General features: G+C 45.2%; 10 protein-coding genes and 2 pseudogenes across 25 annotated transcripts; 7 read left to right on the forward strand and 5 right to left on the reverse strand.

Moving 5' to 3' along the window:
* The first annotated feature begins 48,638 nt into the window (after positions 1–48,638).
* VDAC1 (voltage dependent anion channel 1) lies at positions 48,639–76,417 on the forward strand. Of its 2 annotated transcripts, none has more exons than XM_041763663.1 (9): positions 48,639–48,791; positions 60,886–60,958; positions 61,478–61,527; positions 62,786–62,938; positions 63,031–63,083; positions 67,434–67,661; positions 72,661–72,811; positions 74,449–74,506; positions 75,474–76,417. In XM_041763663.1, exons 2-9 carry the CDS (start codon positions 60,892–60,894, stop codon positions 75,563–75,565), a joined length of 852 nt encoding a protein of 283 aa, XP_041619597.1. In that variant the 5' UTR covers positions 48,639–48,791; positions 60,886–60,891; the 3' UTR covers positions 75,566–76,417. The 2 variants fall into 2 exon arrangements, with proteins under 2 accessions (XP_041619597.1, XP_041619598.1); XM_041763664.1 differs by lacking the exon at positions 48,639–48,791 and adding an exon at positions 49,513–49,640.
* A 4,816-nt stretch (positions 76,418–81,233) lies between these two features.
* On the forward strand, positions 81,234–94,802 carry C7H5orf15 (chromosome 7 C5orf15 homolog). The gene is made up of 3 exons (XM_041764320.1): positions 81,234–81,418; positions 91,227–91,753; positions 93,296–94,802. Exons 1-3 carry the CDS (start codon positions 81,280–81,282, stop codon positions 93,425–93,427), a joined length of 798 nt encoding a protein of 265 aa, XP_041620254.1. The 5' UTR covers positions 81,234–81,279; the 3' UTR covers positions 93,428–94,802.
* Positions 94,803–131,825: 37,023 nt separating this feature from the next.
* Positions 131,826–132,203, reverse strand: LOC121495872 (60S ribosomal protein L31-like). Its single transcript, XM_041763925.1, has one exon. The coding sequence runs from the start codon at positions 132,198–132,200 to the stop codon at positions 131,826–131,828; it is 375 nt and encodes a 124-aa protein (XP_041619859.1). The 5' UTR covers positions 132,201–132,203.
* Positions 132,204–272,026: 139,823 nt separating this feature from the next.
* On the forward strand, positions 272,027–830,962 carry FSTL4 (follistatin like 4). 6 transcript variants are annotated; one of them, XM_041764227.1, is made up of 18 exons: positions 382,510–382,608; positions 383,404–383,483; positions 411,301–411,469; positions 437,202–437,337; positions 469,968–470,001; positions 625,784–626,032; positions 708,126–708,319; positions 711,367–711,490; positions 769,875–770,041; positions 785,711–785,831; positions 799,754–799,915; positions 800,279–800,413; positions 801,416–801,442; positions 804,683–804,801; positions 809,133–809,282; positions 816,494–816,601; positions 822,364–822,473; positions 824,575–830,962. In XM_041764227.1, the coding sequence occupies exons 4-18, from the start codon at positions 437,212–437,214 to the stop codon at positions 825,275–825,277; spliced, it is 2,529 nt and encodes an 842-aa protein (XP_041620161.1). In that variant the 5' UTR covers positions 382,510–382,608; positions 383,404–383,483; positions 411,301–411,469; positions 437,202–437,211; the 3' UTR covers positions 825,278–830,962. The 6 variants fall into 6 exon arrangements, with proteins under 6 accessions (XP_041620165.1, XP_041620162.1, XP_041620163.1 ...); XM_041764231.1 differs by lacking the exons at positions 382,510–382,608; positions 383,404–383,483; positions 411,301–411,469 and adding exons at positions 272,027–272,106; positions 293,849–294,043; XM_041764228.1 differs by lacking the exons at positions 382,510–382,608; positions 383,404–383,483 and adding an exon at positions 272,027–272,106.
* Positions 830,963–915,888: 84,926 nt separating this feature from the next.
* HSPA4 (heat shock protein family A (Hsp70) member 4) lies at positions 915,889–965,003 on the reverse strand. The gene is made up of 19 exons (XM_041761779.1): positions 964,580–965,003; positions 950,820–950,877; positions 948,673–948,813; positions 946,182–946,304; positions 944,424–944,523; positions 943,646–943,779; positions 941,459–941,703; positions 933,411–933,487; positions 932,028–932,179; positions 931,407–931,513; positions 930,616–930,749; positions 929,398–929,579; positions 928,063–928,152; positions 924,330–924,482; positions 923,308–923,433; positions 922,189–922,296; positions 919,530–919,649; positions 918,303–918,464; positions 915,889–918,087 (listed from the first exon to the last, which is right to left on the reverse strand). Exons 1-19 carry the CDS (start codon positions 964,684–964,686, stop codon positions 917,884–917,886), a joined length of 2,523 nt encoding a protein of 840 aa, XP_041617713.1. The 5' UTR covers positions 964,687–965,003; the 3' UTR covers positions 915,889–917,883.
* LOC121494550 lies at positions 953,405–958,364 on the forward strand (annotated as a pseudogene).
* Positions 965,004–986,892: 21,889 nt separating the features above from the next.
* ZCCHC10 (zinc finger CCHC-type containing 10) lies at positions 986,893–1,007,259 on the forward strand. Of its 4 annotated transcripts, none has more exons than XM_041764050.1 (5): positions 986,924–986,984; positions 989,883–989,952; positions 1,002,084–1,002,248; positions 1,004,696–1,004,770; positions 1,005,419–1,007,259. In XM_041764050.1, the coding sequence occupies exons 2-5, from the start codon at positions 989,936–989,938 to the stop codon at positions 1,005,684–1,005,686; spliced, it is 525 nt and encodes a 174-aa protein (XP_041619984.1). In that variant the 5' UTR covers positions 986,924–986,984; positions 989,883–989,935; the 3' UTR covers positions 1,005,687–1,007,259. The 4 variants fall into 4 exon arrangements, with proteins under 4 accessions (XP_041619983.1, XP_041619986.1, XP_041619984.1 ...); XM_041764051.1 differs by lacking the exon at positions 986,924–986,984 and adding an exon at positions 988,576–988,668; XM_041764049.1 differs by lacking the exon at positions 989,883–989,952 and having other exon boundaries at positions 986,893–986,984.
* A 19,515-nt stretch (positions 1,007,260–1,026,774) lies between these two features.
* On the forward strand, positions 1,026,775–1,120,830 carry AFF4 (AF4/FMR2 family member 4). Of its 5 annotated transcripts, XM_041760704.1 has the most exons (23): positions 1,026,784–1,026,907; positions 1,046,178–1,046,314; positions 1,058,188–1,058,279; positions 1,058,750–1,058,876; positions 1,061,328–1,062,122; positions 1,064,278–1,064,322; positions 1,067,854–1,067,940; positions 1,090,937–1,090,973; positions 1,092,573–1,092,618; positions 1,095,080–1,095,134; positions 1,095,607–1,095,644; positions 1,096,028–1,096,190; positions 1,096,845–1,097,762; positions 1,100,672–1,100,760; positions 1,101,358–1,101,598; positions 1,106,946–1,107,040; positions 1,107,637–1,107,700; positions 1,107,815–1,107,951; positions 1,108,212–1,108,283; positions 1,109,400–1,109,493; positions 1,110,282–1,110,325; positions 1,111,565–1,111,785; positions 1,115,013–1,120,830. In XM_041760704.1, exons 4-23 carry the CDS (start codon positions 1,058,754–1,058,756, stop codon positions 1,115,138–1,115,140), a joined length of 3,492 nt encoding a protein of 1,163 aa, XP_041616638.1. In that variant the 5' UTR covers positions 1,026,784–1,026,907; positions 1,046,178–1,046,314; positions 1,058,188–1,058,279; positions 1,058,750–1,058,753; the 3' UTR covers positions 1,115,141–1,120,830. The 5 variants fall into 5 exon arrangements, with proteins under 5 accessions (XP_041616637.1, XP_041616636.1, XP_041616640.1 ...); XM_041760703.1 differs by lacking the exon at positions 1,046,178–1,046,314 and having other exon boundaries at positions 1,026,775–1,026,907; XM_041760705.1 differs by lacking the exon at positions 1,058,188–1,058,279.
* Positions 1,072,199–1,073,767, reverse strand: LOC121494366 (annotated as a pseudogene).
* A 597-nt stretch (positions 1,120,831–1,121,427) lies between the features above and the next one.
* On the reverse strand, positions 1,121,428–1,122,568 carry LEAP2 (liver enriched antimicrobial peptide 2). The gene is made up of 3 exons (XM_041760708.1): positions 1,122,288–1,122,568; positions 1,122,002–1,122,141; positions 1,121,428–1,121,709 (listed from the first exon to the last, which is right to left on the reverse strand). The coding sequence occupies exons 1-3, from the start codon at positions 1,122,342–1,122,344 to the stop codon at positions 1,121,673–1,121,675; spliced, it is 234 nt and encodes a 77-aa protein (XP_041616642.1). The 5' UTR covers positions 1,122,345–1,122,568; the 3' UTR covers positions 1,121,428–1,121,672.
* A 5,488-nt stretch (positions 1,122,569–1,128,056) lies between these two features.
* LOC121495960 (cytochrome b-c1 complex subunit 8) lies at positions 1,128,057–1,129,576 on the reverse strand. Its single transcript, XM_041764076.1, has 3 exons — positions 1,129,435–1,129,576; positions 1,129,154–1,129,321; positions 1,128,057–1,128,222 (listed from the first exon to the last, which is right to left on the reverse strand). The coding sequence occupies exons 2-3, from the start codon at positions 1,129,305–1,129,307 to the stop codon at positions 1,128,128–1,128,130; spliced, it is 249 nt and encodes an 82-aa protein (XP_041620010.1). The 5' UTR covers positions 1,129,308–1,129,321; positions 1,129,435–1,129,576; the 3' UTR covers positions 1,128,057–1,128,127.
* Positions 1,129,577–1,130,137: 561 nt separating this feature from the next.
* On the forward strand, positions 1,130,138–1,134,946 carry GDF9 (growth differentiation factor 9). Of its 3 annotated transcripts, none has more exons than XM_041764073.1 (3): positions 1,130,138–1,130,599; positions 1,131,075–1,132,086; positions 1,133,599–1,134,946. In XM_041764073.1, exons 2-3 carry the CDS (start codon positions 1,131,708–1,131,710, stop codon positions 1,134,561–1,134,563), a joined length of 1,344 nt encoding a protein of 447 aa, XP_041620007.1. In that variant the 5' UTR covers positions 1,130,138–1,130,599; positions 1,131,075–1,131,707; the 3' UTR covers positions 1,134,564–1,134,946. The 3 variants fall into 3 exon arrangements, with proteins under 3 accessions (XP_041620007.1, XP_041620009.1, XP_041620008.1); XM_041764075.1 differs by having other exon boundaries at positions 1,130,138–1,130,410; positions 1,131,773–1,132,086; XM_041764074.1 differs by having other exon boundaries at positions 1,130,138–1,130,410; positions 1,131,909–1,132,086.
* The last annotated feature ends 18,487 nt before the right edge of the window (positions 1,134,947–1,153,433 follow it).

Raw genomic sequence — 1,153,433 nt, forward strand, 5'->3', positions numbered from 1 at the left:
AAAGGGAGGCCTTGCTTATCTCTACCACGGGGAGTACTTGCCTCATAGGGTTTTGTGAGCATTGAACCAGTGACTGTGTAAAGCCCCCCTTTTAAAAAATGTTTTATTTATTTATTTATGAGAGACACACAGAGAGAGAGAGAGGCAGAGGGAGAAGCAGGATCCCCATGGGGAGCCTGATACAGGACTCGATCCCAGGACCCCAGGATCATGACCTGAGCCAAAGGCAGATGCTCAACCACTGAGCCACCCAGGCATCCCTGTGTAAAGCTCTTAAACAGAATTGGACGCACAGTAAGTGCTTTCTGTTAGTTACTTCTAGTGTTAGTAGGTGCAATTTGTTAGTACTGTGTCTTGATGATAATGGTGATGAAGAAGGTCCATGGGCATTTCATCATGGTGGGGATGTACAGTCACAGTGTGAGGAGGGTAGGACGGGGGACTGAGTCATACATAGATCCCTCTCTCATGAGAAATAAGCTCTGTGAGAGTAAAGGCTGCATCTGGCACATGGTAGATGCTCAGTAAGTGTTTATTGAAAGGATTTACAGTTTTTGATTTTTTAGACCAGGCTGAGATTTTCCTCCTATGACAGGGAAGGAAGGCTTTGCCAGGCAAATGGGAGAATAAGGAAGTTTAAAGATGAATGTTTAATCTCTTAAAAGAAGAAATACTTCTTTTAAGAGAAATATTGGCTTTTCTTAAAGCCAGTGGATCAGTGGGTTAAGCATCCAACTCTTTATTTTGGCTCAGGTCATGATCTCAGAGTCGTGGATTGAGCCCCACATTGGGCTCTGTGCTTAGCAGGGAGTCTGCTGGAGATTCTCTCTCTCCCTCTCCCTCTGCCCCTCCCCTTGCTCATGCATGCATGCATATTCTCTCTCTCTCTCTCTCAAATAAATAATCTTAAAAAGAAGAAGAATAAGAAGAAATACTTTCAGTGCTTACTTATGAGGGTAGTGCTAATTAGTAATAATTATTACTTGGCCATTAAATCAGACCTCCTCCCGGAACTGTTAGATACCCACCTAAGCCCCAGTTGGGCTATGAGTAGGCAAATTGCCATTTCTTTAAGACAACCTGATTCTCTCCTTGTTATTCCTGCCTCTCACCTCTTCAGCTCCTGTACCTAATGGCCTTAGGTCCTTGGATGAGAAGATACCCCTAGAGGCTATTTGGTCCAGCCCTCTCCCTTACAACTAGATGTGCATGACCATGATGGAAGGAAAGGCATGTCCTGAGTCCTTTGAAGACTGCCACAGGGCAAGAATTCTCTGGGCATGGAGTCTCTCCCGTATACCACAGAGTTTCTTTGTTGCTGAATCCATCAGGTACCAGTCTGTGCAAGGGTGCTGGGGAGAGAGCAGTGAGCAAAGCTGACTCAGCCTTGCCTGCCCAGGGATCAGGGTCAATCTAGTAGGGGAGATGGAGAGATGGGAAGATGGACACAGCACAACCATTAGACACATATAAACATCATTGCAACATGTACTACATACAAAGGAGATATCCAAGACTAAAATGAGAGCTGGGGCACCTGGCTGGCTCAGTCAGTAGAGCATGAGTTCAAGCCCCACATTTGGTATAGGGCTCACTCACACAAAAAAAGACTAAAATGAGGGCTGACCTCAGCAGGAAATGACCCAGTCCGGGGAAATCAGGAAGAAGGTCCCAAGAAATGACAGGTCAACAGAAATCTAAAGCCTGCATCGGACTTATCTTGGTGAATGAGGATTTGGGAGTCAACAGTGCAGGTCAAGGGCACAGTGTGTGAGGTCCTGAGGTCTGTTGAAAGGACAGAAGAATGGAGGAGTTGCACAGTTGAGCAAGGTTACAGATGGCCTGGAGAAGAGGGTAAGGACCTGGGGCTGGGCTCTGGGGATAGTCACCATGACACCCACCACTGTTCTTCTTGCTCTGTCTAGGTTTGCATGGAAAACAAGCCTTCCTGGTGGATGTTTTCACAGCTTATGTGAGGATTAGCAAATACCAGATCTCCACTTACCTGCTTGGAGTTCCCCCCATCACCACACGATTCCTTGCAGGTTGGGTAAGCATCCTTCTTTCCTAGTTTCTCTTCTAAACTCCAAGTGCTCTTTGGGAAGGGGAACCGGCAGTCCTCCCATTGCTAAGTGATTGGGATGGGTTTGGGGGAACCAGGAGAAGAAGGGCTAAGGCTGTTATAGACACCTTACAGGTGAGATTGACTTGGCCTGACTTTGCTCATCCTATGAGCAAAACCTCTGCCTTCCACTTTACTATACAGCACTTCTCTCTTCTCAGGATGACCTGGCATTCATGAGCTGGGGCTGGAGCTCTGGCATCTGACTCCCACCCAGGTTCTCTGCCTGGCACCAGGGTGCAGGACACCCCCCACTCCAGTATGCTTGCTGCTTGGTTTGACTTCCTTTTTCAAATTAGATCTAATTTCCATTAAAAAAAAAATTTTTTTTAAGTAAGCTCACTGCCTATCATGGGGCCTGTACTCACGACCCCGAGATCAAGAGTCACATGGTCTACTGAGTGAGCCAGTCAGTCGCCCCTCAAAGTGTTTATTCCTTCTTTCAAATTGACTTCTAATGATGTAAATAATACAGATATTGAGGGTAAAAACATGGCTAAAGCTAAAGTTCTCCCATCCCAGTACTCTACCTGGGGATTATCTTTTGAATGGGTCTTCTTCCAGTCTGTTCAATGCATTTTCATTTATATGTGTACAGATACAAGGATAGATTGTTTGGTGTACTTCTTTTTTAAACATAAATCTGAGTTCTGTGTATTATCGAGCAACTTCCTTTTCCACTTAACGGTACATCTTAAAGATCTCCGTATCTGTAGCACTGCACGTCAAGGTATGTAAACCTACGTTGTTCTTTGATAATGACAGCATAGTATTCTCAAGTGTGTATTCCCAAGGTTAATTAACTATTTTGTCACTGATGAATATTCATTTATACCATTTCCAGATTGTTACCATCACAAGCAATACTGTAACAACATCCCTTTTTCCTGGTGGCTATGAGAGGGACACTTGTGCACCTGAGGATTAGACCCCAAAGGGCATTTGGTCAGTGCCTTTGCCTGGAGCTGAGTTTGGACACCCTGCATCTCCTGGGCTCCCTGTCCTTTGACCCCTGAGGTGTTGTGCATGAACATCAGCAACCTTGATCATCAGAAAGAAGCTTCCTCTGGACTGCTGGCTTCTTTGTTTGTTGCACTTATCAGAAGGGAGGAGGGAAGAAGCCTCAGTCACCATGCTACAAATCTGGTGGGAGAGATGGAAGCCCCTTTGGAGCTCAGGAGAGCTGCTCTAGGCCCCTGGTGCAGGCAAAGTTTGGATCCAGTTCAAACCCAGTGCAGAAATGTTATCTGAGTTAGGTTGTGTGCCTGTGTGTGTCCCTCTCTGGGGTTATGTCTAAATCTTGAATGTTTTCTCTGATGTGTTCATAGTTACCATCCTAATGCTTAGTACAAAGTGCCTAACAGATCCTTGTTGAGTATATGAATAATGAACGTAAGCTCTTAGAAGTTGTCTGCAAGATGAGCTCAGGATGCTTACTCCCTGGATATGGGGGATAGGCTGCCCGGCCAGCTATTTAGCTATTTGAGACTCTTCTCTGCACTGCTGTAGCTGTGGGGTCTGGGGCCCCCACCAGGAACAACCTCTGTACAGCCTCAGATGTGCAAAAGGGCCCTGGGGAAGGCTCTGCCGCCTATGCTGGGGTTACCCTGGGACAGACCTAACCGCGGAGGGGAGTGTGGAGAGGGGGCACCGGCTTCCCCCTTCTCTAGGTGGAGCTGGAGGGAGTGGAGCGGGATCTGGCGCCCAAGGTCTGGGGGCAGCAGGAGCTCCGAGCTCCGAGCAAGGCTAAGCTCTGTCCAATATCCCATCACCCACCGGCTCTAACTTGCTAACTCTGCAGTAATACTGGAACTGGGGAGGGGGGGGAGGCCGGGAGGGAGGAAGAGAATTTTAATCCTTTCAGACTCAAATCTTAACTTCTCATTTCTTTCATGATACCCGCTCCTAACCCAAAAAGCGAAAGCCGAGGCCGGGGGAATTCTGCACGGTGGAAAAGCTCAGGGTGTTACTTTTGTTCTGGGTCGGGCTGGCCTTCTGCAGCTCGTGTCTCAGAGCCAACGTGCCCCCGGCCCAGGGCGACGAGTCTGCGGGTCGGGTTCCCGAGTGGGGCTGAGTCGGGGCCTCGGAGGATGTCCCCCGAGGCTGGGCGGGGAGGACGCGCCCACCTGCGCAGCCCTGCTGGGCTGGCTCTGCGCACCCCCCTGGCCGGCTCGGCGGGGAAGGGCCAGTCCTAGGAGGCTGTCCTGTGTGAGCCTCCCAGCGGAGGTCCCCCCCAGACCCCCCCAAACCCTGCGCTTTCAAGTGGCCGGGGCCGCCGGCGCCCCCCCCCTCCCCCGGCCCGGCGCCGCCCCCGCTGCGCCCGCACCTTGGCAGTGGCCTAGAGCTTTGCATAGAAATGGGCCCGGCACCCGCTGGCCACTCTTTGCAAATTCCTCCCCGGGAGGCCCAGCCTCGGGGCCGCTGCAGGGGTCTGAAGGCCGAGGTGTGTAAGGTTAGCCCCTCTAGCCACTTTCATGATTGAATACCTCCTCCCGGCTTGGGGCGGGACTGTCAGAGCCCCCCAACGGCCCTTCTGGAGGAAATGGGGGGCGGGCTGGGGCGGGCTGGGGGGGGGGGGCGGGAGGGTGCGGGAACCAGTTTTCAACGGAAAATCCAACAAGCCCTTTTGCCAACGTGTTTGTACCAGAACTTAAAAACTGTGCAGACCTAAAACACAAAAACCAAAAAGCCAAAAAAAAACCCGTGCAGACCTTTCATCTGGCAAGTCCATTGCTATGAAAATAACCATAAGTGTGTGCAAAGATGAACATTACAACACATGGGGACTTGGTTTAAAACTGGGAAACCGTGGAAATACCTAGCAGTAGAGATCACTTGTATTCTCTAATTAACTACTTTACCGCGGGTCACACAAACCGTTGGAAAAACTCACGACTTCAAATCGTTCGCAGTGATGATGTAGCATATTAATTCCCCGCAAAATGCTCGTGATATTAAATGAAAGCAACAACTACATACACCGGTATGGAGAAAAGACTGGAGGATACAGGATACCACGTTCTTATGGTATTATTGTCACAGGCTTTTCTAAAATTCTTTACACTTTATGCCACAATCATGTATATGTATAATTTTTATATGAATAAAACTTCAGTTATAAGATTATAAAAACAAAATTCTGCCAGGTTTCTCAGTAATTTCTCGTTTGAGTAGCACCCAACAAGACTCACCACTTTTTAACATATTTTTCTCTTTTCAAGACAGGTCTTCAGTCTTGGGATGGGTGAGCAATTACTGTTATTCCCATTTCACAGAAGGGAAGGCTGGTGCTTGGGAGGTGATGGATGGTGCCCAGGCGTGAGGCACACTGTGCACTTCCTCAGCACAAAGCTCCTTGGAGTTGGGGGAACATGCATGGAGAAAAGGAGTGAGAAAAGCTGCAGGCCAGATGTTCCCTTTGGGGTGTGGCCAGGACCCAGGAATTCTTGGCTTCCCCACCTTCAGCCTGCAAACCACCCCACTGCAACCCAGATCTGCAACCCAGATCTGCAACAATGGCAAAGTAAGAAGTATTAGAAAATGTTAGAGCACAAGAACAGGAGCCCCAGACCACAGTCCAGACTTTGGGAGTCCTAGGTCTGGTCTGATGCTACTCAGGGAACCTGGGATGGTGGAGAGACTTTCTACAGAACTGGGACTTGTCAAACATTCCGCTTTGTTCCTTAAAAAAAAAAAAAAAAAAAAAAAAAAAAGCTAGCTATTGGGGTCCCTGGCTGAGTCAGTCAGTAGAGTACTGACTCTTGATCTCTGGGTTGTGAGTGCAAGCTCCCCATTGGGTATGGAGCCTACTTAAAATAGCTAGCTGCAGGAGAGTTCCTCCTCACCTCTGTAAAGCCATCATTCCCCCCCCCCCCCCCCCCACCATTCATTATAGCTGGTCTCTCTCATCCACATTAAGAACAGTACTGAAAAAAAAAAAAAAAAAGAAAGAAAGAAAAAGAACAGTACTGAATTAGTAGGGGATGGCTGGGGAGAGAGAAGGGTGAAGGAGAAGTCTGTCTTGGGATGTATTCACAGGGTTTGAGCCCAACTGAAATGGCTACAGGCATTGAAATGGGCCCCTCAGTCTTCATCATAAAGTTTAGAGAACAGTAAAAAAATTTCCCTTTTCTCTAGTTAGCTTTGGTGATCTTTTGAAGTTCTTGTTTCTAACTTGGCAGTTTATAAGTCATTCTATGCTTCTGAGTTCTTTAACATTCATCCTTGTGTTCTTCTGAAAGCACAGTAAAACGTGGGGGGGGGGGTGTCTGCGTGGGCAGGAGTTTTGCTGGGGCCCCCAGAGGGTACTGATACTAAGTCAAATTTGCTTTTACTAAAACACATAAAAATCACCTCCCAGAGAATTTCTCTCTGTTCTAAGTTCACTTTAGATGAACATACCAATTCAACATAAAGATTTTCAAAAGATTAGGGATGCCTGCATGGCTCAGCAGTTGAGTGTGTCTGCCTTTGGCTCAGAGCATGATCCCAGAATCCTGGAATCAAGTCCCACATCGGGATTCCTGCATGGAGCCTGCTTCTCCCTCTGCCTATGTCTCTGCCTTTCTATGTCTTTCATGAATGAACACATAAAATCTTAAAAAAAAAAAGATTTTCAAAAGATTAGAAATAATGAAGAAAGGAAACCAAGACACACAGGATAGAAGAAACAGCTCAAACTCCACCATGAATTTTCAAGAATGGATTGATACCTAAGTTCTTAGATGGAAGAGGAACAGTGATTTCTGAGCAGAAAAAATAGAATCCCTCTATAGCTAGCCACATTGTAGTGAAACTTCACAACACCAGAGACAATGAGAAGATCCTTAAAGAAAACCACAGAAAAAAAGAAACTTTCCCTGCAAAGAAATGATCTTTAAATAGCCTTCTCATCAACAATGAGAGGCAAGGATGCTATCTACAAAGTGCTGAGGGAAATAATTGTCCCTAAAATTTTATGCCAAACATGTTATTCAAGAATGAGGGCAAAATATGGGGCACTGGGGTGGCTCAGTGACTGATAATCTGCCTTTGGCTCTGGTCATGATCACGGGGAACTGGGATGGAGTCCCGCATTGGGCTCCCTGCATGGAGCCTGCTTCTCCCTCTACCTACACCTGTGCCTCTCTCTTTCTGTGTCTCTTATGAATATATAAATAAAAACTTAAAAAAAAAGAATGAGGGCAAAATAAAGACACTTCAGACAAAAAAAGGGGGGGAAAAGAAAAAGATGTTTTCTTACATGCCCTCATGGAAAGAACTGCTAAAAGATGCTCCTCAGAAAGAAAGAAATTATTTTTTTAATATTTTATTTATTTATTCATAAGAGACACACACAGAGAGGCAGAGACACAGAGAGAGAAGCAGGCTCCCCACTGAGCAGAGAGCCCAATGCAGGACTCCATCCCCATCCCAATCCTGGGACTCCAGGATTACATCCTGAGCCTAAAGCAGAGGCTCAACCCCTGAGCCTCCCAGGCATCTCAGGAAGAAAGAAATTAATCCCAAAGGAAGCAATTCAAGGAAAGAAGCATCCCTGAGAAAAAGTATGTGTGTGGGTAAATCAAAGTAAGCTGTATCTAAAAAGCAACAAAAGCAACAATAATAATATTGGCAACTAATCTTGGAAAGTTTAAAAACAAGAAAGGATAAAGTACTAGGCAACAATAATGGTTAAGATGGAACAGGGTAGGCACCTGCCTGGTTCCATCGCTGGAGCCTGGGACTCTCACTGTGAGATCAAGCCCCATGTCGGGTGTAGAGATTACTTAAAAATAAAATCTTTTGAAAAACCACAAAGAAAAATGGAGCAGGGTCATTGGTGTAAAGCATTCTAAGATTCTTTTGTTTTGGAAGAGCAAAGAGTAGAAAGTGAATTCATTAAGCTGCTAAGAAGTCATAAGTCCCAGGATGATTCTATTTATTTATTTATTTATTTATTTATTTATTTATTTATTTATTTATTTAGATTTTATGTATTTATTCATGAGAGACACAGAAAGAGAAGCAGAGACCCAGGCAGAGGGAGAAGCAGGCTCCATGCAGGGAGCCTGATGTGGGGCTCGATCCCAGGACCCCGAGATCAACACCCGAGCCAAAGGCAGATGCTCAACCACTGAGCCATCCAGGTGCCCCAAGAGAAAGAATCTCTCTCGGGAGAGAGAGATTTTTATTTATTTATTCATGGGAGATGCAGAGAGAGAGGCAGAGACATATAGGCAGTGGGAGGAGGAGAAGCAGGCTCCCCACAGAAATCCCGATTCATGACTCCATTCTAGGACCCCAGGATCACCACCGGAGCCAAAGGCAGACACCCAACCACTGAGCCACCCAGGTGCCCCTGAGAGAACCTCAAGCAGGCTCTCTGCTGGGTGTAGAGGCTGCTTGAGATTTTCCCTCTCCCTATGATACACCCCCCCCACACACACACACACACACCCCGCCCTTGGACAAGCATTCTCTCTCTCAAAAAAAAAAAAGTGTGTGTATATATATATGTGTATACACATATACATACACATATCTTTTTTTTTTTTAAGGCTATTTTTTTTAAATTTTTATTTATGATAGTCACTCACACACAGAGAGAGAGAGAGAGGCAGAGACACAGGCAGAGGGAGAAGCAGGCTCCATGCACCGGGAGCCCGACGTGGGATTCGATCCCGGGTCTCCAGGATCGCGCCCTGGGCCAAAGGCAGGCGCCAAACCGCTGCGCCACCCAGGGATCCCTACATACACATATCTTATACACATATGTATATTCAAATATATATATATATTTGAAAAAGACAAAAAATAGGCTCAGTACTCAACACAAGAATTAGAAAAAGAGTAACAGAATAGTTTGAAGAAAGTGGTGAAAAGGAAGTAAGAATGGAAACAAAATAAAAACAAAGAAGCAATCAATAGAGAGATAAACAAAAGCATAAGTTAGTTCTTTGAAAAGACCAAGCAAGACCTGGGACGCCTGGGTGGCTCAGCGGTGGAGAGGGAGCCTGCTTCTCTCTCTGCCTCTCTCTCTCTGTCTCTCATGAATAAATAAATAAAATCTTAAAAAAAAAAAGAAAAGAAAAGAAAAGAAAAGAAAAGAAAAGACCAGGGGATCCCTGGGTGGCTCAGCAGTTTAGCGCCTGCCTTCGACCCAGGGCTTGATCCTGGAGTCCCAGGGTCCAGTCCCACCTCGGGCTCCCTGCATGGAGCCTGTTTCTCTCTCTGCCTGTGTCTCTGCCTCTCTTTCTGTGTGTCTCTCATTAATAAATATAATCTTAAAAAAAAAAAAAAAGGATCAAGACAAACATCCAACCAGATGAACCAACCAAAAAAAAAAAAAAAAAAAAAAGGGAACAAGTAATACTAGACTGATTAATTTACTAATTGGTTAATTTAAAATAATTAAAAAGTGAACGTAATAAAAGATCCTGTAGAGGCTTTTTTTTTTTTTTAAGTTATGAGAGAATACCACAAGCAACTTTATGCTGACAAACTTGAAATTTCAAAAGGAACATATAATTTTCTAGAACCTTGTCAACATTCAAAACTGGTGCAGCAAGTTAGAGAAAAATAGAAGTCTCATTTATTGTTGAGTAACAAGTCACCCTAAAACAGAATGTCTTAAAACAACAATTTTTTCTTTTTTTCTGCTCATCATTCTGTGGGTCCGCAGGTTAGCCACGCATTCCCTAAGAACAGGCTTTCTTCTGGTCTCACCTGGAGCCTCAGCAGTGGCAGCCAGCTCGCTCCTCTTCTGAGTCTGGATGGTCCAAGGTGCCCTCCCTCACGTGATCTGCAGTTGATGCTGATTTTCAGGTGAGTCCTATGTTTCCATTAGGTATTCCGGGCTTCTCATATCAGCAGCAAGATTCCCAGTAAGCAGCAGAATAAAGCAAACCCCAGTGCACGAGTGCTCTGAAGCCTCTGGTTAGGTCACATTCGCTAATATTTCCTTGGCTAAATAATACCAAATGTTGGCCAAAGCAACTCAGTGAATCAATGTGGCAGGGCATTTATTATTACAATCAGCTAAAACTAAGTAGTTAAAAATCAACCCTCTCTATAAGCATTCTTTTTTTTCTTTTTAAGGATTTTATTTATTCTCTTAAGAGAGAGAAAGAGAGAACATGAGCAAGTGAGGGAGCATGAGCTGTGGGAGAGAAGCAGAGTCCTTGCTGAACAGGGAGCCTGTTATGAGGCTCACTCTGAGGACCCAGGGATCACGACCTGAGTAGAAAGCAGACACTTCACCCACTGAGCCACCCTGGTGCCCCCAACCCTCTTTATAAGGTGGTGTTCCACACTGGATACTAGAACAGAAAAAAAGACGTTAGTGGAAAAATTGGTGAAATCCAAATAAAGTCTGGAGTTTAATTAATAGTAACATACTGATATTTCTTTTTTTTTTTTTTTTAAGATTTTTATTTTATTTGAGAGAGGGAGAGAGAGAGAGAGAGACAGAGAGACAGAGAGAGAGAGAGCCAGCACAGGAGTGGGATGAGGGGCAGAGGAAGAAGCAGACTCCCTGCTCCCTCCCCTCCCCTCCTCATTCCCTTGCTTGCTCTAAAAAAATATATATACTGAGAATAGGATCAGAGTGATTTATGAGAGAATTTAATGTGTGATTTATAAAAAAATAAAATAAATGATTCGTGAATCAGGCAGCTTCCCATCAGCAAGTAGAGGAGAGATCCTGTGCACTTTTTTTTTTTTTAAAGATTTTTATTTATTTATTTGACAGAGACAGAGAGAGAGCACAAGCAGGGGGTGTGTGAGAAGCAGGCTCCCTAGGAAGCAAGGAGCCTGATACAAAGCTCCATCCCCAGGACCCTGGGATCATGACCTAAGCCAAAGACAGACCCAGGCACCCCATGTACTCTTAATATTAGGAGGGGCCAGGTGATAGATAATGCTGTTTACAATCTTTGCACCAGTTTTCTGTAAACTAGAATTATTCCAAAATTAAAAGTTTCTTTTAGGGACACCTGGATGGCTCAGTAGTTGAGTGTCTGCCTTTGGCTCTGGTGGTGATCCCGGGGTCCTGGGATCAAGTCCTGTGTGGGGCTCCCTGCATGGAGCCTGCTTCTTCCTCTATATCTCTGCCTTTCTCTCTGTGTCTCTCATGAATAAATAAATAACATCTTAAAAAAAGAGAAAAGTTTCTTTTGAAAAACCAGCAGTCCTGCAACATACTGAAAAACTACTGGCCTATATAGCTTTATGGGTGATTGTTGCCAAATAACTCAAGTAATAGTCATCCCTCTTTTATTTAAATTGTTCTAGGGGGGAAATGAACAAGGGGTAGTGGAAAGGGAGGTGGGCGGGGTTGGGGTGACTGGGTGATGGGCAGTGAGGGGGGCACTTGGCGGGATAAGCACTGGGTGTTATGCTATATGTTGGCAAACTGAACTCCAATAAAATTTTTAAAAATTTTTTATTAAAAAAAATTTTTTTTAAAGATTTTATTTCTTTATTCATGAGAGACACAGAGAGAGAGAGAGAGAGGCAGAGACACAGGCAGAGGGAGAAGCAGGCTCCATGCAGGGAGCCCGACATGGGACTCGATCCCAGGTCTCCAGGATCACACCCCAAGCTGCAGGCATCACTAAACCACTGCGCCACCAGGGCTGCCCTAAAAAAATTTTTTTTAATCTTAAAAGTAAATAAAGCTTATTCTAAAAATTCAAAAAAATATAAATTGTTCTAGGGGCACATGGCTGGCTTAGTTGGTGGACCATGCAACTCTCGATCTTGAGGTTCTGAGTTCAAATCCTACTCTGGGTATAGAGATTACTTAAAAGTAAAAAAATCTTGAAAAAATTTGAAAAATGTTTCTAGAAAACTGAAAAAGAAGGAATGCTTCCTAATTGACTTTATGAAATTAATATAATCTTAATATGTAATCTTTTATGAAATTAATATCATCTTAATATGTAATATAATCTTAATAATCTTAATGTGTCCTTAATATGATTAAGGAAAATAGGAGAAAAAAATTATATACCAATGTCATTTATTTCATCCTAAAAAAATATTAGCAAATTGAGTATACGTATATAATTGATCCAACTGGGATACAAAAATAATTTAAAAGTAGGAAACCCCAAGTTGGGTCCTCTGGGTAGAGCACTTGGTTAAGTGGCTGACTCTTGGTTTTGGCTCAGGTCATGACCTTAGGGTCATGAGGTGAAGCCTCACATCAAACTCTGTGCTCAGTACGGAGTCTGCTAGTTTCTCTCTCCCTCTCCCTCTCCTTCTGCCCCTCCCTGTGCTGTCTCTTTCTCATAATTAATTAATTAATTAATTTAAAATAAAATTAGAAAACCCCAAGAAACTTATCAAATTAACATAGCAAAGAAGAAAACCCATTTTTAGTATATGTGCTGCCGAAGCTAGCACAACAAAACCCATATAATCTTCTCAATAGATACAAATAGCATTTTTAAAAAAGAGTTTATTTATTTGAGCGAGCAAGAGAGAGAGAATGAGAGAGATCATGAGCAGAGGGGAAAGGTGCAGAGGGAGAAGCAGACTCCCTGCTGAGTCAGGAGCCACATTATAGAGCTTGATCCCAGGACCCTGGGATCATGACCTGAGCCAAAGGCAGACACTTCACTGACTGAGTCACCTAGGCACCCCACAAATAGCATTTTTTAAAAAGATTTATTTTAGAGGAAGAAGGAGTGCATGTACATGTGCATAAGTGTGGGGACGGGCAGAGGGAGAGGGGGAGAGAGAGAATCTAGAGCAGACTCCCCACTGAGCATGGAGCCTGATGTGGGGCTCTCTCTCAACACTCAAAGATCATGACCTGAGTCAAAATTAAGACTCAGACACCCAACTAAGTCACCCAGGTGCCCTGCTAACAAATAGCATTTGATAACAATTTAACATCACTCATTATAAAAAAACTCTTGACCATTTCAGAGTTGAAGAAAACTTCCTAAACCTGAGACAAGATATCTGTCAAATATTTACAGCAAAGGATATTCTTTTTGTTGTTGTTGTTATTTTTAAGATTTTATTTATTTACTTGTGAGAGACACACACACACACACAGAGAGAGAGAGAGAGAGAGAGAGAAAGGCAGAGAGATAGGCAGAGGGAGAAGCAGGCTCCATGCAGGGAACCCAATGTGGGACTCATGGGGGGGTCTCAAGGATCACACCCTGGGCCAAAGGCAGGCACTAAACCCCTGAGCCACCTAGGCATCCTAGCAGATGATACTCTTAATGGTGAGACTTAAGATGTATTTCCTTTGAAATCAGATATGAAAAAAATCTACATGTGTAGTGCTGATACCATTCAACATTGTACTAGATATTTTAGCTAGCATAGTAAAACAAGAACTGAAAAGACAAAAATTGCAATGGAAGAAAAAACTGCAATTTTATGTGCAGATGGCTCGTCTACATAAAATATTCAAGGGAATCCACAGGTAAACTGAACTAGGAAGTGTTCAGTAAGATGATTGCATGTAAGGTTAGTATAAAAAATATGATAGAAAAATTTAATTGTTTCCCAGAGGAACATGGAACAGGGTGAAGGATAGTAGTCTTCAGCCAGGTGTATACACTTTGTTTCTTGAAAGAAAGATGGGGGGTTCCTGGATGGCTCAGTTGGTTAAGTGTCCTACTCTTGATTTCAGCTCAGGTCATGATTTCAGGGTGGTGGGATGGAGCTCTGTCAGGTTCTGTGCTCAATAGGGAGTCTGCTTGTCCCTCTCCCTCTTCCCCTCTCCCCCATGCTCATGCACACTTTCTCTCTCAGATAAATAAACAAGGGTCACCTGGGTGGCTCAGTGGTTAAAACTGCCTGCCTTCGGCTCAAGGTATGGTCTCGGGGTCCCAGGATTGGGTCCCGGCATGGAGCCTGCTACTCCCTCCGCCTGTGTCTCTGCCTCTCTCTGTGTGTCCTTCACAAATAAATCTTTTCTTAAAAATTGGTTCTTTGGAAGGGGTACTGGGAAGAGCTTTCATTTCCTTATCTGTACCACTTCAGCATTCACTGAACAGTGCTTCCTGAGTGAGCACCTCCCCGGTGCTGGGCTTTGTGCCAGGCCTTGGAGATCAGACTCTTAGTGTTGGAGTGGAGCATGGGCTACAATAATGTGTGTGAGGGGCATCAGCATGGTGGCTGGAGCACGGCCGCACTCAATATATGGTGGCCATTATTATTACTGGCTCCTAAGGAAAGGCATGACGTTTTCAGCTGCCAAGATAAAGAGTCAGTCTCTCATTAGTCCTGCCCTTGGCTTTATTGCACCCAACACATGTTCATTAAAGTCTGTGTTCAGCCTATTCCACACAGCCCAGCATGTAAACAAGTCATCAGGGGCAGAGGCCCCTAGTGGGGCAGCCCCAGCACCTGGGGATGTGTAGGGTGCAGGGAGGCTTGTAGACTCCATGGATCCAGAGATGAAGGATGGAGCCCTGGTGGCGCTGTGAGAGCCTCTTGAAGTAGACAAGGGGTCTCCTGGACCTCCACCCAGGCCTGGCTTTGGCCCTCATTTCTTGCTGCTTGGGCCTCTATCCCGTCAGCCGCAGAATCGAACACAGTATAACAAAAGGAAATAAGCAGGACCTCACACTTGGGTGGCATTTAAGTTTGCTGTTGCTCAGAATCTGTTTTTGAACTAAAGGAATTTTGTGTGGGGCAGGATTGGGTGCGGGGTGTGGGGTGTGCCTCACTTCATTGTTCCAGCACAAAAGAATCACCCAGTTCTCTGAAAATTCTGGAAGCCCTTCCACGCCAAAATAGCTCAAGGATGTGCCAATGCTCAGAAGGCCTGAGGTTGGAGCTCCTGTTGGTGGGGAGCTTTTAAAACTGGCCTCCTGGCACCGCGAGCAAGGCTGCTTACGGCCCTGGGTGTGGGGCATGTCTTGGAGGGCAGGGAAGTGCCTCCCTGGATCCAACACCCACTGCACGAGGCAGGCGGCCCTGGCTCTAAACTTTCCCATAGTTTCGGTTGGAAGATGCCGTCTTTGAAACTTCGCTAGGCTCTGACGCCAGCCAGTTTCCTCCTGGTCTGGAGCCCAGGGACGTCGGTCCAAGCATGCCCAAGCCTTCCTGCTGGGCTTGCACCCCTGAAACTGGCCTTGGCTCTGTGGCCTGGGAGCCCAAGAAACTCTTGTTGGCAGGCAGGGACAGAAGTGGTAAGAGTACTCAGTCTGCTGCTCCTGTCAGGGTCAGTCTGTCTTTCTTGCAGTCTTTCTTCTAGTTTTCTCTCCCTTTCTTTTTTCTTTTCTTTCTTTCTTTCTTTCTTTCTTTCTTTCTTTCTTTCTTTCTTTCTTTCTTTCTTTCTTTTCTTCTTTCTGTCTTTCTTTGTTTCTTTTCTTTCTTCTTTCTCTCTTTTTCTTTTTTTTTTTCCTTCTCTCTCTTCTTTCTTTCTTTGTTTCTTCTTTCTCTCTCTCTTTTTCTCTTTCTTTCTTTCTTTGGACCTTTCTTTCCCATTGCCTCAAGCCTAGAGCTCTGTAGCTCCCTGCCAGCATTGCCTCCTCACTGGCTGGCAAAGCCTGCTCGGACAGAAGACTGGTAATTTGTGACTCATGGCCTGTCTCTGACCATGGGCAGTGCTGAGTCACTGGGGCTTGCCTGTTCTGCCAAGGAGTGCCAGGGGTGGGGTAGCCCCCTGGGAAGGCACTGGCAGAGGTGGGGGGACCCCCCCTTACCTGCTGGGTGGGGCTGGCCTCAGCTCATGGGGGGCAGAACCTGCCTGCCGGGGCTGTGCCCCTTGAAGAGACCCATGCAGCCAGGTTTGTGCTGTTGTATCTGGGGCATCTGCCTCAGGAAGGCCTCCCTGCTTGGGTCCCCTTGGTCCCTGGGACTCCGCTGGCTGTTGGCCCTGACTGGAGCATACCTTGCATAATCAAGGCTGCTGCAGTGGGTGATCTGTCCACTGTCTCTCTGGAGATCTTGAGATTCTGAGTCCTGGGTGAGCCAGGGATGGTGAGGCTGCCGACCTGGGTGCTCCAGCCACTGACTTGATCTTCCTTCGTTTTTCACTTAGAAAGGACAGAAGTAAAAACAGTGAGGAGCACCATTTCATGGGTTCTGCTCATCAGATTGTCAGAATATTTGAAAGGACTGATAATGCCCAGTGTTGAAGAGAATGTAGGGAAACGGGTGCTGTTCTGTGAAAGTGGCTGCAAGAGGCCCAGCCCCTTTCAGAAGGGCCACTTGGCAGTACCTACTAGTCTTCATTCATTATTTTATTTAGATTCAAGTTAATTAACATATAGTGTAGTATTGGTTTCAGGAGTAGACTTTTTTTTTTTTTTAAGATTTTATTTATTCATTCATAGAGACACACAGAGAGAGAGAGAGAGAGGCAGAGACACAGGCAGAGGGAGAAGCAGGCTCCATGCAGGGAGCCCGGCATGGGACTCGATCCCAGGTCTCCAGGATCACGCCCCGGGCTGAAGGCGGGGCTAAACCGCTGAGCCACCGGGGCTGCCCAGGAGTAGACTTTTTTGAAGTGTCTATTAACATTTTAAAAACACATATACTTTTTTTAGAGATTTATTTTTGGGATCCCTGGGTGGCTCAGTGGTTGAGTGCCTGCCTTTGGCTCAGGTTGTGATCCTGGAGTCCCCAGATCGAGTCCCACATCGGGCTCCCTGCATGGCACCTGCTTCTCCCTCTGCCTGTCTCTGCCTCTCTCTCTGTGTGTCTTTCATGAATAAATAAATAAAATCTTTAAAAAAAAGCAGCAATTAAATAAAGACCATTAGTAGGGTGATGTATAAATAAAGTAAGCTCTTCTTTTGAATACAACTGTGAAAAAGAACAGGGTAGATCTGCATGTACTGAGTGATATGAAAGGGTGTTTGTGATCTAAAGTGAAAACAAGTTATAGAATCACATATTTCATAGGGCCTATTAAACAAGCAGAACCTTGTATGTGCGTGTATACAGCTCTGCATGCACACGCATTCACACATCCACATATGGAAGTATGTTAATAGTGGTTTTCTCTGGAAACAGTCTGATCTTTGAGATAATGGGAGACTTTCACTTTGTAATCTTTATATTTCTTTATATTCCCATTTCGTGTGACGTTTTTACAAGTGGGTCTTTTAAATAAAAAGAAAACAAAACAAAGAAAAAAAAAAAAAAAACAGATGTCCTCATGCATGATGAAGACTCATATGTGTGTGTATAAATATGTCTATACATGAGAGATGGGAGAAGAGTTCGAGATTTCTCCTGCCTCCCCCAGGGCTGAAAGCTCTTCCCAGAGCACATCCTCCCTCAGGTCGGATCACCCAGTGGGTGCCACAACTGGGCCTAACTACCATTCCCACACAGCTTCCCATGTTGACCCCCCACCTTTCCATGTTACTTCCTGGGGGGGGGGGGCCCTGTCCCCATCCTGTGTTCCCAGAGTTCCCTGCCTGTTTCCTTTGTGGCCACTTCATACTGGTTACACCCCTAATTTGCTTCCATGCAGCAACAAACTAAGGTGGCATCCTGCCCCTCATATGCATAGAGAGGGGCCTCGGGACTTGTGCAGTGAGTAAATGAATAGAAGGGGATGCTTAGGTGGCTCAGTGGTTGAGCGTCTACCTTGGGCTCAGGTCGTGATCCCAGGGTCCTGGGGTTGAGTCCTGTATCGGGCTCCCCACGGGGAGCCTGCTTCTCTGTCTGCCTGTGTCTGTCTCTCTCTCTGTGTCTCTCATGAATAAATTAAAAAAATATTTAAAAAAAAAAAGAATAGAAGGATGCTGGGGGAATAGAAGGATGCTGCCATCACTCAGCCCACTTTCCCATCCAATGCCCAAATGCCCTCTGCTGGCACCTCTGGTGGTGGGGCGCCCACTCCTGTCTGGGCAGCTCACTGGGCCTTCCTGCGCAGAGTAAGCGGCTCCCCGTGCTCCACAGAGAGAGGGCCAGGGGGTCCCGCATTTCCCAGGTAAATTTAGTCTGTAATCAGTCCAGCAGGCAGTTTCGGAGCTTGACAGCCTGAAATGCAATGCCTCCCTCTCTCCAGCCGGGAGAGCCTGCCAGCGAGACCTCATCCAGTCCTAGCAGGCCAGCCCCACCCTAACCATAGTGCTGGCAGGGTAAATTAAGCATTAAAAACAAACTAATTAGTACTTCAGGGTAGCTTCATTCACAAAATTACCTCACTGAGGACGTGTCTCATTTATAACCGACTTAATTAAAAGAAACTCGGTAAATTCCTGTAACAGATGAGGACAGCACTTTCTAGAAACGCCGTAATTGAAATGTTTTACTGCGTGTATCAAATGGTTATTAAATCTTTAATATCATAATTCCTTAAGAATGCCATTGTCAGTGACAAACAGCAACCCTCGCAACAAAGGAGCTAATTGTTCCCTCCTCTTGGCTCCGCAGCCCACAGGAAGTCATAACTTCTCTGTTGTACTTCTTTCTTTGCATTTTTAATGCGTATGAGTGCGTGCCAGCCCTGGGAGGAATCCACCATAAAGATTAAGAATGGGAAGAAGCCCTGTTTCTGACTGGTTGACTTGAGGTTTAGAAAAAAATGCACCTTTCCCAGGTGAGGCTCTGGCAGGCATTGGTTGAGTATCTGCCACTGTGGGTGGGCTGTGGCCTTGGGGTAGCACAGGGATGCTGAGTGACTCCGCCAAGTTACCCAGCAATGTGGAGTTTGGAGAAAGCTCCCCTGTGCGGTGTTGGGTGGCCTGGCTGAGGCTGTGGGAATGTGCCCTGAGGCAGGCAGGATAAAGTGTGTACAACCTGACCTCTACTCCCCCTCCCCCCCATACCAGGCTTCCTCCCCACCCAGCTCCTAGGGACTCACTCCATGCAGGGGCCCCAGGCGCGTCTTTGTGCAGGATGGGTGCCAGGCCTTCTCCCCTGAGCACCTGGCCCTGGAATGGCTGATGGGAGGAATCTGCAGAGTGGTGGAGGGCTGGCCAGTGGGTTCATTGACCCAGAAGAAACTGATAAAATACGGACACTCTCAAGCTTCGGAGGGGGCATTGAAGGAGCTTACGAATAGAGTCTGAGGCCTTTTCAGAAGGAAGGGATTGAAGGTATCCTTTTGCTGGCTTGCTGGATGACTGGGCGAGGGGCACGGCCACTTCTTGCTCTGGTTTCCTTTCCTCTGAAAGAGGTGGAAATGTTTCGAGGGCCCGTGTTTGGAGTCACAGTGATTGAGCGTGACTCCTGCTTGGTTATGTATCATGGGATTTGGGGCCTCTGTCCCTTAACCTTGTAGAACGAGATGCTTGGCTTCAGGGCCTGGAGGTCAGGGTCCAGTGAGCCAGCTCCTGAAGCAGCAAGCTCAGTAACGGGCACACGGGCAGTGCTCAGTAAATGGATCCATATTAATTGTTAATACAATTTGATCTGGGTCCAGAGGAAGGAGAAATAGAGTGGAACACGTGGTGCCACGTCCAGATGGTGGACCAGCCGACTGCATCAGGTTCTTACAAATAATCAAGTCCATGAAGAGGAGCTGAGTGGGAAAGGCAGTGTGAGGTGCTCTGACCCCAAACCAGAATGCAAGTTACTTTGCAACAGTCTCTCTTGGAAAGTGCCGTCGACCTGGTCACCCTGACCCGCAGAAGCACACTGGGCTGTCTTCCTTCTAGCTGCAGTTGAGCATACATGAGAGCTGCCTACATTCTCTTAGTATCAGAGCTGGCGGGACCGATAGAATGGGCTAGATTGATGGGGAAACCGAGACACAGGGTGGGTGATTCTTGGTTTCCAACTGGAGAGCTATGGCTGGGTTGGAGTCAAGGCCCAGCCTCCTGGCTCCCGGTCCGGTGCTCCTTCTACAATTCACTGCTATTGTCCAGACAGCCACTGGCCCCCTGGACATCTTTTAGAGAACCGGAAGGAGGTTCCTTCTCCATCCTTGTAATTAGAGGGTCCTGGCTGGATTTTAGCCTCACTGACTCCCTCCACCACGTGCTGTCATACAAGGCACTACCCAGAGGCCATATGTGATATGATCTACTGCCCCCTCTTCCTGCAGCCAGGATTATACACATTTTCCTAGCTAGGCCTCTTCCACGGAGGAGTGTGGGTGGGTATGGGTTGGCTCCCCTGATCCCCCAGATGCTCCCATGGATTTTTTTTTTTTTTTTTTTTGCTTGAGGTGGGAGGAGTTGTTATCCATCTGGGTCATAGCCTCCTCCCCTACTCCGACTCTAGCTACCACCCACATGCCCAAAGCCAGTTTACCAAAACCGATATACCCAGCAACATCCCCATCCCTAATCTGACTTATTTCTAATATTCTATTGGAAGAAGTTTTGCATCTTTTGAGTTTTTCAAAGAGATTCTTAAGCCAGTTTGCATTAGGGTGGTTCTGCCTTAACTCCAGGTCAACCAGAGCACTTTAGAAGCTTCTAAGAAATGGAAGACCTTGAGAGAAAGTCATTCATGTGTAGAAGAAGGGGCAATCATTCCCCATAATCAGGAAAACAGTGGCTTCTGTATTTCACACTCTCCTTATTGCACATTCTCTTTTATCTCTGCCCCTTTCGGGGGTGGGGGGTGGGGTGTGTGTGGAGGTCTTGCAAGTGTAAAAGGGGCTTCTCTTCAGCATGTCCCCCAAAGGATGCACTGAAGAACAGAAGTGTTCAATAATTTAAGAGCAAACTGTATGATCACCAGAAAATAGAACTATTGACTTGTCTGGAAAGGGAAGGTGTATCAAAGCTGGGTACAGGGGATGACACTATAAAAGAGAAGGTGGCACAATTAATTCATCTAAATTTCCACATGTAAAGCAAAACAAAACATAATCAACTGAGAAATAGGCCTCAGAAGCTTTAAAAATGCTTGTACTATTTGAACCAGGAATTCAACTTATGCTGAATCTCTGGTAATGAATAGCCCTTAAATATGGAGTTCAGTTATACGTTGAATTATTTATCGTGGAATTATTTGTGACAGCAGAGGGGAAAGAAAAACAGAAAATAGTCTACATACGCAGTGATTGAGAAATGGCTCAGTCCACCTAAAAGAATATTATGAGGTCATATTATTTTTTTATTTTTTAAAGATCTTATTTTTAGGGGCACCTGGATATCTCAGAGGTTGACTGACTGCCTTTAGCTCAGGTCGTGATCCTGGGGTCCTGGGATGAAGTCCCACAGGGGGGTTCCCGCAGGGAGCCTGCTTTCCGGCTCTGCCTGTGTCTCTGCCTCTCTGTGTGTGTGTGTCTCATGAATAAATAAATAAAATCTTAAAAAATATATATCTTTAGTAATCTCTACACCCAATGTAAGGCTCGAACTTGCATTGGGTATAGCATTTAAAATTATTTTAGTGGGGAGCCCAGGTGGCTCAGTGGTTTAGTGCCACCTTCAGCCCAAGGCCTGATCCTGGAGATCTGGGATCGAGTCCTACGTCAGGCTCCCTGCATGGAGCCTGCTTCTCCCTCTGCCTGTGACTCTGCCTCTCTTTCTCTGTGTGTGTCTCTCATGAATAAATAAATAAAATATTTAACAAAATTTAAAAAAATGATTTTAGTGGTGCCTGGCTGGCTCAGTCAGTAGAGCATGGGACTCTTGATTTTGGGGTCGTGGGTTAAAGCTGCACATTGGGTGTAGAGATTACTAAAAATAAACTTAAAAAAATAGATAAAAATGTTCACCAAGAGGCAGTGATACATAGTATCAGCAATATAGGTTTGGAGTTAGCCAGACTTGCATTAGAAATCAGGTGCTACCTGGATAAACTTGGGACATAATCTCTCTCTAAATCTCAGTTTAGACATCTGTAAAATGGAGATAAGAAGAGTACCCACTTTGTAGGGTAATTGTGTGACATGAGATAATGTATATAAAAAGACTCAGTGCAAAGGAAGCCCTCAATTGTCACATTATGATGATCATTCTTTTGCAGAACTTAGACAGTTATCCATGTTCATTCATTCTTGAATTCAGCAAATATTTATTGAGGTCATATTTGTGCTAAATACTGCTCTAAATATTGGAGCTACAACACTAAAGATGTTCATGCTACCTGAAAGAAACAGAAGGTATGCATGCAGCTTGAGCCCAGATGTGTTAAAAATAAAAAGATGCCCGGGGAAAAAAAAAGACTAGAAGGAAATAGACCAAGATATTAGCTGAAATTGTCTTTGGATAGTGAGGCTATTGGGTGATTGGTCCTTACTATCCAATATTCCTTAATGAATATGAATTTCTTTTATAAGGAGTAATGTTTTTAGGGGTTGAAAAAAGAAAAAAAAATGCTGGTGCCTGTTGATTAGCCTTTTATGACCGAGGATCATGCTATGCTGTGGATGTTGTGAAAAGCGGGGCACTGCGGTGAACCATGCCTCTGAGACACCCCCACCCCCATGTCCTCCTGCAAAGTCAGGCAAGACCTACCATCCCATGTGGGAACAACACGGCTTGTGCTGATTTGTTCTGAATGCATCCACATTGCACAAAAAGTGTGCAAAATCAAAACAGAACAGCAAAGCAAAAAGTAAACACCCCAAAGGATTTATAGCTGATGGCGGGGTCTGTAGCACCATGAGATAATAAAATACTTTTTGGCCATATGACTGCGAGGAGGCAGCATCAGTGGAGCGATCCACAGGCCGCCCTGCCCCTGCCCCCGCCCCGGGCTCCCTGAGCTTCCTCCTGTGGGGGCTGCGTGGAGACTCTGTGGGAATAGGCAGGAGCATGTCGTTTCTCTCTCCTATAGAAACGATCCTCGATCCTCGGAGGCCCGCCTCATGCTCCTGCCTTGGAAGCCTTGCGGGTCCCCGGGGCACCTCTCTTCACCCCATCTTGACCTCCGGTTTGGATAGACCTCGGCAGCACCTCTGATGTTGCCTTCAAGCCGCGGGGACACTGACACATCTCTGTTGCCTCTCAGTGGGTCCTGTCCCCGCATGGGCCTCCCGCCTGCATGTCTGCAGTCACGCACCACTCAACTCCTTATTAACCAGGGCTTCTAGCCTGCCCCAGCAGGTGGCCTTGCAGGCAAAAAGCATCCCTTTGTTCCCTTTCTATGACCTACTTAGGTATCAAAAGCTTCATTCCCTGGGGAGTTTCCAGGAAAGCAGCTCTGAGGAGGGGCAGGGGAAGGACTCTGAGGGTCAAGGACGCTGTCTGGCTCCCAGCCCTGCTGGGTGCAAGTGTGTGTCCCTTCCTTCTCAGGGCACTTACTTCCTTCATTTCCACCTGGGGTGTGTTTGGTGGGGGCAGGGGAGGTGGCTAAGATCACCTGACACGGCCCTAACGGTGCAGCCACAACACAGGCTCAGAGCACCCTCAAATCAGGCCGTGTGGCTCTTTATCTTCACTCCCACTTCACAGATCAGAAAACCAAGGTCCAGAGATGTTACACGACAGGCCCAAGGTCACCCAAGAGGCAGGTGGTGGAGTTGAGATGGAAAGCAGAACGGATGCTGCTGACCACTCTGCAAGGTGTTTTAAAACCAGCTTCAATTTGTGGGGAGGACTCCTTTCTTCTATTTTGAGGTGCTGCTCCAAAGGACACAGCACTCAGAAGCCTGCAGCCTCCTTCTGGCCTTCACTCAACCCTCTTAGACCTTGGATGGGTCCTTCGATTTCTGGCTGTGGGAGGCAGAATAATGTTCCCTACCATCCTAAAATGTCCATGTCCTAACCCCTAGAACCTGTGAATATGTCCACTGACATGGACAAGAGACTCCACAGATGTGAGGAGTGAAGGAGTTGCAGCTGGGGAGATCATCTTGGGCTATCCAGGTGAGGCCAAGGTAATCACAAGGCTCCTTCAAGGGGGAGGCAGGAGAGTTGGTCATAGGAGATAGGACAAGAAAAGCAGAGGCCTGAGAGAGATTCTTCGAAGATGCTGCATTGTGGGCGTTGCTGCAGGCTTTAGAGATGGTGGGTAAGGTCACCAGCCAAGGGAATGCAGGCAGCTTCTAGAAGCTGGAAAAAGCAAAGAAATGATTCTTTCCTGGAGCCCCCAGAAGAAATGCAGCCCTGCTGGCACCTGGATCTTAGGACCTCAGACCTCCAGATTTGTAAGATGATAAATGTGTGTTGTTTTGAATCACCTAAGTTTGTGGTAATTAGTTATAGCAGCCACAGGAAACGAATTTGCTGGGCTCCAGCTGTCCCCTCTGTAAACAAGTAGGGTGGCCAGCTGGATGGGCCATACACACTCTGCTTTTTTCCAGAGGCTTTGCAAGTCCCAGCCACAGAGCCTGGGTTGTTTTGACTGATTTTGTGGACTTTGTTAGGGAATCTTGATCCTTAGCTGTTCTTTATCCTCTGTGGAAAGAGCGGTTGCTTTGTCTCTTGGGGCCCTGGGGCAAGGGACAGTTTGGCCTGTAATTGGGTTGGTCAAACCCCACAAAGCAAGAAAATAGTACGGCTCTGCAGAGCAGGCCTTGCTGGGGGTTGATGGGTCCTTGCATTGGACCTTGTCTTGAGACCAGCCCCTCAAAAGGCCAAAACTGCCCTCTGGCTCCCATGCAGAATTATAGTGCCTTCCGCAGAATGGCCGGGGTTGAGGGTGCCTCCATGAGGGCTCTGAGCTCCATGTGGTCCTGTTCTCTTCTATGTTCCCAGCACTGCCACAGCGACTCAGAGAGCAGGTGCTCGAGAAATGGGTGTTGAATGAATGAATGATTCAGTGACACACATCATACAGTCATTTCTATACCTAGACGCATAGCTAGACATGCACCTGCATACAAGTCTCACACAGTCACACACCAGGATGGAAATGTGCACACAGATGCATGGAGATGTGCACACATGTGGGGCTGAGCCCCACTCTGAAGGAAGACAGGACACTGTTCTGGGGAGGGAGTTAGAATACCAGCTAGTTTAACAGGGTCTTGGGAGCTTTAATAAATCCATGGTCACCAGAGGCTTCCCTGTGGGGCCCAGTAGCTGAGGAGGGACCCAGGCAGGAAGAATGGGGCAGATTCTCCATCGATAGAAGGTGGGTAGCCAGATGCTGGCTGCCGTTGGTGGGTACACACACCTGCGTACGGTGTGACCTAGGGACCGAGAGGGGACTGGGGGCCCCGCACAGATGTCTGAGTTGCCTCCCTGTGTGTGGAGATGAACCTCTGAATTTCAGGTCCTGAATCACAACCCATCCAGATCCTGGAGGAGGCCCAACTTTGGAGGCCTCTTAGAAAGGAGGCAATGCAAGCTAAAAATTCCCCTGGTGGTGGGATAGAGGAGGGTGGCAGGTGGTGAGCAGAGAAGATCCCCACTCTTGAGTTAGAGGCTTGGTCCAGTCTTAGTCTGTTGCTTACCAGCTGTGTGACCTTGGGCTGGTTGGTTAAGTGGTAGCTTCATCATCTCTGAGGTGGGCTAATGGAGGTCCTTACTTGTCAGAGCTGGAGGGGTTAGGTGAGGGAATGAGAGTCAAGTGCTCAGCTCATTGCCAAGGAATTAAAAAATGGTAGCCTGAGAAAACAGAGGTGCTCAACCCAAAGGGCACTCAACCTATTCTAGATCAGAATAACCAGGGAGGACATGAGGAGTCCTCTCCAGCCACTTGCCACAAGCCGGTCCCACAGTCTAGAATCCTGCTCTAAGCGAGCTGGTTCTGGGAGAGGTATGGGTCATGGGCCCATGTTGACCTGGTGAGGCTTGCTGTGTGACCTTGAGTAGATAGCTTTGTGTCTCTGAGCCCCAGCTGCCTCATTATCCCCTGCCCAGAGAGCTCTGAACCTCAAATGAGACTGTGCCTCTGAAAGTCTCAGAGGAAGTAAAGAATCCTTCATCAGCAGGGAGTACCTCTGGCCGTCCTGGGACACCGGGAAATGATGACCCATTGTTCACCCCCAAGTCTCTGACCACTGGCTCGTAGTTTCTCCCCGAGGCTCTTGACTGGATCTGATGGCACCAGCTGGGCCTCTGTGGGTCTGCCTTTTCAGCTCCCATTCTCTTATCCAAACAGAGAAAAAAGGCCCAGCAGAGTCCCTCCCCAGGCATGTCTCTCAGGGCCTACATGCCCTGGGTGCAGAGACAGGAGAGCCCCAGATGCCTGGAGCATCCTGCTTTCTGCCTTATGGTGTGATCCCTCCAGAAATGGAGCCTTAGAGGAGCCCGACTCATTGGAAAGCTCAAGTCCAACTCTCAAGTGAGGCTGTGCCTGGCCATCTCTCCTCTGTAGCCTCAAGGGCTGAGTGAGTCCCCATTGTCTCATCTGTTGGCCAGGAATTCCTACCGGGCAGGGCCCAGGTATACATCACCCGGTCCTGGGCACTCAGCAGGGGCTTGTGGGCTACCAGGGTGCTAGGGTGGGGGTAGACAGGGCCTATGAGGTCCAGAATCACTGGGCTTGGTTTTCAATGCCATGTGCCATCTCCTCACCTCTCCGTGCTAACAGGGCCTGGTCCCAGGCCAAGCCCACGTTGCCCAGGCTGAGCACAGGATGGCTGTGGCCTTGAGCCTGCCTCGGTGGCTATCGGACCCCAGGTCATTAGTGCTGGGTCATTGGGCGGCCTTCTTTCCGAGCCTGCCACACCCTCTTTGACTCATTCTGAGACAGCATTGCCATGAGGGTTTCTGGCCTCTGAATTCACCTTTGGTTTGGTTTCTGCTCGGGCAGCTCAGAGCAGTTTTGTTTTTAAGTACAAACCCACAGAGCTGCTTTCCCCTTTCTCTGATCCCCCAAAACAAACAAAGGATGTTGGTCTGCATTTTGGTTTGTTTTGAAGCTGAGAGGAAAGTGAGGGAAATGGGTCACATCAGGGGCTTCGAGGGTGGCCAGGTTGGTGAGGGAATGTGAGGGTGAATGGGGAGGGGCGGGTGGTGGCTGGGATGGCGTCTCACTCCCTCCAAGGGCACCCCGGGTGGGCTCTGCTCCCCTGGAGCTCCACCATCAACAGGAATGTGAGAGCTGGGGACCTCTCAGGGGGCCAGGAGAAGGACTCCACATTGAAGGGAGAAGACCCAGGTCAGAGTCATGGCTCCGAGTTCCCTCACTGTGTGACATTCGGCAAGGCCTGCCTCTCCCTGAATTTCAGCTTCCTGAGGCATCAGGCTCTGTTCCATCCTATGGAACATCCCCTTTTGCTGGTGGGGAGCAGGGGAGGCACCACTGATGGGGAGACACTTATGATCTGACTTCCAGGTCTACCCTGAGTAGCTAGTCCTAGATCCATTGGAAAGCACTTTATATCTGCTGGGACCTTGGCCATCAGATGTGGTCTCCCCCAGCCCAAGCTCCCCTCCCCATTCTTCCCTCTGGTCTGGTAGAGGCCCCCTAACTGGGGTCTATGATCCATGCATGTGCCCCCACTGGTTCTGTGACCCCTCCAATAGGGTATGCAATTTCCTGAAACAGAAAAGATCAGTCCAAGGAATTTTCAGTCCAAGGGCAGAGAGGTCTCTTTTCTGACACTTCCCAAGGAAAGTCTAGGAAAAAAGTCACCTGAGGAAGATGAACTCCATTGTGCCCAGAGCTTCCAGGTGACCAGCGATGTTCAGAAGGAGGTGCTGGGCTGGCCAAGTCCTTGAACCGCCAAGGGAAGAAGCTGGCGGTGTTTCTCCTTCAGTGACAATGAGTTGAAAAGTGAGCACATTTGTTCCAGAATAAATCAACTGGATCCTAAATAGTTTAAAATTTAAATTTCTTTATTAAAATCCATGGGGCCAGGGATCCCTGAGTGGCTCAGCGGTTTAGTGCCTGCCTTTGGTCCAGGACATGATCCTGGAGTCCCCAGATCAAGCCCCATGTCAGGCTCCCTGCTCATGGGGGGGGGGGGGGGGGGGGGGGGGGGGGGGGGGGGGGGGTGGTGGTGTCTGCTTCTCCCTCTCCCTCTGCCCCTCCCTGCTGGTGTTCTCTCTCTCTCTCTTGCTCACCCTCTCTCTCAAATAAATAAAATTGTAAAAAAAAAAAAAAACTAATAAACTCCATCTGTTTGACAGTTCTTAATCTTTTGTGTTTTTAATCTTTCTAGTGAAAACTATAGGCTCTCTTTTTAGAGAAAAAACATGCACGAAAAATTCTGTACCAGACTTAAAGGGGTTCACATCCCTCCATGCTGAGCTTTTAGGAAGTTGAGGTAATCCAGGGAGAGATGACTGGCTCAGGTGCCCCATTTCTCATTTGGGGTAATTGGGCTTTTTTCAAAGGTATTTTGGAGAGATGTGGAGCCAGTTTCTTCTTTTAAGGCATGTGATGCCTGCTTAGAAGTAAGTCTCTCTTGGTTACCAGATCAGAAGGTAACTTTCTTGGGGACCCATGGGAAGGAGGCCCTGGACTCCTGGGCCCCAAGAGGGGCCTATTTTGGTGTTCCTGGAGCTCTTTAACCTAAAAAGGAGGTAACGACACCCCCCTTTTATTCATGTATTTATTTTAAATACTTTATTTATTTATTCATGAGAGACAGAGACACAGGCAGAGGGAGAAGCAGGCCCCATGCAGGGAGCCCGATGTGAGACTCGATCCGGGACCCAGGATCATGCCCTGGGCGGAGGGCAGAGGCTCAACCACCAGGCCACCCAGGTGCCGCCCATCTCCCCCTTTAAAGTAATTTCTACACCCACTGTGGGACTGAACTCACAATCCCGAGGTCAGGAGCCGGCGGCTCTACCGACTGAACCGGCCAGGAACCCCAGCCCTTTTGATGTCTTAGTTGAGCAGATCATCGGTGGGTGGGAATTTGCGCTGTTCAGGTTGCAGCACTGCTTCCAGGACCCTTGCAGCCCCAACGAAGCTCCACCAGGAACAGCGTGGAAATGGGGGGGGGGGGGGGGCGCCTGTCGGTTGACCTCCCACACTCGGAGGGGGAGAACACTCCAAGCGGCCGGGGCTAGGCGGGCAGCCCTGGCTCTGAGCGCCGCCCCCTCGCAGACGCCCGGGTTGCGGCGAGCCGGGCCGGCCCTCGCGCGGCTTTGGTCGGCTTCTGGCGCCACCTGCTGGCTGCTTCTCTCGCAGCGCCCGCATCTCCCCCTGGCCACGGCGGGTCCTCGCCCAGTCACCGAAGGTCTTTCACGAAACTCCTACCAGGGGCAGAGGGGGGAGAGGCACCCCAGACGGATTAAATCATCATCTCTCGGGGTGAGGCTGGCATCCATGTTTTTTAGAATTCTCCAGATGGTAAAGCAAGGGTTGGGAATCACTGTGGGGGCAAGCAGGTTGGTTCCCCAGGCCTGGGCTAACCCAGCAGCAAGGGGGAGTCCAAGGGGCCGGGGAGGAATTGCAGAGGCTTTCTGAAGAACATGCCTCACTCCCCTTGTGTAGACCTACTCAGTGCTCTGGAAATTCAGAGGCATGCGGACCAGGGAGTCCTGATCGCTCGGTGGAGAATGTTGCAACTAAGAACTGAGTCTCTGATCTGGCCTTGACGTTAGGGTCTATGGACATTTCATGGGAGTCCCCAGGTTTTCTATGAGCATTTGTTCATTTTGTGTCTTATCTCAGGGAAAATATTTAAAAATCAATATAGACACACTTTGCATTACTTGGAGGTTTATTAACTGACTCTCTCTCCCAAGGTTTTAGTAATCCAAGGTCCATTTGGAACCTTTTTTTTTTTTTTTAAGATCTTATCTATTTATTCATGAAAGACAGAGAAAGAGGCAGAGACATAGGTGGAGGGAAAAGCAGGCTCCCTGCAGAGAGCCCAATGTGGGACTCCATCCCTGAACTCCAGGATCAGGCCCTGGGCCCAGGACAGACGCTCAACCACTGAGCCACCCAGGCGTCCCTGGAACTTACTGTCTTATTGATGCTAAACAGAACTACTTTAGTTGTCATGGGCAAATTAGCAAAGGGTGAAAGGACTTAACTGGTGCAGAATGTGTTGAATCAGATGAAAGCTTAGAGAATATTCCAGAACATTCTACAAACAAAGGTTTTATAGCAGTTCCAACCAAGAAAAGGCTTGGGAGAATAGAGATCTCTTTTTTAAAAAAGTCCTTTCAGGGCAGCCCCGGTGGTGCAGCAGTTTAGCGCCACCTGCAGCCCAGGGTGTGATCCTGGAGATCTGGGATCGAGTCCCACGTGGGGCTCCCTGCATGGAGCCTGCTTCTCCCTCTGCCTGTGTCTCTGCATCTCTTTCTCTCTCTTTCTCTGTCTTTAATAAATAAATAAAATCTTAAAAAAATAAACAGTCCTTTCATGTTTTTAGAATAAGGCTGTAGTTATTTTGAACTCTTAAGCATCTGCCTCATGCTGTCCCATGTGTATTTACCTTGTGAGTGATATTTGGGATGGAGAGGAGGAGTCACTGGCATTTGGACAAGAAATAAAGTCTCTACTCCTGACCATCGCAGGCAAAACCCTGTAGGCTCTGCATCTGCCTTTCTTCAAACCTTCCTTCTTACCCTTCCACCCTCCCTGGCTTAATTCTAGCCATACTCAACTTTTTGCTGCTTCTCAAGGATGTCAGACTTATTGCCACCTCAGGGCCTTTGCACCTGCTGTTTGCTTTGCTTGGATCACTCTTGTCCCAGATATTTACATGGTGTGCTCTTTGAGGTTTTTCAGGCCTTAGCTGTGGCCTTACCTCACCATCCTAAGTAAATTAGGACTCTAACCTAGTTCTCCCGATTTTGTGTTCTCCATTGCAATCTTCACGCTTTGAAATGTGTCATTTATGTGTTTGTTTCCTTTACATTGTTGTGAACCCCGTGCATTATAACTCCTTGAGGGTAGAGGCCATATCTAGCATTTACTACGATGCCTCCAAGCTCTACCACAGCGTCTGGTACATAGATGTGATTTAATACATATTAAAAAAAAAAAAGCTCTATGCCCATCATGGGGCTTGAACTTGAACTCATGACCCCAAGCTTTTCAGGGGACACAATTCAATCTGCTATATAATGGTATACTACATTTTATGTGAGAAAGAAGTGAAGGGGTATAAGAAAATATGAATATACATCTAAACATGGTCCAAAAAGAAGTTGAGGAAGGAGAAACTACTAATTAATGAGAGTGCTAACCTACAGGAAGGAGTAGACACTGGCAGGGGGAGGGAATGAGAGCGAACACATAAATACACATAATGTAGTTTTATCTTTTCATTTTAAAAAATATTTTATTTATTTATTCATTCAGAGAGACACACACACACACACACACACACAGAGGCAGAGACACAGGCAGAGGGAGAAGCAGGCTCCATGCAGGGAGCTTGATGTGAGACTCGATCCCAGGACTCCAAGATCACGCCCTGGGCTGAAGGCAGCCCTAAACTGAGCCACCCAGGCTGCCCTATCTTTTCATTTTTAAAAAAGAGTTTTTATTTATTTATCTTAAAGTAAACTCTACACCCAATGTAGGGCTCAAATGCACAAAACCCCGAGATCAAGAGTTGCGTGCTCTTCTGACTGCCCCAGCCAGGCGCCCTGCACATGAAGAGGTTTTAGAATTGCCAGACCACAGCCTTCTGAGGAACAAATTCACTAACTAAAATATGGGTGCATATTCTTTTTGTTGTCTTCAGTCTTGGCGTGTGCCATCAAAAAATCATATTTCCCTAATTTATTAAGACCAGCTCTTTTCTTCCCCACTCTCTGGTGTGGCTGGCTTTGTTATTTCTTTCTAATAAAGTTAAATTCATTTCTTATCCTTTGTATTCCATTTGAGGCACCCCCACATCCTGGTTGATTTGGATTATTATTACTATGATTTTTTGGTATGTGAAGTATTAGCATTAGGTTTTAAGACTCCGAACTGTACAAAGAGATTGGCGGAGAGGAGTGGCACTCTTTGTTACTGCTGTCTGCTCTCATTCCCTCCCCCTGCCAGTGTCCACTCCTTCCTGTAGGTTAGCACTCTCATTAATTAGTAGTTTCTCCTTCCTCAACTTCTTTTTGGACCATGTTCAGATGTATATACATATTTTCTTATACCCCTTCACTTCTTTCTCACATAAAATGTAGTATACCATAGGTACTCTTAAAAAATTTTTTTTTAGGGTAGTCCGGGTGGCTCAGCAGTTTAGCGCCACCTTCAGCCCAGAGTGTGATCCTGGAGACCCGGGATCAAGTCCCACATCAGGCTCCCTGTTTGGAGCCTGTTTCTCCCTCTGCCTATGTCTCTGCCTCTCTCTCTCTCTCTGTGTGTGTGTCTCTCATGAATAAATAAATAAATAAAATCTTTAAACAATTTTTTAAAAAATATTTATTTATCCATTTTAGAGAGAGAGAACACGAGCAGGAGGCAGGGCAGAGAGAGAGGGACAAGCAGACTCCCCATTGAGCAGGGAGCCAGACTTGGGGCTCAACCTCACCACCCAGGGGATCACACGTCCTGGGCCGAAACCAAGAGTCTGATGCTTCACCACCTGAGCCACCCAGGCACTCTTTTGCATTTTTCCTTTCTTTCACTTTAATATCTCTTGGGAATCAATTTGTATCCGGTTCTTTTCCTTTTTTCTTCCCAGCTTCAAGCTACTCTGTTATGTGGCGCACCGTAGTTTATTCAACCATTCTTCTGTGCATGGACATTTAGGTGGTTTCCATATTGTGCAGTTATATACAATTCTGCAATGAATAACCCTTTGCAGGCATATTTTGTTTTGCTGGAGGTGTTTCTTCAGAGTAAATTCCTAGAAGTGGTTTTCTGGGTCAAAAGGCAGATGTAGTTTTGCGAGGTAACACATCAGTTTGCTAATGCTGCTATTACCACAAATCTAGTGGCTTAAAACAGCACAAGTTCGTTGTCTTCCAGTTCTAGAGGCCAGAACTCTGAAATGGTTTCACTGGTCCCCAAACCAAGGTTGTCAGGGCATGCTCCCTCCAAGATGCTAGGACAGAAACTGTTTCTGCACCTTTTCTCATGTCTGGAGCTGCATTCCTTGGCCTCAGGCCTCTTCCCCATCTACAAAGTCGGCAGAGTAGCATCTTACTTCCATTGTCCCAGGGTCTCCTCCTTCTGTAAAGGCTCTCTCTTACAAGAACACCTGCAATAGCATTCAGGATCCATCTGGGTAATGCAGGGTACTCTCTCTATCTCAAGATCCTTAACTGAGTCCCTTTCGCTATATAAAAGGAATCTGTAAAAATCACAGATGGCCGGGATGGGAACCTCTTCAGAACACCACAGGGAATACAGGCTTTTTTGAACGAAGTGAATATAATCCCTACAGATTTACTGCAAGTCTTCATTTTTATTATAAAATCTGTACAAGGCAAGGATAAGACCTCGAGGTCTTTTTTTTTTTTTTTTTTAAGATTTTATTTATCTATTCATGAGAAAGAGAGAGAGAGAGGCAGGGATACAGGCAGAGGGAGAAGCAGGCTCTCCCTGAGTGGGATTCGATCCCAGGAACCCAGGATCACACCCTGAGCCGAAGGCAGATGTTCAACCAAGAGTCACTCAGGCATCCCAAGACCTGGAGGTCTTTTAAGTTCCTCGTTGTTGAAAATCCTATGTCTGGGGGTGCCTGTGTGGCTCAGTCGGTTAAGCATCTGCCTTTGGCTCAGGTCACAATCCCAGGACCCTGAGATCGAGCCCCACATCAGGCTTCCTGCTTAGCGAAGAGTCTGCTTCTCCCTCTCCCTCTGCCTCCTACTCCCTCTGCTTGTGCTCTTTCTCTGTCAAATAAGTAAATAAAATACTTTTTAAAAATTTTTATTTGTTTTTAAATTTAAAATTTTTTATTTTTTATTTTTTAAAATATTTTTATTATTTATTTATTCATGAGAGACACACAGAGAGAGGCAGAGACACAGGCAGAGGAAGAAGCAGGCTCCATGCAGGGAGCCCAATGCAGGATGTGGGACTCAATCCCAGGACTCCTGGATCACGCTCTGGGCCAAAGATAGGCACTAAACCTCTGAGCCACCTGGGTGTCCGTATTTTTTTTTTTTTTTTAAAGAAAGAACAAAGAAAAGTCTATGTCTGGCTTTCGTTCTGTCTTGATGAGCTGGATAGTCAGTAAACAGTTGTTCCTAACGCTGTGTTGATCCCACACAAGGTGGCTCTCCAGGATGAGGTGCTTGTAGCCTGTCTCATGAGTGAGTGACAAGTGATAGGATGGAAGTGGTGGCTGGAGCATTTTCTTTTCTTTCTTCTCTTTCTTTTTTATTCTCTTAAAAGATTTTATTTATTTCAGAGACAGAGAGAGCATGAGCAAGGGGAGAAGCAGATGGAGAGGGAGAAGCAGACTCTCCACTGAGCAGGGAGTCTGATGTGGGGCTTGATCCAGGACCCCAGGATCATGACCCAAGCTGAAGACAGAAGCTTAACTGACTGAGCCACCGAGGCACCCCTTCTCTTTCTTTTCAAAAAGATTTATTTGTGGGGATCCCTGGGTCGCTCAGCGGTTTAGTGCCTGCCTTTGGTCCAGGGCATGATCTTGGAGTTCTGGGATCAAGTCCCACGTGGGGCTCCCTGCGTGGAGCCTGCTTCTCCCTCTGCCTGTGTCTCTGCCTCTCTCTCTCTCTCCATGTCTCTCATGAATAAATAAATAAAATCTTTTTTAAAAAATAAAAGATTGGGATCCCTGGGTGGCGCAGCGGTTTGGCGCCTGCCTTTGGCCCAGGGCGCGATCCTGGAGACCCGGGATTGAATCCCACATCAGGCTCCCGGTGCATGGAGCCTGCTTCTCCCTCCGCCTGTGTCTCTGCCTCTCTCTCTCTCTCTGTGACTATCATAAATAAATAATAAGGGATCCCTGGGTGGCGCAGCGGTTTGGCGCCTGCCTTTGGCCCAGGGCGCGATCCTGGAGACCAGGGATCGAATCCCACGTCGGGCTCCCGGTGCATGGAGCCTGCTTTTCCCTCCGCCTGTGTCTCTGCCTCTCTCTCTCTCTCTCTGTGACTATCATAAATAAATAATAAAAAAAATAAAATAAAATAAAATAAAATAAAATAAAAGATTCATTTGTTTGTTTATACAAGTAAGTAATCTCTATACCCAACATGGGGCTTGAAATCAGGACCCCTGAGATCAAGAATTGCATGTTCTTCCCACTGAGCCAGCCAGGTGACCCTGGAGCATTTGCTGTTGGGTCTCTTGGTCTCCTTGGGACAAAAGCCTTGGTCTTGCAAATCTAGGCCTAATTCATGATTCTAGCACAAATGGAGAGCTGAAGAGAAAACTCCTTTACCCCGAGATGCATTGGTCTGAGCTTTTCTTATGATTAGAGTTGCCAAACAGGAACTTGTGGCACAGTGAGTTTCTGGTCAATAGAAGTTCTAAACAGGTGCTAAATGACCAGAAGAGGACAACCCCGGTGGCTTAGTGGTTTAGCACCGCCTTCAGCCCAGGGCGTGATCCTGGAGACCCAGGATCAATTCCCACGTCAGGCTCTCTGCATGGAGCCTGCTTCTCCCTCTGCCTGTGTCTCTGCCTCTCTCTCTCCCTGTCTCTAATAAATAAATAAATAAAATCTTTAAGAATAAATAAATAAAAATAAACTGTCTTAAAAAAATAAATGACCAGAAGACATTGCTGGGGGATCTGTTACATTATTTAGGACCTCACTGTCCAACATAATAGGCACTAGCCACGTGTGCTATCTGATGCTTTATGCTTATTTTGTATTTAAATTGTTTTTAAAGATTTTACTCATTTATTTGAGGGAAAGAGAGAGTGAGAGAGAGAAAGAGATCATGAGTAGGGGGAAAGGGCCGAGGGAGAGGCAGATTCCTTGCCAAGCAGGAAACCTGATGCCAGACTTGATCCTAGGACCCTGGAATCATGACTTGAGCCAGAGCCAGACACTTAACCAACTGAACCACCCAGGCACCCTCTTATATAAATTTTTTAAAACCTGTTTATTTTGAAATAATCATAGATTTACAGGAAGTTGCAAAAATAGGAGAGAGGTCGGGATGCCTGGGTGACTCAGTGATTGAGCGTCTGCCTTGGGCTCAGGGCGTGATCCTGAAGAGAGGTCTGTACCTTTGCCCCCACTTCCCTCAATGGTTACATTTTGTATGACTGTAGCACAATATCAAAACCAGGAAATTTGCATTGGTACAATGCGTGTAGTGTCCTATGTCACTTTCTCACATGTATAAGTTTGTGTATCCACCTCCATAATCAAGATCTAGCTCTATTTCCTCACCACAAAGCTCACTCACGTGGTACTCCTGCAGTCTCCCACCACCCTTCCCCCCACCATCCTTAGTCCCTGATAACTGCTTCTGTTTTCCATCTCTGTAATATTATCATTTTGAGAGAATTACATTCATGGAAGCATAAAGGTATACTGTTTAAAGTTTAGTTCATTAAAATTAAAATTGAATTTAAAATTCAGCTCCTCAGTCGTACCAGCCACATTTCTATCTATCTATCTATCTATCTATCTATCTATCTATCTATCTATGACAGAGAGAGGCAGAGACATAGCAGACAGATCATGACCTGAGCCAACGGGACATGCCCAACCACAAACCTCTCAGACATCCCCAGCCACATTTCTAATGCTTAGCCACATGTGGCTAGCAGCTGTCAGGGGACAGCACGGATATATGACTGTTCCATCACTGCAGAAAATTCTATTGGCCAGTGCTGTTTTAGGGAATAAGACCAGATCCATAGTTCACAAATGCTGATTCATAGGGTGCCTGGGTGGCTCAGTTGGTTAAGCATCTATCCGCCTTCCAGCTCAGGTCCTGATCCTGATGCATGGTCCTGGGATCCAGCCCCGTGTCAGTCTCCCTGCTCCACAGAGAGCTTGCTTCTCCCTTTCCCTCTGCTGCTCCCCCTGCTTGTGCTCTCTGTCAATTAATTAAATAAATAAACTTAAAACAAACAAACAAACAAACAAACAAACAACCGAATGCTGATTCATATACCAAATCACCCAGGAGTGTGACAAAATAGATTCCTGAGTATATTACTTAACTATTATGTATAATAAATTATCCCCAAAGGTAGTGGCTTAAAACAATCAACCTTTATGATGTTGCATACTTTCTGTAAGTCGGGGTTCAGGAGTGATTCAGTTGTGTTATTTAGGCTCACAGGCTCTCATGAAGTAGCAGTAAAATGTTGGCCAGAGCTGTGCTCATCTGGAGGCTTGGCTGGCTAGAGGACCCGCCTCCAAGGTGGCTCCCTCAAGAGGCTGGCAAATTAGTGCTGCCTGTTAGGGTGACCACTTGTCTCCATTTGCACAGGATTAGATTAAGAGGTTTCCTGAATTGTAGGTAGGACTTTAAGTGTCAAAATCGAGACTGTCCTCGACACCCAGGAACAGCTGTTGATGGGAGGACTTCATTCCTCCCCACATTTGGCCTCTTGTGGGGCTGCTCTAATGTCCTTCTGACATGACCATCGGGTTCTTTTAGAGTGAGTCATCCTAGAGAGCAAGAGAGAAGCTCCAATGTCTTTTCAGACCTGCCTTGGGAGTCGTATGGCATCACTTCTGCTGTATTTTGTCATTAGAAGCAAGTCACTGAAAACTCTGGTCCACATTCAGGGAGAGGGGAATTAAGATCCACTTTTTTGAAGGGAGGATTGGGAAGGGATTAGTGGACTTATTATTGTAAACCCTCCACACTGGCCTATACCTGGAATCCTGATGGGACAAAGGGGGCAGGGCCGAGGAATCCATACTTTATCAAGATTCCTGGATGATCCCTGATGTGCCTGCCACCAGCTTCCCTGGCCTCAAAGGCCCTTCCCACCCTGAGATCATGGACATCTCACCTACTTTGGTAAACACTCTTAGGAGGTAAGAGGACAAAGGATGATTCCAGGCCAGTTGAATTGGTGAGTTGAGTGATTCCTGAAGCTTTATTTGAGTATATGGTTGTCCTTTACCATGGTATAAATGAACAACTAGGGAATCATTTAGAAAATCCTTCCTGGGGGATGCCTGGGTGACTTAGTGGTTGAGCATCTGCCTTTGGCTTAGATCCTGATCCCAGGGTCCTGGGATCAAGTCCTGCATCAGGCTCCCCACAGGGAGTCTGCTTCTCCCTCTGCCTATGTTTCTGCCTCTCTCTCTCTCTGTGTCTCTCATGAATAAATAAATCTGAAAAAAAAAAGAAAAGAAAAGAAAATCCTTGCTGAAACACTGAACCTGTTACAAATTATCATCAGCAAAACATATAGCAAAATGGGGAAAGATGTGACACAATATATCTATCAAGTGTGTATCATACACACTTAAGGGATGGTTGAGATGCTGTAGCAAGAGGTGGACAAGGTCTGGGAATGCATTTATTATACAAAAAAAGAACACAATTGCAATTATGGTTGGTGGGTGGTGAGAGGGCTGTGAAGACTAAAGAAACCACTGCTGGTTTTATTGTCTCTTCAATAAAAGAGAGTCATTCCTTCTTCAGATCTTAGCTCAGCTGACACCTTTTCAGAGACCTCTCCAAACTTAGTTAACACTGGCCTCTGTAATAGTTGATGTTTTATTGTCTTGCTTGTGCCCACATAGCACCTGTCACTTTTGCAAACGTTATCTCCCCCTGCAGCCTGTGAGCTCCCTGAAGGAAGGCAGGGACTGGGTCTGCTTTTGTCCTCTGTGGTCTCTCCCGGGGCCAGCACTAGTGCCTTGGACACGCTCAGTGCCTAGGGATTGTTAACTGAGGTATGAATGAGGTGAGGTCTGAAGGAAGGAGGAGGGAGCTGCTGGAGGTGCAGGAGGCAATCAGAGAGCTTGGAGAGCTCATGCTGGCTGGAGAAGGGGAGGCTGGGATCAGCCCTGGCGCAGTCGGCCCTGATCCAGGGAGACAGCTAAGATGACACGGGCTGACATTTGAGAATCTGATTCAATCTGAGTTTCTTGATCTTGGCGCTGTTGATATTTTGCGTTAGATAATGCTTTGTTGCAGAGGGCTGCCTTGGGTAAGATGTTTAGCAGCACCCTGGACCTCCGTCCAGTAGAGGCCAATGCCACATCTCTGAATCAAAATCAAAATATCTGTTGTAACAATCAAAAATATCTCTGAATATTGCCAAATGCACTGCCCATGGGTTGGCTCAGAAAACCAGTCCAGGGACGCCTGGGTGGCTTAGCGGCTGAGCGTCTGCCTCCAGCTCAGGGCGTAATCCTGGGGTCAGGGATCAAGTCCCACATCTGGCTCTTTGTGGGGAGCCTGCTTCTCCCTCTGCCTATGTCTCTGCTTCTCTCTCTGTGTGTCTCTTATGAATAAGTAAATAAAATATTTTAAAAAGAAAAGAAAAGAGAACCAGTCCAGCACCCTAGTGAGCCTAAAATCTTTGCATGAAGATGAACTGGGGATGTAAAAGAGGGACACTGAGGCCTGTCTCACAAGGGTAGGACTCTTGAGAATGATCTGGGCATCAGGTGCGGTGTGTGCTGGCACCTGCTGGTGCAAGGCTGGGAGTGCACCCACGGCAACACAATAAACCCGGGGACTGGAGCAACTTGGCTGGTGGGTGGGCGCCAGCAGTGCTGCCCATTAAGAGCCTTTCCTTAAGGATGGGCCAGGGCAGCCCCGAATAAGCAGCTGGGGTGTGCAGCAACCAGGAGAGCTAGTGGGAACAGGACATTTCCCCATCATTTTGGTCAAATGTTCAAGGATGTGCTTGTTAAAAAGAAAAAAAAATCAGGCCAACTTATTTATTTCTCTCTTCCTTTTTTCTGCAGACACAATGGTCCCTCCTCCCTAAAAATTCTCTGATCTGGGTTTGGATCAGGACAGGGACCCTTCGAGAGGGGGTCATGCTCAGCTTCTTATTCCTCAACCACTCCCCTTGGCTAGACTGCTGGTGATCCCAGAGGCAGCTGCCTCCCACAGGCTACCCTAGTAGGGGTAAAGGGGTATGGGGGCGGGGGTTGATGGGGGAGAAGGCAGGAGGTTGGCACCTCCAATGGCCAAACCCACACTTCCCATCTTCTGCACACCTGCCCCTTCCCTATACTCCCAGCTCAGTAGGGATGGCATCAGGTCTAGTTACAGAAATGTCACCTCCAACGTTGAGTCCTACAGGTTCTGCTTCCTTTTTTAGTATATGTGCTGCCGAAGCGAGCACTCTGCTTCCTTTTTTAATCTACTTTATCCACCTTCCCACCTCTGGTGCTGTTTTCACCACTGTCTGAGCCTCCCTCATCCCAAGCCTGGGCCACTGCTGTGGCTCAGTTGGACTGTTGTATTCCATGCAGTTTCACCTGAGGCCACACTTGTGGTTGCGTTGAGCTGAGACCTGGCCAGGGCTGGAATGTTCTATAGATGGCTAGTCTCACATATCTATCTGGTACCTGGGGCTGAGAGTGGGGGTAGGGAGGCAGCTCAGCCTCTCTCTCTCCCGCAGGAGAGTTGCACTTATCTGGGGGACTGGGGCTACAGAAGATGGAGAAGGGAAACTCCTTGCCTCTAAAGTCTAGGCCTAGAACTGGCGCACTGTTTTTTCTACCACATTCAGTTGGTCAGAACAGGATCCAAGGCCAGTTAAGTTTTAACAGGAGGGGAAGGAGACTCCACCTTATTTATTTATTTATTTATTTATTTATTTATTTATAGATTTTATTTATTTATTCATGAGAGACATACAGAGAGGCAGAGACATAGGCAGAGGGAGAAGCAGGCTCCATGCAGAAAGCCCCACGTGGGACTCGATCCTGGATCTCCAGGATCTCCTGGATCTGCAGGTGGCGCTAAACCTCTGAGCCACCCGGGCTGCCGTATTTTTTTTTATTTAAATTCAATTTGCCAACATGTAGTACATCATTAGTTTCAGGTGTAGTTTTCAATAATTCCATCAGTTGTGTATAACACCCAGTGCTCATCCCATCAAGTGCCCTCCTCAGTGCTCATCACCCAACCACCCCATCCCCTCACCCACCTCCCCTCCAGCAACCCTCAGTTTGTTTCCCAGGGTTAAGAGTCTCTGTGGTTTGTCTTCCTCTCTGATTTCTTTCCATTCTGTTTTCCCTTCCCCTATGATCATCTGTGCTGTTTCTTATATTCCACGTATGAGCGAAACCATATGATAATTGTCTTTCTCCAATTGACTTATTTCCCTCAGCATAATACCCTCCAGTTCCATCCGTGTCAATGTAAATGGTAGGTATTCACCCTTTTTGATAGTTGAGTAATAATCCATTTTATCTATTTATCATCTATCTCACATCTTCTTTATCCATTCATCTGTCAAAGGACATCATGGTGCCTTTTATAGTTTGGCTACTGTGGACATCACTGCTAAGAACATTGGGATGCAGGTGCCCCTTCGTTTCACTACATCTATATCTTTGGGGTAAATACCTAGCAGTACAATTGCTGGGACGTAGGATTAGACTCCACCTCTTGATGAAAGACTCTTGATAATTGGGAGGAACTGGCCATCCCTTTGCAGACAACCCACCATGCCCACCTTCCTCAGGTCAGGTCAGCCTTTCCATTAAAGATTCACTTACTCACTTTGTTTCTGCTTAAAAAGTCCCCTCCTTGGAAAGGCCTTTGCTTTCTACTGGACATTTACCAGCACTTGACATTATAGTTCATATTTATTGGCTAACTTTTAGCCTTGCCCATGAGACAGTAAGCCCCAAGAGGGGAGGGATTATGTCTTTTTAGTTTAGTGCTGAGTCCTGGACACCTACCAGAGTGTCTGGCCCACTGTAGGAACTTAGTACATGTTTGTTGAAAGAATGAATGTTTCTAAGAAACTTTTTTTTTTAAAAGATTTTATTTATTTATTCATGAGAGACACAGAGAGAATGAGAGACAGACACAGGCAGAGGGAGAAGCAGGCTCCATGCAGGGAGCCTGACATGGGACTTGATCCTGAGTCTCCAGGATCACACCCTGGCCCAAAGGCGGCGCTAAACCACTGAGCTGCCCGGGCTGCCCAGAAACTTTCTTCCATAACACTAGAGTTCATCATCATATGTTTATTTATATGGTGATTTGAGCAAAATCTGTCTTTTCCACAAGGAAAGGAACAGTGTTTATACCCATCATTACATTATATTGCCACTTTTTTAGGGCAATGTCTGGAAAATAGGAACCCACATGAATTTTGGCTGAATGAGTGAACTCTGAGTGGAGGGACAGGCTGCAGGGCAAAAGTGAAGCATCTTCTTAGGGAGTCATCCCTCATTTCAACACACAGACTTTGGATCTTGAAGAAGAGGGCTATAAAAAAAAATGTTCTGAATTGATACTCTTTAAACCTGCCTGAGGGAGTTGGTGTTTGGCGCAGCCGCATCCTGAATTTCATTCTGTGAGGTTATGTAAGGTCATGGCATTTCTCTGAGGACCACTTGGGGTGCTTCTGAAAAATGCAGGTGGTGGCCCCCCCCCCAAAAATATTAATGGAGCACCTTGAGTAGGGAGACCCCACCACCTGCATGTGCCAGGAGCCCTCCGGGTGATTCTCAGGTGCACCACATTTTCAGAAACATTGCTTCTCATTTCTGCATTCTAAGTTTGTGGTTCTGGGGTCTGGGTTTTCCTATAGATCACTTGTGTCTCTTAAGTCCTTGGTAGCTTTATTTATTTATTTCCCTCAGAAGGCTTTGTCAACAAGCAGTCTGTTCTATCATCCCTGGAAAATAAGGCTTGTTTCCTCCCCTTTTGAGGAGGCTGATGCTCAGGATCATGGAGAGGTCATATGGTGTAGTCCCCTGTGGCTGGGCAGGATTATGCTTAAACCACAGAAGGCAGAAAGGAAACAAAACTGGGTGTCTTCTCCTGCAGACTGATGATGTGTGGACTTCTGAGGTTTGTGTCTGGGGCTTACAGAGAGAAGAGGTGGGGTCCTTGATATGGGGAGGCCCTTGGCTCAGTTAATAGAAAGCCAGTATCTCCCCAGGGTTGAGGAGGAACTGGGGAGGGAATGGGAAGGATAGAAGGCCTAATCTTCTTACGTAAGAGTCATGGAAGAACTTGTTTTGTAATCCCAGGGCAGCCGGGCTGCTAAGTTTAGATTTGAACCTGAAACTTCTGAACGTCGAGAGGCATCTGAGGCTGCCGCTCCCTTGGGCTGTGCTGGCAGGAAGGGCTGTGTCTCTGGCTCCATGGTCTCCAGCTGGGCAGCAGGGGGAAAACTGGGGCGTTAGAGGAAGGAGAGGCCTAACTAGTTTTAGGCAAGCTATGGCATTTCCAGAGGAAACTCTGGTGATCAGCCCAAGCCCCACAGTGTCTCCACCAGCAAGGACTATAGTAGGTCCTGGGGAGGGGGGTGAGGCATGAGAGACTGGGGTGGGGGCAATGGGAGGGACACTTTGGCTCAGTAGCCAACCTGGCTGCTGATTTGTTGCCTGCCTACATGTCACTGCCCATATCAGCAAGAAAGTCCCTCTCATCAGCCAGGACAGAGGAGGTCCCTGTGGTGAGGCCAGTGAGGAAGCAACTATTGTCCTGGAGCTCCTGGAGGACACTTTGGGAATAAGAACCAGTAGGCAGTATAGTCTCAGCTAGGGCAGATGCTTGGTCTGAGAGTAGACCTTGGTCAGCCAGGAGAAACCAGGGCAGTCCTCTTCCTACAGAGTGTATGTGTGTGTACCTGTGTTTGGGAATGGGAGTGGGGGGTGGCTTAGGGGAAGTGCTACGTGAGAGAGAGCAGTCTATCAAACCATGCCCCTTTGACACCAGTTGCAAGTTTCAGGGTCTCCAAGATCACCTTTACTTTTTTTTTAAATTTCTTTTTAAAAAGATTTTATTTATTTATTTATTAATGAGAGACTGAGAGAGGCAGAGACACAGGGAGAGCGAGAAGCAAGCTCCATGCAGGGAACCCGACATGGGACTTGATCCTGGGTCTCCAGGACCAGGCCCTGGGCCAAAGGCAGCACCAAACCGCTGAGCACCCGGGGCTGCCCAGTCAAGATCACCTTTATATGTAATAATTTACTAAAAGGACTTGCAGAACTCACCAAGGGCCATTATGCTTACAGTGATGGTTATGTAATATTGCCAACTAGGGAAGTTCTCTTGAGCCTTGGTGACCAGAGATTTACTGGGGCTCCATAGTCAATTGTCCACGTAGCTGATATCAACATCCAGTCCCTCTGGAGGTCCAGCTGCTACTGTGTGACTCAAAGCCCCCACCCTAAATCACATTGTTAGTTTATCTAGTTAGTAACTGGTCCCTACTCTGAATCACATTGTTAGTTTATCCTGTGTGGCCAGCCCTCCCCCTAAATGAAGATAGTCCTATCTGGCATGACCTCGCAAGGGCTCAGAGATTATTTTCCAGAAGCTAAGGGCAAGTTCCAGACCTCTCTTAGAATGAAGTGAGGTTAAATTCCTTATTACACAGGCAGATTAAATAGCCCTCTGCCCACAATAAGGCTTTGAGGCCTTTCTTCCTGGATGATCAATGACAATCCTTGGGCACAATTTCTAGCTGTCTGGCCAGGAGGACCGAGAACGGCTATCCTCAAAGTGTGCCACCTGCATAGAAGTCAGTCACCTCCTTTTTACAGTGTGTGCCACTCACCATCTATTTAGACATTTGTTTACTCACCATTTACTGAACACCTGCAATGTGAACAGCATTCTAAGGAGGGAGATGGAGAATCAAGAGCAAAACAAGTGTGAAAGAATTTTTAAGTGTGCTACATGCTAAAAAGGAAACAGAGGGCTGACCTCAGAGTAAGAAGAGAGGGGAGGAAAGAACCTGCTTTAGATTGCATGGCAGGAAAAGGCAGCTTTTAGTGGGAAAGACGGACGGATGAGTGTGCCTGGTGTAGGGGCACATGGGCCTCAGCTGCCATTGGATGCTTCCATACTGGTTTCGGAAAGGTGCCCAGCAGCAGAAACATAATGGCTTCCTTGTGGTCGACAACAGTCTTGTCAGGACCCAAGGCTTCCTGAGCCATGTCTGGACAGGATCTCAGCCCCACACATCCTCTTTGCCTGTGCTTGTGCAGCGTGTAAGCCACAGGACTCCACACGGCCACCTTGGATGAACAGTACCTGGAAACAAGCATCCCTGGGGCAGCCCTACCGTGTTGGGACCAGATACCAGGCCATTTTAACTGCATTTGACCTCACGCACATTTCAAATAATGTTTTGCCTGTTAGCAGAGGACATGGTGCAGAAATTGGGAAATTCTTCCTCAAGTCCCAGACCTTTGAGCAGTGCATGCAAGTCAAGGGCAAGAGGCATTTTTGTTTCTGTCTTCAGGCCATGCTGCATGCATCCACTTACTGGTGGGGTCTGGAAAAGAGATTCCCTGTCTCTTGCAGTAAAGGGGATCCTAGCTGAATATTTGCCTGGTTTTCTTCATCTTTTGTAGGACCCAGTACATGCTGAACAAAGGACAAAGTCTTACCCTCTTTTAGCTCAGAGGTCTCTGGTAGTATATTAGCCCAAGTCAGTTCTACCTAATACTCTCAGCCCCACCCCCACACACGCAGGCACTTGCACACACACTGGTGTCCCTCTCCAGGGCCCTTACAAGTACCAGAGTTGGACCTGGATTGAGGCTCAGGTTTGCCATACAGTAACATTAGATCTGCTTTCCAAATCACAGGTGGTTTTACAAAGCAGAAATCCCTGCCTCTTTTCATGATTGTTTGATTTTAATTTGTTTCCCACACTGTATGAAAATAAAACAAAAACAAAAACACTTAGAACCTTGCCATTTATTATGGACTGCATGTTTCTGTCCTCCCTCAAATTCAAATGTTGAAACTGTAACCCCCAACGGGATAGTATTAGGAGGTGGGGCCTTTGGGAGGTAATTAAGGTTAGATGAGGTCATGAGGGTGGGGCCCCCTGATGCAAATAATGCCCTTATAATAAGAGGAGGAGACAGGGGATCTCTCTCTCCTTCCCTTCCCCCTTCCCCCTCCTCCTCCCCTTTCCCCCTCTCACCTCCCCCTTCCCCACCCTCTTCCTCTTTCTCTCTGTGCTCACACCAAGACATAAGGACATAAGCAGGAAGGGGGCTCTCACCAAGAAACCAACCATGCTGCCCCCGCCCCAATCTCAGACTTCTAGCCTGTAGAACTGTGAGAAACTAATGTCTGTTAAGTTTAAGACACCCAGTCTTTGGTTTTCTGTTTTAGTACTCTGAGCTGACTAAGCAGTCTAACAAATCATTTATAGTATTGTCTTCCGAGGTCTGTGTATTAGTTTCCTAGGCTATTATAAAAAACTACCTTGGGGCGCCTGGGTGGTTCAGTCGGTTAAGCATCTGCCTTCAGCTCAGGTCATGATCCCAGGGTCCTGGGATTGAGCCCTGCATTGGGCTCCCTGCTCAGTGGGGAGCCTGCTTCTCCCTCTGTCACTGCCTACTGCTCCAGTGCTTGTGCTCTCTCTCTGTCAAATAAATAAAATCTTAAAAAAACAAAACAACTACAATAGACTTAGGGGCTTAAAGCAATTTAGATTTAGTTCAGGTCAGAAGTTCAAAATTAGTCTCACTGGGCTAAAGTTAAGGTGTCAGCAAGGGCTGGTTCCTTCTAGAGGTTTTGAGAGGAGACTGTTTCCTTATCTTTTCCAGCTTCCGGGCTGTCTGCATCACGTGGCTCATGACCCCTTCTGCCACCATCAAGGTCAACAGAAAGGCATCTTCCAATCTTTCTCTCTGACCTTTGCTTCTGTTGTTACATCACATGTCTCTTGTCTTCCTTCATAACACCACCGTGAGTACAGAGGGCCCACCGGACAGTCTAGGTTCACCTATCCATTTCAAGATCCTTAACATAATCATGTCTGTTAAATTCCTTCTGATATGTAAGGTAACATATGTTTAGATCTGGGTGATTAGGGCATAGACATCTTTGGGAGGTCATTATTCTGTCTCTATATTTTTTATTTTTATTATTATTTTTTAAAAGATTTTATTTATTTATTCATGAGAGACACACCGGGAGAGAGGCGGAGACACAGGCAGAGGGAGAAGCAGGCTCCATGCAGGAAGCCCTATGTGGGACTCCATTCTGGGACTCCAGGATCACGCCCTGGGCCAAAGGCAGGCACTAAACCGCTGAGTCACCCAGGGATCCTCCAATAAATTTCTTTCCAATATTTTTCTCTGTGTGTATGTATATATAATTTTTAAAAATCATAGATATGATGTTGGAACTTCTTGGACCTGTTTTAGATCTGGGACACCTCATTGTTTTGGATCTGCAGGAGAAAAATTTTTATTGTGCTTATCTTGGGATGTCCCCAGGATCTGGTCTGTTTCTCTTTTGTGGACTGGTTTCATTCTTAGTTTTTTTTTTTTTTTTTTTTAAGATTTTATTTATTGCCTGCAGGGAGCCTGTTGCAGGACTTGATATCAGGACCTTGGAATCACAACCTGAGCCAAAGGCAGACTCAGTAACTGAGCCACCCAGGTGCGCCAGCGCAAGTCTTTATTTCAAAAGCCCCTGAAGTCTGATTAAGATCATTGGTCCATCCTGTAGCCAGTAGGGTGCAGTGCTTTGATTGGTCCAAGAAAGGGCCTGGAGTCAGGGATGGAGTCAGCTCCATCAAAGCTTATGGAATGACTGGAGAGAGAGAAGGGTCATTCCCTCCAAAGAAACACTGTTATACCTGACCTGGGTTTATTAGCTCATAATTGCAAGAGAGGACCTGATTGGCTGCTCTTGGGTCAGGTGCCCCCCTCCAGTCCAAACCTGGGAAGACAAGGAAGGTGGGGCTGGAGGTGGCAGAGCCAAGCCTGGCATAACCTGCTGCCTGGTTCAGCTCTTCCTTTGGGGCTGTGGCGGGGAGCAGTCAACACTAGGGTCTGAGGATGCCATGTTGCACCAGATTTCTTCAATGTTTTTGGAGTGCTTGCTTCCCATCTTAAACTTGCCACAACCCTCTGAAATTGCAGCTGAGCAGTTAGCCCAGTTGCCCAGAGTCACACAGCCAGTGAGTCAAAGAACACTCATGTGGGGATCCCTGGGTGGCACAGTGGTTTGGCGCCTGCCTTTGGCCCAGGGCGCGATCCTGGAGACCTGGGATCGAATCCCATGTCGGGCTCCCAGTGCATGAAGCCTGCTTCTCCCTCTGCCTGTGTCTCTGCCTCTCTCTCTCTCTCTATCATGAATAAATAAATAAAATCTTTAAAAAAGAAAAAAAAAAAAAAAAAAAAAAAAAAAAAAACACTCATGTGATTCATCTGAAAGTGACACCTGGGGAGCCCCAGAAGGGACCCAGAGCAGGTGGGGTATGGGGAACTCTTCCCACAATCAGCGTCCTGAAAGGTGGTTTGGCAAGGAGGTGCTGGAGAGGAGGGGAACACTTAGGACCCTTGGTCCAAGCATCACACCTGGGCTTTACTGACCCAGGGTGAGATATCTGCTCCTAGCTCCTGTGACATTTCTGGAGCCCCATCTTCCCCTAGAGCTATCTGGCTGTGCCCTGCCTCCTTGAGGTCCTGTCCTCCCAAAGGCGGCTTTCCTGCGCTCATGGGTGACTCAGTGGCTTTCCTTGCCTCACCCTCTCCCGGAGTGTGCAGGGGCCTGCGGGAATGACCCCTCAGTTAGCCATGGAGCAGCTCGTGGGCCTGCGGAGAGTCCCGGCAGGAGCGCTCCACGCTCCAGGACCTCAGCGGGTTTGGCGCGCTTAGTTTTCGGTCAGACCAGAGACCCTACAAAGCCCGGTGCGCTTTGCAACGCCCCCGCCCCCTCCCAACCCCATAAGCTGGTGCCCCTCTTCCTCGGCATCCGGACCCCTTCGGAACACCACTCAGTTGCCTTTTCCTCCTCCAGCTGCCCTCTCGGCCTCTGCCCCGCCCAGCCGCCTGCTCCTTTAATCGGCGCCACAGCTGGTGGTGAGCGAGTGCCCCGGTTCCCGAGCCCCGGCCTCCTCCACGGCCCCAAGCCGCGGAGAACGGTTGTCGGCGGAGGCCAAAGACGCGCAGCGCAGCCTCTCCAACCGGCCGCGAGGCTCTGCGCGATCCTGGGTGAGGGGGCCGCCGGCTCGGGCCTGGCGGGAGCGCCCCGGCTAGCACCGGGCTGGGCGGGTGGGGGGGGGCCCGGGCTGGCTGCGGCCTCCCGTCTGCGCTCTCGGGCTCCCAGCGGGGGCCGTTCTGGCGAAGCGCGGTTTGCTGTTCTCGCTTCTCAAAAGCTCCGAAAATGGCCACTAGCAGTTTCGCTCCCGGGGCCAAGCGCCTGCCACTCTGGAGCGCAAGCTCGGCGCGCCGGGGTCTCTCGGCGCTTGGCCCTCGGCCGCCGTGGCCGGCGGGCCCGGCTGGGCGCGGGAAGGGTCGGCGGCCCGGAGCCCGCAGCCCGCAGCCCGGAGCCCGCAGCCCGGAGCCCGCAGCCCGCAGCCCCGGCCGTGGGCGCCCCTCCGCGTCCGCCGGGCGTGGGGCGGCTCCCGGGGCACGGAGCCCGACCCAGCGCCCCGCGCGGGCTTCCCCGGGGAGGGTCCGCGGTCACCTCGTCCCCGGGGCTGGGGGCCCGCCCCCGCCCCCCGCGCCCCGCGCCCCCCGCAGGCGTCCACGCGTGTCCCCGCGCCCGCGCACGCCCGGGGCCCCCGCGTCCGGGCAGGCGCCGAGGGCGCGCGGAGGTGAGGGCGGCGGCGCGCCGCGGGCGAGGGGACCGGCCCGGCCTGGGCGGGGTCCGGGGCGGGCCCAGGGGCGGGGCTCGCGGGCCGGGGCGCGCAGGGTCGGGGCGGGTCCGCGCCGCCGCCGTCCGCCCCGCGCCGCCCCGCGCCGCCCCGCCCCGCCCCCGGCCCGGCCGTGCGCTCCGTTCCTCGCGCAGCAGCCTCCGCGGTAGGTGCCGCTGAGCCCGCCGCCGCCGCCGCCCGCGAGGTAGGCACCTCGGCCGGGGACCCGCGCCCCGCAGGCGCCCGGGGGGCGGGCCGGGCCGCGGGAGCTGGCGGGGGCGGTGGAGGGGGCGCCGGCGCGGATGGGGCCGAGGGCCGGCGGGGCCGCGCGGGGGAGCGGGGCGGAGCGGGCGCAGCGGGGCGGAGCGGGCGCAGCGGGGCGCCCCGCGAGGGCCTGGGCGGGCAGCGGCGGGCGCAGCAGGCCTCGGCGGGCGGCCCGGGCGGGAGCGGGAGGCCGGGCGCCCCGGGGCGCCTGCGGCTGGGCTCGAGCCTGCGGGGACCGCGGGGACCGCGGGCGAGGGGCACGGGCCGCCGCGCGAGGGCCCGGCCGGCTGCAGCTCTAGGTGACCTTTGCCGGCGGCGCCCTCTGGACCCGGGTCCCGCCCTCGCGGGCCGCGCGGGGACCGCCCGCCGCCCACGCTCGCCGGGCTCGGCCCCCGGACCGGCGCGGGCCCTGCGGTGCCCGAGGCCCAGCCCGGCCCCAGCCCCAGCCCCGCGCGCCCCGTCCGGCCCGTGGGCCCACGCCCCGAGACGCCGGCGCCCGGCCTTGTCCGCGGGGCCACTCCTCCCCGGGCGGCGCCGGGGAGTCGGCGAGGCCTCGAGGGCCGGGCGGGGGCTAGGCCTCGGGGAGGGAGGCCGGGCGGGAGCGGGACGGGGCCTCCTCGGCCTTTGGAGGGACTCCCGGTTTGCTCGCTCATTCATTCACGGAGTGCGGCGGCGCCTTCGCGAAACTGGCTCAGAGCCCTTGGATTTCCGGACTTGCAACCCTAGTGACTTGTCCAAGGTCACACAGCCGGGACCACAGCAGGCCTGAGTGCTCTCATCTGTACAATAGGAGCAGTTATAGCTCTCCCTCGTCGGGTTTTGGGGAAGAATAAAATGAGTTGGTCAACACGAAGCCTTCAGGGGAAAGCGGGACAGCCTTGAGGCTTTTTGGGAGGATTTGGCCCACCCTCTGCAGACCATTTTACTCCACGAGGTGTTCTGGAAAGGGTTCAATAAACAGCCAGCTGCTGTTATTTTAAACATTATTACTAAGCACTTGTATACTGGGCACTGACCAATTTTCAGGATAATTCATGAAAAATCCTTTAAGTTTACAGACAGACAAGGTCAGGCTGAAGCAGGAAGTTGCCTTTGGGTGCAGAGCTGAGGGAAGCCTAGCCTCGTTTGACCCATTCCCTTGACCAGCCTCACCTCTCTGGAGGAGATAGAGAATGGATCCCTCCTTTTCTCCATTCGCTGTTGGCAAGGCCAGGGCAGACTGCCCAGGGCTTGCCTTGTTTCTCCAGCCCAGCTCTGGACTGAGTTCTACAGGGTTAGGCTTAAGCCTTATGCAGCTTTGTTTTCAGCGCCTGGGGTGGTGCCACTTGACGCACATTAGGTACTTGAGAAGGGTCTGTGGGGGTAAATGCAATCTTGCTTTTTATCCAAGAAGCAACTCACCCTTACTGAGAGAAGGATAGTTTTTACGATTGCAGCATTTGGCTTAGAGTAGGTGCTCATTAAGTATTTGTGAAATTATTGAATGGGCATATGCAGTGGCTGCAGGCCCAGACCAGAGTTTCTTGATCTTGGACATCCTAAGGGACACACACTCATTCACTTCCAGCAAATACCCTTGCTTAGGAGAGAGTCACAGATATTTAAAGACTTGTAGTTGAATGTACAGCCCTGGAGCACTGAGACGCAGATCTGTTTCTTTCTTTTTTTTTTTTTTTTTTTTAAGATTTTTTTAATTTTATTTATTCATAGAGACACACAGAGAGAGAGAGGCAGAGACCCAGGCAGAAGGAGAAGCAGGCTCCATACAGGGAGCCCGATGTGGGACTCCATCCCAGGTCTCCAGGATCACGCCCCAGGCTGTAGGCCGCACTAAACCACTGCGCCACCGCCACCGGGGCTGCCTGCAGATCTGTTTCCTAATTTGAAATCTGCTTTAAACCTGTTACCTTCGTTATGTGACTTTTTCACATCCTGTGGGAAACTCGTAGAACTGGTGTTTCTGGGCCTGCAGGGTGGTGGTGGTGGGGTGACCCCAGTGAGTGGGATTCTCCTAAGGTTTTGGGCCTGGTGCTTTTCCCCTTTCTGATGAGTGAATTAGTAAAATGCTTGACCCTGGGGATTGTCCAGAGTAAAATTCTTGACCGTGGGGAGGGGGTAGTACTGCTCTCACTTGATTACTTAGTTTTATTTCTGTATTTTATTCTGTATGCAATAGGCAAGGGCTATCTGTAGACACAAATACAGTGGCTTAGGGGGACCATATAGTGATGAGTTGACTGTGGGCTGCTGGTCCTGCTGGGCAATAGGCAGATGTGGACAGTAACCTTCAGGCTGGTGCTAAGGAGGAACGCTGGCCCTCCACTTTTGCCCGCAAGATGTTCCCAAGGGACTGAAGTTCACTTGGTCCTTGATGGGATTTCTCATGGCCTACCCTCTTTGTTGGTGATGACTTTGTTGGCATGTGTGGTTGAGAGCCAGCTCAAGTCTGCAGGCAGCCCCTCATGGTACTCAGAGGGTCTGTGGCCTTGGGCTCCCTACAGACACCTCTGGTAGCCACTGAGGAAATGTGACCAGTGGGATCCTCCACCGGGCCTGGGCACAATCCTCTTTTCATTGCTTGCTCTTAGGGGGGTATGGGTGGGTATCTATATGCCCTTTACCCAGAACTGTGCTAGAAGGAGTCTCGGAGAGCAGACTGAGTTCACAACACAGCTCTGACACGAGCCCCCGGATCTAGTACAGGTCAAGTCAATGTCTTGTTCCTTAGTTTCTCCCCTGTGTGATCATCATCATCATCAAAATAGTCCTTAATTGAGGGCCCTGCTCAGCACCCTCTTGGGGGCTTAACATGTGTTCTCTAACATTGAATCTACTCTCCTGGAAGCCTTGGGAGAGAGGTACTATGGTTTGTTTCTTTTTCATGGGTCAGGAGGCTTGAGCACAGATTTGGGATTCAGGGGGTTGTCTGGCTAGTTCCAGGGCTGGCAATTTTGCACTGAAGTTGCCACACCAAGGGGCCACTGGGATGAGCTAATAGATGTGAATGCATTTTGAATGGTAGGATTTGCTGTTCAGAGGGGAAGTGTTTTCTTTCCCACTGATTGGAGTGAACATGTGTATGGCTGGGCGTAGGCTAGCTGTCAGTGGATTGCAGTGGATCACAGTCCCGTGGAGTCATCCCTCTTTGTTGCAAGGACAGTGACCCTGGACATCTGTCAGGATTGAACGGTCAGTTTTTCCTCGGGTGAGATAGGATGCATTCTAGGACCTACTGGGAGAATATTCAGCTAAACAGTTCCTCATTGTGGTCAGGTAGAGGGTGGCCTTTTGATAACTTGCATTGCAACGGTAATTATAATAAGAAATACATAAAATGTAAATCTCTAATAAAATACTATCTGTGGTTGTTGCATACCTCCCAGGCACTATTCACTGTATTAATTAAGTATTTCATGTTACCGATCTAATTCGGTTCTCACAGTGATGCTGAGACAGCTACTCTTTCCCCATATTAGAACCTGAGAAAAGTGAGACTTTTCTTGCCCTGAGCCACGTATCCAGAGAGTTGTGAACTGGTATTGGAACTCAGGGCTGCTTGACTCCCAGATCTACCTGCCCAAGCACTATCTATTTTAACCCCACTGGATCAAGCCAGGCAGTGAGGCTCCAGGTAACTTGAGTCTGAGGCCAGGCCGGAGCTCTGGGTGTGCATGGGACCTAAACCTCATGGGTGGGCAGGCAGGCAGGCAGGCAGGCAGGGTGTCCCCGGGTCAGTTACATTGTCTTGAGGCTTCTGATGGAAGGCTGTGCTGGTGGTGGCCTACCTCCCGGGGTGTTTGAAAATAGAAGCAATGCCTAGGAAGCCGGGCTGCCCGGTGTGAGACTGTTGTGGAGTGGGAGGGAAGGACAGCTGTGCCGGAAACACAGACTTGGTACCAGAGCACACGATGTTGGTTTTGCCAGCATCCTATAGACCTAACAAGGGGCTGCCTTTTCCCTGAGAAAGTGTGGGATGGGTATGTGTGTGGCAGCTTCTGATGGTGTGGGCCCAGTATGTTCTGATGGTGTGGGCCCAGTATGTTGGCTTTCAGAGCTGGGCTGGCCTCCTCCTGGGGAACTTGCTTTTCCTGGTCCCCAGGGTTAGGGGGGAGGTGCTTTTGTTCTAATCCCTGGCTGGTCTGATGCTCCTCCTATATGCTGGCCCAGTTCTGCTCAGACAAACCACCTCTAATGCTGTTAAGAGAAACAGCAGAACCAAAGGCTTTCTTACAATTTTCCCTTTCTAAGGGAAATCCAGGACGGTGGTGATGGTGATGGAGGTGATTGCCATGTTAGTTGGGGTCCTTGCAGGAATCAGGTATGCACTTAATGTGCAGTAATAATGAAGGGATCATTTGCCAAGACGTGAGCGGAGTGTGGAGCACCTCACAAGTGATGTGCTCCACACCACCTCCTCCCCCTCCCCACAACTTTGAGTCCTTTGGAACCTGGATGGGGCCCCTTGGCAGGAGCCATGGCCTTGAAAGGTCATCAGTGCCCACCTAATGCCCAGCAGGGAGGGAGCTTGGGGAACAAGTGCCCCAGCCTCACTCTTCCATCTTTTGCTGGTGTCTCCTATTGGCCAAGAAAGACACTATTGTTAGCTCCATTTTATAGGTGAGCAAAATGAGACACTGAGAATATAAGTTCATCAGAGGCTTTTCCAAAATTATATAGCTAGTAAAGGCTGGTGCTAGTAGAACCTCTGCCAGATTCATAGCTCCTTCTAGTAGTCACTGTATCCTGCTGCCTGGGCACCCAGATAGGCTGGGAAATGCTGTAGCAGGGTGGCTCCTGGTGTTTAGGTCCTAGCTCTGTTGTACCCTTGCCCTTGAAGATAGTGTCTGTCAACCCATTGGCTGTAATGTTGCTCAGAAGATTTATCCCGACTAAGCCTCGAGGACTTAAGGCTACCCTGCTTCCTGTGTGAACCACTTCAGTGGTGGTTAGCTCTCTGAGGGTACCAGGGCTCCTGTGTCTGGATCCTTCTGCCTCTGCAGAGAAAAGTGCTGTCCTGCCTGTTTGCTAGGCTAGGAAAAGCTGAGAGGGAGGGAAGGAGGCTTTTGAACAAGTGGCTCAGGTGATTCTCATGCACACTAAAATTAGGAAACTGTCCAACTCCTGCCTCCTGGACAGGATGTCCAGAGCCACAGGTGGTCACCTGGGAGTAGAATGTGTCCCCTATAGGCCTTGCTTGTTAACTGTGACATCTCAGTGTGGTTTGCATCTGTTGTTGGAACCAGGATAGATACTTTCCACATGGCTTTTCCTTTTGGCTCCTCTATTGCAACAGCCATTTAGAACATGACTTATTGCGTCGTGTAGGCAAACATAGCTCAATTTCAGACACGTTGGCTGGATTTTTAAATTTCCTGTCCTTAAAAAAAATTATCATTGTATCCCAACAACTTAAATAATAAAGTGGAATAAACATTGAAAATCCTATTTTTAACTCTACTACCTCCATAAACCCCCTCTTCTTTCCAGAAGCAGCTCCCAGGCAGCCACAATTTACAGATGGGCTTGTAGCATTTCAACATGCCTTTCCATCATTCACAAATGTGTGAATATACAAACGTGTTTGTAAAAGGGTTTTCCTCTAATAACATGGAATTAACACATTGTCTGTGACTTGCTTTTTTCATTTAACTACAGCTGGGCCTTGAGCAACATGGGAGTTAGAGATGCTTACCCCCAAGCAGTCGAAAATCCTTGTATAAAGATTTTATCTATTAGAGAGAGAGAGAGAGAGCATAAACAAGGGGGAGCAGTAGGCAGAGGGAGAGGGAGAAGCAGGCTCCCCATGTATCAGGGAGCCTGATGCAGGGGCTCAATCTCAGGACCGTGGGATCACGATCTGAGCTGAAGGCAGCCACTTAACAGACTAAGCCACTCAGGCACCTCCTTGTATAACTTTTGACCTCTCCCCAAATTTAACTATGAATAGCCTACTGTTAACTTGAAGCCTTACCAATAAGATACAGTCGATTAACTTATATTTTGTATGTTGCATATATTATATATATATTCTTACAGTAAACTAAGCTAGAGAAAAAATAATTAAGAAAATCATAAGAGAAAACACATTTATAGTACTATACTGTATTTATTGAAAAAAATCCACATATAAGTAGACTTGTTCAAATCCGTGTTGTTCAAAGATAGCTGTATATCAAAGATAGCTTTCTTTGCCACAATGCATAAATCCATCTCGTTCTTTCTACCACATAGTACTCCTTAGTTTGCACGTACTTTAATTTTTATTCATTCATGGGATGCCTGGGTGGCTCAGCAGTTGAGCAGATGATCTGCCTTTGGCTCAGGTCGTGATCCCAGGGTCCTGGGATCGACTCCCGCATTGGGCTCCTTCTAGGGAGCCTGCTTCTCCCTCTGCCTCTCTCTCTCTCTCTGTGTGTATCTTTCATTAATAAATAAATAAAATCTTAAAAACTTTTTTTTTATTCATTCATTTCCCTGTCGATGGACATTTAAGGTACTTCCAGTTTCCAGTTTGTGTGTTATAAGTAATGCTGCAGTGAGCATCCTCATGTACACATCTTTGGGTGCCTTGGGTGGGTTCCTAACAGCAGAATTGCCACGAGGTTGATATATGCCCACTTAGACACAGGCCAGCAACTGTCTCCAGAGGGGCTGTACTGTACAAAGTACTTACACTTGGCGTGAATGGGAGTGGCCATTTTTCACACCAGCAGTGGATGTTTTCACTTACAGTTTTGCCAATTGGTTTGTTGAGTGAGCCTCTCAAACACAGATATGTCATTCACTCTAAAGTGGCTCCCTGAGGCCCTTAGAATAAAGTCCATGCCTTGTTCCGAGGTCAGAAGAGGCAGTGATCACTTCTGCAGGCACGTAGTCTTGTCAGCTTGAGTTGAGCTCTCCTCAGGTGAAGAGGGTGCTGGTTGTGGGTCTCTCCACCCCCTGCTGCAGAGGGAGCTCTTACTGCCTGGTTTACATTGTCATTGACTTAGACCCTCTTGTCGGATACTAAGTTTCTGTTTCTTTCCTCCTACTATAAAAATGCTTTCATGCTCTTTGCACATTTACTCATTAAACAGACATTTATATTGAATATCTGCTACGTGCTAGGGCTTGTCATCGTTGACACATAGCTTTTTACATATTTTGGATGAATTTAGGCGTGACAGGCTCTGGGATGCTTTGAGTTCAAGGGCGCAATTTGGGGGTAGGTGTGCATTGTGGGAGTGGTGGGGGCGCTGGGAGCAGAGCAGCCGTCACTGCTCGGCAACTGATGAGTCAAGGAAGCTATGTTCCCTCTAGGCGGAGGTTATGTAAGTGTTAGGCAGGCCATGCTGGGCGATATACTATCTCTAGGCTTTGAGCTTCCAGTATTGCCTGGAGTTTCATTCCTCAACTGAAGTGGAGCTTGCATAATCTGTTCAAGGTCAGCCAGGGAACGGTTGGGTAGGTAGGCTAGGCGGCAGTGGAGGGATACCAGGGACTCCTGTTGCCTGTTGTGGCTTACTTAGTCCTTGTCAAAGTTAGGTCTCCCCAGCCCAGGCCTGTTCATCCCTTGTGTCCCACATATCCTCCAGAACCATGCCCCTAGGCTCTTTCTTGAAGCCTTCCCCAGGCAGACAACTAGGTTCCTGCCTTCCCCCAGGCAGCCTTCTGATTCCCATTTGTCCAGGGCCAGCTTTGTGTCAGAGTGCCCCATTTTGTGGTCAGCCTCCAGAGTCTGGTCTCCTGAAGGCACATGGAGTGGATGTCACAGAGACAGATGGTGAGCAATTTGGAGCTCACCAAATGTGGGTGGAGGTAGGGGCTAGGGCCAGAGTTCAACCTTGAAGTCAGCACAGGCAGGATGTTAAGTGAAAAGGCAGGATGCCTAGCTCTCTTCCCTCTGGTCCTGACCTGAGAAAACATGAATGGAAATCATTATTTCTACACTAAAAATTGTTTTTGCAGTGGGTGCTAAGAACTATGTAAAAATGGGCATTTTCTGGGTGCTGTTGGCAGTTGTAAGAAAGCTGAGCTGACTCAGGCCTTGCATGAATCCTCAGAAAATGCAGAAGGAGACTGGGCGGGGAAAGTGGAGGACTGCACCAAAAGCACAGGGGAAGCTACCTCTGCACAGCACACTGGGGCCTTTAGTGAGGGGGAGTCATCCTCTCGCCTTCCCTGGGTCCAGGAGTGGGCTTGGCTTCACTCAGATCCCGCGCATCTTCCCTGTAGCTGAGCTGGAGCTGCACAGAGCGCTTGGCCTGGTCCAGGCTCCCTCTGCGGTCCCCACTCCCTTGTCCTTCCATGGTAATCTCCTTAACGGCTGTGTACTTTAGGGCCATGTTTGCTGACAGTGGAGTGTTTTTGGGCAGGTGGCTTTGCTTGTTGGGTTTTGGGGATTAGTAATGAGTGAGGGCATTTGGGGCACATTAAATGATGAGTGATCTGTCTTTTCACTGAGGGACAGACCAGTCCAGCTAGGAAAGCTGCCCATGTCTGGTGAGGTGGGTCCTAGAGGCAGCAGAGGGTACTTGGGAAGGCGCTGGACCCTGAGGTATGAGGGAGGGCTTAGCTGACCCAGACACTGGCACAGTCCTGCTTTTCCCCTCACCTGGGGGCTGCATTTGTGTCAGGGGAAGGGCAGCGCTGAAGATGGATGCTCAGTCTACTAATCCCTACTAGCATTGGCTGGGGTGGAGAGTGCTGTGGGCCCTTTGCTGAGATGTGCACATTTCCTGGGGGCTGCGTTGTCTCAGCCTTGACACATGGTTGTTTCATTGCTTCTCCTGGGAGGAGCCAGGGCCATCTGTGGCTGGAGCATGTTTATTTAGGCTGGGGGTATTCTGGTGCTCAGTTTCTTGGTCTGCCCCTGGGGTGGATGTCTGTGAGGTTTGCTTAGGGTGGGAGGGGAACAAGTCAGGAGAGGGGAGTCCCCAGACTTGAAACAGCCAATCAGGACAGCCTAAAATGGATCTTTCCTCCTGTTCTTTGTAGCCTGATGCAGACGTGGACTGAGCTATCCATGGTTCTAGCCGGATCACGTGTAAGAAATAACAAGAGCAACAAAAATAGGAGAGTGTAAACAGCTCACGGGGCTGCTCCACTCCACGCTGCTCTGACACAAAAGTGGGGTGAGGCAGAATTAGCAAAGCCTTTGAAAAAAGTAAAATAGGACTTGGACCACACTTTTGTAATTTCAAAATGTGGAAGTTTATACTTGCTTATTTTACAGTATATTCTCTGCTTCTGTGGGCTTCATGCAATGTGTTGGAAGTTAAGGCTTAGGTCAGCAACGCAGCTTCCAGTTATGATACTGTCCCCCTGGGATCACTTGAACCACTTTTCATTGGGTTCCCGTTTACCAAGGGCATGCTGTGCAGGTGTTGATTTGTGTGACTACATATATATGTGGCTTCAGATGGGGTAGATGCAGATTCAGTTTGGCGATTTAGGTATACTACATATTAAAAATTAAAAAAAAAATTTATTTATTTATTCATGACAGACACAGCCTGAGAGAGAGAGGCAGAGACACAGGCAGAGGGAGAAGCAGGCTCCTTGCAGGGAGCCTGATGTGGGACTTGATCCCGGGTCTCCAGGATGAGGTCCTGGGCCGAAGGCAGGTGCTAAACCACTGAGCCACCTGGGCTGCCCTATATTTTAAAAATTAGTGGAACCATCCATGAGTTTATTGAAATTCTGCTAATTAAGGCTAATTATTGTGGAAATGAGGAAGATGCAGGCTATGGTTGCTTTCTCATGGCTCCTCCTGGGTGGAGCACACTGTATGTGCCATCCTGGATTTGGATTTTAATTTTATGTGTGTGATACATCACAGCAAAGCCTCCCAGGGATACATTGTGGTTCTTAGGGCAAAGGACTATTTGAATTACTCGCCTTCCTTGATCACTGAGGTATTTAATAAATGTTGACTGATTTAGTGATATGCAGCAATTTCAAGTAGTATTTTGATTATTTATTTATTTATTTATTTATTTAAAGATTTTTTACTTATTCATGACAGACACACAGAGAGAGGCAGAGACATAGGAGAGGGAAAAACAGGCTCCCTGTGGGGAGCCTGATGCAGGACCTGATCCCAGGATCCCGGGATCATGACCTGAGCCAAAGGCAGATGCTCAACTGAGTAAGCCTCCCAGGTGCCCCTGAGAGTTGGTTTTAAAAATAAAGTACCATTACAACTCAATAAATGTCGGGATGCCTTGGTGGCTCAGCGGTTGAGTGTCTGTCTGCCTTTGCTCAGGGCATGATCCTGGAGACCCAGGATTGAATCCCACATCGGGCTCCCTGCATGGAGCCTGCTTCTCCCTCTGCCTGTGTCTCTGCCTCTCTCTCCCTGTGTCTCATGAATAAATAAATTAATAAAGTAATAAATTAATAAAATCTTTAAAAACAAAATAAAACAAATCAATAAATGTTTGTTTGAATTAATTTTTGAGGGATGTGTGTAGTTTTATTTCCTTCCATGTGAAAGTTGCCTAATTATTCAGTTTTACTGTATTCTCTGTGAGGAATAGGATTCTTAAAAAATGGGTTCCCCTGAAGGGCGCCTTCTTTTCCTTCTGCTGCCCCTGCTTGTGCTCTCTCTCTGTGTCTGTCAAATAAATAAATAAAATCTTGAAAAAAAAAGTAGGTTCCCCTGAAATGCAAAATCTTGTGAAAAGTTACATTCGTTCTGGCACATAGTAGGTAATCTGTAAGTATTTTGTTGAATGGATGAAATCAGAACCATATGGAGAATAAGTTGGCCTGACAAGCTCTGATTTCTATTCAGTGAATTTAATGTCTTAGTAGCCGACATTTTGTAAGAAGATATGTTTCATTGGCAAGAGCCCTGCAGTTCAGTGAAGTAGCTGGCTCATGGGAATGTGTCTTTGACAATTAATTCATTCAGCAAATATTTACTGACTCCTGCTATATTCTGGGCTTGTGTTCAGTCCTGGGGATGCCAAGGAGAAGTCTAAAGGCAGGCTGATATGCTGTCAACAAAAACTCATGGATGCCAGAAGAAGCACTAGAGCACAAGACTCCCGTGCTCCTATGCACATCTGGGAGAATAAGGAGTCTGGACCTCTGCGCTGATGATTTTTATTGGTGGTTAATTATAGCTAATAATTTTTATTGGTGGAAAACTCATTTCCCTAATTACTAATGTATTTCTCCTGGTGATTCTTTTATTGTAGCAGAAGATGGCTGTGCCTCCCACGTATGCTGATCTTGGCAAATCTGCCAGGGACGTCTTCACTAAGGGTTATGGTGAGTGTGTGAGCTCGCAGACTGGGTTGGCACGTAGGGATTTTACCCACTGCATTTTGAAAGACATAGGTCAGGTAGCTCTTAGAACTCTCATGTCAGGAAAAAAAGGCAAGCTGTCTATGGCTAGTAAAGTAATTTTGGTTTGTGCACCTGGTAGGGGCAGGCTCATGAATTGCTACAGGCAAGTGGACATTCTGGTTTCCTCTCCCACGGGTTGGAGCAGCTCTTTGTATGCCACTGCAGCAGAGTGTGATTTCTAAATGTAGCCCATCCTTAGGCACGTGCTTGCGCTGTCATGCATCTTTTCCTCACAGTCTGCTGGGAGTGCAGTTGAGGCTTGGGGGTGCCGTGCCTTTTCGGTGTGCCACTCTTTGGTGACACCCTGAGTTCCACACGTAGGCAGGCAGCAGCGGAGGCAGGCTCCCTATACACTCATGGCATTTTGAAACAGCAGAAGGGAGGCAGAGATGCTACTCGAGTTATTTAACCTGTTAATAGTCATTATCTTCTTTCTTTTAGGATTTGGCTTAATAAAACTTGACTTGAAAACAAAATCTGAGAATGGACTGGTAAGTTGTCTAACCGACATGGAATATGCCTGTTTATTGTAGATCAGTAAATAACTGCCATGTCCTGGGTGGCAGAGCCAAATGAAAGGCCCTTTTTGATTGTGGTGGTTGTGGCTATCACATTCATTGCATCTTCTATGGGATGGGTGGTTCAGGGGAACCCTGCCTGTAGGTCCCCAATTTAGCAGCTGTTAATACTCATTGTATTTTTCCTTGTTTATTACTTTAAAACGGACCTGTTTCGGGGCACCTGGGTGACTCAGTTGGTCACGATCTCAGGGTCCTGGGATCAAGCCCTGTAGTTTGCTCCATACTCCTTCTGCCCTCCCCCACTGCCCCTTGTGTATGCTCTCTTTCTATCTCAAGTAAATAAATAAAAATCTGTAATAAAAAAAATTGACCTGTTTTTAATGCCACAAAATTATTTTAAAAGTCTTAGTAGTTCCTTTTATTTTTTTTTAAGATTTATTTATTTTAGAGAAAGTGTGTGCACACATGTGTGTACAAGCGAGGGAACTGCAGAGGGAGAGGAAGAGAATCTCAGAGAATCTCAAGCAGACACCCTGCTGAGCATGGATCCTGAAGACCCAGGGCTCCATCTGAAGACCAGGGGCTTGATCTCATGACCCTGAGATCCTGGCCTGAGCTAAAACCAAGAGCTGGATGCTCAACTGACTGAGTACCCAGGCCTCTTTAGCAGTCCCTTTTAGATTGTGCATGTGGTAATTGTTAGAAGGAGGAAGTTTTGGGGTTGATCTACTGCAGTGTCATCTTTAGCTCAGTGCTGGAAGTAGGATAGAAGGGGGATTGCTTTCCTGTCTAGACCAAAGCATTACCAGGGAGGAAGGAAGCTGTCTCCTGACAAAGAATTCCCCATAAGAGTCCTTTAATCAACAGATTTCTTTAGCCCCATCTGTATTTAAATATTGAATTGAATTATAGGAATAGCTTTTGTTCCCATATATATATATTTTTTTCCATATATATGTATATATTTTTAAGATTTTACTTATTCATGAGAGACACAGAGGCAGAGACATAGGCAAAGGGAGAAGCAGGCTCCCCTTGAGGAGCCCGATGTGGGACTCGATCCCAGGACTGAGGGATCACGCCCTGAGCTGAAGGCAGACACCCAACCACTGAGCCACCCAGGTGCACACACATTCTTACATAAAGGAAAATGCATTCTGTTTAGGGTGGCATGATGTACCATGGCAGTGCTGGCGTACAGGTTATGACTCTCTTTCTCCTTTTAAAGGAATTTACAAGTTCGGGTTCAGCCAACACTGAGACCACCAAAGTGACGGGCAGTCTGGAAACCAAGTACAGATGGACTGAATATGGTCTGACATTTACAGAGAAATGGAACACTGACAACACTCTAGGCACAGAGATCACTGTGGAAGATCAGGTAATGGTCACCTGTGGAAAGACACATTTTTATTCATTGACATCTGTTGCCCTGCCTTTTGACTAAGCCTGGCAAATTTCTTTTCGGTTCAGCTTGCACGTGGACTGAAGCTGACCTTTGATTCATCCTTCTCACCAAACACAGGGTAAGAGTCTCGTGTGTTTTCTTAGCAAGGACATTTAGCCATGTTGTGTAGTAAGGTTTTGTGCTGCCCACTGTGGTTCTCCTGGCCTAAGCTGTGGCCAGGCTTCAGGACTTGTGGTCTAGTAATGCTCTGTGTCATATGAATGAGGCTGCTGCTAATGCAAATGGCCAAGGCAATAGGGCAGCAGGCGATGTTTGGAAGCAGGGGTTAAGTGAACACTGTGCCCAGCCCCAGTTTTCAGGCTGGGAGGGCCCTCTCCTCAGCTTTCTGCTTAGGAGCAGGGAGGCTTCTGAGGGTGGCTCTGGAGGCTGCTCTTTTCCTCTGTGACCCTCAGCTACAAAGCATTTAAGCTTGACAGTTATTGAGCTCATCAGGAGGCAAGATGTGTGTTGGTTGCCTCAGCTCCTGAGTGCTTTTCAAAGTGGCTAGGAGAGGAAAACTTTCTTTTTTTCCTCCCTGCTTAGAACAGTGGGTCTCCTAAATCTGGGGGAGATTGTTTTGCATATCGTTGACAGGCTCAAGGGCATATACTGAATTTCACTTTTTGGTTTTTAAACATTATAGTAAAATACGCATATAAAATTAATCCTCCACAGTCTTTAAATGTACATTAAGTGGCATTATGAATTTCATCTTTTGCTGTTATATATTATTTCTTTTCTTCCCTTCTGAAAAATGTCTTTTAGAGGGAGGGTCTACTGAGTTCAGACCCTGCAGTGCATGCAGGGTAACTGCAAGGAACTGGACACACAGGGCTTCTGTGTCTGGAGGTTATAGTTTTTTGTAACTTTGTTATGGATCACATGAAGACCATTGGGCAGGAGCTGGATTTACTCTTTTTCTCATCTCTGCTGTAGTTTCTCTGCAGCAGCATTGGTTTCTTGCTTGCCTACTTCCTCCCGGCACTTTGCCGTGATGAGAGAGGTTACCCAGAGAAACCCTGTGATAGCATGAGGGGCAGGAGGATGTGCTCACATGCTTGAATTTGCTGCCTAGGACTTTGCCTGCTGCCCTGAGATGGCACACTTTGGAATTTGTAAGGTATTTCCTATTACCTTTGGGAGGTTTGCAGAGAAGTCTCTAGGTCCTATAGTAATACACATAAGAGGAATGCTTTTTTTAAAAAAAAAAAAAATTAACTTTTTATTTTGAAATAGTTTTATACTTAACATACACAGAAATGCTGCACAAATAGTATATAGATTTCCCATATATCCTCAACTTAGCTTCTCCTAATGTTAACATCTTACATGACGACTATAACATGATCATCAGAACCAGGAAATTTATGTAGCTTTCATATAGTTAACTGATCTGTTGTCCTACTAATGTCTTATTTCTGGTCCATGATCCAGTTCAGGATACTAGATCGCATTTAGTTGTCAAATCTCTTTTGTCTCCTTTAATCTGGGCATTAGTTTTTCTTTCTCTTTCGTGACCTTGATAGTGTTAAAGAGGATTGGCCAATTATTTTGTAGAATCCTTCAATTTGGATTTGTTTGATGTTTCCTCATGGTGAAATTCAGATTATGCATTTTTGACAGCCACAGAAGTGATTTTTGTGTTGTGTCTGTCTTGATGTGTGATACCAGGGCATATATGTCAGTATGCCTCATTACCAGTGACATTAACTTTGATCACTTGATTAAAGTGCTGCTTGTGAGGTTGCTTGTGAGGTTTCTCTATGTAGCTATTTTTCTCTTTGTAAATAAGTATCTTGGGAGATTCTTTGAGACTCTGTAAATATTCTGTTTCTTATCCTTTGACTAAGAAAGTTAGTATCCATTAGTGATTCTTGCCTGCAACAATTATGTTTGGCAAGTGGTGATTTTCTCTTCCCATTATTCCTTCTGCATTTATTAATTGGGATTCTGCTGTAAGAAAGAGTTCTTTCTTTTTCTCCATTTATTTATTTAATCAATTATTTATTTCAGCATGGATCCATTGACATTTTTTTTTAAAGATTTTATTTATTCATGAGAAATACACACACACACACAGAGGTGCAGAGACACAGGCAGAGGGAGAAGCAGGCTCCACGCAGGGAGCCTGATGTGGGACTCGATCCCGCGTCTCCAGGATCAGGCCCTGGGCTGAAGGCAGATGGTCAACTGCTGAGCTACCCAGGGATCCCTCGGATCCATCGAAATTTATTTTACTCAGTGGGTTATAATCCATTACCATAGTATATTTTATACTCATTTGTTTTAGATATGGCCATTGGGCATGCCTCCAGGTCCACATCCTGTGTTTTTGATAATCCTCTATCATTTCTTTTGAGTTTTACTTCAGAAGATGTACGATGCTCATCTTCTGCTTTTTAAAAAGATTTTGTTTATTTATTTAGTAAAGATTTTATTTATTTACTCATGAGAGACAGAAAGAGAGAGAGAGAGTCAGAGACACAGGAAGAGGGAGAAGCAGGCTTCATACAGGGAGCCCGATGTGGGACTCTATCCTGGGACTCCAGGATAACGCCCTGGACCGAAGGCAAGCGCCAAACCGCTGAGCCACCCAGGGATCCCCATGACTTTATTTATTTATTTATTTATTTATTTATTTATTTATTTATTTATTTATATTTTTATTTTTAAAAATATTTTATGTATTCATTCATGATAGACAGAGAGGGAGAGAGAGAGAGGCAGAGACACAGGCAGAGGGAGACGCAGGCTCCATGCCAGGAGCCCGATGCGGGGTTTGATCCCGGGACTCCAGGATCGCGCCCTGGGCCAAAGGCAGGCACTAAACCGCTGAGCCACCCAGGGATCCCCTCCCATGACTCCTTTTTAAATAAGCATAACCACGATATGATTACATTGTAACAAATAAATTCCTTCATACTTTTAAATCTCTAGCCTGATCAGATTTACATGATTTTATTTTTTTACAGAATCAAAAGTTACCCATGCAAAATTGCAAAAATTGGTTCATATGGCCCTTAAGTCTCATTAATTTTTAGATTTTCCTCTTCCTTTTCCCCACTTGCAATTTATTGAAGTTGAAACTAGGTCATTTGTCCTGTAAGATTACATATAGACTGCATTTTGCTGTTTGCGTCTCTGTGGTGCCATTTAACTTGTTCCTTTGTCTCCCTCGTTTACTGTGAATTGGTAAGTCTAGAGGCTTCATTGCATTTAGATTCAACTGGGGGGGGGGGTTGTAGAATATAAATGGTGCTGTATGCTTCTATGATTTGGACGTAGAAGGCCCAATTTGTTCTTTGTGTGTTAGTGTTATTCACAATTCATTAGAGGTCACAAACTGGTGATAATTCTACTTTAATCATTCATTCTTCAGGTATTAGCTAGAATATTGCAATAAAAAGAAACTTCTGATTAACTATTGGTTACTTTAAGATAGAGTTAGTGTAGGAAAGGTGGATTAAATGTTTGCCTCCTTTTTAATTTATTGTTTCAAAGTAACATATTGCTTTTCTAGTCTCTGAAGATGACTTATGTATGTGTTTTAAGTGTATGAATGAATTCATAGATTTGAACATACTTGTTACATTTCAATCCATTGCTGGTATTGTTCTTAAAGATGCCCTCTTGCCTCCCATGTTGACCTTTGGTAAAGGCAAGGTAATATGTTTGCAGGTGACATGACTCACCCATGTTTCCTGAATAGTAGGCACGATAGGCACTCACCTGGTCATATATGCAAAACTGGGATTAGCAGACAAGACCTGTGGACTTTTCCTGACTTGCAGGGACCTGGCCCCCATGACTGCAAGGCCTCCAGTTCATCTCAATACCCAGGTCTCTGAAATACATACTCATTGGGATCTCATGAATAATGAATTAAAAGCTATCAGTTATATTTATACTTAAAAGGAATCTGGCTAGTGTTTGCTGGTTTATTTACTTACTAAGTGAGCCACAAAGTAAGAAAGTAACCATCTCCTTAAAAGTTGCCGTTGAGATTGCTGCCTTCATGACAGATACACCATATCTTTTTCATAGACTTGGAGGATAGCAAAGAAACATCTGTTTCATAATTACATGGTGGCACTCTCCCTAATAAATGCCTGTGTAAACCATTACATTAAGCATAGGGAGAGGTTAGTAAAAGACAATTACTTAGTGCTTTCCCCCCCCAAGCTTTTCCAGGCTGTGTTCTCACTTCATTATTATGGCATTTCTGCAGACTGGATTCTGGTTGGAGAGTTTGTGTTCTGCCGTTAGGGCGCAGCAGCTGCATAAGGAAGATCTGGGCCCTGACTTGGCCCTGCATCTCTGTATATAAACTGGGATTATTATTTTTTTTTTTTTTAATTTCTTGGTATGGTTGTTGCAAGGTAAGTTAGTAAGTTAGCTTGTGTTCTTAATCCAATTTCTTTTCCTTCAGGAAAAAAAATGCTAAAATCAAGACAGGGTATAAGCGGGAGCACATCAACCTGGGCTGTGACGTGGATTTTGACATTGCTGGTCCTTCCATCCGGGGTGCTTTGGTGCTGGGCTATGAGGGCTGGCTGGCTGGCTACCAGATGAATTTTGAGACTGCAAAGTCCCGAGTGACCCAGAGCAACTTTGCGGTTGGCTACAAGACCGACGAATTCCAGCTCCATACTAACGTGTAAGTGTACATGAGTGTGGTGTGTGAGTTTGTGTAGAAGAGAAATTGCTTTTCAAGCTCAGTTTTTTTTTTTTTTTTAAGATTTTATTTATTTATTGATGAGAGCCACAGAGAAAGGTAGAGACATAGGGAGAGGGAGAAGCAGGCTTCCTGCAGGGAACCCGATGTGGGATTTGATCCCAGGACCCCAGGATCACCACCTGAGCTGAAGGGAGATGCTTAACCACTAAGCCACCCAGGTGCCCCCAAGCTCAATTTTAAATCACTTTAAAATGAGTGTATTCATTTTTTTTTTTTTAAGTGAGTATATTCAAATCAGATGAGCCAAATGGCCTTCTGGTATTTTTCTGTTTCCCACCTGCTCATCTCCAGAAGTGGCTTAGATTCTTTCTGTTCTAGAGATGTTCAGTGTTGTAACTGGTACACATAGAATGACTGATCAGTTACAGCAGTGGCGTGGTGTCTGTCCAGAGGAGTGTCCCTTCCCTGCTAGTGTCCTTTAGTGGACATTAGAGCACCTTTCAGTTTTAGTAACAAAGTGGTGGGGAAAGGTGCTGCTCTCTTTCTCTGTATGATGCCTAAGATCAGGTGGCTGTGCTTAATGAAATGTAGATCTGAGAGACAGGTTAGGGGATGATGATCTTGGTTGCATACGGTGTCTTCTCTACATGGCATAGCATGCACATTTTATTAATGACTGGACAGTATGGTGAAGGGGCAGATTAGGTTAGAGAGCCCCTTGTAATCAAATTTGGGAGTTCAAGTGGAGTGCTGCTGATTTAGGTGAATGGAAATGCACTTTTTGTTTTTTAAAGATTTTATTCATTTGACAGAGAGAGCACAAGCATGCGGAGGGTCAGAGGGAGAGGGAGAAGCAGGCTCCCTGCTGAACAGAGAGCCAAATGTGAGGCTTGATCCCAGGACCCTGGGATCATGACCCTGAAGTGAAGGCAGGTGCTTAACTGATTGAGCCACCTGGGCACCCTGGAAATGCACCTTTAAGTCTAAAATCACTGTAGGCAGGAGGTACCTGTGGCATGAGTAGGGGACAACTTTACCAGTTTTCTTTCTTTCCACTAGAGGTCACTAAAGAAGTGACTTCTTAAAGACAAGGAAGGGATACTAATATCTATTAACATTTCCATTTATAAACTTTTTTGAGGAGTTTTTTTTTTTAAGATTTTATTTATTTATTTGAAAGAGAGAGAGAGAGACAGCAGCAGAGAGCAGGAGCTGGGGGATCAGCAGAGGGAGAGAGAGAAGCAGACTCCCCGCTGAGCAGGGAGCCCGACATGAGGTTTGATTCCAGGACCCCAAGATCACAACCCAAGCTGAAGGCAGACACTAACCAACTGAGCCACCCAGGCACCATGAGGAATTTTTATTTATTTTAAAAGTTTTAATTTTTTAAAGATTATTTATTTATTTATTTATTCATGAGAAACACAGAGAGAGAGGCAGAGACACAGGCAGAGAGAGAAGCAGGCTGCCCATGGGGAGCCTGATGTGGGACTTGGTCCCAGGACCCCAGGATCATGACTTGAGCCAAAGGCAGCTGCTCAACCACTGAGCCACCCAGGTGTCATGAGGAATTTTTATACAGTAGTTCCCCCATATTTGCCACTTCACTTTCCACAATGTCAGTTATCCATTTTCAACTATAGTCTAGAAGTAGATGATCCTCCTTCTGATGTATTGTCAAGAGATCAGTAGTAGCCTGTTGCTATGTCACATGTCTTTGTCATTCACCTAAAATTTATCCCATCATGTAGGTGTTTTGTCATTCACAACATCCTAAGAAGGTTGTATATACTCTGAGGCGCCTGGGTGGCTCAGTTGGTTAAGCATCCAACTCTTGATTTTGGCTCAGGTCATAATCTTAGGGTCATGAGATGGAGCCCGGTGTCGGGCTCCATGCTGGGCATGGAAGCTGCTTGAGATTCTCTCTGCTTCTCCCTCTCTCCTCCTTATACCTCCCTCTCTAAAAACAAAACAAAACAAAACAAAAACCAACAACAAAAACCCCCCCAAAACCAAAGACGGGGATATACAGTGCAATAAGATATTTTGTGAGACAGAGAGACCACATTTATAGAACTTTGAGTACAGTATATTGTTATAATTGTTCTATTTTATTCAAAAATTGTTATTGTTGCTAAACTCTTACTATGTCTAATTTATAAATTAAATTTATCATGGGTATGTATGTATAGTAGAAAACAGTAAGTTTAGGCTTCAGTACTATCTGTGGTTTCAGACATCCATTTGCGATCTTGCAACATATCCCCTTCAGATAAGGGAGGACCACTGTAATTAATATAACAGAATTAACATAATAGATATATGAATGGAGTAATTTTTGAGTTTTTTAAAACAAGAGAGTCCCATGAAAACCATAGTGAAGGATAGTCTAGGGTTTCCTAGGTTGGGGGTGGGAGTGTGTGACCACAAAGGGGTGGTATGAGATTTGGGGCGGGGGGCAGATAGAATTGTTCTGTATCCTGATTGTAGTGGTCACACAGATCTTGTACATGTGTTAAAATCTGTAGAAATACACACCAAAGGAGTACCTGGGTGGCTCAACAGGTTAAGCATCTGCCTTCAGCTCATGTCATGATTAGGGTCCTGGGATGGAGCCTCTCTAGGGCTCCCTGCTCAGAGGGGAGCCTGCTTCTCTCTCTTCCCTTGCTTGCTGCTCCCTCTGCTTGTGTGCTCACTCTTTCTCTGTCAAATAAATGAATAAAATCTTTAAAAAATGTATACCAAAAAAGGTAAAAAAGATGGGTAAATTAAAAAAAAGTAACATACAAAAATGTCACAGGAAAAACAGTACAAGCAATATAGAAAGATTTGTTAAGTTAGAATTTTTGTTTTATTTTGTTTTGTTTTTTTAACATTTTATTTATTTATTCATGAGAGACACAGAAAGAGAGGCAGAGACACCGGCAGAGGGAGATGCAGGCTCCCCACAGGGAGCCTGATGCAGGACTGGATCCTGGCACTGCAGGATCATACCCTGAGCCGAAGGCAGATGCTCAAAACACTGAGCTACCCAGGTGTCCCGAAGTTAGAATTTTGACTGAAATGGAAAGACCTTCTTTGGTTTGGAATTGGAAATTGGCATCAGTTCTAGGAATAACAATGACTGTTAGCTGTTTTCCCCACATACCTGAGCCTCACATACCTGATTTTTAATAAGTGGACATGGTTTATTTTTAGCTGGCGTGGAAACAGCTGACACAGCTAATCTGGGTTGCTCTGGTGCTTGTGGAGGCCCCAATGTGTAATAGACGCTCTTTGTGCTTTTTTTTTTTTTTCTTTGTGCTTTATATAGATGAATTGGAACAATGAATTCCCTCCGTTTAGGGTTTTGAGAGCTCAGTACAGGAAGATGGCCGTGTTGCTGGTTTTAGAGTTTATTGAAAAAACAAGTTTTTTAGACAAACATGTGAGGCCCCCAAATTTTCCCATTTTAGTTATACTAAAGTCACTTATAAATCTGTTATTTGTGACAAGCTGCTGTTTTGTAGCATACTCAGCTTTTCTGAAGAAGTTAGGATTCCATGTGAATTGGGGTTGCCTGAGCTCAACCTGTACTTTCTGGAAGCACAACGTCTATGTGGTTGAATTCCAGGGGAACATTTCAGCATTTAGAATGTATTTATGAGCATCTACTTCAGGGAGAGTGTATTGGTGAGGAGTAGAATTTGCAGTGACTCAGTAACTATTTGTCCTTGGATTAGTGAGTGACTTCTAAGCTCTTTGCTGAATTCCAAAGCACATGGGCTTTGCCTTTACTAGTTTCGTTTCGTTTCTTTTGTTTTCTTTTCTTTTGTTTTCTTTTCTTTTGTTTTCTTTTCTTTCTTTCTTTTCTTTTCTTTTCTTTCTTTCTTTCTTTCTTTCTTTCTCTCTCTCTCTCTCTTCCTTCCTTCCTTCCTTCCTTCCTTCCTTCCTTCCTTCCTTCCTTCCTTCCTTTTTTAAGATTTTATTTATTTATTCATGAGAGACACACAGAGAGAAAGAGAGAGAGAGAGGCAGAGACACAAGCAGTCTCCATGTAGGGAGCCCGACACGGGACTTGATCCCAGGTCTCCAGGATCACACCCCAGGCCAAAGGCAGCACTAAACCGCTGAGCCACTGGGGCTGCCCTCTTTACCAGTTTCTGATGACGTTTCTACTTGAAACACCCAAGACGATGAGGCACAACTCTGAGATTGTTTCATGTTAAAAATATAAGGAGGGGAGGGGGATATTTTCAGAGGCTGGAGTCAATATGGGGTGTTTGGAAGAGAGGAAGGAGTTTGTCCCATTGGGTTTCATTCCGTTTTTGAAAGCTAGAAACATTTTGTAAGCACCAAGTAGCTCCCTTTCATCCATCAGAACTGTAGAGATAGTGCGGTTTGCGCTAAGAGTTTTGCATAAGTAGAGGAGTCTGAGTTTCAGGTTAAGCTCTTTTGTAATTGCTGGTCCTCTGAGGGACCGGGTCACTTTTGGCTGTGTCTTCACAGCAGTGGCTGCAGCTGGTGGTGCTAAGGGCTGTAACTTGCCTTCTGAAGAATACTAGAGGCCCAGTCTTTCTTACCATTTCTGGCTGTGTTCTCTTCTCATTTGCTTCTGCTTCCTTACCATTGTTATTTATAGTCACATTTATAAAAGTAATAACATCAGCAGCAGCAAAAAAGAAAAATTTCCCAGAATCCCAATGTCTTACTTGCTGGTTTTATTTTAAAGAATATTTTGGAAGCAAACCTCTGAAGTTCCATGCATCCTGAGCTTCCTGCCTTTTGGTGTTCCTAGTGATGGTTCAAATAGCCTTTCCCTTCCTTTGAACCTTCCCAATGCTGGTGTCTGTTCTATTCCTGTCAGGCTTTTCCCTAATTTGGTACCTGCTTTGTGTCAGCTTTGGTCCATTTATAGCATCCCTGCCCTCTGTTAGACTTGGACAGCTGTGCCTGGTTCTAGCCAGTCTTTGGGCATCTGTGCTATGCTTGTTTGCAGAAACGATGGGACAGAGTTTGGTGGCTCCATTTATCAGAAGGTGAATAAGAAGTTAGAGACCGCTGTCAATCTGGCCTGGACAGCAGGAAATAGTAACACTCGCTTTGGAATAGCAGCCAAGTATCAGATTGACCCTGATGCCTGTTTCTCGGTGAGTACCTGTGGAATCATGCATTGCCCAGGCTCCACCTGAAGGTTGGGTTGGAATCACTCTGGAGGGCTGGGATTCTGTGCTTGGGCTAGAGATTTTCTCCCTGTGGAAAGAGTTTGAAATGAGGAAAGTGATAACAGTAATAGCACTCACTGTGCATGCCAGGCACTGTGTGCAGCCCATTATAGGTGGGTTACTTTGTTTAATTTTTACACAACCTATTTGAGGTAGGTGCCTTAAAAAAAAAAAAAAATCATCCCAACCCTGTTTTCACAAATGAGGAACTGAAAATTCAGAGAGGTCAAAGGCAGATGGGGCAGACAGTTGGTAAACACTGACGTCTGGACTTGATGGTTTGCTGGGGAGCCTCTTCGTCTAATCAGCCCTTATTCCACCTGCAGACTGTAAAGGGGTTACCTTGAACCGTAAGGTTTTAAATGTTCATTTTCCTTCTCATTTTTCATTTTCTTGCCCTGCTCCTGTATTGGATATTAAGAAACCAGACCCTGGCATTTAGCAATTGCTGCACGGTTTTTGCATTAAATCCTGTTCAGCTCATCTCTTTTGTCACAGGGCATTACTAGCTGCATCCTTTTTGGAGTGGAATGAGGAAATCTCATGTTACGGGATGGTGCTTGTGTAATTTACAAACAGCCCATTTGAAGTCTGAGATGGAAACTGAATCTGGCTCCCTGAGTGTTAAGTGCCTTAGGAAAAGGGGCCTTAGTAATTAGATGGTATAAGCAAAACGAACAGCCAGATGGGGCACTCACTGACTGCTGGGAGATCTTCCTTCCCCCTGCTTTGTTCTTTCTCATGGGGGTTGTCAGGTTGAAAACATGTACCTTGGCAGCCTCAGCTTTTTCTAGGACTTGGTGTTCTCATGACTTGAGATTGCTGTGCTCCCTCCTGACCTCTCTTTATTTCACCAGAAAGGGGCCAGGGAGAGGCCCTACAACTCAGGCAGAAGAGTGAGGGCAAAATTATTATTGATTCAACTGCTTTATTGAACTTAATTATTAATCAGCATTCACTAAGTGCTGAAATTTAAGTGACTGGCAAAGTCATTCTTTTGCTCCAGCATACATTTTAAATTCAGGCATGGCAGTGCCAAACCTTCTTCATGTCCGTATGATTTTTGCTTGCTTTTTTCATGAAGGGAAAATTCTAACAATGCTATGCCTTAAAAAACAAACAAACAAAAACCCCCTTCAAAACCCCATCTGGCATTTGCTGTTTTCCCTTATCCTAATTAAATAGATCTTGAAGAAGTCTTCCATATAAGAAAGATTTCTATTTCTCTGACCACAAATGAAAGTGTCTTCACCTGTTATAAATTCAGACCTACTCAGTATAAATGAAATTGGGCATTCATACCTTCAGGAATCAAATTTAAATAATAACTTCCTTTTAATTGATAGTTGTGTTGACTCTTTGAGTTTCTTTTCTGAGACTTAGCTCTCAGATTTTATATATTTCATGTTGACTTGAATGAATCCCATAAACAAAATTGTCATAAAGATAGAGAATTTGATCCTGAAGTCCAGAGTTGGTTGTTACAAAGCTTTTACTCATTTTGGAGAAGGAAACATAAAGTACTTAACGGTTTCACTGTGTCTTATCTTTTCCTTGACTAGGCTAAAGTGAACAACTCCAGCCTGATAGGTTTAGGATACACTCAGACCCTAAAGCCAGGTATGTGTTGCTTGTGAAAATGAGTGAGATTAATTATTTGCTTTAAAGAAAATTAGGGTGCTGGTTTGCTGCTTTATGTTACTGCTTATATAATGCCTGTATTGTACATTTTAAATGAGTGTATATAGGGTTTTTATAATGAAATGTTTATAAAAGGTTATAGAGTCATTATAAGACATTTGGAAACTAGAAGTAGTAAATAGAAAAAAGGTCAAGGCTAACGTACATTATACTTTTGGTTATTTTTTTCCATCTGTTTTTCCAGTGTATTCATCATGCTCGATACTTATTTCCAGCAGGTTCTTAAAATTAGCACATAGATCATCCTTATTGTATAACTTGTGCAGGTTTCCTTTGCACGATTGGCTAGACCAGTCCCTTGTTTATTAGAACTACAGGAGATGGTACCACCTTGGGGTTAGTTTCATCATGTTGGGTCTTTGAACTCTAGAAATCTAAGATTATCTGATGGCAAAATCAAGCTATTGTAGGGAAAATACCAATTATTTGTGTGCGTGTGTGTGTGTGTTTGTGTGTACACTGAGTGTGAGGCCTTGGAGTCTGATTCATGGTTGGGTTTCATTTCAAGGTATTTTTGCTGAAGAAGTTTACTGCATGGTGCCAGTGGTAGAGAGGTTATTGTAGCAGGGGGCGATGAGAGGACAAAAGAAAGTGGACTCCCTAAAGTGGGTTTGGGTGGGCTGTGGAATAATAATTGGTGTTTTATAAGCTCCTTCTAGGCTATCAATTAATTAGTCAGATGGTGTTCAGTAACAGGGATTGATGGGCCATGTGGTTTGGCCTTGCTGATCACACACAGCCAAAGCAGGTTCTGAAATTGCTGTGGTCTTGCCAGTGTGCTTTGGCATGCCTCCATGTGTTGACCTGTCTTCTATGTGTTGAGATTTCTTATATTTTCTCTACTCCATTCCCCCCTCTTTCCTCTCCCCGATTCTTTCCCCTGCAGGTATCAAACTGACGCTATCGGCTCTGCTGGATGGCAAGAATGTCAATGCTGGCGGCCACAAGCTTGGTCTAGGACTGGAGTTTCAGGCGTAAATGGATACTGTACAATCATTTAATTTTAAACTATTTTGAGCATAGCTACCTTCAGAATTTAGTGTACCTTTTAATGTTGTATGTCTGGGATGCAAGTATTGCTAAATATCATGTTAGACCTCCAGGTTAAAGATGATTGAGCTTTAAAGTGTTACCCTTTCAGAGGTACAGAAGAAACCCAATTCCATGAAAAGTCCTTTCAGCTGTAGACTTGGGGGGACCTTGGTGGCCCCTCTAGAGAGTTCAGGTTTCTTTTTTATCTAGAAATGGCTGCAAGTGGAAGCTGATAATTTGTAGGCACTTTGTTAATTGATATTGAGTCAATGAATGAAATGATGACTTCTTGAGAATTGAACTTTGGTTTCCTACCCGAATGAAGGAGAGGCTCATTGATGGTGTGTACAAACTCATTGAAAGAGATTTTTTTTAGACAGATTTTCATGACCTGTTTCCACCCACTCCATCACCTCTTTTACACCAAAAGTAGTCTGCAGGGCGTGATAGCTGTTTCTTTTGTGCCATTTTGGGGTGGAGAAGGTGGATGTGATTAAGCCAATAATTCAGGACTTAATTCCCTCTCATGTTGTGGTTTTCTACCCTTGCACCAGAGTATGAAATAGCTTCTAAGAGTCCCAGCTCTAAGCTGGGAAGAGTCTCTGTGACTGTAATCACGTTGTGACAACACTCGGAATAAAAATTGGACTTGTTATATTCTCACTACTCAGTTTATTTTTTAGCAGTTTAATGGGTACATTTTAGAGTCTTCCATTTTGTGTGGAATTAGATCATCCCCTTCAAATGCTGTAATTAACATCACTTAAAGTAAAACTTGAATAAAATATTGAAACCTCATTCTTCTGTTGTCTTTATTAATAAAGGGGTAAATGGGGCATTTGTTTGGCATTTGTGTTTGCTTGCACTGTGTGTGTGAGAGAGATTTTTAGTTTTCTGCTGTTGCATAACACATTAGCCATATTTAGTTGCTTAAAACAACACTCAATTATTTATTTCACAGGCTTGTAGGTCAGAAGTCTACCACAGTATGGCTGGGTTCTCTGTTAAGATTCTCACTATCCTGAAATTAGGATGTCTGCCAGGGTGTGTTCTCATCTGGAGACAAGAGTCCTCTTCCAAGCTCATGTGGTTGTGGCAGGATTCAACTCTTTTAGGTTATAGGATAACGATCCCTATTTCCTTGCGGGCCATCAGGTAGAGGTATTCTCAGCAAATAGAGGCCACGTGCATTCCTTGCCACATGGTCCCCTCCCATCTTTAAAGCTGGCATGGAGGAACTCCCTTGTTGTCAAATCCCTCTCATATTTGAAATCTCTAGGAGGAGCGCCAGCTACACCATATGCCTTTTAAAATTTTTTACTATTTATTTGTTCATTTATTTAATAAAGATTTTACTAACGGCGAGAGATAGTGTGCACATGTGCGTGTACATGTGAGGGGAGGGGCAGAGAGAGAGGGAGAGAGAATCTCAAGTGGACTCTGCTTAGTGCAGAGACCAATGTAGGACTTGATCCCATGACCCTAAGATCATGATTTGAGCTGCAATTAAGAGTCGGACAGTTAACTGACTGAGCCAGCCAGGCACCCCTATTTTTTATTTATTGAGGTATAATTGACATAGAATATATTGGTTTCAGGTGGACAACATAATGATTCAATATTTGTATTACAAAATGATCACTACAATAAATCTAGTTAGCATCTCTCACCATACAGTTACATTTTTTTTTTTCCTTGTGATAACTAAGATCTGCTCTCGGGGCATTTGGGTGGCTCAGTCGGTTAAGCATCTGCCTTCGACTCAGGTCATGATCCCAGGGTTGTGGGATCAAGCCCTGCATTGGGCTCCCTGCTCAGCAGTGAGTCTGCTTCTCCCTCTCCACCACTTGTGTTCTCTTGTGCACGTTCTCTCAATAAATAAATTTTAAAGATAGAAGATCTTCTCTCTTAGCAACTTTCAAATAGACAATACAGCATTATTAACTATGGTCACCATGCTGTACATGACATCCCCAGGACTTAATTCATAACTTCTCCAAAGCTTTTAAGGGCTCACCTGATGAGGTGAGATCTTCTCAGGAAAATCTCCCCTTAACGACTGTGCCCTTTATTTATTTTTTTTATTTTTTTAAAGATTTTATTTTATTCATAGAGACAGAGAGGCAGAGACACAGGCAGAGGGAGAAGCAGGATCCCTGCAGAGAGCCTGATGTGGGACTCCATCCAGGGTCTCCAGGATCACACCCTGGGCTGCAGGCAGCGCCAAACCACTGTGCCACTGGGGCTGCCTGGACTGTGCCCTTTAGTAACCTATCACAGTAATGATAATCCCATCATGTTCACAGGTCCCTCTCATACCCAAGGGCAGTGGATCATACAAAGGCATGGATCATTGAGGTTTGTTCTAGAATTCTGCAGTTTAGATTTTAAAAAATGACAGTGTGGGCAGCCCAGGTGGCTCAGAGGTTTAAGGCCGCCTTCAACCCAGGGCATGATCCTGGAGACCTGGGATCGAGTCCCACATCGGGCTCCCTACATGGAGCCTGCTTCTCCCTCTGCCTGTGTCTTTGCCTCTCTCTCTCTCTGTATCTCTCATGAATAAATAAAGTCTTAAAAAGAAATGCTTTAAAAAAAGTGACAATGTGTAAATTTCCAACATTTACAAAGTAAAAGAGTAAACTACGTATACAGTATCCAGCTTCAGTAAATGTGAACATTTTTTTCTATTCCATAATACATTTTTAGGCAGAGTGCCTTTTTATGGATGTTTGGAAGTGACAGTGCCAAACAAATTATCAGATTTACTTGAACATTTTGTGTCACCCAAAACTTGCTGGCCTCTATTTGTCATACTGTCTTCATCAGGTTCATGAGGATCTGTATCTTTTAAAGTGAGCTTCTGAATTTGTCCAGAGATTTTGGCACATAACAGTTGGGTACATCCAGTCTGAGGCTAGGTACAGTACTGGTATTTTGAAATGTACAAAGGGCCCTCTGAATATTGAAGGGTATATTTCCCTCCCCTTAGATATTAAGTATCTGCCTGTTGTATGCAGCATGTCAGAATATTGTGCAAAATGCCTTGAGTTCATGATATTTCATAGGTAAGAGAACCCAAACACGCTGATCTGGGGACACAGGAAGAAAGAGGACAAAGAAGAGAAGATTGAAGGTGTGTTTATTATAGGAAAAGTCTTACATCTGAATCTCCCAACAAGCAGAAGCTAGAATTGAGAGGCTTATTCATTAAACTGAGTTGTGGTTTCTGTGCTCAGAGAAGGGAAAGCTCCAAGGGAATTGGGAAGCCTTAGTATCCTGGCTACCATGGAGGGTTTGCAATAAGGGTACCATTCAGTCTGTCTAGGCTTGTGGTGGGCTTCGGGAAAGGAACATGAATGACCTCTTAGTTTTCTTAACACAGAGTTTGTGTTGTTGTGTTTCTGAGCTGTCACCGGGGCCAGATAAATGTTAAGGGAAACCAGATTCAGGAAAACGGGCCCTTCTCTCCTTAGAGGGGCAGCTCAGCTCTGTCTCTGGAGGATTCTTCTGTGGGAATCGCAGACATCAGAATGGTGAAGCTATGTGTACAGCAAATGTCTTGCTTCATGCCACAATGATTTTCCAGCAAATCAATCAAGTGGAACTTCTAGGATTTCAAGTCTACAGACATTTATTTAAGAAACATTTGCAGAATACCCCACAGCATGTGTCAAGGCAGTAAGGGAACTCTCTAAATCTGCATTTTTATATACTGGAGGCTTTATGTTAACAAAATTTAAAAAGTAACAAGTGTATTGTAGGAAATGTGGAGGCTGTTTGCAACCTACTTCCTAGCCTGCTTTCCTGCTTTTTCTCCAGTACACCTTTACCATTGTATAGTGTCTGTTTTACACTATCTTCTTCCTCACAAACTCCACAAAGGTATGTAATTCATTTAGTTAACTGTTGTATCCTGAAATATGAAAAGGTGCTAAGTATTTGCTGAAGTAACAAATGATGAGGAGAAAGCTAGAAAGTGAAACATTTACCTATAATTTCACCACCCAAATATGGTGACTGTGAGCAGTTGTGTTTCATTTGCATTTGGGAGAGGGAGCACAGCTACTTCTCTTTTGGGATCAGTCTGTTAAACAGTCAGATCTTGGGATCCCTGGGTGGCGCAGCGGTTTGGCGCCTGCCTTTGGCCCGGGGCGCGATCCTGGAGACCCGGGATCGAATCCCACGTCGGGCTCCCGGTGCATGGAGCCTGCTTCTCCCTCTGCCTGTGTCTCTGCTTCTCTCTCTCTCACTGTGTGCCTATCATAAAATAAATAAAAAAAAATTAAAAAAAAATAAACAGTCAGATCTTCCTTTTAACAATGTTGTTTCTTAAAAGATTTTATTAATTTGTTTGAGAGAAAGAGCGGGAGGAGGGGCAGAGGGAGAGAGAATCCCAAGTGGAGTACCCCGAGCACAGAGCCACAGGTGGAGGCAGTGCTGGATCTCATGACCCTGAGATCATGATCTGAGCCAAAATCAAGAGTTAGCCACTTGTGTCAATCAGAGAGAGACAATTATCTGATTTCACTCATATGTGGAATTTAAGAAAACATGATCATAGGGGAATGGACCGGAAAAATAAGATGAAATCAGAGAGGGAAACAACTCATAAGAGACTTAATCATAGGAAACAAACAGGGTTGCTGGAGGAGGGGTGGGGAGATGGGGTAACCGCGTGACGGGCATTAAGGAGGCCAGGGGGTGTAAAGAGCCCTGGGTGTTCTATGCAACTGATGAATCACTAACCTCTACCTCTGAAACTAATAATACACTATGTTAATTAATTGAATTTAAATAAAAAAGGAATTGGCCACAACCCACTGAGCAATCCAGGTGCCTCTTTTTTTTTTTTTTTTTTTTTTTTATGATTTTATTTATTTGAAAGCTCCAGAGAGCGAGCACAAGGACGGGGAGCATCACAGGGGGAGGGAGAAGCGGGCTTCCCTCTGAGCGGGGAGCCTGGCTGCAGGCTTGGTCCCAGGACCCTGGGGTAATGATCTGAGCCGAAGGCAGATGCTTGACCCACTGAGCTACCCAGGGATCCCGCTTCTTCCTTTTATTTATTTATTTATGATAGTCACACAGAGAGAGAGAGGCAGACACAGGCAGGAGAAGCAGGCTCCATGCACCGGGAGCCCGATGTGGGATTCGATCCCGGGTCTCCAGGATCGCGCCCTGGGCCAAAGGCAGGCGCCAAACCGCTGCGCCACCCAGGGATCCCCCGCTTCTTCCTTTTAATAATGTTTTAGGGGCACGCGGCTGGCTCAGTCCGTAAAGTAGGCCACACTTGACCTTAGGGTCGTAAGTTCGAGCCCCACTTTGGGTGTAGCGATTACTGAAACACAGTCTTTATAAAAACGCCAATGTTTAAAATACTTTCACGAACTGGACGGCGCCCATCACGTGGCAGGCAGGGAGGGGCTCCCCCTGACCCTCCCTGCAGCGAACACTTCACAACCCGAACCGCCAACGTGCTTGGCGGGGCCTGCCCTCCGCTACAGCTGGGTACCCTCCCTCCGCGTCCCGGTTTCCTGATCTCCCGGCCAGGCTGCGACGTCATCACGTTGAGACGCAGATGCCTCTGGCGGCGGTGCCTCACGCAGTGTCTGACGTCATGACGTAGAGCTTAGCAACAGCGCAGGCTCCCGGCGGAGTCCGTTATGGCCGCTGCTGCCCTGAGGAGGATGAGGGGAGCCGTGCAAGCGAGACTGCGGCCCTCGCCGGGCCTCCAGGCGTCCGGGGTGCTGGCGCGGCCGCTGGTCCTGGCGCTCCTGCTCGCGTCCGCCACCACGTCCAGGGGTAAAGGGCGCGCGGCGGCAGCGCGGGCGCGGGCGCGGGCGGGGAGACGGGCCGGGCCAGGGCGCGGGCGCTTCCGAGTGTCCGGCGCGGAGGGCGGCGTCCGGAGACGGCCGCGTCTCTCGGGGCGAGGTGGGCGAGCAGGCTGTCGGGAGGAGTCTCCGGAGGTGGGGTCTCGGGCGGGCCCGGAGCGGGAGCCGGAAGCGCGAGTGCGGGTGGGCGTGGAGGGGGAGCGGTGGCGTGGGCCCGGACTCGAGCGCTTGCCGCGGGAGTGGCGGTGGGGGGTCTGCGAAGTTGCTCGCAGGGGCGAGTCGCGAGGGGGCCGAGGGAGCAAGTGCGGCGGGGACGGCGCAGTCAGGTGTGGTGTCGGGCGGGGTGGGGGGGGCAGCGTAGGGGGCGAGGCGCCGGGTAGGGGAGTGTGGGCGCCCTCGGCGCGGGGAAGCGGTGAGGACCTCGGTGGGCGGGCGCTGACCCCACCGGGCTGCTGCCGAGGGACCCGACGGGGGACAGGACCCTGCAGACGCGGTTCTCCGTGCCCTGCCGTGGCCGGACGAGACTGCTTCGTCTTAATAGGGTCGTTGGGATTTGATTATTTAATTAAAATTCTATCAGACTTTTTTGTTGTTATTTATTGAAGTGTGGTTGGCACGTGACACGTGAGATTCAGAGGTACAGCCTAACGATTTGACATTTGTAGACACTAGGAACGTACCGGCACCGTAGTTGTAGTTACCACTCACCACCGTACGGAATTAAAAATTATTTTTTCTCGTAATGAGAGTAAATGTTAAGATTTTCTGTCTAAGCAACTTTCAAATATGCATTACTGTATTCTTGACGATGGCCACCCCGGCTGTATATGTTGCATCCTTACGAGTTACTTATTTTGTAACAGGAAGTTTGTACCTTTTGATACTCTTCTCCCAGCTCACCAGCCTCCAACACGCTCTTCTCTGGCAGCCATCAGTCTAGTCTCTTCTCTGGGAGTTTGGCTTGTTTGCTTGTTTGTTTCGTTTTGATTTTTTTTTTTTTTAAGATTTTATTTATTTGAGAGAGAGAATGAGCACGGGGAGGGGCAGAGGGAGAAGCAGACTCCCCACTGAGCAGGGGGCACCAGTGTGGGGCTCTATCCTGGGACCCCAGGATCATGACCTGAGCAGAAGGCAGATACCTAACTGACTGAGCCACCCGGAGCACCCATTGTTTTGATTTTTTTATTCCACATATAAGTGAGGTCATACGGTGTTTGTCTTTCTCTGTCTGACTTATTTTGCTTGGCATAATGCTTCAAGGTCATGTCATGTGATGTCACAAATGCCATATTTCTTTTTTTTTAAGATTTTATTTACTTTTTATTTTTTTAAAAAAGATTTTATTTATTCATGAGAGACGCAGAGAGAGTGAGAGGCAGAGACACAGGCAGAGGGAGAAGCAGGCTCCACACAGGGAACCCCATGTGGGACTCAATCCCAGGCCTCCAGGAGCATGCCCCCGGCCGAAGGCAGGCGCCAAACCTCTGAGCCACCCAGATATCCCCCAGATTTTATTTATTTGTTCATGAGAGACACACAGAGGCAGAGACACAGGCAGAGGGAGAAGCAGGCTCCATGCAGGGAGCCCCATGTGCAGGACTCGGTCCTGGACTCCGGGATCAGTCCTGAGCCACCCAGGTGTCCCACAAATGCCATATTTCATTTTTGTGTGTGTGTGGCTGAGTAGTATTCCATTGTATATACATACCACATCTTGATCTGTTCATCCATCCATGGGTATTTAAGTTGTTTCCATATCTTGGCTCTTGTAAATAATGCTGCATGATTAAGTATTTCTTTTTTTTTTTTTAATTTTTATTTATTTATGATAGTCACAGAGAGAGAGAGAAAGGCAGAGACACAGGCAGAGGGAGAAGCAGGCTCCCATGCACCGGGAGCCCGACGTGGGATTCGATCCCGGGTCTCCAGGATCACGCCCTGGGCCAAAGGCAGGCGCCAAACCGCTGCGCCACCCAGGGATCCCTGATTAAGTATTTCTTTTCTTAGAAATGTTACATTGTGAATGAAGATATTGAAGGCTTTATCAGGAAACAAATATGTAACCTACGGCCTGAGACTTAGGGAGAACAAATCCATTAATAAGAATTTGTAATGATTAAGCAGTATTTTGTTCAGTAGTCCGTTTTTCCTTTAGATCAAGACACAGTCCTGTTTTTCTTCTTATATCTTTTTTGAATTTTCAAATGAAAACCTGTGAATAGGATAGTGTTTTCTTGTTTGCCAACAGGGGCCGGGCTGTCTAGCCATAATTTGTCTACTACAGTGCTGTGGTTACTTCCTTAGGTTTCCTCAGCAGCACTGAGGTTAGGGCAGCCCCCATCCCAGAAGCATTTTAAGTCTGTGGGGGAAGGACTGAGGTTTGTTTTCCCAAGGCCTTTCATCATGAGTAAGTATAACGAGGGTTTGTCTGGTTGATGCAGATATTCCTATTCCTAAAGTCCTTACATATCATGATTGTTTTGGTTATTTAATCATTTAAGAAAAAACCTGACAGTTAAACATTTATTTTTCTTACTGGAATGCTTAAGACATACGGTTTGAGGGATATATAGCTGGTAACTGTAGTTTCAGAAACAGCTTTTCCCTTGGTTGAAAATTTTGTGAGAAGGGGCAAGCGAGGGGGAAGTGTGGACTCTTAAGGTATCCTCTTGTCCCTTTATTTATTAGAGCCCCATAAATGATTGCTTGATCTATATTGGGACATTTTAGGTAACCTTTTTCTTTATTAAATCTTTCAGTTTAAAATTCTTATTCTCTACTGAAAATAATTTAAAATGTAAACTAACATACATGTTCTTGGAAGCAGCTACACTGCAGTACATACCTTATGGTAGAGTGATTTCAAAGTACTCTTAATAAAAAAGCTTACAGTCTAGATAGGGGGTATGTGTATTTTAAAAATCTTATTTATTCATGAGAGACACAGAGGCAGAGACACAGGCAGAGGGGAGAAGCAGCCTCCCTGCAAGAAGCCTGGTGCGGGACTCCATCCTGGACCCCAGGATCATGCCCTGAGCCAAAGGCAGGCGCTCAACCACTGAGCCACCCAGGTGTCCCTATTTTGTTTTTGGAGTGGGAAGTAAAAATACATTTCTTTAAACTTTTTATTTTGAAATAATTGTAGATTCTCTTGCTGTTGTAGGATATAATACATATCCTATATACCCTTTACTCAGTTTCCCCAGTGGTAACATCTTAAGAAACTATAATACAGTATCACAGTCGTGATACTGACTTGGGTACACTAAAAGAGCATTGCCATCACCCTCTTGTGTTGCTCTTGTATAGTCACTCCCACTTCCTTCCTATCCCCCATTCCCTCTTGAAATCATGGCAACCACTTATCTGTTATTTCTTTAATTTTATCATTTGAAGGATGTGATATAAATGGAATCATATGGTATGTAATTTTTTGGAATTGGCTTTTTTTAACCTAGCATAATTCTATGGAGGTTAATCAAGTTGTTTCATTTGTTCTTTTTTATTGCTGAGTGATTCCATTATTGTATAGATATATTGCACTTTGTTTAACCATTCACCTTTTGAAGGACATCGGGGTTGTTTCCGGGTTTTGGCTATTCTGCTGTGAATGTTCATGTACAGATTTTTTGTGTGATTGTAAGTTTTCATTTCTTTGGGATAAATGGCCAGGGGTGCAATTGCTGGATCATAGGGTAGTTACATATTTAGTTTTTTAAGGAATTGCCAAAGTGTTTTCTGGCATTGTTGTCCTTTTTTTTAAAAAAGATTTTATTTATTTATTCATGAGAGACACACAGAGGGAGAGGCAGAGACACAGGCAGAGAGAGAAGCAGGCTCCATGCAGGAAGCCCGACGTGGGACTCGATCCTGGGTCTCCAGGATCATGCCCTGGGCCGAAGGCTGCCCCTGGCATTGTTGTCCTATTTTATGTTACCACCAGCAACACTTAAGTGATCTAGCTTCTCTGCATCTTTGCCAATATTTGATTTTGTCATTACTTTTTATTTTAGTCATTTTGATAGATGTGTAATGATATCTTTATTGTGGCTTTAATTTGCATTTCCCTGATGCATAATATCTTTTCCTGTGCTTATTTGCCATATATATATATATGAGTATATATATGGCAAATATATATATATATATATAGTCATATGTATATACCGTCTTCAGTGAAATGTACCTTTGTGTCTGTTGCCTGTGTTCTAGTTGGATTGTTAGCTCTTTCATTGTTTGAGTTTTCAGATTTCTTTATGTATTCTGGATACTAGTCCATTTTTGGGTTGGGGCTTACAAATATTTCTTCCTTTGTATAGCTTATCTTTTCATCCTCACAGGAAAGTCTTTTGTGGAGCAAATTTTTTTCATTTTGATAGAATCAAATTTATAGGGTTTTTTCCCTTTATGTACTGTGTTTTTTGGTGTCAAGTCTACAAATTTGTGTTTAGTCCTAGATTGCAGATTTTTTCCCTTTGTCTTTTTCTAAAAGTTTGTATAGTTGTACATTTTACCTTTATTTTTATTTTTTGAAGATTTATTTATTTGAGGGAGAGAGTGCTAGCGAGTGTGCCTGTGCTTACAAAAGCAGGGAGTAGGGGGAGGGGCAGAGGGGGAGGGAGAGGAAGAGTGAGAGGGAGAGAATCCCAAGCAGATTTCATGCTGGGTGAGGAGCACGGGGAAGGCTTGATCTCACTACACTGAGATCAGGACCTGAGTTGAAACCAAGAGTTGGGTGCTTAACCGACTGAGCCACCCAGGCATCCCTACATTTTACATTTAAATTGGTAATCCATTTTATTTTTATTGTATTTATTTATTATTTTTATCTTTAAAGTAATCTCTACAGAGGATCCCTGGGTGGCGCAGCGGTTTGGCGCCTGCCTTTGGCCCGGGGCGTGATCCTGGACACCCGGGATCGAATCCCACGTCGGGCTCCCGGTGCATGGAGCCTGCTTCTCCTCCCTCTGCCTGTGTCTCTGCCTCTCTCTCTCTCTCTCTGTGACTATCATAAATAAAATAAAAAATAAAATTCTAAAGTAATCTCTACACCCAACAGGGGTCTTGAACCCACCACCCCAAGATTAAGAGTCCCATGCTCCTCTGACTGAGCCCTGTGAACCATTTTTAGTTAATTTTTGTATAAGGTGTGAGGCTTAGGTCAAGTTTCATTTGGCTTGTTAATATGGTGGATAGCGTTGATTGATTTTTGAATACTATCAGTTTTGCATCCCTGGAATAACCCTTGTTCATGGAATATCATTCTTTTTATATATGACTTATTTCTGTTTGCTAATATTTTGTTAAGGATTTTTGCAGCTATGTTCACAAAAAATATTAGTCTGCAGTTTTCTTTTTCTGTAGTGTTTTGGTTTTGGTATCAGGGTAATAATACTACCTTCATAAAATGAATTGAACAGTGTTCCCTTCTGTTCTCTGGAAGAGATTCTGTAGAATTGGTGATAGTTCTTTAAGCATTTAATTCTCCAGTGAAACCATTTGGGCCTGGAGATTAATTTTTTGGGAGTTTTAAAATTCAAGATTTAATTGCATTAATAGTTATAGCGCTATTGGCATGATGTATTTCATCCTGGGTGAGTTTTGGTTTGTGTTTTTAAGACTCTGATCTTAAACTTTTCTCTTTTTAGTTGGCTTTTTATGACATTGCTCTGGCAGGGGAGGAGGGGTTGCTCTACAGTACTGTCAGATAGATGTAGAAATCTAGGGTCTCTATTTGATCTCTGTTGACACCCAAAGGGTGATAGTCTTCTTGTTACTTTCTGGACAAGGGTGGGGGTTCTGTCTCCCTTCATGGTCTGTACTTATATGGTAGTGAGGGTGGCTTTCTTACTACTGGGTGATGATTAAAGTCTTAACTCTCCACCAGGCCTCTTCTGACACCATTACACTGTGGAGAGGAGGAGGCAGTTTGTCACAGCCTGCTGAGGGTGGAAGTCTAGGCTCTCTACTTGGCCTTTGCTTGTGTAGATGCGAGGAGAGCCACAGTGGTGGTTTTTGTTTTTGTTTTTGTTTTTGTTTTTGTAGGTGTTTGCCTGGAGTAGAGCAGTCATTATCTAAAAGTTTTTTTTCTTCCTAGGCTGCCTCTCTCCTGATTTTTTGGTTAGAGAGAGCAGGCTTTTTTTTTTTTTTTTTTGTGGTGGGGGGATGGTTTGTGTACATACTCCCTTATGTTTCCAGGTTGCTGGTTTCTTTAGCTATAAGTCCAGAATATGTGAGGTAAAAGGAAAATCCAGGGAAGTTCCCACTAGGTTGTTTCTCAGGTCCTGAGGTTTCTAACCACTCTGCCTTATTTTCTCTATCTTTCAGAGTCTTAAGCTATTTTTTATGTAATATACAGGGTTAATTGTTTTCAGTGGAGGAATAGGCAAAATTTGTCTACTCCATATTCCTGGAAGCTTAAGTAAGAATTCATTTTGAATGTCAGACATCCAAGAGGAGATGTCAAGTTGCAGTTGGATTTATGAGTCTAGAGTTCTGGTAGTTCATGGAAGTTCCCTTCTTATGACTTCCTTTTTTCTCAGAGAAGTTAGAAAGTGATGTCATCCATTGAGAATGAGGACAACAGAGAAGGTGTGGAAAGTTTGAGAATAGAGGAGTGTATGAATAGTCTCCTAAGGGAGTAGGAAGGTAAATGGACTAGAAAAATAGAGTATAATTGCCCACAACATTGCATGTGTGCCTGAATTTTTGGCATTGAATTTAAAATGAAATAAAAACAGTGATATCGTCATGTATTTATTTCTAGATCTGTTCAGCTGCTTGGTGTAGATGGGGGAGTAGTCAGAAAATTTGATTTTACTTGGGATGTAGCCTTGCCAAGTGAATGGGACAAGGTGAGAAAGGGGTTAGGGGCCTGGAGGTGTACATAAGGGAGGGTTAATAGCTGACTATAAAACTGAATCTGGATAAAGAGAGAGGACAAGAGTATTGGGCAAGTATGGGATGGTGGCCCACGGAGGACTGAAAAGATGGTAGGATCAGATAATTGTAGGTCCTGAATCCTGAATGAATTAGGATAGACGGTCATGTCAGCAAGTAGGATGCGTGAAATTTAGATCGTGGAAGATTTGTGAAGATACTGACCATGATATGACAAGTTAAGGGGGAGGTCTGGCTCATCAGAAGAGAGGTCAAGGATTTTGAAATCAAAACAGTACTTGAGTAGAATGAACTAGAGTATCTGTGTATTTTTTTACAATGAACTAGAGTTCATTCTAGAGCCAGGAGCTAAAATAATTGAGAATAGGAACTCCAGGTTGACCTGGAGTTCATGGACAAAGATTATAGAGGGTGATTAGGTGATGCTAGGAGAATCAAGGCTGGTGCATCTAGGGAGGGGAATGGGATAATGGTCTGAAAGGGCCCCTTGGCTCCCCACCCCCAATAATTTCCCCCCTTCCAAATTCAGAGGTGCAAGGATGTGGGTAAAAAAACAACTTTTAATTAAAAGGGCTTCAGGGAAAGTGTATCTTTAGGGGAGAGCTAGTTTTCAGTTATAGCAAGAAATTGAAGGATAAGAGATTTGCTTATATCTGACTGAATTCCAGAGTGCACAGTGGATAAGTTTCTGGACATAGAGAGAGGTGGCTGGTGTGGACAATTACAGTCATTCCCACTCCTATCAGCTTGTGTCCTTTAAAAATACATGATTAAAAAAAAAAAAATACATGATTAAAAAAAAAAAAATACATGATTATTCTATTTTAGTATATATGCTGCCGAAGTGAGTAATGTACATGATTATTCTAAAAGTCAAGTATAGAAAAACAATTTTTAAAAAAGTCACGATTAGTTAGTTGGCTTCTAGGTTTAAAAAGTTATAGTTTAAATCATACTTTCCCCAATTTTGGCAGGAAAGTTAAATCTACCAGAGAAATAGTAATTTGTAAATACAAATGTAAAAATTCTTTTAAGAAATTCCTGTTAATAGTTTTCTGAATAATGTAGGCATTTGTAGGCCCTGTTTCTTTTCTTCCAATGGAAAGTTTCAAGGAACCAACTGTTGAAAGTATTTAAGACAGTTTTACTAATTCTTTTTTTACCACTTTGCTAGTTTATTTTTTTCTAAGAGATTCCATTCAGTCCAATTAAAACAAGCTATTTATTTTTTCTATACAAAATAGGTGTCAACTTTCTATACAAAATAGGTGTCAACAAACCACAGTATATTCATGTATTCGAGTATTACATGTTTGAACAAAGAGTAGTCTTTTAGGTTGCTAATTTATGTGCATGTACACATTTATGAAAGTCCAGGAATGATTTGGTTTAACTTACCCCTATAAAATATTTTAATTTGATAGACTTTAAAATAGTATCTGTGTATTTTTAGATCTCATGTGACAATCACTTTTTTTTTTTTTTTTACAAGATTTATTTTTTAGAGAGTGCAGGGGAAGGGGCAGAAGGAGAGAGAGAGTCTTAAGTGGACTCTGCTAAGTCCAAGCCCAACACAGGACTTAGATCTCATGACCCTGAGATCATGACTGGAGCTGAAACCAAGACTTAGACACTTAACTGTGCCACCCAGGTTCCCCAGACAGTTCCTTTTTTTAACAAATATAATGGATGCTCTTGAAGTTTTTTTTTTTTTAACAGATACTATATTAGATTATTAATTAGAAACACTGTTAAATTTCATCAGGGATTCTTCTGAACTTTTGGTGTATAGAGTTATTTCTGTAAATACTTTACTGTAGTAAACCATACTGAGTGGGTAGGAGCATAAGGAAATAAGAACTTGTATGTGTTTGGTGTCATTCCCATACCTGGATTGCCTTTCCCAAGCTTTAAAATAGTCTAGTTCAAAAAAAAAAAAAAAAGTCTACTTCACACTTAGTTTTCAATTTCCATTTCTTCCCCTTTAGGAGTTTTCGCTTTCTTCTACCTAAGAATACTTAAAAAGAAAACTGGCAGGGGAGGCCTTCTGGTTCTGGCATCACTTAGAAATGCTGCCTGCAGCTTGCTTATAGCGTCTCTTAAATTTGTTGTATTATTTTGAAAATATTTAGGTTCACATTCTATGTCTAGTTTTTATTTTTTATTTTTATTTTTTGTATATTTTTTAATTGGAGTTCGATTTGCCAACATATAGCATAACATCCAGTGCTCATCCTGTCAAGTGCCCCCTCAGTGCCTGTCACCCAGTCACCCCAACCCCCCGCCCACCTCCCCTTCCACTACCCCTTGTCCATTTCCCAGAGTTAGGAGTCTCTCATGTTCTGTCACCCTCTCTGATATTTCCCACTCGTTTTCTCTCCTTTTCCTTTTGTTCCCTTTCTGTATCTAGTTTGTGGCCTACTTGAGCTAGGATCAGCCACCAATATCTGTTCTTTTTTTTTTTTTTTTTTTTTTTTTTTTCCAATATCTGTTCTGAGGATGGTGTGCAGTCTGGACAGGTGTTACTGAAGTCCAGCCTCTATGTGAAATGAAAACAGAGGGGATGGATGAGAGCTTTGTGTGAATTTCACCATTGTTACCTAACGTTATCCCTCTCTGTTCTTTCCTTTTTCTTTTGGTGGCAGGCTATGTAATGTAGTAGGTCTTTTATTTCTTTCTGGCTAAAGAGTTATTACCTGATGAATAATTGACTAAGAAGAAATGTAACGGATTGCTGGCTATTGAGACTTATTAACAAATAACAAAAGAGGAATTTGGCAAAGAGAAATGCTTAGTGAAAATTTTAGGTAAATATGCTTCTGGCTTGGTGGAGATAAAGTTGGAGATTTCAGTTTAATGTTCTTTATTCACTATTTTAGCTCTTCCACAAACTGATTTGCTGAGCCACACTGTACTCCAGCCAGATGTTTCTGCTCCAAGTACGAGTGCTGTAACACATGAAAACCAAACCAAACTTTCTGTCTTCCAAATCCGCACCACTCTCCAACCCACAGCTAGTACAGAGAAAAGTGGAGGGGCATCTGTGGCCCCTCATCCCTCACCTACTACTTCTCTGTCTCAAGAGGAAACAGATAACAATGAAGATCCCAGCATAGAGGAAGAGGATCTTCTCACGCTCAATAGTTCTCCGTCCACTGCCAAAGACACTCTGGACAATGGAGACTATGGAGAACCAGACTATGACTGGACCACCAGCCCCAGAGATGATGAGTCCAGTGAGGCCCTGGAAGAAAACAGGAACTACATGGAAATTGAACAGTCAGTGAGGTCTTTTAAGAGCCCATCCTCAAATATTGAAGAGGAAGATAGCCATTTCTTTTTTCATCTTATTATTTTTGCTTTTTGTATTGCTGTTGTTTACATTACATATCACAACAAAAGGAAGGTATGTTTGGTCTTTTTCAGCCCCTCTAATTATCCTTTCTTATCTGTTACATTTCTTACTAATGTTCTGATGATTCAGAATTTTGTTCTTTTTTAGTGAAGTTTAAATTGATGGTAAAATATCAAGATGTCTGATCAATTTGTAAATCTGTGGTGTATTTCAACAAATTACAGACAATGCTTTATCTTGTGTGCTTCCGAAAAAACGTCGAAAGGTTTATTTATTTATTTATTTATTTATTTATTTATTTATGATAGTCACAGAGAGAGAGAGAGAGAGAGAGAGAGAGAGAGAGGCAGAGACACAGGCAGAGAGAGAAGCAGGCTTCATGCACCGGGAGCCTGATGTGGGATTCGATCCCGGGTCTCCAGGATCACACCCTGGGGCAAAGGCAGGCGCTAAACCGCTGCGCCACCCAGGGATTCCTCGAAAGGTTTTTTAATTAGTGAAATGAAAGCCTGGTGTTTTTTTTTTTTAATAAATTTATTTTTTATTGGTGTTCAATTTGTCAACATACAGAATAACACCCAGTGCTCATCCAGTCAAGTGCCCACCTCAGTGCCCGCCGCCTAGTCACCCCCACCCCCCGCCCACCTCCCCTTCTACCACCCCTAGTTCGTTTCCCAGAGTTAGGAATCTTTCATGTTCTGTCTCCCTTTCTGATATTTCCTACCCATTTCTTCTCCCTTCCCCTCTATTACCTTTCACTATTATTTATATTCCCCAAATGAATGAGACCATATAATGTTTGTCCTTCTCCGATTGACTTATTTCACTCAGCATAATACCCTCCAGTTCCATCCACATCAAAGCAAATGGTGGGTATTTGTCATTTCTAATGGCTGAGTAATATTCCATTGTATACATAAACCACATCTTCTTTATCCATTCATCTTTCGATGGACACCGAGGCTCTTCCACAGTTTGGCTATTGTGGACATTGCTGCTATAAACGTTGGGGTGCAGGTGTCCCGGCGTTTCATTGCATCTGTATCTTTGGGGAGCCTGGTGGTTTTTAAAAAACAGGTTGTATGTCTTAAGTTAGCATTGCTACTTCAGTGGCAATATTTGTGGAAAAAGATTAATTGCTTATATATACTTTTAATTAATTAAGCTTTGAATTTAATGATCTTTTAATAACTTTTTTCCTGGTTGTAAAATACATATTTATTTTGAATATATAAATACATATTTATTTAGAATGCCAGTGATATTCTATCCCAGTGTTGAATGTTGGGCCATCTCTGTTATAACTACCTAAGGGACTTGTTAAATAGGTAGGCTCCTTGGTTCCCTTGTGATCTACTAACTCATTTCTGCAGATGGAACCCAGAATCAATCTTCAGCAAGCATTCTACATTAAATTTTGAGAAGCACTGTTTTACTTTTTTTACAAAATGGAAAATAAAGCCCTTCTGTTGTTGTTATTTTACTTTCTGAATTTGGGGGCCTAGGACAGAGATAATATACTTATTATACTTTTAGTATATCCCCACTTTCTTTTTTGCATATCTAATTTATTTATTTATTTATTTTTTCCAGATTTTCCTTCTGGTTCAAAGCAGGAAATGGCGTGATGGTCTTTGTTCCAAAACAGTGGAATATCATCGTCTAGACCAGAATGTTAATGAGGCAATGCCTTCTCTGAAGATTACCAATGATTATATTTTTTAAAGCACTGTGATTTGAGTTTGCTTATTATGTAATTTTATTTGCTTGACTTTTTTATATAATATTGTGCAGATGTTTGCCATAGGCAGTTGGTACTTAAATGAGAGATGGGTCTCTCTTTATTTTGCCTTGGTGCTTTGGAAATGAAATATCACAAACAAGGAGTATATAATTTTTTATCTACACTTTTAGAGGTAAATTTAATCAGGTGTCCAGAATGTGGAGCTAAGCATTATCTGTTAGTTTTGTTTTAGATTTCTTTATTACTTCTTTTGGAAGTATTAGTAATACTGGTTTTAAAAGATCCCAACCTTGTAACTAAATCCTAACATATCTGGTACTGTTGGCTCAGATTCTCTTTCTGCCATCCAAGTACTATTTTTTAAGCATACATTCTGTGCTCCCAAACTATAATCTACAAGGATGTGTGTAATAGTGCTTGGCATATAAGTAACATTTTTTCTTCCAGGAAAATTGCTTTGGATATTTTTGGATAATTTAATTTAAACATAATTTAAGATAATGATATTGCTCAATCTGACCACAATTTTAGGCAAAACATTAATAAATGTCTCTAGAAATCCTGGCAGTAGAGAGACTCTGCAGTTTGCAGTGGACGTGGATAAAATGTTATAGATATACTGTATTTTGGCTTAAATTACTGAATTAAATTTAGAGGTAGAAATTGTGGCAAAATATTAAATACAAATTCAGTTGCTTTTAGTTAGCAATTGATTGTAGCACGGGTTCCTCCAAGCTTTCAAGCAAGGAGCAGAGTTTAAAATTATATCAGATTTGTTCATTTTGTTTATTACTTTATAGTAAGTTTGGTAAGTTTGAATAAATCTTAGGGGCCATTATCACTTAAGTAATACTTTATCTAGGCTTTTCAAAATTATACCTCAATGAAGTTGTTTGTATACATAAAGGATATATGTGTACACTGACTTTTTCTCCCCGTGTACTTGTTTTATTTTCTTCTGTTTTGTTTTTCACAGCAACTGGAAATTATTTAATGTATTTCATTTTAGCCTGTCTTTATATAATAAAGAGTTGATCAGTTTGTAAATATGTGATTTAAACCATGGTTGACTTACAAATGTCACTGCAATTTTTTAGAAAACATAATCCCTAATATATGTTAAACACCTACTCAGAAAGCCTGGGTGAGCCAGTGAGCATGTGCTTTGTGTCAAGATGGAAGAAGTAGGGCAATCCATCATTTCTTTCAGGTGGACAATTTACTGTCCTAATAAGGAAGGGAGCACAATGGAAATACACCTGAACTGTTTTATTGCAGTAATTTTTCATATCTGAAATTGTATTATTTAATATTTTGAATAAGATTTTAAAAATAAATGGCAAAGATATAAATCTATGATTTTATAAGTATGTTTCATTTTAATGATGGCATGGAGTCCTTCATTTGGGTGGTGACAGAGAGGTCGTGCTTTGGGAGTAAGATAAACTGACTAGCTTGCTTTTGTTCCTTTTGGCAGTAGTACTCTGCCTCTACGAAGCCTCTTAGATTTCTAAATCCTACGTGAGGTCTAGTTTTCTGCTAGGTACTGAAGTTTAATGAAAACTCTTGCAAAGTAAGTTTGCGAAGAAAAGTAAAGGAGCTACATCAGTGTATGCTTTCTAGTATTCTGGCCTCCCTTTTGTGCCCCTGCTGAAGGTTCCCCTATCAGGAAGCTCGTACCATCTTGTGGATCTAGGGTTCTTGGGCTCTTCCTGATGGCACAGTCTCTGCATTCCAAGCCCCAGTGCTGCAATCAAATAGTCTTTGACTTTTGGAGCATCACATCATACACTGATTAAAAATGCTGCTGGGAATGCCTGGTGGGCTCAGTTGGTGGAGCATCCAACTTTTGATCTTGGGGTTGTGAGTTTGGGCCCCATGTTTGGTATGGAGATTACTTAAAAAACATAAATTTTTTTTTTAAGATTTTATTTATTTGAGAGAGAGGGCATGAACAGGGGGAAGGGTAGAGAGAGAGGGAGAGAGGATCTCAAGCAGACTCCTTGTTGAGCAAGACCCGCATTTGAGTCTTTTTTTTTTTTTTTTATAATAAATTTATTTTTATTGGTGTTAAATTTACCAACACTGCATTTGAGTCTTACAGCACAGTGTAGCTGACCTGTGTGTGCTCTCTGTTCCCTTCTCCCACTCTGGGTAGGTGAGGCATTCTGCACCAGGTGTTGGAACGAATGGCATAATAGGCTACCTTTTAGCTTCTATTTCTTATCTGAAAAGGGATGTTTTAAAACTTGTGAGGTAGATAGAAACAGACATTTTGAATTTGTGCAGGCAGGAATGTCGTGACTGGGGTTTTGATTTTAGGTGTGATCTCATGAGGGTGAGTGCAGTTTCTTAATAGAATGTGTGCAGGGGGCAGCCCTCTCAATACCTTGCCCCAGAATGTAAGCTTGAGAACAGAAGACTGGCTCTTAGTCATCTCTGGCCCCCTATTCAGCACTGCCTGGCTCCTACTAGGTCCCTTGAAATTGTTCAGTGATGTGTTTGTGAAATTAGATAAGACAAAGGAGGCTCAGCACAGGCTCATATAGTTGACATTCGGTCTAATAATACTACTGACATTTGGGACTCAGACCTGCACTCAGTAGGGGAGAACCAAGACGTGTGCGTGTGTGTCAGCTTTATCCGAACAGCCACATTCCTACATTGTGTGCGATAATAGCCCTTCCCCAAATCCCAGGTTCTGATCAGAGCAGCTGCTGTCCATGAAGGCAAAAGTGGAGGATGCCACTGCTGGTGCAGCTTCCCAAAGCGTCCAGTTCTTTGTCTCGCCCTGACTGACTTTGCCTTCTCTCAACCTGTTCTGCTGGTGCAATAGTTTGCCTCCCTCCTGGGTCCAGCGGCGAGCAGTTCCATCCTTCTCAGCAGAAGTTGAGGTTGAAAGTATTGCTGAGGGCCTGATGTCTTCCAAGGGAGTGGAGAAGGAGGCTGTCCTGAGGTTTGAAGTCAGTGTGTGAACAGAATTCTGTTCACTTGTGTTTTTAACTCCGACTTGAGGAGGAAGTTGCTGGGACAGATTCTGCATGCACATAGACCTGGGGTCATTTCTGACTCCCATTTCAGTAACCTGGTGGTGGTGACTTGCTGTTTGGGTGAAGTGACTCAGGGAACCTGATTCTGGAGCAGAAAGCAGCAGCTTCTACGCCCTAAGCTCCAAGCCTGCCTCTCTTTCAGCTCCCGGAGGAGTCCCAGAATCCTCTGTCCCTGCTCCCGAGGAAGCTTTTCTCTGACACCCGAATATCTCTGCTTTAAGACCCTATGCTTCTTTTTCTCACAGCCCCCAAACTGTCTCACTTCTCTGCTGAGTAATGATGGCATGTTCTGGGAATCATTTACTTCCTGCACACCCTTCTTGTAGGATCCCTTGTGCTTCTCTGCCAGGCCACCCCTTGGCATGTGGATTGGATGGTACTCCCATGTGAGACCCTTGTAAAAGAGACAGTGCCGGGCAGCCCGGGTGGCTCAGTGGTTTAGCACCCGCCTTCGGCTCAGGGCATGATCCTGGAGATGGGGGACTGAGTCCCACATTGGGCTCCCTGCATGGAGCCTGCTTCTCCCTCTACCTATGTCTCTGCCTCTCTCTCTTTCTCTCTCTCTCTCTCTCTCTCTCTGTGTGTGTGTGTGTCTCTCATGAATAAATAAAACCTTTAAAAAAAAAAAAGGGCAGCCCTGGTGGTTCAGCAGGTTTGGCGCCGCCTCAAGCCCAGGGCGTGATCCCGGGGACCCGGGATCGGGTTCCACGTCGGGCTCCCTGCATGGAGCCTGCTTCTCCCTCTGACTGTGTCTCTGCCTCTCTCTCTCTCTGTGTCTCTATGAATAAATAAAATGTTAAAAAAAAAAAAGAGAGAGAGTGCCTTGCAGTGGGTTAGAAGTACTAACTAACCATGGTGAGCTCTGGAATCAGACAGGTCTGGGTTGAATTTACATTCTAGGTCTGAACTTAAAGCTGAGTGCTCCCCATTTTGCAGCTCCAGGGTTAGGCCAAACACATTTTCTGATACCTTTGCATGTGAGAAAGGGCCTGGAATCTGGAGGGCTAACTCGAATGCCCTGGGCTTTGCTGGGGCTAAGATGTCCTGGCCCCTGTTGTAGATACCTGTGCTTCTAGGAAGACACATCCAAGGAGAAATGGAGGGGAAAGAGAACAGCAAATTCTGTCGAATAAATAAATAAAATCTTTAAAAAAAAGTTTCTTTTACGGGCACCTAGGTGGCTCAGTTAATTAAGCCTCTGCCCTCCACTCAGGTCATGATCTCAGGGTCCTGGGCTCTGTGGGGATCCTGCTTCTCCCTCTCTCTCTGCTGCTCCCCCTACTTGTTCTCTCTCTGTCAAATAAATAAATAGAAGCTTTAAAAAAATAAAGTTACTTTTCTTATAACAATATCCTGTAGGAAATACATTAAGCAAGTGTACAGCCTAATAAATTATTACAAAGCAAATACTTGCATAGCTAATCACCCAGATAGAGAAATAGAACTTTGCCAGCACCCAAGCTCCCCTTTCTCTTCTCTATCCTCTTCTCTTCTCTCCATGGGGAGATATATTCGCAGCAACCACTACCTTGTTTTTCTTTTTTCAATTTATCACCGAAGTACATATGCCTAAACACTGTAATTTGGGACTTTTATATAAATTGAATCCTACAGTACACACTGTATATATATTCTTTTGTAACTGATTTCTTTCATTCTATATTATGATGGTGAGATTCGTCATGCTGGTTCATTCATTTTCATTGCTGTATGGTATTCTGTTGTAAAAGTATGTTGTAATAAATTTTCCTGGGCTGCTGTCGGTGGATACTTGAGTTATTTCCAGTATCAGACTATTATGGATGACATTGTTAGCAACATTCTTATACATATACATATACATATACATATACATATACATATACATATACATATACATATCTTTTGTTGCTTGCAAGAGTGTTTGCATTTCTGATGGGTATATACCTGGGAGTTGGCTTGCTAGATGCATACGTTCAACTTGAGTAGCTAACGCCAAGCAATTTTCTCCAGTGACTGAACCAATTTATACTCCTACTAGCAGTGTGTGACACTTCCTGTTGGTGTACATCCTGGCTAGCCCTTGGCATCATTGGTGTCCTTAATTTTAACTATTCTGGTGGATATATAGAGGTGGTATCTCATTGTAGTTTGACTTTGCATTTCTCTGATTTATTAGTCTTTTTCTTTTTAAAAGATTTTATTTATTTATGTATTTGAGAGAGAGAGAGGGAGAGAGAGAACCAGCTGGGGTGGGGGAAGGAGCAGAGGGAGAGGGAGAAGCAGACTCCCTGCTAAGCAGGGAGTCCAATGCAGGGCTTCATCAGGACCTTGAGATCATGACCTGAGCTGAAGGCAGGCACTTTACCCAGTGAGCCACCCAGGTGCCCCTGATGATTAGTCTTATTAATCATTTTTTTTCCATTTGTTCATTGGAACATTCTGTCTTGTGAAGAGCTTATTCAAGTCTCTTGCTTATTTTCCTATTGGAGTATCTGTCTTTTTTCTTACTCTTTTGTGGGCGTTCTCTATTCTGGAGATGAGCCCTTAGTTGGTTACTCAAATCCATTTTCTTACTCTATGTCTGGCTTGCCTTGGCACTCTATTAAGGATGTCTTTTGACGAACAGAAGTTCTCAAAGTTTTTTGAGGAAATTATAGCTGTTTTATTTGTATACTTTACATGCATAAATTCACAGATTTTAAATGTTCTGCTTAATCAGTTTTGACAATGTATATATATGTGTAACTGCCACCCATGAGAACATAAACAATATTTCCATCATCCCAGAGAATTCCCTAGTACTTCTTTCCAGATCCTTCTTTACCTATCTTCCAGAGGTAACCACTTTCTGATTTTTTTCACCACAGATTAGTTCTGCTTATTCTAGAATTTCATACAGATGGAAAGAAAAGTATGCATTCTCTTATGTCTTACTTCTTTTGGTCAACATGTTCTTGTTTTTTTTGTTGTTGTTGTTTTTAGATTCACTCAAGTTATTGCATTATCACTAGTTCATTACCTTTTTTTTTTTTTTGAGAGAGAGAGAGAATGTACGTGAGCAGGGGGAGGGGCCAAGGGAGAAGGAGAGAGAGAGAATCTAAAGCAGCCTCCAAGCCCAGCATGGTGCCCAATAGGGTTTGATCACATGACTCTGAGATCATTACCTGAGCCAAAATCAAGAGTCAGACGCTTAGCCTTCTCAGCCACCCAGGTGCCAAGCAGTTCATTACTTTTTATTGTTTAGTATTTATTGAACGAATAGATCACGACTTGTTTATTCATTCTCCTACTGATGGACATTTGTATTGTTTCTAGATATATATACATAAATCTGTCTCTGGATTTAATATATATTATACAGATATCAAATATATTAATGATGTATTTTAATAACTTAATGCTATTTAATGATTAATATATTACATATATAGTGTAAATATATGTTAAACTTTAAATTTTGAGATAATTATATATTATATGCAATTGTAAGGAATAATATAGAGATCCCATGTATCCTTTACTCAGTTTTCCTCAATAACATTTTGCAAAGCTGTAGTGCAATATCACAACCAAGATATGATTTTTAAAAAAGATTTTATTTATTTATTCATGAGAGATGCAGAGAGAGAGAGAGAGAGGCAGAGACACAGGCAGAGGGAGAAGTAGACTCCTTGCAGGGATTCCAATGTGGAACTTGATCCCAGAACTCTGGGATCACGCCCTGAACCGAAGGCAGATGCTCAACCACTGAGCCACACAGGCGTCCCCAGGATATGATCTTGATGCTGTCCACATACAGAGCATTTCCATCACCACAAGGACTCACTTGTTGCCCTTTTGTAGGCATACACATTTCTCTTGCATTCTGAAACTCTCTTTAATCCCTGACAACCACCAATCTGTTCTCCATTTCTATCATGTTATCCTTTCAAGAGTGTTGTATGAATGGAATCACATAGTATATAACCTTTTGAGGTTGGTTTTTTCAGTCAGTATCATCCTCTGGAGATTCACACGGTTCTTTCCCTTCCCCTTTCCCTTCCCTTCCCTTCCCTTCCCTTCCCTTCCCTTCCCTTCCCTTCCCTTCCCTTCCCTTCCTTTCCCTTCCCTTCCTTTTCCTCCCCTCCCCCCGCCTCCCCTTCCCTTCCATTTCAGGGTAGAATTCAGTGATTCATCAGTTGCACATCACACCTAGTGCTCATTACCCCAAGTGCCCTCCTTAATGCCCATCACCCAGTTACCCCATCCCCCCCACCTCCCTTCCAGCAACTCTGTTTCCTAGAGTTCAACGTTTCTAATGGTTTGCCTCCCTCTCTATTTTCATCTTATTTTATTTTTCTGTCCCTTCCCCTATGTTAATGTTTTGTTTCTTAAATTCCATATATGAGCAAAATCATATGGTATTTGTCTTTCTCTGACTTATTTCACTTAGCACAATAACTTCTTCTTTTTTTTTTTCTAAGATTTTATTTATCTAAAAGAGAGAGAGATAGAGAGAGAGATAGAGATAGAGAGAGAGAGAGAGCTCCAGCAGTGGGGAGAGGGAGAAGCAGGCTCTCTGCTGATCAGGGAGCCTGACGCGGGGCTCCATCCCAGGACCCCAGGATCACAACCTGAGCCAAAGGCAGAAGCTCCACTGGCTGAGCCACCCAGGTACCCAGCACAATACCCTCTACATCCACATCATTGCAAATGGCAAGATTTCATTCTTTTGATGGTTGAATAATATTCCATTGTGTGTTTATTACACACACACATACGCGCGCACACACACACACACCACATCTTTATCCATTCATCTGTCGATGGACATCTGGGCTCTTTCCATAGTTTGCCTATTATGGATGTTGCTGCTATAAACATTGAAGTGTATGTGCTCCTTCGAATTCCTATGTCTGTATCCTTTGGATAGATAACTAGCGGTACAATTACTGTTGTAGGGTAACCTTATTTTTAACTTTCTGAGGAATCTCCACACTGTTTTCTTTTGTTCTCTTTTTCTTTTTTATTGGAGTTCAATTTGCCAGCATAGAGCATAACACCCAGTGCTCATCCCACCAAGTGCCCCCTTCAGTGCCCATCACCCAGTCACCCCAACCCCCCTCCCACCTCCCTTTCCATGGCCCCTTGTTCATTTCCTAGAGTTAGGTGTCTCTCATGTTTTGTCACCCTCACTGATATTTTCACTCATTTTCTCTCCTTTCCCTTTATTCCCTTTCATTAATCTACACTGTTTTCCAGAGTGGCTGCACCAGTTTGTATTCCCAGCAACAGTGCAAGAGGTTTCCCCTTTCTCTGCTTTCCCACTAAAATCTGTTGTTTCCTGAGTTGTTAATTTTAGCCATTCTGACTGATGTGATATGGTATCTCATTGTGATTTTGATTTGAATTTTCCTGATGCTGAATGATACTGAGCATTTTTCATGTATCTGTTGACCATTTGTCTTCTTTGGAGAAATGTCTGTTCATGTCTTCTGCCTATTTCTTGACTGTTTTTTTTTTTTTGTCACTTAGATTCTTTCAAACATTAATAGTTCTCTTTTTTATTGTCGAGTGGTATTCCATGGTATGGACGTACCATACACTCTTTAACCATCCACCTATTCCAGGATGTCTGTGTTGTTTCTGTTTTTTTTTTTTTTAAAGATTTTATTTATTTATTCATAGAGACAGAGAGAGAGAGAGAGAGGCAGAGGGAGAAGCAGGCTCCATGCAGGGAGCCTGATGTGGGACTCGATCCCGGGTCTCCAGGATCACACCCCAGGCTGCAGGCGGTGCCAAACCGCTGTGCCACCGGGGCTGCCCTGTTTCTGGTTTTTTTTTTAAATTTTTTTTTATTTTTTATTTTTTTATTTATGATAGGCACACAGTGAGAGAGAGAGAGAGAGGCAGAGACACAGGCAGAGGGAGAAGCAGGCTCCATGCACCGGGAGCCCGACGTGGGATTCGATCCCGGGTCTCCAGGATCGCGCCCTGGGCCAAAGGCAGGCGCTAAACCACTGCGCCACCCAGGGATCCCTGTTTCTGGTTTTTGACTATTGTGAGTAAAGCTGCTATAAACATATGTGTGCAAATTTTTGTGTGAATGTAAGTTTTCATTTCTATGGGATAAGTGCCTAGGACTGTGATTGCTGCATTATATGGTACTTGCATATTTAGTTTTTTTAAAAAAAGTACTAAAATGTCTCTCAAAGTGACTGTCCTATTTTTACATTCTCACCAGCAACATAAGTGGTCCAGTTTCTCTGCACCCTTGCCAACATGTGGTATTGTCACTATTTTTTACTTTAGTCATTCTGATAGGTGTGTAGTGATATCTTATTATGGTTTTAATTAGTATTACCTTAATAGATAATGATGTTGAACATCTTTTTTTTTTTTTGGAAGATTTTATTTATTTGAGAGAGAGCGTGTGTGCACAACAGAGAGAGAGAGAGAGAGAGAGAGAGAGAGAGACAAAGAGTGAGCACAAGCAGGGGGGAGGGGCAGAGGGAGAGAGAGAAGCAGGCTCCCTGCTGAGCAGGGATTTCCTCATGCACTACTCCATTCCAGGACCCTGAGATCATGACCAGACGCTTAACCAGCTGAGCCACCCAGGTGCCTGAACATCTTTTCATGTACTTGTCATCTGTACACCCTTTTCGGTGAAATGCCTCTTAATGTCTTTTGCCCATATTGTAATTGGATTGTTTGCTTTTTGCTGTTTTTTTTTCTTCTGTTGGCTTTTTAAAAACTTTTTTTATTATGATATAAAATTGATCATTTTAACCATTTTAAGTATACAATTCACTGGCATTAATTACATTCATACTGTTGTGCAACCATCACCACTAGATGTTTGCACAGTTTTTTCATCATCCTAACAGAAAATCTGCAAGCATTAAGCAACAACTGCCCTACCCCCGCCACCGCTGGTTACCTCTAATCCACTTTATGTCTCCATGAATTTGCCTACTTTAGGTATTTCACAATGGAATGGAATCATACAGGATTTGTTCTTTTGTGTCTGGCTTATTTCCCTTAGCATGATGTTTTCCTGTTGTAGCATGTATCAGGACTTCAGTCCTTTTTATGGATGAGTAATAATATTGTGTTGCTTGTATATGCCACATTTTCTTTATCCATTCATTTGTAGGTAGACACTTAGCTTGATGCTACCGTACAGCTATTTTGAATATTGCTGCAATTAACATTGGCATACAAACATCTATTTGAGTCCTTGCTTTCAATTCTTTTGGGTCTACCTAGGAGTGAAATTGCTGTGTCATATGGTAATGTTATATTTAGCTTTTTGAGGAACTGCCAAACCACGGTAGCAGCTGTACCATTTGTACATTTCCACTACCCAGTGTAAGAGGCGTCCAACTCCACATCTTTGTGAACACTTGTTATTTTCACTTATTTATTCACTTATTTATTTCCTAATAGATACGAAGTGGTATCTTATTGTGGTTTCCATTTGCATTTCCATAATGACTAAGAATGTTGAGTATCTTTTCACAAAGTGTTTATTGGCCATTTGGATCTTTTCAGAGAAGTGTCTATTCAAATTCTTTATCCATTTTTTGATTAGGTTCTTTGTCTTTTTGTTGTTGAGTTTCAGGAATTTTTTATATATTTTGGATCTTAATTTCTTATTAGATATATGATTTGCAAATATTTTCTTCCATTTTGAAGGTTGTCTTTTTACTTTATCTGTCCCTTGATGCATAAAAGTTTTTAATTTTGATAAGGTTCAATTTATCTGTTTTTTCTTTTCTTGTTTTTGCTTTTTAAAAAAATTGTATTTATTTTAAAATATTTTATTTATTTATTTATTTTTGAGAGAGAGAGAGAGAGAGAGAGAGAGAGAGAGCGCACGTGCTTAAGTGAGGGAGGGAGGGGCCAAGGAAAGGGAGAAGCAGACTCCCTGCTGAGCAGACTTCAAGATCATGACCTGAGCTGAAGGCAGACACTTAACTGACTGAGTCACTCAGGCACCCCTTAAAAAATGTATTTTAAATTCCCGTATAATTAACATACAATGTTATATTAGTTTCATGTGTACAATATAGTGATCATTACTTTCATACATCACCTGGTGCTCAACAAACGCACTCCTTAATCCCCATCACCTATTTCACCCATCCTCCCATGTACCACCTCCCCTCTGATAACCATCTATTTGTTCTCCATAGTTAAGAGTCTGTTTCTTGGTTTCTCTCTGTCTCTTTTTCCTGTGCTTATTTTTTGTCTCTTTTTCCTGTGCTTATTTTTTGTTTCTTAAATTCCATACATTAGCGAAATCATATGCTATTGTCTTTCTCTGGCTGACTTATTTTGCTTAGCAGACTTATTTTGCTTAGCATTATATTCTCCAACTCCATCCATCTCATTGCAAATGGCAAGACCTCATTCTTTTTTTATGGCTGAATAATATTCCACTGTGTATATGTATTCCATATATCCTTTATCCATTCATCAACTGATGAACACTTGGGCACGTCCATATTTTGGCCGTTGTCAATAATACTGCTATAAACATTGGGGTGCATATAATCCTTTTGAATTAGTGTTTTTGTATTTTTTGGGTAAATACCCAGCAACGTGATTACTGGATCATAGGATAGTTCTATTTTTAACCTTTTGAGGAACCTCCATACTGTTTTCCAGAAGGGCTGCACCAGTTTGTTTTCTCACCAACAGAGCAAGAGGGCTCCTTTTCCTCCACATGCTCACCAATTGTTTCTTCTGTTTTTGATTTTAGCCATTCTGACAGGCTTGAGGTCAGATCTCAGTGTACTTTTGCTTTTTTGTTTGTTTTTTTAAATAGTAGCTTTTGGTGTTATCTCTTGTTTTATTTATTTATTCTCTCTCTCTTTTTTTTAAAGATGTTATTTATTCATGAGAGATACAGAGAGAGAGGCAGAGACACAGGCAGAGGGAGAAGCAGGCTCCATGCAGGGAGCCTGATGTGGGACTCGATCCTGGGTCTTCAGGATCACACCCTGGGCTGAAGGCAGGTGCCAAACTGCTGAGCCACCCAGGTGTCCCTATTTACTTATTTTCAAAATAAACTCTACCCTCAATGTGGGGCTCGAACTTATGACCCCCAGATCAAGAATGGGATGCTCTACCAACTGAGCCAGCGAGGCGTCTCCTTTTGTAGTTTTGATTTGTATTTCCCCGATGATGAGTGATGTTGAGCATCTTTTCATGTGTCTTAGGTATCTGGATATCTTCTTTGGAGAAATGTCTGTTCATGTCTTCTGCCTATTTTTAAATTATTTGTTTTTGGGTTTTGAGTTTTATAAGTTCTTTATATATTCTGGATACTAACCCTTTACTGGATATATCATTTGCAAATATCTTCTCCGATTCTATAGGTTGCTTTGTAGTTTTGCTGATTGTTTCCTTTGCTGTGTAGAAGCTTTTTATTTTGATGTAGTCCCAATAGTTTATTTTTGCTTTTCTTTCTCCTGCCTCAGGGGACCTATCTAGAAAAATATGGCTCTGGTTGATGTCAGCGAAATTACTGCCTGTGCTTTCTTCTAGGATTTTTATGGTTTCAGGTCTCACATTGTCTTTTATCCATTTTGAATTTATTTTTGTGTATCATGAAAGAAAGTGATCCAGTTTCATTCTTTTGCATGTTGCTTCCAGTTTTCCAGACACCATTTGTGTGAGAGTCTTCTTTCCATTTGATATTCTTTACTGCTTTCTAGAAGATTAATTGAGCATATAATTGTGGGCTTATTCTGGGTTTTCTATTCTGTTTGTTGATCCATATGTTGTTTTTGTGCCCGTACCATACTGTTTTGATCACTACTGCTTTGTAATATAACTTGAAGTCTGGAATTGTGATATCACCAATTTTGCTTTTCTTTTTCAAAATTGCTTTGGTATTTGGGGTCTTTGGTGATTCCATATAAATTTTAGGATTTTGGGGATCCCTGGGTGGCGCTGCGGTTTGGCGCCTGCCTTTGGCCCAGGGCACGATCCTGGAGATCCGGGATCGAATCCCACGTCAGGCTCCCGGTGCATGGAGCCTGCTTCTCCCTCTGCCTGTGTCTCTGCCTCTCTCTCACTGTGTTCCTATCATAAAAAAAAAAAAAAAAATTTTAGGATTTTTTGTTTTAGTTCTGTGAAAATGCTGTTGGTATTTTGATAGGGATTGCATTAAATGAAAAGATTGCTGTGGGTAGTATAGACATTTTCACAATATTTGTTCTTCCAATGCATGAGCATGAATTTCTTTCCCTTTTTTTGTGTTGTCTTCAGTTTCTTTCATTTGTTTTTACAGTTTTCAGAGTTCACGTCTTTCACCTCTTTGGTTAGGTTTATTCCTAGGTATCTTATTATTTTTGGTGTCATTGTAAATGAGATTTTCTTTTTTTTTTTTTGCTGCTTCATTACTAATGTATAGAAATGCAATAGATTTCTGCACATTGATTTTGTATCCTGTGACTTTCCTGAATTCATTTATAAGTTCTAGTAGTTTTTTGATGGAGTCTTTAGGGTATTATATATAATATATAATATTATATATTATTATAATATAATATATATATATATCTGCCAAAAAGTGAAAGTTTTACTTCTGCCTTACTGATTTGTATGCCTTTTATTTCTTATTGTTGTCTGATTGAGGCTCTGACTTCTAGTACTCTGTTGAATAAAAGTGGTGAGAGTGGACATCCTTGTACCTTGTTCCTGACCTTAGGGGAAAAGCTCTCAGTCTTTCCCCATGAGGATGATGTTGGCTGTGGGTTTGCCATATATGGCCTTTCTTATGTTGAGGTATGTTCCCTCTAAACCTACTTTGTTGAGGGTTTTTATCATGAATGGATGTTATACTTTGTCAAGTGCTTTTTCTGCATTCACTGAGATGATCATATGGTTTTTATCTTTTCTGTTATTGATGCGCTATATCACATTGATTGACAGCTAATATTGAACCACCCTGGCATCCCCGGGTGGGATGATTTTGGTGAATGATTTTTAAAAAATGTCTTGTTGGATTCTGTTTGCCAGTATTTTGTTGAGGATTTTTGCATCTGTGTTCACTGGGGCTATTGGCCTGTAGTTTTTCTTTCTTTGTGGTGTCTTTATCTGGTTTTGATATCAGGGTGATACTCATCTCATAGAATGAATTTGGAAGTTTTCCTTCTTCTATTTTTTGGAATACTTTGAGTAGAGTAGGTATTAACTCTTCTTATTAAATGTTTGGTAGACTTTACCTGTGAAGCCAGCTGGTCCTGGACTTTCGTTTGTTGGGAGTTTATTTTTTAATTTTTTAAAATTTTTGTTTTTGTTTTTTTTGTTTTTTTTTTAAATTAATTTTTATTGGTGTTCAATTTACCAACATACAGAAAAACACCCAGTGCTCATCCCGTCAAGTGTCCACCTCAGTGCCCGTCACCCATTCCCCTCCAACACCCGCCCTCCTCCCCTTCCACCACCCCTAGTTCGTTTCCCCGAGTTAGGAGTCTTTATGTTCTGTCTCCCTTCCTGATATTTCCCAACATTTCTTTTCCCTTCCTTTATATTCCCTTTCACTATTATTCATATTCCCCAAATGAATGAGAACATACACTGTTTGTCCTTCTCCGATTGACTTATTTCACTCAGCATAATACCCTCCAGTTCCATCCACGTTGAAGCAAATGGTGGGTATTTGTCGTTTCTAATTGCTGAGTAATATTCCATTGTATACATAAACCACATCTTCTTTATCCATTCATCTTTCGATGGACACCGAGGCTCCTTCCACAGTTTGGCTATTGTGGCCATTGCTGATAGAAACATCGGGGTGCAGGTGTCCCGACGTTTCATTGCATCTGAATCTTTGGGGTAAATCCCCAACAGTGCAATTGCTGGGTCGTAGGGCAGGTCTATTTTTAACTCTTTGAGGAACCTCCACACAGTTTTCCAGAGTGGCTGCACCAGTTCACATTCCCACCAACAGTGTAAGAGGGTTCCCTTTTCTCCGCATCCTCTCCAACATTTGTTGTTTCCTGCCTTGTTAATTTTCCCCATTCTCACTGGTGTGAGGTGGTATCTCATTGTGGTTTTGATTTGTATTTCCCTGATGGCAAGTGATGCAGAGCATTTTCTCATGTGCGTGTTGGCCATGTCCATGTCTTCCTCTGTGAGATTTCTCTTCATGTCTTTTGCCCATTTCATGATTGGATTGTTTGTTTCTTTGGTGTTGAGTTTAATAAGTTCTTTATAGATTTTGGAAACTAGCCCTTTATCTGATATGTCATTTGCAAATATCTTCTCCCATTCTGTAGGTTGTCTTTTAGTTTTGTTGACTGTATCCTTTGCTGTGCAAAAGCTTCTTATCTTGATGAAGTCCCAATAGTTCATTTTTGCTTTTGTTTCTTTTGCCTTTGTGGATGTATCTTGCAAGAAGTTACTGTGGCCGAGTTCAAAGAGGGTGTTGCCTGTGTTCTCTTCTATGATTTTGATGGACTCTTGTCTCACATTTAGATCTCTCATCCATTTTGAGTTTATCTTTGTGTATGGTGAAAGAGAGTGGTACAGTTTCATTCTTCTGCATGTGGATGTCCAATTTTCCCAGCACCATTTATTGAAGAGACTGTCTTTCTTCCAATGGATAGTCTTTCCTCCTTTATCGAATATTAGATGACCGTACATTTCAGGGTCCACTTCTGGGTTCTCTATTCTGTTCCATTGATCTATGTGTCTGTTTTTGTGCCAGTACCACACTGTCTTGATGACCACAGCTTTGTAGTACAACCTGAAATCTGGCATTGTGATGCCCCCAGCTATGGTTTTCTTTTTTAAAATTCCCCTGGCTATTCGGGGTCTTTTCTGATTCCACACAAATCTTAAAATAATTTGTTCTAACTCTCTGAAGAAAGTCCATGGTATTTTGATAGGGATTGCATTAAACATATAAATTGCCCTGGGTAACATTGACATTTTCACAATATTAATTCTGCCAATCCATGAGCATGGAATATTTTTCCATCTCTTTGTGTCTTCCTCAATTTCTTTCAGAAGTGTTCTATAGTTTTTAGGATATAGATCTTTTACCTCTTTGGTTAGGTTTATTCCTAGGTATCTTATGCTTTTGGGTGCAATTGTAAATGGGATTGACTCCTTAATTTCTCTTTCTTCAGTCTCATTGTTAGTGTATAGAAATGCCATTGATTTCTGGGCATTGATTTTGTATCCTGCCACACTACCAAATTGCTGTATGAGTTCTAGCAATCTTGGGGTGGAGGCTTTTGGGTTTTCTATGTAGAGTATCATGTCATCGGCGAAGAGGGAGAGTTTGACTTCTTCTTTGCCAATTTGAATGCCTTTAATGTCTTTTTGTTGTCTGATTGCTGAGGCGAGGACTTCCAGAACTATGTTGAACAGCAGTGGTGAGAGTGGACATCCCTGTCTTGTTCCTGATCTTAGGGGAAAGGCTCCCAGTGCTACCCCATTGAGAATGATATTTGCTGTGGGCTTTTCGTAAATGGCCTTTAAGATGTCGAGGCAAGTTCCCTCTATCCCAACACTCTGAAGGGTTTTGATCAGGAATGGATGCTGTATTTTGTCAAATGCTTTCTCTGCATCTAATGAGAGTATCATATGGTTCTTGGTTTTTCTCTTGCTGATATGATGAATCACATTGATTGTTTTCCGAGTGTTGAACCAGCCTTGTGTCCCAGGGATAAATCCTACTTGGTCATGGTGAATAATTTTCTTAATGTGTTGTTGGATCCTATTGGCTAGTATCTTGTTGAGAATTTTTGCATCCATGTTCATCAGGGATATTGGTCTGTAATTCTCCTTTTTGGTGGGGTCTTTGTCTGGTTTCGGAATTAAGGTGATGCTGGCCTCATAGAACGAATTTGGAAGTACTCCATCTCTTTCTATCTTTCCAAACAGCTTTAGTAGAATAGGTATGATTTCTTCTTTAAACGTTTGATAGAATTCCCCTGGGAAGCCATCTGGCCCTGGACTCTTGTGTCTTGGGAGGTTTTTGATGACTGCTTCAATTTCCTCCCTGGTTATTGGCCTGTTCAGGTTTTCTATTTCTTCCTGCTCCAGTTTTGGTAGTTTGTGGCTTTCCAGGAATGCATCCATTTCTTCTAGATTTCCTAATTGATTGGCGTACAGCTGTTCATAATATGTTTTTAAAATCGTTTGTATTTCCTTGGTGTTGCTAGTGATCTCTCCTTTCTCATTCATGATTTTATTAATTTGAGTCTTCTCTCTCTTCTTTTTAGTAAGGTTGGCTAATGGTTTATCTATCTTATTAATTCTTTCAAAGAACCAACTCCTGGTTCTGTTGATCTGTTCCACAGTTCTTTTGGTCTTGATATCATCGAGTTCTGCTCGAATTTTAATTAACTGTCTTCTTCTGCTGGGGGTGGGGTCTATTTGTTGCTTTTTCTCTAGTTCCTTTATGTGTAAGGTGAGCTTTTGAATTTGAGATCTTTCCAGTTTTTGAATGGATGCTTGTATTGCGATGTATTTCCCCCTCAGGACTGCTTTTGCTGCATCTCAAAGATTTTGAACGGTTGTATCTTCATTCTCATTAGTTTCCATGAATCTTTTTAATTCTTCCTTAATTTCCTGGTTGACCTTTTCATCTTTTAGCAGGATGGTCCTTAACCTCCACGTGTTTGTGGTCCTTCCAAACTTCTTGTTGTGATTTAGTTCTAATTTCAAGGCATTATGGTCTGAGAATATACAGGGGACTATCCCGATCTTTTGGTATCGGTTCAGACCCGATTTGTGACCCAGTATGTGGTCTATTCTGGAGAAAGTTCCATGTGCACTTGAGAAGAATGTGTATTCAGTTGAGTTTGGATGTAAAGTTCTGTAGATATCTGTGAAATCCATCTGGTCCAGTGTATCATTTAAAGCTCTCGTTTCTTGGATATGTTGTGCTTAGAAGACCTATCTAGTATAGAGAGAGCTAGATTGAAGTCACCAAGTATAAGTGTATTATTATCAAAGTATTTCTTGAGTTTGGTTATTAATTGGTTTAAATATTTGGCAGCTCCCACATTTGGGGCATATATATTGAGGATTGTTAAGTCCTCTTGTTGGATAGATCCTTTGAGTATGAGATAGTGTCCCTCTTCATCTCTCACTATAGTCTTTGGGGTAAATTTTAATTTATCTGATAAAAGGATGGCAACCCCTGCTTTCTTTTGAGGACCATTTGAATGGTAAATGGTTCTCCAACCTTTTATTTTCAGGTTGTAGGTGTCCTTCTGTCTAAAATGAGTCTCTTGTAGACAGCAAAAAATGGGTCCTGCTTTTTTATCCAGTCTGAAACCCTGCACCTTTTGATGGGGTCATTAAGCCCGTTCACGTTCAGAGTTACTATTGATAGATATGAGTTTAGTGTCATCATATCTATTCAGTCCTTGTTTTTGTGGATTGTTCCACTGAACTTCTTCTTAAAGGGGAATTTTAAGAGTCCCCCTTAAAATTTCTTGCAGAGCTGGTTTGGAGGTTACATATTCTTTCAGTTCCTGCCTGTCTTGGAAGCTCTTTATCTCTCCTTCCATTTTGAATGAAAGCCTTGCTGGATATAGTATTCTTGGTTGCATGTTCTTTTCATTTAGGACCCTGAATATATCCTGCCAGCCCTTTCTGGCCTGCCAGGTCTCTGTGGAGAGGTCTGCTGTTACCCTAATATTCCTCCCCATAAAAGTCAGGGACTTTTTTTCTCTTGCTGCTTTAAGGATCTTCTCCTTATCTTTGGAATTTGCAAGCTTCACTATTAAATGTCGAGGTGTTGAATGGTTTTTGTTGATTTTAGGGGGGGGGTCTCTCTATTTCCTGGATCTGAATGCCTGTTTCCCTTCCCAGATTAGGAAAGTTTTCAGCTAGGATTTGTTCAAATACATATTCTGGCCCTCTGTCCCTTTCGGCGCCCTCAGGAACCCCAATTAAACGTAGGTTTTTCTTCCTCAGGCTGTCATTTATTTCCCTTAATCTATCCTCATGATCTTTTAATTGCTTGTCTCTTTTTTCCTCAGTTTCCCTCTTTGCCATCAACTTGTCTTCTATGTCACTCACTCGTTCTTCCACCTCGATAACCCTCGTCGTTAGGACTGCTAGCTTGGATTGCATCTCATTTAATTGATTTTTAATTTCTGCCTGATTGGATCTAAATTCTGCAGTCATGAAGTCTCTTGAGTCCTTTATGGTTTTTTCTAGAGCCACCAGTAGCTGTAAAATAGTGCTTCTGAATTGGCTTTCTGACATTGAATTGTAATCCATATTTTGTAACTCTGTTGGAGAGAGGGCTGTTTCTGATTCTTTTTTTTGAGGTGAGGTTTTCCTTCTAGTCATTTTGCTCAGTGCAGAGTGGCCAAAAACAAGTTGTATTGGGAAAAGAAGAAAAAGAGAGAGAAGGAAAGAAAAGAGAAAAAAAAAAGAGAGAAAGAAGAAAAAAAAGGGGGAAAAAGAGAAGAAAAAGAAAAAGAAAGAAAGGAGAAAAAAGAAATAAAAGGGGGTGGGGGAAGCAATCAGAAATCAAGAAGAAAGAAAAAAAAGCACAAAACAAAACAAAACAAAAAACAAAAAAACAAAAACAAAAACAAAACAAAACAAAAAAACACGGAGGAGTATCTTCCGATTCTGTACACTTTAAGTCCCTTGACTTCCCTTGGAACTGGTCCGTCTCCTTGGTCTTCTGGGGGAGGGGCCTGCTGTGCTGATTCTCAGGTGTTAGCACTTGGGGGAGCTGCTCTGCCCCTGCCTGGTGCAGGGCTCAGTGGGTGTTGTTCACCCCGTGAGGCTCTGGGAGGAAGCCACAGTGGCGGGGGCAGCTCTGGACCCTGGAGTCAGCTCCCGCAATAGCTCCGGGGCTCTCCGTCTGCAGGGCCTGGGGGCTCCCGGGCGGTTTTTAAAATTTTTATTCATTCATGAGAGACACAGGCAGAGGGAGAAGCAGGCTCCAGGCAGAGAGCCCAACGTGGGACTCGACCCCGGGTCTCCAGGATCACACCCCGGGGTGAAGATGGCGCTAAGCCATTGAGCCACCGGGGCTGTCCTGTTGGGAGTTTTTTGATTACTGATTTAATCTTGCTGGTAATCAGTCTGTTAAAATTCTCTACTTCTTCCTACTTCAGTTTTGGTAGGTTATATGTTTCTAGGAATTTATCCATTTATTCTATGTTGTCTTATTTGTTGGAATATAGTTTTTCATAATATTCTCTTATAATTGTTTGTATTTCTGAGCTGTTGGTTGTTAATTCTCCTCTTTCATTGGTGATTTTGTTTGAGTTCTTTGATGTAGGAAATGTTAGGGTTCAGAGCCAATGGCCATAAAAGAATTCTTGAGACATCTTTGGTGCAAAAGAGGTGGTTTTATTAAAGCACGGTGACAAGACCCATGGGCAAAAAAGAGCTGCGATGGGGTTGTGACAGGTGACTGATTATATACTTTCTAGTTGGGAGGGGTTTATGGACAGTTAAGTCTCTAAGGAATTTTGAGAGCAAGGTTTCCAGGACTTTGGGGGGCTAGCTATTGTTAGGAAAAGGACGTGTATTACGGTCCTTCCTTTATCTCTCTCTATATAGGGACAAAGGAGGTTTCCAAGGGATTTATATATGTTAAAGAAGATTTACAAGAACCTGGAGGGGTTGGGATAATGTTAAGCTAAGATTGTCTTTTGCCCTTAGCAAAGTGTCAACATCAAGGCAGCTGAATTTCTAGAGGAATGTCATTCTGTTTGTTTCAAGGACTTGTCAATGGGCTGTAGGCAGTAATGAAATTTAATTTTTTTCTTTACCTTTGTTTCCCACATCATTCTGCCTGAACAATTTTGACCCTTAAATCTTTAAGGTTGCTGAGGGTGGAAGGTCTCATCTTCTGTAACTTCCTCCTGCTGAATAGGGATATAGAGATGTCCCTACCTGTAGGTCAACATTTGTCAGTTGGTGGCTTATATATAGGAGTTATGAAAGGCAGAGGCAGGTGTATCCAAGGGAGACCACATGTATGGGATCTTCCCAAGTGGAAAAGATCATCTGTCAGCTTGAAATTATAGCAGGAAAGAAATAGACGTGGAGAGACATGGGAGAAAACAGCAATACATGATTAGAATTAACAAAGAAAACGAAGCCCAAATAGGAGTCCTTTGATAGTTGACAAAAATCCTCCTCTAGTCCAGGAGTTTAACCCATCATTAAAGGAAAGAGAGGCATCTTCTAAAACGCCAATTTGGGTATTCATATCAGTTATTGATGCCCAGAAATATTTTTGTGGTAATCTGGAGCATATACACAGCATTCTGTTTTTATGATAACGCAAGTTCCACCCTGTGCAGCAGTTAAAACATCTAATGACATTCTGCTTTGTAAAACTGCTTTACACATTTGTGTTACTTCAGTATTTAGTAGAGAAACGCTATTTTGAGGGTCATTTAGGGGTTTGATCATGTACTTATGAAGAACTTCCATATGCCAAACAACATTCTCTAATCCCAAAGAGGGAACAAAGATGGATGCTAGATGTTCATAGCAATGAAAGGCAGAACATATCCACCATTGTTTTAAATTTGAAGGTTGGCTGGGTTTGTAGTGGTTTTAAGAATGCATCGGTGTATCTGGGCAAAACCCAGAGTATAGCAGCCTATCAAGCTTGGGGGAGCCATGGCCACAAGTTTGAGCTGCATAGCCATTGGGTCCTGTTAGGAGCCAGCCATCTAATTCTGGGCCTCCTTGAACTGTAGTCAGGATATCCAGGGCTGTTCAGTTTTGACCACCTTTAGAATTTGTGGGTGACTGTGAGTTGGGTCTGGTTACAGGTGACTGTTGTATGCATGGCTAAAGTCTCTATTTGCAATTTTACATCAATAGAGGTAGTTCCTAGGACAAACATGACTAAGGAATAAAGCCATCAAGAAGTCCTCTTTGTTTGAGGTCCTGCCTTAACAATATCCTAATTGTGAAGAATCACTGGCAAATGGGAGAAGACTTTCTCAGGAGATTAGGGCATCCCCAAATGCATCATCTAACCCAATCATAGGGAAAGTGGGGCCATCCGTTATCTCCATAAGTCCATAGTTAACCCCATGGGATGGAGTACATTCTGGCTTTTAAGGAAAAATTTTGTCATCCCAGCCACACAGAATTGGTTAGGGTGGGTTATATTACCACACAGAATTGGTAATAGCTGAGTTACATAATTGTTGGGGTATCAATCCCATTTTCCAGTTATTCAAATAATCACATACACATGGGGCCCTGTTATTATCCCTACAGAGTAACAAGAATGAAGATTGTTTATACATGAGCTATTGTGGCAATTTCTGTGAAGTTTACCTCAAGTTGTCTAGCTTAGGCAAACAACTTTCAAAGACAATCAGAACTAGAATTTAATATCTGCAAAGATGTGTTATTAAACACTAATTTTTTCTCTCTAAAATCACCCTTATTTCCAGAGGTAGCTAAATTAAGACTAATTCATTTGCAAAACAAGTCCAATTTTAACAAGCTTGGTCTAATTATTTACATAAGCTCAGCAAGAATAGTGATTGACTGTATAGATCTCTTAAAGTCTGCTTTGCTGGAACTTTTTATAAGGAATCGAGATTTAAATTTTAGTAGCCTCTCAAGGCCAGAAGCCAAGCCAAACATTTGCCATCAGACTTGCCTGTAATACCCGTAGTGGGCAGATTTTTCTTGATGAAGTCCCCAGAGTATCTTAAGGTTCTTGCACCTGCCAGGAAGTAACAGCCTTTACTCACCTGGTAAGGCTGCTGGGAATTCTGTAAGCAGAGTATCAGGCCAACATTTCCAAGGGACTTTAGGCTCCATGTTTCATAAAGTCAATCTTAATTCTTTAAAACTGTTTGGTCATATCTGAATCCATGCATGTGTCTCTCAAACAGGGCATTCCAGTCAGAGCCTTGGTAAAATAGCCAGTGTTTCCAATGGTGTCCTGTTATAAGGAGAACAGATTCCTATTGAACTTATGCAAATGATCGATTGCCATGGAAGAAAGAATACTTACTGAGACATTTTGAATTTCAGAAGATTCAAGTTAGAGAGAAAAGTTAAATGCTTCGGTTTGTTCACAAATGAATACTTTATCACATTTCGGTAAGTCATAGATATCTTAAGAGAAAGTATCCTTAATCTGGAAGAAAAACATTACAGAACCAGCAATGTTTCAAGTAAGAGTCACAAAACTATCTTTTCTAGTTCATTTAGTCCCATGTTACTAATTCTTGTTCAGCTTGAATGCCCTTTCTTAGGTCTAGAAATTCTACCCATTTTACTTTTGATCAGAAAGATATCAAATACCTGTATTTGTCAAAAGCCCTTTTTGTGAATCTCCTTGAAGATAAAACTCTTTTGTAAGAGCATCAGAACAATTACTATAAATGACAAAAACTCAGAAATGGACATTGTTAATGATCTGATATGAGAGTTCATTATGATGCAGTTGACAAGGAAATTCAGTTATTTCTGACACATAATACTTCAATAATCAGAACATCATGTGACAACCATATACCAGAATGCAACATGCCAAATAAACCAGCCTAACTAGTCAGAGACTTTGTTTATGATTTAAACCTTGGGGAAGGGGATCCCTGGGTGGCGCAGCGGTTTGGCGTCTGCCTTTGGCCCGGGGCGCGAACCTGGAGACCCGGGATCGGATCCCACGTCGGGCTCTGGTGCATGGAGCCTGCTTCTCCCTCTGCCTGTGTCTCTGCCTCTCTCTCTCTCTCTCTCTCTCACTGTGTGCCTATCATAAAAAATAAAAAATAAATAAAAAATAAATAAAAAAAAAATAAAGCACGTGCCTAAATAGGATTAAAGATCATCAAAGACCTGATAAAGGCAAAACATAAAAACTGGTTTTTCAGGGCAAAGAAAACAACTTGGTTTACATTTTCTTATCAAGAGCAGACCAACAATTCAGGAAAACTTGCCTTTTTAACAGATAGAAAACAGTTCCAGTGTATCTTAAAAATACATTCATTTCAACTTTAGTCATCCTGACCACACATAAAAATCTTTTCTAAAGATTTTCCTTATTACCGTCTGCTCTTAAATACATTTAGCAAGATTTTAATTTTCAGAAACCATAGTCTTCAGTGAAAACTAAGTAACAACCAATCATGAACCGTCACACCAGAATTCGTGGATGACAGATTTATGAATCCGTTAAGCACAAAGCATGTTTTCCAACAGACCCAAAATATCCTTAGTTTCTTTGCAATTAGAAGTCAAAAGCACAAACTTAACGTTCAGTTATCAATGTCTTAGTATTTTTTCTAGTTTGGAAAAGACCTAGATGTCCAATGAATTTGTTACAATTTATCATCCAAATAAAAAATTAAAGTTTCAGGTTACCAAAGACTTCAAAAACTATCTTAATTATCCTTGAAAACTTTGAGACAGACAAAATTAACCATCATTTTAAATAATCTTTTTGCTAACAAATTGCAACAGAGATAACACAAGTGTATATGATCTATACTAAACCTTAGTAGAAGAAGTTTCATATTTAATGCTGATAACTCCAAAGACATGTGTATCTTAAACCAACAAACATTGGCTTAAGGAGGAGGAGGAAGTTGGTGTCCCCTTCATTAGAGATGGCCTGTATTTTCTCCAGCAACCTAGGTTCTATCAGGAGGAGGTCTATTTAGATAATTATCATCTAGTACGTCAGGAGAGAGTTTACTGGCCTAGTTACTGACAAAACATGTTCTACAAGAGACCCTTAGGTCCAGGTCCTGATTTAGAGCCCTGAAGGCCTGGACATAGGGTACCTCTGTCCATTTGCTCTGTTTCCTACAGAAGAGATCTAACTGATAGATCCTCTTGAGGCCATGCACTGTTATGGGAGATGAATCCTTTTGAAAATTTTGCCATATGAATTGTTTCCAGTGGGTTAAAAAGTATCCCAAAGGAGAGTCCTTGGAAAGAAGAGAGAAGATCCATTACCAAAAACCTCTCTCGACTCCTGGGTGACGTTCCACAAAGGATATGTCAGTTTCCTGATGTCAAAGCCATTCAATGTGTCCTTTGACCAAAATCACATGATCACCACCCTGCCATTAAAGGCTTTGGAGGAAGGATGCTAGCATCCCCTGCTTCCCCATTGCACTCTAGATTGCAAAATGGGTGCCAGTGTATGGACTGAGATGTCCATGTCTTGAAGGTCATACCTTATTTTACCTTACCTTGGAGAATCTGTGTGCGTGTTTTTTTTTTTTTTTAAGATTTCATTTTATTTATTTAGAGAGAGCATGAGCAGGGAGGAGGGGCATAATGAAAGGGGAGAGAGAGATCCCAAGAAGACTCTGCTGAGCACATAGCCCAGCTTGGGGCTGGATCCCATGACTTTGAGATCATGACCTGAGCTGAAACCAAGAGTTGGACACTCAACCAACTGAACCACCCAGGTGCCCTCTCTTCTCTAACCTTTATTATTTCTTTCCTTCTGCTGGTTTTGGGTTTTGCTTGTTGTTCTTTTTTCCAGCTCTGTTAGGTGCAAGGTTAGGTTATTTGAACATTTTCTTGCTTCTTTTTTTTTAATTTTTTATTTATTTATGATAGTCACAGAGAGAGAGAGAGGCAGAGACACAGGCAGAGGGAGAAGTAGGCTCCATGCACCGGGAGCCTGACGTGGGATTCCATCCCGAGTCTCCAGGATCGCGCCCTGGGCCAAAGGCAGGCGCCAAACCGCTGTGCCACCCAGGGATCCCCATTTTCTTGCTTCTTGAGGTAGACCTATATTGTTATAAACTTCCCTCAGAATTGCTTTTGCTGCATCCCAGAGGTTTTGGACCATTGTGTTTTCATTTTCATTTGTTTCCATGTACTTTCTTAATTTCTTGGTTGACCCATTCATTGTTGAGTAGCATGTTACTTAACCTCCATGTATTTGTGTTCTTTCCATTTTTTTCTTGTGGTTGATTTCTAATTTCTTAGCATTGTGGTCAGAAAAGATGCATGGTATGACTCTGATCTTTTTGAATTTATTGAAACTTGGTTTGGAGCCTAATATGTGGTCTATCGTGGAGAATATTCCATGTACAATTGAAAAGAATGTGTATTCTGCTGTTTGAAGATGGAGTGCATCTGTTAAATTGATCTGGTACAGCATGTCATTCAAAGCCAGTTGCCTTGTTTATTTTCCGTTTGGATGGTCTTTCCATCAATGTTAGTGGGGTGTTAAAGTCCTCTGCTATTACTGTATTACCATTGATGAATTCTTTTATGTTTGTTATTAACTCTTTTACGTATTTGGGTGCTCCCATTTTGGGTGCTTATGTATTACAATTGTTGTATCTTCTTACTGGATTCTCCCCTTTATTATTAATAGTGTTTTCTTTCTCTCTTTTTACAGACTTTATATTTAAAAGTCTCTTTTGTCTGGTATAAATATAGCTACTCTGGCTTTTGACATCCATTTGCATTATAAATGTTTCCCCATCCCCTCACTTTCAATCTGCAGGTGTCTTTAGGTCTAAAATGAGTCTCTTGTAGACAGCATATAGATGGGTCTTGTTTTTTACTTAATCCACTTTGTCACCCTAGTTTTTTGATTGGAGCATTTAGTCCATATACAAAGTGATTATTGATAGTTTTGTATTTTTGTATTTATTGACATTTTGTTACTTGTTTTGTGGTTGTTTTTGTAGTTTTTCTCTGACCTTTTCTTGTCTTACTTTCTTTCACTGTTTGTTAGTTTTCTTTAGTGATATCCTTGGGTTCCTTATGCTTTATTTTTTGCATATCTATTATTTTTGTTTGTGGTTACCATTTGGTTTATATATAACATCTTCTGCTTATAGCAGTCTAAATTAAACTAGTGGTTGCTTAATTTTGAACTCATTCTTTATTCCTCTCTCCTTTACATTTTAGATATTTGGTATCATGTTTTATATCCTTTTATTTTGTACTTCCTGTTTTTCTTACTCTTACTTATGTTTTCTTTCCACTCACAGAGTCCCCCTTATCATTTCTTGTAAGGCTGGTTTTGTGGTCATAAAAAGTCATGAAACCAGTTTGATTGCTTTAACTTTTGTTTGTCTGGGAAATGATTTCTCCTTCTATTCTGAATGATAGGCTTGCTGGATAAAATCTTCTTGGCTACAGGGTTTCCCCTTTCAGCACTTTGAATATATCATGCTGCTTTCTTCTGAAAAATCAGCTGAATAGCCTTATGAGTTTTCTTTCATATGTAACTATCTTCTTTTCTTTTGCAACTTTATTATTTTTTTCTTAAATTCTTTATTATTTTTTTCTTTTTTTTCTTTCTTTCTTTATTCATGAGAGACAGAGAGAGAGAGAGAGGCAGAGATATAGGCAGAGATATAGGCAGAGGGAGAAGCAAGCTCCATGCAGGGAGCCTGACATGGGACTTGATCCCAGGTCTCCAGGATCAGGCCCTGGGCTGAAGGCAGCACTTAACTGCTGAGCCACCCGGGCTGCCCTCTTTTGCAACTTTAAAATCCTTTCTTTATCACTGTTTTTTTTTTTCTGTTTTAATTACTATATGTCTTTTTTTTTAAAGATTTTATTTATTTATTCATGAGAGACACACACAGAGATAGAGAGAGAGAGAGAGAGGGAGGGAGAGAGAGAGAGAGAGAGAGAGAGGCAGAGGGAGAAGCAGGCTCCATGCAGGGAGCCTGATGTGGGACTTGATCCCAGGTCTCCAGGATCACACCCTGAGCTGCAGGTGGCACTAAACCGCTGCGCCACCGGGGCTGCCCCAATTACTGTGTGTCTTATTATGGACCTTGTTGGGTTGAATTTCTTGGGGGATCTCTGTGCCTCTTGAATCAGGACCTCTGTTTCCCTCCTCAAATTTGGGAAGTTTTCAGGTATTGTTTCTTCAAATACATTTTCTGCTGCCCTTTCTCTTTTCTCCTTATAGGATCCCTATAATGCACATGTTATTACACCTGATGTGTTACTGAGTTCTGTAAGTCTGTTCTCATTATGCAGTATTGGACTTTTACCTGTTCAGCTTGATTGCTTTTTATTACTCTATTCTTCAGGTCACTGATACATTCCTCTGCTTCCTGTAGTCTACTATTTATTCCATCTGTTCTATTTTTAATTTCATTTATTGAATTCTTCACCTCTGATATGTAATTTTTTCTCTTTGTCAAGGGTCTTTTTTTTTTTTAAGATTTTATTTATTTATTTGAGTGAGAAAGTGCACATGCGAGAGGCACAAATAAGGGCAGAAGGAGAGGGAGAAGCAGGCTCCTTTCTGGCTGAGTAGGGAGCCCAACATGGGGCTCGATCCCAGGACCCTGGGATCATGGCCTGAGCTGAAGGCAGACACTTAATTGACTGAATCATCCAGGTGCCCCTCTTTGTCAGGGGTCTTACTGATGTCATCCACTCTTGTCTGAAGTCCAGTGAGTATCTTTATGATCATTATTTTAAATTCTTTATCAGACTTATTACTTATTCCTCTTTTGTTTAGATCTCCTGCTGTAAATTTGTCCTGTTCTTTCATTTGGGACATATTTCTCTGTCTCTTCATTTTACCTACCTCTCTGTGTCTTTTTCTCTGTGTTAGGAAAGTCAGTTACATCTTCTGCTCTTGAAAGTAGTGGCTTTATGAAGAAGAGGTCTTATAGGGTTCCCAGTTCACCAGAGTCTGGTACTTTAGCGAAGTCTCTTATGTGTGTTGCTTGCATCTTGCTATTGTGTCTGAATCATTTTTCCCTTCAGTACAGATGTCTGCACTGACTCTTTGCCTATTGTGGGGTGTGCTTGCTCTCTGTCATGTTAGTGAGACCCAGGAAGGCTGGCTCTGAAGGGAATGTGACAGGGAAGGCTTGGGGGCAGGGCAGCAAGGTGAGCAAAATTTGTACAGAGCCATTTGTTCTAGGCCAGATCCTCCACAGCCAGGTGGCCACTGGGAGTATGGTGCAACGTAGCAGTGTTGGCAGGCAGGGTGCTTGGCATCTGTGTGAGTGATGAATGGGCAGGGTGTGTGCATGGTATTATAAAAATTTGTAGACTTGAGAAGAGTGTGTGTGCTACTGTTGGATAGAGTATTCTATATATGTCTGTTATATCTGGTTGATTTATCATGTTGTTCAAGTCCTTATTGGTCTTCTGTCTGTGTATCCATTATTCTATCTATCTATCTATCTATCTATCTATCTATCTATCTATCTTTAAGTAATTTCTATGCCCAATGTGGGGCTTGAACTCTTGACCCCAAGATCAAGGTTTGCATGCTTTTCCATCTGAGCCAGACAGGTGTTCCTCTATCTATTTCTGAAAGTGGTGAATTGAAGTCTCTGTTATTGTAGAACTGTCTAGTTCTCCTTTCATTTCTGTTGTTTGCTCTATATATTTTGAGGTTCTGTTGTTTGGTTTATATATGTTTATAACATATAAAAGAAACAGTTGTTATATCTTCTTGATGAATTGACCCTTTTCTCAATATATAATGCCTTTCTTTGGGGTTTCTTTCAACAATTTTAAATTTGAAGTATTTTGTATGATATCATTATAGCTATCCCAGCTCTCTTTTGGTTATAATTTGCAAGGAATATCTTTTTCTTTCTTTTCACTTTCAACATATTTATATCTTTGGATCTAAATGTATATATAGCATGTATCTGGATAAAACTTTAAAAAAGCTATTATAATTACTGATAAGGGAAGACTTCTGTGATTTTGCTATTTGTTTTTTGTATGTCATACTTTTTTTTGTTCCTCATTTTTCCATTACTGCCTTTTTAAATGTTTAGTTGATTGTTTGTAGTGAACTTTTTTGATTGCATTCTCATTTACTTTTGTATATATTCCATAGATATGTTCTTTGTAATTACATGGGGATTATACTTATCATCCTGAATTTGTAACAGGGTATTTTAAAGCTCTGCTCTTATATAGCTTTGTCCTCCCTCCTTTATGTTGCTCTTGTCACAGATACCATCTTTATATATTGTGTGCCTAGTAGCATAGGTTTATAATTATTTTTTATGTATTTGTCTTTTAAATCCTGTAGGAAATAACAAGTGGACTTAAAAATGAAAAGTATAATAACAGCTTTTATATTTGTCCATGTATTTATCTTATCAGGCATCTTTATTTCTTCATATGGTTCCTTATTACTGTCTAATGTCCTGTCATTTCAATCTAAAGGACCCCTTGACATTCTTGTAGGGAGGGTATAATAGTTCTGAATTCTCTCAGGTTTCATTTATCTGGCAACGTCTTGGTTTCTCTCTTAGTTTTGAAAGATGATTTTGTTTGATTTAGAATTATTGGTTGAAAAAATTTAAATTTCAGCAGTTTAAATATGTCATCCCATTATCTCTGGCTTCGTTGGTCTCTCATGAGAAATTGTTAATCTTATTGAGGGTCTCTTGTATGTGATGAGTTGCTTGTCTCTTGCTAATTCCAAGATTCTGTCTTTGTCTTTGTTTTTCGACAGTTTGATTCTAATGTGACTCATTGTGGGTCCTTTTGAGTTTATTCTACTTGGGAGTTTTTTGTGCTTCTTGGATTTTTGGATTTGTAGATTCATGAGTTTCATCAAATCGGAGAGTTTTTAGTTATTATTTCTTCAAGTATTCTTTCTGCCTATTCTCTCTCTCTTCTCTTCTGGGATTCCTACAGTACATGTGGCTCTGCTTGATGGTGTCTCACAGGTCCCTTAGACACTTCTTTTCTTTTTTCTTTTTTACTTTCTTTTCTTTCTCCCCTGCTCTTTAGACTTGATAATATCAGTAGTCCTGTCTTGAAGTGTGCTAATTTTATTTCTGCCTGCCCAAATCTGCTGTTGAACCCTATAGTGAATCTCAATTATTTTAGCTCATGACTTTCTGGATGTCTCAACTGAGTGTCAGGAATATTAATGTGTTATTTACATGTGTTGGTGAGATTTCATTCACTTTGGCAGGGCCATAACACCAATTTCCCTTAGCACTTTTGCTCTCAACCCAATAGCAGCTCCTATTGGCAAGCCTCAGGTACTCTCTTCGTATACATGTATAGCTTAGCTGTCAGCTACAGATTTACAAGGAAACCCTTCCTTGACCTACTGGGCTCCATATCTGCACATATATCTTCTATCCAAAGCCCTCATTCTTAGATTGAAGCTGCATTAGCTGCTCTAAACTCTGACCCCTGCTTCCTCATCTTACTGGTACTGTCATACTCTATTTGGACTGTAGCTCTATGAAACATGATTGGAAAATTGTCCTCAATAAGAGAGATGGATGGTTGAATGATTGTGTAGCTGACCTTATGAGTTTTCCTTCTCTCAGGTATCAGTCTTACACTGCCTGTTGTCCCTGCCTGAATAATTGTCATATATGTATTGTAGTTTTATAGTTGTTTATGATGGGAGGGCTAGAGTGCTATTAGCTACTCCATCATAGTTACAGGCAGAAGTTTTTCTCTTTCTTTCTCGATGAAGTGGATTATGTGTTGTCAAAGATGTTGAGACAGATGTCAGGCAGAGCCAGCCACTTTCTCTGAACCTTTGCCTTTGTCAGGTCTCTATGAACAATAGGGCAATCACTTGTTCAGCTCTGCAAGTACACAGATATGATGTCTTACACCCCCCAAATCCTTAGCATACTCCAAATAAAGGGAATTCTACATGAGCACTAATGGCAAGACTCTTGGATCCTGGAAGTCATTCACCTTATTGCAGACAAATAATGTGTTCATTTCTCATTAAAAATGCAGTTCTTCCTGCATTGCCCTTTGGTAGCAAGGAAGTTAAGTTTGCCCTATTGCTTGGTTGCGGGTGGATGGGACCATAACACTTTCAAAGGTCATTTTGGCTTCTTTGCTGCTGTGATTAGCACATGGGCCAGACTCCTGGCTTTGGGCCTGCAGGCAGAAAGCCATATAGTAAAGCATGTTCCAGCAGAGGAGGACACACAAGGGATGTCTTTCAGCCCATTAGAAAGGAGGCATAGCCAAGTCAAATACCAAAACTGAGACATGCTGCATCTACAAAGAAACATGGAGCTTGGCATCTCACACAGCTCCAGGAGCCCACAGGCAACTCATTCATTAAAGAGACATTTAATGATTGCCCTATACTGAGCCAGGCCCTATATTGGGTTCTGTATATAGACTGTGGGGGGAAGATTCATCAAGGACATGATGCTAAAGTTGGCTTCTGGAGTCAAATCCTGGTTCCAAGGAAAATTGAGGAAAAAAATTGCACTGAGCTCATCTTTTCCATATTTCTATTTGAATAAAAGAACATACAATCTGGATTTATTTTTTGCAAAAGGACTCAGAGATTTCATTTTGGAGGCTGAAGCACTGTGTGGAGGGCAACCTCTAACCTTATCTAACCCACACATATGCTCTTACGGTAGGTCTCAAGAGCCCACTCCTGGGTGTGTTTCCACAGCTGAGGACATGAATAGTATGGCCTTTCTGGAGCACTGAAGACTTTCTTTTTCCAAGAAGTAGATGTCCAAACTTGAGGTGGCTCACCCCACATTGTAAGATTAGGTGTGGACCTTTGAACTCCTTCCCTGGGTTACTCCTGAGACTGCCCTCCTGGCACGTTCAGTTTGTGGGTGGGTTTCTGGTAGGCAGAAAAGGGAAATTTCTATTTTAGGTGCCATGGACCTCTCTGGAGTAGGGACACTGCTGGCCAGGCTGAACATTTATAGGTCTGTATGTTCTTTGTATAAGTGAACCCACTACCCTCAAGTAAAGTCTTACATTCTCTCTGAAAATTCAGTTTCTATTAAAGGGAGGTCCCTGCAGGACCTAATGGTCCCAACACTCCAGAGATTTCCTGGGTTTCCAAAGATGATTTCAGGGCTTTCATTTTAATTAGGTTTACAAATATATCTCTGACTTCTTTTCTCAGTCAAGTTCTTGTGAGCCCTCTGGCCTGGGGGGCCTGGAGTCTTGGAATAAGGTAAGGCAGGCAGGGCTGTCTTGCCTGCTTGGTATCATTTTGGGGTTCTTGTGGCCACATTGGTGGATGAAGTCTCCAGTTCCAGACCATATGCTTCCATAATGCCCTCATCCATTCCTTCTCCAGTTTTCCCATCCTCTCCCTCTGCCTGTCCTCCCAAGTTCTACAGCACTTTCCACATTTATCTGCTGTTGCTGGTATGCCCTTCCATGGGCAGGCACGGATTCTTTGCAGAAACAGCCTATTTTGGGGGGGTCTGGGGGAAAATCTATGATATGATGGTCAGAATTATGATGGAAATTTATTGATTTAAAAATAAAATAAAAACAATTCAGTCTGGAAGAGACACCTTAGAAGAGGTGGTCTAAATGGAAATCCGTGGTATGCTGTGTTTTGTGGTTGGAATGGGATTGTAGTTTCGGGAGGCTGGAGCCTACTCTGAGAAGCAGAGGAAACTGAGTCACCATCACTAAAGGTTGGCAGAAACATGAGCTGGGACATTCCCAGGTAATGGTTACAAGTCTGCTTTTTCCCTCCTCTCACGAGAGTGGTTGTGAATGCCAGTCAAGAAAGCGGATACTGTGCTATCAGGCTGCTCTGTTGTACAAAACAAGTAAAGCATTTGGTGATACTAACCAGGGCCCACTTGGGAGTAATGGAACCCAGGCTTAGGAAAGGTGCTTGGGGCTCTAGGAATGCACCAGGGTGGGTGGGGGAGGGGGCAGGGGAAGATGGAGAAAGGGGAATTCACAATTTCTTGTGACTTAAGTGAAGAACAACAACCAATTTCCCCCTAAGAGTTGCACCCCCCACCCCATAGATAGATAGATAGATAAGGAAAGTATGTGAGACGTGAACCAGTATTGGCCAAATGTATCCATTGCATTCTGATAGGCTAGGCTTTGAGGAAAGAGTTTTCATGATGCATAAACCACTCTAAGCCCTAATGAGTCTGATTCCTCCCTTCTGGCTCTCCTGGCATAGTGAGAGGAGGCTTTTGTATAATTGGCCCTTGAAACATTATTACAATCACTTTGCGGCCTCCCTTCAGCTTATTTTTAATTACAAGGTCTATTGCATTGTTAAATTATTAACTGTGACAATTACTTATCTTGGCATTTTCTTATCTTGATGAAAATGAAAACAGCAAGGTCGTGTTAGCTCACTTGAGGTTTTGGTCGGCCACAGGCTTCAATTAAGCTGGGCCGGCTAGGCAAATGTTTGCAGTGTGCGGATGGGGCTCGTTGGCGGAGAGGCTGTTAGTGGGATCTGGGTGGCGAGGACCCGGGCTGCAGAGGTGCTTGTTCCTGGGCAGCTGGGACCAGGCCTTCTGTGGAAGTAGGAAGTGTTCTTGCAGGTCAGTGATTGGGGCTGCCTGCTGCTTCTGTCCCTCTAACCTCGAGGAGGGGACCCTGTGCACAGGGCTCACACTTTAAGAAGCTATCCTTCCAGGATCCTGGGTGGCTTAGCGGTTTAGTGCCTGCCTTTGGGCCAGGGCCTGATCCTGGAGTCCCACGTTGGGCTCCCAGCATGGAGCCTGCTTCTCCCTCTGCCTGTGTCTCTGCCTCTCTCTCTCTCTGTCTCTCATGAATAAATAAAATCTTAAAAAAAGAAGCTATCCTTCCTACCAGAGAGACAGACAGCTTGGGGCAGAGTCAGGAAGCAGAGTGCGTCTTTCTGTCTCACCCAACGACACATGTCCCAGCTCTCCACTAGCCATCGTCCCCTCGTCCCCTTTCTGCTTCTCTGTCAGCTGGAGGTCATTTAGACCTCCTTTTCCCTAGTCCTGTCAGCTGACCTCCTAGTGCTCTCTATATGGTCATACGGGTCATAGCGACAGCAACTAAGGGGCCGTGATGATAACGGTAACATTTAGTGAATGCTTGCTGTATGCCTGGTGTCTTGTCCACAGCAGGCTCTTGGCAAATGTTCCCAAGCGCTGGCCGTGGCACTCATTGTCATGCTGCCTTCTGTCCAGCAGGGGGTAGTGTGACCACACTATAAAGGGGGGCTTTCCTCCACCGACTTCTCCGGAAAAGTGAAACTTCAGAGCTTCTGCAGGTCCTGGAAGAATGCTACTGACTTTGACCACGGGTTGAAGGCTCCCACAGACAACAGGGCGAAATGATGCACAGCTGTCATTCCTGCCTGTCCCCCAGCCTGGGGCACTTGGGGTCTATCAGTCCCAACCTCAGGTCATTCTGTGTTCAACCCCCAGTTTCCACTAATTCCACGGAGGGCAAAGCACATGAGGTTGGAGAAACAGCTTTGGCCTCAGTGGGCAGTGCTGATTCCATGGCAGGTCCTTGACCTTACTTCCTTAGAGACACACAGATGATTCCCAGACCAGAGAGCCACGTGGTAGGAATTAGAGATTGGGGGTGCACTGATGCCCAAATGTGTTATATACTTTAGTGGATGGCACCACAGTTGAAAGGCTAGTTGGCCATTTGAGATACTTGCTTCAGTAGATAAATCCCCAGGGTGTCTAGCACTTAGGCAGAAGCCCTATGTAAAAGTCCTGTCTTCCCCATAGCCTGGGAACCAGTTGTGACCATGGTGTCATTCCCAGAGGGGAAGGGGTGAGACCACAGTGGGATGTGGCTGGGTCAGCTCTGACCTCTCTTCACCGTGGAGGGCCACGGTGAGAAGATGAGGCCTGAGCTGCTCTTACTCTGGGCAATCTCTGTTGACCTAGCTCCCTCTGTGGGCCTTTGCTTTGGGGAACAGGCAAGAGCTTCTGAGGAATGACTCCATGGACATTTCTGACAACTCAGGACTCTGAAAGCTGACTTTTTACTTGAGGAGGAATTTTCGGTGGCTGTGCCTAACAAAGATGGGTTAGGAGATCTCCTTGGTTAACTTCTGTGAGGGTTTGGATCCTGGGTCCTTCCACACAGCCCACATCTGAGGCTCTAGCTCCAATGGACTTATAGATTGATGGGGCTGCCTGACCTCTGGGCTTGCAGGAGTGCTTTTGGTTCAGGTGTTCAAAGCAGCCCGAGTTATCTTTGTAGCTTCTCCAAATTCCACCACTATTTTCTAGGCCTCTGTGAAAAAAGATGCTAATTTACCACAGACTGCTAACTCCCCACCCTCCTCCACCCCCACCTCTCCAGCTATCCACCTATGGGAGCCAGCAGGAACAGAGCAGTCAGTGTACCAGCTGTCAAATGTCTGCAAGGTCAAGGTGATGCCCACATTCTGGGGCTTTTGCTCTCCACCAGCAGGCCTCACCCCGAATTCACTGTGCAAAGTTCTCACGTTTAAGGAAGCTGTGTATCTGTGTGCAAGCTCAGCCCAAGTCCATTTTGAGAGAGTTGCCTTTCAGTGTCAGAGTAGCAGCTGAGGAGGACATGTTCCTTGATTCCTGACCTGGTAGGTGGGTTGGGGCCATTTATACTCTGGTTTAAAATAATAACAGCAACAACAACCATAATGATGATGATGATGATGACTGGCAGTTATGAGCACTTTAACACTAGCTATCTACTTTACAAGGATTATCCACTTTAATTTTTCGCAGGAACTCCAGGATGTACCTGCTATATGTGATATATATAATATTATATGTATAATGTATATATAATCTACTATATATAATACCTCTGTTATATAAGGTACCTGCTATATGTGATATATATAATATTATATGTATAATGTATATATAATCTACTATATATAATACCTGTTATATAAGGTGGAACCTGAAGTGTGGAGCATTTAACTGAAAGGTCTTTCTGGGAGAAAGTCACTGAGCCAAGAGCTGGGAAGTGGCTGAGAGGGGGCTGGCTGAGGAGCAGAATACAAGCTTCAGATCTCTCTCCACCCCAGCTGCTTACACCCACCTGATGTGGAGCCACATGGGGCTTGGTAATTATAGTACGACCTAGATCCAGTGGCCAGCAGCCAAGCTTCAGTCCCCACGATGGAGAGCCATGGTCTCTCATACAGTTTCCCAGACCTAAGTCAGTTCACATTACCAGAAAACACATAGTTGAAGGGGGTACTTGGTCCCATTGAGGAAGAAATCTACAACAGTGCCGCACCATGTTTAAATGTATATTGTAAATATGCTACTTCCCCTGTGGGGTCCATTGCCATTTACCAGAGTGAATGTAGATAAAGGAAATCTACAGTCCCTTTTGGGGCCACTTGAAACTGAATCTTAGTTTTCTTTTCCAATTCCTGGGGACTCCAAATGCCACCATAATCTACCAAAAAAAAAAAAAAAAAAAGGTTTATGGTGGTCAGATGATAATTGGAGGTTTGAACAAACTTCATTTCACATTGAGTCCATGACCTTACTCTGTGATATTTCCTTAGTTTCTAAATGTATAATGGGATACACTATGCAATCGGCACTACGCAATTGGCAGAATCATCACATTAGCTCCTTGAGCTGTGGAGTGAGAACTACTATGAACTTTGCCCTTCCTACAGTGATAGCCAAAAACAATGCTGTGTCCTCGGCAGGGGTGGGGGGCAAGGGGAGGATGTCAGAGACTAGCATGGAAAGGTCTTGAAAGGTGTAGAGGTAGTGGTTTCTATTTCATACCTTCTTAGCTCATCTCTTTGGCCTGTGCAGAAGGATGTGGGTCTTAGAAAATTATCATAAACCTAATTTATGTGGATTATCATAAGCCTAATTAGTTGGTGATTCTAATTATAGCCACTTTTCTAGGTGTGGTAACTTTATTGGCACAAATCCACACAACTCCTGGCATCTAATATGTTAAGTTTTCAATCTGACAAATAGTTTTGCTTTTACGCATCAGATACTGTAGCCAGGGCATCTTGGTGGTGCTGTCTCAGGGTGTAATATAGATTGTAAGGACCTTGGTCATCTTCACATGCCACAGAACATCACACAGATCCAATGCATGGATGAGAGCCTGCTGATTGGACCTAATAAGGAGGAAGTAGAATCTTAGAAACCTTAGAGACACATACAAGCCAGAGGATGAGAGATTAACCCAAAGAAAATTCTCTGAAGTTTTTTGGAATCTGGTGATTTGGAGAATATGGGGATATTCCCTCTAAAGTGAAAGAAAAGTTGCTCCATCTTTCATTCCTTACCTTTAAAGAGGCACAATGCTTTGGGGCCTTTTTAGATTTTGGAAACAATATGTACTACATTTTAGGATGCTGCTCTGACCTATTTATCAATTTATAAGGCTTAAAGTTTTGCCTAGAGTCCAGAGCAAGAGAAGACTCTGCGGGAGGTCCCAGCAGCAGTACAAGATGCTCTGACATGGAGCTTTAGGACTCAGCAGGTCAAATATACTTGAGGTTATCTATGGTAAATAACAATGCTGTGTGGAGACTCTACTAAGCCCTAATAGGAGAATCAGGGCATATACCCTTAGGGTTTTGAAGAAAAGCTGTGCTGCTGCTGCTACTCCTTCTTCTTCTTTTTTATTTTTATTTTTTTGCAGTTTTATACCTTTATTTGACAATCCCTGATTAGTTCTCATCCACATTAACAGTCTGTAGATTTTTGAAAGTGGTGACAGGTATGTAGGTAACCAGTGTGTAGAGCTTGTTTGGTGAATCTTCATCCTCGTTACGTTTTCTGGACAACCGCACATGGATATGGTATGGAACATTCCTTATTCCTTTGGCCCAGACAGCTTTGTTGAGCCTGGTGTCAATGCGCACATCTGGAGTTCCCATCTCCTTCATGGCAAATTTTCGGATCTCTTTGAGTGCCCGAGGGGCATGCTTCTTGAAACCCACTCCATGGATGCGTTTGTGAATGTTGATGGTGTATTCTCTGGTCACTACCTCGTTGATGGCAGAATGGCCCTTCTTCTCGCCACCCTTCTTTGCAGGAGCCATTCCGCCAGGCTCTAGTTGGAAAAGCTTCTTCTTTTTTAAAGCAGACTCCATGCTCAGCATGGAGCCCAGTGTGGGGCTCTAACTCATGATCCCGAGATCAAGAGTTAGACACTCAACTGACTGAGCCACCAGCTGCCCCAAAAGCTGTGCTTTCTTATCCAAATAACTATTCTCCTCTTGAGAAACCACCCCTGGCTTCCTCTAGCTGGCCCTGGTAGACTAGATGCCTGAATAGGCAACCTGAGCTGCCCATCACACACTGGGTATTATTTGGCCCCCTTACCCAAGGTGGGGCTTGCATAGTAGCAAATCCCTCAGATAAGGATTCTCCCTCAAGAGAATTAGAGAGAACAAGTAAATTGCATGATAAGTAAGACATAAGTAAGTGAGTGCCACTTTTTTTTTTTATGTCAGGAACATTTTTATTTGATCGAAATGTTAATGAAAGATTCCACACATGTTGAGTGCCACTTTTTTAAAAAAAGATTTTATTTATTTATTCATGAGAGACAGAGAGAGAGAGAGAGAGACAGAGACATAGGCAGAGAGAGAAGCAGGCTCCCTGCAGGGAGCCCAATGTGGGACTTGGTCTTGTGACTCCGGGATCATGCCCTGAGCAAAGGCAGATGCTCAACCACTAAGCCACCCAGGTGCCCCTAAGAGGTCAGAACTTAAGAACAACCCATGGCTGCCCACTTTCTCTGGACTCAGGGGTGGCCAGAAGTGTGAATCTACTCTAATTTATGGGTAGTGGCTAAAAGTTTGGCTGGATGATCAGGGACTTGGAAAGAACAGGATCAGACACTGGTGGCAGTCTGGATAAGAGGTACATGCATAGATCTCTCAGGAAGGGCACAGAGCATGAAGATTTTTGTGTCTCATGTGAATGCTTACCAAATTGCATCCACTGTGAGGAGGCTTTCGGTAATCAAGTAGACGTGATGACAAGTTCTGCAGAGGTAGTCAACCTCTTTTGCCAGTGGTCCCAATGTTTGCTCAATGGGCCCATGAAAAAAGGGCCTGTGGTGGCAGGAATGGAGACTGCACATGGACTCCAAACCTGGACTTCTCCAAGGCTGATCTGGTTATCATCACCACTGCTGAGTGCCTAACCTGACAGCAATAGAGACCAATGCTAAACCCCTGCTTATAGCATCATTCCTTGGAATATTTGACTCCTTCCATCATGGTGAGGACAATAATTGGTTCTCTCTGGAACACTCATGTATTCTGGATATGGATTTGCCTTCCCTGCCTTCTGTCAGCACCAGAATTCATGTATTATGGGATGCCTTATTCACTATTAAGGTACTCCTCCAACATTGCTTCCTAGTAAGGAACTCATTTCATTGTAAAAGAAGCACAGCAATGGATGCATGCCCATGAAATTTACTGGTCTTATCATGTGCCCCATTAGCTGGCCTGATAATGGATTGAATCATGTGAAATTGCCAACGTTCAACTGTTTTAGACTCATAAAATTAGCAAATTTCAATGATTCAACTCAACACAACAGTGGAATGACTTTTTGAATATTCATGTATGGCACCAATTGGGAGACAACATCCCGAAAGAAAGGCGATCTGTCTTATTGGATGCAGTATACTACAGCCAGAATTCAGGGATCTGGGAACTAAGAGGGTGACTGTGGGAGCTGCTCCTTTTACTACTCTACCCAATAATCCACTGAAATGATTTTTGCCTCACGGTCCTGCAACTTTGGGCTCTTAGTCTTTTAGTCTTTTTGTCTTTTAGTCTTGATTTCTGAGGGAGGAATGTTTCCACTGGGAAACAAAACAATGACACTGTGGAACTGGAAGTTGGGATTGCCACATGGCCACTTTGGGCTTCTCATGGAACTGAGCCAATGAGTAAACTCTCAGAAGGAGTTTACTCTCCTGGTTGGGAGGATGGATCTCAATTACCAATAAATTCATTGTTTTGCTTAAGTCAGTTCAAGTTAGTTTTCTGTCCTTTGTGACAAAGATATACCATAGGAGCTCAATAAATACTGAATTACAAATTAGTTTCTCTTCTATCTCTTTGGGTTGCTCCATAGTTGGGCCACAGAATAGCTTATGTAATTCATTCCTTTTTTCTTACTGGGGGCCTCCTTTCTTGACCACACCTGGAAAGGCAGATGGGATGACAGTGCCACCTGAACAAAGCAGCAGAGAAGGAAACCAAACTTTTGGTTGTCATTTAAAACATGAAAAATGAGAAAAATAGCAATTTATATTTCCTTCCTCTCCCAGAGCACTGCGTGAAGTGTCTGAAAGCTTCTGCAGTACAGAGTTTGGAACTGCTTCTTTACCTCACACCTTTGATGAGCAATAGCTTGAGGTCTGAGGCAGGGCTCTAAAAGAAGTTGACATTTTTTCCCTTTTCACCTTGTTACAATGTCCAGTGATGCCTGTTTAATGGGGCCAGAAATGAGGTCCCATGTGTCTACATCAGGGCTTTGAGAATCTTATCTGGTGGTACAACTTTTACTCAAAATTAACGCATTGCGTGGTTAAGGGGATGAATAAACTCATTAAGGGAGCTAGCCGATGTCCTCATTGTCACCTAACAGCATTCATTGTGTGTGTGCTTAGAATAATGTCTTTCCTACAAGCCAAATGGGAAAATGCTTTAATGTATTTCCCTGAATTTGGCCTGCCACTATTGTAAATTACCTTGCTTAATGGACTTTGGGATTCTGTTATCTATTTGGAAACTTCTGAGCTCCTGGAGAACCAAATCAAGTGCTTTAGTCCCTAGCAAGGGAAGGCAGGCTTAGAAGATTTACAACTCCGTGAACATCATTATTGATGTCTGTTGTGTTTTGCAAACAACTTTCCTGTGAAATAAGTACTTATGATGAGGCCACAGGCACTTTTTTTTTTTGATAAGTCACCCTGAAATAATGACTACTAGGACCCATAAATCCCCTCTGGTAATCAACAGTCCAGGAAGGTATCTGGCAATGATCCCACCCCACCCCCACTCTAGCTGCATGTGGGAACCCTGCCAAGGCCCTCAGCAACCTTCCGGTCATTTACCAAGAGCAGCTAAAGTGATCACTACCACTGTCACCACCACCACCACCACCACCACCACCACCGTAGCCACAGATGTAGAGCACTTTACAGCTGATGGAAGCATTCATAGGCCTTATCTCACTTCAGGAGATGTGGGACCTGAGGTCCAGAGAGGTCAGCCAGGAGTGAGGGCAGGAACTAGGGTAGAACTTGGGCATCCTGACTTGCTCTTACTGTCTTTACTCTTTATACTGGAGTGGTTAAAGTTTATGAGTCAGCTTGACTGGGCCATGGGTGTCCAGATATTGGGTCAAACATTACTGTGGGTTTCTGTGAGGGTATATTTAGATAAGAGAAACATTTAAATCGGTGGACTGAGTAAAGCAGAATGCCCTCCCTAATGTAGATGGGCCTCATCCAATCCTTTGCAGGTCTGATTGGAGCAAAGCCCAGCCCTCCAATGAGTAAGATAATTCTCTGGCCTGATGACCTTTGAACTGGGACATCAGCTCTACAGATTTTTTTTTTTTAAAGATTTATTTATTCATTCATTCATAGAGAGCGAAGAGAGAGGCAGAGACACAGGCAGAGGGAGAAGCAGGCTCCATGCAGGGAGCCCGATGTGGGACTCGATCCCGGGTCTCCAGGATCACACCCCAGGCTGCAGGCAGTGCTAAACCGCTGTGCCACTGGGGCAGCCCAGCTCTACAGATTTTGGATTTGCCAGACTCCATACTCATGTAAGCCAATTCCTTACCATAAATCTCCATATATATATATCTATCATATATACATATACCTTCTATTGATTCTGTTTCTCTGGAGAATTCTAATATGACTACTTCCTCCTCATGGAGTGATATAATGTGCCCTGACTGCTGGTCCCTGAGCTGGAGCACAGGCCTGAGCTTGGGGATACGAAAAGGTTAAAACTGGTTGTGACAGTAAAGGTGTAAAAGAATTATTTTTAATTGTGACAGAATGCATATAACATAGAATTTACCATCTTGACCATTTCTAAGTGTACAGTTTATCAGTGCCAACTATGCTCACAGTATTGCATAAAGTTCTCATTAAAATTGGGCTAGATAGAACTTTTTAGTACCCAAAGATGAGATCATCCTTACCACGAGCAGTGACCCTCACAACTTCTGGATTTGCCCGAGATGGCTCCGAGCGACAGGGAAGGAGAGCCAATAGAATGGGTTTGCAAGCAGGAGTGAGAGAAAAATTAAAAATAAAGCTACTGCCCATTTGTCTCTGTGGAGCAGGGGCCTTTCTTTAAGCCAGGATCAGAGCCAGTTGCAAGGCTGTGACAGCATCAAGGGGAGGAGGGGGCAGAAACAAAAGGGAAGCTTGGAAGAAGGGGGGAGGGGTGCATCTGAGCCGAATGTGGAAGAGTGGCAGGATTTGAACACTTGAAGATGGGTGGGGATGAGGGGGACTCAAGGCAGAGAGCTGTGTGACTGAGGGCCAGTATCAGCACGTACACCTGCGTCCCTGCAGTCATGTGTCCTTGGGCCACAACCCTTTCAGTGCCACATTCCCACCAGCCTCTGTGGCCCTGAGCCTGGGGCCCCTAGAGGCTCTGCCGTTCTGGAGGAGCACCACCCCAACCCCAATTCCTCTCGAACTTCTAATCCACAACCAAGAAGCAGCATTTTATAAATAGCCGTGTTGACAAAACTTAAATATAGCACCCCTGGGAACTTAATTACCCAGTGGCAGCGCTTTGAGGACCATCCGGGCTGTGACTGGTGGTACTGGTGGTGCAGGGAGGGGCAGGGGGTCTGAAGTGTGGCCAGTCAGCCTTGCCTCCAGGTCTTCTGCCCCCCACAACCTGAGCATTTCTACCAGGACTGGCCTGAAGGGGTGGGGTGGGACCTCACTAGGAGCAGGCCTAGCTAGCCACCCATCCCTCGTCTGATCAGAGAGACACCTTGGGGTTCTCTGTCCTGGCAGACTTCTTCTCAGAGACCACAAGATAGCAGAGGCCACCATTGGGGCCATCTGGGGAGCAGCCAGCTTCCAGGCTCAGGCCTGGGACCTGCCCAGAGGACTCACCTGAGCAGCTCAGTCCCAGGAAGTGGACTGCATCTCAGGCCTGGGGGGTCTGGCTCCAGCCTGTTTGCAGATCCCCTACTCCCTACTGTGCTTTCCACACTGTGGCCACAGGTGCCTTCTTCGGGGACCCCACAAGCAGCAAGCCCAGACTCCACACAGCACCCATCTCCCTGCCCAGAGCCCTCTCCTCTTCTTGCTTTCTCCATGTTCCAACATAAATTCTTTCCTTGAGCAGTGCCCCCTTGTCCTGGCTAAGGGCGTGATGTATGCTCGTGAGGCACTATGTTTGTCCTGGGTACCTCAGATTCCAGTAGTTACTAAGCACTCAGTGCACTGTTGGCTGAATATTTGCCACCTCTGTGAGACTGCAAGCTCGCAAGGATGTGGCTTGTTCTTCCCTGTACTCCCAGCTCCTAGCACGGGGCTTGGCATTCAAGGGGTATGCAGTGAATGTGCAATGAATGGCAGATAGAATATTTAGCAGAGCTCACACTTCTCTAGAACCAGAAGCAGCCACATCCCAACAGCTGAGACCTCTCTCCACCTCCCTGGAAACATCTGGTCACCCAACAGCTGAGTCCAGCTGAAGTCAATGGGAGAGCCATCTGGATCTCCCTGAGGCCAGCAAGTACTGAAGACATAGATCTGGGAGTGCTGGGGCGAGGTCTTGGCCAGCAAGGGGTGTGGTGGTAGCAGGGCAGTGGATGCATCATTGGTTCATGCCATTGTGTGTGTCACCCAAGTGTTCCGGAGGGGACAGGGAGGTTGCCTGGTCAAGGCAGGCTGTGTATGGAGGTGGGGAGAGGGGAGGCTGTCTAGGCTTCAGGAGGGGATGCTTGAAGCTCTGGGGTACATCAGGAGATGCAGAGTTGAGGCCACAGGGAAGACACAGAGATGGACTTGAGTTCTCACACATGGAGCCTTTTCAGATAAGGCCAGGCTCTGCTGACCACACTGGCAGCTCCGTGACATGGTAATGTAGACCAGCTGCTAGAGAGGTGGACGTCTGGCACACCTGGGTAGGCCATGACCCAGCAAATCCTGGGGGCAAGGAAGAGGATTAGCCAGCAGGGAACAGTGGGTCCCCCCAGGGCTGGAAGTCTCCGCAGCTTACAGGGCTGCGATGTTGGAGAAGAGGAGGGCAGAGGGGAGAAGGACATGGGTGAGAGACACCCTGACCTCATGGCGACAGGGACAGGCCCTGGTCAGGGACACGCAGCCCCAGAACCACTCCTGGTGAGGCAGGACTCAGCCTGGTGCCAGGGCGGGGAGCCCCCTGGCCTAAACTTCACATTCATGATCACCTCTTCACATTTAGACTTCAGGAATTATTCCAAGTGAGGTTTTAATGTTAAAAGAAGTAATTTGTTAAATGTAAGCATTTAAAACATGCCAGAGGTTTTATAGCTCTATCTTGGCATGTCTTTGGTCTTTAATCTACCAAAGGCCTAGAAAAGTGGAAGTGGTCCAGACAGACCTGCTGGCTGTGGGCGGCCTGGCTGAGACACAGGGACACAGCCCTGGCTGGGGGAGCCCCAGACCCTGTCCTGCCCTGCACACAGTTGCTCGATGTCTCCCCTTTTGGATATAGCTCTACCCAGTCCACCAGCTTTCCCCTTGAGAGAACCCAGGATGTTTTCATTGTCTCTTATTCACCCCATTGATGACAGAGGGGTTCCCACCCTACAACGATGGCCAAACACACAGCATCTGACACTGGCCAGCAATTTGTCATATAGACACAAAGCCTGGGGAAGGAAGACATAGCACACCATGCAGGGCCACATGGGGATTGAGTACATGGGGACATGAAAACAGAGTACACAACCAGAGTTTGTGAGAGGCAGGCTTTATAGTATCCAGAGGATGAGGTGGCCCCCTTCCTGGGGGAGGATGTGATTGTCTTGTATGTAGTAGTAGGCCTGAATTCTAGCTCCTGCCTCAAGTGCATGGTGAGGGACACAGGCCAAGACTGAACAGACAGCAGTGTGTTCAGGGAGCTCAGTGGGAACTTGGGAGGGGTTTGTGGGAGGCTGCGTGAGCCCAGGAGGTCACCTAAGAGTTCACCCAGGAAGACAAGTGAAAGTTCTCCTCTTGCTGACATATTCCTGTGGTACTTCTTGAGGCTGCCCCTGCTGTGTTTAAACCAAGTCAGATTTATTTCCAGTATGGGATGGCCCAATTTTTTTGGCCCGTTGGAGAAAGCACATATGTTGGGGTATCCTTGGGTCAGGGGTCTTAAGGCTAGAAGCCCAGCCACTAGGAGGTCAGCTGACTCTGGTAGGTATAGACTCAGGCTCCCGAAAGGCAGGAAGCCCCACAGAGTGTTCTCTGTTCCCCTCTGCTTCTCCCGCCCTGAAGTTCTTGATCCAGGCTCACAGGATGGCCCTGGGGACCCGTGGGCCAGATGGAGACGTGTAACCCCAGGGTCACACATTCCATGTGTCCACCATTTTGCCTTGTGATCAGGATTGTTGTGTCCACTTTTGACTCTGACAAGTCAGCTCCTCCCAGTGGACCATCACTCCAGCAGCCTCCATACATCGCACCCCAGGCCTCCCTGCTTGTTCATGCCCTCTGCCAGATGCAAAGACTCACCCTTGCTTCCTGGAACTCACACTAACACTCTTCTGTCCTCCATAGACCTATAAGTTCCTTATACTTTCCTGAATTGTGTGTGTGTGTGTGTGTGTGTGTGTGTATGTGTTTTCCTGAATTGTGTTTAAAAGCACATGATGCAGTTTCTTAGGATATGAATCTTGCTGAAAAAAACTTCACTGATTTTGCTCTCACTGAAAAACTTGAGGCACTTTTTTTTTTTATTGTTATAAGTTTTATTTTGCAGAGATTGAGGTATCTTGACCATTTGCTCAAAACGGAAAAAGAAAATCCTAAAACTCATTGGCATTGCTTTTTCAACAGACCAGGGACTACTGGACTATGAGGTTATGGTCAAGTCTCCTATGGAGGCACTTCTTTCATTTTTTTAAGATTTTGTTTATTTGAAAGAGAGAGAGAGGAAGCATGAGAGAGAGGGAGGGAGAGAGAGAGAGAGCACAAGCAGGGAGGAGAGGGAGAAGGAGAGGGAAAGGCAGATTCCCACTGAGCACAGAGCCTGACACTGGACTAGAGGCTAATCCATATGCTCTCGCATCCATTTCTTTTGGGAACTCTGGTCTATCTTCCAGGCATCTATGTCCACCACAGAATTTGGTTACTTGGAGTATGCCCAGTCTCACTGGAACTCGGTTCCAGTTCTACTTCCAGCAGAAAGGACAGCTGAGTGGTTTCCACCCCTCATCCTGACTCTCCAGCCCCCAACTCCTCAGATTGCTCCTGGAGCCTCCAGGGCAGGACCTTGAAGGGAGAGGCAAAGAGCAGGAGGCCCTGGGGACGGGGTTGAGCCCTGGAGTGAGCCTGGGGTTGAAGACTCAACCTCTCCCTGAGCAGGGACTTGGTGGGATAGAATCCCTGGGCTGTGTACCTTAACAAACAAGCTGCTTCCTTCAAAAAAAAGTCAGGGACACCTGGGTGGCTCAGCGGTTGAGCATCTGCCTTTGGCTCAAGGTGTGACCCTGGAGTCCTGGGATCGAGTCCCACGTTGGGCTCTCTGCATGGAGCCTACTTCTCCCTCTGCCTGTGTCTCTGCCTCTCTCTCTCTTTCTCTCATTCTCTCCCCATGTGAATAGATAAATAAAACCTTTAAAAAACAAAAACAAAACAAAAGGCAGCTGCCCAACCGAATAAGCCACGGAGGTGCCTTGGGGCACTTCTAAACGTGGGAAGGGGCAGATTTGCAGGTTTCACAAGCAACAGAGACCAGTGTCCCAGGCCTAGGTGGTCCCGAAGAACTGGGGGGACCCCAGGGAGAATGGCTGATTGGTTTGGCAGAGGTCCACCCTCGATGCCAAATTGGAATGGCCAGGCAAGACTGAAATGAAATGATAGGATCCTTCTTGAATATTCTACTCTGTACAGGACCCCCCCCCCCCCCCAAAGAGTATTGCATGACTCTAGGAAGGGAAAGAGACCTTCCTAAAATCTAACGTATAGATACTGGGTTTCCCATCAACTTAGGGGAGTGGCATGTTCACTTTTTTTTAAAGAAGTAATTCGCCTTAGAAAATTTGGAAACTGTGGAAAAGTACAAAGCCAACCAGCCTTACCCAGAACTGCAGCGCCTGGCGGTAAGTGCTGTTGCCATTTCGGCGCCGTTCTTCCCAGTCGTATTTCCTACGCTTTTAGATGTGGGTATGTACAGTTCTCAGGACAGGGATTCCATGGGGAGAATTTCACTTGCTTCCTTTGATTTAACAGCTGTATGATACTCCACTCTGTGGATCTCTAATCATATAACCACTTCTCCTATTTTGGGTTTTTTGGGTTCTTTTCAGGTTTTTTATTATTTTTAATTTTTTTAATTTTAATTTTAATTTTTTTTGCTATTATTAGTAATGTTGCAGTAAATATCCTGGCATGTAAATCTTTATGTATGTCATTGATCAATTGATTTGTCAAGTGTCACCCTGCAAAGACCCCTTCTTGGGAGTAAAGGAGGCTCTCCTGACCTAGAGGTCCAAAGCCAGAGGCACATGCCCATTTCCAGAAACCTTCCCCCTAACTTTAAAAAAAATTTTTTTTTTAGCGGCCCAAAGGTCCTTTATTGGGGCTCATGTGGCAAGCAGGAATCCGTCTTGTCCTATAACCTCTCTTCATCCCACTTCAGTAACTCCTAGGTCACTAGACTGGAAGCTAGCTATGCCTAATCTGGGCAGAGCTCTGGAGACTTTGAAGGGAGAGGGGACAGGAGACAGAAATGGAGGGTGAATGGAAAACCATTCTGGTAGCATTCCCTAGCCTCTCCCACAGACTTGCAAGGTAGACAATTTTCTTGCCTCCAGTTGACAGATGAGGAGACTGAGGCACGGATAGAGACTGATTAATTGCCCGAGGCCACTGAGTGAGTAGATGGCATTGCTGGAACCTAAAAACAAGACAAACCGAGTACCCCTCCCCCGTCCACCCATGTAGTGCAGAGAGGGGCTCTGATGTGAATGCAGATCGATGGTCTCTAGCGGGCCGGCTCCCGCGCCCACCCAGCCGCGCCTCCTTCATTCTCTCCGCCATGTTTCACACACCCCGTCTTTCCAGTGGGTGTTCAGAACGCTCCCAATTCAGGACTGTTGCGCCTGACACTTCCTCTGCATTCGTTTAGCTCAAAGCTGCTGTCCACCTCCACCTACCACATCAGAAACTGTGAGGAGGAAACTTGAGAATGCCACTGGAGCAGGAACGTCACGCTTTCCAGTGGGAGACCTGCTGTGACTCACCATTGGGCTGTGGGGCTCTGGAAACATTCCTCGGGGTGAGGGGGTCAGTGTGGCCAGAGAAGCTTTGGGAGCCCAAGGCCCTGTCCGAGCCACTCCTGGAAGAGAGGACACCCTAGGCCTCCACGGCCTCCTCTGCGGATGCTCAGAGGGAAGAGATCCAGACTGCCTGCAGCCCCCCCCAAGTCCTCAGGGGCCATCACACACCCTGGACTCTCCCCAGCCCCAGGATCCTGCCAAGCTCCAGGACCACCTTTCCAGAATGTTCTTCCTGCCAAAGCCCAAGGCTCTGATGAAGAAAAAGCAATGTGCATGGAGAATGTTGTGCTCCCCCCCAAAGGATAAGTTAAAGTCCTAATCCCTGGTGCTTCAGAATGTGATGTTATTTGGAAATACTCAGCGGATATAATTAGTTAAGATGGATTAAGGCGGGCCCTCAAGCCAAAGACTGTGTCCTTATAAGAAGGCTGTGTGGAGAGACACAGAGAAAATGTCCGTGTGACAAGGGAGACCAGAGGATGGAGTGATGTAGCTGTGAACCAAGGGAATGCCAAGGATTTGTGGTAACCATCAGAAGCTAGAGCGAGGGAGGAAGGATCCTCCCCTAAGGACTTAAGACTGAGTGAGGCCCTGTCAACACCTCGATTTTGGACGTCTAACCTTCAGAAGAGAGAGAGAACAAACTCCTGTTGTTTTAAGCCATCCTATTCACGGTCGTTGGTCATGGCAGCTCTAGGACACTGACCTAGAGGGTGAGTTGGGGTGCTGGCCCCCCTGAAGCACTCCCATTCCTAGAGGCTGAGAAGGCATCCGTAAGAGAGGAAGTAAGTGTTTTCAGAGCATGGCTCCTGAACTCACCCTCTTGGCAAACTTACTGTTCTCTCCTGGGGGTCTCCCCAGCTCTTCAGAGTTTCTGACGCACCTGGGGCCTAGTGGTGCACATCTGACGTCCAAGGACTGGTCTGGCAGGGAAGTTTTGTTTGTGAGGGGATCCATCCTGAGACTGGACTTTGTATGTCCAAACCTGAGACTATAAAGAAAGTTTCTTTAAATCACCTTAAAAAGTTTCTGACTAAAGGGGTGCCTGGGTGGCTCACTTGGTTAAGCATCTGATCTTGGTTTCCAATCAGGTCATGATCTCAGCATTGTGGGATCAAGCCCTGCCTTCGGCTCCCTGCTCAGCACAGAGTCCACTTAAGACCCTCTCTCTGCGTCTCCACCCAACCCTAAAATAAATAAATAAGTCTTTTTTTTTTTTTAAAAAGAAAGTTCCTGACTAGAATTTTAAGTCTTTTTATCAGTACAAGGGACCCTATATCGCTCTCTACTGTCCCTACCCCTCACCTTTTTGTCTTTTAGCCAGAAGGTAAAAGTAGTTAGCTCATGGTCACTGCTGCATGGAGGAGCTACCTAATTCTCCCATTCTCTCTCCTCACTCTCAACGGGAACTGCTGGCTGGGGAGGGAAGCCCTGGTTATTTGTACTGATGGGAAGCAAACCTGAGCCAAGAGCAGCCGTGGCCAAAATGAGCGTTAAGGCAAACGTGATGCTGGCAGAAGTTTCCCTTTCCTGAAGCCAGCCACCAACGTGGATGGTGTGACATGGGGTAATAGCTCTCATCTTCCCCTCCTTTCTTTTGTGATTTGTCATTGCTTGAAGGTCCTTCATCCCCTCCCCCCCCCTTAGAGTTCAGATGTTATTGGCACCGATCCCCCATTTACATATGTGGATGGTTGTTTATCACGTCTGGCTGCTCTGAACTCTAGGTTCCAGGAGGGCAGGCTCTGTCCCCAGGCCTAGAGCTTGTCCAGCACATAGAGGGTGCTCAGGAGAACTTTACTGAAACAATAAGTAAGTTAGAAAAAGAGTATTGCTTTACAGAGATACATACTAACTGTGAGCTCAAATCCATGTGGAAGGGGGACAGGGAGGGCACAAACCCTTTTCTTCGAATGAAAAGAACAATAACTGATACCGTATACTTATAGTGCCTTTAACTTCCTCAAAGCACCTTAATATGGTATATAATGTATATATAATATATATATAATGTGGGTAGAGAGGGTGTTATGATCACCTTGTCACTAATGGGCAAAGTGAAGTCTGCGTGGGGTGAAGTGACTGGGTTGGGCAGGACGGGGCAGGAACCCAGCTCTCCCTCCTGGGAGTCTGTGCCTGGTAGCTGGGAGCCGTGAGGAGGGTTAAAACAGTACTTACTAATTTTGACATTGAAACAGAAAACAGCTGGCTCATCTAGTATTTTCTAAAATATGTCCTAAGAACGTGAGGCCCTCCAGAGGCTTTGTGAATCTGCAAACTCTGGTCCGATTCACAGAGGATGTAAGGGAGTATGTCACACACATCTATTAGAAGCTCTGGTAAGTCCTGCGCTAAAGGGCCCATTTAACCTCCAACACTGTGTTTCCCTATGATTTTGGGCCGTAGAAGCCTCCCTCACTCCCTCTTCTTTCCTTTCCTTTCTAGTAGTAAATAACATCCTGCCGTGGATACCTTGTACACTATCAATTCTTTGGTTTTTCCTTAGGAGAAGTGCCCTTTTCAGAGGATCACATTAAGGGGAGGAGGGCACAGGGCAGAAACCTCATGTCTAGAGCCCCAGAGAAGGCCAGTCCTCCTGGGCTCTTGTACCTGAGGATCCTCTTGGGAAGGGCTGTCCCGGGGAAGGCGGGGACTTGGGGCGGAGCTGCCATCCTGGGCAGCAGAGGGAAGAGCGGACTCCTGTGGTGGCAGCTGCCTTCCTGAAGTCCAGTGGAGCAGTCTGTGGTTAATTATTTGCTTCTCCTGAGGAGCACTGCATACCCCAACCTGTGGCTCCCTGGGCCTGATTGCATGACTCCTCTCCATGCAGATTCATCTCAAACTTGTTTGATGCTTCTCCAAAGAGCTCCATCTGGTTCCCACACCATTTCTGACAGGTGGCTAACACGGCTCTTTGAAGCCCCCAGAACACCAGGAAGCGTCTTCTGCAGAACCGACTTGGCTTTTATGTCACTTTTCTGTCTCCCTGTTGTGTATTTGCCAGGACCATAGACATTTGTATGAAAATGGAGTCCATGTTTGTAAGGACTCGTCTGCTCAGCCTGCAGGGCGAGGAGGCGCTGGGGGGCAATCTGCCCAGCCCAGCACCTACCCACATGGCTCTGTGGCTCCCTATGTGAGACTTCTCTGGGCTCTGAGAGAGGGGGACGCCATCCAGCCCGGATTTATGGCCTGAGTGGGCCTTCCTGGGCCACAGGAGCATCTGCTTCAACATGGAAACAACATCACTCTGTCTCCAAGCATATGTCCAGACTTGGGCCTCATGGGCTGTGGACTGTGGGCTGCATTGTGAAGTGCTTGCTGGATGGTGGGGCCAGCCTGTGGGGCCAGGAAAGGCCAGTGAGGGGTCTGAGGGGTGAATGACTATGAGCAGACTGCTATGGTTAGAGATAGCCACTGAAAGCACATTAAGAGAGTATCAGGGCCTGGGTGGGGGCCAGCACATGACCTAGCCTGATGGAAGCAAACACCGAGCACATTTCTTCTGCCATCCTTGTGAGCCTGGAACGTTAGCATTTTCAAAACCTTCACCACCATTTGGTGTTTTCATGATGGATGCTATGGACCAAATGTTTGTTTCCCCCAAACTCATATATTGAAGCCCTACTCTGCAATGCGACGGTATTTGGAGCTGGGGCCTTTGGGAGGTAATTAGGTTTAGATGAAGCCATGAGGGTAGGGCCCCCACAAGAAGATTGGTGCCCTTCTAAGAAGAGGAAGAGACAGCAGAGCTTCCTCGTCCATCATATGAGGACAGATAAGGAGGCCATCTGTAAACCAGGAAGCAGCCTTCACTAGACCCTGATCATGATGGCATCCTGATCTCAGACTTTTAGCCTCCAGAATGGTGAGAAATGTCTGGTACTTAAGCCACCCAGTCTGTGGTATTCTGGAACAGCAGTCTGAGCTGTCTGAAGTGACTGAGAAGTATAGCTGGCTGATGGAGAAGGTCTATCTGCTGCAGGTTCCACAGTCCTGGTTTTTCAGGGAGATGCAGCTCTGATGACATTACTTCTGTGCTGGATCCAGCCATGTCTGACAACCCTAGAGTTGTAGTTTCCTAGTTTTGCTTAAATCAGTTTGAACTGGATTCCTGTCAGTTCTGACCAAAACCAGAGTTCTGACCAAAGCAGTGGTGTACCCCTATTCTGATGCCATCCTCTTGGAGAACCAGCCCTCCCCTGACACTCTGAGGCTCCCCTTGCTGAACAAGTTGAACACCTGTTCCCTGTGGCACTGCATCCTCTTTCCATAGGGAGATCTTACAATAATCACCCTCATGTGGGGCTGAGGCGGGGTGGCTGAGGAGAAAGCCATGGAGAATCACTGAAGAGGATTTTTTGTTTGTTTGGTGGTTTATTATTTACTTTGGGTTTCTTTTTGTTATTTAAAAAATGTATTATTATTGTAGTATTTATTATTTACTTAAGTGTTTTTTCAATTCACAATGTTTATTATTTTTATTATTATTTGCTTTACTTATTTATTTATTTTTAGAAAGGCCGATTGACAGGACAATACTGATATTTTCCACCCTGAGGGTTGGGGCAGAGGTGAACTGGATGGGCTCTCAGGGCAGGTGAGCTCCTGAACTCAGGAATAGGCAGGGTGATGGATTCAAGAGAAGTAGAAATCTTCAAGAGTCATCACATATTGACTTGAAGGGTATTGGGGGGAGATGGAGTGGATAAGGACTCCTATTTTTGGGGGGTTTTGTTTTGGCTGCAGCATGTGGGTGGACAGTGGAGAGCCATTGAGTCAGAACAAGCGTTGAAAAGGACCAGCCCCTAGGAGGGCCCAGTTCAGGCCCCAGGCCCTTGTGGCCCCCTCCCCTTGGTAATCCCTTGCTCTATCTACATGTTTACTTTTGAAGGACATTTTCTGTCTATGCTTTGCAGCCACTTAATCCATTAATTCTTCATTATTTATGTCCGGCTTCATTATGTTATAATCTTTACAGTTGTTAATTTGCATTTCATTTCCTGCAGTGACAGAAAACCCCAAAACTTTACCCAAGAAAAATGTTATTGTTGTGAATATTAATACAAGTCACAAATGATCACCATCCAGAGCCCAGTGCACATAGCAACGGCTCCCTTCTTTCCAAGGATGAGAAGATTGAGGTAATTACCAAAAGCAAGAGCTCTGCTTGCCCTGAGGGCTGAGCAAGGCAGAACCAGTTGCGAGTCCTGCGATAATATTATAAGAGGGAGAGGGGCACCTGGGGGGGCTCAGTTGTGTCCCAGGTCATGATCCCAGGGTCTTGGGATTGAGTCCCGCATCGGCCTCCCTGCAGGGAGCCTGCTTCTCCCTCTGCCTATGTTTCTACCTCTCTCTTTGTGTCTCTCATGAATAAATAAAATCTTAAAAAAAAAAAAAAAAGTGGGAGAAAAAATAGTACCTGAAGACAGCCACTGCCCACTCTTGCATCTAGCATCACTCCTGGCCCAGACTCCACAATGTCCACAGCTGAGCCTCTTGGAGGCTAAAGAGGCTAGATGGCTGTCTCCATACCCCGAGGGGTAGGGGAGAGCTCGTGCCCGAGGGGACAGAGAAGGAGAAAAGCCAAGATGAGGTGAGGTGGCCCCGGGAGGGAAAGACAGGATGGGGTGGAGGGGAGCTGCTGCATGTGCTCTAGCTTTAAGCTCCTCAATACCTCCTTTCCTGGCCCAGGATGGGACTTGGGCTTTGTGCTCTTTTAAGGAAAACCACCCTGCAAGGAGTAATTTCTCTGCCTCGAGGCCAGAGATAACCAATACTCCTAAGCCCCTGAATGAGATGCCTGAACATGGAGATCTGGTAGGGAATACCTGTCACTCCTGAAGGAGTTTTGTGGCCCTGTAAGAAGTACGGGAGCAAGCCAGGGTGGTTGAGGCATAGCTCTGCCCACTGGGGCCCAGTTGTGTGCAGGAGGTTAAGGCTGTGAGTGAACCCCTACTGTGGGCCTGTGATCCTGGCTGTGCTCCAGAACGTATCTGGGTCCCAGCTCTAAACATTGACTGGCCTCTGCCTGCACCTGACCCCAGGATGAGCCCCAACTCTGGTTACAGACCTCTCTGGACACTACTTCTGATGAAGCCCTTATCCTGGCCCCTTTCTCCTGCTCCAGTTCTGATTTCAGACAGTCCCCAGTCCCACTCACTTTTCTCCAGTGTCACCTCAGCCTTGGAACGCATTGGTCTCTACTGTCACTCACACCAAGCTCACAGGTTGGTTAGACAGAGGCACTAGCTGCTGGACATCCCACCTCTGGGATCCTTCTCCCCAGTGCTGCTAGCACCAACCCCTCTTCCTCCACAAAGCCTTCTCTTTCCAGTCCAGCTCTCACGGACTTATCCTGCCATGGGCAACTTGAGGGCTGGTTGAACTTCCTTGGTCTGTGCGGTTGTCTTGCTAATATTCATGGCAGGAGCCATTGCTACTAATTAGCAATGGCCTAATGACCTAATAGGCCCCAGCCACTGTGCTGAATTCTTCACAGGCCTCAGCCTCTAATCTTCTGGAAGAGCTCAGGAGACTGAGACTAGGTCATGCCCATTGTACAGAGGGGAAGATGGGCTCAGGGATGCAAAAGAAGTTGCTCAAAAATATGCAACAAGTAAACCACAAATCTAGGGTTTGAACCAAGTGCTCTTTTGCCTTCTTTTCTTTTAAAAAAAAGTCCTCCCTCCCTACTCTTTTGGGGGAAGGTGTTAACCCCACAGAAAAGCTGGAAGAACTGGGTGCCCTCTTAACAGCTTGCCTTAACCCACTCCATTTCTCTCCCTTTATATACATACACCATTTGCTTTTGTCAAATCGTCCAGAAATGGGCTGGGACATTTGTGACACTTGACTCCTTGGATGCACGCGTTTCTCAAAAACATGGATTTAATCCAGAGTCGAGCTGCGCATTTGGCTGCGAGATTTCTGTAGCCCTCCTCCATTGAGGGCGGTCAGAAGGTCAGCTCTCTGCAAAGTCTAGACTGATGTGGTCTGCATTAGGTCCCACCTTCTGAATGTGTCCTACCTCCTCCTTCTAGCTAGAGTCAAGTCAGACGTTTCCATCAAGAACACCAACCGTGTAGGTAGGTCCCTTTCACCACCCATGGGGGGCACGCGGGGGACCGAACAGCCTTGCAGAAGTGCAGCATCCGTGTTAGGGTGGCGGCTGCCCTGTCTCTGCTGTGCACTCACTGTTCTCTCCCTGGGTGAAGTGCTCTGGGCAGCCCCCTGGGGCTGTGTGACACCCGGTTCCCTGCCACAGCCTTAATCCCAATAGTTTTAGCTTCTTTTCCTGATTCTCAACTGACCCACCTTTCTTGTTCTGTTGTCTCTTCTACATTTATTAGTTGGCATTCTCTGATGAGAGATTTTTCATGTTTTCTTGTCCTTCTTCTTTCCCTGGCCCTGTCTTTTGGTGTATTACTGTGGACTCATGGATTCCCTCCCACCCCCATTAAGTGTGCTAGAATCTCCATGATTATCATTCTTCTTTTTTTAGTAATCTCTATGCCCAACAGGGGGCTCAAAGTCCTGACCTCCAGATCAAAAGTTGCATGCTCTACCCACTGAGCCAGCCAAGTGCCCCATCATTATTCTTTTTTGGTGCTAAATTTGGTCCAAATTTGGCCAGTCGGCTCCTTTTTAGATTGGTTCCTGTGTCTTTGAAAAATGATCCTGTTACATCTTTGATCAGTCCCTTGCTTTCTGGTCCAAGACCTTCCAGGTTCACTTTGTACTTTCCCTGCTCTAGAACTAGAATGAGCTGTTTTTCCAAGGAGTCCTAGTTTTTTCCCCTTTGGTCTCCTCGCAGGCTTGACTTAGAGAATATACCTATTTCTTGTAGAATGGGCTTCTTGGAGAGATCTGTAATGTAGTAGTCACTATTTGAAGATGCTGTCTGTGGGGATGATGGTTGTGGCAAATGGAGGTGACATTTGGGCAGTAGCAAATCACCAATCAGAATGCTAAGCATGGGCTCAGGTGCCCACAAAGCCAAGGTACCAAGTGGGCTGAGCAGTGTACCCCAGAAGGTATGTCCCACGTTCATATTCTCTAATCTGTGAATGTGACCTTATTTGGGAAAAAGGGAACGTTGCAGATGTAACTAAGTTAAAGAATTTCTGAGGAGAGCATCTGGACTACCCAGATCCTAAATCCAGGGGCAAGAACCCTTATGAGAGAGAAGAAAGGCACATAGAGAAGGCCATGTGAAGAGGGAGCCAGGGATTAGTACCTGCAGCTGCATGCCCCAGAACAGCTGGAACCACCAGAGGCTGGAAGGGATAAGGAGTTCTCTTCTAGAGCCTTCAGAGGGAGTCTGGCCTTATCAACACCTTGATTTTGGACTCTGGGACTCCAGGATGATGAGAGAACAAATTTTCATTGTTTTAACCCATCTAGTTTGTGGTGATTTGGGAGGGCGGGCCAGGAAAGTCACACAAGCACCAAGGAAAGAATTTGCCTGAAAAAGCATCAAGGTAGTTGACATGGAAGAAATCAGAATGGTGTTAGACCACCTTACACTTCTGATATAGTATTCTTTTTATCTGAAATTACTGCTGGGATCCTCTAAGGTCTTGACCCAGTCCTGTCCCCATGTTCCCGGTGACTGGTGCTATGGCCATAGCTCTGAGATGTTTGCCACGTTCTGCGGAATGGTAAACATGGCCCCAAAGATAGAGGGGTAGCCTGCCCTGAGCCCTGCACCCAGGGATTGGGGTCTGCCTCTATCAAGGGGCTGCCACCCTGGTCGGATGGCCCTCCCCAGTTCAGAAGGGCCTCTGGTGGCTGACTCACCTCCCATTTCCCTGCTCTGTGCATACAGGGCCACATAACTGGAGAGGCAACACTGAAGGATTAGGGCCTGGGGGACATAACTAAGGTGATGCTAATGTGCTGGTCTGGAGCCACTGGGAGCAGCCCTCACAGCACAGGCTTGGGGTCCAGCCTGCAAAGCTAGGTGGGGGCTGGTGGACCAGAACGTGTTTGATGGAAAGCTGGTGTGGCAGGACATGGTGGTTCAGAGCACCTGATTTGATTTGATGAGGGGGTCCTGCTGGAGGGTGTGGCACCAAAGGGTTGAAAGGACAGGCTTGTGGCTTGCCTACCCCAGTGACCGTAGGATCTGACTCACTCCGGGGATGATGGATCCTGTGAGCGCAGTGCTTCTTTCAGAATAGCTAAAGCTAATCTTGGGTCAGGCTGTGTGTGACCTCAGGCTCTGCTGACTCTTTGTTTCCATAGTGATTTGGGGTTTTTGAAAAGGTGGGTCCTCAAAGCTGAACTGGGGCAGGGCACCTATATTGGGCGTCGTGGTCTGGGCCATGGGAATGAGTGGACACCAGAGGAGAGTTTTCTGCAGAAGGCCCCCAGCCCCTCTCCCTGGGACATACAGAGCCCTGGCCTTTAGACTAGAGAAGGGCAGGGGGAAATGACCTTGCGCCCAAGCCCGGCCCTCCAGCTCTGACATAGCCACACTGCTATGACCCGCCTGATTTCCACTAACGGCCGAAGAGAACCATAAATTCCGATTAGGGAAAGACGTTGGTTGGCAATGACATACAAAAAAGTTTGTGATTAGTGAACTGTAAAAGCTAACATGACATGCTCATAATTGGGATGTATTTACTGCGTGAGAAATGCCGTGCTGCCATTGGGACAAAGTGACTTTGAGGGAACTTTCTAAAGGAGGCTGACACAACTTCTCTCTTTTGCTTACCAAACAGCAGTGGCTGTTATTGATGGCGCTTTTCAAACGGCAGCTACAGAGAGCGAGAGAGGGGCTGTGATTTCTTGTCAGAACTGCTTTATGGTGTCGTATTTTCCGGGTGTTTAAGAAGCCCTGTTCATTGGCGGCATTATCCTGGGTGATTTATGGACCCTCAAAAAGCTTACTTCATTTCAATGTTTTAGACATTTTGCTTTTTTTTTTTTTTTTCAACAAACCTTCCAATATAATCAATGGAGGTTTCTCCATCTGGCCTGGGAGGGGAGTGCCATGTGGGTTTATAGCAAAATCAATATGAGGATAAATGGACAGCAAAGAAAGTCCGTTGTCAGGGTAGAAAGAGGCTTGTAAGTCCCCGTCTAAGTGGCAGAGCCATCGGCAGGGGCTGGTTCGAGGCTGGCCCTGCTGAATATGGCTACAGGGTGTTCTCCTCACTGACCAGCTTGGGAGGGTTAGGGCCATAGCCCGGTGCTGGGGAGAAGGCTCAGCCACACTGTAATTAAATAAGTTTGTTTATAAGCAGCCCCTCTGCAAGTCTCATTAATGTTTGATGCTGTTTGAATCTGTGTTTTCTAATTAAAGTAAAAAATGATTCCCAAACATATCAATGTTCGAACATTTGCTTTCCAGGGGCCGAGAAAGCAGATGAGCAGCTCACAGCTGGGTCTGATGTCTCCTGAAGGAGACCTTACCGCATCAGGGCCCCTGGAGGAGCTCTAGACGTGCTTGCTCACCCCCTGTCAATTCCAGGAAAGTCCCTGTATCTTCTCTGGAGTCGTGGAGGGGTACCACAGGCTACTGCTTCCAGGGCACCTAAGAGGTGGAGGAATGTTTGGGATACCTGGATGGGGCTGCTGTGAGTACATGAGGTCATATAAGACAAATAAGAGTTGGCTTTTATTAGAGAAGGAAGACTTACAGGCCTCTTGAGCCCCCTTAGAGGAACACAGTAAATATTGAATTAATGAGCAAACAAAGGATAGTCAGTCTGGAAATAAAATCCAGTTCCAGGCAGAGGGGATGCACATGTAAGGAATACCTCTCCCTCCTTGAGCAGCCTCGTGGGGCACATAGTTGCTCACTGTCCCACTGGCTGGACTTATATTCATTCACTCATGGATTCACTCACTGACCCCCTGGGATGGGCCAGGGCTTGTGCAGGGACCTGCAGACACAGTGGTGCCTCGGACACGTAGGCTCTTGCTCTCTTGGAGCTCATAGTCTTGGGCAGGAGCAGGTCCTGAAGAAGTGAGCACAGAAACATAGAACTACCAGAAAGAGACATCACGAAGAGCCCAGTTAGCTTCCCAGTCCTCTCGAGCACTGCTACCACCCTCTGGTCAGAGAGATCACTCCTATTCCTAGTGCTTGATGGATTTGGTTCTGGGCCCTGTCAGGTCATGCTTTCTCAGAAACTTGCTCATCTCTCCCAGCCTTTTACTCACGAGGGAGAATTGTGCCCTTGCCAGAGCACGTTGCAGAAATTACCATGGTATGCTTATTTATTTTTAAACTTTATATTATAAAAATACATATACAGAAAAGTAGAGGGAATAGTATAACGGACATATATAGTATAGTGTGTGTTATAGTAGTGTAACAGACACCCGTATGCCCACCACCTATCTTTAACTACTATTTACATTATGGCATTTTTGCATCTTCTCTTTCTTCTTTCTTTTTTTAAAAGATTTTATTTATTTATTCATGAGAGACACAGAGAGAGGCAGAGACACAGGCAGAGGGAGAAGCAGGCTCCCTGTGGGAAGCCCGATGTGGGACTTGATCCCAGGACTCCAGGATCATGACCTTTGCCAAAGGCAGACGCTCAACCACTGAGCCACCCAGGTGCCCCTTCTCTTTCTTATTTCTGAAGTATTTAAAAATAAAGACACCGTTACATTTCCCCCATAACTATTTCAATACGCACCTCTGGAAAAATAAGGTAATATGCATATGTAATCATAATGCCATTGTATCAGTTAGGGTTTTCCAGAGAAAAAGAACCAATAGGATGTATGTGGATACATAGAAAGAGATTTATTGTAAGGAATTGGCTCATGTAGTTATGGAGATTGAGAATCCCAAGATTTGTAGTTGGCAAATCCGGGAGAACTGATGGTATAGTTCCAGCCTAAAAGCCAGCAGGTTCCAGACCAAGGAGGAGCCAATATTTCAGTTCAATGTTCTAATCATGCAGGAAGCCTTCTGTCTTATTAGCAGGAGGGTTAGTCTTTTCAGTTTATTCAGTCCTTCAACTGACCAGACAAGGCCCACCCATGTGAGAGAGGGCAATCTGCTTTACTCTGTTCAACTGTGTGTGTGTGTTTTAAAGATTTTATTTGTTTGTTCACGAGAGACACAGAGAGGGAGAGGCAGAGACATAGGCAGAGGGAGAGGGAAGAAGCAGGCTCCCTGCAGGAGCCTGATGCGGGACTTGATCCAAGAACCCTGGGATCACATCCTGTACTGAAGGCAGATGCTCAACCACTGAGTCACCCAGGTGCCCTTACTCTATTTAAATGTTAATCTCATCTAAAGAACTGTCACAGACTCAAAATACTATTTCAGCAAATGTCTGCCATGCCTGTGGCCTAGTTAAGTTGACACATGAAATTAACCATCACAGCCATTATTGTGCCTAAAAAAAGTTAAGAGTCTCCTGATCCAATACCCTGTCTAAATTCAGATTTCCCCAAAATTCCTTCAGACTAGTATCCAATCAGAGATCAAGCATTGAACTTGATTGTCACTTGTGACCTTTTGAAAAGCCCAGTAGCCAGGGTCATTGACTCCTCCAGGTTTGTGGGGGAAGATGTTGGATGTGGAATTTGGTGGTGGGTCTGAGAAGATAATTGTTTATTACTGAGAACAAGCACAAGTGAAGCATCATTAACACTCAGGTCTGCATTCCCCGGTAATTTATGGGCCCCAGGCATGGAGCATTTATGTCTCTAAGTGCTTTACATCGTTAATTAGACACACCTGGGAACCCTAGCAAGGACAAGTCAGCACGACCACAGCTACCTCCGGCAAAGTATGAGAAGCTGAGCTGTGCAGTGAAGGTCACCAAGCAGGTCTGGGCCTGAGAGTGGAGCAGAGGCCCCAAGAAAAGAGTGTTGGACTCCTCTCTGAGAGTTGAAGCCAAAGCCCAGCAGCCAGCCTTGGTCCAGCATTCCCAGACCCAGGATGGATTTAGGCTCCTTCCCTGGAGAGAAGGTTGGCAGGCTAGCAGCAGCGGGTATACACCCAGGGGCAGACATAGGTTCCCACTCCAGGTCAGGAGGGAAGACTCCTTCTTGGAGTGTGCTCCTGCGGGGCAAGAGGCCCTTTGGTTCTAGATGCCCTCAGGCCCCTCTCTGAAGAGCAGTTCTGAGTGCTCCTTCTTGGAATTCACAGCCAACTGCCTTTGCTCCCCCTGCCACATTATTTTTCAAAGCGATGACCCAATGAAGCAATTACTATTCCACTCGGGATGAAGATCTCTGCAGCCTGCAGCCAAGCATTGCCTCTAGAGCATCTGTTTCTTTCTCTCTTCCTCAGCCTCACCAAAGACCTCCTCCGTTTGTGACTGCTCAGGTCTACAAAGGCTCCAACAACAAGGCCAAGGCCCCTCTGAACGGACACTTCCTAAGAAAGGGGCTCCACGTTATCCAAGAGACTTTGTGAAGGAGTGTTTGGTTCCACTTGTGCTGTTTGCATTCTGGATGCTTTTCTCCCCTTGGAGAGCAAACTCAATTAAAATTTACATTTTATTGATAGACAAATTGCGACTACAGTCTAGAAAGTTTAATTGTGGAAGAACGGTTCCACGATGCTTGGCCAGGCACTATTCACCTATGAAATGACTGTTTGCTACACCATATTCTCCAGCACACAAAAAATCTGGAGCAGAAGGAAATAAAATGGAGCACTGCACAGGTTGCTTCTGCACAGATTCTGTTTCTGCACAGTGTGTGGATGCTGTCACTGGAGGGGCAAGGGCCATCGTACGTTGGGGAGGTGGAGTCCCTGCCTGGAACTTTGGAGAATGGGGATGTCAGGCTTCCCCGCTGCAGGAAGAATATGAACCGCAGTTATGGGATCTTGTACCTGGAAACAAGCAGGGTGGGCAGGAACCTTGATGCTCAACCTTTCTCACAGGGCTTTTGGCTCTTTCCCTCATCTTTCTCCCAGAAGTGGACCTTTAAGGGGGCTCAGCTGGTTCTGGCTCCAACAGTCCCTCCTAGGCTCTCCACATCTGGGTGGAGGAACTGGGAACAGCTATGCCAGCTGCACTGTTCTGTACAGCTTCTCCCAGGAAGGTCCAGTTCCAGAATGCTCTATGCTCTGTGACCTTGTGGCCTCAGTCATATCTAAATGCATGTGGATCAGCCAGGACATGGGGCAACAGAGTCCTTGCTCCCACTTGGCTGGGGTGTAGGTGCAGATATTCTTGAGCCTCAGAAGAGGTTCTAAATCTGTGTGCCTACCGGTCGCTTTGCTGGGGAAGGCGGTGTGTGAGGGACCACTCCCTGCGGCACTGCAGAACTCTTCCCAGCTGCCCTGCCTGGTGCTACCTGCCCCAGCTGCCTACCAAGTGGGATGCAATGGGCACCTAAACTTACAGGCAACTCCAAACGGTTGCAGTTAGGATACTACCTAGCTTTCCCCTGAAGGGCTGGGCTTCGGAGCTGTCAAGACAATGAAGTGTTTTTGAATACCAGTGCTCTGGTGTTCCTGCAGGACTCAGAGCTGTGCTCTCCCAAATCAGAAGCAAAGCAGTGCGACTGTCATCACGTTTTGTTATTCTCTGCCTGCATTTACATAACATTTCTGCAAAGTGCTTTATAATCATTTCATTAGTCATTCATTTGCTTAATTGCATAGCCCTCAATTCAGTTAGAAAATCTGATTTTAAATTCAAGTTTCTACAACCACAAGTTTTAATTCAGAAAAAGTTTTTTTTTTTTTTAAGAAGATGGAAACATTTCCAAATTTTGAGCCCCATCTTACCAGCAGTGACTGATTTTGGAGTACAGAGTGAGACATTTAAAAGTGGTGACAGTGGTCACTTGCTTCTAAGATCTAATTTAGAATGACTAAGGGGTACCTGGGTGTCTCAGTTGGTTAAGCATCTGCCTTTGGCTCAGGTCATATCCCAGGGTTCTGAGATTGTGCCCCATGTTGGGCTCCTGGCTCAGCAGGGAGTCTGCTTCTCCCTCTCCCTCTGCCCCTCCCCCTGCTTGTGCTCATGCTCTCTCTCTCTCTCTCTCTCTGTCAAATAAATAAATAAAATCTTAAAGAAAATGAAGAATGGCCCAGAAACCCTGCCCACCACCTTGAAACAGTGGGGATGCCAGGTTGAACATGAATGTGGTAGGTCAGAAAGAGTTCTGTTGCTAAAGAAGACTCACAGGACCCCTAAGAATCTATGGCTTATTGCAGGGCCAGGATACAACACAGCAATAGCATTATAAAAAAGAAACCCCTCATTGCCAAAGGCTGCCTCACAGTGCCAGGCACCACTGTCTGGAGAGTCCAGGCCTGAGCTCCAGTTGTCCTCTTTTTGGAAGGCCATTCTGGATATACTTTAGCTCTTGGACCAGGAATCTTCAACAAGGGCACAGAACACTTCTGAACTGGGAAGTCTGAAATGGAGACTTGGCCAGGGCCTCTCATACCCAGTGGGTCACATAGGCATTTTTCTGGCTGCACTTCTGGCCTCATGGTAGAGACTTTGGTGGGGGGGGGGGTCATGGAGAGCAGGTGCAAATCATCCATCTTGGTGTTATCAATAAATGATGCTGTCAAGTGGAAACAAAGTACCCTTAAACTCTTATGACCCATGGTTGCAAAGCAACACTATTAATCAGTGAGTTTTCTGTGCTGATCACGGGACCAGCGCCGTGTAGGTGTATTTCTTATTTCAGTAACTTTGCTCAGGCCAGTTCTAGGCCTGCTGGAAGCAACCCTCCCAGCAGCACGGGGAGCATGGGTGACTAGGAGTGAAGAGGGCATAGGACTGATCCAGTGTGCTAGTGTGAGCCTGACTGTGGCCCCAGGCTGCAGACTCCCTGCCTTCCCATCCATTCTCTATTTGTTACCCAGACCTCGTGTCAGGGGTGCACATTTGGTTAAGTCCTTACTCGGTGGCCACCCTTTCAGCGAGCTCTTCTGTGCATGCCCTATTTTAAATTGCACCCCTCCCACATGCTCCCTATTCCACTTCCCGGCTGTATGTCTTTTCTTTTTTGTATAAGTAACATATCTTGCTTTTTGTCATCCATCCCAATAGAGTGTAGGCGCCATGAAGTGGGAGTTTATTATCTGCATATTCAGTGTCTCTGTCTGTGAGTCTGAGCGCCTGGCATGCGCCAAGTCAGTGTCTCTGCTTGCTGCCTGAAACCCAGCTTCGTGCCTCTGGTTTTGGGTCCTCTGAAGCTGGTCCTCAAATCGCATTTTTGGTCTTTTTTTCCCATTGCTTCCTCCATCCCACCTAACACGTACCTACCCTTTGCCAACTGCTTCCTGGTCCTTTTACACCCCTTCCCCGCTCACCTTGCACACGCTTTTCCCCTTCCTGGAATTCTCTCCCCTTGCCCTGACTCCCCATTACCTCTGGCACACCACCCCAAACCCACTCCCCCAGCTCCTATCCATCCTTCAAGGCCCAGTTGGAATGTCACTTTCTCTCAAAGGCCCACCCTACCCTGCTTCCCCAGCACATGCCCTGTGTGCTTGCCCTGCAGCCCAGCCCTGCGGCCTGCTGTTCTGTCTGTGACCACCTGCCTAGTGGACTGTGAGGCATGGAGGGGGAAGGGATGAGATAGGTTTTACAGGTACTGTGAAGGCCACCTCCATCAGGTGTGGGGCATTGGGCTGAGTGCTAGATGTAGATGAGGTCGTTTAATTTGCCCATCTCCCCAGGAGGCAGATATGAGACTATTCCCATTTTATGGAGGAACACACTGAGGCTCAGGGAGACCAAGAGCCTTACTGAGTATCACATAGCTGGTAAGTTGTGGGGCTGAAAGTCAGAGCCATGTCTGACTCCAAAACACTGGACTCCTAACCACTCCTCTCCTGCACCTCATCCCCCTAGCTTGTTTATGTTGTCCACTGCTGTGCTGTCGGGGGGAAACACTTCTGCACACCTCTGGTTTTTCACCTGACAGCTTCTGACCCCTCGCGCCACCCCTTGCTGTACCTGGCTGACAGATTTGGGAGATGAAGTGGGCGTGCATGCCCTGCCCTGTCCCTTTTCTTGGTCCTGGGAGCCAGGCTGCCCCCGGACAGCCTGTGCTCCCATCTGTTCTCTGTGCTATGTCTCCACCTGACTGGCTGGGAAAGCCGACCCCATTTTGAGGCAGAGATGAGAGAGCCACTTGCCTTCAGATACAAGTCATGGTCCTCAATTCAGCCTGTTTTAGAAATACAGTGACCTTTTGGTTTTCCTCTCAGTATCTCATTCATCAATTGGTTCAGGGTTCACATAGACAAGGGGGCAGTTATCTGCTGGGTCCTTAAACGTGGACACCATTAAGTATTTGCCGAATGAACTAAGGCAGGAGAAGAGTGTGTGGGGACCAGAAGGCTCAGGAGGCGGGGGCACTGGGCAGTGGGGAGGGTGTGTCAGCCTCTCTACAAACCTAAGGAGGGCCCTGGGACAAAGGAGGCACTGCAGTAAGGTTCTGGGCTTTGCTCCTGGCCCCGAGGTGAGCCCATGCTGGGGCTCGGCGGGTGGCCATGGCAGCAGGTGGTCCTTTCAGGGCATCTTCACACGGCATTCTGAAGACGACCTCACGCCTCTCCCCTGGGCCTGGCGTCCGTCTGGTCAGCGTATTGCCTGTGGCCGTGGCCAGCCTGTGGCGACACGTGAGGCTGTGGCCTTGGGGGTAGGCCAAAGTGCTCTGGGCCCCGTGTGCCTGTGCTGTGCCTGCTCCAAACCCAGGCCTGGGCCTTGCTGCCTTCCGGCTGGCTCGCCAGCCCGGTGTTCCCGGCCACTCCAGCCTGTGGGGCAGTTTGGAACCCCCGTGGTAGCATCTTGCATTGTGGCCCCCTCGCCTAATCCGAGAGCAGGCTGTTTAGTCCACCTGCCTGGTGCCCATGACTGGGTTGAACTCAGAGGCTCGGAGCCTCACGGAGCCCAGAACAGACAGCCCGAGCTGAGGATGCTTCCCTGTGCGGGCGGGGCTGCTCAGAGCTGGGCACTGCAGGGCTGGGTGGCCACCTTCTCTGCCAGGTTTTCCTTCTGAGTCTGGGTGCTCTGCCCCTGGGCCTTTGCAAGTGGAAGAATGCAGAGGCTCGGGGCCCCCTCTGGCTCAGCTAGAGCCCCCAGAACCCCCCCTCCTCCCTCAAAGAATATCCTCCAACTTTTAGTAAGGCTAACGGTGTGCAAAGTGCTGTACTCGTGGCACCTGATTTCATCCCCATGTGCCCTCGTTCTCCCTGTAGGGCTGGGGCCTGAGGCCCACAGCTGGTGCTGCCCTCTGAAGTTCCCACTTTTCTCTCCCAGCCCAGAGGAGTCACAGGGTGCTGTGAACTCTGTGTGAGGACTGCTTCAGACCCACTTCACTTTCATGCTTAGCACCACTTGCAGTGAGTCTGCACCAGCCAAGGCAGGGGCATGGTGTGATCCAGTTTTCCAGGCTAGAATTCCCCTTGTAGAAAAAGTCAAAGCATTTTACTGACTTAACTTCTCATAGCTGTTTCACCTTTGGCATATCACTGAGTTCACCTGGCAACACCTTTAGCGGGCGTTGGTGCCTCTGTTTTTGTAGGTGAGGGATCCGAGACCCAGGAAGCATGCAGAGCCCCTGGTGGGAGTGCAGTTTCCGAGGGCAGGGGCTTGTCCTGCCTTCTGCTGTGGGGTGATAATGCAGAGCCCAGGTGTGTCTGCCCGTGGAAAGTTGTGGCCAGGGCTGGGCCTACTAGGTCTCTGTTCCTTTTTCTGAGTGATTGATGTCTGTCCCTTGTTGGATCCCTGATCTTTTAACTGTCACTCTGCACCTCTCCCTATAGACTGCTGAGCTGGGAGAGGCCGGAAGGCATGGGTCCTAGCCCTTAGAGGGTACCTGGGATCTGTGGGGCAAACACTTGCTAGTGAAACAGAAAATCCTTAACCTTTCAGTGGCTTAAGTGAGTAATGCCTTAAAGTTTATTTCTTACCCATGCCTAGTCCAGTAGGGGTGTCCCTGGCCAGGCAGCTGATTCAGTGACTCAAGGATCCAGGCTCCCTCCCTGTCATGACCCGGCTGACTTCATTGACTCACAGTCACCAAGTAGCACCATCTGCACTGCAGGCAAAAAGCAGCAGAGTGACTCTCCCATCGCTCAGGACTCAGATGCATGGCCACATCCAACCACAGGGGCAGCTGAGAAATGCCACTTTGTTGAAGGCTCAAGAGAGGTGGGGAGCACAAGTTTCGGTGAGCATATAGTGCTCTGCCAGAAGGCCTGGCTTGGCTCCGTGGGAGCCACCTGCAGTCTCAGAATGTTCATGTGTCTTCCTATTGCTTCCCAGGGTGTCTTTCAGGCTGGAGGAGCCTCTGGCTGATTGCCTGGTGACTCTGCAGGTTCAGGAGCCATGAACGGTAAAGGCTGGGGTCGGGCTGGGCCCTGAATGATGTACAAGTGGACTCAGGTGAGACCTAACACCCCTCATGACTCCAATACCTAATTAAGTCCAGCCTGCCTGTTAGAGTTGTCAGAGGAGCAAGGAAAGGTGTTCAGAAAAGATGACAGGAGCAGGCAGTGGGAGGAGGAAAAGATGGCAGGTTATAGCTGGGCGTGGTCCCCAGAAAGGCTGGGGGCACTCGGCCCCAAGGATGCCCAGGCAGCCCCTGTGCATGATTCGTTAGGCACAGCCCTGCCTGCCGTGGCCAGGCCATCCACCTTGAGCCTTCATCTATTCACTCCGTACTGTATACTGATCCTCCTGCAGGGTGGGGGGTGAGTGAGGGGGTGGTGGATCTTAACACATTAATAGCATTTGATCCAGCACCATTCTCCTCCAGTTAAAAATAAGGCTCATCAATTGAGGCCAGGCCCTAGGGGACAGCAGTGTTATAAGCTCCTCACCTGATGATGTTCAAACCTAGTTACAAAAATACACAGGACCTCTGTACCAGGGAGAGAGTGACCTACTTTAGACCTCCTGGACTGACACCAAATTGATGGGGACAACGTCTGGGCCCTCCTTCTGTTTTGAAATTCCTGATAACCCATTATCTCTGGCTAACTGCTCTTCTTAGCAGTTATCCAGAAGTCTCTAGTCAGTGTGGATTTTTGTTTTGTTTAGTGCTGCAGCAAATCTAGCACCCTAGATTTGGGTCCTCACAGCAAGGGGCTCTAGAGCACAGGGTCTCTGGGCATCTGAGCAGAATTATTGGGTTTCTACTAGTCTCCATCATCAGGGCGTTGGTCCCCTGGAGTGAGGAAGGAGGTCTTCTCAGGCATTGCATCTCCTCCCTTCCCTGCGCCTGGTGCTGGGGTCCCTGCAGGATGGGGCTCTAGCATCTGCGGGGAAGCTCTGAGACCTCCCTGCCTCACAGCCTCCCCTGGGTTCAGAGCCCGAGGACACCCAGAAACATCTGCTTGCTCTTTACACATTCCTTCACCAAGTGTTAAATATCTTTATGAACCTGTGTAGACAGGTACAGAGACAGCTAGTACACACATGACGGTGGTGCGTGCCAAGGAAGGGAGGAACATACCTGGTATGGTGTCGGGAGGGCCTACAGCAGGGAGGTTTGGCCTTGTCTCTGAAGACAAGGGATAGCTTCTTGGAGGAAGTGATGAGGTTGCTGAGCTTAAAGATGAGGAGGAGGAGGCCAGGATGGGGGTAAGCATCAGGAAATGGGCTGGGCTGTGGAGTGGAGTACGGTAGTTCACCTGGGAAATCCTGCTCTAGCCAGAGCTGCTCGTGGCTCTCCCCAGGCTGTGTAAGGACCCGGGCCCAGCGCCCCCCTCCTGAGTCTTCTTCAGCCCCATACCTCCAGCAGCCTGGGCCCCACGGTGGGTGTACAGTAAACTTTTGTTGGGTTGAATTCAAGAAGAATTCATCTTTTTTTTTTTTAAGATTTTATTTATTCATGAGACACACACACACACACACACACACACACAGAGAGAGAGAGAGAGAGAGAGAGAGAGAGAGAGAGAGAGAGGCCGAGACACAGGCAGAGGGAGAAGCAGGCTTCATGCAGGGAGCCGGACATGGGACTCGATCCCGGGTCTCCAGGATCACACCCTGGGCCGAAGGCAGGCGCTGAACCACTGGGCCACCCGGGCTGCCCAAGAATTCATTTTCTTAGTGACTTCAAGTTCTCAAAGTTTATGTTGCTTCTTTGAGGTATAGCTCAGAAACACCTGTCTGGTTGAGGTTGGCAAAAGGTAGGCCAAATGCCCAGGTCTATCTCTACCCCCTGCATGAATTCCAAATACACTCTTCATACTAATAAGAACAAAAGACATATGTTTTCCTGCCCCCCCCCCAAAAAAAACCCCATGAGGAGGTTGTTTGCTTGCTTTGGGAGTAGGGGTGCCATCCTATTGGCTTATGTAGAAGTCAGGTCTGAGAATTTGCATTTCTCCTTTCTGCTGGCTGCCTCCTGGTTGAATCGACTTCTTGCAGGTCATGTATGGTCAGGCAATGTCCTGTGGCCTTACTGTGGCCAGGTCTGGCCTGATGCAGTTTCAGGAGTTGGCTCGTGGGTGTTACCTCTGGCAGAAGCCTGGAGGGGGGTGGTCCTGGACGTTGTGGGTGGGGGGCAGGGATAAGGTGACATTGGCCAAGACTGCACCAAGAACCCATGTGTCCCTCTCCAAGGTCAGCCATCAGAGCTGGAGGACCCGAAGTGCTGCTGTAGCACGGATGCCTGCTGCCCTCCCACCCCTCAGCCACCATGGCCCTCCTTAGCCGGGGAGGGGCCTGACCACGGCACCATCCAGGCATCCGACAGCTTCCCCACGCTGGGGCTGGCCCCACCACCCCTGTTGTCATTTTCAAGGCTTCCCCCAGCCTGTTTGTGGAAACACCCAACCTTCCAAACTGGCCTTAGAGAGGTAGCCTCCCTCCCTGGAGGGAGAGGCCCTTCCAAATTCTGCCCTTGAAGGACCCTGGGACAACTTGGGACGGGGGCCTGCAGGGGTCTCTAGATGTCTAAGGGCCAATACCTGGCATTAGGGTGGTGGTTAGAGAGAGGGTTACTGATACCTACCATTTCCCTTTGGGGAACAATTGAGAGTATAGTTAAGTAAATGAATGAATTGCAGGACAGTGATTTTAGCGCATTCAATTGAAGAGCATCTTTCCAAAGAGCTTCCCCAGTTGGGCTCTCATTTACTTCCCTCTCAAATGATCCTATATGTCCTAGGATACTGTGGTGTTACTAGACACTCTGACATATAGGTATTCTGATAAGAGAAGCAGGCCGGAGAGGCTGCTTGACGAGCCCAAGTTTTCTTGTCCCTTCACGGCTGAGCTGGGAAGCCCTGATGTGCTGCCAGCTGGTGCTCACATCCTCGGCTGCTGGTCTGGAGAAGCCCATCAAACACAGGGAGCTGCTTAGTCCCTTCCCTCCCTGCATCCTCATTATCAAAGTTGCAGAAGCGCTGCCCTGCTCCCTGCTCCAGTAGAACCACTTTAAGATCTCATCTGTGAGGCAGACTTTTTTTTTTTTTTTTTAAGATTTTATTTATTGATTTGAGAGAGAGCGAGAGCCGGAGGAGGAGCAGAGGACTAGGGAGAGGGATAAGCAGACTCTGCATGGAGTGCAGGCTCAGTCTCACGACCCTGAGATCATGACATGAGCTGAAACCAATATTTGGACGGTCAACCAACTGGGCCACCCGGGTGCCCTGAGGCAGAATGACTTTTGAAGTTGTGTGGACTCTGTGAGCATGTGCAGACTTCCCTGGACAAGAGAAGGACTGGACTGCCTAGCAGTGAGTGTGATGGCCTCACAACCAGACACACCCCAGTGCTGACGAGGAGAAGCCCCTGTCAGGGCTCCTTGGTTCCACTGGCTCATGACCTGGGCAGGACTGAAGGGTCAGGGGGGGCAGATGGAATGATCCTAGCCCAAAGTGGAAGGCAAGATTTGGGGACACCTGAAGAGAAGCAGGGACCCCGGAGGCTGAAGCAGACCCTTCCTCAAAGAGGAAAGGCAGGTCTCTTGGTGCAGACGCCTGGCAGTCCTGGCTGGCGTGCAGCCCGTCCCAGGAGGGCCCAAGGGAATGAAGCTCTCCCATCAGCGTGCTCAGGACAGTGCTCCTGCTATCCAGCCTGCTCTGCCCAATGCATTATTAATGAGGCAGTCTTCATTTCCAGTTTTTGGGTGGCTAATTTGTTCCTACAATCATGATTTCAAATATCACATGAATAATTCAGAAAATTATTTTACTGTAGTTAGATAAGCCTGTTAGCTGTCACACATTGGAATAAATTAGTTTTTCCATCCCATGGGGCATGGAGAAGAGGTGCTGGCCATGCAGCAGGGGTCTAGCCCGGACTTGCACACTACTCAGCACTCGGCTTCTAAAGGCCAGGCCCGCCTTGGGGCCGAGCAGATACTAGGCATCATAATTTGTCACGGACAAGCGTGGTTACTTCTGAGTGAGAACGGGTCACTCACAGATGGCAATTAGTCCCCTGGACCTCCATTTGGATTAGAGATGTGCATGGTTGTTTAACAAGCCCTGGGTGGTATAGCTCTGGCCTCTCCGTCTCATAAATGCACAGCAGTGCCCATCTTCTATGTGTGAAGCAGCAGGTAGTCAGCACAGAAAAATCTCCCCACTCCCATTGCTCAGAAGGCCGGACCAGATGGAAATTCACCTGAGTTTTTTTTATTTGGATGAGGGGAATGGCCTGGCTCTGTCCCTTATTAAATGTGTTGTGTTTGGGAATTTGCTTCTTTTCTCTGAGCCTTGGTTCCCCCATCTGTACATTGGGCACACTCTTCTGAGCATGCCTCAGCCCTCTGGGTTTTTGTCAGAGATGAAAATGACACAACGGGTGTGCAAAAACTGCAAACTGCAGAGAGCAGCGTGGATCTAAAGGTTACTCTGCACCTGCCTCCTTCAGGACAAGGGCTTCTCTGCATCCCTCCCCACTTACCTGAGAAAAGACAAGTCTAGCTTCTCTCTGACACCCATTCTGCTATTTGAGAACAGTTCCTTGTCTATGGAGCCATCACCAGCCATAGGCCAGCACCTGTCTCTGACCTCTGGCCTAGCACCCCTGGTATGCCATTCTCAGCAATAGCTCTGGGTGGGACAATTTGTCTCCTGTGCCAGATGCAGCCAAGCTTCTGGCTCTGGGGACGGAACTGGCCCTGGTGTAACCATCTGTCTGAGACTCTCTGTTGGTGAAGGCAGAAGAGTAGGATGCTTTGGCCCCATTGAAGAGTGGCCTGAGCACTAGAGGCTGAAAAGAGAGGAAGGTGTGGCCTGCTGGCACTCCTGCTTGCCCCTGGCACAAGGCTGGCAACTGCAGGGGCTCACCAATGCCCTATGGAAGAATGACAAAATCCCTCAGTCCTGTTTGGGGAATTTGGGCTCCTTGCACACGTGGGTTCCAGCGGGAGTGTGGCTCAAGTGAGAGGGTCAGGGACAGCTGGCCCCAGAGCCTGGGTGGGGGAAATAGAGGTCAGTGGTTAGGATGACCAGAGCAGCTGGCTGAGGTGAGGTTGTCTGGGGTTCCCTCGGGGGAGGGAGGGAGAGCAGCCAAGAAGAACAGGAGACAGGACAGGGGTCAGGGCTGCAAGGGCCACATTGAGGAACAGGGAGAGTGAGGGCCGGTGGTGGTGGTGGGGAAGGGAGTGGTCAGGGTAGCGTGGCCCAGAGGTTAATATTGTAGGCTCTTGGGTCAGGCCTGGTGCCACCGGGGACAAGTGCTATGGCCTTTCTAGACTTTCATTTTCTATAAGGTGGGGATGATAATGGCACCATCTCTGAGCATTGGATATTTGTTCCATGGGATAATGCCCTTAAAGCAGGTGGCACAGTGCCTGGCATATCAGGGTGCTCGATAAACATTAATTACCCTACTACTCTCATCCTGGTACCTTTTATTTATTTATTTATTTATTTTTTTAAAAAGTAGATTTCATTTTTTAAAAATTATTTATTTATGTAGTCATACAGAGAGAGAGAGAGAGAGAGAGAGAGAGGGCAGAGACACAGGCAGAGAGAGAGCAGGCTCCATGCACCGGGAGCCCGACGTGGGATTCGATCCCGGGTCTCCAGGATCGCGCCCTGGGCCAAAGGCAGGCGCCAAACCGCTGCACCACCCAGGGATCCCTTTTTATTATGATCATCGTTAGTCGAGGCACTTCTCTGCTGCCCAAACTGCAGAGCTTGCCCCGGAGGCCCGGCCAGGAGGAGGGGGTGTGCGTAAGGCTGCCCCTCTCACGGCTCCTCTGTGGGCCGCGTGCTGTGGGTGAGCATCTTGTGTTGTACAACCTAGAGCTTGGGAGTCCAGAACATCCTCGTTGGCTCCAATCCTTGCCTTCACCTGTCCTCAGCTCAGATACCCCCAGGGGTGGGGAGACGCTGCATCCTAGGCTAAGCTAGCTGATTTAGGTCATCGACTAAAGCACCCAATCCTGGACAAGCTGGAGGATGTCTTGGGGTGTCTCCCTTTCAGAAGGCTCCAGGACACAGTGGGGAGATCAGACCAGCCCGGGGAAGGAGGGGTCTGCGCAGCTCTGCAGAAAGTGGGGGATGGCTCAGCTGAGATTCTGGAGGCATGCAGGGCTGCTGAGCAAGCCATTTATCAAGATCTTGGCGACAGGTATTTAAAAGGAAAAACATTTTCATGTATATATTTTTTCAAAATGATTAATATTCAAATTAGTGCTGGAGATCCAAATTGCTAAAGTGTAAGTAGGCAGAAAACTTCTCTCACAGCTTATAGCTTTCCATCCATTCCTCCATCCTCACTGCGCCCCCCCCCCCCCCCCCCCCCCAGTTCCCAGAAATGTCTCTGGGCTTCCACAGACTTGTACTGGAGTGGCAGCAGCTCCCTGGCAACTCGCTTCCCAACTCTTACAGACCGAGCTCTGGGCAGCTGACCCTCCAGGTAGAAAGAGCAGCTTCCTAGTGACCGCCCGGAGCCCTTGAGATGCCCGCCTCCCCGCAGGCTGCCCCACCCCACTCAGGCATCTCCTGCACACATCGCACTCCACAGGTGCCATCCTAAGGCACACCTGTAAACATCCCACTCCTTGTTCTAGCAACATCCATGTCATTCTGTTGCTTGTGGAACAAAGCCCAAATTCCTTTTTTTGGAAAATCATCACCAAGACCCGACCTAGCTTTACAGACCTCTACCCTCCCCAACCTCTGCTCGTCTGCCCCTACCACCCACGGCGCCCTGGGCATGAGCGTACTATCTCACTCTGCACCTGTCGTTTGTGCCGTGGCACGGGTGCAGGTGCTCTCACTGTGCTTGTGGCATCTGGAGAGCCTGCCTCCCCTCAGCCAGATGTAATCCCACTTTACAGTTTATGAGATGAACCGGGTGGAAGGTAGTGAGAGAAGCTCCTATTTCTCAGATTTAGAGCAGCTCTGACCATGCATCCCAGCTTAGAAACTGTTCTTTATCCTGTAGGACACACATGGAGGAAGGAAGTTCACTGCAGGCTTGGTTTGATAACCTACGACAGATCTTAGTTTCCACCTATGACTGCTTTTGTCTGAGGAGGGCCCACTGAGTGTGGGCCCCATGAATCTGCTTCTGGCGGACTAGTGCTACCAGATGTTGCAAGCTCCACCCACTGGCAGTCACGTGAGTCCTTATTCTTGGCTTGTCTTTCCCTTTAGGCACCGAGCGTTCCCCCCAGGGCAGGGTTACCTGTTAATTTCCATGTCCCAGCACTTAGCACCCATTCATCCATCCATCCATCCATCCATGAATCCAAGTGATATTTATTAAGCCCTTAATGAGTTTTAAGCCCTTTGCTAGGTGCTGGGAGTAGAGCAGCTATCAACCCAAATCCATTTCTTGCCCTCAAAAGCTCCTTGTTGAGTGGCAGAGGCAGAAAGACAAGCAAGCAATAATCATACAGGGATTGTGAAAGCCACAGGAGGTGTAGATCCAGCTAGGATGGGGAAGAAGCAGAAAGGAAGGGTCAGAGAAAACTTCCAGAAGCCAGGATGTCTAGGCCAGAAGAATGGGGGTTCAAGAGAGGGGGCTCTGGAGTCAGGTGGCTCTGGATTTAAGTCCCAGTTCTTCAAGGTGAGGGACTCTTGACCAGTAAACTAACCTTTCTGAGCCTCGGTCTCCTAATCTATGAAATACAGTTTCTAAGCCAAATCCTCTTCTTCTCCCCTTCCTCCCTCATCCATTCCCAGCTAGAGAACTCAGCTTTGTAGGGTGAGGCCTACAGGGCACTTTCTCCTGCAGAGAACCACAAATTGAAAGAGAAAGACTGGTGTCAGGAGGAGAGGGAGAGGAGATCAGGGGCCTACAGAATCTGGATGGGAGAATGTTGAGGGGTGGGCACAACTGCAGGTAGGCAGGATGCTGATAGAGTGAAAGGCGGGAAAGAAGATTTGTAAGAAGTTTTGCTTTGTTTTGTGAAGAATTCTCCCTTTGGAGATAAGGGTTTAGCTTGCTTTACAATTATATTTGATTTTTGGACTGGTGATTTTTTGGAAAGCAAAGTTATACCCAGACTGGCTTATGAGGCAGGCCGACTTTACATGGCTTACCTTCTAGTATACCCAGCCTGAGAGGTGGGGTATATTCATGGTCACACACATGTTCAGCCAATACTCACACCTGAGCACTCCAAACCATGTCATTTCCCCTAGAGTATGTTGAACTGTGGGTGAAGTTCCATTGACCACATTCCCAATTATAGCACAAGGGGGTTAGAAATACAAAAAAGTAATCTTGGGGTGTTCCACTGAATGGTATTTTAGAAAGTTGTCTTTTTTAAAAACAGATTTTTATTTATTCATTTGACAGAGAGAGAGAGAGAGAGAGAATGCACAAGCAGGGGGAACAGGCTTCCCATTGAGCTGGGAGCCTGATGCAGGGCTCCATGTGGAGCTCGAGGTGGGACTTGATATGAGGCTCCTTCCCAGGACCCTGGGATCATGATCTGACTAGAAGGCAAGTGCTTAACCGACTGAGCCGTCCAGGCACCCCTAAAAAAGTTGCCTTAGGGATGCCTAAATCAACAAGAAAACCCAGAACAAAAAATGGAATAATTAAAAAAAAGCACAAACTGTCAAAACTTATGGCTGTTTCCAAAAACAGTACATTCAGAAAAATTGTATAATTCTAAATCCCTGCATCTCCAGGAAAGATTAAAAAGAAAAACAAAAACCACACACATGGTGAACTGCTTCTCCACATTACAGATATCCAAGATGTAAGAAAGAAGCCAAGACGGTTCAGAAAGCAAGCAATACTAACCTGATAAACAAGACCTAAGAAATGAGTACTGATGGATAGAACCAGTAATTAGGCTTTTGAGAAAATTCACAACCATTAGTCCAACTAATCAAAGAAAGAACAAATACATAAACAAATGAAACCAGAAATGAAACATAAGATGTAGCAAATAATATAAAAGAAATTTGTAAGATTTGGGGAGAATATGGATTTTATGTATATGAATAAATAGGTATGAATATAGGTGTATATCTGCAAAAAGTTCAAGATATGGCACCTAATGCCACCAGCACACTTGCAAAGAAAATGTGTCTTCTTTGTCACTGAGCTCTGTTATGAGCTGAACTGGGTTCCCTACCCTAACCTTCATGTCCTACCACCCCCCTCGCCCCAATATATTGAAGCCCTAACCCTGGTATGTGTGAATTATGACTGTATTTGGAGATAAGACCTTTGTTAATACAATCAAGTGAAGATGAGGTCGTTAGGGTGGCGTTAATCCAATATGAGTGATGGCCTTATAAGAAGAGGGGAAATACGAACAGAGGCATGCAGCAGGAGCACCCTGTGATGACCGGGGCAGAGACTAGAGGGGGTGCACGTGCCAGCCAAGGAACACAGGATTGACAGCCCCATCAGAGGCTAGGGACAGGTAAGGATGGGTTCCACCCAGAGTCTCAGAGGGAACATGGCCCTGCTTTCACACTTGTGGCCTTCAGAATTGTGAGCAAATACATTTCTATTGGAAGCGACTCAATTTGTGGTTATGTTGTTAGGAACCCAGTCGTAGGAACTCAGCACAGTCTCCCTCCACCTGTCAGCTATTGGGTCATGTTTGTCACGTTTCTCAGGTCTCTCATTCATTAGCTTTCTTGATCTGTCACTTAGAGAGGAGAATGTACAGTCGGGGGGATTTCTGTCCATCTTCCTCGCATCTATTCTGTGGCCGTGGTGTCTGAGCTGCATACCTGTGTTGGATGGTCATTGTTGATTCATTGATAAAAAATATACTCTTGTAACTTTGTGTATCTCATAATAGTCTTTGCTACCAAATCTACTTTATCTGTTATAATGGAACTGTTGCTTGTTATTTTTATTTTTTGCATAGACTCTATAGATCAGGGCAACATTTTGGCATTCACTGCTTAGGGTTAGGGTTTAGTAAGGGTTTTGTTAGAATTTCTTTTGGTAGAACTACATGTCTATTTTGTTTTAGACTTCATTCATGAACTTTCTCAAGGGTGGCTTATCCTGCAGGTATTACTTGCGGGCACAGGATTGGCACTGGAAACACAGACATGATCCTGCATCCCTGGCTTTGCTCTCCCAGACCTCAAAGTCCAAGGAAATTCTTCCAGTGGTGGCTCTTCTTTTAGCAGAAAGGTCAGCTCAGTTGCATTTCATGTTAGAACTGATACAGGGATGGAATATTCTGGCACTGCCCATAGAGAGAGAGCCAGTAGTGGAGAAAAGCGGGACGGAAAAACATGAGAGGAGGAGAAAGGAAGAGGGACAAGAGAAAGGAAGAGCAAAGGAGGACCCGGGGCCTTTGAGGATATTTAGAGAAGTGTTCCTTCCTTCTAGCCGGAGGCTTTGCAGGTGGTGTCTCTGCCCCTGTTCCGTGCATCAGGAGTAATTTGACTGAGATGGGATGAGTACTGTGGGAGAGCTTGCATTCCTCTTTCCAGCATCTTCCTGTCTGAAGTCTGCTCCTATCTGTTCTGGTGTCTCTGCCCTTGGGGAGCCTGAAAGCTGCTCATTGTGAGTGAACTCCACAGTGAACTGCATTTCTGAACCTTCCCCACCTATTATAACCTGGAATTCCCTGGAAAATTGGGCTCCTTTGGAGTAAGGCGCCTGATTTCAATCTTTAGAGACAGGGCCTGGTGATCTGATGTCTCTCATACCCATGCCCCTAAGAAGCTGTGGACTCTAACGGGAGAGAGAGAGAGCCTCACATCTCACTGCCCTTCAGGACCATCCGGTTCAGCTGGCATGGCTTGAGCTGCTTGTGACAGGGCCTGGACAGAAAGGTCCTCTTCTGCGAACAAGGCACTGCACATTCTGCACATTCTGCTGTCACTTTGATTTCCAGCTCCCGTCTAGTTGTTAGAGTGAATGCATCCATCACCCCTACAGCTTCTACCCTGGAGCTTTCACAATTTAAGAGGTCTTCACTAAAATATGCTCTATTAATAGACACCATGGGGTCCAAGTCCTTGCTTGGCCTTCTCTGGACTGGAATTTCTAACTTAGCCAAATATATTTATCCTGATCTTCATGGGCCATGAGGGGGTGGCCCTAAGAGCCCATAAAACAACCAACATGGGAATAGGTTGAGCAGCTTGGAAATAAATCACCAATTGGTGGCTCTGTGCTCTAGCCCTGAGGCCTGGGGACTTGGTGTGGCTCCCCTTGCATGAGTGTTTGAAGCCTGACCTGGCCAGCTCCCTGCAGAAGATGGTGGTGGGACCAAGTTCTGGGCATGTTCTGGAAGGAGCACTGTGTGAATGGATCCTTTGGTACCAGAAAACATGGACAAAGCAGCAGCCTTCAGCACGTGAGATACATTCTTGCCCCAGGGCATGTATGTTCACCTCTAAAGCAGCATGCAGCAAGCTCCACCAGCATCTCCACTCTAGCCCTGGGTTTGTCATTGGGGACAATGGAAAGGCAGAGAGCTTTCCACACAACATCTCATGGAAGACTCACAGCCACTTTACAAGCCAGATGTTGTTATTCTCATTCCCAAGATCTCATAGGGAGAAGAAGCAGAACTGGGATTTGAACCCAGGAGTCTTTGATTCCAGAGTCTGTGCTTTTAAGCATACACTGTCCTTCATTCTGTGACTGGGGCATGGTTGGAAGGGAAGGCAAGTCTTAAATCCTCTCTGGAGTTTATATTCTTTGAGTCTCTTCTCTACAGCAGCCAGACCTATTCAGAGGGAAGAAGATGTCCATCAAGTTCATCTGGCTGTCAAGGTCAATAGCCTGGTGAATGAACAGCTTATTGGCCAGAGGTGGGGGCTGGCTCAGTGACCCTACCCCCTTCAGGCTCTGCTGTGAGCATCCCCATCCCAATAATCTACCAGCCCTTGAATCTTAGTCCTTGCCATCCTCAGGGGCCAAACAGATTTTCTGAAAGCCAGGAGGGGGTCCAGTTTGCCTGTAGTCTGACCCCCTGAGTGTCCTTCTACACACAGTCCCAGAGGGCAAGTGTAAGAGTGTGGCTTCCCTGGCCCTTCCACGAGGCTCCTCCCCTTGCTCAGCCCACTGTGTCATGGTTCAGGACTCTTGCCACAGATTATCCAGAACAGTCACTGACCCTACCACCCCAGACATTGAAGAGTGGCTTTGGGATACACCCAGGATATCCATTGCTATTTTCTACAGCTGGTGAACACCCACGTACGTTTCCATTCTCTGAATCACTGGACACTGATCAGGGCCAGAGAGACACAGAAACCAGAATGCAAGGTCAATGTTATCTCAGGTAATTCAAAGTTGGAGAGACGCTGTCTGTGACAGCTCTGAAACTCTGGGAAAACTCTGGAAAGCTTAGAACCTCGTAGAGAATGAAAAGGGATTCCTGTGATTTAATCCGAGGCTGTCTGTGTTGGTTTCTAAACCTTCATTATTCCACTTTGACATCTCTCAGTCTCCCAAAGGACAAGGATATGACAAACACAGACTTTGGGTTTTTGGGCTCCCCTCATCATACTCTTCATTGTGAGTGTGATACCCAGAGATTTAGAACTCTCAAATGCATTGAGTACACCTGCCCCACTGTGTCCCTAAGAGACCTCAAACCTCTGTGTGAAAGTGGGGAGATGAGAAGAGGGTTTGGAGGAGGCTGATGGCTGGTCCCTGAGCTCCTCAGAGAAGGTCACCTAAGAAATCTGAGCTGGGCACCCCATCTTGCTACCTGCCCCTCCCCAGCCCCAAATACAGCCCCTGAGCCTGCCTGCATGGGGAGGGGCCTGTCCCACCTCTGTTGCTGCTGCTTCCTCCACAGACTCACACATCTGCAGTCTACACCCAGCAGGGCCTGGAATGTTTGCAGTTTTGGAAATAGTCAGAATGCGCTAAAAATGCAGTGACAACAGCCGTCTTGGAGGGATATTTTTAAGGGTGATAGGATCTGAGAGTCATTAGTGCCAGAAATGTGGGTCTCATCTTATTTTTAAAAACCAAGTGCCACATCTCCAGATGCTCCAGCCTACACCTCAGGCCACGTCTTCAAACAGCCACACCCCTGGTGTCTGTTGAGTGCTGGGGACACAGTCAGAAATCTTCCTCATGGGATGTCCCGGTGAGGTTTCAAGTCTTCATTATTCCAACTGGAACAGAGAATGTAGTGTGAAGAGGCAGGGCTTCCCATCTCAGCCACTTCTTCCAGCTTGGGTGCATTTCACATGAGGCTTCCTCTAGGGAATGGTGATATTTGGGGGCCTTTTGAGCATGAAGACCACACCTGGAAGAGGGAGTCCCACAGGAAGCAGGTATGTCTGACCCCTGCAGTCAGTGCCCAGGGCCTAGGCCACAAGGCACTGAGCTCCATCAGTACACACTGCCTCAGCGACACTTCCACCTTTGCTCTGCTGCGAGCCCCCTGTAATCCACCAGCACTTGAACCCCAGTCCCTGGGGTTGAGAGACTGAACAGGGGTTCCAAAGGCCAGGAGGGGGTCCAGTTTGCCGTAGTCTGGCCCCCTAAGTATCCTTCCACACAGTCCCAGAGGGCAGGTGTGGGAGTGAGACTTCCCCAGACCTTCCGCTTCCAGCTTCCAGAGGACTGAGCCCTCTTGCTTGCACTGATGCATAGGAAAAAGCAAGGAGTTTGGAGCTGCAGAGAAAAGGCTTGCTGACTTCTGGTCAGAACTGCTTCTCAGATGACTATTTCCTCTACATCACTACTGTCCTAATACAGATCTCATGTGAGACATACAGATAATTTAAATATTTCTGGTTGTCCCACTAAAAAAGTAGAAAGAAACAGGTAACATTAATTTGAATAATACGTTTTATTTAACCCCATCTATCCAAATGCTATCATTTCAATATGTACCTAGTGCACACAACTGGTAATGTTAAGCCTGCATTTTTTTTGTACAAAGCTTTTGAAATCTGCCATGTATTTTATACTTACACACATGGATTTTATCTAGTCATATTTGAAGTGCTCAGTAGCCAAACGGGTGGCTAGTGGTTACCATATTGGACAGCAGAGGTCTAGAGCCTCTTCTTCTAGGTGGGCATATAGGAGGGCAGCAGGACAGATGGAAATAGTCTCCGGATCTGGAGGGGAAGATAACCCATCATTCCTAGTTGCCTTTTCTTAGGGGATACAGGACGGCAGGAGGTCGGGGCGGGGGGCGGTGGGAATGTTGGTGCTAGTCCTCTGCACACTGTTTTCTCCCTAGATGGCCATGCTCAGGGTGGGTGTGGCCACAGAGCCAGGTCCTGGGGCTCCAGTGGTTCCTTGCACAGTCTGGAAAGGGTTCAGAGGCAGCCTTACTGAGCGTATGGGTCCCGTGAACAGAGAGCTGCCCTTGTGCCCCTCTTTTCTCTCCCATAATACTGTTTCTCTGTGAGACCAGGAGCAAAGTCATTCGCTCTTCAACAAATACTTCAAAGCATTTGCTGCATGTGAGGCCCTGCTCTAGGATCTGGGAATAAATAGAACAGTTAAAAAAAAAAAAGACAAAATTCTTGCTTTTATGGATTTTACTTTTTAGTTGGGGAGAAGGTGCAGAGAGAAAGAGAGAGACCGTAAAGAAATTTTATCAGTGGCAATGAATATTGTCTTAGTCAGTTTGGGCCCCTGTAACAAAATACCATAGGCTGGGTGCCATATAAACAACAGAAATTTATTTCTCACAGTTCTGGAGGCTGGAAAGATTAAGGTGCTAACTGATTCAATGTCTGCTGAGGCTGACCAGCTTCTCACTGTAACCTCATGGGGTGGAAGGGGCGAGGGAGCTTTCTGAAGGGAGCCAGGGACAGAAGCAACCTCATGGAAGTCTGGGGAGAGCCTTCCAGGCAGAGGCAAAAGCCCTTGTGGAGGTCCCCCTGCAGCAGAAGTGTACCTGGTGCCTGGTGCTAACCCTAACCCTAAACCTGGTGCCTGTTGTGTGTGAAGAGTAGCAGGAGGCCAGTGAGCACAGAGGAGAGTGGGAGGAGGTGAGGTCAGACCAGTAGAGCAGGGCCCACAGCGTGCCCTTTGTAAGCATGTTGTTTTTACTCTGGACCGGCTTAAAGGCTCCTGCATGTTGTTTTGTTTGTTGTTTTAAATTAAAGCAGCTATTTTATTTTGAATAAGTGGCATAAGCAATTCTGAGTATCCCTCCACTCATATGAAAGCTCGTACCCGACAGTACTCCTTGCTTAGTTTTTGGAGAAAAGTAATCTTTTCTTTGGCCAGTCCTGTCATCTGCTATGACACCTTCTAAAGGTGGGCATGGCATCAACGGACATCTGGTGACAGTCAAAGAACCAGGTCCACACAGCAGTCTGGCACTTACATTTGGAGTGGTGACTATCATTTGGATTAAAGTTGAATGCATGCGCTAACAGGGCTGCTGACCGCTGATCTTGAATTAGGTAAAATGAATGTGATTTGTCCACATTCCTACAGTTGTGTCATTTAAAAATCACCTTTATAAAAAAGCTCCTTTCATTAAAACATACTCTGATCAAATAATCATGCAAAGGAAAGCGCCCCTAGCCCCCGAGTCTATGATATAAAGGTAGGGAGAAAGGACAGGTGCTCTGCTGTGATCGCATTCAGGACATTCACAAGGGCAAAGGGTGAGCGAGTTCCTGGGAGTGATGCTAAGTGGTCACAGCGAACATTCCATGTGCTGCCCCTAAACCTTCAAATGATCAGCTGGCCGGTTGTACGCTGTCCTCACCGCTCTCCCACGAACGGCCGCATGGCCTTCAAGTAGTTCTTTTCCTCCAGCGTGAAACAGTGATAAACCCCTGCAGGAAGAGTTATCATGTCTCCTTTTTCATGAAAATGTGGACACACTCATCCTCTTTATCTCTCACATCAAGGCACTCACTGTCGTCCAAGACGGAGTAACGGATCTCATCATCCAGGTGCAAATGCTCCTCACAGAACATCTTAATCTTCATAATTTAGTCGTTTATCTTTGCATGTGGTTATTATGTCCATCCAGGAGGAGTCTCTCTCTTTCAGATTTTTTCTCATTCTGGATCATTCTCATATTTCTCAGCATCGAGCTTCGAGCGGGCACAGCTGTCCCCTGAGCCCCACCTCCACGCCAACCTCTTCCTCCTCCCTCGACTCTGGCCACATTCTTCTTCCTCTTTTTCAGGCTCTTTTGCCTCCTCCTCCTCCTTCTGTTTCTCCTCCCTCTTGTCCTGGCTGCAGGCTACACTAAAGTGGGTTTGGGAACAGCCTGTTGCGGGAGTTTGTGTGCAGGTGGCACATGGTGGCCCCAAGGTGCATGGGCCAAGTTGTGTGGGTAAGGAGGGGTGGGGACACCTGACTGCCTGTGTAAGGGAACCCTTGGTACTAAGTCTACCTTGAGGGCCTTCATCTTGGAGGAAGGCCTGTGACTGTGACCTTCACAGCGCTCCTTTTGTTGGGCTGGGTGGTTAAGCAACGTCATTAAGATGAATGTGTGTTTTGGTAAAGGGTGTAAATATATGAATAGTGTCCTCTCCAGCCCCATACATCACCCAGTGTTTATTCAGTGCCTGGTGCATAAGCTAGAAGGCATGCATTGCTATTTGGGGCTGTGAGTTTTAAAGTACATTAAAGGAGTTTACTGAAAACTCTTGGCAAACAGATAAAATACAATTACTCTAATTCCCAAGGCATTGCAGACAGAATGTCCTGAAAACCTGCAGTGTAATAATTCACAGGGAGCCGTGGCAGGCAGCCTGTGAGGCATCAGAAGCGCTGCTTTTGTAAACTTCAGAGGCGGCCAAGAGCTGTCCCTCGGGAGACCCTCGACCTGTGTTTTATTAACCTCCCTGTTTCTGGCTGAGAAGCTGCAGGGAGAATCTAGCTGGCAGGGCTGGCTGCCACCCTCAGGAGCTCTACAAGGGCCACCATCGAGGGGGGAAGGGATGGGACCCCTGTTTTCTCTGGCTGCACCCTGTCTGTCCATGTGAGCTTCAGCCTCAGGCTCTGCTAGCTGTCCTATCACACATTGGGGGGGGATTCTCCCCATGAAGCAGTCAGGACTCTCAGCCCTTTCCTGGGAAATGGAGGCTTTTGGTGGGACAGCTGAAGAAGGGTCTTAGTGATTAGATGTGCCATCTTTCCAGAGAATTTGAGGTTGACTTCTAAGATGCAAGGGATCCAAGGACAATTCCTGATGCAGAGGTGGAGATGCCTTCCTGTGGAGCTTGGGCAAGATTGCACGGGTGCTCTGCTCTGCCTTGCTTTTCCCTACTTGCCAGGGCAATGGGAGATGCCCCCAGAGTTTGTAGACTATAGGTGCCTCTGATCAATGAGTCATCCTGTACCTGTGCCCAGGATGAATGCCAGTGCTGGTCTCTGGAGCCTAGGGAGAGCCTGGACCCTACTGCACAGGAGAGCTGGTGGGCAGGGGGTGACTTAGCTTCCAGACATCTCCCTGGTGAGAGGTGGACAACAGAGAAGGGTCAGAACTTTGGGAGCTAGGACCCCAGTTTCTTGGAGAGGGGACAAAGGATGGGCCTTCCTTGAGCAGGGCTCCTCCCTGGCTCCCAGACTTAAAGCAAGGAGCTGCTCACTACTCAAAAGCTGGGCCTGAGTTTGCTCTGCTGAAGGCCATGGGCAGGCTCAGAGCATTGGTGCAGGGTGAGCAGGGGTGTCTGGGAGGTGGTCCATAGAGAGGTAGAGGCAATTGGAGGGCAGTCAGGAGGCACCCTGGCACCGCGGGGAAAGGCCTGTGTGTTGCTCCGTGATCGTGGTCAAGTTCTCAGAGCAGAATAGACCCTTGTGGGAGAAGGGCCTTCCACGAACATTGATTAAACATTGCACTGAAGCGACGTCACAATAGCCAAAGCCTAGATAATTGCTTGAGCTGAAATGTTGGAGCACCTGAGGAAGAGTCAGGTGGGATGCAAGTTTAGAGGAGGTGATTTCTGGAAAATACCCTCTACCTGAATCAGTAGTTCACTGGGAGACTGCCATCTCACCTGTGTTGCATATGGTAATAATGAACACCTCCCCAGTGAGCAACAGCTGGGATTTACAGAGCACATGCTTCCAGGAGGCTCCAAGAGCTGGTGAAGGCCCAGAGAGAGCCGGGGACCTGTGGCTATCTCGTCATGCCTCATACACTGTCTCTCGGGAGGTGGCCCCAGAGCCTCCAGCCAGAGTCTGGCATTGGGGTCTCTAAACTTGGCCAGTTGTTTTCTTTATCCTTAAGGCTGCCCATGAGGCTTCCGGCCCCTAAGGAGTATTACCTGGTCCTGTCTAATTAGGTATCCGGCTCAGAGCCCAGGCAGGGCCCTGCTGGGTGTGGGGGTTGGGAACACCCCATGCGGCCCACAAGGGCTAACTGGGTCCTTATTCCAGGCCTGGAAATGGACGGCTTCGGCTGAGATTCACTTGCTCTGGTGGAACAGTATGCGGAGTCTCTCGTGGGAGATACAGAAATTAGACCGGCTTAACTCGACTGACCATAGCCTCCGTTTGAAAGCCTCCTTTCTCACCGCCAGCGAGACTCGGTAAGTGGTGGTGTTTAAAATAGTTGTTCGATGGGGCTACTTATTAATCTAGCATTAGTTACGGTAGTTAGGCTTTTAGAGATAATGAAATGTAAATGCTCCTCCAGAACAGGCCTCGTTCTCTCAAACCAAACACATTTGTGAAGAAAAATGGTTGTAGTAAGATGATGGAGAATATTAATTGTGTCGATTTACATACTGTACAGATGGCCATGCAGATGCTGAGTCCGGTCAGGAGCCAGCTCAGGCCAGCAGGGAAGGGCCCCCCAGGGCTTGCTTTACTCTTCCCTTTGGGGAGACCACTTTCACTTGTTGCTGAAGGCTTCCCGCTGGGGTTTTACAGACAAAGATTGTTGAAGAAGCCTGTCAAAGGCCACATGGGGGTCAGAGGCAGAGCTGGGCCTCGGGCCTGGGAAGCCTGACTCTGAGCTCTGGGGTTCTTGACCAGCTGCCCCCCGGTGGGCTCCCCAGCTGCCCAGTCCAACCGGCTCCCCGTGGGGGTCTCAGCAAGTCACGCCACATCCATCCTGAGCACCTCCCTTCTCCGCAATCTGCTCCTACCTAAAGGCAGAGAGAGCCAGCAATGATTATTCTTTAATCAAGTGTTAATTATTGAGTGCCTCTGCACGCCAGGCACCACGCCAGGCTTCGAGGTTGCTCTCATTTGTGGAGCCGACATCTAAGCAGTCAGCAAATATCCACCAAGCAGACACGCCGCGACCAACTGCGAGACTGGCTACGCAGGGGAAGCCCAGAAGGGGATGGGAGGTAGAAAATGATGATTATGGTGACAGCTGACACTGATTTTTTTATATGCACTCCACACGCTTCAAAACACTTTAAGCGGATGACGTCCTTTGATTCGCCTAACAATTCCGTGGATTAGCTCCATTTCACAGATGAGGAAGTGGAGGCACAGAGAGGTTAGGTAATTTGGCTGCTGTCACAAAGCTAGTCAGTGGCAGACCTGGGATTTGAATTGGGGATTCCGACTCCAGATTCTCTGCTAACTAACTGTGCTGATTGCGTCTTAAAAGTGAGAGTAAATTTGGATTACACAGGAAGTAGGGAAGACCTCTCAGAGGAAGCCAAATTTAAACTGGCCCAGAAAGGTGAACTGGCCAGGTGGAGAGCCAGAGAATGGCAAAGCCCTGGGAGAGGGAAGAGCCTCAGCCTTCTGGGAGCTGCTGGCATCCTGGGGTGAGGGGGGGATTGCTAGCCAGCCAGGGGCGGTTCAGTGACAAGGCCTCTGGGGCTGGTGAGCTGGGACTTCTGATCCTGAGAACGACAGGAAACCAGGGTTTCAAGCAGGGGAGTGGCAAGCATCAACCTTTCTTTCCCTAAATAATTGTGCTGGGATGGGCCGAGGCCCTTCTTCCCCTGGGTGGCAGGTCAGCTCGGTAAGCTGGAATTTGGTTCATGAGTAGAGCATCTAAGTCAAGGGCAGACTGGGTGCAGAACAGGCATCTGTCAGCTTGGACAGGGTCCATTTCCAGACTTTGGAAAGGCAGGGGAGAGCAGGATGTGTCCCACTCAAGGTAGCACAGCTGTGAGTGTGGCAGACGGCTGGGAGGGCTGTGTGTGTGACACCTTCTGAGACAGGACAGTTGGTGAGTGTGCTAGGCACCAGCATGCACATTTATCTGTGGGGAACTGCAGCTGGCTCTGTAGCTTATTTGAAAGAAACACATTGCTTATCGTTGACCTATGGTTTATGAGTCCCGGGACCCCTGCCCCTTAGAGGGAAATGATTCTATTTGTATCATGGAAGGGTCTTTACTGTGAAAAATGAAAAGGCTGCAATGCGTATCTCGGTGGCTGCCATGAACTAAACACAGGTGGAGATGTGAGTTGAGGAAGCATCCCTAAGGTGGCCTCTGTGGTGGGGATATTTCCATCATTACATCATTTTATCAAGCCCAAGGAGAAGGCCAGGGTCTGAGACAGTGACCAGAGTGGGCAGAGAGCCGGGAATGTACAGCATACTTATAAAAATTGGAAATACATCTGGGGCCTAGTTGAAGAGGTAAGAGGAAGCAGACTCACCAGTGATAAGAAGATGGAAGTCTGGGAGTGCTTCCTGGAGGAGGCAGGGCTTGAGCTGAACTCTGTGGCTCTCAGGACAGTGATTCTGTAAGCCCTGAAACCCTGAGCAGAGGCCTGGCCCTGGGGAAACATCCTATTTGTGCAATATCCTCATGCTGTTCCAAAAGCCAAGTTCAGATGATAGCTCTCCAGACTAAGTCCAGAGTCCTCACTCTGCCTACCAAGGTTTGGGGCAGCAACCCCCACTTGTAGGCTCTGGAGTTCCTATACAGATGGAGAGACTCAGGGGCAGGGGTCTGTGGAGGAGTAGACCAGAGATGAGCTGTGTCTGTGTGGCTCTTCACACAGAGGGAAACATGGTCAACTGTCTCGTCAAGAGTAGGGGCAATGAGGGAGCTTAGGAGGTCTTAAAGACTCCCCCAGCCACCCCTTGGTTCTGTCACTGTTCTGAGTCTGCTCTGAAGCCATTGTTGGGTGGGGGGGTGGTTCACCAACACCGGCCCTCTTTTCTATTCTCACATCTAAGGACACAGACTGGCAGTTTTTGAGCCACCAAAGGCTGCTCTTGACCTGGAACAACCTATATTCTTTATTCAGATCCCAGCTAACTTATAGCACCTTTTCCTGGCACTTCCCCCTCTACTCACTCTGAGCTCCACAAGTATAGGGAGTCCTGGTCTCATTCCCTTATCTGCTTGTAGCTTGCAGAACAGGGTCTGGCATGTAGTAGGTGCTTTGGGAATATTTGTGGAATGAGTTAAACAAAGCTTTCTTATTCCTCCAGCCTTGGGGCTCCCAGGACATTTTTATGACTCCCAGTTGGCATTTATTGAGTTCATTCCTATGAATGATGTTTAGAGTTGCAATGGAGACAGGCCTAGGCAAACTGGGACAGCTGGTCACCTGGCTAGCTAGCATGGTGCCTGGACTAGTTGGTTCCTGATAGGTGGTGGCAGTTGTGTCTTGCATGTGGGAAGAGGACATGGGCCAGGTAAAGGTGGCGCATGCAGGGATTTTGTTCAGGATGAGCTGGAGTTGGATGGGAGAGGACTGAGGAATTGGAGCCTTCGTCTCTGGGTAATAGGGAGCACGGTAGGTCTCTGAGAGCTGCAGAGTTTCTTCTGGGGAGGCCTGGGGATTTCTGTGCCGGAATCCCTGTGCGTTCCCTCTAGGCCGGCTCTTGGGACTTCTCCCACAACCTGCTGCATGCAGAGTGGGTCTCCTGCCCCTGGGTCGCAGCCAGCACCTGCTGGGCCCAGAGAGCTGCTTTCTGAAACCAAGTGCCGAAAAAGCCTGGCTTGCCCAGACACCGTTCCCCCATTTGAATATTCTGAATGGAGCTGATTGCCTAAATTGAAGGTATTATGCTGTAATGATTGTTATAATTAAAACTATTATCATCTGAAAGAGACTAGAACATGGGAAACCACTGCAAAGACTTTTAAAGCTTTTAAAGCATGTTTTTGGACCAGATAAAAAGCGCCTTTGTGTGGAGTGTTTCGAAGGGAGGGAGTCTGTGAGTGGGCACCTGTGGGCTCTGCAGGGCAGCTCTGGCTGCAGCCCAGACGGGAAGCCCGGTCCTCAGTGAGGTGGCGCGGGGAGCAACCGGGACATTTGGTCAGAGGGTGGCAGCTGCCATGCTGTCCCAGACTCCAGATGCAGCCCTTGGGCCTGTAGGCAGAGGACGAATTGGCTGGCAGGCTCGGGCCAGGCTGGAACCTGGCAGAGGAGCCCTCTCGGGAAGATGGGGCCGTTGATGTCTCGCATCTCTCCTTGCTGGGGAAGGACGGGCCAGCCCCGGTGGGAGAAAGGGGACCGTGTCTAGGCTGGGGGACGATGAGATCTTGGGGGTCTCCAGATGGCAGGAGGAGGGGACTGTGTGATGGCAGGACCTGGGCCCCCAGCAGGCTGTGGGCTTGGCAGTCTGGACCCCCCTGTACTCACAAGTGGGCTCTTGGACCCAACCCAGTGAGCGGGGAACTGGAGACAGAGCCTGAGAGCAGGTGGGACTGGCACAGTGGGCAGCCCCCTCTTCTGAGTCTGGTGTCCTTCCCTCTGCCGCCCTCCCCCTTCCCCCCTCAGTACAGGTGTAGAGACTGAGGCTCAGAGAGGCAGGTCTGGGTGAGGGTCACCCAGCTCAGGAGTGGTAGGGCCAGGCTCTGGGCTCCAATCCAGGGTGCTGTCCCTTTTGCCTTGGGCCTCTCTGTGGCCCTGCTTGGTCAGCTCTTCCTTGGGTTGCTCCTGTGTGTCTGGAGTCATGTCTTGCTGGGCCACTTTGTTACATTTTGTCCCTTCTTGGTTTTAATTATTTTTTTCCTTTTCCTTCTTCCAAAAACAGTTACACAAGGAGTACATGAATTGATTCCTTGTTAAGCAGTCAAACATTATGGATGATAATAGTGAACACACAGCACTGATCTTAGGCGTGTGTGGATGTGTTTGTGTATATGTGTATATATTACTAATCCTCATGCAACCCAATGACATATGTCTTACTATCCTTGGTTTACGGAAGAGAAGACGGAGGGCTGGGCTCTCCGTAGGGGACGTAGGGGGGCTCCACAGTTGGACTTAGAACCAGGCAGGCTGGTCCAGAGCCTGCATAGTTGTCTCTTGTGCTTGTGGAGAAAGTAAAAGTCCCCCTGAGGACACTTCCCTCCCACTTGTGGAGTAAAGACCACAGTTACTCTGTGGTGTCTTCTTTCAGACCATCCTCGTGAATTTACACACACACAGAATTTTAGTGTGTGTTTCTGAACATAAATAGTATCATTTGGTTTTTATTGTTTGCAAATTGCTTCCACCACTGAACAATACACATGGGAGATATTTTCCTGCCAACATGTGGCAACACTTTACCCTTTTAAGATGTTGCAGTGTCTTCCCTAGTTTATTTATTATCAAATGCATACCAGTGCCATAGACTGAATGTTGGTGTCTCCCCAAAATTCATATGATGAAATCTAGTCCCCAAGGTGATGGCATTAGGAGCCAGGGCCTTTGGGAGATGATTAGGTTATGAAGGTGGGGCCCTCATGAATGGGATTAGTGCCTTTATAAATGAGACCCAGAGAGCTCCCTTGGCCCTTCCACTAAGGTGGCCCATGTCCTTACTATCTATGAAACAGGAAGAAGGTCCTTGCCAGACACCAACCCTGCGGGTACCTTGATCTTGGCCTTCCAGCCTCTAAAACGTGAGAGAAAAATAAATTAAGAAATGTAATAGAGAAATGTCTCTTGTTTATAAGCCACATAGTCTGATAATTAATTCTGTTATAGCAGCTTGAACAGAGCAAGATAATTAGTAACTATGAAGATGTAAATTAACAAAAAGGAGATCTAGTTTTGTCACCTGGCCACTTGGCAAACATGAGAAAGATTACTATCATCAAGTGTAAGCAGAGTGAGGGATAATTGCCCACTGCTAGTGACAGTGCACCCTGGGTGGCCTTCTCTGAGGGCAATTGGTCAGTATCAATTAAAATTTAAACTGGTACATTTTGTCCTGGCCCCCTAGCTTCTAGATCTTTAATCTGGAGACACATGTACATACATGACCAAGAAGGCATGCCCAGTGATGTCTATGTAGCACTGCTGGTGCTAGTGTAACACGCTGAAAACCACCTGTCCTCAGCTGGCACATAGCCTCCCAGAAGTGGGCACAGACCTGCTCAGATGCCAGGAGACAAGCAATTTTTTTTTTTTTTTTTTTTTTAGAGAGAGCAAGTGAGGGGTGGGCAGGAGAAGAGGGAGAGAGAAATCTTAAGGGCTTCATCCAGCATTGAGCCCAACTTGGGGCTCAATCTCATGACCCTGAGATCATGGCGTGAGCCAAAAGCAAGAATGCTTATCTAACTGAGCCACCCAGTAGTCCATGGCTTTTTATACTTTCTAAAATCTAGGTTTGGTGTACAAGGTTCAGAACCCAAACAGAAGTCCTGGGCTTATCGAGAATGATGGCAATGCTCTGCCCCCCTGTTCTTTGCACTTGGCTCCCAGGTTTAGTGGTCACCCAAGTTTTTCTTCTATTGTTTTGTATTTTCTCCATATTACTATGCTAGTTGATTTAACTGTGATTTCTTGATTTTCTAAAAAATTTTTTTTTAGATATGATCCATTGACTTTCTTTTGTGGAAGGGGCAATTTATAATTTCTGTAAGCTGTGCAGCACCCTCCCTTGCTCCCCGCCTGCCCCTCCTCCCCACCCCAGCTTCCCCTTCTCCTCTATCCCTCTGAGAATGTCAAATTTTCATTTTGGGTGAAATCAGTATTCATGTTTACATTATTATGACTGTGTAGCTACAGTTCACAGGGAGCCATATGTAGTATGAAGATGATAGTTTCTTGTGCAACTTTGCATTTTTTTAGGATGATTGTTTCCCTTTCCCTCTTTGTTTTGTTTATATGAACCAATTACAGATGATTTTCCAAACTCCATGACAGAAATGAACATCTTGGAAATTTCCAACCTATACAGTGGTTGACTTGTTTTATTTGTGTGTGTATTTTTCAGACAGCCCTTCTGAGCCTCCAGCCTGCAGGTCTTGTCCAGACTGTTCTCTGCATACAGCATCCAGATTCACACACCATCTCCTACTTTTAGAGATCCCTTGCACCAGGATCCCACTTCATCCACTTTCTTGGGTTCTTCTCTGCTTTTCTTCAGTAACCTCTGGAGAAAGGGTGACTAAGAGGTACGTTTTTGAAGACTTTGCTTATCTGACCATGTCTTGATTTTAGCCTCATATTTGATTGATATTGTGGCTGACTCTGGATTGGAAATCATTTCCCCTCAGAATTTTGAGAACATCATTCCATTGTCTTCTGGCTTCCATCGTTGTTGAGACAGCAGATAGCACTCAGATCCACAGGTTTGTTTGTGACCTGCTTATTTATTTTGGAAATTGTTAGTATTTCTCTCTATTTCTTTGTTCTATGGGTCATGATGATGTTTCTTGGAATGGTTTAAAATTTTTTTTAAAGTTAATTTTTTAAGTTTATTTCATGGTGTCATATACTGGAAGGATCTGTTAAGTCTTGCAATCCATTCCTTCAGTTCTGGAGTAGTATCTTGTATTGTTTTTTGATAATTGAATTTTCTGTTACCTTTATTTTGTTTTTCGGTAACTCTTGCTAGTTGGATGATAAACCTATTAGATTAATCCTTGAATTTTCTTATCTTATTTTCTACTTTCTTTTTTTAAAATTTAGTTAACATATAATGTATTATTAGTTTCAGAGGTAGAATTTAGTGACTCATCAGTTGCATAAAACACCAAGTGCTCATTACATCACCTGCCCTCCTCAATGCCCATCATTCAATTACCCCATCCCCATACCCCTCCAGTAACCCTTAGTTTGTTCCCTAGAGTTAAGAGTTTCTTATGGTTTGCTTCCCTCTCTGTTTTTATCTTATTTTATTTCTATTGTTTTTTTGAAGATTTTAAAAAGTAATTGCTACACTCTACGTGGGGCTTGAACCCACAACCCTGAAGTCAAGTCATATGCTTTACTGACTGAGACATCCATGTGCTCCTGTCTTTCTGTTTTTTTAATGGAGATTTCCCCCCCATTTTTCAAATATTCTATTGGTGAAAACGATTTCTGCTATCCTATTTTAATTTCAAAGAATTTTTTTTCTGAATGCTCATTTTATGGCCCTCTTGTTCTCATTTTATGAAATGCAGTATCTTCTAATTTTTGTATGGGTATGAAAATACATACATTGTGTATATATTTTTCTTTTCTTTCCTGCCATCTCTTTGTTTTGTTTTTGTTTTTTGAAATTCTTTTATTTCCTGTTTGCTCTGATGTGACTTTCAGTTAGATAGTTTTCTGCAATGCCTTGTGCTCTTTGGCTCTCCACACATATCTAAGAGTGAGCCACCACCAGATAACCCCTGGTAGCCCTTTGTGCCTGGGGGAGGCTTGATGACCAGTGGGCCTCAGTATAGGGTGACAGAGTGGGTTAACTGGGCTATTTCCTTTTTTTTTTTTTCTCCTTTTTTTAAAATTTGAAATCAGGCCTTTCTTTCCTTTCCTTTTTCCTTTCCTTTTTCCTTTCCTTTTTCCTTTCCTTTCCTTTCTCTCTTTCAGTTCAATTTGCCAACATATAGCATAACACCCAGTGCTCATCCTGCCAAGTGCCCCCCTCAGTGCCTGTCACCCAGTCACCCCAACTCCCCGCCCACCTCCCTTTCCACCACCCCTTGTTCGTTTCCCAGAGTTGAGTCTCTCATGTTCTGTCACCCTCACTGATATTTCCCACTCATTTTCTCTCCTTTCCCCTTTAATCCCTTTCACTATTTTTTATATTCCCCAAATGAATGAGACCATATAATGTTTGTCCTTCTCCGATTGACTTACTTCACTCAGCATAATACCCTCCAGTTCTATCCACGTCAAAGCAAATGGTGGGTATTTATCGTTTCTAATGGCTGAGTAATATTCCATTGTATACATAGACCACATCTTCTTTATCCATTTATCTTTCGATGGACGCTGAGGCTCCTTCCACAGTTTGGCCACTGTGGACATTACTGCTATAAACATTGGGGTGCAGGTGTTCTGCCATTTCACTGCATCTGTATCTTTGGGGTAAATCCCCAGCAGTGCAATTGCTGGGTCATAGGGCAGGTCTATTTTTAACTCTTTGAGGAACCTCCACACAGTTTTCCAGAGTGGCTGCACCAGTTCACATTCCCACCAATAGTGCAAGAGGGTTCCCTTTCTCCACATCCTCGCCAACATTGGTTGTTTCCTGCCTTGCTAATTTTCCCCATTCTCACTGGTGTGAGGTGGTATCTCATCGTGGTTTTGATTTGTATTTCCCTGATGGCCAGTGATGCGGAGCATTTTCTCATGTGCTTGTTGGCCACGTGTATGTCTTCTTTACTGAAATTTCGGTTCATGTCTTTTGCCCATTTCATGATTGGATTGTTTGTTTCTTGGCTGTTGAGTTTAATAAGTTCTTTATAAATCTTGGATATTAGCCCTTTATCTGATATGTCATTTGCAAATATCTTCTCCCATTCTATAGGTTGTCTTTTAGTTTTGTTGACTGTTTCTTTTGCTGTGCAGAAGCTTTTTGTCTTAAGTCCCAATAATTAATTTTGCTTTTGTTTCCCTTGCCTTCATAGATGTATCTTGCAAGAAGTTGCTGTGGTCAAGTTCATAAAGGGTGATGCCTGTGTTCTCCTCTAGGATTTTGGTGGATTCTTGTCTCACATTTAGATCTTCCATCCATTTTGAGTTTATCTTTGTGTCTGGTGTAAGAGAATGGTCTAGTTTCATTCTTCTGCATGTGGATGTCCAATTTTCCCAGCACCATTTATTGAAGACACTGTCCTTTTTCCAGTGGATAGTCTTTCCTGCTTTGTCGAATATTAGTTGACTGTAGAGTTGAGGGCCCATTTCTGGATTCTCTATTCTGTTCCATTGATCTATGTGTCTGTTTTTGTGAACTTGGCTATTTCCATATGGGATTCCCTAATAACAATATCTTTAGGTCTTTTCTCTTAGGGTGGCCATTTTCTTAAAAGAGAAATCCTTCTATTAGCTAGCTGCCTGAAGGAGGTGTATAGGTTTGGCTCAGAACTTCTAGAAGTTCAGTGGGAGATGGTGGCATACATCTTTACCATTCAGTGTATAGACATCTGTATTCCCTGTTTTTAATATGGTCCCTCATCCCCATGCTCAGCTGTGTCTGCCATACCTGAGTCCAGAATCTCTTTGACCCCAAATCTCCAGCAAGTTGACAACCTCTAACCCCCAATCTTGCTAGGAGGCGGGAGTAGGATTCCTAGGTCTTATGCTGATTTTCCAAGAGTCCTCCTGCATTTAGCCCCGCCTATGCCTCAGAGGTATTTGGTGCTGCTTGAATCCCTAGGCCTTTTCTGGGTTCTGAATGGGTTTGTTCTTCCAAACACAGGCTCAGGTTTTGGTGTTCTTTCATCTGCAAAGCCAGTTGGCGCTCTCCCATCTACTTTCCCGCTTCCAAACTGTTGTTGATGTATATGTCTTCTGTCCTCTTCTGTTTTCTTTGTCCTTGTGGGTTTCTGTCATTTTAGACCTTCACTGCTATTTTAGAAGAGTTTTTTGGGATGGTGGGAGGCAGAGGTAAATGTCTACGTTTAGGCCTCTGTCTTTACCCAGAACATCTCATTTCTTCTTTACAATGGAAGCATTAGTAGAAGCACAGCTCATTTGTTTGTTATGTGTTCCCACAAGGATGGCCTTGACCAGGGGTGGATGTCTCCTTGCTGGAATGCTGGTGTATGTTAGTAACAGAAAACCCAACTCTCAAGCAGTTTAAACAGTAGAGGGATTTATCTCATCTAATGAGAAGCTCTGAGATGGGGTAGCTCCAGGTTTGGTTAATTCAGTAACTCAGCAATATCACTGAAATTTCGTTTGAATTTTCCACTCCACGCTAGTGCCTTTCATGGTCACAAAAAGGTTGCTGTGGTTCCACTCAGCTTTCATATCCTTGTATACAAATGTTTTCAGGCAGAAAAGATAGCATCTTTTCATTGGTCAAAGCAGAAATTGTCCTCAACTGTTTTTCTGAGCATCTCAATCTCTATAGTGTCTGTACTCATCTGATTTGCCAGGGTTGTGCATTTCATCTTAAGCATTTCTGCAGCCTTTTCTTCTTCTTCAACACCATATTTTACAAAGTCTTTCCAAAAATCCTTTCCAGTGTTGACAAAAGCATGTCCTTTCTAGGTTCCAATGACTAACACACCTGTTTCATAGACTGTGATGCAGGCCACTTCTGCCTTGGACTTGGCCAGTTCTTTACACGTGGCTTCAGAGTAGACATGAGGAATGCCACCACCTTCTTGGTTTCTGAGGACTCCTCCTCTTCAATGGGCAGGGTAGGCATTGCTATTTGGGCCATGATCCCAGAGCGCAGGCTCTGCGGGCTGCCATAACAAAATACCACAGACTGGGTGGCTTATAAACAGCAAACATTTGTTTCCCACAGTTACAGAGGCTGGGAAGTCTGGAATCAGGGCAGCAGCAGATTCTGTGTTTGGTGAGGGTTTTCTGGTTCATAGATGGCTTTTTGCTGTTTTCTCGGTTGGGGACTCTTCTATAAGAGTCTCTTATAATCTTGGCCTCTGTTCTCCAGCTCTAAATAACCTCCCAAATTCCCACTGCCAGATCTCTTCACTCTAGGGGTTAGGATTTCAACATATGAATGGGGAGGGGTGGGACACAAGCATTCAGATAATAGCAAATAGTTTGAATACTTGTTACACCACTTTGCAAATCAAAAACACAAAAGGTATCCAATAAAAGGTCTCTCTGTAACTCCTCCTCTATCTGCTCACTAGTAGGACTTTGTTTATTCTTCCAGAATCTTTTTAAAAAATATTTTATTTTTTAAAAAGATTTTATTTATTTATTCATGAGAGATACAGAGACACAGGCAGAGGGAGAAGCAGGCCCCATGCAGGGAGCCCGACGTGGGACTCCCGGGTCTCCAGGATCACACCCCAGGCTAAATGTGGCGCTAAACCACTAAGCCACCAGGGCTGCCCCAAGATTTTATTTTTTTTTAAGTAATCTTTACACCCCCCATGTGGGACTTAAAATTAGAATCCTGAGATGGAGAGTCACACGCTCTACCAACTAAGCCAGCCAGGTGCCCTCTTCTAGAATCTTTTTATATAATGCATATTAAAGCAAATATGAATGTGTGGTTTATCTACCCCATGCCCATTTTTTTTTTTTTTTTAACAAATGATGGCATACGTTAAGCATTTTTGGATACTGCTTTTTTTTCTTCACCTCTCAAAATATTTTGATATACGAAGTACATCCATAATATTTTATAGTTGTATCATATTATGTTATATGCCTGTAATCTAATATGTTGAACCAATTGTCTCTTGATGGACAGTTTGGTTGTTTCTCATATTTGCTAACATAATACATTCTACAAATTTGTTAGGATAAATTCCCAGAATTGGAACTGAGGAAAAGGGACATGTCTTTGTGACCTTGACAGATGCTGCCAGTTGCCCTCCCTGGGGGTTTGTACCAGTTTCTCCCACCAGCAACGCATAAAGGCCCCGTTTTCCATACACTGACAGAGTATGTTCTCAAATTTTTGGATTCTTGCCAATCTCATAGGTGAAAAATGGTCCTTGTCTCTCTATTTAAGAGCTAAGAAATCATTCCCAGGGGCTTCTCCAGCAGGCTTGTTCTCCTGAGCAATGTCTCCTTGATCAGAATTTTGTAATATGCCTCTTCCTGAGCTTGTCATTGGCAAAAGGAATGAAAGGACTAATTGGTTTAAGGTTAATCCAGATTAACATCCTGTGGTGGGACTGGGATAGGGGCCAGCCTTCCTGCTGCCTGGGAGCCTAGATTACACCTGCTTCTGTTAGCAAGGTGGATGGGACTGATGCTATTAGAAGGCACGCAGCAGTGTCTGGGGCCATGTCCCTGGTGCACCCTCCTGCTAGAGGGCTTGCCTGACACCTGTGCCTCCAAGGTCAGGCAAGGCTGCTTCTAGGAGTCCTCATTTTCATGTGCTCATTGTTGCTTGGCTGTCTTGGGTGGGAGGATGCTCTGTGCTTGTGGAAAGGGCCTGATCTCTGATCAGATCCAGTATACTGGTTGCATAAACCAGGCCAGAGAAGCATCTAGGCTCTAGGATTGACAGCCCTGGATTCAAATGTCCCTTTACAATGTACTAGCTATGTGACCACTTAGCCTCTCTGAGCTTCAATTTTGTCTGTTATAAAACTGGGCCTGGAACTTCTATGATAGTGGCCCTAGGGTGGTTCAGAGGTATGAATATCATGTGCCCAGCCCAAAGCCTGGCCCACGGGGAATATTCAGCAGAGGACTGTCCTTATTCAGGTCTCCTGTCTCCTAGAAGGCGGGAAAGAATATTACACCAGTTGTGGCCTTGGATCTTGAGCTTGGTTGTCCCTCTGGCTCAGCACACAGCTAGAGCCTCAAAAAAAGGTGCTCAATCTATGCTTGTTGAAGGAATCTGAGAACAGCAATAAATTAGTACAGAAGCCATCACTACATATCCTAATAGTATTTGGCCTTCTCAGCCATGTTGAGGCAAAATTTCCCTTGATAGGATCTGTACTGAATCATTTACACACGCTGTGCTGCCTGATGACGTGCACTGTTTATCTACAGCATCAGCTCCATATTGATTTATCAATGCCCATTTTGCATGAGGATCAATGGCTTAATTGCATCTCCGCAGACATGGGGATACAATCCGTGTGCCGTTTGGAGCACAACCCCGAGTCGAGAGCCTGCTGAAGCTTCTGTTTGCTCCTTGTGAGTGTCTACACATGGTGCTGCTCTAGTGGACAGTCCCCGAGGCCTGAGTGACCAGCCGTCATCGCTGCTGGCAGAGGTCAGGGAGACCAGGTGGGGTGTGTGTGAAGGTATCCAACTGGATGAAGAGGATTCACTCTTATGGAAAGGGCTGTGGGTGGGCGATGCCTGCAGCTGGTGTGGGCTCTGCTCCCATGACCCTTCCTGGGATGTGTGTTACCCCTTTTAGCCCCTCTGCTCATTTCTCCTGTAGGCGGAGCACCCCAGAGCAAGGGTATGTTCTGGTTGGTCTGTCTCCCCAGGATCTGCCGCACACGTATAGGGCTCGAGGAAGTCTGGCTGAGGGCTTGAGGATAAAGTGCACCTTTCCCTGGGTCTCCCTGCTGCGCTTCCAGGTGGTGTAGGGGCTGGTGAGCGCAGGTGGCGGGGCTCGGGCAGTAGGTGGCGCTCCGTCAAAGTCTGCGATCCGGGTCTGGGAGGAAAGGCGATCAGAGCTTCAGAATTCACCCGACTTTAAAATTAAATAGAAAATGATGATTAAGCATTTTAAACTTTTTTAACTCTTGAAGTGATATTGAAAAGCTTTGTGTTATGAATGTCATGGAATTGCAATCAGTCAACTAAGATAATGTCCACTTATTAAGCCCCTACTAAGTGCCAGATATGGTATTAGCATATTAATCCTGAAGGGAGGACTCTTCCTTGTGTAACATGTCCCCCTGACTAATCTATCTATATTACTTACCTTTTAGAGGAATACATTGATGAATTGCTCTATTAAAAGAGAATAAAGGTATTTAAAGTCTTTAATGGGAGAGGAATCGCAAAGGAGTTTTTAAGGCTTAGAATTGTGTAGAACGTCAGCACATTATGTTAATTTTTTTCCAGAGGCTGAACAGCATAGAGGAGGGGGAAAAAAATCAACCTGTTATCATCTTGCTACACAACCTGGGTAATCTTTGTCTCATCAATGCTAACAAATATACCACTAATAGCAGTTTGTGTTTGTAACAGTGAGAAATGCTTCTCTGGAAAATATTATCAGCACTTAAATTATCTTACAGATCACACTCTGGATAACAGAGGGTCTTAGTAAAAATATAATAGCAGGTTGCAGCCAATGGGCTCTCTATTTTTGGATGGGACTGTGGGCTGCAAAGTCCCAGGCATCTCCTCTCCTACCTGGGGGAACCTGGGGGAGCTGACGGGGTCTGTGCAAGTAGAAGTGGTGTCACCTTCTGTGGGACAGGCAGAGTGAGGGGTGGCTGTCAGTGAGCCCCCGGCTTGGTCCTGCTCGATGTGTCTGTGTCTGGTCCCTGCTCTTGCCTCAATACCAGAGCAGTGCCTGGCACACCTACAGGCCTCAGCAATCCTGGAGCACCCAAGTGTTTAAAACTACAGAAGATGTGGGCAGAGAGGTGTGACTAGACAAGGTGCCATCCAGGGGCCCAGTCGGCACTTTTCTGTGTGCCTGGGCTACCTCTTGAAGCCACGGGCAAGAAGGAGCCCAGGTTCAGGCACATCTGAGGGCAGGAGAGCTCTGTGGTCTGAGGAAGCTGGTGACTGCAGTTGGTGTGGTGGGGCAGGACACGAAGAGGAGGAGGACAGGCTTTCCAGGGGGAGGAGGAGGGCATAAGCAAGACTCTGAGCAACCATGAGGTTGGGGGTGTCTGGGCCAAGGGGCAAGGCAGGGCAGGGTGGGGAGGCACCTGGCTCCATGTGTCCCCAGGCTTCTAAACCCTAGGGGCACCTAGCCCAAGACCCACTTGCCATTCTTTTTGTCCTTGGAGAAGGAGTGGGGCTTTTCTGTGCCCACAGATCCTATTCCAGTTCCGAAAGAGTCATTCTCCATCTGCAGCGTGAGGGGCAATATCAGGGAAGTTTCAGGAACCTGCGGCCCCCCAGACAGTGATTCTGTGAGCCTGTTTTCCCTGCAGTGCTCACCTGGTCTGTGGGGGTGCTGGTCAGGCAGGGTGCTGCCCCCAGAAGCTCACAGTCCAGTGAGGAAATAATCAGCACATGGGGTATCATGGTTCACACCAGAGCCTTGGTGTCAGCATCTGTGTCCCCTGGCCAAGTGTAGAGCCTGGGCCACAGCCAGTCCTGGTCTTGGTCTGAAGAGTCCAGGGTACATTCCTGACCAAGGTTGGGGGCTGCAGCAGGGTCGTTTCATGCTTCAGGTATGAAGAGGCTGGTAAATAGGAGGGCATTGTAGGTGGATGCAGTGGCAAGTGCTCAAGGCTCAGAGGTCCTGGGTGCCCAGGCTGTCCAAAGTATGGGCTGCAGGAGAGGGGGCAGTGCCTTCCAGGCCAGATCACGAGGGCCTGGTTGCCACAGTGAGGTGCCTGCAAGGGTTCGTCCTCTGCTTTCCTGCTTGGGGACCTAAGCAGGCTGTGCCCAAGTGGGGTGGGATCCTAAGGGCAGAACTACAGATACCCCCAAGGCCACAGCGACCCCTCTCCTGGCTGGCTGGGTGGGCCTAAGAACTGTTTAGGGGGCAAAGGGCTCCTGTCTGCAGCTCGAAGCCAGGAAGAGGCCTGGCCTCTTGGCTTGCAGGCAGCAAAAGTGACTCCAAACCTATTCTGGAAGGAAGAACAATCCATGGTCTAATGTGAGTCTCCTGCAGGGCCAGGGGCTGCTTGTTGGCCCATTGTGCCCCTTGGTCTGGGCTGGCACTGAGGCTGCTGGGGAGGAGGCTAGAATGTGGCAGCCTCTAGGCCCGGGCAGCCCTACACTGTGCTGCGGCCTCATAGATGTGCTGCATCTGCATGAGTGAGGGCTCTTACTCAGCTTCCACAGACATCCCGGAGTCGGCCACAGGAGATGTCATGAGCTCTAGGGCTGGTTGGGGTTAGGCCCTGAGAAAGGGTCCTTTGGGTGGCAGGAGGCTCCAGGCCCTGCCCAGCCCCTGTGTGCAGTGTCAGGTGTTCTGAGGGCAGAGGTGGGAAGGCAATGATGGAGCTCTGTTCTTGGCTTACAAAGATGAGCCTGAATGCCCTGCGTCTGTCCTGTGCCACCGGAGGTGGTTTTCCTCTGGGCACTGCAGTTAGAGGAATACCCAGGATGGGATGATGCCTTCAGGGAGAGGCCCGAGAAAAACAACCATTTACTATGCAAGGGAACAGGGGAGGGGCCCCAGATGAGCAAAGGGGAGAGAGCAATGATTAGTGCTTAGCCTGAGAACAGAACTGGAAACAGCCATTTTTGTCTGAGTGACAGCATCTGAAAGTCCCCATGGGGGTACCCCAGGCCCTTCTGCTCTGGCTCTGGCCATTCTGCCCTCCTCCCCTCGCCCCCAGGTCTTCCACTGCCTCCACTCCCCCTCCCTGGCACCAAGCCCTTTGTCAGGAAATCTGTCCTGTCTCTCCAGAGCAGAGGGACTCCGCCAGTGCCTTCTGGACTCCGGGCTCACCTTGTTCCCTGCATAGGAGGCTCTTTGCACCTGTCTCTCTGCTTCTTGCTGGTTGGGTCTCTGGGGGTTGGGACCCCACCTAAATGAGCAGTGTGGTCTCATCTTGATTCTTACCTTGGTTGCATCTGCAAAGACCTGATTTCTAAACAAGATGACATTCTGAGGTTCTGGGTAGTTGTGAATTTTGGGAGGACCCATTCAACCCATTGCTAAGAGGGGCCCTTGTTTGTTTATGTTTTTCTTATTTTTAAAAGATTTTTATTCATTTATGCATGAGAGACACAGTGAGGGGCAGAGACACAGGCAGAGGGGGAAGCATGCTCCCTACAGGGAGCCCAATGAGGGACTCAATCCCAGGACCCTGGGATCACGCCCTGAGTCAAAGGCAGACAGATGCTCAACCGCTGAGCCTCCCAGGTGCCCCTGTTTATATTTCTAAGTCTCTTTCTGAGGTGGTAATTATCCTATGAGCCCAGTTACCAGTGTTTTCAGAACCAGGCAGGGGAAAGGGGCTGGGATCACTTGGTAGGTAGGCTTCTACTTCATTTATTTTCATTATGGGCCCTCCACTCAACTAGGGGGCACAGAGAGAAGACCTTCAACCCACCAGCTTTCTGCACGAGTGCCGTGCAGTCCCTGGCTGTGTAAGTCACGCAAGGGTGGTGTGGATCTTGTTGTTTTTATATAGATTTTCAGGCAGTCCTCCTGGTTTGAGTGCCACCCTCACTCCTACTCTCAACAGTGCCTGGACCCTCAAACTCCAGGGCCTATGTAGGGTTGAGGATGTGCAAATCCACTGCTTTCAGGCTTTCCCTGCTGCTGGCTTAGACCTGGTTTTCTCTGGTCCTCTGTGTCACTTACCATCTGGTTTCCAGCTTCCCAAATTTTGATGCTATTTGTCTTCTATTTGGTTTATACCTTTGTGGGTATTATCCCTTTACTGTCACTCTATTAAAATCCATCAGTGGACTCTGATCACATTTAGAAGGATGCTTAGAGTCTGCCCATGGCCAGCTTCCCAGCCTGGGCTTCCTTACACATCAGACACCAGCCCTTCCGTGTTCTGAGTTCAATCTTCAGAACAACCATCCTAGAGCTCTCGTCCCTTTGTCTTTTTATTACACTCATGGACAGGAACAGGCTTCCGTGCAGGGCTCTCTGTTCAGCTGAGGAAAGCAGATACATGGCCATGAGCTCCTTTTGATGTTTCCTCTCCTCTTCTCCTACTTCTGCTAATTTCTTTTCTTTTCTCCCCTTTTCTCTTGGAGTCTGACCAACAGAGCCTGGAGCTTTCTGGAAAGTTTCCTGGGGAGACTGGGGGATGGAGCCCTCCTCACTGAGGCTTTAAAAGGAGGCCACACAACGTCTCTGAGTTCAGGTTTCTATTACGCGTGTAGAATGTAGAAGCTGGTGATCATCTATGAAAATTCAATAAACCTTGAAAACAGCATCAGAGTTGATATCTGTAATTTAAAATAATGGATACTAAGAAATTGTTTCTCATTTATCTCTACTGCTGAGATTGTGGCATGAAAGAGACTTCATTAGGCGTAGGTTTTTTTTTCTCTTTTTTTTTTTTTTTTTTTTTAAAGAAAAAATAGTGTCATTTATCTCCATCAATGATGGATGCAGGAGGTAGCTGATGATTATGGCTGATAAAACCCAACCAACAAAAGCCTTGGTTCTTTCGCAGTCTGGGATAACAGAATGGAGCCACAAAAATCACAGTGGGAGAGGCATGGAAACTTAAAGTCTTGTTCTGATGTAAAAGTACCACTTTGATTTGTTAAGCAGCACACCTGGCCCGAAGCATTGTTCAGAAATTAGGGGAGGAGGAAGGGGCTGAAATATGATTTAGCCTCAGGTTGCATGTGGTCAGAACCTCTTCTTCCTCCAATGTTCCTCTTTACCTTCCAGGAGCATTGAGCTGAAGCTGGGGTACCTATGAAGGTACCAATGCTCAGCTCCCAGGGTGGGCTGTGATTGGCTGGAGAGATGCCTGAAGTGTGTGTGTAGGTATGTGCGTGTGTCTATGCATGTGTGTGCGAGCATGTGTCTGTGTCATGTGCAGGCTTCTCCCTAATGAGTCAGGAGGAAGCATTTCTCTTTTTGTAATATTTCCACTCTGAAATAAAAAATCTGAGTCCAGTTCCTGCAAGTGACCAACTGGCGAGAGGAAGACCATGCATGTGAGGGGGATTGATTAATTCCCCTTTTAGGACAAAGAGTACTCAACATGCCAGCTTAAACTCTTTCACAGTCCCTGCTCGGCTGGAGGTGGAGGGCAAGGCCTGCAACTGAGTCCAAACCCACAGGGGCCCTGGAAGGGGAGGTTCCACTGAAGCCACCAAGTCTGGATTGTATGATTTGAGCAGATGCTGCTTTTGTGCTGAGTGCCAGGCATGGTGCTTCCCAGAGCCATGATGGTGTGACAGTGATGCCAGATGATCTGGGGCACCTGTAACCCCGTGGGCACCCAACTAGCAGAGCTTCACAGAGCGGTATCCTACCTTGTGACCTCTTGCCCTCCTCCACGTTTCACTCCCACCTCCCTTTCTGTCTGGGGGCACAAGCTGCTTGTGCTTCTGATGTATTTTAGATGCAGGGCACGTGTGTGAGCCTCTCTTCCCCTATGTGCACATGCGCACCTGCGTGCATGCACACACATACCCACCCCCCTTCTCGAAAGAGGAAGCCTACATCCAGCTACAGAGCCAGGGACATCCTACTGTTAGGACACGGATCAAAGAATGCTAATTGATCAAATATTAAATGCCATTTAAACGCTGCACTGAATAATTTACCTTTTCTCATGTGAGCAACTTTGCAGCAACTGAAATAGGAAGCGGGAGTTTTCATGCTGATAACAGTGTTAGGAGGGGAGGGGAGGAGATGTTTGTTTTCCCGAAGTGTTGTGAAATGTGTGAGAACCAAAGTTTTCACTTATTAAATTCAGCCCTGTAGGAATATGGTGTCAAGGTTTTCCATCTCAACGTGATTTTTAAAGAATCAGGTGATGGGGATATGGAGGGTATAGAGAGGAGGAGGTGGTGAAATCCTTGCTGGGAGTGACCACTGATGCAGCCAGGGACGCTCTGCCTGGAGATGAGGAGTGCAGAGAATAAGGGGAACCCCACTGCCGTAGGTTGGAGTATAGCCTCCACGATATCCTCGTTCTCATCCCAGGGGGGCTTGGAGCACATTCTCCCACCCAGCAAGGAACATTGCAGAAGTGATTCAGGTGGTTCAAGGCAGGGAAGTTGAAGTGTATTATCCAGGTGGACCCAAGGAAATCATGAAGGTCCTTTAAGAGACAGCGGGGGGTTCAGAGTCAGAGAAGGAGGCATGCTAGTAGAAGCAGGGTTTGGGGTGATGCCACCATGAGCCAAGGAATATAGGCAGCCTCAAGGAGCTGGAGAGGGCAAGGAATGGTTGTCTAGGGCCTCCAGAAGGAGCACAGTTCTGCTAACACTTAGCTTTTAGCCTTGTGTGATCCGTTTTGCACTTCTGACTTGCCGAAGTATAAGGTAATAAACTTGCGTTGTTTGAAGCCACTAAGTTGATGGTAATTTGTTACAGCAGCAACGGGAAACTAATACATATATACCTTTGACTGTCTCCCTGCATCTTGCTGTGTCTCAAAAATAACACCCCCACATCCAGTCCTTTGGGGGCACCTGTGGAAAGCAGATATTTGTTACTATAATTACTGTTGGTAGCATCTGGAAGCACTTACTACGCGCCGTGCTCTGTAGCAAGAGCTCTTCTTGCATTAGCCTATTTAGTCATCATGTCAAGCCCGTGGTCAGAAACCATTGCCATCCACACCATTTTAGTTATCCACTGCTACCCAACAAATTACAGTTCAAAAGCCCAAACATTTATTATCTCCCAGTTTCTGTGAGTCAGGATTCTGGGAAAAGCTTAGCTTGTTGTTCCGGCTCAGGATCTGTCATGAAACTCTCGTCACCTGCTATCAAGGTGTCCACTGGGCTCTGGTCATTGCAAGGCTTGACTGGGGGGTGAATCCATATCCCAGCTCACTCATGTGATGATTGGCGGCCCCCAGGCTCTCTATTGTTGGCTGGAGGCTCCAGTTCATTCTCCACATTCTCCAGTAGCCCTCTCTGAGGGTTGTTCACAGCATGGCAGCTTCTTTCTCCCCAGAGTAAGGGATGAGAGAATGGGACAGAGGCAGAGAGAAGGTGGGGTGGGGATGAGGGAGAGAGAAGGTGGGGTGGGGGAGGCAGAGAGGAGAGTGAGAACCCAAGATGGAAGCCTTGGTCTTTCTCTCACTTAGTCTCAGAAGGGACATTCTATCACTTCCACTGTATTCTGTTCATTCGAAGCCAGGAATGAGATCAGCCACACTCAAGGAGAGGGGATCTCACAGGGGTGTGAAATCAAGAGATAGAGATCATTGGCGACCCTTTTAGAAACTGCCTACCATCCCCACTTTGCAGATGGGATAACTGAAGTCCAGAGAGGTTAGGCTTGTAGAATCTAGAGCTGGGATTGGAATCCAGCTCTGAGCTCAGAGCCCATGTTCTTAACCTTCAAGCTGTCATGTTTCTCAGCAGCCGGAGTGTGTAACTATTCCTTCCTGTGTTATTAAACACTCCTGCCACCTTCACATCTCATATTAAGGTCTCTCCTTAGGGTACCCTTGGCCCTCAAGGATACCTGAGACCTGGCATGGACCACCATGTACTGCCGTGTTTGGTTTATTGTCTGTCTGTCCTGCTGGTTGAGATGGGGAGCCGAGTGCCAGGTGGATGCCTCTTTGAATGAATGGAGAATGAAAAGCAGGAAGGTTCAAAGAAAGAAAGGAGTCCTGGCAACATGGGGCCACCGAGTGAAGGGTTTGCTGTGATGGGGGGACTGCGCATGGACCTCTGTTTCTGTTCGGTGGGCTCTCTGTGTGAGCTTCCCCTGGGGCCACAGAAGCTTGCCTCTCCATCAGACCTTCGTCTGTCTGGTACCACGTCTGTGGATGCCTCAGCGGGGTGGGAGGAGGGCGCAGTGTTGTGGGGCTAGTGAGCCATGAAGGGCTTGTCCTGGGGAGGAAGAGGATACAAGGCCCTGTGGTGGTGTTTGTTAGACATCTCAGGTATGTCCTTCCCATTTCCTTTTGGGGGGACAAGAGAGAGGAACAAAGCTCAGGGATCTCTAGAAGGTCACATCTTCCCACAGTAGGGAGGGGACTTCTTCCTCATTGATTCAGCACTGATGCCTTGATGCCTTCTTCCTTAATGTCATTTGTTGGGAACTTTTAGGCCAGTGGTTATCAAAGTGTGGTCTCTGGACCAGCAGCAGCATTAGTTGGAACTTGTCAGAAATGAAAATTCTCAGCTCTCCCATCCCATACCTTCTGGATCAGAAACTTTGGGGATGGGGCTGAGCATTCTGTGACTTAGCAAGCCCTCTTGGTGATACTGATGCATGATAAAATGGGAGACACGTGCTCTAGGCCCTTAAAAACCCTGTCATAGCTTTTGTATTTCTTAAAATAGAAATTACCCTAAGTGCAAATCTTCACTATATGAATGTATTGGAAAATCCAGGAAAGCAATGGGATGTCTAAAATTACCCAGAGATTAGTATTAACTTAGTGGTGTGTGTCACTTCATCGTTACAGGATTAGGCGCATACTGATAAATGTACCATTTAATAAAGTTGAGATTTTACTATAAATATTGCTTTGTATACTGCTTTTTAAACAATTCTCCATGTCCTCAACACGTGTCCATGGCATCACTCCTTCACAGCTGCATACTGTTCCATTGTGGGAATGTACCATCACTAATCCGTCCCTGGGACTGACGCATCCGCTGACGTTCGCTGTGAACTCTGCTCAGATATAGCCACAGTGTAAACAGATGGTGGGCAAAATCAGTGAATTTCTTCATGTCTCTGTCCCTCAGAGGCTGGGAGCAGTGGGGAAGCTCGTGGGAATACAAGGATGGAGGCCTGGACACGACCATGACAGTGAAGAGAAAGGGACAGATGAAGGGACAGATGCCACGATTTCAGCGAGTGCCCAGAGCGGGTTTTGGGGAAGAGGGGAGGCAGAAATTCAGAGTCTGTGTGAGCCAGAACGCACTGTGATAGGAACACATCTGATGCTAGTTTTGCTTGGGGAATAAGCCCTCCAAAAACAAAGCCTCTCTTTATATGCACAGAAAAATGTGTGGAAGGCCATAAACCAAAATGTTAATGTAATTTCTGAGCGGTGATGTTATGAGATATTTTCATTTTCTTCTTATTGCTTATCTATATTTTCTGAATTTTCTATAATGAGCATCCATTACTCTTGTAATAAAAACAATGAAAAGAAGACAAGAGAAGTCGGGAGGAACAGTTAGTTGACTGGGGCGGAAGGAAGATGCTGGAAGGTTCTTTTTGGTTGTGCTGGGTGATGGCTCCATGGGTGCTTAGAAGGGGAAGCGGGTCAGGATTGAAGGAGTGAGTTTGTGAATTTTTTCTAAGTGCCCAGGATGTCAAGGGCCTGACAGGGCATTCTAAGGCTGGGATAGGGCCATTGACCTCCTGTTACTGGATCAAAAGACCCTGACTGGCTCAGAGAAAGTTCTGGCAGGGAGGGGCTCTGTAGCCAGTGCAGCAAACTCCCAAGCCTGGTGTGAGCATGGGTGCATGTGTGCATGTGTGTGCATGTGTGTGCACGGAGGAGGGCATGGAGACCAGCCCTGATTGGGTCTCTGCTGATCCTGGGGAGGGCCTTGGTGGGCAGGAAGGCATCTGAGCCCGGAATCCTCTTCCAGGTAAGGCTGATCAGGAGGGAGTCAGGACTACTAGCCTCTCCCTCGCTTGGGCCTCGACTCCTCACAATGCCCTGCGGAAGGAGCCCCGAGAGACAGCGCTCAAACGAGTTTCAGTAACATCTCATCAGATGCCGAAGGGGCTGTGCTGTTTTTTTTTTTTTTTTTTTTATTCATCACTTCCAATTATGAAAGGGGTTTTGTGGGTTTTCGTCTTCAACCTAATTGAACCATTTGCCCCCCTTGTCTCCTCCGTGCAAAGCATCTTCACCCTTCGGTGCAGAAAACAGTAGAGAAACCTTTTTTCATTTGAAGGAAACATTTCTCCTTGAAGGGCACGGGGGAATCGAAGAACACTGCTGGGCTTGGTTGGGGCGGGTGGGGGTGGGGTGGGCCGAAGCTGAGGCTGCAAAGGCTAACATTCCTGGGGTCCCTTGAGATCTGATGCCAAATCCTAGAATGCCCGAGTCCTTCAAGGAGAATGCACGGGCTGCTTTGTTTGCCTGGGACCTGGAGGCTGCTCCACAGGGAAAGCTTTAGAAGGTTGATGGAGGGCCCGCTGGCTGGAGGGACGAGGGATTAGTTCTGAGACAGCAGATCTCTCCCTCTCTTCCCTCCCATCCTCCTGATAAGATTTCTGGGTTGGATGATGGCTGGAGCTCATCCTTGACAGAGGCTTGGGGTTTGACCTTTCCAAAGGTTGCAGTACCAGTAGTGGCTGAGGGGCTGGGACGTGAGGGGCGGGGTGCTAAGAGACTTGGTGGGCTTCTGACACGGGCAGCTCAGCCTGCACTTGGGTCCCCCGTTTGCTTTGGGGTGTTCTTGTTACAGCAGTTCTGCGCAAGTCTGATTTCAGAAGCCATGCAATCCAGTGAGTGGCGAGCAGTGGGTCTGGGGAGTAGGGTGCCAGCTTCTCAAGGCCAGTGCTCCCAGGACCTGGGAGGCCGCGGTTCCTGCCCTGAGTGGGGGACCCCTCTGCTCTCTCCTTCGGCTGCAATGAGCTGGTGTGGGGACTCATGTGACATCTCCCCAGACCAGAGCTCAAGTGGAGGTGGCCAGGCTAGGAGAAGGGAAGCTTGGAGAGTGTCTTGACCGAGTGGGTTTGGGGTCTTTGATTACTTTGTTTACTGACTTGTTTGGATGTGAAGGAAGATGGGGAGAAGGGGCGTAGGAGGAACAGTCTGCTATTCTGGTGTGGCTGAGGGAGACAAGGCGGGGATTGCTCTGGGGTCCTGTCTCTGTCTGATTACAGAAGGTGGCTCTTAGGCTCTGCTCATGGAACCTGACCTTGGCTCCCTGTGACCTGTCTCCCTACCCCTGTCACGTGTCCCTGGTGCCTTTTACCACCGAGGCACCATGAGATTTGCTGTGGGGTTGCACACATGAAGAGACTGTCCCTAATGGCCAGGAGTGGGCTGGTTAGCAAAGAAGATGTCCATGACTACCTAGGCTGCTAGCAGAGGGTAAGGAGGGCCTTAGGAGAGGTGCTTCAGGGTGGGCAGGAACTTTGAGTCAGGGAAGGCTTGAAGGCTGAGGAAGCACTTCTGGGTTCTGTAGGATTTGACAGGGAGACCTTCAGAAGGTTCCAGGTTGGGGCACTAGCAAGGGAGAAGACTTGGAAGTGGTAAGGGGAGCAGGAGTGGAGAGAGATTCAGGGCTGGAGCCAGGGGGAGTGAAGGGCAGAGATAAAGCTGGGGCATCAGAGGAGTCCCCTGAGAGGATAATGGGGAACCTTGAGTGCTATTCTAACAAGTTTGGTCATCAGACCAAGGAAGAGGAGACCCTTGGGAGGTTTGTGAGTTTGTGAGTGCCTTTATTAGAGGTAGCTCCAAGATCCAGCTCATTTGATAGACTGGCTACTGGGTCTGGGGCTGGTAGTGGGGTGAGGGAAGGAGTAGAGAGAGGTGCTTTGGCAGTAGCTCGGGGAATGGGTGCCCTGAGCATTGCTATGGAAGGCATGGCCAATGATAAGTGACCTATATATGGCCCTAGTGCCCTGTCTTGTCTGGGCCTTAGCTTGGGAACTGGGGGGGTCCTAGTCCTTAATGCCATTGGTAACTCTGTGTGCTGAGGGATTAGAGCCTCACCCCCCAACCACAGCTGACACTGCTGGCTCCTGTCCTGTCTTGCAGGACAAGGAGCCTCCTGATTCCTTATCCTTGCCTGGATAGTGCTCAGCCTGGGCCCAGCCTGGAACTGTAAAGCCACCCCCTGCCAACCCATCCCTGTGCTCTGCTCCCCCTGCCCACGGCCCTGAATGTCAGGTGTCAACACCCCAAGAAAACGTCTGATGCTCTAAAGACCCTGCCAGAGAGAGGGTGAGCCCAAGCATGGCAGGGTGGTGGGGATGGGGGAGCCCAGGGCTGGCACTTGAGATGTGTCATTGTTTTATTAAAGTTTAAAATTTAATAAAACAAAATTTACGGGAGATGTTCCAGCTCCACATATATCATTTGGCTTCTCGCTGATGCAGCATGTTGGGTGCACAGCTGTGCTTCCCCATCTCTGGACATCAGAAACGGAAGACTTAGTGGTTACAGACGCCTCGTGGGGACAGGGGCTGGCTGGTGGCGAGGCTCACACTTGCTCTGGAGTGGGACAGAGTTGGGTGGAGGTCAGGCGGGCCAGGGGCACACCTTTGGTGCTATTGCTGAAGACCTCAGGCCTCCACTGGTGCACCTAATGTCTCTGTCTTCACTGCAGCAGCTTGTCCTTGACCAGGTGTGGAGGACACACTGACGGCCTTTGAAGACTCACAGGAGGGGAGTATAGCAGAGGAACCAAGGGATAGGTTACAGAGCCGGACGGCAGGATTGCAGCTCTGCTGGTTACTTGTGGTACTTGTTTTGGAGTATGGAGTTGGTACTCAGTAAATGCTAAATAAGTGGTCATTTCTTTTTCTTTTTATTCTCGACTAGATGCTGCTGGGCCTCAGGTCACAGCCCCACAGAGCCATCACTGAAAACGAGGAGGCAGGTTCATGGACACTGGAAATACTTAGAGGTATGCTAAGTACTGAGTGGAACTCGGTGTGTGTCTATGTAATCTGGGGAGGCTTCTAGGAGATTTTTTGACTTGGTCTTTTAGGGGACCAGGGAGGATTTCACTGGAAAGATCGAGAGAAGCCTGACAAACACCATCTTAGCCAGGTGACCAATGTCACCATCACTAGCAATGAAGCATGTTGACGGTGTGTACCCTGCCTGTGAGAAGCACCCTTTACCTCCCTCAAACCCACCGCTTCTGTCTGATCATGAGAAGAACTTCGGATATGTTCCTGTAGTGAGGCATCCTACAAAATCCCTGACTAATACCCCTCAAACCTGTGAAGGCTGCCAACAACCAGGAAATCCAAAGAAACTCTTAGCTGAGAGACTAAGGAAGTGGCTAAATGTCATGAGATATCTGGGTTGTGATTCTGGAACGGGAGAAGGACATCAGATGAAAACTAATAAAATCTGAGTAAAGTATGGACCTCAGTTAAAGAACAAAGGACCTAAGTTCATTTTCTCTGAAACAGAGCATCTGGAAAAAGCTGAGTGTATTCTTTTTTGGATTGGGGGGGAGGATGGGGGTGATGGGCAGTAGGGGGTATTCTTGGAGATTGAGCTTTAGCTAAGGGCTGGAGTTCCAGGCCTCACTGATGCTAATGCCAACGATGAGGACATTGACAATAATAATATTAGCAACAGTGACTAACAAACCAGATGTTGGCTGACTAAGGCAGATGTCTATTGGCTTGGGCTCTGGCCTCCTTGGCTTACCTCTTAGAGCATGTTTCTCAGGCTGACAGCCCATCAGTAAGGCTTATTGACAGCTTACCCAGCACTGGGCAGGGCTCCTGACCTGCTGGAGGTCACAGCATGGTGGGGAGACAGGCTTCCGCACAGGTTGGGATGAGTGTTGTGGAAGGGAGCACCACCTTAGCCTTAGTGGGAAGATGGCAGAAGGGGGACCCCTCAGCTGGATGCTGAGGCTAAGAGTCATGAGCATGTGCACAGGCCTTCAGGAGAGGGTGCCACTGCGGGTTGGCAGGGGGCACCTGTGTAGAGGCCTCCCCTCCTTGGATGCAGTCATACCCCTGGAACTGAGCCTAGCCCCTCAAAGCAGCTGGGTGGCAACAGTTTTTTTTTTAAAAATCAGAGAAACGATTACAGTTTGGCCCAGATTCCCAATGCAGAGGGCACAGCAAGGCATTTGCATGAAGGCCTTGGAGGGTCTGGAGCTCTCTGCTGTCATTTGTGGCTCTCCTTTTAATCACTATTTATTTTTAAATATCTGTCTAATGTATAATACAAGCTTAGGCTCTTGAGGCCATCGTCTCCTCTTTCAGCTCTGTTTCTGAAATCCCATTTATGGAGGACAAATAGCTTTTGGGTACAAGAGTCTTTGCCTCTTCAAAGAGGCAGTTAGTGGGCTGTTCTCTCCTGACTGTCTATCTGCGGTTAGGGCAACAAAGTGAGATTATTTTAATTCCATTTAAACTCTCTGGGGGTCTGGCTGTCGAGGGAGGCAGCTGCTGTCTTTGTTGGCTTGTTTTTCTCCTAAGCGGTGGGTTTCTTAGGGTTGGGGCAGGGAGGGTAAGGAGATGGCACCAGCAGGGGGTCTGTCTCTGCCTCTTGGCCCCCATCAAAGGAGCTGGGTCTAGCATTTCTCTGAACGTCAAAGAATCTCTCAGCAGGATCTTTGTGGTAATGACTCAGGAGGTTATGTTTACAGAGTTTGAGTATTTGTGCATGTGAGTGCCCCAGGCCATGTGCTTGGCTGGATTTGTTAAAAAGCACACTCATTCTGTGAGTCATACTTAGTGGAGTACCAACTGGACCAGTCATTGGCCATACAGTGGGGTAGTAAATCCTAGGATGGGGGAAATATGGGGTGTAGGGTGAGCTCTGAGGAGAGGTACCTGACCAAGTCAGGGAAGGCTCCCTGGAGGAAGTGGTACCTAGACTGAGCTCTGAAGGATGAGTCGAGGTTGTCTTGCTGATACTTTCTTCCTTCAGCAGAGAAGCATGCGGGATAAAGTCTGTCATGGGCTGATCTGCTACCTTGAGAGAAATGTTCTAAGGTGGGGATGTGCCCAGACCCATGCTGCTCAAAGAACTGTGAAGGGACAGTGAGGGGCTGCTGGCCTCAGAGACTGCCTGGTGATGGGGTTGTCTCAGGCTGGTGGGGTGGGGGCTGACAGTGATCCTTATACTTAGATCCTTGGGACTAATTAGGAGACAAAATAGTTTGGGAACAAATGGTATCTCCCAGCAAGGAGGACTCAACCAAAAGGTGATATAGGGGGGCCTTCAGGGACCTCAAACTGTCTCTCCTGTGAGAACCCTCATCGGGGGATCATTGGCTGTGATGACAGGTCTCAGATTTGTAGCCAGGAGTGGGCTTGCTTCCTGGCTGGGGTTCGGAGGACTTCTGGGCACTTTCTCAGATGTGGAGATTGTGAAGCTCTGTGGGGTATGACAAGATAGTCTCTTGGCTCGGTGCCTGGAAGCCCCTGAGACACTGGTAGCAGGTTCACTGGCCCCTGGGAGAGCCAGGCCCTTGAGCCATGCATGCAGCTGGGCCAGGCACTATGCCCTTTAGTGCCCCAAAGGGAGAGCCAGGGCCAAGCGGTTGGCTCACATGGTTCTGTTAGTGTGGCAGCTAACAAGTATTGGAAAGCTCAGGTCCTGGCTTAGGGATTTGTTGGGTTATATTGTCAGGTCTCTTAGCTTGGCTTTGCCTGTTTCTTCTTTAGTTTTAAAATCTTAAAATGTTGGCAACTGAGAGCGTATGTGCCATTCAGTGGTTTGCCAGGCGTAGGTTGGTATTTCAAATTTTGTGCCCCCAATGTACCCTGAACTCTGCAAAGTATCCCCCCACCCCCATCTCTTCCAGGTCCCTATTGGGCCTCAGAGATTCAGGATACAGAATAACCACCAGGGCCTGCCTTGCTGGTGACTTCTCAAAGCACTGGAAAAAGTCAGAGCAAAGGATGTGAAGATGAACCTAGCAGCAAGCACCTCAGAATAGCTCCTATGACAGCTTGGGATGGGTGGGCAGCACTAATTTTATCTGCCAGCATTTCCTCGATTCACATTGACAGCAAAAGGCCAGATTCTTCCTTCCTGGTGGTTTTGGAGTGGAGGTAGAGCTGCTACCTGCCTATCCAGCCCCCAGGCCACTCTGTATGAGGGTAGAGATGCCCCTGTTAGAGCCCCTTGGAGGGCTCATGCCCTACCCTGGGTTGCTGGGCATTATTGCATGAAGATTCTCACCAGTTTTATGTTTTGCAGGGAAGTGAAGAGCTTCAGATCATCTTTTAGATGTTGTTGGCAAGCAATAGAGCTCAGATTCCTAGTCTGGACTTTCACTGCATTTAGCAAGTGTTTGATATTTCGCCACTGCAGTTGGACTAGATGTTGGGGAGAGGGTGGGCTGTGGTGCAGTGGGTGGTGGGAGGGGAAGGATCTTGAGAGAAGACCACAGCCCCGCTGGACAGGAGTGTGGTAATGACACTGACACCAACATTAGGGTCTGGAGCAGGTTGCAGAAAGGCTGATCCTGTGGGTCGTGCTCGCTGGAGCAAGCATCCCAGTCTGATTTTGGGGCCTCCAGCCAGTGTGGGACTGGAGGGTGTCCCAAACCCAGGCAGACTCCTCCCTAGTGGACTTGGCCACTGACAGCTGCCATGACCAGTAGACAAGAATTGATTAGCCAGAAAGTGCTGGAGGAAATCTACATTTTTCTTCTTAGTGATCAGGTCTTGCTCTCACTTATATTTTCTGTAAGATGAGCATCCAATGGGAAGAGAAATATGGTGGCACTCAAGCCTGTTTCCTCAGCCCAGGCATTAATAATTCACCCCCCTTTTTCTGTGTCTACACAGAGCTTCACCATATGACCTTGGTCATTCTTTAAAGGTGGCTTGGTCTTTCCTTTTGGGGATGGTGTTGAAGACCTCATTCTGTCTCTCCTTGATGGGGGAGGGACAGCCCTTCCCCAAATGTCATGACTCGGTGTCCTCAAGCTGGAAGGGTCTTTTTGGCCACCCTCCTGCCTTTGCCTTCCCTTGTAACAGTTGGGCCCATGGGGTTGGGAATCCCTGGCCCCATGGATGTGCAGGGCCAGGCTGTCTGATGACCTTTTACGTTTTATAAACAAGGAGGCTGAGGCTCAGAGAAGAAAATGAACTTGCCAGAGGTCACCCAGCCAGTGGGTGATGGAAGAGGGTGTTGAGCTCAAGGGTGTGATTCCAGAGGCTGCACTCTTAACCATTGTGCTATGCAGAACCCTTTAGGAGCTCAGAGGGAGGCAGGCAGCCCAGCCAAGGGCTGAGCGTGAAGGAGAGAAAGAGGCATCACCGGAAGCCTCCTTGCGCTCTGTTCTGGTTATCAATAACAAACCACCCACACTCCATGCTGTAAAACTACAGTCATCTTCTATTATCATCTTTCCTGGTTCTTGGGGGTAGACTGGGCTCATTTGTGGGTTCTTGTTTTGGGCCTCCCGTGTGGTTGGTTGCCTATGGCAGGTGGTGGCTGGTGGGGAGTCAATGCCTGGAAGGCTGCCTCACTTACCTGGCTGGTGTTGGAGGTTTTCCTACCAGCCAGGACGTCAGTGGAGGCTGTCATGGCCTGTCTCCACAACCAGGGCTGTCCCACGCATGGCAGCTGCATGGAGAGAAGGGTGGACCCGAGAAAGTCAGGTCGAGATGCATTGTCTTTTCTGATTTAGCCTGGGGAGCAAGTGAGCATCACTTCTGCTGGACTGTCTTCACTGGGTGTGAGTCGCTAAGACCCAGGGGTATGTGTTCCCGCCTCTTCATGGCTGGGGGTGTGGGGGGTATTGAAGAATTTGCAGAGGTTTCCCGTAAACCCAGGATGAGACCATGACTGGAAGGATCAGTAAGAAGATAAGCAGAACGGAAGGAAAGAGGGAAGGTGTCCTTGGCTGAGGGCAACATGAGAGCAAAGGTTTGGGAGAGATATGGGAGGGTGGAGGGGTGGAGAAGCCCCGGAGGGTGGACGCATCTGTGCAGGGGCGCTGGGAGGCTATAGCAGCAGAGTGGGTGTTAGCTGGAAGGGGGGGTGCCGCTCACAGCTGGCTGTTGTGGTTCAGTGCTCGTGGGTCTATTTCCATATAGACCTCACCCTTAAAACAGAGCCGGTTTGGTGAATTCCTACCTGGGCCTTGAAAGCAGCGGGAGGCAGAGCAGGGCCCATTCCTTAGGCCTCAGGGCCCCTGGGCAGCAGCTCCAGGCTGGGAGGTTCACAGAGGCAGATCCCCTGCTGAGTCCCTGCGTTGGTGGGGCCTTGGTGGTCTGCGTGTGCTTTGCTCCCCCACTTCTGGTGTGGTCCTCCCTCCCACCCCTAGCTGGGTGTCCAGAACCAGTATGAGGGAATAGCCCAGTGGGCAATGGGGTTTGCTTTAACTGGGGGAAGGCAGATGAAAGGGAGGGGAGCTTCTGAGAAGCTGAAAATCACACCCTCTGGTTTGTGAATCCCTGCCGCTCAGTCAAGAGTCTGCTTTTGGAAACACCTGCTCTGCACTGTGCTCACCTGTGAGGGGCTGCTCCTGTGCTCCTCCCTCCCTTGCACGTTTCTCAGTGCCAGAGCCAGATGCTTATGGACCTGCTTCTCCATTTGGCCAGGAGTGGAGGCTTGGGCTTAGGGAAGAGCTAGCAGCCCTCCAGGGCATGTAGGAGAAGGGGAGTGGGTACGGACCCATTGTCTATACACAGAGGCAGGTGGAGAGGGGCGAGGTGGGACTGGACCGCCTGGTGTAATGCCCTCTCCTTGCATGTAAGTGGAATTTGTAAACATGCTGGACAGCACTCCAGTGATGATGTTACATGGTGTGATTCTCTGAAGCAGCAGACTGGAGACAGTGTTTCCTACGGGCTCTGAAGGGGTAAGCTGCCCTTTGGTGGAGAGGGCCAGGTGGCTAGGACCTGAAGGCAACCCTGGCACAGGATCCCTAGTTGATAGCCAGGAAGGAAATGGGGACGTCAGTCCCGATGTGCAAGGCACTGAGTTCTGCCAACAACCTGGATGAGTTTGGAAATGGATTTTCCCCCAGTCAGGCCTCCAGCTAGGATACATCCCAGCTGACAGGCCTCTTGAGATGCTAAGCCGAGATTTCAGACTCTCAGAAGTTCCTAGACTTCTGACCTCCAGAAGTGTGAGGTCATTAGTAGGTATTGTTTAACTGCCAAGTCTGTGGTCCTTTGTTACCCATTAGCAGAAAACAAATACAGCAGGCAAAGCTCATGTCTGGGTTGTGGATGGCATCTGGGCCCTGGGCAGTGAGGGTTTGCAGGGAGGGGCTGTGGCTCAGGTGTGAGGTGCACTGTGGCCATGGTAGCTGGGTTCCGGTGGCCAGTTCTGGACCACTAGGCCTCATGGATCACTTCCTGCAGAGCCCCCGGTCACATGACAATCCACTTTTTATGGCCTGGTATAGCCACATTTTATTGTCGAATTAGTAGGAATAACAGCAGCATTTTAGTGGCTGATTGGGAGCCGTATATTAGCCATCGTATTAATAAGTGCACAGTGACAGGAGACCAGAGAGAGTGAGGAAATGAGACATGGTATTTATCCCCAGTGAAAAATCTTTTTTATTATTAAAGACACTGGGTTAACTGAGGATAGATTTAATGCCTGCCAGTAATTTTATTGGATAATCAGCAACCCAGGGTCCCCACCGCAGCCTGAGCTCTGGAACCTTTATCCAGGGCCATTGGATTCTTTGGAGGAACCATAGGGCTGGGAAGTGGCAAATGTGGGCACTTGCCTGGGATTTCCTCCTGGGTCTGGAGGGGGGCAGGCAGAACCTTCTCCAGCAGCATCTAGGGCACTAATCCTGAGCTTCCCATGTGAGACAGGGCAAGTCCCTCATCTATTTGGAGATGAGCAACATCAGGTCAGTGCAAGTTCTGCTGGCTCTGAAGAGAGGGGTCGCAGAGAGGCATCAGAACAGGTGCAGGCCTATCCTTGACACCAAGGGGAGCCGCCTGGCAGAGGACCATGCAACTGGAGGGTCTCATATTCTGGGGACAGCCAGCCTCCGTATGTCACCTTGTCTCTCTGGTGGCTAGCTATGTCTGGTGCTCATGGCCCAGCCCTGGAGAGGATAGGTGTGCCTGGCTCTGGCTGGAGGAGCCTCATAGCCAAGGCCCCGGGAGGGAGGAGCTTGGGCTGTGGCCATTCCAGGGTCTATTTCAGTAGAGCCTGCATTCTGGAAAGAGGACTGCACTGAAGACCCCTGCAAGCTCTAGGCCTTGGAACACCAGAGAGGAGGGGTAGGGGATAGAGTATGGGGCAGGAGGGAGAGGCGCAGCATCTGGAGCTGCCAGTAGCTGGAGTCCCAGCCAGGTCTGCTTCCTATAAACACCTAAGCTCCCTCACTGCTTCTCTATGGCTCTCCTCTGAGGACGTGGCCTTTCTGTTCTCTAGGGCTTCTCAGGTACCCTCATCTGACCCTCTCTTTGTACCTTCTACCATCCACCCTTGCTCCTGCCATAGACTCTGGGAGGTAGAAGACACCTGGTGGCAGGTGAGGGGCTCATGTTGCACAGGGAGTATGGCATAAAAGAAAGAACATGAACTTTGGTGCACAAATGCTGTCGGTTTGTACCCCACCCTGTGCTGTGCTGGCTGGGTGACATTGACCCCAGGGCCAGTGATTCACCCTGAGTCTTACTATCTATCCTCTGCTGCCAGAGACCACCACCACCTCTATCTCTCAGGGAATGGTTGTGAATATGAAAACAGAGAATGGACATCTGTTAAGGGCTTTGTAGACTCTCTGGCATATACTAGATGCTCAGTATCAAGAATGTTATTTCTAGAAGGACTCAGACTCTTGTATTCTCAGGGGTAACTTCCTGGCCCATATTGAGGTTAGTTTGCTAACTTGTTCATTCTTCAAGTGTGTGGTTCTGGGTGTGCGTGATACAATGTGTGGCAGGTAGCAGGTGCTCTGTGAGTATTTATTGAGCGGATGGCTTTAGAGATTATAGACCAAGTTCCCCCTCTTGGGGAATTCAGTCTGCGGGAGTGTGGTGGTACTTGTGAGTGGAGATATTCTCTGATTTTCCTCAAGCTGGTTGATCTCACTTTGGTGTCCAGTGCCAAGGAAGCCTTGATGATGTCTCTATTGCTGTGAGCCAGAGAAATTGCCTCGTTCCTCTGTAGCCTGACATTCTTTTGACAAGAGATCTCAGGGAGAGGTGACTGTGACTGTGACTGTATCTGTTTGGAAGTGCAGACCTCAGCCCAGTGGCGGGGGTAGGTGGAAGCTTCAGACACAGACAGCATTGGCTTTGCCTCCTATGGGTACTAGGAGCTCTCCACTCCCACTGCCACCCAACCATGCAGTTTCCCTGCTTCTGTCAAGCCCAGAACAGACATGAAACAGCACAGCCAGTGCTCAGTTGGGAGTGGAGAGGTGAGCAGTCATCTCTGGGAAATCCTCCTGTGCTGCTCTGGCGGTCTTACACAGGGTTTCTGGGGGTGGCCAGGTTGGGGGGCTTCCAAGAAGGATAGGAACTGGTTCACTTCCCCTGGTGCTTCAGTTCCTTTTGGAGTTCAGATCCTTGCCTCTGGATTGTGTCCCCCGATCTCAAATCCTGTGTAGACTGCTGGCCTGGCAGTGTTCTGGCTTGAATAGCCAGCCTTGGAAGTAGTCCATAAAACAAAGATTGGCCTGCCGCCTGCTGCCCTAAAATTCAAGAGAGCAGATCGAAAAGTGAATGCCTGTAGCTTGCTGGGCCTGTGAGCACGTGGAGGGCGTCTCAAGGGTCCAGGAGCTGGCGGCCTCTGGGGGCCTTCACTTTCAAAGGTTAACAGTGCAGAGAGCAGCAAGTGTCCAGGACCCTGTGATGGTTTAGCAGTTCTAGAGCCGAGGACTGGAAAATTTGTGTGATTGTTTATTGCCTCCATTTTTTATTATCAGCAAAACTTTAATTACAGCTCTCACTAAACCTACTACCTTCTGCCAGCGTTTACAAGGCAATAAATTTCCCCTTCTCTCCTAACACAATCTGAACCTCCAATAGGGAAGTGCATATGCACTGGAAGATATTGATTCCCCAAAGAAATTATAACAGCATTTGTTCTCAAGTAAACACACAGAGAGACTATTATAACACTGGGGAAGAGTCGATTGTCTTTGCTTTATTAAACAACTCAGCTCTCGATTGGAAACACATCTAAATTATCAAGAGATTGGGAGAACAGATAGACAGTGATACCTGGAATGAGCCTTCGAGTGGGAGGACTCTACTGCAGAGGTGAGCAGGCTTTGTCTCTTTCTCCTTCCTCCCTCATCAAACCCATTTGCTCCTCCCCCTCCTCGCCCCTGCAGTCCTTTAGCCCTAAAGGGGCATTGATCGTGTCTCTCAGCTAGGGAGTGGGCAGCTCACTACAAGCTGGCAGAAATGAAGCTTGCACAAGGCCTGCCAACTGGCTAATGGCCCCATGTGTATTGGCAGACAGTAAACATGAGCCTTTTAAAAACTTCTTGTTGTATTACTGGCAGGTGGAAAAGGTTGATGCATTCATCAGCCTAATTTGGAAAATGGTACACGGCCCATCTTTTTGCTTCCCAACACCCAGAAATGCATCCCACTGAGCAAAAGAGTGATCAGCCATGACCTCGCTCCCACTGGGCAATTTGAGACAGAATATTTTATTATAAACAACTTGGTTCTATGGTCCCACAAGAGCAGAGATGAGACCAGAAGTCTGCAGATGTTTTATACAATGTTGATATGTTCTACATAATGTTTATGGGGGTGTTAATTGGCATCTTGCTAATAAAAAGATAACTTCCCTCAAATCCATTTTCCATGATTAAATAAATTCATGAGATGAAGGTGAAACAAATATCTTTGCTGCAGGACTTTTCAGAGGCTGTATGTTAATATGCATTAAGACCCTGGAAGTGGGGGGAATAATATATACATACAGTTCTTTGTATTTTTTTTTTAAACAGAATTCATATTATGTAGGATGAGAGTTTTTACAGAGTAGTCTCTGGGAAGTACTGAGCTGAGGAAATAATGCAAAGGTAGGATAGGTCATGGAGAAGTGGTTTGGATTTTCTTTTCTGTTGTTGGGTTGGAGAAATGAGCCTTCGGAGTGAGTCTGAGTGGGTAGCAGCAGAGTCAGGCTAGGTCAGTTAGAATGGCCAAAGTCTTGCCAAAATGGTGCGTGCACTCTCCCAGGGCCTCTGAGATTTGCTCAGTACTGATGTGAAAAGTGCTCCCTCTCTGGAAGATGGCTTTAGCAGGACCAAAGGAAAAGCTCCAAAGCAGGGATGTCTTTCACCAAAGCACAGTCATGGCAGTCTTACCTTAATTAAAGATTACTCTAAGTTAATATAGGAGGGAATTTCTCTGTTTAGAAATGATTTTCTAGCTCCTTTTAGACCAACCCGCTATCAAGAACAGTTGGGAAGTTGTGGTAGGTTATATTTTCCAGATGGCCATGTCCACGTCTCTTCCATACTACATGCTCATGCTTCTTGTGTCTTCTTATGACATGGCATTGACACTCTTGCATTGAGAGGTAGAGTTTATATCCCTTCCCCTTAAATGTGATTGGACCTTTGTAATATCCTGGGTCAAGAGCATGTGGTAGAAGGGAAGCTGCATGACTTCTGAGACTATGTCATAAAAGCTTACACCTGCCTCTCCTTTTCTGTCTTGGGATACATGCTTTGGGAACCCTGAGCTGACTCGCAAGAAGTCTAATCTGAAGCCTCCATGCTGTAGCAGTCACATGGCAAGATTACGTGAGATAGTGAGAGATGCCTCAGGGGCCGCATGTCCAACTGCTTTAGTCTTTCCAAACAAGATACCACACATCTGAGTGATGGAGCCTTTGAGATGACCCTAGCCAAAGCTGCCATGTCACTGCAGCCTTATCAGAGACCCCAGGCCAGAATCTCTCAGTTGAACTGTTTCTGAATTCCTGACCATAGTCACTGAGAGATATGATAAGTAATTGCTCTGGTTTGAAACCACTGAGTTTTGGGGAAATTTGTTTATGCAGTCATAATCACTAGAATATAGTTCCATAGAATTCATACAACATGTGGAAAGCTTTGGAAAGCTATAAGGACAACAAAAGCTTGGCTTAAGAGGGGCCTATATTCTGGAAAGAAGGGAAACCCAAAGAGGAGAGCCAGATCTTTGGTGCCACTTTTACTCTCAGGTTGGTTGCCCCCTGAGAGGCAGCACAGGTGGTGGTTACTAAATGCCTGAGAAAGCTGAGTGTAGCTTTTAGCATTTTAATGGGTCTGTGGTGGAAGATTGGGGTTCAGGTCTTGCCAATTAAGAAGGGCCCTGGTAAGCTCCCCAGACTTTCAGCTACGACTTCTAATAGTGTAGTTGAACCTGAAATAGACTAACCTTCAGACAAGCTGAGGCCTGACTTTTATTCCATTTACAAATTTTTAATTTTTTATTATTTTTTAAAGACTTCATTTATTTATATGGGGGTGGGGAGAGCGTGCAAGACAGCGTTCATGTGTACATAAGCATGAGGAGGGGCAGAAGGAAAGGGAGATGGCACCAACTAGGGAGTAGAGGCAGTGCTCAACCCTGAATTCATGGCCTGAGCCAAAGTCAGGACTTAATTGACTGAACCACCCTGGTGCCCCTGAAACCTGCCTTTTAAATCAGCTTAGACACTGACTGGGTTAAGGTCATCTGTCCCTACTGAGTTTGTCATCGGAAGCAAAAATGAATATTCTTTTGAGCGAGGCAACATGATCTGGAAACTCATATTATCTCTACACTATCTGGAATTCACCAAAAAATAACTCGGCATATATTAGACAAGAACTGACCAAAAACTGAGGGAAAATGTAGGATAGAATAGACTGGAAAGGAGTCTGGCAACTGAAATGATCAGATGTAGACTTTACACTACCTGTGATTAATACACTCAGGAATTTGAATGACCATGTAGAGAATTCCTCCCAAGAATTAGAAACTGTAAAATAATCACACAAATTTGGGAACTGTGAAACCAATAACTGAGACTTCAACAGAGGGATTTAACTGAATATTAGATACAGTGGTAGAGCAGATTGGTGAACTGGAAGAAAGATGGGTAGAAAATTTCCAGTTTGAATGATGGGAAAAAAATGATAGAAAATACAGAAAAGACTCTAAGAGATATGGGACATGATGAAATGGTCTGACATTTGTAATTGGAGTCCCAGAAAGAGGAGTGCAGGGGTGGGGGGAGCAATATTTGAAAAGATCATGGCCAAGAATTTGTCCACACTGACAAAAATATCAAGCCACAGACTCAAGAAGCATTATGAATCCTAGATAGAGTAAATTGAAAGGCATCTATGTAGGCACATCACAGTGAAACTACCAGAAGTGAAAAAGGAAATCTTGAAGTATTCAGAGGAAAAAAGGACAAAGTACCTTCTAAGTGCAACACTGAACCTGATACTGGTTTCCAAGGAAAGAATGGAAACTTGAAGGCAGTAAAATATTATTCATGGTGAAAGGAAATTACCTCTGTGTAGTCAGCTCAGGCTGCTATAATAAAATACTGCAGACAGGGTGGCTTAAACAACAGACATTTATTTCTCACAGTTCTGGTGACTGGGAAGTCTAAGATCCAAATGCTGGTAAATTTGGTTTCTGGTTAGGACTTTTCATAGCTTGCAGATGGCTACCTTCTTGCTGTGTCCTAGCATGGTGGAAAGAGAAGGAGTCCTGGTGTTTTTTCCTTCCCTTAGAAAGACATTAATTATGGGACATCTGGGTGGCTCAGCAGTTGAGCGTCTGCCTTTGGCTCAGGTCATGATCCCAGGATCCTGGGATTGAGTCTCTCATTGGGTTTGCTGCAGGGAGCCTGAGCCTGCTTCTCCCTTTGATTATATCTTTGCTTCTCTTTGTGTCTCTCATGAATAAATAAATAAAATCTTTTAAAAAAGACAGGCACTAATTATGTCATGGGGGCCATGACCTCATCTAAACCTAATGGTCTCCCTAAGATCCCACCTCCAGATATCATCACACTGGATATTTATATCACACTGTAGGTATTAATATCACATGTATTAAAAGTGTGTCCCTGGTCATCATGGAGTCCTGGGCTCCAGATGTTCCCACCTGCTTCATCCAGGCAATGTCTTCTTGCTGAGAGTGATGCTATGGACCATGGCGGTGGTTATTTCTTTTTGGAAGGTCAGGGGCTGGTTTAGGTGATTTATTTAGTACTGAGAGAAAACCTGCCTGAACTATCTGGATCCTTCTCAACTCATTTCTTTATTTTTTAAACGTTGTTTTTTAAAATTACTTTTACATAAATAATTTATGTTAGAGAAAAATCAGGAAAAAGTGATAAGCAAGAAGAAAAAGGATCACTCATAATCCTTCCCTTAGAGATAATTTTTATTGTATTTCCTTCTAGTCTTTTCCCTATTTTTCCAAACAAGCTCTAACTATGTATTATTTGGTGGCTCACTTTTAAAAAACTTTCAGTTGTATCAAAAATACCTTTTAAAGTCAATAGACATAGATTATATGTTTTAATTTTTAGTGCAATTTAATGTTTTTCTCCCTAATTCCACAATAATATGGAAAATACAAAAAAAGGATAATTAGGAAAATGAAAGTCTCTAGAGATTACTACTACTTCTGGTGAAAATTTCCAGTGTGTTTTCCATGTATGGATATAATTTTTACCTTTCTCCCCCTAAACAGAATTAGAATACCTCATATTCTTCAAGGTAGCATTACTTTTCATGGCTTAATTATCAAAAGAAACTTTAACTTGAAAAAAGTATTCCATTGTATCAGTATGCCATCTGTTATTTATGCAGTTCCTTACTTTTGGTCATTTACTTGTTTCTAATTTTTTCTTTTTTGCTGTTGGAAACAATCCTACATTAATCAGTTGTGTCATTGATATCTTGTGGTACTTACCCAGTTTTTTTCTAGAAAAAAAAATTTCACTTGCTTGGTCCAAGAGCATGCCCATATTTGTGTTTTTCAATTTACATTGCCACATTGTCTTTCAGGAAAGCCATGCCACCTGACAGGTCTACCCACACCGGTCTCTTTACTCCCTCCCTATTCTTACCACTGTGGACCATGATTCTCCTTACGAGTTTTTATAAAGTTAGTAGATGGCATATGGTATCTTGATCTTTAAATCTGTATACCTTGATCTCTAGTGATATTGAACATTTTCTTATATATTCATTGTCTGTTGGTGGTTTTTTTTTTTTGTTTTTTGTTTTTTTTTTGCTAATTTCTTGGACATTGTAGACCAATTTTGTGGGCTTTAATATAGGGATATTTGACTTCTTTAGGTGAAGGCTGTTATCAAAATTCTAGATTGGGTTTTGTGCACAGTTCTTTTCTATTTTGTTTGTTAGATCCAAAAGGTTTTGTTTTAAATTATGTTTGAAATTACATCTAGTTTTATAATATCTGAATTGAAAGAGCTCATAGAGGACATTTATTCCATGTGCCAGTTTTATAGATGGAAAAACTGGGACCCAGAGAGGACAAATGACATGCTCATAGTCACATGGCATACCTCTCTGTCTCTATCTGCTGCTTTCTTTCTCAATCATGTATTATTAAAATTTGATGCTTGGAATGATTCATTTTGTCTGGAAACATCTGCTATTCCCCACCTGTCACTTGGTCTATAGATGGAAATATTGGGTATGAGGCTAAGATTCTCAAACTGTCAATCTCCCTGAACAGGACAGAATAGGAGAAAGTCTAGTTTGAAATTGAATCTCCTTGAAAACAAAGTGACTCTAAAAATCCATTGTGATTCTAAATAGACTTGGGAGATGTCAAGTTTCAGCATATTTGGGATTTGCTTTAATGAACAGATTAAAATCATTTATGCATAATTTATAATTTTAATGAAAATAAGTACTATAAAGTATGTTTAAAGTATATTTGGAAAGTCATTTTTCTTAGTAATACTTTATTGTCGACTTAATCAATTCGGAAAATCCTTCATAGATAGTTTCAGAAAGGATGGGTTAGGTTTGCTGCCGTAACAAATACCCAGCAATATCAATGGCTAAAACAATAGGAGTTTATTTCTTGTTCACTCTGTATGTCCAGTGGAAACTGATCATAGGCACTCATAGGCTTGGGCTGATAGAGGCTCCATCTCCACACGTTTCTATGTTCATCTTGGGACGGGAAGTGGGTACAGCAAATCACTTGCTGATTTTTGCAAGGCAGGGTTTGGCCAACCATGGCCTCTAGGTCACGCCTGTTTTTATACATTCTGCAGTGTAGGAATATATTTTATATTTTCAAATGGTTAAAAAATCAGAATAGTGTTTTATAATATACACAAATTATATGAAATCCAAATTTCATTGTCCATAAATAAAGTTTTATTGGAACATAGCCACACCCATTTGATTACATAGTATCTATGGCTGCTTTCCTGGTACAACAGCAGATGTGAGTAGTTTTGACAGTTACCAGATGATCCACAAAGCCTAAACTCTATACTACATGGCTTTTTGTGGGAGAAGTTTGCTAACCCTTGTTTTAAAGCCTCTACCCAAAATTCATGCTATTCATGCTCATGTTTCATTGGCCCAAACACATCTCATGGCCTTGCCTGACTTCAGAAGAGATGAAGAGTTGCATGTAAGGAGGAGAACTGGAAATATTTGGTGAAAGGCACCAACGACTACCCCACAGACAGAGGGAAGGTAAACTTCTCCCTTGCATCGTGCTGAGATTTTACCAATTCTTAATTAATTGAATCTGAACTAGAGATAATTTACTCCAAATGTCTGTCAAAAGCCTGAATTGCCTGTGTTTGTGCAGGCCTAGCCCTCCCTCAGAATGACTGCAATTGATCTGTGATTATTCTCATAACTGCAATTTACAGCTTGATAACAACAGCTAGAGAAATTTATAAGCAACCCAATGAGCACTTTTAAGAAAAAAATCAATTCCAGTTCTCCGGAGTACAAGGGGACATTTAATACTGTAAATTGTCTGAGCTCAGCTAGAAAGAAAAGCATTTATTTTCTTATTCACCGCCTCCTTTAGAGTTAGTGTTTTTGACCCTTATCTGGGAATGTGATTTTCCCAAACAATGCAGGAGCGAAACTGTACGGGCAGGCACTTCTTCCTGAGACAGCATGAGCCCACTCCACCAGCTTCAGATAAGCCCCCGTTAAGTCTGTAAATGCTAAGTAAACTGTTAAGTAAATGAGAAGTGTGGGTAATTTCCAAAAGCGATCTCCGAGCTGCTGGATTTAGATACCTCCTTCCCTGCCATGAGATGCGGACACATGGATAGTGCTTCTCCCTGGAGTTCCATGGTCACCGACACAGGTGTATTTCCACCGTAAGCAAGCAGCTGGGGTGTGCCCTCCCCAGGCCACTTTCTGCCTCTCAGACATGACAGACAGTGAGTCCGAACACCCTGCCTGGTGGTGCCAGAGCAGCTGAGACCACTGAGTCAGCCTCTCTCATTCTGGCTGCCTGAGAATATTTTCTCCCTGTCCTCCCTCCTACAAATGACAATTCCTTTCTTTTTAAAAATCTCCTCAAAGCTCTTGTGCTTTTGCAAACCACAATTATTCGTAATGAATCATCCCCGGAGGGCACGTCTTCATGAAGTCTTGCCTACTTCCTTATGGTTCTGGCAACTGAGTAATCAGAGGATATAAGAGCCCTTCTTTCCCTGCCATAAAATACGTTTATAGAGATATAATTAGCAATGGTATTATCTTCATTTGGACTTAGCCATGCTAAATGTCCTACAAGAGTTGTTTACGAGGTGATATGAATGGTAATGGTATTAATAACACTATTAGCCAGAAGTATCAATATTTCCCACCACTTACTGCCTCCTAATGAGGTTGCGTGTGGAGTTCTGGGACAGGAATGAGCTAGTAGATTTATAGAAAGTTGTAAGGAAGCACTTAAGAGTCATTAAAAGGAATTTGGTGACTTCAAAGTGTAGGGCCCTTGTCCCTCTTTGAGTTAGGAGCGTGGGGCAGGTCTCCGTGTGCACAGATCCCGGTGGCCCTGGACCCACAGATGCTCTGTGCTGCCTCTAGGTCTTTGCTGGTACCTTCTCCTGTCTGTGATTCCTGCCCACTGGCTCGTCCAGACGCACCCATCACCCATCCACAGGGCCTGGTTCTTTTGCTGCCTCCTCCGGAAGCACTCAGAGCACTTCTGGGGCGCTTCAGGATTTTTCTGCCCTCTCTCATGTGCTATCTTGTCTTTCCAGCAAGACTGTGGGGTCTTTGAGATGGGGGCCCTATTTTTCATTTCTGTATCTTTTACAGGACCGGGGGAGAAACAGCCTCCTTTGAGGTCCCAGCCCCGTTAATGTTCAGCACTCTGACGGGTCCTGACACCTCCTAGATGTCCCTGCAGTTGTAAGGGTGGAGTTGGGGGGGGGGCCCTCTGGTGACATGTAGACTAGCTGGCCATTTTACAGTGGGGAGACTGAGGCTCAGGCAGGTGATGAGTTTTGCCGGGGTCCCACATGGGGAGGGGCAGTGTGGGGAGGAATTTCAGTTTCCAGGCCCAGCTTATGAATGGGTGGATGGGAGTGGAGAGGAGTCCCTGAAGAGGCTCCAGTTCCAGGCCAGGGGTGGCTCAGCCAGGTCCCAGCACCCCAAATGTTCACCCATATGAGAAGGACTCCTGCGGAGGGTGGCAGAGCAATGCAGAGGACAGCATGCTGGGACTAGAGGCAGGAGGCCAGCATTAGGTGCTCGCTCTGACTCTTTCAAGCCTCAGTTTCCTCTTCAGGGAAGTAGGGACGATTTTCTTTTTGCTGGTCTCCCTCTTGTTCATTGGGATTGCATGGTAGGCTTGGTGAGAGATTGCTTTGTGCTTCTGTGCTCCCCTCCATCCCTGATGAGGATGGTGACGGAGGTAGGACGTGAGAGTGGAGAGCAGGGTCCCCTTCCCAAGGCCTGTCCATTTGGTGGAGCAGAGTGTCACATGGCCAACTCATCTGAGACTGACTCTGACCTATCCTCCTGATTCACGGTCAAGAAGCCTGCTGAGTCTAACTCATCACCATGCTGCTTCAGGTCCCCACCCCTGGCCCCCAAGCCTTGACCCCAGTGTAGTCATGTAGGCCCGAGCACAAGATGAATACTGTCAGCTGCTATGACCATCTCATCAGCCCTTCTGTCCCACTGAAGTGGGTGGACGCTTTTGATCTTACCACTGGTGCCCCCTTTTGGGGGCTGTCATGTCAGGAAATTCTTTGGAGGATGTCTGAGGGCAGAGCTGGGCTAAGCCTTTGTTTCCATCCAGGCAACCTGGGCCAAGACCAGTGTGTCCTCTGCCCCTTAGAGAGGGTGCCGGTCTTATCCAAGGCCTCCCCGAGAGCCTTGAATCAGGGTGGATTCCTGGACCTTCAGACCCAGAGGTTCTTCTCATTACAAAGATGAATGATGCCAGTGACAGAGGGACCATGGCTGTGAAGGGGGCGGAAAGATGATGGGGCCCCTCCAGAGCAGACTCTGGGACAGGGTGTCTGGAAAGGCCTTCTTCCTCCAGTCTGGCAGCACAGCCCTGAAATGGCTTCTTAGGGGAGACCAGACTTTGTGCAAAGAGTAACAATGAAGATCTTCCATCATTCCCCAAGGCTAGACCTTGGGAAGCAGCAGTTTGGGCTCCTTTCTACTACTCTGGGGTCAGCAGGGACAGCAGAACCACTAGACCCTGTCTCCACCGCCTTTGACAGCACCAAAGAGTATCTGTCAGCTTGTGAACTCCTGAGCATTGGCAACTGTGTCAAATTCCTCCCCAGACTCACCTTGGTGACACGGTAGGTGCCAGGTCAACGAAAGAGTGAGGGTGGCACTCAGAAGAGGGGATTACGGTTTGGTCTTTCGTACCATCAACAACCAAGCAATGCTTGAGTCTTTTCTCAGCGCAAAGTAAAAACTCCCTTGGAGTCTCACCTGAGGGGATTGCACCTTTCTAAGGTCCCAGATGGGCGGTTTGTGAGGGGAGTGGGCTTGAGAAGCTCTTCTGCTCTCTACTCTCCCTTTGCTGTCAGGGCAGCCTGTCCCTTGTATATGGCTCCTCTTAGCCCGCTCAGATCCTATTACGCCAACATAAATTGAGTTACAGCATCAAAAGCTCTTTGTTTAGTGAACCAAGCACTTTGTATTAGTTACTACATTTGTCTTGTTATTTTGCGTCATCTTTGCTGGAAGCCTGCATGAGTGTCCTCGAGGAGAAAACTGTGCAGACTAAGTGATTTGTGAAATCTATTTGGTTCTTTTGGTTATTCTTAAATGGGATAAACAGCAGCGCTGGGGCTCCAGTGTTTGCAGGAGGGGTAGAACTGAGGGTCCAGTGGTTGGTGTGGGGAGGATCATGGTGCCCACGGTCCCCCCATACACAGTTGGCTGAGTTTCCCCCATAATCTAATTAGGCATCATCTGTTACAGTTTGCTCCTACGGAATGGATGCGGTGATATGAGAGTTATTAAAATTGCCAATTCTTCGCATTTGTGCAGTTTAAGGAATAGCAGTTTTTCACATTGTAAAAATAATATGATGCACGTTACAGAAAATTTGGAAAATGGAGACAAAGCACAAGGAAAAACAAATCCCAAATCCCAACACGGGGGGGTGAGGCACTAACATTTCAGGGTGCAGCCTTCGAGAGATGCTGTCAGGTGTGTGTGTGTGCACGGGCAGGGTGAGTGTGAATCTGCACTCGGTGCCCACTGGGGGTTCCCTATGGGACAGGGATTGGGACTGACTAGTCCCCTGCTTCCCTTGATGGCTATCACCCTGGAAGTGCCATGCTGTTCCGAGCCTCTTGGCAGCTCCCCGCTGTCCAGGGTGTTGGGATGGACACTGGTGTGCCCCCGTGTGGCCGACCTCTCAGGCTTTGAGGTGAATTGTGATCCTTGAGACCTGCAGGACCCTTGGTTGTGTCTGTGTGTCCTGCTCTGCCCTTTGCCGCCCCTGGATCACTGAGGATGACCTCCTCCTGTGGGAGGATGGCTCCAGGGAGGTGTGTGACCAGCCTTGCATGCAGGGTTCAGAATTTGGGGTGGGGTGGGATAGGAGAAACCCAGGGCTTTGTAGGTCTGTTCATCTCGTGGAAGATAGTAATGCCAGAGAAGGTCTATAAACTCATTTATCTTCCTCCTGGCTTTAAGAAAAACTTAACTTTTGTTTTACTAGCCACTTGCAAGTGATGCTAAAGAATCTCTGTCTCCGTGCTGATATATAAGAGCGTATTTGCTCAGGGTCCACTTTCCATTTTCCTAGAGAAATCAATCCTCCTTGTCAGAAACACATAGTTCTGAGACTCTACCTGTGTCAATATGAGCTGCGCTTAGGGACAGCATGAGGGAGGCAGGCGCTTGTGGAGGAGGGCACCACACTCCCTGCTCAATATTCTTTGACCTCTGAGCTCACCCTGACTTTGCTCAGTCGATTGTCCCCCCTGCCGTCAGGAAGGCCTGCCCTTGAACATGGCTGAGCGATTCATTACCTGTCAGAGGCAGCCAGGTGTGTGCACACATGGCTGCGCTGGGGGGCTTGTTTAGTTGGCTTAGTAATTAAAAGCAAACAAAGCTGGGATGGAGACCTATTGGTGTTGCTGGGGGCTCTGAGGCAGAAACATGCGGGCGGGCAGCCAGGTTCCAGAACCCAGCAAGATGAGGTGTCAGGAGAGGTGACAGAGTGCTGGGACCTCAGAGTGGGGGAGCAAATGGCTCCATTGTGGGCCATCTTGCAGGACACATGAAGCTCTCCGTCCCCATCTGGGCCTGGAGTGGGACTGTCCCTGGGTATGCAGTCAGGCCTTCTGTGGTGAGAGAAGGAGGGCAAGGCCTGTTCTCAGATCACTGCCCTGCTGGGCCCTTTATTGAACTCAAACTGGGTGTTGGTGACATCTTAAGAAAGGATTGAATTTTTGTTATTAAGTAGATGGTGGAGGTGGGATTCAAACTCCGAGCTTTGTGATCCCAACGCCAGTCTCTTGTTGGTTTTTCCATGGGTGAGCTGTGTTGTGGGTTGAATGGGTGGCCCCCCCCAAAGTTATGCCTACATACCTGGAAACTGTTTGGAAAAAGTGTCTTTGCAGATGTAATTAATGAAGGATCTTGAGATGGGGTGACTATTCTACATTACTCCAGTGAGCCCTAATGCCAGTGACAAGTGTCCTTCTAAGAGAAACGCTGAGGGAGAGTTGGGACAGATGAAGAAGACACAGATGAGAGAAGAGGAGGCAGTGTGACCACAGAGGCAGAGACAGAAGTGATGTGGCCCAAGTCAGGGAACACGGAGTCACCAGAGGCCAGAAGGGGCAAAGAGCAGATTCTCCCTTAGAGCCCCATGGGGAGTAAGGCCCCGCCGGGTAGCAGACTTCTGGGGCCCGGTGCTGAGAGACTGCACTCCTGTTGTTGGAACCCACTCAGTTTGTGCCGATTGGTTATGGCAGTTCCAGGACCCTCATACAGGTGGCTCGGTTCATGTTAGAAGCTGGAGTTTTTCAGCTCCTTTGTAATCCTAGAGGCATCTTTTTTTGGATATCACAGGCAGTCCTGTCCAGGGTGTGGCCTAGATGTGGAATCATGTCTCCAGGTCTCTGAGGACATCCTTGACATCCGAACTGCCACAGTTTCAGTGTCCTTCTCGTGTACCCTGGAGTCCCTAGCCCCACAGCACAGCGAAAGCTGACCTGATGTTGCATATATGTTTTATGAATGGATTTTGCTCAGCTCTGGGGTTGCTTATTTCTTGCCCAGAGGCAACAGCAGGAACTTGGTGCTGTTTGGGCCTTTTGCCCCAGAGAGACCCACTCCCCCTCGAGCTCCACTGGCAGGTGACCTCACAGGGAGGTTATAAATAGCAGCCAGGGATGGCTTCTGAGTGCCTCCAAGTGGAAGCACAATCACTTGCTGACAGTTTAGTGCAGGGGGAGACAGCGGGATGCTGGGGGCCGTCGCTTCTCCTCTGCTCTGATGGTAATCAGAAGAGGCAGATGTCTCCGACAGCTGGGGCTAATGGGCTGTCAGACAGGGCCGGACCAGCCTGGGACATCCTTCGTGCTCCTTGGCCCTGGTCCAGGCCAGACTGAGGGAAATCAGGCATGGGCCCTCTGAGGGAGGCTGCGGACCTGCTTGAAGAGGCTGTGCCCCTTCTGCTGTCTGCTGAAGCCTCTCTGGGAGTTGGGGGGTGGGGTCTGCTCCATCCATCCTCGACAGTTTTATTTTTCATCTGTGGGAAATGGTCATTTGAATTATTGATGAGAGATTAAAACTAAGCTAATTCAGTTCAATTTCTCCAATAGGCAAAACTATTTATAATTAACCTAGAAGCAAAGGTCAGTGCAGTAGTAAATGGCTGTGGTGGCAGGAGGAATTCAAATGAGAATCCAGTTTGTGCTAAGGTGGAATTTCTGCAGGGACCAGCTTGAGAAGTGCTTTGAAATGAATTCATGATTCAAGACCAAAGAGTGGTACCACCTGAGAGACCTTCTTCTCAGCCTTGGGACATTTTGAGCAAAGGATGCTCTGGGCTTGTTTCTTCAATATGTAGCCCAGAAAAGGGAGCAGAGCTAGTGGCCTCTGGGGCATGTGATTTCCAAAGCAGCACAGAAGCGGGGAAATCGGGAGACCTGAGGTCTGGTTTGGCTGCCTCTGAGTCCCTGTGTGTGTTCATTCTCTCTGTCCATGAAATGAGAAGGTGGGACTAGCACACTGGGCCCCTCTGTCTCGCCCTCCACTGACTCTTGCCCTGTAGTTGTAATGAGTGATTCTAGGGATGACAGGGGAGGGCTGACTGATGGGTGGACTGCTCCTCCGTTCTCAGACACTCAGTGTCCCTTGAAGTTGGGGATTTGTCTTTGGTGTGGGTCCTGGACTGATGTACCACTGCAGCCTCGACAGGTGAAAGGACTCTGCAGTCTATAAGGGAGTACAGTGGTTAGTTCGTCTATGCCTGGGCCCACCCAGTCCCTTGCCTCCAGTGTCTCCCTGCGTGCTTTAGGTGGGAGAAACTGAGCTTGGCTAGTTTGGCAGTGAGCATCTGGGTGAGGGGCTGGCATACAAGCGGGGACTTCCAGCATGTTCTAGAGAGGCACAGGGCCTTTTGTGCCTCAAGTCTTTGACTTCTTCTCTGATGGAGCTGAACCAAGGATCACCTCTTGTTTAATGCTGGGAATTATTATTATTATTTTTTTAAGAGCGATCACATGTGTGAGCGGTGTTGGGCAAGGAAGGGCAGAAGGAGAAGGAGAGAGAGAATCTTCAGCAGATTCCATGCCCAGCATGGAGCTCCAATAGATGGCTCTATCTCAGGACCCTGAGATCATGACCTGAAATCAAAAGTCGGACGCTTAACCGATTGAGCCACACTGGTACCCCTAGTGTTGGGAAAATGTATTTGAATACTTATCACCAAACTCTGGGAGTGACTTTCAAACATCCATCTAGCAGCAAAACCATTACAAAATGAAACCTTATGAGGAAATGTAATAAGTCAGACAAAAAAGGGGAGACTGCTTGGCAGTGGGGACGCTGTGGACCTACCCTGGAGGCACTTCCTACCCCAGGGGCAGGCTGCCCTCTGAGGGACCAGGAGGACTTCTCCCACCCCAATCCAGGAGAGGCATGCTGACCTTGGTCAGAACCCCCCCCCCCCAAAGATAAGCAGCCTCCTCACTTTGTAGCAGATGGGTCTGAGACCCAGAGGGGGTATGTGGACTGGCCTGCAGGTCCCGTGGGCTGCTGGCCAAGCAGGGCTCTCCTGGCTTCCAGCTTGGTGGAGGGAAGTAGGGAGCTGTCTTCTGACTACACACCACCTCTCTGGTTGCTGTTCTCAGCCCTAGTGGGATTTGGGTCTGATTCCTGACAACCTGGTCTCCGGTAAGGTCTCCCAATGGTGCCAACATTTGGCCTTTCTCTGGAAGGGTTAAGTATGTGCTTTTTTCTTTTCTTTTTTTTGGCTTCTTTTTCAAGTTTGTAGGCCCCAAGAAAGGGTGCTAATGTGCTAATGTAAGCTGAAGGAATGCAGCACTATTTCTTAAAGATGGGATCCACATTCTTTTTGAAATAATGCCTTCCCGAGGCAGCATGTCTGTGTTTCTTTGGCGGTCCTTGGGGCGCAGACACCCGCAGCCCCCCTGCTTCGTGGTGGCCCCATGGGTTTCACACATCTCCTTTCTCATCTTCTGAGACTCTTGCAGTTTTGAAGTCAGCTCTCACCTCTCCTCATGAGGAAATAACGCTGCAGCTGTTTGTGACCTCCGATTTTAATTGGATCTGAGAGCGGTTTTTGAACGAATGAATGAAGTTCCTGGGCTCTAAGAACAAGCTCTGTTAGTAATGAGCTGAAACTATTACATTAATTTCCTAAGGACCTTGTCCTTCCTCTGCTCAGATTGTTGCAGACACTGGTCAATGCTGCATATAAATTGAGGTCTCAAAAGGCTAAATTAACAATTAATCGGCAGCATCTCTCAGCCCCTCAAAATGGAAATAGTCCCTCAATTATAAGAGGAAATCTACCTTCAGGGACCTCTTGTTATTGAAGATGTGTACCCTGGACACACCGGGGGAGGCTGCACTGACCTCTTGTTTATAAGGGTCTAAAGGGGCGAGGAGTGTTCATACATCAAAGACATCGTTCTTAGCGTTTTGTCACATCAGCTTTTGCGTCTCTTTGTGTTAATGCCGAGTTTGGGTGGAAATTCGTCTCTGTCACTCTAGGGCAGCAGGTTTGATCCAGAAAAGTGTACGGGCGGCCCCCATGGTCACTTGCCTTCACTCTCTCCTTCACCATGCCGCTCAGACTCCTGACGCCCTGCCTTTTGTGATCCTCCCCCTGCACCACACCCCCCCACCTCCAGATTCCTGGCTGGTCTCTTTGCCTCCAGAATCTTGCTCCCATCCTTTGTTGGTACGTGGCCTGTAATGATCTTGAGTCAGAGTCCTCAGTGGCTCCCCACTGCCCCAGGGAAGAGGAAGGAGCTTTTCCCTGTGGCTTCCACACCCCATCTGATGCCGCCTTGCACTTCCCCCACAGGACCCTCACCCCTCTCCCCATAGGTGCTCAGCTGCCCGCTTGGGCTGGCTCTTCATAGCACCCACACCCACATCCCTCTGCTAGTTCCTGCTGCAGAGCTTTTGCTCCCACTGTTCTGTGGTGGCCCATATTATTTATTGTACAAACTAGGGTCATTTTGACGATGAAAGGTGACACTAATTATGCCAGGACAATGGACATAAGTTGGATGGTCCAAGGAAACCAGGACAGGCTGTCACCTGAGCTGTGTCTTCCCCTTCTTCTCTTCACTTTTCATCTCCTTTCTTTCCACCTCCTCCCACTAAGATAAGCTCAGGTCTTCTTCCATCCTTGATGGCTCACTTTGAGGAAGCTTCTCTTGGTAGTTTGAGTTTCCAGGTCGTAAATGTGAGGCTACATGCCAGAGGCCCTTTGTTCTCCTCAGCACTGCACATATTGTCTGAGTATCTCCCGGGAGGTGAGTGGTGGGACCCAGATTAGGAGCATGGATTTTGCAGCAGGAAGGGTCCTCTCCTGTTAGTACCAAGGGCTGAGCCACAGGTATGAGCACAGAATGTTATTCAGTTAGGTGTGTTTATACACATATGTATCGTGGTCATTTGTCATTCTTTTTGGCTTTCTAGTATCTGAACCTCCCTATTCTTAGGGGCGTTTCCAACTTTTAATGCAGAGCCTCTCTTACTATATGCAGTTGAAGAGGGGCTCCTGGGTGGCTCAGTGGTTGAGCATCTGCCTTTGGCTCGGGTCATGATCCCAGGGTCCTGAGATCGAGTCCTGCATCAGGACTCTCTCTGCCTCTCTCTCTCTCTCTCTGTGGGTCTCATGAATAAATAAATAAAATCTTTATATACAGTTGAAGATGCCAGGTACTCACTTTTTGGTTTTCCTTGCAACCAGGGTGCAGGAAGAGACCATCTGGATGGACTCCAGTCTGGTGAGAGTGCCAGCCACGACAGGGAGCAGTGGTCTTGATAGTGGCAGCCTCTCATACTGGGCATTGGTGGCAGCTCCAGCAAGGTGTTTGCATCTGGCACTGAGTCACTGGTGGTGGATTTTGGGGACGAGTTGTGGAGTAGATGTGAAGATCTGTTCCTGGTAGTGTTTCTCCAAGGCTGGTTCTCTGGTATTCCCAAAGATGGAGGGAGCTGTTTAGCATTCTTTATTATAAGAAATGTTAACCATAAACAAAGTTAGAAAATAATCACATAATAACCCTGAGCCTCTACCTACCCACTGGGTAGATTCAACAATTATTAAATTTTGTCCCTCCCCTCTTTTTTTTCTATTGCTCCTCCCCACTTTCTGTATCTCTTTCTACCTAAAGAATTTTAGTATTTCATTCCTAATACTTCAGCATGAATTTACAAAAATTAAGACTTTAAAAAATATAACTTGAGAGATGCCTGGGTGGCTCAGTGGTTGAGCGTCTGCCTTTAGCTCAGGGCGTGATCCCTACTCAGAGGATCGAGTCCCACATCAGGCTCCCTGTATGGAGCCTGCTTCTCCCTCTGCCTGTGTCTCTGCCTCTCTCTGTGTGTCTCTCATGAATAAATATATAAAATATTTTAGAAAATCTTAAAAAATACATATAACTTGGCAATTTTCATCTTCCCTTAGCAAGATTAACAGTAATTCCTCAATCCCACCTCCTTTCCAGTCTGTATTCCTCTGATTGTCTCAAGATGCCTTTTTATAGTTGTGTTTAGGTCAGGATCCACCCAGTGTCCACACTGCACCTATAGTTTTTCTGTCTCAGAGGTCTCTTTCACTGTAGAATCATGTCATGTTGCTGACTTGTTTTGCCAAAGAAACCAGGCCGGTTGACCTGTAGAAGTTCTCACCTCTGGATTCATTTGATTACTTCCTGGTCATGGTATCTCTACTCGTTCCTCTGTCCCTGGCCCTTCCTGTAAAGAAGAAATTGTTCTAGAGACTTGGTTAAATTAAAGTTTAACTGTTTTGGGAGGAATATCTGGTAGTGATGCTGTGTCATGGGGTTTGTGTCCCTACTTTTAGGGCTACTGGCTTGATCCGTGAGTTCAGTTGGTGGCAGCCTGAACCCTTTGTTACAAAATTAGATCTCCTTACAATAGCAAGTAATCTGTGGACACTAATTTGGCACCCTCTGAATATCCCTTTTACTTTTTCAACTATTTTAGTACCCGTAGATCATCATTGTCTCTGCAGTGTTTTAAAAGAATTTCTGCTTAAATCCATGAGAATGATCTGCTTGCAGATAAATAATAACTCTGATTAGTAATTAATTTTTTTTGTAGTTGAAAAAAATTATAACAATTGCTGGTTGCTTTACATGAAAGTATGCTATACAACCCGGGGAAGATTTTGAAAAAATAGAAATGCTCCAGTGCCTTCTTGGCACATCTTCAGCTGTTACAAATCACTGGTTGGTCGTACTGGACTTGGGAGAATAACTCACTACAGTCTTGTATTTGTTGTGGCAGCACGTGCTGCTATAAAAAAATGAACTCCCAAATGTCAATGGCTTCATGCAGCAGAAGCTTTGTTGTTGGTGGTGTTCCTGGTTAGTAGGCAGCTTCCCTGCACCCGGAGACTCAGGGCCCCAGGTCCTGCTCATCTGGACTCCTCTGTTCCTGATGACTGTGTTATTTTTGGTGTCCAGCTGGAAAGAAGAGAGACTGGAGAATGCACACCTTTTTCTTACCTCTAAGGGAAGGATACTCATAGTTATTCCATTTGTGAGAATTGGTAAACGGGGGCAGTGCTAGAAATGAGCAGGGCTGGGAATGGATTCCTCCGTGGGGTGGCCACTTCCCCGGGACACTGCTGCACATTTGCATGGATGGTTTTACCCCTGCTTTTTCTTGGTTTCCTTTTTCATGGTTTGAGCCTGGCTTTCATATCTGCAACCACAGATGGAGGATCAGGGTTCTCACATCCCCGTACACTGTCCTGTTATAGCCTTGGAGTGGGGACTTCTCATTCTGCCCATTGTCACTCATCTCGCCCACTGTCTGATTCTTCCCTTGGTGTCCCTGTATCCTAGGCAGGGTGTCTTTCCAGCTCAGGCATGGCAAAGAACCAGATGAAAAAGAGATCATAACCTTTTCTGTGAATGCCAAGATGTCACTGCATCCCTCAGGAAATTCTGTTTCTATTCAGAAGATAGTTCTTCATAGAGAGGCTTTCTCCCTTTAATTAGTATTTTCACAAATTTTTCTCCCCCCCACCTTGTGAATTCTCCAAAGTTTGACAATAGCCTATAACATACTTGATATTCAACTTTTAGACAGAAGCATTAAAATAAGTTTTCAGGGATGCCTGGGTGGCTCAGTGGCTGAGCGTCTGCCTTTGGCTCAGGGTGTGATCCTGGGATTCCAGGATCAAGTTCTACATCGGGCTCCCCGCAGGGAACCTGCTTCTTCCTCTGCCTGTGTCTCTGCCTTTCTCTCTGTGTTTCTCATGAATAAATAAATAAAATCTTAAAAAAAAAATCAAACAAGTTTTCAGAAAACAAAGCTTTCAGATAAAACCAGTGGCTTCTCTTCTAAGCTTTCTGCAGATCTTAAACTTCACCAATTCCTGCCCTATTCTGAACATAGCACCTTTTTGTTGGAACACACTATATATTTATAATACACATTGCTTTGTTCTCTAACAAGTTGAGAAATCCCTGCTGAGCAAGAAGGAGATATGATGTGTCTTGATTTTTCCTCATCCCCAGCTCAGGGATGACCACAGAGTTGGTGGATACTCTTTGGTTGCCTTGAGAAGTTGAGCATGAAGGCTGAATATTCGACTCATAAAATCTCAGGCTGTATGTGCTTTTTGGTCTTATGGAGTGTTGTGGTGTTGAGGACCTCTGGCATATCGTGGTCCCTGTGAATTCACTCTCCTTCCTCTGTTGTGTAGAGGCTGACAGACTGTGTAATGTGAACATCTCACACACTGGGAATCGTTGAAACTGAAAGACCCTTCATGTTCCGTAGGGAACCAATGTCCATCAAGTGGGGTAGGAAATGAGCTAACGTCAGTACTAGTACCAGACAACCTGAGGTCCTGAGGGTGCTTCCTGCCCAAGGGGAAGAGAACCAAGGTGGTCGCAACCCGGAGGAATGCTCGCCAGTGTCTGATGGCACCATAATCACATCAACAATGACAAGTTCCATAAACATCACAAATGGAGGAATTTGCCTTGAAGTTCCTTCTGGGATCTAATTTAAGGAACATTCTGGTGAAGCTGAGGTCACGAGGGAGGCGGAAATGAGTGCAGAGAAATGCAGTGTGACAGGTGGGCTGTCCTGGTGGGCAGCTCTGTGGGGAAAGGCTCCTGGGGAGGGGACGCTCAGTGGGAAGTGACCCCGGAGGAGCGTCGGCCTCAGCAACTGCCAGCCTTCAGGCAGGCTGACACCACTCACCCTGCTGCAGGATGGGAGCTGTGTGAAGCTGGGAAGAGGATGTGGAGTGAGAAGATTGGGGTTTGGGTCTTCCATTGTGTGTGGCCTTGAGTAAGTTACCATGCCCATGAGTTGACTTTTCCTCATTGGAAAGTGGAGCCGGAAGCTGATGTGGGCTGGGGCCGCTAGGAGCACTAGCTGCAGCCCGGCTCTAAGGGCAGGAGGGGTGGCTGTCATGCTTAGTTGATTAACAAGGAGGTGCTGGCCAGAGGAAGTTTATACTGGGTCCTCCAGTCTGAATATTCTTCTTTGAGGCTTTATTTAGGGTTTTAGTTTCTGAAAAGCAGAACTTATTTTTTCTTTCTTCATTGTGAGGTGGGAATTTGATGTTGGAAAACAGAGGATGTCTCGTCTAGAACAATGCGCGTGGGCAGCCCAATTTCATCTTGATCATGGATTTCTCTGGTCCTCCAAACCTCCTGCTCCTCCAACCCTGCCTGCTGTGAGTTTAGCAGGGAAAGAGCACAAAAGACACAGACATGTAAATTAGAGCCTGCAGATCCAGGGGCCCCTCTGAGCTGCTCTTCAGTCTGTGGAGAGAGGGCGAGGGTGGGACACCTGGTGTGCGTCCCAGGAGGCCAGACAGAGCATCCTGCCAGCTCAGCAGTGACACTGCTGAGCAGACAGTGAAAAAGTGGGGTTCCAGTAGAGAGCCCCAGGCATCCCTTGAGCCTGTTGCCTGAAGGCTGTTGGGGGGAAGACGTCTCCCCAAGGGCCCCGCACCCACAAGTTATTTATGTTCCCGCCCAACTGGTGGGAGACAGAGTGTGCGCATGTTTATTTTCGAAGAGAAGTTGACTTCAGTCTCAAGAATAAATCTTGTTCTAGGTGGTTCTTACTTTAGCTGACCCCGGTGGGTTGTCTCCTCAGGGCTGCAGGGAGGTGTTCACTGAGTGTGAAACAGGGAAGCAGCAGGTAGAGAATGAAGCATAGAGAAAGGCTGGAGGAAACTGCGTGTGAAGGGTGGGCAGATCTACTTGCTTCAAGAAATCCTGTTGACCTTCCTGGAAATTGTGTTTTGTCTTCAGAAACATCTTTTCTTGGAATTTGTTGTGAGGGAAGGGCTGGGTGGGGAGAGTGAGCCCCCTTCTAAGCGGGGGTCGAATTCCTCCTTCCAGAAAAGGAGTCTGGAGAGAATGGGCTTTTGGTGTGGGGCAGAAGAAGTAATGAGGAATGCAGAGCTGCTCTTTAGGGCAGATGACACTCCAAGCCTGCCCTAGAATCAGTGGAAATCATTTGCAGACCTCTGTGGCTTGGAAGACAACGCAGCTATCCCGGTACGCTATGTGAGTGGGCCATGGGAGCTGAATTTAATTTTATGTGTGCCGGGAGATTCTGGGCAGCGTGTCTCCGTGGTGCAGAATCATTATTTACAATGAAGCACTTACACAGAAGTAGTAAAGTTAATGGAGGTTTCAGAGGAATTAGCCCTGTCGCATTCCCCAGTGACACTGCCGGCTCCCCTCTCTGATGGCTGGATCTGCTGTGTGCAGAGCTAGTGGAGTTTGCGTGTGGGGTGGTGGTGGGTGAAACTGGGAGCACCCCAAAATGGAGAGCTCCCAGCTTGCACACACTGGCCTGTGGCCCCGCTCTGCCACAGGGCGTCCTCCCTGGCCACCAGCCCCGTGCGGACTTGCTGGGGGTTCCTGGTGGAGTGCATGCTATTGATGCCACTTCCTGTGGTCGCTCTGGCTGCTGCTGTGGAGGGTGAGATATGAGGCAGCCCCACACTCCCATTCCCCGCAGGAGTGATCACGTCACACGTGGGAATGGTGACTCATTCCAACTGGCCACATGCCATGAGGTCCTTGGGTGGAAGCTCCTAGGGCAATGTTGCCAAGTCTACACCTGGTTCCTGGTGTACCCAGTGTTAGGATCCTGGCAGATGTGGATTGGAATCTAAATTCTGCTGCATGACCTTGAGCATGTTGTGTGGCCTCTCAAGTTTCATTTCCTTTATCTCTAAAACAGGGACAGTAATGATGCCAGTGCCCAGAGTCGCTGGGACGATTATGACAGAGGTTGGAAAGCACTTGGTCCTGTGCTGTGGGGGACAAGTGCACTGTGGAACTCATGCTACTTCTCCACTTTCGTCTCACAGCTTGGTCCCAGCATCTCTCTGTATTCTTAGACCCAGAGCCTGTGGATGGTTTCCCTGGCTTCCTTGCCAGGTGGCCTCCTCCCGAGTTTTGTCCACAGGAGGCTCAGAAGGCAGGAAGGTCAGGGAAGCCCTAGTTTTCCTTACTCTCTTTCTCCTTCTCCTGGTGGTGTCTCCAAGGCAGGGCAGCTCCTGTGGTGGCCTTCCTCTGTGCTCCCAACTCCCGGGGCTGCAGCCTCTCCTCTCAGCTCCAGGGAATATCGTCTCCTCCCTTTGTGACCCCCAGTCCCTGGGAGCTATTGGTTTCTTGCATTTCCTACTCTCTAGGTCATCTCACCTTCTTCTGGCTGTCCCAGCACCTGTGTGAGTGATTCATGGTGTTAAATCTCCTCTCTGTGAAGGGCCTGACATGGTTTCTCAGTCCCTGACTGGACTCTGATCAATACAGCAGAACTCCCATTAGTTATGACAAGAGCATGGCCTTGGAATCAGACAAGGCCAGGTTCAAACATGGAGGCTCCACCCCTTCCCAAGATGCGACCTGCACCTTCACGTGTGCCTCTGTAGAATGGAGATGATAATAGACCAAAGTTTATGGGGTTATTGGGAAGATTTAATGAGAGAATAAGATGACGTACAAGCTCCACATAGTGTGGTGGTGGATGGCGACACGACAAGAGGCTATGTTTCTAGAGGTGTTGGTTGCTTCCTCTGGCTGGCCCAGGGAGTGCTGGAGATGGTGCTGGAAGGCATGTAAGGTGGTGGGCTTGGGCCTGGGTATCTGTGGGCACCAGGGAGCTTCATGGAGCCTAGAGGGCTCTGTGGACAGGGACTGCTGGAGCATCTTTGAGTTCTCTCCCAGTTTAGCTTAGAGCTTCAGCTAAGCACCAAGCCACGCTCTCCCTGAGGCCACCTGAGGGGGAGGACACCACAAATGCTGTGGCCTTTTCTCAGAGTCTCTGGGGCTCATAAGTGAGGATGGGTCAGTGCCTCAGTCTGGGACATCGCTAGTTGCATGGCTTTTAAAGTCTACTTAGTCATTCATTTTGCCTAATTATCCAGTGACCTAACACCAGCCTATAATGTTATTTTCTGCTCAGAATGATACCCATGGGGTTTGGAGAGCTGGAATATTTTATCTGCTACTCAGTGGCCAACCTTCCTAGCACTTTTGCTCACTCAGACCCTCCAGAGGGGAGCGGTGGCATTGGCCCCACCCTGGGCTTATCAGAGAATTGCATAGCCCGGGAGCCAATCAATGGGCCATCCTTCAGGCTCCGGTGGAGTGCTGGGTCAGCATCCCCTTTGTAAATGGCTTTTCCTGGGCTTTTTATCTCTGGGGGGGGGGGGGGGGTCATGATGGGCAGGCAGAGACTTGGCAAACCGTGGATCTGAATCAGCAGAGCTGAGACAACTTGCATCCTAAGCAGTAACGTGGCCCATCTGACGTACAATTTGTTGGGCTCTGCCTCTCCCCAGGGTGGTCCCCAAGAACTGGAACAGGGACCATGTGTTTAGAAGAGTTCCAGAGGCCCAGAGTGCAGGGTCCTCCCCTACCATCTGCCATTCCCACTGGGGGCCCAACTGCCTGGAGAACGCCTCTCCTTCACCCGGGCCGGTACCCATTTTTGCCCTCAGCCTTTGCCGTGCCACCCACTTGGCTGAGGATGCTCTGTCCTTTCCATGAATGCGACGATTCTAGGGATCTTTCCCTGTTGAGAGACCCACTGACTTCCCTCATCCCTGCCTCTTCTGAATTGTGTAACAAACCCCTCATTAGGTTTTGCCGGACATGATTTTCCAGGTCTTTGCAAATGTCAGGCTGGAGTCTCGGTTGGCTTCTGTGATGCTTGGGATTACATGACCAGCCCCATAGGGGTGTGGATTTCCTTTCTGGAGCCTTGGGTACCATTCTGGGTACTCTTTCCAGAGAGGAGTTTTCAGGGCATTGCAGTGAGGGACAGTCAGCTAGGCTTCCCCCACCTGGCGGTAGCGGAGGAGCGGAGACCACAGGTCTCCTCATAGGACTTCAGGCCACGAGTACCTGAGAGAATATTTAAAAATACAATTCCTGGATCTCACCCCTAAACATTCTGTTTTAGTAAATCTGGAGGCAGGACCTAGGAATGGATGCTTTCAAGTCAGATTGCCAGGTAATTCTTTTTTTTTTTTTTTTTAAAGATTTTATTTATTTCTTCATGAGAGACACACAGAGGCAGAGACACAGGGAGAGGGAAAAGCAGGCTCCATGCAGAAAGCCCGATGTGGGACTTGATCTCGGGACCCTGGGGTCACAACCTGAGCCCCAGGCAGATGCTCAACCACTGAGCCACCCAGACAGCCCAAGATTGCCAGAGAATTCTGATGTCTTGCAGAGTGGAAATCCTGGCATAGGACAACACACGGGCTGGCCAGTCAGCCTTACAATTATGCCATAATCTGCACTTTGGGAGAGACAGTCTTATTTCAAGGATTCTGTTCCATTGTTCCCATAGGCCACTGAAATAGTCCAGAAACCCCCAGGTTTTGTTAGCCAAGGTGAATGTTTCAGGCCACTTCTCCAACATGAATAAGGCAGTAGACATCCTCCGGACTTTAAGTCCTGAGTTTGGAAATTAGAAACCGGCACCTCCCCACAGGAACAATTTAATCACGAAGCACTTGGTTTTTAGTTCTCTTGGAATCTAAGATTTAGCAAAAAGTAATTCAAGAATCCCCTCTGCATGATTCACTCAGTGCTGGAACAGTCCCAGCAGGAGCAGCCCACAGTTCCAGTATGTCAGTGACCCCATGAGTGGCCTGACTTGCTAGACCTTTCTGTGTTCCTGGAGTTGATATACTTCTCTCTGTCCCTTTCAGCCACCGGTCTTTTGTTAGTTTCCCTGAGCAGCAGTTTTCAACCCTGGCTGCACGTTGGCACCACATATGGCTTTCTAGGCCTCTTGCTCTGAGATTCTGATTTAGATGGACTGGGTGAGACCCTGGCCTTGGCTCTGATGGGCAGCTGAAATTGAGAAGCACTTGGAACAAGCCATGTTCTCATATGCATCCATGAAGTACAATAGGAGATAAATAAGAGTGAGAATTTTTTAAAGAAAGATTTTATTTATTTTTTCATGAGGGGCACAGAGAGAGAGGCAAAGATATAGGCAGAGGGAGAAGCAGGCTCCCTGCAGGGAGCCTGATGTGGGACTCTATCCCGGGACTTTAGGATCACGCCCTGGACCAAAGGCAGGTGCTCAACCACTGAGCCACCCAGCTGGCCCCAGAGTGAAATTTAAGAAAACATCATCCCTTAAATGTGGTGCTGAACTTGCCTTACTAAACTCTAGTTATTCCTCATCACTGATGTACCTTGTTTGGCTTCCCAGATAATTTGAAACTGTCTCATTTTCACACTTTGTGTTTTACAGTGACACTGACAGTGGACATGTCCCTGGCCCCTACTTACTGACTGCCCTCACTTCTGCTGTTGACCTAGTTACCTGGGTGGCTGCTTTCTCCTGCCCCTACTTTGCACTATCTGAGCTCCTTCTGGGGCCTAATTTGTTTGATGATGGGAAGCTTCACTTTCTGCCCCTTGAAATTGAGTGTTCCCTCCCTAGGCCACCACGAAGAGAAGAAAGGGGGAGGGAGGTCTGTAGCCTTCCTGTCTGTGGCTCACGGTCCCCTTCCCAAAGTGATGTATCTCCTGGGATGGCTTGTGTCACTGTCCTCATGAGGGCTCTTGGCATGGAATAAAGATCATCTGCTGGGGCACCTGGGTGGCTCAGTCAGTTAAGTGTCTGCCTTCAGCTCAGGTCATGATCTCAGGGTCCTGGGATTGAGCCCTGCATTGGGCTCCCTGCTCAGTGAGGAGCCTGCTTCTCCCTCTCCTTCTCTGCTCTCTCTTGCTCTCACTACCCAACCCCCCAAATAAATAAATAAAATCTTAAAAAAATATATCATCTATTAATTCTTCCCCCACCAATCCCTGCCCAATTTGGCTTCCAAAAGAGGGGCATGTTCTTTATGCTGAACGCTGAGAGATTTTGCCTTTGTAATTGAGTGTGGCTTCTTCACATTCCCTGAGGGGAGGATGGATGCACGTCTTGTCTGCGTTTCCATTTGCTGCTTTCCCACCCTCCGCCTCATGCTGAGACCTAGCTGGCCCTAGGAGACACTCACTGTATTAAATCCAGTTGAATTTCTTGCTCTCCCTCCACTGGGCTCACTCTCAGGGACAAGCAGAAGGAATATTAGTGTCAGGCTGTGTGTTCTCACTTCAGCAGGCTGCCTGTGTCCTTGTTGGTGACAGCCCCTGATTTCACAGACCCTGTGGTGTGGTGTTCCCCCCAGGACAAAAAGCTTGTGGGGTAGGAGGTTTGGAAAAGCCAGGGATAGGTTTGTGTGCAGGAAGGTGTGTGATTCTGGCACACGCTCAGATTTCCAAATAAGCCTCTTCTCTCTTTGCCATGGAATTACCTTCTCCCTTTGCAGCTGGTTTATAGGACTCATTAATTCTGCTATTAGAAACAGATCCCCATTAAAGGCAGTTAATAAACGTGTGATAGTCTCTTGGTGGACCTAGAGTCAGAAAGACAGGAGCCTGATAATCACAATGCCAGAAGGGAAGCACTGCTTCTGTTTTTTGGCAGGGGAGGGCCAGCTCCTACACGTGCTGCAAATTTAAGGCCATGCAAAGGATTGTGCCACAGAAATTTAGGGAAAAGAAAAAAAAATCTGTGCGGACTCTTTTAATCAAATGCAGAAAAACCTTCATCATGTGAAAAGATTCAACACATGAGAACAAAATGCATTCCATGTTTGACGTAATGCTTTTCTCATCTACCACCACTGAAGCTCAGTTATTCTAGACCTACACTGTCCAATATAGTGGCCACCAGCTGTTGGGCGCTGGAAATTTGGCCAGTCCAAATTGAGATGTTCTATAAGTGCAAATAGGCACTTGAGTTTGAAGACTTGATACAAAGAAAAGTAGATGAATTAGTCACTTTTTTACATTAGGTAAAATAATAATATTTTTATATATTGGGTTAAATAAGCTGTGTGTGTGTGTGTGTGTGTATTTTTTTTCTTTCCCTTAGGGGGATAGAGAACAGGGAGAGGGGCAGAGGGAGAGGGAGAGAGAATCCTGGAGCAGACTCCCTGCTGAGTGTAGAGGCCCACACAGGGCTTGATCTCATGACCCTGAGATCATGACCTGAGCTGAAATCGACAGTCTGACACATATCCAACTGAGCCACCCAGGTGTCCCTAAATAAGCTATATTATTAAAATAAATTTCACATTAAAAAAATCTTTTAAAAATCTGGTCCCTAGACAATTCACAGTTATGTCTGTGGCTCCCATTTGTGGCTTACATTATGTTGCTGTTGGACAGCATGGAGGTCAGCTACCCCCCTCTTAGACAGGAGGCTGATGACTTCTCCCACAGCTAAGGGTGTTTCTGTGCTTGAGATGCTCTCTGGCTCTCTTGGCCTCTCCTTTGCTCATGAAGAGTCTGCTCTTCCTGGAAAGCCAGTCACCAGCAGGTTGATGAGATGGCCCATGGGGAAGCATCTCCCGTGAAATTGCTTCTGGAAGCCCCTAGCTCACCTTGTGCTTTCCCTTTGTTCAGACCAGAGGTAGAACCTTGCAGAATCCAGCCTACCACTCATGTCACAGAGTTTAGGCAATGTCCAATGGAACTTTATGAAGCACCTCCTAAAGTGAAGGGCATTGTCCTAGGTACTGGGTTGTAGCAGTGGACACAGTAGATAAGCCTCTGCACTCCTGGAGCTTATGCTCCAGTGGTGGGAGCAGATAATCAACAAGGACCTAGGTAAATGAATACAATGCCTTTAGGGAGTGATAGTGGCATGGATGTAGAATCAAGCAGGGACATTGAGTCAAAAAGTGAAGTGGGGGATGTGGGGAGCTACTTTACATTGGGCGATCTGAGAAGGTGACATCAGCGTTGAGATTTGAATGAGACTGAATGATGAGAAGGAGCCCATCATGTGCAGATGTGAAGGCGGAAGTCTCAGCTAGTGGAAAGGCCCCAAGGCTAGACTTGGTATCTTTAAGGAGTGGAAGACTAACCAGGAGTGGTGTAGTAGGAACTGTTGCTGGAGAAGCATCAGAGACAGATCACATGGGGCCTGTGGCCCCATTAAGGTATTTTGAGTTTAGTGTAAGAGATTCTGGGAGCCCCTGGAGGGTTTTGAGTAGGGAGTGAAACCATCACTCAGGCTCCTCTTGATGATGGACAACAGATAAGCCTGGAAGCAAGAAGAACAGTGGACATGATGTTTCCAGGCAAGACATGCTAGCAAGTGAGCCAAAATGATGCCATGGAGGTAGAAAGCAGTGATTGGATTCATGAGATAGAGCTGTCTTGAGTGGCTTTTTGGCTCTGGAAGGTGACAGAGAGAGACATCATGGGTGACCCCTGGATTTTTATTCTGAGCAGCTGGCTAGATGGATGGTGGTATCCTTTACTCAGGTGAGGAGCCTCGGGAGGAATGCATTTTGCAAAAAGTGGCAAACTAAGAGAGGATCAAGAATGCAAGTTTGGACAAGTCAAGCTAAAGATTCCTTTAGATGTTCTATGTGGACACACTGAGGAAGGTCTTGGGTCTATGCCCCTGGGGAGAGTTCAGGGGAAGTTCTGGGCCTGTGATGTGAACATGGAGCCATGGGTACCTATGTGGCACAGATTTGGACAGGATCCCCAGGGTGCTGGGCTAGCTAGGGAATGAGAGGGTTCTGAGAATGCCAGGCCTTATGGCTCTCCTGCATTTAGAGGGGGAGCAGAGGAACAGATGCAAGCAAAGGGGAAGATAAATTCAACTGAGGGTGCAGAAGCCAAACCTCCAATGTCGGGAGCTCCCGAGCCTAGCTCTGGTTGGCTTCAGGTGTGAGGTCTTAGTTTCCAGCCTTTGATGAGTGTGTTTGAGGAGCTTCCAGGGAGGCCTCAGGCTTGAGTAGGGAGGAGGCTGTGGCTCTGGGGATGCCTAAGGCAGCTCTCCTGGCTATCTCTGTGTCCCAGGGTGCACCTGGCATGCCATGGGAGTAGTTCTTTTTTTTTTTTGTTTAATTTTTTTTATTGGAGTTCAATTTGCCAACATATAGCATAACACCTAATGCTCATCCCATCAAGTGCCCCCCTCAGTGCCTGTCACTCAGTCACCCCATTCCCCCTGCCCACCTCCCTTTCTACCACCCCTTGTTCGTTTCTCAGTTAGGAGTATCTCATGTTCTGTCTCCCTCTCTGATATTTCCCACTCATTTTCTCTCCTTTCCCCTTTAATCCCTTTCACTATTTTTTGTATTCCCCGAATGAATGAGACCATATAATGTTTGTCCTTCTCCGATTGACTTATTTCACTCAGCATAATACCCTCCAGTTCCATCCACGTCAAAGCAAATGGTGGTTGTTTGTCGTTTCTAATGGCTGAGTAATATTCCATTGTATACATAGACCACATCTTCTTTATCCATTCATCTTTCGATGGACACCGAGGCTCCTTCCACGGTTTGGCTATTGTGGACATTGCTGCCATAAACATCGGGGTGCAGGTGTCCTGCCGTTTCACAGCATCTGTATCTTTGGGGGTAAATCCCCAGCAGTGTAATTGCTGGGTCGTAGGGCATTTCTATTTTTAACTCTTTGAGGAGCCCTCCACACAGTTTTCCAACTGGCTGCACCAGTTCACATTCCCACCAACAGTGCAAGAGGATTCTGACATGGGAGCAGTTCTTGTTTGGGATAGGATTTTGGCTAGATCTCTCCTTATGAGAGCAATAGAGGAAAGCTTCATGGAAGAGGCAAGCCCTGAATAAGCCTTGAAGGGCAGGGGGAATTAAGATGGAAGAGGGCCTTCTAGGTAGGAAACCAAAATTAGAGGCAGGAGTGAACATGACCTTGTGTGTGTATGTGGGTGAGTGGGTTGGAGGACTTCTGAAGAGGTCTAGTTTAGGTAAATGTGATAAGTTGGTAAGTACCTGTATCAGAACTCAGTAACACTCTTTCCTCCCCAAAGTAATGGTTTTATGTGGGTGTTTAAGGGAAACATGACATGGAAACCTGCATGGAAATAGTGTGGTACTTTTGAGGAGTAGAGTGATGACATAAAGGTGGTGTTTGAGGCTGATTAATCTGGCACAGGGCAATGGGGAAGGCAAATTAATTTTTGAAATATAAGTTTTGTAGCCATTATGCCCAGGAGAGATCTGTAGGGCTGGAGACAGGGCATTGAGCAGCTTCTACCAGATGACCAGAGGATGTGACAGCTATGAGGTTCTGGATCAGCCTCTAGGTATCCTGCATGAGAGGGGCAATCCCAAGAATTGCAGTCCTAGGATGCAGATCCTCAGAAACCGGAAGCCCTGCATGGGCAGCTCTATGCAGAGGAAGGCCTCAGGTGGGATTCCCAAGCTCTTTTTGCTCTCAAGAATTGCCCAAGTCTGTGGAGGAAAAGTGGCCACCTAGCACACAGCACCCCTTAGGTTGAAGCACTTGTCCCAACTGTGAGTGCATTGAAACTTTGTGTATTTATAAAATGTCTCTGTCACCAGCCCAGCCAGACTGCCATGAGGGCAGGCCCAGCCTGCCTTTGTGCATCGTGGTGTGCCCAGCCCCTAGCCCTGCGCCTGGGAGATAGCACGTGTTCATTTAATGTGTATGGGCTGAGTGGAAACCAGTGGCATTCTCTAAGTCTAGACTGACGGGCTTGGGAGGGACTTCACACAGGGAAGCGAGCCCTACCTTCCATTTTCCAGGTAGCCTCATGTGGGAAGGAAGGGAGAGAAGATGGTAATGCTTCTTTTGCTTACCTTTTAACCATCACAGAATCCCTGACTCCCTGCTGTGCTGCCACCTGGTCTCATCTGGCCACTTGACAGTTTGGGATTCATTTTATACAGTTTTTAAATAAAAATGTTTTGGCATCACCCTGATGGGGGGGACATTGTTTCTTTGAGCTTCTGAAACCCCAGATCTTATGGGGACCAGCTCTACCTAAAGCAGAATGCAGACCCAGGAGGGGCTGCTGGAACATACCAGACAGCCCGCAAGGTTAGCTAGAAACACCCCTGCGTTCCCTCCCCTCATCCTGCAAACACTGTCAGCAGCACCATGTTACCCTCCAAGGTTGTTTTACATACAGTTAAGAAATGTCCTTCTTGCCACTGAGCTTTGTACTCGTGTTGACACCACCCACTCAAATCGACCACTTTCAAAGTTAGCAGACTGAGGTACAAGTTACTATGCATCCTGCAGTCCCAATTTCCTGGTGGTTTCACTGAATTCACTTTATCCATTCTGTTTTCCAGGTGCTGTTAGGTTTCATGTGCGTGGGTGGGGGTGCTAAGGAGTGAAGGGGGCATGCCTGTCCTGAAGCTCTGGGCTCTCTACCTTCTTCCCCTGTGCCCAATGCAGCAGCACAGAGGGGGCAGCTGGGTGAGATCCAGCTTTTTCCTTGACATCTTCTTTCAATGACTTCAGAGGAAGCACGAGGGGAAAAAAAATTCCAGAAGGCTCTATTTCACCATCAGGCTTTCAAAGTCATTGTGAAGGATACCAGCCAAGATAGCATACTTAACTTTTCTCTTTAGTTTTTTTTTTTTTTTTTTAATACTGCAGAGTTAACACTGAGGTCTCTTAACATCTGGTCTTCCAGCTGCTGGTGTCCTCCATGGTTCCCAGCCCCACACTGGCTCTCAAGCCTGGATGGATTTGAGGGTAAGATGACGAGAGTCACGTCTGTTGGCCGTTAATTGGCTTGTATCATCAGGACTGGAGACTGTATTCACCACACGTGCCCTGGATTGAGTGACATGGCTTTAGTCCATTTGAGCCTGTTCTATCGTGGAGATGTCCCTTGCTTCTGTCCAGCCTCCCTGCATCCCGTCCTATGGGTTCCAAGAACCCTAGCACCCTGGCTATTTAGGGGAGCCACATTTTGTGTCATTGGAAATGTGCTAAGTCTTAAAGATGGCAGAATGTTGTGTTCTAGTTTGGAGTGGAAAGATTTATAGAAGTTTAAAATCTGAGGGAAAAGTTAAATATTTGAATGTGTTAAAAAATAACATCTCAGCTGAGGATTTCATGTTTTATGCCTTAAAAATGAAGTTTAGTGGGTAAGTGGCAAGGATATATTTGAGGCTGTGTGGCAGGGAAACCCCTCCTTTCAAGGAGTTCATAGTGTCTGGTGGGTGGAGAAGCAGGGGTGGGGAAATCAGAGGTGAGAAGACAGTATCTGAAGAAGGGAGTGCAGGAAGTCTGGGGGTGGAGCTGGGGGTGGGCAGGATTCGGGGTGGAGATTGAGAAGTTTCTCCCAGAAGGTGCCATCTGGAGCACGACAAAAAGACACCATCTTACCATCGAGGGACAAGATGGGTTCATACACGAGCAGATACTGTTGTCATGTGTGACCAGGGTGTCCCTTAGTTTTGTCTGGATTTTGTGGTGAGAGGACATGGCCTTCTATCCATGGAAGCTTCCGGTGTTCTTTCCCTCTGTACCTGTTTACTGAAGCCCTCTGGTTTCCACTGTGTTGCTTCAACTGCTCATGGGTCTGTAGCTCTTTTCTGGTTACAGAGCATTCTCAGTGGCTCTCAGGGGCAACAGTCAGCGGGTGGAAAGAAAGGGAACAGAATTCCAAGGGAAAGAGGCGGCATGACCAGCTTGTGTAAATTTTGAGCATTCTCGTGTTGCGTTAAGCGTCTGTTTGCAGAACATCATCTTTGATTATTGCAGTCGTCCTCCATTTAAAGTGCGAGGAGCCCTCTTGACCCCTAGACAAGCCAGTCATAAAAGAATGTTTTGAAGGAAAACTCTCTGAAGTAGAATTCTATTTACAGAAGTGTAGTTTGAACACAGTCTCTATCTGTACAGCAGGGGAGGTGAGTGGCACTCATGGGGTCATGCTTGCATTTGGAACGCAGCAGCTTCCTCTAAAAGGCACAGTGTGTTTTAGCTACAGTAATAAATATTAGCCCCATCTTGCTGTTGGGAGGCCAAGGAACAGAGAGGGGAGATGTGCACATTCTTTGCAGCCTCCTCTCCTGACCCACCAGACTGCTTGATGTTAAGAGGCTGTTTAACAACAGAAGGAATCCTGTTCTTGTTGCTAGGTTGATGGGATGCTCATGAATATCCATGACACTTATGCATATTCATGAAACCGAGAGTGTGATTGACAGCCCACACACCTGAACCGTTTCCTGGAGCACCCTCAAAGGGCCTTTCTGTCCTGAGCCTGGGCATCTGCTCCCACCTGAATGGGTTCCATAAGGACTAGGCTGCTTCAGGTAACATCTGCCTAGAAGACCACCTGGGGTACTTGTCTTCCTGTTTATGCTCAGTGGATGCCTTCCTTCACCTGGTTGTTCCAAGTCCTGCTTTGGGAAAATAAACATTTCTCCCTGTGGCTCCCCAGCTGTGGGCCTTATACCTGGTAATGGTAGCTGATTCTCCTGGTGTGGCCAACCCAGCAGCCCCCCAGGAGCCAGTTTCTCTCTGGGTCAGAAGAGAGGAGGAGGCAAGAAGGCTGATGCTCTGCGGGTGGGCACCCGTGGTTTCCTCACTAGGTGGTTCATCTAATCTGGGATCCAAGGCCAGCTGTATGCCTTCCTGGTACCCCCAGGTTTTGGGCTCCAGGTAATGCTATTTGCTTTTCCTCCACGCAGCTCTGAGGCTTGAGAATTATGGCAGAGTCTAGAAGCTACTCAGTGGCCCAGATCCTGCCCCTAGTCCCCAGCTGGAGGTGACAGCTGGATGTAGGTGTTGAAAACATGGAACTCCTGTTCTCCTCCCCGAGTGCTGGCTTCCCCTGCAGCTCCTGTTCCCTGTTTCCCCTGGTTTGAAATCTCCTCCATGTCCTGGAGTGCACAGGGTGACTGGTTTCTACACATGTCACAGAATGTGTGGACTACTGCCACTTGGTCTGTTAATCAGGGTTCTCCAGAGAAACAGAAAACACACACACACACACACACACACACACACACACACACACACTACGACCTTCCTGAGAAAGTTCCTAGATAAATACAGGAGGAACATAGGCTATCTGGAATACCTGCGTGGCTATCAGAAGGAATTAGGAAAGTTGGCCCAGCAGGAAGGCATGTTTGAAAAGCCTGCTAAGACATCAGATAAAGAGGCTTAACATCTGCAAACAGCACAGCAAGTCTTCCATTGTAGTAGGTCCCACTGCCAGTGACTTAAAAATCTTGATCTCTGTTTGACAGAAGACTGCTTTCCTTGTTAGCAGGGATTCTAATCCTCATTGTTGTGCATGGAAATAAACTAGTTTTGCAATAAAAAAAGATTATATGTTATCTAGAAGCAGAATATAGATATTTGCTCTTCTTTATGGATGGTAGACAGATTTTATTTATTCAAGGGGCTCTTACAATAGAGTTTTGTGTTTGAGAAGAGAGCTTGACTCCCGAGATGTTTAAGGAACTGGCTCACATGATTGTGGAAGCTGGCAAATCCAAAATCTGCAGAGTAGAGTCCGAGTCCAAATGCCACTGCTGGCAGAACCGGCTCTTCTCAGGGGAGCTCAGTCTTTTTCTGTTCAGGTCTTTTTGGGTGAAGCCCAACCACATCATGGAGAATAATCTGCTTTACTGAAAGTCCCCTCATTGATTGATTGGTTAAAAAAAATATTTTAAAAGTAATCTCTACATTCAATGTGGAGCTTGAACTTACAGTGCCTGGATCAGGGGCAACACGCTTTATGGACTGAGCCAGTCGGCGCCCCGACTGCTCCCTGGTTTCTTTTTTCTTTCTTTCTTTCTTTCTTTTTTTTTTTTTTTTAAGATTTTATTTATTTATTCATGAGAAAGAGAGGGAGAGAGAGCGCACACACACGCGCACGCGCGCGAGAGAGGCAGAGACATAGGCAGAGGGAGAAGCAGGCTCCATGCAGGGAGTCCTACGTGGGACTCAATCCCGGGTCTCCAGGATCACGTCCTGGGCTGAGGGCGGCGCTAAACCGTTGGGCCACTGGGGCTGCCCTGCTCCCTGGTTTCAATGTTCATCTCTTCTAATTTTTTTTTATTTATTTATGATAGTAACAGAGAGAGAGAGAGAGAGAGAGAGAGAGAGAGAGAGAGAGAGGCAGAGACAGAAGCAGGCTCCATGCACCGGGAGCCTGATGTGGGATTCGATCCCGGGTCTCCAGGATCGCGCCCTGGGCCAAAGGCAAGCGCCAAACCACTGCGCCACCCAGGGATCCCTGTTCATCTCTTCTAAAAAAAAAAAAAATACCTTCATAGAAACCCATAGGATAGTGTTTAACCAAATATCTGGGTACTGTGGTCTAGTCAAGTCACATAAAATTAACCATCACACTTGACTTTCCTGGCACCTGATGTCAGAGATGTGTTCTGACTCTGGTGCGTTTCTCTGTGCTGCTCCTAACGGAGTTTGACAGGTTTTTCCAGAACTACAGCCTCTTGGCATAAATCTTTTAAGTTGTCTTTCATCCTGGAAGAAAAACCTTCCATGATTGGAGCTCCAGTTTTAACCAGGGTTCGTGGCAAAGGTGATGCTCCTTCACCTTGTTTTCTTTGTGTATGACACCTTCTTGGGGGCCAGGATCTTGGCTGATGCATCCTCACGCCTTCAGTAGCCAGCCCCAGACCTGGTGCAAAGGAAGAGCTTAGTAAATCCTCTGAGCTAACTCTGGCAGGAGCAGAAGTTCTCTTCGTGGTCCTGGGGGATTCAGGTGACCAGGCCTCTGGGCAGTGAGCCATGCCTGCTGCTGCAATCAGGACACCAGTCCCTGTCCTACATGACCACCCTTAGCAGACCACTTGTGGGTTTTGTGATCTCATTGCCTGGGCTGCCTGCCTCTGATTTGATCAGTTTCCTCAGGATCAGGGGCAGTTTCCTTCCTTTCCAGCTAGCCTCGGCCCTGGGACCAGGCTCCTGAACATGGAGCTCAGGAAAAGTTTACTCCTGTGGTTCATCAGAGAGCCAGTCTGGGCTGCGTTAATAGGAAAAACATTAGAGGGGACCGAGAGAGTGAATTAGTCGCAGAGCTTTCTGAGGGGTAGAAGAATAAATAATCAGGATAAAATATACTGTGATAAGGAAGCCTGTCCTTTTGTTTACTGACATGCATCTCTGCTTCAAGCTATTTTAAAAATGACTATTTCATTGATAAAATGAATGTGTGGAGGTGATAAAAGAATGAATGGAAATTTACCTGGGAACGTCTCTGTAATTGAGTGCCTATCTGAGGGATGAATAGAGGAAGCAAATTATCCACGATGGGCCAACTCTCTGCTTTTCTAGGACTGTGCATTCTATTTTTCCTGCTCAATAGAGGACATTGTCTCCTCCACCAAATTAGCCAAACATAGATAATGTTGTCAAAGAATGGCTCCATTAGATTTCACAGACGCCTGACACCAATACAAAAGCCTCTACCCTCACCGCATTTCAACTTCAGTTTTTTCCTACATGACTCAAAAAAATAAATTTGTTTTGTGGGGCAGAGATGATGAGTTTGACAGGTTTTTAGAACAGAAGATAAAAGAGGAGTTAGCAATATTGGTTAAGGGGATTCCAGCAAATTCCATTAGGCTGTATATCATGAGGAAGGTAAAATGGGTGGGAGCACTGCTCAGAGGACATTTCTATTCCATCCAGAGAGACCAGGTTTCTGCCCCCCAAGCCCAGCAAGGAGTGAGTGGTGTACATCCAGAGAATTTATCCCCATTTAGAAGGAAAGAACAGCTGGAACTCCAGAAAGTGCTCCTGAGCCTAGGAAATGGATGTTGTAGCTCTTGTGTTCAGAGTTTCCTGATTTTGGGGTATAGATACACAAGGCCTGCTGGGGGAGGTTTATCTCTGGGGATTGAGGTGAGGCATAGGGACTGGACACCACTGAGATTCCTCTTCTATATTACTGCGGCATGGCCAGGTCTTACACTCGGACTGTAATCTTAGACACTTGACGTAGAGTTGGAAGAGTCAAGTTCATGCATAGATACAAGAGTCAATCTTGGGGGCTTCTGAGGATAAGAGCTTTATTCATCTAGACTCTTGATTATAAATAACAGGCAAACCCACTAGTCAAAGGGGATGTTTACTAACTCAGGTAGCTGAGAAATTCAGGGGTGTCTGCTTTCAGGCAAGGCTGGATTGAGCAACACAAAAAATGCCCTTTCTCTCACTGTCTCCTCTTGACCCTGCTCACCCTGTTGTTCATCCGTGTTTGGATCCCATTTTCTCTTAATGCTAGCAGGCTGCCTCATACAGAAAGAGGAGGATGACAGCTAGCAGCTCCAAGCTTACATGACTCTAGATTGGCAAGTCAGAGAAAAGCAAGCTTCTTCTCCATATGTGAGCATATAAACACAGAAATGGTTGGCCTTGCTCGTCAAGTGTCCACATGGACCAATGACTATGTCTGGGGAGATGTGATACTGTAATCATTTCAGTTTGGCACACTTCTGTGGCCAGAGCCTGGGTCTGGGGGCACTATGATGGACAGCCCCACAGAAGCATATGGAGAGCAGGGTGGATGGTTCCCCAAAGGAATCACAGTTGCAGCAAGAGCAGCCTATTTTCAGAACTTAAAAACAAAAACAAAAACAAAAACAAACCAGGAAGAGGCCTCAGCTAGAAGGATGGTGACCCTAGGCAGAGAAGAAATGCCGTGTGAGAGCCCTCGGCTTGGTCAACCTCATCTCCCATGTAGCCCAGGCATCCATCTGGGCCCTCTCTCAGCTCTGTGAAGGCTGACCGACGTCCAGCAGGCATAACTGAGGTAGGAGCAGCTAGACGTTTCCCTGGAGCATGGCAAACCTTCTCATTCCCCTCAATTATGTTCCATTTGCCATAAACTTATTTTTAAATGCCATATTCCATCTCTCCCAGCATCCTGTGTTTGAGAATAATGAGACTTCTCAGCTGTATGGGTTTTATAGTGAAACATACCCCATTTGAGAGGGTTCCAAATTCTCTCTCCTTTTTCTTTCCTTCTTGATTCCTTGGCTCCTGGCAACCCCCTACTTAGGATTTGCAGAATTATGGATTTATTCTCTCAGTATTTACTGAGAATCTATGGTGGCAAAGGCCCTGAGATCAGCCTCAAACAAAATAAACCCAGCCCTGGCCTCAAAAACCAGCAGGAAAGTTAGATAGTCAATAAAAACAAAACCATTACCCTGTTGGTTGAATGGATACATGCCCCAAAGGGGCAACACTGGGTGTTCAGACCCAGTCAGTCCTGAGTTCAGACCCAACTCAGTCCTCAGTTGGCTCATAGGGCAGGGAGGCTTCCTTGAGAGAGACTTTCAGCTGAGAGCTAATGGGTGGCTGAATTTGGGGTTTTGATGAGGCAGAAGGGTGGGGAAGCAGGGAGCATGTTTGGACGCCAGGGCTCTGTGCAGGGAGATAGGGGCTGCTGCCTGGATGGGTCTAGGTGAGAAGCCTGGATGTGGTTTGGTGGGAAAGCTGTCAGCCTTGTGGATGGACTTGGAGGGGCTGTGGTGGTGAGAAGGAGAACAAGGTGGTTGGTTCTAAGGCTTCAGCCCCAGTGATGGTGGTGCCTTTTGCTGGGATCCAGAAGGCCGAGAAAAGCCTATCTGGGGGAAACATGCACAGGTGCACACATTGTATCTTGGACATTCTGAGTTTGAGGAGAAGCAGCTGGGTATATGGGAGTTCTAGGGACACAAATGTGGGAGCTCTCAGCCCAGAGGTGGTGAGGGAAGCTGTGACAGGAGGCACCTGTGTGTTGGTTGGAGAGACCAGGCCTGGGTCCCAGGAACTGAAGCATTTGGAGGTCAGCTAGAGAAGGGGCAGCCAGCAAACGGATAAACCCGACTGGGCGAAGGTGACATCCTGCCTGTGATAAATCATGCCAGGACTTCCCAGGGCTGCAGATGTGCGCTCGGAGCCCCCCGCCCCCCGGCCCCCCCCCCGCCCCCAGGCACCAGGGACCTGTCGCTGGGTGATGGATGAAGGCCTCTCCCACCCACCCACTTTCCGCTGGTGCCAGCTTCCTGCCACCACCGGGTAGTCCCTTGGGAAGAGAGAAAATAGCTAAGTAGACTTGTAGTGACAGCCTTATTAAAAGTGACTTTTTAGAACTTCTTACAATTGTTGATTAAAAGGCCTTTTGCTCCAAAGGCTCTGTTTGTGGTGGAAGAAGGAAAGACATTTTAGAAGAAATTTCTGTGGAGGTAGGATGTTCTGGCAAATTGGCTAGGTGGCATTTGCTGTTACAGGCTTATATTTCAAAAGCCACTAAAAGCCCCTCCAGAAAGTGCTGGAAAGTCATCATTTTGAGAAAGGGAAATGCTTGTGGGGGAAGGAGAAAGTGCCAGCTGTGGAGCACGCAGTGGGCAGTGGTGGGGGAAGCAGGGGGCCCAGATCACCCATACCCTGCGGCAGGGCTCTCAGGCAGCACCCCCAGCCCCCTGCGCACTCCTGCCCGCCCTCGCTGCCACTGCTCCATCTGGCATGACTGCTTCTCAAAACCATCCTTTCCAAAGTTAACCCATTTTATGGACTCCTTTCTCCAGATCTTCCTGGCCCCTCATAGCCCTCGCTCCCTCTGGTGGCCCATGACCTCTGCATCTGCATGACTGCCACATGTTTGTGGCTGGGCACCCTCCTGCCTCTCTCCCATGTGTGCTTCTGGCTTTCCCCTGGCATGCTGTGATAGTGCTGAGAGGGAAGGCCCTCGCGGTGTGGGGGTCAGAGGAACTCCACAGGACATCAGCGGGCTCTTTTTCTCCTGGCTAAGTGGCCAGGCCGCTGTCAGGTCGCTGGTACTCGGCACACGTTGTGTCTCTGTCCTGGGCTTGTTACTCCCGAGTGGGGCTGCGCCAGCACACGCAGGCAGGGGGAGATGAATTGCATGTGTGCGTGTGTGTGTGCTGTTATCTGTGGTTGTCCAGGTCAGGGAAGCCAGCCAGGCTGGCCAGGGGAGGACTGCCCAGCACAACCACCTGGGATTGAGATGAGACCACTCAGAGATCATTCAGCTGGGGCCGGGCAGGAGGGGAGACTCTGTGCCCGCCCCCCCCAAGCCACGGAACTAGGTGTCTCTGGGTCCCACCGGGATCCCAGGACCTGCCTCACAGCCCTGTGCTCGGGGTGGATTTGCAGACAGGTGGGCTTCTGGGAAGGCAGAGCCACTCACTTGCCAGGAACTGAAGAGAGGTACAGGGAGGCCCCTGTGGACACGAGTGTCCGGTGCTGGAATTTCCCTGAGTCCCAGCCTTGGAGCCCAGTGGGATGCTTTTGAGGCTTCGTGAATTCTTCTCTGCTGAAGATAGCTTGAGTGGTATTGGATACCACCGCCAATTTCCAGAGTTTCAGACTAGAGACATCCTCAGAGGCGGCTGAAACCCAGAGTTTGTGAAAGAGAAAGAGGACCTGGTATTGGAATTGTGGGACTGGGGCCCAGGGGTGTCTGGGTAAGTCACAGTGTCACAAGACTTGTGGTCATTTAGTCCTACAATGTCCCTCTGAGCAGAAGAGGAATAAGTGGGCCAGGTGAGACTATGGCCACCTGGATTCTTTCCCTCCCTCCCTCCCTCCCCTCCCTCCCTCCACCTCTTTCTCCCTCTCCTTCCCGTCTGTCCATCCATTCTAGGCCTCTAGGCTGGGGACACAATGGCTAAGGCCCACGACCTTTGGTGCGGGGAGGCGGGCAGGAACCAGACAGCTGTGTTGTCTGTGTGAAGGGTGTCATTTTTGGAGAGCATGGGGCCATGGGAGCACAGTGATCTGGAGCAACAAGAGGCTTCCCGGGACCTCGATTATCCCTGGACCTTCCCTGGTAGGGCAGGCTTAGGTGAGGGTGGCTGTGTACGTGCACAGTGAGCAAAGCTTGCCGGGGAGAAAAGGGGGAGACCTGATTCCTGACCCTGGTGTGTATAGTTGTCTTGCTTCCCCTATGTAAAGGCAGGTTTGTAAGTTTTCTCTCTAAACCAGCCTTGCTGTAGAGCTGACATGAAGCTGTGTCCAGGAACCACATACACGAGAATGGTTCATAGTTCACAATAACGAAATCTGGTATTTTTAGACACTTGCCTCGGCAGACCCCTCCTCCCAGAACTGGCTCCCCTTTGCGTGTGCGTGCGTTCTCTCTCTCAGCTCCTCTGGGAAGTGAGGCAGCTGGCTTAGCTGAACTTCAAAGATGATGACATTCTGAACCTCTAGAAAACATTTTTTGGAATCTCAAAGTGCATGAATTAAAATGTTATTTTTACTTTTTTTCAGCCTGTTGAGGAGAAGCCTGTGAAGGGGCACATCAGCCCAGAAGGAGAAAGCATGTGGAGCAGCCGTGTGGGGCCCAAGCCTATGAGCCTACGTTTCCATATGAAGGAAGTGCTCTTGGGCTATGCAGTCCTTGGGTGAGGAGCAGGTGACAGGGAAAAGTCTGTCACGTCTGGGCTTCTGTGAGTGTGCACTGGATTCCAGGAGCTGTTTCCAGAGCTTTCCTGGTTGTTTGTGGCAAGACTGGTTGACCTGAGGGTGTATCTGGGAGGGAAACGCTGTCCAGCAAGGGCAGTGGTGGGCTTCTGGGTCAGAGAGAAGGAGCTGGGGCTGAGCTAGGGGACATAGCTGGGGGAGATGGACATGAAGTGCCCCCCACCCGGGACAGACAAGGTTGACACCAACCCCTAAGAAAGATGGAAGGGAGGAGGGCTCATGAGGAGGATGAGGAGTCCTGGATTCAACACAGTCTGGTCTTCATTGGAGGTAGGGACGGGCACTGGTAGTTTTGAAGCTTCTTGGTTTGTTAATCTGATAGCATGGATTTGTTTCTCTGTGGTTACAAAACAGACTTGTGTGCTTATCTGAGAGACAGCCGTGTCAGGCACACTTTGGAAAGCAGTTGGGGGTGGAGAAGCACTGGTAGGCAGAGTAGGAGGAGAGCAGGGAGTAAACAGGTGCACAGGGTGGCACCTGGAGGGACCCAGGGGGTGTCAGCATCTTCAGTGCTTGGGAGCCTCCCTGAGTTCCCAGAGAGGACTCCAGAGGATGCCCCTGTCCCCCCATGACATACCTACATTCATGACCCCCATGTCCACATGAATAGGAGGCTTCAGCATTGCATGTCTCTTACCAGTGGTGCTTCTGGGTGGGGAATTTGGCCTCCTAGAAGAGGGGACATGTTTCCAGGACCTCGTAGAGACTTGGCTCCTAGGAATGTCTATATCTCTCTCCTGAGCTTCCCCTAGATACCATTTCACTCTGTTCAGAAGATCCTGTTGGGTGTAATCCTGGGAGATGCTCTGTTAAAGCTGCCTGTGGCCCTCTGAGTGAAGCTGGAAAACACCATATATCCTATGCTCCCTTCTTGGAGATTCTTAATGACCATCAGCATGTCACAGGCTCTGAGAAGTCCTTCTGTAAAAGACATCTGTTAAATTTTCTTTATGCCTCTGTTTCCCAAACATATTTGACCACAGATCTCTTTGGATACAGAAAGCCTGCAAAAACCCTGTGCCAGGCTCTTCCGCTCACATATACATCTTGGGTACTTGATTACTCCATATTCTCATGCCAACTATGCTATGGACTCACAAGCTCTGGATTTCCTCCCACTGTGGAAATTAGGGCATTTGTCACCAGGCCTGCAGTGGCCTCCCTTGAGCTTGGGGTAGGCCTGTGGGAGCCAGAGCATAGACAGATCTGTTCAGGCAGCACACCTCAGCAAGCGCGCCCTGCCAGCCTGAGCATGCAGGCCGGTTCCTTCCTGGTTCAGCCTGAGCAGCTGGCTCAATGGCCAGTCTGTATGTTCACCTTCATGGCCAAATGAAGCTCACCTGGGTCTAGGAAGCTCCACGAAGGACAGGATGTGAGCAGAAACATTCCATCTGTTGAATCTTCTCTCCCCTGCAGCAGCACAGGCCCCAGGCTGCTCTGAATGCCTTGTTTTGCATATCGTGATGAAATATTTAAGGAAGTTCTTCTCGTTTTGAAAACCTTTTTGTCAAGGCACCAGGGGCAGCCTGAACATGTGATAGAAATCCCTGAAGCCTGGAGAGAAGGGAAGAGAGATGCAGAGAGGAAGGAGAAACCACTTGAGAGGTTGGGGCTTCCTTGAGAAGGATCAGGAATGGCTGAGGGGTGGCCATCTTCACCTATCTTCTCCCTGGTGTCTGTGCAAGGTGGGTGCCACTGACCTGGAGCCTCAGAGGACTTGATTCTGGTGAGTGTTGGCATGGTGTCCTAGATTGGGAGGCTTGTAGTATGTCCTTGAGAAGTATTTGTTTCTCTCAGAGACTGGGTTTCTCCAGTGATAAGACTACATGGTAGACCAGATGCTCTCTGGGGTTTTTCAAGGTTTAGTTAACAGGACTCTACTTGGAAGCTGGTTTGTCTGTCATGTTGTTTTGTTGCCAATGCTTCTGCCATTCCCAGTGAGATAAATTGCCAGTGGCTATCCTGGAAGGGAAGACTGTATCTAGAAGGCCCACCCAACTGTAGCCTGCTGTGGTTTATACAGACCTGGCTTTCCTGCCCACAGAGATGTTGCTGGAGCTGGGGCAGCCGTGTCTAAGGGCCAGTGTGGTACTGGCCTTACTGGCCTGTCATATTTCTGAGCCAACCTCCTGGGGAGAGCTCCGTGATTTGACTTCTTTTGGGTATCCTCACAGTGTTATATCTGTATCCCCCTCTGTGTCAGGGATAGGCTCTTGTCTGGGCACAGCCATAGCAGCAGCCTGTTGGCACTCCTGATACAAAGTGGCAGCTTGTTCAAGGCCTCACCTGGCCCTCTGTCCTGGCTCTTTACTGCCCTGGCCCCTGACTAGGGCAGACTTGATTTGACCTAAGTCAGAGGTGACCCTGGAATGGTCAGAGCATCTGCAGGGCCTGAATCTCTCTGCCTCTCTGGTGATACAGCCTCCATGTTCAAGGGCACGTGCCTGCCCAGCTCCCAGGGAAAGAGTGAGCAGCTCCCCCTTGAATGATTGATTAGCATCCTACATTTCCCTTTGCCAAGGAGCCTCAGAAGCACACAGGCAGATGGCTTCTCCGGGAATTCCTCTGGGGAACTGAGCTTCTACAAATCCACATGTGGAAATCCAATATTCAAACGTGAAAAGAAATTGGGAAAGAAAATATGCTCTCCCCCTCTCTCAGTTAAAACCTGGATATAGGGCTGGAGAGGTCAGAAACAGCTTCTACTCTCCCGGGGCTCCCCTCCTTGTCAGAGGAAGAAGAACAGACCTGGGCTGCTTCTAACTCAGCCTGGCAAAGAGGCCTCCAAAGGGCTACTGCTGGGAGATGTGACTCTGAGGAAGTAAGCTTCAATTCAATTGAGCAGGTTTTGCTTAAGCAACGACTGGCCTAGGCTGGGGTTTGACATGGTGTGGGATCAGGTCCCACAGTGTATGGCCTAAAAAGCACAGACTCTTGGCTCAGAACCAAGGTTCTAGTTCTGGCTCTGCCATGGTCCAGCTGTAAGACCTTGATCCAAGAGTGTAGGCTGTCTGAGCCCCAGTTCTAAATCTGTAAAATGGGGATTGTAGTACCTGTCTTGTAAGGCTGTTGAAAGGATCAAATGAGTGTGTGCATATAATACTTGTAGCACAGGGCCTGGCTTGGATCGTAGTGTACTTTCAATAACCACACAACCCCCAGCCCCCGGTAGGCACAGGGGATGTGCCCCGTGTTAGTGGTGACACAACAGAGGCTGAGGTTATATGCATTTTTCTAAAATCACTTGGGTTGTTATTGATAAAGCAGAACTGACATTGGGGTCTGCAATATTGTAGGAGGACAGATGTGTGAGACAGGGGTGCTTGCCCTGGTGTCAGGTGGTCTGGGATGAGAAGAGCCTGCTCACGGTGGGGTGTGTGCTCTGTAGTCACTGCTCCTTGGCAGAGGTTGAGCCATAAAGAACACATTTTTTATTTTAAACATTTTCTTCCTGCTCAAGAAAAGTGTTTATAGGATTCTAAGGCATTAGAAAAGCTACCCAGATCCATTGCCCTAAGTGGGCAAAGGCAGTTCCTCTGTGGACGAAGAATTTGGGGTCTCTTTCCCCAGAGCCCTGACCTTCCCCATCCTGCCCCACACCCGTGTTTCATGGCACTGCTTGCTCTCTGGCATTTGGCTTCTCTCAATCCTTTCCCTGAGGTTTGGTCCCATTAATGTTTATGAGCAAATAAAACTTTGATTGCTGCTTTGGGCCGTGGGATCACTGCTGACTTGGGGAGGGACACCTAATTTAACATAATCCTATTTCTTCGACTTTCCATGACTTCCACTATATTCTCCTCTGGGAAAATGAGCAAAAGGAGTGGAAAGTGATTAAAACAGAGCCTCACCTTCCTCTCCTGGCCTTGGTGTTGTCAATCCCTTGCTGGGGGTGGGACAAGAGGCAGGTGGAGTGTTGGAAACACAGATGTTGTTATATGTTGATTCCCATGTGGATGTGTAGGAATGAAAATCCCTTGGGGGCTCATGAGTTCTGGGGTGCCATGAGTGGTGTGTCAGTTGGTTTCCCACAGAATGAGGGCTGGTGGATATATTTGGTCATATGCATGAGGATGCCCCATTCCTTCTTTGGAACAAGAAACTGAACAACTAACTCATTACTTCAAGAGTAAAATCAAGTCAAACTGGTGTGTGGGACTGTGGGGGCCCTCATGTTTGTGCCATATGTATCATTTTTATTTTCCTAAATATGCAGAGTCCTGTATAGGCTTCTTTTCAGTGGGTTTGGAGAAGCAGTCTTGGCGGGGGGGGGGGCACCTGGGCGAGGGGAGCTGAGGGAGGGCAGGGCTACACAGCAGCTGCAGGAGGCGAGAGGCTGTACTTGACTCCATTACAGAGTCACATCTCGAGGACGGGCAGCAGATTCCTTCAGGGGCTGTTGACAGGGCTGTGCGCCAGGCTGGAGGAAGGTAATTATATCATTACTTGTCACTCTTGTCTCAAGGGGCCAAATTAGCTGACTCTCCAAAATGAGGGTTTACTCTTGACTTTTTAATTTATGAGCTGATGCAGAAGCATACTAGTTCACTCTTTAGTTTTTTAGGAACAGCTCAGGTGTGCTTGGCATGGTAGGTGGGATTGAGGGGAGCAAACATGGTTCGGACATTAAAGGTCTCACAGAGCGGCAGGGAGTATGGAGCAGACCACCACCCATGCTGATGCTCAGCAGGATGGGAGAATAGGTGGAAGAAGGGGATGGACAAGAAGGGCAGCCCCCCCCCCCAAATTGGATGCCAAGGCTCCTCTGGGGAGGGGGAGGGAGGATGGCCCTTGGAGGACAAATTGCATTTCCACAGGTAGAGAGGAAAGGCTTCATGGAGGGGTCAATCCAAAACATAGATGTGTAGACAGAGAGACAGGGGCTATTTGCCAAGAGGTTCTATAGAAGGGAGTCCTGAGAAAGTAGCTGGAAGGGGTGAGACCCTAATGCTCTTTGAAGATGCTTTGTGGGTAATTGTGGAAGAAATGTATATGAGCCTTCATTTGACACATATTTCCTGAGTGACTACTACATGCTATACACTCTGCTAGGGGCTAGGTATGCAGCTGTAAACACGTGAATATCACTCTCTTGTGAGGTTATAGTCTAGCAGGAGAAGATAATAAACAAATAGATGTAACACTTAAGTAATGTATATGGTATGTTAGGAAGAGCTCAGTGTAAGGGGAAAAGAATGAGGAGTACCACGTAGAGGAATGGGAGCACCAGGGGGTGTCTCTGTGTGTTTGGGTGGAGATTGCACTTTTGACCAGGGTAACAGAGTAGGCCTCCTGGATAGGATGACATTTGAGCAGTTTGAGGAGGATTTAAGGAATTAGCCAGATGAATATTTGGGGGAAGAGCATTTCAGGCCAAGCAAATATCAGGTACATAAGGACCTGATGCAGGAGTGTGCCTGGTATCCTCAAGGAGCAGCTGGAGGCCTGTGTGGCTGCAGCAGGGTGAGCAAGGGGGCAGTGGTAGGAGACAAGATCAAAGAGCCACAGAGCTCCACCCTCAGCAATGTGGGGGCCTCTGGAAGATTTGGAATGGAAGAGAGATGGTGATCTGACTTCTGTTTTAAAAATAGCATTCTGTGTGCTCTGTGTAAACCTGACCATTTTAGGAGCAAGGCTGGAGGCAGAGAGGCCAGTTGGGAGGCTGCTATGGCCTCCAAGGTGAGAGGTGATGGTGGGCTGGGCTGGAGACGTGTCGTAGAGGTGGTGAATAATGGTTCAGTCCAGGACATAGATTTCTTAACAGGCTAAGTATGCATGTGGGAGATGGGGGAGTCTAAGATGTCCCACGGTTTCAGCTCAGCAGCTGGGCCTGGCCAAGTTTCAGGTGGATCAGAGCCCGCCCGTGTAGACCTAATGAGCCCGAGCTATCTCTTTGCTATCTGCGTGGAGATGTGTGTGTTGGGGGGTAGCTGACTTTCCTTATCTGGAGTTTTGGAGAGGGCTTGGGGCTGGAGATGTGGATATATAGGGGCCGTTGGCCTTTCGATGGTATTAAGGCCGTGAGAAGGGGTGAGACCACCCAGGGGGGTGTTAGAGGCTGACGTGTTCCTGAGTTTGAAGTACTAGGTATTCCATTAGGCACTTCCAGCATCCCTCTCTGTCTCCACCACAACCTAGTGGGGTAGAAGCTATTAGTTTCCCCACTGTACAGAAGAGGAATCTGAGGGTCAGGGGGTTAAATGAATGACCCAAGATGATACACCTTTAATAGGTCAGAGTAGAATGTACATACATCTGTCTGATTCCAAGTTCTTTCTATTGTTTTTTTAAAACTTATTTATTTATTCATGAGAGACACAGAGACAGGCAGAGACACAGGCAGAGGGAGAAGCAGGCTCCCTGCAGGGACTTGATCCCAGGACTCTGGGATCATGACCCGAGACGGAAGGCAGACGCTCAACCACTGAGCCACGCAAGTGTCCCCTGATTCCAAGTTCCTTAATTATTGCACTTATCAACCTTCTAAAGACCAGGTATGGAGAAGTTCTCCATCACCTGAGGGTGCCTGGAAGTGGGGCCTGGAGTTTTTGAATGGGAGACAACCAAGTTGTGGCAAACCCAGTGTTGTGAACTGAGTGTTTGCATCCCCCCCGCACATTCCTGTTTTGGGGCCCTAGCGTCCATCATGGCTGTATTTAGATATGTATGCAACCTCCAAAAAAGTAACTGAAGTTAGATGAGGTCATGAGGGTGAGGACCTGTCTAATAAGGTCAGTGTCCTCATACAAGTGACACCAGAAAGCTCATGCACTGTCTCTCTGTGTACACGCCCTGAGAATAGGCCATGTGAGCACCCAGTGAGAAGGAGGCCATCAGCAAGCCGGGAGGAGAGTTTTCACCAAGAGACCCAGTTGGCTAGAACCTTGATTTTGGCCTTCTAGCCTCCAGAATTGTGAGAAATAAATGTCTGTTGGTTAAGCCGCCCTGTCTGTGGTATTCTGTTATGACAGTCTGAACAGTCTGAACAGACTAATAGATCCAGACTCTTTGGTATGCTGGCTTTTTCCAGAGCTGTGTGTTCTTGCCAGGCTGCAGGGTCCAGCAGTTTGGTAACTGGTTTCTTAAGGACTTACTCTCAACCCCCTCTTCACCCACTAAACAATTCAGTGGATTTGAATGAACTAGAAGAGTCACTGAACAAATTATCTAGTCATTATCTTCCTTGTGGAGTCCAGAGAGAATTGTTAGAAGAAAATTGGTAAATTCTTTTCATTCTTAATAAAACCTAACATTATCTTGCTAATGCCTGATATTAAGAGTTCAAAGTCATCTCTATACCATTGATCTTCAAAGGAAGAGATTTCCTAATTTATTTGACAAGGCCTGGAAAATATGGGTGAAGCTCCTTTCAGATGGGAATTTTATTTTATTTTATTTTATTTTTAAAAAATCTTTTAAGCAGTTTTTGGTACAGAAAGTGCTATAGTTTTTTTTTTTTTTGTTTTTGATTTTGTTTTTGTTTTTTTTTCATTTGAAAACACCAGAGTGTGGGGGAGAGATGCAAACAAATAATAAAAAAGATACTTTTGTAACATTATTTTCACTGTTTGGAAGAAAAAGTCATTCCAATAGTATCGAAATGTCCAAAGATGAAATGATTTCATTTTCTTCTCTAAAGGCTATAAAACTGGGGCACCAGGGTGGCTCAGTGGTTGGGCGTCTGCCTTTGGCTCAGGGCATGATCTTGGAGCCCTGGGATCCAGTCCCACGTTGGGCTCCCTGCATGGAGCCTGCTTTTCCCTCTGCCTGTGTCTCTGCCTCTCTCTCTCTCTCTCTCTGTGTCTTATGAATAAATAAATAAAATCTTTAAAAAAAAAGGCTGTAAAACTGACCTGTACCTCTGAAACCAATAATACGTTAAATGTTAATTAATTGAATTTAAATAAAATCAATAAAACCCAAGACCCATCTTATATGCTGCCTACAAGAGACTCATTTTAGATCTAAAAACACCTGCAGATTGAAAATGAGAGAATGGAGAGCCATGTATCACACAAAGGAAAGTCAAAAGAAAGCTGGAGTAGCAATACTTATATCGGACAAAATAGACTTTAAAACAAAGACTGTTAAGAAGAGACAAAGGAAAAAAAAAGAGACAAAGGAGGATACTCTTAATAATAAAGGGGACGATGTAACAACAACAAAAATATATTTTTAACATAAAAAAATAAGGGCTATAAAAGACTCTGCCTATTGATTCCATCTTTGTGTCCAGTGTACCCGTGTTACTCTACAGTGGCCCAGGGGTTCGGTATTGCAGAAAGATCAGCCCAGGTTTCTGGGCACATGGCCTAAACAGGAAGGGGAGCATCTCCCCCTGCAGAAATATCATGGGCAAGAAGGTAGGTCCTTCAGCCAGGAGGAGCGGCTTTCCGCACCAGAGCTGAGGGCAGCAGAGCCCTCGGTGTCCCACTTCTGCTTCCCTTCCACTTTCAGAAGACAGGGAAAAAAGTCAAAATGACAACGCCTGTGAAGAAGGTGCAATGTATGTTTAGAAATACTGTTGGAGGGAACTATCTTAGGAGTAAGAAAAGCCTTGCCAGCTTTTACTACAGATGGGAGAAGAGAGCCATCAAGGAGATGCCACCACGAGCCAAATACACTTCCCTTTTCTGAAACTTCAGTAGCATAAGGAGGCCAGTTTCAATTCCTTTGCCCAACAGGCTAGGCTTGTAGATTAGGCATTTTTGGCTCCATGTGGACCAATAAACCACAGGACTGCAATCCAGGGCCCAATTCCCTAGAAAGTACCCCCTCGCCCCCCAATGCCAACAAATGGTTAGATCCTGTAACTGGGAAATCTCATAGTTTTTCAGATGAGAATTTAGAACATTGAATAAATGTGCAACATGGCTGACTCCCCACCACCCTTGCCGCCTCCCCACTCTTGGCTTCCACTGAATTGGTGTGTTCAGTTGCAGCTCGGACCTCCCTGAGCGTTTCAGGGCCACTGAGCGGCAGGGCCCCTTCTGCAGGAGGCTGGCATCCTGCTTCCTTCCTTGGTCCGAAGGGCACTCTGGTTTCGTGCTGCTTGATTAAGCTAGTTTTAAAGAAGGTGCGGAGAGGCACTCTCAGTGTGGTCAGCATCTTGGGAAGAGGATGTTTCTGGGATCTTAATGTTTTCTCTCTTTTTCCTGAGAAAACCTTTTCTCGATAAAAATGAGTTGTCAGCTGCTCTTGAGGCCCTATAAATTGATTTTGACTCTGTCCATTACAGGTAGCTTCTGTGTGAAGAACCCGTATAAATCTTACTCAGTCAGGGAGCGTTTAAAATGGCAAATTTCAGAGTAAAGGTTTAACAAAAACCATAAATAAAACTTCAGAAGTAATGGAAGTGTTTATTAGTATCTGTGGAATTCCATGCTGGAACAATGAAGGCGGTTCAGGTGCCAAGAGATTGACTGAGGTACTGTGTTTGCTGCGCACGGGAGAATATCCATCTTTATTTGGCCTCTGCTCACAGGCCGGACTTGGAGAAGCATGGCTGTGAGCAGTGCTCCGTGGCTAGGCTCGTGAGGGGTGTTTATCACTGTCAGGGGCAGTGGCAAGTCTGGACGTGGCAGGCTGCCAGTAGGAGAGAAACTTGCTAAGGACCAGTGCCTCGAATCCGCCAAGCTTCCAGGCCTCCTGAGTGCCTTGCGCGGTGGGAGGTACTAATATCATGGTGATCTCATAATCCCTGCAACAAAGCCAAGGGACAGTTGGAGCAACGTGTCTGCACTCTGTTTCCAGCTAAGGAAACTGAAGCCAACAGTGGTTTGTGACTTGCCCAAGTCCTACAAGAAGGTGTTACTAGAAGCTAGAGTATAGCCAGTGGTTCCCAGGACCTTGCAGTGGTACCTACTACGTTTCCTTCCTCCCCATTTAACTCCACCTCTCCAAATAGTTGTTGAATCTGGGCCTCAGCTGGGTGCCAGGTTGTGGCAAGATGCATCAGCGTGAAAGGTTTTTTTTTTTACTTGCCCTCCTCCCGTATGCTCTCCATTCCCTCTGCTGGGACCTGCACACATAGAAGGATTGTAGAACAAAGCCACAGTAATTATCACTTATTCATTAGCTCATCCATTCATCGGCTCATTCACCCATTGCCTCATCTACCCGCTCATCCGTTCACTTGATGAACACCAGCTATGTTCCAGGTTCTATTTAGGTGCTTAGTAAGTCATAAAATGGGCAAATGTTTGGTGCAAGAGAAGGGTTTGAAGGTTGGCCCAGCTGGGGTGAGATTGGTGGGTATGTAGGAAGCTTCCCAGAGAAGTTAGGCTGAGCTGGATCCTCAAGGAAGGCAGGGTTTGAGAGGATGGGCAGGAGGGACAGAGCAAGCCAAGGCCTGGGGTATGAGTGTGGGCAGTTGTGTAGACTTGGTCAGGAAAGTAGACAGCAGGCAGGCTGCTCTGGGCAGTATCACCTGTGGGCTGGGGTGAGCTCGGTTCTCCTCTAGAGCTTGTTGCTCTGGCCGATGGACTCCAGCCTGGGGTCTTTTGGCTGCACCTAGGAGCTGAAATATGGGTCTCCAGTGCTGAGTGTGGAGCCAGCTTTCTTTCCTTCTAGTTCTTTCTCTTCTCTCACCCCATCTCTGGGGTCAGTGCAAGTGCCCGCTCCAACAGAAGACTGCTGCACGGTAAGGCTCTCACACATGTCTCAGCAATCCTTTGTTCTCCACCAGGCAAATTTGGTTCAGACCGTGACCCATGTCCATGTTTGTCTGTTGTCCAGCTGTCCGTCTTATTTTCTCCAGGCGGCCTGGGTCCTCAAAGGGTGGTCTCTGCTAACCCCAAAGAGCCCTGTACAGGCCTGGCCACACACTGGTTGTTGCCAGGTGAAACACAAGACACCCAGTTATATTTGAATTTCAAATACACGAGAAATCATATTTTAGTGTAAGTAGGTCCTACATATTGTATAGGAGATGACATGCAATATTTGGGACATAATTATACCAAGGAATTATTTATGATTTTCTTGAAATTCACATTTAACTGAGTGTCTATTTTTTTTTTTAAAACAAAATCTGACAATCTGACCCTAAAAGGCTTACTGGTTGGTTATAGAAACTGAAGGATTTCTAGGTTCATGGAACATGCACATTGTTAGGAATGAGATGCACCTAGAGGTATAGAAGGGAGCAGAGGTTAGAACAAGTTACTTATCTCGCTAAGCCTCAGTTTTCTTATCTGTGAAGTGGAATTTTCCTAGTCCCTACCTCACGAGTGAGGAATAAATGAGATCATGCCTGGCAGGTGCTAGCACAGTGCCTGGTACTTGAAAGTCTTGACGGAGTGATGGGAGCCGTTACTATTGTTTTTGTGATTTTTCTTTTCTTCTTCTTCTTCTTTTTTTTTTGCTGTTGTTGCTACTACCTCTCAAGGCCACACTGGTGCTCTGTAGCTATGCCCAGAAAGTCCTCTGGTCCTTCAACTCCTGCCTGCCTCCTCCCATCCCCTCAGCATGTTTCCTGAGCGAAGCAGTCAGGCCCCCCATCCCTGCTGGAGAAAGTCGTGCCTCCACCTAGTGCGGCTAAATTTCTGTCCGTGGATGCGGCAGTGGACTTTGTAATGGGACATAGATCATTACAGATGGGACTCAGGTTTTACAAAATATTTTAGGAGGTAGATAAATTAGATCATGAAAAGTGCATAAGGGACATCAATTATGCAGAAGTCAGAAGAATGATTATAAAGTGATCTGGCCTTAGTTTTGGTCCATGAAACATTGAATGGTGGCCATTAAAGTAGAAAACATTCCTTGCTTCCTTGCTTCAGAGAAGTGGGCTGGTGGGGATGTGGCCTGGCCCAAGGGAACTTGTAGAGCACATCATGGAGACCTCCTCTGCTTGACTAAGCTGTAAAAGGCCACCTGAGTGGAAGAGAAAACTGGCCCTGGGCTTGCTTATGTGGAGGAGTTCTGGGGCTGTGGGAGCACGGGGGGCCTGCTGAGGGCCCAACTAAGAGGCTCTCCTGGCTTAATTCAGCACAGAAAGTGCACACTAGAATATTGTGGGAGAGTTGTTCGACACTTTGACTCCTGGGTGCCCAAAAGTCCTCCAAAGGTGTCATGCTTATCCTTCCTCTTGCCTGGTAGCAGCAGACTGGACCCTCAGCAGAGTGCCATCGCTGAATTCTCTGGATCTGGATTATACCCATGAACATGGGCATCCAGGGAGAAGAGGCAGATGAACATGATGCTCTGAGCAAATTGTCCACATTGTTTTCCTCCCTGAAGCTTCAGTGACTATGGCTGGTCCCACACCTGCTTCCATGAGTATCTCTTAGCCCTACCTGGATAGTGGGCTGTGCTTCTAGAAGGCAGGCACCTTCTCTCACCCTGTGGACTTTGGGCCAGGCCTGTGGTGCCCCAGCTGAGCCTATTGTGGGATGATGGTTTGTTACTGGCTAAAGGTATCCTGGCAAACATTCCCAGGCCTGCCTTCCTTTAGTGGGTCACTCTTGGCTCATTGGTGGCTCTTGGAATCAGGATGTATTTCTACCTGGAGCTGGTCTCTTTGCTTTAGGCCCACCTGTCCCTTGGAGCACAGCTCTTGATAACCATAAGACGAACAAGGCAAAATGGCAGTGGTTGGGGTACATGCAGCCCTCAGCAGCATACCCTCAGTGGGAGAGTGGAGCGTGGTTCATTGAGCGAGTATGTAGCAGAGTGGAGTGCTCTGTGAGGGGGGGCAGAGCGAAAGGTGGGTGACAGTTGTGCTGCCCTCTTGTGCTCCTCAGTGACAGTCTGTTTCTGTTGGAGCTCACAGGTGCAAGAAAGTGTTCTCATCAACCCCCTGACCCTATTCCCTGGGGGGCCCCTAGTCCTTCCTCTCTGAAGTCACCATTTCACTGAGTCCTGCTTATTTCTGCCTCAATCCTGGGCAATAACGCAAACCTTTTTTTGGAGCACAGGAAGTGGTGATAGGCATTCCTCATTACCACTCCAGGCTTGGAAGATAGCAGCCCTGTGCTGCCACTTGCGGGTTGGGTGACCTTGAATAAATCACTTACACCATCTCAGTCTCAGTATTCTCAACTGCAGGTACAATGGTGCCCGTGGCATATAGTTCATGCAAACTGAATTCTCGGCTGGGTGCTCTTCAAGTAATGGTGTGTTCTCTTGGGTGTGGGACCTTTGCTCCTGCTTGGCCTTTTAGAGGTTGGAGTTGGATGGTGGGCACTCGGTCCTCCTGGCCTCACTGAGTCTATGCATCCTTACAGTACACTCAGTATGTGATCAGATTTGCTATAAATAACAGCTTTGCAGATGCTAAGGCCGTTTCTCACCCAGGTATACCTTATCCATCTACTTTAAACTTGTATCCCTGGGTCGTTCACTATTATTATTAAGGATAATAGCTAGCACTTGTCTAAAGCTTCTTTGCACCAGGCTAAATGCTCTGTATGCATTTGTTCATCTAACCTCAGAACTCGGTCAATGAAACAGCGGGTCTAGAAGTGTTACGTGATATGCCCAAGGTCACAGAACTAGCCCATGATGGAAGCAGGATTTGAACCAGGCATTCCCATTGGAGGGCAGAGAAATAACAGGCAGATCTTCCTGGGAGGAGACTTCCTAAGTCCTGCCTGTAAGCGCACCATTCTAGAAGGGGGCAGACTGTGGTGGTGGGGCCAGGAAGGAGTTTCTCCTGTTCTCTCCAAACCTGGAAGAAGGAGCCCCATGAAGGCAAATTGATTTTCTCTTGGACCCCAGCATCAGTCAAGCTGCCATAGCTTGTTTGGAACTAAAGACCAGTTTGGAGAGAGAAATGCTTCCCCAAACCACTGAAGGACGCTGGTGTGTTGAACAGGACAGGTAGCCCGGCACACACATGAGAGAAAGGGCCCGGGCTGGCTCAGCCATTCTGTGCACTGTCATCCGAAAAAGAATTTTGGACTTTGCTCCTTAGGCATTTTGCACGGTAAAAGAAACTTTAAGAGACATTGCAAGGAATCCTGATGAGGCGAGAGATGCCACCACATTGAAGGAAGCAAGAAGAGGCACGAGGGGGTATGTCTGTGGGGCTGGGGCGTGTTGTTTATAGATTTCTATACAGATGATGCTAACTTACTGCCTTCAATGGGGAGAAGTGTCTTTGATGATGGTGCTGGATAGTAGGTGTAAACCCGGACTATCCTTGCACACGGTTGTAGATGATCGCTATTTATTAAAGCAGCCCTCTGGACTCCGATGAACAGGATCCCTTTTGTCTGGTTTGAGTTGTGTGCACACTTGGAAATTACGTGGCAGTTTACTTAACTATCCTGAGCTGGGCCCTTAAAAGACATAGGGGGTATTTTGGCAGAGGAAAGCTGAGCTTCTTGAAAAGCTAAAGGGCTGTGGAGCTTGAGCATTTAGGAGTTTCTGTACTTGGGTTCTTCCACCCGAAGGGAGTTGCTAGAGGTTTGGAGACCACTGCTCCCTGTAAACTTTGTACTCCTCTGTGTGGGTGGGCGGTGGTGGCAGTGGTGGCAGTGGCACCAGTGATGCAAAACAGTGATTGGAATTCTCACAGAGGGGGCAGCTCCGAGGCCCTCCCGGCTCCTCGGTGGGAGGGTTCCCCAGGGCTCCTTCTGCTGCCCAGAGAGCAGGGTGAGGGCCCGATTTGGAGTTCACTCTGGGCTCCTGGGTGGTCCTTCGGACTCTCTGAGATGAGAAGTCAGGCAAATTGCCATCATTTCTGGGAGCAATGGGGTGGGTGGGGAGCCGGGGCCTAGGGTTTGGGGGCCTGTTTGCTCTTGTGACGACAACCCTAACCAGCTCTACTTCCAGCTAGGTCTTGGGTCGTGTGAACCCAGGGGTAAGCATCACGGCGAGTTTGGCAGAGTGTGGTCACTGCTGGTTTTCCCAGGCTTGTGTCCTCCAGTTCTGCCAGTAGAGAGGGACTGAAGGGGGTCCTTTCTGTCCCAGATGGAAATCCCGGAGGGGAGTGTCTTACTGGTCTGTGCCTGACCAAACACTGAGGGCAACGTGGGACTCTGAGGTGCCCAGCTTAGGTCAGAGCTCTCATTCTGACCACTTGCAGCAGCCGGAAGGGACCGAAACGCAGAACATGGCAGCTTCACTCCTTAGGCGGCTGCAGTGGGGAGAAGCAGCTCCTTGCAGGAGGGTGCATTTTCCGGAGGAGGCAAGACTGTGGCAGAAGAGGTTCTAATGGGCCAGGACGTGCTTTGACCAACAGCAGCGGAGTTCTAGTTATAAGTTTTGCTGATTTCATTGAAGAGACAGTGCTTGAGTTCAGCATGCATTTCCTGATTACTAGTGAGGCTAAATATTTCCCCATGGATTTTTTTTTTTTTTTTTTTTTTGCATTTCTTTTGTGTGTCTCCCATCTGTGGCCTTTGCCCGTTTTTTTTTTTTTTTTTTTGTAGCTGAGTATTTCAGAGGAGTGGAGGTGGGTGGATCTGAGTTTGCTATTTCCCACCGCCTTTGGTGGGTGATTGTGCCAGCTGTGTTTACTCCTGCTTAGAAGAAACCCAGCTAAGCCTTCAGGAGACCAGTGTGGAAATGCAAGAAAAATACTCTGTTCTTAATCAAATTTCTTGTATTATGAATGCTTATTAAATATTTTATGTGAGAATTATAATTACTGATTAAGGCCAATATCAATAGCCTCGGATAATCAGTGTTTAACACTAATTAGGAGGTACTGAGCAACCCCCCAATGAGTCGTCTCTAACAATTTGGGGGTTGCTGTAATTGTTGGCAAGCTGAGCTGGGAGGTAGCCCTGCTGGCCGAGTGGTGGTGCCCTTGTGTCTGCGTAAAAGTCTGGCTAATGGAGGGGTAAATCGCGGCTGAATCGGGCCCCTTCCCAGGTGTGCTGTGTGGCCTGGGCTTGGGGGCGCGCCGCGCATCCTGGGCTCTCTTGTCTGGGCTCACGTGGCAGGTGAGCTAGTGAGGCGCGGGAGGTTTCCAGCTTGAGGAGTGGGAGCTACATCACTGCCTCATCGCTTGCCTGTCTCTCCATCCCCGCCTACACACACGCCACACATACCACATACAGAACACACACACACACAGACACATACACCACACACAACCACCCCCACCCCCACACGCATACACATGTTCCTCTGTAACCATTACTGGCTTTGTTTGGAAGGTTTCTTCTGAGGGTTTTGCTCTGCCTCTAAGTGGGGGCACTTGAACTTGCTGCAGGGAGAGATACTGGCTGCAAGATGTCCGAATCTCATTAACATCCCAGCTCTGGCCTCCGGATGGCTTGTAGAGTTTGTGGGAAGAGGGAAGGGGCTTTGGCCCTTGGGCCCCATGTCTCAGTGGGAGTCCCTCCTGAAGGGACTTCTTCAGCCAGGGGACAGCAGTTCCTTCCTCCCTGGGAGGTGGGCTAGAAACAGTCACCCAGGACCAGTGGTGAAGGCTGAGAAAGTGCAGGGGGTCGTCACAGGAGGAGGAACCACTCATGCCACCCATGCGCGGCCTCTTACAGCGACGCCTCAGTGGGGAACTGGCTTTGGGGTCAGTATCCCAGCCCCACTCCTCTCCAGTCCTGGGGCTTTGGAATAGTCATGGCACCTCTCGTCGGGGAGGCGCCTCAAGGTCGGGTAATGATGGCTTTCCTCGCAGCAGGTCATGAGACAGACAGCAAGGGCTCTGGGGCCACTCAGCCAGCCGGACTCCCTGGCCACACCTCTGCCCCGCTGTGCGACTGTGACCATGCTACTTAACCTCTGAGTCTCAGCTTCCTAACATGTAAAATGAGGACCCTAACATATGTACCCCTTTGGGTTATTTGGAGGATTAAATGAGTAGTAAGGAATTTAGCGAAGTGTGAACTGCATGAGTGCTGATGAACTATAAATATGGTAGCCCTCCCTTATCTGCTGTTTCGATGATCCGAGATCGACTGTGGGCTGAAAAACACATGACTCTTCTTCTGAGAAATCATCAGAAGGTCATCAGTAGCCTGACACTGTGTCACCACACCTCCATCATTCCCCTCACTTCACCTCAGCATGCAGGCATTTCATCCATTCACATCATCACAAGAAGAAGGGAGAGTACAGTACAATAAGATTTTGAGAGAGAGAGACCGACCATACTCACGTAACTTTTATTACACTGTGTTGTTATAATCATCCTATTTTATTAGTAGTTATTGTCGTAAATCTCTTACGATGCCTAATTTATAAATCAAACCTTATAGCCATGTACGTGTAGGAAAAACCAGTATATGTGGGATTCGGCACTATTGATAGGGTCAGGCAACCCCTGGGGGGGCTTGGAACATATCCCCTGCGGCCGAGGGGACCTGCTGTTGGTGGTAAGTTACATAAGTTGCCTGAGATGTGCTGGGCAGCACTAATCGAGTGCTCAAAATACCCACTGTGTTGGTGCTGGGGACACGAGGTGGCAATGAGCCAGACCAGGTCCCTTCCTTTCCTGTCTAGTGGGAGGCAAATGTATGAGATAGTCACAGATGGTGGTTTGTGCCACAGAGAAAACTAACACTAGATCAGGGAAGGTGGCGGGAGGGAAGATTATTTTAGGTAGGTAACATCTGAGTGGCCACCTTAATGAAAGGAAGGTGTGAGTCCTGGCAGGAGATGGAGGAAAAAGCAGGGGCAGAGACCCTTTGCTGGTGCTGTGGCTTCTCTGCCCATGTTCTTGTGGGTCCCTTCCTATGCTGTGCCCACCTTCTCCTCTGTGTTCCCTGTCTCTCGCCCAGGCCTATGGCTCTTTGTTGGCAAACTGACCTCAGGCTACTGGAAGTGCTTTCCCTCCACACGGAGAGCAGGAGGTACTTGGGGACTGGCATTCCCCCTTGGGGGCAGCCCTTACCGATGACTGAGGGGCACCAGCTTCTTCACCCATGATGAGGGGTAGCCCACACCATTTCCAGGGCTCTCCAGAGGTATCGTAGCACAGCCACCCTTGGCAGGATTTTGCTACATAGAGCTCACTCTCCTGGCCTTGTCCCCTTCTCCTTCTTGCTCACTTTCTCCCTGGCTTCTTGTGGGAAAGCTTCCCTAATAAATCACTCTCACACGAACCTCCTCTTGGCTTCTGCTTCTGGGGAACCTAAGACAGACCCTGGGTCAGGAGCGAGTGTGTCATGTTGAAGGACAATGAATGTGAAGAAGGGCTGAGAGCTGGGAGCGGTTGAATGCGGGGGAGGCCGGAGAAGTGGCCAGAGCTGGCTCATGGAGGCCTTGTTGGCTGTGATAGACTTGAATCTTTCCAAGAGCAATGGGAGGTTATTAGAAGTTTCTAGGCAAGGGGATAGGTTATATAATTTGCTTTATAGAAAAGACCTCTAGTCACTGTATAGAGTAGATCATTAAGAGGCAAGAGCAGAAGTAGGCAGACCTTCTAGCAGGACAGAGACAGTGGGCCCAAACTAGGAGGGCAGTCAAAGGGACAGATTTTTGATTTGTTCTGAGGATTGGTAGGTGATCAATGACTATAATGTTTAGACACCTATGTTTTCCCAAAGTCATAGCAAGAGTTCCGAGTGATGACTGCGGGTCTGTGCTAGTCCTGTGATGGTCCTGCTCCATGGGCCCTTTCCCTAACCCCAACACAGATACAAGCAGATGCCTCTCCTTCTCCTGAGCCCCAAAGGCTCTGTTGGAGCCTTTCTATAGCGTCACTCGTACGTTGTCCCAGCTGCTGGGCTGTGCCTGCCAGACCTTGAGGAAGGGTCATGTGGGAGAGCCATGGGCAGGATGTGAGGACGTGGGCAGATCCTGCCTCTCTCTGGACCCATCTCCTTGCCTTGGGCTGACGGGAGTCAGAGGTGGGAGTGCTGAGGCCCCTCGGAGACCAATTCAGGGGCTTTGCAAAGGGATGTTTTAGAGAGAGCTTTGCCTGGGTTGTGAAAGGTCAAGGGCTTCGTCTCCCTCAGTGGCATGTGCTGAGATGCAGCCTCTGTAAAGATGGACAGAGTGGATCCAACGTGCAACTCAGCCTCCCACGGGCTTGGCATTCCTGTGGCTTTCCTGGGGACACTCCTTTGAGGGCAAGGGCCAGACAGAGCCCACCTGAGCTGAGATTGGGTTGACTTGGAATCCATATTGCTTCTTCAAGTAAAGACACCATTTTGACAGAAATCAAGACAGTTGTTCTAAGTTTTGTTTCTTCCATAAATTAAGTATCTGAAATGTTAAAATGCTTGGGTCTGTGGTGAGCTTCGGTGGGAGGTGGACTGTTTTTGAGAAACCTTTTTTCCTAGGCAATACATCTTTTCATGATCTGAATATATATAGGATGCTGCAGGTCTATAGCTTGGTCCTTGGGGCACATCTAGCGGGCAGACATGGAAAGTTGCCAGACGCTAGGCAGGTCCCTAGTCAGAGACCCCAAGACCCCACGGAGGCTAGGAAACCCCACCTCCAGAGCCTCTAGAGCCCAGACCAGCCTCTACTCCCCAGAAGTAATCAGTGGCATTTGGGGAGATCTGATCTATCTATGGGAACTTTTAAAACTAAAATATCTACACCTCCAATCAGAAATTCCACTTCCTTGTGTCTAGTCTAGAGACACAGTCAGTCCTAATGTCTCAAAGAATCATTTATGCAACTGTTCAGTGCAATTTCTTTTAACAGGGACAAAATGGAAATAACTTTAAATGTCCTGAATATTAAATAAACGGCAGAATAGCCATGCCAGGACCTACTATTTAAGGTTAAACATCCTTAAGCTAGATGGGTCTACAGTGTTGTGGAAAGACCCCCAAGTTTCGTTACTCAGTGGAGAGAGTAATTCACAGAATAATTTACATAACATACCATTTATGTTGAAAACCTCCCGTGGGGCACCTGGGTGGCTCAGCGGTCGGGCAGCTGCCCTCGATTCAGGGTCTCATCCTGGGGTCCTGGGATCAAGTCCCATGTCAGGCTCCCTCCATGGAGCCTGCTTCTCCCTCTGCCTGTGTCTCTGCCTCTCTCTCTGTGTCTCTCATGAATAAATACATAAAATCTTAAAAAAAAACACCCTCCCCTCCATAATAACTTTATTTCTCTATATACATAAGAAGCCGGCCGAAGGCAGTATAGTCTTGGGACAGGACTGGGGATGGTAGCCTCAAGGGGACTTTTGTTTTGTACCTCCAGTTTGAGTATTTTTAAAATGAGAATATTTTTCAAAACTACATGTATAATTAAGAAGGTTATAATGGGATGTAAAGTCATTGATGTCTATTAGAAAATTTTAAATACAGAGAAATGTCCCCCTGTGCCCCACTGTTAGCATTTTGGTGCATTTCTGTCCAGTCCATTTTTCTCTTATGCATTTTTACATAGTGTTAAGCATATTGTGTGTGTATTTGTATAATCCTATGTAATTTTGTACCTTACTCTTTCCTTTTAATATTTTGTTGTGAATACTTTCTGTGCTGTTTCAAACTCTATAAATACCTTTAATAGCTGCATAATTTTCCATTGTGTGTTGGTTCGCTGTTTCCCATTTTTTCCTTCCCGTTTTAAAAGTGTCTCTGTTTGCTTAGGAAATCTTCCACCAGTCTGGTGAGACAACTAAAATCGCTTCTCTCCCCATGCCTGTTACAGGGCTGGTGCATGAAATGCCAATGGTGCGTGTGGGCATGCACGTGGATGTGTATGCGTGCGCATGCATGTGTGTGTGTGTGCGTGAGTGTGATGGGAAGGTGAGACACTGTCTGAGAGGTAGACTCGCCATGGCTCTCCCTGAGGTAATTGAGGCAGAAGAGGCGGAACTACACATTCAAGCCAAAGGTTGGTGGTTCAGGTCAGTGGCACCTTTTGGATGCACAAGTGCCTCCTTTGAAATGACTGATAGCAGATGACACGGAAGTATCCTGTAGTGGGGCCCTAAAGTCCTGGGTGGGAGACCTATCTTGATATCACCTATCCGGAAAACCTTTAAACCAGCCTGCAGATCATGTTATGATCTGAATACAGGAGAGGAGGTTTCTGGCGGTGTGTTCTCTGGATGACCAGTTCCAGGCAGAGCCCGTGGTTTGCTCCCCAGAGGCGGCCCCCATGGGCAGGCAAGGAGCAGCTTGCCCTTCCCACCCCTAGACCTTAGTTTTTTGCTCTTAGAAATGAATTTTCCTATGTCAGTTAGGATCTCAGCTGGAAAGGAATAGAGAACCCAGATGGGCAATGCAAGACAGGTTAGAGAAGTGACTGTTTACAATGACATGAGCAGCAAGATAAGATGAGGCACCCAGGGCACAGAAACCATTAGTACCCTGGGCTGTAAGAGGGTGAGGAGGGGACTATTAGAAACCCCTGCAGGGAGAGCTGCAGTCATAGGAGAGAAGCCTCTGGGTGGAATCTGGCCATAAGTTATGGCTGTACCCTGAGATTTGGCTTAGAGGGCGCTGGGCAAATAAACCCTACAGCCTCTATTTTTCCCATTTGCCAATCTCCTGCCAGTATGCCCAGTGGCAAATCCAACCAAGAGCCAGAGGCAATGAGGGAGCCTGGGTAGTCTGCCTAGGCCAGTGACCAGGACCCAGAGTGAAGTGGAGCAAGCTGAAGAACAGATTGGGTGGGCAAATGGAGAATATCTGGCACATTCAGTCCCCATTCTACTCCTTTGTCAGGGGAAACACTCCAGGCCCAACACAATGGAAACACAAAGTCACATTAGCTATGGGATCTTAGCATGAGGAGGTCCATTTCCTTATATTTTTGCCAGGAATCTAATGAAAATGTCACTGTCTACTGGTGACCTTTCTGTAAGGTGGTGGGAAAAAAAATAAACAACATAAAACGTAGGTGCTGTGGTCTGCTCTGCAGCTGATTGTGAGGCATAAGACGATAATCATAGCTTTGATGGTTCACCATCCGTTCCATGCATCATTGATCCTCTGTCAACACCTGGGCTGGTCGGCTTCTATTTTTTAACCTGCTTGTGTGACCTAAAACCTTTGTTCATACAGGATCAGGGTATTGTTGAGTGCAATTGTTGAGTGTGTAAGAGCCTTTGTTCCTGTCACCATGACTACTTTTTACATGGGCCTATTGATCAAGCGTGGGGTGTTTGAGGACATCAGTGACTGGCATACACAAAGAAAGGTCATTTCATCCATCTGATGATTGAGGGCCTTTTGTGCCACGAATGCCCTTTGGTGAGCATCCCTGTGAGACATGGATGTCTTCAAACCTTCTCCGAACTCACTCTGAGTGGCTCACTCTTTGTCACCAATATGTCAATCTTATTTGTTCTTTGTTTCTGACCAGCTGTCTACCTGTTAGTGACTGACTAATCAGTACAGATGTATCGGGCTCGCTCTCCTTCTATGTGATGTGGGCCACTGCATACATCTCCTGAATTTCTGCCCACAGGGAGGACTTCCACTCACCATTGTCTTCCAGGATCACCCTTGAGTGGGATTGCAGGACATTCTCCATTCACTTTTGACTTGTTTCAGCATACTCAGCCTACTGGGCAAGCCATCAATAAACCAGGCCATGCTCACCCCTGGCCCACTCTTCACTGACTATAGAGAGCTCCCTCTGAGCATAGGTGTGGTTTGAGGCAGGCATAGTGAAGCAGAAGGAGTAAGTACCATGGGAGTCTGAGCTATCTGCTATAAAATCTACTCTTACTTCTGGAGGAAGTGACATATAGTGACCTGGTGTCCCATGGTCTGGTGTTGAATCTTTTCCATGGCTTCCATAGGAAGCCAGAAGCTGCTTTACACATGAAATACTGTTATTAGCAGAATTCTTATTCTAAAACCTTGGGACCTGTACTATAATTTTCCTTTTAGGGCTTGCCAGAGGCTCTATACCCTGTATGACATCTTTGTTTGCCACAGATATTTCTAGTACAATTGAATATGCTGGGTTACCATGTCACAGAGCAACAGAGCAGTTTATAGCCAGGATCTTCTGTAGAAACTTCTCTTGATCCAGACTGCTCTCAAAACTGGAAGACTTACCAGATATTAAGCAAGAGGTCAGAACAAGATGTCTAAATGTGTTATATATATGTTTCCTCCTCAATCCAGTGACCCACTCAGGTGCTATGTTCTTTTTCTGTGGTGAGTGGCAAAAAGAAAAGCAGCATTTTGCCATTTTAGAGGGGGGTTATACCTAGATATTCTAGACTGTTGCACCCTTAGAAACTTATGTATCAGGCCCTTAAATTTTTGTAGAATTTATCACTTGTTTTCTGGCATGCATATGTCTTGCTAAAATATGCATGGTGCTCACTCATGCCTTCTCAACAGGTCCAATTAGCATAACTATATTAACATAATAGACTACTGTGATTTTCTATGGTATAGCAAGACATAAATTAAGACTGAATTGTGATAGAGAACAGACTGTTAGAACAGGAGAGTTGGCAGAACTTTGGGATAAAATCGTGAAGGTGCACTGCTATCCCTGCCATGTAAAAGCAAGTGGGTTCTGTTTTTGTTGTTGTTGTTTTGTTTTGTTTTGTTTAGTTTTTTAGGAACTAGGGTTTGCATCAGTAACTGCACACCAGACTTCTATACTAGGGAAATCGAGTTCCCTTTTATAAAGATGAGGATCTGCCTCAACCAGAGAGGAAATTTCAAGAGAATATAGGGGTTCAAAGTTCTCACCCCCCTAAGCATCCCCATTCCATGTCCTGGGATCTTGTATCTTCTCCAAGAGCACCTTTACCTTAGGACAGTGTTTCATAACCTCAACACTACTGAGATTCTTGGAAAGGTGATTGTTGTGTTTGTCTATGGCTCTTCTGTGCTTGGGATATTTTCAGCCTCTGTGGTCTCTTTCCACCAGATACCAGCATGGTAATGCAAAATGTCTCCAGACACTACCGAATGTTTTCTGAGAGGCAGATTGCTCCCAGATGAGAACCATTGACTTAGCATAAGTGGCCTGGCAAAGATTCTTATTAATTGGTATCCAACTCTCTAATGCTTACGCTTAGGCTTTATGCCTGCTCCTCAACCATATCTGCCCTGCAACACAGATGATGAGACACTCCTTCTATACCTGCCATGGAGTCTTCCTGAATGTCTACCTGTTCTTTTACTCAAGGATTCAAGGTTTTCATTTTGTCCTTCTACAGGTGTATTCTCCCTAAGCAATCAGAAGCAGTTTGCTCATCCTAGGATCTTTGTGATCACCATTGTCATTTAGTGACAGAGTACCAGAGTTGTCTGTTCCCAGCACTCTGTCTTCTATCTGCACCCCATCATGTGTCATCCTAGTGATTTGAATAATCTTAATGGCATTGCTTACCACAGATTATCTCATCTACCCTTAGAAAGAAGCTTATCCATGCTCTCATCAAATAGGTGAGTAATGCAATCCCCATATCCTATTTTTAGGGCCTATTTTCTGGGGCCACTTCCAGAACCAAGTAAGAGAAAAACAGTACACTCAAAAAAGCACCTAAAGAGTGGTTAACAAAAGGACTGTTTTGTAAGGGTGGGAGCAGGATGCAGGGAATCAAAAAAAGGATGGTGAAACAATAGCTAATAAGAGCAGAAGCCATTATGTCCCTGGACTGAGAAGGAGAAGGAGGAGCTGTCCTGGAACCAAGGAAAGCTGTGGGCAAGGGGGACGGTCTCTGTTTGCAGCCTTAGGTAGACATGTGGCTGCTAGAAAATTGCTGCCTGGAAGGAGAGGATATAGGGGGAAAATGCTCTAACATCTTTCCTTTCCTCCCCTCTCATCTCCTGGTGACTCTTACTAGCTGGACTGGAAGCCAGTGGGGAATGAAATGTCTTTATGCAATTTTGGCAAGTCAGCCTCCCAGGGCACAGAGCAAGAGTAGAGAAGGCTAGAAAGGAATATAAAGGACAAACCAAGAATGTGACTCAGTAGGGTGTTTTTTTTTTTTTTATATATATGAACGTTAAAACTTTTGAGTATAGCTGATGCACAATGTTACGTTAGTTTCAGATATACAGAATAATCATTTGATAAGTTTATATGTTCTGTTGTGCTTACCACAAGTGTAGCTACCATCTGTCACCGTACAACACTATTGCAATGTCATTGACTATATTCCCTATGCTGTGCCTTTTATTCCCATGACTTATTCATTCCATACCTAGAAAACTATATCTCCTCCTTCCCTTCAGTCATTTTGCCTAGCCATCAATCTGTTCTTTCATAGGACCATTTTTTTTGCAGTAATTTAATCTCTCAGCCCCCAAAAGAATTTTAAAAATTACTTGTCTTTGAGTAGCATGTAATAAAGATGTGATTTTAACTTAAAGAACCATTATTAAAGTTTATATCATGTTTATTCCACAAATGGCCTTGAATAATATTAATTATATATCAGGAATTTAAACTTTTTACCCATTTAACAACTGATCATAATTTAATAATAATAAAAATAATGGCTAGCTTTCATTTTGTGCTTTCTATCTATTAGGTGCCATCATAAGTACTTTCCAGGCTTTAATTGATTTTTTAAATTAGTTAAATAAGGAAAAGTATGCTCTGCCAACAAATAAATTATGACATCTATCATGTTTGTTGGGGACTGGATATGTATGGAAGTGCAGATTGAAATTTAAATATGTGATTCAACATCCAACAGACAAAAGCTGCTTTTGTGACCTCGTGTTTGGATTCTTGCATTTTTCCCTAAACAAATAAGCCAGTGGTTTATTTTGACAGTGTTTGTGTTTATGTGTTAAAAGGACAAGAAAGGAGAGATGGCATCATACTGTTACATGTAAGCACTTTGCCACTAATAACATGTTGTGTGTATGGGCAGTCTTTATTCTCTCAACAAGTGAAAGTCAGAATGGATATAATTGTCAGGACATTTCCTTTTCAAATGGTCACATTTTGAAGTACCAAAGATAGCTAGATGTACTATATGTGATTTCTGATCAGATGGCTGCAACTTACTTACCTGGCAAAAACCATCCCACGGTGATTTTGTAGAATTATTACCATTTTTTACAGTCTTCATTAATTTGTTGTATTTCAACATCAGTGTTTCCTATGCTTCCTGACTTTAACCAATGGCCCGTTGTGAGTGTAATGAAATAACGTATGGCTGAGAATAGGACATTTAAAAAGGTAGAATGATCGAACCCACTGTGGCAGTTAGCACTTTTTTAGCTAAGTTACAAATCAATGGAGAAACTGATTTGTTAGCAGGTTCATCTGACCTCCACTATGGGCCATTCTTGCTCCTTAGGGTGTATTAAGGAGTTCTTGATTATTTTATGGAATTATTTTTAGAATGGAAGTGGAAATCCTTGTTGATGAACTTGAACCCTTGCTACTATTTGTAACCCCTGAAAGGTTTGTAGATGACTTTTTGTGTCAGGCAGCTCAAGGGACATCTCTGGGTCTGCTCTGGTTTTGCTTCAGAAAATGCTGTGGGCTGCACAAGCTTTGCAGGAGGCAAGGCAGGGATGACAAGGCTCCATGGCAGGGAGGTGGGGACCAGTTCTCCAGGGACCAGGCATCCAGCATGTCAGAGCCAGGAGAGGCACTGGGGTCATAGGGTCCATATTGCCTCAATATTCTGTATTGAGGAGAAAGCAATCCTGGAGATTTCAGCGTCAGGGCTGTGATGAGAGCAAGCACTCTCCATTCTCTCCTTGTAAAGGATTCCAGAAAATATTTGCTGTTTAGTATATTTCCCACCTTCCCTGGGAATCACAGAGGCTCATTTCCTGTGTTAGGCATGAGGTCTGTCCTGGTCATTGTGCCCCATGGTCTGCCGAGGCTGGGTGGATGGCAAAGGTGGGCACTTGTCTCTGGAGTCCAGGAGTGATTTCATATGCTGACCTCTGATGTGTTCCTGGGGCCTATTGGGTAGATTTAGGTACATGCTGTTTTCTTGTGGATTTAGACAGAAATACTCAAAGAACCTTCTTTGAAGTCAAGAGCTGCTGGTAAGACCAATAAGCAGGAACTGAGATGAGCAGACTCTGTATCCTATTTGAACGAACAGTATGGCTTTTGACACAATAATCTTTGGGATCGAGAGGACAGGGCCAGAGAGCCTCAAATGCAGGCAACAATGGCTATCTTTTGCCAGCGTCAAGATGCCCCGGCAGTGGAGCTAAAACTTCCTTGCATCGAAACACTTTACAAAGCCTTTCAAATTGAATCTTTATTCTCTTTCTTCCCCCCACCCCCAACAGAAGGCTCTCTGTTCTTTGAGGGAAGGTTCAGAGTAATCTTTTTGCTGGCGGGTGGCTCTGCCTGCAACCCTGCATAGCAGATAAGCCAGATAGCAGTGGGGCAGGAGCAAGAACAAACTTTGCACAAGGATGAAACTCTCTCTGCACATGTGCCTGTAGCAATGGCAGGTCAAGTGTTGGATTCTGACAGTTTCCTTCTGCAAAGTGTAGAGAAAATTCTACTCTTACACATGCAGGGACATCTCTGGTCTCACTCTTGCTCTCCCACTTCAAGCTCAGGGTGAGTGTGAGCTCAGCGTAGCTGCTGTTTCACGGGTCACTTAGAGCTATGGTTTCTGCCCTTTGTGGGTTCACAGAGCCTCTGGGAATCACTGAGGTGACGGAGCGTCTCCTCCACGAGATGCTCATGGCACGGGTGCACTGGGTTCTGTGAACACTTTGGCGATGGGAGGTCAGTTCTTGCCAACTCTCCAGCCATTCATACACTTAGGGTTGGGGATCCTGGGGTTGACGACATCCGTGTCGTGGGTGGCACAGGGTTGTGCCTGCCCTAGGGGGTGGGCCACCACCAGCTGCCTGAGGACGGATGGCTTCTAGGCCGGATGTGGGCCCCATGTGGAGGATTGCCTTATGTCGGCAAGATTTGGCTGTTAAAAATCCTCTACTTGGTGTTTCTTTTTTTGGGCTCCCAACTTTTCTCCTGCTTCACTGACTCATGTTCTTCCTCCTCTTCTGTCAACACGAGTATTTTTCAAAGTTCTGGTGGTGGACCGTGTCCCTTCTTTCCTAAATCCTCTCTTTTTTTCTCAGTGACTTCCCAGTAAGCCTTCAGTCCCACGTGTTCTCTTGAGCTCCAGGCCACTTCCCCTTGCCACAAAGATGCCTCCCATAGCTGACCGCCTCTTGAGCCCCTGGGCCTCCTGCAGCCCCCCCACCCTGTTCTTTCTCTGAACTGCTTCTCCCTGGTCAGGGCCTGCGGGACCCCGGGAGTCACCCTGACGCCCTCCTGGGCAGCTCCATGTGCAGGTGCTCCCTTCTCTCTGCCTCAGTAACATGGCCTGGTTCCCATCCCACTCTCACCCTCCGGAAAGCTACAGAGTTCTTCCACATACCCCTTAGCCGGCTTGTCCTTTGAATCATATTCTGAATTGCAGCCCTGCTACCTCCATGCTTCAAAATCTTGTGTGCACTCCATTCTCTGGAGAGTGGGAGGTGCGGAGCAGAGGTGTATGTACGCAGGGATCTCCGCGATTGGGACCCACCATAGCGGATGCTGTGGACACCGTGCTGGTACTTGTGTCTCAGCCTATCATCACATGCAGCACCCTCCACCTGCCAGTCTGTGCATTCCTGTGTCTCATGGACACTGCATAGATGTGCAGATTGAGACAGTGGCTCTGGCAGCAGCAGGAGGCTAGCAGTGTCAGGGAACTAGTGCATCCTTCACCCCCCAGAGCAATCCTCAATAAGTAAATGACGGAAGGGAGTTGACATATAAATACCCCAGCTTCCTTAGCTGGGTGGGTGGGATGGCTGAGGTGCATGTTCTGCACCGGCTCCCCGCTAACAGAGCTAGGCTCCAGTTGCCTTCAGGGCTGGTGTTCCCTGGGACCTTCCAAATAGACTCCTTATGCTCAAGTTCTTATTTCAGGATCTGCTTTGGTGATGACAGTGGGACCCAAATTAAGTCACTTGCTGGCCTTTTCCTAACCATCCCTCACAAAGTCTCTGCCATTCCCTGGCCATGTTTTAGTTCATTTGTCTTTGTATCTTTGCTCCAGACAGATCCTCCACTTAGGATGTATTCCTGCTTCTACCTTCTGGAATCCTGCCATTCTTCAGTTCATCTGAAGGTGGTGTCTTCCAGGAAGCCTTCCCAAGGACTCTAGCCCTGAGCATTCTTGCCACATGTACTGTTGACTCTTCTCTCCATTATACTGTTGTTTGTTGGCTTTGATGTATGTCCTCTCTGTAGGAATGAGGTTTTGAAAAAAATGTTTTTAGGGGTACCTGGGTGGTTTTGTTGGTGAAGCATCTGCCTTTGGCTCAGGTCATGATCTACTTTCGGCTCAGGTCATGATCTCGGGGATTGAGCCTCACATAGGGCTCCTTGCTCAGTGTCTGCTTCTCTCTCTCCCTCTTCCTCTGCCCCTCAGCCCTGCTCATGCTGTACCTCTCTCTCAAGTAAGTAAGTAAGTAAATAAATAAATAAAATCTTTAAAAAAGTTTTTATTCATCCGGAGCCTGGCACCTAGACCTTCAACAAATGCTTGTTGAATTAAACTCCTTAGCTCCCCCAAATCATTATGACCCTTTCCGTACACCCACATTAGTGAGACACGCATTCTGAGTCCTATTGGCAGGATGCCCTGCATTTTTTCTTTGGAGGCAAGTTAAGTCTTCCGTTCTGAACCATCCTCCAGACTGGAGGCTCCCAGTCTCCTCAGACAGTGAGCTAACTATGCATTAGGCAGACAGGCTGAGAGGATAGGAAAACACAAGGGTGAGTCTCAAATTCAAAATGCTTATAGTAAACTCACTCATTTGGGGGTTGGCAAACTTTTTCTGTAAAGGGTCAGGGAGTAAATAGCATGGGCTTTGTGGGACCCGTAGGAATCTCTGTCTCTTCTTCTTCTTCTCCTCTACCTCCTCCTCCTCTTCCTCCTTCTTCCTGACAACTCTTTAAACATTTAAAAACCATTCTTAGTTCTCAGGCAGTGCAAAAACAGGCTGTGGGCTGAGCCCTGCATAGTTTAATGACTCATCTAGGCAGCATTTATTGAGTGCCTACTCTGTGCTTGGGTTCGTTTTGGGGAAATTAGGCCTTCTGAGATATTCCCCCTGAGGCTGAGTACATACCTGGCAGGGGTGGGATGGCAAGAGCCCTGAGAAGCTGAAATGAGTTGACTACAGTGCCCACTGTACCCTAGCTGGAGATGTGGGGAGGATCTCCTTCCCTGCACCGTCCCTGTTCTTTGCATGACTGCTTTCTGGCAGCATGGCTGGCTGTGAGTGCCATGATAGTCGCTGTAAGTGTAATTTCAGCTGGAGGTCAGCTGTCCCCTCATTACTAAATGGCTTCCTCATCTGACTGAATTTTCTGTTTGATCTTATCTCTGCTTTTACTTGAGAGACTGACTGTGCTAACTCCCTACCAGGTCCCAATCCTTTACCTCTTCCGGGCCACGTTGACTATGTGCATTGGTCCTATTGAGATTTGCTTCCTCCTCCACCGTTCTCCACCTTTGGTTTTGTCCAGTGCCCCTCCCTTCCTGCTGATCAGGAGCCCTCCCACTGATGGCCTTTCTGTCTCTCATGTTTATAGTCCTTTTCTTCCACTGCTGGTCCCGAGGCTCTGCGATGTCACAGGCCCCAGTGTCAGCCTGGGATCACAGCTGGTCAGTGGCTGATGAGGTGTCCATTTGTTGACTGCCACCCAGTGTGGTTTGAGCCTCAAAATTCCCCAGATGTAGGAGGCCTGCCTTGCCCTGCCCTATCCATCATGGCGGATGGCTTTGTGATGAATGATATCCCTGAGTGTCCTTGCCCTCTGCACCACAGAGGAGTTAGTCATGCACTGGTTCATTTGGTCTTTGTAATAGGTAATAAAAGATAACATTTTCTCCAAAAAGCTCTTCTTAGAGGCACAGATGCCTGATAAGTAGAAACCTTATGTCTTAAATCCGCCCCACCCACTGGCTTTCTTCACTTATAGTTACCCATTCTACAGAAATCCATTCTAACAAAGAGGAGAGATGGATTTGCACATTCCAAAGTTTCCATTGGTTTGCCAGAGAATTCATTGCCAGCTTTTACAAAGTAGTGAGCTCCCTTAGTGCATTTTAAGTGGTTTTATTTCCAAGGTTTTGATTCAGGTATAACTTTTCGGGAGCACAGGGAGTGCATAAAACAAGGCATATTCATGCTCACCTGGAGAAAATTGTTACCCCGTGTATGTGAGGAAAAGATCATTTGCAAGTCTGATGTGAATGTTCTACCCCAAATCCCACAGGGCAGTTAGTTCACGTTCCAGAATGCAGATTTCTCCTACTCTTTTTATCTTAAGAAGCTCACCTGTAAGAATCTGTCTTTGGAATGCAGGAAAGTCAAGATCTGAGGATTCAGGCTGAATGTGATTATGATCCATTGAAGGAATTCAATAGATCACGGTGGTATATGAACAGACCCCTTAGAGAGCTCTACCCACTGAAGAAGAACTTGTATCTGATTTCTCTTTGCTCAGAGGTTTCTAACCTGGTGTTCTCGGATCCCAAGTGGTCTACATGTGGGCTTCAGGGATCCACCAACCATCTAAAAAGACATCCAGTTTTCAGTGCCTGTTTATATGCATTCTTTTGGGGAGAGTCTAAGGCTTTTTTGGGATTTGCAAAGGATTTCGGACCCTAAAAATACCTCACGTGTGGCAGAGTCTCAGGAGATGAGGTGCTCCGTGAGGTTGGATCCTTTGGCTTATTCTGTGCTTGGTCCCAGTTCTTGGAACAGTGCTTGGTGCGTTGTTGGTGCTCAATGTGCATATGTGGGTTGAGTGATTCGATAAATAAATGAATAAAATGGCAGCACTAGGATGTGAATGTGGGCTGCTCTGTGATCCCAGAGCACTTTGCCCTGTATCCACCCAAAGGAAACAGGCTGTTTTGTTTTCCCAGGAAAGCTGGGCTGGTAGCTTTGCACAGAGGAGAAAGGAAAGGCTGTGTTCACCAAAGACCCAAAGTGTGAATCAAAGACCCAAACTGCCACAAAAGAAATCTCAAAGCAATAACCAAAGTAAAGAATGCAAGAGGAAAGACAAATTGGATTTTCGGAGACTCCCTCTCTGAGCAGTTCCCTGTGAGCTGGGGGAGAGTTTGGGCTTCAGCCAGCCCTGATGCTGGCGACAGGGAACCTAACCTACCTAGTACAGAGCACTCCTGAGGTGACTGTACTGGGAAGCAGCTGCCTCAGGCTGGTTTGGACTCTAACTCTGGTGAAAAGACCACAGGCCAGGCTGATACCATGTGCTTCCATCCCAGAAGCACTGCCAAGGGCTACCTTGTACACTGAAGGAAGCAATCTGCTGAGGTAGAAGAAGCACAGAACCAGGGGTCACAGGGTCTGGCTTCCAGGTCGGACTCTGGCTCGTGGCAGACCTTGGATCATCTGCTTCCCCCTCTGGATTTCAGTCTCCTTTTCTGTAGAAGGATTAGCAGTGTCTGTTTTTATTCTTCCCAGGCTTAGCTGCGGGAAGTGGGCAGGAGTTGATACTGGGTTTTATAAACGAAAAAATGCAAAAGACAGAAGACACTTGGGGAAACAGGGAACCAGCTAACTGTGTTGGGCAGGGGTCCTCTTGTCTGGGGTCTGGGTCACTGTGGGTCACTGGGTCACACGTTATAGTCAGCCAGTCAAGCAGATGCTCCTGGTGAGGTAGGCCTGTGTGGGAAATGAATGGAGATCAAAGTTGGCAGGAGTCTGGGAATACAGGAAGGATGCACAGAGGGGATGTCATGAGAGACTCATCGGTTACTGAGGTAAATGGAGCTAGGGCTCCATCTGTGTCCACAGCTGATGATCTGGCCCTTTTTAGAGAATAAGAGTTAGTTACTAGAGCCTCTTAATTAATTCCAAGATGCTGAGCTGAGCAAGACTGCCTTAGCCCTCTCATGATGACAGAGCAGGTGCTAACTCCTCTTGAGGGCAGACATGGCCAGTGGCCCATTCCAGAGTCATGGACATCTTCTAGTTAATAGAGAGATTTGTGCCCAGAGTACCTGGGAATTGTCTTATTCAGAATCCTGGATGGGAGATGAGTAATTCTCAGCATTTCTAGGACTCCTGAGGTTTGGTTTAGACTGAATGACACTGTAAATAGTGTTCCTCAACCCTGAGGCTATTTCCAAGGGGGAGGACAGCACTTTCAGGAATGAGATGAGGTCTCATTGAGTTGTTTAGTGTTAGAAGTTTAGTACAGTCCTGCTGAGATGCAGGAGGAAATAGACATTGTGATTGCCTTGCCAGCATCCATCCCAGCCTCCCCTGGGTCTAGCAGTCTCATGGGTTGGGTGGTTCTAACTAGTCCAAGTGAGTCAGAGAAAACCCAGTCCCACCTTGCTGGAGAGATAGAGAAATGATCCAAACAGAACAAAGCTTAGGGCTTTAGTTTGGTGGCCTGAGAAGTGGCACTCTCTTCCCCTCTGAGTGTGAAAGATGAAGCGTGGAATCCTCGTTGCTATTGGCAGCCATTTTGTAATTATGAGGAAAGCTGATCTGAAGACAAAATTAACATGTGGAGGGCAGCAGAGCCCAGAGGATCACAAGAAAATGGAGCTGGACTTCCTGGAGACATGAATCAATAAAGCACCTTTATCATTCAAGTCAATTAGAATTGGCTTTTCTGACTCTTGCATCAAGTGCTTTCTAACTGACATACATGGACATGTTGGGTTCTGTGTCTTCTCAATCCTGGAAGTCAATGATTTGATTTTATATTTTAATTTCCTGGGCTAGGGCCAAAAGCAGGTGGAAATGAGCATATGGGGCTAATGTTCTTGGACACTGGGGCTTTGCATTGGAGGTTGGAATGCTGGAAGCTGACCAGTGTTGACACTTCTTTGATTTAGTCAAAGATAGCTCTAAAAGCTTGGAGGGAAGCTCTTTACATTGTTGGAGCACTGAGGTTTCGAGGCTGGTCTAGCCTGTGGCTTGTTGGGGGCTGGCGATGGTCTAGCTCTAGAAGAATCCAACCTGATAATTTAGTTTTGTTCTTCAAATGGTCTCTGGGTTTGAAACTGCTAGTGAGTTGAGAAAATGATCCCTTCTAAGTCGTGTTCTTGCCTTCCAGAGTCAATTATCCGTAAGTCTTAGAGCTCACTCTGGTACTTAAAATTGCACAGTTCCTAAGCCTGTATGTCAGAGGAAGTGAAACAAACAGGCTTCTGTTTTACAAATCCTCAGACATTTCCACAAAGGGTCCCTTAACTGTCTCTGACAGTAAGAAAATTAATAGATGCAGCTGACAGTGTGTAAAATGATCACGTGTGTCGAGGTCTCAGAGGATAACATAACGTCTTCACTAGAAACGACTAGTGTGATGTGGGCTAGTAATGCAGGAGATGGATGGATATAGAAAGCCTGCTATGGGTTAAATGCCATCATTATAGGCTCTTTCAATCAGAAAGTGCTGGAAAGAACCTGCAGCCTGCCTAATCCTGGGCTGGGGACCCAGCATCCAGGCACGATAGATGATGCTGAAGGAGGAAAGCACCCCTTAACCTTGAGGACCTGCCCGGCTGAGCGAGAAAGAGAAGGCACACATACCTAACAGCCAGGGCATGCTTGCAGCTGTATGTGTTCTCAGAAGTCTGAAGAAGGAAACAATTGTTGAGATCTGGGCTTTCTCAGGGGAAATGGGGCTTGAATTAGACTTCAAAGGAATTGAGCAAATTATTATTTGGACTGGAATTATGTATTATCGAATGAACCTTGAAGCAGCCATTCATTGGCTGGGGCTTGGAGATTTTATTTACTGAGAATGTTGGAATAAAATTTATTATAACAAGAATTGGCCTGCCCTGTATTTGTCCTATATTTAAAACATGTAATTTTTCACAGTAACAGCAGAGAACATGAAATTTAAATGTAGGCTTCTTTATGGAGTCTTGAAAATGACTTTTCTTCCTGGATGGAATTGGACTATTGACTGTGTTAGGTTTGGAGGTGATTGAGCAAATAGTATTTTCTATTTGATCTTATTATATTTTAATCACATTGCAAGAAATGTCAGAATAGTACAAAATGAGAAACTTCACAAGCTCATATTTCATTATGAAGTCAGTTTGTACAGAGCTTTGGAAAGGACCTCACTCACATTGATTTGCTGCGGTGATCAATTATAGCTCAGCTCTAATGGGCTGAAGCTGGTGTGCAAGGAGCTTCCGCCATGCTGAGCCTGAAGGTCACTTTTCGGCATCCCTCTGCCTGAAGCCAGCCATGCTCTTCCTTGTTTTATGAGGTGACTTGAATCTGGAGGCCAGTGGATGAAATACCTCTTCACTGTGGCTCTGGTTTGCTAATGCACCAAGCCATCATGGTTGAACATGGTGCTGATTTTTTAGTTGGATGAATTCCTAGAGTGTAGTGCCTAGGTCAACAATAATCACGTGTTTAGGGCTATTTATGTAAATCATCACATTTGTCTGAAGAGTTTGTGCCAATTTATATTCACACTATGCATGTTCAGGGGGACCTCTTTTCCATACTATCACCAACACTACGTATTATTCTTTTTCATCTTTGCCAGTCTGATGGCAACCACTTGCTTAATTTTTATTTCTTTGGTTATGAGGAGGCTTGGACTTTTTCATATGTGTGTTAAACTTTTCCAAATTTTCTGTTTATATCTTTTGTTCATTTTCTTATTAGATTATATCATGGTTTTATTTTTATTTATTTTTTGAAACTTTGTTTTTAAAAGATTTTATTTATTTATTCATGAGACACACACACACAGAGGCAGAGGAAGAAATAGGATCCTGTGGGGAGCCTGATGCAGGATTTGATCCTTGGACTCCAGGATCACACCCTGGGCGGAAGGCAGGCACTCAGCCGCTGAGCCAACCAGGCATCCCATATCATAGTTTTAAAATATGCCTGCACATTCTATGTCATTCTTTTTTCAAAAGGTGGAGTCTGGGTCCCAGCCTCTCAAATGTGGCTGGGCTTAGTGGCTCACTGCTAAAGAACAGAATGGCAGAAGTAGCAGAGGTGATGATGTGTGACTTCCAAGTCTGGACCGGAAAAGATGTTGTAGTTTTCATTCTCTTGAAATGGTTTGCTCCAGAGGAAGCCAGTTGTGAGGACATACCAGCAGCCCTCTGGTAAGTAGCAAAACCTTCATGGAGAGGAGACGAAGTTTCCTATCAAGAAAACATCATCAACCTGCCAGACATGTGAGGCAGCCGTCTTGGAGGCAGGTCCTCTAGCCCCCCTAGCCAAGCCGTCAGATGACTGCAGCCCTGGGTGACACTTAACTACACCGTCATGGGAGATGAGTTTACCTAAGGCCCCAGAGGTGGAGAGCAAAACCTTAGCTTCCAGGAACCTCACATTCCGAAGCCAGGAGTTAGGACTGCAATGTCTAGTACAATAGCCACTAGCCCCACGTGGCTACTGAGCAGCCGATGTGGCTAGTCCGATTTGAGAGACACTGTAAGTATAAAGTTTAAGTGTAAAATGCACACTGGATTCCAGAGATGTAGTCTGAGGAAGATGGTTATAGACTATCCCATTAATAAATTAAAAAAATTGCTTTCAAAGATTTTATTTATTCATGAGAGTCACAGAAAGAGAGGCAGAAGACACAGGCAGAGGGAGGGGAAGCAGGCTCCACGCAGGGAGCCCCATGCGGGACTCAATCCCAGGAACCTGGGATCATGCCCTGAGTGAAGGCAGACACTCAACTGCTGAGCTACCCAGGCATCCCCCATTAGTAAAATTTTATCTTATTTGCACATTGAAATGATAATATCTTAATTATACTGGGCTGAATAAGGTAAGTCCGGCAATAGGGTCCAGTAAAATGTGATATTCATAAATGTAGTATATACTCATTACTTTGTACTTGATAAGACTATTTTAACAGTAACTAAAAATGGATGAAATCAGTGATATACTGATTTTCAGCCTGCTTGGGTTAAATTCTTCGAATTTTAGCAGCCCTGTCTGTAAATGGGGGTGATAATAGTCCATGCCTCTGTGGGTGGGTTATGAGGATGGACTCAGATAATCTCAGTAAAGGGTTCAGTGCAGTGCCTGACCCACGGTAAGCATGTCAGCTTTTGTTTTTATTTATAACAAAGGAGGAAATAAAGTCTTTATTGAATTCCTTGACTCAGAGTAACCAAACTGTGTGTTAAGAGGATATGCATACAGTACACCTAATGAGATGTTTTATCAGCATTGACAGAGCTCCAGGCTGCCCTCATTCCATAGCAGTGAGATGCCACTGCCTTTCTGATGTGTCAAGCCCTTGGATTTGCAATCCCTTGTATGCTGTACAAATTAGTTAGCTTTATTTTATACTGTACACATGGAGTTACCACCTCTTGACTTTAACATTCAGATTTATGTGAAAATCATGCAAATGATGCTTCCCTGAATCAAATGGAGCCTGGGATGTCTTTGTCTGATGTCTCCACTTCTCCACTGCCTTGCACGCCACGCTCTGTGTGTTCCTCAGGGAAAGCTCAGGGCACTCAACCATCCTCCCCACCATTCTGAGTGCTCCCTGAGGGTGGAGCCGCTGGGCTCAGTTAGCTCAGCACACAACAGTAGGTAAGTGTTTTCCTCTTTCCTCTGGGTTTAGCTAAGGCCCCTAAAAGTGGAGAATAAAACCTTAGCACCAAGTACCTCACATGCTGAAGCCAGTATGGCGGTCATCATGTTGCATGTGGCTACCGAACACTGAATGTGGGTTAGTCCAGACTGATGGGCATGGTGAGCGTAAACTACACTGGATTCTGAAGACTTAGTATGAAAAAAAGATGGTTGTAAATAGCCCATTAGTAAGTTTTTATATTGATTACACATTGAAATGTTAACGAAGCTATATTGAGCTAAATAAAATAAATTAGTAAAATTAGTTTCACCTGTTTCTTTTTACCATTTTAATGTGGCTATTAGAAAATTTAAAATTATATGTAAGACTCACATTATGGGTTAGACCATTTGTGCAGGACTTGCCAAAGAGGGGGTTGCATGGAAAAGGGGTTGGAGGTTCTAGAGTTTGTTGGGGCAAGTTGCCCATAATAAGAAAGGAGTTGGAAGTGGGGCAGCTTGAGAGGGCCACGTGCAAGAGCATTGTCTGGGAGGGGGGAGCTGAATCCCAAGCCTGTGGGTAGACTCCCAGAGACTGCCTGCTGGAGGAGGGGTTGGATGTGGACAGCAGGAGGAGGCATTGGCCATACCAGGGGACTGCAGCTGACAGATCCCTTCTTCCTCCAGTGATAGGCAAAGGTATTTTTTTTTAAGATTTATTTTTATTTATTTATGATAGACATAGAGAGAGAGAGGCAGAGACACAGGCAGAGGGAGAAGCAGGCTCCATGCTGGGAGCTGGACATGGGACTCGATCCTGGGACTCCAGGATCACGCCCTGGGCCAAAGGCAGGTGCGAAACCGCTGAGCCACCCAGGGATCCCCTAGGCAAAGGTATTTTTGAAGAAGAAAAGTAACTCTGCCCTCACTATCCCTGCAGGGGAGCTCAACATTTATGACTTGCTTTATCCAGACAGCACCAACAAGTCACAATCTGCCATTTCTGCCTCTAGCCTACACTGCCTTGTCCCACCCTCCAATCCGGAGGGCCTATGTATTCACTGGGTGTGGCAGGGGAGCCAGGTGAGATAGGGAGAAGGCCCTGATTACTCCTTTCCCATGATGGACCAGAGCTAGGTGAAGGGGGACACTTAAATTGGGTGACTTTAAAGTTTTATGGTCACACTGGCTTTTTGTTTTGTTTTGTAAAAGGCCTATTCACTTATTATCCTGTGATCTTTAACTCCGTGAACTTTCAGGCTCCAGTGAACCTGCTAATATGGCTCAAAACAGGTCCCTCCTCTGCTCAGAGCTCTCCAGAAGCTTCCCTCTCTGAGTAAAAGTCACAGTCCTGTAACAGTCTGAAGGGCTCAATGTGAGCTAGCCCCGCAACTCTTCTCTGCCACATCCTTTACTGCCATGCCCTCTAACCCATGGCTGCCACACAGGCTCCCTGGTGTTTCAGGTACTTGCTCTTCCCTCTGCCTGAAGTGCTCTTACCTCATGATCTGCACAACGTGCTTCCTTTCCTTCTTTGGATCTTGACTCTCTCAACCTGCTGAAATGATAACTCTACTTTCCCAGCTACTCACCCCCCTCAACTAACATGCTATCGTTTCATTGTTTATTACCTTTCTAGTCCCTAGAATATAAGCTCTATGAGGGCAGCAAGGTTGTTTTGTTGTGTTTTGCTGCCTGTTTTGTTCGTTGATGCATTGATGCAATGTGGGACTTAGCAGGTGTTCAATAATATTTGTGAGTAGGTGGAATGATAGTGGACAAATAGTTATGAGATTGGCCAGAGGCTTCCTCCCAGGGCAGGAGAGATGGACTGAACACAGAGCTGATTTAAGGAATCAATGTGAGGGGCAGCTCTGGTGGCTCAGCGGTTTAGCGCCGCCTTCTTCACAGGGCCTGATCCTGGAGCCCCAGGATTGAGTCCCACGTCGGGCTCCCTGCATGGAGCCTGCTTCTCCCTCTGCCTGTGTCTCTGCCTCTCTCTCTCTTTCCTTCTCTGTGTATCTCATGAATAAATAAATAAAATCTTTTTTTTAAAAAAAGGAATCAACATGAGAAAGAATAATATTGTTCTATGCTTGTACCCTGTCAGATGCTCCTTGTGGGGTCCAAATCGTCCTGGAAATGGAGTCTGAGCTCTGCAGGTGTTCATAATCTAGTCAACATGTAAGCAGTAAGTGCTATGACCCAGGCTGGGAAGGGTGCTTTGGGCTGTGACATGGGGGTTGGATTTTGAAGAAGCAAGCAGAGTTGCATCAGGCAGGAAAAAGGGAGCCCACATTTTAGACAAGGATGTATGCTCAGATTTGAGGTGTGCTGAGATGTGGAATGTGTGGGTCTAGAGAGTGTGAGAGGCAGGTGGGCAGTGGGAGGAGAGTGCATGGGGTCTGGTGGAAGAGGGATTGTATTTGGCAGCTTTTGGTTCAGAGCCATTTCTGAGCCCAGAAAGCTGGTAGGGCATATAATGAGGGCATCCACAGTTTAGTAGGTAGAGAGGACAGGTTCACTGCTGCTGTGGTCCCAGGACCAGCTCTTGGTCATTAGAATGTTTAAAGGGAATAAAAATGATACCTATAGGCACCTGGGACTGAGAGAGAGGGCTAATCTGGTGAGGAAACGCCATCCCTAGGAATGAAGACCTATAATCACAGTTAGCACTAAATGGAGGTCCCCCTGGTGGTAGGATGTTTTCATTCCCTCAGTGGATGTGCTGTGGCTCGATGGTGAACCTGTGAGAGTCTGACTTTTGGTGGCCAAGTAGTGACAGCCATGACCTCTTACTGGCATATGCTGTAGGTGATCAGCTTTTCCTTGTATTCAGATTCTCAATGGTAGCAGGCACCCAAACCCTTATTAGCATATTTGTCCTATTTGTAGATGCTGATACTCTCGTGGCACCTTCTCAATATGGAGTAAGAAAAATGGGATTGGGGCTGAGTGTTAGTTAGCTGTTGCCATAATAGAGCTTTATAACCAAACTTGTGCAGACTCAGTGGTTGTCAACAACAAACACTCACAGGCTCTGAAATCTTCAGGTTAAATGTGATTCAGCTCATGTAGGTGGCACATGGCTGAGTGAGAGTGGGGGTACTCTAGACAGCAGATTGGATCCAGGTCTACTCCATTCATGCTCCTAGGGCCCAGACTCAAGGGGCAGTGGTTGCCCTGAGCAGTCTCTTCTCCTAGTGGATTACCAGACACATGAGCCAAGCTAAGCCATGTTTATATAGTTAATTAAGGTCTCAGATTGGGTCGCTTCTGCTAATTTTTTCTTGGGCGAAGCAAGTCATATGACCAAGTCCAACACCAGTGAGGCAGGGAAGTATGCTCTGCCTGCATTGGAGGGGAGGAAACGAATGTCCAGATTTCTCTGAGGCTGCAACTCAGGGAAAAGTATCACAAAGTTTGGAGATTAGGTCTTGCCTCAGGCACTATAAGTCTTTCAGAGACTGTGCTAGGCTGAATGAGAGCCTCTCAAAGTTGTCCTTGTCCCAATCCCTGAATATGTTGAGTTACATGGCAGTTGGGATTAAGGTGAAGATCTTGAAATGGGAAGATACTATCCTGGATTATTTTCATGAGCCTGATATAAGGGCCTTTATAAGAGGGAGGCAGGAGTCAGAAGTCTGTGTGACCATGTGGTGACAGAGCTGAACTGGAAAGAGATGTAGCTCTGTGCTGATTTTTTTAAAAAAATTTTTATTTATTTATGATAGTCACAGAGAGACAGAGAGAGAGGCAGAGACACAGGTAGAGGGAGAAACAGGCTCCATGCACCGGGAGCCCGATGTGGGATTCGATCCTGGGTCTCCAGGATCGCGCCCTGGGCCAAAGGCAAGCGCCAAACCACTGCGCCACCCAGGGATCCCAGCTCTGTGCTGATTTTAAAGAAGGAGGAAGGGGCCATCAGCCAAGGAGTGTGGGCAGCCTCTGGAAGTTGGCAAAGATGTGGATTTTCCCCTGGTGCTTCCAGAAGGAACCAATCCTGCTTGTTCAACTAGCCCTTAGAGAGTTTAGCTCTGGAAGATGCTTTTCTTCTGACCTCCAGAACTATTAGGAGAATAAACTTGTATTGTTTAATTTTTTTAATGTAAAGTTTGTGAGTAATTTTTAAAGCACGTGAATTTCAGTAACTTTCAACAGACTCCAAACCTTGAAGATCCAGACAAAATCCTGAAAATCCTGTGACAGTGTGGTAGAGTATGTTGGGTTCTGTGCAGGTGAGGGGTTAGCATTTTCTCCCAGGTCGCACCGCACAAGTATGCTCTCTTGCTCTTATGTGCAGCTTCCCCCATCCTGCTGCAAATGTGGGATCATGTAGTCTCTCAAGGAATGGCAGCTCCTCAATTCTCCTCTGTTCATGATGGGTGATTTGTCATATTTTTCCTTCTCCTTGTTGGCATGAACTTAAAACCTTATTAGGTTATGGCTGCTAGTAGCCTTACTACTTTGCCAACTATATACACACCTAGAGGTAATGTTTAATGTACCATCTTAGCTATGGTGGACAATGGATGAAGAAAGGAGGACTGCTTGGGTGAATGGCTCAAGAGCTGTCCGCCTGGGGAAGACTTGGCCACCACTTCACCACCACCACCACATATGCTAGAGATTTAGAACCTGATCCAAGAAAATATGGAGTCTTCCAACTTCTTTCCTCCCTCCTTCCTCCATCCTCTCCTTACTTCCAGCCTGGGATGACATAATCTGATCTGTTTTTTAAATGCTAGCTGACTGGTGACCCTGTGAGGTTGAGGTAGAATAGACCAAGTAGACCAGGAAGGAAACTGGTACATTAATCTCATCAGAAGGTGAGGAGAACTCTAAACAGGGCAGTGACAAGCAAGACACATTTTCAAAGTAGAATGATTGGGACCAAATGAGCTTGGCTTTGGGCCTGCTGTGTTTGAGGAATGTGGTGGACACTGCACAGCCCCCTTCTTTTTTTTTTAATAAATGTATTTTTATTGGTGTTCAATTTGCCAATGTACAGAATAACACCCAGTACGGCTCCATTCTTTAGGATTGAGGCCCTCATTCCCCCAGCTGACCTGAATGTATGTTCATAATGGCCCACACCTGGATCCCTTTCTTCCCTTGGCTCAAAGGAGCTTCATTGCCCAAGGAGTCATGGAAACTTGGAAGAAATGGTTACCAGGAGGATGAGAGTGAGAGTTTCTGCTGGATTTGGCAACATTGAGATTACCAGTGACTTCAGCAAGAAGAGAATGACGGTTAGGTATAGGTTGTAGGGGCATGAAGACCACATGGGAGGAGGAGCTGGGCTGAGTCTTGAAGGAAAGGTAAGAAGAAGGACATAGGAATACTTGCCAGGAAGAGGGGATGATATAAGTGAAGGAACCCAGGCTGGAGAAGCCACCTAGTATGACTGGAGGGTGGGAGAGGGTGGAAGGGATGGCTGGAAAAGTGGATGGTATGGTCCAGGTATGGTCATCTTAAATGGTAGGCTCTGGAGTTAGAGCAGAATCAGCCAGTCTTCATGCATGTGCAAGTTCTTGGGTTCAGGATACTGTTCTCTAGTAGGCACTGGGGACTCTGTCCCCAGAGGATGGACCTGGCTGTTCACATGGATGTTTTGACCATGGTCCAAGGACTCCATGGTTATGAATGCAGATGTAATGAATTTTCTGAAAGGAGTTCCATTAAGCCAGTTGAATGCCTTGATCAGTTTCCTATCTTGCCTAGGAAAATTGTTTCAAATTTTTACTTTTTAAAAAACGTTAATAAAATTATTTTCAAAGAATTTAATTCTGTTTTATGTAAATTATATAGGAAGGGTTTAATACAGCTATCAAATTGTATCCATGATAACTTCTGACATTCTGAATTTTTTTGTGTGACCACTGTTTCTAAGAAAAACAATTTTCCTGGACAAATATTTGAAGATCTAAATTTTAACAAGACAATTTGATCTTTATATATATATATATAATCTCTAACAAATTTTACAATGTGAAATTTTAACTGTTATCAGTTCTCTTTGGAGGAGATTATTCCTTCTAATACAATTCATTATGACCAGGATGAAAGGTTGATAGTTTATATTTATTGCTTCACTAATTCATTACAGAATGATGAGTAGGTCTGTGGGATGCCGCCGGTTTGCTGTCTTGTCCAGGACTGGGTGATTGAATGGTAAGGCTCTGATTTCTTGGTGGGCTGTGTGTAAATCTCCTCCTCTGCGGGCAGGATGGGGAAGTCAGATACCCTGAGGGCCAGTACCTGTGCACAAGCCATGGTACCAGCATGGAGCCCTCCCCGTGAGCCCTCACTATACCAACACTTCACAGATATCCCTCCCACGTCTCCATTCTCATCCCATTTTACAGAAGTGGAAACTAGAATAGCGATGTTAAGAGGCATAATTGGAATCAGATCTGAGGTTGGTTGGAGTCCCAAGCCCACACTTTAAACCACAGGGCTACACCGTGTCTGACAGTATCTGTGTGCTCAGTGGACAACCACTCACTTCCTAATGCTGTTTGAGCAGGGGGTTAGGGGTGAGTTATGGACAGAGAATATCTGGTCCAGATCTTCACTACTGTTAAACACACACACACACACACACACACACACACACAGACGCGCGCGCGCGCTCCAAATGTGGAAACAAAGGCCCAGGGGAGAGAAGGGATAGTTCCAAGGTCAAACAGTTATTGGGTGGCATGGATGGCTATGGCCCAGATTTTCAACCCTGAGCCCACCTCCGGCAGTGGGTGCCTCTCCACTCAGCTCAGCAGCCTGCGCGAGCGTCTTTGAATCTTGTGGCCAGTGTGATGGGGGAGGCAGGCAATGCAAGTAGCTTGAGACTGGGGATTCCTGGATCACAATTTTCCTTTATGTCCAGGAAGCTGGGAGAAAATGTCCCAGTGATGGGGACTCTTAAATCTTTGGCCAATCTAGGGACCATGTCTGTTAGTTGCTCCATGGCCCTCCCAGGTCCTTGTGGCTCTTAGCAGGGTCTGGTTTCCTCATCAGAGGGAGCCCAGTGGGACCTCCAGACCTGCGTCCTCTGTCTGTGTGAGGCTGAGCTGGTGGCCGGGGAGGACGCTGCCATTTCAGTCTGGGGCCACACCTCAGTTGTATTTCCCACCTCCACTGTGAATAATGCACTCAGGGACTTCTAATCTTGAAACAATCACAGAGAAGCCTTTTTCTTTGTGCCGTTATAACCTATTTCCTTTTTCTGATTATATAAGGAATGCCGGTTCATTGTGCTAGTTTTTCTATTTCATAAGGACCATAATAGTTCGAATCATAATAGTATGTGATGAGAAAGAAGGCTTGTTTTTTTCCTCCTTTTCTCGAAAGCCCACAGTCACACAAAGAAAGGAAGTATGGGGCTCAGAGGATGAGCAAATGACAGCACCCTTGACCTAATTAGATGGAGAGGAAGCTGACTGGCTGCTAACAGGCTGGGGTGCCTTTTCTCCATGTGGAATTCTGGGGGATCTGTGCTAGCAGCTCCAACCCTCAATCCCATTGTCCTCCACCACCCCTGAGTCTTGACAACTGGTCACAATTACATATGCAGGGAAGAGGGTTTTCAAAACTCTGCATCTCACATATTCTCCACTAATGCTAGGATAGCAAGCCTGGTAGGATGGGGGGGGGGGGTTGTAGCTGGAAGGTTACTAAGGAAACTTGGAGGGGTCTCATCTGGAGGGTCCTTGCTTTGCTGCTCTTCCTCTGCCCCCAGGAGTCCAGCTAGGGGCCTACACTGATGCTAAGTTAATGCTAGGGTGATGACTTCATTCTTTGAAGCTGGAGATGCTCCTTCGGTTTCCAATAATTCCACCCCAGATGAGGCCGCACATTCAAACATCCTGTTCTGACAATGTTTTTAGCCGGTCAAGCAAAGGCAGCCCCAAGCCTTCTTTCCTGGTCGGTCTTCTTTGTTGCCCTTTCTGGGAATAACGTGGGCTTTTCCTTGGCTTTGCATCTCAGGTGGCCAGCTGTCTGAGGAGCGTGCCCGCCGCCCACCCGCATTCTGGCAGCCTGCGCCACCCTGGAGACCCCAGCCTCCATTAGCAGCAGAGACGTCGAGAGAGTCTGACATCCCTGACCTGCCAACAAGTCTTCCTTTGTTTGACTCCATTAGTAACTGACCTATTAGACTTTGCAAGAAGAAGATTCCAGAACCCACCTGCAATCTAAACAGCTTTCAGCAGAAACAGTTGGTCTGTGTTCCTCTTGCAGATAGCTCTGGGCGGAGGAAGCAGAAATTGCTGTGGCATCTCCCAAAAGCATTTTATAAAAGGCCTATTTATTCTAGGTTCAGTCTATTTTGCCCAGCACCTCTCAGACAGTCAATAATTCCAGTTTGTTTATGATTATCCTTGTGTCCTCCCCTTCCATCTGCCTCCCAAGCCTGCGCTTCTCGCCACAGCCGCCCCACAGAATGGGGGAGCATCTGTCTTTCTAATGACCGGCCATGGCAATCTTCGCTGTTCAATATGGCTAGATGAAGAAAACATTTAATTTCTACTATGTGGGGCACTCCAAAGCCAGATTTGACAACTGTTCCATTGAACACTAGTATTTCACAATTTCCTTCGATAACAAAAAAGAAACAGTTCTTACTCCCAGAGGAATATATTTACAAGACGGAAAGTTGATAACCAGGCCACTAGAATGACAAATGGTTCTAAAATACACTGTGTATTGATGTTGATGAACGTGCACTGCCTTCTGAGAGATGGAATTCTTCCAGAGTGTGTCTTGTTCTCAGCCTGAAGGGCCAGTAAACGTCTTAGTGAGAAGCAAGGGCCTGAGTCCTGTTTCTGGGGCCTTCTTGGATTGGAGGAGAGAGTGCTTGGGTGAAGGCCTCTGGGCCATCCATGAGTGGTAGGTAGGAGCACCAAGGGAAGGAGATCCCTGAGGGCTGGTCTTCATGTAGAAGTGAGGTGCCCCCATAGGGTGGTGAAGGATGGGAAGGGCCTTGGTAAGTGGCAGTTGGAAGGACAGGGTCAGCAAAGATATCCAGACCATGTCCTGTAGCAAAAATGATGGGTGGTCAGTTGGGAACCTATGTGAAGGGTGCAGCTCTGTGGGTAGGGAAAGGATCATGGATGAGTCTCAGGGCCATGGTCTTCTGCTCTTTTGCTGAGATGGACAGGTCATGGTCAAGCATGTAAGCAGAGGGAAGATATAACTTCTGCTTCAACTTTGTGGCCATGAAGGGAGAGAATCCAGAGACAGGCTAACAAGACTGTCATGATTGAGGCAAACTTTTGTGCTGGGCATTGGCCCATCACCTTAGGGGTGTTAGCAGAGGAATCACAAAGGCCAATTGGCATGATAGGAGCCTGGGATGGGGTGGGGATGGCCAGGCTCCTCAGAGCCCTCTGAGGGTGGTTCTTGCTCCTATTCTAGAGACTTCTTTTCCTTCATGCTTCTCTCTTCCCATGAGCCAGTGTCCGGCCCTGTAATCCAGAGAGGTGCAGCCACCCCACCTGCCCATGATGCTCCTGTCTTCCACATCGGAGTCCTGGGTGGTGATGGGAGGAAGGGAAGGCTGGAATCAGGAAATCTTTTCACCTTGTGATGCGGCAGTCATCCTCAGAGACTAAAGCAGTGAGAAATAGGCACAGGAAGTATGCAGTGATTCTCCAAAAAAGCACTTTCCACCAACATTTTGCTTCAATTCCCCACTGCTTTGGGCTTTTCTGAATAATTAATTGGTGGAGCAAACACCTGCCCTGAAATTTTTTTAGGTAATTAGTAGGTCAGGGACCTACTAGAAAAGAGGATTTCTTGGGATCCCTCTGGGTCCTGTGTCTTTGCAGTACTGTCCCCCTCCTGGCATTGCTTTTGAAAAACCCACCTGGCTTCAACTTGCTTCTTGGATGAAAATAGGATTCTCTCCCTACACCCCACACCCCACACCTTCTAGTAATTTTGGTCAGCCCACCCTGTGGTGGTGCAAATCCCTACAGATCTGGATTGGGAACTCCCAAAGAGAATAGGATTTTGTGACCTATTTCCCTTCACAGCACATTCTTAAGAAGAAAATGGTGGATTAAATAACCTTTCTTAAGAGATTTTCACCATGTCTCTGGAGCTGTTTTAATACTAGCCTTAAATATTTCTAGCCTAAACTCTACTCAAGTCATTTCTAAGGCTCAGGGCGATTTGTGATTTAGTGATGCTTTTATTTTTGATAATTCTACCTTGCAACAGAGTAGAGACTGGTGGCAGAAATTGTGGGAGAGAACTGCTGGACTGTCACATACACCCTGCAAGCCCAGCTCCCAGTCGTGTCCCCTCATCAGTTAAGTAGGCCAGCGATCTCTGCTTTATCCCATCCACACGAGAGAGGGGGTGGGGCTCTAGAAGGGGCAAGATGTGAATACGTTGTTAAGTGCTGGCATGCTGTGGAAGGGCCCCTGTCCTTCGATTTCAGCCTGTGGCTGTTTTGTTCACTTAATAGCTGGGTGCTTGAGCAGGTTGTGCACTGCTCAAAGGTGCACAGCTGAGGGAGCGAATGGGACCTGAAATCTGGTCTGCACTGTGATACCAACCTGTGTGTCCTTGGGGTTGTGTTTGCCTAGGGGGCACGTTTTCTGACTCATACCAAAGAATAGGCTGGTGGCAGCCCTGGCCAGGAACCCTTAGGCTGGTCTCAGAGCAGGGCCTGGTCACTCACAAGTCCTCACCTGGTGAATCCCTCCAGGAAAGAGCACCTATGCCTCAGCCATGCCCTCTGGTTCTCGTTTGCCCACCGTTTGCCCACTGCCACCAACATTCTGCTCTCCCCGGTGCAAGTCCTCTGAAGTTCATCCTCTTTGCATCTTTGAAGGGCCTGGAGCACAGCCAGGGGCCTCTGCCAGAGAGTGCTAAGTGACCAGCATGAGCTCCTCTGACGCCTTATCCACCCACAGCCAGAGGCTCCTCCACCTCTGGCCCTGTCTCCTCTTGTTCCGAGGCCTGGCCCTGGCACCTCCAGAGGCCTGTGGGTTCCCACAGTCTCATGTCTGCTCTTGAGCGTGGGCTCCACATTTGCTTCTCCAGCTCTATTACAAGAGAGCAGCTCTTGAAAATCTTTTACCTGTGGTCTCACCTCTCTCCCCCTGCCTCCTGCCTGTTCCGCACGTAGCTGAGCCAGCAGGACCTGGTGCTGCATCCCTGCCACCCCCCTTCAGAAGGCCGGCGATGTTGTGTTTTTCTGTGTTTAAGAAGCGCTTGGCTAACTCTGCTGTCTTTGCCTCAGAGCAAAGGGCCTTTCTGTCTGGTCCATCTGCCTGAGCAACTCTTAGGGAAGACATGCAAATCCCCAGTTAGCAAGTCAGAAACTGCCTTTTGTCTTGCATGCTTATATTTCCCCCAGAGACTTCACAGGGGCAGGGAGTCCTTGGTTGAAGGAAGTGTTTAGAGGCTCAAAATGGACTAGCTCAGCCTTTTAACTGCTGTTGGGACTCCCTACCCACTACCCAGCAGAGTAACCTCTCTAAGTCATCCTCCTGCTTCAGCCCAATACCAGCCTCACTTCTAACCTATCTTAGGACCCAGGCCAGGTCTGAGGCCAGGAAGAAGCCGGCAGGGTTGGGGCATGAGGAACACACAGTCAAGGACACATGGAAGTTTGCCAGCAGCTCTTTAGGTGCTAATAAAAACAAAAAATTAACCTAGATTCATTCTCTAGTCACTAGATCTTATTAGAGCCTGGTTACATAATCTATCTTGGTTCACATTCTCTCTTAACCTGTTTTTTTTTTTTTTTTTTTTTTTTAATTGGTGGCAATAGACCTTGAGAGCCTCATGTTGGACTCATACATCTGGCTGGGGTGGGCAGATTGAACCAATTTATTGTATACATAATTCTGGAGAACCAGAGGTCTCTGCACAGACGAGAGGTCGTTACTAACAGTGGTTGCTTTGTGTTATGGGAATTGGGATTAGGATTGATCGGCATTGCAATAAAGGGCCACTAAATTAGCAGGTGCTACCGCTTGGATAGAATCACTGGGTTTGGGTTCTCTGGGCTGGTCCTTTAGCATCCACGGGCCTGCCAAAGCTGGCTAGAGAAAGTTGGGGAGGGGAAATCTTACGTTTTTATAGACTAATGGGGGTTGGAGGCAGATTCAGTGCATTGGACTACCCCTGTGCCTCAGTCTCGTAGGTCTTGCTTTCTCTGCTCCCACTGCAGCAAATGGCAGGAAGCCCCAGTCCCCAGATGACACCTGTGGGAAGAAGTCACACGTTAGGCAAGATGAACAACAGGGGGAACAGGATAGGGCTGAGATATGGCTTCAGCCATGTGCATTATAGTCAAAGAAAAGCATCTCTCCTCACAGCACCCCTGATGGCCAGGGACTTATTGGAGCATTTACTCCAGCTGTCAGCCAGGGGCGGGGGCTTTTCTCATGTGCTTTATAGTCTCCCAGCTGGCTTAGGAAGCACAGCAGCTGGTCTTGGTCTCCCATGTTATCTTTAGTAGCTAATTCAGTCATTGTATCACCTAAATATCTATTCAGTTTCTCTCTTTTTTTCTTTGGTGCAGATAGAACACAGCTCTTTGCACACTGTCAATGTCTTTTTTGCAATACTAGTCTTCCTTCTACACTGGTTCTTGTTCATTTAGTTTGGAATTGGTGTTTCATTTGATCACTGCTCACAGTTTGTCTGGCTTTTTGGGCCAGAAATTATTTTTTTTTTCTACCTGGGGAAAAAAACCCATCACATATTTAGAAAGCAATTTCCTCAGATTTGGGAGCCAAACTAATTTTTGTGGTTCAGAAACTAAATGAAATTTTTTTTTCTTTGCAAGTTTCTAATATTCTTTTGGAAGAAATAGATGAATAACTGTGTGAAAGAAGGACTGAGCCATGTAGGTTCATGAACTTTCATTTATTCCTCTCCAGTGGCCTCTAAATGAGAGAGAGCGAGAATCACACACATGCTTACGGCCTGTTTGCTAACTGATGTGCTCTTCAGGATGACATATATGTTGGACATGTTTGAATTCCTGATTTGTAGATCTCAAACCATTTGAAACAAGGAGTGATAAAGACCGGCCTTTAGTCCAAAGCGTCATTGTGAATTCTTCAAGGATAATTGGGTTGTCTCAACTGAGTGGAGTCCTTACTATTAATTTTCTTTGCTTTATTTTTTTGAGGCGTCAAAAAACTTGTTTTGCTTAATATATTAGCATTCATTTCTAGGCTTTGAAAACTAATCCTACTTTGAAAGGAGAGTTTTAAATTTGAAATATGAGGCCTGTATAGCGGTGCCTTGAAATCATTAACTGTCCCTTCAATATTAATTGCAGGTATATCCATCATGAGGAACTTGTTTGTCATTAACGTGAGGGGGATGCAAAAGCAGAGGCTCCTGGAACCCCTCCAGGGATAATGTTGTCACTCAAAACTTTGTTCTGGAATCGATCTGACCTCTGAAATGGGCTGTACCTATTGATAAAATGACAGTTGGTAGTTTTAGCAAAGCTGACTAGTGGCAGTTTTAGCAAATGGAATGGGAGTTGGTTTGTGGATGAATCTGCCATGGCAGCTTCCGCCCTGAGCAAAGTTTTTGTGGATGAGGCTGATGAGCCAGAGGGGTCAAAGGGCAGGGCACCTTGAAATTGACATTTAATTCTGTTTCAGCCCAGGAGGTGACTTATTAGAAATGCAGCCCAGCGGCCCTGGGCTTGGCCTGCTTAGGGAAGATGGGGTTTATATTTGTTCGGGTCTCTGGTGAAAGGAACATTAATCTGTGTATATATTACGTGGATTTAAAAGTTATAACTAGGGGCACCTGGCTAGCTCAGTCGGAAGAGCATACAACTCTTGATCTTGGGATTGTGAGTTCAAGCCGCATGTGGAATGTGAAGATCACTAAAAAATAAAAACTTAAAAATTGTAACCATTCCCCCTGTCCCACCAAAAGCCTCCATGGGCTTGTCTTCTTATATGTTTATTGACTTGCATATTATTGATTCCCTATTGGGGCCAGTGACTTTTTTGTTCTTATTCAGCAATTTTGCCTTTTAAATTCTAATCTGGGTTTAAGACGTTTTCCAATAAAGACAAAGCTTGAGGATCATCTAGTTGGAAGGGAAGCTAGATCCATAGAAGGCCCTTGGGGTACATCCACGAGAAGGCCTTAGCCTGTCTGGAGGAGCAATATTCTCACTCTGCAGACCTTTCTGGTTAGTGCAGAAGGGGCCAGAAGTGAGTAAAATAAAACTGAGTTTTTATTTTTGACCTAAACTGTCCTGGTTTCTTAAAGAGTGCCATCTTCCTGGTACAGAGGGAGGAAGAAGGTAGGTCAGCGCTGAGTCCTCATTCCTGAGAACAAAGAGCCCTGACTCCACAGAGGGTAGAATTTCCCTGCCTCCAATTCCCAGATTGTCCCTTTGCCAGGCCAGAGAATTTTCTATGGCAGTGCAGTACAGGTATAGGGATATCCGATTCACTTTACTCTTCAATAAATTCAATCTAACAAACACTTATTGAGCGCTGGCTCTGTAAAATTACCATGGAAACCCAAGTGGAGTCTTTAAAATCCTCTGGGGGAATCGTTCAGTTCCCACATCCATCCATTCTTCAGCGAGCGGCAAGGGTGCATCCTGGGCCAACCCGTGCCAAGTTGTATGCTTGCATTCAGCCCAAACAGCAGAAAAGGGGAGACAGATGGAGGAAAATGTGTAAAGCCGATAATATGGCTTTTTGTCCCTGGTGGTGTAACGTTGGGCTCCCAGGGAAGAGGGGTGAAGAGCCAGGGCTTTGATTTCTGTTGGAGCGAAGAGCTAGGTTCAGTTACAGCTGCCTCTGCTCGATAGTGTCACCGCCCACACGCTCTGCATCAGGCCAGGACCTATAAAGGCATGTCTGTCTTGGTGCCTGGTGACAGCCTCATCTGTGGGCCCTGCAGCACAGCGGGGGCCATAGGCTTTGGAAGATCAAAGCCTCAATTATGTGAGGCACTTGTCACATAGCGAGAGCAGGGCTTGTCTCTGACATTGGGCTAGAAACCACAGAAACGAGATCCTGACAGGGCTTTTAGAGAAACCAGAAGACATCATGCCACTTATTTCCAAGAAAACAGTAGTTCCAACTGTGCTTAGAAAAGTTTCAACTTAGGAAAGGGCAAGATGGGGTTTGACATTTAAGATCATTGTAATGATTATGAATCTTTGCATTTCAAGTGATTAAAAAAAAGGAAGGAAAGAAGAAAAAAAGGAAAAGAAAGAAAAAACTCGCTTAAATTAGGGAGAGAAGCTGCTGGTTCAGTTAATAAGAAAAGTCTGGATGTGACTTCAGGTAAGGATTGATCCAGGAACTCAGTAATGTCAAGGACACAGCTTCTTTCCATTTCTCTGCACTTCTTTGGGGTAGCTTCCTAGATGGGTCCCAGCTGGTTGCCACAGATCCTGGGGCTCCCTTACCCGCGGAGCAGGAAGTAGAAACACCCTTGCATCAACTTTTTTGGCAATCCCTGAGATTCACCCTGATTGGGCTGGCTTGGCTCACGTGACCGCTCTTGAACCAATCACTGGTGGACAGTGGGAGCTCACAAGATCTACCTTTGGGATACAGAGCTGGCTTTTAGGAGACCCAGATGGAAATGATGAACTTTTGAGGGGAGTAAATTCAGGAAGGCAAACAACATTTACCACAATTTCACAAAGGATATTACTTAAATTTACTCCTGCCTTTGCCTGCTGGTATCTGTTTAAAGATAATTACAAATTACTCTGATTCATGAATGTCAGCAGCCACTGTTTATTTGGGAATTCACTATTAGGTGTAATAGAATTTAATTTGCTGAGCGCTTCCCATGAATTGCATTGTTTAATCCTTATACAGCCCCTGAGATTGTGATCATGCATTATCCTCAATCCCTTCATACAGGTGGGGAAACCAAGGTACAGACAAGTGGAGTGACTTTCCCAAGGTCACAAAGGCAGTAAATTGTAGAGATAGCATTTGAACTCATGTCTGAGACTCCGATGTTCATGCATTTGAAGGCAGGACGCCAGAAGTGCTACCTTATAAATATTGCAGGGTAAGGATTTCCTATCAACAGAAGGTTTGAGTCTTTTTCTAGACCCTCTGCCCTTTCTAGGGAAGTGTTCTCCAATTGCTGCTTTCTGGGGCTGTTCTTGCCACTGACCTGCCCTGAAACCTTGGGTCTCTGCCTTCATCTGAGCCTGGGCCACCTCACTAGTGAAAATGAGAGCTTGTTTCTCGGCCATTTCTAACTCAGCCAGGGCTCTCTGAGTCTGAGCTGCACTTGGATTTTCTTTTGCTTTTGGGTGGCAGGAAGGATTCTCCCCCCGCCCCCAGTATATTTCTTGGGATAGAAGAATTCTTTAAAAGGCTCTTGTTTTTCTTCTAAATAAAAGGAATATTCAAGTGTTTTCTTTGCTAATCTCATAGAATCTAAAAGCAGCAAACAAATCATACCCCCATGGTGCAGCCTGGTTCAGCCTGTGGACTTTCATCGCTGCTCCTGGCGCACTTCTGTTGCCACTTAGGCAGCTCTCTGCCTAGATACCCTTGTCTCCTACCCTGGTGTGTACTTTGTTCCTCCAGGGAGACTGCAGGGCCTACAAGGATCTCTAATTCATAGGGTCCCAATGGAAGAGCCATGAGTCCCCAGAGGAGGAAACAATTTCCAGGAGCTCATTGAGCTTTTCAACTGGTTTTTGCCTTCAAAATGTCCTTTCCATGCCTCTGTCTCCTTAGGGCCACCCCTCTGAGGACTGAGGATTCTCATCATCCAGGCATAACATGTGCCCACACAGTGTGGCACTCCTACCACTCCTCTTCATGCACCAACTTTGTATAAAAGTCTGCTGGATAGCGGTTATATCTGAGAATTCCCTTACCTATCGCTGTGGTGGAGGTATCTTTGTCACCTTGAAAACAACTTTTGTTTCTTTGTATATCGTGACCCTTTCCCTTTGGGCTACTGACTCCTTCTCTTGGGGTGGTGACAGTTGTGCTCAACCAGTGTCTGTGAGCCATCAGGCCTTGGGGAGCTGAGGTTTGGGAACACAAGATGGCACCTCTGATGGTGGCTGGGTGTGCAGCCCCCCCCACAATGTCTGTGTGCTCATTCCACCCTACAGGGCAGCCTTGCTTATTCCTTGGCATCTTGTGGACCAAGCACCAAGACGAATGACCGTATTTGTGTTCAAATTAATGAGCTGCTTTCTCACCACCTGGACTGCCTGAGATAAGAGAGTGCAGGTGTCCCCAGCACTGATGTGGTGACACCCCCCCCCCCCCATGCAAGAAGGTTGTGTAGGCAAAATGTCATGTTCACACTTCCCTTCTTGGTCCAGAGGCAGCATTTCACGGGAGGGTCTGTCATGATGCAGGGCTGTTTGTCCTAGAGAGGTAGGTGATGGTTCCAGGGGACAGAGAGTACCAGAGTCTTCCAAATATGTCAGAAGCCAACTCTGAGTTGAGAAGTGTGGTGCTGAAAGTCTTCTTAAAGATGGACCCTTCTAAGCCACATCTTACACCTGCCTTCAGTCACAAGGGCTGACGGAGAGAGGTCATACTGACTTGTGCCATTCTGGGTTTTTAAATTAATTAATTATTTTTAAAGGTTTTATTATTTGAGAGGGAGAGAGAACAAAAGAGAGGGAGAGAGTGAGAGCAAGCAAGAGCACAAGAGCAAGGGGAGGGAGAAGCAGACCCCCCTAAGCAGGGAGCCTGAAGCAGGGCTCAATCCCAGGTCCCCAGGATCATGACCTGACCACAGGCAGATGCTTAGTCAACTGAGCCACACAGGTAACCCCCGGGTTAGCTTTTTAAAGAATGACCCATGGAAAAAGGAATGCTTGAGGCCACCCAACAGAGCAGGGGGTATGGGTACCTGAGTAGCTTTGTGACAGCCTGAGCATCTCCCAGGGGAGCCAGGGCTCTGTGTTTCTCTGGGGTTTCTGACTATTACAGTATATGACATGATATGGTGGTGGCCACTGGTTCCTGTCCTGACTGCCTTTCCTACCACTGTTCCTGCTCCATGGCTGCTGTGTGCTGCGACTTCTCTAGGAATTGCCTTCTGCCAAATGGGAGCTACCTTGTCCCAGGAAGTCCCCTCCCTGCCCCTGCTTCCTCCCAGGCCAGTGATTAACAGGCAGAGGGGCACAAAGGGGTATGAAAGGGCAGCCCACTTGCCTCAAGATAAGATCAACTTCGTGGGGGAAATTTGTGCTGCAGAGCCTGCCACCATGTCCAGCTGAGGTCAGACCCCAGCTGCAACCACTCCTCGCTTGCTCCTTCCTCTACCTTGCCCTTCTCCCTCACTCTTCGTAATACTGTTTCTTGCATCTAATAAATATTTCTGAGAGTATTTGCTCAGTAGGTCACATTGATCCAAATCCCTGTCTTAGTTCTTGTCTCTAGGGAATCTGACCTAAGGCCCCTGGTCACCACTGACCAGGACTGTGTCATCAGCATAGGATTCATAGTGCACTGTCCTCTATTTATTCCAGTCATACCAGCCCCTTCTCCTTCTTTGCCTCCCGCAACCATTTCTCTCTTTATCCTTCTTTTGCTGTTTCATATGCCTGCATATACGGGCCTACCCACCCATCTACCCATCCGTTCACTTTTCTGCCCATCTGTCCATTCATCCAGCCATCTGTAGACTGACCTTCAAACTCTCTTGTATGGTGAAAAGATCACAATTCAGGTTCATCCCAGATGGAGACTGCTTGGGGTCACCTATAGCTCCTAAGCTGGGCTTCTTTCTGTTCCTCTAGAGAATGAGTAGGGCTGGGAAGCTGAAGGGCAGATGCCTTTGCTTCCAGCTAAGGACACCCATCCACAAGGGGCAACTGGCCTTGTGAAGCCAGCATGACTCACCTTTATAGTACATTCTCTACCATTTCATGAGGTTGTTTTCTTTTTCTTTTTTTTTTTTTTTTGTTTGTTTTCCCTTTCATAGAGGCTTACCACCTGGCTCTGGGTCCCTGGCAGAAGCAGGATAGGAGTGTTTTTCACTTATAAATGGTGTAGGAAAAATTGAGGTGAATTATCCGGCTGCTTCGTGAGTGCTTTATTGATTAGAGAGCGCCAATCAAATTAGCTGTCAGAGGAGAATGCAGATGGCACCATGTGGAATGGATTTTCTATATCCCCTAATTGTATTATTTCAATCAGTGGGTGAACATTGCATGGCCTGCGGTGGGATTTGGTGGGGGTGGGAGGTTGGCATGGGGGTGGGAAATGGGGGCGGGTTGACATGCACTGTCTGGGCCAGGCTGAGGATATGGGTTTGAATGTCACACGTATTTTAATATCAAGATTGAGGCATTAACAAAATGGATCTGGATTGCTTTATGGATTAATGCGGGGCAGGGGCAAGACTTCAAGCATGTGCTTACAGGAGAGAGTGCCTCTCTCTTTCTTAGAGATTGGACATGTGTCAATCCCTAGTATAAGCAGATTGAAACAACTCTCTTCTACCTTTTAAAGGTGGTATTGCTCAGGGCTTAAGAGCTTATGTTCTGATCCAAATCTCAGTTCTACTCCTTAATGGTTGACTGCCCTTTGGCAGGCTACTTATCCTCTCCAATCCCCAATTTTCTCATTTGGAAGATGGGGCTGATAATTGTACCTTCCTCACACAGCGTTTGTGGGGATCAAAGTGAACATGTATGCAAAGTGTTCAGCATAGCGCCTAGCTCATACTTGGAGCTCTATAAATGTGAGCTCTTCCTCCCAAAGGCCATTTATCTTTCCTTCAGGCACTTGGAAATTTATAAGAGTTCCCAGATTAGATTGTGGAATGGCTGGTTTAATAAACAATAAAGACCTAAATGCGTGATGTCTGCTCTTCTCAAGAGTTCTTTTTATCTATTTATTTAATTTACATCCTTTATTTATTAATTATTCTTTGGATTTGGCTCTTCCTCTGAGTGGACAAGATAAACCTGTGAGCTTCTCTGAAAGGGCCAGCCTGGTGGAACCTCAAGTCTGTTGGTGGGTGTATAAAAATAATCGATGTTTTGGTGGCTGTGATGTGGCCCTCCTGTTGCCTGGCAGTGAGCTCTGAGAGGCACAGCTGCCTCTGTACTGGGATGGTGCTTGTAAGGGCCATTGAACTGTGAACTCCAACACAGTCCCATGACAGCAACTTCTCTTTGCCCTGAGGCTGCTGCACCTTCCAACTGAGGATACCTACAAACTTCTGGGCAGGAGTGAGAAAGAAGAGGGGTGGCAGTAAGATCTATGGGACCCCAGCCTAGGCTCTGGGGCCCCACAACATTGATGTAAAAGCTCCAGCTATCAGTAGCCTTGGGTTTGGAGTGGTGTTGCTGACTGTTATATACCATGCTCGTAACTCTGAGATATCTTTGGCTGTCCATGTTGTGGCCATGTACTCCTGTCATCAAGAATCCTATCTTCCATCTTCCACTGAGAATCTTATCCATTTTTGGGCAACAGTGTTCCCTCTTCTAGAAGAAAGGAGGGGCAGGTAAGGGATAGCCATAGCACGGCACCAGGGCCAAGCTGTCCATTTGGAGAAGCAAGGTAAGTTCTTTCATAGTAACAGCTAATCTCCTCTCCATCACCATGGCCAAGCACATCAGGGTGGTGCAGGCAGAGGAGGGAAATCAGGAGTCTTTTCAAGCCCACAAAGCTTCATCCATTGTGATCCATTCTCAGGCATAGTCACAGCTGTGGCCTTGGCCAAACTGTCCGGGTCACAGGAGGGGAGAAGAAAAGCTCAGACCTCATCCACATCCCATGTCCTTCACTGGTGGAGTCCCAGGTCTGCAATGTGAAACGTCCTTTGTCTTGTAAGAAAACCCACAAACAAGCAGACCCCGGTAAGTTCACAGTTCATAGACTAAACTCTTTAGAGAGAAAACTCCAGGCAAATCTAATTAGGAAGCCTGTAATCCAATAAGTCTCTGTGCTCTGGGACTGTGTATCAGAGAGAGAGAGAGAGAGAGAGAGAAGGGAAAGGGAGAGGGAGAGGGAGCCACCGGAGGCAGAAGTCCAGGGACTCTTTCCATTTGGCTTGGTGGGAGCCCTGGGTGAGGCAACCTGGTTGGGATGTTGATGGAATGCTTTTAGTCAGTAAACCGTAGGTGGGATGAGCACATCCTAGAGCCTTCTGGTTACTCTGAGCCCCGAGAAATGTAGACATTGCCTAAGAATGCCACAAGGGTATCCTCAGCACCTCCTTTCCAAGGACAGTGCAACCTCCACATACATTGTAGGCATATTTCCAGTGTGAGGCTGCTGACTTCTCCCAGAATCTGTGTGTCCCCTTGCTGGATCCCTAACTTCATCCAAAGTCTGGGAGCCACACCACAGGGTGGACACCAGCAAGGTGCAGGTGCAGTTGAGAGATTGCTTGGCAAAAGCAGGAGTACTGAGAGCTTCAGCTCTACTTCCTGAGCTTGTTCCCTGTCTGTTCCCTCCTTTCCCTCTCCTCCAGTTTCCCTAGCTCACACACAAGTGGCATCTCTTGTGGACTGTGATGCTGTGGCCCACTCACTGTACATCCAGGTGGATGATGACAGTGTTACAAGTAATATGACTGACAACTGAAGCACTGAGGTTTTAAAATGACTTTTTTCTCGACTAGCAGATTCAAGGTTGTTGCTTTATTTTTTTAAGACTTATTTATTCATGAGAGACACACAGAAAGAGGCAGAGACATAGGCAGAGGGAGAAGCAGGCTCCCTGCAGGGAGCCCGATGTGGGACTCCATCCTGGGACTCCAGGATCACAACCTGAGCCAAAGGCAGACACTCAACCACTGAGGCACCCAGGCATCCCAAGGTTGTTGCTTTAAATCTCACTTCCCTTCTGCTGTAATTTTGGTAGAGGACAGAAGCACCGTTACAGAAAGAGTTTGCAGAGTTGCATGTGACTGGTCATTTCTCTTACCTAGGTCCGAACCTGTGGTCCAGAAATGCCTACAGAAGTGGGTCAGGCATACAAACAATTAAGCTGGAATTAATCACTGGTGTTCTAGTCTTAAAACAAGGGGTCTAGAGGTCTTCTTGACTTCAGTCTTACCTCTTCCATTTCATCCTCCATACTGTGGACAGAAAGATTTTTTCCAGAAGGCAACCGACTGTGTCCTCAATGATTTCCTTTTCCCAAAGGACAAAGCTCACACTCCCTGGAAGTCTCCTTGACATGGCTGGCAAGATCTTGCCTGAGAGATCCTACTCCTGCCACCTCCAGGCACAGTCCAGGACTATCCCCCTGGCCCCTGAAATGTTAAGGTCAAGGGTGGTAGAGTCTGGATCACAAGTGATTCTACCCACAGGCTGTCTTTCTCTACATTTCTAGCACCAGGGACCGACATCCTATCTCACAGAGTCTGGAAATTGGTGGTGGAGAAGTGAATGCTAGCTTTGGTGATTGTGTCATGATTTAGCTTTATTTTCTCTTTCCCTTTTTCAGTTGAGCTGGAGTGCTAGGGTAAGTCTTCATGAAATACTGCTCTCATGCTTAGAACCTTACAAAATGAGGGGTTGTAAAAATTAAGTGCACTACGTTATGAAGATATGGGATCCTTCCTCAGCTTGCAGTGGCCTTGGTTTGCTTGTGACAAAATAGACCTATGCTGGCAGGTTGGCAAATACACTTTTCTGTTGCTGTAGTTGCAAAGAAATATTTCAGACCCTGACTCAGAGGCAAGAAGGGAGCAGCAGAGATTAAAAATGGCAAAAGTTGTTTGGGGACGGGTATGTATTTTGGCAAAGGAAAAGGCAAAAAAAGAAATAAAAATAACAAAATAAGCATGGAATATGCTATGGCCTTTTTAAACTCATGTTGATTATAGGGAGGAGTCAGGGGGAGGTGCTTCTGGAGCTTTGCCAGGGGACTCCCTTCTGATGGATGCTGGTAAAGAGGGACTCTTTGGATCCTATTAGGGCTGTCAGTGGGAGAGGGAGTTCCCGAGGAGCACTTCTTTTTTTTTTTTTTTAATTAATTTTTATTGGTGTTCAATTTACCAACATACAGAAAAACACCCAGTGCTCATCCCGTCAAGTGTCCACCTCAGTGCCCGTCACCCATTCCCCTCCAACACCCGCCCTCCTCCCCTTCCACCACCCCTAGTTCGTTTCCCCGAGTTAGGAGTCTTTATGTTCTGTCTCCCTTCCTGATATTTCCCAACATTTCTTTTCCCTTCCTTTATATTCCCTTTCACTATTATTTATATTCCCCAAATGAATGAGAACATACACTGTTTGTCCTTCTCCGATTGACTTATTTCACTCAGCATAATACCCTCCAGTTCCATCCACGTTGAAGCAAATGGTGGGTATTTGTCATTTCTAATTGCTGAGTAATATTCCATTGTATACATAAACCACATCTTCTTAGGAGCCTCGGTGTCCACCGAGGAGCACTTCTTGATAAGAGTGACTTCTGACAGCCCTGCAGGGTCCCTGACCTCTTTGTGGTTCTGTGCCACACCCTCTAGACACATGAGGTCCATCACACTCTCTGGCTGGTTTACCTAGGATGGCAATGAGCATACACATAAGACACCATGGAATCCAGAGGGAAAAGATGACAGACATGGAGGGCAGAGGGTGAGGTCTGACACATGGTTAACTGGGGCTCTTGGAGAAGAGAGCACAGAGAAGGTGAAATAGAAGATATAAAGATATTATAGAAGAAAATATTGAGCTGAGAGAAGACATGTCTGCAAATTGAAAGGGCGCACATGCTCCAGACAACCTAAGTGAAATGAGTGCTACATCTAACTATATAGCCTGCTAGCATTCAAAAGCAAATTTGTATTATGAGAAATTTTCAAGTATACACAGAAATGGAGAGTTAATATAATAAATTGCCCTCAGGTACCTACCACCCAGATTTTGACAATCATGAAACTTTTGTTCTGTTTGCTTCATTTATTCCCTTTTATTTATTTTTTAAAATATTTATCTGAGAGAGAGAGAGAGCACATGAGTGGGGGAAGGGGCAGAAGGAGAGGGAGAAGCAGACTTCCCAATGAGTGTGGAGCCTGACATGGGGCTTGATCCCATAACCCTGAGATCATAAACCTGAGCCTAAGTCAGATGCTTATCTGAGCACCCCCATTTATCCCCTTTCAAAATATTGTTCTTCTTTCTTCTTTCTTCTTTCTTTTTGTTTCCTCTCTTAATTTTTGCTGAAGTATTTTATTTTTTTTTAACCTGAGGTATAGTTGACATATAACATCATATCTGTTTCATAGTGATTTGATATTTGTGTATATTGCAAAGTGCTCGCCCTAACAAGTATAATTAACATCTGCCCTACAAAGTTGCAAATTGTTTTCTTTGTGATGAGAACTTTTAAGATTTACTCTTTCAGCAACTTTAAAATATGCAGTACATTGTTGAAGTATTCTAAAGCAAATCTCAGACATCACCTCATCCTCTCTACATATTTGGTATACATCTCTAAAAACACAGATATTTTCTCATACAGCTACAATGAGGTGATCCTACCTACTAAAATTAACAATAATCTTTGGCATTGTCTCATACCTACCCATAATCAAATGTCCCTGAATGTTTAGAAAAATGTCTTTACAGTTGATTTGTCCTCATTATAATCCAAAAACCAAGTTTGTATGTCATCTTTATTTGCTACGGTGTTTTTAAGCTATGTCCTCAAATTTTTTCACACCCCTTTTTTCAAAAGATGAAAGATGGACACTAATTCCCCTTGCCTTGAATGTGGGCTGAATTTAGTGGTTTTCTTTTAACAAGGAATGTGGTAGAAGTAATGATATCTGATTTCCAAGGCTGGGCCATACAAGATAGTGGATCTTCCATCCTGTTCTCCCTTGGAGCGTTCACTGTGAGGAAGCCAGGTATCATGTCCATGAGGATGCTCAGTAGCCTGTAGAAAGTTCACGTGGGGATTCACTGACACCTCCTGCCAACATTGACTGTACACTCACTGGCCATGTGAGCGAGAAGACTCAGAGGTACGTCCTCACTTCCAGCCAGACCTTCAGGGGAGTCTACAGCCCCAGCTCCTGTCCTAACTGCAGCCTCATGAGAGACTCTGAACTCCCACCATCTACCCAGTTCACTTCCCAGTTCCTGATCCATAGAAACTTTGAAATAACAAATGTTTATCATTGTTTAAGTCACTCAATTTTGGAATAATTTATTATGCAATGATATTTAACAAGAGTTGCTATGTTTAAAAGTTTGTTTTAGGGGCGCCTACGTGGTTCAGTTGTTTGAATGTCCGACTCTTGATTTTGGCTCAGGTCATGATATCAAGGTTGTGTGATTGAGCCCCTCATCAGGCTCTGTGCTCAGCAAGGAGTCTGCTTGGGATTCTCTCTTCCTCTCCCTCTGCCCCTCCACCCCCTTCATACACAAAAATGAATAAATAAAATCTTTTTTGAAAAAGGTTTATTTTAACCTAGAGCATGCTGCCTTTTTAAATATATTTTTTCATGGTATAGAAGCAGATTCAGTTGTTTTACAGAATGTCCTACCATCTGGATTTATCTGTTAACTTTATCATTTAACTTGTTCTTCTGTTCTCTGTACTTATTGCAGATGGAAATTAGATCTAGCACCTTCATTTTGGTTTACTATTCTTGGCAAGAATATTTCATAGGTGGTGGTTTGTGCATGAAATTCTGAGTGTCAGGAAGTACCCTGGTCTTGGTGTATCACACTTAGTGATATTAAGACTGACAGGGGGTTCAGAGGGTCTGGCAACATTTTTTAACTTCAAGGACAAAAGGGAAAAGTCCTATGTGTAAGCCTGTAGTTAGGAAAACTGGGTTTGTAATCCTGGGATGTAGCTGGAATTTAAGAATTTTATAACCAAGTAAGTTGGTTTTTATGTGTGAGTCTAGACTACAGATGAATGAATGCAAAAGTTCAGAAATACATACCAACCACTGAGGCCTCCTGGGGGAAAATACCTTGAGTATGTATGTCATTTATTCCTGAATTTATTTGTTAACCCAACTAATATTTGAGAATATGTGCCTACATAGGGGCTAGAACTTGAACTGTGCAAGGTAAGGATGTGAGGATAGAGAAGCCATGAGTGGGATGAGGGCCACGTGGTGAGGCTGAACCAGGGGCCATGGTGAGATGCCCACACAATCACCATCACTGTGCTATGGTTCCCAACCAGCTCAGATGGCCCCCTCCTGCAGGGATATGTGATTGTGAGTGGGGCTGGAGAGCTAGGGAGCCCCTGGACTGTGGCCAGTACTGCCTTAGCATCTGGGCATTTAGAAAAGGAAAAAGCATCACTGGGGCACCTGGGGCACAGTCAGTTAAGCATCTGCCTTCAGCTCAGGTCATGATCCCAGGGCCCTGGGATGGAGCCCTATTGAGGGCTCCCTGCTCAGCGAGGAGTCTGCTTCTCCCTCTCCCTCTCCCTCAGCTGCTATCCTCTGCTTGCGCTCTCTCTCTCTCTCATTCTGTGTCAAATAAATCTTCAAAAAAAAAATTAAAAACTAAAAAAAAAAAAAAAGCCTCACTGTGGGAAAGCATAGGCTGCGGAGCTGAGCAGGAGCAGCAGATGAGGAGCTGATCCCAGGTAGGCAGGAAGGGGGAGCCCAGGAGGAAGGCTGTGCAAAGACAAGCTCACTGTGCTCATGTGCAGTCTCTGCTGAGGTGGGGGATGGAGCCTGCTGATAGCTGATGGGTGGGCCTTCTAGAAGCTTCTAGCCCTGTGGCTGGGCTAGGGATGTGAAAGGGCATTAAAAAGCTATGGAGCATACATAAACCACATCTTTATCCATTCATCTTTTGATGGACACCGAGGCTCCTTCCACAGTTTGGGTATTGTGGACATTGCTGCTATATAATGGAATATTACTCAGCAATTAGAAACGACAAATACCCACCATTTGCTTCAACGTGGATGGAGCTGGAGGGTATTATACTGAGTGAAATAAGTCAATCGGAGAAGGACAAACATTATATGGTCTCATTCATTTGGGGAATATAAAAAATAGTGAAAGGGAATAAAGGGGAAAGGAGAAAAATAAGTGGGAAATATCAGAAAGGGAGACAGAACATGAAAGACTCCTAACTCTGGGAAACGAACTAGGTAGGGGTGGTGGAAGGGGAGGAGGGCGGGGGGTGGGGGTGACTGGGTGGCGGGTACTGAGGGGGGGCACTTGATGGGATGAGCACTGGGTGTTATTCTGTATGTTGACAAATTGAACACCAATAAAAAATAAATTTGTTAAAAAATAAAGCTATGGAACAGAAAGGCTGCAGAGATGTACGGTAGCAGTAGAGATGGCACCCCCAAGTCCCCTGTATCTGCCTCCTGTCTCTTCTGCCCGGAGCTCTAGGGCTTCGCTGTCACTGGAGTTCAAGGCCTTACAGGACCATCTGATACTTGCCCACAAGGTTGCAGGTCACAGGCACAGGTTGCAGCCTTTCCCACAGGTGTGCCCTCCCTCTTAAATTAGTAAACAGGCATGGGGCGGGGGTGGTGGTGGCTAGTGGCAGGGAGAGTCACAAACTGCCTGTCACAAATTTCCTGCTCCTCTCACAACTGGCTCTGCATTGACCCTGGGGGGTTCAGATGCCCTGTAGGGAGCATATGGTTGGTTGTGCATGAATCCCTGGATGCCCCAGCAGCAACTGAAAGGAACTTATCAGATGATACCAGAGCGAGGCCCATCCTGCCCTCTGGGAAGGGGCCTGGAAAAGCTTTAGAGAAGCCAGAATCATAGAATGAGGGGGAAGAAGGGGCACCAACCTTAGAGGTAATTAGCAAGGGCCTTATTTCTCTGAGGGTAAATCTCTGAATGGATGTAAAGGAAGTTACTAGGACCCTCATAGGTGGACTATTTCTGCTTTCTCTCTGATTGAGCTGCTTCTGCTGCTGCTTTTTTTTTTTTTTTAAGATTTTATTTATTTATTTATTCATGAGAGAGACAGAGAAGCAGAGACACAGGCAGAGGGAGAAGCAGGCTCCACACAGGGAGCCCGATGTGGGACTTGATCCCAGGTCTCCAGGATCACACCCTGGGCTGACAGTGGCTCTAAACAGCTAAGCCACCGGGGCTGCCCTTCTTCTTTTTTTAATTTAAATTCAGTTTGCCAACATATAGTATAACACCCCGTGCTTGTCACATCCTGTGCCCTCCTCAGTGCCCGTCATCCAGTTACCCCAACCCCCACCCACCTCCCTTTCTGTAACCCTTTGTTTGTTTCCCAGAGTCAAGAGTCTCTCATGGTTTGTCTTCCTTTCTAATTTTTCCCCTCTCAGTTTCCTCTCCTTCTCCTATGGCCCCTTTCATTATTTCTTAAATTCCATGTATGAATGAAACCATATGATAATTGTATTTCTCTGACTGTCTCATTTCACTCAGCACAATACCCTCCAGTTCCATCCATGTTGATGTTTCTGATGGCTGAATAGTATTCCATTGCATATATACACCACATCTTGCCAGTGAGGATGCGGAGAAATGGGAACCCTCTTGCACTGTTGGTGGGAATGCAAGCTGGTGGAGCCACTCTGGAAAACAGTGTGGAGGTTCCTCAAGAAGTTAGAGCTACCCTATGACCCAGCAATTGCACTAGTGGGGATTTACCCCAAAGATTCAGATGTAGTGAAACGCCGGGACACTTGCACCCCAATGTTCATAGCAGCAGTGCTCACAATAGCCAAACTATGGAAGGAGCCGAGATGTCCTTCAACAGATGAATGGGTGAACTTCTTCATGCACCAACGGGCAGTGCTCTGTAACTCCATAAACACCCTACTGCCCCTAGCATTCCTCTTGTCCTGCCTTATCTCAGTTCCTTTTTCCCTTATTGCTCCTTTCAGCAGACAAGTGTAAAAATAACTGTGACCCCATAACTCCCTCTGCTTGGCCTCTCACCCTAGCCAAACTCCAAATCCCCAGTCTGTTGGTGGTTTTCACTTTTTTCCCCTGCATATGTGTAAATTCCCAGCCTATCAGCTCTCTGAGAAACTTCCCTTCCACCTTCTAGATGCCATGCAAAATGACATTAGACCGGGTATCAGAGTGTTTATGTTTACTATGTGGCCTAGGGGTGTCTCTTGACCTCTCTGGTTTCTTGTGATGTTCTCAATTTCAGCCTGCTCTCCCTCCTGTGCCCTGTGCCCCAGTGCTGATTGTAACAGTGCTTTGAATCTTCTCTGGAGTGTGGATGACTTGCTTTGTGACATGACTGCTTTCAGGCCTTGGCTCACCCAGTCCAGCCCAACCCAACCCAGCCTGAAATGTGAATGGGCTACTGTTGGAGGACCACGGACACAGACCACTTGACCTCAACTTCCCTGAGGAGAGCTTCCCGTGTGAGCCCCTCCATCAGGCAAGGAACGCTACATTGTGCTGTTGTGTGCTATTTCTCCAAACCTTCTCTCTGCTGCTTATGTTGAGGGAAAGTATGGTCAGCTCTTTGCCCTCCTCTCACACAAACTGCCAGGGGGTTTTCAAGGCAAATCAGGGGGTGAGAAGCCCCTGGTGTGAACATGTCCTGCCCAGGCCCAGCATCTGCACACCCACTGCGGGGGTCCAGTTCCCATCTCTCTTCTCTGGGCACTTCCAAGGAATTAAGCCTCTCTTTCTTGGTTGTATTTCCCACCTTTGTTTGTTTGTTTCATTTTCTGCTTTTTTAAGTTCTACTCTGTTCTCTAATTGTTCCAGAAGCCAGACAGATGGGCTGATTTCTTTAGCCAAAATGAAATTTAAAAATCATCCAAAGTAAATGGGAGGCTCAGATGTTTTAGCTAACTTGCACGCCTCTTCTCAATGGCTAGTTTGCCATCACAAGGACTTCTTGTTTTAATAAGCCATCTGGGCCCGGCCATACCTCCCTCCAGAAGGCGTCTAGCAGCTTTGCTGGACTTGGCAAAGGACACTGTTGGCCAGAGATGACCAGCTGGAATGTGAGTTCTCCAACTTGTGTAGAATTGGGGGTGATTCAGTCCGAGTAAGGCATGCCAGATCATTCTGTCCCATGTCACATGTCGATTGTGTGACAGTGGGACCTGCAGCCTTGGAGGACAATGCAGCTGGTAGGATCACACAGCTGGTAGGAAAAACTAGATCTCCCAGCTTCTGGTTTAGCTCCCTTTCTTTCACATCATGGAGCCTGTCACAGAGAAGTGGCTCAATACGATCTTGTTGGAAGACAGCTTGACTCCAGAAACCAAAATCTAAATTAAAAAAAAAAAAAAGAATAAATGAATGAATGATTCTCATCAAGAGGAGTATTAGAAGTATTGGTGAGGAGAGCATGGTTGAGAGATGTCTCCTACTCTCTATTTTGGAACTTTCCAACTATTGCCTTAGAAATAAGACCTAGATAAAGTTATATCTTAATAATAAATAGCTGTTCTTCAGTTGTATGCCCCAAGGCCTCAGCTCATATAAAGGAGAATCAAGTCCTAAAAGAGACTGCTTCCTTCAGGCTAACCTCATACAAACTTCCTCAGGTTTGTCCTATAAAAGTCAATTTCCTAGGTTCTAAGGGGACAAGGGGTCTAGCAGATGACTAGATGGTCAGTTGCTCTAGTAGAGGCTCTTGGAGGCTATGGAACTCTTCTAATCATCAGAAGGTTGTCCAGCAAGCCCAGAATGAGAGCCAGGAGTGTTGGGTGTTCTTAGGGATGTTACTACTGAGTTCATGCCTTTGCTCCTGAGATCCCTCCAAATAGCCAGGGCCAGGTCTTATTGGAATCTGACATCCATCCCTTTGGATTAGGCAAAGGGGTAGTATAGAGAACAACAGGATTCTCTCTCTAGTTCTTTGGTTTGTGGATCATATAATCTTGAAACGTTCTTTCTTTTTCTTACTCCCTTCTTCCATGACGTAGTAAGGTGTGTTGGTGCTGGGTATGTTGACCATTTAGTCTGTAGGCCATAGAATATTGAGGTAGGAAGGATGAATGTTACCCAGAACATTCTCTAGGGCTTGAAGTTGGATGCAGTGACTAGATTGAGTCTGGGCTATTTCCTATTGAGAGGGATGTGATGGTAGCAGCATGTTAGATGGGGGGTGAGGGGGAGATTTTTTTGAGCATATGGAGGGAAACCTCCACAGTTAACACTTGTCATTTAGTAGGTGCCATGCACTACTACTAAAGGTTCACATGCATTAGTAATTTAATCCTCCCAGTAAACCTTAATTAGGGATATTATCCCTGTTTTATGAATGAGGAAATAACCATAGAAAGTTTAAATATCTCTTCTAGTGTCATGTGTTGGCCAAGCCAAGATTCAAACTCTGACAGTCTAGCTCCAAAGCCCAGCAGTATATGGCTGTCTGGACAGGTGTGTGTGTGTGTGTGTGTGTGTGTGTGTGTGTGTGTATACACATGTTCATGAATCTACATATGTAGGTATGCATGTGCTGCCTGGCAGCACAGAGGTGGTAGTGATGGGTGTTTTTTATTTCAGCCATGTGGCATCTCCTTTCTTTGCTTGGTAAGCAGCCCTCTTGTCTTTGGGGGACCTTCTTCTACGTGACTTCAGGGCTTGTTGCTCAGAGTCCTGGGTGCCATGGCACATGGTTGGATTGGGCCTCTCAGACCTCTCCTCTGGATGTTGAATCTGGAATAGAGTTGTCCTTGCACTGTGCCCTGAAGAGGTGGCCTGGAAGCTCCTGCCCTTCTCTCCTCCCAGGACAGGTCCTGGGCCCATTGGATTCCTGTCCTTCCCAGGATTTTGGATTCTCTGAGTTTCCCTTTATTGGTCTGATCAACATCTCTTTCTTTCTTACTTCCCCTTTTTCCTCTCCTTTCCTTGTCTTTTCTTTTCTTTCCCTCTTGCTTTCTCCCTTCCTTCCTTGCTTGCTTCCTTCTGATATAAATTGCTTAGGGCTGAAGAACCTTCTCTGATAGTTTACCCACTTCTCTTGTTTTTCCCCTCTCCCATGGTTCCATCTGGTCTCAGCCCATTTTGTCTCTGGCACTTTAGATCATGTTGCAACTCCTAAGAGGAAAATTATCTCCTTGAGGGCAGTTGTGTGTCTTGTCAGCTGCTTCCAGTTCCCTTTCACAAAGGAGTTTGCCTTCAGGGACCCTTTTCTGTGACCTCTTTTCAATCCTACCCCTCACTGTCTGGAGGTGTCTTGCTTCTAGGGGAACAGAAGGTGCTGCTTCCAATGATAAAGTTGGAGGTCACTTACTTACTCTAACGCCAAGTCATACAGTACATGGGTCTCTTCTGGGAAGGTTTCCCAACTGAAGGGATGGAGATTCCCAGGCATGCAAGATGTACAGGCTCTAATGGGACACCCCGGGGGCTCTGCACCTGCATCTGGGAGAATTTTGCTTCCATGGGCTCTCATCCTGAGATCTTTGAGCAGGGAGGGCCATTTGGCTATGCAACAGCTGTTTGTAGAACACTCATGATCTGCTAAGTGCTAGTGAGGAGTCCTCCACTTATCCACTCTTCCAACTCACAGGGCTGCTGCCAGGCTTGGAACAGTACCAATATGTTGAGTGAATGGTGCCGCTCCCTTCACCAGGCCGGAAAGCCATCTCCTGTGCATGCAGGCTCTCTCCACCACCCAGGTCCAGGCTGGGGACAGAACCGTCTAGTGCTGTGGCACCTGCTACCCTCCCCTTGGCCCTTTTTACCTCCCCACTCTTTCTTTATTTGCCCCGCATTGGACTCTGCACTCAGTGGGGCGTCTACTTGGGATTCTCTCTTCCTCTGCTCCTCCCATGCTCGTTCTTTCTTTCTTTCTTTCTTTCTTTCTTTCTTTCTTTCTCTCTCTCTCTCTCTCTCTCTCTCTCTCAAATCAATCAGTCAATCAATCAATCAATCTTAAAAAAGAAAAAAGGATAAGGAGCCTTTTCTGGACCTGAGAGTACCTGCCCCATGCTCTGGGTTCCCCTGATGCTGACCTGGAGTTCTCTGACCACTTCTCCAGCCTCTGTTGGTTCCTAACCTCCTCACTGTCTCATGGTGCTGTGCTCCAGGGGTTTATTTCAGCAGGATGAAACAGGATGGCCTCTGATTTGTCCTGGAACTGCCCTTTCAAAACTAGTGTGAGGGGACAGTCCAGGTGGCTCAGTGGTTTAGTGCTGCCTTCAGCTCAGGGCCTGACTCTAGAGACCCAGGACTGAGTTCCATGTTGGGCTCCTGCATGGAGCCTGCTTCTCCTTCTGCCTGTGTCTCTGCCTCTGTCTCTCGTGAATAAATAAATAAAATCTTAAAAAAAAAAACTAGTGTGGAATGGGGGATTTGGAGAAGTTATGTCCTGCTTTGCAATTTTCTTCCTGGCCTCAGAAGCTGAGATGTTGGCTGGTTTTCACCTCTTGGGCCCAGAGAAGGCCTCCTTATCCTTTTTTTTTTTTTTAAAAGATTGATTGATTGATTTGAGAGAGAAAGAAAGAATGAGCATGGGAGGGGCAGAGGGAGAGAGAATCCCAAGCAGACGCCCCACTGAGTGCAGAGCCCAATGCAGGGCTCAATCTCACAACTCTGAGATCATGACCTGAGCTAAAAGCAAGAGTCAGCCGCTTAACTAACTGAGCCACCTAGGGGCCCCACGAGGCCTCCTTGTTCTACCTCTACCTTGTGGGGCAGCCTCCCCTGGTCCATGGGCTCTTGAAGAGAGCATCCACCAGACTGTGCCTCCACAGGTAGCCTTACCCCCCCAGCCCTTGGTGACTGCTGCCCAGCTCCAGCTGGCAGGGAGCCCAGTGAGATGTGCATGACTTTCTTGTTCCAACGACGGGGACACCTGTACCGTGTAGGTCCAGCCTCAGCAAGAGGACCACTTCAGGCATGGAAGCAGCGGTCCCGGTGGCTTTTGTTAAGTTGAAACTAATGTTCTGATCTGTCTGCTACACTTCTCAGCCCCCTAGGGGGATAGCCATTTCTATTTCAGCTTCCATGAGGATTGAACCTAAACTCTTTATAGTCATTAAAATGCCTTTTGCCAAGTTTGCTGCCTGTTGGAGCTCTTCAGTTTCATTTTCTGTTCTTCTGAAAGCTGATGGGTCTCTGGGTCCCTGTGTCTTCTCTTTGTCTGGCATATAGTTAGTTCTGGATGTAGGATGTGGTTTGTGTAACGTGAAACCATGATTGAGGATAAAGTGATGGTTGCCCACCTGCCACCCGGCTTTGGAAGGTATAGTTAACACACCGACATGCCACCAGCTCCCATGCATGGCTCGGTAATAATTCCCACATTAACATAGGAGGCTCCAGACTTCGAAAAAAAAAATGAAACCACCTTTTATATGAAACAGTGCTTTATCTTGCATGTGAAATGGTGATATGCCTTTCTTAATTTCATTCGCAAAGGATGGGAGTAAGAGAGAGAATTGTTCAAACTGGCTTTATTTTCAATATTTGAAGTCTGATTGGTTTTTACAAATTGAATCCCTTCAAACTTTTTTGAAGCCGAAAGTGTATTATGCAGCTAGGATCGTCTTCCTGTACAAGGAGCTCCATTTGGAGCTGGCTGCCCTGCCTCACTTGAATCTATCCCTTCATTATATCCAGCACACACAATGCTAAAATATGTTAAACCTCACAACTGAAAGAAATACCCCTCGAATAGCAAAAAAAAAAAAAAAACAAAAAAAAAACCACCTTTTCTTCTTCTTTTGACTTATCTATGGGGTAAGGGAAATCAGGATAATTTCCATAACAGGAACATTTCCTGGGGAAGAATGAAGACTGTGGTGCCATGACGTGTGTGTGTGTGTGTGTGTGTGTGTGTGTGTGTGTGTGTGTGTGTGTGAAGCTCCCCATAAAGGCCATAGATGAGAGGCTGCTCTTCCTCGTGGATGGGAACCCACTAGCTTCAGGATCACCTTTGTAAAAATATTGTTTTCAAGCATTATCATCTATGTTGTGCTCGGGGGTGGTGGCCATCTCTGGATACCAAGTGCACCAGTACCCAGACGGGCTGAGTACTGCAGGGGTTCTCAGTAAGGTCTTGATGGGTGAATGCTTGCAATTGCTTTTTAGCCTGGCTTCCCCTTATGTGTGGGTGAGGTGGGTTCAGGCCCAGGGGTCAGGCATAGGGATACTGACCACCTCATGTGGGTATGAATTCCACAGGGGGGATGACATTAGCCACTCCCAGATATTTTCTCAGCTAGTAGTGAATATAATCACGCAGTCTTCGAGAAAAAGTAAAAGTATAAAGATCGGCTGATGATAATGTATATTCATCTGGTTTGATCTGGATTCTTGACTTTAGGACAAAGACCAAGGGAGGGAGATCATAGGGGTGCGGCTGATTATCTTTTAAAGTTTTATCTCAATAATGATTCAGGTGCCATCAGAATTCCTGATCTAGACCTGTCCTCTTGTTTTTCTTAAAATGAATTGCCCCAGTGTCGACAAATGGAGGTCGCTCTGATACCCAACCAAAGCCATAAAGTCATGAAGAGAGCTTCTGTCCTACGTTCTCTCTCAAGTATTCATTATGAAGGGTGCTATTCATATCAGCAGTGGTGCACAACTTCAACCTTTCCAAATTTCCACATACATCATGGTGTTTTGTTATCACTATTCACACCCCTGTGAGTGCCAGTGAGTGGCCCTGGCCAACTCACCTTGAGTTCAGAAGATTCCAACTGGTAACCCCAAGCTGTTGGCTAGGATTTGGTAAAAGGCAGGAGAGAGCCAGAGGCAGGACTTTGAGGGTTGATTGTCTCCATGATTAACAATTTAAAAGCAGGGCATGTGTGTCTAAAAGCTATTCCTCTCTTAAACAAAACAAATCACAGATCTGAGGAGTGGGTGGCTCCTGGAGCACACATCTCTGGGGAGAACAGTCATTTACTGACAGACTAATGCTGTGTCTCCGTAATAGGCCATTTTCCCCATCACTGCACAGAACTAACCAAGCTCTGAGCTGCATCTCAGTTTTCATCTCTGGATCTAGTTTGAGGTTTTTTTTCTGGCAAAGCCAATGCCGTGAAACTTTACCGTACTTTGAAATATCCTCTGAAGATGGAGTTCTAAATTTTATATGAACATGGAAATGACCTAGAACAGCTAAAACAACTTAAAAAGAGAAGAATGATGGTGGAGGACGTACACTGCCTGATTGAACTGCTTGCCATTAAGTTACAATAGTCAAGATGGTGTGGTAATGTTGTAGCTGTAGACACAGAGATCAAGGACTAGAATAGAAGCTGGAGGTAGTCCCTCAGATAGATGGGGAAGTGATTTGTAAGAGAGATACCAAGATAATTTGATGGAGAAATGGTAGTCTGTTCAACAAATGGTGCTGGAACACCTGGATACTCATATGGAAAAAAATGATCCTCAACCTTATTATACATAAAAATTAACTCAAATTGGATCACAAACCTAAATATAAATGCTGAAACTACAAAACCTCCAGAAAAACATGAGAGAAAAATCATGAGCTTGAGATGGGCAAAGATTGGTAGTACCCAGAAAGCACAAATTTGAGAAGATAAAATTGTTAAGTTTGATTCCATCAAAAGTAAAATATTCTGCTCTTTTGAAGACACTGTGAATGAAATGAAAAGCCAAACATCAGATTGAGAGAAAATAATTCAATGTAAGTTTCTTTTTTTTTTCTAAAGGTTTTATTTATTTATTCATGAGAGGCACAGAGAGAGAGAGGAGGAGACACAGAGGGAGAAGCAGGCTCCCCTTGGGGAGCCCATTGCGGGACTTGATCCTAGGACCCTGGGATCCTGACCTGAGCTGAAGGCAGATGCTCAGCCACTGAGCCACCCATGTGTCCCTCAGTGTAAGTTTCTGATGAAGAAGCAGTATCCAGAATGTATAAAGAACACCTATAAGTCAGCGATACAAAGACAAACAACCTAATTTTAAAAAGGGCAAATATTTGAATGGATATCACACACACACAAATATGAGTGGTCAATGAACACATGAAAAGATTTTTCACCTTATTTGTCACTAGGGAAATGAAATGACAAGGAGCCACATGCCATTAGAATGGCTACAATTAACAAAATACCTGGTGGGAGAGAATATGGAGCAACTGGATCCTTCTTATGCCTCATCAAACATGCAATGGTACAACAATTTGTAAAATACTTTGGCATTTTCCTATAGAGATACATTGATAGACCTATCGCTTCCATTCCTAAGTATTTACTGATGTGAAATGAAAACTCATTCATCCTAAAACTTGTGCATGGAAGTTCACAGAAGCTTTATTAATAACAGATAGATGATGGAAACAATCCAAATGTCCAATAGGTGAATGGATAGACAGTGGTAAATCCACATGGTGGAATACTATTCAGCAATAAAAAGGAACGAATTACTGATAATATGTAACAACATGGATGGTACTCAAAAAAATTACATTGGGTGAAAGGAGCCAAGGTGAAAAAGTACATATTGTGTGATATTATTTAATTGAAACTGTAGAAAAGACTAATCTAATCTATGGTCATAGAAAGCATATCAGCATTTGCCTAGGGTTGGTGGGATTGACTGGGATGGGGAACTAGGGAACTTTTCACTGTGATGGAAACTTTCTATGTTTTTACTGTAGTTGGTGGTTACACAAACACACATGTTAGTCAAGGTTCATCACAATTATGTTTATAATGGGTGCATTTTAATTCATGTAAGTTATACCTCAGTATAGATAATTTAAAAAATACAAAGCACATTTAAAAAAAAGATTTTATTTATTTATTTGAGAGGGGGGTGGAGAATAAGAGAGAGCATGAGTGTGTGAGAAAGGGGGAAGAGCAGAGGGAAAAGGACAAGCGGGGCTTGATCCCACAACCCTGAGATTATGACCTGAGCTGAAATCAAGAGTTAGGCACTCAACTGAGCCACAAAGGTGGCCTCGAAGCACATTAAAAAAATCAATGTATTTCTGTCATTCTATCACAACGTTAGTATTGTCCTGAAGACAAGAAGGTATTTCTCTCATAGACCTCTTTGATATTTCTGAAGTTAGAGCCCTATCAGGAGTGTGGTCTGTGATAATGAACCTCTAGGGCTTACTCTCCAGATGTGAGTCAGAAAAAAACCATTTATAAACCAGAGGGCAACTGTCTACAGGGTGACTCCGGGTGTAGACAGACTCTGATTTTCAGGAATCAGGTAAGGGATTTGCTAAAAAGCCAACTGGCCAGTGATAGAAACTTAAGAGTGAATGAAATTCTGGATCAAAAAAAAAAAAAAAAAGAATTAAAAGAAATTCTGGATCAGAGGATCTTATTTCAATTTAGTAATTTAAGAAAATGCTCTAAGTTTTCTTTCTTCTTCTTCTTTTTTTTTTAGAAAGAAATTAGATTTTGTGATCCCTAACCATTAATATGTGGGATTGATTTCTATTCGACTATAAGCTCATGAAGGAAGACTGCTGTTCTCGCTTACTACCATGTTCCCTATGCTGAATGGACTGCCTAGCCTATCATTGGTCCTTAATAAATAATCTGTAAATGATTGCCTGAGTATATGAAGTCAGGATTCAGTAATGAATCAATTTATCCAATGTTTTAGTCAAGATAAAGTAGTTTGTGCGGCAGTGGCAAATACCCCCTAAAGCTGGGTGTGATTGAGATGCAAGTTTATCTTTCGCAGGGAACTAGTTACCTGGTCCAGCCCGACGGCAGGGGCCTGGGACTCACGGCTTTCCATGTTCTCAGAAAAGGACGGATATGAAAGGAGATTAGAAAACACATAGCATTGTTTCTGCTGTATTAAGTCTAGATTGGGTGACATTTCCCACTTGAGGCAAGCCTCTGCGAATGGCCTGAAGCTCTTTTGGAAGAGTGAGCCTTGCACAGAAGAACACGAGTCTTTCTGATGGTCTCTCTCAGAAGCCGAGCTCGCTAGTGCCCTCACACTTTAGCTGGTACGGCTCCTTCTCCTGGAATGCTGTCCGTTTTCTGGTTGGGTGTGCTAAAATTCTGGTCCATTCCCAGATACCCACGAGTACCTCCTTCTAGTGATCCGTTCCCAGTCCATGGCCGTGATCCAGCACTTGGTTATAACTAATTACATGGTTTCTAAGGACTGTCTTCTCACTTAGTCCACAAGCTGCTGGAGCACAGGCATGGTCCTTTCTTTTTTTTCTTTTTTTTTTTTTTTAATTTTTTTTTTTATTGGAGTTCTATTTGCCAACATATAGCATAACACCCAGTGCTCATCCCATCAAATGCCCCCCTCAGTGCCCGTCACTCAGGCCCCCAATCCCCCACCCACCTCCCTTTCTACCACCCCTAGTTCGTTTCCCAGAGTTAGGAGTCTCTCATGTTCTGTCTCCCTCACTGATATTTCCCACTCATTTTTTCTCCTTCCCCCTTTAATCCCTTTCACTATTTTTTATATTCCCCAAATGAATGAAACCATATAATGTTTGTCCTTCTCTGATTGACTTACTTCACTCAGCATAATACCCTCCAGTTCGATCCAGGTTGAAACAAATGGTGGGTATTTATCGTTTCTAATGGCTGAGTAATATTCCATTGTATACATAGACCACATCTTCTTTATCCATTCATCTTTCGATGGACACCGAGGCTCCTTCCACAGTTTGGCCACTGTGGACGTTGCTGCTATGAACTCAACGGCCCGGTCCTTTCTTCTGCTCACTCCCTTACCCAGCAGAGGGCTACGTGCAGGGGGGATGCTCGGCAGGTTCATGTTTTCAGCAGCGTCAGTTGAACCAGGGGTGGGGTGGGGGGAGGCACCCACTGGGAGTTTGAGATGGGGGGGGACAGGCCGGGTCTGGCGGCGGACCTTGTGCGCGGCTCCCTCTCCGCCTCCTGAAGCTTGGGCCCGCGAGCACCTGGAGCAGGTATTTATTTGTCCGTCACGCACCTCCCACTTCTCACTGAACCAAACAAGCCAGGTGAGGTCTGAAGAATGAGGAGCCTCGTGGGCCGTGGCAGCTTGTCCTCTGAGACGTTGAAGGGCTCTGGCCTCCGTCCCGTTGCTACCATTCTAAGTGCCGTTAATCTGCCCCCTGCCCCGTGAGTCTAGGCTGGAGCAGAATGAACAAAAGCCTCAATCACTCTGGTATCAAGATATTCCTTCCCGTCTGTGCAAATGTTCTTGGGTGTGTAATGTGAACATGCTGCACTCATTTAGAGCCATTGTTCTCCCTAAATGAGAAAATGCAAATGAGACACTCAGGGTACTGCACCATAACTGGCTGCATAAAATTCTTGACATCAACATGAAGCTACTTAGCATAATTTTCCTGTTAATAAACTGCCAATTTAGTCGTTTAGGTTTCGGCTTCTAAAGAATGCAACAGCATCAGGCGGGATTTTTCCCCCCTCATATATATGCCTAAGTTTTTTATTTTGATGTTTATGTTAAAACATAGGAAATTGGAGTTTATGCGATTATTTGGAGATCTTCTACCCTAATTTGTTTACTTCCAAAATTCAGGGACTCTTTGCTCATTTGAAAGGCAAAACATAATTTTTCAGAGCATTTTCTTCTATTCAGGACAAAAATTTCCATATTTAAAATGGCTGGGAAACATTTGGAGGATGTGACTGAGTCAAACCTCTGCTGAAGGTGTCAAACCAGGGACCCTGGTTGCCCTGGGCCCACGCAGAGATCCTGAAGGGGACAGAAGGTTCAGAGCTGGAGGGAAGCTCGGACACATCTGGGGTTCCCCGTTGTCGTGGCGGCCTTGTTTCTGGAGCACACCCCTCCCACCCCACTCTCTGCTCTCAACCTTGCTGGCCATGGTCCAGCTGTTCCAACCTCCTTGCTAGTCATCCGTCTCTCTCCTCCAGGAATATTCACTGTGTGCCTACTGTGTGCTGGTCATGGAAATCAAAGCAGCAATGGGGTGCTGGGAACGTGAAGCAAGGATCTGACTAAGTTCCTACCTTCAGGGGCTCATAGTCAAGATTTACCCACATAGTTGTGCCTCGCCAGAAGTTTCATGAAGCTTAAATTATCTGCCAGGTTTTTCCAGTTCTCCAGATTATTGTGAATAACTTGCATAGAGTACATTGCATAACACAGAGGTGTTTATTTTTGAGCACCAACCTCTGCTGCACACTGTTCCAGCCACCAGATATGCAGGGCTGTCGGCCTCCAGGGGGATCACTGGAGAGTGGCCCAGTTTGGCCACTCAGAGCATGGCCTTCCAGGCTAGGAGGGCATGAGTTAGAACCCAGTCTACACCACTTCTCAGGCCTGCATCTTGTCTCTCCCATGTGTAATGTGAGTAACTGAATCATTGAGTTGCCTGAGAGTTACATGCCTGGCAGGTAGAAGGGGCTTGAGTAAGTCATGGTTACTTGATATCCCCAGAGAACAGGGGGCAGATTGGTTGGATAAGAGCCACGATTGTGTGTGTGTGCATCTCCTGTGTCTGGGCCAAGCGGGAGGATCGTCCTCGTGGAACTGCCTCTTACCATGTTATTATTGTCTGATGCAGACCTGGAGCCCAGCCAGGCTCGTGGTGGGCACAGTCCTCCATGGTGGAGGAGGAGGGCTGAAATGGTTTTATCCTGGCCACTTCCCTGATTTCAGTGTTGGAAGAAAACTAGCATCCCATCATTCTTAGGTCATTTCTCTTGTCTGAGGTGCTCAGATCTTCCTGAGGCTGAGAGAATAAGGCCTGGGCTCCCTTCCCCCTCCTACCTCTCCTCTCAATGTAGGACCCAGAAGCCTGCGGGGGTGGGGCTGGGGTGGGGGTTGTACCGGCCCAAACGGGGGGGTATCTGGGGAAGATGGAAGGATTCCCAGAAGCTGCCTGGTAGCTAGCTTGAGCACATGGTTCCTTGAGTCAGTGTATCTATCCTGCTTTCTTGGGAATCCTGTGAGCTCTTGTTTGCTTCTTTATGCATTTACTTTTTAAATTCCAGGTTCCCTGCATCACCATTTGTGTGCTTGGTCTTTACAGTGCAGGGTGTAGGAAGGGGTGGCCTGGCAGGCTTAGGACAAAGCTAGGAAGGTCCTGAGCCACTTACTTCCCATCAGATCATGCACTTTGCTGGGCTTTTATTCTGGGTTTGTTGGAATGACTTTGTGAGGTCACAGTTTATTCTTTGTTCAATTCTAATAATTAGCAGAGTTGTAATGATCACATCAATTTAAAAAGATAAGCTAAAAATAAATATATCTTTATAGTTTTTAGTTTTAATTTTCAAGATAAAGTCTCAATGCAAGCTTTCTTCACTCTTCACTATATTTTGTCCCTGTTTTGAGTGGATTCAGAGTGGATTTGTCTCTGGTATCTGTTATCCTTGGAGAGCACAGACGTCCTCATGGATTGAAATGTTGATGTTTAGAGTAGCATGTAATTCCAGTCTCCCAGCGAGTCTCAGATACCGGTTCTTTTTTTTTTTTTTTTTTTTAATTTTTATTTATTTATGATAGTCACAGAGAGAGAGAGAGAGGCAGAGACACAGGCGGAGGGAGAAGCAGGCTCCATGCACCGGGAGCCCGATATGGGATTCGATCCCGGGTCTCCAGGATCGCGCCCTGGGCCAAAGGCAGGCGCCAAACCGCTGCGCCACCCAGGGATCCCCCAGATACCGGTTCTTATATGAGCCAGGGGGAGAGAAAGAGGTGGGATGGCTGTGAGAACCATGTGGAACTTGTGGGGCCTCCCGCAGGGGTTGTGTCATGTGCCTATGAAGTCTTGTGTGCAGCCATGCCCTGCTGGGCTAGAGGTTTGGCTGTACCCTGCTGCTGAGGTCCAGCCTTCCACCCAGCTTTCTGGGCATCTGCACAATCTCATAGGTATTGGCCTTCCAAGTGGCCATGTCAGAATCACTGCCCTCATGCTGGCTGGGCCCCCATGTTGCAATCTGCCTGGACAGTCTCCAGGACAAATCCAAGACAAACCTAATGACTTTTAGGCTCAGCTTATCCTTGTATCAAAGGAAGTGGTTCCCTCCTAAATGGTCTTCACAGGCCTTCTGTAGTTTCTCAGCAAGCAGCTTGACTTCACTGCCAGGCATTGTTCTCAGGGCTTTTTGCATGATAGCTCACTTGACCCGTTTTGCAGACATTGAGACTGAGCCTTGGGACGCTTCTCCTGAAGTACTTGCCAGGTCACAAGTACTTGCCTGTAGCTGGCTCCGGAATCTGTGCTTTGGCTCACTCTCGGGGCACCATTCCCACCCGCAGGAGCATTGAGGACAGGCTACACCACTCCCACTCCCCTTCCGACCCCACCAGGCCTATTTATGAAGCACCACAATTGCTGTATCAGTGGTGGGACAATGCCATTGATTTTAGTGGCATTTAGATCACAAGAGCCTGTCTGGAGCTGTGCCCTGAGATTTATGCTCCCCACATCCATTAGAGCTAATGGGGGAACGTCTGTATAAATCATGAATGGCGATGGGGAGTTACCATCTCTGAACTGCTCTCAATGCATTTTAACTGCCGGCTCTGAATGGGAATGTTCACCCTCTCTAGTTATCACGTATCTCTCTGTATCTCAGTTGTTAGTTTTCTTGGAGAGACCTCAGGTTTGGGGAGAAGAGTGTCAAAACCCTAGGCTGGATATTTTGTAGCTGTGTGACCTTGGGTAAGTGACATCCCCTCTCTGAGCTGTCCTGTTTTCCCACCCTAACTTGAAGCGAGGGCTTTGGTATGCTGTTTTGGGAAGAGTTAAAAAGCCCCAACCCCAGCAAATGTGTACACTCCCTTTTCTTCCACAGATTTTCCTCTCAGTGCAGGGGACCCAGGAGAGCTTGTGTGGCTTTTGGTACCTACTTCTCCAGCTGGGAGGGCTTCCAGGTGGGCATGCTGACCCAGACCCCGAGAGGCTATCCAGCTCAGAAGAGAGAAGGGCTCAGTGTCCACACAGTGTGGTTAGAGGCAAGGAGTTCTTCTCTTCACTTGCTCATTTGTGCCTGTATTCATTCATTCATTCATTCATTCATTCATTCATATGGCAAATTTTTATTGTTCCTAATGGTATTTATTTTAAATTTGGGGACAAAAGTGAGGTAGTAGTCTCCTGATGGTATGAAAACTTAGAGGTTACTCCGCTCTTATTGTACTAGATTGTCCTGAGCCACTCAACTGTCTTGCAACCAGTCCTTAAAGTTGGCTCTTTGCCTATTTGCTTGTACATTGAGCATTTCTTTGTACAGCCAGCTGCCCAGGTCCAACTCATGCTTTTTAACCAGCTCCCTGCACACCTCTGCATGGTCAGGCTGGGGCAGAAGACTGTGCTACAGACAGCAAATGAGGAAGGAGACGGTGTGGCCACCACCCTGAGAAGGTGGATTTGTGCTCCTAGAGCAGCATACAAGTTGATGAGTATCTGACAGAGGCCTGTAAGGGTCCAGGATAAGGAGAATGAGAGAAATGGGGCCTATAGATCTTATCCAAATGGGACACTTGTGTGACATGGGCACTCTTAATAAATACGTGGACAGGAGGTATAAACCAGGATGGGCTCCGGCAAACTGGGACATCTGGCCTCCCCATCATGTCAGGGTGAGAGGTGAGGGAAGGCTTCATGAGGAGAAGGGGCTGGGCTGAGCCCGATGGAAGGCAGCATTTGGTGTTTAGATCACAATTTCCCAGGAAGACATGGTTTGGGCAGATGTGACCAACTCTCCTAAAGGTGAACATTTGGAGGATCTGCTTTTCTCTTTTTCCAAGGAATAGGCATCTGGGAGGACTGGTGACTGACATCTGAGGCAGACACGAGCACTGCCTTCCTGAGCCTTGGGTTAGAGTACTAAGGAACCCCTCCCTCTGGGTACTCCTCTCTGGGCCCCTCCACATCCACCTCGATTCTGACCCAAGGCCCTGGATGCAGGTCTTCTTGGGTTGCAGAGCAGGTTAAGAAAAGTCCCCAGACTCTGCAGTGTTGTTTCTTCAACTCAATGCCTTTCTTGTCCTCTTGCTACGAAGGTCCCAGGGAGAGCACATCGCTTGCACGAATTTGCCGAGATGTGTCACAGCCCCTTCATCTCCAAGCCAATAAAAATAAAATTGGCCCACATAAAAGACTAGATAGCCATTCTCTCAGATGGGTCCTTCTGAGCTGGCTGGGGGCCATGAGCATTCTGGGTGAGGCCATTACATCTGGAACCTATTCACAACAGGGTCTCTGGCCTTCAAGGTGGCTTGGGATGGGACCTCTGGGTAGTGAGGAAGGAGCAGAATGAAGGGACGGCATGATCAGGGCAAGTCACTGTTCCAGGAAGGAGGACATGGTAGGTTATGCCAGCTCTGAATGCTCCTGAGTGGTGTGAACCCTCACTCAATGGTACCAGCTGTGGCTGATGGCTGCATCGCTATATTTCATTAGGGAAAATAAACATCTCTGAAAGCGCCCTTCCTGCTGCTGAGGCAGAAAAAAATGTACTGAGGAAAATACACTAAAGGAGCTAGTGTTTTTAGAGTAAGTGAAGCCATCCTTGTAGAGCTCATATCTCAAGTAGAAGTCAAATGTGGAATTTGTACACAGGGAGAGACTCTGGTTTACCTGACAAAACTGCCAGCTGGTGTCTCAAGATTGGAGCTGATTTTCATGAATAAATGGGCTCTTATTTGGGGGAATATTTGGTTCAATCACTGTAAAAACTCCTATTTCCTCCCCTGTCTTTTCAGTTCCTCCTAATGTGGTCAGAAGGGGGTTGACATGGGTGGCCTATAATCTGGAAAGATTTCCCTCCCATCTGTTTGTAATAGCTGTATTTCACTTTGATATTGGTTGGCCATGTGTCTAAAATTTTGTGTACAGAATGACTTGTAAGTCATAGCCCTTTTTAATGCTCTGGGAAGTTTGTTATGGATTGATACTATAATCAATAATGATAGGTGATGTTTATGGAGTGCCAGGGACTGCTGGGGGTCATATAATGGTGGACACCACCACCCAGACCCTTGGTTTCATGGAACTGGTTTTCCACCAAAAAGCCAGCTTTCTTTTCTTCTGGAAATGAAGGCTGACTCCAGTTCTCCCTGAATCTTATCTCCAGGAAACCCAGACTAAGGTGAACCCTGACTTGTGCACCCCCATGTTTGGGCCAGATGGATCAGTTCCCAAATTTTAAAAGGTGAGAATAACCAGAGATGATGGTAATGTCAGGACTGAGAGCTGCAGCTCCTTGGGCTGTGTGCTTGGGCAGCAGAGGCCAGGGTCATGACTGGTCCCTCTTCTGTGCTCCTGTGGCCTCTGCTATGTGCCAGGTGCAGCAAGCAGTCTGTGGAGCAAGGAGTGTGGCTGCAGTGGAGCAGGGCAGTGCCTGGGCCTGGGATGGGCAGGGGGTCAGGTCTCTGGGTCTGGGTCAGTGTCTCAGCCCAGCAATGACTTGGGTGTTGGGTAATTGGGGCAAATATCCAAGGACAGGCCACCAGGAATGTGGCCCTCCTGTAGCCCCACACACCCAAACAGAGGAGAGACCCACTCACAGATGGAGGGGTGGCAGCGCAGGGCACTGAGGAGGCGAAAGGGGCATTTCCAGGGCAGGGAGACCACCTGGTCAACACACTCACATCTTCAATGAATTTCTCCCTTACCCTCTTCCTTCCCTCTTTTCTTTCTACCCCACAGGTACTTACAGGCATATCGCACAGCAGGCTCTGTTCTGTGCATTAAGGATACACATTTCCAGCTTTCAAGGAGCCCAAAGACAGGTTTCTAACCTGACACTCTAATAGGCCTTAAGGGAGTGCAGACAGGGCAAGCTGTGAATGCAGTGCTCTAAGCAGGGGTGCCCCCCCATCCTCTCCCCCCTGCGCAGCCTGTGGTCGAGCCTGAAGGCTGGAACTGGGGGAGGGCTGGGCACTCAAGGGCTCTTAGGAGGAAGCAAATGGGGCCCATTCTGTCACTTGACAGATGGCAGAACCTGTGGTGGAAGGTGCTGGGCCCACCCTCCCCACCTGTGAAGCTTTAGGAACTCAGACCCCTGACCCCACCTGGAGAGGTTGCTGCAATGGATCTGGGATGTGGCCTGCGCCTTGAGGGTTTCAAAAGCTCCTTGAGTGAGTCTAACGAGTTGCCCAGGTGAGAGCCATTGATCTAAGAGGAGAGTAGCTTTATGTGAGCTTCGGGGAGAGACCAGAGGTCTGGGGCAGTCACCCCTCAGTCCAGGAGGCAGGTGAGGACTGCCAGGTGAGAGCACTGTGCATGGACGAGGGGGTTATAATGAAGTAGGGTGAGGAAGGAGGGGCAGGGGAGGCAGCCTTGGTGAGGCGAGGTGAAGACGGCCAGGGTCTCTGGTGAGCCCCGGCCAGGCCCCGAAGACCAGTCAGGAACCCTCAGCTTGGTGTCAGGCCCACGGGCAGGGCAGGCCTTCAGCCAGGCCTGTTGGCAGGTTCCTGGGAGGTGACCGCTGTCTGAAGGGCATGGGCCCAGGCTTCGTTCCTGTCTCAGGAGAAGCCCAGAAGAAAGGGGGAATTGGCAGGGGCTTTGATGGTTGTATTTCCTGAAGCAAACAATCCCTTTCCCCTGCCTGGGAGGCAGTCCTTGGCTCTTAGCCTCGTGGAAAACACAGCCTAATGGCTCCTCATGTGGTATGAGGTGGTTCCCTACCCCGCAGTAGGTGGAGCGCTCCTGGGAGCTGTCCTCAGGGACCCCTTGGTCCCTCGTGGTGTGGGGTGACTTCTGGGGCGTTCCTTCAGTCATCTCCTATTTTCTCCTCTAAAGAAACGTATGTTCAGTCCTTACAGTACAGAATCTCAAAACCAGCTCACTTCATCCTCGAGGTGTGGAGGGAGGAAAGGCGGCCTCTCAGCTAACAGCAGAGGCAGGGATCGAGCCCAGAGCTCACAGCTCCAGGGTCTTCCCCCTGGACCAGGCTGGGAATCTTTTCCAAGCCAACTCTGTGTAGTTTTTCTCCCGGGTGTGTATCATTCATTTTCCCTGAATGTTTGGCATTATTTGGTTTTATTGTTGCATTTAGGTCCTGGGAGATGATTACGTTCCATGAGGTAGTGTGATTGATTGACCTTTTGAAATGTCAGCAGCAGCTCCCCGGCTCTAGGGGATTTTGTGGGCTTCATTAGTCCTCGCCTCCTGGGCCCTGTGAGCAAACCTCTGCTGTGACAGACAAGGCATCAGTGAGAGGGGCGCTCTCTCAGGCCGGGGAGCATGGCAGCTGCTCGTGGACAGGATCCAGGAGGAAGGGGGGCGCCGGGTCATCCCTGTCATTGAAACAAACCAGGATCGGGTTAGGAAATGGTAGAGCGACAGGAGGATTCAGGGTGAGTCGGCACATTGCCCAGATCTGTTACTGAGTGGACGCTGAGGTAGTTCTGATCCCCTTCTCTCTCTGTGAAGAGGGAAGTGCACCCAAGCTCTGGGATGGTCATGGAGGCTTAGCTCCTGCTAGAAGGAATGACAGTGTGTTTAGGAGCTCATGATGATGTGGCAGGAGGCTGTGCCTTCTCATGTTCCCCACTCCCAGGCCACTGCACCTTCTCACCTGTGGGGGGTGACTTGGCTCTCCAAGGTGGGCTGTGGCCTCCCAGGGGCTCCCAGGAGACATGGCAGTTGCCTAGAGGATCACTGGGGACCTCTCTGCACTGTTTGGAGCTTACTCCTCCATGTCCTCCTTCCCCTGAGCCATGTAGCATGGATTCCAAACTTGAGGGCTGTGGCACCCCAGGAGGGAGGGATGGGAGTAAACCATCCCACTGCTGCTGTGTTGGTTGGTGGCAGGTGGAAGAGCCACGCAGAAGGGGGCTGGCTGGAAGTACATGCTCATGAGTATTTATGTACATACATGTCTGTAGTTTGTACAGTAAAGGTTGGGTGAAATTTTTGAGCAATCAGAAAGCTCTGTTAGGTGACATTTGTGAAATTTCCCAGCGCAAAAGATCACCGTGATTTTCAGTGGTAACTGAAAGCCTTAGGAGAATCTTAAATGTCTTCAGATTAATCAATTAGTATGTTGTATATGTTACTTTATTCCTAAAAAAAAAAAAATTGGTAATTCTAGTGTGGCAACTCTGATAACTTTCTTTTAACCAACACTGTTAACTAGAACACTCTCCCTGACCATGTTCTCTGTTAGCAACTTTCCATTAATGATTATAATGATGGTACCATCACAAGTCCTTATAAGCACAATGCTAGACACCATTTCTTGAATGCTAGATGTAAACCTGGCCCTGTGTGCTAAATATTTTGTATATATTTTCTTTAATCACTCCAGGTCCTATTAAGTAGGTATTATTATTCCTATTGAGCAGATAGGGTTTGGAGTGGTTAAATAGGACATACAAGATCATCCAGTGAGGGCGACTCCAAAATCTCTGCTCTTAACTGGTAGGCACACTGTCTTCCTATTACAGTGTTACTGGATCCCTACTCTGTTGGCAGACTTCATGATCGAAGGGGGCTCAGGCCCTGCCTTCAGGTCACATGTGAGATAAGAGCACACAGAGGAGAAAGGAAATTTGATTTGGACCCTCAAAAATGTGAAGGAGATGGTCACGACATGGGGAAAGCTCTGGTGGGCTTCCTGGTGGGGCCTGAGAATAGGTGCAGGGGAAAGACAGAGCATGTTGCTCAGACAGTTGCTGGGTTCTGTGGCTGCAACCCCACGTACTTGGCTTGCTTCTGATGAGCCTCCCAGCAGGATCCCGGTAGGATCAGAGGGATTCACAAGGTGAGCCTGGATCCTGTTAGAAGTACTTGTGATCCAACTGAGGCAGCTCCAGAGGCAGGAGGAGAGTGGGTCCTGCACAGAAGCCTGATGGTGGCCCAGGCAGGTAGGAGACAAGGCCCCTGTTGGAGAAGGAGATATGTCAAGCCTAGAGGCAGCCTCTTTGTCACGTCTACGAACATGGCTAGAGTTAATATGTAAAGCACACACTCCACTAACCTTTACATCCCATCTCAGGCTTCTGGTGCTTTGGCAAGTATCTGGATGCCTGTGCAGTTTAGCCCCATAGAAAGGTTGCAATGTCACCTGAAGTTATGACTCCTAGGGAGTGAGCAGATGCCTTTCTGTCTTCCCAGATCACAGACAAACTCTGATTATGTTTGCCTCTCATCTCAGGACAGCAGTGGGTATGCCATTGAGATTCACTATGCTACCTTCCTGACACCATGCCTGGCCTGGGGTAATTGTGGCATTGGTGACAGTGTGTGACCATGCCAAGCTGAGGTGCTTCATGGAGGAAGGGCATCCCAAACTGCTGTGAATTTGGATCAAGAAATTCCCCTGGCTATATCTGGGGATTACCTGGATGCTTCTTGCTGTGGATCATGAATAGCCTTGCTCCTGTGGCCCTTTTGCTGGGGACCCAGGATTCAGGACTGGCATTCTGTACCCCTAGTCTGGCCTTGACTTGTTGGGAGAGGTAATAGTCATGAGGTTGGGCTCTGGGTTCTCTACTTGCTTGCTCTAGATCTGTCACTAGTGCTGTGCTGACAGGATCTCAGAATTGCCCGTTGACATTGTTGGTTAAATCAATTTCTTGGCATGGTTAGCCAGAAAATCAAATGCAAGAGTGAATGAATGAATGAATGAATGCTTTCCAATAAGTTAGCTATGGGACCAAATTCCCCTATTTGCCCCTTCCTCATGCAGAGGGAGCTATTTCCTGAGCTTTCCTCATATTTCCATTCATGAGCCTCCTCTGTGTGCTTTGCCTGGTTTCACCACCCTCAGCTGGTACAGCCCACCTCAGCCTGGGCTTGGGGCTCTTTTCTCAGGGTCATTTTCTCATCCTGCTGAACAGGTCAAATGGGCCCTATAGCTCTAACCTGTCACCTGCCTACCTCTCCAGTGTGATGTGTCTGTAAGTAGCCTGGGGAGGCAGAGAGGCCCCTTCCTCTGCTCGTGGAAGGCTCTGCTCTGGTGGTGGTGGTGGTGGTGGAGAGCCTTTGCTGTCTTGCCCCCTACCCCTGCAGATAGCTGCCAAAGTCCAGCCCCACATCTCTGGTGTAGGTAGCAACTGTCTCCAAGGGTGTTGCAAACACAGTGATTTGGCTTGATACTTTGTTCCTATCTTGTCCTTCACTGGAAGAACCAGGAGCCTGAATTGAGTAAAAAGATCTCACCTTCTGCTTGCAGTGTGTCCTGGAGAAGCAGGGCCTCTGCTGGGCCCTAGGGAGCTTCCCTTGCCCCAATCTGCATCCCTTTCTCTCTGAGGCCTCCTCCTCAGGAAGTCCAGCAGGCTTGCAGCCCAAGTGCCCACACCTGTGCCCTCGGTAACTTCCTGACCTTCTCTTCCTGCCCCAATTCTGCGAGCCTCCCCCATCTCCTTTTCTGTACTGTCAGGCCATGTGTGAGGGTTCCCATGAGATCTTCTTTCACATATGCTTCCATCTCCTCTCTGGAGGTTTCTCTAAGCCTAAAGGCGTCGTCCATCCTGCTGGCCCCTGTCTTTGGCCAGGCCAGGCTGTGGTCATTTGCACCCTTTGTCACACAGAAGTGTCTGGTGAAGGATGGTCAGCAGAGGCTGCCCAATGATAGTATATGGAAGGGTGCTCAATTGGTGGGGATGGTCCTGGGTGTGGAACCCTGGCTCCTGTCTAAGTGACAGTCCGAAGGCAGGGGGGTAGAGCCCTGGGAAGCTGTGGCTGAGCCTGACCGTGGTTCCTAAATGCTTTTTCCTCCCCAGCACCTCAAAGTTGATGTCTATGCGGGAGCCCCTTTATAATGATCTAATTGGACCAGGAACGGATGTAGCATTCTGACACAGCGAACAGCGAGATTGGAATTTGAGGAGATGCAGAGACAAATTACCTCTGAATTTTCTTGCAGCTATAAAAGCTTTTACTGTATAGTGATTTTCCTATTTCTGCTGCAGGCATATTTGCATATTGCTTAACAATTTATCTCCTGTCATTTGTCAGATATTATCCATCTCCTGTTAATAAGCTAAGACAGGTCGTGCTGAGACGGCGGGCCTCCTGTGCCCTGCATCAGCCTGGCTCTCCTGCCCCCGGGGCCACTCTGCCGGGGCAGCAGGCAGGAGAACCAGGGCTGTGCCTGGTTCCGTGGCAGCTGCTCTGTCTACGGCCCCTTCCACTCCTGTTCCCCGGGGCAGAGCATGGAGCCACGGTGTGTTGTTCCCCAGTTTGTGGCTTCAGCAGAAGTTCTGGGAACCTGGGTCTCCTCAGGTGGGAGCTGGGCTCTGGATTTGCCTTGTGGCCCTGGCTCTCAGTCTCCGAGATTTTTACCTAACTGCTTCCCTGCACTGGAACTCCATTCTCCTACTTTGAGAACAAGGATCCCAGCATGGGGTTAATTACTCATTAAATAAATAAATAAATGAAAGCACCAGCACCTTTACTTCCATGCCAAGATTTCAGTGAAACCCTGATATATAGAATAGGCAAGTGATGAGCTGTGTTGTGGGGATAAATGGAGAATGAGGTCCTGTATTCGGACCTATTTCTACTGACCTGTCTTGTATCCTCATAAACACAAGCCCCTGGGGGACCTCCTGGCCCCTTGATGCCTCGTGGAACCTAGGGGGAGGGTGTCTGGTAAATGTTGTTGGGGTTGCCTTCTGCCCTGACACTCTGAGGCTCCCAGGGTATCAGCATACATGCTCGGCACCTGCTGTTGGCATGCTTCTGTGCTTAGGCTGGAGAGTGATTTCATTTTCCAGCTCTCACACTTAAGATGCCAAGACTCTGGGACGCCCGGGTGGCTCAGCCGATTGAGTATCCAACTCTTAATGCTGGCTCAGGTCATAATCTCAGGGTTGTGGGATCGAGCCCCGTGTTGGGTTCTACACTAGATGGAGGAGCCTCTTGGGATTCTCTTGCTCCCTGTCCCAGTGCCCCTACCCCTCCCCTAAGAAAAAGAAAAAAGGATACTAGGACTCTACTCCTCTAAGCATGGAACTGGAAGTAGCAGGTTGAGTTGGCCATTGGTGGAGAGATTTTGAGATGGAAGAAGAATGGTTTAATGCTGAATGTGTGATTAGATTTGCATAATTTAATTGAAATAGAATTAAAGGGTCATATGTTTACACAGCGCTGCCTAAAATCAGATTGCAGTGATGTGTGCTCAGTACTAAAATGGACTCCTGAGGGACATGTAGATATCTGTTTCCCAGAATCTCTGCAAGAGCCAGAGAAGAGTCCCTGGGAGGGATGGTTTAGGGGATGCCTGTCAAGGTATGGAGGCATATTAATGACAGTGGTAGAGTTTCCTGAGCATTTCCTGGATGCCAGGCCATGTGCTAAGTGGTTCACATACATGTCTTTATTAAATACTCACAGTGTCTGTGACACAGGTACTGTGATTGTTCTACTTTAACAGATAAGGAAACTGAGGCTCCAAGTGGCTAAAGTGGTAGGAGTTGGAGGCAGCCCTTGAACCCAGACAGTGATGTCACAGGACCTGTGCTCCTAGCTGTTGTCTATGGAATTGAGTGGGGTGAGCTCAGGCATTCTGTTGATAAAAACAGCAGACATGTTCCACTGTGCACTTGGTGACCAGCCGTGTGTTTTTTGTGTTTCTGCTGTCATTCCCATTTATGTGTTTGATCCCTGCTGTTATTTTGATCTGGAGATAGAACATCAAAATGTGCTAATCAGAGGATATGCTCTGTAGAGCCAATGGTGGGTAACAAAGACTAACAGCTTCCTGTGCCCTCCTGAGCCCGTACTCTGCCTTGGGGGGTTGTGCTCCCTGGCTAGGCCAGTGCCAAGGGGAGCCTGGGGCTGCTCTCTGTACCTGTCTGTGTTTCTCTGACCAGGCTCTCACGTGACTTTCCTATTCAGCTCAGAATGTCCTCCATAAAGCCAAGTCTTGACAGTTGTCATAATCATGATGGAGACACGGGCATTTCTCATTCACACGGAATGTGCCTAAGGATCAGTCTGTGTCTGAACTGTCAAGAGAGGCCCATCCTCCTCCAGGTTGTGAGGCAGCTCTGCCGTTTTGTCATATTGACACTGTCTATGTCTGGAAGAGAGTCAGAACCCTGTCAAATTTCCAAATGAGTGCTGGAGTGACTTCTTCCTAATGTACCACTGGAGCCTTCAGGGTGTCTTCACACACTGTCTCATTTGGATCCTTCTAAAGCCCAGCAGGGCAGGTCATGCTGTACCCACCATATAGATGAGAAAACTGAGGCCCAAAGAGGTGAAGTGATTTAACAGAGATTGTGTGGTCACTGTGATAGCAGAGTAGTGAAGGGAATGGGCACCCTGGGTTTGCCCCTTGGGAGCCATGACCATCGTAGACGGGGGTATTGTCTTGGGTCTGCACTTCATCCTGGGACAGAATTACATGTCTGTGTCCATGGCATAATCAGAGTGCATACTTCCCTGGCCACATTAGGGATACTTGGTCTGGCCCTTACATGGCCAGTGAACAGGGTATGAGCAGAAGCTTTCAGTGTGCTCCTTTGGTTTGGCTTGCTCTCTCGTGCTACTTGATTTATCCTTTGGAAAGTTCACTTGGAGATGTTGATCCTTTAGCATGGGCCACAGAAATGAAGACCCATGGGTAGATGTGAATTTGGCAAGGAGTCTGGAGTCCAGTCTGGACTAAATTAACCAAATTATAGTCAAGGACCTGTGCTCCTAGCCATTGGACAAGTCTGGACAAGTCTGGACTAAATTAACCAAATTGTAGTCAACCTGCAGACTGGAAAAACAAGTCTTTATTATATAAGGCCCTGAGATTTTTGAAGTTATTTGTTATGCAGCAGGAACTGACTAGAACAATGTCCTTGGTCAAAATAACTACCCTTTGGGCCTCCGTTTCTTTGTGAAGCAAATAGAAGCAGTAATAGCAGCCTTGCAGAGTAGTGGGGAGGATTAGATGAAAGCAGCATAGTTCCTGGCATTTGGTTACACTCAGAGGTTTGTCTTCTGTATAGGCAAAGTTTTACCTGGGCTGGTTTTGGTGCTAGCACTGTTGGTAGCAGAGGGAGATCCCAGACTTTTGGGTAAAATCTGACTCCAGTATATTTAGTTCCTTCTCAGCCTCCAGGGGGCCTGGCTCGCTGAAGCAATTAGAATCTAGTATGGATTCTTCAGGCCATGCCTGGTACTCTGGTTAACCTGAGTGACATGATGGTGGATCCATTTCCATTCCTCTTAGTTGATCTGAGGGTTGAACCCTCCCCTTGGAGAGGAAAAGGCTGATCCAGAGGATCAGGGGAGCGGAATTTTTTTTTCTTTTTTTTTGTGCTCAAACATAAAATATTTATTTTTTTAAAAAATATTTATTTATTTTTATGATAGACATAGAGAGAGGCAGAGACACAGGAGGAGGAAGAAGCAGGCTGCACGCCAGGAGCCCGATGGGGGACTCAATCCCGGGACTCCAGGATCGTGCCTTGGGCCAAAGGCAGACGCTAAACCGCTGAGCCACCCAGGGATCCCCTCAAACATAAAATCTTAAAAAAAAATACATTACAAATTTGAATATTACCCTATATTTGATGTTCAAGGTTCATGCACATGTACTCCAAATTCCTTCAACTAGACAGCAAGATATAAGTCACCATTCTCCTCTGGGAGACTACGAGCTGCCTTTCCTCCTAGCTGCATTGAGATTCTGTCCCTCAAGGCCCTGATCTTATCACCAATCACCCTGGATGGGAGAGGTCAGAGCTGTTGATGCCATGCCCCAGGAATAAGTCTCTCCCTCTGAAGAGAAGGCAAAGGCTCTGTGTGTGCATGCTATGTATTTGTCTTTGAGGGAGACCCACCAGATCTTGTAAAAAAAAAAAAGAAATGCAGCCTGGCCTCCGTAGGCCCCAGTCTACCTTGTAGGCCTTGGTCTCTCCAGCCAGGGAGGGAATTTTGGACATCTCCTTGAGGAGGTCCAGGAGCTTTCTGGGACAGACCTGGGGCCTTCCGTCCTTTCTAATAGTGAAACTACCTCCCACATACTAAGTGCTGTCTCTGTGGGTGTGTACCACACAGGCTACAGGTGTGATTGCTTGTGACAGTCACACCCCTCCAGCATGTAATACTGTTTTGATGACTATTTTTTAGAAGAGGGAAAGGAGGCTAAGAGAGGGAAGGTGCCTTGCCCAGGGTCACCTGGCTGATACGTGGTAGAGCTGAGATTTGGACCAAGGTTTATGACTTTATGTGCTGCTCTTCATTGCCACAGTGATTATCTCTGTGTGTGCCTGTCTCTCTTTCTTTCCTTGTATCTGTTAGGGTCCAGGATGTCAGTATGGATGCTCTCTGCTATCTGTGGAAGTTTCTGACTTTTGGAACAATGCCCCTTTCATTCCCTTGGGATCCTCCTTAATATTGCCTGCATGCTTTCTGGAAGCAAGCAGGGTGTGAGTTATAGTAAGGGTATAAGATTACTGCTTTCTCTCTGTGGCTTTGACTTTGACAGTCCGTGGTCACATACTGCTCCCCCACTGTTTGGTTTCTTCCATAGAACCAGGCACAAGTGGGTGCTTATAAGTGCCTGTTGAGTCGACAGGAAAGAGATTGTCCTCCAGAAAGTGATAGAACTCCAGCTGTCACACTGAAAAGAAAGGCTTGGACTTGTCCTTTTTTGAAAACTTCTCTTCCCCTGGTGACAGGGACAGATGCTGGGAGGGTGTGATGAGGCCCTCATTCTCAAGCAGGGAAGGAGCGGGTGAGAATCTCAGTTTGTTCTGGTGTCTCGGTGACTTTGCAAGGCTCAGCTGGTGGCTGGCCTCCGCATGCGGTGTGGAGCAGGGTGACTCTCCCTGGGGCCACAGGCAGCTGGCTTCCACTTCCCGGCGTGTCCGAGGGCCAGGCCTGCCAGCGCTGTGGAGAGAGGCACCGCGTCATGCCAGAGGGGGTGTCTTTCAGACTGAGTTTATAAATTCAGCCTCTGGAAAAGAAAGAGATTCTGACAAGTGGGGCTTCAGTTTTCACTCCTCATTAGCTGTTGATGTGCCTTGGGTTTTCTTGGTAAATTCATGTGAACAGGGGAGGGGAGTGGAGACTGTCTAGTCCCGAGGCCTCTGAGCACAGAGGGTGACCGTGTGTGCTCTGGGGGAGAGCCATCCTGGGGTCCAGGCGGGGGCAAGGTGGGAGGTTGTGCGTTGTGGCCGGCCGAGAGGCTGCTCTGGGAGGAGGTGCTTGATTGGGCAGGCTGGGCTCCCCGAGTCCCTCCTGGTGGTGATGGATGGGGAGAAGATGATTCTCATGTGGTCCCTCCTAGCCCTCAGCCCGCCAGTGACATGGGCTCAGACGACAGGAAACACATTTGCTGCTTATGTAATGCCTTCGTTATTCACTGGCAGGGACAAAGAGGAGTGCCGCACAAAAGATGTGCCCACAGTTGCCATGGCAGTCACTGAGCCCCCCCCCTCACTGCCCTCTACTAATTCCCCCTAATTGTCCTGTGTTTGGAGCATCACAGCTGAGGTGCCATGTTGTTCAGCCTCAGAGCCTCACACTAGGTTGTCAGAAGTCGTTTCCTTCAGAAGGCCCTCAGAGGCAAGCTTCAGGTCAGATTGGGCTTCTGGGGCCCCAGGCTGTGACTCAGGAAGGGCTGCCTCTCAATGCGCACACATGCATGCACATGCACACACACAGGTGCATGTACACACACACACACACACACACACACTCACGTACCCAATGCAGAAATAGCGAGGGAGCTTCTTGTCCCCAAGGGGGCTGCCTAGCTGGGGTCTCATCCTCCTCCCCCATGTGGTCCTTCTTGCCTATTCCAGATAAATGAGAGCCATGTGGGGAACCTATCCGTCTGCCCATCTGTCTGCCCTTCCATGTATACACAGATACGCAACAGATCCCTTTACTCAACGGGTACTTTTTTGAAGGTGGCCCCATGCCAGGGAAGTCTATTACACAGCAGTGGTCACAGTGGACTTTCCAACAGAGGAGCTGGACATGAGTAATGAAAACTAGCAGCACAGCATGCTATTAGGACACTGCACACTGGGAGCCGCGGCACCCAGAGGAGAGAGGCCCACCTGCAAGAGCCAAGGTGAAGCAAGGGAATCCTAGCAGAGGTACGGCACCGGGAATCTGGGCCTGTTCGTGTTCTTATGCAGGGGCCAGTAGGGGAACAGACCCCCAGAAGGACAGTCACCAGGACATCAGCAGGTCCTTGAGGCACAGCTCAGAGCTGGGCCCCAGTCCTGTCCTCAGAGGCCCCAGCGTCAGGATAGCAAAAGACCAAAGACATCTTCTTCCCTCTAGCCCCTGGAAGCAGGAGTGGACAGAGCAGGTGGGAAGGGGCAGAGCGACAGTGGGGAAGACAAGAGCCTTTGGAGGTAGACAGATCCGGGTCCTACTCCCCACATGCCAGCTGTGTCCTCAGAGTGAGGGTAAAGGCCACCTCACAGCATTTGTGTGCATGAAGATTAAATTAGATAATATACACAGAACTCAGGGCATAGACTCTGCCACAGTATTTCAGCGAAGGTGGAGCTTGGGTTGAAGCTTTATCTCTGAGGAGAAAAGATGGGAACCAGGGACTCTGGGTCGGATCATGGATATTGCCATCCAAAGCCAGCATGGGACTCCAGACTTCATCCTGTAGGAAGGACAAACCCTCTCAAGGCTGACCTCCATGGAGACCATGCACAGCATTGACTTCCATATTGCCCTTCCCACATTCTTTGCTCCCTCCTGGTTTGCCGGGAGGGGATGTCTATGATCTGGGCTGTCCTGGCTATATCCTGGGCCTGAGCTGTGCTTGGGGCTCCTGACAGCTATGGAAGGTGTGGCTGAGGTGGGTGCTGGACCTAAGTGTCAGGTGTGGGGACACCCAGCAGCCTCTGTACTGTGGCCACTGCCCTGTACATTATGGGATGTTGGCATGGGGCCTCTGCCTCTGGGCTCCTTCATCTGACGGAGGAGGACCCCTTGGATGGGAGCTATATTGACGACGTACAAATCTCTTGAAAAGAGTGCTGACTTAAGGCAAATACAAGTCCTATCTGCTGTGTTATCTGGGAAGCCCACCTTCCCCCCTGACATGTGACAGCAGGGGCTACACCTCCCTGTGCTTTGAACTTGCAGTGCAAGGTGAGGGTGCTGGCTGTGGTGCTGAGTGCCAGAACCTGCAGGGCGCTGTGGTGAGAATGCTTTGGAAACCAGAGGGGAAGATGAGAATGTGCTGGCGAAGCTCCATTGCCAGTGGGTGCTCAGGAGCTGGTAGCTATGATGATGTGGATGGTGATTCTCATGAGGAGTCCTCAAGAGGCTGACTGAAGAGGACTTCAGTGGGTCAAGTGCAGCGTCATGGCCGGGCTGCCAAGTTCACTCCCCACTGCTGATGGCAGGGATCTGGGGCTCCCAGCAGTCACCCGATGCCACTGCACAGATGGCTCAAGACAAGACAAATGGTAACAGATGCTGAGAAAGAAGTGGGGCACGGAGCAAGAGGGGGGCCCTGTGTGCCTCCCTTTCACAGGGCTCATGAGTCTATATGTTTGTGGGAGAACACGAATTAGCACCTGTCGCCCCTGCTAGACTGTAAGCTTTAAGAGGATGGGAGCCAGCTGCAGTTTTATTTTCCACTGTGTCCCCTGCACCTAGGGAAGTGCTTGGTCCACAGCACTTGCTGAGTTCATGTCTTGTGAATGAATATTGAGGGAGGGGAGGAGATCAGGAAATTTCTACAAGGTGGAGGTGGAGGCATTGCAGGTCACTGAGGCACAGGCAGCCTTAGGTTCTAAGGTGTGTCCAGACCTTTGTAGCACTCACAGATGAGACCTGCCATGGGACTAGGGGACAGTGTGATATGAATGTGACACCCTTTGGAGGGCAGTTCCACATTTTCCTTTACAGATCAACCCCCCACATCCTGGCACAGAGCAGCAGTTGATGGTTTCTATGGCCTTGCTCAGGGTCAGAGGAGGCTCATGTCAGGGGTTTGGAGTCTTCTGGCCTCCACAGACACTCAACTCTAGTAGAGCACATGATGTCTGGTCCAGGAAGCATTTATTTACTGCACAGTGGCCATCACAACCCTTGGGAGGACAGAGCCAGAGCAACCAAGTCAATCCGTTAATTTATCAATAAAACATGGTTGGTGACATTAACCCCCACTAATCCCACTGAAATTATCAAACCAGAACCCCCTCTCCCTCTGGGTAGAAAGAAATGCAATTTTCCTCAGGAGGTACATAGGGTATTATAATTTGGGAGGATGCAACAATTTTTTTTAATAATTGTATAATTTGTATATAATTTCTTGTAATAAAGTGTGATGATTATAGCTCTGTTCTCATAAAAGGCTCCCTAATCTTCTAATTATGAAAGGATGTTTTTGGGGCTCCAGAATGGGCCCTCTTTAAAAGTTTTCTTTTTATTTTTACATCTTTTTTTTTTTTTTTTTTTAATGAGAGTTGCTGTCAAGTTTGGATTCTGCGAGCTTGCATATGCTTTCCAGTGGGTCCAGATCTTTTTGGGAAAGGGGAGATGGTCTTGTCTAGTCCATGGTCCCATCACCCAGGAGGAGGGGCCAAGAATGAGAGGACTTTCTCATAATTGGAAATCTTTCCATATCAGCCAGAAATACTATCACCTGAAACAAAGTACAAACAAAGTGGCTGACTCGATTCTATATCCATTAGGCAAAAACACTTACTGGGCACTTACTGTGTGTCAGGCACTGTTGCAGGTCTGCCATCGTGGCATTCCCCTTGTGAGGGTGAACAAGGTCTGGATCATTATAATCATTCTAAGGAATGTGACGATGTAGCTGTGGTGTGAGGCGCACAGTGAAACCAAAGCAGATGATGGTGGGCCTGACCTAATCGGTAAAGTCAGAGAAGCCCCTTGAGGGAGTGATATTTGAATTGAGCTGTGAAGAATGAGTAGGGGTTAACCAAATAAAGGGTCACCAGGAGCCCTCCAAGCTCCGGGAGAAGCATGAGGTGGGAGGGAGTCTGACCTGCTGTCTTCTCACCTCAAGTGAGACACCAGTCCTTGTGTCCTTCCCTCCTGTGGCCGGAGCAGCAAAGATCTCCTCTTGAAGCACATGGAGCTCGTGCCCCTGCTGGAGAGGTCAGAACCTGCAGCAGCCTCTTCCATCAGCATCCTCCAGGAGGGCTTCTCGGTCAGCCTCCCTGCCTCGCCTGAAGCCCGGGCTCTGGGGCCCGAATCAAGCTATTGCCGAACAAGCCCGGGCCACCGTGGCTTACCAGTCAGCGACATTGACAACCACCTCCTCACCGTCCTGCACGGCCAGAGGCGTCCTCCGGCAGCGCGGACCTGATCGCATCGTGGCGCTGCTCACATCTCGCACCGGCCTCCTGCCACCGCTGGACGGATGCTGCCAGCCGTGCAGCTCCTGGGCGCCAGGCTTCCGCTCTCCACGCTCCGCTCACCCAGCCCGGGTCCGACTGAAGGTGAGCCGCTTCCCCTCTCCCGGGGCCTCCGCCTGTGCCGTTTTCTCCCCCTGGAACAATCTCCCCGCTGGACCCCCGACCAGGTGGCAAACTCCCTCCCATCCTTCCCTTTGTAGCTTAAAGTCACCTCTTGGCGGAGACCTCCCGTGATGACCGCGCTTGCCCCTTGCCAGCTCCTAGCTCTAGTTCTCCGCTGCCTTTCGCCACAGAGGACTGTCAGTACCGCCTTTCCCTCTGGACTCTTGTTTCCGCGAGACCGAGCGGACGTCTTCCCCGGGATGGTTTGTCTTCAGTGTCCGCGCAGTGCCTGCCACGGGCAGGTGCTGAGTAACTGAGTGAGCGCTGGAGGTACAGCCCGGCTGCCGTGTCCTGCCTCCCCTCCCCGGGGTGCTTACTGGAGCCCCTCATCCCTCCACAGGCTCTGGCTTCCTGTTCACACCAACGGCGGAGCATCCCTTGTGCACCATTTCTTTGGGGAGTGAGTGGGTCTGTGGGCCTGACAGCCCTCCCTGCGTTGACCGCAGCCCGAGAGGTTAGCCTCACCGGGATAGGTGTGAGCAAGTTTCAGAAGGAGGCTTGGGCCTACAAGGGAGGTCACGGGTGGCTCTGCCTTGAATCCCCTCGGGGACAGAGGTGAGGAATTCAGAAATAAGTAGGAAAGTGACGCGAGGCATCCGTTCCCCCAGGTTCTCAGCGCTGGCCATCTCAGAACTTAGATGTGAGTCAGAGTCACCTCCACAGTCACAGCTGACTCGCTGGCAGGACAATGCCAGCTGGATGGGCCATCCATCTGGCGGGAGCCTGGCCCGGGGTTTGCCAGCAGTGCAGACCCCTGGGAGAGACATCAGACACACATTGTTTCTGGAGGCTGCGACAGAGTATATGGCTGGCAATTATGTATTTCTGATCCATTAAAGAATGCTTTGGCACAGGAAATACAGATTAGGAAAGAAATTGTAATATAATCAAATTGCATTTTTATGGAAAGCACTACATTTTTCTCTAAATAAAATTCAGTAACAAAATTTTATTTGCTTTCTCCCAAAAATGCCTTTCCAAATTGATTTTTCAGAAAAATTGTGGAAAACCAACATGGTTAAGGGGAAGAAAGGTCTAGATTAGAGGCATCTGACCCAAGCATGGCGTGGTAATGACCAGCAAGCTCAGGGTACATAGGGCTCAGAGCTTCCCCAGCACTTCTGGATAGTTAGCTCATCTTTCACAGCTCCCTAGAAGATGGCATAAATCCTGAGCTGCCCCTGCTGGGGTGGAGGAAACGTGACAGCAAAGGATGGCCTGTTCTTTCTGAGTCATCCCACAGTAATGGAGCAGCACACAGGTGTTCAGAGGAAAATTATTAGAAGAAGCAGATAGGAGGGTTAGAGTTTAGAAATTGCTGGAGAGGACAATATGCAAATTACCATCTCTATGGGCAAAGGTTTACAAAAAGGATTTTAAGCTGTCCATGCATAGCCCGAAAACATTCATATGGACAGTCGAAAATTCAGTTTGTCCCACTATTGTTTGCCTTGCATCCTTATGTTTGGAAACATCTGGATCGTCATTGGAATTTATCATTCCCCCAGATGCTTTATATTCCCTACATGCAGCCAGCTGTATGCACACAAGTGGGAATTGAAAATGATTTATTCTTTTTCTAATAACTGTAATCAACCACCAGGTTTTCAGTAGCTGCCATCAACCATCAGGTAGTTATTGATCTCTTATGCTAGGCATATGCACGGTAAGAGAGACATATGTCATGATCCTCCTCTTAAGAAAAGTGGCATCTTGTTTGAAAGACAAAATCAGTAAGCATGGCCTATGTGGAGACATTCAGTTCTGTCTGTCTTAACCATGGTGTCCCTTCTGGGCATATGGTAGGAATCAGGAAAGCCTGGTTTTTTTGAAGGAGGACAACTGGATTTGTATCTGACCTTATGAATGGAATTGAAGATAATGAATGGAAGGGGGGGGGTTCCCTTTATGTTAGGGGACGAAGATGGGCATGAAGCAGGGAAGATGGGCATGCTGGGAAGCAGGGCACAGAGAAGAGGGGAAATGTGAGTGGGGATGTTAGAGCATGAGATCACTAGCCTCACTATGGCTGTGGTTGAATTTGGGGGGAATAAGGAATGAGGGTGTGGCCAGATGGAGAGGGACCTGAATCCCTAAAGAACAATGTATTCCCTTTCTTCAGGGGACTGTGGTTCCCAGTGAGCAGTTCAGAGCTTGTGCAGGGGATCCTCCCATCCATAATCACAGCACTGTCTACAGTTGGAATAAATAAGTTTTCACGCATGTGCCCACACCTGTACTTGAATCCGTGGAGGCTGTTGTGAAGAGAATGTAATTTTATTGGAAAGATTCACTAAATTTGGACTAGCTGTTTGGCACCCTGGATTGTCTTGAGCAATGTTTTCCAAACACATGTAATCACTTCCAAGTTGAGGACTCTGTTTTGCCTCAAGGGAGGGCAGTGCTGCTTCAGGTGGAGTTGGCATGGGGGGGTGTTTGGACCAGGAAGGGGGGCAGTCCAAGGTGGGCTCTCAGGTGCTATGGTTCTGGAGCTGGGTCCAGGGCACATTGGAGAGGTGGGAGGGAGGGGAGGAGACTGGCTGGCCACTCAGGAGGGAGCAGCACAGGAGGGGCTAGAAAGGTGGTTAGAGAAGGGGAAAGACCCCAAAGGTCGTGCTGTGGTGAGGGGCAGGTGGCAGGTGTGTGGGCTCCTGTGCTCCGCTCAGGAAGATGAGCAAGAATATCAGCACCCCTTTTCTTTCTGGGTGGCATCTTTGTCCAGCTGGGGCTCCTGTCACCCACACCAGGAGCTGAAGGACTGAGCTGTGTGATGGGCCGACAGGACTTTGTTTTCCAGGCTCTGCAATGGGGTTCCCCTTCATCCACCTTAAGCATCTCAGCACCGTGTTGGGGGCCCAGCGTGCAGCTATTGAGGCCTCTTGGGGAACAACACAGAAGGTCAAGGGGAGCGATCTGCCAAGCTCAGGTTTCCATGCTGCAGCCATAGGAACTGTGGCCCTGTAATATTTCCTATCAAAGGAGATATTTCTCTGTTCACTGAGAAAGTCAGAGTAACTGAATTTTGTTAAAATGAGTCTCAGGTCAGACCTGTTTATTCCTCTTGAAGGTTAAATCCAGTTGTCTGACTTTTGTATGAGCTCTGTGGACAGAATCTTTGTTCTGTCCTCAGAATGGCAGGGATGAGAAAAGTGAACCACCACTGTTTTGAGGCAAAGTCATAAAGCATTTTCAAGTCAATGACAAAGCACAGGAACCTTTTTTTTTCTTCAGAAGAGAACTAGTTGTCTCCCAACATTCATTCTCCTTGTTTCTAGAATCATCAATTTTCAACTTGGGCCCATGGTCTCTTTTCCCAGCCTCATACCATCTACCTTTGGCCATTTACCCAGTCCTGGCCTATGGGAAGTGAGTACAGTGATGTGAGTGGCCTCCCAGATGTCGTCTGAAACTGTGGGCCATATATTTCCTCCTTTTCTCCTTCCATTTTGTCTGGAATGCAGGCGTGGTGGGGTGAGCCGTCAGGACCCGAGGACAGGACAGAGGGTGGTTGGGCAGTCGCATGGGAGGAGCCTAAGTCTCCAGCATGATGAAACCACTGTGACAGGCTGGGCTGGTTAGGTCCAAATTGTTGTTCAAGGGAAAACAGATGTCTCCCTTCCTGTGCTACGGTTATTTTGGGTCTCTCTTCACAGCAACCACAACTATATCCTCATTTATAATTCTTTCATTTGAAAGTTGAATGTGTACAGTTGGGGAGTAAGGAAGGTATATAAACAAACCTCCCTAAGGTTTTGGCAACTCAAAGATGTCTGGATTTTCTGTCTGGGGGCATTCTTTCATGAGACAGAGGGAGTGAAAGGTTTTCTAAAGACCTGCCAGTTTGCAATGAGTTTTGGAAACTCACCATCCTGGGGAGCATGCCTTGGATATTCCCTAACTTCATCCCTCCTGTCTGCCTCCAATGACCACTACCCTGGTTTATCATCTCTTGCTGGATTGAAATGTAAACTCCAAGAGGACAGGGCTTTTTGTTCAGGACTCAGCTCACCACTACAGAGAGCACCTTGCAGGTAATAGGTGCTCAATAAAGGCTGCTCGAACTAGTATACATAGAAGTCAAACTTTCCCTTCCAGCCTCTAGGCTCACTGCCCTCTTGCCCCAGTCTAGTCTATGCAATCATTTTTCTTAATCTTGCAATTATACAGATCTTACCATCCTGCTTTTGCCCCAGTCTGTCTTTGGCTCCCTGCAGGATAGAAGCCATACTCCTTGAGTTGTGACACATGGATATCAGGTCCTCCTAAATGTGCTGCTGGGCCATGGGCTCAGTCCCTGGGACAGCTTCCAGGCCATGGCACCATTTCCTACATCTGTGTCTATGTGGTGTGGCCTCTCCTCATGGTGCCATTCCTTTACCTGGGCAACTTCTCATCCCCCAAGCCTCGATCCTCAGTGGCCTCTTATCACCCACCGTTATCCTGCAGAGTGGCCCACCCTATCTTGCTGCCCCATGACATGGTCACATTTCCACTGCAAAATTTTCTTCCATTGAGGTCACTTCTCTGGACTCTGTCCATCTGTCCTCACAGCTGCCTGAGAGCAGAGCCCTAGTCACCTCCATCTCAATTCCTGGCCCCTGGGTCAGAGTGGATAACAATGAAAGTAATCTTGAGTAAGTCATTTCTCTCATCCTTCTGGCCTCAGTCTCTTTGTGTATGAAATGGGAATAATAATAGTCCTTTTGCCCATCTTGTCTGGCATGAGTACCGAGGAATGTACTTGGGCAAGTGTCATCTTCTGTCTGGAATGGACATCACTGCTCCAGGCTGTGTGACTAGGATGGCTTCTGAGCCACATCCAACATCAGTTCTGACACTGAACCAACTGAATCACCCAGAGGAGGTTCTCATTTATTTGTGGAAACACAAAGCACTTACTGTGCCAGATGCTGGTTAAATGTTTTACAGTATTATGTCATGTAATCTTGCCTGCCACTCTCCGGGGTGGGTTCTTCTCTTCTCCCCATTCTCCAGATGGGGGAAACTGAGGAGATATTGAAAAATGTTGCTTGAGGCAGAGTTAGTGAGGAGAGGAGCAGATTGTGAACACTGGTGGTCAGGCTGCGCAGTCCAGGCTGTTAACCTTTCTACCTACGACCTTTCCGAAACTCTCCAGGGCCACAGGCGTGGTAGCTGCATCATGGCATATGTGAAGGGTGGTCACAATTATGATTTTTATTTGGCATCACAGGAGAAAACAGAAGCCCCCAAACAGAGTCCCCAGTGCTGTCCGGGAGGCTCCCTACAGATGCGGCGCTGGGCAATTTCACAGTAATAAATGCAGACCTCTTAATCAGGTGATCTGACAACTGTGCCATTTGCCAGGGAAATTATGCCCCTCTAGAAGTGATTGCGGGGAGAATAAGAAAAATAAATGAGTCGGGAGTATGTCAGAGCTGATAAGCCTCAGGGGCATGGCTGGAACAAAGTGAGGATGGGCTTTTTAAAAGCAGCTGCTGGCAGAACCGTTGGGACTGGTTTCCCACGCATCCATCACCGGGGAATCGTAGCCGGCTGCCTCTTGCAGGGCTGGTTGTGAGCCCACATCCTCTGGCTCATACCAGGCTAGTTGTTCTAGACTTCCTTTACAGTTCTGACCACCTTGGATGCCTAATAGGGCTTGGATAATCCCCATGAGTGGACTGTGCAGAAAGCACGAGTGTCCTGGCTTTGCCATATAGGGGCAGCAGCGAGGCCTCACAGTGCCCCTTGGGATAGCACAGCACTTCACCGTTTCCAAGTACACACCATCTCATTTCATCTACCATATTCCACATCTCTGTGTAGACACAGCAGGTGCCAGGCCCTTGGCAGCCATTGCTGTTGGTCAGGAGTTTCATTCCTTGGGCCATTTTAGCTTCTGCTTTCAAACTCAGTCAGGAAGGAACTTGGCTCCAGGGTACGTTGCCACATTCCTTCTGAGGTACCATACTGAGAGCCCACCAACTTTGAGCTGAGTGGGGAGGGGTTAGGGTTTGTCATCGTTATCAGATTTCTAGCAGAAGAGACCATACTGCCATCCAGAAGCCTTGGCGGCCCCCATCCCAGGAGAGGGTGCTATGTCCCTGCCTGCCACCAGAGAAGTTGCTGCCCCTTTGAAAATTAGAACTGTGGGTTGCTGCGGGCACCCGTTGGCTGACCTTTCTAGGGCTAGACAGGCTCTGTACAGTTGGTCAAGGGTTCAGTGCTGCCAACTGTTTGTTGGAGAAGAATTTATAGGCTCTTCGGAACCGGTCCTCCGGGTGTAGACTAAAGCAATGCAGCTGCCATTTAAATCTTGTCACAAGTATATCTCAATCCCTGGAGCTTCTCTTTGGGAAGAAGCAGGATGCCTAATAAAACAATGAATAATAATTTGGGGATGTTCATTATTTACAGCTGCCCCAGGTCATTCGTAAATTATGCAGCCCTCAATTATGCTTGATTTCTTCCTTCCATGGAGCCATCTCTCCAGACTGCTATCACTGTGGGTGATATCCATGCACCCGCTAATTGTACCATGAGGGCAGTTTCCCATTTCTTAAATGCTTCGAGTCCCTTGGCTGACTGCTTATGTTCCACAAACTCTCCATCTCAATGATGAGTCCCTGGATACTCAGAGGCAGAAAGAGAAGAGAAACCAGGGATTGTCTCGATAGAGTGCACACCTCTCTCTGCCAAGCATCCATGAAAGGCTTCGCTGGGTAGGTGCGGGAGAGAATTTTAAAGGCTCAGTTGGAGCAGCCACCTGGGTGAAGGAGAAGGTCAGTGCCAGGTTGCCTCTCTGAGCTTAGGAGGATGGAGGTGGCTGAGCTGGGGAAGGACATGAGGGTCGAGTCCCTTCCCGGGGGCATGCAACTGCAAAGCCTGGCTCTGGGGAGATGCTCCCTCTCCGCAAACACCCTGGGTGGACGGGGAGGGTGGGGAGGTGGGGCTGCAGGGCAGCAGCAGGCCAGGCAAGGTGAGCCCCCTCCTACTGCCTTTTGCTTACCCGTCACTTTCAGCCCCGCGCTTGGCATGTAGCTGAAAACAAGACCTTTCCCTAACGCGGAGCTTAATGATCCCTTTAATGCCCGAGCCGTAGCATCACTTCTCGCGCGCGCCTGTTCCCTGTCAGCCATGGGGCATTAAACCGGTGATAAAAATGCCTTTTTGGTATGGTCCACAAACTCACCAAGAGGCTCCTGGTAGCAGTATAGCCATCCAGCATGAAATCAAGAGGCAATCACCGCGGATGAGGCAAGATGAGCTCTGTGCGGGAGCAATTAGGGGAGCCCATGGCCTGGGTGCCGTCCTTCACCATCTCCTTGTGCGCACCCGCCACCCTGCCCAGTGGGGAGGGCTCCCACCCTGGAATTCAGCAGCCCGAGTCAAGTCCTCAAGTAGGCGCTACCCCGTTGCTGTCTGCTTTCAGGGCACTGGAAGATGCTTTGTCACGTTTTAATCCAATTGGAACGCAGCATTCCTGACCCAGGTGGCCCTTGGGAACACACGTCCTTGGTTATGTTTTCAATCCAGAAAGTATAAAACACGAAAGAGGAGGGAAAAAAAAAAGGAGAGAAATGCCTAGTTATGAATATGCATTAACAGGATGCTGCCTTTGGAGCTGGAGGCAGGAGCCATTTATTTTAAGCAAATCGGATCTTGATACATGGGCCGTGAACGTGCGGACTCCTCTGTCACGCAAACACACTGGGCAAGTGTGATTTATATGGTGTGGCTGTGAGGTTTTGTTCCCAATTAAAAATGAACTGAGAAAAATCATTAATTTAACTACTGTATATTAAATTTGCATTAAAACATCCGTTTGTCTATATTTATATGTGAGCTTTCGAAAATGTGAGCTAGTGAATTCTAATTTTTGAGATCACATGCCAAATACCGAAGATAAATTTTATTTATTCCTGCAATTAATTCTATGAGAACAAATAGCTCTAATTTAGAGGATGGCAGATGTAACTGTCCGCTGGTGCCCTCCCTGCATAACAAACATAACATTCATCTTTCCTCATTAGGGTTTTCCCGTGCCTGGTCTCAAGATATGCAAACCTTGCTACGTTTCTGTATCCGGCGCTTCCAACCACCCTCAGTAGACACGCCTAGGAAATACTTGGGAAGTATGGACCGTGTCAAATCTCTTTTTTTCTGCTTCTCTGTGATGTGCAAAGACTTCAACCATATCCCAAAGGCTAAACAAACATTTCTTCAAAGGATACCTTGACACTAGCCTTTTGGGTGGAATTGTTGGTGGCCTCAGCATTAATACATGCTTGGTAGGGAAGGGAGGCTGTCACCCAGTCTCTCCACCAGAGCACCAGTGCTTTGGGTTAAACCTTGGACTCTGCATCCCCCTGTTCTCATTCTGCAGGAGGCCACCGCCATTAGCTTATGTTTCCTGGGCTGGGCTGTAGGTGCCAGCTGTTGCAGGCTATAGGGCAGCCATGGCCAGTCAGGACACAGTGCTTCTTGGCGGGGCACGAAGCCCAGGGCTCCTGTCACGTGGCTAAGGTGACTAGTGGTGCTGTAGATGTGTTGTTCTCAGGAGCTCTGTCCCTGGGGCAGCCAGCTGTGACTTCTCATCACCCAGGTGCCTAGAACAGGGCAGCACAGTTAGCTATAAAGGCTTTCCTTTGGTAGGTGGATGTACACATTGCCAGCACCAGTGTCCACTATGTGAGGACTTTGCATACCCATCGGGTTGTACTTGGGCTTATTCCTTTTTTTTTTTTTTTGCTATTAATGTGAGGCAGTCCCTGCCCTCAGAGCAAAATAGTCAGTGACAATGCAGTGTGATGGGTGCTGTGATCAGGGCCAGACGAGGGGAGTTGGAAGCAAGAATGGTGAAGACCTCTGTTCCTACTTGGCAGGCTGCCAGCTAATGGGGTAGCTGGACTGACACTGCCTCTCAAGGGTTTCCACTGCACTGAGAGTTTCTTAGGTCCACGATGATGATGGTCATGTCGGTATAAGGGCTGAATTGTCATATCCCCTCACTCCCAGACAGAGGGGTGTGGGTGGGCCTTTGTGTGCAGTGCATGGTGGTTAGGCCAGGAGGAGTGTGTGTGTTCTTTCACTGTACCACAAAGTATAGAGTCTCATGTGCCCACTGTCTCCTCTGCAAGCAGGGCTAAGCCCTCTCTGCCATGAAATCATTAGCAAATGGCCGCTTTCTCCATGTTGGGAGTTCATTTCTTATGCACAGTGTACTGAGCTCATCCCCAGAGTCTGAGTCAAGGGTCGCTCCAGTCCTGGCCTTGACTTCCACGGGGCCAAGGTAGCTCCTAGCAGTCTCTTCGATATCAAAGGAACCCAAGGCCAAGTCTTGAATTCTGGTTCCATCAGAGACCCAGACTATCCTGTGGGGGATCATGGTCATTTGTTAAACAGATCGTTTTCTAACACGGGGGCTACCAGCAGCTGGAATATCCCCCTGGCCCTGCTCCTCTCTCAGGGAGGCCGATTCCTCCTTCTGATTAGCAGTATTTCCAAAAATCACATTTTGTAATAATCAGCCCCAGGAACACCAAGTCAAGTATATCACATTATCAATGACAATTGTCGTATCAGGATTTTTTTTTCACTTCCCTCAGTAACAGGGAGATCAGACAGTTTTGCCTTTGATTTTCAAAGAGTAGATTACTCTTACATTGGGCTTTAGTATGTATTAACATCTCCGGGAATGATCCCAGACTCAGTGGGGGCTGTAGCTGAGTCCTTGTGGCTCTAGATGGGAAGCATCTGACTTAGGGCTACAGGAGTCAGGAAAGCCTGCAACAGGCACCTTCTAGTCCACTGAGGTTGGACAACATAGGCCAGTGGGGCAGAGGTTGGCCTGGCTTTTGTTACCATTCCTGGCCCCAGCCTTCTGTCATTTAGGGGTAGCTCTTGGAAGCAGGGGATGGGCGACCACTTGCCATGGCCTGCCTGGGCTCTGCCCTCCCTGGACAGCTCGACAGGTAGAAACACAACCAGAGGGAGGCTGAGGTTGGGGGCTGGTGCTGGTGCACCTGCCTGCTGCCTAGCCCTCCCGCCTCTGCCCTGCTCTGGGTGACCGGTGCTACCCCACGAGGGGCATATTGTCAGAGTATGAAAATCACTTTAGGGGGCTAGCCAGTCCCACTCATTAGGGGTGTATCCGTGCCAAGCTCACCTCTGCTTCCCTGGCTTTCTCCAGACATGCAGTCCTTCGGAGAGAGGCCACAGCCCCAGCAGGGAAGCACTCTAACTCGAGTCCCACAGATCTGGGTTCAGTTCTGACTCTCCCCACAACTGGCTCTGTCACCTTCAACAAGCCATTCCCCTCATTGAGCTTTAGTTTCCTCGGCTTAAAATAGAGGCGATGAATAGTAGCTATTATGAGGATAAAGGGAAATAATGCATGCGACATTATCAGCAGAGGTCCTGGAATTCTGTGAGTCTAGGTGGCTGTCGTGATGCCAGTATTGATTCTGCTCTAACCAGATTGCTTAGTTACTTTGGGTTCACCCTTCCTCTCAGCCAGAAGGTGGGACGAGGGCCTAGAAGATGGGGCCTTCTTCCCTGGGCTGATAAGAGGTTTTCATTCGTTTTGTGTTGAGGGCTCCCTAGGAGTCAAGCTTGCCTGTAATCCTCAGTTGTTTCTTGTCCTCAGTAAGACTCTGGGTGAGAAAAGCTCTGGTAATCTGATAAGATGTGGTCCCATGTGTTATGGGAACCCTGGACAGGGCATGCTCACCTAGGTGGAGAGTCTTCCACAGAAGTCTGCTTGGAGGAAGTGGCACGAGGTAAGGCTGGAAGGATGAGGGCCACCTCCTTGAGGAGGAGCCTGTGTTTGAGCTGTTCTTCCCACCCCCACACTCAGGTGTTACACACCTGGTGGTAAACCTTGTTTCCTGGGTGGGGGCTGGGAGAGGATGGTGTGCTATCCAGGATCCCACACAAGGCCTCAGAGCAGGTGCAATGTTGAATAAATGAATGAAAATGTGAGCGAATGAATTAGTGAATGAATGGATAAGAAGGCATGAAAAGAATGTGGCATTTCATGGAATGCATTCTGGGATTTACTATGAAGATTTTGGAGAGCTGGTAAAGGTTTTTGGAAATGATCAAACTTACAATTAATGGAATCAAAATAAAAGAGGACACTGACCTGTTATTCTGACATCCCAGCTCATTTCACCCTTTTGACTTTTTTCTGAGTTCTTTTGAGTCGTTTCCATGACTATACATGTATCCTACTTAGCTTTGGTCATCTTGCGGCAGACCCTTGGGAGGCTGGAGGCAGGAAACTACTGGGTGGGGGGGCGAGGGAGGCAGGGTGTCTGGGGTGGAGAGGAGAGGCTGTCACTATTGTCCAGGGAAACAGGGGCTAGAGTCTGGATGCACCTGGGGCCAGAGGGGGTCAGCAGGGCTAAGGGGCAGGCAGGGGCCTAGGTGCAGAGAATAGCTCCCACTCACCAGGGACCTGAGCAGACACCTGTTCTGCAAATAGGCAACCGACCCAGGGGCCTTCCTGCAGACACTCTCACAGTTTACTTTCTGAGATTCCCACGTGAGGCCTGGAACTAATCCAACCACTTTCTTGATCTCTGGGCTTGAGCCCAGGTGGTCCCCTCCCAGCTGCCCAAGTGACAGGCCCATCTTCCGGGCCTTTTCAAGAGTCCAGGTGCCCAGGTGACTGAGAAGCACCTCAAGAACAGATTCTAGCCCTCAGATGCTCTAGGGACCACAGCTTCCACTGCAGCAAAGAGTCAACACGGCAGATTTGACCCTGCTATCCTTTGAAAGGCCGAACGGCCAGCTTGCGTTTTTGATTTTCGTGCTTGGCTGGCGACTGGGACCTTGGCTGGTCAGCACTTTCCTACACACATCCAGAACTTTCCTTAAATGATAAAGTGACCCCCTGTGGTTTGCGTTGAACCCTGCGTTCCTCTTGGGAGTGTGGAATTTTGGTACAGACTAGACAAGGGGAGTCTGTGGGACCTGCCCCCATTAAAAACCTTGGTCTTGATGAGATTCCTAGGGCAGACATCACACAGGATGCGTGTCTTCCTGAATGGGGGAGGAGTGAGCTCTGTGAGCCCTGGAGGGAGGGAGAGCACATGAGGAAGTCTAGCTAGGATTCCTCTGGACTTGGCCTGCATCTGTTCCCCGGGGGAGATCCAGCAGTGTATCCTGACCGTCCTGTCCTGATAAACCTTAGCTCTGAGCACAGCTCTGTGCTGAGTGGTCTAGTGAATCTCTGAACAAGGGACCCCTGCCCGACCTGCCACCACCAGCTTCTCCCTCTCCCGGGCTGTGTGTGTCTGAGGACAAGGAGCCTGCCCTGCTGTTGTGTCTGTACCTGCTTCTCTTCTCCTGGGCCACACAGGCCACCACCCATCATGAATGATGGATGCTGATTGCTGAAGGCCAGTTTGACGGTGCTGTGAGGGGAGGCCAGGCAAAATGTGTCTCACAGATAAATTCTGTTCTCACAGAACCTGGGGCTCACACGTCTGAGGAGGGGCACTGCGTACCTGATACTGGAATCAGCAGCCACGGCCAACGTGAAGGCCATTACCAGGGTGAGGCTGACAGAAACAAGACTCCCTCCTTCTGCCTTCTTTCTTCCTCTTAGCGCCTCCACTGGCAAAACCTAATGGGAGTCCAAGTCACACAGGACCCCTTTAGACTCTGGTCCAAGTGCTGGCACCACAGAGTAGGATATGGAATAGAAGTTTGAGGGTGAGAGTCATAGCTCAGGCCCTGGCACGGTCCACCCCTTTGGTAATTCAGCATCCATACACACCCTGCCATACACATTTGTGAACTTCTGTAAACTTGTGTGTTCCCCTAACAAGATGTAGTTGTTCTCAGTACAAACGGAGGTGCTCTCTTCCCAAAAGGGAGAGATACAAAAGCTCAACAGTTGCTGTATCCACACCTGGCAACGCTAATCATTCTTTTATTTTTAAAATATATTTTTATTTTTTTTAAGTAAATCTTTACACCCAGCATAGGGCTCGAAGTTCTAGCCCCAAGATCAAGAGTCACATGCTGGACTAAGTATTCAGTGCCTTGAAACTAAGTGTTCTTTTAATTCAGGTATGATTTCACCTATCTGCAATGTAGAGATGAAATTTTAAAGTTAATTACCACCAATAATTCTGCATATAAAATATGGGAAAGAGGAGCAAAGAAACATGAAATTAGTTATTATATATACATATAGATGTATGCATATACATTATTATATATTCATATAAACAGGGAAGAAAACAGCAAAGTGGTCTGTAACCAGTCACAACTCCACAGTCGATAAATAGGATTCCTCTCTCTTGCTGTCTTCTTGATATTCCCTTGCTTTTATCTAGTCGGGCTTCCTTACTGATGGGTATTCCAAACCTTTATTTCTGAAGACCTTAATCCACAAGCGTGCTATGTTTTTTGGTTGCAGTAATTTTCCATTAACTTGGGGTGGCCATGGAAGTATGAACAAGTGCTGCCAAGAATCCCCTGATTCCAGACCATGCTTCCTGCCTTTTTATGCAGTTGTAATGCAGTTTCCCCTTGGCAAGCAGGATCAGTGATCTCAGCACACCAGTCCTCTTAGGATAGCTCAGTTCCAGGAGAGCCTCCTTGGCCAAGGAGCTGCCTCCTGTCTCACCTTCCAGTTCAGTGGCATTCTCATTGAGCCTCCCGATGGACGTTCTTCCCTTGAGTACCATGACTTCTGAACAGCAAAGGTCAAATCTACAAGGGTGGAAAGAAAAATTCTGTGAGTCTACTATCCACTGTAATGGGAAGAGCCACTTCATTCCCACCCCTTGATTCCAGACCCATCTATCCTAGCTGTGGGGGGACCAAAGCCATTGTACTACTTACTGATCCAAAGTATACACTGCAGCCTGTAAGTCAGGATCCTGGCCTTTCTGGCCATTGTCTTAGCAAATGCCGTAACTTTTTGTTTTCCACCTTTTCCCTCTAACCTGATCCCACCCTGCTACTTCTTCATGGTCTCTTTTGCTGGCTCCTTCTATTTTCACCAGCCTCCGAATATTGACTCATGCAAGCCTTAGTCCCTGGTTCTCTTTTCTTCCATATCTACACTCCATCCCTGGGTGATCTCATCTAGTCTCAGCACTTTAAATACCTTATATACAGTGACGATTCCCAAATTTATATCTCCAGCCCTGCCTTCTCACCCTGAAATCCAAGCCTAGAGATGTATACAACCTCTACCCCCACAGCTCCCCTTGGGGCACCTGGGTGGCTCAATCAGTTAAGCATCTGTCTTCATCTCAGGTCATGATCCCAGAATCCCGAGATCAAGCCCCGCATGGGGCTCTCTGCTCAGCAGGGAGTCTGCTTCTCCCTCTCCCTCTCTTCCGCCTCCGCTCGAGCTCTCTCTTTCTCAAATCAAAACAAAACAAAGAGCTCCCCTCAAATTTCAGATAGACTTTTCAAAATGAACATGCCCAAAACTGGGCTCTTGAGCATCCCTGGACGACCACCGCCCCCCACCCCGATGCTGATGCAGAGCCCTGCCCCTCCCCCAGTTACCGGTGGGGACGCTCATACAGTAGCACTCAGATCTATAATCTTGGGATTATCCTTGCTTTCTTTCTTATCCTCTACCTCCAAGCCCTCAGCAAGTACTATTCTCTTCATCTTCAAAATAAATCCAGAGTCCGACTAGTTCTTAGTGCTCTGCTGCCACCCTTCACCCCCACAAGGCATCATTTCTTTTGTTTGAATCATTTATTGCAACAGCCCTTGAACTGGTCTCCCACCTTTGCCTGCGTAGAGTTTGCTCTCAACACGACAGCAGGGGGATCCTTTAAAAAGGTTTCTTTCTTGTATCTCTCCCCACCCGACATAATCTACAGTCATTTGTGTATTGCAATAAAATATCTCCTTGCCTTAGAACATGAGCCCTATGAGAGTCAGGACTTTTTTCTTTGTTCACTGCTGTCTTCCCAGCATCTAGAATTGTCCCTGGCCCGGCATAGGTTTTTGGTAGTTATTTGTTGAAGAAATAAATGAAGAAACACAACATCTTCTTCACTCCTTACAATAACCCTTTGAGGATATGAAAACTCATCATGAGTAAGTAACTTGACTGGATGCACTGAGCTATTAAGGGGCAGATTCAGGATTTCAGTTGTCTTTTGAGTCCAGCGTTGTAGGTCTTAATGTTCTGCTAGGCTCTTCCTTATTTGTGTTTACTACCCAGGCTGCTCTGGCCCAAAGAGTATATTTCCCCAGGATCAGAAATGAAGGGTGTAAACCTCTAATTATGAAGCTTTACTTTGTTCACTGGGAGGATGCTTTTCACAAGCCTGTGGTTGGTGTCTCCAGTGGGTGGGGATCCACCTCACTCTTTAGGTACTGGTCTTTCCACACTAGACCTCTCTGGTTTCTAGATGGGCCACTCCCTCTGAGGGCCACACATAGCACAAAGGGTAGATATCATTAATATGCAGGCATGTGGGCAGCTAGGGTGGAAAGTGTTCCTAATTCCCTATCCATGTCTGTGCAGGGGTCAAGTTGTAAATAAAGCTGCTCAGATCCCAAGGACTTCAGCTCAGTGACCTCTAAGACTCAGGACGTAGGTCTCTAGATTTGCCTCCCTGCAAAAGAGTCTTAGCAGAAGAATTTTTATTTGAGGGCAAAGTAAATGTTTTATAGATTCAGGCTGACGTGTGTGAGAATGATTCTCTATTTGAGGATTTCAGCTTTTAAACAGAGGCACAATTTGTCAATTTTGGTTTTAGTTTTACAAGCACTATCTTTCCTGAAGACTAAATTTGTGTGAGCAAGAATGTACTAATGAAACATGACATTTTCCTCTATGAAATGCACCTTCTCCAGGGAAGGGTTTTAAAAGAGTTCATAAAACTTCTCATGGCATTTGGGAAAGCACATCATTATATCTATAGATGTTTGAAAGCAGGACTAAAGCCCTCATGGCGGAAAAGTACTCAGAGTAATTTAAACTATTAACATCAGAAGTCTAAACAGAATACAGAATTAGATGGGAGAAGTCAAGGGATAGATAGATATTCTTTCCCCCTTCCAGTTTCTGATAATGGACCGACTTGCCAGTATAAGAAATTCCCATTATGGCAATATTCACAATTTAATTTTCGGGTTGACACACACTTGACTCAGTTTTATCTGGAGCAGCCCAAAAGAACAATCTGTCTTTTAAACATCTGAGCCTGTAGATTTAGTCAAAATCCAAACCTCATGGTGTTCTTGCATCTTCATGTAATAGAAAATTGGCAGTATTAATACTAATGTTTTTTGCTGTTAGGCTCTAAATTGCTTATTATCCAACTCTTTCGGAGGCTGAGGAGAAGGCTTTTCTAAGAAAAGGAAAAATTTGAGGAGAACAGTTACATTTCAAAGCATTTTTGAAGAGCTGGGAATCTTGAAAGGAGAAACTAATTAATAAAAAAGTCCTGTTAAAAGCAGGATTACTTTCAGAGAGCTAAGAATACATGCAATTTAAAGTGTTTTTAACAAAAGGTATTGTTACAAGGTTTTTCTATCTGTCTGAAAGTGATTGAAGAGTAACCAGAAAAATCCCAGAGGGAATGTTAGTCCACAGGGTTATAAGATAGTGAAAAAAAAAATGTAAACCTCATTTTTTCATACTAATTTCAGCATTAGAATATTTTTTAGAAATCCTTAGGATAAGATATTTCTTGGAAAACAAATATGATGAGCAGATTCTAATACCCTCCCCCACTATTATATTTTGCTGTGGTCTCTAAATGCCTCATATCCTGTGGACAAGTAGAAATTAAACATTCTGATTAATCCATTCATACATTTGAGGACCCCCCCCCCCCACTCCACTGAGGCCTAGGCATGAAATCTGGGGCTGGGAGGAGTTGTGTCTGGATGGGGAAGACACTGTGGGCAGGGCTCAGGAGTATCCCAGCTGGTCCCAGGGCTGATCAGACTCCCTGAGCCTGACTCTGTGGTCCTGCCAGACCTTGAGGCCAGACAGCAGGGCTCCCTATCATAGAGGCTGTCGGGAGTGAGGGTGGCGCTCCGCCTGCCCCTCTGCAGTCACTTGAGATACTCCCTGAGATCTGCTCAGTGAGATAAGGAGTCTCTTTTCACCGACTGGCCCCCCTTCAATTTTTCTGTATTTCTTTAAAAAAAAAAAGAGATTTCATTTATTTATTCATGAGAGACACAGAGAGACGGAGACATAGGCAGAGGGAGAAGCAGGCTTCCCGTGGGGAGCCCACGTAGGACTTCATTCCAGGACCCCTTGAGCCAAAAGCAGACACTCAACCACTGAGCCATCCAGGGGCCTCCTGTATTTCTCCTTTTTATGCATTCTCAGGCCCAGCCAATTAAGAGTGAGGGTTATGGGCTTATTTTGCAAACCAGCCTCTGGGGGTCAAATCCTGGGGATAGATTTGGCAAAGGGTTTGCTCTTGGCCCAGTAAAGGAGGTACCTGTGACCCTCTCCTTCCTGTCACCGAGCTCTGCACAGTGCTAGGCATTGTGCACAGCAACCAGCTCTAACATTGACACAGCAAATCCCCTCCTGTGATCCTCAGCAACACTCCAGTGGGGCAGTGGCACTGGCCTTCTTTAGAGAGAAACGTGGGACAGAGGTGAGTGACTTTCCTGAGGTCAAGCATGAGCAGGAGGCTCAGGTTGTCCCACCCACACAGTGTCACCACCACCTGGGTTGCAGTGAACATGTGGCTTTACAATGGGTGGCTTGTATTCAGTCCTTCACATAGCAATTGTGAGATGCTGGCACAAATAACACTTTGGGGCAGGCATCAGTTTAAAAGCATACTTCCTCCATTCTAAAGTATTTCACGTTTCCCTTTTCATTCTGAGCTTTCTCCCATTAGAGGCTTCATGTGAGCTGTTCCTTCTGCCCTAATGCCTTCCCTTTAGAACTCATGCAAAGAACCTACTAATCATTCAGGTCTCTGCTTCAATGTCATTGCTCTGAGAGGCCCTCCTGGACTGCCCCCACCCCAGTCCCAATCGAACCCACTCCCCCCCGTTTTTGTTTTTGTTTTTTTTTTCTCAGAAGAAACCACAGTCTCATGTTTAAGTTTGCTGGCTCATTGGCTGTGTCGCCAGTAGAATACAGGAGGAGCCCAGCACCTAGACTCGTGCCCAAAACATTCCAGGGGCTCAATAAACGTGTATTGAAGAGATTTCTTGACTAAATTAATGAATATGTGATTATAATGAAAAATCCACAAGCTTATGTCAAGAAGAATATTCAATTTTCTACTCTGATGCCTATGAGAGCGTCCCCTTCTCTTTACCATGCAGCTCCTGTGACTGCTCTAATTATATCCAGTCTGAGTTTGCTGAGCACCTACTGTGTGCTGGGCTGGGCATTTTGGTGTGTATCATCTCTATCTCCAGGCAGCTTAAGGAGAAAGGCCTGTGTTATTTCATATCTACTTCGTTAGCTGGTTTGTTTGTTTTAAAAATATTTGTTTACTTATTTGAGAGAGACAGAGATAGTGATCCAACTAGCGAGACAGAGCACGAGCAGGGAGGAGGGGAAGATGAGGGCACACTGCTGAGCAGGGAGCCCGATGCAGGGCTCAATCCCAGGACCCTGGGATCATGATCTGAGCTACAGGCAGGTGCTAAACCGACTGAGCCACCCAGGCGTCCCCCTTTCTGGTTTTTATTAACTCACACGCACACAGATGACGCTCCTTGGTCTTTTCTGCTTCCTTCTCCAGGTGATGTGTCAAGATTTCTCTTGTCTTCATGGGGTCTGAACTAATAAATTCCTGCTTTCCTTAGTTATTACAGCATGTGGGGGCCATTTTCCTCAGCTGCTTACTCTGTGTGAGGGGTGCACCCTCTTGGTTGCCAGTAGTAGGTAAAATGATAGTACTACAGCCCCCTTTTATCTGGAGGCCAGAATTGCAGTGACCTCCATGGTGGAGAAGACGGCTGGAAGCTTTGAAGTGTGCGAGGGTGACTGTCCCAGGGAGGGGCAAAGTATCCTTGTGCAGATACTGCGTGCGCTCCGCGCCCAGGCAGGACCTGAGTAAGGAGGCACCGTGTGTGACAGAGGCAGCAGGTGGGAAGAAGCAGGCCACGGACACCTTTGACTCACACAGGGGGACGGAAGGCCCGCACGGCATAGCCCCCGGGGCTTTGGGGCAGGTACCACCTTGCCCTGGTGGGGCCTCTTGTTGCTGTATCCCTGTCTTGCACTGTAATTATCGTGACAGTGATTATAAAAGTTCTCTTATGTTCCCAAGACTGTTACTGAGAAAACAATAAGAATTGCATTGTAGAAAAATGATAGCAAGAGCACACACGAACAAGAAAGTTCTGGCTCTGAGAGGAACTTGGGAGTTTGAATCTTGCCTGCCCTGTTTTCTTATTGCTTTTGTCCCTCCATTCCAGCCCTTATCAAACTTGGCCTTGAATTATGGCCCCTTTTACTTATATCTTCCTCTCTCACTAGATTGCGAGTCCCTAGAGGCAGAGAGGATGTTTTATTTATGTCCTGGCCATAGCTTTGTGCACATTAATAGGCCCCAGATAAGCATTTGTTGATTTGCATGGAATTAAATAAAGTTTGGTATCTGGAAAAGTCACTTAAATTGGAGAATTCTGAGTGGGGGTCGATGCATTGAATTTTGAATTCCCAGTTGCTGTTGGATGTTGTGAGATGTCAAGTTAAGGACCTGAGTTGGTTCATCAGGATTTCTTCATGACTTTTGAGTTGGAGGGGCTCCAGTGGCTGGAAGGCCAGGCAGCTATCCTAATTCTAGAGGAGGAAGATCCAGCTGTGAGCAGCTGCCAGGGTGGCTGAGCTGCGAGGAGACACCCCTACCATGGACGGGGGGACCCCGATGGCCCCAGTGATCCGGTGCTGCTCTGCTGCCTGGGTGCCTTGCTAGGGCTCCTGAAGCACAGACAGATGGGCTGGAGGTGCCACACCTGAGCTCATGGTGAGGCCTGTAGGGCCTGCTGTGAGCTGCTTCTCCCAGCTGGCTCTTCCTGCAGATGGAAGGCAGAAGCCAGTTCTCCCCTCAGCTCTACCCCACAGCTCTGGAGGGCTGCGGTAGGAGGAACCTCAACTCCACGTGCCTCCCTAGGTGCTTTGCCTTCTCTTTGAAATCTGGATGGGAGATTTGTTCCTCTGACCTCTGCTGACTAAATTGCATCGATTTGTTGTCTTTCATCTTTTTCTCTCCCTTTTCTATTTCATTTAGCACTGTCGGTCTTGTCCTTTGGACAAAAATCATTTATTCACCCACTCATTCATGAATGAGAGCATGGGCTTTGGGGTTACCCAGATACGAGGTTTAATTGGGTCAGGTTGGGCTAGGCTACACTGTGGCAATAATCCCAAATCTCAGTGGCTGACTCCCAGAAAAGGTTTATTTCATCATCTTGTGGAATGTCCATTGTGTCTGGCTTGGGGCTGTCCTCCAGGTCACAGGACCTTGACTGACAGGCCATTCTCCCCTCGGTGCATTATTGGGTACTAAGCAAGAAGGAGAGAAGGTAGCCAATCATGCATTTCTTTGATGGTCTTTCTCCTGGAAGTGACACACATTGCTTCCAACTGAGTTTTACTGTCCAAATCAGGTCTCAAGACTGCAGTCCCACTAAGTGCCTGAAAGGAGAACGGGGACATTAGCCCAGAGCTCTGATGGTTAAAAAGCCACTTGCAATATCTGTATGGCCTCAGATAGTCATGAAACTTGTTCTCAACCTTAGTTTTATCTGTGTTTCAGTACTATCCAAGATAGTCCTAGCAGCAATCATCTCTTTGGTTGTGAGGATTTAAAAGATTGATGCATGTGTATCAGTTAGCTAGTACTGTGTACAAACAGTGGTGGCTTAAGCAAGTACTTACTTAGGGTTCATCTGGACAGTTTTTCTCGTCTGAGCTGGGCTTTCTCCATTTCCTGTGACTGACTCTAGGTCATCCCAGTGACTGTTTCTGGAGGTTGTCTGCCTGTCTGTTGTCTTTCACGACGCCTTTACTCCTTAGCAGGCTAGCTCAGGTTTCTTCTCATGGTGCAGTCAGGCAACCATGGAAGAGAGAAAAAGAATAGAAGGAGTCTTGAAGTCAAGGCTTGGAATCAGCACACCATCAAGTCTTCTACATCCTGTCAGTTGGCAAAAAAAAGTTCACAAAGTCAGTCTAGATGGAAAGGGTCTGGAGATAGTCTTCATCTTGATGGTAGAGCTATGAAGCCACACTAAAAAGCCACGCTAAAAAGCTTTTTGGATAGAATTGGGGCCATTTATGTAATCAATCCACCACAGTCTTCCCTCTGGGCACAATTATTCACATCCCTTTTACACGCAAAATATACTCATTCCCTGTGTTATCCAGGTATGTCATAATGCTCAAAATCCAGGATCTGGTAATCTACATAAAACTCAGAGGTCACACTTTTGATCTGGAGACCTAATGAACAAAAAAGACAAGTGATCTGTCTCCCATGTACCTAACGTAAGCTGATGAAACAGGGACAGCAAAGCATGATGACACAATAGCCAGGAATAGTCCCATTGGAAACAGACTAGCCACTAGTCTGCAAGAGTTCTAAAATCCTGGGTAGAAATGTCACCCAGGGTCCCCACTCTGGGGCAGGGAGTGTTCCTGGATTAGACCATGGTGCTGCTCTGTGGCAATGCTGCCTGAGTTCATTGTTTCCCACAGCTCTAGGCTCTACCATCTGGGCCCTGGGCACTGTGTTCTGAGGCTTGCTTTCTTTGCAAGAAAGAAACCTTGCATTCCACGGTTACTTGGGAAGAAATGGTCTCTGTTGGTTCCAGAGGAGTTTTCTCAGCATGTCTCCTTGCCATAGAAGGTCAGGGAACCAGAAGCCTTTTTGCATTCAGAAGAGCCTTGCTTCTTTTTGGCCCAGGCTGGCAGCACTTTACGGTACAACTCATGTTAACAACATCATGGAGTTTCTATATATTTTATGATAGCTTCCTTCACACTCGGAAGCCACACTCACAATTATTTCACTGTATGCCTCTCTCTCTCTAGAGTTACTGCTACGTTGAGATTAGGTTTCTGTAGGATCTTGCCTTTAAGCTTTCTAAAGCCCATTTGTTCATCTGGACAATTCTACTGGGAAGCGCGCTTATTCTTTCATGGTCGTAACAAGAGATCTTATAGCTGCATACCAATTTGAACAACGGCCTCAAGCTTCATTATTTTTCACAGCTTTGTTGGGAATACTTGACATACAATAAAGTGTACATCTTTAAAAATCTAAGTTTTGACATATGTGTATACCTGTGGCATCATTCCCACGGTCAAGATAATGAATGTAGGCATCATACCCCAGAACATTTTGGGGGCCTTTTGTATCACTTCTCTCTCCCTGACCCCTCACCCCTGCCCCATCCTGTGCAAGTACCTCCTGCTCTCAGCCACTGGAGGTTAGTTCGTATTGAGCAAATAGAATGTGGTTGCCTTTTCTAGACTTTCATATAAATGGAATCATACAGTTTGCATAGCTTTTTGTTTTGTTTAGATTCTTTTGCTTAGTATATTTATTTTGAGATCATCCCCATTGCTGCATTTACCAGTACTTTATTCCTTTTTATTGCTGAGTAGTAGTCTGTTGTATAGATATAGCGACATTTGTTCATCCACTCATCTATTGACAAATATTCTGGTTAGATCTGGTTTGGGGCCATTACCTATAAAGCTGCAGTGAACATTTATGTACAGCCTTTTTATTTCTCCTGGTTAAATACCTGGGCGTGGAGTAGCTGGGACACACGATAGGTATATAGTTAAATTTTTAAGAAACTTCTAAACTGTTTTCCAAAGTAGCTGTATAATTTAACATTCCTAACTGTAGCCGAAGAGATCCAGTGGCTGTCCATCCTCTCTGACACTCAGTATGGCAGTCTTGTAAATTTTAGGCATTCTGTGGGTATGTAATGTATCTCATGGTGGTTTGGGTTTGTAGTTCCTTAATGACTAAAAATGGTTGAATATTTTTTTCAAACACTTAATTGCCATCCATGTGTCTTCTTCCAGAAAATGTCTGGTCATTTTTTTGCCCATTTTTAAGTGGAATTGTTGAAGAGTTTGTACTGAGAATTATTTGTTATATTGTGGATATGAGTTCTTTATCAAATATATGATTTGCACATGTTTTCTCCCAGTCTGTGGCTTGTCTTTTGATTCTTTTAACAGGGTTTTAGAAGAACAGAAGCTCTTACTTTTGATGGTGCCCAATATGTTAATTGATTCTTTTAAGGATCATATTTTTACCATTGTATTTTTATGATCTTTACTCAAGATCATGGAAATTTTGTGCCACGTTTTCCACTAGAAGTTTTACAGCTTTAGGTTTAACATTTATGGATCTGTGATCTACTTGGCTTAAAGATTTTTTGTATGGTGCAAAATATGGACCGAAGTTTTATTTTTTTTTTATTGGCTGAATAATTACATGTGGATATCCAATTGTTCCAGCCTATTTGTGGACAGACTACTCCTCACCCAACGTATTGCCTTCATACTTTTGTCAAAAATCAATTCACTGGCAAGAGTACTTCTTGACAAGGACTTCTGGAGATTTATTTCTCCATAAAATCAATGAGAACATGGGTACAAATTGTCAAAATTAACTCTTTCTGAACTCTGGAAAGTAACCCAAAGCTTGCAATGATATGAGGAGTGTTTTATAAAGAAAAACAGCCAAATCTGAGTAAATATCAATCTTTGCTGCTTTTTAACCAACTTTATCCCCATCCCCTTTTTCTTCTATTTGCATTCCGTCCTTTGGGAGCAGTATTTAAGCTGTAGCTCCAGTGACAAGGGACCTGAGATGGAGAAAGGGTGCCTGGCCAAGGAGTGCATATAGATCCTTATTCCATAACCGGGCATCTCAGGAGCTGTGTGTGTAGCTCATGGGCAGCAGTTGGGAGGAGGCCTAAGAATGGGCTGGTCCCAGGTCTTGTACAACTAGAAATACCAGGTCCAGAAGTATCCCTTTATCTGGAGGTCAATGAGAAGCTTTTGCTGACTCTTAGCTGAGAGCAGAGAAGCTCAGCCTAGCCTCAGAGTCCTTCTGCGTGTAGTAGGGAGATCAGCCTGGAGCATGGAATGGGTAGGACTTTAGTCCTGGGAATACCTGTGTTTTCCTGGAGACAGGCTAGTGGAATCAGATCCTCAGAATTATTGCTTCATCTGGGGATTCTTTCTTCTGGACATGCCTCGGTGTCAAAGTGTGAGGGTGGGTATTTGGGATAACATAATAACAAGATCCTTCACATCTTCCAGAGGCTCTGTAGGAACCCGGCTCAAGGGAGGCCCCAGGCCAGTGCTGTCAGGCAGAGCTGCTCAGAGGACAGGACACACTCCAGCTGTTCCTCACGCCAGACCATGGCAGGACTGTCACACCTTTCTGCCATCCGGCCTGTGAAATCACAAAAACATAGTCCTCTTGAGCACTTTGGCTTTCAGTGGAAACAGGGCAGGCTGTGAAGAAGCCCTCTTCTTCACAAGGAGGATGAGACTCTTGTGAGCAGGGAAGCTGCCTAGAGCCTCACTCCCCACACTCAGTCTCTGATTTGGGGCCTTCTTTTGCCCCACCCACTTGCCAGGAAGACCTGGGCCTCAGTGGCTCACCCTCTTCCCCAGGAATGTGTATTTAGAAGAGGAACCAGGGAAGGGTCAATGGTGTCCAGCTCTAGTGAGTGAGCTTAGGCTGTTGAAGAAGCAATTTTGAAAAAGGAATTTTTCTGGTGCTGCTTAACTCCTATCAGTGAGGCATCCAATTATGCCACCTATATGAGGCTCTAATTATTAAAATATCCTGAATTGTGATGCTAATAGCAAATTTGTTAAATGGAAATGAATTTTTAATGTCATAATTTGCCTTTTGCTTTTCATCTGATTCATTTTCTTTCTAGATGTCATTTTATCAGTGAATGAGTCTTAGAAGCAGTTCTTGCCCTTTCTGTTTGTGACATATTTAGTTAGATTTCATTACATCTTAGAATTTGGGGGGACTTGCCTAAGAGCAGCATGCCCAGTAGGCTCCTGCTCATTTGTCTTAATGTCAGCTGACACCACCCCCCAAGAGTCACAGCCTCCTTTCCAGCTGAGGTTGCCACAAGGCAGAGCATATAGTACTCAGTCAGAGCTAGGGATGTCACTGAAGAAGGGCCCAAGTATCCCCAGGCCCAGCCAGTCTTTAGCTACTCATAAGGTCATGTTAGCAAAACCCAAATGTCAGAAGGTCTTGCACGCCACTGGCCACTCAGGTTTTTGGCCTTTCCTGCTTGTTTTGGCAGGTCCCTGGATGTACCTCTTGGGCTTCCAGATTAGCTCATGCCAGCAGCTGGCCGAGCCTGAAGGAGACAAAGCTACGTGGCATCTGTGGCAGAGGAGAGAAGTCACTTCTGTCTCCTTTATACATTTGTCTGCAGGTACTCGTATGCCAGCCATTAATGAAGCAAATCTACATTTTTATTACAACCCTCTCCTGGTCAGGCAAAAGAATTGGAGAAGGTCTGATTTCTATGGTATCTACATGCCTCTATTCGGAATCACTCCTATCCTCTGATTCTTTTTTGTTTTGTTTTTAAAGATTTTGAGAGAGAGAGCAAGAACACAAGCAGGCGGAGTGGCAAAGGGAGAGGAAGAAGCAGGCTTCCCACTGAGCAGGTGGTATGTGGGGCTCAATCCCAGGAACTGAGATCATGACCCGAGCCAAAGGCAGATGCTCAACTGACTGAGCCACCCAGGCACCCTGTTACCCACTGACTCTTATAGCCTCATGTTCCTACAGGATGAGTGGCCTTCCAGGGAATACCTCTGTCCCTGGTGTGATAGGCTTGTGCTGACCCCCACCCCAGTCCATAAAGGTGCCTGCAGTGGCTGACCCAGGTACGTGAGCCCAGCTCAGGAGTAAATTCCAGTATGTAGCACACAGCCCATAAATACATTTAGATGTTGAAAATCTTCCTTAATGTTAGGTCAATTGAGTTAAGACAAGTTTGGGTAGTGCTGGCACAAGGAACCTCTTGGCCAGTTATTGGTTCACTCACCACAAATATAAAAGTAAGAAGAGATGTCAGGCATGGACTGTGAAATGAGTCACTAATTAATCTGGGCATCATGATTCACAACTGAATAGAATTTTGTTCATTCAGCATATATTTATTAAATATCTACTGTGTGACTGGCACCATTTCAAGTGAGTGGACATAGCAGTGAGCAAAACAGATAAAAGATCTCTGCCCCTCCCTTTGGGTTTATATTCTAGTAGAAAAAAAAGATACGAAACAAGTTCAATGTGAAGTATGTCAGATGATGATGAGTAATATAGGGAAAGACACAGCAGAGAAAGGATAAGGGCTAGGAGTGAGGATGTTAGGCCTATAAGTAGTTAGGATGATGTTGGAGCAGAGACTTTGTGAGTTGAGAGAGCCTTGAAGATGTCTGGGCAAGAGCACTCCAAGCAGAGGGATAGCCAGTGCAAAGGTCCTGGGGTGGAAACAGGCCTGGTGTACCTGAGGAGCAAACTCATTTAGCTAGAGCCTAGTGAGGGAGAATGGTAGGGGATGAGGTTGAAGAGAGTTTTATGGGCCATTTTAAGGACTTTGCTTTGAGGCTGGGTGATATGGGAAGACATAGGGGATTTAGAGCATTTAAGAGGCATGATCCTCTTTGTTTTAATAGGACCATTCAGTCTGTGGTGTTAAAATGAGACTATACGAGGACAAGGTCAGACTTGGAAGAAGACCATCACAAAAATTTAGGTAGGTATCGCTTCTTCTCCTTTTTGACAAAGATCAAGTTGAAAACTTTAGGCAGGTGATGGTGGTAGCTTGGACTAGGGTAATAATGGTGGAAGGGGTAACAGAAGGTTACATTTCTGGACATATTATGAAGGTGAGGCCAACAGAGCTTAGCTGATAGGTTAGAAGTGGAATGTAAGAGAAAGAGCAGAATCAAGGGAGTGGCCACAGCTTTGCCTTGAGAAACCAGAAGCACAGAGCTGCCCTTTGTTGGGACAGAGGAGTTGGGGCAGAGCAGGTCTGCAGCCCATCAGGAATTAGGTTGTGGACATGCTCAGTTTGCAATGCCTAGGAGACAACCAAGTGCAGATGCCAAATAGGCATTTGGCTCTGTGAGCTGAGAACACAGGAGTAGAGATAGGAATTTGAGAATCATCAGAGCTTCTTTATGGCCAGGGGATTATAACAGATCAGAATTCAGATACCAGGGAAATAATGTTTTTTTTTTTTTTTTTTTTTAAACATACAACTGTAGCCATGTTTTCAGCAAGGAAAGGACAGCACGAAAGAAATGCTTTTCAGAGTGGAAACAACTTTCTTAAATTCTGTTCAGTTTCTTTGTTCAGTGGTGTGTTTTGATTCTGAATAAAAGGGAAAAAAGTTTTCACTGTTAAGGAAGGGAGATTAGCATGGAATTGCTTCAAAATCAGATTCAAACTGTGATCCCCACTTGAGGTGTTTCAGAGAGGAGAACAGCCCAGGAGAACAGAGCATTGCACTGGAAGGGTCTTCTGTGCAGTCATGAAAAGGGAAAATGGTGTTTAGAGCTACCAGGGTTCTGGAAATAGGCTATTTTTTTTTTCTTTTTAAACAGTGAACGTTGAGAAGAAGCTTTTAACATTTTCAATATCCCTTAACCGTGGATATTTATTTCTGTGAACTGATTTACATATAATTAGAATACCTACAGATTTTAAGGGGGAAAATACATCCTATTCTGAGCTATAGAAATACAATGTTGGAGGCTTTTCAGGGAATAGAGAACAGTAAAATAGAGGAAAAATATCAGAGTTCAATTTCTTTTATAATTCAGTATTTTCAAGGCTCCCAAATACATTTTTAAAAAGTAGTTATGAGAATGAAGTTCCATATTTTCCATCAATTTTCTAATTAAAACAGGATTTGGGAAGAAAGTGTTTTGCTCACTGATATGATTCTTTACATTTGAAGATGCTGTAACATGAGTTTCATAATAGTGTAATATAATATCTGAGCAGCTTGGCTGGTTCACTTGCAGATGAGATTGTGTTGGATCTTACAAGCTTTTCCTTTAGTGATTATCTTTTTTTTTAATTGGCAAGAAATATGACATATAGAATGGGTTGACAGTTTCTTATAAACCGGGACATATTCTTACCATGTAATCCAGCAATCATACTCCTTGGTAGTTACCCAAAGGAGATGAAAACTTATGTCCTCACAAAAACCTGCACAAGATATTTATAGAAGCTTTATCCATAATTGCCAAAACTTGGAAGCAACCAAGATATCCTTCTGTAGGTGAATGAATATATAGACTGTGGTACATCCAGGCAATAGAATATTATTCAGCACTAAAATGAGATGAGCTATCAGGCTATGAAAAGACATAGAAGAGCCTTAAATGAATCTTACTGAAATCTGAAAAGATTTACATACTGTATGATTCCAGCTATATGACTTCCAGCAAAGGCAAAACCCTGGAGACAATAAAAGAATCAGTGGCTTCTAGAGGGTGGGGGGAGAGCACAGAGACATGAGTAAGGGGAGAGCAAAGGAGTTTTAGGGTAGTAAGAATACTCTGTGTGATACCATAATGATGCATTTGTCCAAACCCAGAGGATATACAGTATCAAGAGTAAGCCCCAATGTTAGCTCTGGAGTGGGGATGATTATGATGTGTCCATATGGGTTCATCAGTTGTAACAAAGATATCACTCTGGTAGGGGATGTTGGTAATGGGGGAAATTATGCATGGGAGGGCAGGGAGTATATGGGAAATCTCTGTATCGTCTTTTCGATTTTGCTGTGAACCTAAAACTGTTCTGAAAAGTCTTAATAAAAAAGGGAAGATGGAAGGAAGGAAGAAAGAAAGAAGGAAGAAGGGAAGAGAAGAAGGAAGAATTCTTTATTCCCTCTCCTCTTCCCACTGTGACAAGATGAAAGGGGATAGGGTTGATTTCTGAGTCATGGTGAGATGTGGCCTGACCTACCTCATCGAAACCCTGATGAGAATGAGAAATAAAGTGTTGGGCTCAGCCACTGAGATTTAAGGATTTAGGCATACCGCAGCATAGCAGAGTCTATCGTAACTAATAAAATTCCTTTCTCAAAGCCACTATCACACTTTGTGGAGTCTTAGTAGTGTGGTTTGGGTCTGAAAGGACGCATGCCTGATTGAGGAGCCTCATCGGGGTCTGTTTGAGGCTGTTGCAACACTGTGTATTGATGACAAGATTCCCTGAGTGGTGGTAACCAGGTGAGTGTTGGGAGTCAGCCTCTTAGCTCTGGCCAGGTGGGTGCATGGGTATGCTGATGTGATTTGGTTTTTGTCATTTGCCTGAAATGGAATTGGTCTCCATCCATAATCAAGGAGGCAAGATCTTCTGTAGAAATAACAACATCTCATATAAAATTGTGTGTATTGGATCATCTTTCATCTACTTTTAAGTGATTCATGACTCTCTAAGCTAATAAAACACCTTGCTGAAATAAAATGGTCTGTCCAAGCAAATAAAAACTCCGACAGAGTTACTGTATGGCATTTCCTAGGGAGCTATAACTATGATAGCCAGTTCATTGAGAACTAAGCAGAAAACCCAAACACTGACAAAGCAGCAAAAGATAAATGGATCACCATTGGGGGAAGTCTATGCCAGGAAGCACTCTGAGGTCATAAAATATATGGACTCACAGTGCAAGAGGACTTCAAGCAGGCACCAAGGTTGGCTTCTTGCCTTGGGCATGCCACAGCCATCATTCACTTGGCTTTGCATGTTCCCAGAGCTTCTCTTTGGCACTCACCTCGTGCCAGGCTCCTCGGGGGCTGAGGGAGCAGTGGAGGCTGAGTCTCTTAACAAGAGGCCTGAAGATCTGCTAGGGAGGTGAGATTTATTTGGGGACATGATGAACTGCAGAAAGGTTAATAGGTTCAGGGAAGCAGATGCATGCAAATTGAGTTAAATTAAAAGGATGGGGCTGCGGCACCTGGGTGGCTCAGTCAGTTGAGCGTCTGACTCTTGATTTCGGCTCAGGTCATGGTCTCAGGATCATGGGAGTGAGTGCCACAACGGACTCCGCCCTCAATGGGTAGTCTGCTTGAGATTCTCCCTCTCCCTCTGCCCCCTTTTTTTTGTTCTTTCTTTCTCAAATAAATAAATCTTTAAAAAAAAAAGGAGGGGGCTGTACTCCAATGAAAATACCAGAGTCCCCTACCACCACTGTTCTCCTTGTCTGTATCATTTTCTCAGAGCAGGATAGGAGTCCTTGATTGGAACCCCTTACAGCATTCTGGAGAGATGGTCATTTGATCTATAGTCAGGCATCTCCAGTGTCTGAGAACTTATTACCTGTCAAAAGCAGGTGTTTTGGACAATTCTTTATATTGTATTCATCTGGCTTCTACCTACGGATATAATGCCTGCCCTCAGGATTAATTTAGTGCAAGTTGCACCTGTTTCACAACAACCCTGCTCCCGGTGAACAGGCCCGCCTTCCCACACAGACATATGGATCTACACACCTCCACTCCGGGCTGAGCTCCCAGCATTATTCAGAAACAACCTGGCTTCTAGATGCCTCCCCTCCTTGATGGCCTCCTTGGCTTGTGTCACTTGTGACAGTTGTCACGGGGCATAGTGAGACCCCACTGCTTACATCTGCCCTGGCTGCTGTGCTCACTCAGCACAGCTCTTGCCCACAGCAGGTGGTGGGGCACTTCTGGCTTTAACAGTCTCATTGCTCAAACTTCTCTCTCCTGGAGTGAAGTTACTTGAAAACTCCTCTTTCTGACCTAACTCATCTAGTGTTCAAACATGGCAGGAAGGGGGGCTGTGCCTATAACACTACGTGGGTGACAGTTAAACCCACTTTCCTCCTGCTGTCAGTAATATAGACAAGACCTGTGTTAACACTTCTGTCCTTATGTAAGGAAGCTTGGCCTCATGTAAGGGTATTGGTGAAGGATATTGATACCTTAAAAATTTTTTAAAAAATACTTTAAGGCCCACAAGTGTCTGCAAAACTAGTGCATAGAGTAGGCATGCATCCTCCATGCAGCTGCCTCTGGTGATAATTATGCTACCATAGTGCAATGTCAAAACTGGAAAAATGGTGTTGACACAATATAGCTCAATTACAGACCTTCCTGGGACTTTACCAGCATTCCCGTGTGTGCACCCACGTATGCATGCATGTGTAGTTCCGTGATGTTTTATCACACTTGTAGATTGAGAAACTTACCGTTACCAGGCACAAAACTTTCTGCCACCGCAAAGAAACTCTCTCACCTTACCCCCAGTAATCACAACCTTCCCCCAGCTCTGACCCCTGGCAACCTCGGATCTGTTCTCTAGCACTATAGTTTTGTCACTTTGAGAATGCGGTATCAATGAAATCATATGGTATGTAAGCCTTTGTGATTGGCTTTTCCCCTCCATTCAGCATAATGCCCAAGGGTGTCTTTTGCTTACAGATACTCATGATCATAAAGAATTGTCTCGTTTCATATTTGTATTCTGAACAATGCAACAAGGCCTCCTCAATGCCTATAGTTAAGTAGATAAGCCATTGAATTAAGGGTAGGAGAGTGACTCATGCCCCCATGGCTAGTACCTGGGGCGTGAGCTGGGTGACCCCGTGAAGCTCTCCTGGCCTGGCTTGTGAGATCCCGGGGGCTCTGGGACCATGATTGGCATAACCCGAACTTTCACCTCTCTTCTGTCTCTGTGCTTTAAAACACTGACATTGTTCATAGCCTGAAGATTTCAGTATTTTGAGAAGGCAAGCATAGAAATCAGGAGTAATTAAACCTGTCACCCTATAGGTTTTTTCAGGGAAGCATTTTAGCAGGGACAATGGGCTGTCATATTTCCTACTCCCTCCGTGGTACATGCCTTCAAAGGGCGTCTGTATTCTGTAATTGTCTGATCTGGAGAAAAGTTACACAAATTCAGATTCTAACCTGACTTTGTTCAACTCAGAAGTGATTAGCCACAGAATGAAAATACCCACAGTGATTTGACAAATAATAATATCACTGCTGAGCATTTCCACTATAAATGAAAAAGTATGTAAAAATTGAGGATTAGATGGAAAAGAGAAATGCTCATGTTTTAGGAATGTAAATGATTATCTAGTGAGCTTACCTATTTACAGCTTTGCACTCTGCAAGGAATTTGGGTTTTTTCCCTCACCTTTTGAGAAATCTGGGAAGTTTAATAGAATGTGAGTTTTCTAAAGCAATCCTCAAAAAGTATGTATTCCTTGGCTATAGATCAACTAATGTGTTTCATAGGTGAAGCACCATAAGACTCAAGACATTTTACAGATAAAAATCAAGTATATGTATATGGTTGGATTCTGTTGACATAATTGTTTTTTAAATTCAACAAATATTTATTGAATGCCTACTTTATGAAATGCCTCTCTGCTAGGCATCCAATAAATATCTGTGGAAGGAAGGAAGGAAGGAAGGAAGGAAGGAAGGAAGGAAGATTATACAAGGACAAGTTAATAAGAATGTGACCAGATACCTTGGCTTTGTGTGTGTGTGTGTGTGTGTGTGTGTGTGTGTGTGTGTGTGTGTGTGTGTTTTATTGGAGTTCGATTTGCCAACATATAGCATAACACCAGTGCTCATCCCATCAAGTGCCCCCCTCAGTGCCCATCACCCAGTCACCCCCACCCCCCACCCACCTTCCCTTCCACCACCCCTTGTTCCTTTCCCAGAGTTAGGAGTGTCTCATGTTCTGACACCCTCTCTGATATTTCCCACTCATTTCAATCCTTTCCCCTATAATTCCTTTCACTATTCTTTATATTCCCCAAATGAATGAGAACATATAATGTTTGTCCTCCGATTGACTTACTTCACTCAGCATAATACCCTCCAGTTCCATCCACGTCGAAGCAAATGGTGGGTATTTGTCGTTTCTAATGGCTGAGTAATATCCCATTGTATACATAAACCACATCTTCTTTATCCATTATCTTTCGATGGACACCGAGGCTCCTTCCACAGTTTGGCTCTTGTGGACATTGCTGCTATAAACATTGGGGTGCAGGTGTCCTGCCGTTTCACTGCATCTGTATCTTTGGGGTAAATCCCCAGTAGTGCAATTGCTGGGTCATAGATACTTGGCTTTTTAAATGAAGCAAATGATACAAACTTCAGGATAACACAGGAGTCCATGAATAATCTGTTATGACCCACTTACTTAACTGCAAAGTTGTCTTTGTGGACCAGAGCTTTGTATTTTGTTTAACTCCATTCTAAGACAGGGCACCTGGGTGGGTCAGTGGTTAAGTGTATGCCTTCAGCTCAGGTCATGATCCTGGGGCCCTGGGATCAAGTCCCGCATTGAGCTCCCTGCAGGGAGCCTGCTTCTCTCTCTGCCTATGTCTCTGCCTCTCTCTGTGTCTCATGAATAAATAAATAAAATATTTAAAATAAATAAATACATCCTAAGAAATGACTGGTAATAGCATAAATGAGGTATTATACATCTGTTGGAAACCACTTCCCATGTTTTCTCACCAGAAAAAACAAGGATGCTCTCATGAGTACTCTCAAGTTGGTCTGTAAAAAGTAAGACTAACACCAATGCCAGCACTAGTACTATATCAGTTATACTCACTAATGTGAGGCAACTACTTTTTTGAGCCCGTGTTGAGTATCTGTGCTAAGCGTGTAACAACCAAGGTGTTGTTCGAGTGCGAAGTCTGGGCTTATGCCCAGAGAAAATGGGCTGTTTATAGGTGCCTGGCTCTATGCCAAGTGCAAGCCCTGTGGCCTTGACCACATCTTGACATGCAGGACACAGACCAGTGGCCAGCAGCATGGCAGTAGGTATGACCAGCCTCTGCTCTTAGCACCCACTGGCACAGAAGCTATATTCTTCCAACCTCAGCTTAGATAACACTTCAGATGGGAGGATTTCCCTTATTGGGTATTCCTGAGGTGCCCCGTACTTCCCCCACTCTCATTATTGCTCTTTATTTTTTAATTAATTAATTAATTAATGGATTAATTTTTATTTAAGTTCAATTTAGTTAACATATAGTGTATTATTAGTTTCAGTGGCAGAATTTAATGATTCATCAGTTGCATATAATACTCAGTACTCATTTCATCAAGTGCCCTCCTTAATGCCCATCACCCAATCATCCTATCCCCTGACCCAGTTCCCCTCCAGCAACCCTTGGTTTGTTTCCTAGTGTGAAGAGTCTCTTATGGTTTGCCTTGTCATTGCTTTTTAAACTATTTATCTTGACCTTGAACTCTAGGAGTGCAAGGAGATGGTCTGTTTGTTCATAGCTTTGTCCTCAAGACTGAAAGAGGGCCTTGAACACGGCGACTGCTTACTAAATAATCATGAAATAATCTGTAATGCTTTCGCAACCAAGGGAAAAAGAAATGCTCTGGAGACTTTTCATTTGCAAGGAGCAAATGAAACCTAGAGTTTTTCTTGCTCTCTGAATTTGAGCTTACTGGGTAGGTAGAACTCTCAGCTTTATTCCCTCAGACCCTCACTCTTTTTGTGGATTTTTTTTTCTGTTTCTCTCTCTCTCTCTTTCTTTCTATTCCTTGCTGACCTCTTACTCTCTCATTTATTTCCTTCCTTGTATCCTTCCTTTTCTCTGTGTCTTTGGTTTGGTTTTGTCTATCTATTTCTCTGAAATTCTTTCTCTGGAGGGCAAAAATACATATTGATAGCTTAAGAAATTGACAGGGGTAAAAGCTACTATTCTTAATCACTTAGGAACAACTATTAAGACAATAAAAACAGAATGTATAACTTCCAAACCAGCCGAAGAAAATTACATCCACCCAGCAGAATATACCAAAGTTAGGGGGTAGAAAGCAGGTATGGAAATTTGGAAGCATAAAAAAGGCATAAATAAATATTAATGTAAGAGGAATTATAATAAATATAAAGAATTAAAACTTATTAACCAAAGTATAAAGACACTCTAATTGAATTAAAAAGATAAAATCAAGCAGTGTATTATTGCCTGTAAAATACATACTAAAAACAAAAATATACAGAAAGATTAGATAGAAAAAGATTTACCAAAAATAAGCCCTGATAAAGATGAAAAAGAAATAATAATTGAAGATATCAAAGGTTAGAAGTGGAAAATAAAGATGTTATATATTGGTAAAACAAATAATATATCAAGATATATAGTGAACATGAACATGTAAGTCCCATACAATATGAAGTCAAAATACAGAAAGTAACAGCTGACAGATGTAGGATGAGAAATAAGTCAAAAAGCATAGTTGAAGATTTTAATACATCCTCTCCAACACTAGCAGTTGAAGTATGTAAAAATAGGCAAAGATAGAAGATGATAGTAATGCAGTCTGTCCCAATCTATCTCCAAAAAACAAAATATTTTCACACACACATGGAACACAGTTTATGTGCTAGGCTACAAAAGAAGCTTTAGTAAATGTAAAGGAATCAACATGATATACACAACATAATGTTGCTGACCATGATGCCATTAATTTGAAAAATCCTATGTGTCTATACATTTGAAAAATATTACCAAATATCATTGGGCTATGCAAGTAATCAAAGAGCTTTTAAATACTTAGAGAGGCGAATGACAATGAAAACACCACAAGTCAAATTTTGTGAATCATATTCAAATTTACTCAGAAATGTATCTGTACCTTTAAATATTGCAGAAGTTCAGTAAGAATGAAAACAAGAGAGTTAAGCTTTTGACTCAGAACATTCCAGAGAAAAACAAGGTAAACCCAAATAAACAAGAAGGAAGGACATAAATAAGAATATAGGCAGAACTAAATAAATCTAGAGAATAAAAATAAATAGGAAATGAACAAAACTGAAATTGTTCTTTAGAAAGACTAATGAAATAGATAAGCCTCTGGCAAGAAGAGGGAGAGGAAGAAGAAAATATGAAAACCAAAATATAAGTGAAAGAATGTATGTATAGCTATGTGCCAGTAAATTGGATGTTCTGATGAACTACATAACATTGCAGAAAAATGCAAAAATGCTAAAAGTGGCCCAAGATCTTAGAACTGTAACTCTTAAAGAAACTGAATAGAAAAAAAAGAAACTGAATAGAGTTTGTCATCATCCTTTCAAAAAAAGTCCCAGCTCCAGATAGTTGTACAGCTGTGTTCAATCTTTCAAGGAAGAGATAATCCCAATCTTATAAAGTTGCTACCAAAAAAAAAAAAAAAACCAGGAATAGAGAGAAAACTGTTCACATAATTTCATCAAATCACTGTGATCTTGATTCCAAAACAGAAGGAAAGCCATTCAGGAAACGAAAATTATAGGCCAATTTCACTATAAACATCCGTGTGAAAATCCTAAATATATTAGCTAATTAGAGTAATGGTTTATTTTTGAAAACACATGCAGTTTAAATTGAGTTTATCCAAGGAATTCAAGAAACTTTAAGCTTTAGAAAATCTATCAATGTGATTTAATATATTAATGGAATAAAGGAGAAAAATCTCATAATGACTTCAGTAGATGCACGTGAAGCATTTGATAATGTTCAACATTTCTTCATTTAAAAAATACTCTGAGAAAATCTGAGTAAAAGGACAATTTCCCATCTTAAAGGCTATTTACTAACAACTTATTTTTTTAAGTGCTATTTCTTACAGCATAGTTTATGAAGGAGTTTGAGGCAGCCCAAGTGTGTCTCTTTAGGAGAATAGAAAAGATAATGCAGTCTATGCATTTGTGTGTGTGTGTGTGTGTGTGTGCGTGCGTGCACGCGCGCACGCGCGTGTGTGTGTGTTTATGAAACTTACTTCACAGTAATTGGTAAAAAAAAAAAACCCCACTAGATTTATATATGGTAATGCAAATAGATCTTAATGTAGCATTGAATTATCAAAGCAAATATACAGAACAGTGTGACCTATTTTTGTTGGACACACACATGTCTCATGGCATTAATAAGTATGATAGAGACAGTTCCTATGCACAGGGAAGTATAGCTATGGAAATAGGAGACAGGGGAGAAAAATAAAAACAAAGATGAGTCCTGCATGGATCACTAAAGGTTGTACGTAATTAAATTGAATACTATGACTCATTCAACTTTGTGCACTGAGGACCAAAAGAAAAAAGAAAAAAATCTCCTGTCTATCCCATTGAAGCTGCTGACCTGGGTCTACCCCAATATCAATGGGAGCTAACTTCTGTCCAGGCCACTCAGGCTCAGAGTTAACATCTTGTTACATTCCAGCTCCCTACCATGCTCCTGCATCCACTGTCCCCTCCTCCAAGCTGGGCCAACCCTCCACACCCATACACACCTGACACTGCCCAAGGCATTCTGGACAGGCTCTCCTGAAGGCTTGGAGCACTGGACAGGCAAGGGAAGGTGGTGTGGTCATAGCCCAGCAAACTCAACCAAATTCTCCATCGAGCTCTAGACTCATAGATCCAGCAGGCCAGTAATAGGCATCTCAACTATTAAATGTCCAAGACTGACTTCTGGATTTCCCACCCACTGCTCTGAACTTTTGTCTCCCCTAATCTTTCCATGTCAATAAATGACTCTTCTCTTTCATTCGTACCCCATGACTATTCCATTGTGAGTCCTTATCAACTGTACTTTCAAACACTAGCCTGAATCCAAATCCACTTAAAATGCCACCCTGTGAGTATAATGCTAAGTGAAATAAGAGAAGGAAAATACCATATGATTTCACACATATGTGGAATTTAAGAAACAAAACCAATGAGCAAAGGGGGGAGAAAGAGAGAGAGAGAGAAAAACTAAGACTCTCAACTCCAGAGAACAAACTGAAAATTACTGGAAGGGGCGGGGTGGTAGGATGGGTGAAATAGGTGGTGGGGATCAAGGAGTGCCTTGTCATGATGAGCCCCAGGTGATGTATGGAATGGGTGAATCACTATATTGTACACCTGAAGCTAATATAACACTGTGTTAACTATATTGGAATTAAAATTAAAAAAACAGAATGGAACACACACATGAAAATAAAATGCCGGGGATCCCTGGGTGGCTCAGTGGTTTAGTGCCTGCCTTTGGCCCAGGGCATGATCCTGGAGTCCCGGGATCGAGTCCCACATCAGGCTCCCGGCATGGAGCCTGCTTCTCCCTCCTCCTGTGTCTCTGCCAATCTCTCTCTCTATGTGTATCATAAATAAATAAATAAATAAATCTTTAAAATAAAATAAGATAAAATGCCACCCTAGTCTAAGCCAACTTATCTGTCACCTAAAGTACTCTTATGGCCTCCTAATTGGCCTTCCTTCTTCTGTTCTTGTCCCCTTGAGTCTATTTTCCACCCAGTGACCATAATGATGTTTTAAAGACAATAAAGTCATACTCCTGAGATAAAACCTCCATGGCATCCCCATCATATTTAGGTTAAAATGCCACCTCCTTATCATGATCCACGTGTCCCTACCTGGTCTAGCCTTAGCACCCCATCCGGCTGCTCTTCTCACCACAGTGCCTGATGAATCCCAGCAATGTCTCCTTTGTTGCTTGAGCCCACAGGCTGCTCTCACCTGGTAGCCTTTTCATTGGTGTCCCCTCCACTTTGAATGCTCTAGCAGCTACCATAGGTGCTTTGACCACATCCCCCTTGGGACTCCACATTTCTGGGTGTGCAGCCTACCAGCAGCTACATCTCCTTGTCCAGGTGGTTTCTCTTAGGACAATGTCCTCTGCTTGTGCAAATACAACTCAGAAGTAGCAGAGAATTAATGCCCTTGAAAGTAGCCCTCCACCAATGAGAGGAGAGTTGGTGTATAAATCCCCAGCTCCATTAGCCCTTTGAGGGCTGAAGGATGAGAAAGAGTTTAGAGGCACTATTTTTTTTTTTTTTAGAGGCACTATTTTTATCCTGGATCCCAAAGGGCCCAGTAAGATGAGGTTCCATCTATACCAAGGGCTCACTGGCTTGATGATACACCCATCCAAGGCTGCCTTCTTTTCTCAGTTTCATTTTCCCACATTCCTACCAGGGATTCCCAGAATCATCTCTTAAACTGCCTGTCTATGAATCTTTGTCTCAGTTCTGCTTCCAGGAGAACCCAAACCAACACAGCACCAACTCCAACGGGTCTCCTGGAGCAGTGGCATAGCACAGCGGTTAGGAGGGTGGATCCTGGGGTCAAATTGCCAGTGCTTGAAGTCTGGACCCACTGCTCAATCATTTTGTGAACTTAGGCTCTTGTGCTCTATTTTCACATCTGTAGAATGAGAAGTAATTGGAGGAATGAGGCCTAGAGCTATTTCAGTTGGAGTGTTGAGAGGTTACAAGATAACGTTAATTAAGTGCTTACTACATGCCGAGCTGTGTTCTAAGTGTAACACATTGATTCATGCTTTTAATACTCCTAGCAACATATCACGATCTGGTACTATATTCCATTCCCTTTGTTCATTCTTTGCTTACTGCTCTCTCAAAAGGGCCCTTGGTCCACAAGCATAAGGACTCATTGTGTAGTTGACCACTGTATGCCTAGCTTCTAGAAAGTGGCCTGGCTCACAGTAGTAGTACTCAAGGCACATTTGTTCGGTAAATGACTCTTAATCAACACCATTCTTAAAAGGCCCTCGAAGAGTCCCCCACTGTGTACCTCTTGCCAGACAACAAGATGGCATGGTTTAAAAATTGCTGTTGAAAGCATCATGTGTTGGGAGAGGGGCAGGCATCTCAGGCTTAGATCTGGGCAGTGGCTCCTTCGAGTGTTGTACTTGACTCTGGTTGTATGTATGGATGGACCTGGGGAGCTAGAGGCTGGGCACAGGAGGCCTGTTGGAGGCTCTGGCTTAGTCTCAGGCAGATGAGAAGTGAAGAGACAAGCAGTGCTGAAATCCTGAACACAGGTAGCTGTTGTGGGGAGGAAGGGGCAGGCCTGATGGGTGAGGGAGGAAGGAGGGAGTTTCTGAGATCTGGAGCCTGCTTCCAGACTGGATGTAGATCCATAGGAAACACAGGAGGAAGTGGATGTGGGGAAGCAATGGTGAATCTAGTTTGAATCATGTTGGGTTTGTAAAGTCTCTGGGTCACCTGGTGGGGACAGATGTTGGTGGCCAGTTAGAAAGACTGCTCTGCAGCTTAGGACTGAGGTGAGGTGTGGAGGCACAAGTTCATGGATATGTTACCACATGGAAGAGGCTGATGCAAGGCAAGGGGATATGATCACCATGTGTAAAGAGAGCAGCCTTCCGGGCTTCCCCTTCTGGAGAGAATACCAGACAGCACTTGGAAGATCTAGATGAGGCCAGGGCAGCCCTGAGACCTGTCTTCCCATTGGAAAGGGCCTGAACCCCTGTTCCTCTGTGGATTCCTTTGCACTTGCACCAGGAACTCTGCCTCAAGGGCATATGATATTTCCCCCCCCTTTTTTCTCTCCTTGGCTTGGAATCCCCAGGGCTTTGCGTGCCGCTCAGGGAGGACTGAGGGCCATGTTAGGCCAGCACCCTCAGCAGAGGTCTAAAAGAAAAGATAGCAAGAAGACTTCGCCCAGAGGCACCAACGAAATGATCCTCGGCAAACCCCTGGGAAAGCAAGCTCTGACCATTTGTAATCCAGAGCAGTCAGGGATGGGTAAAATCAGTGACTGGATAGGATGCCGGGGTATGAGGACATCCCCAGGGTTCGAGGGGGTGGTTAAAGACATGGGTGCTGAAGTCCGGTCACCTTGGCTTTGAATCTCGATTTTGTAGCCTGGTGTCTTCCAGCAGTTTGTATAACTTCTTTGAGCTTCAGAATTCTAGTATGTAAAACGAGCAAATGAATTATGCTCCAGAGGGCTGTGGCAAGGATTACATAAGTGATGTAAAGGACTCCCTATATGACATGCCTTGGTCAATGTGGCTGTGATGACTATTACGAAGCATGTTTTTCCCCCCCAGGAAAGTGAGCCTGGAGCTAGGGGACAAGGGGGGTAAGGCCCAGGGTGGAGTGGCGCAGTGGGAGCTCTTAGGAAGTGACTATTTGCCTGGAAATGAGTAAACTGAGCCCCCCTGGAATCTTCTTCCTGCCTAGAGCAAGACAAGTACAGAAGCTGACGAGGAGAGGTCAAATAAGCATGTGAGTGAAGGAATGAAGGAAGTCAACAAAGAATAATAAGCCTTTGGTGCTGACCTTTCCCTAATTTCACACTGCAGCGTGTAGGGGGCGCATTTGGAAGGCAGTCTAGGGAGGTCTCTTGTTGGCTGCATGTGTGCATGTGTGTGAGTGTGTGAGTGTGTGTGTGTGTGTGTGTGTGTGTGCGCGCACGCGAGGGTGTGTTGAGTCACGTGGGAATAAATCCCCAATGTTTCATCTTCTTGGTCTCTGACGGGCCAGTTAAGCAGAAGTTATCAAAGGCATCATTTAACTTGTGCTTCTTCTTCTTTTTTTTTTTTTTTTGGTTTCCATCCATCTATCTCAGCATGGACAGTGGGGGATTGCAAAGTGTCTCATGAATTAATAAAGAGACATCTCTGCATATTCAGCCCTTACTGCTCTATCGGCTTCATTTTAGGATTTGACTACAATAAACAGGGAAGAACTCATTTCCTGTCCAAGAAGCAGAGCGGCTAATCCTCAGCAGGAGAGAATAGATTCTAGGCAGGGGCCCGGGTTGGAGCGGGGAGGGGCCCTTTCCTGAGAAAGAGATCTCCAGAACTCATGTTCAAACTCGGGTGCCACCTTGGAATTCAAAGATTTTGGAGTTCTTTGGAGGGCTCTGATTTGGCCGGGGTGCCTTGTGGGATGAGCTTCCCCTGAGAAGGTTTGTCTGCTCAGGAGACAGGGCCACAGGGACAAAACACTGTGTGGTCGCTGTAAGGTGCAAGTCGGGGGTAAGGACATGCTTGAGCTGGAGGGGATTTCAGACTTCCTGCCACTCCCCCTCGTGTTAGTTTCCCACCCACAGAAGGAGGAGGCTGAGCTACATCATTGCTAAGGGCCTTTTGCACTAACAACCCACACCTTGACTCCATACTCGCGTGCTCTGGGGTATGAACATTCACGTGTGGGCGTGTGTCTTGTTTTGTCTAACGCCTAAGGCAGCTACTTGACACTCACAGGGAGTGAGCACGTATATGTAGGGTAATTTCTGGGTATATGAACCCACACCTGGCATGGACTGTGGATAATTTTATAATCAAAATGAAACACCTAAAAGATGGAATGTGGGCAAGGTGCCCGTTGTTGCCATGATAACTTCTTTTTTTTAAATTTTTATTTATTTATGATAGTCACACAGAGAGAGAGAGAGAGAGGCAGAGACAGAAGCAGGCTCCATGCACTGGGAGCCCGACGTGGGATTCGATCCCGGGTCTCCAGGATCGTGCCCTGGGCCAAAGGCAGGCGCCAAACCGCTGTGCCACCCAGGGATCCCACTATGATAACTTCTAATCAGTCATGTCTTTGTCACATTTATGTTTAATTAATACATCTATTGAAACGTTGTTTGGATATCAATGTTAATCAAGAGTGGGAATTTTTGTTTCTAATTTTTATTCTATTTTATTTTTAACATTTTTTATTTTTAAAAAAATTGTATTTATTCATTCATGAGAGACACACAGAGAGGCAGAGACACAGGCAGGGGGAGAGGCAGGCTCCATGCAGGGAGCCTGATGTGGGACTCGATCTCGGGACTCCAGGGTCACGCTCTGAGCCAAAGACAGATGCTCAACCACTGAGCCACCCAGGTGCCCTTGTTTCTAATTTTTAAAAGTAAGTGCTGAGTCCTTTTCTCTGGCCTACAGTGTTAGTGTCCAGCAGACCCTTTGAGGCCAGAAGAAACAAGGATAATGAGCATCCTGTGACTCAGGAGGTGGCTATCTTTAGCTTCTTCCAGGCTTGAAATTATGCTGGGTACACCATAGGTGGTTAATCGATGCCTCCTTTATTGAGTTGATATGTGGCCCATCTTTCTTGAGGGGGAGGGTATTAGCCCAGAAAGGAATAGTTCACCTTAGAAAAGGTTGATCCTGACAACTTTTTGCCCAGAAATTGGGACCACCAATTTATTAAACTACATAGTGACTCCCTAGGGCTACTGAACGGAATGGGAATGTTTGCCCTGGCAATACTTGGCCCAGACTTTTCCAATTCTTATTTCTGCTCTTTAACTTCTATTTATCATCTCCTTTATTCTCTTGCTTTTAGCTGCCACTCGTTGGCATGTACCTGGTTCTAGAATTACCCCTCATCCCTTCATAGTTACTGCAGCTGATTTCTTGTGAGTTGGAAAATTAGATCATTAAGGGTGTTAGAATTGGGCATGGCCTTAAAATAGGAGATTATATAAATACCGCAGAGGGCAGAATGAGGCTCAGGGAAATGGATTTTTGGATTTCTGATGAGAAATATTCATAAAACTTTGGCCACTGGCATAAGGCTATGCATGTATGTTTGCCTTCTTCTCAATTCTTAGCTGTGTGCTGTAACCTACAGAGGAATAAATAAATGACCATGGATTCAGGAGGTGATTCTTCAGATGCCTCCCCCCTAGAAAGATTGCCACCCAGGATTTCAGTACAAGACTTCAGTTGTCTTGCAGGCATTGTGTGTGTTCTGTCACCACAGGTTTCTTTCCTTCTGCTCCCTGGAAGGTAGGTGAGTAGTTGACAAAGGTTTAGACTTGTGGTCATTCATTTTTTTTAAAGATTTATGTATTTATTTTTAAAGATTTTATTTATTCATTCATGAGAGACACACAGAGAGAGGCAGAGACATAGGCAGAGGGAGAAGCAGGTTCCCTGTGGGGAGCCTGATGCAGAACTTGATCCAATGACCCTGGGATCACAACCTGAGCCAAAGGCAGACACTCAACCACTGAGCCACCCAGGCATCTCTATTTATTTTATTTTAGACAGAGTGAGAGAGAGAGAGAGAGAGAGAGAGAGAGAGAGAGAGAGAACGTGTTGTGGGAAGAGACAGAGGGAGAGGGAGAAAATCCCAAGCAGGCTCATACTCAGCACAGAACCTGATGCAGGGCTTGATCCCATGACCCTGAGATCATGACCTGAGCTGAAACCAAGAGTCAAAAGCTTAAGTGAACCACCCAGGTGCCCCTAGACCTGTGGACATTCTATTCTTTTCTAGGGTCACTTTCATATAATACTTCTGAGGGGTACGGGGCAAGTGAGGGGTGTTGGGCGTGGTAGTCAACCTACAGAGCTCAATATACCGAAGTGACATTGACCTAAAGCAAGTCATTGTGGTAGAGTTTTTGGTAGTAATTAGTGGGTTGTTCAGGTATTTGAAACATCTCTCTCAAACATTGCCTCCCCCATAGCTTCTCATGGTGCCTCCAACAGAGTTAGGCCCATGGTAAACAGATGGTAGAGCCAACTGGGTGGGGGGGTAGATGTTATCAAATTAGATCCCACTCAGTGGAAGCCTCCAATTATAGGAGACTCTTGATGCCACATGAGATATAGAACAAATGTCTCCTTTAGAAGATGCCACTCCCTGCCTCTGTGGGTCTTCCTTGTGCATTGTTGTGTCATGGTGTATAGTGTTGGGGCGATTAGATCTAGGTGCCCATTGGTTCTAGTACCACCTTTGCAGGAGCCAGAATATTTTTACTTGGGTCCCTCAAACAACTGAAATTGGAATAGCTTTCCGTATCTTGAAAGACTTTGCTGACATGGCAAAGGGCATGAGAGGACATTTCTGGGTTCTCTGTCCCACTGTCTTCCTCACCATGCCCATCTTCTCATCTCAGTAGATGGTACCACATCCACTTGGTTACTCAAACATACTATCTCAGCATCATTCTTAACTCATGTCTTTCTCTCATGCCCCATATCCATCAATTCTGATCACTTCTATCTCCAAAATGTATCTTCAATCCATCTTCTTCTCTCCATCTCTGAGGGGTCACTACAGTCCATCTTCATTGCTTGCCTAGAAGACTGCAGTCATCTTCTAATTGTCTCCTGAAATCCCTGCTCCAACTATTTCTCACCAATTACAGGAGGGATTAACATAAATCCTTAAAGTATCTCACAGCATTCCAGCCTCAACCGTCAGATGCCTTTTTGCCACAGGATAAAAGCCCAAGACCTTACCATGGCCCGTAAGTCTGTGTGTCCTGTGTGTCCTGGCCCTCCTTACCTCTGTGACCTCATTCCAATGACACTTCTGGACCTTTTGTTTATCTCCTCTGCCTGGCTGTTCTTCCTTGAGAGCTTCTTTTGGCTGACTCTTTCTCATCCTTCAAGTCTAAGCTGAAAAGTCACCACTCAAAGATGCTTACCCTGACCTCCAATCCAAATAAAGTACTCTACATTTTTCTCTAAGTAGATCACTGAACTCCCCACAGCTTGTAACGATTTATCTTTGTTCACTTTTTCATGATCTGTTTTTTCCTAGGCCATACACCCTAGGAGGGTAGGGACCACCTAAGTCTTGATTACTGCTCTATCTTCAGAACCTAATGTATGAGTGTCCTAGGGTGCTGTGACAAAATACCCAAACTAGGTAGCTTAAAATAGCAGGAGTTTGTACTCACACAGCTCTAAAGGTCAGAAGTACAAAATTAAGGTGTCAGCAGGGCCAGACTCCCTTCTAACGCTCTAGAGGAGGATCCTTCCTCGCTTCATCCAGCTTCTGATGGCTCCAGGCCCTCCTTGGCTTGTGGCTGAGTCACTCCAGACTCTGCCCCCATGGTTACATTGCTTTTTCCTCTTTGTCCTATCAAATTTTCCTGTCCCTCACTGTTTTAAGGACACTTATCATTGGATTTAGGACGCACCTAGGTCATTCAGGATCAACCTCTCCTCTCAAAATTGTTAGTCACATCTCTTGCCTTTTAAGATCATATTCACAGGTTCTAGGGATTCGATGTGGACATATATTTTCGGGGGCCACAAGTCAGCTCACTGTACTTGGTGAAGTGCCTGGTACCTAGTAGGCACTCCAAAAAAATGTTGAATGAATGAATAAATCATCACAGAGAGGGCTTCTGTGATCAGAGAATCTAGCCAGCTTGCCTCATTGACTGTCACCCGTGACTAGGAATATTTGCCCTTAGGCATCCTTTCCAAGTAGGTGCTTGCTGTGCTGCATTAGTGTTTGCTTTCACACCTGAGGGGTGTGCTTCACTCAACATTCTAGCACCATGGGTGTGTCTTAGGCCTTCTCTTTGTTCAGAGATGCTCTGTATCACCCACTGAGGAGGAAAAAGAAGACTCTATAAAGCAAAAGAGGGACAGATATGTCAGAATCTTGAAAGGAAACAGTTTTCAGCCAGATGGATCAAGTAAAGAGATTTTAATAAGAAGACTACTTAAATTGTAGTGTAAGAAGGGCAAAGGGGACAAACCGGCATGATGAGCTCCCCAATGGTAACTTATTACCACCCTTAGGGCCCAAGGGACAGAGAGAGAACATAATGTTGAGAGAGCCCCATGAGAGGTAAGCTACGGAGCAGAGCTACCTGGCAGGAGCTATAGTCACAGAGAGATGATGGAAAAGCAGGGAGTAAGTAGAAAAATACCCAACCTGTCTCTCCTCCACCTTCTGATCTACTGGTGCTTCCCATGGGCAGAACCCAACCAGAGCCAGGGGAAAAGGGACTTGATAGGCATTGCGCATGGTCCATAGAGGTCAGCCTCCTGGAGCACAAAGCCAGGAAGAAGACAGGGCATGGGTTTTGGGGGAGAGGCAAGTGGAAAATAACTAACCAGATGGATTACTAGCAACAAGTCTGTTCCAGAGATCAGAGAGGCAGGAGGCAGGAGGGGCTATCACCTGGTCCAGTATAAGTGAGGAGTAAGTAAGAAATGTAGGGTCAACCTCTCTTTTCCTCCTTCATGTGCCATTGCCATCTCATGTAGGCAGGGGTTCTGCCTCAGTGGTTCTAATAGTGGCATTACTGTTGTTGTCACTCTGGGTGTTGGGACCAGGAAGAGGCTAGCCACTGAGCCATGTCTGCAAAGTCTCTGGAGAATGCAAAGATGGGGCAACAGCAGAGGGAGAGGCCTGTGGACAGTAGGGACTGAAGCCCACACAGATGGAACCAGTGAGTGGGCTCGGGGGAGGGTGGACTTCAGTAGGAATTTTAATTCCACTGTGGGTTTCATGGGTTCAATACAGGATTATAAAGAAAAAGAAAAGTATAACTTTACTTGCCTATCGGACTAAAGGAGAGGATGAGAACTAGAATGATCATTTCAGCAAGCTTGAATTTAAGTGACCAGAGAGCTATCCAGCTGAAAACACAGATTATGTGTCTCCCCTGTACCGCCTGGCATCCAAGCTGAATGCACACTCCTCCTAGCAGAGCACATCCCTGTGGCCCTGGGAATGATGCATTTTACAAATTATGTCACCTTTATCCTTCTCCCACCATCATTTTAGTTTGGCAAGTTGAATTTAAGGAATTTTTTAAAAATTTGCTGGAAGACTAAAATAAGCTTTGGAAATGTTAGAAAGGATATGTTGTCTCCCCATGAAGCACTAGAGTAAGAAAAGCTTTGTTGGGTTCTGGGGACTTCTCTGCATGCTGTTTTGGGTCTTTGTGAATTGCTGTGAAGGCCCCCCTCCTTCCCTTACAGCATGAGGTAATGCTGGCTTCGCTCTGTTTTCTCTGTGATCCTTGTGAGCTCTGTGGCCTATGCTGCCTCTGGGGCAGGATCTCACTTTATTAGACAGGACAATCAATTAGTCTTGTTCATGCTGTACTGCATCATTGAGCAGTTTCTCTTAAGAAGGGTTTGGTTCTTGTGTCTACTGACCACTCTCTCAGAGGCGTGCCTTCTAGTGAGCAACCCGCTCTGCCCTGGATTGCAGGTTGAGCCCTCTTTTTCATTGTGAAGAACTCCAGAGGGCTGCCATGATGGTGTGTGCCAAGCCCCTAATTTGGGGATTCAAGATACCAGGCACAGAGGGGTGACCTGGCAGGCACAAGGCCTGAAGGAACATTCAGGATAGAACAGAGGTCTCTTGATCAAGAAACAATGGCCCCAGGTCTTGGAAAGCTCTGAAGAACCAGCATACTTTTTCTTTATGGTAGAAATACTTTTAAGGTTTTGGTGGTTATAAGAGTAAGTAAAACTTCTCATTCTCATCGCAAGGTTTCAAACAGTTCAAGGCTACGTGGAATAGCCAATTAGATTCCTTTACCGCCTCAACCCCCAGAGTTAACTTTTCAGTGCTTGAAGGGGATATGTCCAGGTTTTTAAATGTCTCCATCACATACATGCATACATGCATGCTTTAATGCTGGGGTCAAACCTACACCTACTTTCCTGTATCCTACTTATTTTACCTTAGAATTTATGGGCAGTCTCCTGCTTTTATACAGAATCTGTTTCTGAAATGATGTTCAGAAGTGAAATATGCAAAAGTGAATAATCGACATTCATTTTCTCAGGTGATTGCAATCGCAGAGATCTCAATTATTCTGTCGTCCTGTTCGTGTTCTCACAATCTGTTCTACTTTGCAGTTGACTACGAAGTCTGTAAGCCTGAGTCCGATGAGCAACAAATCAGGGCTAAAGACTTTCTCCTTGTGATGCCCCAGCGATTTCTTTCAATTTTATGAAGCCTCTAAAACCATGTCGTCTTGTTGTAAATATCAACATTTTAATTTAATTTCTCTTCTTATTCACTTTTATAAGGCAACAAGGGCATGATGCAATAAAACATTTAGGAATAATTGTGCAAACCAGCTCTTTAACCTGGGTCGGGGGCTGGCAGTCGCTGCCACCCTGCAGACTTCAAATGTGCCTCCTTCTGTTGAGTTCTGAAGTTCAAAATTTGGCACTTGAGTGGCAGCTTCAGGGTCTCCATGTGTGGTATTCAGAAGTGTGCGCTGTTTCCTTGGGGTGCCTGGTGGCTCAGTGGGTTGGGCATCTGCCTTTAGCTTAGGCCCCTATCTCAGGGTCCTGGGATCGAGCTCTGTGTTGCGCTCCCTGTTCAGAGTGAAGTCTGCTTTATCCTCTCTGTCTGCCTGCCCCTGCACTCTGCTATGCACTCTTGCTCAAATAAATGAATAAAATTTGGGAAAAAAAAAAAAGAAGTGTAGGCTATTCCCAAGTTGAAGTTATAAAGTCAAGGATAACTCTATCCTAGATTTCTTTTCTAGGCAGTGCAACCTAAGTCTGCTCCTTAAGAAGAAAGGAGCTTACTACAAGCAGGTCAGGCAGCTCACAGACATGTCGGGGGCCAGAGAACTGGGTTTGGAGCTCTGCTCTGAGGAACTACAGGCAAACCCACACTGCACAATTGCCCTGATGAGGGTATATGCCCGGGAAGCCCAAGGTGCTGCAGCTGGCTTTGCTGGGAACTCAGCCTTGCTGAAATCACTCCTGCCACTGGCACTGATACCACTTCTGTGTCAGAAGCTCAGCCTTGCAGGTCCTAAAGCAGGCCAGCCGGACTGTGCTCATCGCCGGCAAAATGCTACTCTCTCTGAACCTCTTCCTCACTTCCTTCTTGAAGTGTTGTATGATGTGGCTCATTGGAGGAATAGGTTACATACCTGGATCCTGGTGGCTGGGAAGTGGGACTTCTGGCTTCTACTCTGGTCTGGGGAGAGGGCATCATATGACAGCTAATTCTCCAAACATTAGAAAGATGGGAAGCTGTTGGGAATGCAGAGAAAAAACACATCTACAAATAGAAACAGCTATAGTGGATGATTTTGAATGCTTTGTGGCGTTGCATTTTATGCATATACTATAATTCATCGAGCATATCCCTTATCAGCATACATTCAAATAATTTCATTTGCTGTAAAAAAATTAAAAGCCATGCTACAATAAACATCTTTGTATATCTGTGCACACGTGCACACACACACACACATGCACACACACACATATGCAAACATGCAATGTATTTATATACCTTGACTTATTTTTATAGGATTAATTCTCAGGATTAGAAGCCCTGGTCACAGGATATTTAAGACCTTATATTTTGAGAGCGTCCTGGGCCAGCGTAACCATGGCAGCTCATGTCCTTTCTGCCTGTGTCTGTCCACTGCCTCTTTGAACTGCTGCCCTGGGTCCCCATGCTGGCCATGCCTGGTCCCTCCACATCACCCTGTGCCCCACTGGGGCCAGTTGGAGGTCTGGGGCTCCCCAGCCCACCTCCATGCTTACACAGTTTCTGGTTATACAGTCATGCCACCAGCATGGTGATGCACCCCTTTGATGTTAGAGGGAATCAAGGACTGTGTTCTTTGCATCTTGAAACTATATGACAAGGTTGACCCAGAGAAGCTTTCAGTAAGTTCCTACTTAATGAAAGACCTGGGCTTAGACAGTTTGGACCAAGTGGATATTATCATGGCCCTGGAGGACGAATTTGGGTTTGAAATCCCTGATCCAGATGTGGAAAAGTTAATGTGTCCACAAGAAATTGTAGATTACATTACAGAGAAGAAGGATGTATATGAATAAAATATCAGACCCCATTTTTTCCCTGAGACAAGAGTCAAAAGATGGTGGTAAGTGTCTGGAAGTGCGAACACATTTTGACATTATTGTTGCCTTTGACAGAATAATTCTGTTTAGATTTGTATTTAAATTGTCTGTTTTGCCCTTTGAAAATAAACCTATAAAACCAAAAAACCTTATACTTGATATATTTTATAGCATTGTCTTCCTAAAAGCTTGCTGAAGTGGCTCTCAGCAAAGATAATATCATGTTTTAAAGGAGTTGCCAAGTTTAGGGAGTTTTAAAAATATTCAAATAATAAAATGGTTAACACATACATATGTCTGTATGGTAGAAATGAGATATTATCATAATATAATTGAAAATTAATTATTATAACCAGAATATCTTGAATAAATGGAATGGCCCCTTGCCCTACTGAGCCTGGTTACAGACAGTTAACTGTACTAGCAATTCAGAGGTCTATACATGGATTTTCCGGGCAATCAACACGGGCACTGTGTGGCTGGTTCTTTGTCATCCATTTCTGTGATGCTCCCATAAGCCCTTAGGAATATAGACTCCAAGTTGCTCAAATAACCACAGGATTGCTGCATATGGTTGCACAGTAATGATCCCATCACACTGTAGTCTAGGGAAATTGTGCCCTTGGAGTTGTGTAGAGTAACCTGTACCCCAGTACATAGCACCTTTGCCAAGCCAAGCAAAAGGGGTCACTTGGAAGTCCTTCCAGACTCTTTGTGGATGTCTAATTCATTTATCTAAGGTAACTGATGATGAAACATTAAGCCCGTTTCCCTTCCAGAGCAGCAAGGCAGCTATGGTGACAGCTCCTAAGTACATAAGAAATGCATCTTGAATTCTGTGACATTTTACATTCCCAGCTTTGCCCAGCGGCCAATGGCTCCTTCCTGCAAGTGACATATTGATTGTACATACATGCAAGGTGACTATATTGTGCTCAGTATTTTGAGCTCATCATCTGTTATTCCATTCTCATTGTCATCCTCAGCCCAGACAGTATCAAATTGGAAGCAGTAGTGTAGAAAATTATGAACAAATCAGAAAAGACTACAGCTGTAAAATGAATCAGGCCATTGCTCCACGTTTAGCATTTCCCTTGATGTAAACACCCTGCTCCTTTCTGTGCCCTGTTAAGAGGTCCCAGAGCCTGGAGGGTTCTGGGATCATCAGAGCTGACCTTGCTTTGGATTTAGATACAAGGTGTCCCTGAGAGCAGCAGATTCTGCTGTCCTGGAAACTTTGTCACATCTTAGAGGCCGGGGATGGCTCACCAAGGTGTGACAGTGAAGAAGTGGGGATCGACACACGGTGATTTATGTGGCTGTGAATGGCCATTTCACTCTTAGAGGGCACCAGGGATGGCCCATTCTTCTAGGTTTTATGAGATTCTCATTAATCACACCCCTCCAGGTGGATTTGTGACCAAGGGGATAATGAGAGGATGCCATGTTGCTAGTTGGCATAAAGTAGGCGCCGCACCATCAGGGTGGATAATTTCATGCATCATCAGAGTGAAAAGCCTTAATGAATGGCATGTGGGCAAGGCACACCTTGTCATGGTGTAAACCATAGGCTCCTCTGTCATTGTACTGTGCCTGTTGTCACTTTTGTGTTTGCTTAACATATCTGTGGTGGATGTGAATGGGGTCTGCATTTTAATGTTAATCTGAACCAGTGCAGAATCTTTTTTTTTTTTTATCTTTTCATATGTTTATTGGTTACTTGTATATCTTCTTTGTTTTTGTGTGTGTGTATTTTTTATTGGAGTTTGATTTGCCAACATATAGCATAACACCCAGTGCTCACCCCATGAAGTGCCCCCCTTAGTGCCCATCACCCAGTCACCCCAACCCCCTGCCCACCTCCCCTTCCAATACCTCTTGTTCATTTCCCAGACTTAGGAGTCTCTCATGTTCTGACACCCTCTCTGATATTTCCCACTCATTTTCTCTCTTTTCCCCTTTAATCCCTTTCACTAGTTTTTATATTCCCAAATGGATGAGACCATATAATGTTTGTCCTTCTCCAATTGACTTACTTCACTCAGCATAATACCCTCCACCTCCATCCACGTCGAAGCAAATGGTGGGTATTCGTCGTTTCTAATGGCTGAGTAATATTCCATTGTATACATAGACCACAGCTTCTTTATCCATTCATCTCTCGATGGTCACCAAGGCTCCTTCCACAGTTTGGCTACTATGGACATTGCTGCTATAAACATTGGGGTGCAGGTGCTTTCTTTCTGTTCTAAAAAGTCAGTTCTGCTCTTTTTCCTGGTTCACAGTGAATCTGGGCGAGGAGAATGGGGCTAGGAAATGTCTCTGTCCCTGGTGCATCTGTGGGAAAGATCACTGTGGCTGGGGATGGCCATTTGTCTCCCACTCAGACTTAGCCCTGGGCAGATAGCACAGAGATAGTAGATAAAAGTTTGCTTGTTCTCCTTGTTGTGGGACCTCCTGAAGCTGGGCTATGAGAGGTAATGTAGAAGAAGAAGGCATTCCCCTTAAGGAAGGCCTGGCTGGAGGCTCCTTGTGGACTCTTCCCATGCACTGCCCTTCCCTGCCCCCAGTGGGCCCTCTCTTTCCTCCTGCAGAGCTCTGCCTGGAACCCTCCAACTTGTCTTAGAGCTCTGGGTTTGTTTTGGAAGTGAGGCAAGCTCTTAGGACAGGATGAGGGTCTCTCTCAGGGAAAGGGCTGACACTGTTTATAATCCCAGTGCTCTCCATGATTAGTCTATATGAGATTCCTGCATCTTTTCTGTTAACTTGGGATTAGACAGAACCTGATGGGCTATCCACAGACCCTCCCCTCTCTGAATCTCACTGTCCCCATTCATGTATTAAATCATCTAATCAATAAATACTTGTGGACCTATTGCCATACTGATGTCAGGATTGACATCAGGCAGGACTAAATAGATTAAAGTCCAGCCCTCAGGGAACTTATTTCAGTGGGGAGAGATAAACAAAAAGCAAAATATAGAGTTGTTGAAAGAAAATAAGTATCATGAGAGAAGAATAAAGTAGGGAAAGAGGACAGATCATGGTAGGGTGGGGAGGAGAGGAAGTTTTAAGAAGGCTGGTCAGGAAAGGCCTTGTGGGGAAGCAGAACCTTACAGAGAAGGGAGTAAGCCCGGGGTGTTTCTGAGCCAAGAGTATCCTCAGGCAGCAGTGTGCCTGAATCATTCAGGAATTGCAAGGAGGTCAATGTGGCTACAGCAGAGTGAACAAGGGGGAGAGAGGAGGATACAAGTCAGAGCAATGCAGGGCCTCGTTGTGTAGGGTCATTTGGGCTCTTGTGAGGAGTTGGGGTTTTCCTTGGAGTGAAATTAGAAGTCCTTAAGGGTGGAGGAGTCAGGAATAAGAATAACATGGTCCAACTGATGTTGACAAGGACTGCTCTGACTTCTGTTCTGAGAATAGTTCTGGGTGGGTGGGTGGAGCAGGAGCTCAGGGACACAGCTGAGTAGACAGTGGCTGGCAACAGTGGAGGGGTTACTGCAAAGGCAGTGATAAGTTGTCTGATTTGGGATCTGTCAGACCAGAGGAGCTGAGGAGGTTGGCTGGTATTTTGGATTGAGATGTGAGGGAATAAAAGAGCTGAGGCTGGCTTTAAGGTTTTGGACTGAGCAACTAGAAAGATGGAGCTTCCTTTCGCCACCTGATCTGAAGAAGATTACACGTGCAGCTTTGGGGTTACAGCCAGGTCAGGAATTGAAGATTGAGCCCCCTAAGCCCAAGATACCCATTAACTCTTTGAGAGAAGATGCTTAGCATGATTGGATACTACGGCTCAGGATAGAATTTGGGCTAGAGACACAAGTCTGAGCTTTCATCTTACAAAGGGGATGAGGCTATAGAGTTGGAAGCACTTTCCAATGTAGTGAGTGAAGAAAAGAGATCCCAGGACTAGGAACTAGAGCTCCCCACCATTTAGAGGAAGGAGACATAAGTGGGAACCGACCTAGCAGACTGAGCAAGAATGACCAGGGTGGTGGGGAGAAAAAAGCCCAGAGAGAGTGATGTCCCTCCCAGAAAGAGTGAAGGCAACATTGCTAACATGGGTCATGTTGGACTGATCACTAGACTGTAAGTTCACATGCATAGGGACCTTATTCTGTTTTGTTCTATGCTTGATCTCCAGCCCCTGAAGTAGGACCCGGCACCTAGAAGCTGCTCAGTGAAAGAACATTGTTGAATGAAAAAGCAAGATGAGACCTGGGAGTTTTCCCTGGATGTAGCCACTTGGAGGTTGTGTGTGACCTTACGAGAGCAGTTTCAGAGGACTGGTGAGGACGAAAAGTCTGTTTGAGGTGAGCTCCCGGGGTGCGGATGTGCCAGCATGGGACAGAGAAATGAGCTTGTAGCTGGAGGAGGTAAGGCATCGAATCCAGGCTGTCCTATCACATCATTAATGGGGCCACCTTCCACGAGCCGGCTTTCATCCTGTTGGTGCTGCACCTCCACAGCATGAATTCCAAACTCTTCTGCTACAATCCAGCCACTATCCATCGTCTGGCTTTGCTTTTTGCTGTCCTTTTGCTCACCTTTCCATTCCAGCTGAACAGTGTAGGTCCCAGCTGTTCTGGTTACTAGCTGTGCAACTATGAGCAAGTTGCTTCACCTCTCTCAACCTTGTTTTGGGGATGATCACAGAATTTTCCCCATGCAGCTATTAAGGGAATTAATTCAACTGGTGTTTAATAAATAGCAGTAATGTCCCTGGTTTTGGCGCATTTGCTGGTGCTGGTTTCAATCTCCCCATAGTCCATCTATCACAGTCCTTTCTATGATCCTATTCAAGACTGTCCATTCATTTTTGCATAGTGATAAAAATGTAGTAGCAGCCAATATTTCTATAGCACTTGCTCTGCACTAAATTCACTAAAGTATGTGAATACTTTACATATGCGAATTCATTTAATTCTTGGAGCAACCCTAAATGGTAGGTTCTATTATCATTCTCGTTCTTTGGAAAGGAAACTGAGACACAGAGTAGTTAGATGCCTTGTGTCAGGTTGCATAGCTTATAGGTAGGAGAGCCAGGTTGTTTCATTCTTCAGCTATTCAGTAAGCCTTTACTGAGTGGTTGTTGTGAGCCAGACCCTGCCCTAGACCCCGGGAGTTTAGAAATGTAGATTCTGTCTATGTCCCTGAGGAGCCTACTGCCTGGCCTTTCTGACCGCTTAGGGCCAAGGCATATCTTTTGAACTCCCACAGCCCTTACTGTTTGTGCCACTCATAGAGTGCTCAGGGTGCTGAGTGTTCCCCTGATGATTTACCCTGTAAGCTCCTTCAGCTTGGGTTTCTGTTCTGGGACCTCTGAGTCTTTGAATCCAAATCTTGTCTTGCATATCACCAGGACTCAGTAGATATCTTCCATGAAATGGCCATTTGTCCCAACAGCCTCTCCAGTTGTATATTCATTGATTTGACACTTATTTATTGAGGGACTGTCATGAACCAGGTGCTAATGTGGGTCCTGGCACTAAGACATGACACTGTCTTCAGGAGTTTACTGCCTCCTTCCCTCTTGCAGGGTCATTCATGCCCACAGTAGGGCTTCTTCCCTCACCACATGACTTAAATTGGACCCACTTGGATTTTGTTGGGGAAAGAAGTGGTGATATTCACGCTAGTTTTGCAAACTCAGAAGGAGGAGTCAGGAAAAATTTAAGGTTCACACACGTTTTGTATATGAACAACAGGGACATGTCTTTCCAGATTGTGGAAGCAGTTAGATTACTTTACTTCAAAACCGCCATTATCAAGCATACAAACATGTCTGCAGTACTGTCTGCAGGTCACCTTGTCCTCCCTGACCATGGGAGTCCTGTTGAGTTTTAATTCATTAACCCCCTTGAGGAATTATGATCCTCAGAATACCTCACACATTTGACTCATCATTAAAACCTCCTAAAACCAATGCATGCTTGCTTCCTAACTACCTTCATATGTGAAATAGCAGGGGGCTGCTTTCCACTCCAACTTCGATGTAAAGAACAGATGGGATGGCAGTAAGATGTCCATGGTCTCCTTCCTGTGTGTTTTTTTTTTAAGGAATAAAATAGTCAAGAGGTAATAATATGCCAAGTAGAGGAACTATTTATTCCTTTATCCTCTACCAAGGAGATCCTATTGTCTGTAGTTTGTTTTTAAAACTGTAAATTGTATATACAACCATATATACATATGTGTGTATGTATATATACACACACATATATATACATATATATATAAATATATATACATATATATATATATATATAGAGAGAGAGAGAGAGAGAGAATTATATGTAAACCATGTATATGTATATATAAAGTCAAGCTCTGAGTGAATAAGTCAATGCTCCGTAATCAATATTGCCTAGGGAAAATCCATTTTCAGGCTGCTTTCTGTGGAATATGAAGGTCCTCTCTGCAGAAAGTCAGACCAAAAATGGAAGAGGAACAGGACACGAGAACACCACTCTAGTTATTTTCTTAGTAACATGTCTGACATATCACACATCTTAGCCGATATCATGTATCAGTACCTCTCAACTGGTGGTATTCCAGAGGATCCATATGGACACTTAAAGAAATCAATGACTGGATTTCCACTTCTGGGAACATAGAGAAGACATATTTTTCCATATTCTTCCCACTAAGTACAACCTAGTAACCCCGGACATTATATATGAGACAAACATAAGAAGACTGAAAAGTGAAGAAAAGGCAGATCCATAGGACTTCAGGACCCAAGGAACATCACAGCAGTGAGTTCTCTGGGTTTTCTTTTTGCCTCATATGTTCCAGACTTGAATCTAAAGAGGCCAGCAACCTGGAACTGCCAACAAGTACAGACTAGAAAGCCCCAACAAAAGCTTGCTTTCTGTAGCATAGAACTAGGAAAGGGGCAACCTACTGAGAAAACTTTTAGACTGTAACCATTATACTGCAGGCAAGTAGCATAGAAATAAACACTAGTTCCACTTCTGTTCATACCAATAAGTTCAAGGAGGTAAATCCAAATTTTGACAAGGTGTCCCAGTCCCCCTACAAGAATGGCATCAGAGAAGGCTGAGTAGGGAGCCTGGATTTCTGCTCACCTGGCAGGAACAAAGAACCCATGTTCTTTATGCTGAGGTGGTGTCAGAGGAGGTCTAGTGGATTCAGGACTTACCATCACTGCCTCTCCCTTGGTAACAAGGTCACTTTGTCTCCACCTCTTCTCACCCCATGATGTCAATAGTAGTCATGTGATGGGCAGGAATGTGGCAATCCTATCCTTCTGGGATGTTTCAGTGGAAGCCTAGGAGGGAAGTGGAATTGATACCTCTCCTCAGCAGTAATAGGGAGTCCTCCCCTTAGGTGTCAGTAGAAGCTGAGTAGGGAACCTAGACTTCTATACTCACTTGGCAGTAATAAAATGACATCCCTCCACCTTCTTTATTGGAGCAGTATCAGAAGAAGCCAGTTAAAACAGGTTTCAATAAGATTGAGGAGTATTGATTAACCTGACTGTGTAGTCATTTCACAAAGTATACATATGTCAAATAATCACATTGTACTTTTAAAAACCTAGTATTCCATTTGTCAATTATACCTCAGTAAAGGTGAAAAACAGACAAATAAGATCCAGAGTCTCAAAACATAGTATCCAAAATGTACAGGTTCCATTCCAAAATCATTCATCATACAAAGAACCAGGAAAATCTCAAGCAAATGAAAGAAAATCATAGATGCCTATAATGATATGACAGGCATGTTAGAATTATCTGACAAGGTTTTAATGCAACTGTCGTAATAATGTTTCAAAGAGCATTTATGAGCATACTTGAGCATACAAAAGGAAAAATAGAAAGTCTAAATAGAAAATATAAAAAAGAACCAAATGAAGATGAAGATTTCAAAACTGAGAAATATAGCAACTGATATAAAAAATTTAATGAATGGGCTCAGAGTTTATTTTTTTATTATTATTTTTTGTAATCTCTAAAATGCAGTACATATTGGGTTTTTTTTTGTATATTTTTTATTGGAGTTCGATTTGCCAACATATAGCATAACATCAGTGCTCATCCCATCAAGTGCCCCCCTCAGTGCCCATCACCCAGTCACCCCATCCCCTGCCCACTTCCCCTTCCACTACCCCTTGTTCATTTCCCATAGTTAGGAGTCTTTCATGTTCTGTCACCCTCTCTGATATTTCCCACTCATTTTCTCTCCTTTCTCCTTTAATTCCTTTCACTAGTTTTTATATTCTCTGCATGAATGAAACCATATAATGTTTGTCCTTGTCTGATTGACTTCCTTCACTCAGCATAATACCCTCCAGTTCTATCCACGTTGAAGCATATGGTGGGTATTCATCATGAATGGGCTCAGAATTTAATGGAGGGGACAGAAGAAATCATGATGAACTTGAAGAGACAACAACAAAACCCCCAATTTGAACAATATAGAGAAAATAGATTGAAATTAGAGTCTCAGTCTCATAACCTGTGGGACTATGAAAAAAAGCTCTAACATTTGTATTATCAGAATTCTAGAAGGAGAGGAGAAAGAGGGCAGGCTAAAAAAGTTCTCACAGAAATAATGGTGGGAAACATAGAGTAAAAGACTTAATTTATAAATTCAAGAAGGTTAGCAGCTACAAAGAGGATAAATCCAAATAAATCCACACCAAGACATGTTGTAGTCAAACTTCTGAAAACTAAAGACAAACAGAAAATCTTGAAAGCAGCAAAAGAAACACTTTGTATGTCCAAACACAATTTGAATGACAGAGGATTTCCTATCAGAGATTATAGAGGCCAGAGGGAAATGGCACAACATTTTTTAACCAATCAAAGAAACCTGTCAACCCAGAATCCTATATCCAGAGAAAATATCCTTCAGGAATGAAGGAATAATCAAAGCATTCTCAGGAAAATAAAAAATAAGAAAATTTGCCTCCAGAGGAGCTACTATTAAGAAATCTAAAGAAAGTTTTCTAGAAGGAAAAGAAATAATAAAAAGTAATCTTAGACATCAAGAAGAAAGAATATGTGAGGAAAAAACATGGGTAAATACAACAGATTTTCCTTCTTGAATTTTCTAAATTGTGTTTCATGTTTGAAGCAGAATTGTTATACCGTCTGATGTAATTCTAAGTGTCTGTAGAAAAAAGATTTAAGACAATTATAAATGTCTGAAATGTATAGGGATATAAAGGAAGGTAAAGTTCCCACACTTGAACTGGTAAAATTGCTAAACCAGTAACTACATAAGTTATGTATAAATGTTGTAATACTTCAGGCACTAAAAATCTATATAGAGAGATATGCTCAAAAACACTACAGATAAATCAAAATGGAACTCTAAAACATCTTCTTCACAAGAAGGCAGGAAAAAAAGAGAAACAGAAAACACAAAGGCAACAAAAAAGAAAATGACAGGCTTAAGCATTAACATATCAGTTAAATTTCAATGGTCTAACTATACCAATTACGAAACAGAGATTCTCAGAGTGAATTAAAAAAATGATCTACTATATGCCATCTTTAAGGAATTCACTTAAAATATGATGATATGGGGAGGTTAAGTGTAAAAGGATGCAAACACTAGTGAAAAGAAAGCCGGACTGGCTATTTTAACAGCAGATAATATAGATTTCAGAGCATAGAAAATCCTAAAGATGGAATCATCATATAATAAGAGGTTTGGTTTGAAGAACACATAGCAACCCTAAATAGGTGTGTATCAAGCAACAGAGGTATAAAATATGTGAAAGAGAAACGGAGAGAACAGAAAAGGAAAACAGACAATTCCTTAATTATAGTTGGAGACTTCAACACCCCTCTCTCAACAAGTGATGAAACAACTAGATAGAAAATGACCAAGGTTAGAAAAAACTCAATAGCAACATCAACCAAGAGAATCTAATGAACGTTTATAGGACCCTCTACCCAACAACAACAGAATTGGCATTCTTTCCAGGTATGGCACAAAACATATACCAAGGTAGACCATATCTTGCCCCAAAAATAAACCCTAACAAATTTAAAAGAATTTAAAGAATACAGGGTGTGTTCTCCAATCACCATGGAATCATACTAGAACTCCATAACAGAAAGGTAATGGGAAAAATTTCAACACTTGGAAACAAAACAACAGATTCCTGAATAGCCATGGGTCAAAGAGGAACTCTCAGAGAAGTAAAAATAATACATTAAACTGAATGAGAATAAAAACATAGCATATCAAAATTTATGGGACACAATGCAATGATGAGAAGGAAATTTTATAGTACTAAGTGCATACACTAGAAAAGGGAAAAAGGTCTGAAATAAATAATCAAAGTTTATACTTTGAGAACTCAAAAAAAAGTGGGGAGCTAAATAAACATAAAGCAAGCAGAAGTAGAAAAAATATAAAGGTAGCAAGAGAAACCAAGAAACCGATAGAGAAGAATCAGTGAAACAAAGAGATGTGTTTTGAAAAGATCAATCAATAAAATAAGTGAGCCTCTATCAAGCCTGAGAAAGAATAAAAGGGAGAAAACACTAATTGCCAACATCAGAAATAAAGTAAGCGATATCACTGCAGATCCTGCAGACATCAAATGGGGAATAAAGTAATAGTATACACAACTCTACATGCCTAAATTTTACAACTTAGAGGAAATGGACCAATTTTTCAAAAAACACACACTTCCACAACTCACCCAAAATCAAACTGATACTTGGAATAGTTCTAAACTATTAAGGAAACTGAATTAATAATAAAAAACTTGCCCCACAGGAAATGTTCAGGCCCAGATGGTTTTGCTGGAAAATTCTACCGAGAAACTTAACACCAATTCTGTGGCGTTCTAGAAAATAGAAGAGAAGGGAACATATCTTAATTCATTTTGCGATGTTACCTTGATACTAAAACCAGACAAAAACGCTACAAAAAAGAAAATGAAAGATCCATTTTCCTCATGAATATAGACACAAAAATCTTAGCAAAGTACTAACAGAAAATTCAGCAAAATATAAAGGGATTATATACTATGACCAAGTGGGGTTTATTGCAGAGATGTGAAACTAGTTCAGTATTAAAAAAAAAAATCAATGTAATCTACCAATTAATGGCTAAAGAAGAAAAATCACATGAATGAATCAATTCAGAAAAAGCATTTGACAAAATTCAATCCATTCATAATAAAAAAATCTTTAAAAATACGAATACAGAAGAACTTCAAATTCATAAAGAACATCTACAAAATATCTACTGCTAACCTTATCAAAAAATGAACACTTACTCCCTAAGATCAGGAACAAGGCAGGATGTCTCTTCTCACTACTCTTATTCAACATAGTGTCAGAAGTTTTAGCGCATACAATGAGATAAGAAAAGGAAATAAAAGACAAACATAAATAAATAAAATGGCCCCTATTTGAAGATGGCATGATTATTTACACAAACTTAGAAATAATAAGTTTGTTCAGAAAAATTATAGGATATCAGATAATGTACCAAAATCAATGGTATTTCTATATTCCTAAAATTAACACACGAACACCAAAATTAAAAATAAAATACCATTTACAGTTACTAAAAAAGAGAGAAATAGAAGATTATAAAATGCTGATTAAAGAAATCAAAGCTGAAAGAAATAAAAACAGATCTAAATAAATGGAGAGGCATACTCAACATAGTAAAGATGTTAATTCTCTCCAAATTTAAAGACAAGCTTAACAAAATTCCTACCAAAATTGAAGTAGGTGTTTTTTGTAAATATATGCAAGATCATGATGCAATTACCCAATACATATATCCAATTTCAAGACTTTTGTATCTATTGTAATCAAGATTATAAAATATTGGTAGAGGAATAGACACATAAATCAGTGGAGCAGAATAGGGAACACAGAATAGACTCAGAAAATATGCTTCACTGAATATTTTATTGTATTTTTATGAGTTGAAATTCATATAACACAAAATTAACCATTTTAAAAGGAACAAATCAATAGCATTTAGTATATTTACAATGTTGTGGAAATAATACTTCTATCTAATTCCAAAAACACTTTCATCATTCCAAAGTAAAACCCCAAAGCCATTAATACTTTCTCCTTGTTCCTCCCTCCAAACACCAATTTGCTTTCTATGATTTTCCTATTAATATTTCATATGAGTGGAAAATACAATATGTGACCTTTTGTGTCTGGCTTCCTTCACTTGACATTTTACTTTTGAGGTTTATCCATGTTGTAACATGTATCAGTACTTCATTCCTTTCTATGGTTGAATAATACTTCACTCTGTCTGTTTACCACAATTTGTTTATCCATCCATCCATTGATGGACATTTGTGTTGTTTCTAATTTTGGCTGTTATGAGTAGTGTTGCTATGAACATTCACGTACAAATCTTTGAGAGCTTGTTTTCAGTGTTTTGGAGCATGTAAGTAGGATTGGAATTGCTGGGTCATATGGTCATTCAGTGTTTAGCTTTTTGAAGAATGACTGACTACACTGTTTTCCACAGCAACTAAACCTTTTTACATTCCCATTGGCAGTGTACAAGGTTTCCAATTAGCCAAGTCCTTGCCATAACTTGTTATTCTCCTTTTTAAAAAATATTTTATAAAAATATAAATATAAAGCCATCCTATTGGGTATGAAGTGGTATTTCACTGTGGTTGTGATTTGCATTTTCCTAGTAACTAAGAATATTGAGCAAGTTTTCATGTACTTTCAGGCTATTTGTAATATCTTCTCTAGTGAAACATCTATTCAAGTCCTTTGTCTATTTTTTAAATTGGGTTATTTGTCTTTTTGCTGTTGAGTTGTAAGAGTTATTTATATATTCATGATATTAATCCCTTATCAAGATATGATTTCCAAATATTGTCTCCCATTCTCTAAGTTGTCTTTCCATTTTCTTGATAATGCTCTTGCATTAAATGTATAAAAATGTTAAATTTTGATAAAATCCAGTTTATTTATTTTTTGTTAATTCTCATGCTTTTGGTGTCAGATCTAAGAATCCATTGCCAAAGCCAAGGTCCCTGTGTTTCTTCTAAGAGTTTATAGTTTTAATTCTTACATTAAGGTTGTTGATCAGTTTTGAGTTAATTTTTATAAATGATGTGAGGTAGGGGTCCAAATTAATTATTTTACATGAGGATATGCAGTTGATCAAGTGCTTCTTGTTCAAGAGATCATTCTTTCTGCATTGAATAGTCATGGCCCCTTTTTGCAAGTCAATTGGCCATTGAAGTATATTTCTGGAATTTCAATTCTCTTCCATTGGTTTGTATATCTGTCCTTATGTCAATATCACACTGTTTTGCTTAAGGTAGTTTTGTGGCAAGTTTTAAGATCAGGAAGTGTGAGTCTTCAATCTTGCTCTTCTTTTTTAGACCATTTCGAATTTTTAGGACGTTGGCAATTCCTGATTTTTGACAAAGGTGCAAAGCAATTCAATGGAGAAAAGATAGCCTTTTCAAAAAAATCATGTGGGGCAATTAGACATTCTCAGGGAAAACAAGTGAACCTTAAGTCTCAAACCCTGTACAAATTTCACTCAAAAGGGGTGACAGACTTAAATGTAAAATGTAAAACTCTTAAGCTTTTATTTCAAAAAAGTCTTTGGGATCTTGTATTTAGATTTGACATCAAAAGTAAGATCTAGGGAAGGAAAAATGGACAAATTTGACTATATCAAAATTTAAAACTTTTGTCCTAGAAGGGACCCTATTAAGAGGATGAAAAAAAAAAGCCATGGACTGAAGGAAAATATTTGCAAACCACAACAAACCCAGGAAGGACTGGTATCTAGAATGTATAAAGAATTCTCAAAACTCAACAACAGAAAAAACCAAACATACAAGAAAGAAACCCCAAGCAATCCAAATAGGAAATGGCCAGAAGACAAGAATAGCTATTGTACCAAAGAGACTATACAGATCACAAATAAACACGTGGAAAGGTGTTCATTGTGATAGCTGTTAGGGAAATGCAAATTAAAATCACAGTGAGTAGGACACCTGGTTGGCTCAGTGGCTGAATGTCTGCCTTTGGCTCAGGTCGTGATCCCAGGGTCCTGGAATCAAGTCCTGCATTGGGTTCCCCACAGGGAACCTGCTTCTCCCTCTGCCTATGTCTCTGCCTCTCTCTCTGTGTCTCTCATGAATGTATAACTAAAATCTTTAAAAAATAAGAAAAAAATAAAATTACAATAAGCTATCACTACACATGAATCAGAACAACTACAATAAAAAATAGTGACCCCAGCAAATGCAGGCAAGAATGCTGAGAAATAGAATCGCTCGTGCCTCACTGGTGGAAATGTCAGATGGTACAGACATCCAGAAAAATGGTTTGGCTCTTTCTTTGAAAACTAAACATGAGACCATCGTACAAACCAGCGATTGCACTCATGGGTATTTATCCTAGAGAAATGACAATTTATGTTTGTAAAAAACCTGTACAGGAATGTTGATAGCAACTTTATTTGGAAGAGCCCAAAATGGAAACAAGCCAGGTGGTTTAACCAATGTGTTTCTTGCATACCACGGAATACTACTCAGTAACACCAAGGAACAAACCATTGACCAGGGAAACAACTTGAATCAGTCTTGAGGTAATTATGCTGAGTGGAAAAAGCCCACCCCCAAAGACTACATAGTGTATGATCCCCTTTACAGAGCACTGTCAAAATGACAACATTGCAGAAATAAGAACAGGTTCGCCATCACCAGGCATTCGGGATGAGTAGGGAGGGGCAGAGGGAAGGAAGATAGGTGTGGCTGTAAGAGGGCCACGGGAAGGATCCTGGTGGTGAGTGAGAGGTTCTGTACCTTGACTACATCAATGTCAATATTCTGGCTCTGCTATGACACTATAGTTTTACAAGATGCTATCACCAGAGGACACTGGGTAAGTGGTACACTCGAGTGCCCTGGTATATCTTACAACTGTATGCGAAATCTCTAATGATTTCAGAATGAAAGGTTTAATTAAAAAATTTTCCTTTCACATTTGTAAGAAAAGACAGCAGGCCTGTCGGTGTGTAACAAGGGGGCACACACAGTGGTTAAGGTGGAGTTCAAATGAGGACACTCATGGCTCGATCGCTCGGCTTATTTCTTGGCTGCACAATACTGCAGAAATGGTTGAGACTGTTATATTTTAAATTGTTTTTCTTCTTAGACATATGTTTGATTTATGCTCATAATAGATTGTGTTTAAAGACGAGAAACATAAGGAACCTGATAATGAAATACAAGATAATTAAGAGCAAAAAAAGGGAACACTACAATCTTACTGCAAAATTACCTTCACCAATCTGTAAATCACATTCATCTGATAAAAACCCTTCTACGGAACATCAAGATGTCTTTGGTACTTCAAAAACAGCGTTAAGGAGAGAAAATAGAGTGACAATTATGTCCAATTTGGCTTTTCATTTATTGAGAATAAAGGCTCTATCCACACCCACAATGTGCTATTTGCAGAGTGCTTGCAAATAGCGGCCTGAAATCTTTCCCCTCCTGTCATTTATAAACAAAACATGGAAATTATAAAAATAAAACCGTAGCTTTTTTAAGCATAAAATTCCAGAGTTTCAGACATCCGTTCTTGGAAACCAGTTTTTCCTATACTTGATGCTATATTATGGAGTAAAATCCAAAAGTACTTTTTAGGATACATTCAGTCTCCAAACCAGATAGGACATATCATTTTTTTAGCACATTTATCTGAAAATTATATTTCCTTTTATATAATTTAATAAAAACTATCTATATATTGTGCATTCCTTGTTAAATGATATAAAGAAGAATTTTTTAAATGACTGTGTATTGTGATTATTGATTCCATTAAAACAGACTTTAGAATACAATATTCAATATGATACTCTTGTTTAAGATTTCAAATCACGGACTCATCACAGACTGCACAGAAATGGCAAAGCCAGTTAAACATTTTTTGAGGATAGTCATAGTGAAAAGTGTTTGTGAGTCACATACGGCTAGGCAGCGGTGACAGATGTGTGTGTTCGCATTTGTCAGATTTAAAGTATCCTGTATGTGTCCCTTCTTATGTGTCTGCTGCCTTTTATCTAGGGCAATTAGGAAATGGAGGGTCCTGCTTAATTAAATGTTCTCCATAAATGAAAATCCTCTCCATGTGAGCACTGGATAAGAGTCCAGGGACTTCAACCTTTGACTAGCCTGGGGTCCTTAGACAAATAAAGTGGGATGATGACAGTATTAATCTTTCATGTTGTATGTCTAAAGGCAGTCAAATAATGGATCAGGTTTTTATTTACATTTGGGCTTTTTCTCATTTGCTATGTTTTCTACTTCAAGTAACAAAAAATCCAAACCCAGCTGATTTAAGTAATGAGGAAAATAAGAACCCGAGATAGGGCACCTTCAGAATTGGTTATTTCAGCAGCTCAGTGACATCAGTAAGGTCTTAGCTTCTTTTCCTGTTGTGCCATCTTTCTTGGGTCAACTTGGTTGCTCTTCAGGTCACAGGACGTCAACTGTGGGCCCAGGGGACCCTTGTAGTTAATGATAGTATCAAGAGGGGAAAGAGACATCATCTCTTCCTGTGGATATTTAAAAAAAAAATTTAAAGATTCATTTATTTTAGAGAGAGAGAAAGAGAGAAAACACATGCTTGCATGGATGAGGGGAGGGGCAGAGGTAGAGAATCTTTAAACACACTCCCCAATGAGTGCAGAGCCGGACAGGGGGATCAATCCCACTACTCATGAAATCATGATATGAGCTGAAGCCAAGAGCTGGACACTTGACCCACTGAGCCACACAGGCACCTTTGCCCGCCTCCCCTGTGCATCTCTTTATCTGCCCTCAGCTGACTTTCCGTCACCTGTCCTTGGCCAGACGGGGCTCCCTGCTCTCCCCTTGGCCAGTTCCTGGCAAAGAGAACAGGAGCCCCATGGTTGGCTCAGAGCACACTGAACAGAATTAACATTCTATCGGCAGAGAGAGAGAATACGTGTTGGGTTTTGATATGACAAGGGATCAGGATGAGGACAATTAAGCCAAAACACCAAAAGATTCAGAGCAAAAGGTTCTCTGGGCACCTATTCGTACGACATGTATTTTGAGATACGTATTAGTTGCCACATGCATACACTCACTCTGTGTAAGTGATGTAGAATTGCATAGTGATTCTGGGTGCAGGCTCTGAGTCAAATCCTAGCTCTGCCTTTTGTGAGACAAACTGCCTTAGATAAATTGTGTGACTTTTTTGAGCTTAACTTATTAAATGGGGACCTTATGGTGCTAAGCAAATTAAGTGATACAATCCATACAAAGGGGTTAGGCCCAGCGCCCAATGCATAGTTAGCAATCAATAAACGTAAAGTGCTGGTGTGGTGCCAGCAATGAGTGTGAGCTAAACACGCCTTTACCTCGCAACAGCTGAACAGCTGCTAACTGCTTTCACTCCACCAGACACTCTGCCGTCCGCCTAATCTGTTCTCCATACAGCACCTGGAGGGACGTTCAAAATGTACAGGAGATCATGTCATTCTCTTGCTCGAAACCTTCCACTGGCTTCCATTACACATCAAATTAGATCTGAAATCCTTGTTTATCTGAGCTTACAGGGCCTAAGTGATCTGGCCCCAGCCACTTCTTGCCTTCTTCAACAAATGTCTGCCTGGTCCCTCTGCTGAGCCACATTGGCCTCACTCTCATCCATTCAGGTCTTCACCTGTCGTGCCTTGTGCCTGCATGTTCACCCCACCCGATCTTGTCATATCTTGTCCCATCATTTCTTCATGCCTCTGCTCCCCATCTTCTGGGGAAGCCGAGCCCCCAGAGGTCTAGTCTGATCAGTGCAGAGGCATGGATGGAGCCCAGAGTCTCTGTGTAAGTTTGTGCCACGTGCAGGGGGCTTCTTGGATTGGGTAGTGGCAGTAACAGCAGAGGGATCTGTCTCTAAGGCTGCAGGAACAGCTCAGAGGGGCCAGTAGGCAGGATAAATAAGGTTGAGGGGAGGGACAGAGTGGAGGGAGTAGGGGTGGGGGCAGAGACATCAGTGTGGTGACTCAGATTTGGGGTGGCATACGAGCTAAGTCCAGTACCACCTCACAGATCCTCGTCTGGCTTGGTGCTCTTTACAAGACTTAAGATGACCTGCCACAGTACTGCCTATGCATTCAAATGGAGCATATATTCACAGGAATGGAGTGTCCATAAGGTAAGCATTCATCTTTTTGAATGATCTTTTTTTATACATATATATGATGGGCATGTTATTTACCATTCTATATTGATGAGCTGGAAAACAGTGGCGTGGCAAAAATTTGTGAGTTTAAATAAATAAGATTGAGTAAAGGTTGGCCTTCTCTTTGCCCTTCTCTTCCTCCCATCCTCCTGCTTCATCTCTCTCCCCTGTCCCCTCTAGGAGGTAGTACTTTGTGGCTTGGAGGTTGTCCTTGTCAGCCCACATTCTCCCTGTGCATGTGGAATTCCGTGAGTGGCTGAGCTTCATTTCCTCCTATTTGGCAGCCTTCCGCACGCCCATCGCCCATCGTACCATCAGCCTAGGCCTTGGGAGCCGGATGCGACTGCTGTCTCAGGATTGCTACCACAGGGAAGGGGTTTATTTTCCACGCCCTCCACCTTTACCCATTCACAGTTCCCTCCCCTTCACTATGGATTTTCATTTCTCCTAGCTTCTTAATTAAAATCCCCATTCCTTAGCACTTCTTTTTGGCCTTGAAAATTTTCCCAAATCACACTTACCTCTTGAAGGAATACCTTACTTAATCTCCATGCTGGCTACTTTTCACCCTAAATCAAAGTTAGACAATTATTTCCGAGTGTGATTTTAGGTCTAGGGTTCTGAATTTATTGCCTGCATTCTCTTAATTTCTAGATGACTAAGTGAACTGTGATTTAAGAAATCTTGAAGAAACCCTTAACATCATAGCTCTGTTTACATCAGAGTGGCCCTCACTTCCATAAATCCTAGCAAAACAAAGGCATGGGCTTCTAGAATTGAAAATGACCTCAGAAGCTGATTGAGTATGAATGCCTCCCATCCTGCCTACACCTCCCCCTCCCCCTGGAGATGTGAAGAAACTAGGTCTGGATAGTCTCGCCCAAAGTGGGGCAGAGGCAGGAGAGGGACCCAGTCTGTGTGCCTTTCTGTCTGGGGCTCTCCAAAGATCCAGACTGCTTCTTTAGTCGGCTGCATGGTTTGGTTTAAAATTTTTATAAAACATTCTTTGAACGGGTAGCAGAATGTTCAATTATGCTAGACCAGGAAGATCCCTTCCTGCCTTTTCCCACCTTCTCACGTGACCTTTCAGTATGGCTTCTAACAGGTGTTTCTGGGCACTGTCTGACCAGCCCAGGGAGACCTGACCCACAGCTGGTGATGGAAACTTGTTGTTGAACCTGCAGGAGGTACTCCTGCCTCTTCCCGATCCCGTGGCTCTGTGGTCTCTGCGTGGCCTGATGTACTTGCCGCTCCATGCTGAAATGACATGTAGGAGACCCATTGTTTGGCTGTAGTTTTTGATCATATTGTTGTGTTTTGGATAATAATGGAAATAGAAAAAAAGTTTTAAAACTGGTAAATATCTATAGGAAATTTTTAAACTTCCCGATCTTGCAAAAATACAGTACAGCACTTACTCCCTTAAATGTGTCTCTGAGTCTCTCGTGAAATTGCTCACCGATCACCTACGCTGGAGGTTGGAGGCAGTCATCTGAACTATGTTTCCTTTAACTTCCCCCTTCCAAACTTACTGAATTATGTGAATTCGAAACTTAGTCCCCCTCCCTTTTTGTGGCCAAGCATCCCAGTTGGTTACTGAGAATCATCAGTATGCTTGCAAATTCTGAAGTAGGGTTTCAAGCAAATTCATTGTGTGGAATCTAGCCTATTTTCCATGTTGGTGGAGTAGTATTAAGCCAAGATTTGCCCTGAGAGGTCAAAGCACAGAGCAATTCAGAGCGGTGTCAAGGTCTACCGGCATCTGATGCCGCTTCCCTGAAGGCTTGTTTTTATTTCGTCATTCACACTTCACCTTTTTTATTCCAAGGTGACTTTAATTCCACGCTTATTTTATGCACAGTAGTCACAATAGCTCACTTCAGGTGTTAGTATTATCTCCAAGGGATATTCTGTACATCTGGTTTGTAGCAGCTACATTCCCCCCTTCTTTGGGAAGCCAAGGAAGTCTGTGGAAGTCCAGTCCCTGTTCACCACACTAAACAGAGCTATTTCGGATCTTGGTCAATCTACAGACCTTGGCTTACATATGACCCAGAGTTATTAAAAATATAAACCCCAAGGCCCGCCTTGATTATGTAATAGGGCCACTAGGCTGACTCAGGGACTTTGTGCTCAGAGCTGAGAACAGAAATCTGCTTTTCCAAACACCTCAATGTGTGGGAGGGGAGCTAAACCCAGTCTCTGAGCTGTGGGGCTCCATCTTGTCCACGGACTTAGAATTAAATTTCAGAGGGACGCATAGCACATTTCCAATTCCCCTGCTTCCTTTTATGTCCAGTCCTTCTTCTCTTTTTCCCCAGGATGGAAAAGTGCCATCTTTTCCCCAGTCCAGCTGCAGAGAACCTGGCCTCAAGCCAGCCTTGGGGGTTCAGTCACGGATGGCCTTGGCAAAGATTTATGGTCAAATATGAGAGAGCATCATTCCTGCCAAGGCCCTAGGGCACTGAGGATGGAATGGCTTTTGTCCTTCTGAGCCCACATCACAGTTTCCAGGTGGAAAGTCACAGTGCCGGAGACCTGGAAGTCACCCAGGGTCTCATGCACTCCTCGTTTTGCAGATGGAGAAACTGATATGACTGGCCTGGGGTATACCCTCGGCAGTGGTAGGGGGAGAGCTGGATCCCAGATAGAATTCTATGTGAGGGCAGGGCCTATTCTGGTCCATCCACTGCTGTCTTCCCAGCACCTAGCACAGTGCCTGGTATATAGGAGGCACCCAGTAAATATCAGTTGAAGGAAAGAGCAAATGTAACACCTTTTCCTCCATGCCAGCATTTTATTCTTCCTCTTCTCTTGATATTTAACTAAACTTATTCTCAGAAAAGCCCCCTCTGTCCCCTTTTCCAGATGAGAAGAGACCACAGGGGCATGGACAAGACACTGTTCACCACGCCAGCGAGTTACCTGGTGCCCACACAGAGCAGGGAGCAGCTCCCCAGAAAGGCTCCTGCCCGTTAGTTACCACCAGCCTGGCTTAGGTAGGGTCTCACTCCTAAGTCTGATGTCAGACGTGGGCAACAGACAGATGGTGTGTGTGTGTGTGTGCGTGTGTGTGTGTGTGTGTGTGTGTGTGTGTGTTTGCTAGCTGTTACAGAGGTGTTTACAATTTATTTGGGCACCCATACCGACAGCCAGGGTGGGAGTCTCCAGGAGTTCTGGATGTTGAATAGGGATCCAGAAAGGTTTGGGAGCCCCAGGCTTGGGGATGAAGTCAGGGCAGTGAAAATGTCTCGTTCGAAGGGAGGCTAGGGGACCCTCTCGTCGCAGCTTGTCCGGGCTGAGCCAGTGTCACCTGGGGCTGCCCTTGCATGCACAGGATTTTGTAAGATTCTCCAGCTGGCAGCGGGCAGAGCCAGCCGAGAGAGAACAACTTTGCTTTCCGGCAGGTTGTCGGCTCTCAGCGAGGGGGAGTGTCCCTTGGCTCGGCGTCCAGGGCCACGGGCGCGGGTGAGGTGTCCGGGCCCGCCGGGCTCCACAGCGAGGGCCGCCGATCACCTCGAGAGCACCGGCTGGGAGACTCGGCCCGGGCCGGAGCCCGAGGAGGGGAGGGGAGGGGAGGGGAGGGGAGGGGAGGGGGCGGCGGCCCGCGGAGCCTCGGAGCCTCGGAGAGCCGGCTGCGGAGGCGCGCCGCCTTCCCCCGCGGGGCCGGAGCTCGCCCCGGGGCGCCCGGAGTCCTCGCGCCCCGCGAGCGCGCCCGGCTGCTCCGCGCACCTGCCGCGGGCCCCGCGCGGGGCTGAGCGGCGGGCGGGCGGGCCGCGCGCACAGGTGGCGGCGATTGGGCAGGCGGGGCCGGCAGGGTGACGTCACGGGCTCGGGTCCCGGCGGCAGAAATAGGGCAGCCGCGGCGGCGGCGGTACGGCAGCGGCGGCTCGCGGAGCTGCAGCCGAGGCAGCCTCCGGCGCGCCCGGGACCCGCCGACAGCCGCGGAGACCGACCGAAGGACGCGCGGCCGGGTCGCCGCCACCGCCGCCGCCGCCGCCGCCGCCGCCGCCACGGGCGCTCGCGTCGGGCTACCTGGGCTTGCCGCGGCCCCGGCCACACAGGTACGCGGGCGCGGGGAGGGTGCCGAGCCGCCGCCGCCGCCGCCGCCGCCGCCGCTGGGGTCCGGGCGCCCGCGGCCCCGCGCCTCCCGCGCCCCCCGCGCCCCCCTGCCCTCCCCTCCCCTCCCCGCCCCTCCCCTCCCCTCCCCGCAGGACCCGCGCGGGCGCTCGCTGGGAGAGCCAAGTTTGCCCGCCTGGCGGGCGGCGGGCTCGGGACCGCGGGACTCGGGCTCGCCCGGGCTCCCCGGCCCCGGCCAGGACTCGGGGGCGGGCTGGGGCGCGGGGGTGGGGGGGGTGGCCCGGGGCCGCAGCCGGGGCCGGGGCGAGCCGGCCGGCGCACGCAGCGTTCCCGCTCGCGCCCAGCCCGCAGCCCGTGCCGGCTCCGGGACCCCGCAGGCGCCGCCCCCCGCTCGGGCCCCCGAGCGGCCTCGGCGACCCGGGCGAGCGGCAGCCCCGCGGCTCGCTCCGCGCCCTTGGCCGGGCTGGGGCGCGGAGCGGGCGTCCTCGCTGCCTCCCCGCTCCCGCTTTGCGGGCAAACTTGCGTGTCCCCGCCGCAGCCGGAAGGGCCCGCTGCGCCCCCCTGGCCGTCGCTCCCCCGAGGTCCGCCGCGTCCGCCCGTGGGGGCTCGGCGGAGGCTGAGGAGGGTCCCGGGGCGCGCCCCGCCTCCGCGAAGCCCGCGGCCCGGGTCCTTCGGGGGGAGCGACCTGGGGTTCCCGCTGCGGAGCCACCAGGGAGCGGTTTGGGGACGCTCGGGCAGGGAGCTTGGTCCTACGACAGCGTGTGCCGTGGGTGGTCCGCGCCGCCGGGGGTGGTCTGTGCTGGCGCAGAGGGGCCCCATTTCAAGTTTGGGGCCCCGGCGGCGCGGACCGAGCGCGGCGCGAGCCTTCGGGCCCTCCGGAGCGGACGGAGCGGCGCCCCCGCGTGCAGCCCGCGGCCCGCCACCTGAGCACTCGCGCCCCCGCCCCTCTGGCGAGGCCAGACACCCGCCCCCGCTCCGGGAGGACTGTCGCCGACATGGAGGAGTCGCGCTCCGGCCGCTCTCTCCGCCGCTCTCCTCTAGGTGTCGCTTCCCCCGAGTCGCTCGGATCGGTCCGGTCCCTTCCTGAATGTGTTGCCTGCGGGTGCACCGGGAACCGTGCTAGAGGGGTCCCCGAGGTACCGACGTTGGCCCACGCTCTCCGGGCCTCACGTCAACGGGATTCCATTAGGAGGCGGCACCGTCACACTCCTAAGCAGGCGTGCACCGGGCATGGGCCTGTGTTGCGATCTGTCAGGCATCGCGGAGAAATGCAGACGTTTCTCGAAGGTCTAAAGTTATTTTTCCATCACCGGGCTTAGGGGAAAGTCAGGCCCGACTTTTAACAGTGTCCTGGCAGTCCGGGAGTGCATGGGCTCCTGTGCGTGCTCCTGCTGGCTCGTAGGACAGGCTCATCTGGGTGGTGGGCAGGTGCAGGGCTCAACGGGGGGGGGGGGAAGGGGGGTATTTGGTCAGGGGAGTGAAGGATGGCGCTTTTAGGACACCAGAGCCCCAGCAATCCCAAGGCAGTAGCTCAGAGCGAAGCCTTGAACCCATGCCCCACAGAGCCGTGCCTGCTTCCCTCCTTGGTTTTGTAAAAACACTGCAGCGTTACTACACCACTTCTGTTCAGACACACTTAGCTGAATGTTAGTTTTTCTTTCTATCCTAGGAGAACAGACACCCCCTCCCCCAAGACTTGAGACTGAGCCAAAGGGCAGGCGAGATGATAGCCTACCTTATGTATACCGGACTGTATTAAAGTTGTTCCAGTGGCTTTTCCTGTCTTAGACATTATTGACCACCTTAAATTTTCATTAATTTCAGGAAATCTATTTTTATTTCTGAGGCAGGAACTTATTCCCATGGGCCTTGGGAGAATTTTTATCCCTTCTGCTCTGTCCTGGAAGCGGGTGCATGAGGGGTAGGTTGGATTTTTCTCCCTTGACCATCATCAGTAGTAGCTCAGGATTCTCCTTTTCTTCTCAGAGTTGCAGGACTTTTTTATTTTTTTATTTTTTAAGTGATCTTCATGTTGTGATCTTCTGCTTGACTTAATACTATATAGTCCAGAAACAGGTCATTGACTAGTCAGAATTTCTTATATTTTTAATTCCTACTTTACCTTTCTTGGTATTCTTCTGAAAATTCAACCTTCTTGTGTTGCTTATGTGTGGTCTATTGTGTGCTTACTAGCTTGATGAAATTAGGAAGTTATTTCAAGAGCACATATGTCCTTACATTTTCTTTCTCTTAACGCCTAACACAAGGCATGGAACTTCAAGTAAAATAGAACTCCCGTTGAGAGAACATGGTACTTTAGTATAGTCCAAATGTTGAAACTGAGGGTTTCTGGAACTCACAGGTGTGTGGGTTAAACTTCATGGTATATAGGAGTGTCGTAGATTGATACATTGCACAAGACTAATTTAGGCATCCAATTTATCAAATGTTGGAACAATTAACCAAGGATAAAGAGCAGATAATTAATGCGAAATGCGGTGTAACTTCATTATGACTTGCTGCAGGGTTAGCCTGATAGATTTCCATGCCTGATTTCCCTGGGTTGGTATTTTAGGGGCTATCTTAGAAAGTTTGAAACCCTTGCTTTTTTCTTAAAACACTTGGATGTCAAAACTAGGGTCCTGAGCATTTGAGAAGAAATTAATGTATAGTCTCATGGTGTTAGGTTAGGGTCAATATGGCTTTTTTTTTTTTTTTTCCTTTTAACATTGGGTAGACATACCGGAGGCTACAGGAGTCTGGTGGTCTCCAGGTGGTTTCCATTTGTTGATTGACATCTGTGCAAAATGCTATGTACCTGAAGTTAATTGACTAACGCATACACTTAGTTGGAAAGGTTGGAAATTCAGGGCCACACACTTTACTGTTTGTTCTCTTTAAGGTTGGGGTGGTATTGCTTGGCTCTACCAAAGCATCCTCATAATTTCTGGTCTTGGCGGTTACAAAGAGAAATGATTTCCATGTAGCTAATCTAGAATGTCTACTTTGGTAATATTCCCAATGTTCTGGGAGAGTTGCTGCAAGAGTACTGATGAATAATAATGTCTCTGAAAGCTCTGAGGGTTTGAATTCCCATTCTTCCCAAACAAGGCTGGCTCTCAGAGGAGAAAAGAGAAGTTTGTATTAGAACCACTGCCAGTTTAGTGTCAGTGTTTCTCTCTGGCCTCTGACTCTGTTCAATAAAGACCACTTGCATGCTGGTGTGTCTTCTGTGGCAGGGCAGATTTGGAACGGACTTATTCATACCTGTTTCTCCTTAACCGTTTGCCTTCTTATGTCATATTTTTCAACTTTCTTGGAAAAGTGAGTCAGTTTCCCAAATGTTACATTATACAAGTTTGTATGGTACCTCTATAATTTTAAATGCAAGTAATTGCATAGATATTGCCTTATAATTAAAAGCCCAGAAAATCCTGTGCTTTATACGCAAAGCAGGTAGGTGATCTAGTAGGGCCTATCCAGCACTAAGAAAAGCAAAAGCAGTCTTACCTAAACAGAATGCAAACATTGTATATGTGTTCGTGACTATGTAAGAAGCAAAACCAGATGCCTGGTTTCAGTCTAGATCTGGATCCTGACTTGGATGACACATTGGGTGAATTCTCTGATCTTCCAGGCTTCTGGTGTCCTGTCTGTGCAGCAGCTACACTAGCACATGATTCCCTTGAGCATGGGGGAAAGTGAGGCTTGGGTGGAAAACCTCAGAGGAACCAGGTCTTAAATATCAAGTGATTGTACTTTATGAGTTGTTTGAAAGAAAAGGCAGTCCCAGCTCTTTTATGAGAACAATCTCAGATAGATTTATAGCCGGTCTTAGGACTCTAACATGGATTGAATGAAGCTTATAAACCTAAATTGATCTCAAAAAGGAACTCAAGGTTGAAAAAGAGAGTTTGTGATATTATAGATGGTACCTGCCCATTTCTCTAATGAGGAAATTCTGGTATTTTCTTCTGTCTGAAGATCGATAGGGCTATTTGAAGGTGAGGAGTAATGAGTCAACAGATCTACTTCCCTCAAAGTGACTGTCTTCAACATGCTGGCACTCCCCTATCAGTTGACAGACATTCTTGCTCCCCAGCATTCTGTGCATTGCCTCATGATTTCTTTCTTTTCAACTACATTTCTTCTTGTCCAATAAAGACAGCAGCTAATGGGAGCTGAGGACCGTGTGCCAAGTGGCCCCATTCCGGGGAGGGATGCAGAGAGGATCAGCTTGGTTCTTTCCTCATTCTTTTCCTGTTCCTCTAGAGGAGTATAGCTCTTGGCAGCTGCCACAGACTCAGAATTTCCTATCTTGCTCTACCTAGGTTTTCCCTACCTTACTAAAAACAACCACTTTTTAAAAAGATTTTTTAAAAATTATTTATTCATGAGACACAGGGGCAGAGACATAGAGGGAGAAGCAGGCTCCTCACAGGGAGTCTGATGGGAGACTCGTTCCCCAGACACAGGATCACACCCTGAGCCCAAGGCAGATGTTCAACCACTGAGCCACCCAGGCACCCCAAAACAATTTTTGACTGAAACAAAATATTGCTATGTATTGAGACGCACAGAGGGTGGATGTGAAGAGCATAGATTTCATGCCAAGTTCCACTATGTGGCTTGGAGTCCCAGCTCTGCCATTTATTTGCCACGTGGCTTTGGCAGGGTACTTACCCTCTCTGTGACCTGTCTGCTGTGTCTTCTGACAAGGGCATAATGAATGCCCTCCTCATAGAGTAGAAGTGAGGATTATGAATTAATACCTGTAAGGTGTTTAGAATAGTGCCTGACACATAATAATTGCCATGTAAGTACTAACCAAATAGATGGCCTCTGTTTGGTTATTAGATAGATCATCAAAATTGATTTAGACGCAATATTAATTCTTTTTTTATGAACCAAACCATCATAAAACTTGAGTTGTAAATTTTTAGGCTGTTGCTCCTGTAGATAAAATGAATTGTCAATCATAGTGAGTATAAAATGACATCAAACATGTGTCCACCGTGCAAATGAAGTCTGATTTGGTGGTGGCCAAGCTGAGCAAAATGTTACAAAGAAGCTGTCTGGAAATGTTACAGTAATTAGACTGGCTGTTGTGTTTCTTCATCTTTAAATCTTCAGGGGGACCTCAACACAAACCGGAGACAAGTCCAGGTGCTGTAGGGCTGAAGCCCAGATTTCTTGAAGCACAACTCAAAATAACTGGGTTAATAGCACAGGTCTAGGTGCACCCTCTAAAATAGTTTTGAGTTTGCCACAATTGAAATGAATGGATTTTATTTTGATGCTGTCCATTAATAATAAAACATCAAACATAATTGGTCTTGGATTACTAGGCAAATAGAAAACTAAATAGTAGGTTTTGTGCCTTGAATATTTCATAACTCCAGAAATTGACATTTATATGTTAAGTAGAATACATTTTGGTTATTTTGTTGCTTTTGGTTTATTCAGGCTCAAAAGCATGAAAAGGGAGAAAAGAAGCACATGGGGCCATGTGCTTGCCCCATGAGTGCTGTTTGATAGTGGATAAGTAGGGAAGAATTACCAAAAATAAAGTAGGAAGTAGTGTCTTTCTAGTTCTGGTTTGAGTATTGGTATTGTTTTTAAAAGATTTATTTTAGAGAGAGAGCACATGTACATGAGTGGGAGGGACTGAGGGAGAAGGAGAGGGAGAGTCTCTGGCAGACTCCAGGCTGAGTGCAGAGCCCAACAAGGGGGCTCAATCTCATAACCTTGATGTCATGACCTGAGCTGAAACCAGGAGTCGACTACTTAATCCACTGAGCCACCCAGGCACCCCTCAGGATTGGTATATATATTTTCCAAAAATCTAGTAACTGCTCTCTGTGGTTTCAGGCACATGGCTGCATTCAGAAAACAATAATTTATGGAGAGTAGGGAGTTGCCCTATTTATTTTCAGAAGAACTGGTAGCAGTTGGGAAAGGCCTTTTTATTTTCTTTTAGTCCTGAATGTGATTTTTTTTTTCCCCTGCATACTCCTCAATTCCTTTGAAGGACTTACACCCTGAAGCTAGAGCCCCGGATATGGAGTGTGGGCTTGAGGTCTGCTGGGGTTGCTCTGGTTCTGTCTCAGCCCTCTTCAGAGTGCAGAGCAGGTGCCAGTGGTGACGAGAGTTTGACCTTCACATTATATTTACTGCCCACTCAGACTTCTCCTGCCCCAGTTGCTCCAGCTTTGCCAACAGATGTCAAAGACGAAGAAACAGATAGAGGAATGGAAGCCTGTGGATCGTTTGTAAGACAAGAGACACATTTTCTTAAAAAGACAGTCATAACTTATAACATTGCCTTTTCATAGGCCAGTGTTAGACGCCATAATTTTTAGCCTGACTTCTCCTTCCTGTGGGCATTTCGGTCTCAAGTGAGGGACATAAAAGCATATCTGGAAAGGCAGCCAAAGGAAACTTGGAGTTGATAGGAGTGAATTTGTTTGGTAGCCCTGGCATCAGCACTAGCAATTGTGGGATACCTCCAACCCTTCTTGTTCAAACAAGGCATCCTCCAGAGCTGTTGCCATGGGGCTGGATAGGAGTGGATTCCTCCTTCAGACTCTAATGTCCCTCAGTAGCTCATCATTGCTGACTGGGTCACCTGCTCGACCCCAGTTCAAGGCCAGATTGCATGGGGTTCTGGCCTCCTAAGGAGCTCTGTGTTTTCATCTCCCCGGCCATAATCATGATGCCGTGTGCACCACATGCAATTAAGCACTAAATTGTGTAGTGCTCACAGAAATCAATAACCCCTCCGGTTTCCTTGAGTACGAGTTGTAAATACTGCACGATGAGTTCTAGCTTCCTGGCTGCATTGCTTAGACAGAGCTACTGAAATCAAGATTGGAATGTTTACAGTGGAAACCTTAAAAAAAAAAAAAAAGAAAAAAAAAAAGAAAAAGGTAGAGCTTATGGCACACACGTCCTAACCTCTGTCCTTGGCCCATTAACATCATGCCCAGCACATGATAGGGAGTTGATTATCTGTTGTAGCTATCCTTCATTTTTTCATCCATGTAATTCTTTGATTACTTTAAATTGCCCGTTTCTTGTCTTCTAGGACTTGTCATGTGATATCTTATCATGTGAGTCTGAGGAACCACCTTAAAGGTTATTGAAATTCCATTATCCATTGGGTGCTTGAATTCCTCTACACGAAGGAATAGTTTTGAAAGGAAACTAATGAGCCTTATCATGGAATTTTGAAGCTCACTGTTTTGTAAACTGAGGCACCGCCCACAAACAGGGTACCATACATTTAACATTATTCCTCACCAGTGTTTATTGAACACTAATTGTGTGCCCAGCCCCAAATGTCTCTGAAGTGACTGAAGCATGGTTATGCGGTAACTGAACAGAAGTGACACAGCTTCTTCACCCTCATTTGTTCTTGTAGATATAGTGGTGGCTGGCATGTTGGGTGGGTTTTCACATAACAGCTAGCATTTGTAGAGCTGTTACTACATGTCTGACACTTCTTCAACCCTCACAGCAAGCCTATGGAGTACATATCATCAACTCCATTTTAGAGGTGAATAAACTAAGGCTCGGAAGTACTTGAAACTTCTCTCTGGGGGAACAGAAGTATTGGTGGTAGGGTTTAACCTCTGGTCTATCTAATTCTGGAGTACAAGTCCCACCTACCCACCCTGTGATGTGCTTATATTTTGCAATACTTAATTCTGAACATTTGTCATTTTCTCAACAGACTCAACAAAATGAAACCAGGACACTTATGGCTGCGTCTTGCACTGCTTGGGGCCTCCCTGCCAGCTGCGCTGGGATGGATGGACGGAGGACCCAGCAGAGGCCTGAACGTGGGTGTGGGTGATGCACAAGCAGAGGTATTGTCACATAACACCTGATATGACCCTTAAAACGTGCTGCTTTTCAGTGTCAACATATCTGATTTCTTCTCTACCTTTGTATCAGTAAGATTGCAGTGTGAATTAAAAATGTGCCCCCTTTTTGGTAAGAGGATAACACTTCCAGATCCTGTGTTGATCTGGACAGGAGATTTATATCATGCTGTAAATAATAGTCTAAAATCTCTGCAATGCTGAAAATGTATTCCAAAACCAAGCTTCAGTTGTATGGTTTGTCTTCGACAACGACCCTCAAGAGAATGGCCTTTTTGTATATTTAATAAAACTCTGAAAATGCAGACTCAATGGTGGAGCACACCCATGTGAATTAATGAAGTCTTTTAATTATAGAGTGTGTTTTAAAAGAGCGAGAGAGACTCCTTTTCACGTATACAGATAAAAAGAACCAGGCTGAGGAAGAATTGGCAAGTAGGGGTCCTAAGGGAGACTGTCTTAATGAACAGATAAGAATGATTAATGGCATGTTAGGTATATATAAATGCTTCTAAAGTGCTTGAAAAACTTATTCTCGAACGCCTCCCTGGAGAGTCTCGATACACTGCTAATTGCTTAGTGAACTTGGTCTTAAGTACTGGGGAGGATTCATAAGCTGCACCCTAGCCCTGCTCAGGTGGTAGGCCCGAGGAATATGGGGCTTATGAGGGGAGCAGTTTTTCTGAAGAAAATGCTGTGTGTGTGTGTGTGTGTGTGTGTGTGTGTGTGCGCGCGCGCGCGCGCGCCAAGCGCTAAGCAACAACTGCATCCTTCCATTAAAGCTGCCTGGGATTTCCTTGATGACGTGGGGCATGCACATTCCTATCTAAGAGCTCCTCAGATCCTTTCAGCTTGCATTGTCCTCCTTGATGCATGCCTGCCTCTTGTCTCTGTTCTCGTTTCCTGCCCTGTATATGAGAGAAGAAAAATTATCTCCAGAAGTCAACATTGCCAGAGAGTGAATAATGACACACAGCGTGGGGAAGGTAGGATTAATGCATTATTTGATCAGAAGTCATGATTTTTTCCTCATTATTGCTTAATCATGATGCAATCCCAGACCTACAAACCTTAGTAGTAGTCAGATGCACATGTTGGCTGCTGAAGTTCATGTGGCTTTTTTTGTGGTAAGCAGACGATTGAAGAGCATCACTCTCTTTCCCATCGCAGTCCATGAAGGACGCAACTTAATGCTCTTTTGAAAGAGCCTGGAGGCTGACTTGCTAGCCAGCACAGCATTTCCCATGTGGGATGGCTTAATCATTGTGCTCATATCCACACAGAGGGAAAAGGATCGCTTAAACCCTACAAATATATTGTTGAATATTTAATAGCAAAGCAAACAGGCAAACACACAGATAAGCTTATTTAGTCTTCTTACTATTGGGGCTCATTGGCCCACTGTTTTAAATTGCTTATTTCAATTAAATGAGTCAAACCAATTAAGATGGGATTTTAGCTGGAGGTAAAAGTGAAGGTAAGTTAATATCAACCGAGGGCATCTTTATCTTCGCTGTTAACATCCAAACACTCTGAAAAAACAGTTACAGCTCATTCTGAGGAAGTAAGGCTTCTTGATGGTTGGTTTTGGGGATGTGATTTTTCTCCTCCCATTAGGACAGAGCCCAGGAGATGAAAATGTCTCCCAGTTCCAAGCCTTGTGCTGCTTTGGGAAAAGGAAGCGATGCCTCTACAGACTCCCAAATGCAGGAACGGCTGCCCTATCCATCCAGCACTTGTGGCTGTGGCTTGCGTTTTTGCAAACTATAATAATTTCTCTCGTGGAGTCTGCTTTTATCAATGTGGAAAGGAGATGATTACAGTGTGAGTGGGCCTAGGGTATCGGACAACCTCAACAAATGTTCCAGTAGAGGAGAACATGTATATGTACCTGATTTGTTTGCTCGTTTTGACCCCTCTTTATGCATCGCCTCTCTGTGCCCTTCCTTGCTACCATCCTCATGTCTGGGATACTGTCCCTTCTCTCCACATGGCTGATTCCTCTCCTCTATGGCCTAGCTCTTGTTCTTACCGGTTCTCTGGGACCTTCTTTGAGCATACTTTGGTCACCTTCGATGTCTAGTTCTGAACCAGTCCTTGTTTTTAACACCTATATTTTTATTTGAGCATACAGATTAAGCCTATCTTTTTTTTTTCATTTATTTTTATCGAAGTTCGATTTGCCAACATGTAGTATAACACCCAGTGCTCTTCCCATCAAGTGCCTTCCTCAGTGCTCATCCCCCAGTGACCCCAACCCCCCACCCACCTCCTGTTCTGCAACCCTTTGTTCATTTCCCAGAGTTAGGAGTTTCTCATGGTTTGTCTTTCTCTCTGATTGGATGAAGCCTGTCTTATTTACATTTCTCTTCCTTACAATGTCTAATAATTTTCAGAGCAAAGTAGAGATTCATTGTTTTTCTGAGCAGTGGGTACTCAACACTTAGTACTAGTTGTGAAGTCCCCCTAGTGCTTTCAAAATTGAGACCAGACAGTCATTTCAATGAATGACAGCCCTCCCTGTGCAGCCCTTCCTGTCCAGTAAGGACATGAATGGTGCCCCCAGCTGACCTGTGAGCAGCCTGCAGGCAGGCCAGGCTTGAGGCTCACTGACGTCCAGGGTAGTCCTTATATGTTAAAGGATCTGGGCAGTTTCTTCTTTGAATTGTAGCTGTTCATATATCCATAACTGATGGTCCAAACTATACCACACTCCTCTAGCCATTTCCTCAGTCTTACTTTCTGGAAGAATCATAATCAACCGAGTTTGTAGAGACTTCGTAAATAAATTAAAAATATATGTATTTTCAGGACCTAGATGGTGAACTGTTTCTGTGTTTTCTTCCAGCTACTTTACACAACATTCATTGACTTGAGATTTTTAAAGTACTTGGAAAGCATTAATAAGATTTGACTTCCCTTTAAAGTTATTACACCAATTACTCGAGTTGTCCTAAGGGTAAATAAGGATTAAATGACCAGTGCATGTGTGTGTTCACGCATTTTTAAAGCAATGATGGCAAATGTAAATTTTGTTAAATTATTGTTTTATATACAAAGACTGCACTTGAAATAGCTTCAAGGAGTTTATCATTTTACAAATGTAGATGAAAAAGAAACGTAGCTGGGTGGAGTGCCTCTCTAATAAGACCTGAGTGGCAGAATGTGGCCTAGAATACTAATGAAATTCTGAATTCTGAGAGCTGCAGCTCACTGAAATTCTAAAATAATTAAAATTGCCCCTTGTCCCCTGTACTCTGGCCAAGACCAATTTGGTACTAAAATCAGTAGTGGTAGAATTTTATATTTGGGGAGATCAGGAAAGTGAGAGGGGGGCAGCCTCAAGGATCCACCCCCTCCCAAGGGGTGGACATTTGTGGGAGGGTCCACCCCCCACCTTTGGGCCCTGGATGCTGTCTGTGTTCCCACCATTTGCGGGGCTCTAGGGTTGGCTGGTGGCCATTACACCGCCATATGCACCCCTTATGTGTTCTGCTGTAACTTCTTTACATTGCTCTGACCCACAGTTTCTAGTCCTGCACTAAATAACCATAAATATGGAGGCTCCTTTTAAAATTGTTAGCTTCATATGCCTCAGTGCTTACAGACCAGGGAAAGGCTTTGAGGTCAGATACCCTATGTTTTCGATGCACTCTCACAGGCAAGCCTTCGAGGGATACATGTATCTAGGGTATCAATAATCAGGGTGGTCGCCCACCTCCCTAATCCCAGAAGTAGGCCTAAGAAAGCACAGAATGGCCCTTGGTCCTTCCTGCAAGTGTTGGTCCTGTGCCTCTGACTGCACTCAGGGGCGCTTCTGTCTCTGGCCGAGTATGAGCTCTAATGCAGAGAGCCGGAGTGCCCTGGCTCCCTTCTGCATTGGTCGGGTGTTGAGGAAGATGGGGGCCGCGGAGACTGGGCACTAATTTTTTAAAAAATACTTCTTTGCTTTAGTCAGTGTCATTGTTCTTACATTGAATTTAAGTGTTGATTGAATTTAAGACCGCACTCTTTCTAGTCTCTCTCCTCCCCAACCCCAACCCATGCCCCACTCTTCTGATGGCTGACTGGGAAAGAGTAGCTGATCTGGTGGGCTTTGAGGCCTCTACCATTCACTTCTCCTTACTCTCGCCTCTGAGTCTGTGGGTGTGGGGAAACCACCTTCCTTCTCCCTGTGAACAGATGGGGCCTAGGCTGGCATTTTTTGAACCTCATCTGCAGACCTGTATGCATCTCTTATGGATGTTTCCTTTTTTTCTTTTTTTTTAAAGATTTTATTTATTTATTCATGAGACAGACAGACAGACACACACACACACACACACACACACACACACACACAGAGGCAGAGACACAGGCAGAGGGAGAAGCAGGCTCCATGCAGGGAGCCTGATGTGGGACTTGATCCCGGGTCTCCAGGATCATGCCCTGGGCTGAAGGCAGGTGCTTAGCCACCGAGCCACCCAGGGATTCCCACTTGTGGATGTTTTCTATGGAGCTCCCATTCCTGGACACTCAGGTTCTGGAATATTCAGGCATGACTCTCTAGTGATAATTCTCTGTCAGAGGATGTGGATTTTTAGTTTCTCAGCTTAGGTTGGGAGAACACAACCTCCCATCTGGAGGTACGTGAGTAAATCCATAACATTTTAGGTGAAAGATGGTGGCAAGTACTCCATGTTCCGGGAGGAGTTGGACGAGCCATTTCCCACCTTCAGAGTTAGTGTGGGCTCTGCCCTGTACCAGCCTCTCTTGAACTTCAGTGGGCTTGCAAAGAGTCAGGAGGTCCTGTTAAATGCTGATGCATAGATCTAGGGTGGGGTACTGAGATTCTGCATTTCTCATCAGCTCCAGGTCATGCTGACCCTCCTGGTCTCAGGGGACACTGGGCAGAAAAGCCCTAGAAGAATACCACTGGCCACCTCCCAGCCTGCACACATCCAAGAAGGAGATTGCATTTGGTGATGAACCCCAGCTTTTTTTTTTTTTTTTAGCTTTTGTCTGTATGATGAGGCTGACTGTCAGCAGCAAAAGAAGAGGCATGTACAGGCTGCAGACCTGCTGGGAAATAGCTGCACACTAGATGGGGCAGGCATGTGGGTGAGGTGAGGGGAGCGGCAAAGTGAAGTAGCCTGGGTTTGAGAGTCTTTGTCACCTATTCTGAAGTGAACAAGTGCACAGGTAAACTTCCCTCTGTGTGCAGGGCTCCTCACTGGCTTGTGTGCCAGTGATTTAAATCCTGAGGGTCAGTCCACACTCCCATACTCCCACCCCTTACTGTCCCCCATGCTGGTGTCCTACCCAGTTCTGTCCCCAGGGCCCAGCTAGGCTTTTCTGGGGATGCACTTGCCAAGTTGGTGTGGTGTTTGAGGGTTTTTATTTTTATTCTCGGACAGGGGAAGTCACTGTCTTTGTCTTTGTGCTGCTTGAGGCAAGCCTCCTACCCTGTACTAGTTGGTATACTGCATGCCCCTTTCATATTTTGACATCATAGTTAATAGAGTTTTAATTGGCTCTGAAAAGTTCTATGACCCAGGAAAATGAACATTTATGAGTTCACAGAACACCATTATTCTTCTTCCTCTTAATTTAGCATTTACTCATCTACTTTTTTTATGCCTCTGCTGCTAAATAATCTATACTTCTGTAGGAAACTTTCCACCCTTGTAATCAGGACATCAGGCCATGCGTTGTAAATGGGGCTCTGATTTCCATTTTTCGGGGAGTTGGCAGCATCAAACCCGCCAGGCCCCAATCATCTGCTTGATTTATTCTCTATGACTTGTGGGTTGTCTCTCTTGTTTACCATTTCGAGAGAAGTAGCTGCCATGATGTTGTCAGGCAGACTCTAACTTGCCCCATGTGAATGAAATCTACTCTTTGGTCCCGCCAAGCCAGGGCCATTGTCCTTCTGCTTCTACCACTGTGGTTTTTGCTACGAGTCCCCTGGGCTTTGTCTTGTCTGTAGCGCTGGAGAGATGGAGGGCACTGGTCCCAGCAATGGAGGGGATAGGATGACATGGGCCCTGTACTCTAAGCAAGTAGCACCTGAGAAGACTGCAGTGAGACCCAGGTCTGATGGTGTTGGGAGGAGAGGAAGCATGCCTCTCTGGCCAGGAAGCCATCTGTCCATACTGTCTTTCTCTCTCCCTTGACGGGTGGCGACGTGTATTTGCTTTTTTGGCCTTAGGTCTTCCCTTGAGTCAGGAGATCTGGACCAAGAGAAACCCAGTCTCTCATTCCTCCTGGGATCCCAGTCCTAATACTAAGAGGTTTTTTTTAAAAAGGAAAACCTGGGTATTCCCGTTTAATACTTGGTCTAGATGGAGCCCCTGGCTGACCCTGGAGACTGGCAGCCTCATGCTGTGCTGGAATGTTGCAAGGAGTATCATAAAATTCAGAAAATAAAATTAACTTCACTTTAGTTTAATTTTACAGTCTGCTTCCCTGACAACACTTCTGGGCTTAGTAGGGAGTTGTGATGCAGAATCCAGCTGTGAATGGACCCCTGCAGGGTAGAGAGGGGAATAGAATTCTGGTGGGGGCATGGAGGAGAGGGGCAGCTAGTGGTTTATTTGGGTCTTCATCCTTTTCTCCCAAGGATGGCATCATACTGTCATGTTTTGGAGGAAGCAGCCCCCAAGGGGAAGATCTGTGTTACAGTGAGGTCAGGCAGTGGGGATGGAAGGGGAAGGTAGAGGCAGAGGGCTCTGAAGTACGTTTGTTGGGTCACTAAGTGAGTAGAAGTGCACAGCTCTGGCACTCAAGCTGGGGATGACATCTGCTTTCTCCCAAATGCTAGTGATCCACTTGTTTTATGGGATGGCCACCTCTCTGCAGTCCAAAGTAAAGCCTATTAGTCCTCTTATCCACTTCCAAGACTTGAAAGATGACCCTTTGGGGAGAACCAAGCAGAGTTCCGTAAGCACTGTGGACACCTTCTAACTCAGAAGTGCGGTCTGCCCAAGGCTGCTAATTTCTGGGTGAGAGCACACAGAATCTTGTTTTGGCTCTGCGTTCCAGGTCCAGCCTGGCACAGATTAGCTCTGTGGATTTGCATTCCTTGTCCTCTCGAGCCTCAGTTTGCTCATGTGGAAAGTGAGAGGGTAGCCAGGATGCCAGCTCAGATCCCTTTCGGGTTGTCCACACATCTTAATTCTAGGACTACTGACTGGGCCCTTTTAAGCCATATGATGAACATTTTAAGTGTTACTTCTTTATTCTTGTACGGCTATATAGCACGTGTTAAATCTGAAGATTTGACCCATCCCTGTGTGTCAAAAGTCACCTTGTGTGTTCCCCCTGCGAAGGGATAGATAGCAGTAAAGAATTCTCAGTCACTTGACCAGAGGGTGCGCACTTGGGGTCTTTTTAGACACCACAGCTCTCCCATCCCTCTGTACACATCTGACTTCAAAGAAAGCTTTGCTGCAGTGTATACTGATGGCAAAGACTCTGGTGCTCTGCAGGTGTCACCAAGAGGAGACAGTCCTGGAATACTGAGCTGGAAGGGAGCTTGGATGGACTCTCTTCTTCATTGTGTGAATATCTGCTGAATGCTGGGAATTGCACCTAGAGAAGTGGCCCCAAGACTTCCTGATCTCACAGAGCAGAAAAATGAAATTCTATTTTTAAAGCTAAAGCTACTACCTAGAATTCCCTTTACCTCCTTATTTATGCTTTTATTTATACTTTTTTTATTGATAAAAGGAATGAAAGGCCATACTCACAGAAGCAAGGACAATGAATCCCATAGGAGCCTTCCACTGGCACCTTCTGCATTTGCCTGTGTAGGTGTGTTGTGTCTGAAGACCTGTCACAGTGCAGTTGCAGATCATGTAGAGGTTTATCTAAAGATTATTGCAAATTGAGGTCCATAGAAGCATATGCTTGTGTGGCCTGGAACTTCCTGGTGAGTTGGAGCTGGAGCCCAAGCCACGCCGAGATACTAGATTCCCAGATGGAGGTCCAGTGTTGCTCTCTGTGGTATCTGTGTGAATTTCATGGCTGGAAAGACATAGCTCCAAGATACGGAAGATGGGTACTCATCCCAGAAAGAGGCCCTTGTGCCCTCTGCATGGAGGAGGGGAGAGGGCCCACCTGCATCTAGGTGTTCAGTATCACATCCAGGTACTACTCTATGTTCAAGTGACAGGTGTGTCTGAGTCGTAAAGGAAAAGTAGGGTACAGGGTCTCTTGTTCCTGGTTTTTAAAGTTCTTTTGCCATCTCTTTAATGGACTTGGCTCATGAAAAATGGCACAGCACTGTTATTTGGTTGATGGTATCTTCCTTCTAATAAAAGGCAGTATTATTTTATTCATACTAGAGATGGATTAGAGAATGGAGGATGAGTGGCCTGTGGGATTCAGATATTCCCTGAATCAAAGGATGTGTTTCACCTCAACTACACATAGAAGAGGGATGAGGATAAGCTGGTGCTGATGGGAGGCTTGTGTTGGCCAAAAGGGAATCACCTTAGAGACCAATGGCTTCCCTCCATCTGTAAGAAGTTCTTTTTTTTTTTTTTAAGATTTTATTATTTATTCATGAGTAACACAGAGAGAGAGGCAGAGACATAGGCAGAGGGAAAAGAAGGCTCCCTGTGGGGAACCTGATGCAAGACTCGATCCCAGGACCCTGGGATCACAACCTGAGTTGAAGGCAGACACTCAACTGCTGAGCCACGCAGGTGCCCTGTCAGAAAATCTAAGAAGGTAAGAAGGTATCTGTGTAATTGCTTGATGGTTCATCTGTGTAATTGCTTGAAGGTAAGAAGGTATCTGTGTAATTGCTTGACTGAGTCCTTGATTTTCCCCTCTCCTGTCTGTTCTAAGAGGGTGTTGAATTCAAGGTGAAATCTTTCTGGAGGTATTAGCTAAAAACAAACAAACAAAACCTGTAAAGTTTGAGTTTTTAGTTATTCTGGATCTGCACTCAGTGTGTGTTTTCAGAGTTGAGAAGGGAAGCAGATCCCCCTGTTTCTCACAGAAGTCCTTTCCAGAGAACACCACTGATCACCAGTGAGCCACTCATGGAGTACGTAGTGGCTTAAGAAACCACTTATGCTGGCCACCTACTCATCCATGAGGGTATTGGCAGCCTGGCCCAGCAACAGAAGTGAGAACTGCCAACCTGACAAGGGCCTGAGCCTTTGAAGCACAGCTTGCGTTTCTGATAATACCTCTCTCCTTGCTCAGGCTGAGTCCTGCTCTGCAATCTTGGTGGCTTGGCTGGCAGTGGGGCAGTTCCTGCTGCAGGTAGCCCTCTGGGGTCTCAGGAAAAATGGCTGCTGTCCTCCCTGCCTTGTTCTGTTCCACCAAACTTTGTATGTTCAACCTTTCCCCTTTCTCCTCCAGGATAGTTATTGTTTTAAAACCCAATAGTTGGTTTTTCCTGGTGAGGCTGAATCACTTGCTTGAATTGCTGCCTGTGTGCTCTGCTCCTAAAGTATCTCTAGTCCTAACTTTGCCTCAGGGGCCCCTCAAATCAGAGGGCCCAGTGGTTCCAATCTGCTTTTTCTCAGCTAGGTAGCTGAGGAAAGTCACTTACTCTCTCTGACCTTCAGGTTAGCAGTAAGTAAAATGCAGGTGATAATAGAGCTGGTTTCAGAGTTGCCATGACTAAGGTGGTACATGTACTACCTGGCACAGAACTTGGCAGTCATAGCTGTGGTTTTGTGTCCCACTAAGTATCCATCAGGAAGACTGTACACCTCTTCCTCGCCATGGCCTGGCATGTTGGTCTCAGCCACAGTAACTGCCATTCAGTGTTCAGACCCTCGCGGGTCCTCTTTCTGGTGGAATGGCAGGTCCCCTTGGGTCTGGAACCCCTAGAATCCCTGAGGGGGAATCCCACGGCAGCCTGGGACTCAGTAGCATGTTCAGATATTTTAAGGGAGTAAATGAGTTACTGGTGTCTTAATCAGTTTGGCATCATGTAGGGATTTGGACCAGGTGACTTGACTTTCTAGGACTCCTTACAAAAGCAGCCCCAGGAAAGACCTGATTGTCTTCAGTTTCCACTTAGATTAGAATCTTGTCACAATTTCCAACATCCTCATTGAATTAGCAGAGGCTTAAGAGAGTTCTATGGGCTCTGAGTGTGGGAGGGCATGAAATGCCTGACTCATGGCTGTCCCCTCCCTACAGTGGTTGTTGACACCTGCCTGGCTGTCCCTTCTGCCAAGAAGCCAGCATCAATGTGGCAGGCACATCAGAACCTCGCCCCAAATGGGAACCCAGAGAGTGAAATATGAACTCCAACAAATGCAAGATATTCTGTTTGTGCTTAGAATTTTGAGGGTCAGCAGAAATAGCCCGGGGCTCCAGGGAGGGTAGCTGCCAAATGTCCCTACAAAGAGAGGAAAGGATTGAGGGCAGTGGGAACAAAATTCTCTTCGGAGATGTCATGAAATAGGTGTAAAACTCTAGATGGCTTTTCTTGACACTAGTCTTAGGACAGTTGAAATAAAAACTTGTTGAAGCTGTTTTCTCATTCATATCTTGCTCTCTAAATAAAGAAAACAGCTCTTTCCTATTTATTTCTAGCCTTGCATTTAAAACATGCTTAGATACTTCCTCTTTAGTAAAGATCTCAGGCCTCCATGGTTCTGCTGATGCCACATTTTGTGTGTCCAGTGCAGTGAAATAGGCTTTGATGTGGGCACACTGGGAGATGTCAAATGGGAGAGGCCTGCCAGGCAGATGTTCTAATTGGAGTGCTTCTAGAATATGCCCCACTGTTCCTCCTCCTCCATTCCCTTCTGTTTGGTTGTTACATATGCTGTTGTTTTCCCTCCAGCATTTGGCTGTGAAGACGGGATTCTCTGCCTCATGCTTGGGTGTTCACCCTCTGGCAGTATAGTTTAGGAATATGTCTTTGTGCCCCATAACAGAACTTCCCACCTGACCTTCTCAGGACGCTGTGTGGCTACTCATTATGGGTCTCTGTGTCCTGGGCCATCTGGGTCACCCAGGGCATTTGGTGGTCTTAAATCTAGGAATCAGATATCCATTGAGCAGCCAGCTATGGTCAGGTGTTTGAGGAGAAATGGGATCTGTGTCTGTTGGGACTATCCAGGCGTGGGGTGGGCCTGGAATTGGGAGGGGGATGGAGCAGTTGACTATTGCTGAACAGAATCCGTGTCAGCAGCAGGAATTAAATACTTCTGTCACTTGTTGATCTTATATTACCTGTGTATAGTGATTAAGTTAATTTTTCAACTGTAGCCTAAAGGAAAATAGGTAGATTAAGTAATAAAGGGGAACATAGCTCCTGCCTTCCCTGATCCCATTCCTTCATCCCTGAATCCAGCCAGAGCAGGATGCTTGTTCTTGTCCACACACCCTTCACTTGAGAGGATGTGACTGATGGCAGGTCAAGTGTCACAGGTTGGTCCTGGCCCATGACTTGATGTTCCTGAGCCCTCAGAGGGTGGGCTGGAGGGTCAGAGTGTCCTCCCTGTAGATTGGACATGGCATTGACTGCAGTAGCCCCGTGGTGTCCAGGCTCAGAATTCCAACCAGAGCACCCCCAGCCCTACAAGCATCCAGAACGTGTTCACCAGAACAGGGCTGCTCTGTACCCTTTCATTCCTAAGGTGGTCCTGCCTGATGTGACCATGTCCTTCTTGTTGGCTCAGGGCTTCCTAGATCCCACCTGGAAGATGAGGTGGCGTCATTGAGCTCCTGGCAGTGCAGGGTGTGGCATTACCACCCAGAGCCTGAACAGTTACACTGGAAGACTTCACTCTTGCATTAGAGCCCCACATTGACCTGTCCATCCTTGTTGCACCAATTGGTTTGGTAATTTTTGGTAATGGCAACACTTCTGTGGCCATGCTGACTAGCACAAAATTATCTGTGACTCATTTTACATTCTAGATGAATATAATAAAATTTAAACTTAATCTCATTCAAAGTGACTGTTCTTACGTTACAAGAAAAGATGGTCATGAGCTACATTCTACAGGAAATTCCTATATGTGTGGGCCGATGTCTCACTGTGGGCTTATGAGAAAGGGGAAAGAATAATCAGAGTACTTGAAGAACTCACCTGTATACTCACAGTATGCTGAGCAATGAATACAGAACAAATCATGTTCAGTTAGCAGTGTGGGCCAAACTGTGGGTGACATGAGAGTTTAAAGTGGAGAGGCACTGGGAGGAGATGGGGTTGGGAAGGACCTCATGGAGCCAGAGGGCTTTGGAGAGGACTGTGGAGATGTGTGTGGGTAGAGTACTTAAGTATGTTAGGAGGAGGAATCCTCGAGTATAGATGGGGATTAGAATAGGACCCTATCTGGGTGGAAAGGGAGAGAGAAGAGATGCGAGGGCGGATATCCAGGCATCTTCTCCGAGTGATTGATCAGGGGCTCTTGGATGGCCAGGAGCAGAATCACCTTCCATTGTGCATATATCTAAGTAAGGGTTATCCTGGGGCCCCAGAAAAGTCCTGAAGCCTGCTGCAGGCTGCCTGTCATCTTGCTACTGCCAGCCACAGCTTCTCCCACTTCTGTTTTTCTCTTCCTTACCTGTTTTCTCTGGGGGCTGGCCTTCCCATGGATCTATAGATCCCTTCCTACAGCCTTCACCCTGGAACCTTAGCCCTATAGTCCTGGCCCTGCTACCACTCAAACCTACAGCTTCAGCGCCCTGGACCACTTAGCCCAGGTCTAGTCTCTGAGAACCTAATTGGCTCCACTTGGCGAAGCCAGGGGACAAGTCCCTACCTGTAGGGTGACATTTGGAGGTTCTGAACAAGGGTGCGGGCACTGGCCTGGGAGGCTCTAGTAAAGGAAGGAGAAGGCAGGTTAAAGTGGGGAGAGAGGTGGTGAAGCTGAGGAGCCCGCCTCCATCCTCTCAGCACTCTGAGCAACAGGAGCTGAGATTTTTAGAAGTGTAGGCAATTTATGAGGTTGAGCTTTCCAATCTTGATAGCTGGAAGGGAGGTAAGAGGACCACATGGTCTTAATTCTTTGCTCTTGTGCTTTCTTCCCCATTTTTTCTTCTGACTCATTGGTGCCCTCCCTCCCCACCCACCACACCAACCTGGCCTGTGTGCACGAGGCAGCTCCGAAGCTCAGCACCCCTGGTTTATCCCAGCAGACATGCTATCAAGAATGCTTGACCTCCTCCAAGGGTTGACTCACATCTCACCAGGCACCACCTGACCCTCCTCTCCCTCCTGGGGCCTGTGCTTCTAACACCCAGGGTCTGTATCCACACCCTGTCACCAAGTTGACTGAATGAGAGTAGGCTTTGTGGCTCGGATGTGGCCCTGTGACTCCAGAGTCACATCACTTGTGGCTACAGGGAACTGCTTAGTACAGTTGCTTTGAGGTTTATTTGGAATTGTTTTTGGGAAGAAAGGGCTCTATGCGGGGAGAGTCCTAGCTTTTCCAGATGTCTCTTCTAAGAGAATCTGCTGCCCTATGGAATCCAGTGAATAACATCACAATTGAGCTGTTGTAGAATAATTAGGCCAGTCATCATGGAAGACAAGATCCGATAAATGATCTCCCAGTTGTGGGGCTAGGCTTTGCTCCCAGCCAGGTGCAAAGTTTGTTGCATTAGGAACCTTTTTTTTTTTTTTTCCAATGATGTCTGTTTCTGCGTAACCAAGAATTATGGAGTATTAGGGAACCAGAGATAAGTCACAGATGGGGATGACAGGGAAAGGTGACCTCTGGGAGTCTGAATGACCCTTCTCAACCCCTTCTTACAGGAATAAGGAGATTCTTGGTAGGAATTCTGACTCCTGATATACAATTCTCTGAATTCCATAGCTTTTAATGATGATAACATTAATAAATGGCTACCATTTTGTCAAAGCTTTAAGTGGATTGCTTCATTTACTTCTTAAAGAGATTCTGTGAGGTACTATTAACTTATTTTAAAGATCTGGAAACTGAAGCTTCAGGATGGTAGGTGAGCTATTTGAAGTCTCTCCAATATTACATGGTGGAGCTGGGACTTGCACCTGACATTCTGACTGTCCCACTTACACTCTTAACCACAGCTCTGGGCTGTTATCGCCCCCCTTTACACATATTTTTGAGGCTAAGAAAAGGACTTTTGATGACACTGAGCTTTGAAAGCCGAAGCAGGCCCTATCACATCAGATAATGCATCCCCACCTCCCAGAGGACAGCAGAACTTGAGGTAGCCTCCGGGGACTGGGCTGTGGGCAGTTTCTTGATGTACCCTGTGGGAAGTAGCAGAGCATGTCCTGCCTCTCTGCTCACCCCTGTCTCCCCAACACGTACACCTTTTTCTTACCTACTCCTACTGTGGGAAAGGGCCCACAGGAAAGCCGTTGACGCTTGCAGAATGAACATATCTTTGACTATTACCTTCCAGTTCTACAAGAGGGTCTGGTGGGACTTTGTAGCCATTGCCCTTTGTAGCCATATGTGCACACATAGTTTGTATCCCCGGGGATCTGCCCTCATGTGTGATAGGGCCTGACCTGGCCCATTACTGTCCTCATGCATATGGGGCAGTGGGTGTCTGGGCTCTGGGTGGAGACATAAGCGTGGTGATGTGTGGTGGTCTCTGTTTCTGCTTCTAAGAATTGACCTTGGGAAGTTGCTAAGGGTTGATGAAAGCAGTCTCCCTTCCAAAAGCTGGGCTCTGGAACCTAAGCGAGGAGGCAAGATTCCCCACTGTGGTGACCAAAGTGGTGACTGTTAGATAAAGGTTGCCCGGTGGGAAAATGTTGGTGTTGCCCAGTCTTCCACCAATGCTGGGAGAGAGCAACAGGGATCAGCACTGGGTTCAGCCAGAGGCAAGCCCTATACCTGCTGTGGAGGGGCTGTCATGGAAGGAGGGCCTATCATTCTCAGAGGTGGGAGTGGTAGGGTAGCCCCAGGCACCTAAGGCATGAAGCTTGGTCACGCTGTGGTAGTGGGTGATGATTCTTCACAGGTATGTCTACCTTATCTAGATGGGCATATATACCCCAGGAGGTGACAGCCCCTGCTCCATGGGATGGCCATAGCTGGCAAGCGGTCAGGGCTACCTGTGAATGACGAGGGAGGGTCAGCTCTGTAGGCAATGCATGTTATATGAAGGATGTTAAGGGGAAGGAATCCTGGGATTTAATTGTGTTGGAGCCGCTGGGCAGCCAGGAGGCTGAGAGAAAGGCAGGCAGGACAGCCTAGGGGGCGGGGTGTAAGAAGAGGTGTGAGGTGGCTGGTGATGGGAGCTGATGATTTACAGTTGACACTACCAACCACTGGAGCCTTCCTACCATCCTGTCCATTGTCCTCATTGCCAACCTGCCTCGGCGAACTCCCAGCCCCTCCCCCACTCCAGAGGCTCTAAGACATTGCCGAGCATTCTGGGCACCATATTCAGTGCCAGGGCACAGTGATACCTGACATTCCCAAGATGCTGTCTGTGGGTGGACCCTGAGAGCTACAGCAGCCACCTGATCTGAGTGCTCTTGGCTCCCCTCCTCTCTCACTTCTTACCACCATCTTCCTAGCCACTGTGCTGAGTCTCCTCTTGAAGCAAAATAAACTGAAGCTAGCAGAGGCTAGCACCTGATAGCCCTATACCCCTTGTGCAAAACCAGCTTGTGCGTTCCAGACCAGCCAAGCCGTTCTCCCCTCTTTGGCGAGGCCTTTCCATTATGGGTGCTGAGCTGCCCTCCCCCTGCCCCATACCCAGGTGCTGCTGAGACCTATATGGTGAGGTGGCATCACTCCCTGTGGAGACAGAATGCAACCTGCCTGAGCCATCTCTCTGGCTTTGCTGGAAATCTTGCTGAGAAAGGGAAACTGGCACCACTGTGTCCAGCTCGTGTGCAAGTGTCACCATCTCCCCGGGGGAGAGCTCTGTGAGCACCTGGGTAAGCCATGCTGGTCCATCAGACACTGCTGAGTGTCACCATAAGTAGCAGTGACATGGGAAGTGTGAGCCTAACGTGGGGGAGAGAGTTTGTAAGGGATTTAGTTTGCCCAGTAGTTCCCATACATGTCCTCATATTGGAATCATCTGTATAGTTTCCAAAAAATCCTGATGGCTGGGTCCCGGCCCCAGAGTCTGTCAATTTAATTGGTCTGGGATATAGCCTGAGTTCTGGATTGTGTACCTATCCCTATTTGGGAGCCCCTGGGCTTGCCTGTGGAACAAAAGCAGACAGAACAACTACTTCTCCCCTCACTGTCCTTCCGGGCATCTGTTCTTCAGGGAGAGAGAGGATTCAGGCTTGTGGAGACAGATCTTTCACGTGCCTTTGCCCTAAGCCTGAGCCTCTTCTGGGAGGTGTAAGTGTCACAGGCTGGCCTGGCTCCTGACCTGGTAGATATAGGTCAGGCATTTCTCCAGCCGAGGATTGATGTTCAGTGTCGTTGGATCACCCCTGTTCTGTTCTCACCAGCGTCTCGTGGGAACTGCCCTGAATCTCATCTTACAGCTGAGCAAACTAAAGCTCATGGAGGTGCCCAACTAAGGAGCAGGGGAAGGATGTGGGAAAAACACTGTTGTTTCTACCTGGAACTCTCAGACAGGCTAGTTACCAGGCGAACAGCAATCCAGCTATGCTGACCATGGGCACCTTTCTTTCTTTTTGACTCTGTTATAAAAGAAAATTGAAAAAGAGCCTTATTGTGCCTTAAAGGCTTTTTAATTATATATAACTCACTTAATTTAAACTACTCTAAGTTCCATTTTTAATACAAATTTTATAGTGGTACAATGAAAGTGCCTTCTAATCAAAGTGTGTTTGGAGATTTATCTCCCTGTACAAAAGCAGATACCCCTGGGAGCCCCAGCCAATTATTTATTCAGACAGCAATCAAAAATCAGCAAGTACTGAGTGGAGAGCATGGTGGTGGAAGCTCGTGGGAGTGAGGAGGCATCAGAGAGGTTCCTCCTGGGGGTTCTGAGGGTTGACGGAGCCAGGTGAGCACATGCAAGCTGTCTTTGTGATGCTCACTGCCATTTCTGGGACAAATGCTTCCACTTCTCCCTGCTGCTACCTCAGCTGTGGAGGCGGGAGGTGATGCAGAGTGGGACTGGCTTCTTGGTCAGAAGGGAGGATGGAACAGTCCTGCTCTGAAGGGACTGGTTTCGACTGTAGTCACAGCCCCCTATGGGGGCCTCTCTGACTGCCCATCTAAAGTTGCAAGCCCTTTCACCTTCTTCATTCTGTGCCCCTGCCCCTGGCCTATGTCGTTTGTGACGCTGGTGCTTCTTACCCTGACGTGTTCTGTAAATTTCACTTGCTTGTTGTCTGTCTCTGCACATTAATCAGTTTCATGGGGACAGAGACTGGAGACTGTGGCTCTCCGGGCACTGCTATATCCTCAGGACAGTTATTTATTTATATTTATTGAATGAATGAACACATGAAGGAATGAAGGAGTGAATAAATGTCAGGAGACCAACAGAAACATTGCCAAGAGCCCTGGGTGAGGAGCTGAGTGTTTGGGGGGGACTCACGGTGGTGGGAATAGCAGGATAAGGCCTCCCTCAGAGGCTGGGAATGAGGAAGGAGAGGCGAAGAGAAAGTGGAAGGTGATGCCCAGGAGGCTGGAGGGGGCCCCTGGCCAGGCAGGAGGGTGGGAGGAGTGGGACCTGTTTCTGGGCAGAAGGAGAGATTCTGAGATGGAGGAAGCTTTGCTGTCCTTTCAAAGGTGTCCCCACCCTTACACATCTGCCACTTTAGGGCTGTTCAACCCGATTCCCATCAGGCGCCACCCAAGCTGGGCTGTAGGCCCCATTGCCCACTTGTCCCCCCACCTCCTACCCCAGGTCACTCACCCCCAGCCCTACTGTGGCTTTGGAACTTTTTGCACCTTTATGTCAGATCATATCTGTGACACCCCTACCCCCATGCTCCTTGTTAAGAAAGATGAATGAAACAGGGACCCAAGGACAGTGCTGGGGTGGGGCTAGGGTAGCCTTTTTTATCTTTTTATTTTCTAGACATAGGTTATTTGTTTGTTTTTAAAGATTTTATTTATTTATGAGAGACACACGGAGAGAGAGGCAGAGACACAGGCAGAGGAAGAAGAAGGTTCCATGCAGGGAGCCCGACGTGGGACTTGATCCCAAGACCCCAGGACAATGCCCTGGGAAGAAGGCAGGAGCTAAACCACTGAGCCACCCAGGGATCCCCTGTTTGTTTGTTTTGTTTTGTTTTGTTTTGTTTTTTAATTTTTATTTTATTATTTATGATAGTCACAGAGAGAGAGAGAGAGGCAGAGACACAGGCAGAGGGAGAAGCAGGCTCCATGCACCGGGAGCCCGACGTGGGATTCGATCCCGGGTTTCCAGGATCACGCCCTGGGCCAAAGGCAGGCGCCAAACCGCTGCACCACCCAGGGATCCCTGTTTGTTTGTTTTTAATAGTTTTCAGAGTGCAGGTCTTTCACCTCCTTGGTTAAGTTTATTCCCAGATATTTTATTATCTTTGGTGCAGTTATATAGGGGATTCTTCATTTCACTCCGATTCTTCATTACTAATGTATAGAAATGCAGCAGATTTCTGTACATTGATTTTGTGTCCTGTGGCCTTACTGAATTCGTTTATTAGTTCGAATAGTATCTTGGTGGGGTCTTTAGGGTTTTCTATATATAGTATCATGTCTTCTGCAAATACTGAAAGTTTTACTTCTTCCTTACCAGTTTGGATTCCTTTTATTTCTTTTTCTTGTCTGATTGCTGTGACTAGGACTTGAGTACTGGGCTGAATAAAAATGGTGAGAGTGGACATCCTTGTCTCATTACTGATCTTAATGTTTTTTAAGAAATGTACAGTTCTTTCATTTTTAAGAAATGAAAAAACTCTCAGCTTTTCACCATTGAGTATGATGTTGGCTTGTATGATGTGGGTTTGTCATATATTATCATATATTTATTTATAACTCAGCCTTTCTTATGCTGAGTTATGTTCCCTCTTAACCTACTTTGTTGAGGGTTTTTATCATGATGGATATCATAGTTTGTCAAATGCTTTTTCTGCATCTGTTGAAATGATCCTATGATTTTTATCCTTTCTCTTATTGATGTGATGTACCATGTTGATTGATTTGTGAATACTGAATCACCCTTACATCCCAGGAATAAATCCCACATGATTGTGGTGAATGATTTTTAAAAATGTATTGCTGATTTCAGTTTGCTAATTTGTTGAGAATTTTTCCATCTATATTGATTGGAGATACTGGCCTCTAGTTCTGTTCTTTTTGTGGGGTCTTTGTCTGGTTTTGGTATCAGGATAATGGTGGCCTCCTAGAATGAATTTGGATATTTTCCTTTCTCTTCTATTTTTTGGAATAGTTTGAGAAGAATAAGTATTAACTCTTCATTAAATGTTTGGTAGAATTCACCTGTGAAACCAGCTGGTCCTGGACTTTCGTTTGTTGGGATTTTTTTTTTTTTCATTACTAATTCAATTTCATTGCTGGTAACCAGTCAGTTCAGATTGTGTATTTCTTCTTGCTTCAGTTTTGACAGGTTATAGGTTTCTAGGAATTTATCCATTTCTTCCAGGTTGTCCAATTTGTTGATATATAATTTTTCATATTATTCTCTCATAATTGTTTGTATTTCTTTGCTGTTGTTTGTTTTTTCTTCTCTTTCATTTCTGATTTTATTTGAGTCCTTTCTCTCTTTTTGATGAATCTGGGTAAAGGTTTATGGATTTTGTTGATCTTTTCAAAGAAGTAGCTTCTGGTTTTATTGATCTGTTCTTTTGTTTTTTAAATTTCTATCTTATTTCTGCTTTGATCTTTATTTTTTTCTTCCTTCCACTGGTTTGGGGTTTTGTGGTTGTTCTTTTTCTGGCTCCTTTTTCTGGTTGGTTTGTTTAGGTAGAGGTTATTCTAAATCTCATCTTGGTCTTACAGCTGGCACGGAAAAAAAAAAGTGGCAGATTTGAATATCATCTTAAACAGGTTGATATTAAGTTACATCATCTATTGGCTGGTACCTGGAGGGTATAATGAATAATTAAAATGTGAACTTCTGTCCCCTTTACTCCCAGAGGCCATCTGTCTTCACTCCCATCTGTCTTCCCAAACACCCACAAAGTGCTCTTGATTTTCCTACAGCATGTGGTCTGCTGGAACTGAGCCAGCAGAGGGGAGAGGCTTATTTGGTAGGACAACTAGTGGACATGAAGCCTCTCAGAATGAGGAAGGCGTCCTAGGATGTTCCTGTTTCTGTGGAAACTTACCTGAAAAAGGAAAAGTCTAGAAAGCCAGGCTTCCATGACAACCAATGTGTTCCATGACCCTCGTGGAGAACCTCACTTGCCCCCTATTCTCACCAGGAGATCTTGAAATAATCTGATTCCATTCTTCCAATAAGTTTGTTTTAGGATCTATGATATGCCAGGCTCTGTGTGGGGGTAAGAGATGAATGAGCATGGGCAGTGGGGGAGACAGATGTCACTCTCTTAATGGCAATCTAGTCTGACTATCACTTGTTGTGGTTAACTAGCTCTGTACATAACAGGCTGGGCTTTGTCAAGCTGGCTGGTGTTCCTTGGAGATGACATCAGCTGTTAATGAATCGTACCCTCAGGTGGGGAGTTAGAGCCCCATGCTGCTAACTGCCAGGATGGTCTTACACACCGTGATTGCTTTTTCTGAGGCAGAAATTACTGCCTGGATTACTGGATTACTTTCTAAATCAAAAAGTCAATTAGTTTTTAATTTGTTGAGTTGTCAGAGAAAACTGGCAAGTGCCCCCTCTTTCTTCCTTGGTCTCAGTCTGTGTGCTGGTGATGATGTTGAACAAGGTGGACTGATCGATGAGTCATTGACATTTAATCCTTCAGATGTGATTTCGTGTTTACTTGTGTTGTCGCTTTGGTAGATTCACCACAGAAGACAGCCTTAAATTCAGAGCCAGCTTCTCTTTTTTTAATTGTACATGAATAACCTTTAACATATAGCTTTAAATAATACTTCAAATTTAAAATCCCTAAATCCTCATATAATATTCTATTCATGCCTTAGTAATAAAACCAAGAAAACTGTCGTCCAAATTATCTTAAATTCTGAAGGCACGGGAAGTATCCTCATACTTTATTTTCTCTGTGGTGTCTTGTAACCACTATTAATACCTTTTCTCTTCAGAGTATCACAGCTTTCTCCTGTATGGGTCACTCTGTGCTCCCCATCGGAAAGCACCGAGTGGAGCTGCCTGTCAGACTCAACCCCTGGTTCTGAGATGTCCCCTAATTGATCCTGACTGGCTTGTCTGGTCTCCCATTTTACAGATGGGTCAACTGAAGTGGGAGTATCTGGGTGATTCCTTCAAGGCTGGAGCTGGTGGAGCAGTTACTAGTAAAATCAGGGTGTCCCTCAGATCCCCTGGAGGCTGTGAGGGTCTTGTTTCACATTGTCCCTTGTGGGCATAATAAAACTGATATTCCTCCTAAGTGGGCCACAAGGGAAGTATTTGCAGGTTCATAATTATGCTCTTTAAATTTTTTAACCAGTGCCTTGTGCCTTAATTGTACAGAGATTTCTTTACCATTTTTTTTTTTCAAAATCACTCATATATCGTCTCTGCCTTCTGTCTTTATAAACCTTCTGTTCCTATGTAAATACCAGTTTCCTTACACTGGCCAATTTCTTGTTGGATAGGACACAGAAGGAGCTTGCTAAATGTATCTCCATGGTTCAGCCCCAGAATGTTGGAGAAGGTCACTTCCTTTGCCTGTGTGGTCATGCCCAGGGCCAGCCACCCTTTCCTTTCCCAGTCTCCTGAGAAGGGCAAGTGAGGCCTCACCTGATAAGGCAGCATGTGGGCAGGGCTGGCTGAAGGTGGAAGGGCCCATGCCCTGTGCCCAACTTCCTTAGTTCCCTGAGCATTATTGAGGCTTACAGCTGTTGGCTGCTCCTCTGCCCCCTTTAATGCACCTTGAAGGCATTAAGGCAGTTTACTAGAGAGGACACACATTTTCTATCCTCCAGGGCTCCTGGGCATGTGATTCTGTTCTATGCAAGGTTCAAAGATGAGCTCTGACCCCTCGACTAGGGGGTATTTCTCAAGAGCCCGCACCTCCTTGGTTGGACCTTTCCTAGAGAGCTTGCCACAGGTTCCACACTTATGGTGGGAGGCAGCAGATGTTCAGATTATACCCCCCACCCTCCAAAATCCTGTTGTTTGCTGGATAATTCAGCTTGGCTTTCACACTAGCCCTTGGGTTTAGGGTTAATCCCCTAATCCTCTTGTCATCTGGCTTTGAAGACCCAGACATGATGTGCTGAGAAATCTAACAATGCAGCAGTTTTCCTCCCGCCTTTTACTGAACCATATAAGTGAGATAAAGTGTACAAAACGGTTGATTTGTGCTCAGTAAATGGGAGCCGGTAATGGAATACATGCTACATAAGGCATCACTTTATTTAGCTGTATTTTGTCAGTCCAAGTGAAGACTTTAATTGCAGAATGGCGTCTTGCTAGCAAAAATGAAAGTGGTTAAAGTTTTTAAAATTCAAATGAATAAATGAAAAACTGTAAGAAAGGTTGTTAAAGAAGCATTAGTTTTAAGAGCATCCCAGATAAGAAAAACTTAGAATGTAGATGTCAGAATTTCAGCAATGATTAGTGCTCAATGTTAGCAAAGCTTTGATCTCAACTGTACCAAATGGTTTATAAATCGAACTCGTGGACTTCCTTGTGTAGCTTCTTCAGGCATTTGGGCTTGAGGCTCTCTGAAGCAGGGGCCCTCTCCCGCTCCTCTGATGCCAGACCAAGACACTATGTGTCCTGGAATCCATGTCAGGACAGTGGCGTGGGCAGAGGGCCAGCAGCTGGCCACCTCAGCGGGCTATGCCACATCTGCACCAGATTCACATCTGTTTCATGTGTGAAGACCTGACCCTGCTGAGCTCCACTCCACTTGGTGCTTTTGTGTCATTCTCTTCCTGGTAGTGGATGCTTTTGATGCCCATCTTCCTAACCCGCAGAGCCAACATTTTCCCAGAAGCCACCAAATCCCATTCATGTTCTCAGTGACAGACTGGGGCTTTCCCTCTACCTGAAGATGGCAGGACACGTGAATGAGGAGGCATACCTTTGGTCTGTGGCTGGGCTCCACCATCCTTTTCCTGAGCCTGACACACAGCTTCAGGCTCCTGAACATGGCCTCAGATGAATGCGACAAGTATCCAGGGATGGAATCTGAGGATCCTCATTTTATATTCTTTGAGCTGCTCTCAGACTACTTTTTGGTAGCTGAGAATCTGTAATAGATTTTTGGATTATGAAAAGTATTACTCAGCACTCATATTATATTGATTCAAAAATAAAGATTATGCAGTTGAACTGCACAGTAAAATACAGCTTTATGGAATGGTAATTTTTTACTTAAGTTCTTCTCCATTATAGTGGAGGATAATGGATTCAGGAAGGGTACAATGAGGAATAAAGCTGTTGTATTGTATTGGTTAAATGACATTTAAAATGATTTGGCTGTCAAATTCATGGAAAGGTTATGAACAGTGAATGAAAAATCTAAAATTAATTCCCTACTTCAAGAAAGTGTGATTTATACCATAATAAAATTAGATTTTTAGTTAAAGAAATGTAGTCATTAAGTAATGCCCATGCGCTAACTCTCATTTATAACCATCTGGTTTGAAGGTTCGGCAGCAAATAATCTCTTCCTTAGGCAATGTATCCAGGGCTGTGGTGTCATTTATGCCAGTGAATTTTGTTCTGCACCATTCTGCTATAGCTTTTGGGGGGTTGCTTTCTCAAGTACTAGAGAGCAGGTTGTTGTTTAGCTTCAATAATTGATGGAGCCATTGAGCTAATTTGCCTTCCCCAAATGACCCTGTCCTATCTCCCCTTGGTTACCTCCATTAGTGGTCATAGCAGTGATGATGGTCACCATGTGAGGACACCTGTGTGTCACTTACCATGCTAAGCATGGTCCGGCTCCTTATTATTTCCCCTGGTGACCAGCACGGCTCTTATGAGGAGAAAGTACCACACCTACCTTTATTATAGGTGAACACACTGAGGCTTAGGCAGATGAAGGCATTGACTGAAGGTGGCAGGGGCATGGCTGGCCAGAATAAGCCAAGATCCAACCTACATCCTCCAACTTCAGAGTCTCACCTTTCAATCCCTATCATAGAGCTCCCGAGTACTGGCAGAGCATTTGCTCTAAGGCAGCAGAGTGTGGTGCTAGGATTCATGAGACTTAGGTGTCGACCTGACTTGGCCACTTAACACTCATTATGGTGAGCACACTTCGGCCTTTCCTTCAGTAGAAACTTCCTCATCTTATATTAGGGAGTGTGATTTAGTCCATTAAACCGACTCCTGGAATGCCTGGGTGGCTCATTGGTTGAGCATCTGCCTTTGGCTCAGGGCGTGATCCTGGGGTCCTAGGATTGAGTCCCACATCCAGCTCCCCACAGGAAGCTTACTTCTGCCTGTGTCTCTGCCCCCCTCTCTCTCTCTCTCTATCTCTATCTCTCTCTGTGTGTCTAATGAATAAATAAATAAAATCTTAAAAAAAACCAGACTTCTGAGTTGTACAGTTGGGTACTTTGTTCTGTTTCATCTTTTAATTTTAATGGAAGCATATCAGACAGGAAAGAGTACACATCTTCTGTGTAGAGCTCAATGGATCTTTACAGGGTGGACACACCCATGTGACCCCCATCAGTGTCATAACCAAGAACATTCCCAGAACCCCAGAAACCACCTTGGTGTCTCCTTAGTCATTGTCCTCTCAGAGGTGACCACCAACGTCTCACCTGAGATGGTTTTTCTTTGTTTCTGCACATTATAAAAATAAAATCCTACAAACTGTACTGTTCTGTTTCTGCTTTCTTTCACTCCACGTGAAAGTTAAAGTCCCATCTGTGAGGCTGATTTAAGTTACTGCCTCTGTTGCTTGTCATAGCTGTGAAGTTTTCCATTGTATGGATGTGCCAACATTTATCTATACGTGCTTCTGTTGGGGGGCATCTGGCTGAGTCCCTGTTCTTGTCTGTTAGGTGCCATGCTGAGTCGTGTACACTGATGCTCATGCAGACCAACTTCTGTTGGGGAGTCACCCAGGAGAGGAACCACTGAGTCAGGGAATAAATAACTCACACTGCTTTAAAAAAAATTAATAGAAGGAATTGGTTAAACAGGTATTAAAGGATTAAGAAGGCAAAAAAGGAACCCCTGAGATAACAAAGAGTGCCCACAGCAGGGAGTCTGGTAAACACTCAGACCAGTGAGGAGAGTCTTGCTGGGGCTGGTTCCTCAAGAGTACAAAATTATAGTTGCTCCCTATCCTTGTAAACATTTGATGTTACTGTTTTTAAAAATTTTTTCCTGTGGTATATAGCAGTTTCATACTGTGGTCTTAACTTGTGAAGTTCTTTTACAAGTGCTTTGCTCATTTTTCAAGTATATGACTTGTATTTGTTTTGTTTATTTGCACAAGTATTTTCTATATTCTGCACGAATGCTTTGTCAGGTCTATGTATTGTAAACACATTCCCCTGGTGGCTTGACTTTTCACTGTCTTAATCCCATCTTCTAATGAATAGAAGTCTTCATTTAATAAAGTCCAGCCTATCGTTCTTTTCCTTTATGGTGCTACCTTTCATATATCCCATTTAGGAAATATTCACTTGCTTTAGAAGTCATGAAGATACTCTCTTAAGGTATCTTCTGGGGACATAATTATTTTACATTTCACATTTATATCTACAGTTCACCTGGAAGTGACTTTTATGTATGTTGCAAGACAGGAGGTTGAGATTCATTTTTTTTTCCATATGGATATCCAATTGATTTAGCACCCTCTGTTGAAAAAGCCATCCTTTCCCCCATCGTATTGCATTGACACCTTTGTCATCCTCCCAGAAACTGAGTATGTGTGATTAGCTGCTCATTTTCAAATTCTGTGTCCTCCTTTGCTTCCTGTTCTCCTCCCTCCTTCCCTCCCTCCTTTCTCATCTGCCTGCCTGCCTTCCTTCTGTCCTTCCTTAGGCTTCTTAGGGATCCATCAAGTTTATTCATCTTTTCAAAGAACCAACTTTTGGCTTTAAATTTTTATGATATATGTTTTCCCCTATTTCATTGATTTCTGCTCCTATCATATTTGTTTCCTACTACTTTTTGTGGGCTTAAATTGTCCTTCTCCTAGCTTTCAGAGACAGTTGGCTTAGGTCATCGATTTCTAGCCTTTATTGTTTTCTAACATATGCTTTTCAGGTTATATTTCCCTAGAAGTCCTGCTTTATCCACATCCCACGGTTTTTTAGATGCAATAATTCAACTGTCCCTCATTCCAAAATACCTTACTTCTTTTGTGACTTTCTTTTGGAAATTATGTGATATACTTCTAAATCAATGGGTCAGATATTTGGAGATTTTTCTCCATCTCCTCCTATTATTGACTTCCAATTTAATTTCACTATAGTCACAAAACTCTGTACTCTTTGATTTTAGTAATTTGAAACTTGCTGGTACTTCTTGATGGCTCAGCATATGATCAGTTTTTATAAATGTTGAACAGACAGTTGAGGTGAATGTGCAGTTGTTGGTGAGTGTTTGATGTATGTCTTTGTCACCAACCCAGAAAACTGGGTATGTGTGGTTTCCTGCTCCATTTCAAATTCTGTGTACATTTTCTTTCTTTCTTCCTTTCCTTTCTTTTTTTCCTTCCTTCTTTCCTCTCTTTATTTCAGAGATAGATGTAGGTCAAGTTTGTTAATGGCGAGGTTCAAATTTTGTAGATCCTTGCTGATTTATTTCTTCTACTTAGTCTGTCACTTAGTGACAGATGTTTCCTCAATTCTTGGACCATTTCTGTAGATTTTTCCATTTCTACTTTTAGTTTTGACTTTTTGATGTTTAAGCTATGCTATTGGTCTTCTACAAGTTTAGAATTGCTATATATTCCTGTTAAATTGCCTATTATTATGAACCATCCCTTTTTGTCACTAATAATAATTCTTGCTTTTGGAGTCTCTTATCAACACCAGCTTTCTCCTGGTTGGAATTAATAATGTTTATCCTTTCTATCCTTTTACATTCAGCATTTTTGTATCCTTTTATTTATGGTATGTTTCTTGTAAGCAGCATATTGTGAGATTTTAGTTTATGTATTATGTCAATCTTTGTATTTTAGTTGAATTAGTCTGCTTTTATTTAAATGGAATTAAATCTAACACGTTATTATCTATATTCTTTATTCTGTTTTTTCCTACCCTTTCTTGTCTTCCTTTGGATCAGATTTTTTTGTTATCCAACTCCTTTGGTCTCATAGCACTAATTTTACCACTTTTTGAACAGTAAAAAGCCATTCTGATATTTCAGTTATGTTTGACTTCCTAACCTTTTGTGATCATATTGTCATGCATTTTCTACAAAATATATTACCTTAAAGAGCATTATTGTTGTGCTAAGCAGCCAAAAATAGATTTATCCATTTTTAACCCATACCAATGCTCTTTATTCCTTCTTGCATAAGTATGCATTCATTTGAAAAAAATTTCTTTTTGTCCAAAGTGTTCCCTTATGTTGCTCTTAGTGGTGATCTGCTGGCAGTATATTTTTTCAGTTTTTGTTTATCTAGGTATATTTTTATTTTGCCCTGTGTATACCCATATTTTCCCCAGAGATAGAATTCTAGTTTTCGGAATTGTGAAGGTATCATTCCATTATTTTCATTTCTGTTATCAGTTTGATTATTTTCTTCTGCAAAGTCATCTGTGGTCTTATTGTTGCTCCTTTGTGGATGATAAGTCCTCTCCATCCCCACCACCCACCCAGTGCCTAGTTTTGAGATTTTCTTTTTGTCATTGAATATTAGACTATTTCTCTATGACTACCTAGCATTAGTTTTCTTTGTGTATTGTCTTTCTTGTGGTTTGTAGAGATTGCTAAATCTTTTTTTTTTTGAGATTGCTAAATCTTTTGCTTAATGTTTTTCATTAATTTCAGAGAAATCCTCAATCGACATCTCTTCAAATACTTATTTTGCCTTATTTTCTCCCTCCTTTCACTTTGAAACTTAAATTACATGCTTGTTGGATGTTTTCCCTGTGTCCTCTAATGTCTCTTATACTCTTTATTTTTCACTTTTTATTTTCTCCTTTCAGATCTTCAGTCTGTTTTTCTGCTGATCTAGTTCCCATATTACTATTCTTCACTTTGTGTTTAATCTTCTTTCAAATCCATCTGTTGGATTCTTTGTTGTTTAAGTTCTAGAAATTTCACTTGATTCCTTTTTAATGGATTGCAATTTTATGTTGAAACTCAGCAACTTTTATTTTCCTGAACAAATGAGTCATCATTATTCTAGAACTTGTGTTTGATAATTCTAAAATCTGATTAAAGTGTGGGTCTCACTGTCCTGTATTTTTTTTATTGAATTTTAGTCATTTGATCTCATTTTCTGCCATACCTAGTAATTGTGGGTTGAGTGTTGGACATTATGTTCGAAAGCTTATAAATCTGTGAATAATTTTGTCTTCCAGAGAGGATTTAGTTTTTCTTTGTTAGACATAGAATACTGGCAAATCATCTTGATCTGCTAAGAATAGAAATTCTTAGAGAGTATATGATACCAATTAAAAGTCAGATGCATTTACCAGGGCCACTTTTTCTTGGAAAGCCTAATTTTTATTCCCCTAACACCATGATAAGTACCAAAATCTATGCTTAGTTTTTCAGCTCATTTGAGGCTGATTTTTTTTTTCTTATTTCTCATCCTCTTGCACTTTATATGTGCAGCTCAGATATAATCATATAATTCAAGAGGCAGCTGAGTACAGATTATTGGGCTCACTTATTTCTGGTTCCCTTTTCTAAGATTTCATACCCTTAAGTTCTAGCTGCTTTGGTAGCCCTGACTCTGGTATCTTCCCAACTCAGTGAAATTTCTTTCAGCTCTTTTTTTTTTTTTTTGGCTTCTATACAAAAGGACCAATGCCCCAAGGGGAAGATTAGCACCTCAGTGGACCTTTCTGTTCTCTGAATATTGGTTCTTTAAGTTCTGGCTGCATTTGTTTCTCTGACACACCTTCAAAAACTTATTTAAAATCCAACTTTTATAGTTGCTTTTAGCAGGATTGGTCTAATGCTTGTTCTTCTTTCATAGCCTGAAGTAGAAGTATCTCTCATCTAATTTCACACTACCTCTATGAATTAAGTGGAGATGTGCATGAGCTTTGTTATGTGCATAAGCTTTGAAATTTAAATCCCAGCTGGCCACTGACCTCTAAGTGAGAACTTGGACAAGCTTAACCTTTTTGACCTTTTATTTCCTCACCTTTTAATCAATATGTGAGAAATGAAGTTGAAGAGACCTTTAAAGATCAGTTAATTCCACTTATTTAAACTATTTCATAGCATAATAAAAGGGAAACTTCTGAATTGATTATAGGAAGCTGGTATCATTTTAATTCCTAAATCTGAGAAAAATATTGCACCTAAAAATAATAAAGCAATCTTATTTATTAGTATTAATGCAAAAACATATTTAAAATTATAACAAACAGAATCCATCAATATTTTTTAAAAAGTGTATCATTATTAAGAAATGCTTATTCCAGAAGTACAGAGATAGGTGAATACCATGAATTCTACTAGAGCTAAGAAGAAAAAGAATCATGATAATCTCCCCAAATTCAAAAACAGTTTTTGATAAAATTCAACACATATTTTATTTTTTAGTCAACAAATATGCATTGAATGTCTGCTCTATTGTATTACTGATATAGTAATATCTCTGTCAGATAGCACTGAGGATACAAGAATGAAAAAGATCCTGGCGCCATCCCAACTCACATTCCAGTGGAGGGAAATAGTCAATAAATAAACAAGTAAAAGGACAAGCTAGAACATCCATTTATTTCAAAGACTCAGTAAAATGTGCATGGATTTCATTAATATGATTAACCTACCTTGGGCCAAAAGCCAGCATTTTGTTTCCCTTAATAGGAAAACACTAAACACTAAAACACTAAAGGTTTTCTTCCTGAAGTCAAAAATAAGACCAGAATTCCCGTGGATGTGCCAAGTTTCCACAACACTTAATATTAGATTGAAGAATTAGCTAAAGCAATAAGATAAGAGAAAGACGAGAGACCTAAGAATTGAAAAGAGAGAAAAGTCATAGCTATTTAAAGATTACATAAATATATAAAAGGAAACCCCAGAGGATTCCATGGAATAACTATTACAAACAATAGGAAGTTTAGTCAAGTGGCTGGTTAAAAATCCATGTATAAAAATCAATTGTAATCATACACACAAAAAGCAATTACAAGATAAAGTGAAAGAGAAATTCTATTTATTTATTTATTTATTTATTTATTTATTTATTTATTTTTGTTTGTTTTAATTTTTATTTATTTATGATAGTCACACACACACACACACACAGAGAGAGAGAGAGAGAGAGAGAGAGAGAGGCAGAGACACAGGCAGAGGGAGAAGCAGGCTCCATGCACCGGGAGCCCGACGTGGGATTTGATCCCGGTTCTCCAGGATTGCTCCCTGGGCCAAAGGCAGGCGCCAAACCGCTGCGCCACCCAGGGATCCCAGAAATTCTACTTATGATAACAAAATATATACAAAACAGAAATATTCAGGAGACACACAGGAAAATTATAAAATACTCTTGAAAGAAATAAAAGTCTACTTGAGCAAATGATTAAAAATACCATGTTGTTAGATAAGAAGATACAACATTATGCAGATGTCAGCTTTCCCTGGATTTATGTTTTGTACAATTGCAATAAAACATCCGTAAAGTCTTCTTCTTGATATATACAAGTTGCTCATGAGTTTCCCCTCTTCTGAAAATACTTGTTATTTCCAGGGGTGTGGTGCTAGGCCCTGCACAGAGAGCTGAGGAGCAGTGTGGGAAGGGCTGGGTTAGCTTTTTGCATGATGTGCCTTACAGCTTATGTAACTCTTCTAACACCACTATCCATGGTCCCTCTTCTGAACCCTGACCTAGTGAGTACCTCCTTAAGAACCATCATTCTAGAAGCTAATTTGGTTAACTGTGCTGTGTTGTTGGGCCACTGGTTCCATTGGTTTCCACTTAGGCCTTTGACTCATTACAGAGATGGCAGTCATAGAATATAAATTGTGGGGGTTGGGGGGTGGGAGATAAATGTTCAAGTGCCTCCTCCATTTCATCCCTCCTATTGCCTCTGCTTTTTGACCCCAAAGGATGCTAGACAAGAATGCTAAGGTGTGAAAAAAAATGCCATTTGCTAAAAAAAGTGCTGGTGCTAAATGGTCTTCTTGGTCATAATGGCAAGAAGTTGGCCCAAGTTAGATATTTTATTTTCTCTTCTTTGGTTACTAGCATGGATTTTCAACTTACTTTCAATATTAGGCTTTTTACCCTAAACCAGTTATTTATGATGACTTGTAGGTACTTTTTATTCATTGTGAAACCACAGTATATGTTTCCAGGCTTTCCCCCGTATTACTTCTCACCGTACCTTTTCTGCTTCCTGAGCATACCCTGTACTCTCCCATTACCTTGCCTTTTCTTAAGCCTTTCTCTCTTCCTGCTGTACCCTCCCTCCCTTACCTCTATCTGAAAGCCTGCCCATTCTGCAATGCTATTTCAAAGGTTCTTTTAAAAAACCCTTTTCTTTATGTATCTGCCTGAACATGAATATACTGGTATTTTTCAAGGTAAAACCACCCCTTTACTTCTCAGTAATTTGTGTTTGTTCTGTAGCCTCCTATTCAACTATGAATGTTTTCTCTCTCTCTCTCTTTTTTTTCCAGCTATGAATGTTTTCAGTGCAGGAATTCTGTTTGGCTTATGTAACCTCCTCTCAAACACTTTGCTTACTGCTGTACGCATAGTGGGAAGATGCAATTGAATAAAAAAAAATACCCAAGACATGGACTTAATTGAGTCCAGTGGCATGGACTGCCTGTCCAAATTGTCTGTAAGATCCTACCCTTTGGAAACTACTAAGTTGAGCACAGTCAACTAGATCATGCCACTGACCCACTCAGGAGCAATGATGGTATTCATTATGAAACCACAAATCACAGCCTACTTCAGGTCAGATAATTCTGGCTTCTGTCTGCTTCTGTTTGCCCCAGGCCCTATAGCACCTACAGTCTAGTTGGAAGATGTAGTATCAGTCTGGGACAGGGTCTTCCTTGATGCTTGGTACCAGTCCAGATTCCACATAAGAAAGACCATGAGAGTTGTCTCTGTTCATTAAAAACTGAATGATTGGGGCACCTGGGTATCTCATTTGGTTGAGCATCCAACTTGATTTCAGCTCAGGTCATGATCTCAGGCTTGTGAGATGGAATCCCAAGACTGACTCCCCACTAGGCACGGAACCTGCTGAAGATTCTCTTTCTCCCTCTCCCTCTAGCCCGCCCCCTCCCTCTCTTAAAAAATAATTTGAATAATTAATATATTTTTTGATTAAGGCCCCAAAGCAACAAGTTGTTTCCTTTTACAAGTGTGTATGTTGAGAGTTTAGTAGACCCAATGTTGCTGAATGCCATGTTCTTATGAACTTGTTCATCTTTTTGTGAATTAATGGCTAGCAGAGGTGAGATATTTGCAAGTATCTATACATATGAATTATTCTTCAAAAACACAAGTCTTTCTTTTCTTGCAGGAGTCCAGAAGCTTTGAAGTCACAAGAAGAGAAGGTAGGGAAAATTCATTCATACCCATTTCATTCTCAGTGTTGACATTTTGGAAGTAGTTTGTTGAAGCTAGGATGAACTTCATACTGTGGTCAGCCTGTTCTTTGAAATTTCATGTGGCCTTTTCTGGGTGCTGTCTGGCACTGGCCTCTAAGGACTGTAAGAACTGAAAGCCAGAATTTCTTGAGAGAACTATGTCTTTGACTTCTAAATATCAGAAGTGGGATCTGGGGAACTGTCTTATTCACAATCATGTTTGCAGTCTTTAGAGAACCTTCATTTTTGAGTGGAGTTTGAAGTAATTATTTGGTTTCACCTGGCAAAAACAATATCAACAATAAAAAATGGTTTATGATTTGAAGTATTTCAGTAACTGGGAGAATACCCCACTGTGAAAAATATTTGTGATTAGATTTTTACAGCTTTAGCTAAGCTGAAAGAGAAGTAACCAATTAATTTCCCCTTTGAAACAATTCCATTATGTTCATTTTCCTCGCCAGTTCTCCTGGCACATTTGTTTTCCAGTCTCTGAGGTAAGTATGTATGGGTGGTAATTTCTGAAATATTTTAGTGAAAATTGAAGTTGCCCTTACTCACTTTCAGCAATACCTACTGTCTAATAAGATGTCTTTTCTACGGTTTGTGTGATCTTTGCCAGTCATCTCTTTATTGCAGAGATAGGAGGAGGAAGTCAGAAATCAAACTGAATTCTTGCTCTAGGGTCTGGCCTTTGGTTTTAGCCTTAACGACAAACTTCTCCATAGCACTGTCTCCAAAAGAGTGGCAATCTAAAAGGTGTGAGCAAATTGCATTCTGACTCCTAAATGTAATGTATCCTTGGCTGGCTCCTAATTAGTTCTTATCTTAAGCACCATAATGAAAGACCTAGAATGGCCATGTTATCAGTATGTTTCTAGAGCTTGGAGACCTAAACCTTTTATAATCTGTATTGGTAAACTAACCTAACTGGTTGTTTGCTGCTACCCATGGGGCTGGAACCCTGGATTCAAAGGATCTGGGTAATGTGGCTCTAGGATGAACTTTGTGACTTCCATTCCCATTTGCCATTGGCTCTGGTTTTGGGCTCAGTGTCCTCTGAACTGCATCTGTAGGGTGGACTGCGTTGTGTCAGTATCAAAAACAAATGAAATTGCATGGACATGGGTGGATCCAAAAGGACATGTTTCTTATTGATGACCATGTAAATTTTGGAAAGAACTAGCCTTAAGCAGAGAAGTCAGCATGAAACTTGGTTCTGAATGTTATTTAATTCATGTCAGTAGCCCAGAGTATGGATGTTAGGAATTAATTTGTGCTATAGAATCACACATAACCTAACTGCTCTGGAATGTCACCTGCCTTGTGTTAAAAATGTCTCTAAATAGTAAGGCTAGGACATGAGAGAACCATGTGTATTTTTGCTCAGAGGTATTGAAGGGCTTGATTGAACCCCAGGCTCCAAATCCACAGGAAGATTGACATTGTTGAAGGATGAGCAGAGGGGTGGTTGAGTTGTGCTCTCCTCATCCATAACCTTCTCTTTGGCAGTAGCAGCTCTCACAACTGGCTGACTGGGAGCATATAGTTTGATTGTACTGACAAATTCGTCCTGACATCACATAAACTTTCCCCCCATTGTGAACTGATGTCTTTCTTGATTGTTTCTGTCAAAGTTGAGTGTTTGAGAGTTCCTGAAATAGCTTAGGCCTTGATGCCAATGCTTATAACCTGGCGGCGGCCGGGGGGGAGGGGGGGTTGTGGAGGGACCTTACAGGTTGTTTCCAAGTATTTTCAGGCATGAGAATTCACTTGCTTGAATGGTGGGATTGTTAGTCTTTTCCAGAAGAGTATAGAAGTAGAAAAATTATAGAAATGCTCTGAATATTTCAATAAATTATTATTCCTACAGACAAAAATAAGACATTATTGTCTCATAATAAACACTTAAGGTTGTTTCATAATTGGAAATGAAAGAGGAGCAAGTAAGTGACATTGAATTGTTCTGCCCAATACAGCAGGCCAGGGGCATGTTGAAGAGGTCTGGGGAAGGTAGACTCTGAGTCACACAATCCAAGATGTCTTCCTATTTTTTTGTTTTAATCCTACATCTGACTGAGGAGTTCCTTCTCCATCCCAGGTTCAGCGGTACAAATGGGTGACCAACCTCAAGTCCATGCTACATGATCTTTGGAAACTGTTGACTAAGTCTGTGAAGTAAGAAGTGAGAGGGAAGAAGATGAGCAGTGTGAATGGAGTCGAGGATAAGTCCTGGGGGTGTTGAGGATCTTGAGTGAAACTTGAATGTACTCTGTGTCTTAGACCTTCTCCCTGCCTGATTTCCAGCCTTGTCATGATTCCTAGACTGTGGCCCATTCTCTGGCCTCTAGCTTTAATCATACTATATGTGCACCCCAAGTGCTCTTAGTCCCTCATCTTTGTTGAATGCCACCTCTCCCTCATACCTTCCAACTTTTTCTTAAATTGTTTAGCTTACCCTGCCTTTTCTTGAAGTTAAGGGATCCTATCAGGTCATTTCCTAAGAACAGAGAGCCTCACCTTATTCATTCCAGATTCTTCATGGCCTTAGTCCAAGATTCTAGTTGCTCAACAATTGTTTTCTGAATTAAGTGCAAGTTACACACTGCTAAATTGTGTAGCTTGATCTTTTCACTCTGATTCTGTTCCAGTGATATACAAGTGAAACACTGAATGCCTTGACTCTAGAAGGCACTTTTTATGGAGTGTTCTGTGGATATCCATTGGATATTCCTTTTTTTTTTAATTTTTATTTATTTATGATAGTCACACACACAGAGAGAGAGAGAGAGAGAGGCAGAGACACAGGCAGAGGGAGAAGCAGGCTCCATGCACCGGGAGCCCGACATGGGATTCGATCCCGGGTCTCCAGGATCGCGCCCTGGGCCAAAGGCAGGCGCTAAACCACTGCGCCACCCAGGGATCCCCCATTGGATATTCCTAATTGATCAAAGTGCTCCATCTTCAGATAAGCTTCATGTGTCCCCCTCAAAAGATATGTTGACATCCTAACTCAGAACCAGTGGATGTGACCTTATTTGGAAATAGTGTCTTGGCAGATGTACAATCAAGTTAAGATGAGATTATCCAGGTTTTTAGGAGGGGACTTAATCCAATAAGTAATATCAGAAGAAGAAAACATGGGAGAGCACCATGTAATGATGGAGTAGAGATGGGAGTGATGAGTCTATGAACCAGGGAATGCCAGGATGCCTGGCAACCACCAGAAGCTAGAAAGAAGCAAGGAAGAATTCTCTAAAGCCTTCAGAAAGGGAGCATGGCTCTGCCAACCCCTAGATTTCTGACCTCTGGCCTTAAGAACTATGAGAAAATAAATTTCTCTTGTTGTAAACCACCCAGTTTGTAGAACTTTGTTGTGGCAGCCCTAGGAAAATAATACTCTTGAATGCTGGACTCAATATTGAGCTAGTTGTTGAGATTTTTTTTTACTGCAGAACCTCTTAGACTTATAAGATGCTAAATATGACTCTCAAAAGGGAGCATTTCCCAAACTTAGTTTCTCATGGTGTCTTACTTTTGTTGTATTTGATCATCTCAGGGCTGGTGTTCCATGCAATGTCCTTTGCAAATCCTGCCCTAGAGAGTTCAGGCAGAGGGAAGGCTTCCTCAATGCCCAGGATGAGCCTAGGAATCGGCACCAGTAACTTCCAAGGGCTTTGCATGGACAGAATGGTGACCTAGTAATAATGATGATGACTCCTCAGTTCTCAGAGTTTTCAGAGAGCATTTACATTCTTTCCCTCCTGTGACCCTCAGCAACCCATGATAAAAGGAGAGCAGAGAGGATCTCACACATGAGACTCCTTCCTTCCTTTCCATGCTAATTTGTGGGAACAAGGACTCCCCCTGAACCAGTGTTTCTTTCTTGTGCTGATCCTCTCTCCTGTACAGTTTTCTGTACATTCATGCCCACTGCCAAGGCCAGAGAGCTGAGAAGGACTCTTGGAAGAAAACTGTCCAGGGGTTCTTTGATTCCAAGTTAGATATGGGGCAGGGCTCTCAGGAGAACCTGGAGGGAAATACATAGTATCAGTAAGTGTGGCAGGACTGCGGGACTGGTAGGCTGTCTTCTGGGAAGGGCACATGCCTATCCCAGCTGATGAGGCAAGTCCTGTATTGTCCTTGTGCCCTGGGACCCACCTGTGCTAGCTGCATAGGGAAGGAGAGGTGGCTGCATCTTCATCTGCTTCCTGTTGCGTGTGTTTTTACACTTCCCTGTAGATACCTACAATTTAATTTCAACTTTTAAGGCTTCAGCCAAAGGGGCCAACCTCACCTTTCCAAGACACTCCCCTGTCCACTCCGAGGGCTGGTGCTGATTGTAACTGCCAGAACTCATCTGCTCAAACCAGTACTTTTCTCTAACTGAGTCCATCACATTGAATTACAGCCAGGAGAGGACACTTGAGTGAGCTGAGCAAGTGGCCGGGATAATTCAGCCCTTGTCAGCCATCTCTCAGGAACATGGGGTGAGCTAGAAACTATTCCAGATGTCTGCGATTGTGTTATGATTAGAGGCTGTGAGTTTTGGGGTGGGAACCAATGTCATATTGCATTATCCACCCTCCCAGGGATGGCTCACTCATACCTTCTAATCTAGAGCAGCCTGGCCTGGCTTCCAACAGGACTGTGAGGGAGACCTGAGAGTAGGGCTGCTGCTGTCTTCCCAGAAAAAGAGAGAGGGGAGGGATAGTCACACAGCCTGGGTGGCTGTGACTCCTTAGCAATGGATATCTCCTAAATATTCTTGGTTGCATGCTCTTTTCATTTAGGACCCTGAATATATCCTGCCAGCCCTTTCTGGCCTGCCAGGTCTCTGTGGAGAGGTCTGCTGTTACCCTAATATTCCTCCCCACAAAAGTCAGGGACTTTTTTTCTCTTGCTGCTTTAAGGATCTTCTCCTTATCTTTGGAATTTGCAAGCTTCACTATTAAATGTCGAGGTGTTGAACGGTTTTTGTTGATTTTAGGGGGGGATCTCTCTATTTCCTGGATCTGAATGCCTGTTTCCCTTCCCAGATTCGGAAAGTTTTCAGCTAGGATTTGTTCAAATACATATTCTGGCCCTCTGTCCCTTTCCGCGCCCTCAGGAACCCCAATTAAACGTAGGTTTTTCTTCCTCAGGCTGTCATTTATTTCCCTTAATCTATCCTCATGGTCTTTTAATTGCCTGTCTCTTTTTTCCTCAGTTTCCCTCTTTGCCATCCACTTGTCTTCTATGTCACTCACTCGTTCTTCCACCTCGTCAAGCCTCGTGGTTAGGACTTCTAGCTTGGATTGCATCTCATTTAATTGATTTTTAATTTCTGCCTGATTAGATCTAAATTCTGCAGTCATGAAGTCTCTTGAGTCCTTTATGGTTTTTTCTAGAGCCACCAGTAGCTGTAAAATAGTGCTTCTGAATTGGCTTTCTGACATTGAATTGTAATCCATATTTTGTAACTCTGTGGGAGAGAGGGCTGTTTCTGATTCTTTTTTTTGAGGGGTTTTCCTTCTGGTCATTTTGCTCAGTGCAGAGTGGCCAAAAACAAGTTGTATTGGGAGAAGGAGAAAAAGAGAGAGAAGGAAAGAAAAGAGAAAAAGAAAAAAGAGAAAGAAGAAAAAAATAGGGGAAAAAGAGAAGAAAAAGAAAGAAAGGAGAAAAAAGAAAAAAGGGGGGGTGGGGGAAGCAATCATAAATCAAGAAGAAAGAGAGAAAAAAAAAGCACAAAACAAAAACAAAAACTAAAACAAAAACAAAAAAACAAAAAACAAAAAAAAACCACGGGGGAGTATCTTCCGATTCTGTGTAGTTTAAGTCCCTTGACTTCCCCTGGAACTGGTCCGTCTCGCTGGTCTTCTGGGGGAGGGGCCTGCTGTGCTGATTCTCAGGTGTTAGCACTTGGGGGAGCTGCTCTGCCCCTGCCTGGTGCAGGGCTCGGTGGGGGTTGTTCACCCCGTGAGGCCCCGGGAGGAAGCCCCAGTGGCGGGGGCAGCTCTGGGACCCTGGAGTCAGCTCCCGCAGTAGCTCCGGGGCTCTCCGTCTGCAGGGCCTGGAGGCTCCGGGGCGGGGCCGCTGATCTGCTCAGTTCCAGGCAGGAGCGTCCTCGCTGTCCTGGGCCCTCCCGGCCTCTGCCTGTCCCGGGGGAGGCCGGATCCTGGGCTGTGTCCCGGCGCCCTGTGCTCCGGGGTCTGCGCTGTTGGATTCGCGCTCCCGGCGGTGCAGCCCCCTCCGCGGAGCCGCCGCCCGAGCCTCTCCGAGCTGTTCCCGGAGCCGCGCAGCCCCCTCCGCGCGGAGCTTCTTCCTCTGCGCGAGCCGCCGCCGCTGAGCTGTTCCCGGAGCCGCGCAGCCCCCTCCGCGGAGCCGCCGCCCGAGCCCCTCCGAGCTGCTCCGGGTCCCGCCGAGCGCTGCAGCCCTTAGGGAGCTCGGCGCACTCTCCGGGGCGCAGTTCCTCTGTTACTGTCCCCGGGAGCCCGAGGGCGTCCCCGCCTTTCTGGGGATCCTGCTCCAATTCCCCGGGAGGCCTTTCCGCGGGGAAGGTCGGTGCAGCTCCTGCTCCTCCGGGACGGGACGGGGCTCTCCTGTCCTGGGGACACTCGCCCCGGCCTCAGCCCGGCTCCTCGCGGGGCCCCTCCCCCTGGAGGCCTTTTGTTCCTTATTTCTTTTTCCCCGTCTTCCTACCTTGATAGAAGCGCGAACTCTTCTCACTGTAGCGTTCCAGCTGGTCTCTCTTTAAATCTCAGGCCGAATTCGTAGGTTTTCAGGATGATTGGATGGTTTTCTAGGTAATTTGCTGAGGACAGGTGACCTGGGGACCCTACTCCTCCGCCATCTTGCCCCGTGACGGATATCTCCTAAATAAACATCACCTGCCAGTCCCCACCGTGTGACTAGAGCCTCCCTTTCTGAAAACCCTTGGAATTAGTCCCTAATTGGAGCTGCCTCTAATAGCCCCTTTATAGTCCTCTGCATCTGGGTGAACTTCAGCTATCAAGAATTGCATTCTGTTTACCATTAATTCTGATTTTGTTTAGCAGATGTTTTCTGGATCTCTTAGTTGCCTCCATAATCTGTCTTGGTATAATGTGAACTGGCTGACTCTCTTCCATAAAACAGATTAATAAACTCCTAGCTTCTTTTGAGGTAACTTCTTTAATGGCTGCAGAGGCAGGGAGTTTAGAAGGGAGCCATCCAAATTTGACAGTGCCTGGAGTAGTGGGTCTTTTTTGAATCAAGGCTGCAATCTGGGCAAAGAGATGCAGTTTCCTTCACCATTCTGCCCTCCATCACATACGGTGGAGCTTGCTAGTTCTCTTTTACAGCCCCTGGGCCTCAAAAAAGGTAAGAGGGACATCTCTCTCTTTCTACTTCTGACCCCACAGAAATGGACTCCTCTGGGTACTGCTGCCATTTTGCAGTCACTGGAAAACTATATTTTACCTACTTGCCCCGGCTTGAGTGAATGAGGAGTGGATGACATAGCTGGCTGGTGTGTTCTGGTTGAGTACAATGATTTGATACCCAGTTTTGATCATGACCAATTGGCAGGAAGTAGAGTCCCACCTCTCTCCTTGCTCACTTTTGGGCTTTAGGTGTGTTACACAGTCTTATTGAAAACAAAGGCATTGTAATAGTCCAGACCATTAGTCCCAAGTCTGGATTACAGTCAGTGAGCCAGTTCGCCCCTGGCTAAAGCCTGAAAGTCTCATGAGACTTCAGAATCCAAAGGAGGACCTGGATAAAAGGTCAGCTAATAAAAGGCTTCTCCCTCTCTTTCCCTCCCTTGGCTTGCTGGCCTCTTCCATGCAGCCTAGCAGGACCGCTACAAGCGTCCCAATTCAGTCCTGACTGCTCACCAACCCTGAGGTGCAACTGTTACCCTCAGAATGACACTGGAAAGCTCCCCTCAAGGACGCTGATTGGTCGGGCTTTGTGTCATGACTCAAGCCACAAACCAATCACCTGCGGCAGGGAGGGGTTGGGATACTGTGATTGGCTGGGTGAGATTACATGGGCTCTCTTGGGTGTCTGTAAAAATCACATTTGCTCAAATGCCAGGGAATAGGTACAGATTTGGGCCTCAGAGAAAGGATGCTGAGCAGCATGCAACCATTGCGCCTCATAGGCTTGTGGAGATGTGGTGGGGAGAGGTTGGGTATGGAGAGCCCTTGGCACAGCGTGAGCAGTGGCATCAGGGCATGGTGAGGTTGGTAGTCTCTATGATGTCTCTTCCTATCTTGCATGTGTAGATCTGGCCTTAGACATAGAGTGAGGAATGTCTCAGGTCACCAAGTCCATCCCTCTGTTTCTAAGCTGACTGAGTGTTACTTTGCATCATGTGGCCTATTGACCATGAAGAATTATCTGGAAATTAGTCCATTTTCCATCCTCTCTTCTGTCAGAGTCTTGAACTTTTTGCTCAAATTCTTCGATTTCACAATCAAAAGAACCAAACAACTCTCTTCTTGGTGATGTCTTTAAGAACTTAAGGACAACACATGCAAAATTTCTCTCCCCAGATTCAAGTTTCCCTGGGCAGCGGGGTCAGAATTATACTTGAGCATGACAGTTACCCACCCTTCAATTACTGCATTGGAATAAACTGGAGGGAGTGAACACAAGGGCATTTGCCAGGGATCATGCCCGACATTAGCCAGAGGAGTCTCAGGCTGTGGGTCTCCCCAGGCTTCTGTTCCCTGAGCTTACCTGAGGTCATTCTGAAAGCCTGGGCCTGGAAAGATTAGTAGTGGCTAAGACAGCCTTAATGAGCCTGAGTTCTCATTCTGGTCCCTGCACACGATCTGCCTTGATCAGACGTCTGCCAGACTCTGGGTTAGTGGCTGTTCCCTCCTAGGCCCTGGGCCATTTCAGCCCTCCCCTGTGATTTGGAAGAAGCAGGACCTTGCTGGCTATGGCTCTGGGCTGATGATGGCAGCTGCTCATGCTGCTGTTAGAACTGCACATGGATGACTCTTTGCCCAGGGCCTCAGCACTACAGGACCCATTGTGGGCATTTATGGCCTGTGCTCTAGGGGAAGCTCTCATGGTGCTGTGTAGGGTGAGTCCTGGGAGAGCAGGGAACAAGGCTCTTCTCTGTGGCCTCTCCTCCCCTTACACACAGCAAGCACTGAAGCCTTAGTTGCCTGGTACATCCCAGGGCCAACCTGCCTTGATGTCATATCTCCACTTGTCATAAGGCAAAATCACAGGTAAAGGAGCTGCTGGGTTATTTGGCCTAGGTCCCATGGCTCTGGGACTGCCCCTACCCCATCCATCCGACCTGTTGCGCTTATTCTCCCTGGAGCCCTAGGAAGGCTTGCGTTCCTCACAAGCATGGTCAGAGAGCTGCTATGCTCTTTCTGAGGACTTGGGGGCCCCTCAGCTAACAGGTACTGACAAGCTGCTGGTGCAGGTGAGCTAGGCTCCGTGGTACTGGTGGCGAACCATAGGGCCTTGGGAGGTCTGGGCAGGGTGGCTGACCCCTGTGCAGGGAGCTGTGCATGTCACGAAGTCTCTTTGGGGCTGTCACCACACACTCTGCATGGGTTCCTATCTGGAACTTGTAGGGGAAGAGCTCTGTTGTCTAAGGAGTCCTAACACCTGAATAGAGTAAATGATGGCCACCATATAGGGACGGTGAGGTGAACCCTTCATGAGACAGCTGTGCCTTGAGCCTGCCCGCCGTGGCCCAGAGATGGGGAGACCGCACTCCCTGTAGACATGCCATGGCCTGTCTCTGCCCTGCAGGCCTGCCCCTTTCTCTGAGAGCCCATGGTGAGGGTCGACATTTGCCATCTTCACCTGGTGCCTGGCCATCAGCCAGAAGGAATGGCCCTGCTTTTCAGGAAACCTTGAAGTTGTCTTCTCTGTATAAACATGGAAGCTCTTTTCTGGACTTGCTGAGCCATTTGCCCTAGCAATATTCTTGTGCCATCGGCAAGCCTCTGGGGTTAATTATCTGTGACTTGAAAGGCATTTGTTTCTGCCTCTTTTGTCTCATTGCCGTTCAGCTGTCTTTCTTTATTAGAAAATGAGGTACAGAGTCCAACTGGCCATTATGTTCTAATTCTCTTCTTGTCGTGAGAATTAATTCATCTTTTTAAAACCCTCTTCCAAAAAAACAAAACAAAACAAAACAAAGCAAACCTGCCTTCCTATTTTCAGATTGTGTTGTCTCTTAACAAATGTCTAATCTCTCCACTTCAGTGGGAACAGAGCCAAAGCTAGAAATAATCTGCAAGGTGAGACATCCCATCAAAATGAATGAGGCCTACCAGGGCTCTCTTTTCTGGTCCCACTCACTTCTGGGGGCTCTGTGCTGCCCCGCCATCGGCCTGGTGGCCTCCTGTGGCTATACTGAGGGCTGCATCCTGTGCCCTCTGGTGCTTGTGCTGGGTCAGTGAGCCACAGTGTTCAGAGAGGGCACTTGCTCATCAGGCAGGCAGGGTCAGGAGGTCCCATGCATGGCGGCCCATCCCATGGGTCTCTACACACTCTTTCACTCACATTTCTTCTTGGCCAGGTTGCTGCTAGAATCCAAGAAATGCTTTGGGGTTTGCATTTTACAAAATGTTGACTGTTGCAGGAGGGAAGTTTATGAGCTTGCATTGTGCTCTCCAAGAAGTCAGAGAACATGTGCCCCCAAAACGAGCAGGTTCTGATGGGCCTCTGGCTCCATGGGATGTTGACAGTAACCTGCAGCCATGGAGACCCAGGTACAGTCACCATGGTCAGATGGCCTCTGGTGCTCTTCCTCTGGGCATGTAGGCAGGCCATCACCCACATATCTTGTTCTCTGGAGGCCAGTGGGGAGTTCTCAGCCTCTCAGCTACCCTGTCATCCATGCAGTGCTTCTGAAGCAACATCTGGGAAACTCATTTGATGATTATTACTTCCTAAGGAGAAATAACTTCCTGTGGAAAGTAATTCCATTCTTAGGGTTTCTTTAAGGTTCATTGGGTGCTAATGGAAGTTTTCTTGGGTTGATTGGAGTTTACTTGGTGTGCAGTGATGACAGGGTGTGGTTCTTGCCTTACATAGCATGTGCATCAGTGAATGTGTCAGTTGAGGAGATATACAAGAGTTCTTTTGACAGAAAGGCCACCTGGGTGTGCCTGCTCCTGGCCAGGCATCTCACAGATGGGCCAACGACCATGTATGAAAGTATTTGCTTGGTGTAGACCAATATGGGGGCCCCAGAGAACAACTCACTGAATGTTTTGGTTGAGGTGAAGTCTCAGGGTCTTTTCTCCAGAGGATGGTTATATTGACAAAGGGTTTCCTTTTGATTCTTAATGGCATACCCTACCAAAGGGGACATGTTGTTTCAAATAGCAAAACTCAACCCAACAAGCTCCAACAAATAGAGGACCTTATTGGCTTATGCAACTGGACAGTTGGGAATGGGGTAGAGGGGTGAGGGTGCTAGCTTCAGGCATCCTTGGTATATGGCACAAGAACCTGGTTTCTCAATTCAGCCCCTTATGGTTGACTCCTCTACATGGTAAGTGCCAGCCTCCCCATTTAGGACTCCATATCCTGTGGAAGAAAGAGAGCTTCTGATCTAGTGTTTCCTGCAGAAGAGCTAAGATCATGTGCCCGAACCTGAATCCGTGATGATCCTGGTGGACTGCTGCATGTTTCTGGGTTCTGCACCTGTCACAGGCCAAGCCCCTGCAGTCAAGATGGCACGAGAGAGTGAGAGGTAGGTGGAGGCCCAAAGGACAACTGGGGCTCTGCCCAGTTAAGGTACCTGGATGCGGGAAGGTAAAAAAAAAAGTCCACTCGGCATATTAGCGTTTACTCAGTTATTCCACATCTGATCGTCTAGTCTGTTATCTACTCCCAAGGGATTTGGAGTGTCTCACAGTTAAGATGAGCTTAGTCAGCATTCCCCCAGGATTTCTGGGGAAGGCTTCCCTCTTAACTTGTGGAGAAGGAAACCAAAGTCCTCCCAGGTCCGGACCCTGCTGACCAGGAGCTTGTGAGGGAGTGAGCATAGGACCCCAGATTCCTGACAGCAGGACCCATTTGCATTGTTTGTTTGTTTTTTAATTTCAGCTGTCTCCAGCCATGAGGTGTCTTGCTCCTTCACCCCCTCCCACAGTGCTAGATGCAGTAACCTGCTGGGGTGCATGGAGCCTCCACTGGCCCAGACTGTGGGAGTGTAACTAGTCTTTCGGAGCCCCCAACATACCCTACTTTCTTGAGCCTTTTAGCCAGAGGGCATAAGGATCAAAAGCACAGGTTCAGATTCTTCCCTGAAAGTGACTTCATTGTTTGCTTCTGTGAGGCTTCTCTGAAGCTTTATTTTTTATTTTTCATTAAAAATCCCGTCCTTCTTCCGTGGGAAGGAGGTGGGGATGGGGAGAAGGGGCACTCACTGTGCTGGCTGTTTGTGGCGGGATGGGGGACCCAGATGAAGGACCTGGGCTTCACACGGAACCAGAGCTCCTGTTCAGAAGCCATCTTTTACTAGGGCAGCTTCTCAATTGCCCATACTTTAATTTAGGGTCAAAGTCTTACTTCACTGCCTTCATAGGAATTCCCTGGATTGGAAGAGTTCTTAACAGACGTATTTTTACTTCGAGTGTTTTACTTAATTCTCATGAGCACCCCCTGACATAGGCATTGCAGTTGCATTTTATAAATAGAGAAAGATGGGGGGACTCTTGAACACAATAGGAAAATGATCAAAGAATTTAAATGGGCTTCACTGAGGTCTGTCAGGAGAGCACATTCTCCGTGGAAATTCAGCATTGTTTGTCTAGCTATGATTGAAATGCTCATTTTCACGTATGTGGAATTATCGCTCTGCAGTTGAAGTGCCTCCAGGGTCCAGGTCGCTGGACCCTGTGTGTGTCCGCTGCTGTCAGGGAGAAACAGGGGCCTCTACGTTCAGAAGAAATGTGCCTTAAAGAAAAAAAATAATCGCAGGTCTGGAAAATGAGTTGTCAGAGTAAAAATACATTTCAATCTGTTTGTTTTACTAATTTTAACAGTTATTTGCTCTCTCTCTCTCTTTTTTTTTTTTTTTTTTTTTTGCTGGAAGCAGCATTCCCATCCAGCTGCTTGGCTGCTGCATTTGAATTTTTATCATTTGTGTGAGTTGCTGACTATTTGGGCACAAAATGGGAGTCCTGTGGCTAAGAGGGGATGTTTATCTGATAGGGTCAGATCTAATCTCACACTTAGAAACTTCAGGTGAAAATAAAATGAGTTTTGTTTTTTTTTTTAAGGCCGCAGTTGTGTAAAGCTGTGCTAGCAAATCACTTTCTCCATATACAGAATTTAGAATAATAGCATCTTCTGTTTGGGTAGTATTAGGCTGCTTTTTGCTCTTTGTCATCTTATTTCCTCATTCATAAAAACCTCTACGTTAGGTAGAGGAGGATATTAGCATTGGTGTCTGACAGATGAGGAAGTTGATCCTCAGAGGTGGCCAGGGATGTGTCCCAGGTCCCGCAGCCCATGGGGCAGGGCTGGAGATGATGATCATTCGTCTGAGATCCTCTCACCAGGCTGCCTCTCTCAATGTGAGTTTATAGCAGGAGTTTTCTAATGAAAACCCAGTGGAAAAGTATGGAGTTTTTAGTCCTGTTTTGGTTCTTTTAAAAATAAATTATTATAAAGACAACTTTTCTCATCTGTCAATGTAATGATCTCGTACCGTGGGGATTCAGAATATTCAAAATGTATGTGGGGGAAATGGTAAAAGTTAATCATTTTCACAGTACCTGTCTGTGGTGAGGTTTAATTATCACTTGACATATTTCATGGTTTAAAATGATGACAGTTTAAAATAGAGCCAGAGAAAGCCAGAAAATACAGTCATTACCTTGTGTCGGGTACTGTATTGGAGTAACCCCCAAATGCAGATGTTCCCCAGACAGACAGTTCTGCAGCATTTTCTGTTAGCTATAGATGTCCCAGGAATTCAAATCCAAACTAAGAACTGCATCCTGACCCTGCCGTCATCACTTAGACGGAGCTCTGGTGAAAGGTAGCAGCATGGGTTGATTCTGGCGCCTGTTTTAGATGCTAACCTCCTCGACGCCCTCCCACATCCAGATCTCTCATGGCCTTCTGCAGCACTGCTGATGAACAAGATATTCATTGTGAAGTGGGCTCTAAATGAATGAATGAATGAAAGCTATTGAAACTACAAGGGGCATGTGTCTCTCAGGGATTTACATGCCTTCCCAAGATGGAGAAGGCTGAGAAGCAGCTTCTGGTTGTGGTTGTGATTGTGCTCGTGGTTTAACAAGCTCAGTGCTGTCTGTTTGTTTAGGAAATAATTAAATAATTGTCTCTTTCCTGTGAAATTCTGGAAGAGGAACTGTCCAAGAGCAGACCCGTCTGTCCAAATTTCAAAAACCAGTTTGGAGAGTCCCGGGAGAGGGAGCAGATGAAGCCATCTCAGAAATGCAAATGCTGTTTGACGTCTATTAGCTCAATGCTTATCCATAGCTGACAGGCAGATCCATTAGGATGCCAGTGTCATGGATCAGAGACAATCGGAATACGATGAGAGCCACGCTGCCACTGGCTGAGCCCCAGTGACGTGATCTGAGAGCCCTCTGGATGTGCCTGGCACTCTGGCCTGGGCACCACTTCACCCCTGAATCTCATTCTCTGGTTTCCAGGGCCAGGCCTCCAGCCAGCCTTCATGGCTGCAGCCCTGCCACCAAGCAACCTGCCTGAATACTGTGCCTGGTGGAGGTCATGCCCTTCTTGAGATGTCTGGCTTGCTTCTTGGTGTGGCCATTCATGGAATCATCCTTGTGCTCTAACTGCAGATCTGGAAGGTCCCTGCAGGATTGCTCATTTTCACAGGTGGAGGCACAGGCTTGAACAGTGGAATGAGTGGTCTGAAGCACCGTAGCTAGTGGGTGGCAGAGGTGAGACAGGAGGACTGAGCCAGGGTCCATAAACGTCTAAGCTCTGCATGGTTGGATTTCTGCAGTATCTTCCTTTTCATCCTATTCCTGGGGCCATGTTTTCCCTTCTCTGGAGGGAGGCACAGTGAGTAGCATGCCTAGATGCTCAGCCATCATTTCCTAGTTACGGATACTTTTTTCTTAAGATTTTATTTATTTATTCATGAGAGACACAGAGAGGCAGAGACACAGGCAGAGGGAGAAGCAGGCTCCATGCAGGGAGCCTGATGCAGGACTCAATCCCAGGACCCTGGGATCACACCTTGAGCTGAAGGCAGATGCTCAACCTCTGAGCCGCCCAGGCATCCCCTACCTATGGATCTTCTGGCTGAATTTTCTAGTTAATTTTTGTTTACCTTGACATTTGTTTAAAATACTTCTCCATATATTGTTTTCTTGTTGAAGGGAAGGGACCAAGTGGGAGGGGGCACATGGTGACAAATGCCGTCATGAAAGCCACACCATCAGCTTTGCTGAGTTGACTTGTTCCAACCCTCTCCATTGTCCAGTGTGACCAGGTAGTATGATCTGTTTTACAGAAGAAGAAACATGTGCTTTTGAAGGATCATCGATCTGGCTGGTTGGGTGCTTCGGCTAGTGGGCAGTCCTTGTAGTGGCCCTCACTGTAATGAAATATTCAGTGTCTTCTGTATGTCACTGGTGTGGCCTCCTTAGGCACATCCCTCCCCCAACCCCATCCCCAGGACTCTCAGCTCTAAGGCAGAGCTCTGAGGTCTTTTCTAAATGGTCTGCTCTTAAAAGCTTGGGAAGACCAGGTGTCCCTGTGACCCGTTTGTGATGGGAATGGGAGCAGTGGGAAGGATTGATGGAGAGGGTAAGTCAGGGGCCAGATACTGGGAAGCTATGGGCACTCCTTGGAACAGAGGTTACAGTGCTGGTTCCAATTCTTGATCAGACTGTGAGCTACAGGCACTGTGAGGCTCTCCCTGTCCCACACTCCCATGGAGTTCAGAGGGGGGGCCCATTTGGTGAGCTAGGAGACACAATGGCAAAGACCACATGGCCACTGTGGTTGGTGTCCAGAAAATGGCCGGAGCAGGAGACTCTGCCCATAGGCTGCCTCACCCTGTACCCTGTGTATGCTGGTGGCTCTGGGGCTCCACTCCCATGTTCAAGGGGCTGGGGAGCACTTTTGTCCACACCTGCCTCTTCCACACCCACCTACTGTTTTATGCCTAAACCCACTGTTACTGATTCAAACTACTATTCCTCATGAGCCCCCTCAGAGTCATTTTGGATCCCAAATAAGCCACAGAGCTTCCACCAAGCCACTTCATACCCTACCTGGGGAACTCAGAGCCTGTCTATCTCTTTGTAGGGCTTCTCCTAAGACCCCTGTGCCCAGTGTCTGTTCTGTATTTCTATTGTTTGACAAGTCTCAAGCTGGTGGTCCAGGGGCCAGATTCAGTTCATGGTCCTGTTTTGTTTCACTTACATAATGTTGACATTCATAGGGTTTTTTTTTTCATTTTTCCATTTTAAGTTGAATAATTTGCCAATATTTAAAATCAAGGACCTGGTACATACAGATCTAAATAGAGGGATAACTCTGGAAAGTGAAATGCTTCATTCACTCTGGGCCTACATGACTTCATGGCAACAGTGGGCTGGAGTGATTAGCTATGTCCTTAGAGAGTGCATGTGTTCTCCTATTTGCCATAGTCCACACTATTCCCTAGTGCCTCCTTGATGCTGAGGCTGTCAGATGCAGTTTTGAAAAATAAATAGGAAAAAGGTGAAATACCAGAAGAACCTTACACATTAAATTACCTAGTGGCCTTTGTAGGTGTTTGAGTTTTCAGCCTGTTTTATGCTCAGATTTATTATTAATCACAGCACTGTAGAGTCAGATGTCGGCAGGTGGGCAGGGGGTCAAAGACAGAGAGGGATTTAGTGTAAAAGCTGAAGTAATCCTTCATAGTCAGCCCTCCTTGAGAACTCTGGTGTGTAGACAAAGGCCAATGGTTTAGGCAGTTAAGTGTTCCATTAAAATATCTGCTTTTCTGATATTTATGCTTTGATCTGCACACATTCACTTTAGGCTACAAGTTTGCAAGTGAGTTTCCAGCTTCGTAATTAATATTTGTGCCTCTTTATGTAAGTTATGTCTTTAAAATGGATTAGTTGCTTTAAGTATCTAAAAGACATTCCACATATATTATAAAGTAATTACTTTCCAAAGATATTTCTCACTGATATTTGTTACATTTAAATATACATTTACAGTACTCACTAGACCAGAATGGTTTTGATTTATATATTTTGGTCCACTGAGCTAAAAAAACAAACAAACAAACAAACAAAAAAACATTTTTAAAGTATCTTTTTAATCAGCGTATTTATTCCAAGGATTTTCTTAGCCTCTCCAGAATCAGCCATAGTATTAGGAAACTAATAAACATGGTGTGTTTTCTGAGCTGGTTTAAAATTTAATGAGAAATGACATCTCAGCCTAACTGTGGAGCATGGCTAACTTTTAATCTAGGCTCCAAAGTGTCCTAGAACCTGCAGGAGCATATTAACTCTCTCTGTGTCATGTTCTTAATGTGCAAAATTCAGATGATAAACAGTTACTACCCTTGTGTAGGGAGAATTAATGCTTGCTGAATAGCAAGTATTATTTTAATAAAATAGTCTTAATTGTTTGCTTTGTACTTTTTCTGCTTTATTATTTTTATTATTTCTCTTGCCTCCGTAATTGGTAGTTACTGGGTTCTCATTATTTCTTTATTAGTCATTTTATAAAAACTATCTTGTGATTTAGCATCCCTCCCACACGTGCTTTCACCCACATGTCATCAGCAGAGGCGAGAGGTGGCAAACATAGCTCGCCTCTCGTGGAGCGGATACTACAAGCAGCTCCTTGTGGCTTGCCCCTTGTGTTCAGGAGCAGTGATGCCCAATTTGTTGGCTGCTGTGCCATGAGAGGCCGTCTGACACCAGACACCCAGAAGACTTAGTAGAAAAACATCATTAGTATAACAGTGAGACGGCAGGACCAATAGGGTCTGCGTGGGGATAGTGAGCTCCCTCCTTGTGGGAGATGAGACGTACCCTGCCAGTGAGGGTCAGGCATCGTAAGCATGCACTGACCACAGAACATGGGGAACTGTAGAAAATAACAAGAAAATCATCACTGTGTCATGCAAAGAAACCCACAGTCCATCCAACTCCTAAGTTGACTGTTCTATAATGTTTCCAGCCGCCATTACCTAGGGACTTTATCCTTCTTGCCTTCCTCTAGAATCTCACACCACCTATTTTTGTGTTCTCTAAAATCTCTGTGGTTTTGCAAATTGAGATATCCAGACCTTGTGAGTATGATCTAACTTAACCAGTTGTGTTAGTCTGGGCACATTCCTGAAGTTCTGTGCCTTGGTTTTGTTACCTACAATATGGTAGTAATAATGCCATCCAATATGGCAGTTACATAGATTAAATACAAAAAAAAAAAAAAATTGGCATAGCACTGGCCAACCTTCCAAGCAGAGCCAGTGTTAGCCATTACTGTTAGCTATGATTCAGCCCTGTTGGGGCTGGAGTTGGCTGCAGTTGTGAGTTCTCAGTGGGTCTGTAGTATGGAGAAGTAGGAGATGTTCAGTGAATGCTTGCTGAAATGAATTGGGTTAGAAAGCCTTGGATTTAGTGAACCAAGTTTTTTTTTTTTCATCAAAACTACGTAATTAGATGTACCTACTACTTCAGGAAGAGTTGACAATAATAAGGTGAAAACTTGAGAACAATTTGTATGGGTTTTTGGCTGTGTGAGAGACTGGTTTACCTTAGCTGACTCTCTCACTTAAAACAATTTAAAATGATGGACAAAACATTGAAATAATCTTTGAATGACCTCAGTGAGAAGGCAGGAAAGTGAAGCTTTCCTAAGGTCTGAAAACTCCGTGAAAACCCCAAATCAGGACTCTAAAGCTGGCTTTTGCTTTTGAACATACTTGCCCAATGTGACTTGGACCCTGGCTTTTGATTCTAAGGACCTCAAGAGATATGGGGAATAGGAACCAACCCTAGGACATGTCATTTTGTTAGGAAAGCCCCTCCACTTACACTGAGATCCCGAAGCTACTTTTCTAGTGTAAGGGTGGAGTTAGAAATAAATGTGCCCTGTCTTCCCTCAGGGAGGAGTGAAGAAAATTGCCTCCCTGAACCTTGGTGCTGGGTAGAGGGTCAGAATATTTCCTTTGAGAACTAGAATCATGATTTGGGTTTTTAGCTGAATTCATAAGCAAGCTGGTCTGAGATAACCTCAAACCAAGAATTCAAGTTTATTTTTTTAAAAGATTTTATTATTTTATTTTTTACTTTTTTAGATTTATTGTTTATTTATTTATTTATTTATTTACTTATTTATTTATTTATTTATTTATTTATTTATTTATTTATTTATTTATTTATGAGAGACAGAGAGAGAGAGGCAGAGACACAGGCAGAGGGAGAAGCAGGCTCTATGCAGGGAGCCTGACGTGGGATTCGATCCCTGGTCTCCAGGATCAGGCCCTGGTCTGAAGGCGGCACTAAACCACTGAGCCACCCGGGCTGCCCTAAAAGATTTTATTGATGTGTGACTCAATCCCAGGACCCTAAGATTATGACCTGAGCCAAAGTCAGACACTTAACTGACTGAGCCACCCAGGTGCCCCAAGAATTCAGTGTAAAGTGGTCCTGGTTGGTAGCATACTTTCAGACACATAGTAAAGCCAATACAGATCTCATCCAGAAGAATCCATCTTCAACATAGGTCTTAAATAATTTTGACCAGGTTGTATTCCACAGAACATGAGTTCACACTCAAAAATAAAAAACACATTATAAAATTAAAAAGACACCAAAGTGAAAACCAGTAGGAGTAGAACTTCAGATATTGGTCTTAATAGATGGAAAAAAAAAAAAGTATATTGGGAGCTGAAAGGGTCTAAAAAAGGGAGCTGAAAATATGAACAAAAGAGTAAGACTCTAACAAGTGACCTCGATGATTTGGACAATAGCCAAGTATAATTTCCTAGAAATGAAAATTGTAATCAGAATTGTCAGAATCACTGGATAGATTTAAGAGCAAATGAGATGTCACTGGTAAGACCCAGAAGGAATGGAAACGGAAGTCGGGATGCACGCAGCATTGGGGGAACACCCATGTACCTCGAGTGCATAAAGGAAGTTTAAGAAGACGTGCTAAGACATATGGCAGTTCTTACAAAGTTTACTGCCCTCCATGCAGTTACATAACAAGCTTTATAAAGGGGGCCAGAAATATTCTCATATCTTTGAAGATTAACTACTTGTCTAAATAATACATGAGTAGAAGAGGAAAAAATGGGGGAATCTAACTGAACAATAAGAAACAGTCCATATTGCAATTTGTGGGAGGCAGCTAGAGTGGAAATTAGAGGGAAATCCATCATCTTAAGTATTTCCATTAAAATGGAAGAAAGGGCCCACAGTTAATGAATTAAACATACAACTCACAAAGGTAGGTAAAGAATAGTGGAGTAAAACCAAAACAAAGCAGAAGAAAGTAAATAATAACAGCATTAAAAAGAAATGGGTGATATTGAAACAAGCAGCACAGCAGAAAGGATGAATGATGCTCATTCTTGGAAAGGACTAATAAAACTGACAAAACTCTGTAAGAGAATAAAGCTGGAGGGAGGGTAGCTGGGAGACAGAGAGAATAAATGCATAATATGAGAAATAAAAAGATGTAATCACTGGAGCTGCAGACATTAAAACAAAACCAGAATCTCTTTTACCAATAAATTTGGAATCTCTAACAGTCCAATTCCGCCCCCCACCAAAAAAGGTAAAATACAACTTGCCAGAACTTAAGTAGAAATTAAAAACCCAATTAGCCTTATAATCATTAAAGAAATAGAATGAAATATTTATTTATTTGTTTATTTATTTATTTTTAAAGATTTTATTTATTATTTGACAGAGAAGGAGAAAGAGCACAAGCAGAGGGCGTGGCAGGCAGAGGGAGAGGGAGAAGCAGGCTCCCCTTGAGCAAGGGATCCTGACTCGGGACTTGATCCCAGGACCCTGAGATTATGACCTGAGCCGAAGGCAGATGCTTAACCGAATGAGCCATCCACTGCCCCAGGATCATATTTTTAACTAGAAATATTCCCACAATGATGATACCAGATCCAGATATCCATAGGATATTACCTAACATTCAAGTAGTAACTATTCCAGGATGTAGAGAAGGGATATATAAGTCTGAGGCTACAGTACACTTGACACCCAAATTTTGCCATGGAAGGAATGAAAGAAAGATAGATGTTAAAAATAGTTGTGCAAGTCCTAAGGAAAGAACTGGCAAACTGAATTTAGTTGTGTATTAATTAAAAGAGAATGAACAACAGTAATTTGGGCTTATCCCAAAATTAGAAGTTTGATTGCCACCAGAAATGACCTGATGTCTTTCACGACAGCAATGATTTTAAGTAGAAAAGTCATAGGATCATATCGCTAGATGTAGGGAAAGCATTTAAAAAAATCTAATACTCGTCATTTCAGAAAATTTTGAGAAAAGGAGGTCTAGCATAGAGGGAAACTATTGAACTGAATAAAGCATAATTAAAAAAAACACAATTGCAGACTCGTGAGTCTAATATTGAATATGATGATAACTCCCTTAGGAAAGGGGGTCACAAATATGGAACAAAGAAGATCTGGGATGTACCATTTGTTGTTGGACTGGAGTTGGAAGCATTAGTAACCAACTCAAAGTGTGCATGTGTGCATGTAACATTCCCTAGCGTTGTCTGTTGAGATGGGCCAGATGTATGACTCTCCAAAAGCGGTGAAAACTTTTAGCACCCAGATTTTCCACTAAAAGGAACCAAGACTTCTTGGTGAAATGGCTAATTCCATTGCTGGAGCCAAAAGAGTACACAGTAAATCTGGAACATTATTTTGTTCCAGAAAGTGAGGCAGTGCTCAGACAATCATGGCGACTTGTCAAAAGGATGTTGGAGCCAGCTTGAAAGGGCTCCAAGGGGCCACATCCAGACATTTTGAGTTTAGAAAAGGAAAGAGAGAAGATAATAATGGATTTATGGCAGATTGTGTTTTCCAAAGACAGCCACAGGGGTACTGACCATTGTACATATTCTTACAATGTGCCTTGGTCACTCTTGTTGAGAAGTATAGTTGATGTTACCTCTCCCTGAAGCTGGGCAGGCTGATGGGTCTGCAAGTGATGGCATGTGACTTCCGATGCCAAGATCATAAATATAATGTAGCTTCTACCTTGCTGGGTGGAGCACTCATGCTGGAGCCCTGAGCTACCACACAAACTGTCTAACTGTTCTGAGGTCACTGTTCTGAGGTCACTGTACCATGAGGAAGCCCAAATTAGCCGATGTGGAGGAACCCTGTGAACACACAATGATGCCGCACACACCCCCATCTGCCTCAGTTCCCCACTGTTGCAGCTTCAGCCACCATCTGATTATAGCTACCTTAGAGCCACTGGATTAAAACCACCTAGCTGCTCCCTTCCCAAATTTCTGACCTACAGACATACAGAGCAGTAACCAAATGCTTGCTGTTCTAAGTCACTACGTTTTGTTGTGATTTGTTGCATAGCAATAGATAATCACAGTAATAGACTTTGGGACCTGGATATGCACTGGCACCATGACTACAAATCAAAGCCTGTAACATCGGTTTGGGGAGGTGGGAGGGAGCAGAAAGAGCCATGAAGAGACTGCTGGTGAAGCTTAAAGGGTCTCTGTGAGTGTTAGGAGAAACCTCAGGAACCTTGGGGAAGCTCCCAGTGAGAGCTTGAAGACAGGGAAGGAAAATAGTACTAAGAGTGAGGTGAAAGAGGACCCTTGATTGGGTGTAATGTAGAGTTTGGTAATGTTGTGACCTGTCACACTAAAATAATGGGAAATAGGCCAAATGAACTCAGTGATCCAACTCCACAGACCGTCAGACAGAATATTGAAAGGACCCCCTGGCTGCTGCTTGCCTGTGATGCAACATGAGAAGAGAGAGACAGCAACAGAGCAAGCTGTTAAATATAAAGGAGCCGGGACTCACCACCTTTGAAAATAAAACTGTTACTCATTGGTAACCTCTCAAAATGGCAAAAACTGGTCACATTAAGAAAAGATTTCAGGGCAAAGATCAAATCCATGGAGGCGCCTGTAGGATTCTTTTTTAAAACTTGAGAAAAATTGAAAGTATCATAGACCTTCCCTACCAGGAGGGAAAAAAAGTCTTCTAAAGATCTTAGATGTGTGCCTTTCTGTTGAGCAATACGGCTTATAGTATCTTAAGAGGATTGCTCATAACAGCCTCTCAGGGGGCCCGAGACCCAGCAGAGTTTATCTTGAAGAAGATTGTGGGTTTGGCTTTTGTCTGAAAGTGTATGTATTACTCAGGCTTCTCTGCATAAGCAGAGCCAACAGAGTAGGTTTATATTGAAGGAGATCTATTTTAAAGAATTGAATCATGTGATTAGGGAGTCTGGTAAGTCCAAAATTTGAGTAGGTAGGCAGGCTGACTGGCTGGAGACACAGGAAGGAATTAAAGTTTGGGTTTGCTCACAGAATTCGTTCTTGTTCAGGGGAGATCAGTTTTTGTTCTAGTCTGACCTTCAACTGATTGGACAAGGCCCATCCACATTTATAAGAGAATCTGTTTTTCTCAAAGTCCACCAATTTATATGTTAATATCATCCAAAATAAACCTTGACAGAAGCATCTAGAAGAATATGTGACCAAATACCTGGTCACTGTAGCCCAACCAGGTTGATACACATGAAATTAACCATCATATTGTATGTTATAAATGGGTACATTAAAAAACCACAAGCGTTCTTGTTTGTTGTTTTTTTTAAAAGAATTATGCAAGTTTGGAATAAAAGAGACAGAGACCATACAAAATTAAGAGGCCTCTGGATGCCCTAACTTCCATGTGTAGGAAGCAGACTGAGACAGCTTTTAACTACAAACAAAGACTAATTTTTATGGTAAAGAAGGATGGTTCAGAGGGTTAGTGCCAAGAGCCATGGAGAATTATTTCTGTAAAGTAGACCTAAGTCCTAATCAGGGAACTGGGTACAAGTTTCTGTTGGATTCTATAGCTGCTGTGGTTCAGTAATTGAAATGTGCCTCACATTTTCTACCTTTTTAAAATGGAAATATCTGTTATCCTACGCCTGTCTCACGATTATAAATTGGTATATGGGGGGAGTGCAGTATGTGTTTCCTTAGTGTACACATCTTCAGATTAAGAGGAACAGCACGTGGACTCAAGGAACTGGACCCAAGGAGCCTGATCTGAGGATCCTTATCTGAACCTAATGCAGATCTCAAGATCCTGGGTTTTGTGCTGGTGTGCTGACAGATTAGGGGATATTAGGAAGAGGATTGTGTATGTGCTTACAGAAGGGATGTGAATTCTTCTGGTCAGAGAGTGGAATGTAGCCGATTATATTTTCCAAAGATGACTGTGACATTATCTGTCACTACATATCTTATGATGGCCCCTTGACCTTCCTTTCATTGAGAGATGGGATCTATGTCCTTCACCTTGAATCTAGGCAGCTTTGTGACCATAACAGATTGATGGTACACAGCCTCTAAAGGTTTTGTCATGAAAAGTGACAAATCTTCTACCTTGCTGGCTGTATTGCTCACACTGAAACCTTAAAGTGGTGTGTAAACATTCTGACTGCCCCGAAGTCACCATCCTGTGAGGGAACCCAAAAGAGCCAAAGTGGAAAGACCACGTGGGGAGTCTCTGAGACTGCATGAACAGCCAGAGAGGCTCAGCAAGCCCTTAGCTGGCTGGCTCCCACTCCTACAAGTCCCTCTGTGTCTGACTGCAACCACATAAGGGTCCTTGAGTCAATCCTTCCAGGTTCTTAGCCCACAGAAACTGTGAGAGATAACAAAATATGTGTTGTTGCCTCAAGCCACTAGATTTTTGAATGACTGGTTGAGCAGCAAAAGATAATTGGAACAGGATTAGAACACGCTGAATGAAACAGGGATCTGTGAGTCCAATCTTATATAAATGAGTGAATGAAAAAAAATGGGGATAAAGGAAAGCTCTTCGCTATGGTTCAATGCCAGATAAGAAATAGAGAACAAATAATGATATTAAAATAGTCATCAGTGGATACTGACAACTAGTAGTCAAGATTTGGTGAGTAACAAAATATTAACATATTTTGAAGATACTTCTTCAGCAATGAGTTTTTAACTACAAAGGGAAATTACTGACTTTACTTTGGAGACCCTCTCTCGGTACCCCCTTAACCAAAAGATTAAAGTTATTCACCAATACTGGGACAAGCCAACATCATATGCCTCTTGATAGGACATACTGAGAGGGACAAAATGTCAACTCTGTGGTATCCCTGTGAAAAATTTATAACTTGAATCTTATCATGAGGAAACATCAGTCAAATATTCTACACAATAACTTGGTTGTACTCTTCAAAAATAGAAAGATCAAGAAACAGAAAGGCTGAAGAACTGTTTCAGATAAAAGGAAACTAAAGAAACAACAACTAGATGCCATCTGTGATCCTAGGTTGGATCTTGTACTAGGAAAGAAAAATAGCTATAAAGAACACTATTGGGACAATAGACAAGGTTTGAATATGGACTGTGGAATAAATAATAGTATTGTAGCAATGTTGACTTTTACAGGTGTGCTATAGAAGGATATTTTGATTTTAGGAAATAGATGCTTTAGTGTTAAAGGCATGTAGTGCTTTTCATTTGCTCTAAATAGTTCCCCAAGAAGCATATGTATGTATTGAAAGCATTCCCTTTGAGATGATGAGTAAGATAAGGGTACCTGCCATGTCTCTTCTATTGAACATTGCACTGGAGGTCCTAGCAAGTGCAGTAAGGTAAAAAAAAAAAAAAAAGTATAAGAATTGGAAAGGAAGAAACAAAACTCTGGTTATTTACAAATGATATGGTTTTATAGAGAAGCCAAAAGACTTTGTGAATAAATTATTGGGTTTAGCTAATACATTTTAATTAGGTGATTAAACACAAAATTAATATGCAAAATCCAATTGGATTTGTACATAATAGCAACAAAGAGAAATTGTAAATTTAAAGATACCAAAATCACTGGAATCAAAAATAGAAAGTTTCTAAGAATCAACATAATTAAAATATGTAAGACTTTCATAGGAAGAAATTATGACAATTTATTAAGGACCTAAATTGACAGCTAAGAAAGCTCAATATTACAAAGAAGTTTATTCTCCCCCAAAATGAGTTGTATTAACTCTCTATTAGGTAAATATGTATATGTGTATGGAATTTAACAAACTACTTCTTAAATGTACATAGAAAACAAAGGACCAGGAAGAATGATGGTCATCTTGGAGAAAAATAGAGGTTCTAATACCCTGCTGGTGAGAATACAGGTGTTAGGACTCTTTTGAAAAGCAGTTTCGTCTTACTTAGTATAGCTGATAGTGCTCATACCCCTGGAGCCAGATGTTTCACTCCCAGGTAAATACTTTTAGAGAGTTTCTTGCACCTTTGTGCTGGGAGATGTGAACAAGAAAGTCCTAGAAGCTTTATTTGTAATACTTTAAAACTATAAAGGTCTAGCAACAGAAGAACTTGTAAGTATAATTGCATTTATAAGTAAATTTATAAGTAATTGCTAAGTAGGTGGCCCAATACAGGGCTCTATTCCAGGACCCTGGAATCATGACCTGAGCCAAAGGCAGATGCTTAACTCACTGAGCCACCCAGAAGCCCCCACAATATGCTCTTAAGGATGAAAATAACAAGTCATAATAAGGATATGTGCTGTTGGATTATAATTTGAAAAAAAATAAGTGAGATAAATGTAGGAGTATATAGAACAAAAAAACCCCAAGAGGCTTATTTCTGAATAGTCAACTTGGTTAATTTTTCTTTATGACTAGTTGTATTTCCTAATATCTTTCCAGGACAAAGATAGACTCCATGTGTCAGGGGGTAAAGTCACCTGCCACCCAGAGACTGGTGAGGGAAAACATACCAAGCCATGTGCTTAGGTCTTTCATTCATTCACTTTCTCCTTCATCATTCAGTGTATATTTAGCCCGCCTCTATCGTATGTGTGAAGCCCTCTGTGTGGTCATGGGAAAGAAAGATGAGCAAGGCACATCCCTGCCTTGGAGGAGTACAGTCTATGTGTAAATAACAATGTAGTGTCAGATGAACTATTACAACGCTTATTAATACAAGAGTATTCACTCCCTCTTCATTCATTCAACCAAAAAAAGTCCTGTAATTTCTGACCTAATTTCTCCCCTCTTTGCTCTCCTTCCTTGGTCATGAAGTGTTGGGTTGTACCGCGTATCTGAGGGTTGAAGAGGAGGTGGCCTTCAAGGGCAGCCAGAGCAGCTGGCAGTGAAGAGGTTAAGACTATGGTGGGGAGAGATGCCTGAGACAGCTGCAGGTGAGAGGGGCAGGAGGCGGGAGCGCAAATGTTACCATAAATTACGAATTTGTGTCTCAGTAACTGTTTTAGAAAAAAAGAAAGTAAAGAAATTGTGTTATTTGTTAAAATTATTTTTAACCTTGGGGCTGTGTTCCTTCGACCGCAATATTCTTCCAAGACTGGACCTTATGCGTCTGGGTGTAATGGTTCCCCAAGAATAGTAGGAATACGCGGAAGGTGGGAGTTGTGCAGAACTCCATCACGAGGAGTGAAAGCCGTGCGCCAGGGAGAGCAAGGCATCAGCATATAAGGAACTCATCACTGCAGTTAAGTGTGTTAGGCAAGATCAACAATAAATTTTCCTTGCAACTTATCCTGGTCCTGCCTGCCTGCCTGCACTTGCCTCAAGACTAAATTTCAGGAGGTGGAGTGGGCCTTGGCTGGAGGATGTGGCAGGCGGCTTACTGACTGACCTTTGCTCAGGTGATAGAAAAAGAATTTGCATCCGGGAGTTCAGGATGATAAGTTAATTTTAATGTATAGATTCCCTTTCATAGGAGGTTTTAATTTTTTTTGTTTGGGGTTTTTAAAAAACAGCCAGTTTGTCTTGCAAGGTGACTTGCTCTGGCCTGTGGCTTCATTGAAGAAACATGGATGACGGTCCGCAGCTCGGTCAGCGAAGCCAGGGGTGGGGAAGGCTGATGGGGCCAATGAGAGACTCCTGAGGGCTGACTATGCCAGCTCCTCTTCCTCCCTGAGGACTCCAGGCAGTCTGCTCTGGGGGGGGGGGGGGGTGCGCTCAGGGAGAGACTGATGTGGGTGACGGTGATGATGCAGGGCAGCGGCTCCTCAGCAGGTTCTGCAGGATGTCTGTCCCGCCCAGAGCAGAGTGGGGGTACTTGTGTTTGTGTTCACCATCTCTTGGTCCTCTAACACATTGCCACTGACTGGGTGGCTTAGAACAATAGACTTTTCTTGGTCCAGCTCCGTGAGTCAGAAGTGCAAAATCATTTTTGTTGGGCTAAAGTGCGAGTGTTGAGCCCCGTGGTGACCACGTTGTTCTTGGTGGCTTCAATTCCATGATGAAGCCTTCTAAGCTCTCTTGTTTCCTGCACTAACTCCTCAGTCTGTCACAGGTGCCTGCTGAGCAGCAAGTCCTTGGGACCATGGCCTGGAAGGTTGACAACAGAGATGGGGTCTATGGAGTTTGTCCCTGGTAGGGGTAGGGGCAGGGGCTGACTGCTCCAGTGTGTTTTGGCCTCTAACGGCTGGTTTTCTCCAGGAGCTCCAGGGCCTTCGACCAAAGGGCAGAATCAGGTTGGTGCTGTGGGAGGCTGGCTGGCCAGCCCACCTGTGCGCAGCCTCTCTGGGCCACAATATCTGCCACTGCAGTGTTGTCAATGACGGCCCTGGACTGGATCATCAGAGCAAGACCGCTCTTGCTTGCCATGCAGGGTGTAGTTTTGCCCTCTTGTGCTGAGAGATTCAGAAGTACAAATGGGGAAGGCCAGGAGCCCTGCTTCTGAAGCCCAGAGTCCTGTTCATGAGTGGCTCATGAAGTGGAGGTGGGGGTCTCATTTTCTTTCTAGTAAGGTCTTCCTTGGGAGCTCTTTATTAACCAGAACATTGGGTTAACTAGAACACCTACCTCCTTGGCCATGTTCTAATGAAGGCTTGTGTGTGACTGCACATCCAAAAAAGGAGGCTGTTTCTCCTTAAGATCAGACCTGGAGATTATATTGCATATGATTCTCTCACTATGAAATTATAAAACACAAAGAAAGCATGGGGGTGATAATGTGTGGCGTGGTTTGTAGTGATTGCAGATTCCCGGAAGTTACAATGGTTGGTCTATGTGGCCTCAAACAAGTGAAAGACAGGGCTTCCTTCTAGAAGCTGAAGGGGACAATTTGTTTCATTGCATTTTCTCACTTTCTGAGGCTAACAGCCTCCTGACTCTGACCCTCTTGCCTTCTCCTCACCAGGATCCTGGTGATTACATTGGCCCCACCCAGATAATTGTTCCCAAGACCCTTCACTTGATCACATCTCCGAAGTCCCTTTTACTGTAAGAGGGAACATGTAATAGGTCCTAAGAATTAGGGGTGGACATCTTTGGGAGCAGTATTCTATCTACCAAAGAGCCACTCCCTGTTGAGCTCTTTGCTCTGGTGTGTCCTTGGTTTTTCTTCCTGTGAGGAAAGGATGCACGTTCTTGAAGTGTTCTCTATAGGAGTGATGGCTGCCAGGAAGGAGCTCTCTGGAATGCTTCTTAATATCATTCGTTTGCAAATATGACTGTGACCAAGGAGTGTGAGGATTGCCATTCTGATCACTAACCTGTGGTTTTATAAACTAAAATTTGACTAGCAATTTGAAAAGGATCATCTTTCCCTTTCTATTTTCTCATTTCACACTGATTTGTTTCAGGTCATAGCTCAAAATCACAGCAAATACAGTAGTCCCTCCCCTTATCCACGGGGGATATGTTCCAAGACCCTCAGGAGGTACCTGAAACCGCAGACATCCCGAATCCCTGTGTATACTGTGTTTTTTCCTACATACATATATACCTGTGATAAAGCTTAACGTATAAATTAGGCACAGTAAGAGACCAACATAATCACCAATAGTAAAATAGAACAATTGTAACAATAGACGATAATCAGGGTTGTGTGGATGTGGTTTCTCCCCCTCAAAATATCTTATTGTGCCACACTTGCCCTTCTTGTGATGATGTGAGATGACACTATGCCTACATGATGAGACGGAGTGAGGGGACTGACGCAGGCACATGATAGAGCATCCAGCCACTACTGACCTTCTGATCACAAGTCCTGAGGAGGAACATCTGCTTCCAGACGCAGTTGACCGGGAACTAAAACCAAGGATATATCAGAAAGGGAGACAGAACATAAAGACTCCTAACTCTGGGAAACGAACTAGGGGTGGTGGAAGGGGAGGAGGGCGTGGGGTGGGGGTGAATGGGTGACAGGCACTGAGGGGGGCACTTGATGGGATGAGCACTGGGTGTTATTCTGTAAGTTGGCAAATTGAACACCAATAAAAAATAAATTTATTATAAAAAAATAAAATAAAACCAAGGATAATGGGGCATTTCTTTAAGACGATTTGTTGCTCATTTCGTCACTGCACATTCCCCAGATTGGAACAACATCCTTTTTGGGAATTAGGTGGTCTTGGAGGGGCTGGGTTTTGGTTTGTGCAGGGAGATCCACACCATGCCCGGCTAAGCCCCACTTCTTCCCAGCTGATCTCTAGCTGCACAAGCAGGACGCTTGAAGCCTCATGAGTGACCAGGAGGAACAAATCTGAAACTCACGATGTGGGTCCTTCCCTGGCCAGGTGACCACCGAGGTCCAGGCCCCAGCCACCCACCCGACACCTTTCCCCTTTCATGCCTCTCTTTTGGTGATACCAGAGGCCAAGGGGCCACTCTTTCTCCAAAAGCAGTGCCTTATAACAATTTGCATGTGGGAATGTGTCAACCAGAAGGTTAAGATTTTGACAGAGAAATGTTAAAAGCAACAGTATGAAGACAAAGTCCCATCAGTGGTGGCCAGCAGAGACCCTCAGAGGGGGTTGGTCAGGATGAGGGCAGACCATCCTTTTTGGCATTAGCAACACCCAGGGTCCAGCGCTGTCTCCAGGCCCGTATCCCAGGTCTGGGCACTACTCGCTATAGTCCCAGCCCATGCATTGGGGACCAGGGTAAGCCCTGCTTCTGTGTCCTTGCTGTTTGCAGCCCAAGGAAGTATGGTGATTCCAGACCAGAATGTGTGGGTGTTCATATTTGATGTGCACAGTCCCCACTTAGACCTGCTTCAGTCTGCATCTTTGGCCCAGCTCATCTTGCCAGATCTCCACAATGGGGTGTGGGCCTGGGTCCAGCCATTAGCAAGGCATTCCTAGGCCTTTGTCTGCTAAGATGTCTTGTGTATTTGGGTGTTTAGGGGTGTCACTGTGGTTGCAGCAGAATCCCTAACTGTAGGCCACCTAATAGACTAGATACACAGTGAGTTCTAAGAGGAGGAGATGGGATTCTATTTCTGCATGCTGTTGGATCTTCCCATGCGTGCATCTTCTTGCCTAGACTATCTCCTAGAAGGCAGGGGTGATGTTTTTACTTTATTTGTGCTTATTTACCTACCTTTCTCTTGAAAGTGCACTCGTGCTAGTATATAAATACATGTCATATGACAGGTGGCCTCAAGAGCTGCTGTATGCACTGTCCTGGAACAGCTGGCGAAGGGCAGGGTGCAGAGGGGTGAGCTGGAAGTCCTGCAAGGTGTTTTTAACCCGCTCTAACCTTGAAATTGAATGTGAGCAGTGACTGCACTTGGGCTGCAGTGCTCACTGGATCGTGCTGCGGTTTTAGAAGATGCTGATACGGTAGTTTTTCCTGAACCTTTTTTCTTCGTGAGATCAGTGATTCTAACCCTTGGTTTTACAGCACCCCAGGGTGCCTCCCATTGTCTCAAGGGCTAGCACAGAATTCTCAAACCATTTGCTTCAAACAAAAAACAAATATGCAGAACACAGCAGTTTTAGCTGGGTTTGGAGGAGGGGCAGGAGAAAGTACCACAAAATCCAAACCAGCACATTGGGTGTCACACTCCAGAGGTTGGAGTTGCTGCCTTAGAGAGACGGTGACACAAAGCCAGTGTCTCCTCACAGTGGTTTGGATCCATGTTTGGGGAACTGCTGCACAAAAAAATACATTTTACTGCTTTCTTTACCTTTTCTATAGAAAATGAATATTATTATAGATGAATAGTGTTATACAAAAAAACATTCAACAGAGATCTGAACCAGCACCTCTGAAGAAGTAGATCTCTAGCGAAGCAGAACTTTACCACTTGCTGAGCTTCTGGGGGTTCAAGAATGGGTTCAGCTCTGATTGGGTTTCAGGGTTACCCGCTACTTGATTGGGTGCTAGGCAGGCAATAGTGTCTCAATTTCCTCACCTGTACAATGAAGATAAAGATAATATGTATCTCCTGGAGGTGAGAGAAATAAATAAAGGTTCATAAAAATCTTAGAAGGGAGCAGAGCACACAGTGAGCATTCTGTAAGTGTGTGCTAAATAAAATACCGACAGCCTGCTATGGACTGGGTGTGGCAGTAGGTCCCTAGTAGCTGGTGTCTATTGGAGAAAACAAGGAGGAGACAGCTGAATGAAATACTGTGTGATGAATGCTAGTTCAGCATAGACTTGTGTGGAGATTCATAATTAAAACATGGATTCTTGGGGTGCCGGGGTGGCTCGTTTGGCTAAATGTCCCCCTCTTGATTTCAGCCCAGGTCTTGATCTCAGGGTAGTGAATTCAAAACAGACTAACCTGGATTCTGGTTCTGGCATTGGTTCTTCATATTCTGGACAAGGTCTTTATCTTTTCTGAGCCTCAGGGTATTTATTAGGGTATGCTGGGTTACAGTAACAAATAGGCCTCAAGATTTCAGTGCCTTAAGACAATAAAAATTGACTTCATGCTCCAGGAACCGTTCTGAGCAAGTGTTGAGATTGACAAAGCAGTTGTCTTCCATGTGGTTATTCAGGTGCTTGGGCTGACCACAGCTAACAGATTGCCCTAGGTGTCTCCTGGCCAGTCCCAGAAGTGGCATGGAGGCACACCTCTGGGAGTTTCTCACCAGTCACACCTGAAGGTGGCACTCTCTCTGCTGGGCACATTCTGATTGAGAGGACTTCTCACCACATCTAATGGTAAGGATGACTAGGAGGTGCCATCCTGCTCTTTGTCCAAAGAGCACAGATTTTGCTAGACTACTCAGTTGGGTCATTTTTAAAGTGAAAGGTGATGTTCCCTCCTGGGCTGACTCACACCATTTGTTGGGTGTCATGTCACCTAAGCTGAAAGGCACCAAGGGGAGAAAGGGAACTGTTGCCTGGGGCATGGCGGCCTTGGCTTGTCTGAAAGCAAGGTGGGAGTAGTTTAGCCAGCATCTCAGCAACACCTCTGCATTGACCCACAAAATCAGCCACCAAATATTCACAGAGACATGTATGCCAGGCCCTGCCCTTGGGTGCTGGGGACACAGTGATTCCATGACAAAGATCAGATGTGACTTAGAATATGAACAGGGTATCCAGTTCAGACGAGGCAGTCAAGACATCTTTCCCAAGGATGGGACATCTCCTGAAAAACAAGAAGGGATTGGCCTGGCAGGGAGCAGAACCAGGTGGAGGAAGGGTGTTGGGGACAGTGGGAATCCCTGGAGCAAAGCCACAAAGGAATAAGATTGAGGAACTGAAATTCAGTGTGGCCAATTTCAGGTCCATGAAGAGAAGCCAAGAGGCCAAGCTGGTTGGTGGGGAGTGCAGAGCTTTGCAGGCCACACTAAAGCCTCATGGGCAGCTCATACCCCTGTGGGAAATCCACCTTTTCTTCAAGGTGACATTTTGTGGGGTCACAATGGTAGATCCTAGAAAATTATTACTGAAACAGCATAAAAACATGTAGTATTTCACCAGCAGCCAGTGTTGTAGGAGCACAGTTCTTTCTGGCCAAGATGGACACAGTTAACCATATCCCTGAGGTTTTACCAAGGTTGTGTTGTGGTACTTGGACTGAACCTGATGACCAGGAGTCACGGTACTCCCAGTGTAGACTGTCTGATCTGGGGGAGCTAACTTAATGGGATCGGTGTTTTAACAGACCTGCAGGCCAGGACCCAGTGCTCCTTGGGGTGGGGGGCAGATACTGAGTGGGGAAAGTGGCTGGACCCTGCGTCAGGCCTCACTAGGAGCCTCTTGCCCGGGCCCAGAGCTGTATGGACCTGTCAGGGCTCTGACACCTGCTGGCCTTCACTCCACCATCCACTCAGTCTGTTTATGCTTGTGTTAACTTTGCACTTGGATGTTTCCAAATGAGAAAAAATATGGGGGAAATAAAAATGTGAATCATTCTTGCTACTCTGAGTTCCCTCAGCTATTCAGTTTACAGCTCTTACAGGATCAGTTCTGGCCTACATTTTCAGAGATGATTCCTGGTTGTTTTACTGCAGTATGTGTCTAGAATGTTTATAATGTTGGTCAGGATTGCAGTCAATACACACTCACATACATGTACACCCCCACCCCCATGCACACATGGTTGGAGGAGATGGGGATTACAACTTGAGAGGAAAGAGGGGAAAATGGGTCCTGGCTTGCCCAACTGGTTTTTGGGTGACCCCTGCTTTTCATGAGGAATCACACAGTCTTGATAAGAGTGCTGTGTCTCTATGAGGCATCAAGCTACATCAGCCTTCCTGGAATCTTGACTAATTTTTGATTCTCTGGTTCTGTTAGCCAAGCATTAGATGGAGCACAAAAATACACCCTTCAATTTACAGAGAAGTGGAAGGTATTCAAACACAGAATCAAAATAAAGGATAATTTTTTATCTTCCACTGAAACCTCTCATTTTCCAGCAGTATAGAAACAAAACAAGAGCCAGTGGGAGCACACAGTGACAGAGAAGCAGCACATTAGCAGTCTTTTGGAGAGGGCTGCATGGGCTTGATGAGATTCTCTGGACAGAGGGCATGCTCAGGATTCATGTCTGTCCATGCCAGCTGTGGTTTCATGGACTTACCCATAGCGGCCTGCTGCCACCTGTCCCTCCGTGGGTTGGGAAGGAGGAGGACTGGGAAACACTGCCTCAGAGACCTTTGAAGATAAAGAGAGTCAACTGGCAACTCCACCCCCTTGAGCCCAGAACACCAGCACATTCATAAGCTCCCCTTGGTCGTACCTCTACCACATGGTTGGCTGCCATATTGTGCTCCTTCCACTGTGCTTCACATTCATCCCTCCTTGGCTTGCTGTCCACATCCCCAGTTCCCCACAGAAGCCCCTCTGGCCCCAGCTGCTGGGAACCCAGCACCATGCCCTACTTGTCCATGTTTTCACACACTTGACCAGCTGGTATAAGGTTGGAGTTTGTGGGAGGAGCTAATTCACCTGGAGACCTAAATAAATGGCTGCCACATGGAGGTTGCTGGGAATCTTGCTTGCTTTTATGCCGACATTGTGAGGTCATCCTTGGCCTATCCTCATCTGCCCCTCCTACGACAAGCCCCACTCTGCTCTAGCATACTTGCTTTGTTCTGGCTATGCCTTTAGGCTTCCTCTCTTGGTGCTAAAGAAATTGTCTGTTAGCTCGAAGATCAGGCTTGAGTCTCCTGTCTCTTCATCTCTCTCTCTTCCTCCACCCCACACCCACCCCTCACTGGCCCATGCTTGGTGATGAGGCTACCCCTTTAGTTTCACAGGTGCCTTATCCCTCCAGCTATTTAGGGAAAATAAAAATAGCTAGGATGTATTTTTTTTTCAAGATTTTACTTATTTATTCAAGACACACACACACACACACACACACACACACACACACACACAGAGGCAGAGACACGGGCAGAGGGAGAAGCAGGCTCCATGCAGGGAGCCCGATGCGGGACTTGATCCTGGGTCTCCAGAATCATGCCCTAGGCTGAAACCACTGAGCCACCTACACTGCCCAGCTAGGATGTATTGATCACTTACTAATGGGCCAAAGATTGGGCCAAGCTCTTCTCAAATAAATATACTTAATAACTGTGTGGTTATTATCAGTATCTCATTTTAGTTAGTAAATCACACTGTGAGAGACCAAAGCCATCTGCCTGTAAAAGCAAGCTTTTAACCTGTGCCCTCCCCATGTGTAGCACATAGGTGCTCAGTAGATAGTTACTGAAAGAAGGAATAAGCCCTTATGTCTTCTCTAGGTCCCTAATGCTGGGCATGGTAAAAAGCACGTAATACATACTCAACTAATAGATCTTTGACTAACATTGTTTAAAAGTATTCTAAGTCCAGTTAGCTAACATTCAGTATTTTATTAGTTTCAAGTGCACAATGTACTGATTTCGGTAACTTCATAGATCACCCAGTCCTCATCACTGGACATGTTTAAAGAGATAAGGCATTATCGACAACTCTTACTGGCTGGTGGAGTAATCCAGTGCTCTAGTTGTCAGCCTAGAGATCCAGATTCTAGTCCTGGCACTCTGCTAATTGGCAGTGGGACTCTGGGCCCTAATCATCCTCAGACACAATTTCCTTATCTGGATGACAAGGGGTTGTGCACAGGTCCTGTGAACTCTGAAATTCTTGTGCTTTTATTTTCATTCCCTGAAGAGGTTAATTAGGATGAGGTGCTCTTTAGCTGGCAATTATTCAGCTGAGACGTAGCCTGTTAGTGAGGATAGCATCATTGCCAAGGCCAGTATCATTACTGATGACCGTTTGCCAGTCTCAGGAGATCAAAGACCGTGAGGAGATTGCTTAAGATGAATAAAATTTCCCCCATCCACGATTAAATGAGAAAGCTGTGGATGAAACGCTGGGGGACATTTGTGGGCAGGAAGTTTTGGATGCTCCTAATTTAGCCAGTTCTAAATCTTCCCTAAGCATTTTTGCCTTCATGTTGTGAAATAAAGGAGCCGTCTTTGTGTGGGGGTTCTGCATTTCCATGAAGGGGAAGCCAGGGCAGGCTGACCAGACATGGACATGGGCAGCATGGGGAGATGAAATCCAGATCCTGGGAGCCCAGCCATTGTCAAACATCCCACTTGGCCAGCTTGGTCTGGGGTTGGAATCTGTGAGATAAGCTTGTTCACATGGCGATCTAAGAGAATTTGCATTTTTAATCTAAGAGATACATAATTAATGGAAGTCCTCCAGACATTGAGTGTATTTGACCTACTGACCCTGGGTACCTGTTTTGCCAGGACAGCAGAAGGGTTAGAACTCCAGTCTTGTGAGAAGACTCCACACAGCAGGGTTAAAAAGCTGAAATTGCATAGGTCTGTTTGATCCATGAGGTTAGTGTGAGATGGCCCTGGTGAAGGATTCTTTAAAGCATTTGCAGACAAAATAGAAAGATTAGGTGGCTCTGCAGGGCTTTACTGAGTACAGTGAGGTCACTTTCAGTCCTGAAATCTCCTGTTCACCAGCACGTCTGAGTGGGTGGCTTCTTGCGTGAGGTGGGCAGTGCGGGTAGGAGGCCCTAGAAGGCTTGTGTTGGATGTGACCTACCTGGGCTCAGCAGCTGTGTATTTAAATCCCCACAGTATCACATAACCCACTTGGTGAGCATTTCTGGAGGGTCTTCTGTGCGCTGGCTATTGTGGCAGTGCTGGTCTAAAGTGGTGTGGGTTGGACAAAGCTCAAGTTGTATGGAGCACTGTCTGCAACAGGCTCATCTGTGCCAGGTGGCTCTCTGCCTCCATTTCCCGAGCTACAGCCATCTAGGAGAAAAGGCGACAAATGGTGTGTGTTCCTCATAAACTCCTTAGGGTTGACTTCACTCTGACCCTTTGGTCTTGCACTGCCAGAGGCTGTGACTCTGGCTTTTTACCTTTCAGTCATCATAAAGTCTTTCCCCTTTGTCTTGCCTGACTTTGGAAGCCCCAGAGTAATGGTAATGATTTATCTTCATAAGCCCTCCGATGGCCTCCCATTATGTTGAGGACAAAATCCAATTTCTTTCCAGAGCCTACAAAACCCTGGATGATCTCACTCTGTCTGCCTCTCCCTTTGCTCCCTTTGCTTCAGACACAGTGACACACCTTCCTTCCACCCTTCAAGTAGAACAAACTTGATTCCACCCTGGGCATTTGCATGTGCTGCTCCCTCTGCTAGAAAGTCTCCCCTCAGGTTTTTCATAGCTACTGTCTTCTCACCCTTGAGGATTTTCCCCTCAGGTGTTAACTCCCTGGAAAGGCCATTCCTGGCTTTCTTACCTCATGAAGGCTCCTCTTTTCTCTACTGCCATCATAGTGTCGAGCTCCTTCATAGCACTTGTTACCCCAGATGATCTTATTTATAGCTTCCTGTCTGTCCAGTGAACTAGATTGTAAGCTCCAAGAAAAAAATGTCCTGTCAATTGGTTACCACTGTATTTGAGGTGCCTGGAATACTATGAAATGAATGAATGATTGAATGACAATTCAATGACTGCCATTTACTGAGTACCTATTACTTGTCAAGCCAACAAATTAAATCATCCCACCAACCCCAAGTGATGGTTCTCTTATCCTCCCTTAATAGATGAGAAACCAAGATTCTTGTAGGTTAGGTTCATCTTCACGCTTGTAGTAAACATAGTGGGTGAGATTCAAACCCATGTCTCTCTGGCCTGGAGACATATGCACTCTCTCTAAAGAACAAGTGAGTGACTGTGTTGTCTCCTCCCTCACCTGGCCTTACTTGCTTTATTTTTTTTTCTTTTTTTTTTTTAATTTTTTTAAATTTATTTATGATAGTCACAGAGAGAGAGAGAGAGAGAGAGAGGGAGGGAGAGACACAGGCAGAGGGAGAGACACAGGCAGAGGGAGAAGCAGGCTCCATGCACCGGGAGCCCGACGTGGGATTCGATCCTGGGTCCCCAGGATCGCGCCCTGGGCCAAAGGCAGGTGCCAAACTGCTGCGCCACCCAGGGATCCCCCTTACTTGCTTTAAAGGTCCTGTCTCTAAATACAGTCACACTGAAGCTTAAGACTTCAACATATGAACTGAGGGGGGAGGGGATCACAAAGTCCATAGCACCTTCCATGGAAAATTCTTTTCCAATTCCTATACCCAGCTGATTACTTCCCAGTAAGTGCCTCAGAACAAAACATTGAAATATGTGGTCCCTGCCCTCAAGGAGGTTGAAGTTTCAAGTGATCAAATAATTGAATTTCACACTCTGTTAATGATTAGGGACAGAATGAATTAATTCTGGAAGCCCCCCATTGAAACCCTTGGGCTGTGAGGGGCCACACGTGGAGCAAACACATGCTAAGAATGTGTCAGTTGGTCACTCGATTCCTTTAATTTTAAGGGTGGCAGCCACTGAAATATGAAATGGGAAAGACGCTGCTGGAAATTGTTTAGGCTGCAAGTCACATCAGAGAGATGTCTGCATCAGCATTATGTCATGCTTTGGCCTCCAACATTTAGGCAGAATGGGAAAAGCTGGAGAGGGTCCAGAAATGAACGATGAGGGTGAATCAAGGGACAGAAAATGATGCTATGAGGGAGAGAGATAAGAGCTGTGTTTTTATTTTTTAAATTCCAATGCCCAGGAGATGATGGCAAATAGGTGATTCGCTGTCGTCCAAGGTGGTTAAAGGAAGAATGCTGACCAGCTGTTTAACATTTTCCTGGAAAATTTAATAGGAGTCATGGGCTCAAGTCCAGAAATAGAAAGGTGTAGGAGGCAAAGAAGTAATCATCTAGATTTTTAGCATGATTAAATGCCGAATTCGATGAGCAGGAGAATTGCACAAGCTATGGTCCTGCCCTGACAGCTCTTCGTCTCAGATGGTTCCTGTCCAAGTAGACCCGGACCTCTGTCGATGCTCATTACTGATTTCCCCCACAGCTGTGCAGCCTTGTGGGGTCTCTGGGCACCTGCACCTATCTCCCTATCTCACTTTGTGCAGAATCTCCTGAAGTTTTCCCATGTTTGTCACAAAGGGAGCTTTACATCGTCTAGCTGTGCCTCTTGGCACCTTTCCTCAATCGCATCACTGTGTTCTTGGGACAACCCTGCAGTTTATAAATCTGTCTGCCTGGCAGTAGGAGGTAAAACCAGATGATCTGTGACCTCTTTGTGGCCAAACGTCTAGTGGTTTTCTTACTTAAAACCTAACAGTGGATGCAACAGGCAGTTACCTACTCTGCCTCTCCATGAGAGGGAACTTAATAAAAAGTCCCACTAAGAATTAAAGCCATAAAGAGTTACTAGGGTCCCTCTTAGGGAGTTAATTTAGAAAGAGTTTATAGGATAATGGCAACAAAATGGAAAAGAAAATAATGTTTACCAAGAATCACTTTTCTGTTAAAAAGAGCAGATTTATAAAGGAGATGCTATTGTCTCCACTTGTATCATCCATCCAGGGTTTCCACAGGCTTTCCCGAGAGCTAGCTAGATGCTAGGCACTCTTACGGGTGCTGAGGAGAAGGTGGCAAAGAGTGCAGAGATCCTGACCCCATGGAGCTTGCAGTTCCTCATTAAGGAGGATTTCCAATGGCAAGGAACAGAAATCCAACCAAACTTGTCTTAAGCAAGAAGAAAAAGGCATGTAACTGAAAAGGCCAGTGACAACTGGATCCAGATGTGCTTGCATTCAGAATTCGGGAGGGAAGCATGAGATGGTCTCTCCCCAGCTGAGGGCGCCTCTCATTGGACACCCCCTTGGGTCTTGGGCCTGTCCTTGAAAACCTGTTGTAGAGAGAAGGAAAGATTACACGCCTAAGTTCAAGTGGAGACCTGGATTCTGCTCTGTGCTGGGAATGAGATCAGCGCCACCCAATGGTTACTCTAAAGCAGGTTCGGGATGCTTGATGGGGGAAAAAAGGGGGAGAGCAGTTAGTTCCCGTGAGACCATCCTCAGAAGGAAAAACAGACTCCAGAAACCTTAAATGATCCACTTGGTCACAGTAAGATGTAGCATGGGATGTTGAACCCCTTTCTTTCCCTGCACCACACTCCTTCAGGAAGCAGCAGGGCAGTGTTTCCCAGTACTACAGAACAGTCTTCTTACATCCCCGTCAGCTCTTCAGATGCGGCAGAGAACACCTTCACCCTTTCATCCCGTCAGAACTCGTCTGTGTCTGTGTCTCGCCCTCCATTGCCTAGCTCTTCATTTTCCAAAATGGTGCATGGTTGTGTGTTATTATATATAATAAAGATATAGAGAGATATGTAATATAAACACACATACAACTCTTCGTAAGAGCAACCCTGCCGTATAGTTTATGTAGTGTTAGATTAGTTCCGGGTGTACAACATACCGATTTGACAGTTTCATGCATTATTCATTGCTCACCACGATAAGGGTAATCACCATCTGTCACCATACCATGTTATTAAAATGTTACTCTATTCCTTCTGCTGGACTTTTCAACACCATGACTTATTTATTTCTTAACTGGAGGTTTGTACCTCAATTCCCCTCATCTGTTTCATCCCTCCTTCGACCCCTCTTCTCTCTGGGAACCACCAGTTTGTTCTTTGTATTCAAGAGTTGGTTGGGTTTTTTGTTTGTTTTGTTTAATATTCCACATATAAGTGGAATCAGGCAGCATTTGTCTTCCTTTGACTTATTTCATTTAGCAAAATACTTTCTATATACATCCAAGTTGTTGCAAATGGCAAGATGTTATTCTTTTTAATGGCTGAGTAATATTCCATTCTATATATGTGTTATACATGTAATATATATATAAATTTTCTTTATCTGTTCATGTATACATATTAATATATATTTATAATATATATTTTTATATATGTTATATATATTTATATATTGTATATACATAAAATTTTTATCCATTCATTTATGGATGGGTACTTGGGTTGCTTCCATATCTTGGCTATCATAAATAATGCTGCAATACACACATGGCACATGTATCTTTTCAAATTAGTGTTTTTGTTTTCTTTGGGTAAACACACAGCAGTAGAATTACTGGATCATATGGTATCTCTATTTTTAATTTTTTGAGGAACCTCCAGACTGTTTTCCATAGTGGCTGCACGTATTTACATTCCCACTAACAGTCCACAAGGGTTCCCTTTTTTTTTTAAGATTTTATTTATTCATTCATGACAGACACACACACACACAGAGAGAGAGAGAGAGAGAGAGAGAGAGAGAGAGAGGCAGAGACACAGGCAAAGGGAGAAGCAGGCTCCATGCAGGGAGCCCAACGTGGGACTTGATCCTGGGTCTCCAGGATCACACCCCAGGCGGAAAGCGGCGCTAAACCACTGGGCCACCGGGGCTGCCCAAGGGTTCCCTTTTTTTCACCTCCTCATCAACCCTCATTATTTCTTGTCTTTTTGATATTAGCCATCCGAATCGGTGTGAGGTGTTATCTCATTGTGGTTTTGATTTGCATTTCTCTGATGATGAGGGATGTAGAGCATCTTTTCACGTGCCTTCTGACCATCTGAATGTCCTCTGAAAAAACGTCTATTCAAGTCCTCTGCCTATCTTTTAATCAGATTGTTTTTTGGCGTTGAGTTGTATGAGTTCTTTATGTATTTTGGACGTTGACCCCTTTTTAGATGTATCATTTGCAAGTATCTTCTCCCATTCATGACGTTGCCTTTTCATTTTTTGAAGTTTCCTTTGCTGTGCACAGGCTTTTTGTTTCGGTGTAGTCCCAGGGGTTTAATTTTGAAAAGCAACTCTGTTTTTAAAACTCCCTTCAGTGAATACTTTCCACCTTCCCCTCCTTCCTGCCAGTGCTTGAGCTCAGTGTTACACTTTCTGTTCAACTTTCTAACAGCAGAGACTAAGCAGCTCCTGAGTTCCAGCATTTTGCATCATGCTGGACACACAGTAGGTCCTCAGGACTCTTTTGCTGAGTATGGAATTGGCTGTTTTCTCCTCTTGGAGTACTGTGCTCCTCTTGAGAGCCATTTGTGCCCTGTGGAAGCTCTGCTTGTCACCTGGTGCCTTGGCATCAGCCCTCCTCACCTCTGCCCCAATAGTAAGCCTCTCAAGGGGCAGCCCTGAGGTTTCCCGGAGCACTCCCTGCGCCCAGTACCCTGCAGTGTATAATCCATGTTCAGTGTGTCCTGGATGACTGGAATCACTTCCTGGAGGCCATACAGAGCTGTGCAGGATTGCAGAGGGATCAGCACACGTCCATCACTGCTGCTCAGGATTCTTTGCTTTGGTGTCTGGTGACACTCTGAGGTGTTCTCAGCCCACCTGCCTTTCTGCTCTCTTCCCCCTCAAACCCTGTATTTCTGTGTACATAAGCAATTCAGCCACTTTGCAAGAAGAGAAAGAAGGAAGGAAGGGGATAGGGAAGGAGAGGGAAGAGGGAAAAGAGAAAGGAGGAGAGTAAGAGAAGAAAAATTAAGAAATATAGAAACCTCTTCCCTGTTGCCACTTTGGCTGATTTCCTTTCAGGTTCTTTTCATACGCATCTGTTTTATGTTGTTATTATTATTTTTTTTTAACACAGTGGTGCCCACAGTCTAATTTAGCTGCTTGTTTACCACAAGTAATTTCATGTCATTTTTTTCGATACACAATTTCCTTGCAGTCTTCTGTAGCTCTCCTTGCTGGGGCGAACACCCACAGCTCCTGCCCAAGCGTAGTAATTAGAGCCAGAATGAATGCCTGTGACTCATGGGGTCGAAGGCCTTGTGCCCTCTCCCTCTGATTAGAAGATCTTAAACATGACTTATTTTGAATCATTGTTCCTGACTGCGCCTGTTAGAGCAGAAATGATTCTTGCTAAACAACACAATTCCCTATGAAAGGCAACGTGCTGGGGAAGGAGGGGTAATACCTGGTGGGGAAAGTGTGGCGAGTTATTGCATGCAGAACGCCAGAGGGGTGCAGGCACCTGTTATTGCTGCAGCTGCCGTCCTCCAAAAGGCACACGGCCACGCCACTGTCTCCAGATGGCCAGCAGGCCTCCGGGGTCCGTGTTGCCTTACTGCTTTGGGGAGAGCAGACTGCAAGAGGCATGCCCCTCGGTGAGGGTGCTACTCAGCACACGCTCCCTGAGGCCAGCTGAGCACCTTGCGGGTGCAGGGTGCTGGGTGCTGGGGTAGGGCAGACAGGGCCTAGGCCCTGGCTCGGGGGCTGCACATCGGGGCGGCAGTCAGCTGTACGGACAGCTGTATCGTGTGTCCAGGGAGTGGGGGGCACATGCTGGCTCAGGGGAGAGTTTCGGTGGCTTTCCTGACAGAACAAATGGCAGCCCTGAGAAAGTGCCATAAGGAAGCTTAAACAGGACAAGTGATAGAACAATGCCGGGGGCAGAGGTTGACAGGGACACCCATCCTTGCTCAGAGGACCCTGGTCCCCATATGACAAGTGAGCCCTGGAACCCAGAGCTTGGTTTTTCAAAAGTTTTTTCTTCCCTCTGGATCTCAGGACTTTTCTCTATAAAGTCGTGAGGGTAATAATTGTGTTTCTTCTCTGGCTGGATGATGAAAGCCTCAAGAGGCCTGGCCACATACAAGGATTATTGTTAGTTTTGTTTTGCGCTGTAGTGATCAGGGAGTAATAATTGCCTTTGTAATTCCGTTTTGAGAGAGCTTTTTCATTTGTTTTCGGTTTCCAAACTGAGGTATCTGTATTTTAGTCAATTTAGAAAATATCACAAAGCACACAAAAGATATCGTTCGACTGCCGTGCGGACATTGAACTCCATTACTGTTTGCATGATGTCCCGTCCAAGTTTATCCCCTGTGCATGGGTAAGGGTAATAAGCGTTTCGTATCTTTGTACTTACAGCCCCACCTCTGTATTCCTGATGGCTCTCTTGGCATCAAGCTCCAGTAGTGAAATTGTCAGGATTTGGAGGAGAACGTATCCAGGGTTTCAGACCTTGAGAAACATAGTGTCAAGTTGCCATTTTGAAAGGTTATTTTAACTTTCATCTCCTCCAGAATTTAAAGATCATGCCATTTTTCCCTCAGTAGTCCTTTGCTGGATATTTATAATCCTTTTAATCTTTGCCAATTTGTTATTATGAAAGTGCTATTTCCTTGTTTTAATGTGCCGTTCTTTGATTATCGGTGATAATGGACAGGTGTTAGTCTTCTATTGGGTGCTTGTATTGATTTCTTGGTGGCTTGACGGTTCCTTTGCCTTTTTTTTCCTGTTGGTATAGCTCTTCTTTTTCTTACTGACATATAAAATAATATTTTAATATCTTAAAGGCGTTCACTTTTCGGCATGGATTTTGCAAATGTTTCCCCAGTTTGTGATTTGCCTTTTAATTATGTGATAAGCTTAACACAGAGAAGGGTTTTTTTTGATGCGTAGTCAAATTCAACACTTTTTTCCTTTATAATATCTACATTTGCTTGTAGGCTTAGAACGATATAAATATTTATCTATACTTTCTTCTCGTACTGTCATGGTATCAGTTTTTACGTTTTAGTCAGTTTTTATGTAATGTTTGCTGTGAGGCAGAGATCTAATTTAATTAACTCTCATGTGGTTAACTACTTGTCCCAACAGCCTACATTGAATGACATATCCTTTTTTTCTTTGCTTTAAAACAGCACCTTTAACATTTACAAGTGTTTCTACCTGGATTTCTTATTCCGTTGTTTTGATCTGTCCCTCCTCCTGCGGGGCACTGCTTCCCTATTTCTACCACACGTTTTCATGTTGGATAAGTCAACATCTCATAGGCCTTTCCCAAATATTTTTCTAGAAATTGTTTCTACATGAATTTGAATAATATTAGTTATATTTTGAAAAGCAACTCTGTTAGAGACTTATTGGAATTGGATTAAGGTTATAGGTGATTTGTAATAAGGTTATTTGTGACTTTTTTCATACATGTTTTATACATTTAATAGACATGTTGTATTTTTTATTATAATTGTAAGCCGGATTTTTTTTCTTTTGCCATTTTATCTGCTCTTCTTTTGATTTATGTTGTAATCAGTTGCCTTATTGAATTCTTAATAAATTCTAATAGTATTTAGGTAAGTTGTGGATTTTTTTCCCCAGAAAAGAGGCCTTTCTCTCTCTAATGTATTTTGACTACCATTTGGTTTTCGTATCTAATTGCAATGACTAGACATTGCATAAAACAAAGACATTTAGTATGTGAGTATCTTTGTCTTGATTCTTAAAGTAAAAGTAACGCCCCTTACTGAGTGAATGCTAGCTTAAAATAATACTAGTTTTTTTTGAGATAGTATTTATTACATAGAGCAAGCGCTGTATTCCTACTTTATAGTTTAAGTGTCAATTTGATACATTTCCATATTTTAAAATAATTACCAGTATAATATTAGCTAACACCACTGTTACCATTTCTCTGGTGTGGTGAGGCCATTTAAGATCTACTCTCTTAGCAACTTTCAGTTACATGATACAGTATTATTAACTGGAATCGTTATGTTGTACATTAATGATCTCCAGAACTCGTTAACCTTATATTTGGAAGTTTGTACCCTTTGATCAATATCTCCGCATTTCCCCCCACCCCAGATCCCTGGTAACTACCACTCTACTCTCTGTTTCTCTGAGTTCAGCTTTTTAAGATCATATCTATCTATCTATCTATCTCCCATCCTGCAATGAATATGATAGCTCTAATGAGATCCTAATTTCAATTTCTTTGTAGATATACCCAGAAGTGAAATTGCTGGATCATATAGTAGTTCTGTTTTTAATTTTCTGAGGCCCATCCATATTGTCTTCCACAGTAGCTGTCCCCCTTTACATTACCACCAACAGTGCACAGGGCTCCCTTTCCTCCACAACAGTATGTTCCCTGTTGCTAAATCCCCCAACAGGTTACCTTTAAATTTTTTGAAGCATTTTAAATCAATCTTCCTCTCATTCTCAAGTTCATTGAAACACTGTCTTTTGAATTTGAGTAATAACTCATTTTAATGAATTTTTACCACCTTTCTGTTTCCAGTTTCTCTCTCCAGTTCTTTACCACTTTTTAGTTTCTATTATTATTAGGGATTTGGAGCCAAATCAATTTTTAAAAATTTTTGAGTCTTACCTTAAAAAAATAAAGTTGACAGTTTTTCAGTTCATCAACCAACATAATAGCATTTATTTAGCTTTATCTCTTATTTATTTAGATGCATGTCTTGTTGAGGATTCTTTTATAGTTTCAAGAAATCTTCTCTTAGATTGATTGTATTAATATTACATTCCCAAGTGGTGCTTTTGAATGAAGGCTATGTGAGTGTCATATTGCCTGAAATGTTACATCTCCAAGAATATAACAGTTTTATACATGAAACACAACTTTCCTGGCTATATTTCTTAAATTATTTTCCCTTATGACTATAGACCTTGCTCCATCATCTTCTGGTATTTTGTGTTCTAGAATAAAAGTCTGAGGGAGGCCTGATTTTGTTTCCTTACAGAAAATCTTTGTTATTTTTCTTTTGTTTTCTTGCTGCAATGCTGGAACCACTTGTACTCTTTGTTATTCAGCTGTTTGCTTTGTATAGGCGTACATTTCTTAGTTTTTTCTTCCAGAACATGATGAATACTTCTAATCTCTGCTTTGGTCTTAAGGAAAATTTTCCTCAGCTACGTTTGAGTCATTCATTCTGTTTTGCCTTCTGAAATTACTGAGTGTGTGAGGTGTCCATTGCCTGCCCTCCACCTCTGTACTTTCTTCTCTGCACTCTGGGAAAGCTTCTCAGGTTGTCTTCCATTTCACTGATTGAGTTGTGTGCCATTTCAGTTCTTCTCTTTACTGGCTCCTATGTGGATGTGAATCATGCAGATTCATTTTCTGCTTCTTATAATCTCCCTTTTGCTAAGCCACCTCATTTTTTATATCATCACGTAGTTCCTTCATCCTCTTCTATTGTGTTCTTGATTTGTTCTCTTGTCTTTTTTTTTTAATCTGTTCCTCTTTACGGATTTCTGCTTTCTCTCAAAACCATGACTTCTTTAATTGTATGGACAAGCAGCCATTTTCTTCCAAATCCTAAAATAGGTCATTTTCAAATGTGACTCTGAAGGACGATGGCCTCTTGAGGCTCAGATTCTGCCTCCACAACTCTACACACTCCTTTACCCCAGGGCTCCTGTTGGGTTTAAGTCCTTCACTCATCCCGGAAAGAGAAGCAATCTATTCCCACTTATTCTTTGCCAATAGACAGAGTGTATAGATGCCCTTAGCCTTGTTGGCTGTCTAGTTAGGTGGCTGGAGACAGGTACATCAGAATCCCATCCCACCAGCAGGTTATAGGAAGAATTCAGATCGTGCAGTTCTCTTTTACCACATGTATGTTCTAGCCCGGCTAGCTGCCCCTCTGACAGGCTGAGGGTGTGGATGGGTCCAGGATTAACTGTCCTCACAGAGAGTTCTGCTGCTGGAGTCTCGGCTCCCACCCACCATGTATGGGTGAGTCCAGAGTGTTACTGCTTCTGTTCCCAGTAAGCATTCTCTCCAGCTGAAGGATGCAGGAACTTCTGTGTCATATTTTAATGAATAAATGATATTTCTTTACAGAAAGAAACAGTTTTTCCTGTTGAGAATATATATGATATATGTGTGTGTGTATATATATTTATGTGTGTATTTATACACGGGTGTGTACACTTAAAGTGTAGGAGTAGGCATTACCACAGTAAAATGCCCATTACACAGTAGGACTAGCAAAGGTACAGCTCTCTGAAGAGAAAATATTATCCAGTGTCGAGGCATCACCTGTTTCATCCAGTTCCCACCTCTCTGTCGGCAGCTAAGGTTGCTGTGGCCTCATATGCAAAACCCATTGCTCTTCTTTCTAAGTGTAAGGGTATCTAAATACATACATATAAGTGAATGTATATATTTATCTTTTTATAGCACATGATACATAATTTATGATACAGAGTAAAAAGGGATTAAAAATCACATGCATACTGCCTAAAGTACTGTTCAGGATATGTAAAAATATGTAATTGAATGATATGTACCATAAAAGTCTGATGTGTAAGATTCTTGGAAAAAGTACCCCTATTATTTTGTGTCCTATCTCCCTGTTAAAAAATAAATTGAAAATATATGTTGAATGGTAGCTGATTTCAAACACAGATCTCCCATCTATTTGAGATATGAGTCCTCTTAGGAAGACCACAGGTCTTTGTTCATTTGCAATCACTTGCTCCCAGTATCAGTTGCCAGTCAGCAGTACTTAGGAAGGGCCTGGGATGGAGACCTGTGAGCTGGGGGAGGTCTGCGTGGTCAGAGCCGAGTGTCAGCTCTATGCTGGATTGTGTGTGGCAGACACAGAGGTGAGCAGGACATAGGCAAGGAGTCTGTGGCAGCCAGGGAACACAGATCTTTGGTGGGCTTGGGGCTTTGGAGGAGGGAGCATCACCCCTGCCCGATGCAGGCCCTCCCAGCTGGTCTTATGGGAATTTTGACTCCAAGATCAGAGTCTTCTTAGTTAAGCTTGAAGAACAATATTGCTCTGAGGTTACATGGGGGGAAGGTGGGAGGCAAGGATCTTGCAGAATGCTGAAGTCTACCAGCTTGGTAGCGCCCCATACCCTGGAGCTGCAGTGGGGGCGCCTGGCTCCTAGGACCTGTGCGGCCACTCCTCCTCACTCCTGGACCCCGCTTCACCTCTCCTGCTGCGGCCTCTTCTCCACACCAGCCACTGCCATGGCCAGCCAGCCACGTCTTCCTCTACCCTGTGTCTTTTCTGGTCCTCTCACCTTTTGTCTCCTCACAACTCAGGTCTCCTCTGGCCCTCCTGCTTCCTAGGCTCCCTCAAGACCTGCTCTGATGCTTCCTTTAAGTCTCACATCTGGGGCAAGCTGAACCATGCACTTGGGATTGTTTTTTTCAGTTATACATTCATAAAACAGAGAATCCAACGGGCTCAGTTCACTTCTTCGAACACATCACTGACGGGTCTTGAGGCTTGCTACTGTTGGGTCATGTGTGCTCCCAGATCTAATTAGCTGTGGTCCTGGAAGGTCATGGCACACAAAGCATGGTTGCCTAGAACTACCCTTTATGCTGGGTCTGTGGTTGAGACAGTTTTCCTTAGAAGATGCCGCGGGTGTAGTAAGAGCAGTGAGTGACAGGATTGGTGCAATTGAGCCAGCCCCTAGGAGGGGGAGGGGGCTGTGGCATAAATGCAATAGTCTACATTCTTGTCCTTAAGGATTTGATTAGAAAGAAAAATACCAGTGACTGAGGCTGGGCATCTCAAGCTTCTGATCATGTCCGATGCCAGGCATGTAGGCCCTTTGGTAGACCACCCATGCTGCAGACAATCCCAGCCCATGGGTGTCCAGAGGCCCACAGCTGCCTTGGTAGGGCTTGAGATGTCCTTGAAGGTACATTCTCTGACCTGGATGGAACTCAAGGGTTATATCTCAGGCCTAGTAACTAAGTTACAAAACCTCCTAGAACTGAAGCTAAGGCATGACTGAGCAATAGAAATATCAGTTGCTATAGAGGTATTGTAAGAATGGCTCCTACGAAGGGCACCACCCAAGAGCTATACAGAAACCTTCTTGCGTGGGTAGCTGGCTTTCATGTTTCCATTTCACAGATGGATTCTGGGGCCAGAGGAGATGTGTGTCAGAACCCTCAGATAGTGGGATGCAGCTTTGGTTTGGACCCTGCTCTTGGATCCATTCTAAGAGTCACCAGCAGAGGCAGGAAGACAGAGCACAGAGCTTCCCACCTTCCAGAAAGGTTTCCCCAGGGCTGCATGAAAATGGTGCCTCAGTAACATACACACTATTTTTGTTTTCTTTTGTTTTCCCAGTTCTCTCAGAACAAGAGATAAAATCTGGGTAGGAAGCTGAGTCTGTGGTTTTTCTTTTGCTGGGTAAATTGATCTTGCCGAAAGCCTATGTGGCCTGTTCTAGGGATGGGTGGGGACAGTGCTGGGTAGATACAACTAATAAACTCTGGAGTCATAAATTAATCATAGGCAGCTGGCAGGAAGGTACCACCTGGGCAACATGAGCTTGTAGCCCACCCTGGGAATATCCATGCACCGTCGTCTATAGTCTGGCCAAGCCACTTAGTAACTCTCTGACCTCAAACAAGTCTGTTAACCACACTGAACCTCACTACCCCAGGTGTGAAATGGGGATAATCCTGCTGCCTGCCTCATAGTTATTAGCAAGATTAAAGAAGATGATATATATAAATATTTTGATGCAGCGCCTGGCATTTTTTAGGCATTCAAAATTAGCTACCATTATTAATTATGAGTGAGTGGACCAGATCTTTTGCCCGCTTTCCATGTATGAACCATCATATCTGGGACTTACGCCAGACATCTGTCTCCCAAGCCACATAGGTCTTCAGCGTGTGCACAGTCTCGCTGGTCTACGCCCAGGGTCAGAGCAGGTGCTTCAAGGTCACAGCCCTCAGACAGTGAGTGCTACACAGGGTGGTGAGAGAAATGGGGCTGGCACACTGACTGTGCAGCTTCACAGCTGTCTTTGTGTCTTTTCTTTTTCCTGGTTGCTTACATATGTTATCGTATTAGGCCCATTATCCATAATGAAACACTCAGAGTGTTTAGCAACCCAGATGCTATTGCAGCCCTTCGCTGAAGGACTCTGTTGTTATGAAATGAATCATTTCCAGAAGAACACAAGTGAAAGCTCCAACAGCCATGTTCCTAGGCTGAGAGCAATAACCGTTTGAATAGCGAGAGTGAGCCCTCGGTGGTACCAGCCTTTTAAAAGGTTTTCTTGGGATAAATTGGTGCCTGCTGAGGGACTAACTTCTCTGGAAGGGTACTTAGGGTGCTGGCTGTAATGAGTGAGGAGGAGGCAAGCACTGGGCTGGCAAAGCCTCCTCTTTGATAAAGAACCAGAGAAGAGGACATAAGGAGAAGCACAAATCTGAACAGAACGTTGAAATGAGACAATGAGAAGGTTGGCCAAGTCTTTGCTGTGTGTGCAAAAGTGGAGAGGGCTTTGTCCCAGAAGAGTCCAGAAGCTCAGGGGAAATGACATTTCAGGGGTATGCAGCCCTGTGGCCATGGGCATTGCCATCAGAGGAGGGCTTCCCCAGCCCCTGCAGGGGGCAGCTCTGCCATGGTTTGAAGGAGGCTCATGTACCACAATGGGACTGTAACAGGATGGCAGGAAAATGCCTGCATTTTGAAAACCATTGCCAGATTTTTTGTTCTCCTGTGTTGTAGATACTTTCAAAAGAGGACCTTAGATCATTGAGCTGATGAAGGCAGCCTCTGAGCTAATTCCAAAGCAGCCTTCTGGTCGACCCGAAGGAATGACCTCATGAGCCAAAGCCATTGGCAGTCTGGGTGGGAAAACTATAAAGAGCTGGTGCAGCACGCTGCATTGTTCATTTTTGTCCAAACAATACAAAACAAGTTTTCATATCACCTGCTTTTTTAAGGCCCAGTCTGATATCAGAGGAACCTTGCAGAAATAATTGCTGCTTATTTATTCAGCCAGCCAGCAAACATTTATCCAACAGATGTTTGTTGAACGACGACACATGTGCCAGTCGCTGTTCTGGGCCCTGGAAACAGAGATGCTTTCACTCAATTTTCACCTCTGTGCCCCAATTCCATGCTCAACTCCATTGATATTTCTGTCACAGTCTGCTCTCACAACCAGGTGGGGCAGGTGACAGCTCAGCACAGGTGAGGAAGCAGACTGAGTGATGACAACTGATACGAACTATCAAAGGTAAGTGGTGAATCAGGAACCAGAATTTTCATTCTTGTCCTCCATCCCTACCACCCACCCAGTTAAATTTTCAGTCCTCTTTCTGCCCTCCCACCCCCACTCATCAGCTCTTACCTGCCCCTTCTCTTCCTTCCTTGTGGTTGAGCTATTGTGACCTTGTGACTTCTCAGGATGACACGCCAATGGGATCACCTCCTCTCTGCCCCTGGGTAGGAAGCTAATACTGGCTCCCTGTCACCCTCTGTGCCTTTGCTTTTACCTTGGCTCAAGGTCAGCAACTTGCTGAGTATATCTCTTACCTTTGGCTCCCAAAGACTCTTACATTAGCCAGAGTTGGGGCTATGCCTGGATGAAACATTGTAACTAGTTATGAGCATATTTTTGCCTTGTCACAAATCCCTGGACAGTCAAATGAATTGCCACAACTTTTATTTTTCAAAAACATTATCAGTATTTTGTCTAAGAGGTAGGTTTGGGCGACAGCTTTAATATTTTTCATTCAGTGGACATTTCTTGAGGTTAAAGGCCTCCGCCTACCCCAGCTTCAGGGGGAAGCCCCACCTTGTTGGGATTGGCCAGCAGCCCTTTGCCCACTTTTTGAAATCCTGCAGTTATCTTGCCTTAAATAAACCTCCTTGAAGAATGTATTTCCAAGCAAGTGGGATGGGTATTTTTGATGGGGATCGAGAAGAGATGTAGTTTATTGGATTTTATCTTGCAACTGATTTGTTTTTGCCAGACGTTGATATGCAGCCCTGATGCTGTGATTTCAGGCCTCGGGAGTATTAACATTATAAACAACCCTCCATTGCTTCATCTGCTGGTGGGAACCTTAATTTATCACATAGATGTTAGAGTTGCAGTTTTTCATCCACTCATAAAAAAAAAAAACACGGCAGCTATAGGGAAAGCATCCTCCCTTTTAAAAATTCATTCTAAAATATCTTCATCCCAATGGAAATAAAACTCCTGCTTAATGGCCAGGAATCCCCCATGGGCTCTGATTAAGACGAAGCTGTAGAGATGGGCGTTTCTTCTCTTACTGTTCATCTTCTGTGCCAATCTGACCCCAGGAGGAATATCTTGTCTCAGGTCATTATGGGGGCAGGTGCCTTCTGGGGCACAGAGATTGGCCTTTGAGAAGCTGCTGTTGGCTGAAGGTGGGCTGTAGGGCCTTCACTGCCTCCCTTCCTTGCTGACCATCAGGGCCGGGGGCCAGACCCTCCTCTGATCTTTAACTTTAGGCAAGACTTGCCTTCTGCTGTGTACTTATACTTAAAGATGGTATGCTTCATAGGTTTTTATGATTATAAAAACAAAACATGTCCTTTGTTAAAACACCTGAATATATGTAGAGAGGAAGGCAAAAATTACTTGTAATCCCACCACCCAGAGACAGTCTTTGTTATCATTCTGATTTATACCCAGCCTCTTCTCTCTTAAAGCATTTATGTTGTTTCCTCAAAATCTTCCTGTACGTTCTCTTCTATAACATGATTTTTTTTCACTCAACGCTATATTTTTCATTTATTCTTATTTTAAAAAATGCATTCTGCATCTCTGCCCGAAGAAACCAATGGAATATCATGAGGATATAGCACTGGCTGCATCTACAGGGACCTTGCCCTCAGAGAGGGTTCATTTAAGGGTAAAGAGAAAGCATTAAACAAATAATTGCACAAATAATCATTTGATTACAACTATAGTAAGATCTATGAAGGAGAACAGGGGACTATGGACATATGACCTAGTCTGGGTATCAGGAAGGCTTTCCTGGGGGAAGCAGCATGATGGCTAATTGCTGACAGCAGAGCAATAGTTGTTGTCTAAGCAAAGGCCTGGGGAAGAGTGCAGGGAGGATGGGTGCTTCAGGGGAGCTGAGAGCAGCCAATGTGGCTCAGAGGGTGCAGAGTGGGTGGCACAGGATGACACAGGAGAGACAGGCAGGGACCCTACCACTCAGGGCCCCAGTTTAAGCATGCTGGCTTTATCCTCAGAGTGTTGGTTTTACTCAGGGGTGTGACTTGTTAGGAAGGACTTTTCTATTTTAAAGCATGAGGACACTGGAGTAGTTGTGAGAAGTTGAGTTAGAAGAAGTTGAATCACTACAATCACGTAGAAGGCCCTGCCTGTGATCTAGAATGGCATGGTCATGGGAATGGAATAAGTGGGTGGCCTCTATCTGTTCTTTCCTGTGTTTGAGGAGCATGTTGATCACCTATGATAACTTGTTGGATATGACAGGCAAGAAAGAACAAGGTATCAAAGACACTTCCTGGGTTTCTGCCTTTTGCTGCTGGGAAGAGGCCCTGGACACTGAGATGCAGAACCCTGGGAGAGGACCAGGACTAGCTACTGGACTGTGGTCTAGCCACACCATATTGATTGTGCCTGTGGGAGGGGAGGCAGGATGCAGGCTGTTTGCCAGGTGGGACTGGAATACAGCAGAGGGTCTGAGGCTGAAGATACAGATCAGGGAGTCATCAGCATGTGGGCAGCCAAAGCAGCCCTGAGTGGCTGAAATTGTCTGTGGCATGAGTATGGGGTGAAGAGAAGAAGGCCTAGGACAGGGCCTGCAGGCTCGAGCCTTTGGGCTCTTCTGTGGCCAGATGGATGCATTAGGGCCAGCCCCCTAGTCTCCTACAGGCCAAGCATATCTGCATTCCTTCAGGATAACTCCTCTCGGTTCTGTTTTGTGAATTCTGATAGAGTGCCGAAGTCAGCTTGTACTGTCTCATGAGAGCTTTTGTCAAATTTTCGGGAATTTTGTGAGCCAGTTGTTTAAACCTGGCCACTGTAGAAACACTCAGACCATGGAAATCGGCAAGCGCTGCACATCAGGGCCTCCCCACACCCTTTCCAGGAGAGCTGGTTGTTAACCATGTACCAGCACTCCGCTGCTTATAACCAACCCCCATCTTTGTTTCTTCTGCTGTGGTGTGGATTTTTCCCATTGGAATCTGAGAAGGAGAGTTATCTGTGATCACTTTCATATCTCTCTTGAAAGTCGCTGAGTTTGTTCTAAATTACTGGTCCTTCTGCTAAAAACAGTAAGCACGTGACATGTTGAAAGCATGAACTTACTCTGTCTGTATTTTCTATTAGCAACTTAGTGATTTGGAACAATACACATTTATTATCTCAAGATGCTTAGGTTAGGAATCCACACGAGCTTAGCTGGATTCCCTTTTGAGGGTCTCAGAGGGCCAAAGTCAAGGTGTTAGCCGGTCTGAGCTCTTGTCTTTGAAGGCTCTAGGGAAAAAAAAAAAAATAGGTCCATTTCCAAGCTCCTTCAGGTTGTTGGCAGAATTCAGTGCCTTGGGGAAGTGGGAGAGAGATTCTTGATTTCTGCATTTATTGCTTCTCACGTGGCACTCCCTACCACCTCCCCCCCTCACCCCCCACTGCCATCTTCAGGTCAGCAACAGAACATTGAGTGCTTTTGATGATTTGAATCTCTGATTTCTCTGCCACCAGCCACAGGAACCTTTAGGTTCCTGTATTGGATTAGTTCCACTCAGATAATATCCCTACCTTAAGGTTATAACCATCCCTATCTTCGTTTCCCAGGGCTGCCATAACAAAGTACCAGAAATTGGGTGGCTTAACATATTGGAAATACATTGTCTCACTGTTCTAGATGCTAGAATTCCAAAATCAAGGTGTCAGCAGGGCTGTTCTCCTTCTGAAGCCTCTCAAGGAGGATTTTTCCTTGTCTTTTCCTGTTTCTGGCAGCCCTAGTCAGTCTTTGGCTCTGTCAATCCCATCCTTGGTTCTGTGTACACTTGACAGTCTTCCTCTGTGTCTGTTTTCCTCTGTGTCTATGTCCAAATTCCTCATGTCTTACAAGGTTACCGGTCAGGTTGAGTTAGAATCCACTGTGATGACCTCATCTTGTTTGCCTCCACGAAGACCCCGTTTCTACATAAAGTCACATTCACAAACACCAGGAGTTACACTTCAACATTATCTCTTTGAGGGACCCAACTCAGCCCACAGCAGTGCTATGTAACATAACACAGTCTCAGAAATGGAATCTCATCATATTGACAGGTTCCAGAGACTGGGGCACAGACTGTTGGGGAGGTAGGGAGCACTATGGCAATCTACCTTCCATGCTCTCTAAAGATGCCCTTTAAGGAACCGGCTAATGGGCAGACTTACCTAAGAGATCCCTTGCCGTCTGGGGCCCCTCCCTGGATGGCATCAGTTCACACCTGTTCCTCCCCACTCCAACCTTGAACACATCATCTGCCTGTCCCACGGGACTGTCTCTTGGACCGGTACTGCTCTCTTTCCCAAGGGGCAGGCTCCGTAGAACCTTCCTGCCCGAGCTGATGAAGCTGCCTGGTATGAGATGGAGTAATAAGAAAGAATCAAACCTGGCCAATTTTGTGCTCCAGTCATCAGCAAAGGAAATTTGCTCTTGTTTTTTATTTTTTTTAAGACTGTGAGGCATGTCATGAATTGCTCCCCATTTTCCCCTCATGTGATTCTGGTTGCAAGACCCCTTCCTTTTCCAGCCGCCCGCAGCACCCCCCTCTGCAGCTAGCTCGGAGGTGCCTCTGCCCAGCCGGACTCATCTTCATTTGTGGTCTGCACTCTCTTTTCATCTTCCCCAGGAGCACATTTCCCACTGGGAGAGATGGCCAAAATTACCCAGCACTTCGGGGCTCCCTTTTATCTCCCCCTCCTCTAGCTGTCGAGCAAATTCAGAAGTTAAAGCACACGTTTTTGTGAAGCAAACCCGGAGTCTTGTCGGTATCTGCGTTTTACGGGGATGTTGAAAGCTGAGCGACTTCCCACTGCGTGTCCAGTGTGTTCTCTTCTGGGCAATTTCCTCTGGAGAATTTAATTATGCCAACTTATCATATGATCATGGGCTCAATCCAGAAAGGTTAGAGAGGAAAATTAGTCATTAGGAAATCCTTTTTGGAAATGGGTTTGGTTATTTTATCAGCTTTTGTATCTTCAAAGGTTAACATGTTAATCAGTATGATTTTTTTTAACGTGGCTATTTTGTGAAACAGTCTCAGAGCACAAGCCTGCAAGATGAACACCTTCATGATTTTGTGCTTCTGTACCGCAAGATGACACGGCACCCCTGGAGTCGGGAGGCTGAGACTTCTTGCTGCTGAGGCAGAGTAGCAGGCACATATGCTCCCACCTGGATCTTTTAGGATGACCCTTTGTGGGTCGTTTTGTGAAGATAGAAGGAGGAAGGGCTTCTTCCAAGAAAGGAATTGGATCCACAACCTGGTCTCCTGAACACTTTGTTCATGGACTATGATGAGCCGAAGACCAAGGCTCAGTAAGTGTGAACTACAGTGTCTCCTCTGAGGCCCGTTGGTGTACAAAATGGGGACAAGCCAGCCAACTGCCTTGGACATTGTGTCTTTCTCTGCAAAGTAAGGGCTCAGGTTCTCTTGCACAGACATTGGAATGGTTGCATCAGTTTGCGGAAGTGGAAGCGTAGAGGTGGCAGGGAAGAGAAGGATAGAGAGCCAGAGCCTTGGGATATAAGACTCTTCCATTTAAAATGGGGTCCATGATGGGCTCTTTGGGACTCCTTTCCTATTCCTATAGCAGAATAAAGATTGATTCAATGCTCTAAGTGTTTATGATGTACCCTCTACATCTGCAGCCTTTTGCTGGCTTGTGAGAAGTGATAAAAAGGAAATTTGCAGCCTGGTTTGCAGCCCCTCTGGTCTAGTTGTAAAGATAAGGTTTGTATGGAGTAGGCACTAAATACAGATTGGTTGATTGAATAAATGAATGTCAAACAAGATGGAAGAAGGCAGAATGTAGGTCCTGCCTTTCTAGAATCCCATAATGTGTGCCATGGGAGGCGGGGATGGGTGGAGATCATTGCCTCCTCAAGGACTTCAAAGGGATGGGGGAGAGGTGTGGTATGGCATGGCCTAGGCAAGTTTCAGAGGCCCCAGAGCCCCAACACAGGATTAATCCATTGAGCCCATGCTTAGTCACAGAAGGAATTTAAAATCATGTAAGAGTGTGCTTCACTGAAGCAAATATAAGTTGCCACTGTTGTGAAAAGCAAATTTTAAGCCAAGCTGAAACCCTGGGAGGTTGTTTCATTCCTAAGTTTGGATTTGAGGGAAGCAGTTGGCAATTGCAGTGTGTACAGGCCGTTATTAGAAACTCCAACCCCATAGCCCTGATTGAGGAAATCTAACTTTTTGCTTGGATCCACAACAAAATGAGTCTTCCTTCCACCTGTGTTAACAAGGAGTCCTACCCATGCCTCCCAGGCCCTTTGAGGATCCAGTGACACGTGTAACCATGAGAAGCCTCTGTTCAAGTGACTCCAGAGATTTTGGCAAAAGCATGGCTTCTGGTTAATCTTGGAGCTATTGTCTTAGCTTTAAACCAGTCATTGTAGGACCAGGCTGGACAAGGATGTGAGAGCTGCTTAGCAGACCTGCTGTGTGGAGTTTGTAAAACATGGCCTGGCCATGTTAAGGCTGACACTTGGCCATTTTGCAGCCATTTAGCTGGACAGGTCAGTGATGGCTGGAATCCGTTCTGACTGGTCACTGTATAGGCCACACTAGTAATATATTTGGAAAATTACCTGTGGATGCAAGCAGTATGAGTGTGTGTGTGTGTGTGTGTGTGTGTGTGTATTTGTATGAGTGTGATTTGTTGATGCTAAGAACATGCTGGGCATTGGGGCTTTGAGGAGTTCCTACATTCCCTGTTAGACATCCATGTGTGGTGATCATAGCCATTTCCTCTAACCAAGGAAGACAAGTGTTGGCAGAAAAGATGGATGTGTCTCCCCCTGAGCTCAGTGCTCAAAATCACTGCACTGATCCCAGGTTGATGTAATCTGCCCATTATAGAATTACCCAAGACCTCCCTGCTCTACTAACAAGGAGCTGTCCCTAGAGAGAGCAAGACTTAGAACTTGGGACTCTGGTGGAAGTGAGTTCCAATCCTTATTCTCCTTAAGTAGCTGTATGACCTTGAACTGGTCACTCTCCTTAAGTTTCCTCCCTGTCAGGTGGATATAACAAAACTAACCTCGCAGAGGGGTTATAGGAATGAGAATAATAAGTGTAAAGTCTTTCGATCACTGCCTGATAGTACACACTCAACAAATGGTAGCTATGGGTGCTGATGGTATTGTTTGCCTGAGAGGCAGGGTGAGAAACCTCATCCTGAGCCCAGGGAGTCCTGAGGCATATTCCTTGGCCTCTTCCCCCTGATATCCAGTCCTGGGGCACATAGTCCCCTCGATCCAAGGACAAGGCAGGCTGCATCTCTGTCAGACCTCAAATCTGTGGTGTCAGGTGTCCAGGAATGCAGGCAGGCAGGGAGCTGGAGCCCAGAGCCTCGGCCCTGGCATCACAACCTGGGGTCTGCAGCGCGTTGGCACCTGGCATCTCTGATAAGCCCAGAATATGATTCAGAATGAGACACACGGACTTGCAGCTCCCGGGAGTATCCAGGGTCTGCCTATTCTGGCCCTGATTTTTTTTTCCTTGTTCTTTAAATGGAAGGCAGAAGAGAACACAGTTATACAATTTATTTTGTTTTTAAGTAGATGTTCCCAAGAAAGCCAGGATTTAGAGAAAGTTTAGAGGAAGGAGGTTTGCATGAAAGAATTTATCCAGAGGGTACTTCTGCTGAGCCCATGCTAAGTGGTCTGTGCACTGAGCTTGTCTGTGACCTGTTGGATCTGTTTCCAGGCATGGCACCCAATCTACACTTTGATGGCACCAAGGGGTGGTTGGGGAGCAGAGGCTGCAGCTTTCTCGTAATATTCTTCAGCATGTCCCTCAAAAATGCACGTTCAGTTAGAGTGGCAGGGCTGCTGGATAAACCCTCAGGCACTTTCCCCTCCCCAGGGCAACTGTCCCCCCCCCCATCTCCTGTCCTTAGAGCTTCCAGTCAACCACTGGGGTTTATCCCACCTTCTGTTGTCTCTGTTTCAGTGAAGTCATGTTTGAGAATGTTTTCTGTCCCCAAGACTCAATATTCATGGTCTTACTTAGAATTGCCTCAGAGATTGATAAGAGCTGAAATTATTAGAGTCTGTACATCAAAGTTGCGCTTTTAAAAGCAACATGTCATGTCTTGTAAGGCCTTTAACAACTTTCCAGAGCATTTTTCAAATTCCATAAATGACCATTTTCCTTCTTTTCCTGCCTCCTTCATCCATGCTGATTCACCTGCCTTTTAGTGAGTACCTCCTGGGCCTGTCTGTCCTGTGTGAGATGCTGGGGATAGGAGTAGGAGAAAATACAGCTCCTGGCTTCAGGGAGGCTCTTGGAAACCAATACAGAATGGGGAATGTAGCCCCAAAGGAGATGTACCTATCCATGGGCTGCAGGAGACACATGGCTGAGGTGGTTGGCGAAGGCTCCCTGGAGGAGGTGGTGGGAGCTGGGCCCTTAGAGACAGGTGAGAGAAGAAAGTTAGGTTAGAGCCCTCCAGGACCAGCAGGTGGGCAGGCAGAGGGTATGTGAGAGGCAGTGAGGAGGAGTCAGGCCAGCTGACACGGAGAGGTCCTTTGGGGCAGAGTGGCTGGGGTGGGGGTTGTCTTGGCTGGTCCCACAGGCAGTGGATAGGAACAAGGCTGGGTTCTGAGCAGGAACAAGTGGAACAGTGCCATGTGCTGGCTGGGAGGGCAAGAGTCTGGCATCATGGGACCCAGTTGAAAGTGGTTTTAGTTTCCTTGGAACCCTCTCCTCCTCTAGAACAATGCTAATCTGAAAGTCAGAGGCCAGCAGACGTGGGATAGGATTCCTCTTGTTCCTCAATCTTAAGTGTGCATTTTTTCTAGAGGCCTCACCGTCACTTCCATCATGGGGCATCTATGTAGATACTGTGGCCAGAGATACCATGTGAGAGAAGGTAGGAAGGCTCATTCCTGCGTCCTGGGTTAATACAGCATCTCACTCAGCAAATGTAGATCTTCGCCTATGACACAGGTCTCAGGGCTCACTAAGATTGCCTTGATTGGGAGGACCATGTGGCCAGGTCTGTCTGGAAAAGAAGCTAAATCATCTGAGGCTTTTTGTCTTAGACCTTAGACCTCTGTAGACCAGGGCTCTGAAGAGGCTTAGCATGAGAGATGGAGCCAGGCATCAGACAATAGGAATGGGCGGTGCTTTTTCTCTTTCTAGGTTAACATCCTAGAAAGCAATCTGCATTTTACCCACATGATTGCTTTGTGTATTTAAATCTTTGCACACTTATAGAAAGTGTACTACACCCACCCAGTTTGTTTCACGCAATTATATGCATTCCATTTAATTAAATTAAGTATAGGCAGTTTTGGATTTCAGGGCATATGTTGTATGATAGGAACTTGTGTGATGGCACAGATCGACATGGGTATTCAGGAGGGCAGCATCCTAAGTTAGATGCTCTGGGTGGCACTGGTCCTTCTGCTCCCAGCAGCAGAGCTACTTCATAGCACATCTGCCCCTGCCCCTGGACATTATGGAACCCAGAGCAACCGAGAAGGCCCCTGGGCTGCCCTTCCTGAGGCCATCCTGTGCAGATGCTCACAATGACTCGAGAAGAAAAACCACTCAGATCCTAGCGACTCCTGCCTTAAACATCATTCTAATCTCCTTGATGAGCTGGCTTCATAGCCCATGAACAATTAGATGGAAGAAGGGAGCTGCCAGAGGCGAATTCTGGCCATAGTACAGGAGACAGATGGTAACCCAAGAGCAAACTGCAGAAGTAGACAGAAGGTTACTTGTTGACACAGAGTTGGCTCCAACTTCCCAATAATGCCTCATTAGGCCCTGGGGTGATCCCAGCAGCAGAACTGGGGCTGACCATCGCTGTGCACTGTCTTCTCCATGAAGCCCAGAGGCTGTTCAGCTCTCTTTCTCTTCGAGCACTGGAAACGGATGATACCCCAGAGAAGGCGCTCTATCTAGAATGATCACGCTTAGACCAAAACACATTTTGCTGTGTAAAGGTCTTCAGTTCCTTTATCTGGATTACTGGCTCATCCCCTGAGAGAGATTCACACGTGCCAGCGTTAGGGTGTGATGACAGCACTGGCTTGCCTGGCCTGCTCTTTAGTCATGTCCTTCCCTCACTGCTGGCAACGGAGCCTTTAGGTGGGACCGCCACCCGGAGATCCTTGCTTGTGCCCCTGCCATCAGGGCAGAGGTCACAGCAGAGTTTCTGGGTGCTGAGAATGACCCCCCTCTGCCTGCACCCAGCAGCGCCCTTTCCCGGGTGGGTGGGGGGGCTCCCTGGACCTGCTCAAGCCTCTGCCTTGCTCATTAGTGTGCCTCCTCTCTCTCCCCTCAGTTGCAATCCCTTGGTCCCAGCTAGTTTGTAAGCAGCCTAGCACCTGTGCAGATCTCTCTCATAAATGATTCTGGCTGCTTGTTCCCTAGACGGATCCCCATCAGGATGCTCTGGGCCGAGGCAGGAATCATCCCATCCGCCTTGTTTGTTCAACACGGCGATGTTTGGTTTTCTGCCTCAGAATGGACACAGTTGCTTACAGCCTCACCAGTCAAAATATTTACTAAACATAACCCACACCTCCAGGACTGAGAGAGGAGAGAAAAAACATAGTTCACCCTCCAGGTTGATGAAAGCATCTGTGTAAGACACCCCGACATGCGAGACCCATGCCCCTCTGCTTGGGACAATGTGTTCCCGCAAAAGGTGTGCCAGCCTGTTTCCTCCAGGCATAGGCGGCAGGCCACCTCCTTTTACATGTCGTAATGGAAATAAATGTGTACATAAGCCAGGCGGTGCTCTTCAAAGGACATCAGGATTTCACAGTTTTCAGATACTGCAGAGCCCCACGGAATTCAGACTCGGTTGATCAAAATCTATGCTTAGGAATCCCATCAGGTCTAAGGACACAGTTGTCGAACATTATATCTTCAAAAACCACTACCTCTCTGTGTATCCTGTGTTGTTAGGGTATCCGGAGAAGTCTGTAAATATCTTTTGAGTGTGAGATTCCATGTGTGCTGATGTCTGCTGGGGCATTGGTAACAGCGCCAGTCATTCTGTGAGCTCACTCCTGTACAATGCTGGACTCCAAGAGCTTTCAAGGAAGTTTAATTACACATTTGTAGGACGTGATGTTGCAAAAAAAACATATCATCACCAGTATCCTCTTAGGCAGGATAACCTGACAGGAAGGCTTGAGTGGCAGGTTAAAGTTTCAACTCCATCATATGTGAAATCCTCTGTCATCTGAACTCTAGGGAAGTGGAAATATCTTCCTTTTTTCTCTCTTGCTTAGATGTTAAACACATAGCTGTGGTTGTTTCACCCCTCTGTTCCTCAGTTTCTTAACCATAAAATGGCCAATAACACCTATCTCAGAAAGGTTTTTGGGGAGATAAAATGTTGTAGTGTGGCTGACAGGCTTAGAACCCTGCCCAGAGCATAGCAGTCTGCTGTTATTACACATGCTAGAGCTCTGTGCTTCATTGTTGGAGTTTTCTTTCTTGTAACTTTGTATAGTTGGAAGCAACACTTGGCTGGGGGCTAGTTCTTATCTCAGAAGAAAATAAAGCTCCAGCCAAGTGTCGATGTGGATGGAACTGTAGGGTATTATGCTGAGTGAAGTAATAAGTCAGTCAGAGACAGACAATTTTCATATGGTTTCGCTCATGTGTGGAACACAAGAAACAGCACAGAGGATCATAGGGGAAGGGAAAACAGAATGGAAAGAAGTCAGAGAGGGACACAAACCAGGAGACATTCATAACTATAGGAAACAAACCGAGGGTTGCTGGAGGGGAGGTGGATGTGGGGGATGGGGTGGTTGGGTGATGGGTATTGAGGAGGGCACGTGATGTGATGAGCTCTGGGTGTTATCTGCAACTGATGAATTGTTGAACTCTACATCTGGAACTAATGATTTACTATATGTTGGCTAATTGAATTTAAATTTTAAAGAAAGAAAAAAAATACTGGATCAAGGGGCTGAATGATTCAATTTCTGATGGATGGATGATTTGAGTTGACACCAAACCCCTCCCTCCACTGTTCCTACTCCAAACATATAAATGCTAGATAAAATATTACTGTGAAAAAATTGTCTTTTAAATAGATGGCTAACCCTGAAGGCGAGGGAAATTCTCTGATGCCAAATGAACAAAAAACTCTCAAAGGCAGTGAGTAGTAAGTGAAAGCCAGTGTCGTGACACCCTGTGGTTTCAGGGGAAAGTATCAGATCCAGCTATAAGCCATCAGGGTTGGGAGCAGAGGGTTTAACATCCATGCCAGGATGGCATGTGTGATCTGGGCCTACACAAAACAAAAAGCCCCTACATAAGGCTGAAATCTGAGAGACTGCCAATGACTAAGAAAATTTTACCTATTGGGCCAAGAAAGTGGCAAATAGCCTGTGAGGAGTTTGCTCCTCATATCAGTGTGGGGGTCTGAATTTATATTGCTTACATCGAGCTGAAATTGTAAACCTAGGAATTAACTGGAAGATAGGTCCCAAATCAGTAAAACCACGAGGGATCCCAGAAGAACACATACAAATCCATTTTTTTTTTATTTATGATAGTCACAGAGAGAGAGAGAGAGAGAGAGGCAGAGACACAGGCAGAGGGAGAAGCAGGCTCCATGCACCAGGAGCCTGATGTGGGATTCGATCCCGGGTCTCCAGGATCGCGCCCTGGGCCAAAGGCAGGCGCTAAACCGCTGCACCACCCAGGGATCCCCGCAAATCCATTTTAAAGGAATATCTCCACACCCAAATTTATGGGTTGCCCATGGAGAAAAGAAAACTTGAGCCTAAAATATAAAATTGCAGGCGTTGCCTGGGTTGCCTACTTGGTTAAGCATCCAGCTCTTGGTTTTAGCTTAGTTCCAAAACCATGGATTCTCATGGGTCATGAGATTGAGCCCCACTTCAGGCTCCATGCTCAGCGGGAGTCTGTTTAGATATTCTCTCCCTCTGCCCCTACCCCCACTTGTGTTCTCTCTTGCTCTCTCAAATAAATAAATATAATCTTTAAAAAATTAAATAAAATATAAAATTACAGATCATAATGGTAGTTTGCCATGAGGAAGAGTTAACAGACTGGAGGGCCAGCTTCCCCAGAATCTTTAGATAATAAAACAATGTAAAAGTGACTACTTAAAAATTCATGTTTGAAAAATAAATAAATAAATAAATAAATAAATAAATAAATAAAAAATTCGTGTTTGAAATGATTAGAATGGTAAAAAGAGGAGACTTATAAATAAAGAATTGTAGAGAAAAACATAGGTAAATTTAGAAAAGAGTTTCTGGAAATTGAAAATATTAAAGTTGATAATGAGTGGGTTAAGAAGCATGTTAGACATAACTGAAAAGAGAATTATTGAACTGGAAGATAGCTCTGGAGGAAATTATCCAGATAAGAACTGAGACACAAAAATGGAAAATATAAAACAGATACTGAGAGACAATATTAAGACAAGGAGAGGAAACATTGGATGAGATAAAGACTAAGAATTTTTAAGAATTAAAAGAAGATATAAATTCCTAGACTGAGGAAGCACACCAAATTCCAAACAGGTGAATATATATGTCACAGTAAAATGCAGAATACCAAAGTAAAAAGCAAATAAAGAGGAAAAAAGATGAACTGGACTGCAAAGACAAGAAAGGCCAGTAGGCAAACTTAAGGGTAAGTAGAAGTAAGCATTGACTTAGACAAAAATTAGCAGTAATAGAAAAATATTTTTTTGTAGAAAAATAGCAGTAATAAGGTACATAATTTGGGGGTGTTCAAATATGAGGTATGAGGTGGTAATGATCAGGGCTAAAGCATTTTATGATTTTTGTATTATTTTAGAAGATAACAGGTCTTAATAAACTTCAGATTTTAAGTAAAAACACATAACAAAAATTATAGGATAACCTGTAAAAGAATAGAAATAGGATATCACTTCTTAAACAGAAGAGCAGAAGAGGGCAGTTGGATAGATAACACTCAACCAATTCAATGGAAGGCAGAAAGTAGACAAAATGAAGCCAAGTAAAAGCATAATATAGTAATAAATAGTAATAACACATAAATACACAAAATAAGATAGCAAAAATAAGTCTGAATATATCAGTAATAATTATCAATGAGTTGGACTTAACTACAATTCTCAGATTAAATTTTTTAAATCTAGAGACATATCTAAATATAATGGCACAAAATTGGAAATGAAATCAATGGGGAAAGGTATAGTAACACATACTAAGGGAAAAAAATGCTTTGTTAGTAGCATTAATATCAAAATACAGTTGACCCTTGAATGACTCGGGATTTAGGGGCACCAACCACCCTGCACAGTCAAAAATTCATGTGTAACTTTTGATTCCCCCCAAATCTAACTACTTATAGCCTAACTATTGACCAGAAACCTTACCAGTAACATAGTCAATTAACAAATATCTTTTTTATTCTTTATTTAAATTCAATTTAGTTAACATATGCTGTATTATTAGTTTTAGGGGGAGAATTTAGTGATTCATCAATAGCATATAATACTCCGTGCTCATTCCATCAAGTGCCCTCCTTAGTGCCCATCACCCAGTTACAGCTTTCCTCCATCCATCTCCTCTCCTGCAACCCTCAGTTTGTTTCCTAGAGTTCAGCATCTCTTAAGGCTTGCTTCTCTCTCTTTTCATCTTATTTAAATTTTCCTTCCCTTCCCCTGTGTTCCTCTATTTTGTTTCTTAAATTCTACATATGGGTAAAATCATATAGTATTTGTCTTTCTCTGACTGACTTATTTCCCTCAGTATTATACCCTCTAATTCCATCCACATCATTTCAAATGGCAATATTTCATTCTTATTGATAGCTGGGTAATATTCCATTGTGCATATATATCACATCTTCTTTATACATTCATCTGTCGATGGACATCTGGGCTCTTTTATAAATATCTTTTATATTATATGTATTATATACCATATTCTTATAATAAAGAAAGCTAGATGAAAAAAATTAAGAAAATCATAAGGAAGAGAAAAAAAATATATAGTACTATACTGTAAAAAAAATATATATATAAGTACATCCATGCATTTCAAAGGTCAAATGTATATTTTAAGTGACAGACACATTGCCCACTAACAAAAGAAATAATTCACTCAGAAGATATGATACTTATGAGCCTATCTACACTTAACATAGATGCTAAATACACACAAAGCCTAGAGACTTACAGGAGAAAACTGACAAATGCACCATCATGGTGGGACCTTTAACATGTACTTTATAAAATAACCTAAACAATCAAATTCAATAAAATATATATATATTTGGAAATTGTAACTAGTAAGCTTAATGCAATCACAGTATGTAAGACTGTGTACCTAGTATACATCCTTCACATATCCAATTTAAAACATGGACTCCATTCCAGGCCACAAAAAAGCTTTAGCCAGTATTATGTAATTGATGAACCATAGTCTTCAAAGATATGCAGTAAAATTAGAAATCCTTAGCAAGAAGCCCACTAGAAATTGATACATTTAGAAACTTAAGGATACCCTTCTCAGTAATTTGGGGTTGAGAGAAGAGGCAGTAATGAAAGTTACCAAATGTTTAGAACTGAATAACAATTCATCTTTTGTATATCTGGGATATCAGGGTGATGCTAAGGTGGTACTTGGAGGGAAATTTATAGACTCTAGTGTTGCTTTATAAAATGAGAGAAGTTGAATATTGGAGGAGGGCAAGAGTTCAACTTAAAAACTTTGGAAAGAATAAAGATGAGAGCAGAAGTGGATAGAAAACAAAGAAACAGTAGTCATGATTCATAAACCAACATCTGGCCTCCTGAAAGAAAAAAGAATAATAAAAAGAATAATATTAATGAAGTCAGAAAATAAATGAAGCTCTAACAAGAGTGATGATAATAATATGGGTAATAAAAGACTCCCATGCCAAAGACTTATTTTGAATACTTTAAAAATCAGAATAACCTAAGAGGACTAAACTTACTATTTCACCACAGCACTATTGGTACTCTTGAGACCAGTGTAAAGCACTTCCATTGTAGGACAGTCCTTCATTTTTTGAAGGCATCATATCATTTTTTTAAGCCAAAAAACAAAAACTAAAAAAGACATGAATGAGGCAAAAAGAATGGGAGGTGACCTAGGAAATATGCATAAACTCGGGCAGCTTAAACAGAGAAAAAACAAATTTGACAAGGAGGAGGAGGATGTCTTGCACTGAGAACACGGAATGAAGTGATGGCTCCTGGCAGTCAAGGTTAGCATGGGAAAGGGCATTTCCTGGCAGAAGGGATGAGCTGTAGGAGATGATGTCATTGGTTGCAGCATTCAGGCTAGACTGGTGCTTTAGAGCAGAGGTAAGCCTTTGACCTGGCTTATGGGCATGAGCATCCATCCAGATGTCAGTGATGAATGGTTGCTTGTCTTTTGTCAACCACCAGGAAAGGCCTCGGGGCCGTGCAGGCAGGCTCAGGGAGCTCCTTTGGACCACATGGAGCTGAGGATCTCGGGGTTATTCTGGGGGTGACATATTATATACCCACTGCCCAGACACAATGTGTGCTCTAAAGGGAAAGTTTTCTCTCCAGAATCAGCTTTGGTTCCAAAGCTTGTGTTTTTCTTCTGAGGATCTCTCAGGAGTCTCATCCCAATGCTTTTCAGAGGGCCACAGGGATGATGGAGCCCTCAAGAACACTCAAGAGTTCCTCACTTGGAGAGTAGAGACCCTCCCTCCATGCTATCTGAGGTCATTGCAGTGGAAGCCTTTTGCACAAACAGCCATATGTATATGATTATTTCATGATCATGTTAAGTTCTCCCTCACTCCACACATACTTGGCCCTTGCCAGCACTCACTGCAATCAGGATTTATGCATAGGGACCCCTGGGTGGCTCAGTCGGTGAAGTGTCCTACTCTTAATTTTGGCTCAGATCATGATCTCAGGGTTGTGAGATACAGCCCTGCGTTGGGCTCTGTGCTCTGCAAGGAGTCTTAAGATTCTCTCCCTCTCCTTCTGCTCTTCCCCTCCCCCTCACATGCCCACATGGACACAAGCTTTCTCAAAAAAAAAAAAAAAAAAAAAAGAATTTCTGTATAGGAACCAGGTTTCTACAGCAAACTAAGATGGATGGATGTTCCCCAGAGGATAGCTACAAAAGGGACTCCCCCCACCCTATTTTAGAAGTCTAAAGTTTAATATTTCTCTTGAGAGTGCTGGACGCTGGCTGGGCCTGATTAATAGCACCCAGTGTCAGGACAGGATTCAAAGGAAGGGGAGCTCAGGCTTCCAGTCACACCAGTTGTGTTTATGAAACACCTACTGTAGGCTCCTCCCAGGGTCCCCACACTGCCCAGGAAGGGCTTGTTTGGTGAGATGGCCTTGGGGCAGGTCCTACAGCAGGCGCTTTGGTGTTCCCCGGGCTCTGGAGAATCGCAGATGGGTTGTCTCCAGAATGCAGACCAGACACACTAGAGGAGCAGGGTTAGAGGTCCAGAGGCAGTGGGAGAAGTGCAGTGCCTGGGTTGGAGGTGGGGAACATCTTGGGGCATATGGGCCTCTGAAGTATACCAAGTTCATTCACAGTCTAGTCCCCAGCCCCAACCCCCAAGGAGGTTTTTGCTTTAATGTTTTCATTTTCCTTAAGAATGAAATTGGCAATGGTTTGGGAGTTTTTCTTCCAAATTTACATTTTTAATAACATTTCTTACCCAGAGGAAAACAAACACATCATCTCCACCCTACGCATGAAGGGCAATCCTCCATCATGAGTACCTATAGCTTTCTTCCTTAAAAGACAGCCTCCCACAGTGATCGTCTCATTTCTCATGGCCTTTTTAAAAATCCTGAATAACACAAGATAATTATATCAACAAAATCAAAATTATAAAAAACTAGTGCAAAAAATTATATACATGAGTGTATATGTGTGTGTATGTATGTATGTATATATAAATATATATTCATAGATCCTCTAGCTTCCAGTTTTTTATAGTTATGTGGAAAGAGACCTGAATTTGAACTCCTTAACTCTCCTTGTTTGAGTCATGACCCCTTCCCTCTTAGAACATCAGATTTCCCATCTGTAAAATGATAGTGCTGTACTAGACCATGGCTTTTGAACCTCACACTCTGCACTGAGTCCTAATGATGGACAATCTGAAGCCCACAGCAATAGTGTTGGAGGCAGACCCAGGTATCCTGGCAGTTTCTGGGGCTCAAAGACAGTCTGAGGTGCTGGCCCTTTGTGTAGCTCTGCGGAGGGCTCAGCTGAGCGGGGCACTGGCGCTGGTGAGCACCGTGGCAGTGGTGAGGGAGGATCCTGCCACATGTTGGGGGCACCTGCAGAGGTGGAAGCCTCCTCCCTTGAGGCTGACTCACCTTTACCAAGGGAGGACTTGTCATATACCAGGCTTAGTGCTAAAATATTGATATTCCCAGCTCAGGACATGCTGGCAACCACCTGATAAGGCAGGACTTTTACATTGAATAGCAAAAACCATAGACTCAGATGCAGTCACATACCCAAGGTTATAGAGATAGAGCAACAGCAGAATAGTTCCCCGAGACAGGGACCCTGCCATCATGTATCTAGGGCCCCCGTGAGTGACGCATAACCTCAGAGAGGCTTGTGCTCCATCATCTGCGAGGACAAATGGTGACAGCAGAGATGGCATAGGGACGAGAATACCAAACAGGCAGCAGCACAAGTCGTGGACACCTGCCCGCCATGTGTGATTGTCCCGAGGTGGTGACCCGGGGAGTGACGTGTGCTAAGCACCAAGTGCGTGAAGATACAAAGGCATGTCTGGCACCATGAGACCAAGAGCTCTGTGTCAGGGCTTCCTGTGCTCACGTGACAAAATGCCTGCAGTGGAGCATCCCCTTGAGCTCACGGGACATGCTTAGTGCCTGTCTGCTCTGTGCAGCCTCCGCCAGTTCTATGGTTCACAGGTGTATTGGGTTCAGGGTCAGCCACACGGACACCAGCTCCTATAAATGTATTGAAATTCTTGCCAAAGCTACAGTTCTGTCCCTGAGAGGCAGGTGTCCCAGACCCAGACCTTCCTCCTTGCTGCACGTCCAGCAAGTTACCCTGCCTGGGCCTCCACTTCCGCATCAGTCAAATAGAGAAAATATTACTTGGAGAACTTTTGTACAGCTTCAACTGGGGACGGTCGTGCCCCAGAGTGTGGTCCAAAGCTCCTTCCCCGCCTGCATGCGCCCACGGCCAGCCAGCTCCCAGGCTCAGGGGCCCATCCATGGTCATCCCTGGCTTTGGGCCTTACCCACCCTGCAGGCCCAGAGCTGGAGCCACTCTGGACTCCACACCAGTTAGCCCTAGAGGGTCACCTGGGTTGTCCTTGCTTTCTTAGTACAAGCCAGTGGGAGTACCTTGTGTTGGGTGATGGAGTCTTCATAGGGAAACACATTTTCTCCAACTTCTCTCCTCAAAAGCATTTTCAGACATTGGTGACAACTGAGCTAGTTTTAAAGAAACTGGAGGCCTGAGCAGGGGAGGGAGTACTGGCTGGAAGCGTGTGTCCTAGAGGTCTTGGCCGCTCCCCGTCCATGTATCCCCCACCCTGTCTTTCCTGCCTTTCCTGCCTTTTCTCATGTGTTCCATCTCTCTGTATCTCTCTCTAGGTTTTGGTGAGGTCTTTCTTGCTCCCTCTTGTCCTCTCCCCATACCCTTCTCTATTCTCTCCTCCTTTGTTGTAACCTCATGGTCTGTCTCTCCTGATTTTGTTCTCTCCCTCAGGATCCCTCCCTCCCTTCCTTTCCGTGTCTTGCTATGTCTCTTAGCCTCCCTCTCACACACATGCATACATCCCTTGCTCAATCTGTCCCTAACCTGCAGGCCTGTGTTTTACTAGTGGTACGGTAAAGGTCATGTGGTTTTGAGTGTGTTCTCATCCTGCTGTGATTGCTGTTTCTCCAGTGGCAAGTAGTCCCTGCCCGCCTTGGCAATATGTCCATTTACCAACAGGAAGACAGGAAGATTAGTTCAGAACTAGAGAAAATAATCAGTTGCCCCATAAAGGAAAGTTTGTCTTCTGTAAGAAGCCCTTTGTGACAACTAATTGGTTGGGTTAATAAGGATGTACTTCCTTGGACACCTTGTGCCCATGTACAGTGGACCTCAGCAGTTCAGCCTCCCTCACGCATGGTATCTGACAGCTGGGAACTAGCTGAGTTTTCCAGGGATGGGGTGTTTCCTGAGCATTGTCAGCAGGTGTGCAGTAGAGCCTGCATGTGGCCTTGCTGGCCAAGCCAATCAGGACAACAGCTTTATGCAGCTCCCTGGCTCCTTCCCTTTGCGTATTTGCCTGATATGTGCTGATTTAAATCATTTACCTCTTCTAAAGCGGGTTCAAAGGACCACTGCAGAGCCCCAAGTCCTGGCCATACTTTCTAGTTTGAGTTGCTGCAAAACTAAAATTAAATTAGATCTCACTCTCAGTGTTCCCAATTTAGCACTTGCTAGCACGGGCTGGCCATCCTCCCAATTAGCTTCAATGGGAGAGGTTTTTCTACATGAGAAGCTGCCCCATTACCTGCCCATCAAGGGCTCCCTCCTGCTCTTTCGGCACATCTCCAGGCAAATATTTCTTAGCATCTGTTCCTAGAGCTGGCTGTGAACGTGAACTCTGCTCCTTACCTCCTCCAGAGCACATGGTTCCAGAATCAGTGTTCCTCCAGTTGTGGGGGCTGAGATGGTGCTGCTGTAGGGCCCTCCCTGCAGCCATCAGGAGAAACTCTCAGTGCTCTGCAATGTCTCATAAATACTTTGTTTTCTGGGTAGAGAAATGCCACTACCTAGGACAGTCACATTTCATTTTTAAACCAAAATTTGTAGCTGTTGTCAAGGGTAATATAAATGTATTGAAATTTTTGACAAAGAGATAAAAACAAGAGAAGAGCCAGGAAATTTCTTTGGGTGAGGTTACCCTTCCAATCATGCCCAAAATGAGGATTAGCCTGAATGGCATCACGTCTCTCCAGCAACAGTCCTAAGAAGTGTTACTTAATAAATAAACACAAGGTGCTTACATTTCAATAGCTCTAAGCTGCCACATTCATGATCTCAATTTATCCTTATGACAATGATCACACAAGGTAAGAAGGAAGCCATCCCCATTTTACAGGAGGGGACAACCAAGACTGTCATGCTGACATCAGCTGCAGATATGAGGCCAGATCTGAGGGGTCCTGAATGCTGACACCAGGTCTTATCCCTCCATGATGTTGTCACTTAAGAGACAGTAGGCAGGGGCAGCCCCGGTGGCACAGTGGTTTAGCACCGCCTGCAACCCAGGGCGTGATCCTGGAGACCCAGGATCGAGTCCCATGTCAGGCTTCCTGCACGGAGCCTGCTTCTCTCTCTGCCTGTGTCTTTGCCTCTCTCTCTCTCTCTCTGTGTGTGTATCTCAATGAATGAATGAATGAATAAATGAATAAATAAATAAATAAATAAATAAATAAATAAATCTTTAAAAAAGAGAGAGAGAGACAGTAGGCAGTGTTGTTTGGGGCACCTGGGTCGCTCAGTGGTTGAGCATCTGCCTTCAGCTCAGGGCATGATCCCGGGGTCCTGGGATCAAGTCCCATATCAGGCTCCCTGCGAGGAGCCTGCTTCTCCCTCTATCTGTCTCTGGCTTTCTGTGTGTGTGTCTTTCATGAATAAATAAAATCTTTTTAAAGAGATAGAGAAGTCAGTGTTGCTGAGCAGTCTGTAGAAAGTACCACCGCCAAGTGCCAGTGAACCAATGGAGACCTAGGAAGGAGGGGAGATTGTCTCCCTGGTCAGGCAAAAGCAGGATGAGAACTTTCAGGGGAGCTCTTTTAAGCCTTACACAGGAATATGTTTTTTTGGATACATAATGGTTCTTATAAACGTAGGGGAATAGAGTTTTTCTTGCCTATTATCTAGTGAGTGTCTTCTCTTCCTTCTTAGCTAGGATGAAAACAGGGATTTTAAGTCTTCCTATTTCTTAAAAAAAAAAAAATACATCCTATTTGTGTAAGTAGTGTTTCTTTTAGTGCTGTCCTCAAAGTTCTCTGCAAGAGGGCTTTGAATGAAACATCCTCCTCAAAATGGTTCTTCTTCTCTACACTTCAGTGTTCTGCAAAGTGGGGGCCCTGGGATAGTTCTGGGAGTACCTCCCCTGTTGCCTTCCATTTGCTTTGAGGGTCTCTGCCCAGGGGATGAAGCAGCTGCCCCGTTTGCTTTGCGGCAGAGGTAGCACTACACGCGAAGGACAGAGAAGCAGAGGCCCATCTGGAGGTGGCTGGAGGAGGGGGGGCAGGAGATGGCATAGCCCAGTTTGGGGGCACTGAGAGGGAGCTGTGGGGCTGGAGCCAGGGCTGGGAGAGGGATGAATGATAGAGTTGGAGCACAGAAGTAAGCTGGGAGTGGGCATTCCTGCTTGGTGCCCTGCCAGACTGTGGGGGGTGAGGATGGGGGGCCAAAGGTGGTGGAAGCTGCAGCCAGCACCTCCCGTACACCTGCCTAGGAGACTGGCCTGGGGAGGGGCCCAGAGTAGCAGGACCGATAGCAGGGGCAGACGGCTCTGCCCTGCCCAGAGGCTCCCACCTGCCCTAGACCTACTGGTGCCGTCCACAACCATGCCCCATGCGTGTGCCTCGCTGAACCCACAAAGTCTGCTAGTGAGGAGCTCTGTGAAACAGTGGCACCCAAAAGCAAAAGGCTGGCAGCTGACCTGACCTTGAGCTCCAGGCTAAATAATGAAGCCAGTCTGAGGCTGGGGTCAGGGACTCGTGTGTAGTGGAAGAACAGTGGTGGCTGGATCATTCCTAGGGGATTTGAATGGCCTTAAAAGGTAGCCCCAGGCAGCAATATCTCAGTCCTTCTGGGGTGGGTGCTGGGCCTGGAGGGGCTCACCGCAGTGTGCACATGGGTGGGGGCGTGTGTATGTGAGCGGCACACCCCTTTTGCGGGGTGCTTGTGCTCTGTCTGCAGGTGGTTTCCTTCCCAGAGTGCCTGTAGGGCTCTGGCCAGCGCCCCCGTGTGGCCCCTGTGAATTATCCACTTGGGGCAGAGGGTCATCATTCCTAGGAGACACAGAGCCCCCTGTGGGCTTGCTCTGAGCCTCCCTCCTCTTATCACATTGCAGCTGACCCTTGTACTGGTTGAGGGGTCCCCCCAAACCTTTACCCTTCAAGGGAGGCCTTCCCCCCACCCCTCATCCACCCCAACATCTTTTGCTCACCTCCCTGTCCTGCAAGCCCTGAGCTGCGGTGGGAAAGCCCTCTTGCACCTGCTTGCTCTCATGATAGCTGGAGCCTATAGGGTGTGTGTTCACACTTGGATGGAGGGTGAGCTGTGAGGCCTTGCTCTGGGTAGCCCCCTTGTTCTCAGACAGGAAGTGATGGGTGCTGGTGGGCAAGGCTTGGGATCAGCCTAAGGCTTGATAGCCTTACAGCTTTCTCTGGAAACAGGCATTTCTTTGGCTTCTTGAGGGTCTACAAGCTGGGCTGACCTCAGACTGACCCCTGGGTAGCCCCCACCCTTGGCGGTAATGCTCTGCAGCGCTGAGGCCAGAGCAGTGTCAGCCAGAAGCCTGGATTTGACTTTGTGTCTCTTGGCATTGCCGTCTGGCATTCCTGTTCTTTCTCAAACAAACAGTGTCATATGTGCATGGCATTTGCTTCCCTTTTGCATCAGTTAGGATTAGCTTTCAGTGAAACTGGGCCTGTGTCTGCAAGCAGACATTGCCTGACTGTAGTCCTGCTCATCTGTCTCAGATGTGTTTCTTTTCCACCTGGAGTCAGCTGCCTGCCCTCCACCTCCTCCTTTCTTCCCTCCCCCACCTTTTCAGGACACAGCATCTCCAAGAGCTGAGACCCAGTTCTCTTCTCGTCTGTTCTCAGGGTTTGTTGCTGCGGGGCTGCTCTCTTCTATGACTTACAGCCCCTGCATTAGCCCTGCATCAGGCTGCTGCCTCTGGGAGCAGAATTCCTCCTCTGGACCGTGGGTCAGTCCTATCACTCCCTCCTGGCAGGGACTACGTCACCGTGGTGAGCCTGGACGGTGGCATGGAGCCTGGCTCATAGTGGGTACTCAGTAAACATTTGTTCAGTGAATGGAAAAAATAAAACGTTCTTTGGAGCTGCACGGCTACTAACCTGTGATGGGTTCCTTCCACGGTAATGATTGATAGCTCATGAATGATGAGGATGAGAAAGAAAACCCACAGCCCAACACCCAAACAGGAGCTAAGCATCTCAAGGCCAAAAGACTTGGACCGCATGCCTACAGCTCTTGGAAGCATCAGATGTGTGCCTGCTCTCAGCATGTCCTCTGCGAACAGCGAGGTCCCCAGCCCCTGGTGGGCTAGCTTATTAGGCTTAATTGACTACCAGTCACCTTCTCCTCTAGCCTGGACTCCAGAGGTGTCTGGAGTTGCCAGGTGTGTGTCCATGTCACGGGCTGGCCCGTCACCCCTCCTCCAACACATGTGCATACACAGGCCTCAGAGGCAGTGTGCGTGGCCTGCCACCCAGCTGGGAGTGGCTCTCTTCTTGGAACTGTTGCTGATAGGTGGGCACAGACTTCAGGGGATAGAAATCTCATTTAGAAGTCCAGAGTCATCATCTGGTGAAGCATTTCTTCAGGGTCATGTGGAAGATCATCTGCAAGCAGAGATTGAAGCATTAGGTATGCTATTCTAAGAGGATTGCAGAGAGGCATCCCTAGGGAAAACACGGGGACAGAGGAGGATCTGCCTCCAGTACTCACACACTCAGGGCTCTGTCACCTGCCCTCCAGGAGCTGCAGCCACAGGTACACAAGTGCTTAACCTTGACTGAAGCCACGCGTGGGTGGTTCAGGTCAAATAAGAGGGTACTTCCCAAAGCAAAACCTTGGTGCCTTTGAAAGCTCCATGCTGTTCCAGCAACCACCATAGCCTTTCACGCCTGGTTCAGGAAGATGAGCATGCGAGCACTTTGATGGCATGTTAGCTTTTTGGATTTAATGAGAAATTCAAATAGTAGTAATGGAAATATTTATACTGGGCTTCCTGTGCACCAGGCTTGGATCTGAGGACAATGAGGCTGATATTGGAATCTCCATTTTGTAGTTGAATAAACTGAGGCTCACAGGGCAAAAGTCATTTGCCTAAGGTCATGGGTCAGTAGGTGGAAGAGCTTAGATGTGACCCCAGGCAGGTGGCTCTAGCATATGTGCACCTCCCATTCTGTGTGCTCTGTGCCTGGTGTGGGAACATGGCTATGATACAGTGTCAGCGGTCCGTGAGATCCGTGGCAGCTTTTGCCTCTTGCTTTTTGTGTTAAATGCTTTTACAAACACTGTCTCCTTTGATCCTCCTGGAGATGGATGGGATAGGGTTACCCTTTTTTTTAAAATTAATTTATTTATTTATTTTTATTTTTATTTTTTTATTGAAGTTCAATTTGCCAACATATAGCATAACACCCAGTGCTCATCCTGTTAAGTGCCCCTCTCAGGGCCCATCACCCACTCACCCCAACCCCTTGTTCGTTTCCCAGAGTTAGGAGTCTCTCATGTTCTGTCTCCCTCACTGATATTTCCCACTCATTTTCTCTCCTTTCCCCTATAATCCCTTTACTATTCTTTATATTCCCCAAATGAATGAGACCATATAATGTTTGTCCTTCTCCGATTGACTTCACTCAGCATAATACCCTCCAGTTCCATCCACATCGAAGCAAATGATGGGTATTTGTCGTTTCTAATGGCTGAGTAATATTCCATTGTATACATAAGCCACATCTTCTCTATCCATTCATCTTTTGATGGACACCAAGGCTCCTTACACACTTTGGCTATTGTGGACATTGCTGCTATGAACATCGGGGTGCAGGTGTCCTGGCGTTTCACTTCATCTGTATCTTTGTGGTAAATCCCCAGCAGTGCAATTGCTGGGTCATAGGGCAGATCTATTTTTAACTCTTTGAGGAACCTCCACAGTTTTCCAGAGTGGCTGCACCAGTTCACATTCCCACCAACAGTGTAAGAGGGTTCCCTTTCTCCACATCCTCTCCAACATTTGTGGTTTCCTGTCTTGTTAATTTTCCCCATTCTCACTGGTGTGAGGTGGTATCTCATTGTGGTTTTGATTTGTATTTCCCTGATGGCAAGTGATGCGGAGCATTTTCTCATGTGTGTGTTGGCCACGTCTATGTCTTCCTCTGTGAAATTTCTGTTCATGTCTTTTGCCCATTTCATGATTGGATTGTTTGTTTCTTGGCTGTTGAGTTTAGTAAGTTCTTTATAGATCTAGGATACTAGCCCTTTATCTGATATGTCATTTGCAAATATCTTCTCCCATTCTGTAGGTTGTCTTTTAGTTTTGTTGACTGTTTCTTTTGCTGTGCAGAAGCTTCTTATCTTGAAGTCCCAAAAATTCATTTTTGCTTTTGTTTCTCTTGCCTTCATCAATGTATCTTGCAAGAAGTTGCTGTAGCCAAGTTCAAAAAGGGTGTTGCCTGTGTTCTCCTCTAGGATTTTGATAGAATCTTGTCTTATGTTTAGACCTTTCATCCATTTTGAGTTTATCTTTGTGTCTGGTGTAAGAGAATGGTCTAGTTTCATTCTTCTGCATGTGGATGTCCAATTTTCCCAGCACCATTTATTGATGAGACTGTCCTTTTTCCAGTGGATAGTCTTTCCTGCTTTGTCGAATATTAGTTGACCATAGAGTTGAGGGGCCATTTCTGGATTCTCTAATCTGTTCCATTGATCTATGTGTCTGTTTTTGTGCCAGTACCACACTGTCTTGATGATCACAGCTTTGTAGTACAACCTGAAATCTGGCATTGTGATGCCCCCAGTTCTGGTTTTCTTTTTTAAAATTCCCCTGGCTATTCGGGGTCTTTTCTGATACCATACAAATCTTAAGATGATTTGTTCAATCCCATTTACAATTGCACCCAAAAGCATAAGATACCTAGGAATAAACCTAACCAAAGAGGTAAAGGATCTATACCCTAAAAACTATAGAACACTTCTGAAAGAAATTGAGGAAGACACAAAGATGTGGAAAAATACTCCATGCTCATGGATTGAAAGAATTAATATTGTGAAAATGTCAATGCTACCCAGGGCAATTTACACATTTAATGCAATCCTATCAAAATACCATAGGCTTTCTTCAGACAGTTAGAACAAATCACCTCTTTTTTAAAAAGAAGTTTTGGGGCAGCCCAGGTGGCTCAGCGGTTTAGCACCACCTTCAGCCCAGCGCCTGATCCTGGAGACCCAGGATCGAGTCCCACATCAGGCTCGAGCCTGCTTCTCCCTCTGCCTGTGTCTCTGCTCCCCCCCCTCTGTCTATCATGAATAAATAAAGAAATAAAATCTTAAGAAAAGATTTTATTTATTTATTCATGAGAGACACACAGAGAGAGAGGCAGAGACACAGGCAGAGGGAGAAGCAGGCTCCATGCTGGAGCCCGATATGGGACTCGATCCCAGGACTCCAGGATCACGCCCTGGGCCAAAGGCAGGTGCTAAACTGCTGAGCCACCCAGGGATCCTCAATAAATAAAATCTTTAAAAAAAATTTTTTTGAGTTTTGTATGCAATTTATTTCTAAACAACTTCATTGAGAAATAATTTACATACTGCATAATGCATTTTTTTAGTTTATTAGTAAATATAGTTTTTAGTGTGTTCACAGAAATGTGCAACTATCACTTCATCTAATTTTAGAAGGTTTCCATTACCTCCTAGAGGGCCCTCATGCCCATTTACAGGCGTTTCCCACCCCAGCCCAAGGTGAGCACAAATTCACTCTCCGTCTCTATAGATCACCTCTTGGTGCATGTCATGTAAATGGGTTGACATTTCTACTTTTTACCTGTTGTATCACCTTCCTCATTTGGAACAAGAAACGGGTTTCAGAAGATTCTTGCACCCTTGTCACAGTTACGTCATCACTGGAATTGGGCTAGATTCTGGGGAGTAACTGCCAGTTCTTTCATTGATCCAAGCACTTATATAACTCCTCCTGTGTGCCTGGCACTGGGCTAAGTCGCGGGAGCCCTGCCATCAGCAAAACACAGGGACCCCTACTTTCCTGGGACTCCCAATCTAATGAGAGAGAGAGCAAGTCAACAAACTTGCAAGAGTGTTAGCTGGTGGTGAGCACTGTGAATGGAATAACGTAACATGAGAGCATGTAACAAGGCATTCAGTATGTTTTCAGCATTTCTATTTTAAACTCCTCTAGATTTTTCCCCCAGAACTTGAAATGTCTATTTTATGTAAAGAATTATGCAAATAATTTCACTTTACATGGAAAATGTTCAAAGATTTGAGAAAGAAGACGTTATTTTTATCTGTAATTCTTTGGGGACACACCTGTGGGCTGCCTTGTGCGTGAGGCGTGGCTCCTTCCCACCTGGCAGGGTCCATGCACAATCCACCCTCCACCATCAGGTTTTCCAACACCCCATCATACCGCCACCTGATGAGGCAGCCTTCTTTCCATTCTGCAGTTGGGGGTAGCTCTGGAAACTCCGGCTGAAATTGCATTAGTGTGTGAGAGCAAATTACCCCAGTTATCTGGCCATGTAGAAAGCTACAGTTTTGCTCTTCATGAAATATTAAAATCTTGTCCTGATCTGATGGAAGGGAACAGATGAGACATCTTGGTTGAACTCAGCCACTGTTGATCGGCCAGATGATCAACGGCACATTTTCTTGACTCAGGGGATCAATGGAGAATCTTAAAGAGAACATCACAGAAGAAATTAAGATTAAATTTGCAAGCTTGTAATATCAGGAATGCATTCTAAAACTGCAGCAAAATAAGTCTCTCTCCCGAAAATGCATTATTTATCCCCTGCCTGTTACCACACTTACAGATGCTCCTTCCTGTGGTTTGAACCCGAGTCAGTTTTAGAAGCAGACCCGAAGCAGACGACTTGTAGCTCACCAGTAAAGTTAGAATTTCAGATGAGCAGTCGAGATATTTTTAGAATGTTTGTGTGTATAGTCACATCATAAATCGTGAGGACGAAGGTAGCTTCGTGAGTCTAAATCCAATTGGGGCCACAACGTGGGCCTTCTTACAGCATAAATTTTATTAAGGGAAAGACATTGTGCAGTTCACTCCCACATATCTTTCATTAGGAAAATCTTGGAGGAACATCAAGAGTAGTTTTTGGTTCAAGAGGGACCTTCCATGGAAGACCATAATTTGCTTCCTAATGAAACTCGCTCCTACAATAATATGTGCCAAAGTGAGAGTCAGAAAGAGAAAACTGTGCCACTGGCATTAATAGATTGGCTTCTGCCTCAGATGCCATCACTATGGAAGTGACACAGCCAGACAGTGGGGACTTTCCAGTCATTGAAGCATAAAGTAATATGAAATGTCCCCAATGAGAGGTATCCTTCTGTACTTGCAAACAGAGTTATCAATTATCTGGGCAAATATCTGTCTGAATTCTCTGGAAAACTGGCACTACTCAGGAATAAAAGGGGGAAAAAAGGATTTTGTATAGTTTTAAAGATAAAGTTTGAAGAAAATGCTTTCAGAAAAGTTGTTGCCCAAGCCAATTAAAATTTCCATAGGTTGTTCTCTCAGAAAAGAGAAGCAGAGAAGACCTTAAAGGGTCAGGTCTATTGCCCCACATCTTCCTGAAGAGGGAAATACCAAGAATTGGCTGAGAGCAAAGGTTTGGGAATCATACATAACAGTTTGATTCCCAGATCTGGTGCCCAGCAGTTCTGTGACCTTGGGCTAGCCATGTGTGCCGTACATCCTGTTTTCCTCATCAGCAAAGGAGGTGACATTACAAGCCCTTACAAAGTCCACGGGTTTGCTCAGAGGCTTTGAGGAGACTATGAGAATCATGGAACAGAGGAACCAGTATAAAGTAAATGCCCAACACAGTGGCAATCTGTTGGAAACACATGCAAGGGGTGGAAGTTGTTAGAATAGCAGAAAAAATAAGGGGAAGATATTAGAACTGTTTGTTGATTATTATGGGAAATTTTACTCCCTCCCCTGACAAGTCAGAGTAATATTCTTATAGACCAACTAAGCTACTTACAGATTTGAGGAATGCATTTAACACTTTCCTTCCTTCCCTCCCTCCCTTCCTTTCTTCCTTTCTTCTTAGATTTATTTTTTCTCAGTGACAATTACCTGTCACTTGGACTGGTATGTTAAGCCAGAGGTTACACACAGTGGGTAAACACGTCCATATTAGTAATAGTCTGTTGGCTCTTTGAGCAGAATGGTGATAGCAGAACACACGCAAGTCTTCAATAATGAAATGATTTACTAAACACGTACTGTGCGCCAGGCACAGCCCCAGGTATTAAAACCTTTTGCCAAAGAGGTCAGGGTCATCCATGTAACCTTCAGGAGCATCTGTTGGATCCCCATCTAGCCTGAAGGATCCCATGATACCAGCCAATGTGCCTGACTCAGGCTTAGCTTGGGCCCTGACCCCATCCAACCATTTCCTGGGATTCACACTGTGACCTGAGAAGGAACTTACAAATCAGTTTCCTGATGATAATTATAATATTTTTATGTAAATTTCAAGGTTGCTTAGTGGATGTCCCACCGACATAGGATCAATGAGATCCACTCTCCACAGAAAGGACAACCCCTGGCTCCTGAGCAGAGGAATTTGATGAGGTGGGGAAAGAGGGCTCAGGAGAACGTGGAGGAAACATCCATGGGACATCCATTGGTGAGGAGGGCAAAATTGACATCCAATACACTTTTTTTCTGAGTGAGAATTTACCACAGAGGCTGGGCTATAAAATTTTCACAGAATCGTTTTCTCCACCACAACTCTCTAGCTAGCTTTCCTATCACTCATGAATATTTATGCCTTGTCTGCTTAAAATGCTTGGAGGGGAAGAAAAAAAACTTTCTTCTCAGTCTCAAATTTTTCTGAGGTATAAAAGAATTGGTATAAGATAATAGTAACAATGTCTTGCTAACCCAAATGCTTAGACCAATGTTCATTTAAAACCCACATCTGCTTTCTGTTGACACTGAACCATGATAAGTCTTTGCCGGATAAGGAATTTAGGGGCCACAGCACGGTGCCCTCGATGTTACCAATCAGTGGCTAGCTGCTTCCTTTATATTTTTGTAAGAGAGCTTCACACAATTTACCTGAAACTAAGTAGCCAAGCTTCCAAGGGTTTTGGAGACGGATCGCATTTGGATCAGACCCTCACGCAGACGCTGGCCTGGATGCTGTGCTCTTTGCTTTCTCCCAAGAGCCCATCCTTTCTCACCTTCTTGCTGACTTCATGCACCACCTCTGCTTCAACTCACATCCTCTTCTTCCAGCCTCCCTCTTCATCACTGAACTTGGCTTCCGCTTGCCCCCTGCTGCATCCTCCTGCTGCCTGGGCCCTGGGGGGCGGTTCCCACCTGCTGGCCTGGACTCTTCTTGCAGGGTGGCTACGGAAAAGCATATCTGCCACTCAGAGTTCCTCGAAAGCAGGAACTGTCACATGGGCTCTAGAGCGAGGAGGAGCCGAGGAGCAGATGGGCTGGCAAATGCGGATTCATTCTCAGGCAAATTTTTGAAGTGAGGTGGGGAGAGCTGATTATGCAGACCACTCCAAATTCAATCTCCAGCTTTATGTTATCGCTGGAGCCCGTGATGGAAGCACCGCCTGATAATTCAGACTTGCCTATTACTTATTCTTTATCTAGAGGAAATAAAGAGAAACAATTACCTTGGTGTGACATTCCGCAATCCCTACAAAGCCACCTGCACCTGAGACTTTGCCAGCAGCAGAAATAACGAGTTAAATGCTAAATATTTCATAGAGAAGAGAGGAGCAGGGCTATTGAAAATAAATTTAAAAGACCTTCATGTATTCTGGTCATATATCCCCGGCATAAAACTTCACGAGAGAGAAAATAGTTTTCTGACATGAGGGTTTTGGCTGGGGAAGGGGCAAGGTCCAGTGAGGGAGACAAGGAAAGTAGCCCTAGAAAAGCCACACGACCTCCCCAGACCAGGTGCGGGTACCGCACGTGAAGGCATGTTTCAAATGACTGAAGTCAGACTATTACTGCAGAGCCTTTTTCAATAATGAATTTTAAATTATAAATGACATTTTGTTGTGTGCTGTTCTCTCCCACCTGTTGGCTGATAACTGGGAAAATCCTTACACTTGTCGTCTAGGCTGAGCATACTTCTCAGGAAGTGAAGCCCAGAGCCCTGTTTCCTTAGTTTTTAACTAAGAATGGTCTCATCCCTCCACAACAGCAGGGTCTGCCGAGGCCAGGTCCCGGGAGCAGCCTGGGCTGGACAGAAGGGTCACAGCCTCCTGGAGACATGCAAGCATCCCTCCTGGTCTCTCCCCATCAAGGATGGGTTCTAGGAACTGAACGTGAGGGTGATTCAGGACCCTGGGACAACTGAGAACTTGGTTCCCAGGAGCCCCTGTGAGGCTGATTTCCTACCATAGGTGGTGGGAGTAAGGGAGTGCCAGCAATTAAAATTATGGGACTCATTCAATGAGACAATTACCCATCAGAACTACAAAGAAATTGCTGTTTGTTTATTGCCCTTACAGGAAGCCACTAAGACAGAGGAAAGATAATTTAAGAGTCATCATTGGTGTGCCAGCCCTTTCCACTGACCCTGGCATTCAGTTTTCTCTCACTGCATCAACCACTCTTGGCCATTAAGCGTGCTTTCCTTATTAATGCCAGAAAAGCAGAAAATGAAAGCCCTTCTTCGCAAACACCTGCTTACTGTTGCACTGCCTGCCTATTAGTTATGAGAGCTGTGAAGGCTTGCACATCCCTCGGCACAGAATGCCCTTGATGGCAGCTGCAGAATAGCATTAGTAACTCAGATAAGCCAGTGCTGGCATCTCCTGGTGGCCTGGGTGCTTCCCAGACAGGGGTGAAGCTAGGCACACTCCCTCCTGTGAGCTGGAGCAGAAAGGGCCTGCCCCCAGAGAGTCTGAGCCTGCTGACAGATGTGCCTCGTCCTCTGGCTGGGCCCTGAGCACCTGCCACTTCTCAGCACCTACTGGATCCCTGCCCTCTGTGCCCTTCCTCCCCAGGTGGTATGCATGGAGCTGTTCCCCATGGTGAGTGGGCATGGTGCAAGGACCAAAAGCAAGGGCACAGGGACATCGTGGATGTTTGTGCGTCCCCCACCCTAATTATTAGGCACTGCCTGTGTACAAAGTGCCACTCTGGATGCTGCACCCCTGGTGTCTCAGTTTTAGCACTGAAGAGGACACTAGCTCCTCCTCAGCCTTTGGGAACCTAGACCAAGAAGAAAGTGTAGCAGAAAGAACCAAGGTCAGGATAAGCCGAGAACCTGTTCTCTTTCTCATAGGGTGCATTGTGTCCAGCCCGAGGCAAGATTTCTCTGGAAATTCTCACTTGGTTATTACTCTTCCCTAAGTCCCTAAATGTGAAAGATGCCCCTACTGAAGCCCATGCAGGTAGTGGCACTGGCCTGGCAGCAGAGGACTGGCTTGGGTGACCTCTTGCCCCCTTTGCCTCTAGGGCAGCCATCACCTCAGGCTGCCAAGGACAGCCTGCCTTTCTTCCAGCGTGACTGGTCAGCTCTCATCTCTGATGCACCAGGGCCCATGGACAGGCATGTGGCCCCCAGCCGAGAGCTGCTTTGTCCTGTCCTGACTGACAGGCCTTGCCGCACACCGCACCTCGAGCACTCTGCAGACCAGGGGGAGAGGCTGCTCACCTGGCACACCACTGCGAGGCTGCCCTGCCTTGATGCGTCCCCTCTCCCAAGCACACCATTGATTTTAGAGCCTCCCCAATAGCACCTGAAAACGATAGGAACAGAGCCCTCGATGAGAACCCAGTGGACAGGCCAGGCTTTCTTCTAAAGACACAAAATTGACAGCTGCCTCTTATTGGAGGAAACACGTCCCAAGGAGAGGGCAGGGGAGAGCCTGTCAGAACTGGACCTGGGTGATAAACACTACAAAGTCAGAAGAGCCTTTTCTGAGAAAATGGGGTCGCAGGCAGAAGCTCCACCTGGCTTGCTGTTAGTGGTGAATGCAGGCCAGGTGAGCACCAAGAGGGGCAGGGGGACAGGAGCCACCCCACCACATTCCTCTGCTCCTTGCCACAGCCCAAGGGACCGAGGTGACACCACATGCCTGCGCCAGTTCTGGTGGGTCCATCGTAGAGGCTGGGGTTGGACCCCCTGGCCGAGATCTGTCCCAACCAGGCCAGCATCTCGAGGGCCTCCCCTCGTTTGTCCAGAAACTGCTTCTAACAGTTGAAGACAAGCACGTGACATCTATATTCGTGTGACCCTGGAGAGTCACACCCTATGGTAGTGTTTCATTTTTTATTTCGCGCATCCAGCACATTGAGCTCTCATGTCCCTCAGCAAAGACTTTGTTCCAGCATCAGGGCCAGGTAGAGTCTGCCTTTTGACCCTCCCATCACTAACCTCTCACATATCCTTGTGCGCATTTGTGTCATCTCTCATCGTCAGCTTGGTTTGCTTTTTTGCCCAGAGTTGTCCTTTCTGGAGCCTCTCTTTCATGCCCCAATCTAGAATGTTTTTTTTAGGTTGTCCCACTCTTTCCAGGACATCCTGACTTGAACATCCTTGGCTTACACTTTCTTCTAGCTGGAGTGCACCCTAGCTGATTTCCTAAGAAAGCGTATACAGGAGTCTGACTTTCTGTTCCTCACATGTCTGAAAAGGCTTTTGCTCTGTCTTCATACTTGACAGATTTGCTGGATCTAGAAAACCCACGGGGAGATTTTTTCTTTATTAGTCAGGGTGGGGTAACTGAATATCATGGCATGATAGAGTTTATGATGCACTCACATGGCAGCCCGTGCATTCCTCTGCAATTCTTGGATGTGGAGGTTCTCTGGTCTGTACAGTACTTGAAGGGCCTCTGTAGACTCCTGCATGGTGGCGTCCAAGGTCACTGTTGGGTAAGATGAGAGAGAGAGAGAGAGAGAGAGAGAGAGAGAGAGTATGGAGAAGGCCCATCAGCTCTTAACTGGCCCAGCCTAAAGGTGATAGATGGTTCTACTCATGCCTTCTTGGTGAGAGCGGGTCAGATGGCCCCATCCAGATGCTAGGCACTGGCAAATGTCTTTTGTGTATGCAGGAAAGGAAAATCACATATCATTAAAAGCATCATCGCCAAGTAAGCAGTGTCTCCGATAAAAGGCCAATGTTAGAGTGATTTTTGTTCCTGTAGGTGACCCATTTTAACCCATCTGGGAGCTGTTAGGATGACCTCTTTATCTCCTTTGAGATCCATGAGGACAGGGACTTTGTTTTACTCATACTGTAGCTCCCGTGTCTCTGTGACAGGGCTGGGATTAGGCAGAGGCATGCAGGCCTTTGCCTGCCAACCCCAAAACTCAGTAATCAAGATGAATGATATTTTAATGCAATATTTTACAAAATAAAAAATTATTAAAGAATCCATGATGAGCAAAATAATCATATCCTTGGGATTATGACATTTTGCCACGACATGTCTGGCTTTGTGGCGTCTTCTCTGGGCTCTTCATTCGATCTAAAGATACATTTCCAACTCAAATAAAAGAAAATATGATCTTTCTGGTTATTTCTTTAACAATTCTCTTTGCACTTTTTCTTTCCTGTCTTTCTAGAGGTCTTAATGGGAATATGTAACTTCCTGGATCATTATCCTCTGTCTCACCTTTTCTCACAAAGTTTCTGTTTCTATATTTTATTCTGGGAAATCCCTTGGCTTTGTCATCCACCCTGAGCATCAGACATTTTATTCCAAGAACTATGCTTTTAATTTCCAAGCAGCTTTCTCATTCCCCAGTTTCGAGAAGTAACATCTTGGTTGAAACTGAGGATGCTAGTGAGTGATTTTTGGTTTTCTATTTAATTTTTGCTTTTACTTTCCTTTTGTCATAGGGATTATAGTTGTATGTGGTTTTCTTGAATTGACAGTGTTTGTTTATCCATTTCCCATTTGCAGTCTTGTTCTATTTTATTTTGTGGGTCTGGTGATTGTTGGTTGACCATCCGAAGGTGAGAATGAAGGATGGTACAACTGTTTATGTTGCGTGCATACGGCAACAGGGCTTGCCAGCTGGTATAGGTATATAGGTAGCCCCTATATGCTGGGGTAAGGAAGGCATCCACACCCACATTAACCACCAGGGTTTTCCTTGTGCAATTTATCCCATTTCTTGAGAGAAGGACCCACTGGGTGTTTTCCATGTGAGACCGTTTTCCATACCCCAGTTTTCAGTTTTACTGTCCCCATCTCAGCCATGTCTCTGGGGAGGTGTCCTTCAGCTACCGCCTTTTTCATGCACACGTTCTAGGCTGTGGGCTGAGGTGCCCTGTCCCCCCTTTGCTCTGCCCACCGTTGAACATCCTTCCAGAAATGTCTTTAAATCCCTTGCTCACTGAGGGTACCTCTCCCCCCCCCCCTTTTTTTTTTCATTTCTGTGATTTAGTCTTTTAAGGTCATTTTCCTTGAGTCTCAGGAGGAGAAGGAAATAAATGTGCACACCTTCACTGTCATTTTGCACCATCCTCTTTCATTTATTACCTGTTTGGAAAGTACAGTTTTCTGGTCTCAGTGCTTGGCATTTCAAGCTTAACATGCCCAGAGCAAAGCTGTTCTATCCCCTCTGCTAGCCCCCAGAAGGATCTGCATCTGCCTCAGTTATCCCCACTTTTGGGAAGAGCACTGAAATCCACCCACCATCTTAAAAGTGGAAAACTGAATCAATCATCTGTCTGTCGTCTCTCCCTTGCCCACCCCCATCATTGAGTCCACTTGGCTTGGCCTGCACTATTTGTGTCTCACATCTGTCCACCTCCCCACCCTCACTGCCACCAGCCTAGTTGCACTGCCCCCCTCCCACCTGACAGATGAATCCCCTGCGGCCGGTCCCCCATAACATATCTTCCCATGGCAGAGAGGTGCACCTAACAACTCATGCTCTCTCAACTCCCCCATGGCCTTGGCTGCAAAACCCAAATCCCTGCCAGGCCCTTCTGCGTGAGCCAGCCCCTTCCTACCTACCTCCTGAGCCTCTCCATGTCCACACTCTTCTCTGCCTCTGGGCGCTAACTGCCCTGGCTTCCTCCTGCAATGACCCACCCTCGTGCCCTGCTCCCAGTCTACTCCCTCTCACTTGGTTACCCCCAGGCCATTCTTTGCTTTCCTCATGCCTACTCATTTTCATCAAGGCCCTTCTCCCACTACATGTTTACATGCAAATGGTTTTTATAATGATGGATTTGCTTGCCAGTTCTTTTTTTGGTGGGAGGGTGGTGTACTGGACTTCCGGTACCCAGAGGGCAGGAATCATGTTGGATTTCTTCTCAGGTATGTACATATCCCCTGCATGGTGCCTGGGCAGCTGTGCTCAACAAACGCTTGATGGGGGATGAGGGAACCAAGCAGAAGATGCTCAGCATAGGTGGGTCTCAACCCTGCATTTGGGTCATGGGCTCCTGGGCTGTTTTCTTCTCCTCGGGTGGATCTTTCTGGCAGGTTTCCTGCCTCCATTGCATCTCTGGCAGATGCAGCTGACAGTTTTGAAAACTAGAGACATTATCTGTCCCAGCACACGGAGGAGAACCTAGCTCCCCAGCCTGCCCTTCAGCCTTCTTGCAATCTGATCCCAAGCTCATTTTCCAGCTCACACCCTCTGCTGTCCTCTGCCCCTGCCCTCTGACCTAGTGACACCACCAGCCACCCTCACATCTTCTGTACCAGGTCTCCACATTTTCTCAGCTTGAGATGCCCTCTCTGCCAGACTTGCCTTTCAATGCCCACTCCTCTTTTAGGACACAGACTGCTCTCTCCTTCAGGGGACCACCCACAGGGATCTCTGCACTGTTGGGGTGCTCTTGCCCTCTATACACCCTTAGCCCTTTCCTTGTGCGCCTTGTTGGAGCTCATAGGTCATCCTGCCCTGTACATGGGCCCTGGCTGGAAGACTGTATTTTCCCAACTAAGTTGTAAGATCCATGAGGTGAGCTTGACCAGAGCCAGCCTGCACACTGATGGCCCTTTGGTGGATGTGGCCGCTCATGAGCAGATGAGGGGCAGGTGGTCAGTGTTGGTACATACAGGATCTCAGGGGTGGGTCGGGGACGTGGGGCTTGAGGACTTTCTCTCAAGCCTAACTTACTGAGTGCCTGAGAGGGGCATTGCTCTACAGGTGCACGTGTGGCTGGAGCTGGGGTGGGCAGGATCCCCAGCTCAATGGCCCTCAGCTTAGCAGGCAATTTAGCCAGCCTGTCTGTGAAGCCACAGGGGTGCCTCCATGAGAAACAAGATGATGGAGCCATGTTCACCCTCATCCATCCCTGGTTCATCTGCTTATCTGACTCTTACACCATGTACTGCTTATCACCTGACATGGAATCACTTCCCAAACACCAGCGGCCATCGGCTAAGTCTAGAGGGTCATGCCCGGCTGTCCTGGCCCTCTGGGCCCTGGGGTCCAGTCCAGCTCAACAGGATGGAGTCATTTGCAATCCATGAGTGACACCTTAGGTGGAAACCCCCCCTTGGCCCTGAGGCAAATCTGCTAGAGGTGGTGCACCCGGTAGGTGGGCCTTTGCTCCTGGCTCACCCAATAGTGGGAGGTAACTATCTCTTATTTCTGTCTTCCCGGCTGGAGGAGCTGCTAAGGGGCTGCGAAGTGAGGTGCTTGGCACCCGGCAAACCTTTCTCTTGCCGAGACACCTGCTTGTGACAGGATGGGCAGATTGCCCCATTAATGATGAACCTGAAAGAAGTCTGTTAGGCACCTCCTGTGCGATGCAGAGGCTGTTCCCTATGAGTGCCCCATTCTGAAGGCAATTAGTCTAATTGCTTTTGTTATTTCAGAAAACAAATTAAACCACCCGAGTGTTTCAAGGCAGAAGATGCCTGCAATGTACAAGAAATGTTTCAGGAGCATTTAGTTTAGTTCACAGCCAGCAGGGTCTGAACAAATGTCCAGAAAGTAGGCATAAGGGATGCATAAGGGAGGGGGCACTCGGGAGATGGGCATGCTATGAGCTGAGCAACATGCCTCATGAGGACTGGAGTCAGGCAAGACTCTCCTTCTGGCCATTTTTGAATGTACTCAGGGTTGTCCTAAAGCCCAAGAGCCACCCTGGACTCCTGCCCTTGCTTCCCTCCCTGCTGGGTCTGTGGATTCTGTGTCCTGCTCCTCCCCTCCAGCACTGTACTTAGCCAGGGTCAGTAGAGTAGTCACCAACTGAACTCCCTGTCTCCCTCCCCACTGCCCTCCTCACAGCCAGCATGAGGGGCTGCCTGAAACACAAGTAACACAAATTCAATCCTAATCTGCTACTTTAAGCAGCTTTGTGGCCTCCTATAAACCACCAGACAACTCTCAGCACCAGGGAGCCAGAGAGCCAGGCTCCACCTGCAGACCCAGCTCAGCTCGCCCGCATGCAGGCCTTGGGAAACCTAGTTTCCTCGAGCTTTTACTCTGTCTCATGCTGCTGTGCCTTTGTCCCAGTGGAGTCTGGTGCACAAACAAGCGCGCACGCGCGCACGCACACACACACACACACACTCATTCTGACCCTAGGCTGCTGCCCATTCCTTAGCCTTCAGGCCAGCCCTCCTTGCCTGGCGAAGCCTTCCCTGTCCCGGTGGAAGGAACTGAATACCTCCTCCTTTGCGAATCCTAGGCCTAGGACTTTCCCTCAATTTCACACTGCGTTGTATTCATTTCTCTCTGTTGCACTCACCTGACTGTGAGCGCTGAGAGAGGAAGGGCCTTGCCTCGTTCATTGTATGCTCCTAGCATGTGGCAGAGAAACTGTCACTCAGAGAATTCAGTACCTGTTGGATAGATGGGTGGATGGATGACGGGTGAATAATGAGGAGCCCTGAAGACTGGTAAATGCTCTTACACCGAGTGATCCTTCCGCTGGAACTCTGCCCCAAGTCAGAAACTACCCCTGGGAGAGAGAGACAGATTGAGTGATTCAGTTAGGGCTCTTCTCCACCCTGCACCACCCGTTCCTATGTGGGAAGCAGAACATGGTGAGCAACTAGTTCAGAGAGTGGGTGAGCAGTTTGATGACAGAGGCCTCATCCCAGTTCCTTCAACTCAGACCGGAGAGAGGTCCACAGATCAGTCTTTCTCCTGCTCCCCTGCTAGGCAGAATAGCTGCAAACCCCAACTCAGCCTCTCCCTGAGGTGCTGGAACCTGGTTGGTGTAGGGATGGAAGTCTAGTCTCTTGAAAAGCTAGCCACCGCCTTCTTTGTCCCCATAGGAAGATTCTAAAACACAGAGACATCCATCTACTTAAACTTTTCCTTCTTGATGTGTTGAAAAAAATAATAGGAGGTGTAGCCAGGAGTTCTGTTTCTTTCTCAGGGCTCACATGGCTCTCAGATCTGGAGCACAGACCACCTGCATGAGCATTCCTTGAAAATCAGCATCTGGGGTCCCAGCCCAGTCCTGCTGAATCAGAATCTCTGGGATAAGATTCAGGATGGGTATTTTAAACCAGCATCCCTGGAGAGCCTTAGGCAAGGGAAGGTTTAGACTCCTCCTCTGAGTAATTGCAGAGTTAGTTGGGGAAGAATTTCAAAGGACAGAAACCCCATACATCCTGCTTCCTATCAGAGCCCCAGCCCAGGCCTCTTGGAAACCCATCCAGCAGAGTGAGTGGCCTCAGCCCCTTCTATGTGATATCTTCTCCTGCCTCTGCAGAGACACACTCTGCTCCCCATATTCTCCACATTACCTTGTGTTTTCAACCATCAATATTAATTACTTGGAACTAGAGTATCCTGGTTAGATTTGTGTTAGTCATGTTTCTCTGCATGCCACTTTGTCAGACTCACCATGAAGGCTCTTTTCTTTCCACCTTCCACAGACAGCGTCCGTTAATTCAGGTTCACACAGCTGCTATCACCTTGTCCGGCCTGTTTCTCAGGACCCGTGCTGAGGCCGGCTGGAAATGACATGCCTCTTGAGTATCAGGGGGCCCCTGTCACCAACACTGCTGGGCCACCCTCGGTGCTCCCCTCCATGAGCTGGGCAGATGGCTGAGACTCACTGCCCCCTTCCTCGAGCAGAGAGAGACTGGTTCTGTGTCACATGCCCCTCAGAATGCAGGTTCTCTGCCCTGGCTAATTTGCCTTTCCTCAATCCACCACTGTGGGCCCAGTACGCTGCTGGGGGCTGCACAGGACATGTGGCAGGAGGCCTCCCCTCAATGCTCACTCTCTATTTGGGGCAGATGCAATACACAGGAAGTAATAGTAAATCAAAGCAACAGAGAGAAGGAGGGAGGGAGGAAGGGAGGCAGGCTTCCATGTTTGTGTGACATAGTCGTATGGCCTCAGAAAGAAGCTCAGGAGACGTCTGTGGGTTAAGCCTGGTAAGAGGGGCTTTAAGAAGCAATCAGAACTTGAGCTAGACTTTGAAGAGCAGGAAGGGGTATGGATGCTTCTGCTGGAGGTAATGCCAGGCCAAGGAGGGAACCAGCGCTACATGGGCAGAAGCCAGGGGAGGTCAACATGGCAACACTATCCAGGGACCAGCAGTGAGAGGCCAGCATGCCCTGTGGGCAATGATCATTTCTCCTAGTGGAGGGGACTAGAAGCATGGTTTAGTACCCAGACTATCCAAATTAAGGCAGGTCATAGAAAGATGCAATGTAAATTACTAGTTCACTCAGCTATATTTTCTAGAAAAGGCATAAAAATATGTAAGAAAATGGCCTCCTCTTTCACATAACCTTTAAAAATTTCCCCATCACACTTTGCAGTCAGATTAACCTTTTCCCTGGCTCCTGGCCACAAAATCACCATCCCCTGCCTTCCTGCACAGAAGTTTCTCTTCTTTCATGGCTGATCCATGCATGGCTGATATTCCACTGTGGGGAGGCCGGGGGCTGCTGGCCAGGGAAGGGCAAGGAGCATCCTTGTTGCTATAGACACGGCAACCAAATGCACTCACCCCTGCAAGCTGACCCCTCTGGTGATGCTTTGTTGTAAAACTGATACACATTTTTCTTCTGTAAAAGAGAGAGTAACCTCCTTTGAACAACTTGAACTTTTTAAGCCTGGCTTATGGTTTTGTTCAGGGCATTTGGTGGTGGGGTTGAGACTATCTTTCTCATTATTTAACCAGGAAAACCTGCATGTAGAATCAGCAAAGAAGAATAGTTTTGCCACTGGAGAAATGTAGCTGCCTTTAAGTCAATGACTTGGACTCTTCTGGGGTCTCTACCATCATACCTGATCTGAGAGATTTGTGCTCATAGCAGAGGCAGGTTCTGTGCTGTACTTTATTTATGTGGAGGTCGAGGGATGGTGCCTTTGCATCCCCAATGCAGGTGCGCTACCTGTGTGTAGAGCAGGGCTTCTAGGGAGAGCATCTAGCTGTGATGTGTCCGTGAACACATGCTGCAAGGACAGTGACCATCCTGTTGGCAGGAGATGGGACCTGATTTCAGAGCAATGAACCGATGCAGACCTGGTAAAATGTGGGGCACATGAAGGCTTGGGGTTGCCCTGTAGCAAGTGGATGATGCAGGTAAAGAAGTTAGCCCTTGCCTACCAACACTCACCTACCTTTTCTGGTCCTTTCTAGCCTCTTACCTGCCATCAAATGTTCACCACCTTGACTGATGAACTCAGTCATGTGTGCCATCCCTTCTATCTGTTCCCTCTCTCATCATCTCCTGTCAGGAGAGGGTATCCACCCTTACATCTCAGTGTATCTAAAGTCAAAAACCTTGGGGATCCCTGGGTGGCTCAGTGGTTTGGTACCTGCCTTTGTCCCAGGGCATGATCCTGGGGTCCCCAGATCGAGTCCTGTGTCGGGCTCCTGGCATGGGGCCTGCTTCTCCCTCTGCCTGTGTCTCTGCCTCTCTCTCTCCCTCTCTCTCTCTCTCCCTCTCTCTCTCTCTTTTTTTCTCTATGTCTATCATAAATTTTTAAAAAAATCTTTAAAGTCAAAAACCTTGAGATGAGACAAACCTTAACCCTCCTTGTGGTAGAAAGTTCTATCCCCTATTGATGTAAAGACTTTGTACCAGGAGGTTGAGGAGCCAGGACAAGAGGAGGGAGGAGAGGGTGCTTTGGGTAACAGACCTTTCCCCCTACTTTGCAGCCTGAACCATAATTAAGAAAAATGAAGCATGAATGCTGAGGAGGAGTGAATGACCAGTATTAAGGAATAATTATTCTAACACTTGTTAAAAATGACAAGGAAGATTTTATTTAAGACTACTGCAATAGGGGAGGGAGATTGAGCTCAACCCCAGATCCAGAGGGACAAGTAGAGGCTGATTTATAGCCAGTAGGAAGAGTGAGGGGAAGAACAGCAGATTACTAAGGGGGACTCAGTTAGGTATCCAGGGTACAGAGAAAGAGAAGCTTGATTAAATGTCAAAGGTGAGGAAGAGAAGCTTGATAGAATATCAGGAGTGGGGGGATTCTGGATAGACTGGCCTAGTAGGATTCTTTGCTGTGCCTGGGCTCAGTAACCCAAAGACAAAGCCTGGGAGAGAAGAGAGCTCAAAGGAACTTGACTAAAATTGGGTCACATCTTTGTCACCAGATGTTTGCGTGCTGAAGAGTGACCCAGAAGGCCTAGCACATTGTGGCTACAGATGCTGGTATGGCTGCTGGTTGTTGTGATTTCTCACAGGTGCCCCATGCACAGGAAATATGGTTTAATTCCCAAGGCCTAGAAAGGACCTCATGTAGTATTCCTCAGCCAGGCTTTGGAAACATGTCAAGACCAGACCTTATTTACTTGTGAGCTCCCAGGGAACAAAGGGTCACGGGAGCATATCTCCCATCCCAAGCTCCCAGGTTACAAAAGGCCCCGCTCAGACTGGTTCAAACAGCAGGGAAAGATATTTTCCTGCTCTGCATGAAGACTGGCTGTGAGGGCTGGCTTTGCCCTCTCCCTGGCCCTCTGCCAGAGTCACATGTGGACAAAACAACATCCAGGGAATGCACATCCACCACTCTCTTCTTCAGCATTCTTCAATGCCCAGAGGCATTGCCCCTCACACTCATTAACCAGGGTTGGATATGCACCCCTTTCCAAACCAATCACTGGCTGGGAATGGATTTTGGGAGCATCTTTCATCTTTTAGGGGAAGGGAAAGTTACAGGGTCCATGGAGGTGAATGGAATTCTGAGCCACAGCATGGAGTGTCCATAGTTTAGAAGATAAGGATGGTGTGTTCTATATCTTGGAGTGAGTGAGTGAGAGAAAGTCCTGGCCTTAGTGGGGTGCAGAGCTCGGCAGGATTTCCTTCTTTTTTTTGTTAAAAGGGACCTTACCTGCCATCAAATGTTCACCACCTTATAAAATAAATATTTTATTAATAATAAAATATATAATAAATTAATAAAATAAATATTTAATTTATTTATTCATGAGAGACACACAGAGAGAGGCAGAGACACAGGCAGAGGGAGAAGCAGGTTCCCTGTGGGGAGCCCGATGTAGGACTCAATCCTGGGACCCCAGGATCACAACCTGAGCCAAAGGCAGATGCTCAACCACTGAGCCACCCAGGTGCCCCTCAGCAGGATTTCTTAAGGAGCTTCCAGAGAGAAGGGAATGCCAAGGTTCCAGGCCTTACCCCCCAAGGGTTGTGTGTGCCAGGCCTATGGGTGAGCACCCGGTGAGCCCCTTACCTGGCCAGCTCATCCTTTGAGGTTCCATCTGCCATCAGAGCCTTACAGGCAGGAGGGGATGTCATAGAAGCAGATGTCACCGGCTCTCTGCCCCTACTGATGATGTGGCTGGCCATGTTTCTCCAAGCCCGCGGCACCCTTGTTGAATCACGTCTGTGAGTGACTCAGGATGGGGCCAGATGGTTCGCCAAAGTCGATGGCCTACTTGTTGCTCAACATCCTCGTTTACTTCTTACACTGTGGCTGGCAGATGGGACTTATGCACTTGGCGGGCTCTTCATCCAAGCCCTCACAGGCCTCGAGCTTATCTCATGGTAGCTCAGAGCTGGAGGCTTCTGAAGTATGGTTATGGGAATGTGTGATTGTTTTCTTAGTTGAACATCCTAGGTCATTTGATCTTTTTAAATGTGTTGCGGGGGGCAGTGGAGATCTCAAAGAAAATTTCTGAGATTCATTACTCAGGCTGATCAAATGGCATAACAAGTTATATAAATGGTATAAAATACCTAGATATGAATAGCTTACTAGCAAATTGGGTTGAGCACCTGACACTCCTCCAAAGGCCCTCGTGTGAAATCCGTGAACTCCCAGACTTGTCTGCTCAGACACCAGCAGCCTCCACAGCTGGTAGCTGCAGAAAAATCTTTCCAGAAATTTGCAATGTTTTTGGTTTGGAGGGAAAAAGTCAAATCTGCATTTTTCCCAAGGTGTTTCCAGGACAGATCTGCAGCACTGTGGATTTAGATAGGGAACAGGAAATTTGTAAATGCCCCAATACTCAGGAATTGAATTAAGTTTCTTGCAAGAGACCAAACTGCTGAGAATATGAGAATCACCTCGTTGTTCCTAAAGCACCACTTCTGGAGGTAATCAGTCTGTTATGACAGGGGAGGATGGATGGCAGGTCCCAATATTGAGACATGGGATTGAAACCCACACTAGTTATGGCATTTTCCCTTTAGATTGGAAATTTTAATAGCAGAGTAGTGTCGACAGATGGAATTTGAGTAAGTGATTTGTGCAAGCAGTCCGCAATTCACAAGAGGATTTTGTTCCTGGCAATCTGACGTCTGTTCGTCACCCCGTTGTTTGGACCTTTGGAAACTAAAATGCCTTTTTTTTCCCCCCACAAGCATATTCCCTGGAATGTGGGTTGATTTCTAGGCAAGTCTCCAAAACCTTTTTTAACCCTCAGTGCAGTTAAAATTACTCAACATGTGTGATATCAGGAAACTCGGGGTTATATGTAAAACAGTAAGATTGAAGAGGAAATTGGGTTTTTTTTTTCCTTGGTTAGTATAACCTGAAGGAAGGTGAGAAGCTAACTTCATAGCATGCAGGATCATGAGGGGTTTGGGCCTGTAAGTTGGGTTCAAACCTGTATTTGTCAGATGAAGAAACTTAGATTCAGACAGGTGCAGTGTGTGGCCTAAGGTCCCACAGCCAGCCCCCTGACTAGAACCCTGGGCCTGTTCTGACCCAGTGAATAACACCTGTGGGACGTTTCCAAGGAAACAACCAGATACGGACACTTGGGTGGCTCAGTGGTTGAATGTCTGCCTCTGACTCAGGTGGTGATCCCAGGGTCCTGGGAGTCCCATATTGGGCTCCCCAGACAGAGCCCGCTTCTCCTTCTGCCTGTGTCTCTGGCTGTCTCTCTGTCTCTCATGAATAAATAAATAAAATCTTTAAAAAAATGAAAGAAACAACCAGATACATTCAGGGTCCTTTGGGTTGTCTTGGGCCCCAGTGGATGTCTGTTTTTGCTAGCTTCACTATGAGTATGTCTGTTTCTTTCATTTTGAAATGGAGATGGGAGCCTAGCCCTACTATTAGGCTTCCCTAGGAATAGAGCCCAGGAGCTCACAGGCAGAATGGAAAGAGAAATATGTGTTCTTGTGACAAGCACATGAGTGGGGACTACAGAAGACCAGGACCTGAGACTGGAGAAGGCTGGTCTCCTCAAGGAGGAGGAGGGTGTTGCCTCCAGGGCAGACCCAGAGCAGACCATCTCCCCAGTAGATGGTGCCACCTGCCCCTGCTTTGTTGCTGCCCTTTTTGCAAAGAGCACTGGGCATAGGGGCCCCTGTGTCTGTGACAAGCAGCAGGGAAGTGTCACATGAGTCCCCGACAAAGGAAAGGAGATGTGGTCATCCAGAAATATCCTTCCCCAGTCAAGTGTGTGTAACCTAGAGACATCGAGGCTAAAACAAGAAGTTAAAAAAAAAAAAAAAAAAAGGATTTCATGAGGCCAAGCCTAAGCTGATCTTCATCAGAGCATGGCCTACCTACAACCTCCCCATGCCCTCCGTCCTTGAGGCAGCCTCCTGCACCAGGAGCCCACACCTGTCTCCTCTCCCATGTGGCCCCCGTGCCTCAGACTACATGCTACTTGAGGACAAGAACTGTTTTGTCATTAATTCTCTACAGTCCCCTCAAGCAGATGTTTGATAATATCTGTTGATTAGATTTCTGAGAGCAGGAAAATGTTTTTAAAATAACAAAATTTAGAATTTAGACTTGAAATCTCAACAAAGGTTTCTTTAAAATCTAGAATTGTAAGGCCTACTCCTAATCACATTTGGTTGCCCCAAGTATGGAGTGACTTTCTTGCTCTGGTACTAATTCCACCTGCAGGCTCTTGGTGGTGGGGCAGTTAGCAGGCAGGTGGCCTCCCTCCCCACCCCTTCCCCAGATCCAGGGCTCTGGGAAAGCCTCCAGAACAGTTTGTGGGTTTGCCTTGCTCTTTGTTTTCAGCTTCAGAATAAACATATGTGCCTTTGTGCCTCTCAGGAGGAGGAAACAGGAGAAAATAGTTAAATCCCCTCAGTTTCTGGAAGTCTGCTGGCTGATAGGTCCCTGGAGGGTTCAGCCCCATGCCCCAACCCCTTGGAGGGGGTTGGGGGTCCATCGAGAAAGGACGAGATGATGCATCTCTTCTGAGAAAGGCCGAGATCGAGCTATCTACCAACACTAGCCCATCTTTGAAGGCAACAGGAGCTGGGATGCCTCATTTCCCCTGTGTTTCTCCTGCCCTTTTTAGAACCTGGCAGTGTGAGAACCTGTCCTCCAGCCTCTGCTGGTCTGGTGCTCCATTCACATGTTTCATGCCCTTTCTGGGAGGCTGGCCAAGGCCTAAGCACATGGCAGGACATTCAGGGACAACTTGCTGAAATCATCTAAAAAGTTGCAGATTTCAGAGCATTGGATGTCTCCGTGCGCAACCTCCTCCTTATGTTTAATAATACCCCTATTGATAACAACAGTCATGCCAGCCCCTCTTGCTTGTGAGGATGCTCACATACCAACAGTTGCCCATCAATTCGGAGGCACACTTCTGAGGCCTGGTCATCCCCATTTTACAGCTGGGACACAGACTCAGGGGTAGATGTCATGCCAACATGGAAGGGCTGGGATCCCAACCCCAGGGTGCCTCCTTGGAGCTCCCATCAAGGAGAGCCCTTCTCCCCTCATGAAACACATTGGGTGGGACTTGGCCAGTTCCCAGACTCACTCCAAGCTGGAGTGGAGACAGAACGAAAGCGGGAGTGTGGCTCTCTCTACCTGACAAGGTCAGGTGGTGGCATGCATGCTTCATCCCCAGGGGCACCAACTGGCATTGTAAAAACCCAAGGCAGGTATTTTAAGGCTTCCATTACTATTCTCTTAAGGACAAAAATCATTCTTTTTTATTTATACATAAATAACTATTTTCTTGAGCAGGCCCAAAGAAATGAAACACAGATGGTGATAATGTTGAAAATGTTTACCTATTTCCTCTCTGAGGACATCAGATTAGCCCTTTCTGTGGGTGGAATGTGTAATCTGCTAGAAGACAATATCATCCTTTTGATCTTGCAATACATTTTTCATATCTTTGCCGCAGAAGCTGATGATTATCGTGACATTTTTAAACAATGACTGTTCACCATGCAGAATGGGAAAGGAAAGCTTGGCTGAACGTATAGATAGATGGGTGCTTGTCGAAGGCTGGACTGTGGGAATGAATTTTCCCGATGTTTCTTTGCCCAGCGATGTTGGCATTAACCCCTTCATTCTGTCTCCTGCACTAATTGGAATCTGATGCTCCGCTGTACGGATGGGCCTCTTCTCATGGGCACGAGGAGACCGTTGATTAATGGCCTCATCCACTCCTTCCAAGGTCGCTGCGTCCCCTTTTCTTCTAGAAGTTAAAGATCCTTGATTAAATGGCCTAAGCCGATTAAAGGGGAAAATGTGGGAGGAAGGGCTTTTAGGAACCATATGGGGGCAAATGCAGACTTGGGATGTTGATGAGTCCTTTGTAGATGGAGCCTGTGGGTGCAAACGGCGCGGGCGGCTGTGGCACGCTTGATTGGCCCTGCTGCCTGGGCTCTAACCGAGGCTCCTTCTCAGTGCTCGAGCGTCTCCCTTCAGGGCTTTACAGCAATTCAAAGGGAAGGCACTGGATAAAGGAGAGACCAGCAGAAGTGGAAAGGACACAGATTTCAAACATTTTTCTGTTCCGTTTGGCTCCAGAGAGTCTCATTTGTGCGGAGAGGGAGGCGGGTCTCTCTGTGAGCCAGGTGTACCCGCCTGCATGCCCCGGGATCCTGCCACGTCCTGCCCAGTTGCTGAGATCCGCCAAATGCCAGGCCGGGGTAGCCAGCTGGAAGGGCTGGAAGCATCCAGCAAAGGAAGGGTTAAGGTTGCCCTGGAGAGAGCCATTGAGCCCTTTGCAGCCCAGGCGAGGCTTGGGTACAGAGAGTTAGAATCCCCTGCAGCCAGGGGAGGGAACAGATAAATCATGAATGACTTTGAAATTATATTTCCTTCTCTTAGGTTTCTTTTTCTCTTTTTCTTTTCTTTTTTCTGCCCCCCCCCCTTTTGTTCCACGGCTAACTCCCCGCCCTGGGAACAATGTTACAGAAAATTGGAGGTTGTAAATTCCACCCAGCGCATTTAGCTCGAGCCCTGCTAAGGGTCTGCAGAATGGAATCTCCCCGGTCATATTTCATGAGGCTTGTCAGCGAGGTCTGCAATGTGCAGAGATCTGAAGGGCAAGAGCAGGAAGTCACCAGAGCAGCCTGGAGCCAGAGGTGGCAAGAGCGTGGTCACCTCCTCCCTCCTGTGTGAGCAGGCCGGCATGTGTGTGCCGCAGAGGCACCTCAGTTGATAACCTCTCGTGTCTCTGGTTGGACACAGTGGGCCCTTGTTTCCATGCTGGCCAGAGCTACTACAGGGAGGCAGGTCAGGCTTCCATGGCTGGTCATTGTGCTGCAGAGTCTTCGTTTACTTTTTAAAACAAAACTTTGGGGCAGCCGGGTTGGCTCAGCAGTTTAGCACCCCTTTCAGCCCAGGACCTGATCCTGAGTCCCGCGTCAGGCTCCCTGCATGGAGCCTGCTTCTCCCTCTGCCTGTGTCTCTGCCTCTCTGTCTCTCTCTCCCTGTGTGTGTCTCTCATGAATAAATAAATAAAATCTAAAAAAATAAAACAAAACTTTGGATGATGTTCCTTGAGCACTGACAAGCCTTACCAGGGAAACCAAAAAGGAGAGCTTCCTACTCTTGGGTCCTAACCCAAAGCGTTAGTGCCCGTCAAGTGTCATCAGCCTAAGCAGGGAAGGCCTACATCTGGGTCTGGGGCAGGTGCAGAGGGATCAGCTGCTTGTCCACGTGTGTAGGCTGGACTTTACTCACAGCCTGTGGGCTTCATTTCCACTGACCAAGCAGGAGGTTTGGTCTGCCTGGGGTATAGGCACATGTGTGCATGCGTGTGTACATGTGTACGATGTGCTAAAGATGTGACACAAAAATCAGAGTTACAGAGTCCTTAAGGAGCTCCTCTGAAGCCCTCAGGGGTCATAATGGATTCAGGAAATTGTCTCCAAAAGCCTGATCCACGTGTCTGAGGCTCTTTCTAGGAAATGCCCAAGCCACTACTATCACTGTCCCCAGAGGAACACCCCCTCCTGCCCCAAACAGCACCTATGGAACTTGGTGATGGCAGGATGCCAGGAGGGCTGGGGTCCTTTGGGGAAGTGCTGGGGGTCTGTGAGGCCCTCTGAGGGCCTCCCTGCAGGTTCAGGGGAGCACACACATGGCCTTTGGAGGGTAGCCAGGTCTCAGAGCTCTCCTTTCCTGCCCAGGGAGTGGGGCTTGGCTCAGCTTCTTGCTGAAGGGGACCTCCCTACCTGAGCCCTTGTCATCAGCCCCTGTGCTCCATGGGCACTGGGTCAGAAGTCTTGTTTCTCATTCCTCATTACCATGTTATTTTTTTAAAAAGATTGTATTTATTTATTTATTTGATGGAGAGAGCATGCTCACAAGCAGGGGGAGGGGCAAAGGGAGAGAGAGGGGGAAAAGCAGGGAGCCTGATGCAAGGCTTGATCCCAGGACCCTGAGGTCTTGTTTTTTTTAAAGATTTATTTATTTATGATAGACATAGAGAGGCAGAGACACAGGAGGAGGGAGAAACAGGCTCCATGCCGGAAAGATTTATTTATTTATGATAGACATAGAGAGGCAGAGACACAGGAGGAGGGAGAAACAGGCTCCATGCCGGAAAGATTTATTTATTTATGATAGACATAGAGAGGCAGAGACACAGGAGGAGGGAGAAACAGGCTCCATGCCGGGAGCCCGACGTGGGACTCGATCCCGGGACTGCAGGATCATGCCCTGGGCCAAAGGCAGGCGCCAAACCTCTGAGCCACCCAGGGATCCCCCCCTGAGGTCTTGACTTGAGCCCAAAGTAGACGGTTAGCCAACTGAGCCACCCAGGTGTCCCTCATCACCTCATTCTGCCTTTACCTTTTCACTGCTTTCCCAAAACCTTGAGTATCATCTGCTTAGGGAAGCCTCCTGAAGTCTGGTTTCTCCCCAACATAAAGCCTCCCCAGAGATTTTCCTCTGTTGCCCCACATAGACTTTTTCTTCTTGCAGGCCTCCTTCAAAGACCCTCTGCCCTCAGCCTCTGCCAGTGAAGTCTGCATGCCTGACCGTTTCTAAAAGGCCAGATTTATTTGGAAAGGCAATCAATACAGGTTAAGAAATATAATCAGTAAGGTAAATGTACATACATGTCTTAAAAACAGAGCTCTCCCATCTTCTGCTGAGTTAGCAGTGGGTGCTGTGGTATATCACCTTCAACCACAGCTCACCAAGTCTGACCTTCTCCCGTTTTTTCTGGGTTAAGCATTTCCTGCCTAATATTTTCTTGGGAAATGAAAAAAGAAACCTCTCAAGATAGTATGCCTGGCATTTTAATATGATGAGTTTACTTTTTTCCTTTAGTGGGAAAATGAGGGAGGACCAAGGTGAGGAGCCTGGGAAGGTAAAGGAATTAATAAGAAGGGAGGCCAGACCTGGGGGTGGCTGAAGATTCCCCGGGCACCACTCCGGAAGCTGCTCAAGGCAGGGCTTGTCTCTTGATCATCTCTCTGCCTTCCTCCCTGGGTCTGGAGTCTGCCGCTCGCACAACTCACCAGCTCATGTAGAGGGAGGGCTGATACGAGCCAGGCACCGTGCCAGGGCCGGGACTCCGAGTCAGATAACACACGGACTTGACCGCAGGGCACTCCAGCCTGCAGAAGAGCTTAGCAACAGAGAATATTACAGAACAAAACGCCATGAGCGCCCGGCTATGGGACAGTGATTTGGGACCCCACACGTCTCGGGGTCTCGGCCACTTGCAGGCTCTTGCTGGCTGCCCAGGGCCTCCTCACGGAGCAGAACCTTCACGCCCCGGCCCGTGAGTGGCAGCCACCGTGTGGCTTCCTAACCACCGGTTGCAGGGCAGAGCTGCCCTTGCGGGACATAGCAGCTGTCTTGCTGGCACCTCCCCGTGTTCCCAGGCCACGTGTCATTCCACAGCAAGAGACACACATACCAGCTTTGGGGGCAGAGAGATTTTGTTTGCTTGACAAATGGTTTATATGTCCGGGCAAGCGTCTGCCATCTGTGTGAGCTTGTGAACTCCGGCGCTTGCGGCTGTGCATTGAGATTCAGAACTGAGGCTGGTGTTGCTGAGCTGGGTGTGGAGGAAGGGCTTCCTTGGTGCAGACTTACCATTAAGGAAAAAGGGAAAAAAAAAATCCTGCACCCTTTCAGATAGAGCCTGCCTAGGACTGCCTTGCCAAGTTTCATTTTTAAAAGCTCTGCAAGTTTGCTTAGATGTATGTGTTTTTGCTTTGTAATCAGATTTTTGCCAAACTGATATATCATTAAACCTTTGTTTTTACAATATATGCTTTATTGCGAAACTAATTTCAACAAAGTATTGCAGATGCAGTGTAATTTTTATGTCTCATTGTTGTTTTTTAAATTTTTTTCTTTTTTGGTTGCTAGGGTACCAAACACTTTTGAGAAAGTAGCTTGATAGTATCTATAATATGGTGGTTTTCTGGATAAGAGATTGCATTATCCCCATGTAATATATTTGGGCAGACTATATCCATCATGGCTTGGCTAGATAAATAAATTAAAACTCACTGATTGAGGAAGAAATGTGATATTTCTATTACTGAGAACCGTTCGTGCTTCTCTGCTGACAGCCACTGTGTTGCTGGTATGCCTCCCCCTGACCCAGCTTAGGCATTTCCACTTCAGACAGAAATGTTGCAGTGGCTCTCAGAACTGCAAACAGCCTCCTCTGCAGCTGGAGGCCACCGTGCAGATCCTCACCCTGGGCCAGGAGATAGCTTCATGTCCCTGCTGAGCATTAACAGCATGCTGCATGTGGTGGCCCCCCTGGGGGGTGCTGCTGGGGGGCATGTTGGAGTCCCAGCCATGGACTCTGAGAAGGTAGTTTGTTGCTTCTCTCCTACTCCCGCCTCAACTTGGCAGCCTGGACTGGGCAAGAGTCAGGGCCAGCCCCGGGGCTGACCTCAGCCAGGGGTCTCTCCCCCACTGTTGGGCCCAGGCCCAGGGGAACCTTGTCTTGAGACAGCCAAGAGGCAAAGGAGTATAGTCTCCTCTGTGAGGCTTCTATGCCAGGGGCAGCAGGGTGCTGCCCCCAAGGATCGGAGCCACCACGTGGGAGTACCTTCAGGAGTCCATGTGGTCTCTACACAAACACTTGGAAAGCCATAGTGCAGTGCACACGCACAATATTGTCATATGGAGGCAAAGGGGGTGGTGATGATGGTGACGATGGAAGACCACAGACTTCAGGAGAGGGTTGCATGAACAGGTCTTAGGTGAATGTCCACTGCTGGTCTCACCCCACTCCAGTTCCTCCCTCCCATGGATGAGGCCCCTATAAGAGAGAAAAAGAATCAGATGTCTTCTTCAGCCTTCTCACAGGCTGCACCGTCACCGGATGTAGAAGGAGAGTAGCGTGGAGGATGCAGTGTATCATAATGAGGTGAGGCCTGTGCTTGGATCCTGGTTACTTCATTTGTTCATTCATTCATGCATTCATTTTTGAGCACATACGTACTTCAGTCCCTGTGCCAGGCCCTGCCACCATCACTAGACTACCGTTCATGACATACAGTTAAGTAGATGGACTCTGGGCTCAGACTGCCTGGGTTCAAATCCTGGCTCTGCTGCTTTCAGCCTGAGTGACCCTGGGCTAATTGCTTAACCTCTCTGAGCCTCATTCCCTTGTGTATAAAGTACACCTCATACAAGGACCGTATAAGGTAATTGTGAAGATTAAATGAATAAATACACACAAGACCTTTAGAACAGTGCTTGGCAGTACTAAAGCACTGGGTGTGTTAGCCATTATTGTTTAGTGTCTCAGGAGGGATTTCCACTCAAATAAAAAATGTCTATAGACGTTGCCTGCACAGAAATCTGTTAGCTCAGGAAAACTTCCCCAGCTGTGGATCCTGCTACGTGTTCCTGTGTTGCTTTCCTCCCGTTGCTCAATGCCACGCAAAGACCTTTGTTGTCTTTTAAAAATTCAATTCTTTGGTTTGGTACTTGAGAGACAGGAGCAAAGGATTAGACCACAAGAGCAGCCTGCATCTTCTTAGGCAAGCTTCTTCCCAGGCATTCGGACAAGCAAGAGTGGTGCTTGGCAGCGTACCTGCAGTTACGTGTCCAGGAGGCTTGGGGCCCAGCCACCGTCCTGTGGACCACCACCATCTCTGGCTCCTGGCAGCCTGGGTGTGCAAAGCTGGTGGCATGCAGCTCCTATGGCTCCTGGTCATGTCTTGTGGCCCCAGTGTTTGGATACTCATGGGCTGCCATGGGGCTACTGTCACCTGGGTGCGGGCCACAGCTCCCAAGAGGCCAGATAGGAAGGTGGTCTGGCTCCTGGAACTAGAGCCTCCTTCGACTTCCATGGTCATCCCCCACACCTCCACAAGGTCAGTGAGGCGCTATCTTCTGCTCTCCCGCAGCCTGAGCATGCAGCCCGTGGCAGCCCCTGGCACTCGGCTGGCTTGACTCCCCAGCCATGTGTGGGCTCCTGGAGGGAGAAGGTTCGTGTCTCTTATGTGTGCATCTGCGTGTGCATCTGCAATGCCTCCTGACACGGGGACAATTATGCGGCAGGCAGACAGCAGGACAGATGGGTTCTTGTCTCTTTGGCTCTGGCCATGTTGGTGTTTGTAGCTGACGGTGCTCCCAATGTTCTCTTTGCTCAGGGAAGAGTTACGGTAATTGCAGTGCCAGAAAAACACAAAATTATTCTTCCTGACTGACAGTTCACCTTCCTTCTGAATTACCGCAGGAGCGTTGGAGAAACCTCTTCCCTCCCTGGGTCTGTTTGTTGCCAGGAACACGAGACTGCCCTGTGCCCAGCAGCGTGCTCAGCAGATGCTGGCTGGCAGCCCCCTCCACCAGGTGTGTTTGTGACTGTGTTTCAGCCCTGGTGGCCCTGCACTGCTGTTGACATGCTCAGCTCTCCCTTTGTATACAGTAGCCCCCAAACTATTTCTTGATTAGAATGGAAGCACTAGCCATTAGCCAGTGCAAGTCGACCGAATCACATTCCCTATCTGCCAGGATCAGTACACCTGCCCTCCAGGGACAGTCCAAGTCCTCTAGTCATTCTCTCTTCCCATTCGAGGTCACCTTCCTCACTTTCTTCCTCCTCCCTCTATCCTCTCTCTTCTCCCTGTCCCTCCCTTTCCCTCCTATCTCTCTCCCTTCCTTTCCTATTCTCCTATCTTTCCCTCCACTCCTCCCACCCCCTTCCTGGGCCACAAAGAACCCAGCCACCTGGGAGTACCTGGAGTCAAGATTTTGTCCAGCAAGCACTCAGTGTGGGCATGGTGGGCCCCTCTCTTGGTTGGCCTGTGGCCCCCTCTCCCCTCCTTCATCCCTTGATGGATCTGATCTGAAAAGGCACTGGTAGGCTCCTGCATCAAGTCAGTTGCTTGCGGCACAGAGATGACAGGTGTGATGTTTTCCTGGGGATGCTGAACTGGGGAAAGCACCATCTCCCGTCTTAATGGAGTTAATGGCGTTCCGCTTAGGACAGCTGCACTTACATCTGGTGTTAAACCACCCTTATTTAAACTTTATGATGCGAGAGGCTGCCAGCTTGTCCACTTGCAGCATATAAATTATGTCGATTGCTCATGTACTTTTTTTAACCCTGATTCTCCTGAATTATGAAAGATGGACAAGACTGGTGATGGTTCTCAGGGCTCCCTGAGGCCCTAGGGCTGGGAGCGTGCTGAGGAGCCCCTGCTTAGGTGTGTGCATGTGGTTAGGAGGAGGTGGCACAGCTGGAGCCCAGACTTACCTTGAAGGCACAGCCCTGGTGGAGCCCCCAGCGATTACAGCCCCATCTCTTGGGCTCTGTAGATTCACCCTCTGGTGACCTCCTCTGCGGCTGCCTCTTGGGGAGATCCAGATTGTGTGTCAGAAAGATGATGGATCCTATAGCTGGCCCACTTGTGAGAGTGTCCCCTGATAGAAACTGGCTCAGTGGTTGAGGGTTTGCATCCCGGATTTTTTTCCCTGGGTGTAGAAATAGAGGAAAGGCTGGTCTTTGTGTTTGGTGAAGAAATTGAGCAAGGTTCTCAGTAGAAAGAACTCTTCTTTCAAAGCACACTGGTAGGTGGGTATTCCAAAGCCGCTTGCATAGCAGCTGCCAAACAGAGAAAAACTTTCACATGATAAACCCACCTGGGAGCCTGGATGGGAACTGAAGCTGGACAACTAACCACAATGTGTCCCTGGTAAAGGTGTATTGGGACCCCAGGAGCAGAGGGCCTGGGGGTCGATCGCTATGGATCCTTTTCACGGGCTATGAAATCCAATTTACCCTCCATTTCCTTTTCCTTGACTTTCCTGTGTTTGCCAATACTTACAAGACCTGCAGGCAAAGTGAATCACACAGTGACATTGGAAGGAGGGAATAAAAAAAGGTGTAACCGTGGGGTATATCAACCATCTCAGAAAGCAATGTGGGGACTATTTATGTGGATCCTGAAGTGAGGGGAGGGTCACTACTCAGCCCAGACCCCCTTCTGGGGTGGGTGTTTGTAGAAGGGTCTCTCTGGACCTCGTTCTTTCCAAACTGTTGCCCACTTTTCCCCATGCAGAGAACACTCCTGGTTACTTTACTGGGTCACAATCTCCAGGCTCCTGTTTTCTGACCCCATTACCCTAAACGAGCCCAAAAACCTGTCTCTCCAAGACACAACCCACAACTCACGACTGTAAAGAAGCCCACGTGTCCTAGACTATTTGGCAGCATGTTCACTTGGATTTTCTACCTTCCTCCAACTCAAGTGGTGCCTGGTTCCACAGGACGCTGCCAGCTGTTGGGATGCCCCGAACAGAGCCTCAGGCCCCCTGTCTGCACAGGGTGGTAGGGATCATCTAAGCACAAACGGTCCATCTGGCAGGGCTGGTCCGGGTGAAGCACTGGAGCAGCATAGAGCAAAAGCACAACTGCCTTGCCCTGCAGGACTGCCATGGGCTTAGGAGAGGTGATGCCACGTGTATACCTACTGCAGGGCCCACGGGCCAAGGCGATCAGAGGGCCAGGGTGTTTGGGGCTGTCCCTGCCCCTTTCTAGTATTTGTCTCTATGCCCAGAGGCCACCACTAAAATTTAAATGTTATCTGGAAGGGAAACCCTATTAAACCATTGTCAGAATTACCTCCCCAGTTTAAATTAGTTGATCGGTTATTAAACATCTGGGCGTGAATCAGTCCACCAATTGCTTGAAATGTTGTTGGCAGCTGTGGCTTAAGAAGAGCTCTGTCTATGGGGACCTGATTTAAATCCCTGCCTTGCCACCTTGAGTGGATGGCAAGCTGTATCACACAGCTGGGGAGTTTGCTCTAGAGACATGGCCTCCAGAGCCCCCACCCCCGGGATCCTGAGTCACCTGGTTAGTGTTTAGCAAATACCATAGGAGGCCAGGCTGCCCAGTGAGGAAACCCTGAAGAGCAGCTAACCTTGGGAGCTGTCCGCAGTCTGCCTCAGCTTCTGCCTCAGAAGCAGGGGTGTTCATGGCTCCCAAAGCTGTCATGGGAGGGGATTAACATGAGCCAGGGGAGGTTTGATGAAGGAGGGGCCCTTTTCTTGTGTGAGGCCAGCGTCCAGAAGGGCCTGACATGTAACATGTGTATTGTGAGGCCGTGCGTGAAATGAGACTGCAGTGCTGAGCCTAAGTCCTGTGGGGACAGCAGTGACACCCGAGGGGGCCAACTGCCCACAGCCATCTCTACACCTATGCTCCGGGCTGTGGAGCTGCCAGCCACACCAGACTGGGCCGGTGCTGGCCAGGTACCCTCCCGGGTCACTGAGGAAGATTGCTGGGCCTGCAGAAGGCAGAGGGTGCAGAGAGAAAGCATGGACCACAGCTGGTACATTCCCCAGAAGCCACTGCACATTGCAGCCCAAGGTAGCAGGGAGATGCTCACAGAGTGCAAGTGTCCACCAGGCATCTCAAGAGTGAGTACAGACGACACACCACTACTTTCATGCTAATGCATGACATGCAGTGTACTTGCACATGCCAACGAGGGGTGGAAATAACAATTTCCTCATTGAAACTATTTGAGATAAAAAAATCTTGCCATCTGTTCTAAGAAAGAAAAAAGAAAAGTTCTGTTGAAAAATTAGGAAGTTTCCACCAGAATGGCGGGATTATGTAGCTCACACTACAATGGTATTTTATTTTATTTTAAAGATTTATTTATTTATGATAGACACCGAGAGAGAGAGAGAGGCAGAGACACAGGCAGAGGGAGAAGCAGGCTCCATGCTGGGAGCCCGATGCGGGACTCGATCCCAGGACTCCAGGATCGCACCCTGGGCCAAAGGCAGGCGCCAAACCACTGAGCTACCAGGGATCCCCTAAAATGGTATTTTAAAAATCGTAGTCTTGTGCACATTGTTATTCCTTATGTGTTTCCATGAGCGGGGTTGAATTTGAGCTCCAGGAATCTGACCCGGGGTCTTGCTGAGCATATTGGCCTTACCTCTGTGCCAGTCAGGGTGCTTCTCTCGAGCATAAAGTTTGGAAATTTCTGGGACGTGCATTAAGTACCACTTTGATTTATCAAGTGAGGGTGCACCTTGAGAAAAGGCAAAATAGCACAATGGCTGAGAGGCAGTCGTGGGTACCAGATGGCCCCATACAGCCCTGGGCAAGTCCTTTCCTCATTCTGCACTTTGGTTTCCCTAACGGCAACATGGGTTGGTAATGACACTGGCATCATAGATAAGGCTTGTCACATGCCCAGCACACAAGTCCTCTTTCTTATACATTGGCCATCACTGCCCTCCCTGCTACCTCTGCCACAGCCCTGCTCCACTGGCACGCACCCGGCATGCCAGGACTCCCCAGCACAGACAGAGGAACCCAAATGAACAGTCTCAGTTGGTTCCTGAAAAAGGAAATAGAGCTTTTGTACTAGGGACCCTCTTTTCTCTCACCCCTCGGTGAGCTACATGGTCTCACTGATCCCAAGGCTCTAGACCTGAGCTCTCCATCTCATGCCTCCTGACCCACCTCTGCTGCTCCACAACCAAGTCACTGGTGGTCTTAGCTCTTGGTGGCTGAGAGCCAAGGAAGAGATAGGATGGGCTGAGCCACATGGCTAGTGAGGACCAGGGCCAGACCTGGAACCTGGACTCAGCTAGAGGGAGGGACCCATAGTGAGGACACTGAATGGGGTGGGCCATGGGAGGGAAGGCTGTCCAGGAGAGGACCGGGCCCAGGACTCCCACCTGCAGAAGGCCCTGGGAGAGAGGAGGCCCCATGTGGGGTTTCAGCATCACTCTCCTGATATGGCGAGGCAGGGTGGGAATAGGAGTTCTTCAAAAGAACAGAGCAAACTTGGGAGGAGGAGGTTGTAGATCTGGGGCTGAGACAGATGAATGCCAGCTGGGTCTGGACAAGAGAGGGCTGTGGAGTCTACAGCAGGTAGCCTGTGGATGAGGGCCTGGGGCCCCCTGCTGGGGCTCGGTGGCTCTGGATGCCCCCAGAATAGGAGTGGGGAGGAGGAGAGTCTCCTCAGGAGAAATGAAGGTCATGACTGTTAGCATTTTTATGCCCTACAATCAATCACTCGGGGGAAAATTGCTGGCCCTTGAGTTTATAAACCACATATAAACTTGTAGTATCCATTAAAGAGAACTGCCAGGGGACACATGGTTTGCCTAGAACAGCACCCAGCTTGCCATCTGCTCCCACATGTAAATTATCTGTGTTTTATAACCTTTCATGGAAGTTGTTTAAAGAGGGTTGTCTTTTTTTCCTCCTTCAAAACTCAAGCATAAATTCAAAACTCAGTTAAGTAATCCCCCCAGTTTCCTTCTGTTTTAATACTGCCACAGCTCTGGCAGGTGAACACGCAAGCCTCAGGGATTGGGAGGGCCCGTAGGCTCTGGGGGGAAGAAAGGCCTTGCTGAAGCACATTCTGGTCTGTATTTGAGGGACCAGGCTGCCCCAGCTGGTGTCTAAGAGATTTCCCTAGAGAGGTGACTGGCCTCCCTCCGGGTGATACATTTTGGCCCCAGGAGTCACTGGACAGAAGGGCCTGGCTAAGACCATGTCAGATGTCAGGACACGTAGAGCCAGGGAGTGGGGGGACAACCCACTGACTGCAGGTAACAGGGACAGGGTTGGAGCTGCCCTCCATGGCCTGTGCTGCTCGAGGGTGTGATCTGATGGCACATGCATGGCATATACGCATTCGTCCCCCTAGGATGAACCACACCCAGCAGACCTTGCTACTGGCAGTTGCTCCTCCCCTTCTCAGCTCTTTAAGGGTAGATGGTATTCCCCATGCCAGAAGAAAGCAGGCTTGCTCTTTCACTGGGATGTGGGTACTAAATGGGATCAGAACCAGGCCCATATTGCTGAGCCTTCAGTCCAGCCTGTTTGAGGAGGGGTCAGAGTTGGGCCTGAGACTTTTTTGTTTGCTCACTTTTGGGCTGCCTCTCATCCTGTGCAGCTATGCACTGAGGTCAGTAGCCACAGTGGCAAACGTTGGAGGTTGGACAGAGACAAAGGCAGTCAGGCATCATGCCCTCCTCCCTCAGGCCCAGAAACAGTGACTGGGGAGGAAGATGCTATGGGCTCAGTGAAGTTAGGGGAGGGGCTGCTTGAGACCTCCTGTGGAGACAGCCCACCCCATGCCCTGCAGAAGTTCCTTCATCCCTGAGTTCATAGGCTATAGAAGGGAAGCCAGGGCCCAGGAGCCCCAGCTGGCTGATGGCTGGCCAGGGCCTACACAGGGCAGCAGCAGGGGGCAGACAACAGTCCAGCAAGAGAGAGAAAATATAAGGATGTAGCATAGACCTTTCTTGCCCAGAGTGAGCAGAGCGTGACTTGATGCTGAGTATGAGTGGGAACAGGGGACTAGTATGGTCACAAAGAGGAATACCTGGCTGCAATGTGGCTGCAGGTAGGACCAGGCAAAGTGCTCCTGGGCTGGCCTTCATTGGTGATAGGCCCAGGAGAAGGTGGCAGACCCTGGGAAGCAGTTACCCCAGCTTTGCTCAGTACTTCTAATCACCCTAGGTAGTCTGGTGGGTAGACCCTCCCATGAAGGCTGTCTCTGTGAGTTTGGGCTGCTATAACAAAATAGCACAGGCTAGGTGGCTTACAGACAACAGGCAGTGATTTCTAAAGGCTCTGGAGGCTGGAAGCGTGAGGTCAGGGTGCCAGCATGGCTGGGGTCTAGTGACAGCTTTTTCCAGGTTGCAAAGTACCAACCTCTCACCATGTCCTCACATGCTGAAGGGGCTAGGGAGCTCTCCCGGGCCTCTTTTATAGGGGCACTAATCCTAACTACCTCCCAAAGGCTTTACCATCTAACCCCATCACCTTGGGGCTTAAGTTCCCACTTGTAAATTGGGGGGGTGGGGGGGCACATTCAGACCATAGTAGAGGTTGTGCACAAGAAGTTACCTGCCTGTCTCTGTTTTCACTTTCCCTTTCTTGCTTCCTTTCTGTTGTTGAGTAATTTGACTCACACAATGAGGAGATCATCAACACAGTCATGGTTCCCCTCCACATGCTCTGGTCTAATAGCCACAGTCCAGCCCAAGGGCTGGGAGAGAAGGGATGCTGTAGGCACATACATCAGAATAAAGACTTAGTGGAAGTGTCTCAGATGACATGATATCTAAACTGAAAGCCAGTGAGGGCCCAAGGCAGAGGAGTAGGAGGCACAGGGAGGAATGTAGTCTAAGCAGAGAGGATAGGATGTGCAAAAGCCAGGGGCAGAGGGAAGCTGGTACAGAGTCAGGGAGGGGGCGGGGTGCTATAGGCAGTGCATTCTGGGTGGAATGTGGTGGAAGGGGAAGAGTCTAGGTCGGGCCTCCTATGAGTCTGGAGAGTCCCTATAGGCAGAAATTACCTACCAGTTCTAGGGGCCCCTTCAGAACATCAAGTTGAATTTATGGAGGAGCTGGCCTTAGAGGGTTGGATTCCTTAACTGTGAAGACCCAGCACATCACCACCCCACCCCAGGTGTAGACACAACTGGGTAGGAGAGCACTATCAGAAAAGCAGTTGTGTCCTGGAAATGCTTCACTCTCCTCCTCACCAACAGGATGGGTCTGACGGGTCAGCCACCCATGCAGTTTTAAGGAGTAGATACAGTAGCAGAGGGAGCTGGGGGCCTCCCCAAACCATAAAAGAGTTGCCCCACATCAGAAAATGAGAGAATTCTCTTCAAAGGTAAATGTTTAGAACATTTGGGCTTTTCCTCTCCTTTCCCAGATGGGAATCCTTAAATGTTGCCATTTCTTCTTTAAAGCCTGTTAGAAGAATCAAACTCCTCTTATCACTTTCTTGCACCTGGAAAAATCTCAGATAGGAACGGTTGGATATTTTTGGACTTTACGTGAATTTAAATTCCACATTTAGACTCCACCACCCATGTTTGATTTCTAATTAGAAAATCACACTTACCTTACGAACACGAGGTGTTGTGCTGGAGACCTTCTACAGAGGAGGTTGGGGATAGGTGGAAATAAAGGTGGTCCATATGGAACAAGAGTGATATTTCCGGAGATACGTTTAGAGGTAATATTTTTCTGATAAATAACATCCTGAAAAATATTCTGAAAAATCATCAGATTTGACCTAATGTGCTCACATTGTAATAGTGCTCACTTGTTCACATTGAGTAATATATAATGGGTACCTGATAGTGATTTAAAGAAGATACAAAAATAATAATAAAAAGGCAGACAACAGTCTTTGTATCAGTGGTGTAATAAGACTTAGTTGGTCAGTGGTTTTTGTCCTGGGGACTCTGAAAGCCTGAGTCTCTCTGACTCAGGAGAGGGTCAGTGTGAGTTTTGAGGCCTTGTGGTTGTGAGGGTCATAGCACAGGTGCCGGTTTGCTATCTTTTTCACACCAGATTTCAAGGCGATGCACTATTGCATGGGAGTTTTAAAAAAAAATCGAAGAATGACACCCATGCTGTATTGTATTGGTTTTGCTGAACATGCTTTTATTGACTCTGGTCAAAAACAGATGAGGATTTCCCCCCCTTAATCTTGATATATAGGAGTAGATTAAAAACATCAGCATCGTATCTCTCAAGAACAGCTGCAGAAGAGGATGATCGATAAACATGGACCTGACTCCATACTTACATGGACTTAGTTAGCATCTTTCATTCTAATGACTTAATGGCAAGAGATCACAACTGTACAATTAAAAAGCCAGAGAAAGGATGGGGAGTTGAAAGGGGTACATCGGTTATCATTTGCAGTCTTGTTGCCTCTTCCTGTAACCAGAGAGAGCTAGAATCTTGTTCCCCTCTGGCACAGACATATATAGCTGTCCTTAGCCAATTAGCTGTTGGGAGGTTATTGACACTTCAGATCTTCAAATGATTTTGTGGCATGGAGATGCCTCCCTCGTCTTCATGGAGGATACTGCATGGCCCTGCCTCTGCTGTACATGGCTGGAGCACTTGTTGGAATTTTAAATCTAGGTAATGGGACTCCTCTGGGCTCCATATGACAAATACGAAGCATATCCCTGTCCCTATGAACCCAGATTCTCACCATCAGGGGTCTGATGCTGGCAGTTGACAGGCAGGCTGCCTACCCCCATTCAGAGACATGACACCCCATCCTTAAGCATTCCTCAGTCCCGGGACCTGCCAGCCTGGACGGAAATCCATGCAAGAGAGAAGCTGATCTCGCCTGGTACATACAGACCTTTACTGACCGTGCTGTCAGTGTGTGGATCAGTATCCGCCAGCCTGGCCACCCTAGAGTCTGCCTGTGGCTGGGTATGAGACCACATCATGCACTCAGAGTCTGCAGCTCTGGGTCCTCTGGTCCTAACTTTGCCATCAGTCATCTTTGTGTCTTGGTACAAGTGACTCAACTTCCCTGGACCTTTTCCAGGGTCTAGTAGTCCTTTCTGTCACAGATGCTTGCCCCAGCCCCCCCCCTCAGCAATCTGTCCTTTGCCCTGCCCTCTATGGGGATGGATTATCCCCTTGTGACCCTCCCTCTCTGAAATTGTGTATCTTCCCGGAGTGGTCTTGGGCCACTACAGCAGACAGCACCAGCACCCTGCCCTTGACGCCTGGCTCTCACCGGTCCCTATACACTGAAGGCACCTATTGTGGCTCTCTGCCTCTCCCTGGGGCTTTCCTCAGATTCTGGGGCATGCTTGGTGTTGTCACAGGGCAGACCAGAAGTGCTGGAGAGCTAATGTCCCCAGGAGCAGCCTGTAGCCATCAGTGAACCCGAGCTGATGCGTAAGAGGCAGCGCTACAGCCCTCAGATGGCACCCAGAGGCATACTCTACATCCATCCCTCCATGGTCCCCACCTGCTGTCTGAACCCCATCTATGGCGATGACCTGCTCACTAATGTCCTCTGTGCCAGCCTTTGTGGCTTCCTTGTTTTCCCCTCCCCTACCAGTGCTCCCTGGGATCACTTCCCATTAAACAACTTGCACTCACGTCCTTGATTCGACGACAGCTGCTGGGACTCACTCTGGTACAGGTGCTGGTTACCCATAGCCAGGCTCTGTGCTGCACAGGCCCTGACTCTGAGACCATTCTCTTCCTTTTTCTTCCCTATCAGGCCAAAAGGGAGTGTTCACCCATACACACGTGCAGGGCCACAAGGATGTGTGCCTCCTGTCCCAGGTACCAAGTTGGGACCAGCAGAGGTGCAGGGCATGAGAAGTGAGGGCTGGCTGTGGTTCTGAGGCTGGCGGGACAAGTCTGTGCTGCTGGGCCCTCTGTAGTCCTGTCCCCACTGTCCTTTTCTCTCTTCTCCAAGCTCTCCCTGGCCTCACGCAGGTTGTGTCTGCCAGGGGTATGACCCAGGCCACTGCCCTGATGCTGTGCCTCCAAGGAGGTGACCTTGCTACTTACAGAACCATTAGACCCCTGGGCATGGCCTGGACCCCACTCCTCTGCAGGCAGTCAGCTGAGGGCAATGCCGACAGCTTCCCAGATGAAGTTACTGACCTCCCCCCAAGCAGCTTTGTCAGCCAGGCAGGTGGAGATTGGCTGATTAGGGCTGCACCCAGGCCTGCAGAACAGCTACAGGCAGACTACGATCCTTCCCACAAGCAGGTGCCTTGAAGCCCCAAAGTCTCCCTACCCTGGGCTGGTGAGACTTCTTATAGGCATCCGAGAGCAGCCTGCCACCACTAGAATGGACAGAGCTTGTGTCTGTGCTCTCCACCTCACTCCTGGAGCCCTTCTCCCTCGTCAAAGTCCAGGAGTTATTCGGTGACTGGGTGGGCCCCTACATGTCCAGGGCAGCTTCCCATGCCCACCTGAATGCACCATTCTTCCAAGGCCAGGGCTGGTGCACCAAGATTGCCCTACCTTTCCCTCCTCATCACCCCTGCTTCTTCCCCGCCACCAGAGCTCAGCTCTCCAGGAACTGGTCCTTAGAGTGACCAAGAAGTCACCTCTACCTGGAACAGATGGATCAACATCACACTCTTGCCAAACATCTGCACCCTGATGGGGACAATCTTTGCGACTGAAGGGCTGAATTTCCAGTGAAAGACTCTCTATCACTGGTGGAGCCAGGCTCGGGGGTGGGTGGAGGTGGGCCACCTTCAGTAGAGCCCTCCACATGGTGCGGCTGCTCTGAGATGCACATGTCCAGGCCTGTCACGCCGTCTGGCACAGACCATCCTTGGACATTCACACCATCTTTGCCATCACAGGTATCAGCGCCAGGGCTTGGATCAGCTCTCCTCCTAAGTCCTTGTGTCAGAGACAAAGAGAATAGCCCTGAGAGGACAGGGACCTTCCCCAGATGACACAGCCCATAAGGATTCCTGAAGCAGGTGTTTTCCTACTCTAACCTTCCCAACAACTCATGTCCTAAGCTGTTTGTAGCGGTGGAAAGGACGGTCAACCTCCCACCTGACAACAAGAAGATGAAAATTGTAGCATGTGGTATCAATCTTCATTTCCACCTATAGCCTGAAATAATGTTTGTGCTGATTGAAGGTAGAAATTCATGGCCCCAAGAGCAAACAAATAGTGACAGATCTGGGCCTAGTTGTGTCAAATGGCTTCTAATGGCTTCTAATGGTCAAATGGTTTCAAAGAATGTCTTTTTCAATAGGTAATAGGTTGAAAGGGCTCACAACATTCTAGAAAAAGAAAAAAGACAGCACTTTCTAGCCCTTCTTGTTCTATCCCCACCCCACATCCAAACCTCCCGACATTATAGCAGAGGATGAGAAGAGGGGTCTGTCTTGGTATCCCTGTCATCACAGGCCACCAGATGTCATCACAGGCCACCAGGGAGTGCTCTCCACCATGCCCCTCTCTCACTTTCCTTCTAGGCAGTGCTGCCAGGTGGTAGAAGAGAGACAATGTGACCTCCCAGGTGCATGATCTGCTACCTCCACTGACCTCCAGAGTGGGCAGGAGGACTCAGAAAGGTACGCAGGTATGCAGGGTTCCCATAGCCTTCGAGCATGAGCTTATCCTGACCCTTTTATATTTAGTGTTGTTTCTCATAAAACACTATAGCTCTCTCTCTGTGTCTCTCTTTGCCTGCACCTCGAATACTTCCCCAAAGGCAGAGCTCACTAGACCACTTGTGTTCAACCTCCTCATCTAATGTAAAATTTAATCAGCTGTGGTTTTTCCTCATCATGAGGTTGATTGTCCCATTCTCAGGACAATCAGGATGATGGATTTGCAGACCAGCCTCTGCTGAAACCTTTCCTTAGACTCTGTCTGGGTTCCTCACTCATCCCACCTTTGTGGTCATATGAATGCAAAGATTCTGCAGTCTCTTTCCCCCAACCCCATATCTGCTTCACATTTTAATGACCTGTACACATGTCTCTGACTTCAGGGATGCCACAGATTCTTTTCTGTTTACAAACCCTATCATATATTTTTCCACTAATGTATTCTTCTGATTGGTACTGACCAATCCACAAACATCCTGAAAATGGTTTTGAAATAGGTACATCAAAATTCTAGCATCCTAGAAGAAAAGTCAATTCATGGCCTCTTGTCTATAATTATTGAATGCTAGAAGATATTCGAGCAGCAGTTAGAGAATTTTGAGGACCAAAGATTATGATCCAACTTTGTTGTGCCCTGCCTAGATGGTGTTCATGTGTGAAAGCAAGACAAAGACATTCTCAGACATACGAGCATTCAAATATATGGGACATCTTCCTTTTTATTATCTTAAAATATGTACTTCAGGGCACCTGTGTGGCTCAGTCAGTTAAGCATCCAACTCTTGATCTCAGCTCAGGTCTTTTTTTTTTTTTAAAGATTTTTATTTTTTTATTCATGAGAGACACACAGAGAGAGAGAGGCACAGACACAGGCAGAGGAAGAAGCAGGCCCCATGCAGGGAGCCTGACTTGGGATTTGATCCTGGGTCTCCAGGATCACACCCTGGGCTGAAGGCAGGCGCTAAACTGCTGAGCCACCCGGGCTGCCCCTCAGCTCAGGTCTTAATCTCAGGGTCATGAGTTCAAGCTCCACATTGGGCTCCGTGTGGGGCATGGAGCCTACTTTAAAAAAAAAACTGTACTTCAAGTCATTCACCACCCCAATGACAAATGAGTCAAAACAAATAACTTAGAGACATTGTCAGAGTGCCTGGTTGGCTCAATCAGTTAAGCATCTGCCTTCAGCTCAGGTCCTGATGGTCCTGGGATCAAGCCCTGCATTGGGCTCCCTGCTCAATGGAAAGCCTGCTTCTCCCTCTCCCTCTGCTGCTCCTCTTGCTTGTGCTTTCTCTCTCTGTGTCTGTCAAATAAATAAAATCTTTAAAAAAAAAAAAAGACAAATTGTGTCATAAAAGAATTGGCCATGAGATTCAAATGAGTTAATTATAAAATTAAGTGTATATAATCAGAGTAATATATTAAATTGTATTAGTAATAGAAAAAGAGAGAGAGAAAGTGGAAAACTTGGCCCATACAGCTAAAGATGGAAAAAATAAAAGGAAAAGGACAAAACAAGGAAACATTAATAATAAAAATAATGAAAAAAACTTGAAAGTTAAAGGAACAACTTTCCAATAAAAAGGCAAAGACCCCCAAAGGAACTTAAAAACAATCATCACCTATATGCTGTTTGCGTTGAATATTGACTAGTAAATGTTCTGCCTTTGAGCGCTAATCTTAGACATCTCACCTTAGACATCCTCTTCTGACTCTGTATTCTCAAGTCACCTTATTCAGGCCCACAGCTTCAAGCACCACCCAAGTGCTGCGACTCCCATTTATAGCTCCTCCTAAGACCTCCACTCTGATATCCAGGCCCATAGTGTCCAACTCCCTACTTGGTCCTTGCCCTTGAGTGTTTCACAGGCAACTCAGACTCCTAGTGTCCTCCTAACCTCATGGTCTTTCCCCATCACCAACCCCCCTGCAAAAAACAAAACAAAACAAAACACTCCTTAGCCAATACTTGTATCTCAGTAAATGATCCCGCCACCCATCCATTTACGTGAGCCAGAGATCTGGGAGCCGTCTTCATCACCTGTTTCTCTGTAGTTACTCAGTCCAATCTATCACCGAGTCTTTGTGGTTGTATGTCCTATATGTGCCTCAGACCCATCGACTCTTTCCATCTTCACCACACCCACTCTCATTCAAGGTAGAGTTATTTCTCAGCCAGACTCTTCTAATCACATCCTAGCCAATCTCCTTGTATCCCTTCTTGCTCTCCTGGAATCTCTTTTCTACCCAGATACCAGAATGATTTCTTTTCAAAATGCAATTGGTAATTATACAAGTAAATATTTAACAACTGGCTCTCCAGGGGAAAAAGTCCTAATAAATTGGCATTTGTCAATTTTCATGGTGTACCTACTACAACCTTGAGTGATTTTGAGTGATCAGTTCAGTGATGTCACTCATCACAGTTGAGAAGAGATGTGCATGGTCTTGTTCTTGTACTCACAAATCTGTGACACATCACTCATTAGCCCTCTGCTTAAAACCCTTTATTGATTTTTCATGCTTCTAGGATAAAGGTCCAAATCCTCAGAAGGACATAAAAAGTGCTGCATGGTCTGGCCCCATTGAATGTTTCCAACCTCAACTCATACTGTATTCTCTTAGTTCTCTGCTCCTAGCTCTGCTTGCTGGTAATAAGTTCCTTCCTGCCACAGGGTCATTTTCTGTCTAGGATGCTCCCATTGCCTCCCAGTACAACCTGGTTAACAAACATATTCTTTAGAGCTGAGCTTAAACATCTCTTCCTCAGGAAAGCCTTTCCTGAGCACTGCCCCAAACTAAATGAAGTCCCTCCATTATACACTTTTGTAGCCCTTAGTGACTCACAATGCCCTATACCATACAGCATATATCACCATTCTCATTTTATGTACACTTCAGAAATTATCAACTACAATCTGTCTTTCACACTGTAGTCATTTCTAGAAGCATGGGAACCATGCTTATTCTGTGACTGCTGTTGTGTTCCTCTGTGCCTAATGCTTGGCACACAGGAAGTACTTAGTATGTTTCTGGTGGATGAGATAAGGAAAAGACAGATGCTTGAAATCAAATGGCATGAGGAGGTTAAAGGAAAAAGAGTGAGCCAAGATCTATGAGATAACACAATAAAGATAGCAAAGGTAGCCATTTTGGAGGCAAAGTAGAATTCAAGGTACACACGTTAAATGAGGAAAAGAAGGAGATTGTCTTGTGATAAGACCCATAAAGAAGATGCCGTGGTCACAGAGCTTTATGTACCAAATAGCATCAGTTGTTATAGTGAAAAACAGAAGGAAAACTGAGAGTGCAGTTATAGTGTGAGGATTGAACACACCAAGGGAAGTAAACAGAAAGGCCAGGAATAAAGCTCAGGATACAGAATGCTAACAGAACTGTGAGAAGTTGGTGCTGAGACACATCATTAAGTGTTTGTGTAGGAAAAGTGGGATTGCTCCTTGACTCAGGCTGGATAAAATGGCTCTTCTCAAGTTCTTGTCCCAAACACTCTTATTGGACATTGATAACCAGAACAGGAAAAGTATTCTATATCGTTAAGTTTGGGAAACAGTACAGTAAGCCAAGGTAAGCAGATTTCTTCACTGCAGACATTGGAAAGTCTTTGTTGTTATTGTCTAGTAGATAATGTCAAGTACATACTGTTCCCAGAATTACTGGATCGCAGAATATTTCATAAGACTGATGTTTTATATTCTGCAGAAGTCACTTAGGAAACAGTAGCTTCTAAAGTAAATAAGATTATAAGAGACCTTAAATAAATATACACAGATATTCATATGCTTTTATGCAATTGAAGGAGACTCTCCTAAGCCGAGGAGAAAAGGAAGACACAATTAGGGAAATGGTTGATAAAGCTGATGACATAAAATCTTCAGTCTTCTGAATATCATAAAGCAAATTAAAAAATGGGGAGGAGGGAAAATAGAGTTAGGAATGACCTCATTATATAAAGAGCTCCTAGTAATCAATAACAAAAAATTGCCATCCAAATAGAAAAATTGGTGAAAAGCATGAGAGTGCATATACATACAAACTCATATTCACTTCCATCCACCAAATATGCCTGATCACTAAATATTAGGAAGATGTTTATTTCACTAATAATCAAAATAAGGCAAATGAAACAACATCATATATTTTTTGGTTCTTAAATTGGTTATTTTTAAGGGTAGAATTCAGTTTGAGCAAAATAAAGTGAAATGGAAACTATCAAATACAAGCTAATAGGAATATAAAATGGTTTCACCACCTCTCCTGCTCGTTCAGCAGTACCTATTTATCAAGTCTTTTTCTAAAAATGCCTCTGATTCAGTAATTCCATTTGATTCAGTAATTCCACAAGGGAAAAAAAAATCAGATCGCCTAAAGATTTATGTGCAGGGATGTTTACTAGAGCCTTGTTTGTGGTAGCAGAATTATTGGAAGCAGCCCAAATGTCAACCAGTGATTGGTTAAAGAAATTATGGTATGCCCTGTATGATTAGATATTATGTAGTCATTAAAAATTATGACTCATAGAAATATTCACAAAAAGAATGTTAAGTTTAAAAGCATGATGTAAAGCTACATCCAGATTCCGATTTTATAAAAATACATATGTATGCTTATATAACTGGAAAAGACGAGGGTAAAATATACCAAAATATTGAGTTATTCTCCTGAAAAACATTCCTACTTTATAACCATCGCCTCACACCTCCACATGTAATCCATCAGCCGAGTCTTATCACCTCCACATCAAGAGCATACCCTAAGTCTTGTCCACTTTTCCCTTCCCCACTGCTGAATCCTAGTCAGAGCCGCCACCATCCCTGAACTTGATAAACACAAAAGCCTCAGGGCACCTGGTTGACTCAGTGTTTGAGCAACTGCCTTCGGCTCAGGTCGTGATCCCAGAATCCTGGATCAAGTCTAGGATGGGGCTCCCTGCAGGGAGCCTGCTTCTCCCTCTGCCTATGTCTCTGCCTCTCTCTGTGTCTCTCATGAATAGAATAAAATCTTGAGAGAGAGAGAGAGAGAGAGAGAAAGAGAGAGAGACTTTCATTGGCCTCCCTCCCTCCTCTTTTGCCTCTGTTGTTACAAGGCCAGTCTCTCTGCAACAGCAAGAGATACCTGTTTCCATTCTAAATCAGATTACATTGCCCCTACTTAAAATCCTCCAGGGCTTTCCCATCGCACCTTGTATAAGATGCAAAGCTCTTTCCCTTGCTAGAGCCCTCAGGCCCCTCAAGATCACAACCTGCCTGTCTCACCTCATCCCAAATCACGCTCCCCTCCCACTGTGTTCTGGCCTCTCTGGGCCCTCCTCACCTGCCCCACCTTGGCTTGGTGCCAGCTCTCCTTCTGCCTGGGATGCTTCCCCCACCACCCACTCTTTCTATAGCGATTCCTTCCTGTTGGGTCTCAGCTTAAATGTCACCTCCTCCAAGAGACCTCCTGATCTCATCAGTGTATTTTAATTCTCTGCCTAGTGCTCATTACAATCTGATTTTTTCCTTATGTGTCTATTTCTTTGTGTGTTGTGTAAACTTCTCCCACTAGAATATAAACTCCATCACAGCCTGCTGCATTCACTCAGAACCCTGCCTTCGTAGGCAATAAATGCTAACTGAATGCATGAACTAGAAAATGAAACCAAACGTGTTTCATCAAAACCAGAGAAGTCCTTGCAGGCTGCTTGGCCAACAATCTTCAAAAAATAAGACACTCAGAAAAATCTGCAGGCTTGGAGAAGTGTCCTGCCCTCGCGCAGGTGCCCCATTGCCGGAGAGTGGTTAATCCCTTCTCTCTCTAACCCTCCTGGACCAGAAATGACATTAATGTGCAGGGGCAGGTGGAATGGATTTGCAGTGTCCCCTGCTTCAGCAACAAATAGCACTATTAGGCCTTTGTAGCCCTCTGGGGGACTCGTCCAGGTTTTGGCGAACTCCAACGAGCTCCACTCTTAAACATGCAAGATTTCAGCTCTGACTTCTAGCTCACTGAAAGGGAGCAGCTCAGGTCATTTCTTTGCCTCTGAACTCCAGGAATTTCTCCCCCCTCCCCAATTGACAGCCCAAAAAGCCAAAGATAGAGAGTTGAGTGAGGCCAGGTGCCTTTTAATGAGATAGGCCCTAAGAAGCATTCTGCTCTCTTTGTAAGCCAGTCCTTAGGAGTGCTTACCAGAACTGGGCCATGACCTCACCCCACAGCACAAGAGCATATCACAGAGTTGCCAGAGTTAGTGTGTGTGGTTTTGACTGTATTGTAAAGGTCCCCAGAGCACACTGATTTGTCACGTGGCTGCAGAATAAATTTGCAGTGAGTGTGAACCAAAGCTGCTCTGTGAAAATCGATCACTTAGCTAGTGAGTGGGCTTAGGCAACCCCACAGCACCCCATCTCACAGAGACTTCCCCTTAATTCTGGAGTGTAATATCTGGAAGAGGCAAATGTTGCTGACTTTTGTCACTGCTGAATCTCTGGTGCCTAAAACAGCACATGCACATAGTAGATGCTCAGCAATTGTCAAGTGAGTTAATAACTGGATGATAACATGAGCCCCCACTTAGCAGTCACTGTGTGCCTCATGTGGCCCAGATGTCACAGCCTCATCAACTCCTAGTCCTCACAGCACCTGCATGAGGTGAGTTTTGCAGAAGAGAACTTGAGAGATTAGGTGCTACAAATCATGTGTGCAGCACCTGTCCATTTGAAAGTTAGTTTGTTCCCTCTGTAAAGATGTTGTCTGATGCTCCTGCTGTTGAGTTGATACTGTGGGAGAGGCAGAAATGTCATGGGAAGGAGGACCTGTTTCTAGTAGCTAACATACAGAGAGGCAGTGAGGTACAGAAAAGCCAGGGGCCGGGGAGCTGTAAGCTCTGGGTTCACCTCTCATCTCCATTACTAACCATTAGGAATGTACACAAATCACAACCTTGGTAAGCTTCAGTTTCCTCACCCACTAAAAGTAATAATAAAATAATATAAATAATATAAAATAATAAATAATATAATAATATAATATAATAATATAATATAATAGTAAAATAATATAATAATATAAAATAATAAAATAATATAATAATAATAATAATAAAAACCCAACCTTTCCCAGCTTATACCTGATACAGTGAGGCACAGATGGAAGAAAAGATGTTATTAGGTAACTGTCAGACCCTATGTTGGGTTGAATTGTTATTTATTACTCACCAGAGGTTGGTCCATCAGGGTTTGGCCCCCTTCTTGGGAGTTTGGTATCCTCGGGTGCTTGGGGAGATGTTACATGTAAATGAATTATTCCCTGTAAAATGTTTTGAAGTGTCTTGCACATAGTAATCCCTTGGTTAATACTAGTATTACTGTTAAATTATTGTAAAAGCCCCCCAGGCACTCCTGCTGGGCCCTGGACACACTTTTTGTCTATACCCACAGTGGTCAGTGAGTTCACATTGGTGTTGAGGGTATTTACAGTGGTATAACTCATTACCCCAGATAGCAGCTTTTGCACATTTATGTAAGGAATTTGGACTTCATTCAGCTGGGTGATTTTTTTTTTTTTTTTTGCTTTACACCTAAAGCAGAATTGTGGGCATTGATTGGGGTCACTCGGTGGTGTTCAACTACCAGCTGAGCTATAGAGGGTCCTAGCCAGTGTCATTCATGTGTCTACCACCTTGATGGAGTCTGTTGGACCCCATTGCCTTCCCCATGTCATCTTAGAGCATTCCCATACCACTTGTACTGCAGGACAGTCAGACCTCTTACATGGTGCCTATGGCTCCAAAAGCCAGCATTCCAAGAGGCCCTTGTGGGACATGCAAGGCTTCTTAGCCTCAGAAGTCCCAGTTAGGTCTGTCACATTCTGCTGGTCAAGCAGATCACTAAAGCCAGAGCAGACTAAGGGGAGGCAGATTAGACTGTGCCTCTCAGAGGCATCAGAGAATTTGTCACCATCTTGAATCCATCACAGATGGTAACTCTGATATGGAGTGTCTGCCTGGGGTGACATAAGAGGCAATGAGAAGCCCAACCTGGACTCAGTGGGAAGGAGTAAGGTGATTCCCACTGTCTGCTCTGGGAGTGGGGACATGAGTGCCCAATGTTTGCCATCCTGACTTAGAACTTTCTCCCTTTGTCTTGCCATCTTTTCTTCCCATCAACAATTCATCCTGATTGCATTTAACTATTGTCCACCCAAGAGTTTTATAGAATATTTTATTGTTCCGCCACTTTGCGGAATCTATGTCAGAATCTATGTCTTTATCAAATGCCCTTTGCTCTGAGCTTGTCCATGGAGCCCTTTCTGAAGACATTGCTGGTCATTCTCTCTAGCTGTGTCAAGTCAAAGTTAGGCAAGGCCAACCAGGCATATCTGATTATGGGTATGGCCTTCAATAAATAGCGAAAAATAAAAATGATTGTGTTACCTCTAACTCCACTAAGTAGACTCACATTGAAATGCATATCAGCAATTTATGGAAGGAAGGAAGGGAAGGAAGGAGGGATGGAGGGAGACGGAGGGAGAGAGGGAGGGAGGGAGGAGTAAGCCAACCTGCATATTATTTTGGAAAGCCACATTTTTACTCTTTTCTTCCGTAACACAAGATTCTGATATGATGAGTTTGGCAAAGCCACACACGCGGTGAGGTAAGGCATGCCTGAACAGTTCTCTTGCTGGCCCATGAATGCATCTATAACCAAACATGTGAGGGTTCTGACCTGTCCATTCCTCTCCCATGTCCTGCTGAGATGGCAGTGATGAGCTGGAGACTTTATATTCATTTCCATGGCAACAAACATCACTGTCCTAGGGCCACTCCCTGAAACCTTTGCTAACTCCACTTTCCCATTATGCCCAACCCCTGGGAGATAGCAGAGTGGATGCAGAAGCAGCAAGACCCACCCCACGGGCCACCGTGGCTGGAGCAAAAGTCTAGGCTTCGGCAAAGAATGGCTGGCTCCACGGACCTACAAACAGCAGGTGAGATAAAGACAATTAACTAAATTGGATTTTCTGTGATTGTTTCTTCTCTTGTAAAGTTTGCCCCTAGTGTGAAAAATCTCACTTCCAACTTACTTTCCACACCCAGACAGCTTTACATCTAGAGTTTGAAAATTACCTGAACAAGGGGAAACTTTACCTTGCATTTCCTGACTGCTCCGTGTATCTTGTGGCCTCGCAGTCTTTGTCAGTTACTAATCATGGGCATTTATGTACAGCTCACGTCTCAAATGCTGGTGATATGCCGTTTGCATCTATAACAAATGATTTGCCATCAATCAATAACCAGAGATCTGAAAAACAAGAATATGTGAACTATGATACAGACCCAGTTAATCTGAAATAGGAAAGAAGAGGCTTTAATCGAATTACACTGTGGTGTGGGGTGTGCAGTGGGTTCTAGAAAACCACCGAGGGACCCTGACCTCAGGCCAAAGGCGGGTACCTCACAGGGGATGTATTCCTGAGCTTATCATGCTCTGTCCTCCCTCCTGTTGGAGACCAGGGAGTACAAAAATCCTTAATGCAGTGAACCCCAATGGCCTAAAATGTCTTTGAGCTTGGGAGTCTAGAGATACACACTCAGAGGACAGGCCTCACTATGAGCAGGGCAAGGCAGGGCAGACCCTGATCAAAAACCATCCCTGACGTGCCTTCTCTGGGCTTCACTCCAAGAGCTCAGCCCATGTCTGCCTTCAGTGTCATCACCCCACTGCTGCCTTCATCGCTAGTGTCCACATTGAGGATTAAGGGGGGCAGCTCTCCACATTAGGGCTCGTTGGGTACGGATCTCCACTGATATGGGCCACCAGGGGCAAATCAGTCACCCCACACCTAGGGCCCAGGTCAGGCCACTCCAGAGAAGGCATTTTCACAAGCTTATGTTCTGTGGCATCATTCGTGTTTACTTTTAACCCCATGTGTGGTATCCTTGGGGAGGTTTGTGGGGGCAAGAAGGTGCTCACTTGTTTCTGGAAACCATGGCTGTGACCTAAGGAGGCTGTCTGGAATGCTGGCATTCACCTTTCACACAGCAACAGAGCCAGGGGCAGGGGCAGCCCGTTGTACGGTGCTCGTGCCACCTGCCAGACATACCCCGGGGACTGGGGGATAGAGGAATTAAGGGAAGAAAAAAAAAAAAAACACCTTTTTAAGAGTCACGTTCAGGTAAATGGCCAAGGACAAAAGGCAGCCCGAGTGGAGAGTCCTGGACAGGGCTCATGTGGCGGTGGCTCTGAGCCCCTGCCTGTGGCACACCCTGGGTGGTCACCCCCGTCTGCACAGGGCTGCCAAGCCTGCCACTGGCTCAGTGTCCTCCGTTCACTCCACTCCTGCACCAGGATGCCTTGGCCTCATGGTGGTCACGGGACCGGGACAGCCTGCCCCACCCCCATCTTCTGTCATTCCCGTTTCTGTTGTCTCTGGACACAGTGCCGCCCAGCGGCCTATCCGGCACAGCCCCAGGCAGGCCCCATCTATGGTCCAGTGGGATGCAGTCCGTGAAGTCCCAGCTCAGGGACCCTGGGACAAGCCCGAGTGCCACAGATCACAGACCAGATGGTGCAGCAGGTCCTTCTGCCTCAACACATTGGACAGCACACATCGGCTGTGTAGCATACCCAGACAGGACACACCAGTGGTGTGTAGAAGACCTGCCCAGTGGCGCACGTGTTGGCTGAGACCCATTGTATGTATACCACAGTCTATCAGGGTGCAGGTGTGTGAGAATGAGGTTATTACAGGGATAAATTTAAATCCGCTCAAAATTCATTATCTTAAAAGTAACTTATTCCCAATTTAGCACACCTCAGGTATTATTATTCACACATTACTTGCAACCTCACAGCCAACCGAAGCTGACATCTGGAGTAGAGGGTGATTCTTCCCCCATTAGAGACTTCAGGAGAGTCCTTGAAATAGCCCCCTCCCCAGCTCTATCCCTCACCCTTCATGCCTACATAGCTTTTCCAGAAGGATCCACCACCCGAAGCTATTGTCCTGTGCACCTCCCCAGGGAGACCTAGGCCTGCATGCTTCTCTGGAGCCAGGTGGCCAGATGAAGCCTCTGAGAAGGACACATGACCCCCTGCAGCAGCAGGGCTGCCCCCCAGGTGGGAGGAGATGCCTCGAGCTGTCAGAACTCAGAGCCACACCTGTCCTGGCTGCAGGAGCTACAGCCCTGGGGCCTTCCCAACATGTGGCCCAGCTTTGTGACCGAAGCTCAGCCAGGGGACTGGTGAAAAAAGCACACCCCCAGGCCTACCAAAGAACTGCTATGTCAGAATGACTGGTTGTAGAGTCCGGGAATCTGCTGTCCTGTTTCCAACTCCCCTCTCACCCCCCCTGTGCTGTACATTCGTGGCTGGAAGTCCTGATAAGAAGAGCTCCTCTCTATGTGTATCCCTTTTTCCAGCACACTCCCACCAAGAGGAGTCCAGTGTCTCCCAGGACCTAGAAAGGCCTAGAGAAGGCAGTGGAAAGACAAGCCCCTGCCAGAAGGGTCTCTATCTCTCATGCTTCTGTGTCTATTCCTTGAGAATAGAGTATAGCTGCAGAAAATGGTAATACAGGGGACCCTTGACTGAGAACAGAGGCCCCACACTGTACTGCATGTGAGCCTTCTCTCACCCTTGGACAGGGACTGGTTGTTATCTGTAGCTGTAGACTGAGGGCCCGAGAGGTCATGCGACTGGTCTAAGGCCACATAGCTGGCAAAAGCAAAAGTAGAGTTGCAACCCTGGGCTGGCTGACTCCCCAGGTGGTGACCCTGCTGGGATCTTCTGGAGGAGATGCCATGAGCTGGAACATGAATGGACACTCTGAGACCAAGAAGTTGTTTTAGAACTGAAATCTCAGCTTATATTTTCCCAAAAATTTTGGAAGGAGACATCTTAGCCTGGCTTTGAGGCCTTGCCCTGAGGTGCCAGCCGAGTTTGTAAAACTACAAAAGGGACTCAGAGGTTCTTCTGATGAGTTGTTAAAGCACGGAGTGGCAGGGAACCATCCACCGGGGGATTGGGGAGCAGCAGGGTGGGGCTCACCCCTTCCCCAGCACCCCTGCGGCCAAGGCTGCTGCCACCTTTACCTCTGCTCCCTAGCCTCCCACTGCCTGGCTCCGCCGGGAGCATGAAGCCAGGACTGATCGCCCCATGACCCATGGTGCAGCCCAGTGTCTCTGCTGCTAATTGACCATAGGAGCTGTGTTCTGAGTAATCAGCACTGCAGGCCCGATGATGGCTGGCAGGAGACCACCTTTGGGACGTGCCATGATTAGGGAACGCAGGTCCCAGAGGAGCCCAGAGCCCTGGCGCTGGGACAGACCCCTTAGCAGGGAGACATGAGTCCGTGTTCCTGTGGGGTGGGAAGCAGGACCTCCCTCTCTCATCCTCAGGCCCCCAGCTACTCTTTGCTCCCTCCCTTCCTGGGGGAGACACCCCCCTTTGGTCAGGCGTAAAGGACACCACACTATTCTGCTGACACAGTCAGGGTTTTAAGAATTCCTAGCTGGGAAAGATGGCTTTTTTTGACATCAGGAAACCCTCTCAAGAATGTTGGACCAGTGAGGGCAGATGAGAGCTACAGGCGACATCAACACCAGTCCGGTTCTATCTCCCTTTTGCAGAAGAGCAGGGCGCCAAGGCCAGCGAGGTCAGGGTCATACCCAGGGGGGCCCTCAGCACTGGAAGGGGGGTCTTGGAGCCCAGCTGAATTATTCCCGGTTCCCTTCCTCTCATCCCGACTTCAGTCACAGTCTTTCCTTCCTCCTTCCTCTGTGTCTGCTCTGCCCTCCACCAGGCCGTGGCCACAGGCCAGGGAAAGATCGCCACCACACCAGCAGGCTGTGGACGTGCTGGGGAGATAGTCACTGCCTTGTGACCATGTGTTCCCGTCCATTTCTCCAGGACCATTGCCAGCTCCACAGTCTTGGTATAAATTAGACTAAAATCACCCTCAGTGGGCAAACATAGCCTTGTGGGCTCTTGGCAAGTAGATGGCATCTCTGTAGGAGGAAAACGATGTCCCTCCATCCAGGTGAATTCAGCCCCCTGTTCGTGTACATCACTGGGCAAGCAGAGCATGGACTGGATTCCATTCCCCACTGGACATATACAGCACACAGACTGCGTGGCTACATCCAGCAGCCATGAAGTGGACCCTGCATTTTGAGGGCAGAGTCTGTGTCTGTCTTGCCCTCTGCTGTATCCTCAGGACCTCGATAGTAGGATCACAAAATTATTCAGTGAGTGCGTTCATTAATTAATGCTTCAATGTAAAGTTCAGATTAGTACTTTTTCAGAGAGAAATCCAGAAACACTATTCCAAGAAATTAATCTCCAGCAGAAGAGACTTAGATGTCCCAAGGGTCTGGGGAGGTCCGTTAGGCTTTCAATTTTTCCTTATAGGAGTCTGCTGATTATCTTCCCAGCATTTCTGCTGAATGGTCTGAACTCACATTCCAAACTGTGTTCCCTCCTATGTCTTTCTTAATATCTCAGCAGAAGTCCTGCTGTAGACAGTCATTAAACCTCAGGCCTGGCAGTGGGATGGCATTGCCACCTGGGAAGGCCTTATCTTGAGTGTGCTGGAGTGAAGGTCCAGGCCTCCTGCTTAAGTATGAGACTATGTGGGGACAGGCCATCTGAATAGCTTAAGAATTATAGCTTTGGGGACAAACCGTGGCTTTTTTGGTGACTTTAATGAGATCTTCATACTAAAAAGATGCACAAACTAAAAAGTAGTAAAGAGCTTTTTTTTTTTTTTGATAAAAACATCACCCATGAAGACTCTTCATCAAGCACTGACAGTGTCTGGCACATAGCAGATAATAAATGAGAGTGTAGAGGTCCTTTATTTTTTTAAGATTTTATTTATTTAGTCATAAGAGACTAAATAGAGAGGCAGAGACACAAGCAGAGGGAGAAGCAGGTTCCCTGCAGGGAGCCTGATGTGGGACCTAATCCCAGGATCCCGGGATCATGCCCTGAGCCAAAGGCAGACACTCAACTGTCGAGCCACCCAGGTGACCCCAGAGGTCTTTTATATCAATATTCTCTTGAGGTACATTAATCCACAATCTAAAATTCAGTTTCATATAGGTAGAAACTTTGCTATATAAAAGATCTTTTGTTTTGTTTTTATAGATTTCCTATTAATTGAATCATCTTTTTACCAAAAAGGGAGGACAGGGCTAAATGCTAGTTTTTCCTGGACCCACAGGAGCAGAGACTGCTAGGTGCTTTGTGTTCATTCCTGTGCATGTCTTCACCCCCATTGGCCTCAGGGCAAAGTTTATTCTCCAATTTTCCAGTTGTAGAACTCAAGATTGTTGGACTCCAAAGTGTTCTTTCCCTTTTGTAAGGGCAGTTATAGGAGCACTCCATAGTAAACTGTGCCACCCTGATCGATGGTCATGGTCACTGCCAGTTTCCTTTTGTAGACCAGCCTTCCTCTGGCCTGCTAAGAGCAGGGGTGCCCTTCAGAGGACACTGTCACCTAATCGTTAGTATGTCAGCATCACCAACAGGGAGACAGAGTGGGCCTGTAAGCCAAGGGGAGTTGTAGGGACCCCAGGTGCCCCTGGATGTTCTAGATAGCAAAACCTGATGGAGATCATGTGTGCCCTGCAGAGAGCAAGAAGACAGACATGCTGCTCATAAACCTCTCATAAGAGCACACTGATTATGCACCTAAAGGCTGGGGTTGCACAGGCTGACACGCGAGCCCCACCGTGCACACAGCCCAGGGGCTGAAGCCAAGGGCGGTAGTGAAGAGCAGTGTGTTGGCTCTGCTGCTAACCAAGGTGCCCGCCAGAGGTCCCTCTGGACCAAGGACCAGTGACTGCTGGGAAAATTCATCAAAAAATGCCATTTCCTTGTCTCTGATGTGTAGGATTAAAAATGCTGTGTCTCTCTCCCCATTTGCAAACTGTCATGTCAGGCTGTGTATCCCTTCAGTCCTCAACAAACGTCCTGAACTGTCACCCAACGCCAGGAGAGTGTTTGCATCATCCTGACATGATATTCCAGAAGATTTCCTGACATGCCCTCCCCACTGCCCCAGGGTCTCCACTAGAATGCATGTAGTGGAATCCCTCCGCAGTGACTTTGTGATCTGCGAAGTTCAGGGGCGCCACCTGCCCCAGAGCTGCTGCCTGACTCAGGTCTGAACAGCCCCTGAAATCGGGGACAGGCGCTCCTGCTGATGCTGTCAGACAGATGCCCTTTCTCCATGGCGAGCCCTCCTGGCCCCACAAGGCAGCCACGGTCCTTGGTCCAGAGGGACCTCTGGCGGGCATGTTGGTTAGCAGCAGAACCAGCATGCTGCTCTTCACCACCACCCTTGGCTTCAGCCCCTGGGCTGTGTGCACGGTGGGGCTCGCGTGTCAGCCTGTGCAACCCCAGCCTTTAGGTGCATAATCAGTGTGCTCTTATGAGAGGTTTACACTCAGCCATGTCTGTCTTCCTGCTCTCTGCAGGGCACACATGATCTCCTCACCACCCACCAGGGTAGCCTCATGGGTGGGCTGTGTCTCTAACCCTTTAGGTCACACTACCAACCCTCCCTCACCACCATGTGCCACCTGCTTTGCACGTCTACCATCACCTGTCGCTGCTCAGTCACCGCAGCCAACTTGAGGTCACACTGTCACTACCGCCAGCCCAAGTTCTACTCTCTCCCTTCCACCACCATTCTCCCCACCTTCACCACCCTTTCCAGCCAACGTCCATTTGGAGACTCTTATTGGGGTGTGGCCGGGGCTCCATTCCTCGTGTGGTAGCAGAATCGGGCAGCACCCCTGCCTCCAAGGTCCCAGGACAGATACCGGGGCCTCACCTCTGCAGGTAGCACACGTATGGAGTTATCTGGGGTAGCCAAGTAGGGGGCCTGCCCCCAGGAGGGAAGATCTCCATGCTCCAGCTCCCACAGTGCAAACAGGAGGTACAGCCTGGATGAGGTTAGCACTGGAGTTTCTGCCCATGGAAACGAATGCAGGTGCGGGCCGCCACCTGCATCGAGATGAGCAGGGTGGAGTAGGCTCACAGGCAGTGGCAGCACTGGCCGGGCACCAAGCTGCCCGTGCATTCATTCAGTCCAAGAGCAAAGCCAGTGTGCCAGCTCCAACCTGCTGGGCGGCGGATGCCGGAGGGAGGGACGACCTTTCTTTCCTTCTCCGTTTTTCCCTGAGCAGCCACTGTGCAGAGGACACTTCAAACCCCAAGGGAGGCTGTGGGGATCCAGTGCATCTCCCACCTGCTCCTCGTTCCCCCACCTCCTGCTTCCAGGGCCGGAGCCCCAAGGCCTCATTCACTAGCACAGGAACCTCCAGCCCTGCAAGCTCAGGTGCGCTTTCTGTGTCATAACAACTTGAAGCACATAAGGAAAAAAAAAAAAAGTTTGGCAAGAGTTTCTTTTAAAGTTAGGCTGAATGACCTAATTGAATACATCGTTTCCAAATTAAACACAGATTGTCTAACGCGGAAGTGGAATTGTTAAATTTCACAAATTTCCACACTTGAGGATTGAGAATCACTTTTTTTTTTTTTTAGGATGACACTCTTGACTCCTTTATCTCCCTCACACCCTTGGTAATGTCATCCAGTCCCGTGATGTGGGAACCTCAAATCCCTGACCCCCAGTCCACACCTCTTTCTCAAACTGCAGGCCCACAAAGCCGACAGGCAGCCCCTTGATTTTCTCCCCTGAGGCATTGAAGAGACGTCTCCATCCTGTGTACTTGGAACGCATTCTTTTTTTTTTTTTTTTTTAAGATTTATTTATTTATTTATGATAGAGAGAGAGGCAGAGACACAGGAGGAGGGAGAAGCAGGCTCCATGCCGGGAGCCCGAGGTGGGACTCGATCCCGGGACTCCAGGATCATGCCCTAGGCCAAAGGCAGGCACTAAACCGCTGAGCCACCCAGGGATCCCCTTGGAACACATTCTTGATTGTGTGCCCCAACTCAATCCCTCAGCCCCATTTTCCCATCTCTGGGACCAGTAAGCAGTGTTCACCTGGTTATTCAGACAGATGTCCACGCCGCCGATCTTGACGCCCGTCTTCCGCTCACTGCACCACCCCCATATCTGCAGCTGTGCCTGAGATGGCATATCAACCCCAGGCCCCTGGCGTCTCTTGCTTGGACAAGCCCGCTCTCCCTCTGAGCCAGTCCCCTGACACCTCCTGTGCCACCATCCCTGTCAATCCTCCACCTGCAGCCACAATTCATCTTGGAAACAGAAATCAAGCTGTATCACCATCCTGCTCAGAACCCTCCAGCAACCTGTCAGTGCACAGTCTGAGCTCCCCACAGGCCCTGTAGGCTCTGTCCCACCTTGCTCCCTTGCTGCTGCTTCAGCGCCTCTTCCTGCTTTTCCTTGAAATCACCAAATCCATCCCGCTTCAGGGACTTCTGTCCTCAGAACCTCTCTGGCGCATTCCCTTACAAGTCTCTGCTGAAAGGCTTCCTCTTCCAAGAGGCCTCCCTGACCACCTTATCCAAAGAGCCCCTCACCCTTCACTCCTCATCCACTTTCTCTCTTCTCTTTTTCTTCACAGCAGCATCACTTCCTGTGTGTCTCCTCCACTCAAATTGAAGCTCCATTCAGGCAGGGATTTTCTGTGTTTTGGTTACTGCTATCCCTGGTACGTGCCAGAGGGCTTAGTGTGCAATAGTGCTCAGGAGAAATTGGAATGAATGAATGAAATGAATGAATGAGAAAGAATAATGCTGCATACCTGGATGTCTCAGTGGTTGAGCCTTTGGCTCAGGTCATGATCCTGGGGTCCTGGGATCCAGTCCTGCATCCGGCTCCCCGCAGGGAGCCCCTCCCTTGACTATGTCTCTGCCTCTCTCTCTGGACTCTCATGAATAAATAAATTAAAAATACTTTAAAAAAATAAAAGAAGAAAGAATAACATCCACTTTGCTGCTCCTTCTACCCAGCCCTGTGTCCTGTGAGCTGTCATTCAAGATGACCAGATAGCCTCACTTGCGATCCCCCCAAGAATAGCATTTAGGAATCTTTTCTGAAGAGAGTGCTAAGGTGTCAGAAATGGCTCCACCTCTGGGGCCATCTTGCCAGGGTCCCTAGGAGTTGAAGTCATGACCATCTCCTACAGCAGATGAAGAGCTCTGCAAACAGGAAGATGAGACACTGTTCATGCACCATAGGCCTGGGTCCTGCCACAGGAAACAGAGAGGTGGCAGGAAAATTGCAGGACTGGCTACAGAATTCGTAGGACCCACTGCAGAATGAAACCATGGCACCCCAGCCTCCCCTCCACATGGGCCCACTGACCCACCCCACTGCAGACGGGCTTCCCCCTCAGGTTTGCACCCTCTACACCAGGCTTCCTTGAGATGAGTGAGAGGCCCCCCACTGTTGGTCCCATGTTGCTGTCAGCCTGGGGCAAGGACAGACCCCACCGTGACCCGCCCTGAGATGCCTGGTGGTGTGCATCCAAACAGTACCTCTGCAGTGTGAGCAGCTCTGGGTCACTGCCTGGTTCCTGTTGATCCTGCTCCTGCTGGTGTGGCAACACTGATTTGCAATCATACAAGTCTACCAAGGAACTTGCAGAGGAGCCCTTTCTGTGGGGTCCCACCAGCCTCTTGGTGCCTAGAATGGACCAGAGCCCCTCTATCTAACCTGTATAGGAGGCAAGCCCTGGATTACTAGGTGAGAATCAGATGGAATATAAAGATTTTTTACATTTCCATTTGTGATCATTTAATCTCAAGTGTTGTCCTGGGGGGAAAAAAAGTACAACCGGAATATGGATTTTTTTTTAATTAAAGCATAATTTACATACAGTAAAATCCCTAGATCTTTGTGAATGATTTTTGACAAATGTATACACTGTCATTCAAATCAAGACGTGAAACTTTTCTATCATTCTAGAAAGTGACCTCAGGTCCCTTTCCAGCCGACCCTTCCACACACAGAGGCCATCACTGTTCTAGTTCTGACCACTATGGATAGATTAGTGGTCAGAACTTCATGTAAGTGGAACTATACAGAAGGGATCTTTTGGTTCTGGCTTCTTTCACTCCTATCACATTTCAGAGTTTTGTCCACATCATTAGTAAATCAGGTACTTTTTATGGCTGAGTAATATTTTCATTGGTTGAGTATATCACAGTGTACATAATCATTCCTCTTGATGCACATAAAGTTTGTTTCCATTTGGAGCCTATTAAGAATAAAGCTCATCTGAATGTTTTATATTTATGCCCTTTTGTGTACATAGGCTTTCATTCCTCTTGGGTAAATAAATACTGAAGGATGGCAAACAAATATATTAAAAGATGATTACCATCATTAGTCATTGGGAAATGTAGGTTTAAAACACAAGGATATACTATTACACATCTCTTCAAATGGCTAAAACTTAACACTGATCATAGCAAGTGTTGACAAGGACATGGGGGAACCAGAATCCTCATACAGTACTGATGGAAATGTTTTCTCTTGTGATGATTTTTGTCTTATCATTACTTTTCTTCCCTCTACTTCTTTTTGGTATTCTTTCTTCTTTCTTGAACTGGAAGCTTTGTTCATTGTCTTTTGGCTTCCATCACTTCTGATGAGAAGTAAAGCATCACTGTTACTGTTGTTTTCTTGAAGGTGATGTATCTTTTTTCCTCTGGCTACTTGTTATGTTTTCTTGTTACATTTGGTTTTTAGTAATTTGATGATGATTTGCCTTTGTGGTTTCCTTTGTATTTATTTTACTTGGAATTCACCTACCTTCTTGGATATTGGATTGATGTCTGTAAGTTTGGTAGGTTTTTAACCAGTATCTTTTCAAGTATTCCTTCCACCTCATTCTTTCTCTCCTCTCCTTGTAAAACTCCAGTTATACCTATGTGGGTCCTATCCCACAGTTCTCTAATCATCTGTTCAATATTTTTGTCTCTATGTTTCAGTCTAGGCTTTTTCTATTATTACCATGTCTTAATTTATTCATCCCATTTCCTGCTGTGTCCAGTCAGCTTATCCTTAATTAAAGTCTATTTGGTAAATCCTTTATTTCAGGTATTATGTATTTCAGTTTTATTAAAGACATGTTCTTCTTGAGTTTAGCTTAAATACATATTCCTTTTTTCTACCCCATGACTTAAAAAAAAAAAAGTATGAATTTTATTTCATCTGGTGTTTCCTGGTTGTTATAACAGGAGCAACAATCTTCTGCGAACTTCTGTATCCTTGACAGAGGTAGAATTCTGTGTATGAAATTTTAGATGTCCTATTTTTCCCCAATATTTCCCATATCACTGGAAAATTACAGGAATAGTACAAAGAATTCTCATATATTTTTCACCCAAAAAGTCCATTTGCATTTTGCCAACTATCCTAATCATAGTGGGGTTTTTTTTTAAAAGAATTCAAACCAAATTACACGACGCTTATCCATCCTCAGCCTGCTTGCTTCAATTCAGAACAATTCTTCTGTCCTTCTTGCTCTTCATATCTTTAACATTTTTAAAGATTATAGACCAGTCATTTTAATAATGTCTCTCAATTTGGTTTTGTCTGATGCTTCCTTGTGAGTACATTGAGGTTATGAATTTGAGGCAAGAAGATGTGCTGAATTCTTCCTCTCTATCCCATCAAGTAGGAATTGATGGCAACTTGTCCCGACATCACTGCTAATATTAACCTTGATCACTCGAATGAGGTAATATCTCCCAGCTTTCTCCACTGTAGAGTTTCTCTGTTTTCCTTTGAAAATAGTGAATGTTTTGTAATGAGATATCTTAAACTGCAAATATCCTGTTACTCCCCTTTCACCCACTAATTTTAGAAGTTATTGATTTTTTTTTTGCCTGAATGAAAATTTTCTAAAATCATTATTTCTTCTACATTTATTAGTTGAAATTCTAAAAGAAATAATTTTCTCTTCCCTGTTTGCTCTTTTCAAAAATCAGTGTAGGTTTGTGAATTTCTCTTTATTCAATAGGATATTCTCTGTTACTATCTTTATTTATTTTCAGGCTCAGAGTGTTATAGATTTGGCCAGTGAGAGCTTCTTTGAACTGGCTTCTGTGTCCTTTGATATGCCCCATGATTTTTTTAAGGGCTTCCTTACTTTTTGGCACAAAAAGATATTTAGGCCTCTTCTTATTCTTTCCCTGCCACAAACAAAAGAGCCTTGTTTCCCTTGAGCGGTGAATCACATTTAGAAATGAAAGTCAAATGTGCTCTCCTTATTCCTGGAATTTTGCTGCTCCCAGAAACTCTCAAAGAAGAGACATAGGAAATGTATGTATGTACATATACATGCTGAAAACCATGATTTGGCACATCAGTACCTACACTGCCAGTACATCTATAGGATTCATTCTAGCTTCCCCTCTTTCAATTTTTGCAGCTCTCTTCTTCAGTGAGAAACCCAGCTCCCAATATCCTCAGTGTATTTATTTGTTACTAGATCTCCCTATACATAAGCTAACCTTCTCACCCCCACCGGGCTGCTTCTCCCTCAGTCACCTTCCTTTGTGGACCCTAGTCCCACCTTTCCACCACCCAGCTGCAATACCTACCAGAGCCAAGGAGGCCACATCCCTTTGGTACCCTTCCTTTTGAGGGCCTGACCCCAACTTGGTCACCACTGTATTGTGGTGCCTTTCTGTGAATGATGATTTTTTTTTTTTTTTTTTTAGGATTCTATTTATTTATTCATGACAGACACAGAGGGAGAAGCAGAGACATAGGCAGAGGGAGAAGCAGGCTCCATCCTGGGAGCCCAATGCAGGACTCGATGCCAGGACCCCAGGATCACGAGCTGAGCCAAAGGCAGACGCTCAACCACTGAACCACCCAGGCGCCCCTGTGAACTATGAATTTTTGTCACTAAGCTATCATTAGAATTTACTTTCCATGGAAAAAAAGTGAGAAGTCATTCTGGCATGTTTAGGGTTGAGATGATAAGTGTGCTTTTTGTCAAGAATGAAAAATAATTTTGTCTTGTTTAACATGACTTGTTTCGAAGGGTATTTTGATTTTTAGTTCTGTGTGATTCTGTCACCATAACTAACATCGAGCCAGTCCTTATTACAGAATGATTCCTGCCCTGGCTTCAGGTAGACAGACGTCCATGAGCGTCAAGCCCTACTTTGCAATGCTACTGCCTCAGGAGGACGGGACTAGTCAAAAACAGGCTTGTAGAGGTCAGGTGGCATCATAGGCCGGAGACCCACACTGGCTGTGCCTTCTTCAAGCAAGGCATTGCTTACTCAGAAGGTAGTTCAAATTCAGCTCGGTCTTTTCCGTTTCTTTTATCAGAAGTGGTCCAAAAGGGGTCAGTGAATGACATTGTATTTGTAAGCAGCCACATCTGTCTATTGCCAAAAACCGTGCTACTAAGAGTCTCCTACTCCAGGTTTCATTGTAGAAGATAGGGTACAAGTTGTTCATGATACCTGTTTCCTCTTTATCTCCACGGCACCCCAGTACTAGACTTCTCCTTATTGTTTAAGTTCCTGCTGATGGGAGAGTTTAAATTTGCTTTAAACCTGCAGGTGAACTCAGAAAAAATTAAAATAGGCCCCCTGTCAGTGACCCCAGCCTTTCCTAAGTTTCTTCTGCCGCAGAAACTCTTCTCACCCACGCCCCGAAGTTGCAGAGTGGTGGTGCATTGAATATAACATCTTTGTATTTATCTCCAACTGTTTTTTAATTGTTGCATTCTCTTCTAAAAAAAATCATTATCTGACTTTTGCCTCTGGCAATATGGCAGATAAATATTTGTTAAATCCTTCAAAGCACTGATGGGCTGGTAAAAACATACTTAGAGGCTGAAAAGACAAGTGAAATCAGGAACCCAGAGAGCTGAAACAGCCCTGCAGCTGGCTTTCCCTGGAGGGCTTTGCCCAGGTGGGTCAACTTTAGCTTTCATTTGTACACCTTGTATAATTCAGGATGCCAGGGACAAATCCCAGGGGCCTTCCAAGGGAGACCTATCTGGAGGATTTTCTCCACTCCACATACACGTGAGGGACACCTAAGGATTACATCAGCAGTAGAAAGACAAATGAGAAAGAAACCTGTCCAAGCAACTGCAAAAGACAGTGTGCAACAAATCTTGGCACGAGTTGAGAGTAGCAAGGCGACAGAGTGGGAGAGAATACCTGATAATGCATAGTCATGTGCTGATCTGCAGAAGGAATTATAGTGCAGATGCAAAGCACCTGAAAAATCTCAAGCATATATTTAATTTAACCTCTAATGATGGAATCCTTGGGTAACTGGCACAATCAAGATAAGCCCATCTTCGAACCATGCCTCAAGATCTTTCAGAGAAACCTACAGAAAATGTGAGCTCATTTAAAAAAAAAAAAAAATCTTAAGACCCCATGGGTTAAGGCACCATGTAGGAATCAGCAGAAAGAGCAAAAAGACACACATATAAAATGTGTCTGTCGAATATTTTTAAAAGATTGAAAATGGGATTAAAAATCAAGAGGTTATACAAATGACCAATCACCTCTGTGCACAACTAAATAAAACCTCTAGAAATAAAAAATCAAAGTTAAGCACTCCATGGGAGAGTATAAGAGTAGATTAGAAAAGCCAAAGAGGAAATTCAGCAGCCGGAAGATGAATTTGGAAGAATTACACACAGTGCAGCACAGAAAAATGACACATGGGAAATGCGAATGAGGTAGGAAAGGTTGAGACAGAAGGAGAACTTGCAACACAGGTCTAATCAGAATACCCGAGGAGAAGAAAAAGGAGAGAAGCAATGGAGCAGAGATAATATTTAAAGGAAGATGACTGTGAGTTTTCACAAAATGATGAAAGACAAGAATTCTCACTCATAGGAAACCCGATGAATTACAAGCAGAACCAATGCAAAGAAACGTGCATGCTTACATCGCAGGGAAGCTGCAGAAGAACGAAGAAATCCTAAAATTACCTACATGGGAATAAAAAGACTGTCAGCTGACATCTTGAGAACAGTGGAAGCCCAAGAGCAGGGGAATAAAATGTTTATTGAATTGAGACGAAAAATCAGTAAACATAAAATTAATTACACAGTGTGAATAGTTCTTTAAAATGGGGATACCATGGATATTTTAGACACACATAACTAAGAAAATGTGAGGCCTAAAACGGAAGAGAAATAAAGAATACATGACTCTTGTCATGTATTCAGGTCATAAAAGGAATGTTTTGTGTTTATGTGTTCTAAGGTTCTTTATATGGAGGGTATTTAATTTTTATTTGAGTAGATGGAAAAAAATGAAAGGTGAAATAAGGAAACAGAGTAAAAGAAGAACATATAAAAAGGCAGTAAACAACCTAATTAGAGTATCTCGAGTAATGAGATGTGTATACAGTGGACATCCTAAGGGAAAATGAATGAATGCAGGCATATGATGTGCATGAAGCCACTGAGTGTCAGAGCAGAAGAATGAAGTCTCAGATAAATCAATACAGTATGATTGATTCATTTATATAAAATTCGGAAACATGTAGAACAAGCAGCATATTGCATAGAAATCGAATGACAAGCAAAAGCAAAGCAATAATAAACACAAAATTGAGGCTAATGTTTACCTCTGAGTAGAGATGAGGGGGATGTGGAGAAATTCGAAACTGAGAACACCATTCTTTTTCTTGAAATGGGTCCATGAGTATGTAATTGTTCATCGTATCACAGTCCTCACACTGTCCACAAAGTACGTAAGTTTTCTCTCATAGCTCAGATTAATAAGAATAATTTAACCATTTATATTTGAATTTGACTTTTATGTGGTGTGAAACAGGGTTCCAATGTAATTTTATTCCAAGTGGAGACATGGTTACCCCAGCATCATTTGTCAGATGCCTCTCATTTTCCCAGTGCAGTGGTCACTCCGGTCACACATTGAATAAATATATTTAATATATATTGGGATGTATTTCTGGATCCCTTCTCCTATTTTACTGCCTCATCTGCAGTCCTTGATTTGTCTCTTCCTCGGTCAGTATCATTGGTGTGATCACAGCAGTGGCAGCCTTGTGGTTTGATGTTCTGATAGTAGAGGTTAAGGCACAAATCCCTTCACTCTTCTTTTTTTTTTTTCTTGGTTATTTGGGGGCACTTACTCTTCCAAATGAACTTCTTAAGATCATTTCATCCAATTCCAAAAGGATTGCATTAAATCTGTAAATTTATGGTAATGTCTTTCCACCCAAGAATAAGAAATGCCTTTGCATTTGTTCAAATCTTATTTTATGACCTTCAATAAGATTTTATGGCCATTTTGTATTGGTCCTATGGCTTTCTTGTTAAATTTATTCATAAATATTTTATGGTTTTTACCATTATTATGAGTGAACTCCTTTTCCTGTTTCCATTTCTAATTATTTATTGCTAATGAAGAGAAGAATGATTAATTTTGGCATATTTATCATCTGTTCAACCACCTCATCATAATTCTCTTGTGATTTTAATATAGTCCCTGGAGTCTTTGTTTCCTAAGTATACAGATACATGGTCAGCAAAAAGATGTAGTTGTCAGTTGCCTTTTCCAAATTCCTACTGATTATTTCATTTTCTTGGCTTATTATACTCCCTTTTTGAATAAAAATGGTGATGACAGGTGTTCCTGTCTGGCTCCTGATTTTAGCTGAAACAGTGGTTGACCATTTAAGGCACCATATTTAAATTTTCCTCTATTCCTTTTTCCATAGAGTTTTTATTTGGAATGACTACATATTTGGAATGACTTTTTATTTCTCCTTTGAGAGAGAGAATCCCAAGCAGTCTCCATACCCAGCACAGAGCCTGACACATGGCTCCATCTCACAACCCTGAGATCATGACCAGAGCCAAATATCTAGAGTCTCATGCTTAATTGACTGAGCCACCCAATCAGTTATTTCTATTTTTTCTCTGAACTTTAAGATAGGTCCTGTACTTGATTATGGAAACCAGTAATTTGAGTCTCAATAGTGACCATTCTGTCCTTAAATTCCTCTGATTTTCTTTTTGGCTCCAAAGTCATAATTCTCTTGAAAACCCCTCTTTGCACTGTACTCAGTTCTCCCAGAGTTCTAATACCAAGTTGTCTCTGTTGAATTGTCATCCTCTTCCTCTGGCTATTCTGGTTCTGATCATTCTTCCCCTCTCTGGAGGCTGAGCCCCCTCCCATAAATGGTTATTTCCCACTGCCTGCTGATTGGAGCTCAAAATCACACACTGAAAGACCTTAAGGCAATAGTGGTCCCATAAATATGGGTGCCTGATATGGGAGTGGCTGAGCCTCGGAGTCTTCTTGTAGGAGGAGACAGGTAGTAGGACTCCCGCAGGGAGCTGGAGGAAGCCTCCTATTCTCTGGTCTCAGTGGTAGACCAGGCAGCCCAGAAAGCCAGCCTCCCGTGAGTCTTTGTGCTCACCTGTCAGAAGCTCTAGCAGCTGGTTGGCTCAGGCAAGCCAGCTGGTGGGAGCTGACAAGAGAAGAAAAGACATTATCTATTTGATCCTGTTACTAAGCTTTGTTTTTATATTATGGCTGCTAATCCCATTGAGAGAAAAGGATAGATCTTTGAAAAGAGAAATTGACACCCCTCCAATTAGATAATACTAAATTCTTCTGTGCTAATATTAGATATTTTAATTGAGTTCCATTTAAAAAATAAATAGCAGAATAATCAAGGAGGTGAGCATGTTATTCTCTCTATTTGTGAGACACCTCTCTGAGAAGTGATCTGCAAGGTAAAGTATTGACCTGGGGGCAGCTCTTATACAGCCAGTAAAGGGCCCTAGGAGAATGTGGCAAACCCCCCCATGCTCATAAGTCTGGAGTATAAATGTTGGGAAGCACCACGGTGCCTCACGCTGAGTGTCTCCACAATAATCTGTGAAATAATTGAAAGCAGCCCGTGGTGTCATGGCCTTGAATCATTAGTTGGTGGAGAAGCAGGAAAGAACCCACGTAATGAGGTATCAGCAAGAGAGTGAAGACCCATCGAGAGCGGCAACATCTGGCCCCCTCAGCTGGAAGATGCAGGGAGCCCCGAGGAGCCAGAGAAAGTGACAGGAGGGCTTGGTACCAGGAGGAAAAAATGAGGGTCTGGTGACAGAGAATAAGACAGATGCAAGCTGAAGAGGCTTTAGGCAAAGAACGGGAACTTAGGGATGGGAATATATTTGGAGGAAGTGCTCTAAAACAAAACCATTTTGCAAAAGAAACTCTCCCAAGGGCAAGAATCCTATTGTGTTTCACATTTTCATGCAGCTTCTCTTTTTTAGAAGGTCTCTGAAATAACCCTTCAAAAGCCAGTTGAGATAGCTTGATAGGGCAAACAGAGGCAAAAAGGAAGAGATCCTTGTAGTTTTAGTATAGCAAAGACATGCAAGTCAGAACTTGGGTTTTTATAGATCTAAATTCACAGGTGTGAGGTTGTTTTTCACATCTCACCGGATCTCTATAGAAGCCCCTCATGCTCCTGTGAAGGAAACTGAGGCTCACTCAGGAAGGAGACTTGCTGTGATAGAAACCAGGTCTCAGACTCTCACCCTGTACTTTCCACATTGTCCACTCAAAGTGTCACCATGTCTGCTTCTTTAAAAACACTGATTTCTGATGACTCAGATGTCTAGCCAATGATTTTGGGTGTCAGCAGTATCTTGATACAGTCATTCCCCCTGGCATTTCCTGCAGCTGCTCTGTGTCAAGCCCAGTGCTATACTCTGAACATAAGAAATAGAACCTGGCCCTCACCCTGAAACCTGAGAGACACCCCATCTCCATCTCCAGCCCCAAAGCGTAAGTGACCTTGAATTCCACTGCTTAGCGCCCTGCCCCCAGTACCTGTTGTTCCTTTGTGACCTGCTATTCTTGTGCTGTGAGAAGTGCTGAGTGCTGGCCAATAGCCTGGGAGCCCGTCTTAGATGGAATATGCCTATGGGAAGCCTCAGGGAGAATGCTCTCGAAATGGTGAGTGAGGCCCGTCTACTGTTATCAGACAAAATAGAGAGCGAGGTGGCATGATAGCACAAAGGGCTCCCGGAAGGAAGAGAGACACCAGGATTTGATCGTGGTAAGTGGGTCTGACCCCTCCACAGGCAGAAGGGCCCAGGCCTTGTGCTATCTTTGAAACTGGGCTCCAGCCTCACCTTGCAGGTCAGAGGCCCTGGGGTGTGCAGCTGGAACCTGCAGAATTTGAGCTACAGATCAGTTCTGAGCCCTGGGAATGTGGGATTTCAGAGGCTGGGCAAAGTTTACGTGGGCCGAGCAAACCCCAAGTACAAGGAAAATTCCAAAAGGAAGCATACCCTTGAGATATTTTGAAGCTTTCTATTTTGAGTCTGCCTTTTAAACCCAGTCAGTACAAGGTATTTATTTGGGGAAAAGATGCTCACTTCCTCGTGAAGGTGGGCCACCTGAAGATGGTCACCAGCCCACTCTTGTGTCCACTTGTGTCAGTAAAGGCACATGGCTTCATGGCTCTCAGTTCTGTCGAACCCATTACTTACTGAATTGAGCACCTACTATGCGCCAACCTCTACAAATTATGTCACTTAGTCCTCAAAACAATCCTGTAAGCAACCAACCGTTGTTACCTTCGTTTTAAAATTAGAGGGAGAAGAGGGTAGGGGACCTGGCAGGGGTCACATAACTAACAAGGGTCAGACTGCAGTGTTGGGTCAAGGCTGATGTTTGATTGGCCCCTTCGTCTGGTGATGCACACTTACCCCAGCTCGCTCTTGCTGTGCTCCAGCACAGCAAAGCTCAGCTCGGTGGCCAGGGGCTTTGTGTCCTCTCTTCTGGGGTCTCTCAGCGAGGTTGGAAGTTCTAAGGACAGATGTCCAGTGTAGGGGGAAAGGTGAAGCTCCATGGCAGCCTTTTCAAATGACATCTGTCACTGTAGGCACTCGGTGATATTGGGGACCATACCCAAAACTTGTGAATAAGTCAAAGGGCAGGTGACATATCCTCCCCAGTCATACTGGCGGAGTGTTTAACAGGCCTGCTCAGGGTCATTTATGATCTGGGCCAGAGGATGCATCACTGTGTATCTCACCATGTGCTGCTATCTGAAGGCCCTTACTCTGCAGTTACCCACTAACTTGTAGATTTCTTTCCAGTAAAGATACAAACCGTTTCCTCCTGGTGGGAAAAATAGCCCCAAGGTTGTGTCTTCTTGCCTTTGTATGTCGTTCACCAGCTGTGTGCCTCACCTGACCTGCTCAGTCCACCTTCTGTCTGCAATGCCTGGGCACCCCTGAACCAGCTTCTCACTCCCGCATTAATGCAGGTCCCTCATTAACACATTAAATAAATCTTCACCTCAGGCTCACTTTATATTCTCATGAGAGGCATGCTTTTAAGTTTTTGGAAAGTACACTTTAGCATTGTGTTCATCTGTGGCTGGAAATGGGCACCGCCAGAAGCCCTGCCAGACACATGGGAGAGTATGCAACAACTGACAGTCTGTTAGATGCAGACCCCTTGGCCAGAACTGAGAGCCTGCTGGAGGTTGAAAGTCTTCCTTCCCTTCCCTCATCCCAGGCATTTCTGACTTTGATGAAATTGTTTGTTTTCAGTTTTTAATTAAACTTTTTATTTAAATTCAATTTAATTGACGTATAATGTATTATTAGTTTCACAGGTAGAATTCAGTGATTCATCAAATAACACCCAGTGCTCATTACATCCACAAGCCCTCCTTAATGCCCGTCGCCTAGTTATATCACATCCCCCCACCAACCTCTCCTCCAGCAACCCTCTTTGTTTCCCAGAGTTAAGAGTCTCTTATGGTTTGCCTCTCTCTGTTTTTATCTTATTTACTTTTCCCTCCCTTCCCCTATGCTCTTCTATTTTGTTTCCTAAATTCCACATATGAGTGAGATCATATGGTGTTTGTCTTTCTCTAGCTGACTTATTTCACTTAGCATAATACCCTCTAGTTCCATCCACATCCTTGCAAATGGCAAGATTTCATTCTTCTTGATGGCTAAATAATATTCCACTATATACCTGTATCTACATCTATCACGTCTACTTTATCCATTCATTTGTCGATGGATGTTTGGGCTCTTTCCAAATGGTTTGTATTTAAAGCCAGTTTACTGGACCTCAGTTTACAATCTGTGAGCAACATATATAACAAGTTACATTAGCTTCCAGCAATGGGTAACCAGATATTTCTGTTAAGTGTGGAGACCTAGAAAATTTTGCACATCTTTCAGAGCTCATCAAAATCTTTCTTTTAAGAAGCATGCAATTGCTTCAGCTTAGGGTCTGCTCTGGGGTCACTGAGAGGAAATCACATCTGCCCAGCAGTCACCTAAACAATTTCTTGGGGTAAAAACCAGAGAAGTGGGGGGAGGAAGGCACTAAAACTGAGAGGCATCCCATTAGAGAGAAGGGGCCACTGGCCAGAGTGCCATGCATGATAAGGAGTGGGTTTGGGTCTGTGATGCTCAGAGACCCAACAGGGCTTCCTTGTATAGCACTGTAGACCTCCACCCCATAGAGTAAGAGCTAAATGGGCCTCTGAGCTGCATGCTTTTGGTGTGTGAGCAGCAGAGATCCTGTATGGCAGGCAAGCTGATGTTTGGAGGTATCCTGATATTGGAGAAGCTCAAACTGTGGATGTGTGGACTCTCCTGGCATGAGTTCCTTGAGGCAGGAACATATTCCCAGCTGAGCAGATTGTCCCAGGTCTGAAGGATTTGGGTGAGACTGATTGAAATCTAGGCTCTGCTACCTACAACCTACTTGTTATCTGAGCACAGGCAAGTCACATCTTGACTCATATTTCCTAATCTGTAGAATGGGCATGTATACATGCCCATTCAGTGTGAGGCCTGTTGTGAGAATTAGAGAATTAGATGAGTTCCCATGTTCAAAGTGTTAGGCATGGCACCCCTGAATAAATAGTAGTTACTTTTACATTGCCTTCTCTGGCTGGTTACTAAAATATTCATCTCCCTAAGGGTAACCATAGATTCTCTTCCCATTGAGTGTGAATGAGACTTTCCAGGGCAGAGGTAGACCTGGCCCAGCCCCAGCGCCCAGGACACCCAGAAGGTATATCGGTTCCCATCAAGGTGGCTCGTGGTGAATGACCAGGAAGGCTGCTCTCTTCCCCATCAGCAGCCCGGGAAGTTGCCAAGAGCCTTTTGGCCTATGGGAGTATTTGAGGATGAGCCCCGTTCAGCCAGGAAAGGAGCCAGGGTGCTGAACATCAGGGCTATTAGACCTCCTTTCAGTACTTAGTACTCAGAGGCTGACAAAGACTTCCAGAGAACCAGAGTCACATCACTTTCCCAAGGGAAAAGTTGGGCAAAGTGGCAATTTTGCATCTACAGTCCCGGCTGCCTACAGACTAGGTCTGCCTGGCAAGCTTTGTCTCAGAGCAGGGCTTTGTGAGCCAAACTTCTTCCTGTGTCAGCCCCACGCTCTGCAAACTGAGCTCAAGCCCCCAGGCTGCTGCCCCTCCCCTGCCCCATGGCTCTGCCCCATGTCTTTCAGGTCTCAGGACAAATCTCACCTCCTCAACAAGGCGTCTCTGAGTCCAATAGCATTGGCCCCTTGTGGCAACCTGTGTCTCCTTGCTAGCATTTACTACAACCCATATTTGTTTTTTGTTTGCCAGTTCACTGTCTTGTTTGTCTCCCTGCACTGCAGTGTTCTGCCCTGAGGACAGTATCCTAGTCTGCCTTGTGTCCCCAGCCCCTTGAATAGGCACCTGGGAGGTGCTCCAGGACTGTTCATTGGCTGTACAGATGGATGGAGAGCTGGTGCACGGGCTCCTGAAGCACCCCCGCTGTTACCACCTGTGTGGGGCCCAGGAACTGCACTGGCTGGGGAGTTGGGTCTCTGCTGGCTCTTGCACAGACTCAAGTTCTGCAGCTCCATATGAGGTGTTTGCACAGTCTCTGTAATAAGGGAGTCAAAGTTCATGCAACACTGTCTCCCGACCACCTTGCCTATGTCCAGGAGGACATGTTTTACAGAGAGGGTGGGGGTGAGGAGTCCAGGGACCATGAACTACAGCTCCTGGATGGCACACCCCACATATCTGCACACCTCTGTATGTACCGCAGGCTCCCAAAGGCAAGTCAGGTCCTTAAAAACCTGACCATAACCCGGGCTATGTGCTGTAGTTCCCCAGTGGGTGGGTATTTTTGCTTAGAAAATAAAACATTGAATCCATCTGTAAAGGGCTGTATCTGCTGACGGGTGGGCACTTAGTTCCTATAAGGGACCTTCTGTGTGCCAACACCAGAGACCACTGCTGTGCCAGGCTGGGGCTCACAGCAGGCAGCAGTGAGGCTGTCAGTGCAGGGAGGCTGGGTTTTGGTGCTCTCCACGCCTTCTCTGGCCATGTCCCACTCTTCTTGGCCTGCTTGGGGCCCTGCAGAGTGGGCGGTTGCCTTAGAGCCAAGCTTCACCTCAGTGTGGCTTTATGGCGAGGTGGGATAAGGTAGTAAGGATTTTAGCCCTAGCCTTTGCTGGACGAGAACTAGGGCCCTCTAGAGATAACATAATGAGAAGTGGACTCTCCTTGGTCGTCAAGCCAGGGACAGGTTCTCAGAAGCACTGTACTGGGCAAACCTGCCTGCAGCAGTTAGCATCCCAAAGTAGAAAACTAGCGTGTTTCCCCTCACATGCCGCTCGGCACCATCCCCAAGAGGGAAGTGTTCACTGATGTACTTTGTACCAGGGAACCAGTTATGGAGACTTGAGTCAGTTTGGAAACAAAATCACTGAATTTTCAGTGCTGCATGTTATGGTCAGTGATGAGAAAACAGGCCCCCTGCAACAGAGGAATGAATGAAGAAGGACCACCTCCTCCATCTGATCCCTCAGTGCGATGCCACGGGCTCAGCTCCCACTGTCGCTAAGCTGCGCCACTTCACCTTCACTAGAAGGTAATGGCAGCCCAGGTCTGTGAGTTCAAATCAAGAATCCCAATCTGAGTCACAGAGGGGATCTCTTGCACCAACTGGTACAAATGGACTTTTTCTCTGGTGCTGTAACTTTCATGTAACAATTCCCATTTCTGACTGTGTTCAGTAAATTTAATTAGTGTCGAAAAGGCACTTATTTGGTAAGATGATCGGTTTCTAACCTGGGTAAATGACTTTCTTTATGACTATAAATTAAGCATATTATATCTTTTTCATGCATCATGGTCATCTTCATAAATACTGTAGGCAGTTGCTGACGGTCTCACTTGGTTACCTTTCCCATTACTGTTTTATCATCGTCCTGCTAGGACTGGGGAATTCATTCTGTTTTAATAACAAGGAGGAAGTGGTGACAAGGGCCCTGTTTAGCAAGGAACCCACTGCTTGGTCCGTGTCTCTGTGCCTGGGGACGGGGTTCTGGCTCACTCCTGTGCAGAGTGCTCTCAGCTCATCCCTGCCCTGCTGGCCACAGGCTGAGAAAAGCAAATGCACGGCTGTTCGGCTACTTTTGTCTTAATTGCAAGTAATTAGGAATCAAATATTTGCCAACAGACCATTTCTATGTCAGAGAAAACCTGAGTGTTCTTGACAACTTCTGTGAGCACAGATTGGCCCGAGTGTTTTCTTAGCACTGACTGCTCAGAGCACAGCCTGTATATGAGGGGGCCTCCATAACGTCTGTGAGTTACTCAGACACGGGTATTGGAGGCACGGTTGTCCAGTGGTGGTCTTCAGAGGCACTCACTGAAATGGGGACTTGCTGTTATTTGAGGGGAGAAGGGGTTAGATGGAGAGGGTTATGCCCCCACCCTCCACTCTGCTCGCAAAGCTGCGAGCTGGCTTTGCTTGAACTGCCCAGGCTGGTCCACTGGAGTCCTCTCCCACTCCAGATTCCAGTCTCCTTTACCTCACAAGGCCCACCTCCATGGATCTTTGTCTCCCTTTTGTGTCTCTATCCTTCCAGCTTCCCTCCTGCCCCCACGCCCAGAGGAAGCAAGAGGAGATGTACCCCTCAAAAGGTCCCCCTATGGGGACACGGGGCTCCCACTACCTTCCCTGTCTCAGCCTCTTAACTGATGTTTGAGCAGTGGCACCAAATCAGAGTTGAAGAGGTCAGCTTTTAAAACGACTGTGTTTCCTAAAGCCTGAGTGTCCAGGGCTATGTGAGGCCCAAACTCTAGGGCCTCTCTCATCCAGACAGTGGGGCAGACATTCTCAGGAAGGGAATTCAGAGGAGGGGTGCTCAGACTTGAGCTGCCAGTGAGCACTTGGAGCTGAGTTAGCTGGAAAATGAGCACAGTCTGGGCAGCGTAGCCAGGGCATATACCCTGAAACAGGAACTGAGAGGCCAGAGACTCAGAAACTTTGGCTCTGCTTCTTCAAACTGCAGCGATGAGTGGGTGCCCTTGCCATCATACAAGAAGTTTATTAAAACAGTGATACAACGGCAATGCTTTGTGTTCTGGCCGTCTTGGGAAAGAAACAAAGGCTGGTATTTTTAGAGCTGTATTAGTTTCTTCCAGTAGCCGCCAGCACTTTCCAGGGTAACCCATTTGCAGCTACCCAGGAGAGTCATGCTAATCAAACACACTCTGTGGCACAGCAGCTATCAACACCATGGGTGGAGGGGCTCCAGCCCACGGCCTCCCACTGCCAAGAGCCCTCGGCTCCCCTCCGCCTGTCAACCTTGACAGGAAGATGTGCGCTGGAGCTGATGAATGCCGCCAAACCTCCGCTGTGACATGTGAGCATCAGCCAAGTGGATAAAGGAGATTCACATGCCTGCTTAGGATCTGCACTTTTACACTGCTCAGACATATTTTGACCTTCTAGTTTATTATGATTCAAGAAAAAGTCAATATTTCTTAGCTTGCCAAGGCTGGAAGAATTTAAATGAATTATTGAATCAAGCAGTTAATCTATCGATAACTGATTTTTTTCCTTTCAAATCTAGAATGATGAAAAGCAGGCTTAACCAAAAACAAGAAAAAGAAGGTTGTTTTTTCCCCCTCAGACATTTTAATCCCATTGAGATCAGACCTGGGGCTGAAGGTTCAGTGTTGACCACCCAGGTCATTCCATCTCGCTGAGTATTTTGAAGAAGATAAAATTAAAACTCGAAAGCAAAGACTCTTGTGGCCATAAAACCCGAATTCATGTTTTAATTAATTTGTATTTTGATAACCCTTTCTTATTCTCAACTTGTGTTTGCTGCCATTAATGCTGCATGGTTATCTCGTTTTCTGGACTGCTCTGGTAGAGTGGAATGTTGTTTTGGGGTGCTTGTTTGGCCTTTTGTGTATGTGGGCCCTTCTAGCAATAAGACGTTCTCTCGCATACCCGGCCTGCTAAGGTATGTGAGCTCTGGGCACCACTGCTTCACACAATTGTGCACATGTGTTGGGTGCGGGGGTACCCAGCAACGTGGCAGCAGCCATTCCCAGGGTCTCAGCCTTCCCACCATGGCTGTAGCTTCCTGCTTTGTGCTAGAAAGGGCTGGGCAGTAGATAGAGAAAGGCTACTGGTCCCACAGTCCCACCGTGGGTGGTGTGTATCCTGGAGAACCACATTATCCCCAGAGAAAAAGGTCAAGCTCAAGCCTCCCTGCTGTAGTTGCCCCCATCCTGAGCACTTAGAGTACCACTTTCTCCTTTCATACCCCACACTGACTCCCTAGACTCTGCAATGGCTCCTTATGGCCAAACGTATCTGAACAAACTTCCTCAGCTTGGTGTTCTCTGTCTCCTGGAATCATACTTGGTATCCTTACCCTCCCCACCCCACCCCTGTACAAAACTCCTCCTCCCATCAGGTCTGTCCCTCCAGTGCGGTTATGGGAGCCATGGCTCAAGCCTCTGCCTTTGGCAAGCCATCCTCCTCTCATTCAGCAGGGTCCTTTGGCACTTTACTACCTCCATGTGGTCCCCTGTTTATGCTTCCCTCCCAGGATGGACAGGGGTTGTGCCTGAGATATTTGGTGTGAGCCAGCCATAAAACCTGAACCCTGTACAGCAGGGTGCTGCTTTTGGCACCCCTGGCCACCTCCTGTCATTAGGACAGAGACTCTTTTGGGTACCCTAAGCCCCCAAGGCCTTGGCTGTGTCAGCAAATGGAACCACAAAGGAAGCCTTTGACCCCTACCACTGAATGCTTATAGCTTACCCTCTGTGTTTGTGTGTTTGGCAGGACTTTCTGGCCATGATGGGCTGCCAGCCTCCTGTGGGAAGAAGTTCTGCAGCCGTGGAAGCAGGTGCATGCTCAGCAGAGAGACCGGGGAGCCCGAATGCCGGTGCCTGGAGGCATGCAGGCCCAGCTACATGCCCGTGTGTGGCTCTGATGGGAGATTTTATGAGAACCACTGCGAGCTCCACCGTGCAGCTTGCCTGCTGGAGAAGAAGATCCTCATTGTCCACAGCAAGGACTGTTTCCTTAAAGGTAGGAGGATGCCTCCTTGCCTCAATGCTTTTGGGTTTGGGGATCGATCTTCTAATGCCCTTTTGAGAAACGGTCTGGGAGCTGAGTCTACAGGTTGAATGTGTAAAGGCAGTAGAGGAAGAGGAAGGCTTGGAGCCTTAGCCAAATGGTAACAGCAGCATTTCAATGATTTGTGTGTATCCACCTTCAGAGACCCCCCTGCCTTTAGAGGGGGGCCCCTTGGAGGGCAAAATCAAGGCAGATCTTTGGGGTAGGACAAGGAGGGGAAGTGAAGGGTTGGGATGGAACCCACCAAGTACCTGCAGCAGTGATGGAAAGGAGCATCAGAGACACTTGGACCTGGGCTTCCAGAGTGGAGGGCTCCACCCTCATGTACAGGCTGTGGAAGTGAGGGTACAAGAGGGATGAGTCCAGGAGCAGGCAAGACTCTAGTAGGTCGAATTTTTCCGGTGATGGGAATAGTCTTGGACACGTTTGTGGCCATTCTATGATGTTCACAACGACGTGCTTCAGAAATCAAGAGGCACATTGTGGAAATGAGGCCAGGAAAAAAGCCCCTGGTCTAAAAGCCCTGCCCAGCCCCCTGCCTGCTGATCCCCCCACCCTCATGAGTGCTAAAACACTTGACCAGTTGCTCCAGCTTTATTGGCCGTGTTGAATTTTATAGACTGATGTTCCGTTCTCTGGTTTCCAATATCCCCCAAATTATATTTTTCTAAAGGTTTTTCTTTCTGCCTCAGAGTGTGCCCAGCCTCCCTCACCATCGGTTATTCAAACAGCATTTCTCATTTCATGCAAGGGAAAAACAACCACCATGAAAACCGCCTCAGTGAGGGATGATGTGGAGGGAGCTGGGGAGGCCGGGGGGCCGCCGGTGCGAGCAGGTTGGGGTTCCGTTCTGCTTCATGCCGATTGAACATATCCACCAAATCCTTCTGATCCATTGAGGCTTTGTACAGATTTTGCAAATGCCCACCCTGCGCTGGCAGTCCCTATAGGCTCCTGGTGGGAACTTGGGCTGCAGCCTGGCACTGTGACGACCTGGCTGTGTGACTTGGGGCACATCACTCCACTTCTCTGGACCACTTCCTTTGCTGTGAAATGGGGCTCTTGGCAGTATCACCTGCTCTGTGGAGGAAAGTAAATGAGAGGCTACACAGAAACAGAAACTCCTCAGCACATGCCGGGCACATCACAAGTGTTGTGTATTCATGACGCCTGTCATCTTTTAATCCAGTGTGGCCTTGGACCTAGAGCACAGGGAGGCACAGGTCATGCCCCCAGGGAATGCAGAGGCAGGACCAAGGGCCCCAGCCAACGGGTGTGGGGCCCACCTGGCTTGCTGGTTGGTGGAGTCAGGGAGGAAGGTCCTGAGGGTCAGGTCCTAACACTGTTCTTGAGACGCCCACCTGGAACCAGGGCTCCCCTTTCTGCATACCTAGCTCCGTGGGTCTGGATGGCAAGGAGGAGCCTTCACTGCCTCCTGCTCAGATCAGCTCCAGCCACAGGCCACAGGAAGGCCAGCCCAGCTCTGTTCCGGCAATGCCACAGGAAGTGCCAGCAAACAGTGAAGCCCTGTCCACTGACCACAGGGGCTTGGCAGCAATGGAGGGTAGGTGAGCCCTAGGGAGGGGGCTTTGGGTGAGCACTTCCCCACCTTCACCAGAGCAGGAGCAAGCAGTAACGGAGGACTGGAGAGGGAGGTCTTAGAAGAAAGGTGGGGGTGAAGGGCAATATCCTACAACCCTGCCCCAAGATAACAGTAGAGTATTTAATGCCATCCACAGCTCCACTGATGACAATTTGTCTTTTTTGTCCCTAGTTTCAGGAAGTTATTGATAGAGGAAACTGAAAAATACCTTCTTTTTTCTTGCAAAAAGTAATTCCAAATTCATCCATGTTCCATTCTCTTTTCCTACCAGACTTTACAAAGAGAAGTTCTGACTTCATTCTTGGGTTTCATCTTTGCCCCAGAAGTCACTATTAGGGCACTCCTTTGTGGGGCCAGAGTGTGGAGAGAAGCGGGGGGACACGGTGTTAGATTCAAGGGGCCACAGTTCAGACCACCCCCTCTGTGCCTGTGCCCTTGGCGGGGTTGGGAGGCAGGCTCCCCTGAGCACTGTGTGAGGACCACAGTCCTCTTGCTCTGCAAGGGAGGAGAGGCAATATTCCAATCCCCAGTTTCAAGAAAACTTCTGGTATCACATTGCGGTTGCTATGGCAATGGAATTCCTCGTGAATGCAGAGTGAAATATAACATCATTTAGGGATTATTAGCATGTGAAAAAAGCAAAACTGAACTCAAAAGCATTGCTTCAGCTCGTATTTGCAGCTTTTGGTACCAGCTCCCCTGACATCCCAAGCAGGGTGTCTCTTGCCAAAAATCAGGGGGACAGAGGGAAGTAGGATGTCGTATCTCTTTCTGCTCGTGGCCAAATTAAAGTCACATTTGTTCTCAGCACCAAATACCACCAGAGAAGACTGAGATAGTGGGTGGAATTCTCTGTAACTTTAACTTCTTATAGACTTAGTGTTTTAAAAGTTACCTCACGACATGGTATTCCTATCTGTGTACGAGTTTGGCACTTTTAAGATTGTTTTTCTGTCTCGGTTTTGAATTCACACCGTATCTCCTGTACTGTTTGAGAAGACAAGCTTGCTTCCAGCCATCACTCACTACACCAGGATTGTATTATCCCAGATGATACAGTGTCATAGTTGGGCAGTTTTCCAAACAAACCATGAAATGATGGAAGAAAGAAGGCTGTTAGGGCTATAGTTCTGAGATTCCTCATCCTGCATGTGTTTTTAGGAGCACTTTGGTGCTTCAGAGGAGAGTTTGCAGGCTCATGAAATCAGAGGAAATAATTTCCATTTTTAACCCCCAAAAAAGAAACATACTATGGGCTCACTAACAAATCCCTTTTTTAAGTGTTACTCCACCAGGTAATAAAAACCCAGCCTTTTGCTGCAAGGCAGAACAGAGATAGGTCCTGCTGCTCCAGAGACTTGTTTTGTTGTTGTTGTTGTTGTTGTTACTTTGAATGTTATTGCTTTAGGAACTTAAATTAGGTCTCCCACTTCCAGGGCATCTCCATACTTCTGCAAGTCTTTCCTGCCCTGCCAGAGAGAGCTACACACATTCCCAGCTAGGGGCCCTGCCTTTCTTTTCAGTCTGGTAAAACAGGACTCTATAGCCAGGCAGGGTGCTGAGGCCTAAGTGAGCATCTCAAGCAGGAGCTGATGTCACAGGGAGGCCCAGGTTGAGGGGTGCAGTGTGGCACAGGCCCAAAGGTACAGCTTGAGGTGAGTCATGGGGCATATCACACCTCCTTGGAAAGGACACGTAAGCTCTCTGTGCCTCTCTTACCCCGTCTGTAAAACGTGAGTGAGAGCGGTGCCTGCCTCACAGCGTGCGTGCTGTGGGTATGAAGTGAGCAGTGGCTGGCACGTAGCGAGCTCTCTTGCTAAGCAGCGTCAGCAGCACTCAGGAAGAGCACAATGCCATTGCAAACATCAGGACACAACTGAAAGGCAGATACAAGAGACTTTAAGATTCCTGCCCGTGGGCAACACTCTGTATGAGCTAAGAACTCGAGATGTGAACGAGGATAGACAAGATCTCTGGTTCCCCATATTTATTTAATATATGGCTAGAATTTGATCTCCAAATGATCAAACTAAATTCACCTTCTCCACCTGCCTTGTTGTTTTAGAAAGAGATGTAACAAGTCATTTAAGTTTACCTCGCAAGTTAGTAGAGTTGCAAAAGGAGATCTAATAGCCCCTGATTCTGGATCTAGAGGAAGTTTCTAGAATTCATGAAGGGCTCTTAGGAGCTGCCAGTCGAGCCTTAGGGGGGGATTCATCTGCTTGAAGATAAAAAGGGGCATGCGCGTCTAGGGAGAAGACAGTGAGGTGCATCTCTCAGGGTGAGTGCAGGTCCTTAGGGAGGCAGGCAGGGGGTTCCTGCAAACTCAGAAAGGAGCAAGGGCCTAACATCCAGATCCTGGGGAGTGTGGGCCTGCCCTGGGTACATGCAGGCACGGGGAGAGGCCTGCATGCCAGGCTGGGCAGTTTGCACCCAAGCTGACTGTGTGTCCAATGAGCCAGTCTAACTTTCCCATGGGGCCCAGAGAGGGCTGGTACCTAGTCCAGGTTACACGGGCTCTGCCCCTGCAGCCTGCCCTTGAGAAGCACCCACAGCTCTGGGACACTGTCCCAGCAAGGCATGTTCACAACAGATGCAGCTGCTTTCTCCTTTTCCCTTGGAGACCTCCTGGTGCAGAGGTAGTGGGCTCAGGAGCCTTGGTGGGTGAGAAAGGCCTGGCTGCCACTTGGCTGGAGCCTGCCCTCCAGGTTCACCAGAAGGCCAGTTGGGAGCTGCTTTGGGAGAGCTGGCTCCCAAAGTGATGGGGCCTCTGGACATCCCAACACTGGGCTACTCTGTCCCCAGTGAGGAAGGAATCGGAACTCGGGATAGCTCAGAGGCTGCTGGAACAGCCCAAGGACAGAGCCCATAAGACCAAGCTGAAGGCCCTTCCACCAGGCCTGGCTTTTTGCCACTGGCCTCCACTTCCTCTCCAAAACCCCTTTCCTGTTTCCAGTATCTTCAGACTGCCTTCTACTCCTGGCCCCACACACATTCTGTCCAGAGGCCACTGCTGCTCCTCCAGCCGTGCAGAACAGTTCACTCCCTGCCCTTCCTACCCTTTGCTGTAAACTCCCCAGAGGAGGGCATGGCCATTCTCTACCAAGCCACCCAGCCTCACAGGAGTCATTGAATGTCCCTGGGTGCCAAAGCTGTGCTGGACCTGAGGACACCCATATGAGCAGGAGCCTAGGCCTGACCTCATGGAATTGACAGCCAAAAGAAAGATCCACCTCCAGTCCCAAGCACTCCCCCTCTCTGGGCTAGCATGTGGGGGCCATGCTAGCCAGAGACACCCCCAAGACCTCAAGGGCCAGCGGGGATATTCATGGACTGTCCCCTATTTCAGAGTCTTCCGCATAGACTCTGCCCTCACCAGTGCAAGCCACTGGGGATAACTGACCTGCAGGTCCCCCAGCAGCCCCCCAGGGCAGCAGTCCTTGGAGCTCACTCATCCCCTTCCTAGAATCTGCTTCCATCATCAAGAAACATGGCTTCAAACAAACGGGTGTGTTCTTCTGGTATCGCCCCTAGGTTTTATGCAAGAAAACGTCTTGGTGTGTGCACCTCACAAATGTGCAAGAATGTTATCCTTGCAGCCTGTGTGGTGTGCTTCACAGAACGGCCGTACTTTAGAAGAATTAATTACATTCCACTAATTAAAAATTGCTAATAAGTTACTGAGCTGAGCAAGCCTCACACCGCCTTGATTTCGCTTATGTAAACAAGCTGCAGCCTCTGAGGCCCACACATGGTTTCCTGCCCTGTCCTGGCACCCCCTTTTTATGTGGGTGTCTCCTCCTGGCCCCGTACCCCACTAGAGGCCTCCCCTGCTCTCCCACTGACCCACAGCACCACCCCATGCTGGGTGCCTCCACTGGCCTGGCTCCTCCACACTCTGGCCTCTGGGGTCCCCGCTGGCTCCCATCCCTGTGAAGATCAACATATCGCAGATGCTACATCCAGGTGGCACTTTACAGGCCTGCTCTTACTGTACCCGCCCCACAGCCTGCAGTCTTCGAGCAGCCCCCACTCTTGCTCCTGTGATTGGCCCCAGGCTCCTCCTTCCCCACTAGCTTTCTACACGTTCTCTCCAGGCCCCCCTCAGCCCTCCTCTCCTTCCTTTGCACCCCCCTCACCATCCCTGCCATGCCTCATGTGCAAATAAGGCCCAGCTGTACCTTCACCCCGGCCTCCTCCACACCAAGCTCACTTCCTTATAATTTCTTAACCTGGCCCCCTCTTCTCATATGCCTCCATCCCATCATCACCATTCACCTGCATGACGTCTGTGACCCCCTCACTGTTCTCCCAGCTCCTGGCCAGATACTTCTTCAAACCCACCTTCTCTATGGCCTGAAGAGCAAACTTTTTGAGAGGTTACTCTGACCCTGGCACTCCCCTGGCCTAACGTTTCCATCCATTCATTCAGCAAACATACACTTGCTGTGAGTCAAGTCTCTTCCAGGCACTGGGGATACAGCAGTACACAAAATGGACATGATTCCAGCCCTGAAGGCATGTGCGGTCTCTTGTTATAAATAAGACACAAAGTGTTGTAGGCGATGGCGAGCGCCATGGAGGAGAATACAGCAGGCAGAGGGGTTAGCGAGAGTTTCTAGTAGGAGAAGAGGCATTTGAGCCATTACCTGAAAGAGGTTGGGAGGTTGGGGAGTGAGCTGTTTGAATATCTGGGAGGAAGGAGTAGCAGGTGCAAAGACCCTGAGGTGAGAGCTCACCCAGCAAGTTTGGGGATCAAGAAGGTGGCCAGGGCAGCTGAAGCAGAATGAGGAAGGCAAGAGAGGTCTGAGGGGCCTTGATGGCCACTGGAAGCCTGAGCTGTTAACCACTGTTCTATGTTGCCTTTCTAATTAACCTGCCATGCCCACCAATGGATGGCCTTGAGGGCACAAACCCATCACCCTCACTGTAGGAAGCTGTGTGGGGTGTGCTATGGCCAGAAAAGATGACCTGTTCAGGGGCTGCCAAACATTTCCAGTGTCCTTCTCTCCCTGAGTTAAACCTGCAGGGCCAGGGGATTTCCTATGAGCCCCAGGCCAACCAAGGTGCCATCAGAATTTCTTCTACAAGTAGTGGCCTCCTTCTTTTATAAATTCTTGTCAGCTTGCTGATCTTCCTGCGATACCAGGTATACTTATGAGCGAGGAAATATGATTTATCTTTCTAGCCCTAGCAGTTGGAAATGCTCCATTCATTTTTTGGATGAATGCACAAATTTATGATTATGTGTTAAATAGGACATGCAATCCCTTAGAGGTCCCCGAGTAAATGGGAAGCTCTAGGTAGAGGTCCTCTGCCATCTGCACTAAAGGGTCCCAGCAAAGGAGGGGGTGGATCCAAGACATGTTGGATCCTCTGTGTTGGTCATCAAGGTGTTTCAGGAACACAAGGAAAGAAGGGACAGAAGGAGGCAGAGGAGGGGGTGACATGGAGCCTCCTGTTGGCTAAGCCTCTCTACACAGGCTGTTTGAGGGGGGCCCTGCATGGAAAGAAGGGGTGCCATTGGCTCTGGCTGCTTAGAACCATGCCATGGAGCTCATGGACAATGCTTGGGAGGCTTTGGCTGATGATCAGAAACAAATGTTTAATTACTAGAGCGAGAAGAAGTTGATTTGGGACTTCCTTAAGGTTCTCCCCTATTGCGCCTTCAATTAAGATCAAGGCCGCGTGCAGCAGCCGCTAAATGACACTGCATATTGAGTCTCTGTGCTCAAGCAGTTTATCTAATTATCTGTGTGACAAACTCAGCAGCTGTCAGCCCAGCCACAACTCAAATATGTTGACTCTGGGCCCCCGCCTGCAAGTGTCTTCTGCTTCCTAACAGGCTGAGGGAATGGCTTTCCAAGCTCTTCAATACACATGGAATCCTTTTCAGGTTCCTCTCTCGTCTGATGATGGAAGTTCCTGGGGCCAGTGGCAGGGAGGACGGTGCAGAGGCCTGGGGCTCCGCCTCTCCTGGGCTCTCTACCCTCCCTGCCTTAAGTTCACCCTCTCTGTTTGCTCTTTTGAACAGGGAAGCATTGGCCTGATATAGGCCTTTTTTTTTTTTCCTCCAAAGAGAAGGAGGAGCACTTACCATTACATCATGTTAACTGAAATAAATAAAGGGAGTTGGGTGGCAGATGCACACAGCGGCCCAGGGAGTAGTGGGTGACTGCTGTTCTTCATCAGTAGGGAGCGTCAGCACGGGTGAACATCCCAGAGCAGGCTCACCAAGCGCCCACACTGAACAATCCAACACTTAGCCTGGGACGTTGAGTCCTCGACCAGGAGAGCTAAGGGACAGAGCTTCGGAAGCCTGCCACCCAGCCCCCTGCAGCATCCTGGGGCCTGGGGAAGCCCGCCCTTCACTGGGTGCTGTGGCTAGAACACTCATGAAGGATGCTGATGAGGGGAGAGGCAGCTTCACAGTGACCTCAGAGTTTGGGGACCTTGTCCTGGCAAGTCCTGTCCTCTGCCTTTCTTCTTGTGTTCACTTCTGCCTCGATGCATTTTGATCGCTCATTAATGAAAGTAATTGGAGTGAAACTACTTTGGAGAAGCTCCTCTAAATGAAACTAGTGAAATTGCTTTCCTGCCAGGAAATTAAAATCACCAGACACAATGAACTCTGCCCACTTACTATAAGCAAGGGGTCTGAGTGGTGCATTTCTCTTTGTAGCTGAAGGAGGAACACATCCAGGGACCTGGCGGGCACATCTATTGGCTTGCCTTCCTTAGGGAACTTCTGTTTCCTCTTCTCTTGCTTGTCTTTTAGTCCATCCCTACCAGTTTTTATTGTAAGGGTGTGACCTGCAGGCCTGGTCCCCAGAGGTCCTGCAGGTGCCTCTGTGAGGTCAGGCCTTGCCCCACTGATTCTGCTGATTTGAGCTGTCTGATGTTTCCACCCACACCTCATTGTCTCTCTTCCTCCCTCCTCCCTCTTCCCACTCAACATATTGTGTGGCTCACCAATTAATTTATATTTACATTGAAATAAAACAAACCCAAGGTCTTTTTTGTGGGGTTTTGCAGAGAGCTTCATTTTTCCCTAGCGCTATGTAGGCCCATGACATAGCTGAGATTTTTAAATTCTCCCCATTCAACCCTATCCAGTGGTTTCAGGAACCCTAGATGAGAGGTGCATGATGGAGGGTGTGATGTGTCTGGTAGCCTGATCTTTCCTGATGGGGAGTGGTGGTCAGGAAAAGGGGCTTGAGGAAGAGGTATGTGCAAAGCTGTAGAAGGAATACCCCAGAGTGAAGAGAAGGTCTGGAAGGGGCCATCTGGGGGCACTCGGGGGCTCAGTCGGTTGAGTGTCTGCCTTTGGCTCAGGTCATGATCCCAGGGTCCTGGGATTGAGTTGTGCATTGGGATCCCTGCTCAGCATGAGTCTGCTTCTCCCTCTCCATCTGCCAATCCCCTAGTTGTGCTCTTTGGCTCTCTCTAGCTCTCTGTCAAATAAATAAATAAAATCTTCTTTAAAAAAAAAAAAAGGAAGGCACCACCCAGGGACAGCAGGTAGCAGTGGGCACAGTAGCAGGAAAGATCAGCAACATGTCGTCTCAGTTATGTACAGAGTGAGTTTGTTAGTTCTACTTTCCACCCAAAAGTCTAGACTTTGAAGGGAGTCTCTCAACTGTTTAACCACAAGTGCTGGTTACAGGGAAGCTATAACCCCCCCTACACACACACACACACACACACACACACACACAAGTGGTGGTAGTTTGTGGCAGTGACCACAAACGATCTGAACAGTCTTGCCAGGGCTGAGGCAAAAATGAATGGAGGTGAAGCAGACAGACCTGCCTAAACTAGAACTAAAGAGAAGTTGGCTTCTGTCACACAGGAGAGGAATAGCTCACTCGGGATGCAGAGAGAGGGGAATATGATTACAAAAAAGCAGAAGCCCAGTAGATAGCTACTGTGTTCTGCTCTTGAATCAAGAAAACATGAACCCTGAAATGAGATGAAAAATGGGATCATGAATTGAGTAAACCACAGCCAAAAATGAAATGGAAGCTAGAGGAGGTAAGGCAAGACTAGATGGGACCTGGACTACTGTAGCAGAAGTGCCTTCTGCGTCTCAAGCAGGGAAGGACAAGATTAACAATGCAGAAATCAAACAACCATTCCCCTCACAGGGAGAACAAACTTGAAAACCTCTCCCAGAATATACAGAAAAAGGAAATGAAAAGGTAAAGAATAATAATAATAATGTGAGAGAAGATGATAGGTATATAGGACAAGGATAAAAGTCTAGCTCTTGGTCATCGGTCATCTTAAAGACCCCAGAGCAAATCAAAGGGACACAGTAAGTGAAGAAAGATTGTTTTTTAAATTGCCCTGAGCTGAAAGATTCTTAAAATAAGTCCAAACGTAACTGCTAAAATTTCAGGATTTCAAAAAATTTTTCAAATATATTTGAAGTGATTGGGCAGAGAGAAAAACCTGGTCTTCTATAAAGGAAAAAAGAAAACCCACTGGTCTTAGGCTTTTCTGCAACATTAAGAAGCCAAAAAGCAATGAAGAACATCTGTAGAGTTTTGAAGTGATAATTCTACACTCCTCAAATGATGATCCCTGTGTGGAAACAACAGAAAGGATTCTCTGATGGGCAGGGGCTTGGATAACCTACCCCCCATGTATTCGTGGCTGGAAAAAAAAAAGTACTGAAAGAAGAACCCCCAGCAATCTAGGGGCAGATCAAATTTGGGAAAGAGGAAGGTCATGGTACTCATAGCCTAGAGGTGAGCAAGGGACTCCTTCCCCAAAAAGTTGTCTAAATGACCATTTTTAAACATCGTTAACCAAATGGCCAAGAGTAAATGAAGAAGTTAAATGCAGCTCATTTCTTTGACTCCCTTGTGGGGATTTCGACAGATCCTGCATAATTTCCTGACTTAGTGTGTTAGAAAGTGTGCATCAGTTCAAGTAGGCAATTTTCCATTAACCTCATCCTTCTTCCCAGAATGAAGCCAGTGCTAGCCCCCAGGCAAGTGTCTTGGGTTGTTCCCAGCCACAGTGGGAGGCTCCTGCTCTTGCTGAGAAGCTCAGAGGCCATAGGTGGGATCAGTCCTTGACGGGTGATCTATAAGTTTGGGACTCCCTGTGCCTTCATCATGGTGGCTTGAGTGTGCTCCCTCTTCCAGGAAGCTTGCCTGGGCAGTAACTAAAGTAGAAGAATACTCTAGCATATTATAGGCTGTTCTCCTGGAGCACCAATGCCACTCCCAATGGCACATGTCAGTGCACTAGTGATGTGGCCCAGACTGTTGATTCTAATGTTCTAATGGAAGTATGTGGTTGACTCACATGCAAAGAGTGAGAGCTGAGGCATGTTGCCAAGAAATCAAAAGGTGTGGCCTCTTGGGAGATGGAGGTAGAGATTAGACCCTTAAGACAGCCAGAGCCAACATGGATGTAGCCATGCATGGTAGAAACAGAGTAACCATTGGGTTGGGGTCACCATGATGATGGCCACCATTCATGGAGCTTCTGTCAGGTTCCTAGCCTATACCAGATGCTTTATGGCCAGTAACTCCTATAATTCATCCAGTTGGCATTTTACCTACGGGCAGAGAGGCCAAACAGCCTGCCCAGTTACTGAGTTGCTCAGTGAGAACTGGGACCTGGCTTCCCAACAGGCAGAAGGGCCTCTCCTGGGGACTGAGGGGTCCACGTGAACCTGCCAGAAGGCACAGGACTTGAACTACACGGTGCAGAGGAAGGCAGCTGCAGGTGGAAGTACTTAATGCAGCCTCACCACCCCCGCACCTTCCTGCCTCCCCGCCTCAGACTGGCCACGTGCAGCCTCTCAATGACACATGCCAGAAAAGGTCTTCCCCTGAAAGGAAGTGGGTGGAATGTCACTTTTCCATGGACATGATTGTCACAGCCAGTCATTTTAATGAAGTGCATCCCATTCACACACGTCCAGTCTTTAAACCCATGGTGACCAGCACCATGTTCACGTGTGACATGACCCCCACTGTGGGCACGTTGCAGACAGAGGGCCTGCTCCCTGCCAGGGGACAGGCAGGGACAGGCGGCTTCCTTAGCACATGAAGGGAGACTGCCACTCTTCCTGGGCCTGTCTCTACACCTCAGCCTCTCCTCCTCCTCACCCGGGGCCCCTGCTCCGGCTCCCTGCCATATTATAGCAGCTTGAAGGCCTAATTTACATGCCAGGCTTGTCTCCATAAACACTCTTAACAATTTTAAAGGAATAAACATTCCATTTTAAAAAGTCCTGTGGATCTCAGGGCAAACTGTGGTGGGTATCAGGAAGACCTAATGAAGAGAGGGATCTCTTTCTAAAAGGCAGCCAAAGCCCACTGCTGGGAGATGTGGATTCTCCCCCGTGAGGAATGCCAGCAGGAGCGCACACACTGATTCAGAGAAACAGCAGGAAACAGATGCACTCTTGAACTTGCCCCTCTGGAAGGCTGGGGAAGAAATAGCCCCAAGCAGAGGCACCTCCAGGCTTCCCTCGGGTACAGTCCCATGAGGACTCAGTTGGCTCCGATTATAATTCAATATTTGCAGTGTTTGTTGTGATTTTATACATCTCATGCTTTTTCAGAGACCAGAGATGGGATGGGAATGGAGGGCAGGTTAACGACTCATGAAGAGCCCACACTACATGCCAGGCCCAGTGCTAGGTACTGTAGACGCTTTCTGAAACCACTCAGGATCAGGACTGTTATTGTCCTGACATGGCGGAGGCGGACCCCAAGTCAGAGAGATTTGATGACTTGCCCAAGACCAAGCAGGGGAGAGCTGTCACTCAAACTCATGCCTGTCTTATCTAAAATGTGCTCTTTTCTCCTCTTGCTCTTGCTATATCTCTTAAACGTATGACGATTTTTATAATTAATAAAAGCCAAGCCTTGGAATAATTTTGAAAGTACTCTGTGATCGTTGTTCACCAACCTGACAGATTGTGTCCATGTTCGTATTTCTGTTTCAAAGGCAATTTTTTGGCACATGCAGCTGCTTGTCACCTTGCTGACAAGTGGCTGTTGGCCACTCTTGCCTCAACAAACAAATAGTGATGTTTTCTTCAAAACCTTTGTTCTTTTGTGGTCTTTACTCCTTCCACTATGCCATGCCTACTGTTTATGTAATGATTTTTATAAATCAAAAATGTGGGGCACCTGGGTGGCTCAGTGGTTGAGCATCTGCCTTTTTTTTTTTTTTTTTTTAAAGATTTTACTTATTCTTTTTTTTTTTTTTTTTTTTTATTTATTTATTTATGATAGTCACAGAGAGAGAGAGAGAGGCAGAGGCACAGGCGGAGGGAGAAGCAGGCTCCATGCACCGGGAGCCTGATGTGGGATTCGATCCCGGGTCTCCAGGATCGCGCCCTGGGCCAAAGGCAGGCGCCAAACCGCTGCGCCACCCAGGGATCCCTGAGCATCTGCCTTTGGCTCAGGTTGTGATCCTGGGGTCCTGGGATTGAGTCCTGCATCAGGCTCCCCACAGGGAGCCTGCTTCTTTCTCCCTCTGTCTGTGTCTTTGCCTCTCTCTGTGCATCTCTCGTGAATAAATAAATAAATATCTTTTTAAAAAAATGCAAGAGACCTTGCAGTGAGCAACACCCAGTCTGTCCTTGGTCAGGGTTGGCTGGAAACTATAGGTGGCTCACCTGAGAGGAGCCTGTGAACAGATGGGCTTAGGGGTGACCCACTCACCAGATTGGGTTCTGAGGGTCCAGAAGCCAACGAGACAGCCCAAGCTGGCAGCTCTGGAGAAGGGGCTCAGATTGGTGTGATCGGAGAAAGGGCCTCCTAGGCAACATCATGCAGGAACCTGTGAACAACACCAAAATGTGCCTTGAACTTCACTCTACTTGTTTGTTCATATTCCTAGGACAAGTAGAGTCGTGATCCTGTCCTCAACATTTTGTGGGTCAAGGTTATATTTCAGGTTTTGTTGGAAAAGCCTGGGATTTATATATTTGGCTGTTCATGACTTGGCAAATTTTAACAACCAAGTCTTTCATTGATTGGAGAAATAATCCTGAGCACCTACTGTGTGCCAAGCTTGGTTAAGGAGCTGGGACTCAAGAAGAGTGTGATGTGGTCCCTGCCCTTGGGGAGTTCATAATGGAGAAACATGTAAACTGGGGTGATGAGTTTGTTATGGAAAGAACATAGGAGGCCTCCTGGAGGAAGTACCATCCTGGCTGAGTATTAAATAATGCATAGAAGTGGTTAGGCCAAAAGGAAGGGAAGGGGTCTTCTAGGCCAAGGGTTAGGGTGTGAATCCAGAATGGGGAGCCATAGCCAACCAATGCTTCTTCCCTCAGTATGAAACGTGAGACAGGAAAAAGCCACAAGAGCTGAGAAAGAACTCTTGGCCAAACCACAGCTGGACCTCAAAGGTCAGGTTAAGAAGCCCAGGGTTCTCCCATATGGGCAGGACTCTAGGGTTTGAAACAGTCTGGGTGGTGGTTAGAAAGATCACACATTGTCAGCACAGTAGGAACAGCAGGCAGTAGAGTGACCCTGGAGGCACGGAGCCCAGGGAGGGGGGATTCCACGCGTGCAACAGAGGCATGCAGAAGGCTGCATTAGGGGAGTGGGCAACCTTGAGAACTCTTTGGGAAAAGTCCAATATGAAAGGAAAAGGGACTGACCAGAAGGGAGGGGAAGGAGAAAGAGGTTGGAGCAGAAGGATGTCCGGGCTCCTGTCCTGGATGAGTATGGGTGCCTTTACCACTGAGGTGGAAGCACAAGAGTGGGAACCTTGGGGTGGTAGGAAAATTAGGGTTTGCCCTCAGTTGTGGATGTGGGGGTGTGAGGCCCCGTGGGCCATCTTGGGGAGAGGAGTTTCATGTGCCTAAAGAGCCTGTGCCTCTAGGCTTCAGCCAGTCCTGCCTGAAGAGGCTTCCAAACCTTTTTGGTTTGGCAGAGTCAGCTGTGCCTCTTATCCCTACTGTATTAATCAGAGAAAATGCAGAGAAATGCAGTCAGGAGGGTGTGGGTGTATGTGTGTAAAGAGATTTATTATAAGGAATCAGCTTACATGATAATGGAGGCTGGGAAGTCCTAAATCTGCAAGCCAGGCCAGCAGGCTAGACTCAGAAGGGGCCAGTGTTCCTGTTGGAGTCTGAAGGCCATCTCCTGGAAAATTTGTCTTAGTTGAGGGAGGGCTGGTCTGTTTGTCCTATTCAGGCCTTCAACTGACTGAATGAGGCCCACCCCAGAAAGCAATCTGCTTCACTCAGAGTCCACCAATCACATGAACACCCCGAATAATGTTTGATCACATCAACGGGCACTGTGGCCCAGCCAAGTGGACGCTACTCACCCCAGGATTGTCCTAAATGCCTTGCGCGGTCCTTGGCCAGACCTCATCTAACCAGTGGTACAGCCCATCACAGGGTAGGCCTATGTGAGGGCCTATGATCTGCAGGAGCCCGGTATCCATCTGGACTGAGCCCTGAGCAGTCCTGTGGATGTGCTGGCACTTTGTCAGGGCCCAACCACTGCTGTCCCATCTAGAGGGCAGGATGCTAACCCAGAAGGAAAGTGCTCAGATGTCAGGTCAGAGGTGTGCATGCTTCACGCCAGGGGCCTGGTCTATGTCCCTCCCTGCGCTGGGGTGTAGGGGGGGGTGGCTCTTGATGTCATTGCACCTGCCTCCCCTGAGCTGCAAATCACCCCACTCCACCCCCCACCGAGCCCCCAGGAGTTCCACAGAAGGGTGTAGGGGTAACTCAACCCCAGACATCCCCACTTGCCTCCCCCAGCAGCCAGAGAAGGGGCTTTCTGCCAATGGCTGTTTGCCCAGTAAAGTTGTTTTCTTCCACAGCCTGATAGTTTAAATACAGTAACTGCCTGAAATTATACTGAAACCCTCAAATGATGTAAGATGCAACCTGGAGGGAAGAAAGATCAAAGGAGAACCAAGGCAGCAGGTTTCTCAGGACACAAGAAAGATGCACACGTGGAGGGAGACGGCGGCGAGGCACAGAGGCTGCTGATCAGATCCTAAGGTGGCTCTGTTCCTAGGATACCTTTGTCTGGGAACCGAACACTTGCAGCCGTTCAGAGAGACGGGAATCAGAGTATTTGATCAGCAGCCTTGGTTGCCTGGAGCGTAGGGGAGAGAGACCAGGAGACGTGTGCTTCCTCCTGGAAATCTGTAACAAAGGTCCAGCAGGAGACGCGCCTCCTAATAAGGCAGTGGCCAATTAACAGAGCAAATGTTTGAGGTGTCCCCGCCAAGGGAGGTGACGCCTGGTCTTCTCCCAGGGCCCCCGGGCGCTGGTCAGATGGATGGCAGGTACATGACTTAAGTTAATTGCAGAAAAACTCATTCCCGGGAAGTCAGCACCGGCTTGTCTTTTAAAGGGACCGAGGTTTGCCTTGGGCAAGTACCTGTCTGACCCCAGAAAGAACGCGTCCTTCAGAGAGGCTCCCCTCTCCCCTCACCCCACCACAGGGACTGTAGGTGGAGGTTCCCCCCACAGAGTACCTCAGAGCCAGAAGACGAGGCTGGAATCTAAGGCCCCAGGAGAAGTGGGGCAGGAGGGGCTATGCTGGGCAGGCCTCGTCCAGGGCCCAGGAGGGGGCGGCTCTCCCCCACCCCTGCAGACCTGCTGAGCCCCGCTGGGGCCTGGAGCCACGGGCTGACCAGGAGAGGGTGCAGGACGTGCTCCACAAGAGCAGCTGGCCCTGGGGGTCAGGTCGTGGGAAGCCCAGGGTAGGGCCAAGGCAGGATGGGCGGGCTCACTCCTGTGGGAGGAGGCGGTCATGCCAACAGTAAGGTTCTTTTCTGAAGGGACCAAGGAGCCATGTGTCAGCATGGCCTGATCTCTGAAGCAGCAGCCTGGGTGGGGGTGGGGTGGGGAGCTGACTGCAATCCAACTGCACACCCCCATCTCCCGGTCACCCATGGCCCTTCCCTCTGCACTGAGCCCAGAAGGCCTGCCTCCTGGGTGCCCACACATATCTGAAACAGAGGCTGACAAGTAACCTGTCTCCTGGTGACCCGGAAGTATTTGCTGCGTGGCACATGCCACTGGTTTTGACTTTTTAACAGCCTAACCGGTCCCTCTGACGTTAGACTCCGGTTGCGGTAGCGAGTATCCATATCGTGCTGCCCTGGACGTCGCCCTGCCCCTGCGGTGGAAGAGTGAGCCAGGGGAGGGAGCCCTCCCCTCTGACTTCTCAAGGTTGTGCGAACCCTGCGCACCCTCCCAGCTCGCGAGCTTGTCTGCCTTGGAGAAATCCCTGTCCCCCACATCAGTCACAAGTCTGGAGCAGGAATCAAGTGACTGACTCACAAACTAAGGCGTTATCCCTCAGTGTTCTCGCCTCCACTTTAAAGGGGGGGTGGTGAGGGGGTGATGAGAACAGTCCCGTGGGCGGGTAGGTGGGAACTCCTCCCAGGGCGTGAGGAGGGGGCCCGGGTTGTGCAGCGGTGACAAACTGAGCACCCCAGTGAGGGCGGACTCCTCCCTCACGCTCTGTTCAGCCTCGGGCCACAGCCCCTCCACTCGGCGGCTCACACAGACCCGCTTCAGCCCCTAGACCCCTCGTTTCCAGCACCATCGCTGGCAGGGAAGGGGCTCTGGTGGGTGAGGACACCCCTGCCGCGCTACTCTCTGGGGTTCCCACTCACACTTCCCTTGAAGTCACACGTAAGGCCCCCTCTGCAGAGAGACACGTTCGCTTCCAGTAGAGCACATTCTCCATCATGGCCCCTCTCTGGTATTAAGAAAGATTTCTGTGGGGCTGGAAGTCCCCAAAACGGAACCCAAGAGCCACTGAGTTTAAGGCTAAAACTCATTTCTCTGTGTGCTTCAGGAGAAAACAGTCTCCTTACATACGGTTTCAGCACCTCTGGGGGTGTTGTATCTACACTGAACTTTTTGCGCACCGGGGATCCTGCTTATGCAGACAGGAATGTTGACGCCACAAAAAGAAACTGGTCTTTGAAAGTTTCCATTGGAGCAATTTGAAATTTTCAAGCCTAACAAAAGCAATTACATCAGTCACATACAAATTGCTTCCTAATGACCAGATTTTACATCCTGAAGCCTCCAAGTGTTTAAGAATATCCACAAAATTAATATTGTATAGACAAAAGACTTCACACTGGTTTCCAGGGTTTTCTGCGCTGGGCCTGGGTATGGGCCTGGCTTCATAAGAGTGAGTGTACAGATGTCTGGTTGTCCTCTACATCACTGCGCAGAAGTCATCGGTTGATTGGGAAGTCATCATCATCCCTGCGATGAACGGTAGGGACCAAACCTGCCTTGCTCACCGCTGTACCCCGGGCCTGCCAGGGTACAGAATACAGGATACAGTATACAGGATACAGAATCTAAGAAACGAAACAGATGAATAAAGGAAGGAAAAAAATAAAATAAGATGAAAACGGAGAGAGAGACAAACCATAAGAGACTCTTCACTCTAGGAAACAAACTGAAGGTCACTGGAGGGGAGGTGGGTACAGGATGGGGTTGTTGGGTGATGGGCGTTAAGGAGGGCAGGTGATGGAACGGGCACTGGGTGTTCTATGCAACTGACGAATCACTGAACTCTACATCTGAAACTAATAATACACTCTATGTTAGCTAAATTGAATTTAAATAAAATTTTTATTTTTTTTTAATAATTTTTTATTTATTTATGATAGTCACACAGAGAGAGAGAGAGAGAGAGAGAGAGGTGGAGACACAGGCAGAGGGAGAAGCAGGCTCCATGCACCGGGAGCCCGACGTGGGATTCGATCCCGGGTCTCCAGGATCGCGCCCTGGGCCAAAGGCAGGCGCTAAACCGCTGCGCCACCCAGGGATCCCTAAATAAAATTTTTAAAGAAAAAAAAAGAATATACTAAACACTTGCTTAGAAGAGTGCAGGGAAGGGACTGGATGAAATCAAGCATGGTGATCACTTGGGTCAGCAGAACCGAAGGCAGTTGATGACTACCAGGCCAAGAAGGGGCTGAGCAGACACTAGCAAGTGGGGCTTGCCTCTGCTGCTCACATGGCGGACCACCCCTATGGCAGGAGGTGCCAGGTGTCACGGACGTGTTCTCAGTCCATGCCATTCACATGTTCACCTCTTCCTCCAAGATCAGACTCTGTGAGTCCCAGCAACCCCTGCACAGAGATGTGCCCATGTGCACTGTGGACCCACAAGGAAGGGAAGCCACCTACTAGAAACAAAATCTTTTTTTTTTCTTTTTTTTGTTATAAAACATGATGTACCCACAGAAGGGGATATAAGATGTACATGAGCAATTAGAAGAAGAACCATTCAGATAAGAGCCATGTTTTAGGAATCAAGCTGCACTTTAGAAACACTCCCTCCTGCCCTGCCCTGCCCCCACACGCCCTCCTCCCTGCCCTGGAAGTGACCCCTGTCTTCTCTGACTCCCACCACCATCCTGTTCTGGCTTTTCTTGCTAGTTGTCTCACCAAAGTACGAGTTGAGATATGGTTGGCTTTTTTTCTAGTTTTGAACTTTGAACAAACAGAATCACGCTGCAGGTGTTCTTTGATTTGCTGCCTTCATATCTGTAGGATTCATCCATACAAAATATAGCTGAAGCTTGTTGGTTTGTGCCGCTGAAAATCCCCTTATGTGAATATACCATAATGTATCCACTCTACCGTGGACAGCCAGCATCAGTTCCCGTTTGGGGCTATTCCAAGTGATGCTGCTGGAATCATTCTCCTGTATGTCTTCTGAGCATGTGCAATAGTTTCTCTAGGGTATGTCCCTGGGCAGTGTGCTACTTTAACCTCAATCCATACCATCATACTGTTTTCCCAAATTGTCAGCCAGTTTACCCAGAAAACAGCAGCGTAGTAGAGCGCCTGCAGTTCACATTACTAACACTTGCAACAGCAAAACATTTTTCATTTCTGCTAGTCTTTTGGGTATGATGCAGTAACTTACTGTGGTTTTAATTGATATTGTCCTGCTTGCTGAGACTAAGCATTGTTTCATTGGTTTATTGGTCATTTTGATTTCTTTTTTTCCAAAGTACCTGCCCAGGTCTTTTGCACATTTTTCTATTCAGTTGTTTGTCTTTTTTTTGTATTGATTTGTAAGAGTTCTTTATATATTCTGGATACTTATTCTTTGCTGATTATATTTATCACAAACATTCTTCCAATGGCAACACTACTTTTCACTCTATCTTGGTTTCTTTTCAAGGGTGGAAGTTCTTAATTTTAATATACTTGGATTTATCAGATTTTTCCTTCATGTTGCAATATATGAATATCAAATCGACATGTTGTACACCTTAAACTTACACAATAGTCTGTGTCAGTTATATCTCAATTTAAAAAAATTTTTTTCTCTGATGGTTAGAGGATTTTGTGCCTTTAAAAAAAAAAAAATCCATTCTGGTGCCCAAAGCCCTACATCATTCTGCATCATCTACTTTATAGTGTTGCTTTTCACCTTTTTTTTTTTAATGTTATAATAGCTTTATTGGTATATAACTCACATACCATCCAACTCATCCATTTAAAGTGTACAATTCAAAGTTTTTAGTACATCCAAAGAGTTGTGCCACCATCACTCTAAAAAATTTTAAAACCTCTTTGTTACCTCTAAACAGCACCCTTGCTCCCATTAACAGACAACTCCCTCTTCATTAATGGCCTATAGTCCTAGCAAACACTAATCTGCTTTCTTTTCCCATAGATTTGCTGATTCTAGACATTTCAGATAATATGCATTCTTTTGTGCTTAGCTTCTTTCACTTGGCATGACGATTTCAAGATTCATCCATGTTGTAGCATATATCAATACCTTATTCTTAAGTTTTATCCATTCATCAGTTAATGGACTTTTGGATCCTTTCCACTTTGGGCTGTTATGAATATGCTCCTATAAACATTTATGTACAAGTTTTTGAGTGGATATATATTATGTCTTTTGTGTATTTATGCAGGAGTAGTACTGCTGAGTCATATGTTAACTCTGTGTTCAACCTTTGGAGGGATTGCCAGACTGTTTTCCAAAGTGTCTGGATCTTTTTACATTCCCAGCAGCAAACTGTGAGGGTTACATTTTCTCCCTATCTTTGCCAGCAGTTGTTATTATCGGTCTTTTTAATTAGTTATCCAAGCAGCTGTGAAATGATACCTCGTGTGGTTTTGATTTGCATTTCCTTGGTGGATAATGATATAGAGTGAGCATCTCTTCATATGATTATTGGTCATTTATATGTCTTCTTTGGAGAACTCTTTGCCACCTTTATCCATTTTTTAATTGGACAACTTGTCTTTTTCTTATTGCGTTCTAAGAGCTCATTATATATTCTGAATACAAGTCTCTTACCATATATACGCTTTGCAAATATTTTCTCCCATTCTGTGGGTTCTCTTTTTACTTTATGTTATCCCTTGAAGCACCAAAGTTTTAACTTTGGTAGAAGAATATATTTGTGAAGTGCAATATACCTGTTTGTTCGCTTGTCACTCGTGTGTTTGGTGTCAGATTTCAAATGGCTTTGCCTAAAAAAAATAAAATTTAATAAAATTTAAAAATTAAAAAATAATAAAATGGCTTTGCCTAACCCAAGGTCACAAATATTGGTCCTTTTTTTTTCTAAGAGTCTTACAGTTTTAGCATTTACATTTAGATCTTACATCTACTTAAATCACCATGAGTTAACTTTTGCATATGTTGTGATATAGGGGTCCAGTGTCATACCCTTTACATGTGTGTATCCAGTTGTCCCAGCACCATGTATTTTAAACACTGCTCTTCCATTTTGTTTTGTTTTGTTTTGTTTTTTTAAGATTTTATTTATTTATTCATGACAGACACAGAGAGAGAGGCAGAGACACAGGCAGAGGGAGAAGCAGGCCCCATGCAGGGAGCCTGGCATGGGACTCGATCCCGGGTCTCCAGGATCATGTCCTGGGCTGAAGGCGGTGCTAAACTCCTGAGCCACCGGGGCTGCCCACGCTCTTCCATTTTGAATTGTTTTGGCACACCTGTTGGAAATGAATTAGCCATACTTGTAAAGGTTTATTGCTAGACTTTCAATTCTATTCCTTTAGTCTATATGTCTGTCCATGTGCTGGTACCACACTTTCTTCATTACTATGGCACTGTAGTACGTTTTTTAATTTAGGAAATATGAGTCATCCAATTTTGTGCTTCTGCAGCACTGTTTTGGCTATTCTGTGTCCTTTACATTTCCATATGAATTTTTTGGATCAGCTTGTTAATTTCTGTAAAGAAGCCAAGTAAGATTCTGATAGGTATTACATGAATATATAGATCGCTTTGGGAAGTATTACCATCTTAACAGTATTAAGTCTTCCAATCCATGACCACGGCATGACCTTCCATTTATTTTAGCCATCTTTGATTTATTTTATCACTTTTTTTGTAGTTTTGAGAGTGTAACTTTTATACTTCTTTGGTTGAACTCATCCCTAAATATTTTATTTATTTTGAATCCATTGTAAATGGAAATGTTTCACATTTCATTTTGAGGATGCTTATTGCCAATAGAAATACAATTAATTTTTGTATATTGAACTTGTACCCTGCAACCTTGCTAAACTCATTTATTAGTTCTAATATAGGTTTTTGTATTGGATAATTTAGGATTAACTATATAAAGGTAATATCAGTGTCAATAGAGAGAATTTTACTTGTTTCTTTCTAATCTGGATGCCTTATATTTCATTTTCTTACCTAACTGCCCTGTCCAAACCTCCAGAATAATGCTAAAAGCAGACATCCTTGTCTTGTTCCTGATCTTAGGGGAAAGCATTCAGTCTTCCACCATTAAGTATTATGTTAGCTGTTGAGTTTTCCATAGATGTCCTTTATCAGATTGAGAAGTTCCTTTCTATTCCTACTTTGTTTTGTATTTTTATCAAAAAGGAGTGTTAAATTTTATCAAATACTTTTTCTACAACTCCTGAGATGATCATGTGGTTTTGTTTTTTCTTCTACTGATATTGTATATTACATTCCTTGGTTTTCATAAGTTAAACCACTGTTAAATTCTTTGGTACATATATGGTCATGGTATATAATCCTTATATGTTGCTGGATTCAATCTATTAATAATAGTTTGTGGAAGTCTTTTTGTATGTATAATTATAAGACATATTGGTTGGCAATTTTATTTTCTTATGATGTCTAGTTTGGGTGTCAGAGTGATACTGGTCCTACAGAATGAGTTGGAAAGTGTTTTTTTCTCTTCTGTGGTGTGGATGAACTTACAAAGAACTAGTATTAATTCTTAATTGTTTGTAGACTTCATCAGTATGAATCCACGTGGTCCTGGGCATTGCTTCATGGGAATCTGTTAAAAAAAATAATTAAATATCTTGTGTAGATTTTCTGTTTCTTCTTAAATCACTTTCAGTAGTTTGTAGTTTTCTACAAATTCATCCAATACATCAAAGTTTCCTAATCTGCTGGCATACAAGGGTTCATACCTTATTATCCTTTGTATTCTGCAGAGTCAGTATGAGTGTCCCAACTTTTTTTTCCTGTTTTTAGTAATTTGAGCCTTCTGTATTGTCCTCACCAATCTAGCTAAACATTTGGTCAGTTCTGTTGACCTTTTTAGGGAATAACTTTTGATTTTGTTGATTTTCTTTTTTTTTCTATTCTTCTTTCCACTAATTTCTACTCCTCTCATCTTGACTATTTCCTACTACTTCTTGCTTTGTGTTTAGTTTACTCTTCTTTTTCCAGTGTGTTGTGGTAGAAGGTTAGGTTATTAATTTGAGATTTGTTTCTCTAGTAATGTCAGCTTTTACAGCTGTAAAGTCATTCTCCTGTAAGCACTCCATTAGCTGCATCCCACAAGTTTTGTTACGTTGCATCTTCATTTTCATTCATCTCAAAGTATTTTCTAATTTCCTTCATGATTTCTTCTGTGACCTGTTGATTCTTTAGGAGTGTTTTATTTAATTTTTATGTATCTGTGAATTTCCCAAATTTTATTTTTTATATTGATTTCTAATTTAATTCTATTGAAGTAGAAGAACATATATTATTTCAGTCCTTTTACATTTATTAAGCCTTTTTTATGGTCTAGTGTAATATCCACATACACTTGAGAAAAATATGTGTTCCATTGTTTTGGGATGGAATTTTTTATAGAGTTCTACTGGGTCTAATTGGTTTACAGTGTTGTCAAAGTGTTCTGTTTCATTGTGTGTCTTTTGCCTCATGGTTCTTTCCATTATTAAAAGTGAGTATTGTAGTTGCCAACTATTACTATTGAATTGTCCCTTCAATTCTGTCAGTTTTTGCTTCTTGTATTTTGAGGCTCTCTTGTTAGGTGCATATGTTTATAACTGTGAAATTTTCCAGATGAATTGATACTTTTATCATTATAAAATTCTCCTCTTTACCTCTAGTAACATCCTTTAGTTTCAAAGGTTTTTGTTTTATTTTTTAAAGATTTTGTTTATTTATTTGAGAGAGAAACAGTGAGAGAGCACAAGTGGGGATAAAGGGGCAGAGGGAGAAGACAACTCCCCACTGAGTAGGGAGCCCGATGTGGGGCTCAACCCCAGGACCCTGAAGGCAGATGTGAGCTGAAGGCAGATGCATAACACACTGAGCCACCCAGGAGCCCCTGTTTTATTTTGAACTGAAGTTTATTTTGTCTGAAATTAGTGTAGCCACTTTGGCTTTTTTATACTTTCTTTTGTCATTCTTTTTCTTTCAACTTCTTTGTGTGTTTAATTCTAAGGTATGTCTCCATTAGGCAGCATGTTTACTTTACAATCTCTGCCTTTTGATTGGATTGCTTAATCTATTACACCTAATATTATCATTGATATAGTTAAATTTACATCTGACATTTTACTTTGTTTTTTATGTTTTAGGTTTTGTTCAATTCCTCTTTTATTGCTTTCTTTTGCATTAAATGAATATTCTAGTGTAATATTTTAAGTTCTTTAATGAAATATTACTATTTTTCTGTAGTTATTTTCTTAGTGGTTGCTGTAGGGCTAACTGTATACATCTTAATATATCTGAATCTACTTCAGACTCATACTAAATTCCAGTAAGAAATAGAAACATTATTCCTATATACCTCTGTTTCCTCTTCTGAATTTTCCACTATTATTGTTGTACATATTACATCTATGTTACAAACCCAATAATATGTTGTCATAATTATTACTTTAAATAAACTGAGAGGGGGTGCCTGGGTGGCTTAGTTGGTTAAGCATCTGACTCTTGATTTTGGCTCAGGTCATAATCTCAGAGTCATGAGATGGAGCCCCATATCAGGCTCTGCACTGGGCATGGAGCCTCCTTAAGATTCTCTCTCTCCCTCTCCTTCTGCTCCTCCTCTTCCTGCTTGTGCTTGCTCTCTCTCACTCACGCTCTCTCTCTCTCTCTCTCTCTCTCAATCTCTCTCTCTCTCTAAGACAAACAAACATACAAACAATGAGGGGTACCAGAGTGGCTCCAGTTAGGTAGGTGTTTACCTTCAGCTCAGGTCATGATCCCAGGGTCCTAGGATCCAGCCTGGTGTCAGGTTCCCTGCTCACTGGGGAATCTGCTTCTCCCTCTCCCTCTGCCCTTCCCCTGCTTGTGCTCTCACTCTCTCTCAAATATATAAGATCCTTAAAAATAAATAAGTAAAAATTAACAAACTGAGAGAAAAGAAAAGGAGAAAAAGTATATATTTATAGAATTTGTTATATACATCTTTTTATTTATCATTTCTGGTTCTCTTCATTGTTTCTGTGGATTCAAGTTACCATTTGGCATCCTTTTCTTATTCCAATACAGTTTTGCAGCCACTTACCCACCCACTTCCCGTGTTGTTTTTGTCAAGTGTATTATATTTCTATATTTTGTTGGCCCAACAATATAATTATATACATACTGTTTCATACAGCTGATTTTTAAATCAGCTAAGACAAGAAAGGAGAAGAAATATACATTTGCCCTGTGTTGTATAATTACATGATTACTTTCACCAGTGCTCTTTGTTTTTTTTTTGTGTGTGTGTGTAGATTCAAATTACCTTCTATGGTCACTTGCTTTCACCCTAAAGAGCTTCCTTTAGTACTTTTTATAATATGAGTATGCTAGCAACAAGTTATCTCAGTTTTTGTTTGTCTGGGAATATCCTTATTTTCCCTTCATTTTTGAAAAATAGTTTTGTTGGCTTTAGCCTTCTTTGTTGACAGTTTCCTTTTTCTTCTAGCACTTTGAATATGTCACCCCCTTGCATTCTGGCCTCTGTTGCTTCTGGTGAGAAGTCAGCTGTTAATCATATTGAGGGTTCTGCTGTGACTGATGAGTTATTTTTTTCTTGGTGCTTTTAGGTTTTTCTCTTTGTCTTTCAGCATTTTTCTATGATGCATCTGAGTGTGGATCTCTTTGTGTTTATCTTTTTTGAAGCTTGTTCGGTTTCTTGGATGTGTAGATTGATGTTTTTCATCCAATTTAGGAAGTTTTCATTAGTCCTTTGAATCTTGTTTATGTCCCTCCTCTGTCTCCTGTTTCTGGGAGAATCATACATACATACATTGTATGTACATCATACATACATTGATGGGCTTGCTGGTATTCCGTATTTCTCTGAGGCTGTATTCATTGTTGCTTTGTTTATTTTCTTCCCTGTAAACTAGATGACCTGCAGTCTAGCTCATTGTCTTCCTAGAGCCATGAGCCTCCTCTTGATCATTTATCACCAAAATCTCCATTGTTACAAGAGCACCCTTAGGCTTGAACTTCTGTATTCTGTTCCAAATAAAGTCAGTTCCTCTCCATTTATAAAGCCTGCTTCTCCCCTGCACAAAATCTCTGAACTGCTCCAGAGCTTGGGGCAGAGATAGTGACCCGGTTGTCTCAGAGTGACACCCCTGGTTTATGAGCCAGAATACTAGGTAAGGATGGCAGCCTCTGATCTTCTCAGCTTGCCTCTCCTGGACTGAAATCTCTGTCCTGGGAGTGAGCTGTGGGGAGGGCATTTGAGATCCCAGTATCTTTCACCGGCATTGCCAGTAGTAGGGCTTCCATGCTATGAGCCAAGGCTGAATATAAGCAGAGACCCTCACATTCTTTAGCTGCCCTTGCTTGTAATTTAGCCCTTTCTGGTTTCATGAGAAATGTTCAGGTCCTACTCTCACAGGGAGATGTTATAGGCCTTCACTGGGAGATAGGAACCCAGGGGCTCTGTCTCCTGGCCCACTCCCAACGAGAGTGGGTAGGGGACAGTAAGCAAGTTGTGGCTCAAGTAAAATTCTCAGGGTTCTTACTGAATTTAGTAGATATTCTTGAAAAAAAAAAAGTTCATGTGTTGTATGTGTTTAGGACAATTTCCAGGCACTTAAAATGGTTGGTGTTTAGGTTTTTTAGTCATTTTACCACTTGTGGTTGTTTCCCCAAGAAGAATGTCTATAGAACTTCTTACGCCATCGTTACAGAAGTGGAATTAGTTTGCTTATTTTTTTAGTCTACCTAGAAGTAATAGTTGGTGAATGGTATAAAGCACAAGCCTTTTTTTATATGGATCCCAATTTGTGCCTACATCATTTATTAAAAGGTTTATCTATTCCCCCAGGGATCTGCAATAACATCTCTGCCCTATAGCAAATGCTCATATTTTCAGGGCCCTATTGTGGCATGCTTTCTTATGTTCAGTCGAGCTACTCCTATACCAGTACCCCACCACTAGAGCTTTAGTAAGTTTTGATATCTCATAGGGAAAGCCCTTGTTCTTCCTCTTCGAGAGCACTCTAGCTGTCCTTGGCTCTTTGCATGTATCTATAAATTGTGGAATCAGCTTCTCAATTGTGTGCACACTTGGGCACATGCACACAAGCATGTATGCACACACTCTCTTGGAAATTTGATTTGCATTACCTTGGATCTTTGGGTCAGTTTGGGGTGAACTAGTATCTTTACACAACTATATATTTTAATGTGTCAACATAGTATCTATCTCCACTTGTTTAGATCTGAATATCAATTGATACAAATGGTATATCTACTCCCCAGGCCATGATCTCTCAGAAACTTGTAACAGTTGCTACTCTCTCCACTTCTTTCTCACCAGGATTGATCTCACTTTAAATTTTGTCAATGAGAGAAAGAAATTAACCTTAGAGTCTATTACTGATCCAGACATGACAGAAATCCAGATGTTTTGGGTAGCTGTTTCTGAGGCATCCACTATACCCAACAAGGGCAGGAATAGAAGAAGGTACATTTTTGACACAGGCGCACCTACTTTGAAGTTCCCCCATCCATTTTTACTAACCAGTTTGTTTCCTTTCATGCCTCCATCAACTTTCCAGCTATTTTTCTGACAATGGGGAAATAAAATGAGGCTTTGCTGTTGCGATCAAGGCAGGAAACCTTGATTGGGTTTTTTGTTTTTTTGTTAAGAACCACTGTTGTTTTCTTTTTACTGTTGTTTTTCTCATTACAAAGGTATTCATTATTTGCAGGAAATTTAAGAAATAAAGAAAAACACAAAAGAGAAAAATAAAATATATTTACTATACGAGAGGATCATATGTTTTGGTATATAACTTTAGGGCTATTTCTTCATTTATGTGTATATATCCATACACCCCCAGAACAGTACTTGGTAAACTGATCTCTTCACTAAATAAGCCAAACCATCACTTTCTTGGGAAAAGAAGGCTTGTGGCCCCAGTGGGACAGAGCGTAGTTATGCAGGAGGTCACTGCACGCCAAGTCAGGAGAGAACTCCTTCAGGAAAGGCAGAGGTGCAGAAATCAAAACAACCCTGTCATTCTCTTTCATATAAACATCTTTAAAATCTTGTGCTTGGTTAGGTTATGTGCCAGCTCCCTCATGAAAGGGACCCTACTCATTTCTGATGGTTGACTTGTGATTCTCATGGCCTCCAAGTTTCTTCCAAAGCTAAACTATCCGGCCCCACACTACCCAGCCCTGCCATAGGTCTGAGTTGTTGAAACGGGGATCCTATTTAACCTGGATGGTGGTGCTGCCACTATTCCCATCCAGAAGGGAAAATATTGAAAGGCCATTCCTTCTGCACACCCTGCTTGTACGGAGGAGGAATGCTGATTCAGAGTTTGTCCCTGGTAAAGTATCCATGTGCCCAAGACTCAGGCTCCTTGTTCAGACCCTGCCCTCCTCTCTTCAGCTCTACCACTTACATGGGCCCTCCTCCAAAGAGAATGTAGTGTGAATAATGGTCTCCAGAATGACTGAATAGGAGAAATTTGCACAACTGCCTTTAATTATGATGTAAATTTCTTTGTGCCCACGCCAGTAGCCTGAGCTTGCTGCCTGAGCTTGCTGCCATTGGGGGAGGAGAGGATGAGAGCATCTTCCCAGAGCCTAGGAAGTACCTAAGTTACCACCCAGGGGTAGGCTCAGTGTTCCCTTGCCCAAAGGCCTCCATTCCGAGTCTGGCAGATGCCGTGCTGCTGGTATGCTTACTGCAGGAGGCAGATAGAGCTTCACGGAAGAGACTTCTCGAGTTGCCCAAAGGGTGGGGGATGACTCTGAAACTCTGTGAACAGCTTTATTGATGCCAACATGGAGAAATGGATCCCATGGCAGGCAGAGCCAGATGAAAGTTCATGCTAATGTTTCAGGGACCATCTACTACTCAGGTGCTGGCCACCTGCCTTGGTGCTCCACACCAGGGGACCGAGGGGCACCGTCCCCTGGTGAATGGTATGGCACAGGCTGTGAAGTGGGGCTTCCCACACAGAGACGGTGGGAGTCATGCAGTCCATCCCTCATGGTTGCTCAACTTGGGGCCAGCCTCCCAGACTCGTGGTTGCTCTATGTCAGGACTGTTCCAACCTGAGCGAAGTCATTAAGACCCCATGGGATTTGTCTTTGCATCACCCTCTGACCACTAAGATGTCTCAGCTTCTCTGTGGAGACACAGCAGAGGAGCCAGTGCAGTGGGCTGTTTCTGTGTAAACTGGCTTGGCCATAGAAGCAGAATATTCCAGCTCACCCCCTTCTCATTTTGGCACTGCTGCTTATTCACACTGATTTCCTCTCCTGTGCACACACAGTGGGGCTCTTAGTCTACGAACAGCTCATTCCAGAACCCTCCTGCATGGCCCTGTTAAGTGATAGACATCACATCATCACTCAAGACATGTTTCAAGGAGGATTAGCCACTGGCACAACCCCTCCCAATCCCCGTAATGTCCCAGGGCCCAGAATTTAAGGCACAGGTAGCTAGCTCCCTGCGTGACTTTGTGAATGCAGCAAGGAAGTCACTGGCCTCAGAGCCCCAGCAGCAATTCCTACAACTTGCATCCCTTCCTGGAAGGCCAGCTGCCCTGTTTCCATGTTGTGGGGGAGGCTGTGGGAGAATGTGAAACCAGGAGCCACCCTCCCTCTGGACACAATTAGAGACAGTGCCCTGCTTGTCAGTGTCCTGAATTTCCATTTCTCCCCACTGGAAGTCCCCTTTTCTACTGTAGCTCATCACATTTGAAATGCAGATTCCTGGAACCCTCCAGAGGTCTGGGGAGAGTGCCTTGTCCATTAGCGTAAGTGATGTTAACATACTAACGCCTGACTTTCCTCCCGGCTGGTGTTATTCCCGCTGTAAGTGTTACTTGGAACAGCTCCAAAGTTATGTGGAATTTTGATAACTGCCTTTGTTGGCTTTTTCCCCACCTTTCAAAGTCCCTGCTTGGAAGCCTGGAGGCTTGGGTTCCTGTGGCTCCAGGAGAGGTCGTTGGAAGGCCTGGTGGATGGTGGCCAGCAGGCCTGGCCTATGGGGGTGGTGACCCATTCCCCATAGGGACCTCGAGGCAGAGGGTACCGTGCACTGAGCAGCCGCTAGACCAGGCTGAGTTGTGTCCAGGGAGATTCGGCCAAGTAGGTGGCCTCCAGGAAGGAGAGCTAGTGTTGCATACAGTCTGGAAACTTTATCCTATGGGACAGTAAAAAACAACAGTGTAGATTTGCCCAGGAGTCCCCAGAACCTCACCGTGAAGTGCTGTCTCCCTGGGAGGAGACATGAGGAAACTGTCTCTAAGCATGAAGGGCCTTGGCCTGGAAGTGTGATTGATGCGGGATATTAGGCCCCCAGCAGGCAGGTCTTGGGCCTGTGGCAGGGTGGCGAGGAATGCTTGTCAGTGGTGTGAATCTCATCTCCTCCTCCCTGGAGGCAGTTTCCACCGTAAAGTGGGGAGCCTTCCAACCACTGGGGCTCTCCACATGACAGGAATGGGCCTCCTGTCCCTGGGAAGGCCTGAGTGGAGGCTGTAAGGCTACATCCGTCAGGGGAGAGGGGGAGGATTTTTGCACCAGGAAGGATGGCTGCCACTGTTGCCAGGGGTGGCCACCAGGCATCTGCTCCAACTGGCACAGCTGGACCTCAGTGTTTCTCAAGCCCCGATCAGTCTATTTAAGTTGTGCTCCCATAGCAAACAAAACCTGGTGTCATGTGTGGACATCTTTTCCCATCACACTTCAAAGGGGTCTGAGAACAAACAGGAAGATGACATTCCCTTGTCTTCCCCTGACATTCATGGGCAGGAATCATCTGCCACCTTCTATATTATTCTGCAGCTCCTCAAATGGATGGGAGGCTTCCCCCCCACCCCCCAGGAACTTCTTGGGTTGTGCAGACTGTGGCAGTCCTGCCATCGGGATGCCTGGGCAGCTTCTCACCTCCCAGACAGGCCTCACCTGCTACCAGGAGTCCCATGTTCTCCCTAGACCTGAGGACCTGTTCAACTGTGCTGGGGGTTTTTTTGTTTTATTTTGTTTTTATTTATGTTTTTTTTTTCATGGGGGCTTTTGGGGCACTAACCAGCCCTGGCTTTAAATTATATGTGAAGTACAAGGGGGGTGGTTCCTCAGAGCAGACATGTTCAATGCCAGGAGTACCACCTGCTGTGAGGGCAGACAGGAAGCATGGCCACCTTCTGGGGAGCCCTGAAATGTGGGCAGGGCTTTACCTGGTCAGCAGATGCAGAGGTTCAGGCCTGGTGGGTTCCTCTCACAAAGACCCTCAGGTCTGGCCTGTATTGATGGTTTGGGGAATGGTGCTCCTCTGAGTACCTTAGGATGTTCAAGCCACTGTGCCCCAGTCCTTCAAAGGCCCAGCCTGGGAAACTTGTCCAAGGCTATCCAGGTATCCTGAGAGCCCAGTGTGGTACTGGACCAGGGGAGCATCTTCTGTGCTGCAGTCCCAGTGTGCACCCAGTCATATCAGCTGAGAGAGCAGCCTCTTACCACTGGGTTGGCTTAGCCTCTCCTCGGGCATCCCTCACTTGTCTTTCTCTGTTACTTAAGGCTTGGATGGGTCTTCCTTTGACCTCTGGCTTTCTTCCCTCTGCCCATCCCAAGAGCCATCACTGCCATCTCTGAGGGCCAAAGCGAGCTTGGAGCCCCTCACTAGCCACTTGCCTCAGCACATGACCCCCTCCAGTCTCTTATGCCTCCCACAGCACTGCCTTATTTCACATTTCCCCCCAGCTGGAGCTGTTGAAACTACATGGCCCAAACCCTGATGCTGCCTACGGGCCAGGCTTCCAAGGCCCCTGAGGCTCCCTCCCCAGCCTGTCCTCACACACCCTACCCAGACAGAGCCTTGACAGCCCCAGCTCACCCTGGACGCAGACATCTCCTGTATCTCTCTGGGGCTAGGACAGGCCCTCTTTGCTTTTGGGCATCCTTCAGCAGGCTTTCAGTGAGGCCCATGGCTATTGTTCCAAAAAATGAAAACTCTGGCCATTAAATCCTCCGGATGATTCAGTCCAGTGAGACTGGCCTTGGAGTCTGATGCCAAGTGACGGGGCTGTCCCTGGCAAGCAGCAGGGCTGGGATAGTCAGCCTCAGCCCTGTCTCATTACCTATTGCCCAGCCTGCCAACCGCAGCTGCACTGGCCAAGTTATCTTGTAATTCCCTAGGCCTCAAGCTGAGAACTTTTGGTAGTAACTAATTTCCTCCTTTGCACGAAAAGCTCAGAGCCTCACTGGGGCAGACAGAAAATAATTAGGGCATGATTCAAGAGGATGCTTACCAAGAGAGGGCTATAGGGTGCTGACCATACACACAGTGAGAGTCAAAGGATATGGAAGAGTGAGCACTAGGAGGTCCAGGGAAACTTCCTAGAGAGGTGGGCTTGGAATCCAGCAGGATGGTGTTGGGTTGGAAAGGCAAAGAGACGGGACCCGCCTTAACAAGAGACTGACCAGCAGGGCCTCACCCTCCCCTGGAGATAGAGGTGACACCCTCATACCTCTCAAAACTTAGTGTCCTCTGTCCTTGCCACCACAGCTCTGCCCTCAGCTCTAAGACTCTCTAGGGGTGGAAGGTGAGTGGGGGGGAGCGCATATCTGATGTGTTCACAAAGCCCTGCTTTTGATGCAAAGTGACTCAGTGACTGAGAGCCTACCCAGGAAACTTCATGGCATGAGTACCACTTGGTGGTGCCATTTCAGGCCCAGTGTGCCAATTGGAGTCTTCAAAATCTCCCCAGGTAGGAGGCACCCACCTATCAGAGTGGGACCCCAACCTAAGCTGAGGTGTTTGTAGAGAATAAGAAAGCAGGTTCCAAGATGGTGGGAATTGCTGAGCTGGGCTGGATACTGGGCTTTGGTGTTCTAACCTCACAGGGTCATGATTTAGAACAAACCTACACCCACCCTACTCTTGGCACGTGACATCATTTTCTCCTTCTGTGCAATGAGGGATTGGCATGTTTTGTCCAACCACTCTCACCAGGACATTGCAGGACCCTGTTGTGAGCAGCATTTGATGTCTCAGTGTAGGTCTTGGCCAGGTTCTGCTGAGGAGCCCCAGGAGCCACGAGCCCCAGGGAGATGGCTGATGGAGGGATGGTGCTTGCAGCACATGAGCAAGACACTGCTGCCATATGCAACAACTTACATATTTGACCTCTTGTTTTATTAAGAGGCATGATTCTCTTGAGCCAATTCTCAAATGCCAGGTAAGGACTGAGCTTGGGAAAATATAACAAGATTAACATTAACAAGGAAAGGGCAGTCTTGGGTAGCTTGGAGGCTGGTGGTATTCAGCAGGCCACATGCAAGTATGCTTGCCAGATCCCTGTGTGGAGCCCAAGTCAGCCTGGGAGCCAGTGTCCATAGCTTCTCCATCTATTGGCATGACGACCTATATCTGGTTCAAGATTGCTTTTCCTACTATGAGAAAAACACAATTGCTGGAGCACTGTCTGCCAGAAAATCCCCTCTTACGGAAAAAGCCAATTGGCATCAGGAACAACACTGGCCTGCCAGTTGATCTTCACTCAGTGAAATAAAATAATTAGAATGGGCCAGGTGACAAGCCCTAACGATGTGACCACAGTTGGGGCATAGGGAATGGATCTAGGGGACATTGGCTTACAGGGTCCAGATACATCTGATGGCAGGGCCAAGGCATAGCTGACTATAGGGCCAGATTATAGGGACTCTGGCCAGTGGGTCTGTCCTGGTGTGTATTAGCTCCCTGGCCCAGGTATCTGCATGCCATCCCCCTCCTGGTGCCAGGGAACTGACCTGGGCATCAGGAGGCCTTGGTTCTCTCCTGGTTCTCCCTTCTGCTCTCTAGGTCTCAATTTCTATAGACCTAGATAATCCTCAAGACTTCCCTAATTTCTGATACCAGCTGCAAGTTTAGGAGCCCCCAAGACTACACCTATGTTTGATAATTTGCTGCCATGGCTCCCAGGACTCAGAAAAGCCATTACACTCACGGTTATAGTTTATGACAGCAAGAACGTACAGATTTGGGCTCTTGGGTGGCTCAGTCTGAGTCGTCTGCCTTCAGCCCAGGTCATAATCCCAGGGTCCTGGGATCAAGCCCCACATAGGGCTCCCTGATCAGCGGGGAGTCTGCTTCTCCCTCCTCTCTGCTCATGCTCTCTCTCACTGTCTCATATGTGCACTTTCTCTCTCAAAATAAATAAAATCTAAAAAAAAAAATACAGATTGAAGTCAGCAGAGGGAAGAAGAACATAGGACAAGATCCAGGAGAGTTCCAGCTCAGAGCTTCCAACTTTCCCCTCACAGGGAGTCACACATACTATGCTTGCTTCCCTCCTAGCCGTGATGTGTGATGACACACATGGAATATTGCCACCAGGGAAGCTCACCTGAGTCTCGGTATCTAAAGATCTTATTGGGGCTCAGTGACATAGGCATGGCTGACTGCCCACATGGCTAACCCCCATCTCCAACCTATCAGGGGCTGCCCTGATAGGTGCGTAGCTCACACGCCCCCTCCACTCTCCAGCCACACCATAAGTTGCATTGCTAACGTGGACTATCTGATGTGGCCCAAAGCCCTCAAGTCCACAAAGACACTTAGCAGGCAGGACATTCTCAGGGCTCAGAGATCACCTCCCAGAAGCGGGGTAGCTTAGGCCAGACTCTTCTCAGGCAAAGTTAATCCTTCACTGTAGTTTCCATCTGCTCGATGAGGGGTTCCGACAAGATGGTTTCTTGGTTCCATCAGGGTCTCAGGTCTGGGGTCTCCATCCCACGTGTGAGTCCAAGTTTATCTACAGCACAGCATGGAGAGCCAAGTCCAGCCAGCCAGCCAAACACAAGGTACTGAGTGAAGTTTGAGTGAGGTTTCTGTTCGGGTACCTCCCAGGTCACCTGTCGAATTATGTCTGATTTGTTCTCTCTCTTGGATCAGGGCTGGCAGGTCCTTCAAAACCATTAGCTTTAATCTCCTCTTCTGCTATGCCTGATCTTAGGTTCTGAACCCCTGGTGTGGCCCATGAAGAAAACCCCTGCAGTGGCAGGGAGCCCTGATTCCTTGCACTTGGTAACATATTTTGCCCCACGGTGAGAGGAGCTCGGCAGGGTAGGACAGCTAAGCCTTGGCTCTTCCTAAGCTTCTGCCCACTGCACAGGGGAATCTACTGGGGCAGCACCCCAGGGAGACGCCGTAGGCCAGGCCGGCACTCCCTGTGGCACTCCTGCAAACCCACACCTGATTGCAGTGGAATCAAAATAACACAGGCCTCTCTGCGATGCTTTGGTTCGATTCCTTTAAAAAACTTGTAAGAATAAAACATGCAGTGTGGCCATTTCTCTGTTTACCATAGGGCTGAAGGGAGACATCCTGGGCCAAGAGCTTTCACCTTGTTTCAGAGACAACACTTCCAACCTCACACATTTTTAGGTAGTATTAAAAAAAGTCTTGCTGCCCCTTCTGGGGATATAGATATGTAGCTCGGGCCCTTGGACCTTGCGTGGCAGGCTGGACTGAGTCTACAGTCACCATGATCCTGGGCATCTTGGCATCTGCTCTTCTCATGCTGCCTTACACAGGGGTGCAGTCAGGTCTGCTCATCACTCTCCAGTCATGAGCTGAGCTTTTCCAAGAAAGACGGATGCCTGTGCTCCACTGGAGTCTGCCCAAAGAGACAGTCACCCTCAGGACAGGCCTACAGGGGAGGGTGCTGAATTTCCAGAGTGGTTCCCTCTCATCCTCGTATTTGGCTTGAACATTTCATTTTAAGTCCAAGTTTAAGTGTATCATTGACCAGCATTAAAAGACCCTGCACCAAAAAACTAAGTAAAGCCAACTTGTAAGATTTTTTTTTTGTGGCAAAAGGAGATTTCAAGCTAGAGTGTGTACTTGAAGTAGGCCTAAGTTCAAATCTGGGATCTTGAAAATGGTTTCATTGGTATAGATGCCACTGCTGCCCTGTACATGTATTAGAAACTTCTATTTTAGATTAATCATTTGTTCCTTTGAATGAATAGTTGCCATGAGTCAAAATTCTGGTGCTGGAATCCGCCTGACCTCTGCGTCACAAGAGCATGTGCTGTGGGACTTCCCAAGAAGGGGTGAGGAAGGAGGCTTGGGAAAGCAGGCAGAAAAAAACTTTTTCGTGACCAGTGAGGAGTCTGAATTATGGGATTATTTTTTAATAATGTGCACTGTTACTTTCATTCTGTTTTAGTGCAGGCAACTGTAACAAATTTCCAGAGACTAGGTAGCTTCAACAACATGTATTTCTCATGGTTCTAGAGGCTATAAGTCCAAGGTCAAAGTTACAGCAGATCCTATACTCGAGAGGGCACCTGGTTTACAGATGGCCATCTCATTATATCCTCAGGTGATGAAAAACAGAGCAAGTTTTTGTGTCTCTTCTTATAAGGACACCAGTCCCATTCATGAGGGCTCTACCTTCATGACCTAATTGTCACCCAAAGACCTTACCTCCAAATTATATCACATGGGGTTAGGACTTCAACATATGGATTTGGGGAAGACACGGACATTCAGTCCATAACAGTCAATGAGCATTTATTAAAGACCTGCTGTGTACTTGTGATTGTGCCAAGCACTAGGGGTACAGTGGTGACCATGATACAGTGTCCTTGCCCTTGAGTTGCCTGTATTTGAGTACAGCAAGACAGAGAATAGACACATGAACAAACATGGTAGATGATAAAGACTCTTAACTTTCAATGAGGAGTTTCATGACTACGGTATCCTGGGAAGTCCTCTGTAAGGAGATAACATTGGGTTGAGAACTGAATGTTGAGAAGGAGGCAGTCTAGCAAAAATCTGGGGAAAAAAGAGATCCAAGCCAAGACTCAGCATGTGCAAAGGTTCTGAGACCGGAAGGAGCTTGGCATACTCAAGGACGGAAAGGCTACTGTGACTAGAGCATTAGAAGTGAAGCAAATAGGGGCAAGAGGTGAAGGTCAGGAAAGGCCCCAGGAGCCCAGATGGATGGGGCCCCGTAGAACATGGTAGGGAGTCTGAGTTGCCCATAAAGTTGGAGTAAGAACTGGAGGAGCAGTCCTTTTGTTGTAGGATATGAGAGGATCTGAGGGCTGAGTGTCATCCACATACCTGGTCCCACTGGACCCTGCAGGTTACGAGTTATGCGGGCTGCAAGATGCTAATACAGAGGGTGAATGTTAATACCCACAGCCCTGGTTCGACCTTTTCAGCGTTGGGTGTTCTGATTAACTGGCCATTCTCCCTCTTCAGCACATGTAGAAGACACTTTGTTCAGGAGGAAGTCGAAATGGCCAGCCCATCTAATAACAGAATATTGAAAAGGTCACAGCAGTACAGCCGAGGCCTCCAACCTACAAATCACAGAGAGCATCCGCTCAGATAACTCATCCTCCTGACAAATCAAGGAGCAAGAGCTGAAGACTGCCCAGCTGATTAGGCTCATCGGAAATCAGAGGGCCAGGGAGAAATCGATGGGAGAACATCACTGCCCTGTGCAGGGGGTCAGGGCAGCAGGGGTGTGATTAGCAAATCAGTAGGTGGGGGGCATGCTGCCCCCTGGTGGCCGCTCGCATGACAGCAGTGCCCGGAGATGAGGGGGAAGGCCCGGGGCAGCCTGATACCACCTGTGTGTCTCACCCTCAGGAAGGGACATCCTGCCTTGGCGGTCCCACCAGGCCGGTGGTTTAGCCGAAGTCCTCTTCCGCTTTGTCACAAAAGTATTAAAAAGCATCTTTCCTAAAACGCGCTAAATAAAATACTCGCCATTAAATTCCCTCAAGTTATTTCTTTCCATTAAGGAGTCTTTTTGAAATTGGCTTTTGCCATGACCAGTCTTTGGAAAAAGAGTAAGCAAGCACGCTCAAAACTCAGACCCCTCATAAAAAGAGGACAGGTTTATGGCTTCATTCATTATGGAGTTCCACAAACAATGCGAAAGAAAAATGACTGACTTAATTAAAGACCGGGCAATTAACCTTCCGTGTGCTAAAATAGAGGGCTTTGCGAGGGCTTTCCACAGAAGCGTATCTTCATCCCAGAGGCAGTGGCCGCAGAGAATCTTAATAGACCAGCGAAACCAGACCAAAGCAGAAAGTTCACCGTAAGAAGAAATCTGAGTAGATTAAGAGAAGGATGAACATCAAACATGACTCTGATTAGACCATGATAAAGGATGCTAGAAACTAAAAGGAGAAATGGGATACACAGAATATATTTTTAAAACCATAGGCACGAAGATTTCATTGGGCTTTGGAGATAAGGGGGACTGACATTTTGAGAACGGTTGATTAAAAGCTTTTTGGCACAAATGCTCATTTTCACTGGGAGTTGAGCACAAAAATCCATGGAGTAAATTGAAATTGTAAATGCTAAAAGAAGACTAAAAGATTTACTGCCACATATTCAATTAAGTGGCTAAAAAAAAAAAAAAAAGAAGGTACCATCTCCCTCAGGACTCATTTAAGCGCCTGTCTTGAAACTGTACAATTTCCCAAACGCCGTTGGCTAATGGGCATCAGGAGGGATGGCTCCTGCTGGGGGGCAGTGGAGTCTCGCTTAGATCAGGGCTCAGCAGGAGCTGGAGACCCCCCGTGCCCGATTCTTTCCTTCCCACTGCCACCTAGACCCACAGGGTCCCTGTCTGATGGAAGCACACTTGGTGCTCCCCTGGGGTCGCAGGTCTTGTGACAGTGGATGTCACTGGTGACCAGCATGCCCCTTCCCCCGTCCAAGAGAACTCAGCTTTGGAGGTCCACAGCAACTCTCAGAGTCCAGCTCAGGATGTACTTTGACTGGGTCCCCACGGGGCAGTGATGGAGTCCTCCCTGCCATGGGCACAAGTGGCTCTCTATCCCTAAGCTGTCACTCTGCCTGCTGATGCTGGGACGCGGTGTGTGTGGCTTTCACCAGGTTACCCTGCTCAGGTGAAAGAGGTCATTTCAAGGTCTGTTCCTAACAGCACCCTTAAGGCCCAGAGGTGGGCAAAAATCAGCAGGAAGGCAGCTGAGTTATTGCCAGGTGGTGAGTATTAATTTAATGCCCTCCATCCCACTGTCTATGGATTAACCCCAGCCTGAGGAAACTGGGGTTAGCCCCGTGTGGGGTGGTCTCAGTGGCGAGAAGCCTGCACACAGCTGTCAATGCTGATGGAAGAAGGATGAGTAGGGCAGGGTGTGGACGGCCCTCGTTTTAGGCTGCCTTGGTGTGTGAAAGTGCAGATAGGTCGAGCTAGTGAGTGGAAGATACCCTCTGTGGTCCACGGCCCCATAGCCGACATCCTGGCCGTGACACCAAGCACACTGGCTGGATGTCCAGGAACCACCCTCTTACATGGATGCTAATGCTGTTGCTTTAAAAGGAAGCACAAGGGAGGCAAAACAAAAAGGCAGCTAAGATAAAGACTTCAGTCATGGCTGGTCATAAGAATAGAGGCCTGGGCACATCCCTGTGGCTGGGTGAGGGCTAGGGGAGACTTCTCTGGGGGGTACACGGTTAGGGGCAGGTGGAAGCAGGAAAGCATCTCTAGAGGGGGTTTCCAGAGTTACTGGGGGGGAAGCAAGCAAGGTTGGAGGGGGACTGTAGTGGATCACTCCCACTGCCTTATGTACCCCAAAGGAAAGGCAGAACTACCGCTGGAGGTCAGGGCTTCCCAGAACACTCCCCACCCTGTATCAAAAGTAAGTACTAAAAGAGGAGTCAAGGTAAAATCATAGAAGATAGTGATGTTAGAAGTATGACATAAGGCTTTTATAATATAAACTAACTAGAAAGAGAGAGACAGGAGGCTGCTGGAAGTATCCAGGCAGGAGAGCATGCAAAGGAGGTCCCAGAGCAGGCTGCCAGGCCCAGGACCACCTCCTGTGCACAGCCCCCTGCCCCCACCCCATCCTTCCCCCCCTCCCCTTGAGGGGCAGCATGTCTCAGTTTCAGTGGGGGAGGACTGTCCTTCTATCACACACAAGCACACATCCGACCCAGAGGCCCCACAGCCCCTGGGCCCATCAGAGCAACCCTGAATGCGTAGTGAGCCCCTCATCCCCACCTACAAGGCACTCAGGCAGCGAGTGTGTACTGGGCGAGTGAGGACCAGTGAACAAATACACAAGCAAGTGAACAGAGGCTTCCAAGTGCTCTGTTCTCCACTCTTTCAGATCCAGTGCCCACTTTTTACAGTAAATGATTTGTAATACCCCCTTTATTGCCCTGAAATGGAAATTATAGATAATATCATCCACTTACACATATAATTTCAAAGTAGGATGCCCTAATTGAAATATAAATGAGAAATACAAAGAAAGTAATTGGTAGTAAAATACTGTGTGTTTCAATATGTGGGTGCTCATGTGAGACCACAACAGAATTCATAATGAGGTAGCCAGATGTTGGCTTGAAAGCAACCCTAACAAATGCACCTGATACAGGTGTACTGAACTGGCAACTCGTACCACAAACAATGTGTTGCCATTGGCAATGAGACCATGGGAACAGCTTTTTTTTTTATCTTGTTTTCTTTTTTAAGTAGGCTCCATGCCCAGAATGGCACTGAGCTCACGGCCCTGAGATCGACATCTGAGCTGAAACCAAGGTTCAGATGCTTTAACTGACTGAGCCACCCAGGCACCCCACGGTGAACAGCTTTTGATAAAGTTCTGAACAAAACAATGTATACTCTTCCCTTGGTTTTCATAGTACTGGTACCCAGGAAAATCCCCAATATGTGGAAAAGCACACATGAGATACTTTGCATTTGTGTATAGTTAGGTCCAGGCTCAAATAATGAATTTTTACCTACGTGAATTCTAATGAGACATTCCCCCAAAATGGGGATGTATGACAGTTCATTGTTGTAAAAAAAAAAAAAAAAACTGTCCCCTGCAGTGCAAAACATCTAGAACCTCTGATCCTTGCCCTTGTGCCTATTCAGTCCCCACGGCAACCTTCACCGTGCCCACCACACCCCCAGTCATTGTGAAAGCCCAAAATACTCCAGTAATTTCCAGGACAACCACGAGGAGACAGTTCTGCCCAACCTGGAACCACTGTCTTCGAGGGAGAAATTGGCTGTACCAGGAGGCATTCGAGAGCCCCCTTGGCCTTCTCATAGCTATCTGGGTGCACGTTCCAAGGCTCAGAAATTTCAGGGACGTTTTTGTGGTGAAGGAGGACATTTAGAAGCAAGAGCAGGGAACCCCGCAAGAGGGCCCTCTGAGTTTTGGCCAAGGCCACTGGGTCTAATGCTCTGGTGCACCATGGAGGCTGCTGGGCAGAGAAACAGTGAAGCAAACCTCATGGGGAGAGAAGAGAGAAGCTGGAGGAGAGGGAAAGTTCTGAGCTCAAGCAGGAGCAAAGGTCACTGGGAGAGCCTGCTGCTGTTGTAGAAAGGAACAGCGGATGACAGAAAGAGGAAGCTTCTCCATTAGGGTCGTAAATAAATAGCAAGAATTACTGTAATCAACCGTAAAATCTCAGGTGACAGATAAAGGGTTGGAGGTAAGGGGCTCCCATTCCCAGCATGGTTTTCATCTAGACATAATGGTTTTCATCTAGTTATTAGAAAGCTCTGGAAGGAAGCCAGCACCGCACAGTTGGAATCTCAACCCCTCCTTGGAAAATTTATTAGAGCAAGAAGAGGTCAGGAGTTTTGTTTCAGACTCCGTCTCGGATGGAAGGACGCAGAAAAAGTCAATCTGATGTTCTTCTTTCTCTGAGTCATTTAACTCATTTCTAAAATTGGTTTTTTGCTCGGAGCGGAATTTTGAGGTTTATAAACTCCAAGGAGAGAAAAAAGTTAATACACAATTGTGTTATTGTGATTGAACAGTTTTATTCTCAAAGATTTAATTCCCCAAATTTTGCTTTAGGAAAAAAAAATGCTACACAAGGTAAGATGGCAATTAAATTTCCTGGTGAGGGAGTATTACTCATGGTGATAATTGGGAAGCATGACAGACAATGGGACATGCCATCTCAGAAGAGATGAAGAGCCTTTTCAATTACTCAGGAACTTTATTTATTATGTTTGAAGGGTAAATGCATTGCTGCTCTTAACTGCCTGAAATAAGAGCAGATTTGGAAAACATGTCCTCTTCTTTGAGCTTCTTTTTATTTTTACTGAGCATAATTGGATGATGTAAAGAGAAGTTTACTTTTAAATGTGTCATCTCTTATTTCCCTCAAGCTGTAATCACATCAACGGGGACTTTCCTATTGGGATTTTATTGCCTTGTCTAGTTTCTTTTTCCAACCTATCACACTTAGTGAACTCAAAGATTGTTCACAAAGAATGAAAGCTTTTCATGAGGAATGATCCGTTTTTATTGCAAAAAAAAAAAAAAGTTTTTATTGCCTGAAAAACAAACTCTAAGAGACGAGACGCTAATTGTAATGTTTATGCTTTTTAACTTGAAATCAGAAGTGACAATATTTTCAGATTTAGATTCTGCAAAACGATCACTGGACCAAAACCCATTTCCATGCGTTAAGGTCAAGTCTTGGAGCCAGCTTTGAATAAAACAATGGGTTCTTTCTTTCTTTCTCGCCATAAAACCAGTTTTAAAAGGTCAGGGAACAGCTAGGTGCTCCTAGTAGGGAAATCACCCAAAGGTTCTTCATATTTTGAAAGGGAGTTAAGAGACCATTTTGCTTGAAAAGTATGATGTGGGTAAGTGATGAGGGATAAAGAGGAAGGGAGAGCGTGTGAGGCCCCATAAGCCCTTGGACAAGGTAGAAGAGAGAAGCCCCCCGCCCCATGCCTCCATCCACTGGAAGGTTGGGTGGTTTCCTGTAAGCACCGCAAGAAATCTGATCTTGGAACCGGCCTCCCGGGATTCAGAAAGCACGGGGCTCCAGCTGGAGCTCTGGACGCCTGACTCTCTGTGTGTCCGAGGCAGTTTCAGATCTAAGACCCAGCAGCCCTCCTGGCTCAGGGAGAGTCCCTATACACCTGTCCTACTCTCTTTAGTTCTTCAGGGGTGCTCCTAGGAGGGATACTGAGGCACAGTCAGCAGGGGAGCAGAGAAGGAAGGGATCCCAGAGAAGTGTTTTAATCAAGCCAAAGACCTGGAAAAAGCCAAAGAGAGGACAGAGCAGGGGGTGGTTAACTGAAATGCACTTGAAATCTTTAAGAATCAATACTGTTAGGGATGCTTGGGTGGCTCAGCAGTTAAAGCATCTGCCTTTGGCTCAGGTCGTGATCCTGGAGTCCCGGGATCGAGTCCCGCATCAGGCTCCCTGCATGGAGCCTGCTTCTCCCTCTGCCTCTGTCTCTGCCTCTCTCTCTCTCTCTGTCTCTCATGAATAAATAAATAAAATCTTAAAAAAAAAAGAATCAATACTGTTAATAAGCAACTAAATTCAGGGTATTTTCACACATGTGTCACACCTATTAATACTACACCAGTCAGGACAGAAGGTTGCCACCACCACTACCACCCCACCAGCTACCCCATCCCCACCACAGGGTCCTTTTGAGTCTGTCCCCCCAACCCCGTGCAATCACTAATCTGATTTCATAGATCAGTTGTGCCTATTCTCAAACTCCTTCTAAGCATAATCACATACTATGTCTTCTCGCCTGTCTAGCTTCTTTCACTTAGCTCAATATTTTTTAAGAGTTGTCACATTTATTTGTCAGTGCACTGGTCTGTGGGCCGTTCGACAGCCACGGTATTTCAGACCATGGACACACCATGAAACAGAGAGACACATCCTTGTCTTCTTGGAGTTTACCATCCACCTTCTGACTCCGCTTGTCCACAGCCAGGAGTCTGATGCAAGCCATCATAGTGTTGTTAAAAGGCTCAGGTGGCAGCGCTGCTTATACCGGGGAAAAAAACTAACAGAGCCACGGGCTAAGCATTGTATGGTAGAAGAAAGGACAGTCCCGCCACATTGTTACAGATTGTGTTCTAGACAGAAGAGCATCTGGTGACACAAGAAAATGTTGACAGTAGGCTAAGAGCAAAAAGGTCACAGAACAGCATATCTGGGATGGTGCCCCCCACAAGCCCCGCAAAAGAACCTAGCTGGATGCTCACTTTAGGTATTGGAAGCACTCTAGGTATTGGAATACCCATATCTAGGTATTTTTGGTGCTTTCCTTTGCATTCCATCTTGTCTTCAAGGGGCATATTATTTCATAACATCCCATTAAAAAGAATAGTGCCAGGAAAAGTCTCTCATCTGAAAAAGAAAAAAAAAAAATCCCTCATCTGAGAGCATTTGCAAATCCAACACCCTGCTGAGGGCTTGTCCTCAGAGAAGGCCAGCCAGGTCAGGCCAAGGCCTGGGCAGGGACGAAACCCCAGCTGGGCAGGCTGTTACCAGAGTGGGCCCCTGGGGTGTAGGCACTGCCTCAGAGGTGGGGGGTGACAGGGCCCTTGGCACACGGCTCCTCCGTTATGCGGACTCCTCTGCTGTCAGGGTCCAGCCCCTGCTGTTTGATCCTTTGGGGAAATGACACGAACAAGATGATTCTTGTGATCAGCCTTTGCTGGTTAATGTTGGTGCTGATAGGTCAAATTGGGCAGTGCGATAGGCAGAAGAAGACCCCTCCCCAAAACCTGTGACTCTCTCGCCTTCCACACCAAAGGGAACTTGGCCATTGTGATTAAGGCCTTTGAGATGGAGAGACTCTCCAGGTGATCCCCAGTGTCCTCACAGGGGTCCTTAGGAATGGAAGAGAAAGAGCCAGTGCCAGCACCTTCATCTTAGCCCGGAGAGATGTATTTTGGACTCCTGACCTCCAGATCTGCAAGGTAGTAAATTTGTGTTGTTTGAAGTCACTTTAGCATGTGGCAGTCTGTCTGGGCTGCTGCGGGAAACTCCTGCAGGCAGCCAAGTGGCCACAAGGGAGAAGGACATGGCCATGGGCAGCAGGGCAAGGTTGTGTCCTGTGGGAGGTGCTGCAGGCTGGGCAGGCAGGAGGGAGCTCGGGTCAGCTGCACACCCGACCAAGTGCAGCTGCCACGAGGCCTGACTGGCCAGCGTGGAGGGGGCTCCAGGCCGAGTCAAGGCTGACCAGTCACCCCAAGCATGAACGCGCCCCGAGCATGCTGTCTCTGCCTGCACGCCGCTGGCAGCAGGGAGTGGGCTGGACAGTGGAGGTAGGCACATTTTCAGTAAAGCCCAGGGGCAAGGTACGGTCCCAGCACACTTCCCCTTGGGGGACCCCTGTGTGGGTGTCTCAGCGCCCAGGACACCTGCTCTCCCATATCCCCAGGAAGCAGGGTGCTAGCAAGTGAGGCTGGAGGAGGCCAGTCTTCAAAAATGAGCCTGTCAGGGAGCCCCAGGATGGCAGTTGAGTCTGGGAAGCCTCAGTCGCAGGCAGTGTGAGGGCACTGGAGTTGCAGGGGGTTGTTTGGGGGGGGGGGGGAGCAGCTCTTTGGTCACTTGTGAAGGTGAAGTCCAAGGAAAGAATTCTTTTTTGCTTAACAAGGGATGATGTCAGACCTTGAAGCCTTAGCTGAAATCAGCACCTTCTAAACTGCATTTTATAAAATAGCAAAAGGCCAAACACAGCTAGACATCCGTTTCCTGGCTCCCACCCAGGTCCACGTGCCTTTTTTACTTACTGCGCCAGTTGGTTGTTTGTCTAATTACTTGTTGGCATATCTTGGGAGCAGGCACCGGGGATCCAGCCAGGAGAGGGGAGAGCAGACGGGCTCAGCCCCAGGGGTGCCCAGTCTGGAGGAGACAAGCAAGCAGGGCATTCTTGGAGTCGAAACTGGAAGAAACTGAGAAACTGCCAAAACCATCACATTTGCTCTGGTTGGCCCTGGCCTGAGGCTCAGAATGCCCATCTCGGGTGCACTCTCTTTCCTCCACAACTCCCTGCTGATTCTGATCTGGCCAGCAGCTTGTGGGTCCCTGCCTGTTCCCAGTGCATCCCAGGCCCACTGGGCTCCCGAAACTCCAGGGCTAATGCAGCTCCAACTTCACCCTGGACTGTGAAACTGACCCGAACCTGAAAAGGAGACTGAGTGCCCCTTTGTTCACGCAGCTGTAAGCGAGTGCACTTGAGAATGGACTTGTAGAAAGGGCTTTGTGACATGCCTGCATTTGCCTGTCCAGAATCCTCATAAAAGTCCAAAAGACTGCATTAGCCCAAAGGTCTGTGCAAGGCAGCGTGGAGGGCAGAGCCAGGGCGGCCCTACAGGTGCTGCTCACAAAGAGCTTTCTGGTCTTCTGCTGCCCATTTACCCATCAACACATTCCCCCATTGGCCTCTCTGGCACCTGTTGCCACCTGGAGATGGTTGGGAACTCTCTGGAAATGGCTGAGGGCCTCCAACCTGTCCTCTCTGGCCTGGCCTCTCCCCAGGAAATGGCTGGACCTTAGGTCAGGAGCCTGGCCTCGGTCACCGAGACTCTCCACAACATGCTTCTTCCTCCTGATCGTAGGTCCACCCTCAAGGTTCCTCCTCTTGGATGGTATCCCATCTCATATCCAAGTTCAGAGCCCCATGTGGGCGTTCCCATAGTACCCTGGGGGGCTATGACTGGTGATGACCCAACCATGTCCCCGGGGCCTGGCACACAGTAGACACGATGTGTTTGTGATCAAATCTGCGGTCAGTAAGAATTATTTTCCAAGGTAAATAATCCTCCCCCACATCCCTTTTTGCAAGACTATCTTTTAGTCGTGAAGACTGCTTATAGCAGGGCCGCCTCAGCTCTGGGCTGCAGAGAGGATTTGGGTAATGTGTTCTAACTGCCCTCCGTGACCCTTGACGGCCCCTTGAGATGCAAGCCCACATGCATCTGTGAGAGGCCTTGAAGTTCTTACCTCTTGAGAGATAAATTGCCCCCCATCCTGGGGTGGCCAAAGAGGCCTGGACATCCACCCTCACAGCATATCAGAGAGTGCCAGTGCTCCTTCCCACCGACCAGGGCACAGCCATCACTGTTAGTTTCATGGTCTCAGCAATCCAAAGGCCAGCACAAAAAAAGGAAATGTTGAGTGTAAAATAAAGAATTGGGAACCCTTTCTTGGCCAAGAAGCCCTGAATAGCTAGAGGCTTTCCTTGTGACCTTCTTTACAACAAAATTTGGTACTGCCACTGCTGGTTCTAAGTGTCTGTGAGAGCTTGACGTGCCTCCTAAGGCCAATTTAGTTTATATTCAATGTAGTTCCGTGCCTGGTATTGCTTATTCGTTTTCTCTCTTCAAAACTTGGTGAGTCATCTGGGTGTATGTGTTAACTAGAATGCCCAGGCATCTAGAGCACAGCTCCCTCCACTGTTCTGGATATACATCCAGCGGACGCTGCTGCCATCTGTGACCACATGTCCCATCTTTGCAGTCGTTCCACATGCAGACTCCTCACCACCAGCTGCTCAGGACCAGAGACTGCTGCTGGCAGTAGGGCTTCCTAAATTCAATTAGCGGCAGACAGGGCCCACATCAGCTTGACAGGTGCCAGCAGGCACAGGGCAGGCAAGAGGCCCATGCCAGCATGGGCAGTGATATTTCCCACACCTGCACAGGCATGCGCATCACTGCCGTCACTTGGCTGCCGTCAGTCTGTTCACCATTGGGTGTGAAAACAGTGCTCCTGGGGCTTCAGGGACATGAGATCTGCTCAGGCACAGCCCTGGCCTTTGGATTATCAGAGTATCACAAAGGCACCAGCTAGAGGGCTAGTGCCATGCCCACTTAGGTTATACCAGTATCTTTAGGAAGTCGCCTCTATCACTGCCCATTGCCCAGCCCTTTGCTGGCCCACTCTCCTGGGCTCCATCTCTGACCACAGGAGGGATGAGTTGAGTCTCTGTGCACAGGGAGCTGGCGTGGTCTCCCTGGGAAGGCAAAGCGAATCTACCCCCAGGGGTAACCAGCAGGGCCAGTTGCCAGGTGACCACAGGGCTGCTGGAGGCAGACAGCAGAGAGATCTCTGCCTGGGTTACCAAGGTTCTCCATATGTCCTCTCCATTTCAGAAATTTGATGCGTACTCATCCAGGAGGGCTCAGGTGGGAAACTCAAGATGTATCCTACAGAATCCAGCCTACCCTGAAAACATTCATGGGAGCCCTTGCAGCAACAATTGATCATGTTTCTATTTCAGCAACAGGGATTTTGCTTCCCTTTCTTCCAGGGCCAAGTGAGGCTAGTTTATGGGTGTGTTGTTCTGTCTCCTTTGTTCTTTCTAGTCTGGTAACGGCGGCCCACCCAGGCCAGGGTACTTGCCATGTTCCCCTTGTGTGCACATACACACACAAACACACACACACACACACACACACACACACACACAAGTATCATTTTTCTCATTCCTCAGGATGATCCTACATAATTGCGGTCATTTTACAGGTGGACAAGTTAAGCCTGGCTTGGGAAGGATGAGTGAGCGGCACGAGGGCACAGAGCAGGAGGGGAGCCTAGACCAGACTCAGGCTCTGAGCCTGCCCACAGTGCAGGATAGCCTGGAGTCCCTGTTCTCCCAAGTCCACTCCTCAGCCTTCTGTCCCTGTTGGTCAGCAGCTCTGATCCTCAGCAGGGGGACGGCCCAAAAGGACGGACCCTCCCCACCCCCACCCCCACCCCACCCCCCCCCCGCCCTGCCCAGCATGTTTGAGTTCCTGCTACTGCTCAGAAGAAGTGAACTCTGAGAATACAGGGTAAAATAGGTGGCCCTGTGGCCCTGTGGCCTGTGGCAAAGTCCAGACAGCACACATGCTTCTGCATGGAAGGACGTGTGTGTGTGTATGTGTGTGTGTGTCTTCAGGCATTTGCATATGTGAGGTTTGTGTGTACCAGTCACCACAGCCTCCGCCGTTAACTGTCAGGTGGCGAATTTTTAAGGAAAACCTTCCAGAAAGGGATGGCGCATCACTTTTTGGCTTCGGTTGCCCCCACCCCACTCCTCACCAAGCCCTGGTCCCTCAAAGTATCTCTTGTTTTCATTGCAACCTATTGCCATTTAAGGAATGATGCCCCCAACACACTCCCACCAGACCCCAGAGAGGGTAGAGATAGAAGCTCGCCCCCTTTGGGATGTGGAAGGGACCTGCTGTGCATCCCTTCAGACTGAGGAACAGTCTGACTCCAGCCCACCCACAGACCTTGGATTTTTCCTCTGCAGAAGGGTTGTTTGTCACCCATAATTATCTCTAGAGTGGGGGGAAAAACGTTGCAGAAAGTTCCTGATGGTTCCTCTCACAGACCAGCGTGCAAGCACTCTGCACTCCATGGCTTGGCTGTGAATAGCATTTATAAAGCCCAGAAACGTAAACCCCAGACATGGAACTAACCCGAATACATTCTATTTCTACTAGGCCAGGCTGGAGGAGTGGTAGAGGGGGTGGAGGTGGGTGGTGCATGTTTGCAATGGGGAGGGGGAAAGAATTGTGTGAGGGAGAGCTGAATTCTCCTTTTCTACATTGGGAACTTCATCAGTAATGCCTAACACACACACAAAACAAACAAACAAACAAACAAAAACAGGAAGTAGAATGCTTTTTAGGTAAATTCAGAAATAATCAAATAGAAACAGTGGAAGAGATTGTCTCCAGGCAACAGAAATGAGAGTAAGGGAGCAAAAGCTTGTTTTTGTTTTTGTTTTAATTAAAAGTCTTAACTGTAAGACCCTTTAAGTTATAAGCTTAGGTAACCTTGCTTAAAATATAACTTTTTAAAGTATGTTAAAATGTAAAGATAGAAGAAAAAATAAAAATAATCCTAAAAGAACTAAATATTCTTTTAAAAAGAGAGAGTGTGTTAAATGGAAATTATAGGGAAAAAAACCACAGCGGTGACAACTATACACAATAAAAGACTGACATAGGGCAGGTGCTGGTAGTTGCTTTCAGACATCCATCTCTCAGCCACCTTAAGTCACAAAAGCTCAAAGTTACCTGGGCACATTGCCATTCAGACAAAAGATTGCATCTCCCAGGCTTCAGGATTCCTAAGCTGCCCTCTCAGGTAAGTTCCTGTCAATCAGATGAAGCAGAAGTGCTGCGTGAGATTGCAGCAAAGCCGCCTTACAGAAGAGGGGCCATGCTCTCTGTCTTCCCCTCCTCCCTAGAGCTGCCCGGAAGGAGGGAGGGTATTTTGGGCAGCACTATAACTCCATCTTAGACCCAGGGGATGACAGAAAGGAGAACAGGGATGATGACCCCAGGTCTATGACAAGTTGGTGGAGACCCCAGGCCAGCTCTGAATTTCCTCTTTCTGGATTCTTTAACATGAAAAGATAGCAAAAACTTATCACTCATTTAAGTCACCCTTTGGGGGCCACTTGTTACTCCCAGCAAATTTAATCTTTCAGATGCTGAAGAGGTTTTAACTACAGGAACAAAACTGGAACCCAAACCTTGAGAGAAACCTTGAGAAGAAGGAGATGGGGTGGTGGGGGGGAGCAGACGAAGGTTGGTGCTCAGGCCTGAGAGCCTGGGCTGGAGGGAACACCTGCCTGTGTGCTGAGTGTGGAACCTTCCTGCAACAGCGAGTCCTCACAAGGCAGGATGCAATGGGAGATGCCCCACCACCACCATTGAGGGTTCCACCTCAAAGCTTCCAATAACCGTCACTCTTGGTAGCTGCATGACACCCTCTCCAAGAGCAAATAAAGATGGAGTCCACCCTGTGGGTCCTTTACCCCATGACAACTGAGAGTTGGCAAAGACCTGAGTTGTGCTGGCTGTGCCCTTAGCTTCTTTGGTGCCATGGGGTTGTGTCCCTATAGGTCAGTGGGTTTTGCACTGTTTGAAGCTCCTCAGAAAGCAGGGGTGCAAGAAGAAGGAGACCCGCTGGGCACACATAAACACACACACACACACACACACACACACACACACACGTGCATGCATGCACACTCAGATAACCAAGAGGGGGAGCTGCATTGCTCTGGATTTTGTAGTGATGAGAAGAGCAGTGTGTTTTTTTCCCTTCAGGACCACCCACGGCTCCTCTCTGGGGGTGTCAGTGTCACACGGAGGCAGAGGCCCACACTCCAGCCTTCCCTCTACAAAACCAATTGAAGTTGTCACAGGACCTATTTTATTTATTTATTTTTGGCTTGTGGTCTTGAGAGAATGATTGTAGGATTTCACAGACTACCATTATAAACCCCACAAGCCCTCCTGTCCTGAACTTACTGGACAAGATGGAAGAGATGGTGATGCCTCACATGTTTCAGTTAGCCTGTCTGTAGGAGGACCCTGGTTCTGCTCACTTAAGTGAGTTGATTTCAGAGCCAGCATCTCATCATTAGCGATGATAAGAGCCTCATCATTCAGACGGTGTCTCTGTGGCAGGCTCCATGCTAAAGACTCCCCATGAGTCATCCCACTTAACCCTCAGGACTGCCCGATGAGTAGAGCTCTGTGATTAGCCCCATTTTTCAGAGGGAGACTCTGATGCACAAACAAGTAACGGGTCCACAGTCCCTGCCCCAGGAAGTGGAGGCAGCAGACCGTGGGTGAGTTCTGATCTCTGGGACTCCGAAGTCCTAGGAAGCCAGGTGGAGGACGCACAGCCAAGGCTGTGCTCCCCCCCAGACTCACTGTCAGGGAGACTGCGCAGCCGTCTCTGCCCTCAGGCTCTCACACTTAGACTCAGGGCACCTTTGAGCTAGCAGCTTCCAGCCCCCCTCTTACAGGTCTCCTCTCTTCCGGGGTCCCCACCAACTTTTATGGGGCTTTGATCACCTCCTCGGATGAAAGAAGTCATTGGACCCCTTCTGGAAGAGGGTGCCAGTGGTTCCTTCACTGTTCTCCTCCGTCCCTCTCTCCTCCCTTCCTAGCCAAGCGATGTGATCTCCTCCTGCAGGTGGGAGGAGAGGGGGACAAGCTCTGAAATCCCATCCTTTTTCCCCAACTCCACTGCCAATGCCCTGAAGTTTATGGACACCCCAGCTTTATATCTTTCTATTAAAACCCAAGATGTTAGAGCTTTAGAAATAAATTATTTTTCAAAAAGCCTGTCTTCTGCAAATTGAAAGCCTTCGTTTCCAGAAAATTGTCTCTGCTGTGAGTTTTAAAAGCCAAGAATTTTACACCTTTCTGTTCTGTGCACTGTACTCTCCCCTGAGGCCCTAATACTCAGCCTCATGTCTAGCTTTAATGGCGGAAGAACTTAGGAGAAAAAATAATTTGCTGAAAATGAAAAACCACTGGCTGTCATTTTGAAATACTCTCCTACTCCCCTGGCTGACAGCCTTGGATGACCCTGGGCCTCAGCGTCCTTGTCCCTACAGTCGTAGTTAACACGGCTGCCTCTTGGTCCTTGCCGGCTCTGGGGACCCATGGCTCTGGTCTTCCAGCCGGATATTTGCAGTCCTCTCAAAAGGGACCTGCATGCAGAAGGGCCTGTCTGTCCCACAATTCGAGGCTATTTGGGAAACCCAGGTTGGATCCGGGGCTCCCACACCTCAAGAGATCAGGCCCAAGACAAATGGTTTTGCCTAAAATGAGAAGACGGCCACCTCCATCTGCAAGCATGTTGAATCGGGGTTTCGTGGGGCCTGATTTGTGAACTTGAACGAAGGCTTCTAGAAAGCTATTTGTAGAATTCACTGCTGTCTCTGGCTGCGGCTAACACATTCCATCTTCCATCTCCTTGGAATTGGAGATTTCACATCCCCTGCATTCCTAAAATACAGTGGACGAGGGAGCAGGACGACAGGTGGGCATGGGGAGCGGTCCAATGGGTGGGCACGAGGGGCACACACGCCACACCCAGAGCTTGCCACTCGTCTCCTGCCGCTGCCGAGCATCAGGGCCCGCTCTTGCCTGCCTTCTCCTGGGGAAACCCTCGGAGGATTTCCTCAGACCTGGGGGCGAGGGTGGGAGGGTGGCTCCCACTCGCCAAGTTTTAAAAGCAGAGGGAGTTTTGCGGCCAAACCCTAGTCTGTGCTTCTGCCCTCGTCTGCCTGCCTTGACATACCCTGTTTTTAGACAAGGCTCAACTCAAGTCACAGCATATTTTGAGGGAGCTGAAGGCATCACAGATCTTTTCTGCAACAAGGCTTTTTTCTTATCAAATAGCCTTTATACTTCTGATGGTGCCTAGGGCAACTTTCTTGATCAAAATGAAATTTGAATTTAAAAACTGAATTCGTAAAGAAAATCGGTGTCCTAAGCTACTCGTTTAGGCCCCTTGGAAGAATTTGACTAATACAATTACTTCCAAACCTCAGTTTGCTTATCTAGAAGATGGGGGTAATGCCCCACACTCTACTCACCTCCAAGACTGCTGTGATTCACAGTAAATCCATGCATGAACTGATTTTAGGGTATCCACAGTGTCGGAGGGAGAAAGGGTGCTACATCATGACCAGGGGGATTATTTTTGGTAGCTCAGCACCTGTGAGAAATCCCACTAGGCTCTCTTTTGTTTTCTGTGTTAATTCGTTGGCCTACAGGGGTGCTGCTTGACACTGGTCAGAAAGTTCCTGGGACCATGGCTTGGAAGGTTGACAACAGAGATGGGGTCTATGGAGTTTGTCCCTGGTAGGGGTAGGGACAGGGGCTGACTGCTCCAGTGTGTTTCAGCCTCTAACGGCTGGTTTTCTCCAGGAGCTCCAGGGCCTTCGACCAAAGGGCAGAATCAGGCTTGGTGCTGTGGGAGGCTGGCTGGCCAGCCCACCTGTGCGCAGCCTCTCTGGGCCACTATATCTGCCACTGTGGTGTTGTCAATGACGGCCCTGGACTGGGTCATCAGAGCAAGACCAGCTGTGTTTGCCGAGGAGGGTGTATTTTTGTCTTCTGTGTTTGGAGAAGCAGACATACCTATGGGGTAGCGAAGTCCTGACCCTGAAGCCTAGGGTCCTGTTTATGAGTGACCCATGGACAGAGTGTCAGTTCTTTCTAGTAAAGTCTCCTTTGGAGGCTCTTTACTAACCACAAGAATATTGGGTTAATCAAAACACCCACCTCCCTGGCCAGGTTATAGGGAGGCTTGCCACAGCACTTCATATCCAAGAAGGGGGTTGTTTGTGCTCAAGATCAGACCTGGCAATGTTGTTGCATATCATTTTCTATACTATGCATTTAGAAAATGTACAGCTTGGAAGTGACAATGTGAGGGCCAGTTCGTGTGACTGTAGCTTCCTGGGAGTTATATAATGTTTGGCCTGTATGGCCTCAAACAAGTATGCAGGCAATGCTAGAAGTAACAAAGAAGGCTCTGGGGTTGCCAAGAATGGAGTTCCTCTATCTCTGCCATGTCCCATGTATATGAACTTGGGCAGGTGTCCTAAATTGAGTCTGTTTCCTCATCTCTAAAATGGATGGTAATAGGGGGGTACCTGGGTGGCTCAGTGGGTTAAGCGTCTGCCTTCAGCTCAGGTCATGATCTCAGGGGCCTAAGATCAAGCCCCACATCAGGCTGCCTCTTCAGTGGAGAGCCTGCTTCTCTGTCTCACTCAGCTCTCTCCCGACTCATGCTCCCTCTCTCTCACTTACTCTCTCTCAAATAAAGAAATAAAAGCTTTAAAAAATAACAATAAAATGGAAAATAGAGCTGTTTGGGGAATTAAGTAAGATAAATGGAAATAAAGCAGCTGGAAAATATCTGGCTCAGAGTCGGCCCTCAATGAACAATAAGGGTTGTGTCGCTTTTGTTTTGTTAATCATCATCTTGTTGACGGTTCGGTTCCAAGAGGAAAGTGCATGGTGCTGACCTGGCCTCAAGGAACTAAGAGTCAAGGAGGGTTGTGTAGGGTAGCCTGTGCCCACCCACTCCCTACCTGAGCATCCTAGGTGTGTCCTGGCTTCATGCACAGAGTTCACAGCCAGCCCTCCCAGGGAAACAGACCTGCACAACCACAGGAATCCGGTGCCAGCCGATTTCCCCAGCCTCATCACATGCAGATGGAACAGGCAGACAGGGATTGTGAGACATTTGGGGAAAACCAAGAGAGGAGCCAAGGTGAATGAAAGAACTCACCCTGGGGGTTACAAAACAAAGGCAAAGATACATTGCTCTAGCAAATCCTTAGACTTGAGAAGATGGTGTTTCCATAAAATGAGAAAGGGCTGCTGTGAAAAAAAGAAGAGAGCAAGAAATAATTTTCAGAGATTAAAAATACAGTTGCTAAGATCTAAAGTTCAGTAGAAAGAGCCAAAGAAAAAGTCAAAGAAAGTATCACATAATAAGATTTTAAAAGATTTAAAAGGGAACAGAGAAAGACAAACTGAGACCCATAGACTGCAGAGCCAAGAGTGCCAATATCTGCCGTCTCAGCCAGACTTGTCCCAGAGAGACTTGAGAGGGGGACATCAGCCAAGGAGAAATAGAAGGAAAGTTCTGAGAGCCGAACTAACATAGACAGACCCTCAGATTGGAAGACCCCCTGAGATATGAGCAGAGCCATGAAAGAAGATACATAGCTGCATATACCCTTGAAATTTCAGAACATCAAGGATCAAGAGAAGATTCTAAAAGCTTCCAGAGAAGAAAGATATGTCAATAACAAAGACTCAGGAACTGTTCTTATCATATAGGCATTGTCAACCCTGGAAGGCAGCAAAATAATTGCTTTCCAATCCCTGAGGGAAAATAGTTTTTCCCCAAAACCCTATACCAAATGAAGACATTTTAAGACATAACGGGCCTTGAAAATTATCTTCTTTCTGACTGAAAAGAAGTGGAGGGAGCATGAGGCAGTGAAACAGAAAAGTAATCTAAAAAGAAGAGCTAGTCCAGGAAACCACAGAACTAATCCACATATGTCATGAAGGGAAGTCCCAGCAGGACAGGTGGGCCAGCCATCCAAGATCCCTGGGAGACCCATCATCACGTGAGAAGAGGAAGGCACAAGGTTCTAAGAACATGGTCCTCAGCAAGAAAGTGGATTTTACAAAATTAAGATTAAGTAGCTCTAAAGCTTAGTGATATGATAAAGAAAAAAAGAAATCAATACATTTTTTAAAGGTTTGATTTATTTATTCATGAGAGACACACAGAGGCAGAGACATAGAGGGAGAAGCAGGCTCCCTGCGGGAAGCCCAATGCAGGACTCGATCCCAGGATCCCCAGATCATGATCTGAGCCAAAGGCAGATGCTCAACCACTGGAGCCACCCAGGCGTCCCTTAATACATTTTTTAAGGCAGTTAAAAATTCTGGGAGGATCAAATTGCCAAACAAGAAGGGCATGGGCAAATATTCAGCAAACTAAAACATGCCGTGATGTTGAGTAATCGGAGGAAGGGGAAGAGAACTCTGACTCTGAAGCTTAGAAGAATCCCCTTTAGGCAGCGCAGGTGGGTCTCCTGGGCTGGGCTGCCCTCTCTGAGGTGCGCTTCCCTGCGTCTTCCTGTGGAGGATGGTTGTGTCATTAGAGTGTTGGGAATGCTCTGTATTCATTTGCATTTTGAGGGTCAGTGAGTAGAAACTTAAGCTTATTACCTATAAGTAATATAGTAATACATAGAGTTACAGAAGGTAACAAGGTAAAAATCAGTACTGTGAGTCATTTAAGTTAGAAGTAACAGGGAGAGATCCAGGATGGGATGTCTACCTCAGGAAGGCCGCAAGAAAGACTGCCTAATTGATCCAAAGTTGGGGCATTTTGCTTTTATGATATGCATAGATTGCTTCCAAGACTTTTTGAGAAGTCATGCCACATTACGCATCTGAAAAATTTCTATCCAGCTAATTTTCACACACTATCTCATGCTTCTAAGAATTCACTGCATTTTCTGTTCTTTGCCTTTCACTGTATTTTTATTTATTTGCTGCTCTCCAAAAATGATAATTTTGACGTGCTCGATATATTTTCTCGGCTGAAAATGTCAATGTATTTATGTAATAAAAATGCCAATATGTATGTATATATATCTGGAATTAGCATAGAGATGATTAAGGCAGTTCAGTGTTGATCAATAATCATATTTGATTTGGGTGTTTTTACTTTGCTCCCCGCAACCATCTTGTACTTTGATATTTATTACCACCCACTGAGATTCTGGCCTTGACTAAATAGAAGTTGCTGGAGGAAATTCACAATCTAGCGCCTGAATTCAAGTGGTATTGCTCTCAGAATAACAATACAGAATTAGGTCTTGCAGAGTGAGTGGAGGCCCAGTAAATGGAAACTGTAGCCTTAATAAAAATGTCTCTTGCTGCCTTGAACACAGTAAAACAAATATCACCAAACTGCCGCCCCTAGTTATAAAAACTTTATATTTCAACTTTAGGGTCAGAGTGGTCCTTCGAACATGCTAAGCAGTTTGACCAAAATATGTATTTTTGACACATGTGTTTTTAGAAGATCTGAGATTCTCAAACCCCATGATTCAGAAGGATGACAAGGCATGGAAAAGTTCCCTGTATTCCACGTTCTGTAGGAAGCCCCAGGGTTGCTCACATGTTCCCAGGCCAACCTCCCAGGGAGCCCGGATGCTGGCCAGCTTCGGGCGGCCTCCACATCTGTGCTGAGCATCCAGCCCTCTGTTGGCACAGAGGAGATGTCTCACATCAGAGCCAGCCTCGACCCTCTCTCTGTCCTCACAGAGGATTCAGAGAACAGATCCATAAGCTTTCTCTATGTTTTGCAGTTGCTAGGAAAATCTCTGCCCCGCTGTACTTCTGGCTAATTGAAATAAAACCGATTTTTCCAGGACTTGTGGCCTAAGCCTTCGTCATAATGCACAAAATGCACGACAGAAGCATCTTTCACCTTGATGGGCTGGCAGGATGCTCCCTGGCATAATTCTCCTCAGAAGAAAGGAAAGACTCCACCCCACACCCCAAAGTTGCTAGGGTGATGACAGGCCCTGGGCCTTTCCGGGGACGTGGGAACAGCTCCTCTTGGAGAATAAGCAGCTCTGTGAGCACCTGCAAATGAAAGTCTTCTGGGAAATGGTTAAGAAGTCAGAATTCGGGGTGCCAGGTATCCTGTGATGGCCATCACACAAAAACATGCGGCTTCAAGGCAAATGACCAAAAAGGCACAGAGGTGGCCTTGCTGTTCGAAGTCTGAGAATTACTGATGAGTATTTTTTCCTTTTTCCATATTTTCTCATGATCCTCATGAAGGAGGAACTTCGAGCACTACGACTTAGTTATTTGAATTTAAAAGAAGTTTGCCCAGCACCTTGGGCTCTTTCTAATTTTACAGCTAAATGAGCCACAGTGCAGCTAAGGGAGGAGCCTCGGCCACATGATGTGGGCCCCATCTCTCCTCCCCGTCTCCCCAAGGGGAGGACACCCCAGCACCGGCAGGCTCCACAGAAAGATGAGCCAGCCTCACGAGAAAGAACACTTTCTTTTTTTTTTTTAATAATAAATTTATTTTTTATTGGTGTTCAATTTGCCAACATACAGAATAACACCCAGTGCTCATCCTGTCAAGTGTCCCCCTCAGTGCCCGTCACCCAGTCACCCCCACCCCCCGCCCTCCTCCCCTTCCACCACCCCTAGTTGGTTTCCCAGAGTTAGGAGTCTCATGTTCTGTCTCCCTTCCTGATATTTCCCACACATTCCTCCTCCCTTCCCCTCTATTCCCTTTCACTACTTTCACTCTGTTGTCTCGGACGCTGAGCTCCCCCGGGCCACTTGCCGCCCAGGACGGGGCTCCCGTCAGACACCCGGACAGAAGCCACCAAGGCAGGCAGGAGAGGGTACGTGGAGGCCGTGCAGGCCGCGGGAGCCTCCCGCCGTCGCCCTGGCTGCCCCCTCGGCGCTGGCGTGCGTGCATGCACCTGTGCACGTCCCCACACACGTCCTGCCTGGAAGCGCAGAGGCCCTGTGGTGCCGGCAGGGCCCCCCGGGGGTGCTCCCAGGAGCACGGACACAGCCCCCGCAGAGCCGCGGCGGGAGCCAACCCAAGGCCCCCCGGGTGTGTGCGGTGGTCGTGGCCGGTGAGCGCCGCGCCTTTCCTGCCGCCTTGTGGTGCCCGGTTCCGAGCTGTCTTCACGCCGGCCTCCTCCCTGAGCCCCCTGCCCCTCACGGCCGCCCCGTACGTGCCGCTCCTGCCAGCCTCCCGGGCCACAGGAGGGCCCGGGCCACCTTCCCTCCCGGCTCCAAGCCTGCTGTTCCCTGAGCTCCGAGCGATGCTGCCTCAGACTCCCCTAGACCTGCCTCCCCTTGCGCCGTCCCTACCAGCCGTCCTTCCTGTCGCCCGCTCTCTGGTCCCAGCTCCCTGTCAAGCCCTGGGATCCCGTGGGCCGCCTCGGGGACAGCGCTGTGCAGGCAGCTCGGGAGGTGTCACACAGGAAGCCACAGGTGCCTGAGAGACAGTGCTGGGGCCTCTACGAGGCCTGTGCTCTTGTGGCGGGGGCGGGGCAGCCTGAAGCGCACCCAAGGCCTCTGCTTTGTCAATTAGGACAGGTGCTCTTACTGCACTTGCGTCGTGGGTGGCGTTCAGAGAGGTTAAGCAACTTACCTGAGGACACACGGCTTGACAGTGGTACATCCAGGTTTGTAGCTAGGGTTTGCTGGAGGAAGAATGCTTCACAGTAGGGCTGCAAGGACAGATGGGTTACAGACGAGCGGAGAGCAGGGCATGGGGTAATGGCGCAGAGAGGTAACAGGATCTGAAAATGGGCAAAGGCATTAGGAGGTGGCTGTGCTCCACCTGCAGATAAGAACAGGGGAGAGAGGAAGGAGGTTTCTCGTGAAGCCTCCATGACACTTGTCTTACCCCCTCCCCCCCCACACACACACGCACACACAGACCCTCACACACAGGCCTGGCAGGGAGTCCTGGGAACACTTGCAGGTGAAGTAGTGGTGGAGGCTGGCAAGCTTCCTTTGGCTGTGCTCTGAGGTCTGAGAGCCGGGGGCTGAGCCTGGCTAGTGTCACATAGGAAGCTAGCTCATGCTTAAGGACAGTCCTCTTGGCTTTGTCTTGGACTATGGGTAATTAACACAAATGTGGCTGAACTCATACATGTGGTTTTTTCTCCTATAGTTGTTTGTTCAGGAGAGAGAATGGCCATTGTGAGAACCCTGGGCCACCCTCCCTGCCTGCAGGCAGGAACATCAGTGGTTGGAGGTCCCCCTGGAAAGGAGCTCCTGGGGACGCTCAGGGGTCTCATACCTGGACCCTCACGGTGGTTCTGAAGCCTGACTGGGCTTCCATCGACCCAAGAGCTTCCCTCACTAGAGGCCGGGCCCCCTCTCCACGGGGCCAGTGAGACTGAGACTCAAACAGCCCTTGCTTCCAGCCCTCTCAGGGGCACATCCTACATTTTCGTTGAGTTATCTGAGTGAATTATTTCATTCTTTCTTTATGTCCTGAGCAAACCCACATCATCATTTTATTAATGCATTTGCAATTACGGTGTAATGATTTCCAGTTTAGTGTGGTCCGTGATACAGGGACACTTAATCAAATATCTGCATGATGAGCCTTTAAGTTCTCTGGGGCCAGAAGCTTTTCCCATCAATTAAGCTTCAAAGAAATGTGTTTTAGGCTCCTCTGCAACTGTATTTTTATGTTTCTTTTATGGCTCCCTTGCTTTTCTCCTGGTGTCTTTAGAGATACCGGGAAATGTGGTATGGGGCTGAAGTATTTATGTGGTACGCAGAGAACAGGTTTATAATGGTCATTATAAAACATCAAAGTGCTTTGAAGTAGGACAGTTTATATTTCCATTACAGCCATTTCATGGGTCCCCTCCACAGTGCCAGAAGGGAGAAGGATGTTGCCCGGGAGGTGTTTTCTCTGGAAAGAGGTTGGATTCCCAGAACCTTCCGTGGAAACCCACACTCGCCCCACACTCCAGAGGTCTTGGGAATCTTACCCATGAAAGTGCAAAGAGTATTTTGCTGCCACCCAGGGTGCTGCTCCTGTCTGCCAGGGGAGGTGCCATCCTGGGCCCCTGGCTCCTGGAACAGCCCCAAGGACAGAGGTTAGCGGCCCCATTGCATAGATGAAAAAGCAGGGCGCAGGCAGACAAGTTCTGAGCACCTCATGCTAGGGCCTTGTTTATTGTGCCAATTCTCTTCTCCTGCCCCCACTTATGCAAAGGAGTTGGGATAGGCTGCAGAAGGTTCCAGGCAGAAGCAGAAGGAAGTCCTGCGAGCATAGAGTATCTATGTTCAGTTAACCCAGAGGTTGTTCTATGGCTTCCTGGACTCAGGTCAGAAGGAAACATGTATATGTCCCCGTAGAAGCAATTTTGGATGAAAGTTCCATGTCCATCCACTTGGTCATTCCTTCGTGTATTTGTCATGCACTTGCTGTATGCTAATCACTTACCAGGGTATCACTGGCTCTCAGGCCCTGACAGGAAGGGCAGAACGGACAAGTAGAAGCAGCGAGACAATAAACACTGTGCAGGGGGTGCCTGGTGCCCTCCGAGGACACAGTAGCCTGTGAACCAGCCAGCAGGGAGTGACATATAAGCAAGCCGTGTGCCAGCCAAGGTGCAGAGATGATTAGGATTTTGCCAAGAGGGACGAGAGAGGACCATGATGCCAGAGCCCCGAGGTGATGCCGGGCCAGTACGAGATGCTGACGGAGGCTCAGGTTTGTCAGCTGGGAGAGGCCAGGTGAGGCCTGGCAGCTACAGGCCAAAAGGAGCAACTTGGCTTTGCTGTGAGGGTAGTCGGGAGCCCCCAGAGATTCCTGCAGCTGCCAAGTAGAGGGAGATTTGTTGGGACAAGATTAGAGCCTGAGGGCTACCCAGGGTAGTGGTCATCCAAGTAATGTTAATGGTTTCTTGAACTAGAGCTGAGGCAGTAGGAGTGAGGGCAACTGGCCCTGTCAGGAAACACTCAACAGGCAGAAATGGCCTGAGCCATGACTGGCCATAAATGGGCTGGACTTCAGGGATGATGCCTGATGTGTGGTTTGGACAGCTGGGGGCTTTGCTGGAGGGCCACTGGCTGCGTTGGGATGTAAAAGAAGAAGCAGGCTCACTAGCAGGTTCAGTGGGTCACACTGAGCCCAGGGGGCTGATGTGGGGACAGGTCAGGCCAGCAGTGGGGTAGGAAGCATGGAGCTTAGCAGAGGGTCTGGTCGGAGCAGTGCATGGACCTCTCTAAAGTCTTCCCTTGCTCCAGCCTGTGATTGTGGGAACAGCCTACCGGGGAACAGCCAGAAACTGTGTCCAGCTTATGTCTCCCCCTAAACCAAAGAAGCTGAGCCTCTGGGAAGCCAGAAAGGCACTGGCAGGGGAACAGCCAGGTACCCTCTTCAGTGATGAGATGTGACAGTGCCTGTGGACGCCAGAGCAGGAAGATGGAGCATCGCAAAGAGGCCACCCTGGGGGCCATGCTCGTGTCCCACCCACTGGAGCTGCTCCCGAGGAGGGCACTGGTTTCACTAGGCTGGCACACTGCACCCACCTGAGCCTCCAGGAACCGTGCAATGGGAGCACCCACCTGGGAGCCACTCATGGACAGAGCTACAGGTTGCCCCATCCCTGGGCAGCTAGCAATTTTCAGAGTGCACAGAGTGGGGTGGGCTGGGGCAACAGAGGCAGAAAGGGTACATCAGGCCCCTGCAGAAGCATGGTTCACCCAGCGCTCATCACACCATGCCCCAGGCAGGCAGAGCCAGAGGCCTCAGGTGACCCAGGAGGCAGACACACCCAGGGGTTCAGCCTCACACTCACACACAACCTGTGATACACAGACACCCTCCCAACTCCCCTGCCAGATACCCTCCACACACATACTAACCACCCACACACTCTCTAGGGCCACGCAAGTCTGAGAGACTTGTAGGCAAGAAATCTCCATCTTTTCAAGTGGTATCCCCTGCTTAGAAGTTAAATCAACTCCACTGAGCCAGCCCATCTTGAAAAAGACACTTCTCCAGCTCTCGGGTTTGCATCCCAATGAACGGGATAGTGACCCTTCCACTCCTGGTGCGTAGTTAAAGCTGTGAGATATGTACAGTCCCAACGGTGTCACATGCAGTCTGAAACTTAGAGACGTGAGCTAGGAGAAGGGTCTCCTAAGACAGGAGTGGCATTTTATTTTATTGTTTTTAAAGATTTTATTTATTTATTCGTGAGAGACAGAGAGAGAGAGAGAGAGAGAGAGAGAGAGAGAGAGATTGAGAGGCAGAGCCACAGGCGGAGGGAGAAGCAGGCTCCCTGCAGAAAGTCCAATGTGGGACTCGATCCCGGGACTCCAGGATCATGCCCTGGGCCAAAGGCAGGCGCCAAACTGCTGAGCCACCCAGGGATCCCAAAGGAGTGGCATTTTAAATGGAATCATGGCTGGTGTTCCCCTGCGGCACTTCCAAGCCAGCAGACTCCCCCATTGTATGGTTCCTTCTAGTCCCGCACTATTTTCTGTGATCCATTAGTTCTTCTAGGCCATTTAAAAGCTATAATCATAGCCATTTGCTCAGGGGGATTTGATCCTGATAAGTGGATCTGGACCCACTCCTTGAATTCACCATGGGCTTTGATTCAGTGTGAACGCATCCCAATGCAACAAGCTAAGCTGCCTGCTGCCAGTTTTATCGCCTCTCTCTCCCTTTTTTTTTTTTTTTAAGATTTTATTTATTTATTTGAGAGACAGAATGCGTACAAACAGGGTGAGAGGCAGAGGCAGAGGGAGAAGCAAACTCCCCGCTGAGCAGAGAGCCCAACGTGGGACTCGATCCTGGGACTCCAGGATCATAACCTCAGCTGAAGGTAGATACTTAACTGAGCCACCTGAGCTTACCGTAACTCCCTCTCCTTTTAAAAACAGGCAAAATGTGTGCACAAATTAGTTGCAGAGGAATCTTTACAGCCCACTTCTTCGGTGGGAAATGTAGCTTTGGCCCTGTCATATGGTTCATGGGGACAGAAGCCCCCACCTAGGAATGCAGGCTTGATTTCCCTCAAAGGCCTGCCTGAAAAGTGTGCACAGCTAGTCCAGAGGTAGGATCCAGTGTGCCCATTCCCGCCTCACACTCAAGTAAGGTAAGGCTGAGGGATCTGGGCCCTACTGGGAAGGACATGTCCCTGAACTGAGCAGCATGGGCCTGTAGCCACCACCCCCTCACCCATGTCGCTGAGTGCAAGCCTGCCCCCAGCTGCGAGAAGAAAGGATGGGGCCCGCCAAAGTACTTACTTTTCCATGTCCTAGGCCTGGCCTCCTGGAGAGTAGGGCCCATGCCTAGTCCCTTCTCTGCCCCAATGCCTGGCCCAGGGCTTGGTGCACTGACACCCCAAGTACAACATAGTGTCAGCATATGTCTGCCAAGTGAATGGGGACAGGGCCTTAGGAGTGTTTGAAGCTGGCTATGTTTGCTCCCCACTACCCCCACTCCATCTCCTCCCCTAGCTGGACAGCCCAGCTTGCTGGGGAGGATGGAGATGTATTTCCTGGAGCCTCCAGATGATGGGGGATGCCAGCAAGTAGCTAGGGTTCAGAGTTCTTTGCCTCGTGCCTCTTTGGCCTGTGTTCATCCTGAGATCTACAGTTACGGTAAGCCTGGCAGTAATTCATGTGCTCATAAGTTCACAGAGCAGAGGTGAGCTCCAAAGTCACCTGCCTCTGCCAAGCCAGGTGTTCAGACTGGTTATAAATTATCTCCTGCTGTGGAGTGAAGTACCTTCTGCTCCTTCAGTGTAAATTATCCAAAAGTCATGTTGCTTAGGATCAATTAGTCCATCCCCAGTCAGCAAGCATGGGTAAGGGCATGGGGGTGGCAGGTACAGTAACTGCAGGAAGGGTACCCACATTCCCTGTCCCTGAGGTCTCTACCATGGCCCATCAGGCCCTATCTGTTTAGTGGGTGTGTGCTACATATTAGAAAGCAAGTTCTAATAGGGCAGTCAGTGTTGAAATAGGGCAGTAAGTGTTGAAAATCAAGTGTGGGTAATCCCTGGGTGGTGCAGTAGTTTAGCGCCTGCCTTTGGCCCAGGGCGCAATCCTGGAGACCCGGGATCGAATCCCACATTGGGCTCTCAGTGCATGGAGCCTGCTTCTCCCTCTGCCTATGTCTCTGCCTCTCTTTGTGTGTGACTATCATAAATAAATTTTTTAAAAATTTAAAAAAAAAAAGAAAATCAAGTGTGGGATCTGGACCCTGAGTACCACAGCAAGGGGAATGGCTTCCTAGGAGTGGAGAAATGAGCTGTGCCTGCAAGGGCCAGTGAGGATGCTGCCCAAGAGAGACTTCAGATGGAGGGGACTGGCTGCAAGGTCTGCAGGCCCAACCCTGCCATCCGTCCTGGCTGGCCAGACATCACTGGACTATGAGGTGTGGTAGCAGAAGGGTCCATCCTGCTGCCCTCTGAACAGGTGACCTTTGATGCCCATTTCTGGATCATGTAAGCCAAACAGCCAGGCTGTGGAGGTTGACTTCCAACTGGACCCAAACCCTCATTTCAGTCCTCACAATCTTGGGAGCCCAGGAGGGGCAGACTGGGACAGAACAGGCCAGGACATGGTCTGTGAGAGGCTCTTAGGGTCTTACTAATGAGTTATGATCCCTGGGGCTCCAATGAGGCCCCCTCTGGTGCCAGGGCCCATGGCAGATTGTCACCAAGAATGGACCACTTGGACAGTCACCTCCACACAAATACCTCTTTGCCAAAAGCCACCAAATGCCAGCCAGGTCTGCATCATTGGGCAGTGTTCCATGGAAGGGCATTTCAGAGCCTTGCCCACAGAGCCTATAAGGGTGCTGGGGTGAGCATGCATGAGATACCTCTCTGGAGCTGAGTTTGGTAGGATGCCACAGAGCAGTAAGAATCTCCTGACCCTCTGCCTCTTCCATTCCTTCTCCTAAGGCTGCTCAGCAGAACCCACCCTACACCCATCCTCCTCCCCAGAGACCCAGAGCCAAAAAGCAATACCTCCAGGGAAAATGGACAACTTGGTGCCCAGCCAAAAGGATGCCCAGTGCAGGATGATTTGTTGACCAGAGGGACCAGAGAAGCTACTGCTTCTCCACATCAGTGACCATCTCCTATGAACCACTCCCTGCCATGCCACTCCCTCCTCCATGTACCTAGGCCTGGGCCTGGCCAAGGACAAAGCTCCTACCCAAAGCAACTGGTATTTTTCAGATGTTGAGAAATGCCAGGTTGCCTCTTTTACATAAGCATGTCATTGGAACCCCTGGGTGTCTCAGTTGGTTAAGCATCTGACTCTTTTTTTTTTTTTAATTTTTATTTATTTATGATAGTCACAGAGAGAGAGAGAGAGGCAGAGACACAGGCGGAGGGAGAAGCAGGCTCCATGCACCGGGAGCCTGATGTGGGATTCGATCCCGGGTCTCCAGGATCGCGCCCTGGGCCAAAGGCAGGCGCCAAACCGCTGCGCCACCCAGGGATCCCAAGCATCTGACTCTTGATTTCAGCTCAGGTCATAATCTCCTGGTCGTGGGACTGAGCCCCACATGGGGCTCCCTTCTGAGAGAAGAGCCTGCTTAAGATTCTCTCTCTCCCTCTCCCTTTGCCTCTGCTCACTCACACTCTAAATAAATAAGCATATTATTCAGGTATAACACAGAGAAAACGGATACATCACAAGTGTATAGCTCAGTGAATTTTCAGAGAGAACGTACTTTATGACCAGCTCCCAAAACAAGAAAGAGAATCTTACCAGCACCCAGAAGTGTGCCACACATTCTACTCTATTCAAGTCCCCATGCAAACATAACTGCTACTCAGATTGCCTTTTGGAAGAGGAAATGATGGGACAAATCAGAGAGGTGGCTAAAGCCAACAGTACTACATAGAGGAGGCCCCAGGAAGAGGGGAGGACACCACGGAAGAGACGGGAGGCCAGAGGGTTAAGAAAAGCTCCATGTGAATATGGAAGAAAATGACCCAGTCACTGTGGCAGGTATGGGCTGAGCTCAGGGCTTGGAAGACCAAACAACTCCCTGGGAACTGAAGAGCATGGTTGCCATGTCAGCTTGGAATGTGGACCATTTCTAGACTCTACACTGAAAGGTGAAGAGATTTTTGAATGGGAGCAGTGAAGATTATTAGTGGAGTAGAAGATGGAGCTCTGTTGGTCCTCTGGGCTCAGGCCAGCATCCAGCCACTCTATCTTCCCCACCAAGGCAGCTGTACTCTGGTGGCTCTGTGTCTCAGAGCCCTGATGAGCATCCTGCAATGGGGATCTTTCTAGATTTTATTTTCCTCTCACTCTCAGACACTGCCCTCCATCTGACCCAGGTCAGCTACGGGTCACATGGAAATGCCCTCACTGAATGTGGCTCTGGTGCCCCTGAAGGAACACTGGCCCTGAGAAGGGGTTGCCAGTCACTCCTTCCAGCTGGGGGCCCTGAAAATCCTCATCTTTGTGGATCCCCTGTTTTACCAAGCGCTAGGTGAGAGGCTCAGACCAAACCCTGAGTCTCTGAGCCAAGGCTGCTGGGCACAGTTTCTCCCTCCCTCCTCATGTTATAGAACAGCCTGTTCTCTCCGTGATTACAGCTCGTGGGCTCTCTTTGCAAGAGTGGAAGGCTAGACTTTGAAGAGAAGGGAGCTGGAACAGGAGCAAGAAAGGCCCCCAAAGAGTGTGGGCGCAAAATGCCAGGCAGGTGACAGCCCGACTCAAGTCTCAGGGCCGAGAGCCTCCAGCTGCAGACCACTGGCCCTACCTGTCCACCCCCAGGGATGCTCCAAGCGGCACATGTTCTCCTGGATGGAGCCCTGGAGTGTTGCCGGCACCCCCCTGTCCTGTGGGTCCCCAACCCTCTTAAAGCTCTGGAATCCATTTTCATACTGCAGGAGGCAATGCCAAGGCCATTCTTGGGACCTGACAATTGAAGAATAAGGAGGACCCAGAGGGCAAAGCGATTTGCCAGCATGTTCATCCGATGAGCACCCGTCCACAGCAGCCCAAGGGGAGTGGGCCAGATGGCAGCAGAGGCCGAGTGGGTCTAGAACAAGTCACCTTGCTGCAGGAGGAGGAGCCTTCGGATGGTCCCCCAACCATCCCACTGCCCAGCCCTCCAGGCTCAGGGCTCCGGACCCAGAAGCAGGGCCCCCTCTCAGGCGGGCCCACCTGGCACCAGCTTTCACAGAGCTGAAGGTGAGCTGCCCACTGCCTCCAGGGGGGCTGCCAAATTGTGAGGTTCCCAGTGTGGCTGATCCCCAAAAGGGTGATCCCCAGAAGGGCGCTGCAGACACACAAGGAAGAGCCTTCTCCTTCTCCTCCCAGCAGCTCAAGCACAGGAAATTATCCAAAACTCTCCCCCAAAGAGTGTGGTTTCCCTCAGAGTCCTTGCAGAGTCTTGTTTCGTGTTGCATTGACCGGGGATTTACTGTCCGTCATACAAGTCGAAGGGGTTCAGATGAATCTCCAAACCTCAGAAACTTCCCTGAGGTATGTCAACTCTCCAAATCTCTGCTCAGGTAATTCTCTGCAATGCCGTTTCCTGCCCAGCCCACGTACAGGCCCAAATCCCCAGCTCAGAGCAGACGCCGCTTTTGGAGAGCCTTCTCAGGCAGTTTTCCTGGAATGCCTTTCCTTCCAAAGTAAATGTCCCCATGAGCCCAGCAAAGCTCCTCCAGCTGGAAATGGGGAGCATGTTAACATGCAAGCAGTTCTTTCGTGGAGACCGCCGCCCAGTGGCATTGATTTGTAGTCCGCACACCCCTCACGCAGAAGGGGAATATCCGTGCTTGTTGCCTCCATAACCAAGGGGCTCTTGGGCTCAGCTCAGAAGCTAAAGATTGCTGTGTCTGAGCAAACACCTCTGAGACAACACCGGGGTGAGAAACACCACAGGCCGTGCCAGGCCTACGAGGCAGGTGTTCAGAATCCTCCCTTGCCCCAGACTCCTCGCCTGCTGGCCCAGAGCACTCATGCCCTTCCCGGGGGTGTCCTGGAAAAACAGGGACAGGGAAGAGCCCAGTTCTGCTGAAAGGAGAGGCGGGGAGGATGGTCCTGGCTCTTGCCCCTCTGGTGCCTCTGTGAGGCCTCTTTCCTTGGGGGGGGCATGCGCCAAGCTGCCTCCCTAGGAGCAGGGCGGGCCCCATGGCCAAGGGTGTGGCTCTGTGCTCTCTGCCTCCCATGCTCAGCCTTCATAGGCTGGGGTTGTACACAGGTACAAACACTCCCAGGTGCACCCTCACACTCTTCCAATTATCTTAAAAATCTCAGGACTAAAGAGTGTAAAAAAAAAAAAAAAAAAGTAAGACCACCACCTTACCCCCACTAGGATGGCCCTTATAAAAAGAAAGAAAGAAAAAGAAAGAAGAAAGAAAGAAAGAAAGAAAGAAAGAAAGAAAGAAAGAAAGAAAGAAAGAAAGAAAGAAAGAAAGAAAAATCTTGACAAGGATGTGCAAAATTTTGAACCTTTGTGTTGGTGGAAATGTAAAGCGGCACAGCCAATTTTGCAAATGGTATGGTGGTTCCTCAAAAAATAAAAATAAAAAAAAAAGGAGCGCCTGGATGGCTCATTCAGTTAAGCATCTAACTCGTGAGTTTGGTCATCAGGTCATGATCTCATGGGTAGTAAGATAGACCCCTGAAAGGGGCTCTGCGCTCAGCAGGGAGTCTACTTGAGATTCTCTCTCAAATAAATAAATCTTTAAAATAATTAAAAATAGGGGCACCTGGGTGGCTCAGTCAGTTAAGTATCTGCCTTCTGCTCAGGTCATGATCCCAGAGTTCTGGGATCGAGCCCTGTGTCAGGCTCCCTGCTCAGTGGGGAGTCTCCTCCCTCTCTCTCTGCCCCTCTCCCCACTCATGTTGTCTCTCATTTTCTCTATCTTAAACAAATAAATAAAATCTTTAAAAAGAATTAAAAATAGAGATACCATATGACCCAGCAATTCTACTTCTAGATATGTTTGCAAAAGAATTGAAAGCAGGATCTTGAAGAGATATTTGTACATGCGTGTTTGTAGCAGTGTTACTCACTGTAACTAAAGCCTGGTAGCAACTCAGTGTCTACTGACTGATGGATGGATAAGCAAAATGTGGTCTCTGCACACAGTGGGTATTATTCAGGCTTACAGAACAAGGGAATTCTGATAGGCTACAACATGAATGAACCTTGAAGATATCATGCTAAGTGAAATAAGCCACTCACTAAGAGACAAATACTGCATGATTCTGCTGGCATGAAATAACTTAGAGAAGCCAAAATCATAGAGCCAGAAAGTAGAATGGTGGTTGCCAGCAGCTGGGGGAAGGAGGGAATTATGGGGGCTATTGTTTCAAGGGTTTCAGAGTTTCAGTTTTACAAGATGGAAAGAGTTATGGAGGATGATGTTGATGGTCACACAAAATTATGAATTTATTTAAGGCCACTGAATCGTATGCTTAAAAATGGCTTAGATAGTACATTTTACATTATGGGTATTTCATCATGAAATTAAAAAAAAATACTGGGTTAAGAAGAAGACCACAGATTCTAGTCGTTCATATAAATCAGTTTTCTTTAACCCTGTCAGACCCATAGCCACCTTTTCATAGCAGATATTTTGTAGAGCCCCTATATCATCTTAAAATGATTATGTGTCTTATTCAAATGGGATATAAATGAGAAATATGAGAAAAGTATTAGGGAGCCACCTGGGTGGCTCAGTCAGTTAAGTATCAGACTCTTGATTTTGGCTCAGGTCGTGATCTCAGTGTTGTGATCTCAGGGTCGTGGAGCCCTGTGTCTGGAACCCTGTGTCTGGTCCATGTGGATCCTACTTAAGATTCTCTCTCTCTATCTCCTTCTCCCTCTGCTCCTCCCACCCTGCTCACACTTGCTCTGTTTCAATCTCTATTTAAAAAAGAAAGAAGAAAGAAAGAAAGAAAGAAAGAAAGAAAGAAAGAAAGAAAGAAAGAAAGAAAGAAAGAAATAGATAGATAGATAGATAGATAGATAGATAGATAGATGGAAGGAAAAGTAGTAGGAATAAAATATGCCTTTCAGTATGTAAATGTTTGGACACCAGCTGCATATACTGATTCATAGTGGTCAGATGTTAGCACATATTATGTGGATCCTATGAACACAACAGCTGCAGACAGCGCCTGTGATGGGCATGTTATGTTGACAGTTTGAGCACTGAAGTGACATTGCTTTTGGAGGTGTGATTCTCCAAAATGGTGAACAATTCTTGATAAAGTTGTAAACAAAATTTACAGTGTACAGCATAGGTACCTTCTTGGAAAATCCTTGCCAAACTCAGAGAGCAAAATACTTTGTCTATAACATCATGTTAGAATCTGGGCTCATAGAATAGTAGCAGGAGCCCTCACTTCAGTGACTATCCACTGAGACATTCAAAAACTTGTACGAGGTGCCAGACCAGCAGAAGTTTGTTGCACAAGACTGGGCTATAGACTCTAGGATCCCTGGGGTCCCTCGCCCCACTCATTAAGTGCCACCAAGCCTCGTGATCATCATGAGAATTGAAGATCCTCCCTAGAGGATTCCAGTACACCTGGGAACAGCACTGCCCCTCCTGAGCTCTCACACGAAGCTGCCCTGCATGTGACGTGAGTCCACATGAGAGCAAAGTGCTTGCTCTGTTGTTTGCGGCCCTAGTCCTGGCCGGTCACTGAGCCAGAGACAGCCGCAGGCCCTGCTGAGGTCCCCCTCAGCTCCATAACTACTCAAAGGCTCAAGGCAGTGACATTCCTGGACATCACTGACTCCTGAGAAGTGACATTTTTGCCCTCTCAATAGCACGACTCTTCCCCTTGGTCAGGTGGTTGGGGGGACAGAGTCTCAGGAATGCAATTATCAAGAGCAGGGGTGGTGCCCAACACTCTCCCCCTCATCCACTGCAGCTTCGTGCCTGGTGGCGGTCCCCCTATCCGGACCTGCTGCCTCTCCTCTCGCTGCGTGTGAGGGGTGGGACTGCAGTACGTAGGCGCCCAGCTCTGGATGGGGCCGTGGGAGAGCTGGGGGCTGTGGGGCGTTGGTGCCCTCCTTCCAGAAGGAATCAGGGACTTGCTAAGGATCCTGGCTGCGTGTGGGTTTCCTGCTTACACAAGAGTGAAAACTCAGGCTCTTCATGCCAGAAGGGCTTCAGCATTTATTCAAGTTTTCAAACATTACTCTTTCACTCCAGGGCCACCTGATAGATGTGCCAGTCAACCATAAAAAGTGTCTGTGGATCCCTCTCCCAGGAATCCAACCAATTTTGCTTCCTCTAATAGGAGTAGAAGAGAGGATTGTAAATGTCAAACGGCAGATTGTATAGCAACGTCAATTGAACCAGGCATTCATGAGCAAATGTACCATTTATCTAACAAAGGTCTGGGTGGTTTTGTTAATTTAAATTACCCGATACTGGGGCAAAAATTAGAGGAGGCTTCATCCACCAATTCAGGTGCACACAGAGGTGGTTACAACCCCCTGCGCTGGAGCAGGCTTGCTGTGCAGGGGGGCCACAGCAGGTCAGAACCATGTGGTCCATGCAGCATGTAGGTTGGACCCTGGCAGGGTGAAAGGCCATGTGGAGTCTTAGTCTTATTCTGTTTGCCCAAAGTGGGCCCTGTGCCCTCAACCCAGAATATTCAGAGCCAGCTGAGATCACTAATAGGGCACCCAGGGAAAAGAACAGAGGACACGGACAGAGGACAGTTGGCCAGCCTTTGGGACCTGGAAGGATGAAGTGTTCCTAATGAGTGTGGTGAGCCCGTTACCAATTCTAGCAGTAGGACTAGTGGGTGAGGAGGGGACCAAGGTGGAGCTTGGAAGGATGGAAGAGTCAGGAGGCCAGCAGAGCACCTCCGAACCATGGGCAGACAGCAGCCCACCAGTGCCCATGGAGCCAGTGACCATGCCTGCCACGGGGCACCGTGGACTAGTTCTCTAAGAGAGTGAAGATCTTCACCCAGCAGACACAGAGGCTTTGGAACATGATCTAAGGAGGGGACAGTCAGGGAACAAGGACAAGATGAGAATGTGGGGCTTGGAGCAGACAAAAGCAGCTCCTTAGAGGTAGGCTTTGGCAGAAAGTCAGATTATGAGAAAGGACCTTTCAGGAAGGAAGCACCTGAGAGTAAAGTCTGTGGGCCTGCTTCAGGAAGATAGGGGAGTAGCCCATAGCTGTTGCTTAGGTAATAGTGGAAGGACCCCCCCAGGGTGCTTGAGTGTGGGCAATAGTGACCTGTCTGCTCAGCAGTTATGGGCCCCAGGCGACAGCCAGCAGGAGGTCACCAGGTGGCATGACTTAGAGTACACCTGTTCTTGTTGAGGATTGCGAGGAGACGGTACCATGTGTGCTTCACTATCTCATAGAATTTTCAGAATTTTGAGGCTTGGTCAACACCATAAGCAAAACTACATCATGTTGGCAAAAGACTGTCCCAAAGATAAACCCATTGGTTTTGGCATTTATTGTTAATTGAATTTTCTCAGAAATGGCAGCAGAAAGATTGTTAATGTTCATGAATTTACATCAAGTTAAACATCTGTTCCTCTTAAGCTAAACTCCAGTAAAGTTATGGCGGCTCATAAATTAGATCCGGGAGTAAAATGCTTCTTGCTCTTTGCACAGCTTAGTGGTTTCAAAATAGACCTCAGAATGACACATTGCAACTGAGGCCCATGTAACATAACCACGTTTAGCTGTGATGTTGGTGCCAGACGATTAAGTCAAGTTTTTGCCTTGGTGGGAGGGATCACAGCTTTGTTGGGCAGCAGTGGCATTGCCTACTAGGCAGGCGACGGACAGTGCGGGAGCTAGGGCTTCTGATGTGGGGGTGGGGGTGGGGGTGGGGACTGTGTCTGCCCAGAAGCAGATCTAACAGCAGCCAACGTTGTGGGCACGTCCAGTCTGTCCCTTGGGCCCCTCTGGGGGTTCCCAGGCTAGAGTCTCAGGATCCAAGCCTAGGGGCCCGGCCACCTGTCAGGTCCAAGAAGGACTGGCATCCAGTGGGTGTGGCTCGAGGGCATGGCTGACAACCATGCAGTTTCTGAAGGAATGTCCTCGGTGTGGTTTGGGAAGGGAGATGCCACAGCCCCCATGCTGGTGACTCTGAGCACAATTCACCAGCCCTCTCCTCAGCACTTCTTCCTTCCCATCTCCCTGTCCCTTAGCCCACACCCGTCCCCCAAAGGATTTCTCCTGGTAGTGGCAGAGCATTTCCCTCACGCCTGGTAATCTGGCCTGACATTCCCTGTCCAGTCAATTTGGGCTTTGTAGGGAACTCCTAAAGGGCAGGGCTGCCCTAGTGAGGGCCAGCCATCAGGGGTTGGGATCTTCACAGTGGCCTTGGGTTCCCCCCACCCCCATGACCCTCCCCAAGCCACCTGTTCATAAAGCACAGAGAATCCCTGGTGTCAGCTTTATGCTCACTGATCAGAACCCTAGTATGGAATTGGATCTTTCCCAAAGCTGTGCTGTGGCCAGATTCACCCACAGCCCACCTTGCTGGGACTGCTCTTCCAAGTCTAGGTCCCTCCAGCCACCTGGCCTCTTCACAGGGCTGGCCAGCCCTTCCATGACCAGCAATGCAGAACAGGAAGGCAGAAATGTACATTAGCCTCCTCTCCAGAGGCAGCTTCTAGGGAGTCGTGTGTACCCCCAAGAGGGGACTCAGAGGAGCCACTTCTATGTAACCTAGTGTCCAGGGAGGCAACAGTCCCTCTGTGGCTCACCACCATGCCACCACCACCCCCAGGCTGGTCAGGCCAGACTTCATTCTGTGGGGCCACCACTGAAGGCTTTGGGGTGCCCCAGTGGATGAGATAGAGTCCATGCCCCCTGGCAAGTGCAAGGCAGCTCAGACTCCAGTGAGCGTGGCTTCATGTACCACATGCCGGAGCTGTCCCACCACCCCACATCACACACACAGCCCTCCCATGGGAGCTGGCATGATAGATGACCCAGGCTCCAGCGCCCTCCAGAGTTCCAGACCTCGGTCACTGTGGTGCAGGGCGGCTGAGATGGTCCTCTCCTCTGGGCAGGGCTACAGCCATTTCTGAACCCACCGGCTGTCCATCTCCACCAAGGACTCTACAGTCGTGCAGGCAACAGACAGTCACCGTGTAGGTGCTAGGGCCAGGTGCAAGGTGTGCACTGCAACAAGGCAAGACCCTGGCCTTGGGGGGCTTCCACTCTCACAGGGCAGTCTGACAGTCAGCAATGAGTGAATAGGAGCAGAGAGGGAGGCTGGACAAAGTATAGTGATAGAACATGGGGGCAGCACACGGGGACCTCTTTACACGGAGTGGCATGATGGGCAAAGAGGCCAAAGGACTCGGGGAAGGAATAGCTGGGGGTGAGGGAGGCAGAGGGGCAGCCAGGGATGGCCCCTTCCATCTTCCTCACCCGCCCTCCCTCCCCAGTGTCAGGTGTCTCCAGCCCACACCCTCACCTGCCGGCAGGTGCCCACCCTGGCAGAAAAGTCAGATTATGAGAAAGGACCTTTCAGGAAGGAAGCACCTGGAAGTAAAGTCTGTGGGCCTGCTTCAGGAAGGTAAGGGAGTAGCCCATAGCTGTTGCTTAGGTAACAGTGGGAGGACCCCCTCCCCCCAGGGTGCTTGAGAGTGGGCAATACTGACCTGTCTGCTCAGCAGTTACAGAACCTGGACCTCCGTCAGGGGCCTTAACCACATGACCCATCTCTCCCTCTCAGCTAGAATCCAAGCGTCCTGCTGTCTGGATGGTGCCTCCCCCACCTGCCTGCATGGTACAGACTGGCTCCCCTTGATTCTTGGGGGCCCTCCAGCCCCATCCACACCTGGGACTGGAGGCTTCACCTGCCTCAGAGTGAAGACAGTCCCTGTGAGGCCCTGTCGGGCAGGGGCATGTGTGGCTAATGGAATATTCACAATGCCTCCCTTGCTTCCCTTTGTTGTGCACTAGAAAGTGTTTCTTTGATGGACATTTAATTCCAGAGGCTGCTACCTGCTTCCTATCTCTCTTTGCTCAAAAAATTAAATGCGGATGTGCCCGTGCTCCTGCTATAATAATCTCCCTCGGCATGGAGGGAGTGTGGCTGGAATGGGAGAACATTAGAATCTTCACAGAGGGACAATTATTGAGGGAACTAGATTAATGAGGTGTCATAACAACTTAGCTAGATCTGTGGCTGACCTTTCTCATGGAGAATGGGCTTGATAAATGTAGTTCATTACCAAGTTCTGACATGAAAATAGGATCACACTCTGGGCTTCTCAGCAGGCTGATCAATATTTTATCTGCCAAAGCAGCCCCGGCCCAGGAGCAAGAGGAGCCCCCCACACATGGGCTGGCAGGCAGCCCTGGGCCAGGGCTTTGGGCTGCCCAGATGGCTGCTGCATAGAGAGGGCACCCAGGCTGGTGGGAAAGTGGCGGGCTCTTCCAAGGGCCTGTTGGGATGCTCGTCTCTGTCGGGCTGACCTGGACGTAAGCCTCCCTCCCAGAGGGAGGAGTGTCTGCAGGTAGTGGAAGAGGAGGGAGGAAATCTTCTGTTTATCCACAAATAGCAAGTCAGCAGCCACCTGTGCCAGGTGCTGGGCATCGGTGCAGGGGACAGTGACAGATGAGCCATGCTCCAGCTTGCTTGGGTCATCAAGCCTACTTCATCCCAAGAAGCCCTCAGGCCTGGCCGACCACTTGGACTTTGCCAAAGCCTTTTACATTGTCTTCTGAGTCATGACTCTGGACGGTAGTGAGGGATTACTGTGGCCCCCATTCTGAGGGAGGAAGTGGAGGCACGAAGGGCAGGGGAATGAACCCCCTTCCTAGGGTCTCAGAGCCAGTCAGGGCAGAACCAGATGGTCTCCTGGCTCCCTGTCCAGTGCTCCGTCCAGCCTTGTGGTGACCGTCATTAATGGCGTTAGTATCAAGCAGACAGTAACAACCTATGGTGAAATCACCAGGAAGGTTGTTACAGGGGGTCCCCTCACCATGGCTTCTGTAGGAGACAGTCTGCCCTGGAGCCACAAGACTCGGTTCTCAACCATATTCCCTAATGAACTCATTCGGTAAACCTTTCATACCTGAGCGGGCATGAGCAGCTGTCCACTCCAGTCCCACCTGCCCGGAACTTGCAGTATCCTCCATGGAGGAGATATACGAGATGCTAACATCCCATCCAGATTCCCTCAATCAACCCCCAAGATTGTATGTAGCTTTGGGGGACAGCTGCCCATGACACTGGCCAACAGCCCCCCACCTTGGGTACCTGCATCTCCATCCTCAGGGCCCTTGTAGTCCTCAGGAGTATTCCAGGGCTTCATGTGGGGAGTCCAGAAGTGCTGGATGAAGCGGTCATTAGTGCCCCAGGAGCAACCCTCGGCCAACAAGGGACAGAAGTTGGTGGAAGAGTGCTTTGCACCCTCTCATCTGAGTGGAGCAGCTCTGAGGCCTGCTGGACATAGTCCCTAGAAGGTTCCGTGGGACTGAGCTCCAGCTGCCCAGAGTGGCAACCCATGATGGTTCATTGGCTGCCCCCCTCTCCAGTCTCACTTCCCTTCTGCACATTTCTTGAATTCACATCTAAAATACTACTCAGCCTAGATCCTTGCATCATGGGCTGCTCTGTATAAGCCCAGAGCCCAACCTAAGAGCACAGGCTTCACAAAAAACAATCCACACTGGGCAGAGTAGGAAACCAGACGCAAGGATGCAGGTCTATGTGTGCAAACAGGAGGAGCAAGGCTTCCTGGCAGAGAAGGCTGGGCTGGGGCCCTGAAGAAAGCAGACAGAAGAGGTGAGGAGAAAGCCTGTGAGAAGGCCCCAAGACAGGTGTGCATCAGCTGTGGTCAGAGCTCAGTGAGCTTGTGGGCCTGCAGGGGACCTCCCTGGAACTCTCCAAGCCTGACCATAGGCTCTGGCCCAGCCAGGGAACCCTTATGACACAAATCTCTCTCTTTACATGGAAACCACCTAGACTCAGAGGAAACCTTTAAATGACTTTCCTAGCACGTGGAGAGAAATGTCTGCGGGGTGGATTGCATCCATCCCACTCATGCATACAACAGACCCCCTCCATATCCCAGCTCAACAGCCCCTGCTGAGCTGGCTTGGGCACAGACCTCAGCATCACCTGCAAGCATCCGACTCTCCAGAATTCTCTCTGGAAGTCCCAGCAGCCGTGAATCAGTTAGTGGGGAAATGCAACTCTACTCCAGACTGACTTGCACAGGCAGCAGGAATCGGCCCTGGTGCAGGGCTCCCAGGAAGGGCTGGCCATTGCCATTCTCACTGTCATCATGGTCAGCACCCACAGGGACCCAGGGAGGAGGACTGTGGTCCTCAGGCTTCTGCTGTACCCCTTTCAGAGACCTTCCCTCCAAAGGGCCGAGGGTCCAGAGGCCAAAGTTAAAGACTGGGCCTTGCTCTGCTTCAGAGACAAGTGATCCCCCTTGTCCCCTGGGCCCCAGACCTGCCCCCAGATAGGGGCAGGGATCCTAGATGCAGTGATGTCTCAGCAGGGGCCGGGATAATGAAGCTTGGTGATTTGGGTGGAGGGCACTCCAGATGGTGGAGGGGGGCCACAACCACAAGCAGGAGCATGATCTAGTGGCCAGCCTGTCCCTCCACACCCCCACCTCTTCATGTCCCCTGTGTGGGCTTGCTGGGTGAGGGTCAGGGATGACCTAGCTAAAGATAAGAACCCAACCCTGGGATACTGACCCTCTCTTATCCAAGCTGAGTAAGGGAAAACCCTGTGAGGTGAACCAGGGCCAGCCAGGGGCTCAGCTCATTTGGCTCCTGGGCTTAGAATCTCCTGCACGGAGCGTCCTGCTTAACTTCCTTCCCACCACTGGGAGAGGGACTTGAATGATGTCTTTTCTTTCTTTATATTCATCTGTACTTTCCAAGCATTCTTTGATGGACACATATTTCTTTCCTAATAAGACAACTGTTTAAAACTGGCAGCAGCATGAAGAGCTTTTAGCTGAAGGCCAGGTCTAGCAGATCCACAAACGCCCACGGATCCTCTCAGTGAGCCACAGTCGTCTGCTCCCATGATGACATCAGGGGGCTGGAAGGAAAAAAATACAAGTGGGACTTTTATGGGCCTTGCTAGGCGGCTCAGCATCCTGGAAACCAAGGCCTGCCCAGGGTGGGGATTGCCCGAGGACCATCCTTGCTGGAAATGAAGCATCAAAGGGTGTCTCAGCAAGAGGGTTGGGACTCATCTAAAATGGCCAGCTCTGTGGGTGCAGATATGGCACCTGGTGTTTGTGACTCCCCAAAGCCACAGGGACACGAGAGGGGCTCAGGAACATTGAGCCAATGGTTTCATTTTTTGAGGCTGAGATTCATGTAAAGTGCAACTGCTTCTAGGACAAAGAAGAATTTAGGATTCCCTTCCTCCTCAACTCACTCTGCCTCCACATCAGCTTTCTCCAGACGCTGTGCTGCCTGCTTCTGCCTGTATCCTCCCTGATGCCTGGTGTCATCTACCCTGCTTGCCCTTCGTCCCTCAGGGCCCACACTGGACAGCGCTCCCCAAGGGAGGCTACCTTCACCCCAGCCTCCCGAGCTCCCCCTCCGTGGACACCTCTGATGCCCAGGACTGGAAGCTCCGTTGGGTCCCAGCATGCCATGAGCATCTGGCACAGACCCTGGAAGTGAATGGTGGCAGAGGGTGGGAGCTGCATGGCAAGGGAGGACCCTAGCAGGGGGCAAGACTGGGAGTCCAGGGAACGGACCCTTCCTGACACCTTGTCTCCAGGTTGATTCATAGACACATGCATACCTTCCTGAGCAGGAGGCGTGCGTTGGACAGTGCTGAGGTGGAGAAGCCTGAACTCACAGGGAACTCTCGGGATGTAGCAGGAGCAGAGCCTGGAACGGTGGCTGCACTTGATGGGACCCAGATGGTGGGACCCACCCCCTGGGCCTCACTGGCCTGCCGGTGTGGGGGCCCTGCCCAGGGCAGTAGGAAGCTCCCAGCAGATCTGAGCCCCACTGCTGTCTGTGAGGAAGGTGGGAGGGACCAGGAGGAATGAGGTGCATTGGCCCATCCTCCTTAGCCTCGTGCAGCCCTCCAGGGGCCCAGCTGTGCCTGGTCCCTGCACATGCTCTACACAGGAACCTCCCTCCACCATCCACACTGCTCGTGTACCGGGTCCTGACTTCTGGTCCATTTGCCAGGCCTACGTTTCAGCCTGCTGGGGGCTGGGGGCTGGGGGTGGGGGGTATGGTTGGGACAAAACTAATTCCCTTGCCCCAAACAGACTTTTATCCAGACCGGGAAGAAGAAAAGGCCCACAGGCCATCACACCTCCCCCAGGGCAGGAGTGAGTTTGTAGTGGGACAGGGCCACTGCTGTTCACACTGTGAGCCTCTATGGGCTTGAGGATCCAAATCGTCAACTGGGGACCCTAAGAGCTCCCAGGAATGGACATCCTACCAGACCAAAGAGGGATACCAGCCACATTTGGGGGATGGGAGAGCCATTCTTGTCAGAGCATGGAGACTCCCAGGGAGCAAATAAATTTGATTATATTGAACACAACAATTGATTTTTTTCTAAATAAACATGCAGCAGAAAATGGTAACAGGCATCTGTTTGTGACGAGAATCAATTGACCCCAAATTAGAAGAAAATCTAGAAACACAAACAAGCACGCGAAAAAGTGGTTGGGTTGTCCAGGCTTGTCAAGGAAGGGAGGAAGGGAGGGAGACAGACAGACAGATGCCCCATCAGCCTTTCCACACCAAATACCTTCCTTGTGTGTTGCTCCTCAGCAAATGTGGCTTCAGTAACAAGGAGGGGGAGAGTAGCTATCATTTTACAGGCCCTGACTCAGTGCCAAGGCAGCACTGAGCCCTTTATGTGGGTGTTTCATTTAACTCTCCCAAGAGCCCCAGGGGGAGGACACTGTCGTCCCCACCTCACAGATGAAATCACCGAGGCACCACGTCCAAGGTACCCATTCGGGTATCAGCAAAGCCAGGACTCAAACTCAGTGGACTCCAGAGCCAGTGCTCTCCAGCACTGCTTTACCTTGACTCCCCAACCCTGAGCTATTACCTAGTGCCCTACACTGGACTTGGACTTAAAGGGAAGAGCCCTGGACCCGACAGTCCCTTCCCAGCAGAGCTACCACTGCACAGTGGCCTCCAATGGGATAGACCAGCCCACGCCCATGCCCCGGACATAGCAAAGCCCAGTGCCAAAATGCTCCCTCTGTCCCTTAGGAGGTAGGAAAGCAGGTCTGGAGGGACTACCCTGCTCTGCCAATAGCCCCGCAGCCTCAGCTCTGAGCCGAGCCCTGTGTGGCATTCACCCCAGTTGGCCTGTCACCAGTGAGATAAACTACATCATGTCACTGTGCATCACGGGCCTCATTTGCCAAAACGCTGAGTGGTTCTGATGCTGTTGGGCAAGCGCGCCTGAGATAAAAGACCAAGGAGTCACAGGCTGTGTGCTTCGGTTTTAATTTCTTAAAGCTTCTTTTTGTTTCTTGGTCATAGACTTGTGTACACATGTTTGTTTTGAAGTAATCCAGCTCTGGGAATGTACTTAATTAACTCAAGCAGGGCTTATTAGTCCTGTTAACTCAAATTCCCTAATCTATGAGGCCAAGTATTCAAAAGCAGCCTTTAAGGTGGGATTAAGGCAAAGATGAGCTATTACAGAATGGAATTGGGGCCGGCTTTCCTAAAGCTGCTGTGGGCTGCCACTGTGAATTCCCCTGGGCCAGCTTCCCCACTGCAACTGCTCTTATGTCTGGCATGTAGTAGGTGCTCAATAAATATTTGTGGGATAAGCAAAGTGGCTCCTTCCAGCATGTGTATCCTGTGAAGCTGTATTCAGTGCTTAGTAAACATCGAGAGGATGGATTGGCAGGCAGACGGACAGACCAGCCCCATCTACCCCACGTGCTCCCCCCATGACCCACAGTAAATGCCCAAGAACTCTCTGTGAGAGGGTTGGGTAACATTCTCTCCACAGCAACGGAGGAGCCTTGCTGCAGTAACCTCATGGTCTCTTCCAGATGACCCATGCACCGTGGCTGACTATGCCCGCCTGAAGAATGTCCTTCTGGCCCTCCAGACCCGTCAGCGGCCACTCCCAGATGGGGACAGCAGACAAGACCCTGCCTCCCAGAAGCGCCTCCTGGTGGAATCTCTGTTTACAGACTTGGATGCAGATGGGGACGGCCAACTCAGCAGCTCTGAACTGGCTCAGGTGGGTGCAGCATTCGCTGAAAACTGAATCGTGAAGGAGCCCGGTTTTCCATTGGGCATTATAGATGGAGAGAACCGGGGAGATCCCTGTGAGCAGAATCATTTGTAACTGTCTCGTTAATGGGACACTAAGGGGGCCTCTCTCCGGCAAGAGCAGCCCTTCCCCAGGGAGTCACAGAGCTTGTGTTCACAGCCTCTGGGAATATCTTAGAAACAAACGGACGTCAACGTCTTTTTCCCACCAGCCACCTTCAGCCAATATTTACAAACAAGCTTTGAAGCACTCTCAGCTAGCTGGCAAGAGACGCACTTCAGAGGGGCAAGTCTCTGATGTTCTCGTTAGGAATTTAATCTTCTCTTCCTTGAGTCGTCTACTTTCCTTAGCAGGAACGTTGAAAGCCAATAGGTCTGGCTTCCCCTGAGCACCTCGGGGGCCATCACCTGGGCAACCCCAAGTCTTCTCCCCAGAGATCTTGCCATTCTTTGGGGTCTAGATATCAACAAACCAACGCCCAGCCTGCCTGCTTGCAGGAAACCCTGTGTCTACTCCCAAGCTGTGTGCTTTCATTTGATCAGACTTGGACCGGACCCCGTGGTTTGCCTTCCTCCCCAAGCACGGCACACGTGTCCCTGACTCCAGCCCTGGGGGGTGGGGGGTGGGGTGCTGGAGCAGTTATCTTCTACAGCAGAAAGTGAAGAAGGAGGAATCCTGGGGCACCAGCCCCTGCCAGCTGCAGGGAGGGCCTGTAGGACGCTGATGACAGACAGGCTGGGTAGGCCACAAGGGCTTTCTGGCCAAGCTTCCTGAGCTCAAGCCCCCACTCCGGTATTTACTAGCTAGTGGGTGCTGGGAGCCAACCTCCCCTCACTGTGCCTCCACTTCTTGTCTGTGACCCTCACAGGGTCAGTGGGCCGGCTTAAGGAGCCAAGGCATGTGGGGTGTTCCACATGGTGCCCAGCACGTGGCATAGCCTCAGAGTCAATGCCACCATCATTATCTCTGTTATTATTTCCCCTTCAAACCTTACAGCCATCCTCTGCCGTAGGAAGTACTACCATTATCTGCACTTCACAGATACTTTTAGATGAGGAAACCCAAGCTCTGAGAAATGAGACACCTCTCCTGCATTGTGTTCACTGCCAAGCACCTGACAGTGCTCAGGCCAGACACAGGTGGGCTGATGTGTGTGCACCTGTTCTCCTCACAGCATAGGAGTCTCCCTGGGGCAGCATGGCTCCCACCAAAAGCCTCCACCCTGTCCTCTCAAGGTCTGTGAGGCCAGAAAGTACCCACAAAACCTGAGTACAGAGCAGTCACCTGGAGGCTTTGCCACACAAGGCCCTCTACTACAGCCAGCCCGGAGCCCGCTTAGCAGTGTGAGCTGGGAACCGCAGATCCTAAGGCACTTGCAGATCCTGCCCTGCTCATCCACACTGGGCAACACATGCCAGTCCCATCCCGAGCCTGCCTGCTGCCCACAGCCTCCCAGGCTCACACCACCCCAGCCCTCTCAGCTATCGTGCCACCAGCTGCAGGGGTTCTCGGCTCCTAGCTGTGGCTACGACCCCAAGGAGCAGACCCAGCCACCCACAGAGGACCCCAGCCACTCAGGGAAAAAGCCCAGGTCCCATCGGTTACAGTTACCTGAAAGAAGAACCATCTAGCAGTTCCCCATGCTAGAGGCTATGCAGGAACAGGCAGCTTTGGCTTGTCTCAGATAGAAGCACCTATGGGCTCCCGCCACCCCCAACCCTGCGTGGCTCCCAGGTGGCTGACAAGTAAACAGAACCTTCCTGGGCATGTCGCTCTAACCTGGCGGGGAAGTGCCCCGGGGCACCTGAAGCCGTTAACAAGCGTGGTAATTGAGCTATGATTTCCTCTTTGAAATTTAATGTATTTAAAGTCCATTTCATAAAACTGCCAAGCGGAGCCCAGCTAAAGTGGGTCTTTCCTTGACACTGAATCAAAGGCGTCAGGGAAAAACTTGTCGGTCCTCTGAAAAGTCAATCAATATCCAATGCAGAAATAGACAAGGGGAAATTTCCATCTTTGGAAGATTGATTTCCGGCGCTATGGTTCATCTCCTTTTTATTGAACACTTACTTGCTGGGTGAAGGGTCATTTTTTTTTAACGTTATCACATTAAATTGCCTTTAATATAGCAGGCCAAGCTGAGACTGTTAAATAAAGAGAAAATGTCTCCGGCCTCCCCTGCCCCGCCCCCCCAAAATAAAATGAAATCATTTCCTTTCTTCTGAGATTTCATCCTGAGTGCTTTCCTTGCACAGCTTGAGTTTCAGACACCCCGGCCTCTGGCTCCAGCTGAGACAGGGTGCCTGGAATTTCCACACTGGATCACCTTTTGGCCTGTGGCCCGTGGTGCTGGGGAGGCCACATGCAGAGAAAAGTTCCTAAGGACACATGCACAGCACCATGCCAGAATCCCAAGGGCAGCCAGAGGCCAGGGACTCAGGCCAAGTCATAGGATGGCAGCCGCCCCCTTTCTGGGGGGAAGGGTGCTGTGGCTCCGAGGTGCTGTCCTGAGATCTGGGAGGGATGGTTTTGGGGAGGCTCAAGGGAAGGCAGCCAGGCATCACTGATGCACCAGTGACCTCGCCGCCCTACACAACTGGGAGCCGTGAGCCCTTGATTCCCATGCTCTGGGAACTCAGCCGCTCTTTCTTTGCTGAGTTGATCTGATCAAGCCCCTCTCTTCTCTGTTTTCCCATCTGTGGCAGAAAAGGGTAGACCAGGATCTCCAAGTATCAGGCCTGAGACTGTCTGGGGGTCTGTCCACCTACCCCCACCACTGGGTGACCTTGGGAAACTCCTTGCCCTCTATGAGCCTTATCTCTAGAATGAGAGAGAGACAGGCAAGAAAAAAGCAGAGTGTGGGGTGCTCCCCATGGCTGTGGAGCTATCACAGGAGCCCTCACCCCCCTCTCAGGCGGCAACTGCAGCCACTCTTGACCTGAGCCATCTCCCAGCCAGACCCACAGCCCTGCGCTCACTCCCTGCTCTGACTTTATCCCTTTCCTCACCCACAGCACGTGCTGAAGGAGCAGGACCTGGAGGAGGACTTCCTGGGGTGCTCGCCCAGCGACCTCCTCCGATTTGATGACTACAACAATGACGGCTCCCTGGCCCTCCACGAGCTCTACACAGCCTTCCGTAAGTCAGCCCCAAGGCAGGGTCCATGTGCAATCAGCCTCTGGGCAGCAGGGCTCTGCAGTCACCCCTGAGTTGTTTCTTTTATACATGAAAGCAGTTTGCATTTGTTTTGCAACAAGCCTGAGCTTTAAGAAAAGGGCAAAAGGAGCATGGGTGGGAAGAGGGAGCACTTGCTCTGTTCCTTTTGGAGAAAGGCTCTCCTTGGTATGGTTAGAGGAGCCCAGGATAGTGAACTGTGTCTGGGAGAGTCTATGACTGCGCCTGGAAGGAGTGGCTCTTAGGGTTTTCTCCGGACTGCAGCCTGGCCACACTGGGGGCAAATCCTGCAGGAGGGTTCTGGAGGCTTGGCCAGGCAGGAGTAGGGAGCTTCAGCAGAGAGCTCACATAGTTCAGGAGTGAGCAGAGGGGATGCCACTGCCAGGCCCAAACGTGAGACAAGAGGGGGGACACTCTTGGGCCCAAAGAGAGGAAGCCCTGTTATGTCAAATAACACTCGGCCTCGGCTTAAAGCAGGTGATTGGTGTTCCTGCATGGGGCATCATTGGACGGGACCCGCAAGCTCACTGCTCCCCACAGCAGGCCCTGGAATGTAGGGAGTAAATGTGAAAGCCACAGGGTGCGGTGAGGATTCTGAACCACAGATCGCGGCATCCTCTCCCCCAACCCCAACCTCTACCAGGAGTTCTGCTTTTCAGAAAAGTATTCCTGCCCCGCATTGACATCCCTTTGGTGCTATTATTGCAAACATTCACCAGGCCTGGGAAGGAGGCCTCCTGACTCATTGGCAGGAAGGGCTCTTGTGGTAGGAGGCAGAGGTCCTCATATGACAGGAGGAGAGAAAGGAATGTGACTCTTCCCTGTGGGAAGTGTCCATGAGCTTGACATGGGATGGTGGTGGCAGGTGCCTTTCTGGTTCACAGCGTCCCTGTTGCCAAGGCTCAAAGTCTAACCCCAGTTACAGGGCTCTGCTTGATATCCTGTGACTAGCTAGGCTCCCCATCTTCCTCCTCCCTGCCTGCTCCTGACACTTGTATCGACGTATAGTATTTCATAATAAGGTGTAAATGACTGGTAGGCTTCACCTGCTGTGGGAGGTATTTGCATTGTGGATAATTTATGCCTTGAAATAAATCTCAAAGTTTTAGAATGTGTGGCAGTAACAGTTCCCTAGACCTAGCTCACGAGAACCAATTATTAGATTTTCAGGAATTTTATAGTTAAACAACTGATAGCTTTAAACCAGCCATGGTAGGAATATTTCCACTGCAGAAATGTATACCACACCAATGCTGCAAGGGGCAGGGATGTTTTTTCCTCTGGAGAGCCAGTCATTAGGCATTGATCTGCACATCCCTGGACAAGACCCTCCCTTCTGTCCTCACCACTGCCTCCTGCAGTATTCTCTCCACTTTCCCAAATGGAGACCCCCTGAGGACTCTAATCCCATAGAACGTGAACAAGAAAAGAGGAGATGTCAGGGCAGATGACAGGGAAAGCAGCTCTCCACGTCAGGAAAGCAGCGACCAGTGTCCTGAGGACAGCTCTAAGATATTCCCAGCGATGCTTTCTGGCTTCAGGCCTCTTTGCAAAAGATGCTAGGAAAGGAAAGGTCAGCACATTTTAGGAGCTAGGGGCCAAGGCTGGACTTCGAGGACTTGCAGGCTGCACCAGGCATCACTATTTAGATGTCTCATGATGACATCGCTAAGCAGAACATGGTACTGCTTAGCTCAATCCTGGTACCCGGCACCACAGAAGCCTCTGCTCCATGAGTTCTGTTCCTGGGGATCAATCCAGGCCAAACAGCAAACTGCTGGCTTTATCCTCGAGGAAATGGAGTGTCCTAGTTGCCCATGACGAAAGAGGACTCTCTGGCCTCCCTAATGAAGATCATTATAAACGTGAGCTACCCGTGGGAGAGGAGGAAAGTCATTGCTTCGCCTCTGGCCATGCAGAGTGAGGTGGTATCTGTTCCTTCCTTCCTGGATTATTATTTGAAAAGCTTTATAATCATCATTTTTTAAAGCAAATTGAATTCTGCCGTCGCCTTGGACTTGTTTTGAACCAGGCAGCCAAACCATTCATCACAACCCAACCCAAAAAAATAGATATGCAATAAAATGTAAACTCACAGCCATTAAGGAAGCCACAAAATGAGTTAACCCAGCCATAAAGGCCTGACATGTGGCCACTCAGAGCATGTGGCATCAATGGTTTTTCAAAGTCATAGGAACTCTATGCTGAATTCCCATAGCTCTGGGAATGGATTTATGGTTCAGTGAATGTTAAATAGGTAATTGAAATGAGACATATAGGTACAACTTATTACCCAGAAATCAATGGACATTAAGGAAACCTCACTAAAACTCAGAAAGTAATATCTCAAACATTTCGGCAGAACATTTTGGATTTAATTTTAAAACACCAGAGCTGCTGATGGGCTGGCAAAGGCTGAGACTTTGAAATTGGTTTTTTTTTTTTTTTTTTTTTTTTTGCTGATGTCCTTGGGTACCAAGCAGGACAGGGTCTTTGGGGTGACTCCTGGTAAGACTTGGCCACTCTATGGAAGGATGGGTTTGGAGGACTTTTCCCTGAGAAGTGGGTTGTATTAAGTTTTTGGTATTAGGGGAAGAGGGTCTCCTAAATCATGTCTTCTCATGCAGCTGGCTTAGCTCAGGCTGGACCAGTGTTTGCCATTGTCTGCAGCTGGCTGAGGGCATTGCCGGAAACCCCGGGTTGGTGGCTGTTGTACTCAGCTGAGTTGGTTTGTGGTGGGGCTGCATCCTCCTCCTGTCTCTGCAGAACAGATGACCCCTCTCCAGGCAGGGGTGCAGAGGACAGGTCCCTCAGCCATGGGAGTCACTTCTATCCAACTGTCACATGGAGCTAAGTCTCCCCATCACCTGCATCTCTGTATAGTGACAGGAGTGACATAGGAGGAGGGCTTCCATCTATCACCTAAACTTTCTCTCCAAGTGGCTTTTGGCATTCCGGATCTCAGAACTAAGGACACAGGGCCCTCTGAGTACATGTCCTCCACCCTCCTCTCCACCTGCACACACAGGGGCAGCAGAACCACTGCTCCTTGCTGGGAGGCAGAGGCCCAGGCTCCAGGGTCCTTGGCCAGCAAGATGCGCACCGGCCCTGTCCATTCATCACAATAAATTAATCTAAAAGTTGCTCGTTTAAAAAGCTTTTCAATAATGCATGTTTTTGCACTTTTCTGAATGTTTGGGTTGGGATCATGGGGAAAACGTGTTTCCTGAAAGAGGATTTTTCTCTCACTTTAAATTCATTAGAAGTTTCTTCTGCTTTTTAGAAAGATACTTGTCCTTTTAATTAATCCTGTGAGAGCGATGTGTTGGACGGGAAGGAAGGGTTTGTGCAGCGAGCAGTGTGGGATGAAGGGCTTCACGCGTTCATGTTCTGAGACCACGGATGCGTCATGTCCAGGAGGAGAACCTGCGGCCAGAGAGCCGTGGGGAGCCGCCTGTGTGGGAGCAGGACACCCTCCCTCGGCTCCAGGCACACAGGCAGGAAACGGTGATTTCATCTGATTACGGCAATATGTCTGTATCCAGGGCAACTCTGTGAAACAGATGGAACGGTCACCTGGCAAATTTATAGCTGTGTTTCTGCCATCACTGCTGCAAAATGGAAGGAAGGCGCACCTAACCTTCCATGTCTTTATCCTCTGGAATGAGGAATGCCCGCCACAGGCCAGACACCATGCCGGACCCACTATCTCAGGCGGCCCCCAAGCACCCCTCCCCCGCCTTTGCCCCACACCCCTCACCCCCGAGCTGAGACAGCACTAAACCTAAACAGCATCCAGCCTATCCGGCTCCTTATCTGTATAAGATGAGTTCAGACTCAGTTCAGATGGCGAGGATGCTGCTTTATCCTCTTCCGTTTGGTTCCTGAGTTCTTGTGAGTAGCAAAATGTATAGAGCATGGAGTCTATCAAAAACTTTATGCCTTCCATTCTTGAGTTTGGAGAGCAACTGATCCCTGTGCTCCGGTCCCAGTGCTGGTGGAGGCCCAGACCATTGCTGTCATGACACCTTTTTTTTTTTTTTAAGATTTTGTTTATTTATTTGGGGGAGAGAGAGAGAGCATAAGAGAGCATGAGCGGGGGGAGGGGGCAACGGCAGAGAAAGAAGCAGACTCCTGCTGAGCAGGGAGCCCAACAAGGGGCTCGATCCCAAGACCCTGGGACCATGACCTGAGCTGAAGGCAGATACTTTACCAAATGAGCCACCCAGACGCCCCAGCTATCATGACACCCTTAACCCCCAAGGGAGAAACTGGTTTCCTCACAGAAGACTTGCAAATCACGTGTTCAAAAATCTGATTCACTGTCTTTGGTCCCTCATTTACTTGGGGTATAAAACAGTTAAATTGGAGCAGCCAAAGGAGGAATTGAAAATTAGGACACAGGCAGTACTGGGAGTCTCCCCGCCACTCCAAGGGCAGAGGGGATGGTGCTTTCTCTTCATCTCAGGTGCAGAGAGAGGGCTTCCAAAGAGGATTCCATATGAGCTCGCTATGTGCACCTGAAGCTGAAGTCAGGGTACCATCTGAATCATTCTGCTTATTACTAGGACTTTAGTTGATAGTGGACTCTTGATATCGAGTCCTGTAAAACAACACCTAACATTAATCATGCATCAGCACTAAGTATTATGACCCAATTTTACAGATGAATAGATAGGAATTCAGAACATTTAAGTAGCTAACCCACAGTCACACAGCCAGCAGGTAGCAGGACCATGCTCAAACCCAAATGCCTAATTCCAGAGACTTCTCATGCATTTAAACACACTTGACAACTCATCAGCATTCTCTAGTAAGGAGAATCTCGCTGTCCCTACAATGGGTTTTCCTAAATTTCAAGTCCCAGCTCAGTGGTCTCCCCCTCTAGGAAGTCATCCTTGATTTCTCTTCCTTCCACAGAGCCCCACACATCTTCTTCTGCGTGGTCACATCCTCAGGTTCACCTCTACACGATAACAAGGCTGTGACCTGATGGTTAAGTATCAAACCTGGTCCAGATCCTCCTTCTGCCACTTACTAGCTATGTGACCTTGGATAGTTCTTTACCAGCACTAAAGCTGAACTTCAAATTCCTCATCTGTAAAGTGGCATAAAAACTACAATAGAAGCATACTCAGGATTAAATTAGATAATAACGTAAGACAATTGGAGTGATACCTTGCATATGGTAAGTGCTAAGTGATCATGAACAGGGGAGGTCAGTGACAGACATGAAGATTTTTGCATGTGTTCCCACAGCCCCCAGATCTCAGCCCAGCACCCTGTGCCCTGTCATTGTTATCCTGCCCCTAATTAGTGCAGATGCTCCATGATCCCAAAGGCTGTTTGCTTACTGTGTGCTCATGCCTAGAGTGGGGTCTGGCACCCAGGAGACCCTTGGCACATGTGCATTCAGTGAGGGGATGAAGTATGAGGAGAAATACATGTGGCAAGCAGAGAGGTCCAAACACAGTGTGACTGTCCCCCAGAGGTCCCAGAGGGTCTTTGCCCATCTCCAGGGGGAGCAGAGGAAGCACCTTGTTGGAGTCCCACAGGCAGGACCCCTGGTGGGGGAGCACCAGCCAAGTTGTAGCAGACCAGCAAGGGTACCCTGGTGGCTTCCTTAGCAGCCCAGACAACCCTGATCACCTGGGTGAGTGACTGGGGTTCGAGGTAAGCCCCGATGCCCACATTGGCCTAATGCTTCCTTAATGAAGATAAAAGCTCCTTGCCGCATAAAGCTCACATCCTGCTCCCAGGGCCACTAATTGGCCATTCAGCCCTCCTCAGGATAAGTGTTCTGTTAGGCTGTTAGGCCACCTGCCCGCTGCTTAATTGCCTCTACCTCTGACAACTGTGTGTGGAGATAAGGGCTCCTGCTCTGTGCCGCAGCTCAGCTCCGCAGTGGCCCCCAGCCTAGCCCCAGCCCCGCCCCACCCCTGGCTGTGAAAGGACCAGGCACAGGCCCTCGGGCTCCTGCCATCCCACCAGGAGGCTGGCTTTGCCATCTCTGTGCAAATCTGTGCACCTTAGGAAAATTCCTTAGCATTGAATATGGGATTGTACTTCCTCTGAGTGGAGCTTCCAGAACCTGAAACACACCCACCCAGCACAATCGCTGCTGGGCCCCCAGGGCCCCCTTCCTCCCACCTGAGGCCACATCACAATGGCAAAGGCGACACCCACAGAGGAGGACACAGGATGCCCTCTGGAAAACTGGAGAGCCTGGCTCCTTGAGGGCCCCCTCCAAAGCTGGGCCCTGGCAGGGTAGGAGGGCAGGCCTCTTGACCAAAACCACTGAGCACAGAGAGCCCCACTCCCTGATCGGGTTAGTGCCAGAGCAGAGCAGGCCAGCTGACCAGTACAGTTCAGAGGCACCAGGCCAGGGAAGCAAGACCACGCATGAGGACAGGTTCAGAACCAGAGGCTGAGAGTGGTAGGAAGGGAGAAGATCAGGAAAGAGGCCCAGAGCAGCTCTCTGGCAGGGGCCAGAGTTGTGAGCCCAGCTGGCAGGCCCTGCCCACCAGGAGCTTACAGACAGACAACCACGATGGCAGACAGACAACCACGGAAACAAAGTGGGAGCTGGGGCAGAGAATAACTGGGTGCAGGGCTTGCTGGGAGGACCTGCTTTCCAGTGAGAGGTTAGGAAGGGACATGGGAGCTGAGGCCCGACTGCCACGTTGGAGATAACCAGGCAGAGGATGAAGAGAGAGGTGGCCGGACAGGTGGGTAACGCGTGTAGCCCTGAAGGGGCACTGGGCCGGGGGTGCCAGAGGAGGCTGTCGGGGCCGATGGCTGCCGGGGTGGCACTGGGAGGGAGAGGCTGGGGCAGGAGCAAGCCCACCTCGCTTGGATCCGCACCGGCCTCTCCCAGCCCTCAACCAGCCTTCCAGGGGTCTGCAGATGTACAGGCCCAGGCAAGTCCCCGGGCTGGGCCCTGGGTGTCCAGCTGGAGGGCTGCACTTAGCCTCAGGAGCTGCTCTCACCACTAGAGGCTTCCAGTCTCCACTGATGATGGACAGGAAAGCAAGCAAGGCTGCTGTGTGTGGCGCCTCCCCAGTGCCCGAGCTCTGTCCTTCCAGGCTGCTCTCCTCTGCTGAGGGCACAAACGCAGTTGAGGGCGTGCTCACACCTCTCTGCCCCAGCTGTGCCAGAAAAGCCATTGGCGGCCCCTGGAGTGGGGGTGATGTTCGGTGAGCATCACTGGGGAGGTGGGCTGCCGAACAGGGATCCCCGTGCATACACCAGGGCTCTGGGGTGGGGCCATCCCGCCCCTCATCACACTCTAGAAGGGTCAGTTCTGAGCCAGCACTGCTGTGTACTGGCGCCAGTTCCTGCCTCTTGCCCATCTCCATCCTCACTGGTTTGCTCCTTACAGCTGCATTATCAGCCTGCAGTTTCCAGCATTGTCTAGAGCTGAGTCTTCAAGCACTTTCCATTTTTAAAGATCCCAGCTGGAAGCTGTCAATGGCCTCAGTGCAGAGCAATTGAATAGTAGAAAATGAACTAATTACAGGTTGTTATTGAAAATCTATTATACACAAATTGCAAAGAAAACTCATTAAAATATGATGCTTTGGTGATTTTTTTTTTTTAAACCCTCTGCTTGGAGGGAGAGGCAGGGGCACGATAGCTGTATACCTTGTTCCTGGGTTTTCCCCTGGTAAGAATTCCCAGCAGGTCTGCAGGTCAGGCTCTGATCTCCTGTCACACAGCCCAGCCTGACATCAAGCGCTCCAGAGAAACTTGAGATGTTGCATGGTATGGAGAGCTCTCTGAATGTTAGCAAATACTCAGAAATGGCTGCAGAGGAAACAAAGAATTTCATTACAAAGATATAAAATGAGAACAATTTAAATGTCAGCTTCTTACCAGGATAGCACCATATTGTCCTCATAAATCTCAATGTTTCTGCAAAGCTTTTGTGAGGACTTCAAAGGACTTCAACGTGCAATTAAGCACTGAAGGTCACATCACGGATTTCCAAGCTTGCTCCCTGGCACTGAGTGCTGAGGAACCTTGGGATGTGAATGGCAGAGCAGCCCAGAGCCCAGATCTCAAAAGGACCCCTTGAGGCCGAGGCCACTTCCCCCGGCTCCAGGCAAGAGCCCAGAGGGCAAGGCTGAACTTGACAGGCCCGCTGCCTTCCGGGCCTGTCAGTCCCACTGGAGTCTGAGTGTGGGGGTGGCCTGGGTGGCAGGTGTTACCTCACTAGCACTGGGGGGCCCTGAGTGTTCCGAGGTGGCTCACTGGTCCTTGCCTTTTCGTGACTGTGCCTCGGCAACCCTCCAGCCCCAAAGACTGAGGGCGCCTTGCCCTGGCCCAGGGCCCAGCCCCCGTCAGGCTCTCCCCCCAGGCTGAGGGCAGGGAAGATGGTAGACAGTTGAAATATGGGCAGAGGTCAGAGCACCAAGAGTGGCTCCGTGAAGATTGCAGCAGACGGGTCAGGGCAGCCACAAACCCAGGAGGCAGAAAAGAGGGAAGGAGACACAAAGGAGGCTGCCTCTGAGGGGCAAGGTTGTTGTTGCCTGGGGCATTTTGTTCCAGTGGGCGGGAGGGGGGCAGAGAGGGAGAAGCTTGGAGCTTTCCGTAAGGTAGATGTTCAGCCTGGTGTATAGTAGGTGCTTATTAAGGGCCGTGATGGATGTTTTTTACTGGTAACAAAGAGAAAAGGTAGAGCGGTTGTAACAGTTGAGAATGAAGAACAGCAAGCCGTGGATTCCCTTCAGTGGTGGAGGTCGTCTTATTACCCACCCTCGGTTAGCTCCACAGAGGTATTGGGTTTGCTGGATCGCTAGGTTGGCAGAAAGGCGCCACATAATCTGCAGTCACCCCCTCGGCCTGGACACCCCCACCCCGTGCTCCATTCCACTCACGCTCTCCTGGTGGAACTTGTTTCTGCCCAAGAGCTAGCTTCCCCCCCCCCCCCCCCCCGAGAGTTAAAAGCCGCCCTTAGATCCCCTTATGACACTGGCATCTGACAAGCCTGCCCCCCAGTGCTCCCAGGCTGGACTCTGTTAAGGAGGCCCAAGGCCAACAGGAGGACTGAGATTTAAGCACTCGCTGCAGTGATTTGGGAAGGCGGGAGGTGCTGCCCACTGACGAGGAGCATAGGTTCCGATTCTGGGTAGGAGGCAAGCCTCCTGACAACCATCTGCTCAAAGCCCTGAGTTCCATGTCAGCTCCCCAGGATTTGGTAGATCGCTGGGGGCCTCAGACGTTGGCCTCTGCCTGGGACAGCTCCTGCCGTCCTCAGACCCGAGGGCGCCAGGTTGATAGTGGGACAAGCAAACAGGCCAAACTAGTTTGTTGAACAAGGGCTGGACTCAGCAGAGGCACGTGAAGGAAAATCAGTTTTGTTCTCTCTGTGAAAGACTTTCCAACGAACCCGGGGGCTGAGGGGGAGGCTGAGCTGAGGACCTCCAGCAGGGGTCGCCCCTACACAGTGGCCCACCGTCACTCTCTAAAACATGGGGCTCCTTGGCAGTGGTTTCCCATGTCGGGCCTCGGCCTGGATGCCAGCACCCCCAGCACCATCCCATTCCTTGTCCCGCTGCATGCGTGTTCGTGACCTGCCCAGGGAACGTGGGAAGGAGCCTGGTGTGGGAGCCACCCCAGGCAGCCGGTAAGCTGAGCCCTTGGAGAACCATTCCCCTCCAGATGGCACGGGCCATCTTCAGACAGGTGCTTCAGGCATAGCAACTGTTTGTACACTTGTCGGGATTGCAAATCACATCCAGGTGGGAGTGGAAATTGGGCCCAGAGGACTCTGTCCTCTCCACAGGTGGCAGAGGGGGATGTATAGGCTGGTGGGTGGCTCTTTCGAGTAGCCACTCTGGGCTCCCCTGTCTTCCCAAAGCTCTCAAGCCCTGCAGGCAGAGCCACTCCTGACCTGAGTGCTGGCCACATGCCAGATGCTGTACCAGGCACCTGCCAGGTCTCCTTCCTCACCCCCCAAGTCCTGCAGGTAAGGAAACTGAGGCCCAGGGAAACTGAGTCCTGTTGACTCTAGGGCCCTGGCTACATGTCCTGCTCTAACCAGGACCCTCCATTTCTTCCCCTAGAGAGACCCGGTTCCAGAGAGTCTGCTGTGGTCTGTGACCGAGGGTAGGGCCTGGTGTGGAATCAGTGAGGCTGAACCCTGTCTGATGGCCTTCCCCTTGTGCAGCTGCCAAGGGCCCAGCCCAGCACCTGCATTCTCTGTCTGGTTCCCCACGTCCGAGTTCATGTGCTGCAGGTGTCTCAGACAGTTCCCTACATCCCTTTCAGACAACCATAAAGACAGTGCGTCAGGACCAGCAAGCTCCAGCTCTACCGAGAGACAGAAACCCCAAGGAGCCCCCCATCACATAGAACGGGCATCCACCAGCTTCCCGAGTGATCAAGTCCCCCATGGAGAGATGTTTTCTTTCCTCTTCAACACAAACCCCATCAAACACCCATCCCTTGCCAGCTGTCACAAATAAATGCACTTGCAGAGACTCCTCTATTCAGCCCCATCTAGCCCCTGCATTGGTCCCAACTTCCGAAGTCCACCTCCGTGCAGCAGCGCCGAGAGGTGTGCCGGCACCTGACAGCAGGCTCAAAGTCAGGGAGAGGACAGGTAGGAAGCAGGAGTCACGGGGCGCCTTCATGAGTGCTCAGAGCACCCCTCAATCGGGGAACCTCGCTGACGTGCCACCACTAACAGCTGACAGCCAGGGAGCCCTGGCAGGAGGCACCCTCCATGCACCAGCCATATCGGGCCACTGGGGGGGGGGGGGGTCGCTGTCACTCAGCGCACAGGGCACAGGGCACGGTGGGGGATGGAACAGCCTGTGGAGGCCACCTGCAGCCAGCTCAGACATGACAAATGGCAGTGAGTTGAGAGCTGGACCCAAATGAACCAGAGGTCAAACAAGACCAAGTTCCCAAGCTGACCCCTAACACCTGGAGTTGCTAACCCAGTGGACCAGTGTCACTTAGACTCTGCAGACAGTGGTCGTCATGTCTCCTGGGCCACGACCCCGCCTGGAGGGAATGTGGTGCATGCGAGATGTGGGCTGGATCAAGCCTCCTGCAGTGTTGTGACAGTGCCTGTGGCTGTCCAGGGACCCTGGAGGACTTGCGGGTGTGGTGTGTGTACAGAATCAGTGTCCCACAGGACGGTGAGCATTGGTGCCAGCACTTCCTGATGGAGCTCCGATGAAAGAAATAGGAATGTTCCACAGCAAGGAGGTTGGCTGTAAGGGAAGTAGCGGCTGGGAAAGAGAGCCGCAGGGTTCCCACCTGAAAGGAGCCTTGGAGGCACCCAGTATGCCCTAACCTAACTGCACAGGTCTGCCCTATAGACGTTCTGAGACTGCCCTACACGGTTCAGAGTTCTGTTCACGTTTCCTGGGGCCTTAACCTCCCAGCCCCACCAGGGGGAGGAAGAGCCCCTTCCTCCCCTGGCTGCCAGTCAAGGATGTGCATACACCATGTTCCCAGCCAGGAGGGCCCAGGAGGGAACCACAAGGGGAGACTGTCCAGGTGCTGGAGCTGTGGCCTTCAGGGTGGCAGCAGCTTCTGCTGGATGGAGAGGTGGTGATCAGCGGCACCTCGTTGGAAGGCCATGTCAGTGTGCTTCCTGCATGTTCTGAGTTCACAATGAAGGTGTGGGCTGAGCAGGACTCCCAGGCCCCCAGAGTCAGCTCTCCATCATTCACAGGCTGCCTGTCCACTTTGAATTACTCATGCCCAGACTCCCAGTAGCCTCCCAGCCTCCCTGCCTCCCCATCTGCCAGGCACCTCCTGGTTGGAGTTCAAAAGCAGCCCTTGAGAAGGGGAAGCAGAACTCACAGCAGCTGGATGTGCTGCTGATGAATGGCTGTGGGCAGTGGTGGTTTTGGAGAGGTGAAGGGACCCAGGGTTAAATGGATATGGGATGGGGGGGGCGGTCATCTAACAATGTGAGCCCTGCCTAAGCCTCCGCACGCATGTGCCCATTTCCCTTTGAAGTAAGGAGAGGGCATTGATCTTGGCTTTGGGGTGAGGGCACAGACCCAGATCCAGCCCATGATCCCTGGCCTCCAGAAGGCGGGCCCCAGCCCCTCTGTGGGCAGCCGTGGCTAGGCAGCTGGGCACATGAAATATTCACAAGCCCAGAGGCTGGGTGGCTCAACTTGGAAAGGCCTGTGTTGGATTAAACTGGCTGCACCAAGCCCAGCCCTTTGAAGAACAGAGACGCTGTAATGTCTGTAAATGGACCGTCTACCAGGTCACCCAGGGGGCAGGAGGTGGCCTTCATCACAGGAGGACAGTGTGGTCTTTACAATAGCATAGCCACAGGGCCTCAGCCAGGCGTCAGGCCCACCAAATATATAGGGATGGCCTCCTGGACGCCAGGCCCTGCCCCTAACACTCAGACAGGGATGCTCAGAGGCATGGACATGCCCAGGGTGGGTGGCCAGGAGGCAGCTGCCCCTGCAGTCTCTATAGAGGCCAGCAACATTCCAAAGCAAGCCAAGACACCCCAGCAGCTATCAGATGTGTCAGCACCAGATCTTAGTTTACTGGAGGAAGCTTTCAGATGTGGCAACCATGGTGTTTGAAGTCACAAAAGCAACAGGTTAGGAAGCTCTCAGGAAGTATAAGTTTAAGGAAATACCTCAGATTGAAGCAACAGATAAATGTTTGCTCTCACGTATTCATTCCTGCCCGGTGCCCACTCCAGGCATCTTCTGGGCCGGGCCCTGGGAGGACAGCGGTGACCATGGCAGGCCTGGCCCTGTTACCTTGTCTCTAAGCTGCTTACTGAGGAAACAGCTCAGGCCTCACAACAGGGAGGCCCTCCCATGACGTGTGGGCAGGATACCCACCACGTGCTGCAGAGGCACCAGGGCTCAGAAGCAGAGCCTTACAGGGCCCATGATGTGTGGTAGAGCTTGCTTCCAAAGCCATATAATTAATCTTGGGTAATAACAGCATTAATAGCCAATGCTAACTAAGTGCTCACCGTGTGCCGTAGTACTGCTCTAAGTGAGTTCATTAATCCTTACAACCGTCTATGAGGGACGAACGATCATTAGTCCCTTTCTGCAAAAAAGGCTCAAAGGCACCAAGCACCTGAGTAACTTGCCTGCATCTCTAAGCTGCAGACCTACAGGCCAGGATCTGGACCTGAGAATTGGACTTCAGAGCTCCAGCTAAGCTATATGGCCACTCATGTCACTCTTGACACTTGACCCCAGTACATATTCCAGCAGGACCTGGTGGCACCTCAAATGAGGCAAATGTTGGTCTTAGTGGTTACAGAGGGGGAGTGTATCCAGAAAAGGGGGACACTGCTGGGCCCCCCCACCGCACCCCCACTCCCCAGCCTCCTAGCCCACAAAGACCAGCCCATGAGAAGCACTCTTGCTTCTAGAGTCTGTGAAGGACTGCTGTGGGGCTCCAGGAGCCCTAGTCCCAGTGCAATCGGGAGTAATTTGGCAAATATTTTCTGAGGCTCCATGTGTCCAGTCCCAGAGCTTCTGTGGATCTGAGTGGACAAAGGAGCTGCAGCCAGTCAGGCACACAGGAGTCACACATACCGGGCAGGCAGCAAGAGGCTGTGGTCAGTGGCTCTGCTGTGACACTGCTATTCCTAATAACGTTTATTGAGTGTTGACCCAATTATCAGTATCTAGTTACAGTGTTCCTAATGAAAAGAATACTATTCATCCCCCTTTTAGACCTGGGAAAGCTGAGGCACAAAAGGATTAAATCACCCAATGGGGAGCCAGTAGGCTGGGGATTCAAAACCAGGCACTCTGGCCACAGCCCCTCCCCACAACCAGCACATCTCTGACAAAGTCACATGCAACTGAGTCTAAGCTTTAAGTTGAGGACAGATCTGAGCACCCAACGCCACTCCTGGAACCCTGAGGCTCCCCTGCTCCATCTTTGTGCCCGATTTAATCACAAAAACTGAGTTTTCTCTCTTTGCTCAGGGGACTGATTCCTCCTCTGTCTGGCAGAGATGTTAAAAAAATCAATTAATACGTTTTGCAAAGTGCTTTTGAGATCTGGCATGTGGAACAGGACACATTCGTGCAAAACAGTTTTTTTGGTGATGCTATTTGGCATGAAAACTTGTACTCTTGTCTCCTGTATAGAGCCTTTTCTTTTCCAAAATATTTTTCCATCAAAGGGGGCAATTACAGATTCAGGCAGAGGGCAGTCTGCCATGGTCCAGACAGGCAGGCTCATTCCCCACCACCATGTGGCCTCAGGGGTGCCACTGTAGAATGTACAGCCTAGCTTTGCATGATACCCCCACCACCGCCAGCCCCCAAGGAGGGTCTGCAGATGAAAAGTGCTTAGCCCTGGAAGCAGAGCACATTCACACAACAAATAGTCCCTGGCAGACACTGTTCCAAGCCATGTAGATTCAGCAAGTTTCAAAATAGTCAAAAATCCTCATTCTCTGAAACTCTCACTCCAGGGAAGAGACGCAGGTAAGCCACAACAGGAACACAGAACATGAGAAGTATTTTGAGAATAACAGCTAGAGGAAGATGAGGGACAAGTGAGGGGCATACAGGAGTTCAGGGAGGGCCCCTCAGAGGGGCCTGCTGCATCAGATGTAGTGGGAGGCAGGTGCACTAGCCATGAGGTCACCTCGGGAAGACACATCCTGGGCCCTCAGGTAAGAACAGGCATGGTGGGGACGCCTGGGTGGCTCAGTGGTTGAGCATCTGCCTTTGGCTCAGGTTGTGATCCCAGGGTCCTGGGATGGAGCCCGCATTGGGGTCCCCACAGGGAGCCTGCCTCTCCCTCTGCCTGTGTCTCTGCCTCTGTGTGTCTCATGAATAAATAAATAAATAAAATCTTTAAAAAAGAAAAGAAAAAATAAAATCTTTAAAAAAGGCATGGCGGCTAAGGTGGCTCAGGAAGGAGGTGGTGAGCTCAGAGATCCCGGGGGACCCTAGAAGCAGCATAAGGAGTTGTCTTTTACATTGGGTGAAACAGAAAGTCTTTGGGGGATGGTTTCAAGTTAAGGAATGACGTGATCTGACTTAATATTTTAAAAGAATCACTCTGGCTGCTATTCTGAGGAAAGACTTACAGGGCAAGGGTAGAAGCAAGCAGCCAAGTTAAGGAGGCTGTTGCAACAGTCCAGAGAAGACGTACATGGTTAGCACGCAGGCAATGGGCAGGACAGTGGTGAAAAGTGGTCAGTTTATAGGTGCATATGGAAGGACTGTGCCAAAAAGATTTGCTGACAGGCTGGATGTGTTACGAGAAAAGAGGGGGTTTTGGCATGAGGACTGGAAGCCTGGGATTGCCATTAACTGGGGGTGAAGTAGGGTTAGGTGGGGAAGAGCAGCTGTTAATGTGGGAGCACACAGAGGTTGGGGTGCCCACCAGACAGCCAAATGGCAGCATTGAATAGGGAACTGGCCACACAAGACTGAGCTCAGGTGAGAGGTTCAGGCTGGAGATGAAAAGGTGGAAGTCCTCAACCTGTTGGTGGTGGTCAAGGCCATGAGGTTGGATGAGGTCACTGAGTGGGTGAGGGTAGGCAGAGAAAAATATCCAAGATGAGGCCTGAAGAGTCTCCAGTGGGGAGAGGTGAGACGAGGGGAACCAGAAAAAGAGTATGAAGAAGATGCCAGAGAGGTGGGAGGGAAACCAGACAGGTGTGATGTCCTGGAAGCCAAGAGAAGAGTGAGTCAGGAAGTGGTGGGTTGTGCCAAATGCAGCTGAGAGGTCAGTTTCGGTGAGGACAAAGAAGAGCTCACTGGACAGCAGACATACCTCGGAGACACTGGGGGCTTGGTTCTAGACTACTGCAGGAAAGCGATTATCACAATGAAGCCAATCACAGGAAATTTTTGGTTTCCCAGAATATACAGAAGCTATGTCCACACTACACTGTAATCTGTTAAGTGCACCATACCATTATGTGCAACATCAGCAAGGTGGATCTGAGTAAGATGTGGCCTCTGCCCCCAGGGGGTTCAGTCTCCAGTGAGAAAGGAATACATGGGCAAAGACAAGGCCAAAAGGCTGTAAGATGTTTGCCAGAAGAACGCCATGGAAACAGAAGGGTGTAACAGCTCTCATCACAAAGATGCCAGAAGTCTTCCGGGAAGAATGGCTGGGCTGTCCCAGGCAGATATGGGAGGAGGGAAAGACATCCCATCACAGATGGCAACACCCCCGGCAACAGCCCCCCACCTAGGATGGCCAGTTTCTCCCTTGTGTCACAGTCAAGTGAGGGAGAAGCGGAAGGTGATGCTGGAGGGAGGCTAGCACAGAGCAGCAGAGACCTGTATTCATCAGGGGGGCAAGATGCAGTCCCAAACCAGCCCCAAATCTCAGAGCCGTGACACCATACAGATTTACTCCACTCCGTGGAACGTGTGACACTGGGGTTCAGTCTGCAGCCGTACGGTGACACAGGGACCCAGGCATCTTCAGTTTTGTGGTCCATCATCTCATAGGGCGTCCGATTCCTTTCCTGGCTGCCCTGGACCTGGCCAGTATAGAGGGACAGAGAGAGTAGAGTACAAATCATGTGGGAATTGGGGGAGAGCCATGGTGGGGCGGAGGTGGGGGGTGGGTAGGGAGCCCAGCAAGGATCTGTGTGCATTCCTTCTGGCTTACTCTACGGGCAAGGACTCGGTCACATGCCCACCCCTGACCGAGGGGCCGCCTAGAGGATGTCACGTGGCCATGGCAGCAGCAGGGAAAGGAACCAGATTCCATGAACACATCGCAGTTCCTGCCATCGGCCCCCACGTCCAGGCCACGGGGTTTGGGCTCGTCACACAAGTCCGGAGAATTAGGAAACAGGGAAGGCTGTGATCAAAGCCAGCAGGAGAAGGACTGAGCTGGAGGTGCCCACAAGGAAGACCACGGATGGGGGAACTCTGGAGGCAAAAGAGATCTACAAGGAGGCAGGACAGGGACCCCAAAGGGACACTGCTAAGAGGCTCCCGTGACCACTGGCTGCGGCAGAGGTGCAGCCACAAAAGGGCTTCACTGGGGGCCTTCATGGCCACGGCTTCTCCGCCGCTGCCCTGGGCGCACCAGAAGGCAGGCCCTGGCCTTGGGAAGATGAAGGGGCTGCAGGTGGCCAGTGACAGTCCTCCTCGATCCACAGCCTGGCAGCCGAGAGGAGAGACAAAAGGACCTATTTTAATTTTCTTCTTGGGCCTCCACATGACAAAGGAGAAATATCACCCAACATTATTATCTCTCAGAAAATACTCTCTGGAACCATAAAAAGGCAAATACAGTGAAGCCAGACCACGGCGGCTGCCCCTTAAATCAGGAGCTTCTAAATTATCGTGGTGGCGCTCTCTAATTCCTCTGGATGAAAACATTAAAGATGACAATGTCCCTTTAAATCAAATGCCCTGGGAGTTGCTGTAGAGAGTCTGCGGGCTTTTTATTTTTTTCCCTTGTGAGGATTTTTTTTTGTCTCTTTTCACCTTGTAATAAAATATAAATCATAACTTGTGGGGGCAGGCTCTACAGAGCAAGCTGCGAACATGGATTCTCTGAAAATGAAGGTGTTTTGTTAATGGGAATCATCTCATCTCAGCAAACGTGAGAGTTTCAATGATGAGTTTGCTACTTAACTTCACACTCGATTTTTTCTTTTTCTTTTTTTTTTTTCTTTTTGGATTCACAGGCTGGGCCCCAGGCCTGGCTAGGGCACCATGGTGATGAATCGTGATGGTATGTTCTAGGCCCCCATTGGGCTGCTCAACCCCTCCTGGGGCCTGAGACCCCTGAGCCCATGTCCGCCGTGGTGCAGGCAGGTGCAGTCTTCAGAGGGGGCACCTAGACACGGGGAGAGCTGAGGTCAGGCCCGGAAGGCTGAGCTCTCAGGTCCTACAGAGAACCCAGGGGCCAGTGCAGCCCCGGAAGGAAGGGGTGGGAGCCACAGATCAGAAAAGCCCACATGACAGAGCCTCAACTCAGTAGACCTGTTTTCTGGGCCCTGGTATGGGAAAGGGGTGAGCAGTGGGGAAAGAAGCAGCAGGGCAGCCCAGGTGGCCCAGCAGTTTAGCACTGCCTTTGGCCCAGGGCCTGATCCTGGAGACCCGGGATCGAGTCCCACATCAGGCTCCCTGTGGGGAGCTTGCTTCTCCTTCTGCCTATGTCTTTGCCTCTCTCATGAATAAAATAAAATCTTAAAAAATAAAAAGATGATGGGCAGCCCGGGTAGCTCAGTGGTTTAGTGCCGCCTTCAGCCCAGGGCCTAATCCTAGAGACCCAGGATCGAGTACCACGTCGGGCTCCCTGCATGGAGCCTGCTTCTCCCTCTGCCTGTGTCTCTGCCTCTCTCTCTCTCTCTCTCTCTCTCTCTCTCTCTCTCTGTCTCTTGTGAATAAATAAAATTTTAAAAAAGAAGTGGCAAGCTGACCCAGGCAAGAGCCAGGACAACACAACCTATGACGTTCGGCCCCGGGGCTGTGTCTCTCCTCCCTTCTCCATAGGCCTGGGCGGAGGAGACTCAAAAGGCCTGGCAAGGCTGCGTGCAGCTGGCTGGGCAGCTATAGCCCAGGTAGGCAAGTGGACTCAGATCTGCGCAGAGAAGTTTTCAAAGGTTGGGTCTGAGGTGGAAGGACTGGCTGGTTTCCCCATGCACCCTCCTACCTGCGGGCCCTCTCTCCTCCTGGTGCTTTAAGGCAGCCAAGCACCTTAAAGGGGCCTTCTCGTCCACACTGTAGCCTCCCTCCTGGCTCCCCCTCTGCAGCCTTTCTGCTCCCCTCAAGTGTGTACCAACGAGCAAACGGAGGTCAGCAAAGGTCGCCATGACCTACAGCTGCCATAGCCAATGGATGGGCTTCAGTCTTCTGCAGATTTGACCTCTCTCGGACACATTCACTTCTTGAGCCTCCTCTTCCTCCTCTCCCTGCTGAGCACCTCTCCTCCTCCAGCGTCTTCCAGCTCTTCAGGGGGCCAGGCAGCAGGTCTGTTAGGCCATGAAGCACATACGGTGTCTGTCCCAACCATGGAGTGCTGACACTGTGGCATAAAAGCAATTAGACAAATGAGTGTGGCTGTGCAGCAGCCACACTTGACAAGAAGAGGCACAGGGCCCGCCTGAGATGTTTAGCTGCGCTGCCCTCCTCGTTCACACGGCTCTCCGCAGGGTCTCACCCCAGGCAGGCCTCCAGACAGTGTTGCAATCGCCCTGGTGCCCTCATGGCCACCACACACCAAGTGAGCCCAAACTCTCCACCCCTCGACCCCACCCTTGCAGAGCCCACCTTCCCTCCCTTAAACCCACTTCCTCTGAAACCTGATTGCTAAGTGCCACGGGAAGGGTGGTCAGCTTCAGTCAGCGGGAGAAGGCTTGGGGGCAAGGAGGGGACTGAAGGCCTGCTGGAGGGATTGCAGGGCAGGGGCCCATGGCCCTGGAGTGGGAAGGCCACCATTGAGGATTTGCTGGGCCTGGCTGCTGCCGGGGGGCTGCTGTATGTGGCCCCCCACCAGCCCAGGATCTTAGCATTTCAGTGGGGTCCCATAGAGCTATAGTGAAGGAAAAGAAGTCACCGTGGGTGCATTTGCCAGATGCAAACAAGAAGGTGAAAGAAAGGCAGGTATCATGGGCACCTCTCACGGCCTGCCCATCTCTGGGTGTTCTGATGGTCACTGAGCAGAGGATGGGCTTGGTTCTGAGTGCTCTGGGGAGGACTTTCAGAAGCTACAGGCCACTGGTTTGCCCCAGTGAGCCAATGTGACCGAAGCCCAGCCATGGTCTTTGCAGCTAAAATTCAGGGGTTTCAGATATCCATGTGCAGACTCTGCCAAAAAGACAACTCCTTGAGCGCCGTCCTCTCTGGGGGCTGCTGCCCCACCAGGAAGCATCATATTGGATGATGGGAGATTCTCGGGATCAAGGCTTTTTTCTATTTCCACCTGGAGGAAGCCGATTGGCTTCCTGATGCGTTCCCAGGAGCTCTGCCCTCCAGCTCGGTGACCTGATGCTGGTGCGGGAGGGGTTAAGTGGCAGGTGTGGGTGTTCCGTGTGCCCTGTGATTGATGCAGCTCTAAACATTGAGTTCATTTAGAGCAGCAGAGAGGTTCACCTGCTTCCCACCCGGCGCATGCAGAGATAAAATTCTATCGTATTCATTCGCCCTCCTCCTCACAATCCCGGGCCCAGGGTGTGATAATTAATCACTGAGCTGCCTTTGCAAGGGGCACAGCGGCCCAGACAATGTTTCCCTCCCAGCGCCGTGCCTGTGCCACTGCCAACAGACCGACGGCGAGGGTTTGCTCTGCAGCCTCGTTTTTCATCCTGGCCACTCTCAGGGCGACGTGCCATCAGCACCCCCAGGTATGCAGGCCCCACTCCTGGCACACTCAGGAAAGCACTGAAACCTATTTTGCCCACTTGAATACAAATGCAATTGAGATGAAATTCTTTTTGTTTCTGAAACCATGGTTCCGTTTCTGTTTTGCATCAAGTGAACTGACAGCCAAAGAGTCTAGAAACAGGCCCGTGCCTGGCTGGGCCGGGTGGAATAAGTCCTCCACCCCTTACTGCGACACAGAGCAGTCACATTGCCTCAGCAGCCAAGGGCTGGTGCTGGGCTTCGGGAGGCTCCGGAGTTGGAACAATAGACTATGTTGTGCCAGGACAGGCTTTTGGGTGGCCCAGGAGTGGGGAATGACAGGAGATCGGTATCCCCAACTGTAGGACATCTGCCCCAACACCCTGTCATGTCTTGCTCAAGTCCTGGAGTCTAAAACACAGTCTTAGAAGGGTTTTCCTCTGGTAGAGAGTCTTAGCCGACTTTCTGGAAGAGGGGGGCTTAAGCCGGGCTTGATAAATGGGGATGAGATAGATGCAAATAGAGAAGGAAAGGGCTCTACCTTGAGGTGAGAGAAGAGTTCACGGAGGCATTAGGTTGAGGCGTGGATACTGGATGTTAATTAAGTGCTTCCCATGTCCTTGACCTGCGTGATGCAGGACTGAAATTGGACAGCAGAGGTGGGCCTCCAAGGCCAGGCTGAGACATGCACCCCTAGCTCTGTCCTGCTTTCCCCTTGGGCTGATGCAGCCTCCGAGGTCCCTACTGTCATCCCAGCCCTCGGAGTCATAGAAGCTGTGCTCACCCCACGGACAGGGAGGTACCTGGGTGTCCCACTGCCTAGTGGCACTGGCATTTCTGGGACCACTGAAACATTGGCAGAGTAGCAGGGAGGCCAACGCCACTGAGCTGCTCCTGCTCCTGTTAGGGGCTCCCTTAAAGAGAGGCAGTACCTGGAGCTCCCTGGAGCCAGGGACCTCCTGCAGGCCTCGATATGCTTCCCAGAGCCCAGAAGGGGAGGGCAAAGCATCACCTCTCAGGTATGGAGAGCAGCCCCTGCAGGACCCTCCCATTTGTCTTTGGAGGGAGGGCAGGGAATTGTTCCTATGAACTGGGAACAATTAGCAAGTTGACAATGAGACCCAAAGAGCCAAAGCGCCTCTGAGTCCCATTCAGTGCTGTCCAGCTGTCCTAACACGGCTGGAGTGTGGGTCAGTCAGCAGAGCCCAGCCACAGTCCTTCCCACAGACACCCCCAGACCTTGGGTGCACCTCAGCTCTTGAGTAGTAATGGCCCTCCAAGATGGTTTAGTCCTAGCACCCGGGGCCATAGGGCACGAGGTATGGGCTAGTCAAAAGCCTGGTACTTTGTTTTGAATTTCTTGTGGTAGGACCCTGAGCCAGGTTTTAAGCCACTCATAGCTGGCGGGTTCTGCATTTGATCTTGTGAATATTGAAGGTGACAATTTGCAGACGTGCAGCAATGTTGGCCATGGACAGCTTGATAGGGAGTGAGCCAGAGCAGGACCTGAGCAGATCCAGACAGGCCCTGGGAGCAGCGTGCAGCACCTCACCTGGCTGTGCTTGTCCCTAAGACTCTCATTTAGGGTCCACAGACTCTGCAAGGCTCCAGCCTCAGAGAGGTTAAGCTACTTGTTCTCAGGGCTACCAAGCCAATAAGAGATGGAGCTAGAATACTAAAAATGAGTCAGTGATTTTTGAAAAGGGCAATAACTATTCTTTACTGAGCCATTATTCTGTGCCAGGCACTGTACTAAATACTTCATATGTTTTACATTATTCATTCCTCAGACAGGTACTTTTCTTAATCCCATTTTACAGATGAGGCGAGTGTGGTCAGGCAGTAGCAGAGGCGGCATTAAAACCAAACAAGTCCAACTCCACAATACATGGCTTTTCCACTACGCCACTCTGCTTCCCAGTGGGAGTAGGGCAGGGAGAGACCCCAGTGCTTGTGATGTGGCAGTCAGGGAAGGCTCCTTGGAGGGGGTGGTGTTTGGCATTTGGATGGCTCCAGAAAATATGTGCAATTGACGTAAATGGCAGGCTGAATAGTGTGAGCGAAGACACGGAGGCTGGAGCACGCAGCACGCGTTTGCTGCTGTACCTGGAGCGAAGGGCACAGGCCACGGGGGCCGTGGGAGCCGTGGTGGTGAGGTCAGCCAGAGCATACAGGTCTCGAATACCAGGCCAGGGACAACCCTCTGGACAGAAGAGGATTGGGGTGAGAGATGAGTGGGGTGCCCCCCTACCCCGTGCCTTGTGGAGGGAAAGGAAATGAGCCACACAGCTGCCCTCATCACAGGCTGGACCGGGGCAGTGCTCCCAAACCAGTGCTGATTCACGAAGGTGCTTGGGGCTGGAAGTCACCTAGGCCAGCGGCGGCGGCAGCAGTGCTCCCTCCCTCCCTGGTGTAATAGTCGCTCTGTAAAGCCTCGAGACCCCTGAAGCTGAGGACTCATAGCTGAGCAGCCCTGGTGCTTGGCCTTGTCGTATCTGTGAAGATGTGATTGCTAGTCCACACAACCCGGCAAAGCAGGGGCCGCCCAGAGTAGAGGGGTTGTTTTTAAGTGAAAGAGATGGAAAAAAATTTAAAATCAATACTTCTTGAATTAGGTTTTCCTTTTATCGGATTAAAAAATGCTCCACTGAAGCCCAGAGGAGGAATGTGGTCTGAGGGCAGCATCGAGGTGATTAGTGTGTCTTATAACTTCCAGACGCGCGCAGACAGTTTGAGCAAAAAAACAAAGAGAACCAAAATTGTTTCTCCAAAGCAGCCAGGAAGGCCCAGTTCGGGGAGGGTCCTCCCAGTCACTGTGGGCCAGTTCAATATCGCGCCCTCCCGCCCCCAGCTCCACCTCCTGCTTCCATAACACACCAAGCTATGCTGTTCTCTCCTCACATGGTGGCTTCTCTGAGTTGATGGGGGTTTTTTTTGTTGTTTTGTTTTGTTTTGTTTTTTCTTTTTAGGGCAGCCGGCCCGCCCTGCCCGTGGGGCCCCACGCAGAGCCCCCCGAGCATGCAGAGCCTGCGGGACCGGCGGCCTGAGTTGATGTTTTTTAAATAGAAAACAGATTTTAAAGCCTTTTCGATCATAGCCTATGGATGAGAAAGAAGTTTTCTATCAAGACTAAGGAGGTGATTAACGTGTAGTGGGTAGATGTATGTCTAGAATGTGCTTCATAGATCCCTTTGGAAAAAACCAGACCTCAGTACAAGTGTCTTTATACATTAATTTGGAGACCTGGGAATGTCTCCCAGAGTTCTCAGGTCTGCTGTCTCCCTCTGATAGTCGCACAAGCTAATAGGTGTGCATCGTGAGCCTGGCACAATGCTCACTGATGTTCACATAGTAGGTCCTCTCAGAGTCTGCAGCAGATCCTGCTGTGCTTCCTATATCAGAGAAGAGTAAGCCAAGGGCCAGAGGGGCAAAGGAATTTGCCCAAGGTTGCACAGTCAGTACATGGTAGAGCTGGGATTAGAACCCAGGCTCTAAAGGACTGCTTGACCTCACACCCTGGAATGCGCAGCCGTAGGCCTCACTAATGACCCTGTCACACACACCCAGGCTGCAGGCTCCATGGAGGCGGGCCACAGTGTGCTCTGCTGGGCTCTGGCCCTCAGGAGAGGGCTCGGTACAGAGCCGAGTTCTTGGTACCCAGGGTGATGGGACCACTGATGCGGTCCCTCAACCCTGTGCATGGGACTTGTGGTCAACCTTGAAAGCGCTAAGAACCCATAAGGCCCGTCTTGACAGAGTCTGCTCATGGGCCCAGCCCAGGCTCTGTGGAACACTTGATGTCAGCTCCTGCTTCTGCTGCACCTGGAGCATCCCAGCGCCAAGCTGTGTCCAGCAGTGCTGAGCTCCATCCAACCGGCCATGTCTGGAGGAGGGAGACCGGATGAGTTGGAGGGTCAGGGCAGCTCCCTAGGGTGACAGCACATGCATCCTTGGGCCCTGGGGGACACGGGGAAGTGATTCCTTTGGAACCACTGAGGGGAAAGTGGGAGAGTTCAGATCCCACTCCATGGTCATTCTAAGGATAAGGCTTCACAGCCAGGGCAGTGGGCAGGTCTCTCCTGCCCAGGTCAGAGGGAATCCTCGGCGCTAGCAGCAGCCGTGACTGGCTGGCATGGTAGGGGCAGCAACAAGGTGCTGCTGCTGACTCAGTGCCACGCCCTGACCGCTCTCAGGGCAGCCTGGCAGGGCTCCCAAAGCATCACCTCTCACCTTGCTCTCACCTACTCCAGAGCCTTCCATGGCTATTTCCCGCCTCACTGAGTCTGAACACCCCCACCTTCTTCTGGGGTCTCATGACCCTGCCAGCCCTGCTCACGGTGCCCTGACTCTACCCAGCCTGTCTTTTCTCATGGGCTGATTTGCATCCCCTCTGGCACCCACCAAAAAAAAGCTAATTTGTTCAAGAGGGGCACAGGGACTGTGCCTTGTGCCTGATTTAGCTACCTCCCTAGCATCTGACACTAGACAGCCTCTCAGATTTTAAGTGTTGGTTGATTAACCATGCCAAAGCAGGCAGTAGGAAGGAGATTGGCAGGTGGAGGGCTTATCCAGGTGTCAGATGCTGGAGTCCTCTCCAAGAGCATTGGCCAAGGACCTAAGAGTAACATCTTCTGTCCAAAGCAGAGTTAGGATTCAGAGCAGTTATAGAGCTGTACGCCCTGGGCAGAACCACGTGTGGTGCTGTGTCTGCACAGGTCAGCGGAGTGGCGGGGGGGGGGGGGGGGGGGACTGAACCAGCGGGCAGCTGTGCCAATCTGCGGGGACCGCAACCAGCTGGAGACACCAAAGCCAAGTCTGCTCGGCTCACAGCGACCACTGCCCACACCCTTCCCCCAGCTTCCACCCCAAGGGACACTTCTTAGAATCAAAAAGAATGCCACACTCCCAACAGTCAAGGAATAGTGTTTTTAATTACTTGAGTCTGTTCTCATTAGAGGAAACAACACTTTGATTAGTCGGTCTGACCTGGGGGCATGGACTTGGGAGCTTTGCTCCTTATGACTGCTTGAAGTTCAGCATGTGCAAATGGTCTGCCCCAGGGCGTGAGTGGATCAGGGCAGGACGCTGGCCAGCCCTAGTGGCCTCAGCCACTGCCATGCCAATCCGACCCCCACAGACTGCTCCTGCAGGGCTGTGAGCCAACACCCCACTGTCCGCAGTCCCCACAAGCATCTCCGAGAGTGTCCACCAGCTCCATCTGCATCCTTTGGCCACACACCTCTGAGGCCTGCTCTCATTTCCCTCCCAAGCAGCACCTAGAAACTTACTTGCCTGGTAACCTGCTCCCCAGGGTCTATATGGAGAGAAAAGTGCCAGACATCTGCCCTGATTTGCACTGAGCAGGAAGGAAGGAGGGAAGTTGGGGGCAGTCCACCCACCTGGGTCTGGGGTTTGCAGTCGGATTCTCACGAGTTGTGCTGCAGTGATGTGGCTGTTCCATCTCTCCTTTCCCAGGGCACATAGCTTTCCAAGACAGAGCCCAAGTCACTGTCCACCACTGGGACAGCCCAGGGCCAACCCCAGAGCCGGATCCTCAAGGCACAGCATGGCCCTGTTAGAGCCATGAAGGACTCCCTCATACACACACATGACCCCACAAGCTGGGCTCAGGACCCAAAAGCCCCGAGGAGGCACTTCTGGAACATACCTTTAGGGGGCACATGGTTTGGAATCCCCCCTCCCAAATCTGTCGATGGTGAGCAGTCCTCAGAGGCATGCAGCAGGTGCAAACACACCTTTGCTTTGGTGGGGCGCTCCTTGCCTACCCAGGGCTCCGACCTTGCGCTGACAGGTGTTCCATGCTCCTCTGCTCCCAAATTACTTCTCAGAACTTGGTGAGTATCAACTGCTGTCTCTCTGAGAAGAGGCAAATGTCAGATCCAATAAGCCTTACAAGACTGTGGTGTTTGTTTAGAGAGTTATCTTCCTGGCAAAGGGGCTTGTTTGTTCCGTGCGGTAACTAGGTTGGTGCAGGCCGTTCCAGAGCAGGATCCAGGGACCCAGAGGACATGAGTGAGTGTGACAGATGCCTGGTCCAGTAGGCTGAGCCCCAGTGAGGGTTCAGGGCTCATCCGCAGTCCAGGGAGAATCAGCAGGCTGCACCCACGCACCCGGTAGCCCAGGTGTCTGCTTGGGGGACCCCAGGGCAGCTGTAGCCCTGAGGCAGGATGAAGAGTTGTCACCTGGAAGAGAAGGCCCTCCTTGAGCCCCCACAGAACCACTACTGGGCCTCCAGTCTTCTCTCACAAGAGGAGTCATAGGAGCAGAATACAATCCTGCTGCTAATGGGGTTAAAATGCACTGTGAGTTTTCCAATTACATATCTCATTTATTCCATGAATGTTAATTGGAACTTGACCATGCTACTGTGAGCTGGCAAGAAATCAGAAATGGCAGCTTCCCTCCCAATGGCTACAGGTTCTCTGCCCCAGGATACACAAGGAGACACCAGACAACCCCTCATAGGCCCCCAAAATGTAAGGACTGTCCACCTTGCCCTCAGCACATGGCTTGGTGCTCCTGACACTGCTCGTCTACACTCACAGCAAAGCACTGGGCCTTTGCACATGCTGTTTTCTCAGCTTGGAAACCCTCCCCTGGCACCACGCTCACCCATCCTCTGCTCAGACTCCTTTAAGACTCAACTCAATTGTCCCCTGCTCAAGGTGACATTGAGTACACAGAGCCAATGCCCTGCCAGCATCTCCGCACTGCCTGAGTCTCTCATGAGAAAAGAAAACCCCTCGGTATCCAGGGCCACCATGTTGCTCCAACTTTATTCTCTTGTTCCAGTCATTCAGCTCAGACTTCAGGAGGGTGCTGGACCAGGGCTGCAGCAGCTTTTGGGGTGCTCAGATTGGGAGTCCTGCAGAGCTGGTCTCCCTCACCGCTTGGAGCCTGGGGAGTCATAAGAGCATATGCTTGGTAGGGTCATTCTGGAGACTCAAGGAAGTATGTGTGAAGGGTTCAACCTAGTGCAAGACAGGATGTTCAGGGATATTAGCTTTTATTACTACTAATATTGGCCTCCTAAATCCAACCTATTTGGGAGTGTTTTCCTGTAAAGAGGATTCCAGCCAACAGGCAATAGGGGTCTTTTAGGGCCACTAAACTTGTGGTCTTTAGTGGCTCTCAGGGCCATTAACACAGCTCACCTACACCAGGCAAATGGGAGTACTAGCCAGCTTGAGGCTCTAGATGGGGCAGGGGGTGGGGATGGTGCCTGGTGGCAGAGGCAGGATTGAAGTGATGACCACCCCTCCCTGCGTCAGAGCATCCCCGAGGTGTCCTAGCCCCAGGGAACCAGCGTGCAGGCCTCACTGCTCATCCACCAAGCGTTTACCCAGCATGCTGCATGTGCCAGGCACAGGGCAGGCTGCTGGAATCCAGTGGTGAGCAAGACCGCATGTGATTCCTGCCCTCAAGGAACTTACAGTCTTTGAGGAGAAAAACAGAAAAACTAGAGATCCACTCTAGATAGGGCAGCTATGGGGAAGGGGCACCCTGTGAGGGATAATGTAAGGAAAGAGATCTAAAGGAGGAGAAGCAGCCAGCTGTGAGTCCTGGCAGAGGACAGGGCACCTGCAAAGACCCAGGATTGAAGGAGCTTACTGTGCTCCCAGAAACTCAGACAGGCCCTGGGCTGGAAGGTGATGCTGTGGGAGGCTGTCAGTGCAGAAGCAAGGGGGGTTAGATTTTACTCTGCATCAGGCCCAGCTGCTTACTCAGATGCCCTGATTGGGGAGCATAGGATGCCAGGCCCTATGAGACCAGGCAGCCAAGGTCCCTGCCCTGGGGAGCCTCCCACATGGTGGGGACTATCTTAGAGCTCTCCTTTGGGGCAGGGGTCTCGGTGCAGCCACATTTCTGGAGTTTTCAGAGCAGATGGGAGATGACTTTCATGCCTTGTTTGCATCACCTGGCCCAGTCCACCTTCTGAGAGGTGTGGGCCATGGCTGAGAGTTTGGGGTGCTCTCAGGAACATAGCTCATGAATATTCATGCTTGAGCTCCAACACAGAGGCCTGTGAGCTAACTGCACCTGTGCTGAGTGGACTGGACTGAGCCAGTGGCTTGAGAGTTCAAGGTCTCCTTCTTCTGCCTTCTCCCCCGTGCCCACCTGCCACTTTCCAACTGTGCCATTGTAAGTAATGTGGCCGCTAGAGGCCAGGGCAAGGAAATGATTGGCCAGAGATCAGACCTAGTGACTACATATAGGCCTAGAATGGGTCTCAGCTGGATTTGCCCTCTGAACTCAACAAAAGCCTTATACAAGTCTCATGGAATTACTGTAACAGACTCCTGCAAGGTGGCTCGAGACAATGCAAATTTGTTCTTTAATAGTCTAAAGGCCTAAAGTCAGAATTCGGGTGTTGGCAGGGCCATGATCCCTGTAAAGGCTCTGAGAGAGGGCCCTCCCCTGCCTCTTCCAGCTTCTGGTGCTCCTTGGCTCATAGTAGTAGAACTCATCTGTGTCTTCATCGTCACACAGCCTTTTTCCTAGTTTCTCTGTCTCCTCTTCTTGTAAGGACAGCAATCATTGGATTTAGAGTGTACCCTAAATCCAAGATGATGTCATCTCAAGACCATTAAGAAAGTACATTTCCAGAGATCCAATTTTCAAATAAGGTCATCTTCTGAGGTTCCAGTGGACATGAATTTGGGGAGGACACTATTAATCCCACTCTGGCCCCAAGTAGGATGGTCCTGGCAGAGAGTTGGTGGTGGATGCCTGCTGTGTGCCACCTTGGCCCTCACAGATGCTTGCTAGTCATGAGGCAGCCCCACCACTGACTGCTCCTATGCTCCTATGCTCTGTAGCTCCCACTCTGTCACCATGTTCTCACATTCCCTTGGGTCCATTTGAGGGGATGTATGTACTTCCTAGAAGATGTATGACACGGCCACCTACCCATGTTCGACCTGCACCTCCTCACCAGGCTCCTAGAACCCAAGTGTTGGCTACTGTCTGGGATACTAGAAGTCCAGAGAACACATAGCTCTAAAGAACTTTTCTATACAAGTTAGCATTTTTCTGTATGGACCCCCAGCACATAGCAGCACTTGAATTACACCATGCAGTATGAGCAGGTTAGCCAGGGCTGGTGAAGGGTTGGGCCCCACAGTGCATGGGGGCTGGACCCTGTGCAGCTGAATCTTCAAGAAACAGTGGCCAGTACCTCCACTCTGGTCTGAGAGCCCAGAGACCTGAGTCTCAAGCTCAGCAAGACTGTTGGTGCTTTGTACACCTGAGGCTCCCTTGCTTTACTCATCTGTAAGAAGAGCAGGGGCCAGGTGGTGTTCAAGGTCACTTCCCTCCCTCACATTCTAGGTCTGAAGCATAGCAATGCCCTTGCCCCACTATCAGGGAATGGCTGGAATTTTCAAGGTGAGAGTGACCTCCAGACCTATCAGAACTGCCCCTTCAGGGAGGGCCGTCCCCCTGTAGCATGCCCTCTGAGCCCAGCACCTGGGGCCCAGTCTTTTACAAAGAATTTCCTCATATTTCCTATGTCCTGATGCCTCCTCTGCTGGATGGCCTCCTGGGGCCTGTAAGAGCATAGGTCCTGGTTTCCTTAGATTCTATTGGAGGCAAGTCATTATTAAAACACGTCTGAGTTGTGACAAAGCAGGGAGCATGAGCTTGTGCCAGCCTGGATGGAAGGTGGGGAAGAAAGTTCCAGCAGAGGCAGAGCTCTCCTCAAATATCTGAAAACAGAAAGACTGCCCATGTGGCTGGCAGGAAGGTGGGGTTAGGAACAAGAGCCAAGACTGCAGCCCAAGCAGAGCAAAAGTCCTGGTGAGCCAGGGTGGGCAGGGCCCAGCGCAAGAATTACACAGGGCCTTACAAGATCCCTTTTTCTGCAAACACACATGACATGTCAGACCCAGGAGCTCTAGGGCAGACAGACCTTTGGACAGGGTGTGGGCACCTGGCCCTCCTGTGGGAGATGGAGACCTCTCAGTGCTTCTGAACATCACTGCACTAATGGCATCAGCCCAGCGGCACTGTGGACAGGTTGTGTGACCAGGTGTCCACCAATATTCTGGAGATGCCCTTTGCTAAGGAGCAAATCTTTTAAGGTCCCTGGAAAGAGTTGTGGAGCACCACATGCTCTCAGGCCAAGGGACCAAGCTCAGAGGGGTGCACAGCTTCGGTCACAGGGATGGGCAAGGGGTCGATGACATCTCTTGTCACATCCTCATCTTCACAAAGGGTGCCCTGCCTTCCCCAGGCTTGCTACTCATCTTCTGCTTTGCATTAGCACCAAGTGTCCTTGGCACAAATCCCTGGAAACAGTTGAGAACAAGACTTCACTCAGATCATGGTGGCGCAGGGAACCCGGGGACCCTAGAACCTTCAAGGGAGTCAGCTGTGTTCATGGGTTGCTTTACCCAGAGCATCGGGGTTCACCCCAAGGGACAAGTCAGGCCTGGAAAAGGACCCTGACCTCCATGGAGGTTCCTCTCGGGACTTTCCCATGAGAAGTTAGGGGACAGCTGACAATAACAATGTGTATTTTTCTCATTATATATTTTATTTACTGTTTCATATAATGTTTCTGTCAGATTTTTTAATTGTAATTGACATACTATACATAGACTGTGCACAAATCATAAGTGTATAAGTTCAATGAAGTAGCCGTGGACACCTCTGTTAACTATTATTCCAAGGAACAAATGGAACATTACAGCACCCAGAAACCTTCTCCCCTTCAAGTGTAACTATTATCCTGCCTTTCTAATACCATAGAGTCATTTTTCTGGTTCTTGATCTTCATATATCAATGGAAGCATATAGTGGGACCCTCTTGTGTCTGTCTACATCCTCAGAACTATGTTTGTAAGACTCCTCTATTGTAATGTCATCTCTAGCAGAGATTTGCACCCTTTTATTGGTGTATAATATTCTGCTGTAAGAAGATGCCATGGTTGACATACCTGGGTTGTTTCCAGTTTGGGGCAATTATGAACAAGGCCTCTGTGAACATTCTCGTGTAAGTCATTGACGCGCCTCGCTTTTGGAAATACATCCTGGTATGCAGTTGCTCATTGAGAGCACACATAGAGTAACAAGAAAATGTGAGTTTGAAATATGCCCCTGTAGTAACAGTAGGGACTTAGACATGGGGAGGGTGGCTTTAGCTCAAGGCACTTGTTCAGGGTTGGTAAAAAGGCAGCTTGGAGGCATCATAACTGTTTCCATTCCCCCTCCCCCACAATGACCTTGAGCCCCTTGGTGAACCTACCAGCCTCTCCCTGACTTGGGGCCAGAGCTACTGTCCTGAAGCCTGTATCATAAGGCTGAGAGTTCTCCAGGTCAAGGCAAAGGGATGTGGAGCAGCAGCCAGGAGGGGAGCCAGGCCCACACAGAGCTTCAGGGACCTTCAACTGCCAGCCTTTAGATGGCTACCTGTGTGTGGAAGCCACCTGCCATCCCGTCCTCTGTACCCCCTTCCCTCCCCTCTCTGTCCCTTGAGGTCCAGCATCCAGCCAGGATGGCCCTTGTTGGCAGTAGCAAAGGGGCTGGTCTCCTTTGCTGGGCTGGGTACCTTCTGTGCCTCCCATCTTGGGGGCCAGGAGATGTATTTCCCTCCTTGCATAATGTGCAGACCCCACGTAAAGGGGAAATGTGGTTTCTCTCTGATGGCTTAAATTACATTTAGTATAATGTTAGTTAAATACATACAAACATAAAACTAGGTACATGTTCCTTACGCATAGGGCTCTTTTACAGCCATAAAGCCAAAGCAAATTTATAAATGAAATAAAAACAAACTGCAAAACCAATAAACTTCAAATTAACAACATTAATTTAATGGGACAAATGATATTGTTTCCCTGAAACCCCATCAGCGTTCACAGCATGATTCTGGGGAAGCCTGCTGCCCTTCTCAGGTATCCTCTGCGGCTCTGACGCCTGCAGGCGGAGGAGTCAGCCCTCCATTCAGACCACCCGGTAGTCTCCAAACCTCTTTGAGCCCCTGTCTGCTCATCCATAGGGTGGAGACAGCAATAGTGTCTGTTAGGAGGAGTAAGCCAGTCGATACCCAGACAGGACACGGCCAGGGCTAGCTGCATGGGGCAGGCCACCTAGGCGGCCTCTGTGCTCAGCAGGGCGTCATTGGTTAAATGCTCTGCTGTCACCATCTTGGAATCCTCAGTGCTTTTGTGAACAAGGGTCTGTCTCTTCATTTTGCACTGGGCCCCACAAATTATGTAGCGGGTCCTCTTCAGCATAGAGCAGGGCATGCTGCTGGCCCTTGGGAACCGTGCGTGAGCTGCTATTCCTGGTCCCCTGTCCTTGGTACTAGGTTTAGCTGCTTTGTGATGTTTTCCTCTGAAGCCAGTTTTCTCTTCACATTATTTAGTAGGGATTAGAGATAGGGTGTGTGTGTGCCTTTGGCTAACTCTTAGAGTATGCACCCCGTATGCACACTGGGGTGAGGACACAGGTGTGTTGACAGCAGGGGTGGGGGTGGCTCTTTGGTCACACGGGTAGGCTGAGCACATCAACCCCATGCAGAGCCCTCTCGCTCAGGAGCAGAGCCCCAGGCTTCACTGACATTCAATCACTTTTATTGTAACTGGTACAGAATGGGGCCAGGTGGCATACTGCTATTGTCTTGAAACCACTTACGTAGGTGGCCAGAGTTTAAGTTAACAGGTTATGGAGTTGTAGACACTTTAATGGATTAGAAGCTCACACCGAGTTGCTAATTTAATTTCCCTTTTTTATTGCTGTTCTCCTAAAAAACAGCACACATAGCCCTTTTCTGAGAATGAGATATTAATAATCACAGCATTCTGCAAGAACAGGAAAGGGCATTAAAAGTTTGCACGGTCTCTCTATTTGTCCCTGACTTCTCAAGGCTCCTCAGCAAACTCATATAGGGGACAGACCCGGGGAATTAACTGCTCAAAGTTCTAACATGTGGAAGTGGCACTTGGCCGCTGTCACCAGACTCAAGTAACATCCTGCCTGTCCAGAGCCCGTCTCTGCAAACAACACTCTATCAGCGCCTGTTCACTGCCCTGACTGTGAGGAGTCTGCCAAAGAAAAAGGAACACTTAGGCCTCAAAGTGCAGGCATTAATATCCTAAGTGTCATCATCATGGAGGACTTTGTTCCCCAAGGAAAGTAAATCTTGCCCTGTGGGACACACAGCAGGCTGAGGACAAAACTTGCTCCCTGAGCTTGGCAATCAGCCCTCAGGGCTGGCCTCCTGATGGGGAGGCAGGGATGGAGGGGGGCTCCCCCAGCAGTGGGCACCCCTTGTATGCACCCAGGCTCATGCTTGGCTGGGCAGAGGAGCTAAAAAGCAGATGTGGATCCTTCTGTCAGCGCTCCCTGGAGCGGCTTTCCTTCTTCCACCACAAGCCTGGGTTTCCCTTTGGCCTCACAAAGGCCCAGAGATGAGGACATGTGGTCAGGGGCATCTTTCTAGCTGTTTCTTCCCACCAGCCACCCCTTCCCGAGCCTGCTGGGTTCCTACAGCCTCAGGGTAAGATGAGCCTCATAGGTCATCCGTAGCCATTGTCCCCTGTGACTATATCTGAACCCCACAGGAGCATTACCAACTTCCACAGACAGACCCTCAGGTGACCCTGATGGAACCCAAGCCCTTCAGGGGAGCCACAGGTACAGGCAAGCCACAGCCTGGCTGCATGGGGCCCAGGCCTCAGGGGTCTGGAGCTGCCCTGTCTGAGGCAGTAGTCATCAGCTGCCTGTGGCTGCTGAGTTCCTGAAATGAGAGTCGTGTGGAGTGAGATGTGCATACTAGCTTTGGAAGCCTTACGTGGAAAAAGAAGGTAAAATATTTCATTCACTAACTATTATGTTGATTACATGTTGAAATAATATTTTGGACATATTGAGTTAAAGCATATCATTAGAATTAGTGTCACCTGTTTCTTTTTACTTATGTGACTGTCAGAAAATTTAAATCAGATATGTGACTTGCATTACATTACATTGCATTGCATTGCAACTGGAAAGCACTGCTCCAGAGAACAGAGGAAGTAACTAGAAAGTCACTCAGAAAGGCCCAGAATTCTGATGAGGGGAGAGGGGACTAGATTCTCTGCCAGCAGCCCCACAGCAGGTGCTTCCCAGAACATGGGCCCGTGGAGGCCCCTAGCGCCTGCCCGAAGTGAGAGGCAGTGGGGATAGAAACTCTTGCCAAGACGCCCCCAAAGGGAAACTCTGAGGCCGTGCCGTTACAAGTATTACCAGAATCAGAGAGTCAAACCGGGTTTTGGGGGGCCACCTGAGTACTGACAGATGGCCCAAGTTTTCACATTCTCTTCTGAGTCTTAGTACAAAATCTGGAGAAACGGCCAGGGATCTGCGGCCACGCCACTGCCCATAGACGTTTACCACTCACGGCATCGCTTTCCCTGCCAACGCAGCGCGGTCGTTTGCAGACTAATAAATCGGCAGAGTTATTATTCCTCTAAAATGCAGACATATCTGGGGTATCCGCTTAACGACGCACATGGAATAAATTACTTTGGGATGACACTTTTTAATTGAATTGAACTAACAGCTTAGTAATATGTTGCAATAAGACGAATATTAGGATGATTAAAAGATCTGAAAACTCCTGCGAAAATTAAATGATTAAACGTAATGCTGAGTAAATGAACAAGCCTGTGTATATTAATCAGTTGTGGGCCTCGGCAAACGGGTAACTAAATGCGCATTACAGCCCCAAAGACGCCCCGGCTTCAGGGACCAGCCGCTCCTTCCGCAGATAAACAGGACGCAGGTGATTTAGTGAGTGTGATGGTTGCGAGAGCTATTGCTTCTTGGCAAACACTCGTTCCTTCAGTCGTATGCTTCAAGGTGCGGCCCCGTAATTAATTTTCAGTCTCTGTTTATAACTAAAATGAAACTTAACTTGAGGGGTAAAAAGTTGATAGAATTCCGGCCTCCATTCTGATCATAGGCCTCAACCTTCCTGACCCTCCCACCTGTTGGGAGGTGTCTCTCATCCCCTGTTGACCCAGTCATCTCTGGGGCTTCGATGTGGTTTCCCAGGGATTGTTGGTGGGACACGTTGGTCTTAGGAAGCAGAGGATAGAAATGTCATGTTAGGAGAAAGTGCTGATTCCAGGGGCCTCGTGGCCAAAGCTGGGTGCTCCCTGGCATGGAGGGGGTGCAGGCAGCTCTGGGAGTGTCCCAGAAGGGTGTCTCTCACTCTGTGACCATCCCTCCCTCGCTCTGTGACACGACAGGCCGGCCAGCCAGCACTATGCAGGCGCCTTCTGCGTGACCTAGAACACTGATTAACTTACCTCCTCGGCTCATCCCCTGCCTGCCCGGAGATCACGCAGGTAATTTCTTTTCTGATCATATAAATCTTTCATGCCCGAGTCGCACTCATAATCAGTTGCATAAAAATTCAGGTTACGACTCAGGCTATTATTAGGAGACATGAAAACAGTGAAAAGTTTTGTTTTTGCTCTCTAATACAGACTCTCAAGGTCTCAGTTTCAGGGAACAGAAGGGACATGGCATCTCATTAAAGGTAAAATTCAATTCAGAGCAGGCTCTCATTTGCTGGACTTGATGCTGAATGTATTAAAAATAAATAAATAAAACACAACACTCTGCTTGCCCACACCCGCCATGGTGGTCTACCCCAGGCCCTTTCCCTCAGCAGGGCTGAGAATCTGGTGCTTCCTAATACAGTGTTTCAAGAAGCCCAGCGGAAGCCTCTTCTCAAATGAAAATATATTCCCCAAACCGAAGTGCTGACCAAACCCGTTTTGTAGCACATCACGTTGGAAAATAATACAGTGGAATTCCATTAAGTCGATGGCTCCTAAAGAACAAGTCAGCTTTCTGAAAAGTTCCAGATAAAGTGCTGCAATTGTTTCAGTGGTTTAGTGTAATCGACTATTAGAGGCACTAGATTCATCTTCCCCAATTTGGCAAATCCAGAGCCATAGAAAGGAACGGCATTCCCATAATTACCCGGGAGACCAGGAGGCTCTTCACGGCCGTGTTGGCAGCGCTTCCTCCCTCTGCAGCCACTGTGCCTCCATCTGGCCTAGCTCAGGCCTGAAAGCCCAGTTCATGAAGCAGCACTTACTGGACTCCAAGTTAGAATTCAAAATGCCCCTCAGAGCGCTAAGGGTTTGAACTCCAAGGAAGGCAATAAATTTGTCCAGGGGCTACCTGAAGACCCAGGCCCATTATGCATTATGGAACTCATACTTTCCAGATGGCACAGCTGACCACACCTACTCAGTCCTGGCTCCAGCCATTCAAGTGGTCTGGGCATTGGGTAATCTGGGGTGTTGTATAGGCTGCCAAGCAGGGGAGCTTGGAGTGGTGTTGGCCTGTGCCTCACGGAATGCCAACCCGACCCTCACTGTCACCTTAAGTACAAGAATCGGACCCTCACTTCAACAAGATCTCATGCCTTACTTTTCTTCAGGGCAGAAGTACTGAAAACATTAATTTGTCAAAACTCTGAAAGCCACCGGCCTGGGCCAACAAGGAGAGGAACAATCAAGACTTTGTCATCAGAGGAGGCAAACAGCCCCAGTGTCCTATCAAATTTAGTCCAGAATGTATTTCGCCATTATCGTAACTATGCCCTTCAGCTGCCATGCGGTTTCAGGAATGAGGCGCTAATACATTCTGTGGCAATGTCTTTTTATGGGGAGGACAGGATCCTGGTGCCCCTTGACAGAGAGAGAATAATAGCATAATGCAACAGAACATTTTTGAAATGCTAATGCACGCTCCCCGCAACTTAATTTTATTTTTTTCTTATTGGCTTTTTATATGACATTTCACAGTCCTGTGGCCTCAATAGCTGGATCTGCATCGTAAAAATGACAACACGGTGATTTAAGGAGGAGAGTCCATCAGAGCGCAATGGATGGTGTGCTTTAAAAGTATCCGTTTAGCACCTCTTACCTGGGGTCAATGTTCATTTTCAATACATCATTAAAGCATCCTGTTAAATCACTCATCGAGCGCCCATGTTCTCCCTCCCCCACGTCCGTGTGGGATCACTGAGATAATGAAGTGGAACCCCGCAAGAAGAGCCATGTTAGGCACACACGCTCTGTTGAGTTGGGGGCTGCCAAAGAAGGTTGACCTGATTTAAAGACTTGGAGAGGGAAGGAGAGAGAGAGAGACAGAGAGAGAGAGGAGAGAAGACAGGTGGGGGGGCGGTGAGGATTCCATGCCGAAATCGCTAGTGAATGACAGATGGCATCAAAGGCAAGCCTCCTTTCTCCATCAGCTTTACAAGCATGGTGTTCACCAAACCATTATTTATGAAAGTCCAGGCTGCACTCCTGCTCTGCAGCCTGCAACCCAGCAGGACGGGAGAGGACACACCACCGTGCCTTGAAGAACTCTAGAGACTCTACAGTCGGCTCACAGCCAAACAGCATTGATAGGTCCAGCAGGACAGAGGCCTGGCCTCTTGGGATGGGACGGCTTGGACCAGGGCATCAGGCTGATTCCATACCCCCCCACATGTGCGGGAAGGCACGGTTTTGACTGGCTCGGTGCTTAAAGCCCAGTTTTCTGCACTGTACCCTGATGCTGTCGGAGCCCAGGCCACAGCAGAGGAAGCTCCGGAGGAGCAATGAATCCAGCCTCCATTTTTGGTGAGCCGTGCTCCTTCTAAGGTCCATTGCGTGGATTTTTCCTGACTTGTCCTTCTGTTCTGATTGCCTGATTATCAAGTCCACCATCTCTGACATCTGTTCCCAAAGTAAAGACCGCTTTAAAACTTGAGTTATGACCAACTGGATTTTCCAGAAACTGCTGCGTATTGGCTAAGATGTGATTTGAATCCACTGAACTGATTTTGGCTTTTCTTTTTTTATTTTTTTAATGCAAACATGTTCACTTTTACCTAGAGGGCTGGCGCTAGTAAAAGCGAGTTCCTCCCCACATTGCTGGCAGACAAAGCACATCAGTGATACTGTTCTTTTGCGCTGGGCCTGGGTGTGGTCCGGACTCCTTCTCAACATGACAAATGCAATTTGGTGCACAGTGGCCTGACCAAGAGGAGAGAGGGGAACGCTGGTGTCTCATCTCACACCAAAAAGTGTGGTCCACATTTCACAAACCAACTTTTTTAATCTAAAAAAAAAAAAATGGGTTTTTAATTTTTTTGCATTGAAAGATAATATAGAGACCTGATCTAGGGCTGCCATTTTTCATTTGGCCAAGTAAGGACTAGTAGCTTTTACTATCATTGAGATGTAAAAGACATCAGTTACAATGGAAATAATTTCAGACTAACGGAAGGACTGTTGTCAACCTTATAGTAACAGCAAGACCAACACATACACACACCTACCTCTCACTGTACAGCAGACAACATCTTTCACAGAGCTGTACTAGCCCTCAGACCAGGGTTTGATATGGGTACCACATCTGGAGGAAGACATCTGGATGCCTGGGTGGATATCTCAGCTCTTTGCAAGTGCTGGTACTGAGACTGCACAGTGCCAGCACACATGTGCACACGGACACACACATACGCCCCCGCCGTCTCACCGACATCTCCCCTGGTTTGGTTAGTAGGGAGGAAGACCTGGCTCATCCCAGCCAGCCTGGCTCCCTGCTGCGAGTGCCTGGCCTCTCAGCGTATCCTCATCAGTTCGCTGAGCGAGCAGGGCATGGCAGCAGGCATCTGCGGGGACAACGGGTGGGCTGGCCAGTGAGTTAGGACAGTACAACGTGACCTTTACAACAGTCAGGAGAGCTCCTGAGACAAACAAGAGGCAAGGGCTTTCTGGAGGGTTAGAGCATCATTTGATTAAATGTCAGCACTTCATCCGGTGGTTTATGACAGCAAGCATAGCTTTTAGAAATACAGGCAAAGCTTCCAGAGCCCGGGACCTAATCTAGGAAGGCAAATGCTGGTCATCCCTGACACTATTTGAAACCCCATTTGGGGTTCCACCGCTTGGGAATCCCTGGCTCAAGACACTTGAGGTGTGCTTTGGCAGAAGCGTGGGGTGTTTGATGCTCCCTCAGGAGTGTTGGATGCAATTTCTTTGCCAAAAGGAGCCCCAGCCCTTCGCACTCCAACCAAGCCAGTGAAATTTGGAGGTTGGGAAAAGTGCTCCTGTGTCCAGTGACGTTTTCCTGGAGGCTTCTGTTCTGTTCTCTAGAGACCCTCCTCGGCCCTAAGCAAACCGCCTCCTCACCAGCTAGACACAGTCTGGCAGCCTCCTGAGTGGTAATGACTGATAACCACAGTAGGGTCTACTTTCCCAAGCACATTTCAGCTGTCAAGTGGGCCTTCAGTGGGGGACTCAGACAGCCGCTGGCAGGAGAGCTTCCCAAGTGCAGGTGTCCAAGGCCTTGCTGTGGTCCTGGTGGCTCCCTCGCACTGCCTGGCTAAGGCATCAGGGAGACAGCCCACTCCAAGACCTCTACCCAGTAGCAGCTCGCCCCATTTGGCCTCATTTGTGAGAGGGGCACATGCCTTCCACCCTGCCTCCCCATGGGGGTGATGTGGCCATGGATGTGAAAATGCTTTATGATGCAGGGCTGTCCTGTGCCACCATCTGGTTAAGCACAGCCCCCAGGACACCCTCTTACCCCGCCTGTGGCCCTCCTTAGCCTGGGCTAGGTTGAGGCCCTGTTGGCCAGCTGGAGCCACAGAGCTCTTTGACAGATGCTTGCTCTAAGGCCACCTCCTCACCCCATCCCCACAATCCTGTTAGGCTCCAGGGTCCCTGAAGCTGTCCTCCTCCACCAACCCAGCCTCTTGTCTTTTCCGAGCCCTCCCTAGCAGGACCTGCTGAACCAGAATCACCAGCCTTTTTCCTGTTCCTACTATCCCTCCTCCCAGGAGAGTGGTCCTGGAATGGGGTCACAGAGACTCCAGGGCTAGGGCAACACAGAGACAGGAACTCATCATGCCTAGTCAGACCCTTTACCTTTGTGACTTCTGGCACCCTCTGTAGTCTCCAAGGGCCCAGGGGGAAGTGGTGTGCCCACCAATTTCTGGGTTCCTGTGTGGGTGAACAAGGTCATGGGCCTCCTCTAGCCACTACTCTGGGCCAGTGACCCCCCACACGCACTGCTTCAACTGCGGCAGGCTGACCATAAGAGAGTCCTCGGCCTGCCCCAGATGGGGACATGCCTAGCTCCCAGGACACCTGTGTCCCTGATTTCCAGGCAAGCAGGAGGCAGAGATAGATGGTGTCCTTTGCTTTGCATTGCCAGGGACCCCCCAACTTTTTAGTCAGTGAGAGGCTAGGCAGGGGCAGGTGGCTGCCTGCTTGACCCTGAGTTCTGAAGCCCTGACCCAGATTTCCCAGGCTCCACTGACACCATTCCTGGCTCCTCACCTGCTCTCCAAGGGGAGCCAGTGTGGAGGGCACCTCCAGGGGAGGGGGCTGAGGCCAGGGGGCTAAGGGGACCATGTCCAAGGCAAACAGGCCCCTATGCCACAGCTACCTTTCAGCCAGGAGAGGGCCAGGCGTCCTTGTGAACCCCATACATTTAATGGGCACATTTCACTGGCGATGGCCTCTCCTGTGCAGGAGCTCTTCAGGCCAGTGTGGTTTCAGGATCGCACAAAGCCATCCAACCCGCAGCTCCCACTATCAAAGTGCCAGGACAAATGAAACTCATTTTCAGTGCCCACCATTCAGTGCCGTGGAAACCACATTCAGCAGCCCACTGACGACATGTGCTGGGATCTGTGAAGTCCATGCTGGCACGCAGAAGCCCCCACACCTGACACGTGCTTAGAAGGTTCTGGCCAGTGCTGGTTGCGCACACGATGTGGGGTAGCTGCACCCTTAACCACAGTTCAGATGCCCCATCGTGGGCCTGGGGTCAGAGGCCCACATGCCCAGAATAGGCAGGGCTGCAGGCAGCCTCTGGGGAGAGTTGTTTGAAGTCATTAAACTATCCCCCATGGCAGGGGTGTGTGTGAGGCAGAAGGGAGCCTCAGCTTCGGTGTGTGTCCCAACCTCCCTGCGAGGGCAGCATGCTCCCACGGTGGGCAAACAAGAGCTCAAGCGCTGTGCCTGAGGCCTTCCCTTCAACTCATGGAGCCACAGGGATCCGCCACCCACCTGACAAGGTGGGTAGCCGAGGACAGGTGCCCTCCTGTGGTAGGGGGCTTGGAAAAGCAGCACTGCCATCATGCGGGGCCCAGGCACCGTAAGCTCCCAGCTGCGCATTGCCCCCTGGCCTCTCCTGTCCCCCTACATCTAGGCTGCCCCTTGCACCTGCGTCAGTGGACAAGTTTGTGAGTTCCTGACTCACCTGGTGTTTATTGGGATCGGCTGGGGGTCTTTTCAGGGGTGCCGAGGAGCAGGTGAGCACCAGGCAGATAGGGTTCCTACCACTTTTGACCTGCCTAGCCTCACCCCTCCCCCACCATGCCCTGATGAGTGCTCTTTGTCAGCTGACATTGCTTTCTGGGGGGTCATTCACCTGGTCTCCACAGAACATGGCCCAGAGCTTGCTGATAATGCTATGTTTCTGCCATGAGCCTCAAGAGGGAGGCCGTGGCTACACAGGCAGCCAGGGAAGCCTCAGGCTGGCACAGCGGGTGGTAGGGCAAGGGGCTGCCAGGGGAAGTGGTTCTCTGCACCAGCTCCCGGGGGGCTCCCCACTTTCACCAGGCGTCAGGGTGGGTGCCCTCAACGTGGGCCTGGAGCAGGCTCCCAGAGTGGCTATGGGAGCAGAAGGGCGGCTGAGCTGAAAAGCTTGAGAAGGAAGAGGTGACCAGGTGTTGAGACAAGAGTCCCCAGCTGAAGGAATGAGAAGGGATGGTGAGGTTGGGCCCAGGACGGTGGACAAGCCAGGGAAGGTGAGGTGAGGGATGGGCCAGGCCATGTAGGGAGGCAATCCCATGGTCATCATCGTGCCAGAGCCACCAGAACTCGGGCTAGCCCCAGCTGGGAAAGCCAAGGGTCAGTCTGCTCCTGGGGCTGCACAGGGCCTGGCTCCCCACAGGCACTCAGCCGAGTGTGAACCACTGTAAGAAAAGGTGCATAGATTTTCATATTCATGATTGCTTTCCAACCACACCATATGGGTGTAGCCAAGGTGGGCTTAGCTGGGTTCCAAGATAGGAATTCCACTCTCCTGAAGCACCATAGGTCAAACAGAAGGAGTCAGTGGCCACCGATGACTCGCAGCGCTTCCCAAGGACTGCCATGCTGTCCCCATGTCTACAGGGAGGCCATGGTGAGCGGTGTGTGCAGAGCTGAGAGCAGGTGGAGGCCTCCTGGTACCAGGGTCACATCCTCACCTCTAGCCTTCCCAAGACCTCTGCAGATGAGGGCTCTGATGCAAACAGGTGGGGTATGACCAGAAACAGCCAGGACCAGGACATCTGGTCACCTCCTCTGCACGAACAACATTTTTCAGACTCTGCTTCCTGATAGGTCAAAGGGCAGGGAGGAGGTGAGGTCGTGCAGGGTCATCTTGATGCAGATGAGGTTACAGTGGGCAGGAAGGACCGCCTCATAGGACGCTCCAGGCAGCTGGAGGTCAGTATAAAGCAGGATCCCTGGGCAGTAAAACTGGGGCTTCTGGGGATGGAGAAGTGGGGACAGGGCAGTGCTGGCCCTGGGGTATCTGTGTGGTTTGTGTGTGTGTGTGGCATAACAGATACAGCCTCAACTCCCTAGAACGCAGATGATTATTTTATCCCAAAGACTTCTGCCGCCTTTGAACTTGAACCTGAGCCTGTTTTTACAATGCACAAAAAAAGAAGCGGTGCCTAGGCTTGCACAGCTTTGGCTGCAGGTTACTGGCCTGGGCTGTGTCCCAGGTGAGCCTTGAACATGTCTCCACACTGGGCTTGCAGGCCTCCTGATGTGGGAGCCATTTGTCGGCATGCTGACTTCTGCTATACGTGTCCCCTGATGCAGCTGGGGGCACGGACCCCCGCGGCGGCTCCAGCCTGTGTGAAACTGTTCATTTGTAACCGTAAAGGCCTTCAGCGCGGCTGCCACAATCAAAACACACGTGAGATGGAGATCAGGGGCTCCCCACCACTGCTAGGAACAGTAGTGTGAGCGCCCAGTCCCGGTGGCTGTTCCTGCCCACCTCCCCCAGCCTGGCTGGAGGGCTCTGTAGTAGGGCGCAGAGGTAGCATGTTTAACTCTGAAGTTACCTGTCGCAAACTTGTTAGCTGCTTGAGGATGAGATCTAGATCTTTTTTCTTGGATTTATAATTGCTGCCCTCTCTCCAAACCCAGAGCATTGAAAACGGGGTGGCAGGAAGTAAAAGGCAGTGTGCTGAACTTCAGGGTGCTGGTCAGGCCACCATAACTCTCCGGGCCTCAGTTTTCCTGTCCTCTACATGGGGATAGCTCTGCCAGTGGAATGTGATCCAGGATTGCCAGCCCTGCAGAAATGCCAGGTAGCTTGCCTGCCAGGCATCTGCTGCCAGCCTCGAGTCCCCGGTGAGTAGGGGAATGGTGCTCTGCATGTAGACTGTTGGCCCATTCTCCATTATCAACCCACCAAATGATGCTTTTATCAAGTATTAGAAGGTAAGATTTTAAACCTTGTGTTTCTTCGCTATCCTTGTGATTCCTTGTTGGAACTTCTCTATTTCTGAGGGTGTATGTGCTGGGCCAGCCCTGCCTCTGAGGCTCTCAGACTGATGCCTCGTCTGGGTCCAGGGCAGTGGCCACAGCCACTTGACCCTCAGAGGCCTGAGACGTCATTAAAGACTAGAATGATTCACACTGATTTCCAACGGCTTGAGTTGAGATGCGAGGGGGCACATTTGCGTAAGCCCAAGCTCCCTCGTGATGGGATACCAGCATGGCCAGTGAGCATGGGAAAGCAGGACACAGGGGATCCCTGGGTGGCTCAGGGGTTTAGCGCCTGCCTTTGGCCCAGGGCGCGATCCTGGAGTCCCCGGATCGAGTCCCACATTGGGCTCCCGGCATGGAGCCTGCTTCTCCCTCTGCCTGTGACACACTCTGCCTCTCTCTCTCTCTCTCACTCTATGTCTATCATAAATAAATAAATAATTCCAAAAAAAAAAAAAGGAAAGCATGAGGAGAATGGCAGGGAGTTCATTTTGGTGGGAGCCATAGGAGAGGAGGCTGGAAGTGAGGTGCCAGTGGGGCATGATGCCAGGCGGGTGGAGGAGAAGGAGGCCTGCACAGGGGTGGCCAGTGAGACTTTCCCAGGGAAGAGGTTCCTGCTTCCACCAATAATGAGGTCCTGCCCAGAAGCAGTCTCGAAGGAGATAGAGAGGAACCCGGGGGTTCCGAGGGGGTACAGGGGCAATTTGGCTGTGATTGTAAAGATGAGGAGAGGTGGATGAGATTTTGGCTCATTCATCCCTAAAATGGACCATTCACTCAGCCAGCCTGCAGCCCCCGTGTGTGCCTGGCAAGGCAAGCCCCATGTCGGGTGCAGCGAGAAGCAATTTGCCGTGGGTCAGATGTGGAGATCTCCAAACTGACAGATGGCGGAGGAGTCTTTGGAGGGGAAACGAGAGGCATTTTTCTTGCCAAGATCTGTCCTTGGACAAAGCATATATTATAGGGTTCTCTCTGAAAGATAATTTAAAGAACCTACCCAAGACAAAGAGAGAGATAAATATCCCATACAAGGAAAAGAGATTTCTCACATCCCGATATTTTGGTGCCATGCATCTTGTCTGACACAGAGAACGTTCCAGCAAAGGCAAATGAGTTGGTTTCTATATCACAACTATGATGATCGTAACAGCCATTCTCTTGAGGTGTCCCCTTCCCCAGTCACATGCCTGCATCAAGACCCCACCACCATCAGGAGCAGCAGGGGGCAGTCCACAAGGCTGGTGTTGGCAGGAGAGCATGATGGCTGAGGTCCTGTGTAAGGCTTGTCCTTGTCAGGCCAGGGTGAAAGATGAAGGGCTTCCCCTAATGCCATGGTGTGACCCCCCCAGATGTGGGTTAGTCTAGACAGGGCTGCCTCCTCATATGCCTGTAGGCCCTGCCCTTCAAGGAAAGGGTAGTGGGAGGACGGGCACTGTCAACAGGTAAAGGATAAGTATTTGGGGCCATGAAAGTCCCCTCATTACTGCTAATCATGGTTCTTAATGTATAGCACAGCTCACAGTGGTGCCACTATTGGCACTTGGGGCCGGGTAATTCTTCGTTATGGGGACTGTTCTACGTGTTGTAGGATGTTGAGTAGCATCCCCAGCTTGTAACCACCAGATGCCAGCAGGAAAATTCCCCCTTTCTCAGTCGTTAAACCAAAATTGTCTCCAGACATCACCCAGTGTCCTGAGGTGTGGGGAGGGATGTTTGCAAAATCACCCTAGGTTGAAAACTGCTAACCTGAGCCGAATGGACCATCTCTCATCTCTCTGCCACGAGGAGCACTTCCCCTCATCTCCATCTGTATCCAACTTCTGTTCTGAAGCACAAAGTCTCTGCCTGGTCAGAAGCCAGGCCTCCATTTATTCCCTGGGGGCTCCCCGCTCTCCCCCACTCAGAGGCTCTTATTCACAAAGTGCCCCTTCTCTCTTCTGCATCATGCAGTTCTCCCTCTCCACTTGTTCATTCCCCTGGGCTCGCAAACACAACACCTGAAAAAAAAATCTTTCCCTGACCTTCCTCTCGCCATCCACTTCTCTGCTTCCCTTCATGACAAAACTCTTGCAAAGAACACCTGTCCACCTCCTGTCCTGTTGTCTCTCAGTCCAACCCAGATATGGCTTCATTCCCCAGTGCTCTAATGAAACGTTAGAGATTCCAAATGTCCAGGTCCCAGAGCTCCAGCCCCCTCCCCATTAGCAAAGCCCATGATCAAGCCTCGGTCCTGGTCTGACCAGAGCCCCCGGCAGCCCTGGACACAGGGAACCCACAGCCTCTCTCACAGGCTCCTGCTCAGACTCCAAGTGACGTCTGCCCATCCTCCTCCTCCAACCCTCCTCTAAACCTTGGGGCGGTGGCGGCGTGGGGGGGGGGAGGTCCAGGCCTCAGTTCTCCAGCCCCTTCCCTCTCTTCACACAGTCCCCAGACATCTCACTTGGTCCCATGGTTTTAATTTTTTTTTAAGATTTAATTTATTTATTTATGAGACACAGAGAGAGAGAGGGAGAGGCAGAGACACAGGCAGAGGGAGAAGCAGGCTCCATGTAGGGAGCCTGACGTGGGACTCGATCCTGGGTCTCCAGGATCACACCCTGGGCTGAAAGCGGTGCTAAACCACTGAGCCACCCCGGCTGCCCAGTCCCATAGTTTTAAATATCATTTAGACATGGATGGATTCCAACGTCGCATCCCTGGGCTGGACCAGTCTTTGAGCCCCACACTCATTTAGCCACCCGCCTCCCCTTCCACCAACTGCCGTAAAAGAATTCCTGGATCTTACCTGGAATGCCTACTTTTTCCTCCTCAGCCTATCAGCAAATGGAACCAGCAGCACCTGCCCAGTTTCCCAGGCAGGAATCCCAGTATTCATCCCTGATCTGTCCATTTCTCCCAATCCCTGCCCCTGTACTCCAGTTGATCGCCAGATCTGTTGGCCCTGTCCCCCAACAGGTGTCCCAAATTCATCTGCCTCCCAGCACCTTCGCAGTCCCTGCTGTGGCCCAAGCCACCAACCCCCAGTACACAGGCTCCTAACACATCTCCCAGCTTCTTCTGCTGCCCGTTCCCTCCACCACCTCTGCACCCCCCTGCCCCCCGCTGAGCCCCAGCAGGCCTACTTCCCCCGCGCTATGCCTCCTCAAGCCATTCACAGTGGTACTTGCCAGTAGTTGCTCTAGGGGTGAGCGCAGGACTCAAATCTAACTGATGAAACCTGAGAGAACTCACTGCGGGGGGACAGGGGGGGACCACTTCCTTGTCCTTACAGCTCACACACCAGGAGGAGGCCCTTCCCAAGCCATACAATGTAGTGCCAGCCTGTGATGCCCACAACTGTCCAGCAGTATGGCCACACACTGAGGGTGGCAGGGCAGAAGGAAGAGAGCCTGAGGGTTCCATGACATCCTGGCACCATGAGAGGGACCTATCCGGGAAACTCCCACCAGGGCCTCTCTCTTAGGGAGATGACAGCTTTTCCTTATTAGTCAGCCGTTTCCAGGCAGGGTTAGCACAGTTGAAGATATCTCAGCCGATGCACAGATCGTCTTTAAAAGCATAAATCAGACCAGTTTGGTCTCCTGCTTAAAATTTTCTAAGAGCTTGTCACGCAGTAAAACCCCAACTCCTCAGCGTCACTGCAAGGCCCTGCCAGCCTGGCTCCTGACCATGCACCTTCAGCCTCACCGCTGACCACTGTCCCCAGAGGCCTCTCTCCCTGCTGTCTATGCCCATAGCTTCACTAGCCTCTGAGGGACAGGGCTCTTCCAAAATCCAGCCTTGGACCCCCTCTGTCAAGGCCCAAACCAGGCCACCAGGGGCCAACAACCCCCACTGACCTCCTCTCCTTTCAACAGATGGATTCAGCGGAGCTCCCTGTCATGTTAATATTCAGTGACCAAAGCTATGGTGCCTTTCAGGTGGACCCTAAAACCAGAACCCTTTGGGGCTCCCTGGGGGAGAGGACAGAGTCTGAATATGGCTCACCCTGGACCAGGAAGTGGTGGGCCAAGCAAGGTCCTCAGGAGGCCTGCTGTCAGGGACAGAGGCTATGGAGCAATGTTTCCTCTAAATACAGAAGCTGCCAGGATCTCTGTGAGCCCTGGGAGCAGCAAAGCCCTCTGCCAGGCTTGGGGACCCCTCCTCAGGAGTTCATCAGAGCTGTGGCATGCTCAGGAAATTGGAATTGAAACAAAACAAATACACTGATGCAAGCTGCTCTGCAAAATGGTTTGCTGATGCTTGTTTACAAAATGCAGGCATGACTTAGCATTCTCAGGAGACAGGATAATTAAACAGAAAACAAGCTATACTTATTTATGCTCTTGCAAGGCCCAGGGGCTCCTCCCCATTGTATGTGAGAAGCTGGGTCCCCCACTCTGAGAGGCCAAGGCCTGCACTGCAGGGGGTGGGGGTGAGGCACGCATCAGGGACAAGCCCCCCCGTGTCTGGCTGCTCCGGGCTGCCTTGCTAGACACTCCCCAACCCCCAGGGACCTGGGAGAGCAGCCTGGATGATGGAGACTTGCATCTGCCCCTCTTCCTGGGCTGAGGTTTTTTGGTAACAGGAATGCTATAGTTTAGAAATCCTCTTGAGACTTGTTCACTGAAGAGTCCAAGAATAAGGTGATAATCTACTTTTCAGATCGAATGCCCAAGGAAGGTTTAGAGGGTTATCAGTCAAGACAGAGATGGCACAGCAAGGCTCCCAGCCCACCTACCCCCAGAACTTCACCGTATTATGCAAGAGGTCAAGCAAGGAGCACAGGAGGGTGTCACCCCTGACATCCCCTTTCATGGGGCTCCTCATGCAAACTGTTTCCAAGCCTCACCCCTTTCTCTTCTCCTCCCCCATAGTCACACCCTAACTCTCCCTGAAGGACAACCTCAGCCTCCTAAATGGGGTCCCTGCATCCTCTCCTCTCCCGCAGAGGCCCATTATTCACACAACAGCTGGAGCCATCCTTCTGGCAGGTAAATCAGATCACATCCCTCCTTGACTTAAAATCCTCCAATTACTTTCCATTGCCTTCAATTAAAATCATCAAGTCTTCCATTAAAAAACAGTGCCTTGGCCTGTTCCACCTGGCTGTGTAGCTGGCACCTCTCTGCCTACATGTGTACCACACACATCTGCGTTGTTCCTCATGCTGCAGACCCACACTGGCCTTCTTCAGTTCCCAGAGTGCTGTGAGCCCTCATCCTACCTCAGGGCCTTTGCATGAGCTATTTCTCTGACTAGAATGTCCTTTCTCCTATTCTTGGCCTCAGTGTTTTCTTCTCCCTTTACAGATTTCTCCTGAAATATCTCCTGCTCAGAGGCTTCCACCACCACCCCAACTTGCATCTTATTAGGTCTCACTGCTCTTCTCTCTCTTCTTCTTCCCATGCACAGTGTGTATTACCCTGGGTCACTTATTTACACATTCTCTCCCAGCCTACCCTGAGACCCCTCTCTCCCTTGAGCAGGGAGTTTGGATACTATCTAATGATGAAAACAGTAGAAATGGCTGTGGGATAACAGAGTGAGCTCACTGGACAGGAGGTGTTTGGAGGCTTGGAACAGAAGTCAGATCTCCTCTTATCAGAGGATTCTAAGGGTTCCTGACCTGAATGACTTGACCTCTCAAAGGTCCATTCCACAGCTTATTATACTTTCATCTGTGGAAATACATTAACTTGAATTTCTTTGTCTTCTAAGGGGGTTTATGAGATAACACCAAATGCTGTAAAGACCCAAAGTCTCAGTAGCATGATGCAGCAAAGACTAATTTGTGGACTCAGGCAGCAACAAGGAGGCTGTGTTCTTTGCTCCCAAAAAATGCACGACCACACAGTCTCTTAAGGGGAGAGAAGAAAGAGAGCATGCATGATGACTGCATGAATCAGAGCTCCCAGAGTACCAGAACCAATAGGATACCTGGATGGATGGACAGATGTATGGATGGATGCATGCATGGATGGTTGGAGAGAATAATATAAGGAATTGGCTCACATGATTGTGGAGGCTAAGATCCCAGAGTCTGCAGTTGGCAAGCTGGAAACCCAAGCGAGCCAACGTTGTAAGTTCCAGTCTGAAAGCCAGCAGGTTTGAGACCAGGAGGAGATGATGTTTCAGTTCAAGTCCAAAGGCAGGAAAAGACCTGTGTCCCATCCGGAAGGCAGTCAAGGAGAAGGACCTCAAAATACTACAAATACTCAGAATACTAAATAGTAATACTAATAATAGTACAGTAATACTAAAAATACTAAAAATACTCAGGCTTTTTGTTCTACTCAGATCTTCCATTGATTGAAAGAGGCCCATGGACATTGGGAATGGCAATCTGCCTTAGTCTGTCCACTGATTCCAATGTTAATTTCATCCAGAAACGTTCTCACGGACGTACCCAGAAGAAGGTTTGACCAACCATCTGGGCATCCCTTGGGCCAGTCATGTGATAAAATTAACCATTGCAGTGATGTGGGGTTTGCATGGTCAGGCATGGTCACATCCATCTAGTCAGAACCAGCCATATGACCACACCCTGGCTCCCAGAGAGGCTGGGAAATCATCTTAATGAGTGCTTGGGAATTGGAAAATGAACCAGCATCTGGGAACACAGGGCAAATTCTGAGTAACTAGCAGATAATTATATAATGTAATACATTCTTTTCTTTTCCCTAAAGCTACCCAGGCAGTTAAAATACTTTACTTTGCAAATACCTTGAGCAGAGGTGTTTGTTATCTTCGGGGGTAGACTTGGCAGGGCAGGGGAGGTATATAGACCAGTCAGCCTGACCAAGGCCCCCTGCTAGGCACAGAGACCAGCCAGGGAGGGAAAGCCAGCAGCCACGCACCCTGCTGACCAGGAGACCCTGGGCTTTCCACCCCAGTGCTGACTGACCTTCTGCTTCCAACTTCAGCCTCTACTGTGTGGCAAGGGCACACAGCACGCAAGGGCACCCCGAGGCAATGATGTCACAACCCTTGGGCACTGAGCTCAGCTCTGACTTCCTGCTCCTCTACAACAGTCACCTGGTGATGTAGTTTCCCCGAAGCTAGAAGGGTTTATTGGCCAGAGGATGCAAAACAGAGCCCTGGAAGTCAGAGCATGCCCAGCTAGCCCAGCCCCTGCAGGGGCCCCTCCTGCAAACCTCATCACACAGGGGCTGTGTGGGAGTGAGGCATGGCTCTATCTCCTGCATCCACATCCACAAGGCCCAGTACTGGACCACAGGAAGGACTCTACCCAGAGAGAGTGGTCAGGCTCTGATGCCTCCTCTCCCCACCCTACATCTAACACTTGGCCCCCCCTGCTAGCTCCAGGTTAGCAGGGACTGGACCTGCTCTGCTTGCCAGCATATTCCCGCTGTATCCTGGCACATAGTAGGTGCTCAATAAATAATTGTTGAATGTGCACTACCCTAATAGTTCACTTGCTTAAAACTACTTATCAAGTCCCCTCTTTGTGTCAGGAATTATATTAGGTGCTGAGAGTACAAAAGACATCATATAGACATGATCTCTGTCTGCAGCTTACAAAGGTGTTTATTTACACTGAAGAGCACTGCCCTGCACTTAATAACTGTAAAAAAAAAAAAAAAGGAAAGAAAAGAAATGGTTGCAGCAACCCCAAGCAATGTGACTCAATTGAAAAAGTAAATTAGCCACAGATCTGCAGGTAATTAACAAGTTTATTGCCATCCCCAAAATGAAGTAAGCAAGAGGGAAGATGACAATGACAGGAAAATTGAATCAGATGATTCCTAAAGAAACAGAACATTTTGGACACATGCAATGCTGGCTGGTCCAGAGATACCTGTGCAAGCTAGACATGCTCCGGTGCTCAGAACGTACATGTCAGGATGAATGGGCCCTAGGACAATCTGTTCCCGGCCCTGCGGCCACCAAGTGTCAGCAGATATGTGCAAAGAGCCCTGAGGAGCAGGCTGTGGTGGAAGGGGACACAGGAGACACAGAGCATCCCCCCAGCACCTTCCCCCAAGTCATGCCAAAGCTGCCACACCCTGTAAGGGCCAGGTTCAGTTATCGGGTCCAGGAAACGTTGAGATGTCGCCTATCCCCTACGTGGTCCGGAGACATGAGGCACACACCTTCTACCCTTGTTTCTGTCCTGATCGCCAACTTCATAGCGTGATCCTGGTCTCAGGAATGAAACCCGATGGGTAGCGTTTGTCAAACAGGTGCCACACCTCCTGGTGGGGGTGCTCCCAGGTCTTACCAGAAGCACCTCACTTTACAAGGAGAACAGTGTGAGAACAGACTACAGCTACAGAGATGTGTCTAAGCACCCAGCCTGGTGTCTCTCCGGATTATCCTAATCCTCAGCTTCCTGAGCCTGGGTTCTGCTCTTGGAGGCTCAGTGCAACCTATTGACATGCAGGCAGGTTGATTGAGCTTTTGACAGAGTCTTTCCACCAAGAGCATCATTTGAAAAATGGCAAATGTCCAGGTAGGAATGTGTTCCATTAGTGCATTTCTAACATAAGAAAACTAACGCAAACTTGACAATAATTCGAGAAATTTAATTTCTATTGCTGTGAAGCACCAGAATCCTGCTTGAGAGGGTGCTGATGGTTTTATGAGTGTCTCATCGAGTTCAAGTCAGTGTGAGAAATAGTGCCTGAGATTAAGGAAAAGCTGTAATAGGATCTAAAACTCAATTCTCCAGAGCCTGAAATGCTATGGCCACCTGCTTTTCGGGAAGGGTGTTAGCCTGCTTCTAGTAGGCACATTAATCCCCTGCGGCCTCCTCATCTCTGTGGGCTCCCAGGAACAGGGAGAGCGTGTATGCAGTGAGGAGGCTGAGGTCTGGTGTCTGGAAAACCAATGTGTTTTACTGCTCTGGTTGGAAGGGCCTAGGAAGGGAGGCAGGTGTCTCCCAGGAGACTGCGTCAGCCAGACTTGGCCTCAAGCCCACCTACTGTGTGCAGGCACTGTGCTAGGCATGGGAGCCCCGCACAGCCCTAGGTTTCTGCTGCTGGACATGCGGCCTAGGTCGTACCCCGAGGGATCTCTTTCATGCTAACCCAACCGTGCTGACCTTGACAGTAGATTCAATGTGACCTGTGCCTCTTCATCTCAGGGTGAGGGGTAGGAATCCAGGGGAAATCCATGGATACCAGAAGGCCTGGCTCATGGGGAGACAGATGTCCCAAGCTGTGAGGAAGCCCCAACTTCCTTGCTCTCCTCTGATTCCATACCAGGCGGCCTTCCAGTGTCAATTCTTACAGCAGGGGCATCACCCCTCTCGTGGGCGCCTTTGCGCAGCTGTACCAGACAAGCTCCCACTGGGTCCCCTGGGCCCCGCAGTCCAGCCCCTCTCACTGCCCCACACACTCTGGGCACAGGGCAGATCTTGTGGCGTGGTCCCCTGGAAACCTTGACAAGCCTCCCAAAGAGCAACCCACGGAGCCACAGACCACCAGAACCACAGCCAGCAGCCAGATGGATCCCTCAGTGGTCCCTCTGCAGGCCGCTGCCCTGGAAAGCTGTGGGGCGGCTGCTTCACTTCCCTCTCCCCCGGAACAGAGTGCAGGGATCGGAGTCCCCTGCCTACACGTGTGCCTGGCAGGGGTAGTAAGTGTGTGGTCACTGCTCCCATGCTAGGGCCATCCCCACAGACAGCAGGCCCCCTGGCCCTCCTCTCGTGCCCAGCACACCATGAGGCTCCAGAGGACCATGGAGTCCTCTGTGCTAGGCCACAGCACTGCTACCAACCTGTCCCCAAAAGTTCCCCTAGAAGGGGAGGCAGCCTGCAGCCACCTGAGCCAGCCTTCAGTTCTGCTGGCCCTCCCTGTCTTCACAACATGGCTCCACTTACCTTCCCCTTTTCACTGTGCACGGTGGCAAACCTTCCAGGTGGGACTGGGAAGGGGACAGAGGGAAGAGAAGACCCTCTCTGCGCCTCTGGAGCGTCATAGGGTGTCAATCGGCCCAACGTACTCTTTCTGTCAGGGCGTCTGTCCCCACTTCCAACCACCTGGCACCTGGCCCCATGGTGGCCACAGCACCCAGGCCTAGAGTGTGGGACAATCCTGTGACAGCATGGTACTCCATTCCACCCAGCCCCAGGGATGGCTTCATGGAAGAACACAGGAGGCATGTCTGGCGATCAGAGTTCTCTCCTGTGCTTGTTGCCTGCACTCTTGGGAAGCATTTGGTCCCCTTCTGTGGGATCTCTGCACAGGGACAGTGTGAGTGTGGGACCGCCACTGGGCATCTTGCAGCCGAGTAGAGCATGCCTGGTTGAGGGTCCCCGATGTCTCTACAGCCTCCTCCACCCCGCCCCCTTGGATTTCCCAGTTGTGAAAACTAAGACCACCCTGCTTTTTTCTTCTTAAAGTGGTCCGGCATTTCTGAGAGTTTCTGTTTCTTAAGTCTGAAAAGGTCCTACCAAACTCAAAAGGACAGTGTCTTTCAATCTTCCACAAATACCTAAGTGTCCCCTTGTGTTAAAACTTCAAGATCCCAGAGACCCTCCCTGAGGTCATCTCTAGGGTCTCAGAATAGATGAATAGGAGGGGACTGGCGGGCACCACGTTTAAGTAACATGGGAAGAGAAGAGGACAGGGGCCGGTCAGTCAGGGACTGTTTTAAATTCTGTGGGTCATGGGAGCTGTGGGTGGCTTTTGAGCAGGGCGGTAACATATCACGTGCTCACAGGAACAGGGGCGATCTGGAGGGGTGAGCACACAGGGGGCTGTTGGTGTCTAGGGTGGAGAGTAAGGATTCCGGGGGAATCCCCAGGGAAGCCCCTATGGGACTTGGCAACTGTCGGTGCTACCACTTGAGGTGTCACTGGTGCCACTGTGGGTACACGGGCAAAGAGCAAAGGCAGGTAGTGCTGGGGGGCAAGGGAAGGTGCACCCAGCCAGTGCCTGGCAGGGTGAAACAGGGCCTGCAGGCATGTACACTTAGAACCATGCACTCAGAGTCCCAGGGCCCAAAGCAACATGGGTCCCCAGAGCCCACCTAACCTGATCCCTAATTTTATTGATGTCTGAACTGAGGCCAAGTAGCAGGAAGGGACTTGCCAAAGGCCACTTGGCATGTCACCAGCAGAGCCAGGCCTGGAGGTGGATGTCCAGAGCCACAGTCCAGAATCTGCCCTGCCCACTCCAGCCCCAGGCCATGATGCTATTTTTCACTCTGGGAAATGACTGTGGGAGGTCATTTAGCAGGGAAGTGGGGCCTGCCTGGGGAAGGTGTGTTGAACAGTAAATAACTGGGAGGAAGGACGGAAGGAGAGCTTTGGTTGCAATGAATCTCTTCAGAATTTTTAAGCCAGTCGGGGAATATTGACATGAATTAAATCCAATAAAACATTCATTTAATTAAACTTTAAGTGATCCAAATATTTGCTGTTTGGTTAATATTTGTGTAGCTGACAGGAGCAGCATTATGATGGTTCTGTCAGTATTCACGCATTCTAATTTTGCATGAGCCTTTCCTACGCAAAGTGCACATCTCCAGACATACGAATGATCCGGCAAGCACTCAGGAAGGATGCTGGAGCCAGCTGTCCCAGCAGCCCTCCCACTCGGGTTTTTACCTGTTTGCTTTTAGCCCTGTGCTAAACTTATTGAAGTACATGACCTTGGGGCCACAGGGAGGATCCTGCATTGCACATAGGTCTTACATTGCAAATGAGATCCCAACCAACCAGAATACCTCATGTCCCCATCCCTGGACCCCAAGCACTCTCCTCTTCCATCTACCCATACCCCCCCACCCCCCCTGTCTTTCAGGCAGTGGTTGTCAGGCCTCAGCATACCATGGAAGCCCCTGAGATGCTCCGTCACCTGAGTCTTTCAGCCTGGGGCGGAGGGGCAGGAATCTGCGTTTCTATCCATTGCCCCTGAGATGCGATCCAGTAGTAGGGGGCCACACCTTGAGAACAGGAGCTCTGGCCCAGGGACATCCTGCCTCTTCCAGGGGCTGCTGGCTGAGTGCTTCGTTGTCCTTTCCCGTGTAGTTGGACCAGAGCTCCACCACGCAGCGAAAACGTGATTTCCTTCTGTAACACGCATGCCTTCTCCGCCAGCCCCTGCCACCTGCGCTGGGAGGACAACGTGCCTGAACGTTCCGTCCGCTGCAAAGCTTAGTCTGAGCAGGTCGTTCTAACAAGTCCGTATTAAGTAATGCTCTATCTAAGAAAAGTGCCCTATGCCTCTGGTTCCCACCAGCATCCCCAGCTGCCCCCCACACTAGCTTCTGAGTGTGGAACAGAAGCAAGCAGGTGTCCTTTGCCACCATCGGTGCCCCCTGCAAAGACTCCCAGTTGCCCCGGGACCTGCCTCTCAGGTCCTGCTCTTGGTGTGGGCTGTCTCAGCATCTGATGTCCCCTAACAGCTTGGCCTCCGCAGCCCCTGCTGGCACGACGCAGCCCCGGAGGCTCCAGGGCCGTTCCCTTGGGGCCTCGGGCTCAGAGGTACACAGCACCTCAGGGCCCAGCTCGCGTGCGTGGGGAACCGTTGGACTTGTCCACACCACTCAGGAGCCCAGGGGCCTCTGGCAGATAATCCCGGCTCTTGGCTCTGTGCCGCGCTTCCTGTACTCACCCCAGGGGGGAGGGGGAGGGGTGCTTAACTCCCGTCTAGAATCCCCATTGGCTCCCCTCACCTACGTGCCAACAGGCACACCCTTCTCACGGGTTCCCTCATCCCCACAACACCCTGGGAAGAGGAGGGGGTCTGCTGCCTATTTCCACAGAGCCTCATGGGTCATCTGATGAGGAAGGCATACTGTTCTTCACTCGAGGACAATTCTGGGTTCTGAATCCTCAGGGTCAGCACAGCACAGAAGGAGGCAGACCAGCGTGGCACGTCCTCCTCCCTCCGTCTCTCTGCCCCCTGACTCTCCAGAGCCTAGGGCCCGCTAGGGAGGATGCGTGCCTTCTCTCTCCTGCCCTAACCAATAAGCCTCATGACTCAGAGGTGGGAGGGCAGCAAGCAGGACGTGATTTAAGAGGGAACCTGAAATGCATCACTTTAATGTTTGTAAAATATTATGCCGGCTGCGTCTGCATCAATCACTTGGTGCTTATCTTTCCCCGTGCGGCTCCTTCACGGGGAGTCACATTTTTCCTGTGCTTGAGTGTCCCCTCTCTACCGGCCTGTTGGCTCCTTTCCTTCCTTATTTCCATTTTCTCCATTTTTCATCCATCCATCCAACAAGCACTGATTAAGCACCTAGTGTATATCTTGCTCATCTCTGTGAGCCCAGGGCCAGGCCGTGGAGTGTTTGTGGCGGGGAAGGGGCTTTGCTACTCAGGATCTGACCTGACTGCACCTACTCTCACTTCACCTACTTTGCAGTACATCACAGCTGCCACTGTTTTCATTCCTGCCCCTCCCTCCCCACCCCCCTCCACCCCCAACCTTCTCCTCATGTGCAAGAAGGTGTGAGCACAGACATGCTCCCTGGCCACGCAGTTCAAAAAGGTTGGTTCCCAACTCTGTGCTTTGCTCCACACCTGGCAGAGTCCCCAGGTCCCAAAAGAGTAGTAAGAGTGAGTAGGGCTCCCAGCATTTTTGTTGGCATCCCGGATAATCACAGACCCTCAGAGCCAGCCAGCCTGCCTCCCTCAGCTCATGCCACCTCTGGGCTATTGCCCCAAGCGCTCTGAGTTGTAGATCTGAGGGAAGAGTAAGGAAGAGGCAATCCTGTCAGTAGGCTGGTAACTCTCCCTCCAAGCCTGATCCCATGTTGGTATATGAACAACTTGAGTCTCATTAATTTTCTCACAAATCCTGAAAATTTCTAAAAGCCTGTGGCTGCAAGCAAATATTTTAGATCCTTCCCATTTGCCTCAAGAATGATCAGTCCTAATGCTGGTTAGCAAGTATAAAATGGCAAGGATTAAAAATTTGTGCAGCCCGAAGTACGCTTCAAAAAAAATTAAAGGCTACACTGCATGGTTGCTGAACAGAAATCCAAATCCGAGTTCAAAGAATCCTCAGACAGAAACAAACCTTCAAAGGTCAGCCAGTTCATTCCCCAGACTTCAGACAGTGCAACCTTTAAATTACCCCCAGATGGATGAGAGACCTGTCAGCTCAGCCAGCAGACCTTGACTGCACCAAGCAAGGCTCAGACTTCATGAGGCCCAAGAGCACAGAGCAGGGCGTCCGCCGCACATCTGGCTCCCCAGTCCCCGTGTGGCAGCCCACATTCTCAGCTCAACTGCTAAATCCATAGCCCAGATGGTTTCCCTACACTAGCTACAGCCTCTAATTTCTCTGACTCACAGAGCCCTTGGAACGAAGACACGAAGGAGTGTCCATCTGTACATTTAGATGGCACACTAAGTGAGTTCAACACACAGTTTTCAGGGAGCCTCAAAGCCTCCAGGCCCCTGGCCTGCAGGAAACCCCTGTGGCCATTGGCCCCACTCCACCCACCGGATGTGCCCCTGATGACTTTCTCCTTTTCCCCCTGCAGAGGTGGTTCAGCTCCGCCTCGCCCCCGAGGAGAGGGTCAGTGTGGCCACAGTGACCGTGGGACTGAGCATCGTGCTGACCTGCGCTATCCGTGGAGACCTGCGGCCGCCCATCGTCTGGAAGCGCAATGGGCTTGCCCTCAACTTCATGGCCTTGGAAGACATCAGTGTAAGTCACTCAGCTCTGACCCTGAACGCACACCTGCCCCAGGGAAGTAGCCTGCAAACTGCCTGTGGCAGTGGCAGGGCCAGAGGGTTTGATTTTCACACCCTAGTTTGATGCCTTTCAAGTCTGTTGTCTGATAGCTGGAGGTACCAGAAAATCCACGTCCCCCTGAGGACAGAGAACAGACTGGATGTTAGCTGCAAGCCTGCCAGCCAGACCCGCAAGAGGGCAAGGGCGCACTTGCTGGGAAGACACAGCGGACAGGGCAGGAGGCCCCCATGTAGGCTCAGGCTGTAACAGCGAAGTCCTGGCAGTGCGCATGGGAGTGGGAGGTGAGAGGCTCAGGCTGCGTGAGGGAGCCCACCGCGAGGAAGGACCACGAGCACACAGGAAACATGGCCAGGCAGGAGGCACTGAAGCGGGGAGGACATCTGGCTGGAAGAGCCAGGGGAGATTCCAGATGCCACAGCTGGGTAGGATGCAGGCAGGCATGGGGAGGGAACAGGGATTCCCTAGAGGGCTGGGATGAGCCTCCAGGCTGGGTCAGCGGGAGGACAGTCACCAGAAGAGGAGGTGGAAGGAAAGGGATCAGGCCAGAGTGGCCTGCCGTGGGGGCCTTGTTGGCTAGATGTGGAAATGCGGTGATGAGGTGAGTGGAAGAGAGAACAGCTGAGCACATGCAGCCTAACGTGACCAACGGGGATCCTTCCGTTCTGTGAGGGTCCATGCAGCCTAGGCTGGGCTCCTAGTGTCACCCCAAACCAACCTCATGACCTTGAGAAACTTCTTAAACCACCTATCCTATTAGAAAACCAATATTGGCAGTACCCTCCTTCCAGTGGACTTGAAGAAAAAAGGGAATAATTCAAGTATATTTATTGGCCCAGGTTTGGTCCAGGGAATGAGGTGGCTTCCCAGAAGTTCATTGAGAAGAAAGAGTGATGTCACTGATGTAGGACACTGCCAGGACAGCTAACAGGTCTTAGCCAGAGTAACAGGCATATAAGTTTCAGGGCAGAAGAGGGGGCAGTCCTGGTCTCCTTAGGTCAGGACAGGAAAACTGGCCCAGAATGGATGCTTGGCCCAGGGAAGGAAGACCTGTGGGATGCGTGATCAGTTCCCACTAACATCTCTAAGATGGTGAGGAAGGTGCTAGGGCAGCAGGAGCCATACGTTCAATAAGCACAGAGGGCCAGGGTGTTCCCCAAAAAGAAATCAATTTGGACGGCTGAGATGGAACACCATGATAGCCATCACAGCAGCCCTGAAATGGAGTGAGCGATCATAATAAGCAGTGAGCCCCCCATTCCTAGAGGCATACAAGCTCAAGCGGGACGGTGGTCAGCAATGCCACTAGCCAGACGAGGACAGCTGAACCCCATAACCCTGAAGATTCCTTCCAACTCTTAGACTGCTTTGTAAGGAGAAAGCCCAGCATAAAATTCTATAGAAACCACCAAGTTGGGACTGTGCTACTCAGTAGGCCCTTTGCTGCACCCAGGAGATCACGTGGGAAGCAGATGGCAAGGGGCAGGCTGCTGTGGGGATTTTATCTTGGGCACAGCCAGGCAAGGAGTCCCCTTCTCTCACCCTTGTCACATGGGGCAGATTGATTTCCTTGCAGCTTCCGGTGCTGAGTACAGCCTGAATCCTACCCATCTCCCAGTATCAATACCGGTACCACCGTAGTGGGTGCTTGATGGACAGATGCTGGGTGGGCAGAGTCCTTTGTCTTCTGAGCCTGAGATGCCTCGGGCCTGTCTGAGATCTTAGTAAGGAGAGGTAATGTCCTGTTTGCAAAGACTGGTGTGTGTGTGTGTGTGTGTGTGTGTGTATGTGTGTGTGTTGGGATGCACAGTTTTGTGCATGCAAAAGCTCTTGGGGTCAGGCATCAGCTTTAAACTGTATTTGGTCAGTGGTGATTAATTCAAAACTAGGGCAGGTCTGCCCATGTCTGTCTGAACATCCATGTGCATTACTTGGTGCTCTACTTAAATAAAGGCGGAGGCGGAGCTCCTCTTAATGCACTTGCCACCGCTTAATTAAATTACTTTGAGTGTTTTTCCCCTCCCTCGAACATGCCTCCAGCATCAACTCAATTGCATTTCTACTTTTCACAGTGAGGTTAGCAATTTGGGTTAATTGTGGGTGCAACTAGAGATTAATGGCCTCTTATTACCTCCCGGCAAACACTTGCTGCTCGTGGTCAAGTCAGCAGCCTGCAAACAGGCAGAGCCCTGTGCTGCCCAGAGACAAGCCCCATGAGCCAGCCTCCCAGGATGCTCACCTGCCCAACATACACACGAGCGCACGCACACCTGCCTCCCTCTGCCGTGGGCGAGGAGGGAGACCGAACAGCCTACTGGTGCACAGCACAGGCTCTGAGGGCAAAGGGACCTGGGTTGAAGCCTCGGCTCTGCGGCTTCTTAGGTGAGTGAGCTTGGAAAGGGCACTTGACTTCTCGAAGTCTCCGGGTCCTCCTGTGTGACATAGGGATGAATAATAGTGCCTGCCTCATGAAGTCAGTGTGAGGACTGAATAAGAAGACACATGTGATGGTCTTAGCACACGGTGTCTCACGCTATTATCACTCTCCTTAGCATCACTACTATTACTTATATTACTATCATCAGTATTATTATTGCTACTGCTGCCGAACAACATTCCCAGGCCCCTGCAGCCTGAGTCCCTAATAAGGAATGAGCAGCAGCCCCAGGAAGCTTCCCAGGCAGGGAGATACAACCCTGGGGTGTTCACATTCGGCCTGGGACACACTGACCAGCTGCCTTCAGCAAGGCCAGAGCAGCCCTAGGAAAGCTGGTGAACTTCTCTGAGCCTGTGCGGGAGTGAGGGTGATAATGTCCTCCTTCTGTAGGCATTTTCAGGTGAATGTGTTGTGCGAGGCGCCTAGCCCCGTGCACAGCACCCAGCAGGTGTTCCTAAGTGGTGGCCCCACTCTAGAGTCAGTGATGACAGCTGCCCTAGGGGGAGGTCAGGCCGGAGACAAGTAGGCCCAAGGCATGCGGGTTCTTGGGCCATCTTTGAAGCAAGAATGGGTCAGGGGCAAATGGTGGGTATGTCGTTTCTAATGGCTGAGTAATATTCATATATATATATATATATTCCATTATACATATATTCCATTATATATTTATATTCCATTATATATATATATACCACATCTTCTTTATCCATTCATCTTTCGATGGATACTAAGGCTCCTTCCACAGTTTGGCTATTGTGGACATTGCTGCTATGAACATCGGGGTGCAGGTGTCCTGCTATTTCACTGCATCTGTATCTTTGGGGTAAATCCCCAGCAGTGCAATTGCTGGGTCATAGGGTAGTTCTATTTTTAACTCTTTGAGGAACCTCCACACAGTTTTCCATGTGACAGGCACTGAGGGGGGCACTTGACAGGATGAGCACTGGGTGTTATACTATATGTTGGCAAATCAAACTCCAATAAAAAAAAATATACAAAAAAAAAAAAGAATAGGTCAGGAGAGAACAGCCCCAGTGGGGAGTAGGGGACAGAGAGGTGGCCCCAAAGGAACGAAGACTGGGGATGGGTGAGTTCTAGAGCTCCTTGGTGTGTGCACACCCACCCCTGCCCACCGCAGCCACAGCTGGAACCCCCCAACCCCGCCGTAATTACCACCTGGCACAGAAGGGCTGCATCCACAAAACCCAAGACAGGCAAATGAGAGAGCGCCAAGAGGTGTGAGCCTCCTTTCTTTGTCATTTGTACAAGACATCTTGATTGGCAACAAAATATTAATCACTTTTTCACTGCTCTCTTAATGAGGAGCTTTCATGGGCAACAAAATATTAATTTGTCTTGTCTTATCTGTTAAGAATTCTGTTAATGAATTCAGTCACAGAGCTATTACAGAATGCCATCCTAATGACACATGTAATTAAACTTTTCTGACTTGCAAACATCAAGGATGCCTCAAGCATCAGAATAATATTTGATCAGAAAGTAAATGTACCTCCCTAGCCTGGAGCCAAGTGTGAAGGAGCCTCTCGGATTCCCCACTGAGCAGTGTCACCGTCCACCCGATGTGTTCATGGCTGTCCAGATGGCATACAGGGGAGTCATCCTCTGGATTCACCAAATGCTGGTGACTCGCAAGCCGTGAACCAGAGTGTAGAGCAAAGACACCCTCCCCAGCCCCAAGGGGGCTGATGCATCCACAAGCACAGAATTATAATACAGTATGGCATATTCTAGGTTAGAAAGAGGGAGCCAGCTCTGGGGGCCAGAGGGAGGAGAAGTTCTGGCCTCCAGCAACAGGGACAAGCAAGAGAGAGGTCTAAAGGGGCAAGGTGGGGCCAGAACCTGACAGGTTTTGAATGTTAACCTACAGGATCTTGGCCACTCCCTGTGAATGATGGGAACCATAGATTTTTAACTGGGGAGTGACATGGTCGGAAGTTTATCCTGTAAGAGTCATGAGGCTCTTCTAGTTTAAGACTACATGTGTAACCGAGGAGAACCCCAAATACTGTCAGGCCCCAAAACGAAAGGAGCCTGCTGGGTTCCCTAGTGGCTAGTGGCTTTGAACCGGGAGCAGCACCCCAGGCTGTGTAGGGCTCCGGGCTCAGCGCAGTGCCCTCCACTTCTTAAGGCTGCCAGCAAGCACCTGGTGTGCCTCAGCCAACCCTTTGCAGGAGGCCTGAGCCTCACTACCGCCCAGGGCTTGATGATGGATGGACGGACAGATGGGCCCTTGGCTGCATCTGGGAAAACAATTCCTCCCCCTCCCCACCCCCAGGATAGACCAGCACTGGGACCAAGAGCACAGAGCCCTCAGAGATGGGCAGCAGCCTCTAGGCAAGGGAGCCCTGGATTATGGCTCCTCCTTCTGTTTGTTTGATGAGGAATCAATAGTTTCTATCCAAGGACACATTCCCCAGAGCTAACGAAAAATGACCTGTAATTTACTTCCTGGCCAAGCTGGTTTCTTTACTAAAGCCGTCGTGGGCCCGGGGCCTTCAGACCTGGCCGTGGGGCCCCCACCTCACCTGCAGGGGCCCGCGGCCCACTGCCCCACCTCAGAAGCTAAGGGATGCGGAGGCACATCTCCATGAAGCAAAGGGGATAAAGTAATTCTGAGAGCCTCAGAACTTGCTGGGGCTGCAGTCAATCTTGCTCTGGGGACATGACCCCCAGCACCCAGCCTTGCCAAGGCTTCACTGTGGGGCCAACTGGCCCTTCCTCCCCCGCTATGGTGCCCAGGCCCCTACGGGACGTGTCCACTCTGGGGGTGGCCCCACAGGGACCACGCTGCAGGGTTTCATTAGCCCTCTGGCCTCTGTCCCAGCAAAAACAGAAGGCAGGAGGCTCTGAGCATGGCACAGGGAACTGCCTGGCCAGGACAGTCTCAGGGAGAGGAAACATTTTTCCATTGTATTCGTCTTTTTAAAACGGGAGTCTATAACAAACCCAGTATATCTCCGATGACTTGAAAGAGCTACTCTTTTCTGTTGGGTTTTTTCCTTCACCAAATCTTGCTATTTGGGGCTTTCAGATGTCAGTAGGCGGAGTACAGTGATAAAAGCAGAAAAACAAAACCCATTAGAACAAAGTATTTGTGGTAGTGTTTGAAGGATGTGTTAAAAGGTTCACTTTTTTCCCATGCCTAAATGGTATAAAACCAGGAACAAATAACTCTAATGAAGCATATGCTCTCAGCCAGCTCTACTTTGGAAGTGAGTTTATTAAAAAGACCAAAAGAGAATGATTTAGGAGCTCATGACTCATTTAATTTTTATTGTCTTTATATGAACCAGTCATGAATCCATTGTAAAAAGATGAGAGGCGTTTGATTAGCATGGAGAGCTGTTTGCAACACGATAGACAGGTTGTAGGTTCTGCATTAAAATAATCTCATTAAATGCTTGGGTACATTTTGTTTTAAAATCTTGGAAAACACTATATTTGAGGCACTCAAAGGCTTTGGCCAATTCTTTCCAGCTTACATCAGAAACCCTGGTTGCAGACGAACATCTGGCTCTTTTGATCTTTGGGTGAGCTCAAGCCACTAGGAATATTGGCCAGAGCTCCACAAGAGACAGGCCCAGAGCCGGGATCCTACAGACCGTAGAACTCACTGAGGCCTCTCTCCCATCAGGTGCCTCTACTGGGCCTTTGCTTTCTCAGTGGTCTCTTTGGGGTCACCTCTCTTCTCTCATAGTCCTGACTTCAAAGCTTCACTTGTGCTCAGTGATCACATTGGGCCCCATGTCAAAGGCATAGGGTCCCTCAGGGAAGTTCTGATCTAGCTTCTAGACCCTAGGTGCAGAGTCCCAAGTGCCTGCCCTGTCTCAGCTCTCCTCCCCAGCCCCACTCAAGGGAGCTCACATTCAGCCCATTGGCAGCCTTTATTAACTGCAACTGGTAGTGCAATAAGCAGCCTCATACACACCTGCTTGCACACTTGTGTAAATGGGTCTATAAGTTCTTAGAAGTAGAATGACTACATCCAAGGGTGAGCAGGATTTCAGTTTGATTGAAGTCACCAAATCTCCCTCCAAAACAAGCTGTCCCAGTTTATACTCCATCCAACAGTATCCAGGCATACCTTGGAGATATTGTGGGTTTGGTTCCAACCACTGCAAAAATGTGACTATCCAATAAAGCAAATATTGTGATAAAGGGAGCCAAATGAATTTTTGGTACATATAAAAGTTATGTTTATGCCGTATGGTCTCTTAAGTATGCCATAACATATGTCTAAAAAAAGTAACTACTTAATTAAAAAATACTTTCTTGTTGGAAAAAAAGACCATCATCTGAGCTTTCGATGAGTGGCAATCACTGATCACTGATCACCATAACAAATATAAGAGTGGAAGAGTTTGAAATATTGCAAGAATTACCAAAGGTGATACAGAGACATGAAATGAGCAAATACTGTCAGGAAAGTGGCGCTGACTTGTTCTATACACATTGCCACAAACCTTTAATTGGTTAAAAGAAAAAAAAGAAATAAAGAAAGAGTATCTATAAAGGGTGACAAAACGAAGTATGCCTGTATAAGAATTTCAAACATGTATGAGGAGAAAATTCCTGTTTGCAGGTCTTCTTGGTCTCTGAAATGAGCCATGAAAGGAAATTTAATCAAATGTTCCCTGGAGTGTTTCAAGGACAGCAAGAATGCCAGTTGGCTATCAGGGCTCTGAGTGTGGTTCAGGTCAGAGGAGCTGATAGGGCCTTCTCAGAGTAGAGATTCCTGATCGAGCATCCGCCTGGGAGGGTTGCATGTTGCCCAGGTGAAGGTGGCAGGTTAGAGGTGGTCTGGAGCTTCAGGTGATCTCTGAATTGCCTTGTGTCACCTGAGTCCCTCCCTGCCCCAGCTGAGCACTCCAGGCTGATGAGCTAAGGACCCAAGGCCTACAACTCCCTAGAGGGCCCCGCAAGCTACAACTCATCCACATGATACCCTGGGGTCCCGGAGTCAAGAGGTGTCTGCCCTCTGGCCTCTGAGGGTGGATAAGCTGAGGGCTCAGAGTGGTGACTCTGACATGAACTCTCTGGGGCAAGTACCTAGGCACCTGTGTGCACCTGGACATTCACATTTGCCCCCAGGCCTAATGCTCAGCATCCACACAGCCAGGTGTGGATGGGGATTCAATCAGAATCCCCCTGATTGAACTGTAGAACCCGGTACAAAGTTAGAAACAGCAGTCCACACAAGACCTCTCTCACTCTGGCATCAATTACAAGAGTGGAAAGTACTCAAAACTACCTTCAGGTTAAATAATTTGCCAGAAGGACTCAACTCACATTTACGGTTTATTACAGGGGATAAGTGTAGGTTACAATCAGTCAAGGGAATGCCTAGGATATTCACCCAGGTCTCTCCCTCCTGGACGCTCTCAACAGTGTGCAATCTCTAGAACCTCTGCTCAGCTCACAAACTCCAGGACGTGTCCTCTGGGAAGCCTTGAATCTCAGCCTGAGCATCGGGATGTTAGTGTCCAGCCAGTGATTCAAGGGTGTCCCTAGGAAATTCCTGGTACTGCTTTCCTACAAAGCCCCATCCTCTCTGCTACCCCAGCTCTCAAATTCCAGCTATCTCAAAGGCCCTGTATTCTGACCTCTTTTCCCCTTGTTGTAGTTCCCTGGGTGCTGGTTCTGTGTGCAGTTCTAACAGAGAGCTGGAGTGAGTGTGGCCATCATCTCATGTTTTCCTTTTCTCAGAGATCAGAGACTGTGCTTAAAAATGTTGTGTCCTATATTTATTCTATTTTTAGAGTTAGGCTGGGTGTAAGCCTGAAATCTGTTTCTCTGTTTTACCCAGAATGTGAGCTCCTTTATTCTTTGTACATTACTGCTTATGTGGAAGCATCTGTTGGTACCATAGACTGAATATTTGTATCCCAGCAAAATTCATATGTTCATGCCTAGTCCCCATTGTAAGGGTATCTATCTGGTGGTGGGACTTTGGGGAGGTGATTAGGTCATGACAGTAGAAGCCTCATAAATGGGATTAGTGCCTTTAAGAAAGGGAGAATCCTGACCTCTTCCAGCACATGTAGCTATAGCAAAAAGACAGCCTTCTGAGAACCAGGAAGCAGGCTCTCACCAGACTCCAAATCTGCCAACACCTTGGTCTTGGACTTGTAGCCTCCAGAACTATGAGAAGTAAATTTCTGTGGTTTATAAACAAACAAAAAAAGATCAGCCAAGGGAAGAAGCCCCATGGGGCAGAACCCAGGGGGGTCCAGACACAGAGCTTCCGTTGTCCTCTCCTGGTGCGTCATGGTGCAGTCTTTGTCCTTTCCCCGCACCAATATATAACCACACACATGAGGTACTGCCAGCCAGGGACGCTCACCCAAACCTGGTGTCCAGAGCTCCCACTAGAGCTTGATTATGTACTACTCACATGGATGACCTCTAGCCCCTGGCGCCTGAGGAGACACAACTGGTACTGCATGGTGCAGAGCCCCCATCATAAATCATATATTTGACAGTCTGGTGGCCAAAGCCTCCAGGCAAACGAAGGCCAGGGCTCACTCTGGATAACGTTACTTCTTCACTACCCTTCCCTTTAGGGCTCCCCAAGAGCCAGCACCGTCGGCTGACACACTTCCATTCGTTCAGCAATACCAACTTAACTGCACGCTGGGGACAAGAGAGAGGAGGTGCCTCCTCTTTGGCACCCACAGTCATGAGGGAGAATGATCATATTAACCTGAGTCAGCCAGTGACCCCAGACTCCCTGCAGTCCTGGGGAAGCCAGGAGCCCTCCCCATGGTGACTTCTCTCACACCTGTGACTCCCTGGCCTGGGCCTGGGAATGAGCAAGAGAAATGACCGACTTTGGGTTGCTCCAATGAACCCCAGATGTTCAGCAGCTCCTTAGGGATTACCTCAAGTTGCAGGGACTTCTTACAAGGACTGTGAGCAGGTACATGCAGAGTGGCAAGTATGTCCTTTAAGGGTCTGAAAGGAAGTGGCCAGAGCACGAGAACCCCAATGTGGGGTTAAGCTATAGAGCCATAAGCTAGGGGTACTGTGAGCGCATACCATGCATGCTTACGTGTACTATATGTGTTCACGTGGATGTTTGTGTGTGCCTACCCAGGATGCAGCTCGTCCTTGCTTGGTCTGGATGTCAGACATGTGAGGTGCAGACATTTCTGAGGCCAGCCATCATCCAGGGGCTACATATTGTTCAGTGTTTGGGCTTTCCTGTTAAAATGTTTATGCAGGAGGGATGCTAGGGTTAGTGAATTCTAGGGGCTGGAATCAAACCAGCATGGGGAAAAGACCCTCTCCTAGACTCCATCCTCCCCAAAGAGAGCAGGGCAGAGGGCTCCTGAAAAGCATTGCTCCTGAGAAGGGCTAAGTCAGAAAAGCTCAGAATGAATGATTCTAAGCTGAGTGTTAACTTGTACCATTGGCAGTATCATTAACCTAAACTCTACAATCACCCTGGAGTCCTTGCATTGAACATTTAGTCACTAAATATTCAGCATTGATGGCTCATTTTAATATTACTTAAGACTTGAGTCACATGTATCACTATGACAACATCCCCCATCTTGCCCCTGCTTAAATATTGTTTAATACTTAAATCTCATTTAATTACTTGCTTTATTAAGGGCAGATCCTTACAAAAGAGCTTTTTAAAAGACAAAAACTATGCCTTTTAGTAAAATTGTCTCTTTCCCAAAGACAGATGTGCATCAGTACGAAGAATGGTCTAATATGGCATCTGTTTATTTCTGGAAGGAACCTTGATTTTGCTAATATATTTCTAAGCATCAGAACAACAACAAAAAAGCCATCCATAAAAAGACAATTACAGAGATGCAATCAAGCATTGATAGCAGTATTCAGACACATCTCAAAGAACATTCAGGAGAGGAAGGATTACAGGTTTAGTCTTATGTAGCTTCTTATAAATCAATTTTAAAGTAATTTCCTCATATCCAATGAGGGAAATTTGATTTCAGTAGCCAGTATTCATGTTCCAGAAAACAATATGCACTTTGTTCTATAATTATATGATGCCTATTGTTTTAGCCCAGAGACATTGTTTTATTTATTCCCACAGTCAGCTTCTCCCCAGAGCCTAAGCCATAGGCTGGTAACAAGTTAGGTGCTCAAAGGAGACCCATAATGCATCCAGCATCCCCTCGTGCCCTTGAAGAATGGACGCACACCCCTCAGCACCTGAGTGATCACCCAGGAGCTATGCTTCTGCCTCCAGCAGCAATGAGGAAAAGTAGACAGAAAGGTTAAATGACTTTGCTAGGGGCTCCCCAAAAGTCATCAGCTGAGTCTGAGATCACATGCAAGGGCTTTTCCGTCTCTGCCTGCTGATCAGAGTGGAGCCTTCTCTTTGGCCAATCCCAGCATGCACCAGCCTGCGGAATGAAGCATGGAAAAAGAGACGGGGTTGGGAAACAGGGGCACTGTTCTTGGGATCAGTTCTCTCCCTGCCAACCACCTCATTTTGACCCCATATCGCTGGCAATGTTCAGGTGGATGAGAAGGCAGGAGGCAGGTGCCTCTGTTGTCAAACCCAAAGAACCAGAACACAGTCCCTGCAGATCGGATCTTGTGTGATCTGATCCATTCACAGAATATCTGCTGACGGCCCATGAGGAGGTAGGCCCTCCCAGGCACTGGGGACATGGCAGTGAGCACTGTGCAGCACCACAATCCCTGCCTTCCCTGGGGAGCTCCTGTCCTGGTGGGGGGGGGGGCAGTTACAAATGGTATGCGAAGTGGCAGTAAGTGCCCCAAAATGAGACGTGAGAGGTAGGGGTTACAGATAGGGCAGGCAGATGACATTTGAGCCTGGGTGCAAACCAGACCGACAGCCTTTGGGGAGGAGGGCGCAGGATGCCTGGCTCGTGAGCAACAGCAAAGAGCCAAAGCGCTGGAGGGGAATGAGCCAGGAGAGTGGAAGGAGTGGGGATGGCAGGTCATGCCTACAGACTCTCTAGGGCTGTGACTCGGGGTGCAGGGGTAGGGTCTGACCGCTGCGTGGAGGACAGAGTGAAGGGGCAGGGGAGGGGGTCCCCACCGTCCCCTAGATGAGAAGATGGGGCCTTGGCCCACCGGTCACAGTGAGGTCATCAGACAAGATCAGATCCTGAATACGTTGTGAGGGAGAGCTCTGCTTCCTCACCCCATGGGGACTGGGCTTTTGTTTCGTTTTCTGGCTTGGGTTTTGTTTTCTTTCCTGAGGATTATCCAAGGCAAATACATATGAAGCTTCCTAGCTCATGGCTAGCTCTCGAAGCCTGGGAGCTGGTGTTCTGACCCTTGATCGGTGCGGACCTCGGCCTTGGCGCGCCTCTCAGCCTGAGCAATGTGCGGGCCCCGTGACCACATGACCTCGGCAAGGAGGCAACCAGAGCGAGGGGCCGCCAGAACCCTCGCTGGGCTTTGGGGGCCCCGGGCGAGGATGGGCTGTGGGCGCGACGGCCCGGGGAGGCAGGCGAGGGAATGTGCCAGGGCGCCCCCCGCTAGCGGTTCTGGGATTGCTCCTGGGGATGGAGTCGGCCCTGGAACCACCCAGGTGAGGTATAGAGGGGTCCCCGAAGCGGGAACCGCACCCAACTTCCCTGCCCTATTTTCGACATGCCACCTCGCCACGGAGCCCCCAAGCCAAATATATTTTCCGCCACACTTAGGTTTTGACACACAAACAGCTTAGACCAGAAATATGTCAGCCCAGAATTGACTAACCATTAACTTTTCATAAGCAACTCAGGTATGAACCCTTTATGACTCTGTTATGACACAGGACAAATCAGCTATCTGGTGTTTTATTTTTATTATTGAAGCTTCCACAGAGTGATAGGAATGGGGCTTTTTTAAACAGAGCAATGCTTCAGAGAAAAGTCGCTGGGCTCTGGCAGCCCTCTGCAATATTTGACTCTGGTGGGAGTGCTGTCGTGTGGCTTTTTCCTGATAATGAAAGCGGGCTGCGTGCATCTGCGCTCCACCTTGCCCTGCAACACCACCACCACCACCCCCACGCCCTCCCCAAGCTTCTCTCTGGCCCGCACTCCCTCCCCGGGCTAATTAGCCAAAAAGCACCTTCAAAGGACTCAAGATGGTGGCAGTGAGGCCCTTCAGGATGTGAGCAAGGCAGAGGGTCAGGGAGCTGCTCCATGGCAGCTCTGGCACAGCTCTTGTGCCATGGTGACTGGTGGCCTTCCCTCCCTCCCGCCACCAGATGGCTTCTGTGGAGAAGGGCACAGGGAATGGCAAGAGGGGTGGTTTGGTGTTGGCTCCAGGGGGTCAAGAGGAGTTTTGCATGTCCTGTTAATAATAACAAGTGACACCCCTACGTATGTCATGCTGCCCACGCTGGGGAAAGTATTCACGTGTGTTCTCTTGCCAGATCTCCTCAGCACCCCATGAGGCAGGCAGGTTCATGGACTGTCCGCCACTTGCTGGTGGAGGAACCAGAGCCCAGAGGGACAAGGGACATTTGGTCAGTGACAGAGTTCAACTAAAATCTGAGTCTCCGGAGTCCCACGCCAGGCTTCCCCTCACCCTCAGCCAGCGTGGCTGGCAGTGCACCGCCCTGTTTCTCACCAGGAAGCCAGGACCTCCTCTGTCCCTGTCGGCTCTGGGCACCACCCCTCAAAGATGTCAAGGAGCTAGCTAACCCCAAATCTGATGAGGAGCCTCCCGGAAACACAGGGTAATACCACTCTCCAGCATGTCTGCAGGGGGCACCTGGCCAGGGCCCACGCCATGTGCAGGTCTGCAAGAGCACATGCACCTGACCGGAAAAGCCCTGGGGCAGTGCTTCTTAGCGGGGCTTATCAGGGTACTCTGACCCCCGGCATCCGCCCCCCTCAACTATTTCCCTTCTCTGGCTATTTTGTTTGCCTTCATTTTCCTCAGAGTTCTGTTTCCCTTCGTGGGTTATCCAGGTCTCTGCAAGCCACCTAGAATTATTTTGGGATGAAGGTAGATTTGACCCAGTGGTAGGCCATCTACCCCGCAGGCCCAATCTGTCCCACCACTTATTCTTTTAAATAAATTTCACTGGGAGCGCCTGAGTGGCTCAGTGAGTTAAGCGTCTGACCCTTGGTGTTGGCTCAGGTCGTGATCAGGGTAGTGAGATCCAGTCTCTCCTTTGGCTCTGGCTCAGCCCCAAGTCTACTTGGACTCTCTCTCTCTCTCTCTCTCCCTCCCCCCCTCCCTCTCCCCCTCTCTCTCTCCCTACCCCCACCCCCCCACCCCATTTGGTCATGAGCTCGCTCTCTCTAATAAATAAATCTTAAAAATAAATAAATCTCATTGGAGCTTATGGATGCTCATTAATTTATGTATTATTATGGTTATCTATGTGGTTCAAGGCAGAGTTAAATAGCAAAAACCCTATGGCCCATGAGGCCAAAAATATTTGCTATCTGTCCCTTTAGGGAAAAAAAATCTTGTTTTAATTCCAGTTAACACAGTGTTGTATTAGTTTGAGGTGTACGGTATTGTGAGTTGGTACTTCCATACATCACCTGGTGCTCATCACCGTGTGCTCCTTCATCCCCAACACCTATTTCTCCCATCCACCCACTCCCCTCTCCTTGGTAACCATCAGTTTGTCTTCTGTAGTTAAGAGTCTGTTTCTTGGTTTGCCTCTTTTCTTATTTTTTTCCTTCACTTTTTTGTTTAGTTTCTTAAATTCCACGAGTGAAATCATATGGTATTTGTCTTTCTCTGACTTATTTCACCTAGCATTCTAGTCTAGTTCCATCCATGTTGTTCCAAATGGCAAGATTTCATTCTTTTTTTATTGCTGAATAATATTCCCTTGTATATGTACCACATCTTTAGCCATTCATCAGTCAGTGGACACTTAGGCTGCTTCCAGAACTTAGCTATAGTAAATAATGCTGCAGTACACACAGGAGTGCATGTATCCCTTTGAATTAGTGTTCCTGTGTTCTTTGGGTAGATACCCTGTAGTATGGTTACTGGATCCCCATCACCTGTTTCATTCATCCCCCCAGGCTCCTCCCCTCTAGTAACCATCAATTTGTTCTGTGGAGTTAAGAGTCTGTTTCTTGGTTTGCTTTTTTCTCTTTATTTTCCCCTTTGCTAATTTGGTTTGTTTCTTAAATTCCACATGAGTGAGATCATATGGTATCAGTCCTGTTCTGATGTACCTCACTCAGCCTTCTACTCTAGATCCATCCTTACTGTTGAAAATGGCAAATTTCATTCTTCTTTGATGTATATCCCATTGTGTCTGTATACCACATCTTCTTTATCCACTCATTTATTGACAGATACTTGGGCTTTTTCCATAATTTGGCTATTGTGGACATTGCTGCTATAAACATAGGGGTGTGTGTATTACTTTCATTTCATAGTTTTATATTCTTTGGGTAAATACCTAGTAGTGCAACTGCTGGGTCTGCAGGTAGTCCCTAGTTTTAAGTTTTTGAGGAATCTCCATACTGTTTTCCAAAGTAGCTATACCAGTCTACATTCCTACCAACAGTGCACGAGGATTTCTTTTTCTCCACATCCTTGCCAACACCTGTTGTTTCTTGTGTTGTTGATTTTTAGCCATTCTGACAGGTGTGAGGTGATATCTCATTATGGCTTTGATTTGCATTTCCCTGATAAGTGATGATGAGCATCTTTTCATGTGTCTGTTAGCCATCTGTATGTCTTCTTTGGAGAAATGTCTGTTCATGTCTTCTGCCCATTTTTTAATTAGATTATTTGGTTTGGGGGTGTTGAGCTTTATTAAAAAAGCTTGCCAGAAAAAAAAAAAAAAAAAAGCTTGCCAGCCCTACACAAGGCCATCCTGCAGAGCTTCTCAGCAGGTGGACAAGAACCCCCAGGAAACCTGCCAAGCAGGCTCAGGATTAGTAGGAGGAAGAGGTGAGCTCCAATCTTAAAAAGTGAGAGCAGCGAGCAGGGAAGGTGTTCCAGCCTGGCCACATTGGTGAATGAGGCCTTAAGTGGATATACAAGTTCCAGGCAGACAATAAGGAAGACCAGTGAAGTTCCTGTTGCCCAGGCCGGCACAGCCCTGCAGGCAGCTCTGGCTGAGCAAGGGGGCTCAGCTGCAGGGTTTGTTTTCCTGCAAAAGCGGGACAACTGGCTCTCCTTCCCAGCCTACTTAGTAGAGAGGCCAACCTCGTTGTCTTCCTCACCCTGTGCAGGACTTCGGAGAGGACAACTCCCTCTACATCACCAAGGTGACCACCGTCCACATGGGCAACTACACCTGCCACGCCTCCGGCCATGATGAGCTCTTCCAGACCCACGTCCTGCAGGTGAATGGTTAGTAAATGGCTCCATGCATGTCATCCCCTCAAAGCGTTCCCAAAATGCTGCTCACAGCAACCCTTCCCACTTCTATATTCTATCTGAAAAATGTGTCTGAGCCCAATAAAACCCATCTCTCTCAGAAGTAAAGGGAGCAGTGGAGAAAGGGCAAAACCAGCCAACTAGTTTCTCTGGCTTCACCCAGAAGCCACCTCTGATGAAGTGATAGTGGTGCGGGGGGGTGAGTCATTTGAGCTAGTCATGCTCAGCAGCTGAGGCTCTAGCAGAACCCTGTAGAATGTGCCCTGCCCATGCCACAGTGACAGCCAGCAGCTGTGCTCTTGGACCCTGTGAGTAGCAAACGCTGTCTAACACACCACTGCTCTTCTGGGTGCTATGCACCCATATCACTTGGCCAGGGAGGCAGGACTTCCTCCAGCAGGGGCTGGTTCCCATCTCCCTCCCCAAAAGGCTCACCAAGCCTCCACTTGGCCCGCTAAGACAGAACCTGAACAGGCTCAGGAGGTTTTCATTGCTTCTCAGGGACCCCTGCGTTGCCAGGACTCCTAGAGGCTGGGAATAATAAACCCCTCCTGATGACAACACCAATGATTAAAATCATGTTTTCTAAGCACTTACTCTAGCCAATCCCTGTGCTAACACATCACATGCACTTTCCTAGTCAGTATGTTGTTTCAACTCAGGTTATGGAGAAATCTCTAGGTAAGGCCATTGTTCTGGAGTCACACCACTGGTGGGTGTCTTCCTAGACCTGGGATTGTGCTTTGACCTCTGCGTCATACTGCTGACTGGCCCATCCTGGCCTCTCCAGCCCTCAGAACAAATAAGCCATCACAATGCAAAGCAGATCAACACCTGAGAGAAGTTAGACTCGCCCAGCCAAGCCTGGCTGGGCCTCACGCCTAGCACTAAGCAGGGTGTTCTTGTGTCAGTGTGGAAACTTCAAGTCAGCCCTAGAGCATCTGTGCCAGCTGGTGCTCAGGGCTTCTGCTCTGAGATAAAGTGAGCAAGGTGTTAAGAATAATTACATAATGAGGCTCAATTTCACTTAACTCTGGAACCAGGGTAACAAGCCATTAAGGACACCTGGGTGAGCTCAGCTGGAGTCTACATTTACCCTACAGGATGTTTGAGGGATTTTTATAGCCATACACAGCTAACGCATATCTTCGTATTTCCCTTGACCTGGGACGTATTTAATTGGGGTTTTGTAGCTGTACTCACAGGCTTGAATGCAGGCCTGTGATAATGTCACTGGATTGACGCAGAAATAACCCAGGAGTTTCTAGCTATGACAGCCCCTGGGGGAGTTAACCCCACCTCAGTTTAGGGCCAGTGTGAAGTGTGGCCAGCAGGCAGTGCGCAGGGCTCTCCTCCAGCAGTGGCAGAGCGCGTGCTTTGCGGTGGGAAGAGGGCTTTTCCATCTGAAACTGGCAAGTGGTGCCCAGCATGGTACAGTGTTGGTGTACAGCACTGGGAAACAGAGCTGGGAAACAGCTCTATGTGGTTTGTCCCAGGCCCCTCAGGTCCTCAGACAAGCCTGGAGAAGGGAAATGAATCAATATTCGCAGATTTTTAATTCTGCCCTTTGCATCCTGCCCTCACTTCACAAAAATGGTGGGTGTGGGGGGGGGGGGGGTGCGGGGAGTGGGGGGCAGGTGCCACAGGGAGATGGCTTGAGCCTTGTCCCCTTTATTTCCTCCAAATGACTCTCTCAGGGGAGAGGAGCCACCTGTGGAGGGGGAGGGACCTGAGTATGTCACAGGTAAGACTCTATACTCGCCTCAGGAAGATACTCTGGTCCTAGGTGCCTTCATACACTAAGTGGCAAGTCCATGGTGCTCAGGGTGCCCTTCTGCCCCATGCTGCCCAGAATTCTGAGACTGAGGTCATGATGTGGATGAGCCAGTTTGTCACTCCCAGCTCTGAATCTAAGAGCAAGGCCCAGACCCAGAAGCACCATGAGGGATTGCTGGGCCTCTCCCACCAGGTGTGAAGCAGGCTGTGCAGCTGGCATTGGAGAGTCCTGTTCACACCATCCCCAGCCACCTCTCACCCCCACCCTGGAGCTCTGCCATTATCCAGTCTCCAACGAGGATGCTTTTGACCCAAGGGAGTCCACACATATCAAAACCTCCCATTGGGAACCAAAAGAGGCCACTTGAGATCCATTTCCTAACTGCTGATTGAAGGCTTCTCTTCCAGTGGAAGCACTATCAGCAGTCAGAAGGAACATGCTGGGACCTCTGTACTTTGTGATAGTGTCCTATGTCATTAATTTGGCCCCTTGAGCTTAGCTCCCATGACAGCCAGACAAGGTCACTTGGGTGGCCCTAGCTCCAGTAGCCCACAAGGTTCCTGGGCTGGGCTGACCCCCAGGCACTTGGGGGTGACGTGGGGGACCACTAACCAGCCCACTCAAGGGCGCACCATACTAAAGTATGCCTGGAGTTGCCTCCCAAGGACAGATGTCCACTGCCTGCTGACCTGGGAATAAGATGCAAGGCTTTCCAAGTATTTTAGAAGTTAGGTTGCTGTGTTGGGGAGAGAGAAGGGAAATGTCCTATGTAGGAAGATGGGAAGTTGTTGAAAATAGAATGGTATGAAAGAGACCATTATGATAGCTTCTACTGAACACCTCCTGTGTGCCATCCCTGTTTCAAGATTGAGGTAACTAGCACTCAGAGAGATGCAGTGATCTCAGGATCCCAGGACCCAGCCCTGCAGTTGCCAAGCATACTTTCACTCCAGAGCTCAGACTCCTGACACCTGCCCTGCCCTACCATACCCATCCTTACCAGGGCACGGTGTTACTGCTATTGGAGAATCTGGGTGTTGGATACAGATGTGGTCATTCAGCAGCTCAGCATTGGGCTGCAGCGGACTACACCCTAGGGAGGGCAGGGGACGGGCACCCTGCCTCATTCCCCTCTGCCCTTAGTGCTGCACTCAAGCCTGGCTGGAAACAGCTGGCATCATGAGCACATGATGACCAGGCCACAGCAGTGACCCCTGCCTCAGTGGAACTGAAGTTGGCAAACCGTGTGGCTCAGATGTCCAGCTCCGGTGGGGCTCAGCCCATCCCAGTGCAGAATCCCAGTGGTGCTCCAGGTCCCAGGAGGGCCGGCGTACCGTGGAAGCTCACAGTGGCGGTAGGTGCAGGGGGCTCTGCAGGCTGCAGCTTGGTGCCAAGGCTTTCAGGCAGAGCTGCTGGGAAGGCTGAGAGGGCACTGTTGGTGCTCAGGACAAAAGGAATGCTGCCTAGCCGAGGAGTCTCCTGAAGAAGGGGGAGAGAAATCAGCAGCCAAAGTTACCTGGGGCGTTTGTTCCCTTTTGCCATTCATCCCAAGCATGATTGAAAACTATGGAAAAGGTCCCTGAGCTGCCAGGGTGAGATATGGTGTGGTGCTCAGCGGTGCTATTGGAGGTCTGGTTTGGTCCCCACTTGGCCTGGCAGGTGGCCTGTGGCCTACTAAGCTGAGGCAGCATATGGGGCACACCGTGAGCGATGTTCCGTGTCTGTTCCCCCAGATAGCTTCTCCTCAACCAGAGAGAAGGGGCTGGGAATGCAGAAGGGAAGAGAGAGGGCACTGCCCAGTTACCTGCTTCTTGGAAGGCTCCAAGCAAATGACAGATGTCCTGGGGAGCTCATGTGCGACCTGGGAGCCCAAGACCCAGAGCTAGCACTCCAGGGAGCAGGAGCCGGGTGGGGGCTTCTCTGCTCTAGGCCCAGTGCAGACCTGAGCTGGCAACAGCTCTGTCCCAGAGTCAAGACATGAACTCAGAGCCAGACACACCTGAGTTCAAGAGCTTGTACTGATCTGTCCTTGATACACAAGGAAGGCAAATAGACTCACCTGTAAAATGGAAATAGCACTAGTACCTCCTGCCTTCTAGGCCTGATGAGAGCTGATCTAAAATGCTTGGAGAATGCCTGATACAGGTGAGTTCACAGTCCAGAGCAGGACACATATGGGATAGATGTTCAGTTGTCTCAAGCCACATTTAGCTATAGTTGGTGGACACAAATGGCCTGAGCTGGTGGCCTCTCAGGGAGCATGCAACTCATTATACAGATGGAAAAAATCAAGACCCAGAGAAACTGGCCAAACCAGGAATAAAATGCTTCTTTCTAGAGCTGCCCCACTTCTTGGTGCAGGGGCCAGACCCCATATACAGGCCAGGCCACCATCTTGGGAGGGCTTCTCCGTCCACAACTCTGCCTTGACCTGCTCGGCTAAAGGGAGCCCTTCTAGACAACTACTTCTCTCCAATTATTAGTGTAACTTCCTCATAGACCTGGCCTCCCAGAGAGGAGGCCCAAACACTGACATGATTTATAACTTCACACAAACCTCCTGCATTGCCCTCAAAGGAAGGAGCGAGAAGTTCAGACATAAATGATGAACCCATTAAAATAAAAACACCCTCGAACTCCCCACAGTTCAGACAAGTAACGATTCCTTCCCAAAACACAATAATCCTCCCCCAAATCTGTTTATTACTCTAGCTTGGTATTTTTTGTGAAGGCACCTCTTACTTAGGACATATTTATGCTGCCTTTCACCTTGGAAATGATCCATGTTTCCCAAAGAAAACGGGCCTTTGTGTTACATATTCAAATGTTTTCACTGGAGGGTTTTGCAAATTTAAAAGAAAATGAATGTGTTTACCCAGAATATATTAATTTCAAATGATTTTTAGTGTGTGAGTTAATACAGCTGTAAGGCCAAAGGAAAACAGGTGGATCACCGTTGCCAGCAGGAAGCTGTGTCTCCAGCTCCACCCCTTGGTCTCTCACAGTGGGAATGCAGGACTTTGACTGGGCCCCATTCCGGTGGGGACCAGGGCTCCTGGCGTGTCTCTGACACCCCCTATGTCTCTTGAGCTTGCCTGTCCTAGCAGGAAGCTGGATCCAGAGCTCTAGCTCTGGCAGGAGTCACAGCTTCTGCTCAAGGCAAGCAGGTGTTCAGTCAGAGCCAGGGGCCTATGCCACACCAGCTGCAGGATTCTTAGACTTGTCATCATGCATAAAGAGGACAGTTGGGTTTCAGGGCAGTGAGTGAGCTCCCACCCCACTACTGATGGGATGATACTTTTTAAAAAAAAAATCCTTGGGGTAGCCCCAGTGGCGCAGCGGTTTAGTGCCACCTGCAGCCCAGGGTGTGATCCTGGAGACCCTGGATCGAGTCCCACATCAGGCTCTCTGCATGGAGCCTGCTTCTCCCTCTGCCTGTGTCTCTGCCTCTCTCTCTCTGTCTCTAGGAGTAAATAAATGAAATCTTTAAAAAAATAAAAATAAAAAAAATCCTTTTGCCAGTTTGCCAGTTGGCAAGTGATCAAGTCAGGGGCCTCTCAGTGGAGCTCCTTGGTGCCTTGCAGTTACATTCCACATCACAGGCCCCCTTTGTGCAGGGCATTGAGCTAGGAAGGCCAGGGGGCCTAGGACTGCATGCAGGGTCCCTTCAGTTGCTGTTGGCCTGGCTATGCCCCCGTAGTCTCCTCCATGCGAGCCTATCAGGACAAATAGGATAGGCGACCTAGTCACTGATTCACAGAAGGGTGGCAGCAGCTTCCTGGCCACAAAAGCCCATAGACCACGTTCATAGATGCATACATACAGGCTGGTCCCTGTGATCTGGGTTCCCACCACCTGCTAACCTCATCTCTTGGCCCCCATCCCTCCCCAAATACTCCAGCCCATGAATTTGCCCCCAGTTGAGAATGCTCTCCCCACCCCTTTGCTGCCACTTCATCTGTCAAGTGTCTGCATAATCCAGATAGGTACTGAGTTCTGCAGGCCCCTTGCAGGCCACTCATTGGAAACCGTGAGCAGACCCAAATCCGTCCTCGTGGAGCAAGTCTACAGGTAACAAGGACTAAGGAGAAAAATTAAAACACAAAGGGATAAGGAAAGTCAGATAAAAGGTAGAAATGCTAGAGGGGATGGCAAATGAAGGCCTTACTGAAAAGTTGATGTTTTGTCAACTTAATGGGAAAGTCACCAGTCCCTCCAAAGGTTCTTGTTCTGAACATCTGGACAGAGGACACTGGCTATATTCTTAAATAAGAGGAGGGGGGAGGAGCAGGTTTCAGGAAGGAAGCTCAGAAGCTCATGCAGACATGGTAAATGCTGGGTGTTATGCAGCCAGTTGGGTTTCTAAGTTTGAAGATGAAGGGACAGGTTGGACCAAGGAGCAGTGGTCAGCTGTGCCCAATGCTGAAGACAGCTCAGGGGGAGATGAGGACAGAGAGTTGGCCATTGGGTCAAGTTTGGCATGTGGGGGTGGCTGGAAAAGAGCCATTTCCACAGTTTGGTGGGGAAATGTCTGCCTGGAACTGGCTCAGGAGGCAATGGAGAGAGAAATTAGAGCCCCCAGATATGGGCAACTCTTTAGGAGGCTTCCAAGGACAAAAATAGGGCAGCACTGGGGAGAGAAGTTGGGGGAAGGAGAGGTCTGGGGGCTTTTTCCAAGATGGAAGTTAAAAGCTTTTTATGGACTGATGAGAATGCTCATTAGGAAGGGGGAAAGGGACCAGAGTAGGAGGAACGTGCCAGGGCAATGTCCTGGAACAGGCGGGAAAGGATGGGATCTGGAATGCAGCTGGGCATGGCAGACAATGCAGAACCAGAGGAGGGAAGGTGAGAACTGAGGAGGACACATGCCCCACCTCCCAGCCCACTCCAGGAGGAGGTGAGGGGAGGTGAGGCTCAGAGCCATGTCCCCTTAAGAGGCTGCAGTAGAAGCAATGTCGCCAGGTTTCCATTTTGAGAAGGTGAAGGAACATTCATACAAGGGTTTGAGGATATAGGACATTTTGCTCATGGCTGAACATAAGTTCCAGAAGATACACCGAAGGTTTGTGGGATGAGGGATGGCCCAGAGCCCCAGGCGACTTGTGAAGATGAACATGACCCTGAATGGAGAGCACAAAGAAAAGTGTCCTGATGTATCCCTATTTGTGGAGTTAGGGCAAGACTGGAAAGAGAGGGCTTGGGCAGATGGAGCATGCAGAGGCCTGAGGCCCTCTCTGTAGTCCTGCAGATGGAGAGATGGAGATCCAAGGAGGAATGGTCTCGGCCCCCAGCATGGCTCATGGAGACCTCATAGCCAACAGAGCGTACCCCTCCCTGTGAGCACCTGTGAGCAGTGTTTCAACTCCTGCCAGGGGAGGTGTCTTTACCCAGTAGACAGTCCTATATTTTTAAGTGAATGACTTATTCCATACCCTTGACTTTCAGTTTCATTTTGTTCTAGAATAGGGCCATGCATTTCAGCTCAGAGTTAGCCCTGAATTGGTCTTCCAGAGCTTCCAAGTGAGACTTGACTCCAGGTTTCTCTCAGAACCTGATCGGTAGAAGTAGATCCTCCAGCCCCATCCCAGACCTCCGGGATCAGAGCCACGGCGTGGGGCCAGTGTTTTAACAACCATACCCCCTCCCAGGGGATGCAGATATACACTATGGTTTGAAAACTTCCTGGGTAGGTCCACAGATTCTATCAAAGGTCGGGGCTGAGACAAAGGACAGTCTTCAAGGAGGTGCTGACCACTGGCCCTCTCACTGAAGAGGCCAGTTCACAGTCCCCAGTCCTGCAGACAAAGCTACCATCAGTAAAGGGACAAGCAGCGCAGGTGTAAGGAAGCTCGGGATTTCCTTTGTGAGTTGGAGAGTGGATCCTGCTCTATTCTGGCAAATCTTCCCACACCCCTGTCTGCAAGCACCCAGAGCTCCCTTCTGGTAATGCCCATCACACTTGGAATCCACTGATGACTCTCCTTCCCCCAGACAGCAAGCTCCATGTGGATAAGAACTACTACGCTCTTACTCCCTGCTGTCTGGAACACCTGCCCCTTGGGCGGTATTTAATAAATGTTAGCTGCATGGAATGAATTGACAGAGCTTTGTAAAACCAATCCAGACCATTAGTATGGCGCCTGACTCAGAGGTAGGGGTTCCTTCAGCCCTCCCCTGTTGCTCACCTCACCTCCCCCTGCTTTGCAGCATTTGCTGCTGTCATACTTGTAATATCTGTTAGGGGAAAATGCCCATCATCACTCTCATTTTTCAAAAATTTCTCAGCTGTTCTTGCACATTTTTTTCCATGTAAGTTTTAGAACTGTCTTGTCAAGACCCCACCAATTGATTTTAATTGCAATTAGATTAAATGCATGACTTAGTTTGGGGTAGCTTGTTTCTTAACCATAGTAAAGCTTCAGCTCCCAGAACATGTCTCTCCAATTATTCAAGTCTTTATTATGCCTTCAGTGAGGTTTTACAGTTTTTTCATTTAGGCCCAATGTGTTTTCTGTCAGATTGCTGTCAGTAAGTAAGTAAGCTTACTTATATGCTTTACTTATATGCTTATATGTCTTATATGCTATGGTACTGGCTCCCTTTCTGCAGTCACTTACTAAACCTTTCTACTTTGGGGTTCGTTATCTGGAGCATATACAGGTAAAATATCATTTTTCTATCCTTTTAATACTTCTCATTTCTTGCCTTCAATTGACAATCACACTGCTTCATGTTGAGAGTCTGATATTGCCTTCTTTCCTTTTTGCTTTTTTTTCCAACTTAATGTTTCATCATTCTGAAAAGAATGGTGCTATTTCTTCTTTTTATAGAGATATTCTTCATTGTAGGAAACAAATATCATTCTGTTCCTATTTTATTGAGGTTTTTTCCTCTAAGGAATTGATTTTGAATTTTTCTCAAAAGCCCTTTCACTGTCTAGCAAGAGAACCAAATGATTTTTCCTTTTTGACTGCTTTGATCTGGGAGGTGATTAATTACAGATTTCCTGATAGTTAGCCATTGAAACATATTATATTTGATCATGCTAGCCTTGATTTGCCAGTATGTCACCTGGGATTTTGGTATATCAAGTCCTACATGAGTTAGGTCCATAGTCATCTTTTTTGTGCTCCCTTTGGCATGTTTTGGTTCCTAGGTTATAGAGGCTTCACGATACAATCTGCATCTTCTCTGTCATATTCTCTAGGAAGTATCCATTCCTTAAATGTACAAAAGAAACTTCCTATGAAATGACTCAGGGTATCTTGGGGTTAATAGCACTTTTTTAAAAACACCTTTTTTGAGGTGTAATTGATTTACCAAAAAAAGACACATACTTAATGTATACCATTTGTATACTAGGACATGTATACATGGGACATGCCCATGATACATCACCACAATCTAAGTAATACTTGTCTCTATCACCTCCAAAAGTTTCCTTGTGTCCCTTCGTTTTCGTTTTTCTTATCTTTTTGTTTGTGGTAAAAAGCGGTCACATGAGATCTACCCTCTTAATCGATTCTTAAATGTACAATACGATGTTGTCGACTATAGACCTTATGCTATGCAGAAGATCTCTAGGACTCATTCATCTTGTGTAACTGAAAAGTAGCACTTGAAAATGTTTTAAATATTCTCTTCTTGATTAGTTCTCAATACTTTTAAGTTTCCATTTTTTTACTAGAAGTATATTCAACATACGGTATTCTATTAGTTTCAGGTGTGCATCATAGTAATTCAGTATTCATTATGAAATGATGCCCATGATAAATCTAGTCACCATCTGTCACCAGACACAATTGTTACACAGTATTATTGATTCTATCCCCTACACTATATATTACGTACCCTTGACTTATTTTATAACTGGAAGTGTGTACCTCTTCATCCCCTCACCTGTTTTGCCCCCTCCACAAGCCCTCCACCCTCTGTTCACCAGCAGTGTTTTTCCTGTGTCTGTGATCTGTTTCTGCTTTGTTTTGTTTGCTCATTTGTTTTGCTTTTTAGATTCCAGGTATGAATGAAATAATATGGCATGTGTCTTTCTGTGTTTGATTCCACACTGTCTGATTTTACTTAGCATAATACTCCCTAGGTCCTTCGATGATGTCACAAATGATATTTCATTCTTTTTATGGCTGGGTAATATTCTACTGTATAGATACATATCTCCTTTATCCAGTCCTCTATGGATGGACACTTTATATTGCTTCCATATCTTGGCTATTGTAAATAATGCTGTAGTGAACATCAGTAGGCATATATTTCTTTGGGTTGGTGTTTTTGTTTTCTTCAGATAAATACCCAGAAGTGAAATGGCTGGATCATAGGGTAACTTTCAACTTTTTGATGAACCTCTACACTGTTCTTCACGGTGGTTGCATCAATTTATATTCATACCAGCAGTGCTCAGGGTTCTCTTTCTTCCACTTTCTCACCAACACTTGTTACTGTCTTTTTGATACTAGCCAACCTGACAGGTGTGAAGTGAGATCTCATTGTGGTTTTGATTTGCATTTCCCTGATTATGAGCGATGGTGACCATCTTTTCATATCCTTGTTGGATCTATATGTCGTCTTTGTAAAAATGTCTATTCAAGTCCCCTGTCTATTTTTTAATTAGGTTAATTGTGGATTTTTAATATTAAGTTGGGTAGGTGCTTTAAACATATTTTGGATACTAACTCCTTAGCAGATGTAGGATTTGCAAATATCTTCTTCCATTCAGTAGGTTGCCATTTCATTTGTTGATCATTTCCTTTGCCGTGCAAAAGCTTTCTAGCTTGATGTAGTCTCATTTGTTTATTTTAGCTTTTGTAGCCCTTGCCTGAAGAGACATGTCCAAAAAAAAGATTGCCAAGACTGATGTCAGAGAGCTTACCAGCTATTTTCCTCTAGGAGTTTTTTGGTTTTAGGTCTTACATTCAAGTCTTTAATCCATTTTTAATTTATTTTTGTATATGGTATAAGAGAGTGGTGCGATTTAGGTTTTTTGCATGTAGCTGTCCAGTCTTCCCAACACTGTTTATTGAAGAGGCTGTCTTTTACCCATTGTATGTTCTTGTCTTCTTTGTCATGGATATGTGGATCAATATATATGTGGAGTTTTTTTGTGGGCTGTTACATTGATCTGTATGGGTTTGTTTTTTGGGTTGGGGTGTATGTGTGTGTGTGTGTGTGTGCACACGTGCGCACATGCATTCATGCCAGTACCAGACTACTTTGATTACTATAGTTTTATAGTATAGTTTGAAATCAGGGAGAGTGAAACTTTCAGTTTTCTTCTTTCTCAAGATTGCTTGGTCTATTTGGGTTTTCTGTGGTCCATACAAATTTTAGAATTCTTTGTTCTAATTCTGGATGGAGATTGCATTGAATCTGTGGATTGCTTTGAGTACAATGGACATTTTAGCAATATTAATTCTTCCAGTCCATGAGCACAGAATATTTTTTGCATGTTCGTGTCGTCTTCACTTTCTTTCATCAAAGACTTAGAGTTTTCAAAGTTCAAGTCCTTTACCTCCTTGGTTAAGGTTATTCCTAGGTATTTTACTCTTTTTGATGCAATCACAAATGGATTAATTTCTTAATTTCTCTTTCTGATTGCCTGTTAGTAGTGTATGGAAATGAAACCAATTTCTGTTTACTGATTTTGTACCCTTTGAGTTTACTACAGGCATTTATCAGTTCTTGTAGTTTTTTGGTGGAGTCTTTAGGATTTTCTACATATAGTATCATGTCATCTGCAAATAGTAACTGTTTACTTCTTCTTTTCCAATTTTGCTGCATTTTATTTCTTTTTTCTTGCCTAATTGCTATGGCTAAAACTTCCAGTACTATGTTGCATAAAAGTTGCAAGAATTGGCAACCTTGTCTTATTCCTGATCTTAGAGAAAAAGGTCTCAGCTTTTCACCATTGAGTATGATGTTCATCATGGGTTTGTCATCTGTGACCTTTATTATGTTGGTGTACATTCCTTCTATATCGACTTTGTTGAGAGTTTTTCATTAATGTTCCCTTTTAAGTGATCTATTTCATTGGGATTTTCAGATTTATTACCTATCATTAAATATAATACTTTCATATTTTTTTAATTCCCTATGTTCTTTCTCTATTTTTTTCATTGATCAAACTTGTCAAAGATTTGGCTATCTTATTAATATATATATAACAAACCAAGTCTTTTATTTATTTATCAGTTCTAGTCTTTTTTGACTGATTCAGTCATTTCTGCTTCTCTATTGATCCTTACCTCACATTCTTTGGATCTACTTTATGTGTGCTAGGCAGGCTTGTATAAATAAATGGTGATATAGCAGAAGTTTATTAACTCCTAGGTCATGGCCACCCACACTGTAGAACTCTGGGCGCTCTACCACCTTCTCCAATTCCCCACTGGTCCAATGCTCCTAGGTCCCCCAGTTCAAGCTCTGTGCTCTTGAATTACACCTTCCTGATCAAAACTCTACTATCTATTCAACTTGAACCCCATTCCTCCCTCTTCCAAATTCACAGTGTAGGGAAGTTGTCTAGATAAGTTATTATTTCTTTTCTTTTTGAACAAAAGGGAGTCTGAGAAAGGAGATCCACTTCCATGTTCTAAGCAGCCCTCTAGATATGTCTTAGCTAGAGCCCCATTTACCTCTTCCATCCCAGTGACCTGATCTACAAGACTCTTCTGTCGTACCTGGAACTTTTCCCCAAAACTGCCAACAAAGAAAACCTAGGAAATGATTTAGGTTGTGTTGTTGTTGGGTCTCTGTGTGCTTTGTCCTAGGATGCCTCTAAGTTCAATATTACAGAAATAGCTCTGAGCTATTCTGAAGGTGGGTTCATGCCCTTTGCTGATTGTCCATTTGGCTTTCTCCTCAGCCCCCCAGCTTTACCCCATAGGTGAACCAGAGGAAAGATTTGAAACTCAGACTGAGTTAATTGGATTAGCAGCTTCCTAAGGAGTTTTGAGAGGAGTTGCACAGTCCATTTCTCACAACAAGGGAATGAAGTTTTTTCTTTGTCCTCAGCCTTCCCAAGCTAGATCACTAGAAATCTTGCTCATGTTCCAGGATTAACAGTGTTACCTCCTTCTACATAAGCATCAACATGTTCTACCTCTGGTCCCATGAAAAATCTCTGTCCTAAAGTACTGGGACACTTTCTTTTATCAGACAATAGGAGCTTCCAGATACCTTTGGGAAAATGTAGCAGCATATTTAAGGAAGAATCCATCTTCCACCTTTCCAGAATAGGTGTGTTGAGTTTAATATCCAGGGGTCTTTACATAAGCTAATTGGAAGCCATTTTGGAAGTATGTAAAGTAAAATATATAGATAGGTAAGAGCCCTCAATCCCATTGAAAATGATAATTATTTTACTTCCTGGGCCCAGAGCTAGGGATGAGAGGGAAGATACTCCAGACAATCTTCACTTCCTCCAGGCATCTCCCACATTCCTCCCCATCTCACCATCTGTGGTGGATGCCAATACCTTACCCACCTGTGTTCTTCCCATGAATGGACCAGGTTACATCCTCAGTGCTGACCTTGACTGGCAGGGCTCATAGCTGAGCCAAGGAGGGCACACTTGCCTTTCACCCATGGTGCTGGGGGTGAGAAGTAGAGAAATAACTATGATCCCCTGGAAAATCAATGGACTTCCCCAGAGTGGTGATATAATTAGTAGCACTGCCAGAAAGTGATCATAAGTGCTTTGTGAAGCACTTCCTGCAAAAAATTAAGCCCCTGTCCAATGGCTTTCCGATAACAGAAATAATGTATCTGAATTTTATTCATTCAGAAATAAATGTGCAGCGGCTATTGCCCTTTATGTGTAGCAGCTAAACAGCATTCAATATCTAGATGTCTTTCTGATCATATTTAGAATAATGGCAAAAGTCATGAATTACAGGGCACACAGCCTGACACATTTATTGCTTACAATCCATTTTATAGCCCTCTCTTTTAGGGCTTGAGTTGCTGAACAGGATGATTGTAAGCTATTTACAGAGAGAACTGCAGAGTTGCCTCCGGGTCCACCCTCTGGAGCAGGTCTCAGGGCCAGACACAGGCTTGAGGCCAGGTGTGGGCCCTCTCTGACCAGCACCAACTTCATCCACAGTGCCACCTGTCATCCGCGTGTATCCAGAGACCCAGGCACAGGAGCCCGGGGTGGCAGCCAGTCTGAGATGCCACGCAGAGGGCATTCCTATGCCCAGAATCACTTGGCTGAAAAATGGAATGGATGTCTCCACCCAGATGTCAAAACAGCTCTCCCTATTAGGTAAGAACGGCCCTCAGTGCCTTTCTGCTATCCTCATCAAGTTCAAGCTGACACTTCCCCCAGCAGCGGAAGTGTTTCTAAGTCCGATGTGTTGGGAGTGAACAAATGTTTCCCCAAATTCTCCTGCTATCTGGACTCACACAGGTCTTGTGGGCTTTCTGAATGCAGTGATGATAAGCTGTCAATCAGGTCCCAGGTCAACAGTTTAGTTCAGCTGTTCCAGCCCAACAAAAGCATTGGCTGCCCCCAGCCCTGCTGAAGGGTTGTGTTTTTAACCTCACCACTCTGAATAGAAGGGAGATGGGAGGGAGGTGGGAGGTCCCAACTGAGAGCAGACCATCTGGAGCACTGTCCTTCCCACAGCCAACGGAAGCGAGCTCCACATCGGCAGTGTCCGGTATGAAGACACAGGGGCATATACCTGCATTGCCAAAAACGAAGTGGGCGTGGACGAGGATATCTCCTCACTTTTCATCGAAGACTCGGCTAGAAAAACCCGTGAGTCCACTCTTGCCTTTGAGCTTCTTGCACCGGTTGGGGGGTGTTGGGTGCAAGAGGACCAACTGACTGGGGCCGCAGCCACCATCTATGAGCCCCTGAAGACAAGGGTAAACTCCTATATTCTTCCATGCTCACAGCTGGGGGCAGAGGGGGCCCAGAGGTGAGCAGATCTTCCCTGGCAACCTAGACAACACAGAGACAGGGAAACTCACTGGACAGCAGAGAGCGCCCAAGACCACAAGGAAGCTTGCATACCCTAGCCCCAGGTCTGCCTCCTACTCGCCCTATGACTAGAATCTCTGGCCTCACCCACAGACCACAGTCCTCCATACTATCACCCAGCAGCCAATGATGTACATTCACTATATGATAGACTAGATGCCAGTTCAATAATTGTATCACATGCTGCCGTCCCACTGGGGCCCAGGAAGTGGCCTGGGCACACGTGCACACATAACCTTTGCTCCAGGGATCATAGCCTACCTAGTGTGCCAAGTGTGCCCTCCCTTGTAGCCACTGCTCTGCAGGTGTGATTCCGTGGACACAGGTGATAGATATGATCTCTTGCCCTTGTTCAAAGACTCCACTCTGAGTCTTCATCATCAAAGGAGACCGTCAAAAGTGTTTCAGATGGTCTTCCTAGGGGAATCCTAGCTGAAAATCAATATGGCTTCTAGAAGTGAACCAAGAGCTCTGGGAGAGATGGTGCTTGCTCCTTGTCAACCACAGAAGTGGAAGATCCCATTCATTTCTATGATCCTGATTTCAAAGATTGATTAGAAATCAAAAGTGTCCTGAGACCTGGAAACATTGGTCCACATTCAGAATCCTATCAGAGTGCTATTGCTGGGGCAGAGGGTGATGGGGACTCCACACATGATGGATTAGGTAGTAGTACATCCATGAATGGAATCACTAAGATAAAGATGCTGACATTGCATTGTTCTTTTTTCCTTCTCTCAATCATGTTCCTGCTTTTCTGATTCTCTGATGCTGTAGTTGCAAACATTCTGTGGCGAGAGGAAGGTACCAAGCCTGCTCCTTCTGTGTTGTGCTTGTGATCACCTGTGTTCATGCTTCCATCATGGGCCATATTTCCTTGTGCCGCTATCAGCTTTTCCAGATAGCAAATGGTCCCCACAAGTGGGGTGCGCCTACAAGATCAGATGGGAGGGAGCAGGTCAATGTCAAACTCAAGTGGCACACAGTGAGAAGCAGATATAAACCCTGCTAGTGCCTTTAATGGGCACTAGTCCATTAGAACTTAAAAGTAGGAAGTTGCCATCTAAAGCTGTTTGAAATGGTCACTGAAGCAGATGCCAGTCACTGAAGCAGACTACTTGGCAGGGGTTCCTGGTCGGACTGGGCCTTCAACATTTTTCTAGGAGCTGATACTAGTATTGGGGTTTAGTGATTACTTTGAGGAAATGGCAAAGGAAACAGCCGCCATGGTTTCTGTAAATGTATACTTACAGGTATATTTTTAAATGAATAGACTTTTAAAATTTGTATGTATCAAACCATCTTTAGGTATTAGGTTGGGCCTTTTAAAAAGCTGCCATTTTTTTTACATCAAAAATGGTCTAGTACTGACAATTTCATGCGGTTCAAAAAATAGCAGGCCCAGGTGGGAACTGGGTTACAGAGCCCAAGTCACTATGTGGGGTGCATGTGCATTTGCCCAGAGTTCAGATTCCCTTGAGGTAACCTGTTCTGCAGTTTCATGGATGCAGGGGGGGGTCAGGGAGAAGTATGAGAAGTAGCAGAATGCACCATGTGATTTCAGGGTGAAGCACAAAATCTCCCTCTTTAAAAGCCAGCTTACTTCCTATCTTATTTTCCCTCATGAGTGTTCCCCCTGGCGTTGCCTAGAGTCTCGCATATGAATGCATACACAGACACAGAACAATTTCCTGAACGTCCTCGGGCACTGCTGCTTCCAGTAAGTCTGAGAGCAAAACAGAAGCAGAGCCTGAAAAATGAGGAACTGATGCCAGTAGGCTTTAGGATTCCTTGGAAAGACAAGTTGTAGCAACTGCCACTCATCATGGACAATTTTCCCCTGATCCAGCTCCTAGGCCCCTGAGGTACACAGCTTTCCCTCTGTATCTTTAAGAAGTGATAATTTCCTAAAGGGAGTTCAGGACAAAGAGGCTCAAGTTTCAAAAGTGGAGACCAGCAAAGAATGCAGGAGGCCCTGGGGTGTATGAGATACAGCCATAGAGGCCCCACCTTAAGGCCAACCTGAGAACCGCCCCCCCCCCCCCCCCAACGGCTTTCGGGCTCGGTGCTGGCGGGTGCTGCGCTCACGGGACAGCATAGTGGCAAACAAATCCATGCTGCCCGGATAGCCCGCCACTTGAACCCTTCACAGCTAGAACCCAAAGCTGGGGGCAGGGAAACAATAGGAGCCCAAACAGACAGGGTGGCTGGCCGGCCGCAGGGAATTGTCCGGTCTCTACCAGAGAAATGAGGTGAGGGGGGCTCACCGCAGCAAGGAAAGCTCCTTCGTGCCACCTTCGGAGAAGCCATGCTCGGACAGAGCCTTCCGGGGGGCTGGATCCTGAGGCTGGCTCTCCTGGGAAGCCACTCGTTTGTTGAGGCCCACATCCGTGGCCGGCTGTGAGGAAGGCACTGTGCCTAGCCTGACCAGGGGCCACGGTGGCAAGCCCACATCGAGTCCCTGAGCTCTCAAGCTTACCTTGCTAGCTTTCGGCTATCCACGTCCCAGGAGGCCGTCCCTGGCGTCTCCAGTTTGGCAGGCTCTTCAGCCCATAGGTCTGAGCAAAAGACGTTTGCCAGGTGAGCATCGACAGGCAGGCCCCGCTGGGACAGGATACACAGGGACAGAGCACGTAGTGCCAGGAGCTAGGATGCCCCGGGAGCTGAGGCAGAAGCTGCGTAGGCGGCCGCTTCAGCTAACACTCAGCCGCCTAGGACTCCCCACTGGAACCTGGGCAGGGCGCTCCCAGGCCCTACTAGCTTCTGCGAGGCTGGGGTCAAGTTGTTCCCAGTGGCCGAGCCCCTCCTGCCCAGAGCCCCTCCTGCCCAGATCCCTGTGTCAGGGAATCAGGGACCTTGGGCCACACTGGGAACCACAGGCACTGGTACTTCCTGGGGGCCCAGGGCCCAGAAAACTGCCTGCAGAGCCACTGGAAGCAGCTGGAATGCTGGCTCCTATTTCCTCTTGTATTGGTTTCTAACACTAAAAACTTAGCCAGATAGTCAAGTCTGTGCACCAGGCTTCTCAGCATGCTAGGAAGGAGCGTGTTCTTCATATATTTAATTTTCTTAGCATTTATGGAAATCTGTTGCGTGTTCTACCTTCCCAAGAAATAAAGAGAGGGAGAGAGAAAGGAAGAACTCACACCTTGCCTATTTTTTTTTTTGCCATGTTTACCTCTTATAGAGAGGTGTACGGTGATGCCACAGAGCCCAGGGGCCGGACCCCTGCTCTGGCACAAATGCAGGTGGCCTCAACCAAGCCCCTTCCCTTCCTTGGACCTCGGGGGTTTTTATGTCTTTATAATAAGGAGGCAGAACTGGCTCATCCCAAGGCCACTTCTCTGCTAGTCTGAGATTTCTCCCCCGAGGCCCACACCTGGGCAGGGGTGGGAGCAGGCAGGGGGGCATGACCAGGCCACCACCCTGTTGTCTGACGTGGGGCTGCCACAGAGCAACTGCTGAGGCGGAGGTGGCAGCCAGCTGTCCTTAAGGAGGGCTTTGCTGGCACCGACGGGCCAGGATTTAACTGGCACAAAGCAGTACCAGCCACAGCATTCTTAGGCCATGTTCCAGGGAATGGTGCTATAGACAAACATGTTTTAAAAAATAAATAAGAGCCTTTGCTTTTATGGCATGATCTGGGCCATCTGACTGGACTAGTTGACAACAGTCAACCAAGGGAGACTCTGACTTCAGAATAGGAAAGATCAAATGTATGTGAGAGCCAAGACTGTCATATATTTGAAAACTTGTGTTGGTGGCCAGTCCTAGATGCCCTAGGGCAGAGGTGCGTGTCTGGAAGGATAGCCTGGGATTGCAGAGCCCTCCGGCACTTTGTCCCCATGCTGCCCACACACCACCTGCTCATCCCACATCACCTTGACCTGCACTTATACATTGGGCCTGGACCGCATGCACCCAAACCGCAGGTTTCTTGTGTGCCCAGCATGTCCTATGACCCTGCAGTGCATCTGGATAGGAGGGTGGGGGCTAGCTGCTAAGAGGGCGATGCATAACCATGGCCATGTTTGCTCCTCCCAGGCCTTAGTGTGGGAAACATGTTCTATGTCTTCTCCGATGATGGCATCATCATCCTGCACCCCGTGGACTGTGAGATCCAGAGGCACCTCAAACCCACTGAGAAGATCTTCATGAGCTATGTAAGTGTCTGTGCCAGGACACAGACAACATCCTCAAAGTCAGTCTTACATCATGTGTGCCCCTCGATTTCGGAAATTCTGTTTTCTATGTGTGGTGTTGTTCCACATGTGTTCCAAGGCTCCAGAGAAAGTACCCATGAAGCTAAGAGTTGAAGGTGTCCTTCCTTGTTTCAGACTTCCGTGCACAGAGCCCTAGGTGAGACCCAGGGCTTACAGATGGGTTTCTCTGCTCTACAAGTTCACTGAGGAAGGATGGAGACAGCAGTGTGAATAGACAGCCAAACAGGTGCCTCTAGAAGCAGGTGCCACTAGAAGCAGAAAATGTCACGTCACATCCGGGGACTTGCACATACTCTGTGTGCCTGAGATTAGGGTGACCATAGACTGGGGTCAAAGCCAAGGAGTATTAATGTTCTATCTTAAGAATTCTAGGGACATCTGGAGGCCTTGAAGTGAAGCACGGCCATGGTGGGGCTGCTTCAGAACACGTGCAGGGCCCCAGCAAAGAAGCAGGTGCACAGGATGTTGTGATCATCCACGTGAGAGAGGGTAGTGACCTAGCCAAGCCAGGGGCAGTGGCAAAGGGGATAGTTGAGTGTATCTTAGTGTTATTCACAGGTGACATCAACGGGCACCACAAGCGTAATCCAGGGTCTTGCTAGGGGGGGGGCACAGTGCCCTTCACTCAGGAAGAGGAGGAGAGGCAGGTTAGGGGGATACAGCTCCTTCTCTGTCTGGGGCTGGGGATCCCAAAAGCAGAGCAGATTGTCTCCTCCTCAAGGAGTTGAGGGTGCCCTATGATGCCCTGAGTTTGAGATGCCCATGGGACACAAGCATAGAAACATCCAGAAGATGGGGAGCAGGAAGGAAAAGGCAGTGGTGAGCTGGAGAGTCCTCAGCTCTCTGGCAGGCAAAAGAAGTAGCTTTAAGGAAGCCTGGAGAACATGTGTCACAGAACCTAAGGATCACCGAGTTTACAAAAGGAAGGGGTTCTCAACCAGTCAATAGAGGAGGTTCTCAGTGACTCCTAAGGAACCAGGGGAGAGAGCATGAAGCATGAGATTGCCCTGAGTGTCACAGGTGCTACAAAGTATGAAGCCCACTGCACAGTGGCAATGCACCATGAACTTAGGCCGAAGAGGTGATGGCTGGCAGCAGTTCCAGGAACACCCCTGTAGCCCCCAAGACCCAGCTGTCCAGAGGTGTCCTCCAGACTGTGCTTCCTCCCACACCCACACCCCAGGGCTCTGTCCCTCCCATTGGTTTCTCACTTGGCCTTGTGTTGGTGGTCACTTGCATAAGGTAAAAACCTTAGCTACTTTATGGTAGAACAATGGCATTAACCCAAAAGAGTCCCCTACAAGCCCCCACGTGCCCTCTGCTTGGGGACATACAGTGCATGAACAGGTGAGCATGGAGCTGGAGCTCATGGTGGAAGTGGGTAGGGCCCCAGTGAGTTCCCGCAGCCACCTTGTTGCATTGCCATGCTGGCTTTTGGCGTGTCTCAGGCTGTTGCATTCTTCACATTTGTAGCTCTGGAACAGCTGTTTTCTGGGCTGTTTGATATGAATTATTTTTTTAGATGTGTTACCCCTGATGAATTTTTCTTCCACTCAGTAGCCATGAAACCATCAAGAAAGAGTGGTTCTAGTTAATTTCTAGCAGTTAGGTTTAAATAATTGTTCCCTGTCACATGGGCATTAATTTCTCATAGATTTGCAATAACCTAATCTGTAGCTCGAGGGTAATCTCTAAAATCCTAACCACGACTCACATTTCCTAAGAAGCTAGAACAAGACACAGTAAAGACAGGCCCTGCAGAACTTTCAGGCAGCACAGGACCACGGTTAGCTATAGAACAACCCCAAACAACAGTGTTCTTCTCTAGAAAATGCCCAAACACCTCCCAAGAGGGTTATCGTGAAGCAAGCCTCTTGTTAAAGCGCTGAGCAAGAAGGAAGTTGGTACATCTTCTCTCGGGCATCTCTGCTGGATGAGGCATCCACTCTGTGCAGTGGGAAGCCTCACGTGTAGTAGATAAGGGCACAGGCTTCTGAGCAGGGCACCCCTGGGTTCATAGCCCACCTCTGTTGCTCAGTAGGCTGAGTGGCTTTAGACAAGTGACCTAATCCCTCCAAGCCTCTGTTTTCTCACATATGAATTGAGGTAGTTGGTGAGGATTTAATGTGATACCGGGCAGTGGCTAGGGTAGAAGGTAAAAGCTCTGCCCCAAAGTGATTACAGTCATTTAGGAAAGAACTGGAAAGTAGATAAACTCAGGGATTTAGGAGGCTCCATAGTCCTTGGTGACTCACTCGTGGCAGACCGTAGGGGAGAAGGAAGCAGCAAGGGTGATGGTCATACTTGGTCTTGGCTGGCCAGCTGCTAATGAAGAGCCAGCAGAAGGAGCAGGTATGGAGGAGAGGAGCAGCTCAGGAGCTGCGTTTGAGGAGGCTGTGGGAGAACCAGGCAGGAACTGGAGAAGGTGGTTCTGAACTAAAGACACAGATCTGGGAGCCATCTACATATGGGTGTTGGCTAAAGCCAGGGCAGTAAACAAGACCACCAAGGGTGTGAGTGAGTGGTTTGAGTTGAACACTTGAACAGAACCCTGCGGGGCAGGGGCAGGGGGCAGTAATTAAGGGACAGGCAGACTAAGAGGGACCACGAGGAGACTGAGACAGAGGGGGCCAATGTCATGATGAAAAACATGAGACTGTGTATCATGGAAGGTAAGGGAAAAGAAGGTCCCCCTTTTCGCTCATTTATTCATTCAACAAATACACTTGAGGCCCTCATTTTGTGCCAGGCACTTTACTAGGTGCTAAGGATCTAACGGTGAAGGAGATGGACACAGAGCCTGCTGTCACAGAGCAATCTAGTGACAGAAGAGAGCCTAAACAGAGGTAGACAAATCAGTGCATAAAGTCAGGTGGCAAATGACAAATGCAGCAAGATACAGGAGTGAGATAGGTCGGTGGTGTTAGGTCAATGAACACGCAGGCCTAGGGCAAGAGGGGGGCATGAGGAAGGAAAAGCAAGCATGCCATGTACATGGAGCATGGTGGGTAAGGGCAAGAAAAGCTGAAGGTCAGAGGAATAGCAAAAGCCAGAGTGGACAGGACCTTGTAGGCTTCAGGGAAGACTTGGATCCTATTCTGAGTGAGAAGGAATGTTAATGGAGTGGACCATGTTGAGAAGAGGGACATGGGCAGACTTAAAGTGATGCCAATGGATTCTGTGTTGAGAACAGGTGGGGGTGGGGGTGGTCAGGGTGGAATCAGGGAGTACATCCTGGATGCTCCAAACCAGTTACTCAGGCAACAGAGAGTATGGCTTGAGCCAAGGTGTTGGAGGTAGGGAGCAATGAGGCAAAGTCAAATTCTGAATGTTTTTTGAAGGTAAAGCTGAAATGGATTTTGATGCAGTGGATGAGGGCTGAGCATAGGAGTTAAAAAAAAAAAAAAAAAGGACTCAGAGATGGGCTGCAAGGGTTTGGGTCTAAAGAAGTAAAACAGCAGAGCTGCCATTTTGTTAATGGGATGAGCCAGATTAGGAGGTAAATTGGGAGATGATTTTGGACTCTAAAGTTGGAGTTGTACATCAAACAGCCAAGTAGAGCTAGGTGGTTGCCTGCATAAGTCTGTAGTTCAGAGAAGAGGCTCTAACTAAAGGTACAAATTTGGGAGTGGGAGGCACATAGAAGGTATTTAATGTGATAGGTTTGGATGAGCTCAGCAACGGGAGTGGATTTTGGAGAGGAAAAGTCATCCGGTGGCCCCTGTGTTTTCCAACATACAGAAATCAGCAAACTGAGCAGGATCAAGCAACAGAGGAGCAGCCACTGGGGTAGGGTGGCAGGGGGAAGGAAGCAAGGACTAGCACAGTGTCAGATGATGCCCCAAGTTCAAATAAAGAAGTGGCACAGGTTTAATTTCATAACTGAGAAGTACTGAGTATTGAGCTTGGTGGGAACGGTGTCGACCCTGCGGTGAGGAAGCAGAGGGTAGGTCACTCCTGGGGAAGTCTGTCCATTAACAGTTTTCTATCTGATGGGGATTCAGAGAGGGGCAAGTGTGCACACAAAGGGGAAGAAAGCAGGCCTGTGGCTGCCGGTAAAAAAATCGCACAGAGGGAGTTACAGCCTCACGAGTGAGAGTAGGTGAAAGGTGAATGTTAAAAGCAGGTGATGTTGGAGGGCTCGTGTGTCAGGTTTGTGGATTCTGGAGAAGGAACAGAGGGACAGGGGAGGGTGAAGAGAGAGGGAACTCACGCATGGCAGTGGGGAGCAAGGGATTAAGAAGATATATGGCAGCCTATCTCCTTTATAGGAAGAAATCTGTCCCCAAGGGGAAGGAAATGCCACCCAGCCATGCCAGTGGGCCTCGGCAGTGAACATCCGACACCGGTACATCTATGTGGCCCAACCAGCACTGAACAGAGTCCTCGTGGTTGACGTGCAAGCTCAGAAAGTTCTACAGGTACATCTCTCTAAGGGAGGGGGCAGTGGGGGGCTTCTGGTTCTGGGGCACAGCTTGTTACATTCCTCTTGGCTTTCTGCACCCTGCCCAGCTCCTCTGAGAGGCAGTCAGATTGAGGACCGGGAGAGCAAAGAAGATTCATGTCCAGCTACTATGTGCCAAGCGCTGTTCTGGGGTCTTGGAAAACAGCCATGAATGAGCAGTGAAGCCCCAGAATTTAGATTCTAGAGTGAAAGGCCATAAATCAGAGTGTTAGAGAACCGTAAATTCTAAGAGCTATTTACAGGTCAAATGTGAGAGAGGAACTGGAAGACTGTTTTGTTTTGTTAAGATTTTATTTATTTATTCATAAGAGAGAGAAAGAGGCAGAGACATAGGCATGTGGGACTCCGTCCCGGGACCCCAGAGTCACACTCTGAGTCAAAGGCAGATGCCCAACCTCTGAGCCACCCAGGTGCCCCTGGTAGACTATTTTTAATTGGCTCTTGCTCTGGAAGTAAACAGATTCTGAGATCTAAGTGCCCAGTGGGCCTCCCAGTGTGGGATCAGAGGGCTGGCTGTGGGGGCTGGAGTACAGTGAGAAGCGGGGAGAGCGGGGTATGGTGAGGGTAGAGGTAAATCACAGCCCAAGCCACTGAAAGCTTTTCATCCAGGGAGTGATCTAATCTGACTTATATTACTAAAGAGTCAGGCTCTGTTAAGAACCGATGGCAAAGCAGAGCAGAGTCATGGCTACTGAAATAATTCACGCAAGAAATGCAGACAGCCGTGGAGGTGGTGAGAACTGATCAGATTCCTGACAGGTTTTATTTTTTATTTTTTTTTTAATTTTTTTTTTTTTAGTTTTATTTATTTATGATAGTCACAGAGAGAGAGAGAGGCAGAGACACAGGCAGAGGGATATGCAGGCTCCATGCACCGGGAGCCCGACGTGGGATTCGATCCCGGGTCTCCAGGATCGCGCCCTGGGCCAAAGGCAGGCGCCAAACCGCTGCGCCACCCAGGGATCCCTCCTGACAGGTTTTAAATGTGGAAAGATCCTCTGCTGGGTTGAATATAAGTTTTGAGAGAGGGACATCAGGTCATTTAGGGGCTTTTTCATTTGAGGAACTGTAGAATGGTGATGCCATTTACTGTAAGTGGTGGATTGAATAATGGCCCCCAAGATATCCACTGCCTTATGCCCAGAACCAATGAATGTACCTTCTTGGACAAATAGGACTCTGCAGATATGATTAAATTAAGGTTGTCTAAATGGACTGTTACTTGGGATTACCTGGGTGAACCCTACCTCGATGAACATGCAAGTACCCTTATCAGAGGGAGGCAGGGAGAAATGTAGCTGTGTAGGAGCAGGAGGCAGTGTAAGGACTGAAGCACACTGGGGTACTACTGGCTTTTTGGATGGGGAAGGGACCACAAGCCAAAAAATGCAGTTATAGGGACTGGAAAAAGTCAAGTAAACACCTCCCCTAGAACCTCTGGAAAGAGCACTGCCCAGCAGACACCCTTGTTCAGCCCAGTGGAATTAATTTTGGACTTTCAGCCTCCAGAACTGTAGGAGAATTAAATCTGTGTTGTTTTAAGCCACTAAGTTTGTGGTAATAGGTTATCATAGCAATAGGAAACCAGTGTACTATATAGAGACTTCAGGCAAGGCAGAGGCATGCAGGCCATGGATCAGGAAGACAGAAAAATTAGGAATTTGGGTTTAGACCTGCCAAGTGTAAACTGCTATTATAAATGTTAGCTGGAAAAAAAAAATAAAAATAAATGTTAGCTGGGCCACATGTGTGACTTAGTTGGGTATCCAACTCTTGATTTCAGCTCACGTCATGATCTCAAGGTTGTGGGATCAAGCCCTGCATCAGGCTCCACGCACAGCAGGAGGTCTGCTGCTCTCCCTCTGCCCTTCCTCTCTGCTTGCACTCTCACTGTTTCTCTTTCTCTCTTTCTAAATAAATGGGTTTTTTTAAATGAAAACAAAAATGTAAGTAGAGCTGTCAAATAAGCAATTGGATAAACAGATCTGGAGTCCAACAGGACGTCTAGGTCAGAGATGTCAGTGTGAGTATCATCACCATACAAACTTAGATCCAGAGAAGTGGGTGAAATCACTGAAGGTAGTACAGATGGAGAAGAGGTCAGGGTCGGAGCCCTAAAGCACTCCAACACACAAAGATCTGGAAGGAGAGAAGCAGCCAACAAAAAGACCAAGCAAGAGCAGTCTGAAAGGTAGGAAGAAAATTGGGGAGGGGAAGGGGGTTGAGGATTCCAGGAACCAAAAAAACAAGTGTTTTAAGGAAGACGTTGTGGTCAGTGATGTCAGATATAGCTGAGAGCGTTTGTGTGTCATGAAGACTAAGAATCAACCAGTTAGTGGGTCAACTGTCAGTCACTGGATTTAGTATCACATGGATCACCTTGGCAGGAGTAGATAAAATGATCATGGAATACAAGCTTGAGGTCATAGAGATGGTGAATACAGACAACCAATTTGAGGGAGTTTGCTCTAAATATAAATAAAGGGTGTCAAATGAGGCAGTGAGTAGAAGAGCGTACTGAAGAAGCTTTTTTAGAATAGGTGACATTACAACATTAATATGTATATAAGTATGTGTGTAATGCTAAAAGAAAAAATTAAAAATTAAAAAAAAAAAAAACCCTTCCACACGTTCCCTTTTTTCTGCATCATTGAAGTAAGCAGGAGTCATTGGAATCCAGGGCAGAGAAGTAGACCTGCTAGCTTTAGATAAAAGCATATTCTTTCATAAAACAGAAGGAAATGGAAAATATTCAGGTACACTTACAAAGAGGTGACAGTTACAATTGGTGGTAGACGGATGAACATCTCCTGTGGTTGCTTATATTTTCCCAGTGAAATAAGAGGGGAAATTATCCCCAACCCTGGAGGTTTGAGGAGAGAGGTGAAGGGTGCATTTGAGACTGAACTGAGCAGGGCACGGTGATAGGACTGCTGAGTGAACGTAAAGGCCTGCTGAAGGATGGTGGATATAAATAGAAAGTGAGACCAGTTGTCAGGGTTGTGGTTTTTCCTCCCAGTGATGCCCTGGTGCACACTCATTGTAGGGGAAATTGGGACATAAGCAGGATTGTGGCTTCTCCAGGCCAGTTGGGCAGAAGACTTTCTGTTATTGATTTTTCTGGCCAGAGAACATACTCTGAATAATTTCAACCCTTTGAAACTCATTGAAGCTTGCTTTATGACCCAACTTAGGATCAATGTGGATAAAAATGTTCATTTGCACTTTAAAAGAAGGTGTGTCCCAATGTTAGGTACAGTATTCTGTATATATGTCAGTTATGTCAAGTTTGTTCACTGCATTGTTCAGATCTTCTAAGTGATTTTTCACTTTGTCCACTATTAGCTGCTGAGAGGTGTGCTGAAGTCTCACCCTGCGATTAGAGGTTTATCTAAATTCTATCCATTTTTGCTTTAAAAATGTAGTGAATTCCTAGGGCAAAGGTTTCTTCATTCTTATAAAATATCTCTATCTCTGGCAGTGCTTCTTGCCTGAAAGTCTGTTTGTCTAATACTAGTCTAGACAGATCAGATTTCTTTGGATTAGTGTTAGCATGCTGTATTTTTGCCATCCTTTCACTTTCAACTTTTCTATGTCCATTTATAAAGTTACATGTGTTTAGGTTTTGGCCTTTATCTAGTATAATAATCTTGATCTTTTACTTAGATCATTTGCTCCATTTATATTTAATGCAATTAAGGATGTAGATAATAGATAAATCTATCATCTTACTGGGTTTTTTATTTGACCTACCTGTTTGTTCTTTTTTCTCCTTTTGACTGTCTTTTGGATTAGTCCAATATTTTTATTCTATTATTACTATTACTACCGCAGATTATAACCTGCCTCCTTCCCTCCATACAGTCCCATATAATTTATGACTTCACTTCCCCAGTAGTGATCAAACAACAGTACAACAGTAACTCCTTTAACTCCTTTCCTGCCTTTTGCATGATTGTAGGAATGAATTTTAAGTCTGTTTATAATTGAATCCCACATGAGCTTAGTATTACTTTGTACAGTTGATAGTCATTTATATTCACCCACATATTTACTTTTTTCACTGCTCCTTATTCCTTCCTAAAGTACACAGTTCCGTCTGGGATCATTTTCACTGTGACTAAGGACTTTTTTTTAATAGTTCTTTTACTGCACATCTGCTAGTAATACATTCTCACAGTTTTTGTTTGTTTGAAGAGAACTTTATTTGCCCTTTACTTTTAAAGACTGTTTTCACTGATATAGAATTCTACTGTGGCAATTATCCTCGCTCAGCGTTATAAGATGCAGTTCCATTGTCTTCCATTGTTTTGTTAGTGGGTCAACTGTCAGTCACCCTTTGGAAGGTCATGTATCGTTTTTCTTCTGACTACTTTCCAGATTCTTTGATCTTTAGCAATTTTACGATGATGTGCCCAGGGGGATGTTCTTTGTATTTATTCTGATTTGAAAGTTTTAGTGGTTCTTGAATGTGTGGCTTGATACCTTTCATCAGATTGGAATTCTCTCTTCTTTGGAAACTGTTAAAAAAAAAAAAAAAGACATTTTCATTGTGTGCTACATGTCTCTTTTACTCTTTTGTTCCATCCTTTTTTGTTTCTTCGTGCTTCAGTGTTAGTATGTTCTATCAACTTGTCTTTCAGTTCACTAGTCCTGTCTTCTGATATGCCTAATATGGATTTAACAGAACCTATTGAGTTCTTAATCTGAGGTATTGCATTTATTTTTACTTAATTACAAATTTATATACATAAGTAGAATTATCTTTTTATGAATCATTTGTGGGTCTGTTTCTTTTGTATTTTTAATAGTTTTTAGTTATATAGTCTATATCTTGTACTGCCTAGTAATTTTTTAAATGCTTAGCATTCCATATATAAAAAGATAGACTTGAGAGAGATCTCAACCACCAAAAAGACTTTACCCTTTCCTCTGCTAGCCAGAGAGAGTAGACAATGAATCGCTTTAACCAAGTACTAAGTTGAATCAAGGCCAAATTGAAGGTTTTATTTATTTATTAATGAGAGACACAAAGAGGCAGAGGGAGAAGCAGGCTCCCTGTAGGGAGCCTGATATGGGACTCAATCCCAGGACTATGACCTAAGCCAAAGGCAGAAGCTCAACTACTGAGCCACCCAGATGCCCTGACATGAAGTTTTTTTTTATATATAAATTTATTTTTTATTGGTGTTCAATTTGTCAACATATAGAATAACACCCAGTGCTCATCCCGTCAAGTGCCCACCTCAGTGCCCGTCACCCAGTCACCCCCACCCCCCGCCCACGACATGAAGTTTTTTAAGGCTTACTCTGCTTTGATTCATTCCTAGACCTAGAGGTTAGCCTAGGTTTTCAACTGAGAGCCTGGTATGTTCTTCAGTATCTTTCCCCCTCCATATATTTCTTCGCTCCTCAGTATATTAAGACAGTAGAACTCTGTTCTGAATTTGAGATTACTGGTTTAGCTCTTCAGTCTCCTAACTTTACACCAACTTCAGAATAAGAATATGAATTATGATAGGAGGAGTGTAAACAGAAAGGAGAGAGGTGGCTACAGTCTAAACACTAGGGAAATTTTACTGTGAAGAGGGCAGGCAAATGGGGTAGCTAGAAGATAATGTGTAATCAAGAGGGTCTTTAAAAGAGAGAGACCAAGAAACTAGAGACATTGTCAAGATGGTATTACTGCTGGTGGGGTTAAGAAGTCCTGGGTACAAGAAGAACATGCCAGATCCTGAAGCCTCTAGCAAATGAAGGGAAGCAACCAGGAAGCTAGGAAATGCTGGAAACAAGGAGGAGTAGCTGAAGGCAGTGAACATCAGAGTTTATGAATGTAGGAAGAGGCTTCAGGGGCTTTTAATTAGAGCAAGAAAGTGAAAGGGAAATTCAAAGATGGTAATCAATGGAGAAGAAATATATGTGAGCAGAGAGGGGCAAGATCAAGAGTTCAGTTTTGTATTTGTGGAGGTCATGAACAGGGGAATGAGTTCTGAAGTCATCAGAGTACAGCAGGTTATCTGAGGCCATGGAATTAGATGAACTCAGCCAGAGAAAGGATGTAGACAGAATAAGGTCAAAGATGAAGACCTGAGACATGCCAGCATTCACCAGTCAGAATGAGAAGAGAAGCTTGGGGTATGAGAGGCTCAGAGAATAAGACATTTCTGGAAGGGAACAGTTAACCATGTAGAATCTTGCTGAAATGTCTGAAAGGAGGATCACAAAGTGATCTCTGAATCTGACACAAAGGTCTGGAGCAGGTCAGTGGAATAATGAAGACAGAAACTCAATGGGAATATTAAAGAAAGTAGATTCATAGACTCCACAGACAATTCTTCAGAGAGGTTTTGACCAGTGGGTACAGATGGGTTTTACCCCCCAGAAGGCTGACATCGGTTAACAAAGGGAGTGGCTGGAGAATGACAGGATGAGCAGGGGTCCTAGTCCAGTGCTATGAACCTAATGGACGAGACTTTTGGAACTTAATAAAGCTACATTATAAAGTAGAAAACAATCATATTGGAGAGGGCCACAGGGAGGCTGTCTTCTCCAAGGGTAGCAGAGTTTCAGTTATAGCAGTAAAAAAAAAAAAAGAATGTCTGCCTGATTCTAAAGTGTGGGTCCCAAAGACGCCAGTGGAAGGATGTACAGGTAGAAGCAAAACTAAGAGATGGGTGATAAGAGATGATCTCAGAGTCAGACTCAGCTGGCACAGGAGGAAGGGCCACCTCACCAGAATCTCAGCCTGGAGAAGGACATTGAGGGCTCTAGAGGCCCCAGATGCTTCCAGGAGCAGTGACCAGAGTACACTGCAGCTGATTCTTTTCTTTTTTTTTTTCTTTTTTTTTTTTTTTTACTGCAGCTGATTCTTGAGTGGAAAGCGTAAAGCCTCTGGGTTTGGGCTTTTGCCAAGATGGACAGGGTCCCGTTAAGTAAAACATGCAAGAAGTTTTTTAAAAGGGATTAAATTACTTACAAGAGTTTTATGACCCTAAAGACAAACCCAGAAGGGAGGCTTATGCCCTGGGTTCCCAAGCAGGCTCAGTGCCACGGCAGCTAGGTTGGCTTTCCCCTCCCCGAGGCATGATGGTCGTGTATACAAAGCCCAGAAACAACCACTGTGTCAGCTTCTCATAATGATGACCCACTTGTATTTTTTTTTTCAAGTCCATAGGTGTGGACCCTCTGCCAGCTAAGCTGTCCTATGACAAGTCTCATGACCAAGTGTGGGTCCTGAGCTGGGGGGACATACACAAGTCCCACCCGAGCCTCCAGGTATGTTGAACACACGGAGACCAACATCACCCCCATGGAAACAAAGGACGCTGCCCCTAATACATGTCTCTTGCTTCCCTAGGTAGCTAATCACATTTATCCAAAATGTATCCATCATGGCTTGAGGAGGGAGTAGGAAACAGCCTTGAGCCAAAGCCCCTCACAGACCATTACCAGAGTATCTTCAGCCAGGCCTACCTTTAAGGACAATAATACTGATGATGGATAAGATTCTGATGTCAGGACAACCAGAATGTGGCTCCCAGGCTCTATGTCTCCTGAACCAAGGCTTTCCTCACCTCAGGCTCGGCAGGCTAGGAACAATGTCAAAGCATATGCTAGATGTGGGCCTATAAGGAAGGAAAAGTAGCACAATCATGTCCATAAATGGACGCACCTTTACTGAGTGCTTACAGTACGTTAGGGCACAGAAACATTCAGTAATGTGCCCATGGTCCAATCCAGCAGCAAAGCTCTGCAGCCCAATATTCAGCCACTGAACTGCACTGCCTCTTGGAAACAGTTTGGGCTCAGGAGCACTGTGGGATTCCCCTGTCCACCAGCCAGAGAAGGTCAACACTGCTGTGCTGAGTGTGCCTGCCTCTGCCTTTCTCATCAGGGATGATGAGACAGCCTCTAATGCTAGAGGATTAAGCCCTTTAAAAAGTGATTTGAATGCCTGATTTCTCCCAGAGATCTACATAGAACCATTCTAGATGCACAGGAGAGAAGCTAATCTGTTTCATACACTGGATGCCTCCAGACATTAGAGCTTCATTATCTCAGAACCCCAGCTGAGAAGGACTACAGAGGGAGCCAAGTTCACTCTGTTCTCAAGACTAGGAAGAGGGAAGGGGCATCTGGGTCTACGGAAGCTTCCACCAGGGGACTGGCCGCCTGCCTGCCTGCCTCTCCACTGGTGGGCCAGGGGGTAGACACTGCTTTACCTCCTATAAGCTGAGACTATTGTCATTTGATGGATGCCATCAGCCTGGGCCCCAGTGAGCTGATGAAAAATCCCCATTAGAGAGTCTACGAGCCTGAATAAAGGTCATTCACAGCAGAGCATGAGCCCAGGGAAATAACTTTTATTGGTACTTCTGGCAGCTCCAGGAAAGCCTCTCCAGTGGTAATTCAAGGGGAGGAGCCACCAAAAAAATTTTTTTTCTGAAACCAAATATGACAAAAATTTCCTAATTTACTGCAGATGAGCTGAAAAATGCATGGCTTCCTAGGTTATCTATAAAGGAAAAAACATTGGATTGGCACTGGGTTTCTCACTGCCACAGCAGCTGGCAGACCATGGAATCTACAGGGCTGAAATCCAAGAGTCCTATTCCCAGCCCCGGCAGGACCAAAGAAACCCTATGTGCAAGAAATTCAGAGAGTGCATCATTCTCCTGCCCTCTTTGAGGAACAGAATGAGGAAAGATCCCAGACAAACACCAGATGAACCAGATCAGAGACACTGAGATGAAGAAAGAGAAGGAGGAGACAGTTGCAAAGAATGAACCCAGAGAAGTAAGACGGATGAGGACAGACTCTCTGGAAATGGTAATAAGTGCTAAATAAGGATGTCTGGATTAAGAGAGACACACTCAATGAGAAATCCTGATGCCAGTCCGCAGTGGAAGATAAATTATTTCAGTCAAAGTAAGCATAGGGAGTGGAGGAAAGGAGAGGGAGTAAAACTACTTAGAAATACCTTATTGGGATAAGGGAAGGTTCAGAGAATGCTGTTGGAAAGTAGCAGCTGGGAAGAGACTGTCTCATTATTCCAAATATGACAAACTGATTCCTCTGAACAGAGATAATCAGACTGGGTTAGGAAGGAAGCAAACTAGAACGTGTCTATGAGAAACACACATGCAATAAAGAGAATAAAAGGTTGAATTTAAAGGGGCAGGAATAGTGAGGACCGATGAACAAGTGTGTATTCACAATGCCCCTCGTTATCAGGCAAGGTAGTGTTTATGGTTGAAAGCACTAGAAACAGCAAGCAGAGAGAGATACTGTGTGCTTAACAGCCACCAGGAGATATCAGGCACCATTAACAATGAAATGCCTCAAACAAGAGTGATTAAAAATAAAGGAAAACTTGACTTAAAATGCACTTAAATTGTACAAATAAAATGAAAGAATAACATGGGAAAGTTGAGTAATGACACCACTTGCTTATAATATAAATGTTGCATCTGCAAAACTGTTTTTTCACACATCCACACAAGTGTATCATTAACCACAAGGGAAAAAAATCCTGTAAAAGTAGACGTTATAGGCAGCAGTATCTGATAATTAGAAATAATTAAAATGACCTAGTAAGAAAACACTCCTTTATAACTATGGATCAAAAAGGAAATTACAAGGGAAATTACAAACTGTCTCAAAGGCAATGATAAAGTGACTCTTAGACATCTAGAAAGATGGAGAAGGGTGGGCACCCAGAGTACCTGTGTCTTAAAAGCCCACAGAAGAAGTACTTGTGTTAAGAAATGAGAATAAGAAGAGAGTGGTAAGAAGGAACAAGACTGGGAAATGAATAAAAACAAAACAGGACAAGGAGATAAACAGAAATCCTTCACAAGCTTGAGAAAGGGAGACATAATGAGGAGGTGGGAAGAGAGTGTCACTGCAAATAAGGAGGATAGAAAAAATTGGAAAATAATACATCACAACTCTGAGGCAGAAAGTTTTAAAACCTAGAAGTGAATGATTGCTTGCAAATTGTAGGGAAAAAAAGCTGACCTAATAAAACACGAGGCTCTTGATCTCAGGGTTTTGAGTTCGAACCCCCACCCTTGGGAGTAAAGCCAACCTAAGGAAACAGAAGCCTGACATAGAACAATAATTACAGGTTTTTGAAAAGATTAAAGAGCTGCCACAAAATGTACAGCTGAATTTTATCAAACCTTCAAACTATAATTTTAATATTATTTGAACTGTCTCAGACCCCATGAGGGGAAATGTACAGCTTCTTTGTCTTAAATTGCCACCCTCATTTTAATTATAAAAGCTGACTAAAATTTGTATAAAAAAATAAAGCTATAGACTCAGCTCACTGATGAATACAGAAGCACAATGGTCAATATGGTATTAAAAATAGAGTCCAACAATGCACCTGAATACGAGGAACAAAGTCTCGGGATACAATGATGGCTCACTTTGAGGAAATCAGGCAATATTGTCTTAACACAAAAAAAATGAAAACAGGAAAAAAAAAACCTGATATTTTCAATAAATGCTGAGAAAGCATTTAATTAAATACAGCAGACATTCTTAAGAAAAAATATCCAAAAACATGCGTAAAAAGGAAATTTCTTAATGAATACTCTTGCCCCAAAACCAAGAGCAAATTTTGCCTAAATGGCCAAACACAAAAAGCATGTTGGTTACTATCAGGAATTACACCACGATGTCCACCATCACAAGGGCAAAGTCTAGAAACCAGGCCTTGACAAGTGAACAGATTGAAGAACCTGCCTTCATCACTGTGGGTGAGGGCTAAAGCAACTGCTACTTGCAAACACTCCTGGGAATGTCAAGTGGCACGGCCCTGTGGTACCCAACTTGGAAATGAGAACCAAAAGCCTCAAAGCAGTGAGTCTGCATCCAGCAACCTGACTTTTCACAACCCACCCAAAGGCCATGATCATGGACATGGACAAAAATTTAGCTACATCATGTGTTTCTGCACTGTTTCTACGGGCAAAGCCAAAAATAATATCCAACACTGGATATTTCTTGGATGTTTCCAACACTTGGATGTTTCTCAATATCCAACACTCAGGAGCTGGTTAAACAAAACTTTGCTGGGACCACTTGAAGGTGTTTCTAGAAATAAAGCTACTTCCCTCAGCAGCCAGTTTTGGAAACTTTGGCGTCCTCTTCAATCCTCCATATCATTCATTTGCCCACTAGTCCCAGGATGTCAGGCCAAGAAGGAAGTCAAGACTTGTCAGAGAAATGAGGCGGTGGCGCACATCAGTTCAATGGCCCGCAGTGCTGCGTTTTGATGAAGTAACCTCTGAATATAGGGTGTCAGCGTGGTGAAGCGTGAATGACACTGACCGCTGACAGCCTATAATTTTCCATCTCTATTAGAAGCTGAAATGACAGGCCTGATCTCAAACAGGGATCGTATGGCTTCTTGGAATTCTCTAACATTTTCCCCTGTTTCCTCAGGCTGGTATTAATGCCCAACTTAGGAGTTTTTTCCCCATGCACTTGCCATTGGAAGTGTCATTTGGCCATTTTAAAAAACCACAGAAAAATAACCTAAAGCAATGTTACAACTGTGGAGCTGCCCCGAGGCTAACAATCACAGTCACCGTCATTCCGATCCAGCATCCTGCCCGCTTTAGCAGCCCGCAAGGGAACCACAATTGGGAGAGGCCTCAACCCTACCTCAGGAGGCAGGCCACATGTTGGTTGTTTTCCCATAAAAGTAAGAGCCCGAAGGCAGTCCTATTCTTAAAAGGTAAGAACATCCAGAACTCCAGGCCTCCTGAGTCACAAAGCCCCAAGAGACACCGTCCTCTGCCTCAGGCTAGACCCCTCATCGGCCACAACGTCAAGATAAGGAAAAGTGTCTCAGCTCTGTGTTGAGGCGCTAGCTCCCCCTCTTCTGCTCAGAGTCTGGGCTTCACCTGTGGCCTTTCAGCCAGAATGGCCCACCAGCTGGCCGAGCTCCTCATCTGGCTGCAGGTCACCCTCCTTTCAGGACCCTGGCCTAGAACTGGGGACTGATGAGCACCTGCAGGAGGCAAGGGGACCGCATCTCTGGCCTATGCCCAAGGCAGTGGTAGCCGAGGGGCAGATGCTCAGCCCGACTGCAGGAGGCCTCCTGGCAGGACCTCCAAACCTCGCATCCTGACCGCGCTGGGCTCTGTGCTGCATTACCGGCATGCTCCTCCCCGACACAGACCCAGCAGGGCCTCTACACACCAGAGAGCGGCTGCAGCCACCTGCTGCCAACGCCACAGGGGATCAAGTGTTACCTTCAGGGAAACAGAGGCAACGATGCTGTCACTCCCAATCTGTACAAAAGCCAGTGCCTGGTTCTTGATTTCTCACAGCAGGTCCTTTCTGCAACTGGACCCGATCCCTAGCATTCTAATTGCAAGGCACCTAAATGGCAAGAGCAGCATCTTTGAATGGCATTTCTGCAGGATTCCTGCTTTCTCCAGTAAATTCTGGAGTCACATTTCCCAGGGAAACGCCTCTGTGAGCAGTACAGGATAGAGATTCCCAACAAACAGGCCCAGGCACCTGGCACCAAAGGAAAATACGGAACCAGTAAATCACTCCACCCAGCAAATCACTCCACCATTTAACTTTTTCATGATTTAAAAGCTCTCTCCCTCTTTTCCCAGGGTGACCTGGATGGGATTCTGAGTTTTAGGGGAGATGGTCTCTGAGCAGATTGATCTTTCTGTTCTGGAGACCTCTCTGGAAAGCCCCAACATGGTCCCCGCTATGCTATCAGGGGGCTGACAATGTACCTTATGGTTAGGGTCAGGCCTGCCTGAGCAGGAGGCATGATTCAGGCATTCACATCTGTCCCAACACTTCCTCTCCCCAGAAGGATGAGTCCCTGAGTATGATCTTCCCAAGTAGCTCCCACTCTGCTCCTGCCCACCACCACCCCCATCTGTCTCAAGCAGCCTGTCTGCTAAGGGTCCCTACTAGCACATGCAAATGTTTCCAGATTTCCCGCCCCTACTTGGGTGGACCCTCATGAGGACTTCTGCTCTGTGTTGTAGGTGATCACAGAAGCCAGCACTGGCCAGGGCCAGCACCTTATCCGCACACCTTTTGCAGGAGTGGACGATTTCTTTATTCCTCCAACAAACCTCATCATCAACCATATCAGGTGAGATGGGCCTGCCGTGTCCCAAAGCTCCCCCATAACTCAGCTCAGCCCTACATGTGGCTACATCTGCCCACTGTGAGACCTTCATCTCTGTCTCTCCCACTCCTCCTGAGGGGGCCTTGGGCTCCCTCGTGAGGGGACAGAGAAATGGACCATCCCTAGTCCTTGATGGTCATAGTTAAGGAAGGCACCCAGGCTCCTACCACCTTCAGAGGCCCATTGAGGACAGGAAGTCTCACTCTCAACATGAGGACCATAGAAGAAAGGAATCAACTGTGCTTAATGGAGCACACTCTACCTACTAGACACACACACACACACACACACACACACACACAGACTAGTAAAAGTGGTGTTGACCCCTTCTTACAGATGAGGAAACAGAGACTCAGAGAAGCTAAGACCCTGGCCAGGAGGCCCCAGAGCAGCCATGCAGAGGCGGGGAAACGGGCCCTCCTAACTGTCTTGTTTATCACCATCCAGAAGAACAGCCTAATAAAGGCAGCCATGGTCTCAACTGCAAACCTCCTCCCAGCCTGGCCACTCCCCCTGCTTATTCATTTTAGAGAACCCCCAGCACTTACTGTAAAGTCACCACTGCTGAAGACAAAGCCTGCCCTCATAAAATCACTGAGACGCCAAAGGTCTTGGGGGCACTATTTATGCCTTTCTTTTGTCTGCCATCAAACCCCTTTCTCCAACAAGTAGTACCTCATTTTTGTACACTGAAACTGAACTTCTAAAACTAGGCCCATCCATTTATGGGCCCAAGGATGAAAATGCCCTTTAATGAGCCCCTCCCTATAGACAACACCTGGGAAGACCTTCTAAGATGGCTCTAAAGGGTGAACCCCCCAAAGAACATGAATTCAGCCAGGAGTCTAGCAAACTTATGGGCTCCACATTGCCTATGTGTGGCCTTCTACATTCAAACTGCTTTTAAGAGTGGGCTCCTCTCTCCTGCTCTTTCCATGCTCTGGCTTTTTTTTTTTTTTAAAGAATTTATTTATTTATCCATGAGAGAGGCAGAGACACAGGCAGAGGGAGAAGCAGGCTTCATGCAGGGAGCCCAATGTGGGACTCGATCCCAGGACCCCAGGATCATGACCTGAGCCAAAGGCAGACCTCAAACCCTGAGCCACCCAGGTGCCCCCCAGTGCTCTGGCTCTTTAAGAATGCTTTAAAGAGGGCATTTCCCCCACTCTGGGGCTCAGTTAGGTATCCATAAGCACCGAAAGGCACCCCTGAGCCAGGGATTTAGGCAGAGGCTCTCAAATCAAAGCCAGATCCTGCCTGGAGTCAGGTCTCCCTGCAGCTCACAACTCGCCTCCAAAGCAGACTTTCACCGAGTCCAGATGTGAGCAGCTACCACCTACTGAGCCCTTCCCCTCCAGCTCCCTGTTTGATCCAGTCCTCCCGACAACCCTCAGAAGGAACGGCCCTCTTTTCGTGTCTCAGAGGCTCCAGCGCAAGCCCGGCTCTGCAGCTGGCAGGGCAGTGCAGTGACGCCGTGGCCTGTGGCCGTCTGACTGCAGAGGTAAAAGCTGTCTGCTGCCCGCCCTGCAGCAGGCGATTCGGCCAACATGCCTAGTAAACAGGGCCCCAAGAGAGGCTGCCCCTCCACAGGGCTCCCCCTAGGAAGTGTGTCCTCATTGGCTCCCACTGGCTGCTCACATTCTGACTCTGTATTTAGTCCAGGGAACAGCCACAGAGCCCTCGCCTCTGCTGATCCTCCCAGCAGGCAATCAGGGCTCCTGGCATTTCCCACCAGGCTTGGGCCCCTGCTTCCCAGCTGGCACCTCCTCAGGGAAGCGGATCTGAAGACACCCCAGAGGGAGAAGCTGTGGAGGGCACTTCCATGCTCCTTCTTTACCACTGCTGGAGATGAAAGTATAAATCCAGGAGCATTTGTAATTCAACTGCTTTTGGTTTGACATCATAGATGAATCAGGGAAGAAGCCATGCCCCGCAGGATGGTACATGTAATTAAGAAGCTATTAGATCACTGAAGGATTACAGTCCAGGGAAAGGAAAAAATGCAATCCTGTAGGCGAATGACAGATGCCCTGCCCACCTCTGACCTCAGACCTTCCCTCGGCAGGTTCGGCTTCATCTTCAACAAGTCGGACCCCGCGGTGCACAAAGTTGATCTGGAAACACTGGTGCTCCTCAAGACCATCAGCCTCCAGAGCCATGGCTGCGTGCCACGAGCCATGGCCCACAGCCACCTGGGAGGCTACTTCTTCATCCAGTGCCGGGAGGACAGCCCCGCAGCCACCGCGGCCCAGCTGCTGCTCGACAGCGTCACAGACTCCGTGGTGGGCCCCAACGGCGATGTGACTGGCACCCCCCATGTGTCCCCCGATGGGCGCTTCGTGGTCAGTGCCGCCCCCAGCAGCCCCCAGCTGCATGTGCAGGAGATCACGCTGCAGGGCCACATCCAGACCCTCTACAGCCTGCCACTGAGCCAGGGCATCTCGGACGTGGCCTTCCAGCCCTCCTTCACGCAGGGCAATCAGTATTATGTCTATGCCAGTGCGGACATGGAGCCAGACCTGCTGTTCCTGGAGCTGTCCACGGGGCAGATGGGCGCCCTGAAGAACTTACAGGAGCCGCCTGCGGGCCCGGCCCAGCCTTGGTGGGGGCCCCGCAGGATCGTGAGGGACAGCGGGCTCTTCGGGCAGTACCTCCTCACGCCCGCCCAGGAGTCGCTGTTTCTCATCAACGGGAGGCAAAGCACCCTGCACTGCGAGGTGTCGGGTGTAAGGCGGGGGACCACGGCCGTGTGGGTGGGCGAGGTATGAAGGCGCCCGGCGCAGAGCCCAGGCCCCGAGCTCCTAGTCCTCACTCCGCAGCCCCAAGCAGGCGCCCTGTACATTTTTACAGACAAAAGCAAAACCTGTATTCGCTTCGTGGTTCAACACTGGTCTCCCTGCAAGTTTCCTAGTATAAGGTATGCGCTGCTAACCAGATTGGGGATTTTCATTGGGAAGTATGATTTATGCCTTGAGCTACGGTGAGAACACATGCTGCTGTGTAAAGGAATCATGTCTGTGCCCAGCTCCACACCATGTCACCTGGGGACGCCGTGGAACCAGAGCTCCGGCTTTCCGGGCTGACACTTCTGTCGGTTGCCTTCATGCACTCATTGCCCCTCACCGCCGGGTCCAGCCAGACTTCGCCCTGACGAGCGGCCCGAAGGCCGGCCCAGAAACAGGCTCCCGGGAGCAGGGCTGCGGCTCCAGGCATGAGAGCCACATCTGCCCGCGTCCTGAACCCTCTCTTCTCTGCACAGCTGCTTCGTGCTTTTCTTTCCATGTGACTTGGTGTCAGCCTGCGGGAGAGCCGACAAGACTTCTTGCATCTTGGGGGATGGGGAAATCACTTACTTTATTTTGGAAATTTTGATTAAAAGATAATTTTTTATAATCTGAAATGCTAGTAAGCAGAAAGATGCTCTCCGCTGTCCAGCTCTATTCCTCCCTGCCTTAGGCCAAGTCTCTAAGGGTTACCACCCCAACATCCCACAGCCAGAAAGAACAACGATCATCCAAGAATAGTGGACCCTCCACACCGTGGACGCCCCAAGCGCAGATCTGGCTACCACCTTGGCAAAGACTTTGTTCCAGGTTGGGATGCAAAGAGACCAGGACACACCCCGCGTGCCTGCTTTTTATCACTGAAGGGGGAGGTTTGATTAGCCAGGCCCAGGACTCCAGCTTCAGGGCAGACCGGGCTTGCCAAGCAGAGTGGGGGTGGCCTACAGAACAGTGACCTCCAGGTGCAACAGACACCCCAAAGACACCTGTAGGGTCCAGGTGGGTTCTGTAGGCTGTTTTAAAAATCCTTTTCTTTTCTGCCTGTGGCCCTCACACTCAGCTCTAGGACTCCAGTCCTTCCATCAACATGGCACAGATAGTACAGTTCAGGATTCTCTTATATGTGGGCCCTTCTATCCCTAGTAACACACTGCAAAACCCACACTCAGAAGGATGCCGGGGGTGGGGAGGGAGAAGGATACAGGCTGGCAGTGCTGCATGATCCCCAGTGTCTCAGACTCTGCCGGGCTAGCAGGGAGGCACCAAGGAACTATAACCCAGCCAGCCCAGGGAAGACAGCCCGTGTTAGAGAATGTCAGCCACGAAGAGGCTTCTCTGGGTCCCAAAACCCCCTTTCCTTCCTCCTCACTGCAGCAGCCAAAACACACTTGCGTGCTTTCTGGCTTAAATGATCATATTTCAAGCCCCCTGAAGGTGGAAGAGGTGGTCCCTTCCCAGACACCTCAGCCAGCGTAGCTCCCTTCACCTGGCAAAATGGCCATGCTTTTCCTGTGCCGCCGATCACCAGCCCCGTGGAGGAGAAGATGGAAGACGGAGAGCCTGCCTTGCTCTATATATGCACAGCTCCCTTTCAGACTCACCTGACTGCCCAGCCCCACCCGGCCTCCCCACCACCTGCCCCGATTTCCTGAAATCATCTAGTCTCCTGGCATGTCCCATGTGTCTTGATTCACCAAACACTCAACCCCTCCAGCTCCCAAGAGCCTGTCCAGATGTGCACATGGCATACTTCAGATTTGGGTACAGGTAAAATATGGAGCTACAGGTGAGGGGAATGGACTTCAAAAGCCACATACTCAGTCTCACAAGAGCTGGGATGGACGGGCAACACCACTCACCCTTTCTTTTTATTCCTCTCTCAGTGTTTTTGACACATTCACTTCCAAACTCCCACTTATATCACAGAAATTCTCCAACTTTCATCAACTTCTCCCTTTGGAAAAATCCACATGTTGGCAGCCCCTGGCAGAAAAAAAAAAGTCTCCGAGCCTACCTGAGGAAGAGCCTAACAACTGCCAGGCCAAAGCATTAGCCCCTCTGGGTCACAGGGTTTGAAAAATCAAAGACCCATCCAATCCTCACTGGCCTTTTGCACTGGGAGTGACTCTGTGGCAGCCATTGCTTTGCCCCATTCCTTGCGTTTCTAAGTGTCTGAAAAATGTCTCTGCCTTTCGCTAACTCACTGTGTGGTTTACCAGAGATGCTGGCTCAGGGCCACGGCCGGGGTTCTGCACGCTACTGAATCGGAGCAGGGAAATGCAGACTTGAAAACTGTGAAATCTGTAAAGTCACAAAGGCAAGAGAGTACGTGCTTTTTCTGCAGGGCAACCAACAAAACTGCTGGGGTGGGAGGCAGGCAAAGGGCTGGCCAGGTTGCCCCCTGCCCCTTCCAGCCCCAGAAGAGGCTCCCTGGAACACTTTGTGAAAGTCACAGGTGTAAGAAACTACCACAGTAGGTGAGCCTTGCAGCCGATCCCACCAAGAATCCTTTTGCTGAACACAGATCAGCTAACGACTAATAATATGTCACACTACAGAAGCATTCATCTTACATAAGAAAGCCACTTTCATAATGAACTATTTCAAAATTGCTAAATTTTGAAGTAAAATTAATTTCAGAAAAATTTAACATAGTATATTTTTTTCCTGTAACAACTCAAATAATCGACACCTTTGCTGACATTAAAGACTGGAAACAGAAGTGTGCATGCTCCTTCTGCCCACATGAGCAGAACCCCACGTGGAGCCTCTGGGTGTAAAAAGCCCGCCCAGCCCTCTACAGATTGATGGTGGTAAGAAGGATTGGTCAGTTTCCAGGCAACTGCATGGACTTTCTGCATGGGAGGCTTGGGTGTGGAGCAAACACCTTTTAAATCCCACTATCCTCCCCCCAGAAACCCCACCTGGGGCTGGCCTAGGCTTCTTCCCAAAGTCTCCCAGTCACTAGAGGATCCTACTACCTTCCCTGAGCCCCTGAAGTAGCTGGAAGAGCCCAGTGAAATCTGGCTGGAGCCAACCACTAATACCAAGCTCCAGGAACTTGGATCTAGAGGCATCATGAGCAAAGACAGAAACTCAGCCCTTACAATCTCCACCCCACTGCACCCCAGCCATCTCCTTCCCTTCTGCTCCTCTGTGCAGACAAGGGCTCCCAGCTCCAGGTAGGGCCCGGAGGACAGCTCTCAACCCCAAATAAAGCAGAGACCAGCCTGCTGCCCTGGCCAACCTAACTGCTGAGACTTCCTTTAGGAGAGCAGCCCGAAGAAGTTGGCTTTGTGCGGCCACAACTTCTCTTCTGTTGACCAATAACCTGTGAACTAAAGGAGAATCCAGATTGGAGACATGAAACAGATCCATTCTGGATATATTTTTCTACCAGGGGCTTACGATGTCATCCACTCATTTCTCACTGTGTGCCTCCTTCAAATACCGCAGACGCTGAACCATCTTCATCACCACATCCCACAACTCTGTCTCAGGTCCTCCCCTCTGGAAGGAAGCCTCCAGATTACTGATGCCACTCCCACCCCCTCCCTCACACATACCGATCTACCTCACCTTCTCCTCCCTGCACCCCGCTCCTCTGAAAGCCGCCCCCACCCAGGGAGCCCAGCGGTGACAGAGGCTGATGATAATGCTGACATGAAGTCTTTTGGTGCCCCCACCCAGAACCCCACATCTTACTCCAAGTACAGTCAGAACCCACAGGGACATGGCCCTTTTCTACCCAGAATCATGACCCCCCATGCCCTAGTTCACAGCCCTTCCAAGAGAGGTGACCAAGACCAGAGCCAACTCACAATCATCAGGGAAGTGGATTGCTGTCAACAGAAACCGTTGGACAGGAATATAGATATTGACGACCGCCACCTGTCCCCCCACACACCCCAAGCCTCCTTCCTTAGGGGGCCCGAGCGATACCTCTCTCATTCCCAGTTTACTGTCTGCATTTCTGGCTCCCCTCCTATGCCTCAGGCCTCCTGCGCATGAACCGTGCCACAGCTCCTACGATGTGAGGGGCAACTGACCTGCTGTCGCACCAGCCCTCCCAGTGGCCTTGACCTATGCCACTACCTTGCTTTGAAGTCCAAATAAGAAGTCACTCATAGCTCTTGGCTTCAGTTTGCTCCCAGACTAGCATGTAGGCAGAGCAGTTTTGTTCAATAAAGTCACAAGCTGCTGTGGTTTCTCTCCCAAATTGTAGAGATTATAAAACAGGGAGAGGCTTAGAAGATTCAAAGGAGAAAATACATGGTGCCTGTAGTCAAGATGTGACTACAAGACCCCAAAACCCTGGTGGAGTGTAAGCCACTTCCTGCTTTTGTCTACACCAGATTACCTGCCAGGTCACTTGAGAATGTGAGCATCTACTGGGAGTCTGCAGGCTTTAGGCACCAGCCACACTGTTGACACCAGGAGCCCAACAAACATGGACTCACGCCTTCTTTGGAGCTGTGGGCAGCAATAGGGATTTAAGCAAACACAATGTGTGAAATTATGGAAATATGGGGAGAGAAGGGATTGGCCTCCAAAACTGACAGCAAGGCTTCATTAGCCAGCAGCGAGTGTTGACCGTGTACTTTTTATTATTGTTCTTGGACAAACCCACAATTCACACACCCCTCTTTCCAAGCTCGTCTTGACTAATGTGGAAATATCTCTTTCTTTTGTGGCTCTAGAGAATGTGAGCCATATCCTAGAGGGCTCTAGAAGGGTTAGCCTGCACTCCACAAAGCAATAACTATTGCCTCGCACGTACCCCAAGCATGGTGACCTCACCACATGTTACCATGACAGGATCGCAGTTCTTAAGGATACACTCTTCAAGACTGAAGCTTCGTTTCTGAGGAAGGGCAACTAGTCTTGGCTGACCATGGGGCCCGAGTGCTCTTGCATGAGAAAATTTCCCTAAATCTAAACCTTTGTCCACTCCCCAGGGTGACATCTGCAACAGGCTTAAGAATTGCAGGTCCCTTGCTACTCTAGCTGCTTCAAAGAGGTGCGGGATAACAGGTCCATAAGCTGCCATCCCACACCCCACGGCACACCCAGGCTGGCTCCTTTCGCTGGCCACCCCCCATGCCTGGCCTGGCCCCATCACACCCACTGTTCTCCCTACTGCGTGTCACACTTTCTGAAGGCCACATAAAGTGATATCAGATGGCAGTGGGCGTGGCATGTGGCTGGAGTGATCACACACACTGTTTCATGCTCTAGGATAGCAGAATGGCCCTCAAGATACAAAGTCACAGGCACATCCTTCATCCTGTTAAGATTCTCCTCTCCTGCCTCAGAATTCTTTCAGATTTCTTATTTCAAGGCAGATACATTATTTTGAGCTGTTGTGTAGACACCAAAATATATTTTCTGTAATCACCAGTATTTCTCAAAAGGCCTCCTGTAATTACTATACATGTGAATTTTTCTTTATAAAATATATATAAATTATTTTTAATACATCAACTTTAGTAGAAATTTGTACCAACACAGTAACTGTATGTGGCATTTGAAATAAGTTTATGTTTACTTTGATGTATTGCACAGTATTGAACACACCGTGTAATTGCAGTACCACTTGATATGAAGACAATTCACAAATTATCGTAAAGTATTGTCATTGTAAATGCTCTTTTTCTGAGGATTTTACAATAAAATTTGAGAAAAGTGAACTTCGGTTCCTGCCAGTCTGTGTGCAGTTGGTAAAGTGAGAAAGGATTAAGGCAGGACCACGCAGGTGCTTCTTCTCATTCTCCATCATCCTGCAGGTTCTTGAAGGGCAAAGGGAAGTGGCCTCTCCTCTTGCCTGCTCCAAAGAGCTGTGGACAAAGGTAAGCATCTGACGCCAGAACTCCCTTCCCTCATGTTGAAGTTTCAGCTCCCAACATGTACAACCAACATCTGGTTCAAAACTTCTCTTCCCCTATCCTGGTCGATGCTTACAATTCACCACACTCTAACTAGCACCAGCTCTAACCGACACATAACTCCAGTGACTCTTTATTCTTGTCAGGGCAGACCATCCAGCTAAGTTGCAGAACGTATAAAGTGCTCAGTAATCACCAGGTTACCAGTGTGGCACACCTACTATGTGTGAGCACCGTGCAAGGTGTGGGGGATAGAGGGCTGCATGAAGCAGACACAATCCTTGACCTTGGTGAGCTTCATGTCCATGGCACCATGACTATTAGTGCAGATTCTCCAGAGAAATGGAACCAATAGAGTGTGTGCCTGTGTGTGTGTGTATATGTGCATGTGCGTTAAGTGGGGAGAAGAGGGAGATTTTAAGGAATTAGTTCATGCAATTATGGACGACAGCAAGTCCAAAGTCTACAGGGTAGGCTGATAGCTGGAGACCCAGGAAAGGTTTGTAGTTTGAGTCCAAAGGCAATTTGTTAGCTAAATTCTTCCAAGGAGGTCAGTCTTTTTTTCTTAAGCCTTTCCACTGATTAGATGAGGCCCACCCACACCATGGGGTATCTGCTTTATTCCAAGTCTACTGATTTAAGTGGTAATCTCACTGACAAAAACTCCTTTCACAGAAGCACCCAGAAGAGCATTTAACCAAATATCTCTCTAGGCACCATGATTCAGCCAAGTTGGCACTAAAATTAATCATCACAATGACATAAACAAGATGCGGCTCCTCCTCTTTCTTGGAGGAATGCTCTGTTATGTGCCAGGTGCTGCAATGAACACTTAATAAGAACAAGTTTGAAACCTTACTGTTGGGACGCCTGGGTGTCTTAGCAGTTGAGCGTCTGCCTTTGACTCAGGGCATGATCCTGGGGTCCTGGGATCAAGTCCCACATCAGGCTCCCTGCATGGAGCCTGCTTCTCCCTCTGCCTATGTCTCTGCCTCTCTCTCTGTGTCTCTCATAAATAAATAAAATCTTAAAAAAAAATAAAAATTAAATTAAAAAAAATAAACCTGGGGACTCCTGGGTGGCTCAGTGGTTGAATGTCTGCCTTTGGCCCAGTGCGTGATCCTGGAGTCCCAGGATCGAGTCCTGCATCAGGCTCCCTGCGCGGAGCCTGCTTCTCCCTCTGCCTGTGTCTCTGCCTCTCTCTCTCTCTCTCTCTCTGTGTGTCTCTCACAAATAAATAAAATCTTTAAAAAATAAAAATAAATAAACCTTACCATTATCCAAACAAGGTAGCTGTTGGTGTGATCTCCAATTCAGAGGAGGAAATGAAAGCTCAGAGCAACAGAGCCAGATTCAAATTCAAGTCTACATGGCCAAGACACGTGCTCTTAACCATGAAACCTGCCACCTGCAGTACCCACACGACACAAGTCAGAGGCGCAGCTCCAGCCTCACTACCCCACACACCACCTAGGGGTACAGCCCACATGTGGGAGGGACCTTGCTCTGCTTTAACTGCCTCCTCAGGAAAGCCAACTGCCCAGAATAGCCCTCAAGATTTGGGGTTCAAGCAAGAGGAAATGCCCATGATTAAAAGCCCAAAACTCTGGGTAGAGAGCAGACAGCGGTCATCAGCTTCTCGCTGCCCACAGAGACCAGGCTCATCACCACGCACACTCTGGTTATGCCTTTCTGCTTTCCAGCCCCAGGCCAGCCGGGGGTGGGGGCGGGGGGTGGCCAAGGTGCAGCCCCCAACAGGACCCACCGCAGACAGGTAGCAGAACTTTCCATCCTATACTGTGATCCAGCACTCCCTCCGGAGCAGGCTGTAAGAAGGCCACTCAGAGATACATATCTCTGTACACGACGTGTGCACCCACCCTGCGCAGCCCGGTTCGGGAGGCCTCGGGGGAGGACCAACTCCTCGGCTCTGCCCACAACCAGCACACCGGACGGCCTTCACCATGTGGCCACTCTCTTGTTCAACCACCATTTTCCAAACACCATCTCTGAACCCATGGCCTGCCCACGTGGAGCCCACGGTCTGCAAGAACCAAATGGACCCAAGAAGAACCGCTGACACACAGAATCCATGATGGGACATGCAAGCAAGTGGACTTGGCATGAAGTCCATCCATTTCTGGATGACGTGAAGTGGGAGTCACTGGGAAGGCCCAAGTGAGCAATAGCAGCGTGAGGGCCTGCCTGCCAACAGAAACAACAAAAATAAAGGGCTGGCCCAGGAGAGAACAGCAAGGATTCTGGCAGCACAAGCAGGACAACCACATGACGGGAGGCTTGGTGAAGGGGCAGCATGGCCGGCACCATGTGGCTATGGGAGAGACAGCATCCTGTGCGCTCTGGAGACATCTGCAGCCACAGCCCTGAATGCTCAGGCTGCCCATGCTACATGGAAGAAGCGAAGAGAGAAGCTGCCATACAGTGAATGTGCATCCAGGACCCAGATTCCTGAAGCTGGGATCACCCTACTCTGCTCAATAGGAAGGTGTCCACAGGGCGTCACCAAGAGCCATCAGAGGAAAGAAAGAGAAAGCAGATCCCCCTAAAGGAGGCAGGCAGAGGTTGACATGGTCCGGATCCTGTCCTAGGAGCCCTGCGACTGTGAGGACCAGAGAGGAGCTCCTATCAGGGGGTTCAGGAGCAGGAGACAAGTCAAATGAGGTGCCCAAATAAGCCAGGACTGCACGTAGTGAGATGGGGACATACCCAGACAAGGATAGAGAATGGGCTTCTGGAGAAAGGGGAATATCCACACAGGAAATAGGGATCTGAGAAATAAGGCACAGGCAGGCCCCAGGGGGGCTGAGAGGAAAGATCGGGACAGGTTTGGGTCCAAATACCCCAATAGGCAGGGGCCAGTGGGTCATGAGAGAAAACTGGAGGGTAGCGAGCAGATGGCCCTGGAGCTGTAGTTCTTAGCCAGGCCTGGCTATGCCTGCATCTCGAAGTATTATCAAAGTTGGAAAAATTAAATGTTATTTTATGCAATAAATAGCACATTGTATTATTAAGTCCAGATGGTTAGCACCTTACGTGCACAAAGTTATCACCTTGTCTACCCAAAGAAAATGAGCTTGCTTCCTCCGCTCGCCCTTCTCCCACGGCCACTGGCCCTCTCCTCAGGCCAGAGCCTCACGCCCCCGTGAAACGCAGTCAGCGGACAAGAGGTGCTGGGCGGCGGCGAGCGGCCAGGGAGGGATGCGGAGGGACGACCAACAGGACCCACACCGCGGGCAGTGGGCAGACCGCGCCCCTCCAGACGGCCGGGTAACAGGGAGCCTCTGGGCATCCCGAGGGCACAGGAGAGAGAGCCGGACTCCCAGAAAGGCCCGGGGACCCTGGAAGGAGCCGCCGCCCTGTGCTCACACTGAGCACGTTTCGGAAGGCCCCAGGGGCCTCGGCTTGCTCACACCTTGCTGGGTGGCCACACTGACCCTGTTTCAGGATCAGGACACTCACGCTGTACACTCACATTTCTGTCAAAGGATGCTAGGGAGGGGCAGCAGCCCCCGGGCCCAGGCGGTCCCCACTGAATTCTGGGATCATAAGCAGACCTGGGTTGTTGGGGGGGTTTCTATACATTTGTTTATTGTTTTTATTTTCTAAAATCTCGACAGCAAGCTGAGTGCGTCCGTTCTGGATTAGGAGGAACAGGGAACACTGACACCCACTCGGGGGGCGCACAGGTGCAAGCAGGGGCAGCCTCCCAGGCCCTCTAGCCCCGTGGGGCCGGCAAGACCCAGGAGGCCCCGCTCCCTGGGAGACTAGGGACCCCGGGGATGGAGACCTGTCTGCCAGGAGTGGCCACTGACACAGGGCCGAGGGTGCCCACTCCGTCCCACGCCTCAGGAGGAAGATCGCAGAGGCGGTGAGGGTGGGAGGGTGATGGCGTCGCAGAGAAACGCCTCATGGTCTCCCTCCTCAGAAACCAGGGTCAGCTTCCCTCCCCCAGCACATGGCAGATCCGATGACCCCCAACAATTCTAGCATTAAAAATGCAGGAGAGAAAAATAATAAAATAAAATAATGCAGGAGAGAAAATGTGTTTAAAGAGAACACCTTCTTGGATAATGAGGAGGTGAGAAGAGAGAGAGAACCCACGAGGAGCAGGGCCGCGAGGCCACCAGCTTCCCCAGAGCACGCATCTCTCCGGCCCAACTCCAGCTTTCCTTCCACAGCCTGGTGGGCACGTGGGCACTGACTCCAGCGTGGAGCCTGACGGGAGCCCACCTCCCACAGGGGCTGGGGCTTCAGAGGGCTACATCCTGGGCCAAGGGTGACCTAGAGGTCTACTGGCTGGTCTCTGCACCAGCCCCAGGGAGCTGGGAGGAAAACTGCCTTAGCACAGGGGGGGTGGGGGGACCCTGAGAGCTGGTAATCACATCCACAGACCACACTCAAACCACCCATGTGACTCAAAAATCGTAAGGCTTGGGTGCCTGGGCAGCTCAGTTGGTTAAGCATCCAACTCTGGATTTCTGCTCAGGTCATGATCTCAGGGTTGTGGGATCAAGTCCCAAGGCGGGCTCTGCACCCAGCTAGGAAGTCTGAGATTCTCTCTCTCTCCCTATGCCCCTCCTCCTTACTCTCTCTCTCTCTCCCTCAAACAAAAAATAAATAAATCTTTAAAGAAAACCTTAAGCCTCAAATGCAGTTTAAAAATGTCTCAGCAAAAAAAGAAAAAGAAAAGTTTCAGCTATAGGGGGATCCCTGGATGGCTCAGAGGTTTAGTGCCTGCCTTCGGCCCAGGGCGTGGTCCTGGAGTTCCAGATCGAGTCCCACATGGAGTTCCCTGTGTGGAGCCTGCTTCTCTCTCTGCCTGTGTCTCTGCCTCTCTCTGTGTGTATCTCTCACGAATAAATAAATAAAATCTTAAAAAAAAAAAAAAAAGTCTCAGCAATATACAAAACAGGAGACATCCCAAAAAGAAAATCATCATTTCAAGGTACTTGGGCACAGTGTACTGCTCATCCCTAGAAGGAGGAGGGTCATACTAAGAGCTAAAAGAAGTGGGGAAAAAAAAAAAAAAAATATATATATATATATATATTAAGCCTCACTCAGTTTTAGTACTAATAATATTATTAGAATGGTATATGTACTGTATCTATTATAATAATGATATATTCTTATTACTATTATTTGTACTGTTATCCTGAAACTAACTCATGTATATGTATTTATCAGGATAAAGCTAATAAGAAACAGTATCCATCAAGAAAGGAGATTTTGCTGCAATATCAACTTCACACCCTCGGTGGCCTCAAACAGCAAAATTTATTTCTTCCACATGCCATACATCCAAGGTGAGGTTGTCAGAATGCTCTGTTCACTATAGTTTCTCAAGAACCAAGGCTGATAAAAACTCTATCCCAATACATTGCCACAATTGCTGGTGCTGGGAAAAAGGGAATTGATGCCAGAATCATCCATTAAGTAATCTAGTGTAGAAGTGAAAAATACATTATTTCTCCTTACAAGTCACTGGTCTGAACTATGTCATGGGGGCATATCCAACCACAAGTCAGGAAGTTCAGTCCCTCATGTATCCACATGCAGCTGAAAGCATAACATCAGTGAACAACATTAAAATCTTTCACAGGGGGGCCCCTGGTGGCAGAGTCATTTGGGCATCCGACTCTTAGTTTCAGCTCAGGTGATAATCTCAGGGTTGTGAGATCTAGCCCACATCAGGCTCCACTCAGGACAGAGTCTGCTTCAGATTCTCTCTTTTTCTTCTTCCTCTGCCCCTCCCACTTGTGCTCTCTCTTTCTTTCTAAAATAAATAAATAAATCTTGTAAAAGAAAAACAAAACTTGCACAGGGTTGATGTTAACACAAAAGAAGAAAGATAAAAGTGTTATTTCAAAAAAAATTCATGAAAAACCCTATTAACTCAAATACATATTGGAAATATTGATATAAATTTACATTTAGGTCTTCAAATTCTCACTCTAGTCAAAAAGGACAAGCAACCAAAGTTCACCCAAGAAGAAATAGGCTACCTGTATAGCTCTAAATCTAGTGAAGAAAATTAATTCCCAAAGGGAAAACTTCCACAAAGACAACTCTAGGCCAGATGGTTTCAATTGGTACATTCTGCCAAATATTTAAGAAATGGTACCAATTCTACAAAAATTATTCCAAAAATAGGGAAGAACATTTCCTAACTGATTCTATGAGGCAAACATTATATATAGGTATCAAACTAGACAAGAAAACACACACACACAGAGAGAGAGAGAGAGAGAGACAATTATCTCTCAAGAACAAGAACAAATCTCCTTAGCAACATTTTAACAATTCTAATCCAATAATATATTAATAGAATAATACATCCATCATGATCAAGTTGGATTTATCCTAAAATGTAAGATTGGATTAACATTTGAAAATCGATGTAATTTACCATATCAACAGAGTAAAAACAGAAAAAGCATGTGAACATATCAGTAGAAGCAGAAAAAGAACTTGATAAAATTCCACACCTAACCATGATTAAAACAAAACAAAACAAAACAAAACAAAACAAAACAAAACAAAAAAAAAAAACTCTTAACAATCAAGTAACAGAAAGGAGCATTCTCAGCCTGAAAAAGGGAACCTATAAAAAACTTAGAGCTCGCAGCATATTTAATGGTGAAAGGCTAAGTGCCTTCTGTAATTGTTAATTTTACTGTTAACTTGTCTAGGCCAGAGTACCCAGGTATTTGTCAAACATTATCTTAGATGTTTCTGTGTTGTTAGTAAATTAACATTTAAATACTGAGTAAAACAGATTACCCTTCATAGTATGGGTGGGCCTCATCTAATCAGTTAAAAGCTTTAACAGAAAAGAAAAGAGGGACCTCCTTAGAAGGAGAGAGAAGTCTACAAGCAAATTGCCTTTGGACTCAAACTGCAGCACAGACTCTTCCTGGGTCTTCAGCCTGCCATCATACCTGGCAGGTTTTCAACTCACCAGCCTCCACAACAATGTGAGCCCATTCCTTTAGATAGACAAAGCAGAGACAGACACCTACCCACATTCGTACATATATTTTCTTGGTTCTGTTTCTCTGGAGAGCCCTAATACACCTTTCCTTAAAACTGGTATACCAGTGACTAGTTTATTGTTTGCCACTGTTCTTTCCTCTGCATTGTGAAACTTGAGCGAACTCTAGAAACACTTCTTCTGTGCTGGTTGCCTCAGGGTTATGCTTTATGTACAGAGAGTTCTGGGGGACAATAGGAGTCAGTAGTGGCAAGAAGGCACTGTCCTTTTGGAATCCATTTACACTTCTTTTTCCTTAAGCAGAGGACTGGTGTGGGAAAGACATGCTGGACTCATGTCAGCAGCCCTCATACACAAGCCCAGCTGCACTGGCAGGTATGCCCCAGGCCATATCCTCACCTGGATCATGGGCACCCTCAGCCCACACTCCTACATCTTAGCAGCCCCTTCTGCTACAGCTCCACACACCCTTTCAGGCAATTGTCTCCCCAACTAGCAAACCAATGGTGGCTCACTGCCTCTGGTAAGCATCTTCAACACTGGGAGGCCATGTGTCCCTAGAGTCTCCATACCCTCCTTGAAATGATTTGAATGTTACCCTTCGTGGAGAGATGGGGTGTGACTTCCTAAGCCCCAGTTCTTTCACTGTCCATTCTTCTGCATGAGGGTATGAGCAACTTCTCTGCACATGGTATTTTGGGATTCCATAAAAATCCTCTTAAATCTCTTAGTAGCTAACCACTTGACATTAATTAAAGATTCTTTATATAAATTTCTGCTGTTCAAATGGTACAGATTCAGCCTCCTGACTGGACCCTGGATGATATGAGAATGAGGCTACGTAACTGGGAATGTTCTCATCACTGAATTTTTACAAAGGTTCAAAAGTCATTCAACAGAGGAAAGACAGCCTTTTTCAACAAATGATTCTATAATAATTGGACTTCTATAGGAGGAGGAGGAAGAAGAAGAAGAGGAGAAAAAAGGAGAAGGAGAGGAGGAAGAAGGAAGAGGAGGAAGAGAGGAAGAAAAAGGAGAGAAAAGAGATGAAGAAGAAGGCAGGAGAAGGAAGGAGGAGGAGGAGAAGAACTACCTCAGCTTACACCTCACATCTTACAGAAAAATTAATTAGAAACAGATGATGGACGTAAATATTGAATATAAAACTATAAAACTTTAAAAAAAAAAACATAGACACTCATCAGAATCAGGGGTACCTTCAGGACTTTTTGATGCCAAAAACATGATCCATGAAGGGAAACATGATAAACTAGAACTCTTCAGAATAACAAACTTTTACTGTGTGAAACATACTATTAGAAGAATGAAAAGACAAGCTATAGACAGGGAGAGAACATGTGCAAACCACCCCTCCAACAAAACACTAGAATCTAGAATACACAAAGAACACTCAAAATCCATAGTAAATAAACTGGTAAGCAAATGCAATTGGAAAATGCAGAGAAAATGAATTCTAAAATCTAACACATTTCACCACAGAAGATATACAGATAGTAGACAAGCACATGAAAATATGGGCATCATTAGCCAAAAGGGAATTCAAAATGGAAACCACGATGAAACACCACAATACATTATAAGACTGCTTAAGTCCTACTCTGCTAAAGTAAAAGCTAGTGACAACCAAATGTTAGTGGGGATGCAGAAAAACTGGCTCACTCATACACTGCAGGGGGGGATGTAAAATGGTACAGATACAACTGAGCAGTTTCACTTTTTAAAATCAGCATATGCTACCATTTGACCCAATAATTATACTCCTGGGCATTTCTCCCACAGAAATGAAGACTTATCTTCACACAAAAACCCACTTACAAACATTCGTAACAGCTTTATTCAAAACAGCCCAAAATTGGAAGTAGCTCAGATGTTCCTCAACAGGTGAACAATTCAACAAACTGTGGGACATCCATATTGGCAAACTCTACTCAGCAGTATAGATGAAAACACTACCGGCACATGCAACAATTCTAAATAAGTCTCCAGAGAATTATGCTGAGCACAAAAGTCAATACCGAGAGGTTGTCAACTGTCTATATGATTCTGTTCATGTAACCTTCTTGAAATGGCAAAATTACAAAAATGGAGAACATATGAACAGTCATCAGCGATTTAAAAAGCATACAAAAGTGGGAGGAAACTGGAAGTAGCTTTAAAAGGACAACATGCAATCCTTGTGGTGATGGAAATACTGTGTCTTGATCGTATCAATGTCAGTCCCCTGGTTGTGATATTATACTGTGGTTTTTGCAATGGATCCCCTTTGGAGCAAGCTAGGGCAAGAAGAGTACACAGGACCTCTCGGTAGGATTTCTCACAGCTCTGAGGGAAACTACCATTACCTCAACATCTTAAAAATTTCAAAACTTTGAGGCCCAGAAGGTGTCACTAATGAAAGCCAACAAACGTTTAGGGGAGACTGAACACCAATTTACACAAACACATCCAAAGAAGAGAAAGAAAGCAAAATAATTCTCAACTCATTTTGTGGTGCTAGGATAACTCTTTTCAGACCAAAACTCAACACGATCAAGTCAAGAGAGGGAAAATCATTAGCCTTGTTGACTGACAATATAGATACCAAAATCCTAAACAAAATATCAGCAAACTGAATCCAGCATCTTCGAAAAAGAATAATGCATTATGACCCCATTGGATTAATCCTAGAAATGCAAAGCTGATTCAACATTAGGAAAAATGATTGATGTGATTTACTACACTATCAGATTAAAGGAGGAAAAACATGAGCATTTTAAGGGATGCAGTAAGAGCATTGAAAAAAAATTCTAAATTCATTCACATTCATGGTTTCCTTTTTGCAAAGTAGAAACTTTCTCAAATGACATGATAACCTACAGAACACATTCTTCATGGTAAGACATTGAAAATGTTCCTCTTCAACTCTTTCCATTTCCTAAGCGTTTCAGGATCTGTGGACTTTGGTGCTGATGTGGCCAAGTCCAGAAACAACACCATGCACAACCGCTCATGAAAATGGCCCAGAAATGCCATCAAGAAACCCCAGTCACAAAGATATGAATCTCTTACGGAAGTAGACCCCACATTACTGAGGAACATACATTTTTCCAAGAACCATGATAAAAAGAGGAGCCTGGTAAGATGCAGGCCAACAACAGCAAGGCCATGAGTGCATGTGCTGAGGCTGTCAAGAGCCTCATCAAGCTCAAGGAGGTCAAGCCCAAGATCTCAAAGGCTTGCGGCCACAAACTCAATCAACTTGCCTACATTTATTACGCCAAGCTCAGGAAATGTGCTCATGCCTGCATTGCCAAGGGTCTCAGACTCTGCGGGCTAAAGGCTAAAGCCAAGGCCAAGGCTCAAATTCTAGCTCCAGCCCCTTCCCTGGTGCAGCTCAAGCTCCCAGAGTTTCCCAGGCCCCCATAAAGCCTCCAGTGTAGAAGCTTCTATATGCCAATATGAGGACTGGTATGACCCCTGGTCTTCTGTCTGCATGAGGCTAGTGTTCTCCTGTGCTACTTGTACAAATAAACCTGCAGCAGGAAAAAAGAAAAGAAGAAAAGAAAAGAGAAAAGAAGAGAAACAACAAGATATCCTGGATATCCTTCCATATAATAAATAAGACAAAGATCCCACTATTGCCACTTCAATTCAGTACTGTACACTGTGGTCCTAGCCAGATTAATAGGATAAGAAATTAAACAGATGGTATAAGGATCTGAAAGAAATAAAGAAGATTATACCATCATGTAGGGAGAAAATTTAAATGAATATGTAAGATACATTATTAAAATTTATGAGGGTTTAATAAAGTTACTGGATTAAAAAAATTATACAAGATCAATTATATTTCTACATACCAGCACAAACAGTAAAAATAGTTATTTTTTTAAAGATACCACTTACAATTGCATTTTTTATTTTGTTCTTTTTTTTTAGAGAGAGAGAGAAAGAGTGTACATGGGGTAGGCAGGTGCAGGGAGGGACAGAGGGAGAGGGAGAGAGAGAATCTTAAGCAGGCTCCACACCCAGCATGGAGCTGGATGCAGGGCTCTATCTCACAACCCTAAGATCATGACCTAAGCCAAAACAAGACTCCATGCTTAAAGGACTGAGTCACCCAGATACTTCTACAAGTGCATCTTTCAAAGAACCCAAGAATAAAATCAATAAAATACACAAGGTTTCTCTGGAGAGAACTCTAAATGAAAGACAGTAAGGGGAGAGACCATGTCAATAAACTGAAACACTGAATAATAGAATGATATCAAATTTCCCCAACTGATTTACAAAATAACTAAAATCTCAATCATAATTTCAAGAGTTGATTGTAACAAGCTAATTCTAAAATTTATATAGAAGTCTGAAAGGCCACAAATAGCTAAGAAACTCTTGAAGAAAAAAAAGGGTTGGAGGGATTTTCCCTATCAAATAACAAGACTTAATATAAAAATATGGTCACTAAGACAATGTGAAATTGAGCAACATTAGCCAAAGATCAGTGGAACTGAATGAAGGAATCAGAAACAAATATATAAATATATGGAAATTTTAGGGGGTAGCAGAGATAGCATTGCAAATTGCAGATTGGTGAGGGAAAGATAAACTTTTTTCAATAAATGGAATGAGGGCAACTGGATATCCTTAAGAAGAAAAAACCTTGCCCTATACAAAAAAAAAATCATTCCCAGATACATTTTAAAAGTAACATTTAGAAGAAAATAAAGAACATCTTTTGAAAGAATTCCTTTTAAAAGATACCAAAAAAACATGAATACACTTGAAAAGTGATATTAAAATTTAAAAGTTATGCTCTTTTTTTTTTTTTTTTTTTTTTATTTATGATAGTCACAGAGAGATAGAGAGAGAGGCAGAGACACAGGGAGAGGGAGAAGCAGGCTCCATGCACCGGGAGCCCGATGTGGGATTCGATCCCGGGTCTCCAGGATCGCGCCCTGGGCCAAAGGCAGGCGCCAAACCGCTGCGCCACCCAGGGATCCCAAAAGTTATGCTCTTTACATGAAATCATAGACATTTTTTACTCATATAACAAATGACTAATATTCAAAATATATAAAGAACTCCCAAAAATCAATAATAAAAAGACTTACAGATCCAATAGAAAATGAGAGAGGAAACTTGAATAAAGCACTTCAAAAAAGTGCAAACACACTACAAATCAATTGTGATACATCACATCAATAAGAATCATATGACCGGGAGCACCTAGGTGGTACAGTGGTTGAGCATCTGTCTTTGGCCCAAGGTGTGATCCCCAGAGTCCTGGCATCGAGTTTCACATTGGGCTCCCCACAGGGAGCCTGCTTCTCCCTCTGCCTGTGTCTCTGCCTCTCACAAGTCTCTCATGAATAAATAAATAAAATCTTTTTTTAAAAAACATATGACCATTTCAAGAGACACAGAAAATGCATCTGACAAATCCATTTGTGATAAAAACTCTCAACAAAGTAGGTTTAGAGTGAACATACCTCAACATAATAAAGGCCATATATTGCAAACCCACAGCCAACATCATCCTCTAAAAACTAAGAGCCTTTCCCTTTAGGTCAGGAACAAGACAAGGATATCCACTCTCACCACTTTTATTCCACATAGTACTAGAAGTCCTAGCCACAGCCATCAGACAACAAAAAGAAATAAAAGGTATCCAATTAGGTAAGGAAGAAATAAAACTGTCATTATTTGCAGATGACATAATACTATATACAGAAAACCCGTAAGACTTCACCCAAAAATTGCTAGAACTGATAAACGAATTCAGTGCAGTCACAGGATACAAAATCAATGTACAGAAATCTGTTGTATTTCTATACACCAATAATGAAGCAGCAGAAAGAGAAATGGAATCAATCCCATTTATAAGTGCACCAAAAACAGTAAGCTACCTAGCAATAAACCTAAACAATGAGGTGAATGACCTGTACTCTAAAAACTATAAAACAATGATGAAGGAAACTGGAGGACGCAAAGAAGTGGAAAGACATCCCATGCTCATGAATTGGAAGAACAAATATTGTTAAAATGTGTGTACTACCCAAAGCAATCTACGCATTTAATGTAATCCATATCAAAATACCAAAAGCACTTTTCACAGATCTAGAACAAGCAATCCTAAAATTTGTATGGAACCACGAAAGACCCCAAATAACCAAAGCAACCTTGAAAAAGAAAAGGTTGGAGGCATCACAGTTCTGGACTTCAACTTGTATTACAAAGCTGAAGTGATCAAAAACAGCATGTTACTGGAAGCAAAACAGACACAATGATCAACAGAACAGAACAGAAAGCCCAGAAATGAACCCACAATTATATGGTCAAATAATCTTTCACAAAGCAGGAAAGAATATCCAATGGGAAAAAGTCTCTTCAACAAAATGGTGTTAGAAAAATGGGACAGCAACATGCAGAAGAATGAAACTGGACCACTTCCTGACACAATATACAAAAATAAATTCAAAACGGATTAAAGACCAAAAGTGAGACCTGAAACCATAAAAATCCTAGCAGAGAACATAAACAATAACCTCTTTGACATCAGCCATAGCAACTCCCTTCTAGATATGTCTCCTGAGCCCAGGGAAACAAAATAAAAAATAGTCTATTGGAATTTGATCAAAATGAAAAGCTTCTGCACAGCAAAGGAAACAATTAATGAAACTAAGAGGCAGCATATGGGAATGGGAAAAGATATTTGCAAATAATGTATCTCATAAAGAATATCCAAAACGTATACAGAACCTATAAAACTCAACACCCTAAAGTGAATAATCTAATCAAAAATGGGCAGAAGACATGAACAGACATTTCTCCAAGGAAGACATCCAGATAGCCAACAGACACATGAAAAGATGCTCAACATCACTCCTCATCAGGAAAATACAAATCCAAACCACAATGGCTAAATGGCTAAAATCAACAACACAAGAAACAATGGGTGTTGTTAAGGATTTAGAGAACTAAGAACACCCTTGCACTGTTGGGAAAGCAAATTAGTGCATCCACTCTAGAAACCATGTGGAGATTCTTTAAAATGTCAGAAGAGGAAGAAGTAGAGGAGAAGGAGGAAGGAGGAAGTAGAGGAGAAGGAGTAGAAAGAGGAGAAGAAGGAGAAGAAGAAGAAGGAGGAGGAGGAAGAAGAGGAGGAGAAACTAGAAGTACCCTAGATCTGGCAATCACACTACTAGGTATTTACACAAAGAATACAAAATAATAATTCAAAGGGATACATGCACCTTGATTGTTTGCAGCAGCATTATCTACAATAGCCAAATTATGCAAAAATCCTAAGCATCCACCAACTGATGGATGGATAAAAAAGATGTGGTACATATATACAAGTGCAGGGAGGGGGGCGTGAAACAGCTGATGCAGATCAAGGGGTGCATTTGTCATGATGAGCACTGGGTGATTAAGATAAAAAGGGTTTTATGGGGGGTGCCTCGGTGTCTCAGTCAAGTGTCTGCCTTTGGCTCAGGTCACGATCCCGGGGTCCTGAGATGGAGCCCCATGTTGGGCTCTGTACTCAGTGGGGAGTCTACTTCTCCCTCTCCCTCTGACCTGCCTCCCCAATTGTGTGCAAGCACTCTCTCTCTCTCTCTCTCTCTCAAATAAATAAAAATCTTTTTAAAAAGGGGGGGGTTGTTAGTTTTTGTTTGGAGAGAAAGCGAGCTTAGGAGCAGGGGCCCTGGGGAAAGGGAGAGAGAGAATCTCAAGCAGGCTTCATGCCCAGCATGGAGCCCAATCCCACAACCATGAGAACATGCCCTAAGCCAAAATCAAGAGTTAGACACTTAACTGACTGAGCCACCTAGGCACCTCCAAGATAAAAAAAAATTTTTTAAGTTATAAGAGTACGTATATATTCTTGCATTTCCAACAACAAGAACAAAAAGCGGACCCAGATAGCCAACCAACACATAAAAAGATGTTCATTCACATCAGCTGTCAAGTCAATGAAATAAAATCAAGTAATGTACATGTTTTTCAGATGCCAATACATTCCAATCTAACAGGGAAAAATTAAAACTGCTAATAAAAACAAAGGATAGTGACCAAGTAGAGCAACAGGACTGCTTGCCCATGGCTGGTAGAGTATATAGTGGTACATGCACTTTGGAAAACAGGCATTAAAAAAAAAAAAAAAAAAAAAAGGAAAACAGGCATTATCTTAAAAAGTTGAAAACATGTCCTACCTATGCCCCAGCAATTCTACTTCTAGGTAGATGCGCCATAAAAACCCACACCTACATGCATCAGGACATATGTTCCTCGAGTCATGCAGCATTTGCTATAATAGCAAATACCAGAAACAACTGTAATGTCTTTCAGCATCATGATACATTCGGGTAACAGAATACTGCAATGAAACTGAAGTACAATTACACACAGTATTCTAAGTCTTAAAAACATAATGTCGAACGAAAGTAGAGCCATCAAAGCTAAATTGTCCTTTATCAGAGGCACAGATAAGTAAAAAAAACTATGAAGAGAGGCAAATAAAAAAAGATTGTCACAAAAGTCAGAATCATGAGAAAAGAGACTGCTACTGAGAAAAAGCACAAAGTCAATGTTCTATTCCTTGACCAGGTGATGATCATTATTTTTAATTAAAAACTGCGCATTTGGCAGCAAAGGATACAGTCAACAAAACTAAAAGACAACCTACAGAATGGGAGAAGATATTTGCAAATGACATATCAGATAAAGGGCTAGTTTCCAAGATCTATAAAGAACTTAGGAAACTCAACAGCAAAGAAACAAACAATCCAATCATGAAATGGGCAAAAGACATGAAGAGAAATCTCACAGAGGAAGACACAGACATGGCCAACACGCACATGAGAAAATGCTCTGCATCACTTGCCATCAGGGAAATACAAATCAAAACCACAATGAGATACCACCTCACACCAGTGAGAATGGGGAAAATTAACAAGGCAGGAAACCACAAATGTTGGAGAGGATGCGGAGAAAAGGGAACCCTCTTACACTGTTGGTGGGAATGTGAACTGGTGCAGCCACTCTGGAAAACTGGGTGGAGGTTCCTCAAAGAGCTAAAAATAGACCTGCCCTACGACCCAGCAATTGCACTGCTGGGGATTTACCCCAAAGATTCAGATGCAATGAAACGCTGGGACACCTGCACCCCGATGTTTACAGCAGCAATGTCCACAATAGCCAAACTGTGGAAGGAGCCTCGGTGCCCATCGAAAGATGAATGGATAGAGAAGATGTGGTTTATGTATACAATGGAATATTACTCAGCCATTAGAAACGACAAATACCCACCATTTGCTTCGATGTGGGTGGAACTGGAGGGTATTATGCTGAGTGAAATAAGTCAATCGGAGAAGGACAAACACTATATGGTCTCATTCATTTGGGGAATATAAATAATAGTGAAAGGGAATAGAAGGGAAGGGAGAAGAAATGTGTGGGAAATATCAGAAAGGGAGACAGAACATAAAGACTCCTAACATTGGGAAATGAACTAGGGGTGGTGGAAGGGGAGGTGGGCAGGGGGTGGGGGTGACTGGGTGACGGGCACTGAGGGGGGCACTTGACGGGATGAGCACTGGGTGTTATTCTGTATGTTGGCAAATTGAACACCAATAAAAAATAAATTTATTATTAAAAAAAAAAACTGTGCATTTGGGATGCCTGGGTGGCTGAGTGGTTGAGCGTCTACCTTTGGCTCAGGCCATGATCCTGATCCTGGGATTGAGTCCCACACCAGCTCCCTGCGGGGAGCCTGCTTCTCCCTTTGCCTATATGTATCTTCCTCTCTTTGTATCTCATGAATAAATAAAATCTCTCTAAAAACTGTGCATTTATTATATGCACTTCTCTGTATCATGTTGTGTCTTACATTAAAATATTTATTAAGGGGCACCTGGGTGGCTCAGTCGATTATAAGCATCCAACCCTTGATTTCGGCTCTGGTCAGGATCTTAGGGTCATGAGATCGAGACTGCGTGGGGCTCTGTACTCAGCAGGGCATTTTCCTTGAGATTCTCTCTCCTTTCTCTTGCCCTCCCCTTCCACCCCATCTCAAATAAATAAATAAATCTTAAAATAAAATACTTATTAAAAGACTCCTGTTCGGGGCACCTGGGTAGCTCAGTCAGTTAAGCAACTGCCTACTGCTCAGGTCATGATCTCAGTGTGCTGCGATCAAAGCTCCATGTCTGCTCTCAGCTCAGCAGGGCATCTGCCTCTCCCTCTGCCCCTCCTCCTGCTCATTCTCTCTCTCTCCCTCTCTCAAATAAATAAATAAAATATTTTTTTAAAAAAGACTTCTGTTCCCACCAATATAGGGAACCGTATTACCAAAAAGAAACAATGTTGTCCCACCTATGATCCTGGAGAAAATATAATCAATACTCATGAATGCAGGGCTGAAAGAATTGAAAGCTACCAAAAAGAGAAAGATAAATCAGAAGATATATTCATTACAAGCCACCTGTAGCTGGAGTTCTGTAAGTAGGAACAGAAAGAAAACCATGCAGCCAAGCAAGGCAAGGAACTATAAACTGAGACTCTGGAATAAATAGGAGATATTCCAAGGGACACCTCAAAGAAAGAAGGTGAAAAAGTTCATTCACTGGCTCAGAGAAACAAGGAAAAACACCTGACTCCATATCTGGATGGGAGTATAAACTTCCTGTGAAGATTCACAATCATGGCCCTACTAAACATGGATTTGGAGTTCAAATTTATACTACCCTTGTGGCTCAGGAATCTCCAAAGTGAGAAAGAGGCCTAACAATTGGTGCTGGGCCAGGGTCCCCAGGGAGGCCCTAGCAGAAGCAAATACAAAACCCCTCTCAAGGGACATGCCTTCCATCCAGGCCATGCAGGATTCTCAAAGATAAACCTATGTTTAATATGAGCTCACAATAAAGCATGCACGAGGAAAAACCCACCATGAGCAAGGTTCAGCAGACCTCAGAAACAGCAGGATAACCCTCCCCCCCAAAAAAAGCTTCAGATACCAAAATAGTTTGAGATAAAAACATGTGTAAAATGATTAAAATCAAAAGAAGGAATCAAAAATCGCAAAAGAAAAAAAAAAAAAAAGGCTGCCAAAAAAAGGGGCCGAGATGAAAAAGAGCCAAGGGGAACTTCTATAAATGAGAAATAGAGAAACAGCAAGTTCAATAAATACGCTCCACAGCATGTCAGCACCGAAATCAAGGGCAGCACAAGTGCTCCCAACACAACACAAAAGGATAAAGAGGTGGAAAGTATGAGACAGGGATTAAAAATAAAGTAGACCAGATGAAAATAGCAGTATACATCTAAGAGGCAGTTAAAGTGAAGACCCAGGAGCTTGGACAAAGGCCATAGGCAGCAATCCTAGCTGAGGAGGGAGGAAATCCGTGAGTGGACAGCCTCAGGAAATGAGGGCTGAGCTGGAAAAGTAAAGGTAAATCCACACTCAGTGCTCATCGAGTCGAGTGTACACTTAATCCCTTCATCTATGGCTCCCATCCCCCAACTGCTCCATCTCTGTAGTGTACACCTGAAGCTAATTAACATTGTTGGTTAACTACGCTGGAATTTAAACAAATAACTTAAATCCTTTTTTTTTTTTTAAGATTTATTTATTTATTTATTTATGAGAGAGAGAGAGAAAGGCAGAGACATAGGCAGAGGGAGAAGCAGGCTCCATGCTGGGAGCCCGACGCGGGACTCCATCTCAAAACTCCAGGATCACGCCCTGGGCCAAAAGCAGGCGCGAAACCGCTGAGCCACCCAGGGGTCCCCCCTTTTTTAATTTTTAAAGAGTAATTCCATACTTGTAAAAAGATAGCAGATCACCAAGGAGAAGATCTTCAAAGCAGTCCAAGACAGAAGACAGCCTGCCTGCCTGTGAGAGCACAGCAATCACAAGGACAGATCTAACAGCAATAAGAAAGTACAGAAAATAACACACTGAGGTCTTAGAGCCCTACAAGAAAAGGAAGGTTAACCTAGCATTATCACCAGAAAAACTACTCAAGTGTGTACTTCCAGAAGCCTGAAATTATGCCAAGAAGGAAATTTGAGAAACTAATAAGGATATGTATCTAAATAAGTTAGACATTAAGAATTATCAAGGTGAGAATTTTTTTTAAAATAATCCAAAACATCATAATTTCTCTATTTTGCCCAGACTTGGAGCAAGTTTAGATTTTCATTTAGTGCCCAAATTCTGTAGCAACTCATTTTTCCCCAAAGGTCTTTCTAGATTCAATCTTTCATGAAAAGTCTTGTTTATAAAAAATAATAAATGTGAGAAACAGGAAAGCAAAGTGAAATTAAAATGCTCAACAACAATTACACATAAGACAGGAGGGCAGTCATCAAAGTTAAGCATCCTAAAGTCCTTGTATTGTTCAGAAGAAGGAAAGAGATTTTTTTTCTCTTTTTTTTTTTTTTGCTTTGAAATTGAATGTAAGATTTCTAAAGCAATAGATGGAGTGAAAGGGAATTAATATCACATGCAAAAAAATAAATATTAGGGCTCCTGGGTGGCTCAGTTGGTTGAGCATCCAATTCTTAGTTTTAGTTCAGGTCATGATCTCAGAGTCATGGGTTCAAGCCCTGCATCAGGCTTCATGTTGCTTGTAGAGCCTGCTTGAAATTCTCATTCTCTGTCTCTCTGCCCCCCTTATCCCCCCTCTTGATAGATAGATAGATAGATGTTTACATCAATCCAGTAGAAAGCAAAAAAGGAGACATAAGTAGCAAAGAAAGAATATGGCAAATAGAAATGACAAAGTAAGATGCTAAAAATAAATCCCAATGGCTGTAATCACAATGGAAGAACCTTGCCAGTTAAATGTGATTGCTAGGTTACATTTTAGAAATACAATTTTGTATTATGTCATTTGTAAGAGAAATTTTTAAGACACAAGCATACAAAAAGATAAAAATAATGGATCGGAAAATTCAAATGTCCATCAGATGAGGAAGGGGTAAACACTATATAGTATATCCATCAAAAGAATGTTATTCAATCAGAAAAAGGAACAGAGTACAGATTCATGCTACAACCTGCATAAACCTTGAAAACATGATGCTAAGTGAAAGAAGCCAGACCCAAAAAGGCCACATACTGTATGATTCCATTTATAGGAAATGCCCAGAAAGAGCAAATCCATAAAAATAGAAAGTAGATGTGTGGTTGCCAGGGGCTAAGGGAGAAGGAAATGGAGAATGACAGCCAATGAGTAGAGTGTCTTTTAGAGAAGGTGAAAATGTTCTGGAAATACATAGTGATGATCATTGTACAACTGTGTAGATATACCACAAGCCACTTAACTGTACACTCTAAAAGGATGGATCTTATGGTCTGTGAATTCTATTTCAATAAAAAAGACATACATTAAAAAAGGTAAAATGATGGGACGGAATATAAGTCAAATACAATTTAAAAAAAAAAAAAACTCTTCTGGTCCTATTAATTCCTGACAACAGACTTTAAGCAAACAGCAAGGATAAAGAGAATTACTGCATGATAAAAGTGGCCATTCACCAGGCAAATAAAACAAATTTTAAAAACATAGCTTCAAAACACATAAAGCAAATTTGATACTTTTATAAGGAGGAACTGACAAATTTACCATCATTTCAGGAGATTTTAGTATATAGCTCTCTCAGTAACTGTCTTCAGCAAATAAAAATTGCCAAAGATACAGAAGATTTGAACCATGCCATAAATAAGCATGATTCATAGGTATGTACAGAAACTAGCAATTAGAGAAGAATACAGTCTTTTTAAGCTACATACAATGTACTACATACAATGCCACAAAAAAATTTCTTAATACCACAGGCCCAAAATCACAAAACACAATGTAATAAAAACAGAAATCAGGGCAGCCCGGGTGGCTCAGCGGTTTAGTGCCTCCTTCGGCCCACAGCATAGTCCTGGAGACCCAGGATCGAGTCCCACATCGGGCTCCCTGCTTCTCCCTCTGCCTGCATCTCTGCCCACCACCACCCCCCTTTCATGAATAAATAAATAAAATATTTTAAAAAGATCAGTAACAAGAAAAATATAATCTAAGAACCTCTACACATTTGGAGACTTACAAGTAAATCTGCAAATAATTCTTATGTCAAAGAAGTCATAACGGAAATTAGAAAATATTTCAAAAGAATAATTAGAACTATATCTATACAGTTTATTGAGATATAGTAAAGACATATAATTAGAACTTGTATGATGCCCATATAGCAACAGATAGAGGAAAATATATATGTTCAAAAAAAAAAGTCTGTATTAGAAAAGAACAAAAGGCCAGGGGCACGTGGTAGCTCAGTCAGTTAAACATTTGACTCAATTTCAGCTCAGGTCATGATCTTAGGGTTCTGGAATCAAACCCCACATCAGGTTTCATGCTCAACTGGGAGTCTATCTGAGATTTTCTCTTCTTCTCCCTTTGCCCCTCCCCCCAACTCTATCTCAAAAAAAAAAGAGAGAGAGAGAGAGAGAGAGCAAAAGGATAAATATTTTTTAAAAAAGGATAAATACTACAGAATGGAGGATTTGACTCAAAAAAATCACAAAAAGAACAGTAAACATGAAGAATAGGCAAAAAAAAAAAAGGATTTTTAAACAGAAAAGAAATGATTAATAAAACTAAAAGGTAGTTTCTTGCAAAGATCAATAAAATAGCAACCTTATAGCAACACTGATCAGGAAAGAATATAAACAATATAAGGAATGTAAAAGAAACCGAGTTACCATAGATCTAGCAGAGATTTTTTTTTTCTTAAACATAATAGATTAGTAGGAACAACTTTAAGAAAATCATATGAAGACTGAAATGCAGTGGACCATTCCCTAGAAAAATGGTTTGCCAAAACAAACTGAAAAAGAAATGGAAACCCTGAATAAACCTATAAAAGAAAGCAAATCAATAGTTAATCTGCTCACGGAAACAAAACCAAAACCAAAGGCCCAGACAGTTTAAAGAGGCAATTCTATCTTATACAAAATGTTTTAGAAAACAGAGAAGGGAAAGCTCTTCCATTCACTTTATGATTCTAGTAAACTCTTAAAACAAATGCCAGATGAGAACAGTAAAAGAAAGGGAAATTATGGGTCAATTTTACTTATGAACAACAGACAGAAAAATTCTAAATAAAACACCAGCTGATTTGCTAGTGACTTTAGAAGATAACACCTCGAGACCAAAAAGAACATATCCCAGCAACACAGGCATAGATAAATTTTTATTCCTATAGTTTACTACATTAACATATTAAGGAAGAAAAATCTCTGATCATCTCAGTAGATACAAAAGAAAGCACTTGATAAAATTCAACACTCGTTCATAATTTTTTTAAAAAAAGAAGAAAGAAACAAAAACTCCTAGCCATTTAGGAACAGAAAGAGGCTCCCTTGGGAAAAATCGGGTTTGGGAATGATCTCCAGTAATGCCCTTTGAGTGCTATCTCTAGCACTTGAAACTGAGTGGGCAGAGGGACCTCCCACCTGGCAGTATTTAATCATTGCAGCTGGGTACCTGCTCTCCCCTCCTCTTTTCTGAATAGAAATTCTAATTGGGCTTCACCGCCAGTCATCTGCTAGGGACAAAGAGGCTTGGGGCCTGTCCTTTGGGTCCATAAATCATCAGATGATATCAGGATCTCAAGGAGAGCCTGCACATCACCTGGTGATCTGCTGGAATTCAATCTCATATGGCGAACAGGTGTGACCTGCAATAAGTCACCTGCAATGGTGAGAGGGTACTAGGTTATATGCCTGTGAGAAAGGCTAAAACAGTTACAAGGCACTCTTAGGGGCTGACCATGGCAAAAAGAAAAAAAAAAATGCCTGGCTGGTCACAGAACTCAGTTCTTCTTCCTTCCGGGCACATAGGTATACAGAATCCTGCCTCTGCAGTTATGTGTGGCCAGATGACTACATCGTGGCTGGTGGAAAGCAAGCCTAAGTGATGTGCACCACTTCTAAGCCTGACCCATAAAACCCTCCTCTGTGAGACCCTCCATATTCCTCCTGCTTTCAGGTATCCTTGTTGGGGGCATGTTGGGCCCCTTGTGTGATGGTTTAGAGAAGTGGCCACCCATCAGAATCATGAGATTTGAAATAGAAGAGAGCAAGGAATCAACTGACTTTTTGCTACAGATGCTGAGATTTGAAATCTGTTATAGCCGCTCACACTATCTTAACTAATAGACGTAAATAAAACCTACATCACACTTAAAGTGAAATGTTAAACTCCCTCCCTTTAGAGTCAGCAACAAACCAAGGATGTGCAAGGTCTCCACTACTTTTCTGGAGGCTCTAGCAAGTACAGTAGTCTGACTGACTGATAGCTAAGAGGGGGAAGGTGGATGAATGGGTAACAGGCATAAGATAGAAAAGGAAAAACAAAAATATCGTTATTTACAGATGTTCAATATGCAGAAAATCCACAAGTTTCTAAAAACACAGTAAGAGTTTGGCAGCTTTACCAATCAATATAGAAAAATCACTGGAGATCTTCTATAATAGCAACAAAGAGTTGGACAATGTAATTTTTCAAGAAGGTATCATTTATAGTAGCACCAAAAATACAAGGTACCAAAGAATAAGTCTAACCAAAAGGCACATGTTTTATAGAAAAAAAAATTTTATTCATAATAAACAATTAAAAGGGACACTTGGGTGGTTCTATGGTTGAACATCTGCCTTCAGTTCAGGTCATGATCCCGGAGTCATAGAATCAAGTCCTACATCTGGCTCCCCTCGGGGAGCCTGCTTCTCCCTCTGCTTGTGTCTCTGCCTTTCTCTCTCTCATGAATAAATAAATAAAATCTTATAAAAAAAAAACATAAATGATATATGCTATGTTCATGACTAGGAAGGCCCAATATTCTAAAAATTAAAATTTCCCCAAAATTAATCTTTAAGTTTCATGTAACTATTTTTAAGATTTATTTGTTACAGAGACAGAGTGCTAGCAGGGAGAGGAGCATAGGGAGAGGAATGGGCAGACTCCTAGATGAGCACAGAGCCAGATGTGGGGCTTGATCCCAGAATGACAGATCATGACCTGAGCCGAAATTAAGAGTCAGACACTTAAACAACTGAGCCACCCACACGCCCCTAAATTTCACGCAATTCTAATCAAATCTAATCCAAATCCAGTGAGGCCAAGCATAGTCAACACAATCTGGAAAGTGAGGAATGGCAGGGTTGATCTTAAAATAAGATTTTTTACAAAGCTATAGTAATTCCAACAGTCATATGCTTTGGGGATGAATAAATACACCAGTGGAACTGAGTCTAAAGCCCAGAAACAAACTGACATGTACATGGGAGCCAGATACTTGGCAAAATAGGCAGCATTATTAACAATCAGGGAGAAAGTATCTGCGATTCAGTCAGTGGTCCTAACACAGTTAACTATCCCTGTTAAAACAAGATAAAGTTAGAGCAAAACTATAAAACCTTTAGAAGCTAACATAAAATATCTTCAAAACTCTTAGGACAAAGATTGCTTAAACAAGTACACAACGCAGACCACCAGGGGAAAGATAAATCTGACTACATTTTATAACGCAAGGAGATTTATATTTGTACTTGCTTTCGTGTGCACAAAGAAATTAGGAAGCATGTATAAGAAATGAATAACAGCACTGAAGGGCTGGATGGTTGGGGACAAAAGTAGAGGCAATCATTTTATTTATTCTTACAGTATTGTTAACCATGACCATACCTATAACCAAGTTTAGGTGATTATACTACCTATTTTTTAAAAAAAGATTTTTTAAATGTCTGTAACTCCAAAAGGTACCAGAAGCAAACTGAAAAGACAAGCTATAATATAAGCAAGATGTTTATAGTCATATAATAATAAAGTATTAGTATCCAGAGGCACCTGGGTGGCTCAGTTGGCTGAGCATCCTGCTTTTTTTTTTTTTTTTTTTTAATTAACTTTTATTGGTGTTCAATTTACCAACATACAGAAAAACACCCAGTGCTCATCCCGTGAAGTGTCCACCTCAGTGCCCGTCACCCATTCCCCTCCAACACCCGCCCTCCTCCCCTTCCACCACCCCTAGTTCATTTCCCCGAGTTAGGAGTCTTTATGTTCTGTCTGAGCATCCTGCTTTTGAGTTCAGCTCAGGTCACGAGCCTCATTGCGCAAAGTGCTCAGTGCAGAGTCCGCTTGAGATCCTCTCTTTTGATCTCCCTCTGCCCCCTCCCCCACTCATGCATGTTCTTTCTCTCTAAAATAAATAAATCTTAAAAAATAAATAAATAAAATAAAATAAATCTTTCAAAATAAATAAATATATATAAGTATTAGTATTCAGACTACATAAAGAAATCACTAGTAATAAAAAGACAATCCAGTAAAAATTAGGCAAAGATACAAACACACAAATCACAGAACTGAAACCTGGAGGCTGATAAAAAAAAGGAAAGGTTACTCCATTTTGTTAATAGGAAACGCTATTTAAGTTTACACTGCAATACAGTTTCACCCTCATCAAAGTGGCAGTAATTAACTAGTCCAATAACACCCAGTGTAGATGAGCTCCAGGGAAAGCAGGGCCTCTCAGACACTTCAAGAGGAAGTGCAAATTGGCACCACCACTTTGGAGAGCAATTTGGCAAAATCTAATTAAGTTAAAGATGTGTATATCCTGTAATCCAGCAGTTACATGTCCAAGTCTCTACCCTCTAGAAAGACGCCAATACATATGCACAAAGAAACATTTAAAGAATGTTCTCAGAACCACTGTTGGTTAATAAAAAAACTAGCAACAACTTAAATGACCATCAGAAAAAGAACATATAAATCGTGTTATGATCACAGAACGCAATAGAACATGAATGAGTCAGAGCTGTGAGTACTAATGCCAATGAATCTTAAAAACATAAAGTTGATTTTTTTTAAGATTTTATTTATTTATTCATGAGAGACACCGAGAGAGAGAGGCAGAGACACAGGCAGAGGGAGAAGCAGGCTCCTTGCAGGGAGCCTGATATGGGACTCGATCCTGGGACTCCAGGATCACGACCTGAGCTGAAGGCAGAAGCTCAACCACTGAGCCACCCAGGGGGCCCCCATAAGGTTGACTTTAAAAAGCAAGTCATGGGTCTCCTGGGTGCCTCAGTCAGTCATGCTGACTCTTGATCTCAGCTCAGGTCTTGATCTCATGGTCAGGGGTGTTCAAGCCCTGCAAATAAGCTCCACACTGGGTGTGGAGCCTACTTAAAAGTAAATAAGTAAATAAAAGTAAAAATAAAAAATTAAAAGCAAATCACATAAAAATATGCACAGTATGACGTCATTCATATAAACTTTTCAAAATGTGGAAAATAATAAGATACCATATGCTGTCTGCTGATACAGTCTTACATAATGATAGTACCAATACATGATAAAGACAATCCAAAAATCCCTACCAGTGGTTACATCAGAGGTGGGAGAAGAGAATGGGTGAGGGAAGGGCCTGTAGAAGACCTTAACTGCATATGTACTATTCTATTTTTTTTAATCTAAAGAAAATGAGCAAGATATGGACATGATAGAGCAGGGCAGTGGGTAGTAGAGTATATCAATGTTTGCTGTATATTAGTCCATAATTTTCCATATAACAAACACATTTTTAAAGCTACACTCAGACTACAAACAACTTGAGAATCACTTTTTTTACATTTTTAATTTAAATTCAATTTGCCAACATATAGTATAACACCCAGTGTTCGTCCCATCAAGTGCCCTCCTCATTGCCCGTCACCCAGTTACCCCATCCCCACCCACCTCCCCTTCTGCAACCCTTTGTTTGTTTTCCCAGAGTTAGGAGTATTTGTCTCTTCTGATGGCTGAATAATATTCCATTGTATACATAGACCACATCTTCTTTATCTATTCATCTTTCGATGGGCACCGAGGCTCGTTCCACAGTTTGGCTATTGTGGACATTGCTGCTATGAACACTGGGGTGCAGGTGTCCCAGCGTTTCATTGCATCTGTATCTTTAGGGTAAATCCCCAGTAGTGCAATTGCTGGGTCGTAGGGCAGTTCTATTTCTAATTCTTTGGGGAACCTCCACACAGTTTTCCAGAGTGGCTGCACCAGTTCACATTCCCACCAACAGTGTAAGAGGGTTCCCTTTTCTCCGCATCCTCTCCAACATTTGTTGTTTCCTGTCTTGTTAATTTTCGCCATTCTCACTCGTGTGAGGTGGTATCTCATTGTGGTTTGATTTGTATTTCCCTGATGGCCAGTGATGCGGAGCATTTTCTCATGTACTTGTTGGCCATGTCTATGTCTTCTTTGGACAAGTTAAGAATCTTGAGAGAATTCCCTCCTTTATGCTTTACTCTATTTCCCACTTTTATTTTTTTTAATTTTATTTTATTTATTTATGATAGGCACACAGTGAGAGAGAGAGGCAGAGACACAGGCAGAGGGAGAAGCAGGCTCCATGCACCGGGAGCCTGACGTGGGATTCGATCCCGAGTCTCCAGGATCGCGCCCTGGGCCAAAGGCAGGCGCCAAACCACTGCGCCACCCAGGGATCCCTATTTCCCACTTTTAAAAAATTAATTCACTGCTACGTTTTTTGTCATTTCAAGTGCAAATAAGTACATACCTTAAATTCTAATAGCCTACTCTTTAACACAAATAGAGCTCTGGAAGGTGGGTATAATTTTCTACTCTTCTGTTTTCAATTAACAAGAATTCATTTCAAAATTCCATAAAGGCAAGCAAAGAGAAAAAGCAATGCAGCTTTAGTTTCGATGATAAACTAAATCAAGGCTACCATCTTCTCTTCTGGCAACAAATTCATAGAAATATCAGCAAAATCTTTAACTATACACACACACACACACACACACACACACACACACACTGTTCAAAACAAGAAAGGAAACTAGTTGACCACAAAATATAAGAAATGCCTGAAAGACAAAGAGAAGATGAACAAAAGAGCTATCAACTGCAGCAGGATTCCACTGGCCAGGATAAAAAACAATTCAGGTCCAAAAAAGGAAAATGAGGGGTACTTGGGTGGCTCAGTGGTTGAGCGTCTGCCTCCGGCTCAGGCATGATCCCAGAGGTCTGGAATCGAGTCCTGTATCAGGCTCCCCAGAGGCAGCCTGTTTCTCCCTCTGCCTATGTCTCTGCCTTTCTCTCTGTGTCTCTCTCATGAATAAATAAAATCTTTTTTTTAAAAAAAGGAAAATGATAACAGATATTTCATGCTCTTAGTGGAGAGCCAGAGCCAGAGGCAGCCCAGGTCACTGGTGATGACTAGGGACACTGCACCAAGAATACAGGTGCCACCCTGCAGGTTCCCACATCACACTCAGTAGGCCAACCATCAGCATGAAGGTGTCTGCCTCCAGTGAGGAGCAGTGAGTATAGATGCTCAGACCAGAGATGGAGGGTGGTACCCCAGGAGATGGCTAGTGGACAAGGAACAGGGCTCACCATGCCTGTAAGATCAGCCACCAACATCTCCCTCAGTACAAGCAAGAATGTTGGTCTCGCTCACTCCAATGCAAGCACTGCACAGATGGCAAACAGACACTAAGGAATGCACAGCTGAAGATAGGAACATTGTCATGGACTGACAAACGTCAAGACCAGGAAAGAGAAACCAACTTAGTCAACAGGAGAGCTAATTCAAAGGAAAAAGAGCCCATAGAGCAAATAAGCACAAGATTTTTCTTTTTTTATCATGAAAAGATTCGATATACTTAGAAAAATAGGAGAATAGCATATCCATTAAATAAACAGATTATGAAAAAGCACCAGTCTTAATAAAAACACATTGATATTTTTAAAAGACCCCACAAAAGAGCTAAATCGGTGAGCAGACACATCTAAAGAGTGAATCAGGCACCAGAAACTCTTCCAGAGCAGGGCACCAAGGCATAGAAAGATAGAAACAACACAGGGAAAGTCATGAGGGAAAGGAGAAGAAAACAAAGGAGCGTTAACCATCTGCCACAATATGAAGATAAGTATGTGTCTGCAGAAGGAAAAGACCTAAAATAAATCTAAATGCTAAAATAAATAAATCTCACGTACACACCAGCCCTACCAAATATGAAAATACATCATAAAGCCTCTATAATCACAGCAGTGTGGTACTGTGCATGGCTAAAGAAAAGAGAACGATCAGAAACATGAAAATTTAGCTTACATCAAGGCAGTGCCCCCAAATCAATGGAGAAAAGATAGGCTTTCAGGAAAAATGATGTTAGTATACTAGAAAGTCAGAGAGAAGAAAATAAAACTGGATCAGTTCCTTACACCAAAGCCTAGAATAAATTCCAAGCCAGTTCCAAAGATCTAAAAGTAAAAATTGAAACTATACAAGCATTAATAAAAATTAAAAATTTTTAAATTAAAAAAACACGGGTGACTATTCAGCATATGAAACAAAGTAGGAAAATTTTTCCTTATTGACTCAAAATCCAGAAGCAATTAAAGAAAAATTATAACTACAACAAAGTCAAACTTATATGGGACAAAAAATAAATAGCTCCTGTAAACTAGCAGTAATCAATTATAATACATAGAGGGAGAAGTATCAGTGCCATAATGTATCTTGAGATATATGTAGTAAGAAATGTGCAAGAAACAGTAAAACCCTAAGACTTAACTGAAGGATAAAAAATGATCTAAATGGAGAGAGAAACCATTTTTGAGAATGCAAAGGTTTATTCTAATTATCAGTCCTCTCAAACTATAAATTCAATGCAGTCATAATCCTGATTATCAAGATTTTTCAAGGAATTACGTAAGGTGATTCTGAAATACATATGAAAATGTAAATACAAAAATGGGACAGCCGCTTTGGAAGAAAGTTCAGGGGTTTCTTACAAAATTAAACATGCTCTTACTGTATGATTTAGCAATTATGTTTGTTGGTATTTACCCTTCAGGGTTGAAAACTTATTTCTACATGTAAACCTGCCCACAGATATTTACAGCAGCTTCATTCAAAATTGCCAAAACTTGGAAGCAACCAAGATGTCCCTCAGCAGGGATATAGATAAATACACTGCAGTATATCCAGACAATGGAATACTGTCTAGTGGTAAAAATAAATTAGCTATCAAGCCATGCAAAAAAAAAAAAAATAGGAACCTTAAATGCATATCACTAAATGGAAGAAGCCAATATGAAATGGTTATCTAGTGTCTAATTCCAAACTATGTGACTTCGGGAAAAGGCAAAACTGTGGAGACAATAAAATGACGAAGGGCTGCCAGGGCTAAGGGGGGAGAGTGGGGTGAATACGAGGAACACAGGGGATTTTTAGGTGAAAGTACTCAGCATGCTACCGTAATGATGGGAGTCTATCACTACACATTTGTCCAAACCCACGGAACGGACACCACCAAAAGTGAACCCAAGTCTAAACTATGGACCGTAACAAACGTCATACATACTCTCGTGGCGGATGCTGAGAGTGGGGGAGGCTGTGCATGTGTGGGGACAGGCAGTACATGGGAAATCTCTGTGCCTTCCCCTCAATTTTGCTAGGAAAACAACTGCTATTAAAAATTGTCTCAATAAATATACATTTTCAAACTTTTAATAATTTAAGTATACCAATAGCATAAAAACAAATTTAAAAAACAACACAGGAGGAACTTTCCCTGCCAATTATCACAGCATAAACATATATGCTATAGGAATGACCCCTGTTTGTATCAGAGTAAGTACAGGCAAATAGAGCAGAAGAATGTAACTGAAAGTCCAGAAATGGGTCTATGTGTCTATGGGGCATTTCAAATCAATAGAGGTACAAAATTAGACCTTAATAATGGTACTGAGACTATTGATTCTCCATGTGGGGAAAAAGTAAATTTATGTCCCCATGCACTGTTCTCAAAAAAATAAATTTCAGATTGATCAAAGACCTAAACAGTAAAAAAAAAAAAAAAAAGCTTTGGAAAAGATGTGAAGTTAGAGAAAGTCTTCTTAAATCACAGATATATACACAAACTTAAAATGATACATTTACATTTGACTAAATAAAAATTACAAGTAAGAGTATGAACAAAAACAACAAAAAACCATGAAGCATAATGCTGCATACTAGAAAGTACATCTGTCACTTATCTAACCAAGTATCCAGCCTACATAAAGATCTCGTAGGAAAAAGATAATCCAATAGACAAAAATGGATAGACAGGTAATTGACTGAAAGAAAAACCACATAGACAGTAACAATGAAAATATGTTGTGTCCCCTGCCTGTTACAACTTACAATGGCTAGTGGCATTCCTAGTCTTGTAGCTGCATCTCTGCCTCTGAGGTCCTGCTGTCTTCTCTCATGTGAACAATTATCTCCCTCTTGTCTCCTTCTCATACACTTTGTGACTTCACTTTGGGGTACACCCAGATAATCCAGGATACTCTCCCCACCTCGAGATCTTTAATTTTATCACATTGTTTGCCATTTAAAATCATATTCATCCTCTTGTAATAGTCACTCTCCAGGGATTAGAATATGATAACCCTTGTGGGAGGAGGGTGTTGTGCCCAAGATTGCGAATCCGAGAAACCACCAAGGAGCCGACACCGATGCAAACACACGAGGGTTTATTACAAGCTCCAGCTTGGGTCCAAGTGTACCCGACACAGCGGAGCAGGGACTTGGACCCCAGACTAAGAGGCATAGCAGCTTTATAGGGACCAGTGGCCAATGGGATACACAGCAAGTTGCACAGTCGTGTCGGTCCACACGCAGGTAGCCAATTGAATTACATTTTACCGTAAAGTATCCATTTGAACTGGCCTATCACTGAGCCGATTTCTGATTAGGGTGTGCCCTGGGCTTGACTAGGGTGGGGCAGTGCCCTAAGCAGGTCGGCAGGGGCAGCACAAAACGGAATCAGTCCTGCTCTGCTTGTCCAGGGGTAGGGGATTTTTGTTATATTTCCTGGGTCCCACAGAGGGGGGCATAATTTACCCTACCACAGGCCACTTGACCCCAGTTGCCTTGCTGTAGAGTGGAGTTAGTCAAAACTATCCAATGGGGTTCTGGATAACTGAATGAATTAATCCATGTAAAGCAATTAGAACAATGCCCAGCTCAAGAAATAGTATATGCTACTATTAGTAGTAGCAGTAGTAATACTGAAGGACTTTTTAAAACAAGACACACAAAGCCCAAACTATATAAAAAAAAAAAAAAAAAGAAGAAGAATGATTTTATAAAGTCAACTCCAGTAACATTTAGATTATCTATGTGATAAAGAACTCTAAAAATAAAAATGAAAAGATAAACTTCAGACTGGAAGAAGATGTTTGCAACCCACTAATGAAAGATTAGAACCTATGAGGTATAAAGAACCCCTATAAATCAAGAAGAAAAAGATAACACTATGAAAAACAGGCAACAGATATAAATAAGCAATTCATAAAAAGGAAATGTAAATGGCCAATAAATATGAAGTGATTTATAACCTAACTAGTAATCAGGGAAATGCATTTAAAACTGCAGCAAGATACCATTTCCCTCCTGTCAGGTTAGTAAAAACCTAACAAAGTCTAACAATGTAGCAATTACTAAAAAGGACAGAGAGCCATGGGTAATGCAGAGGCCATTATAGCTGATTTGGAGATCAAGCAGGGTATTTACCAGTGTTTATACCCCATTTAACCATATCTAAAACAACATCATTATTAAAAGTCGCATCATTATTTTGCATATCAATAAAAGAATGACACTGTGAAATAATTGTAAGACATCATGGAGTTCAGAGACGTTAAAATGAGAAAAAAGGTCTGAGACTGTATGAAGTGTAATAGTGGGAAAAAATTGGAAATAACCTTAATGTTTATTCATTCCAAAATGGCCCAACAAAATTCACGCTATACATTCATACAGTGAAATTCTTAAGACAGCCAAAAGGAACAGATCACAAAAAGATATTATTGAATAAAAATATCAAGACGCAGGATCATATCATACAGTCATACAGTATGACATTTATATTCACGCATGTGCGCACACATGCACACAGATGCACACAAAATCACACCAAGTTTTTTTAAGTTACCTTATGTGGTAGGATTACATCAATACCTCAAGCCTTCCTATTTCCCTGGACCCGTGCCCTTTGGCAGTGCCTGCCTACGCGGTCTGGTTAGGCCAATAGGGCAGTAGGAAACATGACATAAGCAAAAGCTTGAATGAATGCTTCAGGCGTTGCCTGTAGACCCTCCCAGCTAGACAAAAGAGAATCTAGGCGTCTCAAGAACACTGTCTGACAAGTAGGTAAGCCTCAAAAAGATGAAATTCTGTAAAAAAATTATAGGTGTGCCTTTTGGAAAATGGTATTAAATGGCATCAGATGCATTTGGAAATCCACAAAGTTTTTGAAGGCGTTGTTTTGTCCTAAGTACTCCCAGGGTGGAATGAAATTCTTCAAAATCTAAAATGGCCTGAGGACAAGTAAAAGGCTGAGAAAAGACTCCTAGGGCGTATTTCATTTTCAGGCATGGCCACAGAGGGCTGTGAAAAAGGAAGAACACCTCAGAGGGTGGTGCCAAGGCCTTGGAAGATAACGCACTAGGAAGCCGCTCCAGGGGAGCAGAATTAGGCGCCCATCAAGGGACATTCACCACCTCTGGGTAGCAGGCACCTAGATGTAAAGTCCTGACAAAAACAGAGAAACCTAGTTGGGGAGCCTGGGTGGCTGAGTCAGTTAAGCATCCAACTCTTGATCTCAGCTCAGGTCTTGATCTCAGGGTCTTGAGTTCAAGCCCCACACCGGACATGAAGCTTGCTTTAAAAAAAGAGAGAAACCTACCAACATTCTTCCAACTTGATTTCAGAAGTGCTACGGACAGGGACGCAATACCATTCCTCCCCTTCTAAGTGCGGGTGTCCACTGCCTTCCTGTTCCTGTTTAACCATTGTATTCGGGGGTGGCGATGGGGGAGCAGTCATTTATTTGTCTTGGTTCAGATGTCTCCAGATGCAGAGATGCTGCATTCAGGGAGCCAGGGCCAGATGTGATGCACATTATGGGATGCTAGACTCCAAGCATAATGATACAATTGGAAAATCTCTTAGGGATCCTGGTGATACAGGAGAGCTTGATTCTTATCTCATGGAGTCAAAGAATGAATCTCATGGACGAGAGTGAGCAAAGCAATAGAGGTTTATTAAGCAGAGATACAGGGGAGGCTCTCAAAGGCAAGAGGGGTCCCAACAGGGTTGCCACTGAGGGGTTTTAGGGCCTGTCCTTTATAGAAAACTGACCAGGGAACTTGGTAAATTTCTAATCACTATCAGGGTGGATATTTACAACAAACATGGTGGACTTGCAACTATCATAATAACAAATAAGATGTTTCTATAAGTATCAGGAGCCCAAACAAGGGGTTCCCTTCTCTGGGGTTAATATCTCCCGCCCTTAACATTTCTTTACATCTGGGATTTCTGTGATTACTTAGTAGCCATTAAAGGGGATCCTCTCTAACATTTTGGAACTAGGGAGCAGGTTTAAATTTTTTGTTTTTATTGTCTTATCTCTGTTTTCTTGAGATGGGTAGGAGCCTGACTCGGGGCGTTTCGCTCATCTTTCCCTGCCTACCCTTGTCTGTCCCTAACTCGTTCCTACATCACTGGAACAGGGGAGAGCCTATTTTTGTACAGAGAAGGAGTGTGATTAATGATGGCCAAAGTGTGCACTATGGGAGACTGATGGTGGCATTAAAGGCCCCAGTGCTTGACATCACCCAGTATCTGTGCCTTGTAATGGTGCCCTCTCACAATGACCCTGGACTTGGCATAGCCAATGAGACACTAGCAAACTGGACACAAGCAGAGTCTTCTAAAAGGACTTAAGTGTTCCCATATCCTTCCTTGATCTCCCACACTGAGAGCATGCCCAGAATACACTCATGGAAGAATAAATGGAGAACAAAGTTGTTCCATGCTAGGCTATGCAGCCATCCTGCCAGGTGATCATCAGGTTAGTTCTAGTCCCACAAATTACCAGGCCATCTGTAGACTCATGGATAAACAGGTTGCTGCAAACTACTAAATTTTGGGATGATATGTTAAAAAATAGAATGGTAAAGAACTTGAGCCTTACTTGTAATTTGCCTTTAAAAAAAAAAAAAAAAAAGATGACGGGGCACCTGGTGGCTCAGTCAGTAAAGCATCTGCCTCCAGCTCAGGTCATGATCTTAGGTGTTGTGCCCAAGATTGCGAATCCGAGAAACCACCAAGGAGCCGACACCAATGCAAACACACGAGGGTTTATTTACAAGCTCAAGCTTGGGTCCAAGTATACCCGACAGAGCAGAGCAGGGACTTGGACCCAGAGGTGGGTTTCAGCTTAGTTTTAAGGACTGGTCTAGGGGACCTCCAGAAGGGGTGGAGCAATTCCTCAAGTTCTGTTTACATTTTGATATGGGACCTTCAAGGGCATTGAGTTCTGTTCTTATTCTAATACGGGCTTCCTGCCCTTGGCTTGGGCTCTGTTTTTATTCTAATATGGGGCTTTCTAGGACGTTAAGCTGTAAGCTGTTTTCTTCCTGTAACTGAAGTAAGGTAAAGTTCAGCTCTTATTCACAGGGGCCTGGGATGGCTGTACTTGTGATAATGCTGAACTTAAAGTGGAATGGCCTTAATTTTCTCAGCCTCCACAATTCTAAGATCAGAAATTTCAACTTTTAGCTTCAATTTAGAACCAAAAAGCACCAAAAACTATTGTGCCTCCTTACCACACCTCCCCACAGACTAATATGCAACTCTCAAAATTAAAAAAAAAAATAGATATGAAAAGACATTGCATCAGAAAGGATATACAGATGGCAAATAAGCACATGAAAAAATGTTCAACAACATTAGTCCCGAGGGAGACACATATCAAGATCACAATGAGCTCGCTACACCTGCTAGAACAGTAACATAAATAGTAACATTGCCAAAAGCTGACCAGGAGGTAGAGAAATTCTAGCTCTCATATAGTGCCAGTGGGGAGCATGAAATGGTACAGACACTCCAAAGCAATTTGGCAGTTTATTTTTAAAAACTATACATAGGGGCACTTGGATGGCTCAGTCTGTTAAACATCTGCCTTCACTTCAGGTCCTGAACTCAGGGTCCTGGGATTGAGTCCCACATCAGGCTCTCCACTCAATGGGAAGTCTGCTTCTCCCTCTCCCTCTGTTTGCTCTGTGTGTGCGTATGTGTGTCTCTATCTTTCTCAAATAAATAAAATCTTTTAAAAAACTATAAATATATGAGGTACATTTGTGGTAAGAATCAAAGACAATCAAATTGTCAAATCACTATGTTGTACCCCTATAACCAATGGAACATTATGTGTCAACTACACTTCAATAATCATGAGTATATATGTATTAGAAATATCCTATGACTCAACACATTTGACCCAGAAATCCTAGATAAATAAAAACTTACAGCCAAACAACGCTTATGCATGATTGCTCAATAGCACGTTATACAAACCAAAAATTGGAATCAACCAAAACCTCCCTTAATAGGTAAATGGCTAAGCTATGATACTTCCATAGCATGGAATGCTATTCATCAATGAAAATAAAGCAACTATCCATACATACAACTTAGATCCATCTCCAGGGCATTATGCAACCTGAAAAAAAGCCAGTCTCAAAACGTCACTTACTATGAGACTGTATTTATATAACATTCACAAAAATTATAGATGAAAAACAGATTAGTAATTACCAAAGTTAGGGATGGTTGAGGAAAATGGGGATGGGTTTGACTACAAAGGAGTAGCAAGAGGGAAATTTTTCAGTAATAGAAAAGTTCTGTATCCCAAATGCAGCCATATTGCCACAAATCTATACAAGTGATAAAATGAGGAACTATGTGGACACGATGTATCAATGTCAATTTCCTGATTTTAACACTGTACTCTAATTATGTATGATGTAACCTTGAGGGAGGCCAGGGGAGGGGTACACAGGACCTCTCTGGAGTATCTTCACATCTACCTGTGAATCCATATTTCAAAATAAAAAGCTTTCAAATAACTAATTTTAGAAATACCAAACCATAACATAAAAATTATATAAAAAATATATATTATAAATCATAAAATTATTATTTTAATTTAAATTAAAATAGCTTATTTCTAGATTTTCTGATTGCAGAACTAGAGACTATGTCATCAGAAATGAACTAGCCATTTTGGGGGGTTCCTGCTGGGCAAAGTGATAGGTAGTCAGGGCACAAGTTCATTCAGGCTTACTACACGACAACCCAGCCAGGTAGCTTCTGGATCAGCGTTTGTCAAACCATAGGTTGAGATCTACTTGCAAACTGACAATGACCGTGGCTAACAACCAGCACTGATCTTTTTAAAAGATTTTATTTATTTGAGAGAGACAGACAGAGACAGAGCATGAGCAGGAGGGAAGAGGCAGAGGGAGAAGCAGACTCCCCTGCCCCATGTGGAGTTTGATCCCAAGACCCTGAGATCACAACCTGAGTCGAAGGGAGATGCTTAACCAACTGAGCCACGCAGGTGCCCCAACGGGCACTGGTTTTGAACAAAATTAAGTAGAGTAGCTTAGAAAACATCAGAATGCAACACAGGTAGTAGGGACAGGTATAATTTCTTAAATTTTTCATTTAAGTTTTATTGAATGTGTCCACTGACTGGGTCACTACATAAAATGTATTTCTTACTGGGGATTACCAAAAATACTTTCAGAAAACCCTGTCTCAGAACAACACTTTCCCAAGGATACAAATAAGTGGATACAAAGAATCCTCGGCTGGACTATGGGTAAGAGAGGAACCTGGGAACTTAAACATCCATCTTCAACAGGGGGATGGCGAAATACTGTGATCACACCAGGCAACAGCACTGTATTTGTCTTCTATTGCTGCTGGCAACCTAAATAAAGAGGTAAGCCGAGGCAGGCTTGAATTACCAGAAATTGAGTTTATTCGAGAACAGCAGAGGAATTACAATTTGGGAAATGCAGGCTGTAGCAAGCAACGGGGCAGCCCTGGGTGTCTGGGGCAGGTTGTGTTTATGGAGAAGAATGCAAAAGAGGGGGATGTGCAGCCAGAGCCCAAGCAGTAGGTTCTTTGGCTTGAGGATGGGGAGGGATTGTCATCAGATGTTCTTCAGTCAAGCATTTACAGGAAACAGTCCCTTGGTTCTTAAGTCCTATTCTGAGGGCGCCTGCGTGAAATACTCCATTTCTATTCACTGGTTCGAGATTAAAATCCTTTCACAGTGCCTTATCAAATTACTACAAACTTAGGGACTTAACAACACAGATATATTCTTTTACAGTATTTTCCACAAGTCAGAAATCCAGTCCAGATTTCAGCAGACTGAACCCAAGTGTCGGCAGGCTGTGTTCCCTTCTAGAGGCTCCAGGGAAGAACCCACCATCTGTTCATTCAGGGTACCCACAGAATTCCATCACCTGCACTGCTTCACAGAGGTTCCTTTCCTCGCTGGTTCAAAACTGAGGGCTATGTCCAGTTTGTAGAGGTCACTGCCTCCCTTGGTTCATGCCCCCCCCCCTTCCTCCATCTTCAAAGCCAGCAGCAGGAGGCCCTTTACACATAAGGTCTCTCTTACCTGTCATGCCTCTCTCCTCCACTGCTAGGGACTAGTGATTCAACGGGGCCCACCCTGCTGATCCAAAATCATCTCCCCATGGCAAGGTCCCTACCCTTAACCACATCTGCAAAGTCTCTTTGCCATGTAAGGGAACGTACACACCCTACCTTTATATCTGTCAGGAGTGTCTGCATCCCTCTTCCCTCCTCTGCTGCTGCTAACAACAACATGATGACCTACTCTACTATAGAAAACTACTTGTATATAATTAATGTATGCTTTCTTGTTGATAAAGGCCTGAGTTAAAAAGAAAAAAGAAAAAGTTTGGCATATTTATCTACTTTGCTGTGTACCCGTTAGTCCTTTGGCACCCCTCCCCCAAACAGATGACATTGTACAATAAAGTACTTTGAGAGAAAAAAAAATGGGTGTGGGGATTAGGGTATGGACAACCTGCAGAGGGACACACATTGTTCTGCCTACCACAAACACGAAGCAGTTTTTAAAATGAGGTGGACCAAAAATATATTAATTAATATATTAATTAATATTAAATTAATTAATTTATAAATAAATAAATTAATTAATTAAAATAAAATAAAATAGGTGGACCCAGGGGCACCTAGATGACTCAGTCGGTTGGGCATTTGACTCTCAATTTTGGCTCAGGTCATGACCTCAGAGTTGTGAGATTGAGCCCCAAGTAGGGCTCTGTGGTCAGTGCAGAGTCTGCTTAAGAGATTCTCTCTCTGGGGCACCTGGGTGGCTGAGTGGCTGGGCATCTGCCTTTGGCTCAGGTCATGATCCCGGAATTCCAGGATCGAGTCCCACATCGGGCTCTCTGTCTCTCATGAATAAATAAATAAAATATTTTTAAAAATAGATTCTCTCTCTCTCTCTCTCTCTCTCTCTCTCTCTCTCTCTAGAATGAGGTGGACCTGTCAGTGTGGATATGGCTAGATCACGGAGACATTTTGTTAAGTGAATATTTGTAAAGTAAGTCCTAGAATGACATATGGTATATTATTTCTTGTGGGTTTTTTTTTTTTTAATTTTTTTATTTATTTATGATAGTCACAGAGAGAGAGAGAGAGAGGCAGAGACACAGGCAGAGGGAGAAGCAGGCTCCATGCACCGGGAGCCCGATGTGGGATTCGATCCTGGGTCTCCAGGATCGCGCCCTGGGCCAAAGGCAGGCGCCAAACCACTGCGCCACCCAGGGATCCCTCTTGTGGGTTTTTTTAAGATTTTATTTATTTATTCATGACAGACACACATGGAGAGAGAGAGTCAGAGACAGAGGCAGAGGGAGAAGCAGACTCCATGCCGATGAAGCCTGATGTGGGACTTGATCCCTGGACTCCAGGATCATGCCCTGGGCCAAAGGCAGGCACAAAACCGCTGAGCCACCCAGGGATCCCTATTTCTTGTGTTTTTATAAATACACATAGACACACAATACTACACACATAAACACAAATAAATAGTACAGATTTCCCATGGAAATCTATACCAGATCTACACTAGATATATACTAGACTGAGAACTGTAGCAACTTCTAGGAAGATGGGAACAGAACCAAGATTGGGCTGGTCAGAGGAGGCTACAGCCTTATACACTATGGTTTTCCTTTTCAAAAATGAGACTATATTTATATACATCTTATTGGAGCACTTATAATTTGTAAAGTAATACAAAAGTCTTGTTTTGGGATGCTTGAGTGGCTCAGCGGTTGAGCACCTGCCTTTGGCTCAGGGTGTGATCCTGGTCCTGGGATTGAGTCCCACCTACATTGGGCTCCCTGCAAGGAACCTGCTTCTCCCTCTGCCTATGTCTCTGCCTGTGTGTGTGTGTGGGGGGGGGGGGCGGGGGGGTGTCTCACGAGTAAACAAATAAAATCTTTTTTTAAAAAATTTTGTTTTTCAAAAAAAAAAAATTTGTTTTTCTAAGACTTTATTTGTTTGAGGGAGAGAGTAAGAGGAGAGAGAGTGCGCGTGGGAGGGAGAGGGGAGGGGCAGAGGGAGAAGGAGAGGCAGGCTTCCCACTGAGCAGGGAACCTGATGCAGGGCTCATTCCTAGGACTCTGGGATCATGACCTGAGCTGAAGGCAGACGTTTAACGGACTGAGCCACCCAGGTGCCCCAATACAAAAGTTTTTTTTTCCAATACAAAAGTTTTTAACAACTACTCAATTATTCTGAGGAGCCAAGTATAAATTGTCCCTTTAATGCAGAATACAGTAAGAGAATCAGGATTTTGTAAATTTTATTTTGTATAAAAAAAGAACCCAGGAAAATAGCTCCAGAAACACATTTGCCCTCCCTTGTCTGACAGGTGTCAGCCAAAACTAGGTATTTGGTTTCTGTGGTCCTAACACTTCAAGAGTGGGCCTAAATGATTAGCCATGAAAGCAAGTCCACTGCTATCCTCTGCCAAGGGAAAAACTGTTATCTTCGAGGCTATGCCCCCAGTAAGATCAAATACAGCTGTGTCAAGAGCACCTCCAGTTCTCCGTCTGGCCCCAAAGCCACCCTCCCAGAAAAGTGAAGTACACGAGTGCCCCTAGGCCTATTGACAGCTCCAAGTGGATGTGAGCCAAGGAAAGCCCAGTAACCCTCCACAGAGAGAAATATGGAGGTACAGAAGGCTATATGGAGGCTAAGAAAGGAGCTCAAGAGCACCTGATGACTTGCTGCACCCACAGGTCCACGTACACACACACACACACACACACATACATATACAGAGGGGTTAAGAAAAAGCTTCATTTTCCCCAGGTCCTGGACCCACAGTAAATCTCACTGTCTCTAATGCCCATGAGAAGGGAGAGAGGCCACTTTATCACTCATTCCACAGAAACTGATTCCAGACTGTGGTCCTAAGTATAACCACAGGTCTCTACCAAGGCTGCTGTAGATCCAGGGTCAAGTGGATGCCCAGGACCAGATACAGGCAGTGACCCCAGATCCCAACGGTGACAGTGTAACGTACTCATTTGCTGCATCCTCCCATCCCAGACCCCTAATGCCCTGCTGTCTCTCAGCCTCTCCAACCTAGTAGCTTGATTTGGATCATTGGTTCTCAGCCTCATCCATCAAAAGGGCAACCTCATACCCTTCCAGACCAAGGGAGTTACAAATGAAGCAAAAATCCTTCTTTAAGAGATTGTTCAATCTCTTAAGGAAAAGTGAAGCATGAAAGCACACTTTAACAGGCCACTGTAGGGGTCTAGCATTAAGCCATGCCAGGTATTAAATCGCTACACCTTAGACACATGCTCTCCTCTAATTCTTTCACAAACAGCTCTGCACAGAAAGGTTTGTCGGTCATGGAGCTGGTCAGAGGCTGAGTTAGAATTCTGACCCTACATTTTTTCAAAGTATGACACAAAATCCAAATGTTATAATAGAAAATAAGTGAACATTTTGACTACATAAGCATCAAAATTTACCTATGCCCCCCAAAAAGAAAGTTGGAAAGTACACACAGCAACATATCCATCAAAAGACTAAAAAGACTCACAAAAACCAAAGAGAAAAATGCAAGAAGAGAAAGAACAATAGATATAAATAGTTTACAGAAAATAAAAACCTTACAACAAGCCAATTTCCATGCCTACTTCCTTGCCTGCGCTGGTTTCAGCAACATCATATCTACCAAAATAAAAATTATATTCCTTTTGACCTATTAGGTGCACCACTAGGATGTGCTCTCTGAACTTATTCGCCAATGCTCCCCAAGAAACATACATAAAATCATTACAGCATTGTTAATAAGAGCAAAGAAGAAAAAAAAAAAAACAGAACAAACCAAAGTGACCATCAAGGAGATTAATTAGAGAAAATTGTAGTATATTCAGACCAGAACCACTATACAGCTGTGAACAAGGATGGAAGAGATCCATATATACTGACAAGAGACAATCTCCAGGATAAAGTATTATCTGAAGAGGAAAAAAAGCAAAATGTAGAAAAATGTAATCCCCTTTGTGGGTTTAAAAAGAAAAGACTATGAAATCATACATACAATGATATGTCTAAAATACCCACCATTTGCTTCGACGTGGATGGAACTGGAGGGTATTATACTGAGTGAAATAAGTCAATCAGAGAAGGACAAACATTATATGGTCTCATTCATTTGGGGAATATAAAAAATAGTGAAAGGGAATAAAGGGGAAAGGAGAAAAAAAATGAGTGGGAAATATCAGAGAGGGAGACAGAACATGAGAGACTCCTAACTCTGGGAAATGAACAAGGGGTGGTGGAAAGGGAGGTGGGTGGGGGGTGGGGGTGACTGGGTGAAGGGCACTGAGGGGGGTACTTGATGGGATGAGCACTGGGTGTTATGCTATATGTTGGCAAATTGAACTCCAATAAAAAATAAATTAAAAAAAAACAATGATATGTCTAATTTTTCTGAAAGGGAATCCGTGAGAAACTCAAACAGTTACCTACAACAAGAGTATAGGGGAAGAAAGTTCAGGGGTTTTTTTTCACCCCTTTCTGTAGCTTGTGTTTTCTAACCTTAAAAATGTTTCATTTGCTTTTGTTAATGATACTGCCAGGATTTTTCCAAATTGGAAGATTATAGCCTATTTTTTCTTCCCTCCAGCTCCCTACATTAAAAGAAAAATAACCTGGAGTGCCTGGGTGGCTCAGTCCGTTAAGTGTCTGACTCTTGACTTAGGCTCAGGTCATAATCTCAGAGTCGTGAGATCGAGCCCTGCATCAGGCTCTGCACTGGGTGTGGAGACTGCTCCGGATTCTCTCTCTCTCTCTTCTGCCCCTCTACATTCTCTCTAGGAAAAAAAAAAAAGGAAAGAACGAGAAAAAAAAAAGAACCCATTCAAGAACACAAATACATAAACTTAGTGAGATATTGAAGATGAACTGACACTAGCAGTGTCTTGCCTGTTTCCTGTGGTCTTTGCTGAAATCACCCAGGCCATGAGTTCCTACCCAACTCACAGGATTCCCACCTGCTTCTCCTTGTCATGCCTCCCAGCCCACTCTCACGGCTCTGGCCTCAGGCAAGACAATCACTGCTTTGTACCAATCCTTCCTGAGAAAGGCAAAAAGGCCAAGAGAGCCCTCCAAAATAGTTCTGCCCCAACTGAAGGCAGCCAACAGAGTAGCTCAGTGCTCACATGGAGAAGCAGACTTCTTCCCTGACTGAGCTGACTGAGCTGGTGCCTGGTGCCAGGAACCTGACCACAAGGATAAGCCTTCAGGCCAGGTCAAGGGACCCATTCAGGAAGCAACATTTAAGGAGTGCCAGAGACATCCGATTTCTTGGGCTCCTTTGCTCATTTTTTTAAAACTCCATGCCTGAAAGCCCAGTTCCCTTTGAAGACTCTCATCAGCTCCTTGGGCACTTACTTTACTCCAATTCCACACTCTGATTGTGACACAAATTGATTTTTCTGGACATAACAGGTATTCACTGAATCTCCATGCTCCCTTGTTTAGCTCCAGGCTGGAGCAGCGTCCTGGTTCTGGAGCTTGGGAGCCTGACCTGGCTGGCCTGCAGGTGACACATTGGTGGGATGTGATGATCAGATCCACATTTCCTACCTCCAACAAGAGCCCCAAAGGAATATGTCCTGATCACTTATGCTCCCCTTGTTTTTAGCTCTGGAGCTATGAGACCATCTTTCTACTCATTCAAGTTTTACTATCTTAAAAAAAAAAAAAAGTTCCTACTCCCTGGTCCTCAAATAATCACCCATATGGACACCTTCATTTACTCCTGGTAGCACCCAGGTACCAGCACATAGGCCCCAGATTGGAGGCTTAGACTGAGCAGCCAGGACGCGCTCAGCATGGAGAGGGGTAAGTCACAGGAGAAGTGTAAGCTGGAGGGGACTCAGGGCAGGGGTCACCACACAACCAGCATGAGAAAGGGTTCTGGCACCCCCACCCAAACACACACACACACACACACACACACACACAGACACTTGCTGCTTGGGTTGAAGATCAATCCCTATATGCAACCCTGCTCTGGATGCTCCAGCTTGTGTCAGGGCTCATGAGCCCAGGACTGGTGGTGCCTCTCTGCTTACCAAAGCAGGACAAGGACTCTGAGGAATACAGGGCCTTCCCAGCTGAGCCAATCTCCTGCCTAAAGGTTGGCCCCTTTGCACACAAATGTGACACCTGAGGCCCCAGATACCACTGGAAAACACCAAGAGAATGAAAATTGACCCTGTGTTACTGCCTGCAAATAGATGTGATTGTGATAATTTTTTTGAACCAGAGAAGCTGGAAAGAGGCCAACAGAGACCAGTACAGAGCAAGAAAGGACACAGGGGACACAGAAGAGAAGGAGAGCCAAGCCAGCATGGTTATTTTCTTAAGGGAGTCTGGGGAAGGTGGTGGCACAGTGAACCCAGGATGGGGACAAGATGCAGAGACTTGCTGTCCCCATACAGCTGCTAACCTAAGGTCAGACACAGCCTCTGAGAGAGCGAGGACCAGCTCTCTCCAGTCACCCCAAAGTAGGGTGAATAGCCATTCTGGTTTGCCTTGGACTGATGGTTTTCCCAGACTTGAGGCTGTGTGTGTGTGTGTGTGTGTGTGTGTGTGTCTAAAATTAACTAAGTCCAGAGCAAATCTAAAAAGACTTCACTGAGAATCCAGAAACTCAAGAGAAGCTTTCAGAGCCATTTTTCAAAGGAAAATTTCTATCATTTTTCTCTTCAGCTCTTGTAAATCCAGAATTGACTCAATCACAGGGCCCAAGTCATGTGGATCACCGTGCAGGGCCCCGCGAAATGCCTTTACCCTGGTGGCCAATCCTGCTTTACAAGCCCAGTATGTCAGCCTCATTCTGAGACAAGATAATGGGAAAGACATCAAACAAAGCTCCCAGGCTCCATATTGCTTTGGAGCCTCTGCCTTTCTGGCCTCAGGTCCCAGCCCTTATGATAGAGGGAGGACCGGAGCCATCAATGCCCTCCAGTGTGTAATCAAAGCTTTACAGATAAAGGGTGTTGACTTAACAACAAAAAACTACAGCAGAAAAAGGGGTGGGGAGCAGAGCTCTAAGAAGTTCAATGAATGCAAGTTGGTGGGACTCACGTCTCTAGACAACCAAGGACCTTCATGATGCTCTTTCAAACACCACAAGAGGCTGAACATCTCTACAGCCTCGGGCTAAGGCAAAGAGGCAAAGCCAGTGACTGGGTACAAGTCTTACCAAGCCAATAATGCTCTGAGTTTTGGCAACATGACCCACAAGGAGCCTACACCCTGCCAGGCTACACCCCCATTCTCATACTAGGGACTCAGACTCGACTCCTCACACCAGCCAGAAGATTCTGGCACAGGGGAACAGAAAGCCAAATGCATACATCTGCTACCACCTCCTCAGGTCTCAGGGAATGCCTGAGGGAACCAGCAAAGGCAGGCATGGCTTTTACAGATGAGCAGCCATGCTTCTGTTGTGAGTCACTGTGAAGACCGCAGCGGGCCCTGATGGGGTTCAGAACCAGAATACCATTTGTTAAGCAGTCAGGTGTTACACAGAAAGTGTCCCTGTGGCCACTGGGCAATTGAATGTCTTGACCTTCAGTTCCACTTTACTAAGCAAGTCACACCATGTTGACTTGACATATGAATACATATAGAATAATGAGATGAAATATGGGAATATTAGTCAAAATAAATATACTTTTACAGAGCTGGATAAACTAAATGGGGATCTCACCCTTCAAGACTTTTTCCACCTTGGCTCATTTTAATTATCTTTCTTTTTCTCAGTTGTTCTAAGAAAACTAGCCATCAAGCCTTTTGAGGGGAGACACTATTCCAGATGTACAATGAAAAAGATAAAAGGAAAAAGAATCTTGTGGCTTACCCGAAAACCAGTTACCATCATACTGAGGAGCCAATGTATTTGTGAAAATGATGGGCATTCCAGCTGCATTGGCCAGCCATCCTTCAGACTTCTCTAGAACATTCTAAGGACACACCACCAGTGAGAAAATGAGGCCCCAGAACAGAGGACAGAAGGGAGGTGTGAAGAACACGGCATCTCAGCTCCACTAACCGTTGCCTAAGCCCACAGGAGCTACACCTGTGAGGCAGCTTTCTCCCAGGATCTAATCCGGGGTGTTTAGAAGAGGGAACTTCTGGAACTTAAAGCACTTCCACCATGAGCAATTCAGAACTGTGGAGATCACCTGTTCTTTTGAAGAAGCCACAGCTGCTCTGCATCCAGGGGGTCAGTGAGAGAGCTTGTGACAACATAGGCACTTCCAGGGAGCAGCATGGCTTTGAGGCCAGGAAAAGGAAGAAGTGGCCACACCACAAGGAAATAGCCAAGCCTAACTGGCAGGCCTGGCTATCATCCTCTACCTCTCCTCACCAGGATCTGGCCCAGGTACCATCAGGCCAGGAGGACTGAGACAGGAGGAGCATGGGGGTCCTGGTAAACACTTGAGCAAACAGCTTGCAATGGATCCTTGAAGCTCAGAGAGCAAGTTCAGACCATGCAGGGCTGCCATCCAGCCATTTCTCACAGCATTACCTGATGGAGTGTGTTCAATAGGTAGCAGATGACTATCTCCAGGACTGTGGGTTATCTGCCCATTAAATCGGATTGCTAATAAGAGCTTTTAATGGAGAGTATGAATCTTAGAGCAGTAACAGTTTACTTCAAGTTTTTGCACTAAATACCCTGAAATGAATCTCTAAACAAAAGAACATCTGTCATAGCAGCAGCTTTAGTCAACATTAGACAGCTGGGCCAATCCCAGGTCCCTACCAAGCACAGAGATGCTTCCTTGGTCACACATACACACACACACACACCATGCATACACACCAGAAGTGGTCCTCCCCTGCTGAAGAGTGCACAGCCGATAATACAGGGTCACCCAGACTTGCCACAAGATGGTCCTTCCTCCCTCAGCTGCCCCAACCACCGAGAGAACCCTTAACCACAGCCAATATCTCTCTTTTGTGGCCATGGTGTCACACACATTGGGCAGGGATGCCCTCAAACAGAAGCAAGGGATTATTCTCAGAATCAGAAGCACTGATGACTCTACTTTGGAAGAAGAGAGACAGTAGAAACTAAGTGTGTGATAGCATGTGACACACTACAATCCAAATTCAGCATCAGTTAGGGATTCTATATAGTAACTAAACTAACTCTGTACCACCCCTGTATTTAACAATGGTGATGTGCCAGGTCCAGTGGTGAGCACTTGCTTTATCTCATTCATTCTCACCCTCACCCTAGGAGGCTGTCACCCCATTTCATAGATGAGAAAACCGAGGCCCAAAAAAGTAAAGTGACATGTCTAAGGTCACAGAACTAATATGAGAAGGAATCCAGATTTTAATCTGTCTTAATCACTAAATATCTTCTAGCAATTAAAAAATTTCATACACAAACCTGTAAGATGTGCATCTATGAGAGAGAGGATACACCAAATGAAAATAGATATGAGGGCCGTGACCCTCCTAAGCTACATGTCACTGGTCTGGCAACACCAATGGAGAGAATTGGCCACACATCTTTCCCATCAAGGCCCGCATGCCTAAGATATGATCTCTGATTCCACAACATGCCCAGAGACTTCCCCAGGATAACCAGGACTCTCTCTGTGCCATGCAGAGAGATCCTCACACAGGAACCAAGCCTAAACCACAGCATTTATCCAATGATAGTATCTTGACACAAAGTACCCAACGAGACAGAAATAGGTTATCTCTGTTCCATCTCCAACTGAAACAACACTTATGGGTTTTGGAAAATTAAAAATCTACTTTGCTGACAGCCCACTACAGTGGCAAGAGAAAATAAGCAGGCCTGTGAAACACACAGCCCTCAAGGGCTGCCAGGCATTCCTGTGGAGGAACAAACCCCAGAACACAACAGGGAAACTGAGTCCTAACCTGAACTCACTTGAAGTCCAGCAGACACCCATTTCTACCAACACATCTCCCCCTCGATGGGTCAGGGTGTGTTCCTCGAGAGGGGGATACTGTCTGTGGAGTCTGGGCCAGGCTTCTGGCTGCCCTAAGATCCCATCTCCACACGCCTTCCATGCATGCCCACCCCCAATAGTCTGGGTGCAGGGCAGCCCTGCGAGCACAGGAACCAGAGAAACACATGACAGATGCCAGTACAAGCAGGTAGAGAAGGGGCCCCACGCACTGTGATTCTCTCCAAGGATGGAAGTTCTGTTGGGGACTCATCCCACACAAAGTCACCAAGTATCTAGGCCCAGGGCTAATACTGGGGCTGCAGCTGAGTGACCCTGGCCCGCCCTCATACAGCTCAGCTGCTGGGGCAGAGGGGCAAGTAGACACAGCCCAGAATCATCAGCACCATGATACAAGATGTGCAGAATCTTCTAGGACGACAGGTCACCAGACCCAACAAAGGATGTGAGTCATGGCAGAATCAGGAAAAGCTTCCTGGAGGAATTTCTAAGCAGAGACTGAAAGGATTACAGGCCCGGACAGGACAAGGAGCAGAGCAGGGAGCTGGCATGGGGCCTTCGCAAGGGTCGCAGGTCTCCCACAGCTCAGCGGCCAACACCCAGTATCCTTTGAGCACACCCTCCTTGTGATGCTCGGGGAGGAGTGGGGGACAAAGGGGTCACTGCCCAGCCTGTCCTGCTGTTTCTCCTATAAGGAGTCCCTACAATGAGGATGGAAGACTTCCTTTTGGGGTTGGGAGTCAGAGAGAGGTGACATCAGCCTTAGCAAATGTGGCCAAGACAAATGCAGGGAGACATAAATTAGAATAGAGGATACCAGGGGCAGAAGGGGGGAGGCATGGAGAGTGACTATGTAATAGGTGTGGAGTTTCTGTGTGGGATGAAAAAGTGCTACAAATGGCGAATAGCGACAGTTGCACAACATTATGAATATATATAATGTCACCAAGTCAAGTACATAAAAATGGTTTAATTGGCAAATTTTATATTGCATGATTTTACTGTAATTTTTTTAATCAGCCAATGCAGGGGTCACCTAAACTGCCAGTCCTTCCTTGCCCAACGATGTAGACACGAATCAGAGTGAGAAAGGTTTAAGTCCAATATCTGGCACATAGTAGATACCAGATACATGACAGTTACCATTCTCACCATGATTATCAATGCCACTTGGTTCATCCTGAGGCTGCCTAAGTTATGGCTGAATAAATGTTCCTCAAGTACTGCCGGAGAGTTTCTATCACAATTAAATATTAATTAATTCAACAATCACTGTAGAATCCCCATAATAATCTGCATCAGAGGCTTTCACATTCAAGTTCAGCTTACTCCCATCACCCACAATAAGATGTTTACTGTGGCAATTATTTTAGTTCCAACCACTGTGATCACTGTACTTAAAATTCAATCAGGCTTCTAATTTTAAGCATCTTTTTTGTGTATAGCGCCAACAGTTGACAAGCGTCCTGAATTTAACATCTGTTCCCAGCAGTAAATGGTTTTAAATTTGAAAACTGAAAACACATATAAGGCAATTATGAGCAGCTCTCACACTGTGATTCATGGCTGCGTCTCAGCATCTTCCTCCATGACAGCAGTGGCCTGACGGATGGGCCCTCAGCCAGCTAGCCAAACACGGGGGCTAAATGAGCTGCATGGACACCCCACTGGTGGCAACCAGAATGCCTTGCAACTAACAGAAAAACAACCTACTGTGCACCAAGAAACCTGCTGGATATTTTTATAGGCTCTCTCTCTCATGTAGTCCTAGAGTAAGGAGGGCTCCCCAGAGCCAGGAGTAAAGATGGGGCTTCAGGGGCAACCTCGCAAGTGCCAACAGCCCTCTCTGGCAGCCTCGTTGATCTCCACAGCCAAGAAACCATGGAAGGTGGCCCCTAACCCTGCCTCAGCTGCCTCTGTAACAGTGCAGGTGTCTGTGCCAAGGCTCTGCTGTTCAGAGGATGAAATTCTGGGCTAATGCAGCTAGAAACTAGCCAGCTGGGCTCATGGACTTGGGTCTAAACTTACAGAAAGAGGGAGGTATCAACAGAGCCAAAGGTGTTCTTCATTCAGAGTTGGGACATAACGAACCAGCTGAGACAATGACACAATCATTAAGTATATAGAAAGAAAGGAGCGATTTCTTTGGCCTTCTGTCACATGCTAATTATACTTAAATTGGCAACTGTGAACAGAAATGGGTATAAAATGCTAGAAATACACTACACTATTGCGGATGTCTGAAATCTTCCATTGGGAATTTTAATATTTGTAGCTCTCTAAAAGAGAGCTCCCCTAACGCCCAAGCTTTCCACCGGGCTTTCCAAGATCATCAGCCTCTACTCAAAAACCTCCCCACCTCATCGGAAACCTAGCTTTCCATGGAGATACTCCCTCCCTATATCCTCGGGGATGGGAGGTGAAGCTCCCTTCCTCTATGCTGTCACATCAAAACTTCCCCCCAGTGATGAGCAACTCATTCACCTAACAGTTAGGCTCATGGCACCCCATCTTCCCCACCACCCTCACTCCTTCCCAGCTCCTAAATACCAATGTCCACATGGAGGACACATGCTGCATGCTGGCCTCCGTGTCCTAAACTACCTCATTCCAGTATCCTCATCCCTTCATGCCCTCTTAGCCACCCAGAGTCACACCCAGAACCCTGTCATCTACCACTAGCCCTCTCAACATCATTAAGTCAAACATCACCCTCTGACCACCCCCTCCTCTTCCCAGATTGCTTGTTAGACTGCTGCCTTACAACATTCTCTGAGGGTTCCAGGACCTCCATTCCTTCATCCCTTCTATTTCTGCCTAATCCATCCATGCATTGCAGGTACATAAACAAAGAGACCAACTGAAGAGATCATTAGATTAAACAGATTTGTCTTTGTCCTCATATAAGTTTGAAAGCTTCTATTATTTCATTTGTCAGCATGATGCTGCTTTGACTTGGAGGATATGAGTACATGGTTTTTAAAAATCATCTTAAAAAATTACACCAGTCGGGAATGTGAACTGGTGCAGCCACTCTGGAAAACTGTGTGGAGGTTCCTCAAAGAGTTAAAAATAGACCTGCCCTACGACCCAGCAATTGCACTGTTGGGGATTTACCCCAAAGATTCAGATGCAATGAAACGTCGGGACACCTGCACCCCGATGTTTCTATCAGCAATGGCCACAATAGCCAAACTGTGGAAGGAGCCTCGGTGTCCATCGAAAGATGAATGGATAAAGAAGATGTGGTTTATGTATACAGTGGAATATTACTCAGCCATTAGAAACGACAAATACCCACCATTTGCTTCAACGTGGATGGAACTGGAGGGTATTATGCTGAGTGAAATAAGTCAATCGGAGAAGGACAAACAGTGTATGTTCTCATTCATTTGGGGAATATGAATAATAGTGAAAGGGAATATAAAGGAAGGGAAAAGAAATGTTGGGAAATATCAGGAAGGGAGACAGAACATAAAGACTCCTAACTCGGGGAAACGAACTAGGGGTGGTGGAAGGGGAGGAGGGCGGGTGTTGGAGGGGAATGGGTGACGGGCACTGAGGTGGACACTTGACGGGATGAGCACTGGGTGTTTTTCTGTATGTTGGTAAATTAAACACCAATAAAAGTTAATTAAAAAAAAAAATTACACCAGTCAATCAAAGAGTGGTCAGAGGAGGCCTTGGCTACATTTAGGAACAAATTTGGAAGGAAGGAAAAGAGGGAGCCACATGGAAGAGAGTTCTAAGCAATACAAACACTAAGTTCAAAGTCTTGAGGCAGTAGCATGTTGGTGAATCCAAAGAAGAGTGAGAAGGCCAGCAGAGCAGCAGCAAAGCCAACAAGGGTGAGAGTGGTAGGACATGAAGTCAAGCAAATGGAATAGGCTGGTGGGACAAGGTGGACCATGGAGAGCTTCCAAGGCCAAATGAGGGTTGTGGCTTTTACTCTGAAGGGAAGGGTTTTATATGGATAAGGGCAATGACCTAACTTGCATTTTGAAGGTCACACTCCAGCTGCTGGGTTAGGAATACACTACAAGGCCAGCCAAGGGTGAACATAGAGATTCTAGGTAAACTATGACAATAATCCAAGTAAGAGATGGACAGAGATGTAAGAATTGGTCAAAAGCAGTCAGATCTGGGTGCCTGGGTGGTTCAGGTTAATGTCCAACTCTTGATTTTGGCTCAGGTAATGATCTCAGGGTCCTGGGATCAGGCCCCACCCACATCCTGCTCCACGCTGGGTATGAAGCCTGCTTGAGATTCTCTCCTTTCCCCTCTGCCCTTCCCCCTACCTTAAAAAAGGTGGTTAGATCTATTTTGAAGATAGAAACAACTAGACAGATAAATAAAAATAAGTAACAGATAGGAGATAACTGGAGAGCTGATAGGTAGTAGATCAACAAGATAAAGTAGGTGCACATGCATATGTGACAGCACATCCACAATTTACTATTAAGTAAGAAGCATATCACAGGGCAGTACATACGATCCTACTTACACTAAGAAATTCTGTATTTATACATTCATAGGGAGGTATTTGGAATGATACACACCCAACTGCTAAGAGTGACTTTCTCTGATAAGTAGGATGAGAAGGGGCACAGGGGAGCTATCCTCTTTTCTACACATTTTTGGTTTCAACAGTGAGCATACATACTCACCACTCATGCTGAACAGGACAGATCATGTGGCAGTAAGCACCCCTCCACAGGACAACGAGAACCCTTAGCCAGATGACCTCTTCATAGGTAAGTCCTCAAAGAGAGCCAAACACCAGACAGCATACTGGACCTACAAATTCTTGCCAGCCATTGGCTTCCTTCTCAGGATAAACCATCTTGCAGGGTCACCTCTCCTCTTTGAGCTTAAACCAGTAAGACAGGGGTGATAGCACCCGCTCCACTGGAAGGCTGACATACTGTATGTAAGCAGTCAGCAAAGCATCTAGGACCCACAGGCGCTCCCAGCTCCCCAACAGGATTGTCTGGGCTAAACATGCTCTAGTATTCCCTGTTACAGGAAGGCTGCTGAGCTATTTGGGGTGCCAGCACCATACACACACACACCAAAAATGGAGAAGGTCTCTCTCAGAGCTAAGGGCAGAGCTGCTTCACTCTGACCCATGCTGGGGAAAGGCAAAGAGTCATGTAGAAACACCCCTGTTCTAAACAGCAGCATATGGTTGGATTCCCAAAAGTCCAAGTCAAGGTCAGAAGTTCCTGACAAATTGTGATTTTCTTCTCTTGCCTGAGAGAAGGACATGGGGAAAGAGAAAGAAAAGCTGAATGCTATTTATCTAAAATCACTAATACTTTCTGAAAAGCTCTAAAATGTGCATGCTCTTGCCAAATGGATGTCAAAAGAGCTTTGATCTCCATCTTGGCCAGAAATGACCCGTTCCCTTCCTAATGCAGATATATGGTTTTCGTGCCTCAAATCTGTCCAGTCAGATGCACAGCACATTCTTAATTATTCTGAAATGATTAAAAACGGAGCTATAAATCTATGCTTTGACACGACATGGTGATTTGACCCCCAGACATATCATAATGGGTTATTAACAATGCATCCCAAATCTATTGAAATTTTTCCAAAGCTATTCACTAATTAATAGCTGTTCACACAATGATCACTTTTGAGTAATTATGGAACTGTGCCACATTATTTTGTGATGAGAACATAATTATGTCCATTAAAATTATTTGTATAGTTTTTAACCTTCTGGCAGAAATAAATGAGGCTAGTTTAAGGGTAACACAAACTTGGTGACAATACCTAGAGGTTATCTCCTCTGTGACACTTCCTGCCCAAAGCTTACTGTGTAGCCCATACACTTGGGTTTCTTCCTTGAGCTTTCTCAGAGTCCCTGGAAGCAAAGGGCACTGAGAAAGTGCCTGGGGGGTAGGGAGGCCTGTCCTCCTGATCTTACTGGCTTCTGTGGTCATCAGGCTGCTCAGCCTCAGCTTCTGTGATATCCCGGATGGCCCTGTGCCCACCTCCTCCCTCCAGTCCATCCTCCTGACCAAGCCCTTAACATTCAGTTTAAGCCACCAGCCTGACCCAACTCCTACTTCCTGAGCCCATGTCCTACTTCTTTTGACTGACTGGGACCTGCTGGAAGGCAAGAGCTCACCTCACTCATCTCTGTGTCCAGCAGAGCCTGAATGTGTGTTGTCCAAAAGGCCACACAGCCCAGCAGAAGGAAGTCCAGAGAGCTTCCTTAGTTCCTGCTTGCATTTATGCAGCAGGACTAGGTGGGAAATGAGGGGCCTTCCTGTTTCATGTCCAAAGACTTTACGTTTTGCAGAGAGTATCTTAGGGTGTGTTTGTGATCAAGGGAAGGTGAGCCTTATAGCTTTTCCAATGAGCTGTCCCTCCCAGGTTCTAGAAGCCTCCTCCCTCAGATCTGGGTAAATCAAGAGGCCCCGAATGTATGGAGGCAACTTATACAAAAAATAGTATTCATTATCTATCTGAAATCCTAATTTCAAGGGGAATCTTGCACTTTTTCTGGCAACTCAAGATGGAGATGGAAGCAGGTGTCCACCTACATAGTACCTGCACAACCAGCCAGGGGTGGGGAGGGGCGGTCTCCCTCATTCCTAAGGCTCAGGCCAGCACAACTATTCCTCTCCTCAGCAGCCACAGGTCAGGTGTTCTGAGCTGAAGCTCAGAGCTCTGCAGGGCCAGAAATGAAACCTTACTGCAGGTCTTTTTCATCAAAATAACTATGTCATACTGCCTTAGCCCTTGCCCCTCTGTCTAGGTGATTCGTTTCCTGCCTAGTATTCACCTTCTTCCCCTTCCAAGAGACAGGGTTCTCTCCCAAACCTCACTGTTCTGCCAGCATCTCTAGCTGTGACCACAAGAGACTTCACTGCCTGAGGTCACGGTCGAGGGCAAAGGGGACAGAGTTCCAAAGGGGATGGCCCCTAAAACTGGTTATCACACATTCCAAGAAAGAACTTCCTTTGTATTGTGTGGGGAGCTGGTTGTGGGTGGAAGAGAAGCAGTAGCGAAAGGTCATGGCAACAGTCAGGCTTGTGACCTGTCCCCTCTTGCTCCCTGTCCTCTATGAAGTCTCCCCAGGAGAGGAGGCTTCCGCCAACTTCCCCACCAGACTCATTTCATTTGGCTAACACGTACATATTATACCCCTACTATATCCCAGGAAGTGCTCTAGATGTTTGGGATACATCAGAAAGAAAAAGAACAGAGATCCCTACCTTACATCATTTACTCAGGGAGCAATCCAAAAACTCCAAAACTCAGGAACACAACAGTCACAAATCAAAATGGATACCAAACTTGCAGCACCTGTGTTAAAAGTAGGTAACAGTGCCTTGGATTGAACTCAAGGATTGTTTCAAGAAAAACAGAGAGGAGAATTTTTAAAAAGAAAACCAAAAAAAAAAAAAAAAAAGAAAAAGAAAAGAAAACCATAGTTGGGGGCATCATAATGCCAGATTTCAGGTTGTACTACAAAGTTGTGGTCATCAAAACAGTGTGGTACTGGCACAAAAACAGACATATAGATCAATGGAACAGAATAGAGAACCCAGAAGTGGACCCTGAACTTTATGGTCAACTAACATTCGATAAAGGAGGAAAGACTATCCACTGGAAGAAAGACAGTTTCTTCAATAAATGGTGCTGGGAAAATTGGACATCCACATGCAGAAGAATGAAACTAGACCACTCTCTTACACCAGACACAAAGATAAACTCAAAATGGATGAAAGATCTAAATGTGAGACAAGATTCCATCAAAATCCTAGAGGAGAACACAGGCAACACCCTTTTTGAACTCACCCTTTTTGAAGTAACTTCTTGCAAGATACATCCACGTAAGGCAAAAGAAACAAAAGTAAAAATGAACTATTGGGACTTCATCAAGACAAGAAGCTTCTGCACAGCAAAGGATACCGTCAACAAAACTAAAAGACAACCTACAGAATGGGAGAAGATATTTGCAAATGACATATCAGATAAAGGGCTAGTTTCCAAGATCTATGAAGAACTTATTAAACTCAACACCAGGGTGGGGGTGAATGGGTGATGGGCACTGAAGGGGGCACTTGACGGGATGAGCACTGGGTGTTATTCTGTATGTTGGCAAATTGAACACCAATAAAAAATAAATTTATTATAAAAAATAAATAAACTCAACACCAAAGAAACAAACAATCCAATCATGAAATGGGCAAAAGACGTGAACAGAAATCTCACAGAGGAAGACATAGACATGGCCAACACGCACATGAGAAAATGCTCTGCATCACTTGCCATCAGGGAAATACAAATCAAAACCACAATGAGATACCACCTCACACCAGTGAGAATGGGGAAAATTAACAAGGCAGGAAACAACAAATGTTGGAGAGGATGTGGAGAAAAGGGAACCCTCTTACACTGTTGGTGGGAATGTGAACTGGTGCAGCCACTCTGGAAAACTGTGTGGAGGTTCCTCAAAGAGCTAAAAATAGACCTGCCCTACGACCCAGCAATTGCACTGCTGGGGATTTACCCCAAAGATACAGATGCAATGAAACACCAGGACACCTGCACCCCGATGTTTCTAGCAGCAATGTCCACAATAGCCAAACTGTGGAAGGAGCCTCGGTGCCCCTCGAAAGATGAATGGATAAAGAAGATGTGGTTTATGTATACAATGGAATATTCCTCAGCCATTAGAAACGACAAATACCCACCATTTGCTTCGACGTGGATGGAACTGGAGGGTATTATGCTGAGTGAAATAAGTCAATCGGAGGACAAACATTATATGGTCTCATTCATTTGGGGAATATAAATAATAGTTAAAGGGAATAGAAGGGAAGGGAGAAGAAATGGGTAGAAAATATCAGAAAGGGAAACAGAACATGAAGACTCGTAACTCTGGGAAATGAACTAGGGGTGGTGGAAGGGGAGGAGGGCGGGGGGTGGGGGTGAATGGGTGACAGGCACTGAGGGGAGCACTTGACGGGATGAGCCCTGGTTGTTATTCTGTATGTTGGCAAATTGAACACCAATTAAAAATATATTTATTATTTAAAAAAAAAAAGTAAAAGAAAAACAGAGAGGAATCAAAATAACCCAAACATGATACAAGGAGAACATTAATAAATACATCGAAGGTTGTTCTTTGGGGAAAATCAGATCCAAATGGTCAAATTTCTGGCAAATAAACAAAAACAGGTAAAATTTAAATGATAAGGCAGATACAGGGAAAAATTATAAATTTAAGTTAGCTGGTATTTTTTGCTAATAAATTTGAAGATCTCAACGACATGGAAGATTTTCTAGGGAATATATAAATTATCAAAATGAATCCCATAAGAATTTTTTAAGACCAACAATCAAGAAAAAGTTTACCAAATATTTACTTCCACAAAAGGCTCCAGGTTACACATGTTGAATTTAACTTTCCAGACACTGCTAATCCTCATCACGTGAACTGTTCAGCAACATGAAAAAAAGTTGTACAGCAATGTAATTTAAGAAACTATTATAATTCAGGGATCCTTGGGTGGCTCAGTGGTTTGGTGCCTGCCTTCAGCCCAGGGCATAATCCTGGGGTCCTGGGATCGAGTCCCACATCAGGGTCCCTGCATGCAACCTGCTTCTCCCTCTGCCTGTGTCTCTGCACCCCACCCCCCTGCCTTGTGTCTCTCATGAATAAATAAATAAAATCTTTAAATTAAAAAAAAAAGAAATTATTATAATTCTAATACCAAGATCTGACGGAAATAGTAAATAGACAACAAAAACAACAATAAAAAACTATGGATCATCCTCACCTATGACAAGAGATATAATAATCCTAAATAAAATGCCAGGCAAGAGAATTCAACAGAATATTAAAAGGATAATATATAACAATAAAGTAGGGTCTATCCCAGAATTGCAAAAAATGATTACATGTTAGCAAATCAGTCCTATCATCTCTTGGATCAGGACACCAATTTTTTAGCAGTAGCCTTATGCTTAGACTCTTATTAATTTCAACCTCTTCTCTTGAAATTCCTAAAACTTGGGAATAGAACGATACTTGCTGAACATAATAAAGTAATATACTGTGTAAAGAACTTTTCTTCCATAAAGATACTGGTTCTATCAAATGATTGTGTATTTCGTTATGTGACACTGTCAATAAGAAAACAAATACATGCTCTCCTTGGTTATTACAAAACATGTTTCTTTCACATTGTTGAAATAATGTCTTTCAGTCAATGTACAAAGTTATTATTAAATAATTCCTCCCCTCTCCCACCAAGCTATCATTAAGTTGGTGTGTCTTAGAACCAATATCATAATTTAAGGAATAAATCTCAGATGAACAACTCACATCATACTTACCAGCATGACACTTGAGTTTTGACATTAAAATCAGGAATAAGACAGCGATGCTCATTATCACCACTAAAATCTAAGACTGTTCAGAAGGGTCCAATCAATATAATAAGGAACAGCATTTAAAAACATAGCTATTAAAAATGAGACTATACTGTTATTTTCATTCAATCATTCGTGATAAGACTGCATTCCTATAAAAGTCAAGATAATTTAATCTAAAAACCTATCAAAACTAGTAAGAAGAGAGTTTCCAATCACAGTTTTTAATAAATATGCAAGAACTCATGAGGTGGCAAATGTGTAGTGAAACAAACATACTCCTATGCTGCTCATAAGAATTTAAGTTGGTAAAACCCTTTTGGAAACAATTTGGCAATCTGTACCAGAAATCTTAAACTATTCATAGAAAAACAAACAAAAGTTAAGACCTCCTACAGCAGATACTGTTGCTTAATGAAAAGCTATTTTTGTTTCTTTCCTACTAAGAGAACCTAAACTTTGTGGACCAATGTCTTCACGTTGCCAGTTTTGAGGCAACCACAGTAGTCCTGTCACCTTTTCCCACTGATTGATGTAGGACGAGGCATTTGATGTAGACCATGTAAAGGAAAGTGCTGGAGACTTCAATCCTTGGGAAAAGAGAGAGTTCTTAAGGAAAAACCTTTTTTACTTCTACCCTTTTCCTTCCTCTTTGGGATTCCATCAAACAATGATGTGATGCTTAGAGACGTGGCAGCCACTTTGGGCCATGAGGGGAGATGCTGTCACTGAAAAAAAGAAAACAGCTAGGCTCTTGATAATATCACTGAGTCACTGCCTGTTGTGAATACACAGCGAGCACCCATTATTCATGGCTGATTGACATCTTTTTTATAGTCCTATGATATTTCAGTAGTTTCAAATCAATCTTACTTATACAGGAATCCAAAAGCCCACTTATCAGACTTCCTTACTACTAGACTGAGAATATGAATCCCAGGTTCTACAAATGTGAACCATTCATTTGGACTTGGATCCAAAAAGAAGGAAATGGATAGCCATGTGCAAGATGCTCAGTTGTTCACTAGTGTGGTACTGATGGCAGCTGTTACTTCTAGACCATCTGTGGGAGAGCTTCTGGAGTTCAGAAATTGGACGCATTAGAACAAAGCATTAGGAAGTGGCAGTAATGTTTCACTAGAAAGTTTCACAATAGGATGGAGCATTGTTTCTGGCTGTCATATCAAAGCCTACTTCTCTGCATCACCATCCCAACCCCCAGAGCTATTTAATACCTTGTGTAAAGATTCCTTTCTGCTTAAATATCAACAGCATAGTCTCTCATTTACAAGCAAGGACCTGAACCTGTAATTCCACCTCTAGCAATCTATTCCCAAAAAATTTCCAAAACCCAGAAAGAACCTTATACATAAAGATGACTATTGCTGTACTATTTGTAATGGTGAAAAACAATTTTCAAACAAGTTAAATGTTCCACAGTGAGAAAATTAAGTAATTTGTAATGAAACCCTTGAAAGTCCATAAAATGTTAGTAATACATAGAAAACTAAGATGACAATGAAATAGGACAAAATCATGCATAGTTGATCAGAGCCATGTAAACAGCAATGCGAGTGCCATAATCATTTCTCCTACTTGGGTAAAAGATTCCTTTTACTTGTCCAATGCGCACGTCCTATGGCAAAAACCTCAGGGGCCTAAGAGTCATCCCAACCTCCCTGAGAATCTGTCTTCCCACAGCACAAGTATGGATGCAGACAGCCATGCTTGTGCCTCATGACTGACCCCCCTCCTCGATCACAGTTGATTGGACCTGGGGAGACTGTCTGCCCCAAGCTGGCTCAATGAGAATTTCCCCAGGTATTGGACTCAGAATGTTAATTTCCTCATGTGACTGGAAGTGCATGCCAAGTACAAGCTCAAGCGGTCAGGGGGGTCGTCTTCTACCTTATGTCCAGAGACAAAGGAAACGTTAGCCTGCACAGGAAGGGGGGGTGCTGGGAAAGTGTGGGGGGAGGGTCAGGGAAGAAAAATGGGATGGGGCAATGGGGGAAAATGGGGGAGGAAGACAAAAGGGGGAAACAGAAAGGAGTAAAAGGGCTAGACAGTGAAAGAGAGAGAAAGGAGACAGGGAGGAGAAAGAGAGGGAGACAAGAAGAGGTAGCAGGGGGATTTCTAGGTTCTCCTCTCAGCCTATTTCTGCATCCCCGCTTCCTTCCTGTCCTTGGATTCTGAAAGAAACACCTATGTCCTTATAATAATTTATTTCCAATAACTAGATTGAGAGGGTTTCTGTTCCTCAGAACCAAGGATGATTTAACCAGCCCATTTCTCAAGATGAAACCTCAGGATAGCATGGGCAATCTGAGGACATCTCAGCCTCAGCATCCTCGACTTCTATCTACCTTCACCTTCCCAGAGGCTACAGCTTGCCCCTCAGCCTGCACAGCCAAGCTCAAGTCACCCCAAGCAAGCCTGACCCAAGGAGCCTGGAGGGACTAAGTTCCTAGCTCCCCTCATTAGACTGGTTGAGATGGGGGACCAGGGGAAAAGGAGAATGACCAAGAAAATATAAAGCCATCTACTAAGAATGGACTTGTCCTTACTGGAAGGAAAACAAAAATTTTGGACCTGAGAGATGTTTTCAAAGTCTTGGCCAAAGCAAGAAGGAGCAGTAGGGGAAGAAAAGTCCAGAGACTGGGCATTTTGAAAAGAAAGCATATATTTTAGCAGTGGCTATGTCCTCACAAGGACACAAATGAGTTCAAGAGAACACTTAAGAAGTTTGCTGTGTAACTTCTGGTTGATGGTCCCATTAAGCAAACCTTCTGCAAAGCTGTTCATTACCCTCATCAAGGCTTTTGGAGCCTCATGCATTTCTTTCGGATGTTTAATTGTACTGAGGTTGCCTTAATGAAAGAAGGTCCAGGTTTTTTTCTCATTTCACAGGGAGAAAAAAAAATCCATGCACCACTCAGAGTTTGGAGGATGGGATATATTGTAACGTTAAAAATCAGAGGAAAGATTTTTGCGTTTTCTCTGGAAAGCACTGCTGGTGACTGTACTTCTGACAGCTGCCCAGAGAGCAGGTGGGCTCCAAAGGGCAGAAATGCTCGAGTCATCCTTCTGTGCCATTTGCAATGAACCCTCTCCAGGAATCCAGCTTGACATGTCACTGAATTTAATGGTAGGAGGTGACTGCTGATCACCATGATGAAAGCCTTTGCTGACACAGAAAATCCAGAACCTCCAAATGGTCAGACCTGCCATGTTTCTCCCACCCCAATGTCCTGGGCAGTAACACAGCATGACCAGGATGGAGGACTCCATCTTCCCTTCATCCCCTCTGGGCTCCTGTTACTAGAAAGACAAAAAGCTTCCCACCCAGGATCCAACCCTGCCTTCTGCTGAGAGAAGATGCAAATCTAAAAGTCTGATGCCAACTTTTCTTCTGAGATTCATCTTCCCCAAAGGAGACAGGCTTTCCATGCCACGTCCAAGGATGGTTGAGTAAGGAGAACAGGCATCTCAAGAAAGCCCCCTCTGGCAGGTCGACGTCTACAGGTATGAGGGCACTTATCACATGCCCATATGGGTCAGGTATCATGTCCTAAGAAGAAATTTTTTTTTAAGATTGTATTTATTTATTTGACACAGAGAAAGCAAGAGAGCACAAGCAGGAAGAGTAGCAGAGGGATAAGGAGAAGCAGGTTCCTCACTGAGCAGGGAGCCTGATAAGGGGCTCAATTCCAGGACCCCAGGATCATGACCTGAGCTGAAGGCAGCTGCTTAACTGACTGAGCCACCCAGGCACTCCAAGAAATCTCTTTCTATCCTATCTCCCTTCTCCCACTGACTCAGATCCTTTAAGACACATTCTCTTCCCTCCCTCACTCACACTCTTGGTTCCTTCATTATTAGCAAAGTCCTACAAGGTTTGTATAGAAAGACAATTGACTTGTCCTAACAAATTCCCCACACACACATGTCCCAACCTGCCCCCTAAAAATGACCAAGGTGGCCTGCAAGGGAGCTGACCGTTCTAATGAGGGAAAGACTTGATTAGCATAGCCAGAGCAATGACAGCTCCCTGGGAAAGATGATGAAAGCCTGGAAAAGCTCAACATGTCTGGGCAAAGCACGGGAATGAAGGAAGAGAAACATGATACGTGCTGACCCTAGGAGGTAATGTCCTCAATAGGCCTTGGCCAGTGCTTGTAGTGGGAGGAGCCCCCTTCAATCATCCTTTCTTGACCCTCCATCAACCCACCAACTAATTTTCCCTCCACCTCATCGCCCATTTCCCTTTTACCCACTCTGGTATCTATGCATCCATCCAACCACCCAGGTAGCCTCCTGCACGAATGTCCAGAGATTCACCATCTACTGTTCTCATCCACCCTCTCAATCACCCATTTTTTTCTACCCAAATATTCATTTACCCATCTCTCTGAGCTCCATCAAATCATCTGTTCCTCCAGCAGCCATGCTTTCAATCTCTTCATTTACTTATGTCCTCAAGAAGCCTTCCTGCCACATATCTATTCACCCATCTATCTAACCATCCAACCAGCCTGCTACATGCAGGATCTATGGCCAAGTTCTGTGGCTACAGATATGAGTAGAAGCTATTCCCCATCCAAAAAGACCTCTTGGCCTGGTGGGCTCCCATGAAGAGGGGCCTTTATGAACAAAGCTCATACAGTAAGCTCCTCTAGGGACTAAATGTGTTGCTGTCTGGAATCCTCAAGCAGCACCACCTGGCCAGCCCTACACAACTTGCAGGAACTGTCTCCTAACAGGCCCAGAAGGCAGAAGTGGGGAGTGACATCCCATGCACAGCTGCTGAGACATGAGTGTCTGCTTCCCAGAGCAGTGCCTCTTAAGTGCCCAGATCAGGTAGGAGGGAGGACTCTTTAAAGTTGCAAAGTGCTCCTCATCTACATGGCTTCCTTCTCTCAGCCTCTAGACCAGCACTGTCCAATAGAAATATAGCACAAGTCATATACTTATAATTTTCTAGTGGCCACTTTAAAAAAAAAAATTTTAAGGTGAAATTAGGGGCACCAGACTGGTTCAGTCAATGGAATATGTGACTCTTGATCTTGGGGTTGTAAGTTCGAACTCCATGTTGGGTGTAGAGGTTACTTAAAAATGAATAAAATCTTCTTTTTAAAAAAGGGTGAAATTAATTTTAGCATATTTTACTTAACCCAAATATATCTAAAATGTTGTTATTTTAACATGTACTCATGTTAACGTGTTAACATGTATAAAAATTATTACTAAGATACTTTATACTTGTTGTATAAAGTCTTCAAAATCAACTTCAAAATCAAATTAATTTTAGCATATTTTACTTAACCCAAATATATCTAAAATGTTGTTATTTTAACATGTACTCATGTTAACATGTTAACATGTATAAAAATTATTACTAAGATACTTTATACTTGTATAAAGTCTTCAAAATCAACTACGTATTTTATATTTACAGGACATCTCAATTCAGACTAGCCTTTTCAAGTGTGCAATAGCCACAAATGCAAGCATCTACCATACTGAAGAGCTTCTAGATCCTACCACTACCACTTTAAGGCCTTATGAGAACCCACTGACAACTGGGACAGGAAGGACAGGATAACAAAGGCTCTGCCCAATACTCATACCCCCTGTTCTGTCCCAAACAAGTAAGGTCTGGCCCTAAACCTGCACAGCGTCCAGGACCTGCAGTTGCCAGACTGGCCTCCTCCCCAAAAAGGCTAGGTACTCTTGGTGGTTACTTAACTGTGCCCCTTGGAAGGCTGTCCCCACTTCTTAAAAGCCCCTCAAAGTAATTCTTCCCAACTATATGCAGGACGGGTTATTGTGACATGGGGTTTTCTCTGTCTTCCAGCATGTTCAGGACTACGTAAGCTCCTCTCAGAGACCGGGCTCCAGGATGCTGTGCAACCAACCTCCCTCTTCACCAGCTTTATCACAGGTTAGAATGGACTCTTCTTTCTTCCCCAGAACCAACAGATAAGGCTAGGAAAACACAGAGATACTGATCTACAGGACACAGACTTCCTAGTTGCTGCATACGTGGGCTCCCGTGACTTCACCAAAACAGCCCTGCCATCTATGGGAAGGGAACACTGTCTCATTCTAGACATGAAGAAACTGGTTGGAAGAGGCTGAGTGATTTTCCAAAGTCACCGAAGGCATCAGTAAAAGTGATGCAACAGCCTGGCTCCCCCAAGTGCCCCTGCCCACTCTGTTGTCCCCTCCCTGCCACCCTTACTCACAGGCAGCCCCTCTTGACATAGAGACGAGGCTAAGGAGATGGTCTTGAAAGGTTATCTCTCAGGTCCTGGAGCCAGTCCACCTCCAAACCAGGCCCACGAAGAAGAGCCCCACTGTCTGGTCCCACCTTCCTCCCAGCCTGTCTCCCAGAAAGAGCATCCCTGGAAAGCCCACACCGTAAGCTACCTTCAACAAGCTGCAGGACTTCACACCTCTGGCCTCTGCCTCCGCTGCCCCTTCTACCCACTGTGTCCTTCCTTCTCTTCCCTTCTATGCTGGGCAAAGTCCTTACTTACAAGGTCCCTTCAAAGCTCAGCCAAGCCTCAGCTCAAGGAAGCCGTCTCTGACACCCTCAGGCAGGATGACTGCTTCACGTGCATTTTATCCTATGAACAATACTCTCTTTTTTAAAAGATTTTATTTATTTGACAGAGAAGGACAGAGCACAAGCAGGGGGAGCAGCAGGCAGAGGGACAGGGAGCAGCAGTCTCCCAGCTGAGCAGAGAGCCCAACCCGTGCCTCGATCCCAGGACCCTGGGATCATGACCTGAGCTGAAGGTAGACGCTTAACTGACTGAGCCCCCCAGGTGCCCTTGAACAATACTCTCATTGGTACTCATGATCCAGTGCCCCTCCACACTCCAGGCTCCCCAAAGAGGAGATATGGAACCAGTAACCGCAACACCGCCTGATAAGCAAGGGACTCAGAAAACGTTTATTGAAGAAGTAAGTGCAATGCATATGGTACACTGAGAGCCCATGTCCCCACTGTGCTGGCAGGCCCCCATGGAATCTCAGCCCCCTTCTGCTTCTCTGGACCCCCAAATGCCTATGGAACACCCAGGCTCAGTGCATCAGGACCCCTGGGAAGCCCCTCCTGGAGTGACGCTCTGGGGTCCCAGCTTCTGTCTCCAACTCTCTACCCTCTTTGCTACAATGCTGCAGACATAGCATCTCCCCCTCCCCATCCACACCCTCAAAGTGACATCGCCTTGGCTCTGGACGGGAGATATCAAAAGTCACAGGTGATTTAGTTTGCTCAAGAGCATAATGGGAGATTATTTATCTGTGTTCTCTAGAAAATGAAAGCCGTGGTAGATCTTGCTGATTATATGACCCCCCTGAGAGGCAGAAATAATCTTGAAGGTAGAGAGTTAAATCACTACTTTGTAATTTACTAAAACAAAACTAATACCCAAAGAAATGTTTTCTCCACCGTTTTATAGCAATTTCACCATTAAACTGTCTTTGATTGCAATTCATAACAATGAATAAAGAAAAGGAAAAAGGGTATCTTTAGGCCAGCCAAGAAATTTATTCTTCTAAACACTAACGATTTTCCCCATAAGCAAAAACATGGGGCATCATTGCCAGAGGAGCCATAGCCCACCTAAAATGATGAATGGGAGTTACCACGGTCACACTGCATGAGCAAACTGCTTCATCCTCCCTCTTCCCCCAAGAAAGCCACCAACTCTCCTTGCTGGTGGGATGGCCTGGATGGCCCTCACCCGAAAAGCCCAGATGAGTCAGCATGGCAGCACAGAGGATCCCAGATCCTGCCGGGCATCATCTTTGGCCTTCAGACTCCGGGAGTGTTTATGCTACAAGGCTCCTAGAAGGAGTAGGGAGCAAGCCCCGAGGTACAGATGGGCTCTCTACACTATGCTGTAGAGTGTAGAGTGTCTACACTATGATGACCACAATTGCTGAGGGAGGGAGGTAAGACCACTGGCCATATTGAAAGATCTATCTCCTGGTGCCCAGAAAACCCCTACATGTCTAGAGGCCAGTAGCTACATGTCTAGATTCCATAACCCCAAGGTGAGCAACCTTGCACGGTCTGGGATGGACAGACAGGAAGAAGGCGGAACACTAGGCACCCCACTTAGCCGGTGGATCTCTCCTCACTTAGACACTCCTCTTGGGCCACCTCCCTCACCCCTGTGGATTCTATTACCAAGTGACCCTCAAGTATCTGTGTCCTGCCCACTCTCTACTCTGAGAGCCAGACTAAAATAACCAACCTCCACCATGACAAGTTCCTCTCAGGCATTTCAGCAACATCACTAAGTCAGACATTTACAATTCAACCATCCCAGTAAACCTGATGTTCCCTACATAAGGCAGAGCCACCCATATCCATCCTACCATCCCACTGGGCAAGCCAGACCCCCGGATGCCACCACACCTCCCTATTCCTAGTAGCACATGCTCAGCCTCCTCACCGAATCCAGCAATTCCACTTCCTAAATGTCTCTCAATTAAGCGCACTTCTCTGCACATCCACCTCCACCCATCTCTCTAGCCCAGACACCCACAGTCCTCTCCCAGTTGGCTTATGTCCTTCCATTCTGGCTCCTGGGCACTCCATTCTCAATCAGGAGCCAAGTAAGTTCATCTGCTTAAAACCTTCTACACAGGGGTACCTGGGTGGCTCAGTTGGTTAAGCATCCAACTCTTGGAATCGGCTCAGGCCCTGATCTCAAGGGTCATGGAATGGAGCCCCGAGTGGGGCTCTCTGCTCAGCAGGGAGTCTGCTTGACATTCTTTCCCTCCACCCCTACCCCTGTGCACATGTGCTCTCTCTCAAATACATATATAAAGCTTTGATTTAAAAAAAAAAAAAAAGCCAATCTTCAACACTACCTATTGCTCCAATGATAAAGGCCACATTTCCTCCCCCATGAAGGCTGTGTGTGGTCTGACTGCAGCCTGCCCACCCCTCCTTCTATCTCCCACTATGGGCTCCTGCTCTCTGCTCTCCGGTCACCAGCCTTCATTTGGTCCCTTGAACTCTCCTAGATACCTCCTATTGCAGGGTCTGTGTCCTCCATGCTTGCATCACTGTCTTGATGGTTTTCCTTCAGGTCTCAGCTCAAGCATGCCTCCTCATGGGGGACAGACTTCCCTACTGCGCACATTTTCCTCACAGCACTCATCACAGTTTAGAACAATGCTTTCACAGGTGTGGTTATTAAATGTCTAGCCCTGGTGGAACCTAAGTTCCTGAGGGCAGGAGCCACAGAGTCTATTCTGCTCATCAGCATATCTCCAGGGAGTCATTTTGTATAAATGAACAATGAGTAAGGACAAGATCAGGGTTCCAATGCCATGGGCCCAGCATTTTTTCTCAAAGGAAGCATATACTCTTCACATGACAGCCTAAATGTCAGCCCCCTGTGGCCGCACTGACCATTGACCCCCAACTGCAAACTGACTCTTGACACCAGCCCTTCATTAACTGCTCCCTTGAGTGAGACAATATGATAGCTCAGGGCCACTTATCTACATACTTGGAAAGAGACAGTGCAGTGTTTTCCCAGGTAGCCCCTTGAGGCCCTGAGGGGCACCAGTGATACCACAGAACAAGAAGCAACAGGCTCAGGAGGGCAGGGGGTGGGGGTGAATGGGTGACGGGCACTGAGGGGGGCACTTGACGGGATGAGCATTGGGTGTTATTCTGTATGTTGGTAAATTGAACACCAATAAAAAATAAATTTATTATAAAAAAAAAAAAGAAGCAACAGGCTCCTCTCTCAGAAATGTAGGGTCATTGCAACTCAAGCTACCTTCTCACCCATGTGCAATTCCATATGCCCCTGTCTGCCCCCACCGCACAAACAGCTCCCATTCTGCAATATGCTCAACATCTTTTTTTAAAAAAAGATTATATTCATTTATTTGAGAACGAGTGCACACAAGTGTTGCAGGTCGGGGGCAGAAGGAGAAGCAGACTCCCCACTGAGCAGGGAGCCTGATGTGGGACTTGATCCCTGGACTCCAGGATCATGACCTGAGCCAAATAACCAACTGAGCCACCCAAGCGACCCATCCTCAACATCCTTGAGAGAGAAACATCATCCTTAATAAACCCCAAGAAAAATCATATATACAGGGAGATGTGCCATGCTGAGCACATCTCCAGCAAAGCTTAACAACATGGTAGGATGGGCCCCCCAGGTGTCCATCTGCTCAGACACGGAGGTACCTCCCAGGAGAGTACTTGCCCTGAGAGGAAAAAGGCCAAGTATGATGACCTTGACCCAGAGACGAAGTCCTGTTCCCAGGTATTTAACCTGAGGGCAAAGCTATGAATCAAAGTCAAAGAGTTTGATCTCCTACCAATTTTGCTGTGCTGTGAGACCTCAGCAGTCAGACTGTGTGGCCTCCAGCTGAAGAAAACATGAAAAAGGAACTGGTGCCTTCACTTCTGATTGAGCTCAAGGCCACACACACAAACCAGATGTACTCAAGAAGGCAGCTTCAGGGAGAGATGAGAGGGCACTTTCAGAAGCAGAAAGAGGGCCTAGTCAGCATCAGCCAGGCCCAAGGCCACACCACGGCCCCAAAGATGGACCTGGAGCAAAAAGCAAAGAGCGGGATCCCAGACAGCACCACGGTCCCGGACTCAACCTGTTCAAGGACATGCAGAGCAGCCATAAAATATTTGGAGAAATCATGCTGGGCATCAGCTCCTGATGAGCCAAGAGCCAAAGGAACACATGTGACTACATGCCAGCCAGGGCAGAGTTCAACTCCCCCAGGAAATGTGTGGAATTTGTAAATCAAAAATGGTCCCCAGAGACTCAGACCTTCCAAATCTAAGTCCAGGGAGACAGGTTTATAGATCATTATTAAACTGCTGAGCAAAGATATAAACCAGGAGAATACTGGACATCAATCAGACAAATGAGGCTGTGGCCCCATTAGTAATGGGGAGACTTGGACATGGGTTAGCAGCATCTGAGTCTCACAGGTACTTGGTTCTAAGCGAGCAGGGGATGGGCAAGGGTAAAAGCCTGAGCTTCACACAACCCCACCCAGAGCTAGTGCCAACACTGCCACTGGGCTTGAGCTCAGGAGGGTAGAAACACAATCTGGTCCATAGCAGGTGCCACATAAATGCTATAGGGTGGAGGATGTGCTACTAAAGGCCATTTTCATGGTTGCACTCTCTGAAAAACACACCCCAGCAGGGCCAGGGACAAAGAGGATCAAGCCCCCAGAAGAGCAAGCCTATCTCCTGGGGAAGTGGAGTAAATGTTGGGAGATGGAGTTCATCTGTTTGGGAGTTTGGGCTGACCCCAAACAGAACAGCTCTGGCCAAGCAGGCCTTTCACCTGTGCATCCTGACACCCCTCCTGCCCAGAGAAGGGAGGTCAGGGATGTTACAAAGAGGGAATGCTCACAAGGGGTCAATGACTATAGAGTGTCCTTTCCCAGATGAAGAGGAGAGATGGTTCTCTGTTCCCAAATCTGTGTGGGAGCTTTGGAGGTGCCCCTGATGAGGGGCAGAGGTGCTTCCAGGAGGGAGACTCCAGCTCATTCCCCCAGACTTTTCCTGAACTGTGGTATCACAGGACCTGGGGTACCATTGCAAGCCTAAAAGTACAGTTGGAGGCACTCAGTTCTGAAAAGACACAGAATTCCTATATCCATTTTACACACAAGACTGATGTTCTCAGAGGGTACGTCAACCATCCGAGATGAGGCTGGCGGGTAGGCTCAGCAACTTGTCTCACCTTCTACTCAGGGAGCAGGTGCCAACATCTGCCAACATTCTCCCACATGGACTGTACACACCCTGAAGGCACTTCCCAGAGGGAATCTGCACATGAGACCACCCCCCAAAGTCCTCTCCCTCCTGCCCAAGAGCCCCCCTCCCCTGCAGGACCTGAGCACCAGAGGGTCAAGAGCAAAGCAGGGTGACCAGAAGACTGCTCGTGGACAAACCTGGCTTCTGCCCACTGCCTTCATTCTATTTCCACCACTGGTGCCTAACACAGCTGCTACAACACAGCTGATGCTAAGCTTGAGCTGGCAAGGAAAGATGCCCTTTTATTTTACTTTATCAACTACTTCACTGAGGGAAGGCAAAAAAATGGAAACAGAATGGGTAAGTTAAAATAACTTAAATAGAGGTACGTGGGTGGCTCATCTGCCCTTGGCTCAGGTTATATACATACACACACACACACACACACACACACAGTGGAATATTACTCAGCCATCCAAATAGATGAATACCCACCATTTACTTTGAGTTTCACTCATACATGGAATATAAGAAATATAAAAAAAATTATCTTAAAAAAACTTGAATAATTTTTACCTAGGAATGTCAATGTGAACAAAGTTCAGGCCCTGGAACGGCTCTCTCTCACCTGAAGGCACAGCTTTGCTATCCACTGTGATGGTCTTGGTACCACTGGTTTATTCAGCAAACATTTACTGACCACCCATGACAACCTGGATGTGTCACCAACACTGGAATACAGGCATGATCAGGTGAGACAGGATCCCTGCCCTCGTGGAGTTTAGAGTCTAAGGGCTTAGGACACCATTGAATAAGACAAGTACAGACTGGAATGTAAAAAAAGAAAAAGAGAGAGCGCAAGTGTTTGATTCAAAGTACACAAAAAACCCTGAGGAAGCCCTGAGCCAAGGAAAGGAGATACTCAGATTGATTCTGCTGAAAGGTGGGCAGGGGTGGGACCTCAGACACTGAATCTCCATTATCACATCCACAAGCAGGGTCTTGGCACACTGAAGGGCCTTTGGGGAGATGGCATAAGAGAAAACCTTACTGCTGATGGGAAACAAAGTTTTCATGCATTCCCCAGAGGGTGCCACACATCTGGAGAGTCATGGGCAACGAACCTGCCCCAGGGTAAGGGATGTGAAGTCAGAGACTCAGCCTCCAGGGAGGACACCTCCGAATCCAGTTGACAATATGGCCCAAGGTCCCTACCAGACTGGCCTCTCCAGCAACCCATGTCCCACTTCAGGCACAAAAAAAAAAAAAAAAAAAAAAAAAAAGTGCTTTCCTTTCCAGACCTATCACAGTTCTATTCCCTAAGAGCGAAATTTAGAGTTAGGATGAGAAAGATAGATATAGGTTTATCACCGAGAAATAAGTGGCAAAGTTTTGGCCTCAGCTTGTCCTCACTGCCAGGATTTTTCTTCTCACTTGCCCTGCCACGTACACTGTGGCACTGGACCCGGAGGATGTAAGGGTAGAAGAGCAGGACTCAGAAAAAAACTTATTCCCTGGGGTGTGCATGATTATATTAATAACCATAAAATTTCCATTCACTGAGCCAGACATTTACACTCAATCTGCACAATAATCCTAGCAGGTAGGCCATGGTTCTTATGCCTATTCTGTGGACAAGAGAGGAGCCCCAGAGAGGGTAAGTAACACTTCCAAAGTCACACAGGTGATAGAGTCAGGATTTTAACCCATCCCCATCTGACTGCACAGACTGTATTATTTATACTTCACCAAAAGGATCTTTTTACAGTAGAAAGCTGGGCTGGGTCTATCTCACACTGAATGCCAACATGCCTTGCTTAACCTGATGCATAAGAATAGCTAACATGTACTGAGGGCTTGCTGGGTGCCAGGCGCAGTGCTAAGCCCTCAACACACACCACCCTGTTTCAACTTCAAAGGGAGATTCTTTAGTTACCCTGATTTCACAAATTGGGAAGCTGAGTTCAGAGAAGCGAATTACAGGCTCCAAGGGCTGGGTCACAGAGGAACTGGCCTTTGGACTCAGGGTTGGCTGAGCTGCATGACCAGTCATGTGTTTGTTGCTGGAAGCTGGTATGCTCTGGGGCAGACGGGAGTCAGGGATTCCTCACCAACCCCACAGGAAGACCAGATTGGAATTTTCAGTGAAGGTGAGGAAAGCAGAGCCTATCTCTGGACCATACTAAAAGCAGCTAACTTGGGGGGAGGCACTCCCTAAAGGAACCGCTCTAATTTCAGCTCTTCCAGGTAAGTCAGCCAGATGAGCTGTGTCGAGCAAGGCCAATGGACCCAACAGAGAGGCCCCAAACCAGGGAGTTCCTCTTCCCCAGACCTCATCAAAACCTGGAACACAGGCTGCAGACCCACTGGGTCCCCATTATCCCTGTGTCCTGAGAATGCCCCACCACAGAAACAGAGAGGAAGCTCAGCTGAAGCCTCACCCATGAAAAAAAAGGACATCAAAGACCTCATGGGTCCTCTTCACCAAACCAGAAGCCACAGTAGGTCTTGCTCAGCGTCTTTGCTCCTACAGCCATTGAGGCAGGGCATGTAGTGGCAAGGACTGGGGTGCAACATGACAGCTATGTGGTGAGCTGTGCAGTAGAGGGACACTGCCCACCCTGCCAGCCAGCCCCGAGGGCAGGGTGCCATCAGCAACTCCCCCTCTCCTGTACAGGACCACACCACCTGCCACAGGGAAGAAAGCCATGCGGAACCATGGCCAAAGCAGCTCTCTCTTCACAACACTGCCACAGCCCTCGAGTCCCCTGTCGTCAGCCAGCTGGTCCCCAGAGGTTTGGTCCTGCTCTCTCCCTGCCCACCCCTGGTAGTAACAGACAACTGTGGGACCTCTCTGAGGGTGCAGAATGGTGTCAGGCCCTCACATGAATTCTTGTTAATCCTCCTACTCACCCCAGCAGATAGGATTAATTATTATCATCTCCACAGAACAGATGAAGAACCTGAGGCACAGAAAACTTCAGGGCCTTGCTCATAGTCACTCACAGTTCATGCTGGTGTAGCCAGGAATGAGCCAGGCCCATCCAGCTCCAAAGCCTTCCACATTTTCCCTCAGCCTCTGGCTGCACCAACATCTCTGCACCTCATCTCCGGAACACCAGAGCCCAGGGTCCATGAGGCAGCAGGAAGCCCCCAGTGCCTACTTCTCAGGGAGCTGTAGCTCCCAGCAGGTTTCCTCTACCTCCTGTCCCCAGGGCCTCCTTGCAGAGCATCCTGGGACTCTCAACACTGTGGCTGCCCAGGCAGCACTGCCAGGCCAAAGCTCAGAAACTTCAAGCCCCCTGGCTGCAGCGTGGCAGTGTCAGCCTCCCCAAATGTTGTTTACTAATAAATCCCTGAGAATTTATAATAAAGTTGATGGGGCCTAACTGATGGGACCAGGACAAAAGGGAGCCAATTACCCGACACTCTCTGTTAGGATCTTAAAACAGATGTTTGCATGCGTAAAATTATGGCTCGTGGTTGGGAATCACAGATACAATTCCAACCTTCCTTTTATTGCCACTCATAAATGTTCGATGCAGGGAGATCCACACTAGAAAATCAGTTGTTGCCATTTTGTCCCATGTTTGTGAAGCCAAGGCTCCATTTGGAGTTGGCGTCCTAGTAATAACTCTGCAGCTCCAAGAAAAACATGCAGAAGAGAACTGGTACCAAGTAGCAGAGGACATACCACCCAGGGCTCACCATTTACCACCTCTGTCCTGGAGCACAGGTGAAAAGGGTCGCCAGCTCCTGCCCTCTGGAGCTTATACTTTTGTTGACTCAAACCCAGACTAGCAGATTGGGCTCCTCCCAGACTTCCAGAACCCAAATCAGCCTGACTCTTGGCACACTGAACACTGGCCAAGGAGAAAGATTGGGCTATTGCACATTTGGGTGTCATTTTTGGGTTAAAGCTGGTTCTCTGGCATCTTGCTGGGCCACCCACAGCACAGGTGCCAGGAAGCCAGCCGTGCAACCAGCTCTGCTCACAGGCCTCCTCACACAACTGCCTGCTGTCTTTGTTCCTTCATGGACCTATGTGTGCTATTAGTGGCAGTGGGAGGTACAGAGGTAGGAGAGATGCACAAAACGAAGTCTGGGAAGGTGGAACTCCTCCGCTCAGACTTCTCAACAACCAAATACCTCACCCTCTTTGTTTAAACCCAGAAGCCCTTCTCAACATACCAACCCCTGGGCCTGCTCACAAAACCTCAGAAAACTTCAGCCAGCCCTGCCCCATCTCCGAGCAGGTGTGCCCTGGAAGTCCCTGAGAAACCCACAATAAAAAGAGGCCTCTTATTGGTTGAGTAGTGATACCCTCAAGAAAGGTATGTGCAGGGGCACCTGCATGGTGCAGTCGGTTGAGAGTCCAACTCTTGGTTTCGGCTCAGGTCCTGATCTCAGGGTTGTGAGATCGAGCCCTTCATTGGGCTCCATGATCAGTACAGAGTGTGCTTGAGATTCTCTCTGCCCCTCCCACTCGTGCACACACTATCCCTCTCTCTAAAATAAATAAAATAAATAAATCTTTAAAAAAAAAAAAAAAGGTATGTTCAAGTCCTAACCCCCAATACCTCAGAATGAGACCTTATTGGCCAAAAGGGCCTTTACAGTGTTCACAAAGGTAAAATGAGATCATTAGAATAGGCCCTAATCCAATATAAATGATGTCCTTATAAAACAGGGAAATTTGGGGACACCCGGGTGGCTCAGTGGTTGAGCGTCTGCCTTTGGCTCCAGTCATGGTCCCAGGACCCTGGGATGAGTCCCACATCAGACTCCCTGCAAGGAACCTGCTTCTCCCTCTGCCTGTGTCTCTGTCTCTGTCCGTCTCTCATGAATAAATAAATAAAATCTTTTAAAAAGGTGCGGGGCGGGGGACATTTGGACACAGAGACGGACACACACAAAGGGAAGGTGATGTGAAGAAACAGGGAGCAACCCATCCACAAGTTCAGTTAATACCTATGGCTCCCAGAAGCCAGGAGAGGGCCACTCTCCCTCACAGCCCTCAGAAGGAACCAACCCTACCAATGCCTTGACGTCAGATGGCAGGTCTCCAGAACTGTCCAGTGATAAATTCAGTGGTTTCAGTCCCCTGCTGTGCGGTACTTCCTTACAGCAGCTCCAGAAACCAGATCCACCCACTGCCCTGGGACGCCATGTTTGACAATAACACAGCTGGAAACGGGCCACTCATCATTCTTAGGGGGCACAGCTTTGTCCTCGGTCCATCCAGTGCCCAGGGCAGAGGCCAGCCACCCTAATCTAAGCCTCTTCCAGGCCCAGGCAGGGCACCAGCAAGAGTTCACATAGTCCCATGTTTTTGGTGAAGTTGGGAACTGGGCTCTTTTACCACAAATAGGGCTGAAAAGAAAAGAACATTTAATCACCGCCAAATTGGTCTGTGAATTAAGAAGGAAAAGCCCCAAAACAGCATAAAGGGTGCATCACCAGAGTCTCCACGAAAGCATGTTAAAATACTGCCTGCCTGTTCCCTGAGAGCCCGGGGTGAGAAGTCAGGACATCCGTCTGCATTTCCACCAGGAGGAGAAAGCTGCCACTAACAGCAAACAGAGGGCCAAGCAGAGGAGGCACAGACCGGTGGCTGAAGAAGCCCTTCCATGCAAGCTCGCCCTAAGAACGGCACCCGTGCGATCTCTGGCACCACCACTCTCGACTGCTTCCTGGGCAATCCAGAACAGGTATATTCCTGTTTCCTCTTTCCAACCACCTTAAGAGAAAAAGATGAGGTCACTCATTTCTCAGCAAGCTAAGCAATAAGCTTGGTCCCTGCAATTGTGAGTGGGGACCAACATTTCCACAGAAACCCCTTTTATAGCTGGATGCTAGACATTAGGCTGAACAAGGGCTGAACAAGGACAATATGGGCCAACGTGTCTCCAAGTACTGAGCCCCACGCAGCTCCACGGTCATGCCAAATCACCTGCATCCTGACAAAAGTCACTCCTGCAAACCACCCCCTGACCCCATCCTATCCCACTACTCTCGAATCCCCCCATCCTAAGGGCCAGGGGTTGGAGGAGATACGGGATGTGGAGAAAAGACACTCCCCATGCGGATTGCTCTGCTTGTGGCTTACAGGGTTCCCACTCTGAATATGTGCCAATCTTTTTTCTTTTTTTAAGATTTTACTTTTTTAAAGTAATCTCTACATAAAACATAGGACTCAAACTCACAACCCTGAGGTCAAGACTCTCATGCTTTACCAACGGAGCCAGCCAGGTGCCCTGCCATACTTCATACAAGTTTTTCCTAAAAGCAGATTCCCTCTGATTCTACTCAACACAGGTGACTCCCCACTTAACCACAGAAACCTGGACATAATCTCTGCTCACCCGCCCTCATAGCCCACCCCCTTCCCAGGATTCCTGTCTCCCCCTGGCTGCAGGCCTCTGCTCAGGACCCACAGACAGTCCAGCCCAGTCACCACAGCTTCACCCCAGCCTCTCTGCCACCAGCCTGCCCTCCTCTCCCCTCCACACAAACGGCAGGATCTCTCTACAACGAAAATCAGACCCAGCCATGTCTCAGCTTAAAATTTTACCAGGGTTTATCAACACCCCCTTAGGAGAAAAGCAAAAGTCCTTTTCTTTCCTCTATGAAAGACACAAGGTGTCCATCGAAAGATGAATGGATAAAGAAGATGTGGTTTATGTATACAATGGAATATTACTCAGCCATTAGAAATGACAAATACCCATCATTTGCTTCGACGTGGATGGAACTGGAGGGTATTCTGCTGAGTGAAGTAAGTCAATCGGAGAAGGACAAACATTATATGGTCTCATTCATTTGGGGAATATAAATAATAGTGAAAGGGAATAGAAGGGAAGGGAGAAGAAATGTGTGGGAAATATCAGAAAGGGAGACAGAACATAAAGACTCGTAACTCTGGGAAACGAACTAGGGGTGGTGGAAGGGGAGGAGGGCGGGGGGTGGGGGTGACTGGGTGACGGGAACTGAGGGGGGCACTTGACGGGATGAACACTGGGTGTTATTCTGCATGTTGGCAAATTGAACACCAATAAAAAATAAATTTATTATTTAAAAAAAAGACACAAGGTTTGGAACCCCAGAAATTATCTCCCCTATTTATCTGCTGTGTCCTGTAGGGGGGTGCCAGCCGTCCCTACAGGCCTTGAGCCCAGGCTTGAATTCTCACAGAGGTGGGGGGGGGGGTGGCCAGGGGTGAGCCACCTACTGTACTACCTGGCCCTTGTTGCACCCGTTCAAGTGTGCTACACTCAGGCAGCAGCAAGCCCCGGCAAAGGTGAACCAAGACCCTGCAGATTTGAGGACCAGCCACCTCCACAAACACACACCTAGTAGAGGGGGCTAGGTGAGGATGAATCCCTCCATCCTCCTGTATCACTAAGCTGGAGTCCAGCATGGTTTATAAATTCTCTCAGGGGTCCCCGTGGCCTTTCCTATAATGTGACCTTGCTCACCACAACGCTATCTCCGATGCTGTTTATCATATTCAAATTCAAAGGGCTCCAAACCCCTCTATAAAATTAAGGGTGCAAGGAGTGCCTGGGTGGCTCAGTCAGTTAAGCATCTGACTCTGGACCTCCACTCAGGCCTTGATCTCAAGGTCCTAAGTTCAAGCCCCTAGCCTCCAAGCCCCAGCATGGAACCTACTTTAAAAAATAAAATAGGGGCACCTGTGTGGCTCAGGTGGTTAAGCATCCAACTTTTGATTTCAGCTCAGGTCAGAATCTCAGGATTGTGAGATCCAGTCCTGCATCAGGCTCTACCCAGGGCATAGAGCCTGCTTAACGTTCTGTTCTTTTCTTTTCTCTCTTTTCTTTTCTTTTCTTTTCTTTCTTTTCTTTCTTTCCTCTTTTCTCTCTTTTCTTTCTTCCTTCCTTCTTTCCTCTTTCTTTTTCTTTCTTTCTCTCTCTTTCAAAAACAAAATGAAGGGGGCACCTCGGTGGCTCAGTGGTTGAGCATCTGCCTCTGGTTCAGGGTGTGATCCTGGAGTCCTAGGATCGAGTCTCATATCAGGCTCCCTGCATGGAGCCTGCTTCTCCCTCTGCCTGTGTCTCTGCCTCTGTGTGTCTCTCATAAATAAATAAAATCTTAAAAAAAAAATGAAGGCTGCAAAGGGGGTCGGGGAGCATTTTATGTGACTGCCCACTGGCCCTTGGCCCTTACCTCTGAGGATTCCCTGAGCCTTCCATCCTGAGCTGTGTGTCAATCCTTGCACACCTTTGGGCAAACTGACCCTCTCTCTCTTTACTGCTTATGCAAGCAGCACCCACTCATCCTTTGCTTCTTAGTTTCTGGCCCACCCCCTGAGACCGCACCACCACTCAGTCCAACCCAGCGTCCATTGTGAATCATCTGCTTATTTGCAGGCCCTGCTAGACTGAGAGCTACATAGAGACAGCCATGGGCTCTGCTGATGTTTGCATGCCCAGGCCAGGACAGAGGTCCCACAGCGGCCTAGAGAGCACGATGGGGGAAAGAAGCCAACAAATGAAGTTCTGACACACACACACACCCCTGCCCGAAGTCCTGCGAGCACAGAGTCCCCTCAGCTGATTGCCAGGGCTCCCAGGTAAAACCCGCCAGTGGCCACTACCGGCCATTCCTGAGACATGGGCACAATCATAGTGTGATGCCAGATTGTCAGGAGCCATTTATTTTGTAAACTCAAATTAACAGGAAGCAATTTCATTAACAGATAGTGCTGCTTGATGAGTTCATTCCAATTCAGGGCTTATTTTTTAAATGTCCTTAAAAGCTGTGCGGAGCAAGTTAAAGAGCTGAGCCTGAGAGAATGGAAATTGTGTGACTCACCTGGGAGCCTTTTCCACAAACTGTGAGGACACCCTCCAAGTCACAGGCCCCCTTCCGGTTTGAAAAGAGGGTGGACAGGGGTGTGCCTACTTGAAGCTGGGCGTTGGAGCCAGAAGACCCAGCTAGAAAAGGGAACTCAACTCAGCAACTGCTCCTCCACCTTGGAGAAGCTGTCAGCCCAGCTAGGACAGAGACACGTGCCAGGAAAGGAATCACAGCCTATGCACTCCACGAGCCAAGGCCCCGGGGTGCACCAAGGAGACGAGCCAAAGACCAGTCCCCCAGAGGAGGGAGGCGCCGAACGTGAGTGATAGAAAGTCAGGGCAGATCATTTAGCCCAGATCACCCCCATGGCCAGTGTCCACCGGGTGTAATAGTTAAAGAGACACCAAGTCCTGCCATCTGGAGTAGTTTCAGAGTAATTTCAAATCTGACTTAGCATTTATTTAAGGAATGCTGCGTTTTTCTCTCTGCAACTATACCTGATTCCCCCTCCTGCCCACACAGCTTCTCCCCCAGCCGTTTATTATGTCAATCAACAGCTACATTTATTTCCCCTTTATGCATCACCCAAGTTCCCCTGCCTCAGAACAAAGCAGCAGCGTCACCTGGGAACTGTTAGGAATGCAAATCAACTGAGTCAAAAGCTAACCTGTGGGCCACCTGGGTGACTCAGCAGTTGAGCATCTGCGGTCAGCCCAGGGCGTGATCCTGGAGACCTGGATCGATCCCACGTCGGGCTCCCCGCATGGAGCCTGCTTCTCCCTCTGCCTGTGTCTCTCTGCCTCTCTCTCTCTGTGTGTCTCTCATGAATAAATAAATAAAATCTTTTTTAAAAAAGCAAGTTACATGCCTGGTGTTCACAGTACTTTTATCCGTCTTGTTTGTTGTGAACGGCTTCCATGTCTGTCTTCTCTGTGATGGACAGGACTGGCGTGATCCCAATTTTACAGATGAAGAAACTGAGGCTCCTAGAGTTTTAGTCTTTTGGAGACTGCGGTGCAAGATGAGCATCACCTGGGAGCCTGTTAGGAGTCCCACCCCCGCCTACCGAATCACAGTAAGCCCGGAGCCAGAGCCCCCGCTGAGCGCGAGGAGCAGCGGGCTGGGTGATTCCGGCCGGCCCCACATTCTCTTGGAACTAGTAAGACCACCCCGGGGCGGGGTAAGAACCTAGGGGGTTACTAGCACATACTTATAAAAGAGCCCTTGTTTTCCAGCTGGGGGGCCTCTACTGAGCCAAAACTATTCTGCTTTTTGCTTTCCTGGAGGAGAGGAGAGGGTCAGCTGTATTCTCCAAAGTCTGGGACCACTTCCGGGCTGAGGGCTTCAAGGAGTGGGACCCAAGGCAGAGGAAGAGCGATGCCGCCCTCCTGTGGCAGCCTCCAGGCAGCGGCCCAGCTAGCGGCAGGAGGCGGTGGATGATCACCCAGCCGGTGCCCCTCCAAATGGTGCGCTATTCTTAGCAACTCATTCTTGGGGGGGCGGGCAGAAGCCCCATATTCTAGTGGAACAAAGTTCCTAAGATTAACGTTCATTGTGACAGCTGGAGATGGGACTCCCAGCCCTGCTATCCACCTGTTCTGTGAGCTTCACCTGCATGGACGTGCTTAGGCCCCCTCCTCGTCCACAAAGTGGAGGCTTAGGCTAAGGAGATGCCGCCACTTAAGTAGAGTTCTAATGTTTTGGGGTTGTCACTCATTGAAAATAATGCCACTGTGTACTCAAGCATTCCCAGAGCCCCTCCTGCATGCGTGCTTCGGGCTGACAGGGCACAGCCCGCCCCTCAGCTGTGGGAAGCAGAGCAGCCGAGGACAGGAGTGGGAGCTGCTGCGGGCTTGCGGGCACCCAGCTGAGTCTAACTCCCACACAGCTCTCCGGGCCGCTCGGCCGTCTCCCCTGAGTCCTAGCAGGTCTCCCTCAAATGCTTCTCTGGGATTTCTATCTTGGAAGCTGAGCCATTGAGACGGTTTTCCAAGTGTTGCCAGTTTTCTCTTCCCTGGGCATTAGCCACGTCGTAACTGAATAGTAGACCAGTATACTTGAAGGTTTTAAGCGCAACAATAACTTGTGGTAACAGTAACTTGTGGTAAGAAAAGTTATTCTAAGTGTTCTCTCCCTCCCCACGGATACAGGGCTCCAAATCTAACAGTATACCTGGCCTTCAAAGGATAGAAAATCCAGACACAACCAGGGAAAAGGCCCAAACACAACTCTGCATAATTCTTATTTTTTTCTGCTTGTTGTACTTGATTCTGGGAAATCCCACTGAGGAGTTAAAAGTATGTAACCCTCCCATTCTCCCTCTGTCCTGAGAGCAGGTGCCAAAGGTGGAGTGACAGGGTCAGGATTAGCTTGGCACTTGCCTGTGGCTGTTGGACAAACGTAGAAAGCAGTCTACACCTTTCCCAGTCATCTGAGGGCTTCTTTTCCCTGATCCCTCAGTAATTTACTCTATCTTCTCCTCTCCTGAAGTGTTCCTACCACAGCATGGCCTGATTTCCATTTTGTCTCCTAGCCTGAAGAAGTCACCTCATTCATTTCTCCACCTGTGACAGCTACTCCGAATAGCAGTATCCAACTCACAGAAGTCAGGGGCACTGAAGGTCATGTTCCAGACTGTTCCAGCCAGAAACAAGGGAGAAGCCCCCAGGAAAGGAATGCACTGTCACCTCCAAAACAGCCATGGTCCCCAGGTAAGTGATGGGAAGAAGCTTCATTTGCACAGTAGACTCAGGATGCTGCCCAATCTCCTTTCTCCCCCAGCTGATCTGTCATCCCAACTAGCCACACTTTTTTTCTTAAGGTTTTATTTATTTATTCATGAGAGAGAGAGGCAGAGACAGAGAAGCAGACTCCCAGCAGTGAGCCCAATGCGGGATTGGATCCCAGGACCCGCAAACCGTGATCTGAGCCTAAGGCAGATGCTCAACTACTGAGCCACCCAGGTGCCCTGAGGCCACGCTTCTTGACCAAGTACTCTCCACCTGCAGCTTCACCACACACCCCTGGAGCCCAGCTGCCATTCTGAATGTGCCCACACAGCACCTAACCCAGCTGGCCACTGCCACCTCTCACTTGTCACCCTCTTGACCCTAACCTGCCTCATACCCTAACCTGCTCCTCTCTGGCAGCTTTATTCCTCCATAGCTTCCACTTGTTCTTCCTGATATATCCCAATTCAAGCCTTCATTCCCTAAACCAGGAATGCACCCCAACCCCCAAAGCTTCCTTCCACACCCAGTACAGCTTTGGGATCTCTCAACTCCATCTTACAAGACTTCCTAATCCTTCGCAGCCACACTCACACCAGCTTGTCCATGGATTCCTACAGTCTTGAAGTTCTGCTTCTTGATCACGTCTGCTACTCTAGGTTCAAAAGCTGGGAGCCATTCTTTCAAAGAATTTTTTCAACATTACAAAATTCCAAAATGCTTATAACAGAAATCTTAGAAAACATCAACAAGCTAACATGGACAAACAGCCATCACCCCCAAATCTATCTTAGAAGGAAACCACTTCATTCTGAAACACCCATCTCATTTTAGGTTTTATGCAAACATATTTCATGTTCCTTCCAAACATGAAAAACCGTGTGTATATTGTTCTACACCCTACATTTCTCAAGTAAAAATACAATATTCTTTGTTAAAGCCATTTTTTAAAAAATGATTGAAATCCATCAGGTCCACAGAGTATCAAGAGCAGGATCAACAAAACCTCATCGAGCCCCTGAAGCCTGCATTGCACGGCCATGTCATTATGCCACAGAGCTTAACTACATTCCCAGGTTCAAATAGCGTAGTTCTACTTAGAAATCTTTCCTGTTCCTTCGGTTGTTATCCATAGATAACAATTATTACAAAGATCCATAGACCTACTATTTCCCACTTCATTCGGCTCACTCCCTCAAACATGGATTTTTAATGTCCCACTATCTCTAACTTCCAGGCCCAACTCACTCTGCATACCTCATGTGAGCATCCTTAAACTCTGACACTGTCAGGCTAAAAGATCTATAGCCCCCAGATGTCCACACACCAGAATTCTTCTCTCTCAACTACCCCACTTCCAACAACTCTACAAAAAAAAAAAAAACACTTCAGATGGTTGGGGGAAAAAAAAGCCAAAGGCCACTGGTCTAATGACTCTTCATGAATCCTCACCAACCTCACTCACCTAGCTCTGAAGTTCTTCACGTCAAGCTGAAGCTGCCACATTGCAAAACCTTCACACCAGCCTGGGCTTCACCTCCAACACCTTCTTCCTCAATGACATGCAGGGCACTGGTTCCTCTCCTTGGTAAATAGGACGGTTACTCTCTTTCCACATAACCCAACACCCCTGTTGCCCTGGATGACTGCTAGAGCTGGTCCCCAGGGTTCCCACTAAATTTACCACTTGCCTACTTCTTTCCCAAGGTCAGAAATTCAAAAGAAAGCCAACCTTGCTACAGACACCATTTGTTGAAGGTGGCTGACACAGGCCCTACTGGTAGGCTCTGGCAGTTCAGCTCCTAGTAACACAAAGCACTGGGACTGTTAAGTGGCAGGACTCCAGGAAGTTAGGTCCCATACCCCTCCCCCATAAGGGCCCCAGACCCTATAGTTAGGTGTCTTCTGATGGCTTCACCCCCTTTTAACACCACCATCCCACATTCACATCAATACACATCTGTGCACGCACGCATGTGCGCACACACACACACACACACACACACACACACACACTACACATACAATGGTGGCAAGTGTTACTAGTACATTCCAGGCCATAACATTCTTTAAAGAGGCAGGCCTCAATCCTGGCACTGGTTGGTCCTCAATGGGACCATAACCCACCTTCTGCTGCTGTAAAAACTCTCAAAGGGTCAGACGATGCAAGACATGGATTCCTACGTACCAGGGAACTGGGCCAAGAAGATTCAACATGTGAGAATTTGAATACAGAAAAAGATCAACTTCTTGCCACCCAGTGCGCTACCTCAACTGTTCTTCAGACAAAAGCTTTCACTGAAAACAAACTCATACACACACACACACACACACACACACACACACACACACAAACACACACCTTTCGTTAGGAAATTAAGGAAACCATTCCTGTGAGTGTAAGACAGGTTTTTTATTAATTTTTCCTAAACTTGTCTGTTTATTTAATGTTTCTCTTAGTGTAAGAACGTGACCTGGAGCTTTAACAAACCAATGTGGATATTATAACCTGGATAAATGCTTGTCTGCAAACAAGTCATCAATTATCACACTCTCTGGCCTGACCTCCAAGTAAATCCAATTGGTCTTAAAGCCTGTCTAAACAGAGAGCAAGCAGACCACATCATCTTATTCTAATTTAAACTTTAAACTTCAATTTCACCCCCATCCCAACACCCATACCCTCCCCCACACAAAAAATTTTCTTAGAAGAAACGGCCATCACAGACTGAATCAGTTGCATAAGAATTGGCTTAATCCTGCAGCCAGCACGCCAAGTAGCTACTGGCCTCATTGCAGGCCAGCTGGAACTCAAAGCATGACAGGTACAGAATGGACAGACACTCTTAAGAACAGGGCCAAGTCCTGGTGCCACAAGGCTTCCATGTGTGCTCAGACATCGACATAAATACGCTTCCACCTTCCTCCTCTAAGCAGTTTTCTCTATAGCACTTCAGAACTTGGTAACACTAAAATTGTTTAGTGCAGAGATGGACAGAAACTTATCCTAAATAGGCAAAGTATCATCTTATTTCTAACATAGGCCAAAATTAACAGAGAGGCACTCTGTTACATAGATAACAATTATTACAAAGATCCAAAAGGTAACCAACAAAGCTTATAACAGTTTCTAAGGCAGGTACCAGCTATGGCCCCTAATATAGGCTTCCCTTGGAGTTTCCAATATGCTTCCCTCCTAACAACACTGCCATAAAGGGCCGTCTCAGGGAATGCTTTGGTGCACCTGACATGGGCCACACAGTAAGAATGCAGTGTTACTCAAGTCAGACACCATGTTCTTTAACACTAATTTCAGACTCATCCAGTACAATCCAGTGTATCTTAGGCTTTTGTTTTTTTGTAGATTTTTTTTGTAAGATCTGTCAGCTGTTTGACACATAAATTGGCAGGTTCATGGCAGGTATTAACACTTAACATACAAGTGATTGTGAATGAGCTAAAAAACTTTTAACTCTTGTCCTAGGACTTAAAGCTATACCTCAAATTTACACAGAACATCTCTCACCTGAATAAGCAGGCCAGGATACAAATCTTTACATCATAATTAAAAATCAATTCCTCAGCTCAATTTATCATGCCTATATCCAACAATACATCTATCCGATTCTAACTCTCCAAAGAGAAAATTATTTAGACTTGGTATTTGGGGTATTTGTGAATGTACTTTCCAGAACATACTTTCTCAGGAAGAGCCTCCAGGTCCAAAATCCTCAGTTATCAACTTGCTGCAGGTGAAGGGGTCTATTTTCCCAAGAGCAGCACATGGCATTTTTAAGAGGAGCTCCTTTATTGGGAGGCAGGGAGAAGCAGGGGTGGGAGTCTAAGTGGAGTGGAAGTGCAGCGTGAAGGAGCTCAAAGCACACCTCTCATGTTCTGCTGTTAATCCATGCCATGCCCTCAGAAAGAGAAGGACCCCAGCCCCATTCCCACACCAGGTGGGGAGCCTTCATCGCAATCTCCACAACTGATTTTTGCAGCACAATTTCAAGAGTTCCTGCCACATAGGTCACAATGAAAAGTCTGCTTAACAGCTAGTCAGAGCCTTTGCTATAGGCTCAGCTTTCCAAAACAAACTTATCCTTGTGTAAGCATGATTAAACATAAAAGGAGTGAAGCAGAAGCTCGGTAAGTAAGACTAACTGGGCTTCTAAATAGTACCATTATGAAAAAGATACAATGCACTTAATTTCTGTATCTAACTATTTAGAAGTCAAAATGCTCCATACATTACCTATATCCCCGCCCACGAAATCCCCTAAAAACTGACTAAGAAATCTCCAGTATTTGATTGCTCTAGTTGATATTTAGAACAAAGTTGACAACTTAAAGCTTTATAATAGTCTGTTTTAATATAAACAATTGTTGGAATCAATCAATGTCCATTTCAGGAAGCTTCTTGTCTGAATCCGAAGGCACAGCTGTATCTGTACCCTGCTCAGCAGCCTGAGGGCCTGGGCTGTCTCCTTGTCCGTCCACTGGTCCATTCTGCTCTGCGTTTTTTTGCTCCTCTTTTGGAGGTTCCACTTTGGGTTTGGGCTTTGAAATTATAGGGCCACAGACACTCATCAGCTCCTAGAATGGCAGAGGAGAGAAAATTGTGGGTTCTTAAAAATAACAATTTTACATGACATTTTCAACTAAACCCAAGTCCACCCACCTCCCAACTAGAAGCCAGAAACTAAGAGGCACTAATAAAGCTTCCTCCTAAGTGTCGCTTTAAGGACCATTAATAATAAATAACAAGGCTGACAAGAAAAGACTATTAAATATTCAAAGCCATAAATTACCTTAATTTTAGCTTCAATTTCTTTTGCCTTGACAACTGGATCCACAGTCAGACTCTGCTTGTTCTGCAGATTCAGTTTGTTATTCATCCACTCCATGGCCTCATTCGTGCTTTTTTCTACCTTCAGCATGTCAGCAGCATCCAAATGGTCATACTGGTCCTCCTGCAACCAGGAAACAACCAGGCAAGTGTCAGAGGATGATAGTCTCCCCAACCCAAATATTACCTAGTTCTTTGCCGCCTTTCAAAAAGGTAGTCTTTCCAAAAATGAAGCTCATTCAGCCTCACCATCCAAATGGACATTCAATTCCTTAAAAAAATTCAATAAAGAAAAAGTAACGACAATTTTTAAAACCCTCAGGAAATAGACTTAAGGGCCAAAAACTTACATAAGGGTAGCAATTAAAAGACTTCAATGGTATAAAAAGCACCAGACACACAATTTTATGTAGGTAATTTCACAAACACAACATTACAGGTCATGAGATGAGAGAGTAGAGGTTTAGGCATGCTACCTGGGAACCAAAACAATAATTAATACAATTTTTTAAAGATCTCTCAGAAGTAAATTTTTTTAAAGAATAAACAAGCCCAATTTTCTCACACTGACAAGCCATCAAGAACCTGGAGTCGAGTGGAGCAGTTAGGAACCCACAATTTGTGGAGTCAAACCTCAGGCCACACCTCACTTCCTCATAGTAACTCTAGGTGCTACTTAAAGACAATGAAGCTAAAAAAAAGTTAGAAGTTACCTGTAACTACTGACAAGACTACCTACACTTCATTAAGTATTCTGGGGATTTAATTAAATAATGCATTTATGCATTGTATATCATTGTATGCATGTATGCATTGTATATGCATTGTATATCACAATGCTCAAAAGTGTTCAGTAGTTTACTGTTCAGACAGTCTAAACAAACCAAACTATATGCCTAATGTTCTCAGAAAGACCAAGATAGATGCGGTTAAGTCACTGATTAAGCACTTCACAGCAGGACAAGGAAACTGAACAATATAGCTCACTTCCTGATTCCACTTATTAAAAAGAGTAGCAAATCCCAGGGTTCTTAGTAAGATTCTATAAAATGATACACATTACACTAACATCCAAAACAAAACAGTATAATTTAAAAATGATTCTTAAAAAAGCAAAAATTGCTATGTAAATGCCTCAAAACTTAACTCTACCAAAATAACAGTAGGGAAAGAAAAAAAAAATAGATACCTTGTTTTTGAAAGAGCTGATTACTTTCATATACTGTTGGATTTGTTTCCCTAGTTCTTCAAATAATTTTGGTCTTTCTTCAGATTCCTGGAATCGCATCTTAATAGGTTGACCTAGATTCTTAACAGAAGAAAGAATGCTTAAACTATCAGAGTAGTATCATTTCTACTATTACTGAGATATACCATGGATTAAAGTACATTTTGCCTCGATGTGCTAGATGTAAAAAGTTCATTATCACTCCCCATCCCACTGAAATATATTCTAAGGCTAGATATGAAAATATACCTCTATACTATTCCTTATGGAGCCACTTCAACTTGTCACTGGAGTCAAAACACAGTAGGGAGACAACCCAAAAGGAGGTGCCTCCTGATAGAGATACACAAACCTAAATACGAAGCATACTACAAAAAAAATTTTTTGAGAACTAATCTGATGAAGCCTCTCGTTCTAACCATCAATGTATCCGACGATAATAAACAGCATAGAAATGAGTTAGATAATAATAAATAGCTCAGAAATGAGCATCAGCAAATCCAGACTGGGTGAAAATCTGACCGAAAACATCTGATCTAGTTTTTTAAATAAATCAATAAGGGAGCAGAAATGATAGAAGAACTTCACAGATTTAAGAGAGAAAGCAATAAAATGTACAGTCCTCAGGATTCTGAGTCAAACTAAAAACTAATTTATAAAACAACTGGAACTTGAAAACTGAATACTGAGTGGTGATATTAAACGTGATCTATTAAGGAGTTTTTTGAATGTGATAACAATACAGTTTAAGGTTACATTTTCTTTTAAACACATATTGAGGGACACCTGGGTGGCTCATGGTTGAGCGTCTGCCTTTGGCTCAGGGTGTGATCCCTGGATCCTGGGAGCCTGCTTCTCCTTTGCCTATGTCTTTGCCTCTGTCTGTCTTTCATGAATAAATAAAATCTTTTTAAAAATACGTATTGAAGTATTTTCAGATTAAATATAACATAAAGGACTTTCTTCAAATAACTGGGAGTGAAAAGGAGCAGAAACGAAACAAAATTAGCCATTTGCTGACTGTTGTATTTTAATGTGTTTGACATCTCCCACAATTAAAAGTAAAGCAAGAGATTCCATGAAAGGAATCTCACTGGAAGCTCTTGTTATCTTTCCAGAATGACAGGAAAACCACATGCACTGTCCTTAAGCAATTCTATTCCAGAGTTTAATTTAAGCACAATGGCCCAATTTGACAGGAAAGTAAGTAATCTACAGAAATGTGAGTTCTTCTAGCACATTTGCATCCTTCTGCAAAGGCCTCAATCTTACACCATTTTTTATATTTTTTTAATAAAGTTTTATTCATATACCATTACTTCATTTAGTCCTTACCTTGGAGGAAAGGCAATGACCCTGGACATGCACTTAAAAACTTACTGTACCAAGAAAGAACCAAGGATCTTTAGACCTTCAGCCTGACAATCTCCCAACTCAGCTACTGTGGCACACTCATTTTTTTGTACTTTTAACCCTAAGGTTTGATGATCAAGTTCTTTAAATACAAAACCAGATGCTTTCCTTTACTGAAAATCAAAGCTCTATGAACAACCCTTCCCCAGCTGTACTGCAGGTGCCTTTAGGGCAGGTTACATCTTTCTAGTCTTTCAATCTCCACACCAAGGATGCAGTCTCCTTCAGGGAAACATTTAAAAGTCTAAACTCAATTTTTTAGAAAAATAATTTTGTTAACTATAAGGTTCTAAAAATAAGAAAATGACCATAAGTGATAAAGGGTATAGTTCTTCAATCACTTTCAGCCTGTCTTCATTACTTGACATGAGACTTCCTCTCAATTTTAAGATAAATCCTTGGATATGGGGTGGGTTAGGGTTTCAGAACACCCCTGCTTTCAAGAACCATTTTTTTTATTTTTTATTATTATTTTTTTTATGGTGAAAAAATTTAGATTTAGATTTATAGCCGGCTAGACTCAGTTTAGATTATCCCAATTATGTTGGCAACATCCAAAGCATCATAGTCAGGAGCCAGTCGAACATATGCTTTCTTCTCTCCATCAGGCCTGATCAAGGTGTTGACCTTGGCCACATCAATGTCACAGAGCTTCTTCACAGCCTGTTTGATCTGGTGCTTATTGGCCTTGACATCCACAATGAACTCAAGTGTGTTGTTGTCTTCTATTTTCTTCATGGCTGACTCAGTAGTTAAAGGGAACTTGATGATGGCATAGTGATCAAGCTTGTTTCTCCTGGGGACGCTCTTTCAAGGATATTTGGGCTGCCTTCGGAGATGCAGGGTCTTGGGTCATCGGAATGTAGGTGACGTGAGGATCTTCTTTTTTTTGTGACTGTGCACGCCTCTCAGCACTGCTTTCTTAGCTTTCAAAGCCTTTGCTTTGGCTTCGGCTTTGGGAGGGGCAGGGGCTTCCTTCTTCGCCTTCTGCACCATCTTCAAGGCACCATCTTCAAGGCACCATCTTCGTGAAAGGGATTCCCTTTTTTTTTTTTTTTGTTAAAGCACTCAGAAGAAGCGCTCTCCATCCTCCTGCTTTATTTAAGTAAGCTCTAGGCCCAACCTTGGGCTTCAATTCACTATCCCAACATCAAGAGTCCTATGCTCCACTGACTGAGCCAGCCAGGCACCCCCAAGAATCGCTTACTTTTAATTCCGCCAATTTATCGACATAAACTTGCTTTGGCTGGTCTTCTCCATCCTCATATAACCAATTTTCAGTATCTTCCAGTTTCAAGGTAAAACTGTTACGATCCTAAATATGAAGAAAATATTATGATTAAGTCAATCAAAAATCAACTGATTGACCAGTGAAGTCACAGGCAAAGACTGCAATATCTGAATTTGCTTTAAAGTACAGGGCAGGGGGCTGCAGGGGGTTGGGGGGCAAGGGTGGACGAGTGACACAGACAAAAATGGCAATGTTGTTTTGCTTGCTATCTACAGATGATTTTATCATGCTCTCTGCTGTAGGGGATAGGTTTAAAATTCTGGATACATCCAGATATTTGAAAATTTCAGAAATAAAAACTGCATTTAAAAATATGTAAGCTATTAAAAAAGTAAAATGTTAAAAAATGTAACCTATATAACTAAAATACTGTATTGTCTATTTGAAAGCTTATAATAGGGCAGCCTGGGTGGCTCAGCGATTTAGCACCACCTTCAGCCCAGGACCTAATCCTGGAGACCCGGGGTAGAGTCCCATGTCGGGCTCCCTGCATGGAGCCTGCTTCTCCCTCTGCCTGTGTCTCTACCTCTCTGTCTCTCTGTTTCTAATAAATAAATAAAATCTTTAAAAAAAAATAAAGAAAGCTTATAATAAGTAGCTCTTAAAAGTTCTCTTCACAAGAAAAAAGAACTTTTATAACTATGTATAGAGATAGATGTTTAACTAGACTTACATGATCATTTCATAACATATATAAATATCATTATGTTGTACTCCCGAAAATAATATGTCAATTATACCTCTATTTTTTTAAAAAAGTGAATTAAAATACAGTAAACAGGAGAGAAGAGTGATGGCTGACTTAAAGAAAAATCAGTAAATAAAAGCATGGGAATGTATCAAAAAGCAATGCGTTTAAAAAAAAAATTATGCATGAAGACAAGCCTTTGGGAAAGACTGGACTAACAGAAATATAAAAATTTTTCCCCAAAAAAGGACATCTTTAATATCTGTGTATCTACAACTGCCAGTAAATAAGCCTACCACATTTAAGGTTAATCCCAGAAGACACCTAGTAGGTAGGCACATACTTACATCTTCACTCACAAACTTCTCGTACTCCCCACTAAGCTTGTCTCTCATCTCGTACACATATTCTTCCACTGCATTCTTGGCATCATTCCTCTCCTTCTCCAGTTTATCCTGCATGATCATCTTACCCTGAGAACAGTACAAATTAGATATTCAGACAACTGACACAATGTCCTCTTAAATATTAAGTACTGTAATTATAAAAGTGAAGAATCCTTCTTCTCCAAATCCTCTTAGTTCTGAGAATCATCCAAGAAAGGAGATGTGAAAGTATTAGTCTTCAGTAAATTATGAAGCTCAACTGTGAGTTCTGTAGATGTGCACAGAAAAAAAAAAAAACAGTAATAGAAATATCAAGATTTAGACACTCAAAAGCAAAAATAAGGAAAAGAACTTAGGAGAACTTTAAGAAACAATTAGCTCAATGTCACAAAGTAGTATATTCTGCTGTAGGATTACTCTGCAATACCATGAAAAGAAAACTGATGCACATAGTATAAATGTTACAGTTCTATAAAATAAATCTAAGATCCAAGGGATACATGATAAAAAGAAAACCTCCAAGACAATAATTAATTCAGCAATTTGTGTACCAGGGTGCCAAGCCTTGCATCACTCACCATAACAAGAGCTCAATATTGACTAGCAATAGAAGGAATAAATAGAACAGCACTACCACTAATGCTTCCATTTCTCCTACTGATCAACGTCTATGACCCACCACTTCAAACATCCTGAGCTCCCAAGTGAACATACACACAAAACCCCAATATGAACAATACCACCCCTAAACCAAAGATATAATGTCAAAGATCTCTTCAAAGAGCTTCTAGCTATAGAGACATATTACCATTAAAGAATTCTGGCATCACACGGTATTTGCCCTTGCAGTACCCAAAAATCTAAAATTATTGCCTTCAACTCCAAACAACTGAAAATGCATAGAAGCCTCTAGACCAAGAATTTCAATGCTAAGGCCACATTGATCAGTTAGCTTATTATCCTAAGAGACCTGAAATAACCACCTCATTTTCAATGTACAAGTTGAGCATCTCTCTGTCTATCTGCCACAACAGCTGATTCTCAATTGGCAGGTCCACAGTACTGGTCTTCACTTTTGCCTTCTTGGCTTGAGGTGGTTGGTCCATCTTTTTATCTTTTGATGCAGCTTGAGAGGTCTAAAATAACAAGAAATCATTATTAACACACACATATGCAGACGATCTTAAACTTCTAAATGGGTCAGGTTTCAAGAGCCCTTTTTGCTTTTTTTCATTTTTCTCTAATGATCTAAATAACCTGAAATGACTACTTATAATATCTAGAAAGCTAAAAAAACATAAATATTATATGAATAGTCAAATCCAGAGACTGTGAACTGGTGCAGCCACTCTGGAAAACTGTGTGGAGGTTCCTCAAAGAGTTAAAAAAATAGATCTGCCCTACAACCCAGCAATTGGCACTGCTGGGGATTTACCCCAAAGATACAGATGCAATGAAACGCTGGGACACCTGCACCCCCCCATGTTTATAGCAACAATGTCTACAATAGCCAAACTGTGGAAGGAGCCTCGGTGTCCATCGAAAGATGAATGGATAAAAGAAGATGTAGTTTATGTATACAATGGAATATTACTCAGCCATTAGAAACAACAAATACCCACCATTTGCTTCGACGTGGATGGAACTGGAGGGTATTATGCTGAGTGAAATAAATCAATCAGAGAAGGACAAACATTATATGGTCTCATTCATTTGGGGAATATAAAAAATAGTGAAAGGGAATAAAGGGGAAAGGAGAAAAAATGAGTGGGAAATATCAGAAAGGGAGACAGAACATGAAAGACTCCTAACTCTGGGAAACGAACTAGGGGTGGTGGAAGGGGAGGTGGGTGGGGGGTGGGGGTGACTGGGTGACAGGCACTGACAGGGGCACTTGATGGGATGAGCACTGGGTGTAATTCTATATGTTGGCAAATTGAACACCAATAAAAAATAAATTTATAAAAAAAAAAAAAAAACAAATCCAGATACAGAAAGTAATGTTGGGTGCCAGGGGTGGGGGAAAGGAAGATGCGGGAATGGGGAGTTGCTGTCTAATGGGTAGAGTATCCATTGGCAAGATAAAGTTCAGAAGACTGCCTATACCACAACGTGAATATACTTACTACTACTGCACTGTGTATACACACACACACACACACACACACACACACACACACGACCTCTCCTAATCCCACCATCTGCACATCACTATTAAATCTTTTCCAATTTTCATCCATTCATCTAAACATACATATGTGCATATGAAATTAGAAGGTCAAGGGTATGAAATTTTTATAGTTCAGAAACACATTACCATTATGATTTCCAGACTGTATCAACCTGCCATTGTCATGGAAGGTGAAGCAGACCATTCATTCACCATGCCCCGGCCACAGACCAGTATTTGTATACCATCATCTATTGTTTTCTCTGGGTCAATAACCTTTTCTTACACACTTATCAACAATACTTCTTCACATTATCTCATCATAATTAAACCAATATCTTAATATTTTAATTATTTTTTCCCTCAACTAATGGGATTTCCTAGTTTATTCCAATTTTATATTACTTATCTATCTGTACAAGTTGAATGTATCAGTCCTCCTTTGTGATTACTTTCATTGCTTTCATGCTTTCAAAGCCCTGCATGATCCCCAGACTGGAAAGATAATTCATTCCAGTTGTTTGTTTTCTACTTAACTTTCAAACTCATCTGGAACTCAATGTGCTGCTCTACGACATGAGGTACAATTTCAAAGTCATTTCTCCACCTCCTATCCAAGTTGTTAGTTTCTAAAATTTATTTAGCATTAAAAAAAAAAAATCAAGTAAGATTTATTTAGCATTTCTATTTCACTACATACTAGCAAAGGCACAGTTCTCAAGCCACCTCATTGAAGAAGCCTAAGTAAAAACCACCTCCCTAAAATCTCCCACAGCCCCACAACATATGGTAGGGGGAAGCAGCTCTCCTTCCTCCTCACCAGCTCTCCACATACACATCAAGTATGTTTTCTCTCACCCTGCTGCCCTCAACCACAACATGAAGGTTTTTACCCTGAAAAAGGCCTTTCCTTTTCCTCTCCCCATTATTTTTTTTTATGATTATTTGCACAGCCAAAGCCAAGTAATTAAAATTTATTAACTGATATGAAAATGAGTTAACAGGGCAGCCCAGGTGGCTCAACGGCTTAGCACTGCCTTCGGCCCAGGGTGTGATCCTGGGGTCCCAGGATCAAGTCCGGCGTCAGACTCCCTACATGGAGTCTGCTTCTCCCTCTGTCTGTATCTCTGCCTCTGTGTGTGTGTGTCTCTCATGAATAAATAAATAAAATCTAAAAAAAAAAAAAAAAAGGAAAATGAGTTAACAGACTAAAGCCACCTACAGGCTCTGCCAAACCTTTTTAAATGCCACAATCAGAAATACCTCACCAAGTGAGACTATATTGCAATGTCATAATGTGAAAGAGAACAGGTTTTCAATACTGACGCCAAACTTAAACATGAAAACTTGGAAGTCAGAATTAAGAAACAGAATTGTTGGGGTGCCTGGTGGCTCAGCAGTTAAGTATCTGCCTTTGGCTCAGGTCATTATCCCAGAATCCCTGCTCAGTGGGGAGTCTACTTCTCCCTCTCCTTCTGCCCCTCCCCACTGCTCATGCGCTCCTCTCCCTCTTATAAATAAATAAAATCTTAAAAAAAAAAAAAGAACAGGACTGTAAAGGATTCAAAAATGTTAGGTATTCATTTAAATAACTACTTGGGATAAATATACTATTTATACTATTTACAAAATACATTTAAATACTTTTATTTTAAAACACTATCTTTAAACGAAAGTGTCAAAGAGGCAACAATATTTGAAAACATTTTGTCTCATTTATCAGTAAAGAATAAATTATGGATAGGATGACTATTAGTAACAGTCACTCAGGAACCAACATGAACCAATCAATAGCCTAGTAAAACTACAGTTTATGAGTGCATTCTTCCCACATACTAAAGGGACTAGAGTTCAAAGTTCTTGTCAAATATACTTTCCAAACCCACTACAAAATCTTGCTGAAAAACTTCAGATATGGGGGCACCTGGGTGGCTCAGTCGGTTAAGCAGTTAGACATCTGCCTTCAGCTCAGATCATTATCCCAGGATCTTGGGACTGAGTCCTGCATCCGGCTCCTTGATCAATGGGGAGCCTGCTTCCCCCCTCCCCGTTTGTGCTCTGTTGCTCTCTCTCTCTCAAGTAAATAAATAAAATCTTTAAATAAAATGGAAAGTAAATTAAAAAAAAAAAAAAAACTTCAGATATATTAAGAATTCCTAATACGGTTGACCCTTAAATAAAACAGGTTTGAACTGCACAGGACCATGTATATACAGTTTTGTTAAGTAACAGTACAATGCTATAAATGTATTTTCTCTGCTTTATGATTTTATTAGTAACATTTTCTTTTCTCTAGCTTACCTTACAATAAGAACATAGCATTTAATACTGAAGAGGAGTTAATCAACTATCTTATTCTGATCAACAGAATAGGCCATAGTGAAGTTTTTAAGGAGTCAAAACTTATATATGCAGATTTCCTACTGCATAAGGGTCAGCACCCCTAACCTGCACATTGTTCAAGGGTCAACAATATAACTACCCTCTAAGACACAGTATCTGTCTGTGAAGAGATTACAAATCCTACTCTAAAACACAACTTGTACCTCCATTTCTTCAGACTCTGCCTTATTTTCTGCTGGCGTCTGCTGTTGCTGCTCTTCAGCATGAGGTTCCTCCTGGTCCACTTGCATCTTCTGAAATACAGGTCACGTCAAATTTCGAAACCAGGTAATACTAACAAAAGACTAAGCAACCCTCGTGGAACATTGGCAAAATTATATGGTATCAAACTCCTGATCAATTACCAGCCATTAGAATACCCAGACTTATATTCCAGCTATGACATATACATTACCTACTAACAGGGAAGTTTTCCTCTCTGGATCTTAGTTAATAAATCTGTACAATGGAGTAAACACTTGCCCTACCCCACCTGTATGCAAACAAGAATGGCTGTAGATCTACTTTGTAAACCACAGGAATACTCATCTTATGGACTAAGACAATATTTAACACAATGTTTCTGAAAAGTGCAGGATTCCTTGTAGTAAACTTCTCTCAGAAGTCTCAGCATTTTCAAGCAGTTTTTAAAATTAGTCTTTTCATCCTCGTAAGTACAACCATTGTCCATTAAGGGAGGTGAACACCTTGAGAATTCTGTTCAAAGAACAAAGATTGGGGATGCCTGTGTGCCTCAGTCATTTGACTTGGTTTCACCTTACATCGTGATCTCAGGGTCATGAGACTGAGCTCATGTCTGGCTCCCCGCTCAGTAGGGATTGTACGTGAAGATTCTCTCTTCTTCTGTGACTCCCTCTACTCACAAGCATAGGTGTGCGCTTTCTCTTAAATAAATCTTAAGACAAAAAAACGAAGCCTAACAATGACAAGGGAAAAAGTTTGTGGAGACCTGAATCATGGGCTCTCAAAGTTTGCAGCACATTAGAATGACCTCAGAAGCTTCTAAAAGGGATACCTGGGCTGTAACCCAGACCAACTCAAGATCTCTGGAGACTCAAAACATTTATAGTTTCATAAAACTTGATTTTGATGCACCAAAAGGATGACACCCAGGGCTTGATTCCAATAAATAAATGAGTGTAAAATCAACTTATGAAAATTTAAAAAATTTAAAAAAAAGAAAATAATCAACCAAGACTCAAAGCATTCTTCAATAATGAGAATCAAAAACAACTCAACTTGAGAAGTACATGGGGTCTGAAAGTAGAAGCCAAACTACATTCCATCTCTATTAGAAAGACTGCATAAAGCCTCCTGCTATTTCACCAACATTGGGATAAAGGGACACAACGCAAACCCATTCTCATCAGCTCTGTCACAAGGTTCCTCCCTTGTCACCTAATCAAGTTGTTACAATTTGACAAGTCATCTCTACACCATCATAAATGGTTTAAAATGGTACAAAATATCCAGATTACCTCTTCCTCCTTTGCATTCTGATCTGTTTCCATCGGTTCCTCGTTTTCCTCAAACTTGAGCACTTCCACTAGAGACGCGCTGGACACACTGAAGATGCCATGGACATTTACTCGAACCTTGACTTTCACTTTTGAACTGGAGCCATCAGATTGAGGAGTAACTTTCTGAACTAAAAACTGAGCTAGGAACATATGAAGCAAAAGAGAACATATAACCTGAGAGGACTAATTTAAAAATGAATGTATGCCCACATTGCCAGGTTATGCCCATTTCTCAGTGACAGGTCAGTAACATGACACTTAAAGAGAAGTACTCTTACAATCCTAAATCATCAGATTTCTCCTCCTTCTCTCATAAATACTCAAACTCTTAGTACCTTGTCCCAATTAAGGTCTCAAACATCTCCTAACTCTCCAAACATTTCCTTACCTCTGGTCCCTTATTCTAATTCATCTTTATATGCCACTGCCAGTTAAGTTCCTTTTTTTTTTTTTGCCAGTTAAGTTCCTAAACCTAGGTCACTTCTCTACTGGAAAAAACAAAAAACAAAAAACCCAGTGATTCCACACTGCTTCTGTCATTTATCAAGAAATTGCCATACACTGAGTCAGTTACTGTATCAGAGTCTTACTTATGTTTTTAATTCACAAAACTGCAAAATTTGAATTATCATTCTTATTCCTGCTTTACAAATGAGGAAAACAAAGTGGGTTAACTTTCCCACAGTGTCCAAGTGCCATTCAAGATATTCCTAATACTTTACTCATGTATTCTAAAATCCGTAATGATCATGCAATTCCAGTACCTCCCCTCATCTGGTAGAATTTCCAGATTTTAAGAGTTTCTGAGGGTCTATGAAGACTCTAGCCAACATGACATAACAACTGTCTAAGGATTTTCTGTGTACATCTGATAAAACTCTGTGTTAGGGTCAAAATGGAGTTTAACTCCTTTGCAGTATCTGTGTACTATCACATTATGTACAAGGTATACCCACTATATGTATTAACCAAGAAATACTGCTCACACAACAGGAGATCCACTTAAATAATAAATACCCTACTAGTACTAAACTGGTCACAAGACTGAAAGAGACTTTTTGTGTGTGATTTAAAATGCCAAATTTCAGAATATTATACTTGCTCTGCTCTCCCAGTTCTCCCAAGTACATAATGTTTCTTTCTTTTTTTTTTTTTTAAGTTCCCAACTCTACTTACCTATAGCAGGATCTGGATAAGGCAAGTCTTGTGGAGAGCTATAATAGGCCTCAAGAGTAAAAGGTTCCTTTCTATAAAATGTGAGTACTTTAGAGAAAGGAGCAGAATGATTTTTTGTAAAGACTTCACAGTCACTAGATGGAGGAAAAAGACAAAAATCACACAATTAATATATTCCTCAACACTTACCAATTGATTCTACATTTGTAATTATTGCATGGCTCTAGTTATTACTCTTCTCATGCTCTCTCATCTGGCATCATTTCCAGGATATAATAGGTTCCAAGGAAAAAAAACTTATATGTATCTCTAAAACTATATATGAAATCAGTTTTAAGAAAAGAAATATAAATATTCAGTAAGTACGTAAAAGGCACCAAATACTTCAGCAGGATCAATTATAGTAAACTAAGAACACAAATTTATTCAAGACTAAAGTAAGGCATCACTTTGCTTCATGCACTGTAATGAAATGTTACAAATCTGTAGAAGTTGAAATAAAAGACACTATTTTACTCAGACTTAACACTAAGTTAACTGTTAAGTATAAAAATAATAAATTTGGGACGCCTGAGTGGCTCAGCGGTTGAGCATCCGCCTTCAGCCCATGGTGTGATCCTGGAGACCCAGGATCGAGTCCCACGTCCGGCTCCCTGCAGGGAACCTGCTTCTCCCCTCTGCCTCTGTCTCTGTCTCTGCCTCTCTGTGTCTCTCTCATGAATAAATAAAACCTTTAAAATAATAATAATAATAATAATAATAATAATAATAATAATAATAAATGTTATTACCTTGACCCTTCTTCAGCAGGAGAATTCCATCTCAGAGATATTGAATACGGTACTACATCAGTTATAGAAAATTCTCTGACTTTGAAAGCAGGTGATAAGATTGCACACTACAATAATAATTTTTAAAAATTCCATTATGACAAGTACAGACATTATGAACTGTTACTATGAGACCTATAAATAATGACTTCAAAAAACCATCAATAGTTTTTAAGTATTTACATTAATAATTTAATGATGTTTAAGTAAGCAGTTTTAAAAACTTCTATCATATGTCAAGTTAACTATTATCTAGCCATTACTTATCATTTTTCCATTAACCCGAAACCTTTATTTAACTGATGTACAATCCTACTTCATATATATATGATAATATGCCAAATTCTAATATTATTTCAGGCTTAACTATGTTTCTAGTAAATTAATTCAGCTCATCGCATGTTACAGAGTACAATTCCATTTATCAACACTACCTATAAATCCATTGTAAACTAAAATTTTAGAATCTTACACCTAGAGATCATCTTGAGCTAACCTCAGAGTATAAGCTAGTTACAGACAAAGCAATGCCTTCTTGGTAATGACCTATAAATGGATGGTTACCTGTGAAAGAAAGCTCACCTGCAATGCACAGCCTCTAGTGACAGCTTCATCAGCATTTAGTGTTGTACTAAGTTCTTTACCAAAAAATTTGCTGATCTTCTCTTTCACTGCAGGGATTCGTGTCGCGCCACCAACTATCTCCACTGCATAAATATCTTCTTTCCTTAACTCTATTTTAAAATGGTTAGAATAGACATTGAAATTAAAACAATCTCTAAATTAATATTTTACAATAAAAGAACATAACATTAACACAACAAAATTAACATAGATTTGTAACAAAACCCCCCACTTTCACCCCCTCACCACCACCACCCATACACACACATACACACACACAGGTGGCCTCAGAAAACAAGGAGGTATGTTTTGATGCACCAAGGAGCAGGGGCAGTTGTGGCACGATATTGGGACTTAGGAGGACAGTGCCATGAATACTAAATATCCTGCAGCATAAAAACCCTGTCATCTCTGAAACAGTCCCACACAAAAAATTGTTAAAACATCAATAGTTAAGCTAGCCACAAAGAAAATAAGAGGGCCTTGAAATACTGAGTTACCACTAACATGGCATGATTCAAATCCCAAGAAGCCACATCAGCACTCCATCCAGAGCATAGATATAGTACAGATTATGAACTAGGGTGCAGCCTCCTCCTAAGATAAGTAAAGAAGGTGCACATCAAAGCTCTTCTCTCACTCATAAAATACTCTTAACACCACCTGGTTTCCGGGCGACATTTTATGCAACCAATACTGCTGATGTGTTGAGAAGGGCTATTTAAAGAAATGGGCCATACCAGTATGGAAGAACATGCCAGTTTGCCATAACCACTCTGATTTAAGAGCTGACCTTTGTCAAGATGACAGTACATCTTAACACTCTGAAATACTTAACAACCAACATAACAGTGAACTCCCAAGTAAAAGTATGCTGATGGTTTTAGGAAAATTAGTGACACGTTCCTAAATCAAACTTCTACTTTTAGCTAGAAGGAAAATTAAAGCATCCTGTTAAAATAACTATGTGGTTATCACATCCTCCCTTGGCTGTATTTCTCAGTCAGCAAAATATTCACAGAAAAGCATGTACAACTACTACAGGCAGCAATGCAAAAGACAATTTTTACCACTATCAAATAAATGAGATGTTTATATTCATCTTTGAATCCAAATTAGCTTTCTTGAGAAAAGTATTAGATTTCCCTGGACACCATTATCAAAAGGGGTGAGGCTGGGGGTGATCCAGAGGAAAGACAGACATAAAAAGAAACTTAATATAGCAATGAAGTAGTAGTTTATACAAGGAAAATTTGTATACCTTAAAAAAAAAAAAGTAATAAACAATGTGTTCCAAAGAGCCTTGATTATAACAAACAATTCAGTCACAGTAGTACTTACTGGCTTGTTCCAAAACACTACGAAGTGGTGGCTCCACTCTGGCTAAGAGATCATCGCACATCTCCAGAAATTTGCCCCTATGAAAAACACAGCAATAGATTTAAATCACATTCCACTTTTAAGTGGGGGGAATAAATAGCTATAATCAAAAAGGCAGATAATAACAAGTACTGGCAAAGATGTAGAGAAACTGGATGCCTCGTACATTCCTGGTAAGAATATAAAATGGCGTGGCCACTTTGGAAAAGAACTTGGGAATTCCTCAAAATGTTAAACATAGTGTTACCATATGACCCAGTGACTGCACTCTAGGTATATAACCAAAAGTGAAAACGTATGTCTACACAAAAACTTCCACATAAATGTTCTTCATAGCAGCATTACTTACAACAGCCAAAAAAGTGGAAAAAAATCCTAACGTCCATCAAATAACATTCAGGAATAAAAAGGAATAAATACATTAAGAGAAACTGATACATGTTAAAACATGGATAAACTTTTTAAAAATTGTACAAGGTGAAAGCAGTCAACCAAAAAAAGAACATATATTATATGACTCCATTTATATGAAATATTCAGAAGTAAATCCCAAGAGACAAAAAGTAGATTAATGGCTACCTAGGGCTGGAGGAGGAACAACAGATGATGAAAAGATAGCTCATGACATAATTTCTTCTTTTCCTTTTTTTTTTCTTTAAATACATTCTATTTTTTGTATCACTTTTAGGTTTATGGAAAAATAAACAGAAAGTACAGAGAATTCTCACAAACCCCTCACTTTCAGCCCTCCCCAGTTCCCCTACTAACATCTTACATTACTATAACATTTCTAACAATTGATGAGCCAATACGAGCATGTGACAGTATATATTAGAGTTCTTTAGGTTTTGACAAATGTATGTTGATAAGTAACCAGCTTGATAGTTATCACATGGAAGAGTTTCAGTGCCCTAAAAATCCTGTGGTTTACCTATTCATCCCTCACTTCCCCTGAACCCCTGGCTAACCACTGATGTTTTCACGGTCTCCATAGATCTGTCTTTTCCAGAATCTTTTATCATTGAAATCAAACAGTATATCACCTTTCAAAGTGGCTTATTTTGCTTAGAAGTATGTATTTGGGGTTCCTCCAAGTCTTTTTATACCTTGATAACTCATTCAGGGTTTCTTTATGAGATGATGAAAATATGCTATAATTGGGTTGTGGTGATGGTTGCCCAATTTTGTGAATATACTAAAAACCACTGATGAGACACTTTAGAAATGTGATTTTTATGAATTATATCTCTGAGGTACAAAATGTACACACCAGAATGGCAAAAATTTAAGACCACTTATACCAATATTGGTGAGGATTCAACAACTGCAACTCCTACCTGTTGGTGAGAGTTTAAAATGAGTTTTCCCTACTAGCAAAAAAAAAAAAAAAAAAAAAAAAAAAAACTGGAAAAAGCCAGTGTCCATCAGGAGGGGAAAACATTAAATGTATAATGACACAACTACTCAGCAATACATAAGAAAGAATAAATAAAAGATTAAACTAAATGAATCAAATTTTATGCTGAGCAAAAGCAGCTTTACACAAGACTGACTACACACTGTATGGCTACTTTTCTAGATGTCCAGAACAGGCAATTTTCATCTCCGATCCCTTAAGATAAAAAGTTCCCATCAGCAGCTACCCCTGGGCATGAAGACCTGGGGAAACATTTCCGGACATGATGGTCTGTCTCCTGGGACAACTGGCCAGTTGTCAAAATTCAGCAAAGGACCACTTCAAGCTTCAGTATGTCATGATATAAAAATAAAACAAAAAAACATAAAACAGTGAGTTCTGATTAATATGCATGCTTTAGAATCTGGAGAGAAGTATACAGATGGATGTCTGCAATTTATTTTGAGGTGTATCAAAAAATAAAACTGGTGGGATGGATAAATAAACACAGGATGGAGAAATGAAGAGGTATGTGATTAAACAGGTAGAATTAACGTTATAAATACAACCAATGGCATGATGAGGATGTTCACTATAAAATTATTTTGCTGCAGATTTGAAAATGTCCATCATATAAAAACAAATAGACTCCTGCAGAGAGGAGCCTAGAAATTGCCTATGGCAATAGCAGTCGTAAAAGGCTTTTAAGTTGTTTAGAAAAATAATTCCCATAACTATAAAATTCACCTATCATGTCTCTGCCTCTCTGTCTCCCATGAATAAATAAAATCTAAAAAATAATTTAAAAATAAAATTCACCTATTTAAAATATATAATTAAATGGCTTTTAATATATTCAGAGCTGTACAACCATCATCACAATTTTAAAACACTTCCATCACCATTAATCATTATTCCCTCACCTACCCCTCAGCCCTAGGCAACCACTCATGCTGGACATCCCATATAAATGGAATCATACAAAATGTATACTTTGTAACTGGTTTCTTTCATCTGGCATAAAATTTTCAAGGTTCATCCATGTTATAGCATGTATCTGTACAACATTGTTTTAACTTCCAAGTAATATTTCTTTGTATAAACATACCACATTTTGCTTATTCATTTTAGTAGTTAATGGACACTGGGGTTGTTTTCTTTCTTTCTTTCTTTCTTTTTTTTTTGCTATTATGAGTAGCACTGCTATGACCATTTGTTTAAGAATTTTTTGCATATACATGCTTTATTACTCTGGAGTGTATACCAAGGAAATGAATTGCTATATCATATGGTAAATCTAGGTTTAACAGATTTCAAGGGATTGCCACCTAGTTTTAAAAATGTGTGCACCATTTTAGACTGCCACCAGCAGTGTATGAGGATTTCTCCACATCCTCTTCAAGGCTATTGACAATAGGAATCCTGGTGGGTGTGAACTGTTGTCTCATTTCGGTTTTGATTTTGCATTTCCCCAAAGGCTAATGATGTTGAGCATCTTCTCCTGCCCTTTCTAAACTTTTCTTTTTTTTTTTTTAAAGATCTTATTTATTTATTCATGAGAGACAGAAAGAGGCAGAGACAGAAGCAGGCTCCACACAGGGAGCCCGATGTGGGACTTGATCCCAGGACTCCAGGATAACGTCCTGGGCCCAAGGCAGATGCTCAACCACTGACCCACCCAGGCATCCCACTAGCCATTTCTTTATCTACTTTGGAGAAGTATCTATTGAGATCCTCTGCCCAATTTTTAATTAGGTTATAATTTTTTATCCAATTATAATAGTCTCTACATATTCTATATACAAATAGTATAGTTTTTTCATTTCTTCATATCCTGTCAGAAAAATACACAAAGCAACTAGGATAGCAAAACCAAAACCCCACTAACACCTACAACAAAAAGAAATAACAGTATCCCCCACAAATCCTAAAATACAAATGAGAAAAACTACCAACAATTATACAACTCCTCTACAAAGTATCAGTATCTGTGCAAAAGCCGAAGAAAACAGGATATATAATAGACCTAAAAAAATAATGGATCTGAAAAAATAAACCAAAACTCAACAGGCCAAAATGAAAACAGCAGATGAAATGAGGAGGCACTGGCACACTCCAAAACAAAGGAATATAAAAAAGGGTCCTCAATACAGTACAACATTAAGAACCAGGGTGAACAGGAACCAATAAATTTTACAGTAACCAAGTTAAAGTTTCCTTCAAGGAAAAAGAGCCACAATAAGGAAAAACTGCTGATAAAATCCAAACCAAAGGGCAGCCTAGGTGGCTCAGCGGTTTAGTGCCACCTTCAGCCCAGGGCCTGATCCTGGAGACCTGGGATCAAGTCCCATATCAGGCTCTCTGCATGGAGCCTGCTTCTCCCTCTGCCTGGGTCTCTGCCTCTCTCTGTGTCTCTCATGAATAAATAAATAAAATCTTAAAAAAAAAAAAAAAAAAAAAAGAACACATTGGACACAAAGAATAAAGAAAAAAAGATGGAAGCCACATCTTTGAAATATTTCATAAAAACAAAAGAGGGCACTGTGGAGCAATGAAATCAGAAAAACTCTAAAATGACACTGCCCTTCTGAAAGTTCACAGAGAGAGAGAGAGAGTGAGAGTGTGCCTGAGTGGTTCAGTCTACTGAACGTCTGGTTCTTGGTTTCTGCTCAGGTCACAATCTCAGGTTTGGTTGGCTGTTTGTTTTTTAACATTTTATTTATTTATTCACGGGGGTGGGGGGAAGAGACACAGGCAGAGGGAGAAGCGGACTCCATATGGGGACCCCAACATGGGACTTGATCCCGAGTCTCCAGGATCATGCTGTGGGCTGAAAGTGGCACTAAACCGCTGAGCCACCCGGGCTGCCGACAATCTCAGGGTTTTTTTTTTTTTTTTTAATTTATTTATTTATTTATGATAGTCAAAGAGAGAGAGAGACAGAGAGGCAGAGGCACAGGCAGAGGGAGAAGCAGGCTCCATGCACCGGGAGCCCGATGTGGGATTCGATCCCGGGTCTCCAGGATCGCGCCCTGGGCCAAAGGCAGGCGCCAAACCGCTGCGCCACCCAGAGATCCCCAATCTCAGGGTTTTTAGATAGAGCAAGCCCCTTGTGTCTGCTCTGCTCAGCGGGGAGTCCGCTTGAAAATTCTTACCCTGCCTCTGCCTCTCTCTGAACTGGAACTCTCATGCATGTACTCTCTTATAAATAAATCTTTAAAAAAAAAAAAAAAAGTTCAGGGATCCCTGGGTGGCGCAGCAGTTTGGCGCCTGCCTTTGCCCAGGGCGCGACCCTGGAGACCCATGATCGAATGCCACGTCGGGCTCCCAGTGCATGGAGCCTGCTTCTCCCTCTGCCTGTGTCTCTGCCTCTCTCTCTCTCTCTCTGTGACTATCATAAATAAATTTTTAAAAAGTTCAGGAACACTGACTTCACATAAAAATCAGACTAGGAAAAAAAAAATGAGACTAGGCAGGGGCACCTAGCTGGCTCAGTCAGTAGACCATGTGACTCTTGATCTTGAGGTCATGAGTTCAAGCCCCACTTTGGGGGAAGAGTTTACTTTAAAAACAAACAAACAAACATCCGATTAAGTAAATCCACTGAGATAGACAGTAGACTGGTAATTGCTTAGGGTTAGTGTGGGAAGAACGGAGATGACTGCTAATGGATAAATATTTCTAAAACTAGATCATGGTCCTTGTTGCACAACTTTGTGAATATACTGAAACCACTGAATTGTACACTTTAAAGTTTGATAAATGTAATGGTATATGAACTGTACAACGAATAAATGATACAAAATGAAAGAGCAACAAACAGAATTAGAAAAACTAAGAATAAAAGATCAGAGGATCCTGCGCGGTTCAGTCCATTAAGCATCTGCATTCAGCTCAGGTCATGATCCCAGAGTCCTGGGATGGAGCCCAGTATCAGGCTCCCTGTATGCAGCACTTAGCCTACCTCTCCCCTCTGCCTCTGCCACATCCCCTGCTTGTGCTCCCTCGCTCTTTCTCTCAAATAAATAAAACCTCAAAAAAAAGAAAAAAGAAAAGAATGTCAAAAATGAAAAATAACATAGAAATAACACGAAGACAAATACTCCAAATAGTGACATAACAGGATGAATGGAAAGAGAATGGCAAATATAGATTATAGGCAAGAAAGATCCAACATACTCATATAAGATTTCTCGAAGAATGAAATCAAAGCACAAGAAACGAAGAAGTACTGAACGATGTAATTCAAGAAAACTTCCTTGATATTTAAATAGCTGTGAAACTACATACCAAAACGCACACTGCATACCTAGGAAAAAATGATCAAAAACAACCTGCAACAAAGCCAAATTATCCTTGTAAATTAGACTTTCCAGAAAGAAAAACAAAAACTGGGGCATCTAGCAAAAAGAACAACAAATAACTGAAAAAATATATTGTCACAATTATCAATGCTAAATGCTGAAAGAAGAGTATTACTCCATTTAAGATAATCCAGGAAAGGGTCACCTGGCTGACTCAGGGAAGTATGTGACTCTTGATCTCAGGGTTGTAATCCTGAGCCCCACGTTTTAAGTGTAGAGATTACTTAAAAAATAAAATCTTTAAAAAGAATAAAACAATCAAGGAAGGCGTATGAGGTAAGGTTATGTTCTAACTGGGTATAAATGTGGAAAACATCATCAACATGCAAGAACTTCACACAGTTCACATGTGCCATTTTTTAAAAACCTATTAGGAGATTATCCTTCCAACAACCAAAATGATGGAGAGACATTAACATAAATAAAGCAGTAGTAAATAACAAGCCTGAGCGAAGATGTGGTGAAACTGAAACCCTTATACATTGCTGGTGAGAATGTAAAATGGTCCAAATGCTAGGAAAATAGATTGGCTATTCCTCAAAAAGCTAAACATAGAATTAGCATATGACTCAGCAATTCCACTCCTACACTTACTCCAAAAAGAACCAAAAACAAAGTTGTCAAATACTTATTCATGAATTGTCATAGAAGCACTATTCAAGATATCTAAAAGGTAGAAAAAAACCAGGAAAGGATTAAAAAAAATACGTGATCTGATCCATACAAATGGAATATTATTTCCCATAAAAAGCAAAAAAGTACTAATACATGTTACAATGTGAATGAACCTAGAAAACATTATGGTAAAAGTGAAAGAAGTCAGATACAAAAGAAGCAAACCCCATAGTTACAATTCCATTTATACACAACATTCAGAATACATAAATCCATAAAGAAAAAAGTAGTAGTTGCCAGGTATGATAGGCAAGGGAAGATGGAAAGTAACTGCTTAATAGTTATGAGGTTTTATTTTAGAGTGTTGAAAACATTTTGTCACTAGATAGAGGTGGTCACTGCACAACAATGTGAATGTATGAAAAACGCCAGAGTTGTCCACTTTAAAATGGTATGTGAGGGGATCCCTGGGTGGCTCAGCGGTTGAGCACCTGCCTTTGGCCCAGGGCACGATCCTGGAGACCCGGGATCGAGTCCCACGTCGGGCTCCCTGCATGGGGCCTGCTTCTCCCTCTGCCTGTGTCTTTGCCCCCCTCTCTCTCTCTATTATGAATAAATAAATAAATCTTTAAAAAAATGGTGTGTGAAATTTACCTCAAAAAAAGTTAATCAGAAGAAAGTCTACTATGTCAGAAATAAATAAATAATAAATAGTTTTGTTAAAGAAAAAAAAAGACTGCTGGTGAGCATTACAGACTACAAACTAGAGGCGAGAATATGACAGCTTTGCACTCAATGTACAAAAACTCCAAACGTTTAAAAAAGAACGGCACAAAGGTTAATTGGTTTCAGTTTTTAAAAGGTACAAACTACTTACAAGTGTCTACCTGGCTCTGATTATCACAAAACATTCCACTAACAATTTCTGAGAGAGACACCGGTATTCTCTTGGCCTCTAGTCCCCCTAACACAAAATGAAAACCCTCACTTTCAAGTGTGGAGAGGAAAAGGGACTACAAATATAGCTACCAGGCACAGTAATGTAATTCCAATTCCATCTCAATTTTTTGAGGGTCACTGAGGCCACACTTCCCCCAAGCAAGTCACCAATCGTACCTAAATTTCTACCAGTAAAGTTCACATCCTAAAGAACTTATCACTCCCATCATCCAAGCAACTCAAGAGACAACAGTAACATTCTGAGTGTTTCTAAGGATAGCCATGAAATGTCAATTACCCAGAATTCTTGCAGCAGTGTACAAAAAGAGCTGTTGCTCACACGTGACCCTGAACTATGCAAGAACACCAATTTCTCAATGACTAAAATCAAATTCAGTATTATTCAGCATTAAAGCAACTTGCCCTGATTTTTTGAAAACCAGTAACTCACATATAATGCACACACCTGTCAACTTAGTGGAATAATCAGAACAAAAAATTAGTCTACATTATTAGGATAATCAAACCCAAACTTTACGTAAAAAGCCAAATCCTGAATGGTCTCTAATTTTTACCTACAGAACAGAAATTATCTTATAGCAAGCATGGTAATTTCAACATTTAACTAAATAAATGCTAATAGAAGTAAACAAAAATCACAGTTCAGTTTAACATCAAAATATTGATCTGGTTACCTATTCATAGTCCCAGATACATCAACATCATTCATAAAACATTCGATGCTCAAAGGGAGGTCTGAAGCATTTGCACTCATCAATTTCTTGAGTTTCTCACACTCCTGAGACAGTCGTAATAATGCACGGATTTTGGACTTTATGTCTAGCTTGTATTTCTTCCCAAATTCTTCACAGAAGTGATTTACTAAAACCTCATCAAATTTTCTGCCTCCCAGTGTCGTGTCAAATGCAGTGGCCAGAACCTTAGGAAAAAAGATAATTCAAAAATAAACCAATTTAAAATTTTATCATGATATATATTTAACTGGTAAATTACAAGAGGGCACATTAAGGCTGAGACAAAGCAATGTGCAACCCGTCATTTAATCACTGTAAAATGAGACACTGTAATCCTCAATTTACAGATGATGTTACAAGCCCAGACAGATCAGAGATAATCTGCAGGTCACAAAGCTAATAAATGGCAGAACTTCAATTCAAAACCTAATCCTCTCAATTCCAAAATCCAAGCCCTTTCTACTACACCCATCTGACTGCAAACTAAAATTACATATCCAAAGACAAATGCATGAACAGGTCATTACACAATTCTGGTCTTATTACTGTCACAAAACTATGAATAATACCAAAGGCCTACCTCAGTGCAGTTTACTAGCACCAAAGATGCTAAAGGATTAATTCACAACAACTTATAGAAGTCTCATTAGCTTTGATTATCCATTACCCAAATCTTTTACAGATTAGGAGCAAACCAGATCTAATCCAATTCAATAATAGAAAGTAGGCTAAATAAACGATTACATCCTTATGAAAAAATAAAATCAATAAAAAACAATCTCTTCAAAGATGTTAAATGTCGTGGGGAAATCTTCTTAATATGTTCAGTGAAGAAAACGGACACAGAACTAATTTTGTTTTCTTCAAAAGACTAAAATGAAATACAGCATATCCTGTTCATGGTGACTGATTTTTCTACCCCAGCTTGGGGGTTGGGGAGGGGGGTTTCCATAATGAATATTTTTAGAATTAAATTTTAATTATAATCGCAAAACTGACAGGACATAATAAAGGACAATTTTGGTGAGGAAATAAAAGGCAACTAATCACTAACACATACCACTTTGACCCAAAACCAAAGCTAAATTATGGCCAATAGCTTCTGTTTAAAAAGGTCAAAGTATACAATGGACTTTAGAAATAAAGCGATTAGTGATTATAAAGTTCAAGTACTAAGAATTACACTTGGTCCACATTTACAACTGTAAAAACCATGTAACTGTTATTTCCCAACCATCCCAAAGATTTTTCTTTTTATTAAAAAAGAAACCCTAGAAACAATATAAATCAGAACATAAAATGAAACCAAGTCTAGTTTTCAAAATAATAGGACTGTAACAAATAGGGTCTCAAAATGCCCTCTGAACCTAATGAATACTTACTGTGAGACAGATAGATCCTCCCCACCAATCCACAAATTTCAAGGAGAAAGGGAACTGAGGCCTTTGCCACAAAGAAGTCTGATATTCAACCCTAATAACTAAAGCAAACAACTCAAAAACACATTGATTCTTAAGCAAATTCTAGATTAAATCAGCTAGAGAACTGATTTTATATCCCATTGTGGAACTAGTATATGCCAGCAAATTCAAATGCAACCATGTTCATTCTCTGGCCTTCCTTGCCTTTTGGACTCCTAAGACTTCTCTTTATAGAAAGCTCCATTCTTCAGAGCTCTGCGATTTCCAAGAATATAGAAAGAATATCACTCCCAGTCTGGTTTATTTCTGGCCGTCCAAGTTTTAGTCCGCACACTCTTTTCCCATAACACTCAAAACCTTAAGATTAAGCACAGAATACCTTTGTCATTCCTTCAATCCTCAGTGTAAAAAAATACACAAAGGGACTACAAGTTAAAGCATCCTCATAAACCTACAGAGTAAGCATTATTTTCTACACATTACAGATTAGAAAAATAAGGATCAGAAATCTTTAGAGCTTTCTCAAGGTCTATACTTTTTGCTTCATGTCAACTCTTAATGAACTACAACTTCTACTCTACCTCTACATAGTTTAGTTTACCAAGCTTCCATTAATGCAACAAAATTCTCTATTATTTCAACTGTCTCCATAAATTCCTAATTACCATACAGTTGCAATATAGTTCTCCAGAAATAATATACTTACTTTAAGTTTTCCTCTATTAAATGCACATACAGAAACTTGATAAGAAGAATGCCCCATGTCTACAAAAACTACATTTCTTGGTTTCTCTTCTAGGGCAGGAAGATCTTGCTTATAGATTCCATATGCAAGAGCAACTACATAAGAAAAAAATTAAATTCAATGTAACATTATCATTTAAATAGTACATTTAAAAGTCACTTTAAGTAAAAAAAATATAGTGAATAGGACTACATCATATGCTGTTTTGGAAAAATCAAATTCTCCATATGCTTTACATAATTTATTCATGAGGAACATTAACTACAAAGAATCAAAGGCTCACATTCGCTTAGACCTCCTTAACATTTCCAATTTTCAATTCCAATGACCTGGGCTATTTTCCCCCACCACTTCCCCCCTTTTCCAAAAATATTTTCCAGGATTTCTTCTAATTTATGCCATCTCCACATTCCCACCTATCTCTCCCTGAGATGTTTCTTTACACCCCATTACAGTGGTGGAAAAAAAGGCCAATCTTTAAAACAACACACTGCTCTCGACACACAGTAACTGTGTTACTTTCCAAACAAGCATGTGATTACATACCAAAGTAAGTGCTATGTGGATAAAGAAAAAGCACTGGTCAGATGAATTCTTTATGAGTGACACAATATCCAAAAGTACTATGGCACATATGTGTAAGTGCTGCAAGCAAAATAAAGAACAAGAAACCCCATAGTTTTAAGACTGCAAAACCTTCAAGATTTAGCAAGTCACAGATGCTAACAACCCCTGTTACCTGCAGTTGTTTCATTCATTAATCGCAGGCAATTAAGACCAGCAATTTGTGTCGCATCCATCACTGATCGTCTTTCTGCATCAGTATAGAAACAAGGAACCTACAAAAAAATTTGAAAGTTTACTGTATTAGGGAGTCCTCATTTAAAACACACCTGCCAAAAAACAGCAAAATCCAGAAATGTCTTCAAATACCTACAGCAATTTATTCTGTATACAATCAAGGAAGTATTTCAAATAAATAAAGAAATGTTAGAATATTCAGTAAAGAGCATTGGAATGGATGAAAGAGAAAAATTATGAGGTTGCATCCCTACTGCACACCTCATACCAAAACAGATTTCAAATCAAAGGTTTAACAGTTTAAAAAAAAAAAAAATGAGCACCAGAAGGAAAGGCGGTCTTTACCATCAGAGTAGGAAAAAATTCTCTAACTGTAACACAAAATAGAGAAGAGGAAAAAAAGGGGAGAAAAGATTAATATATTTGAATAGCAACATTAACAGGACAGATGGCAGCTACACTTGTGTTAAACAAGCATAAAGTACAAACTTGTCAAATCACTAAGATGTACACCTGAAACTAATGTAACATTGTATGTCAACTATGAACAAAACAATTTTTTTTTAAAACAATTTTTAATCGATTAATATATTTGACTCGGACACCTGGGTGGCTCAGAGGTTGGGCGTCTCCCTTCAGCTCAGGTCGTGATCCTGAGGTCCCAGGATCGAGTCCCACATCAGACTCCCCACACAGGGAGCCTGCTTCTCCCTCTGCCTATGTCTCTGCCTCTCTCTCTCTCTCTCTGTCTCTCATGAATAAATAAATAAAATATAAAAATAATACTAATAATAAATTTCACTCATAAAAATTCTAATGACTAAATGGGGAAAAATATTTGCAACTCATATCATAAAATGATAGAGCTTATCTCTTTTATATGAAGAACTACAGATCAAAATGTACACCATAAACTCAAAATGAGCAAAGAATAGGAATGTCTTCTGTAGAAAAGGAAATAAAGAAACCTTAAATTTAAAAATGTTCTTCAAAAAAAATAAAAAATTAGAAAATAAAAATGTTCAACTTCACCTAAAGAGTAAACATTAAAATCGCATACACTTTGATTCAACTATTACAGAACTAGCTAACACCTCAGTAAGTTGTGATGAGGCTGTTGTCCAACAAGTCCTCTTATACTCTGCAGGGAGAAATGTGATTACAAACTCTTTAAAGGACAATTAAACAGCTGCTGTTATAATTACAAATACACATATTCTTTGTCCTAGCAGTTGTACATCTAGGAATTTAGCCTATAAATCCTACAAACTTAACACATAAGAGCAAAATCTAATCATCAAGTTCATTGACTACAATAAATTTTTTAAATTTATTTATAATTTAAAAAAAAAAACCTGGAGGGGCGCCTGGGTGGCTCAGTCAGTTAAGCATTAGACTCTTGACTTCAGCTCAGGTCATGATCTCAAGAATCAGGGACCCCTGGATGGCTCAGCGGTTTAGGGCCTGCCTTTGGCCCAGGGCGTGGTCCTGAAGTCTTGGGGTCGAGTCCCACGTCGGGCTCCCTGCATGGAGCCTGCTTCTCTGTCTGCCTGTGTCTTTGCCCTTCTCTCTCTCTCTCTCTCTCTCTCTCTCTCTCTCTCTCGCCTGCTTCTGTCTGCCTGTGTCTTTGCCTCCCCCCTTGTCTCTCATGAATAAACAAAATCTTTAAAAAAAAGAAAAAAGGAATCAAACTCACCGAAACAACACAGTCCACAACAGGCTTCTTGAGAACACTTTCTGCTGTCTCCTTCAGTTTGGACAAAAGCATGGCTGTCACTTGCTCCGTAGTAAAATTTCGCTCTTCCTCCATATATTTGACCTGCAATAAAACATAAGGATCTGGGCTTATTCCAGCTTTTCATGACCTAAAAGCCTGAAATAAGCAATGTCTAACACATCATCAACGGAACATTATCTTAAGAAGGAACTGAAGAACACTAGTTTGAGAAGCAAAAACAACTTGAAGGTCACTTTTAGCTTTTTAACATGCTTAGCAAACATGAATACTCCAGATAAGGACCATTATGTAAACAGTATGTTGTGACCACCAACAAAACCTGAGACCATTACCGTGCAGAAGCAAACTGATGTAGCTCACCATGCATGGCCCACACTGCACCTCCATTAAGGGGTCTGGTGGTGGACATTCTACCATCTGGAATACTATGTGTTTTAGTTCGTTTACCGTGTTGACTTTAAGATCATTTCTGAAATTAGGATCCAATCTAACCTGAGGTCATAGTTTATTTCCTGTTATAGGCCAAGACAGGACAAACTTGACCCAATAAATACTTGAATTAAAGGATAAATGAGGGATCCCTGGGTGGCGCAGCGGTTTAGCGCCTGCCTTTGGCCCAGGGCGCAATCCTGGAGACCCGGGATCAAATCCCACATCGGGCTCCCGGTGCATGGAGCCTGCTTCTCCCTCTGCCTATGTCTCTGCCTCTCTCTCTCTCTCTCTCATTCTGTGTGTGTGACTATCATAAATAAATAAAAAATTGAAAATAAATAAATAAATAAATGATAAATTAATAATGATTCAAGATAAACTACCCTGCATAAAAGTATGCAACTTCAATAAGGGCTATAAACTTTAAATGCCGAAAAACTGACTAGGACAAGCCCCAGCCCACATGCCCATAGTCCCCAAATACAACCCACCCCTGAAAACGTTTACTCTCTTCTTTCCGCTGCTGCTCCAGGTGACCTGAACACTATTTTCTCCTCCACTCTTAGCTCCCCAGCCCAAACCTAATTTACTCTGATTCAGAATCTAGCAGTCTCTTACTTTACTGCATGATAAAGATGGGAAAGCACCCCTCCCCAGGAGTCTCTTCTTCCCTGCTATCTGCTGGTCTATTCATCCACTCCTGTACTTGAATGCACTTGTTCCCGAGTCTTCTCCCTAGTCTCTTCCTCTTTTGGCTCTTGCAATGCTTATGACTAAATCTGACAATACCTAATCCTGTTTCTTTCCTATTAGTAATCTCCATTTACTCACCTCTTTTTTCTCCCTGCTTCCCTCCCCTGTACTCCAGATTTATTACCAGCCATTCAAACTCTTCTGAGATGACTGCCACAAATAATCTAAGTAAACCCAGTGATCATTCTTCAGTTATCAAAATTCTTCACTTCTAAATTCAACTGTGTTCTCAGCTACAAAAGGACAACTCACTACCTTTTTCTCCCAAGTCTCATCATTTCTTGGATTCTGAGCCTATTTCCATGATCCTAACTTCTCCAACTGCAATGTCTCAAACACCAAATCTCCCCTTGCTAAACTCACTTGCCTCTTTTGCATTATCAGTTCACTGTATGCTTCACAAACTCTTCTAGATGTCCCAGAGATATCAAAGACTAAACTCCCTTTTCTCAAAAGAATACCTCTTTCCATCTAAGAAGTCCTATTGTCAAAAGTATTGTCAAGAGTATGACCATACACCTGGTTAGTGACTTTATTTTTTTTTAAGACTTATTTTCTTTTTAAGATTTTATTTATTTATTCATGATAGACACAGAGAGAAAGAGAGGCAGAGAAACAGGCAGAGGGAGAAGCAGAGGCTCCACTCCAGGAGCCTGACGTGGGACTCGATCCTGGGACTCCAGGATCGCACCCTGGGCCAAAGGCAGGCGCTAAACCGCTGAGCCACGCAGGGATCCCTGGTTAGTGACTTTAAAGTGTTCAGTTCTTTGTTTGGTATTCCAGAAGTGTTCACTAAAGTCACACCAGAAAGACTGCTCCATCAGTAAACAATACAAGCAGCAATGGCAACGTTAACTTCAAATCACCACTACCCATCTGTCCAACTCATATTAAGAGGGCAACCTTTCATTTCCAATTAAAATTCAGATTATGCAGGATGCCTGGATGGCCAGTGGTGAAGCGTCTGCCTTTGGCCCAGGGCATGATCGAGTCCCGCATCAGGCTCCCTGCATGGAGCCTCTTCTCTCTCTAAGTCTGTGCGTCTCTTTCTCTCTGTGTCTCTAATGAATAAATAAGTAAACTCTTAAAAAAATAAAAATTCAGATTATTCAAAAACACCAAAGGGTCTTTCCTACCAAAACCTTCTCCTAAACATTTATAAACATTTTCATTCCAACTTGAACTCAGAATGGTACAAACACGTATTGACCTGATATAATAAAACACTGTATTTCAATTACAAGGCATTACTTTGAGATCTTACCTTTATACCTGTTAATCCAGTGGGCAGTTGCACAATATCATATGCAAGGTTAGATTTTTCTGCTTCCACAAATGGATCAGAGAATGCTCGGCCATGGAATCTTTTAAATCCCTGGACTGTGTTCTTTGCATTGGAAATTACCTAAAAGAAAGAACATCAGAATCAAAGAGTAAAAAGACTAAGAGCAATTAGGGGGGGAAAAAAATCAACAATGTCAGAGTAAACTAGCATCATTTTAACTTTAACTCCAAGTTTCCTTCTGAGTTTCATTTTCTTCAGCAGTACACCTTTCTGTATAATGCCTGCTCACATGTGAAGTGAGGAATAATGGATTTGTACAGACCACAGTATAAAGGATGGGACCAGAGCCTAGCTTGTCCTACTTCTCCATGAAGACAGGTCATTGAACATGTACAAAGGTAGTCTTCTGTTCTTAAACTTCTAATCAACATTTACATAAAATGAGCTTTAATTTTTAAAAATTACCATAATTTATGATTCAAACTTTCAGAGTCAATTCAGGGCATATCAATTCAGATTCTAGTGAAAGAAACTAAACATATTGGGAAAAAAAAGGACAGTAAGTACACAAAGATAAATGTAAACAGACAGTAACCGAGTACTATTTACAACAGCAGAAAACTGGAAACAGCCTAGATGGTCAATTAACAGGAGAATGGATAAATAAATGATACACCCATACAGTGGTAACATTTTTTTAGAAAGTTGGAAGACAAGTATCTATATGGTATGATCTCACTTTTGCAGCAGGGGAAGCATTTAAATCTGCAGAAAAAGTACAAAAGGTTATACATTAAGATACTAATGGTGACTCTGGATAAAGGCAGCAAGTGTAACTTCCAAATTTCTACAGAGCTCCTCTGCATCAGCTATGCTAGAAAGCATTCAGAAGTCTTTTATAAAACAATGAGACCTCCAACATTGGGCCCTACTTTCAGTAGGCTGCCAAGCAGAAACTCAGTATCACAGTGACTAATCCTAGAACTAAATTGCCAGTTTAGTACAAGAACTATTCTCAATAATTAAAGCAAGTTTAAAAACAAAAAAAACTCACTGGTATTTTAGAAGAAAAGACATTTCAAACTAGCTCTGGACATGTTATCTACTGCTTCCTAACAAACCTTTGATTTTTTTGAAAATGAAATTATAAAACACCCAATGTAATTAAAAAATTGGCTAAGCACCATTTTCTTAGGCTTTTTAAAAATTTATTCTAGTATTATTTTTTTAATAATTTCTATACCCAATGTGGGGCTCAAAACTCACACCCCAAGATCCAAGAGTCACATGTTCTCCCAACTAAACCAGCCAGGTGCCCCTGGACTTTTAAATCATCAGCCCTGCCCAACCCAGAAAAAAAGACCGTTAATTAATTCTTTATGGTGATCCATAAAAGGTGATCCATTAAAAGGTCAAATATGCAATTCCTTAATTTTACAAGCTCAGACAACCAAAGCAGCAGAACTCTTGGAGTTCTGCAGGCCCAAGAACTCCAAGAACTCTTGGAGTTCTGGTGCTCTGGTTACTTAGAAACCAACAAATAATGTTAGGTTCCTATTTTATAAAGTAAAAACATTAATGTCAAGTGTGCTTCTACAAGTACAGCTTTATTTCCTTGAGCTCCTTGATTAACAAGATCAAATCTACAAACACTGACTCTAAGTATGACTACGATGAAAACCCAAAGAGACAGACTTTAAGGAACATGTAAAATATACAGGAATAAGCAAGCCTTGCTTAAACAAGTCTGGGCAAAATACATCCCTATAGTCTTCATTAAAGAAATTATGCCGTTCAAGTTATTTTTTTTTTAAGTAGGGTCCATGCCCGGCGTGGAGCCCAATATCAAGCTTGAACTCACAACCCTGAGATCAAAACCTGAGCAGAAATCAAGAGTCAGAAGCCTACCCAACTTAGCCACCAAGGGACCCTGTTCATGCTATTTTAAAAAGCTATTTGCTTCTCACTCAAGCACAGGAGACTAAGGAACAGGCCTTTTTCAGCTGTTCACCTAGGAATGGTCATACTAGGCACATAATGGGCACTGAAATAGTTACTGAATGGAAAGATGGACAAAGCAGAGAAATAAGTCATTTAGGAAAAAAAGAAACAAAACAAAACTCTACCTGGCTTTTAGCTGCTGCTCCAATTGAACGATTCTTAGGACCAAAAGAAATGCAAGCCCTAGGGGAAAAAAACATTTAAGCATCAAACCTTACTGCATACAACATTACATCCAAGAGGATTACATCACCATAGCAGGCAACTTTTCTGAGTCTTAACTAAAAAGCCACACATTATAAAAGCACACTGTAAATATTTTATTTTGATCTCTCCATTGAGTAAAACTGTCTCTAAGAATGGCTGGCCTCTTAGAATAATGGGAGTCCTGTCATTTAGATGTTGAAGCACAAGTCTGATGTGTTAACCATTAGTCCTAATAGGTTTATCTAAGTGACTAGATAACAGATTATCTAATATCTATAATAGAATAGAATACTACCTAGCCAACATCCACTATTCCTTACTCTTCAAGTCTGTTGCTCAAAATCCCAATATGAAATATTGTACCCTCTTACCAATACATCAATTAAATGTTCTTGCTTTCTCAAATAGCTTATAATTTCCCCTAGAGAACAGTCTATAAGCCATGAGAAGAACTCTTATCCTACTATGTATTAGTAAAAAATAATTTTCCTAGAACTAGCTTCCAAGGACTCACAAATTTTTTAAAGTTTACTTTTTTTTTTTTTTTTTTTTTTTTTTAAGTAATCTCTACACCCAGCCTGGGGGCTCAAATTCACAATCCCAAGGCCAAGAAATTGCATGCTCCTCCAACTGAGCCAGTCAGGCACCACAAGCACTCACCATTTCCGACAATAAACTTCATTGTCGCTTGTGAACACCACATTCTTCTGTGAACACGTTCTTCCAAATCACCAATTCATACACTACCTGCATGTATTTGCAGTTTCATGCATGTGCAGCTTATTTTAGAAACCTAAGGCTCACAAGTGTAACTACTTCAAAATACCATGTTTAAGCTTAGAAAGTCAGTTATATTGGAATTGATGGGTTTTGCTAGCAAGCTCCTATACTTCCCCATAGGTTTTTCATTCTCTCTCTCTTTTTTAAAGATCTTTTTTAAATTTTATTTATTTCCTCATGAGAGACCCAGAAGGAGAGAGAGGCAGAGACTCGATCCCGGGTCTCCAGGATCACGACCCAGGCTGAAGAAGGTGCTAAACCACGAAGCCACCAGGGCGGGCTGCCCTCTTTTAAGATTTTATTTATTCATGAGAGAGAGAAAGAGAGAGGCAGAGACATAGGCAGAGGGAAAAGCAGGCTCCATGCAGGAAGCCTGACGTGGGACTCAATCCCAGGATCACTGACTGAGCCAACGGCAGACGCTCAACCACTGAGCCACCCAGGCGTCCCAGTTTTTTCATTCCTATTAATCCCTCTGGAACCCTGCCCGACCCTCTACTCCCATTTATTTGACACCTCTCTTTCCAGTGGCTGCTTTCTTTCAAGCTAAAGATCAAATTCACTCCAAAGCACCCAAAATATCCTAAAAGACAAAACTAAATCCTTAACAGTCTATTTTCTCCTCAATCTAGTAAAACCTTGTCCCCTTCCTCTTTTAGTAACAAGGACTGCACAAATTGCTGTGTATTACCCTCATTAAATCTTCAAAAAAGCACTCCATCTCAGTTTACTGAGTCCAAAAAGATAAGTAAATTTATACAGGGTCACAATCTGAAAGCAATGGAGTCAAGACTCTAGGCCATTTCTCCATACTTACACTCTAGCTATGGCCCTATCTGTCCCAGATCCCAAGCTCTTCCAATTTAGAGTATATAAGCTCTGGAGCCATAATGCCTTGGTCCACATCTGACTACATTAGATGATCTACTGAGGATTATTTCACTTAGACAAACTTACTAGCAGCCCTGTGCAATCTGCCAGAGTGCTGGGCCTCTCTGTGCCTCAGTGGCCTTTTCAACCCAATAGGATAAGAAGCCTTTAGTCGATCTCCCAGAGCAGGTGCAAGTAGCTATGCACTGTATAAATACAGCATAGCCTGGGATCTTATTAGATTTGCTCTGAACCCTAAACACTGCAGGCCCAGAAGGTACTGGAGATAGCCTCCAAGAAACACAGGTGGTCAAGCTTAGCCTTTCTGCATACATATACACCCAATCACTAATTTTTTAAATGTTCTCGGTACCACAGGAATGCCTCTCCTATCACAGCTCTTGCTGCCCTTTAGGAAACTACCAAAGACCATTTATCCACTCCATTCACTCTCCACCCCAAAAAGGCCTTCTAGCCTAACCCTAACGATTTGGTAAACTCACATCTTTTCTAAAAAAGCCACCAGATCCCACCAACAACTCAACACCAAAGTAAATTACAGGGCAGTGTTATCTATCTTCCATTCTTTACTGCAGTCCTTTAAAACTGAAACCTTCATCTCCTCAAAACAATTAATGAAAACATTAATGTTTTCAAGTTTATTACATATCCTGTTGGACAATTAATTTTCTATTCTACCTGTTTAACCCTGAAGCCACCTTGCTTGTAATTATCTTTCAAACAAAACCAGTAATTGACAAACAAAGCCCAGATGCCTTATGGTGGAACTTAAGGCTCAAACCACCCCAACCCCAATCCCACTTTCCACCTGCGTATCAGGCATAGTGAACCAATGCCAAGTTAGTCTTTCCATCTTCCTTGCTAGTACCACTTTTGCCACCTGAAATGCTCTCGTCCTTCTTTACCTCACTCATTCTCCAGAAATATTACCTACGAGGCCTTCCCAATGGCCCTCAAGTAAAATTCAAATCATTTTTATCTCTTAAAACTTGTTAGAATTGCATACAGAATGCTGATACAGAACATCTCCATCTCAACAAATGTTCTATTGTACAGAGTTGGTCTAGGTAATATTCTCCCTTAAAGTCTGGTAACATTTTTACTTTTTTTTTTTAAGATTTTATTTATTTATTCATGAGAGCCACAGAGAGAGAGGCAAAGACACAGGCAGAGGGGGAAGCAGGCTCCCCGTGGGGAGTCTGATATGGGATTCAGATAAAATAATCTTTTTTTTTTTTTAAGATTTTATTTATTTATTCAAGAGAGACAGAGAGACAGGGAGAGACAGAGACAGAGAGGAGCAGAGACACAAGCAGGGGAGAAGCAGACTCCATGCAGGGAGCCTGATGCGGGACTCAATCCCAGGACTCCAGGATCATGCCCTGGGCCAAAGGCAGGCACCAAACCATTGAGCCACCCAGGAATCCCCTTACTTTTAAAATCTCCATCTGCCTTAACAGTAATAAGAGTTGCTTTGTAATTCTTGAAAAGCTAAATAAAAGTTTGTCTCGGGTCAAATTACAGCTGACCCTTCAACAAAACTGGTTTGAACTGTGGGGATCCACTTGTAACATGGATATTCTGTGATACTCTACTGCAAATGTATTTTCCTTATTATTTGAATAACTTTTTCTCTAGCTTACTTTATTATAAGAGTCCATAGTAGATACAATATACAAAATGTGTTAAACTGTTTCTGTTATAAGGCTGCCAGTCAACAGCACACTATTAGTAGTTAAGTTTTTGGTTTCCCAAGTCACCCCAACCCCAAAATTGTTCAAGAGTCAATCGTATTCATTCTTTTTTGGCTCATACTCACACTACAAACAATTAACTTCTTAGAAAACAATCAAGTGTCACTACTGGAATGGCAATCTTCACATGATATAGCAGGCAAACAAGACCGCAAACAAGGCATAACTCCTGCCAAATATGGGGAAAGTCCACACTCTTCTTATCCTAAGAAACCAATATCCTATCACTACAAAGCAATTCTTACATTCCTAAAAAGTTCTGTTAACAGTAAGCTTATCACACTAAAAAAAAAAGAAATGCTTAGCTTTTCCACTTTGCCATCAACTTTACTGATTTACATAGAGCTCAGACACCAGAATCAGTATGGGTCTATCCAAATCTCTTCTCCGCCTTTTCTAGCTGTGTGAATTCTGTTGCTTAATCTCTAAAATTCTAAAATAGGGAAAACTAGGGCCTCGGCCTTAGCAGTTGAGGAGAGAGGGAATAGGTCACAAAGGCATGAAGATAGGATCCTCCTCCTACCAAACACAAAAATCACTCTGATGAGAAGTCCAAGGATCATTCTACTTTTTTTTTTTTTTTTTTTTTAATGATAGTCACAGAGAGAGAGAGAGGGGGGCAGAGACACAGGCAGAGGGAGAAGCAGGCTCCATGCACCGGGAGCCTGACGTGGGATTCGATCCCGGGTCTCCAGGATGGCGCCCTGGGCCAAAGGCAGGCGCCAAACCGCTGCGCCACCCAGGGATCCCCCAAGGATCATTCTAAATGTAAAGAGGCCACCAATATATAAAGGGGCCACCAAGGAGTGAAGCGAGAAGGATCTTGACAAGGATAAAACTTGGAACAAGGGCAGCACTTCCAGTGGTGGCAGCAGCACCAGGTCCTGGTCCAGCTCTACCCCCAACACCAGGACAAGGTCCCCCCTTCAGTGTCAAGCTGCTAGGGAAATACAGCACAACCTACAGCTCCAATTCCAGCAGCTTCTCTAGCTCAACAAGTACTTCTGGGCATTTGCATGACAACAGGCTGCATTCCCACTTCAAATCCAAAACACCCAAAAGAGATGAAAAGAAAAGGAAAAAGCAGAGTCCTGCTAAACCAGCTCAAATGTCTATCAGGAGGCTCACTAGAAACGTGAGCAAGGACCACGTGATGATGATGGTCTCCACCTCTGGGAAAATTACTATGACTCAAATGCCTGTAGAGAGGATGTAACCACATCTTTCTAAAGGCTATGCATCTGTGGAGTCTGAAAATCCAGATGAAGCCAAGAAGGTGCTAAAGGACATGGACGGAGAACAAATTGATGGCCAGATCACTACCCACCGCTACCATCACTAGGACACCCCCCCACACCCCAGGTAATTCAGCCCTCCCGGAAAATGCTGCCATCGCCCTCCACATGGCAGGTCTTCTTCTCCCCACCCCCTCCAGGCGATGTCGCTCCAATGGCTGCTGCTGCCACAGTAGCCACTCCAGCTCCAACTACTGCCAATAAATAGCCATTAGGCCCTATAACTTCTATCTCATCCACTCCAATTTTGTCACTTTCCTAGCCAATGGAGAATTGGTAAGAAAGAAATTACTTAGTCAGGGTAGGCTTTGAAGACAGCAACGGAGACATCTCCTCCGAAAGCAAAGTTTCAGCTGCAGGAGTGTTACTGTGGTTCAGGGCTGCGCCTATAAAGATGCCCTCCAGTTTTCTAGCCCCCATATTTTGAGTTCCCGAGAGAGTCAATTTAGTAGCAAAGCCAGCAGGGACAAGCAGGGTAGAAGTGTAGCCCCAACCTGCAGGAATGACTTTCATTTCCACAAATGACCAGGGGCTAGTCTGGTGGCCTGATCATGCCCTTGCTTGTTGGTCTGCAGAGCGTCTCAGGAAAAGGCGGACTTTCATGCAGCTGCTGTTCCTGCCAGCCTGGCCCTGCTCCCCTGGCCCTGTCCTTTCCCAGCCTCTAGGGTCAAACACCCCGTGTAAGTTACCGAAAATGGTTCTATTTTTACATGTACTCATGCACACACACCCACATCCCAGGTCTCCCTTTCTGAAATTGATGAGCAAGTTGAGAGCAAGCTCTGCAGGGTCATCACAGACCCCTCTATTGCAACTCTTGTTCATAAGGATCTTGCAGGCTACCTTGGCAAAACGTACACTGCTTTTTTGGCTTTTAACAGTCAGTATAAATTTTTTGTCTTGAGTCTTATAAACTTCTAGCATTTTAAGTGCTGTTGTGTTGTTGTTGTTTTTTTAAGATGTTACTTATTTACGTAAGAGAAAAAGAGAAAGCACAAGTAGAGTGAGGGGTGAGGGAGAAGCAGACTCCCCACTGAGCAGGGAGCCTGATGAGGGGCTTGAACCCAGGACTCCAGATCATGACCTGAGCAGAAGGAAGACCTTTAACTGACTGAGCCACCCAGGCGCTCCAGCACTGTTGTTTATACTTTGTCATGTAGGCTGAAAGGATTGTGCTGAATAAACCTGGGAATAGAATGCAGATTGCAAAAAATATATAAAAATAAAATGGGGAAAATTATAACCCTACCTCATATACCTACTATAAAAATTAAATGTTGTTGATACACCATTTTTTGGGGTGGGATAGGGGCAGAGAGAGGGAGAGAGAAAATCTTAAGCAGGCTCCACACCCAGCACAGAGTGAAGGGTTCCATCTCCCAGCCTTGAGATGACCTGAGCCAAAATAAGAGTCAGACACCTAACCAACTAAGCCACCCAGGTGCTCCATGTTGGTCCACGTTTGAAGGATTTATATCAGAGATTGGCACATCATAAATAATAAAGTACTAGCGATTTTACCATTGTTCCACTGAAATCCTGGTTTAAATTCCACACAAAAATATACTAACTAGTTTGCTATGAAAGTTCTGCTTCACCTTTCCAAACTATTCATTAAAATCCAGTCAGCTAGCTTCAAAATTAACCCATGAAGAATAAAAAGTCCTACTTTCATCCAAAAAGAACTGAATAAGGGTAAATAGTTAAATAGCACAAAACAAAGGGTTTTTAAAAATAAAAGCTTACACAAAGAAACCTAATATTTAAATGTGAAGAAATCCCAAAAGATTAAGTCAAATATTAGAGCCCATTCTAGAACCTAGTCCAGGGCTTTCTAGTTAGTTAAAGTTCATTGCAGAAAATCAGAAAACAAAAAGTATGACAAAGAAAAGAAACATCTGTAATTCTACAACCACCCGCCCCCGCCCCCACCACGCATGGCCACCCATTAGCATTTAAGTAAACACTCCTATACAATGCTAACAGATATAGTTAAGTCGTGATCTAAAAAATCTTCAGTGGCTGATTTATTCCACTAGGATTTTTACAAGCAACAAGTACGGAACAAAATATTTAAAAATTTATCTACTACTCCCCACTCACCAGGAACTTCCAATATCTGCACACAGCCTGCATCCAATCTTTAGCTATGGCAGTGTCTCTTTCATCCAAGCAAGGTCAAGCTCCCACACCTGTTCTTTTGCCAGTTAAGTCTAGCAATCTATACTTGATTTTCCCAAATGCTCAATACTATTATGGTCCAATTTTATAAATGAAGATCTGATTCGGGATCCCTGGGTGGCGCAGCGGTTTAGCGCCTGCCTTTGGCCCAGGGCACTATCCTGGAGACCTGGGATGGAGTCCCACGTCGGGCTCCCGGTGCATGAAGCCTGCTTCTCCCTCTGCCTGTGTCTCTGCCTCTCTCTCTCTGAGTGACTATCATAAATAAATAAAAATTTAAAAAAAAAAAAAGATCTGATTCAAGTCATATTAATGTATCCCGAAACATAACTGGTAAATATAAGCATCCAAGATTCAAAATCAGGACTACCAGACTCCAAACCCCTTATGTGCCTATTTTTGTACTGCCAAGCAAACCAATTAGATTTAGTACTACTTCTATACCTTCAATTAGACCATCCCAATCTTTCCATCCATGTGTTTTAACCCCATGTGCTCAAGTCCCACCCCTGCCTTTTCTATCACTCCACGCCCCCCCCACGTAACCTCTCCTCTGCACTGATACTTTAAGTCTGTACTTAATAACCCATCCATAACTGTACTTATTTTCTTATTTACCATTGCTTTACATCATATTTACACCTAGAATGGTTACATCTCTAGATATCAAGAATCTTAATCTAGACTTCCTCTCTATGCCACACCATTCCAATTCAATGCTGCTAAAAACAGACACTTGCTACCTGACATTACTTTTACTCCACTTCCAAGTACAGGTTGGTAGTTTAGTTCAAGACTCCTCTATTCCGGGACGCCTGCGTGGCTCGGCGGTTAAGCTCCTGCCTTCAGCCAGGGGTGTGATCCTGGAGACCTGGGGTCGAGTCCCACATCCGGCTCCCTGCATGGGGTCTGCTTCTCCCTCTACCTATGTCTCAGCTTCTGTGACTCTCGTGAATAAATACTAAATAAATAAAACCAAAAAAAGACTCCTCCTCTGTTCTAATCATCAGGTCCTAGAAATAATCACCTTTTTAGGCCAGAGAATAACACTGTTCTCCCTTTCCTGGGTAAGAGATACTAGTGACCAAATATTTATGCACATTCTAATGGGATGTTATGAACAGCTGCAATCAACACAGATCCTTAAAAGGCAGTTTCATGTTTGTAAGAATGTGTAGAACTGCTCTTGAGATATTTAGAACAGCTGTTGCTCTAATTCTTTCTTAACTGATATAAAAAAAATGAGCTTATCAGAGAACCCACAATAACATTTAGATTATCAAATAACAGATTTAAGCAAAATTGTCATGGAAAAGATTACATGAGTTAGAGTATTGCTTACGGCCTTAGCCCTGAACAAGAAAGTACCCCAAAAACCTGACATCAAACAGACCAAACTCACACTTAGGATACACAGTTCCCTAAAGCACAGCAAATTCTCCAGTCAGGAAGATTCACACATTAAAAGCTATGAACTATGAACCCTTCAGGCAAACTTCAATAGTTTTCATTTTATTATTCCAATATATATATATCATTAAATGAAGAGGATTAGTAAAAAAAAAAAAGTACGAAAAGTAGTAACAATACTAGAAAACACCTGAGCGATATTTACTGTGAACAGCTTTACACTAAACACTTTAGTTTCAGCTCATTATAATCTTTACAATGCCCAGTGAATCACTTATCTTCCTGTTATAAATTAATCCTTTAAATTTGTGTGAAGTATCCTGGTGACATTGCTGACTCTTGAATAGTATGGTCTGAAATGTGTGGCTCCATGTATGGATAGATTTTTCAATACAATACAATACAGTAGTATAAATGGATTTCCTCTTATGATTCTACTAACATTTTCTTTTCCCTAGCTTACTTTGAGAATACAATATAGAATATATATACAGAATACATGTTAACTATTTACATTTTCAGTAAGGCTTTTGGTCAACAGCAGGCTACTAGCGATTCAGTTTTTGGGAAGTCAATAGTTTTTATACATAGATTTTTGACTGCACAAAAGTCAGCATCCCTAACCCCCACATTGATATACAGGTTCAAATGTGTATTCTTTGCACTAGCAAATTCACATCTGTAACTCTACCCAACAAAAATAAAAGCATTAACAAGTAAATCCAATTATAAAAGACTATTGTCCAATTAACTGTTTATTACAAAACTTAGAAATAACCTGTTTGAAAAAAAATGTTACAGCCACAATGAAGAACATTACACATTTAAGAAGGTAGAGATTGATATTTACTGGCTCTGAAAGATGTCTAAAATATATGTGAAAGAAAATTTACAAAATATAACATGATCCTATTTGTTTAAACATACCCACCCCCCATGTAAATTTGTAGAAGTATGGGGAAAAGGTACGCAAGGATATACAGCCAACAGCAAATAATGAGAAGGACAAGAACTTCAGCATTTTAGTCTTTTTATTGTTACAACAAACAAATATGTTAAAATGTTTTCATTTAGGAAACCCAACTGAGAGCCTAGGATATAAAGTTCCTGTCCATTAGTCTACCAATTTTGTATACAAGATTCTGTTATAGCTCCTTAATGATTCTAAGGAACTACTTTCACAACCGGCAATCAGACATATACAGGAGAATGGTGTAAGCAATGTGAACTTTAGTTAACAAATCAACTTTCCTTTTCTTTAAATCCAAAAGACTCAAGATCCTACTGCTATACTTAGTTCTACACAACACGTAAAAAAAAACATTTACTTCATAGGAACACATTTCTTGCACCAGTTATATATATGTTAATATTCCAGTTAACCAGAAAGTACATACTTGCAGCTTCTGCTCTCTCAAGGGCAGCTAATAGACAATTTCATCTCTTTAAATTCCTAATATATCACTTTATTAGGAACTAAGTCCATGAAAATCATAATATAAACAATTCACATAGAGAAATTATTTTAAGTAATTCATTTCTACCCTATAAGTTGTTCTTTTTGGAAAGTATGGGCCAATTCTTCAGTAATGTCTGGCACTCCAGTAACATTTTTATTCCGAAGCTTTAAGGTTGTACCTTTCTAGTGTAATAATCCTACTAAATATATAAATAGGTTCCTCATCTTACTCCAAAGCCTATGATCAAAAAACACTTACATGGATGCTAATTTAAACCTCCAAAGTTTATCTCAAAGCCACCCACATCTCCCTCCCATGCTACACTAGTGGAGAACAGCTCCCACATGGACTAAATACTGCCATAACCTAAGTAGCACCCTACTTCTTCCTCTTCCCAGATAAAAACCATTCTCCATGAAAATAACAAACCATATTTTTAAAATTTAAACTGCACTGGGCAGCCCGGGTGGCTCAGCGGTTTAGCGCTGCCTTCAGCCCAGGCATGATCCTGGAGACCCGGGATCGAGTCCCACGTCGGGCTCCATGCATGGAGCCTGCTTCTCCCTCTGCCTGTGTCTCTGCCTCTCTGTTTCTCATGAATAAACAAAATCTTTAAAAAAAAAAAATTTTTTTAACTGCATCAACTCTCACTGCACCTAAATAAAAATCCTCAACATGATTTACAAAGTCCTGCCTAACTCCTCTCCGTCTCACACCATTCTCGCAAGTGCCTCAAGATTAGTTATGATCTTCTCAGTCTGCCAAGTGTGCCAGGCAGTCTGAATGCCTCCGGTCTCCCTCACTTGCCGTTCCTTCTGCCTTAATCAACTCTTCCTTAGACCCACCCACCAGGTCCATGTAAATTTCTACTCACTCTCCAGGTCTCAACTTAAATGGCACTTCTTTAAGAGCACCTTTCATTCATCCAATTTAAATAAGCTCCCCCCAATCCCATCATCCTATTCTGTACTTTCCCATCTGGATCTTCACCAGTTAGTAATTACATCTTTGTTTAGCATCTGGCTTTTTTTTTCCACTACTCCTGTCCATGATGGCAGGATCTTGTTTATTCGTTCAGAGTACTTCTAATGCTTAACACAATGGCTGACATATTGGAGGCACTCAGCAGTTGCTAAAATAAAGCAAGCCTGTACTTGGTGGAAAAGCAAGGGTCTCTTCTGGACAAGAGTCAACCAGATCCTCAAAAACTGAATCGAAAAACTATTACACCCACTATGTGAAATGAGGTACTTCCAACACAGCCACCCTCCAGAATCTGCATCTCACTTCCACTAAAGCAAACCCACATCATAGTCTCTGTGTACCTAAGACAAAAATCCATTTTCCTTTACTACAAAAATTAACCTTTCCATTCTCGTTTTCTACTTAGGGACTCCAAGAAAGAAATTTAAGCTAATCAAAAGCATACTTCAAAAATTACTTTCCTAGAAGTTCCTGAAAAACATAAAATATAGGTTAAATCATATAAGGAAAACCATTTAAAGTATTTAAATAGTATTTTCTTATCACAATTACATGATGTATCTGGTCACACATAATCTAGTCACTAAGACAAACTTAATTTCAATTTGTAAAAACGAATCTTTTTGTATGTGAAACAATTCTTTCAGTCCCAAACAATGGAATTTTTGGTAATTGTTAAAGCTGTTGTTTGCCTTTAAAAAGGGGGGGGAGGGGGCATAACATAGTCTAAAAAAAAAAAAAAAAAAAGACAGGAACACTGTTAGTTCCAATATTGGGGAATTCTCCTCCCTCTAGATCAAAATTATGTTCAAATCTAGGCAGGAAAGGACCAAAAATGTTAAGCACCTGACTCAGTGCACCAACCTTTTTAATTTCTTAGGAAGACTATCTTTATAAACTTGGATCTGTAGAGGAAGACAATATCAAATAAAAAGTTAATGCTTAAATACTCAAAAATAAACCCGTGTTAAAAAAAAAAAAAAAAACAATAAACAACACCTTCCCTGCAATTAGAATTAGAACATAAAACTCATTGTTAAAAACTATAAAAATAGAGGGTACTGGTGTGTGACAGCTAATGAGTACAGGACTTCTTTTGGAGTCATGAAAATGTTTTTAAATTGATTGTAGGGATAGCTGCAGTATTGTGACTACACTAAAAACTGGAAGTGTATGCTTTAAACAGGTATAAACTCTATGTGAATACTCTGTTAAGGCTCTGAAAAATTATAAATTAATTGACAAAGGGACATCAAATCACATTTTAGGATCTGGGATGGGTTTTCAAAGAAGCACCTGGTCTAGGTCTAAAACAAGAGGCAGAAATTTGACAAATGGAATGGAAATGTTGTGGGTCTCTGGGCAGCAAAAATCAGTGGAGGTAGCAATCTAGTTTGGCTACCAAACTCCTGAAGGGTGATGAACATCAGGGGGGAAGATAGACCTTGGAACAGAAAACTTGAAAGGCCATCTGACAAATAGTAAGAGAACCTAGAAAATAATAAACTTCCTAAAAGATTTTGCCCCAGGGGCACCTGGGTGGCTCAATGGTTGAGCTTCTGTCTTTGGCTCAGGTCGTGCAGTGATCCCGGTGATCCTGGGATCAAGCCCCGCACTGGGCTCCCCGCAGGGAGCCTGCTTCTCCCTTTGCCTGTGTCTGTCAAAAATAAATAAAATGTTTTAAAAAAAAGAAAAAAATGGGACGCCTGGGTGGCTCAGCGGTTGAGCGTCTGCCTTCAGCCAAGGGCGTGATCCCCAAGTCCTGGGATCGAGTCCCACATCAGGGAGCCCACTTCTCTCTGCCTAGGTCTCTGCCTCTCTCTCTCATGAATAAATAAATGAAATTTTAAAAAAGGAAAGAGGGGATCCCTGGGTGGCTCAGCGGTTTCGCGCCTGCCTTTGGCCCAGGGAGTCCCGGGATCAAGTCCCGCGTCGGGCTCCTGGCATGGAGCCTGCTTCTCCCTCTGCCTCTCTCTCTCTCTCTATCATAAATAAAATAAAAATAGGGAAGAAAGAAAGAAAGATTTTGCCCCCCAAACTGGTACCTCTAGAGCCAAAAAGCAGACTTTTTTTACCCAAGGAAAGACTTGAGTGAGTCACGACTTCTTAGAGCTGAGTCTATACTGGTCCCTTAACATACTATAGGCTCTAAAAGTCAAAGTGAGACCCTGAGTCATTCATTAACAATTGCGGCCAACACCCTGGTTGGAATGTATTAACTATGAAAGTGAAACGCTGTCAGGTGTGGACCCGCAAATGACCCAACAGAGTTCAACATACTGAAACAATGTGAAAAGCCGACGTGAACGGAAAGGTATCAAAAAAACACATTGACTTCACAAAGTAATTTTTTTTTTTTTTTTTTTTTTTTTTTTTTTGGTAGCTGTGCGTTCCCCCGCGAGCCCGAGCCTCCGGTGCCCCGGCTCCCTCTCTTCCGGGTGCTGCCCCGCCCCCACTCACGTGGGATTCTGGCCGCTCCATCTTCACGCCGCCGGCAGACACTAGAACCCGTTCAATTCAACTAACTTTTATTAGGCGCCTGCTGTGTGCAAAGCCCTGAACTCTGTAGTAGGCTGAAGAAACGGCAGTGCGCCCTGGGCCTGGCCTCCGCCCTCTGAAAGAACTCGGTCCGCTAGACATCCGTGCCCTCCGCTGCCTTCCCTCCAGCTCCCACCCGTGCCCTCCGCTGGCAGGAGCACCCGCGCAGAGCCCTCGCTCAACCGGCAGGCCACTAGGAAGAGGCATCGCCGCCGGCGCACACCCTCGAGGCGAGCCGTGGCCACCAGCGACCTGACACCCAGCGGGGTGTCCTTACCCACCAGGACTCCCCGGCCCGCGCTCCCCAAGCCCGCGCGGGTCGCAGACCAGAGCAGGCGCTACCTCCCCACCCCGAGCGCACGCGGCCGGACCGCCCCACACTCACGGCGTGCAGCGGTCGCTGTACTCATTAGCGATCGTCTCGATGCCGCCGGCGCGGGCCACAGCGACGTAGCAGCTCTGGAAGCCCAGGTCTATCCCCACGACCGACATGGCGCCGGCTACAGTTCGGGCTCAAGCCCAGGTCCGGCCGGCGAAACGGGACACGGACCCAGGTGGGGCTGGCGCGCGGAGTGCGGGCCGCGTGGGCCGGGGGCCGGGGGCTGGCGGGGGACGTGAGGGAGCCCTCGCGGGCACGTAGGTCCCCGGGAAGGGAGCCGCCGCGGAGAGCGCTGCTCAGGCCGGCTCCGGCTCAGCGGCCGCAGAAGAGGCGCCGGTAGCGGGGGCGGAGAAGATCTCGAAAGATCTCGTCGCGACGAGAGTAAAGCCGTAGCGCGAGAACTGCGAAGGAGAAGAGTGATCTCGCGAGACCCCGGCTCAGACGCTTTTCCTTCTGAAGTTCCGCCCCCAGTTACGACGAGCCTACGTCATGTCCAGGCAAGAAAACCTCGGAAGGGATGGAGCGGGTGAAAGAGGGGTGGGAAGCCAATTGAGCCTGCGCGCAAAGCCCGCCGCAGCGACTCCCAATGGCGGCAGAAAGCAGTGGGGCGCCTTGCCTTCTAGAAGAAAGTAGGAGAGCCAGCTTGAGGCAAAATACCGAAGAGGCCGTTGGCCTACTTCCGCCGTTTTTCTCTATCAAAGAAACTTCCGGTGATGGGACCTCCTGCGCCCCACTTTGTGTTGCGCCCCCAAAATGGAAGCGCAGACTAAACTTCAGAACCCAGAGAGTCTGCGCCCTTAGGGCGGGTCGGCCGGTTGAGGACCAGGCTGCCCTTGGAAAGAGGCCCTGAGACGGGCCTTAGGTAGGTCTCTGTCCAAGTCCAAGACAGCGCCCTCCCCGGCGGAGAACGGGAATCGTCTCGGTCGCACTGGCGTGGTTTTTCTCACTCAGTCTTGCCTCACCGTTCTCTAAGCTGCTGGCGCCCTTAGAGGCCGATAGGACTTGAAACTTGAAATCCCCAACACAATCCAAGCACCTGTCCTGAGCTGAATGCAAGAGTCACAGATGGATGATACGCTACGTAGGTCCGCTCAGACCAGCCAGTAAGTGACAGGATTACTTGAGGCTAATGAATCTTAAACTTTAGGGCCCCTCACTTCCGGAGTGTTCCGGGAGCTGGCGAACTCCATCCTGCCATCGGAAAACAACTCTAGATAATAAGAATTTATTCTCTCAAGATTTTATTTATTCATGAGAGATAGAGAGGCAGAGACATAGGCAGAGGGAGAAGCAGGCTCCCTGCGTGGAATCCGGTGCAAGACTTGCTCCCAGGACCCTGGATCATGATCTGAGCCAAAGGCAGACGCTCAACCACTGAGCCACCCAGATGTCCTTATTTCTGATAAATTGATTGAAGAGATCTCAGTGGGGGAATCTGTATCTCCAAGTCTCCAGTAATTGTGATTCTTTTGTCCTAAATACTTTGTGACATTTTTTTAAAGGATTTAAATGTATAATATAAGCTTCAACCTCCCAAAACCCGAATCCCACCGGCCTTGAGGACAGCTAAAAAAGTAAAATGAATCCCAATACAAGGCAGCAAGGAGGACTTTACAGAAAGGCAAAAGCCTGCTTTCAAGTTGTGGAAAAAAAAAAAACAGCATGGTTTGCTGAAAACTACAAAAACTGATGTATTGCTGGAACGGAGACTGAGTTGAAGATCTCAACCTTAAGGCTAGAACAATCGGATCTTTTAATGAATGAGCCAAGAAGAAAGTACATTTTCTCAAATCTTCATTTCTCACACACACACCCTCAGTCTCCTGGAGCAGTGCCCAAAGGCCAGATTGTTTGCCTGTACCCTTGCAAAGTACCACACAGTTCTTATATTTTGGCTAAACTGAACATGCTTTGTCTTCAACACCAAGTACTGAGTGCTACCTAAAGTGGGAGGGAGGTGGGTAATAGGAGTAGAGGCAGCAAGAAAAGGCCTTTGAGCATAGAGAACAGGGATAAACAGATACTCTACACCCATGTTTATGGCATTATTCTCAATAGCCAAAAGGTGAAAACAACCCAAATAATCACTGATGCATGAATGGATTTTTAACGATGTATACATGCAATGATATACTATTCAGCCTTAAAAAGGAATAAAACTCTTTAACACATGTTACAACATGGCAGAACTTTAAAAACGTTATGCCAAGTGAAAGAAGTCTGACAGGAAAGGATAAATTTTGTATGATTCAATCTATAGGAGGAAACTTTAGAGGATGCTTTGGGGCAATCAACTTGAACTATGTAAACCTGAGTAAGGAGGAGCGCCTCCTGGCTGATACAGTCCCATTAGGCAACCCACCTCAAAACAGCCATAAGCGCTAACTGACCAATGGGTTATTTACACCCATTTGTTGTAAATCAGGTACCAAAAAAGGAAAATGCTGTGAGTTCCCATACTCTCTCACCTTTCCTCTTGTACAGCAGCCCCCTAGCACTGCCTCGGGGCAATCTCTGTTTTGCTGTCCTGCCCACCACTTCATTGGGGTGTCTTCAGTAAATTTCTACCTCCTTTCTTCTGCCTTTGGTGAAAGAATTCACCCGATCTGGTTGCCCCACATTTGGTGGCCCCCATCCAATATCGACATGCCACAGAAATCAGTAGGCAAATTCATGGAGACAGAAAATAGAACAGTGGTTAGCAAGGTCTTACGAGTAGAGGGGAATGAAGAGCTACTGTTTAATGGGCATAAAGTTTTGGTTTGGGATAATGTAAAAGTTCTGGAGATGTATAGTACTGGTGGTCACACAGTAGTACAAATGTATATGTAATGCCACTGATTTGTATACTTTTAGATGGTCAAAATGATAATTATGTGTAATTTACCACAGTAAAAAAAAAAAAAAAAAAGGCTGACCTTGACCTTCTGTCTTATATTTGTGTCCTACCTAGGAGGATATCAATGGCACTAAGAACAGTATTGGCCTTTGTAATGAGAGTCCTGTGTCTGCCCACTCTGGGTTATAAGCACTGGGCAGACAGAGACCAGGCTGCCATAGGCTGAAGTGACTTTTCTACTTAAAATACCAGTAAGTCTGGGGGAACCTGAATGGCTCAGTCAGTTAAGCATCTGACTTCCGCTCAGGTCATGATCTTGGGGTCATGGGACAAAGCCCCATGTCAGGCTACCACTCGGTGGGGAGTTTGCTTATCTCTCTCCCTCTCCTTATGCCCCCCTCCTCACTCGTGCTCTCTTTCTCTCTCTCAAATAGATAATCTCTAAAAAGAAAATATCACTAGGTCTGGGTTATGAATTCTTGCCTTCCTTCTTGTGGGAGACCTCCCCAGCCTTTAACTAAACTGGCAAAAATGTACAACCATATCTTTTTGTGCTTTTTGTGTTCCACCATCATACCTACATACCTTATTTGCCCTGGCTCTGCTTTCAGTTTAAAATACCATTGGCCCTATCAATCTTTTTAATGATTTGTCCTTCTCAAAATAAAACATAACATCAGTCACAGAGTACTCATCCTGCTATAAATAGTTTCCTGGATCATCAAACTTATAGCTTAAGAAGCTATTCTGGGATGTTTAAGTACATGAAGTCAGAAAAAAAGTTATTTAAGAATTCTGAGGAATCTAAAGTGACAAGTTTCCAAGAACCACAATAGTGAAGCAATGAAGCTGCCAGAACATTTCATATTGAAGGCATCATGGTTGCAGCCAAATTCCTTTTATTCAGCAGAGCATCTTGAGAATTGTAGAAGGAAGTTATTGCAGGCATTTCTCTGATACAATGACTAAATTTAGTTCTAAGCAATCAGGAAGGGGTCTGTTTTAAATATACAGTGTTAATAGACTGCCCACCATGAAACAAAAGGTTTTCAGTTGGGAATTCATAATCTTCCCTGCCAAGTGTCCAGTGGAATCTTGTCCTACACCCTGAAGCAGCTTCAGGTACAAGCTCTGGTATTGGTATTTTCGGCCCTCAGTCACACTGAGTGGACAAAGTGCCCTTAACCCAGCAAGCACTCCTTTCTTAAACTCTAACATTCTAGCAACTCAGTAATAGTGGTAATTATCTCATCTCTAGATTCTACATCATGGGCAATGGTGCTGAGTGATTTGGATATCATAATTCAATTAATTTTCAGAGCAAACCCATAGTAGGTGTTATTTTCCAGTTTTATAGATGAGAAAACAGATCTGATGAGGTTAAAGAACTGGTTCAAAGTCACACAACTTTCCTGACTTCAACATTGGTCTCCTACAACTATACCACTCTAAGTTCATGTTCTTTGCAAAGGGTCACTGAAGTGAATATGGAAATACAAGAGTAAGAGAAATAAAAGAGGAGGAGGAGGAAGAGAGATAGGAGTACCTGGGTGACTCAGTTGTTTAAGTGTCTGCCTTTGGCTCAGGTCTTGATCTCAGGATCCTGGGATTGAGCCCCTAGTCAGGCTCCCTGCTCAGTGAGGAGCCTGCTTCTCCCTCTCTCTCTCTCTCTGCAGCTCTCCCTGCTTATGCACACTCTCTCTTGCTCTGTCAAATCTTTTTTTTTTTTAAATGAAGAGAAATAATTCAACCAGAGTCATTCATTGTTGACATTTTGGAATATATTTCTCCCTCTCACTATTTTTGTTACATATGATGGTTGAATTGGGTTGTGCCTTTTTAACATTAGGTTAAATCAACCTTTCCCAAACTGCTCCATTAGACAGTGTTCCCTGAGATAGGTTAATATTGCCATTTTATTTTTTTTAAGATTTTTTTATTTATTCATGAGAGACAGAGAGAGAGGCAGAGACAGGCAGAGAGAGAAGCAGGCTCTACGCAGGAAGTCTGATGCGGGACTTGATCCCAGGACTCCGGGATCATGCCCTGAGCTGAAGGCAGACACTCAACCGCTGAGCCACTTAGGCACCCCATAATATTGCCATTTTAGAGCAGCCGTGGTGGCTCAGCGGTTTAGCACCACCTTTACCCCAGGGCCTGATCCTGGGGATCCAGGATTGACTCTCACATCAGGCTCCCTGCACGGAGCCTGCTTCTGTCTCTGCCTCTGTGTGTGTGTGTGTGTCTCTCTCATGAATAAATAAAATCTTTTTTAAAAATATTGCCATTTTAAAGACACTAAGAGGTCCTACAGAAAATCTGTTAAACTTTGTTTTATCATGAATACAAGTATAAATATAAGAAATACTATTTAAGGAATAGTACAGCACAATTTAGTCTCCTTTTTTTTCTCAAGTATTTTTCTAATCCTAATGCTCCTCTGATATAAAAACTACCATTACAGTTCACTTGTAAGTCCAAATTGGCTGAAATTTTAGTGTCCTTCCTCACTCTATTATAAACTGCCTGCTTACATAGTAACACCATGATGTCATTCTGAAGTACTTCCCCAAATCCCCACTTTTTTTGCCCTTATTTGGTCTGATTACCGTTATTTTATGTCTTGCAGTGTCATTATCAATCCCAGTCCTTTCCCTCTATATAATCCTAAAATGCTGGATGAATTTTGCACAGATACCTCCAGCCCACACAAGCTGATATGATCATGAAAATTTAACCCCTTTATCTAGCTCCATTAATCAACAATCATTTTCCTGGCCTGACTCACAACCTCCTTACCTATTGCTCAAGACTCTCCTTAGCCAGCCACAGACTAAACTGAGTCTTCTCCCATTTCTAGTAGCTGACATTCCAGCTTCACCCCAAAGTCCTGCCTGTGAAACTGGTCTGCTGAGAGCAGAAACATGACTCTGATCTGCTCAGCCCAACTCTCCTGGGGCTTTTCCTATTCCTGAGCATTGGGGGACCCCCAGAAATATATCTTGCCATAGTAACAGCTGCCATCTCATTTCTACTAATTATGAAATTTTCTTTATAAGATCTTTCATTTTAACTTCAAAATCTTCAGGGCTCATGGCATCCTATGCTGGTTTTCCCTTCAGCTGAATACAATTCATTTCTCAAGACCAAATGTTCTTTGCTTGCTCTAAGACTCAAAGAAAATGATTTTTTAAAGGTTCCGTGGCCTCTGATAATAATTCATTCTTTAGGTTTCCTGATTAATGAGGAATCTGGAGCATGGAGTGTGCATACTTGTAATATGATTAAGAATCAGTGTTACTATGAACAGTGTTACTATGAACAAGCTCACATGGCATACTGCCCATACATTGCTTCATAACCAGAGGGGACCATTTATTTTCTTGTTGACCTGTAGTTAATGTGAGTTCAAAATCTAAATATATCACAGACGATTACAGTTTGCAGCTGAGTGCCAGCACTGTAAGCCCTAACTCAGAGGAGAGTGAATAACATGTTTTCCTGGCAATGGCACAGGAATCCATCCTATGGTCAAAGGCAGAGCAGCAGCAGCAACAAGCTAAAACAAGAGTGGAGATGATCTGAGCTCACTAGAAGTATCAGAGTTTCTTTTCCAGACAAGACAAAGACAAGCCGAGGAAAGGTGACCAGAAGAAGCTTCAAGATATTATGAAACAAAAAGCATGATTAAAACTTCGTGTTTTCTGGGAGTACCTTAGTGGTTTAGTTGGTTGAGTGTCTGCCTTCTGCTCAGGTCATGGTCTCAGGTTCCTGGGATTGAACCCCACACTGGACTCTCTGCTCAGTGAGGAGTATGCTTCTCCCTCTCCATCTGCCTCTTCTCCCTATTCATATGCATGTTTGTTTGTTTTTTCTCTCTCTAACAAAGATTTGCTTTCTAAATGTGAAATGCCCTTCCAAAGTCAGGGGAACACAGTGACAATTCAGTATCTCTATGTAAATCAAGAGGAAGTATAACCACATAATGGAGAGGAAGTTCATGAATGGATCCTCCACCTACCCCCTCCCTTGGCAGGTGGATCTATATATACTCTCTCTCTCTCTCTCTGTCTCTCTCTCTCTCTCTCTCTCTCACACACACACACACACACACACACTTCGGCATTTACTTTGATTGCTTAGGGGTCTTTCCCTAAAATTTTCAATGGAATTTTCTAAAGCATGCAACACATTTTCACTGTAATATCTGAAAGTTCCTGCTATGTGTAAAGCAAGGCTAGCCACTTGCTCCTCCTTTGTGAGGAACAGTTCTCTTCATTGAAGGTGTGGTGTGAGTAGCAGAACCATCCTGTCAGAGCTGCAAGAGAGAACACAGCATAATGAAGCAGTTATAATAATTGTGATACTTATACCAGAAAAGAGAAAGACAAACAGAAATAAAAGTCCAGAAACAAACCCAAGTATGAGAATTTAGCAATTGATAGATGGCATTTCAAACAAGTTGTAGAGAAAGTAATTTGCAGACATTAGCTAGCCATCTGGGAAAACATTTTAGATCCCTACCTCAAACCACATACAAGAACATACTCCTGGTAAGTCAAATATTTAAAAGTTTCTAAGTTAAATTTCAAAAATAAAGCCAGAAAATAAAGGTGATCAAATACATATATGTAGTGAATTTTCATAAGCATAACACAAAAGACAAAAAGAGTAAAAAAAGTCAGAATGCAAAAAAGACCATAAACAAAGGCAGCCTGGGTGGCTCAGCGGTTTAGCGCTGCCTTCAGCCCAGGGCATGATCCTGGAGACCCAAGGATCAAGTCCCACGTCAGGCTCCCTGCATGGAGCCTGCTTCTCCCTCTGCCTATGTCTCTGCCTCTCTCTCGCTCTCTCTGTGTCTCTCATGAATGAATGAATAAATAAAATCTTAAAAAAAAAAAAGACCATAAACAAAATTAAAGGCAATAAATACAAAATTAAGAAAATTTACCCAAAATTGGAGATAAGGCAAAAAGATAACTGCTTGCTCTTTCAATACCATATTAAAACATTGTTTACCTGAGCCTACCTAAGGGACCTGATTCTCTAGGAAAATGTAACTTTGTTCCCTTTGCTATTTTCTGTTGATTAGGGCCCAGGCTGTAAAATTAGATGTGAACTTTACAGAAGATTGATAAAGTGCAAGTGGTGTTTGTATGGGACAGATGCAAATGATTTCTGTCTAGTAGAAAAGATATTTCCAAAGACTATGCTTTTATTGCCTGGTAGAATAATAACAAGTTTTATATTTCATTTAGCCCTCTGAGTTCATCATTCTTTCCTTCACTTCAGCCTCTTGAGTTCTTCAATGACTCAGCTATAAGATCCTGCTGGTCCTCTCATTAATGAGTTACATAAATCACTGACACATGTATGTTTTTAAATTTTTAAAAATCATACTTTGTCCAGACAGTTAAACACAGAATTGCCATGTTATACAGCAGTTCTGCTCCTACTGTGAATAGGAGTATTATTCACAATAGCCAAGATGTGGAAACAAGCCAGGTGTCCATCAATAGGTGAATGGATAAATAAAATATAGGATACATGTGCAATGGAATATTATTCAGCTATAAAACAGATGAACTGCTGATACATGCTACAATATGAATAAACCTTGAAAACTTTATGCTGGGCAGCCCCAGTGGCTCAGCGGTTTAGTGCCACCTTCAGCCCGGGGTATGGTCCTGGAGACCTGGGATCGGGTCCCACGTCGGGCTCCCTGCATGGAGCCTGCTTCTCCCTCTGCCTGTGTCTCGGCCTCTCTCTCTGTGTGTCTCTCATGAATGAATAAATGAAATCTTTAAAAAAAAAAGAGAAAGAAAAAAAAGAAGACTTTATGCTAAGTGAAATAAGCCAGACATAAAGGGACAAATATTGTATGATTCTATATATATGAGGTACCTAAAACAAGCAAATTCACAAAACATAAAATAGAGATTACCACGAGCTGTGGGAAGGAGCAAATCCAGAATTACTTTTTAAAAGGATGCACAGTTTCTGTTTGGGATGGTGAGAAAGCTCTGGAAATCATTAGTGGTGATAATTGCACTACAATGTGAATCCACTTAATGCCATGCCATTGTACACTCAAAAATGGTTAAAATGGTAAGCTTTATGTTATGTATATTTTAACATAATAAAAAAATTATTCTTTGACAACTTTGGAAAGAAATATTCTTGGGGGGGGACATTCTCAATATATATGACATCAAAGAAGCAATATGCTTGATCTATACATGGTTGTCATAAACCAATCAGAAAAAAGGGACCAAAGATTAAAAGACAAAATTCAGTCAAGAATAAATACAAATGACAAACCTCACTTGGTATTTTTAAAGAGTTAATTAAAACAAGAATGTAATTCCATTTTCCCAAACCATATTAGAAAAAAATTGCATTAGAAAGTACTGGCAAAGCATATGAGAAATTATGATCTGGTTCAGACTTCCCAAAGAGCATTTTGGGAAGTGTGTATGCCCTGTAACAATAATTCTACCTCAATAAATATAACCTTAAAAAATGATGGGCAAGCATGCTTCCCATGGGTATACAAGAGAGGGAGTATAGTAGACTGTTCAGGGTTCTTCTGTAGCCCTACAACCTGGGCTTGAATACCAGTTACACCATAATTGCCAGAGTGCCTTTAGGCAGGTGGCTTAATAGTCTCTAAGCCTCAGCTTCCTCTACTGAAAAATGGAGGAAATAATAGGACCTACCTCATAGGGTTGATGTGATGATTTAAAAAGACAGTTAAGATAAAATGTGTATTGCCTGACACATAGTGAGTCATCAAGAAATGTTAGAATGGTGCCTGCCTTGCTCATTCGGAAGAATATGGGACTCTTGATCTCAGGGTTGCTAAGTTGTAGGTTGTAAGCTCACTGTGTGAGCCCCACCGTGGGTGTAGAGATTACTTAAAAATAATTTTTTTTAGGGGACCCCTGGATGGCTCAGTGGTTTAGTGCCTGCCTTCGGCCCAGGGCGTGGTCCTGGAGTCCTGGGATTGAGTCCCACATCGGGCTCCTTGCATGGAGCCTGCTTCTCTTTCTGCCTATGTCTCTGCCTCATTCTCTCTCTGTCTCTCTCATGAATAAATAGATAAAATCTTTTAATAAATAAATAAATAAGTAAATAAATAAATAAATAATTTTTTAGAAGATTTTATTGGGCAGCCCCAGTGGCGCAGCGTTTTAGCGCCGCCTGCAGCCCAGGGTGTGATCCCGGAGACCCAGGATCGAGTCCCACATGGGGCTCCCTGCATGAAGCCTGCTTCTCCCTCTGCCTGTGTCTCTGCCTCTCTTTCTCTCTCTGTGTGCCTCTCATGAATAAATAAAATCTTTCTTAAAAATATTTTTATTTATTTATTCATGAGCAACACACACACAGAGAGAGAGAGAGGCAGAGACACAGGCAGAGGGAGAAGCAGGTTCTATGCAGGGAGCCCCATGTGGGACTCGATTCCAGGACTCCGGGATCACGCCCTGGGCTGAAGGCAGCGTTAAACTGCTGAGCCACCTGGGCTGCCCAAAAATAAAATTTTTAAGAGAAAAAAAAAAAGAAATCTTAGAGATGATTGCTACTGTTGTCACTCTAATAGGATATTGCATAAGATCTTTTTCCCAATTGTCCCAGAATTGGTGATTAGGGCCCATAGATGAGAACAAAAAGTGCTCACTAATCTACACCTTTAAGAAAATTGCCAGTAACTGGAGCTGACCAACTTCCCCAAGAGAGGAGGCAGAAACAGCCTAGATTTTTCTAACCTCCTCTCCATTCCAACCATTCCAGCCCTCTAGTCTCTATAGAAGAACTAGGGAAGAGCGAAAGGGAGATGGGGAATTTGCTTTGTGGAGAGTGCAAATTACTTCAAGGTGGAAGTGGAAGGTGCTGTCTCAAGGAAAAGACAAGTGAGGAGGCTCTTATAAAGACTAGAGAGAGGTGCATACCAGGAAGGGAGACCTCCAGTCTATGCCCTAGTTGGCCATCTGCCAAGGTAGTGCACTAGCCAATTTCCTTCTCTGAACAAAGGAGCAACAGACATGAACAAAAGAGAAGAAGACTGGGGAGACCTTGCTATCAGAAGGAACCAGGAGAGGAAAGTAGTATGTCATGACAAGGGAATTTTTATTTCCCATGGATCCACTGCACATTGGAATTGGTGGCTGAACTTGGACTGTCTCACAAGACTCTACCCAAGAAGACTGCTGGCTCTGAGAGAGGACCCTTGTAACAAGAAGTAATAGTTGAGAAGGAATGGTCAAGCTGGAGCCAAGATCTCTCTCACTGGGAAACTGTGGAGTAGGACATGTCTCCGAAGACACCTATATTAGACCCCTACCACCCAGTGGGCATTAGCATTGACATGAACAGCTTGGACTAAAGAGGCAGGGACAACCCAAGAGAGCATTACAAACACCCTCAAGTAAGTATGAAACCCTTTGAGTTGAGATTTCTATGACTTTTAGCTAAAAGTATTTTGATATACTTCTTTCTCTGCAGAGCATATACTCACTGCCCTCAACTTGGAATGTACATGCTTCAAGTCTGGTTCTATACGGTGATGAAAACTTGAGACCTTCAGTTCTTTATTTTTTTTTGAGATTTTATTTTTAAGTAATCTCCACACCCAATGTGGAGCTCGAACTCACAACCCCAAAATCAAGAGTCACATGCTCCACTGACTGAGCCAAGCAGGCACCCCATAGACCTTCAGTTCTAATACAAAATTCCCAGGTAAGAGATCCTAACTGGTCCAGTGTGGATCAGTCAAGCTAATTCAGTCAAGTATAACTGTGAATACAGGGTCCCCACTACCCAGTCTCAGAGGACAGACATCATGAAACTAGAAAGACACCCTCGTGGTATTTTTGTCTCATGGTGTTGATGTAGTGAAATAAAATGTGACCCAGAATACTAGAAAGCTGAGGAATCCAGATAGAATTGACTAGGCTTTGAAATAAACATCTCACTTTCTGGAGAGTTTTTACAAAGTGATATATAGGGACTATGGGTCCCTTTTAGAAGGGGCAGAGAGGTCTTGATCTGAGATGAAGTAAGGGAGATCAGTAATAGCCAGAGAGAAAGAGAGTGGTCACTTCATCTACAATGTGACCACCTTCCCCTTGAAGCCCATAAGTCTTCCATAAAGTCATGAGATGCCTGGTAGGATGGGATGTCTGGTGGGCACCTGCAAGGGGGAATGCAGTTTCATATACCCAGCTATGATGTGATAGGAAAAGAGACAGAGAAGCCTAAGAGGAATCAAACCACCAAATATATGGAGTGATCTCTGAATTACTCCAGAGCCGGATATTGAAGCCAAGTTTACTAAATTCTCTGAGGGTGCTGAAGCCCTCAGAAACCATAAAGGAAAAGGAAACCACAAAGATTTCACCAATAGCAGCCTGATTAAGTCACTTGTGACTAAGTCCAGCTAACCTATCAATTGGGATCCCAATCCTTCACAGGATGGGGTTTTTCTCCTCTATTTTCCTATTGGCAGTTGGGCTAGTGAAATAGAAAGGTGAAGCATTTCAAAGTGCTTTAGTGTCCTTTAGATACTAGGACGTCCAGTCTATATTTGCTTCTTTGAGCACCAGCTGGTCCCAGGAGTCAAATTTCCCTGGGACCTTGTTACAGGGGGGCTTGTTTTCTCCCCACACTGATTCATAATCATGAGGCCTTAAAGCTCTTAGGGAGTAGGAGCAGGGATATCTGTGATTTTAAATCAGTAAGCCCAATTTGGCCTCAAGCAGAATGGGACCAGGGAAAGTATCTTTTTTTTTTTAAGATTATTTATTTATTCATAGAGACACAGAGAGAGGCAGAGACACAGGCAGAGGGAGAAGCAGGCTCCATGCAGAGAGCCTGACGTGGGACTCGATCCAGGGTCTCCAGGACCATGCCCTAGGCTGTAGGCAGCGCTAAACCGCTGTGCCACTGGGGCTGCCTGGAAAGTATCTTTAAAAAAATTGTCAAAGCCAAAATGAAGAGCTTGAAATATTACTAAAGGCTCTTAATATTTGAGGTTTCCGCTTTGTAGCCTTGACTGGAAAAGTCAATTTTTTCTAAGGATGGAAACACAGGATATCATGTGAGACTCCTCAAATGGTTTCAAGTTCTAGAGAAAGGATTCATGGTAATTTACCAGTACTATTACTACAGAGCTGTATTTAATTTTGAACAAAAGTTTGTATCTTCGGCTTTAAGAACAAATTCTCACAATTAGCTCTGTTGGAATTAAACTGTGACCATTTGCCCACTGTAGAGCCATTTTCTTTTGTCTTCCCACTACCCCTTCTCTTCACCATTCTGACAACAGGGGTGGGCTTAACCCAGGTGGAATCACTTACAGAACCTCTTCCACTGGGCCACAAAGATTGAACCAGAGATAGCTAGATGAGCATGGGACCAAGAACATGGCACTGTTTCAAAGATGTGTCTCTTGCAGCTGGTGGGAAACTTTCTTTCTCCCTTCTCTATTGTGACAATGTTGAACTTTACCTAAGCCCTCTGATCCTAGAAAACTGAGGTTAAGAAATACCCCCAACTCTTTCAGGTTCCAACTTTACTACAAAGAACCACTCTTCCTCATGTGACCTATTGAGGTCTCATAGATGACCCCCTGGTTTACCTATGATAAGGCAGACAGAGGGACTCCTGGGTGGCTCAGCGGTTGAGCATTTGCCTTCAGCTCAGGACGTGATCCCCGGGTCCGGGATCGAGTCCTCCATTAGGCTCCCTATAAGAAGCCTGCTTCTCCCTCTGCTTATGTCTCAGCCTCTCTCTCTGTGTCTCTCATGAATAAATAAAATCTTAAAAAAAAAAAGAAAAAAGGCCAGACAGAAACTCTCCAAATTCCCAATCACACTGTCTCATAAATGATTATGTGAGTTATCTGTCCCTCTGAAACTGGCTAGACACAAACCTTTCCTGTTCAGCTCACTGAGTCCCCTTGATTACAAAAACAATTGCAACTGTAAAATCACTCTACCTAGAAGTTGTCCACTTCTCCCTAGAAAGGTATCCAGACAAAATTACCCTGCCAAGGCAACGATCTTCAGATCTGGAATGCTCTTCCTATTGTAATGCCCTAAGTAAAATAAGTTTGCTTATTGTTTGGTTTTTGTCTTTGACAGATTGTGAAATTGTAAAGATGTGTTCCCCCAAGGTTCTAGTGGGCATAGAGAGGGGTCTGAGGGAATGAAGCTATTACTCAGATGAAAGTAGAGACTAGTGGGGCACCTGGGTGGCTCAGTTGTTGAGTATCTGCCTTTGGCTCAGGTCGTGATCCTAAGATTCTGAGATCAAGTCCTGCATCAGGCTCCTTGCGTGGAGCCGACTTCTCTCTCTCCCTCTGCCTATGCCTTGGCCTCTCTCCCTCTCTCTCTCTCTGTGTGTCTCTCATGAATACATAAATAAATAAAATTAAAAAAAAAACAACCCTTCGTAACATCCATTTCTAAATGGCTTCATGAAACTTCACTGAAGAAATGGTAAAAAATAGAAGAGTTAGTAAAATTTTTATTCATAAAACAAAGTATAATTACCATTTTATTTCTGCTTCACATACCATATAAATGGAATTATGATTTAGTAACTTTCTGATTAACATCCTAATGAAAAATGAGTTAGAGGAATTTTATTTTGAGGTACTTTGGACAGTTTGGGATTTTTCACTAGTATCACTGGTAACTTAAAAAAAAAAATAAAGCCTTTTTCAGTTGTTTTATCAGTCACAGAGCAGAGCATTTAATTCTATAAAATATTACTTGCTTCACATTTCTTAAAATGTAAGATATACAAAGACATTAATGAATTTTTACAATTTACAATAAATTTTTTACAAATGTTCAATCCATATACCTAAGGACCTATAGGTAAATTGTATGTTTTCCTATTTTTTTGCATTCACCAAAAGTAAAATTTTTTCAAAGGAGAACACTTAAGAAATCATTTTGTCTAGACTGAATAGAGAAAGTAGGTCTACATGAAACTCAAATTTTCTTCTTTTGTTTTTTTGTTTTTTGTTTGAAACTCAAATTTTCAAAAAGTAAATATATTCTTCAGGGAAAGTGACACCTTTTTAAGATGCCAAGTAATGATAGCTGTAAGGAACTGTCGGAATTCTACACATAGGAAAGCATCCTCCCCTTAATGGCCAAGCAATGGGGCTGAGAGTGATGAGGACACTGTGAAATGCAAAAAACGAACACCTTCATTCCATTCCAGATAGACTAATGTGATGGTAGAACTCTTACTCCTCATCCCTCTTGCTATGCAACATTGCTTTACAATTTGTAAAATCACTGAGAGAATGTTCTATATTTTGATTTAGGTGGTGGCTGTATCTTCTGTGGTTAAATGGATGTACTCAGTAAAATTCATTAAGCTATACAGTTAAAAATCTGTGCATTTTATTCTATGTAAATTATACTTCAATTTTTGGAAGTACTACATAAAAGCACAGAGTGTGACCATCAATAAATGCTGTTGCTAGAAGAAAAAAATTACCAAGAAAAAAAAAAAAAAATTACCAAGAAACAAAGATCTAATTCTGCTCAGGAAAATTAAAAATTCCACAGACATACATTGTCTGTGGTATTTTAAAATGTGTTATAATTAGTTAAGGGTCAGTTGTGGATATAGGAATAACCTACATTTTCCAAAAGAGAACTTCAAACATCTCTACCTGTAGATAACGGAAGGTAATATACAATATTTTTTCTTAATCTCTACTTCCAAGTTTTTAGATAATGAAAATGGATTACTTGTGTTTAAAAACAGAGGTGTGGTTTCAAGTCTATTATGTTCAAATTGGAATAAAGTCATTTTAGCCTGAGAACCCATGCTGCTGGAAAGATGTAGTGGAGGGGGTGGGAAGCCAGAGCAAGCAGTTGGATGAATGAGGATACGTCTAGAAAAAATATAACAGCATCATTCTGGAATTTTATGTGAACTTTTTAATAAAACATTCCCCATGTATCTGACTTGGAAATTAAAATGATTGGATTTAGACCACAGATGTTTATCATCCTTGCCAGAAAAAAGAGAAAGAGAACTACCTTCTTCTGGCTTTGCTATATGACATCTCTAAATGCTTTCCAAAACCCTGTGACATCTCTCCCTGCATCTAGCTGTGAACAATTTACAAGAAAGATCTTGTATTTCACTTGCATTTCACTCAGGTCTTATGTCCTGTTACAGGAAATAATGTCCACCTTTTGTTTTTTCTGCTCAGTATTCATCCTTTAAGGTGTTCCTCTACTCTTCCTCATTCTGGCAGGCTGCTGATGTGGGATCCCACCCATGACTGGACGAATGGACACATCTCAGTAAGACGCCAAGGAAACTTCTACAGGGAACTTTACTTTTGACCTGAGGCACACAGGTACTGCAAGGAGTTGGACCCAATCATCTGCTGGCAAGAGCCAAAGAAATAGCAGACAAGTTCCCCCACTAATGAGATCTAGACTCCCCTGGTTCGAGAACTTCTCAAGGCTGGGAATGCAATTCCTCCTCCTAAACTATGATCTAGCTAATACACTGCCAATAAATTCTTTGTGTGTGGTTTTTTTTTTTTTTTTTTGCCAAAGTTTTGTTTTGTTTCTTGCAATTGAGTCCTCAATGATATAAGGGAAGTGGTTCTATATTATTTCAAAATAAACCCAACTGGAGATCCCTGGGTGGCTCAGCGGTTGAGCGCCTGCCTTCAGCCCAGGGCGTGATCCTGGAGTCCCGGGATCGAGTCCCACATCGGGCTCCCTGCATGGAGCCTGCTTCTCCCTCTGCCTGTGTCTCGGCCTCCCTCTCTATCTCTCTCTGTCTCTCATGAATAAATAAATAAAATCTTTAAAACAAAACAAAACAAAACAAAATAAACCCAACTGGCTAGAAGGGAGAGAGAGGTATGTAATAGAAAAAGCTCAGGGCTATGTACTTTGGATAAACCACTTAACAAAGAAGCCTGAAGCTTAAGCACAGTGGTGGTATTTTAGTCAATGAAGTTTATCAGAGGCACAATTATTTCTAATTGAAATACTTTCCCAATACCCTACCCTGTCTTGAGGACTTGAAACCAAGATGCCTGAATCTCTCAGTCCCTTCATTTGTAAAAGGGGGATAAACATTATGTCTGGTGGTAAAATCCCTAATTCATTGGGGTCAAGACACAAAAACTCAACTTGGGCCATCTTTTTCTTTTTCTTTCTTAAGCTGGCTCCATGCCCAGCATGGGGCTTGAATTCACAACTCTGAGATCACAAGTCACATGCACTACTGACTGAGCCAGCCAGATGCCCCGTAACTTGAACCATCTTAATCACAAAAGAGATTGGCAACAGAGAAGCCATGATAACCAAAAAAGGAAAACAATCAAGTCTAGGTAGTTATTGTTCTCTCATCTATGGTCCTCTCAGCTTGTCAACTTCCTTTTCTCCTCCTGCAGATACATTTAATTACAAGAGAGGGAACCGGCAAATCCTGTACTCAACAATCACACACTGTTATGAGCACTCCATGAAGCTATGTCACAGCAGAGTGTTATATCAAGGCCCAAAGATTGAGGAGTCCAAGCAGGTCTGTCTGAAGATAAAAGAATGTGACACAACTTTTAAGTAGTTTGCTGTCAAGCCATCTCAGGAAGTGGAAGAAAAATTGAGGAAAGCAGCTCTCTCCCAATTCCAGGGAGCTTCAGGCACTGTTCTCACCTCCATGCTCAGAGGTGAATGGAAGAGCCATCCTTCGTTTGGAGAACCAAAGCCTCATACCCACTGAGGTCCCAATTCCACCAGTCCCCTTGCATGGCTATTCTTCTTTAAGAAACAAATAGTCTCCCGGTTCTGAATCTCTCTCTTACATTTATTATGTAATTAGAATTAGTCAAATTCTCTTATCCTACCATAAAGAAAAGGGCTCCTTTGGTTGTATGCAAAGGCATATGAGGGCAGAACCACATTTGATTTTGCCCCAGGATCCAATTTTACAACACTGAGGTTTCTTGAATAGTTACAGTAACTAGTTGTAAAACACAATGAAAGGATACAAGAAAAAAAATTTTTTTTAAATAATAGCCACCAATCTTCAGGGAAAAGAATGATTTTGAATTCCAGGAAATGTGGGAGGATCAGTTCTCTCCCCTCTTCTGATCCTGGTGGGGCTAATTTGCATTTCACTCAGGTCTTACAGCCTCTTGTGAAAACACTTTGACCAACTTCTGGTGCAGACTAATTACATAATGTATAATAGGGCCCAGTGCAAAACTAAAATGCAAGGCTCCCTGGTCAAAAGCTATTATGATGCAGTAGCACTGCATGGAATCAAATGTGGGACTTCTCTAAGCACAGAGCCCTGAACTCTAGATAGCTTGCCCATGGAGCAGGCCCTGTTCAGTAGTCAGCTCTCCAACAGTAGGTGCTAACAGGCCCAAGGGCGGAGCAGGAAACAAGCATCTTGCCCAAAAGCATCCCTGGCCAGAGAGATGCAACTTTCTCTCCAACACAAGCCTTTCATATCCATCTTTCCCCCAGTTCTTTGAGACATCTTATATAACTGGAAAACACTTGGGAGGTTTTCCTGGAATAAAGAAAGTCTGCTTAAAGTCTAATAAAATGTTCATTCCTGCCAGATAGAAATTACTTGCAGCTTTCACAAAAATTTTTAATTCCTTCAGCTGCAACCCATTAGGGTTTACAAAACTAAGTATCCAGGGACACCTGGGTGGCTCAGTGGCTAAGCACCGGCCTTCAGCTCGGGGCGTGATCCTGGAGTCCCAGGATTGAGTACCACATCAGGCTCCCTACACGGAGCCTGCTTCCCCCTCTGCCAATGTATGTGTGTGTGTGCGTGTATGTGTCTCATGAATAAATAAAGTCTTAAAAAAAAATACTAAGCATCTGAATTTTGGCCTAAATTCTCTGAGCAAAGCTGAAGGTCCCTCAAGCCCATGGGCCCTCAGTGAGAAAACACCTACATTGACTTCCTTTCGCCACTAAAAAGCAAGTTTTTATTGCATTTTGTGTATATGTATCTGACCTCTATGTTGAACACTCTATAGACTTTTTAGTTAATTCTTGTAGGCTTTCCAGGTATGCAACCAAATCATCACAAATAATGCCATTTGCTTTCTGCTTTTGATTTGTTGTAGCTTATTCTGTCTTATTTGGCTATAATGCAGTTTCTTTCAAAATTAACTGACAAATGAATCTTGTTTTGTGCGAAACTTGAAAATTTCAGAATACAGCTTATCTAGGGAAATAAATGCCTAGGAGCAATGAAAAAATTGAGGAAAAGTATTAATTAGGAGGGATTACTGTACCAGATATCAAAATATCCTATTGAACCATGGAAATTAATGACACATGAGCACCTGGGTCGCTCAGTTAGTCAAGTTTCTGCCTTCAGTTCAGGTCATGATCTCAGGGTCCTGGGATCAAGCCTCCCATATGGTTCCCTGCTCAGCGAGGAGGCTGCTTCTCCCTCAGCCTGCTCCCCCTGCTTATGTGCACACATGTTCTCCCTCTTTCTCTCCCTCTTTTTCTGTCAAGTAAATAAAATCTTTTAAAAAATAAAATAAAATAATTTCACATCCTGACAAAAACAAGACTTTCAGAAGATCTTAAAATGTTCAAATTACTTTTGTACATATTTAGTATACAAGAGAGTAGCATTTCTTTTTTTTTTTTTTTTTTTTTTGAGAGTAGCATTTCAAATCAATAATGAAGTGATTATTTAGTATATGGTGTTTCAAAAACTAAAAATGAGGATTAAGAATATAACCATAGGGCAGCCCCGGTGGCGCAGCGGTTTAGCACTGCCTGCATGCAGCCTAGGGCGTGATCCTGGAGAGCCTGGATCGAGTCCCACATCAGGTTCTCTGAATGGTGCCTGCTTCTCCCTCTGCCTGTGTCTCTGCCTCTCTGTGTGTGTGTGTGTGTGTGTGTCTCTATGAATTAAAAAAAGAATATAACCATAATTGTAACTACAGAATTACAAAAAAATATTTTATTTTTTATTATTTTAAGCATTTTTAAAAAGACTTTATTTATATATTCATGAGGGACACAGAGAGAGAGAGGCAGAGACACAGGAAGTGGGAGAAGCAGGCTCCATGTAGGAAGTCCAATGTGGGACTCGATCCTGGGTCTTCAGGATTATGCCCTGGGCCAAAGGCGACACTAAACTGCTGAGCCACCCAGGCTGCCCTTATTTTAAGTATTTTAAGTATTCTCTACACCCAGTGTCCGGCTTGAACTCACAATCCCAACAAGACACACAAGCTCTATTGACTGAGCCAGCCGGATGCTGCTCAAAATATATATTAATAATCGTAGGACATAAAAGACCATTCTAAACATGAATCAAATCCAGGAATCCATAATAAAAAGATTGTTAAAGATGCCTATTTAGAGAGGCACCTGGGTGGCTCAGTGGGTTAAGTGCCCAAATTTGGATTTTAACTCAAGTCATGGGATCAAGCCCTGTGGTGATCCACTCTGGACCTCAGCTCAGGACTCCATTTCAGGGTCATGAGTTCATGCCTTTTGTGGCCTACTTCAAAAAAAGAGTTACTAAAAAAAAAAACATCTGGGATCCCTGGGTGGCGCAGCGGTTTGGCGCCTGCCTTTGGCCCAGGGCGCGATCCTGGAGACCCGGGATCGAATCCCACATCGGGCTCCCGGTGCATGGAGCCTGCTTCTCCCTCCGCCTGTGTCTCTGCCTCTCTCTCTCTCTCTCTCTGTGTGACTATCATAAATAAATAAAAAAATATATATATATTAAAAAAACATCTACTTAACAATGTAATGCCTCTGGACGGGTTAAATGATCACAAAGTTGAAAGACAACAATCAAAACAGGAAAAATATTTGTAAAATATAAAACAAAAGTGTCTCTATATAAAATATTTAAATATTCTACAAATTATTAAAAAGATAAAAATCCAATAGAAAAATAAGCAAAAAATTTGACAGACAATTCATGAAAAAATAAAGTCTCCAGTGATCATATGAAAAGTACTTACCCTCATCAATAATGTATCAGTTAGCTTGTTAATTTGACCATTCTCAGTTATAGTGAGGAAATACATTTGGGTAAAATCTATTTAAAGGACACTAGGGGGGATCCCTGGGTGGCGCAGCGGTTTGGCGCCTGCCTTTGGCCCAGGGCGCGATCCTGGAGACCCGGGATCGAATCCCACATCAGGCTCCCGGTGCATGGAGCCTGCTTCTCCCTCTGCCTATGTCTCTGTCTCTCTCTCTTTCTCTCTCTGTGACTATCATAAATAAATAAAAAATTAAAAAAAATTTAAAGGACACTAGGTAATACCAAACAAAATTAAAAGTGCACATACCCTTTGACCCAGCAATTCTACCTCTAGAAAGTCATATTACAAGAACACAAATGAGTGCTTAAAAATCTATTCATCTCACCTTTGTGGTAAATGATCTAATCGTTCAAAATTGAGTACTGGTTGGATAAATTGTGGAATGTCCATGTCATCCATATAACTTAACAGAAAAAGAGTGAATCAAATCTGCATGTGCTGACATGGGAAAAGATGTCCATAAGTACATAGAGAAACGACCAAAGCAAGCTGAAGAAGAGAACATATCTGTAAGATTCCATTTTATTAAGAACAAGATGGGCTCAAAGGTCAAGAATATCACCTTCTCTAACTCCCAGTGCTAAACCACTTTTTATCCTCTTACCCTGAATTTTTTTTTTCTTTAGAGTATTTACACTCATAGGACATTGCTTTTGTTCATTGTTTGTAGAAAGCGCCACGTGTGCAAGGACTTTATTTTTTCAATGCTCTATCCTCACTTTTTAAAACATTTTAGGTGCTCCATAAATAATACCTGAAAAAAAATGAGTGGACGCCCAGAAACATACATACATACATACATATATAGCTCAAAAGGTCACGTACTTTTCAAGGAATGTGGATTTAAGGGGAAAAAATTTCCATGATCTGGCACTAAAGGCTAAAATACCCTAAAGTAATTAATATTTGTAGGATCTTTTTCCAGTAGACAAAGCAGCTTTAGTTACACAGTCTCACTTGGTTCTTTTAACATCTCTATGAAATACATAAATACAGAAATAATTAACATTTATTTGAACTATGTGGTTTACTATGTAGTTTTTCCATTTATGGTCCCAATCTTGCCCAATTCATTCCTTTTTATTTTGTTTTCCAGATTAGTTCTGAACAGCTACATATATATATATATATATTTCCCTCATACGAAAATCTTTCTCCCTGCCTTTTCACGCAATGTACCTGTACTGATCCTTCAAAAGCCAGCTCATGGGAGACAACCGGCCTCTTTCTTCTTTTCTAAACTACAGACCTACACAGGGGACGAGACACACCAACCTACCCATCCGTAGCTTACCCCAAAGGCTGCCCCAGAAGACCTCCAGGCCTGACTGGCTCCGCCCACGCAGGCGGACGCCGGGGTCGAAGTCCCCGCCCCTTCCGAGGAGTTTCCCAAAACCCCGCGCGGCAGTGCTCAGCCGCGCTAAGATGGCGACTCCCATGCATCGGCTCATAGCTCGGAGACAAGCGTAAGTGAGGCCCCGAGTAGGGCCGCGGGGCGGGCTGGGGGCGGGGAGAAGCGCGTCAGCCGGCGGGTGAGCAGGGGCCGGGATGCGGGGCAGGTATCGGATCTTCCGTGTGGACGGGCGGAGGGTGGTCGTGCCTCTCACTTGTTGCTGCTCCACAGGGGCTCGGCCCGGGTGATAAGTTTGGTGTCCAAGGGCTAGTGATTGCGTGGAAGATGACTGCGTAAGGTCCACGGGGCGGGACCCAGGTTGCGGGGTGGGTGAGTGTGTGTTGGGGGGGAGGGTCTGAAGAGAGCCCAGCGCTGGAGACGCCCCGGAGTTGGGCACTAAGTGGCGTATGCCCCGTGGCCCCCCCAGCCGCCCACCCTGTGCGTGGCCAGAGGAAGCCTAAAGGGACCCCTTCCGCTCTCACCGACGTAAACCTTAGCTTGCTCTGCAGCTTCCAGCCCAGCTGGCTTTTCCTACCCCCCTTCCTATCGCCTTCCCTAGAAGCAGCCTGACTACAATGCCGGTTTTCCGCCCGAGTTATTTTCTCGCTTTCTGCCATTTATTCTCTTCAATAAATAACTGATTCATCATCTGTTTCTCGCTGTCAGATTTTGGGTGTAAAGAAAAAGAGGTGTTCAAGACAGGAATCTCTGCTTTCAGGAAAGTTATATTCCATTCGTAAAGAGTCGATAAACTGAACATTTTAAGTAAATACAGTTGGTGTTAAGAGCGTTGAAGGAAATAAGAGGTGATGGAAAGAAAGGCCCAGGTTACATTGGTTGGACTGGAAAGGCATCCCTGAAGAGGTGGCGTTTAAACAGATTGAAAGTGTGAGAAAAGAGCCAGACGTGAGAACTTTTGGGGGAAAAGCATTAGACGGTACCATAATTCCTTTGAGACAGGAAAGAACTTTAGTTTTGGGTGTTTTTGTTTGTTTTTAAGATTTATTTATTTATTTATGATAGACACAGAGAGAGAGAGAGAGAGGCAGAGACACTGGCAGAGGGAGAAGCAGGCTCCATACTGGGAGCCCGACACGGGATTCGATCCTGGGTCTCCAGGATCAGGCCCTGGACCAAAGGGAGGCGCCAAACCGCCAAACCGCCGAGCCACCCCAGGAAGTGGCGGGGTGGGGGAGGGGGGGTAGTTTCTTAAACTGGCTATACAGCCAGTTTGGAGCTAAACATGAGGCTGGATCCCTGACCCTGAGATGATGACCTAAGTGGAAATCAAGAGTTCACTGCATAACTGACTGAGCCATCCAGGCTCCCCAAGAACTTTAGTTTTTAAGAACTGAAAGCTGGCGATTATAGCTGGTGACCAAGAGAGAGTGGCACAAGATGTGCCATGGACACATAATGCAGGTATTGTCCAAAATGCCCCTGTACTGTAAAGCGTTTTTTCTTCTACCCCCCTGCACACCTTAACAATCTGCCATTTTTTCATTCTCTTAGCATTTCATGCTGTTACCATTTGCAAGTCCATAACATATCACTCATATAGTCTGCTTGCATATATATGTGTGTGTTTCTTTTTACATTTCTGTTTTTTATTCTTTATTGTTGTTTTTCCTTTTCTTCTCTCCATCAGATTCTACCTTTCACACCTAATGAAGAATTCTTTGAGCATCAAGATGAAGACCTAGGGAGTCAGAGTAGTATGCCTGGTGGAGAAGGCTTTGAAGTCAGACAATTCTAAGGTTAAGAATAGAGTGAATTTAACAATAGGTGTGCTACATTGGGTTTCCAGGGTCTCTAACACTCAGATTTGTTCTTTTGAGTGTTAGTTCCCCACTTGGATAGGTTCATTCTGTTGGTCTCAAGATGGCTCACTATCTTTGGTCCTTTATATCCTCTCAACTTCAACTTGATAGCATATCATTTGTCTAGATTGAGTCATATCTATCGGATTGTGATGCTCTGATTTGCAGATCTCATTCTTTTACCAGCACAATTGGATGGATCTCTATAAACCAATGATAAGCTAGATAGGTAGTTAAAATAGATAATAAATACTAGGGTGGCAAAACCAAGCAATGTCCACTTAAATATGAAGTGAAAGACTTTTAGCATCTAAAGAGTATTGCTATTATTTCAGAAGTAATAGAAAGTTGAACAAATACTGTTTTTCTATGGAATGCCTGTATTTTGTACATGAGCTACACAGAAAAATAAAAGACAAATCTTACCTTTAGGGGCTTCTTGTCTTGTTGGCAAGAAAACAAATGGTGTATAATAAAAGTAGTCATGGTATACGGAGTAAATCCTCAGGGAGTTGGAGAAGGAGACTTTTAGCATTTAGGGGAATCTGGTAGAGTTTGGGGAATATTTTGGGGGGAGAAACAAGAGGAACCATTACTTATCATTTTGTGTTCATCAGAAAGTTTTAATGTTATTTATAAAAAGCACATATTACTTCCATAATAACAAGTTTTAAACTTTTTTTTTTAAGTTGGTTATGAGAAGTTGAGAAAGTACTGTTCTTTTTTTAAGACTCTGGACTAGTAGAGGGGAGGGAGGAAATAAAAGAGAAAAAAAAAAAAGAGAGAGAGAGAGAGAGCGCCTAAATTTGAACTTCTTATTCAGCAGATCTTTCAGGGAGTTAACTTTAAATCAATTGAAATGAAATTACTTTCAGTTTGTTAATTGTAATTACATCTGCTTATATGTAAGTAAATTGTAGAATCTTGGCACTATCTGGGGTCATTTCTTCTGCTAAACCTTCCACTGGATTCCAGTACTGTCTTCATCATCCAGAGGAATTATCTAACTTTAGCTTGAGGACCTTCAGGAAGGACATACTTACCTCCTAAAGTAGCCCGTTAGCTTTTTCAAATCTGTCAAAAAGTTTATGTGGAACTGAAGGGAAAATAATATTTATGAAGCTAAACCCTGCTCCTTTCTAATTTCCTAGGTTTGGACCTAAACTGTGGTTTCAGTTAATTAAAAACCCTAGGTGTTGGATGCATGGGTGGCTCAGTCAGGTAAGCATCTGCTTTCAGCTCAGGTCATAATCCCAGAGTCCTGGGATCGAGCCCCATGTCCGGCTCCCTGCTCAGTGGAGAGTCTGCTTCTCCCTCACCATCTTCCCCTCGTCCCCATTATGGGCTCGCTCTCTTGCTCTCTCTCTCTCTCTCTCTCTCAAATAAATAAAATCTTTAAAAAAAAAAAAAAACCTAAGTGTTAATCAAAGCGTGATCAATTGCTATCAAGTCAGGCTTCCTCTGTCTTGTATTGATTTTCAGGACTTAAGTGTTAGACTTACTTTTACCCTTGTTAAATTTCATCTTGTTAGATTTGACACTGAGTTTTACTCTGTCAAGACCTTTTTTTTTTTTTTTTTTAAGATTTTATTTATTTATTCATGAGAGACACAGAGCGAGAGAGGCCGAGACACAGGCAGAGGGAGAAGAAGGCCCCATGCAGGGAGCCTGACATGGGACTTGATCCGGGGTCTCCAGGATCACTCCCTGGGCTGAAGGCGGTGATCCACCTGATCCAGCTGAGCCACCCAGGCTGCCCTCAAGACCTTTTTGGATCTTCATTTGGTCATCTTTTGTATTAGCCCTCTCTCTTAGCTTTGTGTCGGCTACAGGTTGGATAAATAGGCACATCTGTGCCCTCCCAAGTCATTTCTAAAATGTTGAACAAGTCCAAACTGAAGACCAAGGCCTCAAGCCATCACTGGATACCTCTCTATACATTTACTTCAACCCATTAAACAGTAGTCTGTTGTCCATGATGATCAACTGATCTACCTAGTTCTGTTTTGTTCACAAGGATGTTGTAAGAGACTTTCCAAGATGCCTTATTGAAATTCAAATACCCAAAAGCCAATAAGGGTATTAGGTGTAATGATTTGATAGTTGGTGATCAGGGCTTTTCTTTCTGAATGGATTTAATAAATCTAGCCAGAATTTTGCCTGGAATGGATGTCAAGTTCAGTGTTCTACTTTGTGGAATCTACCTTTCTCCCCACTTTGAAAATCAAAACTGCATTTGCCTACTTCCAGTCTTTCACTTCTGTTTGCCAGGGTCTCTCAGATTACCAGCAGCAGTACAGTCGTCTCACCTGGAAAATCTCTGGTATGTTTAGGGAGCAATCACTTGGGCTGTGTGACTTAAACATATTCAGAATGGATAGAAGGGCTCTGTTACCCACCCCTCACTATCTTGGGGTTCAGTTCTACTCTTCTAATCATGCATATAATTGTGTTTGAGTGAAGACGGAAGCAAAATTAAAATAATCCTACTTTTACTCGTAGCCTACAACATCACATTGGTGGTGTGTTCACCTAGCACCCTGAATAATGAGCTATCCGTTTTTTGGTTCTTTAAAAATAGCTTTAGGAAAAAAAAAATAAAAATAAAAAAATAATAATAATAAAAAAAAAATAAAAATAGCTTTAGGGGCAGCCCCAGTGGCGCAGCGGTTTGGCGCCGCCTGCAGCACAGGGCGTGATCCTGGAGACCCTGGATCGAGTCCCACATCAGGCTCTCTGTATGATGCCTGCTTCTCCCTCTGCCTATGTCTCTGCCTCTGTCTCTATGAATAAATAAATAAAATCTTTAAAAAATAAAAAAAATGAAAATAGCTTTAAATATAGCTAAAACAGAAAATAATTTGTGTTCTTGATATTTTTCTCAAGCTTCAGATTATTTTGGTAGGGCATTTATTTATATTAGGTTTAGATGTTTCTGTTACAGGGCTTTGTTGTTGTTGTTGTTGTTTAAGATTTTATTTATTTATTTATTTATTTATTTATTTATTTATTTATTTGAGACAGAGAGGGAGAGTTAGAGACACAGGCAGAGGGAGAAGCAGGCTCCATGCAGGGAGCCTGACGTGGGACTTGAGCCCAGGTCTCCAGGATCACACCCTCAGCTGAAGGCGGCGATAAGCCGCTGAGCCCCCAGGGCTGCCCTGTTATAGGCCTTTGGCACTCTACTGTATTCTTTAGTTATATGTTCCTTTGAAAAATATCTTTTATGATTTGTTTTACAATTTCACATGCAATCCATGTTCATTATAGGAAAGTTGAAAATACAGATAATGAAAAAATATGCGATAATCATACCTCAAAGATAATCATTTTTACATTTTAATGTATAACCTTTCAGGTCATTTTTAACTTTTTTTTAAAAAAGATTTTATTTATTTATTCATGAGAGACACAGAGAGAGAGAGGCAGAAACACAGGCAGAGAAGCAGGCTCCATACAGGGAGCCCAATATGGGACTCGATCCTGGGACCCCAGGATCATGCCCTGGGCTGAAGGCAAACACTCAACTGCTAAACCACCCAGGCATCCCCATTTTTAACATTTTAAATGGCCTCATAGTGTTCTTTATGGATAAACAATAACTTTTGGCCATTTCCTTTGCTCTTGCATAATTATTAAGTTTACTCTTTTTTTTCTTTTCTTTCCTTCTTGAGTATAGTTGACACACAGTGTTATGTTACAGTTATACACTATACTGATTCCATAAGTTTATACATTATGCTATGCTCCGTGCAAGTGTAGCTACCATCAGGTTTCCTCTTATAAACCACATTGTATCTCCTATAATAAATATACAACTCAATTTTTGAATACATCCGTTATTCTTGGTTAACTGATATAGACATTTTTAAATCCAGTTTACTGATGTTTAATTTACATTTAACGAAATTCATTTTTTTATTGAAAGAGAGAGATCATGTGTGAGCAAGTGAGGGAGGGGAGGGGCATGAGGGTGCAGAGGGAGAGAGAATCTTAAGCAAGCTCCATGCCCAGTGCAGAACCCAGTGTAGGGCTCAATCTCATGACCCTGAGTCCATGACCTGAGCTAAATCAAGAAACAAATGCTTAACCAACGAGCCACTCTCTTTTTAATTTTATTTTTAGATTTTTTTATTTTTAAGTAATCTTTCCACCCATTGTGGGGCTTGAATTTATAATCCCAAGATCAAGAGTTGCATATTCTACCAACAGCCAAGGGCTCCAAAATTTATCCTTTTTAATGTACAGTTCTATGAATTCTGACAGATACCAATAGATAATCATTACCAAAATTAAGATATAGAACAATTTTATCATGAAAAATTTCTTCATGAGCCTTTGTAAGTAAACCCTTTACCCCACCCTCAGCCTCTGGAAACCACTGATTTTTTTCTGTCCCTATAATTTTACCTTTTCTAGAATGTTGTGTGAATAGAATCAGTCTATAAACCTTTTGAGTCCAGTGTCTTTCACTTGGTTAATTAATTCATTTGAGATCCACTGAAGTTCTTGCATGTATTAATAGTGCATTCTTATTTTTTAAATTGTTTCTAATAGTATCCCATTGTATACATATACCAGTTTGTCCATTTGCCAGTTGAAGGATATTTTTATTGTTTCCAGTTTGGGGTTATTTTGAATAAAACTGCTATCATGTATATTTTTCTTGTTTTTGAGAGAGTTTGTGCCAGAGTGTGGGGAGGGGAGGGACAGAGGGAGAGGGAGAAACAATCTTAAGCAGACTCCACGCCCACCTTGAGCCCTTTGCAGGGCTTGACCTCCCAACCCTGGAATCATGACCTGAGCCAAAATCAAGAGTCAGGCACTTAACCAGCTGAGCCATCCAGGGCCCCCCATATAGTCTTTTGTGTAAACTTAAGTTTTTCTTTTTCTTAAGTAAATAATCTAAGAGTGGAGTGCTTGACCATATAGTAACTTTATTAGAAACCTTATTGGAAACTGGCAGACTTTTTCAGTTTGTCTTTTTGCACATCACAATCTGATTATTCCAGTACCAGTAGTTGAAAAGACATTTTTCTCTACCAAATTTTTCTTGCATCTTTTTTTTTTTTTTAAGATTTTATTTATTTATTCATGAGAGAGAGAGAGAGAGAGAGAGAGGCAGAGACAGGCAGATGGAGAAGCAGGCTCCCTGCAGGGAGCTGGATGTGGGACTCAATCCCAGGACCCCAGGATCACAACCCGAGCCGAAGGCAGATGCTCAATGCTGAGCCACCCAGGTGCCCCTTTTTTTGCACCTTTGTCACAAAACAGCTTCTGAAAAAAGGGTACCTTAACAGTCTTAAGTTTTCTGACCCCATGAGTATGTGTGTGTGTGTATTCATTTTTTATGAATACTTTTAACTCACTGATGTTTTATAATTCAGTGTAGAGTTGTTGAACAACTTTCATCAGGGTTATCTGTATTGTAGTGGTGTTTTTTAAAATTTCAGTTGTTTTATTTCAGTTGTTTGTTGCTGGTATGTAGAAATACAATTGACTTTTGTATATTGACCTTGTATCCTGTGACTTTACTAAGTAGTTCTGTTTTAGATTCCTAGGAATTTTCCAGGTGGATAATCATCATTTATACTATCTTTTTTGATGTACATTTTTAAGATTTTTCTTCTAGTTACTAAATGGCCCTTCAGAAAGTTGGTGCAACTTATATTCTTACCAGCAGTTAAGAATATATATCTTATCATATGCAGAGTGCCATTCTTTACCTCTGCCATCAATAGGTTATCAATGTAGCAGGCATGTCCTACTATTTTAGGTATTAAAGGTCGTTTCACATAAAAAGCCTATACCGCTAGAACACTTCCTTAGGGCTTAGCTTAGAGTATAGAAATAGAAATATTGTAGGGACTCCTGGGTGGCTCAAGAAGTTAAGCATCTGGCTTCAGCTCAGGTCATGATCCCAGGGTCCTGGGATCAGGCCCCACATCAGACTCTCTGCTCAGTGGGAAGCCTGCCTTTACCTCTCCGTGGCACTCCCCCTATTTATGCTCTCTCTCTCTCTCTGTCAAATAAATAAAATCTTAGGGGCACCTGGGTGGCTCAGTGTTTGAGCATCTGCCTTTGACTCGGCGTGATCCTGGAATCTCGGGATTGAGTCCCAAGTCAGGCTCCTTGCAAGGAGCCTGCTTCTCCTTCTGCCTATGTATCTGCCTCTCTCTGTCTGTGTCTCTAATGAATAAAAACATAAAATCTCTTAAAATAAATAAAATCTTAAAAAAAGAATTGTAATATTGTGAATCGGGTATCCATATGGTTAGAAAAAATGCTAATCTTATTTATTTTGAAATTATGGTTCTGCCTCATTCAGCACTCTGAAAGATTGGTATTTTTAGGGGTGATTAATTAATGGTTAAAATAGGGACACCTGAGTGGCTCAGCGGTTGAGCATCTGCCTTTGGCCCAGGGTGTGATCCTGGAGTCCCAAGATTGAGTCCCACATCAGGCTCCCTGCATGGAGCCTGCTTCTCCCTCTGTGTCTCTGCCTCTGTCTCTCCATGTCTTTCATGAATAAATAAATAAATAAATAAATTCTTTAAAAAAGAATTAATATTTAAAATATGTCAATCATAGATAGGCTTTAGATATTTGTGAATATTCTATTTATAACAACAGAAAACTCCACTATACTGGTGGATAATATTTTTAATAGGTGGCATCTTAAGTTGTAAGTTTCTTAATATTGGGGCACCTGGGGAGCTCAGCCAGTTGAGCCTCTGACTCTTGTTTTCAGCTGAGGTTATAATCTCATGGGGTTGTGGAATCAAGCTCCACATTGGGCTTTGTGCTCAGTGGGGAGTCTGCTTGAAGATTCTCTCCCTCTACCCCTCTCTCCACTTGCTCCATGCATGCTCTCTTTTTTTCTCTTTCCTCAGATAATAAATAAATCTTTAAAAAAATAATAAAATTGATTTAAAAAATAAGTTTCTTAATACTGGGAAAACAGCCTATGATTGGAGAAGACTTTATTTCCTTGATTCTAAGAGGCTTCCCCACACTACCAATTGTATTTTCTTTGTTAGGAAATATTGTGAAAGGCTTTGAAATGGATTTCAAAACAAAGATTACTAGGTGTCTTGTCTAATCCACTCTTCCTGGCTATGTGACTCTATAAGGGCCTATGCATCATTGTCTTTGAGCAATTTTATAACTCTAAGTTGTAGGAAACTGGTAGAACAGATTTTTACCCATAAAAATGTAGTACAGTTGATTCTTGCAATGTAGCTATTAACTAGTTTTTAACTATCTGTAAATTCGGATATTTCAGCATTCCTGATTGCATATATGTGTGTATTGTTTGAATTCTCTTTTGAACCAGTTGCACCATCTTACTGATTCCTTTATTAATTAATGATTAAATAAAACCTTTAATATGTGTTTGTTTTATATATATTTGAGAGTCATGATTTTACACTTTTTACAAGTTATCTTTGTTTCTGAATTTACAATTTCTGCAGTGCATCTTATTTTTTTTAATGAATTTATTTTTTATTGGTGTTCAATTTGCCAACATACAGAATAACACCCAGTGCTCATCCCGTCAAGTGCCCCCCTCAGTGCCCGTCACCCAGTCACCTCCACCCCCCGCCCACCTCCCTTCCACCACCCCTAGTTCATTTCCCAGAGTTAGGAGTCTTTCATGTTCTGTCTCCTTTTCTGATATTTCCCACTCATTTTTTCTCCTTTCCCCTTCATTCATTCCCTTTCACTATTTTTTTTCCCTTTCACTATTTTTATATTCCCCAAATGAATGAGACCATATGTTGTTTGTCCTTCTCCGATTTACTTATTTCACTCAGCATAATACCCTCCAGTTCCATCCACATCGAAGCAAATGGTGGGTATTTCTCGTTTCTAATGGCTGAGTAATATTCCATTGTATACATAAGCCACATCTTCTTTATCCATTCATCTTTCAATGGACACTGAGGTTCCTTCCACAGTTTGGCTATTGTGGACATTTCTGCAGTGCATCTTATAATTCTGTATATGTTAAATGTGTTAGTGGTAGCTTTTGCCTCAAAAGCTAATATTAAGGCCATAGAGTGTTTTATTATTGTTGCTCTTAAAAATTCGCTATGCCATTAGATACTCAGGTAAGGCCTGAGGGGCACCTGAGTGGTTCCAGAGTCCTGGGGTCAAGCCCCACATCAGGCCCCCTGCTCAATGGGGAGCCTGCTTCTCCCTGTGCCCCTCACCCCACTTGTGCTTTCTCTCACTCTCTTTCCATCTCTCAAATAAATAAAGTCTTAAAAAAAAAAACAAAGGGGATCCCTGGGTGGCGCAGCGGTTTGGTGCCTGCCTTTGGCCCAGGGCGCGATCCTGGAGACCCGGGATCGAATCCCACGTCGGGCTCCCGGTGCATGAAGCCTGCTTCTCCCTCTGCCTGTGTCTCTGCCTCTCTCTCTCTCTCTCTGTGTGACTATCATAAATAAATAAAATTTTTTTTTAAAAAAGGATTTAAAAAAAAAAGATCTGAAATTACAGTCATGGGTTTGGCAGTTGCTTGGTAACATTTAAGAACTATTACTAAACAAAAACCTGAGTCTTTATTATCTTCTAATATTACATCTACTGACATAGTCTTTCTTCTTCACTTGTAACCTTATTTCTTCAGATTAGAAATAGTTTAAATTTTGGACACATGCTAAAACTAAATTATTGTCAAGATTACAGAACCTGGCCCACAATGCAGGAATTAATTAATAAGAAATATAATAAGAAATATATGTTCTCTTAAACACTTGACTATTTCAGCAATCATTCATTTTACAAATATCTACTGAACACCAATTATGTGTTCTCCAGGGATAAAAGAGGTGACTGCTATCAGTCAAAATTAAGAACCCAGCATCTGATCATGCAACCATGGTATGAGAAAATTTAAAGTTCCTTGTATTATTATTCCACACAATTGATTAGCCTAATATGTAGATTGACAATAATAACTGCCAATTAATTGTGTATTACGTATGCCAGATGCCTTACTGCTTGCTATGTACACATCCCAGTCTGTAAAGTGAGGATAGTGCTTTCAAACTCACTGAGTTGTTATGGAGATTGGATGTGATTATGCATAACTGATACTTAGTTAAATTCCTGGCACCCAGTAAGTATAAGCCATGATTATACTTTGATGATTTTGCATGATTCTCACAATAACCTAATAAAGTAGGTATTGCTACATTTCTTTATTTTATTTTATTTTTATTTATTTATTCATGAGAGACATAGAGAAAGACAGAGAGGCATAGACACAGGCAGAGGGAAAAGCAGGCTCCATGCAGGCAGCCTAACGTGGGACTTGATCCCGGGTCTCCAGGATCACGCCCTGGGCTGAAGGCGGCGCTAAACCACTGAGCCACCCGGGCTGCCCTATTACTACTTTCTTAGAATAGAAGGAAACTAATGTTCCAAAATCACTTTGCCAAAGAGCCTACAGCTATGTGGTGAAAGAGCCAAGATTTTTAAAAATCTTTATTGTGAAATATAACACATATACAAAAAAGTTCAAACAACATAATTATGACACTTAACAAATTATTATAAAGGGAACATTCCATGTGACTACCACCCAGATCGAGTAATAAAATTGCCAATATGCCAGAAAGCCTTTAAGGCCTTTGCCAGTCATGACTTCCTACCTCCTTCCCAAAGGTAACCAGTGACCCAACATTTATGGTAGTTTTTCCCTTGCTTTTCTTTGTGCTTTTACCATCTTACTATGCACAGGAGTTTAATTTTTCCTGTCTTTGAACTTTATACAGAATCAGACAATTTGGATTCTTTTGAGTAATCTGGCTTTCTAGATCTAAGATCTATACAAGTTAAACTATAAAATTTGTTCATTTTTAATACTGTATTTCACTGTAGTCTATGCCATAAATTATTCACTCTGCTTCAATGTTACTTCCAGTTTTGAGGCTATTACAGATTATGCTGTTACGAATTTTCTTACAGTTCTTCCTCTTCCCTTCTTGAACAAGTTATGCCTAAAGCCATTAAGTAGTGTGGAGCAGGGTAGGCTTTCATGCAGAGGGTTGACTTGGCATTGGAGTACTGGGACTGAAGTGGGGATAAGGAAGGAATCTACAATGTCAGCAGGATCGGAGGGCAAGATCCAAGGTAGGGTATGAGATCCCAAGCGAGGTGAGGAAGGTGTCCACACAGGAGCAATTTAGCATAAATTGTCACCCTAATGGAAAGAACATCTACATAAGGGAGGGGAGGTGTAATTTGGTGTGAAGTGTCAGCCTAAGTGGAAAGAAAAATGTGACTCTAAATGTTATTAGGGCTCCATCAGTCTGATTTCAGGCTGGTACAGGGAAAGTAGATAAGCCTGAAATATTTTGCTGTACCAGAAAACAAAAAAGTGCCTCCCAAATGAAGCCGTTTCAAAAGAATACAGAATCCAACTTAAAAGGATTCCTTTCCACTGACCATATCTAGGACAATCTGAGTATCAAAATAAATTGTGGTAATGGATTGTAAGTCATTGAATAAAATTTACTGAATAAAATAGAAAAATATGAGTTCAAACTGATAAATGAATAAATGAACTAAAAATTTAATGGGCAGGATATTTATGTACTTTATACCAACCCACAAAACAGTTATTAGTTGTTATATTAGTTTTCACTTACAGTTGTATGACAAATCCAGAACTTAGTGGCTTCTAACAAAATATATTTTCTCAGTTTCTCTGGGTTAGGAATCCAGGAATGACTTAGCTGAGGGTTCTAACTCATGTTCTCCCTTGTCCTGGTCAGGATGTTGCAAGGGACTGCAGTCATCCAAAGGCTTCACCAGGACTGCAAGACCTTTTTCCAGGATAGCTCATTCATGGAACTATTGGCAGGAGACCTCAGTTTCTCACTGTGTGGGCTGTTCAAGTGTCTGCATGACATGGCAGTTAGATAACTTAATCTTCAAAGTCACACTCCATTACTCTGCTTTATTCTGTTAGAAGCAAGACACTAAGTCTAAGCCCCATTCAAGATAAGGGGAATTAGGGCTCTACCTCTTGAAGTAAGGAGTATCAAAGAATTTGTGAACATAAATTTAAAACCACCACAATTGGGCAGCCCCGGTGGCACAGCGATTTAGAGCCGCCTGCAGCCTGGGGTGTGATCCTGGAGACCCGGGATCGAGTCCCACGTCAAGCTCCCTTCATGGAGCCTGCTTCTCCCTCTGCCTGTGACTCTGCCTTTCTCTCTCTCTGAATAAATAAATAAAATTAAAAAAAAAGAAATGTAGTAATACCTCTCCTTAGTCAGGAGATCAAAGTGCAATAATAAGACAAATTGTAGTCTTTTGTCACCTGGTAGGAATACAGTGAGGACAGCACACTTCTGTTATATTTCTGTCAAAGATGCATGGCCAGAATCTAATCATGTAGAGATATCAGATATGGTAGTTGACCTTCAAAATGACCCCCAATTATCCCTGCCTTCTGGTATTCACACTCTTGTGTAGTTTCCTCCCACATTATACTAGGGTTGGTCTGTGTGACCATTAGAATACTACAAAAGTGATGGTATGTCATTTCTAAACTTAGGTTATAAAAGACTGACTTCATTCTTAAGTTGTCTTGGTCACTCCCTCTGGAGAAAGCCATGTTATGAACAGCCCTATGAAGAGGACAACAGGCAGGGAACTGAAGCTTCCTACTGAGAGCTCTATAAGTGAGCTTAAAAGCAACTTGAAGCATGTTCTACAAATAAGCTGGCCAAGGGACGACTGGGTGGCTCAGGGTGTGATCTCGGGGTCTTGAGATCAAGTCCCACATCGGGCTCCCTGCGAGGAGCCTGCTTCTCCCTCTGCCTGTGTCTCTGTCTCTCTCTGTGTGTCTCTCATGAATGAATAAATAAAATCTTAAAAAAAAAAAAAAAGAATTATGAGTTGATAAGTCATCAGGTTGGCAACTTACAAATGGTTCAGGAAAAATAGTTCTTTGAATGATACTTACAAATTTTCTGTAAGGTTATGATTCTTTCAAAAATTTTAAGAGCTACATAAAGGAAACCAATATTCTTACACATGTTATCTGGTATAGCTGTGCATTGATTCCGTGCTTTTGTTTTTGTTTTGAGAGTGCTTACACGATGGGGGGGGGGTGGCTGAGAAGGGGCAGAGGAAGAGGGAGAGAGAGAATCTTAAGCAGGCTCCACACCCAGTATGGAGCTTGCCCCAAGGGTCCATCTCACAACCCTGAGATCCTGACCTAAGCCACCCAAGTGGTACTGCAGTGATTTCTATTATTATATAAATAAATACTTATAAGTAGAATTGCTGAATCATGGAGTGTGCATCTCTTCAACTATAGTAAATTTTTTTCATTTTTTAAAAATTTTGTTTACTTATGATAGTCATACAGAGAGAGAGAGAGGCAGAGACATAGGCAGAGGGAGAAGCAGGCTCCATGCACCGGGAGCCCAATGTGGGATTTGATCCCTGGTCTTGAGGATAGCGCCCTGGGCCAAAGGCAGGCGCCAATCCGCTGCGCCACCCAGGGATTCCAGTAAATTTTTTTTCAAAATGGTTGTACTAGTTTGCATTCATCCTCACAATGTGTGGGTGTATGTCCCTCTTGCTATGTATTCTTGCTAACATTTGCTATCATCAGTTTTTAATTTTAGTCTTTCTGGTACCTGTTGGGTAGTTTCTTCAGGGTGTTTTGTTTTTTAGGTATTTATTTATTTGAGAGAGAAAGCTCACATGCAAAAGTGGGACAGGCAGAGGGAGAGGGGAAAGAGTATCAAGCAGACTCCACACTGAGCTTGGAGCCTGACTTAGGGCTCAATCTCACAACCCTGAGATCACGATCTGAATGGAAACCAAGAGCTGGACTGTATTACATATACAATTGGTTTATTCTTAGGGTATAACTCTTCAGAGACCTAATTCTGGATAGTTTGTCTTCCTAGCTTTTTGTAAGTGAGGTTTACCCTGTTGAGTTGGGCAAACATTCCCAGCACAAAAATTCACTTAAATACAGAGGTGGCTACTTGTTCTTCACCCCATTGTTAGTTCTTTGATGCCTCAAGCAGATTATTAAAAATGTTTTGACATTCTTTTCTATTTCTGAGCTATCTAGTCTGCCATTACTAGGTTGGAATTAAGGAATGAAGATTTGAACTCAGTTCTAACTTTGAAGGTCCATGTACTTATTATACTGCCTTGTGACTAAATCTAACACAATAAACAATTTAAAGTATAAAAATATTTTTATTTTTGACCTAAAAATGTTCATATTTTTATACTTTTCAAGGTAGAAAATGTCAAGTCGAAATTTTAAGGCCTGTGTTCTTTTTTTTTTTTCTCTCTCTCTGTAGTGAAGCAAATAAACAACATGTAAGATGTCAGAAATGCTTGGAATTTGGACATTGGACTTATGAATGCACCGGAAAAAGAAAATACCTGCATAGGCCTTCAAGAACAGCAGAACTAAAGAAAGCTTTAAAAGAAAAAGAAAACAGATTATTATTATTGCAACAAAGGTAAGTTGGCCTGTGGTTTCCAAAGGAGTATTATTTATTGATAGAGTTTATTCATCAACTAAATGGCTCATGGTGGTTATCCAGATTTAGATTATACTATTAGCTAATGTCTAATGAGTGCTTACTAATGTGCCAGGCTGTGTATTAAGCTCTTATAAGTGTTAACTTGTTTAAGCATCACCTCTGTACCATTAAAGTATGTGCCATTCTCCCCATTTTACATGTGGAGAACCTGGGGCCTAGAGAAGTTGAGTTACTTGTCAGTGTCACACAGCCAGTAAGTGGGAAAATTAAGTGTTGAACCAGCCAGTCCGTGCTCTTTATCACTTTGCTTTGTTGACTCAGCTGCCAGTGAAATGGCAGCAAGAATACTTACAAGGTAGATGATATGAGGTGTTAGCCGTAAAGATAAAATGGCCAGTTATTTTACCAGCAAAATGGTTTATTTGGGAATAGCAGAGGAATTGCAATCCAAGACAAGCAAACTGTGGCAAGCTATAGGCAAGTCCAGAGAAAAGACAGGGGCTTGGTTTTGTTGAGGAAAAGAGGAAATTGGGAAAGGTGAGTGAGAATTCAAGCTTTCGTTGGATGACTGTGACAGTTTCTCATGGGCTGTTTTTATTTGCGAGGCAAGAAGAAAATTTTCCTTCCTCCTGCTGGAATAGTAAATTAAGCTTCTTCCTCCTGAGGAGCAAGGTACTGGTCTCTGTGTGGGGGTCTGCACTTGTGGATGGAAGGTAGTGTGTGAGTGCTCCCCCTTCAGGGCTTCCCAAGTCCATTTTAGATACCATTCCCTTTATCTTCACAGAGCTGATCTGGAAAGATATCCAAGATAAGTATCCAAGATACTTAAGGCTATAAACAAAGGTAGAGAACAATATATATATATATATATATATATATTTGTAATATTTCTATTATGTTAAAAAAGAAAAAAAGGAATAATAGAATTTTTTTGGAAACAGAAATGATGTGTAATAGTGGCTCCTTTCTAGGAGAACTGGGTAGGAGAGAAACTGGAAATGTGTTATTTACTCTTTTGTATCCTTTGAATAAAGCTTTGAATAAAGCTCTTAAAATTGCTATGAATTAAGTAAGTAAACATGTTTTAGAAACTGAAATAGGAAGGTGTCAGGTGTACTTAGTGCTGTAGATTACAAGCAGCATCTTCATGAGTACTGTAGCTATAAATAGTGTCTGAAACAGGTAGACTTGTCAGGCAGTGATCTCCCAGTTAGTGGACATGATGGCTCTTCAGAGCTTGTGCAGAAATAGACAGGTAATCAATTTTTTGGGTCATCAACATTCATATATAATTTTTCCAAAAATAAATTTATGTTTGTACTTTCCTGCTCATCCTCCTTTTCTACTTCCCTTTTCTTCATGTATAATAATTTAGACATTTTTGAAATACTGGTGTTTGTACTAAGAAAGTAGATAGCTCGAATTATTGGGAATAAATTCTTTTGTAATTTTTTTCCCAGCAAAATTGAAGAAGGACTTAATTGAGCTACCATTTTAAAAGTATTTTTTTAGGGGTGACTGGGTGGCTCAGTCAATTAAGCATCCAGCTCTTGATTTTGGCTCGGGTCATGATCTCAAGATCATGAGATCAAGCCCTGCATTAGGCTCCATAAGAAGTATAGGGCCTGCTTAAGATTCTCTCTCTCCCTTTCCCTCTCGCCCTCCCCCCCAATAATAAATAATAAATAAAAGTATTTTTTTAAGATATTATTTATTTACTTATTTATGAGAGACACAGAGAGAAAAGCAGAGACATAGGCAGATGGAGAAGCAGGCTCCATGCAGGGAGCCTGATGTGGGAGTCGATCCCGGGACTCCAGGATCATGCCCTGGTCCCGAAGGTAGGCGCTAAACCTCTGAGCCACCCAGGGATCCCCAATAAAAGTATTTTTTAATGATTCATCTTTGTGACTTGTGGACCACATCATCGGAGATATTCAAACAGTGACATCGCTACAACAAAACTCTATTTCCATCTATCTATTTAGGGTAAGAAGGTTTCTTAGGGTTAAATCTATAAATGTTAAATACAGGAATTGAATTAATGCTGAACATTGTCACAATCTAGCAGTAAGATCCAGAGATACATGAGCTAGAAAAACAACCAATGCATTTCAAATAAATTTACTTTGATGTGTGATGTATTGTGTACATCACAATACGTGTGTATTGTGTAATGTGTAATGTATCCGTATATTATTTTAATCAATTATATAGTAATATTAGTAATGGCAACTCAATTCAGAATTTTATTTTTTAGAAAGGGAGTAAGAGAGGGGCAGAGGGAGAGAGAGAGGCAGGTTATAACAAGAATTACTGGGCTCCGTACATGCCACAAAAGACAGAGTGTTTCTCCAGTGAAAGACAGTTTGGGGGATAGCTGAAGGGTTTATCTGAGCTGTGTATAATCACTTTATTAACAGGAGCTTCCCCCTCTCCCCCTTCATGTTTATCAGCATCGGAGAAACTAATGTAGAAAGGAAGACCAAGAAAAAAAGGTATGTGTGGCTTTAGGAGTATTATGTGGATAATAAATAATACTAGTGAGAGGAATGGGAAGAATGCTTTAAAAATAATTGTGATAAAGTTTGGATCTGAAGTCTCTTGTTTGTCATTCCTGATTAAGTGTCATCCTTATTTCATGATCTGTTCCTCTCTTTACCCAACTGGACCTTTCTGCCTTCACTTTTTTTTCTCCAGCTTTCCAGAGGCTTTCTCCCTGGAAATAGTAAATAATTTCTCTTAAAAATCTCTTATATTAGAATAGGAAATATTATTAGACTGGTAAGAAATTGTTGACCAGCTATATCTGATTCAAAGTAAAGATGTTGAAACACTTACCATGCTACCTGAGGTTTAAGAAAGCCCAGTTTGACACTGCAACTTTATTCTAACATTATTCTTCCTGGATCATAGTACAGTAGGAGTACTTATCTTGAATTCTGTCCAAGAGAGTTAAAGTGCCAAAGTAAAGGACATTGTGGTTGCCACGGGATTTCTACAGTTATGCAATCCCCAGAGCTTCAGGTCTAGTGATTCCATGCTAGCAGAGCTTCAGTGTATGCAATCGCTTCCCCGTGAAATTGCTCTCCAACAATCTGTTAGGTGTCAGCTTCCCGTGCATGTAACTCCTCACTGTCTACTAGGTCTAAGAGTGTAACCAGTTCCAGCAGCAGTAGCAGCGACAGTTCAGCCAGTGATTCTTCATCGGAGAGTGAAGAAACGTCTACCTCATCCTCCTCAGAGGACAGCGACACCGATGAAAGCTCCTCCAGTTCCTCATCTTCATCCTCCTCCACAAGCTCTTCCTCGTCCTCTGATTCAGACTCAGATTCCAGCTCTTCCAGTAGCAGCAGCACCAGCACAGAGAGCAGCTCTGAGGATGAACCACCAAAGAAGAAGAAAAAGAAATAGAACGCCATCTCTCTTGTACTGCTGGACTCAAAAAATTAATGTGACTCTCGAAAGGGGTATTTAGACTACATTAAGGCCATATAGGGTAACCAGTCAAAATTACTGGAGTTCAAAAGTTTCTAAATGTTTTACATCAGAAGAGCATAAAGAGTATTAATAATGGATTATATATAAGACTTTTTTTATTTTAAGAGTAAATCTTGTTTTTCTTTTTTATCTTTAATATATTCTCTAAAACTTAATCAAAGCTGAATCCAGTAAATCTGTTTTGGAGATGAGACTTATCTTTTCTCCCTGTGAGATAATTGCCATCCTTTGTTATATGTTAGTGCTATGTACCAGACATATTTTCAGGATAATGCATCAGAATATCTGGCAGTGAATTTCTAATGCTTTTGGCTGTGTGTTATTATATAAGATTTAATACATTGTTACTATAAAATTAGGAGTGTTCCTCTTAATAACTGTGCCCTATTTTTATGTTTATGTTCAGAAAGTTATTCTGACTTCTTGTCCTAAATGAAAAGCTCAAGGAACCTGTTATTATATTTATACCTTTTGGATGGTACAAATGTCAAGTTATTGTGTTATATCATCCATTTTCTTCTGGCTCTTAGAGTTACTCTTTTTTTTTTTTTTTTTTTTTTTAAGTTCGTGCTGGGCTCAAACTCACAACCCTGTGATCAAGACTTGAGCTGAGATCAAGAGTCAAATGCTTAACTGAATGAGCCACCCAGGTATCCTGTAAAGTTACTCTTTTTCTGAGGAAAATCAATCAGAAGAACCTAAAAAGGAACCAAAATTCTGAAACTACTTAGGAGTCTAATCTTGGTGCCTTTTGATAAATTCTGTGTATTAGAAAAGAGTCATTTAAAAGCCTAACTTAAGGAAAAGTGATATAAGTATCTTTGTGTTGTTATGCTATAAAAGGTAGGAGAGGAAAAAATAGGTACAAAGGTAATTTTAACAGAGAATTAGGGCAATGTTGGTTGCCTTTTATTAAGTTTTTCTAAGCTTTCATAAGGATTGCCTTTTACCATTTTTGCAATTGTGGTATAAGCTTATATGGCAGCTGGTCATATATGACATTCTACTGCATAAATATGAATGACTTGGACTAATCTGGTGTGCTTACATAGCATATACACAGTTGAAGTGTAGCATGAAAGATTAAAAAGAAATATTGCACAATGTTTCTTAAAATACTCTGCTGTGGTGAAATTATTTTGTTTCGCATGACATCATTCTGTGATGTCTTTTAAGCTCTTTGGAAAGAGGTATCATTTGTAGAAAAATCTTGATTGGGCTAAATATGGGTTTTTAAAACTATGAATGTTGTCTTTTTTATATTTTTATGAGAAAGTAGTAGAAAATTGCTTTTGAAAAAATGGGCTTCTATTTAAATGTTAAAATATATGTAACAAATGTTGTAAGTTTAAGGAGCCTGTAATTCCTTGTATGTTTTATAGAACCCTCTGCTTTCAGTGATTGTAAATAAACTCTCAAAACATCATTTCAAAGTCTCCATACAGAAGACATCAACTGACATAGATTTAATAAATAATTAAACATATTTTACAATGTTGGTCATCTCTCTGTAAGGGCATTTTTAGCAGTTAAAGAACATAGAAAAGTGTACAGAGGTTGCAACACTTGCAATTGAATAAAACTCATCATTAGTGCTTATAAGCTTAAGCATCTATTATCTCTTTGCTGTTTTAATACGAGCTCTTATTCATTTTGAGGGTAAGGACATATAAGTAAATTCTAATTATTTTTACTATTTAACTATTACAACTTGTCTCTGGAGAAGGACAGGGGGTAGGAATTCTCTTCTTTTCTAGTCACACAGTTCAGTCATAACAGAATCAGTGGCAAAGTAGAGCTAATTCCAAAGAGTTTCCCCTTATCCTGCCAAAAAGTAAAGATGCAGAACTTGAGTGCCTGGAAAATGTATTAAATATATTATTTCTCAACCACAACCATATCAAGAAAAGTCATTAGATCATAGGTTTTCATTCCAAAACATGTCAGGAGTACTTTATCCTGGAATTAAACTACAGTTGTAAGGAGACACTGGGTGGCTCAGTGGCTGAGCGTCTGCCCTCAGCTCAGGGTGTGATCCCAGGGTCCTAGGATCGAGTCCTGCATCAAACTCTCTGCAGGGTTCTCCCCCTGCCTATGTCTCTGCCTCTGTTAGTGTCTCTCATGAATAAATAAATAAAATATTTTAAAAAATAAAATAAAATATGGTTGTAGGCCACATGTTAGCCCTTATAATAGGGAAAAAGTGCAAACAAGGTATACTTCATAGTTTTACTTATTCTTTTAAATTTATTTCAAACTGATTGTAGATTTGCAGAAAAATTGCAAAAATGTTGCTGTTTCCATATATCCCTCACCCTGCTTCCCCTTATGTTAGCCTCATCCATAAGCATAGTTCCCATTAATATCCTTCTTCTGTTCCAGAATATCACCCAGAATATAACGGTTGCTTGTAACTCTGCTACTGTCTGTAACAGTTCCTTAGTCTTTCCTTGTCTTTCATGCTCTTATCACTTTGAAAGAGTATCAATCAGTTTTTTTGTCTGATGTCCCTCAATTTGGGTTTATTTGATGTTTTCTTGTGATTGAACTGAGGTCATACTTTTTGGAAGAGTATGACCTCAATGAAGCTATGTTCCCATCCATCCTATCACCGGATGCCTAGTGTCTATGTCTTATATATTATTGGTGATGTTGACCTTGATTACTTGCTTAAGGTGGTTTGTCAGATTTCTCCATTGTAAAGTTCCCTTTTTACTGAATAGATACTTTGAGACTATGTGAATTGTTGCTTCAGACTCATCCACTAGTTTTAGTGGGTCTTGTCTATAATTATTACTGTGATGTTTTGCAAGTGGTGATTTTCTATTTCCCTACTAATTGGAATTCTATAAGGTAGAGCTATCTCTTTCCCCCCATTTTAAATTTATTTTATTTTCTAAGATGTTATTTGTTTATTTGAGAGAGAGATAGCACAGGTGCAAGAGAGAGTAAGGGGGAGGGTGCAGAGGAAGAGGGAGAAACAGACTCCCTCCTGAGCAGGGAGCCTGATAGGACCTCCATCCTAGGACCCTGGGATCAAGACCTGAGCCAAAGGCAGACACTTAACTAACTGAGACACCCAGGTGCCCTTCTTCTCCCCCATTTTTTAATCTTAATTTTTTGGAGATGGAATTAGCTTTATTTTTTTAAAAAGATTTACTTATTTGAGAAGAGACGGGCTGAGGGAGAGCGAGAATCTCCAGCAGACTCCAGGGGCAGAGCACAGAGCCCTAGAAGGGGCTCAGTCCCATGACCTGAGATCATGACTTGAGCTGAAATCAGGAGTTGGCATTTAACTGACTGAGCCACCCAGGTGCCCCTGCTATTGGCTTTATTAAGCAATTTGTGAATTGGTTAGCATCCCATCAAGCAAGTAGAGAGATGTTCTTCCCCTATTTATCTAACTGATTATTTATACTATGGATTCAGAAGTTTATTTTGTCCTCTGAGTTAAAGTCCAATAATATCACTGTTTCTTTTGTTGCTCAAATTGTTCCACCTCTGGCTATGAGGAGAGCTCCTTCAGGATAACTTCTTTCTTCTTTCAACAAATCTTCATCGGGCATTTTGTTTGTTCTTAGCATGTCCTTACTTTCTGGAACCACATTATGTTCCAGGTTCCATGTTCCACATCTCCCTGGTGCATCTTTGGAACCAACCACATCTCCAAGGGGCCTGCCCTGGTTTTTAACTGAAGAATGGTGTTTACAATCCATGATGTGGGTGTTGTCTTACTATATTTTATGCATTTTAAGTACTAGTGTTCTAACATAGTGAGACAAGGCATGGAACCTTTCCATTAGTTGGAAGAAAGAAGGAGTTATCACCTTCAACCTTCTTATCTACCTACCTTTACTTTTATACGACTTCCTCAGAAGCAATGCTTTCTCTAACAAACAGATGGGCGAGGCAATTTAATTAAAAATTGTTCTTGGGGTGCCTGGGTGGCTCAGTTGGTTAGGTGACCAGCTCTTGATTTCAGCTCAGGTTATGATCTCAGGGTCATGGGAATGAGCCGTCAGGCTCCACATTCAGCATGGAGTCTTCTTGAGATCTCTCTCTGCCCTTCCCCCATGCCATGCTCTAAATAAGAAAGTAAATAAGTAAATATGTTTTAAAATTTAAGAGGGAGAATGTGCAAGGTGGGGGATCACAGAGGGAGAGGGAAAGAGAATCTCAAGCAAACTTCCCACTGAGCATAGAGCCAGGTGCAAGGCTTGATCTGAAGACCCTGAGATGACAACCTGAGCTTAAATCAAAATATTTTTTTAAAAAACTTATTATGACCTCCTTTCCCCTACTATATATAAATTCAGAATGGGCAAAGTAGCCATTTTCTGAAACCAGATTGAGTTGTTGACAAAAACAAATATTGTGTCTACCTATGACCATACTGCCATAACTTGGATTAGGGTGGCTTAATTGAAAGAAGTTGGCCCAGAGATGCCTGAGTGGCTCAGCGGTTGAGTGTCTGCCTTCAGCCCAGGGCATGATGCTGGAGTCTTGGGATCAAGTCCCACATCAGGCTCCCTGAATGGAGCCTGCTTCTTCCTCTGCCTGTATCTCTGCCTCTCTCTGTGTGTCTTTCATGAATGAATAAATAAATAAGTCTTATAAAAAAAAAAAAAAAGTTGGCCCAGAGTACTATTTCCAATTGTATTTTTGGATGCTGCCCTGCAGGTTTTCACACCCTGGGCAAATTGTGCCATAAAAAGATTTAGATGTGGTACACACGCATGAGTGTATGTAATAAAGAGGGAGCGGTGCATCTTTAAAGAGGAAAAGAGAAAGCAAAGCCAATATGATACCTGGGCTGCAGACATTCTTAGATGAATTTTAGGAGGGGATACGGGGGAGGTTGAAGACCTAAAAATTGCCAGTGTTCTTGAAAAGTACCCTGAGGGGTACCTGTGCTTGCTCTTAGTCTGTAATATCAACCATAACCATGAGTAGAACACCTGTTTAGAAGGTACTGTACAATAATGTATAGATAACACTTCAACACTGGTTTCCTTGGAGCTCACTATCTCGCTAGGGATACCAGGCACACACGGAAATGTGAACAATGAAGGGGACTTTGAGTGAAACGTGACAAATTGAACCCATGTGTTTGTTACCACTCCTCCTGAAATCCAACCAAAATGGCAGAAAAAAAAAACATAAACCCATAAGGCAAAGAGAAAAGAACAAGAGGTGAAACATGCGAAATGACAACTATTTCAGAAACTCTAAAGTTGATGGAACAGTGGGTGCTGATACAAGGCCAAACATGTGCTAGCAGTGAGGGAAAAGCAATAGGAAGAAGCCAGTTTGTGCCACAGAACTCTAGAAATGTCCCAAACTTGGCACCATATGCTTGTTCAGCAAGGTTCAGGGAAGGCTTAAAGACAAAAAGACTGGAGGAAAGTTTATGTAAGAATCTGCACCTTTGGGGCAGGGCCTGGGTGGCTTAGCCAGTTAAGCATCTCCATTGGGCTCAGGTCATAATTCCAGGGTCCTGGGATCAAACCCAGCAGGGAGCCTGATTCTCTGTTTCTCCCTCTGCTGCTTGCCATATTTGTTCTCTCTCTCTTCCCTTTTATCAAGTAAATAAATAAAATCTTTAAGAAAAAAAAAAACAATCTGTACCTCTGTACACAACTCTTCTGTTTATGCTGTATTAGTGATTTGTTTCATATATAACCCCTTTACTGCAAGATTTTAGGAAAAAAATGGCAATGAGCACCTGTGTTTAACCTGCCCTGATTAAGAAGCATTATGTTAATTTGAAATTAAATAAAGACAAGGCACCTGGTGGCTCAGTTGGTTAAGCCTCTGCCTTTGCTCAGGTCATGATCCCGGGGTCCTGGGATCAAGCCCCTTGTTGGGCTCCCTGCTCAGTGTGGAGCCTGCTTCTCCCTCTCCCTCTGGCCCTCCTCCCTGCTCATGTTCTCTCTCTCTCTCTTATACATAAAATATTTTTAAAAATAAATAAATAGAATAAAAAGATGGTTTCTGTACTAGGCAAATCCATTATAAAATCCAGGATCACAAAGCATGTAAGCCAACGCCATTAGATATTTGCGTAATCCCTAACTAGTTAGCTATCCTAAAGGGAATCATGAGTATTTGGACAAAGGAGAAAACACTCATTCATGCAAAATTTAACAGCTATCACTAAATACCCTGTCTCTGTCCTCCAAGAATTCACAGGCTATTAATAAACAAGTATAGATATTGCTTAAGTAATACAAAGAAGTTGATAGAGAGCTTAGAGTCTGAAACAATTGCTAGGAAAGTTTGGATTAGCCTTTCACAGGAGGTATATTTGAGTGAGAAAAAACTGGTGGGCATGGCTAGAATCCTTTTTTTAATTTTTATTTATGTATTATAGTCACAGAGAGAGAGAGAGGCAGAGACACAGGCAGAGGGAGAAGCAGGCTCCATGCACCGGGAGCCCGATGTGGGATTCGATCCCGGGTCTCCAGGATCGCGCCCTGGGCCAAAGACAGGCGCCAAACCGCTGCGCCACCCAGGGATCCCGGGCATGGCTAGAATCCTGTTTGTGTGGGACACCAGCAGGTTCAGGCTACAAAGGGGAGAAAGGGATTGCTATATTCCCAAGGCTATTACATGTCAGGGTATTATAAAAATTATATTTTATCTGGGAAACAACAGGAGAGCCTCACATTAAAAAACATTTAAAATCTTTTTAAGAATGTCAAGCCTGGAAGCAGAGAAACCAAGTGAATGACATGATCTATAAGAAAAAGCCAAGCTGGGACGCCTGGGTGGTTCAGCAGTTGAGCATCTACCTTTGGCTCAGGGCTTGATCCTAGAGTCCCAGGATCAAGTCCGACATTGGGCTCCTTGCTTGGAGCCTGCTTCTCCCTCTGCCTATGTCTCTGCCTCTCTCTCTTTCTGTGCTCTGTGCCTCTCATGAATAAATAAATAAAAAAATTTTAAAAAGCCAAGCCCCGAGACTTCACTAAACCAAATTTGACTCAAATTCTATCATCTCAGTTTGTTTGAAATAATATTACTAGATCCTTCAGAAAATATCAAAAAAGGAGAAAAGAAGGAAGCAGTAGGACCAGGAAGAGAAAAATTAGTACAGAAGTAATGAAGAAATTGATAAAATCCATGATGTCAATGGTGTGGGTAAATATGTATGTATGTGTCATTAATACTCAATTATATGAAATGCATAGCTTTAATTAATTTAGCACCTTACAATCAACATTTTTTAAAGTTGTAAATTTTATTTAAATTCAATTAATGGGGGATCCCTGGGTGGTGCAGCGGTTTGGCGCCTGCCTTTGGCCCAGGGTGCGATCCTGGAGACCCGGGATCGAATCCCACGTCGGGCTCCCGGTGCATGGAGCCTGCTTCTCCCTCTGCCTGTGTCTCTGCCTCTCTCTCTCTCTCTCTCTCTCTCTGACTATCAAAAATAAATTTAAAAAATTAAAAAAAAATAAATTCAATTAATGTATAAAGTATTACTAATTTCAGAGGTAGAGGTCAATGATTCATCAGTCTTATATAATACCCAGTGCTTATTACATCACATGCCCTCCTTAATGTTAATCATCAAGTTACCCTGCCTCCTCATCCTCTCTCCCCTCCAGCAACTCTCAGTTCGTTTCTACGATTCTCTTATGATTTGTCTCCCTCTCTGATTTCGTCTTGTTTTACTTTTTTCCTCTTTTCCCCTATGACCCTGTCCTGTTTCTCAAATTCCACACGAGTGAAATCATATGATTGTCTTTCTGATTGACTTATTTCATTTAGCATAATTTCCTCTAGTTCCATCCACATCGTTGTAAATGGTAGGTATTCATCCTTTCCGATGGCTGAGTAGTATTCCACTGTATTTATATATTACATCTTCTTTATCCATTCATCTGTCGATAGACACCTGGGCTCCTCCCATAGTTTAGTGTTTGTGGACATTGCTGCTATACACATTGGGGTGCAGGTGCCCCTTCAGATTACTACATCTGTATCTTTGGGGTAAATAGCCAATAGTGCCACTGCTGGGACACACGGTAGCTCTATTTTCAACTTTTTGGGAAACCTCCATACTGTTTTCCAGAGGGGCTGCACCAGCTTGCATTCCCATCAACAGCACAAGAGGGTTCCCCTTTCTCTGCATTCTCACCAACATCTGTCATTTCCTGACTTATTTTAGACATTTTGACTGGTGTGAGATGGTATCTCATTGTGGTTTTGATTTGTATTTCCCTGATACCAAGTGATGTAGAGCATTTTTTCATGTGTCTGTTGGCCATTTGTATGTCTTCTTTGGAGAAATGTGTATTCATGTCTCCTGCCCATTTCTTGACTGGATTATTTGTTCTTTGGGTGTTGATTTTTTTTTTTTATCTGATATGTCATTTGCAATTATCTTCTCCCATTCTATTGGTTGTCTTTTGGTTTTGTCAATGGTTGCCTTTGCTGAGCAAAAGCTTTTTATCTTGAAGTCTCTCCATCCCTACACTGTGAAGAGTTTTAATCAAGAAAGGATGTTATACTTTGTCAAATGCTTTTTCTGTATCTTCTGAGAGGATCCTATAGTTCTTTCCTTTCTTTTATTAATGTAGTGTATCACAGTGATTGATTTATAAATGTTGAACCACCCTTGCAGCCCAGGAATAAATTTCACTTGGTCATGGTGAATAATCCTATTAATAAACTGTTGGATCCTATTGGCTCGTATTTTGGTGAGAATTTTTGCATCCATGTTCATCAGGGATGTTGGTAAGTAATTCTCCTTTTTGGTGAGGTCTTTGTCTGGTTTTGGGATCAAGGTAATGCTGACCTCATAGAGTTTGGAAGTTTTCCTTCCATTTCTATTTTTCAAAACAACTTTAGAGTAATAAATATTAATTCTTCAAACGTTTGGTAGAATTCCCTTGGGAAGCCATCCAGCCCTGGACTCTTGTTTGTTGGGAGGGTTTTTTTGTTGTTTTTTTTGTTTTTGTTTTTGTTTTGTTGCTGTTATTGGGAGGTTTTTGATTACTGTTTCAATTACCTTACTGGTTAGGAGTCTGTTCAAATTTTCTACTTCCTCCTGTTTCAGTTTTGGTAGTTTACACATCTCTAGGAATGCATCCATTTCTTCCAGACTGCCTAATTTGTTGGCATATAATTGCTTATAACATATTCTGATAATTTTTTGTATTTCTTTGGTGATCTCTCCTCTGTCATTCATGATTTTATTAATTCAGGTCCTTTCTCTTTTCTTCTTGATAAGTCTAGCCAGGGGCTTATCAATCTTATTAATTCTTTCATAGAACGAACTTTTGGGCACCTGGGTGGCTCAGTTGGTTAAGTGTCTGCCTTCAGCTCAGGTCATGATCCCAGGGTCCTGGGATGGAGCCCCACACCAGGCTACCTGCTCAGTGGAGAGCCTGCTTCTCCTTCCCCCTTTGCTTGGGCTCTCTCTCTATCTCAAATAAATAAATAAATAAATAAAATCTTTAAAAAAAAACAAAAAACAACCAGATCTTAGTTTTGTTGATCTGTTCTGTTCTCTTGGTTTCCATTTCATTGATTTATGCTCTAATCTTTATTATTTCTCTTCTCCTCCTCGATTTAAGCTTTATTTGCTTTTCTTTCTCTAGCTCCTTTAGGTGTAAGGTTAGGTTGTGTATTTGTGGCCATTCTTGTTCTTAAGAAAGGCTTGTATTGCTATATACTTTCCTCTTAGGACAGCCTTTTATGCATCCCAAACGTTTTGAACAGTTATGCTTTCATTTTCATTTGTTTCCATGAATTGTTTAAGTTTTTCAATTTCTTGATCCATTCATTCCTCAGTAGGATGCTCTTTAGCGTCCATGTATTTGAGTTCTTACCAAATTTCCTCTTGTGATTGAGTTATAGTTTTGAAGTATTGTGGTCCGAAAATATGCAGTAATGATACCAATCTTTTGGTGCCAATCGAGACCTGATTTGTGAAAGTATGTGATCTATTCTGGAGAATGTTCCCTGTGCACTCAAGAAGACTGTGTGTTGGGGATCCCTGGGTGGCTCAGCGGTTTACCGCCTGCCTTTGGCCCAGGGCATGATCCTGGAGTCCTGGGATTGAGTCCCACGTTGGGCTCCTGGCGTGGAGCCTGCTTCTCCCTCCTCCTATGTGTCTGCCTCTCTCTCTCTCTCTCTCTCTCTCTCTCTGTCTATCTTAAATAAATAAACAAATAAATAAATAAATAAATCTTTTAAAAAATAAAAATAAAACAAAAGAAGACTGTATGTTCTGTTGCTTAAAAATAAAACAAAAGAAGACTGTATGTTCTGTTGCTTTAGGATGGGATGTTCTGAATATATCTGTGAAGTCCATCTGGTTCAGTGTGTCATTCAAAGCCCTTGTTCTTTTGTTGATCTTTTGCTTAGACAATCTGTCCAATGCAGTGAGTGGGGTGTTAAAGTCCCCTACTACTATTGTATTATTATTGATATATTTCATTAATTTTGTTATTAATTGGCTTATACAACTGGCTGCTCTACGGTAGGGATTAGATATTTACAATTGTTAGATCTTGTTGGACAGACCCTTTCTGATATAGCATCCTTTCCCATCTCTTCTTACCATCTTTGGTTTAAAATCTAATTTGTCTGGTTTAAGGACTGCCATCCTAGCTTTCTTTTTATGTCCATGAGCATGATAAATGGTTTTCCACTCCCTCACTTTAAAATATGGAAGTGTCTTTGTGTCCAGCATGAGTCTCAGCATATCAATGGGTCTTGCTTTTTATACAATGTGATACACTGTGTCTTTAGATTGGGGCATTTAGTGCATTTACATTCAGAGTAACTATTGAAAGATGAATTTAGTGCCATTACATTACCTGAGAAGTCCCTGTTTCTGTATATTGTCTCTGTTCCTTTTTGGTCTATGTTACTTTTAGGCTCTCTCTTTGCCTAAAGAATCCTTTTCTTTTTTCCTAATTTTTATTTATTTATGATAGTCACAGAGAGAGAGAGAGAGAGAAAGAGAGAGGCAGAGACACAGGCAGAGGGAGAAGCAGGCTCCATGCACCGGGAGCCCGACGTGGGATTCGATCCCGGGTCTCCAGGATCGCGCCCTGGGCCAAAGGCAGGCGCCAAACCGCTGCGCCACCCAGGGATCCCCCAAAGAATCCCTTTTAATATTTCTTGTAGGGCTGATTTGGTCATCATATTCTTTTAGCTTCTGTTTGTCCTGGAAGCATTTTATCTCTCCTATTTTGAATGACATCCTTTTTTGGCTGCATCTTTTTCTTATTTAGCATCCTGAATATATCATGCCAGTCAGGTTACAGACCTCTTATCCCAAACTGTTTTCAGGATTTTCTTTGTCTCTGAGATTTCCAAGTTTCACTGTTTAATGTTGGGATGTTGATTTACTTTTATTGATTTTGAGGGGGTTCTCTGTGCCTCCTGGACTTGAATGCCTGTTTCCTTCCCCAGATTAGGGAAGTTCTCTGCTATAATTTGCTCTAATATACTTTCTGCCCCTCTCTCTCTTTCCTCTTCTTCTGGGACCCCAATTCTTCTAATACTGTTTTACTTTCTGGTATCACTTATCTCTCAAATTCTCCCCTCGTGATCCAGTAGTTGTTTATCTCTCTTTTTCTAAGCTTCTTTATTCTCCATCATTTTGTCTTCCACATGCTCCATTTCTCTAGCACTGGAGTTCTGCAGTTCTCAGTGTTCAGTAAACTTGGTCTTGGCTGGATACTCTCACGGATCTTCTGAGGGCGTGTCTGCCCGGGGGCGGGGCGGGGATCCCACCACCCTTGCCAGGGGCCAGCCTAAGTAACCTGCTCGGGAAGGCTCCAGGTGGCTTTTGTTCACTGAAGGCTTGCAGGCGGCTTTAGAGAACTTAGTGATCAGTTGATTTTTAGAGGATGAAAGTGTAAAGAGTGGCCACCCAATCTCCCTGGAGCCAGGAGCTTGGCGCCCTACTCCTCAAGGCACCCTCAGGGAAAAGCAGTCCCTCACTCCTGTCTCCCTAAATCTGTCCCGTCCCTACTGCGTGCTCACCCAGCCCTTGACCCAGCTTTTCTGTCTCAGGGCGCAGCCCCATTTGGAGTCCCCAAACCCTGCAGGTTCCTGTGGCGTGCTGTCACGCCGCGCATCCCACGGGAGGAAGGGGGGCTTGCAGCTTCTACCGCTTGCTTGGCTCCTGCTCCAAGAGTGGTGGAGGACTCTGCCGAAGTTCACAGGGTACGGCCACCCCAAGCTGAGGCTCGCTGATCCCAGGCGGGTTCCCGCTCTGATGCTGGCGCTCCACCGCACTCAGGCACCGCGCCTTCCTGTGATCCTGAGGGTCCTGAGACCACACAGTCCCACCGACGGTTCTGCCCTGCGCAGATTCTTCACCATCTGAGCACCTTTCAGGCAGAGAGTCCCTCACCTGAACCAGCTTCTAAAAGTTCTGATTTTGAACTCCACCGCTCCAGCACTTTTTAGTAGCCCGTGGCTGGAAGCTCCCCCACCCCCGTGGTTCATCTTCCCTTACTTATATCACCTCAGATTCACTTCTCTGCGCTTCCTATCTTACAGAGAGGGATCACTTTTCTATTTGTGGAGTTGCAGCTATTTTTTTCTTAGATCTCCGGTTGAGTTCACAGAAGTTCAGAATGATTTAATAACTAGCTGAATTCCTGGGACCCTATGAAACTAAGGTCTCTTACTCCTTGTCATCTTGGACTCCCATCCATAATCAACATTTGAATGCTCAAGGAAAATGGTCTCTTCATAGGTTGTTAACTTTATGTTTTTAATACCTTTAACATTAAGTTAAAATAGTGAGAGATATTATTGCAGTTGTCCAGAAGATAAATAAAGATCACTCCTGGGGACATAGGTCATCAGAGCCTTGACACAGTGACTTGTCCCCACCATTAAAGTCAAAGAGAATTCACCCTTTTATGGTAGAACCTATATTATGTGATTTTGTGTTCTTCCTTATAATTCATGCAAATTGCCAAGATATTTATACACACCTGACACATTAACAATGAGGGTGGAAAGGAGGTGACAAATATTAGAGAACTTAGTGATCAGCTGATTACAGTGGATAGGTGTACTTAGGAAAGTTTTCAGATCTGTTGTTGGATGAATACTGAAACAAAAATATCCATTTTAGTACAATTATAATAATAATAGCAACTATTCCCTTGACAGATACCTCATGGGTATCTGATAATGTTGTCTGTAGAGTTCCATGTGACTAAATTGCTAACAGTTTTCATATTTGAATAGTAAGATTATAGATGACTTTTTTCTTTCCAATTTCTCTTTAAAACTTTAACATGGGGATCCCTGGGTGGTGCAGCGGTTTGGCGCCTGCCTTTGGCCCAGGGCGCAATCCTGGAGACCCGGGATTGAATCCCACGTTGGGCTCCCGGTGCATGGAGCCTGCTTCTCCCTCTGCCTGTGTCTCTGCCTCTCTCTCTCTCTCTCTCTCTCTCTCTCTCTCTCTGTGTGTGTGACTATCAAAAATAAATAAAAATTAAAAAAAAAAAAACTTTAACATGGATGGAGCTAGGGCATATGCTGCTAAGTGAAATAAGTCAGTCATAGAAAGACAAATGCTATATGACTTCACTCATGTGGAATTTAAGAAACAAAACAAATGAGCAAGGGGGGAAGAGAGAGAGAGAGAGAAAGAGAGAGACAAGCCAAGAAACATACTCTTAACTATACAGAACAGATTGGTGATTACCAGAAGGGGGAGGGGTGGCAGGATGAGTGAAATAGGTGATGGAGATTAAGGACTGCTCTTGTTATAATGAGCACTTAATGATTATAATAAAAACTTTATTGAAGTACAGTTGATAGAATAATCTGCATATGTTTAAAGTGTATAATCTGACATACCTGCACACTTATGAAGTCAACACAAGAAAGATAATTAAATCTCATCCCCAAAGCTCCCTTGTATCCTTTAGTAATCCTTCCCACCCGTTCCTTCTAGCTTACTCCACTCCCCCCAACCAATAATCCCCAGGCAACCACAAATATAGTTTCTTTAACTATAGCATAGCTTGCATTTTTTTGTATTTTATATAAATTGAAAAATACAGCATGTTCTTTTTTTGGTCTCCCTTTCTTCCCTCGTGTAATTATTTTGAGAGTCATTCTTTTTTTTCTTAAGATTGTTTTATTTATTTGAGAGAGAGAGAGAAAGAGAGAGAGGCAGAAACACAAGCAGAGGGAGAAGCAGGCTCCACGCAGGGAGCCCGACGTGGGACTCGATCCCGGGTCTCCAGGATCATGCCCTGGGCTGAATGTGACGCTAAACCACTGAGCCACCCAGGCTGCCCCAAGAATCATTCTTATTCTTACTTATTCTTACATCTATCAACTATTCCTTTCTTTTTAGTAATGAGTAGTATTTTGTTGCATGGATCAAATTTGTTGATCTAGTAATATATATATATTATATATATATATTTAAATATATATATATTTAAAGATTTTATTTATTTATTCATGAGAGAGACAGAGAGGCAGAGACACTGGCAGAGGGAGAAGCAGGCTCCATGCAAGGAGCCCGATGTGGGACTCAATCCTGGATCCCAGGATCACGCCCTGAACTGAAGGCAGGCGCTCAATTGCTAAGCCACCAAGGTGTCCTGATCCAGTCATATATTAATGGACATTTAGACTGTTTCCATTTTGGGACTCTTACAAATAAAGGTATTGTGAACATTCATGTACAGGTCTTTGCATGGATGTATGTTTTCATTTCTACCGGGACAAGTCCTAGCATGGATAATGAAATATACTATGAACCCTAAAGCAACCAAAAAAATGACAAAACAAAGAGCTATAGCTAATAACCAAACAAGGAGATAAATGAATCTAAAAAAAAAAAAAGAAAAAAAAAAGAAAGTAAAGGAGAAAAAAGACAGCAAAAATCAAAAGGAACAATTAGACAAAAAAATAAGATGGTAGATTTAAACGTAGTCACATCAATAATCTCATTAAATATGAGTGGTCTAAACATTCCAATTAAAAGGTAGGGATTATCAGATTGGATGAAAGAGTAAAACATTCTGCCAACCAGAAATGCACAAATAGACATGCCAACACCAATAAACAAAAATTAGAGAGCACGTATTATAAAATGAATTAGATTTTAAAAAAATATTTTATTTACTCATGAGAGACACAGAGAGGCAGAGACATAGGTAGAGGGAGAAGCAGGCTCCATGCAGGGAGCCTGATGTGGGACTCAATACTGGGACTCTGGGATCACACCCTGAGCCAAAGGCAGACTTCAACCGCTGAGCCACCACTGAGCCACCCAGGCATCCCGAACAAGATTTTTATTTTTATTTTTTTTTTAATTTTTTTTTATTTATGATAGTCACAGAGAGAGAGAGAGAGAGAGAGAGAGGCAGAGACACAGGCGGAGGGAGAAGCAGGCTCCATGCACCGGGAGCCTGATGTGGGATTCGATCCCAGGTCTCCAGGATCGTGCCCTGGGCCAAAGGCAGGTGCCAAACCGCTGCGCCACCCAGGGATCCCCAAGATTTTTTTTTTTTAATAATGAGGTAGATTTAAGAAGAAAACATCACCAGGGCTAAAGAAGATGATTTTATGTGATAATATGATCAACTTATCAAGAGGACATAATAATCCTAAATATGTATGCACCTTATACTAGATCTTGAAACTATATAAAGTAAAATTGATAGAAATAAATTCATAAGTATAGAGATTTCAATATCCATACTCAATAATTGATAAAACAAGCACATGCAAAACCAGGAAGGATAAGGAAAACAAACAACTCAATTTGGTATAATTAGCATTTATAGAACACTACCCAATAATAGCAGAATATACCATGTTTTCAAAGTGCGCTCAGAACATTTACTAAGATATATTTACCAAGGTAGCCCATATTCCTGATCATAAGTCAAGTCTTAAAAAATAGATAAGTATTTAAGTCATGCAAGGTATATACAAAGCATATATGACCATAGTGGAATTATTTTTTTAAGATTTATTTATTTGAGACACAGAGAGAGAGGCAGAGACACAGGCAGAGGTAGAAGCAGGCTACATGCAGAGAGCCTGATGTGAGACTCAATCTGGGGACTGTGGGATCACCCCCTGAGCCCAAGGCAGACACTCAGCCGCTGAACCACCCAGGCCTCACGACCATAGTGGAATTAAACTAGAAATCAATAACAGAAGTATTTTTAGAAAATCTCCCAGGGCATGGAAACTGAATACTACACTTTTTAAAAAATATATTTTATTTATTTATTTATTTGAGAGAGAAAGAGACATTAGTGGGGGAATGGGCAGAGGGAAAGGAAGAAACACGTTCCTCACCCAGCAGGAAGCCCTATGCAGGGCTTTATCCCAGAACCCTGAGATCATTATCTCAGCCCAAGTCAGAAGCTTAACCAACTGAGCCCTCAGGCACCCCTGAATTACACTTCTATACAACCCATGGATCAAAGAACTCAAAAGGAAAATTAGGAAGTATTTTTAACTAACCAAAGATGAAAGCAAAACATACCAGTATTTGTGAGATGCCTCTAAAGCAGTCCCTAGGGGAAATTTGTAGCATTAAGTATGAGGAAAAAAGAAAGTTCTCAAATCCATGATTTCAGCTTGCACCTTTAAAAAGTAGGAAAAAGAAAAAAATCACAAAATAAGCAGGAGAAAAGAAATAATTAAGATCAGAGCAGAGATCAATGAAATAGAAAATGGACAAACAAGAGTCAATAAATCCAAAAGATGATCCTACAAGATTAGTCAAATTGATAAACCTTTAGCCAGAATGCTCAGGATAAAAACAGAGAAGGTACAAATTACTAGTATCAGGAATGAGAAAGATGACATTACTACATATTCCATAGATATTAAAAAGATAATAAGAGAATAGCATAATTTTATTAATTTAATAAATGAAATGAAACAAAAGTTACTTGAAAGCCAAAGAAGTTTCACTCAAGAATGAAAAGATGATTTAAATACTCATATTTATAAAGAAGTTGAATTTTCCCACAAACAAAACTCCACTCTTAAAGTGTTTTTATACTTTTTTTTTTTTAAGAATTTATTCATTTTAGAGAAAAAGAGAGCATGTGTAAGCAGGGGGAGAAGCAGTGGGGGAAGGAAAAAGAGGAGGGGAAAGAATCTCAAGCAGAATCTGCACTGGGCATGGAGCCTGCGTAAGATTCTCTCTTCCTCTGCCCCTCTCCCTCTCTAAAAATTTTTTAAAGATTAAAAAAACTAGAACTCTACTCAGAATTGCTACTGAACAATATATGTTGAATACTTTGTTAAAATCTTCCACATAAATAAAATAATTGTATAATTTCTTTGAGGTTTTTTTTTTTTTTTTCTCTTATAGCTATATGGTTGGTATTTTCTACTATTTCTCCATTCCGTGCAGTTGATGTACATTCTGGAATATAAAAATAGAGCCAGAAAATTCACTTTTTAAAAATGGATGCATCTGATTAAATACAATGATAGAGTATTAAAATGTTACCTATTGAAAAATAATTCTAGGAATTTTTTTCTCTTATTGCTGAAAGATAAGGAAATTCTTTTTTCTTTTTAAAGATTATTTATTTATTTATTTATTTATTTATTTATTTATTAGAGAGAGACAGAGATACAGGCAGAGGGAGAAGCAGGTTCCATGCAGGGAGCCCGATGTGGGTCTCGATCCCAGGTCTCCAGGATCACACCCCGGGCCGAAGGCAGCACCAAACGGCTGAGCCACCTGGGCTGCCCTCTTTTCTTTTTTTTAAAGATTTTATTTATCTATTCATGAGAGACACAGGCAGAGGGAGAAGCAGGCTCTATGCAGGGAGCCCAATGCAGGACTCAATCCCCGAACCCCATCACACCCTGAGCCAAAGGCAGATGCTGAACTGCTGAGCCACCCAGGCATCCCAGGAAGGAAATTCTTCTTTGCAGTATATTGCCAAAGAAAAGTCTCCATTTTTTATCCTCAGTCCCCCTTTATTGGTTTTTAAGTAAGGTCCTCACTTTGTATTGAAAAGTTATTATGATCCTTTACAGAACAAAAAGCATATTATCATTTGGTTAACCAAATAACATTTATTCCAAAATAAGAAAAGGAACCTTCTTGTAAAGTTTATTAAATATCAGTTTGCATCTTAGTACTTCTTCAATTTTTTTTTTTAGTACTTCTTCAATTATTGTATAAAGGGATAATCTTTCTTTTACTTCTTCCTAGGCAAAATTTTAAAGAAAGCAAATAAAATTGGCTCAACTACTATGGAGGGCAATTTGGCAGTATCTATCAAAATTAAAAATACCTTTTGATCTAAAGGTTCCAGTCTAAGGATTTATTGGAATAGTTGCCCATTGTATGCTGTAATTAGTTTCAGTTGCTGCTTAGTTTGTGATAGTATAGGCTTGGCAACAACCTATATGTCCACCTATAGGGGATTGACTAATAAAACAACTGTGGTACTTGCATATAATGGAAAGCACCATATACTGCTAGCAGGAAGAATGAAGCAGTTCTTTATGTAATGATATGTGATGATGTATAGAAGCAGAAAAGAATGTTCACCTTTAGCCCAGAGAGGTGACCTATACCCTGCAGTTTCGATAAGGATCAAACATGGGCTGGCTGCTACATTCTTAAGGGGTCTCATGACTCCGTGTAAATCTCACCGAAAGTTAATATCGAGCTGAATGATAAGCACCAGAGAAATCTTCCAAAACTAGTTTTATGAGTAGAAATTCGAGGAAGACATTTGGTATCTAATGCTTCCTGCACATCCCCTCCCCCTTGAGCTCTACACATATCACCACTGGCTTCATATAGTAAAAGTGCAGCTCCCTCTGTCCACAGGTCCCGTCCTCATGCTACAATAAAAGCACGTTTTTTGCACTGAAAACATCTCAAGAATTCTTTCTCAGCCATTTACTTGCTGTCCCACATCAATAAGGAAGGATTCCAGGATATTTTAAACAAGAAAAGGACCTTAACAGTATATGTAGTACATTATCTTTCCTGTAAAAAAGAGGCATAAGCATATTTTCATGTTTGTTTATAACATATCTTGGGAGGGATACATTAGGAAATGTTAAATGATTGCCTCCAAGACTACCGAAGTAGAAGGGTAGGGATGGGAGCAGGAATTATTTTTCAATTTTGTCATAGTCCTTTTTGAATTTTGCATTTATACATTTCCTCATGTATATACATATATAGATAAGATCTATTTGAATAGTGAAGCTTAAACAATAATAGGTGGTCAGTTCAGAATTTTTTCTTTACGATTTTATTTATTTGAAAGAGGAAGAGAGAAGCCCAAAAGGAGAGGGAGAAGCAGGCTCCGGGAGGGAGCCCCATGTGGGACTTGATCCCACGAGTCTGGGATCATGACCTGAGCCAAAGGCAGACGCCTAACCGACTGAGCCACCCAGGAGCTCCAGTTCAGATTTCTAAAAAGAAAAAACCAAACCAAAACAAAACTTCTATTGATGGTGAATTACCAGTCAGGGCTGATAAAAACATTTTCAATATGCACATTCCTTATGATAGTTTATCACAAAGCTCCTCGAAAACCTTAAACCCCGAAAGAAAGAAAGAAAGAAAGAAAGAGAAAGAAAGAAAGAAAAAGAAAACCTTAAACCGGGCGCCTGGGTGGCCCAGGGGTTGAGCATGCCGTCAGCTCAGGTAGTGATCCCGGGGTCCTGGGATCCAGTCCTGCATCAGGCTCCCGACAGGGAGCCTGCTTCTGCCTCTGCCTATGTCTCTGCCTCTCTCTGTATATCTTTCATGAATAAATAAAATGTTAAAGAAAAAAAAAAACTTGGATCTTATCAAAAGCAATCTCTAAAATGCTTTTTTCAAAATCAATAGAAAGTCAAACAAAACAAAACACAGCTTCCTGAGGCCTTTTCACACAAAGAAGACCGGTAAGAGGCAGGAGATTACAAAATGTTTTTCAAAGAATGAGCCAGAGGTAGACTCTCTGCAGTTAGCAAACTGGGTTCCATGAGACCCTTTGAAAATCCCGTCTGGTCTGTAACTATTATTTAACTCTCAATTAAATTACAGCTTGTCCTGACTGCAAGGATGTTAGGAGACGAAGGAGGAGTGTTGAAATGATATCCTAAAGAACAGTATTGGTGGCAGAAAACGTCCGGATGACGAAGGAGGGCTGGCGAGGCGTGCTGGGTGAAGTCCAAGTGAGCTTCTCGGCACCGTCGGCACCGTCCTGCGGCGAGTCCCCGCCGGAGACGTCCTTCCCCGGCCGACCTGTTGAGGGCCGCCGGACCGGGGGCACGGACCGCAGCCCGCGGGAAGCCGGTCCGGGGGCGTCGGGCTCCGCCAGCCCCCGGCCAGGGGCCGGCCGCCTGACCTCCGTCCCCTGAGCCCCAGAACTGGTAGATCCGGCTCGGCCCGTCCCCGCCCTTCCGAACCTCGGTGGCGGCTACGTGCACGGGAGGGGGCGCGCGTCGCGATCTGCAGGCTGGGTCCTGCCCGACCGCCCCGCCTCGCCCTGCGCGGCCGCCGCGCCCGGAGCTCGGGCCTGGGCCCAACGGGGCCGCTGCTCCCGCCCGGGGGCCCGCCCCGCCGGCCGCGCGCGTCACCACCCCAGCGTGGCCCCCCGTCACTGCAGGCCCGCCGGCCCCCGCAGCCCCCCGCGCCTCTGGAGGGGAGGGGCGGGGCGCGGCGTCGTCACGTGACGCCTCGCCCCCGCCCGGCCCCGGTCACATGGGTGGCACGGCCGCTGCGTCAGTCCCAGTCCTGGCTGCGGGAGTCGAGCCGCCGTCGCCGCCGCCGCCTCCCGCGGACGGGGCGGGGATCCCGGTGCCAGGTCCTCGTCGGCCCGCCCCTGCCGCCTCAGTCGGCCGTCCCGGGCTGGGCCCGACCGTCATGGAGCGGGGCGGGACCTCCGCCTGTTCCGTGTAAGGCGCGTCGCCGCCGCCCCCGCCTGCGCCTTTCCAGACCGCCCGAACCCCCGCCGCCGCCGCCGCCGCCGCCGCCCGGAGCCCCTCGCCCTTGGCAGCCTGTCGCCGCCGCCACCCCACCCCCCTTCCCGGGCGGGCTCGAATGCGCGTCCCGTGAAGGTGCAGGCCCGGCGCCGCCGCTGCCGCAGCTGGGAGATGGTTCGGGCCTAGCGGAGCAGCGATCGGAGGTGAGAGGGGCCGACGGAACTGACTGAGGGCCGGGCCGCGCCTGGCCGCCGGGTGGCGGTGGCGGTGGGGGTGGGGGTGGGGGCGGGGGCGACGGGAGAACCGGGTCCGCCTGCGGTTCTGGGAGACCTTCCAGGCCGCGGCTGCTCCATCCGGCTTCGCTTCTCTTCTGCTCGTTTCACCTCCCCCCTGCCCCCGCCCGCCCTCGACAAAAAAAAATTAAAATAAAATAAAATAAATAATAATAATAAATAAGGCTAACCCATCCTAACCGAAATTCCCAGAAATCCTTCTTTTGGCCGTTTCTCCTTTCCGCTTTCGTTTCGCAGTCCACTCCTGCCCTCAGAAATGCCGTCGACTGATTTGTTACTTTTTAATACCCTCCTCAATTGGAAGTTATTTCTAGTTAAAGAGAAAATAGGCCTAGATGCTGGCTATCATTACCCAACTAGTTCTCGCTTTCCTTCTCGCGATCCTGCGCACGTCTCTCTCCCCCCCACCCCCACCTTCTCTGCAAAAAAAAAAAAAAAAAAAAAAAAAAAAGGAAAAATTTCCACCTTCGTGTAGCGAAGGGGATTAACTAAAAATGGGAACGTGGAGGGGGGGGTTGTAATACTTGAGTACCCGCCCTCCGTCCTCCTAACTTCGCCATCGGTCTGTTAGCTAGTTAGCCCAATAGCTCCTATTTGGATATTGATGTTTAGGCCTTTCCTCCAGCTGCCTGTGCCCGGGGTTAATCTCGTAATTGACGTCAGTGCTTTGTTCCTTCCACTTTGCTGTTCCCTTCCACTCTTTGAGGATGGATCCTGGGGTATAGGACTTTGAGGAGTGTCCTTACTGCCTTTTCTCTCACAATGGATAGCATCTATAGGAAGTTGAAAGTACTAATCCGAAATGCTCGTGTGTGGAGTTAAACTAAGACGAAGAGTTCGATTTACGGTTCTCGTAGTCAGTTGCAATTCAGAATTGTGCGATCTCTTTCCTGATGGCCTTGTGGAAATTTTAAATTAGGGCCGGTACCTTTTTCAGGGACCGGTATTTGTCTTGACGGAATCTAAGCTCCTCCGTGCCCGTGAATAAGATGTTTGTAAACGTGACGTTTAAAATAGGTGTTGATTTTGGGGGACTCCGGTATTAAAAGCTCAAAGCTTTGTTTCCATATTGATTCTGCAAAAGCTTTGAAAAGTGCTTTTGTTATTCAACTCTACTGTGACATCAAAATTGGAATATTTATGAGAATTTTCTTAATTAGGCATTTGATAAAGAGGCTTTGTGGCCTCCGAATCTGCTTGGAATCATCTTTGGTCATATGTGCATAAAGAAGTATTGGCAAGTGGCCACTTGGTTTTTAACAAAGCTGGCTTCTTTAAATTTCTCGTGTTGGTTTTCCTTGTTCATCACGGCGTCCTTGGTTCTCTAAACATCAAAAAAAAAAAAAACCCTCAAGAAGTTATTTTTAATTATCTTTTAGAGTCACTTTACTTGGACTCGATAATTTTTTATTTATTCATTTTTAATATCAGCAGTTTCATTCAGTTTGTGGTGGCTTGCCTGCTAATGACTTTGGTTTTTGTTAGCTCTGCAGGAACGGTAGGCAGATTTTATTTTAAATAAAATTTTGCATCAAATGGGGACAAGATAGGATGTCTGTGAATGGCCTAATCTTTACTGTCTGTCTTAATTGGAAAGTGCTCTACAGTTTTGGGGTGTAAAGATGATTGTACGGTGCTTTGGTGAAGCTCTGTGATTAAGAATTCCTAAAGATAGAATATTTTCATTCATGTTCACTTTCTACTTGTGAGATGAAATAACATTCCCTGTGTTCCTGAGTTATTGTATGCCTTTTGTAACAGTTGATACATTCTCTTGTGTTGTAATTTTCTTATAGGTGGTTGTTGTATGTTTAGAACAATAACTATATTTATATCCTCCGGATCCCCCCAGTATTTAACAGCTATTAGATTGAATTTGAGTGTGATATCCAACCTAAGATTTCATAGAAGGGTATTCTAAAGAAAACTGTATGAGCAAGTGGTCAGTATTACAAGGGAAAAAGTGACTGTCAGCTGCAGAAGATGATAGAAGATGAAGCCTTCTAAAAGTTTTTTATCTTACCTTTTTTAAGAGTTAAGGTAAATGTCATGGCTTTATATGTACCTGAGAGGAACAAAGAAAACAGGTATTTCTTCTTTTGTGGCCATCTACTACTGATTTAGAATGGAGTCCAAAATGTATGAGGCCTTCTCTTTGTAGTATTTTTCATAAAATCAAAGAGGTGTTCTTGCAAGTATTGAAGACACACATGGACAATGATCTAGAAGTGCTGTGTGTATTATGAAAGTTGATGACTTAGGTTTTATTTTTTTTAAATTTTATCTCTATTCTCCAAGTATCTTACTATTAAAACTTTCCTTGTGTCAAATGTACTCAAAAAAAATTTTTTTTAACTTTCCAATGTAATGTAAAGGTTTCCCAGCTTTTAAACTCCCAATCCTCACTTTATTTTACTCATTTCCTTTTTCATTTCCTCTGATAAGTGGAGACGATTATATTTGATTTCTGGGAGGGTGTGTCCCCATTTCAGTTATTGTGAAATAAGGTGTAGTCGGTGATTAAAGACTGCTTAAAGCTAACCTCGCTTTGCTGCTTTTTCCTTTGCTTTAAGAAAAGTACCCCAACTTGTAGCAAGTTTTAATACTCATCATGGTTGTTTGAAGTGATACTCTAGTGTAGTACATGGAAGAGGATGTAATAAACATGACAGAGTTTTGGCTGATCATCTGCATTCCTGTTTGTCTTGATGTTCATTTTCACTGGCATCATGTTATAAGAATTTTAGTGGTCTTGGTGAACAGAAGATATTAGAACCACTGAGTTCATTTCCAAAATATTCCAAAAACATTTTAACATTGGGACTACTTATTAATTCTGTTTTTGAAAGAAAAAATGATTTAAAATCTACCTTCTTCAAATGGCTAAAATCTAAAACTCAAGAAACAACAAGCGTTGGTGATGATGAGAAGGAACCCTTGTTCACTGTTGGTGGGAATGCAAACTGGTATAGCCACTGTGGAAAACAGTATTTCCTCAAAAAATTAAAAAATGGAACCATCCTGCAATTCAGTAATCATACCACTGGGTATTTACCCAAAGAATATGAAAACACTAATTCAGAGGGATATATACACTTCTGTGTTTATTGCAGTATTATTTGCAATAGCCAAACTATGGAAGCAGCCCAAGTATCCATTGATAGATGAATGGATAAAGAGGATATGAGTGTCTGTGTGTGTATGTATGTACACACACAATGGAGTATTACTCAGCCATAAAAAGAATCCAATCTTGTCATTTGCAACAACATGGTTGGAGCTAGAGAGTATAATGCTAAGTGAAGTAAGTCAGAGAAAGACAAATACCATCTGATTTCACTAATATATGAAATTTAAGAAACAAAACAAAGGAAAGGGAAAAGAGAGACAAACCAGAAAACAGACTAACTCTAGAGAATAAACAGACGGTTACCAGTGGGGAGGTGGGTGGCAGGAATGGGTGAAATAGGTGAAGGGGATTAGGAATGTGCTTGTCTTAAAAAAAAAAAAAAATTAATTCCCATATAGTTAACATATAGTGCACTTGCACATGGTGCTGTGCAAGAGGAGTACAATTGTCTAGATGAGCACCTGCATAATGTATGGAACTGTTGAATCACTATATTGTATACTTGAAACTAATACAGCATTGTATATTAACTACAATAGAATAAAAAAAAAAACAGAATCAGTAGATACAACCAAAAAAAAAAAAATAAATAAAGTCTGCTTCATCAGCTATACTTTATTTAAAATCTGTAACCTGAAGAATATTCTGAAGGAAGGCATTTCATGTAGCTGTGCCTCTTTTGGAGTACCAATGAACCATGGTGGGAGCTTTTGGGTGAGTAGACAGAGCTTATTATTGGGTACCATTTTAAACTAACTTTTTTTATTATTTCCTAGGATGAGTAAAAGAACCTAATGCATTGTTTTTCCAAAGTTATGTGTGTGTGGCAGGGAAAATGAGGGATTCATGTGAATAGATTGCCCTGGAAAGCCAGTATGGGTTTCACTACCAGGTAGTGTCATGATCTATCCTGGGGCTACGTTTCCTGGGGCTGCTTTAGAGCTGAATGGTCTCTTGATTTTGTTAAATAACTTTTTTTTTTTTTTTTTAAATTTACTCATGAGACACACACACACAGAGGCAGAAGGAGAAGCAGGCTCCACACCGGGAGCCCAATGTGGGACTTGATCCTGGGTCTCCAGGATCACGCCCTGGACTGAAGGCAGTGCCAAACCGCTGAGCAACCCGGGCTGCCCTGTTAAATAACTTTTAACTTTGACTTTTCTTGTCATTATTATGGTAGTGATAGTTTTATGGAGAGGTGAGTATAGGCCAATGCTCTGGATTGACAGGCCTTCCCACCCCTTTGCAGTTGCTTCTGTTTCTTCCATCTGGAATATCACTTTTCCTCTCTTGTTCTCTACATGTTAAAGTTTCATTGTCTTTTGTTTATTTATTTATTGCCTTTTTTTTAAAATTTATTTTTTATTGGAGTTCAATTTGTCAACATACAACATATAACCCAGTGCTCATCCCATCAAGTGCTCCCCTCAATGCCCGTCACAGTCTTTTAAAACTCAGTTCAAGTACCATTGTCTTCCTAAAGCTTTGCTTGACTCCCCTCCGTACTCCCCATAACATCTACCTTCTTTGAATCTTTCCATCACTTTGTATCTTTCTTGTTTTGTTAACTATGGACTATAGCCTGCTGGGTGACATCTAACATAGTGTATCAGGGAAGACATAACTAGTAAAATAAAGACTGTACAATACTATTTTAGTATGTATTTCCAAAAAAATAAGGATTAAAATGGTAATCTAATCTTTCACTGAAGAAATTAATATCAGTTTCTTAGTATCAACATATATCTAGTCAGTGTGCAAATTTCCCTGATTACAATTTTTGTTTAACAGTTTGTTTGAAATAGGATCCAAATAGAGATCATATCTTTTTGTTCTTTTTTTTTTTCAGGATTTTTTATAAATTAAATTTTATTTTATTTTATAATAAATTTATTTTGTTCAATTTACCAACATACAGAATAACACCCAGTGCTCATCCCATCAAGTGCCCCCCTCAGTGCCCTCACCCATTCACCCCCACCCCCCGCCCTCTTCCCCTTCCACCACCCCTAGTTCGTTTCCCAGAGTTAGGAGTCTTTATGTTCTGTCTCCCTTTCTGATATTTCCCACACATTTCTTCTCCCTTCCCTTATATTCCCCTTCACTATTATTTATATTCCCCAAATGAATGAGAACACACAATGTTTGTCCTTCTCCGATTGACTTACTTCACTCAGCATAATATCCTCCAGTTCCATCCACGTCGAAGCAAATGGTGGGTATTTGTCGTTTCTAATGGCTGAGTAATATTCCATTATATACATAAACCACATCTTCTTTATCCATTCATCTTTCGATGGGCACCGAGGCTCCTTCCACAGTTTGGCTATTGTGGACATTGCTGCTATAAACATCGGGGTGCAGGTGTCCCCGCGTTTCATTGCATCTGAGTCTTTGGGGTAAATCCCCAACAGTGCAATTGCTGGTTCTTAGGGCAGGTCTATTTTTAACTCTTTGAGGAACCTCCACACAGTTTTCCAGAGTGGCTGCACCAGTTCACATTCCCACCAACAGTGTAAGAGGGTTCCCTTTTCTCCACATCCTCTCCAACATTTGTGGTTTCCTGCCTGGTTAATTTTCCCCATTCTCACTGGTGTGAGGTGGTGTCTCATTGTGGTTTTGATTTGTGTTTCCCTGATGGCAAGTGATGCAGAGCATTTTCTCATGTGCATGTTGGCCATGTCTATGTCTTTCTCTGTGAGATTTCTCTTCATATCTTTTGCCCATTTCATGATTGGACTGTTTGTTTCTTTGTTGTTGAGTTTCCTAAGTTCTTTATAGATCTTGGAAACTAGCCCTTTATCTGATACATCATTTGCAAATATCTTCTCCCATTCTGTAGGTTGTCTTTTAGTTTTGTTGACGGTATCCTTTGCTGTGCAAAAGCTTCTTATCTTGATGAAGTCCCAGTAGTTCATTTTTGCTTTTGTTTCTTTTGCCTTCGTGATATCTTTTTGTTCTTATCCTTAGTCCTATACAATTTTTGTTAATGAGGCCACATCTTTGCTCTTTGAGAATTCTCAGTCTAGACTGTGCTGATTGCATCCTTGTGGTTTCATGTAATATGTTCCTCAGTCCCTTTTTTCCCCTATTAGTAATTACATCTAAAAGCTTGATCTGATTGAGGCTTGAATTTTTTTTTTTAAAGATTTTATTTATTTATTCATGAGAGACACACAGAGAAAGAGAGAGGCAGAGACACAGGCAGAGGGAGAAGCAGGCTCCATGCAGGGAGCCTGATGTGGGACTCGATCCCAGGATTCCAGAATCACGCCCTGGGCCAAAGGTAGGTGCTAAACCGCTGAGCCACTCAGGAATCCCCGAGGCTTGAATTTTTAAGTAAACTCTGTGCTCAATATGGGGCTCGAATTCAGGACCCTGAAATCCAGAGTCACAGGCTCTACTAACTGAACCAGCCAGGCACCCCGAGGCTTGAATTCTTTTTTTTTTTTTTTAATTGCAAGATTACTTCATGGGTGGTGTTGTGTACTTCCTCTACACTCTTAAACCTTCAGCCTGGTTTCTCATCCTGCCAGTGAAATTGTTATTACCAAGGCCACCTGTGACTTCTGTATTTCCAAATTGTATAGTCATTGCTTACTCCTTTACCTCTTTCTCTACTTTTATAAATTTTAAAAAAGATTTATTTATTTATTTATTTATTTATTTATTTATTTATTTATTTATTTGAGGGTGGGGGAGAGAGCATGAGCAGGGATGGGGAGGTAGAGGGAGAAGCTGACTCCCTGCTGAGCAGGAAGCCCAATTTGGGGCTTGGTCCCAGGGTCCCATGGTATTGGGATCCCCACCTGAGCCGAAGGCAGATGCATAACTGCTTAATCACCTGAGCTACCCAGGTGCCTTCTACTTGCTTTTGTTAACCATTTCCTTCCTGATATTTTCTTCCTTGATTTTTATGACTGTCCCTTTTCTGCCTTTCTGCCTACCAGTTGCTTTTTTTTGCAGACTATTCTACTAATCCTCTTGTATTGATAGTTCTGGATTTTAGCCTTGGCATTCTATTTTCAGTCTTCTGGATGATTTTTTAAAATTTTATTTATTCATGGGAGACACATAGAGATAGAGACATAGGCAGAGAGAGAAGCAGGCTCCCTGTGGGGAGCCTGATGCGGGACTTGATCCCAGGACCCCAGGATCACAACCTGAGCCAAAGGCAGACGCTCAACCACTGAGCCACCCAGGTAGCCCTCTTCTGGATGGTCTTATCCATTTATGTTGCTTCAGTCACCATCTCTAAGTGTTTGTGGGAACCGGAACTCTTTCATTCAACTGAATACCTCCCGTTAGATTACTCAGTAGGCCCTTTGTCTTAGTTAGGAGAGTGACATATATAAGCAAAAAAGAATTTATTGAGAATGTATCAGGTATCCAGTGAATTCTAAGAACGGCAATCAACCCATAGGAGGATGGCTAGTACTCAGGAACAGGTGGATCCAGAGCCTGCGAATGTGGTTAGGAGTATCTCTTTATTGCTCATTAGATGCTCCTTGTGTGTTCAGTTCTCCTTTGCTACAGACCAACTTTAACACTTACTAATGTCTTTTGAGTTATAAATTTTACATCTTTTGCTATCAGGAAAAGACTGCCATGATTCTCAGTCCCACTTCCAGGAAAAGGACTCATTAAGTTACATGTCCATCTCTGGACCATAACTTTGGTTAGGGGGCTACGCCGGTATAACATGCTCTAACTGCAACATTTCAGAGTGAAGTGGAGTAAAGGAAACTCTAAAACGTAGTTGTCCCCCTCATTTATTCCATGGCTGTTTAGTACATACACAGTCCTACTTTTTCTTACATATATATTTAGTATTTTTTTTTTAATTTTTATTTTATTTATGATAGTCACAGAGAGAGAGAGAGAGAGAGAGGCAGAGACACAGGCAGAGGGAGAAGCAGGCTTCATGCAGGGAGCCTGATGTGGGATTCGATCCCGGGTCTCCAGGATCGCGCCCTGGGCCAAAGGCAGGCGCCAAACCGCTGTGCCACCCAGGGATCCTATATTTAGTATTTTTTAAACATAATCTGACTATCTGTATATACCAGCAAATTACTCTCATCTCTTCAATGGAGACAATGCAAATTCTATCTGGCTAACACATCTAGAGGTCATTGTTCTCTGAGTCCAGATTTGAAAGGTGATATCCTTTGTTAATTGGGCCTAGATATGCTTTGTCAGTGTCTGAAAATTGTGGGCTAAATACTAAATTTAATCATTCCTGACCTAATATACAGTTGTTGAAGAAAAAGACAACAGACAAAACTAAAACTCTTAGGAGGGGAGGAAAGGAGGAAGGAAGGTACCATTGTTCCAAAACTTATACCATATCTTGCTGGGCAAGTGCAGTGTAAGGTAAATGACAAAACCAGCCAGTTACATGGGCCTTCATTTGCTGTCCTACTTCCTTGCAAATGGAGTGAGTTCTTTGGTAAGCCAAATGAAGATTTTCATTTCTGTCAACTAGGATTATTTTCTTTGGCTATTAAGGTTAACACTGAAGACATCTGGAAGGAGTTTTAAGGGAAGGCAGTTCTGTGTTGCCTTAGCACAAGGATCAGTAAAATATGGTTAGGCCCAGTGTTGCCTTTTGTATGACCTGTGAGCTGAAAATGGTTTTTACATTTTTATTGTTAAATTTTATTTATTTATTTTTAAAAAAGATTTTATTTATTCATGAGAGACAGAGAGAGAGGGAGAGAGAGAGAGAGAGAAAGAGAGAGGCAGAGACACAGGCAGAGGGAGAAGCAGGCTCCATGCAGGGAGCCCAACATGGGACTCGATCCCGGGTCTCCAGGATCACGCCCTGGGTTGAAGGCGGTGCTAAACCACTGAGCCACCTGGGCTGCCCTGGTTTTTACATTTTTTTATTTTTAAAGTTTTTATTTATTTATTCATGAGAGACACACACAGAGAGGCAGAGACATAGGCAGAGGGAGAAGCAGGGAGCCCGACGTGGGACTCGATCCCGGATCTCCAGGATCACACCCTGGGCTGAAGGCAGCGCTAAAGCACTGAGCCATCTGGGCTGCCCAGTTTTTACATTTTTAAATGGTGGGAAAAATTATAGTATTTTGTGGCCTGTGAAAATGATAGGAAACTCACATTTCAGTGTCCATAAATAAAGTTTTATTGGAACACAGATGACACACCCATTTGTGTCTGTATTGTTTGTAGCTCCTTTTGCTACTCCTGTGACAGAGTAGAGTAGTTGTGACTATAGGGCCTCAAAGCCTAAAATATTTACAATGTGGCTTTAAAAATGTTTGTCAGCTCCTGTCTTAGCATGCCTGTGGTAGATACTTGGGTTTGAGGATTGTTTCAGGATTCAATAGTTAGTCCCTATTTACTGTGGTGGTAGTTAGGGTTTTTTGATTGTAGAATGTGTGTGTGTGTATGTATATGAATAGATATAAATAAATTAAAAATATATAGGGGCACCTGGGTGGCTCAGTATTTCATGCATCGAACTCTTGGTTTTGGCTCAGGTTGTGGTCTCAGGGTTGTAGGATCAGCTGCATTGGGCTCCACACTCAGTGGGGAGTCTACTTGTATTCTCCTCTCCCTGTTGCTATGCCCCTTTTCCACCCTCACACAGGCACGCTTGTGTTCTCTCTCTCTCAAATAAATAAATCTTTTACACATACACACACACACACACACACACACATACACATATATGTATAAAACAGGTGTGATCTGGACATTGGCTTAGCTTTTTTAGTTAGGGATTCAGACTTCATGGAACCCTTCAGTGGTACCCTAAAGGTGAGGTGGATAGGGGCAAGAATTTTACAGAAAAGCTGGAGGAGATGTAAGGCTAGAAGCTGATTAGATAGTTTCTATAAGTGTTCATCATGTAGAATCCCCAACCCCCAAATCCTCCACTTTGCCTGCTTTGGGGAACACACCACTGTCCTTGCTTTTTCAAGAAACCTACAAGTTGTTCTTGATTCCTTTGTTTTACTTCTCACATCTGGCTGGCCCCAAGATTCTACTTCCTTAACATCTTTGAATCTAAACCCTTTCTCTACATTATCTACATTCCTAGTATTACTTCCTAAATTCAGACTTTCGTTTCTCACCTTGATATTCCAACAGCCTTCTTGTTAGCTTCCTTACTTCTAGTAAAATAATCTACTCCACCCTGTATCATAGCACTCTTTCCCTCTAAATTACAAATCTGATTTTGTCATTTCTTTTCTTGAAACTTCTTAGTAGTGTTTCATTTTCTGTAGTATTCCTCTACCTAGGGATTCTTCAACATTAATAAGTTTTTTGTAACTTCTGAAGTACCAGCTACTCCCTTGAGAGTTTGTTGCTGTGTTTAGATTTTGTTTGTTATTGTTTTTGTGCCAAGTTATAATGCATTATACTAATGATTTCGCTGTGGCTCAGACAAGGAAGGATGGTGAGTAAAACTGGATCATGTCATGGTGGGTTGTTAATATAGGCAGGCCAAACCCAAAAGAACCCTGGCATAGTACTTAGCCTCATGTTTTCACTGTGAAATGTATCTGGTGGACCCTATCTATATAATTAATCAATATGAAACAGTTTGCAGTCTCAGTGTTTTGTTCCAAACCTCAGCAGTGATTATACTAGACACATATTTAGTGTAGATTTCAGTAAGGTACTAAACCACATATGGACAAGATAGATTGCCACAAGTGAGTCTTCTTTAAAATTGAAATTGAAGGACTGCTACCTGGTATGTTAGTATATGGTTGTATTTCTCTAATCTGGGAAATAAACATTTGCAGTTATTAAGTCCATTTAATATAACATATATATAAGTATTTACTGCATTAGTATTATTGAAATCATGTTATAGAAGAGGTTTAATAATATTGAACCCGACCTGAGACTGTGTATTTCCAGGGTTGAATACATCATTGCTCTAGTTTCTGCAAAACAACATAATGTTACATTAATGTTAGTTTAAATTTGTATTTTATTTTTAAAGTTCTGTATAAGAGCTATAAACATAATGAATTCATACCTAATTTTTATTTTACTATTATTAACATAATAAAAATCCTCATCCAAGATCTAGGAGATTTCATTTTCTTTGAAAAGATACCGTTATATCTTTCAGATATAGAAACAAACCCGACAGGTCTAGTCTAATCCTATGTATCTCTCCAGTCTTATCTTTTATTTTGCACTCCTCCAACCCTATTTTCCAACTATACTTGATCTACCTCTTTTCCTGGATGTGTTGTGCTCTCTCTCCTGGGCAGTTGCACTTGTTCTTTCTGCTTAGAACTAACCTCCCTCCCTTTCTTCCTTTCCTACTTTTCCTTACCATTTTTCTCTAGTCAAGCTAGCTGCAACCAAATCTTGGAGATGAGGGATACTTTTACTTTTTTATATTCTTAGCATTAGCGCAGTGTCTGGCACAGTGTACATTCTGGTTAAGATATTGTTGAATGAACTAAAATGTTAACATTGTACTTTATAGTATAGGTCTTTACTGAAGAGATAGGTTGTGTTTTTTTTTTTTTCTTAAGATTTTTTTTATTTATTAGAGAGAGAGAAAGAGGCAGAGATTCAGGCAGAGGGAGAAGCAGGCTCCATGCAGGGAGCCCGACATGGGACTGATCCCGGGTCTCCAGGATCACACACTGGGCTGAAGGCAGCGCTAAACCGCTAAGCCACTGGGGCTGCCCTTTTTAAAGATTTTGTTTATTCATGAGAGACACACAGAGAGAGGCAGAGACAAAGTCAGAGGGAGAAGCAGGCTCTCTGCGGGAACCCAATGTGGGACTTGATCCTAGGACCCCGAGATCACAAAGGCAGACTTTCAACCACTGAGCTACCCAGGTGCCCCTGAAGAGATAGGTTTTAAAATGAGGATTGTAAAGCCTTCAAAATTTCTTCTGAATTCTGTTTAAATATGTTAAGAAGTCAAGTAGAAACTATTTTGAGGGGTGCCTGGGTGGCACAGTCTTTTAAGCATCCAACTCTGTTTTGGCCAGTTCGGGATCTCTGTTTCATGAGATCGAGCCCTGCATCTGGCTTTGTTCAGCATGGAGTCAGCTTGGAACTCTCTCCCTCTTCCTCTGCCCTTCCCCGCACACACTATTCTCTCCCTCTCAAATAAGTAAATCTTTTTTTTTTTTTTTAAAGATTTATTTATTTACTTATGATAGACAGAGAGAGAGAGAGGCAGAGACACAGGAGGAGAAGCAGGCTCCATCCCGGGAGCCAGATGCGGGACTCGATCCCGAGACTCCAGGACCGCGCCCTGGGCCAAAGGCAAGTGCCAAACCGCTGAGCCACCCAGGGATCCCAAATAAGTAAATCTTTATTAAAAAAAATAAAAAAATATTTTGAAAGTGGGTTTACTCTTATAACTCAAAATTTGATCTTTTAGATTTTTTTTTAAGATTTTATTTATTCATGAGAGACAGAGAGAGGCAGAGACACAGGCAGAGGGAGAAGCACACTCCGTGCAGGGAGCCCGATATGGGACTTGATCCTGGAACTCCGGGATCATGCCTTAAGCTGAAGGCAGATGTTCAACCGCTGAGCCACCCAGACTTCCCAGAATTTGATCTCACAAAGTAAATATTCTTTGTGTCATAATAAATAACTCATAATTCATGTTTCTATTCCAGTGAATAAAGAGCAACAGGCTTAAGTGGCTTTAGCCTTTCTTTTTAAGTTATTTATTTTTGAGAGAGAGAAAGGACGAGCAAGAGAACGAGCTAAGGAGGGGGGCAGAGAGAGAAGCTGACTCCCTGCTGAGCAAGGAGTCTGATGTCAGACTCAATCCCAGGACCCTGGGATCCTGAGCAGAAGGCAGACCTTAACCGACTGAGCTACCCAAGCACCCTGGCCTTAACCTACTTAAAGCAGTATTCCTGTTTACGTTTTAATAGAACCTTATTAACAGAATGTAGGGTGGTTAGGACTGGGACTTGAATATATTATTTTTTCATTCAGTACATTAGCATTTTCCCTCCAACATTTTTTATAGTGTTGTAAGGAACTAAATATATTTCAAGAAATCCAGGTACTTTATTATCGGTCTTTCATATATGCAAATGATGAAATTATTGAGATAACTCCTTTTTAGTGTAAACTCCAAGGAACCTTTGCTATATAGTGTTTTTAAACTTTTGATTAATGCATTATGTGCATTTTTAGGTAAAAAAATTGCTTTTATTTTGCAATTTGGACTTACACTATTTTCTTTTGGCTTCCTCAGGTACTACAAATGAAAGCAGTCTCATAGTGTTCTGTTGAACAGATAATTTCTTTCTGGATGTTGTAGACTGAAACATTCAGTTTTTACACCTTCTTAGTTTGCCAAGTATGATTCTGAGATTTTACAGTCTAGCACTTACATTTGGTGAACATTTGAAAGTACAGGGTTTAAATAAAAATAGAAATTGATCATTTCTGTACATGTGTTTTTTTCTTGAACATATGTTGTTTAACTTTTAGATAAACTCTTACAGAAAAAGTGCTTTAAAAGCAACAGATAATTCATTTAGTATCAGTATTAATGCTCTTATTGGATTGATAATATATTGAGTGATAATATATTAAATGGAAAACCTGCTGTCTTCTTGGCACGAGATATAACCAAAAGTCTTAGGGAAGAAATGGGAGACTATCTGTGGGTAGAAAATGAGGGGTGACATCATCTTCTGAAACCCAAATTTTAGTGAGTATTCTCACTGTGACTGACTCTTGGGGCATAATACTACAATTGCGACCTTTATTCATCACGTATTTTTAGGATCTGTTGTATGCTTGCTGCTGTATGAAGCAGTGGAGGGGAGATAGGGTAAGTTCAGTGATATCTGTAATTCTTACTCTCTAGCGGTTTGTAATAAGGAGGTGACTAGGGAAGGCAGATAGAATAACAATGAATAATCCTAATGTAAGGCAAGTGATAAGGGCCAGATGAGATACAAAGAAATGCTTTGAGAAGTAAATTATTTTAGTGACAAAGGAAACTTGGAGGCTTTTTGAAGGAATGTGGTAAATTTTGAAATGTATGTATTTAGAAATGGGGAGAAGGAAGGACATTCTAAGTAGAGAGACTAGTTTGAGTAAAGATCTGGATCTGAACATGTAGTTTATTTTCAGCTTCAGATAAACCCTAAAGGTTTTATAGAAATGGCTAAGAATTGAACAGTGGATAGTTTTAAATCCTGGGACGAAAACTTTGGACTTAGGTTTTTCATAGAGCTTGGAGTTGCTACTGACTTTTAAGCAGAAGAATGTGTTAAGTAGGTCTGTTTTTAAGAAGATAAAGTAATTATCGATGCATACATTACAGAAGTTTCCAATAAGAAACCTTTGTGGGTTTTGGATATTTGCATACTTTTAAAGTGAGACACTAAGTCAAAAGGTTGTTTTCTTCTTATAAAAGGAACTGTAGACTCTCAATTTTAACCATTCTCTCTACCCAGTTATTCATCTTCAAAGATAAAAATAGACTTCTCAATTTATTTGTCCATATGCTTTTAGAATTCGGTAGTAACAATTTTTGAGATGTTTAAACTAGTTAAATTTGGTTTACATAGTTCTCAAATATTAGTAACCAGATGTATATTTGATTTGGTTTTGATTCTGAAATAGCTACATGGCATGTAAAACTGCAGGACTACTGGGAGGAGGAACATTTAGTGTAATTAGTGAGAGAGACATCTAGTCAGCTGGTTACAAATAATAGGAATACTCCTATTCTTTTTTTTTTTTTAATATTTTATTTATTTATTCATGACAGAGAGAGAGAGAGAGAGAGGCAGAGACACAGGCAAAGGGAGAAGCAGGCTCCATGCTGGGAGCCCGACGTGGGCTCGATCCCGGGTCTCCAGGATTACACCCTGGGCCGAAGGCGGCGTTGAGCCACCGGGGCTGCCCGGAATACTCCTATTCTTATGCTCACTCTTACATGTGAGCATATTTGCATATGTAATAAACAATCCTTGAATCAAGGTTTGAAATTGTCTGATTTTATTTTATTTTAATTTTAAATAGGTACCACACCCAGCATAAGGCTTAAATTCATCACCCTGAGATTAAGAGTCTCTACCAACTGAGCCAGAGAGGTATCCTGTCTAGTGTTTTAAAAAGAGTAGGTTTATAGTCATCAGTTTGGAAAATACTGTTTCAAATTAGTGAACAATTGAATGGCTGCCTAATGATAAACATTGATTATGGTACTGTGTGGGCCTTAAGATGAGGAAATAAAGTTTTGCTTTATCAGAAAAAGTTTCATAGAGGAAGTAAATGGAATATAGTTATAGAATCAGAGTTGTATAGATTGACAGGTAAGTAAAGAAATGTGTTTCAATTCTGGTTGATCTAAAATAATGCAAATGTTAAGTATTTACTGAATTAAAATTTTTGCAGATGGTATCTGATTTTAGTGTAATATGAGTATTAATTCCAATTTTGAAATATTGGTATTTGTGATATTAGGTAAAGACTATCATGATCTTTAGGCATTATTTTGTGATAAGTGAGATAACTGCTGCTTTCTAACCAGACCACGAAATTCATTAGTCTGCTAGGTTATGTTCTAGGTATGCATTGCAGAACACAACATACATTCCCTGATTATCCTCTAGTAATAGAGGAAATACTCACGAACATCAAAAGAAGTGTAATTAATTGCGATTAAGTACTATGAAGGAAAAGGGAATTGTCTACATGAACTTCCTGAAGCTGAAAAGAGCACTGTAAGTTCAAGAAGCCAAGAAAATAAAAATAAAAAACCTTTGGTGGGAACTCGGAAGGGAAGGTAGTAAAATACAAAATAAATTTGATGAGATAGGTAGGAGTCACATCAAGTAGAAGTCGGGTCATTGCTTTGTAGGCCATATGAAGGACCTTAATGTTTATCCTAAGGTAAATGGAGAGCTTGTTAAAATTTTTTAAGCAGGGGTTGGGTGACACAATCTGGTTTGTGTTCTAAAAAGATCACTTTGGCTGCTGTATGAAATATGGGTTAGAGAGAGAACAGGTGAACCAAGAATCCAATTAGAAGGCTGTAGCAGGGATCCCTGGGTGGCGCAGCGGTTTGGCGCTTGCCTTTGGCCCAGGGCGCGATCCTGGAGACCCGGGATGGAATCCCACATCGGGCTCCCGGTGCATGGAGCCTGCTTCTCCCTCTGCCTATGTCTCTGCCTCTCTCTCTCTCTCTGTGACTATCATAAATAAATAAAAATTAAAAAAAAATTAAAAAAAAAAGAAGGCTGTAGCATTTGTTTAAGGTGTAGATAAACTGATGACTTGTTTTGAGCAGTCGCTGTGGAGAAAGTAGTAAACAGATAAATCCAAAATATATTTTGGTAGGCTGTGGTTATGGATTGGAGATGGAGAGAGGTTAAAAGGAAGATTGAACAAAAGCAGTTGTTTGGTACAGTGAGGATTACTGCACCAGGAGTTGTTGGCAGTAGGGGAAAACGAGTCAGGGAATCAATCTGGGATGTATTAAGATTGAGATCCCTCAAAGAACATAATCAAACAGGTTCTCTATCTCAAAAGAAAAAAGTGTGATATGGTGTGTGAGTATTCGTAGCATAGGGTATATAGATAGCTTTTTAAGTAGTGAGATTGTAGGGAGAGAATGGAGAATCAGAATAAGACCCAGTGCTGAGCACAGAGAAGTACCAACTAACAACTAGTACTACTACTTCTTTTTTCTTTTCTTTTCTTCTTTTCTTTTCCTTTTCTTTCTTCTTCTTTCTTTCTTTCTTTCTTTTTTTTTTTTTTTTTTTGAGAAGTACCAACTTCCAAGAAGTCTGGTAGGTAGAATGAAAGGAGACAGAGGTGATAGGAAAACTGGGACGGCTGGAGATACAGAATCCAGGAGTATATAAGGAGCAAGCTTGGATATTTATGTCCTGTATTTGATGCTGTGTGGCAGTCCAAGTTGAGTGAGCTTCCGAGTATCCAGAGGAATGCCAGTGTTTGCTGCGGTAACTTCCTCAGCCCACGAAGAGGGTGAACATTTGACTTGCACTTGAAGTAAATTGAATTTTTTTAAAGATTTTATTTATTTATTTGAGAGAGAGGATGAGCGGAGGAGAAAGGCAGAGGGAGAAGCAGACTCTCCACTGAGCAGGGAACCCAACATGGGGCTTGATCCCAGGACTCCAGGCTATGACCTGAGCCGAAGGCAGACACTTAACCGACTGAGTGACCCAGACACCCCTAAGTAAATTGGATTTTATATATAAGGAATTTGCGGGCAGCCCGGGTGGCTCAGTGGTTTAGCGCCGCCTTCAGCCCAGGGCCTGATCCTAGAGACCCGGGGTTGAGTCCCACGTTGGACTCCCTGTGTGGAGCCTGCTTCTCCCTCTGCCTGTGTCTCTGCCTCTCTGTCTCTCTGTTTCTCATGAATAAATGAATAAAATCTTAAAAAAAAAAAAAAAGGAATTTGCTGTACAAGATACAGCTGAAGAAATGTATGATATTTGGAAAATATGGATCTTTCTGTCACATCTGAGTGGGGAACACGCTCAAAACTAGAAAAACAGCTTATGTGGTCTGTGAAGATTTCTTTAATGCCAAGAATATGTGTGATCACTTTTCAGGATTCGGTGTTTGTAACAGATACTTGGTGGTTCTGTACTAAAATGTCAACAGGGCGCTTTAGAAGATGGACACAAAAAAGAAGGAACACCAATTGAAGCTTCTCAAGGAGAAATATGGCATCAACACATATTCACCAAATTAAATTTCTGCATTTTTATTTCGGACTAAAAGCCAGAAATGACCACCATCACCTCTTTTTTTTTTTTTTTTTTTAATTTATTCATGAGAGACATACACAAAGAGAGAGGTAGAGACACAAGCAGAGGGAGAAGCAGGCTCCATGCAGGGAGCCTGATGACTCAATCCCAGGACTCCAGGATCATGCCCTGGGCCAAAGGCAGGCACTCAACCATTGAGCCACTCAGGGATCCCCACCCATTTTTGTTTTTAATTGATGCTGAATATTCTGATTTCTTTGAGATTCAGAACAACTGTGCATGATCTTGGCAAAGTGGAGTGTGGGAAGTTGGAAACAATAGAATGTTGAATATGGTTGGATACATTTTGGAAAGCAATTTGTCTATATCTGTTAAAACTGCAGATGCTCATGTCTTGTACCCTAGCAATTCCACTTGTAGTTGTCTATCCTAGAAAAACTCTCACTCATTGGTATAATGAGAAATGCACAAAAAAATGATCATTACAGCACTATAATGGCAGAAAAAGGGGAAACTGGAGAGTGGTTAAGTAAATTGTATGGATACATAATGAAAATAAATGAACTATAGCAATATGTATCAACACGGATATAACCTAGTGACATAATGCTAGGAATTAAAAAATAAAAAGGCTTGGTCTTTAGCATATACCCGTTTTAGAAGTTGTAAAACAAGCAAAACGATTCAGTGACTCCTTTAAGGATATGTACATAAATTATAAAAATATAAATGAATTTATGGGAATGATTATCACCAAAATCAGAAGAGCAGCTACCACTTGTAAGGTGGAGGGATCACAGGAGAGGCTACAGAGTAGCCTTTGCCTATGTTGGCAATGCTGTATTTTCTAAGATGGTTCATGGGTAACCACAAGTGTTTACTGTATTGCTTCAGGTAGTTTTTTATATCAATGGTTGCAGAGGAAGTAGAGAATCACCAAGAAGTTTGGCCATGAAGGAGAAGCTTTTGAGAAGCTTGGCCATGAAGGAGAACAGAGAAGAGAGAGAATGGTAGCTGGAGAGAGATGGGGTCAGAAAAGTCTCTTTTTAAAGAATATGTTTGAATGCTGCTGGAAAGGATTCGTTATAAGTTGAAATTGCTAGAGAGAAGTCAGGGACTGTTAAAGGTCTGGAGGAAGATAACAAAATGGGCAGACTTTTTCTTTCACAGGAAAGAGAAGTTCTCTATTTTAACCAGAGGAAAGAAGAGAGTGGATGCAGATATTGGTAGTTTGAAAGTTGATGGCTGATGGATGAGATTTCTCTCTTATCTTTTTTTTTTTTTTTTTTTTTTTTTTTTATAGAGGGAGAGGCAAGCTGGGAAGGGCAGAAGGAGAGTAAGAGAGATTGGAACCCAACACAAGGCTCTATCCTACAACCCATGAGATCATGACCTGAGCTGGTATCTCGAGTCGGGCACTTACCTGACAGTGCTACCCAGGTGCCCCTCTCTCTCATATTTAATGTTCTATTTTTAGTTTTTGTCAAAGACAAGGTCATTTGTGGAATGCAAGTTAGGGGAAAGAGTCCTAGGAAGATACTATGAGGAATAGGAAAGATCATTCATCTGTGAAAGATAGTGAAATTTTGGGAAGGTTTCAGGGCCTCGATCAGGGTGAGTTACGAAAAATGATTATGAGAGATTCAGATAATATATAAAGAAATGATGAACAAAGCACAAATAGTATGGAATTCCCTTTGTTTCCATGTGTTTCATGATAGTATTTTTTTTTTTTTTTTTTTTTTTTAATTTTTTTTTTTATTATTTATTTATGATAGTCATACAGAGAGAGAGAGAGAGGCAGAGACATAGGCAGAGGGAGAAGCAGGCTCCATGTACCGGGAGCCCGACGTGGGATTCGATCCCGGGTCTCCAGGATCGCGCCCTGGGCCAAAGGCAGGCGCCAAACCGCTGCGCCACCCAGGGATCCCATGATAGTATTTTAAACCCAAAGGCTATAGAAGTCTCATGACTGATTCGGGGGCAAAGATCCTTCTCTACAAAATAGTTTTGGGACCTGGTGTTTCATTGCTAGTGGCTTTGATCTCCAGGCATACAATCTTAGTTTCTCTGCCTTTCAGGAATTAACTTCTTCAGATTCTCAAGATAGAGAAATCCTACCAAATGAGGCCAAGAAGGGTTTCGGTACTCATGAGGCTTTTGCTTTAATACAATACATTGTGATAAGGTTACAGTATAATAGCATTTCTTATATACTGAATCCTGAAATGATTGTGATCTTAGCTCAAGTCTCATTTAGACTTTTGGAGTTTAAATCATTTAATAGTCTGGTAGTGGAATGGCTCTGTCAGCAGTTTAGTTGTTCTAAGATAGTACTTGAAAAAAAAAAAACATTGTAATAGGTTCTGAACACCACTTGTAAGAGGTAAGTTAAAGGTCACATTTTAAAAAAAATATTTTATTTGTTTATTCATGAGAGACAGAGAGAGAGAGAGAGAGGGAGAGACACAGGCAGAGGGAGAAGCAGGCTCCATGCAGGGAGCCCGATGTGGGATTCAATCCCGGGACTCCGGGATCATGCCCTGGGCCTAAGGCAGGCGCCAAACCACTGAGCCACCCAGGGATCCCCTAAAGGTCACATTTTACTTAAACTTTTTGTAAATAAAAAAAGTGTAAGGGGTGCCTGAGTGGCTTAGTTGATTAAATGTCCAACTCTTGATCTCAGCCCAGGTCTTGATCTCAGGGTCATGAGTGTGGGGCCTATTTAAATTTAAAATGTAATAAAACTAATAATGTGTTTTTTGAAAGATTATAGAAGATTAATTTCTGGTTCATTTGGGAATGCACATTAAAATTTTTTACTGTGTGCTTACTGTAATTTTTTATTGTGGTAAAATGTATATAACACAATGAGTTAAATACTCATTTTAAGTGTATAACTCCGTGGCATTAAGCACATTCACAATGTTGTGTAACCATTACCATTATCAGTTTACAGAATTTTTTATCATCCAAACAAACTCTGTACTCGTTAAATGTAGTCCTCTATTCCTCCTTATCCCCAGCCCCTGGCAACCACAATTCTACTTTCTCTCTTTCTGAATTTGCTTTTCCTGTGCACCTCATGCATGTGGGATCATATAGTATTTGTCTTTTTGTTACTGGCTGATTTTACTTTGTATGATATCCTCAAGGTTCATACATGTTGTAGCATGTCATTCTTTTTTAAGGCTCAGTAATGTTCCATTGTAGGTATATCCCACATTTTGTGATGAATGGATTTTGTTTTTTCCATTCATCTTTTGATGGGCATTTGGGTTAATTCTACCTATTGACTCTTGAGGATAGTGCTGCTGTGAACATAAGTGTCCAAGTGTCTTGAGTCCCTGCTTTCAGTTCTTTTGGGTAAAGATGTAGGAGTGTAATTGCTGGATCACATGAAATTGTATGTTACACTTTTTGAGTAACCACCACAGTGTTTTCCACTGCAGCTGCACCATTTTACATTCCCACCAGCAATGCACAGGGTTCTAATTTCTCAACATTCTTACCAAGAGTTATTTTTTTTTTTTTTACTTTTTGAAAATAGCCATCCTAGTGGGTGGTTATGTGGTAACTCATTGTGGTTTTGATTTGCATTTCCCTAATGACTAATAATGTTGAGCATCTTTTCATGTATTAACTGGCCATTTTTTTCTTCCTTTTCTTTTTAAAAAATTTAATTCAGTGTAGATAACATACAGTGTTATATTTCTTATTAGCCATTTTTATATGTTCTTCGGAGAAATATTTAAGTCCTTTTCCCATTGTGTTATTATTTACCTTGGCTCTTTTTTGGAAAATCAGTTATAAATGTGTGTTTCTGGACTCTTGGTTCTGTTTGATTTATATGTTTGTAGTACGTTTTGAAATTGGAAAGTGTGTATCTTCTAGCTTGCTTTTGCAAGACCGGTTTTTTGTTTTGGTTTGGTTTGGGTTTTTTTGGCTGTTCATGACCCTTTGAATTTCCATACTAATTTTAGGATCGGATTGTCAATTTCTGCATAGAAGTCAGCTGGGATATTGATGGAGATTGTGTTGAATCTGTAGATGAGTTTAGAAAGTATATCCATCTTAACAATAATTAGATCTTCCATTCCATGATATGAGATGTCTTTCCATTTATTTTGGTCTTCTTTCATTTCCTTGATTTTATAGTTTTCAGAGTATGTTTGTTTTTTTGTTAATTTCTGAGGGCTCTGGGTGGCTTAGTTGGTTGTGTCTGCCTTCAGCTCAGGTTATGATCCCAGGATCTTGCTCAGCACAGAGTCAGGTTCTCTCTTTCCCACTGCCCCTGCTTGTGCTCTTTTCTCTGTCAAATAAATAAAATCTTTAAAAAATTTTCATTTCTGAGGATTTTATTCCTTATGATGATACTGCACTTTCAAGTTCAAATCCTGAGAGACTATAATGTTTGTCCTTATTTATATCCTTTATCTCTTGAGTAACACCTGATTGTTTTAATGGTATGAGACCTCATTTGTTTCTGATAGGGAAACACACAGTTTAAGCAAAAGGTGAGGAGCCTGAATTATTTAAGGGAATGCACTGTTGTTCAGCCCATCCGTAAGGCCATGAAGATGGAAGAACAGTTGACAAATGGTAGTAATCAAGGATCCTTTTCTTTTTTTTTTGTTTTTGTTTTTGTTTTTGTTTTTTTTTTCAAGGATCCTTTTCAAGCTAATATTCGTTTATTCTTTTTTTAAAAGCAGCTTTATAGAGATAAAATTTCATAAAATTCCCTCATTTTTAAGCCTACAATTGAGCAATTTTTAATCATTTTATAGAATATGCAGCTATCATCACAGTTTATTTGTAGAACATTTCCATTACCCCAAAATGATCTCTTGTGCTTGTTTGCAGTCACCTTTCATTCTTTGTTTTATCCTTTATGCATGTGTAGTCGTAAGTACCTAGTACATTCAAATACTTTTCTCATTTAATCATTATCATCAGAGTAGTATGGACATTTTATGAGAGACAAAACTGAAATTTAGGGAGCTTACTCAAACCTAGTAAATTATATAACCAGGACTAAAAATCCGGTACCCTTAACCTGTTCCAACTACTAAATTACATGCCTCACCTGTTTATAATTCAGTTAAAATATGGAATTTACATTACTTTGTTAATTAAGAGGTAATTGCCTGTGTTGGTTTTTGATTACTAGACATTTTATATTTTAGAATGTTTATTAGCCAGGATACCATGCTACATCTAGATTATCAAATAAATCCATGATTATAGCTAAACCACTTGAATCACCTACAATTTAAGGTACTGTGTATTGGGAGATAAAGGGTCATCTTGAGAACTGATACTCTAGCCTTTTGATGGTGATTACAGAGAAATAAGGACCTCTCTTTTGCCCCCAAATATTCATCCAGCAGATAGTTATCACACATGTACCATATTATTGAGTTATTCTTAATGTTCTGAGATTGCTATTCTTTTTTTTTTTTTTTAGATTTTATTTATTTATTCACGACACACACACCGGCTGAGGGGCTGAGACATAAGCAGAGGGAGAAGCAGGCTCCATGCAGGGAGCCTGATGCTGGACTTGATCCTGGGACTCCAGGATCACATCCTGGGCCAAAGGCAGGCGCTAAACCACTGAGCCACCCAGGGATCCCTTGAGATTGCTATTCTTAATCCCTCTCTCATTGCCTGCCTTTTCCCCCAAGAGGTCCTAAGGATCTTCAGAGAAATTTAAATGGCTGAGAAGTAACCTTTTTCTAATTTGCCCAGTTCTACTATAAAGGCAGTTTGACTTGGCTGGAGCTGCTAAGTCGTGGGTGGATGAGACTTTTGTAATAACTGCAGTGGGTGGCAGGGGCTGCCAGTGAAAGCCAGCTGTTTCCTTCCTTAAATACCGCAATCCCATGTTGTCCCTAATAGAACTCACTTTTGGTCTTTTTGGATACCAAATAACTGAGAATTAAAGATATAGATAGCACAGTATCTGTAGTATTGGAATTTAAAATTATTTAGATTAATTTAGTTACCTCACAGAAATAAAGAATGGAAAATTCCAGAGAGGCTGAGCAGTTGCAGATCAGGGTGAAAGGAAGGAGGCAGACAGAAGAAATAAATCGTGAGACTTGGAGAGATAACTGACAAATTTCCACAACTGCAGTATACTTTACTTACTGTGAAGGGATTGAGGAGAGTTTAGGCATGGCTTGCCAGTAGAGTTTGGGAATAGTCTTGGAGAAGGAGGCAGAAGATTTGAAAACAGGTAGTCAGTTAAGTTAGAATGCACACTTAAGTATAAGATTTAATTCTAAATTGGTATTCCAAAAAAAATTAATAATAATAAAAAATAAATTGGTATTCCTTAGTTAAGATATGTGACAAATTGAGGAAGCATAGGTACCACATAATCAAAAAACTGTCACTTTAATAGAGAAATGGACAAAAGATGTGAATACATAGTTTACAGAAAAAGAAATATAAATAGCTAAGTGACACATGAAATATGTGCAATCAGGGATCCCTGGGTGGCTCAGCAGTTTAGCGCCTGCCTCTGGCCCAGGACGTGATCCTGGAGTCCGGGGATCAAGTCCCACGTTAGGCTCCCTGCATGGGGCCTGCTTCTCCCTCTGCCTGTGTCTCTGCCTCTCTCTCTCTCATGAATAAATAAATAAAATATTTTTAAAAATATGTGCAATCTAATTATCAGGAAATTCGGAAGAATGCAGTTATTAACTGTGAGATCGGCAATGGCTATCTCTGTCATCCACCATTTTATCCCTAGCTCCTGGCACGGTGCCTAGCAATAGTAGATAGGCTCATATATTGGTTGAGTAAATGAAATAAACAAATGAAGTTGGGTTTTTACCCTCTTGGGTTGGTGGCACAATTTAAAAAGATTCCTAATGCCTAGGATTGAGAATGGCATGATTAAAGAAAAGGCAGTCTTGTATTTTGTTGCTGGGGTTGTCCTTGATACAGTTTTTTTGAAAAGCAGTCTGGTGATACATATTAAAAGGGTGTAGCATGTACTCTTTGACTTAGCAATTGTACACTTAGAAATCTATCTGAAACTAAAATGATTTCACATATAAACATTCACTGTAATGTTGATAATACTAAATTCTGGATATAACCTAATTATCAGGGGTTTCTGGTTAAATGAATACTATACAGTCAATAAAATAATGAAAATTCATATATATTGATATGGAATTATGTTCATTATGTATTAAATGAAATAAGAATTGTGTAGTATTTTTTGCATATGACTGTATGTGACTCCACATTATTGCTTATTTCAGGGGATTGAAATTGTTGATTTTAGATTTCAACTTTATATTAACCATATTAGAGTTTTTTATAAGCAAAGAGTATACTTTTATATTTGGAAAAACAAAACCATTTAGGTTTATCTCTTTGAAAAATGCATAAGTGGAAGAATATTTTTCATTCACATTTACAGAACCAAAACATTTATTGAGGACCAAGAAAGAAGATATAGCTAAGTAGGGAGACATGCTATATCTTATGTATGAAAACTATATATTCAATTTTCTGGTGTTTAGCTTGTCAGAGTATTCGTTGTCACATTCTGATGTTAGTTGAGTTAGTTGTATCTAATTCTTATCTATATGTTCAGCACCTAACAATTCTACTTATGAAGTTGGGCAGCCCAGGTGGCTCAGTGGTTTAGTGCCGCCTTCAGCCCAGGTTGTCACTCTGGAGACCTGGGATCGAGTTCTTCATCGGGCTCCCTGTGAGGAGCCTGCTCACTCCCTCTGCTTGTGTCTCTGCCTTTCTTTCTCTTTGTGTACACGTTCTCATGAATAAATAAATAAAATATTTTTAAAAAATAATGAAGGATCAGTCATATATATTGTGTTACATCTACTTATTGTCACATAACAGCAATTACGGAAATCCCTTCAAGTTCATGGGCAGAGGTCTACTTCTTTTGTTTTAATAAACTGCCTTGTTTAACTGTTAACTATTTTTCTGTTCTTGGTCATGTAGTTATTTTTAGTTGTTTTGCCACTAACAACAGTGCTTCAGTAAATATTTTTATAGCTTATGGCAATATAAGCCATAGCCTTTGGGATATAGCCCTGCAAGTGAGGCTCCTGGATTGAAGGGTTTCTGTATTTTTTCTGAGTTTGAAACATTGTTTCACTGTTTTAATGACTCATTTTAGGAAAAATACTTGGCTTTTACTGTTGTTATTAAATAGGACATTTTATTTTTTTTCAAATTATTTTTATTTACTTTTTGAAATTAATCTCTATACCCAGTATGGGGCTCCAGCTCATGATCCCAATGGGCTCAAGAGTTACATGCTCCACTGACTGAGCCAGCCAGGTACCCCTAGAACATTTTAAATAAAACATTTTTTTCTCGGGGATCCCTGGGTAGCTCAGCGGTTTAGCGCCTGCCTTTGGCCCAGGGCGCAATCCTGGAGTCCTGGGATCGAGTCCCACGTCGGGCTCCCGGCATGGAGCCTGCTTCTCCCTCCTCCTGTGTCTCTGCCTCTCTCTCTCTCTCTCTCTGTGTATATCATGAATAAATAAATAAATCTTTAAAAAAAAAACAAAAACAAAACATTTTTTTCTCACTGAATTTGGTGAACTATTAAAATCCCATATATCTTTGAGTTTATTTCTGGCTTCTGTTTTGGAGATAATTTCGTTCATTCCTGTGCACTACCATGCTATTTTGATAATGATGATTTTATAGTAAATTTTAATATCTACTGTGACAAATTCTTGTTTTCTCTCTGGTACTAAGTATATGATCAATACTTCTTGCATGTTTATTAAGTTAATAAGTAAACTTAATAAACATAATAAATATTAAATATTCAGTCTTGGCCTTAGATAAATTTGACAAGCCTATTTACTTTAGGGAAACTGAAGCATGGCATGTTGATGGTATGCCCTCCTAGCCAAGAATGATATTACACTTTCTTAAATGTAATAAACAGTGATGTAGAGGAGGAGTTTAGAATTGAATGATCAGTTTGAACATGGTAGGCATGAGAGAAAACTTGAAGCCCTAGAGAAGAGATAGTTTGATTGTAAATCCCAAGGCTGAAAACTGCTGGAGAGTACCCATAGTGCTCTACTATATAAATTTTTATCACTCTTTTCCTTCTTTTATTTTAAAAAATTTCAAACCCATAATATGGTATATGTCCGTATTCCCTTCCATCTGGTTATACCAGTTGTCAGTATTTTTACTGCAATTGTGCTGCTGCTCTACTGTTCGCTTCCTGTCTTTTGTCCCTCCTGTTCTCTCTCCTTCCTCTGCCCCCGAGTGTGTGTGTGTGTACACACACACATTGTGTTTCTTTTTCTATCACTCACTCACTGTCTATACATACTAGATCTATATTCAGATGGCTACCGAACCATTTGAGAGTTGAAGACATGATGATATTTCACCTATGTATGTTTTGTACATTGTAAGACCCCAGAACATTCTCCTACATAACCAGTTATAATTATTATAGTTCAAAAACTAAACATTGATATAGTTATCTGAAATACTGTTCATATTCTGATGTCCCCAAGTTTCCCTATAATGCCCTTCACAACCATTTTTTTTTCCTCTCCAGATCTAGTACGTGAATCATACATTATTGCCCTTACTCGTTGTTTTTCTTTGCACGTAGAAGAATATAGAAGTAATCCCCAGCCTCTTTTGTTCGTTTTCATGATACTGGCTTTTTTTTTTTTTTTTTTTTTTGATACTGGTATTTTTGAAGAGTCCAGGCCAGTTTTGCAGACTTAAGGTTTGTCTGTTTATTCCTGATTGGATTCAGGTTAAATTTTTAGCAGGAAGAATACCTAGGTGGTGATACGTCTGATGAGTTGATTGAGGATATTGTTTATTGTACTTCTCTGTTTTAAAGATTTTTTTTCTAGCAGTTTGTGGGGTGATACTGAAGATTCCATTCCCCCCAACTTTTTGCCCAGTACTTCTAGCTTTGGTTGATTTTTTTTTTTCATTGATGATTCTTAGTGGTCACAAAGTGATTTTCTAATTCTTCTATTTCTTCTGCATTTATTAGTTGACATTCTTCTACAAAGAAGGCCTTTTGCTCCCTGCTTTATCTCTCTTCATTTTATTTTTTACTGTGGGCTCAAATATTTGTGTGTATTTGTGTGTGTGTGTGTGTGTGTGTGTGTGTGTATTAACTAGGCTCCACACCTAGCATGGGATTTGAACTCAACCCCAAGAGCAAGAGTAGCCACACTCTACTGACTGAGCTAGCCAGGAACCCCTCGGGGAGCCTTTTTTTACTAATTTGGTTATATTCCATTCTTGTCTTTATTTTGATGCTTGTGTTTCTAAATCTGACCGGTGAGAGCACCTTCAGGCTGGTTCCTGTGCCCTTTTGCTATCTCCATCTGTTTTTATACATTTTCTTGCTGTTAAAACAAGATGTTTTAAGGTCTTTTTGTACTTCCTCTACTGCAGTCTTCGAATGAACTATTTGTCCAAGAAGTTTATTTCACTTTAGTAGGAAATGATAATAGAAATCAGAATTTGCGTGCTTAGGGTGCTTCTTTTTTCTGGTATGTCGCTGCTCCTAGACTTTCAGTATACAGAGATGGAGACTGTGTCTGTCTTTCTGGAAGTAGATGGATTGATAGATATATTTTTAAAAATATAAGCATGTGTTCATAGTGCTACTTCTGGTTCCCAATGCCCAAAAGTTCTTTTCTCTTTATTCTTTTGTATATTTGTACCCCTCTTCTCTCACAGTAACATGCCTGGATCCCCAAAAATTTCAGTATATTTACTCATTTGCTTCCTCTTGTAGCAATGCAATTGCTACACCATAGAATATTATTTGTAATAAATGTATCAGCTTAAGTACTTCATGGGTACTTAAAACCGTTTACCTTAAGTAATTAAAAAAATTTAGATGGAGAACTCTCTTTTCTATTTGTTAATATTCTTTTAAAAATTATCTTGTCTGGTGGTCCCACAGATTTTTTGATGAGGCAGTTAGCTAATTTTAATGGAATCCTTTTTCAATGTAGTAGTTGCAAATGTCCTGAAGTACATGCTATAAAACAGGTGTGTCCATACAACACAGGTGTACTTCAAATTGACTCATTTAAATTTTAATTTTAGGGGAACTCAGGTTTGATTACTGGAATTATTACTTTGTGTGAAACTTTATCCTAGGCAGAAATACTCATGTTTAAAGACACAAGAGAAAAATGCGGATCTGATAAATTAGATGTGAAAATAAGGCACATCAGAAAGAAATTAGAGAACAAGAGTTATACCTAGGATATTAGTTCTTATAAACAGTCATTTAATTTTGTTCTGCTTCTTGGCAGTCTTTTTAAAATGAAATATTCAGTCAGATGACTTACATTGCTTAAGAAAAGAAAGCACTATGAATTGTAGGAGGAATTTTATTGTGGGAATCGTATCTGTTCCTACAATAAATGTACAAGTGTTTCTTGCATGAGTATTTTAGTGGTTTAATTAAATTATAGGCATTTCTTTTTCAGGAATTGAATTTAAGAAATACAAGGAAATTAATATTTAGCATACTCTTTAGACTCTTAGGATACAAATAACCTCATATGCAGTAGCACCATAGCTGTAGAGGTCTATCTGAAACCTGATTGTTAGTGGTACACACTTATTAGTTGGTTCAAGTGTACTATAATATATATGTTCTTTGGTTTTACTCTCTGAATACCAAAACGTAGATGTTTTCTAGTATTTATTAAAGAAAGAATCAGGGATGCCTGGGTGGCTCAGTTGGTTAAATGTCTGCCTTTGGCTCAGGTCATGATCCCTGGGTCTTGGGATTGAGCCCCCAGTCAGGTTCCCTACTCAGCAGGACTCTGCTTCTCCCTCTTCCTCTTCTCTCCCTGCTTGTGCTCTCTCACTCTCTGTCTTTCTGTCAAATAAATAAAATCTTAAGAAAGAATAAAATACTTTAAAAGATTTATCTTCGTGAGAGAGGAAGTGGGGTTGGGGATGGATGGGAGGGGCAAAGAGAGAATCCCAAGCAGATATGGGGCCAATTTCACAACCCCAAGATCATGACCTGAGCTAGGATGCTCAACAGATTGAGCCTCCCAGGTACCCCAAAAGAATCAAATAATTTTTGTGATTCTGTATAGTGTTCTGTACCAGGGAGGCCAAAGAAAGCACATACTATTTCAGTACCTCAAAATAGCTTATATTCTTGACTAAATTTATTTTAGAATACAGACAAATTGAAAAACCTGAATATACATTTAGAGTACTTAGAATATTTTTTAAATATTAGATTGCTTTGATAGATGTTTATTTTTTTATTTTTATTTTTAAAAGATTTTATTTATTCATGAGAGACACACAGAGAGAAAGAGAGAGAGAGAGAGAGGCAGAGACACAGGCAGAGGGAGAAGCAGGCTCCATGCAGGGAGCCTGCGTGGGACTTGATCCCAGGTCTCCAGGATCACACCCTCAGCTGAAGGTGGCGCTAAACCGCTGAGCCACCAGGGCTGCCCAGATTTTTATTTTTGAATGTTTACTTGCACTTTTCTTACCATATAAAAATCTCTGAGTATATTGGTTTTACTGTCCATTCTTTTGTTTGTTTTAAAATTTTATTTATTTGAGAAAGAGAGAGAGAGTTCACAAACAGGGTGAAGGGGAGGGAGGAGGAGCAGAGGGAGAGAGAGAAGCAGACTCCCCACTGAGCTGGGAGCCCAACATTGGCCTCAATCCCAGGACCCCGAGATCAACACCTGAACTGAAGGCAGATGCTCACCTGACTGCAACCACCCAGGCGCCCCTGCTGTCTGATTCTAATTATACAATTACAGTTTCTTTCCAATCTTGATTTACATTAATTTTCTGGATAGATTTGATTCATGAATCATAAGGCTAGAAATGCTCTACAAGTATAACCTGGTTTTTCCCCTTTGGTGTCCAGCAGGACTTCCCCCTATGCCCCCCTTTAAACAAAACCAAGACAGATGATTTACTCTATTTCCAAGGAAGAATGTTGCAGAGTCCCTGTCATCCCAGGGTTTGACAACTTTTTTATTATGATCTAACCATAAGTCCCTGCTACTATAAATAAACTATCTTCTTTGGTTTGTTCTTAGTACAAATACAACATGCTATAATGTTCATAGAAATGACACCCTCATTTTCCCCTCCACCCCAAAAGACTTTCTTTTTCAGTACAATTTTGACTACTATTACTAACCCAAGTTAATTTTAGATTCTATTACTGAAAGCCTCAGTTTTGCCATTTATTGAGGTATTAATTGAAATATTAATGTATTTAGAGCAGAAATGTCGTTTTTTAGGGAATCTAGAGCAACAGCAAAGCTGAGGTCAAACTGCCATAAGGATGGACACCAAGGAAGCTGTGTTTGGGACAAAAAGAAATCAAGATAAGGTAGATGCAAAGTAGAGAAAAAGCACTGGACCCCTGGGGGGGAGGGAGTGGTAGGCGGGAGTGGGTTTGTGCGCCTCTAATGGCAAAGAATAGTTAGATTTCTGAAGAGGAAGCCATGAAAGGCTTATAGGAAATATTAAGGATTTGGGTTTAACTACATCTGTCTGAATGTATAAGTTTTAACTGACTTTTAGTTAGCTTGACTACTTTAGAAATTGCTAAGGTTAAGTGTTTCAATGGGGTGGATCCTAATACTCTGGGCTAGTGTTTCCTGTCTCTATAGTTGTGCAAGACACTATTGATATTAGTTGATAAAATAATTACCAATACCCAGCTTCAGCACTAAGGCCTGTTACTACTTGGAAGTCGAAAGGGACTCTCGAATGAAACATTAAACTCACAAAATGAGTACAGAACATTTAATTTTTCCTATCCTTTTTGTGATACAAAGATTGTGTTTCTCTTCTTAGCAACATGAACCGTGAAGACCGAAATGTGCTGCGTATGAAAGAACGGGAAAGGCGGAATCAGGAAATTCAGCAGGGCGAAGACGCCTTCCCACCTAGCTCTCCTCTCTTTGCTGAGCCATACAAAGTTGTAAGTCGTCCTGTGAATAGTTTTTTTCCCTTAACAGTGTGACATTTTTGCTTTTCAAGTGTTTAAACTTGATTTTTATAGTAGAAAAGAGTTACTATCATATATGCCATTTAACATTTTTCTTTTCCTCTAAGTAAGAATGTACTTTTGGGGGGGGGGGTTAACTTGTCATTGGAGTATAACATACATACAGAAAGGTACACAAAACTAGTGTTTTAGCTGAAAGAATTTTCACAATATGAACAACCTTATATAATCAGTACCCAGATTAGAAAACAGTATTGTTAGCATACTGAAGTCAGCCTCAAACCCAAACCTCCACCCCTCCCCCTGCTGCTATCTCATATTCTTGAAAATGTGGTCCAGATTAGCTCAGACATTAATCTCTGCATCCCAGGCATTTCATCTTTCTGAATTAAATTAAAATTTTGTAGATTGGTGTGTATCATCTGCTGTTTCCTAAGTTCTTTTGCGTATAACATTAAAGACAAATATGTCAGATTCTTTTGTTTCTCACTTAATTCTTGCCATTTGCTTACTTAGTTTATTAAGTATCAGCGACTGCTACTGTGTTTGAATAAATGTGTCTTCAGTATCAGTCTGGTTCCTTTTTCTGTTATATACTAAATTTATGGCTTTTTTTTAATGTGCTTAATGAACCATATCCATTTTAGATTAAGAGCTTGTTGTGAGATGTTCAGTGAAGTGAACCAGTTATTATTTTTATAACTATCGTTGTACTTGATTTGAGATCACATAAAACACTGAATGGTATCATCACTTCTCATGACTCTAATGTGGCCACAAATGTCTCTAATATTGAATTTGGCTTTGGATTTCATTTGATCTACCTTTAACATTTTAAAAGCTTATACTGTGTATAATGATATTGCAGCAGTAATGACCATTTTTGGTTTACAGTGTGAGACTGAGAGTGTGTTAGACCTTAAACATTTGGTGTTTGTAGAAGCCATTTATGAGATCTATAAAAGCCATTTTTTTTAGAGTTTTTAAGGATTTTCATTTAAAGGCAGTTACACTGACATCATTTATATGAATGTAACATAAAACCTAGGGTTTGGGATTAGTAAGTAAAGGCAATTAAAAAAAAATACAAAACAGGAACTTGGTCCAGAATCTTTGAATCATACTACCATTTATTTTGTTACTACATTGTAAACAATTAGATTCCTGATCTTTTTTTTTCTTTTTAAGATTTTATTTATTTATTCATGAGAGAGAGAGAGACAGGTAGAGACACAGGCAGAGGGAGAAGCAGGCTCCAGGTAGGGTGCCTGATATGGGACTCTATCCCGGGTCTCCAGGATCACACTCTGGGCTAAAGGCAGCGCTAAACCGATGAGACACCCGGGCTGCTCTTGATTCCTGATCTTGACGTTATCTACAAATTGCTATGTATTTTCCTCTCTTGTTTAATAGAGGTCAGACTGATTTTTCAAATAATCTAAAGTCATTATCAATTCATGCCAACCTCAAAATAAATAGTAGTTCTGTCTTGATTTCCTCTTTAATGCAATTAGTAAGCTTAGTGTCTTTCATGTTTATGAATGTGAAAGAGCTCTTAAGCTTGTAGATATTTTGGACTGTTTTTTATTATCCAAGACTGATTTTTAAAACTTAAAGTCTCTACCATTGACTTCAAAACTTGGAGTGTTTCTTGGTCAGAATTAATAGAGTTAATATTTGAAACTTTATCAATGGATTTTCCATCCTTTTTTTTTAAATTTTTATTTATTTATGATAGTCACACAGAGAGAGAGAGAGAGAGAGAGAGAGAGAGGCAGAGACATAGGCAGAGGGAGAAGCAGGCTCCATGCACCGGGAGCCCGACGTGGGATTCGATCCCGGGTCTCCAGGATCGTGCCCTGGGCCAAAGGCAGGCGCTAAACCGCTGTGCCACCCAGGGATCCCGGATTTTCCATTCTTAATTTGTGATTGACTTTTATTAATGTAGTTGGTCATAGTAACAGAAGGAATTAAAATTTCATTTCTCCTTTTAATTATATCATTGAACTCTAGGAATATGTTTTCCTAGATGGCCAGAATAATGAAGAGTTGGCTAATCTCACCTAGAACTTAACTACATAAGGGCATATTACTTCTCTGCTCTTCAAAAGATTTTTATTACTGTTCAGTATATTTATTGGTGAAATTTTTTCCCCTCTTGGAATCTTGTACATACTTCTCAGTGTCCTATAGAATATTTGTGTCTTTCCATGAATGTTTTTCACTTTCACTGCATTTTTTTCACTATAAAAATTAGGTATTTGGAATTTGCTTTTGAGATGTTAACCTTAAGATAGAAGATGAGGTTGAAAAGCCTCCTGTTGAAAAGCCTCCTTGAATTTGAAGTTAGGAAAGTCTGTTTAGAAGCATCTATTATTTCCATTTATGCTAATTATATTGTTTTACTTTACAATTTTTTTGTAGACTAGCAAAGAAGATAAGCTATCAAGTCGTATTCAGAGTATGCTTGGAAACTACGATGAAATGAAGGATTTCATAGGAGACAGATCTATACCAAAGCTTGTTGCAATTCCTAAGCCCACAGTACCACCAACAGCAGATGAAAAATCTAACCCAAATTTCTTTGAACAGAGACATGGGACCTCTCATCAGAGTAGCAAATGGACTCCAGTAGGACCTGCACCCAGTACTTCTCAGTCTCAGAAACGGTCTTCAGGCTTGCAGAGTGGACACAGTAGCCAGCGGACCAGTGCAGGTGGCAGTGGTGGCACTAATAGTAGTGGCCAGAGGCATGACCGTGACTCGTACAGCAGTAGCGGAAGCAGTAGTCGGAAAAAAAGCCAGCATGGATCAGAACACTCCAAATCACGCTCTTCCAGCCCTGGAAAACCCCAGGCTGTTTCTTCATTGAGCTCTAGTCATTCCAGGTCTCATGGGAATGATCACCATAGCAAGGAACATCAGCGTTCGAAATCACCTCGGGACCCTGATGCAAACTGGGATTCTCCTTCCCGTGTACCTTTTTCAAGTGGGCAGCACTCAAATCAGTCTTTCCCACCTTCATTGATGTCAAAGTCCAGTTCAATGTTACAGAAACCCACTGCCTATGTGCGGCCCATGGATGGACAGGAGTCCATGGAACCAAAGCTGTCCTCTGAGCCCTACAGCAGCCAATCCCATGGCAACAGCATGACTGAACTGAAGCCCAGTAGCAAAGCACATCTCACCAAGCTGAAAATACCTTCCCAACCATTGGACGTAAGTCGCACATTTAGAATTTTTTGTTTGCCTTTTTAATTTATACATTTGTTTTAGAGAAGGAGAGAGGGAGAGAGAGAAAGAAAGAGAACCTCCAGCAGACTCCCATCACCTTGAGATCTGGACCTGAGCTAAAATCAAGAGTTGAACGCTTGATCAACTGTGCCACCCAGGCGCCCCTGGAGCCTTTAATATTATGAGTCTGTGAAGCAGTTGACTATGAAATTATATTTGAACTTGAACTGTGTCTCTGTTTAAATAATAAGATATATATAAGTTTAAAAAAAAGACTTGTGGATTGACTCCCAAGTGGATCAGTAGACCAGTTAGCTTCCCCTATTGGACAATAGAAGAAATGTCACTCACTGTTTTGAAATATTCACATGATAATCAGTTATTGAATAAAAGCATTATCTTTGAAATCAATATTTTATTTTTTTTAAAGATTTTATTTATTCATAGAGATGCAGAGAGATAGAGAGGCAGAGACACAGGCAGAGGGAGAAGCAGGCTCCATGCAGAGAGCCTGACGTGGGACTCGATCCAGGGTCTCCAGGATCACGCCCTGGGCTGCAGACAGCGCTAAACCGCTGCACCACCGGGGCTGCCCTGAAATCAATACTTTAAATTTCCTCCTTTTGATTATACAAAAGAATACATCTTGACTTCTTTTTTTTTTTTTTTTTAAAGATTTATTTATTTTTTCATTCAGAGAGAGCGAGAGAGAGGCAGACACAGGCAGAGAGAGAAGCAGGCTCCATGCAGGAAGCCCCATGCGGGACTCGATCCCGGGTCTCCAGGATCACACCCCCGGCTGCAGGCGGCGCTAAACCACTGCGCCACCGGGCTGCCCCATCTTCTTTTGTTTAAAAATGTTATCTTCTGTATTCTCATCGGGATAATTATGAGCGTGATGTGGGCCATGGATCATTGTAGGGAATATTGGGATTTTGGGAGGGGGCATCCATCAAGATGGTAATATTGATAATTTTCAGTGCCATGATCTTTTTCTCTGGTTACACTTAAGGGTTTGAGACAGCTGCTCTAGATTCATAGTGGTGGTTTGAAATTTACAGTATTTATAACTGCATACCAAAGCATCAGAATAACCAAAGAAATTGAGGATTGACTGTGAAATAGTTGAAGTTTTATCTTTTAATGTAAGTCTTAAAAGTGGTGTCTATAACCAATAATCATAGTTCATAGCTTTTTTTTTTTTTAAAGATTTTATTAACTTTTTGACAGAGAGTGCACACACAAGCAGGGGGAACAGCAGGTAGATGGAGAGGGAGAAATAGGCTCCCCGCAAAGCAAGGAGCCCGATGTAGGGCTCAATCCCAGAATCCTGGCATCATGACCTAAGTGGAAGGCAGGCACTCAACCAACTGAGCCACCCAGGTGCCCCAGTTCATAGCTTTTAAAACAGTGGCAGAAGGGATCAAGTATAGGTAAAATGCTATTTTGAGAACATTTAAACATTTTTCTAGTGGCCTTGAGAAACTCATGTTCATGGCAGTTGTCATCTAATTATTTCTCTCAAGAAAACAGTGAAGTATAGTTACTTGTACTTTTTTCAAACAGTGTGATTGTTGGAGGTAGACTTATGTTCAAACTCTAGCTCTTTAATCCCTGATTGTGCTTTAGAATAAACAACTTTTCTGTGATTTTAGAAAAGTAGTGTAAAATGTCCATCATGTTCCAGACAAGTGTTCTTTCAATAATAATGATTTTATTCTGTTTGTTAGTTTATGTGAAATGATGTATTTCAGTATCATGGTATATTTTGTACATAAACTTGAATTTTTGACAAATTGCTCACCTGCAAAATAACATTTAAAAATTTATTTCTAATCTAAATATAAGAAAGATAAAATTAAAAAAAAGGAAAGAAAATTTTTCAAAATACTTGGAAAATACAAAGTTCTTCAAATCCTGTATATTTGTTGATTAAACCTTTTTAGAGCTTGAAAAATTTGCATTTAAAGAAATTTGTCAAAAGATTCTAATTAGTGTTGTGATTTAGAGTTGTGGGATCATAAATATGTCTTTAAATTTAATTCATTTTCTAACAATGTTGCTGAAACTGTGCAAGAAATGATAAAAATCTAAATAATAAATGACTCTATGTCTAACATGTATTTCTTTTCCTTTTAAGGCATCTGCTTCTGGTGACGTAAGCTGTGTGGATGAAATTCTTAAAGTAAGTTTTAATACTTTAGGTCTTTTTTGTTTATGATACTCTACTATATTCTTGCCCTCTTTTCCCTGATATTTCACAAAGGTTCTAGGGCAGCAGATTGCTTACATGTGAAACCATATTACATCTATGAAAAATAATGCTGTTATGCTTACTTTCATACTTAGTTTCTGAGTCATTTGGTTTGTGTACTCTCTGCCCTCAAAGAACTGGTTTTGTTTGTTTTTCATTTTTAATTGAAACAAGTTCCAGTCATAATAGTTTGCCTTGAAAAGAGAAAGAAACCAAATACAACAATACTTTCTAAGGCTTATCAGTAAATTACCAGTCCAATTATTTCACTGAAAATAGCTTGCTTTGTAATTCATCTGTACACATGGTCAACTCCTACAATGAAAGACCTCCTCTGAATACTGCTCATTTTGAGTGTTGGAAGGAATATGTTTAAAGTTGATACATGGCCAAAATGTGCATTCCTCTTTTGGGAGAAGAAAAAGTTGTCTGTTGGAAAAAGAGAAAAGTCCAGTGGGTTAATGAGTGGCAGTGACTGCTTTTGGCTCAGCAGTGAAAAACTGTCAGTCATACATTACTTGTGTTTTTACATAAGCTCCTGAGTTTTTTGTGTGTATATCTGCATTTCACTGTGGATACTTCTGAAAGACTACTTTTGTACTTTATTCCCTCCTTCCTTTCTTCAGCCCAGCACAGTCTTATTTACCTCTGTCATTCTGCTGAAGCTGTTTCTCTAAGGTCCTGATCTTCCCCTTCAGTGGTGGCTTATTTGAGTTCTTTGCTCTTTCTGCTATTTCATCGAATTTTTAGTTTTTCCTTCTGGAAACCTCATTCTTCCTTCCTTGCTTGTTGTTATGCTTTATTGTTTTTATTTCCATCTACCTTTCTTGTCTCATTCTCTGCCTTTTGGGAACCTTTGTGTCTTCTTTTGCCTTTTAAATATGGTTCTTTTTTCTCAGTTTCTTTCTACTCTGTCTTGATTTTCCTCCATTGTTAACGGCTTCACCTGTTAGTTAACTCTTTGGTCTTTCTCTCCTTCCTGGCCTCCTCTGAGTTCTAGTTTATGTCTCTTCTTTGCTTCGTAGTTGTATGTCCTTTGCATTTCTCCTTGCTTCTTTAGACTTTAGTGTATCTAAAGGCAGATTTCTCAGACTTCCTTCTCTTAGTAGTGCCTCCTGTGCTTATAACTGCATGTACACTTTGAATATTTCTTGAAAATACCATTCCTTTATTTCCATTTTTGTCACCTTGAGCTTCAAGAATTGTAATATAGTCCTTGCTTTGCTCATCTGTCTTCTGCATTGCTACTAGATTCTCTCTTTAATCCATTATGTTCCTGTTTATCTCCACCTTAGAAATTTCAGTGATTCTGTAAGCCTCATAGAATAGTGTCCAACTTCAACATTGTAGACCTTTCACAGATTGATTCCAGCCTCTCTTGCTGTTGATTCACCACTTTTGTCAAATTGTCACACCCTTTTACCTTTTTAAAGTAAATTTAAGTGAAATAGGTTTCTCCTTTGTCTTCATATACAGATTCTGTTTTTTCTTAGAATTCCAGTGAAATCCTTCTTTCCCCTGTGTCAGACCATCAGATCACAATAGTAACTCTTTCTTTTGAATCTCATACAGCATGCATTTCTCAGTTGCCACGTATATAAAAAGTGTAACGGACTGTTTATCATTTCTCTCTGAAACCTCAGGAATGCATAGCATTATAATACCTGGAAGAATCTTTTTCTTGCAATTAATTATCTCTTTGATGATACTGACCATTTATTCTACATTTTATTTATGCAGGGCTTGGCACATGGCCTTGGATGTAGTAGGTCATTTAATTTAATTTAATGGAGTTAAGTAGATTTTCCTTTGAAAGTACTTTGGTATTTGAGGTGTAAAATGCCATCACTGAAAACCTGGAGTGTTCGAGTTTGTTTCCTTTCCCTGTATGCAGTACATAAGGAACTGCAGGCCCAAATTACTTTCATGTTTTCTTGATATTTATAATCAGTACTGTTTCTAGGAACTCCATAATGAACTTAAAGAAAAAACTTTTAATCTAAAAATGACATATGTTTATTTTAAGAACAAAAAAGGTTAATTTGCAGCTTTCTAATAAGGAAGCACCTGCCATGTATCAAGCTCTTTGGATACAGTACTGACAATGATAGTGTTGCACCTTTGAGCTGACGTTCTTGCTACATATTGGAAATAATTATGCAATATTTCAGAAAGTGAAATGCTATTAAAAAAATAAAGCATTGTAAGAAGAGAAAGAGCAATTACAATGCAGGTGGCTATTTTATGAGATTCCAGTAGTAGAGATTGTATCAAGCGCCCATGTCTCTTTCCCCTTCTGTTGTTCTGTTGCCCAAAGGTAACCAGAGATTTTTTTCATATATATTTTTTCATATTTAAACATTTACTAGGACATGGACTATGATTTGTTTATCACTTAATAGTATTTTGAGGACATCGTTTCACATCAGTAGTTAAGTCCCTTATTTTACTATCTGCTTGGTGTTCTATTGTATGGCTTTCTGGTAATTTATTTAATCTGTGCTATGGATATTTAGGTTGTTTCCATTTTTTAAGTGTAGGCCCCTTGAACATGCATCTTTACATAACTGGGTGGGTGTAACCACAGGGTAAATTCCTAAAGTTAAACAACCTTTAATTTATTGTATTTTCTTAGTCTACCTAATGGCTCACTTTGAACCAAATGACAGAAATAAAACCCTCCCTCCTTATTCTAGATCTGATGTTTCTCTTTGCTCCTCTAACATATATATTGTGATCTTATCCAGATCTCCACTTGAACATAGTTGGCATGTGATTAAACAAAGTGTTGAATGAAATCATACTTAAGACCTTGCTTGTCTGTCTTCCTTCTCATGTGTTTTTGATATCTCTCTTCTGGTTTCCTCCACCTGACCAAAACTTGCTATCAGCGAATGGGCTCTGCAGCCAGACTTCCTAGGATGAAATTTTGTGTCCATTTGTGTCCACAAATATGTGATCTTTAATAAATAACTTCTGTGCTTCAATTTCATCACACATAGAGTTAGGGTAATGATGGTCTCTACCTCCTAATATCATTGTGAGAGCTAAATGAGTAACAGACATGTAAAACGGTATCTGGCCCATTAAAGGTCCACAAAAAATGTTAGCTCCTTTTCTTATCACTATCACCTCCTCCTGTTCTCACAGCACGCTCTTCCTCAATAGCATTATACTGTGCACCTTGTATTTGATTACAGGCTGTTTTCTGTGACAATTCACAGGTTTCATCATCTTAACTCTAAGCTCCTTGAAGCCAGGGAGGGTATATTATTTATCTGACTACTTCCTACCCCATAGTACCTTGCACACAATTGTGCTTAATTAATATTTATTGATTAAATATGTATACTTTTGGAGGAGCTATCATGAAACCAGCATTTATAATACAAATCTGGTTTTTAGCTATGTAATTTTTATCCTTGAACTGGTTGAAAACAAACTGTAATAATTACGTTTCAGGAGATGACGCATTCATGGCCTCCCCCTCTAACGGCTATTCATACACCATGCAAAACAGAACCTTCCAAATTTCCTTTTCCAACTAAGGTAAGTAAATAACATGTGTCTTTGGTACTGTTAGAAAACTCTAAATGGCTTGACTGAAATCATATAAATTCAAAATTGTCTTGCCATTTCCATTCTAGTGGGAGACAGACAATAAGTGAATAAATACATAAGTTCAAATAGTGGTAATTGCTGTGAAGAAAATAAAACAAGATAATGGAATCAAGAGTGACTTGGATTAAGAGGTTCTTGAAAAAGCTTTGAAGGCAATTGGGAAGAGAATTAAAAGGCATCGGGGTTTATTGCAACCTGTTACAATGTTCTAGGCTGCAGGTGGTAAGGGCTTCTCAAACTTTTGTCTGAGGACCCCTTTTCCATTGGACGTAACAACCATACTAATATGCTGTGGAAAGAGGTTCCGCAAACAACAGTTCCAAGTGTGACTGCAATTAGAAGATGTGTTTTTCTTTAACATTAATATATATTTACACGGATCATGCAAGAATATATTCTCCTTGTAGGAGTTTGACCAGAACTCCTAATAATAGCCTTCCCCAGTGTTGCCTCCTCCATCTTACCAGAGCAACTTCCACGCATACCTTTGCAAGTCTTTTCACATGGATTTGCAGACATACATATGTGATCATTGTATGTAAGCACTCTCTCATTGACTTTGTTTCTGCCCAGATCTTTTGTTCTGGTTTTTTAATCAGCAACAGGTCTTAGAGACCATTCCATGTTATTGTGTCTTTATTATAAAAAGATCTTAGATTACATATAGAGGTATTTCACTTCTTTATTTACATCCATAGTATAAGTGTATCTTAGTTCAATTATTTTCCTTTGGTATTTAGGTTGTCAAGTTTCATTTCTGTAAACATTGCTTTTGTGGGTATCTTTTTGATGCCTTCTTGTGTGCATATGAGTTTCTTTTGGGTAAAGTAAGAAGTAGAATTGTTGAGTATTGAGACTGTATACTTAATATATATTCTCAAATTTCCTCTGTATCAGTTGTACCAGTCACCACTCCCCATTTGTATTCCCTCTTATTCCTCACATGCACACCACCGTTTATTACTTTAAGCACTAATCTTTTGAGTGCAGAATGGCATTTCATTTCCTAGATTGCTAGCGAGGTTCATCATCTTTACACATTTGTCATCTGTGTGAGTAAATTTACCTGTTTCTTCAGCCTTGGGGTTGCATCCTTCACCTAAAGAGTTTCTGGAGGATTTGTTTTTGTGTTTGAATTGTGGATTCTAATATTTTCTACTGTGTGCTGCTACAAATACATCTCCCAAATTAGAGGCCTTTTAAGTATTATGGTCTGGAAGGTTTTAATTTTGATAAATAAGTAGATCATTCTCTTCTGTGAAGCTTTTACTTTTTATAATGTCTTGTTAAAGAAGGTTTTTCCTTCCCTAGGATCATAAGCATACCCTTTTATTTTTTATTTTAATGTAATTGTAATTTTGTTTTCTATGTTTATCTTTAGCCCAATTTATTTTTGTGTATAATGTAAGGGAGACATGTAACTTTCTGCCTCTATGTGTGCCATCACATTCTTTTACTTTTTAAATCAACCTTATGGGTGCCTAAAAAATGCACATGTATTTAATGTACAGATGTGTAGGTATATGCACCTGTGTAACCACCATCCTAATCAAGAATTAGAATATTTCCATCACTGCCAAAAGTCCCCTCATGTTTCTTTGCATTCTACCCCTCACCCCCATCATTGGCCCCTCACAATTACTGACCTGTTTTATGTCTAGAGAAGTTGTGCTTTTTCTAGAATTTCATATAAATGGAATCCATACCATATGTACTCCTATTGTATATATGTTTTCATTCTTTTGCTCAGCATATACTTTTGGAATTCTTCCATGATTATGAATGTATCAGTAATTTGTTCGTTTTTACTCTTGAGTTTTCTTTTTATTTGTGTTGTATGAAAATATCAGAATTTGTGTATCTATGACCTGTCGATGAACATTTGGGTTTTTGTAGATTTGGGCTATTAAGAATAGACTATAAAACAAGCCTTTGTGTAGACTTAAGTTTTCTTTTTTCAAGGATAAATATCGGGTTATATGGTAAAAAGTAGAATTGCTGAGTCATATATTGAGTTCATGTTAAATTTATACTACACTAAAAACTATTTTTCAAAGTAGTTGTGTCATGCTCCTGCTTCACTCCACTCCCATCCCTCAGCAGTATTTGATTTATTCTATATCCTTTTCTACTTTTGGTATTGTCTTTTTAGTTTTAGCCATTTTCCTGGGCATGTAAAGGTGACTATTCCTGGTTTCAGTTTGTAGTTCCCTGACAACTAATTAGGTTGAACCTCTTCTTATGACCTTATTGACCATTCTTTTTGAGTATCAGTTCAAATCGTATGCCTGTGTGTGTGTATGTGTGTTTGTGTGGTGGTGGTGGCAGGAGAAGGAGATTTTGTTTCTGGTTTTCTTTAATATCTTTGGTTCTGGTATCAGGGTAGCTGTAGCTCTTTAAAAGGAGCACAGAAATGTTCTCTTCATCTCTGTTTTCTGCACGGTTTGTGGAATTAGTTTTCATCCTTCCTTGAACATTTTAATATACTTCCAACAGTGATGCCTTCTGGGCCCATCGTGTTCCTTATTAGAAGGTATTCAATTATAAGTTCAGATTTTTCCTTAGACATGGAGCTATTCAGATTTTCTTTTCCTTGTGTTAGTCTTCTAATTTTTCATTTCATCTAAGTAGTCAAATTTATTGACAAAGTTATTTATAATATAAACTTATTCTTTTAATATCTGTGTAGGATCTCTAGTAAAGTCATTTTCTCCCTGATAATCAGGGATTTGTATTTTCTCTTTTTTCATTTTCTTTGATTAGTCTAGCTAGAGGTTTGTTACTTTTATTGATCATTTCCAAGAACCATCTTTTAGTTTTTTCAGCTCTCTATTTCTTTGGTTTTTCCTTTATTGCAGTTGCTTTCTTTCAAGCTTATTGTGAGTTTCATTACTTTGTTTTAACTTCTTCAGATGGAAGTGTAGGTCATTAATCATAAACATTTCTTGTTTTCTGTATTTAAAACTATCAGTTTGCCTCTGAGCCCTACTTTAGATGTATCTCACAAGATTGTGATATATTGTGTTCTTACTACCATTTAGTATGTCCTACTTTTATTTCCTGTGTGACTTCTTCCTTGATCCATGGGTTATTTAGAAGCATGTGGTTACATTTTCAAATATTTGAGGATTTTCCACATACTGTTTTATTACTGATTCTGATTTATTTGTATTCTTGTTAGAGAATGTAAACAGTATAATTTCAGTTTTTAAAAATGTACTTTAATGTTTTATGACCAGTACACAATCAAGTTTCTTGGTACTTTATGTATGCTAGATAGAATATGTTCTGTGTCTATCAGATCAAGTTGGTTGAGAGTAATTAGTTGTCTACATTTTTTACTGTCTTTCTGTTTGTCCTATCAAATAATGAGAGTGTTGACATCTGCACCTCTATTTGTGGGTTCTTCTGTTTTCCTTTCTCAATTTTGGCCATTTGGGATTCATGTATTTTGACGTTTTGTTATTTTGTATGTACACTTTTAGGATTATGCTTTCTTTCTGATAAATTGATCCCCTTTTTTCATTATGAGATGTCCATCTTTATATCTGATATTATGCATATTCTAAAATCTACTTTAGAATTTTGATCTTCATATAGTCACTCCAGGTTTCTTTTAACTTACTGTTAACACAATTTAACGTTTTCTATTCTTTTATTTTTAATCTATTGGTGGCTTTATATTTAAAGTGAGTTTCTTATAGGCAGCATTGTTGGGTCTTGGTTTTGCAGTTTGCCAATCTCTAGCATTTAATCTTGGAGTGTTTAAACCATTTCTTTTTAATGTAGTAATTGATATTGTAGTGGGCTTTTTGTGGAGTTTTTTTGTTTTGTTTTTTTGAAAAAAGACACATTTATTCGGCGTCATGATCAGACTATTACATTTAGCAATCAACAGCATGGGTGCAAAAAAAAAAATCTACATTAAAACCCTTTGTTGGAATGCTTTACACTTACCACAGAACAGAAACTAAAATAACCTGTTATACAATTAGTCACAAATACAGTCCTCGAGTTTTTTGCCCATACACGAGTATTGTCTAAAACATATCTTCTTTGTAGCAGCTAGGCCCTGCCACCAGTGTGCTTGGCTGAGTTCACAAATCTGTTGTAACCTGTAGCTTCCCTGTCACTTCTCTGGCTCTCCTCTCCTGCTAAGCTATGTTTCCTGGCAGTAATTAAAACCTCTGCCACTGCCATAGCTGCTGCTGCTGCTGCTGCTGAAACCACCATAGCCACCTTGGTTTCGTGGTTTGGCAAAGTATTAGCCTCTACCACCATAGGGGCCAGAGCTTCTGCCTCCAAAATTTCCTCCTTTCATGGGTCCAAAATTTGAGGATTGATTGTTGTAATTGCCAAAATCGTTATAGCTTCCGCCACCTCCAAAGTTGCTTCCGTCATTACCAAATCCGTTGTAGCCATCCCCACTGCCACCGTATCCACCACCACCTCGACTGCCACCGAAGCCATCTCGACCACTGAAGTTCCCTCCACGACCAAAGTTGTCATTCCCACCAAAACCACCTCCACGACCACCACCAAAGTTTCCAGAACCACTTCGGCCTCTTTGGCTGGACGAAGCACTAGCCATCTCTTGCTTTGATAGGGCTTTCCTTACTTCACAGTTATGGCCATTCACAGTATGGTATTTTTGAATGACAATCTTGTCTACAGAGTCGTGGTCGTCAAAGGTCACAAAAGCAAAACCTCTCTCTTTGCCGCTGCCTCGGTCAGTCATGATCTCAATCACTTCAATTTTCCCATACTGTTCAAAATAGTCTCTTAGATGATGTTCTTCAGTGTCTTCTTTAATGCCACCGACAAGAATCTTTTTCACAGTTAAGTGGGCACCGGGTCTTTGAGAGTCTTCTCGGGAGACAGCCCTCTTTGGTTCCACGACTCTTCCGTCCACCTAGTGCGGCCGGGCGTTCATGGCCGCGTCCACCTCCTCCACGGTGGTGTACGTGACGAACCCAAAGCCTCTGGAGCGCTTGGTGTTGGCGTCTCTCATTATCACACAGTCCGTAAGCGTCCCCCGTTGCTCAGAATGGCTCCTCAGACTCTCATCGGTTGTTTCGAAGCTCAAACCTCCGATGAAGAGCTTCTGCAGCTGCTCCGGCTCTTTGGGAGACTCTGACTTAGACATGACGGCGGTGGGAGGGGAAACTTTAACGATGCTTACTCGGCGGCGTCCAGGGGCGGAAAGGAGTAATCTAACGAACGTATCTTGTGGAGTTTTTTTTTTATATTGTAGGGTTTAAATATACCATTTGCTGTTTGTTTTCTCTTTGTCTCAACAATTCTTTCTTTGTTCCCTTTCTTGAGATTGTTTCAGATTAAATAATTATTTTTAATATCCTACCTTGAATTATTTAATAGGTATACCTCTTTTTTTAATTGCAAAATTAAAGCTTGAGTTCATTAGAAGACTTTGAGCATAAGTTCATAGTTCTGGCTTATGAATGCAAGCCCATTCATAATTTTTTTTAGGTAACAGTTTTACTGAAGTATAAATACATATAGTTCAGTAACTTAAAATGTACAGTTAACTGGTTTTTTGTATTTTCATAGTTATGTAATCATCGCCACAAATATTTTAGAACATTTTATCACCACAAAAAGAAACCCTATACTATTTAGCAGTCACTTTTTTTGTGTCCTCCAGCCCCCTACCCTAGCCCTAAAGCAATCACTAATCTACATTATATCTCTATTTATTTGTCTATTCTGAACATTTCATATAAATCAAATTAGACAATATGTGGTCTTTTGTGACTGGGTCTTTTACATCTAGCATGATGTTTTTATTTTATTCTATTTTTATTTATTTATTTTTTTAGCATGATGTTTTTAATTAGCAATAATCGCACCTCGGATAAACCTCATTGGTTCTGAAACTGCCACTGGGCAAAGCACTAGCATGATGTTACATATCAGTATTTTGTTCCATATTATGGCTAAATATATTCCATCGTATGGATAGATCACATTTTGTTTATGTTTAGCAGTTGATTGACATTTGGGTTGTTTTCAGTTTGGGGCTATTTTTTTTTTGTTACATTTTTTAAATTTAAATTCAATTTTCCAACATAGAATATAAGACCCAGTGCTCACCCCATCAAGTGCCCTTCTCAGTGCCCATCACCCAGTTACCCCATCCCCCCACCCGCCTCCCCTTCTGCAACCCTTTTTTTGTTTCCCAGTTAGGAGTCTCTCATGGCTTGTCTCCCTCTCTAATTTTTCCCACTCAGTTCTCCTTCTTTCCCTTATATAGTTTGGGGCTATCATGAAAATTGCTGCTATAAACATTAGTGTGTAGATGTAGGTTTTTAGTTCTCTTGGTTATTCCACCTAGGGGTGGAATTGCTGGGTCATATAGTAACTGTGTTTAATCTTTTGAGGAACTGTCTGATAATTTTCCAAAGTAGTTGTTCCATTTTATATTCCCATCAGTAGTGTATGCGAGCTCCAGTTTCTTCAAATCCTGCCTGAGTTGTTACCCTTCTTTTTGACTATAGCTGTTTCAGTGGGTGTGACATGGTTTACCATTGTGGTTGTGATATCCCATTGAATCTCCTTGGTACCTTTGTGGAAAATAAATTGACCATAAATGTGAGGGGTATTTTGTGTACTCTGAGTTCTTTTTCACCGATGTATCTGGCCTTATGGCATTACCACACTGTCAGGAGTACTATAGCTTTGTAGTGAATTTTGAAATAGGGAAGTATGAGTTCTCCAGGTGTGTGTGTGTGTGTGTGTGTGTGTCTGTGTGTCTGTGTGCGCGCTCTAGGGTTTACAGCATCACATAGTACGATTACTTTAATACATCATTTCGCATACAGGTTAATTGTAACAGTTTAACTTCATTTCCCTTTTATTTTTTCTGCTTTTATCATACATGTTGCTCTCTGTATGTTATAAACCGCACAATACATTATTATCCCTTACATTTTAAACAATCAAGTAGGGACGCCTGGGTGGCTCAATGGTTGAGCATCTGCCTTTGGCTCCGGTCGCAATCCTGGAGTCCCAGGATCAAGTCCCACATCAGGCTCTCTGCATGGAGCCTGCTTCTCCCTCTCCCTATGTCTTTGCCTCTCTCTTTCTGTGTCTCTCATGAATAAATAAAATCCTTAAAAAAATAAACTATCAGGCAGTCCCGGTGGCTCAGTGGTTTAGTGCCGCCTTCAGCCCAGGATGTGATCCTGGAGACCCGGGATCGAGTCCCACGTCAGGCTCCCTGCATGGAGCCTGCTTCTCCCTCTGCCTGTGTCTCTGCCTCTCTCTCTCTCTCTCTCTCTCTCTCTCTCTCTCTGTCTCTCTGTGTGTGTCTCTCGTGAATAAATAAAATTTTTAAAAGAAAAAAAATAAACTATCAAGTATATTATTTTAAGTAGCTTTATTGAGTATTATATTCAATAAACAGAACATGTTTTAAATTTGATATTTTGACTTATGTGTAAACCCATTATGACAGTACAATTAACATAGCAATTACTCCAAATATTTCTCTTAAAAAATTTTTTTTGGGGGGATGGGTTCCTAGGTGGCTCAGTCCCTTAAGCATCTGACTTTGGCTCAGGTCATGATCTCGGGGGTCCTGGGATTGAGCCCTTTTCTGTCGGGCTTCCTGCTCAGTGGGGATCTCTTTGTCCCTCTGCCCTGACCCCTGCTTGTGCTCTTTCTCTTTCTCTTTCTGAGATAAATAAATAAAATCTTAAAATTTTGTAAAAAATTAATTCCTCTATAATTAGTATAGTGCTGTATTAGTTACAGGTGTACTGTATAGTGATTAAACAATTCTGTACATTACTCATTGCTCATCATGATAAGTGTACTCTTAAATGCTTTCACCATTTCGCCCATTCCCCCCACCTCTCTTCTGGTAGCCTTCTGTTTGTTCTCTAGATTTCAGAGTCTCGGTTTTTTGTCTCCTTTTTTTGTTTGTTTTCTTAAATTCTACATTTAAGTGAAATCATATGGTACTTTGTCTTTCTCAGACTGACTTGTTTCATTTACCATTATACTTTCTAGACACATCCATGTTGCAGATAGCAAGATTTTATTCTTTTGTATAGCTGAGTAATGTTCCATTATATGTATATATTACATATGTATATATATATATATCTACAACTGTTTTACATATATGTGTATATATATGCATATATATGTTTATATGTGTGTATATATATACACACACACACACATACATACACTACATCTTCATCCATGCATCTATTGATGGACACTTGGATTGCTTCCATAATTTGGCAGTTGCAAATAATGCTACAGTACATATCGGGGTGCTTATTATCTTTTTGAACAGGTAGTTTCATATTCTTTGGGTAAATACCCAGTAGTGTGATTATTGGATCATAGAATAGTTCTATTTTTAATTTTTTGAGGAACCTCCACACTGTTTTCTAGAGTGACTGCACCAGTTTGCATTCCCACCAGCAGTGCACAAGGGTTACTTTTTCCTCCACATTTGCCAGCAGTGCTTGTTGTGTCTTGTATTTTTTATTTTAGCCATTCTGACAGATTTGAGGTGAGATCTCATTGTGGTTTTGATTTGCATTTCTCTCATGAGTGATGTTGAACATCTTTTCATGTGTCTGTGGAGCAACTGTATGTCTTCTTTGAAGAAATACATGTTCTTGTCTTTTGTCCATTTTTTTTTAAAATTATTTTTTGGTGTTATGTTGTATAAGTTGTTTATATATTTTGGATACTAACCCTTACTGGATATATCATTTGCATATATTTTCTCCCATTCAGTAGGTTGTCTTTTTGTTTTATTGTTTTCCTTGCTATGTAAAAGCCTTTTATTTTGAAATAGTCCTAATAGTTTATTTTTACTTTTGTTTCCCTTGCCTTAAGAGACCTACTTGGAAAAATGTTACTATAGCCACTGTCAGAGAAATTATTGCCTGTACACTCTTGTAGGATTTTTATGGTTTCAAGTCTCACATTTAGGGCTTTTAATCCATTTTGAGTTGTTTTTTGTGTATAAAATAAAAATAAAAATGGTGTGAAAGTGGTCCAGTTTCATTCTTTCACATGTAGCTGTCTGGTTTTCCCAACATCATTTGTTGATGAGATTGTCTTTTTTTCTTTTCTTTTCTTTTCTTTTCTTTTCTTTTTTTTTCTTTTCATTTTTAAGATTTATTTATTTATTCTAGAGAGAGAAAACTTTTGCATGAGTGGAGGGAGGGGCAGATGGAGCCACTCTCAAGCAGATTCCCTGCTGAGCACAGAGCCAGATGTTGGTCCCAACTCATGAGATCATGACCTGAAACCAAGAGATTTGCACACTCAACTGGCTGAGTCACCCAGGCGTCCCCCACCCCATTGCATATTCTTGCACTTTTTGTTGTAGATTGACTGTATAATCATGGGTTTATTTCTGGGTTCTCTATTCTGTTCCATTGATCTATGTGATCAGTGTGTCTTTTTGCCAGTGCCATGCTGTTTTGATTACTACAGCTTTGTGTAGTATATCTTGAAATATGGGATTTTTGATACCGCCAGTTTTATTCTTTTTTAAGATTACTATTCAAGGGGCAGCCCGGGTGGCTCAGCGGCTTAGCGCTGCCACCTTCAGCCTGGAGACCCGGGATCAAGTCCCACGTCAGGCTCCCTGCATGGAGCCTGCTTCTCCCTCTGCCTGTCTCTCTGCCTCTCTCTCTCTCTGTCTCTCTGTCTCTCATGAATAAATAAATAAAATCTTTTTTTAAAAAAAGATTGCTATTCAGGGGCTTTTGTAGTTCCATACAAATTTCAGCTTATCTGTTCTAGTTCTGTGAAAAATGCTATTGGTATTTTGATAAGGATTGTGTTAAATCTAGATTGCTTTGAATAGTATAGACATTTTAACAATATTTGTATTAATCCATGAGCATGGATTATCTTTCCATTTGTTGGTGTTTTCTTCAATTTCTTTCATTAGCGTTTTGTAGTTTTCCTAGTACAGATCTTTACCTCTTTGATTAAATTTATTACTAGGGGGATGCCTGGGTGGCTCAACGGTTGAACATCTGCCTTTAGCCCAGGACGTGATCCTGGGGATCTGGGATCGAGTCCCACATCAGGATCCCTGCATGGAGCCTGCTTCTCCCTCTGCCTGTGTCTCTGCCTCTCTCCCTCTCTGTGTCTCTCATGAATAAATAAAAAAAATCTTTTTTAAACAATTTATTACTAGGTATTTTATTATTTTTTGGTGCAACTGTAAATGAGATTGTTTTCTTAATTTTTTCCTTCTGCTACTGTGTTATTAGTGTATAAAAGTGCAACAGATTTCTGTATGTTGACTTTGTATCCTGCAGTCTTACTGAATTCATTTATTAATCCTGGTAGTTTTTTGGTGCAGTCTTTACGGTTTTCTGTATATGGAATGTCATCCACAAATAGTGAAAGTTTGACTTCTTCCTTACCAGTTTGAATATTCTTTCTTTTCTTTCTTTCTTTCTTTCTTTCTTTCTTTCTTTCTTTCTTTCTTTCTTCCTTCCTTCCTTCCTTCCTTCCTTCCTTCCTTCCTTCCTCCCTTCCTTCCTTCCTTCCTTTCTTTTTCTTTCTTTTTCTTTTTTTTCTTTCTTCTTTCCTGATTGCTGTGGCTAGGACTTCTAGTACTATGGTAAGAGTGGACTTGTCTTGTTCCTGATCTTAAGGGAAAAGCTTTCAGTATTTCCCCATTGAGGATGATGTTTGCTGTGGGTTTTTCATAATATGGCCTTTATGTTGAGGTATGTTTCCTCTAAGCCTGCTCTATTGAGGGTTTTTATCATGGATGGATGGATGTTGTACTTTGTCACCATGCTTTTTCTGTATCTTTTGAAATATTCATATTTTTTTATCCTTCCTCTTGTTGGTATACCCCAAATATTCCTTGATACTTTGTAATGTTCTCTTCCTTGTAATCTCTGCCCTTCCCATCCCTAGGCAACCACTAATTTGATTTCTGTCACTAAACATGTACAATTCAAAAACTAAATAGAATGGTTATACATGTACTCTTTTTGGTTGGTTTATTTCACTCAGCACGATTACTGTTTATTAGAGCGCGAGCGAGCATGAGTTGGGGAGGGGCAGAAGGAGAGAGAGAAGGACAGAAGCCGACTTCCCTCTGAGCAAGGAGCCCCATGTGGGGCTGGATCCCAGGATCCTGAGATCATGACCTGAGTCAAAGGCAGATGCTCAACTGACTGAGCCACCCAGGTGCCCCTCAGCACAATTGTTTTAAGATTCATTCATCTTATCAAATGTTTAAATCATTCTTTCTTATTGCTAAGTAGTATTTGGTTTCATAATTATACCAGAGTTAGTTTACCTGTTCACCTACTGATGGACATTTGGGCTATTTCTGGTTTGTAGTTAAAAAATAAAGCTACTGTGAATATTTGTATACAAGTCTTTGTATGGGCACATGCTTTTATTTTTCATCAGTAAATACCTTCAAGTATAGGGTGAATGTACATTTAACTTTTAAGAAACTCTCATATAGTTTTCCAAAGTGATTGAACCATTTTATATTCCTACTAGTGATGAGAGTTTCAGTTGAATCACATATTACAAGTGTTTGGTATCGTTAGTCTTTTTAAATTTTAGGCCTTTTAGCAGTTGCATAAGAGTGCTTCATTTGGTTTTGATTGGCATTTCTCTATGACAGATAAGGTTGAACACCTTTTTATGTACTTGTCATTTGTGTATCTTTGGTGCACTGTTTAAAATCTTTTGCCCATCTCTTACTGGATTGTTGTCCTCTTTTTATTGAGCTTGAGAGTTCATATTTTCAGGAGGCAGGTCCATTATTGGATACAGGATTTATACATTTTGTCCCTGGTAAGTAGCTTCCCTTTTCATTGTCTTAGCTATATCTTTTGAAGAGGAGAAGTTGCTAATATTGATGAAGTCTAATTCATCAGTTTGTTTACAGATCATATTTTTGGTGTATAAGACATTTTGCCTAACCCACAGTCTCTTGTGTTTTTGTTTTGTTTTGTTTGTTTTTATTTTTATAGTATTAGGCTTAACATTTAGATCCATGATCCATTTTAAGGTAATTTTTATATATGGTGGCACGATGTGGTCAGTTTAAATTTTTGTGTAATATACCCATTTCCATCATCATTTGTTTAAAAAGCTTGTTTCTGGAGGCTTGTGGGTGGCCTAGTCAGTTAAGTGTCAGACTCTTGATTTCCAGCTCAGGTCATGATCTCAGGGTCTTGAGTTTAACACCTCCTCTCCCTCTTATGGGCTCTGTGCTGGGTGTGGAGCCTGCTTGAACTTATCTCCCTCTTCCTTTGGCCCTCACCCCCACCTCTTAAAAGAAAAGGAAGCTTGTCTCTGTATGGAATTGCCCTAGCAATTGCAGTTGATCGTGTATTTCTTTTTTTTTTTTTTTAAGGTTTATTTATTTATTTTTAAAGAGGGGATAGGGAAGGGGCAGAGGGACAGGGAGAGAATCTAAAGCCGACTACCCCACAATGAAAACAGAGCCTGATCCCCTTTCCCATGACTGAGCCGAAATCAGGAATTGGACACTTAACCATCTGAACCACCCAGGCATCCCTTGAAGTTTTCCAATTTTCTTGCTCTTCTAAAAAACTGCTTTTGTTCCTTCATTGTTTTTTGGTTTTATTGCATTGATTTCCATTGTCATCTTTATTATTTTCTTATTCTGCTTTCATGTGGTTTAATTTACACTTCTTTTAAAAAAAAAGTCTTTTTTTTTTTTTTTAAGATTTTATTTATTTATTTATTCTTGAGAGACACAGAGAGAGAGAGAGGCAGAGACACAGGCAGAGGGAAGAGCAGGCTCCATGCAGGAAGCCTGACGGACTCACTGGATCCCAGGTCTCCAGGATCACGCCCTGGGCTGAAGATGGTGCTGATAAACGTCTGAGCCCCCCCGGGCTGCCCTAAAAAAAAAAAAAAAGTCTGGAGGAAGCTAAGGTCATTGATTTGAGATCTTTCTTACTTTCTCATACAAGCTGTTAGTGCAATGAATTTTCCTCTTAGTAAATGTTTTATTTGCATACCACAAATTCTGAAATGTGTTCTCTTTTTTATTCAGTTCAAAGTACTTTCTGATTTCTTCTATATTCTGACGATTGTTTTGGAGTATCATTTAGTTTTCAGATATTAGGAGATTTTCCACCTATTTTCTATTACCGAGTATATTTTGTCACTTGTGGCTTAATTCCATTGTGGTCAGAGAATGTTCTTTGGGTTACTTGAGTCCTTTTACATTTATTACAGCTTATTTCATGGTCCATAATATATTTTTTTTTTTGTAAAAGTTTTGTATGCACGTGAATATGTATTTTACTATTTGGTAAGTGGAGTATTTTGTAAGTGTTCGTTAGATCAAGTTGGTTTATAGTATTAGTCTTCTATGTTCCTACTCATTTTAATTCTACTTGTTCTATCAATTGAGAATTATAGTTAATAGCCAATTATTTTGAATTTATGAATTTATGATTTTGAATTATTCATTTCTTCATAGTTCTAGGAGTTCTTTTTTTAAGGTGCATAAACATTTAGGATTGTTATTAGTTCTAGATGAATCAATAACTTTACTGTTCTGAAAATGACCCTTTTTAATCCTGATGATAATCTTTACTATAAAATTTACTTTTTCTGATATTAATATAACCAGCCTAGCTTTCTTTTGATTAGTGTACATATTGAATACCTTTTTCCGTTCTTTATTTTTAACTTATCTATGTTCATTTAAAATACATTTCTTTTAAGTGGCATTTGCCTTTTTTTAAAAAAAAAATCCAGCCTGATACTTTGCTCTTTTATTGGGGCATTTATTTATTTAGGGCGTATATTTAGGCTATTTACATTTAATGTGGTTATTGATGTGCCTGGGTTTAAATCTACCCCATCTTACCTTTTGATATCTACTTGTCCTATCTGTCCTTCCCCTCTTTAGCTTTCTTTTGGATTCAGTATTTTTTATATTTGCATTATAGTTTTGGCTTATTAAATTTAACTGTTTTATTTTATGTTTGCTCCAGGTCTTATAGAATATGTCTTTGTCAAAGTCCTTCTTCAAGTAATATACCACGCCTTTCTGTTATATAAGAATTTTCAACATTGCACTGTTTCTCTCTTCCCAGCATCTGTTCTGTTGTTTCATACATTTAAGTTATAAACCCTACAGTGTTTGTACTGTTTTTCATTTAAACAGTCTATTATATTTTGAAGAGATTTAAATAATAGGGGAAGAGAGATTTTGTTTTTCTTAATATAACCATTTCTTTGGCTCTTTATTTTTTTGTGTTCATCCAGATTTCTGATTGATGTGTTTTCCTTCTACCTGGAGGACTTCTTTTTAACGTATCTTTTAATACTTGTCTGCTTGTGATGAATGCTTCCTGCTTTTGTGTGTCTGAAATTTTTACTTTACCTTTTTTCTTAAGATATTTTTTTTACTAGAAATAGAATTCTAGGTTAAAGATATTGTCCACTATCTTCTGGCTTGCGTTGTGTCTGATACATAATTTATTGTCATTTTTTCCTTCTCTGTATATGATGTGTCTTTTTTCCTTCTGGCTGCTTTTAAGATTGTCTCTGTCACTGATTTTAAGCTGTTTGGTTTTTATGTGTCTTGGTGTGGTTCTTTTCATCTTTTTTATGCTTGGGATTATTTTTAGCTTCTTAGAACTTTGGTTTTATAGTTATTATCACATTAGGGAAAAATGTTTCATATTATTTTCTCAAGAGAATTTTCTGTATTCCCTCTTTCCCTTTTCTCCTTTACTTTTGGGGCTCCAATTACATGTATATTAGGCCTCTTGAAGTTATTCCTAACTGTTCAGTTTTTTCAGTCTTTTATCTTTTGTTTCATTTGAGGGTAGTCTGTTACATCTTCTCTTTTGGTAATCTTTGCTTCTGCAGTGTCTAATCTGCTGTTAATCCCATTTAGCATATTTTTTATCTCTGGCATTATGGCTTTCATCTCTATAAATTTGATGGTTATTTGTCAAACATTTACTTAATAAGTTCTTAATATGTTCCAGGTATCATATTTAACAATGTATTCTTTATTGATGATACACTTTAATTAGAAAGCTGAGGGCCAAAGAATGATTGCAGAGGCACAAAAGATACTGGAGACGGTGAACATGTAAACGAAGATTTTCTTTTGAGGCATTGTCTGTAAAAGGGAACAGAGAAATGTGATGGTGCCAAGAAGGGTGTAGTGATGTTGTCAGGTGAGTATTTTCATAAGATAAGAATATTTTACCATATATACATACATCTGTAATATGTATATATGTTGATCATGATGTTTTAGTAAAAAAGAAAAACAAATGATACATGGGAAAAACAGAGGGTAACTTTAGGAAATCTCCAAAAGAGAAGTTGAGATTCAGTGCTCAAGTAGAGAATATTGACTTTAGAATAGAGCACAGTTAAGTCATTCTCTGTTATAGAGGGAAAGCAGATTAGGTGGGTATAGTTGGGAGATAGGTTGGTAGATTTTCCAGTGACAGTTTGAAGCCTACTAAAGCTTTTAACTGCCCTTGCACATATTCAGTGTATGTTTGAAACAACAACTGGTGGTGTTCTAGGTGCTTCAGAGGTATAGCATTAAGTCATTTGGATGTTATCTCTGTTCTAACTAAGATTGGTATTTTAAAAAACAATTAGGATAGTATGTGCCAATGCCTAGAATAGTTACTGGCGCATATAGCTGTTCAGTAAATGTTTGTTTACTGAATTTGGATATAAATACTCAAGTAATGTGGTTAGATTTTTGGTTTTTCTGAAACACATCCGTTAGCTACTTAGTGATCATTACTTTGATTGGGTTGCTTTTACAAGTTGGGTTTTGCTTTTTTATACCCCATCTCACTCTAACTTTTCAGTGAATATACCTTTGTGTGTGAATATAGTTCATAGCTTTATACAAAGCTTTAATAGGTATTTATTCTCTGGGTGTGCCAACCATATGAACGAAGTCCACTGAGAGGACGGAGAAGGGAATAAATTTTGATACGTAGGGAATTTGGAGATGGCATCCTAAGATGATGACACCAACTGGGCTTAGAAGAACTATAAGATGCTAGAAGCACATGGGAAAATAAGGAGCACAATAGGAAGATTTCACACTCATTAGCAGATCTGAAAGATCAGTTCACATGTGGCTTGTGGTGAGTGAGAAATTGAGTTTAGGAGTATGTTTGGAGAGCTGGTTTGGTGAATCCATGCCATTGACTTAAATATCCTTGATCTGTCCAATTTACAAAGACCATCATACATACATACATACAAAGAAATAGATCCCACTATTCCATGTGATTCTCTAGCCAGTCCTCCTCCCTAGAGTTAAACTTCCTGAAAGAGTAGTTCCTCATTGCTGTTTGTTATTCTTTCCTCAGACACTCCTCAGTCTAGTCTGGTTGATCTTGCTTTTTACCCCTGATACCTCACCATAAGGATTTTCATTATGACCACATTTTGTAAATCCAATTAATGTTTTTCATTTTTTATCTTCATTTGGCTTCTCATGAGCATTAAATACTATTTTAACCTATTTCTTCCTTGTCTTCCACTATACGTTGCTCATCCAGAGTTACTTTGCTTCTCTGACTTTTCCTTTTTCTCCTCTATCTTTGCCTCTACCAATAAATGTAACTTTTCTAGGCATTGTGCTCAATGCTATAATAGAATACAAATGAAATGTGTTTTGCTTCAGTCTGCCCAACATTGGTTGTGGAAATAAAATAATACAAAAGAATGAAAAAATTACATATTACTGTTTATGTGGATGCGTAGTTATACATATCATGCTTAGACCTAGATTGTTTTGTCCTTTGTATCCTTTTCCTCTTTACTTAATGTGTTCCACAAATTTTTATCTTAATAAAAATTTTTATCTTAATTCCAGATACATATATCCAGCTGCATAGTTGACAGTTCTTAGATGTTGAGTTTCAAGTCCTTTGAGACATCTTCCAGGGAAAATTTGTGATTCTCCATACTAGCTCCCAACCAAAAGCATGAGAAGACAAGCATAATTGTCTTTTATTGTTCCCTGTCTTAGTGAAGCTAGGAAAACCTTGTTGGAATTATCTTTAGTACTTACCTCTCTTTCATACCCAATAAACTGTCACCAAGTCCTAATGATATTACCTCCTTGAATGTGCTTTAATTCTATTCATTTTTCTCCATCTTTATTCTCATGTGCTTTAATTCTATTCATTTTTCTCCATCTTTATTCTCACCACTCTGGGAAGTCAGTGATCTCCAAAGTGGAAAGCATATACTCCAGTGTTGTGTGTATTAGAGATTGAGGGTGGTGGTGGGGGAACAGGATGAAACTTTATTATTTTTCAGTTCTCAAATTCTCTATTTTTCCGTCTCAGAAAAAAAATCCAAGTAGTATTGCTTGTCTTGATCTGAGTGGCAGCTGGTCACATTTTATTTCTGAAGTATTGCAAGAGAAGGTTAGGTCTTCTCATTATGGAAAAGTTGATAGTTGATTGTTCTCATTGATTTGCTCTTACTGGCTCCAGCATATCACAGTTTTAAACGGGCTTGGTTAAGATGATTTGCAGATTATTTTAACTGGTTTTAATTCAGCTAATCTTCACTAAATGCACAAGTGATTTAAAAGATAGACCTGCAGTGAAACTACCCAGTGGAAAATAACACTAAAATGCATTTCTAAGCAATCAAGAAAATAACAGAGCTGAGATTTTTCTTTTTCTGGTTTTAGCTCTTTATCTGTCACTGTACAAAGTAGAAACAAGGATGCCCTAAGCTAAAGAAAGAAAATATCTAGATTATCAACAGTAGTTTGAATGTGCATATATGTCATTAGCCTTGCTTTTAGTGTATAATGTACCTTGAGATATTAACAAAATTATGAGGGCATCATGATTCATATTCACTGGTATTTTGAGTTGTGTGATAATTCAATTCAGTCCTTTAACATTTAAGTTTAGTAAGTTGTATTAAAAACCTATTTTGAGATTTCTCCCAGTGTTCTATACCTTTGTCCAAAAACTTGGTCTTTCTGCTCTAGTGAAAAATGAGTAAAATCTAGTAAAGAGAGAATATATTAAAATGCATTTCTTTGTCTGGAACTACTTTTGAGGCAGGTTTAGAAAACGTAGCTGAAGATTCAAGAAACAAATACTAGAATAAATCATTCATTGTATAAAATTAGCTATGTAGAGGTCTTCTAATAATCTCAATTTATGATTTTTGTTAGATTCTTTTCCAGTTATAAAACATTTGAAGAGCTACTACTTTGTGCATCTCTCAAAGAAAGATAAAGATAACAGAGACAATATAAACTCTCAAGTATAATGTAAATAATTTATCCTCCACCCTCCTCTTTTTTCCCATGGAGAACCTACATAGTAATAGTACTCTTGAATCTTTTACACTAATATAGAAGTCCATATCTTTTTTAAAGATTTTATTTATTTATTTGAGAGAGAGGACATGCCCATGCGCACTCACACACCCATGAGTCAGGGAGTGGGGGGGAGGGGCAGAGGGGAGAGAGAGGAAGAGGGAAAGAATCTTAAGCAGAGCTCCATCCCAGAACTCTGAGATCATGACCTGAGCTGAAATCAAGAGTCAAATGCTCAAACAAGTGAGCTACCCAAATGTTCCAGAAGTTCAGATTTTTTACACTAACATAGAAGCACTGGTTGCTTTGTGACACATAAGTTACCTTATGTGAAAATGAGTTAAACCTTCCCCTGAACCCCACTTCCTCTCTGTCCCTCCCACAAGTCCCCAGTTTTACTAAATAGATGTGGTTGTGTGTATATATATATATAAAGATTCTTTAATGTAATCTCTAAAGTCTGCATGCTATAGGATCTAGCCTTTTTAGTCTTGAGTCTCATTTCTCACTACCCTTCCTCCTGTACCTTTTCCTCTCATGGACTGCCTTTCAGTCCTTTATATACTAGTTGTGCTCCTATCTTTTCTGGCTTTACACGTGCTGTTCTCTGTACCCTGAACACTTACCTTTCCCAGTTTACTTCCTACCTACACTTCAGGTCTCAACATGAATGGTACTTGCTCAGGGAAGCCTTTGTTCATCTTCCTGGCTAGATCTGTCTGTCTGTCTCTCCCTCTCTTGCTCTCAACTCACACATTCACTCACATGCTCACGCACACTACTACTACTACTACTACTACTACTACAATTATAAGCTCTTATATAATATACTTTATGTATTGCCTTTCATTGTACTTACCACAATTACCATTTTACCTTTATGTGCATGAATAGTTGCAGAGATAGTCATTGACATTATTTAGATGAGTGTTAAGTTCCATGAGTTACAAGGCCCTTGTCTGTTTTTGCTTATTATTCTTTTTTTCCAGTTCTTAGATATATGAATGGATAACATGTCAAAGAGTTTGAGTTTCATCCCTAGGAAAAACAAAAAGAGCCATTGAAGGCTTTATGAAAAAAGAGTAGTGGTAACTCATACTAGGATTTGGGCTTTAGAAAGATTAATTAGAGGCTATGGTTGAGTGAAGGAGAAAGATTAGAGCCAGAAAGACGCACCCACTAGATGGCCTATGTAGATTTAAAAAAATGAGGATGGGGTGCCTGGGTGGCTTTGGCTTGGGCCATGGTCCCAGGATCCTGGGATCCAGCCCCATTGTGGGCTTCCTGCTCAGTGGGGAGTCTGCTTCTCCCTCTCCCTCTGCCCTGCTTGTGCTCTCTTTCTCTCAAATAAATAAATAAATAAAATCTTTTTTTTCTTTTTTTTTTTTTTTAAATGTGAGGACCAGAAGTCTTTGCAGTGTAGGTGGAGAGGAGATGGTGTTGCATTAGTAGATGTTTTGGAGACAGATCCACTAGCATTTGGAGACCAGCAGACTGACTTTTGTCAGAAGTGTGAGGAAAAGGGGTCTGAGATTAATTGAAAGTTTGGGCTATTAACTTTTAGGCCATTTACCACGTAAATGAATATAAAATAATTAGCGATTCAAGGAGGTAGAAGATTATTTGCATCTTTAACGCAATTCACAGGCATGAGCTTGGCCACTGCTCTATTTGCAGTTTTTTAAATAGTTTGATTGAAATACAATCCACATACCTTGCCTCCCACCCATTTAAAGTGTACAATTACATGGTTTTGAGTATATTTATAGGTATGTGAACTATCACAACAATGAATTTTAGAGTATTTTCATCACCTCAAAGAGAAACTCCTCCCTCTTCTTCTATTACCCACTGTCCCTCTGTCTCCCTCCCAGCCCTATGAAACCACTGTTCTTTGTTTCTGTAGATTTCCCTTTTCTGGACCTTTTGCAAAAATGGAATCTTAACCATAAATGGCCTTTTGCACCTGGATTCTTTCACTTAGCCCAGTGTTTTCAAGGTTATCCCACATTATAGCATGCATTAGCACTTCATTTCTTTTTTTTGTGGCCAAATACTTTTCCATGTATGGTTATATATCACCTTTTGTTTATACATTCATCAGCTGATGAACATTTGAGTTGTTTTGAGCTTTGGGCTATTGTGAATAATGCTACTGTAAACATTTGTGTACAAATTTTTGTATGGACATAATGTTTTCTTTTCATTTGGCTATATAGCTAGGAGTAGAATTATGAGGTCATACAGTAATTATATGTTTAACTATTTGAGGGACTTCCAGAATGTTTTCCAAAGCTAGCTGCACCACTTTATATTCCCACTAGGCTTTCATTTTCTCTTCATCCTTGTCAATACTTGCTGTTATCTGTGTTTTTGATCCTAATCATCCTAGTAGGTGTGAAATGATATCTCATTATGGGTTTGATTTGCATTTTCCCTGTGACAAATGATATCAAACAACATCTTTTCATGTGCTTATTGACCATTTGTAAATCTTCCTTGTAGAAATGCCTATTCAGATCCTTTGCTTATTTTTTATTGGGTTGTCTTTTTATCATTGAGTCGTAAGAGCTCTTTATATATTGTAGTAAGTAGTCTCTTATCAGATATATGATTTGCAGATATTTTCTCCCATTCTGTGGGTTGTCTTTTCACTTTTTCAATGGTGTCCTTTCAAGCACAGAAGTTCTTAATTTTGCTGAAGTCCATTTTATCTGTTTGTTTCATTTGTGTTTTATGCTTTTGGTATCATAAGTATAAGTTCTTTGCCAAGTCATTAAGGTTTGACTCTAAATTTTCTTCTAAGAGTTTTTTGAAGTTTTATCTCTTACATTTAGGTCTTTGACCCATTTTGAGTTATTTTTTTAGTACTATCTGAGGTAAGCATCCAACTTCATTCTTTTACATATGGCTATTCAGTTGTCCCAGCACCATTTGTTGGATGCTCTTCTCATACCTGATGAAAATCAATTGACTGCAGATGTAGGTTTACAGTGTTTTTTTGTTGTTGTTGTTAACAGCAAAACTGTATTTTTAAAAATTCATAGTATGTGGATTTCTCTTTCACAGATAATTCTATCATTAAAGTAAGATTGTGCTTATTTTTAAGTAGGTTTTTAGGGATGTTTGTGTAATTTTAATACTACATTGTGTACTACAGACTTAACCTAGAAAAATGCACAATTTGCACATGTTTGAAACAGGTGTTGTGATCATGACAGTTGACTTTGGAAACCCATGTTTGTTTCATTGACAGTGACATTTGGGCTTGCTTTTTTACTAGTGCTTCCTGAGTGCTAGACACTGTACCAGTACATGGCATACAAAGAAGTACATGACAATCTTTTCCTCAATTTGCTAATTATAAGATATTGGGAATGGAAAAAGGAAGGTAGTAAAATGACATGTGAATACCATGTGAGGTTTTTATTTCATGAAAGTGGTATCTTTGAGTCTATATAGGTTGTACAGCTATTTTCTAGTGTAGGTTTTTATTTTGATTGATTGATTGATTGATTCATTCATTCATTCATTTTAGAGAGAGCATGCCGGCAAGCTGAGTGGGGATAGGCAGGCAGGGGAGAGGAAGAGAGAGAATCTTTTTTTTTTTTTTAAAGATTTATTTATTTATTCATTCAGAGAGAGCGAAGAGAGAGGCAGAGACACAGGCAGAGGGAGAAGCAGGCTCCATGCAGGAAGCCCGACGCGGGACTCGACCCCAGGTCCCCAGGATCACACCCTGGGCTGCAGGCAGCGCTAAACCGCTGCGCCACCGGGGCTGCCCAGAAGAGAGAGAATCTTAAACAAGCTCCCTGCCCAGAGCAGAGCCTAACACAGAGCTCTATCTGATGACCCTGAGATCATGACCTGAGCCAAAATCAAGAGTCAGACACTTAATCAACTGACCCACCCAGGCACTATTCATTCATTCATTTTTATTTATTTATTTTTAGTTTTCTTAAGACCAAGAGTTTTCTTAAGACCAACATTTTCTTAAGACCAAGAATCTTAAATTAAAATCATTTGCTTTCCCAGGGCTCTAAATTAGGATAAGAGTACCATCGGTGCTGCTGAAAAGAAATGAATAATAAAGAGGAACTATTAGGTAGCTTGATGCTTTTTTTTTTTTTTTAAAGATTTTATTTATTTATTCATGAGAGACAGAGAAAGAGATAGAGAGGCAGAGACACAGGCAGGGGGAGAAGCAGGCTCCATGCAGGAAGCCTGACGTGGGACTCGATCCCGGGTCTCTGGGATCCTGCCCTGGGCTGAAGGCATCACTAAACTGTTGAGCCACTGGGGCTGCCCGCTTGATGCTTTTTGTAATGAGCTTTGGGAAAGTTTATTGTTGACCACATGATTACTGAGGCTGAGCAAATGTGATTGTGAAATTCTTCCATTGTTTTTTCTTTTATGTGTTCTTAGGAACTCAACAGGACCTTTATTGAATTAGCTGGAATTGAATAGTTTAATTTGAAGCTTATGTCACTAATGAACGTTTCTCTTAATGCCACTGTATAATTTTATGTCCCTTTTTCTTAGGAATCTCAGCAGTCCAGTTTTGGCCCTGGAGAACAAAGTGAGTATTACTTTTCCTCTTGGTTTCCAAGTTAAGCTTTTTATTGAGCATTTATTTCTCAGGCTCACATGATATATTGCTTTCATAATTCCTTCACTTACTTTATCCCAGTTTTTAGTATCTGTTGATTAGTAATGAGTTAAACCAAATCTTGATATACTTAAAAAATGAAGAGTTACTGATCATTAGCAATCAGAATTAACTATTTTTATTAAATATTTGTAGTAATAGTTCAGAATTCATAAATTCAGTTTGATGGGCCCCTCTTAAACCCAAGAGCCATTCTTCTGTCTTCCTGTCTCCTTTGTGAAGAGTTGGTTCTTTGAGAGTTAAACTAATAAGCAAGAAGGGGTTGTAGCTTTCCGTAGCTCTTCTCTTCCTGTGTCTGTATTTATTCCTTTTTCCCAGGCCTTTCCATCTGGGAAGAAAGTCCACTGTCCATCTTCTGTCTTTTGGTTTCTGAGAAGAACTTAAGGAAACTATAGCCTTAGAGAATTTAAGTGTGGTCTCAGCAGAGACCAGAGACTAGGGGGTAAGGTCAGGAACCTTGCAGGTGTCTAGGCTTCCCCCATGTAGCTCTGTAACAAAATAAATGTTTTTTTGCCAAGAGTAGTAACTTCTTTAATAAGGTAGATTTACACTGGTTCTGCCTTAAAGCTGTAGTTGTAGGAAAAAGTGACCTGCCATTATTGGTATGTAGAAAATAGCTATAAGCTAGAAAGTATACATTTTCTCTCTTAAAATGTTTTAAGAATGTCTTATTTTTAGTTGTCCTCCTCTCCCCATAACTGACTAATACTAATGGGATCATAAACTACACTGTATATTGTTGTGTTTTCCACTTTATTTTATTTTTTAAGATTTTATTTATTTATTCATGGGAGACACACAGAGAGAGAGGCAGAGGTACAGCCAGAGGGAGAAGCAGGCTTGCAAGGAACCTCATGTAGGACTCGATCCCAGGACCCCAGGGTTGCACCCTGATCTGAAGGCAGGTGCTCAACCACTAAGCCACCCAGGCATCCTTCACTTAATTTATTTTAGAGCTGTGTCTGTATCAGTATAAAAATTCTGGTTCATTTTTTTTAACATGAAAGTTGTGTTATATGAATACCATAATTTTAGTACCTCCTGATAGACATTTGTTTCCAGTTTTTGCTGTTACAAACCATACTATGATAAATGTCTCTGTGTGTGTGTTTATGTATTTTTCCAGAAACTCCTGTAAGGTAAACATTTTTTTTAATAAATTAATTTTTTATTGGTGTTCAATTTACCAACATACAGAATGGTAAACATTTTTTTTTCATCATAATTGCTTACATCAGTGTATACGTGCATTTCCAGTATCAGTAGGATAATATTACCAGATTGCCTGCCAAAAAGATTGTATGAATGTATAGTCCTACAAACAGCTTCTGAGCATGCCTGTTTCTACCCATATCTCATATTTATTGAACTTTGTAGTGTTGCCAATTTGGTGGAGGGAAGAATTGTCTCATTGTTTTGATTTACATTTCTTCCAGGGTATATTCTACATATTTTATAACCTACATAGCCATATTGTAGTTGTTAATTTTTGCATTCTTTTTGTTCTAGAAAGATACAATCCTTCTAAAACTTCAAATGGACACCAGTCTAAATCGTAAGTTTATTGCTTAATAAGTTTGTTTTGCTAAAAGTCTCTCTGTAATGTGTACATATTAGCACCACACTTAAATATGTGTACTTAATCTTTTAAGGAAGGGGTAGGCAAACTTTTATATAAAGGGCCAGATAATGAACTATTTTAGGCTTTAGGGGCTTAGATGGTCTTTTTCCCAGCTAGTCAGCTCTGCCATGGTAGTGTGAAAGCAAATATAGGTCGTGGGTGGCTATGTTCCCATAAAACTTCTTTATGAACAGATAGTAGTCTATATTTGACTTGGAGGCCATAGTTTGCCTATACTTCCTCTGAGATTATAGTTTTTTCTCATCTCTTAAAGATGTATTTGTGTTTGCAGATAGGTTGGTAGTTTGTTTTTAATAAAGACCCAAAAATACAGGATTCTTCTTAGTACGCCCTCCATTTAACTGCTGTATATAGTATTTTAAGTCAGCATAGCATAATTGTACCCTATTTAAGTTTTCCTCCTTCTGTAAGTGGAACCGGGCAGGAATATATATCAAAATGTAATTAGGCTAATATATTGGACAATAATAAATTCCAGCTTATGGGATGAGCTCCTCAGTTCCTGAGACCACATGTTGACTCGCTTGATTAAAATAAAAATTCTGAAGAAATTGTGGTCACAGTGCTAGCTTCTAAGCTCTAACCCACAATCTGTACTGATAACCTCTTCTGCTGAACAAAGGGAGAACTGCGTGAGAATGACCTTATGTGAATGCAAGAAGTCCCTCTCACTGCTGAAGAATTAAAATTATATTCATATTTATCATATTTATCCATATGCAAAGAACTGGTAAAAGCCTACCATATATGTGCGAATCACTTTGGTTTGCTGAGGAAACAAAAGCATGCAGGACCTTGAACAGTCTGGTAAAAACTTTGACATATCCACATGTGTGAACAGGTTCATTGAGCTGCCATTATTAAATCACAAGGGCTGAGAGAATTCAGAGTAAGTACATTTCCTTACAGGATATCAGTCATAGAGATGCACTAAGCCCGGTCCAAAAGAAAACTCTTTTTTTTTCTGTCCCACTTAACTGGGCCAGCCTTAAAACACTTTTCATAATTCTGTAATCATCTGGTTACTTTGTTTCAAGGTGATCTTTTGGGGATAATCTGAATTTGGGGTGAGATTTAGAAATTCAGGTTAAGCTTTGAGGGGAAACTATTAGTAGTTATTGGAGTGAAAGAAGATTTCCTTTCCACTGATTGGAGACTGTCATGAAATTTTAAGAAGAAAGGTAATGGAACTACTAGTAATGAGAAATTAAACATTTTTCTAGTGGTTTTTGTATTAATTTTTGCTCTTCTGTAAAAAGGCAAGGAGTATTTTGTGGGTCATTACTCAGGTTCTCTATTTTAATGTTGATTTTATGGACTTAAGGAAAATTTAAATCTGTAATTTTACTTTGAAAAATGAACTTCAGGGATCCCTGGGTGGCGCAGCGGTTTGGCGCCTGCCTTTGGCCCAGGGCGCGATCCTGGAGACCCGGTATCGAATCCCACATCGGGCTCCCGGTGCATGGAGCCTGCTTCTCCCTCTACCTGTGTCTCTGCCTCTCTCTCTCTCTCTGTGACTATCATAAATAAATAAAAAAAATTAAAAAAAAAAAAGAAAAATGAACTTCAGAAACTATCAGTTTATGGTATTTATTTGTGTTTTTTTAATTGATTTGAACTTTGATCAAGGAAGATGAGACTGGAGCTTATTTTTCTTTTTAAAGATTTTATTTATTTATGAGAGAGAGAGAGAGAGTCCCGATCCCGGGACTCCAGGATCAACGCCCTGGGCCTAAGGCAGGCACTAAACCTACTTAAGCCACTCAGGGATAACATCATTTCTATTTTATATAAGGTTCTTACTCCAAATTATTACTTCTCCAGAGGGCAGTCATCTTTCAAAGCAAGGCATTTAGGAACCAGTGCTTTGACTTTGTGTTCTGGTTTTCACAACTACTCAGTTGTATGAATCTCTTTGTGGAACATGAGGAACAGTGAAAGAGAATTGCTGAAACTTTCATTTTATTTTCCTTCTTTTTAGGAGTTTTACCTCTCTAGTGGACTGTTGGGTATGAGTATGGTAATTTGTTTTACTATGAATGAATGGGTATGGATACAATTAGAGAAAAATAGAGATAACTGAGTATAAGAGTTTGTAGAAGGTGACCTACTTAAATTAGAAAAGAAGGTTACATGTTTAACTTACGGAAAAGTGAGAGCTTATGAAATGTTCACTTCCTCCTTTCTCAGTTTTTACTCTGGATGTGAAGCACACCAGACAGAGTAAGATGCACTGGTTCTTTTCCTTGTTTTTTAATTAAATCTTTGGCTGCCACCATGATTACTTCTAGAATGATTAGTAAATATTTAATACTGTGGTGTGCCATGATAAACTGTTACAAAAATACTAATTCTTTCTGCCTTTTCCCTCTAGTATGTTAAAAGATGACTTAAAACTCAGCAGCAGTGAAGACAGCGATGGGGAGCAGGTGTGTCTACTGCTTTATGAGTTTGCCAGTATCATACAGTATTGATTTGCATTATATTTTTTAAGAATTATAATTGAATGATACATTTATGATTCATTTATTTAAAATGAATTACTTAAATTAAGTTCCTTAACTTCTGACAGTGAAATGTTGTCATGTTCTGGTCTGTCTTTAAACCCGCTTTTTTTTTTTTTTAAACTGGCTTTTCCTTACTACTTATGGATCAGAGTGTACTCCTGAAGTATAAGATTGTTGCCAAGAAGAACTATTAACAAAGCTTTTCATCTTAGCCTGGAAGTTAGTTATTCTTTACGTAAAAACGGTGTGTCCTAAGTGTTAGGTAAACTAACACTTGATTGATGTATACGTTAGAGCTGTTAGTGTTCCTTTTAGGGGTTCAGATATTGTTCACATTAAGCAGATAGAGTGCTATTTATTCGTTCACAGATTTCCTCTCGTGTTTTATTTTTAGGATTGTGATAAGACAATGCCAAGGAGTACACCAGGAAGGTATGCATCCTTTTATTTTTAGTTTTCTTTGGAGCATTGTAGTAATATAATAACCTTATAAAGTAAATATTGTTGGAATGGCGATTGTATAATCTTGTAAATTAATTAAAAATCATTGAATTGTACACTTAACATGGGTGAATTCTGTGGTATGTATATTATACCTCAGGAGAACTGTTTTTAAAAGATAAGTGCTAATGGCTGAGCAGCATATTAGAAACTTTTTAAGGAAGCATTTTACTTATAATTGGAAGTTCTGGCTTCATAGAGCTGTAATAGTGTAACAAACCATAAATATTTTAAATGGATTGTCAGATTTGGATGTTTTCCTGCTATCACTGTAAAACAACTTTTGGTCATTTATATGTTTTATGTCTTTTTAGTAACTCTGAACCTTCACACCATAATAGTGAAGGAGCTGATAACTCCAGGGATGATTCTAGCAGCCACAGTGGATCTGAAAGCAGCTCTGGATCTGACTCAGAGAGTGAAAGTAGCTCCAGTGACAGTGAGGCAAATGAACCATCCCAGAGTGCATCTCCTGAGGTGAGAGGGAGGCAGGGGTACCTTCCATAGGCCTCTCACAGCCCCTGCTGATGGCCAGTTAAGACCTGATTAGGAAACAAGGTTAAGAAATTGAACTGTGTGTCTTGGAGAAAACTTAGGTACTTCAGTTTCCTTGTTATTTGAGCAAACGTCCAGTCTACATTAGGAATTACTTGAGGTCATATTTCAGGTCCTAAAATACTGGATTTCTTTAGTCTGTGCTTTCTTTTTATGTCTCAGCATGGTAATTTATATTATGTAGTTACTGTGGTAAAAAGGAGTATTAAATTATACAGTTTTACTGTAGGTTGATAAAATATGGTTAAAAATCTCTTATCAGTACCTAAATCATTTGTTTACTTTCTGGAATTAAGTATACCCCCATTGTCATTTGTGATTTACCTTTCAAGCTGGGTTCCTGACAGGAATCTTTAATGTTTGAAGGCCATATGTAACATCAAGCTTAACTTCTTATTCAAGTGATGAGAGCTCTGATGGTCAATATTCAGCCCTTTGCTTTAGTTCAGTCAGAAGTGGGAACAACAAATGCCTTTATGGCCTTAGACATTGTGCTTTTTTTCTCTTCCTTGAGATTGTTAAGGAGGGAGAAAGCTTCAGTATCGAAAAAAAAATACTTATTTCTCTGTTTTTCAGCCTGAACCACCACCAACAAACAAATGGCAACTTGATAATTGGTTAAATAAAGTGAACCCACATAAAGTGTCACCAGCTTCTTCTGTGGACAGTAACATCCCGTCATCTCAAGGCTATAAAAAGGAAGGCCGAGAACAGGGCACTGGGAATAGCTATACTGATCCAGGCGGACCTAAAGAAACAAGTTCTGCTACTCCTGGACGAGACTCCAAAACTGTACAAAAGGGATCAGAAAGTGGGCGCGGGAGGCAGAAGTCCCCTGCACAGAGTGACAGCACAACACAGAGGAGAACTGTAGGCAAAAAACAACCCAAAAAGGCTGAGAAGGCAGCCACTGAAGAGCCCCGGGGAGGCCTGAAGATAGAAAGCGAAACCCCCGTAGACATGGCTACCAGCATGCCTTCCAGCAGACACAAAGCAGCCACCAAAGGCTCAAGGAAACCCAATATCAAAAAGGAGTCCAAATCTTCCCCTCGACCATCTGCAGAGAAGAAGAAATACAAGTCAACGAGTAAATCTTCCCAGAAATCAAGGGAAATCATAGAAACAGATACCTCATCCTCAGATTCGGATGAAAGCGAGAGCCTTCCTCCTTCCTCACAAACTCCTAAGTACCCTGAGAGTAACAGGACTCCCGTGAAACCCTCCTCAGTGGAGGAAGAAGATAGCTTTTTTCGGCAACGAATGTTCTCTCCTATGGAAGAGAAGGAACTTCTTTCACCCCTCAGTGAGCCTGATGACAGGTATCCACTTATTGTGAAGATTGACCTGAATCTTTTGACCAGAATACCAGGAAAGCCTTACAAAGAAACAGAGCCACCCAAGGGGGAAAAGAAAAATGTGCCAGAAAAGCACACAAGAGAGGCTCAGAAACAAGCCTCAGAAAAAGTTTCCAACAAAGGCAAGAGGAAACATAAGGTTTGTAAAGGGTTTTTGTTGTGTTGTTTTTAAACATCAGAATCTGAAATGCAATGGAAATCTCAGTAAGCCAGAAAATACCTGATTGAGTCATAGCTATGAGAGAAAATAGAGGGTGAGCCTAAGACTCAGGGGAGGCTACAGACAGAACAGTCTCTTACGGAGCCCTGAGCCTCTACCTGTCTCCTTTACTGTCTAATCCAGTAAGAAATGAGCCAGTGCTTCTCTTCAGTGTGTGTGTGCTGGCCAGGGTGGAGGTGAGGGTGAAGCAGGGATTGCAAAGTGGCCTTCACAACACTCTTAACATTTTGATTTTAAATATCTTTAGTTGAGGGGCATCTGGGTATCTCAGTCTGTTAAGTATCTGTCTTTGGCTCAGGTCATGATATCAGGGTCCTGGTCAGGAGCCCCTGCATTGGGCTCCCTGCTCAGCGGGAGCCTGCTTCTCCCTCTCCCCTCTGCTCATGCTCTCTCACTCTCTCAAATAAAAAGTCTTTAAAAAACCCAAAACACTGGGATATATATTTTCCAGGTTGTCACAGTTTTTAATACTCTCTTCTCTTTTATACCCAGGCCAAGTCACACTTTTTAAATTACTAATTGCAGCTTCAAAATTGACACCAATTTTGACACATCCTTAAGAACTTCACCAATCCTCTGTACATAGCTTTTTTCCCTTTTTGAAAACCGATGTCTACAAGTTCAGAACTAAACACGTTTGCTCACACACGGCCAGCACTTGTCCTTAAATTCTTCTGGAATGATTTGAGTTGAGAGGTGAAGCTTGGTATATATTTAAGATCAGCCTTTTTAGACTTAGGAGATGGGAAGACTCACACATGTCTCTGTTGGGAGGATAATGGACAGAGGATGAAAAGATCTGAATAACTCACATGTGTAGATGGAGATTCTTTGGGGAAAACACCTTGATCTTTCAGCTCTAGTGAGAATTTTTTAGAGGAAATTTTAATGATTTGTGTTGAATAGTATGATTTCTCCTGGTGAATATGACTGTGTAATACCAAGGTAGTGAGCACGTGGACTCAGAGCAAAACCTCAATCCCAGATGACCTTGAAGATCTCATAGTAGAGGATAGGAAGAATAAAATATTTTCTTAAAAGGAAGTGAGGAGGAGATTTTTCCTCCTCTTCTTAAGACCACAGTGCAATGTGTGCAGACAATAATGTATATTTGACAAACTAGAATAACCTTTTTTTTTTTTTTTTTTTTTTTACTTAAAAAATTGGAAGATTTTTAAAAATTTGAATTTCAAGAAAACTGAAGCTTACTACTTTGGGCACTGTAGCGAATGAGTTTCCATTATTGTAGTATGGGGAAACTTTTTCAACCAGTAAGTTCAGGGCTGCTACCCCTATTAAGCTACAACCTCAGACTGCTGGACTTGGTTATGTGATTTAACTTATAGGATTACATGAAGTGAGAGCTTATATATGATGGACTCTGCTCTTTAGAAAGCTAAGGTACTTCTTAAAGAATTAAGAAATGGTCCTTTTGTGTTTGAAAAGTATTACATATTCTTTGTAAGATTCTATATAATACAGAAATACAACATAGAATGTCCTTTTTACTCTTTGGTAAAATTGTCAGGGGCAGTTTCTGAAGATAAAGCAGATGGTACTGAGAGGAGTCTCACCCAAGGGTAATGAAGGATGATGTAGATTCTTTTGTCTCATGTTTTTATGTGTCTACTTTTAATAATTTGTGTAGGAGAACAGATTTTTTTGTCATGGCAGAATGTTTTAGATTCTTGGGCCCTGAAGTTTAAAGCAATAGAAAAAATTAGGATCAATCAAGAAAGTAGCTTTGGCAATGATGGCTCAGCTTTTGTTTCAGCAAAAAGAATTTTTCAGAATCATCAAGCTTGGCTATAATAAAAAACATGGACAATAACAAGTATTGGTGAAGATATGGAGGAGTTATATTTTTAATTACAGTGCTGATGGGAATATACAATGATACGTAGCTGCTTTAGAACACAGTTTTGACAGTTCTTCAAAAAGTGTACTTGTATGACCCAGCAATTCCACTCCATTCCACTTAGGTATATACCCAAGAGAAATGAAAACATGTCCACACAAAAAAACTTATAGGTGAATGTTCACAGTAGTATTATTTGTATTATCCAAAAAGTAGAGACAACCCATATGGTCATTAACTGATGAATAGATAAATAAAATGTAGCATATGCATACAATGGAATAGATTCAGCTATAACCACGAATGAAATCCTGATACATGCTGCAGTATCCATGAACCTGAAAAATATTATACTAACTGAAGAGAACCAGAGACAAGAGTCCACAAATGTGATTCCATTTATATGTGAAATGTCTAGCATATGCAGATCCAAAAAGACAAAATACAAAAAAAGTTTTTAAATTTTTAAAAAAGACAAAATACATAGATTAGTGACTACCAGAGTCTAGGGGTGGAAGGAATGGGAAAATGCCTGCTGAAGGGTCCAGGTGTCTTACAGATGATGAAAATGCTCTAGAATTGTTTGTGGTAATGGTTGTACACCTCTGTGAATATAGTAAAAGTAATTGAATTGTGTACTTTTAAGGAGTGGATTTTATTGTATGTGAATTATATCTTAAGTATAATTTCACTCATCCCCAGAATCATTAGGATGAAAAGATGTCATTTTAAAGATTATAGGAAATGTGTTTCAGTGTTTGGGCTCTGTTTATCTAAAATAGGAGACTTAGTCTTGAAACTCAGTTTACTAAACATTGTTTAAATGAATTATTTCACTTCACATTTATCTTCTTTCTGAACCTTATCAGGGATAAATTATTTGAGGGTGACTCATGCTGGAAACTGAAATTAGATGAATAAAAAATCAACCTAGTAGTTTCTTTTTTTTTCTGTTTTTTTTTTTTTCCAGAACGAAGATGATAACCGAGCCAATGACAGCAAGAAACCCAAAACAGAGGACAAGAATTCAGCAGGTCACAAGCCATCCAGCAACAGAGAGTATGTCCCCAAAACATGTTACATGTGTGTTAAAATGTGTATGTTGTTTGCCACTGGGTACTTTCTAATGTGTTCTGAGAATGTTCCTCTCAGTAAGTGTATGTCATATGCATGTATACATTTACATAGACCAACGAGATGGGAGCTTTTGCTGTCAGCTAACAGGGATAGAAAGTTTTTAACATTCAGTCTCTCCTTCCTTTCTTCTTGTAGTGAAGTAGGATTGAGTAGAGGCTAAGAGTTCAAGTAAAGCTTTACCACTTTCTGGTTAGATGACCAGCTTATCTCTATCTGTCCAGAGGCCAGTTTCCAACTTCGGAATTTCATATCTTCATCATTCCTCTTCTCATTCACATAACCAGGATTTATGGAATACTTGCTGTGTGGCAGGCCAGCATTTAGGTGCTGGGTGTACGTACAGCCAGGGAGTGGAAAACAGAGATGATGTCTGCCCTCAACTTTGTTTTGTAGAAACCATGTGTCCTCATACTCAGGGAGAAACAGACTTGTTTTGAGAGCAAAGAGAAACAGAAAAAAAAAATCTATCACCCCTATATGACTTGGTGGAAAAGTGAGGGCATTTGTTTGGTTTGGCAGGTCATCTAAGCAAAGTGCTGCAAAAGAAAAGGATTTGTTGCCGTCTCCTGCTGGCCCCGTTCCTTCAAAAGACCCCAAACCAGAGCATGGCTCTCGGAAGAGGACTATTAGTCAGTCATCATCATTAAAGTCCGGTGCTAACAGCAACAAAGAGAACAGTGCGAGCGGCAGGAACAGCTCCTCCACATCCAAGCAGAAGAAGACTGAGGGGAAGACCTCCAGTAGCTCCAAGGAGGTCAAGGTGAGGCGTTGGGACTCTGAGCCTTCTGAAAAATACTCTCATTGCCACAGGAATTCTCCAAGGTGACACTGCTTTGACAGTCTTGTAAAGCTCTCATTAAATTTATAGACCTGTGCATTTTTGCTCTCAGAATGTCATAATCTTGATAATAAATGTATGGGGTTGGTCTGAGACTGTAAAAGCAATGTTTCACCTGGCCACGTGCATACTAATTAAGACAGAAACCCTTAATTGGAAAAGTTGGTTTTGGAAGAAAGTAGTTGATACTGATCTACTTATAAATTACTCCAGTTGTTAGGATCGAGTTGTCTGTGGCTTGAAATTGGCTTCAGATTCTTTACAATTAGATTTTACAAGCAAGCGTATTACACAAAGTGAGAAAGTAACCAATTTGGCTTAGATTCGTGAAAAAGAGAAAGTTCTTTAGCTGAGGTAGCACCGGAACTATTTCCAGGGCATGATCATAATGTAGAGGAATATTCTTCATATTTATGGATGGAAAATTGGATCGCAGAAGCTTTTTCAGGGGTCTGTTTTATTAGATTCTCACCCTCGCTTTGTTTACTCGGTTATTTGCATTACTTTACTTTCTAAACCGTTTTGATCAGGAGCAAACACTCTGACAAAACTAGGAAAATACGTAGTTTTTTTTTTTTTTTTTTTTTTAAGATTTTATTTATTTATTCTTGAGAGACAGAGACACAGGCAGAAGGAGAAGCAGGCTCCATGCAGGGAGCCCGACGCGGGACTCGATCCCGGGTCTCCAGGATCACGCCCTGGGCGGAAGGCGGCACTAAACTGCTGAGCCACCCGGGCTGCCCGATTTTTAAGAATTCACTGGGTTGTTATTTGTGACTTGAGTAAGCAAAGTTTTGAGAGTTGAAAAAAATTGATCATTAAATATATTTACTCATGCTTATTAAGTTGATTTTAATTATGAACAGTGGCTCAAATTGAGATATACAGATGACTTTTTCTCCAGGTAGACACCCTTCTCTAGTAGCTTAGAGAGTTAGTCCTAGTATCCTTAAGGAACTTAAGTGTCCTTGTGGTCTCTTTCACCATCCTATTTCTGTGTCTGCTTGCTAATTGGCTTTCTCTATTTTTCATCCTTTACCTGCAGGATTTGAGGGCTGAATGCTCATTTCTTGAAACTTTCTCCCTCTCCCTCTCTCTCTCTCTGTCTCTCAATTTATTTATTTGAGAGAGAGAGAGAGAGAGAGAGAGAGAGAGAATCCAAGTGGGGGCAGGGGAGAGTGAAATTCAAACAGACTTCCTGCTGAGTGCAGAGCCCATTATGGGGCTCAATCCCACAACCCCGAGATCATAACCCCACGCTGAAATCAAGAGTCAGAGGCCTCACTGAATCACCCAAGCACCATCCCCCCACTCCTCCGCTTTTATTTTTTTTTATTTTTTATTTATTTATTTTTTTACTCCTCCGCTTTTAAATGAGCTCACCTGTTCATTTGGCTTTTGCGATCTCACAGGTAAAACTGTCTCCCTTTATTGGCTTGTCAGGTCCTTGAAAGCAGGGATTGTATCTTGTTCTGGGTTTTCTCCATTGTCTAACTTACTAGGTAATCAGGAAATATTTGTTGGATCAAATGTAGTTATTTGGTACTCTGTTATTGACAATATAAAATATAGGCACTGACTACTTTGATTTCAACATCTTAGGGCATGTAACTGTTAGAATTTTTTTTTAAGATTTTATTTATTTATTTATGAGAGACAGAGAGAGAGAGAGGCAGAGACACAGGCAGAGGGAGAAGCAGACTCCATGCAGGGAGCCCGACGCGGGACTCAATCCCGGGTCCCCAGGATCACACCCTGGGTTTAGGCAGGCGCTAAACCGCTGAGCCACCTGGACTGCCCAACTGTTAGAGTTGTTAATGTTAGTTTTGGCAGTTTCCAATTTAGGCAATTACATATGGGTTTATTAAGGAAGAATCTATAATTTAGTTGGAAAATATGTTTTTTCTTATTTTAACTAAAGAAAAATTAGATAATATGGAAAACCAAAATTACATATACTTTTTATCTTATGTTCTCTGCATAGTCATATTATCAAATATTCAAAATATGTTGGCATAAGGTTGTTCATTACAGTCTTTTTGCTCTTTTTTCTTTTATGCTCTTGATATCAGTAACATTTCTACTTATATTCCCCTTTTATTCTTTTTTTTTTCCCTTTTATTCTTAATATTAGTTCTGTATGCCATTTGTCTTTTTCCTTGATCAGGCTCATCAGAGGCTTATTAGTTTTACTTGTCTTTTCAAAAAATAGCCTTTTTGTTGATTCTGCATGGTTTATTTTTGTTTTCTATTTCATTAATTTATTGTCTTGATGATTTCCTTAGTCTTTCTTTTTGCTCTACTGTTCTCTTTAGTGACTCCTAAAAAGATGGATACTTAGCTCATTAATTTTTAAATTATATATATATATATATATATATATATATATATATATATTTTTTAAGATTTTATTTAATAGAATGAGAGAGCGTGAGCAGGAGTGGGGCAGAGGGAAAGGGAGAAACAGACTCCCCAGTGAGCGGGGAGCCTGATACAGGGCTTGGTGCTGGGATCATGACCTGAGCTGGAGACAGATGCTTAAATGACTGAACCACCCAGGCAGCCCTAATTTTTAAATTAGTTTGAAGCCTTTTTTTCTTTCTCTAATGTAAGCGGTTAGGCTGTATATTTTCCTCTAATTACTGCTTACATGCATCCTAGAAGATTTGGTGTGTTTTTAGAACTCCATTTAAAATCTTCCCTAATCTCCAGTGTGATTTCATCATTGACCCAAGAGTTATTTAAAAGCATGTTGGGCAATTTCCAGACTTACTGAGATTTGCTAGTTGTCTTCTGATTAATGTTTCTACCTTAATTGCATTGGAGCTGGAAAATAATTTGTATGCTAGCCATCTTTTGAAATTTGTTAAGATTTGCTTTATGATGGTATAGTATATTAGATGGTAGATTTTGTAATGTTCTATATTTGCTAGAAAAGAATGTATATTCTGCATATATTATAGACAGGGAGGGAATCTTTTTTTTTTTTTTAATTTTTTTATTTATTTATGATAGTCATAGAGAGAGAGAGAGAGAGGCAGAGACACAGGCAGAGGGAGAAGCAGGCTCCATGCACCGGGAGCCCGACGTGGGATTCGATCCCGGGTCTCCAGGATCGCGCCCTGGGCCAAAGGCAGGCGCCAAACCGCTGCGCCACCCAGGGATCCCCAGGGAGGGAATTTATGTAATTCAATTAATCATGTTTTCAAACCTTTATGCTGATATTTTTGGTCACCTTGTCCTCTTGTTCATTTTTCCACAAACACAAGATTTGTCTATTTCTTCTTTTAATTCTGCCAATTCTTTTTTTTAATTGAGATATATTGGACATACAACATTAATTTCAGGTGCACACCATGATTCAATATATGTATGTATTGTGAAATGACCACTGTGTAATTTTAGTTAACCTCCTTCTCCACACAGTGGTTTTTACATATCCCATGCATATAATTTTTAGATAAAATGTGTTAAAACACGTAGACAAAAAGCAAAACAGAACACGTAGACAATTTTTAAATGTATGCTTAAGAACTTCAGTTTTCCTTCAGTAAATCTAAACTTAGGCATTTGTGGAAGTACCTAAAAAACATAGAGGGAAAGCTGGCCTAGTAATGTTACATTCCATCATAATATGCAGGAAGTCATTGCATAAACATGTATACCTTACCATGAAGAGTTTAGTATTTTCTCAGATCTCAGGACCTTTATTTTCATTCCTTGAGGTAAGGTGCATTGGGTAGAACTGAAAAGCTGTTATCATTTAGGAAAGAAATGGTAGGGGCACCTGGGTGGTTCAGTGGTTGAACCACCTTTGGCTCAGGTCATGATCCTGGGATCCTGGGATCGAGTCCTGAATCAGGCTCCCTGTGAGGGGCCTGCTTTTCCCTCTGCCTGTGTCTCTGCCTCTCTCTGTCTCTCATGGATAAATAAATAAAATCTTAAAAAAAAAAAAAAAGAAAAGAAAAGGAATGGCAACCTGGTTCCTTTTCAGATTTTTAAGCACAGGAGTAAAATTATATATTAATTGGGTTTTTTACTGTTGAAACATTCATGCATTTATAGGACAAATTCTACTTATTTCTGGTGTTTTATTGTGGGAAAATGTGTATAGGAAAGCAGTTGGAAAGACAGGATCAGTCCCTGCATAAAGGGCTATGTTGATAGAAGATAGAATACAGATTGAGAAAGTGGCCAGCCTTTTAAAATGTGACAGACCTGGATTTAAAAGCCACATTCCAGGAATGCCACTTAAAAGCTGTTTAAACTTGGGTAAGTTACCCTCCTTTGCATTGCTATTTATTCTGTCCCAATAGCAGTATGCATTCCAGAGGGTTGTGGAAGGGTTAACCATTGTGCCCAGTATGCAGTTAACATACTGCCAGGTAGGCAGGCAGTAAGCATGGATTAAGTGTTAGATCTTGCTGTTTTCATTGGCCAGTAATTTTCAGTAAATTTTGTCTTAAGCAGTACTGCTATTGTGATAGTAGGTTTGTGTCTTCCTTATGTTTTTATTTATTTTTTTAAAGATTTTATTTATTCATGAGAGACCCAGGGGGAGAGAGAGATTGAGAGAGAGAGAGGTAGAGACACAGGCAGAGGGAGAAGCAGGCTCCATGCAGGGAGCCCGATGTGGGACTCGATCCCAAGACTCCAGGATCACATCCCGGGCTGAAGGCAGGTGCTAAACCGCTGAGCCACCCAGGGATCCCTTTCCTTATGTTTTTAAATAGTGTCTGTTTCAGTGTCTGGTACATAGTAGATCTTTGCTATTATTATTATCATTATTATTATTTTTATTTCACACATATGAACCAAGGAAAGCTTTATTTATTAAAATTTTGAGAACAGGGACAAAGTATTTTCTTTTGTTTTAAAATATTTTATTTATTCATGAGAGACACAGAGAGAAAGGCAGAAACATAAACAGGGAGAAGCAGGCTTCTCACAGGGAGCTCGATGCAGGATTCGATCCCTGATCTGAGATCACGCCCTGAGCCAAAGGCAGGCACTCAACAGCTGAGCCACCCAGGTGTCCCAGACCTCTAATATTAGAATGAATATTTTTGGTTATATAAAGTGGACCCATTCTGTTAAAAGGGTTTTTACATTCTGAAATTTAAAAATTCTGTAACAAGGAAATTAAATACTAAAGGCAGTGGAATTTTGTTTCCTTTTACTGGTGGTTCAAGAAATATTTTCAGTTTAATATTTATCACCTCCGAATTCAACATTTTATATTTTCGATGTTATATGTTTCTTTGGACAGGAAAAGGCTCCAAATAGCTCCTCTAACTGTCCTTCATCTACACCAACTCCTGATGCTTCTAAGCCTCGGAGAACAAAGCTTGCCTTTGATGACAGGTGAGAGAAATGTTTTTCATTTATTGAAGAAATCATCCCAGTCAGCATATAAGAAACTCATTTAAATTCCTATCAGTGACCAGAAGAATTCATACTTGTGTTGTGATCCCCAGAACATTTGGATTTTAATTTGAAAGGCACCCGGTAGTCCAAGTATTGCTCCTTTAACCGAACTTCATGACTCCTGGGGGATGTGAGTAACATGACTTCATGTAGAACCTGACTCCTCCTACCACTGTTCAAGATGGGGGCTTTCTTAAATAAGGAAGAGCAGTGTTGAGGTTTTCCTCCATTTCGTAAAGAGGTTATTTCCCTTACCCACATTCCATTTATTCCAAAATTTTCAAACAACTTAGCATTTAATACTAGGGAGCTTGATTTCTGTTTTCCTAAGGTAGAAAATTTGCCAGTTGGCCAACAGGAGTTATGCTCCTAACCCAATAAAAACATTTGTCAGAAAACATGGAACTAAATGTTTAGTGGTAGGTCATCTTCTTTACTTGAGGACATGAAAACTGAGGGATGCTAAAACTAAAATGAACAAGCAATATGAAAATATTTACCATTTTTATTTACTATAAAAATTTACATTGCAGAAATTATTCAGCAGACCATTACTTACAAGAAGCAAAAAAGCTAAAGCACAATGCAGATGCATTGGTATGTAAACATTCTCACATTTGTTTAATCAAATTAACTTAAATTCTCATTTGTTGTTTGTGTTCCCGTAGTACCTCAGTGTATCTCTCATTACCTTTATTCTCCTTTCTTCAGTCTGATAGGTTTGAGAAAGCTGTATACTATCTTGATGCTGTGGTATCTTTCATTGAATGTGGGAATGCATTAGAGAAAAATGCTCAGGAATCCAAATCCCCATTCCCTATGTATTCAGAGACAGTGGAGCTCATCAAGTAAGTGGGAAAACTTGCTGCCCCGTCATTGGCACTATTATTTCTTTGGTTCATTTTGGAAGGGGCTGATAGAGCTGTATACAGTAAAGCTATGGAGGGTCTTAATCCTTTCTTGTCCTGGGATAAGGAGAACCAGATACTTCAGTGGGTATTTTTGCCTTTGTTTAGGTTGGGTTCTAACGTTCTGAGGACTAAGGAAGTCCTAAGATCAAGATGAAGTACTGTGTTTTGTATCATTTGTTTGTTGCTCTAACTCACAGATACACTATGAAGCTAAAGAATTACTTGGCCCCTGATGCTACAGCTGCAGATAAAAGGCTCACAGTACTTTGGTAAGTGTTGTGTCCTAGCCTCTGCTAGATGACCAGCTGTTCCCTGGGAAATTTTGCTGTTTGTGCCCTTCTGAAAGTTATTCTTGAATCGACCTTTCATAACCCAGGCATGAATCTATTCTTGATGGGTAAAGTAGAAAATAAGTCAAAACTCCTACTGAAAGATTTTAGTTGTTGTCAGCTCCGATCCATTATGCTCAGGGCAAAAACATTGGGATCTGACCCTAGAACTCCCAGAGTCCCTTTTCTGGGTTCTTCTTTTGATATCTTGCTCCTTATTCACATGTAAGTGTGATAAGTACCTTTCCTTAGGGAGCAAATGTTGAGCTTGTTCAGAGTGAAGAATGTGGCTTGTTGGCTTGGTCCCAGGGAGATATTATCAGATCATTTGTTAAAAGTATTTATTCTACCTGGCACTGGGTTTAGCAACTGGGAACGTAGCTGTGGATAAACTGACATAGTCTTTTTTGTCATGGGATCTAGTGTCTGGTGTGAGGAGACACAAATTAAGTCATCACACAAGTATATGAATTCAGTACTTTTGAGAGAAAAATATAGTAACTGTAAGAGTAGAGTGTAGGGACACCTGGTCTTCAGGTAGGGGGGATATGTGCAAGGGCTGGACAGTGGAAAGAAACTGGGAATGACTGAGGAACGAAAGAGAAGACCAGAGAGAAGGGAAAGATAGGCAGTGGTGACCATGCAAGGTTTTTGTAAGCCATAGTAAGGTTCCCATATGTCACATCAGAGATGTACTATGCATAGTTGAGTTTCCTAGTTTTTGTTGTTTAATTTTAGATATTTATAATTTGACGTAGAGATTCTGCTTCTCAGTGATTTCTTTTAATGCATATGTTATGACATGTTGGTGTCTTGTGGATGAGGTTTTTATTTTTTATTGTCAGCAAATAGAGTGTAGCCCTGAGTCTCTTACCCTCCTTTGGGTGTGCACCATAATAAACGCATCTTGCAGTTTTACCCGAGGGTTAGTGTCATTGACTTTATACTATGTTCACATGAGCCAGTCCTGTATTCTTGCACAATACAAAGGTTGTCTGTGCAGATGTGGCCAGAGTCTGCTGTTCTGGTAAATAAGCTCCCTTTTCCATTGGCTAGCCTGCGATGCCAGTCTTTGCTGTATCTGAGGCTGTTCAAACTGAAGAAGGAGAATGCTCTGAAGTACTCAAAGACACTGACAGAGCACCTGAAGGTAAGTGTGGAAAAGAGGAAGGGCCGTGGCCTAGGAAACAGATTGGTAGTCTCCTGTCCCAGCCCCAGAGTGCCTCTTCATATTTTGCCTACCACCACGAGAGAGGAGCTACTGTTCACTAACTTTCACATGGGTTTGAGATTGCTCGGAATGTTTTTTCAGTGCACATACATCTGATTGTAGAATCTGTGTAGCCATATGCAGGGGCTCTTACTAATGTTTCAGTAGATGTAACCTCTATCAGGAGACCTAGTTTCTACTTTGCAGATAGCCTTCTGTTTTCACTACCACGCTTCCTTAGACTGTTGTATTAGTTTCCTAAAATGTCTAGGTTTTTTTCCTCACACCATCACAGAAATCTTAAAATCTCCCCCTGGTTCTGAGTTGGAGCCCTTCAGTGACTTACTGTTGCTTTTGCCATGTCAGGTATAAACTTCTTACCCTGACCTCAAACCATCGAGGTCTCTGTCTCTTGTTCCTTACCTCTGCCCAAGGGAAGCTGTATGGGTCACGTCCTTTCACAGCGTTTGCATATAGTATGACTCAGGTTTTGTCTGAGTGTTACGCATGCTTTAAGCCTTCTGGAACCCCCAGCTCTTACATCTTTGTCGCACATTTACACACACAGGCACACACTTTGTCTCGCTCTCAATGATTATACTTTGTGTTCTTAAATGTGTAAAGCTTCTTAAAGAGCAGTTTAGCCCATTGCTTTTAAATATATATAGTTCTTCATGAGTAGTGGTTTGTTTGTTTTTTTAATTTAAGTACATTTTATTTTTCCACAGAATTCTTACAATAATTCTCAAGCACCATCACCTGGCTTGGGAACGTAAGTAAATTTTATTCTATAAAATATTTTTCTGTGACAATATTACTTGTTTTTGTGTAAAAGTGGAATGGATAGGGCCCAATTTCCAGAAATGGAAAGGTGACACTTTTTAAAAAAAAAATGAAAACCATCTCTAATAAAGTATTTTTTTAAAGTTTCATTTTTTATGTTTATTTTTTACTAAGTTGAAAATATTGGTAATGAACATAGTCTTAGAAGGAGTAGAGAGGGGATATTTCACTTGTAGAAATATGAGTTTTTATGACAGCATTTGAGTCCTTCTTAGATTTAATTTCTACAGCTTCTTGGGTTTTTATCAGTGAGCTTTATTTTACTCAAGTCTTGACACTGCCAGAAATTAGTAACAGTGGTGCAGTTATGGTTTCTCCTCCATCCCACATCACCCCCTAAAGAAGGAAAATTACCATGACAGCTTTTTGGGTTGTGATTTTTTTCTGTTCAGTTATTATTTTTATGTTAATTGACTTTCTGTCTTTGCCCTTGTGTATTTTCCTAACCAAATTTATGGTGCTAAAAGTGAAGATAAAAAACTATTCATAACAAATCATTTTTGTCCCCCCAACTTTTGTTTCATTTTCCTTTTTTTTTTTTTATGGCCTTGGACATTTCCACAAATTTTAGTACTGCTGAAATGAACCTGTCAGATTTCAGCATGTATTTCTTAAGAAATATTTGACAGGAAGCTTGAGATAATGGCAGTTGATTGAAAAAGCTGTACCTCTTTGTCAGCTTTGAATAACTTGGTTAAACAAGGAAAGTACCAGAAATAATGGAATTCAAATTAAGATGTTCCTGTCTACCACAATTTTCTTGTGTTAAATTGCAAATTCCATCCAACTTGCTACAAAACAACTTGAAAAGTACCTAGTTACATGCCAGAATAGAGGGAAAGTGTGTCGAGCTGGGAGTGAGGTGATCTAGCTTCTAAGCCTTGGAACTACTGCTATCAAGGTGTGTGACTTGTCATTTCTTTGTCGTCTTTTGTTCTTTTCCATTGCCTTTCATTAAAACAAAGAGTCTAGACATGATGATTCACTGTGGGCTTTAGTGAGCCTTATAAGTACTTACTGAGAAGAAATTGTACTTCTCTGGGAACTCTTCTGGTTTAAAAGAATCTTTAAATTGTAAAAGCCTTCATGGAAGAAGAGCCTGTAGAACATTCGTTTCATCCTATTCACCATATTCGTATGAATAAGCTTCCTGTTTCTCTGTGTGTAGCAAAGCCGTTGGGATGCCTTCCCCTGTTTCTCCAAAGTTGTCGCCAGGCAATTCAGGAAATTATTCTTCAGGGGCCAGTAGTGCTTCAGCAAGTGGTTCTTCAGTGACCATTCCGCAGAGGATCCACCAGATGGCAGCCAGCTATGTTCAAGTTACATCTAACTTCCTCTATGCCACGGAAATTTGGGACCAAGCTGAACAGCTTTCCAAAGAGCAGAAAGGTAGGAAGGTCTCTAGAGAAACTTTGAAGGATGAAACTGTTAAAGGAACTTTTATGATCTACATAAATAAGAGTCTGATCTGCATTTGGTTTATTATGTAGTCTAGAGTTGGCGGTAAAGAGTTTCCTAATCATCATTGCTTACTGGTCATACTATATGTACTGAATTTAGTCAAAAATATCTTTCACTGTACCAGTGACACACACTAAACTTAAAATAGCTTTTTCCCTAAGACACATAGGCCTTTGTTCTGGCACGTTAAGTGCAATTCCAATTATAAGAGTAATAAAATATATGTTCTACTCTAGGATGGTAAACAGTAAACTTGGCTTAGGCGTAGGATTATGTGCAGACATCTTGTATATGTGAGATATTTAATAAATAGGAAAGCACATTCAGGGGCACCTGGCTGGCTCATTCAGAGAAGCGTGTGACTCTTGGTCTCAAGGTTGTGAGTTCAAGCCCTAAGTTGGGTGTAGAGATTACTAAAATAAAGAAAACTTAAAAAAAAAAAAAAAACCAACCACAATCATATTGGATTTTTAAGTGAATTAGAAAACCTATATGATAAAGGAGACCACAAAAAAATCAATTTCTAACCACCAGGGCACCCCAACTATACTGGATTTGAAATTTAAAATAATAAGTAAACAGAAGATCCCAGGTAAAAGTACTATATAAACACCATTTTATTTTCGTCATTGTCAGTAGAGGATGTGTGTGTGTGGCAGCTATTCAGGTAGATCTTTTGTAGAGAAACACGATACTAGTAAATCAAGTGTCTTTTTTTTCACAGAGTGCATTTAAATATTTATAATATAAACAAGTAATCACATGAAGGTGGAAGATTCCTATTCCTAAAGAAGGAAAATAGTGAAAGGTAGAAGAGGAACCCCAACATCTAACAGAAAATCCTGTTTCTCCTTTCCTAAAACTGTATTGCTCGGGGAAAGTTACAAAGCAGAAATTCTTTTTTTTTTTTTTTTTTTTTTTACAAAGCAGAAATTCTAATTAAATCACTCCTGCTTTATTTTCCATTTTTCTCCTTGATGCCAGTTTTCTAGGCTAATTTTTCCTTTTTAAAATATTCTTTTTTATTTTTACTTCTTTGTATGGTACTTTTCAAATGTTGACAACAGGAAAGATAATGGCATAACAATCCCCGTGCACCTTTCATTCAACTTCAGCTTTAGCAACGCATTTTGCTAATCTTGTTTCATCTCGTTCTTTCTGAATCATATTTTTCTCCCCGCCCCCCAGAATATTTAAAGCAAATATCAGTTATTGTGATGTTTCACCTGAATATACTTAGGTGTATGCATCCTTGGGTGATAAGGATTTTTCAAGAAAGTGATTGCTGTGCCTTTAACACAGTCACCAAAATTAACAGTAATTCCTTTCTCGTACCTGGTCTGCCATCCAGTTTCCCTATTGTTGCAAATACACCTTTTTCCCCCCCTTTCCAGTTCTGTGTTTCCAACAGGATCCAAACATTCCTTCATCAGTCTCCGAAGTCTGTCTTCTTCCTCCAGTTTTTGGTGTTTGAGGGGACAGGGCACTGCACCATTTATTTTGAGGAGAAAATGAGTCATATTGTGATTTGACTGACTCCTTCCTTATAGTATCATTTAGCTTCTCCTCTGTCCCCCTTATTTCCTTCATACTGATAGTTTTATCTTGAGATTTGATTAGATTCATTATCTGAAATAACATTTCATAGGTGGTCCTCTAGATTGCCAATTATATGATACTATGAGGCATGTAATGAATACTTACCTCTTGTTTAGTGATAGTAAGATTCGACCCCTGATACAATTCAGGTGGTTTCAGCCTCATCAATTTGATGTAAAATTCCCCATTAAACCTTAATTTAGGTTTTAGCATTGATTGATGGTCATTTCCTACATCCATTATTCCATTAGGAAATAGGAATTTTCAGAATGCCTGGGTGGCTCAGCCGGTTAAGCATCCAGCTCTTGATTTCAGGGTTGTGAGTTCAAGCCCCACATTGGAGCCTCCTTAAAAAAAAAAAAAAAAAAAAGGAAATTGGAATTTTCTATTCTGATACTGCATCTGCATTTATTATCTGGAATTCTATAAAGAAGACCCTTTTCTCCTCAATTCCTTGATTGCTTCTTGCATTATTTAGGTAGGCTGAGGTCTTTATCATGAGAATGACACCCTTTTTTCTGCATGTATAAAAACGCCTTACTGTCTGAGTTCTACATGGGGATCAAATGTTAGGATACTGTCATTCCCTCCTCCTCTTCTGCACCCACCTCACATGCAGATCAACCTATATTTGTTCAAATAGGAAGAATCCTTTGATCTCCATCCTTTACATTTTTTTTAATTTTATTTTTAAAGATTTTATTTATTTACTCATGAGAAACAGAGAGGCAGAGACACAGAGAAGCAGGCTCCATGCAGGGAGCCCGATGTGGGACTCGATCCCAGGACTCCAGGATCAGGCCCCGGGCTGCAGGCAGCACTAAACCGCTGAGCCACCCGGGCTGCCCTCCATCCTTTACATTTTTAAATTATACTCTCTAAAATGTGGGATTTAATTTATCAGTGTTGCATGGTATATGATTACAGAAGAAAGTTTGGGGACAGACTGTCATAAAGGAGCTCTTAGGGATGGAGAAACATACAAAGAATCTCATCGTTTCTTGTACCACTCACTTCTTACACAAAAACAAGACACCTGGGTGGCTCAGTGGTTGAGCATCTGCCTTTGGCTCATGTAATGATCCCAGGGTTCTGGGATCAAGTCCCATATCGGTCTCCCTGCAGAGTCTGCTGCTCCCTCTGCGTATGTCTCTGCCTCTCTCTCTGTGCCTCTCATGAATAAATAAATAAAATCTTTTTTTAAAAGAAGTACACAGACTGTTTGGAGTAATAGTACAATATAGTACATTGTCTCCACTTTAGTAATGTTTACTGCATACTAGCAATTGATAATTTCCATCAGAAGAATTCCGTTTTTATATATAACAATTCCTAACCATACAGTCTGTTTGAAACATTTTATGATTACAGGAATAATAGAACGTGAAAGAGACTATGGAATGGTTTGTTCTGAAATATGGATGGGCATCATATAGTGCAGGAGGGAGTGTTTTTTTTACTTCATTTGACTACTATTTATAATCTAGACTAAAACTTTAAAAGCAGTGGTTCAGGAGAGTGTGTGCATCATTTAATGACTGTTTTTGATTTTCTAGAATTCTTTGCTGAACTGGATAAAGTGATGGGCCCTCTCATCTTTAATGCGAGCATCATGACAGACCTAGTTCGATACACCCGGCAGGGACTGCACTGGCTTCGCCAGGATGCCAAGTTGATATCTTGAACTGAACACATTCTCGTTGCCTCTGATTTTCTCCACAACACTGTGTCACATCACGAAGGAAAACTGCCATAACATGCCACCTAGTCGACACTAAGAATGAGGAATGGTTTTCTCCTCCCTGGTTCATGTGTTGTTGTTATTTATGACCCAAAGCCATGATGTCAGTTGAGCCCTTTAATATTCCCAATATGAAAAATTATTTAAATGTTTTTAAATCTGCAGCACATTGATAAGATGGTTTTGGTGATCTGTAATAAGATTGAAATTCCAATTGCAATTTATAACTGATCAATTGAAATTCTATTTATTTTAATTTTTTTAAGTTCCCAGATTGGGGCTAGCTTAAAACTTAGTAGTTTCTGCCTATAAATTTACTCTTGAAAATTTAGTGTAAATTTAATGTAGGCATTTTTATTTATATACTTGGGGAGCTTTGTTACCTAATGTCTTTTTGTGGTAGCTCTTCTAAGAGTAAGAGTGGGTTCATCTAAAATATGGACATGTTCTTTCTACACCTACTACCTGATATTATTTTAAATCTTAACTACAATTTTATTGCAGAATTAATGCTTAGTATTAAGGATACTCTTCTACACATGAAAAATCATTTAAATATGAGAAGATGGCATTCTACAGATAGAAGATGAAATGTGTCTGATTTGATATGCATTATTTCAAGAACTGTGAATGTGTTAATAACACTATAGCAATCACAAGGTGACTATATCTTGCATTTAATGCATTACAGAAGAGGGCAGGCAAACTTTCTAGGAGAAGGATATTTTGTAAAGGGTTTCGTAGATGGACAATCTTGAACTTCATGAATTTTATTAGAACCATGTGTTCTTTGTTGTTGCTAATAATTTGATGGTTAATTGAAAGAGAGTAAGTTACTGTGGAACGAAGGGTGATCCAGCTCCTGAGGGTTGCTGCCTTGATCTCTTTCAGTGATGATGTTTGAAGGGTTAAAGTTCTCTTCAGAATTCTTATTTTTAAAATGTTTTTGCCACACTAGATTATGATGCTCTCATGGGAGCATACAGTGACAAATGCAGGAATGGGCTGGAGCTTTGCTGTGTGTGCTTTTGCTCTACAACTTATGGTTGTAATGCCTGAGGTAGAGATGAAGTTCTTTTAAATCTGTCTTGTACTGACTCCTTTTGTATTATGAAGGCCCTCACCAATGATTTATGTTTCTGATGATATCAGAAGATTCACACTAGGAAAGTACCTATTTGGTTCATTGTTAGCTCTCTTGGGCAGGGGAGGGGAGCAAGAGTAGAGCCGAAGCCAACTCTGTTAGGAGTTGTATTTCAAAGTACCTTTCCCTGTAAGGTGCATATAGGAGTCAAAGGTGAGAAATGTACCCTCAATCATGCCCCGATCATGTGCCCCTATCATGTCTGGTGTGCCTTAAATCTTACCTTTGAATGAAAACTCTATGGATTGTTTACAGATGAAGTTTTACACTAGGACCAGATCACCTGTTACGGTTGGTCTTTGGCAGTAGAAATGTTAAATTCTCTTTTTTAATCTTCGTTTAGGGTCACATAAAGAGGAATTATTTCAGAAAAGTTAATGCTTTGGTTACATGACTTAGTCTGATTGGGTAATGCTGCTCCAAAAAAATAGTTTGTCCTTCTCCCCATTCCAAAAATGAATTAATCCAATCAGGAAAGAAAAAAAAAGGATTGCCCTGCTATTCATAGATGGTTGCTAAAGCTTGAAATGGGAAAGAAAGGATAGAACTCCCAGGCGCAGTGGTGCAGTGAATCCTCTGTGTTTGAGTCTTTTGTACACTTATTTCTGAAGCTTGTGAACCTTCCTTATCCTGGGGCTTCATATTTACAGAGCTTTTTCTTTTTTTAACTGTTCTGTACCTCCGGCTGTTTTTGCATGTCACTGGGGATTGGAATCTAGAAATTATGCTGAAGTTAATCTTTTTCCCTTGGAGAAATTGCCTTTGAAATCTTTCTAACTTAATCTTACTAGTATGTTTTAGGAACAGTTTTCCTTAAGAAGACAACTTCTTGGTGATTAGGGTAGTTATTTGGTAAGAAACTTGCCCCTGTTAATCAAGTAGATGTATGTCCTGTCCTTCTCTGGTTGCTCTTACTCTGATTCCTTAATTTGCAGTGATATCTTAGAAATGGATAAAGTATCCTCCGAGCCTTTATGCTTTCAGCAACAGCAGCCAGTGGGGCACCTCTGAGTTCCAGCGTGTTCTAATCTCTTGTGTGTCCTGAAAGGCAGCAGGAGTGTTTCTGGGGTCACACTGATTTTTTGTTAAGACAATTCCCTGCATGTTTTATGGTGCTGTTCTAAGTTAATTCTCTCTAAAACTGTATTAATTCTTATGGAATGAATTTTTTCAAGCTTTTCATTGTGGAGGGATTTTCCCATGGTGGTAATGGGCAATGGATCAGAATCCTATCCTAAATAATTGAATTTTCAATGTAATAGTCTGTGGAAACACCACTCCCCTTCCTCTGTCCATCTCCTCAAAAGTTGTCTGTGTCTTCATCTGCTCCAGCACATACTTTGGATTCCCCTAATAGGCCACCATTCCTCCTTCCTCAATAGGTGTCTTCAGTGTTCTCGAACCATTTAAAACTGAATTTGACAAGTGGCTAAAAACTTTACTTCGTCTGAGACTTGTACTTTAATAAATAGTTAATTATAGAAATAGCAACTATTTAAAAAAAATCACTCTGTTGACTGCTCTTTCCAACCACACTTGTATGCCAGGAGGCAGCAGCCTATACCACTGGACTTTCCAGTGAGCACTTCTGCCCAGCCTGGGCTGGGCTGTGGGGGGCCCTCCCCTCCAAGCCATTCAGCTTCCACTGTCCAGCCGGGGTGCAGTCTGGCTGGGGAACACTCAGCCCAGTTCTTGCCTCAGTGCCACCTTCTCCTGGGCAAGGAGCCAAGAACTAAGTTTATAAGCAACAAGTACTTTAGATAAATCTTCGGCTCTAGTTGCCGAAGAGTGGAGAAGGTTGACCCTCACTGACGTAATTCTCCGGTGCAGAAGCAGTGTAGCGTAACGTGTGCACGTGCCCACACATGCCTGCGCTCTGGGTAGCTCTCCCCCTGGTGGATCCATAGGCACCTGGGCTGCACTTTGCATTCACTTGTGGCTTTACTAGACTCACTGTTGTTGTTGTTTTTTTAATTGTTGTTTGTTTCTTTTTATTAAAGAAAGATTTAATCAGCTAAATCAGACAAGCATCATTTTGTATTTAATGACAGAAACTTTGGGAAATTATCTTCATTGAGCGAGCTTGCATTGTGAAGCAAGAGCCTACAGAAGGTACCTGTTCTGAATGAAAGTTCCAGTTCTGGAGTCTGGCAGCACTGTGGAGCTCCAGAGCAGCCAGTGGTCGCTCCAGTCGGTGATGCCTCATTGTGTAGCGGAGAGGTATGCTGTGCGCTCTTCTAGGTGTGAGGGTATGCAGCTTTGGATTTTAAAATTATGTACACATACACACTTTATATATATGTATGTATGTATGAAAACATGAAATTAGTTTGTCAAAAATGTGTGTGTTTAGTATTTTAGCTTAGTGCAACTATTTCCACATTATTTATTAAATTGATCTAAGACACTTTCTTGTTGACACCTTGAATATTAATGTTCAAGGGTGCAATGTGTATTCCTTTTAGATTGTTAAAGCTTAATTACTATGATTTGTAGTAAATTAACTTTTAAAATATATTTGAGCCCTTCTGTAGTATAATAGGGCTCTTACAGGGTGGGAAGGATTTTCATTTTCCAGTTGCTAATTGAACAGAATGGCCTCATTATGTATTTGAATTATAGGAGTTTGCCTCTGGGTCCCAGGAACATCTAATGGGAATGACTGTTTTAGGCAGATTGTGATTATTTTTTTTTTTTTAAGATAAGTAAATTGGGAAGCAAAGCATTTCACATTCATGTAGACTCCTATCACCCATATCCTCTAATTATGTGGAGCACAGATTTCATTTTGATTTCATGTATTAATGTGTTGGAGAGGCAGAATTTTTTCCAAAAATAAATGATGCTGCACATCTAAGATTGCTATTCAGTAAAATAAAGAGAAGAGATAAGTATCAAACGATTTGGAGTATCCAGAGGAAGAGGCCAAGTTGGTTATGTTTTTTTGTGTGCTTATCTTTCCTGTACTCAGTAATGGAGAAATTCAGTTTAGACTTCTAGACCCTAGACCCAAGCTGGCAAGTGACAGGAAGTAAGTTATCACCAGTAGGTAAAGCAGATGCTGAGTCTCTTCATTTGAACCACATGGTTAATTAAAAAAGAAGTCACTGTCTTTAGAAAAACCGTGAAAAATATCTAAATCTTTTCCTTTCGATGAAATCTGGTCACAGAATAAAAGCATTCGAGTTAAGTCTAAAACAAGTCTTCTAGATGTTTAAGCATCCTGAAATAGCAGCCTAAACATCATGTAATGAGCTGACTTTGGGACTGTCAGCATTGACCTCTCCGTGCCACCTTTGCTCAGCTAAGCATAAATTGCTATTCTTAAAAAAGAAACAAACAAAAAAGCTCTCTAAATGAGCATGGGGGAAAAAAATGTTCCCACCCAGAAATTCTAGTAGTCTGCAGTTTTGACCTGTTACTGCTTCCATGTGGGGTTTCTTTTCAGCTTTTAACCACTGGAACTTTCTACCTGCTATGTTCCTCTCTGGAAAATACCTGTTTGGAAATGCTGCCTTTCATATCTATGCCATGGTTATCCATACTGTTGAGTTTGTTGTTGCTGTTCAAGAAGTGTCCCCATTTTATAACTTGATGCACACACCTGGCAAATCATTGACATGAGCGTTCAACAGTACTGGGGTTGGGGGGGTGGTGGGAGGGCTCACCAACAGAGCTGGCCCAATGGGCAATGCCTGGAAAGGCACTACCTTTGAGGACCAGATGTGAGGTTGGTTAGCGCGGTTATGGAAATTTCTATCTAGCCTCCGTTTTGATGGTTTTAAGAAATTTTGTATATGGAGGATGGAAATGCTTATATATTTATTGAATCCTTTTATCTTATTTGAAATTAAAATTATTTGGTGAATAACAGTTTGATATTTGGGGAGGGTTTTGGAGGGGAAGTAATGTCACTGATAAAATAAAAGCCTTGTTGATTTTACAGAAAGGTACTGTTACTGTCTGATAGGATGCCTTTGTTTTGTACATGATCCAAATCTTTGTTTTACATTTCTTTTATCCAAAATATTTAGGCATCTGACATTTTCAACCAAAATTTCAATTATATACTGTGATTTTTATTTGTTGCAATACATTAAAATTTCAGAGGTACTTTGGGGCTCAAAAGCTAGGATTTCTAAGTATGTGCATTTCACATAATAAAGCTGTTAATGGTGAGCAAAGTATTATATACTAACTAGATTTTTCCACATCTGTATAGTATATTATATGTATTTTGTGGTATTGAGATTATAGAAAGTTTAGAGTGTCAAACATGCGTTTAATGTGTATTTTTAAACAAATTTATGGCAATTAAAATATTTGGAGACAAGGGTATCACATTTCAATTTGTAAAGATCTTTTTAACTCTACTGTGTCATTAAGATGCTTTGTATAATGCCAAACCATAGCTGGAGAAACTAAGTTTAATAAATATCAAATAGATTTTCTGTATTAAAGTTTATAAACACTGTGCTCTTTAAACTTCTTCAACTCTTACTTTGCCTTTTCATGTAACTTCTGTTTTGTATCTTAGTGTCTGCTGGTAGCTACTCTGCTTGAGAAGTCTGGTCCCCCAGTCCACCTCTCATTTTCTGATTACAGAAATTCTGAACTTGCTGGCCATGAGTCCTTTTGCATAGATCACAGTTCGCCCTGTTCCAGCAGAAATCTTCAAAAAGTCTTTTCTGCTGTTCTTGGGGGCTTGGGCTTTTATTGTTTTTATTAAACTAGGTTTCTCGTGCAATTCTCTGCCTTCTCTTCAGTCCTAGACAAACTCGGGCACATCATTAGGTCGCACATGCCAACACTGCCCACCTTTGACACCTCACTGAAGAGTTCTGACACAGCGCAGGGCCAGGATTCAGAGCCACAGCTTGTGAATGTGCCATGGCAGATCACATGGCTATTACTAAACTTTCATCTTTCAGCCTGTCGTCATGTTCTTTGTTTCTTAAATGTTCACTTTCACTGTACTTTGCAGATTGAGAAGTCTGCTATTAGGCAATGCTGGTTTTTTTTTTTTTTTCTTTTTCTGTAACATACAAAATGAATCATTTTCCCCTAAAAAGCTTGAATTCCAGACTGAAAATTTTGAGACATTTAATAGTATACATAGAAAAATAAACTCTAACAAAGTTTAGTAATGCATATCTACATAACATTCTAAGAAGAAATGGAAACCAGTTTAAAGCACATATCTGTCTTTAAATATTAAAAATACAAGATTGCTTCATTTAAGTGTCTCCAGCCAAAATGCAGTTAATCAATATTCCATAGAACGGAGCATTGTGGTAGGTAAGTGCTTTTCTCCTTTCCCCTGGTTGGACATCATTCCTGGGCCACACTTAGGGAACAGCGTCTTTTTCTAAAGGAAAAGAAAAGGTGGTTTTTAAGACAATGGTTTAGCAGTGCCCAGAGCCAGCCACCTCTGGTGCATTTCCTTCCTCTGTTTGCTCTATCCAGCCTCAGGACAAACTGCAGAAAGGAAAAGCACCACTCTGGTGGGATCTGTATGGAGCTGTTCTTGGTTCTGCAGTCCTGGGGGATTTGCCATGGAGCTCCCCACTAAAGCCCAGGCAATCGCCAGCCCAGTTTTATTCTTAGGTCTGTGTGTGTGCTGCTCTTTCCTCTGCCCTACTCTCAGGTTTGTAGAATACCTGCACAGCCTCGTGATACACTCAGAATTGTCCCGGCAGGAGGATCCAATGGGCCTTAGGGAAACCCCTCTCCAAAACGGGGTCATTCTCCGTGGCCTTCTCTTGGTTGAACTCAGTTCCATTATGGGGGAGCCATCTACCTGTAGGGTGAAGACCAATCAGCCTCAGGTATGGAAGCATACACCCTCCCACACACCCTGGGAAAAGGATCACCCCCAGGAGGCTGTAGACTCCAGAGCAGAGTCCCCTCTCCCCCAACCACAGTCTTTGCACGTCCATCTCTTACCTGGTTCAACAGCAGCAAGCAGATCATGAGCACTGCAAAGAGTTTGAGGTGCCACATCTTGACAGATGGAGGTTGTTGGAGCCCAAAATCCAGCGGCAGCTCCCACTTCCTTTTATAGACTGAAATTCACTTCTTTTATGGTTGCCAAGTGAGATGGGGCAAAGTTTATATTTGCCATCAGGGTCGATTTAATAAGTTAATGTCTACCAGAAGAATGTGCTCAAGGCTTGCCTTTCAGGCATGTTGTATTTACTGATCCCTCATCTGGACTTTGGATGATTGTGTTGCTGGCTTGGACCCTTTCACCAAAAGTCAGCACAACCCCCTACTTACCTTTGAAAGCCACGTGAAGCCACTGAGGGAAACCAGGCACCTAGCCACATTTTGATTCCAAAATAGCTCAGTGAGATCACTGTAATCAAAATAGAATTCTCATAATGAGGTTGACCCCTTTCAGCCTTGTCTGGGAAAGAAGCACCAATCTCTTGTGTTGTAGGCAACTGGATAGGGCCTTACCTCCCCTCTGTGGGACTTTACGCCAGCCAAGTGTGATTGAACAGTGCTGCAGATCCCCCCTTTTGTATAGATGGCCTGTCATGCTAGTTACTTTCTCCAGATCGTCTCCCTAGAAGAATGGACCCAGCTGTGGCAAGTTCAAAGTGTGATCTACCTGCCTTCTCCCAGGGGAAAGGCCATCATGAGTGGTGTGGGACTTGAACTGTGGGTGAATAGAATGAATGAGAGTACTGGTGGATTCTTTGTTTTTAAAAATGTGAACAAGGAGTTAAGGAGCTCCTAAACCAGTGGGATTGTTTGACGGTGACAAGTCACAATGCAATCCTTGAATTATGGGCTCTCCTTCCAGTAGTTGGCTGGGGTCCCCTGTGGAGCATAGCCTTCTAGCAGCTTTGGGGAGCTAACATAGGGCTGAACTTCAATCACTACAGCCCAAAACATCCATCAACTTAAGTAGGAAGTGCTGCAGAACAAGAAAGTGCGTGTACCTAAGGAGGAGGTGTGGGTACTCATTAAATCACATGGACATTTTAATAAATTTGGGGGAAAGGTGTAACTTCTCAGGAAGATTTATAGCACTTCAGATCTTCCTATGACCTGGAAGAATGAGCCAACAAGACAAATGTAACAAGATTATTTCTCTAACTGGTGTCTTTCTCGAAGCTTGACTGATAACCTCTTCGCAAAGCCCTTATCATTTTCAGAAGTTGGATATTTAGTTTGAGCCTGCTTGTTCCACAAGGTGAAGTGGAGGAGATGAGGCACAACTGAAGGTGGAACAGGATGGTCACCAGTCCTCTTGTCAAGGGAGAAGAGGTTGGTAAGGTGGACCTCAGAACTGGGACAGGGGGCAAGGGTGGTATGACTCCACAGTTCTGTCTGTCCTGGTTCAGGTCCATTAGGACCGTGGAGCCAAGCCCAGAGGCAGGCACCACTGCTTGCACTTAAGGAACGTGGAGAGGCAGGAGGAGTCAGCTGCTCTTTCTCTTTATCCCTGAGCTTGGATGCTCAATCACCCCACGTAGGGGCTTAACTAGGAGCCTTTGTGGGGTGGAGAAGAAGCTATACGTGATGACCTAATGAACATTGGGTAAGAACACAAACCCGATTAGATAAGAGACTGAACAACGTGATGTCCTAGACACAGCTGGGTCTGCGGCCACAGTGCCAGCTTGCTCTTAAGAGAGGGAGATGCCAAATGGCATTTGGAAACTAGTTACAAACATGGGTACTTTCTCCCCATGTTTAATCCTTTCTGCCTTCCTGTACTTCAAGCAAAATCAAAGTAGCCTTCTGTGTTCATTTATATAGCCAGTACACCAGCCAAGGAAAGGGCCTGAGGCTATGGTGTGCATAGGGGGAAAGAAGTACCATTCATCATCACAAGTGTGACAACACTGCGGAAGCCTCTGGGGTTTGAGCCTCTATCTTGCATGCCGCCCCAACCCCCAAAAGAAAAAACCCGTTACTGTCCAAGGAAGGAACCAGTTAGGAAAAGTATTTCAACATATGTCTATGTTACCTGTCATTGTTTTAAATTAAACGTGGAGGGGATCCCCGGGTGGCTCAGCGGTTTAGCGCCTGCCTTCAGCCCAGGGCGTGATCCTGGAGACCCCGGATCGAGTCCCACATCGGGCTCCCGGCATGGAGCCTGCTTCTCCCTCTGCCTGTGTCTCTGCCTCTCTGTGTCTTTCGTGAATAAATAAATAAAATCTTAAAAAATAAAAAATAAACATGGAGCAAAAATCAAAGCTTTAAAAGCAAAGTAGCATCCAGACTGTATTAGCTGAAGTAACAGCAGTTGTCCACAGCCATCCCATAGCCCTTGAATAGTTGTGAAATCCTATTCCTGAAATTAATAAATATGAAGAATTCATGGGCTCTCCACAGTCAAGTATTTTGCTGAATGAATAAACACAGCTACATACTCCTTCCTCCAGCAGAAAGGTCTCAGCAGCCTTTAACAGTTTCAGGCATAGGAGAAAGAATGCCTGGCTGAGAGGCAAGGGGGGGGGGGGGCTAGGTTAATTGACCACAAGCCAGCCCTTTCCCTTTGAGCTTTAGTCTTGTGTTCTCTCAACGACATGGGAGTAGATCTGAGGCCTCTCAGGCACTGACATTTGGTGTTCAAGTAATTAATTTACAGGAAGGCAATGAGAAGCATGTTTGATAGCTTCTAGCTTAGTAACTCTAGGACAACACCCAGGGATTTCTGCTGTTAAGTGCGTAGGATGAAATGGGAGGAAGAGGGTGTAGCTACCTGAGCAGTTTGAAACACATTCCAGGTGGAGAGGAGACCATTAAAGGCTTGGCAGTAACTGGAGACTTTTTTGCTATCCCTGAGCAGGATATGCCTAATAAAAAATTAAAGACTCTGAAATGAAAAACTTTTCCAGGTAAAACTTCAAGGGTCAAAGTGTATTTGCTTTTTTGCTGGTTGGACCTGGCACAGACTTCCGGGCCTCCACAGGCGATGCCTGCGTCGTGAGAACTTGGTTGGCAAACTGAAGTTCACTTTGCCACCCTGTACAGCCCAGAGATAAAAGCCCTGCTGGGGGCAGGGTGCTGCTGAGGTCAAAACGGGCTAAATGAGTAAGTGGCTGTGGCCCGGAGCAGAGAAAGGAGCCACACCCAGGCCTGGAGGCTCCAAGTGCAGGGTTCTAGGCTTTGGGACCCACAGCAGTGGTCCCCTTCTTCCTTGAGACTTCACCCATGTTTTTTTTTTATTTTTTTTTTATTTTTTTATTTATTTATGATAGTCACAGAGATAGAGAGAGAGGGAGAGACACAGGCAGAGGGAGAAGCAGGCTCCATGCACCGGGAGCCTGATGTGGGATTCGATCCCGGGTCTCCAGGATCGCGCCCTGGGCCAAAGGCAGGCGCCAAACCGCTGCGCCACCCAGGGATCCCCACACATGTTTTTTTCTTTATGGATTTTGCCAGATCCACCGGTCCCTGAAATAATCCCAGATCCCCTATCACGTACAGGAGCACTAAGCTAGGACAACTCCCTACATTCTAGCCTCCCACCCACTTCATTATCCCACTACACAGGCTCCATGCCCCCCTTTCCCCCCAGCTCAGAGAACAAAGCCCTTTGGTGAGAGACAGGCTTAGGATTGACTTTCACCATTTTCTTCTAAAGCAGCTCAGCACGTAAAAGGGCTTACAGCAGGGTCTTCTCAGCATGTTCCTGGGAGAAAATGGATTCAGACCTGGACTTGATGCCTGGTCAGAGCTGAGAAAGGGTATGTTTGCTTTTGAGCTGTAATCTCCAAAGGCACCAAGGAACCAGGAATAGTCTTGGGGTAAAATGAAGCCACGATGGGAGAGGGTAGCCATCTCCCCAAAGCTTGGGGCTAATCAGAGAGAAAGAATAATGTCCCGTCAAGGCAGGACCCTCCCCTGGCACCTGAACCTGCTCAAACTATGCAAAGTGAAGGATGGGTGGTACATTTACATCTTCAGGTCCACAGCTTCACTGGACTCTCAAGTCTATGACACAAACATGCGGTAAACCCTGGCAACAAACTTGGATGGAGCCCAAGAGAGTCAGACCATGCTGGGTGAGGCTGGAGTTTTTTATCATATAGCGGTCCTTTGTGACACCTGCCAGACCTACAGATCACTTATTTCACCATTACCACAACCCTAGGGTTTTAAGATTACCTTACCCGTGAAAAGGTCAAAGCTCAGGAATGCAGGTTACTTGTATCATATAGTGAAGCACAGGATAAAGGGTATGGACCCAAGGTCACCTAACTCAGAAGTTCTTTATCCTACCCTCCCAATCAATACAATTTTTTAAAGATTTTATTTGAGGGCAGCCAGGTGGCTCAGCGGTTTAGCGCCGTCTTCAGCCCAGGGTGTGGTCCTGGAGACCTGGGATCAAGTCCCACATCGGGCACCCTACATGTAGTCTGCTCCCTCTGCCTGTGTCCCTGCCCCTCTCTCTCATGAATAAATAAAATCTTTAAAAAAAAAAAAAAAAAGATTTTGAGAGACACCATGAGCATGAGCAGAGTGAGGAGGCAGAAGGAAAGGGAGAAAAAAAAGACTCCCCGCTGAGCAGGGAGCCACAAAGCAGGGCTGGATCCCAGGACCCAGGGATCACGACCTGAGCTGAAGGCAGACACAATCGAAATGACCAACCCATGTGCCCCTCAATGCAATTTATAGCACCATCTTTTTGTTTTGAAGTATTTTACCTCTGGTTCCTAAAAGATAATAATCATTAGAATAAGAAAAAAGATAGAAACTTAACTACACTGTAAAAGTTGCTGTTCCGGCCCAGCAAGCAGTTGTCTGCAGAAGTGAGGAAGTTTCTAGAAATGGAGCAGGGAACCAGAAGTATAAAGCTACCAACACCTACTTCTACCATCTCCTGGTGATGGAAAAAGGGTTACCTTTCTACTAAAAAAGTAATTCAAAGGCTCTAGAACAGGGGTAAACTTTTCAATAAAGGACCAGAGTAAATATTTTAAGCATTATGGACCATATGTGACTAAAACCCACTATGAACACAACCTGGTACAAACACAGGCAGTTTAACTTAAGAGACCAAGGGGAGACCTCCCCCCTCCTTTATAGCTGACTTCCTTCCCCTCAGATTAAGAAAGGCCTGTCTAGGACAGCTTTAGGAGCAAAAACTTCAGGGGCTCCTAGGTGGCTCAGTGGGTGACAGTAGGCCTTTGGCTCAGGCTGTGATCATGGGGTCCTGGGATTGAGTATCGCATCGGTCTTCCCACAGGGAGCCTGCTTCTCCCTCTATGTCTCTGCCTCTCTCTGTCTCATGAATAAATAGATAAAATCTTTAAAAGAGCCAAAACTTTAGTAACAGACTCTACCATTCGTTAGCTGTGTCATTTTGCTCAAATTACTTACTCTCACTGTGTTCCTCATCTGCAAAATGAGTACAATGATACTTAATTCAAAGGCAGTACACTTATTTGTGTAAAGGGCTGAGTACCTGACACATGGTAATTACAATATAGTTACCGGATCTTATGGTTACTATAGGAGCAGACCCCTGGGAACCAACCGCACAGGTGATGCCACCCACAAGTGACCAGCTGCAGGAGTAGCTGCTGCTTATTTCCTGAAGATTATAGAACAAACACTAAGCCCAAATCCTTCACCCAACTCACAGAGTAGCCAAACTTTTCAGGACTCATGCGACAAGGGGAGTTCATGAGCTTGAGCAGCAGCAGTCACACCAAGGACTTGCTCACAAAAATGCAAAAATCACAACAGTGCAGTCCATAATAAGTTTATTACTTCTTCAAGTCTTCCAGACACTGGGAACTACGATCCATATGAGTGGCTCATTTGTCATTTTCATAGGCAGCTGGATTCTTCCTCTTGGATTTCTCAAACTCCTGGGTTCCCCATGTGTAGACAAGGTAAAACGCTATGAACGCTTTAAAAATCAAAAGTGACAGGAGTGAGCCCAGGGGTCAGTCTTTTCCCACTCACTGCATGCTCCATCCTACTGTCTCTAGCTTCCAAGAAGCCACTTTGAAACCAGATGGTTTCAAACCAAGGAAGGTTTGGGGCACGGGGGCGGCTCAGTGGTTGAGCGTCTGCCTTTGCTCAGATGGTGATCCAGGAGGCCTGGGATGGAGTCCCTGCAGGGAGCTGCTTCTCCCTCTACCTTGTGGCTCTGCCCCTCTCTGTGTGTCTCACGGATAAATTTTTTTTTTTAAAGATTTTATTTATTCATGAGAGAAAGAGGCAGAGACATAAACAGGCTCCATGCAGGGAGCCTGACGTGGGACTCGATCTCGGGTCTCCAGGGTCCCGTGCTGGGCCGAAGGCAGTGCTAAACCGCCAAGCCACCCAGGCCGCCCAAATCTTTTAAGGTTACATCACACACCCATTTCACAGGCGACCAAAAGAAAGGGCCAGCCAGGAAAATCTGTCACCCAACCTTTCCTCTCTCTTCCATTGCACACACGCACACAAAAAACGTTAATGAGATAATTCAGGTAACATGTACTTCACCATTTAACAACTAGTGGTCACTTCTGTGGCTTTTTTTGTGCATGCGCCAATTCACAACGCTGTGCTCCCGTCATCCCTATCCGCTAACACCTAACAGTTCATCGCTACGAAGTGGCCACCTCGGAGGGAGACGCTGGCACCACACAAGGGACCAAGTGTTGGCCTGTGCCTCAGTTTGCTCCCTTGTAGGACGGGCGGGGGGGGGGGGGGAGAATACACTAGGGCGAGGGCTTCCAGTGAGAAACCGCGGGAGGGGCAGGCTGCAGAGCGCCGGCGCCACGGAGAGGGCTCCCCGAGGGAGGGCTCCGCTGTCACTCAGCATCCTCCGACCCGGCCAAGGCACTCACGGGGCACGACGCGAAGGGCGCACGCCCGCGTACGGCGCAGCACGTTGGGGATGCCTTTGCTGAAGTAGTGCGGGAAGGCGCGCTGCTCGAAGGGCGACAAACTGTAGGTGATCACATGCCGCATCCGGGTCAGGTTCCCAAACTGGCGGCCCATGGTCGCGGCGGCGCCTGCAAGACCAAGGGTGGACCGGCGCCTGCCTCAGCCCCCGCACGCCCTCCCCCGCCGCCGCCGCCGCGGCGCCCCCACCCTCCCCGGTGACCACCCAGACCCCGCGACCCACCTCACTCCCGCACAGGGGTCACTTCGCCCTCCACCGTCGCGGGAACCGCCGGCGTCCGTCCGTCACTTCCGGGAGGCCGTGAAGTCACTTCCGGGGGATACCAGTTTCCGGCCGTCTCCGGGGGGAGGCGCCGTTGCTCCCCGTTCTGCAGAGAAGTGTTGTGCCCCGTGGCCCCGGGAGCGGGCGGGGCCGGCGCGGGACGCGGAGTACGGAGCGGGCTTTGGGGCCCGGGGGGCGCTTCCCCTCTGCCTCCTGCCCCCCTGGAAGCGGCCGGGGCCGAGGGGAACAAAGAGATGTAGTGACCTCCGGCCGCGACCTTCCGCGCTCCAGTCCGGGCGTCGAAGGGGCTCCGCTCTCTCCAGAACAGCGGCGACGCCAGCACCAGGAGCGCGGACGTGATGTGGGGCCTTCTCGGCGGCCTCGGGCCGACAGGCCTCTGGCGGTGTGCGCTTGCCTGGGTAGAAACGTCTCCCCCGGTGGCGCCCCCGGAGTCCCCGAGGAATGGCGGGGGCAGGGCCGAGGCCACCTCGGAGCCGCGCAGCCAGTCCGGCCCCGACGCGCTGCGGTGCGCCCCCGCTTCTCCCCTGCCCCGGCGGCCGCCTCGGGATTTCCGGGAAGCGCCCTCTGCGGGAGGCTGCTGCCGGCCGGGCCGTTCCGCTCGACGCGCGGAGTCTGTGACTTGGCCGCCGCGTGTGAGGTCGGAGCACGCTGTCACTCAACAGGTGGCAGGTGTTTTGTGGAACCCTGCCTCCTAGCCGGGGCTCAGGGCGCCTTGGCACGCAATCGAACTGAAAACTCGCAGACATGCCTCAGTTTCATGACCCTAGTAGGTACCGCACAGAGTGCTCGTGAATGCGGGTTGACGTCCTTCCAGCACGGTCTCCTTACGGATAAGCCCTCGTTTCAGCCTTTCACGGCACAGCTCAGTCTCCTGTTCCTAAAACATCAGCTCTAGCTTTGTCTCAGCTCCAAGAACGTAAGTCCTTAAATCAAAAACACCCTAGCAAGTTAAATTAAAAATTAAAATTTAGGTTTAAAAAAAAACAGAAACAAAAAAAAACCCTGCAAACATCTTCAAATCTTTCAACCAAAATCTATGTAGGTGAATGTGCGGACCAAAGTAAAGGATCAAGATCTTACATTTAAAGATGAGTCAAGGTTAAAGGTGATGTCCTGGGGATCCCTGGGTGGCGCAGCGGTTTGGCGCCTGCCTTTGGCCCAGGGCGCGATCCTGGAGACCCGGGATCGAATCCCACATCAGGCTCCCGGTGCATGGAGCCCGCTTGTGTCTCTGCCTCTCTCTCTCTCTCTCTGTCTGTGACTATCATAAATAAATTTAAAAAAAATTAAAAAAAATAATAAAGGTGATGTCCTTTATTAAAACATAGTGCAGGATTCCAAGTACATAATCCATAGGAAGCTCCCTGAGAATTGGGCAACCCAACGGTTCTCTGCTCTCTGGAGTTTTTTTTTTTTTTTTTTTTTTAGGATAGTCATACAGAGAGAGGGGCAGAGACATAGGCAGAGGGAGAGGGAGAAGCGGGCTCCATGACACCGGGAGCCCGACGTGGGATTCGATCCCGGGTCTCCAGGATCAGGCCCTGGGCCAAAGGCAGGCGCCAAACCGCTGCGCCACCCAGGGATCCCCTCTGGAGTTTTAATGTCAATTGTGACTTTTTTCTCACTCTCCAAAGCAATATGCAGTAAGTAATTATTCTAACCACCTGGCAGTGGGGGAGGTGATGAGGATGAAGGGAGAGCAAGAGGGAACAACCCAATAAATTACATAGCAACAGACCTTCATATCATCATGAATAATTAGCTTTCCCACTTGCTTTGGAAGTCCCAGCAAGTCTCTAAGGAACTTTTTAAGAATCCTAATCTCAAAAAAATGGGTGGTTTTATGATCATTTCTCAATTCTGTTGGCCTTTCAGCTTGCATAACTAGTCCATTGGCATAACAATAACTGAAGAGGTTTTAAATAAATGCCTCTAAAAGGGAGAGAGGAAAGAAGGGAGAGGAAAGCGAAATAACAGATACATTTGTATCTAATGAGCACAAATTAGATAAATAGGACGTTATCAGCAGTTTGATGCACAGCTGATAAAAATTGTCTTCAGCTAGGCGTCCTTGAGGTTGATTACAGAAGTAACCCTAGCCTACCCCCCCACACACACTTAAAATTTATTTAAGAGACCAACCTAGGCACTTCCGGGCTTTTAGGAAGAAGACTGGTATGGGGAAATGTATCCCTGGCTAGCTCTTCCAGGCCATGGCACTTCTCAGCAACTTCTTCCTTTGGTTTTTCTGCTTTACGTTGCTGTGTTTTCCTATTAGTCTTGGTTCTCAAGTTTCAAGAGGAGAAGCTCGGGCTGCAGCTGAAGCTGAGTCAGAATCTGTGGCTGAGCCTTGGTCATTGTTGCGGCCTCCAGATGGAAGAGACAGATCTGGCTTCCTTTCTCCTCTTTTCAAGGTTCTATATGATGGGCAAGGTGGCACGCCTAGAGCTTTGCGCTACATGAAGAGGCTCTATAAGGCCTATGCTACCAAGGAGGGGATCCCTAAATCCAACAGAAGCCCTCTCTACAACACTGTTCGGCTCTTCACATCCTGTGCCCAGCACACGCAGGCTCCTGGGGACCAGGCAACAGGTGTGTAGGAGCAGACTGGTTAACGGGTGGTGGGAAGATGATAGACTTGTCTGTGTTGCAGTTATTAGAAAGGAGCTGGGCCTTGCTCCTCGAATTACGTATTACTTTGCATGATCCTCAGTGTCTACATTGCAACAAATCTGGTACTTGATCTTACTGTTTCTTCCTAATGCTCTCCTGGAATAAGGTGGGCTCCTATGGTAGAACTTTAGAGCTAGAAGAGACTTAACAGCTCTAAAAGCTGAACAGTGTGTGGCTGGAGGTTGGCTTCTTATCCAGGGTCACAAAATCCAGACTAGAAACCAGGTATTTTGACCTCTCTTGGCTTATTCTTACCATTCTATCAGTGTTGACCTGGAACTGTGTCTAAAACATCTCCTAGCTACTGAAGTATTTATTGTGTTAAATAGGATTTTACTGCTTTCTATGAGGAAAACTGAAGTCTGCATTTGGAACAGTAGGTCCTCTGAAGAACCAGGTGTTGGTCATCAACCTGACCCAGCACTTTGGAGTCCTATGTGAGAAAGGAGCAGTGCTTTAAAAAACAAAACAAAAATCGCTCTACATTCTTACTAGCTCATGACCAAAACTGTTTTTCTTTATTTTTTCTTTTTTTTTAAGATTTTATTCACTTATGCATGAGAGACCGGCAGAGAGAAGCAGGCTTCTCTCTGAAGAGGAGCCTGATGCAGGACTCCATCCCAGGACCCCGGCATCCTGACCTGAGCCAAAAGCAGATGCCCAACCACTGAGCCACCCAGGTGCCCCTGACACAAACAGGTTCTAACCCAACAGGTCAGCTGTGGCTGTTTTAAACCCTTTCTCCTGGGTAGCTCTGGTGGCTTGGTGGTTTAGCGCCACCTTCAGCCCAGGGTATGATCCTGGAGACCCGGGATGGAGTCCCACATCACGCTTCCTTCATGGAGCCTGCTTCTCCCTCTGCCTGTCTCTCTCTCTCTCTCTCTCTCTCCCCCCCCCCTTCTGTCTCATGAATAAGCAAAATCTTAAAAAAAAAAAAAAAACCCTTTCTCCTTTCTCGAAGTCTTATTACAGTGGCTTTAGAGCCTCCATTTGTTATCATTCTCAAGTGTTCCCAATTAGACCATTAAGTTCTTCGTTGATTCTGTTCATTAGGGCTTAAAAAGTCATCTTAAGACCGATAAATGTGTTTGAGTTTTCTCTCTAGAGACTCTCCAGGAGAAAAATAGTATTAGCTGCTTCTAGATTTGGAGCCAAAGATTGAGATTGGGAAACAATGATTTTCTATGGTTGTTCACCACCAAAGCCGTTCAGACTTTCTGTTGATAAAATAGCTAGGTTGGACACTCTGGCAGTTAGCGTGGTACCTGTAGCAGGTATTTTCTGACTCACCTCCCCCCCCCCCCTCCTCTTTAAGGCTGGGGGAAGTGGGGAAAGAGAAGGGAGAAAGCACATGACAAGGACAAATGCCTTGACTGCTTGTTATGTTGTGTTTGTATGCAAGCACTACTGGCGGGTTGTTTTTCTTCTCAGGCTCTGTTCCACCTGTGGACCTGCTCTTTAACCTGGATCGTGTTCCTGCCGTTGAACACTTACTGAAGTCAGGTTTGCTGTACTCTTTCAGCAATTCCATTTCTTTCCCCTCTGCCGTTAAATGTCTGTGCCACCTGGTGATCAAAGAGCCAGAGTTTTCTAGCTGGACCCCCCAGAGAGCTCCATCCTTATTGACCTTTAACTCACAGTTTGAATTGAAAAAGAAATACAAATGGTTTGAGGTTGATGTGACCACTGCTCTCCGGCCTCTAGTGGCCTCGCACAAGAGAAGTGTTCACATGTCTGTAAATTTTACCTGTGTGAGAAACCAGCAGCAGGATCCTGTGGCACAGGATGGGCCGTGGAATATGACTCTGCTGGTACCCCCGTCCCTGCTTTTATATCTGAATGACACAAGTGCTCAGGCTCATCACAGGTGGGATTCCCTTCACTATAAAAGGAGATCTTCACAGAGGGCTGACCAGAAGGGAGGTCTGTCTGCCTGTCCCATGGGAGAGGAATCGACTGAAGGTGGAAGATCTTCCCGTCACCGGAGAGGTCAGGACACCGTCAGCTTGGAACTGAACAAGCCTCTGGCTCCCGCTTCTTTCAATCTGAGTGAATACTTGAAACACTTTCTTTTCCCCCAACACGAGTGTGAGCTCCACGACTTCAGGCTGAGCTTTAGTCAGCTGAAGTGGGACAACTGGATCGTGGCCCCGCACAGATACAACCCTCGATACTGTAAAGGGGACTGTCCAAGGGCAGTTGGACATCGGTATGGCTCGCCAGTGCACACCATGGTGCAGAACATCATCCATGAGAAGCTCAACTCGTCAGTGCCAAGACCATCATGTGTACCTGCCAAATACAGCCCTCTCAGTGTTTTGACCATTGAGCCAGATGGCTCAATTGCTTACAAAGAATATGAAGATATGATAGCCACCAAGTGCACTTGTCGTTAACATAGGCTTCTTGAAATTAAAGCTTTTGAGCCTCTTCAGCAGAGGAAGTCCTGAGCGCCTATCTGTGCCTTCGAGGGAGAGTTCTGGGTGTCAAATCACTTTAAGTGCAGTACGAGTTGTATAAGGAGGAGCCTGTGTGGATGAACCCATGGTGTGGCACCTGTCCGTGTAAAGTGGTAACATCTGCCTTTATTTCCAGATGTAAACAAAATAATTTTGGAGGGCTTTCAACTTTTTTCCCTGAGCGATTTTTTTCTTGGAGTCTTGTTTTTGAATGAAGAGAAAAATCTTAACATAAATCTTGGATGGAATTGCAGCTCTAAATAGTTCAGAGTGCTATAGTTTTATTTCCTGGAAGAATAAATCCCTCTTTATGGCATAAATTTACCATGTGTGTGCCTTTTGTTTTAAAGGATTGCTTTCAAATGGTCTTTTGGGAGGGAGAAGCATACCTATAAGCTAGTTTTGGCTTAATTTTGTCTTTTTAGAGTAAAAGAGAAGCTAGCTTCTCCACCTGAAACCTGAAGGGTATTTATTGGGACTGTAAGCACATAACCTATGTCCATTTGTTAGTGTGATGGGTGTACCATATGCTATTTCAGCTCGTCAGGTGGCACTTATAAATAGGGTGGCTCACATAAACCCCAACATTTGTCCTATTTTTTTTAACAAATTGTTTTGCAGATTTTTACAAGAAGATGACAATGTTGAAGATTTTTAGAATATTTTCTCTTTTATGTATTTAAAACCTCTGACCTCATGGAAGGAAGTCAAGGAACATTTTTTCCTTTTTGTTTGTTTTTGCAGATTTCCCTCAGCTACCATCACTGACCCCATAAATTTTTTCCAGGTGGATTTGGGAGTGTTGCCATTAAACTAACCTGGGAGTGATGAGGTTACATTACAGAACAGGCCTATTTGGATATGATGGTTTATATGTAGGTTTTCAATAAATCCTACCTTGGGAGAGCCCTAGAGGTACAGAGTTAGGATTAATGCAGTGATGCCTGTTTCAGCATTTCTAACACCCTAATACACAGACCAAAGTAACTCCTAAATGCAAGATGTACTTTTAATTCTTTAAGGTTTTATTTGAGTAATTTCTTCAGCCAACATGGGGCTGGAACTCAGAACTGCATGATCAAGAGTAGCTTGCTCTTCCAAATGAGCCAGCCAACCACCCTGCACTCTCATTCTTGTAAATAATCTTTTCTTAGTAGTTAGTGCTTACTGCTTAAGGAGCCAGCTGGGATTTTGATCGGGATTGTGTTGAATCTGTCAGTTTGGGAAGTATTAGCATCTTAGCAATGTTAAGTCTTATAATCCCTGAGCATGGGAAGCTTTTCCTTTTGATTGAGGTCGTCTTTCATTGCTCTCAACAATGTTCTGCACTTTCCGAGTGTAAGTTTTGCACTTGATATTGTTAAATTCTAAGTATTCTTGCTGTGACTGGGAATAGAATTTTTAATTTCCTTTTCTGTTTCCTGGTGTGGTGCCATCTTCCATACATGTCACAAGCCTGCACAAACGGACAGGAGTGCCCTTAGCTGCTCATGATTTCTTACTCTCAACATTTTTTAAAAAAGAACCTGGGGCATCTGGGTGGCTAAGTTGGTAAAGGAATCTGTTTCTCCTCTGCTCCTCGCCCTGCTTATTTGCGTACGTTTTGTTTCTCTCAAAAACGTGAAGGAAAAAGACTGAAACAAGGGGAGAAGTTTTAGGTGGCTCAGTTTCCAAGTAACTTTGCCACCTTGTTGTTTAACCTGAAGGCGTCCTTATTCTGTCGTAAATGAGGCTGGCCAGTCTAAGAGATGGTGTTTCAAGGGTTTTGTCTGGTCCTCTGTCATTCTTGAGGGTGTTAAAAAAAAAAAAAAAAGGCATGAGTAACGGTGGCGATATACAATTGAACTTACTTGAAGGTTAAGTCTCCCTTAAAGACGGCTGTTTTCCAAAGGACCACATAAAATATGTATCATGTTAAAGTATTCCTCATTATTCAAACTAAACTTAAAAATCCCCCCCCCCCAAAAAAGGGATTTTATTCTTATTCATGGCCTAGTTGGGTTTTTTGTTTTGTTTTTTTTAAAGATTTATTTATTCATGATAAACAGAGACCCAGGAAGAGGGAGAAGCAGGCTCCATGCTGGGAGCTCCACGTGGGACTCAATCCCGGGACCCCAGGATTGCGCCCTAGGCCAAAGGCAGGTGCCAAACTGCTGAGCTGCCCAGGGATCCCCTGTTCTTTTGTGTTCTGATTCATGAGAGAGAGAGGCAGAGACACAGGCAGAGGTAGAAGCAGGTTCCATGCAGAGAGCCTGATGTGGGACTCGATCCCAGGACTCCAGGATCATGCCCTAGGCCAAAGGCAGGCACTGAGCCACCCAGGGATCCCCTCATGGTCTAGTTCTGTGGTTGAGTAGGGATATGGTTTGCAACCTGAAGGTTTAGAAAAAAAAAAAAAAGTAGTTCTGATAGAAGCTAAGTGTTAGGGTCAAAGCCAAAATTAGGGGCAGAAAAGTAGCTCATCTTTAGAGGTAAGTTCTAAAGGAGACTTAATTGTGTATAGTATTTAGATGCTACAATGGTGTTGTGACAGAATGAACTGTAAGTTTGGCTTCCCTGTTATTTTGGGCTTTTTTTTGGTGGGGAGGTTGCTTGTTAATCTAGTTTCTTCATTCATGGGACAGTGCTAATACTAAGGGATGATAAATCTGCTCAATTTAAACTTGAAAAAATTCTCTTCTGCTCAGCACAGGAGGATATACACTAGTCTCCCAAGTACCGCCTTCAAATGAAACCTGTTTTTCTTTAGTTACTCTTAGAAAAGCTGCCGCTTGAGAAAAGAAATGAGAAAGGACAATGGTGATTGAAATCTGGAAATTCAAGGATGAGGCTACATGTGCCTTAAAGAGATGCATTCAGCTTTGGTATTTAGTCCAGATGAGATAGGAGGTTACCTAATGGGATGGGTGCTTTAGTATGCCAAGGAACAATGGGGCATGTCAGGAGCCAGTTTTACTTCAGCTCTGGGTTTCCTGTTCCTTATCTGTTTAAATCAACTCCTGTGTTACACTGAATACTTGGTGTGTTACTAACTAGGTTCAAGGGTGGCAGCAACTGGACTTGGTTTAGACTCAGTTTAGACAGTCTGTAGGGGAAAAATAAAGCTACTCTGTGGTGGGGTGGGTAACGGAGGAAGTGTTCATGGTTATACAAATGATAAAAGCAAAATGTTCAGAACTTGATTTATATCCAAATTGTAAGTAATCCATTTAAATTGGTAATTTGAGGATTGTAAGTTATAAAATGATAAACGAAGTGAAATGAAAATACTTCAGATATTATTTTAGAGGATGTTAGTCCCCAAAACATTTTTTTAAAGATTTTATTTATCTGACAGAGAACGAACACAAGAACCCTGGCCAAAAGTATGCTGTTCGGGACACCTGGGTGGCTCAGCAGTTAAGTGTCTGCCTTCAGCTCAGGGTGTGATCCTGAAATCCAGAGATCGAGTCCCACATCAGGCTCCGTGCATGGAGCCTGCTTCTCCCTCTGCCTGTGTCTCTGCCCCTCTCTCTCTCATGAATAAATACATAAAATCTTAATGGATCAAACAGCATGTTTGTTTGTTTTAAACTGTTCTCTAAATAGAAGGAAAAAAAACACAACTAGAGGATTCAAACACTTCATTCTTGACCAGAATTGACAGGTCAAGTAGGCTCTCTGTGTGTTTAATTACTTCCTGATGCAGTTGTCTTTCCCAAAGCACAGATTTATTAATCTTTGGAAAGGGCCTTAATATGTTAGACCAGGGCTATTTCAGTACTTAAAGAATGGGATTTTTTTTAGGTCGTCTACAAGTATTTGTGTCCCTTTTGAATATGTAATGCAACTAGCATGTAACTATTGAGTAATATACGTGGGTAAGAGTCAACAGTATTTTAGACATTGCTTGTGAAGTGCTACGTGAACAGTCTAGAGTTCTTTACAGATCTGTCTTTGGTGCTGGTGTCTTTCCCTTTGGAATGCTATGACGGACACTGTTAGGAGTTCACAGTCTGTGCCTCGGTCATTTTGGCTTTCTCAGAAATAGCTCACTGAATAAATATTTATTGAACACAGACTATGGGCCAGGTGCTATGTGTGGTTAAGAACGGAGTCTAATGTTCTCAGCTGCAGGAAAAATACATCACGTACCGGAAACAGAAACTTCCTTTATTACTCTAAATTCCAAAAGTGAGCTTTTATCACCAGAGAACATTCTTTGGAAGAATATACTTTGAGGTGATACTACATAAGCAGGCTGAATGAATAGTATTTTTAGGTTGGAATTCTTTAAAACTTAAGGTAATTGTAGATAAATATGCAATAGTAAGAAATACCAGAGATACCATGTTTATCTTTTGTCCAGTTTTCTCAATAATATCTTGTGAAACTGTAGCATGCTATCTCAAGGATACTGTTGTTGATAGATTTTATATATATATATATACACACATACACACACACACACACATACACACACACACACACACACACACACACACACACACACACATTGAAACCTACTGGTTGAAGGGAAATGTTCATCCCAACATCAAAGTCTTAATAGATCCTGGTGTTTTGTTATACTAATATTTTTATATTAATGATTGAATAATTTTTCATCTTCTGCCATTTCACTCCTACCCTTGAAACTTGGAATCCTTAAAACTATAGTTTTATTTATTCAGGAAGTACATATTGACCATATACCACACGTTAGGTACTCCTCTAAGTAGTTTAATAATGGTAAATAAGATAAACATGGTAGTTGTTCCTATGACGCTTATATTACAGTGGAATGGAACAGGCAACATACAAACATCAGGAGCTTCTAGGCAGAACAAACTGAGGTGAGAATGAGCTTGTGTTCTAAGAACCGAAAGAACTGGGTGTGACTGGCAAGTAGGAAAGGAGGGAAGGGTGGAATGCCAAGTGGAGTGGGAGGAGAGGAGATTGAAGAGCAGACTGACCAGATAGATGATAAAGACCTTGTTTAGCCAGCACAAAGGGATTGGCTAGGAAACCACTGACAATCTTAAATCAGGGACCGGAAATAGTTGAATTCACTTTTTTTTTTTTTTTTTAAAGATCACTCTATGTCACATGTGCAGTTGTTTGAAAGAACCTAGTCTGAAGCATGAAAATGGCTTTAGGGGGCTCTTGTCAGCATCCAAGGGAGAGATGATGCTGACTTGGATTATGGCAGCGGAGATGGGGATTCAGAGGTGAAAAACTTGGCATGTTTTTCCGTGGGTTCTTGATTTTTGTTACTGGGCACATCCCTCTGAGGTTGTAGGGTTGCAACCTTCTAGACAGAAGAAACTCTGGTGCATGTGGTGACGCAAGAGAATAAAACTTCTCCCATTCCCTGGCTTCATATTCCCATCCACATGAGCTGTGTCTTAATTATAACTTTTGATGGTTCTTTTGGTTTTCTTCATATTTCTTAAGAGTTTTATTGGTTTGGGGGCATCTGGGTGTCTGTCGGTTAAGGTCTGCCTTCAGCTCAGGTCATGATCCCAGGGCTCCCTGCTCAGTGGGGGTCTGCTTCTCCCTCTGCCCCTAACCCACTCATGCATGCTTGCACTCTTTCTCAAAAATCTTTAAAAAAAAATACTAAAAGTTCTGTGTGTTTGGTCTTTCCCTTTCGTGTTAGAGGTGTTTCCAAGAAATCTTCTGTTGTGCATCTAGAAGTCCAAGGCCCTAGAAAGCTGTGGGAATATCTGGGTGAGAGGGCAGGAATTGTTTTAATTTAAGGCTTGTACATTTGAGGCTTCTAATGGTTTCTATAGGTTTCTGCACAGAAGAATTACTGTATCTTCTGATGGGAAGAAGAGGGGACAAAATACAGACTGCAGCTGATGGTTGTAGACCTCAGTAATACAAGGGACTATGGGCTTTTACCTAATCTTCTTATCCCCATATGGTGATTCCACCCCCCTTCCCCCAATCTTCACCACACCTGGAGTTGACTTGTCTGGAGCCTCTTTGATTACATACTTACACAGAATCAACCTTCATTCTGCTCTACTGGGGTGGAGTTGTTCACCTAGCTGCTCGGAGTGGGGGAGTGTACATTGGAGTCTAATCGTGGTATCTCCAGACTCTGTCAATACTCAGCATCCTAGCAGGCACCATTGCCTTCTATGGTATGCAGCCTCTTTATTTCCTGATATTTCCCGGGCTTCTCTCTTCACCTCAGGTAGCGTCTTGTTGACATCCCCATCCATAGCAGGTTTAGGTTTCCTTTTTCATGGGTGCTGCTGGCTCTTGCAGCCAATCTCCACCACCCCCAAATTTATTCACACTCATCTTCCAAACTCTCCTCTCCTATCCTTTGTCCCTGGGAGTATATTTGGTAATCACTTGCTCTAATGGCAGTGGAAGGGAGTAGAGATGAAGGCATATGAAAAGTCCCATGTAAAGTCTCTGTTCAAAACTTAGAGAAAATTGATTAGAAAACTAGAGCAAACTCTAATCCCTTTGTAATCTGCAAAGAACTTTTTACATGTTCCTGTTTGGTAGCTTCCTTAGACTTCTCCACCTCATCCTTGAGGTCGGGTCAGTTTTGGGTAAAGAAAGTGAACTTACGGGATCCCTGGATGGCTCAGCGGTTTAGCGCTTGCCTTTGGCCCAGGGCGTGGTCCTGGAGTCTGGGAAAAGAGTCCCACGTCAGGCTCCCTGTATGGAGCCTGCTTCTCCCTCCACCTGTGTCTCTGCCTCTCTGTGTCTCTCATGAATGAATAAAATCTTTAAAAAATATATACAAAAAAAGTGGACTTATTTCTAAGGCAGGAGAATATCCAGTATGGGGACTGCATGCCATATTTGATTTTTTTAAAGTACCTCATTAGATAGTATTAAGATTAGTCTACTTGTCAATAAGCAATTGAAAGTTTTGCCTCAATGTAGAAAATTTGAATTCATTTGTACGTTTTAAAAAGGGGAAAACAGTTTGTTAAAGTCAAAATAAAGGTTAATGTGCCCAACTTTCATTGTGTCATTTGCCAGGAAAATTTGTGCTGTAAACTTAGCAATTCATTGCATGGTTGGAGAAGAAAATGCTCAGGGTCACAAGTTGTCATTGTGTTCATGCCCTTGACCATTGTCAGTTTGTGAAATACTTACAAAGGGCTAAAGCCAACTGGTGGCGATGAAGGATTCTTGGAGGTGGACTAAAGCGATGGCACACAGGGACCTTTCCCTGGAACCAAAGGGTTCATAGCTTCATCTTTTTCAGCTCTTTTTTTCCAACAACTCTACTGGCAAGTGGGGCAAAAGGGATCCCAAGCAGAGCAGCACTTTGTTTATGACCACTCATCAAGATCCTACTGGAGGGAGATGCCTGGGTGGCTCAGTGGTTGAGCATCTGCCTTTGGCTCAGGTCTTGATCCCCAGGTCCTGGAATCGAGTTCCCCATCATGCTTTCCACCAGGAGCCTACTTCTCCCTCTGCCTATGTCTCTGTCTCTATGTGTCTCCTGTGAATAAATAAAATCTTTAAAAAAAAAAAAATCCCACCGGAGAGAGAAACAGTAGACCTAGGCAAGAGAGGAATGAAAACCACAAGCCCTGGAACCACCTTGGCTGTATCTTGGGGCACTTGAGCTAACATCTCTGAACCCAGCTTCCTTATCAGTGAAATGGAGATACTAAGAGTACCCATTTAATAGGGTTGTTGGGAGGATTCAATGAGTTAATACGTGTAAAGAGCTGAGAACAGTGTCCAGCAAATAAATTCTCAGTGCATGCTGTTTTTATTAGTACCATAACTAAGATGCTCTGAAGCTGTACTGTCCTAGTCATTACCATATGTGACTATTGAGCTTTTAAGATAGGGCTACTCAAAAGGGAAAAAAGCTGTGAATGTAACATATACAACAGCTCTTTAAGACTTACTATGAAAAGATGTAAAATATCTAAATGTTATATTGATTAGGTGTTAAAGTGATGACTTTCTGACATGTTGGATCTATTTGGATATATTAAATATGTATTATAAAAATTCATCTAAATTTTAAATGAGGCTATGAGATTATTTAAAACTGCATGTGTGGCTCATAGTATTTTTACTGGACAGAACAACAATCTCTTCCTCATAGGATTTCACTGTACACTCCAAACTGACATTGTTTCCCAAGGTAGAGCTCATGACACTTCTAAAGTACTCGTGTTGGGATCCCTGGGTGGCGCAGCGGTTTGGCGCCTGCCTTTGGCCCAGGGCGCGATCCTGGAGACCCGGGATCGAGTCCCACATCAGGCTCCCGGTGCATGGAGCCTGCTTCCCCCTCTGCCTGTGTCTGCCTCTCTCTCTCTCCCTCTGTGACTATCATAAATAAATAAAAATTAATAAAAAAAAAAAAAAGAAAGCCAGGTGGCTTTTAAAAAATAAAATAAAATAAAGTACTCGTGTTATATATTTATTAATCTGATACACTTCCCTCCTATTATGCAGTATCTTTCTCTTGAATAATGATCAGGGGTACTTCTCTCCCACTCTTGAACTGCCCAAGCATGGTGGAACCACTGATAGTAAGAGATGAATCCCAACTCTCACTGGTGAAAACCATCTCAATTGGAGGAGAGAGGCACAGATAGAGATACATGTGAAACATGCTTTCATTTCCTGTAGCTACCTTTGGATCACAGTTCTCAGGCTGATTATCTGCCCTGTCCGAGTCAAAGGAGTTGACGTACCATAAAAGTCTGCCTACCAAGAGCACTCAGGATCTGTCCTGCAAGTTCCTTTTCTTTCATGTCTACATGTTCTACATGTCTACCATGTAGACACATAAGTGCTGTCAGAATAAGATATGCTATAACTTGGTAGGTCCTGAGAATAATTTAGATATATTTTTTTTTTAATTTTTATTTATTATTTATGATAGTCACACACAGAGAGACAGAGACACAGGCAGAGGGAGAAGCAGGCTCCATGCACCGGGAGCCTAACGTGGGATTCGATCCCGGGTCTCCAGGATCACGCCCTGGGCCAAAGGCAGGCGCCAAACCGCTGTGCCACCCAGGGATCCCTAATTTAGATATTCTAATGATTTTATCAAGTCAGATCAAAATTAACAGATGGCACTAGGCTGTATACTTTTTTTTTTTTTTTTTTTTTTTTAGATTTTATTTACTCATGAGAGACACACAAAGGCAGAGACATAAGCAGAGGGAGAAGCAGGCTCCATGTAGGGAGCCTGATGTGGGACTCGATCCCGGGACTCCAGGATCATGCCCTGAGCTGAGCCACCCAGGCATCCCAAGGCTATATACTTGTAAACAGGCTGCTTTTGTATTACTGCTAAATATTCGTTTTTATGTAATTAGTAGACTTTAATTGATCCTCAATAGTAGTTTCTTAAAAGTCCTAAGACTTTCATGCCTATGAATATCAGAACATGTAGCCCACAGATAAGCCTCAGATCGCCTGGGTTGCAAGATGCTTTAGGTCTCTGGGCAGATCTCTGCTGTGAACTAAGTGAGTAAAAGAGGTTGAGTATGTGAACTTTATTTTTGCTTTTATTTTTAAAGACTTTATTAAGAAGAGAGCACATGAACAAGAGAAAGACTAGGAACAGGGGGCAGAGGGAGAAGCAGACTCTGCTGAACAGGGAGAGCCACATGGGGCTCGATCCCAGGATCCTGAAACCATGACCTGAACTGAAGGTAGCCACTTAACTGCTTAACTGACTGAGCCACCCGGGTGCCCCCCCCCCCTTTTTTGCCTTTAAACATTAACACTCAAAATGTCAGAGTGGTTAGAGCACTTGGAGGGTAACCCTTGTTTTGTATATGAAGATCTTGAGCAAGTATTGGCCAATGTCAGCAACAACTGTTAACTCCATGTGTATATGTGCATTTATCCTATATTTATCTATGTGTATATACATACACATACAGAAAGAAAAGTTGGCATACTATAAAATTCAGTGTTAAAAACTGTACCATTTGTGATTTTGTTTTTTCACAATGTTATGCAGCTATCACCATTATCTAACTCCAGAACTCTTCTATCCTCTCTTCCAAAAACTTCATACCAATTAATACTCCCCCATCCCCCTCCTCCCAGCCCCCCTCTGCTTTCTGCCTCTATTGATTTGCCTGTTCTGGACATTACATATAAATAGAATCACAATATGTTGTCGTTTTGTCTTTTTCCATTTGGCATAATCTTTTCAAGGTTCATCCATGTATCAGTACTTAATTACTTTTTATGGTTGAATACTCCATAGTATGAATATACAACATTGTGTTTATTCATCTGTTGATGGCCATTTGGGTTGTTTGTACTTTTTGGCTGTTATGAATAATGCTGTTATAAACACATACTAGTTTTTGTATGTACATGTTTTCAATTCTGTTGGTTATATACCTAAGAGTAGAATTGCCCAGTCATAGGGTAACTGATAAACTGACAAACTGTTTCCAAAACGGGTGCACCATTTTACGTTCCCAGCAGCAGTGCATGAAGGTTCCCGTTTCTTTAGGTTCTTACCAACGTTTTAATAAACGTCTTTTTGATTCTAACTATTCTAGTGGGTGCTAAGTGGTATCTTATTGTGGTTTTGATTTATATTTGATACTGAGCATCTTTTTCATGTGCTTATTGGCCATTAGTATATCTTCTTGGGAGAAATGTCTATGCAAATCCTTTGCCTATTAACAAAAAAGGTGGATTATTTGTCTTATTGTTGACTTGCAAGCCGTTAAGTGTATTATTAAGGTAAATTTACTTTAGATAAAGCACTCACTGCTCCAGGGAGACCAGATGGTTGCAGTTTGGCTTTATTTTTAATTCTTTGCAGGCATGTTTAAGTCTTTGGAAACAACCATTGTTTTTTTTGTTTTTGTTTTTGTTTTGTTTTTTTTTTAATATTCTGTTTATTTGAGAGAGAGCACAGGAGAGGGCAAGAGGGACAACCGCCACTGAGCTCAGAGCCCAACGCTCCATCCCAGAGCCCTAAGATCATGACCTGAACCAAAGTCCGATGCTTAAAAACTGAGCCACTGAGGTGCCCAGAAACCACCATTGTTTAGAGACTGAAATAGTACCTACTGCCACCACTAATAAAGATTATTGATTTAATCCTAAGAATCAAACAGAGGGTTGGGAAATTCTATTGGATGCTCTTGGAAATCCTTGATTCCATCCTTGGCACAGCATCCCAGATCTCTTTCTGTTATGCCCAAGCAAATGAGTAAAGCAATCTACTCTGAAAGAAAAGTTAGCCCCTTCTAGTATGGTAAGTCACATCTTTTTGTTAAAACTACCAAAAGGAGAAAGCAAAGCAAGAATAGTAGATACCTGCTTATTCCCCCACTGAGCAGATGAGGTGGAAGAAGCAGATGATCCAGACCTTGCTGGCCAGCCCAAGGGGAGTGGCTAGGAGTCCAGCCCTCACTGGGAGAACAGGCTTTAAAGCAACATTAGATCCTGGACTGGTCATTTCCTTCAGGTCTCTGTAATTCTCATTTTGTTTTCTCCTTTTGGTAGTTCTAACACAAATTCTTCCAGCCAGTCTGCTCATGAGCATAGCGGGCAGCCCCTCTGAAGGATGCTGATGCTGGAGTGGATACATGTTACCGAAAATGGCTCTCTGTGGCAGGAAGGATGCTGCTGACTTCCTTTCTGGCTCTTGGCTCCTAGGGTTTGTGTCTCCTGCCTCTAATTTTAAGCTATGAGCCAGTTGGTACACACAATAACTTGCTTATTAAGTGATTACTTTTTACACCATCACTTCCACTGGAGGGCCACTTGATACCTAGAATGCTGCTTGTGTGGGCATTCCCTCACACCTCCCCTGAAGCACACGTACACACATGTACACATATACATGCTAGTTACTAGATCATGGAAACCAAGACCTACATCCTTGGATGTTGCTACCAGCTGTGAACTCACAGAATGGAGGAATGACACAGCTATCTGTCCAGATCAGGGTTCCTAGAAGCATTTGTTCAACAAGTCCTGGTAGTAGTTCTGAATCTGGCACAGCCAAGCATCCTTTCAAGAGTTTATATTCTGTCTAATGGGGCAGACAAATGACTATTCTGCAGTGTAGCATTAGATGGGGCAGCGAGCAATGAACTCTGCCTAGAGATATTGGAGAAGCTTCACTGAGGAGGTGATACTTTGAGGGTTGTGTAATTCAGTGTCAAGATGGGTCTTCACTAGGGATGTTTGCTAGTGGGGGAGGAACAAAAAGAAGAAACTTGAACATATGCCCAGCTCTCTGTAGGAAGTAGCTATGGGAGGGAGCCTATGATTCTGGGTCTCAAGGTAAGCCCAGCTTGGCCTGACCTCAGCTTGGACCTTTGGTCCATTCTGGTATGAAGAAACAGGTAGAATCCAGGTCAATCCTCTTTGCAAGAATAGGAAAAAGAAACATTGAAATTTTCCTGTCTTTGATTTTATGTTTGTTAAGGGAAATCTTGTTTTCACTTTTGTAGTGAATGTTTGTGACTTTGAACCAGGAACTTGCCTGCCTTGTGTTTCTCCTGCACTGCTTTATCTTGTTTCCTGAGTTGGTAGTTTGGAGGTTGTGTAAGACCTGCTCAGGGGTCTCCAGCCACATCAAAGGCCTGGGATGGCCTCCCCTTAGCCCCAGAGCAGCTGTGCGAGAGCTCTCTTGCTCCGTTGCCTGGTAGTTACTTCTTCCAGGGAAAGAGTAGCTTGCAATACCCAAGTCTGACTAGATTTCCTCCTGCCTAACACTGGTATCCCAGTGTTGAAAGAGGTCTTGGCTCCATATCAGAAACTTCTTAGTTTCAAGCAACAACAACCAGTTATGTCTGACTCACTCAACAAAAGGAATGTATTAGAAGGAAGTGTGGTAGTTCATAGAATTGACTAGAAAGCAGGAGGACCAGTCTATGAAAATGGACAGTAACCAAAAGAGCCTGGGCAACAAGAGCAGGAGACAGCTGGTCCTAACCTCCAATGTCACTGTACCCCCAGACTTTTGGTAGCTTCTCACCTGTCCTTGTGTCTCTATGCCACTCACATGAGAATCCTGGCAGGGGTGTCAGATTGGTCAAGCCCTGGTCTTAGTCCTGATCTGAGGCTTTCAGAGTTGGAGGTGGGGCCTTGTCTTTACATCACAATGTGGGATTCCCCCAAGAGGGAAGTGTTTGTCCACTGCAGCCCTGTTTGGGGGGAGTAGTAACCAAAGTTTAGTAGTAAGCAACCAATAGCATGACCAACACTCATGGGAAGCCTCTGGTGATACATAAACCACCCTTCGAGATAAAATTGAGGCTGGGATTAGGTGATATTGTATTCCCCATAGGGGAGGCTGAAGTGAGGAATAGTAGTTGACATCATTTACTGATGGCCTGCTGCTGAATATATGTGATGAAATCTCATTTAATCTGTACCCAGCAAATCTGCAGTCATATCTCTGTTTTACAGATGAGGAAATGGAGGACCAGGAAGGTTGGGGTCTCTCCGGGGTCATACAGAGACTGGCGTTCACATTGAGTCTGCCGGGCTGTAAGCTCATACCCTTCTTCCCACTTCCCGGTTTTCCTATACCTGGGACGCACTGAATTGGAGAACATATCCCTGTTTCGTGGGGAGAAATCATAGGGTGGCCAAAAGCCTGCCTCTAAATCCATCTCTGCTTCCCCCAGGCAATTACTGTTCATTGCTATTTAACCCCAGAATTCCTTTGGGAACGTACCCAATCAATAGGTACATTCCCCCATGACCTTGTTAGCTGATTTGCTAGAAAAGTCAAAAGTAACTTCCTACCTTGGTTTTTCTTTTCTAACTCAATCCTCTCTTGAGGTACAAAGAGCGGCCAACTAGAGGGTGTGTGCGTTGTCACATTCACCCCCGACAGGGTTCTAAAAATGCATGGAACATGATGGATGCTGGACATGGGCACCTATAGGTTTTAGAACGAAGTCTCCTTCGTGTGAGTAACTGATCAGATACATCAGTTAAAATTAACATTTCCTACCTGAATGTGAAATAGCTGCATGATCCACTTCCAGAGCCAACCATGACCACAATTTCTCCCACATGCACATGGCATGCTCTGACCCAATCCTGCCCCAAGTCCAGCAAGTGGCTTTTGTGTGCAGCTCTGGAACCAGGGCTCTAGAATTGGATTACTCTCCCCTTACAAATGCTGACCCAGCAACTTCTTGGCAAGCAGAGACCTTGGAGATCGAGCTCAAAGAGAGGGCACTTTTAGGAGAGGGCCCTTTGGGGGAGCATCTCATGGCTTTGTCAGGGCTTGAGCACAGAAGAGGTGGTTTGGCCATTTCTGAGCTTGAGCTACCTGTTGCCCTTTCTGGGCAATGCTGTTGGGAGTCTTGTTCAGAGATTGAGTGTGTGTGTGTGTGTGTGTGTGTGTGTGTGTGTGTATTTATTCATGAGAGAGAGGCAGAGACACAGGCAGAGGGAGAAGCAGGCTCCAAGCAGGGAGCCCGATGTGGGACTCGATCCCGGGTCCCTGGGACCACAACCCAAGCCAAAGGCAGACGTTCAACCGTTGAGCCACCCAGGTGCCCTGAGTTTATATTCTTGAAGACCAGCATGAAGCTTAGCTGACACTTCCTCTGGGTCCCAGGAGACCAGAAGAGCAAAATAGAAATGCTTAGTTGACCACTACTCATCTGTCCTGGATCCACTGGGCAGGAAAAGAAGAGAGGCTTCTATCCATCTATCTCATTTAACCTCTCTTGTCCAAGGGTATGTAGGCAACATCTGAACAAAAGCAGACCAGGAAGATGGAACAGTCCCAGTCTTGAGGCTTGGGCTAGGCTAGAGGAGAAAAGCTGAATTATTATGGTTAGAGCAAACAGAGGTTGAGATGTCACCCACTCTCTGTAGAGAAAAGTTGATATATGTGAACTTAATAGGAATGTGACAGCCCAACATTCCTGCTGACCTGAAAGGGAACTTTGGTTTAATCCATGACAGTCCCTACTCAGCCTTGTCAAGAGACCTTACCTGTCAGAAGCCCCCACAGGAGGGGGGCTTTTATCTCATGGCTATCTTCCTGTGAAGTCTTATCTTTAAACAAGTGTGGTGAATTCACTGTATAATTAGAAAGCGAACAAACTTGCTGCAAGGGAGCATTTACAATTTAAGTAGAGATTTGTGTATAAGCAATGATTCATGTTTTGTTGGATTTTTAAAAACAGGCAACATGATTTTATTGAAAGCTTTCTAGACTCTACTGTATTTTAACCAATACATGGCTATCTCAAATGATTAAGACAGCTATGTAGCTGCTGTCTAAAAGAAAGATAAATCTTTTAATTCAGCAAGGGATTATATATTTATTACAGATATATTGCCATCACAAAGTCAAAAGACACAGCCTTGGGAAAATATTCGCCACACATAAGTAAAACAATTAATTGCTTTAATATATAAAGACATCTTACAAATCAATAAAAGACCAATAATCAAATAGAAAAATGGGTAAAGGGAATTGACAGATCAAGAAAGTGAATACAAATGGCTTCTAAATGTACAAAATGGTGTGTACTTTCATTTATTAAAAATGTAAACTAAAGTAGTGAGGTACTATTTTTGCCTTTCAGATTGCAGGCATCAAATTTTGACAATACTCTTTACTAGTGAGGATGTAGGGAAATGGTCACTCTCCTACATTGATAGAAATGCAAATTGGTACAACTTCCTTGTAAGAAATTTAACAGTATCAACCAAATTTGAAAATTTACATTTTCAAATGTAATTTGTAAATTTCAAATTGAAATTTACTGTATAACAAACTACTCCAAAGCTTTATGAGTACATTAACAATTATTTTGCTTGTGATTTTGAAGGTGAGAAATTGAAGAAAGGCTAGGTTGGCTGGTTCCTCTCTGATCTGTATGGTGTCAGCTGGGGTGGCTGGGAGGATCCATTTCCAATTCATCTTTTAGGAATTTATCCTACAAACAAATGTCAGCAAAGGTATATGATCAGGGGTACTTATTATAAAATTATTAATAGCAAAATACAGGGTTAACCTAAATATCCATCAATAACCCAAATTATTTATGCCCATGTAATGGATAACTATGCACTTATTAAAAAGGATGCTACAGGGACGCCTGGGTGGCTCAATGGTTGAGTGTCTGCCTTTGGCTCAGGGCATGATCCTGGAATCCTGGGATCGAGTCCCACGTTGGGCTTCTTGCAGGGAGTCTGCTTCTCCCTCTGCCTATGTCTCTACTGCTCTCTGTGTCTCTCATGAATAAATAAATAATACAAAATCCTTTTAAAATAGGATAATACAGCTCTAGGATGATACAGCTCTATGTACAGATAGTGAATGAGCTCCAAGATATAACTTCAAATTTAAAAAATCAAGGTGCAGGGGCACCTGGGTATATCCGTAGATTAAGCACTGGACTCATGATTTCAGGTTAGGTCCTGATCTCAGAGTTGTGAGATAGAGCATGGTGTCAGGCTCCATGCTAAGCGTGGAGGCTGAGTAAGATTTTTTTTTTTTTTTAAGATTGTATTTACTTATTCATGATGACTACAGAGAGAGAGGCAGAGACACAGGCAGAGGGAAAAGCAGGTTCCCCTCAGGGAGCTCGATGCAGGACTTGATCCCGGGATTCCAGTATCAGGTCCTGAGCCAAAGGCAGACACCCAACCACTGAGCCACTCAGGCGACCTGTAATTAAGATTCTTTATCTCCTTATCTCCCTCCCCCACTACCCCTCTCCCTCTCTTAAGGAAAAAAAAAAAATCAAGTTGCAGAACACCTGGAAAAGTTATCTCTTGAAAGAAAAGTTTTGACCAGCTCTTTATAATAAACCCATGGAAACTATGTGAAATTTAGCCCAGATGTATATTAGACCATTCAGGACATAAAGTGAAGGGATTCTGTTTGGGATCTTGCTGCTGCTCATTTCTCACCTTCCCCATTTACTTTCTAGTCCTGCTCAATCTGAAGTCAAAATTCTGCTCTCCTACATGGGCCAGAAGGGTGCATGGACATCCATATCTTGCAATTCTTTTTGCTGGTTACGTGAAAATGGCCTTTGAAACCAGCCATCATGGCGTTAAATTTTACCTCTACTTTTTAAAAGATTTTATTATTTTTATTTTTAAAGATTTTATTTATTCATGAGACACAGAGAGAGAGGCAGAGAGAGAAGCAGGTTCCATGCAGGGAGCCCGATGTGGGACTCGATCCCGGGACTCCAGGATCACACCCTGAGCTGAAGGCAGATGCACTCAACTGCTGAGCCACCCAGGTGTCCCAAGATTTTATTTATTTAAGAGAGAGAAAGACAGCATATGAGCGGGGAGGAGGCGCAGAGAGAGGAAGAAGCAGGCTCCCCATTTGAGCAGAGACCTGGACATGGGGCTCAATCCCAGGACCCTGAGCCAAAGGCAGTTGCTTAATTGATTGAGCCACCCAGGCGCCCCACGTCTACTTTTTATGAGCTACCTGACCTTGACAAGATATTTCATCTCCCCAAACCTCAGTTTCCTCACTTGTATAATGATACCTACTTCTCAGGAATAACAGGGTTAAAAAGGTAAGTAGCACAGATTGAGCACAGTGCCTGGCCGCAAAGACATGGTGTGTAGTATTTATACCCTTGTCACATCACATCACCAAATCTAAGGAGGTAGGGGTGCAGGGATCAAAGCAAGCAGCCACAGAGACTTGTGAGGGGTCAGTGACTGAGGTATGTTTCAACAGTTCAGATTACAGATGCCAAGCCATGTGGAGTGTGGCCCATCACCTTCCCCCACCCATCAGTTCCCTGAGCTAAGGCCTGGCTGGCACTGCAATCCTGACTAAGCCCTGTCACCTAGGAGGCTCTTTAAAAAAGACCTTTCCCCAGCCTGGGAAAATACTGAGATACTAACGGACACAGACATCTGTTTTCTTAGGCTGTAGAAAAATGTGATAAATATGTGGATGTCTCCATCCTCTTCAGAGCCCCTCCTCCCTAGCCACCACCGTTAAAGGTGAACTTGAACTTTGCAGTGTTTTTTCTCTTCCCCTCCATCCCAAGATTCTTTGAGCTTCTTTTTAAAAAAATATTTTCATTTAATATTTTATAAGAGAGCACATGTGCAGGTGCTAGAGCAGAGGTAGAGAGAGGAGGTGAGGGACAAGCAGACTCCCCATGGAGCTTGGAGCTCCATCCCACCACCCTGAGATCAAGACCTGAACTGAAGACAAGAGTTGTCTGCTTCACCCACTGAGTCACCCAGGTGCCCCTTCTTTTCACTTTTATAATAAAGATCTAGGAGGGGTTTTTTTTTTTTTTTGGAGATTTTAACATAATGTCATTTACATTAAGCATACACAGCAAGAAAGCAACAATACACACCTTAGAATAAACACAAGGCGATACGTGCCAAATACATTTGAATTGTCACCTGTGGCAGGGAAAGGAGGGGTATAAATCGGCATTTCTGTACCTCAGCACTACTGACATTTTGAGCTATATAATTCTATGTTGTGGAGACCTGTCCTGTGCATTGTAGGATGTTTAGCAGCATCCCTGGTCTCTACCCATTAGATAAGAGCTAGGAAAATTAATGCTCTCCAGTTGAAGACCATCAGGAACACACCTGTAGTTGAGCAAAGTGAAGGGGAACACTCAGGCATGCCAGTAAGAGGGCATTAGAAAGGACTTACAGAATTTGGGCTTGTGTAGTGACTTTGGAGACAAGACCTTTCCCAGTGTTTGATACCATCAGGAAGGAAGAGTAAGTCCATGATTGGGGTTATCAATAAGTCTTATCTAGAAAGAAGAGTAATGAGAATGAAGCTAAAGCCACAGTTGGGGAGCACCTGGGTGGCTCGGCGGTTGAGCAGCT

Source organism: Vulpes lagopus, chromosome 7, assembly GCF_018345385.1.
Source record: "Vulpes lagopus strain Blue_001 chromosome 7, ASM1834538v1, whole genome shotgun sequence".
Classification (NCBI taxonomy): domain Eukaryota; kingdom Metazoa; phylum Chordata; class Mammalia; order Carnivora; family Canidae; genus Vulpes; species Vulpes lagopus.

What these genes read in the sequence shown, in the direction of transcription:
- ZCCHC10 (XM_041764049.1), top strand. Translation starts at nt 986,944, where the DNA reads ATGGCGACTCCCATGCATCGGCTCATAGCTCGGAGACAAGC. An exon ending in CTCATAGCTCGGAGACAAGC is followed by an intron (nt 986,985 to 1,002,083) that starts GTAAGTGAGGCC and finishes CTCTCTCTGTAG; the next exon opens with TGAAGCAAATAAACAACATG. An exon ending in AGGAAGACCAAGAAAAAAAG is followed by an intron (nt 1,004,771 to 1,005,418) that starts GTATGTGTGGCT and finishes ACTGTCTACTAG; the next exon opens with GTCTAAGAGTGTAACCAGTT.
- VDAC1 (XM_041763663.1), top strand. Translation starts at nt 60,892, where the DNA reads ATGGCTGTGCCTCCCACGTATGCTGATCTTGGCAAATCTGCCAGGGAC. An exon ending in CAAAATCTGAGAATGGACTG is followed by an intron (nt 61,528 to 62,785) that starts GTAAGTTGTCTA and finishes CTCCTTTTAAAG; the next exon opens with GAATTTACAAGTTCGGGTTC. An exon ending in CACTCAGACCCTAAAGCCAG is followed by an intron (nt 74,507 to 75,473) that starts GTATGTGTTGCT and finishes TTTCCCCTGCAG; the next exon opens with GTATCAAACTGACGCTATCG.
- LOC121495960 (XM_041764076.1), bottom strand. Translation starts at nt 1,129,307, where the DNA reads ATGGGCCGCCAGTTTGGGAACCTGACCCGGATGCGGCATGTGATCACC. An exon ending in CGCCCTTCGCGTCGTGCCCC is followed by an intron (nt 1,128,223 to 1,129,153) that starts GTGAGTGCCTTG and finishes TGATTTTTAAAG; the next exon opens with CGTTCATAGCGTTTTACCTT.
- LEAP2 (XM_041760708.1), bottom strand. Translation starts at nt 1,122,344, where the DNA reads ATGTGGCACCTCAAACTCTTTGCAGTGCTCATGATCTGCTTGCTGCTG. An exon ending in GCTTGCTGCTGTTGAACCAG is followed by an intron (nt 1,122,142 to 1,122,287) that starts GTAAGAGATGGA and finishes TTCACCCTACAG; the next exon opens with GTAGATGGCTCCCCCATAAT. An exon ending in TGTATCACGAGGCTGTGCAG is followed by an intron (nt 1,121,710 to 1,122,001) that starts GTATTCTACAAA and finishes CTTTTCCTTTAG; the next exon opens with AAAAAGACGCTGTTCCCTAA.
- LOC121495872 (XM_041763925.1), bottom strand. Translation starts at nt 132,200, where the DNA reads ATGGCTCCTGCAAAGAAGGGTGGCGAGAAGAAGGGCCATTCTGCCATC.
- C7H5orf15 (XM_041764320.1), top strand. Translation starts at nt 81,280, where the DNA reads ATGGCCGCTGCTGCCCTGAGGAGGATGAGGGGAGCCGTGCAAGCGAGA. An exon ending in GTCCGCCACCACGTCCAGGG is followed by an intron (nt 81,419 to 91,226) that starts GTAAAGGGCGCG and finishes TCACTATTTTAG; the next exon opens with CTCTTCCACAAACTGATTTG. An exon ending in CATATCACAACAAAAGGAAG is followed by an intron (nt 91,754 to 93,295) that starts GTATGTTTGGTC and finishes TATTTTTTCCAG; the next exon opens with ATTTTCCTTCTGGTTCAAAG.
- FSTL4 (XM_041764231.1), top strand. Translation starts at nt 437,212, where the DNA reads ATGAAACCAGGACACTTATGGCTGCGTCTTGCACTGCTTGGGGCCTCC. An exon ending in AAAACAGCTCTCCCTATTAG is followed by an intron (nt 799,916 to 800,278) that starts GTAAGAACGGCC and finishes TCCTTCCCACAG; the next exon opens with CCAACGGAAGCGAGCTCCAC. An exon ending in AAGCTCAGAAAGTTCTACAG is followed by an intron (nt 809,283 to 816,493) that starts GTACATCTCTCT and finishes TTTTTTTTCAAG; the next exon opens with TCCATAGGTGTGGACCCTCT.
- GDF9 (XM_041764073.1), top strand. Translation starts at nt 1,131,708, where the DNA reads ATGGCACTTCTCAGCAACTTCTTCCTTTGGTTTTTCTGCTTTACGTTG. An exon ending in TCCTGGGGACCAGGCAACAG is followed by an intron (nt 1,132,087 to 1,133,598) that starts GTGTGTAGGAGC and finishes TTTTCTTCTCAG; the next exon opens with GCTCTGTTCCACCTGTGGAC.
- HSPA4 (XM_041761779.1), bottom strand. Translation starts at nt 964,686, where the DNA reads ATGTCGGTCGTGGGGATAGACCTGGGCTTCCAGAGCTGCTACGTCGCT. An exon ending in CCTGCTGAAGAAGGGTCAAG is followed by an intron (nt 930,750 to 931,406) that starts GTAATAACATTT and finishes TCCTCCATCTAG; the next exon opens with TGACTGTGAAGTCTTTACAA. An exon ending in AAATTGAAGCTAAAATTAAG is followed by an intron (nt 918,088 to 918,302) that starts GTAATTTATGGC and finishes CTGCCATTCTAG; the next exon opens with GAGCTGATGAGTGTCTGTGG.
- AFF4 (XM_041760703.1), top strand. Translation starts at nt 1,058,754, where the DNA reads ATGAACCGTGAAGACCGAAATGTGCTGCGTATGAAAGAACGGGAAAGG. An exon ending in TTTTGGCCCTGGAGAACAAA is followed by an intron (nt 1,090,974 to 1,092,572) that starts GTGAGTATTACT and finishes TTTTTGTTCTAG; the next exon opens with AAAGATACAATCCTTCTAAA. An exon ending in AATGGACACCAGTCTAAATC is followed by an intron (nt 1,092,619 to 1,095,079) that starts GTAAGTTTATTG and finishes TTTTCCCTCTAG; the next exon opens with TATGTTAAAAGATGACTTAA.